At 42.2% G+C, this 1,153,433-nt stretch overlaps 8 protein-coding genes, 1 non-coding gene and 2 pseudogenes across 27 annotated transcripts; 6 read left to right on the top strand and 5 right to left on the bottom strand.

Moving 5' to 3' along the window:
* Nucleotides 1-4,103: 4,103 nt before the first annotated feature.
* RAB3GAP1 (RAB3 GTPase activating protein catalytic subunit 1) lies at nucleotides 4,104-100,486 on the bottom strand. Of its 2 annotated transcripts, XM_043487601.1 has the most exons (25): nucleotides 100,438-100,486; nucleotides 100,281-100,336; nucleotides 95,047-95,122; nucleotides 74,407-74,539; nucleotides 71,377-71,455; nucleotides 58,022-58,141; nucleotides 56,426-56,591; nucleotides 51,286-51,385; nucleotides 48,019-48,100; nucleotides 42,574-42,642; nucleotides 41,089-41,162; nucleotides 38,462-38,554; nucleotides 37,874-38,043; nucleotides 35,583-35,672; nucleotides 34,401-34,573; nucleotides 33,002-33,056; nucleotides 31,784-32,155; nucleotides 19,587-19,724; nucleotides 15,724-15,951; nucleotides 10,342-10,438; nucleotides 10,141-10,244; nucleotides 9,902-10,017; nucleotides 8,325-8,427; nucleotides 5,826-5,846; nucleotides 4,104-4,999 (listed from the first exon to the last, which is right to left on the bottom strand). In XM_043487601.1, exons 1-25 carry the CDS (start codon nucleotides 100,453-100,455, stop codon nucleotides 4,763-4,765), a joined length of 2,970 nt encoding a protein of 989 aa, XP_043343536.1. In that variant the 5' UTR covers nucleotides 100,456-100,486; the 3' UTR covers nucleotides 4,104-4,762. The 2 variants fall into 2 exon arrangements, with proteins under 2 accessions (XP_043343536.1, XP_043343537.1); XM_043487602.1 differs by lacking the exon at nucleotides 5,826-5,846.
* Nucleotides 26,074-26,885, top strand: LOC122453586 (annotated as a pseudogene).
* LOC122453585 lies at nucleotides 27,089-27,389 on the top strand (annotated as a pseudogene).
* A 31,162-nt stretch (nucleotides 100,487-131,648) lies between the features above and the next one.
* MAP3K19 (mitogen-activated protein kinase kinase kinase 19) lies at nucleotides 131,649-170,468 on the top strand. 5 transcript variants are annotated; one of them, XM_043487939.1, is made up of 10 exons: nucleotides 131,673-131,694; nucleotides 133,888-134,003; nucleotides 142,894-142,990; nucleotides 148,538-148,616; nucleotides 149,571-149,830; nucleotides 156,374-156,417; nucleotides 158,109-160,559; nucleotides 163,406-163,555; nucleotides 164,885-165,582; nucleotides 170,010-170,468. In XM_043487939.1, exons 1-10 carry the CDS (start codon nucleotides 131,673-131,675, stop codon nucleotides 170,074-170,076), a joined length of 3,984 nt encoding a protein of 1,327 aa, XP_043343874.1. In that variant the 3' UTR covers nucleotides 170,077-170,468. The 5 variants fall into 5 exon arrangements, with proteins under 5 accessions (XP_043343878.1, XP_043343876.1, XP_043343879.1 ...); XM_043487943.1 differs by lacking the exon at nucleotides 158,109-160,559 and having other exon boundaries at nucleotides 131,649-131,694; nucleotides 163,406-163,523; nucleotides 164,997-165,582; XM_043487941.1 differs by lacking the exon at nucleotides 158,109-160,559 and having other exon boundaries at nucleotides 131,649-131,694.
* Nucleotides 170,469-176,534: 6,066 nt separating this feature from the next.
* Nucleotides 176,535-208,867, bottom strand: CCNT2 (cyclin T2). 9 transcript variants are annotated; one of them, XM_043487535.1, is made up of 11 exons: nucleotides 208,663-208,866; nucleotides 207,800-207,881; nucleotides 205,857-205,883; nucleotides 192,991-193,119; nucleotides 191,137-191,197; nucleotides 189,130-189,192; nucleotides 185,971-186,016; nucleotides 184,176-184,339; nucleotides 180,848-180,918; nucleotides 179,214-180,363; nucleotides 176,535-179,112 (listed from the first exon to the last, which is right to left on the bottom strand). In XM_043487535.1, the coding sequence occupies exons 1-11, from the start codon at nucleotides 208,818-208,820 to the stop codon at nucleotides 179,045-179,047; spliced, it is 2,019 nt and encodes a 672-aa protein (XP_043343470.1). In that variant the 5' UTR covers nucleotides 208,821-208,866; the 3' UTR covers nucleotides 176,535-179,044. The 9 variants fall into 9 exon arrangements, 8 of the variants coding, with proteins under 8 accessions (XP_043343470.1, XP_043343468.1, XP_043343471.1 ...); XM_043487533.1 differs by having other exon boundaries at nucleotides 176,535-180,363; nucleotides 208,663-208,867; XM_043487536.1 differs by lacking the exon at nucleotides 205,857-205,883.
* A 7,106-nt stretch (nucleotides 208,868-215,973) lies between these two features.
* Nucleotides 215,974-273,876, bottom strand: ACMSD (aminocarboxymuconate semialdehyde decarboxylase). Of its 6 annotated transcripts, none has more exons than XM_043487542.1 (10): nucleotides 273,687-273,876; nucleotides 266,560-266,604; nucleotides 258,884-258,980; nucleotides 254,183-254,232; nucleotides 252,592-252,828; nucleotides 247,480-247,573; nucleotides 244,858-244,953; nucleotides 243,572-243,744; nucleotides 220,123-220,221; nucleotides 215,974-216,571 (listed from the first exon to the last, which is right to left on the bottom strand). In XM_043487542.1, exons 1-10 carry the CDS (start codon nucleotides 273,741-273,743, stop codon nucleotides 216,509-216,511), a joined length of 1,011 nt encoding a protein of 336 aa, XP_043343477.1. In that variant the 5' UTR covers nucleotides 273,744-273,876; the 3' UTR covers nucleotides 215,974-216,508. The 6 variants fall into 6 exon arrangements, with proteins under 6 accessions (XP_043343477.1, XP_043343480.1, XP_043343481.1 ...); XM_043487545.1 differs by having other exon boundaries at nucleotides 220,123-220,181; nucleotides 273,687-273,827; XM_043487546.1 differs by lacking the exon at nucleotides 273,687-273,876 and adding an exon at nucleotides 254,863-254,982.
* Nucleotides 273,877-362,159: 88,283 nt separating this feature from the next.
* TMEM163 (transmembrane protein 163) lies at nucleotides 362,160-621,045 on the top strand. Its single transcript, XM_043488097.1, has 8 exons — nucleotides 362,160-362,829; nucleotides 368,476-368,595; nucleotides 524,797-524,840; nucleotides 526,217-526,308; nucleotides 574,619-574,715; nucleotides 610,175-610,286; nucleotides 618,610-618,751; nucleotides 620,064-621,045. The coding sequence occupies exons 1-8, from the start codon at nucleotides 362,634-362,636 to the stop codon at nucleotides 620,122-620,124; spliced, it is 864 nt and encodes a 287-aa protein (XP_043344032.1). The 5' UTR covers nucleotides 362,160-362,633; the 3' UTR covers nucleotides 620,125-621,045.
* Nucleotides 378,809-378,881, bottom strand: TRNAE-CUC. Its single transcript has one exon. It is a non-coding gene; the product is annotated as a tRNA-Glu (tRNA).
* A 976-nt stretch (nucleotides 621,046-622,021) lies between the features above and the next one.
* On the bottom strand, nucleotides 622,022-1,009,174 carry MGAT5 (alpha-1,6-mannosylglycoprotein 6-beta-N-acetylglucosaminyltransferase). Its single transcript, XM_043488382.1, has 17 exons — nucleotides 1,008,711-1,009,174; nucleotides 950,476-950,525; nucleotides 860,556-860,938; nucleotides 844,905-845,063; nucleotides 785,870-785,946; nucleotides 784,945-785,034; nucleotides 768,701-768,772; nucleotides 761,673-761,732; nucleotides 757,300-757,508; nucleotides 750,081-750,214; nucleotides 727,950-728,083; nucleotides 677,223-677,372; nucleotides 666,162-666,308; nucleotides 656,507-656,623; nucleotides 648,762-648,836; nucleotides 634,687-634,844; nucleotides 622,022-627,952 (listed from the first exon to the last, which is right to left on the bottom strand). The coding sequence occupies exons 3-17, from the start codon at nucleotides 860,794-860,796 to the stop codon at nucleotides 627,754-627,756; spliced, it is 2,022 nt and encodes a 673-aa protein (XP_043344317.1). The 5' UTR covers nucleotides 860,797-860,938; nucleotides 950,476-950,525; nucleotides 1,008,711-1,009,174; the 3' UTR covers nucleotides 622,022-627,753.
* Nucleotides 736,295-744,896, top strand: LOC122454000 (fucose mutarotase-like). The gene is made up of 2 exons (XM_043488372.1): nucleotides 736,295-736,711; nucleotides 744,531-744,896. The coding sequence occupies exons 1-2, from the start codon at nucleotides 736,295-736,297 to the stop codon at nucleotides 744,894-744,896; spliced, it is 783 nt and encodes a 260-aa protein (XP_043344307.1).
* A 102,006-nt stretch (nucleotides 1,009,175-1,111,180) lies between the features above and the next one.
* On the top strand, nucleotides 1,111,181-1,112,163 carry LOC122454019 (uncharacterized protein FLJ40521). Its single transcript, XM_043488380.1, has 2 exons — nucleotides 1,111,181-1,111,193; nucleotides 1,111,286-1,112,163. The coding sequence occupies exons 1-2, from the start codon at nucleotides 1,111,181-1,111,183 to the stop codon at nucleotides 1,112,161-1,112,163; spliced, it is 891 nt and encodes a 296-aa protein (XP_043344315.1).
* Nucleotides 1,112,164-1,153,433: the final 41,270 nt, after the last annotated feature.

Genomic DNA, 1,153,433 nt, shown 5'->3' with positions numbered 1-1,153,433 from the left:
GACTCTTGAGAGTCCCTTGGACTGCAAGGAGATCCAACCAGTCCATCCTAAAGGAGATCAGTCCTGGGTGTTCATTGGAAGGACTGATGCTGAAGCTGAAACTCCAATACTTTGGCCACCTGATGCGAAGAGCTGACTCATTTGAAAAGACCCTGATGCTGGGAAAGGAGGAGAAGGGGACGACAGAGGATGAGATGGTTGGATGGCATCACCGACTCGATGGACATGAGTTTGGGTGAACTCCGGGAGCTGGTGATGGACAGGGAGGCCTGGTGTGCTGCGGTTCATGGGGTCGCAAAGAGTCGGACACAACTGAGCGACTGAACTGAACTCAAAGTCTTTTTTTATAGTTCTTTTTTTTTAAACTCCTTCGGCCAGTCCATTTGGCTTGCCAGGATCTTAGTTCCTCAACCAAGGACTGAACCTGTGCCCCCAGCAGTGGAAGCGTAGAGTCCTAACCACTGCATTGCCAGGGAATTCCCCTAAATCAAAATCTTTACTCACATCAGCCCCAAAACTTGACCATCCCACAGTCATACCCATCTCAGTAAATGACAGCCTCATTCACTCAGTTACTCAGGTCCCAAACTTCCAAGTCATCTATGATCCTTTCTCATATCCTCAGTAATTCTATCAGCAAATCCTGTGCATTCCACCTTCAAAACATGTATCAAAGCTGATCACTTTTTATACCCTCCACTGCTACCACTCTGCTCCAAACCATCAACACTCCCAGTTTCACTGCTTCTACCTTGGCCTCTGCACTCTCCACAGGGCAGCCAGAGTGAAGTTCCCAAATGCTGTAACATGACACCATGCCTTCCTCCCCCATTCAGAATTCTCCACTGACTTTCCCTCTCAGTCAAGAAAACAAATCCAACCTCCTAACGTTTTAGTGTACATCTGGTCCTTGCAGGTTTGTCCAACTGTCTTTCCTTTACTCTCCCCTCCTTCATTTACTATAATCTCTACAACCACTCTGGCCTTTTCTCAGTGCCTCTGACATACCACGTTCACTCACACCCCCTTCTTTTCTGTCCCCTGTCCGAGATCATCCCTCAGACATCCACAAGGCCAGTTCCCTCACTTCACTAAGGTCTCTGCGGTCCCTGCGTCACAGGCCTTCCCTTATCTCCTGTCTAGAAAGTATTCTCCCCTCACTCAGATACTCTGATTATACTTACCCCTCACTGTAAATATGAAGGCCTTGTACCTGCCCTGTTCACGGCGATATCCCCACTGCCCAGAACAGCACCTGGCACACAGCTGGCATTCAGTAAACATGTGCTGTCCCGTGGACTGCAAGATCAAACCAGTCAGTCCTAAAGGAAATCACCCTGAATATTCATTCGAAGGACTGAAGCTGAAGCGCCAATACTTTGGCCACCTGATGCAAAGAGCTGACTCATTAGCAAAGACCCTGATGCTGGGAAAGATTGAAGGCAGAAGAGGGCAGCAGAGGATGAGATGGTTAGATGGCATCACCGACTCAATGGACATGAGTTTGAGAAAACTCCGGGAGATAGTGAATGACAGAGGAGACCAGCATGCTGCAGTCCATGAGGTCACAGAGTCAGACAAGACTTTATGACTGAACAACAACAACAAAATAAGACATGTGCTAAACTAATGAATGGAATATAAAAATAAGTGTGAAGAGGGTTTTAAAAATCCCATCCTGAAGAAAAATCTGTATTATTATGGTGGTAGAGGAACATACTGCCTTTTTATACAGTTCACAGGGTTCTCACAGCAAGTATACTGGAGTGGCTTGTTATTTCCCTCTTCCAGTGGATCACATCACAAGACTGGTGTGCTGCCGTCCATGGGGTCCCAAAGAGTAGGACACAACTTGGCAACTGAACAATAACAACAAAGGAACATATAGGTGGCAAGACCCTTGAGAGGATACTTCCTGTTGGTCCCAGGAGAAGTTATGTGGAAACAGGGTTACAAAGCACAAAGGAGGGGGGGAAAAGAAACACTGATGATATAATTGCTACTTTCCAATTTAGTAGCAGACCTAGGACATGCAAATACTTTGTTAGCCTCTCCAATCCATTTAGTGTGGTCTAAAACTCACTCATTTCCTCCCTTCAAACTCTTTAGCGACTCACCAAGGCCCTGAAGACAACGGCCTGAATGTCTTACTGTGTTTTACCCAGAACTCCATCTAGCCTCAGTGACCTTACCATCTTCATATCTTGCCTCTTTCTACTCTGGGTGTCACACCCAGCCAAACTGAAATGCTGGCTATTCTCCAAAGATACATTTTCTTCTGCTTGTGAGTTTTCTGCCCATTCTGTTTTCTCTACCTGTAACACTCTTCCTACACCCTCCCGTATCAGCTAATTTTTGCTGTATAACAAACCCTGTATGCTTGGTAATGCTCTGATGACCAAAGAAACACATGGCTAAGTCCAGAACAAAGAGCTGGAAAAATAAACTCCACTTCCTGGAAGCAGCGACACCAGGCCCCCAGAGTGAAGAGTGGGGTCCCAACCACAGACCACCAGGGATCCTCAGCTCCTGTTCATCTTCTGCTCTCAACCTAGAAACCATCCCTAGGAAGAGTTTCCTTACCCCACAGCCTGGCTGAAAACTCTCTCCCACAATCCCTTATATTCACTATTACTGCATGTGTTAGCCTCCATTAACAACAAATGAATGAATTACTATGACAAACCCTGGACCTCATTTCATACCACAGAGTTGACTGCACTCTCCATTTTTGGCAATGTAACCACAGCCTTCCCTACCTGACAGGAAGGTCACTGATAGGGAGGGAGTATGTTTGGTTTCTGTTTTATCTTCATTGCCTAGTACAGTACCTGATATGAAGGAGGTACTTAAAAATATTTTAAAATAAACAAACATATAAATACAATAAAAGTAAAATGGAATAACTGCCATTAAAAAAGGCACAATGTGTTCTTGAGTTCTTTGCCAAGACTCAGCAGGCTGCAATTATTTAGGAAAATCTGAGACCAGCATAAAACTAACTAAGAACAAAATGCCCAATGGAAGGGTGAAGAGAAAATTAGCCAGAGAACAACACCTTCCCTTTTATTAGATTCATGAAGCCTTTTTGAAGTCCAACCACTTTGAAAAATGTTTCTTTGTTGTTAACTTTCTCATTAGAAAGCAGACAAACTCTGTCCTTGAAAGACAAGCTTTCTATTAATACTTGGTACTGCGCTCAGTCCTCAGGCCTGTAGTATGTGGTTTACCCAGCAGCAAAGTCCAGCATCTCAGAGTAAAGTGCTATGAAGGCCAGAGGTAATCCATTATGGCCTCCCACACTTCATATATATATATATATATATATATATATATATATACATATGTACACACATTTACATTTATTTTTACAAAAATAATGTAACAGGGCTTACAGAGTTGTATTAATTCTTTTAAGTTACATAGCCAAGACCTATGCTTCAGTATAATCATTTTTAACTTTGAAGTAAGGTGGGAATTTTAGGCCTAAAAATAGATTTAAAATTACTGAACAGAGGCCATTTTAGCAACACAGACTTGATAAATCTTGATCATCACATAACTAGAAATAGGTTGCTGTTATCCTTAGGCTGGGTGCCACACATCCCCCATCAATTATCTTCATTTTAAGTAAAATACAAAAGCAAAACAGTTCACTGAAGTTATCTTCTATTCATTACATTAGCACATATGCTGAATTATACTGACTGCATAATAATCTCTATATACAAGGCTATATTTTTAGCATGTGCTCATCTCTACTTCATTAAATACAGTATCCGTCCAGTAACTACAAAAAAAGGAATGCATGCTGTACAGCAAGAGAAAGAACAACCACCTGCATGGTGTCTCTTCCAGGGCTTGTTGTCGTCGTTCAGTCGCTAAGTTGTGTCCAACTCTTTTGCGACCCCAAGGACTGCAGCCCCCCAAGCAAGAATATTTGAGTAGGTTGCCATTTTCTTCTCCAGGGGACCTTCCTGACCCAGGGACTGAACCCGCATGTCCTGCCTTGGCAAGCGGATTCCTTACCACTGAGCCACCAGGGAAGCCCACTGAAGACAAAACAAGTCAGAGAAACAAACCTTACAAGAGATATATAAAACTAATTTGCAGTGACATTTAATATATACTCTTTTTTTAATCAGAAGGAATACATTTAAGTCACAGTTACATGGAAAAACACAGACTAGGTGAAATTTCAGGCTTTCTCCTAGAATATTCAAAATGCTCATCAAAAGTTAATTAGTGCAATGAAGATTGCCACCAGGTGACTGAATAAACAGAGTGTCATTTAGGATTCTAAAAACACAGATTCTGGGAGTAGAAGCTACTACCAAAATATCTGGAAATCTGAGTTAACAGATACTCTACTTTGCATACTTGATACTAATAAACATAAGTGGTTATAGAGACTATGAATGCAGGGCAACAGCCTGTGGGATAGTCACGCAGAAGAAGTGAATGCAATCCTGAGGGAGTGAGTACAAAGAACTGCTGCTGTTTTAGTGTCCTCCCTGCCCCCCCTCCCCAACAAGGGCAATCTCTTTGGAGCAGAAATCTTTCAAGAGCTGAAGCCCATTCCTCTGCCCCCACCAAGATCCTATGGAGCCCATCAGAAAGTCTCTCAGATGCTGGTATGACTCAATCACTGAACTGGACAGGTCCTCTTCACGGCCTCTCAGGTTCTGACTGACATGGCTTCCTTCCCACAGAAGGGGTCAGCACTGTCTCCGAAGCCACAAGTGAGGGGACTCAAGAAGAGCTAGAAGAAGGAGGTATCTGATGAAAAGGCACCTGCAAGTCTGAAATCCTCTTTGGTGAGAACACTGTACATGCGCTGAGGCAGAGCCCGGGAGTAGGGAGCAGGGCGGGGCACGGCTGTGCGCAAAATGAGTTCCCGGCCAGCGGGGGGAGGGAAGTCTGCCGCCAAGTTCTGCCTCTTCTCTTCTGGGGGGCCCATCCTCTTCAGTTCCTCCTCTGCTGGAGTCATGGTTGCAGCCTTGAAGAGAATCACATGCTAAATTCAAGAGCGAGTTGAATGCTAAACTTAGATCATTTTGAAGGACAGATGAATAAGCATGATAAATACGAAAAAATGTTCTACATTACTCAGTAATGCAATTGATTATGTTATGATTGCTCAAAAATCACAACACAGAAAATGTAAGAAGCTTGAAACACTACGTGAGCAGCCAGAAATTACAAATAAATTGGTGACAGAGACAGAGGATAATGACAGCCAAGCAATCTGCTGTGGAAAGTGAGGGCCATATTCAGACATCTGATGAAGAGGGAAAATGGAGCTGTTCTGGTTTCTATACATTTCTTCTAGCAATGACCAAAGTCCAAGTCTGCTGTCCTCAGTCCAGTAAGGAGCTGCTGCTCTCCAGAGTCTGGAAAGATGATATTTATTGATTCTTTCAATTCTTTTCACTTGTCAAATTAAAACTGAGAACACTGGTTTGTTTGCTGGATGATTAATGTGATGCAGAAGTGATAGAGATCCATGAAATGTAGCAGTGGCCACAAAAGAGAAGTTCTCAACGTTAAAGGCATCTATTTTTTCATTAAAATTGCATAAAATACATATTCAACCAGAGTTTTTATTTTAACTCTGATCACTATATTTCTTTCACGATACCATTAATTTCAGGAAAAAAGTTGTTTTAGCAATGGAAATATGAAATGTAATGTTAAACACCAGCAAGAAAGGTACGCCAAACCCAGACTGTTAAAGAGGAGGTTGGTTAGTCTTAATGACCTTATGAAGTTAAGAGAAATGGGAAGGAACAAGAAACTACAAGGGACAAAGGCTATTTTGTTACCTCATCAGAAGACTCAGTCAGCTTGAGGAAGGGTGAGAAAAGAAACAGTGATGAAAGGGAAACAAGCAAGATGGTTTAAAAAGAGCTAGACAAGAGATTTCAAGATTATTTCAGAGACAGCATGCACTACATTAAGGAACATGATCCTGTCAAAAAGAGTATCAAGACAAAAACACACCACATACAACACACCTAGCCATCCAGCTGAGCAGACAAATTCCACTACTCATGCATCTGATGGCTCAACAGGCAATGTACAGAATGTCACTTAATGAGGAAATGTTCACCAAAAACCTAGCTCTTTCACTAAAGATTAAAATACTAAAAAAAAGTACTCATGGCTTGAAAAATAGATAACCCAATGAATTTAAGACTAGATGTCTGACTTAATTTAGCACAATCAAAGCAAAATCCAATCAGTGATTTGTTTGCAGAATTCTATTTAAATATGGATATAACAATGATAAATATAATCATGATGAAAGTTTATTAAAACTTAATATTAAGGAAAAGTTTTAAATATGTAAAATTATGGTATAAAATTTTTTCAGTAAAATTTTATAACTTTAAAAATGTTAAAATCTTGATTTAATAGTAGAATTGATATAAAGTATCAGTTAATTATGAAAAATTACATGAGTAAACTTGACTGGTTTCTATGTATTACCCAGATATTTAAGAGCTGACTTTAAAAACAGACCAACCAGGTGCTTGTTATATGGACTACAGTCTGCTGAATCTGGAAAAACATTCACTACAAGGTTTGAAAGCTTGAAATATTTGAAAATTACATAACGTGGGATAAATGTACAATTTCAGTATCCATTAAAGGAGATTAGCTATACAATGAGCCCAGTGAAAAGATGATATAGTCCTATATTTACCCATGAGAAAGATAACCCATGAGAAAGATAATCACATTAGGTGGAAAATAAGAACAAATAATATAATCCTATATTATAAAATTTACATATATTTGAATATACTAGATGTTAAATGTTGACAGTGATCATCAGTGGGTAGTGAGATTAATGTGATTAATGTTTTAGGGTCATTAATTTTTCTTTATAATTCTCTGTATTATCCAAATTTTTACAACAGTAAGAGTTTACTTACATCTTGGGGGAGAAGATTATTTCCATATTGGGGAAAATAATTTTGCTTAACTATTTAGAACAATGAGAGTGTTCTACTCTTAGCATTAAAAATCTAAATACTTTAGATTTTTAAATCTTCTTAACAAACAAGTTTTAAAAATTAAGAAAAGAATTTTTGCAGTATGATGAAAATTCATATTGGTGTTAAGGAAATATATTTGTAAGGTTCTGGCTAATAAACTGGCAAAGATATTACAGGATGTGAAAACAAACCTGATTCTTGTTTCATGCCAGAGTCAGAAACATAATAAATCGAAGTAAGTATCTATTGTTTTCTAGAACTTTATAAGGAAATAAAATACTTGGTTTTTAACTTGAAATCTTTAGTTTGCCATCCCATAAATAATCTCAGTTTTCAGTTCTTGCTAAAAATTCAGATGAATATATCTGGTTACGATTTTGAATATAGTAACTAGATACACTCCAGACTGACTCAAAGGAGGTTATGAAGTTTCTTTTTCATGGATAAACCCATGAAAATCCTTTTCCTTATTTGACTGTGAAAATTACACTTCCAAAATTGGACCATTCTAAGTGTTATCACAGTACTGCATAAGGGGCACCCTGTATTTACTATGCTTCAAAATACTTTTATCAGAATCTTTAAGAAGTCCTAATGTGAGACTCATGTGCAAAAAGCCAGCACCTCTTAACCAGTAAACAACCAGTAAACATTTGTACAGAAAGCATCAACACAGAGTGTCACTAATACCAACCTCATAAAAAATTCAAATCTTAATAGTTTAGAATGTCAGAAGGTACTATATAATTTTTAAACATTTCCTTTCATCAATAAAGGTAATGACAGAAAAGTTTTCAAATTGAGCTTTTTTTCTATGCTGAAGACTGTTTCCACTGTCCTAAAAATCTGAATCTTGCTCTTCTTTCTGAGGAAAGCTTTGAAGTTAGATCTTTTCACCGTTATAAAAATAGTTAAGATTTGCAATTTCACAAGCTAAGTTGTGAATCCACTTGCAGTACATGGAATTTAAAATTGGTAAAACTAAACTCTATTCTAATTTGACATCAGTAAACATTTTTTCCACACCACTGCACTGGTCATTGCTAACCAAGTCCCTATCAGATTCTTTAACAAGGAATTTCAGACCATTCCAACTTCTGAAATTTAGGTACAAATTTCAGAAATAAACTTATCATTTTATTTAAATGTGTAAAAGAGCAGATGGATTTCAAAGACTAAGAAGTCACTGTTGAGAGTCATTATTTCTTCAGTGTTCGAATCCAGTGCTTTTAGCAGCTCCATGTGTGAGAATCAAAACAGTACCTTACTGAGCAGAGGCCTGGAGAGATCATGACACAGTCAAGAAGGAATCTCACATACCCTCTGAGCATTCACAAACAGCTTGTGAATGATCCTGCCAGCGTGTCCTCTGCCTGCACCGACGACTAACACCTCAGGTTGCTCCAGAAGGCAACTCACAAACCTGGGAGAAAGAGGGAAAGAAAGGATGGGAAAGGAGCTGCTCAGTTCACACTGGCTCAGTCCTCCCTGATTAATTTTGGGGACAAACCCTCAAAATCATACTGGTGAACCCTACATCAAGGCTGGAGTAAAAATTTAACAGGATAGATCAACATCTAGAATTAAAATCAACTCAAATGACAACCTTCGTGCCTTTCAACTCTTTTTATAAGTTTTTTCAAAAAGCCCATCTCTGTCAAAGTGTAAGAAGAAATAGTCTATTTCTTTCAGACTAGAAGCTTAGACAATATTATACTAAAGAAGATTTTTTAAAATGTTTTTAACAACAAAAACCACATTTAATTTAGACAGCAAAGCAATGATCCTTGTTTTTCATTTTTGTTCTTTTAAGAGGTGTGTGCGTGCATGTGTGGGCGCACACACACACATGCACTTAAAATATGTTTTGCTGGGCATAGTCCCAATTGTAAACTGTGCCATTATGTGCTGGAAGCATTCGTCTTCCAAGTACACCACAGACAACGCATGGTGGAACTAAGAGAGTCGAAGACAGAGCCACCAAGCTCGCACCACCTGCTCACTAACTCGAACTGCTATTTTAGAAACTTCCTTTGATTATAAAGTGTATTCTCCTCATTTAAAAGGAAGGAATATTCAAGAGCAGAGAAGGCTGGGAGAAAATTTCACTCAACAAAAGACATGATATTCACACAAGAACTTGTTAAAAGCTGTAGCAAATGCCTTGTCATATAATATTAATTATTTAACATCAATAATGCTATTTCTCTTGGAAAGGCTGATGAAAATTTTCGTTATAACAAATTCAAGCCAGTGAAGTAGCTAATCTGGAAACACTTTCTCATCTATTAAAACAACATCATTCTTTCAAGTATCTCAGGCAAAAATGGACAGGGATCTGAGCTGATAGCCCCCCTTCGAAATGGTCCAGATCTCAGAAGGAGGAAAAGACTGACCCAGTCATTTGCCTCATCTTGGAGAGGCCATCTGGTCACTCTTTCAAAACATATTCACAAGGGACAGAGGATATGCACATTTGATTTCACAACTCTTGTTTAGAACTGGTAAGTAGGAATGTTGAGCAGAAATAGTTTCAGAACACGTCTGCCTGTAGTTAAGAACAGTGAGAGTGGGAAGCAAAGTTTCTAGCAACGAGAGTGAATATGAACAGCCAGTTCTTCCAGAGGCAACTGCTCCAAGAGCAAACAAGGACATTCCTAGAAGACTTGGAAGACTTCGTTCTTAAACCGGGAGGAATGGAAACAAGTGGCAAGTACTCAGAAATACAAGAGAGGGCAATCCTATGATGAACAAATATTTCTCTGTCTCTAACCAATGCTTGGTACAAATAATATAGGAGCACTACAAAGGAATCTCAACATTCTATGAAATTTTTCTTAAGAAAGTGGTGGCTTTTCCTACGGGAGAGAAAGATGAGTTAGTCAGATAGCAATTACCTTTCAAGATCTTCCTTTTCCTCTTCTTGTTCACATTTCTCAGTTCCAAACTTGGCTTTCAGTGAGCGGGCTCTGGCAATTATAGCTTCTACATTAGTAATTTGATGGATGATTTCCTAACAGTGCAAAAGGGGAGAAGCATACATTGGAAAAAGGCAAAAGAAAGCAAAGCATTTTAAAAATGTATTTTTAAATAATTACTGCCAACTGGGAAGAACATTTGACAAGATCAGACTTACTTCCAATTTCTTGTCTTCTGGATTAGGGAAGTGCAAAACTTTACTGGAATGGGATATTATCTGCTTTATAATCTTCTTCACTGAAGAAATGTTTTCTAGACTTTCTGTTTTTAAAAAGATCAAAGCCATCATTAGAGAAGTTAGGCAAAGTCTACTTTCATCTTGGAAATGAACTAATGGCTGATCAAACAGCACATTTACCTTCTTCCTTCACCTTGAGTACAGCCGCGTGGATGACACAGGGTAACAGGTGCCGAGCAAGGTCTGCCGGCTTCTGGACTGCCAGATAGTGCAGTACCTGAGAGAGACCCAGAGAGAGAAATGATCAAGACAGCTGCCAAAGGAGAAAGCAGCCATTTACAGAAGTAAGATCTCTGTCCCCTGAATTCACACTTCTAACAGGAACGGAGAACAGCTTCTCTTAGTACCTATCCTACTCCTTCAGGTAAGTAGCTGCTACTCCCCAAAGTAAGAATAACGTTACTGGAAACAGCTAAGAACTTCAGTCCTTAATAATGGTGAATACTCTCACAATGCTTTTTTCTTGATACAGAGAACACTAAAACCATCCGCAAATGATACCACCTTGAGATAACAACTGTTAATGGTGGAGCATTTTCACTGCAGGATTTTTCAAGATTTTGAAAACACATAATATATTTGCATGCGTACTAAGTCCCTTCAGTCATGTCTGACTCTATGTGACCCTATGAACTATAGCCCAGCAGACTCCTCTGTCCATGGGATTCTCCAGGCAAGAATACTGGAGAGGGTGTCCATGCCCTCCTCCAGAGGATCTTCCCAACCCAGGGATCGAACCCGTGTCTCTTATGTCTCCTGCGTTAGCAGAGTTTTTTTTTTTTTTTTTTTTTAACCACTAGTGCCACCTAAGTAAACTAATATTAGGTATGTAAAACACTGTTTTGTAACCTGCTTTTCTCACTTAGGACTTCTAAACATTGCTAGCGATGTTCCTCTAAATTTTTTGGTTTGTTTCAGTTGTTTTATTGTTTTCTCCAAAATGAAGATTTATTACTTTTCTGATTAAAAAAACACACAGGAAGGCATGTGTAGCACATGGTCCCTACCTTTAAGCTCTTCATTCAACAGCAGTAAAGACAAAAGAAATATAGCATCACTGTGGCTGAAAAATGCTCACAGATCTCAAAGTAAACAATCGAAGAAGTATAATGCAGAAGTTCTCGAGAAATCCTACTTCCTAAGGAACAACACAGTTTTGTGTTTATCTTCTCAAGCTTATTTCTATGCCTATTTAAACACAAAGATACACATGTGTATGCAACTTCTTAACAAAAGCTCAAAATACAAACAATTTCAAAACTTGCTTTGGTCATTTAATGATTTATGATTTAGAGTTATTTGCCTTGGGACTTCCCTGGTAGTTCAGTGGTTAGGAATCCGCCTGCCATTGCAGGGCACACAGGTTCTATCTCTGGAAGGTCCAGGAAGATCTCACATGACGCAGAGCAACTAAGCCCATGCTCCACAACTACTGAAGCCTGCATGCCTAGAGCTTGTGCTCTGCAACAAGAGAAGGAATTGCGATGAGAAGCCCTCACACAACTGGAGAGTAGCCCTCGCACTCTGCAACTAGAGAAAGCCCACTGAAGCAAGGAAGACCTAGCATAGACATAAATAAATAATATTTTAAAAAACTATTTGCCTAGAAGGGCTTCATGTTTTGAAATATTTTTAAAATTAAAAAATGTTTTTAAAATACACATAGCAGAGTATTTTATATACAGAAAACACAAACACTTGTTTACACACCAATCAGCTTAAGAAACAGAAGATACCAGGACTTTCCAAGTCCTCCTGGTGCTCACCTTGATCAAGACTACCTCGATCATGCACTCCATCCCTCAAGTAACCACTACTCATTCCTCTTCTTCATTGCTGTCTCACATATGTACATAGCCCTAAACAATGTGTTTTCTAGTTTTGTCTGGATTTAATCTTTGTATAAATGGATTGTTTCTAGTTATGCCCCTCAGTAACCTTTCATTCAGCATTGTTTCTGAGATGCATAGATATTAATACATGCTATATATAATTTGCTATATTAAAATGCACCCCCCATTTTTTGCTATTAAAATAATGTTCCCCTCACATTATTTCATAAGTTTGTGGCATACATGTAGAGGAATTTCTTCAGGGTATCTATCTAAAAACAAACAATGCCAAATTATTATTTTTCAAATACTGAAATCATATTCCAACTTATTTTACTAAGTATTTGAACAGATTTTTATTCTTATATAGAGTAATAAGAGTTCCCCCATTGAACATCCTTGTTAACACTATTACAAATATTGTTTTCCTTAACTTACAGAAAACAAATTTCCAAGAATACAAAATAGTTGTACATCCTTTGTCTGCACTCATTTCCTTTTACCTCTTTTTTATCATATGCATCTCTCCTCCTCTGTAGGTCCATACAATATATAAACATTTTTTTCCTAAATAATTTGAGATCATGTTCCATACAGGATATCCCTCTATCTCCAAATATCTGTATTTCCTAAAATTAAGAATGTAATTAACACTGATCAATTACTTTCAATCTAACCCATTATCCTTAATTTTATTGCAGCAATCAGAGTATTGGTGTTATTTCCATTATGAAATCCACTGATGTTTTCTTTGCGTCCTAATATACTATCTGTTTTGGTGAATGTTCCATGCGTGTTTGAAAAGGAAGTGCTGTTTCTATTATCAAGGTATAGTATTTGCGATGTATCTAAAAGAGCAACCTTACTGATCATCTTGTTTAGTTTTGTCTACTTGACTGTCTCGTACACTGGGAGTGTGTTAAAAGTACTCTGCTATTAGTGTGTTATGATCTATTTCTCCGTGCATCTTCCATGATTTCTGTTTTATACAAATGATTACATTTTTCAGTGCATAAACATTGACAACTGTATATTCTCATTGCGAAATATCATTTTTAGACTGTAAAGCATCCTTATGTATCTCATGTAATGCTTTTCTGCTTTGATTCTGTTTTATTTGGCACCTGGATGATAATCCCTGAATTCTTAATGTTTCATACCTGGTAAATCTCTGTCCATTGTTTACTTTGTAGTCTTTTTGAGTCACAGAATACCTTGTTTAAAGCACAGACGTGGGTTTTATAAGACTATCTTACATTGCAATTACTCTCTATGCAGTATGATCTTTATAATGTGTGTTGGTCTATTTGGTGTGTGTTCTTTGCTTGTGAATAACTCTTCCATTGTACTTAGGGAGGTTCATATTTTCATTCTTGCGATATTACCTTTTCTGCTGCCCTTAACTCCTTTATATCTTTATTTTATAAACTTTATATCTTTCCTTTATAAAATTATGGTCTGATAATTTTAAATAGTATCCTTTGATTACTACCTATTATCTATGTAACAGTCAATGACTACATTCTACTTTCCTCTTCCTCTTTTTCCATCCCAACTTTTTTAGATGCATTCTATTTTGTCCTAATATACAATTTTTACATATTCTTCTTATACCCATGAACCCATCTAGTTTTAGTTTTAGCTCTAAAATTAAATAAATGAAATGCTCACAGTTAGCCCTTTGCCAGTTTCCCTAGTCATTCTCTTGGTTAAATTTATTCTTCTGTACTATGCTGTTCAATAAGGCAGCCAGCTGCCACAGAGAGCCATTTAAAAATTCAGTTCCTATGCTACTAGTCACATTTCAAGAGCTTATTAAAGCCACGTGTAGCCAGGGGCTACAATTTGCACAGCAAAGCCATGACCATTCTGAACACTGCAGAAAGCTCTACTGGACAGGGCAGCTGTAGTGGATTTCTCAGGAAGGGCCTACGTATACAGTTTTATGTGCAAAAACCTGGAGAAAACATTTTTTATAACTTTGATTACTTGGACATCTTGGTAGAATGTAAAATATTTAATTTGTATTTTTTGCTTATATTTCTTGAAAACTCTGCCCCATACTGCTGTGCTACTGAAAAATCTGACAACTGTCTAATTCTCTTGCCCTTGTAAATTATTTTCATGTTTTGCCTGCAAGGTCTGAGAATTTTTTTTTAATATTTAAGGTCTAGTAGTACTACAGTGATAAAATTTGGAGTTCACTACACCTAATCAATTTTCCCCTGCACCCAATGAGCATTTTTAATATGTAAATTCAGACTTTCTTTCATTTTCAGGAAGTTTTCTTAGATTACAATTTTAAGTATTTAGTTCTGTTCCAGTGTTTTGATTTTTCTGCTTCAAGGACTCTGATAAAAATGAGTGTTATTTCTACTTTTCCTATCTTTCAGTTTTACTACTTTCTCTCTAATCCTTTTTACTCCTTTATCTCATTTTCTTTCTCTTATTTTAATGCTCTTTCTCAATGCCTTTTATTAAATTTAAATATGAACCTATTCTTCTGCAGGTACTATGTAATTTAGTCTTTATTTTAATATGGTTGTTTTTTTCTTCTACTTCTATCCTGAGTTAAATTAGCAGTAGTTTCATTTTTTTTGTGGGGTTTTTGGATTCATGTGACTCTTTGTTTTTATTATTTCTGATTAAACATGATTTTTCACACCCTCCCATGCTTCTATGAAAATATCTGATTCAGATTAGACTATTATGTTACAATTTTATTCTGCTTTGTGGTCAATTTTCTGGGAAATATTTTCATTAGCTGAAATGATCCAATTCACACTTTTTTACAGTAGTTTTATAAAGATGTGGTTTGCTCTTTACTACTACTGGTCATGTCATAGTTTGAAAGTGCCCTCTTTGCACAGTTTCTTTAATGGATAGTGGGAGATGAAGGAGGCTGATATATATCGCTTCTTTTTCTATAGAATCTTTAATGTTCCCCTTATTTCCTTCTTTCCCATCATTGCTTTATCTCTAAGGGGTATGTCATTTCTACCTACTTACCTGGTCCTTCCTAAGGCAGAGGAGAGTCTCTGATTGCCCACTTCCAGCCCTCTTTACGTCCCTAGAGCCAGTGCTATGAACTGCCCAGCCCTACCTGTGTTGAGTATTTTGGCACTCAGTGTTAGGAACAGTCTTTCTGGGGTGACTGTGCCACATCTAAGTCTTCTGTATCCCTTCTCACCTCTTCTTAAGACTCTCTATCCATACTCTCTAGACCCAAAGTAGTCTACTAAATGATTATACCATAATTTATTAAACAGTGCTCTATTTTTTGAAACTTTGGTTGTATCTATTTTTTCACTAAAAAACTTCTTGAACATCACTGTTGCATACTGATCTTTATATAGTTCTCCCATTATTTCCTTAATACATTTTTTTGGTAGCAGAACTGCTAGGTCAGAGGACATGATCATTTTTAAGGTTTTTGACATATGCTGATGGTCCAAGAATGAGCATTTTATGTAAAATATGCAGGTCTTATTCTTTGGCCTGTTTGTAACCAGTTCTAAAACCTTAAATGTGAATATTAGATATATAAAAGGTTCATAACATTTCAAAGCTTTGTTTCTCAAGTATGTTCAAAGCTCTCGTATCTTGTCACAGTTTTTAAAATACTAGGATAATAATTAGCAGTCACATTAGATACCCAAACCTCAGTTACCTTTTCTGCTTCCCGTGTGTCATCAAAGAGTCTCCTCTGCCTTCTAGCAGGAATTGGCTTAGCTGTTTCCCAGGCCTCTACCCACATATTGCTTGGAATCTTCATTCGGGCACTCAGTTCTCCTTTCAGAACCATGTTGCCCTTTTCATCAACCACTTCCTCTTCAATATAATCCCGAGGTGAGTACCACCTCACAAAATCTTCCAGAAAACAACCTGGATTAGCTGCCTAAAGTAGACAAAAAATTCAGCAGAATCAAAAATCAACAGTTACTGATAAACCTGTTTTCAAAATCGTACTTTTATTTTCATAAAAAGACTAATCTTCACAAAATTTAGTACATGACTTGAGTTTGGATGTCACCATTAAATCACATCAGATGTTAAAGCACCAAAGTGCTTTGTTTTTCTTGCCTCCATTTTATAGAAAAAGAAAACATTTTCATTTGATGAATTTGGAAATAAAAATCTGATGTAAAGAGAAAATAAATCTCAGACTGTAAGTTATATAAGTTAGTTTAAAATTACAGTGCAATAACTATTCAATACTTAGAAAAGCATCAATAAGCTCAAGTCAAGTAAATTAAATAATATACAACATGATCAGAATAATAACTCAGTGATGGAAAAGTTTTGCTTTTTTCCCTCAATGAGTCAATACTGGTACTGCAATAAACATCAGCTAACCTCGAATATGTTCTATTCAGCCATCAAATTCTTGTGCCTTATATAACAAATTACCATCACATAAACTGCTTTTGTGCTATTAAGGAATTGGAATTCAAGTTACTGTTTTTCAGGCTTCTGAAACCAAACTAATTAAAGCTTTATTTAGTGGATAACTCTATAGAATTAACAATGATGCATGCCAAAATTTTTTAAGCAATTCTACATCCAAGCTTGAAAAAGAGGGAGAGGTTTTACAGTGTGAGTAGTAAGACATGGAGGTCTTTTTACAAGTGCCCAGTAATGCACTGTTGTTGTTGTTGTTGTTGTTTAGTCGTGTGTGACTCTTTGTGACCCCATGGACTGTGTAGCCCATTAGGCTCCTCTATCCATGGGATTTCCCAGGCAAGAATACTGGAGTGGGTTACCATTTCCTTCTCCAGGGGATCTTCCACACCCAGGGATCGAACCCATGTCTCCTGCATCGCAGGCAGATTCTTTACCATTGAGCCTCAAGGGAAGCCCAGTAATGTATTAGCAGAGTACTAAGGAGGGGCATCAGTGTCATTCCTTTAGTACTCAAAGGGTACACACATTAAACACATTCCTTTCTGGTTACAATTCTCTACCACAACATAGTCATCCTGCGATGAACACTGTATTTACTTGCTTGAAACAGCTATGTAGGCATTGCTAAAAAGTGCTAAGCAGAAAGTCATTTTCTTTCTTTTCAAATTAACCTTAGACCAAAATGAAAACCAACATGATAAGAATGGTTAGTCTTAAAGAACAAAACTGCCAATTTCTCCTTATTGAGCTTATTGGCTATCAATATACTCATGCCCACCAATTTAGGAAGCCCTCAAAGGGGTGAGGAATCAGAGCAGGGTTCTTAACTGACAGTCAACAACATCAACTTCTAAGAGCTATGGCATCATGGCAACAAAAAACTTCTGTGAAATGCAATGGGTCAAGATTACTGCATGAATCAGAATTCATGTATAAGATTGGATATTAACCAGTCAACACCATACCCACATGAATACATTGCAGGAAAATAAAGAGACAGGCCTTGAGTGAAGACAGTGAACCTAAGCTTTGAGTGAAGAGAGTGAACCTTAAAAAGAAATCAATACAGAAAGAACTCTGTACTACAGAATGTATTAAAGGAAGATATTTCACACTAGAATTCTTCCTTCTGGCTGTCAGCATTCACTTCAGCCACGGCTTATCTTCCTTCTTCTCTTACAGGTATCTATTTCAAGGGCATGCTCTAGAACAGGCCCTGGCCCTCTGGAATTGTGCCGTGTAAGTGCCTCAGCTACATATCAGCATTTATCCAAAGCTCTGGGGACCTCCCATGGCCCCAGTACACTCCTATACAAAAAGGGAAAGGGAACCATACCATCTTTAGAGTGACTACGTATTTCCTTAAATATGTTATCTGACTCCCACATAGGGGTGGGCAGATGTGTAAGTTGGTTATTTGATATACAATCTATTTTCTGGTTAAAACACTGTAAGAGACTTGTACATTACCCAGGTTAGTCCAAAAGAGTCTAATGAACCACAGTTTTGTTGAAGCACGGTGTTAAGGGAATTATACAGCACCTTACCACAAGAGGCAAATACGTTTCTATAGGAAAAAGCATTTACAGTTCCAATTGGGAATGTCCTCCTGCACATGCTTCTACAGGACACTATAGTAGGACAGGGACAGATGACTATTAAGGCAGGTAATGGTTGGGTTAAAAAACAGCTGCGATGGAGCCAGTACTTCCTACTGTGCACAACCCTAAGCCAATTCCCTTCTCTACCTTTTTGACTTAACACAGGCCCTGACAGTCAACTGGCTTCTCTTTACCCACTGTACCAACTATCTGTTTTAAAACAACGGGAAGACCCAGAGGAATCGGGTGGAGAGGGAGGTGGGAGGGGGGATCGGGATTGGGAATACATGTAAATCCATGGCTGATTCATATCAATGTATGACAAAACCCACTGGAAAAAAATAAAAAAATTAAAAAAAAAAAAAAGATTCTTAAAACAAAACAAAACAAAAAAAAAAAAATAAAACAACACATCTCTTTCTTGTCTCATAGCGAAACTCAAAGATTTTCTGTATCTTTCTAATCTCTAAGGAAAACTTGCAGCTTTCAAGAGGTTTACTAAAGATTTCTTCTCTTAGGAATGATGGGGTAAACAAACAGGGAATAAAAAGGCTCCCTTTTACTGTCACTTAACTTTGTTAGCAGGCAAGATGCAAGTAACATAGGTTTTCATGGAGTGTTTACATTCAAACAACAAACTTAGTCTAGTCTACATAGCAAAAAAGCAGTACTAAGAGAGGCTATGGAATGAAGAGATGGAGGCCATCGTAGTTATCAGTAGGTTAAGGAGGAAAGTCTGGGCATGAGAGACAGTGTCAGAAAATCAGCAGCAGGAAAGGGAAGCCCTATGGCCCACTGAACTGCCCACTGTTTTCTTTTTAATGTATGTGGATGTACCTCTGCTTTCAAGAGAAAGTAATTCAACAAGACTCTTTTTATCCCTGGGTTTAAGTGTCACCACTCTGAATCCTCTGTCCTAGATACAGGCCTATATCTAAGCCTAAAATACTCTTCTCCATGTAGCAAATGCCTACGCACCCTAAAAGGTGACTCTTCTGAGAAACTTTCCATGATTCCCACTCAGTAGAGTCAGTCACCTTTTTGACCTTGATTTCCTAAGAGAATTCATCACTTAATAATTATTTACATATCCCCTCCCACAACCTCAACAGACTATAATTGAGGATAAACATTATACTTAATTACCTAATCACAGTGCCCGTCACAAAGTAGGCAATCAAAGGTTTGTTGAACAAACCAGCCTATGTTAAATCCGAAGGGGTTCCTAAAAGCCTTACATTAAACTGACTGACACAAAGGAAGAAGACAGCCTAATACATATAAAGAAATGATTCAGTTCTCAACTTTCAACTATTATTTAAAGATTGTTCTTTTCTTTTTCAAATTCAAGAAGCAAGCTTGACTGTGACCTTTAGGGGATGGAGGCAGGGTGTTGTAACTACTAATGAAATCAAAACATTTAAGGAAAAAAAGACATTCGGGCCTTCACACCACTTTATAGAGTGACTTTCACAGCTTCGTCCCAGAATAGCTCAAAACAGACTCCCGAGCTGACAGTGTGACCCACCTTAAAAGACTCCATATCTGAGAGCAGACACGCACTTTGCATGCGCGCTCGGAGGTGAGCCCCTTCTGCCGATGTACCCAATTTAGCTAGAACCTCCGACTGTTCTTCGAGCAGATCTTCTGTCATAGGTGCTGGTTCCTGCAGAGCACAAAAGGACAAAGCTCATGAATAGCTTTTTTTTATAGAAAGCAGAACTATAAAAATAGAACAAAGACAACAACTGTTTCAGCTCTAGCAGTCACAAGATATGTATTTAAAAGAATTCAAAGAAATTCTCAAGTTTTTTGGAACCTACACAAAAAAGTAACAATAAGAATAAACATGACTTTCAGTGTTCCCCTCCCCAACAGATAAGATCATCATGTTTCCTCTTGAGAGGAACTGGATGCATTGAACATCTTCCTCCCTACTAATGATATCTTAAAGGAAATCAACCCTGAATATTCTTTGGAAGGACTGATGCTGAAGCTCCAATAATCTGGTCACCTGATGTGAAGAGCTGACTCACTGGAAAAGACGCTGATGCTGGGAAAGACTGAGGGCAGGAGGAGAAGTGGGTGATAGAGGATGAGATGGTTGGATGGTATCATCGACTCAATGGACATGAGTATGAGCAAACTCCAGGAGACAGTGAAGGACAGGGAAGCCTGGCATGCTGCAGTTTATGGGGTTGCAAAAAGTCGGACATGACTAAGTGATTGAGTAACAACAATGATCAAGAAATGAGGTCCTAAATATTTTTATGAATGTCATTATTACTTGCAACAAGGTTTTTATTATAACTAATGAGAGATGAAAATTGATATATGTATGAAAATAAAGGCAAATGAACTGAACGCCAAGTAAAAGCCCCTAAATAACTGTGTTTTATGTTGGAGGAGTTGCATTGAGTTTAGGTTCCAAACACGTTGAAATTATCAGTTCCCACAAGAAGTTTGTTGTTTTTTACTTTGGGAATCACAGACATTCTATATTTTAATTGCAACCCCAAAAAAAAAACAGCAGCAAAGGCAACTCTAAAGGAAGAAACAACTGTAGAATCATTAAGAGAGTGACAGAAACATTTCAAAACTGCTCAAAGGGGTTGAGGAAAGTTCTCTGAGAACTGATTCCATTCGATTTTATATTTGAAATATGAAGAACTTAACAAGTCACACAATAACCAAACAAATCTTGCCTGCTTTGTTGTTAAAACCAGAAAACCATGAACTCTTTTATTCTTAAATAATAGGATAAGACCCAGCAGCAGTGTCTTGTCAATAAAAAGATTCCTTCTAGATTTCAGGAGCTTACTATAAAGCTAGTTTTTTTCTCAGTCTCATACTACCGACATTTTAGACTGGATAATTGTCTGTTGTGAAGCCTCTTCTGTGCGTTGTAGGATGTTTAGCAGCATATCTCTGCTCCTGCCTGTTGCAGTAGTACCTCTACTGCCTGTATTACCACTCCACCTCATGACAATCAAAAGTGTTCCCAGACCTTGCCAAATACCCCTGGGAGGCCAAACACAGTTCCCAGTTGAGAACCTCTGCCACAGAGATAAATAATTTTCACAGATATCTTTCAGAAATAAAGTAGAAGAAATGCAAAGGTATAGCATTCAAAACACAGCAACCAACAGAAGAAAGTAATTTTTTTCCTTGTATCATTCTCATTTTTGAAACAACCTTACAGGGGCACTTTCAAACACTGTTGGAGAGAATATAAATCTTCCTGGACAACAATCTGGCCACCAATACATGACAAGCATTTATGATCATGCCCTCTGATCCAATAATTCCACTTCTAGAAATACCACTGTAGCATCATTTATAACAGCATGAAAATTCAAAGAATCTGAATGTACAGTAACAGGGAAATGGTTGGATACAGGGGAAAAGGGGAAGGAAGTACTTTAACAGTGATTACCTCTGTATTATGGAATTGTGAGTTTTTGTTTTGTTGTCTCTACAATGAACATACATCACTTTTAAGGTCACTGATACTTGGTGTTGAGTACTCATTGGAAAAGACCCTGATGCTGGGAAGGATTGGGGGCAGGAGGAGAAGAGGACGACAGAGGATGAGATGGTTGGATGGCATCACCGACTTGATGGACATGGGTTTGAGTAAACTCCGGGAGTTGGTGATAGACAGGGAGGCTTGGCGTGCTGTGATTCATGGGGTCACAAAGAGTCGGACAGGACTGAGCGACTGAACTGAACTGAAAAATTGGTAAGGCAGCATGACAGAGTGGTTAAGAGCTCGGGCTCTAGAAGCATCATGCCTGTATTTGAATCCCAGCTCTGTTACCTTGAGCAATGTTTTATGTGATCCACTGCTGTAAAGAACAGACTCGAGCACAAACTCAATAAACGTTTGCAATTATAGACAAAATACTTAGGTTGTATCATAAGCTTTTTACTCTATTTTCCCTATGATATAAAAATTCCTCAGTCAAATTCAAAAGTTACAAGAATCTCCAATGAAGCAATATACTCAAGAGCAGACTCCCTCATTATTTCCATGAAAAGAAACTACTTTTCACTGTCCTTTCGCCTCCTCCCGAAGGAAAGGAAGAGACTGAAAGAGGTACTGACTACCCCTCCCACCTGGGAACTCAGACGAAATGTAAGTGAAAAACATGATCAAGAGGAATACAAGTGGCAAGTAGCACGAAGATTATACTTCATCCTTTTATTTTTTTAAGACTTATTTTTTTCTGGATGTGCTGGGTCTTCGATGCTGCGCGTGGGCTTTCTCCAGTTACAGTGAGCGGTAGTTACTCTTAGTTGTGGTGCCCTGGCTTCTCATTGCAGGGGCCTCTCTTGTTGCACAGCACAGGCCCTAGGCACATGGGTTTCAGTAGCTGCAGCTTGCAGCTCTAGAGCCAGGGCTCAATACTTGTGGCCACATGGGCTTTGTTGCCACGTGGCATGTGGGATCCTAACCAGGCCAGGCACCAATCTGGTGTCCCTTGCATTGCAAGGTGGATTCTTAACCACCAAGGAAGCCCAGGACTATAATTCTTACATGTACCACATCTGGATGTACCCAAAGCTTTCTCATGTACATGATCTCATCACTGAAAAGTGAACTGGGCATTTAACATGTAGTGAAACAGAGTGGAGACAGTGTCTTGCCCAATGTCATCAGAGTGGCAAACTAAAGAGAATCTAGGATGTCTATCTGATGCTGACTTTGAGAGCTATTAGTTTGGTTCTAATCCACTACCTAAGAACTCCTGCTTCAAAAGATTCTCCACAACATACATGAATCTCAAAATAATTATGCTCAAAGACTTCTCCCACACAAAAAAGTTACTGCAATTATATAAAATTTATATAAAATTCTAGAAAATGAAAACTAATGTATTTTTTAAGAGATAAACAAGGCTCAGAAAAGAATACAGCTTTTACTAGCAATTCTAGTAATAATAATTGGTGGTGCCAGGCTATAAATCTAGTTCTGCTAGACTCCAAAACCTCAGTCTCTGCCATAAGACCTCAATACCAAATGCATGCACCCTAACAAAATTAGAAAAAATAAGTACTTGGTTTCCAGTATTAGAATATTTCTGTCCTAATACTAAATGTTTTTTTTTTTAGTTTTTTTTCCATTTATTAATACTAAATGTTAGTGAAGAAATATCTAAAACATAATTTACTTTTAAAACATATAAAGAAGCAAAAAGATTAGGCCTGTCAAACAAACAAAATTAATGTAACTAACAGCCAGCTCACAAGGAAACAATATGAGCAAGGAAATAAAGTTAACAGAATCCATGTTCCAAATTATCAAACAAACATCCCAATATCCCACTGCACAATTATTACAAGTGATCAACCCATTTCAGAATACGAAAACTAGTCACAAAAACTTTTAAGTAAACCCTTGCATCCTGGGAAGCAATACTAGTCTCTTATGTCTTATATAAGAAAAAGTTCACAGAAAATAATAGCTAAAAATTGAGTGGTTATTTTGAATTAAACATGGTATCATTCACTTATCATACACTATTTCATTTAAAACTCAAATGATTTTATGATTATTTCAATATCATAAAACATTTGATAAAATACAACACCTGTTTATGATATAAACTCTCGGAAACTAGGAATAGAAATCTCCTTCATAAAATAAATGATACATACGTCACATACACTCAAAGATTATCACATGATTTCATTCTGAAATTAAGAGGAGGATCTCCATTATTCAACACTGTACCTGAGGTCCTAGCCAGTGCAATAAGACATGAAAGAGAATCAAGAAGTGTACAGGTCAGAAAACCATAATTCACATTGTCTATATTAACAGACAACATGACTGTATATAGAAAACTCTAAATAATCTACAAACTACTAGAAATAAGTGAATGTAATAAGATTGCTAGATTCAAAGGCAATATACAGCAATCAACTATTGCTATATATCAGGGAAAAATTTAAAAATTAAATTTAAAAACATCATTTACGTTATTTGAGAAATCACAAACACTGTGACATAAATCTAATAAAAGATATACAAAAGCCTCAATATTAAAAACTAAAAAGCAGGGACTTCCCTGGTGGGTTCAGTGGTTAAGAATCTGCCTGGCAACGCAGGGGACACAGGTTTGATCCCTGGTCAGGGAACTAAGATCCCACATGCTGCGGAGCAACTAAGTCTGTCAGACAACTACTGAGCCCATACACTGGAGTCTGCATGCTACTACCAAAGATCCCACAGGCTGCAACTAGAGAGTCCATGTGACACAATGAAAGATCCTGCATGAAGCCATGAAGATCTGCATACTACAACAAAGACATGACACAGTCAAATAAATCTTTTTTAAATAAAAACTAAAAAACACTGATGAGGGAAAGTAAAAGAAACAATAAATAAAATGAAAGACATTTCGTGGTTATGAGACTCAATATTGTTAAGATGTCAATTCTCTCCAATTCAATGCAATGCTAAATCTAATTTGATAAATAAATTAAAATCTCAGCAGGATAATTTTGTATGTGGAAACTGACAGTTCCCCAAATTTACGTAAAAATGAAAACAATAGCCAAGATAATCTTGAAGAACAAAGTCAGAAAAATCATACTACAAGACAGATTTTTTTAAAGCTATAGTAATAAGAACAGTACATTACTGACACAAGGATAAACAAAGGGACTAACAGAACAGAACATTCCAGAAATAAACCAACACACATACAGTCACATGATTTACAACAAAAACATCACTGCCACTCCATGGAAAAAGGTAGGTCTTTTCTGAATAATGATGATGGAAAACAACTGTACATCCTTACAGAAAAAGAGAATCTTAACCTCTTCCTCACACCAAGCACAGTCAATCTAAGATGGATCACAAAGATAAATACGTAGGGCAAAACCATAAACCTTCCAGAAGAAAACACAAGAGAGTATCTCCAGGACCTCAGGGTAGTTAATTTCTTCAGTTCAGTTCTCAGTCATGTCCCACTCTTTGTGACCCCATGAACTGCAGCACGCCAGGCCTCCCTGTCCATCACCAACTCCCAGAGTCCACCCAGACCCATGTCCATTGAGTTGGTGATGCCATCCAACCATCTTATCCTCTATCGTCCCCTTGTCCTTCTGCCCTCAATCTTTCCCAGCATCAGGGTCTTTTCAAATGAGTCAGCTCTTCGCATCAGGTGGCCAAAGTATTGGGAGTTTCAGCTTCAACATCAGTCCTTCCAATGAACACCCAGGACTGATCTCCTTTAGGATGGACTGGTTGGATCTCCTCACAGTCCAAGGGACTCTCAAGAGTCTTCTCCAACACCGCAGTTCAAAAGCATCAATTTTTCAGCACTCAGCTTTCTTTACTGTCCAACTCTCACATCCATACATGACTACTGGAAAAACCATAGCCTTGACTAGACGGACCTTTGTTAGCAAAGTAATGTCTCTGCTTTTTAATATGCTGTCTAGGTTGGTCTTAATGGGACACAAAAGCAGTATCTACATTAGAAAAATATTGGTAGATCAGACTTTATTAAAATTAAGAATGTCTGTTCAACAAAAAGCATCATTAAGAAAGTGAATAAGCAATGCACAGACTAGGAGAAATTGTTACATATACACACACACACGCACACACACATATATACACATATAACTAAGGACTCATACTGAAAATATGTGAGGAATTCCTATAAATCAATGAGAAAAAAGACAACTAACTTTTGAAAAATAGGTAAAGGTCTTGAACAGGCACTTCACCAGGAAAATATCCAAATGGGCAATAAATATATGAAAATATATTCAGTATTATTATTCATCAGAGAAATGAAAACATGAGATAGTACCAAACCACCACCAGAAAGGCAAAAATTAAAATGACTGAAATTATGAAGAGTACAGAGAAGGAGTAGAACTATGTATACCTATGGCTGATTCATGCTGATATATGGCAGAAACTAACACAATATTGTGAAGCAATTATCCTCCAATTAGTGGGCCACCTGGGATTGGTGAAGGTTCTTAAGATGGCTGGATGGAAACTTGCTCTAAAAGCCACTGACTATATAGCTTTCAGGGAGATCATCCCCCAAAACCAGAAGGCCGTGGCTAACTCCTCGAAGTCCTGGAATAAGACCCTCACTTCCAGGCTGGCTACTCTGCCTGAGAAGTCACCTGCCATTGACTGGGCTTACTACAAGGCAAATGTGGCCAGAGCCAGCTTGGTGATGATTTTGAGAAGTTTAATGCCCTAAAGGTTCCTCCGCTGTGCTTAGTTGCTCAGTCCAGCTCTTTGCAACCCCATGGATTGTAGCCTGCCAGACTCCTCTGTCCATGGGGATTCTCCAGGCAAGAATACTGGAGATGCCATGCCCTCCTCCAGGGGAGCTTCCCAACCCAGGGATCGAACTCAGGTCTCCAGAATTGCACGTGGACTCTTTACCCACTGAGCCACAAGGGAAGCCCAAGAATACTGGAGTGGTAGCCAATCCCTTCTCCAGGGGATCTTCCTGACCCAGGAATTGAACCAGGGTCTCTTGCATTGCAGGCAGATTCTTTACCTGATGAGAAACCAAGGAAGCCCAAAGGTTCCTATACCAGAGGATAAATATACTGCCCAGGTGGAGGCTGAAGAAAAGAAGATGTGAAATGCTGTGCTGAGTTTTTGTCTCTCCCAAAGACCAGGATTCAGGAATATGAGAAAGAGTTGAAGAAGATGAGAAACATAATTCCATTTGATCAGATGACCACTGAGGACTTGAATGAAGTCTCTCCAGAAACGAAATTAGACAAGAAAAAGTACTCCTACTGGCCTCACAAGTCAATTGAGAATTTATAAACTTGAGTCTGGGAGAAAGCTCTGGCCCTTGAATTATAAACTGTGTACATTAAAAATAATAACATAGGGAAGGCATGGAAGAAGTCCCTCCAGCCGTAGTGTTGTGCTGTCGGGTACAGAGATGGATTTGTAAACCCCGGAGCGAGGTTCTACCTACCCAAGGCCACTGGTGTGCGGAGACCCTGGGGGAAGCCACCGTCACCATGTCTGACTAGAAAGCAAAACCTTCAAGGACTTGTGGGATAAGAAGAAAGGAGAATATATTAAACCCAGAGTCATTGGACAGGATAGCAGTGAGATTCACTTCAAAGTGAAAATGACAACACATCTCAAGAAACTCAAAGAATCATACTGTCAAAGACAGGGAGTTCCATGAATTCACTCAGGTTTCTCTTTGAAGGTCAGAGAATTGCTGATAATCACACTCCAAAAGAACTGGGAATGGAGGAAGAAGATGTAATTGAAGTTTATCAGGAACAAACAGGGGGTCATTCAACGGTTTAGATGTTCTTCTTTTTTTTCTTTCCCCTTAATCCTTTTTTTAAAAATAGTTCTTTTGTAATGTGGTGTTCAAAACAGAATTGAAAACTGGCACCCTATCTCTTTAAAACATCTGGTAATTTGAATTTTACTGTCCATTATTCATTATTGTTTCTTTTCATTATGCTGATTTTTGGTGATCAAACCATGGCCCCCTTCATATCACTCTCTCCTTTTTAAAAATTACAGGTGTGTATAGAGATCCCGCCTTTTCCAGGACTGTGCATTTGCAGGCTTGTGATAAATAAGATTGACTAATGCAAGTGTTCCTAATGAATTCCCAATTGGCCCTGAAGTTCTAACATGTGATTGTTTCACTCCTGACTATGAATTTCAGTGGGAGATGGAAGCTTTTCGGAAAATAGAACTGTGGAAAATGACCTTTCCTTAACTTGAAGCTACTTTTAAAATCTGAGGGTCTGGGCCAAAAGAAGAGGAATATCCAGTTGGAGTCAAAATGACAAAGAATAATGACTAACTCCAAAGATGGCTTCACTGAAGAGAAAGCATTTTAGGATGAAAGAAAAATCTTGTCAGAAGATCCCAGAAAAGATCTAGTTTTCATCAGCAGTTAAAGTTATTCATGCAGAACTGTATACAACAGAACACTGCTCTTTTTGACTTTATTTGTACTTTTTGGCCTGGGATATGGGTTTTAAATGGACAGTGTCTGTACCAGTTTCATTTAAATAAACAAAATATTTGTAAAAACCATAAAAAAATAAAAACAACAACATAGTAAAAAAATTACCCTTCAATTAAAAGTTTAAAAAAATAAAAATAAGAAGGGGATATTATAATCACATGCTATGATTTTGGTTTTATTATTTCTTCTTGCATATCTATTAAACTGTGATTTGTGTATTATTCTGTTTATATTATGTAGTAAACAATCTAAAATATTGCTTTGTGTTAAAATACTATGTCTAATATTAATAATAGATCTTCTTTTGTTTATTAATTATGTGCCATAACTTATTTCCTTTTATTTTATCCTTGCTATATGTTTGTGGTTGAGGTATTTCTTTAGTGAATTCCATACAGTTGTTTAATAATGAAAAAATGTATTGCATATATCTCCTTTCATTAAAGCATCACAAAACACCTTAAAAAAAAAATGTGTGCAGAGAAGAGTTAACATAGCAGGCCTTAGATTACTCTCCTCAGAAAGGCCTGTTTGCAAAGTTGGCTGGCTTGGTTGGATTCTGGGAACACGGATTTTGGCAGAGTCCCACCATATTCAGAACTGATAAAAACAGTTCATTATGCCTGGTGGCTCCATGGTAAAGAATCCTCCTGCAATGCAGAAGACACAGGAGACCTCAGTTTGATCCCTGGGTTGGGAAGATCCCCTGGAGCAAGAAATGGCAACTCATTCCAGTATTCTTGCCTGAGATATCACATGGAGAGAGGAGCCTGTTGGCCCACAATCCATGGGGTCACTAAACAGTCAAACATGATTTAGAGACTAAACAACAACAACATGCCTAAATTTTGTGCACACAATATAGTTTATGCTAAACATCTACTTTTCCTTTTGGGAATCTGGAATTTTGGCACATGCTAGGGAAGGTGCCATTGTTACCAGCCCCAATAAAAACCCTGACCACTGAGCCCCTGACAAGTTTCCCTAGTAGACATCATTTACATGTGGTCACAACCAATTGTTGGAGTTAAGTGCATCTTGTTTGACTATACTGCAAGGAGACTCTTGGAAGCTTGTGCTTGATATCCTCTGAAATTTGTCCCATGTGCCATTTCCTTTTTCTGATTTTTTTTTGCATCCCTTTGCTGTATTAAGTTACAGCTGTGAGCATGACTATAAGCTGAGTCCTATAAGTCCTCCCAGCAAATCATCAAACCTGGGAGTGGTGCTGGGACCCCTGACAAACCAATTATAAGTGATTATGTGGCATAAGCCACAATTATTTTTGTATTGTTGGAGGGAATATAAATTAATTCAACCACTCTGGGAGACTGTTTATCCGTATCTACTAAAGTTCAAACATATTACTACCACATGACCCAACAATTCTACTCTTAAGAATATAGCCAAAAGAAATATTCAACTTATAAGAGTGTTCATTTATTTAGAATGACTCTAGCTATAAACAACTCAAATTCCATCAACAGGTGAATGAAAATAGTGAAAGCTAGTCACTGAGTCGTGTCCGACTCTTTGTGACCCCATGGACTCCTCTGTCCATGGAATTCTCCAAGCAAGAATTCTGGAGTGGGTTGTCATTTCCTTCTCCAGGGGTTCTTCCCAACCCAGGAATCAAACCCAGGTAACCCACATTGCAGGCAGACTCTTTTATCGACTGAACCACCAGGGAAGCCAACAGGTGAATGCAATATACTGTAAGAATTGAGTGGCATGTTCATAGAATACTATAAAAGTAATAAAATATGCACAAATATTGATTCATGTAATGATGTAGATGAATCTCATAGACGGTAGTTAAAAATGCACAACACAAGTGTACACAATTCCATTTATACACAAAGAGCAAGCAAAGTATGATTTCATTGATGATATTCAAAAACTGATAAAACTAACCTATGCTGATAAAAGTTAGAAAAACAGTTAACCTGGAGGGCAATACTAGGCTATGGCATTCAGTATATCTGGCTATTAAAATTTTAGGAAATTATATTAAATAAAAAATTCAGTTTCTCAGGTGCCCTAGCCACATTTCAAGTATTCAATAGCTACATATAGATAATGGCTATAGTGCTGGAGAGCACAAAATACTCATGTTCATCTTCAAAGAAAGTTCTATTGATCATTGCTATTCTAGGGTGATGAGAATTTTCTGTATCTTGATATGAGTGGTAGTTTAATGGGTCTCCAAATATGAAAAAATTCAAACTATGCACTTGAATTTTGTGCACTTTAGTTATAATTTATAACTCAATAGGTAAGTAAATAGACAAGTTTTTAAAATAACTAGGAGAAAACATATACAATGTATATAATAGATGATTTATATTTAAAATACAAAGGACTCATATAAATCAATAAGAATAGAACATCAACCTAAAAGAAAAATGGAATGCAACTTATAGGAAAGGATAGCTGTAAACATATTAAAAAGACACTAAGGTTCACCAAAAATCAGGGAAATACAATCTAGGACATTGAGATACCACTTCTGCCCATCATATTGGCAAAATCTTTTATGACTCATAATGTCAGATTTTTATTAAAAATTAAATAAAATATGAATACAAGTAACACAAGCTCAAGAAATGTACTATATAATTTTGCTACTAAAATCCTATAGTCCCAAGACAGTGGCTGGCATATACTAGGTACTCAACACATATTTATGGAAGGAAGGAAGGAAGTGTGAAAAGAAAGTTGGGGAGATAGCAATATTCCCTTATTCCTATACTCATCAATGATGGGGTATAAAATAGGTACAGCCCTTTTGAAGAGGAATTTTATATCTTATATATTTATCTAGAAATTCCATTTCTCCCTTGGAGAAACATTCATATGTGAAACAGATAATATTGAAAAACAAGAATTTATACTGCAGCAGGATAATAGCAATAAGCTTCAAATAACATATTAGGCATTAAGATAGGAAGAGTTAAAATAAACTATGGCTCTTCCATGTACAGCAATTAAAGAGATGAAGTAGATCTATATGTAATGACACGAAGAGATCTTCAAGCTTTTAGGTTAAAAAGCTACATATCAATACACAGATTTTTAAAAATCCACAAAACTACGTACCATATGCATACGTGTATATACATCAATCCATAGAAATAGGTATAAAAAACTATAACCCAAACCAATAATAACGGTTATTTCTACAGATAAGAACTGGAATTAATGGGTAGTAACTTTCACTTTTTCTAGACTGAGATTTTCACAATAAAATATATTCACTTATTACCTATGCAAAAAAAACCCCAAAAAACCCAAAAACCATTGCTCTTCCTTAGGTCTTGAGCTGCTGCTATTCCACTTCCTAATGGTATAAAATGTGTTCAAACTACATATTGAACAGATAAGAACTAATTACATAAATCAAGCATTTTTACTTTTGTTCTTCCCACCAATATTTTTGGATTTTGTTTTTTTAAACACCCGAAGAAATAACAGGTCACCATATACATGATGAAGTACTATCTACTGAAACTTCAAAACATTTCTCAGTAGCACAAATAATAGACCTAAAAATCCCAATAGTTTATTTAGATTTCAAATCTATAGATCTTTAGACACAGACTGTTTAAAGAAGTGCCTTTATCCAAAGCAATCATCTCCTACTAAGATAAAGTTATATAAACAACAATAACAACAACAAAAATACAAGTTAAAGAACCAGTCCCTGTCCCACCTGGGTCACTGGAATGTAGAGAGGTTCTCCATTATGTAGCAGTGTGAGTTTCCCATGCTGATGGAGTCGTCCTTCTGGCTTTAAACTTGCCATCTCCTTAGGTCCTCCTTTTTTGCCACTCTCTTGTCCATTTCCCTTAAGTTCTTCAGTATCACTTAGGCATTCAAAAAACTCTTCCTCGCTGTCACTCCAAGAATCCCATGATTTTCCCACCTCTCCTTTGTCCTTATCTGTCTCTCTCAGATTATCTGGCCCCAGCTGATCTCCAGATTTTCCAGCATCCCCTGAATATGTACTAGTCACATTATCTGAAGGACTTGTCTTTCTCCCCTCATCACGTGCCTTCTTTCTTTCAATACAACAATTTAACATCTTAAGGAAAGAGAAACAAAATTATTATTATTATAGTTATTATTATATATGAATTGTTAGTCAGACATGCATGGGTCCCAGCCATATTCTGGACAGAGTTATCCTTCCTTCCCCTCCCTGGACACTGGTGATCAGAATATACCCAGAGATCCTTGCTTTTGTGGTTCCAGGACCCCTAAGTTTCCAGCCTTATTAGAAGCAAGCTAGACAAAAACTGCCAGCACAGGTTGGCACAGGTGCACCAAGACCTGAAAGGTGACTCAAAGTAACCCAGGGCTCATTACACTGTGTTTGTAACAAAGCAGCATTGCAGTTTTTGCCCGCCCTCTGTGGGCTTTGCGTGGGTGCTCATGGGTAAGCACCTGTGCACAAGGATACAGGTTATATAAGCTAAAGCGTCAATCAACTTGTCAAACAACACAAGACACAGGAAGAGAATTTCCACCACTCTGAAAAAACCAACCCGACCCCCACTTCAGGGCACTTTCTGGTTTCTAGATAGCCCATTCTCATCCTTTCATGGGAGCTTATTTTCTCTTTGCTTAATAAAACTCCTGCTGCTTAAAACTGCTTTATATCTCTCGAATGAATTTTTTCCTTTGCAAGGACAAGGACTGAGGAAATTGCTGTTCCGCCAGTGACAGGTACAGTAAAAATTTACCCACTGCCTGAATATTTTATTTTCAGTCTCCACCCTTTCCCTGGACCTTGGTGTGAAAGACAGTGACTTACGTAACCTACAGCAGCACAATGAGAACAGCCTATAATCTATTATTACATTTAATGTCAGAATAACTTGACCTAACCACTGTCACAAATTATATACTGCCACTGGGAAATTTTTACCTGTAGCTTCTGATGCAGTAAACAGCATCTTAGATCTGGGGGTCCACTTGCTAATCTATCAAATAAAGTATTAGAAAAAAGCTTATCAGTAGAATTGCTTCAGATATGCATATTTTTATACCACCATATATTTAAGCCACATAGATAAGAAAGCAAAACTAGACTTCTACAGATTAGGCAACTTAGATGGAGCAAATAAAATTAAAAGATCAAAATGTGTTTTATTCTCCTAGTCCATAATTTACCAATAGCAAGTACAATAGACAAAACACAACAGACAAAAGTAGTGATAGCTCTCAAGCTAACAGAAACTAAAAACTTAAAGCCTTGAAATCCACCCTAGGAAGTAGCTAGCATGCAGTCTTTCAAACACTACAAAAGAAGTTATACTATTTATTCAGTTCTCAATCATCACGGTAGATTCTCAATATAAAAATCACTGATCTCCACCTCTCTTTTGCTGAAGGGAGCCTGGATTTCCTCTAATCTAAATGAGGTGGTTCCCAGTAATTAGCCAAGAGAGAATCCAGCTAAGTAGAGGCTGGCAAATGACTTAGGAGTAAACATTTTTGGATCAGTTACCATTTTGTATTACCAATATCATTATTTTCCTCCCTTAGTTTGAGTAGGATGGGCAAATGAACAGTAACCTACACAGTTTCAACATATATGCTAAACTCTTTAAGTGAAATGTCAACATGAGCTATATAAAAAAAATTATAGGTAATATTTAATATCCAAACTTCTGAACTCTAAAGATGTTTTCCCTCCAACTAAACCATTGTTAACATTTGGTTATATTTCTTTCCAATTATTTTTCTATACATATTTCTATATATATTCTATTTTCTAATATTCTCTATCAGCATAGTTGAAAGCACTGTATACATAACACTACAGTCTACTTTACTACAAATATTATGATCATCTTCTATGTTAAGAGGGATTCTTGGAAAAAAACTTCCCATTATAGAAATACATGATGATTTATTTAAACACTCTTTATTGGAAAAGACCCTGATGCTGGGAAAGATCTAAGGCGGGAGGAGAAGAGGACGACAGAGGATGAGACAGATGGCATCACCGACCCGATGGACATGAATTTGAGTAGGCTCCGGGAGTTGGTGATGGACAGGGAAGTCTGGCATGCTGCAGTTCATGGGGTCACAAAGAGTCAGAGACAACTGAGCGACTGAACTCAATGTCTGATACTTAGAGTAACTTTTCCTTCCTATTATAAATTTGCTGCAGTGAATACCAATGAACAGAAATCATATCCTAAGTTTCTTATCATTTTCTTGGGGCAGATTTCCTACAAGAGGAGAATTAATGAGTCAGAAGTCAAATTTTGTGAACAAATAAAAATCCTATCTCTACAATCAGGAATTGAAATTATTACCCTGGAATCAGAAAGTTGTTTTCCCATCTGAAACGCATTTCAAGAACAAATTCCTGCCAGAGATGTGCCACTCCTTTCAGTCCTCCATGGTAGAAATTGATCATACAAAGACACAAAGCCAACTTGTATGTTAAACTATCAGACGGTGCAGATTTGAACTGATTGTAGAGATTCTAAATTTAACAAAATAGAAACAAAAAAAACTTGTTAACAATACATTTACATGTATAATCAGAAACTGTGTAGGCAGAGATTTTAATACCTGAAATTAATCTATCCTAACAGCCAGGCTTTTATCAAATGTCTAAAACATTATTGCCTATATTGTTCTTAGGCAGCTCCATGTTTTCAAGATCTTTATAAGGATCAAAAAATGACACTATATTTTAGTGAGGCTAAAGGTACAGCTTTCAGTTTCTTTTGTGAAATCTTTAAGATATACTCTAAATTTCATGTGTTATAGAGATCTTATAATTACAAATGAATACACACCTGCCAAAATCAAAAACATAAAATCAGAGATGTATAAATGAAAAATGTAAAGCCCTGCTTTTCCTTCTCACTTCATGAAATTACTTCCTAACAGTATTGTTAACAATTTGATATATCTCTACATCAGTCATTTAAACTTATTTCTCAATTTATCAAAGACTTCAAAAAGGAAAACATAAACATTTTACTTCATTTTACACATTACTTCATTAAAGAATTTTCTACTCTCTGTCTAGTTCTGAAATACAAAGAAGAATCCATTGCAAAACATAAATTTGATGACTTATGAAAAGTTTAAATTGAAGGATATCCTATTAACCATACACAGTATATTTTTTTATTATTTCCAGAAAACTTCTTTTACCCAAATATGTATCTATGTTAACGTTTTATAGTAGGTCACTGAATGGAGGCCATGATCTTCACTCAAGTTTTCCTAAGGTGATTTTTACAATAAAAAGATCCTTATTTCACAACAGAGAAAGTTTTATAGTGAATGCTAGAAAATTATCATGTTTTCCTCATCCAAGTCTTTATTAAACTGAGGAAGAGCTTAAATGACAGGTATAGACATATAAAACTGTTTTCAGTAGTCATTGTTGTGAAGTAAATTTCATGACTGTTGCTAGAAATATAGCAAAATCCCTAGAAACTCAATGCATTTTAAACATTTAACATTAATTAACTTACATATTCTTCACTCTCTAGTGGAGGATTACTGTTGTCTGTTGAAGAAGTCCCATCTAATGGTTTCTCAGAAGCAGCATCAGGGAATAAGAACTTATGGGAAAGAAAGAAAATAATCACATTTTCAATGAAATTTCTTACTTTGCAGACTCTTGTAACTCTTATAAACACCATTTGACATCTTAACAGTTGTGTTTTTAAAACAATGAGAATGCTCTTACTGTACTGGCCAGTTGGTTCTACACTATCTCAAATATTTTCTATTTTTCTCCAAAAAACAGAGTCGCTAGTCAATTTTATTTTTATTTAATTTAATTATTTTTTTTCTTTCCTTTTTTTTTTAATTTTTTTTTTTTTGCCATACATTGATATGAATCAGCCATAGATTTACATGTATTCCCCATCCCGATCCCCCCTCCCACCTCCCTCTCCACCCGATTCCTCTGGGTCTTCCCAGTGTACCAGCCCTGAGCACTTGTCTCATGCATCCCACCTGGGCTGGTGATCTGTTTCACCATAAATAGTATACATGCTGTTCTTTTGAAATATCCCACCCTCACATTCTCCCACAGAGTTCAAAAGTCTGTTCTGTATTTCTGTGTCTCTTTTTCCGTTTTGCATATAGGGTTATCGTTATTTTCTTAAATGTAACCACCAGGTTCTGTGAATTGTTTAATTCACAGAATGCAAAACCAGAATCTGTGCATAGCGCACAAAATCTGTGCGCTATGATTTCAGGCTCATCCAAGGTCATTAAATTTTTTTTAAAGTGCTATTATTAAATAGATAAAATTATAAAAGAAAAAATTTAAACACCCAAACACTTGTGAGGCTCCATAGAGAAATACAACCCACAGGTTTTCATATATGAAATGCTACAAGTATGACATTAAAGACCCATAATTTTATCTCACGAAATACTTATAGAAAGTGGGAAGCAGACTAAGCCTATAATGACTGATAAATCTTCCCTACATGATTTCTGTTAACACATGTGAGGATTTATGTGAGGGTGAGGGTGCATATGTGAGGGTGTGCAAAGTAGTTAAAAAAAAAATTGCAGTGCATACAACTGAGCTACATAATTGGAATAAAATCTCTTAAGGATCTATCCTTAAGAAGGGGCCATCTCTACAGAAATTTATTTTCAATCCTTTAATCACTAATCTCCCCAAGTGTTCTGTGGTACCGCTGACTTGTAATTCCTTTGCATACTTTGCCATGTACTACAGAACACGTTGAAGAGATTTTTCTTCTTAAGGAGAGGAACAACCAAGTGTCAACCTCCACTACTAAGCACATTTATACACCATATCCTATTTTCATACCACTACGTGAGCTATGTATCAGTGCTCACATCTCTTACAAATAAACAAACTAAAAATCTGGCTAAAAGTCTTTCTCAGATAAACAGCAGGGCTAAAATTAACTTCAAGTTTTCAAGTTCTATATTCTTTTCATTGTACTATTCTTACAGGTTTTTTCCCAAGAATGTCTTAATGCACAGGTTGTCAGAAGTAAGACTGTAACTACAATTATAGTAAGAATAGCTACCATTTAGCAAAGGTCTATTAAATACCAGTGTAACAGAAGGTCCTTTAATCCATCCAACAACCTCACAGGCTTTTAATAGATTCACTTCAGAGGAAGAAACTGAAATTAAATGGCTTGTTCAAAGTCAAACAATAAACCAGGATTAACCCTGGTGTATATGGTTCCTGGGCTGGACCTGTTCCACCAGCCTATGCCTAGGAGACATCCTAGCCCCCTCTAGTACTTGCTATCAAGTTTTCGAGAGTACCGTTTTGATCATGTCAACCTTCTGCTTTAAATGGCATTAAACTGTAAGATGAAGTCCCATGCTCAGCAAGCACTTCACCACCTACTCTCCAGTCTCAACCCTGAGCCCTCTGGGAAGTACCCTGCCATCTACCAGATTGTCCGACATGCTCTCTCAGGCCTCTGCAATTCGTCCACTTCTAAACCTTAATCCAATTATGACTAATTGTCAATTGTCCCCTCTTTATGAAGCTTTCCCTGATTCCCACTGCTCAGACAGACAGATGCGCCCTCTGCTGTGTTCTCACAGGCCCTTTGCCAGAATTCTTACATGTAACATGGTATTGTAATTACTGTTCATTTTTCTTATTCCCACTACACCAGTGGCAACTCTGAATGTGGAGACTGTGTTTTACTCATTTTATATCCCCATTCAGTACCTGCCACACAGATGGAACTGTATAGATAATAAATGAGTGCGCATACAGACACATAAAAACATTACATTTAGTTACCAAGAGAATAGTATTGAGGACATCATTATTCAGTGGTGATTCTTCTACACCTCTGTGCTTCCGTATTTTCTTCTTTGCGGTGTGCACCATGTTAGAGACTGATAATTTATGAATTGGAACCGGTGCAGGCTCTGTCAACTTTGACAAAGCATGAGTTATATCAGCAATTTCTATAAAAAGAATAAAAATGAATACATATTACATCACCAACCTAGCAGGTTAAAGTGATGAATAAACTGATGACTATACAGAATACTTTAGTCACCCTTTTCATCAGTGACTTTTCATTAATACACATGTTTAGCTTTATATGGATGCATGATTAACAAAGGTGTAACAATTTCTGCCCAGGAACTTCAAAAATAAACCTCTAAAACTCTATTTTTAAAAATATCTTACATTTTCTTGTTAATCACACAATGTTTTAGGCTCAGGGTATAGCCAAGAGAAAATGGTAGCTGTTTAGTTCATCAAAACTTGATTCCCTAATATAACCTGAATGAGAAAAATAGATGAAAAGTTGCTGGAAAATGTGAAGGAGTTAAGACATTTGAAAATAACTTTAAAAAAGAGAAAAAGTTAAGTCACCTCTCCCTTCTTCCTCAAATGTGGATCGTCCAAGAATCTCATCAGTTGACTCCTTTCGACGGCAAATTTTAAAAAATTCAGTGACAAAATCACCTACACAGAAAAAATGTTACTCGTTTTTGAAATGTAACTGAAAGAAGTCAGTCCTATAAATAAAGGTACATGTCTTTTCACAAAAGCTATTAACTAACACATTGCTTCCCTGGTGGCTCAGATGGTAGACTATGTGGTGAGGGAGACCTGGGTTCAACCCCTGGGTTGGGAAGATCTCCTGGAGAGGAAATGGCAACCCACTCCAGTATTCTTGCCTGGAAAATCCCATGGATGGAGGAGCCTGGCAGGCTATAGTCCACAGAGTCGCAAAGAGTCAGACATGACTTAGCGATTTCACTTTCACTTTCAACATATGGCAGAAAAAAAACATTCAAGGGAACTCTACTCAGTGCTCTGCACTGACCTAAGTAGGAAAGAAATTTTAAAAAGAGATATATGTATACATGTAACTGATTCACTATGCTGAACAACAGAAACACATTATAAAGCAACTATATTCTAATAAAAATTAAAAAAAAAAAAAAACTGAACTGTTGCATGATCTACCTGCCCTTCCAGTCAAGAGGTTGACATCTGAGCAAGGTGATGAGATTAGTCTTGACCCAGTGTAAAAAAAAATGAGAGACATTTGCCACTCTTGTTGCAATTCTGGTCATAAAAATGCATTAAGTTTGACCAAAAAAAAAAAAGGAAAGAAAAAGAACCATTCAGTTTCTCTACCCAATGCTAAAAATTAATCCCATTTCAAAGGTAGCCTTGCTTTTACTTTCCCTCTGTGTCCCAGGATAGTAAAAGTTTTTCTTATAATTCCTTCTAGAATGAAAGGAAAAGTAATTGGATGTAGTAATATTAAGCACTTACTATTGGCCTGAATAAGATAAATAGTATCTTTTCTCATGAAGTTGGTGAATCTAGGATTTAAAACAAGGTCTATCCAACTCTAAAACATTTCGTATCACCCGTCTACCTACCTCCCAATTTTCGTATTGTTTTAATCACCAAGTTGTGTCTGACTCTCTGCAACCTCCTGGGAAGCCTGCCAGGCTCCTCTGCCCATGGAGTTTCCCAGGCAAGAATACTAGTGGGTAGGCATTTCATTCTCCAGGGCATCGTCCCAACCCAGGGATCAAACACACGTCTTCAGCGTCTCCTGCATTGACTGGCAGATTCTTTACCACTGAGCCACCAGGGAAGCCTCACTACTTCCCTATACCTCAAGACAAAGATACCAGTGGCAGGAATTTTACCTTATATATCTAAACACTAATTAGCATTTAATGAATAACATGATGAATGATACAGAGCTCAGTAAAAAAATGCTTTACAGAAATACCCCCAATACTCTAATCAATAAATATTTAGTAATAACTCCATCAGTTGAATGGTAATATATCAGGTTGTATGAAATAAATGTGGCATGGATGAACACAGATATGGAGAAAATAATTTTCACATCCACTAAATATAAGAGAGAAAAAGAGTAGAAAGAGGAGGAAGTTCAGAAGACTTCATGAAAGAGACATTATCTACAAAAGCAGAAAGGGAAAGATAATTCTAGATATGGGATGTAATAATTATGACCTGAAGAGTGAATGATAGTTTTTAAAGTATTTCTATAATGTTATAACATTTATAAAATGTTATAGAAATGTTCTATATGTTCTAAATGTTATAGAACATTTCTATAATATTTCTATAACATTATATCAGGGTTTCCCTGATAGCTCAGTTGGTAAAGAATCTGCCTGCAATGCAGGAGACCCTGGTTCAATTCCTGTGTCAGGAAGATCTGCTGGAGAAGGGATAGGCTACCCATTCCAGTATTCTTGGACTTCCCTTGTGGCTCAGCTGGTAAAGAACCTGCCTGCAATGCAGGAGACCTGGGTTCGATCCTTGGGTTGAGAAGATTCCCTAGAGAAGGGAAAGGCTACCCACTCCAGTATTCTGGCCTGGTGAATTCCAAGGACTGTATAGTCAACAGGGTTGCAAACAGTCAGACATGACTGAGTGACTTTCACTTTCACATATTATTATCTCACTTCAAATATCCCTATGACATGTACAAGATTATTTACACCTCTTTACCTCTATCAGAAAATATATCTGCAGATACAGTACTGAGCCCTACAGAAAGGATCTAATAAGACCATCAAATTCAGTGTTCATCCTATCATATACTGCAAGTGTAGAGGGATAACAAAAGACAAAACGGGTTCCACTAGCCAGAATGGAAGAAGCAGAGTATGCCACAGAAGGAAAAAAAGAAGTGACATAAAGCATTAGGAAAATAAAACTCAGATCCTGGGAAAACATAAGAGAATTTTGAGGTGTAGACTGGTTAAAACTAAATGACAAGAGAAAGTCTGCTCGTATTATTTAGGAATAACCAGAAACAGTCACTGCTGTTGACAAAGATTAATTTTTAATGATGTCAACCAAGGAGGTCACAATGTAAAAAAATTTAAAAAAGTTTTCAGATAGGTGAAATAAAGTATAAAGAATACATCCAGTGTTCCTCATCTGGAGAATAGACAAATATGCGGTACTTCAGGAAAGGAACATAAATATCTTACCTAGTAAACACTGAGGATTATCAGCTTTTCGAACTCTAACAGACCAATGGGGAGCCTGCATAGGATCCAAATCACTAAAATGCAAAACGATAATGGCTGATTCATGTCAATGTATGGCAAAAACCACTACAATATTGTAAAGTAATTAGCCTCCAACTAATAAAAATAAATGGAAAAAATAAATAAAATAAAATAAAATAAAAAATAAAAGACACTAGTTCCTTGGGGGGGGGGGGAACAACATAAGATCCTATTTGCAGCAATCTTCAAGGCTCATAAATTTACCAAAATGCAGTCTAATGAAAACATTATATAGAAGGACAAGCAATCCATTTTGCCTCTCTTAAACTTACTGCTATTCACATGCAGAAGGCCATTTAGATGAGTTTTTAAAAACAAAACCTTAAGACAAAATTCTTAGACAACAAAGTACAAACAAAAAAATCAAAATCAGAACAAACTAATCAAAAAGCATAAAAATGATTCTGATCAGGCAACATACAATGATAACCTAAGGAGACTATTTTAGGAATAAATAAAACAAAATGAGAAATGAGAAACAAGCAAAAATGTATAATAATCCTAATCTCTTATTACATTATTAATAAAAAAGAAAACTATAAAAATTTGCACAAGATCAAGTGCCCCATTTTCTCAGTTAAACAGATTATGCTGTACTCGCTTAATGGGATATTATATAGTACTTTACAAACTGACAACACAGATCTACATCTATTCAATGAATATCTGTATTATATGAATAAAGCAAATTAATATATAAATTTATACTTTAAAAATAAATACCCTTAAATGCTAACTGGTTATTTTTTAAGTAACAGAACTGTAGGTAATCTTTCTTCTTTATACCCATCCAAATTATCTGATTTAAAAAGCCTGTGTTACTTTTACCATCAGAAAATAGAACACATTTATTTTAACTATTAAAAAAAAAGTGTCCTATTTTTCACTGTTCTGCATCAAGAATGAGAAGATACCAAAATTAAATTCCTCTTTCCCCACATTCTTCTGGGATAGTAGTGCTCGCTGCAATTTTCAATTTTTTCCTGTGCAATCAGGAGTATATGATGTGGATGTTTTGTTATTTATGGCATTTAATGATCAAATGTCTTCCCACATATTTTAATGACCATCATCTCTTAAAAATAATTTATCAAATGTTCTTACCAGCTACAAAAAGTTCAACAGAATTATGCACTCACTCCCAAACTAACTAGAGACCTCTTCGCTAAGCCCAAGTAAGATTCAGACTGCTCATTACCCTGGAACTAAGGGTCCTGTCTCCAAAGTCCACAGCTTAAAACACATTTCTAATATACATCAGTCAGTCTAAACACTGACCTTTAAAAACAAAAGCAAACAACCATATCAGAAATTGATTCAAAGAAAAATTGCTAACCCACTGGGCAGTTAGTTTTAGTCTTTTGAAATCTGTGACTCTCAATGTACTATTTTTAACATACTTACGAATAAACATCATTATCCACAATGATACCTTCAGTCAGGTGAGGCCATGTAGTTGCTAAATGGAGTTCACTGAAACAAAACATACAATATATCTGTAAGCTTTAATAATGTATATATACACTGATTCAACAATTCTACTTCTAGAATTGTATCCTCAGTAAATAACCAGAAATATGCCAAAAAAAGTATGTTAAAAATGGTCACAATTTTAATATAATAAAACTGTAAGCACCTGGTTTAGCAAATGGTGGCATATTTATATTAAGTTAAGGTCCGTCTAGTCAAGGCTATGGTTTTTCCTGTGGTCATGTATGGATGTGAGAGTTGGACTGTAAAGAAAGCTGAGCGCTGAAAAATTGATGCTTTTGAACTATGGTGTTGGAGAAGACTCTTGAGAGTCCTTTGGACTGCAAGGAGATCGCATCCTAAAGGAGATCAGTCCTGGGTGTTCATTGGAAGGACTGATGCTGAAGCTGAAACTCCAATACTTTGGCCACCTCATGCGAAGAGTTGACTCATTGGAAAAGACCGTGATGCTGGGAGGGATTGGGGGCAGGAAGAGAAGGGGATGACAGAGGATGAGATGGCTGGATGGCATCACAGACTCGATGGACATGAGTTTGAGTAAACTCCGGGAGTTGGTGACGGACAGGGAGGCCTGGTGTGCTGTGATTCATGGGGTCGCAAAGAGTCGGACACGACTGAGTGACTGAACTGAACTGAATGTCTACAAGAAAAAACTATGCTATATATAATAACCAAAAAGTATAAGTAAACCAAATGTTTGTCAGTTGATGAGTTAAGTAAAAGGTAGCACTATTCCAAAGGATAGCATATTATATGGTCACAAAAAGCAATGATGTACTGATCCACACTACAATGTAAATGAACCTCTAAAAGATATTAAGTGAAAACAGCCAGATACAAAAGGTCCCATATGGTAAAATCCAACCTATTTGAAATGTCTGGAAAAGGCAAATCCATATAGGCAAAAAGTACATTAATATCAGTCTAGAGCTAGAGGCCCTAGGGAGACTGGGATGGCGGGGGCGGGGGGACGGTTGACAGTTAAGAGGTGAGGGGTTTCTTTTTGGGGTAATGCAAATGTTCTGGAATTAGATACTAATGATGGTTGCACAACTCTGAACCCTAAAAACACTAAATTGTATACTTTAAAACTGTGACTTTTATGGTACATAAGTTATATCTCAATTTTGAAAATATCATTTTTATAGTTCAGGGACTGGCATACTTTTTCTACAAAGGACCCTCTGGTAAGTATTTTGTGCTTTTCATGGGCCATGTATTAATAGTTTGCTATATTCTTGTTTTTTTCTTTTAAAACCCTCAAAAATGTAAAACCACTTTTAGTCCCTTGTTATTGTTTAGTCACTAAGTCATGTCTCTTTGTGACCTCATGGATTGTAGCCCGCCAGGCTCCTCTGTCCATGGGATTTCCCAGGCAAGAAAAACTGGAGTAGGCTGCCATTCCCTTCTCCAAGAGATCTTCCCAACCCAGGGATCTGAGGCAATAGTAAGAATAGAAATAAAGTACATAATAAATGGCATGTGCTTGAATCATCCTGAAACCATCCACCACCCTGGTCTTCCATGAAACCCGTTTCTGGTGCCAGAAGGTTGGGGACAGCTGCTCTCAAATGCTCTCGGGGTCCATCATCTGGAGGCATTGGTGCAGCTCGACCTTGAGATTGACTGTCACCAGTCTTCCTGATGAAGAAGATCTGGGAGGGAAAGTCTCACTGTCTCACGAGGTTTGGGAGCATGATTTCCGCTAGAATTTTCTTGGGTTGAGACTTCACCCCCTGAGCCTTTGGTGTGCTTGGGGTGGCTTTCACTGGTGGAGACCCATGAAGGGTAGAGTGGCTAAGAGGCATCAAGATCTGAGCAGATCTGCTGGAAGCCTGGTGCAGGCTCTGCTGGAGGCCTAGCGGATCCCTAAGCTCCATTATATCAGAAGGGGTGTGTCTTGGGAAGGGCATGGGGTGAACAAGACCTAGCCCCATGAAGACCATTCACAGTGTGTACAGATTGTGGGCACATTCATGGGCTAACTGTAGGGACATCTTTTGGGCTGCAGTTTCACCATCCAGAGTTCAGCCCGTTAAACTATGGTAATTTAGCTCATTACATATATAAAAACAGGCCACTGGCCAGATTTGGTCCACAGGTCATAGTTTGCTGACCTCTTTTTATAGATTAAAATTAAATTTCAGAAAGTTTTCATGTAAAATTATAACAAGCCACAAAAAATGTATGATGACATATATTTATAAAATAAATAAAAACACTGTGCAGAAAAGTTACCATAGCTGGCCTAACACTGAGAAAGGATTACTTGCAAGGCTAGTCCCTGGTGTGGCATCTGGGAACTTGAATTTCAGGAGGGTTCCTATCATTCCCTGTACCTAAATTACCTGTGCCAACAATATGGTTGATGGAAACATCTGGTTTCCTTCTGGTACATGCTAGCCAGAGGGTGCCTACATGATCAGTCTCTGATTAAAACTTCTAAGTGCTGAGCCTCTAGGGAGCTTCCCTGGTAGACAGCCTTTCACACAAGCTGTCACAATTCATTGCTAGGGGAATTAAATGTGTCCTGTGTGACTACATGGGAAGATGAAGTTTGTCCTTCATTTGCTCTGGACCTCACCCCGTATGCCTTTTCCCTTTGCTGACTTTGGCACCATATTGCCTTGCCTAGTAAACAAGCATGAGCACAGTTATTGAGTCCTAAGAGTTCTCCTAGCAAATCAACTTGGGGGTGGTGGTGGGGGGATCTGCTGCATACATACACATAGACATGTACATATACACACCTAATTCATACACATGAAAAATGGCCGGAAGCACATACAGCAAGCTGTTGTCAGTGATCACCTATGAGTAGGTGATTATAAATTTAGTGCTTTTTTTTCCCTCCTGTCTAGATTCTGACCTCATTTCTTATGTTTGGAGAATATAGAAGTCAAAAGGGTCAATTAGTTCATTTCTCTGCTCTTCAGTGATGCTTGATTAACTGGCAACTCCAGTCTGAGAATCTGAATCTGTGAGCACCGTTAGGAATTCACAGTGGGCCAGCACTCCACAACAATGCAGTGTAACCTGGGTTATGAACCAGACAACTAGGCAGGCTTGGCTCAAGGCTATTTTCTGAGCCTGGGTCTACAATGGTCCCAGTTAAACATTTGAGTTACTAAGTATCTATCCAATAAACTGATTTTTTGCTTGAATTAGAGTTGACTATTACAGTTTGCAACTAGACAGTGTGACTACTAAACATATGGTTTTTGCCCATTTTTTCTGCACTGAACATGAATTTATTATTCATAATAAAACTAATTAAGGTAAAAAATTATCACAAACAATATGTGATATATTGTTTAAATGACTAGAATGATTTGAAAGTTAAAACTATCCACTACTGAATTTTTTAAAGTATGACCCTCAAATTCAATTCCTAAGCTTTTATGATTAAGTCCTTTCCTCTCCCTCTAACTATAGAAAAATTTCTTTGACAATGAGACAAGACACTGAAAAAGGCTCTTCATTTCCTCTTTCACTATTAAAGATGCCTTTTCAAAAGCATTGTGCCCACAATATTTGCTCATCACTGTTTGATTTAAATGGTGTGCCACATGTACCATCTTACCCTCAACTTATTTCTGTGTCCTTCAATCACTTGTTCCTTTGCTGACTGACTCCTCATCACAATACAGATTTGGAAGAAATATTTAATAATTAAAACCTTCACATTTCTATCAGGTCAGTTTATTGTACTCCCCCTAAAATTTACTCTAAGTAAAATTCAAATAAATGACCCCATTGGAGGCCACAATTATATCTGTATCCAGCCCACACCGTTTCTTGCTTGCTCACTACATTCTAGCCATGATAGCCACCTTTTGTTTCCTTCAGTAAACTTTCCAAGCTCTTTCCTGCATCGAGGTGCTTTGCACAGGCTCTTCCTTGCACCTGGAACGGTCATCCTCTCATTCTCTGCCTGGCTAAACTCTTCCCTGGTTAAGACTCAGAATAAATACCCTTTCCCTTGAGAAGACCTTACTGATGGCACACAAATCTAAACTAGTCACTCATTTTACTGTCAATACGTCCTATACTTTTCCTTCAAATTATCCCATTATATATAATCCTAAATTTACTTAGAATTATAGTTCATCTATTTTTATAGATGAATTTTATTTATTTTATTTTATTTATTTACATATTTTTATTAATATTTTATATTATTTTATTTATTTATATTTATATTAATTTTATTTATATATTTTATTTATATAATTATAGTTCATCTATTTTTTTAATTAGACTACAAATGCCGAGAAGGCAGAATCTGTCAGTTTTACTTACTTCAGTATCTTCCTCTTAGCATAGTGTCTGGCCCATATAATAAATATCAATTTTAAAAGATATCCACTTTACTGTCTCCCTTAAGTGACTTTAAGTTAAAAGTATTATTATTTCTACAATTTAAGTGAGAGTATTAAAGAAGGCAAAAGGAGAAGGGGGTAGCCGAGGATGAGATGGTTAGATAGCATCACTGACTTAATGGACATGACGAATTTGAGCAAATTCCGGGACATAGTCAAGGGCAGAGAAGCCTGGCTTGCTGCAGTCACAGCATGAGGTCGCAGGGTCGGACACAATTTAACAACTGAATGACAAAATATGAATATATGTATTTTAAAATAACCAAATAGTTTAACAAATGAGATAGTTTTTATATCAGCACTATTTATATTTTCCAAATATTTTGCTATCAGTGATGAAGTTTTCCAACCCCTACATTTTCACATGAAACAGTTGTTTTTATTCTTTAAGTTCAGTAGTTCCTCTACAAAAACAATTGGGTAACCTATAAGGTCACCCTTGTGTCTCTTATTTAAGCCTTAATTTTGAAAAAGTGGCCAGGAAAAATGCAAAAAATTGTTAACTCTGGGTCATGGACATATGAAAATTTGTGTTATATGACAATGTCTGTGCTTTTCAATATTTAAAATGTTTCCCCAAAGTAGGCCAAGAATCACTTCTGTAAGTGATTCCTTATACATTAAGTGTATTAATATACACTTAATTACATTAATGTATTAGTGAAATTATATATTATATTGCATTATACATTACATGACATTAATGTATTATATTAATATACACTTATATATATATAACAATATATATAAATACATTAAGTGTATTATATATGTTTTACATATTACTTTAAACCCTCTTTTACTTCTTAAGTTACAGAGGAAAAAAAGAAAAAGATAGACAGATTATTACATGTAGGTCTCTATTTCCAGTACTACATTCATTCCAGGAGGCTGCAGTATTATAAAACACAGTAAAATCAACATCAAATAGAATTTTAAAAGTCCCATAATTCAAATCATATAATGAAAGTCACACCTAATGGGATCTTCACAGGCACCAAATGGTAACTTGCCAAATTCCAGGCCTCCCACTTCTCCTCCTACAAGCGCATCTATATCTAAAGATGAAAAAAAAAATTTCCACAAGTTAGCCAAAAGTGGAGAAATAAGAATCTAAATCTAGTTATATCAACCTTTTGAGAGATTATAGATTTTAAACTGTCTACATTAAGACACAGCAAGTTAGAGAGCAAGCTGTCAAATACTAGACTTCCTCCAAGAATGTTAGAGTAAAAAAAAAAAAAGGAAAATTATAGTAAAAGGATACATTTAATTCCTGTTTGTAAAGTGCTGTATTCAAGCCTGCATTCTAAATTTTACCCTTCTGAAACAGTCCTTAAATACAATTAAAGAGAATATTATTCTTGTAAAATTTAAAAATTTTCTAAGTATGTGATCAATGTCATCTAAAAGAACAATTAAATGAGCATTAAAAAATTTAATCATCAACCTACATTCATCAGTTTTGCTGTTAATAATTTCAGAATAGCCCAAATTAGTCATCATTAATAAAGCTTTATTTAAGTTGACAGTACATGGAAATATCTGAAACACAGAAAAGAATTTCCATTCCATTATGAATGGTATCTGAGAATAGAGGAAAATTTAGAAGGTAAATCACCCTTAGATGAAACCCTTAGTTTCATCCCTCTTGAAGAAGTAATAAACACTTCTAAAAGACGTCAAAAAGATTTGTCTTCAAAGTAATACAAATGATTGATTTTAATTATTCACACTACACTGTGAATTACTAAAGTCTACTCTTGAGTTATGAACACTTACAGATTCACTAAAATCATGTTTGACAAATACCTACACTCTAACTAAATTATTAAAATTAGCATTAAATATGGTTCAATTACTTGAGTCAGTAAATTTTCTCAAATTCATTCCATTTTTCCAACTAAAGCATGCTTACAACAGAGACAAAAATAACTAGTTTTATTGTAAAATGTGAATTAAGAACTTCAAAATTTATAATGAGCACATGTTTAAAATCAATGAGCTAGGGCTTCCATGGTGGCTCAGTGGTAAAGAATCCATCTGCCAACGTGCAGGAGGCACTGGTTTGATCCCTGATCTGGGAAGATCCCACGTGCCACAGGGCAACTAAGCCCGTGCGCCACAAGAGAAGGCACCGCAAGTAGAAAGTAGCCCCGCCTCGCCAGAACTAGAGAAAAATCAGCAGCAACCAAGACCCAGCACAATCAAAAATAATTTTTTTAAAACCTTAGCAAGCTAAAAATTATTACTGGACTATAACTGTACAAAACTTTAATTAAATTAAAAGGTGAAAAGCAACATTGTAGAATGAAAGGATGATGCAACTTGGAGTGTGACCAGGATTTAAATGTGAACTTTAGCACTTGGTGACCATGTCACCTTGAGTCAGTTACTTTTGTTTTCTAAGAAAAATAATACTTGTCTCATAAAGCGAAGTGAAGTGAAGTGAAAGTCACTTAGTCGTGTCTGACTCTTTGTGACCTCATGGACTGTATAGTCCCTGGAATTCTCCAGGACAGAATACTGGAGTAGGCAGCCTTTCTCTTCTCCAGGGGATCTTCCCAACCCAGGGATCGAACCCAGGTCTCCTGCATTGCAGGCAGATTCTTTACCAGCTGAGCCATAAGAGAAGCCCAAGAATACTGGAGTGGGTAGCCTATCCCTTCTCCAGTGGATCTTCCTGACCCAGGAATTGAACTGGGGTCTCCAGCATTGCAGGCAGATTCTTTACCAACTGAGCTATGAGGGAAGCCCCACTTGTCTCATAAGTAAATGAGAATTACATGAAACAGTACATAAAATGCAGTGTCTAGCCCATATTACATGCTCAGTCTCTTCCCCTTAAAAGGGAAAATATTAAAAATTTATGTGACTTTCAATCCACTGAGGAAGAAGTTAATATTTTGATACTCATTTTTAAAAACTTGCAATAGAACATTAACAAAGGCCTTATTGGCAATCAGAAGTATAATGTTAAGATTCTCATTCTTGAACTTTTTATATCATCAACAGACAATACTATCTGGGGAAATCTTTAAAATCTAACTATTAATAGAATGGCTTTTGAAAAAAAGGAAAAGGAAGGTTGGAACTGAAACTTCAAAACTAGAAGCCAACTATAAATTGTCTGGTGGGTACTGTTTGAGAACTAAAATTACCAAAACAAACATTTGAGTCTTCTAACATAAATTTCAGTTTAGCTTTAATTTCCCTCTGCTATAGTTAGATGCAGTTCTCTTATTGCACATTAAGAATTTCAAATTATTCAGTGGTATATAAAATAGTAGTAGTACATAAAACCACCAAAAGCTAAATGTACCATGTTAATTTTAGCATCATCCTAAAACTATCAATTTACTATTTTCAATCTTATAAAAAACCAACCAACCACTTGTAACAGAAATAAACAGTAAAGAATATTATTTTATTATAATGTAATTCTGAGGGAGGTAGAATGAAAAATGTTTTCGGGCTAACAAAATCCTTCTACGATTTATAAGTTGATACTAAATTTCTTACTAGATATACTTGAATATAAGTACACTTATATGTGAGAGAAACATCCAGGAGCCTAAACCTCACTTACTTAGGCTAAATGTCCACCAGGCTGAGCTTTTCTAAAACTTAGGTAATGTCTGTTTATATCTGTGTCCCTGGCAGGAACAAATTTATAGGCTAAAAATCAATGACTACTAAATGAATCAGTACTACAATGGCGAAGTAGGTAAAATGATTTTTATTTTTATAAAAACACAAGTTAAAGTAAAATATTCTACAGCTCTTCCCAGCATATGTGTATATATACATTTCTTTTTTTTCTTTTCTGCTTTCCTTACTTAGCCCTCTTCTTCAAACTCTACTTTCTATAAGGTTCTGTGCACGTCTATTCTCCGTGTAGGAGAGAGGTTTCTCTTCTTATATTCTGAAAGCAGACATTTTAATCATTCATTACATACTAATTTTCAGCATACAATGTTCCATAGCAAGGGAATGCTTTATAAATAGTATTTTTTTCAATGACAGATTGTCAAGTAGAGAGTAATTGACAATTAGAGTAATGGTCTAGAGTAATTCTAGAGTTGTCTCTAGAACAACCTACAATTTTCAAGAGAAAAAAAGTGATAAGGGCAATGAAATTAGCAACACTATATACATTAAAAATGAGTTACAAATATTTCAAACACTTTAAACACACTGTTAAATACTTTTCATTTCTGAATATAGTTCTAAATTATCTCACCCGGAGGTTGCTGAGGCCAAAAATACTGCTGCCAATCTTGAAGTACATAGGTAAACCTTATAGCAATATTAACTGGAGGCAACGGAGTTAAAGGACATCCCTAAGAAGTAAATGCAAAGACAATATAATGAAATGTTAGTACCCTTGTAATACCAGACCCAAATTTCAAGCTACCGAAATAGATGAATTATTACCTTTATGACACCGGGATTTTCAGATTATAGTGTTAGATATGGCACACATATACCAGCCATAAAAAATGTATGTATGACATTCTAGCCATTAAAAAGGAAAACTAAGTCACTGAAGTTATTAGAGCCAAAGGTGCAGAATTTAAGAAATCATTTTCATAGGGGAAATTCTCACAGCCTAAAACCTCAAGAGATAAATTAATGCCAGAGAACAAATTACATTAAAATAAAGCTGCTTAACTCTTTGACATAAATCACAGCAAGATCCTCCATGACGCATCTCCTACAGTAATAGAAATAAAAACAAAAATAAACAAAAGGGACCAAATTAAACTTAAAAGCTTTTGTACAATGAAGGAAAGTACAAGCAAGGTGAAAAGCAACCCTCAGAATGGGAGAAAATAATAGCAAAGGAAACAACTGACAGAGGATTAATCTCCAAATTATACAAGCAGGTCATGCAGCTCAATACCAGAAAAACAAACAATCCAATCAAAAATTGGGCAGAAGACCTAAACAGACCTGTCTCCAAAGAAGACATACAGAAGGCCAACAAACACATGAAAAGATGCTCAACATCACACATTATTACAGAAATGCAAATCAAAACTACAATGAGGTATCATCTTACACCAGTCAGAATGGCCATCATCAAACAGTCTACTAACAATAAATGCCAGAGAGGGTGTGGAGAAAAGGGAACCCTCATGCACCGTTGGTAGGAATGCAAATTGATAACAGCCACTATAGAAAACAATATGGAGATTCCTTTAAAAACTAGGAATAAAACTACTACACAACCCAGCAATCCCACTACTGGGCATATACCCTCAGGAAACCATAACTGAAAAAGACACATGTACCCCAATGTTCACTGCAGTACTATGTACAATAGCTAGAATATGGAGGCAACCTAGATGTCCATCAACAGAGGAATGGATAAAGAAGTTGTGGTACATATACACAATGGAATATTACTCAGCTATAAAAAGGAGTACATGAGTCAGTTCTAATGAGGGGGATTAATCTAGACCCTATTATACACAGTGAAGTCAGAAAGAGAGACAAATGCTGTATATTAACGCGTATACATGAAATCTAGAAAGATGGTACTGATGACCCTATTTACAGGGCAGCAAAGCACACAGATATAAAGAACAGAATTTTGGTCACCGTGGGAGAGGGAGATGGTGGGAAGACTTGAGAGAGTAGTGTTGAAACATATACATGACCAAATATACAATAGATAGCCAGTGGGAATTTGCTGTATGATGCAGGAAACCCAAAGTCAGTGCTCTGTGACAATCTAGAGAGGTAGGATGGGGAGGGAGGTGGAAGGAAGGTTTGGGGGGGGGGGGTGGAACATGTGTATGGCTGTGGCTGATTCATGTTGATGTATGGCAGAAACCATCACTATATAGTAAAGTAATTATCCTCCAATTAAAAAAAATAAACTTTCAAAAGAAGCTGTTTAAACTACTACCAGGAAGAGATATTACATTCTATTAAGTAAAATACTATTTCAAAATATCTTACACAATTTTAATTACACAAACGTAATTTTTTACTAGTCTCTTCAGCCATGTTGAATGTAAAAAAAATGTGAATCATTTTTTAAATAAAGTAAAACTGCTATAAAATGTAAAACTAGGTTTAAGATGTCTTTTTTCCCTTTGAAATGAAAATAAACTCAAAGCCAGTCTTGAATATTTAACTAGAATGTTAGACAGTGACAAATGGTCACTCATGCAAAATAGTTTATATTAATGAATCAGAAAATTAAGATCTATCTTTATACTCATTAATAATAATAAAAATTAATAATATCCAAACATCTCATGATCTCAGCTTCCCTTAATAATGGTTAAGCTATATTAATGTGGAATAGGAATTAAATATGCATAAGCATGACCTAGTGAGCTTGTGAAAATGCAGATTCAACAATATCCTGCATATCTACCCAGTTTCCAGGTGTTTCTGATACTGCTGGTCAGGAGAAATAACACAGACCCTTCAGCTCAGCAGCAGCAGCAGCTATAAATATCATTAGTAACTTTAACTGAATACAAACTCAATCTCAAGACAGCTGCCAAAAAAAAAAGAGCTAATTCAGTTTTGGGCTGCTGTGTCCTATAGAAGCAAGGTAAGATTCTGGCTGGTCAGAAATAATTACTTTTTACTTAGATTTAGGTACCAAGTGAGCATTCACCAGTAAATCTAGACCCAGTAATGATCTAGAAACCATACTTTGACACATAACTTCTGTTCCAGTCACACAGCAATGCTGGCAAATACAGAAAGAGATGACCAAAAACAAACAGCTAGGACCAAACACGACATAAATATCTTCACGGATCCTAGAAAAGGAATAGAAAAGGTACAGAAAACTGAAAGCATTAAGTGGGACCCAAGACACATGCTTGCTAAGTTCCAGGTGACAGCCAGGATTATGGACTACATTAAATGGAACCAAAAGTACTCAGCCCAGACTGAGGGTACTACAAAGACTCTCTGCTTAAGGCAGACATATGAACAGAGTACTCTAGCTTGGGGCAGTGGCTGTGCTGGAAGGTATCGGGCTAGAAAAAGTTGTGTGATCTGGGGAAAAACCCACTCCTATGATCCAAGCAAGCAATTCAATGATTCCAAGACTCCGTGTGCGATACCACAATATCAACACCGAGCAAGAGGCTTCAAACACCATTTTAAGACAGGCTTCTGAAATAGTCTACAGATAAGAAGCAATCACAAAATTATAAAACCACTAGAGAAGATAGGAAAGCTTAAAAAACTACAAAAAGATGACATTCAAAATGAGCCTGCAAACAAAACTTTCCCAGAACATGAAGAAATAAATACAGTTCTAAGAAAGATAAATATCCAAATCAGAATATAAAACCATGAAACATAAAGAACATCTGATAGAATGAGGAATGTCTAAACTGAAAAATGAAACCCTACAGTATGAGAGTGCTTTCAAACATTTAAAGGATTGTGGCAAAAGAGGATTTAAATTTAAACTTTATGTGACTCCAAGGACAACCGCCCTCTGCTGCCACTCTGCCAAGGAAACCTTTTCAAAATATTAGATTCATGTGAAAATGAAATAAATTGCCATTGTGGGGCTAAAGTGTCTTGGAACACTTCCAGTAGATTTAAAGGGTAATATTTATAAAGATAGCTTTATAAAGACAGTATAAGAGAGTTGTATATTAAGTAGTTTTATGTAATACCAATAAAGTACCCAAAAAACTCTCAATTATTTTAAGTTCAACTCTTATCAAATCAACTTTCGTATTTAGACCAGTGAGGTTTGTAAAAGTTCTGAAAGATGATGTAATAAACATTACGAACACTTTTTTTTTTACAGTCATATTCTAAATCAGGCTTCACAAATTAATGTGGTCCCTAGTTTCAGTAAGAAGCTGAGTTATGTAGAGGAGTAAAAGATCCATGAAAATAACTTTCACTAATGTTTTTAAAAAGAGGAATAAAACATTAATATTTGCATCTGACTAGAATTTTATCTAAAATAATTAAACATAATTGAAGACTTGGTGAGAACAAAGGAAAACTAATGGGGTAGAAATAACACATATTTGTCTTTTTCAAAAATTTCTCAAAGCAACACATGAAGAATTAAGTAGTATTTAAGACAGCATTTCAAGGCCCAGAAAGGTTTTGGAAAAAAAGTTGCATATAGACAGGGAACTTTCTAAAAGACATACTTCTATCATTTGTTTAATGGAGATAATCACAAGAAACAGTTAACAATAGTTATTTTGAGGAAAGGGACTAAGGATATAAAGAAGTTTTTACCTCTTTAATTTCTTAACCTGGTACATGTACTTTTTAAAATGTCAAATAGATTCATCTTTTTAGTGATAATTCTAGCACCATGCTATTTACAGCCTCAACACTGAAAACATACTTTTATGAAGTTCTAATCCTGAATATCTTTCTACAAACAATATATGTTAAAAAAAAGAAATTTCAGCATTTTCTTATTTTTCAAAATTTGTAAACCTTCAGAAAGGTTGCAAAGCTAGCATAATGAATACCCACATGATTTTTTTGACTGAAAGTTTTGAAAGTAAATTGCCAAGTATCATGGCAATTCACCTCTAAATACTTCAGCATGTAATTCCTATGAATGAGGACATTAGCCTATGCAACCATAACACAATTATCACACTCAGGAATTTTAACACTGATATTATTTTCTAATATATAGTCCATATTAAAACTGTCCCAATTGTGTCCTTTATGGCTATTTTGCTGTGATCAAGATCACACACTGCCTTTAGTTGTTACATCACTTTAGTCTCTTTAAAGCTAAACAGCTCCCAGCCTTTGTATTGCCTATCATGAAACTGCTATTTTTAAAGAGTCTAGGACAGCTACTTTGTAAAAGAGTAGCACAGGCAAGTCCCCCATATCTCTGTTATAGTGCTTTTAGAGAAAAATAAAGATGTATTGAGCACATCCAAGTTAGCCCTGCTGCCTTCAGTCATAGCATTATAAGCCAGATTAATTTTAAACATCAAATAGACCCGTGGGGGGCGGGGGGGTGGAGAGCAATTCAGAACCCAAAGAGTTCACATCTCAGTTGCTCAGTCAGAGTCCCAAACAAGCAGCTACATAGATGCTCACTCACACAGGGGAGGGTTGGCAATATTACTGTTAGAGAAAAAGGAATATAAAGAGTTAATACAGTATCCAAATGTTAACCAACCGAACAACCAAAACCAGTTTTAGTGTTTGTACACTAAAAACTAATTGGCTATTTGTTTCTTTAGATACACACAGTAATTTTTATGATCGATTACATCTTTCTTCTAAGTAATTATATGATCAATATTAGAAATATTTCTATGAAATCAATAAAATTACTAAATTACTACTTTTATCTGGATCCCAGATAAGACAAAGTATCAATGCCAACTCACGATCTTTGATTTGAAGATATCCAGCAGACCTGATAAATGAGTATACTGATTTGGCACTTTTCGAAGATGAACCATTTCGAAATCAGTTCGGACACCAGGACCCTGACATTCACCCACATACATTCTTCGCCATTTGTGATGAATTTGCACAAAGAGTGGCACCTGGCTGTAGGATATAATTAACAAGAATAGACTGTAAGTTCATTAAACATTGAATAGCTTCTAAATCTCCCTTTACAGTATAACATTATTTTAATCTCAAATATTTAAAGAACTAAACAAGGAACATTCCACAGACATATTTATAGCAAAGGCATTATTAGTATCTTTTCTCCTTACACTAATAAACTGAATAAATTATTATCAAGTGGCACCATAGAGTCAGAAAATTATTTTTAAATGGCTGAAAAATCATAAAAAAAAGCAGAATAAAAATTTTCTTGACTAAAAGTGATCCTACCATACTAGGATTTTCAAGGTCATATTAAACTTGATTCACAGGTATTAAACAATACAAATTAAACCCACATTAATGATGAATTATATTTTACTTAATCATTTGAAGATATAGTTGTTCCTCCTTATTCAAAGATTTCCATATCTGCAAATTAGCCTACTCACTAAAATCTATCTTAACTTCAAAAATCAATACTTTTAGCACTTTCAGTCATTTGAAACAAAAAATTCAAGTTACCTGAATGCATAGTCCTAGTTGAGGCTCAAGTTTTAAAATTAGATTCTTTTTTTTTTGGTATTTTTAAAATTATTTTTAATTGGAGGATAACTGCTTTACAGTGTTGTGTTGGTTTCTGCTATACATCAACATGAATCAGCCATAGGTATACACATGTCCCTCCCCTCCCACCTCCCACTTCATCCCACCCCTCTAGGCTGTTACAGCGCCTGGGTTGAGCTCCCTGAGTCAGTCACACAACAAATCCCCACTGGCTGTCTATCTGACATGTGGTACATGCTTCAGTGCTACTCTCCCAATGGTCCCACCTTCTCTCTCATTGTGTCCACAAGTCTGTTCTCTCTGTCTGCATCCCCACTGCTGCCCCACAAATAGATTCACCAGTACCATCTTTCTAGATTCCATGTGTATGTTAATGTATGATACTTATTTGTTCTTCTCTTTCTGACTTACTTCACTCTGTAGGACAGGCTCTAGGTTCATCTACCTCATTAGAACTGACTCAAATTCATTCATTTTCATGGCTGAGTAATATTCCACTGCGTATAGGTATCACAACTTCTTTATTCATTCATCTCTTGATGGATATCTAGGTTGCTTCCATGTTCTGATTTTGCATCAAAATTTAAATAGCTTAAACATTTGGAAGCAAAATACAAAAACAGTACAATTTATTCATTTTAAATATTCATGTAATATTTCAGTAAGTTTCCCTTTGGATATACTTTCTCTAAAGACTTTGTTGTGTTGGTCCTTACATATCATATTCCAATATAATAATGTATAAACACTAATCCTATATTAATCAAAAACCTAATATTTAGTAAGCAGTTTCCTTCATAAATTTTAATTTAAAATAGTTCTTAAAACTCATGTCTTGGTGTTTTGAAATGTCCACCTACCAGCCAGTGTTTCCCAGAGCAATAGACACAGAGCTGAGAAGAAGATTGCACTTAGACTCACTGAGGACAGCATCACTGTTTGCAGCAGGTGCTATCACCACAAACTCCCGGAGTCCATACCTTAAAAAAAAAAAAGAAAAAGAATCACTGCCATTAAACAGGCATGAATGTCAGAACACAAAAATCTGTTATTTGGGAAACATGAAAAATATTTCCCTTAAAGAAAGTTAGGTTTGAACCACAGGTCTTTCTTTCTTTCCTTCTTAAATGGCAACTGAACCTATAACAACCTGAATTTCCTTCATTTGGCACAAAATTCCCATCATTCATCTAATATTTTCTCTCCATTTTTTACAAATTAGCAGCGATTTGCTGAAATTACAAAGAAAAAAAAATTAAGTAACCAGTTTTGTTCTAAAAGTTAGGTTTCATAAATAAAACGTGAAAGCCAGCACTGACTTCTTGCATTAATTAGCTGATAACATCAAGTCCACTAATGTGGAGAGATAAAGTTTAATAGATTCCCTAAATGTCAAGAAAATAACTATTAGTCATACTTGTGCTGTCCAAGTAAGAACATGATTTACTCTTGTTGGTTAGTTGCTAAGTTGTGTCTGTCTTTTTTTTTTTTTGGCAACCCCATGGACTGTAGCCCAATGGCTCCTCTGTCCATGGGATTTCCCAGGTAAGAATATTGGAGTGGGTTGCCATTTAATTCTCCAGATTTACTCTAGTATCATAATTAAAGAATTATTATATTCTTTCACTCAGTAATACATATTAGATAGGAATCACAAAATTATCAGAAAATGGCTTACTCTTGCTATGGTATCTTACAATAATGGAAACGTCTCATTTAGTTGACAAGTCCATTAAAAACCACAAATCTGCAGCCAAAATTTATAAAAACATTAAGGTCAAACTGGTAATCTTGCCTCCTGAAAATTCCTGTCCTATTCACTCCCCATTGTGTTTTTATTTAACAATATTTTTAATATAAATTTATAAAAGGCATTATTCATTTGCCTATTTTAACTCTACACAAAGTTATGAATACTTCTATGAACAGTCTCAAGAAATTCCCCAAAACAGCAGCAAAAAAGATTTAAATTTTTTTTAAAATCCAACTATAATCTGTTTATTGTTTAGATGACAAAAGTTCATTTCATCTTCTCACCTCTCCTCTACCCTCCTACCCCTGAAATCAAAATTAGTTATGTAGAAGTAGCATCATATACTGCAAAGAACCCAGGACTGTGAATTTTAGGCTCTAAATCTATTTACATACAGTTTTTTTCTTTCTTTTCTTAATATGCTTGGAAGAAAGAAAACAAAAGCACTTATTTGCCTCGGTATCCCCAGGAACTAGAGTGAAACCGCTGTCAACAGTTCTTGGTCATTCTTCCAGAACTGTTCCATCTGTTCACTGACCCATCCTATCCTCAAAAAAGATTCGATTAATACACTTTCTGTACCTTCTTTTCAAAGGCTCATCTCCCCTACTGGTCAGTACTTTGTTTCCAGTTTCATGCTACTGCAACAATACTGCAACAATTTCTACAGGGTATAATTGTGGGACAAATTCTTAGAAGGTGCTGGATAAAAGAACATCTTGAACATCTTTAACATTGATAGCTGTTGCCAAACTACCCCCTCCATACACATAAAATTGTGCCAGTGTATACTTCTGTTCACAAGAAATAAGCCAAAGAGAACTGCTTCCTATTTATCTGCAATAAAATTCAATCCTCATTGTCTTTGTTTCCACTACCTGGAATGTTTTCCCTACTCTGTCATCGTGGAACATCAATAGATTCTTTTTTTTTTTTTTTTTGAATATTTATCTCAAATAACACTCCATTACCTCTGTTAAATATGCTCTCTTCTTTGATTTCAAATGTATTTTCCCTATCACTATTATCTTTAAAAGATCAATGCATACAGGTGATCAACAGCTACATGAAAAGATGCTAAACATCACTAATCATAAGGGAAATACAAATCAAAACAACAACATATAACCTTATATTTTTTAGAGTGATTATCATCAAAAAGAAAAGAAAAACTATTAGCAAGAACACAGGAAAAAAAAAAAAGGGAACCCTCAAACACTGTTGGTGGGGATATAAACTGGTGCAGCCAGTAGGAAAAACAGTATAAAAGTGTCTCCAAAAAATTTAAAATGGAACTACCTTATGACCCAGAAATTCTATTTCTGGGTATTTATCCAAAGAAAATGAAAACACTAATTCAAAAAGTTATGTGCCCCCATCAACACTTTAGCATCACTTAGAAAAACCAAGATATAGAAACAACTTAAGTATCCATTAATGGGTGAATGAATGAAGAAAATGTGGTGTATGTATATGCAGGACAGAGGAGCGTGGTGGGCTACAGGGTCACAGAGTCAGACACGACTGAAGCGACTAAGCACGCATGCATACACACAACAGATTATTATTCTGTCATGGAAAAAACTGAAACCTTACCATGGGCAACAACGTGCACGGATGTGAGGACATTGTGCCAAGTGAAACAGGTCAGACAGAGAAAAACGAAATAACACAGGATCTCACTTACATATGCAATAAAAACAAACAAACACAACGCACCAAGCTCCTAGATACAGACAACAGATTGGTGGCTGCCAGAGGTGGTGTGTGAAACAGGTGGTGGAAATGGTGGAGAGAGCAAAAGATACAAATCTCCAGTTATAAAGGAAGTAGATTATGGGGATGTAATGTACAGCATGGTGACTATAGTTAAGAATACTGTACTGTGCATCTGAAAGTTGCTAACAGAATAAATCTTAAACACCTTAAAAGTTCTCATCCCAGAAGAAAATTCTGTAACTATGTATGCAGACGAATATTAACAGGACTTATGAGCCTACCTACCATACCCTCTGCTCACAAAAGAGCTCATAAATTTACATTTGGACATAAATGTCTGCTAAGATTAATGTTTGTGTCATTTCTATGACTATTTTTTTAAAATAAATAGCAATTAATCAATGGACTAAATTTATAATAAGGGTTTCAGGATTAGCCATTAGAAGGTATTTAAAGGATAGGTATAAAAGGAGCCAGAGAGGGAGGGAGGTAGGAGGGGGGTTCAGGATGGGGAACACATGTAAATCCATGGCTGATTCATGTCAATGTATGGTAAAAACCACTACAATATTGTAAAGTAATTAGCCTCCAACTAATAAAAATAAATAGAAAAAAATAAAATAAAAGGAGGCAGAGAGAAGCAGCCAACAAGTCACATCATTAAGATTCCCTTATAGCTCAGTTGGTAAAGAATCTGCCTGCAATGCAGGAGACCCAGGTTCAATTCCTGGGTAGGAAAGACCCCCTAGAGAAGGAAATGGCAACCCACTCCAGTATTCCTGCCTGGAGAATCCCATGGACAGAGGAGCCTGGCAGGCTAGAGTCTATGGGGTCACAAGAGTCGGACACGACTTGGTGACTAAACCACAACCTTGCCTAGATATAAAACTTGATCATGAAACAGTAAGCAAGTGCCTGTGTCCCTGTCTTTTGAAGAAAGAGGCTTTTATTTTCATCTCCTAGACCCCCTGGGTCTCCGAAGGCTGGCTTGAGCATTAATTATCAGGATATGTGAACGTGTAGAAACCAAGAAAAGATGTTAGGTTGGGAAACATAACAATTTAGATTATAAATCAACCACATAATAGAGTCATCAAACTCCCAGTTCCTTGAAAAATATAAAGGTCTGACCCACATTCCTAAGTTGTTTTTATAGAAACCAGACCCCACCAGATGAAAACTGCTGACTGCAAGCATGAAGTCCCCAAACTGATTGGTGCCAGAAAACTGATGATGTGTAAAACTTTACCTTGATGCCAACCAACCCAAGAGCTGAGCACAAGCTGATCACGGACCATGCGGCCCACTCCCTCACAATGCCCTTGAAAACCCTTCCCCGAAAGCTATCATGAAGCTAGGTCTTTTGACCATGCATTTCCCATTCTCCTTGTTTGGTGCCCTGAAATAACACTGTACTTTCCTTCACCACAACCCATTATCAGTAAATTGGCTTTGCTGCACGAACCCACATCCAGATTCATTAATGTCATGTCCACATACTTTTAAGACTAGTTTTACAAAATATTTTTTAAAAAGTTAAACAGGGTTAATGCTAACCTGGCAGATGCTTGATATAAAAACTGAAACTAGGAGATAACAAAATAGAAAGAGATTGATAAACTTGAACCATCAAAACTCAGCATTTGACATAAATGTTCTATTTTTTAAAGTTTGATTAATCATATATTAAGTTTTTCTCATTCTGACAATCTTTACTCATTGTCTATGTATAGTATAAATATTCTGCATTATACTTCAAATTTTGAGGGTCTGCTTTATAAACTTTCAGTTCAGTTCAATCACTCAATTGTGTCCCACTCTTTGCGACCCCATGAACTGCAGCACACCAGGCCTCCCTGTCCATCACCAACTCCCGGAGTCCACCCAAACCCATGTCCATTGAGTCGGTGATGCTATCCAACCATCTCATCCTCTGTCATCCCCTTCTCCTCCTGCCCTCAATTTTTCCCAGCATCAGGGTCTTTAGTTCAACTTAGAAAAACTTATGTGTATGTTATTCTTCAGTTGCTAAGAAGCTTCATGATTAATTTGTATTCCTGAAAGTAAGAATTTTTAACAATTATAATTTCAAAATTCTATTTAAAAAATATGAGAACATTATGAAATCTTGTTAAGATGCCTTCACATTAGACTCCAAATACACAGACACCATCTCATCTTTTGCCATTCTCAACCCTCAGCTTACCCCAAGGCTTCCCAAACTATTTGCAGGCTTCAAGTTCAATTAGGCATCATCACCTCTACTAACGCTCTTCTTCTGCCTTGAATATCTTTTTATCTAAACTCACCTGGCTTATTCTCACTTGCCTTGCAGGATTCAGGTGAGGTATCACCTCTCCTGGAAACATTTTCCTGACTTGATCTGTCTGGAAAGGCAGTATCTCCTATGAGTTTGCCTCAAGCTCTGTGCTGCCCCCCATAAAAGCATTTAGCAGTGCTGCCATCTGTTCCCGTATCTCTGAACCCCCTTCTAATCCGAAAGCTATCTGAGACAAGGACCACATTTTATCCTTGATAGCCCAGTATCTGACTCACAGTAAATGTTTTAAAAGAATGTTTGTTGAATAAAAGAAAACACATAGTTTTAATATACCTAATTTTCAAATAGTTCTCAAAAGTTTGGTTGTTGCCTTTCTAATCTTTAAGAAAAATCAAATTAAAAAAATGGAAGTGATACAGCAGATTGATATGACGTAGGTCCCCTTCCACCCCAGAACACCTGGTAAGATACGATAATGTTTTTGAAATACATAGCTGAACTTGAGATAATAAAAAGGAGATTCCTGAGTCACAAAAACAAAGAGGGAACTTAAAGGCAGAAGTAAGCATGTAAAGGTGACTGAAGAAAATCAGGGGGTTATCAACTCTGGGTAGACACCAAAACAGCTAGTGGCTAGGGATCAGGATCTTACAGGATAAGCCATTTAGATGCTAAAAGCCTATTGGTAGGACTTACAGAGCAAAATGACCATGCTTTGATAGACTACAGAGACTGAGAATGACGGAAGAAAAGTCTGTTTATGGCTGAGACTACCACATCGTTAGCCTAGCAATGACAATGTGAATTACACCACTCTGAGATAAGAAAGTATAAACTAGCAGAGCAGAAGTGGTCTTTGGTATGTATACAGGTTAGGCTATGTCCAAGAATGCCCTAGTCTCATAAATATAAGTAAGTCTAGGTTTGGAAACTATGCTTCCGCAAGTATGATGTCATTCAGATATTACCATCCCCAGCTTATGAGGCACTAAGAGTAAGAAGCTGCATATTTTTTCTGATGTTGTTCCGAATCTCTCTACCAGGTAACCTAGGAACACATCAATTTCCTTCTGTATCCTTTATATTTAATCAAGTATTGTCTGTGCACGGGCTTCTGTCAATCCAAATCAGTACAGAGGTTGCAACATCTTGAATGGCCCCTCAGGGATATGGGTGTACATGAGACAAGGAAGTGGACTGAAGACTTTTGCTTAAAGCCTGGATCTTAGAAGGGACTGTCACCTCAGTAAAACTCCAGGCCCAGGTGGTTTCCATGACAAATTCTACCAAACATTTAAAGAAAGCAACATCAATTTTACACAATCTCTTTCAAAAAACAGAAGAGAACAAACTACTTCCCAACTGATGTTATGAGGCCAGTGTTTCTCTGATATCAAAACCAAAATGTAAGGAAACTGTAGGCCAATATTTCTCATTAACACAGACACCAAAATCCTCAACAGGGGCTTACCTGGTGGTTCATGGTAAAGAATCTGCCTGCAATGCAAGAGACCCAGATTCAATCCCTGGGTTGGGAAGATCCCCTGAAGTAAGAAATGGCAACCCACTCTCATATTCTTGCTGGAGAATTCTATGGACAGAGAAGCCTAGCAGGCTACAGTCCATGGGGGTCACAAAGAGTCGGACATGACTGAGTTTGACTACTACTACTACTAAAATCCTTAACAAAATATTAGCATATCAAATCCAGCTATAGAAGTAAAAATCATGCAAATCAATGCAAGTTAAACCACAAAAAAGTAGAAGTTGAGTTCATCCTGGCAGTGTGAAGCTAATTAGCTATCTAGAAAATCAACCCACGTAGAAACAAAAGATCACATCAATTTAAGTAGAAAACACATTTCACAAAATTCAACATCCATTCATATAAAAGCTCCCAGCAAACTAAGAACAGAACTTTCCCAACCTAGTAAAGAGTATCAATGAAGAAACTATACTTGATGTCAAATTTCATGCTAAAAGACTAAACAAGATTAGGAGCAAAACAAAGATGTCCACTCTCACCATTCACATTCACTATTTTACTGGAGCCTTAGCCAGTTTAAAAAGGCAAGGGAAAAAACAGAACCATATATTGGAAAAGAAGAAGTAAAACTATGCCTATTCATATGACTACTTACAAAGAAAATTCAAAAGACACCACAAAACTCTTCCTAGAGCTAATAACTGAATTTAGTAAGGTCACAGGATATGACCTCAAGGCACAAAAATTAGTCACATTCCTACATACTAACAACAAAGCACTGGATATGAAAAAATTGTAAACAATACCATTACAATAGCTCATTTTAAACAAACAATAATTAGATATACACCTAATAAAAAATATACAGGATCCATATGCTGAAATCAAAGAAGACCTAAATAACTGGAGACCAATTGTGACCATAAAGTGGAAGACCCAGCATATAAACATATCAATTCTCCACCAAAATAATCTACAGACTCTAGGCAATTCCAATCAAAATCCCAATGAGACTTTTTGTAGATATATACCAATCCTAAAATGTAAACAGAAAAGCAAAGGAGCTAGAATAGCCAAAACAAATTTGAAAAAAAATTTTAAAAAGGAAAAGGAAAGGGACTATTTAATGTAAACACTTATAAAACCAAGAGCATCCAGAAATAAACCCACAAAAATGTGGCCCGTGATCTTTTTTTTTTTTATTATTAATATTTATTTTATTTATTTTTTAGTTTTATTATTATTATTTTTCAACATTTATTCCCTTGTTTGCTTTTCTTTTTTTTTTTTTTAATTTTTTTTTTTTTTTTTTTTTTTTTTTTTTTTTTTTCAGTGGGTTTTGTCATACATTGATATGAATCAGCCATGGATTTACATGTATTCCCAATCCCGATCCCCCCTCCCACCTCCCTCTCCACCCGATTCCTCTGGGTCTTCCCAGTGCACCAGGCCGGAGCACTTGTCTCATGCATCCCACCTGGTGGCCCGTGATCTTTGATAAAGTTGAATAAGTAAGTCTATGAAGGAAACTCTTCAACAAATGCTGTTGGGACAACTAAACATCCACAGGCAAGAAAAGAATATTATACAAAAATCAACTTGAAATGGATAAAAGCTCTAAATATAAAATGTAAAACTTTTAGAATAAAACAAAAAATTGACCATGTAATCAAAGTTAATGTCACTAGTGACTAAATCATGATGCTAATATGACCTTCTGATATACAATACAGGCACTTCACCTTTATGATCTTCTTTCCAAAGTCATAACCCAAATGTAACCATACAGTTTTTTTTACTTCAAAAAATATTTTAACGGATACATGTTAAAATTGAGCTCCTTTGCCATTTTCCTCAAACTACCACATCATTGTTAATTGGCTATACCCCAATACAAAATAAAAAGTTTCGGAAAAAAAATTTTTTTTTTAATTTTTAAATCTCTCAAACTGAATGACATTCTACAAAATTCCTGACTAGTATCCCTCAAAGCTCCAAGTGATCAAAAATGAGGAAAGACTAAGAAATTTTCACAGGAATGTAGACTGAACAATCTAAGGTGACAAGATAACTAAATACAATGCAGTATCCCAGACTAGATCTTTGAAGAGAAAATGGATGTTAGTGGAAAAACTAGCTAAACAAAATCTGACTAACGTACCTGGCGTGCTGTAGTCCATGGAGCCGCAGAGAGTCAGACATGACTTAGAGACTGAAGAACGACAATGTGCCAAGTTTTAACTAACGTCCCAACATTGGCTTTTCAGTTCTCACACACGTATGGTAATACAAACTAACAACAGGGAAAACTGAGAGAAGGGTATCCTGGAAGAGTCTGTAACTATCTCTATAACTTTTCTATAAACCTAAAATAAACCACAAATTTTTTAAAGTTTATATACACACACACACATATATATATATATATATATATATATTTTAATTAGGAGAAAGCTTTCTGACCTCAAGCAAGTGTTCTCAGACATGGCACCAAAAGCATAATTCATAATGTAAAAAGTTGATAAACCAAACTGCATCAAATTTTTAAAACTTTATTCTGGAAAAGACACTAATAAGAGAATGAAAAGATAAATTACAGTCTTGAGAAAATATTTGTATTTAGAATATATTAAAAAACTCTCAAAACACAACAATAAGAAAACAACTCAATTAAAAAGTGGGCAAAAGACTTGCAGACATTTCACCATAGAGTATATTCATGGCAAATAAACACATGAAAGATATTTAAAATTAAAATTAGGATGAGATATTCTCATTCTAACAACACATCTGTTAGAATGCTGCTGCTAAGTCACTTCAGTCGTGTCTGACTCTGTGCGACCCCATAGACGGCAGCCCACCAGGCTCCGTCGTCCCTGGAATTCTCTAGGCAAGAACACTGGAGTTGCTTGCCATTTCCTTCTCCAACGCAGGAAAGTGAAACTTGAGAGTGAAGTCGCTCAGTCGTGTCTGACTCTTCGCGGCCCCATGGACTGCAGCCCACCAGGCTCCTCCGCCCATGGGATTTTCCAGGCAAGAGTACTGGAGTGGGGTGCCATTGCCTTCTCCAAAAAATAGCTAAAACTAAAAAAACTGACACCAAGTGCTACTGTGGATACAGAGCAACTGAAACTCTCATATGTTGTTAGTGGGAATGCAAAATGGTACATCACTTTGGAAATCAGTTTAGCTGTTTCATATAAAGTTAAATATACACTTAGCATGTGACTGGGCTTCCATGTGACTTAATCACACCCTAGGCACTTACCCAAGTAATCTAAAAATATATTTTCATATAAAAGATCTACACAAAAATATTTACAGCAGCTCTACTCATAAACGTCCAAGAAATAGATCTATTATCCATCAACAGGGGAAAGAGTAAACAAACTATCCCTACAGTAGAATACTACTAATAGAAAGGAACAAACCATTGATACAAAATTACTTCAAATGATCTCAAAAGTATTATGGTGAGTGAAAGAAGACAGTCTCATATGGTTACTATTTGATTCCATCTCTATGAAACTCCTGGAAGGTCAAAGCTTACAGTGCCTAAGAACATGTTCAGTTCAGTCACTCAGTCATGTCCGACTCTTTGCTAGTGACTGCCAAATATTAGAATGGAGAAGAGGAGTTTGGGGGAGGTTATAGAACTATCCTATACTCGGTGGTAGCAATTTAAAAACTATACGGGACTTCCCTGGTGGTCCAGTAATTAAGAATCCACCCTGCAATGCAGGGGACATTGGTTCAATTCCTGGTTGGGGAACTAAGATCTCATATGCTTCCAGGACCACACACTCTGGAGCCTATACACTGTAAAGTGCGAAAAAAAAAAAAAAAGATTCCAAGTACTGCAACTAAGACTCAACACAGCCAAATAAATAAATATTTTTAAAAACTTGTATACAAATGCACATGAAAAAAGAAAAACCTGAAAACATTAGTCACTCAGTTATGTCTGACTTTTTGCAACCCTATGTACTGTAGCCCTTTAGGCTCCCCGGTCCATGGAATTTTCCAGGCAAGAATACTAGAGTAGCCATTCCCTTCTCCAGGGGTCTTCCTGAGCCAAGGATTGAACCTGGTTTCCTGTATTACAGGCAGATTCTTCACCATCTGAGCCACCAGGGAATGTACATGGTACCATTATTTTCACTCTAATGGCAGAAAGCGAAGAGGAGATAAGGAGCCTCTTGTTGAGGGTAAAAGAGGAGAGTGAAAAAGCTGCCTTAAAACTCAATATTCAAAAAACGAAGATTATGGCATCCAGTCCCATCATCTCATGGCAAACAGATGTGAAAAAAGTGGAAATGGTGACAGATTGTTTCCTTGGGCTCCAAAAACACTGCAGAGTGAATGTAGCCACAAAATTAAAAGATACTTGCTGCTTGGAAGAAAAGCTATGAAAAATCTAGACAATGTATTAAAAAGCAGAGACATCACTTGCCAACAAAGGTCTGTATAGTCAAAGCTATGGTTTTTCCAGTAGTCATGTATGGATATGAGAACTGGACCATAGAGAAGGCTGACAGCTGAAGAATTGATACCTTCAAATTGTGGTGCTGGAGAAGACTCTCAAGAATCCTTTCAATTGTTAGGAGATCAAATCAGTCAATCCTAAAGAAAATCAACCCTAAAGATTCATTGGAGAGACTGATACTAAAGCTGAAGTTCCAATACTTTGGCTACCTAATGCAAAGAGCCTACTCACTGGAAAAAACCCTGATTCTGGGTAAGAATGAAGGCAAGAGAAAGGGGCAGCAGAGGATGAGATGGTTAGATTGCATCACAGACTCAATGGACATGAGCTCGACCAAACTATGGGAGATAGTGAAGGACAGATGGCTGGTGTGCCGCAGTCCGGCAAAGAATTGGACACAACTTAGCAACTGAATAACAAATGTGCTAAAGTTCAGTGAACATAAAAAAAAAGTCCAACTTACTGTATGTTAATTTCTAAAATAAAATTTTATAAAAATGGGAACATTAAAAAACTACTAACAAGTGATTTTCATTAATACATAAACAAATCACTAACAAGTGATTCATTAATCTAATACAAAGAAAGATTTCATGAATTCACTCAATGAATATTTAACCATGGACTATGTGTCAGTACACTTTTTTGAAATATTAAAAAGCTGAACAGAAATTATATAACAGCATTGCAATGCTGATGTATACATAATGTGTTATTATCTTATTAAATCCTCACAAATACTCTCAAAGGTACGTATTATTTATTATCTTGACTTCACCAACTTAGAAACCAAATCAGCGAAATTAAGTTTTGCCCAAAGTTGCTAAGGTAATAGGTCCCTAAGCTAGAAATTAAACATCAGTTTGTCTAATTCACTGCCTGGGCAAATAGTAGATCAATTAATGCTGAATGAATGAATGTAAATGCAAACTCTATGACACCATGCTGCCTTCTGATGTATTTTGTCATATTAAATCTATGTATTTATATTCTAAAAGATAAGAAAATCTGGATGGGGACTTCCCTGGTGGCTCAGTGGTAAAGAATTTGCCTAATGCAGGAGACAGGGGTTCAATCCCTGGTCCAGGAAGAGCCCACATGCCATGGAGCAACCAAGCCCATGTACCACCACTACTGAGACTGTGCTCTAGAGCCAGCCAGCCACAGCTACCGAAGCCCACGTGACCTAGAGTCTGTGGCCCACAATAAGAGAAGCCATGGCAGTAACAAGTCCACACACTGCAACTAGAGAGTAGCTTCTCCTCACAGCAACTAGAGAAAAACCTGCACAGCAACAATAAATAGTACTACTAATAAATAATGGGACTATTTATGAAACATTATCCAGTTTATTGCATATGCAAATAATTTTCTTTTTTTATGTGTCACATAATCTACTTGATATAATAATTACTATGGAATGAAACACAGATTATCATTCTTCCCCTTCCTTAGAAATTTTTTAATTAAAAAAAAAAAACAAAAGACTGACTCAGGCCAACAGAGTAAATTAAAACCAGTATACAAATTTCCTTTAACTAGGTCTTCTTTCTTGACCATATACTTATGCTTGGGCCATTTTGGTGGTAGAATGTTTTAACACTAACATCTCCAAAATAAAGAGATGCTGTGAATAAATGAAAAAAATTAAAAGAACTTCAGAGAGATTATAAGGTTTTTTAAATGTGATACTTTTAAATTAACATACCACAATTAATACTAAGACACAATTGAGTTTTGATGCTATAACATAACTGAGATCAACATTTTATGTCAATTCGATTTTCAACAACACATATGAAGCTTTCTATTACTTAATTGTTCTATGCTAGTCATCAGAATCATAGTTAGGTACAACCTAGACCATGACTACTGTGCAAAAAAGAGTTAACAGCCCTGTGACTGCTATCCTCAGAAAGGCCTACTTACAAGGCTGACCTTTGGCTGGTATTTGGGTTTGGCTACTTGGATTTGGGGAGAGGTCACATCATTTATCCTAATTGATAAAGACTTATTGTGCATAAATTGTACAAACAAAGTGGTTTAAACAGCAGGTTTACCTGCTTTCCTTCTAGGAGTCTAAAATTTTCTTATGTCACAGTCAGACGGTATCTCCGTGACATGTCACTAGTTAAAAATCTGAGACAGCTGAGCTTCTAACAAGTTAGCTTTTAACAAGTTTCTCTGATAGACAACATTTCGTATGTACTGTCACAACTTGTTGCTAAGGGAATTCACTATACCCTGTGTGACTCCATTAGGAAAGGACTCTTAAACACTTGCCCTTCCTCCAAACTTTGCCTCAGGCACTTTTCCCCTTTGCTGATTTTGCTTTGCATTCTGTCACTGTAAGAAATCCTAGCATTAAGAGCAACTATCAATACATGCTGAGTCCTGTGTGAATTCCGAGCAAATCATCTATCTTGCAGGCATTCTGGGGGCCACCCTGATATACATTCTAAAAGTTATCTGTGTAAAGTGTATACTTACCATCTTACCAGGCAATGTGCTCTGGGAGGAAAGTCATTATTCATACACAGCAAGTCTTGCATAGATTGTGGAATAACATCTACGGAAACATTTGATAATGAACAAGTAAGTACATTCATTCTAAGGCAGTATTTCATCATATAATTTAAAGACATCATTCTATAACACATCTTACTAGTCCATATAGTTTTGCCATTGCTTCAGGATTTACATCTAGGGCTAAAGTTAAACTTTGGAAGGAGACCGATGTCTCTCTCTCACTCTCTCTTTTCTTAAAAAGAAAAAAAAACAAAGAAGCCAGTCTATTAAAAAATATATATATATATATATCATTCCCATGTTTATAGTATTTTCCATTCTTCTAAATCATTACTCAAACAATTCTTCATTCCTTACTAGAAAGCCTTGGTTTTTTTGTTCTTCTTGGCATGCCCTCGTCTTTACTTTTCTTCAGAATTTATATATAGAGTCTGTCAATTCTATATCACCTCCCATAGCTAACCTTTTTTTTCATCTCTAGCCATCTTAAATATTCTTGTAAAACCACTAAGCAGCTTCTCCTTTATAACCCATATATCTGGAAGTACTTGCATTACAATCCATAATAAGATACTAACATTAGTGATCATTATTTATACTTGAAAATACACCATAAGTTCAAAGCACAAAAAAATGTTTATAAAAATACTTCCTTTTGCTATACAGCTATACTTGCTTAGCAAATTTATATTTTGTTAATCTGTAAAAAGAATAAATAGGAGAATACTGACTTGATGCTCTACTTAACTAAAGCAATAAGCAACTCAAATAATCAGTACTCAAATCTTCTGACCTCTGATAATATAATTTTAAATGTGTATCTTCAAATTAACTGGGCTGATGATTTGCTTCTAACTTCTACCATTAGTTACAGCTTCAATCACAACCAAATTAAAACTGCCAAATACTTACACATATGCAGTAACAATGCCTTAACTATCTTAAATTCATTAATTATCTCTCATCATTCCAGTCTCCTCTATCTCAGAAACACTGATTCTAAGCCTCCTTATTACAATAGCTTTTCCCTGATGTATGTTTTCTCTACAAATTAACAACACCCAAGATTTATATACCTTGAACAGTTTCCGCCATTAATCAGCAGAATGTTGGACCCAGAAATCGCTAGGCTATTATTAGGCTTCTACCAGCTGTGTATATTTCCCTCTTTCCCTTATTCCTAAAGTATACATTCTCATATTCTGGTTTATTTTGTTGTATAATTGTCCTATCCAAGTGTATACATGGTCAAATTATCTATCCTAGTCTATGAATCTAAATGCAGATGCTATCTAATTGTTTTGTGAAAATAATATATATAATAGAAAAGGTAATATAATTTTATTCCTATGTAAGAAAAGGTACAAAATATTTCAGGCCTACACTTAGAAATAATAATGTGTTTTGACCATCAAAAATTGAACACTAACTGTGCATAGTTATTTTCTGAGTGAATGAAAAAGAATATTGACCAGATTCAAAATTCACACTTTTTAATACCTTGCTCACTCACTATTTTATACTAGCAGATCTCAGAACAAAGATTTGGATAGTGACCTATTAACAACTGTAAACACCATCTAACATGGGGCCAAGTACTAAAACAGGTACTTTATTTCAATAGGAAATGCAAAATTTAATAAAATTAAAATATTAACTCAGAATTAGAAATTACTGTATTTCAAGTTAGTAATAAATTATGAGATTATTCTATTAAAAAAAGACTATTTAAAAAAAAAAGACTATTTTAACATGGATCCTTCTCTTAAAATACCTGGTAGTATATGTGTGACAAATTGGGAGAGTATGACTGACATATATTCGCTACCATGTGTAGAACAGCTAGTGGGAAGCTGCTATATAGCACAGGGAGCTCAGCTCCATGCTGTGATGGTCTAGGGGGTGGGATGGCAGTGGGAGGTTCGAGAGGGAAGGGATGTATGTATACATGTAGCTGATTCACTTTGTTGTGCAGCATAAACTAACACAACATTGTAAAGCAATTATACATCAATAAAAATATAAATAAATAAAATGATAGCTAATATAAATTAAAATTACCTTTGCGACTTTGTAGGGGGGAAGAAATAATACTCTCAGAATCCTTTATTAAGCTGCAAAGGATGTTTGCTAGCTTGAATACTAATTGCAATGCTTATATAAGAGGCTGATAACATTAGTAATGATGAGATACACACTTACTACAGTATCTTATTAAATCTTCCCACTTACCCTCCAGGTAGTATTACTTCATTTTACAAATGAGATCAGTCAAGCTTAGAAAGGTCAAGTAATAGTCAGTAGAGAAACCAGAATTTTAATCCACTTGATCTGTCTCCAAAGCCTGGGGCATACACAAAGCCAACACTGACTAATCAATAAACAACTTTCAAAAATTCTTCAAAGCCCAGCTTAGTTACTTAATTCTCCGTAACATCTTCTCTGATCTCCCTGGATTAAAACTGATCTTTTCTCCTCTGAACTCCAGTAAAACTTTGTGCTTTGGGATAGCATTTATCACTTTTTGCCTCTTATTATTCTTACTTACCTATAGACTTTATCTCCCCTACTGAAATGTACATTTTTCTCAATTGGACTTAGCACAGAACCTAGCACATGTTTGGTTGGTCATGTCCAACTCTTGCGACCCCCATGGACTGTAGCCCACCAGGCTCCTCTCTGTCCATGGGATTCTCCAGGCAAGAATACTGGAGTGGGTTGCCATTCCCTTCTCCAAGGGATCTTCCCAACCCAGGAACTGAACCTAGATCTCCTGCATTGCAGGTAGTTGATTTACCAACTGAGCTATGAGGAAAGCCCTAGCACATGTTAGGCACTCTACAAATAAATGATTTAACTAATTTAAAAATGAATGATGCTGTGATAATTACTCTGCAAAAATCATACTCTATTTCAGGTGTGGTGAAACAACTGTGCATATGTAAAACATCTCCAGAGAATAATAGTAAATAGTAAATAGTAAAAACTTACCTTCTGGTACTTCATCCTTTCCTTCTTTATCAGTGGATTCTTGTACAAGATAATGATGAGTGACCGAAAACTTGAAGTCTGCAAAGGAAATCTCATCGGATTTCTCTTCCCATGTCCCAGAAGTAAACACACCCTGCGTTTCACAGAAAAACAAAAAAGGAAAAAACAACCGCCTTAACATATTCAATAGTTACCATTAGTTTTTTCACCACAGATCTTTTTTCCCTTTTTCTGCCCCTTAATCTAAAAGCTTCATCCTATATTTATCCTCCTCAAAAGGGAAAAGGGAAAACATACAAGTGAATAAACCAAGAGGAAGTTATTTATAAGTGATTTATCACAGTGATCCTTTAAAAAGAAAATTTCCCTAGAAAATTAACTATCAAGTGACTAACAAAACTGTAGTTTTCAAGTAATCAAGTAATTTTGGTAAGATGAGTCTCTATATAAAATAATGAATATATAGTAAATCCCATGCCTCTTCACACACACACACAAAAAAACCCAACTCTCTCTACCAACAGCAGAATCTGAGTACCTTTTAACAGAAAATGGTTAAATTTTATAAATTTTAAAAATTAGAAAAAATACATGACAATGAAATATTTATTATAAAAATCTCAAATCTAATAACATCACTATGTATTCCACAGCATTGTTGGAGATCAGAAATTGCTTCAGAAACAAGCAAATTTGTAAGATCAATTTAAGTGGCATGACATCTGTAGCATTTATTTGCTGAACAGGTTCTGTGAGTTTCTTTATTGAGCTCTGGCATTCAAATATTTTCATTTAAGTATCAACTTGATTGGAAAACATTTTAATTAAAAGTTTCAAACAGCCCCCTTAATTACATAAAATAATCATAAAAAAGGATTTTTCCCACAAAGCTTCCAGTCTCCCATTGCTGTTATTTCCACTGGGGAAGTCTATAGTCATTACAGCACAGCACCACCAAGAGGCAGAAATACCAACTCAGCAACTTCCAAGTACAGAGAGCCCCAAACTAGATAAGAAAAGGTGAGGAATGATTCTGTGAGTCACTGAGTTCTTAAAAGTGTAGTTTGGACTGTACCTATCATATAACATCTGGCAATTTTATGTATTCTTGGAAAGGTATGTAAAATTCTGAATCTTTTTGGGAGGAGAATAACCACCGTGTAACCTGCATATCACAGAAAACTAACCAAACTGATCACATGGATCACAGCCTTGTCTAATTCAATGAACTATGAGCCATGCCATGTAGGGCCACCCAAGACGGATGGGTGATAGTGAAGAGTTCTGACAAAACGTGGTCCACTGAAGAAGGGAATGGCAAACCATTTCAGTATTCTTGACTTGAGAACCCCATGAACAGTATGGCAGAAAATGAAGACGAAATAAAGAGCCTCTTGATGAAGGTGAGAGAGGAGAGTGAAAAAGTTAGCTTAAAACTCAACATTCAAAAAACTAAGATCATCACATCCAGTCCCATTACTTCATGGCAAATAGATGGGGAAACAGTGACAGACTTTATTTTCTTGGGCTCCAAAATCACTGCAGAGGGTGACTGCAGCCATGAAATTAAAAGACGCACACTCCTTGAAAGGAAAGCTATGACCAACCTAGACAGCATATTAAAAAGCAGAGACATTACTTTGCCAAAAGAGGTCCGTATAGTCAAAGCTATGGTTTTTCTAGTAGTCATGTATGGTTGTGAGAGTTGGACTATAAAGAAAGCTGAGAGCCAAAGAATTGATGCTTTTGAACTGTGGTGTTGGAGAAGACTCTTGAGAGTCCCTTGAACTGCAAGGAGATCAAACCAGTCCATCCTAAAGGAAATCAATCCTGAATATTCATTTGAAGGACTGATGCTGAAGCTGAAACTCCAATACTTTGGCCAGCTGATGGAAGAGCCAACTCATTAGAAAAGACCCTTATGCTGGGAAAGACTGAAGGCAGGAGAAGGGGATGACAGAGGAGGAGATGGGTGGATGGCATCACCAACTCAATGGACATGAGTTTGAGCAAGCTCCAGGAGTTGGTGAAAGACAGGGAAGCCTGGTGTGCTGCAGTCCATGGGGTTGCAAAGAGTCAGACACAACTGAGTGACTGAACAATAACATACTACATATCAAAAACTATTATTTTTTTTAATATGTTAGGTTTCTTTAAACTGAGGTTAACCTGTGTTAAATTAAGATACCTAGAACCTGAACCAAAAGTCTCAAACTGCAATAAGCAGTTATGATACACATAAGAACTTGGTTTGCTAGGAAGAAAGCACACTATAAAGCAGTGCAATCTAAAACTAAGGTAGGGGGAGAAGTCCAGAAAATGAGAGATAAGTCCCATTTCAAGCTTGTAAAAAAGCTGAAAAAAAATATTTTTGGTTTTTTTTTTTTTAATTGAAACGTACTTGGTTTACAATGTGTTAGCCTCTGATGTATAGCAAAGTGATTCAGTTATACACTCTTTTTCATACTCTATTCCATTATGGTTTATTACAGGATATTGAATACAGTTCCCTGTGCTATACAATAGGACCTTGCTGTTTACCCATTCTATATATAATAGCTTGTATCTGCTAGTCCCACACTCCCAACCAACCCTCCTTTACCTCCCCTCCCCCTTGGCAACCACAAGTCCGTTTTCTATGACTTTGAGACTGTTTCTGTTTCATATGTGTCATATTTTAGACTCCATATATAAGTGATATCATATGGTATTTGCCTTTCTCTTTCTGATTTGCTTCACCTAGTATGATAATCTCTAGATCCATCCATGTTGCTACAAATGACATTATGAAATATTCTTTTAAAATGAGAAAGAAGTGGACTTGCCTGGTGGTCCAGTGGTTAAGACTTGGCAATTTCCACAGCAGAGGGCATATGTTCAATCCCTGGTCAGGGAACTAAGACCTTGCATGCCTCATAGCACAGCCAAAACAATTTTTTGTATTAAATAAGTAAAATAAAAATTTTAAAAGAAAATATGTTTATTTTAAAAAACTAAGTTTTTTAAAAAATGATACAAATAAACATCATTTGATCCTACTCCTGCATTCTAGGTACCATGACTGTCAACCTTACCAAACAGCTATCTCAAGATGGATTTGGTTGTATTCGACATAGAGGACATCCAGATTCTGTATGCAGAACAAACTTAAGATAATTTAGCTTGATTGAAAAATAACACTCCAACCTCCCTCTTTCAATTCCATTATGATACAGTCACTTGTAAAGAGTATATTTACTATTAGAACCGAAAGGTCAACTTTTAGTTCAGAATTAATCTAATAATTCAAATATAACTTCTGATGGCCCTACTCAGACAATAAAAAGAAATAAGTACACAGACTGGAAAGAAATAAAACCATCTTCTTTCACCAATGGCCTGATTATGTACATAATATGTGCAAAGAAATCTACAAAGTACTAAAACTAATACACACACACACACACACACACACACCCAAGCAAACACTTGGGAAATGAGTATTTTTTAAAATATTTTTTAATATTTTAAAATTAAAAAAAATTTTTTATATCACTTATGACATCAAAAAAATCAAATATCTATGGCAGAGACTCAATGAAAGACAAACAAGAACTCTACCTAAAAATACCTCAAAGTATTGCTAAAAAGATATTAAAGACCTAAACAGAGATACCATGTACATAGACTGGAAAACACAACACCATTAAGATGTCAATACTAATCAAATCCAATCAAATCCTAATCAATATCCCAGCAGGCATTTTGTAAAGACTAACAAGCTGATTCTAAAACTAATATGAAAATCCAAAGAACCTGGAGTAGCTAAAATAATTTTGATGAAAAAGTATACTATCTGATTTTAAGATTTACCTTGCTATAGCACTTAAGACAGTACAGTACTGGCATAAAGACAAATAGATCAATGAAATGTAACAGATAATCTAGAAATATATTCACACTTATACATCATTTTACAACAAACCACTACAATTCAGGTAGGGAAAGGATGGTCTTTTCAACAAATGAGTCTGAAATAATTAAATATTTATATAAAAGAGAACACAACCTTTGTGTTGTGAAGGAATACCTTCACAACCTTGAAATAGGCAAAGATTCATTTGACAGGACACAAAGGTTACTAAACAATAAGATCAAAACTGAAGAAATAAACTCCACTAAAATCAACATACTTATCAAAAGACACAATTAAGGAAATGATTAGGGAAGCCATTGGCTAGTGGAAAGACTCAAAATATTTATCTGACAAGAGTCACAACCAGGATACATGAGGATAATTTTTAAAACTAAACAATCCAATTTTTTTAAATGAGCAAAATACTTGACAGGCACTTCCCAAAAGAAGCTACGAATGACTAATAGTTAACTGTGATGAATTATGAGATTATACTGAATATCAGCAGTCATCAGTGAACGGCAAATTAAGATCACAATGAGATACCACTTCATACCCAATAGGATGACTAAAAATGAAAATCTGACAATGCCAATTGTCAGAATGTAAAGCAACTTGAAATTTCACACACTGCTAAGAATATGATACAACCTTGTACTTTAGAATAGTCTGACAGTTTCTAAAAAAACTGAACACAAGACCCAGCAGTTCTGCTAAGAATATAATCAAGAAAAAAATCAAAGTATAAGTTTACCAAATCGTCCCCAGCAGCTTTATTACTATAAAAAAAAAAAGAGACAATTTAAGTGTCTATTAATAAGAAAATGGATAAACATCCTGTGGTACAATCATGCAAAGAATGGCATGTGTAATATGGACAAATTTTAAAAACATGTTGAGCAAAAACTCAGACACAAGGAATGCATAGTGTATGATTTCACTTATATGAAACTCAAGAATGGATATAACTAATATATAGTGAAAAAAATAAGAACTTATGAGGGCTTCCCTGGTGGCTCAGTAGTAAAGAATCTGCCTGCGAATGCAGGAGACACAGGTTCAACCCCTGGTCCAGTAAGATCCCACATGCCTTGGAGTAACTGAGTTTGTGTGCTAGAGCCCAGGAGCCACAACTACTGAGCCCATCTGCCATGACTACTGAAACCCATACCTAGAACTCGTGCTCTATAGCAAGAGAAGCCACTGAAATGACAAGTCCAAGTACTGCAACTAGAGAGCAGCCCCACTCACCACAACTAGAGAAAAGTCCGTGCAGCAACAAAGACCAAGCACAGCCCAAAATAAACAAATTATACTAAAAAAAAACAAACAAACCGATAGCTGCTTATGGGATTAACCAAAGAGAAAAACAAGGAATATTTCTGGGATGATGAAAATGTCCTATATTTTTAGTTTAGATGGCAGTAACATGGGAAGATACATTTGTGAAGATAAACTGTCAACTTGAGTTTTATACATTTTACTGTGAGTAAACTATTACTCAACAAAGAAAAAATATCACAAGGATAATCCTTTAAAAAGAGATGAGATATGGGGGAATATTAAAAGTTCTGAGGAAAATGTGGCAGAGAGAGGAAGATGTTCTTTTCCCAAAAGAAAATAGCAATTACATAAGAACAACGTACTAAACATCAGCATAACGTGGGCCCAACAATCCTTTCCACTAATCTTTCAACTTACTCAATAAATTTTAGGTAAGAAATACTCTCTGCCAGAACTTTGTAGGGCCTGAGGCCTCAGCAAAGTGAAGATCACTCTCTTTAGTTGAAAGTGACACTGTCAGTCGTTTGAAGTTAAAGTCGCTCAGTAGTGTCCGACTGTTTATGACCTCATGGACTATACAGTCCATGGAATTCTCCAGGCCAGAATACTGGAGTGGGTAGCCGTTTCCTTCTCCAAGGGATCTTCCCAGAAATTGAACTGGGGTCTCCAGCACTGCAGGCAGATTATTTACCACCTGAATTACCATGGAAGCCCTGTTAGTCATTTAGCTGTGCCCGACTCTTTGCGATCCCATCAACTGCAGCCCACCAGGCTGCCACTATGGAGAACAGTGTGGAGATTCCTTAAAAAACTGGAACTAGAACGGCCATATGGCTCCCGCACGATGGGGTGCTCTTCTCTTTGCGTCTTTGGATCGACATCCCCTCACGCTCGAAGATGGATTTTCCTGCTATGATCTAAATAAGTAGAGCTGTAACACTGAACTGTAACACTGATTTATTTAAGAGTTATAACACGGTCTGTCCTCCAAGAGCTGTGACCCACTGAGGGGGCTTTAATGTCCGTCACTCCACATTTTTGTTGTGACGAGACAAAGAACCGAGAAGCATACACTCGCCTGACATCTATGGTGCCGTGACTCGGGTTTAACCTGGCTGAAACAACCTCCACACGGAAGAAGCCAAGCGCAGCAGGAGCCCAACTCACCAAAGCTCCCGCGGTAGAAGCAGAACACGAAGAAAGCCCCGCGCAGGGGAAGGCCCATCGTGCTGGAAACCGGGGCAGCGAAAAACAAACTCAGCAGAAAGCCCAGGCGGCTCAGTCTCAGATTCCAGAAGACCTCCGGTTAAGGTCAACAAGCTACAACATGCAGTGCCAGTTCAACAAAGATACAAAACTACAGCTGACCACCGAAAACATCACTCACCCTTAGATGGACACCGCTATAAGGACTCTGAGGCTTGAGACTAGCAAGAGGGGGAGGTCCAATACCCCTCGCCGTCCCAGTTCAGCAGGAAGTAGCCAGAAAGACCTCGACACCCAAAGGGGGAATGTTAGGTAGTTAGAATAGGGAAAAGGAGTCAAAATTGGCGGTGGCTAAAAGACAAGGAAGGGAAAAGCCCGCAAAAATAGAACAGAGGAAGGTCAAAGGAAGGTCCAAGGACCGGAGTGAGGACTTCAGGGAGAACAGCGCTCCTGCCTAAGCCCTTTGCATAGGACAGGCCCAGGGGGGAGAAAAAAGACATAAAAAAAGAGCCAAAGCGCGCTCTCTCTCTCACTCCCGCACGATGGGGTGCTCTTCTCTTTGCGTCTTTGGATCGACGTGCCCTCACACTTCGAAGATGGATTTTCCTGCTATTATCTAAATAAAATAGAGCTGTAACACTGAAAAAAAAAAAAAAGAACTGCCATATGACCCAGCAATCCCACTGCTGGGCATACACACTGAGGAAACCAGATCTGAAAGAGACACGTGTACCCCAATGTTCATCGCAGCACTGTTTATATAATAGCCAGGACATGGAAGCAACCTAAACGCCCACGAGCAGACGAATGGATAAGAAAGCTATGGTACATATACACAATGGAATATTACTCAGCCATTAAAAAGAATTCATTTGAATCAGTTCTAATGAGACGGATAAAACTGGAGCCCATTATACAGAGTGAAGTAAGCCAGAAAGATAAAGACCAATACAGTATACTAATGCATATATATGGAATTTAGAGAGATGGTAACAATAACCCTATATGCAAGACAGAAAAAGAGACACAGATGTATAGAACAGACTTTTGAACTCTATGGGAGAAGGCGAGGGTGGGATGATCTGAGAGAATAGCATCAAAACATGTATATTATCAAGTGTGAAACAGATCGCCAGTCCAGGCTGGACGCATGAGATCAGTGCTCAGGGCTGGTGCACTAGGATGACCCAGAGGGATAGGATGGGAAGGGAGGTGGGAAGGGGGTTCAAGATGGGGAACACATGTAAATCCATGGCTGACTCATGTCTATGTATGGCAAAAACCACTACAATATTGTAAAGTAATTAGCCTCCAACTAATAAAAAAAAATGAAAAAAAAAAAAAAGAAAATTTTGGAAGAGAAAAATAATGGGAGCATATTTTTGTCCCACCAGAATATACAATAAATATACAATAATTAAAATAAAATAGCATATTTATAAGAATACAAAGTATTCATATTCTAGAAACAAACCCAAGTATGTATAGAACTCAATATATGGTAAAGAGAGCATAATCAATAATTCAGAAAATGTTGGCTATCCAACAGAATAAAAAAGATCACTGCCTCATTTCATTCACAAAAATTAATTTTAAGTAGTTATCTGAATGTTAAAAAAATCTTTCTTTAGAAGAACTAAAAATACTGAAAAACAGAGAAGGTTCTCAGGGTCCAACAGAAGTCCTCAGACCACATCATGAGAATTTCTGACCTAAAGGACAGACTAATTTGTGCACAACCAGGGGTAAACCCCAAACTTTGCAAATAAACTCTGTCCCAAATCTTGGCTATTAAACCATGCATGTGCAATAGAAACTCCAGGGTACACTAACAAAGAAGAAACTTCAAAGAAAAGATTTCAGCTGCTGTCACCAACAAAGAGAGAATGGAATTTTACTCCAATTAGGCAAATTGTGTGCTAAAACAAAAAAAAATGTTCTTCAGAAAACACAACAGAATCTAGTCCATACATTCACTCAAAATACAAGTATAAAGTTAAGAAATTATTGGATACACACCCCTCCCCCAAAAAAGGCTTTCCAGGTGGCACCTGGAAAGTGGTTGGTAAAGAATTCATTGCCAATGCAGGAGATACAAGAGATGTGGGTCAATCCTTAGTTCAGGAAGATCCCCAGAGTAGGAAATAGCACCCCACTCCAGTATTCTTGTCTGGAAAATTTCATGGGCAGAAGGGGCCTGAAGAGCTACAATCCATGAGGTCACAAAGACTGAGCAACTGAGTGCACACAAAAAAACACAAAACAAATTTAAAAAACCATGAAAATGTGACATGTACTCAAGAGAACACAGTGAACAAATTCAACCTCAAGACCTAGATGTCACAATTGGAGGCCTAAAGGGCAGTATTTCCAAAACGACTTTAGAGATAAGCACTCACAGAGAATTAGAAATCATAAAAGGAACCAAAAATTTCTAGTCATAAAACTACAATAACTGAATTGGAAAATACTCTACGTGGGTTTACCAGCAAACTGGAGACAGCAGAGATAAATTCTAAGAAATTATATGAGAGAAAAAAAAGACTGAGTATAGTAGAGCCTCAGAGACATGTGGGGCAGTATCAAGAAGTCAAATATTATTTAAATTACAGAAGAAGAGAATAGGACAGAAATATATTTAAAAAATAATGGCAAATGGGACTTCCTTGGTGGTCCAACAGTTAAGACTCAGCACTACCACTGCAAGGGGCACAAGTATGATCCCTGATTAGGGAACTAAAGTCCCAAAGGCTGTACCCTGTAGCCAAAGAGTAAAAAAGAAATTAATAATAATGCCCAAAATTTCCCCAATTTGGTGAAAAACAAAAGTTGACATATGCCATATTAATAAAACTAAAGAGGAAAAACACAAACAAAATACATCTATGAACATTCATAGACAACTTAAAAAGATAAAGAAAAAAATCTTGAACGTAGCCAGAGAAAAGAACACCAAGCTAGAACAAAAATGAGTGTCACCTAATTTCTCATCAAAAATTATAGAGAAGAGAAAACAACAGAACCACATCTTTAAAGAAATGGAGGGGAAATTTTTCAAGCCAAAATTCTTCAGCAAGACTATTCTTCATAAACCAAGTAAACGGGCTTCCCTGGTGGCTCAGTGGTAAAGAATCTGCCTGCTAACGCAGGAGACATGGGTTCGATCCTTGATCCAGGAGGATCCCACATTGCTGTGGAGCAGCAGAGCCTGTAAGCCACAACTATTGAGCCTGTGCTCCAGAGCCTGGGAGCTGCAACTACTGAAGCCTGAGCCCCCTAGAGCCCATGCTCCACAGCAATGAGAAGCCCTCGCACCACAACCAGAGTAGCCCCTTCTTGCCACAACTAGATAAAAGCCAGCACAGCCAATAAATAAATTTAAAAAAAATTTTTTTAAATAAAGTTACATTTAAAGAAAAATAGTAGCTTTAGCCAGCCAGTATGGCAATTCAAAAAATTAAAAAACAATTAGCATATGATGGAAATATTGCACTTCTGGGTATATATTTAAGAGTTGAAAGGAACTCAGGTATCTGCACATGCATGTTCACAACAGCATTATTCACAAAAGCCAGAAAGTGGAAATACACCCCTACATAGAAACAAGTTCTGTTCTGAGAGTGAGTTTGAGAGTCCAATTTGTTCATAAGTCCAAGAAAGTTAGCCTAAGTACCTAACTAACACAATCAGCTACGTAAAATTGTACCAAGTTTATAATACTTTTCACACAAATAATACATAAAAAACAAACACAAAAAATAAAACAGAGGCTTCTCTGGTGGCTCAGTGGTAATGAATTCACTTGGCAATGCAGGGGTCATGAGTTTGATCCCTGATTCAGGAGGACACCCATGCTGCGCTCACGTGCCACAACTACGAACCTATGCTCTAGAGCCCGGGAGGCGCGATAACTGAGCCCACGTGCCACAACTACTGAAGCCTGTGCACCCTAAAGCCTGTGCTCTGCAACAAGGGATGCCACTACAATGAGAAGCCCGCTCACCACAACCAGAGAAGAGCCCACACAGCAACAAAGACCCAGTGCAACCAAAATAATAGAATATTAAAAAAAAAACATGTTTAATCTTACAGTATAGCACCTCGAAAGGTACACTAGCACAGTATGACAGCTGGCATACAGGGGCTGGCACTGAGTGAACAGACAAGAAGAGTTACTGACTGGAAGAGAGAGACGGTGGGAGATGGCAGAGCTGAAGGACTGACAGCAACAGGAGCAGCGGGCAAGCTGCAATTTCATTCATGCCTTACATGATTAGACACGTGAATCCACATTCACATCTTTGAAAGTTCGCAACTTGAAGGTCTGTATGTAAGGGACTTACTGTAACTCAAGTGTCCATTGATAGATAAACAGATAAGCAAAATGTGTTGTGTATGTGTATAAATACATACACACACAATGGAGTATTATTCTGTCTTAAAAAGGAATGACATTCTGACAAATTCTACCACATGGATGAATCCTGAATTTATTAAGTATTAGAGATGAAAAACAAGCTACACACAAAAGGACAAATACTATAGAATTCTATTTATATGAGGGAGCTAAATAAGTGAATTTGCAGAAAATGAACAGTGGTTACCAAAAGTTTCAGACTAGGGGCAGTGAAATAGTTCAGTCTGGGTTGATGGAAACTTGAACAATGTAAAAATACTTAAAGCCACTGAATTTTATACTTGAAAATGTTTAAAATGGTAAACCTTATGTACAAATTGTCCTTGACTTACATTGGGGTTATTATGGCCCAATAAATCCTTTATAAATTGGAAATATCATTAAGTTCACATTAATATACCTTATCTATCAAATATTATACAGCTCAGCCTAAGCCTACCTTAAACATGCTCAGAACACTTACATTAGCCTACTTAGACAAAATCATCTAACAAAAAGCCTATTTTATGATATAATACTGAACATCTCACATAATTTGCTGAATACTTAAAGTGAAAAAAATAGTATATGGGTACAGAATGGTTTTAAGTGCATCACTTGCTTACCCTCATGATCAAATGGTTGACTGTGAGCTAGTTTGCTGCCCAGCATCATGAGAGTGTACTGTACCACAAGTACTAGGCTGGGAAAAGATCAAAATTCAAAGTACAATTTCCACTGAATGTGTCCAGTTTTTATACCAAACCCATCGAAAAACTTAAATCACCAAAAGTTGGAAACCATCTGAATATTTTACCACAATAAAAAAATAATCAACATAATTAACCACATTCAGAGAATAAAAAAGAAAAATCATATGATTATCTCAATAGATACAGAATAAGATCTGAATAAATTATGATTAAAAAAAAACTTCTAGCTAATTAAAACAATTTCCCTGGTGGGACTATAGACTCTAACAATGGATGGAGGTTCCTGACACTGTACAGGAGGCAGTGACCAAAATCATCCCCAAGAAAAAGAAAAGCAAAAAGGCAACATGGTTGTCTAAGGAGGCCTTAATAATAGTTGAGAAAAGAGGAGAAGCGAAAGGCAAAGGAGAAAAGGAAAGATATACCCATTTGAATTCAGAGTTCCAAAGAATAGCAAGGAGAGATAAGAAAGCCTTGCTCAGTGATCAATGAAAAGAAATAGAGGAAAACAACAGAATGGGAGAGACTAGAGATGTCTTCAAGAAAATTAGCGATACCAAGGGAATATTTCATGCAAAGATGGGCACAATAAAGGACAGAAATGGTATTGTCCTAACAGAAACAGAAGATATTAAGAAGAGGTGGCAAGAATACACAGAAAACTATACAAAAAAGACCTTCATGACCAAGATAATCATGATGGTGTGATAACTCACCTAGAGCCAGATATCCTGGAATGCAAAGTCAAGTGGGCCTTGGGAAACATCACTGCAAACAAAGCTAATGGAGATGATGGAATTCCAGCTGACCTATTTCAAATTTTAAAAGATGATGCTCAAGAGGCAAGTCAGGTGGTCTGGTATTCCCATCTCTTGAAGAATTATCCACTGTTTACTGTGATCCACACAGTCAGAGGCTTTGGCATAGTCAATAAAGCAGAAATAGATGTTTTTCTGGAACTCTCTTGCTTTTTCAATGATCCAACAGAAGTTGGCAATTTGATCTCTGGTTCTTCTGCCTTTTCTAAATCCAGCTTGAACATCTGGAAGTTCAAATTCCTTAAAAGATCAAATCCCTTATGACTTATACAATGGAAGTGAGAAACAGATTTAAGGGACTAGATCTGATAGACAGAGTGCCTGATGAACTATGGACGGAGGTTCGTGACATTGTACAAGAGACAGGAATCAAGACCATCCCCAAGAAAAAGAAATGCAAAATAGTAAAATGGCTGCCTGAGGAGGCCTTACAAGTAGCTGTGAAAAGAAGAGAAGTGAAAAGCAAAGGAGAAAAAGAAAGGTATACCCACTTGAATGCAGAGTTCCAAAGAATAGCAAGGAGAGAAGAGAAAGCCTTCCTCAGTGATTAATGCAAAGAAATAAGAGGAAAACAACAGAATAGGAAAAAACTAGAGATCTCTTCAAGAAAATTAGAGATACCAAAAGAACATTTCATGCAAAGATGGGCTCAATAAAGGACAGAAATGGTAGGGACCTAACAGAAGCAGAGGATACTAAGAAGAGGTGGCAAGAATACACAGAAGAACTGTACAAAAAAGATCTTCATGACCCAGATAATCACGATGGTGTGATCACTCACACTCACCTAGAGCCAGACATCCTGGAATGTGAAGTCAAGTGGGCATTAAGAAGCATCACTACGAACAAAGCTAGTGGAAGTGATGGAATTCCAGTTGAGCTACTTCAAATCCTGAAAGATGATGCTGTGAAAGTACTGCATTCAATATGTCAGCAAATTTGGAAAACTCAGCAGTGGCTACAGGACTGGAAAAGGTCAATTTTCATTCCAATTGCAAAGAAAGGCAATGCCAAAGGATGCTCACACTAAAACACAATTGCACTCATCTCACAGGCTAGTAAAGTAATGCCCAAAATTCTCCAAGCCAGGCTTCAACAGTACGTGAACCGTGAACTTCCAGATGTTCAAGCTGGTTTTAGAAAAGGCCAAGGAACCAGAGATCAAACTGCCAATATCCGCTGGATCATCAAAAAAGCAAAAGAGAGTTTCAGAAAAACATCTATTTCTGCTTTATTGACTATGCCAAAGCCTTTGACTGTGTGGATCATAATAAACTGTGGAAAATTCTTAAAGAGATGGGAATACCAGACCACCTGACCTGCCTCTTGAGAAACCTGTATGCAGGTCAGAAAGCAACAGTTAGAACTGGACATGGAACAACAGACTGGTTCCAAATTGGGAAAGGAGTACATCAAGGCTGCATACAGTCGCCCTGCTTATTTAACTTATATGCAGAGTACATCATGAGAAACACTGAGCTGGAGGAAGCACAGGCTGGAATCAAGATTGCCGGGAAAAATATCAGTAACCTCAGATATGCAGATGACACCACCCTTATGGCAAAAAGTGAAGAACTAAAGGGTCTCTTGAAAGTGAAAGAGGAGAGTGAAAAAGGTGGCTTGAAGCTCAGCATTCAGAAAACTAAGATGATGGCATCTGGTCCGATCACTTCATGGCAAATAGATGGGGAAACAGTGGAAACAGTGGCTGACTTTATTTTTCTGGGCTCCAAAATCACTGCAGATGGTGACTGCAGCCATGACATTAAAAGATGCTTACTCCTTGGAAGGAAAGTTATGACCAACCTAGATAACATATTAAAAAGCAGAGACATTACTTTGTCAACAAAGGTCCATCTAGTCAAGACTATGGTTTTTCCAGTGGTCGTGTGTGGATGTGAGAGTTGGACTATAAAGAAAGCTGAGCGCCAAAGATTGATGTTTTGAACTGTGGTGTTGGAGAAGACTCGAGAGTCCCTTGGACTGCAAGGAGATCCCACCAGTCCATCCTAAAGGAGATCAGTCCTGGGTGTTCATTGGAAGGACTGATGTTGAAGCTGAAACTCTAATACTTTGGCCACCTGATGCAAAGAGCTGACTCATTGGAAAAGACCCTGATGCTGGGAAAGATTGAGGGCAGGAGAAGGGGACGACAGAGGATGAGATGGTTGGATGGCATCACCAACTCAGTGGACATGGGTTTGGGTGGACTCCCGGAGTTGGTGATGGACAGGGAGGCCTGGCGTGCTGCATGCAGTTCATGGGGTTGCAAAGAGTCGGACACGACTGAGCAACTAAACCAAACTGAACTGAACAAAGCCTTGACTGTGTAGATCACAACAAACTGTGGAAAATTCTTTAAGAGATGGGAATACCAGACTACCTTACCTGCCTCTTGAGAACTCTGTATGCAGGTCAGAAAGCAACAGTTAGAACTAGACATGGAACAACAGACTGGTTCCGAATTGGGAAAGAAGTACATCAAGGCTGCATATTGTCACCCTGATTATTTAACTTATATGCAGAGTACATCATGCAAAATGTCAGGCTGGATGAAGCACAAGCTGGAGTCACGATTGCAGGGAGAAATATTAATAACCTCAGATATGCAAATAACACCATCCTTATGGCAGAAAGCGAAGAACAACTAAAGAGCCTCTTGATGAAAGTGAAAGAGGAGAGTGAAAAAGCTGGTTTAAAACTCAACATTCAAAAAACTAAGATCATGGCATCCGGTCCCTTCACTTCATGGCAAATAGATGGGGAAACAATGGAAACGTGACAAGACTTTATTTTTTTGGGTTCCCAAATCTCTGCAGATGGTAACTGCAGCCAGAAAATTAAAGACTCTTACTCCTTGGAAGAAAAGCTATGACCAACTTAGACAGCATATTAAAAAGCAGAGACATTGCCGACAAAGGTCCATCTAGTCAAAGCTACAGTTTTTCCAGCAGTCATGTACGGATGTGAGAGTTGGACTATAAAGAAAGCTGAGCACCAAAGAATTGATGCTTTTGAACTGTAGTGTTGGAGAAGACTCTTGAGAGTCCCTTGGACTGCAAGGAGATCAAACCAGTCAATCCTAAAAGAAATCCTCCAGAATATTCACTGAAAGGACTGATGCTGAAACTGAAACTCCAATACTTTGGAGTTTGTAAACAACTGACTCATTGGAAAAGACCCTGATGCTGGGAAAGAGTGAAGGCAGGAGAAGAGGACGGCAGAGGATGAGATGGTTGGATGGCATCACTGACTGGATGGACATGCGTTTGAGCAAGCTTCGGGAGTTGGTGATGGACAGGAAGGCCTGGCGTGCTACAGTCCATTGGGTTGCAAAGAGTCAGACATGACTGTGCAACTGAACTGAACTGATGAAAATCTCAAACTCTTAGTAGTGAAACACTGGATGTTTCACTGCTAAAATTGGGAAGAAGGCAATGATGCCTACTCTCAACAATTCTATTTAAAATTTTATTAAGGGTCCTGGTTACTGCAATAAAAGTAAGAAATGAAAGGTACAAAAATTGATAAAGAAGTAAACTGTCCCTGTTTGCAAACAACATGACTATGAATGTAGAAAATGAGAAAGAATTAACAAAAAGATTATGAATCTTTACATTTAACCACATCAAAACACAAAATTAATATACAAAATTATTCTATGTCTATGAAGTACCAAGGGCTTCCCAGGTGGCTCAGTAGTAAAGAATCCACCTGCCAAGCAGGACACACAGGTTTGACCCCTGGGTGGGGAAGATCCCCTGGAGAAGAAAATCGAAACTCACTCCAGTATTCTTCCCAAGGAAAGCCCACAGACCGAGGAGCCCAGTGGGCTACAGTCCGTGGGGTCACAACGAGTCGGACAGGATTCAGTGAGTAAACGCCACTACAACAGATGTTCTAGCAAAAAAATGAAAAATAGAATCAAAACATAATTCCACTTCAAACTGCATCATATAAAATATTTAGCAATAAATTAACAAAAAATATGCAAGCCATCACCAAAAACTACAAAATATTGTTGAGGTGAAGATGACTTAAAAAGTGAAGAGATGTCAAGCTTCAAGAGTGCCAAAAAGTTACTTCTCAAAAAAATCTATAAACTCAACACAATCCCAATCATAGGCTCAGCACAATCATAATCCTTTTTATATAAACTGACAAACTTATTCTAAAATTCATAATGGAAACATAAGATCCTAGAATAGACAAAACAATCTGGGAAAACAACAAAAGCTAGAAAATCTGCATTCACTAAATCTAGGACTTAGTCTAACACTGTTCAGTGGTTCTCAGTTGGAGACAATTTTGCAACTCAGGGGACATCTGATGGCTCAACAGTAAAGAATCTGCTTGCGATGCAGGAGACACAGGTTCAATCCCTGGGTCAGGAAGATCCCCTGGAGAAGGAAATGGCAACCCATTTCAGTATTCTTGCCTGGGAAATCCCATGGACAGAGGAGCTTGGTGGGCTACAGTCCGAGGGGTCACAAGAGTCAGACACAACTTAGTGACTAAACTACCACCAGATACAGTTTTGGTTTTCCTAGTAGATTTCAGTAGCACCCTCCCAGTTGGGAAGAGGCCAGAGATACTAATAAAATTCTATAGTACACAATACAGCCCCACAACAACCTGGAAAAAATTTCAACAGTGCCAAAGTTAGGAATCTCTAAACTACAATGGCCAAGACAATGTGGTTTGTTGTTGTTCAGTTGCTCAGTCGTGTCCGACTCTTTGCGCATCCGAAGAAGCAGTACTCAAGCCTTCCCTGTACGTCACCATTTCCTGGAGTTTGCTCAAACTCATGTCCATTGAGTCGGTGATGCTATCCAACCATTTCATCCTCTGTTGCCCCCTTCTCCTCCTGCCTTTACTCTTTCCCAGCATCAGGGTCTTTTCCAATGCATCAGCTCTTTGCATCAGGTAGCCAAAGTATTAGAGCTTCAGCATCATTCCTTCCAGTGAACACTCAGGGTTGATTTCCTTTAGCATTGACTGATTTGATCTCCTTGCAGTCCAAGGGACTCTCAAGAGTCTTCTCCAACACCACAGTTCGAAGGCATCAGTTCTTCAGCATTCAACCTTTTTTACTGTCCAGCTTTCATATCCATACATGACTACTAGAAAAACCATAGCGTTGACTATATGGACCTTTGTAGGCAAAGTAATGTCTCTGTTTTTAATATGCTATCTAGGTTTGTCATTGCAAGGAGCAATGACAAGGAGCAAGTGTCTTTTAATCTCATGGCTTCAGTCACCATCCACCATAATTTTGGAGCTGAAGAAAATAAAAGTACTGATGTCAGTACAATGTGCTACCGACAATCAGGATTTTCCAACAGATAAATCAAACAGAATACAGATTCCAGAAGGTAAACTCCAGGTCAACTGACTGACAAAGGCATCAATGCAATTAAATTGAAAGAGGTGTTTTCAACAGAAGGTCCTAGAATAAGATAGCTGTGTATAAAAATTGAACTGTGATTCTCACCTCACCACACACATCATTAGTTCACAATGGATCAGAGACCTAAATAAAAAGCTAACATGCTAAATTCTAGAAGAAAACATAGTATCTTAAAATCTGTGTGTAAGTCTTCACAGACTTAAAAGCAGAATACATAAAAGATTCCTACAATTCAATAAAAACCCAATTAAAATATGGGCAGGGGGACTTCCCTGGTGGTCCAGCGGATCAGAGTCCAGCTTCCAATGCAGGGAACATGGGTTCAGTCCCTGGTCAGGGAACTATATCACACATGCTGCGGGGCAGCAACTAAGCCCACAGGCCAGAACTACAGAGCCCATGTGCTCTGGAGCACGTCTTCCTCAGCCAAAAGTAAATAAATTCGGACAAAAAACTTGAACAGACATTTCACCAAAAATGACACACAAACGGCTAACAAGCACGTGAAAAAAATGATCACTACCAATATTCATCACAAAATACAAAAGTAAAACAAGAAACAGAAATACAAATTAATTCCACAAACTACAAAACGATTGTGCATATATGTATGTGCTCAGTCACTCAGTCATGTCCAGCTCTTTATGACCCCATGGATTGTAGCACACCAGGCTCCTCTGTCCATGGAATTGTCAGGAAAGAATATTGGACTGGGTTGACATTTCCTATACCCATTAGGAAGACTAAAATTGACAAGACTGAAAACAAGCAATTGTTGGTGAAAATATGAAAATACCCCAACTCTCACATATTGCTGGTGGTTAGGTAAAATGTTACAATAGCTCTAGCAGTTTCTCATAAAGTTAAGTATACACTTACCCTAGGACCCAGTAATTCCAATCCGAGATATTTACCCAAAAGAAATAAAAACCTATGTCTACAAAAGGCCTCACATAAGAATGGTCTCCTTTATTCATAACAGTGAATACATCTGTCAACAAGTGACGCACTGTGGTATATTCATACAACAGACCACTATTTAGCAATAAAAATAATGATACATCCAATAACCTACAATAATCTCAAATACTATGTAAAATAAGCCAGCAGAAAGAGTATGGTACTGTATGATAACACATATATCCAGCTGTAAAGTAGGCAAAGTAATCTATGGTTTAAAAGAAAAAAGGAAAAGAACAGCAGATGCCTTGGCAGGGCAGGGGGCACGGGAGCAGCATGAGTGAGGAACATGGGCATCAAGTGGAAAGGTTCACTATGGACATTTCTGGGATGACAAACATGTCCAGTATCTTGAGTGAAGACTCTTACATGATGTAAATAAACATTTATCAAAATAAGCAGTTTTGTGCATTATGTATATTTTATTTAAAACAACTATTTTTTAAAAATCTAGTAGGGAGGGGAGTAGACAGATAATATTAAAGAAAGAAATTGAAGAACTGCTGAACCTGAGTGACAGGCACATAGGGGTTCATTATACTATTTTTGTTTACCTTATATATGCTTGAAACTTTCCATAATTAAAGGTATTTAAAAAATAACTTCTCTTAATTCCCTCTCAGTGGAGGAAGAAAACTAATAATCAACTGTTCTCGACATACATTACAATCTTACTTCTTATTTCTCTGACTTTTCTTTATGCTGAATAATCCATCCCTTACACTTTCTTTAATCTCATTCATCACAGCACAGCTCACCTTGAGATCTGTTCAGATTTTCCATGATTGACTTATTTATTACTACCTATAAAGAGAAAAGGATTGGAAAGCGCTAACCCTCCTTTCGCCCATACTACCTGATAGCAATATGCCACCTACACTGAATACATTTCCTAACTTAAATTCCAATATTGAACTTAGCACCTAGAATTTTAATCTTATTCATTACCTCTCTCATGAGAATTCATTTGCAATGCAAATAAGGACCTTATTCTATTGACAATTTCTTCAGATATGGCATAAAGGATACCCAATGAATATGTGTAAATCAAATATTTAAGAAATATCAGAGCTGACAAATACACAGTTAAGCTCTCTTTTTGATAGTACAAATTATTTCCCACCTCAGTTATATCCATTGTGTTTTGCCTTTAACCTTATTGGTATGTATGTCTTTATTTCAAGTGGAATAGATCTGTGTTTAAAAACTTCACATCTCTTTATTCAAAAATGCAATCATACAATATTTTAAATCAGTAAGTCAATTTAATCTATATATCTCACTGTATGAAGTGATGTGATTTCTATATATAGTATTATTTTTTCTGCTCTTCCTCATATGGATAAAGAAAAGTCACAATGCTTTGAAAATCTCAAATTCTGTTTAACCACCATAAAGCTAAAAATCTCTAGCAAATATGAAAATTCAGAGCTCCTTAGAAACAGCTAAAGTGCAGTTAAGAATAGATTTTTAACAAAACCAAAGATTACTTGAAAAGAATTTGTCTAACAAAGCACCTATATAAGCCCAAGACCAAATTGTTAGTTCCCTCCCGTGAAATACAGGAAATCAAGGTTTGTTCTCAGAGTATGTGCTTCAGTAAATATTTGGAGCATGGTTTATAAGCAAAACCATCATTATCTTGGATTAGGATTTTCAAACATTCTAAAGGAGAAGGCACGAGAAAAGTAATCATCAGGAGAAGCAGAAATAAAATCACTCACAAAGAACAACATTATACATATAAAATTTTATTATTAAAAAACAGTTCACAAATATCTTACAAATATTAATTGCCACAGATTCAAATCCAAGTTCTTCCAGATGCCATTTTATATTCATAAATTATACATAACTTTTAGAACATTTACTTTAAATGTACCAAATGCAGCAAAAGACTTAAAAAAAGAAGTTTCAAAGCAAATACTCATTTAGAGACACCAGCAAATAGATCTGACCTTTTCAAGTGGCTTTCCCAAAGAGTTTCCAATCAATTTCCAATCATTCAAGACTTCTTCAACTTTGGAAATAAACCTAGGAAGGAGAAAAAACTTTCAAACTGTGTAATCACATTTTTTCCTATTGTTATACAATTTCTTTGTTTTTTTTTAATATTTTAACATTTTTAACAGAAGGCTTGTAAAGTTTAGTATTGTTATCGTAAATGTATCAATGTGGAACAAAAAACAAAAAAGTAATCTTTAGCCCAAGAATTCTTAGATTTTAATTCTTTTTAGATTTTTTTAAAGTCTTAGATGTTTTTTTCATTTTTCAAAAATCTACTGCCTACCCAATGCCATTCTGGTTTCTATAAAATATAAAATAAAAATAAATCTCTCCATATTGAAAATAGTAAACCTGGACAAGTAAAAATTGACAGACTAAAATGATACTATTAAGGATAACTGGGCTTCCCAAGTGGTGCTACTGGTAAAGAACCCGCCTGCCAATGCAGGAGCCATGAGAGACACAGGTTCAACAGCTAGGTCAGGAAGATCCCCTGGAAGAGGGCATGGCAACAGACTCCAGTATTCTTGCCTGCCATGGACAGAGGAGAGTCTGGTAGTCTACGATAGGGTCACAGAGTCAGACACCACTGAAGCAACTCAGCACACACACACAAGCTTCCTAGGTGGCACTTGTGGTAAAGAACCCACCTTCAATGCAGGAGACGTAGGGACAAGGGTTCAATCCCTGAGCAAGGAAGATTCCCTGGAGTAGGAAATGGTAATCCACTCCAGTAATCTTGCCTGGAAAATTCCATGGACAGAGGAGCCTTGTGGGCTACAGTCCGTGGGGGTCACAAAGAGTCAGACACGACTGAGCACACACACATACATACATAAAGATAATTCTGAAACCAATAATCTCTTCACTATGCTCCAAATAATCTATTTTAATTAACTTTCTTTAAAAATACTTATGAATTCTCTGATTTGCCTTCCACTCCTCCAAAAAACATTATTTGGGAACTTTGCCCATCAAAATAAAACAAGTTTTAATGGACACCTGGCAAGAAACAAAGTAGATTTGTCAGCTTTAAGGGATTTTAAACTTTTCACTGATCTTTAATGATCAAGCAGACCTATCAAAGAGAATGAATTCTGACTAGCAATACACTCTATATCAGCAAATGAACACTGTCAAATCTCAGTAGTAGTGTTCAATATATATAAAAGGACACTTTCAGCTTAGTCGCTCAGTTGTGTCCAATTCTTTGTGACCCCATGGACTGTAGCTCGCCAGGCTCCTCTGTCCATGGGGATTTTTCAGGCAAGAATACTGGAGTGGGTTGCCATGCCCTCCTCCAGGGGATCTTCCCAACCCAGGGATCCAACTCAGGTATCCAGCACTGCAGGCAGATTCTTTACCGTATAAGCCACCACAGAAGCCCAAGCCACCAAGGAGCTGACTACTTATACTATATATGTATGATGCAATCTAACAGCAACACTGCTCTCCTAAAACATCTAAATATTATTGCCAGAGTACTAAAATTAATTCTAGTAAAAATACATTCACAAGTATCAGGTTTTGCCATCAGGGACATTATAAATTATTATTTACATTCTTGATGTAAGTTTTTATGATTCAACTATACCTTCTAATTATTCCTCTTTAAAATGAAGATATTAATATAGTATTTTGAAGGGATTCAAATGGCAATTATCTGCTCTAATAAAGAGTGCTCTAGAAATAATATGTTTACAAAACAAAACAAAAATTTAAATGTATGTGTATGTGAGTGAAAATGTGTACATGAAATATACATTACATTTATAAAAGTAAAAAACTGGAAACTATCTTAGGTCCAACTGCAGCAAAAAGTCGTAAATTAATGACATATCCACTCAATGGACTAATATTCACCCATTAAAAATCATGTTTTGAAGCCCGCTTGAGGAAATAAGAAAAAGTCGGTATGTTAAATGAAAACATGAAGCTATAGATATAAGTATGAATACAGTTTAACATAAGTTTATAACACACACAGATTACATGGAATTTTCTCGAAATATTAATAGTAGCTATCTCCTGGTGGTAGAATTACAGGTGATTTTTCTTTTTTTCTTTTATAATGAAGTATTTCAATAAATATCAGGGCTTCCCTGATAGCTCAGTTGGTAAAGTTCGATTCCTGGGTCAGGAACATCCACTGGAGAAGGGACAGGCTACCCACTCCAGAATTCTTGGGCTTCCCTTGTGGCTCAGCTGGTAAAGAATCCGCCTGCAATGCAGGAGACCTGGGTTTGATCCCTGGGTTGGGAAGATCCCCTGGAGAAGGGAAAGGCTACCCACTCCAGTATTCTGGCCTGGAGAATTCCATAGACTGCATAGCCCATGGGGTTGCAAAAAGTTGGACACAACTGTGTGACTTTCACTTCACTTCACGTTAATAAAAGGGCTTCCCAAGTGGCACTAGTAGTAAAGAACCCCCTTGCCAATGCAGGAGACTTAAGAGACTTGGGTTCCATCTCTTGGTTGGGAAGATCTGCTAGAGAAGCAAACGGCAACCCACTCCAGTATTCTTGCCTGGGGAATCACATGGACAGAGGAGCCTGGAAGGCTACAGTCCATAGCATCACAAAGAGTCAGACTCTACTGAGGGGACTTCACATTTTAATTTCACAGTAAAAGAAGGAACACCTTAAAATATTCACTGTTAGCAATACTATCAGTACTAAAACAGACCAAAATTGGAGCCTATTCTGTAAGTATTGAGATTTGATTAGAAAAATGTAATAACCACCCCTGAAAGCTTTCTAGATCTCACCTGAAGGATCACTTCCTCTTACTCCTCAATATTAGGTTCTTTTGTTATATGCTCTTAAAAACTGTTTCTCTCTCTTCTCAGCTCTCATTTCAACTGTAACTACAGACTCACTTGTATTATTATTTATTCACATCCTTCTTTTCCATTAGTTTATATGTTCATCAACAGCAGGAACCAACTGTTTTCACTGACCACCACATTCTTATGCCCTGCATTGTGCTTGATACATATTCACTCAATATTTTTTCAACGAACAAATAATAAAAGGAGTTATTGGTTTCTATAAATTGCCATACAGCTCATAACATACTGACAAGAAATTTCATTCAAACATTAAACTCAAGGTTTAAAAGACTCCAAAGTCTTACCATTTTCCTACGAACTGTAAAATGCTAGTTTCATTCTATAAACAAGAACATAAAGCCAAAAATCAAATTTCCTACTTTGAGGTAGTTTTCATAACTGTTAACAACTACCTCCAAATAAGGAGTTAGAAGGATTTAATATTTCACCTGAGGATATTTTAAATATTTAGCTAGTGGAAAGTGATCATTTATCCATTAAATACTCTAATGTTTCCTCAATTCACTCTCAAAACTCAAACTACTACATTTTCTAACTACCTTTAAGACATTAAGTTATTATTTCAAATGCAACAGGTCTAAAACTATATTCTTGTCTCTTTGCCACTTTCTTATCTTCACTCTCCTAGGCAAGAAACTGCAGTTTCATGTTTTTTTTTTCCTCCTACATCTCATCAAGTTTATCTTCTACTTCTTTGAAATGTCTTACAATCTTCCCTCCTACCCTTTCTCTCCAGTTTCCTAATCACCAACCTAACGAAAATAGTAACTCACTTGCCTTCATTTCACCTCATCTTGGCAAACAGCTCTCATAACACAAAATCAAGGGTCTCCCGCTACTGCTCTGTAATGGCTCTAAAGCATGGTTCTCTTGACCCAGCAGTAGCACCTGGGATTTTCTTAGAAATGAAAATTTTTGAATCCACCTCAGACATACAGAATTATAAACTAGGATTCTGATGCACACTAAAGTTTGAGAATCACTAGTCTTAAAGCATCAAATTTAGATTCCTTTACTTAGCTTTGGAGGTTGTCTATAACCTGGTTTTATCTTAATAATCTTATTTATTTTCCTTCAACAAACAGTCTTCACTCCAGTAAAGACGTTTCATTAAATCCCAAAGGTTTTCACCTGTCTCTGCTCCTGTCAGGACCCTCTCATATTTAACCAGTTTTTTTTCCATTTAACCAGTTATTTTCCACTTTCCAAGCCTGGCACATTTCCCGTCTTTTCTATGAAAATACCTCCAACAATTAAAACCCACAATTACCATCCTTATACTAACATAACTATTTGCTGTGTTTTTTTTTTAACACAGAGATCAAAGGATTTGTTTTGATTTTGTTCTTTTCTATTAGTGTAGTTCTGAACACATGGTACCTACTCAATAAAGCCGTGCCTGGGTGGTCATGTCTTACCTTTTTGGGGGGAGGTGGGGGTGGGGCGGGGACCACAGGTCAAACTAGCATCCCAGCAGGGAGCTTTTCTATGCCATTTAATGACATGACATTCACAACCAGATGGATTTCCTCTCCCAATGAGAAAGATTATAAAATATTCCAACAAGCTAACTGCTGACCTCAGTACTCAAAAAACCTGAAGGGCCTCTTGGACGACGAACTGACAACATCTCGACCTAAGCTATCACTCCTCCACAAACTTGGCATTCAACTAATTTCAGTGATCCAACAATTTCACTCAGCTGCTCAACTGGAGTTTGATGATACAGGAATTTGGAGTTTCGATGGCAAAGGAAGCCGGGGTCACATTACCCACTGAAATGGAACAACTAAGCGTTCCAAAGCCACAGACAAACTGTTTCGAAAGGTTACCCTAAAAAAAAGGATGGAGATGGTGGAAGTGTGGCAGATGGACAACCACCAGGATTCAGAAGAAAGGCCTCCTCTTGAAACGGTTGTACAAGGAAAGGGGGGGGGGGGGGAAGCAGCTGCGAAGTTTGTTGCTTACTATAACAAACGAATTAGTTACACGGAAATTAACACAGGAACGGAAGGTAGCCTCCGGAACTGTTTCGGCCGGTGATCAACAACTAGAAGACCAAAAGTCTAATGAAAGTGATTTTAAAAGGAGAGAAAACAAAACTTCGGAGAGCCAGAGTCTCCGGGGTTTGACAGATGGGGGCGGGCCGGGGCTTGTCAGACTCGAGACGTGGAAGAGGCTTGCGGTGGACCACAGAAGGGAGGAAGCGAAGACCGGGGAGCCAAGGGGCTTACTTTTACCGCAGAAGTGGCGTCACTTGTAGTCAAGGTTGGGGAAGTAGCCGGGCGGGCCCGGGGCCCAAACTGCTGGTAACCAATGATACGACTCACTCACCTTTCCCATTCCGAGGCAGTGGTGAAGTCCGTGATCTCAAATACTTCGGACTCGGGCTGCGTAAGTGAAAAGAAAGAAAGAGATTGAGCTCTCGGGCGCTGACACGGAAGGGCTAACTTAAACAGAGACAGGGATAGGTAGGGGGCAGACACCTCACCTCACTGTCAGCCGCCATCTTGGGGAACGCCGCTGTGGGCGCTAGGACTGCCGGGAAAAAAAGCAGGAAGGGGAGGGGAGGGGGGAATAGGGGAGCCGAGAATGTGCGGGGGCGGGGCGAGGGCGGAGCCTACACGCAGGCCCGCCCTCGGAGGCACCTCTTCCGGTTAGTTTGGCGAAGTCTCCTGAGGCTGAAGGCATTTAATTTTTCTTCTGTAATAATACATTTTGTTCATGAGAAGAAAGAACTTACACTACCCTCAAGTCCCCGTTCTCTAGCTGATTTAAAATTTAAAATTCTCCTGTAGAGTAATGAATTCAGGAAAGGAGCAGAAGCAAGAACAAGGCCCTAGATTCATACGGGTATGATTCTATGAAAAAACATAAAACATACTGGTTTTGTTCTTGTTTTTTCATTCATCCTCTCAATTGCAAGGCACTGAGCTAAATGCTGTAATATCCACCATCCCTCACCTCTTACCCCTCAAAGAATTCAGGCAGTTTGGGTAAGTCATCAAAACCATTATACCAGTTATCTGGTATCTGAGAAGAGCAACATGCTGTTTAATGAACACTTTTTAAGCCATGAGGAATAGGAGTGCCAGCTACCTGTTAGTCATTATATCTCATACATTCTGAAACTTTTACAGAGGAAATCATACCACGTCCAGGATTTGTTTCAAATAATTGGAGGAGGAGGAGGGTTGTTGTTGTTTAGTTGCTACTCTTTGGGACTCCATGGACTGTAGACCTTCAGGCTCCTCTGTCCATGGGATTTCCCAGGCAAGAATAAGTGGAGTGTCTTACCATTTCCTTCTCCAGGTGATCTTCACAACCAGATCGAACCTGCATCTCCTGTGCTGGTAGGCAGATTCCTTACCGCTGAGCCACTAGAGAAGCCCTAGGGAAGTGGATATGGCTAGAAATAAAACAAGACTAGCCATGGGCACATAAGCTATTGTTTAAGCTATTGATGGGTATATGGATATGTATACTTTTCTCTCAACTTTTATTAGGTCTGAAATTTTTCATAATTAAAAGCTTTTTTTCCTTAAATTCTCCTGTTATTTATTTTTCTTTTTGGCCACACCATGGGGCATGAGAGATCTTAGTTCCCAACCAGGGATGGAACCATGCCCCCTGCAGTGGAAGCACAGAATCTTAACCACTGGAAATCCAGGGAAGTCCCTAAAAACTTTTGTTTTGTTTTGTTTTGTTTTTTTAATTAAATCTCATTTAATGATTTTTTGCACCTCACAAGAAGGAATTTGTGGCTAGAGGACTCAGAAATACAGCTTTAGCAATTAAATATTTTAAGCTTAGGAGAGAGCAATATAAAAAATACAGTGATGTACATGGTGCAGATGAGGAAACTAAGGTCAGAAGAATTTGATACTTATTGCCAGTGCCAAGACTTGAACCCCCATCTCTTGATATTCCTTCTAGTTTAAGTTCACTACACTAGTGGGAGTTGTAGTTACTACTGTAACAATATTTCCCAAGAGGTCTGAACTTGCACCTTCCTTCATACATAAGCATTTATTAGAAACCAACTATAAGCCAGTCATTATGCTAAACTGCTAGGAAATGAAGACATACTGAAGATACAATCCCTGATTTCAAGGGAACTCAAGATGGAGTAGGGAAACTGAAAATTTACTGCACGAACAAAAAGAAGAGGTACCATGTGTATCAGCATCACCGTTAGCAATGTGGAGGCCAATGGTGACCATGACAAGAAGAATCTTCAGGGCCAGCTGAAGGGTAGAATGGAGGCAGCCAGGTTGGGGGCAGGGAAGGCTTCTAAGGGCAGAGAATAGCATATCCAGAGGCATAAAGGTAGGAAAGTCTGATCTGTCTAACAAACTAAAAGAAGACACCTACAGCACAGTGGTTGCAATGAGGTTAAAGAGGTAGACATGGGCCAGACCTTAAAGAGCCTACTATATGGCCCTTAATGTGAAGCAAGGTGGGCATTGCTAAAACATTTTAAGCAAGAGAGTATTGTGGTCCAAAATATAAAATCCTTTACATTTTTCAGTGGTCTGGTTGCTATAGGAATGGATTGGGGGAGGTGGGTTGCAAAAGAAGAAGTAGGAATAGCTAGTGACTGTTACAGCATCCAGTGGGTGATTGTGTGGAGGCTTTGACTGCCAGAGGTCAGTAGGCAAGGTCAACTGATTTGATAGGTATATTGCAGTTACAATAGTCAGACTTGATGACATTAAATGCAGGGATAAGGGAAAGTTGCTTCCCAGTGGTAAAGAATCTGCCTGCCAATGCAGGAGATATAAGGGATGCTGGTTCAATCTCTGGTTGGGAAGAGTCCCTGGAGAAGGAAATGGCACTCTAATGGCAGAAAATGAAGAGGACGAAAGAGCCTTTTGATGAAGGTCAAAAAAGAGAGCGAAAAAGCTGGTTTAAAACTCAATATTCAAAAACTAAGATCATGGCATCTTGTCCCATCACTTCATTGCAAACAAAAGGGGAAAAAGAGGAAACAGTGGCAGACTTTATTTTCTTGGGCTCCAAAATCACTGCAGACGGTGACTACAGCTGTGAAATTAAAAGACGCTTGCTCCTTGAAAGGAAAGCTGTAACAAGCCTAGACAGTGTATTAAAAAGCAGAGACATCACTTTATTGACAAAGGTCTGTGTAATCAAAGCTGATTTTTCCATTGGTCATGTATGGATGTGAGAGTTGGACCATAAAGAAGGCTGAGCACCAAAGAACTGATGCTTTTGAATTTTAGTGCTGGAGAAGACTCTTGAGAGTCCCTTGGACTGCAAGGAGATCCAACCAGTCAATCCTATAGGAAATCAACCCTGAGTACTCATTGAAAGAACTGGTACTGCAGCTGAAGTTCCAATACTTTGGCTACCTGATGCTAAGAGCCAACACATTGGAAGAGACCCTGATGCTGGGAAAGACTGAAGGCAGCAGAGAATTGGGGGCAGCAGAGGATGAGATGGTTAGATAGCAACACTGACTCAGTGGACATGAATTTGAGCAAACTCCAGGAGGCAGTGGAGGACAGGGGAGCCGGACATGCAGCAGTTCAGAGGACAGGGGAGCCGGACATGCAGAAAGTTGGGCACGACTGAGCGACTGAACAACTTTTTTTTCCTTTTTGGTTAACCATTAAGAAGTTTCAGTGCATGCCAAAATCTGAAACTGAAAAACCACAAAGACTTTGCTGCATGAAGTTAAATTTCAGAAACTGTAGGAAACAAGCCTTATCAGGTTGCTAGGTAAAGTTTCCTTCCAAGTTATTTTTGGCTGCTTCTCCCTGGAGAAACTTTTTAAATAAGTTATTTGTTAAAGTGAAGTGTGAAGCCAGGATGCTAATGATGTAAAGTACCCAGGGGAGACACACTTTTATTAGATTTTCACTGGTTCGTGAAGCAGAAAAGATTTTGTTTCTTCAGTATTAAGAGCTATTTTGCTGCACGTCCAAAGGCAAGGGTTTTTCCATGCAAGTGTATTCCCTCTCTGGCATACCTTGCAGTTATTTCAAGGTGTTACCAATAATGGCCACAGGGAGAGTTTTGACGCATAGGCAATTTAAGAGATTAGAGGCCTGGAAAAATCACCCTTGGCTTAGTCCTCAGAGGAATGCAGGGGCATCACAGTTTAATTAGGTCTTAGCAAGAGAACAAACATTGTGAGAGGAGCAACAGCAATGGGACTGCACCATTCTCATCTGCCTTGATGGCCTCTGTGCAGAGAGAATCAGGAATTGTCTGTGATATAGCTCTGAGACCAATTGCAGTAGAAGGTACAGCGGGAAGAGGAAGACACTATGAGAACAGGAAACTCTTAGAAATTCTCTAAATCAAAACTATCAGAATTATCAAAATTATCAGTATCCATTCATTCATTCAGCAAAATTTTCAAGTATCTACTGTCATGAAAGTGAAGTGGAAAAAAGTGAAAGTGTTAGTCGCTCAGTTGTGTCCAACTCTTTGCAACCCCATGGACTGTGGCCCACAAGGCTCCTCTGTCTGTGGGATTTTCCAGGCAAGAATACTGGAGTGGGTTGCCATTACCTTCTCCAGGGGATCCTCCAAATCCAGGGATTGAACCCTTGTCTCCTGCGCTGCAGATGGACTCTTTACTGCTGAAACCACCAGGGAAGCATGGCATGTCATAGTCAATCATAGGGAGGGGTGCGAAGAATAATTCCTGCCCTTAAGGTGTCCACAGCTGTGCTCACTTCGGCAACACATATACTAAAAAAGGTGTCCACAGCTTGAGACAAGACAGAAAGAACTATAATATGATTTATAAAGGGAAGCACAATGGTTATTCATCCTCTTAATGCTCTTTGTAAAATCAGTGGTGGAAAAATAATCGAGTAACCTTTCTTTTAGGAAATAGATGGGGAAACAGTGGAAGCAGTGTCAGACTTTATTTTGGGGGCTCCAAAATCACTGCAGATGGTGATTGCAGCCATAAAATTAAAAGACACTTACTCCTTGGAAGGAAAGTGATGACCAACCTAGATAGTATATTAAAAAGCAGAGACACCATTTTGCCAACAAAGGTTCGTCTACTCAAGGCTATGGTTTTTCCAGTGGTCATGTATGGATGTGAGAGTTGGACTGTGAAGAAAGCTGAGTGCCGAAAAATTGATGCTTTTGAACTGCGGTGTTGGAGAAGACTCTTGAGAGTCCCTTGGACTGCAAGGAGATCCAACCAGTCCATTCTAAAGGAGATCAGTCCTGGGTATTCATTGGAAGGACTGATGCTGAAGCTGAAACTCCAGTACTTTGGCCACCTCATGCGAAGAGTTGAGTCATTGGAAAAGACCCTGATGCCGGGAAAGATTTAGGGCAGGAGGACAAGGGGACGACAGAGAATGAGATGGCTAAATGGCATCACTGACTCAATGGACATGAGTTTGAGTAAACTCCAGGAGTTGGTGATGGACAGGGAGGCCTGGCGTGCTGCAATTCATGGGGTCTCAAAGAGTCAGACACGACTGAGCGACTGAACTGAACTGAACTGAACTGAACCTTTCTGAACACACGAGCAATATCATTTATCCTAAATAAGCAGTCCACTGTTTCTTGGACCAGAAAGAGTTATACCACCAAGGCAGGAATCTCTAGAGAATTTCAAGAGAAGTAATGCAAACTTCCTTAACTCATCATTCATTCACTCCTTTTTTCATTCAGTAAACACCAGTTAAAAGCAGCTTCTATGTGCCTGACCCTGTTCTAGAAACTGAGAAACAAAAACTTAAAAACAAGATGCCTGCCCTCAGGAAGTTTCAAGTATAATTGAAGTCCCTCTAGGTGATAATGCTAAGTCAAGAACAGCTAGTTCTAATTCCCAAGTTTGTAACTTAGCTTCTTGTCTGGTATTAGATCCAGAAAAGACAGTTCTTACTGGCAGGTTGACTTAGTTTGCCCATGTTTACATGTTTCCATTCAAACTATTATATTGCTAATGTATTTTTAAACTCAGAATGTGAAAACAAAACAATTAAAGAGTCATAAGAATTATGTACAAGTTTACAGAACGAGCATATTCTAGCTGTATGGGGTGGTGTGTGTGGACAATTAATTACCATATTTTACATAGGCATATTCTTATTTAATCTCTGATCTTTCCTTGTCATAAGGAAAGATATGAATATGGATATGAACAATTCTAGCTACAGGTGATGAATAAATGCAAAAATTTAGTATAATCCTGACCTTTTGTATCATATTGTAAGACCTGCTAACTACATTTACATTAATATCTCCAGATACGTAACTATCTGCTCCTCAGAGCCCTTTTACCATCCCCTTCAGTCTAATTTCTAACTAGACTAGATGGACTAATTTCAGTCTCAACTGCTTCTGCTATTTTGCTGTAGTGAATCTTCTTTCTTCCATTTATCTTTGCTCTTTGCTTTTGCCCATCTATGTACTGCAATATGGGCTTCCCTGTTGGCTCAGTGGTAAAGAACGCGCTTGCAGTATGCGAGACCTAGATTCAATCCCTGGGTCGAGAAGATCCCCTGGAGGAGGGCACAGCAACCCACTCCAGTATTCATATCCAGAGAATCCCAAATCCCATGGACAGAGGAGCCTGGCAGGCTACAGTCCATAGGGTCACAAAGAGTCAGACATGACTAAAGTAACTGAGCATGTACTGCAATATACTTCCAAATATGAAATACTTAAATCACTATTTATAACCAAAGTCAGAGCCTGGGAGTTGTTTAATTTGTCCATGCATTATAATAGAAATGTCTTCTTATTGTAAAAGTTTCAAATAATATGCATAAAACAAATGATCTCCTTTACCGTCTTCTCTATTTCTATACTCCTAAGATAAAATCACCAATACCAGTTGAGTGTAAATAATTTCAGACTCTTTCCTATCTTTTTACATAAACATTTATAGAGACACAATATGGGGGTTTAATTTTTTTAACCCCAATGTTCATTGCAGCACTATTTACAATAGCCAAGACATGGAGGCAGGCTAGATGTCCATCAACAGATGAGTGGATAAAGAAGATGTGGTACACATATGCAATGGAATACTACCCATCCATTAAAAGGAAAAAAATTGAGTTAGTTGAAGTGATGTAGATGAACCTAGAGCCTGTCATACGGAGAGAAGTAAGTCAGAAATACAAAACAAACATCATATATTAACCCATATCTATGGAATGTAGAAAAATGGTACTGATGCTCCTATTTGCAGGGCAGGAATAGAAGTGCAGGTGTAGAAAACAGAATTGTGGGTGGTGGGAGGGGGAGGGAAAGTGGGATGAATTGAGAGAGTAGCATTGAATAGCATTGACATATGTGTACTGCCATGTGTAAAATAGACTGCTGGTGGGAGCCTGCTGGAAAGCAGAGGGAGTTCTGCTCGGTGCTCTGTGATGATCTAGAGGGGTGGGATGGGGGGGTGCAAGAGAGGCTCAAGAGGAAGAGGATATATGTATATATATAGCTGACTCACCATGTTATACAGCAGAAGCTAGCACAACATTGTAAAGCAATTATATTCCAATAAAAATAATGTCTAGTACTTGATGCATGCCGAGCATTCGTACAATAACCCTATGAGGTAGATACTATTATTATCATACACCCTTCCTTTACAGATGAGGAAACTGAGGCAGAAGCAGCATAGGTAATGTGCGTAAGTCACACATGCCTACTAAATGGTAGGGCTGGCTTTCTAGGCATGTGCTCTGAACCTCTTCTACCTCCCATATCATACTACATGCATAATTTGGCAACTCACTTTTTTTACCTGCCTATGTGATTTGGAGCCCATTTAGAGCATTATATAAAGCTCCTTCCACCTTTTTTATACTGCTACACAGCATTCCAAAATTCAAAGTATGAATGCACCACTCATTAATTTTCTACCATGCTTGATATGTAGACTATTTACTATTTAAAGCTATTAATAAATACCATTCTTAGATGGGTGACAAGTGCATGGGTTCATGATACCATACTGTTTACTTTGCATGTTTGAAATTTTCCATGATAAATGTGTTCCCTTCAAAAATACTAGAGTAAAAATTAATTATTGCCTACATTTTTGTGAACATGTGTGAAAATTATTCTAGGGTGGATATGGAGGAGTGGAAATGCTGGGTTGAAAAGTATGTGCATTTTTAAAGTATAACAGGTAGTACCAGATCACAATGTCCAAAATGAGCATTACTAATTTATATACCCACTAACAGTGTAAAAGAGTAGCCACTTCCTCACACATTTTATACTATGAATCATTTAAGATTTTGCCAGTATGCTGAACAAAAAATGTTTTGATTTGCATCTCCCTGAGCCTTGGTGAGATTAAGCGATTTTCCATGTGTTTGTTGACTATTCATATTCCTCTCCTATGAAGAGTGATTTCAAATCTTTTGCTTGTTTTTCTGTGGGATTGCAAGAGTCTGTGTTTTTTTATAAAATCTGTCCAGATGAAGCTGACATTCAATCATATTTGTCTGTCAAGTCTTTATGGAACATCATTTTTGGCTCCCATCTCATAGAGTTGGAGTTGTCCCTGCTCACATTCTCTTTCTGAGCTGCAAAACAGAACACCTAAGTCAATGAAACCAACAGCTCCACCCAATATACCCTACTCAGCATCACAAAAAACCCTGGTCTCTCTATCAGATTTCTCTAGACCGTTATGCCCCTTGAATCTCAATACTTTCCTCCGTCTCTTTTCTCTGTCCACTGAGATGCCCAATTTATCTTCCTTCCTTTCCTTCACCATCACCCTACAACCCTCCATTCACTCTACCACCTTCTATGTGGAAAAGAAGAGATTTGGAAGAAAGTGTTCCTCAGAAAAGTGTGTTCATTCCTTAAAAGCAGAAGGTCCCTTCATGGTCTTCCTGAAAACACCGCCACCTTTTCCTACAACTGCACTGCAGGGGACAAATGGGTCATGCTTAATATGCAGAAGACGTAGCTCACAACCAATCCACTGCTGCCTCAGCAGAAAAGCCCTTTTCAGAATTTTAAAATCCTTTAATCCTTTTCCACTCAGTATAGTGGGGTTGCCCAGATATTCAAAAGTATTCATTAGTGTATTCTTATAGCTAAGATTGGATTCAAAACTTCAATTTTTGTCCTTTTCAAGCCCCTCCACTTACAGCATCTCATTTGCTATTATTGTTCACTGAAATCCTTTCTCCTCCTCTCTACCTAGCCAGAAAAATAATAAAAAACATAGCTCTACTGAGAACTTGAGCTCATCGCATAGTAAGCAAAATGCCACTACATAAAATTCTTCATTGTTTTTTCACTCTACTGTTGTGTATATTTAGTTCTAGAAATAATCACTGAGAACCTTCTCTGCCTAAAACATAAAGACATAATAGCAGAACAAAGATAATTAAAACTCGTTACTTGTCTTCTGGAAAATAGAATCTAATGGAGAGATAAAAATAACTCTAAAATAAGTCAGACTCTGTCATAATAGAAGTATGAAATGACAGGAGAATAGAGTGGATTGAAGGGGTGCTTATTGGATCAGAGAGACTAACAGAGCCTGGGAACTATTAATACAAAGACCCTGAGGAGTACAGCTAAAGGAGAGCTGGCTTTGGAACATGGTGACCACAAGTGAAATGAAGTGAAGTGAAAGTCGCTTAGCCATGTCCGACTCTTTGCAATCCTATGGACGTCCATGGAATTCTCTAGGCCAGAATCATGGAGTGGGTAGCCTTTCCCTTCTCCAGGGGATCACCAGAGGGAGGACTTCATCACTGCGTCATTTCTTATCTCTTGATTTTTCTCCTGTAATGAAATTACTTTGCTTATTTTCTATTTTAGATTCTCAAACTTTTAGAATCAGAGGAGTTTTCTGAATTCATTTTACTCAACCCCTTCATTTATAAAAAGGAAAATGGTCTTCCCTGGTGGTGGCTCAGACAATAAAGAACCTGCCTGCCATGTGGGAGACCTGGTATCCATCCCTGGGTTGGAAAGATTCCCTGGAGAAGGGTATGGCAACCCATTCCAGTATTCTTGTCTGGAGAATTCCATGGACAGAGGAGCCTGACCGGCTATAGTCCATGGGGCCACAAGGAGTCGGACACAACTGAATGACTAAGCACAAGCCCAGGTCACATAGCTAGATTACACTGAAGATGAGAATTCAGTCTAGATACTCCTCTTCTAGGGTTCCTTGCTCCACTCCAAAATCTTTATTATTTTAATTTTTCTGCTTTCCTGTCTCTTGAAATACCTGATATCTCCTGTGAGGGGAACTCACAGGCATGTTTCAAAGATAATTGCATCCAGTAGCTAAATGTGGATGTGTGTATCATATTGTCAAATCAGATTCATGCAGATCTAAAACATCATCCAATATCAAGCTTTATGAATAATTTCAGGAGTATAATTAATCAACAGGAACAGGCAAAGCAGGGAGAAGTGTGAGACACAGAGGGAAGCACCCAGGTCCTTTCTTCCCATGTAAGACATAAGCTGTCTGTAATGAAACATTTCCATTTTATAGACATATAGCTGAATGAGTTTTGTAACATTTTTCAGTAAGCCATGCTCCTTAACTTCATAGATTTACCATCAGTTCAGTTCAGTTCAGTCGCTCAGGCGTGTCCGACTCTTTGTGACCCCATGAACCACAGCACGCCAGGCCTTCCTGTCCATCACCAACTCCCGGAGTTTACTAAAACCCACGTCCATTGAGTCGGTGGTGCCATCCAACCATCTCATCCTCTGTCGTCCCCTTCTCCTCCTGCCCCTAATCCCTCCCAGCATCAGGGTCTTTTCCAATGAGTCAACTGTTCGCATGAGGTGGCCAAAGTACTGGAGTTTCAGCTTCAGCATCAGTCCTCCCAATGAACACCCAGGACTGATCTCCTTTAGGATGGACTGGTTGGATCTCCTTGCAGTCCAAGGGACTCTCATAGACAGTCGTAAAGTAGGGATATCCTGCAACGAGCACATTCTATAAACAAGGATGCTCCTCCTAGCAAATAACCATGTATCTTCCAGGAGTTTCAGTTATTGTCATGTTTACAATACTGAGTTATTCATCAAAACTTTCTTTCTTTGAGAGTATCTTGACCTCTTCATCCCCAGTAATGGGAGAGGAATGGATGAAGGCCAACTGTATTAACTCCATCCTGCCCAATATTTAAATATTCAGTAAAAAGTAAATAGGTCCCATATGTGTATATCTTCCATAACACTACCAGATTCTCCATAGTGAGAAAAAGAAAAAAAAACTGTAGTTTTTCCATATTTAACTATGATCAGAGGTGGCCGGGGTGGGGATGGGGGGAACGGTGGAGGTAGGAAATGGAAGTGTTAGAAGTTTGTTTATGAACATCTTTAATCATAGACTGTAAAAATGTTATTTCACGTTGGTTTCTTGGAGCTGAAGAAGAAATAGAGGCCTCAGGCAAGCAGTCATTTCCCAAGGCCTTTTATTTTATTCTGCCTTGATTTTTATAAAAATGTACTCATAAGAATATCCTTCAAACAAGACTGTTGTTATAGTTTTATATTTTGCCTTCAAAGTTTCCACTCACAAATAGGTACTTACAGTAAACAAAGCACCAATTGCTTTTATATTTACCTCTGACTTCCACTGCTACACCTTACAATCTTTTCTCTGTAGAATTATCAATATGATTTAAAAAAGAATCAGACATTGTCACTCCCTTGAGGAAAGTGCTCTGATGGTTTTATGTTACACTTGGAATAAGTCAAACTCATTATGATGCCTATGAGGCCCTTCAAAATATGGCCCCTGCATACCTCTCCAATCTCAGTTCTAATACCTTCACCATCTTCCTGTAACTTTGACAAGTTATGTTTATATATACATTATGACCTTTGCCTCGGCTGTTCCCACTGTGTAGAATGCTCTCCCATCAACTATTCAAAGGGCTGGCTGCTTCTTTTCATTCAAGTAGTAGATCAAATGTTTACCTGTAAGGGAGACTTTCCATGTGCATGCAATCTAATAAAACTCTTTCTGCCCACAACTGTCAGTCTCTATCACTTTAATTTTCTTCGTGGCATTTGTAACCACTTGATAGTACCTTGATTATTTATTCATTTAGTCTACAATCTTATTTGTCTGGTATTTCTACAGTGATGAGAATAAAGCTTTACACAAAAAGAGACATTCAAGATATGATGAATGAATGAATGAATGAATGGGCCCCCTTTTCCTTCAGGTATACCTTCAGATAATTTAACCTTACACCTCTTATTTGTTGTCCATAGAAGAACTGGTCTAAATAGTATATCCTACTATATTCCTGGAAAATCTAAAACATTCTTTGCTCTAATATCGTGACTCAGCTCCTCCAATTTGTCTTTATTGTTATTGTTTTAGGTTAGGTCACCATTATTTTCCTGAATCTTTATAAAAATCTTCTCACTTTTATATCTGCCCCTCTCCTTGAATTAATTTTCAATCCTGCTGTCAGAATTTTTCCAAACCATAGGCCTGAATGTCCCTCTCCATGAATAGAATCTTTTTTTTAAGTCTTTATTGAATTTGTTACAATATTGCTTCTGCTTTATGTTTTAGTTTTTTGGCCTCAAGGCATGTGTAATCTTAGCTCTCCAGCCAGGGATCAAACCTGCACCCTCTCCATTGGAAGGCAAAGTCTTAACTCCTGGACCACCAGGGAAGTTCCTGAATAAAATCTTTTAATCTCTCTCTCAATTCAGCTGGAAATAGCCTCATTTTCTGTTCTCCTCATTTATTCTGCATTCTAACTGCACACACATACATGAAACACAATTTTCCCAACATTTCATGCCTTTATCTTTCCTTTAGACATGCTGCTGTTTAGTCTATCTGCAATGTCCCTCTGTCTATGGTTTATACCTGATGAACTATTTGTCCTTCAAGTTTCAGCTCAGATAAATATCTTTCTTTGAAATTCCCTATGCCCTTCTGTTAATCCTTAGTATCTCAGAATGTGACTAGGTCTGGAGATAAGTCCTCTGAAGAGGTGACTGAGTTAAAATGAGATCAAAAAGGCTGGCTTAAAAAAAACAAAAAGCAAAAAACAAAAAAGATGGCTTAAAACTCAACAATCAAAAAACTAAGAACATGGCATCTGGTCCCATCACTTCATGGCAAATAGGCGGGGAAACAATGGAAACAGTGACAGACTTTATTTTCTTGGGGCTCCAAAATCACTGCAGATGGTGACTGCGATCATGAAATTAAAAGATGCTTGTTCTTTGAAAAAAAGAGCTATGACAAACCTAGGCAGCATATTAAAAAGCAGAGACATCACTTTGCTGACAAAGATCCGTATAGTCAAAGCTATAGCTTTTCTAGTAATCGTGTACAGATGTGAGAGTTGGACCATAAAGAAGGCTGAGCATCGAAGACTTGCTGCCTTTGAACTGTGGTGTTTCTTTGGGAGCCCCTTGGACTGCGAAGAGATCAAACCAGTCAATCCTAAAGGAGATCAGTCCTGAATATTCATTGGAAGGACTGATTCTGAAGTTGAAGCTCCAATACTTTGGCCATCTGATGCAATGAGCTGACTCACTGGAAAAGATCCTGATGCTGGGAAAGATTGAAGGCAGGAGGAAAGGGGGATGACAAAAGGAAGAGATGGTTGGATGACATCACTGACTCAATGGACGTGAGTTTGAACAAGCTCTAGGAGATAGTGAAGGACAGGGGAGTCTGGCATGCTATAGCCCATGGGGTTGCAAAGAGTTGGACATGACTGAGCGACTGAACAACAACAAATATGGGCCCTAATCCAAGCACACTTACAAAAAGAGGAGATTACGTAAGACACGTGCAGAGACACCAGGGAGAAAAGACCATGTGAGGACACAGTGAGAATGATCCATTTGCTAACCAAGGAGAGAGGCCTCAGGAGATAAGAAACCCACCGACACCTTGATCTTGAACTTCCAAGATCTGTGACAAAATAAATTATTGTTGTTTAACACACCCAGACTGTGGCATTGTGTTATGGAAGCCTTAGCAAACTAACATATCCCCCCAGATTAGACACTCCTTTCTCATATTTCTTTAGAGCCTTTTACACAGCTCCATGCTGGCCTTATCACCTAATATGTTCCTGTTTTTTTGCATGCTCATCCCATTACTGCTTCTGAAAATCTGAGTTTCTATTAAACAAAACAAAAGGTGATCTGAATGACTATTTCTGAAAGTGAGATTGAAGAGGAGGATTACTCTTTGGGGAATCAAGTGAAAAGTTCATGAATTGCAGACCAGTTTGAACCCAAGGGTAACCTACAGAAATGCTAAACATCAGAAACTACAGTACTTGAAACTTTCTCTTGACATAAAAGCTTAATAGAGTATTATTCTTCCTGTGAGTAGAAACAAAGGAGGTTGAGGAAGTAAAAGCAGAGTAACAACCTGTATGTACTTGGATTCATGTCAAACTGGGTCAGGCTGAATTGGGTGATGAAAGAGTGTGCATAAAGCTAGCAATCTCTCAGTGGTTTTTACCCTGATGTGTGTGTGTGAGCGAGTATGTGAGTATATGAGTGTGTGTGTGTGTGTGTGTGTATTGCATGTTAGCTTAGTAAAAATGGTGAATATTTCAACACTGTAGTCAGGCTATTCAGATTTAATCCCCAGCTCTACCTTTTATTGGCTGATCGTGATTGTAGTATCTATTACATAGAGTTGTTGTGAAGGTTAAATGACATCATTAATGTAAAGGACAGGGACTTCGCTAGTGGTCCAGTAGTTAAGATTCTGTGCTTCCATTCTAGGGGTATGGTTTTGATCCCTGGTTTGGGGAAATTCCACATGCCATGCAGCGCAGCAAAGAAAAGGGTTGCATCTCATGTGAAGGATGAACCTAGTAAGCATTTAATAAATGTTAGTTGTTGCTGTGATAAAATATCTGAACTCTATTCAGTTGAGCATATATAGTGTGAAGTACATGGTTAGAAGAGAAACCCCTGCATGCTACGGTTAGTGGTAGAAAGAATTTGGCAGCACACAGATGCCAGGCGACCTTATGTTTTGGATTGACCTGAGTCTACTTCCTCATGAGTATGCTTTTGTAGACCATAATTTTAAAGTCTCTTTCACCTGGGTTTATTACCACTTATGACTCGGACAAAAATACAGTCTATTTATTGAAACTTTTGCTTGGTAATAGCACAAGTCCAGACAAGAAATATGTTCTCATATAAGAATTTCCATTTACTAGTGTTTTCCCAACCATGTGTTCTAAGAACACAACCAGTTTGGGGATAATCTATGGGATCCTTCCCGTAACCTATATTCAGATTTGGAAAGGGACTCATTTGGCACATTACAGTGATTATAAAGGCACAGCTTTCCTGGAAAAAGTCTCAGTGGGTAAGGTAACAACAACATTTGTGCCAAACATGCAAATGCATAGGAGTCTAACCCTTTCAAGCATTTAAACAGCAACTCTGAAGAATGTACAACACTTAATTTCCCTTCTTGAATGAGACTGTCCCACTTTCAAGTCTCCAAGCTAAACGCACAGTGGATGGTTGCCCAGGTGACAGTCCGTAAACTAAGCAACCTCTGCAGCTAACTGAAGGGTTGGTACACACAGAACCAGTTGTAATTATCTTTTTATTTTACAAGTACTTGGCACTAGCTGTGAAACATTGGAAAATAATCAAAGAAAAAAATCTATATCTGTGCTGCTTCTAAATGGATCCCTTGTTGAAGTGTGGGTTGACAGTTGTTCCAGGAATCAGTGCCATGATGAATTAGGATGATGTTGACTGCTGTTTGTCTTGGTGCCTCAACTGTGTACCAACTTCCTCAGCAAAACATAGAACAGGTAAGCCGAATCTCCACTTTTCATCACATTTTATGTTGCAACTTTTTTTTTCTCCCCAAGGATGTCCCAGTGGAGGAACATTAGGTAAACAGCTAGAGGAAACTATGTCTTAATCTCAAATAATTATATTCTCCAAGTTCTTGGAATAAGCTATTTTTGACTTTTCAAGTATTGAGATAAACCCTTCTAATACTTTATAAAAATGACTCTAGACCATAGGCTAACTGCATAAGGACAAAAAAGTATACAAAAATACTTGTGTTCATTGAATTATATCCAGGAACAACCTTTTATTTTAGTTTAATCACCAGTATATCTGTTAATTTTATTTGGTATAAACCTTCCTGAACTACTCGGTATTATATGTGTCCTCAGTCATATTTTCTCAACATAAAAGGGGATTCCCATTATTTTAAGTCTTAATTACATATGATTCCAAATCAAGTGTACACTATAATAAAAAGATTTTGTTTTACAAGTAGATTAACCATGTGTATAATTAAAAAAAAAACAAAAAAAAACTGGGCTTCAACAGATGCTAAGCCAGAAATCCCTGTGGAATGAAATGTTATTGCTTGAAAATATCATCAGTCCTAACAATTCTAAAAGAAAAATTGAGAAAAGCTTTTTTCATGAAAAAATTTAAGCTGTGAATGTACAGAATGAAGATCAGAAGAGAAATGGAACTCACTAATAAAAAGCAAAGTGGGTCTGTCCATGATAATTGAAAGATCACTGCTATATGTTGATTCGATCATCATCTTCCTTCAGTCACAACTGAGAGTGAGATGGTAGATGATCGAATTAAGACCACACTGACCAGCATGATAGTGATTTGACTTGATAACTCTCAGATTGCAGTTGGTTTAAATCTTAATTGTATTTTTTATTTATGAGATAGATACTACTTTTGAAATACTCTCACTTAAAGGTTGTATTAAAGAGCTTAACGACAATACCATAACATACTTTGTCATTTCATTGTTAGGTGTGATAACCTGGGGAAAAAACACCTTTGAGTCTTTATTTCCACTTTATGAGTTGACTGGCGATATAAATATGTATTTCTTATCTAGTTGTTATTTGTTTTTTTTTTCTAGTTGTTATTTGAATATCCAATTTTCAGCTTTATTGAAGGACAGGTTTTAATTAACTTTTGTTTCTGAATGCATTTCTTTTAACTGAAATAATACTGCAAATATTATAAGTGCAACTTGCCAAGCAGTTTGCTGGGACAGACATATATATGGGTTTCAAATTTTTCTGTGGCCCGATTTTGAGAGTATCATTTGCTCATCAGCTTTTTTTAAAAGTTCCAAGTACCTTGCTTATTCAATGTTAATGATTAGGATAATGATGCTTAAGTGACAGCAATCAACCAAATGCCTGCTTTATTTAGAAGAGCTGAAAGGAAACTGACAGGCACTGCTGGTGGAAGTGTAAATTGGTATAGCCACAGTGGAGAATGATCCAGTAGTATTAGTGAAATGAAATATACTCAAACCATTCACCTCAGAGGAACACAGGCACAGTGCATAATAAGGCCTGAATAGGGCTATTTATCACAGTGCTGCTTGTGGAGTATGAAGCTGGAGGTAAGTTAGATGTCCATTACTAAGGGAAGAGACACTGAATATGATCCTTACTATTCAGCCGTTAGAAACAACCAACCAGAGGTACACATAAGTATGAGGCTAAAGCTTAAGAACAACATGTCAAGTTAAAAAATAAGTAACAAGATCTTTAGTACATTATCGCTTGTGAAATTTAAAATATGCCCACAATCGCTTCTCGGCCTTTTGGCTAAGATCAAGTGTAAAATATGCCCACACATCTAACAGCACCGTTCGCCTTACAAAGATACATACATATCTGAGGATACCGCTTGGGCACATTAGATTGGGCTCCTGTGAGGCAGAGTGGAGGGTCAGAATGGAGCAGAGATGAAGGTGGACAAACATGAAAGGAGAGAAGTCAGACATGGCCCAATGCTGCTAATTAGGAATATGATTAACCCACATCCCTTTAAGGTCCAACAAGGAAATGAAAATAGGCCTATTTTACAAATAATCCTTTTTATGCTAGTTGCATTAAATGTTTTGGGCATTCCTGCTCTCATCTCTCCAGCATGAGATCCCATTTTATTAATACCTATGTCTAGTTTTCCTCATCTGTAAAATACGGGTAATAGGACTACTGTTCTGATGGTGGTGTTTGAAATGTAGAAGTAAAATACATGCAAAGCATTTAGAAGAGAATATGGTATGTGGATCTTCCCTGTAACTCATACGGTAAAGAACCTGCCTGCAATGTAGGAGACCCGAGTGCGACCCCTGGGTTGGGAAGATCCTCTGGAGAAGGGAATGGCAATCCACTCCAGTATTTTTGCCTGGAGAATCCCATGGACAGAGGAGCCTGGTGGGCTACAGTTCATGGGGTTGCAAAGAGTCGGACACAATTGAGCAACTAACACTGCTACTGCTATGGTATGTGGTAAGCATTCAATAAACGTTGGAGATTATTGCTGATATTATATTGTCATTATTATGTAACATCACTTTGAGAAAAAGTTGAGGAAAGCTTGAGAAACTGCTTCTCTATTTCCGTTTATTATTTATTAGAAACTTGGAGGAAAAGCTAGTATTTATCCTAGGAACTTTATTTTTTTTATTTTTTTTATTTTTTTTTAATCCTAGGAACTTTAAATCAAAAGGAGTAAGTGGTAATGATAAATGTCAACTAGAAAGTAAAGTGAATTGTAAATAAGATTGTGGGTTGGATTCAAATTACAAGATCAGTGTTTCCAAAAGTTGCCTAATATTAGGAATCACCTGAAAGCTTGAGCAAAAAAGGGATGTACTAGAGACTGTAAAAAGATAAGTGGTTGCCAGGGATTAGGAAGGAGGGGAGCTTGAATAGGTGAGACAAAAAATAGGAGAAGGAAATGGCAACCCACTCCAGTATTCTTGCCTGGAAAAGTCCATGGACAGAGGAGTCTGGCGGGCTGAAGTCCATGGGATTACATGACTGAGCATGTGTGCACGGGGGTGGAGGGAAATGGGTTGGTAGCAATAAACTGGTAGAACTAAAAAAAAAAAAAATAGTGAAACTACTGTATACTATAATGGTAGATACATGTCATTGTATATTTGTCCAAACTCCTAGAATGTACCACACCAAGACTGAACCCTAGTGTAAATTCTGGACTCTGGATAATAATGATACATCAATGCAGGTTCATCAAGGGTAACAAAGGTGCTACCCTGGTGCTGAATGTTCATGGTGGGGAAGTGTATGTGTGTGGTGAGTGGTGGAGGGTCAAGAAGGCATATGGAAAACTCACTGTGGTTTCCACTTAATTTTATTGTGACCTTGAACTACTGTAAAATATAAAGTCTATTTTAAAATAAACTATTAAATTTTTTTAATTAAAAAAATGAAGAGAGTCCCCCACTTCATCCCAGACCTACCCAGTCAAAAGGAACCTAGGAACCTATTTATAACAAGTAGACAGCATAATTCTTATATTCAAGCTAGTTTAGGAAACTGCACTAAGCTAAGGTCACATTTTTTTGAAATCGAAGAAGACAAGACACTCTTCTTACATGCTGTGCTGTCTCTGTTGCTGGCCTCATCTCTTACCATTCTGTAAAAGCAAATGCCTGCCTCTCCCAACATCAGGTCTTCCCTGATTGCCCAATAATATCCTCTTGGACTCATGTTTCATTTTCTACCGCCAATAAGTCACATTCCTGTTAAGTTTTACTTTCAAAATTTTGTTTCTACCTTTCCATTCTTTGTCATAGGAGTCTTAATAAAGTTACCATGTTCCTACACCACTACTGTGTGTGAAATAGCTAGCTAACAGGAAGTTGTTTGGGTAGCACAGTGGTAAAGAATCTCCTTGCTAATGCAGGAGATGCAAGAGACCTGGGTTTGATCCCTGGGTCATGAAGATCCCCAGAAGGTGGAAATGGCAACCCACTCCACTATTTTGCCTGGAAAATTCCATGCACAGAGGAGCCTGATGGGTTATAGTCCATAGGGTGGCAAAGAGTCAGACATGACTGAGCCAGCAGCAGCAGCAGGAAGCTGCTCACAGGGAGCTCAGCTTAGTGCTTTGTAATGACCTAGAGGGGTGAGGTGGGGACTGGGAGGGAGGCTTAAGAGGGAAGGGATATATATGTGTGTATATATATATATATTTAGCTGATTCACTTTGTTGTATAGCAGAGACAAACACAACATTGTAAAGCAATTATACTCCATTTTTTTTTTTTTTTAAGTACCATGTTCCTAAAAGGCACTACCCAAAATATTCCATGGGCTTCCCAACCTGTTGAGAAGTAAAAGAGTAAATTCCCACTGGACCACTTTCTCCTCATTGTTCCTAGGTATAGACTTTTGTTTATACTCTTTTCCTGGTCAAAACTACTCTTTCTTCTTTATTCTGGTTTTCCAGTTATTATTAATACCTTTCTTTCCACATAATATTCCAGCCCACATGGCCATTCCATTTCTCCATTATTTGTTGTTTGACACTTTTAGAATTTTATATCTTAACTATTTTATGCTGTGTTCTATTGTGCAGGTCAGTAAAAGTTCTTGAAGGATCTATAGTATTCTCTTAAATGAATGGATAAATTTTTCAAATTGAACGATTTCTGGGGTGAAGTACATGTACTCTTTGAGAAAGAAAGAAGTCTTAAGTAGTCTGGCCCATGAATGCTGAAGGCAGTTAAATATTTAGGACATTGAAGACCAATTCTAGACATTTCCTTATTTATTTTTCTTAGCTTTTCACTATAAAGTTGTACTATGAAATACCTTTTGTTCTTTTTCTTTGCACCAAATATCAGTGCGTTGTAAGTAAATTGCCCACTCAATGAAATAGCCTGTGCTTACAGACAGCGACAATGGTGTCAGAATTTGAAGCTGGAAAATAGAATCTGAAAAAAAGATTTTGTGCTATTTCCAACAGTAAGCGGCTCCACTGGGAGGTCGTTGGTGACTTCAGAAATTGCAATTTAAGAGATATTTCAGTGATTTGGAAAACCGAGATGGGATATTTAAAGTTAGGGCTTTCCTGGAAAATCTAGAATGGTATTCACCATGTTCTTTGATGACTCAACACTGTGCTAGAATTATGGAGGATACAAAAACGTAAGGCATGTAATGTCCCTGCTATTGAAGAGTTGACAGTATTATTGGGAATATAGGGGCTCTAATAAGGAAAATAATAATAGGAGTTTTAATAAACAACACTAAAGAAAATAAAATTCTACAATAATTTTCACCAATAGAATGTGCCAATGCTTTGTATGTAGTGTTTCAGATCCTCACCAACCATTTGAAGGGGGATTATCATTTCCATATTGGAAGATGAGAAAAGGAAGTTCAGAAAAGTTGAGTGACATGCCCAAAGTCACAATGTGGAGGTGGGATTTGAACCCAGGTTCTGTCATACCCCAAAGCCTGTACTCTTTCCATTCTGGTACCACAGCAGATCTGCAAAGTGACAGTGAAATTATTATTGTTCCTAATTTAAAATATGTAGGCAAAAAATTTTTTAAGTGTATGCAAAGAACCAAGACTGATAGTTTTCCTCTTTTTCAAAATTGTCTTTAAATCTATTATAATGTTTCACACATAAAAAAAGGAACAGGTAACACTGAAGATAGACTATGTTACATTTAAACCACCCACTACTTTGTTGGGTCTTGTTTTAATTAGTTTCTTTCCTCTTGCAGGCAATTACATGGAACTAGCAATATGAATAAAAATAAACTGATTCATGAATTTCTGGAAGTGGTTTCAAGAGGTGACGTGGAACTCATCTGTGACCATATTGCTAAAGTCCATTCCATCCTTGGAAACCTTGACTTTCAGCATCCAAAGACTGGGAACACCCCTCTCATTACTGCAGCAGAAGAAAATCTAACAGAGGTAATATGTGGTGTCCAGGGGTCCTTGGATGGCCTTCTAAGTGAAGGAGTCCAAGGATGAAATGGTTAGGAATAGCATAGTCACCTACCTCCAAAAAGGAATGTTTGAGAGCACAAAGCCGGGGTGGGGGTAGCAACTGGAGAGAAGACCGAGAGACCCTAAATAATCCAGACATCACCATCTTTATTCATTTCTTCACTCAGTCAACAGATACTCCCAAAATACCCAAGGCAATATACCAGACTTCAAGATTCATACCATGGTGGGTGAATCAAATACAGGTGTCACCCTTGAAGAGCAGGTTATGGTCTAGTGGGACCACATAATGGAGACTGAATTTTTCCTTCCTTCCCCACAACCCACACCCAGCCCCATCAGTACTTGGAAATTTGTCCCCTGGTCCAACAGGTGCACAAAATCCTGAAAGTAGGGGAAGAGGAATAAATAAATAATGAGACTTAAAGGGGCAGGAAATTGTCTGCTTTGTTGTTGTTATATATCCAGCTTAGAGGGCCTGACACATGTAAGTCCTTAATAAATATTTATTAAATGGATAAATTAATGAATAAATAATCCATTTGTGTCTTATTGATCATTTCTAAAATTGTGTATGGAAACTTAAAAGATCCTTTTAAAGAATGCAAGGATTTCCCTGGCAGTCCAGTGGTTTAGACCTCTGCACTCCCAATGCAAGGGGCATAAATTCAATCCCTGGTTGGGGAACTAAGATCCTGCATGCTGAACAGCGAGGCCTGGAAAAAAAAAAAGAATGCAAGTAAAAGTGGTAGCAATATGGGCACTTGGAATTAAGGAGGCTTCAAGGGGAAGAGAAGAAATAAGTGAAAAGTCAAGACAAATTTCACCCAACTGCATACCTCAGTGCATCTACAAGTTCTTGGGAGGCTAAATGCAAGTGGATTGGCAACTCTGCTTGGCCATCTTTGCTTCCTCAATTACCCTCTCTCTTGACTTTATTCTTAGCTCTGTTTCTATCTTGACGCCTTTCTTTTTTTTTTTTCTTTCTTGACTCCTTTCTATTAACACTTTTAAAACAAATTATAAAGTATAGCATATATGCTTTTTAAAAAATAATAATATTTATTTATTTATTTTTGGCTGTGCTGGGTCTTCGTTGCTGGCTTTTCTCTAGTTGCAGTGCAGGGGTTTCTCACTGCAGTGGTTTCTCTTGTTCTAGAGCATGGACTCTAGGGTGTGCAGGCTTCAGTAGTTGCAATATGAGGACTCAGCATATATGCTTTTTTTTAAAAAAGGAAAACCATGACAGTAGCACCATTGTATCCACCATCCAAAACAAAAAATTAAAGCATTGCAGTGCCTCAAAAGCCCCCTAAATGCTCATCATGAACTGTGTCCCCACACTTCATAATCTTGAATTTTGGGTACACACAGATACTACATTAATTCCTCTTATATATTTAGAGGGGGTGCTTCCCAGGCGGTGCTAGTGGTAAAGAACCCACCTGCCAATGCAGGAGACATAAGAGACAAGAGTTCCATCCCTGGGTAGGGAAGATCCCCTGGAGGAGGGCATCGCAACCCACTGTAGTATTCTTGCCTGGAGAATCCCATGGACGAGGAGCCTGGCGGGCTACAGTCCACAGGGTCACAAAGAGTCTGACATGACTGAAGTGACTTAGCAGGCACGCATGCATACATCTAGAGATAGAAGCCTTAAAAATCACTGTAGATTGAATGGCTCAACGGGCCAATCATGTTATATTTCCCTCTTCACTGTGAATCTTGCCCAAACCTCATTAGCTGAATTCAGATGACTCAGTTCCCCCAAGGGACCGGGCAGGATGTTGACTTGGGAATCTGAATCTAAGTGAGCCATGAAAGTTTGAGTCTCTCCCCTCCCCAAAGTTCACCAACATTTTCATGTGGGTGGCTGCAAACCTCAATCCCCTTGAGATAGGGCAACTGAGGATGAGGTATAGATGGAGGGAAGGATTAGGAACACGGTAAGAGAGAGTGGCTCTAGGCCAATAAAAAAGATGCATATACTTTTAGTTTCCAGAAACATGCTGCTCAGCCAAATGAACTCCCAGTGTTTTTGGTTCATACAAAGCCTTAGATCAGGTGGCAAGGTCATTATTATTGACAACATCTATTTCCCCTTCAGAGATCCCTTGTCTTCAAGGCTGCAGCCATATTGTTTTCTGACTGCATCTGGGGTTTGTAGCCTTTGGTTGACTCAGGCTTAAGTTTCACAGCAGGATCTTTTTTTTAAAAAAAGATTCTACCTTGATCTGAATGTTTGCTGACCCATGGTGACAATAGCATTTTGTAAATTTTCACCCAGTTTTAACATAAAGGCCAGAGGAGTTTTCTGGGGCAGTGGGGCTAATCACAAGAATTTGTCTAGATTTCTTTGTATCTGTTTCTCTTTCTTTAGTGGGTGACTTTCATCAGCACCGTAACCCATTTCAGGCCAGGAAGAACCTGAACTAGTGTTAATTCCTCATTTTGTGGTTTACCACAAACATTTGTCTGCCTCAAATCCCCCCAAAATGGCTAGAGCTCCCTTTAAGTAGCTAAAAACCACTGGAAAAAATCTGAGACTGTTTACCTGTCTTGTTCATGGCTGGAGTCTCAGCACCAAAGTCAGGTCTCGACACACATGAGTCCCTCAACCCATAACTGTTGAATAAATTAACCCACTACCATTTTTAATAGAGTTTATTCTCTACCTAAAAATACTTGTGGAAATACCTGAAACATTCAAGAATCTATAAGCCTGAATTTTGGGGTTCTATATTCTAAATTATAGATAACAGTAAAAGGAAGACTTCAACATTTTATGTGGGTTTAACATAAAATATTCACAGACTTTTAGTTTAAAAAAAAATAGTGTCCCCAAACTTCCCGTATCTTGGAGATTTTTGTCTCTCAAATTTTAAAAAAGGCAAATGGCAGTTGTGTGTGCCTTCTAAGTCACTTCAGTCATGTCCAACTCTTTGCAACCCTATGGGCTGTAACCTGCTAGGACAGGCTCCCCTGTCCATGGGATTCTCCAGGCAAAAATACTGGAGTGGGTCGTCATGCCCTCCTCCAGGGGATCTTCCTGACCTAAGGATTGAACCTGAGGTCTCTTGTACCTCCTACATTGGCAGGCAGGTTCTTTACCACTAGAGCCACCATTTTTATGCCTATCTTACTCTCATTTCTTATATCGCGAATCAGAGCTGTGTCCAACTAAATAAGTTTTCTACCCAACTCAGAAGACATGATTGTAAGAATGCTGTGATTTTGCAGGTTGTTGGATTTCTTCTGGAAAAGGGAGCAGATATCACCCTGTGCAATTACAGCAATCAAACCGCAGTCCATGTGGCTAATTGTGATGTCCAAAGACAACTCTTGGCCATCAATGGAATCCAAGCTCCCCAAATGCAACTTCTGCAAAGCTCATGGCAAGGTGATCTTGAACAACTTCAACACTTGCTGGTCAGTTAATTCAGTGTTTGCTTCTGTCTTTGGGTGAGTGGGTGAGAGATGAAAAGGGAACAGACTACATATGACTCCTTTTACAGAAAAATAAGTTCTTTTCAAATGCAGTCCCAGAAAGTTTCAGGCAGAAAATATGAGAAAGAAACAGGATTAAATGGGACACTTGGGGTGGAAAACAAGATGATAAAAGAACACAGCAGCAGCCTATTTACACCTTCTTTCTAGCTGGATGGGAGAAGAGGTCAGGTAGCACCCCTGAGAAATGAAATCCTCCCAAAGATACCCCTGGAGAACCACTGTCAACTTGCTCAGAGGTGTTCCCTTGACATCACTGCCATTTGTACAATTGCTGTTTAGATCCCTTTGGACCATCTGCAGTTATTATCTTTATCCTGAAAAGGGAATCAGAGAGACTATACTTTGCATAATATTTAGCTGGGATGAAAGTGAAGAGAATACATTTTTCAAAATGCTGTCTTTTTAGGGTATTGATCTTCTTCTTATTTAGATTTTCTGCCCATAGAGACTCTTCTCCAAAGTAACTTTCGAAACCACATGCATAAGCAAGGACATTCATTATTGGCGAACAGGCTCTTGGCATTTACCTTCCGAGGTACTGTCAGATCACATGACCTTCCATCTGAAAGAAAATCAATTGCTGCTAGGAAACAGTTTCTTCTATTCCCTTATGGTAGAGACGCAAACATATAAAGAAAAAGTTAAAGATATTCTGGTCACCTAGAGTTCAGGGAAATGGACAACAAAATCCAAAGGACTCTAAATTCTTCTATTGTGCTAAATGATAGTCTAAAATTGCCATACATCATAAAGTGAGGCTTAGAAATGTTTTTGGAAGACTTTGAATTTCATTTTAATGGCATTTTTGACAATTGTTGTTGTAATTCAATGTCTTTTGTTCACAACCATACTTTTCACTTCTAAAGATAAGCCTCCAAGTTTTAAAAACATATATCTGTAACTGGATCCAGAGCTTAATCAACAGATGTTCAATTAATGTGCTATTGCAAAACTATTCTCTGCTCAAAACTTTTATGTTGGTTCTAACTAATAATAAACATTGATATAAGAGGTGGTTTCTTTTCAGAGATTGAAAAAAAAATACTAACTAATTAATTCCCACAGCACCCCTCTGAGGTAATATCATTATCTCTAGTCTGTCCCTGGAGAAACTGAGGTAAATGCTGACTTTATTGACGTGGCATAAAGTGAAATACAGATGGAAATTCGTGAGTTACTTTGACCTGTAAAATAAACAATTTGGATAATTTGGTCTTCTAGTAGTTTCTCAGCTCTGAATTTTCCAAATTAAATTTTACTAAAACAACGAATAGTATGTATATATCCACCTCCATTTGACTGTATAAATGCTGTTAAATAAATTACCTTATAATTGTAAACCATTCATTCACTCCACAGATGTTTTCTGAGCGTCTGTCAAACACTCTGCTCAGTCCTTTTCATTTTCTGTCTCCAATCATCAAAACAATCCTGTAAAGAAAATACTGTGCTTTCCACTTTACTGCTGAAGACCCTGAAGTTCAGTGAATAAGGTTGCCAGATTTTGCAAATAAAAACACAGGACACTCATTTAAATTTGAATTTCAAGTAAATACCAACTATTTGGTATTTAACTAGCTGTCCCTTATTTCATCAGGGTGATTTTTATCAACTTTTAACAGAATGTCCTTGATATAACCCTGTCAGGGAGGTTAAATAACCAATTTAAGGAGCTCAAATTCAAACACCAATCTGTCTGTCTCAGGCTTGGGTTCCTTCAGTTCATCAGCTCCTCTCAAGATATTGAGGAAGAGTATCTTGAAATTAAAATGAGAATTTGGCCAGGTGATGAAAATGTAAAGATTAGTATTAGTGGACATGCAATAGAGACATAACAGAAATAAAGCTTCATGTTTTTAAAGGCATCTGAAGAGTTCCTGGATATAAATTTCCCAAACCAACATGGCTTGACTCCTCTGATGCTGGCTGTGAGAGATGTGGACCTGTTTGAAAGACTTGATATGTTAACGCTCTATAGACCTGCAGAGGTTCTCTCTGAGCTCCTCAGGCATCATGCGTGAGTATCAGGTGGTTAGCCAGCACCCATGGAAGGGCGTCTCTGCCATTGTTACTTACAAAGTCATTTGCAAACCTAGATATATAGATTGTTTATGTATATACGTATACTGTGGTGCTCACTTGCATCTGACTGTTTGTGATCCCATGGACTATAGCCCACAGGTTCCTCTCTCCATGGGATTTTCCAGGAAAAAATACTGGAGTGGATTGCCATTTCCTATCCAAGGGATCTTCCTGACCCAGGGATCAAACCCGTGTCTCCAGTATGTGGATTCTTTACCACTGTGCCACCTAGGAAGCCCCTTATATATGTATACATGTATATATATATAATGTATATTATAAAATACTGTATGTATACAAAGATAAATACAATGTGTATACATATATATATGAAATGCCCATGCATATTCATAAATGGGACTTCAAAGTTGCAAAGTGATGTACAGATGTTAGAGGTTGCTATCTATTATTTTTATGACATTGGTCTTTTATTTTATTTGTTTAAATACTTCCTCTTTGGTTGTTCCTGAGACTGTATGTAGCTCCTTACCCCCAAAATGTTATTATTTATTCTGGAAAGCATTGTCAATTATCAAAAAAAAAATTATAGTAGTGATTTCCAGTTATCTAAAAATTACATGTTGGGAATTCCCTGGCAGGCCAGTGGTTAAAACTCCAAGCTTCCAGTGCCAGGGGACAGGGTTCAATCACTGGTTGGGGAACTAAGATCCTGCATACCTCATACTGTGGCCCAAAAAAATTGCATGTCAACACGCTCTTTTAGGAGGAGGGAGGTAAATCATTTTTTTAGTTAGAGGGCTAATAAGCAGTCTTTCATGTCAGAAATGCAGTTTCCTAATGCTGTTGTTGGGGCTTCCCAAGTGGCACAGTGGTAAAGAATCCTCCTGCCAATGCAGGAGACATAAGAGACACGGGTTTGATCCCTGGGTCGGGGAGATCCCCTGGAGAAGAAATGGCAACACTCCAGTGTTCTCACCTGGGAAATCTCATGGGCTGAGGAGCCTGGCGGGGTACAGTCCATGGGGTTGCAAAGAGCAGACTGAGTGATTGGGCGTGCATGCATGCAATGCTGCTTGTTACCTGTTTATCTCGTCATCAAAAAAGAAGAGATCGCCAAAGCTCTTCCTCGGTATTTCATATGCATTTTTTGTGGGGAATAAAAAAGGAAGTAGGAACTTCCAAGGCAAAAGTATAATCAAGAACATGATCTATTTTAAAAGAATCAGTTATTGTAATAGGACAAAGATGGAAGTCTGAAGCTACGTCAGACTTCCTGTGCATGCTCAGTCGTGACTGACTCTTTGTGATCCCATGGACTGTAGCCCATGGACTGTTGCCCATTTTTCAGGCAAGAATACTGGAGCAGGTTGCCATTTCCTCCTCCAGGGGATCTTCCTGACCCAGGGATTGAACCTGAGTCTCCGGCACTATAGGTGGATTCTTTGCTGCTGAGCCATCAAGGAAGTGACCTGAGACTTCAGTGTTAATAGCTGAGGAGATTGTTAACAATGGAGATTACTGGACATCAACCCAGAGATGGTGTTCAATAAGCCTGAAGTGGGGGCCAGAAGCATGAAATCAAAGAACACCACTCGGAGAAACACTGATCAAGGTAGATGAGCAAACTAGAGATATCAAGGGAACATTTCATGCAAAGATGGGCACGATGAAGGACAGAAATGGTATGGGCCTAACAGAAACAGAAGATATTAAGAAGAGGTGGCAAGAATACACAGAAGAACTATACGAAAAAGATCTTCATGATCCAGATAACCATGATGGTGTGATCACTCACCTAAAGCCAGACATCCTGGAATGCAACATCAAGTGGGCCTTAGGAAGCATCACTACGAATAAAGCTAGTGGAGGTGATAGAATTCCAGTTGAGCTATTTCAAATTGTAACAGATGATGCTGTGAAAGTGCTGCACTCAATATGCCAGCAAATTTGGAAGACTCAGCAGTGGCCACAGGACTGGAAAAGGTCGGTTTTCATTCCAATCCCAAAGAAAGGCAATGCCAAAGAATGCTCAAACTGCTGCACAATTGCACTCATCTCACACGCTAGTAAAGTAGTGCTCAAAATTCTCCAAGACAGGCTTCAACAGTACGTGAACTGTGAACTCCCAGAGTTCAAGCTGAATTTAGAAAAGGCAGAGGAACCAGAAATCAAATTGCCAACATCCACTGGATCATTGGAAAAGCAAGAGAGTTCCAGAAAAACATTTATTTCTGCTTTATTGACTATGCCAAATCCTTTGACTGCGTGAATCACAACAAACTGTGGAAAATTCTTAAAGAGATGGGAATATCAGACCACCTGACCTGCCTCTTGAGAAACCTGTATGCAGGTCAGAAAGCAACAGTTAGAACTAGACATGGAACAACAACTGGGAAAGGAGTATGTCAAGGCTGCATATTGTCACCCTACTTATTTAACTTACATGCAGAGTACATCATGCAAAATGTCAGGCTGGATGAAGCACAAGCTGGAATCAAGATTGCAGGGAGAAATATCAATAACCTCAGATATGCAGATGACACCACCCTTATGGCAGAAAGTGAAGAAGAACTAAAGAGCCTCTTGATGAAAGTGAAAGAGGAGAGTGAAAAAGCTGGCTTAAAACGCAACATTCAGAAAACTAAGATCATGGCATCTGGTCCCATCACTTCATGGCAAATAGATGGGGAAGCAATAGAAACAGAGACAGACTTTATTTTTTCGGGCTCCAAAATCACTGAGGATGGTGACTGTAGCCATGAAATCAAAAGAAGAAAAGTTGGAAGAAAAGTTATGACCAACTTAGACAACATATTAAAAAGCAGAGACATTACTTTGCCGACAAAGGTCCATCTAGTCAAAGCTATAGTTTTTCCAGCAGTCATGTATGGATGTGAGAGTTGGACTATAAAGAAACCTGAGCACCAAAGAATTGATGTTTTTGAACTGTGGTATTCAAGAAGACTCTTGAGAGTTCCTTGGACAGCAAGGAGATCCGATCAGTCCATCTTAAAGGAAATCAGTCCTGAATATTCATTGGAAGGATTGATACTGAAGCTGAAGCTCCAGTACTTTGGCCACCTGATGCAAAGAACTGACTCATTGGAAAAGAGCCTGATGCTGGGAGGGATTGGGGGCAGGAGGAGAAGGGGACGACAGAGGATGAGATGGTTGGATGGTATCACTGACTCGATGGACATGCTGCAGCCCATGGAGTTGCAAAGAGTTGAACATGACTAAGCGACTGAATTGAACTGAACTGAGCAAACTAAGGTCCCAGGGAGCTAAGTGACTTGCCTAAGGCCATGTATTAAGGTTAGTGGCAGTCCCTTGATTCTTGGACCTATGCTAATTCTTTTGAACCATGAGCATGGAGGGAGAAAAAGCCCTAAGAATGTTATTATAGATCATAAAACATTAACCTGGGACTTCTCTGGTGGTCCAGTGGTTAAGACTGTGCTTCCACTGCAGGGGGTGTGGTTCAAGCCTTGGTCGGGGAACAGAGATCTCACATGCCACACAGCCAATAAAAACAGAATATGACTAGTGAAGCAAGTCTAGGCATTGTTTCCCTCACTGTAATCTGTGAACAAAGTTCCCATCATTTACCTTCTGGACCTCTTTGAGCTGATGTCTAATTCTAGGATCCATGGCAGCATAGACAGGAGATTTGCACTGATGCAAGGAACTCTAAGATCAGCCATGGGGCTTAACAATCACAGGACAAGAGGGATGAAAATATCACACAGAGAGGCTCTATGATAAGATCACTGCACTCAACCAAGAGTCTGTGAAATAAGTATGTCAGTTTAATTTCAAGGTGAAATGCTTGGCTATTCTACTAGCATTATTCTATTTTGAATAATGAAAGAGCTCGCTATTAGAGTTAGGAAAAAGAAATATCAAGAATAATCAGTTAGCTAAAGCACTGAGAAGAAAAAAATCAATGAAGCCAGCTATTTGGGATGATAAGACAACAGTTTATCAAGATGTTTTTATCTTTACTTGCTTTATGATTAAAGAATTATGAAACTTCTTGTCCAAAGTTGGAAAATTTCAGCAAATTATTAGAATGTTTTTAGACTAGAAGTGGCATAAAATATGCAACATATTCCTTTCAGTTAAATCTTGAAAATTTGTCTCTCTCTGTCTCTTATGCGTTTTGAATTCATGATTGCTATCCCCAAACTATATAAAATTATTTTATTTATTTGATGTCAATGTTTTACCTCTCTTATTGCTTTTCTTTTTCAATAGATTTAACTCAGTAATCTTTGATGTTGATTCTATTCTTTCTAGAGATCCTAAACTCTGTGATTTTAGTGGAAAATCAGCAATACATTATGTGTCACAAATAGAGAGCTTCAGAAAACAGCAGTTATTGGACATTTTAATGAATTCTATGCCAAAACCAGGTAAATATTTTTATTTCACTTTTGAAATTCTCTAACTATAAAAGCCCTACTAAAAAGAAAAAAAAAAGCCCTATTAGAAAACTTTCATTTTTTACATGTATTTGATGGATCCTCTTTAAAAAGTCAAGCTAAATGTATATATATGTGTAACTGAATCACTCTGTTGTACAGTAGACGTTAACACAACATTGTAAATAGATACTTCAATTAAATAAATTTAAAAAAAGAAATCAAGTGAATAGCTATTTATAGACCAGGGACTTTGTACAAGACCCAAAGTTAGGTACTCTGAGACAAGCAAAGAAGGCTAAGACATGGTCCAAACTTTTGAAAGTGTTCAGCACAGTCAGGGACACACCACATCAGTCAGAGGAGAAAGAGGTTGTTATAAACTTGAAAGGGGAAGAAGGACTTGCTGTGGTTCTCTAATGCTGGATAAAATAGAAAGGAAGTGAAAAGATGTGATATAGGCATGGAGAAAGCATCTGAGCAAGACAAAAAATAGCCACAGAAAAAAATGTGTAATGGAAAAAGTGCCACTGAGCCACGTGTGACTTTGTGAAAACTGCTTGACTTTATTGTCTGATTGGATTTTTGTTGGGAGCTTCTGGGCAGGGAACAAGGCTTTCCCCAGGAAAGTTTCATGGAAGAGGTAAGACTCAATCTGGTTCTAACAAAAAATCATGAGATTTGATTTTGTGGACAGAGGCATCATGTTGTAAGTGTGCATGGCTCATCCCAGGGGTGAACCGGAGACTAGAACCAATAGTTCACGTCAGGGAAAAGGAATACACAATGAAACTGAGTCCATCAAAGACTCCTTAAATGTCAGACTGAAGGACATAACTTTTTTTTTTCAATGAAATAGAGTCACTGACAAATTTTAAGACAGGGAATGATGAAAGCCATATTTTAGGAGAGGAAGAGACTCATGCCAAGCAAGCTCTATTAAGAAACTATAGAAGTACCCATGTGTGGTTGTAAGGATCAGGAAAAGAGACTTTGGACATGGCGTGTAGTGGGCCTGAGAGATGCTAGGTATGTGAGTTTAAGAGAATGTGAAAGAATTCACAGAATTTAGTGATGTAAAGTTGATGGAGGAGACATACAGACAAGGGTTGAGAGGCTTGAGTTAAACATGATTTCAAAGTTTCAGCCCTAGGAAGTGGGGAGGTACAAATACAATTAACAAAATAGTAGAACACTATGGCTTGGTGCAGATGTTGAAGGTAATGGGTTCTAAAACACTCATTTGATGAGAACTTGTGACCTTCAAAGTAGCAATTTTCTGTAGGCCAGGGTTTGTGGGAAAGGATTGGGTAAGATGGATCGATAGGTTTCTTTGCAAGTTCTCTACAAGGAGACTGTGAGGACCTGAGAGTAGGTGAGATCACTAAAGGATTGATGATGGTGAGAAAATTGCAGAGGCTGGGCAGAGAAGGTACACATGGACTGAGGCATAAGAAAGGAAGGAGGAGAATTAGGAGAGAATTGCAAGAAAGAAGGGGTGGGAAGCAGCATCAGATTGGAAAAGAGTTTACAAAGCAGATGTGATAAGAAAGTGAGGGTTTCAATGGTAGGATGGAAAAAGTAGAAAGGTTGCAAAGGTGAAGAAAGAAAATATGGTGAAGAAATGCAGGGTATGAGTAGAGATCACTCATTCAATTTTGTATCACTCATAAGATCAATGAAATAGGAAGAGATGCAAGAGGAAGAAGTTTTCATGCTAGAGCACATGCTTATCTGAAAAAGTCAAGATAACAGGAGAAGGATATGTAAGAGAACAGTGTCCCCCAGGAACTAACTGGGAATTTATTGTTTGGTGTTCAGAACTCTGTCAATTTAATGTGGCTTCAAGTGCTAGACAGGAATGGTGCTCCAGGCAGCTAAGCACTTTTGTCTTTGGCAACTATAGTGCAAATATAATTCCCAGCCCATTATTAGGGGTTACACTTAACAACATTGCCCCTTTTTAAAAAAACAAACAAAAATGCATTCATTCTGTGGACTCCTTTTGTCCTCACATCTTTTCCAGTGAAATTATGGCCCAAAGCTTCCTCAGGATCCCAGATCACTATTTCAAGAAAATCTTAAACAAAATGGAACTGATTTTTAGAACCTAGCGCTAGATGTTGCTGTGAAATTGCTGGAGATGCAGCTTATCAAAACACATTATTATGTTTCTTTTGGCAGAAAGATATGCTGAATCATTGCTTGACATTTGTCATGATACAAACTCTTCTCCAACTGATATGATGACAGTTACTAAAAATCAAAATATAATCTTGCAGAGCATCAGCAGCAGTGAGGTAAGATGCTCTAATCTTTAAATAGAAAAACTAACAGAAAAAGGGATAACCTACTGCATCTACATTTACTTCATTTATATCTACTTCATTTAAGTTGCTTGAATATTTATAACAAACATATATTACAATTATATATTTAAATGTGATTATAAGGAAATTTAAAGCACAATTAATCATAGCGCTTCATGAGTTTAATCTCAAGGCAGTAATTAGCTAGTCAATTCTGAGTCTCATACATTATGTGTGTATGTGTATACCACAGAATATTGTTGCAGCTGAATCCATGCTAAATAATAAAATGTAGCTTGTATTTATGCATGTTAATGTGAAAGAAGAGAAAATCATTATTCTGTTCATGTCGAATCCATCTCAGGATACCATAAAGGAGGTGCTTCCTCTTGGTTCTTGTCATTACCCCCTGCCCATGATGAATAACTTCACAAAGTATAGTAATAGTACTGGTAACAAATGTTACGACCCATAGAAAACGAAGAAATGATTTCTTAAATGTATAATAAACTGTTAACAGTGGTTACCTAAAAGGACCGAAATGGAGAAGAACTTTGCACTGTATACTCATTTGTGTTTTTTGAATTTTCATAAAATTTAATATAGTCCAAACAGTTAAAAATATTACTACTCTATAGGAATTCCCCGACTCTCTGGTGGTTAGGACTCAGTGTTTCCATGGCAGGGGTGGGAGTGGGAGCAAAGGTGGGGGCCCTGGGTTCAATCCCTGGTTGGGAAACTAAGATCCCACATGCTGCACAATGGTGACAATTTTTTAAAAATTACTACTCTATGTTTTATTGGTAAAAAGAATATGACCACAAATGTGTTTATTTTTACAAGTTAATGAGGTATGGACTATAATAGGCAGAAACAATATGAAGAGTTTTAGAGATAGTATAATAAGATCTTTTTGTACCTTTCTCTTTCCAAAAATAATTCTAAAACAAGAAAACAAAAACCAAAAATTTAAGTAAAAAAGTAGCCTGAAATAACTATGGATTCATAAGAACTTGTAAAAATAGTACAGAGAGTTCCTGTATAACCTTCACCAGCTTTCCTCAATGGGAATTATAACTGTAGCTGAATGTCTAAACTAGAAAATTGACATTAACCCAACAACACAATGAGCTAGACCACAGACCTTCCTTGGATTTCACTAGTTTTTACGTGCATTTCTTTTTCTTTCTTCTGTTTGTGTGTGCCTGTGTGCATTGTTCTATGACATTTTATCCCCTGAATCTTCAGTGGAGATACAAAACTGTTCTGTTACCACAAAGGAACCCCCTTACTACATTCTGAATTGCCATGGTCTCTCTGCTAACTCCAGGCAACCACTGATCTGTTCTTCATCCCTGTTATTTTATCACTTCAAGAATGTCATATAAATGACATTATCATACAAGCAAACTTTTAAGATTGGCTTTTTCTACTGAGCATAACACTCCTGAGATAGATCCAAGTTGTTCTATGTATCAATAGTTTCTTTATGTTGCTAAGTAGTATTCTATTACAATTTTATTTTGTCCCACAGTTTATTTAGCTGTTCATCTGTTGAAAGACATTTGGGTTACTTCCAGTTTGGGGCTATTACATATAAAGCTACCATGAACATCCATGTACAAATTTTTGTGTGCATTTATGTTTTTATTTCTCTAGGATATATGCCCAGGGATCCAATTAGTGGGTCATTTGATAAGTGTATGTTTAGTTTTTTTTTAAAGCTGCCCAACAATTTTCCAGAGTGGCTCTAACCATTTTGTATTCCCACCAGTAGTAAATGAGAGATCCAATGTCTCTGTACCCTTGGCGGCATTTGGTACTATCAGTATTTTTTATTTTAACCATTTAAAAATTTTTTTACCAAAATAGGTATATGATGATAGCTCATTGTGGTTTTAATTTGCATTTCCCTAATGAACAATGTTAAACCTTTTTAAAAAATGTATTTGCCATCAGCTATAATTATTCAAATATTTTGTCCATTTTCTGATTGAATTCTTTGTCTTCTTATTGTTGGGTTTAGAGAATTCTTTATATATTCTGGATGTGTAACTCACAAATATTTTCTGCTAGACAATGAGAAAAATTGGGTTTGCCTTTTTCACCTTTTTAACAGCTCTTTTACCAAACAAAAGTTTTTATTTTTGATGAAAATCAATTTATCCTTTTTTTTCCTTTGTGGGTCTTGATTTTTATATTATGTCTAAGAATACTTTCACTTGACCTAGGTCCTGGTTACAGGAGTGTGTTCAGTTTATAAAAATTCATGAATCTATTTAGTTTTGATATGTGCACATTCCTGAATGTATGCTATTCTTAAAAGTAAATATACACAATGGGATGAATGCATTTGAATCAGTTCTAATGAGGTAGATGGAGCTATAACCTATTATACAGAGTGAAGTAAGTCAGAAAGAGGAAGATAAATATCGTGTGCTAATGCATATATATGGAATCTAGAAAGAGGGTACCAAAGAATTTATTTGCAGGGCAGCAATGGAGAAACAGACATTGAGACCAGACTTATGGACATGGGGAGAGGGGAGGAGAGGGTGAGATGTATGGAGAGAGTAACGTGGAAACTTAAATTACCATATGTGAAGTAGATAGCCAATGGGAATTTGCTGTATGTCTCAGGAAACTCAAACAGGGGCTCTGGATCAACCTAGAGGGGTGGGATGGGGAGGGAGATGGGAGGAAGGTTCGAGAGGAGGGGATATATGTATACCTATGGCTGATTCATGTTGAAGGTTGACAGAAAACAACAAAATTCTGTAAAGCAATTATCCTTCAATTAAAAAATAAAATTTAAAAAAAGTAAATTAAAGGGCGGGAGTAAATGCCTTCAAATATCTGAGCAAAGAATATGGTTTTCAATCTAGGATTTTATATTCAGAAAACTATAAATCAAATATTAGAGTTAATAAAGACATTTTCAGACATGCAAATGAGCAAAGGTTTTACATTTCACACGCCTTTTAAGGAAGCTACTACGTACTCTATTAAAATACGAGGATAAGATAAAAATAGAAGGGAAAATTGGATCTGTGATTCAGGGGATGTGGGACCCAACACAAGAGAGGAGGATATTCTTGGTATAAAGCAGAAAGCAAGTGCCAGGGCTTCAACCCATGTATGAAGTCTAGAGAACAAAGAGCTCCAATTGCTGGGGAAAGGGAGAGGTGAGGAAGAACAGGATAATGGGGATTTCCAAGAAGAAGGTAGAACTGGTACATTATCTGATATATTTAACCATGTGGAGAGACCACTGGAGGTTGGGAAGATTTAAGATTTTTAAAAATGTAAGAAAATGAATTAAATATTAAATAAAATTGTGAATGAAATAAAAACAGGGATTTAGGGTTTATGTACAAAAAAAGTTATGCAAGAAAGAAAGTATAATCATACTACATTTCTATTGCATGCCTATAGTGCAATACATACAGTATACTACAATACTCAAATAATCATAATTTAAACTTCACCTATTGATTTTATAAGAAAAAGAGGGTGAATTTATTGGAAGGATGGGGACAGGATATAAGAATATTCAATTGTCAACTGCAATAATAAGGCAGAAGGTAATGTATCACTTTATCTTTTGGGGACAGGAGGTGGGGATTGTTTACCTTTTTTGCTGTTATCACCAGTAAAAAGATCCCAACCTACTCCCCTAAGAGGCTTGCTTGTTTTCGAAGTCACGAGTGAGCCAATACGTCAACAAGGAGAGAGGCGACTCTCCTTTCCCCGTTTCTTGCCCAGCCTAACATTTCATCTCCTTCCTCTGGCCAAGTTATTAATAGTAGATGAATAGAGCAGATGGGGCTTCCCAGGTGGCACTAGTGGTAAATAATCAGTCTGCCAATGCAGGAGACATAAGAGACATGGGTTTGACTCCTGGGTGAAGGAGATCCCCTGGAGGAGGGCACGGCAACCCACCCCAGTATTCTTGCCTGGAGAATCCCATGGATGGAGGAGCCTGGCGGGCTACAGTCCATGGGGTCACAAAGAGTTAGAAACAGCTGAAGGACTTAGCATGCATAGATGGCCATTATCACACCATTTAAGAGTACTTACCTACTTCCGGCCCATTTGCTAACTGTAAAGTCCACGTGTCCCACTCGCTCCCCTGTTCTCAGGACACACAGCTCCCATCAGGCTCCACAGGGAAGGCCCAACAGCACCCAAGACTCTCACCCAGGAATTGCCACCAAGAGAAGTGACTATGGTTAACTACTTTGCCAAGTAGCCTCTGTTCTTCTCAACTTGCAGGGAGGAGAAACAGTAACTACCCCAGTGATAGAACCTAGCTGATCTGACAGTCAAAGCTTTGGGACTTCCCTGAAGCTCCAGTGGTTAAGATCTGCCTTGCAATGCAGGCAACACAGGAGACGAGGGTTTGATTCCTGGGTCAGACATGGGTTTATTCCCCTGGAGGAGGGCAGGTTAACCCACTCCGCTATTCTTGCCCGGAGAATACCGTGGACAGAGGAGCCTGGCGGGCTTCAGTCCATAGGGTCACAAAGAGTCAGACATGACTAAAGTGACTTAACGCAGCACAGCACAGCACATAGAGCAGATCATAGGATCAGGATGAAAATGTCGGTCTCGGCCTTAAACCCTCATAGCTTCAAGTCCAGTGTACCTTACTTTTTCCTTTTTCTAATCCCACACAAACCTTGGCTCATAGACTAACCCCACCCGGACCACGGTACCCATTCTCTGACTTCATCCTCCTGAGTCTGTCCCCAAATTGGCTGCTCCAGAGATTTGCCAGATGAATGAGCTAAGGAATAGGTAAGATATCACTTTAGTAACTCAAGATACAGCAGGAGGGGACTTCCCTGGTGGTCCAGTGGTTAAGAATCTGCCTTCCAGTGCAATGGGCCTGGATTTGATCCCTGATCAGGGAGGTGGATCTCATATGCTCACCGCAGCCAAATAAATAAAAATAAAATAAATTTAAAAAGAAAGAAATTGATAAAAGAAAACACACTTACTTTTCATTTTTTTTTGTGGTATAGTTAGGAAACTTGCTTTTTTAAAAAAAAAAAAGACTAAAAATCCCTTTATATTTAGTTCATTTTTTACGCAGTTCTAAGATATTTTTTGAACTTTCACTCTATATTTTTCTTATTACGGTTGAAATAATTTTGAACTCATTTTTGAGGGAGAGATAGACTCTCACTATTGAATTTGTTTCTTTCTAGTGCTTTCTCTAAGGTTTAAATACTAATAATAAAAAACCCAAGGTCTTTCTTCACTTTTTTTGTTTGAATGAAAGCTTGCTTTATTTTTGGGTGATCTGCAATAGGTTTTTATAGCTTACAAATAAGCAGCTGCTTTGCTTGTAGGATTGCTCCTGAGAGGCTCTTCACGGCCTCTGCCAATCTTTTTTTCATCTAAGAAGAATCTTCTTTCCAAATTTAATTACGTATGATTTCTATGCCTCTTTTCTGTATGGTTGGCATTCTGTTGTTTGCAGATCAGAGTGCTATGCTGTCTAGTCTGCTGTCACCTCTTGCATTAGTGTGAATGGTTGATGGACTCCATTTATTTGGGATGTGCTATTCTAACATTTCTCTCCTTCACTCACGACTGCATTATTTCAATTTTCCTCCTTCACCCAGTGAAAGTGAAAGTCGCTCAGTCGTGTCCGACTCTTTGCGACCCCACGGAGTATACAGTCCATGGAATTCTCTAGGCCAGGATACAGGAGTGAGTAGCCTTTCCCTTCTCCAGGGGATCTTCCCAACCTAGGGATCGAACCCAGGTCTCCCACATTGCAGGTGGATTTTTCAGCTGAGCCACGAGGAAAGCCCATTAAAGTCATTCATATTTAAGATTCTAAAAGAAACAGAAAATTCTGAGCTGTGGCTGTTTTTGTCTTCATTTTCATGTTAATCTTCAAAGTAGGTATTATTCCCCACATCCTTTTTGTTTGTGATGCTTATGGTTTTTCAGTTTTTTTTTTACGGAAGAAGTTTATTGTCAGGAGTTTGTAGGGATCACACATCTTTTATTTTTTCCTGTGCAAAAATTATAAATTATGTTTGAGTATTCTTTCTCTTAATTTTCTCACTATTATTAATTTTCCTTCTGGTTCTTGTTGAGACTCTCTGTTTCAAATTTTTCACAGTAGCAAGAAAGCAGAGTGATTATGAATTCTGTAACCAGACTTCAGAGTCTGGGTGTGAATCCTGGCTCTACCATAGGCTTGCTAGGTGACCTTGGGTAAGTTACTTAACTCCTCTGAAGCTCCTGTATAAATGGAATAATAGTTCCTACCTTTAGAGTTTTTGTGAGGATTAAGTTAGCTAATATGTGGAAGGTTCAACAGTGTCTGGCACTGTATGGATAAATGCTAGTCATTGTTACGGGTTTTGCAGGTAGTTTGCCCATACTCCGCATCGTCCAACTTTTCCTAAAGGACCAACTAATGAATGAACTGAGCAGTTGAGACCAACTGCAAATTATTAATCAACACAGAAACTTGAAATGAGAACCAGTTATACATTTAACACTAAAAATTAGTGTTAATTAGTTTTATTCAGCACAAAAATTTCATTGAAACACTCTAATTATATGAAATGGAAGAAATATATTCTGAAGTCTCATAGAGTGTTCCAGACATGATATGAATAAAAATTATATATACTAAGAAGGAAACCTCAGTGGTCACTAAACATCTGAAATTATCTCCAACATTTCTGCTAACAAAAGCACGCACATTCAAACAATCAGATCACATATCACATTACTAAAAATGAAAATTGATAATTGATAAGGGAGAAGGTAGTGAAACAGACTTATGCACTGCTAGTGGAGAGTAAGTAGTAAGTGTAAATTTACTTTTAAAGCAACGTATGTAAAAAAATTCTTATATTCTTCAGATCAATAATTCCTTATAATTCCATATCTAAGAGTCTACTCTAAAGAGATAATACAAAATTGGCATATTACTTGTAAAGATGTTCACAGCTCCATGTGTGATAATGAAGAATTAAAAACTGCCTACTATGCATGATGGGGTTTATATCATAACACTTATGGGACTTACTAAACATCCTTATGACCCTCTGATAAAATTCCGTCAAAATGATATTTACTTAGTAAATTGCTATGTAATTTATACTTGTCATAAGTAAAAAAGCCAGATATGAAATGACATGATACAACTCCATTATTAAACACTTAGGAAAAAGAAAGAAAATATCCTCTGTGTGAACAGAGTTTGCTTTTTATTTGTAGGATTATAGGTGATTTCTTCTCCTGCTCTTTAAAGAACTGCTGTTCTGGTATTTCCATGCATTTTATAAAATAGTAATTCCCTACTGCTCATGCTTTGTAGTTGGATGGGAGGGAGAAGAAATTTGCCAGAGAGTGGTAGAGTTTTTGAAATGCGAAGAATAAGCAGTGAAATTGACAACAGTCTAAGATCAGGGCAAACCTGTCCAGGTGTCCCATCTGCCATTGACAACCAGGATGGTCTGAGGTAGGACCCCGAACCCATGCTGGGAGGTAGAGAATGCTTTACAAAGCATGTATTGATGTATAAAGTAAAATATGATAACTAAGCTATTATAATTGAACACCTTCCCCCAAGGGGAAGGGACAGTTAGGGAGTTTGGGATGCTCATGTACACACTACTATATTTAAAATGAATAACCAACAAGGATGTATTGTATAGCACATGAAACTCCGCTCAATGTCATATGCCAGCCTGGATGGGAGAGTGGCTTGAGGGAGAATGGATACATGTATATGTGTGGCTGAATCCCTTCCCTCTTCACCTGAAACTAGCACAACATTGTTAATTGGTTTTACCCCAATACAAAATAAAAAGTTAAAAAAAAATTGAACACCTGAAATATTTTAATGGTAGTGATGAGTCAAATGAACAAAGTGAAAAGATTCCCACACTCTCTTGGGAATTAGTGAATGAAATATCAGAGGCTTTATGATAGTCTGCTCGCTTGTCCGACAAGCATCTGCATTTAGAGCAAAGACTTTTTATCCAATAGTCTGCTTAAATAGATCGTTCATCTGTATCACAGAAGCCAGAATGCTAATTATAACATCCAGGTAGGATGGGATATTATAACTACTACTTGCATCTATCACTGTTGTAGCCGCTAAAAAGGGCAAAATCACCAGCAACAACTTCTAATGGAGGAACCTATCAACAACAATGCATTCTCATAGAAAACATTTCTTCTTTAGAGAGTCAGGAATACTTTTCATAAGTCAAGCTGATTGGTTTTTTTAAGTTAAGCTATTTTTCAACCATGTTTTTCAGCAGTTTGATCATTTTCTAGATCGTAAAAGGGAAGTTTGAGAAGTTGCATAACATGATTAGATCAGAAGGCTGTCATAGTGAAAACTTTAATCAGCTTTGCTGCCTCCTTTCAGTCTAAGGTTATATCTGCAGCTTCCATGTGGGGCAAGGATTTCCACCCTCACCATCTGTAAATGATGCCCCAGGGAGGCATTATGGAAAAGACCATGTTCCTTTGGGGTTGTTCACTGGCTGTGGCCAAAGGATTCTTTCCAGTTACCCACTCGGATGGAATTGGTGGCAGCTTAACAGCCTGAACACAGACGTGATAAAGTATAAAATATTGAATTTCTCTCTGTGTCTATGCAATTTCAGCTTTGATCTTCATCTTTGATTATGCAATTAATCACATCCACGTTTGTCTAAGCCTGGTGCTCTGGAGACAAATACTTTCCCATTATTTTAGTCCTGAATACTTTATCCGATTTAAAAGGAATCAGCAGTGTGAAACTTTAGCCTAGGAAAAAAAAAAATCAATATTCACCCTGTCAACCAAGTACTACACTGAACAACTGAGTTTCTATTTTATGATATTTCAGGAGTCTGACCAAGATGATGACTGCTCTCATTCCATATTGATTAGTGAAGAAGGAGATCCAAGTGGTGATGGACAAGACTGGCAACCCAGGACAGAAGGTATCCATCTTCTGTCCTTGATGTGTTTACAAAGACAATATTGATTATTTGGATTTCCCCCCTAATTTCAGTCATGTGCAGTGCAGAGGTTTGAAATCTCAGACAAGCATAGAGGGAAAGAGATCCTATCCTTTGGTCCATATTTGAATCAGTGAGTCTTGGCGAGCTATCCAGTCTCTCCTTTGTTCTACCCTACTCCAGCTCAATCTGCTGTTCTCATCTCCTTTCTTTTTTGTCTGGTAGCATCTTTTCCCTCACTTCTTTTCTCTCAGAATCTTCCAGCAGCTACAGTGATCTGTTCTCTGCCGTGCACGTGTGCATGCTAAGTCACTTTAGTTGTGTCCGACTCTTGGCGACGCTATGGACTGTAGGCCACCATGTCTATCCTATGGATTCTCCAGCAAGAATACTGGAGTGAGTATGTCATGCCCTCCTCCAGGGGAATCTTCCCAACCCAGGGATTGAAGCCACGTCTCTTATGTCTCCTGCCTTGGCAAGCAGGTTCTTTACCACTAGTGCTACCTGGGAAGCATTATTCTCTTCCAGGACCAAGCATTTCTCCATTAGCTGTCATCCCAGACCTCTTCCCTTGAGGCGGGAGTTGGGGGACTGAACAAAGAACTAAAGGCCCAAGTTGCACTCTTGTATTCTAGGAGGCCATAAATCTGGAATTTTCCAAAACAACACCCATTCCAAATGTGTCATCCTGTCCTATCCTTAAATGCCCTTGCATTGAACAGATCACAAGGTATTTACAGATTCTCACTGCAGAACATAGTCATCACAGCGATCACATTTGTCTGTCATCTACTCGCCTATAAACTTCTTAAATGAAACATTTATTTGAACTGCTCCGATCTCTTTTCTGGTAATTTTCCTACTTGCATTTCTAACACGCCAGGGAAGCTGCCCTCTTGGAGGTCTTTTTTCTCATCCCCATTAACCACCCTGAAGGCTGCAGCACTAGTTTAGCCACTGTCTCCTTTGACCACTTATGCAATGCTGCCCTCTTTTGGGGAGCCTCCCATCTTTCCCAAACTCACTCGGTACCTCCTTTCTCTTGGCTGAGGGCAGGGAAGAAATTATAAACACCATGAACCCTGAAAGACCTAATTAAAATAAACAAGTCCTGATCCCCTCCAAGTTGTCCTTGTGATCCGCCTTTGACTTTCAAAGACTTCAAATCTCAGTTCTCAGAAGCCCAGTTGTGTCCCAGTCACCTTCTAAGAGGTTAAGCACTGTGTTTATTCAGCTCAATTTAGAGATGACTTGCCATCTGAGGTGCTTATAGGAATCGAACCTGGTTCTCCTGAATCGTAGGCAAATTCTTTACCATCTGAGCCTCCGGGGAAACCCCTTCATATTAATAATACTTTTAAAATCAATTTGTATGTAATATTTTAGATTTTCATGTAGGAACCATAACACTTAGGCAGTATCTCAACTAAGTTCTTGCAGTTTTAAGCTTACATAACTTGAGTTATGCATTCTAAAGAAGAAATTATGCTTCTAAGTTTTCTTTTCATAGTTGATAAGTCTTCAGTAGAGCTAGTAACTCTTTCAAGTCACAAATTCTGAAATAAAAATGTTTGGGGAGTTATTGTGCATTGTATTCATCTTAAATAACAATAAATCTCTTTTTACATGCTTCTAACATAACCCAGGTTGTTAATGTTTAAGTGTTTGCACACTTTATAAAGACTTTATGCACATCCATGTGACTATTTGGTTGTAGATATGCACATTTAATCATTTAATTTATATCTGTTTGTTCATTGTATTATTCTTTTAAAAAGGAAGCTTCACTAACTAAAATATATATAAACTCTAATGTTTGGATCACTGCCCTGGTCTTTAACAGCTAAATATTCCAGCAACACACATTTGCTTTCTTATGGACTTTTACAGATGGTAATTTATAATATACAATTTGCCCCTCACCCCAATCCCTCATCCTTTTCCTTATTATAAAAATCTTCTTGTATTCCTTAATCAGCTATTTTCCCTGAACATATCAGATGCAAACCTTGTAGACTGGAAATTGAGCATGTGAAATTATTCTTTTCGTGAGTGAATGAGAACCTATTTTCTAAAATTACTAGGCTTAATTTAAAAAAAATACAGTGTATATCTATCAGGATTCTTATGTGCAAATAACAAAATCTGCTCTACTTGAGTGAAAAGAAAGGAAGTTTTAAAAGTTACTAGAAAAGTCCATGAAAGTGAAGTCGCTCAGTCGTGTCCCACTCTTCGTGACCACATGGACTATAGCCTACCAGGCTCCTCCGTCTATGGGATTTTCCAGGCAAGAGTACTGGAGTGGGTTGCCATTTCCTTCTCCACAGTCCATAGAAAAGTCCATTGACCATTGAAAAGCCAAAGGAGAAGAACAGATCCCAGGTTGGACTGTCGTAAAGAATTCTTGTAGCTACATCTCAAAACTGGTCAGATCACACTGCCTCAGCCACAACCAGCATACACAATGCTTCCACATTGACCTTAGACCCTCCCTCCACTGCTGACACCCATATCAGCAAAAGGATACCTCCATCTTATCTTCTCATGTAACTCCTGTGTATCCATCTCTCAAGTTAGCTTTCTGAAACCTAGTGGCAAAAAAGACTGGTAAATGTAGCTGTAAAAAATTCTGCTGAAAATCATGATTTAGGAAACTATCAAAAGGTAAAGAGATTATCAAAATATTTTGAACCTTGATTCCCATCCATTTAAACAAAGCAAGTGGAAAGCACAGAGAAGTAAGACTTTTCCGGAGAAAATAATTTTTCTTCATTGAATGAATTAGGCTAGGCCAATTAAGTTTTTGTTTTAAAAATTTAGCACTTGTATTAATAATTAATCATCATTTTCTGACTTTATGAATATCATTTGCCCCTTTTCTGCAAGAAAGTTTATGTTTCTGGTTGTGTTTAAATGATGCCTCTTAGTTTCTCTCTACTATAACATCTTCTGGTGGGGTTAATTTGCATCTTCTTACTGGAAAGATGCATTCAGATTGGAGCAAGTGTTTTATTTTCACTTGGATGAAGGTGAAAGAGGAAGTGCATCCTCTTTCCTGGACCACTCTTAGGTTCAGAGGCTCCTATGATCACTCACAGTATTCAAAAGACAAAACAGAGAATATATATGTTCCAAGATGATTTCAGTGTCAGAAGGTTTTGTAATATCCCTCTCCCCACCCTGTCATTTAGGACCAAATTTTTTTCCCCATTTAGGAACCATTAACTTTTCACAGTGTCTAAAAAGTCAGGAATTTCTTATACTTGCTATTGCATCTTAGCTCCTTGGTTTAAAAAAATAGAAATCAACCAATTAACAAATTTTTAGCTTATTAAATCTACTTAAAAACATCCTTGGTAAAAAAATAATCTAGGTTTATTAGCCCTCAATGATTCTAAAAGTACAGTCCTTGTTGAGAACATGTTCACAAGAATATACTGCCTAGTTTTCCAACTTCTATAGCAAAGTCTAACTGTGCCTAGTCTTACAGAGCATCCTTTTCACTGACAATTGAGTTATTAGGAATGTATGCTGTATGTTTTTCTTACTCTAACATGTCAGCTAGGTGTTTGCCCTCAAGGATGACTACAAAAATGGTATGAAAGACATCCATCTGCCTTTCATTTCAAAAGTGGCCATGAGCCCTCACACAACCTCATGTCTATCAGTTTTTTTCATCTCTAAAATGAAGGGTTTGGGTCCGATGACCACTAAGTTCCTCCCAGCTCTATAATCCCAAGCCTGTCATTTTGTGTTACATAATGTGGTGATAGGATACTTGAAAAGTTAAAAAGAAAATCCACTATTCCAAGGGAACTTCATTTTTAGAGATTGAAAAAAAAAAAAACCCCACAAAATGCCTTTTGGTAATATTTACTTTTTTAAAATGCACCACTCTTATAAATAACACAAACATAAACATTTCATATTAAAAACGCTTTCCTTATGGTGGTTCCTATATATTTGACAAAATATGCAGTGTCCTTTAAAAATGATAAAAACTTTCACTGATACGCTGCTGGTGATTAAGCTTCCCAGGTAGTGCCAGTGGTAAAGAACCCGCCTGCCAATGCAGGAGACCTAAGAGACGCAGGTTCGATCCCTGGGTCAGAAAGATTCCCTGGAGGAGGACATGGCAACCCACTCCAGTATTCTTGCCTAGAGAATCCCATGGACAGAGGAGCCTGGTGGGTTATAGCCCATAGGGTCACAGAGAGTCAGACGTGACTGAAGCAACATAGCATGCACACACTGATGATAGCTATTAAGTAACTTTCCCAAGGTCACCCCAGAAATGGCAGAGGAGGGATGGAGACCCAGATCTCTCTGATTCATGACCTGCTCAAATCTTCTCTACTATACTTGGATCAACGGAGCTGATTAAAACCATGGCTCCTCCAGCATCCACAGACTGAATGAATGGCTCTGACAGATAGATAGATAAGCTGAATACTGGGACAAGCCCTACATCTTCCTGGAAGGATATGCCTCCATGTTCTACACACACATCGCACACTTCTTTCACAGTGCTTATCTGGCTGTGCTCTTTGCTTTCTTATTTATAGTCTCTGCTAAGGCCACGGCTGTACCTTCTTTGTTTCTTTATACTTAGCACAAAGAGTTACACTTGGCATATACTTGGTAAAAGTTTGTTGAATAGGAAAAAATGAATAGGTGAACATCTTAAAGGACAGACAATTGTGGTATGGTTGACACTAGGTTTTTTAAATTTTACTTATTTTTTATTTATATATTTATTGATTGTGCTATGTCTGCATTGCCGCCCAAGGGCTTTCTCTAGTTGGGGTGAGTGGGGACTACTCTCTAGTTGCAGTGCACAGGCTTCTCATTGCAGTGGGTTCTCTTTTTGCAGAGCCCAGGCTCTAGGCATGCAGGCTTCAGTAGTTGTGGTGCATGGGCTTGGTTGTCCTGTGGCATGTGAAATCTTCCTGGATCAGGGATTGAACCTGTGCCTTGGCAGGCGGACTCCTATCCAGTGTACTACCAGGAAAATCCCCACACTAGTTTTTAGTGTCATTTTGTTTAAGGTGCTATTTTGTAGGCATGCATCCATTCTATAAGTTGGAACTTTCTGTCTTAAGGGTTATAGCAGAAGTCACTCCCTGGAATCAGATAAGAGAAGACCAAATGACAAATATAAGCAAGTTCCGATGGGGCAACGTAAATTATCTCATTTAATTCTCACAACAGTCCTGTGAAGTAGGTGATATCAGTCACACTTTACAGAAGGAGGCCTTGTTTTCTCCATTCAGGGAGAAAACACTGCTCATCATAAAGCTTTATTTTACTTCTGTAATGTTTTGTTATACAAATTCTTTGCCCTTTAAGCAAGCATTTAATTAGGACAGGAAAGATACAAAGATGGTTAAACCTCAGTTCCTAGTTAATGTTCATCCTGTAATTACCAGAAATACATGAGCCAAATAACCAAAAATAAAACATTTGATTCCTGATTACCCCTGCAATTCATTACTTTCTTCTTATTATTACTGACCTACACTTCCATAGGTGTTGAGATTATTGTTACTTTTCCAAGAGATGTCAGCCATCCCCAAGAAATGGGCCGAGAAGATTTACAAGAAAACAAGTAAGAAGTATTCTTTGAAAGGTTAGATTGGAATTAAAATATATACTTGTGTGGCAACCCACATTTTTAGTAATTGAGAAAAACATCCCCAAGCAGGGGTCATAATAAATAATTTTGTGGCAAGAGCTGGATAATAAATGTTTTATGCTGTGTGGGCCCTATGATCTCTGTTCCAATGATTCAACTCTGCAGTCGTAACTTGAATGCCTCCGTGGATGGTATATCAACAAATGGGCTGGGTATGATCCAATCAATCTACCAAAGCGAGATAGGAAGCTGGATTTCAGCTTCCTCAGCTGGGCTGAGGACCATTATTTGCTGACCTTGCAACAGTACTACTCAAAACAGAGTTCTAAGGTCCTTCTGTTACCAGTCAATAATGAAGTCAGTATAGAACTTGGACATTTAAACCTTTAAAAAGGTGTGTAGCCATTTAGTCAAGTAATTTTATACTTATTGATCTGATAGTGGAAAATTTGAGGCTTATTTTCATGTTTTCAATTTTTGTTTAATTTTTATGGTCATTCACTTTGATTACCTTTTACAAAAGTTTCAATCCACGATGGAATGTAAGATTTTAAATGGATTCATCACCAAAGATAGTTTGAGAAGTACTGGGCCTTTGGAGAATGGTCAAAGGCCTCTGGTCAATGCCTTTGGAGAAGTATAAGTGTGCCCCCCCCCCCCCTTATCTCTGCCCTTCCCCCTCTGATTTCTCTGCTTGAGGAAACAGACTGGGAAAACTGAAGTGTGAGTAGCCGAGGGCTGCTGAGGTGGGGAGCAAGTCAGAGAACAGGGTCGTCTTGTACTGTCAGCAATACAGCCATTCCACTCAGCAGCACCATTCGGAAATAGTCCTCCAAACTTTCCAGGGATGTCAGGTGGGCTAAGAACTGGAGATCCAGAAGACATGGGGAATGACTTTTAAATTAAACTATTTCCTCCCCCTTTTAGTCAGATAACCTCAGGGCATCAGGAATGGACACCAGCACATTCTGTTTCACTTCCAAAAAACATTGAGATGGTGGGCTTCAGGACAAAGACGGTGACCACGGAGCCTTTACTTGCAAAGAAAGAGGAACATTCCCAGGAACTCTGCAATACGGACTTCGGCTTTTTGTTGCCAAGACCTTACTTAGAAACGATAATCTCCAAGTCTGTAGCCAGAGAAGATGTTCCTCACTTTCTGAAGGGGCAGCCAAGAAAATCTGAAGGTGAGTTCATTGAATTACACAGTGATTCCTTTATTCTTTGGTTAATAAATATTTCTTTACTCATCTTTTTCTTGAGAATTTGAAAATCTTTACAGGGAACTCATATTTCATTGATCTTTATCTGTGGGATTTTGGAGGGGCATACAGTGAGGATACTTTCATTCAAGATTTGAGTTAGCTCTTCTATCTAGCCCAAAACTTATTTACCAGATAGCACACTGATGCCAGTGTTTCCCCTTAGGGCACTGCTGTCTTTGATATCTGCTTAATTCAGTTCAGTTCAGCTCAGTCGCTCAGTCATGTCTGACTCTTTGCGACCCCATGAATCTCAGCATGCCAGGCCTCCCTGTCCATCACCAACTCCCGGAGTTTACTCAAACTCCATGTTTTGGTGTCGGTGATGCCATCCAGCCATCTCATCGTCTGTCGTCCCCTTCTCCTCCTGCCCCCAATCCCTCCCAGCATCAGGGTCTTTTCCAATGAGTCAACTCTTCGCATGAGGTGGCCAAAGTACTGGAGTACTGTCCTAAACCAATTGGCCTAAACCACCAGGGACAAACTTGCAGCCCCCAAATTTGCATTTATTGGCTTATTGCAATGAGGGGCGTTGCACAACAGAGGAAATGTCAAACAAAGGAGAAGAAAAGCATGGTTGTGATAAGATTTGGGTGCAAGAAAAGTGAGGTCGCTCAGTTGTGTCTGACTCTTTGCAACTCCATGGACTGTAGCCTGCCAGGCTCCTCTGTTCACGGAATTTTCCAGGCAAGGATACTGGAGTGGGTTGCCATTTCTTTCTCCTGACCCAGGGATCAAACCTGGGTCTCCCACACTGCAGGCAGACTCCTTACCATCTGAGCCACCAGGGAAGCATTAGGGTGCAAGAGTAGAGCTTAAATGAAATTTTTAAATGAAACAGTGTTTAAATTTTTTTTTTAATTTTAAATTTATTGCAGTAAAATGTGCATAACAACAAATATACTACTTTAACCATTTTTAAGCATACAGTTTAGTGGCATTAAATACATTTACATTGTGGCACAACCATCACCACTGCATCTCCAGAACTTTTTCATCTTGTAAGACTGAAGCTCTACAGCCACAGGGCTTTTTCTAAATTTATGCTTTCATTATTTATATATTGATTATTTTTGGCTGTGCTGAGTCATCACTGTGACATATGGGCTCTTCATTGCTGTGTCAGAGCTTTCTCTAGTTGCAGAGTGGGGATTTCTCTAATTGCGGTGCTCAGGCTTCTCACTACAGGGCTTTTCTTGCTGCAGCTCACAGGCTTAGTTGCTCCGTGGCATGTGGAATCTTCCCAGACCAGGGATCAAACCCATGTTTCCTACACTGGCAGGCAGATTCTTTTTTTTTGGCAGGCAGATTCTTAACACTGGACCATCAGGGAAGTCCAACACCCATTCAACTTAAACTCTCCTTTCTCCTGTTACCCTATTAGCCACTGTTCTACTTCCTATCTCTAAGAAATTGACTCTTCTAGACCCCTCATATAAGTGAAATTGTCGAATATTTGTCCTTCCCTGTCTGGCTGATTTCAGTTGACCTGATGTTGAAGCTGTGTTTCGAGAGTCTAAGTGTAAAAGTCAACATCAAGCTGGACTGTAATATAGACCCAAGGGTCTTATTCCTTGAAATCTACAAAGTTCACTCCCAGCTCTCCACAGCTTCTCTTCAGCCTCCTCTCTTTTCACTCTTCCTCACTGGATGATAAACATCAGCACCATCAAATGCCTTCCATTCCCAGAGCAAATATGTGAATATTTTCAGATACTGCTTTTTCTGCTGGAACATTAAGTCATCCTTCATGTATCCTCTTAGGTATGTCTTCCTCTGGGAAGTCTTCCTGAAGGTCCCTAAGACTGGGTGGGTCACCATGCCTGTGGACTCCCATAGGATCCTAACCTTGTCTTCAACCAACACACATCATGCTAAATTGTCAGTGTCTTTTTATGTGCCTATCTTCACCAGATGACAAAGGCAAAAACCATCACACCTCCCCACACAAAGCTCCAGATCTGACACGTAACTATTTTAAAACATATATTGAATTAGTAGCAACAACAGCAGTAACTATTTATTGAGTGCCTATTATTTCAAGGCACAAATGTCCACTGATATAGCTAGTATCAACATGCTTGTTTTAGAACTGAGGCCTCAGGAGGTTAAGAGTATGCTCAGGTCACATAGCTAGTGGGTCGCAGAGGCTGGATTCAAACCTGGACCCCCATCTCCAAAGCCTACGTATTTAAGCACCATGTCACATGTGTTCAGAGCTCACAAATCCCATCTGAGCCCCACTTTAATTATGAGGGGAAAAAAAGGAGAAACATAGTTTTTCAGAGGAGGTGAGTTTAGAGAAAAGGAGGGGCAGTTGGTACAGGTACCAAGTGGAGAAAGGATGGCTGGAGAGACTGAATTGGACATTGTGGAAATAGCATTTCTCTTGGCCAGACCACAGAGAATCTTAAAAATGTAATAAAGGCAGCACATTCAAACAAAACCAAACTGGGTTAGGTCAGTATTCTGTAATGGGATCTGCTCCATAGGTGTTCTGATTTTGTCTGAAAAAATCAGCTGGGCTTACCAGGCTGGTGTTTGTTCTCTTAAAAAAATTTTTTTTTGTTTAAATGCAATCTTAAGACAATAAATGTTGTTTAAGAAAAATTCAGAAAAGACAGATGAGCAGAAATAAAAAATAAGAAATAAGAAGCACAAATACTATTTCCAGTTTCTTCTAGAATGTAATTCCACATTTTTAAATAACATGTTTACAACTACAGTGCTTGATTGCCCAATGTAGACATTAGGATTTAGCATAGATATTAGGATTTAACAATTTCACATTACTATCTGCACACAAGGCAATCTTTGAAATCTTTGTGCTTTAAAAAATTAATATTCAATGTCTCCCTTATTATGACTAGGTAAAATATCATTCACAGCTGAGCCCCAGACTGTGCTTTGATGGCGTTGCTTTTCTTTTGAGACATTCTATTTATCCTGGCTTTAATAACCGCTTCATTTCACCATTTGTTTACTTTCTGTGTATCTGTCACTAATTCATCCCATCCTCTCTAATGGACCTGAGAAATGCACCTCAATACAGGCAGCTGCACACCAGGTGATTCATTGGTTTGGTTTGTTTTTGGAGACATTACTCCTGGAACACTTTGCCCTCCTGTTTAACTCTGTGTTCCTTGGTCCTTGGACCTCCTGACGAGATGTCTCTCTGGGAGTTCCTCACTGTGATCCTGGAAGTGCCTTGGCTCTCTGTGTTTGACCCCCGTGTGCTGGGTACACAGCTTCCTCTCCCTTGGTTTATACCTCATTTTAGGGGGAGTACGTAATTTCAGTACCTTCCTGAAGAAGATGCATGGATTATATTAATGGTAGTTTTTCACTGTCTCTATTTTCTCTGAGCTCTTCTTTCTTTCTGTTTTGTTCTCCATATTTTCATGTTAGAGGCTATTCCCATATGTCAGTTGATCCTTGGTGATTATTGGTTTTTAAGAGGGGGAGTCTAAAAAGTGCCAGGGGCTCACGGGGACTTGTGGAATGGGCAGAGACATGAATGGTTGGGTGATGGATTTCTCTCAGCTAGTTTTCCAGTGAGAAGAAGAATCCAACTTCTGCCTGTAGGTTGTAAGACTGGAGTGTCACATGTCAATGTCGAGGCTTTCATTTATCCTCACATTTTCACTCCAGCACCCCATTTCTGCTCTCAGTTTTACCTAGCTCCTTAGCATGTTTGTTTCAGGCTCTTCAGAGAATACACTTCCAGCCAGGAATGGAGAACAGCAGCTCCCAACTAGTGGGGCAGGACAGGGAATCTGGAATCTACTCCTTGTACAGACTGAAGCAACCCCTTGTTTCAGTCTCACTTGCATCCCCACCTTTAGAGGTACCTGGTATTAATATCTTCAATTCCTGCTCCTTTCTGTGGTTCTCATTTCTTATTGAGTTCTCCCTGCTGCAGAGAAAGCTGACAACTCGATAGGTTATTATTTATCCATGCAGTTTTCACTGTCTGAAATTTCACTGATGTCATGCATGTGCTACTTTACCTTCTGAGTTTCTGTTTTTGTTCTCCTTTACCTTTTATTTATTTATTTTTTGTTTGGCTGGGTGACTTGCAGGATCTTAGTTCCCCAACCAGGGCCCCAGTAGTGAGAGCACTGAGCCCTAACCACTGGACACCAGGGAGTTCCTTTCTTTACCTTTAAAAAAAAAATTAGTTTACCATCACTTTAGTGGAGTTTGTGGAGAGACAGGAGGAAAGTTTGTACATTCAATCTTTCAATTCATGCTTTTAATTCAATATTCATTTTATGAGACTGACATGCTACCTACTGTGCTAAGGAGGCAAGTTTCGATACACATTTTAAAAGGCTTTCAATAAATATTATCCCATTACCTACTGGAAAGATCTTACCTCTACATGCTCATCACAAATATAAAGAGTGCCTTTCCATCTCATGTCATTCCTCATCAATACTGGAGAGTATCCCTTTAAATATTTATAATAACTGAAAGATTTTTTAGCTCAGAGGATTGTAGCTATGCAGACAACTATAAATCATATTCAGTTATATTTCTAGTATTATTTTGTAATATCTTTCAAACAGAAAGTCTCAACCTCTAGAATACAACCTCTATGAGGGCAAGAATTTAGTCTGTTATTCAATTATATTGTTATCATCTGGGACAGTGTTGGCTACTCAATAGGAGCTCAATAAATATTGGCTGAATAAATGGATAAAGAATTGGGGTAGTTCTTTGGCCAGCTACCGCCTGTGTCTCTTCTTATTGGGATCTTTTTTTTTAGGTGACCATTTTTTGCTTGAGAATGACTTCTCTCCCTGTGATACATCTCAGAGAGATTTCTTGAAATGAAATTTCAAAATGTCAGCCTGTGTCTAAAAAGGGACCTACAGATATATATATATAATTTATTTATTATATATAATAAATATATAATATATTTTAACATATATATTATTTTATATTTATATAATATTTTATATATCTATAAATATATATTTATTTATATATATGGGGTTTTTTTCCTTTGGCTTTCAGAGTATTTTTTAAAAGAAAGGGAGGGAGATTTCACATAAAGTCTCCAGCCCTCTGGCTTCCCTTGGCAATTGGAAGATCTAGCAGTGCCGGATTACCCAGCCGGAATGGACAACACCAACTGAAACTGGGAAACGGATGCCCCAGTAGTTGGGGCAAATGATTTTGGTTCACCACTGTCCCTACTTGCCCCACTTCATCCATTTATGTGCCTTCTTCTACACACTCCTGTATTCTTGGGCTTCCCTTGTGGCTCAGCTGGTAAAGAATCCACCTGCAATGTGGGAGACCTGAGTTCGATCCCTGGGTTGGGAAGATCCCCTGGAGAAGGGAAAGGCTACCCACTCCAGTATTCTGGCCTGGAGAACTCCACGGACTGTACAGCCCGTGGGGTCACCAAGAGTCGGACATGACTAAGCTACTTTCACTTCAACCCTGAATATGTTTGGAGCCTTTGGCTTTAGCTTTAAGCTGTGATGGTGAGTGGGGTTTTAGGGACCATTCTGATGTTTTCGTAAGAAAACAACTAGGTTTTACCCTTCCTGGTAAATTGCATCTCACCCTTCTCTGCACCCCTTCAGACTTTATGCTCTATCCCATATTTGAGTTCAAACAACAGTTGCAAGACAATAATACGTAAATATTTTCACATTTCTGTGAAGTCTGGGTTTTCTGAGTAAAAAGCATTGGGAGACCAATTTAAAAAATGATTGAATGACAAATATGGCTTGGAAATTAGAGATAAGATATTGCTTCAGAAAGATCAAGGCTGATTTTGCCAAATGCCATTTGCTTAACTTTCTAGGGTAAGAAACAAACAAGACTCAGAGACACATCTCCCCTTTTTCCTAGGGACATTAGCGTACATTTCTTAGTAAAGGTCTCTCTTTCTTGGAAGGGAAAGATGGTTCGAACTGCCAACACTGTATGTAAGCTCTGAGTCTCATAATTTCAGGGTCTCCTCCTGTGGGACAACCTCACTACCTGTGCAGGGAAATATCTGGTTCTCGTTGCGCCAACTTGCAGGGAAGTGGGTGCAAGGAGCTGGCGCTAGGATGACTCATGGGTAATAAATGCTCTACTTTCCGATCCAGAGGGCATGTGTTTCCAGAAGGAATATAAATAAAAATAAATAAATAAATATCACACTATGTGTGTACAAATGTTATAAATATAAAACATGTATAACATGTATTTATATAAAAACCATTATATTAAAAAAAAAAACCCATTATATTAAAATAACCCACCCTTACAGTGGCAGTAGTTTTGTGTGGTGATTCCGCACCCACCTCCATGTAGATCACATCTGGAAAAACTACATTTTACCAACTTTTCCTCAAACCTCAGAGCCAGGATCACTCCATCCCCTGGCTTAGTACTGACTGTGTTCACTCTACTACTAAGAATACCTAATAATAAGGACTATTATTTTTCTTGTTACAGAGTTTTCTACCTCTGACATGAAGTATAGTAGCCGAAGAATTGAGGTAAGAGTAGTTTTGAGCATTTTTGACTTACGAATTAAAACCAAAGAATCTTGTCAGAGACAAATTCTGTCAAAAAACTCAGAACCAAAAATCCTCACCATATAACCTTGGAAAAACAACAACGCACATATACTTTATAGAGGAGCAAATAATTTCTGAGAAAATTATATCTTGACATGTATATATATTTTCGGGGTATAGTTCTCCACATAATGAAGTGAGTAGCTCTTTTGGACATACCTAATTTTTCTTTTTCTTTTTTTTAATGTATTGAGAAGTTAGGTGATTCTTTTTCCATGGTAGATTTTCCTGGCTGTCTCATTTGTAAGTAAAGCATTTTGAAAGAGCCTTGCAATTCTCCAACTGTCTGACTCGCCTGTATAAGTCTTTGAGAAAACACATATATATTGCTTAGTGTTGAGAAAAAAAAAAGTTCATTGACCTAAAAAAAAAAAAAAAGCTGCTACTAGGGAGATGTTTAAAGCACTGGAAGAATCTGCTTCTAATTCTGAGAAGTCATGTAGGCAATAAAATTGGGGAATTATACTGTGTCTCTCCTGTTTCTAATGCCTATTTCTAGTCAGATTTCTTTTCCTTTCTTCTTACACGCGGGTGGCAACAGAATGAAAATTAAACATGCAGCTCTTAATTACCACTCATGATCTATGGTTTTCTATGCTATATTACTAGGTATAAAATCTATATACACAAGGCCACAGTGAAATGTGTAAAGAGTTTATAGCTTAACTGAGCAAAAAGCGGAATATTATATATTGGGTTACACTGACCTCTAGAGGCTGATAATAATATAAACTAGCTTAATTTGAAAATTAATTTGACATGAGTTTGAGTAAACTCTGGGAGTTGGTGATGGACAGGGAGGCCTGGCGTGCTGCAGTCCATGGGGTCACAAAGAATCAGACATGACTGAGAAACTGAACTGAACTGAATTTGAAAATAGTTGGAAGGCCAAAGAAAATTTAAAAATTTAGTGGGCTAACTTTCTCTTTTTAGATTTTTTGGGCACACTTCAAGGAATGTGGGAACTTAATTCCCCAACCAGGGATCGAACCTACACCCCTGGCAGTGGAAGTATGGAGTCCCAGCCACTGGACCATCCAGGAAGTCCCAGGAGCTAACTTTCAAGTGTATAGCATGGCAGATTTATAAGCCACCCTCAGCAAAACAATTCAGCCAAGCCATGAGGAGTAGTTGTGTTCCATATTAAAATTCTGAGTTGGTCTGAATGATCACAGAGTAAATGTAACAGCAATTTTAAGCTGTTCTAAGTGGGAATTTTAAGTTTTGGATAAATTCCATGGAAAGTAAACAGGAAAGAGAATAGATACAAAGTAGAAATAAAATAGAAGGTAAACAGAAATGACAACAGAAATCTTTACAAATGCAAATGTTTTTTAATTTATATGATAGAGACTTTATTTTTAATAGATAAGCATGAACCTTGTAATGTTAATATTAATATCAGTTTTTAAAAGTATTGTCTTACCTTGGTTCTAAGAAAACACCAGGAATGAGATTTTAGTTTTTAAAATTGTGATCTCCAGGATAACTTTGTACTTTAAAGCCCTTCCTAAAGAGAATCTTAAAATCTCTTCACATTACTTGACACCAGTTGACATGAAATGCATATGTGTTTCTACATTCATTAATTTTTCTTTCTTTCCTTTTAGTTCCCTCTGCCCCCGCTATCATCTCTGCCCATGAGATCTGGTCTCCTTACTATACCCCTAAGTCACAAGGATCAAAAAGCAAGGGAAAGAGATATTCCACGTCTCGTATCTTTCATACCTAAGCTCTTGGAGCCTATTAGTCAATCTGATGAATTTAGACCATCAAATAAGCAGAAGGAAGCACCGTTCAAGTTGTTAGCGGATCAGACTCTCAGATCCTTTGACAGTTCTATTTGGTCCAGAAACATGTGCTCTTTTTCGAAGGCTCACCATCACAGACAACACCTGGAAAAGGGGGGGAGTAGGAAATCCAAGGAAAGAGAAGGATGTATCAACATTGAAGTCTCTCACTTTGAAAAAGGACAATCTTTAGTGTCCTTGGAGAATTTCAAGGAAGGCAATTTTCCTACAGATAGGGAAGAGGATATTGACTGCCATGGTAATGAACTGAGAAGAGCAGAAGAGAACGCTCCATCTCTTTCATCAGGAAAGAAAGAGGATTCAGTAGCCAGAAACTATGAACAAGATTCAGAAGTTGGATACACCAAGCCAATCAAGTTCCAAGAAGCCCTGCCATCAGATATAGGTCTAAGCCAGGATGAAGGGACTAAAAATGATAAAGCTGATTCAAAAAGTGCTTCAGCACTTAGAGGCGAAGCAATTGAACTAGACCATATTTCAGAAGATTATACTGTTCTTAAAAGTTTGTCTGATGTAGTCACTGATGGCCCCATTGAAAAGCTCTCAGAAGATCACAGCAGCATGGAGACAAGCACAAAAATATCAGTAGCAGAAACAATCAAACCAGAAATGAATGGGATGGTGCCTCTTATCCACATCACTTTCCCTGGAGATGAAACTCCCAAGGAACCAGCAATAACCAAACCAAGCCTCCAAAAACGAAAGGGCATCCTTCGTAGCAATAGTAGCTTCAACATACTTGCACACCAAGAAAATGACAGGCATAAGGTGAAAACCCAGAGAAATAAGTTAGATTCAAAGATCAAGACCAGTAACAGGACACCTCAAAATTTCATGATTTCCACTGAACGTTCCGTGAAGCCGACCATGCACAAAACCAGTATAAAAACTCAAGTTTTTCCTGCTTTGGGGCTTGTGGATCGCAGACCTTGGCAACCACCCAAGTTTCAAAGGAGACTGCCACAGATAGAAAGGAAGCAATCTGCTTACCAGGCTTTGAAACCTAAAAAGCCATCATTCCCTTGCCTCTACAAAAATCCAGGAATAAAAAAGTCTTCTGTTCCTCTCTCTGCTCAACCAGCAGAGCCAAGACTGAATTACTTAGATCTGAAGTATAGTGACATGTTCAAAGAGATCAATTCAACTGCGAACGGGCCTGGAATCTATGAAATGTTTGGAACTCCTGTTTATTGTCACATGCGAGAGGCTGAACGGCATGAAAACAAGGATCACCGAGAGATATGCTCAGCTCCATCAGGCAGATGTATCACCAATAAATGTCGATCTTCACACAGTGAGAGGAGCAGCAATAGCCGAAACAGACTTTCTCAGAAAAGACCGCATAGTAAACCCCCCAAATCTTCTCTTGGCATTAAACAAAAACACAGAAGTTTAATTTCTAAAGAAAAGGATTGCCAGGCTGTAGGTAGCACCCTACAAGATGCTGAAAATGGTGATGGCATTTCAGAACCAGGGTGGCAGATTAAGTCTTCAGGAAATGGCTTTCTATCTTCCAAAGATGAAGTTCAGCCCATAAACTTGGTTCAGGCTCATGAGCAGTTCACTGAACAGAAAGATTTCTTTCCTGTCTCAGATTTGTCCATTGTTGAAGAAGTCTCTATGGAAGAGTCTGCTGATGAAGAAGACATTTCTAACAATCAGATACTTGCCATGAGCCTCAGAGATCTGCATCAACTTGAAGAGCTACACCACCAAACCCCATTTGTCCTTTCAGAAAACAGCTGGGCAGTACCCAGTGAGAAAATTTGCAACATGCATGTACTGCAAGAAGAGCAGAAGGTAGCATCTCCCGGTGAAACAAATGGCAACCAAATTTTAACTAACGATGTAGACTTTGATAGTTTTTCAGATAAGTTGAAAACTCATAGGAGTTTCTCTTCCCAAGAGAAACAAGAAAGTGTAACTTCTCAAGCATATCAACACTGGGCACTGTTTTTGGATCATGATAGTTTAGTTAATGGGTCAATTCCGTATCAAACACTTGGAAAAACTTTAAATGATACAGATTCAATTTCCCAAGAAATTCTAGACTCTGTAAAGAATGAAGAATTGACAGATGAACTCTTAGGTTGTCTAGCTGCAGAACTATTAGCTCTTGATGAGAAAGATAACAACTCTTGCCAAATAATGGCAGATGAAACAGATCCTGAAAGCCGAGATTTTATCCTCAGCAAGAGAGGAAATAACATGCAAGAATTAGGTAGAGAGACAACAAACGTCAAAATACAGGTTGGTATAACTAGAATCGGGCTTTCCTGGTGCTCAGACAGTAAAGAATCTGTGTGCAATTCGGAAGACCTGGGTTTGATCCCTGGGTTGGGAAGATCCCCTGGAGGAGGGCATATCAACTTACTCCAATATTCTTGCCTGGAAAATTCCATAGACAGAGGAGCCTGGCAGGCTATCGTCCATGGGGTTGCAAAGAATCAGACACAATTGAGTGACTAAGCACAGCACATCACATAACTAATAATCAGAGATTCGTTGGGGTGGGAAGGGACCTCAGAGACAATCTGCTTCAAACCCCTTATTTTCAAACAAGGAATCAGAAACCCTAAGGAGTTAAATAGTTTCATCAAGGTTGCATTGTTTGGTTGCAAGTTTGGAATCCAGGTCCCCTGACTCTCACGCTGTTTCATTATGCTGCCTCACTTCTAGAATTTAGCTAGCCTGATACTGTGCTGGAATCACTTTGGGCACATTACTGTAGCAAAACTACTTACTAAAATAGGTAGATATTATATTTGGTGATGATGTTTTCAATCAACAATAGCTGGGAGATAATTGTGGGTAAAGCATTACTCTAGGTGGTGTGTGAGATACACAGCCCCTGAAGTAGCTCAGTATCTAGTTCCAAAAAACATATGAAGACATGAAAAGATCTTTTCTCAAAGATTCTCTGCACCTGAGCATTTGTTGCCAAATGGTTTACTTTAATACAAAAATATTATTGATGCCTCCTATGTTCCTGCTATTGGGATAAGAACTAGAGACATGATAAGGTACAAGACACAGCCATTGCTCTCAAGAAAACATAAGCATTAATCCTGAATACATTAAAAAAATTTTGTTTGGCATTGGAGTTGGGATGGGGAGAAGAATACTAACAGGTGATAGGGTTATGCCTGTTTCAGTTTTCACTGAAGTATATCACCCTCCTGTCCTACTAAATTTTTTTTAAGATGAAAGTTTTTGTTTGTTTGCTTGTTCTTACCTACTCCAACAGACTTGGAGTTTGTTTGTTTATTGGCTGCACCTTGCGGCATGCAGGATCTTAGCTCCCTGATCAGGATTAGAACTCACACCCCCTGCTTTGGAAAAGTGGGAAGCCTTAACCACTGAACCACAAGGGAAGTCCTATCTTCTCCTAAATTTTAAAGATAGAAGCATTCGGTTTAGCTGAAACATTATTCATTAAACACTAACTAGGGTTAGTTATATCACACTCTTTCAGGATCAGAAATAATTATTTTAAATAACTGAACAGAAGAATACACAAGGTGAGAACTTAACACATATGAGTGAAACACATTATACTGTCTCCTTTCTGTCTTCATAACAGCTCCATGAGGTCAGTCCTGAAGGTAATAACAAGTCTCCATTTTGCAGATGAGGAAAATGAGGTTTAGAAGGTCTCACTGGGAGTGAGCAGTGGGGAGGGGCATTCTGATTCCAGCCCAACACTTTTAATCACTATACAGTGGGAATAGTCCTTGTCATAAAAGGCCAGCTCCACCCTCATGGTGAGCTTGGTCTCTGCTGGGAGGTGGATAGTGATGCAGAGAGGCTGCCAGGCGTGGGTGGGAGACAGGGGTACATGTGTACACGCCTGTGTGTCTGAGATCGCTCTACCAGTCTGCCAGTTCACATTCAAGAAAAGCTAACAGGCTGGTAAATATAATCAGCCCATAACCCTACCCTGCAATTGGAATAAAGAACTGACCTTCTGTGATCTTTCATTTCCAAGCAGTCCTTAAATTTCAGTTTGAATAAGAAACACGAGAGGCTGTGGAGGAGGAAGAGGAACCCATGTGGCCCTTTGAAGGCACCTGGGGTCATTTCTAGGGAGGTGATCCTGTGCCACGTCTTATTCTTAAGGACCTTCTCTGTGCCTCTACATCACCATCATCATTTATTTTAAGAACTCATAGAGGAGATCAAGACCAAGTATTTTTGGTTCTGATCAAACAGTTGAAAAACGTGGTGTAAGCTCTACAAATATACTTATTTCCCAAGGGCAGGGCCTCTAAAGGTTTACTGTGGATACATATCTCTTGAGGATCATGCTGAAATGTAGAACTGATTCCGTATGTCTGAGGTCTGAGATTCTGCAAGTTTAATGAGCTCCCATGGGATATTGATAGAGCTGGTTCACAGATTCTCCTTTGAGTAGCAAGGGTCTAGAGGACCATAGATCTTCAGTCTATTGCAGCTGATCTTGACCTTCAGACTTGCTTGTTATGCTTGTGCATGCATGCATACATGCACGTGTATGTAAGAAAGAAGGTTTGGGGAATTCCCTGGGGGTCCAGTGGTTAAGACGGCCAAAGGCTCTGGTCCAACCCCTGATTGGGGACCTAAGATGCCACAAGATGTGTGGCACAGCTGAAAAAAAAAGAGAGAGACAGAGTATCTATATGTATGTATATTTGTGTATAAATGTGTGTATGTGTGTGTATGTGTATGGAAATGTAGGTATAAATGCTTTTATTTATGTGTGTATGTGTGTGTTGTGGAAATAGAACAGGCAAAGGCTATTTATTCAGAGCTCATTATAGCAAAGGAGTCAACCACCATCATTTTTATTTGGTAGAGACTCAAAAGCAGACAGAGGAGTGAGAAAGATTTTTAGTGGAAAAAGGCTTCAGGTGTGCCCTGATTGGAGGCTGTTGTCCTGGGGAGGTTGTTGGGGGGACGATCAACTAGAAGGGGCCTCCCATGTGATTGGTTAAGGGTGCATATTTGGCCTTCTCTGATTGGTCTGAAGTTAGAAAAGGAAGATTCTCCTATCTGCCCTTTCTCTCTGTCCCAAGGAATCAATGTAATGATGGTTTTTTTTGGTCTCATTCTTCCAGAGATATAGTAATGGCTTCAGGAGATATGACAAAGAGGAGAGATTTTTCAACTTACATGAAAAGAAGACATTTTCTGAAAATAGTTTAAAGTATGAAGAATCTATCCTGTGGACCAAGGGTGAGATCCTCGGGAAGGGAGCATATGGCACAGTAAGTGAAACAGGAAGCTTGCTGAAATAAAAAATCTCCTCTCCTCCTGGACCCCTCCCTCTTTCCTAGTCTTCCTGTTTGCCCTCCCCACTCCATATACTCTTTTACTTAGAGATCTTTCAGTTAGAAGTAATAGGAAACCCAACCCAAACCAGCTTGAAGAAAAGGATGTCCACTGTTTTATGTAACTGAAGGGTCTGGAGTAGATCTGACTCTGGGCACAGCTGGTTTCAGAGGTCAAACAATGTCATCAGAGTCTGGCCTCTCTGTCTCTCCTTTTGGCTCTCATTCTCAGGCTTCATGGGGTGGTTCAGTTCAGTTCAGTTGCTCAGTCATGTCCGACTCTTTGTGACCCCATGAACCGCAGCACGCCAGGCCTCCCTGTCCATCACCAACTCCCGGAGTCCACCCAAACCCATGTCCATTGAGTCGGTGATGCCATCCAACCATCTCATCTTCTGTCGTCCCCTTCTCCTCCTGCCCTCAATCTTTCCCAGCATCAGGGTTTTTTCCAATGAGTCAGCTCTTCGCATGAGGTGGCCAAAGTACTGGACTTTCAGCTTCAGCATCAGTCCTTCCAATGAACACCCAGGACTGATCTCCTTTAGGATGGACTGGTTGGGTCTCCTTGCAGTCCAAGGGACTCTCAAGAGTCTTCTCCAACACCACAGTTCAAAAGCATGAATTCTTCGGTGCTCATTGTATTTCTGGTCTCGCCTTCTCTGAGGGTCAAGTTCTGTGGGAAAGAGGTCTTTTTGTTCAACAATTCAAGTTATGTTACCCAAAGTTGGGACAGCCATTGCCAAGAAGCAAAAACAAAAGATATTTCTTATATTTTGTGAGTTGCATAAAATACCATCTAAAGTCCCAGCACTTTACTGAGAGTGGGATATATGTATATGCATATCTGATTCACTTTGCTGTACACTTGAAACTAACACAATATTGTAAATCAACTACAGTCCAATAAAAATTATTACTGCAAAAAATGTTTTTTTTACAAGCCCAAGCACTGTACATGGTATTGGGTTGACCAAAAAGTTTGTTTGGGTTTTTCAGTAAGATGGTATGGAAAAACCTGAACAAACTTTTTGGCCAACCCAATATTTGCACAGATTGCTAGAGATGACTGAACCTAAGCTATTATGATATGCATTCACCATGCTACTTATCCCAATCTTCGCTTCCCTGCAACTTTCAATTTGTTTAAGTATAATACTTCACATTTACATAGGGATGTATCATCTTAGAGAAAAACCAGGGTTTGGGAGGCATTTTGTGAATGAGTCATCGTTTATATTTAATAATAAGGCATTGGTTTGCTTCTAGGTGTATTGTGGTCTTACTAGCCAAGGACAGCTAATAGCTGTAAAACAGGTGGCTTTGGATACCTCTGATAAATTAGCTACTGAAAAAGAATATCGGAAACTGCAGGAAGAAGTCGATTTGCTCAAAGCCTTGAAACATGTCAACATTGTGGCCTATTTGGGGACATGCTTGGAGGAAAACATCGTAAGCATTTTCATGGAGTTTGTTCCTGGTGGCTCCATCTCTAGTATTATAAACCGTTTTGGGCCATTGCCTGAGATGGTGTTCTGTAAATATACAGAACAGATTCTGCAAGGTGTCGCTTATCTCCATGAGAACTGTGTGGTGCATAGAGATATCAAAGGAAATAATGTTATGCTTATGCCAACTGGAGTCATAAAGCTGATTGACTTTGGCTGTGCCAAGCGTTTGGCCTGGGCTGGCCTAAATGGCACCCACAGTGACATGCTCAAGTCCATGCATGGGACTCCATATTGGATGGCCCCGGAAGTCATCAATGAGTCTGGCTATGGACGGAAGTCAGACATCTGGAGCATTGGCTGCACTGTTTTTGAGATGGCCACCGGGAAGCCTCCACTGGCTTCCATGGACAGGATGGCAGCCATGTTTTACATTGGCGCACACCGAGGGCTGATGCCTGCCTTACCAGATTGCTTCTCAGAAAACGCAGCAGACTTTGTGCGCGTGTGCCTCACCAGGTAAGAAACTGAAAGCAGGAAAGGAGGGTAAATCCCCAGAGATTCCAAGCAGTTGACATTTCCCCTGAGATTCATGGCCCATTTTTAGCTCTGCTCAGGTTACAAAATCAAGTGGGGAGTGATTTTGCTCTGAAAAGAATCATGAGTAGCGACATTGGGTGATGTGTTCTGTGTTGTACCAGGGTATGGGGGTAATGCTTCAAGTGGGAGGTGTCTCAATTAAATGTCTTATCAGGTACAGACAGTACTTTCTCAAATCAATAGATGTGCAAGAATTGCTATTTATTTGCAAGATCTGTTTCTTTACCAAAGAGACATCTTCCCAGGGCCTAGCATGGTGAAATGGCATCATCTGTGCTTAGCTTCCCTCCCCTTTTGGGGAACCAGTGTTCTCATTCCTTCCTAAAACTGGCTCTCAGGAAAGTATGTGAGAAATTCATTCATATCAAGGAAATGACATGAATTGATTAATCGATGATTGACAGATTTAATGTATTGTTCCCCCAGAAACACTTGCATTTAAAGTGAGAGGAAACATTTTGAGTCAAAGGAACAAATCTCTAATTGAAGTATTTCAAGCATCAAGTGGGTAGTGTTTGGGGAAGCAGAAAAGTTCCAGAAGGTCCCCTGTTTTCTCCTGTCCTGAGGCTTCCTGGTATTTATGGAATAAAATTCTGGTTAAAATGTTAGGACTGTAAGGGGGCTGAGAGACTACCCACTCGTGTAGTGTCCTAACTTTTCTTAGCCAGGTACTCTCTGCTTACATGAAGTCTTAATCCAAAGAATAAAGCAGAAAGGCAGAGAGATGGGTTTGGTTGGTGTGTGTACCTCTATGTGTGTGTGGGTATGGTGGAGGAGAGCAGAAGAGGAGGGCAGGGGCTCTCAAGCCCATCTACCTACCTGATGGAGAAGAGCATCGAGGAGGCTCAGCGCTGAGTTGCATGTGAGGATAAGGGAGGCCTGATCCCCAAACACTATCTCTTGCCTTTCCAAGAGATATGCTTTCTTATTCCTAGATGAAAAATTCTAGTGCCCCAGCCTTCAGCAAATATATATGGCTCCCTCCAGCTCCCTTCCGGAACGAGTTCCTTTTGTCATTCTTAATGAATATTCAGAACCCAAGGATCTCTCTGTCTGCTGACGAATGTGTCTCTCTTAGCCCCTCTGCCTTTCTCTTCCAGCACCTGTATATCAATCAGTCTGACCTGGTTGATTTGAGGGACTCACAGGGGCCAGGACAGCACCACATACTCCAGGGTGGGGGAGGGGGGGGGCTGCAGTTCTGGGCATCCCCAGATGCAGAGATGCCCTAGGTATCCCAGGATGGATTTGCAGGCAGAGCTGTGGGCACAGAGCTGCCCCTTCCTGTCTGCCAAAACACCTCACAAAAGGGACATAAATGTTTTAGGAATATCATATGGACCAGTGCTAGTTTGGAAGATTGAGTTTACCTCTTACTTACTGTGGTTAGTTTCTTCTGCATTGAACAATGATCTATTATTGATCCACAAAAACTGCTTGCTACTCTCATTTTTTTTTCAAGTTCTCATTATACACACAAACAGCTTTAAAGAGAAAGAGTGGGAGAAGGAAATGGCAACCCACTCCAGTATTCTTGCCTGGAAAAGTCCATGGACAGAGGAGCCTGGCGGGCTGCAGTCCATGGGGTCACATGACTGAGCATGTGTGCATGAGGTGGAGGGAGATGGGTTGGTAGCAATAAACCGGTAGAACTAAAAATAAATAAATAAAGAGAAAGGGTGGATTTTTTTTTTTTGGCTTTCCTTTTGAACCATTGCTTCATAAACTAAGCAATACACAACTCATAATCAATTAATAGGGTTGTTGTGAAGGTTAAGTGAAACGGTGTGTGTAATTGCTTAGCATAGCATGGAGTACATAATTAGGGCTCCACCATTAAATAACCCATGGGAGAATGTTAACACACCTTACCTAATGAGTGTCATGCAAGCATATAATTATCTCCTAAAATTCTATGCCAAAGACCCTGAGGACTCTAGAATTTTGCCTGTTGTCTATGAAAATAACTCCTTGGAGGTGTGGATATTTATAAATAAAAGGGAAAGGCACTCAAAGATTCACAAGTAGAGATGATCAGGTTAAAAACTAGGAACAAGGACTGAATATAACAAATGAATTTGGGGAAGCCCTCAGATGAATGGCTCTGGGTACTACTATGGGCAGGTTTCAGAAATTCTGGGGAGTCAGGCCAAGGAGTTTAACTTTGTTGCAACAGGCAGTGGAGAGCAGGGAACTGCAAAGAATTTGGGGTAGAGGACGCCATGAAAAGATAGGTCTTTGGGGAGGAAGGTCAGGTAGCAGATTCTGTAGAGGGACCTTGAATGGAGGCCATTCTGGAATTCAGAGCTTGGACTTTGATGATAATGGAAGCAGTGGGAGTGTAAGGGGATTCCAAGACATTTTAGAGGAAGGTGAATCAGGACTTGGTGATGGATGATAGGATCTCGTGGTTTTGAACCTGGATAATGGGAGAAATAATAGCAAGTTGTGAATGAGGTACAGTGGAGGAAGCTGAAGGAAACATTTGAAGCTATGGAATTGTTGCTCGGGAAAGCAGTGAACATTGGAGATGTGTATTTGAAAATCAAAAGTTTGGTAGCCATAATCATGAAAAGATTAGAGTGCTGAGGAAAGTGTTTTTGAAAATTCTCATGGGAGAAGATAACACAGTATGCATAGAATTAAATCTAGTACTCAACTGGAAGAAAGGGAGGGAGGGGAGTTGCCCCATGGGGGAAGAACAATGAGAACAGTTTCTCTTAACACCAAGCAGACATTGTTTCAGAAAGAAGCGGGGTAGTGAATACTTCAAATGCTACAGAGATGACAAGGAGGCTGAGCTCACTAAATCTGGTAAGAAGGTTATGCTTAGAGACTACTTCCTTTTTTTTTTCCCTTCAATTTTTTGGCTGCACTGTGCAGCATGTGGGATCTTAGTTCCCTGACCAGGGATCAAACCAGTACCCCCTGCACTGGATGCACAGAGTCTTAACCACTTAGACTGCTAGGAAAGTCCTTCTTGGTCAGGATTAATTTTAAAAGGACAGTTTGTAGAGAGATAAGCAGGCCAAATAATAAAGATTTAGGATAGTGAATGTTGAAACAAGTTATTGGACTTGCCCAACTTAGAGAAATTTGGCAGAAATAGAAGAAATAGGATGGCAGCTAGAAATGATGGTCACTTAAGGACTTTTTCAAGAGGAGATTTTTGCATATTTTGAAGGCTGGGGAAAGAGCCTCTGGAAGGGAGGAGGTTTTTTTTTTTTTAGAATGATTCATGATCACTTTCTTTTAAAAGTATTTTATTTTCATTTTCGCCTGGGCTGTTCTTAGTGGTCACTTGCTTCCAAAATGATCAAGATAGCCAATTTAACCAAAAGAATGCCCAAGGAATAATTTACTGCAGAAAACTATTGACTGGTTCATTGGTTCATTGACCAGTTCATTGTCAAAAGCATCTTTTTTTTATTAAATTTGTTTTTAATTGAAGGATAATTGCTTTACAGTACTGCATTGTTTTCTACCAAACATCAACATGAATCAGTCATAGGTTTAATCATGTCCCCTCCCACTTGAACATACCTCCCCGTTTTGATTTCTTGAGGCAAGGGAAAAAAATCCAAGCCACGTGTGCAAAGTCGCTTCAGTTGTGTCCGACTCTTTGCGACCTTATGAACTGTAGTCCACCAGGCTCCTCTGTCCATGGGATTCTCCAGGCAAGAATATTGGAGTGGGTTGTCATTTCCTTCTACAGTGGATCTTTCCAGCCCAGTATTAAACCTGCGTCTCTTATGTCTCCTGCATTGGCATGCGGGTTCTTTACCACGCGTGCCACCTGGTAATTAAGAAACTGTCTCCCTTTATGCTCATCCAAGAGTATCCCAAGTGGGATTATTTAAATTAATCACCAAAGCATATTTAAATGTCTACTTCTAAAAGGCTTTTCAATCCTGGATTCCTCTAAATTTAAAAATAAATTTCATGCTAACTAAAAGTGCATTAAACTGTACATCTAAAAGTGTATTTTACTGTGTATAAATTATACCCCAAACAAACTGAACAAAAGTACTATGGAAATGTAGCGACTGGTTTTGAATCAGGTCCTAATTTTTGAATTATTACTATGTGACCCTTTAAAAGCTGTATATACATTAAAAAAAAAAATGTGCCAATGAGTTAGGTGTTGTTATCCCCATGTTACTGATGAGAGAAGAGTTGGAGTCCCTGGTTTAAGATCACACAGCTAAAATCTGGAGTGTAGACTCAAGTCTGTCTGACGGGCAGAGGTCGCACTTCCACTGTTACAGTAGGTATTTTGAGTCAAGTAGATGTAGTTGGCAGGCATATTGCTGGGTGCTTATTCTAACGTGTTTCTGCCTTCTTAGGGACCAGCATGAGCGGCCCTCTGCTGTTCAGCTCCTGAAGCACTCCTTCTTGAAGAGAAGTCACTGAACAGACATCCGGACTTTCCAGCTTCACTACAGATACTTTGTCACTGTTTCATTGTGGAAATGATGGTTTAGGGACCCTTGTTTTCCTACTGGAAAGTCAATCTAACCAGATCCTGCAATGTCACTTAGTGGGAAAGTTTTAGTTACAAGTTAGCCTTCTCTAGCTTCAGGCACAATTGCCCATGTATATGAGCAAATTGTCTTAAACAGTAAAACGAGAAAAATTCCAGTGTTTACAGTTTTATCCAGGAACTACAATTTCTCTTGCTTTATATGCTAGTTCCTTCTATTTTTTTTTTTTTTTGGCTGGTTAATTTTAATGTCATTAGTTCAAAATAAATTGTATAAAAAAGTAAATGTATTTTCTTGCTTGGTGGGCAAAGGCACTTATTTAATTCTTACAAAGGAGAGTGGAGGAAGGTGAAAAGGTGAAGGAGAAAGGCACTAGATTCAGTTTACGTAGGCAGCAATCTTGACACTGGCGGTAACAGGGGCCTCAACATTAACAGGAGGGTCTTGGCCTTTCATTACCAGAGGGTCCCCTAACACCTCGAAAGTTCCCACCTACAAGAAGCTGGGCAGTACAGGGTGGGCTCCATAACCCTCAGGCTGCCTTCCCTGTGCTTTGTACTATGATTTGAGGTCTTCAGTTGTTTACAGAGTGAATATAATCATTACTGCATTGAGAACTAGCTAAACATAAGCCAGCTGGTGGGATAAAAGCTCGTTGATCTGATAAGGGGAGAGTGGGTCAGCATATAAACTTTTCTAGGACATTTTGCTTATGTCACCTGAAGGAAGGACATCCCTGCCAAGGTCATCTTCCTCCACTTCCAGGACACTGAAAAACCTTGCAAAAGTAAATGGGGACAAGTTGTCAGAATTATTACGAAGTCTTAAGTTGGTGGACTTTTTGATAAGGTTTCGTTGCTGTGACTCCATTCATCTGCTACCTTTCATTGACACCCTAAGCTAGGTCTACAGATATTTACTAGCTGGTATCATTTGAAGGTGGCCTAATTACAAGCTAACTTGAGGGGAATTCTAATTCTCACCAGTTGTGAAGCTTAGTCAAAATCAAGCTGCTTCTTGAGAAGTTTTCAAAGTATGTGAAACACAGTTCAGCTGAGGTAGGAGTTTACTTTGGCCAACATGTTTACAAGGCTGAGGGTATACCTTCTTTCTCTCTCTCCGGTTTGCAGGGTTCTTCCCTCACATTTGATAAAAATTAAAGGGATACTTTCCTTATTTTGCTTGTGTATCAATACCATCTTAAGTAAGGTTTTTTTTTTTTATCTTAGTATGGGTTTCGGCATTCTTTCAAGTCTGACTGATTATATCTGACTTTGGAGCAATTAACTATAAAAACCCTATGAAGAAAGGGCAGGGACTAAGAAATGTTTATACTGTGTATACAAATCACAGTAACAGACACACAAAGCCAGTGTTAATAAACCCACCCCTCTTCTGATACAGGAACACTGGACACCAATTTAACAGAACCTTCAATATTTGTACATTTTTAATAGGCAAGTCTTGATCCTAAGAGCTTTGTCATTTATTGTTTAACATTGAAATTAAGCTTATATCGCTGCCCAGGTGTTTGCTCCCTTTATATCTTCCTTTAGGAGGTAGAGGTCCTGAAAGAAGACTGGGATTTCAGAAAGGTGAAGGCTGGGAGGGCAAGCATTCATTGAGCTCTTAATAGTGAAAGGCACATCATTTAATTCAGGCTGTCTGGGTTGGTGGTAGTCTGATTTTATCAACAGACAGTAGGGCTCAGAACTACGTTAAGTTTCTCAAGGTCATCCAACGGGTGAGTGAGTTGGGGCGGCTACCCAGATCTGACTTTAGTCCTTTCCCTGCTGCCTCCCAGATTTGTCATTTATAAATGAAATCAGTTACATTATTTTTACTAAAAACAAAAACAGAAACAAAAAAAACAAAAAAAAACCTCGAGATGCTGATAAATTCACCAGTATGATTCTGATGACTTAATTGGTGTCAAAAGCTTCTCATTTTTCATTTAGCAACACTGCATTTCCTTCTACGCCTATATCCCCTTCTGACCAGGTACAACACCTGTTTTCAAGCACATCCAGAAGTGAATTTCATTACATATTGAATAGGTCTTAAGCTCAAGCAAAGGAAATTTAACTTCCCAAGTAAAATCCTAAAAGTAGTTCCAACTCTAGAACCTTCTTAACTTTACCCTATTCTAGCCCTTATACTGTGGACATTTTTCAGTGGATTAGGCGAGCTGCCACTGTGGAAAAGCCAGGGCTCTGGAGTATGGGGTTAGGGGATGTGCAGGATTCTACCTACTTTATCCACACTCTCCTGCTTGACCGAAACAGTCCTGGGCCTTTAGTGTACTGAGTATTTCCAATATAAAATGCCACTTAACCTGCTCAAAGACCATGAAAAGCCTCCATCACGTACCAGGCCATCTTTATTCCTCATACCTGTTGTACTTCCAAGTATTCAGCTGAAGGCAGGTATCTAACTAAAGCAACTCACATTTTAAAAAAGCTTTCCAGGTGATTCAACTTGAAAATATTGGGTGTAGGCAGTCTGTATCTTCATTGATCATTAACAAGAAGTTTTGTGTACGGCACTGTGCTGTGAAAAGCTGAACTACACAGCCCTGAGGAAGAGCTGTAGCACTCATATTGTTATGACTCTTTAAATTTGTGAAAATCCATGGCTGACTTTGTCTCTAAAGCAATTGTTCCTATAGATTATGACTTGAAAGACTAAAGAAAACTGATCTTGGGGATATGCCTGGACACTGGTTAAGGTCTCAATAAGCCTATTAATTTCATGGCAGTACGATTAGAAACCCTCATTTAGTGAAGCTCTACATTGCCTTGGGAGGTGGTTTCGGGGGGGGGGGGGAGGGAACAGGTAGGCCATATACAAGACCTAGAACAAAAATGAACATTTTTCTCCATTATACTAAAAGCAGCAGGTGGGAAAAGGTGAAGAAACAATTAAGTAGGGTGAATTGCTAAATGAGATTACTAACTTTGGTTAAGGGGAATTACTGACTTTGTGTTCCTAAATAAAACTCATGTAATTTATTATATTCTTAAAACCAAAACAAAACAAAACCCTTACTCCTTACTGGCTTAGTCCCTTGTGACTCAACTGGTAAAGAATCCGCCTGCAATGCGGGAGACCTGGGTTCGATTCCTGGGTTGGGAAGATCCCCTGGAGAAGGGAAAGGCTACCCACGCCAGTATTCTGACCTGGAGAATTCCATGGACTTAGTCGGACACCACTAAGCGAGCAACTTTCACTTTCACTCCTTACTGGTGTTATCGACATGAAATAAAGACAAATCTAATGTGATTTCAAGACATTTATATTTAGGCTTAAAACGCCTCTTAGAGAAAGTAACTGTTCTATCCTAGCTCTCTTTTATGAAAGCCACTGCAGGCTTCCAATTTCTTTCAAGTATTAAATGCAGGAAAACCAGTGTGGGAGGGAAAGAGGTTGGAAAGAACAGCAACGTTAAAGCAGTTTATGATTAAATTTCACATGAATAATTCCCCATACAGATAACTGCAAGTCTCTTTTGTGGAGGTGACGCAAGAGGGTACACAAGAAAATACCAAACTATTGAGTCTGAATGAACAACTGAAATTCTGTAACCAGTAGGCCTGCAGTGTCTAACACACAAGTTTACTGCACCTGGCCTGGCCTTTGCCAGTTTCCTGAATTATTTACAACCTGCTTCTATTAGGATGCTCTTCAACACCATCCATTCTATTTAGCTTTCACTGATCAACCAAGCCTTAAGCCTCAGAATGCAATGAATAGGTACTGACATTTTATAGATTAGGAAATCAAGGCACAAAGTCAAGTCATTTACCCAGACATCAGCAACTGAGTGATGGAGCTGAGACTGGAACACGGACAATCCGATCCTAGTGGCCACACTCCTTGATGATACACGAAGTCACTCAACTAAAGAGTAACTTTTATATTAGAGATCTCATTTTCCACATCTCCCAGGAAGTTATTTCTGATTCATATTAACAAGACATGTTAGAGCCTTGAATTTATGTTGTCAATAAACAAACTTTATTAATAATTCCTTGTATTAAATATTGAGATGAAATTCAATGTCTAATTGAATTCATGCCATATACACAAACTCTTGTTTTAGATTTTCTATTGGCAAACATCCTGTTCAATAGTCCTTGGGGGTTCTGAGTACATTCACAAAATGAAATCCCAATTATTGCTGCCAACAAATGAGCATGTAAGTTTTTCAAACTAGGTGGTTGAAACTGCTTGAAAAACACAACTTAGGAAAAAAAAAGAATGTACTCATTAATTAACAATAGGCAAATAAAGTTAAATCAACCACTAAACAGGTTTTAAGTGAGGTTGCTCCCCAAAACTTGGAAATAAAGGAAATCAGCCCTCAGAATTTACTTTTGTGATTAATGGATCACAAAGAACAGGCTAAGTCACTTTTGAGAGACCAGAATTACTCCTAGTCACACAACCTTCCAATGTATCTTGCTTATTTAGCAAGCTACCTTAAGAAACTTCAGGCAGAACACATACTGGTAAATGAACAGAAGAGGAGTCATAGAAGCAGAAGGTGGCTGTGCCCAAATTAACATTGCAGAATAAAAAATGGATGCATAGTATCAGACCTAAAATGCTTGGAACACAGATGTTTCAGAGGCAAACTTCTCTTACCAAGACAAACTTCTGACTATTTGGCTTACATTTGTTGGCTTACAGGGAAAAAATTTCAGGTTATTTATATAGTTGTGAATCCTCAAATTGATGCCTTGGTACTGTAATTTGACACCTGAGAAGGATGAGGGCAGAATGCGCTGCTTCTGCAATCCAGAAACTCCTAAGTCAGCCTAACATTAACAAACTGGTCCATGAAATTAGCATTTGTCACCAAGTTTTTCTCACTTGTGGGACTTAACTCATTTTTTATCTGGATAAATGTGGTTAGGAAATCCTACTGCCTTCCAAGAAAGCAGAGACTGCTCAATCAAGAATTCTTGGTAACAAAAGCTCTGATTTTTCTCAGCAAAGATCTTAAAAATCACCTAGCTATTTAAGCACAGTAGTAGGTCACAAAAAATTGCTTTACTGTTTAGATAAAATTTGGGAATGGTGAAACATCTTGACAGTAGAACTATCTTCCCTTAGAGATATTACCATGTTTTTTAAAACCCTATTTCCATAGTAAATGTAAAACCCTAAAAAAATCTAACCAACCAAGGTTACTACTTAACGAGTTTGTAATAGTCATGCACATATAAGCAGTGGTTTATTAGTTAAGATTAATCTTAAGATTAGTTAAGGAATAAAAATTAGTAATTTAAGTTCTCAAATATAACCAAAAATATGTGCTTAAAATGCTTTTAAGGCAAGACATTTGGTAACTAACAAAAATATTTCAAATTTGATTACCTGAAATTGACCTTAACTAGTCATTTTCTTTAGTTCAAAGAGGATAGACAGGCCAGGAAAGTATCATATCCTACATAATTATAATCTGTTTGCACAAAGTAATGTAGCCACCCCTTATGACATTTTGCAGGAAACCATTATCATGGTGGAAATTTTCTTTGATTCTTAAGAACTCTCTAACAAGAATGAATCTGCATACACAGAAATCAAGATGCACTTGTACTGTTTTCAAAGATAAACCTTGGGGTGACTACATGACTTTTCAGTATTTAAATACCTGCAACAAAAAATGAACCTCAGTGTTAATTAAAAAAAAAAAAAAGGGAACTAGGACATTTTGTAAGGTCTTACCACTAAAAGATGCTACCACCAGTTTTCTGGGATAATGTTTGCCTCTGAGAATGTTTCTGTGACAAAAATCACTCCTTTGCTTTGGTTCTGAAAACAGTGTATTTTAAAACAGCTAAGGCAAATATTTAGGGGGCACAGCTCAATATCGAAAAATTAGTTCAAAGAGGTAGAAGTAAAGCCTTTCTATGTAATGTGCTTCTGCATAAAGGTAACAAATCAATGACTGCTGATCTAAGGAAAACACAACTGCAAAATGAATCACTCTTTTATAGGATGTTTAAAGATAACGGTTTTTAATAGTTCAAATATTTTTAAAAATCTCATCAAAATGTATTACCTTAACAGTACTTTGCACATGTGGAATTTCATACCTAAATTTGATACTATTTTGGTTTATTTATGGCTACTTACAAGAAGACTCAGTAATAATGTCCATTCATTGGAGTCTTTTTCTTTGGTTGAGCCTACTGGGACCAGGCTGATGAACTATTTTATGCAAACGAGATGGTCAAATTCATGGCAAAATGAATTATAAGGGTTCTCATTTAATGGAAATGAAACTAAAAAGAATTTCCATATTTTATCCCCACTGTGGTTTTAGAAGCTAATATCCTGTTCAGAGGTTAAAGAGTTTGAACAGCTCACACAACCCTGTAAAAATTACAACTGGCTGCCCTTTAATAAATAAAGTCATTGTAAAGAATTACATTTACAGAGTGAAAAGTGAATACATAGCATTTCAAATTCAATTTTGGAAGTAACTAATAAGTACTTCCCCATAACAATATACACTAGCTACCTTTTTAACTGTCCATCATTAGCACCAAAAGATTCAACAAAATTACCTTTATTCTCACATCTCAAAACAATTCTGCAAATTCTTAGTGAAGTTTAAGTATAGTCACAGACCTTAAATATTCACATTGTTTTCTATATCATACTGAAAATAAGTTCACTACTTTTCTGGATATTCTTTACAAAATCTTATTAAAATTCCTGGTATTATCATCCCCATTATACAGTAGCACAACCACCCAGTATCATTTCACATGATAGCTCCGTAGAGGTTTCACATCTAAATTACCAAGAACAAAAAAAATCCCCTTCCCTCCCTCATCTTGCACTCCTCTTGATTCTATACTAGTCCTTGGATTATGTACCACTGTAAAGGTATAACTGTATCAAAATTACCTTGTTTATGGATACAATAATATGCCATACAGAGCAACAAAGTTACATGTAATGACAAAGATTACTAAAGTTACGCAAGACAAGAACAAAGTTAGGACATGCTAACTAGGCAAAGTCCCTAGAAAGAGACTCCTAGTATCCTAAATTCAAATAACATTGACAAAATAATGAATAATTATCTTAAAAAAAATTATAAAGCTACCGGCAAATCAGGTAACTGCTAAATAAAAGTAGAGCACGAGATTAAACTCTAATATTTACAACTGCAACATACTTGAGTAAAATTACAATTGTGCACATATCAGTGGCTTTGTAACAAAAATAATTCATATACATAGAGGAAAAAATTAAGACAGTTTTCAGTTCAACAGAAGTTGAATTCAACCCATCTCAAAGATACTCAACAGCTCAAAGATTTACCACAGAATTGAAGATTAGTTGACAAACCAGAGCCACATTACTGGCATTTAAGACCAATTTTAAACAAGTTAAAGTCTATCATTTGCTCAGAAGTCAGGAGACTGTGCAAACTTGACCTCAACAGGAACATACTGAGATGTGCAAACAAAGGGAAAACCTCCACTAGCTGTTTTATCTGGAGGCTTACCTTTTTTCTTCCCCTCAGAGAGCTTCCTGTTAACAACCGTAAGATATAAATACAGGTACAATGCACAGTCAGTGACCTTTTTTGTTTATTTATTGTTAGAATATAAAACAACTGAGAGAGCAATAGGTTTAATTTCATTTTTATAAGGAAGACTGCATTTACCTGAAAAAGAAATATGGCATCACACACAAACACACTTCAAGGGAGGGGTATGTTTAAGAACATGGTGTCATTCTGAATGCCAAAGGAAAAGCGATTCTGCTTACGGTTAAAATATGTAGTGTTAAAGTTCTCTATTTAAGGAAAAAACTTACTAATTCTGCACTAATGTAAGTTTTTGTGAATTTAGTTTTCAAATCACAGTAATCTACACAACCATTATCAACACCTCTGTGTTTATAGTACTGCAACAAGCCAACAAACACTTAAATGCACTTCACATCAAGAGTATGTAAACTTTATTTTTTCCTCTTCAAGCCTTCAGAAAATCAGGGGCTCTTTCAGCAGCCAGTCTGGTCAGAACCTCTGAAGGCAGAATCAGCGCCTCATGGAATAAACAACCATCCGTGGCACTGCATACCCATCTGGTAGTGAAGCGTCCCCCTTCAGTGGCTTCCAGTAAGGCCTAGAGTTTAAGGTTAACATGAGAAAGTGCCACCTTTGTTTTAGATTAGTGATGGACTCTGACAAGATAAAATAAAGTTATTCTGTATATTGTTATACTTACAAGCAGCTCCAATCCTGAGTATTTATGGTAATATCTAAACATACAAAAATGTATGTACATTTTTCTCCACTTTCTTGTAAACAGTTGTCAGTATACTGTTTTATCCCTTTATCAGTGAAACATGCAAATCATACATACAAGTATAAATACACAAAAGAAAACAATTTACACTCATTCAAAAGCCAAGCAACAACAAAAAATAGCTACAATATTCAAATTATAAATAAACGAATGCTTGAGGCATCTTATATTCCTAGAAGCAGCCAGCCATTCACCCTAATGTTCTTAGCTGCAATTGTAGAAATACTGAGTTTTGCACCTTCCATGCTTTTACAGTATTTATAACACTATCATATGTGGAGATAAAGACTTGTTTACTATAATCTCTTCTTTTCAGAATGAAGAATAAAGCAGCACTTACAAATATTGAAGCAGTGGTAGTAACAGCAGATGTTACCACTGCTAGATCAGGAGGAAGTTTTCCATTCTAACAATTTTTAAATTAAAAAAGTAAAGGAAAAATTGACCTAAAGAAATGATTACATGTTCATTCCTTGGGCACTTAACAGCGAGTCCAGCATGTCGAATGTGTCTTTGTAGTCCATATGCTGGCTGTTTGTACTGTACTCGTGATTGACATCAGGACCGTTGGTCTCCACTGGCTTCTTGTCCAGTTTCACGAGGGTGCTGAGATGTCCGTAGCCCACCTGGTATGTGACAGGGGGAGGAGGGGGTAAGGGATGGTTAAAAACAGAGTTGTGAGAGGATACATACTGCTTAACAGAGGAGGAAGAACTAGATGAACTACCTGAACTTTTGGAACTTTTGCTCATTTTGGAGTGATGGTTGTGAGACGCGTCATTGATATGCAGCTTCTTCCTTGAAGAGCTGGAACTGGAGGAAATGCCATCAGTGCTCGGGCCAACAGGACTCCTCAGGACAGCGGGTGGCGCTCCGTCGGCACCGTGCTTGCCGCCGCCGCCGCCGTACGCGTGGGGGTGCTTGTGACCGCTGGGGTGGTGGCGGTTGGGCGGGTGCTCCTTGTGCTTCTCCTTGTGGTCCCTGCCAACATGTGGGCTTGAATGCTTGCTCTTCCCACTGCCTTCATCAGAAGAGCTGTGTCTCTCTGAGGAAGAAACTTTTATTTTCATTTTCAGTTCTTCTTTACTGACACTTTTATCAGTGGGTGGTATTGGAATCCGTAATTTCAGTGATCCACTCTTTTCCTTCTTATCTGCCATGTATTTTTCAGGTTTTTCAGCATTTGTTATGGGAATTTTCATTTTAATGGGAGAAGTCACAGAACTGCTGCTGGCTGCCTGAGACTGTACATGTTTGTGTTGCTGTTCTACCTGGGCAGCTATATAATGATCCCTTGCGTCCAGATCAAGGCTTTCTAGCTTACGTTTTTCTCTATATTTATCTAAAGACATTTTCTGAGGAATTACTCCAGGAGTAGCAGAAATTGGCCCATGGTGTTTACTGCTCCCTGCTTTATGAGTATAATCTTGCTTAACAGAAGAATGATCAGAAATTTTGTCAGGTCTGTGATGTAATCCTGAATGCAATGATACAGAAGGTCCCTGCTTGAAGTTGATGTTGTACTGGCTACCAGACAAAGATGTTTCCTGTTTCTGTGAATATATCTGCTCTGTCCTTGCCGACTCTTGATGCTGAGGCCATTCTTGGTGTGATGACAAACCGTATGAGGTACTTGGCATTCCTGTTGCTAGCATTGACAAATTATCAGATGCATGGCTGTCTTGAACAGAAATATTTCCTGAATTTAGAGGTACTGGTGCAGGGAAAGCTGATGTAGATGGTTTCTGAAAACTTGGTTTGGTAGGCACACCAGTAACACTATCTACTAACATGGAATTCTGCACCAAAGATGAACCCAGAAGAGGCGTTTCTGATACTTGTCCATCTACTTTTGGTTTCCCAGCTGCCTGGTTAGCCTATTTAAATAAAACACAGAAGAAACAATGACAGCAAAGGAATTTAATAGAAATTTCTTTGCTTATAAAAATTCTATATTAAATATATGAAAATAAAATCACCTGGGGTTGGACTCTGTTGCCAGTAAACAAACATCTTATTCATAGGCATAAAATAAGACAATATATAGTGAAAGCATTGGCTTTAAATTAGATACTGAATAAATTCCAGCCCAGCATCTGAGAGAGGAATTTAACTTATCTAGCTTTAATTCCCCTTTTTGTAAAGTGAGGATACTATTTCCACAGTAATCACTATGAGAATAAGGAATCCATTAAGTATTTATAGCAAAGTCTACTGGACACAGTAGTTGGATAAATTATGAGCGCATGTAGCTCATGATACACTGTAATTACTTCAAATATTAGAAATAAGAATATATAACCATAAAAATTCAAATTATTAGCAAACTGATGTTCTAATAAACCCTGTCAATTCTCTTACCCTCCAGTATCGAATCTTCTTCAACCTACTAGGCGTTTTCTCCAATATTTGTAGAAACTCATGTGTTAGCTCTAAAAATAAAATTTAAATTTAAAACTTAGAAGGTGCCTTTAGATTTAGAATTTTCTCAAGTGGGCAATATTAAAAAGAAAGCACAGAGTTCATCTACTTCATGATCACCTTCCTAATTCAACCATCAGCACACACAGAAGTACACACAGCTCTGAACTGATATTTTCAAAGATGAATCTTAAAAAATTTTTTAACTAAAAAAAAAAAAAGAAAAAACCGAAACCAAAAAAAACCCAAAAATAATCAAACAAAAACCCCTCCTCCCACATCTCCCTAATTTTAAATGCTTACTCAGAATCTCTGAAAAATTTAGTCGCATTTAAGAAATTGCTCCCAAACAGAAAACTGCTATCAGGCAAATATCAGGAATAATTGTAGTGGGCAAAGTTCATCAGTAGATTCTTTACAATCAGTGCCCAAAAGTTAAAAAAAAAAAAGAGAATATTTGTATAATCCCAAAATGTCTTCCTCAAGATATTAATTACAAAGAGAAAATTAGTAACTTTACAACCCTCACCAAGTGATCATGACTATCATCACCAGCAATAAAACACACCACATGATACACATGATAAAACGCACCGAGCAGGACAACTCGTTTCTGTGGCATTCTTGCCTGAAATGCAGAACCTCAACTTAACAATGGGAAACTTCAGACAACTCTAATTGGGGAACATTTTATAAAATAACTGACCATTATTCTTCAAAGTGTTAAGGACATGAAAGCAAAGATTGAAAAATTATCACAGATTGGAAGAGATTAAAGGGGAGCATGGCAACTAAATGGAACATGGGATCTCAGATGTTATTATTATGTAAGATGCTAATATTAGAGAAACTGGGTACAGGGTATAACAGCACAGAATCTGTACTATTTCACAGTTTCTTTAAATTTAAAACCATTTCAAAGTTAAATGAAAAAATTTCTTTACCTATACTTGTAACTTCCTAGCAATCAACACATTATTAACATTTCAGTAAACCACCCTGGTCACATTTCTACAATTTTTCTTCTTAAATTTAGGATTACAATGAAATAAGAGATGATTCACTTTTCCAAAGTGGTTTGGTTAAGATAAACTATAGTTTTCAACTCCACAGAAAAATAGTGTTATTAATAAAGTTACTGGCCACTCTCAACACAAGTATTAATAATATTAAATGAGAATGTCATGTAATATTATTACTGCCAATTTAGTATAAAGAGACTGATAAAAATTTGGCATCATTATGTGCTCACAATCTATGACAACTAGTTCCTGCTGAAGTCTCAGGAGCTTTCTGATTCAGTTTAGATGAAAAAAAGATCTAATGTCTATACTACCACTTCTTCATTTGGAAAAAAAAAAAAGAGAGAGAGACCACTTTTCTACTTGGACACAGTAGTAAATCTAGCAGATACATAATGCCCCTGGGTCCAAAATTAACAACAAATCATTTTGATTCAGTTTCAGAAAAATTCACATTATAAAAAACACATGAGGGTTTGTTATTAATCAATAACCACTCCCCTCCCCAACCCTCTTATAGGTAGGCCAAATACAATCAATGCTGTTCTGGTGACAGACATTAAATGTAAAATGCAGATACCCTTAACGTCTGAAATTTTGTTACTTTTTAAGGTAATCAAAATAGAGAAAAGGCTGCTACATAATATGTTAAAATTTTCAATGTGTTAATGTCCAAGATTCCTATTCAATGTTCAAATGAATATGAACTTGAGCTTTTTCAGAATAGAAGCAAAGAGAGATTTAGATGACTCCTGTTGTGTCAAAAAAAAAACCTTTACCTACAATTTAAGAGCAGGATAAAAGGCAGATTACTTGCTTTCTGTAAGCTTTTAGTGCCATGTATAAAAACTATTTTTATTAAGTTTTTATCTTATTTACATCTTATCATATTATATAACATCAATAGATAAGACAACTATTTTATCTTATCTGTTGATTGCTAAAATAAGATGGTGGCACAGATAATTTCAAGTCACAAATGGGAAAATAAAAAGTTCCCATTAGTTTTTAGAAGATGTTATATTTCAACTAGCTGAAGATTTCCTACTACTCTGAATAACCTTTAAACTACCACTAGTGAGCCAAATATGACCTGTATCCTGTTTTTGTAAATAGTTTCACTAGAACACAGCTATACACTTGCAGTTGCCTGTGGTTGCTTTCTAGCTCTGGTGGCAGAGTTGTCTAGTTGTGCAGATAGTATAGCCCACAACCCTAAAATAGTTACTATTTGGCCCTTCACAGAAAAGGGTGCAGACCCTTAAAGAAATTTCTACCTTAAAGAAGCATCTGAGATATTAATGGAAAACCACATTCCAAAGCCTTAGGGGTCTCTCACTTTTACGTAACAGATGTCCTGTAAATCCAGTTTTCTCATCAGTTTCAATTTTGTAAAGGAAGCTGGGGAAAGCACACAAAAAGAAGCTGAAAACCTAACACACCAGTTTAGATTTAAGAAGTGTTATCTATCTCCTTTCTGAAATCTATAGTTCCTGGTTAAAATGTCTTAATCTGCAAGAATATTCTACCTCTGGCCTGCCAGAAAAATTTCCTATCAGGAGACCCCCAAACACCAGATTCATAATTTATAGAACTTATACTCCCAATTTTTCCTTGTCAATTCATACTTATTCATGCATGGCAACAATGACACACTCTTATCACCAGTAGAACAACAGAACAAGGAATATTACCATGAAAATAACATTAGCTTACTGCTTCACACTTTCTACAGTAACTTAATACATGACTTTGTGTTTATACATTTTAAACCCAACAAAATTAGTATACTTTAAAATTATGTAGCTTGTATTATCAACCTGCAGCATTATATTAAATCATATTTCTTTGAAAAGTCATGAAAGGGCTTTAGATATTGAGTAGTAGTTAATAATATGTTCATTTCCCCCCCCTTTAGGCTAATGTATTTATTCTCATCCTATTCATGTGATCATGTAACTGTACTTTTAAATCCTATTGCCAAATTGTTAAAACAGAACTATGTTTTTAAAGATTTTTTATCTTTTCAAAAGAGGAAATACCAGTAGATGAAATGATACCTGGGATTGGCATCAAGTAACTATAGGGTGAAGGAGGATCCTGGACTGGCCAAAACTGTTCAACTGACCATGAATATATGGGAACTCAATATTTTTTAAAACCTATATAGAAGTAGACAGAATATTTAATCCATGATAAAAAGTAAGAAAATATTCTATTGTAACAAAAAGATTTTCTCTACTTACCATCTAGTAATTCCAGAGTAACTGTAGGATCCACATATTCCCACCAATGTTTTCCATCAGTTGACACAGGAATCTCCCAATTGGACCATTTGCAAGCCAAATGAATGCATACACATGCTATCACTGTTGGTTTATACTGAAGACAGAAGGTTGTAAGATGCAGACTGTTGCAGAGCAGATTTGGAATGAAGAGTCATAGAAATTCAAATATGTAAAACAAAGAAAAACATTTACCAATAAGATTAGAGGAATAACAAAATTATGTAAGTTTTCTTTTTTAAGTCTAGAGTACAAAACCTTATTTTATAAAATTAAAAGCTAACATTATGACACTTTTTATGACTATGGTCACAAAAACACTAAAAACCCACATAGATTATCAATGTTTTCATACTCTTACTCCCCAGAGTATATTATTAATACTTATACATCAGTATTTCTAAATTTTGTTTTTACATCTAAATTACAACTATTTTTACTTCTCTATAAAAGCAGAGGAAGACAGTACATTTCCAGTAATTACTATATTTAAGTAAAATGACTTAAAACTTTTTTGGGTCGTATTTTTGTTTCTTTTGTAATGTCATGGTAGAATAAAGAAAAAGCAGAAAACTGTACAACTGACAAGGTAATTTCCACACCACATTATAATCAGGGATTCTACCATTCCATGTGGCTTAACATTCATTCACTCTGAAGTAACTCATATATTTAACACTCATTTAGGTAAAACTATCTTCTCAGCAAAGCCACAGAGAAAACTTACCTTTTGCTGAATAGCTTCAAGGCCCAATGCTGCTAAATCTACAAAAACACTACCTCTCTCCTTCCATGACATGCCAAAAACTGCACTTGCAACATGTCACAGCTAGCCTTTTCTAACCCAAATTTTAAATTTAAGTGGTTTTTGCCTCGTTGTTCAGTATTTCTAAGGACAGAGGTTAAATCCCAACAATATATACCCAAGAAAATATACTGGCTTTTTTGGCAATTCAAAGTTTTAAACAAAACGTAACAGTATCACAATAAATTAAGGACCACATAAAGCTGGGTTAGTCCACTCCTCCCCAATGACTCATTGAAAAAAACAAATTTAAATCATTATTATAACCAATCCAGAACAAAATCACATATTAGATATGAAAGGCTTTTAAAAACTATTTCCCGTTCAATTTCAGAACTGATGAAAATGTCTACTGGTTAAGTACAAACCCATACTGTTCTTTAAGTGAACTAAAGAGAAAGTACTGTAAGTTTTTTTAAGTAAAAATTACACTTATGCAAATCAAGGCACTGGTAGGATGTGACTACTACTAATCTACTACTGGTGGGTATTATCTGGAAAAAAAAACCCAAGTTATATAAATTTTATTTATTAAAAAACTTTAATGATTAAAGTTAAGATAGGATCAATGTGAAATTTTAAAAAATTGTCATTTAACTATAATTGTAAACTAGAAATAGCTTTATACTTACCAAGTTGCTCGAATTTCTACGTTAAGTTTAGCTCTTTGTAATCTTTAGCTGCTATTCAGGCTACCAATTTTAGACTTATGCACTCACAAATCGAGAATATGTCACCAGAAAGCACCACTACACTTCACATTGTGCATTTAACCCCTCTGTGCCAAAAGTCCCTTGTACAATACACCGCAAAGCAGACAGGAAGGTACCACCACAGTAGATGGTCCAGTCTCCTGCTGCAACAAGGGTGAGAGACACATTGAGGGGGCCCTGCATTAAAGGAAGCTATAGTGTGCTACAACAGTGCAACAAAGAGGGTCAGGATAACAACCTGTTGGTAGCCATGAAATAGGATGTCTGTGCCAAATCCTTGCTTGCTGTAAGAAAAGAAAAAAAAGCGAAGACAATACTATCAGCTTTAACATGCTACCATCAAAAAGTTCTCAACACAACAAAAACTTCAAAGATTTGTACACAAAAAGTAAATTTTACTTACTACTTACAAATATCACAAGAGCGCCATCATTTTCTATACTACTGAAAATCTTCAACAACATTCACTCAAATGTTTCTTGCTATCCCCCAAAGATCTGAGAAACAAGCCGATTTGCTTTTAGCTAGCCAGTTACAAGGGCTAAACTTGTTACTAAGTTAAGCATCTAGTCAGCTAAAAGTTGCAATAAAGCATTCTCCTGGATTTAAAAAAAAAAAGAAGAAGAAGAAGAAGAAAAGATTTTGAAGTCTAATGCAAAATACAAAGAGTTGCCTGCCAGACTTAATCCTCAGTCATCACATTTAAGTTGGTTTAAGTACTTCCACCAAAAAAACAAAATAAAACAAAAAACAGAAATAAAAAATAAACCCCCAACCCCCAAACTCAGAGAGGACAACCTAAAACATCACAAGGATGTACAGAAAACACTGCCGTAATTATTTTTAAATTATATAATCCAATTAATGATAACTTTAGAAAAGATATAATAAGTACTTTAGAGGGAATCAAGATACTTCAATACTGGTCCTCAATAGAAAAGCAATTTTTTGTTTCTCGAGACACTGACATTGAAAACAGTCCCCATCTCCCTTCTTCTACTTCTTATTCTTCCCAACAGGGATGCCTTTGCTAGTTTCCCTTTCTCCCCCAGTTACATTCATAATCACTGACATACCTTTCCCCTCTGCTCACCTAGGATTAATTCACCTCCACTCACCCCACTCTAACAGGACTCAAGTTCCTTGCCCTCTCCTAGTTTTATTCGTGGCACCTGTAATTCCCCGCTGCCCCATGGATCATCAACATAAAGGTTTACAAAAGGGATTTGGGCTTAGCAGAGCTGTGCTAAGGAAGAGTGTCAAAGCATCGGATGTCTTGGAGGCATTGTGACTTAAGTAAGGCATTCTTTCCTGGTGGAGAGGGAAGGAGAAATCACAGAAATGAAAGGTCCCTGTAAAATGACATTAGCCAATTTTGCAGCAAAGAGCATAATAACTTTCTCATCTCCAGAAATGGGGCGGGGGGCAAGGGAGAACTTCAAAGAAATCAAACGATTTACCCTCACCCCCACCCCACAAAAGAATCAAAATATATAGAGAAGTAAAAATAATTTTAAATTGCCATTGTAGTCTTCACCTCAGAATATATGTAAATTCAGTAACCTACTAAAAGTCATTGCAACAAAGAAAAATGTAAGGAAAATGTTCTTTTGTTAGCTTAAAGTGGTTTTAGGGCAAAGGAAAAAAAAAATATACCAAACATGAAAGAACATTTAAAAAATGGACTAAGATGCAAATTATAGTTACTTGAAAATGTTAGTCAGACAAAAATGACATTAAACAAGAGATTTTTACAAAAATTTAAGAATTCGTCACATTTTAAACATTAATAACAAAAAATCAGATTTAAATATTTTGCTTTGGATGATACATCCAATTTATAGATTTTGTAAATTCAGTTTTGTAAATTTACTATTTACTATTCAGTTTTGTAAAATAAATGGACTTTAATCTCTCTAGCTTCTTTAGACAGGATTTAAGAGAAGCTGACTCAAATTTCACAATACCAAGCTGAAAATTGTTTCATTTTCTCCTAAGTGTGTGTGTGTATTTCTTAACCTATATTTAATATCTTTCTTCAACATCTTTCTTTACTAAGCTCAACTTAGGGCAAATTAAGTGGCTCTCCATTATTCAAACAGAACAGCTCACCCTTTCAAGTTTCCAGGGAACAAAACTTCTCTAAAGCTTTATTTCTTAATTCCATATCTATACTAGCTATCCATACAATTCTATACTATGCTGTAATACTAAGGATGAGAAAGTGCTACAAAACATATAACCATGAATAGGAACCATAATTAAATATAAATAACATTGCTTTTAGATTAAAAAAAAAAATCTAAGTCCATTTCTTAACAATGACAACTCAGTTATCAGACAATTAGCTGTTTTTTTTTTTTTAATGTAGTCTTAACACAATAAAATCCTATCGAGGTATAAAATGAATTCAATTTAGAATGAATAAAATAAGAGACCATTCTGGTAAACACTAGAAACAAGGCTTTCAAAAGTCTTACCCATTTTGTTTAGAACAAACCTAAAGAAGTCTAGTGGTAAAGGAATAAAACTGCAAAATTTCATTTTCAAAAAGAAGTAACAGAAAAAGGCACACTAAAAGTTCCAAGTGATTACTATTAGTGCATATCACTTCAAATGGGAAACAGGAAAGGAAAAGTAGGACAGCATGCATCTGTGTGAAAAATTATTTCTAGAGATACAATGACATATAGGATTCATTAACAACAGTAGAAAAGCATACACCACATGCTTTATAAGGAGTAAAGAAACAGTACAAAACATTGTACTCTTGTTTATAGACAGTTTAACAGGTATATCACATGCTGTTATGTATCATGCTATGTAATAATTTCCTCATTATACACAAAAAGGAAGCCACTTTTACTAAAGCTAAAGAACTTAAATCAATTTTGGTCAAAAGAACACAGGCGTAACATTCCCTAAAATGACAAATCTAAAGGCAATTTTTATCTGAAAGATGTGAAGGTGACCTCCAGATTCGAAAACTGTAATCAGTTTTCAAGAAGTCAATGAAATTTGATATAAATTGTAAATTAATACTACTTCCTCTACCTATATGTTAAATGGCCCACATCTTAAATATTAACTGAAATGGAATGAGTATAGCCCAAAATAAAGAGTTCCAGTATTTGGAAGCCCTCTAATTATCATTATTTTTTTTTTAGTGAAGAGACTCTCACCTAAATTTAAAGGAAGTTAATTCACCAGGAAGGACCAAATACAGAAGTAGATGAATAGGCAGGTGTAGAACACTGAAACGGAATGCTTCAAAATGACGTTTCTTGTCATTTTATAATAATAAAACCCCCAAAAAGCTAGGAGAACAAAACAGCAGTCATATCAAATATAGACAATAAAAAGCATTAGTAATTTAAAAGTTTCAAAGATCACTTACCTCTTACTAACTGGGTACATTTCACCACATCTGTGTGTGGGTGTTCAATGGTGATCTCAAAACCTGAAATGAAAAGCACTTTTTTTCCCAATCACTTATACCACTACAATACTTGCCTGAGAAATCCCACTCATCACACAACTGTAAGTGTGAATTTTTCATTATTAAAAAAAATCCAAAGTTAGTTTCTCATCACTGACATATTTATTATACCTTCAATCATAAGAAGTAATATCTTGAAAAGCATTCCAATTATGAAAACTGAAAATGTTACTTAGAGATAAATAGTATTAAAAATTCTGAATTACAATTAGTCTGAGATTATCCTTAAATTACAAACTACAATCATGACAATTATTAAAGCAGCCCCACAATTTAAGCAGGAAATTCAACTGTGTAATATATTTCTTAAATATATTCCAACTCCTTCTTTCAGAAGATGTGACAAGAACATTTTTCACAAATATAATCTTTGGGCCACAGTGGGAGAAGTGATCAAAATTTTAAATGATACAGTCCTTTTATTTTCTCAGTGTACCTTAGATCAAAGGGTTTCAATCAGTTAGTTTGTAATTACATCTTATTACTAATAAAAATAAAACTGTTACAGCAAGTGAACCCGATAGGTAGGGCATAGTTTCTCTTTGCCCTTTCTTAGAAGTGGAGGTCGTTTCATAGTGCTATGAGAAGTAGTAAAGGAATAATATTCCAATAAGCAGGTAATCTCGATTTTTAAAGTTATTGTGTGGTCTATTCATATTTCTGTTACTAAACTTGCAAAAATTACACGTTAGCCATGAGTTGTATCTTGTAAATTCTAAAGTGCCCCTTAAAACAATGCTATTCATTCTGTGTTTAAGAATCTGTCATCAGTAATATGAATATGATGGATTTTACATGATAAAATAACTTATAAAAATAATGTTTTTTCTTTCAACTTTCATTATATGAATACTTGTCAAATCTCAAATTTATATAGTAACAGTAACATGCTAAATCACTGGATTTGGAGAGAATAAAAAGATTTTCACTTTTATTTTTCTTGTTTAGTTGCGTCCAGATTCTCACTTTCATTTTTCTATCTTTTTATATTATAAAAACCTTCAACAAGTTATATGTGTTTCAAACAACATATTTGTGTAATAAAAAAAAATCTGTCATAATGGAAAGCTACTATTATTAGACTTCTATTCAATATCTGGGAATTGAGTATAAATAAGATAAAAACAACTAATAATAAACAATGATTATTCATGAAATACTATGTAGCAATTTTTAAAAATATATTATCTTTCATCTTCAAATTCACAGTGTTAAAGCAGAATTATTATTCCACCTTGCACACACAGGATAAAAGTAAAGGAACTCTGACCAAGTTTACAAAGTAAATAAAGAGGACTACATGTTTAAGTGCAGATCTCGATAAAGCCTATATTCTTCCCATGACACTCTGCTAGGTCCTTCCAGAAGTAATACATGACTTTACACAGCCCACACCTGCATAAAGCTCAATCTCCTCATGAGTAAATGATTAGAATAAATGATCTTCAAAGATGACTTAAGTTGCACTAATCTTATAGACAATTTAACTTTTAAACAAGGATGATGGACACTTAAATTACTATGTCACATTTAAAATGATGTGATAAATTCATAAGCTCTAGCATAGCAGGACTGCCTTGGATGTTTATAACATTATAAACATATACGACGGCCCTAAAGGACCATTTTATTCCCCAATGCAAATCCAGAATGAACCAGAGTCTTAACTATCTGAAAATATGAGAAATCACCCTGAAAGCTATGTTGACCATTCAATTAAATGCTAAATGAAATTAAAATTTTAAAAATGGTTTCCTCAGAACCAGGCACTATTACTCTGGCTCCAAGCTGTATTTTCAAATGAAACTTTCTTCAATGACAAAATTATTTCAGAAATCTTTTCCTTTATTTAGAATATTGCACTGAACAACACACACACAAATAATACTTGACGTAAGTACATACCTAGGGTTTGTAGCATTATGGTTTCAAGTAAAACCAGTTCTTGAGTCTGTTGAAGGTAAGTCTGCCAGGTAAAAATAATAATATCAAAAAGTTAAATAAACATAACACAACTAGACCATGGGAATGTTAAATCTCCTAAGATTAAATCACAGATTCATTACAAACTCCAACAAAATCTTTGGAAATATGAAAATGAACTGAGGGTGACAGAAAAAACCTATTTTCTGTGATAAATTCAGTTACTTCTAATACAAGAAATGTTAAAGCAAAACAAAACAAAACCAATCTAAGGATAATAATACAAAAGGGGGTAGGTAAATTAACTAAAAAAAAAGAGATCTCCAGTCTGTAAGACAAAACTTTACCTAGGCATTGGCACATTGTCCCATGAAGAACAGGAAGCACCAATTCAAGAAAGATCAAATTGAAACTGGCCCTTAAACAAAAGGCTCATCAGCTCACTGCAGGATATTTCATGTTTTAATTCCTTGACTTCCACAGTTGGTCAGTGAGTTATTTTTTAGAATAACTTTCTCTCTCCAGAAAAGTAAAAATCAAAACAAACCCTCAAACCATTAGATTTAAAAAAGATTTTTTTTTAGCTATAAAACGCCAAAACAATGTACCGTACACCTGTAGGGACAAAAATAGAGACTCTTTTTCCTCAATTTCACTAAATTATTCAAATGTAATCACTCAGGGAAGAAAAGGTATGAAAAGTTTTCTCCCCTCTCATTCTTACATCATGACAAATGATTAGGGTGATAAGAAAACCATATTATATATAAATATTCATTTATGTAAGGACATACTGCTAAACTCAGAGTGAAAGCACCTTCAATTTTATTAATGCCCACTTTGAGAAGATCACTGAGCTTCATTTTAAAACATAGGCTTTTCTATTATTTAAACAATGCGCTAAGTAATTGCAAGAAATAATTCTGAGTTCGTAAAGTTAACAGAAACTACAAGAAATAATTTTAAATAATCTCATATTCACTATACTGAATGGCCACATTAATATTTTAGTCTCTTAAATCCAACATGTAGGATAAAAACTTGTCATTAATAGAATCAGATATATTTAATCTGGACCTTAAACTTGATCCAAATTGAACTAATACTGGTAGTCATTCAGTAGTTAAAAGTGCTTGATAAAGCAATTCAATTACATAGGAGTGCTAGAAAAAGGATTTCAAAAGCCCAGAATGCCATAGCTTCTGTTTTAAGATGTCAGAAGACTTAAAAATGGGGTTTTGAAACTAGGCCTATTGAAATGTTGATGAGGAACACGCTGTTTGGAAACTAGTATTATTCTGTTTTTTTCCCCTCCAGATACTTTAGGAAAATAAAAGTATTTTTGAAATGCCACTCATGTAAGCACAGTAAAATGCATCTTTATGTATCAAAGAAAAGCAGTAGTATATATGTATTGATAATAGAACACTTTTGTAAAAAGACTAATTACTGGTCTAGAGATAAATCCAGAGATTTTTCTATTCCTTCATTTGCTGACAATTTACAAAAATATCTATCTATGGTCTAAGGTGATATGATGTACCCTCTACGTGTATCACTGATCATGCTGTGAGAATGAATAAAACGTGAAACACTTAAAAAGTACCTTTGAATCAAGGACTTAAATGATTCAGAAAGATAAAAACCTTGCAAACATAACATGAAATGTATTTCTGTCAGATCACTTCCTGGTATTTACCTTCCTAAGTGATTACCTTCCTAAGAAATAAGCAGCAGGGGAAGGCAACACTAACTGAATTACATTTTTATTAGGTCTAAATGATGAAAAGGTTTCAAATTTATAAAGAAAACCCCAAACACCGAATTTTTACATACATCACATTTAGTATCCAGCAGTGGCTCTAGGGGATGAAGACAAGCATGTGCTACTTTGATAACATGTTCAAGTTTTCGAGCCTGTTCTTCTACTTTTGCAGCCAAGAATAATGCAGTAGGTGATATCATCTGCAGAAAAGACAAAATTTGGTGATTTAAAAACACATACATTTTGGGAACACCTTCTACTTTCTAAGGGGGGGGATGCAAAAAAGGAATGTAATGTTCACACTGTGAACTGAAGCTGGGCTATGACAAGATTGATATAAGTTTTTAGAAAGTTATTCATTAGATATAACTTGTTACTTCAGTCTATAAAATCTGTTTTACTTGCTTGCAAAGTAAAATCTAAAAAGTAGAAATCTAAAAGGAAAAGACTTACACTTTAAAGAAAGTTTAAATAACAATAATAGTGCACACTGGGGAGGTAGAGGCAAAAACTAAAGCAAAATAATAAAGCCAAAGCTCTTTAAAAAGAAAGGAAGGAAGAAAGTAAAGAAAAAAAGAAAGTGGGTAAAGTATAGTCAGATTTTCCCTCTTTTAAGGCAGTCCCCACTCACTGGTATTCTTTTAATCAGTGCTTCATTGTTTGGTTAAGAGCTATACCATCTTACTTAAGAGAGAAAAAGAAATCTCCAAGACAAAATAAGAGGATTCTGAACATGAAACTGCTACCTAATTTCTCTATTACTTCAATAAAGCAATATTAAAAGTACCTAAAAAATTCAGGGAATAAACATGTAAGACAAACCAATAGCGTAGAAACCTTGCCAATTGGAGATAAAGAAATCATCAATTTGTTTTAGCTTTAGTAAGTTATCTACTGGAAACAGAAATGTAAGAACATAGCACTATAGAGATATTGACTAAGAGAATACCATTTTGAGCAATTATTTATCCAAAAAGTTAGTACTAAACCAAATAATTGCTGAGTCAGAGAACTGGCATATGTTAAATTCTACTAACATTCTAAGATTCCATACAAGAAATCGGTCATGAAAGGATCATTTCTAAATGCCAAGATTCAGGTACATTATTTTTTAAGAGATGAACATCTAATTGCGTGGAGACGGGTAATCAATCCCTACACAGAAACAATGCCAAAAGAAGGACGGGAGGAGAACAGAGGGCAAAAATCCCATTACATGATTTGGGTAGTCAAAATAAAGACAAATCTTGATATAGGGAAGATGGACCCTTTCTTCTGACAGCTCTTCAAACAACTTACAAATATCACTCCTGAGACATAAAACTTAATCCTTGGATTTTGGTTTTGAAATGGGCCTTCTCTAATCCAACTGCATTTGCAGATAAGTAAATGGAGTAAAAATGACTTTATGAAGTTGTCTTACTACGTAAAAATCTTTAAAACAGACCTAAAATTAAGTGAGTTTGGCTCTAAACAATCAAAAATAATGTTACCTTAAATAGACTGAGTAAGTCCACCTTGGACTTTCAGTCTTTTAAAGACTGAATTTATTTCAGTCTTTTAAAATTAAAATGACAAGGAAGGATTAAAAAATTGAGAATGCTCAAAAAAGCAACTTATACTTAGTTTTCATGGATGTAGACTAAACTGATTTAATCAAGCAATACCAAAATTAGTCAGTATTCTTGAAATACCAGTTATATAGCAGTGATCCAGGGCAGGGGGGTTCCTAAGATGTAAAAAGTGTAAGATAACTTAGAATAGACAATTACCTTCCATCTGTTCTGTCATTTTTTTCTACATACTGAAAATTTCTTATGACTGTTATCTAGTTTGATTAATTCCTTTGCTATTTAACAGCTTACCTATCTCAAAAGATCACATCCTCCCAACTTCTGGAATCAGAGCGAAATGCTCTTCTTTATTCAATAGGAAACAGTACATTCCTCTGCCATTGTACTTACACTGTACTCTAAATTCTGGTTTATTGTATTTGCCTGCCCTACCAGTCTAGAAGAAGCTTGAACACAGAGACTAAATTATTCACTTGTGTTCCCATTATCTAGCATTGTGCAGCTGCTGTTCACAATACTTAATGAATGACATGTGGATAATCCATATAAAGGCACCAATATTAATTTCACAGTATTCCAAATATTATAAAAATCTAAGAGCCAATGCCAAGGTATGAAATCCAAGAACCAATAAAATGAATATACTTTCAGTTTCCCACAATCTTTCATTTATTATCTCATTCATGTCAAAAAGGGGAATGGCTATGCCAAAATTCAAATATTAGAACTATCTGTCAGAGAGTGAAGCATAGAGGCTCAAGTGAAAAGTCAAATTAGGCTGAACTTAATAAACTGTTTGCCTAACTGCCAGATAATTTCTCTTAACTTTCCTAAAAGGCACTTCTGAAAATCTCCAATGAGTTTTTCTTGGTAAAAATCTCTTAGGACTCCTAGTATCAGCTCCATCCTTTTCAGACTTTTTGTAAACCTTGATATCAAGAAGAACTTTTAAGTCACACAGTCCTTAACCTTAGAAGATAGTCTCAATGGACTCACAATACACGTACTAGTGAATGATTCTAAAATTCTACAAAAATTTAAAAAAAAAAAAAAAAAAAAGCATTAGAGGAGCTTAACATTGATCTTCAGGGTAGGTTCCTTGTTTATTTACCCACATGCCTAACAGAAGTCTTTCTGTTCTCCCTCTAAATAGCGTTCAAGTCTCATTCTCCTTCAGAGCAACACTAATAGCCAACACTCTTCCAAAGTTCCTGGTGAAATCCACTAACTCCACTCACATTTCCTCCTCTACTGCCTGCAAACATCTTACTCCATCAGGGCTGTAAAAACAAAACAAAACAAAACACCTTTTTAGATAAATACTTAGTGAATATCCATGTGAGGCTTTAATTTTAAGGATGACTAAGGAAGGTAATTAAACTAGGTACTACTGCTTTTTGTATGAAAAGCTGATTTTGTTGTATGGCTTACTAAAATGAAAATAACTCCAAAAGTTTAAGTAATGACAACATTTCTAGTTGGTCTGTGGCTTTTAAAGGTGAACACACTTCTGAAGGCAACAAACATTCGTTACCAAACTTGGTTCAAAGTCAAAGAATTTATACCAATATTGGAGTAAACACCTGGCTGGTTCACATGACCAATTACAAACTGAGATTCAGTTTACTGGGGACAGGGACCATGTACTATCCATCTTCTGTGCTCTGGTACCTAGTTTAATAAATTTTCTCAAGGTACTCTAACTAAAGATAATAAAAATTGATCTTTAAATAGTGTCCAGAGTTTGTCACTCTAGCAGATGTTCAAGTATTTCATGGGGATATTACATTCTCAAAACAAGACACATTTCTACAGAAATATACCATACAAATGATGGAAAGGGGGAGGTAGAGGTGATGAAGTCAGCTGTAGCATAGTAGTCAGACTGTCTCAGTGGAATCCTGGCTCTGTTATCTGACTAGCCTAGGCAAATTACTTATTTTCTTTGTGGTTCAGTTTCCGCATCTGTAAAATGGGAGAAATAGTATCTGCTTATAAAGCTGTGCTGAGGATGAAAGGAATCAATATATGTAAAGCACTTAGAATAGTGCCTCATAGTTAGTATGACTCAAATATTATTACTACATCGCTTCTCAGCCTTTTGGCTAAGAGTGAGTGTACTATGTTGCAAGATAAAACAATAGCTGTGTATTAAGACTCAAATATTATCATTACTATATTGCTTCTAGGCCTTTTGGCTAAGATTAAGTGTACTATGTTGCAAAATAAAACAGTTGTGTATTTTTACTGTTGATTTTAAATTTAAAAAGTGATTTAACATGCTCTTTAAAATTCCCTCCTTTCTTGCTCATCTTCTTCCTTGTACACACTCAGTTCTTTAAAGGGTTCACTGCAGTCCTAACAACTATTATAATAAACAGATTCAAATACTGAAATGACAACAACTGGTTTTACTTTAACGATTACACTTGTAACTCTTCTCTTCTCACTCCAATTGTTTTTCCACACTTCTCTTTTTCTATGCCTTTGTATGTTTTGATTTCTTCCTCTCAGTCTGACTCCCTCCCTTCTCTATCCTCCTCCAGCCCATTCCTGGCCACTGTCTTCCCCGCCTGCTCATGATGCTCTCGCTGCTGACACTCTTCACTCTCATTGCTGGCTTCAACCTTGATAGCCGGAGGCAAGGTCAGTTTGCATTAACAAAAAGCTTAGGTGATTGTTAAGTCACCGAAAATGGTTAGATCACCGTCAGTTTCAAATAAATCATTTTTGTCTTTATTCTTTAAGTAATTAATTTACTGCATAAACTTTGTGCATACATCTGTATTTAAGAAAAAGCCATAGTCATTTTGTTACTTTTCAATCTCCTAATCAAAAAAAAAAAGCCCTAACAGAAGCAAAGAACTCCAAGTCTGTTTTCTATTTGCTAATACATTGTCAAGAAGCTTGTTCTAATATATCTTTAGGGTTCATCTTTAGGTCCCACAGGCTGGTGAGGCTATTTCTCCCATATCCCTTAACTGTCCCAACACTCCCTGTCCCCTAAAACTAGAATTAACTATTTTCTGTGCCTTGAAGATGCTTCATTAACAAATATCCAACTAGTTCTAGGTATTGCAGCTTAGAATTTGGGACTATGACCATAGTTAAGGAAAAATGGTAATGGTGCAGCTTCAGCAAAGACTCACAGAAAAAGGATTCCAGAACAGAAAAAGAAACCTGCTACATTTCTGAATACTACACAAAGGAACAGTGAAGCTAGAAAAGCTCCCCTGAAGCACATCTACTTATTAAAGCTCTCAAAAGAGTTCGATAACAAGTATCTAGGTCATACAAAGACACTGTAAGAAAAAAATAAAGAGTTGTCCCTAAGCATCAAAAATCTTGCTAGAAAGACACACTTCAGGGACTTCCCTGGTGGCACAGTGGGTAAGAATCCACTTGCCAAGGCCAGGGACATACGTTCCATCCCTGGTCCGGAAGGATTTCACATGCCTGCAGCAACTAAGCCCTACAACTGCTGAGGCCTCGTGCTGCAACTTGGAGAAGGCAATGGCGCCCACTCCAGCACTCTTGCCTGGAGAATCCCATGGACGGAGGGGCCTGGTGGGCTGTGGTCCAGGGTCACACAGAGTCGGACACGACTGAAGCTACTTAGCAGCAGCAGCACCAGCGTGCTGCAACTACTGAAACCCATGCATCTAGAGCCTGTGCTCTGCAACAAGAGAAACGTCCACAAAAGCAATGAAGACCCAGAGCGGCCAAAACAGCAACAAAACAATTTCTTAAAAAAAAAATTCAACAAAAGGTACTGAGAAAATGGAATACTTGCATGAAAAAAAACGAGACCTTTACCTTATACTATATACAAAAATTAACTCACAATGGATCAAAGACCTAAATGTAAGAACTAAAACTATAAAACTTAGAAGATGATGGGAAAAACTTCTTAATTCTGGATTTGGCAATGATTACTTTGATATGACACCAAAAGCACAAGCAGCAAAAGAAAAATAGGTAATCTGCACATCAACAAAATTAAAAACTCTTGTGCATTAGGGAAAAAAGAGAAGTTGGCCTATAGAATAGGAGAAAATACTTGCAAATCATGTATCTGATAATGGATTAACATTTAGAGTATATGAAGAACTCACATAAAGTAACAACACCCAACTAAAATATGGACAAAGGACTTGAATAGATGTTTCCCCACAGAATACATATAAATGGCCAATAAACACATGAAAAGGTGTCCAACGTCAGTAGTCACCAGAAAATTGCAAATCAAACGTTCAATCACTTCACACCCATGAGGATGGTTATTATCAGAAAACCAGAAAAGAGTGAGCCTTAGAGGATGTGAAGCTAACATCTGTGTGCATTACTAGCTAGAATATGAGATGCTGCTGGTGCTGGGGAAAACAGGATGGCAGTTTCTCAAAACATTAAAACAGAATTACAATGTGATCCAGTAATTCTGTATCTGGGTACATACCCCAAAGTACTGATAGTAAGGAACTGAGCAATTTGTACACTCATGTTTATAATAGCTATACATCTGTCCAGTGACAGATTAAAATGGATCAACAAATTGTGATACAATTTGTGGTACATACTCAGCTTTAGCCAAGGAAGGGAATTATGACACATGTTACAACAAAGATGAATCCTGAAAACAGTATGTAAAGTGAAGTAAGCCAGACACAAAAGTTCAAATATTTGAAGAGTCTACTTATAAGAGGTACCAAAAAGAGTGAAATTCATAGACAAAGTAGAATGGTGGTTGCTGAGGGAAAGGAGAAATGTGAAGTTCGATTAATGAATGGTTTCAGTTTGTGAAGATAAAAAAGTTCTAGAGATGGATGGATGGTGGTGATGGCTACACAACCATGTGAATGTACTTAACGCCACTGAACTAATACACTTTAAAAATGGCTTAAATGTCACATTTATGCTATATTTTACCACAATTAAAAAACACCAAAAAGCTAACTCACCTCCGAACAGACATTAAAAAACCAATTTGTAACATAAAACCTAAGTAAAAAGGATATGAAACCACATATTCCAAGAGCACATCACACATCTGATCGTATCAACCTAGAACAGCCAAGACAAAAACGCACTGTACTGAGACTACTAAGTTTAAAGGGAAAAAAAAACTCCTGAGCTACTTAGGCAAAAAAAAAAAAGAAAGAAAATTAGACCACCACCCAAACTGCCAGCAATGCTTTATACCAGAAAAGAAAAAAGTTTACATAAATTTAAGATACTCAAGAAAAGAAAGCAAGAGCCAAGTACTTTACAGCCCCAAACCGACCTTGGGGATAAAGGGCACAAACTATTATCCTTCAAGAAATCAGACAATACTGTTTCCATGATCTTCAAGAGAACTTCAAACAAAATGACTCAGAGACTTCAACATAAGCACCAGAGGCTCAGACAGTAAAGAACCCGCATGCAATGCAGGAGACCTGGATTCCATCCCTGGGTCAGGAAGATCATCTGGAGGAGGAAATGGCAACCCACTCCAGTATTCCTGCCTGTAAAATTCCATGGACAAACGAGCCTGGTGGGTTACAGTTCATGGGGTCGCAAGGAGTAGGACCCAACTGAGTGACTAACGCTTTCAACTTTCAGTGAACAATACTTCCCTGGTGGCTCAGACGGAAAAGAATCTGCCTGCAATACGGGAGACCTGGGTTCAACCTCTAGGCTGGGAAGACCCCCTCGAGAAGGGAATGGCCACCTGCTCCAGTATTCTTGTCTGGAGAATTACATGGACAGAGGAGCCTGGACGGGCTATTGGGGTTGCAGAGGGTCGGACTGAGCGACCAATACTTTCACTTTCAAGTGAACAATACAAATAAAGTTACCTGCAGAACTAAGCATGAATGAAGATTAAAAGGAAGAGTACAAGATGAACCTGGAATGTCTTGCTATAACAAAATATTTGAGGAAACTATCCCAGATTATATGGGTATGGAATTATATATGCTCTGGCAATTCCTCTCCTGGGAAAATACAAGGGCAACCAAAATATGGTTCTGGTTTCAAAACACTTATGTAGAAACACAAAACCCACAGAAACGTTCACAGCGGTAACGTAACAGCCAAAAAGCAGGAACGGCACAAATTCCATCAGCTGGTGAATGTGCACACAAAATGCAGTACAATGGTGGTTCAGCATGAAAATAAACCAAGTACTGACACACAGCACAACACAGATGAACCCTGAAAACATCACGCACTAAGTGAAAGAGGTCAGTCATAAGGGAGCACAGACTGAATGATTTCATTTATAGCGACTGTCCAATAGGCTGGGGGGAAGAATGGGAAGAGATGGCTAAAGGATGTGGGGTTTCTTTCTGGGGTAATGACAATTTCTTAAATTGATGCACACAACTTCATGAACGTACACAAAAGCCACTGAATTGTACACTTTCAAAAGGTGAAACAGTGTGGGGATTTTATCTCAACAAAGGTGGTAAACACAGGGCAAGAATCAAGTATTTATTCTACCTTTCCCATATAAACTTGTACCAGCAAGTGTCCAAATAGTAGATGAATCACAGCATTTCACTATAAAAAATATTACAACTTAAAAATGAAGAAATGAGTTAAGAGTATCAATGAATTAAAGGATCGAGGCACTGAATATCAACAGCTGCCAACACCACAAAAAGAAACCAGACATTAGGAGTGTCCCGAATGAAGAATGTAATAGCACTGGCAGTCTTGCCAAAGGGATCTAACATGAGTCTGATCAAATTTCTGGACCCAACTGGCAATTTTCAGGGAATACAAGAACAAAGTACATCAAGTGAAATGCCGGGCAGGATGAAGCACAGCCGGAATCAAGATTGCCAGGGGAAATATCAAGAACCTTAGATATACACATGACACCACCCTTATGGCCGAAGGTGAAGAGGAACTAAAGAACCTCTTGATGAAGGTGAAAGAAAGTGAAAAAGCTGGCTTAAAACGAAAAATTCAAAAATCAAAGATCATGGCATCCGGTCCTGTCACTTCACAGCAAATAGATGGTGAAATTATGCTCACAGTGACAGACTATTTTCTTGGGCTCCAAACTCACTGCAGATGGTGACTGCAGCCATGAAATTATAAGATGCTTGCTCCTTGGAAGAAAAGCTATGACAAACCTTGTGTGTGTGTGTGTGTGTGTGTTAGTCGCTCAGTTGTGTCTGACTCTTTGCAACCCCATGTACTGCAACCCGTTAGGTTCCTCTATCCATGGGATTCTCCAGGCAAGAATACTGGAGTGGATTGCTGTTCCCCTCTCCAGAGCATCTTCCTGACCCAGGGATCGAACCCAGGTCTCCTGCATTGCAGGCAGATTCTTTACCATCTGAGCTACAGGGAAGATCTTGACAAACCTAGACAGTGTATTAAAAAGTAGAGACAACACTTTGCCGACAAAGGTCAGTGTAGTTAAAGCTATGGCTTTTCCAGTAGTCATGTACAGATGTGAGAATTGACTATAAAGAAGGCTGAGCGCCAAAGAATTGATGCTTTTGAACTGTGGTGTTGGAGAAGACTCTTGAGAGTCCCTTGGACTGCAAGGGGATCACACCAGTCAATCCTAAAAGAAACCACTAAGATTTCAAAGACATTTTATTCTAGCAGCTAAAGGAACTGAAATACATGCTGATTTAGCTCCCAGAAAATATGGCCATTGTACAAGTTATCGCTCAGTAGCCACCGGAGTGACTGATTCCAGGACCCTTCCACAGATTCCAAAACCCATGGATGCTCAAGTCATATAAAATGGCGTAGTATTGGCATATATCCTATCCACATCCTTCTCTATATTTTTAATCACTTCCAGATTACTTATAATACCTAATACAACACAACTCGTATGTAAATATTAAGAGCTGCTGGTGTGGGGTAAACACAAGTTTTGCTTTTTGGAAACGTTAAATTTTTCCCAAATAGTTTCAATCCACGGTTGGTTGAACCCACAGATGCAGAGGGCTGATTGTATAATGGATTATGAGACACAGAGGAGAAATAAAAATTAAAATGAACAATCTTCAACTTTAGCAGACACCAGTGTTACTTTAACAGTAAGAGAGAGGATCCCAGGTCTCACCACAAGTATCCTGATTACACAGGTCTAAGATACAGTTCACTAAAGCGTATTTTAAAGGAACATTTTGGTAATTCCCATGCAGGAAGCTGGTGAATCACAACTGGCACAATGCAAAAGTTTTATATGTACTGCTTTCAGTGATAAATGTCAAGGCTATGAAAAGATTCCTAACAACAGACACTTGAGGCAGAAATAGTGATAACTGCATGAACAATGGAGTCTAGATCTGGGTGAGATTTTTGCTTCTGTCACTCTGTTGCTGTGTGACTTCAGACAAAGTGTTTAACCTTTATGATTCTTTTCTTCCTTATTCGCAATAAGAGGGTAACCAACTTCAGATAAATATTTAAGAACAACACACCAAAATTAACCTAAGGAGGAAAAACAAACACAGAAGCCCAAGAAACTCTTCCCATGAAAACAGTAAATGAATATAGTAGACACTTATCTCCAGATAAAAGTAATGAAATAAAGCAAAATTAAAGGCTGGTATGTTTGAATAACAAAAAAAATTATGTCAAAAACCACCATAACAAAATTAGAAGACAAACTACTAAAATATTTGCTAACATGATAAGAAACTCACAAAAAGCTCAAATAAGAGGCTAAGGAACACATTAGTACGTCACAGAAAGGCAAACTAAATTTAAACTTTAAATTTTAGGAATATCAAAAATGTTTCCCTAAAGCCCTAAATTAGAAAAAGATCACAAATTTATCTTTGTTCTTAAGGTCCTTGAGGAATTACCAGATGAATAGGCAATTTCTTACTAGAACATATAAAATTCACCAAACACTCAAAATTAATCTAGTAAGGATAACATAGCTTTAGTCTCCTTAACTCTTTAGGTTAACCCATGGTTTTCTCAACCTTAGCACTACTGACGTTTTGTACCAGGTACCTCTTTGCTTTAGCGGGCAACCCTGTGCACTGTAAGATGTTTAGCAGCATCTCTGGCTTCTATTATTCACTACGTATCAGTAGTACCCCTTCCCCTAGTTGTGACAACCAGAATGTTTCCAAACATTGTTAAATGGGTGGTGGGCAAAACTGCCGCTGGCTGAGAACCACTAGGTAAATCTATACCATCCTTTTCTAGTGCCACCTTAAAAATTACTTCTCCAGAAACAGCCACATCTGTCCCCAACTAGGATCAGTCCAATTCTGTATGTTTTTATATTTGCTGCTATGTGCTGGATCCAATGCCTGTGAAAAAACAAACAAAAACCCTTTCTTTTGCTGATAAAGATACACACAAATGTTTGCACAAGCAAAAAGTATTTCTGAAAGGGCACACAAAAACAATGAACAGCAAATGGTGTAGGGCCAGGGGCTCAGACACTTAGATGGGAGGGAGGTTTATCATAACCCCTTTTCTACCATTTTCATTTAGCACGTGTCTGTTAATTTTCAAACAATAAAACACTTTAAATGTATCTAAAGGGGGAGAATGTATATAGAAGAAAATGTAGAAGAATTCATTCAACACACCTGTGAAGCAACAAGATTTGATCCATTCTGTTGACAAACCATTGATGAATATCTATCTCATGTGAGGTAATGGTGAATACAGTCAAAAAAGAAAAGAAATAAACAAACACCCCTTGTCCTTACAGTGCTTACCTTCCAGCCTGAATGCTGAGAGGTGGTAGTGGTGAATTTTTACATTTAACTTTATTCACATGCCTATGTTTGAGAGAAATTTATAGCTTTCACAATAAAAATTTAAACAAAACCCTTAGCTAACCAATTCTACCAAAATGTTGGTTTTCTTTCACAAATGTCAATTTTTTTTGGTGATTTGATGAGCAATTTGAGTATAAATAAGCAACAGTTAGTGTAAATTGGATGAAATCTACTGCTTAAAAAATCTTGCACCAGACTTGCCTGGTGGTCCAGTGGTTGAGACTCTGGCAGCCAATACAGAGGGGCCAGGTTTGATCCCTGGTCTGGGAACTAAGATTCTGCATATGACAGCCCTGCCCTGTCATCTTGAATACATTTTGATGCAAAGATTATTATTAAAAATCAGAATGGGAGAATGCTTTATTATAGGACAAACAATCAGGACTATGGGCAACTTTCTAGATAGTTATAAGAATGGCTTTCCTTTAAATCATTTCAGTCTTTACAGAGGAGGAAAAGAATGCAGAAAGAACATCTTTAAATTTTCAAGTGCTATCTATTGTCAAGAGCCAAGTCAACTGAGAACAATTAAGACTGAAAGCAAAAAGTGGTAATCATTTTTCAGCACAAGCAAATACAAGTTCCTTTATGCTTATCAGCTGACTAATTTTAGATCTATTTAATGAAACTCAGATATGACAGTGACGACACATTCTCAGAGGTCAAAAATCGTTAGTTCTGAATACTGTGCTTAACTAACCATGTATTTGATATCTTAAACTAAAATACATTTCAGTTTGGCATATTATAATGTTTCAATTGCTGCAGTTCAAGAAAGAGGCCAACAGAACTAAAGAAAGTAAGGAGAAGATTAAAATGACCCCATGAACTGGAGAAATGCTAGGAAACTAAACAATGACCAATAAAAATACTAAGAGTGTGCTCTTTACAACCTCATCTTAAGAGAACTCATGAGACTTAGAATTAATACAAGAAACAAGTGCATTGTAAGCTTGACTAACCAAACAAACTAATGAACAGAGTTCCTAGGAGAAGCTGAGTCAATATGTGCTCTATGGCTGACACAGGGGAGCATGCTCTCCCACAGGATATACTTTGGAGGCACTGTTGGTTCCAGGGCTTTTTTTTATACACTTTACTAGATTCATCTTGAGCTTGATCCAGCAAGGCCATTCTTCAATTACTAATCTTAATTACATAAATCTTACTGCATCTAGTGAGTAAAAGATAGATTTATGTAATTAGGTTACATATAAAACTCATTTCCTGCTGATAGCAAGCCAACCTTCTAAAAAGAGAAACCGACAATGATGAAAGACAGCACTGTTGACACTGATTTTTAACACAAGAGCAACTTGACCTTTAGGGGATTTTTTACTTTTAAATTTGTCAATGTGAGAAAAAATAAAGCCACATAAATATTATAATATAATGAAGGCATATTTATTATAAAATTGGATATATTTTGTCACTAACATCTTTAAATTTAAGCTTGTTATGGTTTAATTTACCAAATGGTGTTTAATTTACTTTGTAATGACTCACGCTTTTTTAAAGTTTACTATGACATTCCACTATAACTTTATAAGAAAACTTTTCCTAATAATGTGGCAGAATATGAATTTAAAAGTGACTCACATTCAATTTGAGACCACCCCCTTCACCCTAAAAGAATAGGAAAAAAGATAAAAGAGTGAGGCTGTGCAATTGTTGCAAGTGCACCAACACAAATATTAAAACCACTTTTGATATAACAGCAAAGGTAAAAAAGACAATGGTTAGAAATAAAGAGTGCAATTTACTTCTCAAAACAGAAACTAACATCAGATTTCAATTATTCTGCTAATAACAACTCCGTACAACACTGAGGTTTGCCTTTATACACACACAAGACAGAAAGTAGGGTAATAAAAATGAGTATTTTGGCTTTCTTATTAAATGACGGCATTTAAACAAAATAACAAGAGTTAGAATGCCAGCGACCTGGGCTTCACCAGTCAATTTAAAGTTACAGCTGTGAATTTTGGCTGTAAGCATTTGCTTTAAAGCATACCAAACAGGCCATAAAGACAAATTATGAAAGAGGGACGGTTCAAAACGAGAAGTGTTGTCTTGTAGTGAAATCACTACTGAAGTAGAAAAGCAAGCAAATGGCCATCTGCAGCCACACAAAGAACTTCCACAACTATTTTGTGATTCCTGCCAGTATTTTCCAGGGCTACTTAAGTCATATTTATATTAGTATTTATCAGTTCACTACTGCCTTAGAAGACAATTTAAATAACAATGCTATTTCTTTCAATCTAAATATTACTACCAAAAAGGTTTCCTCTCTCTTCCCAACACTATCACTGATCTAAGTACTATGCACAAGAAATAACTAGGGAAATAAAAACAGAACAAGAATCACACAGATTTAAAAGATGAAGAATAGAAGCTATGGAGACTGCAAGAGATCAAAATGTATATAAGAAATGTATATTGTGTTTAAGATAAACCTATATGCCAATCTGATAAACCAAGTCAGATTTACGATCAGAAGAGATTAATACAGGAATCAATCTAAAGTATGAAGCTTTTCCTTTCTTACAACTCAAAAAAAGAACCTTTTCAAAAACTGTTTTCTTAAAAGGTCTAATAACAATCAATGCGTGAAGTCTTCCATGGTCAATTTTTCCACACACCTTTCAGAGTTAACATTCTAAAATAATAGCTGTGAGCAAAAAACATGGTGAGAAATAAGGTAAAACATTTACCTTAGAGTTAAGTATTTCTAAATGATATGTAGTTTTCTTTGTTAACAGGTATAACACAGTACGCATATTTCTCTGAAAAGAGCACACATCCAACTGCCCTGTTTCATAATTTAAAATTGCAACTAAAAGCCACTACTCAATTTGTGACACACAAGATTTACAGCATATGTTCCAAATCAGTACCTTAGTACTGGAAGGTAAGATGTACTTCAAACTAATTATATACACACACAACAGTTTTGTCTGAAGCAAGACACATTCAAATTACCAAAAATTGAAGTAGACAACTAATGCTAAACTGTGATAAATAACGTTTGATAACTTGTGTTAACAAGTGAAATACTTTTGCTAAACATTACTTCTTTCAAAGGATTATTATAAAACAACGTTGCAATTAAACTAAGCCCAATTCACACTATTTCAAACAATATGCGTCCAGATGACGGCGTTTCCCCCATCACATTGTACATCACTATCTGAAACTGTTTAAATGTTGACTATAAAACTTAAATACATACAAATGTAATAAACACTCTTTGAGAAAAGAAATGCTTCTGATTTATCTCTCAGCTCAAAAGAGCCGGCAGAGCCTGACACAGCGCCTGGCAGCTTGTCATCCCAAATTAAACAACTAACAAACCAACGAACCAGAAACCGAGCATTTGAAGCAAAATGTTTATCAACCCATTCACCTTCACTGTTAACTTGGAACACTAAATACAGAAGCAAAATCCACGACCAACTCCTTCCTACTTATTGATTGACCCTTAAAATTTGGTTGCAGTAAAAACAAACAATAATATAGTACAATAAAATAGTACTTACATATCTACTGAATTTGGTGAAAGAATGGTGCATGTAAAACCTGTGCATATAAACAATCGCAGTGTTTATTGTAAGCTGAGAGCTGGAACGTAACATTTAGGAAATATTGGAGAAAAACAAGATCTCTTTCCACAACAATTTTGAAGGAAAATATCCAATCTACGGTCCTTTCCAACGCCACCCGTTCACTCAAAACCAAATCCCCCAAAGTAAATAAATAAATAAATAAATACCCACAGGATGGTAGGGTGGGGGCTGGCGGTTATAAAAGGCTCCACACCGAAATGGCAATACTAACAGTAACAACAAATGCCTAGCATTTCGCTCTAACATTGAAATTCAACGAGCCCAGGAAGGATCGATCAATGGCTACGGCTGACTAAACCCCAAATCAGAGTTGAAACACGCGCGCGCACACCCACACAAAACCTTGTCAAGAATGTAAAGACCTCTCGTGCGGTCCCAAGGTACGAGAACCGCCATCAAATTCGCGAGGAGAGCTAGCTCTCAAGCCCTTCTCAGAGGAGAAGTCGAAGCAACCTACTCTTTTCTGCGATAATCCCTAAAAGTCCCCTCTCGTCTGGGCGGCACTCCCATCCCCCGCCACCACCACGCGCGGCCCCAAACAGATTACACAACGCAGCCTCCCGGCCCGCATTCCCGGTCTCCCCTCCTCCTCCACCCCTCCGCCGGTCGCTCGCGGCCTTCCGAACCCGAACCTGCCTTCCCTTACTGCGCGGCCGAGGCCCAGCCAAAGGCAGAGGCGACGGCGCCATGTTCGCGGGGCACCAGGCCCGGCGACCGGGCGAGTAGTGAGAGGGACAGGGCGTGAGCGGCGGAAGGCCAAGAATGAGAAAGGATACACATTGAGACGCTGTCCCATTTCCTGGATGAGGTTGGCCGCCTGCTGGCGGTACGAGAGCTCTTTATCCGCCTCCACTCCGCAGCGACGGCTCGGCGTGTTCTCCAGCTGTTCCCGAGTAAAGAACCAGCGAGAAGAAGCTCCACGGCCCGACGCCATGACACTTCCTCCTCCGCCCGCTCCCTCACCCACCCCCCGCCCCTCCGGGCTCGCAGACTCCCCGCCAAGGCCGCGCGACCCCGCCCCACTCCGCTCGCCGTAGACCAGGCACCGCCCCTTTTCACCCCCGTCGCCGCGCGTGCGCGTGCGCGGGGACCGCCCTATCGGCTCACCCAAGCCTTTTGCTTTCTCTTTCCTGCCTCCATCCTCGCTCTCGCGCACAGGACCACAATGCTCCGCGCCGCTTGTCATTTGGAGGCGCCCGCAGGTGGGGGTCGGCTGGAAGGAAAAGGTCGGCGCGGTGCATGCCGGGTCTAGGATTGACTGGGCTAAAGGCGTGGTGGAGAGGAAGGGAGAGACTGGTTTCGGATCGGGTGACGAGAAAGGCGGGCACGCGGCTGCGCCCTGTGTCCTGGGCGTGATCTCTCAAATCCCGGCGATGCTGGAATCTGGAGTCTGGCGGCGCTTTAAAAAAAAAAAAGAACCTTCCTGTGTCGCAGTCGCGCGGCACATCCTCTGTTTTTCTCAGCGTCTGTCTGCGCAGTATCGTAGGCTTCCTACTCTCAAGTGGTAGGCGGATAGCCTTCGCCTAACGCGTGGCCCTGGCAGGGACCTACCTGGGAAAGGGTGCAGAAGAAATGACGCTCTACGTTTGTGCTTCTCTTCAGTAGCACATTTTCTTGTTTGAATTTCTACATTTTCTTGTTTGAATTCCACGACTACGCAGGCCGAGGGTTTATTTTAATTGCCTGCCAAAGGTTATCCAATTAGCAATCAGAGTAGCTGGTTTCCAAATTAGGTTTCGAGTCTGTATCGGTAGTGGTTTTTTAAAAATCTGTGATTTTAAAGAGAAGTTTGAAGAGAAGCAGATGTTGTAAAAACAACTGAGGAAAAAAAATTATCAGTGTTGAATATGGTAACACTATTCATTAACCCTTTCTCCTGTCCCTGCAAGAAAATTCCGCGGAGCTCCACCCTGGGAGTGAGTGTGTCTCTGGCTTTGAGCCAACGCCTACTGTGTGTGAATACTTTTCTGAGTTTTAAATTTTTGTTGTTAAGTTGCTAAGTCCTGCCCGACTTTGGCTACCTCTTGAACGGTTAATTCACCAGGCTCCTATTTGCCAAAGATTAGAGCACAGGAAGACATATTTCTAAAGGCAACTGGTACTTTCATTGAGTTCTTGGTTAAATTTCCAGGCTTTTCCATCGTTTTGGGGCTCCGATGCTCAGTGTACTCATGTGTCTTGGCTTTGCCTGCCCCCCGTCACACACAGTATTGAGGTATTTTGGTAGTCACCTGTCGTGAACAGTTGTCTAAATAACTTACTTTCTTACCTACCTTGCCTCACATCTTAGGCTGCTTAGTAGTTCCAGGGCAGATCGACTGAAAGCAACACTTGAAAAGTGTCTACCTTGAACGCTCATTCAAGATAAAAGTTCTAACAAACTAGGAATGTAAGAGAACTTCTGCAACTTAGTCAAGTTAATACAACCTTAGAGCTAGCATCATGCTTAATGGTGAGAAACTTTCCTACTAAAGCATGACTCCTGTCTCATCGCTCCTTTCAAAGTTGTCCTAGAAGTCCTGTAAGAAAAGGAAATCAAAGCTAAGCAGATCGGGAAGAAAGAGAGCTGATGGAAACTTCTATTCACTTTTGTTCAATTTTGATTGGCAAAAAGCTTCAGAATCATGTAAGCTAAGCAAATATGAAGTTGGTATTTATTTTAATTAAATTCATCTTAAGTAATTGAATATATATATTTTAAATGGAAGTATAGTTGATTTATGATATCAACTATAGTTGATTAGTTGGTTAGTTGATTAGTTTCAAGTGTCCATCACTTGATGAGTGATTCAGCTATATATTGGCCAAAATATTTGTTCAGGTCTTCCCATAAGATATTATGGAAAAGCCTGAATGAACAAACTTTGGTCTATCCAATTACATTTAAATAAATAAATATTTATTTATGTATGTATGTATTTATCTTGGGCCTCCCAGGTGGCTCAGTGGTAAAGAATCTGCCTGCCAATGCAGGAGACATGGGTTTGATCTTTAGGTCAGGAAGATCCTCTGGAGAAGGGCATGGCAACCCACTCCAGTATTCTTGCCAGGGAAATCACATGGACAGAGGAGACTGGCGGGCTACAGTCCCTGGGGCTACAAAAGAGTCCTAAGTAAAATATGATGTTGCAACTAAACAACAACAACATTTTATTTGTATATAATATTTTATTTCTATGTATATATTCATTTTCATATTATTTTCCCTTATAGGGTATTACAAAATATTGAATAGAGTTCCTGTGCTATACAGTAGGTCCTTGTTGGTGATCTATTTAGTATACAGCAGTGCATATGTGTCAATCCCCATCTCCCAATCTATCCCTCTCCCCTTCGGTAACCATAGTTTGTTTTCTATGTCTGTGACTTTGTTTTGTAAATTCATTTGTATCATTCTTTTAGATGAATATAGGTGTAAGTTTTCTGGTTGGGTAATAAATATTGGGTTGAATGAGAACTGGCTTCCTTTTTAGGGGAGATAGAAAATTTGGAGAAGGGTCCAGTCCAAGAAAGAGAAATACTTGGGTGTCCTATGAAGAGTTGTTCTTTGGAATCTGGTGGTGGTGGGATTTTTTTTTCCCCCCCATGGGTATGTTTTGGAGAAGTACATATACTAGATAAGATGGGAGAGAAAAGCCTAAAAGGGGGATTTTCTTGAGAGACTTTTGAGATTTTGGGTGTGATAAGTGCTGTTTTAGGGCCAGAAGGGTCTTTTCAAATTTCAACTAGTTATATCCTAATTAAAAACCTCACAGCCTTTTGATAGATAAAATTCCTCAAACCAACATATGGCCCCATGTGATCTTGTCTCTTTGTACCATGAATGTCTTGCTTTCTCACCTCTAGCCCCAGTGGTATCCTTTCCTGCTGTGTTCTCTCCTACCATAAGGCTTTCATCTATGCTCTTCCCTCTGTTCTCTTCCCTTTCTTCTTTGCCTCTTTACCTTTTAGTTGTCTGCTCTTCAAAACCCAGCTGAATCAACAGTTCTGAAAATTCTCTCCCCAACTCTAATGGGCTCATGTCCCATTATTTTAAGCTCTCTATACACTGTGTGTGTCTCCTTCTTAGCTCTTGTCACAGTAGCAGTTTTACATTAATTTGTTACTTGTTTGATACCTGTCTCCCTAACTAGATTATAAGGGCAGTTGAGGGCAGGAACCATGTTTGTTTTTACTTACATTATCCCAGCACCTAGTGTACATACTGGACCCTCAGTAAATACTGTTGAATGCAAGTTTCTGCTCTCAAGGAAGTTCCAGTCTAGTGGAAAGATAGTAATTGCAATTCAAATTGAGAAGTGTCTGCTGTTAGCAATATCAGTACAACTTTTAAAAGGGGAAGATACTGATTAATGAATCTCAAAGCCTAGAAACCATCATTCTAGGTCCTGAGGAATTTTAAAGAGAGCTAGAGAAAGAGCAATGCTATTAGATACATACTTGGAAAATTTTCTCTGGCTGTAGGGTGAAAGATGGATTATGCCAGACTAAGCCAAGAAGCAGGAATATACATAAGAGATAATGTCAATAATCTTGATGAGAGTTGAGGACCCAAATCTAGTTGGAAGCATTAGGGAAGACAGAATAGATAAGAAGTGAAAGATATAAAAATGGCAGAATCTATTGGACTTAATGTCAGGTTTGATATGGGTGAAGGAGAAAATTTAAGAGACTGGGTGATGCTATTGATCAGAATTGGGACTATAGGAAGTGGAACTATTTTGAGATGAAGGGATTGAGTTATATTGAGAGCATATGATTCTGCTCCCAAGTACCAAGTACCAACGTATTGAAAAGATTTTTTAAAAACTTTAGTTTTGGCTGCACTGGGCCTTTGTTGTTGTGCGTGGGCTTTCTCTAGTTGTGGCAAGCGGGGGCCCCTCTTTGTTGGGGTGCATGGGCTTCTCATTGTGGTGACTTCTCTTGTTGTGGAGCACAAGCTCTAAGGTGCAAGGGCTTCAGTAGTTGTGACTCATGGGCCTAGGTGCTCCGAAGCATTGAGATCTCTCCGGACTAGGGATCCAACGTGTGTCCCCTGCATTGCAAGACAGATTCTTAGCCCCTGGACCAGTAAAGAAGCCTAGTACCATAGTGTTTATATTTTTTCTTTTTCAATGCCTAAAGCTATTAGGCCTTCTTGAAACATTGTCTCCCCCTTACTTCTGACTACATTTTTTCTGGTTTTCTTCCTACCTCACTGGACACTATTTAGTTTCCAGTGCTGGTGAATCCTAGTAATTAGTCTTGGGTTCTTTTGGTTCTCTGCTTTACTTTTTCTGGTAGTGATTTCATCCAGTCTTATTTCTTTAAATACTTTGTATACACTGATGGCCTCTTCCCAACTTCCCTCTTTAACTCCCCAAAACAGTGTACCTAACTGCTTATGGACATTGCTACTTAAATGTCTAAGACACATCTGAAATATACTAAGTGCAACAGCAGAGCTATTGCTTCTCTTTCTTCCCAAACCTGTTTTTGTCAGTCTTCCTCACAATGGTAAAATAAATCAACCCAGATGCTCAAGTGAAAAAAACTAGGAGTCAAGGCATCTGTCTAAAGTATGGATGAGTTTAGTAGCCTTAGCTACATTTCAGAGGCTAAATGTCCCCAGAATTATTGCACAGAAAGGACATCATTAGAAAGCCCTTCTTTATATTCAGATTAAAGAGGAAGTTTCTCATCTTTTCTAGTGTCTGCGCAGTCTCGCTTTATCTTGGAGTTAAATCTTTGATCAAATCTATGTTGGAGTTACCCTTATATGTGATATGACAAATGAACCTAATTTTATTGTAGCATTATTTGTAATTGCAAAATATTGGAAATTACATATAATGTCCAAATGTAAGAGACTGAACAAACTGTGGTGCACACACACAGACACCTGGGAATCAGCCTTGATTTTTTTCCTTCCCATTTGCCCTTGTCTTCACATTTATCAAGTGCTGTTGCTTCTCCCTACAACCCCATGTCACTGTTCCCGTTCTGCTACTCTTGCCCAAGTCACCATCATTTCTTGACACCTTAAAATAATTCTCTACAGAGCTTTTAATGTGTTTTTTTAAAAAACAAAAGACAGAGCATGTCACAAACCTCTTTTAAAAACTTCACTGGCTTCATAAAAAACTTAATATAAAAATCTAAACTCTAGACCACAGCTTACTTATCTGGCCAGCTTTTCAGCTTCATGCCTGTTTCTCCCTTCTCACAAGCTCTTCCCCAGCTCTTTTCTGCCTCAGAGCCATTGCTGCTCTAGCCCTTCCCTGGAAGACTCTTCTCCATGGCCATTTCTTTCTGTTACTCAAGTCTTAGTTCAAAGTACTCTTTAAACAGGTGTTCTTTGGCCCTACAACTTAATGTTTTATCTCCCATCCTTCCGTGAGTCATTCTATACATCTTCTTGTTTTAATTTCTGCATAATGATTATCAGTATAAGAAAAGTTTCCTCCCTCCCTTCTTTCCTTCTCTCCCTCTTCCTTCCCTCTTGCTCTCCATTTCTCCTTTCTTTGTCCTCCCTCCTTTATTTATTTATAGTTTCTTACCCTCCAGGTTGTATGTTTCATCAGAGAACACATTTTATCCTTTTTGTTAACTTCTATGTCCCCAGTATGTGGAACTGCCTTACAATCCTGGCATATCACATAAATACTCTGTGAATATGAGTATACCCCACATCTATTTAAATTATGTATTTATCTATACGTTAAAATTACATTGAATGAGATGATCAGGTTACTTTTCATAATAAAGCAGTCATCAAACACTGTGTTCAGTTCAGTTGCTCATTCGTGTCCAACTCTTTGCGACCCCATGAATCGTAGCACATCAGGCCTCCCTGTCCATCACCAACTCCCGGAGTTGACTCAAACTCATGTCTACTGAGTTGGTGATGCCATCCAGCCATCTCATCCTCTGTTGTCCCCTTCTCCTCCTGCCCCCAATCCCTCCTAGCATAAGGGTCTTTTCCAATGAGTCAACTCTTCGCATGAGGTGGCCAAAGTATTGGAGTTTCAGCTTCAGCATCAGTCCTTTCAGTGAACACCCAGGACTGATCTCCTTCAGGATGGACTGGTTGGATCTCCTTGCAGTCAAAGGGACTCTCAAGAGTCTTCTCCAATACCACAGTTCAAAAGCATCAATTTTTCAGTGCTCAGCTTTCTTCACAGTCCAACTCTCACATCCATACATGACGACTGGAAAAACCATAGCCTTGACGAGATGGACCTTTGTTGGCAAAGTAATGTCTCTGCTTTTTAATATGCTATCTAGGTTGGTCATAACTTTCCTTCCAAGGAGTAAGCGTCTTTTAATTTCATGGCTGCAATCACCATCTGCAGTGATTTTGGTGCACAAATACAGAATATTTAAAAAGAAACAAGACATTTTCCCCCAAAGAATGGGGAGGTAAAAAATAATAACATATGCTTCATGTTGCTGTTTGACTCAACTTTGTCTTTTAAAGCAGATTGGAGTAACAAGCAAAGTGTTGGGTGGGTAAAGTCTTAGCAACAGGAGGAGCAGGAAAGAGACGGAGTTATAGACTAAAATAAAGAAAATAATAGGATGGGTGTAATTTAGCAAAGATTAAATCAGTACAAACTACTTGTCATCCTCAACTCTTGACTTATAGGAGGGAAAAGAAGTATGAATGAATCAAGAGGATGGGACTTCCCTGGCGGTCCAGTGGTTAAGACTGTGTTTCCTTCCACTGCAGGGGGCATGGATTCAATCCCTTGTCTGGGAACTAAGATCCCCATGCCACGGCAAGGCTAAAAAACCCCACACACAAACAAAAAACAAGCCAGAAAACCACCAATTAGAGCAAGTGGGTAATTTTGAACAATTATGTTTTAGAATTCAGCCAGAGGTACCTGAGCCACAGATGTTCATCATCCCTCCCAGATCCAAGTTCATCTTCAGCAGACCAGGTGGAAAGAAGAGAAATGCAGTGAGTGTGACAGACTGCCCTGGTATTGCCCTGCTCACCCTCCACAGCTTGCCTTATTCATCTTTATAGACTCAGCTCGAGTTCCAGCTTCTGTGAAGATGTGCCCAAAAGTTGGAATCAAATGAATTTTTCTTAACTGAAATTCTGTGACATGCATGTTTTATTGCTTAGTAATTATTCCAAAAACATGTATTTTGCCTCCTTAATTGGGCTGTAAGTTCCTAGAGATTATGGAAAATGTATATCTTTAATTTTTGGGGGGAATCTAAAGCATTCCCAGCCCACTTCTGAGCTAATGGAAGGTATTTAAAGTGAATAACAACAGGTTATTTGGGATCTATTAACAAATATTTGCTCAAAGTAGAGAACCTACATGAACCCTCTAGGATGAATCTGTTATTTTTTTCATATAAATCACTAATGGCATTTTGCTTTTTATTTCTCCCATTAATTTAAAAGGCTGTGTTAAAATAATTTTTGATTTGTACATGAAATAATGTACTGCTTTTCAGAATAAAAACATGAGAATCATTTTTGTTATGAACAGTTTAGGGTATTTGGACATGTTCTATTTCTGGATAAAAGTTCAAAATAGGATTTCATTACTGCATATGTGATACGTATTTAAAAGCAAAAGCAAAATGTCTTCTTGAAATTTGTCTTTGTAGTAAATTCAGTCATTCAAATTGGTTCCTTTCAAGACCCAAAAATTCAAGGGCATTGCCAGCTTTGAGTTTATCCTGAAAAAGAAAAAAAAAAGGTTTTACTTTAAAGCATTATTTAATAGCTGTTTTAAAGTACTTACTAACTGTCTTCAGGTTTTTAAAAACTCAGTTCCCCAATGTGAGAAAGTTGTACTGGAAATTTGTACCTTTTGACTGCCTTCACTAACTCCCCCTTTGTCCCTCTATTTGAAATCTAAGTTTGAAATTTGGTTGTAGGAGGAGAGGAGGAGACTTTTAACAGGGAAAACTCTCCTAGGAAAATGACTTCTTTGGTAACTTCTACAGGACCCTCCAATGAGTTTTAAGAGTTACTTGGAGTCAAATACAGAGAAAAGGTACAGCTTAGGTACCACTACCTTCTCCATATATGTGTTGTCCTTCACATGACCCTGAATAAATGGTAAGCTCTTTTGGAGCAAAAAGGTGATTTGGATAAAGAGTCTCAGAATATTGTACAAATATGTACATTGATAAATTTCACATGAGAAAAAGACTGCCAAGTTTTTTTCACCTCCCCCACTATAGATTAGATCTACTTCACAGAAAAAGCTCATGTGATTTGAGGGGTAACTTTGTGATACCCTAATTGATCTATGCCTAGCTTGTGAAGGACAGGCATGCAGCTGAGGGTGGAAGGAAACATGTATGGAGTTGTGTAACATCCAACATCCATGTGTAACTAATGTGTAACATTAGTGTGCATCTGTGTATCATGACCACATCAGGGTTCTCACATAGGCTTGCGGAGTGGGTAATTTGAGGCAAGGACCTCTTACTTGGGATTCTTCCGTGATTCACCCTGGGTCATCCTTCTCTAAAGGAAGACTTCAGAAATAATGGCTGGTGCTCTGAAAAACTATTTGCTTTCCTTTTTAAAATATGTTGGTACCAAGTATCCTTTGAAGGTGATACATTTTGGTGTATTGGATAGAGACCTGATCCTGGAGTTAGGAAATTTGGAGTTGAGTTCATGTACTGTAATCCAGCAATTACCCTTTTGGCAAATCACTTAACACCCAAGTCTCGTTTTCCTCTTTTGCATCTACCTGGTGGAATGCATTTGCCTATTTCCCAGTGTTGTTGTGCTCATCAAATGGATTTATTTATTTCATTAAAATTTTTTTTAGTGAAATTTTACCTTCATGTGGCTCAAAATTCAAAAGATGTGAAATGTATGTTTCCTTTTACTAGTACTGCCCAACGACTACTTTTTCTTCCCAGACTTACCAGTTTCTTATCTGTTCTTCCAGAGACTTTTATTCATATATAAGCAAATTATTCTGTGTAGGTTTATAATTTTTTTTTTCACAAATGGATAGTGTGCTATTCACAAATGGAAGTATACCATATGCATTTTTGGTACCTTTCTTAATATATCTTAGAAATTGATTTTTAATACTTTTTAATGGCTATATAGACTCCATTGTATAGACATACTATTATTTATTTAACTATTCCCCTGTAGATTGTTTTTAGTCTTTATTACAATGTTATGATGAGTAACATAATATTACAGAATATCATGTATTTTTGACTGCATAAAATTTTTATTCAAGGTTTTCTAAAAACTTGAAAGTGATAGACATATAAAATTAAATAACAAAAGGCAAATAATAGTAATTATTATTATTCCATTAAAGTCCTAATCAGGATATTTGACATGGAGTTTGAGCAAACTCTGGGAGATAGTGAAGGACGGGGAAGCCTGGCATGCTGCAGTTCATGGGTTGCAGAGTCGGACACGACTTTGCAACTGAACAACAAGGACAGGATACTTGGGGTAGTCTGGTTTTAGTTTAATTTTCCTTAATGTTATAGGAAGTTTTTCAGTTTCAACTTTTGATATAAAAAGTAAAGAAAAAAAATAGTAAAGAAAATCTTAGTATTGCTTTCTACTTTAATAAGTATATATTTAACAATTATACGAGGGCTTGCCTCATAGCTCAGTTGGTAAAGAATCCACCTGAAATGCAGGAGACCTGGGTTAATTTCCTGGGTTGGAAAGATCCCCTGGAGAAGGAAATGGCAACCCACTCCAGTATTCTTGTCTGGAGAATCCCATGGACAGAGGAGCCTACAGTCCATGGGGGTTGCAAGAGTAGGGCACGACTTAGTGACTAAACTACCACTACCATTTAACAATTCAGGATTTTTAATTCCTTAAGGTGAGTAAGTGCCAAAGGAGACACTTCCTGTTTAAAGCAGCCTGAGATTTCCCGTTAATAACTTGGCAACTGCTGGGAGGGATTGGGGGCAGGAGGAGAAGGGGATGACAGAGGATGAGATGGTTGAAATGGCATCACTGACTCGATGGACATGGGTTTGAGTAAACTCTGGGAGTTGGTGATGGACAGGGAGGCCTGGCGTGCTGCGACTCATGGGGTCGCAAAGAGTCTGACACTACTGAGCAACTGAACTGAACTGAGTATATATCAAAAGGTATTCTTCTTGGCATCTGTTAATGTGCTTCAAGCTGTCTAAGAAGATATGATGAACTGTATCCCTAACAATTAAAGTAGAGAATTAGAGTTGAAGAGAACTTTTGGATCCTAGTTTAGAAGAAAGTCAAGTCTCATACAAAAGGGTTATGACTGAGACTTTTGTAAAATTTTTTAAGAATTTACATCTCCCTGTGTTTTTATTTTTGGCATCCCTGTCCCCTAGTGGTGAAGTCTTAGGAAGAACTTGTTTCATTGGGAGCAGGTGTGGAATGGGATTTGCATGCTCAGTCGCTCAGTCGGTCTGATTCTTGTCTCCTGCATTGGCAGGTGGATTCTTTACCACTGTAGGATGGGAAAGTGAAAGTGTCAGTCGCTCAGTCATGTCTGACTCTTTGCATCTCCGTGGATTGTAACCTGCTAGGCTCCTCCATCCATGGAATTCTCCAGACAAGAATACTGGAGTGGGTAGACATTTCCTTCTTCAGAAGTTCTTCCCGACCCAGGGATCAAACCTGCATTGAAGGTGGGCTCTTTACCATCTGAGCCACCAGGGAAGCCCATGGGATGTGAAGGGGATGGCAAAGGAGAGGAAATCTGGGGACACAGCGTCTCATTTTAAGCTCAGTTTGTTTCAGGAACCTAAGGGGCAGAATAGGAAGTGTCAGCATTAAGACACATTTAACCACCCTAAAAGTCAAATGCTGAAAGAAAAACAACATCCAGTTGCTTGAGGGTTCTGCATCCTTGAGTCCTGTTAATCAAGACTTGAGTCTAAATATCCAAATTACCAGAATCATTACAACTTTGGAGATTGGTAGATTTGTAATAGAAACATGTTTTCTTATTCATCTAACATGCAAATCTAAATATATTATTATAATGTGCTTCTTTACAGTTTTCTTTCTTGTCTTTATGAATTTAGTTGTACTAGCTTCACTTTCAGCTTTTTAACTTTCCTTTGCTCTTTAATAGATCAACCATTTCTAAAGATCAAGTAACAGTTCTAGGAATACTAAGTGCAACAATTTCTCTGTCCTTTGCTATCCCATATCAAAGTGCTCTGAAACCAAACACAGTTAGATCAGGAAAATTCAGGAATAAGATCATGAAGGAAAAGGCACATACCTTGGTTTCTGCATCAAATTCTCCCATGGATTCTATCAGTTTCCCAGGTTCCAGCTCACCTAGTGGGAAGGGGTAATCAGTTCCCAAAATGACTTTATCCTAAAAAAAGAAAAATTTTATCCCTACTTTTTTAAAGCATCAAAGAACCCCTTATAAACTTAATTATATTTACATATTACAAACACTCCTATGGTAAAATAACAAATTTTCCCCTGATTAATAGAAGCAAACTGATTTGAAGTTTTAGGAATAACGGCTTCAAATTGTATTCTGACATTTTGTCCAGCAGGTGGCAATATTAGGTCTCTTAAAATTGCAAATAAACCTCTATCCACCCTTGTTTTTTCTAAGGAACTGAATTGCAGAATACTCAAATCTAAGAAGCAGGCATTTATTTAATAAAACATGCTAATGTTTTCAGATGAAATTAAGGATTCTATATTTCTTAAAATGATGCATTGCAATTGGCACCACAATTTTTGAAAATATACTAGAGTTAGAAAGGAAAACATAAAAAAACTAACAACTGGGTGAAATGAATGAAAAGAAGACAAACAAAAACTAACCAGTACCCCCCCCCCCCCGACAATTACTATCTCTGTAAACTAGATTGTGTTTTTTTAATGATGTAGCTTTGAAGTTCTACTTGACACTTTGTATGATAAAGCACACAGGCTCATCTGTCTACAAATACATAAAGCAGTATGTCAAGTAGTGTGCTAAAATCTAGATTGCCCTGGTCATCGAAACAGAAAATGAGGACAGAGAGGGATCAAGGTGGCAGCATAGGAAGATCCCAAGTTCACCCCCTGTCACACCTGAATTACCCTACTTAGAGGGCAACTATCTCTGAGAATGACCCGAGAGCTAGTAGAAAAGATATAAAGAACCACAGCTTGACAGGTAGGAGGGCGGAGACACAGCCGGTCAGGATTCACCTTCTTGGCCTGGTGACTCACAAGCAGGAGGAAAATCAACCGTGGAGGTCCTGCCTGAGGAGCCAGGTGTCCAAGTCCCACACTGAGTTCCCCAGCCTGGTGGTCCTGCACTGGGAAGAGGAGCACCAGACTGCCTGGCTTTGGAAACCAGTGGGGCCTGTGTTTAGAACTAGAGGCTGGAGGGCCATCCTTAAAGGGCGTGTACAGAAACTTGCTTGCTCCAAGTCCCTGTGTAGAAGTTGCAGTTTGAAAGGAGTCTGGGGCAGACATACTTGCTAATCTTAGAGAGTCTTGTGGAGAAACAGGGGGCAGCTGGGACTCCCCTTGGGAACTGACGTGCTTGTGGCAGCTGTTTTCATTCTCTCTCTCTACCATGCTGACACTGGCCCTGGTGGGTGCTTTTTTTCCATTCTCCCTCTAGCCTGTTAGCGCCCGGGGCAGCTCCAACTACCAGCACATCTGCAACAGCCAGCCTTGCTACAATAGAAGGGCTCATGCAACCCATGTAGGGGATACCCCTGGCGTATCTGACTCTGGTAATCAAAGGGGAACATGCTGCTGGGCTTCCCTAGGACAAGTCACTTCTCCAAGATTGGGAGTTGTAACCAACTACATAATACATAGGAGTAAACTTAGAGAATTAGGCAAATTCAGGAGACAGAGGAGTTTCAAGCAAAAAAATATGACAAAACTGAAGCAAAAGACCTAAATGAAATGAAGATAAGCAATCTACCTGAGAAAGAGTTTAAGATCATTATTGTAAAGGTGCTTACCAAACTCAGGATAAGAATGGATGAGTAAGTGAGAACTTGAACAAAGAGTTAGAAAATATAAAAAGGAGCCAATAAGAGTTGAAGAATACAATAACAGCAATGAAGTATGCATTGGAGGGAGTCACTGGTAGAGTAGATGATACTGAAGAATGGGTAAGTGATATGGAAGACAGAGTAGTAGTAATCACCCAAGCCAAACAGAAAAAAAATAATTTTAAAAAATGAGGATAGTTTAAGGGACCTTTGGGACAACATGAAATGTACTAACATTCGCATTATAGGTGTCCCAGAAGGAGAAGAGAGAAAGGGTGGAAGTAGTATTTGAAGAAATAATAGCTGAAAACTTCCCTAAGAAGGAAACAAGCATCCAGGTCCAGGTAACATAGAGAGTCCAAAACAAGATGAACCCAAAGAAATCCACACCAAGAAATAATTAAAATGGCAAAAGTTAAGAGAGAATTTTGAGGGCAGCAAGAGAAAAACAACTAGTCACATCTATGGGAATCCCATAAGGCTATCAGCTGATTTTTCAGCAGAAAATCTGCAGGCCAGAAAAGAATGGCATGATGTAATTAAAGTGATGAAAGGTATTCCTGAGATGAATATAGCATTTTAAGTAAACTGTACTTTAATTTTTAAAAATATGATGGATAAGAATATGATATATTTGTGTAATGGCGTAGTATACAGTGTTCAATGAACAAATTTTGGAGAAAAAAACAGAAATGGTCCCTCTCCTCAGAAACCTCATGATCTAGTAAGAGAGATAATCAATAATCAATAACAAATCCATCTTTTGAAATAAAATAAGAGGAACATATTTTCAACCAGAAATTTTACTTCTGGTAAGTATCCCACTCATATGCATGTCATAGTTCAAGGAAATTAATTGTAATATTATTGTATTAGCAAAACACTATCAAATTAAATTTAGCATATCCCCAAATAAAAAGGAGTGAAGGATAATTGCATATGCTGAAATGAAATAATTACCAAGTTATATTGTAAAGAGGAATCATCTTCACAGCAGAAGCTAACACTACATTGTGAATGAACTATAATAAAAAATAAGAAAAAAAGACATGATCTTGTAATTGAGAAAATACAATGTAATAGCTGTCAAATGGAATTTACTAAAGCTAATTCAAATATCATATGATACCAATTATATGTGTAATCTAAATGGTACAAATGAACCCTTTTACAAAACAGAAATTGAGTCACAGATGTAGAAGACAAACATGGTTATCAAGAGGGAAGTGGGGAGGGATAAATTGGGAGATTGGGATTGACATATACACATTCTGTTCAGTTCAGTTGCTCAGTCACGTCCGACTCTTTGCGACCCCATGGACTGAACCACGCCAGACTTCCCTGTTTATCACCAACTGTGGGAGCTTACTCAAACTCATGTCCATCGAGTTGGTGATGCCATCCAACCATCTCATCCTCTGTCGTCCCCTTTTCGCGCCTTCAATCTTTCCCAGCATCAGAGTCTTTTCTTTTTCTTTTTTTTACATGGGGTGATATTTTATTTTATTTATTTATTTTTTCCATTTATTTTTATTTGTTGGAGGCTAATTACTTTACAATATTGTAGTGGTTTTTGCCATACATTGACATGAATCAGCCATGAGTTAGTTCTTTGCATCAGGTGGCCAAAGTATTGGAGTTTCAGCTTCAGCATCAGTCCTTAATGAATATTCAAGTCCTTGAATGAATATTCAAGACGGATTTACTTTAGGATTGACTGGTTGGATCTTCTTGAAGTCCAAAGGACTCTCAAGAGTCTTCTCCAACACCACAGTTCAAAAGCATCAATTCTTTGGTGCTCAGCTTTCTTTATAGTCCAACTCTCACATCTGTACATGACTTCTGGAAAAACCATAGCTTTGACTAGACAGACCGTTGTTGGCAAAGTAATGTCTGCTTTTTAATATGCTGTCTAGGTTGGTCATAGCTTTTCTTCCAAGGAGCAAGCATCTTTTAATTTCATGTCTGCAGTCACCATCTGCAGTGATTTTGGAGCTCAAAAAAAACAAAGCCTCTCACTGTTTCCATTGTTTCCCCGTCTATTTGCCATGAAGTGATGGGACCAGATGCCATGATCTTCGTTTTTAGAATGTTGAGTTTTAAGCCAATTTTTCACTCTCCTCTTTCACTTTCATCAAGAGCCTCTTCAGTTCTTTGCTTTCTGCCATAAGGGTGGTGTCATCTGCATATCTGAGGTTATTGGTGTTTCTCCCAGCAATCTTGATTGCAGCTTGTGCTTCAGGCAGCCCAGCATATCACATGATGTACTTTGCATAAAAGTTAAACAAGCAGGGTAACAATATACAGCCTTGATGTACTCCTTTCCCGATTTGGAACCAGTCTGTTGTTCCATGTCCAGTTCTAACTGTTGCTTCCTGACCTGCATACAGATTTCTCAGGAGGCAGGTCTAGTGGTCTGGTATTCCCATGTCTTGAAGAATTTTCCACAGTTTGTTGTGATCCACACAGTCAAAGGCTTTGGCATAGTCAGTAAAGCAGAAGTAGATGTTTTTCTGGAACTGTCTTGCTTTGTCGGTGCTTCAGCAGATGTTGGCAATTTGATCTCCGGTTCCTCTGCCTTTTCCAAATCCAGCTTGAACATCTGGAAGCTCATGGTTCACACACTGTTGAAGCCTAGCTTGGAGAATTTTGAGCACTACTTTGCTAGTGTGTGAGATGAGTGCATTTATGCAGTAGTTTGAACATTCTTTGGCATTGCCTTTCTTTGGGATTGGAATGAAAACTCCTTTTATTACTCTGTATTGTAATGACCTATATGGGAACAGAATCTAGAAAACAATGGATATAGGTATGTGTATGACATATAATGTATATGTATATAATAAAATATGATTCACTTAATATACAGAAGAAACTAACAACATTGTAAATCAATTATACTCTTATAAAAATAATTAATAAGAAAAAAGAGAAAGTTATAAAGAGGGGAAAACAAAGTCTAGGACAATGTATTTGCCATACTTATATTTCTGTTTCTAATAAGGGACCTATAGAAACACAAATATATTTGTATGGTAAAGTCTGTTTCACGAATGGTAGCCAAGAAACAAGATAGTTTCTTGTTTCTTGAGAAACAAGATGGCGAGGAACAAGGATGCCTGCTGTGCTACAGTCCATGTACACAGAGTCCATTTACACGGAGTCCATGTACAAAGAGTCCATGTACACAGAGTCCATGTACACAGAGTCCATGTACAGAGTCCATGTGCAGAGTCCATGTGCAAAGGTCCATGTACACAGAGTCCATGTACACAGAGTCCATGTACAAAGGTCCATGTACACAGAGTCCATGTGCACAGAGTCCGTGTGCACAGAGTCCATGTGCACAGAGTCCGTGTGCACAGAGTCCATGTGCACAGAGTCTGTGTACAAAGAGTCCATGTACAAAGGTCCATGTACACAGAGTCCATGTGCACAGAGTCCATGTACAAAGAGTCCGTGTATACAGAGTCCATGTACACAGAGTCCGTGTACACAGAGTCCATGCACAAAGGTCCATGTACAAAGAGTCCATGTACAAAGAGTCGGACATGACTGGGCAACTGAACAACAACAGCAACAGCAGCCAAGAAACAAGTAACATTAGGTGTCTCCACAAATGAAGACTAGGATTCAGGGGTGCAGGAGATCCCCCTTTTACTCTTTTGGAGATATAATTCACATACCATAAAATTCACTCTTTAAAAGTGTACAGTTCAGTGCGTTTTAGTATATTCATGAATTTGTGTTATCATTCCCACTAATTTCAGAATGAAGGTAATTTATTACCTTCAAGTAATCTGCATACTCATTAGCAGGCACTCCGTGTTACCTCCTCCTTCTAGCCCCTGGAAACACTAATTTATCTTCTGTGTCTATGGAATTGCCTCTTCTGACATTTCATGGAAATGGAATCATGCAGTATGTCACCTTCTTTCATTTAGTATATCATTTTCAAGGTTCATCCATGCTATAGCCTGAATCACTACTTCATTCCATTTTGGGCCAAATAATATTCCATTGAATAGATATACCACATTGTGTTTATCCATTCATCAGATGGTGGATATGTGGGTTGTTTCTACTTTTTGGTTATTATGGTAATGCTTTTCTGAACAAGTGTTTTCATAAAAATATGAAAACCTTTTCCCTTCTCCTGTGTATATACCTAGGAGTGGAGTTGCTGGATGATATGATAAGTCCATATTCAACATTTAGAGAAACTGTTTTTCACAGTGGCTGCAGCATTCAACATTCTCAACAGCAGTGTGTGACAGTCCCAATTTCTCCAAATCCTTACCAACACTTGTTATCATCCATCTTTTTAACTATAGCTATCATGGTAGGTGTAAAGCGGTATCTCATTGTGGTTTCAATTTGCATTTCTGTAATGACTAGTTATGTTGAACATCTTTCCATGTGCTCATTGGCCGCTTGTATGTCTTTGAAGGAATATCTATTTATGTCCTTTGTGTCTATTCAAGTCCTTTTTATTGTTGAGTTGCCAGAGTTGTTTATATTTTCTAAATACTAGAGATTTACCAGATGTATGATTTACAGATATTTCTTCATTCTGTGGGTTGTCTTTTCACTTCATTGGTTGTATCTTTTGAAGCCCAAATTTTAGAATTTTGATGAATTTAATTATTTTCTTTGGTTTCTTGTGTTTTTGGTGTCATATTCAAGAAATTATTGCCTAAACATCACGAAGATTTACAACTAAGTTTTCTTTTAAGAGTTTGTAGTTTTAGCTCTTCCCTCTAGGTCTTTGGTCCATTTTGAGTTAACTTTTGTGTATTTTGAGTGTGAAGAAGAGATCCAACTTAATTATTATTCTTTTTATGCATGTGGATATTCAGTTATCCCACTACAATATATTGAAAAGACTATTCTTTCTTTATTGAATTGTATTGGTACTTTTGTTCAGAATAAGTTATCTTTATGTCTGTCTTTAAGCCACCATCACCCAGTTTTGATTACCCTATATATCTGTGTAGAAAGTTTTTAAATTGAGAGTGTGAGTCCTCCAATTCTGTTAGTTTTCAAAATCATTTTGCCCATTCTGGGTCCCTTGTATTTCTGTATGAATTTTAGCATCAACTTGTCAATTTCTGTGAAGACAAACAAAACAAACCCTGGATTTTTGATAGGGATTGCATCCAATCTGTAGCTCAATGTGAGGAGTATGGCCATTTAACAACATTTAATTTTCCAACAGATGAACATGGGATGTCTTTTCATTTATTTACATCTTCTTTAATTTTCTTCAACTGTATTTTGTAATTTAGTGTTCAAATCTTCACTTCTTTAGTTGAATTTACTGCTAAGTATTTTTATTCTCCTTGATGCTATTGTAAATGGAATTGTCTCCTCAATTTCATTTATGGATTATTCAATGCTAGTGTATAGCGATGTGGGTAATTTTTGTATATTTATCTTATATATTTGTATATATTTTATATATTTATTCTATAACCTTCCTGAATCTCTTTATTAGCCCTGATGCTTTATTTGTGGGTTCTCTAGATTTTGTATATAGAAAGTCATGTCATCTGCAAATAATTTTGCTTCTTTCTTTCCAATTTTTATGCCTTTTATTTATTTTTCTTGCCTAATTTCCCTGGCTACAATCTCTAGTACAGTGTTGAATGGAAGTGGTGAGAGCAGAACCTTTCAATCTTTTGCCATTAAGTATGATGTTAGTTGTGGATTTTTCAAAGATGTCCTTTATCAGATTGTGGAACTTCCTTTCTACCAGTTTTTGAGTGTTTTCATCATGAAAGACTGTTGGAGTTTGTTGAGTGCTTTTTCTACATATATAGTTTAGTATTCTTGATAAACTACTCGAGCAATTTTCTGATAGACTTTATTGAGCTTAAAAGCCACTCCTGCTGCTGTTTAATTGTGAATTTGTGTCTGACTCTTTTGTGACCCCATAGACTATAGCCCTCCAGGCTCCTCTGTCAATGGGATTTTCCAGGCAAGAATACTAGGATGGTTTGCTATTTCTTCTCCAGGGGATCTTCCCGACCCAGGGATTGAACCCGGGTCTTCTGCACTAGCAGGCAGATTCTTTACCACTGAGCCACCAAGGAGGCCAAAAGCCCCTCCTAGGAAATCCATTCAGTTGACTATTAGTCTTGAAACTAATCTAAGAACTTTAACCAATCATGCAAAGAGGCTAATTGTCCTTAACTAGATAGTCATCTCCTTTTTTAAAATATAGTCTAATAATAACTCTAACCATTTTTCCCCTATAAAATGTCTCTGCCAAGATAGAATCTTTGAATTGGGCTTTTCAGAAAGCCTCTTCATTTGAAATAAAACTCTGACCTATGCTTATAATCAGTCTTGAGAGTGGTTTTGTGCATTGAAGGAATGAGGGCTTGAATATATGAAAGAGGGAAGTCAGATTGTTACTAGGCCTAGATATTAAATGTGTTTTTTCCATGAGTCCATAGTTATATATTATTATTAATATTAACTAAAGTCTGTACTCTACAGTAAGGCTCACTCTTTGTGTTGTACATTCTGTGGGTTTTGACAAACATGTTGTGACATCTGTCCACCATTCATACAGAATATATTAAATGTATTTTAAGTTCTCTCAAGTTGAGTTATTGTGAGGATAAATGACACTTTGATTTCTACCAGAAAAAAAGATTTTCCTAGGTTTTATGATTGTATTTACATGAAATAATGTGGGGAAGTATATAATAAAGTTTAGAGGAAGGCCTTGATAGACTCACAATTCTATCTCTAGATTCCTGTATTCATGTACTGTATAAAACCAAGCAAATAAATACACCTGCTGGTAGAAACACTAAAGACCCAAAGTTATGTCTCCTCACATCTGTGCCAACAGCTGATCTCGTTCTGAACTGCCAGCTTGGTATTCACTGGAGGTTCATTCGTCCTTATCTCTACTCCTCTTGCTAAAGTTGTTTACAATTGCAAAACATAACATAATTTTAAAAAGTCCCATGCTTATATTACATTTGTCAACCACATTAACATGAAATTGAAACCTAGAAAATGATTTTTCATTCTATTCAGGAATTCTTCCATTCCAAGTATTATTGCCTTCTCAGATATAAATATGGTTTAAGCACAGAGGAGTCTGTTCTGTGCTATGGCAAAGGAAGCAAATGATTTTAAAGCAGAAAAGAACCACTCCTCTGCAATTCATTCTTCCTGGTTAAGGCACTTCTTTGTTCTCCTGCCTAACTTGATTTTGGAAGCCTGTTGCAGGACACCAGACCTAACGGTTTGTTGTATTTGTCGCTCAGTCGTGTGTTGACTCTTTGCAACCCATGGACTGAAGCCTGCCAGCCTCCTCTGGCTGTGGAATTCTCCAGGCAAGAATACTGGAGTGGGTAGCCTTTCCCTTCCCCAGGAAATCTTCCTGACCCAGGGGTAGAACCTGAGGCTGCCACATTGCAGGCATATTCTTTACTGTGTAAATCGCTAGGGAAGGTACAACTTACGGTTTGGCACTATTTAATTATTATTTAATAGCTATTGCTCACAACTCCTCTCTATAGGAGATTAATTATCCATTTGTGATAATCTAGTTTGTAAACTTTTCATACCTATTATCCATTTAAACACCTTTTATTGATACCTTCTGTTAAACTTTTGGCCATTTCTAACTGGTTAGTGATTTCTTAAGGGAAAGGAAAGTAGGCATAAAAGAACTGGAGGTAGCATTCTTGTTAATTGGATTTCTTATTCAGAGAAGGGCTAGTACAGGGAAGAGATGGGGAGAAGAGATTCCTTCAGAGTCAAATGGTCCTATAGGATGAAGGTCACTTGCTCCATTGCTTGATATCAGTCTCTACTTGATAGATGCTTAATAAATACTTATTGAGTTAAAAACAGTTTTTGTATTGCTATTTCTTGTTTAGTTCCCTAAGTTGTGTCTGACTCTTTTGCGACCCTTTGGGCTGTGGTCCTCCAGGCTCCTTTGTCCGTGGGATTTCCCAGGCAGGAATAATGGAGTGGGTTGCCATTTCCTTCTCCAGGGGATTTTCCTGACCCAGGTATTGAACCCACGTCTCCTGCATTGGCAGGCACTTTCATTACCACCGAGCCACCAGGACAGCCCCTATTGCTATTTCTATCACCTACTATAACTGCAGATTGATTGTGTTCTAAATGGATGCAGAGTCTGGTTAAGGAAGCATAGGATATGGCCTTGGATAACTGTTGGCTTGTTTCCCACTGATACAAGTTCTGTGGGATATCCAAGGTTTTCATATCTCAGGCTTCCAAGTAACATACCTGGTCCTAGCCTTCCAAAAGCTAGAACTTTGTTCTTTCTTTTTCCTTCTTGTCTGTGATCTAGAGTTCTAGTCCTTTGGGACTGACCATAATTATGAAACAATTTTTCATAGATGATATTTGCTATAGTAATATTTATTAACATCTACATTTTAGTGGACCCTTTCTAAAAACTCTACTAAACTCAAAGGAATAATTCTAATGGTTGACAATTTGGGTAGTGTGGCTAACTCTTCTAGGATTCTAAAATTATACCTTCTCAACAGGTACTGGCTTTCTTTATTAGGCAGGAAAGCAGTGGTTAATCCTGATTGATTTCTCCACACCAACACTGCCCCAACATAATTCCCCTCCCCAAAGTTAGTAGCACATGTTCCCTATGAAGTCAAAGACTTACTGAGCGATAATAATAGTGATTAATATTCCTGCCAGGGAAAAGAAAGAAACTGCTCACCTGCTGGGATGCATTAACTTTTCACATTCTCAGGGAATGCTGTGAACACTGAAAGATGTGACTTACTAAAGAAACTGAAATAGTGGAAGAGAATTCATTTGTCTTCTGGAAAAGGAACAATTAACTCTCTTCTCATTAGCATATTTCATTAGTAGCATTTGCAGTAAATACAACACACCTCTATTACAACATAGCTTATTACAAAAATCCTAGTATATCAAGGATTCACTTTGTTCCCTGAGACATAATTTCCTAGAGAAATAGCCTGATTTAATTCAATCAGTGCAAAGCAAGATTAGCCTTATATCCACAAGATCATTACACAACTCAGTTAAACAAATATTAACTTTACACCCACTGTGCAAAAAGCACTATTTGGATAGTCCTTTGGCATTGTGTTATATTAGCTCCTCACATCAACTCTGTCTGGTTATCATCTGTGTTTTACAGTTGAGGAAATTGAGCTTGAGGGGAATCAGTGACCTGATACTGATGTTCACTCAGCTAACATGCAGTAGAGCCAGGACTTATCCTGTCTCTCACTTACCATAACTTCTTGAGAAGGTAGTAAGTTATACTCTTGTTCTCGGGAAGCTTACAGGCATCAAAAAGGGTTCCACTCTACTGAGGACTGCAGTGCACAAGAAAACATCACTTATCCAGAATACTTAGAGACAGAAGTATTAAAATACATTTAATTTTCAAGTCAGAGTGGAAACATTTCTAATACATAAGGTATACTCCACCACCTACAATTGATATAATCACATCTTTGGTGATAAGGGACCTTTTCATTGCTTTAGAATCCCAAAATAGAGCAGTCCTGAATATTAAAGAGTCAGAAGACCTAGAAAATGAATGAAGAAAAAGCTTTGGCTTTTGGGCCTGACTGGTCTCTAGTTTTAGGTCCATTTTATAACCCACAGATTCAAATGCCCAAGACAAGATCACATGTATGCCTACTGTAAAAGCTGGTCCCGTAAAATGCCCCCAAATAACATTGTTACTTCTATAAATGAGCCATTTATTTTACTGTCAGATAAAATAGTTTCTATTTTGCAGAACAGGTGTTTCTGGTTTCTCTTTTAAAAATGTACAAAATAACATATAAATAGATGCTTTGGTTTGGGAAGTTGAAAATCTCTCTTGCAGACAGGCTCTTCATTTAAAAAAAAATTGAGGGGAAATTTGTAAAAGTAACCATTTTAAAGTGTATACTGTGTGACATCTAGTACATTCACTTCTAGCACTTCTAGTACTCTGATGTTTTCTTGTGATGTACAACCATCATCTCTATCTTGTGCTAAGACATTTTTACACCCTCAAAGGAGACATTGTACATATTAAGAAGTCACTCTCTATTCCTACCCACCCCCTGGCAACCAGTATTCTGCTTTCTGTCTCTGTGGGTTTGTCTATCCTAGATTCTTCAAATACATGGAATCATACAATATATGACCTCTGTGTCTGATTTCTTTCACTTAGCATGTTTTCAAGATCCATGTTGTAGCTTATATTGGTATTTCATTTCTTTTTATGGCTAAATATAATATCCCATTGTATGGATATACAACATTTTGTTTATTCATTCATTTGTTGATGGACACTTGTTGTTTCTACCTTTTGGCTCTTGCAAATAATGCTATTACCAACATTTGTATACAAATATTTGTTTGAGTACTTGGTCTCAAATCTTTTCGATATCTACCCAGGAATGGCATTGTTGGAACATGTTAATTCTATGGTTAACTTTTTGTAGACCTACAAAACTGTTTTTCACAGCAGCTGTACCATTTTATCTTCCAACCATCAGTGTACAATGTCTTCACATTCTTGTCAACATTTTCCATTTCAAAAAATTATAGTCATCTTGGTGAGGATGAATTGGTTATCTCATTATGGTTTTGATTTGCCTTTCCCTAATAACCAGTAATGTTGAACATCTTTACCAGTGCTTGTTAGCCATTTATATACTAATATCTTTTTTTGAGAAATATTTATTCAGATCCTTTGCTCAATTTAATTGGGTTATGTGCCTTTTTATTATTGAATTATGAGATATTTGAATTATGAGATATATGAGATTATTATGTATTTGAATACAAGTCTCTTGTTGGGTGTATGACCTTCCTATGAGTTTTTCATTAAAATTATTGTACTTTTCAGGTTCAGAATTTCTGTTTGTTTTCTTTTCATACTTTTTATATATTTATTGTTAGTCTCTTTTTGTTCAGACATTAGTCTTCTGGTTTCCTTTAGTTCTTGGTCTATGATTTTTCTTTATTTCTTGATCATATTTAAGGCTGTTGATTTAAAATCATTGTCTAGTAAGTCCAGTGTTTATCCAATGACAGTTTGTTAGTTTCTTTTTTCCCCCATAGGAATGGGCCACAATTTCTTTTTTCTTAGCATGCCTCTTAATTTTTTTGCTGAAAACTAGACATTCTGAATATTGTGATATGGTAACTTTGGTAAGCAGATTCTTCCTTCTTCTCAGGGTTCATTGTTGTTTCTTTGTGTGCTTGTATTGTTTATTTAGTGACTTTTCAAACTATTCTGAAAGACATTCTTTGTTATATCTGCTCTCTGAAGTCTCTGTCACTTAAGCTTGTGTCAGCTCATGTTTGGATAAAGAGTTATTTAAATTCTCAGAACAAAAAGAGAATGAAAAAAAGACAAGGAAAAAACCTCTCCTGGTCTTTGCAGATTGGCTCTGTGATGGGCCTTTCTTGAAAACTTGGCCAGGCCATTAACAACCTTGCCTTGGCATTCACTTCCTGCTGATGCTGAACCTAAAGATCAGGGAGAGATGAAAGCATAGGGCCCTATCATGTCTTTTCTGAGAATGCATTCCTGCTCTGGGCATGTGCTTGGCTTTCTAGGTTCTTCCTTATTTTTATCTTGTTCTCTCTTCACTTTTGATGAAGTTGCCATAGAAGATCCAAGCCTTATTTTACATCATTACTTCAGAAAGAGATATATCATCTTTCTTCCTTCTACCTTCAACCTAAGCCAGAGAGAGTACTAGAATATTCTTTAAATTATGAAAACCTGGCCAGACCCTTCCTATTGCTGTAGTTTCTGCTAACCTATTACTGCATGTAACCTTGAATATGACTTCAGAGAACTGGAAGCTGGGCCATAGGAGGATGAGATATAGGTAAGATAAATTTCATTAGAGAAAGGGAGGAAAGCTCAAGACTAGTATTATTACATGTATCCAACCTGGTCTTCCACTTGTGCATGATGACATAAGGAGCTTACCCTAGAATGTAAATCAATGCACCACTTCCTTTACTGAAAAAGTCTTGCTGTTAAAAACAAAATCAGGACTTCCCTAGTGGTCCAGTGGTTAAGAATCTGCCTTATAATGCAGGGGTTACTGGTTGTATCCCTGGTCCAGGAAGATCCCACGTGCTGCAGGGCAGCTAATCCCATGTACCACAACTGCTGAGCCTGTGCTCTAGAACACAAGAGCCACAGCTACTGAGCCTCAGCCTGAGTGCTGCAACCTCAGAAGCCCACTTGCCCTAGAGCCCATGCTCTGCAATGAGAAGCCACTGCAGTGAGATTACGCATCACAACTAGAGAGTAGCCCTTGCTCACCACAACTAGAGAAAGCCCATGTGTAGCAACAAAGCCCCAGTGCAGTTAAAAATAAATAAGAATTAATAAAAACTATATAAAATATTTTAAAAAAACACCCAAAAGTCAGTTAAACTGAACTGTGTCATTAGTAAATCAGTTTGCATTCTGGCACAAATTCCTTCTCTTATCATAGACTGGTAACAAAATCTTTGTGGGCTGGAATTGATCTAAGAATCACAGTTTGAAACCCCATGAAATAGATGGTAAAGTGGATTTTAAAAAGCGTACACCCACAAGGACAAAGAGAATAGGACAGAAAAAATAAGAAAATTTCAGAAACTGGAAAGCTGTTGGACAATAACGTAACTTCAGAAGACCAAGAAAGAGAAATTCTTAGCTAGTGTGAGATAAGCCAAAAAGTAATCTGGCTTATAGCACCAAGGCCCCAAATATCTGTAATAGACAGCACCAGGTACCTCTGGAAGTCACGACAAAGACTGAACTAACATCAGGAGGATTCATTGCAAGCCTGTTGCAGAAGCAGTTAGACCCTAGACTACCTCCGTCACTGCTTATTAGTCCAGTGTCTGCTTTCCCCTCATTCTGGCAAAAGATTGGTCCGTTAGCCTCCAAAGGGGGTGAAAGAGAGTCTCTGAACTGGAAGATACCAGGCACAGCTGAGAGCCTGGAATGTTCTGAAAGCAAAAGGCTTAATGAAAGTTTATTTATTAAAAATTGAGCATCCCGGCCTTTGTTTTCCACTCAGTTCCTAAATACTGGCAACCAGGCCCTTACTGGTTTCAACCTATGTGGCGCTAGTGGTAAAGAATCTGCCTTTCAATGCAGGAGATGCAGAAGATGTGGGTTCAATCTTTAGATCAGGATTGCCTGGAGTAGGAAATGGCAACCCACTCCAGTATTCTTGCTTGGAAAATTCCATGGACAGAGGAGCCTCGTGGGCTACAGTCCATGGGGTTGCAAAGAGTCGGGTATGACCGAGTGACTGAGGACTTCACCATTCAGGTAAGAAATAGAAAAAGAACTTCTCTGGGAAAGTGATAAATCAAAAAGGAAAGGTTAAATATCTAGAATTTCCAAAGGACATGGCCCAGTTGGATTACTGTGTAGAGCAAAGCCCACTTGACAGGTCCTATCCATATGCAGAGACTTCCATTCATCTTTTTAGTGACCACTCTTAAGTATAAGTAGGTAGCCAGGGATTATGGACATTTAAAGAAAGCATTTGATATGAAATACTGAGACTTAAAAGACAAAAAATTAATTGCAGGAAGGCTTGTGGAGAGAAGTATATTTCCCAAAATTATTAACATTTTTAGAGAGATAAAAGGTATGGCACTCACTCAACAATAACAGGATGTTTTAAAAAAGTTTACAGAACAAGAACAGTAACATCAAGATCTTGCAAATTAAACATTAAAAGCCAATTACATAGAAGGATTTATTAATAAAGTTGAGGAAACCTCCCATATAGTAAAACAAAAGCTCAAAAAGGAGAGATGTAAGACAGGAAAGAAAAAAAAAAAAAGATTCAACTTTAGGAACTCCAGAAAGAGAAAACAGAGGGAAGGAAGTCATTGAAGAAATAAATTAAGAAAATTTACAGAATAAAAGGACTCACCAAATGGCTAGCATAATGGGCGAAAACAGTCCATTACTAAGAAATTTCAGGACAAAAAGAAAATCTTAGAGTCTTTGAAACTGAGAGTGAAGGAGAGAGAAGTATGTTTTATATGAAGTTTCAGAGATTAGACTTGCATTTTATTATCCAATAACAACTCTAGAAGTCAAAATATAATGTGAAAACGTCTTTAAAATTAATCAGGAAAACAGGTTCCAAGCTAGAATTATATACTTAGCTAAACAATTAACTCTTTGTAAGGGAAGAATATGCTCAGAATACTTCAGGCTAGGCTTCAGCAAGTACTTGAATCAGGAACTTCCAGATGTACAAGCTGGGTTTAGAAAAGGCAGAGATCTAATTGCTGACATTCGCTAGATCATAGAGAAAGCAAGGGAATTCCAGAAAAACATCTACAGTTCCACTGACTATGCTAAAGCCTTTGACTGTGTGAATCATAGCAAACTGTGGAAAACTCTTAAAGAGGTGGGAATACTAGACCATCTTACGTGTTTCCTGAGAAACCTGTATGCAGATCGAGAAGCGACAGTTAGAACCTTATATGGAACAACTGACTGGTTCAAAATTGAGAAATGAGTACAAGACTGTATCTTGTCACCCAGTTTATTTAACTTATATGCAAAGCACATCACAGGCTGGAATCAAGATTGCTGGGAGAAATAACCTCAGATATGTAGATGATACCATTCTAATGGCGGAAAGCGAAGAGTAACTAAAAAGCCTGTTGATGAAGGTGAAAGAGGAAAGTGAAAAAGCCAGCTTAGGACTCAATATTTAAAAAAACTAAGATGGGGCATCCAGCCCCTTCACTTTATGGCAAATGAAAGAAGAAAAGGTAGAAGCAGTGACAGATTTTCTCTTCCTGGGCTCAGAAATCACTGTGAATATTGACTACAACCATGAAATTAGAAGACAGTTGCTTCTTGGAAGGAAAGCTATGACAAACCTAGACAGTTTATTAAAAAGCAAAGACATCACTTTGCTGACTAAAGTCTGTATAGTGAAGGCTATGGTCTTTCCAGTAGTCATGTACAGATATGAGAGTTGGACCATAAAGAAAGCAGAGTGCCAAAGAATTGATTTTTTTGAAGCTGTGGTGCTAGAGAGGACTCTTGAGAGTCCTTTGGACAGCAAGGAGATTAAACCAATCAATCCTAAATACTCATTGGAAAGACTGATGCTGAAGCTGAAGCTTCAACACTTTGGCTACCTGGTGCAAAGAACTGAGTCATTGGAAAAAAACCCTGATGCTGGGAAAGATTGAAGGCAGAAGGAGAAGAGGGTGAGAGAGGATGAGATGGTTGGATGGCATCACCAATTCATTGGACATGAACTTGGGCAAACTCCAGGAGATAGTGAGGAACAGGGAGGCCTGGCGTGCTGCAGTCCATGGGGTTTCAGAATCGGATGTGGCTTGGCGACTGAACAACAGGGGAAGAATAAGGAAATATTGAGATAATCAAGGCTTCAAAAAATTTATCTCCCATATTCTCTTTCTTAGAAAGTTATTAGAAGATATTTTCTACCAAGATGAAGGACTAAAGCAAGAAATTGGAAAATTGTGGGTCTCAGGAAGCTGGGAACCCAATGAGAGAGAGAGAGAGAGAGAACATGAGGCATACAGAGGGGAGATCTCAAGATGACAGTTGTGCAGCAGGTCTAAATAGCAACCCAGTCCATATATGAGCAAGTCAGAGACTCCTGAGATATTTTTTCAAGAAGAAAGAATTAATAGACTATTGTATCTCATGTGTTTAAATGTTCTGAGAAGAGAGTTACAAAATTGGTGGAGAGTTTGGGATTAAGTTAGTGTAAAAAGTAGTGTGCAAAAAAAATTAAAAGGTGAAAGAATGAAAGACAGATATTGTTGGGCTGCAGTCGTCTCACTGAACCTCATAAGAAAGCCTGAATCTAAATTGCCCAGCCATGGAATTCCTGGATTCCTGACTCAGAGGAAATGAATGAGATAATAAATGTTCATTGTGGTTTTAAACCTGACCTAGTTGGTCGGTTGTGTGTACCAACTAGCCCACCAGGCTCCTCTGTCCATGGAATTTTCCAGGCAAGAATACTGGAGTGGGTTGCCACTTCCTTCTCCAGGGCATCTTCCCTACCCAGGGATCAAGCCGACATTTCCTGCATCTCTTGCATTGGCAGGTGGATTCCTTACTACTGCGCCAACAGGGAAGCCCCAAACCTAATCTAAGTTTTAGGTTAATGTAGTATGTAGCAGTAAATAACTAATACAGATTTTGGTACCTGGAAGTAGGTCGTTGCCATAATGAAAACTTAAAAACGTGGGAGTGGCTTTGGAACTGATTGGTCGGAGGAAGCTGTAAGGATCTTGAGATAGTGAAAAGACTGAAGACTCTTGTTAAGACTGTTATTAGAAGCATGGTAACTTGTGAGAAAGTTACCAGCAAGGACTTTGGGAGAATGAGGAAAATGTTATTGGAAACTAGAGAAAAGGATATCCTTGCTATGTTGTGGCAAAAAAAAAAAAAAAAAAGAAGCAATATTGTTACCAACAGCAATATGCAAATTAGAAATTATATTTAATCAACTGGGTGACATTGCAAAGACATTTCCAGACAGTGTTTGAAGTGCTGCATGCCTGCTTCTTGCTTCCTGTAGTAAAATGCAAACCGGAGTGCCTTAAAGGAAGGAGTGGTAGCTCAGTCAGGAGATCCCTGGTTGGGAAGATCCCCTGGAGAAGGAAATGGCAACCTACTCCAGTATTCTTGCCTGGAAAATCCTATGGACAGTAGTCTGGCGGGCTACAGCCCATGGGGTCGCAAGAGTCAGACATGACTTAGCAACTAAACCAACACCATTATAAATAAAGGAATTGTTGAGTTTGAAATTTCTCAGCCCCTCTGATGGCAAATGATGCTAAAATGAGAGATGGCTTTCCAGCAAAGGTTAAGAGCAGGGCACAATCAGAAAGATATAGTCTAAAAATGAAGCCAAGATATAACTATAATATGTTTGTTATGACTTCAAGAGATAAGACAGTGCTTCAAAGAACAACCGTCAGACAATAAGGGCTTCTAGGTAGCTTAAGAATGTTGTCCCTCAACAGCCTTTGCAGAAAATGTAGAGAAAGGTTTTTCTCAGAAATTTGTGGGTAAGGCTTTTGCGCAATGGTATGAAGCTTCATATTGGAAAAGGAAATGGCAACCCACTCCAGTATTCCTGCTGGGATATTCCCATGGACAGAGGAGCCTGGTGGGCTATAGTCTATGGGGTTGCAAAGAATCAGACACGACTGAGTGACTAACACACACACACCTGAAGCCTAATAAGATTCGTAAAAGACCTGCAACGAGAATTGTATTTGCAGAAACACCACCAACTTGACTTAAAGGAACAGCTAGAACTAAATGAAGCCTTCGGGCCTCAAAAGTTGTGGAGAGCATGAAGCAGTCTGTAGAAACTATTCAGCCACAAAAATGAGCTACGTTTCATGGAAAAGGAGGGATGACTCATAGAACCATTCTATGCTCTGAGTTCTAATCAAGGAATTGGCAGCATGTGCCTGATAGATTTCAGATTTGCTGGTCACTAGTAACTCTTCTAAATCTCCTGATTTTCCTCTTTTGGAATGGAGGGTCTGAAGCAACTACCCTTTGCCTGTCTCACCATTTTATAGTTTGAGTATGTGCTGGCAAAGAAGTTACCTCTGTAGTCTCAGATTGAGAGAAACTCCACATGAGGAGCGCCATCCACAAGTTACTTTAAATGCTGAGATCCTAGACTTTAAGCTTATGCTATAAATGGATGAGACTTTGAGGTAGTTGTGGGAGGACTAAAGATATTTTAAATTTAGGAGGAATTACTTAGTTCATAAATAATTTGTCACCAGAGTGTATAGTGTGGTAGCTTTAAAATATGTCTTCAAATTCTTTCATACTCCTCCCTTCAAAAGGTGGAGCCGAATTCCACTCCCCTTGAATGTGGGCCAGATTCAGTGACTTGCTTCTGAGGGTAGGTCATAAAAGGGCAGCCTCTGCCTGGTACACACTCCATCTCTCTCTTGCTCTCTTTTCCTGTCCCACACCCATTTCTCTTTCAGATCACTCATTCTTTACGAAAACACCAGGTGCCATGTTGTGAGGATACTTAAGGAGAGTTAGAGGGACCCAGAGGGAGAGTTAGAGAGACCCAGATGAGAAGGAAGTGAGGCCAGAGTCCAGCACCCATGTGCCAGTAATGTATAAAAGTCACCTGGAAAATAAACCCTTCATCCCCAGTTGAGCCTTCAGGTGACTGCAGCCCTGACTGACAACTTGCCTGCAACCTTGTGAGGAATTCTGAGAAATTCTGGCTGTTCCTAAATGCCAGACACAGAGACCATATGAGATAATAAATGTTCATTGTTGTTTTGATCCGCTGAGTTGGGGCAATTTCTTTTGCAGCAAACAGCTTAGCACTGGATCTAGCCAAAATTATGATGCAATCATAAGGGGAGGATAACAGACCTCTCAAAATCTATCAACCCAAATAAATAAAGTGAATTTTCTATGATCATGTTAAAGTGAAAGTGAAAGTCACTCAGTTGTGTCTGACTCTTTGCTACCGCATAGATTATACAGACCATGGAGTTCTCCAGGCCAGAATACCGGAGTGGTTAACTGTTCCCTTCTCCAGGGGGTCTTCCAACCCAGGGATTGAACCCAGGTCTTCCACATTGCAGGGAGATTCTTTACCAGCTGAGCCACAAGGGAAGCCATGATCATGTTAAAACTGGGAAGCAATAAGTTTTTTCATATTTTTCACAGTGATAGACTAGTAAAATATAACTAGTATTCTTTGCATCTGTCTTTAAAAATAAGTAGAGTAAAAGCAAAGAATTTTAGAGATGGGAGGAAGCTAAGAGATTATGTAATTTAAGTCTTCTGTTTGGAGGGAACTTTAGAAGTAGTAGGGGTGCAATAAATGGTTTTGGTGTATATATGACATATGTCTATTTATCCTTAAGGTATTATTTAGAATTTTGATTTATCAAAATAACACCTATACATAGTTAACTGAAAGTGAAAGTGTTAGTTGCTCAGTCGTGTCTGATTCTTTGCAACCCGCTGGACTGTAGCCCTCGGGTCTGTCCATGGGATTTTCCAGGCGAGAATACTGGAGTGGGTTGCTATTTCTTTCTCCAGGGGATCTTCCCGACCCAGAAATCGAACCTGGGTCTTCTGCACTGCAGGCAGATTCTTTATTGTCTGAACCACCAGAGAAGGTTTTTTTTAACTATGTTTAATACATAATTAAACAATCAAATATTACTAATGTCTTTCTTATAAAATACAGTCCTGGGGCCACTTTCTCAGCTCTTGTTGCTTAAAGCAGCCTCTTTTACCTTTTTACATGAATCTTCTGATAATCACCCTCACAGATCCAGATAATAAGATTATAATATTGTTTCTTGATTTATTAGCTTTAGAGAGTATTTACTGACTTCCCATTATGATCATGGAGAATTTCTTACCCCAACTTCTCTCCTCCATTTTCCTAGTAAAATTACAATTTTCAATTAAGTTAATGCTTAATATTTACACTAGAAATATAAATATTGTTCACTGTTGAGTCAAGTAGTATACAATGATTATCTGTCTTTGCATGGATGTTTATTTTCTTGGAGTTATTTCCTTTGTTTCATTTGCTGAATTTTCTATATATGTACAGCTTGTTTGTTCCTAATGCATAACTATATCTGTTGAATGCCTGGTGATCATTGCTTCAAATTCAAACATATCAAATAATCCATCCATTCCATTTTATCTGTCTTGGACCTCCCTCCACAGCTCGACAGCTCTAACCTCTCTCCTCTAGCTCTAATTTGTATAGTTTCTTTCTAGACTGGCTGTCATGCTAGGACTTTCCTTAGCTGTTCTGGTTTGGGGATTGTTTTTGAAAGATTTCACTAATGTGACTATAACTAAAATGAAGAAACATTAATATTTTAAAGAGAATCCTAAATTATTAATATATACTGCCTCTGTGTCCTAGATTCACCAGCATGTGAAGTCACATAAAATGAGGTCACATTTGCTTTTGATGCCCACATTACTATGGCTCAAGTCTTCACAGTTTGAATGCACCTTTGCAATTTTGCAAAGTTCCCTCTGAGTTTTTCTAAGAGTCCATAAAAGGGATGTACTTACTAACTAGTCTATCCACTGGTTACCACAAGTCATTTTCCATGTTCTTCCTCTTCTGCTGTGACCTCCTGGCCAACGTATATTGCCCTGAATTCTGTTTAAAGGTGCTAATGATATTCCTCATAAGATGGTTGTTGTATTAATATTTGCCGAGGGTGTTTTTTCCTGAAGCTGCCATTGTCAGGAATACCAGGGATACTATGCTTGATGGGAGGTAGTGAGAATGACCCTTTTCCCAGTTCCACATCACTTTCCTAGTCCCTGTCCTCTGTTGCCTGAAGTTCAGAGCTCACAGTATTTTTCAGTTCCTCCTTTTTGTAGTTTTCTACTTATACACCTGCCCATAGCCCCTTTTTCCAAGCCAGTAATAATCAGATGTCACAACTAGCTAAGTTTCCATTTCAGCAGGGGCAACACAAAAGCCAGATGACCCAGACACAGAGCTCAGTCACATAATTTATTCCCAAATCAGAATGTTCAGCATTTTTATTCTAGTGAGCTTCTCAAGCCAGAGAAACAGTCAGCTTAAAAGTGAGATGTAGTCTCCATTCTGGAGGTAGAACACTACTTGCAACTTTCAAATAGTGGACCTCTTTCTCTGCTAAACAAGATTGTAAATGCCTCGGAATCTACTCTCAATCCAAGTACCACATTGCCAGTCTTCAAATACATAAAAGACATTACAGGAGAGCTGCTAGCAGACCACAACAGAGGAAGGACTTTCTCTTGTGAGATGTAAAGCACTACTGTGCTGATCTTTTTGGCCAAATGAGAGAATTGTTTTCAAAACAAAGGCCAGTGAAACATTTCAAATGGTGCCTAAGACCCTTCATCATCTTCCCTTGCCTCCCTGACCAGTGCCATCCCCTCCCTTTAATGTTCCAGTTCCCTTCATTTAGTGGATGAGGACAGTTAGAGTCCTGTGCATAAATGCTAAGTCGCTTCAGTCATGTCTGACTCTCTGTGACCCCATGGACTGTAGCCTGCCAGATCCCTCTCTCCATGGGATTCTCCAGGCAAGAATATTGGAGTGGGTTGCCATGCCCACCTTCTGGGTATTTTCCCAACCCAGAGACTGAACCCACGTCTCTTAAGTTTCCTGAATTAGCATGAGGATTCTTTACTGCCAGCACCACCTGACAGAGTCACACTCTACCTAATTCAGAAGAAGTGGAGCCAGGATTTTAATTAAGGTGGATTTGACCTCAAAACTGGTGGCTTTTTCCTGCTTACCTCATCATGATGTGTCACTTCCTTATGATCACTACACAGGTGACCGTAGGAAGAGGAACTTATCTGGGGAGCTACCAGCCATGTGGGTTATCTGAGATTTCCCTGGCACACATCCATGATGGTTTCCTGGTGACACATGGTCTGTGTTGAAGGAGATTCTGGATAGGATACCCAATGTGAGCAAACCTAATTCCATAGTTCAGTGTACCTCTTTTTTCTTCTAATGCCTCTTCCCCATACCCCTTTTATGGAGAGAGACCAGGCAACTGGTTGCTGATCCTGCACTCCACTCCCCATAAGTTATTTGAATAGCAGTTCTGGCTTACCTTTCCTATGACATCTGTTAACAGCTTGAGGGCCAGAGGATCATGAACCAAGGAGTCTGTATAAAAGGAACCAAGGTATTTCTTTGGGTTGGTTGGATTGTCCTGTGCACACAGATCAGGACGCATGCTGAATCCATGAGAGATTCTTCCAACTGTGAAGGGGAAGGAGCCACCTGCAAGTAAAATGCATTCCTGAGGGGCTAGTGTGACTTGAAAAGGATTCTTTTCAATCCTCATGCTGTGTGCAAGAAGTTCCTATATCCCAGCTAGTTAAGTACATTTACAGAGGACCTACTGGGTTCCAAATGCTGAGAGATGACCCAGAATAAAGGAGCCAGAATATAGAATGAAATTAACTCATCTAGAAATTCAGATTTAAGGAATGCATCCTAGGGAGAGAAGATATATGGTCAAGTGTGTAAAGATATGTGGTCAAGATTTTCAAAATGAAGTGTCTTATGATATAAAAATACAGAGGCAACCTATCAGTTGGGAAATATTTAAATAATGATGGCATATCCATAAAACATATTGCTATACATACAACTATCAAAAATGATGATGGTCTGTACTCACTGACATTGAAAGATGTCTCTCTATGCTGATGAGAAGGAAAAGCAGATTAGAGAACAGTATGTACAGTTGGATATCATGTGTATGTAACCAAGAGTTCCAAACTCATTTACCCATAGGGACCAAACAGGAAATGTAGAGGAATGAAACAGGCCTATTTCTAAACAATAGTGAATGGTAGAAACTACTGCAAACTGGAGAGCTTATGGTCTAACAAGAGACATTTAAATAAAAACCAAAGCAAAATCAAGTAAGCTGTGCCAGCCAAACTAAACTTGTCTGCAAGAGTGGAATTTGGTCCTTGAAACATCATATATTTTATAACTAGAACAGTGACTAGAAGGACCAAATTGTATCCCTCCAAAACTGTGTCCCTGATCCCCAATGTGACTGTATCTATAGATAAGGCCTTTACAGAGATAATTAAGCTAAAATGAGGTCATAAGCTTGGACTGGTCCTCATAAGAAGAGGAAGACACACCTAAACTCTCTCTCTCTCTTCCTGTGAACACACACAGAAAAGGGCAGGTAAGGACATAGTAAGGCAGCCTTTTGTAATCCAGGAAAAGAGTCTCACCAAAAACCAACCCTGTTGGCACCTTGATCCTGGATCCAGAACTCTGAGAAAACACATTTCTGTGGTTTAAGCTGCCCAGACTGTGGTCGTATTTTGTTCTGGCAGCCCAAGCAGACCAGTACAGATAGGGTCTTACCTCCATGTGCAAAGCATACTTTCAGTTTAGGAAACTTCTCAAACACTCCACCCATGATCATGGAACAGATGGCTGCAGTGGTCTCAGCTGGCATTCCTGGAAGAGGAAACAGTCATGATGTATTGGGATTGTCACCACAAACAAGAAGTTCAGTGATGCTAATGTCAGGGGAATAGCACCTTACTATAATTGTCAGTGCTGAGAAACACAGTTTCCCTGTGCCCCAGCATGCTTGGTTTTATGCAGGCCATGACTTTGGCAAGTGGAAATCATGGGACACTCCCTATTTGCCACTTGCAAGTAAAGTCATCTAATGGCTAGAGCAGTCAAGGAGCGGGAGGACCTGGCTTTTGTCCTGATTCTTCCAGCTTCCATTTTGGATTCAGTGGGTCAAGTAGAGTATAGGGAATCTAGGCTGAACCATTCTTCTTTCACTTTTTTTGCTTCTTGGCCTTTGAAACTGATATAATGCCCTTGAGTCTTGGCTTCTTCACCTGTGAAAGGGTGACACTGCTGCCCATCTTGCAAGGCTATGCAAGGCCTTGCAAAAATGATATTGGGAAAGTTCTTGGCCAGAACTTCACATTATAGGTGCTCAACAAATATGAGTTGCCTCCCTGTGTTTCAATTTTCCTCATCTGTAAAATGGGGATCATAATGGTTAGTTCTTGCCAGTTAGTGAGTGCTCAGAAAGTATCAACTAATATTAATATTCCTGCCAAATCTTTGCTGCCCCTTTAGAGCTGAAGTTGAAAGTAACTGTATTAAAATGAATGATTTCAAGTGCTTTGGGCTTCTAGAAGAGGTGGCTGGTCCACACCTGATGCTTTCACTTCCATGGAGTCAATCTGGGCAATATTTCCAGATGACTGTTTTTCAGTCTGTGGTTAAGAACTCTCTGGGGTGGAGAAGTAAATGGCAACCCACTCCAGTGTTCTTGCTTGGAAAATCCCATGGACGGAGGAGCCTGGTAGGCTACAGTCTATGGGATCATTAGTAAAGAGCATGTTTCATGTTAAAAAAAAAAAAAAGAACTCTCTGGGGGCTCCTTGACTGAGCCCTGGGCCTTCTGGGGAAGCTGACTCTCAGGCTGCCGAATGGGGCTTTACTGGTTGTTCATCCTGCCTTAGGCCTGTCACTGTTCCATGGACAGAGAGGCCTCTGGCTCCCTCAATCCTTAGCCTCTTGAGAATTCTGGAAGCATGATGTATTCATCTCTCTCTGGGAGTGGTTTGTGGGCAGAGTTTCCAGTAGCATCACACGTGGACAGTAACCCCACATACATTGTCCATATAGGAGACAAAGTGGAATATTTATAATGTGAATTGGATCATGACCTTCCCCTGCTGGGAATTCTCCAATCTGTTAAAGACTGCCTTTACATCCAGAATAAAATACTGGTAGTCTGCTTGTTTGTGATCTGTGGACTTGTTTGTCACCTCCGGCTTCAGAAGGGCAGAGGTTTTGTCCATGCCTGGTATATCCTTAGTGCCAGGTACAGGGCCTGGCATGCTGGAAAGGATCAATATGTATTTGTGTTGCAAAATAAGTTATGAGATGATCCTCTGTGTAAATGCTCTCCTTTGTTTTTTCTGTGGGAAGCTGCAATACAAGTATGTTTGTGGGACTTGTCAAAGTGTGTTGTGTGAATTGGGAAGAGATTTTCTTTGAAGCTGCAGAGCGCTAGGGTTTCTTAGGTTATCTCTTCTAACTGCTGCTCAAGAATTTGGTGGGGGATGGGGAGGAAGCTGCCTTACTAAATTTATTGGTCTCCAAAAGCAATAACAGGGGCATAAAATGTGAGGGCAGAAAGAGAATCCAGACCAACTCTTACTCTGAGTCTGGTAGGCCTAGTAGAGATCTCGCCTCTTTTTCCTAGTAGAGGTCTCTCCTCTTATCCTCAGGTGGAACCATGGGTGAACAGTGCAGGTGGGGGAGAGTAGGTAATGGGGAACATGAAAACCTGGTCCTTCAATAGGGGAAGTTGACCTTCTACTCACAGTTCCAGGGTTCTCATTTGTAAAGGCTGATGCTATCACTGGCTTCTAAAAAATCTGTTAGATAGGCATGGCTGCTTTTTTTTCAGAGACTTTTTGGGAATCTGTGTAGTGAGGTAGCTTTGGAGTCAGACAGATTTGCTTTCTCGCTTTTTAACTATGTGACTGGCACAGCTTACCTAACCACTTCGAGACTCAGTTTCTTCATCTTTAAAATAGATATTTTAGGGAATTCCCTGGCTGTTCAGTGGTTAGGATCCTGAGTTTCAACCACAGGGAGCATGAGTTTGATACCTGGTTGGGGAACTAAGATTCCTCAAGCTATGTGGCATGGCCAAAAAAAAAAAGGCTATTATAATGTCAACCTCATAAAGTTTTGTGTGAATACGATTAAAATTAAATGAAGTAACCTAACTAAATCACTCTGCTGTGCACTTGGAACATTATAAATCAACTGTACTTCAATTAAAAAAAATTGAATGAGATAATACATACAGGAGTAAGAACTCAACTCACAATCCTGTCAGTTATTCATATTTTCTCTCTTTGACATAATAGTATCCATAGATAATTGGAAAACACCAAGGGCTTGACTCTCTTTTCGAGATCACAAGCTGACACGAACCTATGAGCCAAGGGAACCAGTATTTGGCCATCCGTCCATCCATCTGCATGTCCCAGGGGTGCACAAATAGGGAACAGTTCAGCCTTTCAGCCTCCTTCAAAGAAGCAATCAGAGAGTGAGGAGGTTATTTGGATGAGCCAGCAAATATAGGGCACTATTTTAGGGTATTGCTTTTCTCTGGTTCTATATTGATCTGAATAAGTAAATTATTTTTGAAGTTTTTTCTGATCTATATAACAGAATCATTGAAAAACTAACTAAAAAGAACACTTAAAATTAACAAGGGTGTTGGTTAGAATTAAAAAGAGCATTGGCAAAACACTCAAGGATTGATCTCACACCTCAAATGCCAAGGAAATTTCACCCGCTGGTTCCTATTTGGTCCACTTTGTCAGAAGGATTGCTCAGATTGTATCATTGGAGTCATAGTTGGAGTGTTCCCTCCTCTACCCCTCCTGGAAACTCAATGATGTGGAAAGTGAGGAAGGGATGGGCTGGGAGTCAGGGGCTCATGACTGTCCTGAAGCAAGTTGGCCTGACCTATATCATCTGGCCTCTCCGAGTCTGACATTAGCTGGGAATTTCTGGGATCTACAGGCACCCACAAAGCCTCAGGGCCACAGCTGAGCTGCTGTGAGCGAGGCGACTTGAGAAAGGGAAGCGCTCTCAGTGCTGCAGCAAAGCAGGCACTGAAAAGAATGTCACGAGCAAAACTGCTCCAGGACCTTCTGGGAACTGGAAATACCATCTGGAGGGCATGGCCTTTATTTAACACTACGTTTAATTAGAAAAAGTCCTCTCAACAGGTTTTTAATATTAGTGGCTTGCCACGGTTCAAAGCAAATTTCCTTGGAGCATTTCTTTTCCAAATATATTAAGGTGCTGGGATGATTCATCCTACGTCTACATATAAACATTTGGGCCAGCCAGGCTGATGCAATGTGACTTGTGTGCATAAGTGTTTTCAAAATAGAGAAGTAGTCCTGGGACAACAGGTGATTCTGAAAGTGGCAGGCAAAGTGAAGAAAGGACTTCTAATTCAACAGGGTCTGGGGAGTGGAAGAGTTATAAGTCTTTTGAAGAGAGAGGAGCTAGTTGGTTTCTACTAGTGGATGCAGGCTGGAGAGTATCAACTTCTTGGGCTGGTTTGTGCTTGATAAACGCACATGATCATGGTATCTTGGTGGGATTTCACTCTTCATGAGGATAAAACTTCATTCTGTGTAACTGTGATGGTTCATTTCTATTCCGTTAAAATTAACAAATATTTTTTATCACTTTTGGCATATGAGACGTTGTAAAGAATATAAAAATAAGTCACTTACACCCTCAAAATCATGATAACTCTAAATTTATTCAGCACTTACTATGTGCCAAAAGGATCACAATAAACTGTGGGAAATTCTGAAAGAGATGGGAATACAAGACCACCTGTTGAGAAATCTGTATTCAGGTCAGGAAGCAACAGTTAGAACTGGACATGGAACAACAGACTGGTTCCAAATAGGAAAAGGAGTACATCAAGCCTGTATATTGTCACCCTGCTTATTTAACTTATATGCAGAGTACATCATGAGGAACGCTGGGCTGGAGGAAGCACAGGCTGGAATCAAGATTGCTGGGAGAAATATCAATAACCTCAGATATGCAGATGATACCACCCTTATGGCAGAAAGTGAAGAAGAACTAAAGAGCCTCTTGATGAAAGTGAAAGAGGAGAGTGAAAAAGTTGGCTTAAAGCTCAACATTCAGAAAACTAAGATCATGACATCTGGTCCCATCACTTCATGGCAAATAGATGGGGAAACAGCGGAAACAGTGGCTGACTTTATTTTTCTGGGCTCCAAAAATCACTGCAGATGGTGATTGCAGCCATGAAATAAAAAGACGCTTACTCCTTGGAAGGAAAGTTATGACCAACCTAGACAGCAGATTGAAAAGCAGAGACATTTCTTTGTCTACAAAGGTCCATCTAGTCAAGGCTATCGTTTCTCCAGTGGTCATGTATGGATGTGAGAGTTGGATTATAAAGAAAGCTGAGCACCAAAAATTGATGCTTTTGAACTGTGGTGTTGGAGGAGACTCTTGAGAGTCCCTTGGACTGCAAGGAGATCCAACCAGTCCATCCTAAAGGAGATCAGTCCTGGGTGTTCATTGGAAGGACTGATGTTGAAACTGAAACTCCAGTACTTTGGCCACCTGATGTGAAGAGCTGACTCATTGAAAAAGACCCTTATGCTGGACAAGATTGAGGGCAGGAGGAGAAGGGGATGACAGAGGATGAGATGGTTGGATGGCATCACTGACTCGATGAACATGGATTTGGGTGGACTCTGGGAGTTGGTGATGGACAGGGAGGCCTGGCGTGCTGCGGTTCATTGGGCCGCAAAGAGTTGGACACGACTGAGGGACTGAACTGACTGACTGTGTGCCAAAGCTGTTATATATATATATATTATATATATATATTTTATATATAATATATATTATATATGGGCTTCCAGATGGCGTTAGTGGTAAAGAACCCACCAAGGCAGGAGTCGTAAGAGATGCGGGTTTGATCTCTGGGTTGGGAATATCCCCTGGAGAAGGGAATGGCTGCCCACTCCAGTATTCTTGCCTGGAGAATCCCATGGACAGAGGAGCCTGGTGGGCTATAGTCAATAAGGTCACATAGAGTCGGGCATGACTGACTTAGCACACATGCATATATGTATGTATTATGTATATAGCAATTTCACAGTTGTTAACTAGTTTAATCCTTTAGGAGATGAGTACTTTTTATTATTCCCATTTTACATACAGGGAAACTAAGGCAGATAGAGGCTAAGTAAGTAACTGAGGTCTTCTGGCTAATAAATGGTAGGCAGTTTGCCACTACCACTCTGCCTCATACAACAAAGTCATCTTCATACCTAAAAACTGATGTGAACATGTGGTTGGGTTCACATGAGAACAAAGGTCTAGGAGATTAGGGGGACAATCAGGCGCTCTGGAGCTCTGGCTGACCTCGCAATGACAGAAACTCCTGTCATTTGTTTGGCTCACAGAAACTCCTCTCATTCGTTTCAGCAAGTTAGTGGTAAGGCTGGCAAGTCTTGCTAACCAAACAAATGTGCTGTCAACCCCAGGACATCACAAGTCAAATGGGGCCAGGATGCTTTCTTGAATCCCCACAGAGACTGGCAGACCCCAAAACACCCTAGTTAGAATGATTAATTGAACTGATCACATAAATGACAATATCTATTTGGACCCCAACTGGCTGCTGTTGCTTTCTGAGCACCTTAGTAACTCATAAAGCCAAGTCCAATGAATAATAAAATGACTTATAGCTGAAGGCTTGCTCACACTGTGCTGAAACAATTTTATACGCGAGTAAATAAATCCTCTTTTCAGAGCTCATTAAAGTTTCTAGAAAACAGTCACTGGATCAGTTCAGCCACTGCAGCCAATCATCTTCTGGGAGTTCAATATTCAGAGGAGCATTAAATCTTTCAGGTTATTGGGAGGCAATTTAACAGGCAGTCCCCCAACTGGTGGGCAGTGTCCATAGACACAGACATGGAAAACATCCTGCATGCAGTCAGAGCTCTATAAATAATAAATGAAATAAATGATCAGTGATTATAGTACCTGATGGGTCCACCAACATCTACTTAATTCATTACTGAAGATTTTGCTTTTGCAATGAAAATAAACAAAAATGATACTATTATAATTCCAGGAGGGAAGTAAGAAATTTTTTAAAAATGCAATTGGATAAAGAATTAAGCATCTTGAATTCTGAAATTAAGGAAAGCAGATTTAGATACAGAAAGAACCTCCCAAAGTAGAGAGGACCGTGGGATTGTGGACTCTTCTGCTGGATATTTCAGAAATTGCTGGCACTGCATTTTTGAAGATATATTTTATTATGCAGTGTTTCAAATATAGAAGGTTATAAACAATAGTACAATGAACAGCTATACGCTTACTATCTAGTATCATCAAATGTTAACATTGTGATGGTATATTTTTGTTGCATATTTTTATTATACTACATTTAAAAAAAATATGGTTTAAAAAGTATCTTAATTGAGAGTCGGTTAAATAAAACAAGACATATTGCAATACTATGCAGTTATTTTAAGTCACGCATTGAGAGAATTTTCACTTAGGTTAGAAATTCTCAATTAGAATATAAAATCAAATGTATAATAGAATTCCAATTCCATTAAAATATAAAATATGCAGATGTATGCATATAAAAAGATAAATGTACTATTAACCATGGTTAATCATCTTTGGGTGGCAGAATTATGGGTTATTTTTGTTTTCCTATTTATTTAAAATATAGTTGATTCATAATATTGTGTTAGTTTCAGATGTACAGCATAATGATTTGTTTTTCTTTTTTTTGCAGATTATATTCCATTATGTGTTATTACAAGGTATTGGGTTTAATTCCCTGTGCTATACAGTAAATCCTTGTTGCTTTTTTTAATTTTATGTACAGTTATTTTTCTCCTTATGCTTTTCTATATTTTCCACAATTGGATTACTTCATAATTTTGAAAAATGGTAAGAATTTTTTTCCAAAGCAAAAGTAAATACTTTGGGGCTTGTCATTAACCTGATCCTTTTGCACAGTGGCTGTGATATGGGTAATAATTTGGCTTCCAAATGAAACCTCTTTATTTAAAGTTAAAAAAAATTTTATTTTATATTGGAGCACAGTTGATTAACTACGTTGTGTTTCAAGTGTATAGCAAAGTGACTTGTTTACACATATACATGTATCTATTCTTTTTCAAATTCTTTCCCTATTTAGGTTATTACAGAATATTGAGCAGAGGTCCCTGTGCTTTATAGTAGGTCCTTGTTGGTTATCTATTTTATTCCAAATTAAACTTTAAAAGGAGAGCAAGAGGGCTCAAAAGAAGAGAGATTTCACTGAGTTAACTTAGGGCCGACCTGGGAAGCATTTTCACTTGTCCCTTTTCTAGTAGGATGGCCCTTCCTGTGGGGGAGCTCTTTCCACATTCCCCCTGCATCCAGCATGTCATCAGGCATTTCTCCAACCCAGGGACACCCAGCACAGTACCCGCTCCACGTTGTGGCACCTCATACCGCGTACACTGGGAAGAGCTCCGGTGCATTCAGGTCCCACTCGTTGATGTGGGAGCCGATCTGAACCCCGGGAAAGCCCAACTTCTTCACACAGCGCTCCATCTCCTTAACCGCCAGCTCAGGGGCCTGCATGGGCAACGTCCCCAGACCCACAAACCTCCTGGGGTGGCTCGCAATGGTGGCAGCTAGGTCGTTGTTCAGAAGCTGGCACAGGTCTAAAGTGTCCTGAGGTTTGGCCTGGTGGAGACAGGCAAAGGAAAGCACATGGTTCAAAACCTACTTTAGATATTTACTCTGCTCAGCACCTCCTCTAGGCTCAGTCATTTGTCCCGCCCAGTGGCTTTACACCTCATAAACCTGAAGCACAGTTTGAGATAGGCATTTGGCCACAGAAGACCCAGAAGCCGGTCATTACCAAGGTAACGAAAACTGCTAGCACATTGCGGATTAATTAGAAAACTGATGTAATCAGGGCCTGGAACCCTACACTAGACATAGAATGAGGGCAGACCATCCACCAACCCAGATAGGAGCCTGCAGGGCTCCCCTCTACCCACACCAGGAACTGAGCCAGATATCAGGGCACCTCTTGTCACATCTCCTTGGGGATGTCAGGCTGCCCATGAACCTCTCCTGTCCCTGTCTTTCTCCTTGTCCTTCCTGTTAGCTGTGACACTCAAAGAGTTACCTTATTAGCAAGATGCTGATGCAGACAAAGTTTGCTTTCTGTTTTCCTAACTCTCCCTCCTTCCTTTCTGTCTTTCTTTTCAACATCATCCCACCTCAGTGCTAAGAATTTGGTACTCTCCAGCAATGCCAGTTGTCCTGTTAGAATAGCACCCAATCAGGTAAACTCAGGTATCTTGAGGTCTTAGGGTATTTTTATTTTAAGTGGTGAATTTCATCATAGGAACAGATAAGTATTGAATCACTAATACTGAAATTATGAGCATAGGTGGAGGAGGTGAGAATAAGTGGTATTTCCAATGCTCCTTAAATTGCCACGTGATTGAATATTTATTTAGTTGAGCGGGTACTTAGTGTACCTCCAACTACTTACAAAAGTGTTCTTTTGCAGGCTTGCCATCATGCCTGAAACTTGTAGCACTCAAGATTTAATCACTTGGGGAAAGACATCCAACTCAAGGAATCCTGTTTTGAATTGTGTGTATTTCCATGGGAGAGGCAACATATTAGGCCACCATCATCACTCCTATCACCTCAAAATCTTTATCACTTTAGAATAAACTGGCTTGTCGGTTACTGAGCCTCTCTTGGCAGGAATGAGTCAATAGGTCATTCTGATGGAGGTCAAGATTGAGTCTACAACTGTGCTGTCCAGTGGAAATACAATTCAAGTTACATAGAAACATGCAGCTATTGGCTACCATACTGGACACTGGAGTTCTAGAGCAAGGACATTACTAGGAAGACGGGCCTGGGAGAGAACAGTGCAAGTGTGAGGGGCCCTGCTGATCTCTAAAGGAGAGTTGGGTGGGCAATGTCAAGACTTGAGACACCTGTCTCCTTACTAGGGAACTGGATGTGAGCCTTTGCTCACCAAAGAGATGGATTGAGATTTCACACTCACCCAGTAGCTAAACATGACGGGAACCGTGGAAAGGGCTTGCACAGTCACTCCTAGACACAGACACAAAGGCAAAGCCAGTGAGAAGAATGACTCAGGCACCTCTGCATTACCCAGGGCCGAGGAGCCTAGCAAGTCTCCATCCCACCTTCCTTCTGCTCTCCCCTCCCTCACTGTGTCTTCCCTGTCTCCTTCTCTCAGGGTCTGTGCCCTAGGCTTCCCTCATCCCTCAGCCTCAGTTCTAAGAGGAGGAGGAAAGACTGGACAAAAGTGAGATCATTGAAGAAAAACTAAAATGCTCATTTTTCAAAGGTTATTTCAACAACTGTGAAGTTGTATTTAAGCAAGGCATTTCCCCATCAGTTTTTTTTTTTTTTTAAGGTGTTTCATCTTAGGTCATGCATGACAGAGTATATTTCTCAGTCACCTTCCTGGCCGTGTAATTCGTCTCCTAAGTGAGTCTGGGTAGAGTCCCACTGTCTGGAATGCCCAGAATGAGGCCCTGAGTGTGGTTCCAGATTCCAGCATCCAGGATGCCCAAGCTCTCTGATAGTCACACTCCTGGAGCTGGGGTATTGGGAGAGATGCTGCCAAACCAAGGATGGGCCCTCTTTCCCTCAAACCCACATCCAACCCAACAGCAAGTCCTGTTTGCTCTGCTCCAGTTCCTTTTAGGCACTCACCTCTCCCCATCTCTTGCCACTGCCTGGTCCAAGCCACCAGCATTTCCTATGGGGACTGCTGCAGAAGCCTCCAAGCTGGTCTCCTACCATCACTCTTGTCCTCTTACAGTTTGTTCTCCACTTGGAAGCCAGAGTAAGTGTTAAAACTTAGATCAAGTCACTCTATTATTCAAAACTTCCAAGTACTTTTAGAGTAAAATCACACTTAGAGTAAAATCCAGACTTGAACATGGTATAAGACTCCACACAGTCTCTCCTGCTCACATTGAGCTTCATTCGCCTCCTGCCTGTTCTTTGGAGCTCTTTGCTGCCCCAGGGCCTTTGCACGGCTATTCCATCTGCCTGGAATGCTCTTCTTCTGGCTCATCACAGGATGTGCTCCTTTTCACCCCAAGGTCTCCGTTCAAACATCAGATCCTTGGAGAGGCTTTCCCTGACTCCATGCATTCTCTCTCCCACTGTTCTGTTCTTTTAATTTTCTGCTACTTATTACAGTCTGTCATGACTGTAGTTAGTTGTTTATTCCGTGCCATTCCTTACTTGGTCATAAACACCACATGAGCCTGTCTATGTCCCATCCCTAGTGAGTGTCCAGAAGAGTGCCTGGCATTTTCAACATATCCGTATATGAAAAAATAAGTCATTGTTTAGTGAGGACTAGACACTACAGCTTTTGATTAGAGAGCATCATTAAACATTGCCACAGATAGGATCTGTGTCCATTGATTAGTGTGCAACAGACAAGTCCCTTTCAACTATAAAATCTTCACATTTTACACAAATGCTTTTGTTTACATTATTCTGTTTAATTTCTCCATTTTATAGATTGGATCTAAGGTCACATGGCCTGCCAGTGGTGGGATGAGGCTCCTGTCCAGCTTGGCTCCTTCCCTACACCCCAGTGGCCATCACTTGTCACTGTATTTCATATTAACATAGTAAGTTGCATTATTTATGTGCTGGCTTATTTGGATACCTATTCTTTAGTCTCTGGGAATTGAGAGGGGAAAAAACAAGTCTAATCCAATTAGAGCTGATATTAAAAAACAAACAGGTATTTAAAAGTTTGGCATAGCACAGCATTCCCCAAATTTACCACTTTACCTTGAGTAAAGTGGGCAGAGGCCAGGGGTGGAGAGAAGTGACATCATAAAAACAAATTCAAAGGCCTTCCTTTAGAAACTCTGACTCAGTGGATGGGGCCTGAAAAAAATTCCTAGTAAGCACCCCAGGCAATTCTTATCCTGAGGGAGGCTTGGGAAAAGCTCCCTTGGAAGAGTGATGGAATGAGAGAGACAGTCCCAAGTACAGTCCCAGCTCTACCATTTACTGTTGTGTCTTCCCTAGCAAATCATTTAAACGCTTTGCATCCCTCAGGTGGGAATAGGTACAACCAAGGCCTGCCACGTAATGTGATGGAGTAACCCAGGAGCTGCCAATTACATTTGTCTCCCTGTGAAAATGGCACAGTATGCTGAAATCTTCTGTGTTGTGCCTTTATCATTTTATTTTCTTACCTCAGCAGAGGCAGAAGGATACACTGCTAAGCCCTTGTGGCCAGACTGCCTGGGTTCAAATCCCTGTTTTGCCCTCTGTAAGTTATGTAATCTTGGACAGATTGCTTAACCTCTGTCCCTAAGTTTCTTCGTCTGTAAAATGGGTATAATAATAGTTGCTACCTCCTATGGTTGTTATAGAAATTGAGTTAATACACATCGGGTGCTGAGAACAATGCCTGGAAACAAAATAAATGCTCAGCAAGGGATAGCCATGACTGTTCTCTTAAGGAGAGCCATGGAATGAAACACACAACCAAAACCAAAGGGGCCATTCTTTATCTAAACTTCAGTCTTGAACAATGGTTCTGACACTAGTCATCATCTCCACTAGCTTTCCCCTTGAGAGGTGGGAGCTCTGGTTCAGCTTGGGCTCTGCTCTCAGTCTGGGAAGCCAGTTCTCTCTCCATTGCCCCTCCCATCCCTGTTCTAGAACAGGGGCCTGTGTACCATTTTCTCTAGAATGGCCTATAGAGGTGCTTCAGGCTTTCTACAAAGTTCAATGTGAATGCAATTTAGACATACTTTTAGTTATTTTAAAAAATCTATAATGCAATATCTGGCCTAGAGTGCGTGAGTGCGTGTGTGCATGCTAAGTTGCTTAGTTGTGTCCCACTCTTTGCAACCCAATGGACTGTAGCCTGCCAAGCTCCCCTGTCCATGAGATTCTCCAGGAAAGAATACTGGAGTGGGTTGCCATGCCCTCCTCCAGGGGATCTTCCCAACCCAGGGATCTCTTATGTCTCCTGCATTGGCAGATGGGTTCTTTACCACTCACGCCACCAGGGAAGCCCATCTAGCTTAGAGTTGCCAGAGACTGCCTGCACATTTTGGGGCTAATAGTTCAACTCAATTTATGCAGACCTTAGAATAAAATGTCTCCTGCTATCTCTGTGTATGTATTTGAACTTCTCATGCATTTGTCTTTGGTTATAAAGGTGGTAGATCCAAACTCGTTTGTTTGTGTGTATGAGCCTGTTGTTTTCTGCATTAAATCTAGACCACTGATGTTAAAAGTTAGGCCTGCCAGTGTTATTGTGGGGGTTCCTCATCACAGCCCCTGGGCATGGCCCGTGGGTGTCCGGAAGGCTGGGTGCTCTTGTTGGAGCACGCCCTCTTTGGTGGCACAGCCAGCCAGGTAATGACAAGTGAGAGCACAATGTGGCTGTCACACCGTATTTTAAAAATTAAATTTTATTTATTTTTCATCCCCGTCCATCATATCATATTTTAGATAGGCTTTCACAATTCTTTTAAACTGGGGGGACTTGTTTGATTTTTAAATATAGGATAAGGAATGCAAGCAGTTCTTAGAAATTGTTACTGATTTAGCTAGGAAACAAAAATGTCCTAACTCTCCCCTCTCAAATGTTTGGATTGGTTTTATTGTAGAGTGTAGTGGGGCTCTGTGATTACTTTTCTGGAGCTGCTCCTCCTGCCACCCCATGTGTGTGTCAGTGGGGATGTTCTGTGTACTGTGCTGAAGCAAACTGCAGAAACAAATCGGATCCTGACTCTAACTAAGAAAGCAGTTGGCGTCTTTAATCTGTGAGTTCTAATTTTTACTGTTTTTGTTTGTCTGTTTCTTTGGCCATGCCGTATCATGTGGGATCTTAACTCCCTGACCAGGAATGGGACCCAGGACCCCTGTGGTGGAAACCCAGAGTCCTAACCACTGGCTCACCAGGGAAATCCCTAATTCTCACTGTTTTAATTGGCTCTATAAGTAAATACTATGCATTTGAATTTAAAATGTTTAAAAGAATAAAATCCTACTTTTATCTTTTTGATAATACAGCATGCGTGCGTGTGTGCTATGTTGCTTCAGTCGTGTCTGACTCTTTGCGACCGTGTGGATGGTAGCCCTCTAGGCTCCTCTGTCCATGGGATTTTCCAGGCAAGAATACTGTAATAGGTTGCCATGCCTGTCTCCAGGGGATCTTTCCGACCCAGGATTGAACCTGAGTTTCTTATGTCTCCTGTATTGTGCAAGAGGGTTCTTTACCACCAGTGCCACCTAGAAAGCCCCAATAACAAAGCATTCTACTTTAAAACAAGTGTACCTGATTTGGGGGCTTCCCCGGTGGCTCAGACGGTAAAGAATCTGACTGCAATGCTGGAGACCTGGGTTCAATCCCTGGGTTGGGAAGATTCCTCTGGAGAAGGAAATGGCTATCCCCTCCAATATTCTTGCCTGGGAAATCCCGTGGACAGGAGAGCCTGGTGGGCTACAGTCCATGGGGTCTCAAAGAGTCAAACACAACTGAGCACATACATATCTAAATTTTAAATCCACACTCTAAAAACAGTATAGTGGAGGGTACCATCCCTCCCCCAGTGACACTGGAACAGTGGAGAAAATGGGATCAGAGGTTGCCATCATATAAATCATGTAAGGTAATCAAAGGGCAGACTTGCCTCTAACATCAGATGCAAACATTGATACCTTTTCTCATTGTAAATACCTGTTTGGTCCATTTCTCTAAGACGAGCTTCTGGATCCCAGCAGTTCTCTTGGACCACTCTGAAGACCTTCCCATCTTTCAGCATCTTTGCTTCTCCCTAGGACAGGAAACTCATATCAGCAAAAGGTGACCTAAGCTTACTTAGCTGGAGAAGGGAACGGTAATCCACTCCAGTATTCTTGCCTGGAGAATCCCATGGACAGAGAAGTGTGTGGGCTACAGTCCATGGGGTTGCCAAGAGTCGGACATGACTGAGCAACTAACATACACACACACACAAGCTTACTTAGATGAATTCTTCCTTGTATGCTTTGGAATGTGGTTCTTCCCTAATCTTGTTAGGCATTTTTCCTTAATCCTTGAAGAAGTACAAATCTGTTTGTTTAGCAGAACTCAACTTGTTTTCCCCCTGCCTTAATATTGACTTGGATTTGAAGGGGTGTGCTCTGTGGTTGTCAGAGGCTGGATACAGAGAACCAGGTCATGGTCATGACCTTTTGGGACTATACAACTGAGGACTGTGTAGGTTACCTTGCCATTCTGAACTGCTGGCTTCAAGAGCTGAGAGGATGGCCCAGGATCTAGAAAACTAAATTTATAACATTTTAGAACTGGTAAGGACCTCTGAGATAGGCTGTGTTGTCCAACCCTGTTTTTAAAAAAAATTATTTATTCATTTATTTATTTTTGGCTGTATTGGGTCTTTGTTGCTGCACTCAGGTTTTCTCTAGTTGCAGCGAGTGGGAGTTACTCTTCTTATTGCAGTGGCCTCTCTTGTTGCAGAGCACAGGCTCTAGGCGTGCAGGCTCAGTAGTTGTGGCACATGGACTTAGTTGCTCCATGGCGTGTAGGATCTTCCCAGACCAGGGATTGAACCCATGTCCGTGGCATTGGCAGATGGATTCTTAACCACTGGAACACCAGGGAAGCCCAAGCTTCTTGTTTTATAAAGAAGCAACAGATGGATAGTGAGAGGAAATAATGTGTCTGGCAGAGCAGGGCCCGCTGATGTCAACACGTGCAGGGGGAGGCAGGCTGTGCAGTGACTCAGTCTAGAAGTGCATTTGAAGTTTGGTGCTGAGCTGCTGCTTCTCCCAGGCATCGTGCCTGCCTTGTTCACTACCTTTTAATACTCAGGGCAGGGGGGCCAAAATAAATGGCTCCTCAAATCATGGCAGTAGGCTCTAAATTGAGTTTTGGGTTGCTGATCGCTAAAGAAAGGGAAAAGTTCTGATCAGGTCCCTAAAATCAGACTGCTCAGGTTCAAAGCATTATTCTGCAACTTATTGTGTAGCCATGAGCAAGTTAAACATTTCTGAACCTCAGTTTGCTCATTTTTCATTATAAAACATGTTAATTTAGCACCTACTTTACTTTCTCTGACTGACGTAAAAACTTTAAGGATATACAGTTGGAAAAAAAAAGGATATACAGTTGAGGAAAAAAGACAAGTTAATAATATACCACTATAATTTAGGTCATAAGCATGGAGATTGGAAAGATTGAGAAAAGGAAGAAATTAAGGCACAAATTCCCATCCATGGAGACGAAGAACAGAGTACTTGAGTTGACTGGGCACAGGTTCCATAAGCCTACTATTTTTGTAGATATTAGTATTTTATTATTTAAAAATGTATTTTATTGAAATATAGTTGATTTACAGTGTTTATTAACTTCTACTATATAGCGACGTGATTCAGTTATCCTTCCCAAGATGGTATAAAGTGCCACCAAGATCCCCCTTCAAGAATAGAGGAGTTGGGAGTTCCCTGGTTGTCCAGTGGCTAGGACTCTGTGTTTTCACTGGTGGGGGTCTGGGTTCAATCCCTGGTCAGGGAACTAAGATCTCTCAAATTGTGCAACATGACCAAAAAAAAAAGAGGATTTCTTCTCCTAGCTTCTGAGACTTGCCAGGGAGTATTGCTGGCAGACAGCTGTCAGTTGTCAGTCCCTCTGGGGAAAATAGGAAGATTGCCTTGGGTGAAGAGAACCACTTCCCTCAAAGTCCTGCCTCATTTCCAGGGCAGCCCATTTCCAGTGACTGATTACTGTGGAGGCAAAAGGCCCCTCTTCTTTGCCTCCCATCCCCAACTTGGGATCCCTGTGGAGTTTAGCTCTAGAGCTTCTGTTGAGAACATCACAGCTCAACATTGCCCTGTCTTATCCTACTTCCTCCTTTCTCCTTTTTTTCCTCCTCCTTTCCACTGAGGTCCATTCTGAGAGCACTTCCTATTAAACCTTCCGCATGCTCATCTCCATCTCAGAGTCTGATTCCCAAGGAACCTCAGAGCCTCACCTGTGACACTTCTGATTCTTAAGTTCTAGTTTTAATACTGTCTACAAATGAGTCCAAATATAGCAGATATTTCAAATGTCTGGTATTGTGTATCACTAAAAAGTGTATTTTATAGAATGACCATGTTATCCAGCAATCCCACTCCTGGGCACATACCCAGACAAAACTCCAATTCAAAAAGATACAAGCACCCCTATGTTCATAGCAGCACTAACTACAATAGCCAAGACATGGAAACAGCCTAAATGTTCATTGACAGATGAATGGGTAAAGATGTAGTACAATGAAATACTACTCTGTCATAAAAAGAATGAGATAATGCCATTTGCAGCAGCATGCATTCAACTAGAGATTATCATTCTAGGTAAAGTAAGAAAGAGAGAGAGAAATACCATATAATATCATTTATATGTGGAATCTAAAATTTGGCACAAACGAACCTACCTATGAAACAGAAACAGACTAAAGACATAGAGATCAGACTGTGGTTGCCAAGGGGGAGGACGATGGAGGAGAGATGGCCTGGGAGTTTGGGTTTGGTAGATGCAAGTTATTACATATAGAATCAGTGGACAAGAAGGAAAATAATAGCACAGGGAAAAAAAGAAAAAATATGTATTTTAAATTCAGTATTTTATCAACAAATTTCCATTCTCTTCCCCCTTCCCCAGGTGCCCACTCAAGCTCTACCTCTAGACCACGCAAGCTGCTAGACTGGTTGGGCTTGAGGTGCAGAGCTGGCAGAAATGACCCAGACACTATCGCCAGGAAGCAGCCTCTGTAATCACTGCAGCTGTCACTTTAAAGTGTCTGAAGGACAGCTCCATGGGAAGCTATGTTACAACCACTTCCAGCAGTATTCACTCAACCTGCTACTGCTCATCTCTTGCTCAGATCTGCTTGTCCTCCTGGCTTTGTTGCATCTTTCCTTGATGTCAGCATTATCTTTCTCACCCCTCTGAGACCACATCATTTTTTCACTTCCCTCTGCTTGACATGTCACCATCCCATCCATTTCCCAATATGTCTCCAAAATAGACCCTGCAGTCATCCACATTTCTCCATCTCCACTGCTCCAGCCTTGGTCCAAGCCCTATCTTCTCTGAGCTGAATGATGCTCCAGCCTCCAGCCTGATTTCTTTCTGCTTTCACTCTTGCTCCTCTCTAACCCAGTCTCCACAAAGCAGCAGAGTGAACTCTTAAAACCCTAAATTAGATCTTGCTAGGTCCCCACTGAAAACTCTTGAATGGATTTCTATTGTCCTGAAGATAAAACGCAAACCCCTTAACCTGACCTAAGGGGCTTCATCATCTAACCCCTGCTTGTCCCCACAACTTAATCATGTGTCTACACCTTTATAAATAGGCTCTTTGTTAACTCGGTTCAAAATATCCTAAGTATTTTGTTTGTTTTCTGTTTGGAACCTGATTGACTTAGCTAAAAAATATGTACATAAACATATTAAATAATCCTATATCCTTTTATGTAGGTGCATGTATATATAAGTAAAATCATAGAAAAATGTCTGGAAAGATACCCACCAAACTGTTAATAGGAATTACTTTTGAGGATGGGGAATGCTGACCCAATGAAACTGTAGCTTTATCTTCAACAGCTTAAATTTAAAAAGGAGAATTTACTCAGATTCTACTTATGTAATGGAAAATTAACCTTAAAAATAAAAACATGAAATGAGGACATTGGGCAAAATGAATGGCTTTCAGTCGATTTTGGCTGAGAACCCCACATTATAAGGAATATATTTTCCATTGCGACCCAGTACATCCATATATATCTATTTATAAAGATACAAACTTGAGACAGAAGTTTCATGAAATAACACTTACCCTCACCGTGAACAATACATTCTGCTATTTTCTTTTGTAATGTATTTTATTTTTAAAGCTGTCCTAATCCACTGAATTGATATTATTACTCATTGTTGGGTTGCAACCCATTAAACACTGGACTAGATGATCCCTAGGCCTACAGTCCTATGGTTTTTTATCTTCATGAAAGTTGCCTGCTGTCTTGCCCTTCCCACCCCATGAATTCCCTCACTCTTTTGCTCAGCACAGTACTGTCACTATCTGTATGTTCTTTATTCATTTGAGTGTCTTCTTGGCTCCCCAGTGAGAGGGAAATCATTTTGAGAGCAGGAACCTGATGATTGAAGATCACACAGAATAGTGTGGGTGAAAATACTAAGTGTGATGGCAATGTGTGTTTGCATTTCAAGGGCCTGAAAAACGCATAGACGTTGATGGCCCGTGTGCTTGAACTGGGCCGTGGATCTGGCCTCCCTTAAACGCTGCGGGGTGTTCCTGCCATCGGCACTTAATTCTACCCTACCCCATGCTTCTCCTGAGAGGAGGGCGTATGTAGTTTTATACATTTTCAACCAAATTATACATAGTCAACCCAAGGACAAATGATGTTTTTCAGTTCTGAACAAGGCTTTATCATGGCAAGCAATACCCCTTGATTCACTCCAAAAGCACTGAAAAATCAAAGGTTAAGAAGAGAAACAAATAGGGCAGACCAAAGATGTGTTTGGGAAATACCTTTCAGGAAATAGGAATCTCTGAGGTAAATCAGTCATGGATGGGGGACAGAAAATATTATTCACAAAAGGAATGTAGGTAAGTAAAAAGGAATTGCTCTAAGCTGAATTTGCAATCTGTATGTATTTATATGTTGTTTTCCAGTGACTGTGATCCCTGACCACTGTAATTATAAAAAGAACCAAAACAATTTAGTTCTGCTTTTGAAATGGAGGAAAGGAGAATATCACTTTGATTAGACTACTGTTATATCCAATTTTGCTGGAACTATGCAAGTAGTAGATTTGATTTGAAATATTTTCATTCTTGGGTTTCTTGTTTGTTTGAGGTTTTTTTGTTTGTTTTGTTTTTGTTTTGAGATTTGCTGTTATGTTTACCAAACTTCTCTTGACACAGAAACGAAGGCCATTCAGATCTAGTTGTGAAGGGTAGAAACTGCAGCCTGGGACATGGAGTAAAAAAAAAAATTACAGGCTGCTCATCCTCCACTTGGGGCTTCCTAGTGGCCTTGTCATCATCTCCACTCAGCTTATTTTCTCTTTTGGGCAGACTTGAGAGCCAGCTTAGGGCTTCCCGGGTGGCTCAGTGGTAAAGAATCCACCTGCCAATGTAGGAGATGCTGGAGACACAGGTTCAATCCCTAAGTTGAGAAGATCCCCTGGAGGAAGAAATGAAAACCCACTCCAGTATTCTTGCCTGGAAAATCCCATGGACAGAGGAGACTAGTGGGCTATGGTCTATTGGGCCGCAAAGAGCTGGACGTGACTTGATGACTGAGCACAGGAGGCCAGCTTAGATCACCAGCTCCCAGGCTGGGAACTGGCACTTTTCACGGGAGAAGTGCAGTCTGGTGTCTAAACTGGCTCTTAGTGGGCAGTCTTTGATGAAGGTGAGAATGAGCTGCCCCAGAGATTCTGATGTTTAAAAAAACTCTTTAATGATTCCTCACTGCCTTCAGGATCAAGTACAAAGGCCTAAGCCCATCCCCTGAGTCCCCGTCTGATGAGGCTTCTGCCTGCCTCTCCAGCTTCTTCCTACCACCTTGCCCCCCAAACTCTTACATGCTTCTATCTGACCCCTACAAAGTACACTAGGTGGCCTTTTAATGCTTTCCTTTTTTTGGCCATGCTGCATGGCATGAGGGATCTTAGTTCCCTGACCAGGGATCAAACCTGCACTCCCTATATTGGAAGTGCAGAGTCTTAACTTCTGGACCGCCAGGGAAGTCCCCAGCGGACCTGTTTAAGCCATTAAGACCTTTCAAGGAATTTGCATTGCATTGAGACTAAAATCTGGCCTCCTTAGCATGTGCTTCAAGTCTGTCCATGATCTGGTCCCTGCCCGCCTCTTTTCCTGCCATCTCCCCCTTGCACCACATCTTAGCCAAACTGTCCTCCTTCTTGTTCTTTGAACACAGCCCTTCCTCACATTGCAGCCTTTGCAACTGCTATTCCCTCATCCAGGGACACTCTTCCAGGGTTTTCCTTCTCATCATCTTCAGTCTTTGTTAGCTCCCCAACCAGCCAGCCCAGATGAATCTCCTAGTCACCCCTTGTTCCAGCACTGCTTTCTATTCCATCCTCTGAAGCGATCACGTTTGTTTGCTGCCCCTAGAATTCGAGCAGGGAGCGTGTCTGTCTTGTTCACCAGCATATTCCACGTGTGTAGCCTGGTGGGCCTGGCATCAAATAGGTGTCAATAAAAATCAGTGAATGAGTGAGTGGATAGAGCCAGTGGTTTTCAAGCTTGAGTGAACATCAGAATCACCTGGAGACTTGTCAAAATACAAATTGCTGGCCCAGTCCTCAGCATTCCTGATTTTGTAGGTCTGAGGTGAGGCCCAAGAATTGGCCTTTATCCCAAGTTCCCTGGTGACCCTGAACTTGCTGGTCTGCAGACCATACTTTGAGAAATGCTGATACCCTCCCTAGCCAAGTGCTTGAGTTCTGGGCTTACAGATGTTTAATATCCCCATGCCTTCGCTCCCTGTCTCTGTTTTCTCTTTTCCTTTATTCCTTGGGCAAATGTTCACCTCTGCTTCCAGACTCAGGAAGAGCATCACTTCTTCCGGGAGGCCTTCTCCAAATCCTTGGTGCCCAAATCTATATCCTCCAGTACCTGGTCCTTACCTGGTCACAGTGCATTGAATTACCCCTGCGTGTGGCCTTCCCATACCCCCAGTCCTTCAGGGCTGACTTAGTCATGTCTGTGCTTTGCTGGAAGCTCAGGAGGGTCCCCCCTGCCCTCCATGAGGGCATGTGATGCCTCTGAAAATGAAGTCGGTCCAGACCCCTAGTTGGCAGCTCACTCTCAGGCCTCATTGTGTACTAAATGCTTTGCCCCAAGCCTTCCTCCTCTCGCTCTTTCCTCAGACTAAACTCAGCCCTTAATAACAGTGGCTTCTCCTTGCTTTTGTCTCCATGTTTAATTTCTCCACCTGTGCTCAAACATAAACTGTTCGATTTATTTGGTCGGCCTTAATATACTGTCGTCACTGTGGAGAGAGCCAGGTCGCTTCCTTGAGGCAGAGCAATGCTAAAATTGGTTCCAGGACAAAAAAATAAAAAAAAAAAAGAGAGAGAGAAAGAGAGACTTCTTCCTTTTTTTCTCCAATTTCAATTTTATCTTTCTAAATGCTGCTCTTTGAAGTTACACCCATTTTTGAAATACTTTTGAGAAACCTCAGTGCTGCCTACTATAAAGGTCAGTTGGAGGACAAAAGAGTTGGGGGTCCCTGGAGGACCGAGTGCAGGAAGATCTCAGACTCAGTTTGTCCAGGGGTCTGGGGCACAGTGGTTCTTTGGGAGACACTCACCTTGCCATGGTGTTGGAGCTGCACCCAGCCTCCATACCCGAATCTCTGTGGGGAAGGGGGAGAACAATCAGACTAGAAGACCACAGCAGAGAGGACTGCAAGAAAGCGGAGTCCCTGGGCCAGAGCATCCAAGTGCCATCCTTTCACACAACTTCCCATTTCATTCCCCATGCCCATGACCACTTATTCCATGTTTATATTCAAATCAGGTTATTTTTTCCTGAAATTTTCAGGAAGAGAATTCTATATCACGGAAGTGCTGGTTTTATTTTTCCTAATGCATGTTACAGCATGTTAAAAATTTATTTTATTTTTTAAAATTTTATTTCATTTATACATATTCTTTTATTTTTTTGGCCATGCAGCATGTGGGATTTTAGTTCCTCAATCAGGGATCAAACCCATGCCCCCTGCAGTAGAAGTGTGGAGTCTTAACCACTGGACCCCAGGGAAGTCCCTGCAATTTCTGAATAAGGATGAACATTAAAAAATATTTGCTTGTGTACCACCTAAAATCCTTTCCAGACCATTAGCAGTACAGGCTGGAAGGACCACTCTTTAGGAAATACCATCTTAGAACATTAACTGTGGGATGCAATCCGTGAGTAGATCATGAAATCAATTTAGTGGTTAATAGCCCAGATGTTCTGAAAACATGAAATATTATGTGTAACAGATGCCACTGGTGTCCCACCCGTATTCCTTCCCTGTAGTGCTTCTGTGAACACCAGCCCTCTCTCAAGCAAAAGCACTCACATTTTTTGGACAAGATTTTCCCTTTTGCTATTGGAGCCAACTTTGACTAACCAACTTCTAGAGGATCAGAAATACTAGGAAATTAGTAACCCCTTTCTTGCCTGTCTCCCAGATCCCTCAATCATGACTGAGGGCATTTATGTATAAACAGCATACACTGTTTTCTCAGCCCCTTGGGCAGGGTGGCTCTGAGGTGAGGCACACATTCTACACTTTCAAGGGCTATGTTGCTTTCTCTGTCTCATCTCCCCACTCTACTGGTGTTTCCTGGGATTACCTCCAAAGTAAACTAATTGCATTTAAACCCTTATCTCAAGGTCTGCTTCTTGGAAGACTCAAGCTAAGAAAGTAAAACAATGGAATATAATGAAATAGAATAGAATAAAGTAGGATAGAATGGAATAAGATAGGATAGGATAGGATAGAATGCCTTCTATGTCTATTAGTTTTGGAAACTCTTATTTCCATTATGTATATGAATGTTTGTACTGAGTCACAATATGAAATATATTTTTTTCTTGGGGGTCATGAATAAAAAAATCTGAAAGACTTTGCCTAAGAACATAGGTATATATGACTCATGTTAAAGATAGGTTTTAAAATCTCATTCTGTTTGTTCATTCATTCGTCAAACCCTCATGGAGTCCCACCATGACCAGCATTTCTAGGGCAGAGAAAATAAAAATGAAGGGAACACAGTCTTGAGAAGCCAACGCTGGGCTGGGCTGGGCAGATAATTGAAGAGCCTTATCATGTGTGAGACCTAAAGTGTCAGAGTGACACACAAGTTCCCTGGGAGCCTGGAGGAGGATGCTAACACACAACCTGGGTCAGGCAGTGTCATGGGAGGGAGCCTGGAAAGGTAATCTGGGTTTGGATTGGAGTATAACCTCCAGTGTCCAGTATTTCCATGCTCTAAAGCAATGGTTCTCAAAGAGTGAGGTCAGAGGGATGGCATGGAGGCCAGAGACCATGAGGTAAAGGGCTTATTCAACAGCTCCTGTCAGCCAAAATGGGTAGACTTAATGAACTCCACAACGACTCCTAGCTTGCTGTGATTGGATGAGAACAGGTGATGGTAGTTTGGTTCTTACGTCACGGCACAGGGAGGTTGTGTAGAGGGAGCCAGGTTTTGACAGATCTCTTCCTTCCTGGCTTCCCTCTCACCTCCAGACTGAGAGGGGAGGTCTGGGCTTGAAGCGGAGAGGCATTCGTGTGTTTCTGAGTCTGTCCCTGGATTCTTCTCCAGTAGACTTCAGATTTGGTCAGTTCTCTACCAACTTTATTCTGCCTGGGTAGAAGGTCTGTTCTTGAATTTTAGCTCCAAATAATCACATTAGATCTGGAAACCTACCTGCTGCTCCCCAAGTGACACCGGAGGGCCTGGCTTAGTAGGCTGGGCATGCAAGGGCACCTGTCTACCTTGGACTCCTTGCATGTCTCCTTGCACCCAGTTTTTCCTTTGCGGTGCATTCCCACCCTCTTCGTGCATTCAGTCCGCTTGTATTTTACTTCTCTCTTCCCCCGGATAAAGCTGCCCAGAAGGGGTTGGAGGAAGGGCTGGAATGGCTTCAGTCAGTTACGCTTTAGAGTAAACTTAAATACACTCTTGAACTGGAACTTTGCTATTGAAAGCTTACTTTAATGTGAAAGAAAAGATTTTATTTCCTTCTTTCTTTCCTTCCTTTTTTCCCTCCTTCCTCATTCTCTTACTTTTTCTTCATTCCCTGTGGAATGTTAACCCGTTAGTTCACAGGTGAGGGAAAGGGCATTGGGGAAGGGCAGAGAGGCAGGCAGAGGAAGAATGGAGGGATCTTGTCACACATACAACACTCCTCTTTCAAGATCCTTTACTTTCTTGGAGCAACTTACCATCTTGAAGTCACTGTTTTCTTAGGTGTTAAAGGAGGCTAACGGTAGTCTTAGTGACATAAGGTTTTATGGGAAGTAACTGGAACAATTCAGAGAAAGCTATCGACACCAGACCTGGCGTATAGAAAGGGCCTCACCGATGCTAACAGTGATAACGATGGTGACGGTGGTGATGGCAGGGGGAGGCAGAGGTGGTGGTGGCAGTCATGGCGGTCATGGCAGTACTGGAGGCTGTGACGTGGCGGTGGTGATGGTTGTGGTGGTGAGTTTGGTAGCAGTGGAGGCAGCAATGATGATGATGGCGGTGGTGATGGTTGTGGTGGTGAGTTTGGTAGCAGTGGAGGCAGCAATGATGAAGATGGCGGTGGTGATGGTTGTGGTAGTGAGTTTGGTAGCAGTGGTGACAGGCAATAATGGCAGTGGGGCTGGCATGGTGGTGACAGCCTGTTCCATTCTGAGGTTTTGAAGTAAGGCATACTCTCCACCAAGGAGAGAAAGAAAGAGCCCTTTGTGACTCTGTGTTCCTCCCTTCTCTGCCTTGGAAAGCACTTGGAACACTTTGGAACACTTTATACTTCCCCTGAACTTTACAAAGGCCTAAACTACTTGGGGCAACTTTATTCTGTTCCAAATATGGGCTGCACACAATCCCCCAAGTCTCATCCTAGGTTGAAAGAGGCTAAAGTTGAAATTTATGACCTTGGGAGTAGTTTTTGTCAGAGCAAATGACAAGGAGGCCTTTACCATCTGAAAACGTTCAACTTTGAACAGTGTCCCATAGGCATTTATGGCATGACAAATTAAAAAAAATACTAAAAATTCAAGGAAATTAAGTTCTATATACCAGAGTTGTGTTTCTGAAGTGGCTAGATATGTATCAGAGGCTGGTGAACTGAATGACATTTTTAATGTCTTGGGGACCTCACACTCATGATATGAATAATGAATTCCCAGGTGAAACCAGATCTCTATTTTCTCAGAGGAGATGTTTAAAAGTCAAGTTTTGTCTGGGATTTTCTCTCCTAAAGACGTTATAGTGATTGAGTGCAATTGAATAATTACTAATGAAAGCAGATGTAAATATGTAATTTTTAAATAAAGGCCCTCTTAAAACTAAAAGAATCTTCGCAAGCCCTACTGTCAGGCACATAGTAGGTGGGCAGTAAAACCTTGCTGAAGGAAAAACCTGAAATCTTATTATCCTTCTTGTTGTTATAAATATTATCATTGTGAATCAACCCCAAATAACTTTTACATGGGTTTCTTGGGCCAGAGTGTGGTCCCTGATTCATCAGGAACAATTTAATCAAGTGCACCCTCCTGAATCTGCTCCCTCTCCACCGCTGATTCCACCCACACCCCCCTCCAAGGATCTTAACTCTAACTCTGACTACACTCATTATTAGCAAGTGAAAATGAAAAAAGTTCTCGACCAGTCCTTTGTAATCATTGGTTAATCGTCAAGCCAAGCATTTGATTCTGCTTTTCTATTTCTTCACTGACTAAGGAGGTCAAGGTATTTGAAGCGTGTCTATTAATATTTAACAAGACAAGGCAGATTTGAAAAGAGATATCAGTTCTTCCAGAGGGGCTTCATCTTCTAAAATGAAACTAGGGCTCGCTTGTTTTTTTCATTCTTTATTGGAAAGCTTGAAAAAATGCTAAGAAAAGATCAGAGATTGATGCTCTGAAATAACATTTTACCTACTAAGAAACTATTTGAAGACAAAGGAAAATCTGCTAGAACTGTTGAACTCTATGAACACCAAGGCATCTCTGCTATTCACTCATGTCACTTTAATATTCATATAGACTGATGTATAGTTGATCATATGGACTGGAAATAGGGAGAGAGAAGGATCCCAGGACAATTTAGATGTTTTGATCTCACTCTTCCCAGTTTGAAAATACAGAAACTGTTTTCTGCAAATTGTTTCATGACTAACTTGCCTACATTCCGATGGGAACACCTACCGCATAACAGATCACCTACTGTGAGGAAGCCCTCAGTGGTTTATGTGAGTGTGGGGAATTGGGAAGGGGACTGGTGTCAAGGGTGACCTTGGGCGGGGGACAGAGGGGGCAGAGGGAAGCAGGGACATCCCGCCAGCAGTAATGCAGTCCTGGGCCAGCTCTCTGAGGGTGGGTGGGTATGGATGAAGAGCTATGGAGCGGCCGTCACAGCCCCATGAAGCTCTGGGATTCTAGGCTCATTTCTGAGTCTCAGTGACCTCATCTGTCCAGCCAGGTTAATGATAGAAATCCTATCTGCAATTCACAAGATGTTATGTGAATGAAATTACATGTCTCTGTTGCTCTCTGGAAGTGTAAGAGTGTTATGATTACTATTACTACCACCAGCATCATCATCACATATATCAATTATCAAAACAAGAAGAGAGTCACAGAGGACAGACTTGTAGTTGCCAAGGGGGTGGGAAGGTAGGGAAGGGAAGGATTGGGAGTTTGGGATCAGCAGCGATAAACTGTCATGTACAGGATGGATAAACAACAAGGTCCTACCATATAGCACAGGGAACTGTATTCAGTATCCTGTGATAGACTATAGTGGACAAGAATATGAAAAAACATATATATGTATCACTGAGTCACTTTACTGTATAGAAGAGATTAATGTAACATTATAAATCAACTATCCTTCAGTAACTTTTTAAAAGTGTATCAGTTATCTGCTTGCAGGATGTGAGACTGCTAGGTAAAATCCTGGTTTACGGGTATAGAATGCCCCTCCCCTCTTCTGAGGCATAACTAGAAGATAGGAAGGCATAACATCAAGAGCCAGTGGAACTTGTGTGTGGGGAGCCTACAGCGCATGCATTTGTGGTTATAGCCTCTTCACGCTCTGCATCCTGGAGCTTCCGGAGCAGTTTCGGCAGTGCCTTCAAGGCCCTGCATTAGGTGGGACACCTAGGTATTTGCAGCTCTTGGTGACCAGTTCTCTGCTGAAACTGGAGGCGGTCTTCTGGTGGGAGGCAGGTCATGGGAGGTGGGGTTATGACATGGGATACTAGGTAGAGAGTTTTCTCCCCTCAGCAAAAAGGAGGTACCCTTTTAGGCTACTACTATTGTTCATCACTAACATTGTGAAGTGATGTCTACACTTTAATAATAAAATATAACGAGGACAACAGCATTCAGAACAGCAAGTTCCCATGTAGGCACTTGGGCTCCTTTTGGAGGGGTTAGTTCAATAGGGTTGTTGTTCAGTCACTAAGTCATGTCCAACTCTTTTGCGACCTCATGGACGGTAGCCTGGTAGGCTCCTCTGTCCATGGGAGTTCCCAGATGAGAATCCTACAATGGGTTGCCATTTCCTTCTCCAGAGGATCTTCCTGACCCAGGCATCAAACCTGTATCTCCTGCATTGGCAGGCAAGTTCTTTACCCCTGAGCCAATAGGGTTAGTTCTTACCATTAACTGTAATAGGAAAACCTTCAAAGATGGTTTAGCATCACTTATGTTTTTTGATCTACAATGTTCACTATCCATCTTACCTAAAATACCAATGGACAAAGAAACATTTAAGATGACCATTCTCCCAGGAGACAACTATGAGAAGAAAATAGTTTCTTCTGTCTGCACAATGAAACAGTGAAGCCACATTTTAATTAGAGTTTGGGTTCATTCACTTTTCCTCACTTGGGATAAAAATAGATGAAACATTATGAGTCATGTAAAAGTACTAGAGAAGTCTGAATGGGTAAAATCTGATACTTAGCCTGAGTAAAACTCAAACCAATTTTAAATTTCTTTCATGTTCTCCACTTTCTTTTTTAGTATTCATTTAGAAGTTTTTAGTGGCAAAAGGAAATTGCCATCTTTTGAGAAACACAGAGAAAAGTCTTGAGAGACATTCACTGTGCAAAGGTTTCGTGTCATTTCCTCTAGTTTTTTTTTTTTTCCTTGATGTTCCTACTCTAGTTCATAACAAGAATTTATAGCTTAAAGATCAAAAAGGAAAGGTTTTAGACAGTGTTTTAAAATAGATTTAAAAAATTCTACAAAGCTATCATTTGGTGCTTCCAAAACTTATTTTCAACATCTTGGAAAGGAAATATATTTTAGAAGTCCTAGGAACCTATCACATTTAGTTTTTAATAGTTTCTTACTTGAAACTGTAACTTTAAATTCTGTAAGTGGCACCTATCTTCCTAGCAGCTGAATATGTGACTTAAATGGAAGTAAAACTGCTTGACTTAGATTGTCCAGAAGTTTTAAAGAATGCTTCATTTGAGGGGAAAAGGGATTTTTCAAGAAAATTTACTTTTAAAATCAAGTTTCTTTAAATGTAAATATGAAATCATTTAAAAAAACTAGGAAATAAGAGCTACCAAATAGCTTAAAAACTTCCTAAAGCAGAGAAATTTAACATCTAATTCCCAAAAGAAGACATCATTCTGTAACAGAGGCATTGAGAAACCCTAGAAATAATTCTAGGAGAAGCTCTAGAAATAATTCAGCAAATTAATCACCATTACCTTCTTTAGATCTGGCCATTCTCTTGGTAGAATGTGAGTGTGGATGTCAATCTTCATTGCCACAGGATCAGAGGAGATGCATATAAACAAGGAAGTTTTGATATGAAGAGGCCTTCATGAAAACCATGGAGTTAATTGATTTCCTTAGTCTCTTTACTGCTGCCACACCACTCAGTACGCCTGCTTAACTGGTCTAGACCCACTGGACCTGCCTTCTTAAAGTCCACGGCTCTGTTTGTTTGTCTACTTGGCTTTGGGTCAACAACTCTTTGGTAATCAGGACTTAGGGCACAAAAAAAAAACAACTACTAAAGCCTGTGAGGTCAAACATACTTGCAGGCTGCTTTTGAGTACAGGAGGTCTAAAACGGACTAATCTTTGCTTTTAAATATTTTAATATTTATTAAGATATACATATTTAGAAATCAAGTATCAGAAGGCTTTTAAAGAAAACTAATAGATCCGTGACTCATCTGTTCTTATTCTTGGTTTCATTCCTTAAAAGAAACCAAGTAATGCTTTTGCTTTTTTGTACCATAGTTACCTCCAGGTCTTTAAACCATACTTAGCAATTGGCTCATTCATGATAATCTAGGATGTTGGAAAGTTGTGAAGGAAGTTTCATCAGTACTTTTTTTTTAATACTTGATTAGTCAATATTGATATATTTTTATTAACTAAAATCCATAGTTTACATTAGGGTCCAGTCCTTGAGTTGTGTATTATGTGGATTTTTGTTTAGTTTTTTATATTTTATTGGAGTATAGCCAATATAATTTACTTTTAAATCATAGAAAGAACTTCATGCTTTGTATATGTAATTTCCTCCATTGCTTTTTTATTATTATTATTATTTTTAATTTATTTGATCAAACCTTGTAGCATGTGGGATATTAGTTCCCCAACCAGGGATCGAACCCACATCCTCTGCATTGGAAGATGGAGTCTTAACCACTGGACCACCAGAGAAGTCCTCTTTTATTTATTCACTCATTCATTTAACAAATTTTTATTGAGAACTACTGTGTACTGAGGATATAAGGCTGTATGAGAGTTAGAATGATACATACATTGTTATAGGTACTGTAGAGAGTGTAAGTGTTGGGAGAAATAGAGGGTTGTCAGAGCAGTTTGGGGAGGGCTTCCACTTCTCTTTCCTTGATTTGACTCTGCCAATCAAAGAGATCAAGCTCAAGGAGAAGCAGAAATACCAGTTTAGGAAGGAGTAGAAAAGACCATGTGTTCACTTTCAGGAAGAGAAGGCAAATCTTTCAATAAGGATTGGAGATATTATTAATATATTGTACTGGACATTTTCACTTCTTCACCTGAGGATGGGTTTGCATTTAAAGTGGCTTTAGGAACTTTTATTAGCTAAAAATGGGTGGAAATGTCAAGGAGACTGCCTAGGTTTTCATCCAGAGGGAGGAGAAAGACTACCTTTACCAAGCAGTAGTCTTTCCCAAGCAGAAGGGAAAGTAAGAGATTTAAAATGTTGCATGTGCAATACATCCAGTGAGTCCTGTCAGTGTACATGTAACAGAAGGAAAGAACAACGCATTTTTAAAAAGTTAATTTATTTATTTTTGGCTGCACTGGGTCTTTGTTGCTGTACCCGGGCTTTCTCTGGTTGCGGCAGGGGCTACTCTTCATTGCAATGAGGGCTACTCTTTGTTGCGGCAAGCAAGCTTCTCTTGCTGCGGAGCATGGGCTTTGGGCACTCGGGCTTACTACTTGTGGCACATGGGCTTAGTTGCTCAAGGCATGTGGGATCTTCCCAGGCCAGGGATCGAACCTATATCCCCTGCCTTGCAAGGTGGATTCTTAACCACAGGGCCACCAGGGGTCCAGAAAAGAGCAATGCTTTTACTTCTGCTCATAAAGACAGGCAAACATTTTGGCTTAAAAGTGCAGGAGGTCACAGTGTCCTCATGAACTAAAGAAAGTACTCTTTCAGCTTCTACTATAACACTAAGGAAAGTGACAGCAAAAGGAAAATTGTATAAATCACATCTCACATCTGGAAAATTATGAACCAGATGAGCTTTATACTGGCATTACTTTGTGGAAGAAGGCAAGAGATCCTTAAATTATTCCGTAGTTTCACTGTATAAAAATAAAATATGGCTTAGACCAAGTCTGAGTAGTTGCTTTCTTCTGGCCCTAATCTTATGGCTATGAATCAGCTCAAATATTTACCAAGGTTCAGTTCCTGACTGTACTGATTTTTAGCCAGATATCACTGGGGAAAGTTACTTAGTCTCTCTGTAGATGCTTTTGAAATGTGTTGGAGAAGACCCTTGAGAGCCGTTGGATCACAAGGAGATCAAATCAGTCAATCCTAAAGGAAATCAACCCTGAATATACATGAGAAAGACTGATGCTGAAGCTGAAGCTCCAATACTTTGGCTACCTGATGCAAAGAGCTGACTCATTGGAAAAGACCCTGATGCTGGGAAAGATTGAGGGTAGGAGGAGAAGGGGGTAACAGAAAATGAGATGGTTGGATGGCATCACTGACTCAATGGACATGAGTTTGAGCAAGCTCTGGGAGAAAATGAAGGACAGGGAAGCCTGGTGTGCTGCAGTCCATCGGGTTACAAAGAGTTGGACACGACTTAGTGACTGAACAACAACAAAAATAGGCATGATAATAGAAGAACTGATTCATAAAGTTGTGTTAAGCATTAACTTGAATAATATAAAACTGTCAGCTATGAATTAGATGATGACATGTAATCCAATTATTTCTTCATCTACCATATGCAGAATGACAGGAAGTCTGATGGTGTATTATATAAGAATCCTGGGTTTATGTGATGCAGGCCTGCAGGGTGGAAACACCTCTCTTTGGTGTTCCTGATTATATTTCTCCTTGGCCAGGCCTGTGATCCACTTGAAAAGGACTTCTCCTGGAGGCTCCCACTCCAAATTAGAATTCTTCTTTCTTCCTGTACCTGCTCTTCTTCTTTGTGTTTCCTCTCTCAGGGGATGACACTGTCCAAACCGACTTTCTCCCTCTTTGCCTTTCTCTTTCTCTTCCCCACAATCAATAAGGCTTCAACTCTTTTTATTCCAACCCCATGAACCTCCCAACCTTGTTCCTTCCTCTCCAGGGTCACTCTCAGGCCCTCCTCGTCTCTCTCCAGGACTGTTTAATCGTCCACTAATGGTCTCTGACTCCAGTCTTGGCCCGCTGTAATCCATCCCCAGGACTCTTGGCCAGTGTGATCTCTCTAAAGTTCTGTGTGATCTCATTTCCTTCCAGCTGAATGTTTTCCATGGTTTCTCACTCTAAGTTCAAGTGTGCATGGGAAGCAAGGCCCCATATCTACTTTTTACCTCTTTTGTGCCTGTGCCAGGCCACTCTTCTCTGTGCCCTAGGCTTAGGGAGCACTTTATGCCTCCCCAGATGGAATGCATTTCCATTTTTGTCTTTACTTATGGCTTTTCTGACTGTCACTGAACATTTAGCTTAAACATCACTCCTCTATGAAGCCTCTCCAGACTACTCCTATCCGCAAATGGTAAAGGAGGACTACTCACTCCTGGGAGACTTAGTTAGTTGAGGGAGTGAGTGAGTAGAAATGACCCCAATAAAGCTGTGGATGATTTAAAGCTCATCTTCAATGGTAACAGAATCCCTTTTTTGCTTCTGGCACCCAGAGACGTCTTTACCTCTTTTTCTTCCTTATCAATATTTGCTATTTGAAGAGGATCTGGTTTCAGTCTTTTGCACTTGAGTTTGAGTTTGTCTACATTGGGGAACTGTTGAATTAATGAATTTTTGAGAAAATAACATAGGGCCGGGGACCATGTTTGACTTTTCTGTTACAACCTCAGTGAGAAGCAGCTGAGCAGGTGATGTGATGATTAATTAATTTTATGTGTCAGATTGGCCACAGTGCCCAGATATTTGATTGAACACTTTTTTAGAAGTTTCTTTGAAGGTTTTGTGGGTTTTGTTTCATTTTTTGTTTTTTTTTTCCAGATGGGATTAACATTTGAATCAATAGTCTTATAAAGCAGAGGACCCTCTATAATGGGGGTGGGCCCTTCCAATGAGTTGAAGGCCTTAATATAAAAAGATTGACAACCCAGGATGAGGTGGAAATTCCACCAGTAGATGGTTTTCATACTTGAACTGCAGCACCTACTCTTTATTGGCTCTCTGACCTATTGGCCTACTCTGCAGATTTTGGATTTGCTAGCCTCCACAATTATGTGAAGTAATTCCTTAAAATAAATCTCTCTCTGTATATATACATACATACACATCCTGTTGGTTCTGTCTCTTTGGAGAAACCTCAAAAAATACAGTGTTTTATAGGTGTATCATTAAATATTTGATTAACGAATTCATCATTAATTACATACACATGAATAGGTAGATAAGATGTATTTTTCTGGAACATTACTGTCTGAGCCTCACGTTATGAGTATGAATGGTGATGTGAAAGGTTTCAGCCTTTATTCAATAGCATGCAGCAACAGGTGTCATTCCCAGTATTTCTGTGAATTCTCTGGCACTTTTTATTTTTGGAAAATTAAGGTATTCAAAAAACAGAAGCCAAGTCTTGGATTTTGAGCTTTTTCTTTAAAGTATAGTTGATTTAAAATGTTGTGTTAATTTCTGCTGAGCAGCAAAGTGATTCAGATATGCATATATATATATATATATATATATATATATTCTTTTTATAAACATGCTTTCCCATTATGGTTTATCATAGGATATTGATTATGGTTCTCTGTGCTATATGGTAGGACTTCGTTGTTTATCCATCGTATGTAGAAGCTTACATCTGTTAACCTCAGCCTCCCACCCTGTCCTTCCCCCAACCCTCTCCTCCTTGGCAACCACCGGTCTGTCTGTTCTTTATGTATGTGATTTTTGAGTTTTAAAAGCTTCGGCCTCAGTGGTTGACTTTGAACCATAGACTTAGGAGGATCTGGGGTTGAGATCAAATTTTCATCCACCTCTCATTTAATAAAGACCTCCTCCCCCAGAAATAAAGACCTCCCAGAGCAGGCAGAGAGGAATTAGAGAAGAAGAAGGGAGTGTGTTGATACTGTGGGTCCCTGAGGAGATCATCCCTTTGCCCTGCCTCCCATGGCCAAACCTGGGAGTGGGATGGGAGGAGAAATCTCAGATTGGTTGTGAGATCTTGATCTAGTAGGAGAGGGGATTCCCAGGCACTGCTTGGGAAGGCGGCAAGAAAATGTGGTAGAATGTTGTAGCTGAGCAGAGAAGGCGTTATATAGGTAAGCAGAGTGCCCGAGGCTCAGTAAGGCAAGAGAGCTGCAGAATGAAGCAAAGAGGAGGGTGGAAGTAGCTGAAAGCAAGGCAGTCTTGAAGGGGCCTCGGGGGAGCGAGGTGATGAGTCAGCAGGCGCCTGTGTGTGCTGACGATGGACGGAACATGTTTCAATATACATCAGCATGAACAGTGGCCCAAATGAAATACCACTGAAACTGAATTCCCCTGCTGAGTTTATAATTAACCTCTCTATCCAAAACTTTACCCTCCTGCTTATCCTGTTCCTGTTCCCTTCAGGATTGAAGAGTATCAAAGAAAAGGGGAGACTGAAACCTAGTAGGACCCTGTGGGGCACTCCCAGTTACAAAAGCCCCTTTGTGTCCCCTGTTTCTTGTTTGCAGGAAAAGACTTCAGCTTCCTAGGCCTCCCTTCACTTCCAAAGAGTCATTTGGGTCACTCATCATGCTAGTGTATATTGATACATGCTCCTTCCATCATCAGTGCACACAGGTACCTGCTGATCACAAACACATAGAACCCAGATTGGTTGGAACCAGAAAGTGACTAAAACACTTTAATGATTAAAACATCACCCTGTCACCTCACCACCAATCAATCAGAAGAAAGTCAACCCTGATCCTTAATTTTGCTCTTAAAAACTCTTCCCTGGGGCTCCCCTGGTGGTTCAGTGGTTAGGCCTCCCATGTTTCCACTGCACAGGTTTGGTCCCTGGTCGGGGAACTAAGATCCTGCCTGCCATGCAGTGTGGCTGACAACAACAGCTTCTTCCCTGAAACCCATCAGGGAGTTCAGGTCTTTTGAGTATTAGCTGTCCATTTTCTTTGCTTGGTGCCCTGCAATAAACTCTGTACTTTCTTTGCCCCAACCCAGTGTCAATATATTGGCTCTTCTGCCTGGCAGGTGAGCAGACCCAAGTTTGGTTTGGTAATACCTCTTCTGCCTGCTAGTGCCTTGGGCTACAAAAGAGAGTAAGGAGAGCCTGGGGTAACGGTTTAGAGCATGGACTACAGCACAGAAGACACAGATTTTATTTCCTCAAGCAGATCACTTAATTTTCTATGTAGTCATCGTCCCATATTTAAATAGGAGAATAATAAAACCTACCTTGGGTCATTGTAAGATTAAAATGAGTTAAGAAATGGAAAGCATAAAAAACAATGCCTACAGACTTTCCTGGTGGTCCAGTTGTTAAGACACCACACTTTCAATGCAGGAGACGCAGGTTTGATCCCTGACCAGGAAGATCCTACATGCCTTGGAGCAACTAAGCCTGTGCACCACAGTTAGTGAGTCTGCGCTCTAGAGTCCAGGAGCCACAACTACGGAGCCCATGAACCCTAGAGCCCGTGCTCACAGCAAGAGAAGCCACTGCAATGAGAAGCCCATGCACCACAAGGAAGAGTAGCTCCCACCCTCGCCACAACTAGAGAAAACCTCACTCAGCAATAAAGACTGAGCACAGCCAAATAAATTACATAATATAAATATATATATATTATATATAATATATATATGATCCAACTTGCTGCGTGGCATGTCCAAAATTTTTTTAAAAAAATAAAAATGCAAGTCTCTTTTAAAAAATAAAGGAATAAAATAAAATAATGCCTAGCATAGATAAGTGGTATATAATTGTTAGTTGTCATTTGTCCTATTATTGTCATCACATAAGCCCTTCAGAATTTAGACAAAACCTCAAGGAAAATGTGTGGATAAGAGAAAACCTGAAATAACTGTGATTAAATTTCTGCCATCTGATGGCATTAGGATTTGTATTAACAAGTGAGAGAGAGTATAGAAAAGTAGAGAAACTTACATTTTGCATACATTTATACGACCCACTCCAGTGTTCTTGCCTGGAGAATCCCAGGGACGGCGGAGTCTGGTGGGCTGCCGTCTATGGGATCGCACAGTGTCGGACACGACTGAAGCGACTTAGCAGCAGCAGCATAGGATGACACACGAAAATTTTGCAAGTTCTCCTCGGTATTCCAGGTGTTAAGTGTGAAGGGAGGTTTTTGGGTTCAAGAAGGGGTTGATAATCCCTCGATTTATAGGCCATATTATCAATGGATGCAAGCTTCCCTGGTGGCTCAGTGGTAAAGAACCTGCCTGAAATGCAGGAGATGCAGCAGGAGACAGGGGTTTAATCCCTGGGTCAGGAAGATCCCCTGGAGAAGGAAATGTCAACCCACTCCAGTATTCTTGCCTGGGAAATCCCATGGACAGAGGAGTCTGGTGGGCCACAGTCCATGGGGTCGCAAAGAGTCAGACAAAACTTAGTGACTGAGCACATCAGCCACTTGAGGAGGCCTGGAGCAATGGAGATCAAAGTTTAGGAGGAAGTTTAGCTCAGAAGGACAGGAAGAAATAAAGACCAGAGTACAGGTAGAGGGTTAACTTTGAAGAGGGGGAATCCCTTCTTCTTAGGGTGAAGGGAGATAGGAAGGGATATGATGGGGCTGTGATGTCCAAAGCCTCAGCCTTCAAGGGCTGCTAATATACATGGTCTTTCTGAGGTGAGAATTGAGATCATCTACTGAGTCAGGGTTAGAAGTTTGAAAAGAAAAGAAAGGAACAGTTTTAAAATGGCATTTGAGTTGTTGCTAGGGGATGAACAGCAGCATAGAGGCTATAGTGAAGTTGGACCTTCAGAATATTTAGTGGAAAACCACTTGAAAACACATAAAGGAATTTTTAGTCTGGAAGAAAATACAGCTATAAATGCACACAGTGAGGGGTGTGGATAGATTGGGAGACTGGGATTGACATATACACATTACTATATATAAAATGGATAACTAATGAGAACTGACTGTATAGCACAGGGAACTCTTCTCAATATTCTGTAATGAACTATATGGGAAAAGGATCTAAAAAAGAGTGGGGAGGTATAACTGTTTCTCTTTGCTATATAGCAGAAACTAACACAACATTCAAAATCAACTACGCATGCGTGCTTGCTAAGCCACTTCAGTTGTTTCCAACTCTTTGGGGCCCTATGGACTGTAACCCGCCAGACTCCTCTATCCATGGGATTATCCAGGCAAGAATACGGAGGGGGTTGCTGTGCCCTCCTCCAGGGGATCTCCCTGACCCAGGGATTGAACCCACATCTCCTGTGGCTCCTGCATTAGCAGGCAGGTTCTTTACCGCTAGCACCACCTGGGAAGCCCATAAATCAACTATACTCTAATAAAAATCTTTTAAAATAATAAAAAAGATTTTTAAAAAGCATTAGAGGAATTCCCTGGTGATCCAGTGGTCAAGACTCTGAGCTCCTATTGCCAGGGGCTCAGATTCAATTCCTAGTCTGAGAACTAAGATTCCACAAGCCGTGTGGCATGGCCAAAAAAAAAGGCATTAGATCAAATAAAGATACTCCTCAAGGTGAAAAAATATAAACTCACAAAGTTGTTCTATTAGAGTAGTGAAATTCTGAATTTTTAAAATTTCTGTATTTTCAAAATATTTCACAATGAACTTATAATACTCTAATCATTGGAAAGGTTTATAAAAATATATTTTAAAGGAATTTATAATGTGATCTCAAAAGTCACTATAACTAATGTCATCTTTTTCTGTGAATCACAATGGTTTGTCTTGTCTAAGGAGTTTTATCATAGGTTATCTAATGTTTTCATCTCACTTTGATAACCTTGGCATGATGTAGCTTACCTGTTTCCTTAAACGATTGAGTCAGTAATCCCACAGCGCTGTATGTTCTACTCCAGTTGCCCCCTGAATTATTTTTTAAATCAACTGCAGAAACCAAAAATTAGGATTCAGTCCAGGATCCCTCTGATTACATTAGCTTTTGCCAGATCAGTGTAACTTAGTAAGATTCTACATTCGTGGAGAGCTATGTCTCACGGAAGTCAGGAAAAATGATTGGCTCGCTCTAAATCAGATTTATTGAGTGTCAACCTAAAATCTAGTGGTACACTTGGATTTTATTCTTTTTTTTCCCCACTGTGACTTTGAATCAGAGATCAGCTCTCCTGTGTCTCTTCATTCACAATTGCCGTAACTGATGCCTAATTCAGAAATGAGGCGGTAGGCATTTCTGTAATGGGAGATTATGTGTTGTTCACTCATAAACACAATGCTACAGCTAAGTCATTGCATGCTTTCACAGTGCTATGGTGGGGAGAAGCAGAAGTGAATGAATGTGAAATCCATCATATAAAGTATATTTAAAAAAGAATAATTCCATTCTAGATTTACTCAGAGCTCTAATGACAGAAAATAATAACTTTTATCCCACGAGGTTGAGGATAGATTGAGAAAGACCAGAGATTCTCAATCTTAATTCCCAAGTGGTAATCACTAGGGGAACTTTAAAAATGTTGATCTACCTCCCTCCAACCCTTGCCCTTGTCCCTGGTTTCCCTGTCCAGGGAGGCCTAGTTAAATTTGAATTTATAATATTTATAGTATAAGTATTTCTCAAATATTGCATGGGGCATACTTATACTAAAAAATTCATTATTTATCTGAAATTCAAATTTAGCTGTACACCCTGTCTTCTTACTTGCTAAATCTTTCATACAAACACCCTTCCTCCCAAATCCTCAAACAAGATTCAGAAGTGAAAGGTCTGGTAGTTTAAAAAAGTTCCTCAGGTGATTCTAATGTGCACCAACATTCAGAAGCACTGGGCTAATAAACCTTAAAAAGTTTAAGCTGTAAAACTCTGGAAACTGTTGGCAGAAGGCAAACTAAAATAGGAAAGAGGAAGATGAGAAATGATTGTTAAGACAGCTCAGTAGAATCCATCATGACTTCTTTGAAGTCTTCTATTTTGTTGTCCTATATTCTATATTTGTTATAATTTATTGAGGAGGACATTCATGCTACACCTACAGTCCCTTCTGGATTACTATACCCTTGACTGATGATGAGTAGGGAATTCTAGGTGTTTATGTAGGCATGTGTAGCCATGCTGTGTCACTGATCATTTCTGCCCCTTCCAAACTGTGTCCTCTGGGAACAGGGCTGGCTGAACCTGGAGGAGACACATGGCCCAAGACAATCAGTTTATGGTCTGGACAGTGGCCTATAAGGTATTGTGGTATAAGAGTCCTGCCCAGTAGATTGATGGTGATTCAACTAGACCAGACAGATTCTCTCTGTGTTTTATTTCTGTATATGGAGTGCCAGATAATGGAAGGAAGCAGAATCAAACAGGATAGGTTAGGTCAGTGGTGCTCAGACTTCAGTGAGCATTAGAATAATTTATAGGGCTAATAGGGCTAGCTTCTGCTGCAGTAACGAATAAGCCCCAGATCTCCGCTGTTGAAGGAAACAGAGATTTATTTCTTGCTTGGGCCACGTGTTTGTTGTAGGTTGTCTAGGTGCTCAGTTTCCAATGTCAATGTCAGCTTCCTTACTCTGAGATTCAGCCTGATGGAGCAGCCACTGTCTGGGACATCGTGGCCGTGATCACAGCAGAGGACACAGGGAGTGTGTGGTGAAGCACACCCTGACTCTTAAAGTTACCCCTGGAGGTGACATGTGTCACTTCTACTCAATTGCCACTGACCAAAGAAAATCACATGGCCCCACAAAACTTCTAGTGGAGTAAGTAAACACAATATTATTTTCTTAGAAGGACGAGAACTAGGAGATTTGCAAACTGCTTTAATTATCAACCAGTGGCTGGAACAAAAAAAAATACAAAGAGAAAGAAAATAGCATGCAGAGGGCATGAAATCATCAGACCTAGGGACTGAAGAAAACCCTGGAAGGGTTTGGTAGTTGGAAGGGTTGATTAGAGACAAGATGTGGGTGTATAGAGTCATATAGTGGTTGATGATGGTTATTGAAGCTGCTTTTGATCCTAAACCACCTCTCAAGTTGTTGCAGTATGTTCTGATCACCATGGATGTTTTTTTTTTTTCCCCCTAATTAAAAAAATCGTAAAAGTCTGTGGAAATGAAAGTTAAGGAGTAATGGGGGAGTAATAGGGGATTTTAAAGGAAAATAAAAGAGAAGAAAGAAAAAAGAAAAAAATAAAAAAAATTAAAAAAATTAAAAAAAAAAAGAGAAAAAAGTAAAATTATATCTAGGAGTTTCTCTGGAGCTGTTGCGGTCAGTGTGGGTTCGGCTCAGTTTCAGATAGCTCCTCGTTCCAGCTTATGCTTCTCGATATCTACAGGCCCCTCCGGTGTAGTCAGTGTTTCCTAGAGGGATTTTAATCTGTTGCACCAGTCCCTTCTGAAGCGGTTCCCTTTGTTTATTTGGCTTCTGTTTGCCGGTCTCTTCAGAGCCTCATTTCCGCCCTGACACAGGCGGGCGGAGGTGGACTCTTATTCAGGTAGCTAGTTCCGTCGCTCTGCGGGGCAGGGAGGGGCTTGCGCTGCCGGGAGTGGCTGGCGCTATGGGGACGGGCTTGCGCCGCGGGGATGGGCTGGGGCTGCCGGGAGGGGCTGACGCTGCTTTCTCCGTCTGTGCTGCTCAGGCTCCCGGCTGTTCTATATGGAGCGCGCCCCGCGCTGCGCGAGGTTCCAGCCGTCGGGTGTTCCACAAAAGCGCGGAAGGAAAAGCTGCGCCTGCTCTCTGTGCCTTCCCCGTCAGAGCGGTCCAGGCAGCCAGGGGCTTGGTGGGCGCACTCTCCCCAGGTGTGGCGCGCCCCCTCCCTTCCGCGGACCCAGTCTCAGTTTCCGCTGGCGCCAGTGGGGCGCGCGCGCCTTCCACCCTCAGCGTCCCCAGCCCCAGTCCCCGCCCGCGCCGGTCGGCTGCCTGCGCCCTGTGTCTCGCCGCGACCTTCCCCTCCCCCCTGCCTCCTGCCTCCGGCGGGGCTGGGCCGGTCCGCAGCCTGCGAGCTCCTCTCTGGACCCTCTCGGTCTCTTTGTTCTGCGAACGGCCGGCAGTGTGTTCGGGCCGGTTAATTTACTCTCTCTCTTTTGGTCTCCCACAGTTCAAGTTGGCAACTCACAGAAGTTCCCTCCGATTGTCCTCAGGGCACTCAGGCCCGGACCCTACCCCAAGCAGTGCCGCCTAAGACTCCCTTCCCGGGACGGATCTCCGTCCTTAGCTCTTTTGTCTCACTTTTTATCTTTTATATTTTGTCCTACCTCCTTTCGAAGACAATGGGCTGCTTTTCTGGGCGCCTGATGACCTCAGCTAGCGATCCGAAGTTGTTTTGCGAAGTTTGCTCTGCGTTCAGTTATTCTTTTGATGAATTTGTAGGAGAGAAAGTGGTCTCCCCGTCCTACTCCTCCGCCATCTTGGCTCCTCCCCTCCACCATGGATGTTTTAATGTAGATGTTCCCACATCAATGTGAGAGTCCCAAATGCTTATTCCTACAGACACCTATAAGCTCATAAAGCCTTCTCCCACAGGGTCTCATCATATAACCAAGTCACCACCAACAGAATGTGTCCCAGCAATTAAATTAATGTCAAAATGACTTGAGTCTGCAACTTGTAGATCTCAAACACCATGAAGTGGACACGTAGACCAAAATAAAACATCTTAATTTTTTAAAAAATAGTTTTCTTTATTTATGGCCGTGCTGGGTCTTTGTTGCTACATGGGCTTTTCTCTAGTTGTGGTGAGCGGGAGCTACTGTCCAGTTGTGATGCATGGGCTTCTCATTGCGGGGGCTTCTCTTGTTTCAAGCACAGGCTCTAGGGCACGCGAGCTTCAGTAGTTGCCTCTCCCGGGCTCTAGAGCACAGGTTCCATAGTTCTGGCACACGGGCCTAATTGCTCCGAGGTATGTGGGATCTTCGCAGGCCAGATATCAAATCTATGTCTCCTGCATTTGCAGGCAGATTTTTTACCACTGAGCCACTGAAGAAGCCCACAAACATCCCAATTTTTCAAAAATTTTTCACTTTATATTGCAATATAGTTGATTACCAATGTCATGTTAGTTTCAGATGCATGGCAATGATTCAGTTATTCGTATATATGTATCTATTCTTTCAAATTCTTTTCCCATTTAGGTTATTGCTGAGTATCAAGCAGAATTCCCTGTGCTACATGGTAGGTCCTTGTTGGTTATCTAATTTAAATATAGCAGTGGGTACATGTCAATCCCAAACTCCCAATTAATTTTTTAAAGTATGTTTTTCCTGCATAAAGCCCCAGTTCTGCCCCAAATCCAGTCTTTGGATTTCTAGTTTTTTCCCCTTCTTTTCCTTTTCTCCCAATTCTGTATTTCAAAATCCCCAAAATCTGATTTAGCAATACAGGGGTGGGGACCTGTGTAAGCAGCCCCAGCTGGACTCGTGTGTGGTGTTGGAAGAGAGGAAGGTTTAGAGATCCACTTAGGTTAATAATCTGACCCAACAAAACCTTACAACAAACCCCCATTATTTTAGGAAACTGAGAGACATCTAGTTCTTTTTACTTACAGAGTACAAACAACTTGAACTTTCACACTAGGAGTAAATGATTTCCAGTGTGAACAATGTGTGTGTGGGGCTTAACTGTTCTGAAAACATTAAAAACAAGAAGGAGAGTGGTAAGTTTTCATCATTGCTCACCTGCTCATCTTTTGAAATCGAGCTTAGTCATATCCAAGACAGCCCCACTGCAGTGAAATTTGGGGTCTACTGAGTTGTTTTCCCACATGTTTGCTTGTCTAACACATGAGTTTATCATGAACCCTGTGATTCTTTTTCCTTACTGCTGTCTCCTGTTCAGTAAATGACTGATTGGACTTGAGTTCTGAATTTGGTCCAAGCCCTAGGATCACTTCTGTGGATACTTCTAGGGCAGGCAGTATTTCTTTGGGGCTCAAGAAAGAGGGCTTCCTTCCCTGGGCTCCATGCTTTAATGGACTTTGATTCCTGTCTCTCCTCTGGTCTCAGCACCCCTACAGAGTGAGGATTCCCAGAGATCAAGGGGCCATGCCCACCGTAGGCCTCCTTCTCACCATTTAGACACAGTCCTGAAATTCCCAAGCATCCTGAGTTTGCTTCTAGGGTCTTTGTGGGTCTCATCCTGGGTCTTGGGTAGCACAGATTGTGCCACTGCATGCATACCTCTAGGCCCACAGTGTGGCCAAGGAGTGGCTCTTTGGAGGTGTGTAAATGGAGCCTGGGCATGTGGGCTGGGAGTCTGAGACCACGAGGGGACCTAGAGGTAAGAAGAGAAAGGGGCATATTTCATGGTCTGGGGACCAGGGCTCTCTGCAGTATCATGACTGGGCACAGAACCTTTAAGAACCCAAGAATTTTAACTTCAAACTTGGCTTTCCACATGGTTCTGAAGGTATATTTGTAAAAGTAGTTTGGCTAGAATATATTCCACAGTTTCTTAGGTTGGTTTGTCCTTATAAATATTCATAATTATGGCACATAGATCCCCATTTATTTTTTAATTTTAAATTTATTTATATGTGTATTTATTTATTTAGGCTGCACTGGGTCTTAGTTGTAGCACGTGGGATTTTTTTTTTCAGAATCTTTTTTTTTTAATTGCAGCATGTAAACTCTTAGTTTCAGCATATGGGATCTAGTCCCCTGACCAGGGATGGAAGCTGGGCCCCCTGGGTACCACTGGGGAGTGTGGAGTCTTAGCACTGGACCAGCAGGGAAATCCACATAGGTCTTCATTTATATACTTGCCACGTGCTGTGTGTGCTAAGCGTGTGCTAAGTCACTTTAGTCGTGTCTGACTCTTTGCGACCCCATGGACTGTAGCCCACCAGCCTCCTCTGTCCATGGGATTCTCCAAGTAAAAATACTGGAGTGGATTGCTGTGCCCTGCTCCAGGAGATCTTCCAACTCAGGGATCAAACCTGAGTCTCTTTGTCTCCTCCATTCGCAGGTGGGTTCTTTACTACTAGCGCCACCTGGGAATTCCCTTGCTCCAGACCCTGTAAATGTTAGAGTCTGATCTGGAGGGCAGGTGGAGAACTCAGGAGGTCAGGACTCAGATCGTGGCCTGGGGCAGTAAGGAAGCACCTGTCAATATAATTCTGTGGTGCAAATACTGATGAGTCTGCTTTGACTATCAAATTTTACAGATTTAAGAAACAATGAATTGTCCCCAAATCAGGTTCTCCAAAGCCTCACAAAAGAGCTTGGCAGAAAAAGGGTAAATGCTTTTATTTCACTTAGCCAATTTGGCTCTCACTTTAATCTGTCAACAATTTGTGTACAACATGCTATGTTGGCATATTAAGAGCACTAGTGCTAGAATTCAAAAACATGGTTTCTAGACACTGCAGCTTGGTGGCCAAGAGTGTGGGCTTTGGAATCAGAGAAACACAAGCTGGAAGGTCAACTCTTCTGCTTACAAGCTGAGTGATCTCAAGCTAGTATCAGCCTCTCTGAGCTTCAGTTTCTCCATCTATAAATAGAATAAGGATCCCTGCTTGACATGGGTATTGTTAGGATTTAATAAGACACACGTGAAAGTGCCTGGTGCATAGGGGGTAGCTGGTGACACTGTGTTTTTGTTGCTGTTCTTGTTATAATTGATTGCACAACCTTTGACCAGCTAGTTATTTAAACTCACTTCAAAATTAATTAGAAAAAAATAGGGTAGCACATTCACATAGTTAAAATCAGATATGAAAAAAACATATATATTTAAAAAAATTTTCCCCCACCCCTCTCCCCATCCATTACTCATTTCACACATGTGTTAGTTGTGGGTGTGTCCTTCCAGTATTTTATTCAAAAGTAAGCGAATAAAAATAATATATTCTTATTTTCTCCCTTTTCATACACAAAAGGTAGCACACATATATATTTTTCACTTAGCAGTGTATCTTGGAGATCTTTCCATATCAGTATGTAGAGAGCTTCCTTTCTTTTCCACAGCTGCACACTATTCCACTGTGAAGTTTATTTCCTTACTCCCCTCAGTACAGTTCAGTTGCTCGCTCATATCTGACTCTTTGCGACCCCATGGACTGCAACACGCCAGGCCTCCCTGTCCATCACCACTAACTCCTGGAGTTTACTCAAACTCAGGTCCATTGAGTCAGTGATTCCATCCAACCATCTCATCCTCTGTCATCCCCTTCTCCTCCTGCCCTCAATCTTTCCCAGCATCAGGATCTTTTCAAATGAGTCAGCTCTTTGCATCAGGTGGTCAAAGTATTGGAGTTTCAGCTTCAGCATCAGTCCTTCCAATGAATATTCAGGACTGATCTCCTTTAGGATGGACTGGTTGGATCTCCTTGCTGTCCAAGGAACTCTCAAGAGTCTTCTCCAACACCACAGTTCAAAAGCAGCAATTCTTCAGCCCTCAACTTTTTTTATAGTCCAACTCTCACATCCATACATGACTACTGGAAAAACCATAGCTTTGACAAGACGGACCTTGTTGGCAAAGTAATGTCTCTGCTTTTTAACATGCTGTCTAGGCCGGTCATACAGTCATAGCTTTTCTTCCAAGGAGGAAGCGTCTTTTAATTTCATGGCTGCAATCACCATCTGCAGTGATTTTGGAGCCCAGAAAAATAAAGTCTGACACTGTTTCCACTGTCTCCCCATCTATTTCCCATGAAGTGATGGGACCAGATGCCATGATCTTAAGTTTTCTGAATATTGCGTTTTAGGCCAACTTTTTTACTTTCCTCTTTCACGTTCATCAAGAGGCTCTTTAGTTTTTAGTTCTTGTTAACTTTCTAACATAAGGGTGGTGTCATCTGCATATCTGAGGTTATTGATATTTCTCCTGGCAATCTTGATTCCAGCTTGTGTTTCATCCAGTCTAGCGTTTCTCATGATGTACTCTGCATATAGGTTAAACAGGCAGGGTGACAATATACAGCCTTGATGTACTCCTTTCCCGCTTTGGAACCAGTCTGTTGTTCCATGTCCAGTTCTAACTGTTGCTTCTTGACTTGTATACAGATTTCTCAGGAGGCAGACAAGGTGTTCCGGTATTCCCATCTCTTTAAGAATTTCCCACAGTTTGTTGTGATCCACACAGTCAAAGACTTTGGCATAGTCAATAAATCAGAAATAGATGTTTTTCTGGAACTCTTTTGCTTTTTTGATGATCCAGCAGATGTTGGCAATTTGATCTCTGGTTCCCCTGCCTTTTTACTCCCCTAGAGATAAACAACTGGATTGTTTCTTTTTAAAAACAATCTCACTGAAGTGTAGCTGATTTATAGTGTGTTAGTTTATGGTGTATAGCAAAGTGATTCAGCTGTGTATTTATGCATTTTCACATTCTTTTCTGTTATAGATTACTGCAAGATATTAAATATAGTTCCTCGTGCTATATAGTAGGACCCTGTTGTTTATTTCATATATAGTAGTTTGTTAATCTGAAACTCCTGATTTATCTCTCACTCTCTTTTCCTCTTTGGTAACCATAAATTTGTTTTCTATGTCTGTGAGTCTACTTCTGTTTTATAAATAACTTCATTTGCATCATAGATTCCACATATAAGTGGAATATGATATAAGAGAAATACGATATTTCTCTTTCTCTGGCTCACTTCACTCGTATGACAGTCTCTGGGTCCATCCACTTTGCTGCAAATGGTGTTATTTCATTCTTTTTGTGGCTGAGTAATATTCCATTGTATATATATTCCACATCTCTATCCGCTTATCTGTCAATGGACGTTTAGGTTGTTTCTATGTCTTGGCTATTGTAAATAGTGCTGCTAAGAATATTGGGATATTGTATCTTTCTGAATAAGAGTTTTCTCCAAATATATGCCCAAGATTGCTAGATCATACGGTAACTTTATTTTTAGTTTTTTAAGGAACCTCCATGTTTTCCATTGTGACTGCACCAATTTACATTCCCACCAATAGTCTAGGAGGGTTCACATTTTGCTACACTCTCTCCAACATTTATTATTTATAAACTTTTTAATGATGGCCATTATGACCAATGTAAAGTGGTACCACAACATAGTTTTATTTGCATTTCTCTGATAATTAGGGATAATGAGCATCTTTTCATGTACCTATTGCCCATCTGTACGTCTTCTTTGAAGAAATGTATATTTAGGTCTTCTGCCCATTATTTTACATTGGTTTGTTTGTTTTTTGTTATTGAGTTGTATGAGCTATTTGTATATTTTGGAAATTAAGCTTTTGTCAGTCGCACTGTTTGCAGATATTTTCCCCCAGTTAGTAAGTTGTCTTTGTTTTCCTTTGCTGTGCCAAAGCTTATAAATTTGATTAGGTCCCATTTGGTTACTTTTGCTTTTATTGCTATTGCCTTGGGAGACTGACCTAAGAAATCTAGGAGTTTTATGGTGTCCTGTGTTATATTAAAGTCATTAAGCCAAAGATGGAGAAGCTCTAAACAGTCAGCAAAAAAAGACCAGCAGCTGACTGTGGCTCAGATCATGAATTCCTTCTTGCCAAATTCAGACTTAAATTGAAGAAAGTGGGGAAAACCACTAGACCATTCAGGTATGACCTAAATCAAATCCCTTATGATTATACAGTGGAAGTGAGAAATAGACTTAAGGGACTAGATCTGATAGATAGTGCCTGATGAACTATGGATGGAGGTTCATGACATTGTACAGGAGACAGGGATCAAGACCATCCCCAAGAAAAAGAAATGCAAAAAAACAAAATGGCTGTCTGAGGAGACCTTACAAATAGCTGTGAAAAGAAGGGAAGTGAAAAGCAAAGGAGAAAAGGAAAGATATACCCATTTGAATGCAGAGTTCCAAAGAATAGGAAGGAGAGATAAGAAAGCCTTCCTCAGCGATCAATGCAAAGAAATAGAGGAAAACAATAGAATGGGAAAGACTAGAGGTCTCTTCAAGAAAACTAGAGATACCAAGGGAGCATTTCTTGCAAAGATGGGCTCAATAAAGGACAGAAATGGTAGGGACCTAACAGAAGCAGAAGAGATTAAGAAGAGGTGGCAATACACAGAAGAACTATACAAAAAAGATCTTCATGACCCAGATAATCACAATGGTGTGATCACTCGCCTAGAGCCAGACATCCTGGAATGTGAAGTCAAGTGGGCCTTAGGAAGCATCACTATGAACAAAGCTAGTGGAGGTGATGGAATTCCAGTTGAGCTATTTCAAATTCTGAAAGATGATGCTGTGAAAGTGTTGCACTCAATATTCCAGCCAATTTGGAAAACTCAGCAGTGGCCACAGGACTGGAAAAGGTCAGTTTTCATTCCAATCCCAAAGAAAGGCAATGCCAAAGAATGCTCAAATTACTGCACAATTGCACTCATCTCACAAGCTAGTAAAGTAGTGCTCAAAATTCTCCAAGCCAACCGTGAACTTCCAGATGTTCAAGCTGGTTTTAGAAAAGGCAGAGGAACCAGAGATTAAATTGCCAGCATCCGCTGGATCATTGAAAAAGCAAGACAGTTCCAGAAAGACACTATTTCTGCTTAATTGACTATGCCAAAGCCTTTGACTGTGTGGATCACATTAAACTGTGGAAAATTCTGAAAGAGATGGAAATACCAGACCACCTGCCCTGCCTCTTGAGAAACCTGTATGCAGGTCAGGAAGCAACAGTTAGAACTGGACATGGAACAACAGACTGGTTCCAAATAGGAAAAGGAGTGCGTCAAGCCTGTATATTGTCACCCTGCTTATTTAACTTACATGCAGAGTACATCATGAGAAACGCTGGGCTGGAGGAAGCACAAGCTGGAATCAAGATTGCTGGGAGAAATATCAATAACCTGAGATATGCAGATGACACCACCCTTATGGCAGAAAGTGAAGAAAAATTAAAGAGTCTCATGATGAACGTGAAAGAGGAGAGTGAAAAAATTGGCTTAAAGCTCAACATTCAGAAAACGAAGATCATGGCATCCGGTCCCATCACCTCATGGCAAATAGATGGGGAAACAGCGTCAGACTTTATTCTTCTGGGCTCACTGCAGATGGTGATTTAATTAAATCACCATGTAATGTAATTAAAAGATGCTTACTCCTTGAAAGGAAAGTTATGACCAACCTAGACAGCATATTAAAAAGCAGAGACATTACTTTGTCAACAAAGGTCCATCTAGTCAAGGCTATGGTTTTTCAGTAGTCATATGTGGATGTGAGAGTTGGACTATAAAAAAAGCTGAGCGCTGAAGAACTGATGCTTTTGAACTGTGGTGTTGGAGAAGACTCTTGAGAGTCCCTTGGACTGCAAGGAGATCCAACCAGCCCATCCTAAAGGAGATCAGCCCTGAATATTCATTGGAAGGACTGATGCTGAAACTGAAACTACAGTACTTTGGCCACCTGATGCGAAGAGCTGACTTTTTTGAAAGACCCTGACTTTGGGCAAGATTGAGGGCAGGAGGAGAAGGGGATGACAGAGGATGAGATGAGTGGAAGACATCACCGACTGAATGGACATGAGTTTGAGTAAACTATAGGAGTTGGTGAAGGACAGGGAGGCCTGGCGTGCTGTGGTTCATGGAATAGGAAAGAGTCAGACATGACTGAGTGACTGAACTTAGACTGAGAAGCCATTTGGAATTTTTTGTGTGTGATGTGAGGTTTGTCCAGCTTTCCCAACATTACTTGCTGAAGAGACTGTCTTTTCTCCATTCTATATATTTGCCTCCTTTGTCAAAGATTAATTGTCTGTAGATGTATGGGTTTATTTCTGGGCTCTCTATTCTGTTAATTGGATTGTATCTGATATTTTGCTCTAATGAATGATGTTGCTGTGAATGGACTTTAACATGTGCCATTTCATGCAAGTAGGTATATCTGCCTTAGGTAGGTAACTGGAGTAAATGCGTTGGTAATTTTGATAGATAATATTAAAATGTCTTCCATGGGAATGATACCATTTTGTACTTTCTCCACAATGTATGTGGTTTAAGTCATGTGAACATCTCACTCATTTTTTTCATCTGTCAAACAGGACCAATAATGATGCCCAACTGTATTAGTTTCCTGCTGCTGTAACAAACTTACCACAAACTTAGTTGCTGATTTTTTCTATAATTTTTGCTGGAGTGTAGTTGATTTACAATGTTTTGTTAGTTTCAGATGTACAGCAAAGTGAATCAGTTATATATATGCATATATCCCCTCTTTTTTAGATTCTTTCCCCATATATATCATTACAGAGTACTGAGTTCTTTGTGCTATACAGTATGTCCTTATTAGGTGTTTTATATATAGTAGTGTCTATATATCAATCCAAATCTCTCAATTTATCCCTTCCCCCTTTTCCTCCCGGAAACCATGTTTGTTTTCTGCATCTGTGACTCTGTTTTATAAATAAGTCCTTTTTTTTTTTTAGTTTCCACATATAAATGATATCATGATATTATCTTTCTCTGTCTGACTTACTTCACTCAGTATGACAATCTTTAGGTCCATCCATGTTGCTACAAATAGCACCATTTCATTCTTTTATATGGCTGAGTAATAATCCATTGTATGTATGTACCACATCTTCTTTATGGACATTTAGGTTTCTTCCATGTCTTGGCTATTATACATAGCATTGCAATGGACTCTGGGGTGCCTGTATTTTTCCTAATTATGGTTTTCTCTGGACATATGTCCAGGAGTGAGATTGTTGGATCATATGACAGTTCAATATTTAGCTTTTTAACAAACTTAGTTGCTTTGAACAACACAAATCCTACAATTGAACAACACAAATCTTTTCTTATAGTTGCTAGAGATCAAAAGTCCAAGATGGGTCTCAGTGAGCTATTGACTGGATTGCATTCCTTGTGGAGGCTATGGGAGAGAATTTGCTCCCCCAGTCTTTGGCCCATGGCTCTGCATTACATCTTCTCCTTCGAACTTTCCTGTCTCCCTCTTATATGGACCTTTGTGATTACATTCAGCCCACTCAGATAATCTAGGATGATTTCACATCTCAGGATCCTTAACTTAATCACTGTTTGCCATGTAAGGTAACATAGTCACAGATTTGGGGGATTAGGATAGACTTCTTTGGGGAGGCATTATTCTGCCTACTACAACTACCTACTGCATGGGATGTCAGGAGAGTCAAGACAGAATAATTACCTGTAGAAAGTTATAAATTTGCTATTTCCTTGTTAATCTCCCCAACTGGAATGTAAGAATGGAGGTGCTTTTGGTTCAACTATTTAGTCTCTGTTTATGCTTGATACTGTTTGGTCACCGAGCAGTGCTTCAATATAATTGTTTTATATTTTATAATTATATTTAGGTTATAAGGTATGAGAGAGTGAATGAAATTCTTAGAAGAAGTATAAAGCATATGCAAAAAAGCCATTATTAGTTTTTAAAAAGAGTATCTATATCCCATTCTTTGAAAAGAAAGCTTGTCTTGCTAGACAGAGAATGGTGATAAAGACGACCGTGAATTATTGAGCCATTATTTTGTCAAATTTTGTGAGTCAGTAAAACAATCTGTACTTATTCAAAACACATTTTATCTTTCAATGAAGAAAATATATCTGCATATCTAAAAAAATGATTTTCAGTTTTTCAGTTTAAACTTAACATGCAGATAGTCCGTCCATGCAAAAAGTCTGTCCCACTTTTTCTAGGCTTGTGTCACTGAGTCCATGGATCAAAGAACAGACTGGATTAAAGTTAAAACACACAAACACTGAGGAATTCAGTTAATATGCACTGATAGTGCCAAAGTAATCACAAGAAGAACTGCTGAGACGTCAGTAGGAATCAAGGCAAGGGCACAGAGTTACATTAACAGTGATTGTATTTTCATCATTACACCCTTGCATTAAAAAAAAAATGTGTCAGTTTAACTTGAAGAATGTCCTCAGTGAAACAGTAGAAATTGTTAATTTTATTAAACCTCAACTCCTGATTATGTACCTTTTTAATATTCAGTGTGGTAAAATGAAATATCTTCATAAATATCTGGGGCTGCATATCCTGAAGGATGCATATCTTAGGTGATTATCTGAGTTATTAGCTAAACTAGCCACCTTTCTCATGAAATGCCATTTTTACCTGAGAGAATAACTGCCAGACAAACTGTGGTTAGTGAGACCTGGATATCTGACAGACAGTTTCTTGAAAATTATCAAAATGGATTTGCTACTTTGAACAATCAGCAGTATTTATTGCTAATGATAAAATTCTAGCTTTCAAACTTTTCAGAAATAAAACTTTGAAATACTTGCATCCATGTTCATGAATTCAGTAGCTTTCCATCAGCAGCTTTTCTGATGAGGTTGGTGGTGAATGTTACTTTTTAAATATTGTGTAATGAATTGGGTCAACATTTGGGAGAACTGCCTAATTCAGAAAACCAGTATTTTCCAGGTATTGGAATGCACGATGATACTAAGTCTTTCCAAATGCAAGATAAACCAATGAATTTTAATATGACAGAGTACAAAAAAGTCATTGATGTCATTTCAGAGTCCAAGAAAAAGAAATGCAAAAAAGCAAAATGGCTGTCTGAGGAGGCCTTACAAATAGCTGTGAAAAGAAAGGAAGTGAAAAGCAAAGGAGAAAGGGAAAGATATACCCATTTGAATGCAGAGTTCCAAAGAATAGCAAGGAGAGATAAGAAAGCCTTCCTCAAAGCTGTGGTACATATACACCATGGAATATTACTCAGCCATTAAAAAGAATTCATTTGAATCAGTTCTAATGAGATGGATGAAACTGGAGCCCATTATACAGAGTGAAGTAAGCCAGAAAGATAAAGACCAATACAGTATACTAACGCATATATATGGAATTTAGAAAGATGGTAACGATAACCCTATATACAAAACAGAAAAAGAGACACAGAAATAAAAAACAGACTTTTGAACTCTGTGGGAGAATGTGAGGGTGGGATATTTCAAAAGAACAGCATGTATACTATCTATGGTGAAACAGATCACCAGCCCAGGTGGGATGCATGAGACAGGTGCTCGGGCCTGGTACACTGGGAAGACCCAGAGGAATCGGGTGGAGAGGGAGGTGGGAGGGGGGATCGGGATGGGGAATAAGTGTAAATCTATGGCTGAGTCATATCAATGTATGACAAAACCCACTGAAATGTTGTGAAGTAATTAGCCTCCAACTAATAAAAAAAAAAAAAAAAAAGAAAGCCTCCTCAGCGATCAATGCAAAGAAATAGAGGAAAACAATAGAATGGGAAAGACTAGAGGTCTCTTCAAGAAAACTAGAGATACCAAGGGAGCATTTCTTGCAAAGATGGGCTCAATAAAGGACAGAAATGGTAGGGACCTAACAGAAGCAGAAGAGATTAAGAAGAGGTGGCAAGAATACACAGAAGAACTATACAAAAAAGATCTTCACGACCCAGATAATCAGATGGTGTGATCACTCACCTAGAGCCAGACATCCTGGAATGTGAAGTCAAGTGGGCCTTAGGATGGAAGCATCACTATGAACAAAGCTAGTGGAGGTGACGGAATTCCAGTTGAGCTATTTCAAATCCTGAAAGATGATGCTGTGAAAGTGTTGCACTCAATATTCCAGCCAATTTGGAAAACTCAGCAGTGGCCACAGGACTGGAAAAGGTCAGTTTTCATTCCAATCCCAAAGAAAGGCAATGCCAAAGAATGCTCAAACTACTGCACAATTGCACTCATCTCACACACTGGTAAAGTAATGCTCAGAATTCTCCAAGCCAGGCTTCAGCAATATGTGAACTGTGAACTTTCAGATGTTCAAGCTGGTTTTAGAAAAGGCAGAGGAACCAGAGATTAAATTGCCAACATCTGCTGGATCATTGAAAAAGCAAGACAGTTCCAGAAAGACACTATTTCTGCTTAATTGACTATGCCAAAGCCTTTGACTGTGTGGATCACATTAAACTGTGGAAAATTCTGAAAGAGATGGAAATACCAGACCACCTGCCCTGCCTCTTGAGAAACCTGTATGCAGGTCAGGAAGCAACAGTTAGAACTGGACATGGAACAACAGACTGGTTCCAAATAGGAAAAGGAGTGCGTCAAGCCTGTATATTGTCACCCTGCTTATTTAACTTACATGCAGAGTACATCATGAGAAACGCTGGGCTGGAGGAAGCACAAGCTGGAATCAAGATTGCTGGGAGAAATATCAATAACCTGAGATATGCAGATGACACCACCCTTATGGCAGAAAGTGAAGAAAAATTAAAGAGCCTCATGATGAACGTGAAAGAGGAGAGTGAAAAAGTTGGCTTAAAGCTCAACATTCAGAAAACGAAGATCATGGCATCCAGTCCCAGCACTTCATGGCAAATAGATGGGGAAACAGGGGAAACAGTGGCTGACTTTATTTTTCTGGGCTCCAAAATCACTGCAGATGGTGATTGCAGCCATGAAATTAAAAGACGCTTACTCCTTGGAAGGAAAGTTATGACCAACCTAGACAGCATATTAAAAATCAGAGACATTACTTTGCCAACAAAAGTCTGTCTAGTCAAGGCTATGGTTTTTCCAGTAGTCATGTATGGATGTGAGAGTTGGACTATAAAGAAAGCTGAGTGCGGAAGAATGGATGCTTTTGAACTGTGCTGTTGGAGAAGACTCTTGAGAGTCCCTTGGACTGCAAGGAGATCCAACCAGCCCATCCTAAAGGAGATCAGTCCTGGGTGTTCATTGGAAGGACTGATGCTGAAACTGAAACTCCAATACTTTGGCCACCTGGTGCAAAGAGCTGACTGATTTGAAAAGACCCTGATGCTGGGAAAGATCGAGGGCAGGAGGAGAAAGGGACGACAGAGGATGAGATGGTTGGATGGCATCACCGACTTGATGGACATGGGTCTGGGTGGACTCCACGAATTGGTGATGGACAGGGAGGCCTGGCATTCTGCAGTTCATGGGGTTGCAAAGAGTCGGACACAACTGAACTGAACTGAACTACAGCTAACCTTTTAAGAAAGTACCAATTGTCACATTTTAGTGTAGTATCAAAGAAGAACATCCAAAATCTTCTGAAAAGGCTATTATAACAGCCTTCTCTTTTCCAACTCTGTAATTTATGAGCCCAGATAATCTTCATATCCTTCAACCAAAGCCATCATAACTTATTGAGCCCACAAGCAGATGTAAAATCTGCAGTGTTGTACTATGCCATGTACTAAAGAGATTTGAAAAATCAACTCTCTCTCTCTCCCTCTCCCTCTCTCTTTCCCTCTCTCTTGTGATTCTGGAAAAGATGATCATTTTCCAGAAAATGTTATTTTAACATGAAATGGAATTGTTGTTATTTCTATGTGAATTGGTAAATATTCATAGATCTAACCGACATAACTAAAAACTCTTTGAGATCCTCAACAATTTTTAAGTGTGTAAAGAGGTCCTGAGGCCAAAAAGTTTGGGAATCACAATATAATGCAAGATAGATAACATAACCCCAACCCAGAAAGTCAGGGCATACTTGGGTCAGTGAACAGGCTATAATAAAATTCTGTTTCATTATTAGTGGGCAACCTTTCACAGATAAATACATTTAAATAATACGTAGTTGGCTACATTGGTAACAGAGCAGATAATCAATTTACCCAGAAACTAGCAGGCAAGTAATTGTCTAAATATATTCTTGTTCTGACCATCCCTTTATTTTTATCACCCTCTTGGGAAAAATCAAATTGAAAATATAATAAGGCCAAAACTCCTGCTATCCATGCCCAGCCTCCCATGCCAGGTCTGCCAGTGAGAATTTTATACCAGATCTCAGAATATGAGTGGGATGTATCCCAATTAAAGAATAGTTGTTGACTTCTCTAGAAAAAAACAAACAAACAGTGGGATCAATGGATATTTAGCTACAGTAACAAATGGGATTCAGCTGGGGCCTGATGGGTCTAACTGGGTATCAAAGTCTTTACATATTTTTGACAGACTGAAACTCCAGATCTTGTCCACTGATATTGGTGTGCAGCTGCCGACACAGATTTATTCTTTCTCAGCTTTGATTTGGCACTGTCAGTGGTCATCTGGTCAATGTGTAAGTCCAGCCTTCAAAACCAAAGACAGTTATACAAGGATGGCTGTTGTTGTTCAGTCCCTAAGTTGTGTCCAACTCTTTGCAACCCCATGGAATGCATCATGCCAGGCTCCCCTGTCCTTCAGTACCTCCCGGAATTTGCTCAGATTCATGTCCACTGAGTCAATGATGCTATCTAACCATTTCATCCTGTGCTGCCCTCTTCTCCTTTTGTTTTCAGTCTTTTCCAGCATCAGGGTCTTTTCCAGTGAGTCAGCTGTTCATATCAGGTGGCCAAAGTATTGGAGCTTCAGCTTCAGCCAGTCCTTCCAATGAATATTCAGAGTTAATTTCCTTTAGGATTGACTGGTTTGATCTCCTTGCAGTCCAATGAACTCCCAAGAGTCTTCTCCAGCACCACAGTTTGAAAGCATCAATTCTTTGGTGCTCAGCTTACTTTATGGTCCAATTCTCACATCTGTATGTGACTACTGGAAAAACCATAGCTTTGACTACATGGCTGCAGTCACTGTCTGCAGCGATTTTGGAGTCCAAGAAAATAAAATCTGCCACTGCTTCCACTTTTTCCTCATCTGTTTGCCATGAAGTGATGGGACCAGATGCCATGATCTTAGTTTTTTGAAAGTTGACTTATAAGCCATCTTTTTCACTCTTCTCTTTCACCTTCATCAAGAGGCTCTTTAGTTCCTTTTCACTTTTTGCCATTAGAGTGATATCATTTGCATATCTGAGGTTGTTGATATTTCTCCTGGCAACCTTGATTCCAGATGGTGATTCATTCAGCCTGGCATTTTGCATAATATAAAGTTAAATAAGCAGGGTGACAATATACAACCTTGTCGTACTCCTTTCACAACAATGGCAAGCCCAGTGAAACCAAAGTCAGCATCATGTCAAGGTTTAGACACTCCTATTTGCAAGCAGTCTTCATCTGATCATTTTTCTTTTCTGTGTTTGCTGAGAAATTAATATCAAATATTGGCTGACAAATCTAGTCATTGCAGATAATACCGCTCTAATATCAGAAAGTGAAGAGGAACTAAAGAGCCTCAGTACTGTATAAAGTACAGTAGTACAGTATCTTTATATCAAGCCCAGATTGTCTGGAAGCAAGCAAAAAGCAGCAGTGATGAGAAAAAAAGCACTGGCTCAGAGAAAGGGCAGTGAGAGACAATAGGAAGAAGTAACTGAAGAACCAAAGAGATTCATGATGCAAGGAAATGGCAAGGGGATTTTCTTTATTTGAGGAGGCACAGGACCCAAACGTAGAACAGTGCACAAGGGCTGCAGCAGCCATTTAGAATGCAATCCAGTGCTACCATGTCGTCTATGATGAGAAAAAAGGAGCTACTGCCTGGGCATCACTGGACTGTCTTTTTCAAGAGGGTAGGTAGAACTGAATCCAACAAGGAACCAGAACCTGTGCTATCAACGTCAGGTATGAGTGAAATTGCAACTTGCCCTCCGTCTCCTATTGCTGATGATCCTCCAGCGCTACCATCTCCCACCTCCTCTCCCTCCTCCGGTCAGTAACTCTTCTTGCCGGTTCACTCGATGCCAGTGGTAAAGAATCTGCCCACCAATGCAGGGGACACAGATTCGATCCTTGGTCCGGGAGGATTTCATACACCTTGGCGCAACTAAACCTGTGTGCCACGACTACTGAACCTGTGTGCCACGATTACTGAACCTGTGTGCCTAGAGCCTGTGCTTTGCAACACGAGAACAGAAACAGCTAGAGAGCAGCCCCCGCTCGCCACAACTAAAGAAAGCCAGTGCACAGCCATGAAGACCCAAGGCAGACAAAAATAAAGAAACAAATAAGTAAAATTTAGTAACACTTTATTACTAAAAAAAAAAATGCTAACCATCATCTGACAATGCTGGGTTGACAAAATCTTCCATTTGTTAAAAGCACAGTATCTGCCAAGTACAAGAAAGTGACGTGCAATAATGAGTGAAGCCTTGGTCACTTACAAATGAAACAGTCCTAATAATTTATATTTTAGCTCTTTTTTCCATAAATTTGATGAAAATTCCTGGTCAAAACAAGTGGGAGTCCATTTTACTTATAATGATAATAATAGCTGATGTTTCTTGAGCCTCTTTTGTGTGCCAGTCACTGTTCTAAGGGCATCACGTACACTCACTCATTCAATCCTCACAGAAACCTACAAGGGGCTACATCTCCATCTTGCAGATGAAGATATTGAGACACTTCGTGAGCCCCATTTTCATCAACCCCGTGTTCAACACACTTTCTGCTTGTAGGTTAGGAAAAACCTATGAAGACCTTGCCTTCTATTTGAGAAGTCACCAATTAAGTGAGTTATTGGACTTGTAAGGGTCCAAAGGTTATTGCTGTTTTCAGAAGTGTCTCACGGAAACCTTAGAAGGATAAGACAGCATGATGGCAGCTGCGATGCAAGATCCCAAAGGAAAAGTCAGTGGCCGGCTGCTTCCACATGAGGAGGTCTTTTTGTGCAGAAGGAGGGTTGGAAGGATTCTTTTCTCTCTGCAAGATTAACTGAATAATCAAGGGTAGCATACTACTCTCAGAAATATAGACTCCCGCAGAAAGAAGATGGATCAGGAAATAATGGTGTGTTACCATAGCAGAGGAGATGGGGAGTGGGCTCTTCTGCTATCTCCTGGCAACCGTGTGACAAGAAGCTGCACTAGGCATTGAAATACAGGGAGAAAGCTCCCACTCGGGAATCATCTGAAAGAGAACTTTAATCACGCTTACCTTGGTGCCTCAAGAGAAGATCAGATTTATTAATAGAAAATAAATATGTCAGGCCCCCCCTAATGTATAACTCCGTGGATCTTCCTAATGTGTCATGAAAGCAATGAAAGTTTAGCTCATGAAAGAGCCTTCTGCTTTAGTTTTTGAAAAACATGCCAAGGAAGGATTAGCCCTTGTTTGCAATGGCCTTTGCTCAGGGGCCAAGTACTTGTGGAGGTGAGTACCTACTGGAACAGAGCTGCCAATAACCTTCTTCTTCTCTCCAACCACTAAATCTTCTAGGTATTCCCAAGCTACTGTATCTTTGTATGAAGTATCTACTTCATTCCTTTAAAAAATTTTTTTGATCTATTTATTTTTTAAAAGGTTAGACTTTATTTTATTTTTTGGGTGTGCCATGTGGCTTGTGGGATCGTAGTTCCCTGACCAGGTAGGTATTGGACCCGGGCCCTTGGTATTGAGAACTCAGAGTCCTAACCACTGGACTATCAGAGAATTCCACTACTTTATTCTTTTTAACTGCTGTCTGGAATTTTGTGAAATGGACCTTCTATAGTTTAGTTTGTTGTTGTTCAGTTGCTAAGTGGTGCCTGACTCTTTGTGACCCCATGGACTGCAGCACTCCAGGCTGCAGTTTAGTTTACCATTGTCTAATTCATGGACACTTAAGCTGTTTCCAGAGTTTCGTTATAACAAGCATGGCTCTCCTCACCGTCAGGTTAATGCTACTTGTGCAAATAGGTTTGCTGGATTGAGGAGTGTGCACATTTAAAATAGTACAGCAACTTCCTAGGAATACCCTTGGCAGCACAGTGGTTAGGATTTCACACTTCTACTGCAGGGGGCACAGGTTTATTTCCTGGTCTCTGGTCAGGTAATTAAGATCCTGTAAGCCAAGTGGCATGACTAAAGTGTATATATATTTATTATAGTAACTTCCAAATTTCCCTTCAAAACACTATAGATTTTACATTTTTGTTAATGGCTCCCTGTGAGCATCCTGCCCTCTTCCTTCTCAGCGACTTTGTACATGTTCTTCCCTCTAACTGGGATGCTGTCTCTTACTCATCTTTCAGGGCTTATCTTAAACTTTCCTTTTGGGGAGCCTTCCCTCACTCCCTGTCCAGGTCATGGTCTTGTGTCCTAAGCTGTCAGAACATCAAGCTCTTTTCCTTCAGAGCATTTAGTATGTGTACATTAATAATTGTTGTTGGCAATATGATCTCTGACTCCTTGAAACCCAGTTTGTACACCTGGAAGTTCTCGGTTCACATACTGCTGAAGCCTAGCTTGAAGGATTTTGAGCATAACCTCGCTAGCCTGTGAAATGAATGCAATTGTGTGGTAGTTTGAACATTCTTTGGCATTGCCCTTCTTTGGGATTAGAATGAAAACTGATATTTTCCAGTCCTATGGCCACTGCTGAGCTTTACAAATTTGCTGACATATTGAGTGCAGCACCTTAACAGCATCATCTTTTAAGATTTGAAATAACTCAGCTGGAATCCTGTCACTTCTATTAGTTTTGTTTGTAGTAACACTTCCTAAGGCCTGCTTGACTTCACACTCCAGGATGTCCAGCTCTAGGTGAGTGACCACATTGTTGTAGTTATCCCTCGAGAGATAAGAAGACCTTCTTAAATGAATATTAATGATGGGATGGCCTAGTTAAATCTGCGCTCTCTTTGCAGCTCTAGTTTTCCATTTGTCCCTCCCTTAGATCCATTCTTTGACCTTGTCCAAACTCCAGAGGTTGACCCCAGGCTCCTTTGTCAGCTGGTTCCCAGCTGGGTTTGGCCAATGTCAGCTGTGGAGACTGTGACCAGTACATACTCCCATTCTAGAAAGCATTCTCCAATAGGAATATACTCAAATTTCACCTAATTAAAAAAATCATACACAAATTCCAGTATATTATTATGGGTCCCAAGCAATAACCCACCATATCCTAGAAGTCCCATGAGGGAGAACCCTGAGAACTTTGAGAACTAAAATAGGGTCATCAAATGAGGGCTCCCAAATGGATAGCCAAATGAGGGGTTTCAGATCCAGATGATTCACTATTATTGGTAGTTATAGTCTATGGAGTTGCAACAAATACTGAATCATTGCTCCTAGGGGAAATGCAGGGTGAGGTTCCTGCAAGCCCCTGATCACAAAATTTCCATCAGTGATGAAGATATAACTTTATTTTATGTGTGTTTCTGTTTAAAGACATCTTGTGCTTCATCGCTCAGTCATGTCCAACTCTTTGTGACCAAATGGACTGCAGCATACCAGGCTCCTCTGTCCTCCACTATCTCCCAGAATTTTGCTCAAATTCATGTCCATTGAATCGATGGATATCTCATCCAACATCTTATCCTCTACCGTCCCCTTCTCCCCCTGCCCTCAATCTTTCCCAGCCTCAGGGTCTTTTCCAGCGAGACAGTTCTTCACATCAGGTGGCCGACATATTGGAGCTTCAGGTTCGGCATCTGTCCTTCCAGTGAATATTCAAGGTTGATTTCCTTTAGAATTAACTGATTTGATCTCCTTGCAGTCCAAGGGACTCTCAAGAGTCTTTTCCAGCACCACAATTTGAAAGCATTAATTCTTGGGTACTCAGCTTTCTTTGTGGTCCAACTCACATGCTCCTTTGCACATCGCCAACTGTTTCATCAGCATGGCAGGTGCAGCCTTTCTCTACTTTGCTGACAAAGCATCTGTTTGTTGTCAGCTCAGGGACTTTTCACCAGACTCCCCAATTTGCCTGGTAGTTCCGCCTAGAAGATAGACCCAGAAATGTGCTGAATCTCAGATGTCCACCTGATAACTCAGTAACCCCAGACAAGTTATTTAACAATTATGAGACTCACTTTTTCCATCTGTCAAATGGGGATAATTATTAATACACCTAGCATCAAAACTCATCAATTTAAACTGGCATTGGAATCAGGGGATGTGTGAAGAAGTGACTTACATTTTACACAACTTTAGATTGTTGGCTTCTCTAGTAAGAATGCATGCATGTGTAGTCATGTCCTGCTCTTTGTGAACCTTTGGACTGTAGTCCACCAGGCTCCTCTGTCCATGGGATTTCCCAGGCAAGAATACTGGAGTGGGTTGCCATTTCCTTTGGGGGATCTTCCCAACCCAGGGATCAAGCCTGCGTCTCCTGTGTCTCCTGCATTGCAGGCAGATTCTTTACCTGCTGAACCATGGGGGATATGCCTTACTTTCACCAGTAAAAATATTCAAGGGATGAAAAAATAGTCTGGTAGAATTTCTGTAGTGTCTGGTTTAAATCCAGGTTGCCCACTTACTCGCTGTGTGACTGTGGGTGAGTTACTTAACTTTTCTGTGCTTACTCTGCTAATATGTAAAATAAGAGTTACTATAGTACTTACCTTGCAGAGTTATTTATTGTAATCATTAAATGCGCGACATACATTAAGTATTTGGAATAGTGCTGGCACATTAGAAGTGCGGCACAGGGGAATTCCCTTGTGGTCTAATGGTTGGTACTCCACATTCCTAATACAGGGGGCCTCGTTGGGGAACTAGATCCCACATGCTGCAACTAAAGATTCTGTGTGCTGCAATGAAGATCTCACATGCTGCAGCTAAGACCTGGCAAAACCAAGTAAAAAAAAGACCATGAGAAGTGCTGCCTAGGACTTTGCTGATATTAGTGATGGATGATGAGACAGTGAAAGAATCATACCTGTCTGATGTCTTCTGCCCTCCCCACATATTTCCTAGGATTGCTGTGAAGATCCAATGAAGTGATATACGAGTGACGCCTGGTCCGTGTTGAGCGCTCAGTGCCTGCTAAATGAATGCCAATTCTCCTCCCTTCTGCTTTCCTTGCATTTCATGCCTCAGTCGGAGGACTTTTCCTTTTCAAAGGCTTTCCCGATACCTAGGCTGTCTGGGCCAATTCCACATGTTTCTATTTTAGGACACTTTTCACATGACCATGTCATTGTTGGTTTACTTCTGTGTTCTGTGCCAGACTCTTAGAAATTTACAACAAAATTGTCTTAATTTACCCTTGCATTTCTAGTCCTTGGCCAAGTACCTGGCAAAGAGTAGGAGCTCAGTATACATTTGCTGTATTTTTTCATAAATAAGTATGATCTCTACCTTCATGCGGTTTATAATGCGTCTAGGGTGAAAAGAAAACAAATATCTGAAAGGTCAATCCCATCAGCAAATTTAAAGGTCTATTTTCGGAATATGATGGCACAAGGGGCAGTGAGGGTGGAGGAGAACTCCAGCCCTAGGAAAGGGTCAGGAGACATGGGTGGAGTGTCCAGGTTGGTTGCTGAACATCATAGGAGACTCAGCAACAGGTACCTAACTTCTGTGAAAGGAGGTCCTGTAAGCTGGAGATGACGAAAATGCCAGGCTCCAGGCAATCCCTTGTGGCTTAGATGGTAGAGAGTCTGCCTGCAATGCAGGAGACCTGGGTTCAATCTCTGGGTCAGGAAGATCTCCTGGAGAAGGAAATGGCAACCCACTCCAGTATTCTTGCCTGGAAAATCCCAGGGATGGAGGAGCCTGGTGGGCTACAGTTCATGGGATTGCAAAGAGTTGGACACAACTGAATGACTTCACTTTCACTTCCCAGGCAAGTGCTTCACACCCTGGTGATTAAGCACCAGACTTGGGGTAGTTTGTCAGCAGTATTTGAGCCCCGCTTTGAGGGAATGGCTTCCCCGGAGGCTCAGGTGGTAAAGAATCTGCCTGCAATGCAGGAGACCTGGATTCTGATTCCCGGGTTGGGAGGATCCCCTGGAGAAGGGAATGGCTACCCACTCCACTATTCTGGCCTGGAGAGTTCCATGGACGGAGAGCCTGGCGAGGTATAGTCCATGGGGTTGCAAAGGGTCGGACATGACTAAGCAACTAGCACTTTCACTCTGAGGGGGTGGGCAGAAATTAGGCTCGTGGGGAGCAGGCTGGAATATTTCAGGCAGGGTAATAGCTTGAGAAGAAATAGTTTAAAGGGAATGAAGAGACAGACAGGAAAGAATCACATATCTTTATCGTCCACAAAGAGGAATTAAAAGACTCATTGGCTTGTGAATGCTGGCATTTTACTTCGTCTATCAGTTTTGAAGGAAAGCAGGAAAAACATGACCTGGACTGTGAAAGAAAAGCTAGGTGCAGAGGGGTCTGCTCAAATCTGGAGAAAACTGACTATAATTTCAGTGAAATTACATTTTAAAAAATAGCACACTCTTGCATTTAAAACAAAATAAAAGCAGTAGGTATGGAGATAGTTAAGCTCATAACCAAATGTTTTTTATTGCTTTGAAGTTTCATTTAGTTGTTTAAATGAATTTTAATCTTCTAAATTCATAACTCAGTAAAAAGGTCTTAAAAAAAAAGAAAACAACCCTGGCACCTAGTTGTTTTGTATTTAGCTTTGAAGAACCAGATGGGACATACAAATAACACTCTTTATTATTGCTTAACTGTATTTTCTAAATGTTTTTTTTTTCAATGTGGTATTACTTGAGGAACTTTAAAAGTTCTGAAATAAAAACAGACACAAGTTAGGACAACCTCTGAATTTTTTTGAACTCATTATCTCCCATCTCTGGCTCATTTGCCATTTATAGAGCAGTAGCCCAAGAGACAGTGATAGAAAGGAAACATGCGGGCTCTTTGGTGTCTGTCTATGTGTACTTTGCACCTTATCTACATTTTTGTGATGCTTAGACTTGAATAGTAACAGGATAGCTGGAAACCATCTCTTCTTTGGTTAACCTTTGGCTATTGCCAGTGACTGAGTGACAGATCCTGTTGCTAATGGATGTTGTCCTCTAAGTGGAAAATCACTGGTCCCCACACCATTGGGGGCAGCTACAGGCACAGAGCAGTTTTCAAATCACTCTATCTGTAATGCAAGAGAGATGATTGTCCCCCCCATCCACCCCTGTTTTCAGCTGTTTTGTCCAACCTGGCAATGGGGTGATGGTGGAAAGAATAATGGTTTTCCTAAAGATGTCCATGTCCTAATCCCCAGAACCTGTAAATTACTTACATGACTAAAGGGACTTTGCAGATATCATTAAATTAAGGATAGTGAATTACCCTGGATTATCAAGGCAGACCCAGTGTAATCTCAAAAGTGTTTGTTAGAAGAGAGGCAGGAGTTTCAGTGATGGCAGAGAGGGCAATGTGAAGATGGAAGCAGAAAGAGAGAGAGAGAGAGATGAGAGAGAGAGATGCTATGCTGCAGGCTTTGAAGGTGGAGGAAGGGGCCATGAAAGCAGGCAGTTTCTAAAAGCTGGAAAAGGCAAGGAAGCAGATTCTTGCCTAGACTCTCCAGAAGGATCTCAGGCCTGGTGACACCTTGATTTTAACCCAGTGGGAACGATCTTATATTCCTGATCTCCAGAACTGTAAGATAGGAAGTTAGGCTTGTTTTAAGCTGCTAAGTTAGTGGTAATCTGTTATAGCAGGGATGGGTCACTGAAGTGCTGGTCTTGAGAAGAGGAAAGTTACTCATGAACAGGCACTAATCACCCAGGGATAGTGTGAACTGGAATCTTCAAAGTCATTACACTATGAACTGCATGTGAAAGAAGGAAAATGTTACTCTTTTGGGCCCAACAGGTGGTCCGCCAAAGTGGCAACCTTACAAAAGCCTATGATGATGAGCACTGTTACTTGGTTGAGAAGAATATATATTATGCTAGAAAGGGGGATTTTTTTTTTAAGTTCCAGAAACACTATTTAAAAATCGAGTTGTGTGGCAACCCACTCCAGTATTCCTGCCTGGAGAATCCCAGGGACAGGGGAGCCTGGTGGGCTGCCGTCTTTGGGGTTGCACAGAGTCGGACATGACTGAGGTGACTTAGCAGCAGCAGCAGCAGCAGCAAGTATAAGCTTGGAACACAGCCTGGCATATGACAAGTGTTAGTAATCATTATTGTTCTTATTGAAGGATTAAGTTTGTACTGAGCCATCTTTGGAACAGGATTTTAAAGTAGAAGAGTCAAGATCATGAGGGAAAAGTATTTCTTAGAAGCTAAAATTTGATTTCTTGGCTTATTAAGAAATGGTCACCTTCTTTTTTTAAAAAAAAAACTTTTTTTTCCTCCTGTTTGGGATAGTTTATTTTTTTTTTCCATTTATTTTTATTAGTTGGAGGCTAATCACTTTACAATATTGTAGTGGTTTCTGTCATACATTGACATGAATCAGCCATGGATTTACATGTATTCCCCATCCCGATCCCCCCTCCCACCTCCCTCTCCACCTGATTCCTCTGGGTCTTCCCAGTGCACCAGGCCCGAGCACTTGTCTCATGCATCCAGCCTTGGCTGGTGATCTGTTTCACCCTAGATGATATACATGTTTCAATGCTGTTACCTTGAAACATCCCACCCTCGCCTTCTCCCACAGAGTCCAAAATTCTGTTCTGTACATCTGTGTCTCTTTTTCTGTTTTGCATATAGGGTTAGAAATGGTCACCTTCTTAAATTTATTTACTGAATAAATGGAAGAGAGTCATGAATAAAACAACATTGGTTATCAAAAAAAAATGGAGTTGTAAATACATAACAAAATAACATAAGTAATAAAGGTAACAAAAATAAATAAGGAGAATAATGTATCCATGCAAAATAAAAATATCATAGTAAAAGTCCAAATATTGGTAACTGAACAAAACTGTATAAACACTTAAAAAATACGGTAAGTAGAATAGATGCTAATATTTTCCTAAATAACTCCTTACCTTCTACTTCCATGCTGATATAATCAGTGCCCAAACATTAAACAAAAAGGAAACAATGGTGATTATTTTGTTCTACTTTTTCTTCAAATGGATTGACCCTGTTTCAATGTTTCATTTATTAGGGGAGCTTTTTTTGGAAAGAAATACCCGTTTTCATTAGACAATAGATAGGCTACAGGAGCACTGTAGAAAACATAAAATGTAGAAAAACAGAGAATGAAAATCATCTGTAACTCAACTCAGAAAACCACTGTTTTAGCATTTTTATTTTAACAAGTTTTGCAGTTCTTAAGATTACAGAGTATAAGTTTGAATCCTTTTATTTAATATATCGTAAGCATTCCCCACATCACTGTAAATTCTCTGAAAAGGTTGCTTTTAATGATGATGCCATGCTCAACTAGCATTCATATTCTAAAGTGACTTACTAGTGCTGTAATTGAGCATTTAAGATGTTTGGGCTTCCCAGTACAATGAATAACAGTGCAGTGAATATTTCTATATAATAATCATTGTCTGAATTTTGGCTTCTATCCTTAAGATAAATATCCAAAGATAGAATACCTGCTTTAGAGGCTGTGGATAATATCAAGTTCTATGAAATTTATTGAAAAATTATTTTTCCATTAAGTGTGTACTTATTTCCTCTTATTAGTAGTTTGTATTGGCTGAGAAATATGCATATTATAATCTTGGATCAGTGACTTTCAAATATATCTTATTGGCTCACTCTAAAAAAAACCGACTATGTATCATAACCCAATACACACACACAGAAACAAAGATTTCTCTTTCAATGTAAGATGCCTTACAACTATGATGTTATGCTTTCTATTATCTTCCATTTTTTTACTGCTAGTTTTGACTCATAAGGTGATTTCAATGCCTGTGAATGAGCCATGAGCCAGTTTGGAAAAACTGCTTTAGATCATGATGGTAGATCCAGCTGAGTGTAATTCATATTTGTATCTAGAAGGTTCATAGGAACTATGCCTTCTAAAATTATCTCAAATCTCAAGTTTCCTGCCATTTCAATAAACATGCTTATATGATGAAGTGATCATAGCAGTAGATTAAAAACAATATCTATATTAAACAGCTGGTCAAACTTTGGAAAACCTGAATTTAGCTCTACCTCAAAGCCTAAATGTTGTCTCCATTAGTTCTACATTATAGATGTTTGTTAATTCACAGAATTCTCACAGGTATACACCTTGTGATTTCTATGCATTTAATAATGGAAGATGAAGTGGCAACAACAGATCCTTAAAATTTTGAATTCTGTGAGATTTTGATGTAAGTTGCACCTTTGGTGCTATCAACACTTTTGTGTGTCTGTGAATTCTTCTAGATAGGCTTTAAAAAAAGATTTCCTTTTCCCAGCTAACATCTGGGGAAGGCGAATGAGCAAGTAATGGGCGTTTATAAATAGAGTAAAGGACATAGAAGAAAGTAACCATCTCTATTTTTACATAGGTGTTAGATTAATTTTCTGGATTCAGGTCTAGAGAAATTCCTTCTCATGTGTTGAATGCTACCACTGTAATGAAATTTTTAAAAAGTCTACCAGCAAATATATCTAAAATATACTGTAGGCCATTCAGCTCTAGATTTTATGAGTGATTTATATGCCAAACATTTCATGAAACATACTATATTTGTGATTATTATTCTTTCTCTTTTTTTTTTTCAGGCAGCAAGTCAATGGAGTCAATGGAGAGCCCTAGAAGAAACGCAACAATGATGAAACAGTTGAATGTCAAAGATGGTGAAAAAGTGCCTGAAAAATTACATTATTTTTTATTCACTTTTCCTTTAAAAAATTCAAAGCACTTCACAGACTTTTGTCCTCATTAATTTTCACAGTCCTTTAGTATCACAAACAGACAAAACAATTCTTTTTTTAAGTTTAAATTTGGCCACACCGTGTGGCATGTGGGATCTTAATTCCCTAACCAGGGATCGAACCCACAGCCCCTGCATCAGAAGCATGGAGTCTTAAACACTGGACCACTAGGGAAGTCCCTGGACAAAACAATCTTCTATCCACTGAATAGACAGAGTTAGAGGGAAAGAAGGGCTATGGCCAAAGGACTTGTCCAGATTCAGAATTCTGGATGAAAAGCTGACATTTGTTACTCTAAGTCACCATCTCACATGTGACCCTGCCTTCAGTCACAAGTCCCTCAAGAGTTTGACATTCTGAGACCAGAGTTGCATGAGGGATCTTAGCTACCCAGTCAGCGTTCAAACCTGTGTCTCCTGCATTGAGAGGGCAGAGTCTTAACCACTGGACCACCAAGAGAGTCCTCAGAGTTTATTTGTTAAAAACTAAAAGAGCATTACACATATGCCAGGAACTGTTCTAAGTGCTTTCCAGATAAAACTCAGTATTCATATCAATCCATATAAAGTGGGTATGATTATTATTTCCATTTTCCTGAGGAGGAAACAGAGTCACTGAGATATTAAGGACTTGCCCAAGTGAAACCTGGGTTTGAAGACTGCACATTGGGCTCCATGGTCTTAACCATTGCACTTGGTTACCTCCCATACTACAAAGTAAATGAATCCTCAACCTTTCCCTTTGAAAGCCAGCCTTCCCTAGGATCTTCTGTTGTCTACTACTTTGGAGCACATTTTTTGACATGATGATTTTTTTTCAGAGAAGGAATTAAAAAACCCATGTGTGTGTGTGTTTGAATGTATGAGATATACAGAGATGAAGCAGAATAGAAGTTTACACACTACAAATCAGATGCAAAATAGAAAACCAAGTAACTTTATATATGTGAACTTAGTCCATCCTGCTTCAGACTAACTCCCTTCTTGCTCATGCTTATCAAGACACCTAAAATTTCTTTATTAAATTTAACTCAATCTCTTCCAGTTTAAAACTGTCAGCTTGGGGGTAAATAGTGGATTCAAATTCACGTCCTATCTCAGGGCTGTGTCTCCCTTCTCCTCAGGCGCTTGGGTGCAGAAAGGAGGGTCCTTTGGGTTTCTCCTACCTTCTACAAGATGACTCAGCCTGCAGGGTCTCTGGGCCCTCCCTACCCATGATGCTGAGAAGTAATGGGTCTTAGCTGGAATTTTGGGTGTCATTGCTAAAGTTGAAAGTTCCTGATACAGTCTTTAGTCACAAGGCTCTATGCTCTGTGGTCTCCTCCTCATGATGCCCAGGCTTCCTCTGGTACATCAGTTTTCTTAGCACTCTCTCATCCCCTACTGATACTTATGGGTTTTTCTCAAGCCTTACCTGTGGCATGTAGATGGGGGTCCACTGGGAACGCTAACTGTCCATCCCTTCCTAGAAGCCTCAGTGCAGTGCCATTACCCAATATGGGACTTCTTTGAATGCCCTGCAGCCTCCTCTGACCTAAAACTCCAGCATCCTCAGGCTTCTCAAAATGTAAAAGTGGGTTCCTTATATCCCTTCTGGAAGTTTCCACCCCACAAGACAAGCTAGGACATTTGCATCCGAACCTTTTGCTCCTTCTCCCCTTTCCCCTTTCAAATATTTTGCCCTTATCCAAGTTTTTCCATTTTCTATCATCCAAACTTTACTTCTTATTTAAAGGAAAGTTTCCAAATTTAGAAAATTACTTTTTGTCACTCAAGAAAACCCAGCGTTCAAGATTATCATCTTTGCTGTGGACTTCAAATCTGTTTGAAACTTAAAGCTGAGATCAAAGCTGATTTCTTTGATCCCAGTGGTGTCACCTTCTCTCTGAAGCAAAGAACCATTGAAGAATTGTTGAAGCAACAGATGGAGAATCGCCCAGCAACATGATTTCTCAGGAATGAAAAATAACATCCCTGGACTCAGGTATGAGTCTTAGAGAATAATGAGGCTCCAACTTAAAAATCTTAATCTATAGACTACTTATAAGAGTAAACTGATATTATGAATAAATACACCTGAATGGGCTCTCTGTTTTTTTTTAATTTATTGGAGTATAGTTGCTTTACAGTGCTATACTTAATGTCTGTTGTACAGCAAGATGAATCAGCTGTGCATATACACATCTCCCCTCTTTTTTATATTTCCTTCACATTTAGGTCACCACAGAGCATTGAGGAGAGCTCCCTGTGCTATACAGTAGGTTCTCATTCATTATCTATTTTATACATGGTTTAAAATGTACACTGCAAGCCACCTTCATGGCCCTGTCCCTTTCTTCTCTACTGCAGGCTGTCCTCGACCTCCTTTAACAAAAATATATTCTGTTTCTTCTCTGTTTTAAATCCTTTGACTTTCTGTCACCTTCAGGATTAAGTTCAATGTCTTCTGTGACCCAGGCTCAGCCCAGTGCTTCAGCTTGCTTTGATGCCATCCTTTTTCCTAACCATCCTATGTCCTGCCTGCTGAAAGCCAAATTCCCTGGACCCCTCTTTAGCCTCCTGCAGTCCCAGCAGCAAATGCTGCATGTGTGCCAACTGACTTGATGGCTTTCAGCTGGTGTCTTCACCCTGGCCACTTGGCTTGTCCTTTAAGACCCGGCTCAAGTGGCATCATCTCCAGGGGCCTATTTATGGCTTCAACATATTTTCTGAGTTTGATAGGTCTCCTCTGAGCTACCTGAGGCCTCACTAGCCTAGTATTTATCAAGTTGGGTGTTTTTTGTTTTTTTTTTTCTGGTGCACGGAAGCTTGTGGGATCTTAGTTCCTTGACCAGAGATTGAACCTGCCCCCTCAGCAGTGAAAGTGCAGAGTCCTAACCACTGGAGTACTAGGGAATTCCCTATCAAGTTGTATCTTAATTGTCTGTTAATCTTTTTTTTCTGCCACCACCCTCCCATACACACACACACACACACACAAGATCATGAGTTCCAAAAGGCTGTAACTTGTGTCTTTATCTCTGTATTCTCAGAATCTAGCACGAGTGCCTGAAATGCATTATATGCTCAAAATTCTTCATTACTGGGAAAAAGAAAGGGAGAAAGAGGAATTTAGAGTACATCAAGGCTCAGGAGAAGTAAGCATTAACTTGAAGTTGTTCTAGTTATTAGTACTAACAAGTTGGCTAGCATAACAAACACTGGTTCCTGAAGGCATAGGCTTTCATTCCCCCTCTTTATTTGCGGCTGCTAACATGTTTTGGTTTTTTTGTTTGTTTGTTTGTTTTTCCATTTATTTTTGTTAGTTGGAGGCTAATTACTTTACAATATTGTAGTGGTTTTTGCCATACATTGACATGAATCAACCATGGATTTACGTGTGTTCCCTATCCTGATCCCCACTCCCGCCTCCCTCCCCATCCCATCCCTTTGGGTCTTCCCAGTACACCAGCCCTGAGCACTTGTCTCATGTATCCAACCTGGGCTGGTGATCTATTTCACCCTTGATAGTATACTTGTTTCAATGCTATTCTCTCTGAACATCCCACCCTCGCCTTCTCCCACAGAGTCTAAAAGTCTGTTCTGTACATCTGTGTCTCTTTTCCTGTTTTGCATATAGGGTTATCGTTACCATCTTTTTAAATTCCATATATATGCGTTAGTATACTGTATTGGTCTTTATCTTTCTGGCTTACTTCACTCTGTATAATGGGCTCCAGTTTCATCCATCTCATTAGAACTGATTCAAATGAATTCTTTTTAATGGCTGAGTAATATTCCATGGTGTATATATATCACAGCTTCCTTATCCATTCATCTGCTGATGGGCATCTAGGTTGCTTCCATGTCCTGGTTATTATAAACAGTGCTGTGATGAACATTGGGGTGCAGGTGTCTTTCAGATCTGGTTTCCTCGGTGTGTATGCCCAGGAGTGGGATTGCTGGGTCATATGGCAGTTCTATTTCCAGTTTTTTAAGGAATCTCCACACTGTTCTCCATAGTGGCTGTACTAGTTTGCATTCCCACCAACAGTGTAAGAGGGTTCCCTTTTCTCCACTCCCTCTCCAGCATTTATTGCTTGTAGACTTTTGGATAGCAAGCATTCTGACTGGCATGTAATGGTACCTTGTTGTGGTTTTGATTTGCATTTCTCTGATAATGAGTGATGTTGAGCATCTTTTCATGTGTTTGTTTTGCCTTTACTCTTAACGAGACTCTTCCTAGCAAGACTGGGTCACAGTGACTAGCACAGTGCTGCCGAGCACCCGACAAGACCTCAATACCTTATCAGTGAACTGACTTGTCCAACTTTTCATTTCGCCGTCTAGGACACAGGCAACCAGGGCCCTTCTGTCAATCTGTGGTTGTGACCCCCTCAGAGGCCTGTGTAAATGTTCTCATTCCATGCGGTATCCATGCTCCTGAAGTCACCCCATTATGGCCTTGTAAGGTAAAACAGAAATCCAAGAATCCCCAAATCTCCCTGTTTTCTAAACAATTGTTATGTGATGCCACCAGCTAGAAGGGTCCCCATGACCAGACTTTGACACAACAGGCTTTACCATCCCTCTTCCCTCCTCCACCTTTCCCAGGAAAGTAGCACCTAAAACTATCGGAAGTAGTAGATAAAACTTTTCACAAGCCCAGTACGGGAAGAGGAACTATGTCCCCATAAACCTCATAGAAGCCGTAACTTGGATCAAGGCCTCTGCTTTTAGATTGTTACAACTGTTCCCCACCCCCACTGCAGGAGGCAACTATTACCCACTTTACATGATGTGTTGTATACAATTGTGCTTAATTTCACTGGATATATCTAGTATTTCAAGCCTTTCCAGTGTGTAGGTAGGAAATGAAGTTACATTTGCTTGTGATTTCCAGCCTAAGATAGTTTGAGCCTTAGGCAGCTGTACTGTGAGATACCTTCTCCTTATTTCTGGAGGTTTTTAAAAGGGTGCCTGTCAAGTGCTGGGAGACCTGTTTATCCACTAGGTGACCCTGCAGTGTTCACCATGTTCTCTCTGTCATGTTCTGGTTGGATTCTCCAGGAGGAAATCCATTGCTCTCAAAACTTCTAAAGGAACCTCACTCTATATTGCCATTGAGGATGGTGCCTATTGCAAACCTAGCCCAGGGATGGTTTGGGGAGATTTCAGCAGACATTCACAATCTTATTGTAATAAAAACAAGCCTGAAATCAACTCTGCCACCCCTGCAGACACTTATTACATGAACATTTATTAGCAAACAGCAGAGACCAAAATGGTCCTCAAAACTACTTGTGTAATTTCAGTGAAGGTTCCAGCTCTCTGCTATTAAAGTTGCTCTGATGAGTCCAACATCCCAGAGGCTGAATTCAGTTTGGGTTAGAGTGGGCTTTGGCAACCAAAAGTGCTCAGAAACAGTGGCTGGATATGAGATCATTTTGGAAAAATCATTCCTCGGTGTGCAAGTTTCTTCCTTCCTATTAAGAGTGGGAAATGTCTCTGAAATACTATGTCCAGCCTCGTGCTCCTGCTTAGTCACTCAGTTATGTCCAATTCTTTGTAACCCCGTGGACTATAGCCCACCAGGCTCCTCTGTCCTTGGGTTTTCCCAGGCAAGGATACTGGAGTGGGTTGCCGTTTCCTTCTCCAAGAGATCTTCCCAGCCTACATATCTTATATATAATTTCTTTTACCAAATGAGAATGCATTTCTAAGCATGAATCATGTTCATGAACAAGTTGCTAATTTCATGTTTGAAAAGCAATTCCTGATGTTCACTGTTGTGATTAGCAAAGTATTGAAGAAAAGATTGACATCAGAAACACTGTTTTGGTCCTTCTGATGCCAACTGATCACCACTGGAGCATGTATTCTTTCTTTGGACAGCCGATATGCTTAGAGATGATGCCTAAACTAACTACACACATGTAATCACACCTGGTCAGTGATGAAATATTTAAAGGAATTTTCAGACACAGTGGTGTGTGCCTGGAATTATCAAGAACATCTGTTTCAAAGAGCTGTCTGCTACTGTTGCTAAAGTCTGCTTCCTGGACTTCCAGAGCAGCTGTGAGCAAAATATGGCCATGGATCCTCTTATCTGCTTCATGACCTCCAGGCCACACTTTGTTACTGGCCTTGAACAGTATTGCCCGTAAGGCTATCACTAGCCGTTATGGTGCCTTTGTATGGATTAGGAAAAATGCATCCCTTCTGTCAGGTGGGTGCAGGCTGTGCCAGAAATGGATTAGATTATTCTGACCACTCACCCCTTTGGCCAGGTGCTCTTGGGCAGGGCAAAAAAAAGGCCTTGACTCTCCAAGTACAGACTTCCAAAAAACCTCTCACAAAAAACAAAAACAAAACAAAAAACCCAAACCAAACAACAACAAAAATACTCCTTTAGCTCTTCCCTCATATCCTCATCTTTTACAAAAAGTTGTCCAAGTGTATCCTCATCTTCAACACACACACATACACACATCCTAGTAAAACGTAGAAAAGTCACACCACCCATCTCCAGAGAAACAATCATTCGGGCAAACGCTAGTCTCAGATTATGGACAATCAAGAGAGACCGTGCTTTCCTTCCCTCACAGTACCCTCAGTTTCCCCTGACCCTTCACAAAGCAAACTAGAAGATTCAGAGGAAGACAATTTAGCCTTGTGACTATTTATATGATTAAATTAGAACACTAAACATTGACTATGAGTCGTGTATCAGTATGCTTTCAGTGGAAATGAACAGAAGACCCTAAGTAGCTACACCTCTAAGGAAAATGTATCATCTCACTTAGCAAGAAATCTTGAGATAGAATAGCTGCCAGGGCTGAGTATTTCTTTGCCTTCAAGAGTGTTGTCAAAACCCCAGATTCAGGACTTCCCTGGTGGTCCAGTGGTTAAAAATCTGCCTGCCACCGTGGTGTGATGCCTAGTCTGGGAAGATACCCACATGCTGTAGAGCAACTCAGCCGGTGAGCCACAACTGCTGAGCCCATGCTCTAGACCACAAGCCACAGCTACCCAGCCCCCGATCTAGGGCCCACAAGCTGAAACTACTGTGTTTTATGCTGCAACTAGTGAAGCCCACGTGCCTAGAGCCTATGCTCTGCAACAAGAGAATCCACCACAGTAAGAAGCCGGAGCACCACAACTAGAGTAGCTCCCACTTGTAGCAACTAGAGAAAGCCCACACACAGCAAGAAGATCCAGTTCAGCCAGATAAATAAATAAATTGTTAAAAACAACAACTCTTCATCAAATCCTCCCGGGTTGGAACATGTAGTTAAAAAAAAAAAAAAAAAGGACTTCCCTAGTGGCACAGTGGATAGAAATCCACCTGGCAATACAGGGAACTTGAGTTCCAACCCTTGTCTGGGAAGATTCCACATGCCTCAGAGCAACCAAGCCAATGTGCCACAACGACTGAGTCTGTGCTCTAGAGCCCGAGAGTCGCAACTACTGAATCCTTCACACCTAGAGCCTGTGCTCTGCAATAAGAGAAGCTACCACAATAAGAAGCCCGTGTACCACAACGAAGCATAGCCCTTGCTTGCTGCAACGAGAGAAAGCTTTCACACAGCAACAAAGACCCAGTGCAGCCAAAAATAAGTAAATTAATTAAGGGAAAAAAAAAAGATTCTGTCCACTTTGCAGTCCTTTTCATATCAGCTTAGCTCCCTCCCTGTCACAAAGTGGCTGCCATGGTTCCAGGTTTCACACACAGATGTGACAGTGTCTGGCAGAATAAAAGGAACTTTTTATTTAATGTTCTTTTTTGTTTAATTGGTAGGAAAAGGGAATTCCCTGTCTGTCCAGTGGTTAGGGCTCTGTGCTCTCACTGCTGAGGGCCTGAATTCAATCCCTGGTTGGGAAACTAAGGTCACAAGCCTGCAACGCAGCCACAAAAAAAAAAAAAAAAAAAGTAGATAAATAAATGAAGTTTAATTAGTGGGAAAAACTATTCCCAGAACTTCTTCTTCCTCTAGCACCTTTGCTTTCCATCTTTTTGTGAGAACTGTGTTACACGCTCACACCCACATCAGTGGCCAGCATGGAATTGGGACACCAGGATTGACCTTGGATACAACCAGTGTTCACACTGGGAGCTGAGATCAGGAAGAATGAAGGTCTTTTGTAGAGGTGCACGAGTGTGAAAGAGACACGTATTCTAGGATGTGAATACAGTTCTGTATTGAGTCAGCCTTTATCCCACCTGTCACATTGAGGCATTTAATATTCATTTGCAGAAATTTTCTTGAAACTAAAAGCTTTAAGTTGAAATTGCTTTTATATTCTGCGTTGCTCTCTGCTGTGTGTCCTCTAATGATGCCTAAGTGGAAAAGGATGAGCTGGCTTATCTCACCTGCTTCCCCATTTCCTCTGGGAGGACTCAGTGAGATATCTGATGGAAGTCATTCATAATAGCAGGGCTCAGGCATTCCTCTCGGGACCCACACACACACATGATTCTTCTAGAGGCCTCACCTGGACCCAAGCAACAGTTCTTACCCTACGAGACCCCTCAGACCCCAGGATAGGAACGACTTTTGTATACCTAGACAGCCGGCATGCCACCCTCTTCACCAACTGTCACGGTTGGGACAACTTGGGTGGGAACCTGCACTTCCCCCCAAAAGAGAGTTACTCACATTTTCCCAAATTAATTTCTTCCTCCAGGTCATTTTCATTTTGAACCCTCTTTAGGCCCTGAGCTGTGACTGTGAGTCTTGGCACTTCACCTTACGTCTATTTTAGTATTGACAAAAATGTTAAGGTTGTGACGCGTGATTCCCTTTCTAGAGCCCTACCGAAGATGCTAAAGAGGAAATGTGTTGTCAGATGACCTCCTGAGGTCCCCAGAAGGAGGATGCATAGAGAAAGAGAGTGCTCACATCAGCAAGGCAGGTCTTCATGAATAGAAACAGGAAATACTTTGCTGTAACCCCTATGGGCCGGGGATCTACAGACATTTCATTTCATTTATTTATTTTTTTATTTTTTCACTTCAAAAACATTCCTTTATTATCTTCAAATTTTATTTCATCTGAATCTTGTCCTTCAAAAAATGTGTTCCACATTTTCATGGTATACAGACACTATTAGTTATAGGCAACAATTAAAATAACCTTTAAAACTGCAACAATAAAAGTGAGATTTAAATAAATTTCAGAATCATTCTGTTGATGTGACGTTTTAAAGGCAGACATTTTATTTAGTCTTGTCGCACAGACTTGTGGATATTATCATGCCAATTTTGCAGGTGTGAAAATTTAGTCTGGGATTAAGTAATTTGATCAAGGTGGTATTTAAGCCCAGGTGTATTGCTTTTAAAACCTGTGCTTTTACCAGCGCATCTTGCTGGCCTCTAGCAGGATTGAGTGAGGCTAAGTGTCCTGTGGGCATTGTGGCAAGAGATCACTGACCTCCATGGTGATAAAAACCTTGACTCTGGGGCCCCTGTGGTCATGTCACAGTTTCACTTTGTCCTGGCAGGAGCAGCTAGAAGGATGGGGGAGGGAGTGGGGAGGGTGGGGGCAGGAGAGGGGCCAGCAGGTTGTGCCCCACACCCTCTACTCCCTTTGCAAATCAGTATTTGCAGCAGCCGCTCTCTCTTTGGAGAAGGCAATGGCACCCCACTCCAGTACTCTTGCCTGGAAAATCCCATGGACAGAGGAGCCTGGTAGACTGCAGTCCATGGGGTCGCTAAGAATCAGACACGACTGAACAACTTCACTTTCACTTTTCACTTTCATGCATTGGAGAAGGAAATGGCAACCCACACCAGTGTTCTTGCCTGGAGAATCCCAGTGGACGGAGGAGCCTGGTGGGCTGCCATCTATGGGGCACAGAGTCGGACACAACTGAAGTGACTTAGCAGCAGCAGCAGCTCTCTCTTTGGGTCTCACATCTTCCAAGATTTCAGGCAAAATGCAGGCAGGTCATTAGCTCTGAGCCTTGTACCAGGTCAGGAATAGAAAGATGACAGTTCCTCTCTGAATGACATGTTCTGGGAACTAAAAAGACAAAATGAATTCCTGTGGGTTTTGTCTTTCCACTATGAAGCCACTGCTGAATAACCTTTCCTGAACCTCACAGTTTGTATAAGGAAGTAAATTTCCTGCTGCCACAGAACCAGCCTCTCACCCAACTGTGGGCAGAAGCCCTGTGGCAGTGAGGCGCGTCATCCACAAGACAGTCACACCAACCAAGCGCCCATTTATGTGTTTATCCACCAGGAGCCACAGGTGCATATCAGAGAACTAGGCTCCTTGTCTGCTCTGCAGACGGCAGAGCTGGGTGGTCACACAGCCTAGGACAAGGCACTTCTGCAAAATGAAGCACCTTTGGCAGAGAGCCTGCATTCAGATAGTGACGATATTTTCATGGATGGATATTCACCAGGTGACTCTCACAAGGGGCCCTGCATTTCCTTTCTCATATTTCTTTGTTGTTGTTTAGTTGCTAAGTTGTGTCGAACTGTTTTGCAACCCCATGGAGCCCACCAGGCTCCTCTGTCCATGGGATTTCCCAGGCACCAATACTAGAGTGGGTTACCATTTCCTTCTCCTGGGGATCTTCCCCACCCAGGAATCGAACCCACATCTCCTGCTTGGCAGGTGAATTCTTTACCACTGAGCCATCAAAGAAACTCCATATTTCTTTATTAAAAGGTAAAACTAACTAATACTTTTTGGGCATCATGCAACATACAAAATATAGACATCAGCAAGAGTCTGCAAGGAAATCTATCAAATGGCTAAGAGCGATTATGCTTAATAAGTTTAGAGGTTATTTACATTTTTGGTGCTTATTATCTGGTTTTTGGTCTCTAAATTGAACATGGAATGCTTTCCTACTAAAAAAAAAAAGGAAAATAGAAATGAATTGTTCTAAGCAAGACAAAGGATAAGGAAAGTAGCCAGTTCTCCACCTCAAATCTCCAATGTAGAAAGCCAGGAGCAAGGTCTGGATTCAGACATTGGCTTTGCCAATGGGTGGCCCATTGTTCAAGCTGGTGTTTTTATTTATTTTGTTTTATTTAAAAGATATTTATTTATTTATTTGGCTGTGGCAGGTCTTTAGTTGCAGCATGTGGGATCTATTTCCCTGACAAGGGATTGAACCTGAGCCTCCTGCATTGGGAACCCAGAGTCTTAGCCACTGAACCACCAGAGAGGCCCCTGTTGCATGTTTTTAACTGCCATTTCTCTGACTTCCAGTTCGTATCTATAATTAGCCTTCTTTTCTGAACTCAAGATTTGGATTTACAACTGCCCATTCAGCAGCTCTACTTGGAAGTCTCAAAATTAACATTTTTATTAACGTCAGCATAGACTCTCAAGATTAATATTCCAAGACTGAACTACTTATCACCCTCTAATCTGCTTCTCTCACGAACCTCTTTCTCCAGTGATGGCAGCTCCATCTTTCCAATGCTCAGACATAAACCTTTAGGTTCATCCTTAGCTATTTCTCTCACATCCTACAAACTATCTGTAGACCTGGCTAGCATATGTGTCATATCCTGTCATATCATAAAATCAAATTGCTTCTCTTCACCTCCGCTGATATACCAAGAACCACGTTATCACTCTCTACCACGATTACCATGATAGCATCTTGGCTTCCTCCCTTGCATTTGAATAGAATTTTAGGAGGCAGATCTCTGCTCAGATTCGTCCAGAGGCTATCTTACTTGAAGGAAAAAACATCCCCACTGTCTCTGGCCTTTTTTCTTCCCCTCTCTCTGACCCTCCCCGTCACACTGGTCATCTTCTGCCCTCTGAACGTATCAGATGCGCAGCAGCCTCCAGGCCTTTGCACTTGCTGCCCCTCCACCTGAGAAGCCCTTCCCTCACCTTCTCCAGGCCTTCACACCAGTGTCCCCTTTCCAGTGAGGGCTGTGTGTGCATGCTTAGTTGCTCAGTTGTGTCTGATTCTTTGCGACCCCACAGACTGGAGCCCACCAGGCTCCTCTGTCCATGGGATTTCCCAGCAGGAATTCTGGAGTAGGTTGCCATTTCCTGCTCCAGTGGATCTTCCTGATCCAGGGATCAAGCCCAAGCCTCCTACATTGGCAGGTGGGTTCTTTACCACTGAGTCACCTGGGAAGCCTCCTGGCTCTAAATCCCTCCACCCAGATTCAACTTTTCTTTGCATGCTTTCTTGCTCTGCGCCTTTCCATAGAACTAATCACCATAGCACAGGGTTTCTTTTATTTGTGTTTATTGTCTCCCTCGCCCCGACCCCCAGCGGGAATGTGAACTCTATGTGGCAAGGGTTGTGTTCTGTGGCCCAGCTGCATCCTTGGTGGCTGGGACAGAAGAGGCATCAGCTTAGTGACCCCAAAGATGACTGAGTCCTACTCTGCATTCCTTTTAATTTTTTAAGAAAGGAAGAACTTTGTAATGGATATATATATATATATATATTTAATGTATTTGACTGTGCCAGGTCTTCTTTGTGGCGTGTAGGATTTTTAGTTGCAATATGCGGGGTCTAGTTCTCTGATGAGGAATTGAACCCCAGGCCTCCTTCCTTGGGAGCTCGGAGTCTCAACTACTGGACCACCAGGAAAACCCCTGATTCCTTTTTTAAAAATTTTTCCCAATTATTTTTATTATTTGGAGGCTAATTACTTTACAATATTGTAGTGGGTTTTGCCATACATTGACATGAATCAGTCATGGATTTACATGTGTTCCCCATCCTGAACCCCCCTCCCACCTCCCTCCCCATCCCATCCCTCTGGGTCATCCCAGTGCACCAGCCCCATCCTTCTTTTTTTAAATTGAGGTATAATTGTCTAACAGTGTTGTGTTACTTTCTACTGTACAGTGAAATGAATCACCTGTATGTACACATATCTCCCCTCTTTTTTGGATGTCCTTCCCATTTAGTTCGCCACAGAGCACTGAGCACATTCTCATTAATTATCTATTTGTACATATTAGTGTATAGATGTCAATTCCAGTCTCCTAATTTATCCCAAACCCCCTCACCCCTTAGCATCCAGATGTTTGTTCTCTACATCATTGTCTCTATTTCTGACTTGCCTCCATTCCTTTATTATATTCTCTCATACTTTATCCTAATACTTTTAGAGTTTTTCTCTTTATTGTTTATATCCAGAGTCATCTGGAATTTATTAGGTATAGGGATCAGATGAGAGACTTAGTTCTTTTTATCTCCCTGACAACCCAGTTGTTCCGATGCCATTCCCCACTGGTTTGAAGGGACATCCTTTATCCAATAGCAATTTTTCACAAGCATTTGTGTTTATTTCTGGGCTCTTGCCTATTGAATTGAACTGCCTGTCTATTCACAGGTTACTCTCCAGGTAATTCTGTTAATATAGTTTTTGAAATAAATTTCTATTGGAGTATAGTTGACTTCATTATTGTAGTTTTGACAGTGCATTTTAATATCTGCTAGGGTTTGTCTCCTCTCATTTCTTCTCATTTTCAGAAAACTTTTGGTTATTCCAGTATGTTTATTTTTCCATGTGAACTTTAGAATCAGCTTGTTAGATTCCAAAAAAAAAAAAAAGGTCCTTTGGTATTTTCACTGGGAGAGTGATCTATTTATAGTTAATTTATGGTGCACTGACTTATTTACAATACCTAATATCCTTTAAAAATTAGCAGCTTTTTAGCTGCTTTAATATAGAGTTAATTCATTCTCATTGTAAAAAAATGTTCTGGCAATTCCATTATATGAAAAATATAAAAGTTCCATTTCTCCTTTCTTAGTCCTTCCCCTTGAGATGCATGCATGCTCAGTCACTTCAGTCTGTACAGCTCTGTGCAACCCTTTAGGTTGTGGCCTGCCAGGCTCCTCTGTCCATGGGGTTCTCCAGGCAAGAATACTGGAGTGGGTTGCCATGCCCTCCTCTAGGGGATTTTCCCGACCTGGGGACTGAACTCGCTTCTTATGTTTCCTGCATTAGCAGGTGAGTTCTTTACCACTAGCGCCACCTGGGAAGCCGTTCCCCTATAGATAACCATTATTAATAATTAGAGATTCATCCTACGTGATGGTTTCCTTTTTTTGGCCTTTGTTTTTGGCTGCACAGAGCGGCATACAGGGATCAAACCCATGCCCCCAGCAGTGTAGTCCTAACCATGGGCCGTCAGGGAAATCCCCTACACAATATTTTTTAATAAGTGATTTTGTAATCATGCATACATTTACACATTTTAACTGTGTAAAATTTGTTACATTGCTATATCTAATTTCCTATCGCACATACTGTTTCTAACCCACTTTTTTCATTAGTTGTATATTATGAATTATATACCATGCTGATACCTATAGATCTACTTTATCCTTTTAAAGGTCACACGGAGGCCCACTATGTGGTGGGACAGGGTTACCAAAATTAATTTACTCATTGCCCCCACTTGATGAATATTTATGTTGTTTCCAACTTTTTATTAATTACAAATAATATTGCAGTGAACAGCTTCGAGCATTATCTTTGCACCTTTGTGCAGGTATTTTAATCAGGTAGATTTTTAGCAACAGAACTGCTAGGTCAAACTCTAAAGACCCTTTTATTGGTCAAGTATTATGACATAGAAATGACCTCTCCACCAAAGAGAGACTTGTCTGAGAGTGTGCCCTTCCCCAACAGTGCATTCCCCCAAGCCCGAGTGAGGGCACTGTCTGTCGTGTGCAATTCAGAACTCCTGGGGGAGCCCTTGGTCCCTTTACAAACGCATACCGTCCAGTGCCTGGTCAGTGAATGCAACTAACAGGTTCTGGCTGCATCGAGGCTTCGTCCTACCAAAGGGGCTGGCCCTGACTGAAACTCTCACCACATGTTAGGCAGGAATACTGTGGGAGAGACTCAGAGATGGATAGTGGGCAGAAGTGTTCCTGGCTTACTGTTCTGTAACTTGGAAAAACACCTTTTCCCTTCCCTTGAAAGATTGTTAATTTGCCATCCTGAGAGGTGACATTCAAGTAGTAATACAGTATTAGCTCATGACTTCAGGGACCTTAAAGGATAAATGGGCTTTGAGGTTGGTGGCTGGAGAATTGAACCAGTATAAACAATAATTCCAATAGGACAATGCTTTCTGAGTCCTGACAACTTACTTTAAAATATGTTTTGAAACCATTTGTAGATCAGAGGTTGTGATGGAAGACACCCTTCTAGCCTTCACCACTTATTCCTGGTGCCTCCTTTCCTTTCTCTGTGATGATCCCAGGTCTGCCAGGGCCCTCTGTTGGTGCCAGACCAGGTCCATGATCCTCGAAGAGTAGCTCGGGGTTTAGTTACATCCTTTTACTTGTCTTTAGTCAATTTCCTCTTCCCTTCCAAACCCTCATCACTTTCCTTAAGCTTTCCACACAACCCAGCTCCCTCATAGTCAGGTGGCTTCACCTCCTATATGACCAAAAAATTAGGTTGTTTGACAGAAACTGTTCTTGTTTCCTGCCTTTCACTTTATCCCTAATAAATGTGTCTGTCCAATCTCAAAAGATGAGTACCCCAATTAGGGCTAACCTGTGCTCTCAGCCTTGGCTCTATCTTCTTTTCCATCGGTGATCACTTCTTTCTTATATGCAGCTGGGCTGCTGCATCACACAGCCATAGGAGGTGTCAGCCACATGTAATGCCATGTAAATGATGCCACCTGGGCTTGGCCATAGACAGTCTTGATTTGAAAATCCTATTTCTCTCCCATCCTTTTCTTCTGTCTGTCATATTAACAGTCTCACTGCACTCTTTGTCCTTTGTAACCATCACTTATTCTCGTTCCTCTAAGCAAGTCTTTTTAAAAGAGTTGTTACACAAGTCTACACTTCTTTACCTTCCTTTCCCTCTCTGTTATACTTTAAGTAATTTATTTTTTTCATGTATATTTCTTAACTACCTGTTAAATGCCAGGCACCACGCTGGCTGCCCAGACCACAATAGCACGTAAAAAGAAATATAAGTTCCCTCCCTCACATTCATAGAGCTTATAGAATGTTGAAAAAGAGAAACAGATAACAAGAAGTCATGCTTTAGAAGTATGTAGTTTCAGAGACAGATTTGGCTTTGCAGCCTGGTGCTGCCACTTCCTAGCTGCATGTCCTTGGCAAGTTACCTCTTTGTTAGGATGGGTTGAATTCCATGTGACAGGATTCTCGACTAGCCTGGCTTCATTCATAGGGATATCCATTATTTGCTGGAGAAAAAGCCCAGAGATAGGCATTACCAATCTCAATGAGACCATCAATGACCAAACTTATCCTTTCCTCCTGCATCCTTAGATGCATCCCATCCCTGCCTCTTGATTGCCATAGACTGACAAAGCGTCCAGCTTCACTTCTTTTCCTGATAATATCCAAAGCCTGAAGCAGCAGGAGTGAAGCATAAAGAGCTTTCTCTTCTGCTTCTTTTTCTCTCATGAGGGAGAAAACACTTTCCCAGGACCCCTCAACAGTCTTCTCTTTATATCTCTCATGCCTGCATCAGTGCCAACCATGAGTAAAACAGCATATGGTCACCAAAACTGGTGGTGACCAATCTTGACTTGCTGATTCAGTAGGACCTGGGGTCATTGTCATCCGGACAAAATCAGGCCTGGTTAATGAGGAGGCAAGTGGCGGAGGCCCTGGTTTGGCAACCAGAAGCATCGGTCTAAGTTGCCTTATCTCTTCCAAGGGGGGATAATGATACCTGCCGCACTGCATTGGTAGAAGGAAGAATGAATAACAAAGGTAGAGCGCCTAGTGCATGGCGCACACTCGCTCAGTGCCCACCCCCTTCTGTGGTTAGGCTGTCTAGACTCTTGGGTCTAGCAGGGACCTCAGAGGATAGCTAGGCCAGCCCCCTCCTTTCGGGGGTCATAAAGCAAATGGGTCAATTCTAAAGGAAATTGAGCCTGAATATTCATTGGAAGGACTGATGCTGAAGCTCCAATGCTTTGACCACCTGATGCAAAGAGCTGCCTCATTGGAAAAGACCCTGATGCTGGGAAAGATTGAAGGCAGGAGGAGAAGGGGACGACAGAGGACGAGATGGTTGGATGGAATCACCAAATCAATGGACATGAGTTTGAGCAAACTCCGGGAGATAGTGGAAGACAGAGGAGACTGGCGTGCTAAGTCCATGGGGTCCCAAAGAGTGAGACACAATTTAGCAACTGAACAACAACAACAAAGCAAATGGGTGTTGAGCCAGACCCAGGAAAAAGATGTGCTTAAAAAAGGATGTTGAGAGAAGGTCAGACTGGGGCTATATTATGGAGTCTTGCCAACAGGATTTGTTGATGGCTTAGGCATATGAGCATCAAAGAGCAGAGTTGAGGATACTTCAGGGTTTTTAGATGGTGCCCTGTGCTGAGGTGGAGAACATCACAGGAAGGTTAGAATTACTTTGGCTAAAATGGGAAGAAGGCAGTTTGTTTTATTGCATTTACTTTTATTTATTTGGCTGTACTGCACAGCCTGTGGAATCTTAGTTCCCCAACAAGCCCTCAGCAGTGAAAGCACAGAGTCTTCCCTGAACCTCCAGGGAATTCCAGGAAGAAGGTAACTTGAAGCTTTCAAACGTTGTCTTTAAATTCTTTGTTTTACAGATTTGGAGATTATTCATAACATAAAGAATAATGGGTAATTTCTAAATCCATAGAAAAGAAGATAGCTAAAGATTTCCATATAATTTAGCTTCCTCAAATTTCACAGGATTCTGTTGCCTAATGCTGACATCTGATCAATCCAATAAGTCAAATTAATATTTAAAAATAATCTTCGTTTTGCAAAGCCAATGCGCTCTCCCTTTGATTCACTTCATTGGGCAGAAACGAAAGATGAGAAAACAGCCCATTGTTGCCTTTCTGTAGTGTTTGGAGACTTCTGGACAATGTCTTTAAGAGATATAACTCCTGATCCCCATAAAGTGGTAGTTCTTCTTCAGTTAGGGCAGAGGTCCCCAATGTCCAGGGTCTAATGCCTGATGATCTGATGTGGAGATGATGTAATAATAATGAGATAAAGTGCCCTATAAATGTAATACACTTGAATCATCCTGAAACCATCCACTGCCCACCCATCCATGGAAAATTTGTTTTCCACAAATCAGGTCCCTGGTGCCAAAAAGGCTGGGGACAGCTGATTAAGTAGATACTAAAGGCAAGGTCTAAAATGCATCCATGGAAGGTGGTTTTCCTTACGCACTCAAAAACACACTTTTAAATACTTATTGATTCTTCAGCAGCCAGGCCAGATGTGGCCCTTGTCAAACTGAGTGGATTCACTCCCTGGGTACTGGCCAGTCACAGACTGTAATACAGTATCACTACTTACCTTGGTCTTGTAATGGTGGTCATGCGGGGAGATGGGGAAGCCAAGGAAAATATAGATCAGAGAAAGAGCTTCAAGAACCCTTAATGATCACACAGATCAATGATTCTGAGCCTTGGCTGCAATGGGAATCACCTTGGGGATCTTCTAACAACACCAATGCCTGCCTCCTACCGCTCAGATTTTGACACAAGTATCTGGGAGTGTAGCCAGGACATCAGTAATTTTTAAACACTCCTCCAGTGTTTTTCATATGCAGCTAGGGTTAAGCACCACTGACTAGTCCATTCTTTCTTTACCGATAAGCTCATTGAGTCCCAGAACTTCTAGGCCACACGGTTTGTGAGGTAGTATACGAGGTTTCAAACTCAGACTTTGCACATCTTCTGTCAATGGTCTTAAGAAGAAGGAGGCATAGCCAGAGAGAAAAGGGAGGAAGACTTATTTAGAAGGTTGGTGGGAATGCTTATGAATTCACTGAAAGTAGATAGTTTCTGTGGTTCGTCTAAGAGTTGTGATTAGATTACTTCATTATGTTCCCCAGTGAGAAGGCAAGGCATGGGCAACCCCAGACAACAGCCCTGGTTAGCCTTTCTCCTCCAAAGCCATACCCTCCCTTGGGATTGGTGCTCACCCCTCTGGGTAACAGATTTCAAGTGGGAAAGAACAGAGCTCATGGAGAATGCTGGTTTTGGTCTTGGTATTCCCAGGGCTGAAGAAGGCGAACGGGAACAGGACACCTTTGCTCATGACATTGAAGAGGATCATTGGGAAAGTTTATAGGAACCAAAAACCAAAGTTAAGCATTCTAAAGCTTTATTTTTTTCAGTTTCATTTATTTAAAAAACTTTGGAGTATAGTTGATGCACAATATTGCACTAGTTGCAACTGTCCAGCAAAGTGAATCAGTTATTCATATACATGTATCCACTCATTTTTAGATTCTTTTCCCATAATAGGTTATTACAGTGTGTTGAGAAGAGTTCCCTGTGCTATTCAGTAGCCCCTGAAACAACTAGCATTTTTTTGTGTGCTTAACAGGCTTTTGGAAGTCTTTTCTGGTGAAATGTCTATTCAAATCCTTCGCTCATTTAAAAACTGGAGTATTAGTCATGACTGTATTAGTCGTAGTAGTTTGAGTTTGTTTGCTTGCATGTTTGTTTTTTGATAGATTCCTTAGGATTTTCTATGCACAGGATCATGTCATCTATAAATAAAGATGGTTTTTTACTTCATTCTTTCCAATTTCAGTTCAGTCACTCAGTCGTGTCCGACTCTTTGTGACCCCATGGACTGCAGCATGTAAGGCTTCCCTGTCCATCACCAACTCCCAGAGCTTGCTCAAACTCATGTCCATCAAGTCCATGATGCTATCCAACCATCTCATCCTTTGTTGTCCCCTTCTCCTCCTACCTTCAATCTTTCCTAGCATCAGGGTCTTTTCAAATGAGTCAGTTCTTTGCATCTGATGGCCAAAGTATCAGAGTTTCAGCTTCAGCATCAGTCCTTCCAATAAATATTCAGGACTGATCTCCTTTAGGATGGAGTGGTTGGATCTCCTTGCAGTCCAAGGGACTATCAAGAGTCTTCTCCAACACCACAGTTCAAAAGCATCAATTCTTTGGTGCTCAGCTTTCTTTATAGAGTTGTTTTATCTCTTTTTGTTGCCTTACTGCAGTGACTAGAACCTCGAGTACAACATGAAATAGGCCTGATGAGAAGAGACATCTATGCCTTGTTCCTGATCTCAGGGTAAACCAATCAGTGTTTCATATTAAGTATGAAGTTAGCTGTAGGTTTTCCACAGATACCCCTTTACAGACTGAGGAATTTCCCTTCCTTTCCTATTTTATTGAGAGCTTTTGTCATGAATGGTGTTGCATATGTCAAATGCATTTTTTACAAGTGTTTGAGATTTGATAGACCTAATATTGGAAATAGACCGTGGGTGGAGCTGGAAGAGGAAGGTCTCAAGGCTGCTTCTGGAGGATCAGAGGAAAAGTCATTAAAGGCATATTACTGGATTCAGATTGCTAATGTTTTATTAAGAATTTTTGCATTGATGTTCATGTGGATCAGCCTTTAGTTTTCTTGTGATGTCTATCTGGCTTTGTTGTTAGGATAATGCCAGCCTCATCTAATGAAGTGGGAAGTGTTCCGGTATCCTCAATTTTCTGACAGATATATAGGAGGTATTATTACTTTAAGTCCTGGATGAAATTATCCAGGTGAACTTTTACAAGCTTATTTCAAATTATGTCTCTTTTTGACTTAAAATACTGTTGCTTTCCTTTCTTTCTTTTTTTTGGTTATGTGGTTTGCAGAGTCTTAATTTCCCAACCAGGGATTGAACCTGGGCCCTCAACAGTGCAAATGTAGAGTCCTACCCACTGGACCACCAACAAATCCCCCAAATCCTGTTGTTTCTATTCCATTCAGATCAAGACCCAGCCTCGGAACCTGACTTATAAAAATCCTAAGTGGCCCCTTCTGTCTACTGTTCCAAACTCACCACTTACCTGTCTGCCACCTTCTCTTACTGTCCTTCAGCCACCTGGGTTTTGTGTGTCCCGCAAACGTACTGAGCTTGCTCTAACCACGCACAACTTGTTTCCACCTCTGAACCTTTGCATCCGTTGCTTTCTGGTCCTGACACCTCCTTTTCCCTACATGATGTCATCATTGGTGCCATCCTGTTTTTAGATCTCAGCCTGAACCTCACCTCCTCCTAGAGGCCTTTCTCAAGACTAAAGGATCTAGTTCATCACTCTCTATCCCATATCCTGTTTTAATTCCTACATAACAAACCACCTTGGAGTTTTTCCTGGATATTTATTAACCATTTCTTGGTTATATTATTAACCATTTTTATTGGAATGTAAGCTCCCTAAGAGCAGAAACCTCATGTTTTTTCCTGGCAAAAGACTTCCCACTACCAAGAAGAGTGCTGACACATAGTAGGGGGTCAGTAAACGTTGGTTGAACAAATAAACATCCATAACAACAACAGCGGCTGCTCTTTGGGAGTAGGCACTCACTGAAGTGTTTACAAATGTTATTTAATTATCATAACCCTAGATGCAGATATGATTTTCTTCATTAACTGAGAAGGAAATGAAACTTAAGAGGCGCTAAGTGACATGGTCATGGCCACCCACCTGTTAGGGTACAGAGTAAGGGCAAACCCCAGTTTGTCTGATGGCAGAGCCTGAGCTAATCTGTACCTAGACATACCTCCTCTTTGGTTACAGAGAGGAATAGCTGATCCACCAGATGACAGGTAGTGACCTCAGGCTGACTAGTCTTCGTGGAAGCCCAGGGTGAGGCCCCTTGTTTCCGAGCAGTGATCTGTGTGGACCAGAGGAACTGCTACCAGGGCCCCCCAACAGGCTCAGACTGTGCTTTCACATCCTCTTTTTGAGAACAGATTCGCTTCCTTAACCACAGTTGGCTTCATCTTGTGCATAATGCAAATTCTTACTCCTGTCTTTGGTGAAATCAGTGACCTCCACATGTCTGTGAGCTAAAGCATTGGTCTTTTAGACAAGCTGGTCCCAGAAATTAATAATAACTAAGAATCACTTGAGAGCTCCTCTGCTCCAAGCACCAAGAACATCTCAGGGATGACCTCACATCATCCTTGCAACAGCCCCAAGAGGTAATTCTATTATCCCATTCTACAGATTAGAACTCTGAGGCTATAAATATTATAATTTATAAGAAATATATACAATTAGGTCCACCAGATGATCAGAGTATATTTCTAAAATATATTTGGTCTTCATCCACAGCTCCCCAAACCCTTGACATTTCCTGAGCAATAAGAGGAATGGGAACATCTTTTGTTATTTGGTCTCTTGTCCTTAATTCCTGAAAAAAAGAACTTCTTCAGAGCCAGGAAGGTTATATTGGTGCCTTGTTAGTTATAACAAGCCCTTTCTACCACAACTAGGTTTATGTTAATGAGGCGGCTTCTGTAAAGCATCTAAGGTGGGGCGGGTGTTGCCATAGCAACCAAATAGGAAGCGAGACTTGGAACTTTCAGTCTCACCCTTGATTTCCAGGGAGGGAAGAGGGGCTGGAATGGGGTTGATTCAGTCCCCAGTGGCCAGTGAGTTAATCAATCATGTCTATGTAATGAAGCCTGCATAAAAAAAGAAAAAAAAAGAGGGCTTTTGGAGAGCTACCTTGGTGAACCAGAATACTTCCACGTGCTGCTGGGCCAGGCTCCAAGCTTCCCAAGGACAGAAGCTCCTTTGTTGGGAACCTCACACTGTGTATCTCTTCATCTGGTTGTTGATTCGTATCCTTTGATGTCCTTTGTAAGAAACTGACAATCTAGTGAGTAAATGGTTCTGTGAGCTCTTCTAGAAAATTCATCAAACCCAAAGAGCAAATCATGGGAACTTCTGATGCCAGTCAGTAAGAAGCACAGGTAACAACCTTGGCTTGCACCTGGCATTTGAGGTGAAGGGCAGTCTTGTGGGACTGAACCCTTTACCTGTGGAGTCTGATTGTGTCTCTGGGTAGATATTGAGTTTGTTGGTGTGGGAAGCCTACACACACACACACACACACACACACACACACTGGAATTGGATCCAGGAACCTTTTCAGGCTCAAGGAGGTTAAATTACATGCCCCAAATCACATAACTAGTCCAGGGCAGGCCTGGCACAGGATATGAACCTATGTCTGTCTAGACTCCTACTGCCTACACATGCTTACATCACTGAGGGCAGTATCTGGCAGAGAACCGTGCATTATGTGATGTTTACTCTTACCTTTATACAATGGAGAGAAAAGGATGGTGATGACAGTTTGTGGCATTTTGATGGCTACATTATCTCACTAGAGCCCTCTAGGGAGTGCTGTTGGGTCCACCCTCATCACCTTTAATTGGCTACCCTTCCCCCCATAGTTGGGAGTGTTGGCTGCTCACAGCTCTCAGCTGTTTCCTCCTTCTGAGCCGTGGGCTGCCTAGAAATGATTGCTTCCCTCTGTCAGCCAAGGACTGACAGATAGGGGCTGCAGAAGCCTAGTCCCTTGTCTCAAGGCTGGATAAGTCTGGTGCCATCAGTGCTACAGAGCTCCCTGTGGGGTCAGACGGAGGTCAGAACTCAGATGCGCCACTTCTTTCTCGGCTTCTTCCTCTATCGTCTCCCACTTCCCTCGTTCCTCTTCTCCCCAGAGCGTTTCTACCGAGAATCTCCATCTCAGGTCTTGCTTCTATAGAACCTCAGACAAGCCCCGTGAGACCACAACTACTTTCTGTATTTTTGCAGAGTGAAATTGTGGAGGTGCTATCCCCACTAAAGTCACCTCACATAGCTTCTGGAGGTGTGACATGACTCTGGGCTCCCTGTCCACGGAGGGGAGGTTTCTCCTCTTTGAAACTACTGCTTCCCAAGTATAAGAGGAGAAATCTCACCTTCACGGGCTCTCCACCCTCTGGGTTCACTCTTTCTTATTTCATCCTTTCCCTGGCTTCTGTCTCAGCGTTGTCCTGCATCATCCACCGTGGACCACGGCTATTGGACACACGCAGGCAAGCTGGGGGCTGAGGCAGCCATGGATTTTATCTGCTGGCATGAATTTTCTCCTGTCCTTCCCACTGATAACACAGCTTGCCTCCCCACCCCCATTCGATTTCAACCACATGTGGGCACATGACATGGCTGGCCTAGTGCACCATCTCCTTCTGCGTACAGAGACTTGTTCAGAAGTGAGTGCCTGCCCAAGCCAGGCCAATTGGCCCCATTAACAGCCAATCAGAACCCTTATCGGGGCTGTTTTGTGGAAACCAAGAGAAAAACCTCCTGCTTCTGAGATGCTGGAAGGATCTGAACCTGGGTCTGTGAGGGGCCATCTTCCCTGCTGTGTGGAAAGAGCCCTTCTGAGGTCAAGGAGACTAAGCCAGCATCCAGGGAGCAGCAGCACCAAGAGGTGGCCGGAGAGAAAGCAGTGGTCCTGACAGCATGGTGCAGTCCTGGGTCTGTCATGCATGATACATCCTGTGCTTCCCAGTTACACAAGCCGGGGCAGGCCTGCCATCGATTTCTGTCTGTTGCGTTTGAAAAACTTCTCAGCTGCACTGAGGGCAGCTAGATGTCACTTGCAGGAGGAAGCATTCCAGGAGACAGGCTAGATTTCCCAAGGGCATATCACCAGCTCCATCATCAGAAGGTGAGAATTAGCACATCAGAAATCAGTTTCTTCTGATTCTGAGTCCTATTCCTTTTACTCCAACCTTCCAGCTTTTCCAGCGAGAGAATTACCAGCCCTGGCACCTGAGTAATGAATGACCAGGATGCAGATCAGCTAGAAAGAAGCTCTGAAGATGTAACTATGTCTAGGTGCAATGGTTCTCAACCTTTTTTGACAAACAGGAACTGGTTTCATGGAAGAGAGCTTTTTCACAGATGGGGCGGGTGAGAGTTTTGGGATGATTCAAGTGCATTACATTTATTGTGCACTTTATTTCTATTATTATTACATCAGCTTCACCTCAGATCATCAGGCATTAGATCCTGGAGGTTGGGAACCCCTGGTCTAGAGAATCTGATCCAGCCAGAAATCCCCCAGCAGAGCCGTCTTCCCCCAGGTCTTTCCAGCAAGCAGGGATCTGAAGTCTGGAAAGGAGCTTGCTAAAAGGGATATCTCAGGGATATTTTTGGCCTTTGCTGAACCCCAGCAAGGCAAGGTGTCTTCAAGGGACTTTCTGTCTTACTGCGGTTTTTGCCACTATGTTTACTCCTCCAGGGAAAACTTAGGAATCTACTCACTGTGGGGTTGGGAGTTCTGATTAGAGTTCTTGCAGCTGTTAGCCATCCCAGGTCTGGCTGGTTCTGGGGGACATGAGGAAGTACACACCAGCTTCCCTCTGTCCTCCTTCTCCACATCACCTGACTGCATCTCCTGTGGCCACGCCCCTCCCTGCAGTAAAGTCTCTTCTCAGGAGGAGATCGAATATCCTGTAACTATGCCTTCATGTGGGTTTTCCTGGTGGCTCAGATGGTAAAGAATTTTCTGCCTGCAATGTGGGAGACCTGGGTTCGATCCCTGGGTCAGGAAGATCTCCTGGAAAAGGGATGGCAACTCACTCCAGTATTTTTGCCTGGAGAATTCCATGGACAGAGGGACCTACAGTCCATGGAGTCACAAAGAGTCGGACAACAGCTGAGCGACTAACACTTACACGTGCCTCCATGTGAATATGACATATTGCATCTTCTTCTCTAGGAGATTTTGGAAGCTAGATACATATTTGGGTAATTAAAAATATAGTTTTCCATTAAAATACTTCAGGGAGTGATGGGTATATGAAGCTTTTTCTTTTTTTTGGTGGGAATGGAGAAAAAAGCATCTCTCCAGAACCTTCTGTTTTCATATGTGAGGATGGTGGTACTGGTTTGCAGTCATGTCCGCCTTTTTGTGACCCTATGGACTGTAGCCCACCAGGCTCCCCTGTCCATGGGATTCTCCAGGCAAGAATACTGGAGAGGGTTGCCGTGCCCCTCTCTAGGGGATCTTCCTGACCAGGGACTGAGCCTGAATCTCCAGTGTCTCCTGCATTGCAGGTGGATTCTTCACCAATGATCCATCAGGGAAGTCTCACATATGAGGCTATCCCTGCCTAAAGGTGCTGTGTGGGGGTTCTGTCCTCTTCCTGGAAGTACATGGGCATGATCACAGGTGTTTTTTGGAGACTTTCTCCTCGTGGATATTGCTTATTCTAATGAACTGATTTTGCCCACTTCTTTGGTTTGAGTTGCCCTAGTTGTAGACCCTAAGATGAGAGTTTGAGTGCAGGTAATTCATTTGGGAAGTAATCTTGAGAAACGCTAATAGTGGAGTAGGAAAGTGAGACTAAAGGGATAGAAATAAATACAGGATGTATTAGGAAGTCAGCTCCTCCTATAGGCAACTGGGACTCAGTCCCTCTGGACAACTCTGAATGAATGAATGAACATATGCATGAGTGACAGTATTTGTCTCTTTGAGTGGTTTAAGGTAAATGAAGGGAAGAGGCTGAATCCTATACCTTGACCAGTGCAAAATGGGGGACGATGAGGAGCTGAGAGAAGAGCATGGCTCTAGAGTTCAAATACACATAAGATTAGGAGTTCAATGGTGGCAGGAGCTCAGAGAGCATAGGGAGAGATGACCTTGAGAAGATATGATGGAGGAATTAGCTTAATCTTATGGAGCACATGGACATGAGTTTGAGTAAACTCCGGGAGTTGGTGATGGACAGGGAGGCCTGGCGTGCTGAGATTCATGGGGTCGCAAAGAGTCGGACATGACTGAGCCACTGAACTGAACTGATGGAGCACATTAAAATTCTCCAGCCCCTGGGGTGGGGCTGGGTTCAATTTTACATAATCTTGAATGACAAAGAGGCTTCAGCAGACCCCCAGATGGTACACAGGAGCAGCTGACTCAGTTGCGGCCTGACTTCTTCCTCCTGGTGTCAACTCAAGCAGATCGCTTTACCTACCCTGCCCCGCCCCCTCTTGTAACTTGGATAATGGCCTCAGAGACGTTCCTGTCCTAATCTCCAGGACCTGTAAATGTTATCTCACATGGTGAAAGGGACTTTGCTGGTATGATTAAATGAAGGATCTTCAGCTAAGGGAGGTTATCCCTAAGTATTCAGGTGGAAGCCAAGTGATTACAGTGGTTCTTGTAAGAGGGACGCAGGAGGGTCAGAGTCAGAAAGGTGGTTCTGTGACTGTGGAAGCAGAGACAGGAACGATGCAGGGGGAAGCCAAGGAGTGTTGGCATCTTGTAATCGCTGGAAGACTCAAGGAGTGGATTCTTCCCTGGAGCCTCCAGAAGGAAGTAGCCCTGCCCACACCTTGATCTTAGCCCCTTAGGCTCATTTCAGACTTCTGACTCCCAGAACTGTACAAGAATATGTTTGTATTGTGTTAAGACCCCAGGTTTGTGATAATCTACTATAGTAACAGTAGGAAACTAATGTAATGCCTAGACTGAAGTTCCTTATCTGAGGTCTTCCCTGGCAATCCATCCAGTGGTTAAGACACTGGTCTTCCACTGCAGGGAATTCGGGTTTGATTCCTGGTCAAGGAACTAAGATTTCACATGCCATGTGGTGCAGCCAAAAAAAAATTCCTCATCCATATCATGGAACCTCAGCCAAACTTAGATGACCTCTGCGGCCTCATCTAACTCTCTCAGTTTTGCACAATTATTATCCTGGCTTTCTTTTTGGCTAGGCACAATAAGTACCTATGTCTTTTTTTTTTTTTTTAATTTATTTTATTTATTTATTTTTTTTGTCTTTTTTTAAAATTTTTATTTATTTATTATTATTTTTTTTTTTTGTCAAGTACCTATGTCTTTTACACAGAAGTCAAAGTCACTCAGTCATGTCCAACTCTTTGTAACCCCATGGACTGTAGCATGCCAGGCTCCCCTGTCCATGGAATTCTTCAGGCCAGAATACTGGAGTGGGTAGCCTATCCCTTCTCCAGGGGATCTTCCAGACCCAGGAATCAAACTGGGGTCTCCTGCATTGCAGGGAGATTCTTTATCAACTGAGCTATCAGGGAAGCCCCAATGTCTTTTATAGATATTAAGAAATCAAGGTCTAGTGATGTATGAGGACACACTGCTCTGGCTAAGGGTGAACTAGAACCCAGTCACTTGTCTCTTCATTTCCATTAGATCAAAGAGTCATAGAAGAGGTCTTTCTTACAAGTATTGTGTTTGGATATAGAACAATCTGAGCCTGTTTCAACAGTGTTGGAATCTCGAGATGAGAGCTCAAGGTCGGACCAGGACTTGAAAGTCAGAGTCAAGGTGATGAGCAACAGCTCAGGGTGATGAATTAGAGTCAATTTTCAAGTTTATAAACAGCTACAAAGCCTCATGGTCTCATGAGGTAGTGCTGCCGGGATTACTATTTTGGAATGAAAGTAGTTTCAGGACTTTTTTTTTTTTAACCTGTTAAGGGTTTGTTTTTTTTTTTAAATCAGAAAATCTTTGATTTCTACCCTATCAGTACTTAGAATTTTCAGTCTCTTCATGAGAAAAATGGGAGAATATATCATGAAGGAGAGAGAAGAACAAATACTTCAGCCATTATAGATGGGTTGCTTGGAGAATTGGCTTCTAAAATCCTGCAAAGTTCAGAGAAAAACTACATTGAGTACTTTTAATAGGGTGGTTGTTTATTCACTCTTTCTTTCATTAAGCCAAGGAATATATGTATGTATTTTTAATTTATGTTATTTATTTATTTTATTGTTGGCTATGCTGGGTCTTCATGGCTGCATGTCGGCTTTCTCCAGTTGCAGTGAGCAGGGGCTACTCTTCATTGCAGTGGGCAGACTTCTCACTGTGGTGGCTTTTCTTGCTGTGGAGCACAGGCTCTAGGCAAATGGGATCAGTAGGTGCCTCACATGGGCTTAGCTGCCCTGTGGCATGTGGAATCTCCCCAGACCAGGGATGGAACCTGTGTCCCCTGCATCGCAGGCTGGATTCTTACCCATTGGACCGCCAGGGAAGCACCCTAAGGAATACTTTTTATTAAACAACTACCTTATGCCAGCTACTATCCTAGACACTTGGGATACATCAGTGAACAAAATGGGCAAAAACCCTTGTCCCTGTGGATCACACATTCTATATTTGCTGGAGGGTAGCATTACAGACCGGTCATTTGGGTACGCCATGACCAATGGCAGAAACATTGAGGGCTGTGGGACAGGGGGACTGCTCAGGGATCATTCGTGGGAAATGAGTCACTGAGCCTGAGTCTTGGGCAGCTGTTTCTCCTTCCCAGGGCAGCTGTTTCTCCTTCCCACCTACATAGCTGCCTCTCCTTTCAGTGGTTGTATACATGGTCCAGCTGGAAGGGTGGGTGCTTGTGGTGCCAGATCAGAGTCTGTGGTTTCAGTCCTAGCTAACTGCTCCCACCCCACCCCCCACCCCCCGTCTATGTGGTTGTGGGAAAGTCACTTTCAACTTCTCTCAGCCTCCGTTTCCTCCACTGTAAAATGGAGTCATGTGATGACGACTTTGTATAGTGGTCATGAGTATTAAGGGGCTTCCCTGGTGGCTTGGTGGTAAAGAACCCATCTGCCAATGCAGGAGACGTGGGTTTGATCTTTGACTTGGGAAGATCCCTTGGAGAAGGAAATGGCAACCCACTCCAGTATTCTTCCCTGAGAAATTCTTTTGTGGACAGTCCAGGGGTCAAAAAAGAGTTGGACACGACTTAGCAACTAACAACAACAACAACATATGAGTGTTAAAGACTGGAGAATTCTTGCCCCAGAGTATCCCTGACTGATTCTGTCACCTGCTCTCACTTATAGTGCTGGGCTGGGTTAAGCCCTGGGCAAATAGTTGGCCTGAGATTTGAGCAGAGCTGAGGAAGACAAGCCTGTTTGTGGATGGGTTTGAGAGAGCAGACGGCGGGCACTGGGGATAGGTGGGAGGGGCAAGGCATTCATTCATTTGTTTATTCAAACAGCGTTCACCAAGCCCCCTGTGTACCTGTACACTGTATCGAGACCCAGAGAGGTTGAAAGGGAAGATGTTCACAGTCAGGTGAAAGAGAGAGACAAGTAGCAATTCCAATACAGTGTCGTACATGCTCTGATAGATGCAGGCACTGGTGGGCTTCTAAAAAGGAGGCTCATCTCCCAGCCTTGCCATGAGGCGGGTGTGAGATAAAGCTTCCCAGGCCACATCACCACTGAGCTGAGGGCATTAGCCAGATGGAAACACATTCCAGGCAGTGGGAAAGCAAGGGTAAAGGCAGAGTGGTGAGGGAACATGGTGATTCGGGGGAACCCAGGATGTGAGTGTGGCTGGAGTTTAGGCATTGAGTGGAGAGGCCCTTCAGGGGTCAGAACATGGAGTGCTTTGTTGTCAGGATAAGGAGCTAGGAAACACTAACCCGACATAACGAGGAGCTGTTGACGGACTTTTCACTGGGGAAAGATATGACTAGACTCATGTTTTCTTTTCTTTGGGGTGTGTGTGTGTGTAGAGCTACATGGCTCAGGGCCCTGGCAGTGAGAGCTCCAGGTCCTAACTCCTGGGCCACCAGGGAATTCCCTTAACTCATGTTTTCAAGCTGTTTCTCAGACTGCATTGTGGAGAGTGAGTTGGGTGGGAGACATTAGGAGGCTCTTGCTCAATTCTGGTGACTATGAGAGTGGCTAGACCTTAGGAAAATGGCCATGGGGCTGGACCAGCTGTTCTGCCTTTGACTGCATAGAAATCACCTAAACAAATTTTAAAAAGACACTTATGTCCAGGCTCTACCCCAAATTAATTAACTTAGATTATCTTGGGTGGGCTCGGCCATAGGTTTTTAAAGTTCCCCCAGTGACTGTAATGGGCAGTCAAGGGGGAAAGACTACTGGGTTAGAGAGATAGGGGAGAGGAAATATCTTTGATGGGGTTTCTTAGAATTACCCGGGAGCATTTATTAGAAGTACAGGCTCCTAGCCCCATCACTCAAGTGTGAATCTGAATCTCCGGAGTCCTGGTCTGGGAATCTGCATTCACAAAGCAGTGATTCTTAGTGCTCCAAGATTGGAAAAGCACTCTACGGGATAGTAAGGGTGGGATACAACAGAACCTGGGAGGAGCAGAGGTCTTCCTGCTCCTGGGAGCACTGCCATCAGAAGTCCAAGAGGACTCAAGGGAGAAGGGACCCAGGGATCACCCAGACAGGGATGGAAGGTCAGGGAGCTCCATCCGGTCCAGTCAGGAGTTTCCATCGCATGCTTGGGCTTGGGCATTGTATTCGTTAGTTAGGGCTGCCGTAACAAAGTACCACAGACTGGTTGGCTTAAACAACAGACATTTGTCTTCTCTCAGTACTAGAGGCTGGAAGTCTAAGATCAAGGTGTCAGTGGGGTTGGTTTCTTCTGAGGCCCTTCTCTTTGGCTTGTAGATGACTGCCTTTTCCCTCTATCTTTACATGGTCTTCCCTCTGTGTGTGTATGTGTGTGTGTCCTAACCTCCTGTTCTCGTAAGTGCCGGGTCATATTAAATTCAGGTCCATATGTGAGTGTTTAGTTGCTCAGTCATGTCTGACTTTTTGCGACCCCTTGGACTTGTAGCTTGCCAGACTCCTCTGTCCATGGGATTTTTCAGGAAATAACACTGCAGTGGGTAGCCATTTCCTCCTCCAGGGGATCTTCCAGACCCAGTATCGAACTCATGTCTCCTGTGTCTTGGGTCCATCCTAACTTAATTACCTATTTAAAGGGCCCCACCTCCAGTCACATTCTGAAGTATGGGACTTAGGTCTTCAACAAATCAATTTTGGGGCAACACAGGCAACCTGTAATAGGCATCTCAGAGCTGGAAAGGGAGAGGAAGACAGATAGGCTCTGACACCCATAAGAAATGAGAGCACAGAAATAGATCCTTTTTCTCAAAGGCAGGCTGAGAGAACATAGGCCTGAGCTATAGCAAGAGGGTTTTAGATTACACCTCAGAAAGCCTCTGACAGAAAGGAGCAGATCACTGGGAGACCTCATTCAGAGACTGAGTCAACTCATCAGGGTCATGAATAAAAGGGACAGAGTTATGGTTTAAAAAAAAACTAGAAAAATATTATGGAGGAGAGGACATAAAAATTGTGCTTATGGTTGATGGCGATGGGAAGGAAAGTTCTTTGTATTTGCATCAAATATTTTGTATTAAGACTTCAAATCCCTTCCAGGTAGCCTTCTAGCAAAGTGTCTGGGTGTGTTTGAATAGATTCTGGTGTGAAGGCAGGGGGCTGGCTGGGTAACCCCTGGGCTTCATTTCAATCTTCCAGTTTCATCAATTTCAGGTTCCTCCTTGGTCCAATAACATTTTTACATCTCCCAGTCTGAACTGTTTCTGCATCTGACTTTTATTTCCTTTCAATATAAATCAACAATGAAATATTTACTATGCCCTTGACAGAGGCAGTATAGCTCACATCTATATTCAACAAAACAATAAAAGAAAAGATAATTGTTCTTTGGATAGAGACTGGTAGAGATGTACCTGCTGACCTTTAAAGAACATCATGTCCTCTTGTGTTTATAAAAATCATTTAAAAAATAGCTTTCAAAAATTATGGCTGATTCATCTTGATGTATGGAAGAAACCAACACAACATTGTAATTATCCTCCAATAAAAACAAATAAATTTTTAAAAATTACATCTTCAATTTACGATATTGTTCAGAATGAAATGGTCAACATAGAATTTTTGTAAAAGAAATGTTTAAAACAGTTTAAATGTTTACCAATTAAAGAAATGGTTAAATAAAATGTTGCTTACCCATATGATAGAATATCCTATAATTTTAAACCTGAGGTATATATGTATATATAAAGTTGCAGAATAATGTGTTACAGAATACTGTGATCCCATTTTTTTCTTTTTAATTTATTTCCCCATTTTATTTTAAAATTAGATAAGTTTATGTATAGATGAGTGTATGTTTAAACCAAAAAAATAAAAAAGACTCAAAGGATTTTTTTTCAAAGGATGTTCACTGTAGTGAATAACACGGTGTCCTCCCCAGCATCCATCCATGGTTGCAAGCCCCATTGTATAGTGACCTGAGTTTGAATGGAAAGGACGCCATGTCCACCTCTAGAAATTGGCCCTATTCATGGGGCCAATTAGGACAATTTCATACTTTCTGCCACAAAGGTTGAATTCAGGAATTGGAATTGACCCAGTCAATACTTGGCATTCCCCAGGCCTCAATGGTGTGTTCATAAATAAGCACATGGCCAGATTTGGTCCAATCAGAATGAAGCCTGTGACGTTCACTCCATGGTTGTTGAGTTTCTCTCTGTCTTGCTTTCCTTTCCCTTCCTTCTCCCCTCTCTGAAGAAGCATGTGGCCCTTTTGGCAGTGTTGGGGAGAAAGAATTTTCCTCTACCCTTCAATGGTGCTTTTGGCTGGTCTAATAATCAAATGGATGTGAGACAGATTAATACGAGAAAAAATAAATTTTGCACATCTAGGAACCCCACATACAGGGGAGATGCAAAGATAGAAAGGTAAAATGAGGGATATGGCCATCCTGAGCTGAGGAATGGGGTAGGTTCTGGGGCTTCCAAGGACAGGAGTGTCATTCGCAGGATGATAAGAAGGGCAGCAGATGGTGGGTGATTATCTGTTTGCCCTCTCATACAGATGGGTCACTCAGATAATACTCATTTTGGGAAAGATCTCCAGTTTAAATTCTTCTAGGGAATTCCCTGGCTGACCAGTGGTTAGGACTCAGTGCTTTCACTGCCAGATGCCTTTTCAGTCCCTGATTGGGGAGCTAAGATCCCACAAGCCACACGGTGCAGTCAAAAATAAACAAATTCTTCTAGGTAGTTAAGGGAGGGCAAAAGTTTCTCTTGACACCCCCCACCCCGGAGTCTCCATTACTTTAACTTCAAAAGAATCCACATGCCATGGGGACTTCCCTGGCCTTCCAGTGGTTAAGACTCTGCACTTCCACTGCAGGGGGCTTGGGTTCAATCTCTGGTTAAGGAACAAAGACCCACATGCCCCCTGACACAGTCAAAAACAAACAAAACAGCATAGCTTCTCTGTATAACTGAATCACATCACTGTACAACTGAAACTAACACATGTAAATCAACTATGTTGTTGTTCAGTCTCTGAGTCATGTTTGACTCTTTGCAACCCCACGTACTGCGGCATGCCAGGCTGCCCTGTCCCTCACTCTCTCCTGGAGTTTGGTCAGACTCATGTCCTTTGAGTCCGTGATGCCATCCAACCATCTCATCCTCTATTGCCCCCTTCTTCTTTTGCCCTCAATCTTTCCCAGCATCAGGTTCTTTTCCAAAGAGTTGGCTCTTTGCAAAGCATTGTAGCTTTGGCTTCAGCATCAGTCCTTCCAATGAACATTCAGGACTTATTTCCTTTACGATGGACTGATTTGATCTCCATGAAGTCCTAGGAATTTTCAAGATTCTTCTCCAGCACAATTTGAAAGCATCAGTTCTTCAACACTCAGCTTTCTTTGTGGCCCAGCTCTCAGATCTATATATGACTACTGGAAAAACCATAGCTTTGACTAGACGGACCTTCATTGGAAAAGTGATATCTCTGCTTTTTAATATACTGTCTAGGTTTGTCATAGCTTTTCTTCCAAGGAGCAAGTGTCCTTTTCATTTAATGGCTGCAGTCACTGTCCACAGTGATTTTGGAGCCCAAGAAGTTAATCTGTCTCTGTTTCCACTTCTTCCCCATCTATTTGCCATGAAGTTATGGGAGCAGATGCCATGATCTTAGATTTCTTAGCTTTTCCTCTTTCACCCTCATCAAGAGGCTTTTTGGTTCCTCTTCACTTTCTGCCATTAGAGTGGTATCATCTGCATATCTGATGTTGTTGATATTTTTCTTGGCAATCTTGGTTCCAGCTTGTGATTCATCCAGTGCAGAGTCCTAACCACTGAATCATAAACTATGTGGCTGATGGTGGACAGTGGTGAAACTTTGAGGGGACTGATAATATTCTGTTTATTGAATTGGCTCCATGTGGGAGTTTGCTTTGTGAAAACTGAGCTTTCACCTTAGGATCTGTGTACTCTCCTACATGTAATGGGTTGATCCAAAAGGTCGTTCAGGTTTTCCCACAACATTTTACAAAAAACCAGAATGACATTTTTGGCCAAAGCAATATGTTAAACTTCAGTAAGAGATTTACATAAAAACAATGCAGGCTTTCAGGTAGAGGGTCTGTCAAGTTTAAAACCATGTAAATTCAAAAGCAGCTGCCATTGAGACCTAGGTGTGAGGGGGTGTCTGCCATCTTTTAAGGGGATGGTACAAATGATACGTTCCCCCCCCCCTTTTAGCAGTTAACTAATGCTTGATATAGGGCTTCCCTGGTAGCTTAGTTGGTAAAGAATCCACCTGCAATGCTGGATCCCTGGGTTCGATCCCTGGGTTGGGAAGATCCCCTGGACAAGGGAAAGGCTACCCACTCCATATTCTGGACTGGAGAATTCCATGGACTGTATAGTCCATGGGGTTGCAAAGAGTTGGACATGATAGAGCTGCTTTCACAAGTGCTTGATATGGGAGTAGCTGAGTTTATTAATTTATTCCTTCAACACTTTTTTAAAAAAACTCTCTGCATGCATTGTGATAAGTGCCTAAAACCCTAGGATGAAAAAACTGTGTTCTTGCCTTGAGAAATTTCCTATCAAGCAGAGAGAAGTAGGTGTATAAACAAAATTAGAGAAATAAAGTGTTATTCAGGCTATAACAGAAGTATGGATAGCGTATGAATAGTGGGAGAGAAACAGGAGGAAAGATCAGAACACCTTAGCAGGTGGGTGTATCAGGAAAGGCGTGCAGAGAATGGAACTGTAGAAAGAACAGAAGGTAACCGGGTGTGCGTGTATTTGGCTGGGATTGAGAGAGTGTCTAGAAAGCTCTTCCAGGAAGAGAGAATCACAAAGGCAAAAGCACAGAGGTATGAATGAATTATCCAGGCAAGTTTGGGAAACCAAGGAGATTTTGCCTAGTTGAAGAGACAGGGACTAGAGGAATGGGGCAAAAGGCAGCAGGACACAGATGAAGAGGGCTTTCCCTACCAACCGAACAGATTTTTAAAACCTTTACCCTATAAACAGTAGCTGAGGAGCAGCATGGTCAGAGTAACTTTTTGGAAAAGCACTGTATAACAGAAGGTGGAGGGAGTTGGACCAGGGGAAGACACACTGGCAGGGAGACCACTGCGACGACACAGGCAAGAGATGGTGGGGGCCTGCAATAAAACAACAGGAGCCTGATAGAAAAGGCAGGTCTGACATAATGGATGTCAAGAAGGTGGAATCCACAGAGGTCAGTCAACAATGACCTGCTGCTTGTAAGGAGTGAGGAAGAGTGAAGTCAAGAGGAGGTGTTTTTAGGAGGCTGGCTCAAGCTGAGAGTGGATGGAGCTATAATTCTCCAAACTCAACATGTCCAAGGCAGAACATGTTATCTTTCCCCCACAAAACCTGAGAATCTTCAACCTACATTTATTGACTTGGGGGGTTGCATCTCAGGGCTCTGGGGAGATGAGAGGAGAATTGGGGGAAAGTAGACACCATAACTTTTACTTTTCACATTAGCAAAAGAAAATGCAACAGTGTTTTGTTTTTCTTTTTTTTTTTTGAGTTTATATGAGTCCATTTTCCCCTCTGTACTTCATTCTTTTTAATTCCCTCCTCCTCCCTATCTTTGATGGCCCATTGAGCGGCGATGTCTCATTAGTCCTGCTCAGGGTCCCCTGGCAACTTCTGAAGGGGTTCAGTACAGTACAATCTACTTCTGCCAAGGAAGACCTACCCTCACAATCTAGATGGTTATTCTGGGGAGAATTTTTATAAATATTTTGATTGCAAAATAAAACACACACATTGCAAACCACACAAAGGAAAAAAATCTGTGGTGTAGCAAATTACTATAAAGCAAGGGTTCCCCAGGTCAAAAACTAGAACTTTCCCAGCCATGCCAGAAGCCTGTTCAATGGGGCCTGTCCTCATCCTCACTCCAACCCCCTTCCTCCCCTAGGTAAGCACTATATGGAGAGAATTGTGGGTCTGTATACATTTACACAAAGTTTGAGCTAATTTTATCACAGAATCTTCATGCCTATATTTGCCCTTTCCTGCGATGAAGTGAAAGTGTTAGTTGCTCAGTCATGTCCCACTCTCTGCGACCCCATGGACTATAGCTCACCAGGCCCTTCTGTCCATGGAATTCTCCAGGCAAGAATACTGGAGTGGGTAGCCGTTCTCTTCTCCAGGGGATCTTCCAGACCCAGGTATAAAACCCAGGTCTCCCACATTGCAGGCAGATTCTTTACTGCCAGAGCCACCAGGCAAGCCCTGAAGGCCTCAGAAAATTCTCACAAACAGCAAGGAATAAATAACCGGCTAGGGAATGAGCTATGTATGGATGTGAGAGATGGACCATAAAGAAGGCTGAGCACGGAAGAACTGATGCTTTTGAATTGTGGTGTTGGAGAAGACTCTTGAGAGTCTCTTGGACTGCAAGGAGCTCAAACCAGTCAATCCTAAAGCAAATCAGTCCTGAATATTCATTGGAAGGAATGATGCTGAAGCTGAAGCTCTAATACTTTGGCCACCTGATGCGAAGAGCTGACTCATTGGAAAAGACCCTGATGCTGGGAAAGATTGAGGGCAGGAGGAGAAGGGGACTACAGAGCATGAGATGGTTGGATGGCATCAGTGACTTGACGGACATGAGTTTGAGCAAGCTCCAGGAGTTGGTGATGGACAGCGAAGCCTGGTGTGCTGCAGTCCATGGGGTCGCAGAGAGTTGGACACGACTGAGCGACAGAACTGAACTGAAAGGAATTAGCATGAGATAGTGGAATCAGACAGTGTGTGTGTGCTAAGTCGTTTCAGTTATATCCAACTTTTTTGTGACTGTATGGACTGTAGCCCTCCAGGCTCCTCTGTCCTTGGGATTCTCTAGGCACTAGAGTGTGTAACCATGCCCTCCTCCAAGGGATCTTCCCAACCCAGGAATGGAACCCACGTCTCCTGCATGGCAGGCAGATTCTTTAGCGCTGAGTTACTGGGGAAGCCCTTTCCTGGGATGCCCCTCTACGTATCACTGTTCGTATTCATCCTCCTGAAACTTGTCCAGATTGCCATTTTCTCTGTGTTGAATGACCACTGTGTATGTGTTGAGCATTGATGAATCCCAGAGGGTAATGCCCTAGGCCCTGTTTCCTCTCTGTACTCTATTACTAGTTCCTCATGTTTTCTTGATTTTTTTTCCTTTTGTCAGTTTTTTTCCCATATGTCCCCCATTCCTGACTATATTGTGAGTCTTTTGAAGTAGAAACCAAACCTACTGCTCATGCATTCCAGACCCTTGACCCTTTCCATTCAGAGGGTGGGTCATATGCCAGTATTGGCATCACCTAGGAGTTGGTTAGAAATGCAGAAAACTGGGCCCCACACCAGGCCTATTGAATTGAAATCCGCAGCTTACCAAGATCACCAGGGGGTTCTTGCACACATTCCAAGTTAAGAAGCACTTTCCTGGAGAAGTGCTTTCTCAACTTGGCTACACGTTGGTATAACCTGGGAGTCTTCCAAAAACACTCCTGCCTAGGTCCCGCCCTTAGTGCTTCTGTTCCAATTGGTCAGGGAGTTGATTTGGACCTTAGGATTCTAAAGTATATCCTTACTGTCCCATTTTTCCTAGAACTGCTTTTTTTTTTTTCTTGTTAAAACCAGAAATACCCTTAGCAAATGAGGACAAGTCGGTCACTCTAGCCCTGAAGATTATAACATGCAGATAGAGTTAAGATGCATTGCTTAAGAGCACATGTCAAAGGTAGGGATGCAGGACTAGACCATTCTTTTAAGTCCCTTAAAAGCAGGCTTCCCTTGTGGCTCAGTGGTAAAAAAAATTTGCCTGCCAACGCAGGAGATGTGGGTTTGATCCCTGGGTCAGGAAGATCCCCTGGGGAAGGAAATGGCAACCTGCTCCAGTATTCTTGCCTGGAAAATTCCATGGTCAGAGGAGCCTGGTGGTTTACAGTCCATGGGGTTGCAGAGTTGGACACGGCTTAGCAACAACAACAATAGCAGCCAAACAGTGTATTGGTTAAGAGCAGGGATCGGGGAGTGCCACTCCTGGGGTCATTAGCGATGGTACTGAACCTTATCCCTAAGATGGAAATACTGTTAATACCTGCTTTACAGGGTAGTGAGGGCTAAGTGGACTCTTTCCTGCCATATCCTTAGAAGTCGTGACCTTAGCAAGTGGCTGTACCAGAGGTAACTGCAGATTTATTCCAGCTGAGGCTTTTACTGCCTGCTTTGTTTTTTTTTTTGGCTTCTTGTCCTTTCTTCTCTTTCTTGCATAAATACCAAGGATTAGGGATCTGGCTTCAAACTTTTCTTATGTACCTTCCTTACCTCTCTTAACCTTCATTGCATTGAAGAGAATTAGGGCTTTGTTCTGAGTGGGGCTTTGGCTTAAGGGAATATTGTGTTTGGTCTGATTCTCTATCCAGACTACCAAAACTTTTTTCATATCAGCAGTAAGGTTGTTTTGCTTTCTAACCATTCATGTGTTCCCTGGAGTAACACCTAGTTCCTTCAAGAACTTTTCCTTTGTGTTTTAAGGGAGGCTAACTGTTTAGGGTGAGAGGTCTAGCTTTTTGGCTTATCTCAGCTTTTGTAATGCTTTCCTCATAAGCTTAGTCATTTCTAGTCTTTGACTTACAGTGAGAGAGGTGTGAATTTTCCTTCTATTTGAACACTTAGATGCCAGTGTAGGGTTATTAATTGGCCTGATGGCTGGTGACAGAGCAGTCAGAACACACACCACTTTTATCAATTAAGGTCACCATCTTATGTGGGCTCGGTTTGTGGAGCCCCAGATGGTAAAGAGTCTGTCTGCAGTGTGGGAGAGCAGGGTTCGATCCCTGGGTTGGGAAGATCCTCTGGAGAAGGAAGTGGCAACCCACTCCATTACTCTTGCCTGGAAAATCCCATGGATGGAGGAGGTTTGCAGGCTACAGTCCATGGGGTTGCAAAGAGTCGGACACGACTGAGTGCCTTCACTCACTCAAAACAATTACAATGGTAACATCAAAGATTACTGATCACAGATCATAACAAACATAATAATAATTTTTAAAGTTTGAAATATCTTGAGAATTAGAAAAATGTGAAATACAAATGAGCAAATGCTTTTGAAAAATGATGTCAATAGACTTGGTGAATGTGCTTCCCGGGTGGTGCTAGTGGTAAAGAGCCTGCCTGCAGGAGACATAAGAGACATGGGTTTGATCCCTGTGTCGCGAAGATCCCCTGGAGGAGGTCATGGCAACCCACTCCAGTATTCTTGCCTGGAGAATCCTATGGACAGAGGAGCCTGGCTGGCTGCGGTCTATAGCTTTGAAGAGTCGAACACTGAAGTGACTTCGCATGCACATACATGCAGACTTGCTAAATGCAGGGTTGCCACAAGCCTTCAGTTTTTTAAAAAATGCTATCTACAATAAAATGACACATGTGATGTGAAAGTCACTCAGTTGTGCCAGACTGTTTTCAATCCCATGGAGTGTAGGCTGCCAGGCTCCTCTGTCAGTAGAATTCTCCAGGCAAGAATACTGGAGTGGGTTGCTATTCTCTTCTCCAGGGGATCTTCCTAAACCAGGGATCAAACCCAGGTCTCCTGCTATGCAGGCAGATGTACGATCTGAGCCACCAGAAAAGCCCCCAAATGAGGCATGCCCATATTGAACATGTAAAAGGGAATAAACAGCAAAAAAAGATACCACTCAATCTGTGTTTTTCAGTAGTCAGGTTACATGTTCATGTGCTTTTACCCAAGTGTGACTTTCCAGAGTATCCTGGTGGAAGCCCTGTTTTAAGAATTTGAGATTTCACAAAATTCACAAAACTTCCAAAATCCTTAAATGTACTAACAAGTCCCAGGAAAAGCCAGTGGAACTGGATTAAAATTGTGACTATTTGGCTGAGTGCCAAAGAATTGATGCTTTCAAAATTTGATGTTGGAGAAGACTATTGAGAATCCCGTGGGCTGCAAGGAGATCAAACTAGTCAATCCTAAAGGAAATCAGTCCTGAATATTCATTGGAAGGACTGATGCTGAAGCTGAAGCTTTAATACTTTGGCCACCTGATGTGAAAAACTGACTCATTGGAACAGACCCTGATGCTGGGAAAGATTGAAGGCAGGAGAAGAAGGGGACGACAGAGGATGAGATGGTTGGATGGCATCACCGACTCTATGGACATGAGTTTGAGCAAACTATGGGACACGGTGAAGGACAGGGAAGCCTGCATGCTGCAGTTCATGGTGTTGCAAAGAGTCAAACAACAAAATTCTTTCTCACCATTATTCATGAACATTGTACTCCTCATGATCATATTAAAATTTCCAAGAAACTTTAAAGTATTATTAAAGGACCTCATGTACTTTTTCTTTCCATGGTTTCTCTTCAGCAATGGGCAAAATTTAAGGTTAGGATGTCTACCTCTCAGACTCAAGCCTTCTCATCTCCCCCCACTTAATTTTATTTTTATTTTTAAAGTAGACTTTACTTTTTAGGATAGATTTTTTTTTGATAGATTGCAGGAAAATTGAGAAGATAATATAGAAAGTTGCCATAAACTCTGCACTCCGTTTTCCCTATTATTGACGTCTTATGTTAACATGGTACATGCTAACATAATTGTTTTAATTAGTGAAGTATAACTGATACATCTGGATATGAATTTGAGCAAACTCCAAGAGATAGTGGAGGACAGAGGAGGCTAGCATGCTACAGTCCATAGGGTCACAAATAATTGGACACAACTTAGTGACTGAACAATAACAAATTGATACATTATTATTAACTAAGGCCCCAGGTGTTCAGATGTTTTAAAATTTAACCTAATATTCTTTTTCTGTCCAGGATCTCATCTAGGAAATAATACATTTAATTGTCATGTCTCCGTAGGTTCCTCTTGGCTGTGACAGTTAAGCCTCCACTTTAATAACAGCTCAGTTCAGTTCAGTTTACTCAGTCATGTCCGACTCTTTGCAACCCCATGAACCGCAGCATGCCAGGCCTCCCTGTCCATCACCAACTCCCGGAGTTTATCCAAACTCATGTCCACTGAGTCGGTGATGCCATCCAACCATCTCATCCTGTGTTGCCCCCTTCTCCTCCTACCTTCAATCTTTCCCAACATCAGGGTCTTTTCAAGTGAGTCAGCTCTTCGCATCAGGTGGCCAAAATATTGGAGTTTCAGCTTCAACACCAGTCCTTCCAATGAACACCCAGGATTGATTTCCTTTAGGATGGACTGGTTGGATCTCCTTGCAGTCCAAGGGACTCTCAAGAGTCTTCTCCAACACCAGAGTTCAAAACCATCACTTCTGCGCTCAGCTTTCTTTATAATCCAACTCTCATATCCATACATGACTACTGGAAAAATCATAGCCTTGACTAGATGGACCTTTGTTGGAAAAGTAATGTATCTGCTTTTTAACATGTTGTCTAGGTTGGTCATAACTTTCCTTCCAAGGAGTAAGCGTCTTTTAATTTCATGGCTGCAATCACCATCTTCAGTGACTTTGGAGCCCCCAAAAATAGTCAGCCACTGTTTCCACTGTTTGCCCATCTATTTGCCATGAAGTGATAGGACCGGATGCCATGATCTTAGTTTTCTGAATGTTGAGCTTTAAGCCAGCTTTTTCACTCTCCTCTTTCATTTTCATCAAGAGGCTCTTTATTTCTTCTTCATTTTCGGTCATAAAGGTGGCCATCTGCATATCTGAGGTTATTGATATTTTTCCCAGCAATCTTGATTCCATCTTGTGCTTCCTCCAGCCCAGTGTTTCTCATGATGTATTCTGCATATAAGTTAAATTATTATATTATTGTAAGTTACTATGTATTAGTCACCATTTAGATCATGAAATAGAATGCATAGTTAGTACTTCCACACACAGTTTAACATCAATATAATGACAAATTATAACAAAGAAGTAAAACAATATTTAACATGTATTTGTTTTTATAAATGCTCATATCTGCATCAGAAGTCATAACATAGTAGTTAGATCAGTTCAGTTCAGTTGCTCAGTCGTGTACAACTCTTTGCAACACCATGGACTGCAGCATGCCAGGTTTCCCTGTCCATTACCATCTCCTTGAGCTTGCTCAAAATCATGTCCATTGAGTCAGTGATACCATCCAACCATCTTGTCCTCTGTGATCCCCTTCTCCTGCCTTCAATCTTTTCCAGCATCGGGGTCTTTTCTAATGAGTCGGCTCTTCACATCAGGGGCCAAAGTATTGGAGCATCAGCTTCAGCATCAATCTCTCCAATGAATATTCAGGGTTGATTTTCTTTAGGATTGACTGGTTGATCTCCTTGCAGTCCAAGGGACTCTCAAGAGTCTTCTCCAACACCACAACTCAGAAGCATCAATTCTTTAGTGCTCAGCCTTCTTTATGGTCCAACTCTCACATCCATACATTACCTCTAGAAAAACCATAGCTTTGACTAGACAGACCTTTGTCAGCAAAGTTATGAATCTGCTTTTTAACATGCTGTCTAGGTTGGTCATAACTTTCCTTCCAAGGAGCAAGCATCTTTTAATTTCATGGATGCAGTCGCCATCTGCAGTGATTTTGGAACCCAAGAAAATAAAGTCTGTCACTGTTTCCATTGTCTTCTCATCTGTCACGAAGCTATGGGACTGATTGCCATGATCTTAGTTTTCTGAATGTTGAGTTTTAAGCCACGTTTTTCACTCTCTTCTCTCGCCTTCATCAAGAGGCTCTTTAGTTCCTCTTTGCCTTCTGCCATAAGGGTGGTGTCATCTGCATATCTGAGGTTATTGATATTTCTCCCGGCAATCTTGATTCTGGCTTGTGCTTCATCTAGCTGGACATCTCACATGATGTACTCTGCATTGAAGTTAAATAAGCAGGGTGGCAGTGTTATAGCCAAACCCTCCAGGAAACAGACTCAGTCAGGACAGCGTAGATAGTGGAGTGTGGTTTATTACACCGGCGGGTCCGAGGCAGAGTTTCTTCTTTAGCCAGGGACCCCAACTGACTTTTGTGAAAGCCTTATATAGCTTAGGTGTACGTGCTCAAGTCCACATCCCCAAATTCCTTAAATCTAGCCTGGAAAATGTTAAAGGGAGATACAATCAGGTTATAGCCATGATTCATAATCAGAAGGGACAGCTGGTTATACATTGTAACCTACACCAGTGGATGCCATAAAGATTACAAAGGTGATTGACTACATAGGGGATTATTATATTCTTTATGGTAAAGGGAAATCTTGGTATGGAATCTGGTGTATATCAGTTCAGGAGGCCTCTTCAGCCGTAGGTATGTGATCTCCATTGCTATCAGGCACATAGTCCTAAGTTTACTGGGAATGTAAGATGGAGTTTCCTTCTTTTTCAAGATGCAGTCAGATCAGCCTGCTCCTTTCCTCCTTTAACAGTAAACAGCCCTGATACATCAGGGCTTTTCCAATTGGAACTCCTTTTCCAATTTGGAACCAGTTCATTGTTCCATGTCCAGTCGCTTCTTGACCTGCATACAGGTTTCTCAGGAGGCAGGTAAGGTGGTCTGGTATTCCCATCTCTTGAAGAATTTTCTACAGTTTGTTGTGATCCACATAGTCAAAGGCTTTATTCAATGAAGCAAAAATAGCTGTTTTTCTGGAATTCTCCTGCTTTTTCTATGTTCCAACGGATATTGGCAACTTGATCTCTGGTTCCTCTGCCTTTTCTAAAACCAGCTTGAACATCTGTAAGTTCACAGTTCACGTACTGTTGAAGCCTGGCTTGGAGAATTTTGAGCGTTACTTTGCTGGCATGTGAAATGAGTACAGTTGTGCAGTAGTTTGAATATTCTTTGGCATTGCCCTTCCAGTCCTGTGGCCACTGCTGAGTTTTCCAAATTGGCTGGAATATTGAGTGCAGCACTTTCACAGCATCATCTTTTAGGGTTTGAAATAGCTCAGCTGAAATTTCATCACCTCCACTAGCTTTGTTCATAGTGATGCTTCCTAAGGCCCACTTGACTTTGCACTCCAAGGTGTCTGGCTCTAGGTGAGTGATCACACCAGCATTGAGATCTTTTTTATATAGTTCTTCTGTATTCTTGCCACCTCTTCTTAGTATCTTCTGCTTCTGTTAGGTTCATACCATTTCTGTCCTTTATTGTGCCCACCTTAGTAGGAAATGTTCCCTTGGTATCTCTAGTTTTCTTGAAGAGATCTCTAGTCTTTCCCATTCTAATATTTTCCTCTATTTCTTTGCATTGATCACTGAGGAAGGCTTTTTTATCTCTCCTTACTATTTAGAACTCTGCATTCAGATGGGTATATCTTTCCTTTTCTCCTATGCCTTTCACTTCTTTTCTCAGCTATTTATAAGGCCTCTTCAGACAACCATTTTGCCTTTTTGCATTTGTTTTTCTTGGGGATGGTTTTGATCACTGCCTCCTGTATAATGTCATGAACCTCCATCCAAAGTTCTTCAGGCACTCTGTCTATCAGACCTAACCCTTTGAATCTATTTTTCACTTCCACTGTATAATTGTAAGGGATTTGATTTAGGTCACACCTGAATGGTCTAGTGGTTTTCCCTACTTTCTTCAATTTAAGTCTGAATTTGGCAATAAAGAGTTCATGATCTGAGCCACAGTCTGGTCCTCGTCTTGTTTTTGCTGACCATATAGAGCTTCTCTATCTTTGGCTGCAAAGAATATAATCAGTCTGATTTCTGTATTGACCATCTGGTGATGTTCATGTGTAGAGTTGTCTCTTGTGCTGTTGGAAGAGGGTGTTTGCTATGTCCAGTGCGTTCTCTTCACAAAACTCTGTAGTTAGGTATTTATACCCATTTATAATTTAAGAGCAGTAAGACAAGACTGTGGTATATTATTAACACTGTTTTTTAATTTTTTACATTTTGAGGTTAGAGCTAAATAAAAATATCTAGATACACGTTTGGAATTACTCTGCCTGTGACAGTTACACATTTGACAGGTGTTGATGTATTGATTGCGGACTCACAAGCCATGAGTGGGACTGGTGTCATTGTCCTGACTTTTCAAAACAGTGAACAAAGTAGTCTTCCCTAGATTTATACAGTAGTTGCATTTACAGAAAATGCACTGTGTATTCAAGTGGTGCAAAAATATTTTATGTGGAAAATAGAGTTGAAGTTCTAATGTAATAGAAGCATATTTTAACTGCCCCAAATGTCCAGTCTGACATATGAAGCCCATGCAGGACACAATCACTGTGCTGGAAAATCCTGGCCTGGTGGGACTTCCTGCAACCTTCTCCACCCTCCACTTAAATGCCACTTCCTCTGGCCCCTTGTTGTTAGACCCAATTAAAGCATCCGTAAATTTCCAAAATACCCGCTAGGGGGCAGTACTGTTGTGGGCTGTAGTGCTAGAGTTTACCAGGAGACTTGCCATCTTTTTTTTTTTTTTTTGAATTAACTTTTATTGGAGTATAGTTTTTTTTAAACAGGAGATTTGCCTTGATTTCTTCCTTTGTAAAATGAGGAGGGTAGTAGTTAAGGGATGGAAACAATTCATGTAAAACACTTAGTGAGGTGCCTGGCACACAATACATGCTCCAGAATGTAAGCTAATATTACCTCCCAGTCAGTCAGCAGAGATTGTTCCCCCAGGTAGATATGGGTGAGTGAAGATAGGAATCAGGCAAGCACCACATCCCCTGCTTCCATCAGCAGTGAGTTATTAAACACTTACAGTCCGTCAAAAGGAGAGCCCGGGGAGAGCTGGAGTCAGAGAAATCTTTCTGGAGGAGACAAGAATGGCTTATTGAGCCAGGGCAGCTGCAACTTGAAGAAAATATATTTATCCCATGAATAATAAATAACTCCTGGATCCTTGCTTTGAGAGTGTGGTCTTCAGACCAGCGGCATCAGCAGTGTCTGGGGGTTTGTTAGAAATCTTAGCTGGTACCCCAGACAGATTTAGAATCTGCATTTTAACAAGAATCTCAGGTGTTCAAATGCACATTACAGTTGTGATGTGATGGACTAGAGAACCAACTGAGGGAACAGAGGAAAGAACAATGATACTTTATCCTTTAAGAAAAGACGGATCTTGGGTGTGTTTGTGACATAGGGAGGGAGGGAGAGGGAGGAGGGGGAGAGAGATGATGAGTGAGTAGGGGGCAGGTTAGTCAAGATTGTGGAGGGCAGTTAGTGAGACTCTCAGAGGTGGTCGTAGAGCAAGCCATCTACAGCAGAATTTGTGTTATTCAAATGAAGATTCTCAGCCAGATCCCAGATCTACTGAATCAGAATCTCAAATAACAAGGAGTCAGCATTTAAATAAATTTAGAAAAGAAAAAACTTCTCCAGATGAGTTAGAAATGGGGAGGGAGTTTTAAAAAATAGCCATATTTTCACCTGTGGTATTAGAATTTCCTGCAGTAGGTGAGTCCTAAGTAATTTTGTTGGTAAACTCCCCAGGTGATTCTAATGTTTGCGAGCTATTGACAGGAATTAAATGGGAAAACCTGGAGAAAAAGTCTGGGTGGGAGGGAGTAAGAGGTGTCTGCAAATACCTGAAGGCTGTCTACCTCAGAGTGAAAGTGAAAGTCAGTCTATCCGACTATTTGCCACCACACGGACTATAGGGTCCATGGAATTCTCCAGGCTAGAATACTGGAGTGGGTAGCGTGTCCTTTACACAAGCGGATCTTCCCGATCCAAGAATCGAACCGGGGTCTCCTGCATTGCTGCTGCTGCTAAGTCACTTCAGTCGTGTCCGACTCTGTGCGACCCCATAGACAGCAGCCCACCAGGCTCCCCCATCCCTGGGATTCTCCTGCATTACAGGCAGATTATTCGCCAACTGAGCTATCAGGGGAGCCCCAGATTGAAAGTCGCTCAGTCTTGTTGACTCTTTAGTCCTCGGAATTCTCTGGGCCAGAATACTGGAGTGGGTAGCCTTTCCCTTCTCCAGGGGACCTTCCCAATCCAGGGATCAAACCCAGGTCTCCCACATTGCGGGCAGATTCTTTACCAACTGAGCCATCAGGGAAGCCCCTCAGAAGACAGAAGCAAGACCAGTGGGTAAAATTTATTTATTTTTGTGTGTGTGTTCAAATGATCATAGCGTTTTTCTTTTTTCCCTTCCCTTTCCTCCTTTCCTAGCAAGAAGGGGCCTTTGAAATGCCCTTGTCCACCTCTTAAAATTTGTAGTTATTGTTTAAAAAAGGTAAAGTAAATTGGCCAAGGTCAGCTTAGATATTCTCAATCCAACCCAACAACAGCAACAAAATGAGCCCCTCTTCCCAGTGCTAGTGATATTTCCACTGCACGACAAAGGTATTTTAATCCCACTCGGATTTCCATCGCAGGCAAAGCGAGAATGAGAAACTGGTTACTCTTCAAAAAACAGGGTGCCCTCCCCCACAGTAGGCAGGCCTTAAATGAGGAACTGGCATTTTAGAAGACTCATTAAATCTCAAGGCTGATATACATAGGAAGAGGAAAATCTAGCTTTGTGAATCTGGATACGGATAATATATTCAAGCCGAATCTGATAAATGGCCGGTCGCCCTTGGCACCTCTCCGGGTTACACCGCGGGGCGTGGGTCCCAGTCTGCACCCACCTCGTTGGTTCGCTGCGGAGATGAGCCGAGCCGCGCGCCAGGGGTCGAGCCCCGGGCGGGCAGAGGAGGGGACAGCTGGCCGCGCCAAGGAAGCCAGCGGAGGGCTTCCCGTAGGAGGGAGGCTTCGATTTGAAGCCTAAAGTTATCAGCAAGACTTGGCTACTCAGAGAGGAAATAGCTGGTGGCGGACTGGCTGGATCCATGGTCCAAGGGCAGTCTCAATGGTGGTGGTGGCAGTGGGCGGGGGGCGGTTAGGGTCCAAACTTCTTCTATAGAACGCCCCGTGGTCCTAAGATTTACCCGGTCTCTGTAAGTTGGTGCTGGAGGATAATCGACGCTCTTAGAAGAAGACCCAATACCCGTGGGGGTGGAGGCAGGTGAGCCTCGTTCTCCCGAGATGGGCGATGCGGCTGGCAGCCGAGGCAGGAGAGCCTGCATAGTCTGTGAAGCCCGTGCAGTTCCAGAGGAGAAGGTGCCACATTAGGGCGCTGACCGCCTTCCTAACCAGCGCGGGCGCAGCCTTCTCGGACAGCAAAGGAAGCGGGTCCGAGGTGATCTCTGGTCACCATCCCGCGGCACGAGTGGGGCGGGTCTCCCATCACACCCTCAGCAGGCCCTGCCCGGGTTTCTGCCGGTCCCGGCTTTCCCAGGAGTCCAGCCCACACCCCCGAGCCTCCGGGCTTCAGGCCTGGCCGGATCCCTCCCTCCCCACCGGCCTCGGGGCGCGGGCTCCGGCGCCGGGGCCTCGGGGCGGGTCCCTGCCGCACGCACCTGCCCCCGGGGGCGGAGCGCGGCAGCTGCTGCTGGGCCCGAGTCTCTGCCACCGGCCACGCGAGCCGCTCGGCTCCCGCACACCCCCCGCCCCCTGCCGCCGCCGCACCTCCACTCCGCGGCGCCCGCGCGGTCGGTCCGTCCCTCCGCCCGCTCCCAGCCGCGGCGCCTCGCACTTCAGACTCGAGTCCCCGCCGCGCTCGTCGTCGCTGCCCGGACCCGCCGCCCCGCGCCATGGAGACGGCCGCGGGCAGCGAGCGCCGCAGCCCTCCGGGTCCCGCAGTCCCGCCGCCGCCCAGGGGCCACGCGCCCATGGCCACCGCCTCCGGCCCGCTGAGCTCCCCGGCGCGCGAGCCGCCGCAGCCCGAGGAGGAGCGGCAGCTGCGTATCAGCGAGAGCGGCCAGTTCAGCGACGGGCTGGAGGACCGAGGTGAGCGCGCGCCGCCCCGGGCCCCTTCCCCCGGCCCGGCCCCTTTCCCCGGCCGGGCGGGCGCGACGAGGAGCCGCTGCTCGGGGCCCGCCTTTCCGCAGGCGGGTGGGGCCGGGCTCGGCGCCTCGGAGCGCGCTGGGGCGCGGAGCTCCGACTTCCCGCGAAAGCGTGGAGAGCTGAGGGCGGCAGCCCCACCTTGCGCGGCCGCCCCACCTTGCGCGGCCGGCACCGCCCGAGCCGCGGCGCCTCCGCCGGAACCCGGGAACCCGACTGCCTCCTGGGCGACCCCACCGGGGCCCGCAGCCTCCTCTCGGCCAGCCTTGGCTCCTCCAGCGCCCACTGGAAAAGTTTGCTGGAGGCGTGTGTGTGTGATTTTTTTTTTTCCTCCTCCGCTTTCCGAGCCTAGCGCTGCCGGTTGACTGCGGGTCGCGCTCAGTTGGAAGGGTCCTGAGCTCAGAGCATGCTCCTTCCCAAACCCCATTCGGCTCCGTGGGTTAACCAGGGAGAACTTCCGTCTGCGGATTCAGCTTAGAGGGGCGACTGCCCCGGCGAAGGGGAGTCGGGTGATCTCCGACCCTCATTTACTAGGAACCCAGTTTATCGTGGGTCGCTGCCCCGTTGTCTGCAGATGGTACAGAGGACTGGGACACTTGGATTTGGACCACCGATCCTGGGTGGATGCCGCTGGAACCTGGTGGTTCTCGGAGCGCGCCTCCCAGCCCCTTCAAAATCCCTGGAAGCTGGCAAACGTCCCTATCCCAGGAGGCCAAGCCCAGCTACCCCTCCGACAGATAGCCGATTACCCCTTTGAATTGCCCACAGAAAACGCGAGAGACTGCCCTATGCATTCCTATGTCTATCTCCTCCTCCTACATCTCTCTTTTTTCCTCCCCAGTTTCCTTTCAGCCCTCTTCTTGGCCACGTCTGTACCTTTTTTGTTTCTTGCAGAATCGAATCCAAATTGGCCCCCTCAAAAAGACTCAATGGCTCTGCTAAAACCGGTTAGTGGCCGAAACTGTATTCCGACAGCCGGCCGTTCGGGGGGGAGCGGCTCGTCGCCACTTCCACCCCCTGTTCTTGGAAGCCTTATTTTGTTGGCTGTGGCGGATTTGTATATTTCAGTCTTAGCAGGTTTCTGTCTATTCTTGGTATCTCCTGTACATTTTTATTCCGGTTTAGTGTTCGGAGGCACGATCTCGTTCCTCTTAGAAATTTTAAACTGTAGCATGTGAAAAAGAGAATGACGTGGAAATGGCAATTCCCAGAGAATCGGCAGGGATGCTCGGGCGAGAACTGGAGCCGCTCCGGTTGCAACGAGCTCCGCACCTATGTTGCAGTTTCTCCTCCTATTCTCACCTAACTCGATTATCATTTTCGAGCTGATAATGGGTGACATCACAAGCACCCAACAAAACCTATCATTTTTATTGTAGATCGTGTTAATTACCTTTCTCTCTGCAACTGATGTTGTAGGATTAAAAATTTTTGTATTGAACAAAGACCGAATTCTGGGATGGGCTTATTTTTGTAGCATTGCAGGTCATCTGTATCAAGCTGGCCTATTTCTCCCTGTCTCACAAAAGGATAGGAGGGGAAAAACGTGCTAGGGCGAGTTAATATTTCGTGTCATTTTCTAGCTCAGGCTCAAGCGTAAAAAGCCCTTCTGAATTCATACTTAAGGTTATTTTTCACTGGTCAACTGAATTTCATTTTCCATTATGTTATTGCATGAAAGCATTCACTGTTCATAAACTGTCACTGTGTAAAAGCGCTGCGTGTCACACACTGCCAGTCTGTGAAGATGAGTCCTGTCCCCCAAAGAACCCGGCATGGTGTGGCCTTGAAAGCTGAAAGTCAGTGTGACATTCTTCTGTTTGACCCGTTCCTGGCAGCCAAGAGTTAATGCTGAATGAGTCGTTTCTATTAAATAAATCAGAAGCTTATCTAGGGAGGTTTCTTAAAATATTTTGTGTTTGTGTAATTTTTTCTTATGGGGCTGCATCTTTTCAATATCGATTTTTTTGTATCCCTTGGGAATGGTCCGATCGCTACTACTGCTCCATTTTTCCTAATAGTGAGAGGCTTTGGGGAGGAGGCGGCCCAGGCAGCTGTCTGCCGCGTATCTCTGGATCATGCCTGGCTTGCTTGTCTAACCTAAATGCCTACCTATAGATGTGTGGGAGGGTGGACACCTGGATCTGTACCCATATCTGGCCTTCTCTCTCGCCATAAATTCCTTCTGAGCTGTCAGGACCCTGTTAACAGTCTCAATCTAACTTTGATCAAAGGCTTGCTTATAAAAATCTACTGTTTGGGAACTTTAGAGTTTTTTTTTCCCCCATAGAAGTGGTGTGGGCTGGTTCCTAGAAACCTAGCTAGCTCATATTGTCAGTAACTGCAGTGCCATTTGGTTGAGCCTCATAGTTCAGGGGGCAAGAGCTTTGTGGTCCAAGACTGACTAAAACAAACAGAACGTAGGCCAAGTTTGTCTTAGGTGTTTCCACACCCTCCCTTTTCAATGCCCACTCTTCTCCCCACAAGTGTTTCCCATCATTCTGCCCCAAGGCTTAGGGCCCTAAGAGTGTTCCCTGCTTCAGCATTTTCTACTGCCTTCCTATCTCACGAATATTCCCCTTCTTTCTGAGGATCCAAGCATGACCAGTTCTTGGGAGAAAGCAATGGGAACTAATTCATACTAGCCGTGAAATGACTGACAGCTTCAACCTCCCTGTGTACATTTGCATCTTCCCAGCCCCAGTGTCAGTCCTTCATTAATACAACCCTTATGCTTACTATTGCCAGGGTCCAAGTTACAAACGGGAAATTTGAGTGAGATTAACAGTTTGAACGTGGAGGCCAACTAAAGGCCTCTTGTAGGGGCTGTGAGTGCAGATGTGAGGCCTGCCTTGGCTTCTGCAGGCTCTGCTACCTTTCTGCTACCTTTGGAACACAGCTTCCTGACAATTTTAGAAATTCTCATCACACCTCTGACTTGCATGTGTGCACGCAGCTAACACAGGGTGGACGGGGGAGGTAGAGGAACCTGTGTGCAGACAATTCATTTATGAGCCAGGTCTTCATAGATCATTACATCCCACTTCCCTTTGAGGAGTGGAGAGTTATCCATCCTAGGTTTTAGCTCTATTTTTAGGAAGGAAAACTAGTAGGAAGCAAGTGAAGGTTGGATAGGAACGGGGAAGTTTCTCCCTTCCTGGACAGTCTCCATTACATTTACTCCTGTGTTTAAAGTTGGAAACATCTCGTGGGGAAGCACATACAGGGTCAGATCTGGGGAAGAACTATCAATCATGCTGACTAGGTGCTATCCTGCACCAGCTTAGCAGGGCAGTGCAGCCAGGTGAGCGGGCAGCCCACACTCCTCCAGAGTGCTGGCCCCCTCAGGGGTGAGGTGTGTTGATTGGCCGTGCAGTCAGCTCCAGTCACATTGTTGGAAGCAGCTGGCTTTGGAAGGAAAAAAAAATAAATGTCATGTGTTGGAATCAGAAACCCGGATCGTGGTTGTTTCTCTTAGAAAATTAAATCTTCTAGAAGGAACCTTGGTTTTTTTTTTTACCCCCAGTGGATAACCTCTTGAGATTGTTGCTGTCAAAGTACCCAGCAAATGAACTGCTTACTTGAGTCAGTACTTAAATGTTACAGCTTCACTTCTCTGGAAAATCAATCGGCCAGGATGAAAGAAAGATTTCTGTGTCATTTGGGAAAAGGGAAATAAATTATTGGGAGTCAGTGGGACACTGCATCATATTTTAGGTTGTACCTTAAACTGGAATCAAGGGTGATTGCAGTTGAAAATTAAAATGCGTGTTTTTAGCAGCTAGGGAAATAGACAAAGGGACAAAAAGAAGTAGACCAAGGGACAGTTTGAAATCATTTGTACCCGGGGCATAATGTGATAAGAGAGAAGGTTTTTCTATTTTCTGTCCAAGTGCATTTTTTAAAGGAAGCTTTGGTGAGATTTTTACAGTGAGGTGATGGCGTTTATACCTACCTTTTGCAAATTCATCTCCCTTTTGGTTGTAAATGTGTCTACAGGTTTCAGTGATTAAAAAATCTGGCTGTACACTGGACTCACTAAGCAGGCTTCATGACTTTTCCCCGTTGTTCAGGACTTGTGGTCTGAGTAGTTAATGGAACTGGGAAATTTTAACAGGGTCCTTGTTATATTTCAAACATGATGCAGTTTTCAGTAACCCAGTGTTTAATGTGGTAACCCAGTCAGTCTAGTGGGAAGATGCCTTTTTACACGATGTGTAGGTGTGATTTGTTGCATGCTGTGTAGTATTTTACACGTGGGTGCTTAAATCCCGACTACCAGTTCCTTCATCATTTGGAACAGTTGTGATAAGGCTGTTCCACCTCTAAAAAGTATATAACGAGTTGTTTGGCTAGAGATGGTGTCCTGTTTATGTGGAATGTGTGCTTAGTCACTCAGTTGTGTCTGACTCTTTGCGACCCCATGGAGTGTACCCTGTCAGGCTCCTCTGTCCATGGGGATTCTCCAGGCAAGAATACTGGAGTGGGGTGCCATGTCCTCCTCCAGGAGATCTTCCCAACCCAGGGATGGAGCCCAGGTCTCCCACATTGCAGGCAGATTCTTTACCATCTGAGCCACCAGTGGGATGCTGGGCTGAGAATTTGGTTCTCCATGCAACTAAGAGATGCCGTATATGATCTCTTTTCAAAGGAGAAGAAAAAATGTCCATCAAGATCATACTGATGTTTTATTCTTTGACTCAAGGCTGTTGAAACGGGCATTGTCTCAGAGGCATCCTGAATTTCTGTTGTTGAGGGCTCAGTGTCGAAAGCAGAGGAGATGAACTCAAACCTTTATTGTATGTGGCACGCCTAGGAAGTGACCCTAGTTTTAGCAGGTTTACCCCACTTAATAGTCTGAGAAGTTTTTGACATAAGCTTGATACAAAGGAATAGATACTATAGAGCAGAAAGAGTAGAGAAGAAAACATGGCATGTAATTTAGGCCTGGTGGCTGTTGGTTGTGGTTAAAGAGAAATGGTCCTTCTGTTAATTGATGAGGAGAGCCACGAGGGCATTTGTATTCCATGACTCACTGCTTTGGGCAAAACCCGGTCCACCAGTGTGGGCCAGGATGGTGGATCAACGCAAAGTGGTGCTGCGGTTGAGCCCAAAAGCCCAACCAGATGTGGGCTATTCATGCTGTTTTCTTAATGAAAGGCTTCGTTAGAACGAGCAGCACCTGTGTGAGTCAGTGAGCCGAGGGAGTTAACGCAGGAGCAGGGGCATGGCTGGGGTCATATGTCCTCAGGTCAGAGGTTGGTAGGCTGGCAGCCTCCTTTATAAAGAAGACAGCAGGCATTTCCCTGTGGGAACATGAGCCAGATACGCCTGAGCCAGCGATAGTTCAAGAGACACCCCAAAGCTTGATTTCCATGCAACTCTCCCAAAACACCTCTTGGATAGCTAAATCACTTTGTTGTACCCTGAAACTAGCACAATATTATAAATCAACTATATTTCAATTAACCACCCCCCCCATCTTGGCCCGCAGGCTGTCGGTTTATAATCCTTGGATAAGAACATATAGCTGTAGTTGTGGGTTTCTTAATAAGGAAATGCCTAACTTCCTTTTCTCCTTGTATTTGTCAGGCTTACTAGAAAGCAGCACTCGGCTAAAACCTCATGAAGCCCAGAACTACAGAAAGAAGGCATTGTGGGTCTCCTGGTTCTCCATTATCGTCACACTGGCCCTGGCGGTGGCTGCCTTTAGTGAGTATTCAGAGTCTTGCTGATCGATGTGTTTTACGGGTGTTGCCGGTTTTATTCTCTGACTCCTATGGGATGCGCTTTTGCTTTTAGTTGACTATTATTGATGAGTAAAATTTTTTTGGATGGTTACATAGTCAGATGCTTATAAATTAGTAAAAAGGCTTCTCTCTTCTGCAGAGGCAAGAGATAGTTAAGAAGAAGACTGGGAGTCTAGGCTCTCATCAGTATGCGGGTTCATGGCAGTCAATTCTGGCTGCCAGCTGAAATAGTGAAAATATTCTCTTGGTGGATGCCTTCAGCCTGGGCTGACATGTGACAAAAAATATATATCCTTGAGACTCGTATTTTGAACCTCATGCTACCAGATGAGTGTAATGTTGTAGTACCACCTCTCCTCCCCACCCCCACCCCTGAATTATATTTGCCTGAGGTTTAGAATAAAATCATCTGAACATTTTAATGAAACAAAAATGGGAGGATCCCCTTGCAAGTTTTCAGTGGCCTTGGAAACCAAAATATTTATCATAGTCGAGAAGAACTAAGAAAATGGAACGCTTTCTGCCCGTGGATAATCCAGTTTCCCTGTTAGGAAGCCCCATGACATGCATTTTCTCTGCTAACATTTGCAGCCTATAGAAATGTGCATGTGCTGTTTATTCTTATTAACGTGCAGTGATTCATAAGCTTAAGCAGTGACATTCAGCTTCAGCTCAACCTTGCCGGAATCCACAGTGTTTTTTTCTTTTTAATGCTAGGAAAAAGAATGTATTATATGCATTTTGTGATTAATTTATGGCCTTAACAGATTTATATTCTAAGCGATGAGTATCATACAAGGTGCCTCATGTGACAAGCGCAGAGTAGAAGGAAGGACTGTGTCTGCTGGAATATACTACCCTGTGTGTTTTTAAAATTCCATTCTGCACAGTTACAGCAGCTGCTGGAAATTGGTGTTGGCTCTCATGGGGGAATATTAGAATTTGACCAAGTGTTCCCTGCAAAACTCAGTGTATATTCCTTGAAGCAATATCTATTGGAAACACTGTACCACATCTTGGCTTTTTTTTTTGCCACATATTTAGCAGCCAAGGATAATTTCAGGGTAGAAGCATTTACCAGTGAGCCAGAAATCTGATCAAGAGGAATTCTGATCCCTGAAAATAGCTACTTCTTCCTTTTTCTTAAAAAAAATGCTGAACCGAGTAACAGCCCTATTGACATCCCTGGAGGATAATTTGGTTGTGGTGGCTGGTGGTGGGCTCCAAATTTGACCCTGTAATTTACATATATAAAGAAAGAGGAATGGCAGGAAGGGAGGTGATTTACAAACAGAATAATAGTTACTCTGACTGATAGAGCTGTTATGACTTTATAATGTGAGTGTTTGAATGAGGACCTGAATGTGGAGAAATATTGAGCAAGTCTTTCCTTTGGGAGAAGAATCCTACATTTGATGTGCTTAATCAGAATAAGAAAAAAATTAGGAAATTTTGGTTTTGCATATTATGCCTGTTTAGTTGGGTTATCTTAAAATTTTTGTTCCATTTCTTATAATAGGAAAAGACTGTTGCATAATGCATATGGAATTATAATATTGCTTTGTGAAAAGGGTTCTGTTTCTCTTTAAAATGATTTTACCCCCTTTTTATAGCAAGTAATTTAACTCTTTTAACTTCTTGCCTATAAAATGTTGGCATTGCTGTTCTCGGGCCTCGTGCACTGGGAGGACCCAGAGGGATCGGGTAGAGAGGGAGGTGGGAGGGGGGATCGGGATGGGGAATACATGTAAATCTATGGCTGATTCATGTCAATGTATGACAAAAACCACTACAATATTGTAAAGTAATTAGCCTCCAACTAATAAAAATAAATGAAAAAAAAAATGTTGGCATTGGGGTATACATGGCATCATGATTTTTATTGCTTTCTGTGGTACATTTAATTTGTTCCCAAGTTGCTTTCTACTTGTTCTGGTACAGTTAAACCAAAAAATGTAAAAGTTAAACTATATATTTTCTCATTTTAACTAGAGTAACTTTAATGTGTGTGCACATGTGTGTGTTTTATATTTTAGACCCTCGAGGTAGTCTGTGGCTGCATTGTTAGGGTTGTTGGTTTTATTCTTTAGTTTCCTAAATCTATTTGTAATATGAAATATTAAAAACTTTTAAAACATCACTTGCATGTTGATAGACTTTCACTCAATCCTTTTCACAGTTTTGAAGGGGAAGAAAATCAATAGAGATTAAGCAATATAAGCTGACTTTTGAAGCTGTTTAAATTAGTATTTAAAGGAAAATGGTATGTTTCGGAAAGCACAGTACATGTATTTTTAAAAAAGCCTCAGAAGGAGCCCCCCAGTATTCTCCAAGGAGGTGGTTGACAGAGAGTTGGGATAAAATGGAATAGGCTGGCTTGGTGAACTGCTGTTGTATCCAATGAAATGGTCAGGTTGAACTAGTTAACATTTTAAAGAGAATTGCTATGGAATGCAGTGCTATGAGATGGCAGAGAAGTGTTTGGAGTGTGTGCTTGTGTGTGGTGTGTGTGAGTGTGGTGTGTGTGTTGCCAGGAGGTGATAGTCATGGTGAAGAGTAGAAGACAGTATTTATTGTCATGTCTTCTTGCTACTACTGGATGGTAAACTTTTCGGGGCAGGATGAACATCCATTTTTACTTGGAAATCAGTACTCAAGATTGTTGAATGAATGAACTGAGAAACATTTTCTAAAGAGCAATTTTTTTTTTAAGTTGGGAGAAGCAAAAGATTTCTTAGAAATAAATTTCATCTAAAGATTTGTTTAGATACCAGATTTCAGTTCAGTCACTCAGTCGTGTCCGACTCTTTGCGACCCCATGAATTGCAGCACGCCAGGCCTCCCTGTCCATCACCAACTCTCGGAGTTTACTCAAACTCATGTCCATCGAGTCGGTGATGCCATCCAGTCATCTCATCCTCTGTTGTCCCCTTCTCCTCCTGCCCGCAATCCCTCCCAGCATCCGGGTCTTTTCCAACGAGTCAACTCTTCGCATGAGGTGGCCAAAGTACTGGAGTTTCAGTTTCAGCATCAGTCCTTCCAATGAACACCCAGGACTGATCTCCTTCAGGATGGACTGGTTGGATCTCCTTGCTGTCCAAGGGACTCTCAAGAGTCTTCTCCAACACCACAGTTCAAAAGCATCAATTCTTCAGTGCTCAGCTTTCTTCACAGTCCAGCTCTCACATCCATACATGACCACTGGAAAAACCATAGCCTTGACTAGACGGACCTTTGTTGGCAAAGTAATGTCTCTGCTTTTTAATATGCTATCTAGGTTGGTCATAACTTTCCTTCCAAGGAGTAAAGTGTCTTTTAATTTCATGGCTGCAATCACCATCTGCAGTGATTTTGGAGCCCCAGAAAATAAAGTCTGACACTGTTTCCACTGTCTCCCCATCTATTTCCCATGAAGTGATGGGACCAGATGCCATGATCTTAGTTTTCTGAATGTTGAGCTTTAAGCCAACTTTTTCACTCTCTTCTTTCACTTTCATCAAGAGGCTTTTTAGCTCCTCTTCACTTTCTGCCATAAGGGTGGTGTTATCTGCATATCTGAGGTTATTGATATTTTTCCCAGCAATCTTGATTCCAGCTTGTGCTTCTTCCAGCCCAGCATTTCTCATGATGTACTCTGCATATAAGTTAAATAAGCAGGGTGATACCAGATTTAGTCTTATTTATTTTATAAACAGTTGAAATCTGCTTTAGACAATTGGATAATCCTACGGCCATTCTCTTACTAAGGGCCTGTCTCAGAGCTCTATGGCTGGTTCAGTTAGAAACCCATCTTTATCTCCTCACCTGCCATTTCCTCTTTAACAGTACATGCTGATTTTTAGCTGAGCATCCTCTGGAGAAATGCTGTTGTCTCTTTTGTGTTTGGAAATGAGGCTGATGGATATATGTAAGTTTTGGGGATACCTCTTTTTTCAGGACTGGAAAGATTCATATTTTTACATAGTGTGTACATTTGCAAATAAAGATTATTATCCTTTACTTCCTACCAGCTTCCAAGTGATCAGGTATGCTTTATTTTCACAAATTAGGTCTTTCTAAAAGACTTAATGATAAAAATAGCTTTGTTTAGTATTACTGAGTGATCGTGATAAATCACTTACACATGTAAGTATGGATGACATACAGGATGTCTGACATACAGTGGATGATGTACATGGATGTCTGGTATAGTCTGAAAAATTAGGTGAGTTTTCAAAGTTTGTGACTTGAAAGTATTTTGAGAGGAATATGTGCTTTGAAAGGGAAATGAACTATTTTTGGGAATTCTTGGTAATGTAGTGATTTTTGGACCTGCTCAAATGCTGATATAAAACCAGATGGTAATACATCTTGAATATTTCAGAGAGAGCTTTAGTTTGGCTTTAAAATTACTTTTGTTTATAATCGGTAGGCAGCATGGAAAATGGCAATCCTGTTATGAACAACCTTAAAAAAATCTGTTTTAATAATGAGGTTAGAAAGAGAACAGAAGTTCTGTTTCACAATTCAGGGTTTTGACATCATTGCTGTCTTTGTTAGAATGATTTAGGAAAGTGCATTCTGACTCTGAGGTTTGAATGAGTGTGAGTTAATTTTTAGGCACTCAATACATGTTCTGTGGGAAGTGAAGATATATTTGAAACATTCTCAGGGGAAAACCTTTCCTAAGATACACAGTTCCACTTTGAACAAAAATCCAAACCAAGATCTTCTCAGAAAAAGTTCTCTCAAAAATTTTGTGAATCAGTAGATTTAAGAATTGGAAAATTTTCTGAAAGGAGTGATTTTTATACTTGGGGGTTTTAAAATAATGTATCTGATTGTTGTGTAAACTCTTGACCCTTAAAAATGGTAGAATAAGTGTACTTATTCTTTTTAGTTTGTGAGTTCAAGAGTTGAGTGGAGACGGCAATGGCACCCCACTCCAGTATCCTGCCTGGACAATCCCATGGACGGAGGAGCCTGGTGGGCTGCAGTCCGTAGGGTTACTAAGAGTCAGACACGACTGAGCGACTTCACTTTCACTTTTCACTTTCATGCATTGGAGAAGGAAATGGCAACCCACTCCAGTATTCTTGCCTGGAGAATCCCAGGGACCGGGGAGCCTGGTGGGCTGCTGTCTATGGGATTGCACAGAGTTGGACACAACTGAAGCGATTTAGCGGCAGTAGCAGCCAAGAATTGAGAGATAGATAAAATGAAATTATAGGCGCTTGTATACACTCAGCAAAATATGTCTGGGAATTTAGTATGGTATCTCTCAACTGACACATGTGTGAGGTGGGAAAGGCAAAAACTCTCCAGTGGCCCTCTGGTGCCCTGAGAGAGACATCTAAAGAGTTACAGTGGCCTAAAATGTGTGGTCTGACCTGGCCTTTGCCCAACCTTGCTCAGACATCCCAACTTCCCAGGACTGTAGCTGGCATCTTTCAGCACAACTCATCTTCTGGTAGACCTTCATGTGGCTGAATCCTTAGAGGGCCTCACCAGCCATAAGGACTCATTTCCCAGAGTAGTGTTATTCATTGTTCGGTGTATTTTCTTCATCCCAGTTTTCCCCTTTGTGTCCCACCTCCATTAGGTCATGATGCCTGTGAGACCCTCACTGCTCCTGTGGGTGAACCTAAGACCCAGCCCCTCAACTGTTTCCCTACACCAAAGGCAGGTGGCTTCCATTCTGCTCCTAGAATGATCCTTTGTGTCCTTCGCTGTTCTTGCTTATTTTTCTTGATAAAAGAAGTGCGTGCACATTATGAAAGTTCACGAGGCCAGAAGTACACAGTGCCAATCTCTTTCCCACCCTCAACTTTCTCTCAGTTACCACTCACCAATGACAAGCCTTGTTGCCAGGGTCTTGTATTTCCTTCTAGACTTTCTCCGGGCATGGGAAGCGCAGGTGTGGTCCCCGTGTGTACAGTCCCCCGTTGCTACATAGGTTAGATATGGGGTCTTATTCTTGCTGATCTTTCAAGGAGCCCGGTCTCTTCCCAAGCTGCTGTTTCCCCAGGGTAGTGTGGTGGGGAGTTTTCCGGAACAACTTCCCAACCACTGCCGGTCTGGGCTGCTGTGCTGAGTGGGGAGGGTGTGGGCAGGAAGTTTATGAGCCACATTCTGGGCGTGTTTAGGGGGATAACTTGCTCCCCGGGAATGTGCGGGGCGAATGATAACCAGAGTTGCTGATTCTGACGGGTGGAAACCAGGAGGGAGGGACAGCTGAAATGCGGTTTGGGCACCTCATGTTGACAACACGCCCTGCCTCTGGGTTCTTCCTTCCTGCTCCTCAAAGGTTGATGCCTCATCTCCCCACCCCAAAGAATGCCGGCTCACAGATGCTTAGTATTTTAGCCCCACCCCTTTGCTCACCTAGAGGCCCCTTTGGATCTTGCCCCTCCTCCCCGGCTGAACTCGGCTCCTCCCATCCCTCCAGCTAAGCTTGCCCACAAATGCTTCTTGCAGTTCCCCTGATGCTGCATCCTGCTCTTCGCCCCCACATCCATGCACCTACTCTGCCCTTGGCGTCAGAGACCCTGTGTTCCTGCCCCCCATGCTTTCTAGCCAAATTTTACTTATCCCTCAAAATTGAGATGAAAGAGCCCCTAGTCCAGGAAGCCTCCCCTGACCCTCCATTTCCTGATGAAATGCGTTTTTGGAATATAGCCAATATTTTATAATAATTATTAATGGAGGAAATATAATTCTTAAAAATTGTGAATCACTATGTTGTATACCTGAAATGTACATAAGTAAGTAAAGTATACCTCAATAAGAAATGATTTGAAAAATGGAAAGACAAAAAAATGCCCTTGGTTTCTAGAGCTTTGTGGGCACGGGGCAGTGTATCAGGAGTGTGACACACGATACTTAAATCATTGTGTTGTCGCTCTGTGAACCCTTCTCAAAGGCAGGGCCCCAATTTCTCCGGTCTGCCGTCTCGGCCCCTAACACAGTTGGCGCTCAGATACTGGTTCAGTTAGTTCAGTTCAGTCTCTCAGTCATGTCCGACTCTTTGTGACCCCATGGACTGCAGCTTGCCAGGCTTCCCTGTCCATCACCAACTCCCAGAGCTTGCTCAAACTCATGTCCATGCTATCCAACCATCTTGTCCTCTGTCATTCCCTTCTCCACCTGCCTTCAATCTTTTCCAGCATCAGGGTCTTTTCCAGTAAGCCAGTTCTTTGCATCAGGTGGCCAAATATTGGAGTTTCAGCTTCAGCGTCAGTCCTCCCCAGTGGATATTCAGGATTAATTTGCTTTAGGATCGACTGGTTCGATCTCCTTGCAGTCCAAGGGACTCTCAAGAGTCTGCTCCAACACCACAGTTTGAAAGCATCAGTTCTTCAGTGCTCAGCTTTCTTTATAGTCCAACTCTCACATCCATACATCACTACTGGAAAAACCATAGCTTTGACAATACGGACCTTTGTTGGCAAAGTAATGTCTCTGCTTTTTAATATGCTGTCTAGGTTGGTCATAGCTTTTCTTCCAAGGAGCAAGTGTCTTTTAATTTCATGGATGCAGTCACCATCTGCAGTGATTTTGGAGTCCAAGAAAATAAAGTCTGTCACTGTTTCCATTGTTTCCCCATCTGTTTGCTATGAAGTGATGGGACTGGATGCTATGATCTTCGTTTTTTGAATGTTGAGTTTTAAGCCAGCTTTTTCACTCTCCTCTTTCACTTTTATCAAGAGGCTCTTGAGTTCCTCTTCTCTTTCTGCTATCATAAGGGTGGTGGTATCTGCATATCTGAGGTTATTGATATTTCTCCCAGCGATCTTAATTCCAGCTTGTGCTTCATCCAGCCTGGCGTTTCGCATGATGTCCTCTGCATATAAGTTAAATAAGCAGGGTGACAGCATACAGCCTTGATATGCTCCTTTCCCGATTTGGAACCAGTCTGTTCCGTGTCCAGTTCTAACTGTAGCTTCTGATACTGATGTTTCAGATGCTGGTTGGGCTGGAGTGGTTTTTAGCATCTCCTTGCTGAGGTCACTGTGGCTGCAGCAGGTTGAGGATGTATGTTTGCAGGTAAAAATCTCAGAAAAAGGAACGGCAGATTTTTCAAGTGAATGGAAACAAGCGGGAAAGCCAGTGGGGATGGGGGATGCAGGGCCCTTGTCTCTCCCTCCCCCTACACCCCACCCTCTGCTCTCCCTCTGCTTCCTCTTGGGCCGAGGGATCCAGGGTTCTATTGACCCAGACTCACTCATGGCTGTTGGGAGAGTGCATCTTCCCAGTCCCCAGGCTTACAATGAGCTGTTGTTTCCAGCCCACAGTGGAGGAGGGGTCTTAGCAGCTGCCCGCTTGTTCTCCCCTTCTCCCTGCATTCTGCACACAGCCTTTAATTAAAATGTGGCCAGGGTCTATTAGCACAGAGGCGTCCTTGTCACACAGCCCTGGCGCTAACTCCGGGAAGCTGAGCTGTGAGCCCCCTGGACTCCTCTGATTAGGCTGGTGGGTCCTTGCTGCCTCCTTGCTTGTGTCTGGGCTCTGCTAACAAGACTTCCCGAGTCTGTGGGAAACTCCTGAGGGCTTTTCCTGTCGCCTCTCCGGCTCTTCCCAGGCACGGTTGTTAGCCGGTGGGACAAGAAGGGATTTTCTGGTCCGCTTGTGCTTAGGGACTGCGATCTGGTCCTCTGGGGATTTCCCCTTGAAGGTGAAATTTCTGGCCGAGTCCTCCTTGGCAAGAGGCTATTTCCTGGTGCCCCGTCCTGAGGGCTGAAGATGAGGTTGAAGGGACGGAGCGGACCCTCCTTTTCCCAGGAAAGGAAGCTGTTTCTCACTTTCTGCTGTTTCTTCCTGCGCGTCCTTCCAGGGTGTGGCTGTGTTCCTCCAGTCCTCAGTCCCCAGTCTGGAGAGGACACGAGGGCCTGGGACAGTCTCTCACACCCTTGAAAAGCTTGGGTCTAATGGGAAGGGGAGTCTGTGGATGTCGGAGCAAACGATAGGGTAGTGGGGTAGGATGGATAACCTGTCAGACACATAGGATGCTCAAGAAAAGATATCACTGGTTGGTTCGAGAAAGCACAGTCTGCAGCCTCCCCAAGAAAGAATTAAAGGAAAATCAGAGCTATTAATGCAGAAGCCAAGGCCGTCCCGAGGCCAGAGTGCAGGATGACTTAGGAGGGGCTTTGGAAACTAAGATTTTGGAATAAAGTAAATGCACTAGAGGATTTTACCTTCAGTGATGAGACGGACCAGAATAAACCCACCCATCAACCCAGGAAGACCGCTCAACTCTGTGTGTGGGGAGGCTTCTATTAGAATTTATAACCATGGGAATGACTGTGTGCTCATTTGTTTTTGGAATTTTCATAGGTTGCTTTCCTGAGAAATAGACTCTGACTCTGAGATTCACTGCAGGAGGTTTATTAGGAATGGGGGCTGGGAGAGGCTCCCAGGAGTAATTTCTGAAAGGCAGCAAGGGAAGCAGGATTGGGTGGGGGGAGAAGTTGACTGTGCTGTTCCCTCAGAGACTTGTCCCACAGGGACTTGGAGCTGGGATGGCCATTCAGAATTGTCTTACTGTAGCAAGGTTGCTAGACCTGTCATTGGTATGGGCTGCCTCATGCAGAAGTGTGACCTTGGGAGAGGCAGCTTCCTTCAGTAGAGGGTGGATTCAGGAGAGGGATGAGCTGTGAGCCACTGGCAGCCCTCATTCCTGGCAGCTGAAGGAATGAATGGGAAGTCCCTGAGGGAGAAGCCGGGGGGTACACCATGGCATTCTATATAGGTGCTCATTCTGCCTGGGTATCCTAGGAACCCTCAAGCTGAGATCATGACATGGATATGGTCCTATGTTGCAAATGCCCCTGGAATGCCTGAAAGAAGCAAGTGTAGAACCTCCACTAAGTCCCAGTAGCCTCATATGGATGACACGCAACCAATGCTGAGCTCATAATTCGACATTAGGAAGCTGCTGAGAAAGGATCTTAACTAGATGACTAAGTCATACAGCAGCACGATTAGAACTCAATGAGAAGAGAATCTGATAGAATCTGTAAAACGCATATAGTTAATGAATTAGATAATTAAAAAAAGGAATCAAACACATGAAGGACACTGAAAAGAGCAACTGGGAAACAAACAAATAAATATCTATTTTTGTTGTTTTTGTGGAAGCCATAACATCAACGTAGTTTTGTGTTTTGCTGCACCGCACAGCATGAAGGATCTTAGTTCCTGACCAGGGATTGAACCTGTGCCCCCTGCATTGAGAGCACAGAGTCCTAACCACTGGACCACCAAGGAAGTCCCATGTGGATGTGATCTTTAACGTTAAGAACTGTAAAGGAGCAGCGAACCACCCCCTCCCACCCCGCAGCTCTCTCTCCTGTTTCCTCCTCATCTCCATGCTGGCAATCACTTTACCTCTCTAGTTGATTCTTGCATTTTCTTATACCTTTAAAAATAACAGGCTTCTAATGCCAGTTCTTGAATTTTTGTTGTTAAGGCATTACTTGTTGACTTCCCAGCAGGGAAGAAGATAATTTACTCTCTACTGTCCTCCTGGCCCCACACAGACATGCTGACTTCCTGAATTTCCATCCTTGCATAATAGTTATGGTTTGTATTATTATGACTACATAAATCTTGCTCACTGAGCTATATGGCAAAGAATGATTACCTCGTTCCTGCACCATTTTTTATTTTCTCTGGTTTTAGTATTTCATATGTAAGTTCTGTTTTATTTATTCCTATGTTTACTTTTCTCTGCATCTCTTAGTTTTTTAAAAATATTTGTTTATCTTCGTTGCTGCTCTTGGACTTTCTCTAGTTGTGGCGAGGCTACTCTAGTTGTGGTGCATGGGCTTTTCTCACTGCAGTGGCTTCTCTTGTTGCAGAGTATGGGCTCTAGGACGTGCGGGTTTTAGTAGTTGCAGCACATGGACTTAATTGCCCCATGGCATGTGGAATCTTCCCCAACCAGGGACTGAACCCATGTCCCCTGCATTGGCAGGCAGATTCTCAACCACTGGACCACCAGGGAAGTCCCTCTGCATCTCTCTTTCTTATTAAATTCTAATTCAGCATTTTTATTTCAACCTTTTTGTAATATTTTCAGATGCATCAATAAGTCCGTCAGCGTTTTCTTTAAGAAATCTCTTTCAGAGCTGTTTGACATTTGTTAACCTGTTTGGGTTGCCCTTTCTATTTGGTGGGCATCCTAGCATCACCCTTCACCATGGATTTGGGCGTTCCCTGTATTTCTCTTCTGTTGAGTCCCCTGTTTCCTGGATGCCATGTTTTTCTCTTTGGTTGACACGCTTATCTTCTCTTAGCCCCCCTAGGGAGGGGCATATGGGAAGGGAAGCTTTTTCAAGCCTAAAATGTCATTAATATATCCTGACACTTGACTGATGGCTTAATAGAAAATTCTCAGTACAAATAATGTTACTTAAGAGTTTTGAAGCTCTTATTTCTAGGGTTACTATTTCAGTCCTAAACCTTTCTAAATCATAATCCTTTGTATGAGACTTACTGTGGTAGGGTCTTTTTCATGAATGTATGCCCCTCCTTTCTATTTTTTTCTCCCATTTATCTTTTTCTGTCTCTCTGCGCTACATTCTGGGAAATTTCCTCCACTTTATACTCCTACATTTCTATTGAGCTTTTCATTCTTACTGTCAAGTTTATTTTTAATTGCCTGAGTGTGCCTTTTAAAAAAATCATCCAACTCTTGTGTTACTGATCTTTTTCATAGACCTTTTCTTATCTTTTTGAGAAAATATTAATGATATTTAAAAAAACTTTTCCCTGGTTCTTGTATTGTCTTTCTCTGAGGTGCTATTTTTGCCATTTTCCTTGATTTTATTGTTTTTGTGAGGAATCCTGTGAGCAGTAATCCTTGATAGTCTGCTCACATTAAGAGTGGGTTTAAAAAAAAAGTGGATGTGTACCCTATGTTCATAGCAGCACTGTTTATGATAGTCATCCCTCTCCCAAAAAACAAAAAATACAATAGTCAAGACATGGAAACAACCTAAATGTCTATCAATGAATGGATAAAGAAAGTATGTGTATCTGACACAATGGAATACTACTCAGCCATGAAAAAGAATGAAATAATGCCATTGGCAGCAACATGGCTGGACCTAGAGATTATCGTACTAAGGGAAGTCAGGCAAATGTCATGTGCTATCACTTATATGTGGAATCTAAAATATGACACAAATGAACTTACATATGAGACAGAAATAGACTCACAAACATAGGGAACAGACCTGTGGTGGCCAGTGGGAGGGGCATGGGGGAGGGATGGATTGGGAGTTGGGGACTAGCAGGTTGAAACTGTTATACATAGAATGGATAAATAGCAAGGTCCTACTGTAAGGCACAGGGAACTAATTTCAGTATCCTGTGATAAACCATAATGAAAAAATAAAAAGACAAAAATAGTGGGTGTTTAGAAGCTGGCTGGAGTTCTGAATATGTGGGTGGACTTTGTGGTGGACTGTTTTGTTGGGTGGATCCCAGGTGAATGCTTCCTAGTCCTTCCTCCTGGGCTTCCCAGGTTGCCCAGAGAAGGGCTTTCTGATCTGCCTGGAGGGTAGACACTTACTGCTTAAATTGTGTGTGCTGAGTTGAAGTGGAAGATTGAGATCTCATAATTCTATTTGGAATTCTTCACTTGGTCTGCTGGGTAAGAGTTCAGTTTGGTTTTCCCACTTTTAGCTGAGTCTGGTGTTCCTCAAATAAGAAACTGTTGTACCTTCTTCAGAGACTAGATCTCTAATGCCTGACAGGAGTTGGGGAGGGAACCTGGAAAGGGCTTTTTAAATAGACTTTGAACCAGTCATTCTGTTTTTAGTCTTCTCTTTGTTACACTGTGCTACCAGTTCTTTTTTTTTTTTCTTTCTTCAGTGCCCTGAATGTAAATAAATTGAGTTGTCTTTTTGCTTTCACACTGCTGTCTTAGGAGTTTGCTTTCTGGCGTCTGTTAAATCAATTAGTAGTTGTCCATACGTTTTCTAGCATCTAAAAATTGTTTTTATTGCTTCTTCCATTTTCTTTTTCTAATGGATTTGTCTTTTTTTTTTTTTAATCTTTCTACTCTTAGTTTAGAATTTTTTTAGGGGAAGCAAAGGGGCTTTCCCAGTGGCTCAGATGGTAAAGAATCTGCCTTTAGTGCAGGAGACCCAGGTTCAATCCCTGGGTCGGAAAATCCGCTGGAGAAGGAAATGGCAGCCCATTCCAGTACTCTTGCCTGGAAAATCCCATGGACAGAGGAGCCTGGTAGGCTACAGTCCATGGGGTTGCAGAGTTGGACACGACTGAGTGACTTCAGGGGAAACAAAAGTAACTATGAGGAACCATCCTGCCATATTTCCCTGGAAGTGTCAAACACAGCAGTTTATAATGAAAATATACTAAGTGAATTAGAAACCGATGAGAAATAGTGAGCCAAAATATAGTCTGAGAAACCTACCCAGAATGTAGCCCAGAGTGATGCTTCTCTTTCATATTTGCTAAGAGACATGAAGTTAGGAAAATTTCTAATATAAATGAATAAGAATTCTAAAAGTAGAAAAAAGAGGAAATAGAGAATAATTTTTTTTAGAGGTGTCTGAGACTGTTTTGGAATTGGTGGAAATTTAAAAATTGATGTCTTTGAATTATATCATGCTGACCATTGTGTGAGTGACTTGATGTCAGATATTTTAAAATAAGAAAGAAAAGTACACCAAGATCATGTCTCTTTCATTTAAAAAGGTGCTGGGCACAACCTATCAAATTGATTTTATGTGCCACCAGTGGGTTGTAACTTTCAGTTTAAAGGACACTGACCCAGTGGGTCAATATAGAACCACGCGTCCAACAAGTCTGTTTAATGTTATGGAACATTTATAAATGTGACCGCTTCCATGGTTACAAAAGAAGTCTCATTCAGTTACTAAGAATTTGTATTTTACAGTGTTCTCTGTTCACAATGCAATGAACATTTGAAATAGCATGTAGCTAAAATGCTTCTATATGCCACAAATATGTGGGAAATTAACACCTTTCTGAGTACCACGGGGGGAGAGGTGCTAAATATTTAAAAACATTTAGAACTTAAAAACATTTAGAACTTGATGAGCAAAACTATCTAAAACAAGAGACTGAGAAACAGAAAAGCAGTAAATCCAAAATCGGTGAAAGGAAGAAAACAGTACATTTAAGAGTACAAATTAATGAAAGAGAAAATGATAAAATAGAATCAGTAATACTAAAAGCTGTTTAAGACTAATAAAGTAGGTTCAGCTCTAGTCAAACTGATAGTAACAGAAAAGTAATGAATGAAAAGTAATTGCAAGTTAAATGAGGAGTAATAATTAGGAATAAAGAAAAACATAGTCAATGAGACTATTTACAGGTTTATGCCCATAAGTCTGAAAGCTTAGGTGAAATGCATAGTTTTCTAGAATCATAGTCTGTTACGATTGACTCAAGGGAAAAAGTGACCAAGTGCTTGATTTAAATTAAAGAAGTTAATCTAAGTCATTGGCTCTCATTCAGGTATGATTTTACACCTAACTCCCTGCTCCCCGCTTCCCAGAGGGCATTTGGCAATGTCAGGAGACATGTTCGGTTGTCAAAACTGGGGCTACGAATGCGACTGTCATCTGGCTGGCAGAGGCCAGGGATGCTGCGAAACATCCCACAATGCATGGGGCAGTCTCCCACAAAACAAAGAATTGCCTGACTCAAAATGTCATCCTCTGTCATCCTCTTCTCCTCCTGCCTTCAATCTTTCCCAGCATCAGGGTCTTTTCCAATGAGTTGGCTCTTTGCATCAGGTGGCCAAAATATTGGAGCTTTAGCCTCAGTCCTTCCAATGAATATTCAGGGTTGATTTCCTTTAGGATTGACTGGTTTGATCTCAGTGCAGTCCAAAGGACTCTCAAGAGTCTTCTCCAGCACCACAGTTCAAAGGCATCAATTCTTCTGTGCTCAGTCTTTTTTATTATCCAGCTCTCACATCCCTACATGACTACTGGAAAAACCATAGCTTTGACTGTGTGGACCTTTGAGGCAAAGTAACGTCTCTGCTTTTTAATATGCTGTGTTCAGTTCAGTTCAGTTGTTCAGTTGTGTCTGATTCTTTGCAACCCCATGGACTGCAGCATGCCAGGCGCAGATGACATCACCCTTATGGTAGAAAGTGAAGGAGAACTAAAGAACCTCTTGATAAAAGTGAAAGAGGAGAGTGGAAAAGTTGGCTTAAAGCTCAACATTCAAAAAACTAAGTTCATGGCATCCAGTCCCATCAGTTCAGTTCAGTTCAGTCACTCAGTCATGTCCAACTCTTTGCGACCCCATGAACCGCAGCATGCCAGGCCTCCCTGTCCATCACCAACTGCCAGAGTCCACCCAAACCCATGTCCATTGAGTTGGTGATGCCATTCAACCATCTCATCCTCTGTCATCCCCTTTTCCTTCTGCCCTCAATCTTTCCCAGCATCAGGGTCTTTTCAAATGAGTCAGCTCTTTGCATCAGGTGGCCAAAGTTTTGGAGTTTCAGCTTCAACATCAGTCCTTCCAGTGAATACCCAGGACTGATTTCCTTTAGGATGGACTGGTTGGATCTCCTTGCACTTCATGGCAAATAGATGGGGAAACAATAGAAACAGTGAGAGATTTTATTTTTGGGGGGCTCTAAAATCGCTGCAGATGGTGACTGCAGTCATGAAATTAAAAGATGCTTGCTCCTTGGAAGAAAAGCTATGACCAACCTAAACAGAATATTAAAAAGCAGAGACATTACTTTGCCGACAAAGGCCCGTCTTTTCAAAGCTGTGGTTTTTCTAGTAGTCATGTAGGGTTGTGAGGGTTAGACTATAAAGAAAGCTGAGCGCTGAAGAATTGATGCTTTTGAACTGTGGTGTTGGAGCAGACTCTTGAGAGTCCCTTGGACTGCACGGAGATCCAGCCAGTCAATATGCTGTGTAGGTTTGTCGTTGCTTTTCTTCCAAGAAGCAAGCATCTTTTAATTTCATGGCTGCAGTCACCATCCATAGTGATTTTGGAGCCCAGGAAAATAAAATCTGTCACTGTTTCCATTGTTTCCCCATCTATTTGCCATGAAGTGATGGGACTGGATGCCATGGTCTTCATTTTTTGAATGTTGTGTTTTAAGCCAGCTTTTTCACTGTCTTCTTTCACCTTCATCAAGAAGCTCTTCAGTTCCTCTTCGCTTTCTGCCCAGGAGTAGAATTTTTAATTTTCATCACAATACCATGTCTTATACTAACAAACCAAAAGGAATAAATCTAAGATACACACAGTTCCTTAAGTTATAAAATATTAAAGTGCATTAAATAAAATCTGAGTAAAGAAACAAATCCTGTTTTCATGATGGGGAAGACAATAAAGATATCAATTTTCCTTATATTAACCTGAATACATGCAATTTTGCTAAGAATTCCAATAATTTTTTTCCAGTAAAGCTGTAAAATTTATGTGGGGGAATAAGGGCTAAGTATAGTTAAAGTGATTTTGAAGAACAAGGTACATGGACTTGTCAAAACTTTAAACTGTAGAGCAGTTGAGGACTTCTGTAGTGGTCTACTGGTTAAGACTCAGTGCTTCCACTTCAGGGGATGCAGGTTCAATCCTTGGTCAGAACTAGAGATCCTGCATGCTGATCCATGCTGCATGGCATGGCCAAAAAATAACAATGACAAAAAAACTAGAGCAGTTGAGATTATGATATTTTTAGGGACAAATAGACCAAGGAAGTAAAGTAGGGAGTTCAGAATTAGTACCACACATATGGAAATTTGATATGTGAGAGATGTAGCGTCACAGATTGGGGAGGGAAGTAACAGTACTGAAACAATTGGCTGTCTGTGCAGAAAAAAGGAACATAAATTTCTACCTCCCACCACAGACAAATATAAATTCCAAGTGAGTTAAGACATTAAACCTGAAAAGCAGGAATCTAAAACTTTTAAATGAAAGTATGAGAATATGCATATGACCTGGCAGTAAAGAAAGTTTTAAAATTTAAGACACAGTGCAAACATCAGTTAGTTTAACTACAACAATAAAAAATGAATAAGTTTAACACTAGTAAAATAAACATTCATAAATTTGTCTACAAGCAGACTGAAATCTTTGTGCATAAGAAAGAACTATATAAAATGAAAGATGAGCCTACAACTGGGAGAAGATATTTACAAAGCAACAACTTTTATATGTGTTCAAGGAGATGCACAGGCTGTTCACTGCACCTTTGTTTGTAATGGCAAAAAACTCCGAGGGAGACAGATGTCCATTAACAGGAGAACTGATAAACTGTGTCTTAATTCTGTGACTCTCTCTATATAGCATCACTTTTCAGCTTTGTGAGATCCAGGGTACCCTTTTTATAACTTACATATATATATTTACCATTTTTTTATTTATTTATTTTTGGCTGTGCTGTGCAGTAACGTTCCCTAGTTGCGGAGAGCAGGGGCTACTATCTAGTTGCGGTCCACGGGCTTCTCATTGCAGTGGCTTCTCTCGTTTCGGAGCATAGGCTGTAGGGCATGGGGGCTTCAGTAGTTGTGGCTCGAGCTTAGTTGCCCCAAGGCACGTGGGATCTTCCCAGACCAGGGATTGAATCCATATTCCCTGCATTGGCAGGCAGATTCTTAACCACTGGACTACCAAGGAAGTCCTATAACTTATATTTTATCATACCCATTCTACTATCTTAAAATAAACTTCCATCTATACATACAATTTATAAGAATAGCATTATATCCTAAATGCAAAGTAATGGAGAAATAAAAGCAAGATAATTTTGAAGAAAATAGTGTATATGTGACTGTATAAATGCTTGGTGTGATGATATTTTTAGATACAGTTAAGCAGTTAGTTGTTTACACTTATGTATAAGGAGGAAATTGGGATCTAAGAGAGATTTCAATGTTTACATTTTTTACATGTCTACAAAATGTAGGGCATTTTGAAAGAAGGACTGAAGAGGTTGATGATGTTGATGTGCGCGTGTAGAATCATCACAAATGTGACACCTACGAGGACAGATTGATACAAGTGTTTTGTATTGTGTCTTGAAAACCTGGAATGGAATTGTGATTAGTGACCTAATATTTTGAACTAGTTTATAACTCTCTGTTAAGGTCTCACTAAAACCAATCATCCTTTCCTTTTCATTTACATGGTATTTCCTGTAAAAAATCAGTGTATATATAAAACTATGCAAAAGAAAACAAAGTTTCCTGTAGAGGTAAAATAGAATTGAGTTTTAGGCTCAGATACTTTTTCACCTAAATGAGTATCTTGTGGGTTTTCTGAAATCCTATGGGAAAAGAGAAAATTTTTCATTGCGCAGGAGTCTCTTCAACATTTTAGAATATTAAGGTCCGTGGCTCCCTCTCATTCACTAAATACTACCATCTCCCCAGGCCCACATTTAACAACCAGTGACAACCCAACACATTTCCAACATTACCGCTACTGTTCTATTGAGAACTGCTCAACTAGAACTTCTGATGTGGATTCATTGGAAAACAGTGCTTAATAATAGAAGACTCTACCAATGATATAATCTTAACTAATACTAATGTATTGTGAACTATTGCACTGTTTGTGGATATAGAAGTGTAACAACAAACATGGGAATGGTAAGGTAAACTCAGGACGGTGTCTTGCTTGGAGTGGTTGGACACAAGGGATCAATGAAGGATATACAGAAGTCTTTATCCGTAACTGTAATGTTCACAATCTTCCCCCTCCCCGACCCGAAAACAAAAGTAACAAACAAAAACCAACTCCAAAAAATACCCTTTTGGTGTAAATGTAGTGAGGTGTTAAGATTTCTCAAAACTGATGGTATGTGTATAGGTGTTCATTCTTTTATTGTTGGATCCTTGCAGTATAATGTCAAGTGAGACAAAAAAGAGGATGACTAAGATAAAGGTCAGATAAATGATTAAGGTTGTATCTGTACTTAAGTTTTGCTTCCATCCCTCCCCGCTTTTTTGCCGTTGTCTACTGATTCCTTACTATGAATTAGTAATCTTTTCTTTCTCTTCCACTGTTTTCCATAGCATCTAATTTGAAATATTCTTTTCCTCACAGCATATAACCATAAGCAGTCAGTGAACATATTCTTTTCATACACTCCCTCCCTGCTTCTTCTCTCTTTAAAATATTATATAGTATTCACATTGTCAGATCAATGTGTAGGGAATTCCCTGGTAGCTCAGTCAGTAAAGAATCTGACTGCAGTGCAGGAGACCTGGGTTCGATCCCTGAGTTGAGAAGATCCCCTGGAGAAGGAAATGGCAACCCACTCCAGTATTCTTGCCTGGAGAATCCCATGGACAGAGGAGCTTGACGGGCTACAGTTCATGGTGTCACAAGAGTTGGATACGACTTAGTGATTAAATCACCAACCACTATACTGTATTTCTTACAGCCATCATTTAGTCTTAGTTTTACAGGTAAATACTGTATTGTTGTGTATTGTATATTGTTGAGAGTCACTGCCAGTCCTTATACTGATGTTTCATTTCAGTTCTTTCTCTGCTAGATTCCTCAGGGAGAATTCACGGGAACATTTCTGGAACTCTTCCACGTATATAATATTTTTTTACCTTTATACCTGAAGTTCATTGTGGCTGAATATAAAATCCTTGGTTCACTCCCCCCCCACCCCCGCCAAATATCTTAAATATGTTACATCATTGTCTTACAACACAAGGCATTGCTGTCAATGTTTAAGGACATTGATTTTCTTCCTTAATGATTTGATCATTTTCTCAGATGCCTAAATAATAACTTTCAAAAAAATGACCAAGAGTCTTCCCAAACTATATCTCAGTGATTGCTTTCTGGATCAACTTTTCCCAGATAGAAGGTGTATCTTGGTGTCTTTCTATTTCAGAAACATTTCTTAAAGTATCATTTTTAGTATTCTATTCTATTGCTTTGGTTTTATACCTTAGAAACTTCAGGGGTAGGTCTGTTGGATCTTCTTTACCTGTCATCTATATCTGTTGCTCAGTTGCTTGCTCAGTCATATCTGACTCTTGATGACTCCATGGACTGTAGCCTTCCAGGCTCCTGTGTCCATGGGATTTTTCCAGCAGGAGTACTGGTGTGGGTTGCCATTTCCTTGTCCAGGGGATCTTCTGACCCAGGGATTGAACCTGTGTCTCCTGCATTTGCAGGCAGATTCCTTATCACTGAGCTACCTGGGAAGCCCTCTATATCTCTTAACTTTCCTCAAATCATTTTATCTTTCAATTCTTTTTGAGTTTAAAGATTTTCTTCCTTTCCATTTTCTAGAAAATAGCATTACTGTTTATTTATTCTTGTCATTCTAATGTTCTCTTCATTGCTGAAATGAACATTTTCTTCTGGTTTTAAGCCTTTGCTGAGTTCTTTCATCTGTTTTTTCAGATGTTTTGTTTCTCCAGTCACATGTTTCTGAAATTTTAAATTCTGGTGTGTATATATTTCCATATGGGCTTCCCAGGTGGCACTAGTGGTAAAGAACCTACGTGCCAATGTGGGAGACATAAGAGAGATGGGTTCGATCCCTGGGTCAGGAAGATCCCATGGAGGAGGGTATGGCAACCCACTCCAGTATTCTTGCCTGGAGAATCCCGTGGTCAGAGGAGCCTGGTGGGCAACAGTTCATAGGTTCACAAAGAGTCAGACACGACTGAAGCAACTTAGCTTAGCATACACATATTTCCATACACACGCCATTTTCTTTATTTCTCTGTACTCCTTTTTGAGATACTATGTTAGAGTTTGCATCACTTTGGTGAGTGTGTACTTTGCATCACTTTTTCCTAGTGTGTGCTCACCACATATAGGGATATTTTCCTGCTTCTCATTCTTTTATTTACTTGAATAATATTTGAGTGCAATCTTTTTCTGTGACTCATGTTTAAGTAAAACAAGACCCCCTATACTTTTATGAGGAAGAATAAGTCTGGAGAGCTTTTTGAGCATGAGAGCTTCTAGATCTTTTTTTTTTCCTATAAAGCAATTAAAAAAAATATGGCCTCCTTCTCTGGATTTGCCTCTTTGGTTTTGCTCCTGTTCCTCATCTGTCATTAAGATAGAGCTTTTCTTTGCCCCAGTTACTTGTGGCCTATTTAGTTTGGATTCTGCATCTAGTAATTTCTTCTAAGTGTAGAGCTTGGTCCTAAGAGAGAGATTTGCCTTTGGTTCAGCACACATAGCTTTAGCAGACTTAATTGCTGTCCTGTGTCCATGAGTTGGAGCTTGTAAGACTTTCTCGAACTTTGGACTGCCTTCTCAGATTGATTTACTACTAATTCCAGTGGTTATCTGTTTTAATTTGGCAGTTTCCCCCTGCTTCTTCTTTTTTTAAAAAATCTATTTATTTATTCGATTGTGCCTGGTCTTAGTTGCAGCATGTGGAATCTTAGTTTCCTAACCAGGGATTGAACCTGGGCCCCCTGTAGTGGGAGCATGGAGTCTTAACCACTAGATCACCAGGGAAGTCCCTCTGTTTTCTTGATAATTTCTGATCAGTGTTCAGATAAATACTGATCACAGTATTCAGGTCAGTGTTTATGTTTTATGTTTTCTGGCAATGCCTTTCAGCTAGTTTTGTTGTCAGTGTTTGAGTTTTTGTTTTATTTTTATCCTACTTTCTCTGATGTTTTTATTAGGGGACTTCAGAGAGATTAATAAACACTACTTACTGCCACTTTCATTTTTCCAAAAAAAAAAAACCCTTGGAGTTTATATTTCTTACTTGGGTCTGTTTTGCATGGTGCTTTTTTTAAGCCAAGGAAATTTCTGGCATTTCTGTTACTTACATTTAGAAACATTATAGCATTTTTCTATGACAAGTGAACTTTGTTTATTTGATGAAGTACATTTTCAAAATGGAGACTTTTTGACTTTTTTTTTTAAAGAATAATGTGTATATATATTTTGTGAGCTCATTTTGTGAGTGTTTGGATCTAATCCCAGGTTATTCTTTACTGGGAACGAGGAAATCTGGTATCAGAACTGAAGAGATATTTATTATTGAATAATTGATGTACCAGCCTCCTGAAAGCAGAGGTTTAAACTTTACATGTCCCATAAATAGAGCATTCTTAGGGAATGATTTTTATACAAAAGATGGCTATCTTTTTGTTCTAAGCAGGGACAGATGCAACTTATTTCTGGTGAAATAAGAATAAGTTCTTAGTTGCAAGTAGATTTCATTACCTTTAAGTGCTGAAGTCACCATGCCAAGGACACTAGTCCTTCAGTTCTCCAGTACTCACGCCATAGATCAGGCACCGTCAAATCTAAATTACCACTGGGGGTCGTCACTGTCCTCTGCACAGACCAGCACCCTCATGTGTCCCTCTTGGTTGCCAGGGTATCTCCCCCACCCCATCACCCTGAAGCATCTCAGCAGCAGGCCCCTGTTCTCTTCTGTTGGGTCTCGCCAGCACCGTGACCCTGCCTGTCGAGCCAGTAGCTGGGGGGTCAGGGTTTACTGAACTCATTGATTCAATGACTAAGTTGAATAAGAGTAAGTTGTCTCTCAGAGTCATCATTCAGGGTTCCATCTTTATTTTCATAGTTTATTCAGGTTACTTTGGCATTTGTGTTTTGCTAGTATTAGCCCTTGCGTTGGTTGAACAGCTCCAATTTTGATTGTATAGGATCTAATGAGTTAACCTGGAGAACTACAGTGTAAGGAAAGCTGAGGTCAGAAAGTTTTTAATTGTCTAAGCTTGGGTCAGGGGTTTTACTAGTTTGTTCAAGGCTCTGAAGAATCCAGTGGCTTTTCCTCTGATGAATTAAATCTATCCTTCACCTGGATTAGTGACTTTTTATGAATTGCTGATGTAGCTTGTTTCATAAATGGAATTTTCAGTTAATGTAAAACCAGAGGGGCAGGTTGAATGTTACTTCTGGGCTGTATGTACAGTTCTTGGAGAAACCCCATTTTTACGTATGGGGGAGCGGCTATAATACTTGCTTAGGCATTCATTTGAAATAAAGTCCATCTGCAGTGATTTATATTGCATGGAACTGTTCAAATTAGGAAGCCATAATATTTGGTTGGGCTTCCCCGGCGGCTCAGTGGTAAAGAATCCACCCGCTGACATAGGACACACACATGGGATTGATCCCTGGGTCCGGAAGATCCCCAGAAGAGGAAATGGCAACCTGCTCCAGTATTCTTGCCAGGAAAATCCCATGGACATAGGAGCCTGGTGGACTATAGTCCATGGGATCACAAAGAATTGGACACGACTAAGCATGCGTGCAACATCATCAGCCATATTTGGTTAGAAAAGCTCAAGCTATTAGCTTTTCTAACTGCATCTGTCTTAACTCATTTGTAAGTACTGGGCAAAGGTGAACTGCAAATGTTTTCCTCTCTTTGTTCTAGCCTTGGAGCAGATTTCTCTGAAAGCCTCTGGGCCCCCATTTCCTCCTAAGTGGTGGCAGACTTCTTAGGAAGCATCATCTTGGAGGGGATGTTATAGCGCTGATTGTTTGGGAATATGAGCTGGATGGCCCGTGTCTAGAGCAGAACTGTCTAATAGAAACAAAATAGAATTTGAGCCACAGATGAGAGCCACATAAACCATTAAAACATTTCCAGGAGCTACATTAAGCAAAGTAAAAAGAGACAGGTAAAATTAACTTCTTCGATATTTTTAATTATCCTAGTATATCCAAAATATCCAGTATTTTGTAATAAAATGTAAGAATCATTAATGAAGTGTTTTACCCTTTTTCATGCTAAATCTTTGAAATCCAATATGTGTTTTGTACTTACAGCACATTTTATTTTATTCACATTTTATCTCATATACTCAGGAGTTACATGTGTTTCCTGGGTACCATATTGGACAGCATCCTTCTCAAGAGTGGGTGTGTTTGTGTCTTGGGAGCGAAGATATTCCATTGTTCAGTATTATGAGATATTTGAGTAGGATTAATACTTTGATGAAAACTGAAGGTCAGTTTTTTTTTATTACTGCCAAACACCTGTTGTTTCCCTGAAAATAAGTGGGAAAGAATGTCTGTGAATGCTTCTAGTGGAGAAACTGTTTTAGCTGAGAGATTTGGTGATGGCAGAACTGTTTCCTCCCCAAATTAAAACTTATTTTTACCTATTTAAGAGTATTTGGAGGATTAAGCATTCCCATATAAAAAGACTGGGAGAACATAGGAGTTTGTATAAAGAGGAAATTGTTAGGGGCTTCCTTGTTGGCTTAGCTGGTAAAGAATCTACCTGCAATGCAGGAGACCCGGTTCGATTCCTGGGTTGGGAAGTTCCCCTGGAGAAGGGATAGGCTACCCACTCCAGTATTCTTGGGCTTTCCTGGTGCCTCAGAGAGTAAAGAATCCACCTGCAATGTGGGAGACCTGGGTTCTACCCCTGGGTTGGGGAGATCCCGTGGAGGAGGGCATGGCAACTGTTTTGCTTGGGGAGTCCCCATGGACAGAGGAACCAGGCGGGCCACAGTCCATGGGGTTGTAGAGAGTTGGACACAATGAGCGACTAAGCACAGCACAGAGATTTTTAAGTTTCTCCTTTGTCATTGGTTGATTGCTATATTTTCATAGTGTCTTGTGTACCTGCTGCGGTGACACTCCTTTTATTTTATTTTCTGTCTGCCAGCCTCTCATCCCCTCTCCTGTGTTTGGAGACTCTCACCATTTGGTCCTTGGTGGGACCAGTAGGGCTCTAGTAGAAAGTTGCTTTCCCAGGGCTGAGGCACAAAATCAAAGCTAAGCCAATTAGAAATCCCTGCAGGGGCTTTGAGTCCAGTGAGGCTGTCCTATAAGATTTCTTCCTGGCCAGGAGTCAGGTAGCTTGGTGGTGAGTGACCACTAGTGGCATGGTAACCAGAGTCACCTGGCCATATCATTGGCTCTGTGCTGAGCACCTTGTCTTGCTCAGTTTCCACCAGTCCTTGTTTTGTCATCCTTCCAGTCTGTCTGCTGAACTTGGAACTCCCTCCAGGGCAAATCCCTTCTCTTTCTTTTTTTTAAAAATTATTTCTTTGGCTGCGTCAGGTCTTAGTTGTGGCACACAGGATCTGTAGTTGTGGCATGTGGGATCTAGTCCCCCGACCAGGGATAGAACCCAGGCCCCCTGCATTGGGGGGTGAGAAGCCTTTAGCCACTGGACCACCAGGGATGCCCCCCATCTCTCTCTGTTAATCAGAGGTGCTGAATGGTATTAGCAACCAAGAATTAAGCTCTTTGAGTTTGGGAACTGTTTCCACACTTCTTTGTACCATCCTGTGGAACTTGGCTCATCATCTGGTAGTCCAGATAAACTGAGTTCTGCTTTTCACCAGTGATTCATTGGTGAAATAACCCTGGGTACATACATGCTGATCATGGTGTGTGTAGTCTATAAAGAACTGACCTCCACTTGGAATAGCTCTCCTTAATTGTCAGCTGGATCATGCATTTCATAGTTACGTAAGACCCAATATTGCCATCTCTGCATTTCATAGTTATGTAAGACCCAATATTGCCATCTCTGCCACAGGTGTCACTTCTAGAGAGGTCTCTGGTCTGCAGTGTTTGCATAAATTTTTGAGATGTATCCAGAGAATGAATACACAGTGGTTGTGTCTTGTTAAATTTTTATGTATTTAAGATGAATTTTATTTCTCAAAATGATACATGCTGATGATTGAAGTCAGAGAGTGCTAAATTCGGTAACAAAAACTGTTCCCTCTGGGTCCCCTCCCCTCCTTCCTCCTCACATAGCTTTGCTTACCTCAGAGGGAGCCACTTCCCAATGGTTCTTCTGTGCTTTTCTGTAAACCCTGTGTTTCTAAAGTCATTACGTTATGGCGTTTCTATGAATACATTATGGAGATTTTAACTTTCTTCCCCATTAGGAGATAATTCTCTCTGGGTCTTAGGTGTTTCTGCATGTCTTGCAAGTAGAGGTGCTAACTCCTGTGTTTCAGATCATCTTTTCAAAGATACAGCCTTCAAGCTATCAGTAATATCTCCTCCAGAGCAGAGAGCAGTTTGCTTGCAATCTTGGACCGAGAGAGTGTTTTCCTCCAGAGAGAAGAGCAGGTCTGCCTACTGCCTGTGAGGAAAGGTTCAGCTTCACAAAGCTTGGGGTTCTTCTCTTGCAACACAACTCACGATGTATACAGGTATCATGAATGTGCATGGCCGGGGAATAGAGGCTTTTAGAATCAAGGGGAAAATGAGGGTCTTCCTTCGTGGTCCAGTGGCTGACTCTGTGTTCCTCTGAGTGGTCAGGGAACTGGATCCCACATGCCACAACTAAGAGGCGTGCCACAGCTTAAAAAGATCCTACGTACCGTAGCTGAGGCTCCCATGTCCTGCAGTGAGGATTGAGGATCCTGAGTGCTGTGGCTGGGACCAGATGCAGCCAAATAAATATGAATATTAAAAAAGGGAAAGACGTCACCCTGGCTACTGCTAGTGCTGTGAGTAATAAATTATCCTTTGTCTCTGACCCAAAAGTCTCATGTCTTCTTCCAACATCCATGAACCTGACAGGCTAACTTGTTAGTTTTAGAGTCAGGTAAAATCTGTGACCCTTCACAACTTTTCATTTTCACCTCTCCAGCTTTCCCAGAATTAAGGTTTTTGGTTAAATCTGTGTTAGGTATAATTTTGACTGTATAAAAATTGTACATTGATGAGCCAAGTAGCATCTATGATTATACCTCCTTTTCTCTATATAATTTTTAGTTATTCCTAAAGTTACTAATTGCCTTTTAAAGATATTAAGTTGATGAGTTTTCTTTTTTTTTTTAATATTTATTTATTTGACTACACCAGGTCTTAGTTGCAGCAGGGAAGTCCCTGGTGAGTTTTCTTTAATCTCTCATCACATCTTCCCATGATTTCTAACGACTCTATAATATGTTTAAAAAAAAAAAAAGACAGCAGCTCAGAGATAGACTGTCGGATAATCTACCAGTTCTTCTTTTTAACTGTAGACCTACCTCTTGGAGCAACCACCATCCTCTTCTAATGTGTACCTATTACTTTTAGGGGCTCTATAGTTGTTTTCGCTGAGCCTAGTGGCAGGCTTCCAAATCCCCATTCATAACTACTTCTCCATTCTTCCATCTGCTTAGAGGCTGGGTAAGTTATATTTTCTCTTCCCTAGCTTATGCAGTCTGGGGTGTCTATGTAAAACTTCTGGCAAGTTACATATGAGCAGAGGTTTATCAGGGAAAATTTTTACTTTCTTGATAAAAAGGACAAGAAGGACTCAGATGGTATTCCTTTCCTCATGGCTTGTTGGTGGGCATGATACCAGGACCTGTGACAGTCATTTCTCTGAAAAGGACACATGGGTATATAGGATAGTAGGGTCCTTGGCTTAAGCCACACCTAACATTAGTTTTGCTCTGCTGCTGCTGCTGCTAAGTCACTTCTGTCATGTCCGACTCTGTGCAACCCCACAGACGTTAGCCCACAGGCACCCCCGTCCCTGGGATTCTCCAGGCAAGAACACTGGAGTGGGTTGCCATTTCCTTCTCCAAAGCAGGAAAGTGAAAAGAGAAAGTGCAGTCGCTCAGTCGTGTCTGACTCTTAGCGACCCCATGGACCGCAGCCTACCAGGCTTCTCCATCCATGGGATTTTCCTGGCAAGAGTACTGGAGTGGGGTGCCATTGCCTTCTCCGAGTTTTGCTCTAGATTTTCTTTTTGTAACATGAGTCAATACATCTCTTTTTTGCTTAGGCCAGTAAGGGTTGGATTTTCCAACTCTTATAATGAAAAACTCCAAATGATTATAAAAGCTTTTCATTATTCCTGACTTGGTAACAGAGAGTATGATCATGTTCAGGAATCTCTAAGGTGCAGAAAATGGGTTTAATGACTATGTGATTGATTTGTAGACAGAGAATCCTTTCCTGGTTTTGACTGTATTTCCTTCTGCCATGTTCCTTTTATAAAAGTTTTATAGCGATTTCATGAAATGCTGATGTAAAGAGGTGGGAAGTGAGGCCTGTGGTGGGGGCTCTGGATCCAGTTAAGCTACTGGTGGACCTTTCAGTGACTTTTCTGGAAAATCCCTTATTGTATAACATATAGATGTAACATGATGCCAAATTGTGCTTTATTATTCATAAATAATTCATTTCCTTAATTTGATATTCCTAGCATTCTCAACTGCTATTTTTAGCAAAGGGCAAAATTTCCCCTCAAATTGCTCATGATAAAAACTTCTAGTTACTGATTAGGTTGTTGATTTGTTGTTTTCTACCTACTGTGATTGAAAAAATATTACCCGCCTTGTCAGTAAACAAAGGGTGTTGCAGCCATCACATTACAGCCGCCCTGATGATGAACCCTGAGGAAACTCAGGATGGAGGCAGGATGTCCCCCCATCTAGCAGTCAACAGCTGCAGCTCCCCCACTGCCAAGGTGCACCCCGAGATTCAGGAGGAGAAAACACAAGATACTGGTCCCAGAGAGCTGAGGGGCATTTCAAAGGAATGATTTCAGTGATATCTGACTTTTGCATTTTCCCATACATAAAAAAGCAGTAAATTTCTTGAGATATCTGATTTTCTTTCACAGTAATCTTTTGATATTCCAACTACTTGGTCTTTATTACAAAAACTCATATGTGTCCTGGCTCCCCCCTTGCCTCTTCTGAGCAGTCTCAGAGTTTTCTGAGATGTCAGTTTTGTCCACCAAATAAAACACAACTCATCTTTTAGGTTGTGTATTTTTTTTCAGTCAACACTACCCAGAGGTCTTCTTGGATTAACAATTTATGTGTTATTCAGGATGTTTCAATGATATGTGTAGAGGAAAGAGAGTCCTAAGGGTGGGTTTATAATGGAAGTCTAGAGCAATTAATTGAGAATTTTGGAAGCAGTTATTTTTAAGGATCAGACATCTCTCAGATGTAATGAATGGCTTCAGGAACCAACTCAGCCATGATCTTTAAACACTGTGCTTGACTTTGGGGTGGGCGCACATACAGCCAATTGCTTGTCAACTTGGAATCCAAGGGAAAGTCTGAGAAGCACTCCTGTTTTATTTTCGTTATAACACCAGTGAGATAAGAACGTGAAGACTGAGATTAAGATTGGAGAGAGTGGACATTGTTGTTGGAGTGCCATCTTTTCCTATTTATCTGCTTTTTTAGTTGAAGTATAGTTGATTTACAATGTTGTGTTAATTTCATGTGTAGTGCAGTGCCAGGTTTTGTGTGGACCTTGATCTTGGGAGCTAATTCATTCTGCTCTTATGGCTTCTCTCTGATGTTGCCAGAACACTGGAATTGTAGGGCACCATTTTGCTCTCATGCCCTTTTCTGGTACCTTTGGAGTCCAGCCTCACCATCTGGTGGCCCGACTCCCAGGGGCCTCCCTTGGAAGAAAATGCCCTTCCCATTGTCCCTAGCCTTGAAAGAATTTTCCATTCCTTCAAGGCCCTGCCTAAGCCTTCACTCCTGCTCATGGTCAGGATTAATGGCCATGCTTCTTCCCACTTACGCTTCTACATTACTGCTGCTTATGGTTTTACTTGGTGCTCATTTCATCTTGCCTCGTAGTTGAATATATCTATACACCTCACTAGAGGAGCCCTTAGAGTAAGCTTTGTAGTTGATAAATTCTTTCAGTTACTAGTTGATAGAAGATATTGAATTCAACATTTGTTAAGAGAATGAATGGATATGGGGTGTGTGTAGTAAGGCAGAGACCCAAGGCTGTGTGTTTTCTCCATGACCTGGGACTGTGCACTGAACTTTTGTGTGTCTTGCTTTCCCCACCTGAGATAATAATACTTGATCAGAGTGTTGGGGCTCATGCATGCCACTGTTTAGGTTGTGAGAGCACACACAAGTGGCAACGATCGTCATCAGTTGTTGCTAGTAAATCGCCCATTTTACTGCTTTGAATTTACTGTGAGTTAAACTGGACTCTTCAGAGACCACTAGAGAAACCAAGGGCATAGTGTAAAAAAGGGTTCCTTCTATGTTCCCAGTGGTGAGGATCTTAGCATTGACACATCAAATTTAGGGAATTATTGATCAAGTCACTTTAGTGCCCTCATTGTCCTTGTACCTGTTACCAGCCACATTTGTTTTCATAGCACAATCTGAACAACTCCCCTCCACACCCCCATCTCTGTCAAACACCTGTGTGAAGCCAAGAAGTGTGCTGGGAACCCAGGATTGTGTAAGGAGACCTGCCATCTGACATTCGGTATGACCAGAAATGAGCAGGACTTATTACAGATCGGATCAGGAGGTTTGCAAAATCTTTAGAAGCAGACATTTAGGTTCTGGTGTCAAGTGATTCAGACTTTGGAGTTCCCCCTGAAGTTGCTCTATCAGAAAAAAAAATGTTCTCAAAAAAAAAAAAGAAAGAAAAGATATTCCTGTTGTTTGGAGCTTAACAAATGAGCTTGGTTTGAAATTAGAGGTGAGTGCAGTGGACAGAGTATGGGACGGGAAGTCAGGAGGCGTGGGCTCCCAGCTTGGGACTCTGCAGTCATTGCTGTTCTGGGAACCTTGGCTTCCACACTCGGGTAAGATCTGAGAGTGAACTCTCTGGGGGCTCTTCCAGATGTAAGAGCCTGTGGTTCTGAGGACTTACGGCCCCTTTCCCATTAATTTTAACCCCATACGCCTTTCCTAAAGGGATGGGCAACCATTCCCCGTGGTTTACTTTATGTGATGGTGAGGCATGACATGATCAGCTGACTGAGACAAGGCTTTGACCCCCCAAAACCAGCTGAGTATGATCTTGGCTTCCACATACAGGAAGAGAAATTTTCAGCTTTGTGAAGCGACAGAGGAAAACAAATACAAATTTGCAAGAAAGTTCCCCATCCTCCAGCCTTTCTCAGCCTCAGCTTTGCAAGAGGTTGAAGCCCTGCTGCCTGAGGAGGCGTGCTGAGTGCAATGAATTAAGGCCCATCTTGGGCATCTAGAAGAGTGGGAGCCACGCACTGTGAGTGAGGAAACTCAAGCCCCCCATTTTCTGGAGACTGTGGTTGAGATGAGGAATCCTGGTTGGAATGGCTTGTAAGGCCAAGTGGTAATCTCCGGATTAATCACATGCAGAGTCTTCTGTATTCATTTTCTCAGACATCTCTTAAGTATTGGAGCAACTTGAGGTTATTTTTTCCTTTGTAAGGTGTATCCCTCTCTCCTAAAGCACTAGCTTTTTAATTATTACTTTTAAAAGTTCCCCTTATTTCTGGGTTCCTAATTTACACTTCAGTACTTTGGCCACCTCATGCGAAGAGTTGACTCATTGGAAAAGACCCTGATGCTGGGAGGGATTGGGGGCAGGAGGAGAAGGGGCCGACAGAAGATGAGATGGCTGGATGGCATCACTGACTTGATGGACATGAGTTTGAGCAAACTCCAGGAGTTCGTGATGGACAGGGAGGCCTGGTGTGCTGCGATTCATGGGGTTGCAAAGAGTCGGACACGACTGAACAACTGAACTGAGCTGAACTGAGTTTACACTCATGAAAATAAACCTACCACGAGGGTGCTTTGGGGCATATGAAAACTATACTGGCCACATATGGACATCAGGTTGTTTTATTCCTTGAGGAAAAAGGTGCTTGTTGGTGAGCTATCCATTCTACAGACCCTGATTGATGTCTCTGTGCTGGACACCAGGGTCATCACGTGGAAGGCAGGCAGAAGGACTTGTATACTGTGCGTGGTGGGGATGCTTTGCTCATGGAAGGCATGGTGCCTGGGTCCAGTCATGGAGGCTGGATAGTGGGGTTTCCAGGTGGCTCTTATGTTCCTCTTTGGTTAGGAGAGTGTGTGCATGTGTGTGTGTGGAGGGGGTAGGGAGACAGAGTTCTTCAAAAGCCTAGTGCCTTTGGGAAATTGCAGGTTGTTAGATCAGTTTGGCAGGAGCACAGATATGAAGTTTGTGTGGGAGGAGCTACATGAAGTCAAGCTGAGGAAGTAGGGGGCAGGGAATGCAGGGCTGGCTTTTCTGGCAGGAAGCTGAGGCTCTATCTAGTAGTACTGAGCAGGGTCACTGCAGGAGGTCACACGAGAGTGTGGCACAGCCTGGTGTGTGTCAGAGATGACCACGTGGCCTGTGTGGGGTGGAGGAGGGCGCCCTGCTTGCTGGCTGTGGCGGACACTTGGGTGAGAAAGGAGGGGCTTCACTGTGCATGTGTGATGTGCTGGATGGACAGGAAAGGATGACTTAGGAAGTTAGGGTTGCTGTTGAGGTGCCTTAAACCACCCTAGGCTATCTCAGGCAGTTAATGTAAGTGGTTTTAAAGTAGGGCGAAGACACACCTTTATTATCCAGTCTCTATTCTACATTATCAAATGCACCCTGTTTAACCGATTTTTTGTTTTTTTAGTTCTTTTTTTTTGAATTAACTAATCCATGGTGGTTGTAGCAGTAACCATTATAAAACTCATCTTTGTTAAGCACTTCCTGTATGTCAGGCCATCTTCTAAGCCTTCCTTGTGTTTTTGTGTGATCCTCACAACAACTCTATGTAGAAATGGAAATGTGCAGAGGTTAACAATATGCTCAAGGTCCTACTGCCCACATGTGATGGAGCTGGCTTCTAACCCTGGGCCCCCCGGCTCCAGGGAGATGGTCGTCCTTTCAGCATGAGCCCTGAGGAGAAGAAGCCCTGCTGGCCTGAAACCTCAGATCTTCTGAACAGGGATGGGAGGCTGTTCCCACTCTTGTGAAATGGACAATGGGCTGCAGGTAGGGAACTGTCTGTCATACAGATTGGCTGTCTGAAGGACTGATGGGAAGCTTGTGCTGTCCCTCAGGTTGTAATGAGCCTGTGGGATGACAACACCAATGGAGGAATACAAGTTTGGGTAATTTAGTTAATGAAAAAGTAAAAAATATGTGGGAGGTGGACATTTGACTCAATGTGACTAGTGACTTTAAAGGCTACTTTATATAGGTTTCTTCTTTGTGCCTTAAATCCTGCCTTTGATTTAGTCTTTTAATTTAATCCTTTTATCTCTCCACTGAGGGTAAATATCCATTTAAATGAAAATTCCATGAAAACAGTAATGAATTATTTAGGAAATGATTAAAAATTTTAAGATCTCATTAACACTTTTTGCTCCAAAACCTTATGTTGAAAACCTTATTTTCCCATGCAGCCATTTATGTGGTTAAGACTTCTAAACCAGCAACCTCCTTTGCCAGTCCTCATGCTAGGTGGCACAGAGCCATGGAATCCAAGGTATTTCTGTTCCTATTTTGTGGCTTCATTGGCTTCTTTGTATTTTCAGAGGAATTGGTGTTCAGGAAGTGTGTGTGCCAAGTTGCCTCAGTCATGTCTGACCCTTTGCAACCACATGGACTGTAGCCCGCCAGGCTGCTCTTTCCATGGGATTTTCCAGGCAAGAATACTGGAGTGGGTTGCCATGCTCTCTTCCAGGGGATCTTCCCGACCCAGGGATCGAACCCACGTCTCTTGGGTCGCCTGCATTGGCAGGTGCGTTCTTTACCACTGAGCCACCAGGGAAGCCCGTTTAAGGAGCAAGTTAGGTTTATGCAGGCGCAGGGTGGAGTCATTAGGGGAATGGGAGGCTGGGCAAGTCTCTGGGCAGAGTGGAAGAGGACCTTGTGGGTGAGTCCCTCCCCATGGCATCACTCAATTGTGGGGTGGTGGGGGGTCCGGGGGTGAGCTTCTGGGGTTAGGAAGCTTGTTTCCAGATAGGGTACCACTACAGCTCTGTGACCTTGAGCAAGACCTTGAGTCTCCCAGAGCCTCCCCACCTGTCTGTACAATACGGACAGGGCTGCTCACCGTTGGCCTTTCCAAGACAGGTATATGAATCAAATTAAATGCCTTAGAAAGCCCTGGTATGCTCTGGAGTCATTTTACAGCTCCTTACACTGCTCTTCCTTCCAACGCAGAGCTCTTCTCCACTCAATCACTTGGATGAAATTATTCTTTCTAGATGTAAATTCTTACAGGAGTCAGGCAGGCACAAAAATGAGTGAAGTGGGCGGGGTGGGTGGGGTCCATGGCACACACCTGTCACCTACTTGAAATGCCACTGTGCCCTAAGTGGAGGAGAAGACCTCTTCTTTTTTTTAAAAAAAAAAATTTTCATTTATTTGTCTACACCAGGTCTTAGTTATGACATGCAGGATCTTTAGTTTCAGCATGTGAATTTTTAGCTGTGGCATGTGGGATCTAGTTCCTGACCTGGGCCCCCTGCAATGGGGGCACAGACTCTTCGCCACTGAACCACCAGGAAAGTCCTGAGGAGACCGCTTCTAATATTACTATGTATGACTGAAAATGAATGAGTTTGTTCTAGAGTTGATGGACCAAACAAGTAAAGCTACAGGTATAGTCATATACACGTATGGAACATGTTTGGTCATAAGCACATATTCTCTAGCCGAGGGGCTGGGGGTCAGTGGTCCCTACCAGGATGGCTTTGCTGGTTGTTAAAACACCACTTGGTGAGCAGCCACTGGCCCAATCTCCCTGCGACCACCCTTGCACCCACCCCTACCCGCTGCCGAGATCCTGTGGACATACCCACTAACCAGATGCTGAAAGAGTGTGGGCCTCCAGGCCTGACCCCAGCCCAGGAACAGATGCTGTTCTTTATGGCTGATGGAGGCCAGAGCTCTGTTGTCAAATATGATGATCATCATCTCTGTGTACAAGGCTATTGTTTTTCTTTACATACATAGATCTTGACAGTGTTTTTCACTAGGCAAAAGATTGGCATGGTCATCTCTTGAGGTAACAGTTGTTCTCAAATACAGCAGCCTCATTAAAATGTGGCTTATCTACTTGGAGTTAGAGGTGAACAAAACAGCTCAATAAAAATTCATTTTAAAGCAATTAAAAACCAATAATTTGAAAGATCAGTGTATTCAGCAGGCATTTATTGATCGCCTGGAAAAATAATAACATATCCCAAGCAATAACCATTGGATTGGCTCAGTGAATGTGTCACAGCTTGTGACGGCTCTGGGTCCTTGCTGCCCTGGGTATCTGCCGTGGTTTGGTTTTACACGTGTGGAAAATGAAGGAGCTTCTGGGGGAGATGTGAGTAGCAGAGACTGGGTGTGAACTCAGGTGAAGATTCCGGAACCACTGCTCTGACCTCGATGCCTAGAAGCCTTGCCCCCACTGGGGTGACCCAAAGGCTGAGTAAGATAGATGATTCTGGATTTTCCTGCAGGAGCTCATTCTAGTGAGACAGATCTAGACGTAATCAGAAACAGTCCCCACAACATCATGTTACTTACAAAAAGAAACCTTGTCTGCCTTTTTTCCTGTGTAATTCATAAAGCCTGGAAAGGCAGCCAAAGAGAGGAACACCTCCCTATGCTCACATCAAGGGCTGGGGGACGAGGCAGGATGCACCTTTTGTATTGTTTTGGCAGTGGGCCTCAACTCACATCTAGCTTCCGGAATAGTGGGGTTCCTCCTTGCCCTGGTGTAGCCTGTGGACCTTAAACCTCAGAGTTCCTCAAGGTCTCTGTCCAGCTCTTACTCTTGGGTGTTTGCTAATGGCTCGGGGAAAGGGCAGATGTTAAAGATGATTTTCAAGGGCTCAGTGTGGTTCTAGAAAATATGCCTTCTGGAGCTGCAATAGCAGAATCAGTCCTGAGACCAGAAAGAAAAAATAACCCTGAGCGCACGGCAAGTCCTGTTGAGGCAGGGCTGGCCCCCCTGTCTTCCTGGCTTGGCTGCAGGTGAGTTTTCTGGAAGGTGGAGGAGACTTTCATGGCCAGAGCTTCTCCTTGCTGTTAAACCTTACGAGGAGAAATATGACCTTGCTTGTTCTTGCTGAGGTGTCCAGCACCGTGGGAAGAGCTGCTGTCCATTGCATTATGAATTGATGTAACATGGGTTGCGTTTAAATTGAAAAGATAAAAGGCTACTTGGGTATTTATTACCAAGTAATATTATGACAGTAACACATCATTTGGAATAAAAAAGTAGTCCTCTGTTCTCCCATATCCCAGGAACAGCCACTTTAGTATTTTTTGTTCACCCCTGAACTTTCTTAATCTATTTTAAGAATCATATATCTGTGGTCATATTATAAATACAGTTTTGTATTCTATGGTTTGGGTCGACTTTGTTACAAACAGACCTTTTGAGATTGAAACTATCTGCCTTCTATGCTGCCCTTGCCCTGAAGTGAAGTCTTTCTTTCGCTTATAAGAGTTTTAAACCATGGTATGTTTTTTAAAAAAAGTACATGAAAGATGGTCATTTCTTTGTTTTGAAAGGCTACCAGCACCTTCATTTTCCTTCTGCCCCATGCTTTTCCTACATGGATTTTGCAGTAAGTTTTTTTGTCTGTAGTGTTTCTCTTATGAGGAGTGGGATTTCATTGAGGGAAGGGCAGCCAGATGAGCTGCTGAAACTTGGGAGATGCTTTTGAAAAAAAGCATCTATTTTTTTGTTTGAAAGCAGTCCAGTCCAGCGGGCCTCAGGCTTCTCCTTGCAGCCTCCTTCCTGACTTGTGAGAATCCTGGCACATCTTCAAAGGCAACCTTCCTCTGCGTGGTCAAGGCTAGGGTGTCTGTGGGAGGAAGGCAGGAGAGCAGGGTCTCCAGCTTTGATTGTGCAGCCCTCAGAAGTTACACTAAGGGGATGTGGACACATTCATGGTATTTTACATCCTTTTGCATAGGGGCTGTGTCTGTGGGAAAAACACTGACAACAGAAAACATGGATACTCCCCTCAAGTTTTTCCTGCCCTACTTACAATGTCTTATCAGTTGGTTCTAGGAGAGAACAGTGAGGGTGGTTAAGTTTTTCACTTCTCATTTCCTCATGTAGCACTAATTCATTAAGTCTGTTCATCCCAAATCTTTTTCCTCTCTCTCTCTAAAAAATTATTTTATTTTTGGTTGCATTGTATGTGGCAAGAGGGCTTCCAACCTGCAAGCCTGTGGGCTCTGTAATTACGGCACGTGGGCTAGTTTTTGAGGTACACAGACTCAGTTGCCTCGAGGCATGTGGGATCTTAGTTCCCCAACCAGGGATTGAACTCTCGTCCCCTGTATTGGAAGGCAAATTCTTAACCACTGGACCACCAGGGAAGTCCCATTCCCAAATATTTTTATGTTTAAAAATATATGTATAAAATTACATGATGTTATGTATGTGAGATACCAGAATAGGCAAATGTATAGAGGCTGAAAGTATATTAATGTTTGCCTAAGACTGGAGGTGTTGGGGGAAAGTGAGAGGTGACTTCCAGAGTGTAAGGAGTTTGTTTTTTTTTTGGTGGGGTGGCAATATTCTAACTATTACAATATTCTAAACCAAGCCACAGTAATGGTTGTGCAACTCTGCAGAATGATTGACTTAGGTGCACTTAAATCAGTGAATTATATGGTGTATAAATTATGTCTCAATAACACTGTTTGAAAAAAATATGAATATGTATATGTCCACTGCAGTACTAAACAATATATTAATATAACCCATCAGAAAGACGTGTGTTTGAAGAGAGAACACACAAAAAAACAATTCTTTATGTAAGAATTCATGGAGGTTCAGGCATGTCTGTGAGAGACCACAGAGTTTTTTTGTCTTTTTGAGAATGGGTGAAGAGATACTCAATGGAGTCCTCTGGCTTGTGAGAGCCAATTGCTAAATTTTCAGGGTTTTTGTAAATTCGTCACATTGAGCTGGTAGCTTGAAATTGGCAACAATGTGTATATTTGGCAAATGCTGCAAGTCTAGGCTTTTTCTCCCTCCCAGGGAGCCACCACAAGACTGCACCTTTATTGTACCTTGCATCACACACAAGTCAGCTTTCCTCCTGGCCACTGAATTAAGAGCTAAGTTTAGGAGAATTGTATTGATGAGGGTGAGAATGGTGTTGTTGGGAGAATCATTGTCCTGGGTCCTTGCTAAGCTCTCACATTCTTTCTGTCGGAAAGCATCTAATTGACGTTTCTTTAGCACCTGGGGGCTAACCTGAGGGGTCTTCTCTTTTTGGGGAGCTGTGCTCTGTGGAATGTTAGGAAATCATCAGTGATTGCTTTTGCCTGGCTTCTTGGCTTTTGAGAAAGAAGACAATTTGATTCCCAGATTCCAAGACCTGATCAGTTAGTAAGTGCCATTCTCCCATGGAGGCTGCCCTGTTGTGGCTCTCGATAAAATTTCCGGCTGTGAAGCTAAGGGACAGAATCTACTTTCCTTCATATTCATCTTCTTTAATTAATTCAATCTGATTTAGGCTTACATATCTAAAAGTAATTTTTTCCAGGCAGGAAATATCTGAATTATTCATATAGTCCCCATTATGAACTGTGCATATCGGTCCCCTGAGAAATCAGAGCTACGTATCTTAGTGCTGTTCCCCTGTGGTAGTTTGTCAACATCTCTCAGTGAGATTAGTAATTAGACAGCCAGCCATGCTGGAAATTGTGGAAATAATAGAGGGTTTTGGGAAACCTCAGGTGATACAAGTGGCTGAAGTTGAAACCCAGATACAATTATCTTCATGCCTACATGGTTCACATTTCTTTCATTGGTTCATCATTTTTTATTAATAAGAAAAGTAGTGGAATGATGTATTTCATTAAATTATATTAATACTTGGTCTTTTTTCTTTGATGATCAGATTGAAATTTTGACATGAAATTTCAGGAAATGAGTTTTTCCTTGAAATAGAAATTTCTTCATATATGTCTTTTTGTTTTAATACATATTTATAAAATATGATTAATACATAGAAAGTAAAAGCTAATGTTTAATCCTGTCCTCAGAGGTGTCCCTCCCTCGGATGAGGAAGAGATGTTTTTGTATTAATTGAGAAAATGCCTGTGATATCATATATTAAGTGAAAAAAAGCAGATTAGAGACTGTTGTGCATAGTACGATCTGATTTATGTACAGAAAAGTATACCCCTAATATACCCCTAATATATCTATATGGAAGAATTTATATCCTGGATAAAAGTGTGTGTTTGTATGTATCTATAAATGATCAAAAAATAGCGAGCTTTTGTTTCCTAATGAATGTGAGATACTTAAACTAGTCCCCTGTTGATAGATGCCTAGAAACACAGTTTTAGAATTTAGAACAGTGACGTAATGAGAATATACAACAATATAGTTGTGCATATGGGCTTTCCTGGTGGCTCAGCGGTAAAGAATCCACCTGCAATGCTGGAGACGTGGGTTCGATCCCCGGGTTGGGAAGATCCCCTGGAGAAGGAAATGGCAACCCACTCCAGTATTCTTGCCTGCAAAATCCTATGGGCAGAGGAGCCTGGCGGGCTACAGTCCCTGGGGTTGCAAGAGAATCGGCCATAACTTAGCAACTAAACAACAAATAGTTATGTATAGTAATTTGTGTTAATTTTGTATTACTTCTGTAACAAACAACCACAAACCTAGTGGCTTAAAACCCACACAAAGTTATTATCTTACAGTTCTTGTGATCAGAAGTCTGAAGTCAGCTTCAGTGGGCTAAAATCAAGTTCTTGGCAGGGCTTTGTTCTTTCTGGTTTCTCTGGGTCTCCCCGGAGCTGTTTTCTTGCCTTTTCCAGTTTCTAGAGGCTTTCCCACTTCTTGCTGTGGGGCCTCCATTTATCCAGCAATCATATCACTGCAATCTCTGCTTCCATTGTCACTTTCCATTCTCCCTGTTTCCTTTATAAAGACTCTTGTGATGATATGGGGTCCACCTGAAGTATCCAGGATAATCTCTGTATCTCAAGATCCTTAATTTAATCATACCCACATAATCCCTTTTGCCATTAAGGTAAAATCTTGACAGGTTCTGGGGATCAGGACATGGACATCTTTGGGGGGCATTATTCTGTCTGTCACATGATTTAAAACAAACTACTAGCTTAAACTTGCTTATGTTGTTCAACTCATCTTCATGTCTGAGCACTCGATCCTAGGAAAACAGAAATGAATGGCATAGTTTTTCTTGGGGATGAGGGGCTTTCCAGGGAGTTATAGCACTGAAAGGAGAAGGCAACTCATGAAAGAATATGGGCTGTTGGAGGGTCTGTGGGTCATTCAAGTACAAGGTGAGAGAGAGTTGGAAACGACTGGTTTGATCTCCTTGTACAAGTCCTACAGCAGTGGTAGGACCCTGGAGGACTCCATGCAGGGAAATGCTGTTGTGATTTAATTTGCACCTGGGAAAACTGGCCCCTGTGGGGTTTTGGGGGCACAGATAGAGGCAGAGACATCCTTAGTAAGCCCCCCAGGGATGGAAGCTAGGGATGGTGAGGCTGGGCAGATGATGGAAAGTGACAGTGGAAGCAGAGATTGAAGTGATATGATTGCTGGATAAATGGAGCAATTGCTGGTGCGAACCTGTGAGGTGGGCCTTGACCTTTCCATCAGGGCTTCTTATCCTAGGTTAATGGAAGGACACCAGAAGTCTCTCGTACCACCTGACCTGTGTGTGAAAGTTGAGGTGTTGTGCATTTTCCTGTGGTGGGGGTTGATGATGTTTATTAGATGTTTCATGGGGTTTGTAAACCAAAAGCTCAGCACCAAAGCCGTGGTAGGACCCTGGAGGACTCCGTGCAGGGAAATGCTGGTGTGGTTTAATTGGCACCTTGGAAAACTGGCCCCTGTGGGGTTTTGGGGGACAAATAGAGGCAGAGACATCCTTAGTAAGCCCCCCAGGGATGGCAGCTAGGGATGGTGAGGTTGGGCAGATGATGGAACAGAGCAGCAGTACTGGTCTGTGGGAGGTGAGGAAGGAAAAACTGACAGGAACAGGATGACTTCTGTTGAGGAGGGTGGAGGATAATTTGCCAGTATGCAGGATGGATGAATTTAGTGGACTTAAGAAATATAGGATGATGATCAGGATCAGGGGTCATTCATTGTGGGGTGGGAGGGAGATGATAAATTCAGTTTTGTGTATATTCATATCATGTGGCCTATGTGGTCTATCCAAGTGGAGGTCAGTAGTATACAACATCTAAGCACAGAGATTTCTAGATTACAGAGGTGGTGTTGTTGTTAAGTCGTGTCCGACTCTTTGTGACCCCATGAACTACAGCATGCCAGGCTTCCCTATCTTCCACTATCTCCCGGAGTTTGCTCAAACTCATGTCCATTGAGTTGGTGATTTTATCTAACCGTCTCATCCTCTGCTGCTCCCTTCTCCTGCCCTCAGTCTTTCCCAGTGTCAGGGTCTTTTTCTAGTGAATTGGCCATTTATGTCAGGTAGCCAAAGTATTGGAGCTTCAGCTTCAGCATCAGTCCTTCCAATGAATTGTTTGATCTCCTTGCTTCAGGGGTGTAGATACTCACTAACTGTGTTTTTTATTTTAATTTCTTCCTACCTAATACCATCCACTCTATTCCTTAATGGTAGAGTTAAACCCTTAAAATGAGCAGGATCCTAAGATTAGGGATTTCGTGGGGGAGACAAGTAGCAATGGTTATAAATTTTTCATGCTTTTATAATTTACAGAGTATTTTTCACAAATAGAATCCCTTTCTATCTTTATATCTATCTTATGAAGGGTGGCAGTAGATGAACTGTAAGTGATGTAAGGATAATGATAATGAATAATGAATAATTGTTGATAACATATATCCAGCATTTACCATGTCAAGCTAGGCTCTGAGTATTTTACATGTATTAGCTTAATTCAGCTGCACAATAGCCTTCTAAGATGGTTTCTTTCACTATCCCATTGCACAGAGGAGGCAGCCAGGGTCCAGAGAAGTTGGGTCACTTGCCCTGAGTCACAAGCTAATGATGGATGGAGCTTGGTTTTGAATTCAGGGTGAAAGTGTTAGTCGTGCAGTTGTGTCTGACTGTTTGCGAACTCATGGACTGTAGCTTGCCAGGCTTCTCTGTCCATGGAATTCTCCAGGTAAGAATGCTGGAGTGGGTAGCCATTCCTTTCTACAGGGGATCTTCCTGCCCCAAGGATCAAACCCAGGTCTTTTGCGTCTCTTGCGTTGCAGGCAAATTCTTTACCTCTACCACTGAGCCACCAGGGAAGACCAGGGTGTGACTCTTCAATTCTGTGTTAGGCCCCTCAGTAGTGGGGCTCAGCCTGCATTCCTGCTGATCATCTCCACTTCCTTGCACTTCACGATCCGGTCTCTCCAAGGAGGGGGAGATGACAACTACGTTTCAGTTTTATAGCCGGTGATGGGAAGGAAGGGACCCCAGGAGAGCGTGAATGGGGCAGTGTCGGAATGGAGAAGAGCAGCATTCCGGGGGTCAGCAGGATGAAGCACGGGTCTCAGTCCCCAGCTCTGGACAGAGAACTTTGGTTTGGGGCTTTAACCCTGGGAGGTGAGTGTTCCGGAGAGCCAGGCTGTAGAGAGTGATCCCAGACACAGGAGGGGCATGTGTTCTGGTGTCTGGTGGAGCCAAAATGGTTTGGGAGGAGTTAGTCGTGACTGATCCTAGAGGCTTTCAGGGACCAGGAGCTGGGGCGGGGTGGGCCTCCTTGCTGGCGGAGCAGCTTGGGTGATTTCAGCAGAGAATCACCTGAGTGTGTTTGGGCCTCTGAACTGGCTCTGCTAATAGTGAGGATTCTGCAACCCAAACAGTGCTCCCAGCCTTTGGGGGCCTGAGCGTCTTGGGTCTGGTGCCAGTCTCAGCATTATTAGCCTTTGTTGAGGGCCAGTGAAGCACTGGCGAGGACAGACGGGGCGTGTGGTCCCACTCACCAGGCTGCAGACAAGGCTTCGCGGGTCGATGGAAAGCCTCTCCAGAGGGAAGCCTTTGCAAACAACATGGTGTGCAGAGGGCAGGCCTTTCCCAGGACAGGGACCGAGTTACTCAAAAAAGATGCGCCATCTGTAAGGACAAAGGGATCAGCACCTGAAAAAAAGAAATGAGCCAGAACATCCCAGACAGGTTTTGTTTATGCAGGCACCTAACACGGTGTTGGATTCAAAGGCCTCTAAAATCGAGGACTTTAATGTCAAGTATTTGGCTCTTTGTGGAAAAGTATCTAGTTACAGATGATTGATCTCACATTCCAGCCAAACTCAGTTTAAAGGCCTCTGGTTTTCTGAAAGGGAAGCTCCCTGATCCCAGGGCACGCCCCTCTCCCTTCCTCCCAGCTGTTCCCAGTAAGCCTTTCTTCCCCTCACACGTCACTTCCTGCCGCTGCCCACAACTATTGGATTCTAGCAACTCTGGCCAATTTGGTGTCACCAGTCCATTTTTTTGTTTTGTTTTTGATTGACAAGTGAGCCTGATTCCTAGTTGTCAGAGGCTTGCTCACTGTAGCTGTTGTAGTGGAGGAAGGGTGGTGTAAGGGCAAGAATGCTTCAGATGGTGTGGAGAGGCCCCCATTTCACCCAGCTCTGCGGGTCCTCTGCTCTGGGTCTGCTCTTGGGGAGCACAGGAGGGCCCTTCCCTTCTAGCTTTGAGGATTACCTAACCCCATTTTGAGATGCCTTGAGGTCTCTCAAGGAATCCAGAAAGAGATATTGTCAACATCTTAAAGTAAAAATTTAAACTCATTTTTTAAAAGTGCCATTTAACCTACCAGAAGTTGAGTTGTGAAACTGCATGCTGATAAGATGTTCTAAACCTTCCGCAGAGCTGGTAAATTGCTGTCTTTGGGGATAAAGATCCTGGGTTCCAGTCACTATGTTGTATACAAATGTAGTGGCTCCCAACCACCAGTGACCTGTATTTCGTGGTTTCTGTGGGTCAGGCATTCGGGTGCAGTTCAGCCGTGTGGTTTGGGCCTGGGGCCCCTGGTGAGGTTGCCATCAGAGGATGGCTGTGGTTTAGGTCACGTCAAAGGCTTGTTTGCCCATGTGTCTGGGGTTGGGAGGAGACCCTGGTACAGCTGGGGGCTGGCACAGAGGGGACCTCTTGGACATCCCTCTCCACTCCCATGTCGTCTTTCCACGTTAGCTCTCCAGCACAGTGGCATCAGGATCACCAGACTTCTTTGCTGGCTCAGGGCTCTGAAGGTGTGTGTCACAAGAGAGAAAGAACTGGAAGCTGATGTTCTTTGGGTCATGTAGCTGCAGAAGCTGCGCTACGTTCTCTTTGTTGAAGAAGTCACAGAGTGCCACCCGGGTTCAAGTGAAGGGAATGTAGACCCACCTCTTGGTGGTGAGTGTCGGTGTTACATTGTGAGATGCACAAGTGGGATGAGAGAGCTACTGGTGTAGCTGTCATTGGAAGCTGGCTTGTCAGAGCTGATGAGCTTTGGAATTGGAGTGTTAGAGAATCTTTATTAGGGATCCAGTTTCTTTCTTCCAACTGAAGGCGCTATTTACAATCGCCAGGACATGGAAGCAACCTAAGTGTCCGTTGACAGATGAATGGATAAAGAAGATGTGATTCATATCTACAATGGAATGTTACTCAGCTATAAAAAGGGATGAAATTGAGTCATTTGTAGAGATGTGGATGGACCTAGTGTCTGTCATCCAGAGTGAGGTAAGTCAGAAAGAGAAAAACAAATACTGTATATTAACGCATATATGTGGAATCTAGGAAAATGGTACTGATGAATCTGTTTGCGAGGCAGGAATAGAGACACAGACGTAGAGAATGGACATGTGGACGCAGTGGGAGAAGGGGAGGGTGGGATGGACTGGGAGATTAGGATCGACATATACACTGTCGTGTGTAAGATGGCTAGTGGGAAACTGCTGTGTAGCACAGGGAGGTCAGCTTGGTGCTCTGTGATGCCCTAGAGGGGCGGGATGGGGGGATTGGGAGGGAGGCACAGCAGGAAGGGGATGTATGTATACATACAGCTGATTCTGACAGCAGACACTAGTGCAACATTGTAAAGCAATTATTCTTCAATAAAAAGTTTAAAAAGCAGGGGTGGGGGGGCATGGAGGTGACTAGGGCTCTTTATTCTTATTTTTTTTCCCATGTGATTGGAGGACAAGACTAGACCTCAAAAGACTCCCTAGGCCATTGCCAAGATAGGAGGGACTTTGCAAAGGGAAGAAACAGCTCAGAAACATATGATCAGGCATCAGAAGGGGTTTGTGTTAGCTTTTCGGGAGGGTCTTTGGTCCTTATAGAGTCAGCATATCCTGGAAGCGATCAAAAGACTTTTCATTCACTCCCTTGTCTTGTCTTTTTTACAAGTGAGGGCGGGGAGCCCAAGGCTCTGCTTGAGCAGGATGCCGCTGTGGTTGGGAAGTGGACGTGGGTATACCCTTGCCCCTTCTTTGATTCCCTCCTCTGTGGTGGTCTCTTTCATGTGGCGTGAGGCCTGAAGTGCTGCATCCCTTGGTGTGAGAGTTCCCTTAGGCAGCATCATTTAGTCAGTGAGGTGGACAAGTGACCTCACGTGGTGGATTTTCACTTCCCAAGTGTGAAACAAACATGGGCTCATCCTGTCTCAAAGGGAAATGATGTAAACACCCAATTTCCTTTGTAAATTATTTTGTGGTTGGGTTCTTAGGGGATCAGTTATTTGTTTAAAGTAAATGAGCTCTGTGTTTATCATATGTGAATCCATTACAGAATATGAAGAGGAGAAAGGCCACTAGAAACCTCTTTGCCTCTTTTCTTTTTTCTTTTTTTTTGCACAACCTCTATATATAGTGAAAGAGGAGCCGGAAATGGCAGAAACAACCAAAAAAAAAAAAAAGGTGAGGATCTGCTACCTGGGGATTGAATTTGGGGTCTAAGTATTTGGAAGAATGTTCACACCAATGATGAAGAGACTTTATATCCCACAATCTGTATCCTTCCCTGCCCCACCCCCACCCCACCAGTTACCTGGTGAGAGGAAGATGTGGCCAGTATTACACACACACACACACACACACACACAGATGTGGCCAGTATTACACACACACACACACACACACACACACACACACACATGTGGCCAGTATTACACACACACACACACACACACACACACACACACACAAACACACACACACACGAAAACTCTCGGCTTATTCCAGAAGAGGGTTGTGTGCTGACTGGGGTTGAATGGTAATGTGCCAATGGCTTGTAGGTTTGATGGGTTATTCTTTTGGGTTTGGAGTTTTCATTTTGTGTCTTTACTAGTTTTTTTCTCTTTCCAGTGGCTACTGTCAGGCTATTTCTTCCTTTGGTTGTAGGGTTTTGGGCTCTGGCCCCCTGAGTGTCTCAGCCTTAGTATTCTGCCAATATGGGGAGTGAGGGTGAGGCCCCATGGGTCTCAGATCCCATAGCAGCAGGTCTGGATCTTTGTCCATTAGATTTCCAACTGTGTGGTTCCAAAAACTTGGCAAAACATTGTAAATGTCACTGAATGCGTTTGGCTGAAATTGTCAGATTTAGACTATTGGATTGATTTTTCTTCCTATCTCAGGAGATGTAATGATTAACTGTACAGTGTGTGACTCATTAAACAAATAACACTCTAATACTCTAGCTGACTGAGTGTTCCCTTCTAAGGAGTCACTTTGGGATATTTCACAGAATGTTTTCCTTGCTTAAAATGTATTTTAAACTTTTCTTTTGCAATTACATTTAGCAACTATTACATGTCTGAATTAGTTGGACTATAGGTTTGTTTTGCTCTGAGAGACTCCAGTTAGTTGTGACTTAAACACACTGCGGAGGCATAAGCAGTCCAGGGCTCCTGTGATGGCTGCATCGTATCAGAGATGCTGTTTCCCTTCTTTGTGCTCTGCTTTCTCTAGCCTGTTGATTGCCTCCACACAGCGAGATGAGCTTTCCATGTTCTAGATTTCATGTTCACATGCCAATCAGTGGGAAGGGGAATGAGGTGGGGGAAGGTTTATCCTTTACCTACAAGGGAAATACCACAAGATCAAGGCCACACTCATCTCATTGGCCATAACTTCCTCATGGGGCCATCCCTAGTGGTGAGGAACGCCGGAAATAGAGTCTTCATCTGGGTACTGTGTTGTTTAGTCGATAAGTCATTCTGACTCTTTGTGACCCCATGGACTATAGCATGCCAGACTCCTTTGTCCTCTACTGGAGTAGATATTGTCCTTTACTGTGTCTCCTGGAGTTTGCTCACATTCATGTCCATTGAGTCGGTGAAGCTATCTAACCATCTTATCCTCTGCCACCCTCTTCTCATTTTGCTTCAGTCTTTCCCAGCATCAAGGTCTTTCCCAGTGAGTCGGCTCTTCACACCAGATGGCCAGGGTATTGGAGCTTTGGCTTCAGCAATAGGCCTTTCAATGAATATTCAGGGTTGATTTACTTTAGGAATGACTGATTTGATCTCAGTGTAGTCCAAGGAACTCTTAAGAATCTTCTGTAGGACCACAATTGAAAGCATCAATTCCTCAGTGCTCAGCCTTCTTTACAGTCTTTCACATCCATACCTGACTATTGGAAAAACCATAGCTTTGACTATGCAGACCTTTGTTAGCAAAGGTCATGTGCCCAACTATAAACTGGGCTTCTACTACTATAGAAGAACAAAGAGGGAATAAATATTGAAGGATGACCAACAGCCTCTGCTACAATTTATTTTTAATTCTTCTCACATGGAGCACTTTGTTTGGTGTGGGTTTGATTTGGGGTAACATTAGACCCTTTGAGTTAAATGGGTGAATAAGAATGTTCAAGCACTAGGTCATATTCCTGCTGGGATAAACAAGGGGTCATCTTGAGTGCTGAATGGAGTTCCCTAGTAAGGCTTATACTCTGGGTCAGAAAGATAGTGTCATCGAGGGCTTTCAGTGATGTTCTGAGGATGGAAGCTTTGATAGAAAAGACTGTGGGCTCCCAAAGTGACATCTCTGAAGGGAAACCATCAGATTACGTAAATTCTGGTAACAGGTTACATTTATTGAACACTTCCTGTATGCTATACATTGTTTGTTATGTGGGTTATCTCATTTAATCCACATAAAATCTTTATGTAGATGATACTATCTATATTTTTATTGAAGTATAGTTGATATACAGTGTTGTGTTAGCTTGTGGTGTACAACAAAGTGTGTGTGTGTGTGTAAACTCTTTCATATTCTTTTCCATTATGGTTTATTACAGAATACTGAGTATAGTTCTCTGTCCTATATGGGGAACTTGTATCTGTTTTGTTGTTTATCTTTTGTATATAGTAGTTTGTATCTGTTAATCCCAAACTCATAATTTCTCCCTCCCCCACCCCCTACCCCCTTTCGCCTTTAGTAACCACAACTGTTCTATGTCTGTGAGTCTGATTCTGCTCTGTAAATAAGTTCATTTATATCATATTTTAGATTCCATATATAGTGATGTCATGTGGTATTTGTCTTTGGCTTACTTTGCTTCCCTTATGGCTCAGCTGGTAAAGACTCTGCCTGTAATGTGGGAGACCTGGGATCGATCCCTGGGTTGGGAAGATCACCTGGAGAAAGAAAAGGCTACCCACTCTAGTATTCTGGCCTGGAGAATTCCATGGACTGTACAGTTCATGGGGTCACAGAGAGTCAGACACGACTGAGCGAATTTCACTTTCATTTTCTTTACTTTGCATAGCATGATGAGCTCTAGTTGTATCCACGTTGCTGCAGGTGGCATTATTTCTTCTTTTTAATGGCTAAGTAGTATTCCATTGCATATATCTACCACATCTTTACCCATTTAGCCTGATATTATAATCTCCTTTTTATAGATGAAGAACTAGAGTAAATTCTCCAAGGTCATAAAAAGAGAAAGTGGTGAAATAGGGTTTTGAAGCGAGGTAATCTGGCTCCAGAGTCACAGTTTGTATCCTGTAATGAAAGTCTACCCTCTCCATGGTGAAGCTGCTGAGTTGAGTAAGTCTTCTACTTACTCCAGAACATTGAGAGCCAGGGTTACACCACACACCCCCAGGCAGGAGCATGGAGGGTTCCTACCTCAGAAGTTCAGTCTATCCTGGCTTTGCTAGAGGTGAAGAAGGTGGGCACCAGGGAAGGGCTTTCAAGGCAGAGGATGCGGCATAGGCGGAGGCAGAAACAAGAATGGATTTTGATCCATGGCTGATTCATGTCAATGTATCGCAAAAACCACTACAATATTGTAAAGTAATTAGCCTCCAACTAATAAAAATAAATGGAAAAAAAAAAAAGAATGGATTTTGAGGAAGTATTTCAGTAAGTTTGGAGTAGATGGTCTGTGTGGATGAGAATGAATAATGGTTAGACTGGGGAGATGGGCCCCTGATGGAAGAGCTGGATGGGCAGAGTATGGTTCTTTTTTAAAAAACTTTTATTTGTTTATTTGTTTATCTGTGGCTGTGCTGGGTCTTATTGCTGTGAGGGCTTTTCTCTAGTTGTGGTGAGTGGGGGCTGCTCTCTAGTTGCAATGTTCAGGCTTCTCATTGCAGTGGCTTCTCTTAGTCCTGAGCACGGGCTCTAGGGTGTGTGGGCTTCTAGTAGTTTTGGCTCCTGGGATCAATAGTTGCGGCCCACGGGTTTAGTGGCTCTGCACGGCATGTGGGATCTTCCCTGATCAGGGATCGAACCTGTATCTCCTGCAATGGCAGGCAGATTCTTTACCACTGAGCCACCAGGGAAGCCAGAGGATATAGTTATTAAAAATCTTCTTACTCTCTTTTTGTTACTGTTTCTAATAACTTACAACAGGATCAGATCTTAGAGGGAGCTGCTTACGAATGTGTCAGTAAACATATCTTTATCGAGAAGGAGGCTTCTGTTGATCAGAGTAGGGCATGTCCATTCAACTACTTTAAAAGCAGTTTCAAGTCACAAAAATAACAGAAGTAAATGTTTGAGCACTTTCTATCAGCCAGGCAGAACTTAACACACATCATCTCATAATGCCCTCAATAGTGCCTTAATACTTGACAGAGGCTGCTGGTGGTGTCCCCAAGTTACAGATGCAGAAACCAAGACACAGAGAGGTTAAGTGACTGGCTGGGCCACAGGCCCAGTGAATGGTGGGGCCCTGTATTGAATTGGGCTCTGTAACCACATTGCCATGCTCTCTCCTCCTCTGTGAGTTAAAGAGAAGGGAGGGGGTGGCTGCCAGCATTCTTTGGCTTGTGGCCACATCACCCCAGTCTCTGCTACTCATTGTCACATTGCCTTCTCCTCTTCTGTCATTGACTCTTCCCGAGCTTGCTTCTTATAAGTACCCTTGACATTACATTTGTGACCTATAGACAATCCAGAATAATTTTCCTATCTCAATATCCTTAACTGAATCACATCTGCAAAGTCTCTATTGCCATAAAACCTACATATCTTTGTGTGGGAGGGAAGGGGTGACATTATTTAGCCTATCATACTGGAAACTTTTAGAAATGGAATTTTCTGACCCCCCCACCCCAGATGTGTAGAATAGTGGTCCCCAATGTTTTTGGCACCAGGGACTGGTATCATGGAAGACAATTTTTTTTCACCCATGGGGTGGATGTGGGGGATGGTTTCTGAATGGTTTAAGTGCGTTACATTCATTGTGCACTTTATTTCCATTATTATCACATCAGCTTCACCTCAGATTATCAGGCATTAGATCCCAGAGGTTAGGGACCCCTGCTGTAGACACAGAAACTCTAGGGGTGAGGCCACTGATTCATATCTTAACAAGTCCTCCAGATGATTTTGTTAGATGCTGAAGCTGACATTGAGCTCACACAGCTCAGCCTGTAATTGGAAACTGCTGAATCAGGGGTCAGGGAGAGGGTAGTCAGAGCTACAGGGATCTTGTGTTACTCCTTATTGATTTCCGCAAGGGTGTGAGTGTTAACAAGAACCAATATGCACCAGCCATGATGAAAGCCTGACTTTGCTGCTTACTAGGGAACCTTGTCTGAGAATTCTAGACCTGGAATTTATGAAACAGTAGAGGGGTACATCGTGTACATAAAAATGCCATGATGCAGGTGGGAGAAGAGGAGAAGCCACAGAACAAAAGTGGGAGAGATGACATTGGTTGGGCCCTTCAGACCACATCTGTAGGGTTACTGAGGATCAGCAGGTTGGCCAGGCTGGATGTTTACCTGTCAATGTGGCCTCAGGGACTTTAGAGCATCTGAGAAGGAACAGGTGTGGTGGGAAGGGCAGGATTCAAACGTTGAGTGTCTTGGTTTTGTTACCTTCTAGCTGGCTAGCCTTAGCTCTTCCCAGCTTTGGGATGGAGGCAATCCTACCTCGCAGGGTTGGAGGAAGGTGTGGGAAGATGCAGGAGGCTGTGTGCACAGAACATCCGCATCCTTGTCCAAGGTAAAGATCAGTGCAGTCCTCTTGATGATGCTTCAGGCTAAGACCACAGCAGGGATGCTCAGGCAGAACGCGCCCTGTGATGCAAGTATTTAGAGCACTTGACCACATCTGCTAAACTGTCACCCTTCAGATTCATCCCAGAATGCAATGCAGCACTGGTCCAGACAGCCAAGCCAGGGCCTCCTACAGGGCTTATTACTTTGATTTTTTTAGGAAGTGGCAAGGAGTTAAAAGGAATTTTGATTTGATGAGCTTCTGGGGCCTCTGCTGAATTCTGTCCTGCATGTTTGCTTCGTGAACCAGACAGAGAACTCCGGGGACCACCCCACAGACTTAAAAATGTTAGGCCTAACGAATTTCTAGGAAGAAGAAAGCATCCTCAAGTGTCTTCAGCCAAACTCAGGACTGAATCCTAAGGCTTATTCCTATAGGAGGGGGGCCTGGAGCTCAGAGCCTGGACTATCACCACGTCCTAGAAAGCTGTTGGGACTACAGCCCTCATCTTCCACCTTTGTGCCTCTTTCTGGGTCTGTTTAATTTCTTCTTTTGCCACAGCTGGGCTTTCTTCACTGCCCGGGCCACTGGGTGAAGTAAGGGCTGCTGCTTATGAGAAAGGGTTGGTTACCCAAAGGGATGGAAGAGTCCAGCAGATCCAATTCAGGGTTTTCTGGCCAGATGGGCTACTTGGCCTGCGGTGGGTGCTTGATACAAATCATTCCACCAGTGGTAGTCTGGAGGATACTGTTACCACTAGGCCCCCAAGTCTACCAGGCGTGACACAGAGAAACTCCAACTTGGTTATTAGGTATAAAGTATAATGAGAGGTCTTGGAAAGCCCCTGGTTCTTCCTCATTCTTTGGAAGCACATGATCTGAAAAGTGTCTGGGGTTCTGGTGGATTTCAGGTCAGTGGTGTTAAAAGATTAAAACAAATAAATTACGCCCTTTCTCCCTTCATCTCTTCTTTCTTAGGAGATAAATACAAAGGAGGAGAATAATAATCACTCACTTCTCAAATCCCAGAATAGTCACTATTAACATTTTAATTACATTTGTAGCTAGTCTTTTTCTGTATCTGTCCAGAAATTGAAATTATATGAAAAATTATAAACAGAACATCACACATTAAGTTGTTTTTGATCAATATTCCCTTTCTAGCCTTGCTTCCAGTATATCTAAAGATAGCCACTTTTGTGAGTTTATTATATATCATTTTGGTCCTTTCATTACATCTTTTATTACATCTTTATGTATGAACTCTACCCATTTCAAATATCCATCTTAAAGAAGGGAAAACTATATCATATGTTTGCACATTGGATCCTAGGGTGGAAAGTGAGTGACTGAAAGAAAGGAGTAACCCACAAATATTTCCTTGAAAGGCTAAAATTTTGTTATTCATTTTGAATTCTGACTCCATTAAAAAACAAAACACCGTTTTTAAAATCACATGATTCTCTAGGAAATACACAGAGCCTTCAAGTGCCTAATCTTGGAATGGCAAAATGTTTTTTCAAGACTGTGTGAGCTGTGCCACATTTGCTTAATGTCTGAATGAAGAAAAGTTAAATTAGTCTTTATTCTATAGAATTTACATGAGGTCTGTATTGTGAATGCCTCGCTGAGGTCATCATAAGCCTCTTGAAACTTAACAAATGTTGCTGTGTCCTACCTGAAAAATTAAGGACTTGCAAAGTCTTCAGATATGGTTGCACGAGTTTTGTCTAGAGAGGCTATAGAGGATCATTTAGGGATGACGCTGCGCTGCTGGGTGAAGCAGTTGTTTTGGAACATGAAGATGGTTACAGATTTCATTTGCCAGTTAAATGAAGGAAGTTCTCCTTTGAATAAATACCAGGTGAAAATGATGCCTTGGTATGTGCAAGTACTTTTTTCCTAGGGTCTCCTTCCATTTCTGAGCTATCAGGAGAACACTATTTCTCCCTTTCTCTTTCTTTTATCTCTCTCTCTCTGTCTCACACACACACCCAGCCACGGGGCAGGTGTTTTGGAGATCTCCAGCAAAACCAGCATGCATGCGTGTGACTACCTGGCTCAGCTATTTAAAGTGAGGAACTGATGGAGATCTGATTTAGGTTGTATAATGGCCTAGTTTCTCCTGCTGCTCTCTGCCATAGACTGGCCCCGTGGTAGACTTCAGGTGGCTGACTTCAAGCGCTGACCGTGGGTTGCTTGGCGGACCTTGCTTGGAAGCTCAGGTAAATCAGTACCGCTACAGAGAGATGTCTCTAAGTTTGCACTGCTGATTTGGGGATCAGGAAAGGAATTGTTTTTTTTTTTTTTTTAAATGTGGGAAAAATCTCACTTTAATTGCAAACGCCTTCATTTATTTACAAGCACATCCAATAATGAACAAAATGAAGAGCTGTGACTTTTGAACGTGTAGATATATAAAAATCTCTGGAAATTCAGGTAGTCAAGACAAGGGTATTTCACAAGGAAAGCAACCCCCCCTCCAGCCCCCGCCTCCCATTTTTCAGAAGACTTTTAAAAGATCACAAGGCATACTCAGAAGTTCACAGTAGCAGGTTGTACCTTGTAGGGAGAGAAGAAAACCTTCTTTCATATTGTCAGGTAAATATATATCAGTAACTCCACCTGACAAAGGCTGGTGGTGGGTGTCCTCCCCGAGGCAGGCGAGGGCAGAACACGGAGCAAGAGGGGTTTCTGTGCTTTTCCTCGGCCATTCCAATTTATAGAAGGAATTGTTTTTATTTAAAACAATTTGTTTTATTTAAACAAAAACAATTCCTTTCAAAGCAGCCTGAATTTCTCCCAGGGACATTCTTTTTTATTTTTTTAAATAAATTAAAAAATTTGCTTATTGATTTATTTTTGGTGTGCTGGGTCTTCGTGGCTGTGCAGAGGCTTTCTCTAGCTGTCGTGGTTGGGCCTCTCATTGCGATGACTTCTCTTGTTGGAGAGCACAGGCTGTAGACACGTGGGCTTCAGTAGTTGCAGCACATAGTCTCAATAATTGTAGCGCACGGGCTTAGTTGCTCCAAGGCATGTGGAATCTTCCTGAACCAGGGATTGAACTCATGTCCCCTGCATTGGCAGGCGGATTCTTAACCACTAGACCACAAGGGATGTCCCTACCTGTGACATTTTTGATTTACTCTTTCTTCTTATCCATCTGTCCACCCAACCAGTCCCTCTGAATTCCATTAGCAGTTGTCCAAAATATCCCATTTGCCCAGTCCTCAACCATCTCTGCTATTCCAGGCCACCATCCTCTCTTGTGGGTACTATTCCAGTGGCCTCTGACCAACCCTGCTTCCAGTCCCCTCCCAGCTGCCTTATCTCTCCCTTTCCATAGCAGAGAGATCATGTTTTTTTGGAACTATAAACTAAACCTTCCCACTCTCTTACTTAAAAATCTTTCATTGCTTCTCCATTGCTCTTATATGAACATCTAAACTCTTTCCCCTGGCCTGCAGTGACCCTACTGGCCCTTCAGACCTCATAGGTACACTTCCTATGACTCATTCCCTGCAGACTATAGCCACTTTCCTTGGTTCTTCAGTGCACCCAGATTCCTCATCCAGATCTTGCCTCAAAAATCCCCTCTGTGGAGGCCTTCCCTGATCCCCATCTACAATAGCCCCCTGTGGCCCGTATCACTTGATGAAATCACCTTCTTTTGTATTTTTTATGAGTTAGACACTAGCAAAGGTTTTCTCATGTCTTTGTTGACTCTTTCCCTTGCTTCAGTGTAAGCTCAGTGGTGGGGACTTGTCTTTCTCTCTCACCAGGACACCCTCCAGGCTTAGAATAGAAGGTGCTTGGCAAATGTTTGTGGAATGAATTAGCTAACATGCCCACAGGAGATGGTACCAGCCAAGGAGCAGGTTTCCTGCCGTCCCTACTGTTCCTCACGTGGTGTGGATGGCGGCAAGCCCGGAGATGCTTCAGTCACTTTATGCCGTGTTCTGAGAGGTCCTTCCCAGGAGGGATCGTCAACCCCCAAGCCAGGGGCCAGTACGGCCTGTTAGCGGCCAGGCTTCACAGGAGGAGGTGAGCAGTGGGCAAGCAAGCAAAGCTTCATCTGTATTTATCGCTGCTCCCCATCGCTCGCGTTCCTGCCTGAGCTCCTCCTCCTGTCACATCGGCAGCAGCATTACATTCTCATAGGAGAGGGAACCCTACTGTGAACTGCACGTTCAAGGGATTTAGGTTGTGAGAATCATCCTGAAAAACATCCCTTCCCTCCCATCCGAGGAAAATTTATCTTCCAGGAAACTGGACCCTGGTGCCAAGAAGCTTGGGGACCACTGCTTTACAGGGTCTGTGCTCATTATGGCAGGGAGCGGGGTCAGGGTGGGGTGGGGCCCTTGATCTTCTTTTCATCTCTCAGACTTTAAAGTCTGTTGTCCTTATTCTTTTAGAAGCATTTTAAGTTTCTTTGCAGATCAGAGTTTCATAAAAACATAAGGGATTTTTATGTTATCTTCTCTTTGGAATATGTATTCTGCTTTTTGTCTGCTAATACAATTGTTTTGCTCATGTTAGTACTCAGAACAAGGCCAGTGTATTTATTCTGAAAACATTAAAAAATACATAATTTTTCAGATTTATGCATTGTGTCTCTATCATGTGGGGGTGGAGGCAGGGGAAGAACTTATAATTTGAACAAAACTCACAAAGCCCTTTCATATTACTTTTATTCTTTGACTTAAATAGGATTCTGAATTGAAAACTGGCTTTCTGTGACCTTAGAGCTGTTGGGTTGGAACAGTGAACATTCATGGCTGAATTTTTTTTTAGCAGTTTTCTTTCTGCAAGGGCTGCTCATGTTTTGGGGTGTTGCTTTGTGTCCTCATAGGCTTTCGCCCACACAGCATAGAAGCTTCCTGAAGGCCATAGCAATCTGCATGTGGATGGCTATGACAGGCCTACTGAGTAATAAAAGTAACAATAAAATATTTGATTCTCATTCCTACCTGTTACAGCTACTTGTTTCTAAAATAGGCTTTTACTTAGAAATAAACCTTTCAATCTTGATTTGAAACCTTGTCAACACCTATAATTTCACTGCTTCAACACTATTTTAATTTTTCACTTATTTCACTTATTTGATTTTGAATATACAGACAGTTGGGTTCTTTTAATTTAAAAGTAACACAGGTTGACAAAAAGTATATATTATAGAGAAAAGAATAAATTAAAAATTACAGTTTCCAAGCATACTTTTTAGGTGTTAATGTTTGAAATATGTAATTCTAGATTTTTAATACATATACATAGTAAATCTTTATTTTTTTTTACATAAAAATGTGGTCATACTGTGCATATTGTCTTATTGTTTAGTTGCTAAGTTGTCTGACTCTTTTGTGACCCCATGAACTCTACCCTGCCTGGTTCCTCTGTCCATGGGATTTTCGAGGCAAGAATACTGAAGTTGGTTGCCATTCCCTTCTCCAGGGGATAGTCACGACCCAGGGATTGAGCCACCGCCCCTGGATTACAGGTGGATTCTTTACCACTGAGCCACCTAGGAAGCCTGTCTCATAGTGCCCTATACTTTCCCTTTTTTACTCTCAGTAATACATTGTGGACATCTTTGCATGCTACCACATAAAGACCTACTGCATTCCTTAGCATGGCTACAGATAGTGTTCTCTTTTCTGCTATGTTAGGTGCTTCCTCAGTAGAGCTTATGTAAGTTTTTTGTTTTTTTTTTTAAAATTTCATTGGAGTATAGTCAGCCCTTAAAGGAAATCAATCCTGAATGTTCAGTGGAAGGACTGATGCTGAAACTGAAGCTCCAGCGCTTTGGTCATCTGATGTGAAGAGCGACTCATTGAAAAAGACCCTGATGCTTAGAAAGACTGAAGGCCAGAGGGAAAGAGGGCACCAGAGGATGGAATGGTTAGATAGCATCATTGACTCAGGCGACATGAATCTGAGCAAGCTCTGGGAGACCTTGAAGGACAAAGGAGCCTGGTGTGCTGCAGTTCATGAGGTTGCAAAGAGTTGGACAAGACTTAGGGATTGAGCAACAACAAATAGTTGATTTACAATGTTGTGTTAGTTTTAGGTGTACAGCAAAGTGAGTTAGCTATCCATACACCACTCTTTTTTAGATTCTTTTTCCATATAGGTCATTACAGGGTATTGCATAAAGTTCCCTGTGCTATGTAGTAGGTCTGTATTATGTTTTATACATAGTGGTGTCTATACGTCAATCCCAACCTCACAAGTTACCTTCCCCTCCCTATTTCCCGTTCCCCATTTCTAGATCTGTGAGTCTGTTTCTGTTTTGTAAATAAGTTCATTTGTATCTTGTTTTTTTCTAGTTTTCACATATAAACAATATCATATGGTCTCTTTTTGTCTGACTGACTTCACTCAGAGCGACAATCTCTAGGTCTACCCATGTCGCTGCAAATGGCATACCCAGTGTTCTATAGCAAGAGTTTCTGTTACTTCACCCATTCCAATGTTGAATGACATTTCAACGGTTTCAAAGTTTTAGCTATTAAAATATGCACTCATATGTTAATGTAATTTCAGGGTACTTTCAAGTTTTTAATCATTATACACATTTATCCATGTTTTTGTTATAGAGTTACTGTCTAAAATTGACATCTTTCAGCCAAAACATTACCCAATGTTTTGTAATGCTTCTAAATTCCGCCTTTTCATTACTATAGAGAGTACTTCAGTGGATTATGCTGTACTGTTGTTTGCAGAAGGGGACTGTAAACATTTCCAGTGCAGTAGGACTTGGGGGATGTATTGGTCACTGGTATTAGTTCTGAGTACTGCGCGTGAGACGGGTATAGAGGGGAGTGAGTGTGTTCTGCTAAGCATGAGACTCCTTAAAGTTTTGAGTACTGGTTGAAATGGAACATTTCAAGTGTTTATTTCCTTTTCTATGAATTGTGCACATGTATTTTGTGCACTTATTTCTTGAAGCTTTGAGGTTTTTAATGAGTTTGAGAATTTTATGTATTGTAAAGATCATATTTTGTTTTTTAGCCGTGAGCCATCCACTGTAGTAATATCCTGAGGAAATGTTTACTTCTGGTTGAAGTGAATCATTTATGTCCCATATTAGCGAGGGTTGAATGAATATAAGAAATATCACAATTTAATACTGTTGGCAGGAAGTAAGTTTTTAGCACCATGAATCATGAGACTGATTTCAGAAAGGTTATTATAATTAGAAGCAGTAATGCTTACACAGATTGCTTAGTTATAAGTTTGTATGAGATTGTTGTCCTTTCCTTTTATGTCTGAGTGTATAATTGAAATAAAAGTGTAAATACAATACTTTGTTGTTGTTGCCAGTTGGACATTGGCTCTTCTTCACATCCTTAATATGTGTCTTCTCTACGCATCAGTCAGTTTTCCAAATACTCAAAGCTGGCGGTGGGCAATGTGTGTTCATCTTTTTTTTTAAAATAGATTTATTTATTTATTTGGCTGTGCCAGTCTTAGTTGTAGCTCGTGGGGTCTTCAGTTGTGGTATGCAAAGTCTGAGCTGTGGCATGTGGGATCTAGTTCTCTGACCAGGAATCAAACCTGGCCCCCACTGCATTCAGAGCATGGAGTCTTAGCCACTGGACCACCAGGGAAGTCCCAGGCAATGTATTTTTGATGTGTTGGCTACTTTTCAATGTCTGTGGGGGTACAGAGAACATAAATCCTTCTATCAGGTGACTTTGTCTACCACCTCCACGTTTTACATTGAACTTGACTGCTTTATCCAATGAGAATTTAAATATTATTCCCACTGTACCTGAGTGCTCAGAAATTATTGAAGAGAATCTTTCATAGGTAATTTTAGGGTTTGGTAGAACATTCAGAGACTGTTAGATTCTAGTTCTGTTTCAGAGATGAGAGATGCTGGGGGTGGGGAACTAACTTTTATAGTTTAAATTTCATAAATGACTGAGATTCTTTCATGTATGACTGTGTTTTGTATATAAATGCTTCCTCTTTATTAGTTTTCTTTTTAGTACTTAATAAATATGCTTCCTAGACATTTTGATTAATGAGTTAATGGGTAATAATAATAATATAAACTCAATTTATGTTGGAAGGGAATATTGGGGGGCTTTTCCTTTTGTGAATGAGGAAATTGAAGCATGGAATGGTTAAGTGGTTTGGCCAAGAACACACAACTGATTGAAGACAGGTCTGGATTTTCTGAGACATATCTAGTGTCTTTCTTCTCAAGTTGAAAATTTGCACTATGCTTTTTGTCAATGTTGGCAGAGTTTTCTGAGTAATTTGGGTCTGGAAGTAAGGACCCAAATTCGGAATAAACTGTAGCTGATTTGCCTTTAGCAAGTACACAACTCCAGGTGAATGCAAATTATGAGGATGAATTGTTTGTAAGTATGAATTATCCTGAACAGTTTCTTGTGTGGCTTTATCATGAATCCAACCACAGCGTATTTAAGTCCTCAGCCTCTTTCTAATGACCCAGTCTTTTCATTTAATTAGAAGAACCAGAGTAGGTGCTGATGCCGAAAACAAGCATATGATCACTGAAAAAGCTATTCTGTGCATGCACATATTGAGACTATATTACATATGTTAATCTTCAGATACTGGAAGTGAATAAACATACAGGAGAAGCTTAATATTAGAGGTAAAATCTGTTTTTTGAAAGCTTTACTAAGTTAACATAGAGTAAAATTGACTTTGCTTTGGTATATATACTACTATGACTTTAACACATGTACAGATTTGTGTAATCATCACCATAATCAGGATACAGAACGGTTTTACTACTCCCCAAAAGTCTGATTGTACCCGCCCCTCACAACTAAGCCTTGCTGCTGCTACTGCTGAATTGCTTCGGTTGTGTCCGACTCTGTGCAACCCTATGGACTGCAGCCTGCCAGGCTCCTCTGTCCGTGGGATTCTCTAGGTAGGAGTACTAGAGTGGGTTGCTGTTCCCTCTTCCAGGAGATCTTCCTGACCCAGGGATTGAACCTGGGTCTCCTGCATTGCAGGCAGATTCTTTACCGCTGAGCCACCAGGGAAGCCCAACTGTACCTCGGCAATCACTAATCTGTTCTTTTTCACCATAGCTTTGTCTTTTTGAGGATGTCATATGGTAGAATTTTACAGTATGTAACCTTTTGTACCTGGCTTCTTTCACTCACTTAATGTCTTTGAGATTCATTAGAATTGTGTGTCAATAATTTAGTCCTATTTATTATTGGTTAGTATACCATTGTATGGATATAACACAGCTGATTTATCCATTAACGTGTTGAAGGACAGACATTTGGGTTGATTCCAGTTTTTGATGATTATAAATAGCTTCTCTGAACATCTACATTTTGTGACAATTGAAGTTCTTTTTTCTAGGACAGATGTTGGCAAACTTTTTCTGTGAAGGGATGGATAGTATTAATAAGTATTTTTGGCTTTGTAGGCTGTACAGTCTTTGTTGCAAGTGTTCAACTCCACTGTTGTCGGAAGCAGCCAGAAACAATACAAAAAGAAATGTGTCTGGCTGAATTTGGATCACTGCTGAATTTGGCCTGAGGGCTGTAATCTACATGATGGTAAATTCTTAGGAAGGGGATTGTTGGACTGAATGGCAAGTTTCTGTTTAACTTCTAAGAACCTGTCAAATTCTTTCCCAGAGTGGTTCTATTATTTTGCATTCCTACACTGATAAGAGTTCCAGTTGCTCCATATCCACTTGGTATTAGCAATTTTTTTTTTTAATGCCATTCTAATGGAGTTGTATCTTACCAAGGTTTTAAACTGCATTTTCCTCTTGGGTAATGGTGACAAGCACCTTTTCATGTGCTTGTTTGCTATCTCTATATCCTCTTTATTGAAGTGTCTTTTTATTCATTAAAAAATGAATTTTCTCACAGTTGAGTTTTGAAAGTTTTTTTTTTAATAAATTCTGAATAGAAGTCTTTTGTTTGATATATGATTTGAAAATATGCTCTTTTAGTCTGTAGCTTGTCTTTTCATTCTCTTTATTGTGTCTTTTGCAGAAAAATGTTTTTAATTTTGCAAAGGCATTTTATCAGTTTTTTCTTTTATGGATCTTGCTTTTGGTGGCATGTTTAAGAACTCTCTGGCTAACCCAGGGCTCCAAAGATTTCTCTTAAAATTTTGATAGTTTCATGTTTTGCTTTATGATCCATTTTGAATAAATTTTTGTGCAATGTGTGAGGTATAGGTTGTGGCTTATTTTTTTTTCTTTACATATGAATGTCCAGTTATTCCATATTTGCGTGAGCCTATTTCTGGGCTCTTATTTCATTGATCTATTTGTCTTTTTGCTGATACCACACTGCCTTAATGACTATAGCTTTATAACAAATTTTCAAATTTAATAGTGCAATTCCTTTAATGTATTTTTCTTTCAAAATTGTTTTAACTAATTCCTTTGCCTTTCTAAATGAATTTTAGAATAGTTTGTCTATATGCAGAAAAAAAAATCTCGCTGAAATTTGACTGGAACTGTGTTAAATGTACAGGTCAGCTTGTGAAGAATTAGCATCTTTACTATGTTTAGTCTTTCAGTCCATAAATATTCAGTGCCTCTCTGTTTATTTAGTTCTTCTTTGACGTTTTTCATAAGTGTTTTGTAGTTTGAACATAGTGCTACTGGACATGTTTTATTATACTCACCTGTATTTACTTTTTTAGCACTATTAAAAGTACTCAAGAAGTTGTTTTCAATTATGCACTGTTAGTACATAAAAATTTGGTTGAGTTTTGTATGTTGATCTTATATCCCATATTCTTGCTAACCTTACTTGTTAGTTACATAAGGATTCGTTTTTTGCTGTTTTTGAGATTTTGTATGTAGACAATGTCATCTGCAAATACAAACAGTTTTCTTTCTTTCCAATCTATTTGTCTTTTATTTCTTTTTCTTGCTTTATTACACTGGCTAAGGCTTCTAGTATAATGTTGTGTAGGAATATTGAGAGTAAACATTCCATTCTGTTTGTAGTTTGTGGAGTTTTTGACATGAATGGATGAATATTGAATTTTCAAAATTTTCAATTGAGGTGATCATGATTTTTTCTTCTTTATACTATAAGTATGTTGGATTACATTTGTTGATTTTTGAATATTTAACTGGTCTTATATTCCTGGGATAAACCTCATTTGCCCATTATGTATTTTTCTGTATATATCTGTATTTATATAATTAGACGTTTGTTATGAATTTTTGCATCTGTGTTCATGAGGGATATTGGTCTGTAGTGTTTTCTTTTTATACTTTCTTTGATTGGCATCAGGGTAATACTGGCCTTATGAAGTATTCCCTCTTATTTTCTAGGAGACTTTATATGGAATTGGAGTTATTTCTTGCAATTTTGATAGAAATTTTCTAGTGAAATTATGTGGACTTGGAGATTTAGTCTGCAGAAAGGTTTTAATTACAGATTCAGTTCCTTTAATAGTGATAAGGCTATTCAATTTATCTTTTTCATTTTGAGTGAGTTTTGGTAGTTTGTTGTTTATTTGAAATTGATCAATGCAATAAAAATTGAAAAAATCATGTATATAGAGTTTCCTGTTATTCTTATATTCCCTTATTCTTTTAATGTTAGTGGAATCTATAATGATGTCTCCTCTTTCATTCCTGGTGTTGATAATTTGTGTCTTCTCTCTTTTCTGGTCAATCTTGTTAGAGGTTTATAAATTTTATTTTTCCAAAAACTGGCTTTTAGTTTTATTGATTTTTTTCTCTTTCATTTCTTTACTTTCAGTTTCATTGATTTTTGATCTTTATCATTTCCTTTTTTCTGTTTCCCTTGCTTATTTTGCTCATCTGTTTCTAGTTTTAAAAGGTAGAAGCCAAGATTATTGATTAGAGACTCTTCTATATAGGCATTTAATAATCCAAATGTAACTTGAAGCACTGCTTTGTCTGCATCCCATAAATTTTGATATATTGCCTTTTCATTTTAATTAAAAATATTTTGCAATTTCTTTTGAGATATCTTGTTTAACTCATGAATTATTTAGAATTATTTAAGTTCTAAATTTTTAAAGATTTTGGGGTCATTTTTCCATTATTGATTTCTATTTTATCATGTTATGTTCAGAGAATATATTTTGTATGATTTCAATTTTTTTATTATTACAATTTGTTTTATTGACTCAGAATATGGTCTCTCAGTGAATATTCTGTATGCACTTAAATATTTATTCTACTGTAATGGGTTAGTCTGTATATGTCAGCTCCAATTAGATGCTAGTGTTATCAAGTTTCTACTTCCTTGCTCATTTTATTATGTTCTGTTAATGAGAGACTAGTATTGAGGTATTCAACTGTAATTATGAATTTGTCTATTTCTCCTTTCAGTTCCTCTTTCATGTGTTTTGAATTTCTGTTGTTAGGTGCGTATGCATTTAGGATGTTATTTTTTCTTGATGACTTGACCAACTCATCCTTACATAATGTCCATCTTTATGCTTGGTGGTTCTTTGTTCTGAAATCTACTTTGAAGTGAAGTGAGAGTTTCTCAGTCATGTCTGACCCTTTGCAACCCCATGGACTGTAGCCCACCAGGCTCCTCTTTCCATGGAGATTTTTCAGGCAAGAATACTGGAATGGGTAGCCACGCCCTTCTCCAGGGGAATCTTCCCAACGCAGGGATCAAACCTTGGTCTCCTGCATCACAGAAGGATTCTTTACCAATAAGCCACCAGGGAAGCCCTGAAATCTACTTTATCTGATATTAATATATTTTCTTCAGTTTACTTTTGATTCATGTTAACTAGCATATCTCTTTGACTTTTCACTTTTAACTTATTGACATAAGTGTATTTGAAATAATTTTTTCCAGGTATCAGAAAATCAAGTTATCTAATTAATTAATTTATTTATTGGGCACTTTGCATGGCATGTGGGATCTTAGTTCCCTGATCAGGGATGGAATCCATGCTCCTTGCAGTAGAAATGCAGAGTCCTAACCACTGGACTGCCAAGGAAGTCCTGATAATCAGATTCTTTTAAAAATTTAATTCTGTCTTTTAAAATTGATATTTAGACCATTCACATTTAATGTAATTATTGCCATGCTTTCCTTTAAGCGTATCATTTTATTATTTGCTTTCTGTTTGTTCCCTCTGCTTTTTGTTCCTCTGTTTCTTCTCTTCTGCCCTTTTTGTGTTATTTGACTAATTTTTAGTATTCTATTTTGACTATTGAATTTTTGATGATCTCTCTACATATATGAACATGTATATATTTCTAGTAGTTTTATTCATTTGTATATCTTATTTTCTCCCTCAGCCTGCTGCTTGACTTTTTATTTTCTAATCATATCTTTTTCTGAGGCGAAGACTTAAAATTTAATTTCTCACTTTTTAAACTGATATTGCTTTCTGTGTTATATTTAAGAAATCTTTGCCTATCCTCAATTTGCAAAGATGTTTTCACCTAAGAGTTTTATAGTAGTTTTCATGTTTATGCCTACAGTATTTCAAGTTAATTTTTATGTATGATGTGAGGTAGGAGTCAGAGTCCATTTTTTTTCTTTTGATTGGATATTCATTTATTCCAGCAACATTTGTTAAAATGATACACCTTTTGCCCTTGAAATATCCTGGCATTGCATCTTTGTTGAGAATCAGTTGGTCATATATATGTGGGTCTGTTTCTGTTTTTTATGTTCTATGCATTGTTTATTTAACTGTTCTTATGACAATGTTTATTACTATTGAGCATTTACACTCATAGGCAGTTTCCACTGGTTTTCTAGTTATGTTTCCTGTCTCACTGTGCCCTTTATGAACTTTCTAAACAATGCTATGCACCTTTTCTTTTTTGTGTTTGTAGTATGTTTGCACATTTGCTTGCTGTTGGTCATATGGCTCAGCTCAGCATGCATTGCTCTATCTAGACCTATTTTTTATTTTAATAAGGTGAAGCTGATTTCTCCATAACACCCTTTCCATCTGAAACGATACTTGCTTGCCTTCCTCACTGAACTGGAGTTTGAGGACTCTGAGTGTTAAAAAAAAATTTCATTCCCTGAAGGTGCACCGTAAGTGAAAGGGATTGGGAGTGGAGCTTGGTTAAAGCTGGATACAGCCATTTTGAATGACCTGAGCTATGCTTTCTCTTCTGAGATTTGGTTAAAGATTTTAAACCTGAGTTTACCCTCTCAGAGTTACAGATATGCCTGTTCCCATGAATTGAGGGTATGTTCAGGCTTGGAAGCATTTTCCCAGTTCCCATGACACTTCCCAAATAACAAGCTCTGCCAGTTTTCCTGACCTCCACTAAGATCTCGAGATACTGCAGTGATGGTTAGAACGCATTTCTGCTCATGCCACTGTGCTTGATACTTCTTAGCTATTATCCATTTCCTCATCTTGCTTCTCTTTAAATTGATGGGTGTTGGTAGAAATTTTCAATGTGTTGCAAAAACATACTGCTACTTTTTTGAAAATCTACCAATTTTCTTTTTTCTCTTTTTGGGCTTCTATTTTTCACCATTTTGTTAGGTATTAATGAAGGGAAGGAGTGCTGGTCCTTAAGTTTTGCCATCTTTACCCAGTTGTCTGAAAGAATCATTCATTCTTCCCTTTTCTGGATTATTACAATTTTACCTTTATAAATTTTACCTTTATGGATTTTGCATTTTATGCCCATTTTATTGACCTGAGTTTTAACCTTTACCTTAGTACTGGTTGCAGAGCTGGTACTTTAAAAATTGGAGCTCTATTATGGTAAATAGAAGTGACAGTAAAGGGAACCAAATTCTTAGATAAACTACAACCTGGGAACACTGATTCTTTTAAGGGAACTTAAATTTTAGGCATTGTTTGTGTTTGGGAGAGAAGTAAGGAGATGATTTAATGTCCGAAATTTAATTTGCTACTAATTTATAATTAAACTTGTAATTAAACTTAATTTGTTGAATTTAATGATGGTACTGACTTGATAGTAAAGGAATGAACCAAAGAGACTTTAGCATTTTCCTTCCCTGGAAAAATGGGGCATATTCAGAAAAAATAATTTTCTTTTTATTTCCAACAGTAGTATCTAATACCCTAAGCTTTGGGAAGAGTTATATGTCATCTTTTGCATTGCTACTTGTTTTTGTGACATTTTCTAGGTCTTTATTTCTGATTTAGCAGACGAATTGCTGTAACTAGACAAAAGAGTCCTTCATGGACAAAATTATACACAAATACAGCACATTTCGATGGCAGCTTGTGTTATTGACATTTTGCTGTGAGCCTCTTAGAGGCTTAGCAGCTCACAGCATCTCCAATGGAAGCAAAAGGCTACCAGAAAATGAGAAATTGGACTTGGAGCCAGAAACCAAAAGTAAAAGTAACCATGGCAGTGTCTAAGCAGTGTGACGGTGAGCTGATTTTCAGATGGTGGGACTCTCATATTGGTCATGATACTGAGGTGTTTGGGATCAATAGTCCTGAGATTCTGCATGTCAGTTGCCTCCTTTGTCTTCAGTTCTCTGCGGTTTTTTTTTTTTTCACTGAAGCCTTTTCTTTGACATGTGAACTCTGATGGTCTTCCAGTTTTCCTTAGAAAAATCTCATTTTCCTGCTGTTCTTGAACCCTGTGTCCATTCTGCTTGGTTGAATGCAGCTCCCGCCTTGCTTCCTTGCATTTCTGGGTTGTCTCTTCCTGTTGTGTTGAAGATTGGGCCAAGATGCCACCTCATCCCTCTACTCTTCTGCTGTGGGCTTCTCCCTCCCTCCAGACTCTTTCCCACTTGACTGACACCTCTGTTGGCTTTCCTGACCCACCATTGTGCTTTTTGTCCCTGTCCTCTCTGTTCGATTGCCTTTTCTTGGCTTCCTAACTGTTGGTGACACAAGAGAGGTGGCAGTCTGCACCCTTCTTTCTTTGGGGGGTTCTGTCTGATTCCAGTCATCTTTCTGGGTGCCCTAAATCCCTATTTCCATTCCTGTCTCCTCTCTTGAGCTTGGTGAGACATTTCCAGTCAATGAAGTTAATAAAGTCCACCTGGTTGTGCCATAGACTCTCCACATCACCACGGGCAGCATGGAACTCTCCTTCAAGTAGGAGAATGCAACCACATGAAGGGTTTTGTTTGATACCCATGTCCTCCTGTATTGGTCTTGAAATCCCTTTCCCTCTTTTCCTTTTTAAAATTAAAAAAAAAAAAATTTCAAGGTATGTCGCGGCTGCTGCTGCTAAGTCGCATCAGTCGTGTCTGACTCTGTGCGACCCCATAGACGGCAGCCCACCAGGCTCCTCTGTTCCTGGGATTCTCCAGGCAAGAATACTGCAGTGGGTTGCCATTTCCTTCTCCAATGCATGCATGTATGCATGCTAAGTCACTTCAGTCATGTCCGACTCTGTGAGACCCTATGGACAGTAGCCCACCAGGCTCCTCTGTCCACGGGATTCTCTAGGCAAGAATACTGGAGTGGGTTGCCACTTCCTTCTCCATAAATGTGAGTATTTATTTAGAATGAGAAAAGAAATCACAGCAAATTAGGAATTTTTAGAAATGGACACCATCACAGACTCCCCAAGTATAACATGACATCTTTGTTAACTGCCCAAAATACTTTTTTTCTTTATAATTTTTGGTTACATATTCTTTTTTTAATTCCAATTTTATTGAGATGTAATTGACATACAGGGCTACATAAATTGAAGGTGTACAGCCTAGTGATTTGACTTATATACATCATGAAGTGATTGTCACAATAAATTTAGTGAACATCCATCATCTCATATAGGTACAAAATTAAAGAAATAGAAAAATTTTTTTTCTATGATGAGAACTCTTAGACTTTGCTCTCTTAACACCTTTTACATGTAGCATGCAGCAGCAATAATTATGGTTATGTTTTACTTCACATGCTCCTCTTTTCTCTCTCCTTGTCCTCAATCACGTCTTCTGACCTGCACATCCCTGCACCTTCCTAACTGCTCTCTTTCTGTCATCCCCCTTCCTTGACTCCTTCACGCTTTTCTGTCCAGATGTCTCACCTTGACCTACAGATGTCTCTGACCTTGTCTCCCTTTCTTTCTTGCCTCTGCCACTCACTCAGGAACCTTCAGTGGTGCATACACTTTGACACAGCATTTCCACTTCTACTAGGATTTATCTTGCAAATTTACATAGACATGGGCATGCCAAGACTGACACTCCATTTGTTTGCTGTCTTGTTGCTAACAGCAACAGGGGGTAATAACCTCTGTCCATCAATAGAGCACTGCTTAAATGAATAAAGGTGGAGCTGTATAGAGAATAGGATGTTCTATGGCGATTAATAATAATGAAGTATGTATGTATTTGCTGACATGTAACGACTCCAAGACACATTGATCAGTTAAAAAAAAGGGTAAGGGACAGGATAGTGTATGTTGTTGGTGTTTTTCAGTCACTAAGTCATATCCAACTCTTTGTAGCACCATGGACTGCAGCATGCCAGGCTACCCTGACCTTCACTATCTCCCAGAGTTTGCTCAGATTCATGTCCATTGAGTCAGTGATGTCATCCAAGCATCCCATCCTCTGTCGTCCCCTTCTCCTCCTACCCTCAGTCTTTCCCAGCATCAGGGTATTTATCAGTGAGTTGGCTCTTCACATCAAGTGGACAAAGTATTGGAGCTTCAGCATCAGTCCTTTTAATGAATATTCAGAGTTGATTTCCTTTAGGATTGACTGATTTGATCTCTTTGGTTTGACATCTGATAAAATGTGCTCCACTGGAGGAGGGAATGGCAAACCACTCCAGTGTTCTTGCTGTGGGAACCCCATGAACAGCATGAAAAGACAAAAAAAAGTGTGTATTTTAATATATTTCTATTTGTGTTTTTTAAAAAGGCAGGATGAGTTTATATACACACTTGAATATTCATAAAATATTTGTGGAAGTTTACTGGACAGTTTTGCACAGTTTATTTTTGAACTGTGTGTATGTATTACATTTTTCCTACAGAAAATTTAGTAAATAAACAAAACGTTTCAGGCACTTCTTGGGGCGATAGAAGCAAGTCTGAATTTCTGAACCAGCTTTCAATGAAAATGCCTTTAGATATGGCAGTGTGGGTGTTGCCAGCCTCATACGTATTCCTTTCTTTTGTATGGTCTTTATCCTAACCTGAGCCTACTGGAGAAAGGCACAGACCTCTCACCGTTGGTTTGGTGGGTGTGATGTGGGCACAGCCCCAACTGAGGGGCGCTCGACACTGGGGTGTCATGTTCTCACTTTAGTAAGTAGATTGTGTGGACAAGTGAGAAGTGGGGGAGGGTAGCCAGGGTTATGGTAGCAGAGTTGGGTAAGACAGGAATGGGTGGGCTGGGGAGATAGCCATATACCTTCTGATATGGACCTTTGGGGGATTTTAACAAGTGGCCAACCATTCTGTTCTCTCCCCACTGAATATCACCCCAAGGCATACTTTCTGTGGCCTCTGCTTGCTAGCTAAGTATGTACCCGTATCCTTTGGTCTTTTCCTCTTGGAACACTCTTCCTAATCTCTGCCTTTGCAGATGCACCCGCCCTTCAAGGCATGCTAAGATCTTCATCTTCGTTCCCTCCAGTTAGTCAGTTCAGTTGCTCAGTCATGTCTGACTCTTTGCAGCCCCATGGACTGTAGCACCCCAGATTTCCCTGTCCATCATCAACTCCTGGAGCTTGCTCAAACTCATGTCCATCGAGTCAGTGATGCCATCCAACCATCTCATCCTCTGTCGTTTCCTTCTCCTCCTGCCTTCAATCTTTACCAGCATCAAGGTCTTTTCCAATGAGTCAGTTCTTTGCATCAGGTGGCCAAAGTATTAGAGCTTCAGCTTTAGCATCAGTCCTTCCAGTGAATATTCAGGACTGATTTCCTTTAGGATTGACTGGTTTGATCTCCTTGCAGTTCAAGGGACTCTCAAGAGTAATACTACAACTGTAATACTACAGTTCAAAAGCATCAGCTTTTGCACTCAGCTTTCTTTATGGTCCAACCCTCACATCCATACATGACTACTGGGAAAAAACCATAGCTTTGACTCTATGGACCTTTGTCAGAAAAGTAATGTCTCTGCTTTTTAATATGCTGTCTAGGTTGGTCATAGCTTTTTTTCAAGGAGCAAGCATCTTTTAATTTCATGGCTGCAGTCACCATCGGCAGTGATTTTAGAGCCCCCCCCCCCAAATAAAGTCTGTCATTGTTTCCATTTTTTCCCCATCTATTTGCCATGACATGATGGGACTCGAAGCCATGATCTTTGTTTTTTAATGTTGAGTTTTATGCCAGCTTTTTCACTTTCCTCTTTCACCATCTTCAAGAGACTCTTTAGTTCCTCTTCATTTTCTGCCATAAGGGTGGTGTCATTTGCATATCTGGGGTTATTGATATTTCTCCCGGCAATCTTGATTCCAGTTTGTGTTTGATCCAGCCCAGCATTTCTCATGATGTCCTCTGCACATAAGTTAAATAAGCAGGGTGACAATATACAGCCTTGACCTACCCATTTTCCAGTTTTGAACCTGTCCATCGTTCCATGTCTGTTTCTAACTGTTGCTTCTTGACTTGCATACAGTTTTGTCTGGAGGCAGGTTAAGGTGGTCTGGTATTTCCATCTTTTGAAGAATTTTCCATAGCTTGTTGTGACCCACACAGTCAAAGGCTTTGGCGAAGTCAAAGCAGAAGTAGATGTTTTTCTGGGATTCTCTTGCTTTTTCTGTGATACAACAGATGTTGGCAATTTGATCTCTGGTTCCCCTGTATGTTATCAGGGTCTGCTCTCTGAAGCTCTGAGTCTTTGTGTGTCTGGGTTTTCACATTTATCTTTTTCCTTTCCACATTTTTCCTTGTGTTACCTCCCCTGCTGATGACGTGCTGGTAAGACCAGAGTAATTCATCACTGTACTCTCTTTGCCACATGAGATTTCCTAGGATTCCTGTGGTGTTGAATGTTTGGTCTGGTCCCTCTAAACAGAGTGATACTACTTAGTCCAGTGTTCTTGTGAAATGGAAAATTTCCTGCCGTATCAATAAACAAGGGTGTCGTAACAGCCATTCTGACCCTCCAAATGTGAATTTTGGAGCCCAAGGGCAACCAGGAAGGAGAAGGGTGAGCCAGGAACTAAGAATGTGAAAAATCAACTCACAGGATGCTGGCCCAGATAGCTGAGATGCATATAAAAGGAGTGATTTCATTTAAGCCCAGACTCTTGCATCTTCCCATACATAGAAAAGCGCTAAATTCCTTAACTTGAGATACTTGGTTTTCCTTATTTACAATAATCTTTTGATGTTCAGGCTACATGCCTCTTGTTGGAAACTTCTATATAACCTGACTCCTCCCCTCACCTCCTCCGAACAGTTCTCTCAGGGTCATTGAGATGCTGTCTCCTGGGCTTGAAGTCCTATAAGTTCCCACCAAATAAAGCATAACTCTCAATTTTTAGGTTGTGACTATTTTTTTAAGTCGACGGTCTTGACTTCTTGTTTGGAAGATTTGGCCCCTGAATGAGGGGTGATGAGAAGGGGAGAAGGATGAATTGTATTTCTGCTCCTTTAGCAAAGGAGATTAGCAAAGCCCTTCTGCAATGTGTTGGGGGGGAATGGTGGGGGGGGGCAAAGGATGCACTGAACCAAGGGCTGGAAGAGCCCTCCTCTGCTGGCAGTGAGTGCAGGTCCCTGTCACCAGGAAGTAAGGTGGTAGTATTTGTATTTTCCAGATTAGTCCAAGAAGCTTAGCAAGGAAGCAGATTGTAATTCTCTCAATATGCAGTGTAAATGGACTTTCATAAATGTTTTTACTTATGTGTTTCTCTGATTATTTTTTCAAAGGTATTTTATTTTTAAATATTTAATTAACTTATTTGGCTGCGCTGGGTCTTTGTTGCAGCATGCAGGATCTTTTGTTACATGTGAGAACTCTTAGTTGTGGGATCTAGTTCCCTGACCAAGGATTGAACTCTGACCCCTTTCATTGGGAGCTTGGAATCTTGGCCACTGTATCTTCAGAAAAGTCCTTCTAATTTATTATTTTCCGTGAGACTTTTTCATGTTTTTTAGTCAATTTTTGTCCTCCCTTTTCTTTCTTCTCAAGAACAAAGAAGCACAAAACTTGTGAAGCCAGTTGTCAACACTGGAAATTCTGCTAGGTGAAATACCTGAACATTTGATCTTACTTTGTCTCAATATGTTTCTCATATGTCTGTTATCTTCTCTAAACTTAGCAGCTAGAGTTAGAAGTTTAAGAACATGTGCCTGGTTTGGTTTTATTCCATCTTTTTATTGCCAGGTCAGTGAACTATGGCTGATCACTCAGTTACTAGCTGTTTCTGTGAAAGCTTTATTGGGATACAGCCACACCCACTCATTTATGGATTGTCTGTGGCTGCTTTCCTGATTCAGAGTTGAGTAGTTGTGTTGAGGACTATATGGGCCTCACACCCTAAAACAGTTACTCTCTGGCTCTTTTCAGAAGAAGTTTTCTGATCCTTGTGCTGATTTGTGTTAAATTGTCTTCCACTTCCTCTCCCCACCTCCACCCTGTGATCATGTTTTCTTCTTGGTTGATTCTTTTCCAGTATTCAGACCATATTGGTTTGTTGTTAAGTCATGTCCGACTCTTTTGTGACCCCATGGACTGTAGCCCGCCAGGCTCCTCCATCCATGGGATTTCCCAGGCAAGAATACTGGAGTGGGTTGCCGTTTCCTTCTCCAGGGGATCCTCCCGACTCAGGGATCGAACTTGCGTCTCCTGCATTGGCAGAGAAGATTCTTTACCAGGGTGTCACTAGGGAATCCGCTCAGGTCATGACATGTATTCAGTTATTGAGCAGACAGGACTGGCTGGTAGAGAGCAGACCTGCCCTTCACCTGGCTGTCCTTGCAGGAGGTGACTAAGTCACTGGCCTTCTTGATGCCCAAGGAGGAGGGTCTGGAGGAGGTGTTGAACACCTGCTGCTGCTGCTCAGGAACCAGGCTTGGGCTCAGTGCTTTCCATTGCTTGTGCTGTGCTTAATTACTCATCGTGTCTGACTCTTTACGATCTCATGGACTGTATCCCACCAGGCTTCTCTGTCCACGGGATTCTCCAGGCAAGAATACTGGAGTGAGTTGCCCTGCCCTCCTCCAGGGGATCTTCCCAACCCAGGGATCTAATCCAGGTGCAGGCAGAGTCTTTACCATCTGAGCCACCAGGAAGGCCCTATCCATGCTTAAATTCCACCACTCACATGTAGAGGATGGTACCATCTTTGTTTTACTGGGGAAAAAGGAGGCATGGAGCTGTTTAGTAACTTGCCGCAGAGCATGATGGGCAAGGGCCAAGCCTGAATACGCATCAAGTCTAAGGTCTGCCTGACTCCAGAGAGCGGTGTCTCACCTTCTGTGCTTGGCTGCCGCCTCACTGAAGCCAAACCAGCCTGAGGCCCTGCAGGCCTGTGTTCCAGCTTGTTGTACTTCATCTTTCTGGTGCGATTGAACTGTGAAGCCTACTGTTGGCTTCCCTACCTCTCCTACCTAGAGATAGAAACTCTTTCTTGGCTTCTTTACCATACTCTTCCTCTTACTTTTGCATCTTAAACCTAGGCACTCTTTCAGAGTCTTCTTTGTCACCCCTCTCTTGGGGATCTTATTTATGGTTGAAGCTTGAAGAGCCAACATTCTACAGAAAACTCTAAACCTGAAACTTGCTTTGTGAACTAAACCTTGGTCCTGTTCTTTTCCCAAAAGCCCATCCCCTTCTTTCTAATGTCTTGGTGGACTTTCCTTGGGTGTCCCCCTGAGATCATAAACTCATTTTCTCCCCTGGGTTTCTGTTCATGGCACTGTTCTCTCACTCATTGAGAATCACAGTGTAATGGTCAGGTTTCTTCTTATTCTTTTTTCTCAGTGCTTCTTGTGTCTGCATTATCTTGTGTTTGCCCCGAAGTGTCCCATTTCTGCCACATCAACCCCATCCCAGCCCTCATAATGCCTTTTGCTTAGACTGGTAGAGTAGCCTCTTTCTGACTGTCTTTAATGTTTCAGGCCAGGAACGACAGACCGCCTCATGGTTCTGTCTTCTCTTGGCCAGACTGTGCTTTAGAAGCCTTCTCAACACAGTGATGGTGGTCAGGGTGCCATCTCCCAACAGTCAGTGACGGCACTCCTGTCCATCCCGTCTCTGATTTATTTATGCGGTTACAGTGATATAATTTCCTGGAAGTGCAGCATCATTTGAATCATTGATCTGCTTGAAGCTCAGTGGTTTCTCAGCAGTTAGGCAACTGAAATGTCCTAGTGGTTCCTTGCTTCCCACTTCCAAGCTAATCCTTCTTCTCAGAATGCCTTTACCATCTAGCAAAGCCCATCTTAGTTGCTGTTTCTTCTGTGGTTTCTCTGATTTCCAAGCTAAGGTGAGTTTTCTCCCTTCCAAGACTCCATTTTGCTTTGTTTAAAACTTTCTTGAGGAACTTGGCTCTTTACACATGTGTTGTGACTGCTGGACTTATCTAATTGTCCATTTACTGTGGTCACCCATGGCAGTGGGGTGGCTGTGGCATGCAGCAGCTTGAAATGGGATCTCAGTTCCCTGACCAGGGACTGAACCTGAGTTGGATCAGTGAACCCTAAACACTAGACTGCCAGAGATAAGTGGCTAGGAGCCGGGCCCCATCTCTTGTCTGCTTTAAAGAAAAAACTCAGCAAAGAAATGAGAAGTAGTGGGGCAAGTAAAATGTTTATTAGGAGAAAAGATATGTGCAGAGAAAGTATGGGTAGGCTTAGAGAGAGGGGGATGCTGTGTGCTTCTGGGGTGTTTAAATCACTTACATGGGGTCAGTTCTTCTGGGTTTCCTCTGGCCAATCATTTTGCTTTGTCTGGCTTTGAGTGCACATTTGGTCTGACTCAAGGCCCTCTCCTGGGTGCACCCATATCTTTTAGCTAAGATGGATTCTAGTGCAAGTGTCTCTGGGAAGCTGACAGAATATACTATCATATGGCGCCCCCTCCCCTGAGGATCCTTTCTGCAGATGCCTAGCTTGCAAGAGTTAGGGGAATGTTTCCTTAACCTCAAGAATGAGATATCTGTGATCTCTTTATCTTTTATCTGAGCAGGACTCAACTTCTCCTTGCCTCTGCTATTATCTTTGTCTTGGAGTATCCATCCACAGGGGACAGATTCCAGCTGCTCAGCCTGGAGCCCATCTCTGTCCTGCCTCAACCGCACTGCTGATGCACTGAAGCAGGGACTCTTCTCGACTTAAGTAATGTTCAAGATCCCTTGAAAATGCTTAACAAATATTTGTTGAATCAGTCCGAATGGGAGCATAGGAGAAAAGTCACAAGGTTGGCCATGAAGTTTAATAGCTTCTCATTCTCGTATCTCTAATATACTGTTAAGTTCTTCGAAATATGCCTTTGGTAACAGTCAAGTTTTAAAATACTGTCATCTTCAGTTTAAGCCCCAGGACGAGTCAGCTCAGTGTGACAGACACAGAGAACCAAGGAGCAGCTTTCATGGCACATCCCTGTCTTGGTCTCTGCCTCAGCTCTGAGTCAGCTTCAGCCTGCCTCTTGGCCTTTCTAGGCATCAGTTTTCTCATCTGTAAACTGGGTGTGCATGAAGATCCTTTTGTTTTCTTAAAAATTAAAAAAAAAAAATTGTTCTGTTTCTGACTGTGCTGGGTCTTCTTTGCTGCATTTGGGCTTTCTCTAGTTCCTCCACGCAGTGGCTCTTCTTCCTCGTGGGGCTTGGGCTCCTCACTGCTGTGGCTTTTCTCATTGTGGGGCACAGGCTTTAGCCATGTGGGCTTCAGTAGTTGGGGCACACGGGCTTAGTTGCTCCATGGCATGTGGAATCTTCCCGGACCAGGGATTGAGCCCATGTCCCTTGCATTGGCAGGTGGATTCTTACCCCCTGCACCACTGGGGAAGTCTCAAGATCCTTTTCTGATAGAGCAGCAGTGCCAGGGGAATGATTTTGTTTCCCAGGGGACATTTGGTAAGGTCTGGGGACATTGTTGGTAGTCCTTACCCAGGGATGTAGCTAAACTCCCTCATTGTACAAGACAGCACCCGACAAACAATTATTTGGTCCAAAATGTCAAGAGTGATGAGGAAACCCTAAGGTAGAGGATACTATGACTCAAAATCTTATTTTAATTGAAATAAGTATCACAAATCTGATATTTTAATTATAATTTAATGGGAGACATTCTTTTTCTCAGAGGTGGTCTGTGATGCAAGATTGTTTTCATTTTTTAGTGTTTAAACAAATGTGGATAATTAACATCTGTGTGTGTGTGTTAGTTACTCAGTCGTGTCTGACTGTTTGCGACCCTATGGACTGTGTATCCTGCCAGACTCCTCTGTCCGTGAGATTCTCCAGGCAAGAATACTGGAGTGAAGGAGGGAGGGTGGGGAGTTTATTTACTTAATTATTTTTTAAAAGAATACTGGAATGGGTTGCCATTCCCTTCTCCTGGGGATCTTCCCGACCCGGAATCAAACCAGGGTCTCCTTCATTACAGGCAGACTCTTACCTGAGCCACCAGGGAAGCCCTAATTAAACATCAGTATGGAGGCTTAAACTGTTTGTAAAGTCATATCCACCTTCATCACATTGGGCCTCTAATTCTACAGGTTTCTATCTTATTATTAGAACATTTGAAAGAATTTGTGGGGAAGAAGTTAAAAAAAATTGGAAACCATGTGTATATGGGCTGAACATTAATGGAGAAATTAAAAGTGAAAATTTTCCCCTTCTTATTTCCCTAAGTACCACATTTACAGATCTTGTCTGGGGAAGTTCCTGAAGCCTGATGAAGGTGGGGCCTGGGTAATTTGAAGGTGGGACCATTTGCTATTCCTTGGGACCAGATTCAGTTCAGTCGCTCAGTCATGTCCGACTCTTTGCGACCCCATGAATCGCAGCACACCAGGCCTCCCTGTCCATCACCAACTCCCAGAGTTTACCCAAACTCATGTCCATTGAGTTGGTGATGCCATCCAACCATCTCATCCTCTGTCATCTCCTTCTCCTCCTGCTCTCAATCTTTCCCAGCATCAGGGTCTTTTCCAATGAGTCAGCTCTTTGTATCAGGTGGCCAAAGTACTGGAATTTCAGCTTCAACATCAGTCCTTCCAATGAACACCCAGGACTGATCTCCTTTAGGATGGATTGGTTGGATCTCCTAGCAGTCCAAGGGACTCTCAAGAGTCTTCTCCAACACCACAGTTCAAAAGCATCAGTCTTCGACACTCAGCTTTCTTTATAGTCCAACTCTTACGTCCATACATGACCACTGGAAAAACCATAGCCTTGACTAGATGGACCTTTGTTGACAAAGTAATGTCTCTGCTTTTTAATATGCTGTCTAGGTTGGTCATCACTTTCCTTCCAAGGAGCAAGCGTCTTTTAATTTCATGGCTGCAGTCACCATCTGCAGTGATTCTGGAGCCCAAAAAAATAAAGTCTGACACTGTTTCCCCTGTTTCCCCATCTATTTGCCATCAACTGATGGGACCGGATGCCATGACCTTAGTTTTCTGAATGTTGAGCTTTAAGCCAACTTTTTCACTCTCCTCTTTCACTTTCATCAAGAGGCTCTTTACTTCTTCACTTTCTGCCATAAGGGTGGTGTCATCTGCATATCTGAGGTTACTGATATTTCTCCCGGCAAGCTTGATTCCAGCTTGTGCTTCCTCCAGCCCAGCATTTCTCATGATGTATTCTGCATATCAGTTAAATAAGCATGGTGACAATATACAGCCTTGACGTACTCCTTTTCCTGTTTGGAACCAGTCTGTTGTTCCATATCCAGTTCTAACTGTTGCTTCCTAACCTGCATACAGGTTTCTCAGGAGGCAGGTCAGGTGGTCTGGTATTCCCATCTCTTTCAGAATTTTCCACAGTTTATTGTGATCCACACAGTCAAAGGCTTTGGCATAGTCAATAAAGCAGGAATAGATGTTTTTCTGGAACTGTCTTGCTTTTTCAATGATCCAGTGGATGTTGGCAATTTGATCTCTCGTTTCTCTGCCTTTTCGAAAACCAGCTTGAACATCTGAAAGTTCATGGTTCACATATTGCTGAAGCCTGGCTTGGAGAATTTTGAGCATTACTTTACTAGCGTGTGAGATGAGTGCAGTTGTGTGGTAGTTTGAGCATTCTTTGGCATTGCCTTTCTTTGGGATTGGAATGAAAACTGACCTTTTCCAGTCTTGAGACCACTGCTGAGTTTTCCAAATTTGCTGACATATTGAGGGCAGCACTTTCACAGCATCAACTTTTAGGATTTGAAACCAGTACCCAGTTAATATTGCTTTTTAATATGTAAAGTTTATCTTGTTAAAACCCCCAAAGCCCAGAAAGGAATAAAGCTGGTGTGGAGGTAGCAGCCGGGTCCTATGTTGTTTAAGCTCTTGTTCCCTTAGGATGCCAGGAACCCAGTCTGTGTGCCCCTTGCCAATTGTAGAAACCAAAGGGGATACCCTCTTACCGTGGATGTGTTTGGAGTGAGTTGGGAGAATAAGGTCATTTTCTCTTGCTTCTTCCTTTTCATAATCCATCTCTCCACAGATGAGCTTTGGAATGCTACCAGGTACAAAAAGAGAAAATGTAATTTATAGAGAATCACTGTTTTGGAATGAACTCAGAATCGCATTCTAAGAAATTAATGTGAAGTTGGCACAGTTGCAGTGAATGGCAAAAATATAAAAATAAGTGAAATATATTGGAGTGAAATGAAACTATTTACTAATTAAAATGATTAGATGATTTGGTAATAACACTTAATTTTACTGTGGTGCCGTTAACTGATAATGAAAGAGAACCCACAATTCCAGCAGATTTCCTGCAGGGAGACATGTACAAAACTTGACTAGGGTGACTTAGCTAAATGAGAGGTTATTCTTCTAATTTGAATCCAGAGGAAGGCAGTTCAGGATCCTGCCAGGGTCCCAGACTTTCTAGCTTTTACTTCTCTGTTCATAGTAGCATTAGAGTTTCATTGTCATGTTCATAGGATTGCTGTTTTGCTTCCAGGTTTGGCATCCCACGTGCTTGGCAGACAGAGGAGGGGAAAAGGTCTGAACATGCTCTGCTCATACCCAGTTGTCTGGTTCTGGTTCACATGGCCACCTTTAGTTGCAAAGGGGCCTGGGAATCAGGCAACCTGAATCAAGATATTGCTGTCTCACCAGAAGTGGAGTTGTCATGGAACAGGCTCAAGCAGAGTGGATCTCAGAGAGGCCCAAGGAGTGTCTGCTGCTCAGTGCTGTCCGGTAGACCTCAAGGATTGTAAATCCATCCCTTCATTGGCCTAGGAGAAATAGATCAGGGAAAAGAATTTTCCCCATGTTCCCCTGCTGCCTTTCTCTTTCAGTTGGCTGGGTTGAAAGAGAGTTTGTCTTGTATTTGATTCCTTTTTGTTGACAGAAAGGCTTTAAAATTATCCTTTGCTATGTGCAGCATCGTTGTGCTATTTGATTTTCCTGCCAGGACTAAAATGTTCACTTCCCATGCTGGGGCATAAAGGCTAGCTTACAGGCCTTTGAATGCTGCTCCAGTGAGAGAGGCTAGAGAATATGGGCATGTTTTAATTTAGAGAGGGGGGCATGAGCCCCTTCCTATTTTCATATTGGTTAAGTATATGGTGAAATATTCTTTCAGAGGAAGATGCTGGCTGTTCAGGTTACCTGTGTTTCTGGAATTTTCTACTCATGAGTGGGTGGCAGTTCTGTGGAAACTGGTAAGCAGTGGTGGCCACACAGATGTTGGCTTATATGCTGTATGCTGACTGTAAGACGAATAAACACACATGCCCGCCTACATGGTTTATTTTTCTTTATTGTTCACTGTGATTACTGAACAAGACGTGTTTATATTTTGATCTATGTCAACTGCCGGCGACAGTCAGAGCCTCAGTGTCCATGCTGATTTATCGCTGGCCCATTTGAGTCAGAGATCTGGTGAACCTCCTTTGGGGCTTTTTTCTTTTTATTGGTATGTCCTTCTCTATACCTTGAAGAGACTCTGGGCTGCCTTTAATCCATTTCTTTTAGGTTCCTGTTTGTACTTGGTTGCTGATTTTCCTTTTTCAACCAATTTTTCTTTTTCTCAAGTGTTTGACACTTAGCTGAATGAGGCTGTCAAAATGTTTTCCTTCTATCATTAGCATAGCCTGTCTTAGCTCGGTATTGTGTGTGTTTGTGGTAGGTTTTTGTTTAATCTGCCGAGCCACAGATTAACAGGCAGACCTCCCCCTCTTCCCCTCACACATCTCCCATACAGAACACAGATATAAAAAAATTAGTTTCAAAAGCATCCTAGACATTTCACATTGCTGAAGAGGACAGGCTGCCTGCCTCACTGACTGGAGGTGGTGTGTCTTCTTGATGGAGGGTTGCCATGGCAACCGTGTGCAAGCTAAGGCGTCCTGGGCAAGGGGGAGGGGGCCTAGCTGTCAGACCCTTGTTCAGCCCCTCAGATATGTCTTATTTCTTACCGCACTCTTGGGATCGACATTCGACTTTCCAAGTGCACAATGGATGTGGATGTGTGGAGATGGCTTTGTCAACTGTGCCCTTATCTTGGTTATTTCCTTGTGCCTTTCTGTCACATTCCAGTATCGGGTGTTTCCCTCTCTTCCAGCATCTCTTATTCTTTGCTCAGTGCTGCGTTGGAGATGAGGGGCCTTATAAAGGAGATTTAGCTATATTAAGCCATCACTGACTTTAAAATGCTGGAAATGAAAGGAATATTATTTAGAGGGTTTTTTTTTTCTTGCTTTTTGGAATGGGCTGGTTGTGTGGCAGGTGCATTAAGAGTGATGATACTTTTCTTTTATTAGATATCTACTGTGTTTGAGAAACTTATCATGTTTTTTTTTTTTTAATCATTGTCTCATTTGATCCTCATAGCAATTCTCAAATGTAGATAATTATTATTCTCACTATACAGATAAGAAAAATAGGATCAGGGAAGTTAGATAACTTTCTTAAGATCACACAGCAACTACGTGACAGAAATTAAACCCAGGATGTTACTCGTTGAGTATCGTGAACAATCCTGACATAGTAGGCACATACAATGTAGGTTGCATGATTGAATTCAGTTGCTACTGACAAGGGCTTCAGAGGGTCTGTGAATACTGATGTTGATGTACAATTCAACATGTCCTCTTATTAGAAGATAAGTAGCTCACTGATGTTCAGATGTAGATATTTCCATTAGTTTGGATGTCTACCTGAAATGCCCAGTCAAGACACATCAATTTGTCCATCAGACTCTTCCTTCACAAGCAACAGATGTCAACTTTGAGCCAGCCCCCCTTGGAATCACAAATTCTGAATTACTGTTTCCTTTATTGATAAGGCTTTGCTTCTGTGTGAAGTCCATGCAAATAATTCTAATGAATATACAGATAGAATTTTATTGGAAAAGTTGATAAGAGTGATACTGAAGTTTATTTAGAAAAGTAAATATGCAGAAATCACCCAGACTTGGGACAGAGATTGGTGACAAAGGACTGGGGTATAACCAGAATTACAACGAAGATTAAATTGAAGTTTAAATTAAAGAAAAAATGGTGCAAGGCCTGATCAGTGAGAGAGACCAGAAAGACCAGAAACAGCATCCCCTTACCACCCTCATGTGTCTATAAAACCTGAGTATATGGTAAGGCAGATCTTATAACTACCAAAAATTATTATGATGTTAATATATGCTTTTACATAAAAATATAATATATGTGAAAGTTCAAGGTAAAAGTAATATCTTTTCTTCCTGTAATCTCACTCCTAAGAAGAGATTATTAATATATTGTTTTTGATGTATATTACAAATGTACCTACAGACATGCATACATTTTGAGAGACAGGCAGCATGGTACATTGGTTGCTGTTGTTCAGTTGCTCACTTATGTCCATCTCTTTGTGACCCCATGGACAGCAGCACACCAGGAATCCCTGTCCTTTACCATCCCCCGGAGCTTGCTCAACCTCATGTCCATCAAGTCAGTGATGTCATCCAACCATCTTGTCCTCCGTTGTCCCCTTCTCCTCCTGCCTTCAATCTTTCCCAGCATCAGGGTCTTTCCCAATGAGTGGGCTCTTCCCATTAGGTGGTCAAAGTATTGGTGCTTCAGCATCAGTCCTTCCAATGAATATTCAGGGTTGATTTTCTTTAGGATTGACTGGTTTGATCTCCTTGCAGTCAGAGGGACTCTCGAGAGTCTTCTCCAACACCAAAGTTCAAAAGCATCAATTCTTCAGTGCTCAGCCTTTTTTATGATCTAACTCTACATCAGTATTGGAAAAACCATAGCTTTGACTCTACGGACCTTGTCGACAAAGTAATGTCTGTGCTTTTTTAATATGCTGTCTAGTGAAGTTGAGTGGGCCTTAGGAAGCATCACCATGAACAAAGCTAGTGGAGGTGATGGAATTCCAGTTGAGCTATTTCAAATCCTAAAAGATGATGCTGTGAAAGTGCTGCCCTCAATATGTCAGCAAATTTGGAAAACTCAGCAGTGGCCACAGGACTGGAAAAGATCAGTTTTCATTCCAATCCCAAAGAAAGGCAATGCCAAAGAATGTTCAAACTACCACACAATTGCACTCATCTCACAGGCTAGTCAAGTAATGCTCAAAATTCTCCAAGCCAGGCTTCAGCAATATGTGAACCATGAACTTTCAGATGTTCAAGCTGGTTTTAGAAAAGGCAGAGGAACCAGAGATCAAATGGCCAATATCTGCTGGATCATCAAAAATGCAAGAGTTCCAGAAAAACATTTGCTTTATTGACTATGCCAAAGCCTTTGACTGTGTGGATCACAATAAACTGTGGAAAATTCTGAAAGAGATGGGAATACCAGACCACTTGACCTTCCTCTTGAGAAATCTGTATGCAGATCAGGAAGCAACAGTTAGAAGTGGACATGGACCAACAGACTGGTTCCAAACAGGAAAAGGAGTACGTCAAGGCTGTATATTGTCACCATGCTTATTTAACTTATATGCAGAATACATCATGAGAAATGCTGGACTGGAGGAAGCACAAGCTGGAATCAAGCTTGCCGGGAGAAATATCAGTAACCTCAGATATGCAGATGACACCACCCTTATGGCAGAAAGTGAAGAAGTAAAGAGCCTCTTGATGAAAGTGAGAGAGGAGAGTGAAAAAGTTGGCTTAAAGCTTGACATTCAGAAAACTAAGGTCATGGCATCCGGTCCCATCACTTGATGGCAAATAGATGGGGAGACAGTGGAAACAGTGTTAGACTTTATTTTTTGGGGCTCCAGAATCACTGCAGATGGTCACTGCAGCCATGAAATTAAAAGACGCTTACTCCTTGGAAGGAAAGTGATGACCAACCTAGACAGCATATTAAAAAGCAAAGACATTACTTTGTCAACAAAGGTCCATCTAGTCAAGGCTATGGTTTTTCCAGTGGTCATGTATGGACGTGAGAGTTGGACTATAAAGAAAGCTGAATGCCGAAGAACTGATGCTTTTGAACTGTGGTGTTGGAGAAGACTCTTGAGAGTCCCTTGGACTGCTAGGAGATCCAACCAATCCATCCTAAAGGAGATCAGTCCTGGGTGTTCACTGGAAGGACTGATGTTGAAGCTGAAACTCCTGTACTTTGGCCACCTGATGTGAAGAACTGCCTCATTTGAAAAGACCCTGATGCTGGGAAAGATTGAGGGCAGGAGGAGAAGGGGATAACAGAGGATGAGATGGTTGGATGGCATCACTGACTCAATGGACATGAGTTTGGGTAAACTCCAGGAGTTGGTAATGGACAGGGAGCCCTGGCATGATGCAGTTCATGGGGTTGCAAATAGTCGGACATGTCTGAGCAACTAAACTGAACTAGGTTGGTCATAGCTTTTCTTCCAAGGAGCAAGCATCTTTTAATTTCATGGCTGCAGTCACCATCTGCAGTGATTTTGGAGCCCAAGAAAATAAAGTCTGTCATTGTTTCCGTTCTTTCCCCATATTTGCCATGAAGTGATGGGACTAGGTGCCATGATCTTAATTTTTTGAATGTTGAGTTTTAAGCCAGGTTTTTCACTCTCTTCTTTAATCTTCTTCAAGAGGCTCTTTAGTTCCTCTTTGCTTTCTGCCATAAGGGTAGTGTTATCTGCATGTCTGGGGTTATTGATATTTCTCCTGACCGTCTTGATTCCAGTTTGTGTTTCATCCAGTCCACCATTTCTCATGATGTAGTCTGCATGTAAATTAAATAAGCAGGGTGAGAATATACTGTCTTGATGTACTCATTTTCCAATTTTGAGCCTGTCCATTGTCAATGTCTGTTTCTAACTGTTGTTTCTTGACTTGCATACCCGTTTGTCAGGAGGCAGGTAGGGTGGTTTGGTATTCCCATCTCTTTCAGAATTTTCCACAGTTTGTTGTGATCCATACAGTCAAAGGCTTTAGAGTAATCAGTGAAACAGAAATAGGTGTTTTTCTGTGAATCTCTTGCTTTTTCTATGGTCTAATGGATGTTGGTGATTTGATCTCTTGTTCCTTTGCCTTTTTAAAATCTAGCTTAAACATCTAGAAGTTCTCAGTTCATGTACTGTTAAAGCCTAACGTGGAGAATTTTGAGCATGACCTTGCTAGCATGTGAAAGTGCAATTGTATTGGTTAAGAATGTTGACTTTTGAGGTAGGACAGTTAGTTTCAAATGGATGTGTGCCCTTGGATGTGTTATTAAAACTGTGTGCCTCAGTTTTCTCATCTTTACAGTGATGGTAATAAAAGTACTTGCAGGGTTTTTATAGTGGTCAAATGGCATAATATGTACAAAACTCTTAGATAAAGTCTAGATAAAGATAAACAGGTAAAACATCATGAATGTTCAATAAAAGTTAGCTTTTAAAAGTGTAAGGCTATACCAGGTATGTTTTGCAATTAATTTATATTTGTCTTAGGCAGATACTGTGAGTGGATACTCTTTCATGTAAGTGTGTTTCATTCCTTTCATTGATTGTATGTTGTTCCATTGCACCAATTTATCAGACTTCTGTTGGTAATGTGTTGGGTGTTTCCAAGACCATCCTCAGTCTTATTGGTTCACCAGAAGGACTCACAAGATATAGAAAAGATGTTACCCTTGCAGTTATGGTTTATTACAGGGCTTCCCAGATGGTTCAGTGGTAAAAAACAAAACAAAACAAAACACCTTCCAATGTAAGAGATGCAAGGGACATGGGTTCAGTTCCTGGGTCAGGAAGATCCCCTGTAGAAGGGAATGGTAACCCACTCCAGTAATCTGGCCTGGAGAATCCCATGGACAGAGAGGCCTGATGGGCTATAGTCTATAGCATCGCAAAGAGTCACACTCAACTGAGCACACACACATGCATGGTTTATTACAGTGAAAGGATATAAACTGGAATAAGCACAGGGAGGAGGCACATAGTAATGGGGTGAAGTCAATAGAAACCAGAAATCAGCTTCCAGATTTTCTCCCAGTGGAGTCACATGGATGCACTTAGTTCTTCCCGCAATGATGTGTGACAACACATGTAATGTCTTGCCAAGCAGGGATATTCACCAAGCCAGGATATTTATCAGGAGTCATTATATAGCATGCACTGCCTGTGTGACCTGCCTCAGCTCACCACACTCTAGCCCTTCAGAGCAAAAGCAGGTGTCAGCCATATATCATATTAGCATAAACCATCTGATGAAATTGGTACTGCAGGCATACAGAAACACTCTTATCAGACAGAAAATTCCAGGGGCTCAGAGCTTATCTCCCCAGAGCTCATCAAAGAATCAGTCCTGAAGATGGGCTTTCTTTAGAAATGTGCAGGGTCTGATCAGTATGGGTCTATTGGTTTAACCCTATTCCACAGATGGGCATTTAGGAACTTTCTAGCATCTTGCAAATATTGTGTGTAAAGAATACTTGAAGAAGTAGCTGTATACATATTGTCTTAAGGATTTCTGTGTTTTTATAGTATAAATTCATAAACTTGTTGAGTCAAAGAGCATATAGAATTCAACTTTTGACAGTTGTGTAATTTTCTCCATGAGAAGGTTGCTCTCACACTCTGACCAAGGAAATCAGTGTTGACATTCCTCCCCCACCCTCTAGAGTGTTTTATATCCCAACTCTTTTCCAAACCAATCATGACAACATGTCAGTTTAATTTGCAGTTCATTGTGATAAAAGAGATTATACACTTTTAATTTCTTTTTTTGAGTTGAAGTGGCCTGTCAAATTTAAAGGATAGAAGGCTCAATAGAGTCAGGACAGTTGGTTAAATTTCTTTGAAAAAGAGTAGGTTTATATTTTTCTCAATATGCAATAAAGTACATCTCACATGAATTGCTTTTCTGTAAAGGACCAGGTAGCAAATACTTCAGGCTTGGTGGGCTGTACTGTCTCTGTTGTATGTCCGTTTCTTTTCTCCCAAATAGCTCATGGGCCATAAAAAAATAAGTAACAAGTCTCATAGTTTGCTGGCCCTGTATTTGAACAGTTTACTGTAAAAAGTGAGTCATCTGATTCTTACATGGTTAGTATGAGAATATTTTTATATTAAGTAAGACTCAAATATAGAACGTTTTCTACTTGCAGTTCAGTGTTCTGTTATACTTCAATTATAAGCAATAAAGAAAGTCAACATAAGGGAAAATAATGTACCAAAGAGAAGAGCCTGGTGACTAAGCACAATTTTTAAATGAGGATTTAACTGTTTAGTCCCAAACATCCATAAATGCAGTGCAAAAAGAAGGTGAAGAACTAGATATTTTTAAAATGCCTTTATAAAAGATATTAAGCAGTGTAACAGTCTTAAAGACAGACATGGCTACCCACTCCAGTATTCTTGCCTAGAAAAGTCCACGGACAGAGGAGCCTGGCGGCCTCCCGTCCATGGGGTCTCAAAGAGTCAAACACGGCTGAGCCACTAACACACACACAGGAAGAAAAGTCCTGTCATATTAGAAAATGGGCAAAGGACACAGCCAGACAATTCCAAAGGAAGAGATTCAGGTTTCTACTAAATATGACATCTAGAACACATTGTCACTGGAAAGAAAAGAAATACATGTTTAAACATTAGGCTAGCATTTCCAACCATACTGGCAATGATTGAATAAAATAGTAATATTTCATGATGGCACAAGTGGTGTGAAATGAGCACTATAATATGCTGCTGCTAAGCATGTAATAAAAAGTCTTTCCAAAGGACAGTTTGCAAAGCTCATCTCAAGAGCCTTAATCAGGATCTCAGATTCTTAGATCTGAAAATAACCACAGGAATGTTGAATGATTTAAATGATACAATCTGTGTTTTAGCTTGGGCTACTGTAATGAAACACTGTAGACCCAGTGGTTTATCAATAACAGAACTGTATTTCTCATAGTTCTGGAGGCTGGAAATCTGACATCAGGGTGCCAGCCTGGGTGAGTTCTGGTCAGGGCCCTCTTCCTTGTTACAGGTAGTAAGCTTCTTCCTGTATATTCACATGGTAGAGAGCAGAGAGACAGAGCCAGCTTTTGTGTCCTTTCTTATAAGGGTGCTAATGCCATTCATAAGGGCTCCACCGTCATGACCTAACTACCCCAGAGGTCCCACCTCGACATACTGTCACTGAAAGGGTTAGGATTTCAACATATGAATTTAATGGAGAACATAAACATTCAACCCTCTTAACAGATCTATTTCAACATATTGAAAACACCAAAATATTTAGAAACAATTTAATAGAAACTACATGAGTATGTTACTTACCCTTAAGAGGGAACACTAAACGTGCTAAAATTCATATCCCTGAAGAGTGTTTTATTACTAGGTGTGTTTTAGGCAGAATAAGCCCTACCCTCAACCCATGTTTGTCCCTGGAATCTGTGAATAGGTGACCTTACACGGCTAATGGGACACTACAGAATTAGGTGTGATTAAATGTGGTGTTGGAGAAGACTCTTGAGAGTCCCTGGGACTGCAAGGAGATCCAGCCAGTCCATCCCAAAGGAGATCAGTCCTTGGAAGGACTGATGCTGAAACTGAAACTCCAGTACTTTGGCCACCCCATGCGAAGACTTGACTCACTGGAAAAGACCCTGTTGCTGGGAGGGATGGGGGCAGGAGGAGAAGGGGACGACAGAGGATGAGATGGCTGGATGGCATCACTGACTCGATGGACATGAGTTTGAGTAATCTCTGGGAGTTGGTGATGGACAGGGAGGCCTGGCGTGCTGCGATTTATTAGGTTGCAAAGAGTCGGACACGACTGAGCGACTGAACTGAACTGACTGAAGTAAGGGATATTGAGATGGGAGGATTATCCTGGATTTTCTGAGTGGGTCTTATGGAATCACAAAGCTCCTTCTGTGAGGGCGGCAAGACAGTCAAGGTCAGAGAAGGTGATGTAATGACAGAAGCAGAGGTCAGAGTAATATGGGGCTAGGAGCCAGGGAATGCAGGCCACCTATAGGAGCTGGAAAGGCAAGGAAACATTATAGAGTCTCCAATAGATGGCAGCCCTGCCAACACCTTGAATTTTGTTCACTTAGTTGCTCAGGGAGACTGATTATGGACTTCTGACCTCCAGAACTATAAAATGATAAACTTGTGTTATTCTGCCACTAAATTTGTGGTATTTGTTATGGCAGCAGTAGGAAAGCCATACACTAGGGGAAAGCTCACATACTGTCAATGGGATGGGGAGACAGGATGTCACTGCAGTGAGGGGGTTGTTGGGGTGTGGTGCACCCCCTGCAACAGACTCTCTGATAAGCTGTTGACCCTGTCTGCCGAAAGTGTACACTTGCTGGATTAGACAACTTTAGGCTTACTGTTGTCCTGCATCACAGTCTTTTTTGTATTAATTACTGTTTAGGAATGCCATATGCAATGATCTGTTTTTCCTTTTTTAAAAAATATTTATTTGGCTGCTTCAGGTCTTAGTAGTGGTGAGTGGGCTCAGTAGTTGTGGCCTAGTCTCAGGAGTTGTTTCGAGGCATGTAGGATCCTAGTTCCCTAACCGGGGATGGAACCCGACTCCCCTGCATTGAAGGTGGATTCATAACCACTGGACCACCAGGGAAGTCCCATGATCTGTTTTTCAGTGGACAATATTCGCAGCCATTCAGCACCTATTTCACTTTTGAGTTAAGCTTAGCATCAGCAAGGTGACATCTCACATAAAGGAAAATTCAGAATCATGTCCAGGTATCTCTGCTTCCAACCTCTCAAATCCTCTGAATGTTCATCTCCCTATAGTGTTCTGTGGTGACTCTGGCCCAGAACTGCATGTGGCATGTGATCACAAAGTCCCCCCTCCCCCAACCCCAGGAAAATACGGATGTGCAGACAAATTCCATCAAGAAATGTTGCTAACCAAACCTTGTGAAACTTGCTTCTTCACCTGTCTGGGCCCCACATGCCTATATTCCCTTAAAAAAATATAGGGGAGTTTAGACGCTGTGAACTTTCTGGTCTTTCCATGTTGAACGTTCTAGAATTCTTAGTTGAATCTAGTCCTCAGATGTGAGTGACACTTTCACAAAGTGTAAATGGAGGTCACAAGATGAATTTAATATGGTTGTCCCTGGGTATCCACAGGGGATGTGTACCCCTGCCCCTCCCCCTGCAGATACCAAAATCCCTGGATGCTCTAGTCTCTTGTAAAATGATATATTATTTGCATACAACCTGTACACATCCCCCGGGATACTTTAAATCACTTATAGATGACTTAATACCTAATGATAGGTAAATACTATGTAAATAATTGCAAATGCAATGTGCATAGTACAGTGTAAATAGTTACCAGCACAGCAAATTCAAGTTTTGCTTTTTGGAACTTTCTGGAATTTAGACTTTTTTTCCCATGTCGAGGCATGTGAGATCTTAGTTCCCTGACCATGTGCCTCCTGCAGTGGAAGTGCGGAGTCCGAACCACTGGGCTGCCAGGAAATCCCCTTTTTGGAATATATTTGGTCAAGGATGGTTGAATCTGCAGGTACAGAACCCATGGATACAGAAGGCTGATTGTATACGCCTGGGTACATAGACTTAATTGATGGCTATCATCAGAATTTGTCTGGGGTTTGCATGGTTACAGAGGAAAAAGAACACACAAAGTCAGTGTTGGGGAGAAGGTGAAGTTTTTGTCCCTTTATTTTTTCTTCTGTTCTTTTTCACTACCACCAGAAATCTTTAGAAGAGGGCTAGAAAACAGAATGGGAGGAAAGAAATGGTGCAGTCCCCTGAAAGTCCTTCTTAAGAAACTGATGCATGGGCAGAGGTTAGAAAACATTCTTGCTGATTTGTGTTTTCGATACCACCTCTCCGCTTCTGCCTTCTTTCTGCTTTCTTCTTTTGGTGAGAATAGATTTTGTTTAGTGCTAAAATACTCCAGGGGCTCCCCTGTGCTTCTGTGTAACCAGTGCTCCATTCAGCAAGCAGGCTGATGGTTTTTCAGAACTTGAGAAGATTGCTCAATTTAATATACTTAAACATCTGCATCTGGAGTTTTCTTCTCGTAATACTTTCTTTTGGGAATTCACTTATAAGTCCGTGGAGGTATTATCCCAATACTGAAGTATTGGGATACTTCAGTATTATCCCAATACTGAAGGACATACCACACTCTTTTAGTGTCTTAGGCACTTGGAAGCCAAATGATTTAGTACCAGTTTCACCACAGCCTGTTGGCCATGCAAAGACTAGCCTTTGCTGTAATTTAGCAAAAAGATCTTCTTGGCAAGTTTCATTCCACAATTAGCATTCTCCCTGTTAGGGAGCGAAACCATGGGTTTCCTGCTGCGGGAGTGACAGGCAGTGTGGGGATGGAAAACAAACTTATTTGCTTTGCCATCCAAGCTATGCTTTTTGTTGAGGTATAATTTACGTGGATGATCTGCCAGTTGTAAAAATTGAGTTATGCAACCATGATTCATTGGCTCACCCCCAAAAGTTCTCTAATGCGTGTTCACATCCAGTGCTTGTTCCTAGCCCTGAGTAACCACCAATCTTTGTTTCTATAGATTTGCCTTGCCTAGAAATTTCATATAAATGAAACCATGTAACGTGTAGTCTTTCATGTTTTGCTCCTTTCAAATGGTTTTGGGTTTCATCCATGTCGTCGCAGGCGTGAGCGTTTTATTCATTTTATTTAATTGAAATATATTTGATATATAATATTGTATAGGTTTGAGGTACATTGTGCTAATTTGATACATTTATATACTGTGATATGTTTATCACTGTAGTGTTAGCTAACACCTCTATCATGTTGTATAGTTATTATTTCTTTTTTGAGCATCAGATCTCCAGGACTTATTTATCTGCTAGTTGTAAGTTTGCAGTAATACCATTTCCCCAGGTCTGCAATTCCTTAGCCCCTGGTAACTATCATTCTGTTCTTTGGACTTTTTTTTGGGGGGGGAGGGGCCACACTGCACAACATGTAGGATCTTAGTTCCTAGACAAGGGATTGAACCTGTGCTTCCTGCAATGGAAGCAAAGAGTCCTAACCATTGGAATGCCGGGAAATTCCCTCTGTTCTCTGTTCTTATGACTTTAGCTTTTTTAAGATTCACACAGTGAATATTCATATAGTGATACCATACCGTATATGCCTTTTTTGTCTGACTTACCCTCACTTAACATAATGCCCTCAAGGTACATTCTTATTGTTGCAAATGGCAGGATTTCCTTCTCATGGCTGAGTAATATTCCACTGTGTGTAGGTACCATATCTTCTTTATCCATTAATCCGCTGATGGGCTCTTGTTTCCACATCTTGACTATTGTGAACAATGTTACAGTAAACATGGAAGTTCAGACATCTTTTCCATATGCTGTTTTCATTTCATTGGATATACACCCAGAAGTGGTATTGCTGGATCATATGGTGATGCTATTTTTAATTTTCTGAGGAACCTTCATACAGTTTTCCATAATAGCTGAGCCAATTTACATTCCTACCAACAGTGTACAAGGGTTCCCTTTCCTGCACATCCTTGCCAACAATTGTTATGCTTGTCTTTTTAATAATAGCCATTCTAACAGGTGTGAGGTGATATCTCATTGTGGTTTTGATTTGCATTTCCCTAGTGATTAATTATGTTGGGCATCTTTTCCTGTATCTTTTGGCCATTTGGATGTCTTCTTTGGGTATGTCTATATAGTTAATCTGCCTGTTAAAAATCATGTTGTTATTGAGTTGTATGAGTAATTTATATATTTTGGATATTAACTGCCTATTGACATTCGGTTTGCAAATATTTTCTCCCATTCCATGGTTTGCTTTTTCATTTTGTTTGTTATTTATTTTGTTGTGCAACTTTTTAGTGTGATATTGTCCCACTTTTGATTTTTGCTTTTGTTGCTTGTGCTATTGGTGTTAGATCCAAAAAATTATTGCCAAGACCAATCCCTCATAGCTCAGTCAGTAAAGAATCTGCCTGCAATTCAGGAGACCTGGGTTCGATTCCTGGGTTGGGAAGATCCCTGGAGAAGGAAATGGCAACCCACTCCAGTGTTATTGCCTGGAGAATCCCATGCACAGAGGAGTCTGGCAGGCTACAGTCCATGGGGTTGCAAGAGTCGGACATGACTTAGCGACTAAAGAGAGAGAGAGAGAGAATGCCAAGGAGTGTCTTCCTTTTGTTTTCTTCTAGGAGTTTATGGTATTCGGTCTTATGTTTAAGTCTTTGATCCATTTTAAGTTAGCTTTTGTGAGTGGTATTAGGGTCTCATTTCATTATTTTGCATGTGACTTTCTAGTTTTCCTAGCGCCATTTGTTGAAAAGACTATCCTTTATCCACTGAGTGTTCTTAGAACATTAATTGACTGTAGATGTGGGGTTAGTTTATTCTTTTTAGTTGTTGAATAGTGTTCCATTGTACAAATACCCAGCATTTAGTTTATCCATTTAGTTAATGGGCATTCAGATTGCTTCCAGTTTGGGGTCTTTATTAATAATATGGCTGTGAATACTTACATGTTGTGTGTATTTTCATTTTTTTATGTAGGTTTTCATTTCTCTTGGTTATATATTGAATTATATGGTAACTCTTTGTTTAACCTTTTAAAAAACTGAAATTGGTTTTTAATGTGGCTGTATCATTTTTCATTCCTACTAGCAGCATATGAGACTTATATTTTCTAAATCTTCTGCTAACATTTGTCACTGTTTTTTTTATTGCTAGTCATTCAAATGGGTATGTTGTAGTATCTCATTGTTTTAATTTGTGTTTTCCTAATGACTGATGTTGTTGAGCACCCTTTCATGTACTTTTTAGCCATTTCTTTGGTAAAATACTGTTTAAATTATTTGTCCATGTTTTTAATTGAGATGTTTGACATTGAATATTATGATATATATATGTGTATATATCAGTCATTGATCAGAAATATGACTTAAAAGTATTTTCTCCCAGTATTGGCTGGTCTTTCCTTTTTGTTATTGGGATCTTATGAAGTATAAATCAAGATTTATATTTTGATTATATTCAGTTTGCCAACTTTTTCTTTTATGGATTGTGCTTTTAGTGTCATATCTAAGAAATCTTGACACTTAATCCAAGGTCATAAAGATTTTCTCCCACTTTTCCCTCCACAAGTTTTACAGTTTTACAAGTCTTATCCATCTATTTTAGTCAATTGTCCATTTTAGTTAATTTTTTTTTTCAGGAGTAGGAAGGATTTTTTACTTGGAGCAAGTAAATGAATACTGGAGATCATTCCCAAAGCAATATCTCCCATTTTAGTTAATTTCTTTTTTGTATATGGTATAAGGGTAAGGATCTATATTCATTTTTCTTCTTTTGTATGTAGACATTTAGTTTTCCAGTGCCATTGTTGAAAAGGTTGTCATATCCCACCCCTGAATTTCATTGGCACTTTTATCAAAAATTCGTTCACCATAACTTGTTTTTTTTTTTTTTGACTTTCAGTTCTGTTTGATTAATAATTGTATCTGTTTTTATGCTAATATCACACTGTTTTGATTATTGTAGTCTTTTGCTGCTGAAATCAGATAGTGTAAATCTTCTGTCTTTGTATGTCTTTTAAACAATTATTTTGACTTTTCTATCTCCTCTGAATTTCTGTATAAATGTCATGAACAGCATGTTCATTTTTTAAAATAAAAATATATGGATTTTCGGGACTTCCCTGGTGGTCCAGTGGCTAAGACTCTGGGCTCCCAAAGCAGGGAGCCTGGGTTCGATCCCTGGTCAGGGAACTAGATCCCACATGCTGCAACTAAAAGATCCTATATACCATAACTAAGGCCAGGTGCAGCCCCCCCCCCAAAAATAATATATATATATATATATATGGATTTTCATAGTGTTTCTGTTGAATCAGTAGATTGATTTTTGTAGAATTTCTATCTTGGCATTACTGGATATCGTAGTAGAACATTTTCCCTTTTATTTAGTTCTTTAAGTAATGTTTGTAGCTTCTAGTGTAAAAATCTTGCACTTCTTCCGTTAATTTTCTTCCTAGATATTTCATTCTTCTCAAACCATTGTGAATGGGGTTGTCTTCTTCATACCTTTTTCAGATTGTACATTTGTAGAATATAGTATATATAGAATAACACTGAATGCCCACTCTGGGTCCAGAACTCTGTTTAGTGCTGAGGATGTGATGAGACAAGGGTCAGAAAGTGGCAATACTTTGGGGATGAGACTTTTTAAGGAGCCTCAAGCCCAATCTACCTCCTCTGCACCTGGGATTGCAACCTCAGCCTAGAAGAGGTGGGCATAGTTTTTCCAACCTCTGGTCCATATCAAGTCAGTCTTTTCTGGCAGTGGTGCTACTAGTTGTTACATTCAACTTGGCCCTTGTATCACCACCATCCTATTCATTGAACTGGGCTGGGTGGTGGCTCTTGTCAGAGTCCTACTGTACTTACCCAAAGTGGAGCATTATTTTATGAACGTATGCATCCCAATTTATCATATGTCTTTCATTATTTTCCAGAGACCTGAAACGATTGTTTTGACAATTTTATCCATGTATTGGGTTGTTTTTTAGAGAAGGGATTTATTGGCTTCTTTCCTTTCCTTCCTTACCAGAAGTCATGCCTATGATTTGAAATGTCTAGAATATATAAGGTATGTGGAGTATGTGTGAAAGCCTCGTGGAAGAAAAACAAGGTTTGTAATGAACCTCATTCTAGCATTCCCAATCATATATATTGTGATCATTTAGTAACATGAACTCAAAGTGAGTGTCCAACACCACCTTGTGTTGATGGGACCCTCCATCACAGTTCTTCAACTGTCATGGTGTACTTCTTATTTAGAGAACAGAAAAAAATCTTACTTGTTTTCCCAGTGTGATAATCTTGTAAAGATAATGATGTATTGATGGAGGTTAAATAAGAGAGACTTGTTTGTGTATGTGTGTGCTCATTGGTGTCTGACTTTGCAACACCGTGGACTATAGTCTGCCCCGCTCCTCTGTCGTTGGGATTTTCTAGGCAAGAATCCTGGAGCAGATTGCCATTTCCTATTCCAGGGGATCTTCCTGACCCAGGGATCAAACCCACCTCTCTTGTGCCTCCTGCATTGGCAGACAGATTCTTTACCACTGTGCCACCTGGGAAGCCCAAGAGAGACTTAAATACTATTAAAATTAGACTTGGTTGGTTTGCTACAGATATTAATACTTCAGTATTCAAGTCTACTATACTTTGAGTTTCAATAGAATTTACAGAAGAAAATATAGGTTATAATCCGGTTTAACAATGCCATTTAGGTACATAATATAATAATATAATCAATACCAACTTTTAGTAATTCGTTAGCTTATCATTAAAGGTAGTTTAGGACAAAACACTAAGGTTACTGTGAGCTTTAAAGTTCTGAGGCATCCCACACATTAATCGCCCAGCACAAGCAGTATTATTTTTAAATTTCTAAGACAAGTTGGTCAGTCTTCAGTGCAGCATTGTATTCTTTAAAAAAGTGATTTATTTTTGGCTGCGCTGGGTCTTCATTGCTTCACCCCAGCCTTTTCTAGTTGCAGTGAGTAGGGGCTACTTTTCATTGTGGTGCACAGCCTTCTCGTTGTGGTGACTTCTTTTATTGTGGAGCTTGGGCTCCAGGTGCCCAGGCTTCAATAGTTGCAGCCCTTGGGATCTAGAGTGTGGGCCCAATAGTTGTGGTACACAGGCTTGGTTGCTTTACTGTGTGGGATCTTCCTCCACTAGGGATCAAACTGGTGTCCCCTGCATTGGCAGGCGGATTCTTAACCATTGGACCACCAGAGAAATCCCCAGGATTCTGCTTTTAACAGTGATAGCAAAGATCATTTCTCAAGAAGGCATGATTATTTTATTTTCAAAGTTAAAATGTAGGCTACATATTGTCAAACTGAATCCATCAATATGTAAAAGCATTATCTTCAATAACCAATGAGATTTATCCCAGGATGCAAGGTTAGTTTAATATCTGGAAATCAATTAATGTAATACTTCATATTAATAAAATAACAAAAGTCACACAATCATCTGAATAGACACAGAAAAAGCATTTCACAAAATCTACCCTTTCTGGGGGCTTCCCTCGTGGCTCAACTGGTAAAGAATCCGCCTACAATGCAGGACACCTGGGTTCAATTCCCGGGTTGGGAAGATCCCTGGAGAAGGGAATGGTTTACCCATTCCAGTATTCTGGCCTGGAGAATTCCATGGACTGTATAGTCTATGGGGTCGAAAAGAGTTGGACATGACTGAGTGACTTTCATTTCATTTTATTTCACCCTTCCTGTATCAGAATCCTCAGCAAACTAGAAATAGTTACCCTAAATCTGATAAAGAACGTTTATGAGAAACCTACAGCTTACCATCTTACTTAACAATGAAAGACTGAATGCTTTTCCCCTCAGATCAGGATATTACTCTCACCATTTCTATTCAACATGGTACTGGAGGTTCTAGTTAGGGCAATCAGGCTAGAAGGAGAAATGTATCCAGATTGAAAAGGAAGAAGTAAAACTGTATTTGCAAGTGACAAAGTCTGGCTCAGATGGTAAAGAATCTGCCTGCAATGCAGGAAACCCTGATTCCATCCCTGGGTGGGAAAGATCCCTTGGAGAAGGGAATGGCAACCCACTCCAGTATTCTTGCCTGGAGAATCCCATGGACAAAGGAGCCTGGTGGGCTACAGAGCATGGGGTCACAAAGAGTTGGACATGACTGAGTGACTAACGCTTTCAGTTTTACTTTAGTCTTCCATACAGAAAATACTAAAAATTCACTAAAAAGCTATTCGAACTAATAAATGAGTTCAGCAAGTTTGCAGAAGACAAACAAAGTAAATATACAGAATTGATTATATTTTATGTAATAGCAGTGAAAAGTTTGAAAAGGAAGTTAAGAAAATAATTTCATGAACAATGGCATCAAAACAAATAAAATACTTAGAAATAACATTTTTCCCTAGGAATTTGTTTCCTTGGGAAATGGAAGTACAAAACTTGAATTTTTGAAGCTACAGACCACTGTTGAAAGAAAATAAAGATCCAAATAAATGGAAATACATCCCTGTCTGTACCTCATCATACTTGCTAATCCCAGCTCCCCTGTTGAAGTAAGACGCACTTTCCTTTCTGGCTTCACTGTACCCCCTAGGAATAGCTGTCACAGTGCCTTTAACACTTCATTATACTTTTGGCTTGTTTAGATACTTGTTGCTTTCTTCTAGCCTGTCAATTCCTTATAGGTAGAGACTATATTTTTCTGTCTTACTAATTTTTGCATCCCTTCCTCTGTGCCTGGGGACCTAGCAGGCTTTCAGCAAATGCTGAATGGATATGTGGGAGACTTAGGGGAAATCCAAGTATAGATGAGTGATCCTGGTCCCTTCCGTGCTGGGATAGCCTGGATTCTATTTTGTGGAAATTACAGGTGTGTGTCTGTGTGTGTGTGTGTATGTGTGTGGTGTGTGTGTATGTCTGTGTGTGTGTGTGTGTATGTCTGTGTGTGTGTGGTGTGTGTGTGTATGTCTGTGTGTGTGTGCTTCCGTGGTGGCTCTAGTGGTAAAGAACCTGACTACCAATGCAGGAGACCTAAGAGATGTGGGTTTGATCCCTGGGCTAGGAAGATACCCTGGAGCAGGGCATGGCAACCTAACCTACTCCAATATTCCTGGAGAATCCCCTGGACAGAGGAGCCTAGTGGGTTACAGTCCATAAGGTTGCAAAGAGTTGGGCATGAACTAAAGCTACTTAGCATGTGTATGAGTGTATGTGTGTGAATGAAGAGAAATAGTAACTGAGTTTTGACCACAGGGTACCTATTTTGGGTAATTCCTCATTAAATTTTTTGTTTCATTTTTGTTTTATTTTATATTGGAATATGCTTGATTAACAATGTTGTGCTAATTTCAGGTATTCAACAGAGTGATTCAGGTATACATATGCATGTATCTATTCCTTTTCAAATTCTTACCCTATTCAGGTTATTCCAGAAGTTCCCTGTGCTATACAGTAGGTCCTTATTGGTCATTTATTTTAAATATTGTAGTGTGTATATGTCAGTCCCAAACTCCAAGCTTATCCCTCCCCTAACTTGTTTTTTTTGTTTGACTTTTCAAAATACTTATATCAAAATCATTTGTTTTAAATTATGTCTTATTTGTCTGCTTTGTGTGCAGCATCCTGTGGACTAGTTATTTGAACATGGCTGACCTGCCTCTTGTAGAAGACAGTTGGGGTAGTTGAAATTACGTTCTTGGTAAAGAAGCTCTTTGGCTTTAAGGATCTTGCCCAATCTGTATAATTATCCCCAGCCCTAGGGTCCTTTCACTCACTCCCATTCCTTCCAATGATTCCCTAAGGCTATACTTCTCAATCCTGCTGCTCATTGCATTCACCAGGGGGAGCTTCAAAAAAATATTTCTTACCCCCTCCCACGGACAAACTGCCTCCAAATTTCTAGGGATGAGACCTAAGCATGGATATCTTTTATAAAACTTCCAGGTCAAAACTAAGCAGGACTCTTGTGGGGTCTTCCTGGGTATAAGAAACTTTCTGTGTTCCCTGATTCTTGTTTGTAAGGAAAAGACTTCATCCTCCCAGACCTTCCCTGAGTTCCAAAGGGCAGATTCAAGCAGTTAGTGATTAGGGGAGTGAGGAAATGCAGGAACTAAAGGAAAAGCAGTCAAAAAAGAATAGTAGAGCAATAAAGCAGAGTCGTGGTTCCTCTTCAAGGGATGTACTTAGCAATCTGATACACATCTTAGGGTTCTTCTACCGAACTAAGGCCCCCAAACAGGTGGAGGATGGTGACTCCATACTGAGTACAAGATTCCTGGAGCACTGCTCTGTTACCTCACCACCATCAGTCAGAAGAAAGTCATATACCCTGAATCTCAAATGTTGTTTTTAAATAAAAAGTGTTGGAGAGTTCGAGCCTTTGAGTATGAGCTTCCCATTCTCCTTGCTTTTAGCCCTTGCGATAAATAAGCCTTTCTCTGCTCCAGACTCAGAGTTTCAGTTTGTTTGGCTTCACTGAGCATCAGGCACACAGACTTGGGTTTGGCCATGAGGCAACTTCTGGGCACGGTGTTGATAATCAAACTCTGTGGGCATCCTGGGGGTCTTTCAGAGATGATGCTGGCAGTATGTGTTTGAACTTTTAAGTGCAAATCCCTTCTTTGGGAGGATGAATTAAAGCAGATTCTCAAATTGTGGGTCAGCAGATCAGCAGCATCAGCATCGCCTGGGACTTCATTCAAATATGTATGTCCTTGGACCTCCACCCCAGACCTACTGGATCAGAAACTCAGGATTGGGGCTCGGCAGGCTCCTTTTGCAAGCCTTGCAGATGACTGATATGCTCTGAAGTCTGAGAATTATTGTGTTAAAAAAATCGGACCTCTGTTCTCGTAAGGCCTGAGGCTAGACCACAGCTGGCGATGGTCCCCGAGTTGGGAGTCTGCACTCCTCAGGCCTCCTGTGTTGCAGGAGACAATGTGTGAGAGGATGGTCACGTCCCAGGTCTTAGGTGAGTCCCTGGGTTGACCACCAAGTGTGGCTTCATGCAGGAAAGAACTCAAGAGTGAGCCATAGTACAATGAAGGAAGGTTTATTCAAGGAGATACTGACTCCGTAGACATAGTGTGGGCCATCTGGGAAGGCGAGAGGCTCCAAAGTATGGGGTAGTCAGTTTTTATGGGCTGGGTTAATTTCGTAGGCTAGGGAACAAGGATTATCCCAACTATTTTGGGTGAGGGGGTGGGGATTTACAGGAGTTGGGCCATTGCCCATTTTTTGACCTTCTTGGTCAGCCTCGGGAACTGTCATGGGCCCTGTGGGTGTGTCATTCAGCTTGCTGATAGGAGTTACAATGAGTGTATACTGAGGCTCAGAGTCTAGCGGAAGTCAACTCATCCACCACCTTGGATCTAATTGGTTCTAACCAGTTTATGTGTCCTCAATGGCTGTCATTCTTTTAAAGGTTGTGCCCTGCTCCCTTCCTGTCTTACCTGTACCCTCAACAAAGCAGAGAGCCTGGCTCTGCCTTGATTAAGGAGGTGAAGGTCCATCCTGAGCTAGTTTTGTTTTCAGCAGCCTTTACCCCTCCTCTCATAGGTATCGGACCTCCTTGTTCTGGTGAAGATGGTGCCTTGGTCTGTTTTGTTTAGCCCACCTCCCCTTCCTGCTTCTTGCAGGATCTTCAGTCCTTTTGCCTCCCCCTCACTCAGCATCTTGGGTTTTCTCTCTCTGCTTTCCCCTTCCCGGTCCCCTGCAGACCCTGCTAGCCTCACCCATAAAACCTTCCATGACCTTTTCAACACTGGAGTGCTCAGGAGTCCATACTTTTTGCTGCACCACACACAAGCCTAAAACTGTATAACCTGTAACTCACTTCTTCATTATTCTAGTGAAGCTGCTTTTCACTGAACAAAAGTTTACTAAATCTAAATCCTCCCTTCCCTCACCATTAATCTCAGTCTTCTTTGAATTTTCTATGTTGTTTGATGTTCTTGGTCACTGTTTGATTGATAGATACTCTGTGCCATTTGTGTGTCACTTACCCTCTTAGTTTTATTTTTCCCTGCCTTCCATTAGTCTGGCCCCAGAATTCTGTCCTCTGCTCACTTATTCCTCGGACATTGACATCCATGCTGTGTCTGACACTCCGCTTGGTCCTGGGGATACCACAACACACAACACACAGCCGTCACCTTCCTGGAACCCCTGGTCCCCCAGCCCGACTCTTCCAGGGAGATGGGCTCTGGGAACACTTTGGGTGGAGTGATGATTCCGCAGGCCTGGTTAGGAGCGACTCAGAGGAGGGGTCTTTGGCTCAGGGGATGCCCTGGAATTTGCTCATGGCAAGGGCAGGGAAGAAAACATTCATTGTGAGCAGAGGAAAGAACGTGCCATTTTCTGAGCGCGGCGGTTTTAGCGTTAGATCGTGGGATTCACGACAGCAAGTGTTAGAAGTTGACCCTGAAGGGGATTGGGGAGTCAGATAAAGACATTACATGCTGTGTTTAGACATTTGTACTTTACCCTGAGAGCAGTGAGTTAAAAAATACATATATACATTTCCAATTTAACTTTTGCTCAAAATAACCCATTCTCACTGTATTTCCTTCTACAGTATCCCCTCTGTAGTACTCAAGTATTTAAAAGGAAAAGTGAATGCCCTCCCGCACCAGAATCATCCCATGGGTGACTTCTGTTACCAGTTTCTGTGTGTCCCAGATATTTATAAATATAAAACTTGCTACGGTCCCTTGAACAATACATTGCTATCATCTTTACAAGTCAGCATGTTTGGATCTGCCTCATTCTTTTTAAGACCTGTGGCATTTCGTTATACCAATGTCCTATATTTTGTTTAACCACTGTCCTATTGATGGGCATTGAAGTTGTCAAGTGTTCACTATTGTGAATGTATAACAGTGCACACACACACTCACGCACATAGCAGCTCACATCCTTGTCTATGTTTCTTTGTTCTTTTGAGTTCTTCCAGTAAACTTTCGAGGAACTTCAGAGGAAACATGAAGGGGAAATTGCCAGGCCCAAGATTAAGTTCACTCATGTCCCTCCAAGGTGATTGGAGCCAAGAGAAACTTTGCCAAACTGATAGGTGAAAAATAGGCACGTAATATTTTAGTAGATATCCCTTTTATGAGCAACATTGAGAATATTTTCCTATGTATGTTGACCAATAATTTCTTCTGTGAAGTGTGTATCATTTGTCTGTTTTCTTATTGGGCTGCTTTTTTTCCTATTGATGCAGGGAGGTTTTAAAAAGATTTGAGTTATTATTTTTTCATCGGCATTAATTTCTGTTTTAAATTAATATAGTTGTGAATATTTGAGGATACAAGTTTTGAATACCCATGAGGGCAGCCCCTCCATCTCCTTCCCTCAATCCTATTCTGTGTCCCTCTGCCCCAGGGCTCTTACCAGCTTGGGGAGTGACTTTTCAGGCCCTTTTGTATCCCTTTAGACCCCTTTGTATTGAGAGAAAATATCTTGAGGATTTTGTGTTTCATTAGCTGCTGAAGATACATTTCAAGTTCTGAAACTTTTTCTCGAGCAGTATGTCTAGTTCATCTTTCTTTGTTGCTACCAATATGTATAAAACCAGCTATCATGTTTACCTGCTGCATAATATTCTGTGTGTGGCTGTAACAGGATTTATTTAACCGTATCCCCCATGGATTAACCTTGCCCCCTTCCTCCCCAATCTACCCTGTGTTATAAACAGTGCTGCACTTACAATCCTTGTGCATTCCCCCCTGATCACTCCTGTGTTGGTCCTAAATGGTTTAAAGCAAGAGAGTTAGGATCAGAAGTGTCTGAAGGAGCCACTCTGACAGCAGAGTGAAGGAGAGGCAGCTAGGTTGGAACCAGTTAGGAGGTTATTGCAATAGAAGAGGTGAAAGAGAAAATGAATCTGAATTGATGCATTTCAATTCAGAAATTGAAATGGGTTTAGAGAGAGATGCAGTAGGTTTGGAGAAAGAGGAGACCTGTGAGATAGATGTGGAGTGGTTTAGACTGCCCACAGACAGAGTTTGAAAACTGAAACAAATCTTCTTTCTTTTCATTGGTTAAGTCGGTACATGGATCTGCCAGATATGAGTAAAACAGTGCCAGCTATAGCATTGTCTTCTGCAGTGCTAGTCCTTGGGGAAGGAGAGAACCGTTAGCCCAGGGAGGGTTACAGGTGACACCTGTCACTCTGTCAGGGAGGACCCAGTATGTGCTGAGGTCAGGGGTGTGTGTGTGGTCCTAGTGACCTGGAACCCTAAGGGGTGCTACTTGACATTCTTTTGTCAGGTAAAGGACAGCAACTGTGTTAGTGGTTTCCAGAAGGTGCCATAGTAGTCACTTTGTCTAGCCATGGGCAGAGGGCCGGAAGACTGCTGCTTTTGTGGGGCTTCTTTCCTAGGCATCTAGGAATATATGGGGTATATTCACTCACTGTCTTAAATTACTTGGCTAAAATCTCTCATGATCTTCAGTTCAAGATTTGAGTCCCCTTTAGGGCCAAATCCAAACCCTAATGAAATTCCATCATCTTTTATAATAGTATTTAGAACCTTTGAACTTGAACTAATTTAAAGGAGAGTCTGTTAGGGAAAGGGTAAAAGCCTTGTTGAAAGATAAAATATACCTATGGCCCTGTGCCTAGAAGGGAAATTTTCCGGGTGATCACTTCCAGCAGAAAGATCGAAGGTTGAAATGACCTGCTGTTGGATATGGGGCTGGGAAAGAAAAGGGAGAGTCAAGAGCAACTTTGAATTTGTAATTCGGGTGGCCAGAAGGATAATGTATAGATGGGACAGCAAAATACATCTGTGTTAGAATACAGATTTAAGTTTACAGTGCCCATAGCCCACACATTAGCCAGGGTTCTCCAGAGAAACAGAACCAATAGGAGAAACACACATGTAGACACACACAAACACACATGATCACAGATGCTCATGCGGTTATTGTTCAGTTGCTAAGTTGCATCTGACTCTGTGACTCCATGAACTGCAGCACGCCAGGCTTCCCTGTCCTTCACTATCTCCTGGAACTTGCTCAGACTCACGTCCACTGAGTCAGTGATGCCATCCAACCATCTCATCCTCCGTGTCCCCTTCTCCTGCCTTCAATCTTTTCCAGCATGAGTCTTTTCCAATGAGTCAACTCTTTGCATCAGGTGGCCAAAGTATTGGAGCTTCAGCTTCAGCATCAGTCCTTCCAATGAATATTCAGGGTTGATTTCCTTTAGGATTGACTGCTTTGATCTCCTTGCAGTCCAAGGGACTCTCAAGAGTCCCTTTGCAACCCCATGGACTGCAGCACTCCAGGCTTCCCTGTCCATCACCAACTCCCAGAGCTTACTCAAATTCATGTCTATAGAGCTGGTGATGACATTCAACCATCTCATCCTCTGTTGTCCCTTTCTCCTCCTGCCCTCAATCTTTCTCAGCATCAGGGTCTTTTCAAATGAGTCAGTTCTTTGCATCAGGTAGCCAAAGTATTAGAGTTTCACCTTCAACATCAGTTCTTCCAATGAATATTCAGGACTGATTTCCTTTAGAATGGACTGGTTTGATCTCCTTGCAATCCAAGGGACTCTTAAGAGTCTTCTCCAAAACCATAGTTCAAAAGCATCAATTCTTCGGTGTTCAACTTTTTGTATGGTCCAACTCTTACATCCATACATGACTACTGGAAAATCATAGCTTTGACTAGACAGACTTTTGTTGGCAAAGTAATGTCCCTGCATTTTAATATGCTGTCTAGGTTGGTTATAACTTTTCTTCCAAGGAGCAAGTGTCTTCTAATTTCATGGCTGCAGTCACCATCTGCAGTGATTTCTGAGCCCAAGAAAATAGTTTCTCATTGTTTCCCCATCTATTTGTCATGAAGTGATGGAACTGGATGCCATGATCTTAGTTTTATGAATGTTGAGTTTTAAGCCAACTTTTTCACTCTCCTCTTTCACTTTCATCAAGAGGCTCTTTAGTTCCTCGCTTTCTGCCATAAGGATGGTGTTATCTGCATATCTGAGGTTATTGATATTTCTCCCGCAGTCTTGATTTCCAGCTTGTGCCTCATTTTGCATGATGTCCTCTGTATATAAGTTAAATAAACAGGGTGACAATATACAGCCTTGACGTACTCCTTTCCTGATTTGGAACCAGTCTGTTGGTCCATGTCCAGTTCTAACTGTTGTTTCCTGACCTGCTCACAGGTTTCTCAAGAGGCAGGTCAGGTGGTCTGGTATTCTCATCTCTTTCAGAATTTTCCAGTTTATTGTGATCCACACAGTCGAAGGCTTTGGCATAGTCAATAAAGCAGAAGTAGATGTTTTTCTGGAACTCTCTTGCTTTTTCAGTGATCCAACGGATGTTGGCAATTTGATCTCTGGTTCCTCTGCCTTTTCTAAATCCAGCTTGAACATCTGGAAGTTCATGGTTCACATATTGCTGAAGCCTGTCTTGGAGAATTTTGAGCATTACTTTACTAGCGTGTGAGATGAGTGCAATTGTGCAGTAGTTTGAACATTCTTTGGCATTGCCTTTCTTTGGGATTGGAATGAAGACTGATCTTTTCCAGTCCTGTGGCCACTGCTGAGTTTTCCAAATTTGCTGGCATATTGAGGGCAGCACTTTCACAGCATCATCTTTCAGAATTTGAAATAGCTTAACTGGAATTCTATCACCTCCACTAGCTTTGTTCGCAGTGATGTTTCCTAAGGTCCACTTGACTTCACATTCCAGGATGTCTGACTCTAGATGAGTGACCACACCATCGTGGTTATCTGGGTTATGAAGATCTTTTTGTACAATTCTTCTGTGTATTCTTGCCACCTCTTCTTAGTATCTTCTGCTTCTGTTAGGTCCATACAATTTCTGTCCTTTATTGTGCCCATCTTTGCATGCAATGTTCCCTTGGTATCTCTAGTTTTCTTGAAGAGATCTGTAGTCTTTCTCATTCTATTGTTTTCCTCTATTTCTTTGCATTGATCACTGAGGAAGGCTTTCTTATCTCTCCTTGCTATTCTTTGGAACTCTTCATTCAAATGGGTATATTTTTCCTTTTCTCCTTTGCCTATAGCTTCTCTTCTTTTCTTAACTATTTGTAAGGCCTCCTCAGACAACCATTTTGCGTTTTTGCATTTGTTTTTCTTGGGGGTGGTCTTGATCACTGCCTTCTGTACTGTGTCACAAACGTCTGTTCATAGTTCTTCAGGCACTCTATCAGATATAACCCCTGAATCTATTTGTCACCTCCACTGTATAAGGGATTTGATTTAGGTCATACCTGAATGGACTAGTGGTTTTCCCTACTTTCTTCAAGGCAGTCTTGAGAGCCTAAAATACTTTTGTATTGCACCCATAAAAATATTTTAATTTCTTTTAAAATCAATAGAAAAATAGGAGTTTTAGGTTAAAGCAAAAGTTTTCATATATAATAGTAGAATACTCATATATAAAGTTGGAACATATAATATGTAATTAATAGGTCCTCGCTATGTAATTAATATATAACTGCTGGAGAAAGGGGCAAAAATGACCAGCACTTTTAAAAGTCATACCCCTGGCTGTGACTTGCCTGGGGTCACCTAGAATATGGTGGACTTAGGCCTAAAATTGTTTTCAAGTCCCTTTCCTATGAAACTGGGGCCTGGAGAGGCTGTGCTAGGCTGAAAACCATGCCGTTGAGCTGTTGAGGTCATTTGTAAGTCTTTTGAACCTCTGGCTAATGCTTCTTGCCTGTGTGCTGTGCCCCTCTGCCTGAAAAAGCTTCTGAAGAAGTAACTTAGATGGATATCATTTCCAAGTATATTTCATTTATTTTAATTATTTCAACAGATGATTATTGACACTCTATTCCTTAGTCATTTATAAGGAAGTCACCAGTAAGTGGCTGTGAAGTTTCAATCACTCTTCAATCACGCTAGATAAAACTTTTTACTGTTACTAATAAGCCAAGTCTTAAAGGAGAGTAAGCTAAGGGGCCATTAGGTCCACAGATACTACTCTTAAAGAGGAGGAGACCTGCTGAGCAGATTTTTGTGTTTTAAAATGAAAATGCATCTGGGGGCTTCTGGTCGTTAGTAGTCAGGTATGACTTGATTCCTTTCCTTTCTCTTCTCTTAGGCGGCATTTTTAGTCTTCTACATACATCATGTTTTATGCTATTGTTTGTTCATTATCCTGTTGGGTCAGAGACAAGTAAAGAATTAAGTCATATAAAACAATTAAGTCACATATGAAGACCACATTCACCTTCATTACTGTTTCAATTCCCTATGCTGTTTTGCTCATCTAGACTGAGTTCCACCTAGCCCATATGACAGGTGTGTTTGATTCTCTTTCGTCACTTGTACAGTCGTTCATTCAACAGATGTCATTTGATTGCCTTGTACGTGGTGGGCAATTTTCTAGGCACTGGGGATACAGAAGTAAACAAAGCCGGCAAACCCTGCTGTCAAGGAGCTTGATGTCCAATGTGGGTAACACTAGATTTGTTTGACAGCGTTTTTAATTTTGAGGTTCTCGATAGCTCTGATGTGTGTGTGGGGAGTTTGTATGTTTAAATACTCCTACACATAGCAGAAGCCTTTTTACCGGATCTGATTAGGACTGGGTGTTTTGGTTAAGAAAAAGTACGATAAACCTGGGAACTTAGATATCATCAATGTTAATTGTAATTTTATGTGTATGAAGTTTTTGTGTCTACTCCTAAAATATGTAGACCCCTTTTTGAATATGGATTCAGTGGTTGGTGGTTTGAATTGAGCTTGTAATGAACCATATCCAGAACATGCTGCCCCTGATTTCCAGTTGCCTGGGGTTAATATAGAGCAAGCACGTACATGTCAAGACATGTCAGGTCATCCAAGCCCAGGATTTTACATTTTTATGATTTTTTCCTTTCCTCCCAGTCTTTCACAAATATCTTGCCCATACCTGGTGTGAAGTTGGTTATTTTTCAACAAAATGGTTTCAGCAAGTCTTTCTAAAGCATTTAACCTAATTTATAGAAACTATGTTTTCCTTTTTATCCTCATGAATATGAATCTATCTAATATTTGTGTAGCCTAGCCTAGTAGTTAAAAGTGCAGGCTGTGGAGCCAGACTGCCTATGTTCTATCATAGCTCTGCAGCTTTTAGCTTGAAACTGGGTGGTGGCCTGTCTTCTCATTGATAAAATAAGCCTAATTATCAGACGTATCTCACAGGATTGCTGAGAGAAGTTTATCAGCTAATACAAACAAAGTCCTTAGAGCAATGTCTGGGACATAGTATGTATTAGCTTTTATGATTACTGTAAATATTATGTAGTTGTATTCAGAAATTCAACTGGCATATGCAGGACTGGGAGCAGGCAACGGTGTTTCTTGGCTAAAAACTGGTGAAATTGGAATGGAGCGGGCATCCAGGGAGAATAGTCTAGGTCCCTGGGCATCTTACAGTAGGACTAGTGGCTACGACTATGGCAAGTATGTAAGTGGAGGTGAGTTGAGAGAGGTTATGCTCAGTGTGTTATTGATCATCTATGTGCAAATCCTGTAATTCAGAACATGCATTGAGCTGCCTGTAAATATACTGTCCATCTTTTTATTTTGTTCAGTGAAAGCCATTCCCTTGCTACAAAGCCATTCTCTCTGATTCTCTCAGACAATGAGGAAAAGAGACTGACTGACTGACTGGTCTTGAGCTCCTGCTCCATGTCACGCTGTAGAGCTAATATTCTGCAGATTCTTTGGGATCCAGAGAACTGGCCACTACCCTCTCTTCTGGATTTGGCACACTATGTGCTTGAGGAAATGATATTTACCTGCTGATTAGCTAAACTAGTAGATGGAAATAAACTGAAAGTAACCAACTCAGCAAGCAGGCTATCTGCCTGTGGGCATGCCTGCCTGGATTACAGTTCTGCCTCATGCATCCTCGGCTCTTGTGATGGGGAGAGTAACTTTTTGCACCACATATGTCTTTGTTTTTATCCTGCTGTGTGTGTGAGAGGGCATGGTGACAGGCAGCATATAAATAGTTAGCTTCCATTTTTATTTTTAGTGGTAATGACTTTTTTTTTGAAGTGTGATTTCTTATTTAATACATTCTGGGATGTAATTACCACCTCGTCAGAATGCATCACATTGATTTGAAACTCTCAGTAAAATTGAAGTCCACGTATAATAGAATAAAGTAAGCCTGGTGATGAAACAGATAACCTTTAGGCTGTTTTAATGTTCATGATTTTCCTCTCTCTCTCTGCCTCCCTCTTTCCCTTCCTTCCTTCATTTTTTATAAATTGGAATTATGCTGCTTAAAGCTGTTTATGGAGTGAGCTAGATGGCATGTGTTTTCTGATATCCCAGCTCTCCCACTGTTCAAGGGTTGTACCTATAAGTGGATTTCCCCCTTTGCATCTTTATTTACATAGTTGCCCACAGCCTTTAAATTTGTCTGTCTAGAGAACCTGAAGACTTCATTAAATGACTTTTCTGTTCTGTATCCAGACAGGCTATGTGCTGGCAGAATAGCCTTCATAGGGGTTAATCCCTGCAAGACTGCCAGCATCTTCCTGAGTTAAACCTCTGCGTGTAAAAAACCACCCCAGAATCAGAGTCATCTTCAATATTTTATGAATCACGCTTTTAGTCACTCGAAACCATCAACCCTGCAGTCGTAAGCATTCTGAAGCGCCTGCGTCCAGATTGGAGAAGCAGTGACTAGCGGTCGGTTTTGGACTTGGGTTACCTCCCACCCTCTCCCGTCCTCTCCGGCCCCCTCCCTATTGGGCTCTGCTCTTACCACTCAAGGGCTGCACTTCCAAGGCTTTTCATCAGAGTTTCTTAGGTGATCTGCTCCAAAGAGAACTGCAGACAGCACCAGGGCACGTGTCTTTTGAGGAGTGTAGTGTTGGCTGGTCCTGCAGAGCCCCTAGGAGATGCAGCGGGCAGTGGGTGAGGGGACTGTCTGCTTCTGCCTGGGCTGCTCTTTGCAACAGTCAGTCTTGCGGGGAGCAGCGTGGTGTCCTGTGTTGCTTCCTCACTGACTGTCAGGCTCAGTGCTCAGACAGGGCTTCCTCATGTCATCTTAAGTGAATGCATTTAGAATCATAGTGGGACTTCTAGGGGATTTTTGTGTCCTCTGAAGAGCTGAGAGCACCCTTCTCTTCTCCACGTGTCTCAATTCTGCCCTCACCTCTAGTTCCTTTTTTTTTTTTTCTCTGACTGCACTGTGTAGCATGTAGAATCTTAGTTTCCTAACCAGGGATCAAACCTGTGTCCCCTGCATTGGACGCATAGAGTCTTAACCACTGGACCACCAGGGAAGTCCCTACCTTCACCTCTAAAGGCCACCTCAAGTTCTAGTCCGGCCTGATGGCAGGTCCTGCCTGTTTACATGGATTTCTCCTTTCTCTGAGCTCATGGGAGCTTAATCTGTACCATACAGCCCAGATATTCATCACTTATTTTGTCTCATCTTCCTGAAAGCTTCATATTTTTATTCACAATGACACGGAAGCCCCTGGAGCCTAAGCTTTGGAAGCAGATGAGATGATATTACAACACTGGTCTCCTCTCGTTTCCAAGGATACATGATATCTATGTCATGCCTGTCTGATACATGCACATTTCTGGGTTGTGAAGGCTTCAGGAAAACATAACCTGGTCGTTTCTCCTAAGAGCCAAATGGGAGGCAGCCACACATTTAAGGCATGGTATTTGACTGGCTGTGGGAGTCCTAGAATGTCAGACTGTGGAATTCCGGCTTTATTTGGTAGACACTTGAGGAGCTATGAACCTTTGTAGATGGAAGTGGTGTGAGGAAGCTCTGGGTTTAGACAGACTTATCTGGAAACAGCGGGCAAGAGCTGGTTGGAGCCAGACCACAGGTGTGAGACAGGGAGCTGTCACAGTGGTGCCCATGCCATGGGCCAGCAGCCAGTCTGAGCTGGGGACTCTGAGAGCAAGGGGAAGGGTTGGGTGAAAAATGTCAGGGAGGGAGGCAGGCAAGAACATACGGTTAGAGACAGACAAGCTGCTCTGGCTACTGGCTGTGTGACCTTGGGCAGGTTACTTAACCTTTCTGTATCTCCACTCGGTCCTGGTCTGAAAATGGGGTCCTCAACCTTAAACTTCATAGGATTGGATTAGGTGTAACTCATTAGTAACTCTTAGAAGAAATAAGAATCAGAGGATCTTGGGACTTGGAGGATAGGAGAAAGCCTGAAAGATGATGGAAATTTTAAGTCTAAGTGACTGATGAATAAGAGCCAGTTATCTTTATCCTTCAAGTTCAAATCATATGACTGTTGCTGTTAGTAATGTAGTTCTTGATTTTCTACCTCCCTCAGGTTTCTTGAGGGTTTGGGGCTGTGTGTTAGTCTTATTTGCATTGCCAATGCACTGCATGCAGTAGGTACTCGGTGAGTGCTGAGGGTTGGCCTCTTCTTTGATCTTTCCAGTGCCCAGGTCCTGTGTGTTTTGTCTGTATATCAGAGCTCACCACCTCATTGCTCTTTCTGCTGCTTTTTGCTTCTGGATATCAAGACCTTGTACACAGACCATTGCAATAACCTCGTAATTACACTCTGCCTCCAACCTTTGTCTTGTCCAGTCCTTCCTGGGGATTCCTGGGTAATAGAATAAACTTTTTAAAGCACATCTTGTGTTCCCTCTCATATTCAGTGACCCCCATTCCTTGGAAGATAAAGCCCGTGTTCCTTAGTCTGCTGTTTAAGGCCCTGTATGAACCCTCCCCTACCCTTCAGTCTAACTGGTCTTCTGCCCTCCACCAGGAATGGCTTCCTCCTCTCTTGATTTTTTGCATATCTGATTACCATCCTGAGATACTAAAGCTCAAGCGTTACCTGTAGCCTTTCTTGATTCCGCCATCAGCAAGCAATCTTATGGCCTCTTGGACTCTTAGGACAGACAAACTTTACATTGTGATACATTTGCCTTGTGAATTTCCAGGTGTCAGGGTCCATGTGTATATCCTGGGGTATGCACATGGGTAGGTTCTTCACCACCTCATCTGGTAGATGTCTTTTGCACACCGTAGGTGTCTAATGAACATTTGGATGGAAAACTCTCCTTCTGAGAGGAGCTGTGGTGTAGCCTTGGTTAATGGTTTGTGCCATCCCTGTGTCCTGGGAGGGCCTTGTCAGTGTCCTGAGAGAGTCTTGTCTTCCCTCAGATTTCATCTGATTTTAAACTGCCCTCCAGTTTTATCTAATTTAGGGACTGTAGATTGGATCCCAAGGTGATAATTATGTATTTTTTTGGCTTTGCTTCTCTGGTCTGAATGATGCTGTGTGTGTGTGTGTGCATGCTAAGTCACTTCAGTCATGTCTGACTATTTGTGACCCCATCGACTGTAGCCTGCCAGCTTCCTCTGTCCGGGGGATTCTTCAGGCAAGAATACTGGAGTGGGTTGTCATTTCCTTCTCCAAGGGATCTTCCTGATGCAGGGATCAAACCTGTGTCTCTCTATGTCTCCTGCATTGGCAGGCAGGTTCTTTACCACCAGCGCCGCCTGGGAAACCCTGAATGATGCTGTGATATGAGGTGACTGGCATAGGTAGGCTGTGGAGGCAGGTGCCTTCACTGTAAAACCCTCTCTCTTTCCCCCTTCTTTCTTGTTCTCTAATTCACTCTTTTCTCTTGGAGTTGCCAGAGAATGGCTTTTTAATTTCATTCACAGCTTAACAGCTTTCCAGGTCTGTGGGCTGAGTGGTTCTCCAGGTTCTTCTCAGCTCTCCATGGAGTAGGGTGTTTTGGAAAGACAACAGTCCTCATTCACAACATGAATTCACTTGGCTCCAGAGTGTTCACTTAGGACCCCAAGGTAAGCGGACTTGGACTTAGGGCGATACTACAAGTTTTGTACGAATCTACCTGACACTGAAGGGATTTGGGTTCATTTCCCCACCCCGGGCTTCTGTAACGTTTTACTTCCCTTTAGATGTGGCAATTTACAGGCACTGTAAACTGACAGGGTTATTTTTTCTTGTAGCACAACAGGGAACACAATGAAGTTGCTTTCCTCCTGAAAGTAAATTAAATATAAACACTGTGGTCATTGGATTTGAAGCGCATCCCTTCTTGTTCTGTGTCTGAAGACCTCTTCATCAGTGCCTGGGAGGTCTCTGGAGCCTTTTAGGTTTTAACTGCGTGGCTTAACTGAATCTTTGTTACCAAGGAAAGGAGTCCCACCAGTTGGAAACCCTGGGGTAGCATTTGTGCCTCTCTGCTTAAGCAACTGCTTTCCTATTCAGAGTCTTAGCATTCCAGAATTAGAACAGTGACGAGATAGAATTTCTTGATCCCCATGCTGTGATTTATCTAGGAGTTCCTGTCTCTTTTGTGTCTTCATCAGCAGGAACATATATGCCCAGACAACATGTTTTGTGTACATGGTTCTTTTAACCCAGCTTCCCAGGTAGAGGTGATATTTTGGTTCAAGGTCAAGGGTAAAGCTTCTTTTTTTTTTTTTTAAAGGACTTTAAAGACCATAGGTTTTCAAAACTCTGGAAGGAGATGTTAAATAAAAAATTGACCCTTAATAAACCCTTGTTTTCCCACCTTTTCATTTTGCCCAAGTCTCATGGGAAAGGAAGTGTCCCTCTGTCCTCTGTTCTTAGGTGTGGAAAGGATAAAAGGATCCTTTTGGGTTTTTCTGGTGAATTAAATGTTGGTGATGCTTTCTTTAAGATGACTTGCTATAATAACCCCTACTGCTCACTACATTTCTGTGGTTAATTAAATCCTTCATAACAGCCGCCACTGGGACCTACCACCATCTTGTGATGGGGTCTGGGGTTCTGTTGCAGCTGTAACACCAATGCCACTGGCAGGACAGGCCTGGACTCTTGTCAACAGCTGTGATGGGCTGACTTGTATTTCCCAAAATTCATACATTGAAGTCCTAGCCCCCATTACGTCAGAGTGTGACCAGAAGATCCACAGCTGTAATTATTCAGTTAAGATGAGGTTGTACTGGAATAGGGTGGGCTGCTAATCTAGTATGACTGGTGTCCTTATAAAGAGGAGCAGTTTGTACATGACCCAGAGGGAACGCCATGTGAAGATGAAAGCAGAGAATTAGGGTAAAGTAGCCGAAGCCAACAAAAGGACAAAGCTCACCAGTAAACGATCAGAAGCCAGGAGAGAGGCATGGAGCCTGTTGCCTCTTACAGTTCTCAGAAGGAACCAGTCCTGCTGACGCCCTGATCTAAGGCTTCTTGCCTCCAGAGCTGTGAGACGATACATATCTGTTGTTTGAGCCCTGAGTCTGTGGTGCTTTGTCACGGCAGCCCTGGCACACGAATACAGACTTGGCCTGAGATTAAGGGATCCCCCAAGAAAAGGAGGGGCTTCCCTGAGGGCTGAGTGGTAAAGAATTTGCCGGTAATGCACGAGGTGCAGGTTCGATCTCTGGTCCGGGAAGATCCCCTGAAGGAGGGCACAGCAACCCACTCCAGTATTCTTGCCTGGGAAATCCCACGGACAGAGGAGGCTGGTGGGCTCCAGTCCACGGGGTTATAGAAGAGTCAGACGGGACTCAGCATCTAAACAACAAAAGAAAAGGAAGTTGCCCTGGAAACAGCCCTTTCTGCAACAAGTGCCATCCAAAGGCTTTATACAGCATTTACATACCTTTATGTAAAGCTTTTTACAACTGACAACCCAGATTTTGAACACTCTTTGGAGATCCTTGGAGCCTTGCTTGCTCTTCATTACTATGATAAGGTGTTTGTACTAAAATTTTGGCTTTAAGTAAGTAAGTGTTAGTCACTCAGTCATGTCCGAGTGTTTGCAACCCCATGGACTGTAGTCTACCACGCTTCTCTATCCATGAAATTCACCAGGCAAAAATACTGGAATGGGTTGCCATTCCCTTCTCTAGGGGATCTTCCCAACCCAGGGATTGAACCTGGGTCTCCTGCATTGCAGGCGGATTCTTTACTGTCTGAGCCACCAGGAAAGCCCACAATTCTGGCTTTATTTGTATTTAATGAATGAAAAAGCAGCTATCCTTTTCTTTCCATGGTTGCATTTTATGAATGAGATATCTTAATTTTACATCATGTTTATAAGAAATGTTAACAAGAATAGCTAACATTTATTGAGCATTGACTATGCCAGGCTCTCTTCTAAGCACCTTATTGTACTAATTTATTTGATTTTCACTTCAACCCTATAAGAGGAAATGGAGGAACAGAGAGATTAAGTAATGTGCCTAAAATTGCCCAGCAAGGAAGTGGAGGTGAGATGATAAAGAGTTTGAGAGATATTCAATTTGCAGCCTTCACCTGAAAATTAATTAGGTTAAGAGGTTGCTATCTCTTTCTACTGTTTCTGAGGAGGGGTGGGTGGAAGGGTTGAATGTATCACTTTAACAAATGCCTTTCCATGTGATGTAGTTATAATAGACTGAATATGTCTATAGGCAGAGCATCAGTTTTAGGGCCTGTCCTTTAAGTTCCTAAAGACCATCCAAGTGTCTATGACGTGTCTTGACCATGAGCATCTGTAGGGTAGTGGGCAGGTAGTGGGCAGAGACCTGTGTGAAGTTGGGGTCCAGAGCGGGGCCTTGAACTTTGCAACTTACCAGCTCTGTGGTTCTTGACAAATCACGGCCTCTGGTTGCCTGAGCTTCGTAGCTGTATATGGAAATAATACTATCTTATGTTTACAGACTCACACCTGAACCTGTTTTGATACTTTCACCTTATAGATGGTTTTGACAAACTTTCCAATATGAATCCAATATAGGTTGCTTTTTTCTTTCCCTAGCAAGAATCTTGGTCTTCATCCTGTGTTTTTCAACTATTTTTTATAAAGCAGTTTCAGAGAGTTCTTTTAGAATGAAATGGTCAACAAATGTGTGGTTCTGGGTACTTTGTCTTCCAAATAAACACTGAGGATTGTATCTTGCTTGAAACTTAGTTTGTGGGAGGAATTTTTCACCTGGGTGAAAATTTTTTACATGGGTGACAGCGAAGGGTTTGTGTAGACCCCCAGGCAACCCTACGATACGTTCTCTGGGCATTTGTTCCATGACTTAGGAGGAGCTCAGTGAATACATGCCTTTGCAGATGTTGCTTTGAACACCATAGCTGAGTCATGAGTTTCAGGTTTTGTTGAAGGCTGTTGCCTTTCTCTGATCCAGCCCTCTATTGACAGGCTTCTATGTTTATGCTTTTGATTTCAAGGCAATTGACTTGTTCCTCAGCTCTTCTCCTGATGACAGTTGAGAAATTTTACTTGGATGTATCAGTAAGGGCATCCAAAAATGTGATTTCATCGTAGACAAGCAAGGAGAGCTTAATGGTGCATCTGTTTATCATCAAACCTTTATTTCTAACAATAGCATGCATTTTCTGGGCAGCAATCTTGTAGCCCATTTGTGTAGCCCCTACTACGTGGCAGAGCTGTTCTAGATCCACGAACAGAAATCCTGGTCCTTATTGAGCTCAAAAGAAATAAAATACGTATGCAGTTGTTAGTAGTGCTATGGAAAAAAAGTGAAATGGAAAGGGACTAGAGCACAGAAATAGTAGTTCCATGTTAAATAATGGGAGAGAAAACCTTACTGAGACGATCACACATGTGAGGAGGATGTGAGGGAATCATCATGCAGGTGTCTGGGGAGGCATATTCTACACACAGGGATGGACAAGGCAGCAGGTCGTGAGCAGGGGAGTGGGCTTCTCAGAATGGCCGGGCAGCCAGTGTGCCCTGGGCAGGGGAGGGGCATGGGGGCAGGTGTGAGTTCGCATGAAAACCCAAGCACGGAATAGGAGCCTGCTAAAGTCTGAGGGTGTGGGTTGAAGGTCGTGCCCATGAGTGTGATGAGACCCCTTTCCTGGAATCCCATTGGTTCCAGCTCCCCTGTTGGCCCTTGAATTCCACCTCAGTTGAAGACATGTGGCTTCCTGCATCTGAGGGCCTGTGGCCTTCTCTGCGGGGGTTAAGTGAGGGGCCTTATTAGCCCTTGATTTTTTTTTTTTTTCCTTCATTCTGTAGGAGCCTTTTTGTCCTCTGAAAGTTTTGTCACTGAGTAACAAATATGGCACCCACAGGGTGATGATGACGAGAGCTAATTATTAAAATCTTACCTGCCAGTAGGTGTTCACTGTATGTCAGGCTTCTCTGGTGGCTCAGACCATAAAGAATCTGCCTGCAACGTGGGAGACCTGGGTTCGATCCCTGAAGATCCCTGGGAGAAGGAAATGGCAACCCACCCCAGTATTCTTGCCTGGAGAATTCCATGCACAGAGGAGCCTGGCGGGCTCTGGTCCATGGGATTGCAGAGTTGGACACAACTGAGTGACCAACACTTTCACTTCACTTTCACTGAATGCTTTACATGTGTCAGCTCCTTCGATTCATGGCAACTTCATGAGCTAGAGATTATCATTCCCATTTTACAAGTAAAGAAACCGAGGCACAAAGACATGAAAGAATTGACTCAGTTTTCAATGCTGAGCAAGGCTGGGCTGAGTATTCAAATCCAGACCACTGGATTCTCAAAGCTGGTGCTCTGAGTAATTGCTTTGCCAGTAGTAACATTCCAAGGGAGCTCCAAAGATTCCACTCCCACGTGAGTAAATGAAAGTGAAGTTATTCTAATATTTTCTTTTTTCCAAACAATCATTGCACACTGAGATGCCTCCTAAAATAGAGAAATATGTTTTAGTGCCATTGTTATAGGAAGTAAAGTAGAGATGTCTTAGTAAGCATGTGAGACATGTTCCAGCAGGTGGATTCTCTTCTACTTATTGCAGGTGAGGATTGAAGCTCCTTGAATCCCCAGAAGTGATTCCTTTGACTTCTGCTCTCGCCCTCCCCTCTGCCTCCTCTCAATGTGGAGGCTGCCCCCCCGCCTCCACCTGAGATAGCACCACCTCCTCTTTCCTCTTCTTTAGGTGCCAGTGACTTAATGTTGCTATAAAATAAGGTATCAATTTGACACAAGATTATATTTTGTTCCTTCTCCCAGAGACTATTATGATTAATTGGTTCTATGCACCTGGTTGTCCTAGAGGCAGGACCAAGTTGAGTGGAGGTTTCTGACTAATCTAGGTGCATGCGTTTGCAAAACTTACTATCCCTGACCTAGCCTCTGCCCTCTCTTTATAAATTTAAATAATTTATTTTTGTTATTGAAATGTAGTTGATTTATAGTGTTGCATTAGTTTCTGGTATATAGCAAAGTGATTCTGATATATACATTTTTTTTCATATTCTTTCCCATTATGGTTTATTAAAGAATATCAAAGATAGTTCCCTATGCTATTTAGTAGTGTGTATCTGTTAAACTCAAGCTCCTAATTTGTATCCCCTCCCCAGCCCCTTAGGTAACCATAAGTTTGTTTTCAAAGTCTGTGAGTCTGTTTCATAAATAAATTCATTTGTATCATTTTTTTTTTTTAGATTCCACAGAGAAGTGATATCAGATATTTGTCTTGGATTTACTTCGCTTAATATAATAATCTCTAGGTTCATCTACAAATGGCATTATTTCTTTTTATGACAAGTAATATTCCATTGTATGTATGTACTACATCTACTTTATCCACTCATCCTGCAGTGGACATTCAGGTTGCTTCCATGTCTTGGCTATTGTAAATAGTGCTGTAGTGAACATTGGGGTGCATGTATCTTTTTGAATTACAGTTTTCTCTGGATATATGCCTGGGAGTGGAGTTGCTGGATCATATGTCTGCTCCCCTCTTTAGTTCCTTTCTCTCTCAGTAGGCATCTTGTCTATAGCACACAGCTTTCTTTCTTTCTTCCCTTTTTGAAATGATCATACTTTGCAGAAACCCTTTGAAATTTTCCTCAATCTCCTGCATTTCTTGTGTTCTGTCATGGACCTTTGCATTTGATGTGTGTGTGTGTGTGTGTGTGTGTGTGTGTGTACATGTGTGCAAATCTGAGCAGTTCTGATCGAGGTATCTCTTGATATTTCCACCCACACTCAGGGTGATGGAGCTTCATGACACCATTTGGAAGGGGAAAGTCCTCAATTACAGGAAGCCCTATTTTGACCCACTGAATATTTACAATGGAGAATCAGTGGCCCAGAGGTTGGAGGGATAGATACCTTTTTGGTCCTAGTGCTTCATTTTAAAGGTGTCTTCTTCAACCTCTTTAACAAGTGGTGCTGGGAAAGCTGGTCAACCACTTGTAAAAGAATGAAACTAGAACACTTTCTAACACCATACACAAAAATAAACTCAAAATGGATTAAAGATCTAAATGTAAGACCAGAAACTATAAAACTCCTAGAGGAGAACATAGGCAAAACACTGTCCGACATAAATCACAGCAAGATCCTCTATGACCCACCTCCCAGAATATTGGAAATAAAAGCAAAACTAAACAAATGGGACCTAATGAAACTTAAAAACTTTTGCACAACAAAGGAAACTATAAGCAAGGTGAAAAGACAGCCCTCAGATTGGGAGAAAATAATAGCAAATGAAGCAACAGACAAAAGGATTAATCTCAAAAATATACAAGCAACTCCTGAAGCTCAATTCCAGAAAAATAAATGACCCAATCAAAAAATGGGCCAAAGAACTAAACAAACATTTCTCCAAAGAAGACATACAGATGGCTAACAAACACATGAAAAGATGCTCAACATCACTCATTATCAGAGAAATGCAAATCAAAACCACAATGAGGTACCATTACACGCCAGTCAGGATGCTGCTATCCAAAAGTCTACAAGCAATAAATGCTGGAGAGGGTGTGGAGAAAAGGGAACCCTCTTACACTGTTGGTGGGAATGCAAACTAGTACAGCCACTATGGAGAACAGTGTGGAGATTCCTTAAAAAAACTGGAAATAGAACTGCCATATGACCCAGCAATCCCACTCCTGGGCATACACACTGAGGAAACCAGATCTGAAAGAGACACGTGCACCCCAATGTTCATCACAGCACTGTTTATAATAGCCAGGACATGGAAGCAACCTAGATGCCCATCAGCAAATGAATGGATAAGGAAGCTGTGGTACATATACACCATGGAATATTACTCAGCCATTAAAAAGAATTCATTTGAATCAGTTCTAATGAGATGGATGAAACTGGAGCCCATTATACAGAGTGAAGTAAGCCAGAAAGATAAAGAACATTACAGCATACTAACACATATATATGGAATTTAGAAAGATGGTAACGATAACCCTATATGCAAAACAGAAAAAGAGACACAGAAGTACAGAACAGACTTTTGAACTCTGTGGGAGAAGGTGAGGGTGGGATATTTCAAAAGAACAGCATGTATACTATTTATGGTGAAACAGATCACCAGCCCAGGTGGGATGCATGAGACAAGTGCTCGAACCTGGTGCACTGGGAAGACCCAGAGGAATCGGGTGGAGGGGGGAGGGGGGATCGGGATGGGGAATACGTGTAAATCTATTGCTGACTCATGTCAATGTATGACAAAACCCACTGAAAAAATAAATAAATTAATTAAAAAAAGAAAAAAAAATAAAGGTGTCTTCTTTATGACTGATATGGAATAATTAGTGTACATGTGCTGATATGTATGATGGGAAAGGATGGGGTAACTAAAAGTATTAATAGACTGTCCCTTCATCAAGGTCATAAGAAGCTCTCCCTACCCCAAAGAGTATGAAGAATATTCTAAACTCCTGTAATTGGGGGATTGTTAGGGGGTGGGCTGGGGGAGGCTCCATACAGCAAAGCAGCCAGAGTGGGATGGTGGCTGCTTTTTATAGTTAGATGAAAATAGACCTAGGTCTGAGCTTCACTGTTGGCTCAGTGTAAAGAATCCACCTGCAGGGCAGGAGACATGGGTTCAATCCCTGCTCCGGGAAGATCCCACATGCCACAGAGCAACTAAGCCCATACGCCACAACTACAGAGCCTGTACTCTAGAGCCCAGGAGCCGCAACTACTGAATCCCATGTGCCCTAGAGCCTTTGCTCTGCAACAAGAGAAACCACTGCAATGAGAAGCCTGAGCACCACAACCAGAGATGGCCCCCAGTTGCCACAACTAGAGAAAAGCCCTTGCAGCAACAAAGATCCAAAATAGCCAAAAATAAGTGAATAAAACAAAATAAAAAACCAATAATGGACCCCAGTTCTGGAATGAATGTGAATTGTTGACATTCAGCTTTTCTCACCAAAGTAAAGTGGAGAATTTCAGATATTTCTGAAAGAGACAAGCAAGGTGTGTTGTTGAGGCTATGTGCATGTATATACTTGTGAAGAGGATATGAAGGTTGTTTCTGCAGTGTGTATTTTCTAGTTAATTAAAGAAAAACAATTGTCTTTTTAAGAGGACAAAGGCTGAGTTACTTTTCACATAGCTACGTTAGGCGATAGAAGGTTGGTCTTTAAGAAAGGCAAAGGAAAGAAGGAACAGAACCAACTGAAAATGTTGCCTCAAGATGCTGCTGGTACCTCTGGACTCCAAGTTCTTTCTGCCCAGTTGGCCCAGGGAGTCTCTAACCCTAAGTGGGGCATCTCCCTGCTCTGCTCCGTTCTCTTGTCATCAATGTCTATAATGGTCAGCAAGTTTGTTATAGGATCTTGTTCATTATAGGATCTTGGAACTATATTGAGTCTTAGTGGTTACCTCATGAAATCTTTCCTGGAGAGGCTGGTCAGCCAGAAGAACCACTATCCACATCTGGAGAAGGAAATGGCAACCCTTTCCAGTATTCTTGCCTGGAAATCCTATGGATAGAAGAGCCCGGTGGGCTATAGCCCATGGGGTCACAAAAGAGTTGGACATGACTGAGCACACATGCATACTATCCACATCTTGCCTGTGTCCTAAGATTGTTGACTTATAAATGCATTAGTCCTGGACCCAGTTACAGATAAATTTCTTTTTGACCCAAAGATGGACATCCGTTGCATAATGAATGAATGAAACCATTTTATTACATGTATATTAGTGTGTATTTTGAGGGAAAGCTGGTGAACTGAAAAGGATTTTGTTTTACTCTTTTTTTTTTGTAAAAGGAGTACTTTATAGCATCATATAGTCTGTCCCATCAACCTGCTTAATTGGGCTTGACAATTAGGTTTTGGTTCTTAAACAGTTTTGTAACCCTCCTAATTAAAATCCAGTGTATGGTGTTATGTCTCTTAAATTGATGGCTGTGACTCATGGGGTTGAGATGGACTAATTAATTTTCAATCCTTAATGAATTCTAACTCTTTTCACCTTTGTTTCCTTCACTATGAAAGTCATTGAGGTCCAGACAACAGCATTTAATGTGCTGTGAAAATTCATCTTCTCAGTTGAAGAGAATTCCTTTATTAACATGTGATTGGATAAGTGAAATACTTCTGCTTTGCTTATTGAAGCTCTTGATGAAAGCCTGGAGTTTTGATTTCTTTTAAGTACCAAATCTTCCCTGGTTTAATAATCAATAATGTACTTTTTCCTGTGACTTTATATTGTTTTTATAAGATTAAGTTTTTCAAGTTGGTATCAATGAGATCTTTTATATCATATATAAGAAAAGAAATTCTTAACATTAACCAATTGCCAAGAATTAGTTGTTTTTAAAGCAATACCCATACAATAAGAAGTAAATTGGGTACTACATGATCGATATTTTACATATGTTCCTTCTAATTTTTCAACTTTGTGAATTAGTATCTAACTTTTCAGAGGTGAAAACTGAGGTTTAGAAACATTAAATAATTTGCTCTTTTATAGTTGATGTCAGGTATGGATGTGAGAGTTGGGCTATAAAGAAAGCTGAGTGCCGAAGAATTGATGCTTTTGAACTGTGGTTTTGGAGAAGACTCTTGAGAGTCCCTTGGACTACAAGGAGATCCAACCAGTCCATCCTAAAAATCAGTCCTGGGTGTTCATTGGAAGGACTGATGTTGAACCTGAAACTCCAATACTTTGACCACCTGATGCGAAGAGCTGACTCATTTGAAAAGACTCTGATGCTGGGAGGGATTGGGGGCAGAAGGAGAAGGGGACGACAGAGGATGAGATGGTTGGATGGCATCACCGACTCAATGGACACGAGTTTGGGTAAACTCTGGGAGTTAGTGATGGACAGGGAGGCCTGGTGTGCTGTGGTTCATGGGGTCGCAAAGAGTCAGACACGACTAAGCAACGGAACTGAACTGAATAGCTGATGTAAGGTTATAACTGGATTCAAATCCAAATCTGTCTTAGTGCCTTGTGTAGACAGCTTGACCCCACCACCCCTGAAAGAACACTTATTCTTCCTTGTAAGGGAACAATTAGGGGGAAAAGGTACTTAGTGAAAGAAACTTTAATTTTACTTAAAAAGAAAACATGGAGGAATGAATCACCCTGAAAAAATTGAGTCAGTTAGAGGATCAGTGTCCTATTTGTAGTTAAACAGATTTATGGTGGTGTGGGTTTTTTTTTTTTTTAAATCTTTTTTTTTTTTTTTTATTAGTTGGAGGCTAATTACTTCACAACATTTCAGTGGGTTTTGTCATACATTGATATGAATCAGCCATGGATTTACATGTATTCCCCATCCCGATCCCCGCTCCCACCTCCCTCTCCACCTGATTCCTCTGGGTCTTCCCAGTGCACCAGGCCGGAGCACTTGTCTCATGCATCCCGCCTGGGCTGGTGATCTGTTTCACCATAGATAGTATACATGCTGTTCTTTTGAAATATCCCACCCTCACCTTCTCCCACAGAGTTCAAAAGTCTGTTCTGTATTTCTGTGTCTCTTTTTCTGTTTTGCATATAGGGTTATCGTTACCATCTTTCTAAATTCCATATATATGTGTTAGTATGCTGTAATGTTCTTTATCTTTCTGGCTTAGTTCACTCTGTATAAGGGGCTCCAGTTTCATCCATCTCATTAGGACTGGTTCAAATGAATTCTTTTTGACGGCTGAGTAATATTCCATGGTGTATATGTACCACAGCTTCCTTATCCATTCATCTGCTGATGGGCATCTAGGTTGCTTCCATGTCCTGGCTATTATAAACAGTGCTGCGATGAACATTGGGGTGCACGTGTCTCTTTCAGATCTGGTTTCCTCAGTGTGTATGCCCAGAAGTGGGATTGCTGGGTCATATGGCAGGTCTATTTCCAGTTTTTTAAGAAATCTCCACACTGTTTTCCATAGCGGCTGTACTAGTTTGCATTCCCACCAACAGTGTAAGAGGGTTCCCTTTTCTCCACACCCTCTCCAGCATTTATTGCTTGTAGACTTTTGGATAGCAGCCATCCTGACTGGCGTGTAATGGTACCTCATTGTGGTTTTGATTTGCATTTCTCTAATAATGAGTGATGTTGAGCATCTTTTCATGTGTTTGTTAGCCATCTGTATGTCTTCTTTGGAGAAATGTCTGTTTAGTTCTTTGGCCCATTTTTTGATTGGGTCATTTATTTTTCTGGAATTGAGCTGCAGGAGTTGCTTGTATATTTTTGAGATTAATCCTTTGTCTGTTTCTTCATTTGCTATTATTTTCTCCCAATCTGAGGGCTGTCTTTTCACCTTACTTATAGTTTCCTTTGTAGTGCAAAAGCTTTTAAATCCATTTTGTTTTGTACAGTGAGAAAAACAAATGGAGTTTTGAAAAAGAATTCTATGTCCACACTATGTATGTTTTAACCTACTGGAAGTTTTATCGGTAATCTTTGTGTTGAAAGCTCTTATAGGGATAGTTGCCCTTTTGTAGATACAATGGCACCCCCTTGAATGGCCTTGGGTCAGCTGGGGGTTGACAAGGATACAGTGACAGGACAGCTGGGGCTACTCTTGCAAAGTGGGGTGGAGCTTGGATGGACCGGAGCCACCCCTCACCCACCCACCTCCGAGTCTAGGGGGGCTTGATACCATCCTGCTGGGATTTTTGTTTCTTTGTTCATTTATTTATGGCCACATCAAGCCATGTGTGGAATCTTAGTTCCCCAACCAGGGATTAAACCTGGGTCCCCTGCATTGGGCTTCCCTGGTAGCTCAGCTGGTAAAGAATCCGCCTGCAATGCAGGAGACCCTGGTTCAATTCCTGGGTCAGGAAGATCCTCTGGAGAAGGGACAGGCTACCCATTCTGTAGGGAAGCTGGTAAAGAATCCACCTGCAATGTGGGAGACCTGGGTTCGATTCCTGGGTTGGGAAGATCCCCTGGAGAAGGGAACAGCTACCCACTCCAGTATTCTGGCCTGGAGAATTCCATGGACTGTATAGTCCATAGGGTTGCAAAGAATTGGACATGACTGAGCAACTTTCACTTTTCTTTCCCCTGCTTTAGAAGAACAGAGCCCCAACCACTGGACCACCAGGGACATCCCCCATCCTGCTGTTTTCATGGACTCCTTCCAAGTGCTGTACCTGTTGGAAATTTCTGCTCCATCTTTTGATATCCTCTAGGAATAATTGAACCATGCGATTTACTTTTGGATTGTCTATTTAGATACTGGATGGGTTCAGCATAGAGGTTTGCAACTCTGTGGTAGGGGATTTGGGGATGGAGGGAATGCAGTATGTTAAGTTGTTGGGGACTAGAGCAGTCTTTTCCTCTTTATTTCCTCAGAACATGGTCAGGTACCACTTGGCAGAGCTATTAAAAAAAATGGTTGCTTCTTATGTACATCCACGTAGAGACACATGCACACACACATGTGTGCATGCATGCACGATTTATTTATGTTTTCATGTGATCAGAATTACCTCATCTAGGCTTCATGTCAGATTCCTGGGACGAGACAAAATGGGACTAATCACCACTGCATGTTAGTGTCATTTTGGATGTGTACAGTATTTTCATATTAACTGTACCATGGGGAAGTGTTATCTGATGCCTTTTGTAGTTTGTTACCGAATTAGTCTCAAAATAGCTGCATGCAACATTACACATGCAGAATCTGTTAGCAAATTGGTAGCCTGGACCTGTGCCAGGGTCCTAGGCTGGGCAGGGACCCCTTGCCTTGGTTGGGGAGGTTCTTTTTCTTGGAATTTGCACAGCCCTTAAAGAGCACAAGCTTTTATTCAGTGGTCAAAGAATGGAGAAGTGGGAACTCCCCAATCAAGTTCTCAACCTGATTTGGCCTGAGTCACTATATATATACACATATATGTATGTACATATATAACACGGTTCCAGACAAAAGGGAGGGAATTGAGTAAAGAGAAGAAGGAATATTCATGAATTCTCTTAGGACATGGGTGTGGTTTGGATCCAGAGCTGAGTTGTTCAGTCGCTAAGTCGTGTCCAACTCTGCAACCCCGTAAACTGCAGAACGCCAGGCTTCCCTGTCCTTCACTGTCTCCTGAAGTTTGCTCAGATTCATGTTCACTGAGTTGGTGGTGCTATCCCAACAGCTCATCCTCTACCACCCTCTTCTCCTCTTGCCCTCAGTGAGTTGGCTCTTTGTATCAGTTGGCTAAAGTACTGGAGCTTTGGCTTCAGCGCCAGTCCTTCCAATGAATATTCAGGGTTGATCTCCTTTAGGATTGACTGGTTTGATCTCCTTGCAGTCCAAGGGACTCTCAAGAGTCTTCTCCAACACCACAGTCCAAAAACATCCGTTCTTCAGTGCTCAGGTCCAACTCTCACATCCGTACATGACTACTGTAAAAGCCATGGCTTTGATTATACACATTGGCAAAATAATGTCTCTGCTTTTTTAATATTCTGTCTAGATTTGTCATAGCTTTTCTTCCAAGAAGCAAGCGTCTTTTAATTTCATGGCTTCAGTCACCATCTGCAGTAATTTGGGAGCCCAAGGAAATATGGCAACACTCCTTTTCAGTCCTTATATGGGCTCTTCCCGTTGTTGTCATAGTGGTAGGGTGTATGTCCTTTAGTCTTGGAGCTTCAGCATCCAGGCTTTCCCTAGTGGCTCAATTGATAAAGAATCTGCCTGCAATGCAGGTGTCTGAGTTTCGATCCCTGGGTTGGGAAGAACCCCTGGAGAAGGGAATGGCAACCCACTCCAGTATTCTTGCTGGAGAATTCCATGGACAGAGGAGCCTGGCGGGCTGCTGTCCAGGAGGGTCTCAAAGAGTTGACAAGACTGAGCGGCTAACTCTTTCCAATGAATATTCAGGGTTGATTTCCCTTTAGGATTGACTGGCTTGATCTCCATGCTAATATATTACAATGAGTGTATAATGAGGCTCAGGGGTCTCCTGCCATCTTGGGCCCCTGGTAAGTTCTAACTAGTTTTTGTTTTTCTCTTTGCATCTTCCTCCTTTTGTAATTGGACCTGAAACTCAGATAAGAGCAGTTACTTTTCATTCTAGGGAGGGGCAGGGGTATGATTCTAGGGCATCGGCTATGGTAACATAACAACAGTGGTAAATGCGTGACTGTTCACTTGTGTAGCAAGCTGGAAATATAATTGGCTGATATGAATGTCACTCATGACATTTCTGGTTCTAGAGAGACTATGCTAGTGCAGTGGAGGCATTAACATCACCAGAGTGTCCTGCTCTTCCCTTTGGTGTGTCTGTCTGGGTTCTCCTGTTTGACTTTGGTGAGAGTAATTGTTTTGAAATGAGCAAATCTAGAACACAGAATGTGAGCAGAATCTATATGTGGACATTTTTTTTTTTTCTTTCTGGTTAAATCTTGTAATTAAGACTTTTAATGTAAACCTGCCAGGATATTGCATATCTCATTTGAAAACTACCCTTCTCTTATTATTAAATTATGAACCTCATATATTACCAAAATCAGGAAAATTGGAGCATTAAAGGAGCCATTCAGCCATCATTTCCCCTCATTTAGGACAGAAGTAGGTAACCGATGGGCCCTGAGGCTCACAGTGGCAGATGGAGGAGGAGGAGGAAGCACCTCCCAGCTGATGTGGGTGTGACCTGGGCACCTGGGAGGCTCCTGCAGGCAATTGCAGGTAGGGAGGGAGGCTGGGACACTTCCTTGGACCCTCTGTCCTGGCTCTGAGCCTCGGGCAGAGCAGCCCTGTGGGGACTTCTTTCAGGAGCAGCACCTCTTGCTGGACTCTAGGCTCATGCTGGCTCTGGGGACAGTCACCTCCCCTTGTCACTCCAGCCCTTGGAGTGGAAGTTAATGTTCACTTGTGGGTGAGTTTGCTCCCTTAACCCTGCAAGGTAAAGTCACTTCATTTGAACCACTTAGGGTGACTTCTGTTCCCTGCTGGGACCTTGGTGGATGGAAGGGATGCTTGGGGAAAGGAAAGGACCATCCAGAAGAGAGAAGATGTGATTCCCTTAGAGAATGAACATAGATTTTGGTTCTCAAGAGGAGTTGATTTAAAGTCCATGCCGTACATATATTTGTGTGTGTGGTGTATTGAAATGTGCCATGCATAAATGTTTGCATGTATATTATAGACAGAATCTGGGGTGAGGGCAGAAGGGTGTGTGACTTTCTCCTGATTGGCTGGTGCTGAGGTGTTAATAACAGGGCGGTGCTCCAGGATTCTTGCGCCCTGCTTGAAGTTACCATCCTCCAGGTTGCTGGGGGCCTTAATTCTGCTGAAGAACTCAAAGATACTATTCTGTATATTTCTCGAGGATGAACCAGGACTCTGCACTTTGGTTTCTTGTTTGTTTGGTTTCTCGTTTGTTCCTCCACTGTTTCTGCTTTCCCTGTTTGAACCTGTTTGAACCTGTCCTTTGGAATTCACGGAAAGTCAAGGAAGGTGAATGAAGCCCATTTCCTAAAAAACAAGGAATTGGGGATAAGGAAAGAACTTGTACAGGGAGGGCCCCGCAGGGTCTTACTCTGTTTCATGTGTATATGACATACATACATCTGTCTGTCTGAAATGCTAAAAAAATGGCCACTGCCTTCATAAAGTTCAGGAAATATTTATGGGGTGCCTGTTTTGGGTCAGCCTCTTTGCTTAGCCCTGGGTGAGGCTGGAGAAGGGGCTTACAAATGGGAATAAGGTATTAATAGTTGCGGCCCCTGGGGAGCTTCCCAGCTGGAGGTGTCAGAGCCAGCAAACTGGTTTGTGTGGGCTGTGGTAGTGCACAGATCAAGGTATTTACAAGATTTAAAAAGCGCTGGCTGCACAGCATATCAGCAGGGAGGATTATTATTAATAGTATCTCTGTGTAATGATAATTTCATTTTTAGCAGACTTCAAAGGATTGTCCCTACCTCCTGTCCTCAGACTGCATTTTAACTGAAAGAAAGGAACCCGTCTGCCTTAGAAGGACGGAGGTGGGCCTGCTTGCAAGTGCAAAGAGTGCTATCTCTGCAACTTGAAATGCTTGCAGATGTATTAGATCTGGGGGAAGGCGTGTCCCCTGCCGGCCCTAAACCCTCAGCTTTGTAAGCAGAGAGGCTCAGGCTCGGCTTGGCCATTATCTTTCTCTCCTGCTGGTTTGTGTGGCAGACCTTTCTCTCCTAGAAAAGAAAACCTTGGCCTCTGAGAGGCATTCAGCCCGATTGGTAGGGAATCCTGCTGGGTCCTTTGCTGAGGGTTAACCTTCTCACTGCCGCTTAATGGGTGGCCTTTCACTTGGTAGAACTGACCTTGCGGGCTCCTCTGGGATCAGACCTTACAACTGGGCATGCGGCTTTCCCTGTAGACGTGAACACCGACGGCCCTATTGGCATTTTTTCGATTTCCTAATTTAGGGTTTAGTGAGAAATGTAACAACAACTGGACCTTCAGTAACTTAAACCACTTTGTAGAATTTCACAGAGAGGTCATAATCCTCTACCTAGTATTTAGCGACTTTCTTTTTAAGATTACCCACAAGTTTCCAAAGTCATCACGTTCCCTCTGTTCTTCCTTTGTCTCTGTTTTCCTCATTCCACCCACACAGGTGACCAGTCAAGTGTCCTTTTCTCAGACGTTTGTCCATCTGTGGACACTGTTGATGTCCTCACCCCCCTCCCCCGATGCAGGCTAAAATCTTGGGTTTCTCTGCCTACTGTAGCCAAATGAAAAAATACGGAGACAGAGTTTGGAGGTATACAAGGGTGGCTTTAGTTCTCAGCTGGTGGAGAAGGGAAGACTGTAGGCTCATGCCTTGAAGAAGTGTGCCCCCACTCCATGAGGACTCTAGGGGCTTAGATAAGATGAGGACTCACAGTCAGGAGTTGGTGATGAGCAAAGGTGTTAGGATCTTGATTTTTTCCACTTTTCTTGTTTCAGAAACAGTCCTAGGCTGGTGACAGTGACCCGGTAATTGAGTCTGGCAGGTAGCTCTGAGGCCTACTTTCTGATATAAAACTACAAGGGGAAGAGTGTCCTAAGGGTAAACACCAGATACAGGATGTATTTAGCATAGAGTCAAAGGAAAATAGGTGTGAGGTGGAGCTCCTGCAGAGCTAGGGGGCAGAAGAGCAAACTTAGTTACAGACATGCAGAGTTAGGAGGAATTCTCAGGCCTGCTCACTGTTCCCTTTATCTTCTTGGTTCTCAGGAAGTGTCGCTCAGTTGTGTCCAACTCTTTGCTACCCAATGGACTGTAGCCCGCCAGGCTCCTCTGTCCATGGATTTCTCCAGGCAAGAATACTGGAGTGGGTGGCCATTTCCTTCTCTAGTTCTCAGGAAAAGGAAAGAAAAAAACTCATTCCTCTTTTTTTTCCTTTTCACTGTGACATTCCAGCACACCCCTTAAGCACTTACGGCACTAGACGTCCTAGCCCTCATTTTCTCCTTCCCCTTGGCTCCTTTTGCTCGCTGGCTCTTCCATTTTTTCCTATCTCTTAAGCATAGGCAGTCCCCAAGGTCTTTCCTCAACCTTTGCATGGCGAATTCCGCTTCCATACCCAGGGTCCTCTGTAAGCCCTGAGTTTTGGGTAAAGAAAAGAATGGCTTTATTGCTTTGCCAGACAAAGGGAGACACAGTGGGTTCCTGCCCTTGAAAACTATGTGTCCCAGCCCAGGAAGATTGGGTGAGGAGTTTCATAGCAGTAGCTCAAGGGTGGTGTGGCTGATAAGATTAGGGTCTGTGCAGGGTCTGCATGCTTTAATCTTGTCTTCCTAATCTTGATGAGCTTCTCTTGTTCCTTTAATCTGGAATGAAGAATACTAACACCTTCCATTTGTTGGGGGTTTGAATTCTGTAAAGAGCTGAAAGATACTGTTATGCGTATCCTTTGAGGAGGAATCAGGACCCTGCCTCAAGCCTGCATTATTGTTTCTTGACTGCTTCTCCATTGTTTCTCCATCCCCTCCCTTCCCTAATGGTTGTTGTTGCTCAGTTGTGTTGGACTCTTTGCGACCCCATGGACTGCAGCACGCCAGGCTTCCCTGTCCTTTATTGTCCCCTGGAGTTTGCACAACTCATGTCCATTGAGTCAATGATGCCATTCAACCTTCTCATCCTCTGTTGCCCTCTTCTCCTCCTGCCCTCAATCTTTCCCAGCATCAGGGTCTTTTCTGAGTCAGCTCTTTGCATCAGGTGGCCAAAGTATTGGAGCTTCAGCTTCAGCATCAGTCCTTCCAATGAAAGGTTGATTTCCTTTAGGATGGACTGGTTTGATCTCCTTGCTGTCCAAAGGGACTCTCAAGGGTCTTCTCCAGCATCATAGCATTGAAAGCATCAATTCTTCGGTGCTCAGCCTTCTTTATGGCCCGGCTCTCTCAGCTGTACTGGAAACACCATAGCTATGACTATACAGAACTTTGTCAACAAAGCGATGTCTGTGCTTTTTAATACACTGTCTAGGTTTGTCATAGCTTTCCTTCCAAAGAGCAAGTGTCTTTTAATTTCATCACCGCAGTCACCGTCTGCAGTGATGTCGGAGCCCAAGAAAATGAAGTTGCTTCCCTGATTAGCACCTGACCTAACCTGCGCTTTGGAACTCAGGGAAGGCCAAGGAGCCCTGCAAACAAGAAACAGGGACAGAAAGACTTCTGTGCCCCGGGAGCCCCCCAGGGTCCTGCTTGGTTTCAATGCCTCTCCTATTTGAAGATCGTCTCCCCAAAATGTGTCTTCTTTTGGTGTCTGCTAGAACCAGGCTCATCTGTGAAATCTTCTGTGTTCTCTCCCAGCCCAATCTGACACTGCACAACTGCAGTAAATTCATTCTGCCTTCCGAGGGGCTGGGCATGGCTCCCTGTAATGAGGGACCTATCTCATTAGAGGGTGACTCAGAGAGATGGTGTGGACCTAGGAAAAATCCCAAGAGTACTGCCTATGTGTCTGTCTCACCCACTAGACTGTGAGCCCAGGGGCAGGGATTTTTCTGTTCACTTCTGTGCCTGCAACTGTTGTTTAGCTCAGGTCCCTGTGCCTGAGTCACAGTGAGGCCAGACAAATCGAAATGTCCGAGTTTGGAGCAGAGAAGGGTTTATTGCAGGGCAAAGAAAAGAGAACAAGATGGCTTGTGCTCAAAATACCGGAACGCCCAGATTATTTCTAGGGAAGAATTTTTACAAGCAAAATTTGGAGTGAGGGCTGCAGGATGGGTGACTTTTCTTCTGATGGGTTGGTGGTGAGGTAACAGGGTGATTCTCCAAGAATCCTTTGCTCAGCCTGACGTTGCCATCCTCACCTGGGTGGGGGCCTTAGTTCCTGTAGAACAACTCTAAGATATATATCAGATTGTTACCATTCATCCCTTGAGGATGAACTGGGATCCTGCATTATGGTACACTGTTGTGTGACTGCCTTTCCTGTGGTCTGCATTCCCTCACTTTCCTAATTAGTAACTGCTTGACTTGCCCTTTGGAACTCAGGGAAGGTCTAGGAGGCGGAAGTCTTTCCCTGCAAAAAAGAAATGGGGGACACAGAAAGGCTTTTGTGCCCAAGGGAGCCCCACTGGGTCCTGCTTGGCTTCACAACCCTGCACACATAGCAGGCCCTCAGGCAATGGGTGTGGAGCTGGAATAAAGGCAGATGTGCCCGCTACCCCAGGGAATTGTCTGACACCCGCCGAGGCAGTTCTCAGCCTCAGCTCCTGGATGAACATAAGCAGGAATGATGGGAAGCTAGAGGGGCCAAGAGGAGAGTGGGGTTGGACCATGGTTTAGATGGATTGGTTTCCAAAGTGCTTAATCATTTTGTAGGTGAAAACTAAGGCCAAGCATCTTTATAAAGTTATCCTAGCTATCAGTATGTGTGCTTTATGATCATTTCCTTCCTCCTAATTCTTTCCCCTTAAGCTGTGCTGAAAAATAATCCACCGGGGCTAAGGAGGTCACGATACTCCCTCCCCTCCTCTCTGCTCTGTCTGACCTTCCAGGCTGCATGCTTAGGACCCCGGCCTCACCTCCTTTCTCCCCAGAGCCAGGCAGGTCTGGGATGGCCTGGCTAAGCAAATAGATCCTGTCTCACTCTCTACAACTAGGTCGTGGGACACCTTTGAGCATGTTAGAAAAATGCCCTCTTTCCTGAATCTGGATGTAGGCCCCACGGCAAAGCGCTCAGCTTGACTAGCCCTCCACCAGCCCTCACTGAACTCCCTTGACAGGAAACCCTTGCACAGTGAACAACCTTCACAGCTGTACGGGGCTTTACATCAATCTGTGCTATCATGCAATCTCTTCCCGTCTTGCAGCTAGGAAACCTGCAAGCACAACAGGTCCTGTTAATGAGTTTACCATACCATTTGGTCTGTAGAGAATTACTTCATCCAAATCAGCATTTTCTTTTTTTTTTTTAATTTTTTTTTCCATTTATTTTTATTAGTTGCAGGCTAATTACTTTACAATATTGTAGTGGTTTTTGTCATACATTGACATGAATCAGCCATGGATTTACATGTATTCCCCATCCCGATCCCCCCTCCCACCTCCCTCCCCATCCCATCCCTCTGGGTCTTCCCAGTGCACCAGGCCTGAGCACTTGTCTCATGCATCCGACCTGGGCTGGTGATCTGTTTCACTGTAGATAATATACATGTTTTGATGCTGTTCTCTCGAAACATCCCACCCTCGCCTTCTTCCACAGAATCCAAAAGTCTGTTCTGTACATCTGTGTCTCTTTTTCTGTTTTGCATATAGGGTTATCATTACCATCTTTCTAAATTCCATATATATGTGTTAGTATTCTGTAATGTTCTTTATCTTTCTGGCTTACTTCACTCTGTATAATGGGCTCCAGTTTCATCCATCTCATTAGAACTGATTCAAATGAGTTCTTTTTAATGGCTGAGTAATATTCCGTGGTGTATGTGTACCACAGCTTCCTTATCCACTCGTCTGCTGATGGGCATCTAGGTTGCTTCCATGTCCTGGCTATTATAAATAGTGCTGTGATGAGCATTGGGGTGCACGTGTCTCTTTCAGATCTGTTTTCCTCGGTGTGTATGCCCAGGAGTGGTATTGCTGGGTCATATGGCAGTTCTATTTCCAGGTTTTTAAGAAATCTCCACACTGTTCTCCATGGCGGCTGTACTAGTTTGCATTCCCACCAACAGTGTAAGAGGGTTCCCTTTCCTCCACACCCTCTCCAGCATTTATTGCTTGTAGACTTTTGGATAGCAGCCATCCTGACTGGCGTGTAAGGCATTTTCTTTTTTTGTAAAAAAAAAAAAAAAATTACCTTATTTATGGCTGTGCTGGGTCTTTGTTGCAGTGCATGAGCTTCTTTTTGTGGTGGCTTTTCTTGTTTTAGGACACAGGCTCTGAAGTGTTCAGCCTTCAATAGCTGGGACGCCGGCTTTAGAGCTCGGGGCTCAGTAGTTGTGGCACACAGGCTTAGTTGCCCTGTGGCATGTGGGATTGTTCCGAACCAGGGGTTGAACCCGTGTCCCCTGCGTTGGCAAGCATATTCTTAACCACTGGACTACCAGGAAGTCCCAAATTGGTGTTCTCTTGGTGCAGATTTGAGGAACACTGAAGATCTTAACAAGTACTAAGTGATTTGGGGGTGGGGGCCTTTGAACACACCTGCCTGGATCTTTGGTAAATAGTTGGTACCCTGCTTCTATTTTCCTCTCTTCATACTTGGCCATTTCCCCCCCTATAAACACATGATAAGCAGATCTTATTTATTTTTATTGTATTCACCCACTCTGTCTCCTAAGTTACCAGGATCTGCTGTTTCTTGACTGCTTGGCAATGTGCATTTTATTTCTCACTCCTAATTGCTGTCTGGATTTACCAGTGTTTTCATAGTGGGTTTAGAAAATTTTACTCTAAACCCTTAGAAATGTAATTAAAAATACAAACTGCTGGGTGGTAACCGGAGGCTCTGGCACGCAGGCCACGTAACAGATGATGGCGGCCTGGACAAGCTCCTGGCTGTGGGTCCCTCTCCAAGTTCACCTGAGGGTCTTAACTCCCTGAGTGCTGACAAGGAAGCAAAACTGAAGCTGGCATCTCAAGTATAATGAGCACATTCTAGCAAAACACATTTCAAGTTTTGCAGAACGAAAGGACACAAGCCTTAAAACAGTGAAATAAACAAACCAAAACTCTTTCTAAATATTTACTGCAATGTGAATCCTCTGGTTAATTATGTTTTAAATTCCTTTTTAATGTCTGAAATTATATTTATGTATCATCATGCTTCATACTAGAGCACCACAGAATTCTTAGAATCAGTCTGTCTACACATTCTTAGAACTGCAAATTGGCCTTTATCTCTCTAGAGTAGTTCTTCTTGTCCTCAGCGCTGTTCATATTTTGGTCCAGTTAAATTTTGTTGGTGGGGTGAGGGGGAGGCTGTCCTGTGCCTTGTAGGATGTTCAACAACATCCCTAGCCTCTCCTCACGAGATGCCAGGAGTGTCCCATCTCCCAAGCTGTGACAACAATGTCTCCAGACATTGCCAGATGTCCGTGCCTCCAGGTGAGAAGCACGGGGTTTATACTTTTCTCATACAACTTGAATGTCACTTTCTAGACTGAGTCCCTTCTATCCATCAGTTTTTTTTTTTTTAATTTGACATGTATTTCACATTAGAATATGGAAGCATTCTCAGCATTTGGGTCTCCCAGTTGTGGACTGCATATGACAAGAATCTGTTCTGTAGGGAAATGATCGGTTTTCTGTCTTTGTGTGCCTTGGGGCTCTCTTCCTGTCGTGTGATGATGATAATGTGCTGGGGTGCCTGAAATCTGTTTCCTCTGGCCAGGAAAAGCCCCTTGGTATTCTTTCTTCAGCACACAGCTTCCTCAGGAGTTGGGCGTGGAAAGCCCCTTGCTGGTCAATCTAGTGACTGCACTTGTAGGCCATCGGGGTCTTGGGCATAAATTTTTGCATATTCAGCACTATGTTGTGCTTCTGGGGTAATCATGAATATTTAAATGAGGATGCATATACAGTATCTAAATGTCATATTAAATATCCTCCAGTGCAGCAGTGATTTTTATTAGTTTTCTAATTTTCTATTGGTTCTTTGCAGAGCTGTACAGATTTGCTTAGGTCATGAAGAGGACTTCATTTCAAATCATTAAGCCCTTAAGAGCCTATAATAAACATATATGGTCTTCTGAGCTATGACCCTGGGCTGATAGAATAGCAGAAGGCGCTAGAAGGTCATGTTACTTGAAGTCAGGAGAAGAGGGGTCTGGTTCCAGTTTTTAGACACACTAATGATGGGGCCTCAGTCAAGTTGCCTCCCTCTCTGGACCCCAGTGCTTTTTCTGTTAAATAAAGATGTTGGACTAGACAGACCACCTCTAAGGACTCTTCCAGCTTTAAGTGAAAATGAATGATTTTAATTAAAGTGATAATGAGCTTGGTATTTTCAAATATAATTAGATTGAGTCAGAGAGGTATTTTTTCTAAGAGGAGGGTTACTGCTAGAATATTAAAAAAATATATGTATTCCATCAGTGAAACTTTCAAGTAACAAATGTAGTTAATGTTGCCATGGAGAATTTGTGGCTGGAGAATCAAAGCTCTCTTTGCATCTTCTTCATTTGCAGTCTCTGCTCTGGAGCAAACATCTTTGGACGATATGTGTCTGGAGGCCTAGGGTGGGACTGATCCTCTTTCTCTCTCTGTGAATCTGGAGACCTGGGTGCCAGTTCTAGCTTTCCTCTGTGATTTTGGGCAAGCCACTTTGTGTCTCAGGGCTCTCTTCTCACTTTGATATGAGAAATTAAGCTTTGGTCCTGTGCAGAAGCTCTAGAAACCATTAACTTAGCAGGTGGGCCACTGATGTTGTAGAAAAGCCTGCTTACAAGGCTGGCTCTTGGGTGGTGCATGTGGGGACTTGACTAGTGAAACACGCATATCACACTGTCTCTCAGTGATCAGAATGGCTCACTGAGCATAAACTGTGTACTAACAGTGTGGTTTATGCTGAGCACCTGCTTGCCTTCTGGGAGTCTGAGGTTTTGGTACCTGCTAGCTTCCCAGGTGGCTCAGTGGTAAAGAACCCACCTGCCAATGCAGGAGACATAAGAGAAGTGGGTTCGATCCCTGGGTTGGGAAGATCCCCTGGAGGAGGGCTTGGCAACCCACTCCAGTATTCTTGCCTGGAGAGTCCCATGGACATAGGAGCCTGGAGGGCTATAGTCCATAATGTCGCAAAGAGCTGACATGACTGAAGCATCTTTGCATGCATGCATGCACAGACAGAACGTATGTACAAGACGATCCCCTGAGAAAATCCCCAGGTGTTGAGTCTCTAATGCACTTCTCCAGGAGTCAGCATTTCCCTGTGTTTCTCAACTTGTTGCTGGAGGAATTAAGCACATTCTTCTCCATCTGCCTGGGAGAGGACTCTGGAAGCTTGGTCTTCTCTGGAGTTCGCTCTGAGCACCTTTTCCCTTTGCTGATTTGACTTTGTGTAATTTTGCTGTAATTAGCCTTAGCTGTGAATATGACTAAATGCTGATTGCCATGAGCCCTTCTGGTGAAGGATTGCTGATATAGGTACTCTAAAACTCTTCCAAAATCTATACAGTAGCATTCTTTGGATATTTTTTCCCCATACCATAGGCTTTCCCCAGTCCTGAACTGAGGGGGAGACATCCCCCTGCTCTGTGGTTAAACCATAGCCTGAAAGTGAAAGTGAGAGTTGCTCAGTTGTTTCCTATTCTTTGCGACCCCATGAACTATATTCTCCAGGCCAGAATACTGAATACTTTCCCTTCTGCAGGGGATCTTCCCAACCCAGGAATTGAACCGGGGTCTCCTGCATTGCAGGCAGATTCTTTACCAACTGAGCTATCAGGGAAGCCCAAACCATAGCCTAGTTGGTTAGAAAATAAATACCGGTGAGAAAGGATCACTGCGAAGTGAGTTAACTATGCAAGACCATTTCAGCCATCATCCTGTTAGCCATGTGTTTTACATGTTGGTGCATCCTTCTTGTTATTGAATTGGATATACTTGGATTCTTAAGACTGAGGCTATTTATAATTTGAGGGGAGCTTATTGTTTACAGAAATCCTCCTGAGAATCGGTTCCTAATTTATCTTTGAAGTGAAGCCAACACGAGTTGGGGAGTCTTGTTTATTATTGTGTCCTGATTGAAAAAGACATTCATGTGTTGTAGCTGTCAAGATTGTTCCAGTTACAAGCAGTAGAGATCCCTCATTAATTTAAGCAGCAAAGTAATTGAGAACATATTACCGAGTGCTGTTGGCTGGATCCGTGCCCTCACGGATTCTGTTTCTCCCCTCCTGCCTCTTTCATCCTCTCTTCTCTCTCCTTTCTTCTGTGTCAGCCTCTTCTCAAGCCGATTCTCCAATATGTGGTGGCCTTGAATTATCCCCAGAGCCATTTTAGTAGCAATTACCCTCAGTGGGAAGGGGCAGATGTCCTCAGAAGAAAAGATTTATTTTACCTGTGCAATGAGCAGAATGAGCAAAAATAACTGTCTTATGTAAGTGGATCCCATATAACAGTTCCATGACGTCCACAAAACTGAGTCTTATGGGATCCCTTGGTTGGTGGCATCTTTAAGGACCATCACTGAATATGGGAATAAAATATTACTATTTTCCCTGATGGGAAATAAATGTATTAGAGGCTTGATCTGGGCCAGGGGCTGGGCGTGATCTAGAACACCAGGCCCAACTACAAAGTCCCACCCCCTTATTATTATGCAAGGGGAACCTTCATTTACATGTGTTTTTCAAGTGTTCTTTATATTAATTAACTCTTTACAGCTAAATTTTGACAGAGCCCTAATTCTTTCTTAAAATTTTTTCTTAATTGGAAGATAATTGCTTTACAATGTTCTGCTGGTTTCTGCCATGCACCAGCATGAATTAGCCGTAAGTATTTGTATATCCCTTCCCTCTTGAACCTCGCCTTTACCCCATCCCACCCCTCCACGTTGTCACAGAGCACCAGGCTGAGCCCCCTGTGTTACACGGCACCTTCCCGTTAGCTGTCTATTTTACATATGGTAATATGTATGTTTCAGTGCTACTGTTGCAATTTGTCCCATCCTCTCTTTCTCCCATTGTGTCCACAAGTCTGTACTCTTATGTCTGCATCTCTATTCCCTCCCTACAAATAGGTTTATCAGTACCAGTTTTCTAGAGTCTATATGTATGTGTTAATATACAATACCTGTTTGTCTCTGACTTACTTCACTCTGTATAACAGGGTCTAGGTTCATCCACCTCATTAGGACTGACTCAGGCATTCCTTTTTATGACTAATATTTCACTGTATATATGTACCTCAGATTCTTTATCCAGTCTTCCATTGATGGACATCTAGGTTGCTTCCAGGTCCTAGCTACTCTAAATAGGGCTGCTATGAGCACTGGGGTACATGTATCTTTTTCAGTTATGGCTTTATCAGGGTATGATGCCTAGTAGTGGGATTACTGGGTCATATGATAGTTTTATTTCTAGTTTTTAAAGGAATCTCCATACCATTCTCCATAGTGGCTGTATCAATTTACGTTCCTACCAACAATGCCAGAGGGTTCCTGAACCCTAGTTCTTAATTAGAGCAAAAAAGGAAGTTGCTCTGCTTGAAATGAGGTAGGAGTGGGCTGAGAGATCTGTATTATCCCTAAAGGTTGAAAGCCTAGAGAGCCCAAGGAATTCATTTTGAAAATCCCTGAGGCAGATAGGCCAGCCACAGTTAGGAGTTTGAAAATATTTCATTCTCTATCCTGATACATAGTTATGAGTTATTTATCAGCACTGAATGGAAATAAAGCTGGTCCTATCAGAAGAAATATTGTCATAGGATCAAGAAAAAGTCATGATTCCTCAGTTTTACTTTCTTCTGGGGAAATCACTGATCCATCTTCGATTTATAACTCAGTATCACTGGGAGATTGTCCTGGTTCATATAAAATGCCCAAACCACACCTCTCCATCTGTAAAATCCAACCTGAGTGCAGTTCAGGCTGTTTGTCTCAGGGTAACTCTGAGTTTTTGGCTTAGTGACATCATGGAGTGTCTATATTTCACATTCAAGGGTTGTATCTTCCATGTTTGTTCTTGCGACTGAGCCTAGGCTTCTCCGGTGAAGTTGTATTGATCGTGCGATGGATCTGCTGATGTCTTTTTTTTTTTCTTGCTGTTGTACCCTGTCCACTTTAGAATGCTCATGGGGCACATGTACCACTGATGCATTTGTTGATTTAGAAACCAAACTTAAGATTTCTTTCCTTTATTCTTGTTTCTACCTTTTCATAGGCTGTGACAATTCATGCTCAAGGTTAATGAAAGCTGACAATACTGAAACATAATAGACCTGGCTGACCCCCACATATAACAGTTAAAAAGATTTCAAATACAGTAAAGTGAATCCTGTTTGTTGAGTAAATTGCCTTATTCTAGTATCAATCTCATTTAACTCTCATTTTACTATTTTAAGTAATAAGAATGCTAAGCTCATGCAATTTACTACTTCAGATGTGATGGTGACTTTTATATAAGAAAATATATGTGTTTTTTTGTAGTTTTTTTATTTTAAAAAATTTAAATTTTGTTGAAGCATAGCTGATTACAATGTTTTCTTAATTTCTGTTGTATAGCAAAGTGATTCAGTTATACGTATATTTATAGATATTTCCATATTCTTTTCCATTATGGTTTGTCACAGAATACTGAGTACAGTTCCATGTGCTATACAATAGGACCTTGTTTGTCCCTGAAAGTTTTCAACCCTTAACAGAGGGGGCAGTGTAGCCAAGCGGAGTCCTAACCTTTTTAGCTACTGCAGAATATATTCTCTGACCTTTGTGTCTAGGACACAAAGTGAGTGTCCAGGACAGTTGTATGATTGAGGATGTTTGTATCTGTTGCTCCTTCTCTTGATTCTCCATCACCATCATCCCCAACTAGGAAGGCAATGCTTTGTTGCAATGGAGAAAAGGTGCTATCTTGGAGCCATTAATTTTGGGCAGTCTCTGACCTGTATTTTCACTTTGTTGTTGCTGTTCAGTCACTCAGTTGTGTCCAACTCTTTGTGACCCTATGGGCTGCAGCATGCCAGGCCTACCTGTCCTTCACTATCTGCCGGAGTTTGCTCAAACTCATGTCCATTGAGTTGGTGATGCTATCCAACCATCTCATCCTCTGTCGTCCCCTTCTCCTCCTGCCTTCAATCTTTCCCAGCATCAGGGTCTTTCCCAATGAGTCATCTCTTCGCCTCAGGTGGCCAAAGTATTGGAGCTTTAGCTTCAGCATCAGTCCTTCCAGTTATTCAGGTTGATTTCGTTTAAGGTTGACTGGTTGGATCTCCTTGCAGTCCAAGGGACTTTCAAGAGTCTTCTTGAACACCACAGTTCAAAAGCATCTTTGGTGCTCAGCTTTCTTTATGGTCCAACTCTCATATCCATACATAACTGCTGGAAAAACCATAGCTTTGACTATGTGGACCTTTGTCAGCAAAGTGATGTCTCTGCTTTTTAATACACCATCTAGGTTTGTCATTGACTTTCTCGATGTTGACAAATAGTGGGTCTAAGTGATTTTTTTTTTCTTTTTTTTTTGTTTTCACCATGCAGCCTGCAGGATAGTTCCTCAACCAGGGATGGAACCCTGGCCTTTGGCAGTGAAAGCACTGAGTCATAATCACTGCACCACCAGATAATTCCCTAGATGATTTTTAACTGGAGAGTAAGCCCAGGTGGTCTAAAAAGTCAAAGCATAGCAACTCTAATCTCCAGCTGCAGAAGCCTTTTTGGCCAAATCCAGTTTAAGTGTGTAATGGCACATAACTATAATAACTGAACTGCAGTGACCATATCAAAAGTGGTTAGGCTTCTTTCTTTGGTTTTGGTGAATGAACCTTGGAAATACATGTGGGTACATTAAGTATAAGTACAGAGTAAGAAGCCAAAAGGATGCACAGTGGGATGAGAGCATCCTTTCAGCTTCACATTTGCAGTACCCTTCTGAGGTCATCATCATTTACAGTTTGTTGTGTAACTTCTCTGAAGTTTTATCCATTTATGTATGCATTTATTTCTGTACATACAATCTATTACTTTGTGTTATCGACTCACTACATTTTGCAGCGTTACAAACTTTTTTCAAAGAGCTTAATGAAAACATCTCATAGAATGAATGTGTGATAATTTACTAAATCACTCCCTTCGAAATGGATACCTAAGTGGTTAATGTTTTGCTGTTTTACATCTGTAATAAATACTCTTGCATGTATTCTTTCTGAAATTGTGGCAGTTCAAGTATAGAGTATATTTCTCACAGTGTGACTGCTGGGTGCAATGTGTGTGTAGCTTACATTTTGCTAAACATTTCCAAGTTTCCCATTGAAGAGATTTTCCCATGATATTGAATGAGAGGATTTGTATCCCATGCCCTCACCAACATTTGTCTTTTAAAACATCCTTTTATTTTTGCCCTTCTAATAGGTGAAATAAAACTGATGTTTTCTTGTATTCAGTATTTTTGTCTTATGTTTATTGGCTGTTTTAGATTAATTTTTCTAAAGCTGCTTGTTCATGTCCTTTCTTGACTTATCTTAAACTTTAAAAAAAATAATTTTTATTGGAGTATAGTTGCTGTACAATGTTGTGTTATTTTCATTTCTGCTGTATAGCAAATAGAACCAGTTATACATACACATACTCTTTTAGATTCTGTTCCCATGTAGGTCATTACAGAGTATTGAGTGGAATTTGCTATGCTACACAGTAGGTGCTTTTTAGTTATCTACTTTATATATAGTAGTATGTATATGTCGATCACCGTCTCCCATTGTATCTTGCCTTTTCCCCTTCAGTAGCCGTAAGTTTCTTTTCTGCATCTGTGACTCAATTTCTGTTTTGGAAATAGGTTCATTTGTACTGTGATTTTTTTTTTTAAAGGTTCCACATATAAGCAATGTCATAAGATATTTGTCTTTCTCTCTCAGACTTACTTCACTTAGTCTGATAATCTCTAGGTCCATCCATATTGCTGCAAATGGAATTTTATTCTTTTTTATGGCTGAGTAATATTCCATTATAAATGTACCACATCTTCTTTATCTATTCTTTAAAAAAATGCTGATTTATGAGTATGCTTGTGAAAAACTGAAGTAAAATAGATATACATTAAAGTGTCCTGATCAAAATTATGCATTTTAAATTTTCATGAAATGAACACATCTGTGTAACCACCACTCACACTCACTCATCTTTTCACCTGAGAGTCCCTTCTCCTGCAGTCTCCCAGTCATTGCTCCCTGCCCCAGAGGTAGCCACTATCCTGAATTCTACCACCATACGTTGCTTTGTCTGTCTTCAGAGTTATGCAAACAGAATCATAAATAGATTATCTGTCCAGCTAATGCTTTTTTGTTTGTGTTCTTTTCCACCTTATCATTATTTGTTGAGACTCATACATGTAATTGTGAGTACCTCTAATTTGGTTATTGTCACTGTTGTGTGGTATTCCACTGGATGAATATACAGTACCAGCCACTTATCCACTCTGCTGTTGAATATTTGGGTTGTTTACAGTTTTGACAATTAGGAACACTGCTACTGTCAACATTTGGTAAGCATCTTTTGGTATCAATATGTGTGCATTTCTCTTGGATACAGGGGAGGAGAATGACTGGGTCATAGAGTGTGACTAGCTTTTGTAGATACTGGCGAACAGTTTTCTGAAGTGTGCCAATTTACACTTCTACCAGCAGTTTTTAAGAGTTCCAGCTGTATCACATCCTTATCAACATCAGAAATGGTCAGCCTTTTTTTTTTTTTCCTTTGGTCGTGACATCCCTCTGTGGGTTTTAATTTTATTTTCCCAGGTGACTAACGAAGTTGAGCCTATTTTCAAATGTTTGTTGGTCACATATCCATCATCTTTCTTGAGGAGCTTGCGTAAGTCTTTTGCCCATTTTCCTAGTGGGTTGTTTTTCTCTTTCCTCTTCATTTGTTAGACTTAACATATTCTGGATTCAAGTCTGCTAGTAGTTATAAGTGTTATAAATATCTTCTACCCTATGGCTGATTTTTTTGCTCATCTAATAAGGTCTTTTGGTGTAGTTTAATTTAATGATCTTTCCCTTTATGATGAGTATATTTAAGTCCTATTTAAGAAATTGTTTATTTCCCACAAGATTATGAAAATATCCTTCCATATTATATTTCAGATATCTCCTATGTTATCATTTACTTAGCATATTTATATCTATAGCTCATCGGCAGTTGTGTTTTGTGTGTGGTGTGAGGTAAGGTCAATGGCCCAGTACCATTTATTGAAAAGACCTCTCTTTCCTCCACTGTACCTTAGGATACCTTGATTGTCACACTATATGTGTGGATCTTTGTCATTCTGTGATCTGTTTGTTTATCCGTGTGTCAGTACTATTCTGTCTTAATTGCTGTAGCTTTGAAATAAATTTTGATATCTGGTAGTGACTGTCTTATGTTGTTCAGTACTATCTGACTATTCATGACTCTTTGCTTTCTACTTAAACTTTAGAATCAGTTTATCAATCCTCATTAAAAAACTGCTAGAATTTTGATTGCTAATAGTAACTCTTCTAATCCACGAACATGGTATGTCCCTCCATGATGTGCTTACTCTAATTTCTCTCAGCAATGTCTTACTATTTTTCTTAATAGGGCTCTTTTGCATTTTTTATGTTTCCCCTCTAGATATTGATGTTTATGCTGTATCTTTAAAAATTGTATCTTCTTACTATCTGGTATAGAAATAACTGTATGTGTGCATTGACTTAATGTCTGGTGGCCTTGCTGAATTAAGTTTTCATTTCTCTTTGGTTCCCTGGTTCTGTCTACCAGTTTGCCATACATCCCTGTCCTAACATTTTGGGATGTTTGGAGAGCTGCACGCAGCTTTGAGTACCTTTTCTCTGTACATTTTCCATCCAGTCTCAGAGTAGGGAGCATCTTCCTGCTTTGTGAGCAAGAGAAGACTGCATGGCTGACAGTGTCTCTGCTCCTTTCCCTGAAGGTGCCATTGATTTCCCAATTGCCTGAATCTTCTACCAATGCTTTCTAAGCAACTGTTCCTTTGGCTTCACCTTCCTTGCTCTCTGGTGTGTGAAATGTGGGAAAAGGGATCAGGCGTGGAGGCTGGGGCTCACTCCAAAACTTGCTGTTGCTTGTAAGGGGTCATCAGTTGTGTCCTGATGATTGTACTGTTGAACTGAGGAAAACTCTGTGCTCTGTCTGCATAAGATTTGATTGAGGTATGTTATCAGCTCTCAGCACATTCCTTCTATATTCCTATAATGTAAGTTTTAATGTATTTGATAGATACAAAAAATTTACTTTTTAAATTTGGGGTTTGGGTTGGTCATTTCTTAGTGTCTCTGGTCATTATATTCTTTCTCTAGTTTTCCTTGCTTCTTGTTGCTTTGGTGGGTTTTATACAGGACAGTGGTAGGGAAGGAGAGGAGAAAAGTCCTCTTTCTACCTTGTTTAACTTTTACTCTCTGAGTGATAATGGTTTTATAATGACTTTGATTCAGCTCAATTAAGTACATATTTTTCAGCACCATTTTTTAAAAGCCAAGTCTTTAAAGTCTTATTCAGTGTATTCTTCTCCCCCACAATATGTCGTTTTTTTAAAAAAAAAAAACTTCCATTAGCAGTTGTTTCCACCAAAGAAGTCCAGTGTGTGGTATGGTGTCATAGGTGCTGGACTAAAGGGCATCTTAGTCATCTGAAAAGGCTGGACTTGGGTGGCAGGATCTATCCCCTTGCCAGTTCTCATTGCCCATGGCATTAGCTTTTGATTAGTCCTTGCATTTTAAATAAAAAAAAACAGATATTATTATTAGATTTAGAGATTTCACAAGCATTTATTGCTCAGTAAGCATTTATTAAACAGCCACTATGGGCTGGTGCTTTCACAGACCCTGGGGCTAGAAAGTTGAATACTATGGAATGAGCCTGACTTCAGGTTTTCACAGGCTGCTTGGAGAAGACACCAGGATCTCTTCTGTGTGGTGAAAGGTGAGGGCAGCAGGGACAGGGGCTTTGGGTGCCAGAGGAGAGATGCTGAGCCAACTTAGAAATAATGGTCTGAGAATGAGCATTCAAGCTTCAAATTTCTAGCAACTGCACTCAAACAGGGGCTTCCCAGGTGGCGCTAGTGGTAAAGAATCCACCTGCCAGTGCAGGAGATGAAAGAGACACGGGTTCAATTCCTGGGTAGGGAAGATCCCCTGGAGTAAGAAATGGCAACCCACACCAGTATGCTTGCCTGGAGAATCCCATGGACAGAGGAGCCTGGCAGGCTATGGTCCATGGTGTTGCAAAGAGTCGGTCATGACTGAGCAGAGCAGATACTCAAACGGTAGTCTAGAGACAACAAACTCTCAGGGTTCTGTTTTCTGAAACTCTCCCACCTCTGTTTTCTGTTCAGTGAATGCTTTACTTATGAGGCAAAAGTAGCAGCGTTCTGTCATGAAGGGATAGTTAGGACTTTGAGAAGCACCTTTTATCAAATCGCTGGGCAAGTCGTGGCTGTATCCCCAGCTCACCACCGCAGTGACTGGCACGTAATACATGCTCAGTATGTGTTTGTTTATGGAATGAAGGAAGGTTGAGGCGCTCAGGCTGCTCTGGTTGTTCTGGAGAGGGTTGCGGGTCAGGGTCTGAGTATCATCTGAGGACCCCTGACCAGGCCTGTCGCCCACAGGCAATAGAGCTGTGCTGGCATCCCAGTAACCAAACACGGGGGGTGGGGTGGGGAGGAGTAAAGTCATATGTAAGGGGATTGTTAGAAACATGCAGGTGATGTTCCCCAAGAACCCAGCTCCTCCCCTTAGTTCTGGCCAGTGAGAACTTTGGAATGAAAGTAGCAACCAGTGAGGGTTGATGTCCATTGACAACAGTCTGTAAGTGATCATCAGAGGTGGATAACTGTGTTTCCAAAAGCTCTTCTGCCGGTTTATTCCTGGTTTGTAGAAGAAGCAAAGTGAAAGTGTGCTGCTGAAGAAACTCTAGCATGAAAACCTGGGCTCTGGGCTCTTCATCCCTGAGCTAGTGCTTCTTGTGCCTAGAACCCCTGAGAGCCTCTCAAAACCTGGTTTCTCCCTATTAAGTGGCAGTTGTCCCATGCACATTCTAGGAAGACTGATTCCCACTCTGGGATGGGGGTGAGTGCCTTTCATGTTACACTCACTGAAGCAGAGAGAATGACCATCTGCTGTGCGTTGGAAGGAGCGAGATGCCCCTGGTTCAGGGTGGAGACTCTGCCTGGGTTGTTTTCATTCTGACTTCTTTTGAATACGTGTGTACTCTTTATTCTGTCTGGCTCTTGACTTTCCGAGTTCAAGACTATTCTGGCTCTTCCCGTAGTCCTAGAGTTTTGCTCTTTCCAGATGCTCCAAATTCTCCTTAAGGGAATGGGCCTTTCCGAGGCTGCTTTCTCTGTGACACCCTGCAGAATGCAGGCTGCCACTCCTGTTTGCTAAGGGAACGGCTGCTTGGTCCCCCATCGAGGCCTCTCTGCATGTGGAACCGTAGTCCTGTCTGCTGTCTCCCTGAAGACTCTATTCACTACAAGTTGGAGCTAAGGGGAAGGTGTTATTTCAGCCGATCAACCTGAGTGTTTTCATGTCTTCAGGCAGTGATTTAGGTATGTGAGAGAGACCAAGGAACAAAAACAAAAAGCCTACAGCCTTTGTGGTGCTTACATTCTAGTGGGTGAAGGGGGCAAATGGTATACAGTATTCATAGATTAGTAAATGGGATGGTGTGGTAGATGTACGTGCTCTGGATAAAGGAACTCTAGAGTCTGGTAAAGGGAAGGTTGCAGTATTAAGTAGGGAAGTCAGGACAGGCCTACAAACTGAGCTTTGAGCAGAGACCGGAAGGCAATGAGGGACTGGACCAGTTGGATTCTGGGGTAAGAATGCTCTGGGTGGAAGTACTAGCTAAAACCCAGGCTGGCAGGAGTGTGCCTGGCTCAGGGGAGGTCAGTGAGCAGCTATAAGGGGAGGAGGTGAGCGCATGGGGCCTCATCCATCACAAGGATGGGCATGGGCTAGAGGTGCAGGCGGGGGGGGGGACGTGGGAAGTCCAGGCAAGACACTTTGGGATTTTCCCCCTGTTATAAATCTGAATGCAAGTGCATCTTTTACAGCAAAGCTGCCCAGGTCACCATCAAATGATGTTCTCTGCCCCAGAGCAGTAGCTCAAAAGCAATGATTTCTAACATCTTCATACACATTCTTGCCGTGGGTCACACAGGTTATTGTGTGGTGGGATGGGGGAAGGAACTTTATGGCTACTTTCTGTACATGACCGCCTGTCTCTTGGTCCCATGAAAGAGAGAAACCTTCATAATCATCCCTGAGGTCTTGGCAAGGACTCTCTGCAGATAGGCAGAGCCCTGGATGGTGGGTGGGGAGTGCCCATGGCCTGCCTGGGCTAATGAAAGCTTCTCAGATTCCAGGGAAGATGAAAACTCTCCAAGAATGGTGTAGGCTTTGAGAACTGACCCATGATACAGCTTTCTGTAATTTGCCACGAGCCACACCTGTCAGTGGAAATGTCAGACGCTAGAGTTTGTGAAGCGCACGTGATTCTTTAGCAGGCATTTTGCTGGGTATTGCAGACATGGGGATGACCCTGCTGTCTCTTCCCTTAAGCTGCTCAGGGCTACACCCTCAAGCCTGCCTGGTCAGCTACATACCCAGAGGGGCCAGCTGAACGAGGCCGAGGCCAGCCAGGTCCAGTGCTGCAGGAAAGATAGCTGCCCAAGAACATGTCCTGTCCGAATGCAGCACTGGATCTGCTGAAAGAGACTGGCCAGAGCCAGCAGATCTCGGGTTTTCAAGACAAGCCAAAGGTTCAGGTGTTTTTTTCCATTCCTTCCTTTCTCCCCTCCCTTTTCTCAATTAAAAATTTTCATAGTTCTGATACTTGAATCGTACTATATGGGTCGAACAAAAACTTCTGAATTTCATCCTCAGGTGGCCCTCTTTGCAGGTTTTGGTCTAGACAAAGTACAAGGTTGTGCTGCCCCTGAAGATGAGTAGCTGAACAGGTTCAACAGCCTTGTTGGTTTGTTTTTTTAACTGCGTTCCCTCTTTCCCTTCAGTGATGACTGAATTCAACATCCTGTCGTTCATTTTTGGTAGTACGTTATATTCTTGTTTGAGTGGGAGAGAGTGTCTGAAAGCTGTCGGAGGTTCTGTTTAAGTGAGTCAGAACATCAGTCAATTTTGTCTCCTCCTGCTGCCTAGATTGCAGCCAGTATGATGAAATTGGATGACGGAAAGAGAGGTTCACAAGTCGAGTTAGTTCCATGGCTGTGGGTGAGGTGGTTGCTAGGCATCTGAGTGACAGAGGTGGTCTAATTAAAGTGGGATTGATTTATTAATGGAGCTTTACTGGGTACATAATTTAGCAACTCAGAGGTGTTATGGGGCCTGGGGTATTACTAAAAGAGTGCTAAGACTCAAGACAATTATTGCCTGGCTTTGGTGAGAATGACAGATGGGTCCTCATTGTTGGTTAAATTTTGCCTGCAGTTGAAATGGCCTTCTTTGTTTCATCCTTGAGGGGCTCCAGGCCCTGACCCTCAGTTGCCTGCTGGCTCGCTCACCTCCCTGTGCGTGTCCAGGGCACTTTCTGCTCCTCCCGAAGGCTCTCTGGGAGCCCACTGCGTCTGCTGCTTACTCAGCTGTGTGATTTGCATGTGGCTTGGCCCTGACAATGGGTTGTCTGGGTCTGCTCCATTTTCCAGCTGTCCTTCTGTTTGAATTGGAGTTTCCAGCTGAAGTGATTTCTGGCCTGAGTGGGATTTATTTAAAGAAGGTCTGGTCTTTAACTAGACCTGTATAAATATTTATTTAGGACTTCTGTTGCATATGTGCTTCTGGGAGTGTAGCTTTTATTACACCCTTGACATGTCAATGAGAGAAGAGTGTAGGACACATAAAAACTAGGGAGGCTGGAGGTCCCTTACGGGGGAAGTGACATTTTGCTTGTGTCCCTGGCCTGCCTGCCCCCAGCATGCTTCTGAGAACTCTTGATGGAGGCATTTCCAGGCTTCTCATGCAGGTGATTTGGCCTTGGGAAATGGGTTTCAGAAACAGAGACATCATGAATACGTGTATGGTAGCTTGCGTTCCTCTTAAACAGAAGCTCATGCGTGCTCATGAGCTCACAAAGCCGCCTGTTCCCTGGTGTGCATCATAAATATGATTTCTGCTGCATTGTTACAAGTTGGATAACTTTTCCCCCAAATAAAATGGATTTCTTTTCCTAGTTTGAATGGACATATAGGCTGGTTGTGGAAAATATAGGCAGTACAAAGAAGTAGAAAGAAATCTACTCAAATATTCCCACCAACCAAAGATTAACTGCTGTTATCATTGGATGGATTTTTTTCATAAAAGTTTTCAGTGCATTTGTAAAGCTTAAATGTACAGTATCACATATATCATTATGTTGCTTACCTTTTCTACCTATTCCCAAACAATAAGGAAATCTATTATCTCACATAGCTCCTCTCTTACTCCCTTTTGTCTCAGACCAAATGGCCTCATACATTCCAGGTACTCCACCTCAGGGCCTTTGCACTGACTCTTCCCATTATCTGGAAGTTTCTTCATCTAGGTGACTGCATGACTCACTCCCTCACCTCCTCCAGATCTTTGTTCAAATCTCACCTTCTCGGCAAAGCCCCTTCTGACCTCTCCATTCGGTTTGCACCTGTACCAGCCAGGGGGCCTCCTTCGTGGCTTGGATGGTAAAGAATCTGCCTACAATGCAGGAGACCTGGATTTGATTCCTGGGTGGGGGACATCCCCTGGAGAAGGGAATGGCAACCCACTCTAGTATTCTTGCCTGGAGAATTCCATGGACAGAGGAGCCTGGTGGGCTATAGTCCATGGGGTCGCAAACAGTTGGCCATGCCTGAGTGACTAACACTTTCACTTTTCAGCCAGAACTGCTCCTGACTGGACCCGTTCCTTTCCCATGACACCAGTACTGGTGGCACTCAATACACCAGCTATTTATTATCAATGTTATTATTCTCTCTAGTATGCTAAATAAGCATTAGCCAGCAGTACACATGCTCAACATTTTTGAACAGCTATGTATATAGCTTATTCTTTAAATGGATCATTCTTTAATCACTACCCTATTGCTGGGTATTTAAATTGTGTCCAGTGTTTTGTTATTATAAATCACGCAGACCTGCTATGAACCTTTTGGTAGCAGGTGTTTGTCCATTTCTTAGGCATTAAAAGAGATTCTTGGAAAAGGGATGATTTGGGTCAAGATGTATTATATCCAGTGATACAAACTTAACTCAGGCTGGCTGAAGTAAATTAAAGGAAATTATTGGTTGATGTATTTGAAAAGTACAGGGGTAGACTTCAGGAGGGGCTGATTCCAGATTTCAGTCCGTGTCCCCTGGCTTTGGTTCGTTACCTTCATAGCCGCTTTCCTCTGTGTTGGCCTCATTCTAAGTCGGCCTTCATCATTGAGGGCAGAATTGCCACTGGCAGTTCCTTTTCTCATGCCGCCAACTCTGCGTCCCCTCTTAGATAGAAAGACATCCTCTTCCTAGTATTTTCAGCACACTCTCAGGACAGGTTCTCACTGGCTCAAATTGAATTGTATCATCTCTGAATCATTAATTTTGGCCACGGGACAGGGAGGTAGGCTAGAGTGGGGGTCATGATGACATCCCACCCAAACCCCATAGTCTGAGGGTGGGTGACCTCCTGTTTCCCAGAGGAGACTCAGGGCCCTTCTATCCAAATGGGGAATGGCTGCTAGGCAGGCCCCAAGCTACAGATCTTCATTTGACTTAGGAACATTCTAAGGACTCTGCGTCTTAATATATAAGAAACAACAAGATAGCAGGGAAAGTGAGAGGAGCCCCGTTGCTATGTGTGCGTTTCTGGGTGTGTAAGGTCAGCCTAATCAGATGGCAGCCTGCTTTCACTCTCATCACGGGGCAGTGAGAGGTGGGGAGTAGTCTAGGTCCCAGCTCCTTGGGGAATGAAACTCGGTGGCCTGTAGGTAGTACTGCCTCCCTGAGTGCATGATTCAGTGATGAATGTTAGAGACAGTCTCTGAATGTGAGGAGGGGAAACATTGCTGAAAACCTCCCCAATTTCCCCACTGGTACCAGTGGTATCCAGATGAATTTGGAGGCTGCTGACAGTTGGAATGTGTAGCCAAGATTCATCGTCTGTACACTTTTGTATCAAATTGAAATGTGGAGACAGGTTTGGGGTGAAGTAGAAAAGAATAGCTTTATTGCTTTGCCAAGTGAAGGGGGATACAGCCAGCTAATGCCCTCAAAACTGTCTGCTCCAACCTGGAGGGGGTAGTGAGGAGTTTTATTGCAGTGGTTCAAAAGAGGAAGGCGTGATCAGCTCATGGACATTCTGTGATTGGTTGGTGGTGAGGTAATAGGGAGCATCATCAACCTTCTGGTCCTTACTGGTCTGGGCTGTGAGTGCTTCTGGACAGCATCCAGTTACCTTCTCCCACCTGATGGGAGTTTCAGTATATACAAAACTGCTAACAGATCCCTGGAGTAGGAAATGGCAACCCGCTCCAGTATTCTTGCCTGGGAAATCCCATGAACAGAAGAGCCTGAAGGGCTACAGTCCACGGAGTCGCTCAGATATTGCTGTGTATATATCCCTTGAGAGGGAACCAGGATCCTGTTTAAGTCTGCACTCTTGTTTCTTGGCTGCTCCTCCCTTGTCTCTACATCCCCTCCCTTCCCTTATTAGAATCTGCTGTTTGGAACTCAGGGAAGGCCTTGGAGGCTGAGTGAAGCCTGTTTCCTGCAAACAAGAAAACGAGTGACGCAGAAAGGCTTTTGCATTCAGGGCCCTGCTTAGTTTCAGGTGCTCTGTTCAGGAGGAGCTGCAGTATTAAACAGCCTCATACCACGTGCTGAGAGCCACAGCGACTTCATTAACTTCAGCTGGACCTCTGCCTCAACCAAGAACAGCCTTCCTAGGCGAGCTTTGCCCTTGCAATAGGGTTGGACCTTGCCAGCTTGCAGCATAAAGGCCTGAGGTCAAAAGGGCCTTTTCCTCTTTGTCGTCCAGCATTGAGTCTAGCACCTGCCTGAAAGGCACTGCTGGACTTTGGATGGATCTTTGCTGGCTTCCCAGCTCCCCTCAGGCATGTACATGTGGGCTCCAGGGCCACCTGCCCTGTAATCTCTGCCTCGGTGGGTCATTCTGGCCCGGGACTTCTTCAAATGGAACTCATTCTGAGCGTGAGGGAGGTTGAAAATGCCATGATGAAAATCCCACAGGTGGCTCTCTTTCTGTGGGAGCAGGGGCTGTCTAAACTAGTCCCACCTTTGAGTCCCTTCTTATCCCAGAACTAGAGTATGTCTTGTCCAGTTATGGCTCCCCACACTCCCGCCCCCACCAAAAGTCTCTTCAGAAACTCCTAAAAAGCTGACTGATCTCTTCTCCTGGGTCCTGTGCTAATGACTATTTGCTGTTCTGTCATCTCAGAAGCTTGGGGATTGCTCCCACAGGACAGCCACCAGAGCTGTGGCCAAGTGGAGGGCCCTTCAATGCACCCTCAATTCCCCACACAATCTCCAGCCTTTCCCATCTAGAAAATTAGATGGAACCAATTTAGAAGTAAATGGGACATGGGAATGCCTTCCTTCTCTTCAGGACTCTAGGTGGTTCTGGAGCCCTCCTGCTCCCATTTTCCTCGATGCGTGGGGGTGTAGAACAACATAAAGATTTCACTTGTCCTATCAGTGATTCAACCACTGGGCAGGCTTAAGCCACACAAGCAGAATTTTCCAGTATAGTTCTGAAAGTACATGATATCATGGGCCTTGACTGCCACGGAGTCAGGGAAATCCCACCCTTGAGTGGCTGTCTCCTTTGTCCGATTCTAGAGTTTCTGAGACAAGGTTCCTTGTGTTTCTTAATAAAATCAAGTGGGTGTCAACTTTGAAATCTGTAACTTGTGGAGCCCTATGTCAATGTCACAGGTGTGGAGACCTATAGCAAGGTCACAGGACAAAAAATCTCTGGAATTAACCAGGTTCCATAGCAACTGTTGCCATGAGCCTCCTGATCTAAACCTGCCAATTCCTTGACCCCATATTAGGTAAAATACCCACTCTATTTAATCCACCCTGGTGTCTCAGATGGTAAGGGAATGGCAACCCACTCCAATATTCTTGCCTAGAAAATTCCACGGACAGAGGAGCCTGTGTTTATACCCCATGCCTGTCTCTCTGCTCCTCAGTCTATGTAACAAACCATGGCCAGCCCTAGCTCTGGTGTTTCCAAGTTTCAGTTCCAACAGGGTAAATTGACCAACTAGAATCCCAGTCTCAATTATTTGTTTATTTTTTAGTAGGAAACTTTACTAGAACACTTGCCAATCACATGTCCCAGTTATCTGTAAAAATCAAGTCAGTAGTTGGTTGCTTATAACATTCAAAGGGGCTCCTCTGGTGGAGCAGTGGTAAAGAATCTGCCTGCCAATGCAGGAGACTCGTTCAATCCCTGGGTCGGGAAGATCCCCTGGGAAAGGAAATGCAGCCCACTCTAGAATTCTTGCCTGGGAGATTCCACGGACAGAGAAGCCTGGCGGGCTGCAGTCCATGGGGTTGTGAAGAGTTGGACACGACTTAGCGGCTGAAGGACAACAGCAGCATTCAAAAAATCCATCAAATTGATGCTAGGCAAAGAAGATAGGTATACTGAAATACTAGATTAGGTCTGCCAGGAACTTGGTCAGCGTTGGGAGAAATGAGTTCTCAGTGTATTTATCAGCTACATCCTTTATCACAATAACGTTCTTAGATTCCATTTCTGCTACCCAGAGGAATTCCTTATACATAGAAAATGAAACGTGTTTCCATTGCCCTGGGTTGGATGACCCCCCTGTGGCTGAGGACAGGAGTACAAAGCCCAGCATGCCTACCTGGGGTCCATGTGGATACGCAGAGAGCAGCTCTCAGAGAAGGGACGTGTGCTGAGTTGAGGGGGAGTCCAAAGGGATGCTAACTTCCATGCTCTGTGTCCACACCCTCCTCACTCCTTGAGTGAGTGCTCGTAACACCTGTGCCTGGAACAGGCCACAGCCTTGCTGACCCTCGGGGTTGGGTTTCATTCTTTACTAGTGAGTGGGCGTGTGCTTGTGTAATAGGGCTTTTGCCTGGAGCCCTGCCTTATTAAGTCAAATTGAGAACGGTCTTGGAAGCTGCATGTGGTTTTGGCACAGAACAGATCACAGAATCAGACAAAAGTGCTACCCAATTGACTTGCCCCCCCCAAAGGTAGATTGACTTTTGAGTATGGATGAAATATGTCTTAATTATAATTGTGGCACTTACTTTTGTAGACATCTCTTGTTTAAGATAGTTTATTCTTATTTTCCTAAACAGTTTTATTGAGGTCCACACTGGATTTTAAGCTCTGGAGGGCAAGAGATTTTTTTCCAACTGTGCTAGCAATGGTGTGTGTATCGGTAAATACCTTATTATGAGAACAGTTCAGATGGTTACAGTTTCACTTTCAAAGTTTAATATGGTTCCCAGCCCTCTATTCCCAGTTGTTAAATTCTCAGAGTCTCAGCAGTCATTTGATTGACAATCGCTTGAGTGTTTTCATTCGGAAGCTGGCCCTTTGGTGCTTCAGGGTACACTGGGAAGGGAGGTCCTTGCAAGTGAAGTCTGGAATCTTTTCATATCACTCTTGAATTTTTTTTTAATTCTCAGATATGATAAGTACAGTTAATTTTAAATTTCATTCTCATAGAACTTTTCCAGTGATGTTTAAAAGGCCATATCAAATATATGAATACTCTCACAAATGAGAGAAAATATTCACAAGATCTTAAAATATTCTGAATAATATTTTCTTTCTTTTTAGCTGTCTCCGTTATGAGGTACAGCGCCTCTGCTTTTGGGTTTGCAGTAAGTAACCTGAAATGTACTTTTATGAAGTTTTGCACGTTTCTCCTGGGCCCACAAATCTCACACTGGGGCCTCTGATTTAAGAGGGTGGTTAGCAGATGAGAGAGAGAGCATGACAAACATACCTTTTATGGAAGTCGCTTCTACAGACAATTATAATTTGATAGAAGTAAACTGCAATGACAGTGTATAATTCTCAACAATGGATCAGGGCCACCATGTTTCTGCACATCCTTGAGAGGATTCTTTTTTTTAGGGTTTAGACCTTTCCCCACCCGCTTAAGGTTGTAGGTTTGAAAATGGGCACACACTGAAGTGAAGCATTTGCTGGTGTGGGCAAAGGTGATGTGAGATAAGACGGGGCTGCCGGCAATAGGATGTCAGTCTTCAGCCAGACTAGGGGTACCCTGGTTTCTGAACCTGCTTCCTGATGGGAGTTGGTTAGAGAAGATGGGTCTCAGATACTGAAAACTTGGGTAAAGTCTCCCCACATCTTCGAGAGAGCATTAGTGCTTATAGTTTTCCAGACAAAAAGTGTGTTGGGATGAGGTGATTCACGCAAAGAAAGCTCATTTCAACAGCCCTTCTGCTTCAGGGCTTCCTGTACCTGATGGTGTGTGTTCCCTGTTCCCAAAGCCGCTTTTCCCGTTGTTTTGAGGACTTAATGCTTTGAGGCTGGCAGATTCTTTTCAGAATCTTTTGAAAGGTGTGGACTGTCTCTCTAGAAATTACACACACACACGTCACCCTCCTCCCCTGCCCACCTCTCTCACTCACATTCCTCTCTCCTTCCCCTCCTTTCTTCACTCTCTCTCTTACACATTCACATCTTCATTAGAACAAAAGCATTGATTTTGTATCCAATTTCACCAGACTTCGTGGAGCATCCTGGGTGACCTCACCCCTGGACCCCAGGACAGTCCTATTGAGAGCCAGAAACAGAGTCCTTGGCCCAAATCCTTTGCTTGGGATGGACAGGAAAATGCTGAAATTATCTTGCCTGCCCTGGGGAGATCCATTTCACATGTGTCATAAATGTCATCACCCCACCCCTATCACCAGCGTGCTGGGAGTCAGGGGTCCTGGGAGCAGAGCTCAGCACACATAGAGTGTGGCTCCCCCCGCACCCCTGGCAGCAAGCAACCAGGAGGAGCCATGACCCTGGCACCACATGGGCGTGTTGGGTGCCCTGACTTAGAATTCCCAGGATCTCCACCTTGAGGATGCTGAGTGGCCAGCATTGTAATGATGCGAAGCCTCTTTGCTCTGAGGTCACTGGTTCAGATGTTCCAAGTCACAGAACAATTGCTATGTGTCTTCACAGTTGTGACCTGTGAACTCTGGAAAACCACTAATACTGTGTCTCCTCCTTCTAGTTTGATGCCATCCTTGATGTCCTGTCGTCGGCGATTGTCCTATGGCGTTACAGCAACGCGGCCGCTGTACACTCCGCCCATAGGGAGTACATGTAAGTGGATTTTTATCTTCTTTCACTTTGTAGAACCCTTGCCACGTAATTAGGCTGCTAGCATGACTCACCTTGCAGCTTTGGTACAGTGATGAGAAGAAGGTCCTGACATTGCCTTTGGGAGTGGCTGGTGTGATATCACCTATATGATTGGCCCCTTCTGGGATGCTCAGAGAGATGGGGTGTCCCCTTATAATTTTCCCTGTTCTCTGCTCTTGAGCCTGGAGTGAATGTTTGTATGCTTATTTGTCTGTCCATCCATTCATCTATTCATCGATCAATCTGAAACTGCACAGCTCAGATTGGGACTTGAACCCACTGTCTTAATTAAAATCATACACTCAGTCTCAGGACTTAGTGAAGCTCAGATTCTTTATGTCTTAGCACAGAACAAATTTAGCAAGAGACACAAAGTGACAGCTAAGAAGTGGATTTATTTAGAGAGATACACATTCCATAGACAGAATGTGGTCCATCTCAAAAGGCTAGAGTGGCCGTGGGAGAAACACACTCCACAGACAAAAGTGTGGGCCATCTCAGAAGGTGAGAGACCCTGAAATATGAGGTGGTTAGTTGTTTCCTTTTTAAAAAAATTTTTTATTTCTTTGGTGTGCCAGATCTCAGTTGTGGCATGTGGAATCTAGTTCCCTGACCAGGGATCAAACCTGGGTCCCCTGCATTGGGAGCATGCAGTCTTAGCCATTGGACCACCAGGGAAGTCCTGGGGTGGTGAGTTTCATGGGCTGGATAATTTCATAGACTAATGAGTGGGAGGATTACTCCAACTAGCTTGGAGAAGGGACAAGGGTTTTTAGGACCTGGGCCACCACCCACTTTTTGACCTTTTATGGTTTGTCTCAGAACTGTCATGACACTTGTGGGTATGTCATTTAGCTTGCTGGTGTATTACAGTGAGCGTGTGTATAATGAGGCTTCAGGCCTACTGGACATTGACTCTTCTGCCGTCTTGGACCTAGTTGGTTCTAACCATTTTTTGTCATGTCCTACGTCAATGCCCAATGCCCATATCCTATGACATATGCCCATGTCATTCTTTTAAAGGTCATGCCCTGCCTCCTCCCTCCTGATTCAAATCCATCTAACAATTCATTCATCCTTACCTTCTTTCTCTTTGTGTTACTGAAATTTTTGTTCCTTTGAATTGTCATGCTTTTTTTCCCCTTTCTTTTAAGTAAGATGTGTTCTCCACTGTGATTTACAGAGGACATTTTGAAAGCATTCTAAATTATTCTACTTGTCTTCTGTCCTTCTGGGTATTAGAAAATATGGCTTCCTCAGTCTCCACGTTTCTTGGGTGATTATTTGTCTTTGAAGTACTTGTGTTTGTGGCCATAAAGCATGTGTCTTTTTCCATTTCCATTTTTTATATCCATGTAATTCCCAGGTTCCAAAGTCAGACTTGTTGACTTTGAATCTCAGCTCCACAACTTGTCAGCTTTGTGACCGTGGGAAGCTATCCTAACTGCACTGTGCTTTGCTTCCTTATCTGGCAAAAAGGGAGTATTTGACAATTATGTGAGTGAGATACTAATCGTCATGATATACGACATAATATCATATATATAAACTTATGACAGTGTCTGGCATGTAGTTCAGTAAACTTCAGCTGCCATCATTATTAATTATTAAGGGGGTTCCCCTGAGTCACTGTGGCTTGTCATTAGAGCGAGAGCTTTACCCCACTTCCGTAGCTTTTGGACAGCTGAATACAAGTGAGGAAATGCCCTGTCGTTTGTGGCGGTGCCCAGACAAGAGGTACTTTTGGTGGAGATGCTGTCTCACACTCAGCCATATAAATGTTGAGTGTCAGGGGACTCAGGAAATAGTAATATATCTGAGGTTGCTTGTGCCAGATGGAAAGTTTTTGAAAGATGATGCCAAAACTGATTCGCAAACAAGAGCCGATTTTAGTTTAGTTGTTGGCTTGAGACAGAGCACTAGAGCTCTGCTTTAAGTGTTAAGTTAGCCCTTTTAAGTGCATTAGCCCTTTTAAGAAATATAATTAAAATATCAAATCTGTGACATCATAGATGATGTTATTTAGGATAAAGTTAATTTTTGAAGAAGTGAGTCAGGTCACTGATTGGAAAAATCAAGAAGCAATAGTAGTAAGCTGATTTTGCAAAAGATCAAATGATGGTTCCATAGTGATTAAAGTTGAATTACCACCTGTCTAGCCAAAGGAACAGTGAATGCATCTACCCAGGCTGTTGCTGATTGGTCTTTGAGGAATACAGTAAGAACAGTCGAGAGAGTGCAGTATAGAGATATGCTTGACTTTCAAGAGCTAGTCCCTATCCTGTCAGATGAACACATTCTTTGGATCCATAGTTCTGTTTCCAATATGGCAGCCACTAGAGGCTCTTATAGCATTTATCTGTGGCTGCTCCTAACTGAGAGGTGTTGTAATTATAAAATACACACCAACTCCCAAAGATGTAAGAAAAAAAGAATACAAACATTTTATTAATTTTAGAAAACAATATGGATTACATGTTGATATAAGAATATTTGGGATATATTGGGTTAAATAAACTATTACAATTTTACTTCTGTTTACATTCTTAATGTGGCTTTTAGAAATTTAAAATGACATATGGGACATGTATTAAATTTCTGTTGGGCCTTGCCCTCTGAAAAGAAAGCTCTTCCCTCTGCCTTGCTTATTTTAGAATTAATAATCCAGAATTTGATTTGCAATTCTAGAAGGAATTGTGTTCACTGTTTCTCAATTTCTCTTTTCTAATTTGCTTTTTAAATCTGATTCTCTTTATGCTAAAGTGAGTCTCTTACATATTAGTCACAAAGTCACAAATTATTGTGGCTTTTCTATGGTGTTGGGATCTCTGACCATTTACCAGGTGGCCAGCATGTTATCTAACATTGATTGATTGATTAGAAAGGTCATTGGTTTCACTGTTTTTAATGATCCCCAAATATATACCCTTAAAAGTGTATCTTTAATAATACCCACAAGGCAGAAACTCACCAATTTGCTTTGATAATTCCCAGATGATTGTTCCACGTGATGATGCCCATGGATTCATTTGGAGATTCTTAATCTAGGGATTAAAACAACACTCAGAATCCTCTGTATTGTTGGTTTAGTTTAGAATTTTAATCTCTGGCTCATCCCATGTAAATTAAAAATTCATGAAATCACTGCCAGCTGAGAAACGGGTGTTTGCATATTAATGAGCATGAATGAATTATAAGGGGCACAGCTAGAAAAACTACTGGTTTTCAGTTAGTTGCTGGAGAATAAGATTTGCGAAAACGAGGAAATATCCAAGCAGTCCTTAGTTACCTCTTCTCATTTTCCCTCTTTTGTTTCTAAGCTTCAGAGTGAATCTCGACCTTGGAATTGCCAATGCCAAGTGATAGAAACCCTGCTCGGCCTTCTGCCTGATGACTGTGTGCGCTGACTGTGGGTGTGGTGGGTGTGTGATACTCAGAGGGGGGGAGTGTGCCTTCAGCACCGCCACAGGCAGAGCGCCAATACACTTTGCTTTGTGTCACTCTGTTTTATTGTGGGGAAAAACACATCATATTTACCATCTGAAATATTTTAAGTTTACAATTCAGTAGTGTCAGGTGTATTCACAGTGTTGTGAGCAGATCTCGCAAATTGAAACTCCATACTCCTTACACAGCTTCCTATTACCCCTCCCCCAGAGCTTGGTAACTGCCATTCTACTTTTTCTATGAATTTGACGACTCTGGGTAGGTCCCTCATATAAATGAAATCATACAGTTTTTGTCCTTTTGTGACTGGCTTGTTGCATTTAGCATGATGTCCTCAAGGTTTATCCATGTTATCTCATGTGTCAGAGTTTCTTTCCTTTTGAAGGCTCTGTAATATTCCCTTGTATGTATAGACCATATTTTGTGTATCCTTTGATCAACCAGTAGACATGTGGGTTGTTTTCCCCTCAGCCTTAATAAATAATGAACTGTGAACATGCATGTACAAATCTCTCTTCATTGACCCTGCTTTCAATTCTTCTGGAAATACACCCAGAAGTGAAGATTGGTGAGTCATGTGGTAGGGCTATTTTTAATGTTTTAAGAAACCTCCATACTGTTTTTCCATAGCAGTTGCTCCATTTTGTGATTCCAACTAGTGATCTATTTTGAAAAGCTCCAAATTTAATCGGTTACCATCTTGTCGTAGGAAATATGTATATGGGGAAAGTGAACCGTCGGGCTTACATGTTGTCAGGGTTTTCAGCAGGAGACTGTGATAGAAGGAGGGGCCAGGGAGGGCTTCTGAGAACATAACAGGACATCCAGCTGCTGAGGGCTGGGAGGGAGGACCAGACAAGGGGAGTGAGAATCCCACTTCTCTTGGTGGTTGTTGGTGTGGGGCACTATCTTGACAATGGGATGCTAAGAACCAGGATTTCACAGGTGGTTCATTTATGGGTGTGGATTTAGGGTGGGAGTGGGTGGCTGAGGTAGGTGGCTGATAACCTACTTACCCTCCCCACCACCTTTCCTCTTTGGTAACCATAAGTTTATTTTTGAAATCTGTGTATCTATTTTGTAAACAGGTTCATTTGTGTCATTTAAAAAAAATTAGATTCCACATATAAATGATACCATATTTACATATTTATCTTTCTCTGTCTCAACCAGGTTTCATTAGGGCAAGGGGTGAGGGAAAGAGGCAGAGAAGTCTGGGTAGGTGGAAACTGGGAGTAGGATGAAAGTGTTAGTGGGGAAAAGAGCAGGGCCACCCAGGAGGGCACCCAGGAGTGGGGTTATAGGGTGGGGTGGTGACGGTTGCCCTGGTGATTGTGGGCTGCTGTGAGGCCACACAAAAGAATGAAGCGCTCTTTGTACACTTAGAGTGTCATCTCTGAGGTTCACTAAGTGAGGAAAGCCTGGAGCCAAATCGTGTTTAAAGTCTTTTCTCTTTGGTTTTAACAAATGAGGTTTGCATCCACACAGACTGTTTGGACATATGAAAAATACCTCTGTGAGCTCGCAAAGGAGACTGGCAGCAGGGTCGCCTCTGGGAGGGGGACTGGGGACGGAAAAAGAGGGGAGACACTTTCTTTATATCCTTCAGTACAGAGCTGTGCATTGAACTCTCTGATAATGGACATGTTCTCTGTACTGTCCAGTATGGTAGCCATTGGGCACATGTGACCTTTGAGCCCTTGACATATGGCTAGAATGATGGATGATCTGGATTTTAAATTTTATTTAATTTCAATTAATTTAAATAGTCACACCTGTGCCTAGTGGCTACCATGTTGAACAAAGCCTCTTTAACTAGTTTGATCATTTTTATGCTATTTTAGTTGCTAAGTCGTGTCGACTCTTGTGATCCTGTGGACTGTAGCCTCCCAGGCTCCTCTGTCCATGGGATTCTCCAGGCAAGAATTCTGGAGTGGGTTGCCATTTCCTTCTCTAGGAGATCTTCCTGACCCAGGAATTGAACCCGGGTCTCCTGCATCACAGCATCATTTTTAATCTATTAAAAAAAAAAAAAAAACAGACAATGTTAATAAATCAGTGTCCAGGGAGTTTGGAAATGAGAGGAAGATATGATGGGGAGGAGGTGATAGAGGCAGAGGGTGTGGGAGAAATTAGTGCAGGAGGAACTTGGCATGGTTGGAAGACATGGAGAATTTCACGCCTCCTTTAGCCATGCCCAGCCCTGGGTACCATGTAAGTCCACAGGAAGTATCATAGCCTCCCGCTGCCGTCTGCTCTGGAGGGCCGTCGGGATGCTTGCCACGGAAGGTACAGCTTGATGCTCGCTGGGGGCCGGTGACATTTTGCATATGATTGCAGCTCAGGTGGGAGGCCCCCCTGAAGGTGCCCGGTGCCAGCTGTCTGTTTGGGCCATTTATCCGTCAACTCCCTGAGATGGAGAGGTGGAGGCAGATGGGAGGCTGTGCCCCTTTACAGGCTTCTCATCCTGCTACAATGAAGCAAAAACGCAGCCTGGGAGGTTGTTCTCTTGTGCCAAATGTACCTCCAAATGGCATCACGCTCTGCAGCGTTTCGGGAAGCGAATGTGAGGAATGGAGAAATATTCTTAGAATCTTTTGTGTGTCTTCTCGTGTGAAGAAGTTGGGACACCCTGATTCTCAAGGAGGCAGGGTATTCACTCTGTTTCTCTTTTCATTTTGCTTGGCCTGAGAACTACCTGTTGAGAGGATAGCTTGATAGTCTTTTGATTCCTGGTTTCAGTAGCATCCTTGCTGGTTTTGAAGCCAGTGCCAGAAATTGAAAAAGAAAACCGATGCAGTCAAGAAAGCATGGGTTGGTAATTTGCTTTTGGCATCTGGTCTAAGTGGACTGCAAAGGCGAGTGTTGTACCAGGAACATAAAATAGTACCACATCCCCCCTACCCCACCTTCTCAGGGAGCATCCTATCAGATCATAAATTGAGGGCTCTGGGAAGGCGAATTGCATTTCCCCCACGTTTGTCTAGTGCTCTTAACTTTACAAAGCTTTTGAGTGTGTTTTAGCTCAAGAGCAGACCTTGAACTAGAAAAATAAATAACTTTGGAGATGCCCTCTGTGACTGATGAGAGCTAATGCAGAAGGTAGGGCCTTGATAGCAGGACACGAGCTTATTCATCTGCCTGGAAAAATTTGGATTTAGTCTTGCCTGAAGGCAGAAGGGAGTTGCTTTCCACTGTCAGGAAAAGAACATGTGAAACCTGCCAGACATAGACATGATATTGATGGGTTGTGATGCAGTGGGCAGGATGTATATTAGAAGGAGGAGGGTAGGTTTGATCCCTGTTACAAGTTAACTGGTGTGTTACTGAAAGATGTTGACGTTCTCACCCTCTGTACTACAGAATGATACCTTACTGGAAAATAGGATCTTTGCAGATGTCAGTAAGTTAGACGAGGTCCGAATCCCGTAAGATTAGGGTCCTTGTGAGAAGAGTAGACACACAGAGACAGCGGCACTCAAGGAGAAAATGACTGTGTGATGCTGGAGGCAGAGTTCAGAGCTAAGGGATGCAAGGATTGTTGGCAAACCCCAGCAGCTAGCAGAGGCAAGGAAGGCTTCTGCCCTGTAGGTTTCAGAGAGTGTGGGCCTGCAAACACCTTGATTTCAACACTTTGAGACCCCAAAACTGTAAGACAATAAGTTTCTGTTGTTTTAAGCCCCCTAGTTTGTGGTGCTTCGATAACAGCAGCACAAGAAACTAATACTCTCCCTAAGAAGAGTCCTCTATCAGACTTGCACTCATTTGCTCTGAGCTTCAGTGATACATTCATCTTTTGAAATTTCAGTTTTCTCATGTGTGGAAGGGGGAGGGCCGTGATAGCTACCAAAGGTCACTGAGATGAAGCTTAAACATGATATTGAATGTGATGTCAATATATGCTCAAAAATGTCAGCTCATTATGTTCCATCTTGAGAGTTTTGAATTTTTTTTTTTTCAGTCATACTGGGATAGTTTTTCATTGTTTTCTATTGTTCTATTTTCCTTCTCAAGAGTGTGAAATAAAAGACTCTGCAAAGAAAAGTGGGAAAAACTCAAATACATGCTTTGGCATATGTAGAAAGTTGCTTTCAACCTTGAGATATGGGGTAGTAGTGTAGTGAAGTGATAAAAGGTTATTCCTGATTTCATCCCATACACGCCCCCCCCCCACCCCCGCAAAGTCTGAAACGGGACAAAGCAATACATGATCATTGCAAAAGGTTGAGGTAATTTCTAGTGGCACAAATACAATAAAACTTACTAGCTATAGGACCCCCTGGAGCTAACATTTCGATGTTGTGTGTGTGTGTTTGGCATGTGTGTGCACTAAAGCTCTCGTGTGCATGGTTACATATACATCCTTTTTTCCCCACATAAATAGAGATGATCTATATTTACCCCTTTGAAATCTGGGTTTTCTCTGCTACCACCAGGTTTTGAACATCTTTTCATCTTAGGACAGAGATATGTTATTTTTTTTATAGCTATGCAGTATATCTATGTATGGATTTAACATAATTTGTTTAAACAATTTTCTACTGAAGACATGGGTTGTTTTCAAAGTCTTGGGGTTAGAAACAACCTGAAAAAACTGTCCTTACACAGTTTTATTTTAACGCTTATCCTCTTATTTCTTAAGGATAAATTACTAGATATCTGGGTCAAATAATATGCTAAGTTACAATTGTGATACCTGGTGTTAATCTATGCTCCAAAAAGGTCATACTGATTTACATTCCCACTGACAGGGATGAGGATGTGTGTTTACTCACTTTTGCCAGCACTGTGTCCTCATTCTTTTTGATCATAGCCTTCTGTCCAGGTGGAAAATTGAATTCTCTCTGTTAAAGTGCATTTAAAAAAATGTTAGTTACCAATCTAGCTGAACATATTCGCATATGTGTTTTTGGCATTTGTATTTCTTTTGGAAAATGGGTTGCCAGAATTTCAAACAGGATTAAAAGTCTTTTTATTTCCATTTTGGGACATTGCCCAGACTGGTTGCTAGAACTTTGGTGACTGAGGAAGTACAACTTCCTTCTTGCTCTGGCCACCATCACTCATAATTTTTTTCTTTCTTTTGCTGTGCCATATTTTTTTTTTCTTTCATAAATCTAATTACCTATGATGTATTTCATAGAGGTATTGGTAGATTTGTTTATTGTCCATCACCCTCACAAGATTTTATACTCACAAAAACAAGGGTATTCCTTAACAATGCCTGGCATTTCGTAGGTGCTGGTTAAAGAGTTTTGAAATAAAAAATCGAACTATGGAACCCCTTCATCTTTTTTCAAATTAGTTTTTCTTGGAGTATAGTTGCTTTGCAGTGTGTAAGTTTCTGCTGTAGAGCAAAATGAATCAGCCATAGATATACACATAGCCCCTCCCCTTTGGATTTCCTTCCCGTCCAAGTCACCACAGTGCATTAAGTAGAGTTCTCTGTGCTAGAAGTTCCTTAACTGTTTTACAGATAGATGGAACATGTATCTCATTTGTTACCTATTTTATACATAGTATCAATAGTGTGTATGTGTCAATCCCAGGCTCCCAATTCCTCTCACCCCTGCCTTTCCCCCTGGGTGTTCATACATTTGTTCTCTACGTCTGTGTCTCTATTTCTGCTTTGCAAATAAGATCACCCATTGGAACCACTTCATCTTATACAAAATTTTCATAGCCTTTATTAAGAGAATAATAAATATTCCCTGAGCACCTGCTTTGTGCCAGATATGCCAGGATGTGCGTTAGGTTGCAGGTGTTAGTTAACACTTAATAGAAATGCTAAATATTGCTCCTGAAGGCTCATGGCTGGTAAATGGATGCATCTGGGGTTTGAACCTAGGTCTTGCTTGCCTGGACATTTGCATGTCACCATTATGCAACCCTGCCTCTCCAAATGAACATTTGTGTGTCTTAGTTATACCACTTTTAAAAAAAATCCCTTCCACCCTCAGAAATGACCCTTGCTAGCAATGAACTGCAACCCAAAATAAATGGAGGGAGAGGGAAAGTGGAATTAAGAACTATAAAATTAGGCAACGTGAAGTGCCGTCCTGGACTTTGGTTCTGTGTGTGGTAGTGAGATGGCTGGCAGTTGGCCAGACAAGGATAAACTGCCCAGGCCACCTTGGGACAGGCTGAGGACTGGAGTGGCTGTCCCAGGAGCGGGTGGTCATGTCCTGGGTCACCTGGCATAGTTCTGCTGTGACAGGCACTGTAGCCCTTTGTATCTGAAAAGCCTTGCAATGAGGATCATTTGCCTTAGCTGTCATGCTCTTTGCAGCTTTGGTTGCTGTTTTCAGGCCAAGCTGGCAGCTGAGGAGGGCTTCCTGGATCCTGGGCTGAGGGCTTTGCTGTCAAGGAATGTGCTGGTCCACAGCCGTGGCCTCTTCTCTGGTACCTGCTGCAGGTTGGGGCGTTTTGTTTCACCCTGAAGATGGTCACCCTTTGGAAATTTGGGCGTGAAAGTCTCGTTGTCTGTCGTCCTTTTATCTTCCACTCTGGGCTGCGGTAGCCTAAGCCACTGCCTGTTCTTGGAGGTGAATGGACTTAGTTCAGGAGCCCTCTTTGATGTGGGGAGGTTTGAGGCCTTTGAGAATGAGGCCTGTCTCTTTGTGACCACTTTTGCGGGCAGGAGACATTGGCGCATACTTTCCTTCCTCTGAGGAGTCCTATTTTCAGAGGAAAACTCTGTGGGTTTGGTTTCTTCACAGTTGGCTTTGAAGGTTCAGGGTCAGAATTTTCAGGTATGTTTCTTCTCCCTTTAGTCTCCAGAGCTTGTCCTGTGCGTTAGCTGTTGAACATGTAAAATTAAATTTTGTATGGTACTTGCCACTAATGACTAGTTAACACTAAAATGTTGATGCTGGTGATAGCTGGTGGTGACTTTCTTCTTTATGCTTTCTGATTTTTCTGAAAAATATTTTACAAGGTACAGATGTTAGTTTTGTAATCCTATCAAGCTCACCATTTTTCCTCTGGGGGAGTATAAAAGGCAAGCCAGTGTAGGAATAAAGAATAAAGCTCTCCTAAAAAAAAAAAAAAAAAAAGCTCTCCTGTCCTCTCTGTTGGTTTTCCCTGCCGTGATTATCCTATGGGTGCTGCTGTTCTTACCATCAATGTCACAGCATGCTTTTAGCTAAGATACTGTCCTTATGAAGGGACCCAGCACAGTTCATGTAGCCTTCCTTTGCGGGTTGGGGGTGGGAGGAGTCAGTCAGTGAAATTGCCTTGATTCTAATTCTGGTGACTATTTTCTCCCTGTCTCCTCCTTCCTCTAAACAGATACACCCTTTGGAGCTTTTAGTTAGCACAGGTTTTACAAACATCTCTATATGATTTGGCTTATTCATATCACTAAATAGAAAGCAGCTAAAGGGATACTTCATTTTTTTTGTTTGTTTGTATTTTTGTTTATTGAGAATAGTTTCTACCCACCTCATAGAATGGTTATGAAGAGCCAGTAAGAAAACATAGGTAAAGTTTCTGGTCATAGTATTGCTTGTTACATACAGTAGGTATTGGATAAATAGGGTTATTTTTAACAGTAGGCTTTCTAGGCAAAATAGAGATAGGGTTTTTTTTTTTTTTTTTTTTAGTGGCTTTATTGAGGCAGACTCGGAGATCTAGGGAACAAACTAGTGATTACCAGTGGGGAGAGAGAAGGGGGCAATATAGGAGTGGCAAGAAAGAGGTACAAATCATTAGCTATAAAATAAGCTACAAAGTAAACAACAAGGGCCTGCGGTATTACCTCAGGGAACTATACTGAATATCCTATACTAAGCCATAATGGAAAAGAATGTGGAAAAGGATATATACTTATATAATTGAATCACTTTGCTGTGTAGCAGACATTAACACAACACTGGAAATCAGCTATACTTCAATAAAACAAATTATATATAAAAAAGAAAAAATAAACTACAAGGATATATTGTGCAACACAGGGAAGATAGCCAATATTTTATAGTAACTATAAATGGAGCACCACCTTTAAAAATTGTGGACCACTATACTATACACCTGTAACTTATCTATTATTGTATAGCAACTATACTTCAGTAAAAAATATTAAAAATAGCTTTATTAAAATATAGTTCACACAGCATACATGTTTATGCACTGAAAGTGTACACGTCAATGGCTTTTATTATATTTGCAGTTCTGCACGTCTATCAGTATAATCAATTTTAGAATATTTTTACCACCACGCAGAGAAGCCTCATTCTTTTTAACTTTCACCACTCCAGCCTCTCCTAATCCCCTTTCCCCCTCCTAGTCCTTTGAACTATGATCTCCTGTCTGCCCCTGTGGTTGCCCATCCAGAACCTCTCATGTAAGTGGAATCATACCCTGTGTGGTTCTTTACTTAGCATGCTTTCATCCCTTATTTAGTCTGTCCTTTAGCATAGTGTTTTCCACGTCTCCGTACCGTAGTGGGTATCAGTGTTTCTTTTTTCTTGCTGTATAATATTCCATTGCATGGATGTGCCACATTTAATTTATCCCTCCCTCCACTGGTGGACATATGTGTTGGTTTACATTTTGGCTTTTATGAATAATGCTGCTGTGAACATTTCTATGCAGGTGTTTGCCTGGAGACATGTTTTCATTTTAGGGGTGTTTGTACCTAGGAGTGGAATTGCTGTGTTACATGGTAACATTTGAGGGATTGTCAAACTGTTCTCCAGAGTTGCTGTACCATTTTACGTTCCTGCCAGCAATTATGAAGGTTCTAATTCCTCCATATCCTTGCTAGCACTTGTTATTATCTGTCTTTTTGATTCTCACCATACTAGTGGGTGTGAGTAATAGCTTTGTGGTTTTGATTTATATTTGAGAGTTCACACGCTTTGGAAAAATCACCTTTTTCTTCCTTTGTTTTCGTCTTGGTCTTGATTCCCACAGACCCTTTAGAAGTTGCATTACACTTGCTAGTCAGGTGGTTTGTGTCCAGAGAAGCCTTCCTCTGAGAGGTCCCCCATCCCACTGATGATGACCTCTGGCCTCCCTCTGGCTCTGCAGAGTCTGGCTTTTGGCCTTCCAGGCTGAGGTTTGGTTTTAATGGCACAAGGACAGGGGACTCGGCTTAATCAAGCTTGTAGAACTGACTGTAAAAATATGGTGCCAGTTTATTGGTGGATGCAAAGTGTCTCCATCGTAAGACCTTGTCTGGGTATCCATGTAGTTTTTTTCATCTTTGTCCCTGTAGGTAGACCAGTGTAGAAATCCCAGGCATTGGAACAAGCAGGCGTTAGATGCATCAGTGTTTAGTGGATCGGGCTCTGAGACCCTGATATTGACATATTTTGTAGTACATGCTCAGTTGTGTCTGACTCTGTGACCCTGTGGACTATATAGCCTGCTTGCCAGGCTCCTCTGTTCATGGGATTTTCCAGGCAAGAATACTGGAGTGAGGGGGTCATTGAACCCGAGTTTTCTTTCATCTCACGCATTGGTTCTTTACCAACTGTGCCACCAGCAGAGATGCTGTCTTCTTTGAAAAGCACACTTTGGAGGGATTTACCAAATTTGTCTTCATGATTAATTTTTCTTTGTGTTTCCTTAGTTGACCAACCCATTTCTGTTTTATGAGATTTTTCTTCAGTTATGTCAATAGTATCACCATCTGTAGCAATGGAGAATTTCCCATTCTTTTCTTTTTTCAATTCTGTGTTTTGAGTGCCTATAGGCCCTAAACATACAGCTGTGACTTTCATAGTCTGTCAGGGAACACTTGCCCGGCGTTGGAGAGCTGGGATGTATGCTGATGATTTGCACCAAGGCCTGCTAGACTCCAAAACCTGGTGTTGCGTTCATTTTGAGATGGCTCCCTGTAGGTTTTGCTTGGCTGAGAAGCTCCGTGGATTCCTTGTGTGCTGATGGCAGGAATGACTTGGGTCCCGAAGTAAGCAGGAGTCAGATAACAGCTGGAAACAGCCCCAAGTCTTCATCAGCACCCACAGGGATGTCTCGGGGCTTCACAGTGAGTTGGAAAGGGTTGGTGAATGGATCTCCTTTCTTTTTCCCCACAGCCCAGAAAGAAGTCATCTTTCAAATTTAAGAGGCCCAAAAGCCATGTTTCAGGTCTGTTTCTGCTACACATAATGTAACTCCCTTGTGCTTTTACTTCCTCATCTATTAGGTAAAGATTAATCTTTATACCTGCCTTGGGGGTATCAAGTAAAATATGAAAAGAAAGTGTGTTCTGAAGAATCAGAATGTTACATGTTGTATGTGTACACATGTGTATGTACATATACATACATGTATACATAATATATAAATAAATACATAACACTTTATATGTATAAAATTATGTATCCTTAAATACAATTAAACTAATGAATTTAAATTCTTTAAAACAATCTTTATTTTATTGTAGTAAGAACGCTTAAGATGATGATGATGTTCACTCACTCTTTGCAACTGTCTGACTCTTTACGTGTCTGACTCTTCGCAACCCCATGGACTGCAGCACACCAGGCTTACCTGTCCTTCACTATCTCCTAGAGTTTGTTCAAACTCATGTCCATTTAGTCAGTGATGCCATCCAACCATCTCATCCTCTGTCATCCCCTTCTCCTCCTGCCCTCAATGTTTCCCAGAATCAGGGTCTTTTGCAATGAGTTGGCTCTTCGCACCAGGTGGCCAAAGTATTGGAGCTTCAGCTTCAGCATCAGTCCTTCCAACGAATATTCACCCCCTAAAAACAAGCCTGACTTTACCTACTTTTAGATTAAAGTTCAAATCCTCATCCTATCCCAAGATGAGTGAGGCCAAGATGATTGGAAAACCAGACTCTCCAAGGTGCAGTTCTCCCAGGATATAAAGTTATGTGCTGGAGTCTAAAATTACATTCCCTTCAAAAATAGTAGTGGTACAGAGGCTCTGTTGACAAGTCCTGTCTAAGAATGGATGGAAATTTGACAAATGACACATTTACATGTTGCAATACCCTCTTGTATCCTTCTATTGAGTAAGCATTTTGTTTGCTGCAGTTAAGACAAATTTGGCTATGTATCTACTCTTCCTCAGGGCTCCTTTGGCTTCTGGGGTTGACAATTCAGGAAAGGTGGCCCTGGAGGGGCTCCTTCCTGACTTCTGTATGTGTAGGAAGGATTCATGAATAATGAGACTTCTGTGAAGTATGAGTGACTCTAAACCTCATCCCTCTTTTGAATTCTGTAGCTCATTTGCATTTTTGGGTGATGATCTAGACATCTGATTTCTGGTCAGATAGGTGTTCTGTCAACTGTGAGGAGCTAAACTAAATTATTTCTTTGTTCACCTCATATGTGAAGAACTAAACTTTGGGCTTCCCAGGTGGCACAGTGGTAAAGAACCTACCTGCCAGTGTAGGAGACTCAAGAGACGGCGTTTGATCCTGGGTTGGGAGCATCTCCTGGAGAAGGAAATGGCAACTCACTCCAGTATTCTTACCTGGAAAATTCCATGGACAGAGGAGCCTGGCGGGCCACAGTCAACGGGGTTGCAAAGAGTTGGACACGACTGAGTACACATACTCCATTCCAAACTTTGTTTTGAAAAAGTCCAGTTTTCCTCATCAGGAGAGGTATTTTCTAACACCTGACTCTGATATGTACTCATTGACTCAACAATGATTTGTTGAGTGTGCACCAGGGGCCAGGTACTTTTTGAGACATCAAGAAACAGACAAACACACTTTCACTCTAATGGACCTAAAAGGAGGTGACAGAGAGTAACGCAATTGTATAGAGGAGTAAGAGCCAGGTGATGTGACAGAGAACGTGTGAAGGGCTTCTCTGAAGTTGCGGGTCAAAGAGGGTCCCAGAACTGCATTTCAGATGGCAGGAAAGGACCTGGAAGAGAAACATCTCTGGGCAGAGTGACTGCTGCAAACAGAGGCATGAATGTGGGAACCAGCTTAGTGCGTTTGAAGGTCAGAAAAAAGGCTCTTGTGACTGGACCCAGTTAGTGGGGGTGGGAGGAGAGATGAACCCAGGAGGTGGACAGGACTTTGGGGCCCCTGGAAGGAGTTTTGATGATAAGAGCAGTGGGAAGCCTTGGGCAAGTTAAGCCGGCCTGGGGGTGAATTGATCTGATTATATAATTAATGTCAGAGAGCTCAGGTAGCTTGTCATAAGGAAATTTGGCCGTTCTTGTAAATGTGTGAAGCTGTTTGTTGTTTCTTTAAAAATGAAAATATTTTTATTCATTTTACCGATTGTAATTATACATACTTGTGGGTCAAATATGTTTCAATTCATAACATTTTTTTGAGAATTTTAAAAAATTTATTTTATATTGGAGCATAACAATGTTGTGATAGTTTCAGGTGTATACACACACACACACACACACACACATGTATCCATGTATATATATGTATGTATCCATTCTCCCCAAAATACATGTATCCATTTCCCCCCAAAGTCCCCTCCATCCAGACTGCCACATAGCATTGAGCTGAGTTCCCTGTGCTATACAGTAGGTCCTTGTTGGCTATCCCTTTTAATATAGCAGTGTGTACATATTGATCCCAAACTCCCTAAATAATGATTGATCTTTTTTTTAAACAAAATGTTAGTTTATGTAAATTTTAAAGTGAAACATTCATACTTACTTTCATCCTTTCCTCTTTCTCCCCCTGAAAAGAGAATTACACTGAACAGTTGTGTGTATGTTTTTCCAGAATATTTTCTATGGGAATACAATATAATACACCACCCATATGCTTTACACACACACACACACATATGACTAGGTGTAAACGAAAATAGAATCTGTACATATTGTTCTGGTACCTTCCTCCTTTTTCAACATAAAACCCAAGGACATTTTAAAATCTCCTACCTATGAATCTAACCTATCCTTTTTAATGGCCTCATGGAGTTTTGTTGTTAACTATACCAGAATTGATTTTGCACTCTATTGAGAAATCTGAGTTGTTCCAGCTTTTCTGTTGTAAGCTATAATGCCATCTACTGCTTGTGTGTGAATCTGTACTTTCCTCTTTGTGTCTGAAATATGGGGTGCTTTTTTTCTTTAATGAGAGGCAGACTGTGAGTTGAAAAGTCCTGTAGTGTATCCTAGCCAAGTCTGTTTTCTGAATGCGGGTGAATGCTGGTCTGTTGGCAAGAGCATGCCTTACACAGGAGACCTGTCAGTCCTCACGTATGGTGGGATTGTTGTTTGCCCCTGATTCGTAACCTTGGCAGTTCTTGGAGCGGCCAATGTGATTGGAAACGGTGCCAGCCACAAATGCAGGGGAGAATGAGGAACATATGCAGGGGCTGGTAAGCTCACCTACTTTATATGCATGTCAAGCCGGCAGGATTCCCCAGGCACCCCTCACTGTGTGGGCCCAGCTGCAGGTCTGCATGTGTTTCCGAATATCATGAGTAACTAAAGCCCGGGGACAGGCTTACAAACAATCAGCTACACAAAGCTAGGTCTGCCCTTTGCATAATTAACCTGCAATTCTGCATTTCCAGAAATGTGATGGTCGGAGGGAGTGCCAAGCCCGTTCAGGATCAAATACACAGTTCCTTATTATCTAATCTGCATTTTGCAAATATCACATTCTGTTAAAAGCAAAGGAGCTGTACACCCATGGCGGATTCATGTCAGTGTATGGCAAAACCAATACAATACTGTAAAGTAATTAGCCTCCAATTAAAATAAATAAATTAAAAAAAAAAAAAAAAGCAAAGGAGCTTAGGAAGAAAGAAAGATTGGGCTGATGCAAAGTCTTGGGAGGAAGAAATGACTTAAGAGTAATTTTCTGCGTGTTGTGGTCTCACCCATTCCCTATGATGTGACCATCCCTGAAGACCAGTCTCACCAATACGTCTGGGGAAGAAGTGCACAGCCCTTGGGGCTTGCTGTGTGTGAGTTGGACGTGAGGTCTGAATCCACCCACACACCCCACCATGGTCTCTATCCACTGCCTCTCTGTGCCCGGTCACCAGCAGGGAGGTGGAAGCTCCCCTGAGAAGGTGAATGGGCTTAGGATATTAGCCAGAGTACATATCTCAATGGCCTTTTAAAAGGGGGCTTTTTTTTTTTTTTAATGGCAGAGCAGTGCAAATGTAGATATTACTTCCTTCTCCACGTCAAAATCAGACTATGATAAAAGCTGATGAAAGGCATCGGTGCTCAGGTCAGAAGGAATCAAAGCAAAGAGAAGTAAATATAGCAAAGTCTATCAATCAGTTTCTTTGGGGTCTAAGCATTTTTGTGTTTGGCCCGTTTCAGAGGGAGAGTGTGTGTGTGCACATGTGTTGGGAAATTGTACTGTGGGAGGAAATGTATTTACACATTAGTTACTTTCCAGAAATAATTGCTTTGATTTATTCCCCCTCCAATCCCAGAGGGAAGCCCAGGTTATTAGGTTTAGCTCCAAAGAAGGCATATGTCACTGAGTTAGAGAAAAAGCCTTAAACTAGTAATTCACATTTTTTCCTTTTTATAGAATAAAAAGTATTTGGATAGATTTATTGAGGAGGACACTTTTTGCATCTCTCGAGGACCCATTTTATATTGGGAAGTCAGTCTTTTTTCCCCCTGCCTCTTAGAAAGTAGAAATGGGGGAATCTACATGGATGAAGGAGCTATTTCTTGGGCATCTGAAGAAATGGGTGTTTGTAGGATGCAATTTTACTTTGGGATTCAGGTGAGGATATGGACTTCCTCACCTGCGTGATTTTAATTTTCCCGTGAAGGCCTGGACAGGCCACTAGATTGGAAGTGATCTTGAGGCCCCCAATGCTTCTGTTCCTCAGTGTTGAAATCTTCCCTGTGGTGTTTCCGTTATAATCCTGGGTGGGGGCCCTGCAGTCCCTGCCTGGATTCTCACAACTTATGAAAATCAGGGGTAAAAAAAAATGATGTTTTACGACTTTAATCTATATTTATTATTTTAAAATTGAAAAATAATCTCAAAGTGTAAAAGTAAAAACTACCCCTCATCCCTCCCCTAAGAGACAATGCTTAACTTTCTTTCCATCTCTTTGACACCCATGGACAGGTTTGTGGGTACTTTTACAAAATTGAGTTAATGCTCTGTGTACTGTTTTTCCCCCACTGAACCTTCTAGAGAGTGAGCATTTCTCTGTTGTTAAAAATCTTGATATTTCTTTTTTTTAAAAAAAATTTATTTACTTTTGTTTGCAAAAAGTAAACTTTTTTTTTTCCCAAAAAGTAAACTTTAAAAAATTTTTGGCTGTGCTGGGTCTTAGTTGCCACATGCAGGATCTTTAGTTGCAGCATTCATACTCCTAGTCACGGCTTTTGGTTTCTAGTTCTCTGACCAGGGATCGAACCCTAGCCCCTTGCATTGAGAGCGTGGAGTCTTAGCCTCTGGATCACCAGGGAAGTCCCTGATATTTCATGTTAAGTGTCAGTATTGTGTCTTAAAGGATGCACCATCAGTAACTGTTCCCAGTTGATTAAATATTTGTTTTTCTTTTTTCTTTTTCTATTATAATCCAGCAGCAGAGAGTGTGTTACATTCTTGCCTGTATCTAATTAGTTTTTAGGGAGAAAATTCCTTGAAATGAAATTTGTAATCTGATGTGATACCTATGACTACATTGTCCTCTGAGAGGATTATGACAGTTTATATTCCAACTGACACTGGGGTTTTTCTTTTTTAAAAATGGGCAACTTAAGAGGCAGAGTGGTATCCGTTACAACTTTGTTTCCTTTTCAATTTTTTTTTTTAAGACATGACGTCACTCCAAATTGATTGTGTTTAGCTAATCAAGATTTTCTGGAAGCGTTCATGTCAATGTATGGCAAAAACCACTACAATATTGTAAAGTAATTAGCCTCCAACTAATAAAAATAAATGGAAAAAGAAAAACAAACTGATTGTGTTTAGCTAATCAAGATTTTCTGGAAGGGTTATCCAACCAGAATTTAGTTCACTTAACTGCACCCTCATTTCTTTAGCTTGTTCATAAGAATGTCATAAGAAAAAAATCTTGGCCTTCATGAAATCAAAATCTCTAATCCAAAGCAATATGCTGGTTTACTAGACTTCTAAAACCATCTATGAAGGAGATGAAGTTCAGCCAGTGCAGTTCAGATGGACAAAGTCTTGCTCATTTTGGAATGTTTCTAATAAATCTGTTGAATAAGTCAACTAAGGTTTTGAAGTAAAGCTTTTATCACTTTAATTTCTAAGATCTATTTAAAAATAATAAGACTTGTTTTCAGACCTGTAGAAATATTTTCTGTTTGCCCTTATTCTTTTTCAAAGACTGCTGGTGAATTTTCCATAATAACATTGAGTGGTATTTCAGTGTTTGGGATGATGGGGTTTGGGACCTGGAGGCTGTTAGTGTGATTGAGAGCTTTTCCTGAGTCTCTCTGGCTGCATGTGTGTGTCTTCATGAATTTCATCTTCTGTGCCTGGGCCTTGTCCACTTGGAAGATCAGGATGAAATGAAGAAGAAGTGGTGCTCGTCCTGTTTTTTTTGGTCTTCTTTTAACGTGGACCATTTTCTTGGGTTGGAACCCGCCTGAGAGTTTTTCTCTGAATAGCACTTGAAAAGGTTTCATTTTTGCCTTAAAAAAGATGTTCTCAAGGCTCAGCCCATTTGGGACCTATGTTTAATATACGAATTTGCACTATGCATTTGATCATGTCTTGAGTAATTAATTGATTGAATATTTTCTTAGATTCCTCTAGAATCTCACCTCATCAGAGAATTTCTCATGCTGTCACAGTGATGAATTTATGGACATCTTTTCTTTCAATCTTGATGTTTTCCAAGCCAGTGCTCCTGGTTTCATCCAGGACCAGAAATGACTCCCAAGATTAGGACAGGTAACTCTGGTAGCCTCGCTCAGGTCTTTGTAAAGGCAGGATTTGGGAAGCCTCTGAGATGTTGGTCTCATTGCTACATGCTTCTCTGGAAATTATAAAGCCCTTGTCCCTTGAAAACTGCCTGCCACACCTCCTTCTCTTTATTCTCTGCCTTGAGCTATGTTAGAGCAGGATTTTGGGACTCTGGGACTTTTTATTATTCTTTGCAGATATTCAGAATTTGTTTTATTCCCCTCTGGAAGGTTTTCTGTTACTTTTCTAAAGTTTTTTTTTTTTTTTTAAACAAACTTTCCAAGTTCTTTCCCCTTCCTTCGTCTGTCCATCTCTCTAGTATATGTATATCTGTACATCCATAGACACACATACACACACATAAACATGTACATGGCACATATATGTAGACACACATACACATGTATACATCCATAGGTAGAGATTTGCAAAGGAGCTAGGGGAAGTGGGAATGAGAGAATGAAAGTGAGACAATATCTTAATGACAAAGGATATGAGATTTATTCCTGGTTATAACTCATAGCCATGTATGAAAATGGTCTGTGATGACTGGAAAGGAAATGAGGAGTATAGGAAATATACTTAAAACTCTAGAAATACTTAGCACTCTAGAAAGACAGTTCTTTGCTCCCATTTTGTTTTGAGGTGAGACATTTTTATAAGGCCTTAGAGGCTTCCCAGGTGGCGCTAGAGGAAAAGAACCTGCCTGCCAGTGCAGGAGACATAAGAGACTCAGATTCGATCCCGGGGTTGGGAAGGTCCCCTGGAGGAGGGCATGGCAGCCCACTCCAGTATTCTTGCCCAGAGAATCTCATGGACAGAGGACTTAGCAAGCATGGTTTAGGGCTCGAAGCTTAAAGAGTGAATGATGGGAACCTCCATCTGTACGTCCGCCTCCACCAGGCACACTGGGCCTTGCTGTCTTGTAGAGGTAATTTGTGTACTTTTTTGAATGAACTTTTGCCTGTGCTGGGTCTCGGGTGCTGCACAGGGGCTTTCTCCAGTTGCCGTGAGTGGGGGCTCCTCTTGGTTGTGGGGCACGGGCTTTTCATTGCAGTGACTTGTTAAGAGCACGGGCTCTAGGTGTACGGGCTTCAGTAGTTGCAGCACTCAGGCTTAGTACTTGTGGTACGTGGGCTTTGTTGCTCTGCAGCACGTCAGTGTTCCCAGACCAGGGATTGAACCCATGTCCTCTGCATTGCCAAGCAGTTTCTAATCCACTGTGCCACCTGGGAAAACTTGTGTACATTTTTACTGTTGGATTTTCCAGTGAAAATTTGATGGGAGCTGGTAAAAGACAAAGCATGGAGGATATGTGTTTACCTTGTCCTTCTTAAATTCTGATGGCCCAGTTAGGACAAAAGCAGACACAGACCTTCAGAAACAATGATGTTTGGAAGTAGATTTCCTAAAGGACCTATCAGTGCACTGCATTGCTGGGTGGTTTTCTGTGCTGTTTCTAAGGCAGTGCGAGCTCCAGTTTTAGAAGTAGGTAACCTAGATGAAGAAGCTTCATGAATTACACAAGGGTTCATGTCAGGCAACCGGGTTGTCTGTCATCGTGGTAGCATGGATTTTAATTCAGCTCCTCCCCGACAGCCTTTTGACATGGATAACTATTTTCCTTAAAGTATTTTATAAATCTTGGGTGGTTTTATAAAATTCTCTTGTCATGCTAAATGGTCCTGAAGCATCCCTTCCCTTTTCTTTCTCTCAATAGGAGGGGGGACAATGCCTTTGTTCCTCCCTATTGGCTTTGGAAAAAGTGTATTAATTCCAAAGTGATAGTCATCATGTTTCTGAACCTATTGTAGGCAGAGCAGATCTAGTTATGAAAGCTTTATGCCCAGGACTGTGGTTGGCACTGGAAGAGACCTGGCCCAAACCATCTCTCCAGTATACTCTCCGCAGGAACCGCCTCTCCCAGCCTGAGGGGTGAATTCATTGTGCTCTTTAAATGCCTCTTCCTACCTGCTTGTGTTCCTGTGTTTCTCCAACCTGCTCCCTCCTCCCTCCACTTATCCTCACCTTACTCCCCTGAAAGTCATGGCCTCCTCTGGAAAGCTTTTCTGGACTCTATACATCTACGCGGTGTGGAAGGTTGATTAGACTTTAAAGGCCCCTTAAAGTCTGGCCAGGGGCCAGGGCAGGTTCTGCGATGGTCCGCAAGTGGTGCCCACCCTGCGCCCAGGCTATCAGGAGGCAGATTTCAGTGGGTCCTTCCCCAGATACAGAATTGGAAGTCAGAGTTCATTTGCATGGTTCCAGACTGTCTGTATGTGCACCTTTAGCCCAGAAGTCAGTCTCAAAAGCACATTCTCCATTCCACTGGGCACACCTTCATACAAAGCCTGCAGGGCCACAGGAAGGGCCCTCAAAGGGCTGCTCAGTGAGTGATTTTGGAATAAGTGGAAGAACACAGTGATTTAATTCCAAACGATCAGAAACTGATGGGTGGTTGGAGGCATGTCATTTACTGCAGCACTGCTCACACTCAGGGGCCCTGGACCCCATGAGGACTTGCCAGAGCTCACGCTGTGGGGCCCACCCTAGAGTCTCTGATCAGGAGATGGAATGAAGGTGAGAGTTTGCATTTCTAAGAAGTTCCCAGGTGGTGCTGATGCTGGTGGTCCAGGGACCACACTTTGAGTAGCCCTGATAAACCATATTTGAAGACCGTGGTTCTTACATTTGACTGCACATCAGAATCACCTGAGGAGCTTTTAAAAGTCTTGCTACTCAGACCGCCCCTCAGACCAGTTCCCCCAGATGTCTGTGCATGGGACCCACACGTCCTGTGACCCGGTGATTCCCGGGAGCAGCCAACTTTGAGAAGCATTTTTCTAAGACTTCTGGGGATTACAAATGTTAATACACTTACAGATGGCTCTGGGAGGTTAAAATGCAGATCATGGTTCAGGACTGGAAATGGACCTGTGAGCGCTGGTCCATAAGCCATACTTTGGGTGGCAAGGGGCGAAAATATTGGAGTAAAACAGAGTATCTTAGCTTCAGTGCTGTTGACATGTAGAGTCCAGTGATTGTTGTGGGGCTGTCCTGCGCCTTGTCGGATGTTTAGCAGTGACCCTGGCTTCTACTTACTAGATGCTGCTAACACCCACCCATGCATGTATGACAACTAAAAATGTTTCCTCCTTTAGTTGTGTCTGACTCTTTGTGACCCCATGGACTGTAACCCACCTGGCTCCTTTGTCCATGGAATTCTCCAGGCAAGAACACTGGAGTGGGTTGCCATTCCCATCTCCAGGGGATCTTCCCCACTCAGGGATCAAACCCAGGTCTCCTGTATTGCAGGCAGATTCTTTACTATCTGAGCCACCGGGGAAGCCTAAAAATGTTTCCAGATGGTGCCAAATGCTACTTGGGGGTAGAGGTGGGGATGAACTCACTGGAGTAAGGGGACTTAACTGAGGTTGGAAGGGCCCCATCTCCCTTCTTCACATTTCTTTTTCTTGAATGGAAATTTTGTTCCTTTGAACTGGAGAAAAACCATTTATCCACATGTGGACTGATCCTAAGTGCTTGGCAGAGGCCACACAGTGACCAGAGTAATTCATAGCAAGATGGATGAAGCTTCAGCTTCCTTTGCTGAAGGCCGGGGAAGATGGCAGAATAGTGATGAAGGTGGGTGATGAACTTCTCAGGTAGGTGCCTGAGAAGTTGTAGGGCTTGGGATGGGGCACAGAAGTACCCAAATAATTGTTTCAATAATGGATTTTGAAAGTGAAAGTGAAGTCGCTCAGTTGTGTCTGGCTCTTAGTGACCCCATGGACTACAGCCTACCAGGCTCCTCTGTCCATGGGATTTTCCAGGCAAGAGTACTGGATTTTGAAAGGTATCAGTAATTGCTTTATGTGTATTTCCATGTGAATTTTTGCTTGTTCCCCATTCCAGTCATCTCTGAGTTTTAAAAACAGTTTGAATGCCACATGTCAGCTCATTTCTGTTAAGTGAAGTTTTTGGCATGTGACCTTTTAACAAGCCCATGGATAATTTCCTTAATTGACTGGCTGGTGATGTTTTTATTCAGCCGTGTCAGTAGCAGTCCAGTGACAGAACACACACTCCCACCCCGACCTACACACCCACTGACAAGCTATTAAATCAGCCAGGGGTGCAAATTGCATATCTCTTTCATGGTTTTGAATTGGAATCCTTTTTTACACAAAGCCTGTTAATGGTTAATAAAACTACTGTGTACACAGACATCAGTCTTTATCTACAAGACCCTAATTCTCTAATTTGCTTGAACCACCTCTGGCATTAATGGTGCAGATTGAATGTACGTTGTGATTACCCAGGGCCTCTTTATATAGGCTCCATTGGGGTGGTATCGTTCTTTTCCATCTGTCAGGAAACCATTGGGCTGGTAATTAGAAAGGGAATGGGCATTGCAAAGGCTGCTCAGAGCCACGTGGCATTTTTCTTTCAACATGTACAGGACCGCATGTTTCTTACACCCTGCCCTTTTTTTTTAAGGCAGTGACAGTTTACTGTAATTCAAAACCACTAGGTAGTCTAATAGAGCAAAATGGGGTACTTGGAACAGTAGGTAGAATGATTATGATGGGAATAATGAATGACTTTCCTCTTCACTGCTCCCGTGATCATTCGTTCTGTGTGGCTGCAACCTGTCCCTTCTAGGATCTTTATGTCGGTGGTTGATAAAGTCTCTGTTAGATCTGAGGCCCCCAACATAGGCAGAGTGCATTATTCACAGATAAGCCCCTGTAGTTTCTGGCTGTGGGATTTAAGAGGGCAGATTATCTGGTATGTGTATCCAAGAAGCTCTAGGTTCCGACACTGTTAGTACCAAAATAGTATAGGAGACTAACCCGTTTAGGTGAAACACATTTCCTGTTTTAGGAGCTGGCTTCCCCACAGGAAGGGCTGCAAATTCCCTTCTGACTGATTCACTGAGTTGGTGTTTTGTTTTCTTTAGTTTAGTTTTGATTCTAGGGGGAACCTCTGTCTTTTGGTAACAAAGTTGGTCTCCACTCTCTATGGGAAACAAGTCCCCACAGCAGTTAGTCTCAGTAAGAGGCTCAGATGAAGGCCATTGAAGTATAGTCTCTGGGTCTCAGATTTCAGGGTACTCAAGAATCATCAGTGGAGCTTATAAAGACCCCAGAGTTGTGCGGGTCCACTGGAGAAATTTTCTACAGATTTGGTGTGGGGCCATGAAATGCTAGGTGCAACAGGAGCTTCAGATCATGCTTTGGAAAAATGAAGATCCAGAATGATGTGAGAAGCAGCACAAGGGCCAGAGAATGGTCTTCTAGTGATACAGATGAACACAGGGCACACCTCAGCATGGCAGCCTTCAACCTACTCCTGAAACCCATTGAGCCTTGGTTTCCTCATCTGCTCAAGCCAATCAATAACATCTGTCTTAAATGGGATAGTGTAGCAAAGCCTTGAGCCCAGAGCTTACCCCTTAGTAGGGTTACTCGGGGGGTGGAGTTTGTTGGGCGGTGAAACTGACACCCATGGATCAAAAGGAATAGCTCTTATCTGATGTGTCTCTTGTTGTGGGTATGTCCTTCTTAAGGAAGCTTATCTTCACCTTTCATGCACAGAGGTTATGGCAGCCTTTCTCTGAACTAATTCCTGCTCTTTCCAAAGGTTTTGCCCTGCATCAGTCCAACATGTGTCACCCAACTTAGATCTCTTATCTCAGTGGGAGGGCCCAAGTTTGATGAACTTGGGAACCTGATGTCCATGCACTGGGCATTGCCCAAAGAAAATCACGCACTAGGAATGATTGAGAGCAGGGTTTTTCAGTGTTGGCATGGTTGGCATTTTGGACCAGATAGTTCTTTGTCGTAGGGTGCTGTCCTGTACACTGTAGAATGCAGTCAGCATGTCTCGTCTCTACCCCTGGCATGCCAGTAGCATCATCCCAAGTTGTGACAATATAACTCCAGGGACTTTCCTGGCGGTCTAGCAGTTAAGACTCTGTGTCTCCACTGCAAGGGGTGCAGGTTTGATCCCTGCTTAGGGAACTGAGATCCCACATGCCTCATGGTGCAGCAAAAAAAAAAAAAAAGTACCTCTAGACATTGCCCAATGTCCCCTCATCTACTGGAGGGTAAAATAACCCCAGTTGAGAACCACATAGACTCAGAGCCTTGCCACTGCCTTAAAACTGATGTTGCCGAGCCTCTTGCTTCATAAAATATCAGGAGAGTGCTATAAAAATAAAAACAAAAACAACCACCATCTGCCTATGCCCTGCTGTAGACTAAAGTTGCTCTTTGCGACCCCATGGACTATATAGTCCACGGAATTCTCCAGGCCAGAATACTGGAGTGGGTAGCCTTTCCCTTCTCCAGGATCTTCCCAACCCAGCGATCAAATCCAGGTCTCCCACGTTGCAGGCGGATTCTTTACCAGCTGAGTCACAAGGGAAGCCCTAGACTACAGAGTCGGAAATGTCAAGGAGTGCCCACTAATCTGAATTCTTTGAGTCCCATAGATTACTCTGATGAGCAGCTAGTTTGGGGACCAAGAGATGTACCTGTTGTGGCCCCCTTGCCGGTAGCTCTGGGTGGACTTGCCTGTTACAATATCATTCTAAAGATGAGTTGGCTATCTGCTTTGCTGGATCAAAGGATTAGTAATGGTAAAGGAAGACTGTAGATGAGGAGGTACTTAGGACTTCACGTGGTGAGTTATACGCCCCCATCATAGGAAGATGGGCATGTGGTCCAAGAAAAAAGTTTTTGTTTGAATCAGTTACGTTTTGTGCATCATCCAGCTATATGCGTGTGTATGTGTGGTCTCAGTTGTGTCCAACTGTTTGCAACCCCGTGGACTGTAGCCCTCCGGGCTCCTCTGGGATTCTCCAGGCAAGAACACTGGAGTGGGTTGCCATTTCTTCCTTCAGGGGATCTCCCTGACCCAGACATTGAACCCATATCTCCTGTGTCTCCTGCATTGGCATCACACTCTTAAAAACAAAAAAATCTCTGTGCCCAGGTACTGTGCTAATAAGCTCTGTATGGGAATTAATTCATGGTAATTATTCCTATTACACAGATGGTGAAACTGTGGCAGAGAGAGGTTAAGTAGCTCTTCTGAGATCATATATTGCTAATAAGCACTGTCGCCGTGATGTAGCCAGACGCTGGGTCCAGAGACTGTGCTTTGAACGATACTTTCTACTCCCTCTTTTTGTATCAAGAATGAAGGTTAGAAAAAACAAGCAAAACTCCCTCAAAATTTTTTTAAAAGAAAATTGTTGAAAAACAAATAGAAAAAACAAAAAACAAAGAATGAAGTTTCAACTAGAGCTTTCACTGTTTTTGCCAATGATGGGGGCATTAGGATTGATTTCACAGAACTGAAATTGAAATTGAAAGTGAATAATTCCTTTTTAGAGGTATCCACATCCTTAATTAATGAGTTGACAAATCAGTCATTTTTAGGACACTGAGTTGGTTATTTGGAGGAAGGGAGAATATATCAGAGACAGGCGGCCTTTTAAAAATGGTCCCTCCCTCCCTTTGGTAGTACATATAGTTAGCAAAATTAAAGCAAGATTTTCTTGATGCCCCTCACCCGTATTTTTTTCTTTTTTTTTTTTTGACTCCTCCATGAGGCATGCAGGATCTTAGTTCCCAGACCAGGGATCAAACCTATACCCTCTGTAGTGGAAGCATGGAGCCCTAACCCCTGCACCACCAGGGAAGTCCCACCCTTACCATTATATTGGTTGTATGAGTTTGGTTTCCAGATAAATATGGAGGACAGGACTGGTGATGTGAACTATCTTGTCCTCCGCAGTTGGTCCTCCGCATCAGCAAGTTCTGCATCTGTGGATACAGAGGGCAGACTGTATTAATTAACAGCATTTTCTATAAAGGATTTGAGCATCCATAGATTTTGGTATCTGCAGGGGTCCTGGAGGGCTTCCCTGGTAGCTCCACTGGTAAACAATCAGCCTGTAATGTGAGAGACCTGGGTTCGATCCCTGGGTTGGGAAGATCCCTGGAGGAGGACATGGGTTGCCATGGAGATACTGGAGAATACTCCAGTATTCTTGCCTGGAGAAACCCCATGGACAGAGGGGCCTGGCAGCCAGTCCATGGGGTTGCAGAGTTGGATGCGACTGAACGACTAAGCACAGCCCAGCCCAGCACAGCGATCCTGGAACCAATGCCTCGAAGATCGAGAGGGACAGTGGTACTCAGTGCCCTGGAAAGGGTGTTTCACGATTCACTCTCTTTGTCTGCCTTTCTGATTGAACTTTTTCAGATGACTCAGCACTCAGGTCCTCCCCTGCATCCTGGACAGTTGTTGTTCAGTCTCTAAGTTGTGTCCAGCTCTGCGACCCCAAGGATTGCAGCACACCACACTTCCCTGTCCTTTACTATCTCCTGGAGTTTGCTCAGATTCATGTCCTTTCAGTCGGTGATGCCATTCAACCATTTCATCCTCTGCCACCCTCTTCTCCTTTTGCCTTCAATCTTTCCTGGCATTGGGTCTTTTCCGACGAGTTGGCTCTTCACATCAGGTGGCCAAAGGATTGGAGCTTCGACTTCAGCATCAGTCCTTCCAATCAGTATTCAGGGTTGATTTCCTTTAGGATTGACTGGTCTGATGTCCTTGCAGTCCAAGGGACTCTCAAGAGTCTTCTCCAGCACCATGGTATGAGTCTTCAGAGTCTCCTGGCCAAACTTTCTTGTGTTCATCTGCCCAGAGGAAGCTCGTATCTCTTTCTGCTTCAGACTCACCCTAACCTCCTAGTTCACACCCAGATGCAGCTTTGTTCTTGGTGCTGGTTTGTAGCACAGACCTCAGCCCTGACTCAGCAAGGCCTTCTTTTATGGAGCTGGACCAGATTTTAAAGACTGCCCCCTCAAAAGAGGGGGAAAAAAATCACAGGACTTCAGAGGCAAAATATCTAATGATCCAGAGGGGAAGTCTCACTCTCTTTGGCTCTCTGATCCCCTTTATTTGGTTTAGTTTATTCATAAACTAAATGATTTTGCTTCTGTGAGTTTCTTACAGGGTAATGGGGAATTATAGGCTCCTATAACAATTGTGCTCAAGACTGTTGCTTTTGGTTGGATGTTTGAGCCTAGGAGAACAGCCCAGTTCTGGGGGCCTGGCCCAGATTTAATCTGCAAAACCGGGAGAATGTTGAAGTGGCTGTCCTGAGTCTACGTTGGGTTGTTCCCACGGGTGTTTGTGATCAGACACTGAGTTTAGCCATGTTATCTTGCTTTCTCTTTATTTTGACACTATACCATGGCTGTCTTTCCTCTCAATTCTTCCTGGAACAACTCCTGTCTCAGATCGGGGCCTCAGGCAAGGAGCTGGCTGCAGGGGAATGATGGGGAAGTGATTCTGGAGTGATCCCAGGAGGCCGGAGGAAAGGAGGGTTAGGGAGGGAGGGGAAGCCAGTAAAGAGGTACGGAATTACGGTCCCTTCTGTCGTGGTGGCTTGATTCTCCCCAGACTCTGTCGGAAAGCCTAGAGCTTTCCACCAGCCATCATCTAAACTGGGGATATGATGTGGCTCTAGAGGCATCTCCTATACCTGCCAGCCTCCTGCAGTCTTTCAGGTGACACCCGTGCTCCCCACCCCCATCAGTGGTTTAAAAACCCCACCTGTTTACTCCGAGATGTCCTGGTGTTTATTCGGCACTGCAGCAAGTTGTGTACAGATTCCTTAATTCCTCCATTCCAAAAATGGGCAGGGTGATGATGCGTGTGTGAGTATTAGCATTTCTCTCTTAAAATGGTATGATCCATAATGTTTTAGCTTACACTGCTGATTTGGTCCCAGATCAGTAGCCTGTTTTTAGGCAGATGTATATTTTATAAGGAAGTGTTAGCGTTTTGTGACTCTAATGAGAGAAATCGATGTAACTTGAAGTTCCAGAGTTCTTAGGAACTAGCTCCTCCAGGTGAATGCTTTTAGGGTTACTTATTAATGTGCTTTTCCCACATTATAAGTTAGTGAGGCTACAATATATTCATGTTATTCAAATAATTTAAAACTGTCGCTCTCTTTGGAAAACTAGTTGCCCAACTCTATGGATGCCTAACATTGTCTTTTAAAGTGCTCTCTTTCTGTATTATCTATTTTTTTCCCTCTCACTGTGGGAAATGTCAGCCTTTCAAAAGAGTAGAGTGTGTAGGTCACAGAGAAGTTGCAGAAATAAGTAAGAGCCAAAAATGTGGTGAATTTTTCTTGCTGTCTGACAGCTCTGTAGTAATATATGAAGGGAAGCCTATAATTTATACAGCACTCAGTGGGAGACTCATATTTTTTCCCCTAACTTGCCAGTAGGTAAATAATACCTACTGTTCAGTTTTTACATCTCAGCTCTGCAAATCAATCTGTGCCTCAAACCTGTGGATTTAAACTAAAAAGCTGTAATGAGCCAAAATTCCCATTGCTCCATTTAGACTTGAATTTTAGAATGTCAGGACCTTGGTGTTTAAATCAAAGTTGCTAATTTTCAGATGAGGGCGGTGAGGTCTGGAGAGGTGTCACCTATTCTCCTATTCTTCCCCAAGTTCATGACAAGGATAGATCTTGAACCCAGGGCTCCTGAGCTATTTAAGTTAGAAAATTCTGTACGCAAAACCATGTACAAAAGTCGTATGTGTCAAAATTGACAGAACATCCAAATAAATACAACTCTAGCTTGTCTGTTGTAAGGCTCAGGTTTGATTTGAGTCTCAAGTTAGCTACTGACTAGCTTTATAATCATGAGCAGGTCATGCCTTCTCTCTGCCTGAATCCTGCTCTCTTAGCCCTTTTAATTTATCAGATGGCAGCCTTGATACGAGGTCAAGTTCATGGAAGTTCTCTGTAAACCAGACTCTTAGTCACATGCCAAAGGGTGTTTGCCCCAGGGAATTCATACCCATTGGATTTGGCCCTAAGACTCTGCTGCAGACAGGACATGCTAAATAGTGGGTCCCAGATATGGAAGAAAATGCCATAGGATTAAGTTAGAAATGTTATTTTTATTAGTTTACATATGTTCAGTATCATCTTAATAGCATACCATTTTATCCATTGTCTTATCTGTGTTCAAAACAATTTTGGAAAGGAAGTAGTATTTTTATCATTCCCGTTTTACTTATAAGTAAACTGAGTCTTAGAAAAGGGGGCATGAACCAAAGAGCTTAGGTGGAAGCTTACTATATTGCTCAAGCAACAGTGCTGTAACCCACCAAAAAGCATGCCTTCTGCCTGTGTCCCCCTCACTTTGCAGGACATAGAGTAGATGCTCAGTTAAAACCTGATTAGTTTGTACCATCAAAGACCAGTGTTTGATGTCTTATGAAGACACAATAAAAGGAAATGTTAAAAATGATACAGCTGGAGAAGGCATTTTTAGACATTTTCTTTTCATTATGAAAGTACAACACACAGAAAAATAGAAGGAAAAAAAGTCCATTTTCTCACTACTGTTACTTTTCAGTGTATTTCCTACTAAAATTTTTTCCCCGTGGTTTAGATTTATTTTTACATATTTCTAATCTCCATGCATATAATTTTATGTTTTTCATTTAATATTTTATCTGTTGGACACTTTTTTGGTTGTAGAGACAGTTTTAAATAGCACTTAATAGTCTTCTGAATTGACAAGTGACCACCGGTACTGAAACCCTCCTTTTGTGGCACATTTAACTTCCCCATTTTTAAATATAAAGAATGCTATCAATAAAGAATTCAGACATTCTTCTGCAGAAAGCTTTTTCTTTAGGGATGCATTCCCAGAGGTGGATCAAAGAGAATGAACAATTTAAGCCAATTACTTTAAATACAGTAATCAAGAAGGTTAGAAACACTGGAGAATAGGTTACCAAGGCAATGATACAGTATTTTTGTAGGGATGAAAAGAAAGAGAAGATTCAATTAACCAAGTCACGCTGATAAGCATGTCTCCTGAAGGCTCAGAGCCTTTCATTTCCCGCAGAGACAGAGTGGAGTTGGTGCCTAATGCCTCCAATGCAGAGGTGGGACTTCAAGAAATCTAGGAGGCTTCCATTCTTGTATACCTTTTTGATTCTACAAGAATAATCATTAAGAAGTGGTTTTCTTTGCATATCTGTGATACCAGGATGGCCTGCTTTACAAGATGGACTGAAATTTGAGTTGCTTCCTCTCTGCTATAGGGCTTCTCTGGTGTCTCAGACGGTAAAGAGTCCACCTGAAATGCAGGAGACCCTGGTTCAATCCTTGTGTCAGGAAGATACCCTGGAGAAGGGAATGACTACCCACTCCAGTATTCTTGCCTGGAGAATCCCATGGACAGAGGAGCCTGGTGGGCTATCGTCCTTGGGGTCACAAAGAGTCAGGCATGACTGAGTGGCTAACACTTTCTTTTCACTTTACTCTCTGCTATAAGGCAACTGTCATCAGACATGTGTTGTACAATGATCCTCAAATAGCCAATGGCCCACCCCAGTTCTAGGGCTGCTTTTTGGAGACAACCTTTTGCTGCCACTACCGTAAGAGATTTCTCTTTCAAGAGCCTTATAACTGTAAGTTTTGTTGCAATAACAAACTACCCCCACATCTCAATCACTTTAAACCATAAAGAGTCATTTCTCAGTCATTTTCCATTGAAGCTGAGGTTTGGTGTTGGTCCTTTTCCACCTTAGTTCTCATTCCAGGTCTTGGTCCAAAGGATTGGCTCCTCTCTGAGGATTGCTGTGCCTCTGGCAAAGGGTAGAGCTTCTGCTCAGGTGTGGTGTATGTGTTGTACATCATCTCCACTCACATTTCATTGGCTCAAGGAAGTCACATGTCCACGCCCGAAAAGTGGGCAGGAGGCACACTTCCCCTGCTCAGCGGTGCTGTGAAGCACATGGCAAGGGTAGGAATGTGTAGTTGAGACCAAACTTCTGTGAATAAGGATGCAGTCTACCTACTAGGAATTGGCTTCCTTGTTTTCTTCTGATCTCCTTCCATCCCCTTGTCTGCTGCAATACAGAACCTAGCTCTCCGTGTGAACTGCTTTGATCCCCCATACAAGAGGGCCTCAAGATACAAAGGATTCGCTAACTGGATGTGTGACCTGTCGTTCCCCTATAAGAGATGATGTCTCTATCCCCCCTCTTTCATCTCAGCAGGTCTATGACTCACTCGTAGCCAACAGAATGTTCTGGAAGGATGCTGGAGTCTTCTGCCTGATTCTTGGGGATTACTTGCTCTGGGGGAAGTCAGCTGCCACATATGAAGAAAACCTGATTACCCTGAGGGATGTTGGTTAACCTCTCTGGTCTAGAGTCCCCACTGACCTCAGCCTTCCACCACCCCTGCTGTGGGGTGAATCATCTCTGTGTTCAGTCTTTGTTTCATTCATCTTAGATTCAAAGACCAGGGCAAGAATATCTGAATTTGCACAAGCTTGGGTTAATTGCCTAGGTTCAAGGCCAGGTGCAGTGATTGTCGGTCTTCTCTTTGAGGAGCTGCTGCTGCTGCATCGCTTCAGTCGTGTCCAACTCTGTGCGACCCCATAGACGGTAGCCCACCAGGCTCCTCTGTCCCTGGGATTCTCCAGGCAAGAACACTGGAGTGGGTTGCTGTTTCCTTCTCCATCTTTGAGGAGAGTGGGGCCTAAAAGTGGAATGGATGCAAGTCAGAGCCAGCAGAATTACTTCAGTAGTTCATGGAGGCTACTGACTGAGCCAGCTGTTGAAATGCAAATCTAATCATCTTACTCCATGTTCAAAGCCATTAGGGGTTCTGTATGGTTTTCATAAGAAAGTTTATACAACTTTGATTGGTCTGTGAGGTTCTTCAGCATTGGCTCTTGGCCCCTTCTCTCCCCAGCTTCCCAGACAGGATCCCTCATGGAACCTTGATTCCAGTCTTACTGAGGCACTTGTAATTGAACAAATGATCTCGTCCACTTTCAAGGCTTTAAGTACAATCTGTGTGATGACTCCTGGTATATGTCCTGACTTGGACTTTTCTTTGAAACTAAACTCTTGTCTCCAACTGCCTTCTCAGCATATCCACTTGGGGACCTAATAGACATCCCCAACAGTGAGTCCAAAACCCAAATCCTGATCACCCATACCTCCCTGCCCCACCCCAAATCCTGCTTCTCCTGCACTCTTCCCCATCTCAGGAAATGGTAACTCCATTCCTCCCTTTCTTCACATCAAAGACCTTGAATCATTCTTGAGTCTTGTTTAGTTATGGTACTTGTCAACTGTACCTTCAGAATAGATCCTGAACAGATCAAAACTTGAAATCAGACTATATCTAGACACTCACCTCTTTCTTCAATGCTTGAGTCCTGACCCAAGATACCATCATTGGTCACTCTCTCATCTGAGTATTCCAAGTGCCTTCTAACTATTAGCCCTGTTTCTGCCTTTGCCAAGCAGCAGCAATCCTGTTGAAACATGTGATATCATGTCTTCTCCAAGTCAGAGCCTCTAGTGGCTTCCAGCCTGTGTAAATACCTAAATCTTTACAGTGGTTTTAAGACTTGACATGACCCTTGGCCTCTGCCTTCACCTACCATTTTCCTGCTTCATCTTCAGCCCTCTGGCTGCCTTGATGTTCTTCCATCAAGTCAAGCAGACTTCTGCTGCAGAGCCTTGCTCTTCCCTCTGCCTGGAAGGTTCTTGCCCCATATGTCTGTGTGGCCTCTCCCTAGAATGGTGCCTGACACAAAGAAGGTTTGTGGGGAAATGTGCTCGATGAATGGATTCCGACAGGCCTCTGGACAGTTTCCCTGAAACATACTCTTCTATCAAGCTGACTTCTTTTGGTTCTTTCAGTCAACTTAAATTTCGGCTTCTCTAGGACTATTCCTGTGATTTATTAATAAATATCCCCTTTTTTCTACTCTTTTTGAGGAAAAGGACTATGTCTTATTTGTCATTGTATCTAGTGTATCACAGGTTTCTTTGCATCTGGTTGACCCTCAGAAAGTATTTCCCTCAATCTCAACATTGATGTAGTATTTGTTTTAATAGGTGGTACCCGTATGTTTACAAAATACGTAACATGCATACTAGGGTATATAGGGAAAAGCAAGCTTTTGTTCTCCACATATTTTCTGTAGAGACTGTCATCCCTCTTATTGGGTATCTCCCTGCATATATTCTATGCATAGACCAGCAGTTAAACATTCAGTATTTGTTGTTATTTACTCTCTAAGTCTTATATGTCTCATTGCAACCCCATGGACTGTAGCCCACCAGGCTCCTCTGTCCATAGGGATTCTCCAGGCAAGAATACTGGAGTGGGTTGCTGTTTCCTTCTCCAGGGAATCTTCCTGATCCAGTGATTGAACCCACATCTCCTACATTGGCAGATGGATTCTTTTACCACTGAGCTACCAGGGAAGCTCTAACATTCAGTATTTGTTTAAGAAAAAAAAAAAATTGAGATTGATGCACAGATAATTGACACTGAATATAATCTTAAATATAAACTTGACTTAAATATACTTAAATGATTCACTCTGGGTAACCAGTTTGCTTAAGTAGTAAGATTTCTTATTCTCCTAAAAAACAAATATTACCCTGAAAGTCCTTTTTAAATATCTTTAAAGCCCGTCAATTCACTTTGTACTTCCCTAGGTTGAAAACAGTGACTGTCAGTACATTTGCCTTGGATCTCTCAAGAGCTGGTAGAAACCAGCCCTCTCTACCCATCTCCACGTCTCCTGCCCTATTCTAGCAGCATCTCTTTTCAAGATCATTGTTGTTACAGAATTAAGTCTTGTGGGCTCTGCTAGGACCCAGGGCTGTGGCAAAGGTTCTATTTCTGTTCCAGTTCCTGTAGCCTAAATCAAAACCAAAGCTGAGACTGAAGCAGTGCAGGCCTTATTCAGTGGTCTGAGAATGGAGAGGCAGGAACTTTGTTCACAAATCAGCTTTTCATCCCTTAGTGAGATGGGATTTGATTTTAAACAGTAGAGACAAAGGGAGGAGGAGTGAGGTTGGTGATGGGGAGGCATGTGTATCAGTTTACCAGGGAAGGGGCAGTGCTTTTGATGGCATGGGTGCCTCCCTCTCTTATCCTCTTTTGGTCCTTGATTTCTGATCATGTTGCAAGTAGGTTATGTGTTATAAAAGTAGGCTATATGTTATAAAATCAATGTATAATGAGACTGTGTTGGAGGTCAGATATGTCACCATCTTGGTTCCAACTGGTCCCATTTGGTTTTTTATTTTCTCTTCCTGAAGATTTGTGATAAGTCCTATTAAATGTAGGGGCAGGTGGATTTTGAGAAAGGGAGCTTCCCCAATTGCTCAGCGGGTAAAAGAATCCACCTGCAATGAAGGAGACACAGGAGATGTGGGTTCAATCCCTGGGTTGGGAAGATCCCCTGGAGAAGGAGATGGCAACCCACTCCCGTATTCTTGCCTGGAGAATTCCATGGACAGAGCAGCCTGGGGGGCTTCAGTCCATGGGGTCACAAAGAATTGGACGTGTATGACTCAGCAGCTGAGCACACACACTGGTTCTTGTTCTGGCAGCGTTATCTTCCCTTGGCCTCCCCGCCTCCACCAATGGCCCTCTTTGGTCTGCTCTCGACAGAGTGGCCAGATTGATCCTGCGAAAAATAATGAGTCATTTCTCTGTTCAATCCATTGTTGGTTTCCCATCCTACTCAAAATAAAAGCTAAGTCCTAGTATGACCATGTATGCCAATCAGGAGGGCTCTATCGCTGTTCATTGAAAATGCTGGGTTCCCTCTGTTACTGGGCCCTTTCCAGATCCTTCAGCAGCAACACTATAGAAATGAATATCACTTCCATAAGACCCTTAGAGAAGCAAACGTTTCTTATTAAGAGAGGGAGCTTGTGCACAAGGGAGAAGGCAGAAAAAAATAGAGCCAGCTCCCTAAGTAGAAGGGACAAGTTGCTTTTATAACAAAAGGGGGGGGGGGTTGCCTCATGATCACTGATAATTTCCAGAAATTGTCCACCTTTTTTGATCAGCAGGAGGTGGCTCCAACTGGATATCAGGAATAGGGAGCGTTTCTGTGAAGAGAAAGGAGTGCAGGAGAATTTTCTGTGAGAAAACATCTGAGCAGATATGTCTAAAATTTAGAGTTGAGGGACTTCCCCGGCAGTTCAGTGGTTAAGACTTCATGCTTCTGGTGTAGGGGGCAGTGGGTTCAATCCCTGGTCAGGGAAATAAGATCCCGCATGCTGCACGGCATGCATAAATAAATAAGGCAGTCTTATTAAACTTTTTTTTTATAGTGGAACTTCTTGTCTTCTGGCAACTAAGTATATTCTTGAGTGCAACACAGGTAAACTTAATATTTTATTCCTGCAAGTCTAGCTTTTGTCTCTGGGATTTGGGCATTTGTTCTCTAGTTGCCAAGGCCTGTTTTGCCCAAGGCTGTTTCTTGGCCTTATTTCCGGACTGGCTGTCTCGCCTGCATGGGCAGCTTTGCTCCTCGGGCTGTCTGTCTAGAGTGCTTGTCCCCGGGTAGCTGTTCAGCTCACTCTCCCGTCTATGAGGTCTGTGGTTAAACGCCCACTCCTTAGAGAAGGGTGATGACTGTGTGTAGAATACACGCCTGTTGTGCTCCTCCTTTGCACTGCTTTACATCTGTAGAAGGTTCTTGTTTGTTCACATGCTTCTTGTCTGTCCCTCCCTGTGTGAACTGTGTGAGAACAGGCTGTTATTCATGTGCTTCTTTGGAGCTGAATCCTGGCACCGGAACACTGAAGGCGTCAATTGGTAATTGTGGATTCGAGGAGACTGATGAGGCTTTTAGGTCTCAGCATACAGCCCCCTTGCAGCGTGTATGGGAAGTAGAGGTACTGGGTGGGGTCTGGCAATCACTAGGAAGGTTGTTCCCAGTTCCTTTCTCTCCTTGCATCTCTCTATACCCAAGAAACAGCATCCTGAGACCTAGGGGCCCAGGAAAGTGGCCCTGGGCAGCAAGGCTTGGGTGATGCTGCTTCCACTAAGCTCCAGGTATCTGGCTGTCTGGACATTGCTCCTTGAATTTTGCGAGTCCTAGACTAGATTCACCACCAGCTCCCCACCCTGGTCTCATTCCCCCTGCTTTGGGATGTGCCACTACCTCTTTCCTTTTGGAAAGAAAGATCAGGTTTTCTTGCATCCTTCTCTCTGTCCAGTTGGTTACCAGGGTCCATCCCTTCTGCCTCTGCAGGGTCTTTCCTATTGATCCCTCTCAGCTGTCCCGGCTACTCTGTAAGGGGTTATCACTCGTTTCCTTGACGACTAGCCTTGTCTCCCAGCTGATTTCCTTGCTTCTAGTTTCCTTCCCTTCAACTGTGCCAAACTCCCCCCATTCAGAAGGTCTTTGTAAAGCCCAGATCACATCATGTGCCCCCCTTGCTTAAAACTGTTTAACAACTTCCTGTCACCACTACCGCCTTCCTCAGCCTTAGACATGTGTGTTCCACCTTGATGATTTGTGCTGTACCACCTATGCTGTTACTTACTTAACATTTATTTAAATATTTGACATTTTTTCCTTCAGCAATATAATCCTTGTAGGCATGGGGTAAAAATCAGTTTTTCTAATGTATGTTAAAGTATATAACTATTATATATAATACACACTGGTCTATGTACTGTCTAAGATGCATTGTAAATATCATGTTGTCAAATTCTTCCAAAAAATTGTGAAGAGGAAGGAACACTCCTAAAGAGATGCTCTGAAGCCACCATCCACCTGATATCAAAACCAGACAAAGATACTGCCAAAGAGGAAAATTACAGACCGATATCTTTGAATATAGATGCAAAAATTCTTAACAAATTTCTTAGCAAACTGTATCCAGCAATATAAAAAAACTCATACACCATGACCAAGTAGGATTCATCCCAAGTTCCTAAGGCTGGTTCAACACATGCAGATCAATCAGTGTGATTCACCACACAAACAAAAGGGAAGACAAAGACCACATGATCATCTCAATAGATGCAGAAAAAGCTTTGTGCATATCGTGGGTGGTGGTGTGCCCGGCATCTCAAGGGGACTTCCAGGATACCGAGGGCCCCTTCCTCGTGTGGCTTTTGCATGGCTGCTCCCCTAGCCTGATGCTCCAGGAAGAGCATCTCCACTTTGGATTTCCATGGAAGCAGGACTGCACAATGTTGGACCTTCACATTTTTGCTTATGAAGTTCCGTCTGCCTGGAGTGCCCTCCACAGCCTTGCAGCTTCTCTGCTTGATGACTCATGTCTAGTCCTCTAGACCCAGGTTAACCGTCACACCACAGAGTCATCCTTCCTTCCCACTCCATCCCCAGGTTGTGTTTCATCACTTTGGTTTCTTTCTTCATTTTGTTCTTTGTCCGTTATCAGTTTTCACATTCACTACTAATTACTGTCCAGTAGTGGTTTTCAGGTTTGGGAGGCTGGGGAGAGGTTTTGTTTTCTTACCTTGGCATTCCCATTCACATTGAAATGAGAGTGAATGCAGTTACCCCTGTGGAGCAGTAGATGTACAAGGATTGCTTGAAATTAGGTGAGATCAAGAGTGAGGTATGTAAACCTGGGAGTTGGGGGTTAACTGGAAGGAGAGAGGTGATGCATTGACTGAAGAAAGGTACCAAAGGCATGATGTCCCTTCCCAAGGTTTTTTAGAGTAGAACCTGCTGGACTTCCCTGATGGCTCAGATGGTAAAGAATTTTCCTGCAATGCAGGAGATCCGCGTTCAATCCCTGAGTTGGGAAGATCCCCTGGAGAAGGCAATGGCAACCCACTCCAGTATTCTTGCCTGGAGCATTCCATGGACATAAGAGCTTAGCAGGCTATAGTCCATGGGATTACAAAGAGTTGGATACGACTGGGCGACTAACACTACCACTACCTATTGCTGGCCCAGATCAACTTGCCTGATTGTTTGTGTGTCTCTCTCTCCATATATATATATATGTGTGTGTGTATATGTATATGTATGTATATATATATGTGTGTATGTGTGTGTATATATATATATATACTAAACAGATTTTTTGGTGAATGTCTGTGTTTTCAACCCAACTATTAGAGTTCCACCATTCAGTATGGTAGTCACTAACCACATGGGGTCATTTGTTTTAATTAATGAAAATTTTAATTAATTTAAAAAGCAGTTAAAATTTAATTTCTTCCATTACATTAGCCACATTTGAAGTCTCTGTAGCCACGTGTGGCTAGTGGCTTCCCTTTTGAACAGAACAGAATGGAACATCTCCTTCATCACAGAAAATGTTATTGGTCTGCACTGCTCTAGAATCTGAGTCTTTAACAAATCTCCCATGCTGATTTTTGTCCCTAAAATTGAAGCCAAGAAGAAAGTTCTATGTCAGTGAGATTCCACTTGGACAGAATTAGTCAGCTTGTGTATTGTTCATTTGTTGAGTAAGGAGAGGTTCTTAGTGATTCGGTGTTGAGATGGGTGGTCTTATCGTGGACGGGGTGTGACCACGTGCCTGTGGAGCTCCGCCTGAGCAGTCGTCCCTGATCCAGGCCACCCTCCCCCTCACCACAGCCTGTTCACAGAACAGCAGGTGGATGAGGTTAAAGCTAAAGAGAGGAGAGAGAGGAGGACACAGGTAGGGAGGGGAGACGGAGATTTAGAGCCTGTGAGGGTCAAGCAGGTAAGATGAGGGCGAGCAGAAAGAGGAGGGGAGCAAACTCCTGCAGTGGAAGAGGAGGTGGGTGCTGGTGGCCATGGAGTGAAAGGAGGCAGGGAGTCTTGAATCAAATGTTGGCTGTTTGGCGAAGCCATTGTAGAGAATGAGAAGTGGCTCTTGGCATTCCTGGCGCACTTTCTCTTGTCTCCTAGCTGATTTTGTGTGTTGTTTTACTTAAAACGGCAGACGACATGCAGTAAAAGAGGACGAGCTAGAATGAAACAGCGTTAGAAACCGTACATCCCTAAGTACCACGTGTACTTGCCACTTGACTGTCTTTCGTTTTTTATTATTTCATGTTTGATTGAAGATGGACCCAGATTACAAGTGCTTTGAAGGCTGGGGTGGAAAATGATAAAACGTTACACTCTAAGCTGTGGACTGAATTGGTAAAGTGCCAGAGCAACTGTGTTTTAGGACTTTTGTAAATTAGGGGATGATTAGAAGAAGTTTCTCTTTGGCAAATAACTTAGAATTGATATGATAAGACCCAGGGTTTATTATCTAGGGTGAAACAGATCACCAGCCCAAGCTGGATGCATGAGACAAGTGCTTGGGCCTGGTGCACTGGAAAGACCCAGAGGAATCGGGTGGAGAGGGAGGTGGGAGGGGGGCATCGGGATGGGGAATACATGTAAATCCATGGCTGATTCATGTCAATGTATGACAAAAACCACTACAATATTGTAAAGTAATTAGCTCCCAACTAATAAAAATAAATGGAAAAAAAAAAACACCCAGGCTTTATTTATATGATCTCAGGCCTTTAAGCCTACAGTTGACCAGGGACCAAACTTCCAACCTTCTCTCATTTGGGATGTGAGAGTGTCTGCCAACTGGTTTCCTGTACAAGTTCAGAGGCAAAAATTAATGCTGACTGCAAGATGATAGATAGACTCACAATGCTGAACACAGTAAGAAATTTGCAGCTTTTAGGAGAAGAAAAAAAAAAAAGATACCAGTGGCTTCAACTATTTCTTTGGATTTTACTAATCTTTCAGCTATTATTAATAAATATATATTTGACAAGATTAATACTACAGTGTTTCTCAAACTGCAGTGAATGTCTGAAGGACTTATTAAAATACAGATTGCTGGCTCCCCATCTGCAGAGTTTCTGATTCAGTAGGTCTGGGTTGACCTCCGGCATTTTCATTTTTAACAAGTTCCCAGGGGATGTGGAGACTGCTGGCCCACGGACCACCGCGCTCTTACAATCACTGGTCCTGTGAGAGTTTAAATGCAGCTTCAGTCTGGATTGGGAGATTGTGTTGGGGGGGGGGGCAGCAGTTCATTTGAGGAGAAGGGGGCGACAGAGGATGAGACGGTTGAATGGCATCACCCACTCGATGGACTTGAGTCTGAGCAAGCTCTAGGAGATAGTGAAGGACAGGGAGGCCTGGTGTGCTGCAGTCCCTGGGGTCACCAAGAGTCAGACACAACTGAGTGACTAAACCACAATAACAACAAGCAGTTCATTTGCCTAATTTTTATTCAATTAAGTTTTATTTCTTTTATCTTGTATTTTTATAAGTTGTATTGAGCATACTATAGTTGATTTATAATGTTGTGTTAGTTTCAGGTGTAAGCAAAGTGAATCAGTGCTATCCACTGTTTTTTTTAGATTCTTTTCTCATATAGGCCATTAGAGAGTGTTGAGTTCCCTGTGCCGTACAGTAGGTCCTTATTAGTTACTAGTGTGTATAATCAACCGCAATCTCCCAATTTATCCCTCACCCCAAATTTTATTATTTTTAATTGAAATATAGTTGATTTATAATATCATGTTAGTTTCAGATATATAGCATAGTGACTCGAATTTTTTTTTTTTTGTAGATTATATTCCATTAAAGGTTACTACAAGATATTGGGTATAATTTCCTATGTTATACAGTAAATCCTTGTTACTTATCTGTTTTACGTATGGGCATTTGTATCTAGGAAAGGGAAAACTACAATAGGGAAGGCAGATGTATAGTGAGGATGGAAGAGCTCTTAAATAAGCCAGTACATGGATTAAGAAACAATCCAGAAAATTATGAAAGCCATCCTTTGCTTCTTTCTGACTCAGTGTTTTCCTGCTGTAGGGTTTGGGCTGGAGGGAGAAGGAGTTGTGTTCACTGTAGTGACCTGGCTCTACCCTGCCCTCTTTCCCTGCCAGGCCGGCCTCTCCAGGTGAAGGCCATGGTGCCCTGATGGAGCAGGTCCCTTCCCCCATCCCTCACCACCTCCCCACAAACCAGGAAGCAGCCCACACTTGCCCGTTCGGAAGCAGCCATATTTGCAGCATTTGCTCCTGACCCAAATCTTCTCTGCTTCTGGAAGATTGCTGCAATCCCAGGGGAATGGTGGTGTGAGGATGTCACGTGAATGCCCAGAGCCTTCGAGCGGCCAGGGAGGCTGACCACTGGGAGGACGTCAGGAGACCTGGCTTCCATTTCTGGGTGGACTTCAGATTCCTGGGGTGACCTTGGGGAAGCCTGCCAATCCTCCACAATCCCATTTTGACTCCTTGTGTTTGTGAAACAAACCTTTCCCCACCCCTGGCCCCTCCAGTCCATGAAATAACAGAAAAACAAAAACCCAGGTCTGGTCAGTGGCCCCCAGGGCATTTAGGAGCTGATGTGCAGAACTGTGAGTGCCTGAGGAGAAAGCTGCTGTGTAAACACAATATATTATTAATAACATGTTTAAAAAAAATAGCATCACATGCTCAGCTAATAATAACTGCTTTCAGCTATGGGGGAGCTCTGACACACAGGCTTCCAGCAGTGTTGACGAAAGGATGACTGGCTTCTGAATTTGCAACACATTTAAAAGAAGATGAAAATAGGTTTTTAAGACATTTGGAGCATATTTGTAGGTATACTTTTGAGGCAAATATGATGACAGATCTGTAAAATTCAACATGAATGAACAAATCATCGATTTCTTTGGATTTTTTTTTTCCATTACATTTCGGAGTTGTTTTACAGTGTGGGCTGTTCCATAGGCATTTTGGCTCAAGTGTTAGGAGTCTCTTTCCTCTTCCCATCCCCAGTGGTAAGTGGCTGATGTCCCTTTAAACTCTGTGCGGGGGGGGACTTACAAATCAGTCAGTGGTTAGGTAATCAGTTAATATAGGGAGGTGGCTCAGCTGGTAAAGAATCTGCCTTCAATGCAGGACACCCAGGTTCGATCCCTGGGTTGGGAAGATCCTCTGGAAAAGGAAATGGCAACCCACTCCAATATTCTTGCCTGGAAAAGTCCGTGGACAGTGGAGCCTGGCAGGGTACAGTCCATGGGGCCACAAAGAGTTGGACATGACTGAGCAACTAACACTTCATTTCAGGGAGAGTCAAACCTTCCTGGGTGGACCCCATTTGTGGCTCCAATCAGTTAATGATTACATTTACTCTACAGATGCATGCAGGGACACCTGCCAGGTGCTGCTATAGATACTGAAATATGAAAATATGGTTCTCACCCTTAAGGAACTTCTAGGTAGTTTTGATTAAAGATACATAAGCAAGATATCATGTAAGGAGACCATTGCATCTCTTATACCTGTCTCCTTAACAGAATCCAACAAAACCCAAATCCACTTTTTGTGCATTATCAAGGTGTGCCTGTGTTGACTGGGAGAAAGATAAGAGTCCTGCAGCATCCCTGGTCCCTGTCAGGAAGCAGCTCAGACATTTGTTTCTGTCCCCTCCGAGGAATTTGGAGATGGAGGCTTCTTGAGGATGTTGTAAGTGCTCTACAGAAGGTTCAGCACCCAAGTAGTGCCTCTCACTTGGGTTCTCTCAGGCCTCAGGGAGAGAAGACTGATCGAGTAACGGGTACGCTGCAGGTTTCTCAGGGAACATTAGACCCCTGCTTCCTCAGCAGCTGGGGGGTGACTGCTCCCTTCTCTTCAGAGAAGAATGGATTTTCCCCCACAGTGGAAGCTTGCTAAGGACAGGGCCTTCCCTTGAACTAGGCCTGGGACTCAGCTCTGAGAGATTCTTCAGGGAATTGCCTGGGGAGCTTTATTTTCTTTTTCTACTGAAGTATAGTTGGTTTACAGTGCTGTTAGTTTCAGGCTTACAGCACAGGGATTCTGTTTTACGTGTGTGTGTGTGTGTGTGTGTGTGTGTGTGTGTGTGTGTGTATCTTCCCTGGTGGCTCAGATGGTAAAGAATCCGCCTGCAGTGTGGGAGACCTGGGTTCGATCCCTGGGTCAGGAAGATCCCCTGGAGAAGGGAATGTCTACCCATTCCAGTATTCTTGCCTGGAGAATTCCATGGACAGAGGAGCCAGCTGGCTACAGTCCATGCGGTTGCAAGGAGTCAAACATAACTGAGTGACTAACAGTTTCAGTTTTTCATATATGTGCATATACATGCATATTGGAGAAGGGAACGACAGTCCACTCCAGTATTCTTCCCTGGAGAATCCCATGGACTCTAGAGAAGCCTGGCAGGCTACAGTCTGTGGGGGTTGCAAAGAGTCAGACACGTGAGCGACTAACACTTCACTTCATATACACACATACATACATTCTTTTTCAGATTCTTTTCCCTTATAAGTTATTGCAAGATATTGAGTAGAGTTCCCTGTACTGTACAGGAGAAGCTTTCTGTTTATCTGTTTTGTATCTAATATAGCATGGATGCTCAGTTGTGTCCAACTTGACTCAACCCCATGGACTGTAGCCCGCCAGGCTCCTCTGTCCACGAAAGACAGTAGTGTGTGTATGTTAATCTCAAATCTCCTAGTTTATCCCTCCCCCACTCTTTCCCTTTAGTATCCATAAATTTGTTTTCTATGTCTGTGGGTCTACTTCTGTTTCTGAGAAGCAATTTAAAAAGCAAATACAGTTGCATGTATTCACCCCTAGAGATTCTGATAAAATTGACCCTGAGGAGCCGTCCCTGGGCCACAGTTCCAAAAAATTCCTCAGTGGGGTGTAAAGTGTGAGGGCTGGAAAAACAAGTTGGAGATTAAATTTGTCTGAAAGGGTCAAGCAGAGAGAGCATGTGTGCTAGTCACTTGAGTGGAGGCCTGACTTTTAGGCTCTGCTCCTGAAATGGCACCTCTCACAGTCCCGTTTGCTAGCAGGGAGAAGTGGTTACTTCAAGTGCTGGGCACAGTGGGTCCATAGTCATCTGTCCTGTGGGATAGCTGGGCCTTGAGCTAGTTGCTTTGGGAGCTTTGATCCCCCAAGCCCTGGAATCCCTGGTTCTGCCCCGGTGTCTGGTCACTAAAGGGCCCTCCAGGAAGCCGTCTCATTCCTACATGATGCCCCTCTTGGCTGTGGTCCCCTCCACCCTGATCACCCTGCCAGGACTGTGGTGACCAGCGCCAGGCACTCCACCTACTATAGCTGTCTTCATTTCTGCTGCTGTGTCCCTGAGTGCTTTTTGCCTGTAATCTCCACACACTGCCACCCACCGCAATACCTATCTGTAATCTCTCTACACACATGTGCGTACACACACTCACACACCACCACTCGCCTACCATCCACCACCTTGAGTGCATGTTTTCCCCCAGGCTCCTTATGAGGATGTATGGCGCCCGGGGTGGATCACCTGATTGGTTTATAGGTCCAGGATTCTCTTTAGCTCAAGTCTGTACCAAGAACCCCAGCCTGCTTATTACTTTTCCTTTGTTCTTTTGTGCTTCACCCCAGCCCACACTGATCGCTTCTTCTTGTGTTTTTGATTTTGTGATTTTTACTTTTTGGCCTCATGCTACAGCATATGGGATCTTAATTCCCTGACCAGGGATCAAACTTGCACCTCCTGCATTGGAAAGTGGTGTCATAACCACTGGATCACCACTGAAGTACCTTCCCATCTGTGTTTTTGAGAGAATAAAACCTACAACTAATGTGTTGATAAGAAGCCTTTGGAGTGAACTCCACGCACCCTGTTTACCCACTTATTTCTGACCCTTAGGTTTGGGGAAAGGTGTCTGTGTATAGGCTGGTTAGGATTCTAAGTAGGTGCCACTTTGGGTCCTGCTGTTAGTCCAGAACATGGTAATTAAAGCATGGGCAATGAAAAATGGTTTTTATTTTGTAGCTCAGGAGGAGCGCTGAGAAGGTTGCTAAGTGATGGTGACCTCAGGTTGGGACAGGAATGATGTAGTGCTGACTGTAGTTATTCTGGTATTGGTTTCTTTTCTGTTTCTCTTCGTTTTCATTTGGTATTTTGACCCTTGCATCTCGATCATCATTTCCTCAGGTTTACTTTCATTTTCTGTATTTTTACCTCCTGTGAGTGTCTGGGTTGCCAGCTGGTGCATCCCAAGCCCAGTAGTCATCCTCCCAGCTCCCACCCCACTCCCCTGGCTGGGTGTCCTCTGACTTTTCCCATGACTTCATTCCTAACTTGCTCTCACCTCTCCTGTCCATGGTGTCTTGGTTGACCCCATCCTTCCTTTTCTCCTCTCATTTATTTTTTAAAAGAAATGCTTCATCCTGCCATGAACACTTTATTTTTTTGCTTTTAATTTTATCTTGGAGTGTAGTCAGTTAACAATGTTATGATAGTTTCAGGTGGACAGTGAAGGGACTCAGCAATCCATATATATGTATCCATTCCCCCCCAACCCCACCAAATTCCCCTACTATCCAGGCTGCCACATAAGATTGATCAGAGTTCCCTGTGCTATACGGTAGGTATTTGTTGACTGTCTCTTTTAAATACAGCAGATTAACTCTCTTCTTTTGTCATTACTGAATCATTTCTCTTTTTATGTTTGAGAAAATCCACAAGTGTCTATCCTGTTCTATCAGCAAGAGACATACAGGGTGTGCTTTTCTTTTCCATCATTTAAGCCAGCATTAATGGGTTAATTTTGTATCCTCTGTGCATTATCTTATTTCATCTTCAGGTAGGAAATATTACTCCCACTTGACAGATGAGGAAATAGAGGCTAAAAGAAGTTCAGTAGCTTGACCAAGATAGAGAAGCAGGTTAAATGGTAGAACCTGGGAAGTCTCATGTCAGAACCTCCACTCTTTGCTAGTAAACTCTGTACCCTCCAGCTAGAAGATGGGTGAAATGTCGTGTTGCCAGGCAGGAGAATGGGTTTCATGGCCTTGAAGACCCTTCCATACCAGCATTCGTGGGATGCTGTGAGGTCATGTAGGATGGTGAGACCCTTTCCCGTGAGGTTGATTTTGATGATAAATCATTGAACTGTGTTCTGGAAATGATTCAGTATTGATTCTGATGCTGTGGGTGGGCATGGTGGGAGGACGGCAAATTATGGTGGGTCCAGGGCCTTGGGTTGTGTCGTTGTCACTGTCATTGTGTAAACTGGCAAGATAGAGTTCTCCCCGTTGATTCCCAATGTTCTGCTTCTTTGCAGAGCCTGTGTCATCTTGGGGGTGATATTCCTTCTGTCATCTGTGTGTATAGTGGTCAAAGCCATCCATGACCTCTCGACTAAGCTGCTCCCGGAAGTGGTAAGTTTCTTCTTTTTTCCTAAGAGTCTTTCCTGAGGGTACCAGCCTCTTGTATTACCTCTCACCCCAGATTTACTGGGGGAAGTTGGGCAGGTGGAAACAAAATAAACAGTATCTTAGGAGTCCAGAAGACCTCATATTAGAATGTGAATGACTCAGCAGAGAAAAGCACTTGGCAAGACAGAAAGTTTAGCTGGTGCATGTTCTGTGTCTTTTGAATACTTTTAATGTCTTATATTAAGAGAAATGAGGTGATTTTTATATAGCAGTGATCCAATCTGTGTTGTTTGCATCTGTTCTGCATCCACTCAGTGACTTATAGTAAGAATTATTTTGCCTTTGCACCTCAATTCAGTACATAAATCTATTCACATTAGATTTTATGACACAACTAACATTCAAAATGCAGAAACTGGAGGGCACAATTTGATATTAAAGTGTGTTTTTGCCTCATTTTCTTGGTGAGAGGCACCAGATTCTTCTTTTTTTTTTTTTTTCCTTGCACTCTGATTCTATTTTTGCCCCGCATCTTATGAATACTGATATAAAAATATTTTTACAGTCTCCTGGAGGCTAATTTACTTATCAGGAGATGAAGATACTGCCATTATAATGATTCTCTCTACAGACTTACCTCACAGATATGATGGGTTTAGTTCCAGACCATCACAGTAAAGCAATTAACGCAATAAAGCAAATCACACTTTTTTTTTTTTTTGGTTTCCCAGTGCACATAGAAGTTATGTTAATACTATGTTTATTATATGTAGTCTATTATGTGTTCAATGGCATTATATCTTAAAAAACAAAAACCAATGTACATACCTTGATTTAAAAATACCTGTTGCAAAGATAATGTGAGTTATCATCTGAGCCTTCAGCAAGTCACAATCTGTTTGCAATGGTAACATCAGAGATTACTGACCACTGTAAGAAATGTAATAATAATGCAGGGGAGTGGGTAGTAAATTGGGAGATCGGGATTGACATATATACATGACTCTATATAAAACAGATAACTAATATGGACCTGCTGTATAGCACAGGGAACTCTACTCAAAGCTCTGTAATGACCAAATGAGGAAAGAATCTGAAAGAAATCAAAGAGGACACAAACAGATGGAGAAATATACCGTGTTCATGGATTGGAAGAATCAATATTGTCAAAATGGCTATACTACCCAAAGCAATCTATAGATTCAATGCAATCCCTATCAAGCTACCAACGGTATTTTTCACAGAACTAGAACAAATAATTTCACAATTTGTATGGAAATACAAAAAACCTCGAATAGCCAAAGTAATCTCGAGAAAGAAGAATGGAACTGGAGGAATCAACCTGCCTGACTTCAGACTCTACTACAAAGCCACAGTCATCAAGACAGTATGGTACTGGCACAAAGACAGAAATATAGATCAATGGAACAGAATAGAAAGCCCAGAGATAAATCCACGAACCTATGGACACCTTATCTTCAACAAAGGAGGCAAGGATATACAATGGAAAAAAGACAACCTCTTTAACAAGTGGTGCTGCGAAAACTGGTCAACCACTTGTAAAAGAATGAAACTAGAACACTTTCTAACACCATACACAAAAATAAACTCAAAATGGATTAAAGATCTAAATGTAAGACCAGAAACTATAAAACTCCTAGAGGAGAACATAGGCAAAACACTCTCTGACATAAATCACAGCAAGATCCTCTATGACCCACCTCCCAGAATATTGGAAATAAAAGCAAAACTAAACAAATGGGAACCTAATGAAACTTAAAAGCTTTTGCACAACAAAGGAAACTATAAGCAAGGTGAAAAGACAGCCCTCAGATTGGGAGAAAATAATAGCAAACAAAGCAACAGACAAAGGATTAATCTCAAAAATATGCAAGCAACTCCTGAAGCTCAATTCCAGAAAAATAAATGACCCAATCAAAAAATGGGCCAAAGAACTAAACAGACATTTCTCCAAAGAAGACATACAGATGGCTAACAAACACATGAAAAGATGCTCAACATCACTCATTATCAGAGAAATGCAAATCAAAACCACAATGAGGTACCATTACACACCAGTCAGGATGGCTGCTATCCAAAAGTCTACAAGCAATAAATGCTGGAGAGGGTGTGGAGAAAAGGGAACCCTCTTACACTGTTGGTGGGAATGCAAACTAGTACAGCCACTATGGAAAACAGTGTGGAGATTTCTTAAAAAACTGGAAATAGAACTGCCATATGACCCAGCAATCCCACTTCTGGGCATACACACCGAGGAAACCAGAACTGAAAGAGACACGTGCACCCCAATGTTCATCGCAGCACTGTTTATAATAGCCAGGACATGGAAGCAACCTAGATGCCCATCAGCAGATGAATGGATAAGGAAGCTGTGGTACATATACACCATGGAATATTACTCAGCCGTTAAAAAGAATTCATTTGAACCAGTTCTAATGAGATGGATGAAACTGGAGCCCCTTATACAGAGTGAACTAAGCCAGAAAGATAAAGACCAATACAGTATACTAACACATATATATGGAATTTAGAAAGATGGTAACGATAACCCTATATACAAATCAGAAAAAGAGACACAGATGTACAGAACAGACTTTTGGACTCTGTGGGAGAAGGCGAGGGTGGAATGTTTTGAGAGAACAGCATCAAAACATGTATATTATCTAGGGTGAAACAGATCACCAGCCCAGGTTGGATGCATGAGACAAGTGCTTGGGCCTGGTGCACTGGGAAGACCCAGAGGAATCGGGTGGAGAGGGAGGTGGGAGGGGGGATCGGGATGGGGAATACGTGTAAATCCATGGCTGATTCATGTCAATGTATGACAAAAAGCACTACAACATTGTCAAGTAATTAGCCTCCAACTAATAAAAATAAATGGAAAAAAAATAAACAAAACAAAACAACAAAAAAAAAGAATCTTAAAAAAAAAAGAGAGAGTGACTATATGTATACATGTAACTGATTCTCTTTGCTCTACACCTGAAACTAACACAACATTGTAAATCAACTATCCTTCAATAAAAATGTTTTTAAAAGTTTGAACTATTTTGAGAATTAACAGAACGTGACACAGGGACAGAAGTTGAGTAAAAGCTCAATTTCTGAGGGAAAAATGGTGCCAATAGACTTACTGGACCCAGGGTTACCACAAAGTTTCAGTTTGTAAAAATAAAAATAATAATAATTATCTGCCAAGTGTGGTGACATGAGGTGCGCCTGTTTACAAGTTGCATAGTGATGTCATGCAAAGTTATGGGCTCTTCTTTTAGGGTGTGACTTGGTTTGTGCTTGACTATGCACACCATCTTATAAAAGGCCTAAGTTATGAGACCTTTAGTTTCACTTTTAGAAAAGCACATGTTAATCTTTTGCAGGTAATGTATTGCATTTGTGTGTGTGTGTTTATGGGGAAGATGAAAATGGAGTGGGCATTACACTGTATTTAGTAGAACTGTGAAAGTGACTGCCTTAAGTTGTCCTGTGTACCTAACGCCCTCACCCCTCGCCAGCCTGAACCTGAGATTAGAGCCATTCCTTTGGTACCTCCTCAGGATCTCAGCTGTTATTTATCATCACAACTAACACCTCAGTGATGCGGAGGAAAGATGGATAGCAGGGTAGTAGTGTGCCTACCTGTGGATTTCATCTTTCTCAGAAGAGCTGGCTCAAGCAAATAATCCCCTGTCTTATACTCCATATGTTATATCTTATCTTGCCTTGGTCTTCCTGGTTACCTGGGATCCTGGACTTGTTCATCGTCTTCCTTCATCAGACTGACTATCATGTGTTCCATTCCATCAGAATCTGAAGCTTGAAAAGAGTGAAAGTGAACATGTTGGTTTCTCAGTCATGCCCGACTCAACATGAATATGTTTGCAGTGCTGTGGACTGCAGGCTGCCTGGCTCCTCTGTCCATGGGATTCTCCCAACAATACTGGAGGGGTAGCCATTCCCTTCCCCAGGGGATCTTCCTGACCCAGGGATTGAACCCGGGTCTGCTGCACTGCAGGCAGATTCTTTAGTGTCTGAGCCACCAGGGAAGCCCTTTAAAAATTAGTTGCTCAGTTGTGTCCAACTCTTTGCAAACCCATGGACTGTAGCCCGCCAGGCCTCTCTCTCCACAGAATTCTCCAGGCAAGAATACTGGAGTGGGTAGCCATTCCCTTCTCCAGGGGATCTTCCCAACCCAGGGCTCAAACCCCGTCTCCTGCACTGCAGGCAAATTCTTTACTGTCTGAGCCACATCTAGATGTAAAAGTATTGTGTGATTAAGATGTCAGTCAGATAACATCTTTGCATTTTATAAGGGATGGAAATCTGACTCCACTCTAAGAAATAGTTATTGGTGGGAATTTTCAGTACTGGGCTCGTTGACATTTTCATCTATTTAGGTATTAAAAATTAATGTGAGGCAGGGCTTATTTGATGTAGAATGGATAGCTGTGCTCATAGACCCTTGCTGGTGGCCCCCTTGTTTTTGTCTTGAAAGCTGAACAGGTTTTAACTGGAAACAGCCTTATATCTTATGGTACAAACATTCCTAAGAGAAGAAGCTCACCGAGTTAAAATCCACATCACTGCTAGGGTGTCTCATGCCCAGCCTTGGTGAGATCAGAGAGGGTGACGACCTCTATGATTGAACCAAGACTGTCCCTGTCCTGGTAGGGTTCACACCCACTATATGTTATTAATCCCGGTGTGGGATTTAAAAATCATACCTGTTTATGGTCATCCTGTCAGAACTCTAGGGAAGATGTAAGGTGGTCTGTTGTATTTCTTTGGGTTCTTTAAACCTTCAGAGTTGTGGAAACGCTGGCATATTTATATAACCAAGTAACCAAGACATGTTTATACTTAAAATATTTTGGGAACCCTGGTTAGGAGCAGGTGATTAGTTTCCGGCAGACCAAACGCAGTCTGTGCCTCTTGGTGGCTCATAGTTTGTGGTGGTTGAAACCAGGTAGATTGGTGTTTAGGGTTTTGATGTCCTAAATTTTAGGTCTAAGTTACAGCTTCACCCTTGCCCTCATCTGCAGAATTGCCTGTTTTTAAAAAGATTTTTTTATATGTACCATTTTAAAAGTCTTTATTGAATTTGTTACAGTATTACTTCTGTTTTATGTTTTGGTTTTTTGGCTATGATGTATGTAGGATGTTGGCTCCCCAACCAAGGATCGAACCTGCACCCCCTACATTGGAAGACAATGTCTTAGCCACTAGACCACCAGGGAAGTCCCCAGAATTACCTTTTGATGTATGATTTCCATCAAGTTGTTACATGGGTTTGTCTGAAGCAATGTTTTCCCTGCCCCAGGCCTGTTTCCCCAGCAGCTTCCTTTTTAATATCACCGGCACAATTCTCAGAGTGCGAGTAATTTGTGAGAATGGGTGAGTTTTGAAAGGAAGCCTTGCGGTTAGGAATCACCCTCTTGTGAAGTCAGCTGGCTCTGAGCCATGGTGTCGCTTGCTCCTCAGCGGCCTCATGCTGGAGGAGACAGGCCAGCCCAGTTCTCAGGGGACCCCCGAAAGGATTCCATAGTGTCTCCTGCAAGGGCTTCTTGAGCAGATGGCTGAAGGTTGCTCCCTTAAGTTTGGGCTGCATGGGGTCTCACTGGATCATTGACAAAGCAGATTCCAAAACAGCCTTCTCAGAAACTGCATGAACTATGCTTCTAGCAGCTGGGGAGTGTGGGTGCTGCCGCAGATGCAGTGGCAATGGTTTGGTACTATGTTTGTGGCTGCTTTGACATGAGCAGCGTTGTGTTGCTGTTTTCACACCCACCACGCCCTAGAAGGGAAGGCGGGGACCCGTGGCACCCTTCTCTCTTGTGGTGGCACCTGGGGGCTCCGAAAGCAGAAGTGATCTTCCTGAGGTCATCAGCTGGCTGGTGGCAGTGCCTGGATTTGAACCCTTGTCTCCTTGTCTCGGGCTGTCTTGGCTCCTGATACTGTGGGATTCCGTGGTCCCACTGTTCATTGACTTTTCAAGTCTGAACTTTCTGTCTTATTTCTTCTCCTTTTTTTTTTTTAACCCCCTCCATTTGTTTTTTGCTTTGCTTTTTCTTGTCTTCTCATATTCATGTTGAGGTGCCCGGCTCCCAGCTGATTCCACCCCTGGCATTTTCTGGCTACCGCAGCTGCTCCCACCATGCGGGCCCCCTGCAATCTGTGCCACTGACCAGGGTGCGCTCCTGTTGCTTTGTCTGTTGAAAAGCATGCAGGCAAGTGTACCAAGAAGTCATGGAAAAGTAGAAGTATGGAGTGAGGGAATTCAGGGGTTACATGGAGTCACGTGGAAAGAGGTGAGGGCATGGAGGCTGAGTGACTCCCCCCCGCCCCAGTACCCATGTGACCACTGCAAGCAAATTGCTCCATCTCTCTGACTCTGGGCTTCCGGATATGCCACATGGGGACAATACTTAAGTCAGGGGTTTATCATAAAGAGCAAGTGAGCCATTTATTTAAAATAATTGATATTATTAACAGGAGACAGTCCTACTATGGTGGTGACTACTCTTAACGATCTGATTGTAAAGTTTCTGAACTGCTCGTGGCCTGAGTTTCTTTCAGATGGGCCCCTTGATCCCTCTTTCCTGCCTCCTGGTCCCCCTCCCTCTGAGTGGATAGGACTAGCACTTGTCTCTGTCTGGCTTCAGGTGGCCACAGCCAACTCTGGGCCCCTTCCTTTTGGGGAACACCCAGCACACTGTAGGCAGGCTGTCCTCTAAGTCTAACTCACCACTCGTTGGCTGTGAGATTTCCAGCAAATTGTGTCTTCTCTCTGAGAGACAGTTTCCTTCTTTGTAAATGGGTGTCATGCCCCCTGCTCCACAGCAAACATTGTAAGAACTAAACGATGCGATGAATGTGGAGTTGCTCCAACTGTCGTGTGCTTGGCGAAAGCAGAAGGTATTATGTCAGATCCCATGACCCAGGAAGTCTCCTCCTTTCCCATGCACTTTCTCTCAGCGACCTGTTGAGTTGTACTAGCTCATTACACTTTTCTGTTCATAGACTGTGACTTGTTTACCTTGAGCTCTTGACAGTGTCTGGGCCTGACCTCTTCTTTAAGTCACATGCACTAAAAGTGATAACAATTATAATTAAAATGATGCATTGTTCCCAAATGGCAATGAATAACATATGGTCATATGCTGATAATAATAATTGCTACCATGCGAGTGCCTACTGATCCCTACCGTTCCTACTGTCTAGGCATTGGGGATTCAAAGTTAACTAGCACTAACGGTTAGTGTTTCTTCATTGCTCTACAAAGTCCTTGACTTCTCCTAGGAGCTGGCATTTGCTTTCCAGGAGCTCACAGCTGGGGAGAGACCCAGAGAGCTTAAACATTTGATTTAGGTGATGAGGGCTGTAGTAGAGACAGTCAAACCTGCTATCGCGCAGGCGTGTTGGGGTCTCCACTGTGATCTGAAGGAAGAGTGGACACTGGGGAGACAGGCTTGAGTGAGGAGGGTCTGGGGCTGAGGTCCAGGGAGGAGGAGGCTCTTAGAGGCAGAGCAGCCACAGGGACCATGGGATCTGTGTGAGCTTGCTTTCTTTTTCTCAGGCCTTTGTTTCTTGTTTACGTCAGTGTGTCTGGGTAGGAGGAAGGAATAGAGAAAGGAAAAGGGAGAAGGAAGAAAGGAAAAATAACTCTGTTGTGGGTCAGGAGTGGTTGCTCGGCATCATTTTGATTCTTTTTCCTTGAGTCGCAGGGTTGCTTTTAAACCTCCCCTTGTTTTCTCTCAGCTAAGTTCTTGCCTGAGAGTCCATCCCACCCACCGGCACAAAGGAGCTTCCGCCAAGAGGAGGGAGCCCCTCTCACAACTGTGTTCTTTCAGGCAACCAGTCATGAGCCCTGTTTCATTTCCAGTCCTCGGGGGACATGAAGGCGGCTCACGGTGTGGGGTAGCCGCCTGCTTTCATGGGCACATCTCTTCCCACAGTGTTGCTATATCTCCCTCACTCAGAGGCTTGGCTGGCTTTGCAGAGCTGGGGGCGGTCAGTGGTGTCCTTGCATGGGCCCCCGATGGGATTTCACTCTCAGGAACAAAGCTAGAGAGATAATTCTTGTAAAGGATATATTAGGATTGTACTTGCAAGTCCACAGCCGAGAACGTTCCCCAAGGATCTTCCTTCACAGTGACTGTGACTCTTGGATTTGAAGGCTTTTGTTTTAGTGAGATGTTTAGCATTCAGGAGTGACTGGGTAAGAGTTCCTTAAGTTCTTCAGTAGCTTGTCATCTCTTGGTCCATCTTTACCGGGCGGAGAGGATGGAACCAGCTCAGCCTGCCCCCTACCCATGCCCCTGTTTGTCTCCTCTCTTTCCTCCTCCCCTCTCACTCAGGGCCTCTCCCCTTCCCCTCTGAGCTCCCACCTTGTCCACTTTGGAAATTGCGCCTCTGCACTCACTCCTTCTCCCCCTGAAACCCTCAGTCACTGCCTGCCTGACTCCTCCTCCACCTCAGGCAGATCCCTTCAGGTCCTTCCCATCCCCTTCTAGCCTCTGTTGCTCTCACAGATGCTCTGTCTGAAGACACTCATCCCTTTCTTCCCATTCCTCTTGTCCCCTCAGCTTCAAACCCAGCCTCCCCTCAGCCTGCCCCAGCAGTCTTTCAAGTCCATTCTGAATGACCTCCCTTGGGAGGTGGGAGATGGTTAATAGGAGGACATGAGAGAGGATGGAGGGGCCAGGAGTGAAGGCTTGGGGCCCGGTGAGCAGGCTCACAAAGATGCTGCCTACCCAGTCAGCTTGTCCGCCTCAGGTCTTCTGGAGCAAGTGCCTCATCCATGGGAGTAAGGTTCTTGAGGCTCTTGTACTGAATGAGTACTCGGAGGCATGTCACCTTGAGGTTAAAGATGTGGGAGAGAGGAATACGTGTAAATCTATGGCTGATTCATATCAATGTATGACAAAACCCACTGAAATGTTGTGAAGTAATTAGCCTCCAACTAAAAAAAAAAAAAGATGTGGGAGAGAATTCCCTGATGATTCAGTGGTTAGGACTCTGCACTAGATGAGTCACAAGCTGGAATCAAGATTGCTGGGAGAAATATCAGCAACCTCAGATATGCAGATGCTAGGGGTGATACCACTCTAATGGCAGAAAGTGAAGAGAAACTGAAGAGCCTCTTGATGAGGGTGAGAGAGGAGAGTGAAAAAGCTGGCTTAAAATTCAGTATTCAAAAAACTAAGATTAAGGCATCCAGTCCCACCACTTCATGGCAGATAGATGGGGAAACAGTAGAAATAGTGACATATTTTATTTTCGTGGGCTCCAAAATCACTGCAGATGGTGACTGCAGCCATGAAATTGAAAGACGCCTGCTCCTTGGAAGAAAAGCTGTGACAAACCTAGACAACATACTAAAAAACAGAGACGTCACTTTGCCGACAAAGGTCCACAGAACAAAACAAAACTATGGTTTTTTTCCCAGTAGTCATGTAAGAATGTGCGAGTTGGACCATAAAGAAGGCTGAGCACTGAAGAATTGTTTCTTTTGAATTGTGGTGCTGGAGAAGACTCTTGAAAGCCCCTTGGACTGCAAGGAGATGAAACCAGTCAACCCTAAAGGAAATCAACCCTGAATATTCACTGGAAGGACTGAAGCTGAAGCTACAATACTTTGGCCACCTGATGTGAAAAGCTGACTCACTGGAAAAGGCCCTGATACTGGGAAAGACTGAAGGCAAAAGGAAAAGAAGGAGGCAGAAGATGAGATGGTTAGCATGACTGACTCAATGGACATGAATCTGAACAAACTCTATGAGATTGTGAAGGATTGGGAAGCCTGGCGTGCTGCAGTCCATGGGCTCCCAAAGAGTCTGAACACAACTTAGTGACTGAACAGCAGCGATAGCTTCCACTGTAGAGGTCGTGGGTTTGATCCCTGGTCGGAGAAGTAAGGTCCTGCATGCTGGCGGTGCAGCCAATTTAAAAAAAAAAAATGTGGATGCTGAGGTCAAGGAGACAGAGCCCAAATCTGCCTCTTCCTAACTAGAGAAAGATGGGGCAAGAGTCCCAGCCTTCTATGTCTCAGTCTCTTTTTTGTAAAATGGAAATAGTGATAGCAGTCTTCTTGCTAAGCTTGCTAAGAAAGAAAATAAAACAATATAGATGATGCATTTAGCATATAATTGTTGAGTGAACGTTGACTAATACTATGGTTGTTGGACCAGAGAAGAGGTTTCTAAGGAAGTTGGTGGACCTTTTGATGCCTTTGGTTCTGGAAGCTTAGTCTGTATTGAACCATCCAGGAAATGCATTCAGGGATCCTATTTTCAGCTCAGATTGGGTAATGGTGTAGGTACCTTCTTGTGTAATAGTCTGTAATTCCTGGATCTGCTATGAGCAATAGATTCATGTTCCCATATGACATGCTCTCAAGCATAACTCTGAATTTAATTTGGGAGTTGTGTTGACTCCCAAATACTTTAAAAACAGACACTTGTACACAGTCAAGTTCCTCACCATCCATCCAACCTGCCAACATCTCCCCAGCACTGCACAGAGAAAGGCAGAAAATTCCTGCTGTTAGATCATCAGTGATGTCCCACTCTTACTACTTTAGACAGAATTATTCTATCACCTCAGCAAGGCTGACCTCTTCATTTATTCTAGAGCCACAGCCCACAAGTTTCTAAACAGAAGAGAACTGAGCTCTGATGAAAGTGAGTTATATTGGCTGGAGTGATCTCATGGAGAATAGAGCCCAGAAATAGATGCGTACATATCTGGTCAACTGGCTTTCAACAAAGGTGCCAGGGCAATTCAGGAGGGAAAAAAGTCTCTTTTCAACAGATGGTGCTGGAGCAACTGGAAAGCTTTATGGACAAAAATGGACATTTACCTTTATATAAAAACTAGATCAAAGTGGATCAGAAACCTCAATGTAAAATCTCAAACCCTAAAACTTCTAAAGGAAAGCAAAACAGAACATTAGGTATTTAGGTGAAATTTATTAGATTTGGCAGTAAAATTTGCACCATAAAATTAAAAAATTGAAAATTTGACTTTATAAAAGTAAGAAACCTTTGCTATGGCACCATTTTTGACAAGACTTCACAGACAGCATACATAGGTCAGACAAAAGACTTGTCTCCAGAACACGTAAAGAACAGTTTAATAAGAAGACCCAGTAGTCATGTATGGATGTGAGAGTTGGACTGTAAAGAAATTTGAACACCAAAGAATTGATGGTTTGGAACTGTGGTTCTGGAGGGAGAAGACTCTTGAGAGTCCTTTGGACTACAGGAAGATCAAACCAGTCAGTCCTAAATGAAATCAACCCTGAATATCCATTGGAAGGACTGGTGCTGAAGCTCCAATACTTTGGCCACCTGATGCGAAGAGTTGACTCACTGGAAAAGATCCTGATACTAGAAAAGATTGAGGGCAAAGAGGAAAAGGGGGTGACGGAGGATGAGATGGTTGGATGGTTGACTCAATGTACATGAGTCTGAGCAAGCTCGGGGAGATAGTGAAGGACAGGGAAGCCTGGCATACTGCAGTTCATGTGGTCGCAAAGAGTTGGACGTGACTTAGTGACTGAACAATAACAATAACAATAACAAGAAGAAGACAAACACTCTGATAACAGAACAGGCATAAGATTTACAGACAGTTGCTAGGAGAAGAGATAAATGAAGAGCCAATAAGCACATGAAAAATTGCTCATATTATTAGTCTCCATGGAATTACAAATTAAAACCAACATAAGATACCACTACACACCCATTTGAATGTCTAAACTTGAAAAAAACAAAAATATGTGGACCATTTACAGCTCTCATACATTGATGATGAGAGGATAAAATGGTTCATGTACTTTGGAAAAGAGTTCAGAGGTTTGTTAAAACATAAACATCCATTTACAATATGACCTAACCATTCCTTCCCTAGATATTTATCCAAGAGAAATGAACATATACATTTGTAGAAAGACCCTCAAACAAATGTTTATTGCATTTGGATTTCTCATATCAAAACCTAAAACTAATCCAAATGTCTATGAATACATGAAAAGGTGGTATATCCATACAGTGGAACACTACTCAGCAATAAAAAAGGCATTGCTGACTCATACAATGACATGGATGAAACTCAGAATAATTAAAGTGGGTTCCAGATGCAAAGCCAAAAGAAATACATTATTAGTGTACAGGCATACCTTGGAGATTCTGTGGATTTCATTCTATACCACTGCAAAATATTGTAATAAAGCAAGTCATGTAAAGTTTTAGGTTTCCCAGTACATAGAAAAGTTACATTTATACTATACTATAGTCTATTAAGTGTGCAGTAACATTATATCCAAATATATACATATATACCTTAATTTTAAAAATAGTTTATTGCTAAAAATGCTAACCATCATCTTTAGCCTTCATTGAGTTGTAGGTATCATCAAACATCATGGATCACAGATCACCACGACAAATATAATAATAATAAAAAAAGCTTGAAACAGTGTGAGAATTACCAAAATATGACAGAGACACAAAGTGAGCAAATGCAGTTAGAAAAATGGCACTGACAGACTTGCTCAAGGCTTGGTTGCCACAAGCCCTCAATTTATAATAAATATAGTATCTGTGAAGCACAGTAAAAGGAGATATGCCTGTATCATTCCACTTATATAAATTTTTAGGTGCAATCCCAGTAGCCATGACATGGAAAAAAGCTAATAAATGGATAGCAAATAAAAAACAAATAAATGGATAAAGAAAATGTGGTATATATATACAATGGAATATTACTCAGCCTTTAAAGAGGAATAGAAAAATGCCATTTGTAGCAACAGGATGGACCTAGAGATTATCACACAAAGTGAAGTAAGTAATAAGGAGAAAAACAAATACCATATGATATCACTTATATGTGGAAGCTAAAATCTGACACAAATGAACTTATCTACAAAGCAGACTCACAGATGTAGAGAACAGACTTGTGTTTACCAGAGGGAGGGAGGGAAGGCTGGGACGGGAAGGACTGGGAGTTTGAGATTAGCAGATGCAAACTATTATATATAGAATGGATAAGCAACAAGGTCCTACTTAGCACAGGGAGCTATATTCCATGTCCTGTGATAAACCATAATGGAAAAGAATGTGAAAAAGAATGTATATATAGTATAACTGAATCACTTTGGTGTATAGCAGATTAGCACATTGCAAATCAACTACACATCAATAAAATAAATTCTAGGTGCAGTCTAAACTATAGTGGCAAAAGGCAGATAGTGGTTGCCAGAGGTTGTTGTTAGAAGTGGGAGGGATTACTAAAGAGTCATAAGGAAGCTTTTGGGTGTGATGGAAAATATCCTCTTGCTTTTGGTGATGGTTTCACAAGCATATGTCAACACTGATCAAGCTGTCTGCTTTAAATATATACAATGCAAGTACATCCAGATGACATGCTTGAACACAAGTGACCTCACATTGCCGCACCAGATAGGAATCCTGCTCAGATCTAACAGGATAAATATCTTAAGGTGCTATGAAGTGAGAGTTTAGTTTCTTGACTCTAACCCATACCTGGAATATGGACAGCACTGCTAAAATTTATCCTGTAAACAGTCAATGCTATGAAGACAAAATAAATGATAAGAGAGGAAAGTGCAAATAGTAGGCTAAATGTAACAGCTGTCGTCAGAGGTACTTAGTAAGAGGAGCTTTTGCTGAAAATGACTGATCTCATGTAGTTGCCACAAACACCCTGGAAGTGCCAGCTGGTGGCTCAGTCTCTTGAGTGAGAGTATTAACCATTTTAAACCTGAAAATGTGGGTGATCTGTCTTTTCAGTTCCTTGCATGCAGTGCAATTTATTTGTCAGTTCAGGTGTTACCTAGGAAATTGCTCTGAAGGATCTCTTATTGGTTCTCTTTTCCTTGCTATGTAAGCCTTGGGTTTTAATCAGAATGTGATGTCTGTGAGCAGTCTGCCATGTTGCTCTATTCAATTACACCTCTTTGTGCTTTCTCTTTCATAAAAGCACTTTTTAGCTTGAGGCTCATTAGACCTTCACAGTATTTCCGAAGTGGGCAGAGATACCACCATTTTATAACAAGGAAACAGATCTTCAGATAAAAAAATTAAAATAACTATGTAGTATCCAGTGTCAGAGGCACACACGGCAAACCTGGACCTGGTCTGGTTGGGGGCTCTTTCTCTTCCATAGATTGCCTCCTGAATACTACCAAGTTTGAGACCCCAAAGCAAGCTTTTCAGAAAAGCTAATAGAGCTGACTTCCTTTCCAGGTTGAGAAAATGCAACCCACAGACTCTTCATAGGAGATTCTGAATCAGCTCCTTGTCTAGGGTTTCCCATACTCAACTCAATGGGAGTGAACTCTGTCCACCCCTGCCATCTTCCCTGTGGCCTTGAAGATCCCAAGATGACATGTGCTATGAAAACATGTCTAGGGGGCTTCTGGGTTATGGTAACAAAAATGGAGAAGAGAAAGGAAGGGGAGGAGAGAGGGAAGTGTGCTCATTCTTCATCTCCTAGGAACGTCTGTGTATTTAAAGATACGGGTGTTTATCAAAGGTGGATGTTGCAGGGTCAAGGTTGAATACATTGCTATTTAGATGCGTCTGTACTTGACCTCAGAAAGTTTATCTCTTGGTACCTGTTTTCCCAACTAGAATGAGAGAAGTTATCACGCTAACTTAGCACTTCTTTTTCTTTGTGAGATTTTGAGAGTGCTTTTCTCTTTGCAAGAATAACATTCTTTTCAAAAGTGATTTAACATTTTAAGGTAATTAGTTTTTTCATTCACTTCCCTAAGTATAGCATGGACAGTGCAGTCCTCATAACATTTCTGATTTTCTGCTTATTGTTTAGCTAATGGAGAGAATCATACTGAATGCCTTTTTATTGCTCAAGCTTTGACTGAAGTACTCCTGTGTATCTGGTGCACACAACACATCCCAGTAGCGCAGAGCCATGGGGACCACGTTTCCACAGTGATGAGAGCGCCTCCTGTAAATCACTTGTGCTCTATTCTCCCATCACATGAGCAGTGCTGGTACTTTGAAATAGTCTGCCTGTGACTGGAATGTATGTGGTGACAAAGCCACACGTTACTGGGTTGTTAAGGAAACATTTGATACTGGGAAATATTAGGCTGGACAAAAAGTTTGTTCAAGTGTTCCCAAACATGTCAAACTTTTTTGCCAACCCAATGGTTTGGGCACATTGGGTAAAAATTCTTCTTAAATAATCCTGTTGAAAGTGGGCTCTCTCATCATCTGAGCCTCCATGGACTCAATATAGGACCTTTACTCTAAACATGTTATGGGAAAACTTGAACTTTTTGGCCAATTCAATAGTTTGGGCACATTGGGTAAAAATTCTTAAATAATCCAGTTGAAAGTGGGCTCTCTCATCATCTGAGCCTCCATAGACTCAATATAGGACCTTTAAAGAACTTTCTGAACAGAGATAAAGCATGAGAACTGAGCTGACTGTGGGCGCTCGTGAAGGTCAGCTGCTAAAGGAGGGACCCTGGACTTTCTCCTTTGTTTCTGTACAGTGGCTGTTCACAGAGGGAGGCTGTGTGCAGAGACTGTTACAAGAGGAAGAGCTGAGTTAAGGCTCTCACTGTTGAGAGCTGTGGTCATCCACGGTCAGCCTTCTGCAAGTGAGAAGCAGCATTGGTGACCATGTGGCACTAGGCTCTGCCTGCAGTCCTTCTGTTTTACCTACCCCTCCCCCATCTCCATTTGGCATTATCCAAATACCACCCCACTCCAGTGTAGGTGCCCTGCTTCCATGACACCTCGTGTTGATTGCTGGGCACACTATAGTGCAATTTCCTGTCTACTTGTCTCCCTGGGAAGACTGTCGGCTCTTTGATGACTTAGCCTTGCATGTAGCAGAAACTCAGTAAATGGGCTGCATGCATGAGGCTATTGCCCTACCAGGCAACAGGCTAGAGCCACATGTAGGAAAAGGTTGTAACTAAGAGGAGCTTATCTCTCAAGGAAATCCAAGCAGAGATTACCTGGGACCTTGCTCTGGACACTTACTGACCTCTGTGAAAGAAACTCTTGCTTGCAAAGCTGGCTTGTCTCAAACCCCCGCCCCCGCCATCCATTTATATCCTAGAGTTTTCTGTGTTGTGGTGCTAGAGATATATGTGAAGAGGTGATACAAGGGTGAGGCACTCCATATCTCTGGCTCCTTTAGACCATTGATGATGTTAATTGCCCATCATGTAGATTCATGTACCTTTAACCTCTCTCCCATTGGTGGACACTGGGTAATTTCCAGCTTAGTCACTATATCAAAGCTGGTAAAATTAGCCTGTTATACTCTCATGGTACTGTGTAGTGTGGGCAGATGGTGTTTGTTTTTTCCTTCTTTTTAAAAAAATTTTTATTACTGTGTAGTTTATCTACGATGTGTTAATTTCAGGTGTACAACAAAGTGAATCAGTTATACATATATCAGTTACACATATTTTTAGATTCTTTTCGCATATAGATCATTACAGTGTGTTGAGTAGAGTTCCCTGTGCTATACAGGAGGTCCTTATTAGTTATGTTTTATATATAGTAATGTGTATATGTCAATCCCAATTCCCAATTTATTCCTCCCCCACTGTTACCCCCTGGTAACCGTAAATTTACTTTCTATAATATATCTGTAACTCTATTTCTGTTTTGTAAGTTCATTTGTATCTTTAAAAAAAATTAGTATAATTGCTTTACAACATTGTGTTGGTTTCTGCCATATACCAAAGTAAATCAGCTGTAAGTATGTATATCCCCTCCTTCTTGCATCTCCCTCTTACTCCTCCATCCAAAGACACTATCCCACTCCTCTAGGTCATCATGGAGCACCCAGCTGAGCTTGCTCTGCTTATATAGCAGCTTCCCACTAGCTGTCTGTTTTACACATGGTAGTGTATATATGTCAGGGCTCCTCTCCCAGTTCATCCCACCCTCCTCTTCCCCACTGTGTCCACCTGTCCATTCTCTTAAGTCTGCATTTATATTCCTGCCCTGCAAATAGGTTCCAGATGGTGTTTTTTTGAGAATAGTATTTTGGAGAGGAATTTTTGGATAGTAGAGGATGTGCGTGTTTTAATAGGTACTGCCAATTTGCCCTTGAATGTGGCTGCACCAGTTTACATTCTCGATTGTCACTGTATTTGATAACCTTCAAACTTACCAGTTTTCCAGTCTAATGAGAGAAAAATGATGTTTCATTTTAGTCTGCTTTCCCTTGATTATTGGTGAAATCAATTATACATTAAAAGGTATATTTATCGTCTGTTTCCTCTGTTATAAACGGCTACTTTGCCCATTTTTCTGTTATTTTCTTTTTCTTATTTGTTCTTAGGAGTTATTTATATGTTCTGTGTACCAGTCCTGCTGTATACAAGTTGCAAATAATTTTATAAGTAACCCCTTGCCCTCATCTTGTGTTTTGAGTGTCATGAAATTTACCAGTCTTTTCCTTTGTGGGATTGTGGTGGTTGTGTTTTGCTGGAGAAGGTAGAGGGTTAAGAATGCTTTTACTCCTGTGAATTAGATAATAATAATGCATGAATGTGAATAAATGAATAAATCCATCCATCAGTTTATGCGTAATCCTCCAATAATAGAAACTGAGAGTCTGCGTTAGGTTTTCTTTGGGTAAGCAGTTATTCCTCATTCGTGCTCTTTCCATATGTATGAAAGAATCTTCTTTTAAAATAACCTTGGCCTATCTCTGCCCCAGGGAAGAAGTGGCTTTCTTATCTGATCGCTGTATTGGGGAGAAGGGCCTCTCTCTATCTCTATTTGAGATCTGCCTTTCTGTAGACAGCACACGTTCTCTTAACCTTTGCTCATTTGATGCAGAGGCCCTTCCTCCACTGGGATGCACGAGTGCTCACTGTGTCCAGCTTTTTGCCACCCTGTGGACTGTAGCCCATCAAGCTCCTCTGTCCGAGGGATTTCCCAGGCAAGAATATTGGAGTGGGTTGCCATTTCCTTCTCCAGGGGATCTTTCTGACCAGAGGTTGAACTTGCATCTCCTGCATTGCAGGTGGATGCTTTACTGAAGACCTGTGCTTTTCTTGTCTGAATAATTATGGAGCTCAGATTTGGAAACCAGTTTGGCACATATCTAAGCCATGTTCTCCAACATCATCTTTGATGGTAATAAAGCTTACATTTTGGTTTAGAAAGAAAAATACATTATGCCTGGATGCCGTGAAGATATCTTTACCTTATTTTCTTTTAATACATGAAAGAAATTAGACTTTAAAATTGGGCCTTTAGTTCATCTAGAGTTTATTTTTGTGTTTGGTATGCTTTAGATATTAAATTTTGTTGATTCACCCTGCTCCCACCTGAGATGATTATACTGCTTTTCCAATACCATTTCAAACACCATATCCATCATATGACACCTTCCCATGGGTGTGTGGCTGGCTTTGAATTTCATACTTGAGGTTCAATGGATCTGTCAGTTCATTCTGTTCTAGTGCCATACTTGTAGAATTTCTGTAATTACAGTAAGTCTTAACATTCGGTCACCCTATCTTCTAGGGTTTTTGAAGAGGTTTTGACTAATGTTGCATTTGTAATACTCCATATGAATTTTGAAGTCATTTTGACAAGTGGGATGAAAAATCCTTTTGGAGTATTGTGAATTGCATTCAATTCATTAATTTTGAGAGAAATTTTCTTTTTTTAGCTACTTAACACTCTCCTCCATTTCATCCATCTCCGTGAGGACCTTAGAAATTTTTGCTAGGGTTATACCTTTATAGTTTGTAAGTTTTGCTGCTTTATATTTATTTCATTTTCTAAATTATTACTGTATAAAAGAGGTAATGATATTTGAATATTGATTTCATTAGCCTGTAACCTTGCTGATTTTTAAAATTAGTTTCACTTTTCAGTTGATTATTTTGGCTGTATCATATGACAGTTTATTTTTTCTTTCCAATTCTATATTTCTCTTTTTGTCTTATGTTGTTTATTAGCCAAGATCTTTAGTACAATATTGAATGGTTTGCTGTTGATTTCAGAGCAATGGCTGCATTTCTTATTTGCAAAGAATCTGTTTGTTTGTTTGTTTTTTAAATTACAAAGAAATGTGGAATTTTGAGTATCTTTTCTGTGTACTCTGAGATGTTTCTTTTAACATGTTCATATTTTAATTAATCAGTATTTTAATATTGAGGCGTCCTTGCACTTTCAAGTGAATCCTGCTTGGTCAGATATTATTATCATTTTAGTCTATTGCTGGTTTCCACTTACTATTTCATTTAGGAATTTTGCATCTGTGCTCATAAGTGGCATTGGTGTAAAGCTTCTGTCCTTGTGTATCACATATAATGAATCGAGTAAACTTTTCTTCATTTTCTGTGCTCTGGAGTACTGATTATAATGTAGGAATTACTTGTTCCTTTAGGTTGTAGTCGAGCTGATCTGCAAAACTGGAGATGCTGCCCTTTGGAGAGACAGTGAAGGGTGTCATCTGTTAAGATGGTGAACTCTGGGGCCAGGCTGCCCAAGTAAATTAGCTGTGGCCCTGGGACCACTTACTTTACCTCTGGTTCCAGTTTTCTCATCTGTAAAATAAACATTAGCGTCTCTTTCATATCATTGTAAGACTTAATGCAGTTAATACACATAAAAAGGGTCTTAAAAAATGTTCAACAGTTAATCTTAATGATAGGTGTTTGTGGCTTCTATTATCAGCATCATCATTATTGTTATTATTGAGGCTTTTTTTCTTGCCATCTCAAATATGTTATAGTTTTTGTTTTTGGAACATTTTTCAAAATTTGTTTTTTATAGAAAATTGCCCATTTTATCTAGGCATTCAAATTTACTGCATTAAAGTTGTTCGTATTATTTTCATATAATTTAAAGATCTCTAATTCACCAGTCCTTCTGTGCCCTTTTATTGCTAGTGTTTTTTGATGCTCTTTTTGTCTCTGAAGCTAGCTTGCCAAAAGTTTTCCCTTTAAAAAAATATCTGCTTTTGATTATGTAGATCAAGTTGATTTGCTTTCTGGTTCATTAAGCTCTCATCTTTATTTTGTTCATGCTCACTTTTGGGGGTGATTAAGTGAGCTTCATGTTGGCATATTGTTTTTCTTTTTCTGTTTTGTTTCCAAACAATGGGAGAGACAGACATTCGTTCGTGTAAGGAGCTAGCAAAGTCCATTTGCTTGGAAGGGTGTTCTGCATGGCCCTTTTCCACATTGTCTCTATTAGGTGTTAAACTTTCAGAGTTCGGGCCACCCTCTGCCGTGTCAACTATGCCTAATAAGCACTTCTGATGCAGGCCCAGTATGTTTAAGTGCGAGGAACAACTTTACTGGCTGATCCGCCCAATGGCTGTTCTTGGGGTAACTATCTGATAAGAGTGTGTTACCCAGTGCCACGGTCAGTTTAATGTGTCAGCTGGTTGTGGGTGCATGTTGAGTTGCTTTAGTTGTGTCTGACTCTTTGTGACCCCATGGACTGTAGCCCACCAGGCTCCTCTGTCCATGGGATTCTCCAGGGAAGAATACTGGAGTGGGTTGCCACGCCCTCCTCCAAGGGAATCTTCCCAACCCAGGGATCGAACCTAAGTCTCTTCTTACATCTTCCTGATTGGCAAACAGATTCTTTACCACTAGTGCCACCTGGGAAATCTATCAAAGCACAGTACAGCCACTATGGAGAACAGTGTGGAGATTCCTTAAAAAACTGGAAATAGAACTGCCATATGACCCAGCAATCCCACTCCTGGGCATACACACCGAGGAAACCAGAACTGAAAGAGACACGTGTACCCCAGTGTTCATCGCAGCACTGTTTATAACAGCCAGGACATGGAAGCAACCTAGATGCCCATCAGCAGACGAATGGGCAAGAAAGCTATGGTACATATACACAATGGAATATTACTCAGCCATTAAAAAGAACTCATTTGAATCAGTTCTAATGAGATGGATAAAACTGGAGCCCATTATACAGAGTGAAGCAAGCCAGAAAGATAAAGACCAATACAGTATACTAATGCATATATATGGAATTTAGAAAGATGGTAACGATAACCCTATATGCAAGACAGAAAAAGAGACACAGATGTATAGAACAGGCTTTTGGACTCTATGGGAGAAGGCGAGGGTGGGATGATCTGAGAGAATAGCATCAAAACATGTATATTATCAAGTGTGAAATAGATCGCCAGTCCAGGTTGGATGCATGTGACAAGTGCTCAGGGCTGGTGCACTGGGAAGACCCAGAGGGATGGGATGGGGAGGGAGGCGGGAGGGGGGATCAGGATGGGGAACACATGTAAATCCATGGCTGATTCATGTCAATGTATGGCAAAAACCACTACAATACTGTAAAGTAATTAGCCTCCAACTAATAAAAATGAAAAAATTTTTATTAAATGTCTGTTAATGTAATTGATTTCCTTTATGATCTATTATATATTTTATCTTACGTTCTTAAAGTCATTTTCTCTTTTCTCGTGGACTAGTCAACTTCCCAAGGCAGTAGCTCCCTCAACTCTGTCTTTTCTATGTGGTAATCCGGTGATTGCAGCCATGATGTTAAAAGATGCTTACTCCTTGGAAGAAAAGTTATGACCAACCTACACAGCATATTAAAAAGCAGAGACATTACTTTGCCAACAAAGGTCCATCTAGTTAAGGCTATGGTTTTTCCAGTGGTCATGTATGGATGTGAGAGTTGGACTATAAAGAAAGTTGAGCGTAGAAGAATCGATGCTTTTCAACTGTGGTATTGGAGAAGGCTCTTGAGAGTCCCTTGGACTGCAAGGAGATCCAACCAGTCCATCCTAAAGGAGATCAGTCCTGGGTGTTCATTGGAAGGACTGATGTTGAAGCTGAAACTCCAATACTTTGGCCACCTGATGCGAAGAGCTGACTCATTGGAAAAGACCCTGATGCTGGGAAAGATTGAGGGCAGGAGAAGAAGGGGACGATAGAGGATGAGATGGTTGGATGGCATCACTGAGTCAATGGACATGAGTTTGGGTGGACTCCAGGAGTTAGTGATGGACAGGGAGGCCTGGCGTGCTGCAGTTCATGGGGTTGCAAAGAGTCGGACACGACTGAGAGACTGAACTGAACGGAACTGAATCTCTCCTTCAGCTGAGCCTGGTGAGCCCAGCGCAGAGACCCTTTATTTTGCTCTCTGCAGTGAATATGCTTTCTCTCCCTCTGGGGAGCAATGTCATCACCCCCTGGGAAGTGGGGGAGGGGTGTGGGCCTCTGAAAGACATAGTCAGTGAATCCTCCTGCTCTTAGTCTCAGGTCTTTCACACCTTTTCCAGGAGTGCCTAGTGAGTAGCTTTGATTTTCGAGCCTTTGGGAGCTCTGACATCTTGTTTCTCGACCACCCCCTCTGTGCTAGAGTCCACGGTTCCCTGTACCTTTAAGGCAGCTGCCACTCTTCTGTTATCCCTTCTCCTGTTTTCTTTGTCCCTGTGGATTCATGACTTAAAAAAAAAAAAAAAAAAAGTCCTGTGCTACCATTTAGTGGCCTCACAAAGCTGACTGTGTGTTTTCAATCCACCATGGTTAACTGGAATCCCTTCTGATTTTTTAGGCATTTTCAAATATATGAAACAGTCCTCTTGGCATTGTGAATTGTTTGTTTGTCTGCTTTTATTTAGCCAAACTTGAGATTCAGGGCCATTTCTTCAGGTGAAGGGTGATAGATTTTCGATCAGATAGATAGGGGTTTGAATACTATCAGTGTCATTGACTAGTTGTGTGAACCGATCATAGGGGCGTGAATTTAACCTTTCAGTTTGGAGGCCATAGTTTCACCTGAGCAGGTATCTTCTGATGATTTAAAATAATTTATTAAGCCTTAGGAAAGGAGCATTGTCTCTAATGGGCATTGATAATAATATGTGCTTATAGGACTCAGAGGGTAAAGCATCTGCTTGCAGTGTGAGAGACCTGGGTTCGATCCCTGGGTTGAGAAGATCCCCTGGAGAAAGAAATGGCAACCCACTCCAGTGCCCTTGCTTGGAAAATCCCATGGACGGAGGAGCCTGGTAGGCTACAGGCCATGGGGTCACAAAGAGTCGGACATAACTGAGTGGCTTCACTTTTCCTTTTTTATATGACTGTTATTTAAGGAACTCTCTAGTCTGATCCTGGAGTGTTGATGTGACATTATTGGCATGGTATTCATACCAACAAAGGGAGCAAAAGCAGTCAGCCAGCAGGTTCTGATTCCTTTGCAGAACAGAGCTTTTCAAGGGTGGCAGTGCCTCTGTCATGAGGGTTTAGCTGAGGGGATGTTAACTTGGTCCTGGCTTTAGGGAACCCCAGAGGTATTCAAATACCTGGTGATGATGGGCAGGAAGATTGTGAGCCCAGCAGGATGGCTCATCTCAGTCTGTGGCTTTGTCCAGGGATTAGAGTGCTTGTTCCCCAGTGAGCCTTGTGCTCCTGTCTTGTATCAGAAAAGAACAATCCGGGAATTCCCCGGCAGTCCAGTGGTTATTGAGACTTGGGCTTTCACTGCTGTGGACCTGGGTTCAATCCCTAGTCAGGAAACTAAGATCCTGCAAGCCACAAGATATGCCTCCAATGCAAAAAAAAAGAAAGACAAGAAGAAAAGAAAATGGCAATCAGACAGATGCCTCCCTTAGCAGAAGCCAGGCTGCGTGTGGGGGTGGAAGCCAAGCGCTCCGAGCGCCCTCTTGTCACCGAGGCAGGCGCGGTGCCTCAGTCAACGCTGCCTGTCCGTCCGCTCCTGCGTCCCGTGACCCCGCCAGGCTCAGCTTCATGATGCCCGTGGAGCCCGGCCTCTGCTTCCTTCCCAAGCCCTTGCAGGGACTCCACGGTCAGGTTGGCCAGCGTGGCCGGGAAGTGCCAGGACTCCAGCCCCCAGTCTGTCCTGTAAGCTCGCCCGCGGCCCTGACGTCCACTCTCTGCAGAACCTCCTGGCTGCTAACCTGGTTATCTAAACACCAACTCTCTACCCTCCCAACATCAGAATGGCTTGATGCTAATTTAAAAATTGTGAAGTCATTTAATGTGACTCTGTGGCAATTTGTCAATATAATTTAATAACCAGGGGAAATTGCAGGCTCGTGCTTGCTGTCATTTCCTCCACATCTGCCATCTTTCCTCGTCAGCCGGGGTGGGGCGGGGAAGGGGGTGATGAAAAGATCTAGGGATGAGAGTGACTTTTAATTTCACCTGGGGCCATAAATCGATACACATTTCTTATGCAGCCGGCACTCGCATTTCCCTGGGTAATTCTAGAACACATGTAGTGTCAGAAGGGTTTGAAATTTGTCCTCATTAGGAAAGCAAAGGACGCCTTTTTTTTTTTTTTTTTGCAGACATAGCAAGTGAGCCTCCACACTCTCCCCCACCCCCAGCTGTCATACAGCTTATGAAAAGGGAGAGTGTTGGTCTCCGGGGGAATAGGCAGTTTGAGTTTCCAGACGTGACCTCTGGCTGGTGTGAGTGGCCACAGCTCCCTGTGCCCTGGAATTACATCTAATAGTGTCACCTATGATAAGGCATAAACTGAATATAGGAGGTGACAAGTGGCACTGCAGAGAAGAATGTCAGTGCTGCTAAAAGTTCTTCTGTGAGCGACACCAGGAGTCAAAATGCTGAGATGAGACTGTATGGAAAAATGTGGGGGGTGGCCGGGGGGAACAGAGACACTCAGTGTTACAGTGTTAGAGACTGCTGCTGGAGGCTGGCCAGCCAGAAACAAGGACGGTCCCTTTCATGTGATGATGTGAATCTGTCAGAAGATGAGTTGGGTTTTCAGATGTTAATTCACACCCCCACTTCCCTGTTGATGTATAGGGTATTGGTGGAAGTGGTGAGGGTGGGGGCCTTAGCCATTCTGGCTGCTGTAACAGGGTGTCAGTTACAGGATGCTGTATGCTGAACTGACTCAGTGACTTTTTAAAAAAAGTATTTATTCATTTGGCTTTGTTCAGTCTTAGTTGTGGCATGCGGGATCTTTGTTGCCTGATGGGGGATCTTTCCCTGTGGCTCATGGACTCTCTAGTTGTGATGCTCAGGCTTCATTGTTCCAAGGCATGCAGGACCTTCCAGGACCAGGGATCCAATCCGTGTCCCCTGCATTGGCAAGTGGATTCTGAACCACTGGGCCACTAGGGAAGTCTCAGTTATATTAACTTTAAATTTAAATAGCCAATATGTGTTTAAACGTGAGAAGTGCTATCAGAAAAAATAGGTTAGAATATAGGGAAGGATTATTAGTCAGGGACCATCATAAAGCAAAGAGGAGCTAAAAAGCTTCTTGATGAAGGTGAAAGAGGAAAGTGAAAAAGCTGACTTAAAACTCAGCATTCAAAAAATGAAGATCATGGCATTTAGTCCCATCACTTCATGGCAAATAGAGGGGAAAAAGTGGAAACAGTGACCAATTTTATTTTCTTGGGCTCCAAAATCACTGCAGGTGGTGACTGTAGCCATGAAATTAAAAAGAGGCTTGCTGCTTGGAAGAAAGGCTGTAACAAATCTGGACAGTGTATTAAGAAGCAGAGACATCACTAGGCCAACAAAGGGCCGTCTAGTCAAACCTGTGGTTTTTCCACTAGTCATGTACAGATGTGTGAGTTGAACCATAAAGCAGGCTGAGTGCTGAAGAATTGATGCTTTGGAGCTGTGGTGCTGGAGAAGACTCTTGAGAGTCCATTGGACAGAAAGGAGATCAAACCAGTCAATCCTAAAGGAAATCAACCCTGAATATTCATTGGAAGGACTGAGGCTGCAGCTGAAGCTCCAATATTTTGGCTATCTGATGTGAAGAGCTGACTCATTAGAAAAAACCCTTATGCTGGGAAAGGCTGAGGGCAAGAAGAGAAGAGGGCGACAGAGGATGAGATGGTTGGTTGGCATCACTGACTCAATGGACATGAGTTTGAGCAAACTCAGGGAGATGGTGAAGGAGAGGGAAGCCTGATGTGCTGAGGTCCATGGGGTCGCAAGAGAGTTGGACATGACTTAGTGACTGAACAACAATCTCACCAAGAAGGTGATACATGAGCTATGATATGACAGAGGTAGGGGAGTGAGTAGAAACAGCATATGCAAAGGTCCTGAGGCAGGAGCACACTCAGGGTGTTTGAGGAGCAGAGAGGACACTGAAGTGGCTGGAGCCGGGTGAGAGAAGGGGCAAGTAACAAAGGTGAGGGCAGAGGGGTCAGCTTCATCCAGTAGGTTTAATTGGGTTTGATTTCACTGAGACGATCTGGAAAAGATCATCATGCTATCAACATCCATCAAGTCGTTAGTATTCTTATCTACCAGATCAGCAAGCTATGTGTGGCGGGCAGTGCAAGGACCCTGTGTCCTTCCGGAAAAAGCTGACCGAGACCCAGATCTGGCTGACCACAGTCTCCTGAGCTAGTGTACAAGTCACACGTCAGCACAAAGATCCTCCCCAGATCAGCTTTTATCAGCTCTGCCCTGATTGCTTTTGAATCCTAAAATTAGCCCTGTAGCTGTATTCTAGCCCGGACTTAAAGAACTAGAAGGAGTTGGTGATGTCAGGCTGCTGAGAAGGAGGCAAAGAGTGGGTGAGAGCCTCTGCTGTCTTTGGGGAACCACCTGCTCTTCCCAAGCCTCAGTTTCCCCTCCTGAAGCATGGGTTATATGACCCGTGGTTTTCCAATTCCAGTGCTCTGTATTTTTCAGACCACTTCGACAGTATACCCTCCCTTATCTGGTGGTAGGCCAGAGTTAGGGGGCTGGTGGTGGTGATGCTGGCCAGTGTGGGGGGTGCTGGAGAAAGGGGTGCTGGGGAAGGAGCATGATCTCTACGGCCTGATCTCTTGGCTGAGACAGGATTAGTCTTGGCGTAAATCAGAGTTTGGGATGGAGAGTTTTTCATACTGCAGGGGTCTATCAGGTTTCTGGAATTCCTCTCTAAATGATTCATCCCACTGAGTAGAGATGGTTCTTCTCACACTTGGGGATCAACAAAGTTAGAACATTACAGAGCAAAGGCATTACTGGCTCTTAGAAAAGACGGGCCCCTCAGATGGACTGACATTTCCTTTATCACATGCTTTCTGGGGTGTCTTCTCCAAGCTGGTCTAAAGTTTGGGTTGGGAGTCACGGGTGATTGCTCAGACAGGCAGGAGGCACTCTGCAGGTCTGGGGTAGGCATGGGGTGGTGGGGCGGGCCTGGGGGGGCAGCCACAGTCAAGTCCTCATGCCCCACATCCCTGGCTGCAGGCAGCAGCGGGGGGTGTTCAGACCCAGCTCGTGTCTGGCATCTTCGAGTGTGAGTGAGGCCGTGAGTGTCTGTCAAACCAGGATTCTTCTGATGTCGCAGAATTTCAGGCTTGCACTCGCCGATGTCCTCTGTCCAACAGTCCAGGGTCACAGTTGGTGCTCAGGAACTGGGGTGGTATTTCTTCCCACTCCGAGGTACATTCCAGCATCCCATTTGATCATGAGGAAACCAGCCAGCTTAACCCTCTCCTCTCCCCACCCTCACCAACCCAGGCAGGCATTTACCACTTAGATTTTTAAGCTTATGCTCCTTACTTCCACGGAGGGTCAACATAGCAGATAGCTATGTGGATAAATGTTTCTGCAACTTCCAGTAAAACTGCTTGGAAAAGGCTTTGTTGATTATGATTTTAGTGTCTCTCTCTGCAGCATAGTAGTTCACAGCACAGATTTTTATTTTTTTTTATTGCAATGGGTACAGCTCCTGGGGTGGATGAGAAAGGACCTTTCCACTCAGCTCACAGGAGAGGGGGACAGTGAAGGAAGAACATGATTCCAGGGGCTATGGAGTGGAAACATTGTCAAGAAATGCTTCATAGAGGAGGAAACACTGGAGATGAGTCTATAAAAGGAAGTTTACTTACCAAGATGGTGGAAACACATTAATGGAGGAAATTCATGAGACCCAAAGTCAGTCCATCTGGGTACATATTCCACCACTGACCTCTCAAGACTCTGATCTAATCTTTATTAGATTAGATTAGATCTCTGTCCTCTACCTCACAGTATGACAACAAACATTATGTCCTTTATAATAATGTGCATATGCTGAATTGCATAAATACTAGTAATCATCACCTTGGGATCCCTGAGATAAATTGCTTTTGCTTAAAAAAAAAAATTAGTTGTATTAAGATGTAATGTGCATACAGTAAAATTCCAGTCATATATTTTGATGGGTTTTGGTAGATGGTTAAATTACAGAACTACTGTCATAATGAAGGTAGAAAATGTTTTTGTCACTCCAATAAGTGCCATCATGTACTTTTGTGGTGAACAATTACTTCCTCTTCTCAACTACTGATCTGCTAGCTGTCAGCATGGTTTTCCTTTTCTAGAATGTAGTAGAAATGAATCATGAACTGTTGACTCTCTCCTGTCTGCTTTCTTTCATGCAACATTTGCTTGTCAAGTCCAGCTGTGTTCTGACTGAATACACCACTAGTCCTTTTTCATTGCTGAGTAGTATTCAACTGCCTGGCATTTTATCCATCTAGTAGATATCCATTTATCCACAGTTCATTTATCCATCACTTGTTGGACATTTAAGCTGTTTCCAGTTTTTGGATGCTATGAACATGGTAGCTAAGAACAGTGGTGTGCAGATTTTTGTGTGGACTTAGGGTTTTTTTCCTCTTGGATAAATACCAATGAGCAGAATTGTTGAGTCCTATGGGCTTCTCTGGTGGCTCAGACGGTAAAGAAACTGCCTGCAGTGTGGGAGACCTGGGTTCAATCTCTGGTCTGGACAATCCCCTAGGGAAGGAAATGGCAAGCCACTCCAGTGTTCTTGCCTGGAGAATTCATGGACAGAGGAGCCTGGTGAGCTATAGTCCATTGTGTCACAAAGAGTCAGATATGACTGAGTGACTAATATTAATATATGGTAAGTCTATATTTAACTTTATAAGGACTGGCCAAGCTCTTTTGCAAAGTGGCTATACCATTTTATATTCCTACGCACAGTCCAGGAGAGTTCCTGTTGTTCCACATACTCACCATAATTGATATTCTTTCTCTAGTTTTACTAATTCTAATAAGTATGTAGCAGTATCTCATAGTGGTCCTGATTTACATTTCCCTGTTGACTAATGACGTTGGCTGTCTTTTCATCTGCTTATTTGCTAGTCATGTATCTTCTTTGTGAAGTGTTTGTTCAAAGCTTTTACTCATTAAAAAAAAATTGAGTCGTCTATTTTCTTCTTATTGAGTTGTGCATGCTCAAGTCCTTTAACAAATGTGTTTGCACATTTTTCCCCAATCTGTGGCTTTCCTTCATTATTTTAATAGTATCTTTCAAGGAGTAGACGTTTTTAATCCTTTTGGTTAGAGGGAAAATGGTATCTTGGTGTAATTCTGGTTTTTGTTTCTTTCATGAGTGTATTTAAGCATCTTTCATATGTTTAACATTTGCTTAATTTTTGCGCATGTCTTTGCCCATTTTCTATTAGTTTTTTGGTCTTCTTTTGGATTTCTAGATTAGGGAGACTAACCCTTTGTGATAACATTTTCCCAAGTATGTATAATTTATCTTCTGCATATGTTTTAATTTTCCATGTAGTCAAATATATCAATTTTTATGGCTTTGAGATGGTTATAAAGCCCTTCACCACTACAAGGTCATAAAGAAACTTGCCAGAATGAACATGACTTATGTCGCATTTACCTTTAATATGCACTTATCCTCGGCTTCTGAGTGGGTGGCTAGTTGTCTGGAACCTTTTTTCACTTATTTCTATCCATTTAGTAATGATCCAACTGTGAGAAACCACAGTGACCCAGCACTGCTAACAGTGGAAATAGAATACCTAGTGAGGAAATGCCTGTCCCCCTGTTTGTACAGGGTCCACAGTCAGTAATGTGAGAGATGCTTAGGCGGCCATGGTTGAGGCATCCTGGTAAGGTTTACAGCTGGGAACAAATCCAGGTCCTGCTTCCAGCTGAGTGACCTTGGGCAGGTCATTTCACTGCTGTGCATCTGTCTCTCTACCTTTCAGATGCTGCTTGACTGGGCGGTGAGGATTAAGTGGGACACTCCAGGTGCGGCTGCACTTGGAGAGAAGCCATCGGTGGTGCATACCTACTTGGGTTTGCGATTTCTCTTCCTTATGTAGCGTTTACCTTATGTAACACATCACGTCTCTGACTTCCCGATTCTCAGGAAGGTGACACTCAGAACCATCTTAACTCAGGATGACATAACAAAATGCTATGGACTTGGTGGCTTTTATTTCTTATGGAATTTATTTCTCATGCTTCTGGAGACTGGAACTCTGAGATCAAGTTGCCAGCAGGATCAGTATCTGGTAAAGGATTGCTCCTTGGATCCCAAATAGTTGCCTTTTCACTGTTACCTCAGCTGGCCTTTCTTCAATGTGTGTAGGTGGAGAGAATAAGAGAGAGAGAGAGAGATCTTTTCTTCTTGTTATAAGAACACTAATACCACCATGAGGGCCCCATCCTCATTATCTGATCTATTTCTAATCACCTCCCTCATCTCCATCTCCAAATGCTATCACAGTGAAGATTAGGGCTTCCACATGATGCATTTGCAGAGGACACAAAGGTCTATAGGAGGGACTGATGTCTTGAGCAGGCTCATGACTACTTCTCTGTGACATTATGCTCATTTTAACCATAGATATGGAGGCTGGGGGAAGAGAGAAGACCCAGGTAGGCTTTGGCTGGGAGAATGCCAGCAAGCTTCTAGGATGTTGAAAGCTGGTTTGGGGTGAGGGCGTTGGCAGGTCTGTGCCAGTCCAGTCCTCTGTTAGACCTGCCACAGGGTTTATTTTGTCTGAAGCAGATCAGTGCAGCAACGGTGGGCAAAGCCTTGTAGCTCTCAATGAAGCTTTGAGGTGGCCCCAGTGTCTGTCTTTCCCAGAGTTGAGGAAGGCAGATGTTCTTTCAGAGCTGATCCTGGGAGCAGACTGATTGGTGGGAATAATCCACAGACAGGAAAACCCTGAGATATCAGTTATTCTGCGCCAGGCCCTGTTGGAGCACTTCGGAATATCCTTATGAGGTAATATGTGACGCTTCAGCGGGGAAACAGAACCACTCTTAACCTGTCAGGATGGGGCTTTATTACAGGATGGGGTGTACAGAATGGTGGGGGCTCCTGCTTCAGGGTCTGGGCTTCTCCCCAACAAGAGAGAAGCAGAGCAGGGCTGCCAGAGACCCTGGAGGAGCTGCATCTGAGTCTCAGGGTCTCAGCCTCAGGGACATGGGTGATCTGATCTGCAGAAGAAGCTTTTGGCATGAAACCCCACACTGAGCGCCTGGCCCAGGACTCAGGCTGGAGGAGGGGAGCCAGGGGAGCTGGCAGAGCTGAGGGCCTGGTGTGGCCCTTCCCCCTCCACTAAGGGGAGCCAGTGGATCAGCTAGATCCACTGTGCCCTGCAGCTGTCTTCAGGGACAAGAGACTGCTGCGTCACCTCCACTTTCCAGACCTCCCGCAGATGTCTCTGCTGGCCGAGTGTGGCTTGGAAACACCTAGCAAGGGGATTCTGGGAAATGTAGCTCCAGCTGATCCTTGTGGACACACTACACAGCCACCAGGGTGGTAGGTTGTTTTTTGGTTTTGGGGTTTTTTTTGCATTTTACAGGTGCTTAGAGGGAGGGAGGTTCGGTGACTTGCCCAGAGTCACACAGTTATTGAGCCTTCTGCTTGGGTGCCATTAATTATCATGCGATGCTTCTACTCTATTACATCAGGAACCCCCTGCCCGGTTCCTCCAGTATTCCAGTCCATGGAAATCTTCTCCAAGGTAAAGGGTGGGTCCTGAGCACTCCTTCACCTTGTCCGTGGTATCACCACGGACACCAACCACAGTTTCTCTTATGCTTCTTTACATTGCCCTGTGTGTGGCTTTCTCTAGGTAATGAGTTCCCTGTTTCCTGTATAGGAGCAAATGAGTCAGTTCTTCACATCAGATAGCCAAAATATTGGAGCTTCAGCTTCAGCATCAGTCCTTCCAATGAATATTCAGGGTCGATTTCCTTTAGGATTGATTAGGTTGATTTCCTTGCTGTCCAAAGGACTCTCAAGAGTCTTCTCTAGCAACACAGTTCAAAAGCATCAGTTCTTTGGTGCTCAACCTTCTTTATGGTCCAACTCTCACATCTGTACATGACTATTCGAAAAATCATACCTTTGACCCTATACACTTTGTTGGCAAAGTGATGTCTCTGCTTTTTAATACGCTGTCGAGGCTTGTCATAGCTTTTCTTCCAAGGAGCAAGTGTCTTTTTTTTTTTTTTTTTTGAGCAAGTGTCTTTTAATTTCATGGCTGCACTCTGGGTCCGCAGTGATTTTGGAGCCCAAGAAAATAACGTTTGTCATTGTTTCCCCATCTATTTGCTAAGAAGTGATGGGACTGGATGCCACGATCTTCGTTTATTAAAAGTTGGATTTTAAGTCAGCTTTTTCACTCTCTCCTTTCACCTTTATCAGGAGGCTCTTTAGTTCCTCTTCACTTTCTGCCATTAGAGTGGTTATTGATATTTCTCCCAGCAGTCTTGATTCCAGCTTGAGCTTCATCCAGCCAGGCATTTCCCATGATGCACTCTGCATGGAAGTTAAACAGGATGACATTATACAGCTTTGATGTACTCCTTTCCCAATTTTGAACTAGTCCACTGTTCCATGTCTGGTTCTAGTTATTGCTACCATCTTGCTTAATTAGACTGAGTTCCCACATGAAGAAAGCTTTGATTTGGGGAGTGGGGGGGCGGGCCTTCCCCAACACCACCCCTAACCCCCTGTTATGTAACCTCATGCACAGCAGGGACTTGGGATCTGCCAAGAGGCCAGGTTTGGCATAGTCCTTACTGATCTTTTGAGGAACTTAAACTTTAATATGGTGACTATGCTAAAAAAACTGCAAACTTTGGGATAGTTTTAGATTCATGCATCAGTTACAAAGACAGGGTTTCCCTGATAGCTCAGTTGGTAAAAAATCCACCTGCAGTGAAGGAGATGCTGGTTCAATTCCTGGGTTGGGAAGATCAGCTGGAGAAGTGATAGGCTAGTCACTCCAGTATTCTGGCCTGCAGAATTCCATGGACTGTATAGTCCATGGTGTCACAAAGTGTTGGACACAACTGAGCGACTTTCATTTCACTTACAAAGACATCACAGAGAGGTCCCATATGCCCTTCCTCCAGCCTCCCTTAATATTAACATCTCATGCAGATAACCAAGGTACCTTTACTCACACCACGAGATGATGATGATGATGTTCAGTCCCTGAGTTGTGTCCAGCTCTTTGCGACCCCATGGACTGTAGCCTGCCAGGTTCCTCTGTCCATGGGACTTCCCAGGCAAGAATACTGGAGTGGGGTTGCCATTTACTTCTCCAGGGGATCTTCCCAAACCAGGGATCTGACTCCCATCTCCTCCATTGGCAGGTGTGTGCTTTACCACTGAGCCACCTGGGAAGAACACTGAGATGACAACACTGTTAACAGAACTCCAGCCTCTGCACTGACTTCCCCAGATTTCCTGCTGATGACCTTTGCTGTTTCTGTGGCATTTTATCCTCACATCTCCTTCGCCTCCAACCTGGGACAGTGTCTCAGGGGTTCCTTGTGTTTCATGATCTTGACTTGTATGAAAAGTAGTACTCAGGTGTTTTATAGACCGTCCTCAATACTGTTTATGTTTTTTCACAATTCAGCTGAGGTTATGGATTTGGGGTAGGACACCCAGAGGTGTCCTGCTCACGTCCCATCCTATCTGGAGGCACGTAGTAGCAGTATCAATTGTGTGTGGACATGCTCACCTTGCTCGCTCGCCTGGTTTCTACCCTATAAAGTTATGCTTGGGTTGGCCAAGAAGTTCGTTTGGGTTTCTCTTTAAAATGTTATGGGAAAACCCAAATGAACTTTCTGGCCAAACTTGTTTTTCCTCTTTTCTGTATTCTGTTAGATTTGAGTCAGGAGTCTGACATGCAAAGGACCAGGGGATTAGGCTGTGCCTTTGGGGGTGGGGCGCAGTGAAGGATTTGTGGACAGAAGTTAAAGCCAGCCACCACTGGTCAGTGTTGTGGAGGAGGTGCTTTGCAGATACCCTGTTTCCAGCGAGGTGAGTTTTCAAATCAGTTTACTCAGGTTTGAACCTGGGGAAGCAGGCTGTCTTCCTAGCTTTCTGTTACTTGGTTATTTGAATAACAAATGCTTAAGGAATTCTGTTCTTTGAGTATATGTGTGTGCATGCTGAGTCGTGTCCACCTCTTTGTGATCCCATGAACTATAGCTCACCAGGCTCCTCTGTCCATGGGATTTTCCAGGCAAGAATACTGGAGTGGGTTGCTATTTCCTTCTCCAGGGATCTTCCTGTCCCAGGGATTGAACTTGCATCCATTGCTTCTCCTGCAGTGGCAGGCAGATTCCTTACCACTGCTCCACTTAGGAAACCCATTCTTCAAGTACATATGCTGCTTTATCAGATTTCCGCTGGCAGTGGCATTTTCATATTGGGGGATCTGGAGCCTGTGTCTCATGGGAGTGGTGCCTGGGAGCCCTAAGCTGAGAGTTTCCATGGGCCCTGCTGTCAGGCAGCAGATACAGGGCTACTCGCTTTTGCATGTGATTCACTCTCTTGCTTCCAAAGGTGAGCTAACAACTTAGAGGAAGTGCTAAGATAACATCAACAGCAAGCTATATTTTTAGATGCCTTGTCCCACCTTGAAGGCTATATTTGAACTTCCAGCTGCTTGTATGAAGTTAAGGAAAGAATATGGCTAGGAGTAGCCATATTGATCAGTCATAATTGACCCTGTGGCAAGTTCAGTTGGCCCTGTTCTCAAGCCGGTGGTCTACTTACATGTTCCCAACTTTGCAATCAGCTGCTTTTTGACTTATCCTTGGAAAACTCTACATAGAAGTTACTGTTGTTAGCACTTTGACCAACTCTGTTATTGATCAATGATTGCCAACCATTTTGGCAGAATAGTGGGAAGGGTAATCTCCTACAGGAAAAGAATCTGTAATGGGTTTCTGAGGTTTCTAAAGATATATAAATCTGGATTATGTGTTTCTGATCATCCTTTCCAGTTTCCAGTGACACAGGTAACTGAGATATAAAAGCAAGCGATATACTCCCACCTGGTGGCAGCATCAGTCACTAAGTGACTCTGCCTCCCCGTGGACTGCAGCCCACCAGGCTCCTCTGTCCACGGGGTTTCCCAGGCAAGGATACTGGAGTGAGTTGCCATGCCATCCTCTAGGGCTTCTTCCCCACCCAGGGATCAAACCCACGTCTCCTGCACTGGTGAGCAGACTCCTTACTGCTGAGCCACCAGGGAAGGTGGAGTGGCAGCATACTCAACTGTTAATTCTGGGAGTGAAGGCCAGTGGTGTGCCGATGATCTGCTCTGACATGAGCTGAGCCACTGAAATCTGGAACTTCCTCTTCTAGGATGACTTCCTGTTCAGCGTCTCCATTTTAAGTGGGATCCTGTGCAGCATCCTGGCTGTGCTGAAGTTCATGCTGGGGAAGGTTCTGACCAGCAGAGCACTCATAACAGACGGTGAGTAAGGCCCGTGTGCCTGGCCTCTGGGGGCTGAGCTCACGGTGAGGGAAGGTGCTGTGTGGGTCACTTTCAGCTGCTCGTCTTGCAGAAGAGTGCAACAGCCTGCAATCTGTTCCCCGCTGTCCTCGCTTCCCCAGACTGTGTCATGATTCTCAGGGTTCCCTATCAGGGCAGATGTTCTGTGTCTGGGAATTGAAGATGCTCATCCTAAAGCACTTCCACCCGGACCTCCTAACAGGGTAACTCAGGGCTTCCCCGCTAATCATAGAGCACAAAGGGCTTCCCAGAGTCTTGTGTTGGTTGTGTATCACTCCAAATAAAAAGTAAGCATCTTCCCTGGATCCTATGACGGTCTGGTGCATGCTCCACACCCATTTCCCCCTTACCTGGGAGCTCAGGTTGCAGTGACTAGGACTTCACTAGGGAAACGAGCCACGTGTACTCTGCTCAAGACCGGAACCAGGTTGACGTGTCCCCCTGTGTCCTGTGGGTCAGGAGGAGCCTCCTGTGTGGCCTTGGGGCTGACAGAGAAGGGTGTGTGAAAGTAGGAAAAGTACTTTTCAGTTTTTGCAAACTAGTGCTGGTGTGTAAACTAGAAACGTGATGAACACAACCTCCCGGCTGTTTTCCTTCTCTTTATCCCGGAGCGTGTGAAGTTTCTGAGGGTCGGGAGCAGAGACGTGCGCCCCTGTGCCCTGGGGTGGGAGGTCACAGGTCCTAGCTGGTGGGCTGGTGGATGTGCCTGCATAAAGTAGAGCAGAGATCGTAGGATTTTTTGTTCCTCGCCTCGGCCACACCACGAGGCTTGTGGCATCTTAGTTCCCTGACCAGCAACTGAACCCAGGTCCCTGGCAGTGAGAGTGTTGAATCCTAACCATAGACCTCCAGGGAATTGCCATGATTTCTTTTTAAAGAACCACTCCCAGCTCCTCAGACTCTCAGAGTTCTCTTCTATGTGAAATATGTGGGTGCAAAAGCCTATGGGTGGCTGCTTTTCCTTAAACATGAGGAACGGGAAGGCGGGCCTGGGGGGAGACTTCACTGGTCAACACAGTGTACATGCTAAGTCACTCCTGTCGTGTCCAGCTTTTTGCGACCCTGTGGGCTGTAGCCTGCCAGGCTCCTCTATCCATGGAATTGTCCAGGTAAGGATACTGGAGTGGGTTGCCATTTCCTCCTCCAAGGGATCCTTGCTACCCAGGGATTGAACCCATGTCTCTTATGTCTCCTGCATTGGCAGGCGGGTTCTTTACCACTACTATCACCTGGGAAGCCCTGCGTTATTCCCGTAAGTCTGTCGTACGTTACACCCTTAAGTCACAGAGTCTGTGCTGATAGAGAACCAGCACTTTCTCTGTTCAGTTGACCACAGCTGAGATGCTGGACCGGAAGCCCCAGCAGTCAGACCATGCTCCCCCAGCTGCCAGGCAGGAAGCCCTGTCCCCTTCCCACCCATGGCCCTGAGGCTTGACCCCCTTCTTCTCAGAATAGTGGGACCTCTCCCATGACAGGCGGCCTTCCTTAATGTTTTGAGAGAAGCCCCTGATAAGTTTGTGTTTTCTAATGAAGTGACTCTGGATCCATAATTTTCACCTACAAAACCATCCAAACACGTAAGTGGTCTTCCCATCTGCCTCCTGAACCCTCAGGAAGGGGTCATTACAAGGAGGAGTGAATAGTTTAAGGGAAAATTGTCCCCCAAACAGGCAAAGCGCAGACAGGCACTCCTCAGGCAGAGGGAACCGAGGTGGGAGGGAGCCTTCGGCCCCGGTAGGGGGTGGGGGCTGCTGTTGTGAGAAAGGGTCGCAGGGTGAGGGTCCCTGCCATGTGGGCAAGGGTGGACCATTCGGTATGCTAGGTCAAGCGCGGGATTTTGGATGTTTTGTTAAATGTTTAAACAGATGAGGTGGTGACATGGTGGATGTTTTTAAATGATCCTTCTGGCCATCAAGGTGGAGAACAGAGCAGAGAAACTTCCAGGAGGGAGAGGTCTCTGGGGAGCCCAGGGGTGGTGGCCTCAGTGGTGAGGGCAGAGGGGTGGGATGTGGGGGAATTGAGGAAATGTCGGTGATGTTTATAAAATGGGCAGAGCTGAGGGACAAACAGGCCGTGGAGGTTGAGGAGAGACAGAGCAAGGCTGTTGCAAAGAGTGGAGGCAGCACCCTCACCCCCAAGCCTGCCCATGAGCCTCGTTGCCTGGGGGTGGGGGGGAGGTTTGGCACACTCTGCAATCCCTCACTTAGTGGGAGTATCAGTAAAATATGCAGCAGTAATTACAGCCTCCTGCTAATTGCATTGTCTGGAATCCTGATTTTCCTCATTCATTGATTAGCAGAACCATCTGTAATTATGTCCTCACTTGGGGAGGTAGGCAGCAGGCTAGGGTTCAGGAGCCCGGCCTGCTATTCATGTTGGCTTGGCCCAGGGCAGGGGAGCAGGCCAAGTGATTTCTCTCCAAGAAGGAAGCAAGTCCAGCAAATTGCTTCTGGTGCCGAGAGGCCAGGCAGGCCTCACCTGTCACCTGGTGAGGCGGCTGGTTCCTAAGCTAGAGTTGTGTGTGAAATGGGTGGGGCCGTGTGTGCACTGGGCCAGGCTGACTCCACCAGATCCGGTGTCCCTGGGTCCTGTCCTTACAGTCAGGAAGCATATCTTCAGGGGAAGGGAGGGAGCAGGGTGCAGGTGGAGTCCAGATTTCCCCATGCTGTGCAGGAAATCGTGTCTAATTGGGTTTTCTTGCTCTGGATATTTAGTGATGTGATAGCATGTGATCATGGCTATCGGGACTAGGCTGAAGCTGGCTTTGTATTATTTAAGACAAAATGATTTTGTTCAGGAAGTTAATCCTACAGATCAGACAGAGGAAGATTGTGGCAAGGTCCCTGGGGGGAGTTCTGAACCCCCGAGGGGCTCCAGGGCTGCCCACAGGACAGCTGGAAACCTCTCTGAGTTCAGGGGCTGGGGCTGACTCTATTCAGAGCCTGTGGTGGTTTTCAAGTACACGAACAACTTTGAATCAGAATTTTCTGCATAAAATCAATATGTGCTTAATTATATAGATGCTTGTCTAGTCGTTAAAGCCAGACCGTTAAAGCCCCTAATCGAGATGGCCTCAGACGTTCTTACGTGTTCCCAGGTGATGACAGCAGTTACTTTTTGCAGCTGCTCCGTTTGTTTTTTTTAATTAATGTATTTTAATTGGAGGCTAATTACTTTACAATATTGTAGTGGTTTTTGCCATGCATTGACATGAATCAGCCATGGGTGTACATGTGTCCCCCATCCTGAACCCCCCTCCCGCCTCCCTCCCCATCCCACCCCTCAGGGTCATCCCAGTGCACCAGCCCTGAGCACCCTGTCTCATGCATCGAACCTGGACTGGCGATCTGTTTCACATATGGTAATATACATGTTTCAGTGATATTCTCTCAAATCATCCCACCGTAGCCTTTTGACAGGGGACATAGGAATGAGCTTATGGGCATGGGAGGTGGGGGTGGGGCCCCGGAGGTGAGGGACTGATGGGGCCCTGTGGGCCTCTTTGGTAAGCTGGGAGGCCTGCGGGGTGGGGCTGTGAGCTTAGGGTCCTTCATGGGGCATGGCTGTCGCTGGGGAGGCTCTAGAATCCTGGAGGATGTGGAAGGGCAGATACAGAATTGTCCCCTGGTCCCGGTGTGCTGGTTCCAGTGTTTCCGCCAGGCTCACAAGAGGTGCAGCTGAAATAAGCCATAACTAAAGGTGGGCGGAGAAGGTCAGATGCTCCTGGAGGGGATGGGTGAAAGAGGTGAAAAGTTCCATCAGCTGTAGGGGCGGGTGGGTCCCCCCACTGTCCTGGGCTGGCTGAGCCCAGTGATTTGGTGGAGCGAGTGGACATCTAGTGGCCATCTGGGGGAACCTCACTCTCTACGCTGAGCTCCAGTGGGCTCGCTGAAGGCTCAGGGGCCACTGTGCCCATGACGAGGGTGGAGAAAAGAGGGGTGTGGGATTCTAGTCTGCCGGGGGCAGCGGCCATCTCCTTCCTGTCTCTGCCTTTCCCTGGCCACCCCTCAAAACAGAACTTCCCCAACTTTGAGGATGCTTGAGAGGTAAACGCCAGCCCAGGTAGCCCCTGGACAGAGTAATGGCTTCTGTGGATGCTCTGTGTGGCTCTCTGTGAGAAGGTGTGGACTCCAGAGACTTTTTTGAAAAGAGGACTGGTCTGATTCTGTGCATGCTTGTGTGGTTAAGTCACTTAAGTCGTGTCTGACTCTTTGTGACCCTACGGACCGTAGCCCCCCAGCCTCCTTTGTCCGTGGAATTCTCCAGGCAAGAATATTGGAGCGGGTTGCATGCCCTTCTCCAGGGGATCTTCCTGACCCAGGGATCTAACTTGTCTCCAGCACTTCCTACATTGGCGGGTGGGTTCTTTACTACTAGCGCCATCTAGAGTCTGATTTCATTTGTTACTAATAAAAAGAAGAAGAGGATTCAAGGGACAGCCAGAGGCAAGAGGGTAAATGCCAGCCTCTTCTGATGGGAGAGGGGAAACACTGGATGATCTTGATGTGTCAGAAGACAGGAGGGAAAGATGACCTTGCCGTTCTCAGAGTGAACCTGCTGCCCCCCATTTGGGGAGACTGGAGGCAGAATGGAGGGTGTGATGTGCAGAGGCCAAAACCAGGGGTGGGTCAGAGAGAGGAAGTTCCAGGTGCCCCACATGCTAGGGGCTGGGAAAGACTCGGCTGGCACCCAGCTTCCCATGAGGTGACAAAAGGCTGGAGGGGCATCAGGTCCATGAGCTGTCTGGAGAACATAGACAGAAGGGAAGCAGAGTCCACTTCCTTATTATCTGGAGGTGAATGAGCCGGGAGGAGTCCCAGAAACTCACAGCACAAGGGCCTGGGCTGCAGCCTCGCCCCGGGCACCCTGAGAAGGGGCACCCAGGCCTCCGCGGCGGGGAGGTGGAAGGCTGAGAGATCTGGCCTTGGGACTCGGTGTGGTGGGACACATCTCGGGTGAAGCTCACGCCAGCTCTGCCCTCCCACTCCCCCCAAGACACCCAGCGGAAGCTCCTTGTCAGACTGGCTATCTACCAAGGAGGCCTCAGTGGGCGAGGGGTGGGAGGCTCATGATGGCGCGGTGGGCAGAGATCCCTGGGTACACACAGCAGGGCAAGAGAGGCCCGCCTGGAACAGCCCTCACCAGCCGCAGGCGCCCAGCAGGTCCGGACTCCTCCACACAGTTCCCTGGACTGGCCTCCGGAGCATGTGGCCCCAGTTGGGGGAAAATGGAGGGGTTCGCCTTTCCTCATCCTTGTCGCCTGCATTGAGGTGGTCTGGGTTGGACAGGTCCACCAGGCGTGAACCTTGTGGAGTGGGGAGGTTGTCTCCATGCAGCCCCCAACCACACCCCGAAGTCCAGGAGTAAGCCCTCTGCCTCCCAAGTGGCTGTCCCCCCGGAGCTCTAGCTGCAGGCTCTGCCTCGGTAGAGAGACCCCAGGGGCCGGGCCGTGGAGGCCTCATCTCTCTTGGGATAGCTCCGCCCGGCGAGTAGGCATCCTCTTAGCAAGACAGGCCCTTCTGTCCATCTGTGAGGTCAGTATGATTCAGCAGTCAGTCGAGGCCCTGAGCAGTGGCAGCCTCCATTCTGGACTCAGAATACAGCAGGAGAGAGACAAAACTCCTATCCATAAGCTCCATTTCTGGTGGGAAAGAGACGGATGTTTGTAAAAGAAAAACGGTAAAAAACAAACAAACAAACAAAAAAAAACCACCATGGGATGAAGAGCCCTGGAAAACAGTGAAGGAGGGGCAAGGACGAGAAGGTAGGAGGGTGTGTCGGGGCTGAGTTCAGGCTGGGGAGGCGGTGGCCTGGGAGACCCCAGGAGGAGGAGTCCACGAGGGTGGTGGTCAAGTCCAGTGTGGCCGGAGCACAGGGGTGAGGAGGTCGGGGGACCTGATGTGGACAAGGCGGGAGGGGCTGGTCACGCACGGCAGGGCTTGTTGACTGTGAAGAGTCTGCACTGGTTCCAGGGTGGGCAGCTTGTCTGCTGGAGGGCCTTGGCTGCTGTCCACTACCACGGTCACTCTGGCTGCTGCGAGGGGAATCATTGTGAGGAGGGAGATGTGGGCAGGAGGGGAAGGGGATGGAGGGGGAAGGAGGGGGGCTTGGGCTGGGGGTGGATGGAGCATTATTCTTGGAGGGAACAGTTGAGAAGAATGACTTGATGGATAGATTAGATTTGCGGGTGAGGAAAGTCCAGGATGGACTCCTAGGGTTGTAGCTTCAGCAGCAAGGTGGATGGGGGCGCTGTTTACAAAGAAGGTGGCTGAAAGGTAAGTTGTTTGGAGGCAGAATGCTTTGTTCTGAACATGTTCAGTTTGAGATGCTTCTGTGTCTGCAGCTGAGGGGGAAGGTCAAGATGAAAGAGAGCAAGGGAGATGCTGGCTTATGGGATGGAGGTGAGAACCTGGGGGGAGAATGTTGATGGAGGAGGACTTCGGGGGACTAAGCCAGGAACTCGGATGGTGGTGACTAGGAGGATCCAGTGAAGGAGAGTGAGAAGGAGCAGCTGGAGGGGGAAGAGAGACAGTGGCAGAGGGCGGTGTCACGTGAGGCTGGAGGGAAGCATTCCCAGGAGGGCGTAAGATGAGCTCGGGGAGGCAGCCATGGCTTGTGACAGCCTTGAGCCATCCATGACCAGGGAGGGCTCAGGGGAGGGGGGGATCTAAGGGTGGGGTAGGGTAAAGAGAATGGGAGGTATGCTGGGGTAGACAGCTCTTCAGGGAGCTTTGCAAAGGGAGGTAGTGAATGGGGGTTGTGTTGGGGGTGGCATGGAGTCAAGGGAGGAGGTGGAAGTTTATCCCAGTGGGAGTGATTCAGGAGAGGAAGAAGAAATTCAAGAACAAAGTCCTTCAGTGAACAGAGACAAAGGCGCTGGTCTGACATAGGAACAGCGGTAACGGGAGAAGCAGCTGAGGATGTGGGGGCACGGGAGAGTGATGCGTTTGGTGTTGGCAGGATGAGGCATTGTGATCTGAACCAATGTGCTCTAAGATGTGCAAGGCCGAGTCCTCAGCTGAGAACTGGAGCAGGGAGGTGATGGAGGTCTGAGGGGAGAGACGCATGTGTGATGCAGACACCAGAGATGACCTTGCAGGCCTCGCTTCATCTGGGTCGCATTGTTGGAGGCAGCCTGTTGAGGTCTACCCCGTGGATCCTGAGAAGGGATTTGGCCTAAGTCATCTTTGCCCTACACTCTTCTTCCTTTCCCCCTGTTCTTCATTTAGAATGCCCCCTAGTGGTATACAGCCGCTACTGAATGCATTGATCTCAATTCTCCCGCTGGAACCCGGAGTTACCGCTTTTGAGTTCAGCAGAAGCTTGGCGCCCTCACACAGGCCGGGCTGCCTGAGAACGGACCAGGGCCTGCTGTTGGAGAGATTCCTGGCCTGCCCGGGCAGTGTGGGCCTGCCTGCGGCTGCTCTTAGGTCTCAGTTACACTGAGGCAGGCAAGGAGCCTTGTGGCTCACAGCACAGTGAGCCTCCGGGAGCCCTTCTAAGCCGTTCCCTCTCGTGTGGCCTTGGAAAACCTACAAGTAGACTGGAAGTGTGATGTCCAAGTTGTAGGGACCCACGGAGGTGACACATGGGGAGGAGATGGTGATTGAGGTGTGCTGTGTCCACTTCTTGTTTGGTTGCTGTTTCTGTAGCTAATTCGAGACTTTGCATGTCCTTCCTGGATAGTGAAAAGCCTCAGGTGACTTAGGGAGACTGTCGGGAAGGGATGTGGGTTCTGGTATCACCCCAGCCTTGCCCCTTTCAATCCATGTAACCCTGGTCAGTTTACTGAACCTCACTCATTCTGTTCAACTTAAGTTTTATTGTTGGTAAAATGGGGGTGATAATCTGACTTCACAGAATTGAGAAGATCCCAATTCTGTACTTGCCCAGCAGACATCAGACAGACATGAGTCCCTGACATTGCATGTGTCCCGTGTGTTCAGCAGGCCTGGTGCCCCACCCCTCTCAAGGCCTGCGTTCTAGCGTGTGAGAGGGAGGCGTTGGGAGCCACACACAGGCTACATCGCTTGAGCACAAGTGCCTGGCAGGGGATGGACACTGATAACGGGGGTGATAACTATCCAGGGGTCTCTGGTGACATCTGAGCGGAGACTTGGCAAGCCACGTAGGTGTCTGAGGTGGTGGCTACCGCTTGCAAAGTGCTTCTGGAACATTCCTTCCAGTGCACGCTCTGGAATGCAGAGGCACACCTGGCATTTGGGGGCTTTTCCTTGTGGCCACACTGGGCACTGGCCTCAGCCTCTCTCTGCTTCCCTTGCAGGGTTTAACTCCCTCGTGGGGGGCGTGATGGGTTTCTCCATCCTTCTGAGTGCAGAGGTGTTCAAGCACAACTCGGCTGTCTGGTACCTGGACGGCAGCATAGGCGTGCTGATTGGCCTCACCATATTCGCCTACGGGGTCAAGTAAGTGCTGCTTCCTCTTTGCCCTCTGGGCGGCCAGGGGTGCTGTATTCCCCACGTCTGATAACTACGTCCTGTCCCTGTGACCCTCCTGCTCCTGGGCGAGGTTGGGGACTGGAAAAGTCCCGAGCTGCCGTCACACATCCTTGTGGCTGGGAGAGAAGGGAGGTAAGTGGTCCTCCCTTTAACTGTTGGTGCCAGAAGATCTGCGCCCCTTCCTTCCTCTATAGTGAGGGTCATGATGATGTACCAGGCAGGCCTGTGTGTTATCCTCACCGACTAGCCCCCTCTGCCACCTGCTGCAGTCAGTGGGGAGGTTGTAGAGGGGGTTAAAGCCCCCAGATTGAGAAAACATTTTATAAAAGGGACTTTGTGCAGAAGGGCTGCGCGTAGAAAAACCCACCCAGGCCTTGGGTTCTAGTCTAGCCCGAGGCCACTCACTGAAGTGCCCTGTAGGCATGCCTGGCTCTGTATCCTGCCTCCAGACTAGAGTCAGCCTCTGAAAGGAAAACAGTTTCTCAAGCTTTTAAATGTTCACACACTTCTCTCTCCCACAAGGATGGCTTTAATAAAAGAGACAGTTAAGTGTTGGTGAGGTTAAGGAGAAATCAAAACTCCATATTCTGTTGGTGGGGATATAAAATTGTTTAGCCATTTCAGGGGTAGGTTAGCAGTTTCTCAAAGTGTTAAACACAGAGCTGCTATTTTGCCTAGCAATTCCACTCCTCTGTACATAATCCAGAGAAATGGAAACACATCTATGTAAAAACTTACAATCGTAGTGACATTATTCACAGTGGGCAAAAAGTAGGAAAAAACTCGTATGCCCAACATACAACCCATATGCGGGTTTTAAAGAACACAAATGTCCATTGATTAAATAAAAGGTGGTAGAGACATAGTGGAGGATTTATTCAGCTAGAAGAAGAATGAAATACTGATTTGTGCCACATGGATGAACTTTGAAAACACACCCAATGGGAGAAGCCAGTAACAGAAGGCTAGATGGTGCATGATTCCAGTTATAGTCAATACCTCGAACAGGCAAATCTTTAGAGAAAGTAGATTACTGGTTGTTGCGGGGAGTGAGGTGGGGAGTGACTGCTAGTGAGTTTTTTTTGGGGGGAGGGTGATGAAAATGTTCTAGAATTAGGTGGTGATGGTTGCACCACCTATGTGTACACCAAAAACCACCAAATCACAGGAATTTTATGGTATGTGAATTGTATTTATAGAAACAAAGCCCCCATCTGTTCCCCAAGCCCAGGGCTGTGGAGGGTCCTTGTTGGGGTGACCGGTCCGCTTCTCCTCGCAGACTCCTCATCGACATGGTGCCCAGGGTGAGGCAGACGCGCCACTACGAGATGTTTGAGTGAAGGTGGCCCGCGTCGGCCGCCCCGCAGCTGCATGAAGACTGTCAGGACCAGGAGACGTTTCCACGCAGGCAGATGGTGCCCATGTTTAACTGAACATCAGCTTCTCTCTCGGAAGGCTTGTGCTCACGGGAACGAGGTCTACCCCGCAGGTCGGACTGCCCTGCTCTCCTCCCACCACCGCTCCCCGCCCAACACCGCAGGACAGCACTCACCGAGTGGGGACCCTCCGTGGGGACCGACCTCGTCCACCTTCTGCTGTAAAACAGGTTCGTGGGGGGAGGGTACACGCCCTTCCGTGGTGCTCCCAGCCTGACACGGATGGTGACTCACCAGGCCCACCTCCTCGGGGCCCCACGGGGGCCGAGTCTCTGGTCTCCTGGCAGATTTTAAGAGAGGACCGTACCCTTTGGTCCCGCACCCCTTTCCAGAACCATCGTGTAGATCACCTCCTAATTTCTATCCGTGTATTTCATTCGTTTCATACTGTTTTACTAATCCTCAATCTAAACACTGGATTTGTTCTAAAGGAGACCGTTCTATTTTTAAAGTACTTAGTGATAGATGTATGAGCTTTGCATGGATCGAACTCAGCCCCAATCCTTTCTTGTACGTTCAGAGCCCAAACATATACGTGTAAACACAGGATCCCTTTTGGAGAGGTGTGAAACTACAGTTTATTTGTAATAAATTATATAATCTATCCATAGATGCATAGATCTATATGCTGTGTGAAGTGGTAATGGTACATCAGTCTTCTCGTGATGGCTTCCTCCTCTGTAAGGAATGAGATGTTCTCGGTTTATGTAGCGTTAGTCGTAGACTCTGTACAAAACGGTCCCCACATGCAACATTCTGTCTCCAGCACTGCTGCTGGTCCCGGCAGCAGTGACCAATAAAGACCTTTTCCTGTTTTGTATGGCATGGGGAGGTGATCGCCAGAGTTGTCACTACTGTGCGCAGGTTTTCTGTCGTGGGTGAAGGACGACTTGTGCCCGGGTAGAGCCCCTGAAGGGCAGGCGGTCTATTCTAAGAGGTCACTGACCTTGGTTCAGTCCGATGCTTTCAAGAGGGCTTTTCTCCAAAGGCATTCTGAAGCATGTTCTAGGGGCTGTTACCATGTCACACACACACAGAAACCAGACACTGTTCTGGTCTGGGAAATACAAGATGCAACAGGTTCCTTTTCTGCAGGTTTTTCTTCCTGCAGTAATGTTTAATGTAGTTCCCACTGTGGAATCTTTGTGTAACATCCCCAAAACTTAAGCACTCAAGTTATGCTCACCTTTCTGGGGACTTGTGTCCTATGTGTCTCCCATGGAGTCTCTGCTCTGGGCAGCGTCCGGGCACTCTGCTGTCTTCAGAGAGGCTGCACCATGGCCCTCCAGCATCACCTACAAGTCCCTGGTGGGAGCATGAACTTGACTTTCCTTGTTCCCAGGGCACGTGCCTAACAGAGTGCTCATGGACCACTGAGCTCTGGGGTCAAGGTGTTCTTTCTGAAGCAGGGAAACGTGGTCCAGGTCTAATAAGCCCGCAGACAGCCTCTTAAGGGCTACTGTACTAGCACATCCTGAAGGATTTTAAACATCCATTGTATCCCCCGGTTATCTTAAAAAAGAAAAGCTTAGGAATCCACTGACAAATTCAGTTCCCCTCTAGGTGAGGACAGCGGGGGAGGAGCACTCCACTATCAGTACTGGTGGATGTGATAGAAGGGAAGAGTCTTACACGGTGAACACTTACCCCTCCCCCAGTTCCTTAAACCTACCTTCCCATCGACGTTTCCAGAAATGTGTCTGCAGGCGGTGAAACCGTGGCCACCAGTGCTGGGGGAGTGGCTGTATTGCACCCCTTGCACCCACCCGGAACCTCCCACCCCACAAATCAAGTCCACCTGTCACACAAGAAAAGTTTATTGAAAAATAAAGTTCTCCCTAGTTTTCTCTACGACAGTGGAAAATGAAGCAGTGCTCTCTACGCCCGTACAGTACATGTGACAGCCACACCTTATTGGCAGAGCCTTGCCTGACTTAACCCGGGTGGACGGTAGAAAACGGCCGTACCAGGAGCTGGCTGAAGACACAGACGCGCATGGCCGTTAGCTTATAGACACTGAGCTTGGGACAGCAACTACGGCAGAAAAGATGTCACCATCTCCTTTGGCATCGGTTGTCCAACCCGCATTTGTTCTGTTCATACCTGGCCGGGACAGGGAGCAAACGCTCCCTAAGTTTGCACGATCTCAGCTTGGGCAGAGGTGGCTGACTGCGCTAGCTTCCTGTCCGGCTGTCCCAGGGAGACGACCTGCAAGTGGTCTGAGCACCCAGGACCACACCCCCCCGCCCCCCGCCGATTCCCCAAACACAGGGCCCTGTGCCCCGCATGAGCACACAGCTGCCCTCTGTCCCTCTGCCCTGCCTCACCAGCTGCGGGGGGGGGGGGGGGGGGCTAGGGGGTCATCTAAAGGCTCCACAAGATCTGGGGAAAGTCGAGGAAATGCTTTGAAGAAGGTGCACGCCAATCTGACATCCACAGACATGTAAGACTGCTGATGGAGCTAAGAGAATGCAGAAGATCTTAAAAAGACACCAACAAATTCCTCCATTTTCCACAAATGCAGTCTATCCAGAATAGCGCCAAAATAGGAGAGGAGATAAAAGCTGAGCCTATCTAGGGAAGTAAGAGGCTGACACCAACCCCGCCCCCGCAAAAAAAAGCCAACTGACATTCAGGTGATTTGGAAAAACATCACTAACCTAGGAGCAGCCTCTTGGAGTTCTGAAGAGCCCTCGCTCTCTCCACAAAACTAACCTTTAATTTGATAGAAACATAACAACTAACCAGCCTGGGAATCTGATTCTCTTGGACTGGACTCTGGAGAAGCCACCCTGGCCAGCAGGGGGCAGCCAAGGGACTTCCCGGGGAATGAGTGCATTCAAGAGGTCATTCCTTTTCCCTTAAATAAAAAAACAGAAACACCTCTATTATTGCATTTCAGAGGAAGATGGGTAACTTTAAGGGAACAGTCTGTCAGAGGATTTAATTTCCAGCTCAAAAAGTTCTGCACACACCCTGGAAGGGTCCAGAAGATGTCAGTGGGGTGGGGTCTGGCATGTGGCCACACTCTTATGTCAAGCTGACTAATTCTTGCAGCCCAGTTCCACCTGGGGCTGAAGTCAGGCATATTTTCAAATCAGTCAGTGCATTCAGGGACACAGTACCATTTTAGCCAGCAGGGTGGACACAGGACTTGGGCATCTTAAACCTGTAATTCCTACAACATTCTATCAACTTGGAGTATCTTCCTGCACCTACAGGAATCAATGATAGGAAGTGAGCTCAGCTCTTTTTTTCCCTCAACTTTTATAAAATGTGAAAAACAACAATATTTAACATTTACTAGGACTTATTATATGCCAGACATTGCTAAACACTGAATCCTCACAAAACCCCTAAGTGCTAAGAAAGCTAGGGTAATTTTTTTTTTTTTTCTGCATCTGACACTAGATAGCTAATTTGGCCTTTTGCCATATAAACTTGGGTTTTCCATTTTTTTGTTAAAGCCAACAAGAAGGAAAAGAACCCACCCTCCGCTTTAGGCAACTCCCACCTTCCTAGAGCAGCCTGTATCTCTTGACATCGGTCCATCTCTTCACATGAAGATGCTCTGCAGCCTAGGGGATGGGCGGGATTAGAATGAAACCAATGTGGAAATGAAAATATTCTTCAATAAATAAAACATTCCAGGCTTGGGAGAGTAACACAACCACAGCCTGTCGTTAATAGAGCTTTTTTTAAAATCAAGAATTGGTGTGGGGTGTGGGGGAGGGTAGGGAGGGTGGTGGGTGTGGGAGAGGGTGGCAATGTCCCAATTATGTATGTATCATCTAGTAGGGAAACCATCCCAGGGAGGGGGTGGCCTGATTGGCCTGGTCTAAAGAGCACTAACCCGCCCATAACAGCACAGTTTCTGCCTAACTGCTCACAATCACAGTTTTACCACCAGTGAGCTGCACTGGGGCACCAAGGGAGCTTACTGGGAGGCTGACGTCTGCCAAGGAAATAAAAACAGGGGGTGCATATTATTTCCCCTTCATCCTGCTAGGGAGATAGAATGATTTGGGGCCAGTGCTTCCAACGAGCCCAGCAGGGCCTGCTTCCCTACACTGCAAGCCCTCACACAGGGTTGGTTCTCTGCCCCCGCCACCCTCCACCAAGCCCCAGGGTGGCACCTGTCAACCATCTGTCTCCAGACAAACCCAGAGACCTGGACAAGCAGCCTGGGAGGGTGAAGGTCAGTCTGGAGGAAGTCAGCCCTCTTCTTGGGGCCCTCGTGGCTGCATGGGGGTGTCTGCGCACATATGCTGTGACCTGGGGAGCTTGGAGGGCATGTCTGGCGTCCAACCTGGGTTGCCCTATCTCACAAGGACAGGTCCTATCTATCTCCAAGCTGGAGGAGTCTGCTAGCTTCCTTCAACAAAACCCGGATTCCAAATACCAACACCAGATTCCAAACACCAATCCCAAAGAAAAGTGAAAAGGCACCTCAGAGAAACAATAAATATCACCAAAGAAAAGATGGCTTAATACTTACAAACATACAGCAAACACAAAGTCAAAAACCCAATCTAAGCAAAAACGCGAAAAGCTTCTCCAATTGTGCATGTGCAAATCAAACTGCATACCAGAAATAAATGAGGTGTTTACTGGCATGAGAAGTGTGTTTTCCCTTTCAGGAATTTTTACTCCTGAAAGTGTTTACATTTCAAAGGAAAGCTTTCTCTCCTTTAATAAATTAAACCTTTTCCCTCAAGTTTTTTAAGAACTTAGGATCACAGTGGAGGAAAAATAAATCCAAACTTTTAGGAAAAAATGTACAAAAAACTTAAAAACCAGGTAAAGAGGTGAGAGATGCTCAGAGCACAGGAAGATGCTAGTCCTGACTGGGGAGATCTCTCCCTGTGGAACTGTCATCAATTACAACGTGGTTCAGGATTCTATCAAGATTGGCACTGGCAAAACCACCCAAGGCTTCTAGCCCACACCCTGAAAGGCGCTGTCTTCTCCCAGAGCAGGCAGGAATCGCAGCCCTTCTTGCACAGGGCAGATGGAGGCCCCACCCTAATGTCCTCTGGGGTCACTGACCAGACTCAGGCCGAGTCTGTGGAGGCCTGGGAACCAGTATACATTTGGTGTTGCCCCCTCTGCCCTCAACAACTGGAGTGTGGGTTTCTTTGCACCAGGAGCAGCAGCCACGTCACCCCACCCCGGGGGCAGAACTCTGGCTTACTCCTGGTCAGTTCTGGGATGGGGGGAGCAAGAAGGATCTTAAGGTGGTGAAGTGCTCCCTGGGCTGCCTGACCGAGGGTCCTGGCGTGGAGGAGGCAGAGTCCCTGAGCCCAGGGGCAGCCGGCAAACGATCCCTGCAGCTTCTGGAACACAAGGCCGGCACAGCGTGTTTCTGAGAACCGGGCTTTCCAGCCTCCTTGCTTTCAGAGTTCCTGGGCTTGTTCTAACGGATCTCTGCCAGATGGGTGAGTCTGGCAAAGCGTGGGAAACTGGCCTCGGCCCGCAGGGTCCCCCTGCTGGTCAAACACGGGCACGCACCTCCTCAGCACCAGAAACGGCCAGAAGGGCCCAGGAGAGGGCAGTGCGGGCCCAGGAACTGCAGGTCTGGGCGCTAACGCGAATTCCCTCTAGGAAGGCTGCAGCCAGGAGGCCCGTCCATAGGAAACGGTTCCCAACAGCAGGGATGGCAGCTGTTTCCTCCCCCGGCAGGAAACTGTCCTCGCAAAGCACTCAGAAGCACACGGGCACTCACAGCCTCTTGCCCAGTTTCCTTTCGACTTCTGCCCTCGTTTCTATGCTCAGCCAGTTTGTGAGGGGTGGGCCCTGGCATCCCTGCTCAGCGCGGAGGTTTCCCCATCAGAATTCTCCCTGGCACAGGTAACTCGGGGGCCACCTATGGGGTGGGGGAGACCCTGGCTGCCCTAACTCCCCCACTCCATTCTCTAAGATCCACTGAGGTTAGTCTAAGGAAAGAAGGCCGGCTGTGCATTTGATATTAATTTTATACCCAGGAAGAAGAATCGAGGAGTGGGTGGAATCTAACCTCCCATCCCTCACAGCCCCACGCTCCTCCTGGGTGGGCCTCAGACTTGAGAATTCTAACCTGAACCTTGCGTCCCAAAGGCCCACCCAGCCACCAGCCGTGTCCAGCTTTTCTGCTCAGCAACCAAGCCACTCAGAATCTTCAGTGAGGGCTGGGTGGCTCACGGGACAGCTTTCAAGGGGGACATTCTGCCAGAGAGAGAAGGGAGCTCACTCTTACCAGCACGGAGATGCCAGGGGCATCACAGGGCACACACACACGCACGCACACACGTGTGCACGCGCAAAGCACTGAAGCACGGCATGGGGGGAGGAGAGTGGGAAGGGCCTGGGGGAACTTGCACAAGAGCAGAGCGCGGGGGCTCCAGGGTTTGGTCCAACCTGCCGACCAGTTCAACACCCTCCTCCCCAGTATTTCTGCCTGGAGTAAAAGCCAGTATCCGATTCCTACCCCTTGCAAACCACACCCACACTCACAGTCAGCAGCCAAGACAGTGCACATTCATCCTGGCCTGCCCTTGCTCCCCCAGCCAACATCCCCTGGACTTCGGTGACATCGGACCGAGTGAATGACACAAGCCCAGCTCAGGTGATGCTACTAGTTCTTAGGGACCAGCTTTGCTCCTGTCCAAATCGCAGTTCAAAGACACCCCTTTCTCAAGGGGGTAAAGAGCACCACCTCCAAGTGCAAGGGTAGCTTGTAATCCTAACCAGAAATGACAGCCAAGCTGTGTGGGGGTGTGTTCCACCTCGGGGGAGGGATGGAACAGACAAAAGGAGCCTGTCACTGCAAAGCAGCCCATCTCTGGCCCCTGCTGGGCTCTCTGGACCACACAGGCATTTCCCCGGACAACCAGGGGGTGCCTATCCCCTGGCCTCTGCCACCTGCTAAGCACAAGGAATTTCTTTTCTTCTGCCACCATCCACTTTGAGGAGCTAGGTAGCCACAGCTGCCCTTAATCCTGCCACCAGCCCCAGAGCGCACTCTGCCCAAAGCAGACAACAGTCATGTTACAGTGAAGAGGGATGGCCAACAGAGGAAAATCAGAGAAGTAGCAAGACGCGCAATCAATCCCTCTTTGCCCTCCCCAGCTCCCCCTCCCTCCCTCCCAAATAAATAAATTAATGGGTTTAGGAATGTTCCCGTAGGAAGTTCTTTCCAACTAGCTTGATTCCTCCTCTGGTTTTGTTTCGTTTAAACGAATATTGAGATTCTCTTTTTTCACCCTGGAGCAGCTGCACAGTCTCCCTACTGTAGCTCCTCCAAAATTAAAGACGAAGTTGTGCCAGGGAGAAGCCAGGTTCCCGGCCTGAGGTTGGCTCTCGTTTTGTTTTGGTGAGAGCTCCGCTGTGATGCTGTAACTGCAGCGGGACCAGTACCAAATCGAGACCTTCCACCAAAACGTTCAGGCTCTGGGGAGAGTCCCTGAATGGCGTCTGCGTCCCCGCCCCATCCTGGTGGGGCTGGAGCCACTGTCTCCCCCCCGCAGAGCGTGGGCGCGGGTGGAATGGCGGCCGCTATAGACAGTCTTTACAGAGAGCCACCTGGCCCTTGATGAAGTCCCGGCAGGGGCAGATCCTCCGGTGGCGGGCGTGGGCGCCGGCACAGCTGAACAGCAGGAGGTCGCCTTGAAACACACAGTGCTTGTTCTTGGGGTCGAAGGAGGGTGCCACGATGTCCTTGGCCAGCTCTGAGCTTTGGCAGTTCACCTCGTACCTGAAGAGGAAGAACGGGTTGGAGAGGCAGGGACCGTCCTCAGCCCTGCCCGCTTCTACCACCCTCCAGTGGGGAAGGCTGTTTGGGGCCCCTGTTGACCACCCTCTGACCCAGCCGTCCTTACCTCTGGGAACCCGGGCTCGAGAAGGGCATGTGAGTGCCTGGATATGCATGTGGTTGCGGTGTGTGTTCAAGGCTGCTTAGGGAAGCACTGTCCATCACAGAGAAGAACTGGAAATAACCTGAAGACTCAGCAAGTGGGGAATGGCTGGGTCCCCTGTGGCTCAGCTGTGTTATCAGAGTCACACGCAGCACTTGACAAGCAGGTAGGAATGCGACCACCAGCAAGAGAGCAAGTAATAACCGGGGGTGCAGTGTATCTACGTGTGTGTGTGTGCGTGCGCGTGTGCACACACAGAGAGAGTGAGTGTGGGAAGGAGAGCGAGGGGGAGAGAAAGAGAGAGAAGAGAGAAAAAGAGGGAGACAGGAAGAGGGGTAGAAAGTAGAGCAGGTACACTAAAGACTGAACAGTGGTTACTTCTGAGAACTGAGACTGGGACAATGATATGCATTATTTAAATGCTTTTTTAGAACATTTTAAAACTATGTCTATTTTTAAAACTAATGCTTAGAGAAGATGTCTGTTATATGACCTTAGTCTCCCGCTGGAGAGCAATCAGATGGTCTCCTGGGCATGGTGTGTCCTGGGGCCTCAATTCATGGGACCTTTGCAGCCGCCTTCCACGATTGTGGCAACAGAATGGCCTACCACCCACCCCGGCCCCCAGCCCCTGAGGGTTCTGGATGCGCAGAGCAGGGACTGAGTCCAGGCCCTGATCCCAAGCCCATGTTCTTCCTCCTCCCCCATCTTCTCCCACCCGTCTGGCTGTGGGCTGCAGACCCCTGGGGTTTTGCTTCCTCAGACTGAAACCCCCACCTGGGGGGCTCAGGAGAACAGTGTTGGCCTCTCATCTCAAAGAAGAGCCATGTAAGTTCTCTTCCTAGCTGGGGTGTTCGGGTCCCACCATCCTGTCCCCCGTTGTCCCACATGCCTGGTGGGGAACAGCTCAGAGAAGGTGGCCAGACAGATCTGGGTTTGCATCCTGGCTTCATCTCTTATGAGCCGTGTGGCCCTGGACCAATGCCTGAGCCTCCCTGTGACTGTTTCCTTTTCTGTGAAATGGGGATAAATAACCCTTGACTCACAGGGAAGGTCACGTGCTTAGTCGCATAGTCATGTCTCACTCTTTGCAATCCTTTGGACTGGAGCCCACCAGGCTCCTCTGTCCATGGGGTTTTTCAGGCAAGAATACTGGAGTGGGTTGCCATTCCCTTCTCCAGATCATCTTCCTGACCCTGGAATTGAACCGGCATCTCCTGTGTTTCCTGCACTGCAGGTGAATTCTTTACCCACTCACAGGGGGAAAGCACGGGGATTAAATTAATGTTTACAGAGCAGCTGGCAGAGTCCAGCTCTGAGTAAGCATTCAATGCATGAGAACTAGCATGATCGCTCCCGCTGGTCGATGCTGGGTGGACTGCCACCTTCTGCCTTCACCCCACACTGTGAATTTACACACATGCCAAGTGTCTCCATTTTGCTTTGTTCACAGAAGTCCTGATTCTTGCTGGCAGGGAGGGGATTCGGGCGGGGAACCTGAGGTTTCCTGCCACTTCTGGAAAGCTTCCAAATGTTGGGAGGAAAGCATCTGACCCCCACCCCCACCCAGTGTTACTCCTGCCCGCTTGTCTTCCTTGGGCCAACTAACTGCCTGGGCCCACCTGCCCCCTTGCCGGCACTAATCTGTGATTTCCAGCGCATCTCCTGGGCTTCTGGTGAGTTCTCCGAGGCTTCCAGCCCAGCTCCTGGCTCTCGGGAGGGCAGCGCCCCCTCCTGTCCTGCTCTTTCAGTCTCCAGGGAGCTCTGTGGCTTCTCTAAGTGGCCTAACACCTCCTGATGTTCAGGGTGCCAGCTGGGAGACGGAAGCACCCAGAGGATTAGGGTCATGGCGAGGGCAAGGAGGTGGGGGCTCCGTGGATTTCCTAAAGGAAACACAAGTCAGAGTCAGGGCCCTCCTGGTCCTGCCTGTTTCCTGGCCAACGCTGAAAGAGGGTCCCCAGAGCCCAGCTGGCCATGAAGTTTCCACATGGAATGTGGCCTTGGGATCCAGATTTGTGCTTATGCTATTGATGTATTTAGGTGAATCACGGCAGCTGCTGTGTCTTAACGCAAGCCATCTGCCTGGCACACCGCTCATCAGGGGTATGAAGTCACCAGAATTCATCTCGGACCCCGTGGCGAGTGGGTGGGACTGTCACAAGCCAGGGAGAAACACGCCTGCTCCTGGCCTCCTGGACTTGGACTCCAGGCCCAGCGTACCAGGGTGTGAGCACATGTGCCCATGGCCACGAGGCTGCAGCAGCAGCCTGTCCGAGGCTGATGTCCAAAGACCACCGCAAAGCGCGGTGGGCGGTCCCCGGAGCCATGGGTGACATGGCCCAGCAAGCTCCCCAAGGGCTCAGCTGGGTGGTGGTGGGGCCGCCCTTGGGTGTGACCCGATCGCTGGCCTGGGGTCTCTGTCCCACAGCCCCGGGCCTGCAGAGAGAACCCTCGAGCATCCTTGCTGAGCTCAGCAGGGGGGGACCTTCCCAATCGCTGGAGCACATCCTCACCCCGACGTGGTCCCTTGCCTCTTCAGGGCGTGTGTGTTGCTGTCCTGCCTCTGTTCCTAGCATGTCTGTCTTGCCCGCACGGGCATACATATACATACATACACACACACACACACACACACACACACACACACTCCTTGTGCTGTTTCCATTCTGCGGCCCCTGGGTGCTCGCCTCTCTCTAACTGCCCTCAACGGCTTCACTCACAGGATGGGAACTGGGGCTTCGGAGGCCCTTCAGCCCTCGCCGGAGAGCTTAGAGCTCTTGAAACAGAAGAAAAAGGCAAGGCCTCCCCATCCCCATGAGGATGCCTATTTCCCAAGAGGACAGAAGCCCCGCATCCCTCTCCACACGCAGACCCATGCGGGATGAAAGGAAGGAAGCCGGGCCCCACCTGCGGGTCTTCTTCCTCCCCTCCCTCCTCCCCCCACTCCACCTTGCTAATCCGAACCCCGTATCCACCAAGTCTCCCCAGGCTCACTAGTCACCACTCTGAAGCACTGAGGCACCACAGTGCTCACAAGCCAGGCTTCGTGGCTTAGAATTCCTCTTCAAAAAAAAAAAAAAAAAAAAACCACCCCAAACTCAATAAATTAATATTTTAGAGGATACAACTTGTAAAGGTAGCAACATTACAAAGAAGATCTTCCACTAAGGTGTTTCTGTTTCTGGGGGTGAGGTGCTCCCTCCGGACCCCATCAGCATGGACTCCGGCTCTTTCTAGGACCTCTGTCCTCTGACCTCTCAGGGGTGGTCTGGGTCAACTCAGGCTGCACCTGAATCACGCATGCTTTGTGCACAGGGCTTTGTGGTCACCCCTCCATCACTCCCAGAGCCCCGCCTGAGCAGGAGCTCCAAGACCAGCTGCCTGACTCCCCAAGTCAAGACGACAGCATGGGACACTTGACACCTGTCATATCAAGTCACACCGCGTGGCGAGGACAGGCCGGGGACACCCGGAGACGGAGAGGAGCTTCCACTCAGAGCCAGGCCCCAAGCTGGAGGAGAAACGGCAGCCTGGGCTCGGAGGAGCCGCTCACCGCTGAGTGGCCATGAGTATGGATCAGCCGGGACGCCGCGCTGGGGAGACACTCGGCAGACTTGCCAGAGCGCTGTGACGTTATCAGTATTTACCAATGCAGAAACGAAGGTGTTCAATAGGGCTCTCATGTTCAGAAAATTAATTTCAGGTGGCTCTGTTGCAAAATTAGCATGTGCAGCAGCCTCCTAGGGAGAAAACCCACAGATCTTCAAGGGGCTAGGTGGTCGGGGGCTGCTGAGTCATGCCTCGGCAAAGGGCCTGACCCGGGGTAGCCCCTCACCCAGGCCTTCTGCTGCCCTGGGTTCGGCCTGGTGCACGGGATTGCTGGTGGGGGGCGGGGTGGGCTTTGGGGGGGCGGGCACTGGCTTTTCTGGTCACAGCCCAGCGACTTCAGGCCTGCTCCATGGCCCACGCTCCCGGAGGGCAGGACTGTGCTGCGCACAGGCTCACCATCACTGCGGCTGTCCCCATTCCACAGGCGGGAAGACTGACAGAACAGAGGAAACGGGTCCACTGGCTCCCTTTCCGGTTCCCCTGCAGGCTTGGCGGGGCCCTGGGCTCTCTGAGCCGGGCCCTGACTCTCCTGGAGCCCTGCCCCCGGCCTGGCCAGGAAGGCCCATGCCTCTGAGCCGTCCCATCAGGGTTCCCTCCTCCAGAGGCAGGCGGGGCTACCTCTGCACGTGGACATTTGACGGTCTGTCCCTAGTGACGCCAGACTTCCTAACAGAGGGAGACACTCAGGGTTCTCAGGAAGCCACCTTCGTACAGGAGTGGCCTGCAACAGGGGTGAGTGGGAAGCTCCTCCTGCACTTAGAATTGGGGACACGTGCTCTGGAGGTAGAAGCTTCTAGCACCACAGACATCAGACCAGCGCTGCCTCTCACATGGCGTCACCGGCTGCAAAGCAGGATGTCGACCCACTCTGCTGGTCTGGCCTCTATTCTGCTGGTGGAATTGAGGCCACCTCTGATCCTGGTCTTCATGTTAAAAAAGAAAAACGAGAAAAAATAGCATCCCCCGAGTCCCTACTCAGGAAAGGAGCCCTGCAGGCAAGATGCTAGAGATCACGTTTCCTCTCTGAAAAGGGTTTTACACCTTATTACTTGAGGTGAGCATAATAAGGCTTACAGGCAGGGCCAGGCCAGCTCAGACCACTGTGCCCAGATAGATGCAGTGGCCAACTGTGCTCTTAACAGGGCGCGAAGCCAGAATGGAGACCTGTGAGCCTGGAGCCCCGAGTCCACTCTGTTCCTAAGACTGGGGCAGGGGCTTCCCTGGTGACTCAGGTGGTAAAGAATCCCCCTGCCATTGCAGAAGACACAGGTTCGATCCCTGGCTGGGTAGGAACCCACATGCAAGCCCTTGTACCACAACGACTGCATCTGTGCTCCAGAGCCCGGAAGCTACCAACTACTGAGCCCATGTGCCTCGGAGCAACTAAGCCCAGGCTCCACAGCTGCTGAAGCCCGAGTGCCTGGAGCCCATGCTCCACAACAAGAGAAGTCACTGCGATGAGAAGCCCGTGCACCATAACTAGAGACTTGTCCTCGCTCGCTGCAACTAGAGAAAATCCTGTGCAGCAAGAAAGACCCAGCACAGCCAATAAATAAGTTAAAAAAAAAAAAAAAGACTGGGACCTAACTACTGCTCTGCAGAACATCTGGGGTTGGGAGAACAAGTCCCCTCGGGGAAAACACCACATTAGAGCTATTAAGGTTGGGAGGGAGGTGACAGGTAATTAACTAGGTTGTGGCCCAGTGAGTGAAAGTCACTCAGTCGTGTCCAGCTCTTTTCGACCCCACGGACCATACGGTCCATGGAATTCTCCAGGCCAGAATACTGGAGTGGGTAGCCTTTCCCCTCTTCAGGGGATCTTCCCAACCCGGGATCGAACCCACATCTCCCTCATTACAGGTGGAATCTTTACCAGCTGAGTCACAAGCCCAGGGTGGGTGCGATAAATATCGAGGCACAAATTTAGCCCTGACTGAGGTCATGAGTCAGAGGCCAGAAGAAACCTCACATGAAAATTTGGAAAATGCAAACACCAAACTCAAAATGCCACCACAAGAGGAAATGAACGGTGTTAAAGAAAGTAAATGGTTCCCTGGTAGCTAAGTGGTAAAGAACCCGCCTGCCAATGCAGGAGACGTGGGCTCATTCCCTGGGTCTGGAAGATGCCCTGGAGAAGGCAACCCACTCCAGTATTCTTGCATGGAGAATCCTATGCACAGAGGAGCCTGGCAGGCTATAGACCACGGGATTGCAGAGTTGAAAATGACTTATCAACTAAACAACAACAACTGTAAGTAACACAAGCAGCACAAGGGAAGCAATGCCGGCGAGAGAGAAGACCCCACTGGGCGACTCTGGGCTGTAATTCCAGTGCTGTGCCCGCCACCCTGCTTGGGGACCCTCAGGGACCTAGCAGTGCAGGCTCATAGCCGCTGGGATGCACTCACTCCAAAACAGCTGAAATAAAGTACAAAGGGGACGGGGCTTCAGGAGGGCAGGGCGGCAGTGGATTTGCTGTGGGCAGTTCTGTGCCAGCTCCTTGCCCACATTTTTCATTCCTCCCTGACTCCAGGGTTGAAGACTGTCACTCTGCTAGATGCCATCTGGGGACCAGGGTTCAGCCTGGGACCTCAGGAGCGGGTCCGTCCATGCTTGCGGTTCTGGGCCCATCTTGGCTGTTATGCTTCTTGGGTACGAATTAGCTAACTGACACCTCCTACCATCTCCAAGCCCAGACTTGGCATTATTTATGCACATACAACACCCCCATTTGAATTCTAAATGTATCAGCAGGCCCGGTGACCTCATCTACCTAACAGTAAAAATGCTAGGCCAACTTTCTCTGGGTAGGGGGAGACGTGGTGTGACCCGCTCCTTCTCCACAATTTATTCCAACAGCCCCTGAACCTAGAGCCTAGAAACGCAAACTTCATCCCTGTCAACCCAACTCTAAGCCCGAGGTGAGCGGGAGGCGGGGCCGCCCCTCCTGCGCTCTGGCACTTACTTCAGCAGGTCCTTGTCCTTGTTGAGATGCTGGAAGAAGGACGGCTCACAGATGAGCTGGTTCTCCTGACAGACTTGCTTGCAGGACTGCCCGGGCTCGGCAAATTTTACCTGCAGGGCACTCAGGGGCGGCCACATCACTTGCCCGTGGCAGAAGTCCTAGAAGGACAATGAAACTGTCAGGCAAGGGACCAGGGATGCAGGTGGGGGATTCCCCAGTCTGCCAACCAGTCCCAACAAGCTGGGGCACCGGCTGTGTGAGAGTGGAGACGGGCAGTGGATGGGAGCCAGACAGACTCAGGTTGGGATCTCAGCTAGAACAGGCCTTGGCCTTGCCACCTCTACTCACCAGCTTCCTATGCCCAGCACCGTGCCTGCCAGTAACGGGCTATCCCTTCATGTCCACGATGATACAGTTGAGCTATTTAAAGTCTCCGCCCTCGAAGGCCCATCTCCAGGCCCACGTTCACCAGCTGTTCCTTTCCCTCCGCCCTAATTCCTAAGACATTTTCAGTGACTACCTAATCTGACACAGAATTTAACAACGGTTACCTAATATAACACTGTTCTGTGAGTGCTAGTTTCAACTCAGGGAAGCAAAAGAGGTCTGTAGGTCTCTGGAATAGAACCTATCGTGGGGACGTGGTCTTGATAGAAGCTCAGTTGGTTGAAACAAGTATAACAGAAATTCAATCGCTAGAGAAGCTGTCTGAGGACGTGTGATAGGAGGTGAAGTAACCTGGTCCCCCCTGAGAGGAGAGGCGCCCGGAGGCAGGGAAGGTGGGGGTGTGCTCAGGATGGGGCTGGTCGGTCATTCCTGGGATCTACTGGGAGCGGAGGAAACGCACACGTCCAAGGGAGTCACGGGCAGGGAGGACCAGGAGGAAACTGCAGCAGGGGTGAGCTGAGCGGTGAGGAGAGAGGTGAACTGGGACCAGGGGTAGGGCAGGTGAGGAGCGGGGACTCTCCCCGACCTGGGACCCCAGCTTTCCTCTCAGCCATGCCAGGAGCAAGTCTGAACAGGTACCCCAGGGGTGGGAACTCAGGTACCACTGACACCCAGAGCCCGCTCTGCTTAAACGTTGCTGATGGAACCCTAGTCAAAGCCCTCCAAATCCCTGAGCCATCCAACCTGCAAAAGACAAGTCATGTTTGCTTAACTTCTTTTGGGGTGGGCTAGCCCTTGGGGTGCCCAGTGACGGCTAGGATCCTGAGCTCTCAACTCTACTTGGAGGAATTCACCCCAGACATACGGGACACATGGGGCAAAGAAACCTACTCAGGACACAGGGAAACGTAAGCAATGTTGTTGAGAGGAGAAGTGGAAGATTTGAAACAAACTAAAGGTTGTATATAAACAGGTTGTGTTTAAACACCGAGAGCCAGACATCCTGGAGTGTGAAGTCAAGTGGGCCTTAGGAAGCATCACTGTGAACAAAGCTTGTGGAGGTGATGGAATTCCAGCTGAGTTATTTCAAATCCTAAAAGATGCTGCTGCTAAAGTGCTACACTCAATATGCCAGCAAATTTGGAAAGCTCAGCAGTGGCTACAGGACAGGAAAAGGTCAGTTTTCACTCCAATCCCAAAGAAAGGCAATGCAAAAGAATGTTCAAACTATCACACAATTGCACTCATCTCACACACTAGCAAAGTAATGCTCAAAATTCTCCAAGTTAGGCTTCAAAAGTATGTGAACCAAGAATTTCCACATGTTCAAGCTTGATTTAGAAAAAGGTAGAGGAACCAGAGATCAAATGGCCAACATCCATTGCATCATAGAAAAAGCAAGAGAATTCCAGAAAAATATCTACTTCTGCTTCATTGACTAAGCCAAAGCCTTTGACAGTGTGGATCACAACAAACTATGGAAAATTCTTAAAGAGATGGGAATTCCAGACCACTTTACCTGCCTCCTGAGAAACCTGTATGCAGGTCAAGAAGCAACAGTTAGAACCAGACATGGAACAATGGACTGATTCCAAATCAGGAAAGGAGTATGTCAAGGCTGTATACTGTCACCCTACTTATTTAACTTATAAGCAGAGGACATCATGCGAAATGCCAGGCTGGATGCAGGACAAGCTGGAATTAAGATTACCAGGAGAAATATCAATAACCTCAGATATGCAGATGACACCACTCTTATGGCAGAAAGCAAAGTGAAACTAAAGAGCCTCTTGATGAAAGTGAAAGAGGAGTGAAAAAAGCTGGCCTAAAACTCAATATTCAAAAACCTAAGATCATGGCATCCAGTCCCATCACTTCATGAGAAATAAATGAGGAAACAAGAGAAACAGTGACAGACTTTATTTTCTTGAACTCCAAAATCACTGCAGATGGTGACTACAGCCGTGAAGTTAAAAGACGCTTGCTCCTTGGAAGAAAAGCTATGACAAATCTAGACAGCATAAAAAAGCAGAGACATTACTTTGCTGACAAAGGTCCATCTAGTCAAAGCTATGGCTTTTCCAGTGGTCATATATGGATGTGAGAGTTGGACCATAAAGGCTGAGTGCTGAAGAATTGATGCTTTTGAACTGTGGCATTCAAGAAGACTCTTGAGAGTCCCTTGGACTTCAAGGAGATCAAACCAGTCAATCCTAAAGAAAATCAATCTTGAATATTCATTGGAGGGACTGATGTTGAAGCTCCAGTACTTTGACCACCTGATGCGAAGAGCTGAGTCATTAGAAAAGACCCTGATGTTGGGAAAGATTGGAGACAGGAGGAGAAGGGGACGACAGAGGACGAGATGGCTGGATGGCATCACCAACTCGATGGACGTGAGTTTGAGCAAGCTCTGGGAGTTGGTGATAGACAGGGAAGCCTGGTGTGCTGCAATCCATAGAGTCGTAAAGAGTCAGACAGGAGTGGCTGAACTGAAGTGAAACAATCTAAAGGTTGTATTTAAACAGGTAACTGTTCAGATACAAAGAAAACCAAGCAATGTAATAGGTTACTATGCCCTGACATGGAAACATTCCCAGTGCAAATTGAGAAGGGAAAAAAATAGGTTGAATGCGGGTATATAGTGTGCTTCCATTTGTGTCAATACACATAATCAGGCCTGTGTTCCTGTAAGAATATTTCTGGCATCACTAAGAAAAGGAAATGGATAACAGGGTTGGGGATCATCAGGGAATTTAATTTTCAATGCATGTCCTTCTGGAATATTCTTTTTCCTCTTGCTTTCTCTCTATCCTCTTTGTGGATGGGGAGCTGGTTAACCATCTCAGGCTTTCAGAACTGGAGCCAGCAGGGACAGGTTCCACGCTCCTCCTGTTGGTCATGTGGAGCATTGCAGGACTGGGCCCTGCAGGGTCCCTGAACAGCGAGATGGGTGAAGCCTCAGAATGCAGGCCAGAGATGCATCCAGGGGGCCCTACAGTGCTGTTTGCATTTTTCCTCTTTCAAACCTCAGCTTCCTCATCAGAAAAATATAGATGATGAAACTGATGATTTCCCATGGTTCCTGCTTCTCCCCGCTTCCTTGCTGAAGGAGGTGATGCTATTACACGTGGCGGAAGGTAACTGGCAAGTAGGCTTCTACTCCAGTCTCCTCATCAGGGCTTGAGATCCCACCAGTAAGGTGAACTTGCTGTCGTCTCCCACGTTACATCGTCATGTGAGGCTGTGCTTGCCTGAGCCTGAGTGAGTGCGTGCTCAAGTGGCTTTCGACTCTTTGCAGCGCCATTGACTACAGCCCGCCAGGCTCCTCTGGCCATGGGATTCTCCAGGCAAGAATACTAGAGTGGGTATTTGCTCCTCCAGGGGATCTTCCCACCCCAGGGATCCGAACCCTCCTGCGTCTCCTGTATTGGCAGGTGGGTTCTTTACCACTAGCGCCACCTGGGAAGCCCAAGTGAGTTTGGGGCTTAACAAATACCTCACAGTGTGAGGTCAGGAACCCTAGAGCCTGAATTTGTATCAGCTGACAGCAGAAGATTCCAGAAGGGTCTAATAATTCAGATATGAAAGAAATGCACTGGTTTAATAGGATCCAGTTTAGGGTTTTGACAGTGCCACAGGGCAGAGAGTAAGCAGAGTGCCCTCCTATCTCACAGCCCAGGGCTGGAAGACCTTGTCTAGGTCGTCAATTTGTGATCATCTTCAGCATAATCCATGGAGTTGCTAAGACTGGTGTAACACAATTATTTTGGTCTGGACACTGTTACTAAGGGTGACCGCATAATGGCAGACCCGGGCACCCGTAATGGGAACCCTGAGTGTTCACTGGTGGCTGTCACTCTCTAACCAGGCAGCATATGGAAACTTACTGGCTGAACTTTGAAAATATGTCCATCAAATAGGAAGGAAGATGCATGATGATCAACATAGTTATTGCTGATCAAAGCTGAGCATGTACATGGATATTTGGAAAAGGCTAAGCATTGGTTTTTTGGTTTGTTTTTCTGGCTGGCTACTGTAAGCAAAAGAACTGATGCTTTTGAACTTTGGTGTCGGAGAAGACTCTTGAGAGTCCCTTGGACTTCAAGGAGATCAAACCAGTCCATCCTAAAGGAGATCAGTACTGAATATTCATTGGAAGGACTGATGCTGAAGCTGGAGCTCCAATACTTTGGCCACCTGATGCAAAGAGCTGAGTCATTAGAAAAGACCCTGATGCTGGCAAAGATTGGAGGCAGGAGGAGAAGGGGACGACAGAGGATGAGACTGTTGGATAGCATCACTGACTCAATGGACATGAGTTTGAGCAAGCTCTGGGAGTTGGTGATAGACAGGGAAGCCTGGCGTGCTGCAGTCCATGGGGTTGCAGTCAGACGTGACTGAGCGACTGAACTGACTGACTGTAAGCAACTTTGCCTATAAGTCTTTAGGAGAAATCTGATAGTGTTTACAGCCATTAAGTATTATAATAAAGAGATTCAAAGTCTAACGGACACCAAAGCCTACTGTGTGACTGTACACAACAGGTGAACAACTAGGAACCCTGGATCGCTGGACACCATGACAGCTGAAGATGCAAATGCTGGCTTCTACAGCTCGGTAAGAACACTGCAGAACGTCCCTCCTACAGGCAGTGAGAGCTGAGGGTGGTGTCTACACCTGCAGAGTCTGGTGGACTCTTCAGATACTGCTTCTTGTTCATTCTGAGCCTCATGTGGTTATGCGACACAGTCCAAGGGATAAAACTGAAACGGGGAGAAAGATTCTTCCTTGTTAAACTAGGAGGTGGTGGGGCCAGGGAATTTGCTTCCGATCTGAGACCTAGATTTGAGGCCTTGGCCTCACCAGGGCGGGGCTTCGGGCACACTGCTCAGTCTGGCCCTGCCTCTGGTCCATGCGGAGTGATGCTGCCAGGCTGTGGGTGCCAGCTGGGCTGAAGGCTGGCAAACAGCAGGCGCTCCCCCAATGCTCACCGCCCTCCGCTGGTCCCTCTGTGGAGGCGGCGCCTGTGCCCTGTATTGGGCTCTGGAGGCACTGCAGCACTGGCGTGTGCAGAAGCGAGATAACGCTGGATAGATGGAGCCCTGGGCCTCGCCCCCAGCAGGGCAGACCGAGCCCACCTGCTGAGTCCTTAAGAAGCCCCTGCAGCCACCAGTGCCAGTTCCCTTTAGCAGGAGAGCTTAACTCAACTCCACATGAATTCTTGGGTCCCAGTCACCCTTGCTTTGGCTCCCCGGGGGCTGGTCCGGTATCCTCTCACTCGTCTGTTCTGGGTACCAGTAGGACCAGAAATAATGAAGATATATTGGTGGGAGTGTAAACTGGTGCAGCCACTGTGGAAAACAGTATGCAGGTTCCTCAAAAAAACTAAAAATAGAGTTGTCACATGATCCAGCAATCCCAATCCTGGACATACACCTGGAGAAAAGTCTAATTTGAAGATATAAATGCACCCCAACGTTCACAGTAGCATTACTTACAATGGCCAGGACATGGACACAACCTAAATGTCCATGGAAAGACAAAAGGTAAAAGAAGACATGATATACATGTATACATACATGTAATATATACATATGTATGATGGAATGCCACTCAGCCATGAAAAAGAACGAGATAATGCCATTTGCAGCAACATGGATGGGCCTAGAGTGTCCTATTAAGTCAGAAGGAGAAAGACAACTACCATATGATATCACTCATATGTGGAATCTAAAATAAAATGTGTGAATTTGTCTATGAAACAGAAAGAGACTCAACAGACGTAGAGAACTGATGTGTGTTTGTCAAAGAGGGCAGGGGGGTGAGGGAAAGATGGATCGGGAGTTTGGGACTAGCAGATGCAAACTAATATATATGTAAAACTGAATCACTCTGCTATACACCAGAAACTACAGAACATGGTAAGTAACTATACTTCAATAAAATACATTTTAAAAAAAGAAATAGGGAAAATAGCGGCAGGCCCCTTTTAAGGCTTGGTGAACCTTGGTGAACACCATGGGTTGGCTCTTACTGTTACCATGAGCAAGGGACTTTTCTACGCCCTTGGGGATGACTTGGTTAAAAAACAAAAAAAAGGAACTAAAACACCTGCCTTTATAGAGCTTCTTTTCAGTGAGGGAGACAGAGAAACTAAATAAATAAACTATATGTAATGTTAAAAGCCAGTAATTGCTCTAAATAAAATGAAGTGAGGATAAGGAATTGGGACTGTTGGGGAAGAGGGTATTCAGATAAGGCATCACTGAGAAGGCAACATTGAAGAAAAGACCTGAGGAAGGAAAAGTGTGAGCCACGCAAGTGTCTGGGATGGACATAACAGAAAGCAGCAAACGAAGGGCGAAGGCCATGACAGCAAAGTGTCCGGCGGGTTCCAGGAGGAGCGGGCTGTTCCATGCAGCCTGAGCTGTATGTGTGTGTGTGTGTGCGCATGCACGTGTGTGTGCATGTGTGTGTGTGTGCATGCATTGGGGGCTGGCAGTAGGAAGAGATGGTATCTGAAGGTCAGAGCACCTACAGCTTGGGCGGGGATGGCCCATGTAAAGCCTTGGCTTTTCCTTGAAGTGAGATAGGAGCTACTGGAGAATTCTGGGCAGAGGAGTGACAGGATCTGCTGAGCTGAGAACAGCAGACAGGAGCAGAAGCTGGAACAGAGAGACAGTTAGGAAGCCACACAGCAGTGCAGAGAGAGAGAGGACAGCCTTGGGCATCTTTTTCCAACAAACCTCCATGAAATGCTCATAGGGTGGCTTTGAAGGGTCTTTCAAGCATCCATTCAAAACTTAAAAAACAACTATTAACACTTACCCTGGGTGCTGGAAATCTGAATGTGGATGAGACAGAGTCTCTGGGGACAAAGGCCCGCATTAAAAAAAAAAATTACAGAACAGTACACAACAGATGTCCAACCAGGATGCAAAGGCCACTGAGAGGAGAGAGAGAATTAACTCTGGAGACGGGAAGGGGTGGGGGTAGTGTCAGAGAAGGCTTCCAGGAAATAGGGACTTCCGGACTGGGTTTGGTAGGCTAAATAGGAGTTAGTGGCTTAGCACAAACACAGTGTTTTGCAGATAATTGGTGCTCAATAAAGAGCCACTGAACAGCACTGAATGGTTTTGGCATCCTGGGGCTTTGATAGAAATAGAAAAAGATACTATTCTAACCCAGAAGCTTTACATAACCAGAAGAGACATAAACAGTAATTTCCAATCTGGTTAACAAGCTCATTTAGACACAGAACATCTGCATTCCTCTCTAATAATGATTTTAGCCAGTCACCAAATTTCCCTAAGTTTGCTTCAGTATGAAATTTCCCGATAGTAACAACAGTAAGAAAGGTCTATTAATCAACATACTTATGAGAAGTAATGTTCTGAGCCAATGAACACAATGTACTATGAAAAAGAAGTAAGGGTGCTGCCTTTGTCACAAAGGCTAAGTAACAGGATGGAGAAAATGTGATTCACCTAACACCCAGAGAGCTGGAGAAGACACAGGGTGGGGAGAAGGGGAGGCTGCTCCCTTGGAGAGAAGCACTTGGTTGTAGGTAATGGGATCTTTTCCATAAAACCTCCACCTTGAGTGGATGTCTGGCTAAACCTTTGATTGAGTTATTATACCCATGACATATCAGGTGCAGGTGGATTCAGATACAGGTCTGGAAGCAGGATCTAAAGGAAATAAGGTCAGGGATTTGCAACAGAAAAAAAAAAGGGGGTGGGGAATGGGAAGCAGGTTCAAGGTTATGAAATTGGGATTTGGGCCAAGTTTAGCCAGCTAGGTGAGGGGTAAGGGGTATATTTGTTATTTATGTTACAGCAGAGGAATCCAGAGCCAAGCACAGAAAAAGTGTTCAATATATCATGCATGACTGATTGGATTAAACACATTTCAGTTGCTTGCTGGTACCTGCCATTCTCAGCTTCTACTGTCCTCAAAAAGGATGAACTCTGTCCGTGGGTGGCCCCTGGGGCTGATTCCCAGCAGTAGGTGCAAATTTACATTTCCACAAGGGAAACAGAGAAGGTGGTCGTGAAGCTAAGCTGTGGTGACTAATCTCTATGGTGATCTTTATACTGCAAGTCAACAAGCTCATGTTGCAAAGATTTAGACATGAACCTCCCACATTTCAAACTCTTCTACACGAGCAGTCTATGGGAAGAAACAAAAACATATGTGCACATACATGTGAATGTTCAAGGTAGCACTCCACTCTTCACAAAAGCCAAAAGATGGAAATGACCCACAGGTCCATCAGTGGGAGAATGGGTAAACAAACTGTGGTCTATCCACACAATGGAATACTATTCAGCAATAAAAAAGAACGACGTGCTATAGCATGCCACAGTATACATGAACCACACAAACATTATGCTGAGAAGTTGCACAGGGCACAAAAGAGCTTTTTAGGGTGATGGAGATGTTGTAAAACTAGATTGTGGTGGTAGTTGCCCAACCCTAATAATTAACAACAAAAAGCCCCACTGAATTGTACCCTGACATAGAGTGAATTTGAGGGTCTGTAAATTATACCTCAATAAAGTTGTTTAAAAAAAAAACAAACCACTCATGAAATGCTCTTACCACATGCTCTTCAGCTATATTTTCTACGTCCTGTAAAAACCCTATAAATACTATACAGGGTGATTGTGCTCATATCATTTTGCAAGAAGCTGTGTCTTTTACGTGAAAACCAAGTAAATTGGTTTCTGGGCTCCTGCAGTAGAAGTTAAGGCTTTCAGAGGACCTACTTGGTGCCAGGTACCCTCTCAGCCTTAAACATGTATTCATTTCTTGATTCCTCTACCAACCCCAGGGGTGGGTCATAGTCTCCCCACTGGACAGAAGAGGAATCAGCACACAGAGGTTAGGAAACCTGATCCAGGTCACCCAGAGTGCGGGCTAAACCCGAAGTGAACTTGGCTGTAAGACTCTAGGGCCCAGCACTCAATTGTTACCCACTTAACCCCCCTGGGTTCAGGAATGGCTGGGCAAACAGCAACCACTAATTTTTCAAAAGAGTGAGTACTTCTTAAGCAACTGCCAACCTTCTCCCTGTTTCAGTTCCTCTTCCTCTTTCCCTGTGACCTGGCACTTCCACCATCCCCCCTACACTGAGCTATCCAGATTCCCTGCCAGGTTTGTTTCTGCATCTAGAACATTCCCCTAGGAGGTCAGGATGGGCCCCCATGAACCAGATTTCCCAGGAGCTAAAGTTGATTCCACTGCGGCTCGTGGAGTTAACTCTTTTCTCCCCCTCCCTATCTCCAGAGTGCTTTTCTCATAAACGATACAGCTCCTTGCAAAATAATGTGAGCATGGCTTTCAGAAATTAACCTGAGCATTGACATTCCATCAAAAGAACTTGCTCTACTCTCTGGCCTGAGGCAAGCACCTAAGTCTTTCCCAAGAAATGCATAAGGAGAACCTTAACAAGCCTGAAGACACCCAGATTAGGGGAGAAGAGTGCTCTGGATCTTAGAATACATTGGATTTTTCTCCCTGGCACCAGCTCCTACTGCTGGAGAGGGTGCTTCTCTTGGAGAGCAACGCAATAGGGCTTGCTATGCAAATCGACACTATTAGCACAGTAGAGGGAATGGGGGCATTCAGGGAAAAAGCAAGTGGTTTCCTAAAGCCAGGATTCATTCCCATTGGGTGTCGCCCAGTCTGGAGGGGCAGGTTTCCTGCTGTCAAGCACTCTACAGAATACACACTGAGGCCCAGGGCTTTCTCAATTGCGGTCAAATGGCGTCCTCTGGCCCCCATTGCCTGGGGTGAGTGTGATGAACAACCTTGAAAGGGTTCTGGGATAAAAGCTTCCTTATTCCCTTAGCAGATCACACGGAGGGCTCTGAAGGCAGAGATCAGCCTAATTAGGGCTGTGGCGCTCCTACGATTTAAGAGACGGCAAGCATGCACTACCACCACCCTTCAGAGCTTGAGGCTTTCCTGTTCACACCAGAAACAGCCTCTGCCTCTCACTGCTCTTTGAAGATGGTCTTTGGGCAGCAAAAATACTGAACACTCCAAGTTCTGAAACACCAGAGCCTGGAGCTAATCATTAAGAGGCAGAAGACCCGATCTGTGAACCAATCGGGTCTTGGCTTGCTAATTTCCTTCTGGAGTTGGGGAACATTATGGCTTCAAGAAAACCCTCCCTAGAGGCCTAGGATAAACTCAAAATAGGCCCCTTTATTGCTCATTAGCAGCACTGAGAGAATGCTGAACAAGAAATGCCCCTAAACACAAATGATTCCTAGAGTGACTTTTCTAAAACACCAATCTAATAGCATCACTGCCCTATTCCTGAGTTAAAATCTGTCTGCGGCCTCCTCTTGTCCCAGAATCAAATTCTGAGTTCTTGAGCTGAGCCTCAGCATCTTTTCATGATGTATCTCCTCCGACCTCCTCTTGCATCCTCTCTCTATCTTCAGTCACAGTGCCAACCTTCCAATTCACCACCATTTCTCTTTTTCCCCCAGGCCTTCGCACCTCGGCCTCTCAGGTACCCCCACTTTGCCTTCAGGACTCATCTCCCGCAAAGTGCTTCCAGACACTCTCCCTCCCCTCCCCCGTCCCCACCCTGCACCTGAGTTACATGATCCCAAAGCACACCTGGCTAGTCGCTGTGACAGGTGTAATCACTGGCAGCAGCACTGCCTATCATCCTGACCTTGAAGCTACTTGAGGACAGGGACTCATCCTTTGACACCTCTTCTTCCCCAACTCCGGGCATAGTCTGCAGTCCCCTCCAGTTGACAAATCCAGAGCAGATGCATGAATAACAGCAGGCAGAAAAGAAACTCCTGGGTTTCTGTGAGCTGCAGAGCTCTGCAGAAGAAACTCTACCCAGGAGAAGTGTGAAAGGGCAATTTTATGAGCATGTTTTGTAGGAGACAATTTTATTAATTGTCTCTCTGAGTCATTAGGGTTCAGATGAGCCTCCTGGATCTTGGCACACAGGAATGAAATGCACACACACTCATTACCCTCCTCATTCATTTAATCATTCTTTCAGGTTTGTGCACCTTCTCCCTGCCAGGCAGAGGGCTAGGCACTTGGATGTCAAAGGGACCAAACTGGGTGTGGCCCTGCATCACTGACCATTTAACAAGGTCTATTTGGGGAACAAATAGACCTTCCTGTTTGAAAGGAAATCTAGTAATAGGTTTAAAAAGAATGGGTCACATGATAACTTCTAAGGACTGGCTGGCATTCAAGAATCTTAGGGAAGAAAGATGGCCTTCAAATAAATATGATAAAGTCTTTTCAAATATCATATGATACCACTTATATGTGGATTCTAAAAAATGATATAAATGAACTTTTTTTTTCTTTACAAAACATAAACAGACGCACAGACAATAAACAGAAAACAAGCTTATGGTTACCAAAGAGGAAAGTGGTGGTGGTCGGGGGGATAAATTAGGAGTTTGGGATTAACATACACACACTAGGGACAGCGACAGTCACTCAGTTGTGTCTGATTCTTTGCGACCCCGTGGACTGTAGCCCGCCAGGCTCCTCTGTCCATGGGATTCTCCAGGCAAGAATACTGGAGTGGGTTGCCATTTCCTACTCCAGGGGATCTTTCCGATCGGGATTGAACCCGGATCTCCTGCATTTCAGGCAGATTCTTTACCAACTGAGCCACCAGGGAAGCCATATACACACTAATATATATATATATATATATATATAAACTAATCAACAAGGACCCACTGTATAGCACAGAGAACTATACTTAATATTCTGTAATAACCTACATGGGAAAACAATCTGAAAAAGAATGCACCTGTGTAACTTAATCACTTTGCTGTTTCCTGAAACTAATACAGTATTGTAAATCATCTACACTCTGATATAAAATTCAAAATGTCTTTTTACAATGTGGTGGTGAGTAACCATTTTCCCTCAGAGGAAGTTGAGACAGGAAAGGTGGAAGTGGGTTCTGGCAGGGATCCTGGTAAGATCTCAGCCTCCGGGAAGGGTAGTAAAGTCTGTGATGTGTTAAAATCTCACTGCCACAGGCCACGGCATCCCTGTCTGCACCTTTGGGAAGGGCTGGCAGCTTCTTGAGATCAAAGAAGATGGAAAGTATAGCTCTGGGACAAGTGTCATCGCTTGAGGCTCCAGCAATGCTGTTGGCGCAAGCCTGGGTGGGCTCAAACCAAGCCAGCGTCCAACCCTCATTCCATGACTGAGCCCTACGACCGAGACTCTTGGTTCTTGTTATCCAGAGAACGGGTGATGATTGCTACCTCCCAGGATTACTGTGAGGATAAATGAGATGATGTGTTGGGATGTAAAGTCTGTATGTAAAGGGCTGCCCCCGTCAGGATGATGATACTGTCATTCTTGAGTTAAGTGTCATATAAAGAGTGAATGAGATAGTGATTCAAGTGCTCAGCTATTGTGGTAAAGTCTGATGAATACTACTGTAGAAAACATTGTCACATAATAATATAACAATCTATATTAAATAAGCAACAGCAATAGTGTGTCTTTATTGAGCATATGTGTCGGCCTTGTTCCAAGCACTTCATATGTACTAGCTCATTTTCACATTAGCCGCTTGAGGTTCTAGTATCATCCTCATTTTGCAGCAGAAGAAACTAACACATCCAAGTGATACAGCCAGAAGGCCTCAGCAGAGGGGCTGGAACGCCAGGAGAGGGCTGCACTGTAGACCCTCTTTCCATTAACAAATGTTCAGAACATCAGGCCTGGGCCCCTGAAGCCTCTGTCTCTGGCTGGCCCCGTCCAGCGGCTGCACTCAGGGCTGTCCATGGCTCACCACAGTCTCTGGCCTCAAATCTTTCCTTGGAAACCTGCCTTGGCCTACAGTCCACGCCTGCTTTCACTCTGAACACGCCATTTCTACTTTCAGCCTTCAGAGTCTTCCCTGCCTACGTGTCAAGATCTCTTGATTGCACTAAGATGCCCTGCTTTGAAGCAGAGTCCCTCATCTCTCGCATCTGGTCAAGGAGCTCATATTCCCCTATCCATGGGGGCTCTCGGCCTGCCTATTTCTAGCTTTGTGCTATTTTTGAAGCCTAAGGAATTAAGATGTTTTAAAACGATGGCAACGGCACTTTTGGCCTTTACTTCTCTGAGCACAAGACACAGTGTCCCAACCCTGTTGGGGGTGGTGGGACCCGAGGAGCCCTCCCCAGCTCTGGAAGTAAAGTTTTGCTTTTATCTGTTTTATATACTTGGATCTCAAGTAAAGTTTCATTTGAAAAGGAATCCTATTTTTAAAAACGTTTGAAAACCACTGAAGAGTCCTACCTATTTGGAATCACTGACATACTGAGCCATCTCTCTGTCCCCCTCCCCATCTAAGTCTTTGTGTGGTTCCTGGACAAGGGTCAGGTCTGATGGTGAAGGAGGTTTTCATCTTGACCATCCAGTCCCTCCCTTCAGTATCCATCTGACGTTCCACCCACAAGGAACATTTTTACTCCAATAACAACCAGACTCCTCTGGGTGACCATGGCAGTTCACATGTTAGAATTTCAAAAAGCCCTCATCTAGCTTGCGGAATCCTCCAAGTCAGGAAAATCTCACAGAAACATGGTGAGCTTTTACTTGTTCACGAGTTACCTGGGGTACCAGAAGGGAGGGAATGGCGAGGACAGATGGACTTAGGAGAGTCTTACCTGTTTTTCGATGAAAGCATTGATTCTCTGTAGCATCCCTTCACATGTGAATTCATACGGCATGTATGGCTCAATCTGCAGAAACAGAACAGATCATGAAAGAGGAGAACACGAGACAAGTAATCTGTTCCCAGTTCTCCACTGATTCACCCACACTCAGGTGCCAATGCCTGCAGGCAGTCAGGTGAGGGGCTAAGAACATGAACTTGGAAATTAGCAGACCTGTCTTCACAACCTCCCTGTTCCTTATCAGCTGTGGGGCCCAGAGCAAATTAACTACCATCTTTGAGCCTCAGATCCTTCAAGTGTGAAATGATGATAAGAAAAATCCATTCTTTGGGATCTGTGATGAATATTACATCGAGGGAAAAAGTAAAGTGCTTAGTTCAGGGTCTAACACATGGAAGGCATCCAACCAGAGGTACAGAGTGTCCGTTGTTGGAAGGTAAGATCTATGGGGCAGCATCCATGGCTGCAGATCAGCTGTATCCTGATGCTGAGAAGCAGGGCTCAGCTGGAACCAGCAAACACCTGGTGAATGAACGCAGGCCTCCTCCCCTGAGAAAGGCATGTGATGAGTTCACATGCCTGACTTCACAACAGTCAAAAAACTTCCTTTTGTATTAGTAGGTGAATATGTACCCAAAGAACTCATGGAGCAAAAAACAGTGACGACGCATCACAGAGATTTCAGCAAGAGGGTTCCAGGAGGCTAGAAGGTCAAAGCCAACTTCTGCTAATGTTGGGCTTTTAAGACCAGCTATGATTTCAGCAAGCCAACACTGAGGGAGGGCCAAGATATGGAAGATGTTCTCCGGGGAGGCAAGTAGTGGGAAATTAGACTTGAAAGAAGGAGTGTGGGAGGACAGAACTAGGATCATGGAGTCTAATGAGCTAGGCTAGGAAGGAGCTCACTGGATTTCCACAAAGGACTTGAGATTTCTACCCCAAGGAGCCTGGACTTTATCTGAGCGTGCAAGTAATGCAGAAGGTGCCTCACTGGGGTGGGGGAGGCAATCTGATCAGCACTGTGATACTGACGGAAAGGGAAGAAAAGTGGGTTGGAGTTCTGCACCGCCTACGCCAACATTCTGAGGTCCGTGTCTTCAGGGGCAGCCGTCTGGCATTATTAACCTGAAATGGACATTACACTTGGGAGAAAATCACCAGTAATCCAATTTTTTACAGCTTCAGAGAACCCAACAGCAGTTGGCACGTTCACCACGTCCCTCTTAAGTCTGCACTTGCCTATCTCAAATCTGCAGGGTGGAGGCCTGGACAAAACATCCGTGAGGTGAAGCCTGATGAAAATGGGAAACTGACAGAGAAGATACTCATCTGGGGGAAGCCAAGCAGTTGGGCGCAAGGCATATTCTCCCGTTTTCTGTGTTGATTCATACATTACATTCAAAATCTTCATCATCTATCACTGTCACTTTCATAACGTGTCTTTGAATACACAATTAGATGACATATCACACAGCCATGGCTGCCCTCATCCACCCAGAGAGCTCCAAAAGAGGCAGAGCCATAAGTACTGTAATACCAGGGCAGGACTATTTTGCAAGAACTAAGGTCCTTTTGTCCCTAGATAGTTCATCTCAGACGACCACAAAATTCTTTAACTGACTTACATCTTCCAAGCCTGCATCTTTTCATCTCAAGCTTTTGCACTTGCTGTGCCCTCTCTAGTCCTTTACACCCAATGTATACTTCTTATTTTCTTTTAAAGAATATTTATTTAACCAACCTGTGAGTGATTCCAGAAGCTTTCTCTAATTGGCTAGAAATATGTCTCCCCCCATGTTTGTTGGAAAATATATGGAGGAATAAGAACAACAAAAAACATACAATAGAGGACTTGGCATATCGGTTTCATTTATAAAGGGATAAGTATGATTTCTAGAGTGAGATAAACCAAACATCAGTGACCATGCGTCATGCCACCAACAGATCCAGTTATGCGGTAGGAAGCATACTAAACACTCAAAGGTCATTCCTACAACATATTCCAAAGGGCATCCATTAGAAATGAAAGTGAATTAATTCAAAGAGCTCATGCAATAAACACAGAAAAACGGCTCTTCCTAGGTCACCCTACCAACCAAACCCAGGTTAACCAAAGGGATGCTGACTCATTGCTTGCTCTGTGGCCAGTTCACTGTTCTAAAAGATAAGGAACCAATTTTCCTATAAAGGAAAAGTCAAAAAGAAAAGAAACTATATTCTTAAGCCATCGCTGCCAGTAAGTTCCATGAGCCATCTTGCTGTGGATGGGAACAGGGCCCTCTGTGTGGGAAAGCTCTGCAGCTTAAGGAATATCGAGCATTGGCTAGTCTCTGATGTTAGATCTGTTGCACACATTTTGTGTGTGTGTGTCCGTGAGAGAGAGAGAGAGAGAGAGCATTCTGCATAACAGTCCTTCAGGGAAAGTCAAGGCCTCTTTGGGGAATGGAATGAAAGGGAATGTGAAACCGCACCAGTCACTGAGAATCCCAAATAGGGCCAGTTATGGAGAAGCAGGGGGGAGTGTTTGATCATCCCGCCTGGTGGAAGGACTGTTAATCATGGCCACAGGAAGGATGCCTGCAGACTGCACCACGCAGTCCCTCCTGGCCTTGGAAACTGTCCCTATCCCCCACATTGTCCTTCATTTTCTCCTCTTTACCTTCTTCCTTCCTGTGCGATGTCCTCTCTCCTCTGGCATCACTCAGCGTTCTAAGTCAGAGTGTGGATTTCTACGGGAACTGCAATCTGAGATCAGCTAACCCCTGCATGGCCCCACCTGACTGGTGGCTTGGCACCAGTCAATGAGAGACGGTCTTAGAAGGCAGAAGACCACGGGTTGAGTCTTATCTCCTCTATCTACTAAGTCGAGAATTTTAAGTTAGACACTTCATGTAATTTCTCTTGATGATTTCAAATGTAAGACAGGTCATGCCATTCCACTGTTCAAAACTACCCATCATACTTAGAATAAAATCCATAATCCCTATAGTGATCTCTTTAAAGGCTCTACATATTCTGGCTCCTATGGAATCTTCTATGGTCTCCATTATTTCCAATAGGAAGTTGGTCGTCTTTTATACTGTCATTCCCCTGAATGTAATAAATTTTTCTCTGACTGCTTTCAAGATTATTTTCCTTATCTTTCATTTTTGGCAGTTCAGCTACAATGTACCTAACTGTGTTTTTCTCCATATTTATCCTGCTTGGCCTTCACTGAGCTCCCACGATCTGTAGGTTGATGTCATTCATCAATTTTAGAAAATTCTTAGCCATCATCTTTTCACAAATGTTTCTTCTGATCATTCTCTCCTCCAAGATTCCCATCACACTTAAGTTAGGTTGTTTGATGTTGTTCCACACATCTTATATGCCCCCTCTTTTTATCTTGTTTCTCTAATTTCAATAATTTCTACTGACAAGCTGTTAAGTTCACTGATTATTTTCCTCTGCTGTGTACAGTCTGCTGATAAATCCAGTGAAAGAGTTCATTTCTGATACTGTCTGTACCTTCGGTTCTAGTATTTTTTTCATTTGGCTTAAAATTCCTTTTTCCATTTCTGCTGAAATCCCCCATCTGTTCACATATGCTGTCCATTTTTTCCATCAAACATTTTAATATATTTGTCTCAGCATTTAAAATTTGCTGTCTGATAATTCCAACATCTGGATCATCTCTGGGTCTGGTTTTATTGACAGAGTCCTCTCTTAATGATGTGTCATGTTTTCTTGCTTTTTTGAGTGTCATGTAACCTAAAATCTTGTAATTAAATATGAGAAATCTTGGTACCAAATTTCTGACACATTTATAACAAGCTTAAGGGTTATAATGACAATTGTTTTTGTATTACTCTCATCCCTTATTTTATCTCTCTTTCTAACTCTCAACTTTTCCTTTACTTCATTTCATGCTGTTTTTCTTCTTAAATTTCATCTTAATAAACCAGCCAAAATACTAGTTTCTATCCAGGTCCTACTACTTACTAGTTGTGCGATTTTAGGTAAATTACTTAATTTCTTTAAACCTTAATATTCTTATCTGTAGAAGGATTAAATGAGATAAGGCTCATAAAGATGTATAGAGAGATTTTACATGTGTAGAAAGAGCTTCTCCCTACATATCATCTATTATAATTAACACCCTCCCCCACACCAGTTAAGTGTCCTTAGTTTAAAATTATTTAAACAAATCTGTGTTGTTCAAACCACCAAGGGAAAGGGTTTTAAAACATGGAACAGTAGATGTTCCATGGAGTGTGCTCGCTTAGGAGTGGACAGAACTCAGCACCCACTCACTGCTTTATGTGTCAGGCATTCCTACGAGATTTCTGTCTGACAAAACGGATCTATGAGCTACAAGGTTTTGAACTTTATGACCCAAGATTTTCGTCTGTACATTAACTTTTGAACTACTCCTTTTTGAGGCCATGCACACTTAACTAAGTGTTGTGGGTTGAACTGTCCCCCAAAAAAGATATGTTGAAGTCCTAACCCTGTGAATGGGACTCTATCTGGAGATGCAAACAGACAGAATCAAGTGAGATGAGGTCATACTGATTTAGGGCGTCCTCTAATCCAGTAAGGGCTTCCCTGGTGACTCAGAGGGTAAAGCGTCTGCCTGCAATGCGGGAGACCTGGGTTTGGTCCCTGGGTTGGGAAGATTCCCTGTAGAAGGAAATGGCAACCCACTCTGGTACTCCTGCCTGGAAAATCGCATGGATGGAGAAGCCTGGTAGGCTACAGTCCATGGGGTCGCAGAGAGTCGGATACGACTGAGCGACTTCACTTTCTTTTCTTTCTTTCTAATCCAATATGACTGATGTCTCTGTAAGAAGTGGAGAAGACAGAGAGACACACATATGGAGACCATTTCGTGACAACAGAGACAGGGATTAAAGTGTTGCAGCTACAAGCCAAGAATAGCAGAAGGTGGATGAGACAAGGAAGCACCCTCCAAGAGGGGCTTCAGAGGGCGCATGGCCCTGCCGACATTTAACTTTAGACTTGGGGCCTCCAGAACTGTGAGGGAATAAATTTGTGTTGTTTAAACCACCAAGCTGTGGTTCTTTGTTATGGCAGCTCTCGAAGCTAACACCCTAGAGGACTCTGAGGCTGAAGAAAGAAGAGCTTTCAGTCTTTATGAGGAGGCCCCTCTGGTGGGGAAGATCCAGACGTGTGGCAGACACTTGAGGCAGCTAGCCTCACTAGGCACTCCATCTCTCGGCTTGGCCACCAGAGGTCTGGGGAACTTCTGCCCTAAACTGTTGAGGCAGAGATGTGATTGTACACATCACTGATGGGAAGCTCTGAGCAGTCACCCCAGAGCTCAATAAGTATAGTCCCTCTAAAGGGACATGGACAACACTGGAATGCTCCTGTCCCTGGAGATGTTCTCAGGAAGCTGAAACTGGCTCTTGTGGGGTACACATTTTATTTCTCAAAGGGGTCAGATGGTCCTTTACATGGGCCAACTGGTGACTTCTCCCGGCATACATGCCTTTCTAGACTCTTCCCCGTGACTCTCACTGTGCCTCCAACTCTTATCTTCTTGAACCCACTTCTCAGTTTAGGTTTGCAGATCCCCACTCATCCTCTGAGACTTAACTCAATGTTGTATTCTCCTGATGTCCTTATAAGCAGCAGAGAAGATACAGAAAAACCTACTGTTACCAGAGAAAAAGGAGTGGGGAGGGATAAATTAGGAGTTTGAGATGACAAACTACTATATATAAAATAGGTAAACAACAAGCTCCTATACTGTATAGAACAGGGCACTGTATTCAATATCCTATAATAGAGTAAAATGGAAAAGAATATGAAAAAAAGTATACACACATATCTGAATCATTTTTCTGTACACAGAAAACTAATAAGATATTGTAAATCAACTACGCTTCAATTAAAAAAAAGAAGCAGAGAAGCCAGACACTTCTCAATCTCTGGCATGTTGGTCTTGGCACCAAACATCCTTTGCCTTAGTGTGGTGATTTGCAAATATCTATCCTCACTCCCTCCACGCTTCCCATGCATCTGTGAGGTACATCATTATGCTGGGTCCTGAGAACACAGCAGTGAGACAGATACAGTTCCTGCCCATGTTGCTTACAATCTAGTGAAAATCAAGACTATCACTAACAAAAATAAGAATATTATAGCATTACAATGGCCGTGACATAGAAACAAACTAAATGTCCATCAATGGAAGAGTGGATAAAGAAGACATGGTATATATGTTACTTACACACACACACACACTGGAATATTACTCAGCCACAAAAATGAAATAATGCCATTTGCAGCTACATGAATGGACCCAACAGCCAACAGACTATCATACTAAGTGAAGCACGTCATATAAAGGCATATCATTGTACGATATCACTGATTTGTGGAATCTAAGATACAACGCAAATGAACTTGTCTACAAAACAGAAAGAGACTCACAGACATAGCGGACAGACTTTTGGTTGCCAGGGGAAAGGGGGCAGGGGAGGGTTGGATTGGGAGCTGAGGCGAGCTGATGCCAACCATTACATATAGGATGGATAAACAACCAGGTCCTATTGTATAGCACAGGCAACTATATCCAATATCTTGTGACAAACCATAATGGAAAACAAATATGATAAAGAATTTATATATGGATAACTTAATCACTTTGCTGTATACTTGAAACACAACATTGTAAATCAATTACACTTCAATAAAAAAGAATATTATTGCATATGTTATACTAACATTGACTTCATGTGTGCGTGTGCGCTAAGTCACTTCAGTCCTGTCCAACTCTTTGCCACTCTATGGACTGTAGCTTGCCAGGCTCCTCTGTCCATGGGATTCTCAAGGCAAGAATACTGGAGTGGGTTGCCATGCACTTCTCCAGGGGATCTTCCTGACCCAGGGATCAAACCCATGTCTCTCATGTCTCCTGCATTGGCAGGTGAGTTCTTTACATTAGCGCCACCTGGGACTGCCTTCATACTACTGACTAAATGTTTATTATGATGCTGACATTACCTTTAAGCACTTTATATTCATTGTCTCATTGAATCTTCTCAAGCACCTGTAAAGGATGAAACTATCCTTCTTTAAGGATGAGGAAACTGAGGCTCAGAGGTTAAGTAACTGCCCGAGGGGGTGCCGTTGGATCCTAGGTGGAACCAGCCTCCTTTATGTTTATGAAGTAAGCATCCCCTACAGTGGTTCAGAAAGTGCTCTGCATACAGTAGGTATTTAATACATGATGCTGAACTGATCAGGAAAAGTCCAGAGAAGTTAGTTTCTTATATAAAATTCTATAAGATGCATAGGTAGAAAAGCCAAATAAATAGATGCTATAGAAAAACTTTTCCCAGTAATTCCTTAATTATTCCTTATCCTTCTCACTTTTTTTTTTTTTTTTTTTTGCAGGGGAGCAGGACTATCTTTTATGATCTTTAGGAGAGCTACATAATTAGGTCAAAGACTCAAGTAACAATTCAAGCTCCTACTACCGTTCATGGGACCCAGGAGTCATGTCAAAAGATCTGCAGAATCCGCACTCATCTGGACACCAGCTCCATTTCCACGTCATGGAACATCCACCAAATCCGCAGGCCAGCCCTTCAACTGGGCTGTTTTCTAATGCCAGAGTTAAGCTGACATGGAAATGTTCTAACTACTCAAACGAAGCGCCTGGAATGCTTTCCACACCATCCCGTTCACATTATCAATGGAGAAGATGGAATAAAAGAAACAACCTTCTGACTTAAAATCGCTTTCACGGCATCCTCGACCTCCTCCTGATTGCCAAGGTCAACGGTCCAAACATGTGGCCGGCCGATGAAAACTTCAGCATAAGGATGCTGTGACGTCAGCTGGAAAAGGAAAAACAGAACCTCAGTCTCACAAACACTGACTTTTTTCAGCCTTCTGTGCCAGGTGAAGTGTAATGCTTTTTATGATTCAGACTTGGACTTGTGTAGGTAACAAGTCATTTTCTGTTCTTCCTCCTGACAATGGAAACCTCCTAAGCACCCCATAAGCATGCATGCAAGCTAACTCGCTTCATTCGTGTCCAACTCTTTGCGACCCGATGGACTATAGCCTGCCAGGCTCCTCTGTCCATGGGATTCTCCAGGCAAGAATACTGGAGTGGGTTGCCATGCCCTCCCTCCAGGGGATCTCCCTGACTTAGGGATCGAACCTGCACCTCTTACCTCTCTTGCACTGGCAGATGGGTTCTTTACCACTGCGCCACCTGGGAAGCCAAGTCAACCCCATAAACAGATAATAATAAACGGGGGAGGGCTCCGTAGCTTCTCTGTTTTTGACCCAGCAGGACATCCACTGGGCCCTCCTAGGTCAGGACTGGATATGCATACTCTCTGGATTCGCACACACAGCACTGATGGGTTCAGGTAAGGAAACCAAGGCTGTTGGTGTGCCCGGCTGGTAGCACCCCTAGGGCCTGTGGGTGCCCATCAGGTTCACGTGGGACATTTAAAAAGACACATGGGGACTTCCCTGGTGGTCCGGTGGCTAAGACTTCAGGCTCCCAATGCAGGGGACCTGGGGTTCAGTCTCTGGTCAGGGAACTAGATCCCACATGCCACAACTGAGTTTGCATGTCACAATTAAAAGACTGTGACATGTAAGATGTTAACACAACGAAGATCAACAATCCTGAGTGCTGTAACTGAGACCTGTCTCAGGCAAAGAAAAAATATTTTTTTAATTAAAAAATATATATATTAAAAAAAAAAGACACATAGCCAGGCTGTCTTAGACTCTCTGGGCCTGGATCCTGGGCACTTTAGAGGGGATCCTAGGCGTCCGGGGGTCCCTGGAGAGTGAGATGTGGGTCATGGCCCTGCCTAAGACCCACAGGGCAGGTCCAGTGATGCTCCATACCCTGAATACCATTTGGAAGAAAGAGTTACAGTGTCATAACCAGGTGATGTGGAGGCTGTTACAAGTGGCTGCTCAATCCCTCAAATCACACCAAGAAATAATGAACATTATTTCCTCAATTATAGCCCAGTCCTGAAAATCACCTAGATGGAACTAGTATCTATTATAAAATACTGGTTAGGACAGATAAACATGATAAAATTACAATAAAGTCATTACAGGTTTTAAAGTCATAAAGGGACACGTAATGGCACATCTGAAAGGTGACAAATAGAGAAACAAGAAAACCAGGAAAAACAGAATTTTTGGAATAATCATTAGCAGAACATCGGAAACTTAACAGTCATAAAGACAATGTGTGATGAGAAAAGCCAGGAAAGGCAGCTTTTGTTCTAAAGGAGGTTTTATTTTAAAAACAAAGGGCAACCAAAGAGACCCAGAGGAATATTGGTAACTCCCAGTTCTTGAAAAATCCAGTTTTTAAGAAAACTAAATTTACCCCTCAGACTCATTCCCACCTTTATTCTTGTATCCCTATAATGGTGTGATATAAAGACAGCATTCTAGACTCTGTGAGCACATGTTGAGTTCTTGGGTCAGCGGGTGCTTTCCTAGTCCCTGGCTGAGGACCAAGGATGCCAGATGCCTTGAGATGGGATAACAGTCCTGCATGGGGCAGAGCTGCCCACTCCCCACAGACCTTCACATGCCGCCCCAGCTCTCCTGTGGGTTCACAGAATCCACTCTTTGGCACAATTTGAACACACATTGAGTTTTCCAGGAACATAACTGCCTATGTAAATCAAAGAGCCTTTGTGCTCTGTTTTATTCAAATTTCACCAACGAGTCATTATTGTTTCAGAAAAATCAAGGCAGTAAAGTCAATGCCACCCAGAAGCGCTGGGTCTCCAGGACAATGTACCCTAACTAGTCCATATTTGAAGCTGTCACAGTAATGCTAATTGTGTATATCTGCGTATCTATGCGTAGGCACCTTTCTATTTACCTTCTCTTTCCTGATGGCAATGATAAGCAAAAAGGGCTGACCAGCTTCAACTCAACATCTTATTCCTCTTAAATACAAACATATTCACTGTAAGGAGGCAGAGACACCACTGCTGCCTTCCAGGGTGCTTTTTCGTGGGTATGGGATAGCATTTCTGGACTGTGTATACACAAAATATCTTCTACCTTTCTGCACAGTGTTTTCCTTTTATTTCTCTTTCATATTAGAGTTAGAGAATCAGCCTTTTAAAAAATTATATATGTTAGCAGGGCATACTGTTTATGAATTCATTTCGGGACAGAAAAGTAGATGTAATAATACACGTAAAAGAAGGGGCTGGTTCTCTTTTCTCCTTCAGACCCCAGTATACTCAGAGAACTGGAGGATTCAATGGGCAGCTCTCCATCTTGCTTTTGATCACTCTTCTTTGTGCCTTACCACATGAATGGTGTGCAGGCAATAGTTGGTGGTGGGGAAGGGGGGAGAAGATAAATTACTGAGCCTTCGCTGGCCCCCACTCATACGCTTCTAGATGCAGGGATCCTAGGTTTTATTTTTGCCTCTGCCAGAGTCACACCTCTTGCTAGCCTGCAGTTCCCCATCCATCTGACACGCACCCTCTTCTTTTTGCTCATCTGTGTGCTCAGTGAAAGGAGAGTGACCGCAGGGTCTTAGAGCTGGGGGAACATCCTTTTCTTTTTTTTCAGCACATATTGTAGATTGAGCACATATCACCGAAGCCCCTCGTTGGGCCAGGCACTGTGCTCATCACCCATGCAGACATTATTATCAGGTTTCCCGTATAACAGTGAGGATTCTCAGGTTTAGAGGGGTTTAAAATTCATCAGGGCTACATAGCCAGAAAGCAACAGAGCAGATTCAAATCCAGATCCTTCAACAACGTTTTACCTTTTGACAAAAAACGAAGATGACAATTTTAAAAGATGCTCCTGAGTTCTTAAAACAAAGACCAAAAGAAGCTCAATGTAAACACCAGCCTTTTCATCATTTTTTAAAAACTTGCTAACCTAAAAAAAGAAAAATTGCAGGACTGAATGTATGTCTGTATAAGACCTTCCCTGAAGCTGAGCAAAATGTCACACCATTTTCATTTTGTGACCTGGAGAACCAACTAATTAATTCTTCCAATTGAATCAGGGTAAATGAAAGTTGCCATCAATGTCACTACTTAGCAGTCTGTCTCCCCTCTGACTCTTAAGGTCCCTGCTTATTTACAAGGTTGCTCTAAGCACTTAGAAGATACGAAATGCTGAGCCATTATTATCATGTTCATTTACATTTATGGAGGGTTACTTAATTTTATGAGTAAGGCTTTCTGTGATGCCTTATTCCCCATCTGAATGTTACACTCCTTGTTAATTTATTGAGAACCATCTGGTTTGAGACACTTCATTGTATATCCATTAGTATGTTTACTGAAGTATATAGTTTGTAAAAGTCATGAAAATCTTATTAACTATGAGACATTATTTCAGAGTGGCCATTAAATCTCCAGGAAGAACATGAGTTCTCTTTGTAGAAGAGGAAACCCTGGAGCCAGAGAATTTCCAATGGCTTATAAAATGTCAGAATAATGATCAAGAACCTGCTAATGTGTTTCCCAATATAAAGATTAAAATACAATTCATATTAGAGTATAACTTGAACCAACCACACTATACTTAAGGCACATGGAACTTCTTTTCCTAAGTATGCAGAGTATGGTTTTAAAAAGGGGTCCAATGAAGGAGATATCAGTTCAATCCCTGGTTGGGGAACTAAGATCCCACATGTCTCAGGGTGATGGAGCCCATAAGGTCTAGGGCCTGTGTTCCAAAACAAGAGAAGCCTGCACACAGCAAGTAGAGAGAAGCCCCTGTGGAGCAACAAAGAGCCCACATGCCGCCAAAAAATAAAAATGGGTCCAATGCAAAAATAAAAACAAAGCTTTTTTCCCCCTAAATACTAAGAAAAATTTAGACTTCTCTTCAAATGAAGGCAAAGATGAGACATAGATACAATTTATATGATGCATTTATATGGATCAATTGTTGCTTAGCGCAAAAGATTAGCTAGGGCACAAAAAGATGGCTATGCAATTATATACGCTTCGGTTAGAATTTTTCAATTTGTTGAGGGGGAAAAAACGATACCTTCTAGGGATTCTTGACCCTTAGAAATCTGTACAAGTGTTGATAGCTCCTTCCCAATTAAAAGCATCTTTGGTATATGTGCTGCCGAAGTGAGCACTAAAAGCATCTTTGATCAGGGGGATTCTGTGAGCTGAAAGAGCAGAGTGCGGTGGCCCACGTGTCCATGAGGTCAGGTTCACTGGCTCCTCTCAAAGCTGAGTCACGTCGCTGGCTATCAGCCTGCTCTCTGCACCGTCTCCGGCAGAGAAGGAAATGGACATCAGATGGAACCTGCCCTCCTGCATAAAGCAAAGTGACCTGCTTGGGGTTTCCCTCCAACTCATCAACATTCATGTTTCTCAAACTTGAAACCCACCTCTTCTTTTCTCTTAAAGCACAGCTCCTCCACCATCCCCATCTCAGCTAACCCAGCCTACCCACCACCTGGCAACACTCCAAGTTAACTAGCCTTCTTTAATGTACTCAGTTATTTCCTTACGCATTCCCATTGATTAAGCATCATTCTTATCAAGCTTCCAAATCAGTTTGAGCTCCTGGGAACAGGAAATGTGTCTTGATAAGTTCCCTTAATGTAGTAACTTAGTACCACAGACCCTGTGGGGATACAGTGAACATCTGTCAGCTGACCTCTGCCTCCCAGCCCTCCTGTGGGGGCCCATGGCTGATGGAGTCACCTGTGGGAGGTCACTCGTTGAGCAGCTATTGAAAGGCTCCGCCAGTGCCACGCTAACTGGAGTCTCATTCCAGCACTGGTGGGACCATGTGAAGGAACAGGAGGAACCAAATGCCTGGGTGACAGCTCCAACACCTCTTCCCCTTTTATGCTGTGAAGGATGAAAACCCTCTATCATCTCAACAAAGAAGTAAATTACTAAAGGAATGCAACTGACAGGATGAACACACTCAGCAACTGCAGCCTGGCTGATCTGATCTATGTATCATCACATTACATCACATCACACACTGGGAAAGGGTTAGATTGTGTTTAAGAGGGGGGCCTACATTTTTTTTTCCCAGGAAAAAGTAGTCAGTTGCAACACAGTGCTATCAAAATCTTCATGAATCAAAATTTAAATTATTATCTAATTCTAATGATCTAGAAGGTACCAATCTAAAACACTTTTGATAACTCATTTCCCAAAGGCTTGTATATAGAAACTGCAATAAGAAGAGATGGGTTTCTTTGCTTTCCACGCACTTAAAAAAAAAAAAAATTTAAGATGATGGAAAAATCACCATTAGAATACCACTGTAATAATGGTTGCAAGCAAGATCTACTGACACATGGTAAAAATAAATGGTCAAAAGTTGGAGGATCTACAACAGGCTGAAGGGTAGGGTGGGGAGAGAGATGGGAGGGAGGTCTGAGAGGGAAGGGACATGGGTGTACCTATGGCTGATTCTTGTTGATGTAAGACAGAAAACTGGAAAATTCTGTAAAGCAATTATCCTTCAATTAAAAAATTAAAAAAAAAAAAAAAAGAGTTGGAGGATATTTGCATGGTTTCAAAGTACTTCCCCCCAAAATAGAAAAAATTAGTAACTTCACAGTGGAGAAAAGCTGGCAAACATGACCTTGACCAAGTGATCAAGGTTACATCATCAGTAACAAGACACTGACATCACTAGCCCCCTGATAGGATACACTGAGGTCACATCACTTCTGCAGGATTCTTGCCAAAAATGTCTAACCTTAAACTAATCAGGAGAAAACACCAGTCAAATCTAAATTGAGGGACAGTGTTTAGAATCACTGACTGGTACTCAAAAATGTCGAGGTCATAAATGACAGTAAAAGATTAAAGAACTGTCACAGCTTGGAGGAGACTAATGAGACACGACAAGTAAAGCCCATGTGGGATTCTGCACCAGAAAAGGGATGTTCGTGGAAAAACTAGTGAAATCCAAACAAAGTCTGTAGCTTAGATAATGCTAGGGTACCAATGTTAATTTCTTGGTTGTGACAATTACACTGTAGTTTTATAATATGTTGCCATTAGTGGAAGCTGCCTGAAGCACATAACCAAACTCTGTACTATTTTTGCAACTTTTCCATAAGACTGAAATTATTTAAAAATAAATAAAAAGCAAGTTCCAACAATTCTGCCCATAGGTATATATACCACAAAGAACTGAAAGCAAGGATTCAGACAGATACCTGTATGCCCCCGTTCACAGCAGCATTATTTGTAACAGACAAGAAATGGAAACAACCCAAGTGTCCATAAACAGATGAATGGATACATAAAATGTGGTCCATTCATACAATGAAGTACTATTCAGCCTTAAAGAGGAACAAGATTCTGACACATGCTACAACATGAATTAACCTTGAAGACCCGCTTAGTGACATAAGCCAGTCAGAAAAGGACAAGTGCTGCAAGATTCCACCTATATTAGGTACCTAGGAGAGGTAAGAGACGGAAAGTAGGGTAGTGGTTACTATTTTATTCAGGGCTAGGGGAATGGAGAATGGGGCATTATTAGTAATGTACAGAGTTCCTGTTTGGAACAATGAATGTTAAAAGATAGTAGTGAGTGGTGATGATTACATGATATTGCAAATGTGCTGAATTCCAGTGAACTGCCCACTCAAAAAAGGTTAGAATCATAATTTTTCATTGCGTATAATTTATTGCAAAAAGTGGAAAAAAATACTGAAAATTACAAATAATTATCCAATTTAGGCAGACATAGAACTTCACAAGTTTCCTATACTCAAATGAAAACAGAGGAATGACTTGATAACCCACACTTTTTCCCCAGAGCTCCAAAGTTTCAAAATCAGTCATAGGCTAAAGCACAGATGCCTAAATTGAGATGTTCTCACTGCTGGAGAGTATCTTTTCGAAATTTTCCAAAGAATAAGTTCTCAAAGAATAAGGCTGAAGGTTCCTGATCTGTGCCCTGGTGCCTCCCACAGCATGTGAAGTCCAAACACTGTTGAGCATTAAATATTCCTGAGGAATGACCTCCCCCTCGCCCCTCCAAAATGAAGAATTCAAATTCATAATATTAGCAGAAGGAAAAAGAAGGCAAACACGCACGCGCGCGTGCACACACACACACACACTCTCTCACTGACACAGCCCATTAACCTTTGTCAGAGGTTATCTGGTCACAGGTCCATCTTTTTTCAGGATAATCTGTGGTCCTGCTGATCTTTCCCCATCTCCTTTGGCCCTTTCACCAATGATGGGGAGGGTCAAAGAAAAGAACTCTCAAAATAATCAACTCTATTAACTGGTCAGCTCTCTGACTGGTAAAGAGTAATCATGGAAAACGTGCTTTATTCACTGGGGGCGTTTCAGGAGAATTGTCCTATAAAGGTTTGAAAGTAGCAGAGTTGAAAGCAGTATGCTTTAAGAACATGTCTGGGGGTCGGGGTGGGGAGGGTTGCACAGCAGAATCATCCTTTTGTCCTGAATGATAGGGGCACTGGGACAACTCAACACTTAGAGGTTTCCTCCTCGCAAGCAGCCCGCAGAGCCACTTACTAACTAAATAAATACGAAATAATAAGAAATTGATCTTACTGTTCCTTGCACATGCTTGTTTTCTAACCAGATATAGAAATACCCAGCTTGGTCACTCACATGCACTTTTGTTTATTGTCCCAAATAGAATCCAACTGCCTTCAACAGTGATTCATTCCCCGTCGTGGGTTTTCAAAAGAACCCCTGAAGGCAATTCAGATAAGGCTTCGGCAAACAGTTCAAACAACAGCAGAACTGCTTCTCAGGGTGGTGCTGGCTGACAGTCAACTAAAATACCAGGCACACTATTTAGTCACTTCTGATACGTCACTTCTCTTAAGGATGATGATTCTTTAAGGAAGGACGCCACAGCCCACTTTTTATTCCCCAAAGCTCATCACAGAGAGTAGGTCCTTTAAAAATACCCATTAATGATCAAAAAGGATACATGCACCCGAGTGTTCATTGTAGCAATGTTTACAATAGCCAAGACATGGAAGCAATCTAAATGCCCATTGGCAGAGGAACGGATAAAGATGTGGTACACATATACAATGGAATATGACTCAGCCATTAAAAAGAATGAAATAATGCAATTTGCAGCAACATGGATGGACCTAGAAAGTGTCACACTGAGTGAAGTAAGTCAGACAGAGAAGGAGAAATATTCTATGACATCCCTTATATGTGCAATCTAAGAAGAAATGTTACAAATGAATTCACAAAACAGAAAGAGAATCACAGGCTTATAGAACGAACTTATGGCTTCCGGGTGAAAGGACGGAGGAGAGAGATAGTTACGGAGTTTGGATAACCAACAAGGATCTACTGTATAGCACATGGAACTCTGCTCAATGTTATGTGGCAGCCTGGATGGGACAGGAGTTGGGGGGAGAACGGATACATGAGTCCCTTTGCTATTTACCTGAAACTACCACATTTTTAATTGGCTATAAACCAAAATACAAAATAAAAAGTTTAAAAAAACCTGTTAACCAGTTGATTTTCTTTTTATTCCATAAACTAATCATTCAGAAAAATAGAGTGCAGCCAATTAGAAGGCTGGAGATATCCATTCAAATTAAGATGGAGATGGGGTAGGGTGAAAAGACCCCACATTTTGTAGATGGATGGAAATTAGACTGGATCTTGCCTCTGAAACTACCTAGTGAGGGGACGTAATCAAGCCCTCCATGTCTGAGTCCCTATACACCCTCCTCCTTCCACCTAACTGTATTAAGTTCCCTACATACAAATGAGTTCCATTCTGAGAGCACGTTTGAAAATCTAGTTTGTTTGTTAAGTTCAACAAAGGTAACCGAGGTCCCTAACCAACACAATTGGCTATACAGTCGTACTGTGATAGGTTTATAATACTTTTCACACAAATAATATGTAAAAACAAATACAAAAAGTAAAGAAAACACTTTTAATCTTATAGTACAGTATCTTAGAAAGTATAAGAGCTGGCATAGAGGGGCTGACATCAAGTGAACAGGCAAGTACCAGCTACATCACTGCTGCTTTTATGCTTGCTTCTGCACATCCTGGGCTTGAAATAAAGATACTATCCTACTGTACTCTACAGAATACTGCAAAGTACACAAAAGCACAACTGCTTGGAGAGATGCAAGCACACGGGACTGCATCCCAGGCACGTGAACTCAAGTGATTGATTCGTGAACATACGCTCGCATCTTTGAAGGTTCAAAACTTGAAGGTGCGTATGTAGGGGAGTTACTGTATGTGAAATGAAGTTGGCAATACCTACCGTCCAAGGCTCTGAGGTTCAAATGGGCTCCTAGCACTCAATAAAGAGGTACCATTCATACGAGTGAAAGCAGAATTGAGTTTTATAGATGCTTACCTCTCTCAGAGTTGGCTTGCCAATGAAAAAGTCTGTGTTTTTGCTGCTTTTGGGTGGGTTGAACTTGGGATTCAGAAAAGCACATCCATTTGCGATGGCCTCCAGGGGAGCTGGGCCCTCGTACGGGAACCCAAGCCCAACAAACAGCTGTAAGACAGAGAAGAACATCACACGTCAACACATCGAGCGGGACTGGCTCACAGGGGTCTCCTCTGGGCTCCACGCCTGTGCGGACGCCACTGAGACTGGGAAGTTCCAAGGCCCTGGGGAGCTGGGGTGATGAGAAGCCGGCTTACAAGAGGACCTGAAAAACAGGACCAGGGACCTTTAAAGGCCCAGGAAGGTGCTCAGGTCATGAGGAATTTCACTCCTTTGTGGAAAAAAAAAAAAAAGAAAGGAATAAGAGTCGGGGTGGGTAGTTGAGGGGGTAGGGAGGCGGGGGTATTCAAAGAAAAACAACAACAAAACTCAAGACTCAACAATAATCTTTCTGTAATGCAACAGGAGACACGACTGGAAAAACACTTGCTTAACTAAACAGAAGGTTTCTTCATTGAACCTAAGGAACAACAGGCCCTTTCAGGGATGCCGGGCACAGGGACAGAAAGGTCGCTCGGCAGTGTGATTTCAGTTCCCATGGAGCTGCTTGGAAATGATGGTAGGTCAGCAAACACGGGTTTTCATAATGGGGTTTTCACTGGGGGACATCAACATCTTGGTTTTTATTTTCTTCTTGATGTGGGGAGAGGATGTGGAGCTGTGACTGGGCCAGGCTTTCCCTCTCCAGCAAGTAAACCCTGAGTTGTCCCCACAGCAGACAACAGATGGCAGCAAAAACACATCTCAGAATCCTTGTAGAGCCCGCGGCGGCCCAGAGCCCCGGTGACAAAAGGAACTTGCTGCAGTTCAGTGGCACTGATTTGGGACCAGAAATGAAGCATCATCACATAGAAAGCCCTCCCTGTGTACCCGCCTCCCAGGGTGTTTCTCACCGCTGGGGGTTGTGCGTCCTGACGGGCAGGGTCTGAGTCTGGTCTTGGTGACATGTGAGATCTCCCTAGCTACATGATGGAGCTGCTCCTGAAATCTCTCCAGTCTCTGAGGCACGGCCAGTGGCAAAGGATAACTGGGCCCCAGAGCGTCCTTTCCTTCCGCCATCACATTGGGCTAGGCCCCAAAAGTGAAGGAAGCTGCTGGCTTGGACATGGCTGGATGCTTGATTCTCTTTTCCTGAGTCCTCTCCTCAGCCATCCTATCTCTGCAGCTTTAATTGAATGATGATTTGGAATGGTTCTGTCTAGAGAGCCCTGAGTACAAGCTGCTGGGTTCCCCAGGCAACACTGGAAGATAAAGCATGTATGTGCTGGGCACCCAATGCCAGGGCTTAATCCAGTGTGGCCCACGTTGGCCATACTTAAGAGGCAGGAAGGCCCCGCAGGGAATTTTCTGGGACAAGAAACTAAAATCTCAGGTTTTTCCTATAACTGTATGTTCTTTTGCACAGAACAGCATACTGAAGTGCTTTGTTGTTTTGGAAGAATAACCTTTCATAACTTGTAGACCTTGAGATGATTCTCAGAGACATCCGCAGGGGAAGGAACTGTGGAGGAAAAGCTTTGAGAAGCCAGCTGAGCTCCCTCTGCTGGTGGGGGTCGTTTCTCCTGGAGCAGAAGAGCCAGAGACACAGAGGGGTGGGAAACACGGCGGCCGGATCCTGGAAGCTGTCTGGTATGAGGGGCATCTCCCCCACCATTTGGAGGCCCCGATTTTGCATCTTATTATGTAGCTAACTTTATTTTCTTGGGCTCCCAAATCACTGTGGATGGTGACTGCAGCCCCGAAATTAAAAGACGCTTGCTCCTTGGAAGAAAAGCTATAACAAACTTAGACAGCATATTAAAACGCACAGAGATCACTTTGCCGACAAAGGTCCATCTAGTCAAAGCTATAGTTTTTCTAGGAGTCATGTATGGATGTGAGAGTTGGACCAAAAAGACAGCTGAGCACCGAAGAACTGATGCTTTTGAACCGTGATGCTGGAGAAGACTCTTGAGACAAACCAGTCAATCCTAAAGGAAATCAACCCTGAATATTCATTAGAAGGACTGATGCTGAAGCTGAATCTCCAATACTTAGGCCACCTGATGCGAAGAGCCAACTCAATGGAAAAAACTCTGATGTTGGGAAAGATTGAGGGCAGGAGGAGAAGGGGATGACAGAGGATGAAATGGTTGGATAGCATCACTGACTCAATGGCTATGTGCTTGAGCAAACTCTGGGAGATAGTGAAGGACAGGGAACAACCTGGCATGCTGCAGTCCATGGGGTCACAAACAGTCAGACATGACTGAGCAACTGTACAACATGTAGCTAACAGGAGTTAGATTGTCAGAAAGAGCTTATGTGTACAGGGTATGGCCTGTGCATGCAGCTTAGGGCTGGGGGATAACTGACAACAGTAGAAGAAAGGAAGGAACTGGTGGGAAGATCTATTCCAAGACATCCCAGCTTCATTAAACATGAAGAATCCAGGGGATACTATCCTTGAGGCTTTTGATCTCTGTGATCTGTCACCCCCGGCAGATTTAGGGGAGGAGGTGACGGCTCTCCAGGGAAAAAAGGACCTCTATCAGGCTGTGGCTGGACTCAGGAAAGCACAGGGTTTCCAGATCCTGAAAGATGCAGACAGGGGTCTCCACTGGTTTAACCAGAGACCATAGTATTTCCTAACCTCTGAAAATCAGGGCCTGCCATGAAGCGCTGACACTGTCATCAACACTAAACTGCAAAGAATAACTTTGGAGGAAATGCAGGAACCACAATGCTTGTCTATTTAAATAGAAAATCCTGGAAAAAGAAATTTAATTAGCTCCTTCAGACCTACCAATCTGAACCCATTAATTAAAAGGATTTGAGGCTGTTGCTTAATGGACTCGAATGTGACCTAGGTTTAATTATATCTGAATAACAATTTGCACCAGCTCTTCTGCCCTGCTGGCAACTAAGTATCTCAGTACACATAAAATAAACACTTTGGGCTAACTCTCCAAAGCCTCACCAGTTCATAATGAATTTTAAGCAAATACCGCACAACTTCTTGGCAATGAGTCTTCCTCACACTAATTAGGATCACAGGAAATGCACCACTTGCAAACACTAAAACAACAGTTCTTTGTCCCTTCTGTCAACAAACAACTTTTCTTCTTGCTTCCTGTGTACTCATTACCTGTGACATTCTAATGTAGCAGATGTATTAAGGTCAAATAGCATACTTGAGGATGGAATGACAATAGGATAGGCAGAGAGAGTTTGTCACCACCAAGGGCATTCTGTGAACTTGTGAGGGCTTATGGTCTTGCCACACACTGGCACTTAACCACACTAAATTGCTTTTCCCCCAGCTCCACACTCCCCCTCATTCTGCCCACTTAGATTTCCTTAGCACAGGAACAAGAGAGACACTGCAAGAATGCATTCAAGTGCAAAGGCTCAACTCAGGAGGAAGCAGCATGTTTTATTGATACTTCAGCTTGTCTTCAGAAGCCTGGACTGTAATGAGGATATTCCAGATGACAGAACATCTCCATGGCTGCAGCTTGACTCCATCAATGAGCGTTTCTAAATAGAGCTCTAAATTACATGCTCTAAAATTTAACTTTTGAACTAATACTAAGGAAGAGAGAAGAGATGAAGCTCCAGGACTGGGACATCCCTAGGTATCGACAGAGTTCAGTTAAACTATTCAGATTTTCACTCTGTGTGAAAGGAGGAACGAAATTGTTTTAAACCCCTAAGTGGAGTAGTTGACAAAGAATCCCTTAAGTGTAGATAAAGGTAGTTCTTAGACATCAGTGCATGTATGTAGAATCTAGAAAAAAGGGTACAGATGAACTTATTTGCAAAATAGAAAGGGGTGGGAAGAACTGGGATATTGGGATTCACATATATACACTGATGAGAACTTTCTCTATAGTACAGGGAACTCTACTTGCTCTGTGGTGACCTAAACAGGAAGGAAATTCAAAAAAGAGGAATATATGTATATGCATGGCTGATCTACTATGATGTACAGCAGAAGCTAATACAACATCATGATGCAACTACACTCCAATTGAAAAATTTTGTTTTTCAAAAGGTAGTTAGGCAGATTCCATGGCTGTGGTCAGTTTCCAGGCTCTCTCTCTCTCTCTCAAGTGGAATATCCAGGATAACCCAAACCAGGAGATTGCATGCCCAACTGACACTTTTCTGACTTGTTTTCATTAGCCAAGTTGATGGAGTCAATCAGGATGGAGTCTGAGTAACCAGTCAACCTCAGTTTATCCAATAGATAGATCATCAACACAAAGTGATCCGGACAGCAAAGTGATTAAGAACACAAGCTCTGGAGTCAGGTTGACCGGGTTTCTAAGCCTGACTGTATCATTTCCTAGCTCTGTAACTGTGAGAAATTGTTATATGCTTCTCTCCGTGGATTATCTGAGGTCCAATGATAATGCATTTTCTCTAGTTACAGGTCTCAGTCAAGGTAACACACGCTCTCTGAACCTGTCTCTTCATGTGTAAAATGGTTGAAAGTAATAGTGCTTTATTTCATGGGGCTGCTGTGAGGATTCAAGGAGGTATTTCACAGAAAGGATGTATTCCAAGGTTTGGCTCTTGCACTAGTGTTTAGTGAACACTGACTAAGTCCAAACCCAAGTTCCACTTGGTACCCCTACGGGCCACATGCTGTGGCTAGGTCTTACTTGTTTATCTTTCAAATAATGCTTGGGAATCATTATTTGGTAACAGGTATCCCTTTTATATTTTTAAATAGAATCTACACAAGGCTGGGTATGGAGAAATTTTATTTTCCTGATAAGTGATGCTTTCATGTAAACCAAAGGGTCTCTCTGGACATCTGTCTTTCGTTCAGTACTGAAAGAAGAGACAGCAGTGGCCAAAATCTCTCCCCTATATTTTTAGCTACTCCCTCTCCTGATCTCCAGGATTCCCTGGTGGCTCTGATGGTAAAGAGTCTGCCTGCAATGCAGGAGGCCAGAGTTCTATCCCTGGGTCTGGAAGGTCCCCTGGAGAAGGAAATGGCAACCCACTCCAGTATTCTTGCTTGGAAAATCCCATGGATGGAGGAGACTGGTGGGCTATAGTTCATAGCATCACAAAGAACTGGATATGACTGAGCGACTACACTTTCACTTTCTCCTGACCGCCATAAGCTCCTAACCAAAACTACCTGAAAACTGTCTCCTAAAGATCCACAAGGACAAAGGAGACAAAGGTAATATTTGCCAAGCAGGTTTAAGTGCCCAAGGTTAGTTGGATGCTAAATCCAAGTCCGTTTCCTGGAGACCAGCTCATTGGGCAGACTCCCAGACTATACCTAGCTACTTACGTGACCTTCCAGAAACAAAACAAAACATATAGCAACATCAAAACCACACGATTGGTTTGTGCAAAGTCTCGGCACTTTGGTCATTTGGAAGCCCCAGCACAAAATCAAACGCATCACAATTTGCACTGCAGATCCATGACTTTGAAGATGAGGAGTAACAGAACATTCAAATGCATGTACAACTGCAGATGCTGACCATCTTCAACTGTGCCTGCGTGAAATGTCTACATGAAAAGGCAGTTCAGGTGCACCTCCTTGGAGAAGCCTCCCCTGCCCACCTCTCTCACCCCAAGTCCATGCCAGGCTGATCACTCAGCTCTCAACAGTGAGGAGGCATCACAGGCCTGCTCACTACCACGTAAGATGGGCTCTAATGGTACTGAGGTCAGAGGACTTTAGTGATGGAGAGATAATTCATGGAAAGGGCTTAGCACAAGGAAAGGTTAGAGAAAATGGGTGTAAAACCCCGTGGTCACGTGTATCATGGTAACATGAACCAGATAAATGTGTTACAACTGGCTCCTGCCCTCCACGTGGGCTCAACTTGGTACTTCCCTGATGTCACCAATCACAGGGCAACATTTTCCACAACCGAATGGCTGACCCTGCATATGAGGGGTCCCACACAGTGAGGTCTCCTGTTGGGATCCCATTTTTGTTTTCATTATTACTCCTCCTACCTGTGTACTTCTCACAGTTAAGTCACCTAGTTACCTGTCTGCCTCCTCTGCCACAGTAGTATCCTCCTGTAGGCACGACTGCCTTAGTCTGCCCCAGATCCAGAAGGCCCAGCACAAGTCCTGGAATATATTCTGTACTTCACCAACATTTGTCAGATAAATGGGCAAAAGAGTAAATATTGCCAGATCTTCCAGCAATTGAGCATCCCTGTAAGGAGAGGATGAGCAATTTTTGTGTGCTATTTCTGTGTGAGGAGGTGCTTTTGTTCTTGAAGTCACAGAGGTTATTGAATCCTATGTACAAACATTCTTCACTTTATGTACATATGTGTGAAGGTAGGGGAGAGGATGGAAGGTGCGTGCATGTGTACAAAAATTACTCCCCATCCAGTTAGAATGAAAATGGCTTCTGCAACTGGTTACTTGCTTGACTGCCTGAGGGTAAATATTTCAGTATCTGAAACAGACATAGAAGATGGATTGCTACATCAGTAAGCTCACTCTTGAGCTCTCTCACAGGGCCTGGAGATGTGGGCACACCACAGGGAGACAGGTAGGCATTGGGTATCAGAAGGACCTAGTCCCCTGCTGGGGAGACCTTAGAGATCAAGGCACATGATTCTTGAGAAAAGCAAGAAATCATTCCTAAGGGCATGGGCCCAAGACCCCAGATGACCAGTGGACTTCTCTTTGTCTCCTTCATCATTCTTTATACAGTTACCTGAAGGCCTCTACAAGCTGGGCCCCGAGAAGGCACTGCCAACAGAACAAGCAGAGCCCTTGAATTCTCATGGAGCTGCGCAAGGAGTCTGTTCCATCTCTGGTCCCCGGGCAGAGGTTGCCTGGAGCCCAGGGTTTTTGAGAGAGCTTGTGCAACCACATCCAAGCTTGTGGGATGAGTCACAGTTGATTGAAGAGACCAGACTCAAGGATGGGTTAGAACAGGGACAGAAGTGCACACTGCCTGTCTTCCAACCCCGTCTATGCTTCTTGGGGAGCCCCACAGCTAAGCTGCTGAGATGACCTGGTAGGGATACAGGGCCGTCACACCCTACCAAGGGCTGGAGGGGGACATGGCCAGAGGTGTGGGTAGAAAAGATGCGTGGCAACAGCAGGAGCAGAAGTTGCTACTTCCTCTGAGTTCACACAGGCACAATATGTTCTCGACTTTCACTGTCAGAAATGGGGGTTCCCATTTGGGCTCACTCCGAATGGTCCTCCAACCCAGCGTGGGATGTGAATGCCCCGTTTCATAAGGAAATTCCCTGGTGAGATTGAAAGCAGGGTATGTGGGCACAGAGAGGTGAAATTTGGGAAATGGAAGAAAGAAACCTCATTAAGAGAGATGGGGTTTGAAGCTAAAAATTAAAATGTGCCACCCCATTCAGCCCTTAACTGCTGGCTTAAGTTGCTCTCCTGGATTTTGCTGGCCTGAATGGCTTGTCTACAGTCTTCTGATACATCATGAGTTCATCCACCTGTATATGTCTATTAGAAGAGTCTTCCAGATTCAACAATTTCCCAGCTCTTTGAGCCCTGATGTGAGGGCGACACGGATCCCATCCTGTCTCCAGAGGCTCCATGTACCTGGGCCCCTCCTGGCACGCCAGGACAAAATTCTGCTGAGCAGACGGTTTCCTGGCTTGATGCAGAGATTCAAAGATGGTTCATAAAGAAAAATAATGAGTCAGAAGCTGATTATGCATCCATCATTTCAATCTGTGTCTAGACCTCGAGGGGCACCCGACCCACTTCCCGCTCTCATAACAAGTCTGAGGAGCGTGCAAGTCCCATTTATTCCATGCGCATTTGCTTCTCTGCATCCCCAGTTCTCCACTTTCGATGTGGATTGGAATAAATCGCTTTTAAATTGCTCAGAGACACTGAGGAAGGAGTTAGAGGCAGAAAGGGTTATAAATGCAAAGCCTGACTAGTCTTTAGTGTCATTATTCCAAAGCCCAAGATTCATTCATTTCACTGCCTGCTGCTGTGTTCTGGGTATATGGGGAGGCTCAGAGATACACTGCCTCATTTTCATCGCATTTACCAACTGTTTTAGCCGTAATTCTACTTGGAGAGCTTTCATATATGCTAGTCAGAGGAACAGGCAATACAAAATGGGATCAGCGACATCCTCTGAAGGTACCAGTTTTTCAAGAATAAATAGTTGCTCCTTGCACTCAAAATTTCAATGTAATCCTTGGTTCCTGGGCAATATCTTATATCATGGCCCAGGCCTTCCAGACCCGCTCTCTGCTCCTCCCCAAATACCAGGGACCCCAGCTTCAGCCTATTTCGCATTCTCTAACAGGGTAAGTGGATGGTCGGCAAGGAAGGGTTCTTTTAAGATCTACAAAGCTGAGTAAGACATTCATGAAGCTGGGTTAACATAAGCACATGAGACAGTGATGATGGAGAACCAGTGCTGCCAAATGTACTTTTAAAGGAGCTTGAGCTGTTTCCACATTCTGATGTGGGGGAAAGTAAAATGAGGCAAAAACAGCACTGCCGCCAAAGAGCCCTGACATTCTAATGCCTCCAAACGTCCTCCTAAGACAGAAGGTGAACGCAAAGTCAACAGTACAAACCGGTGGGCACACTTCACTCTGGAATGGCCCCCGTTGTCAGCCTGCAGATGACCTTGTATGAAAATGAAATCTTAAGCAAACCAGATCTTTGGCCAAGAAGAGAAAACCATCAAATGAATGTATTCATGGCACCACATGCATGACTTGGGAGGTAGCAATGTTCAAACGCAGAAAGGAGATGCAGATTCTTTCAGCTGGTGAGTATCCACTGAATGTTCTTATGTTCATGCGTTTATTCATTAGGATGGTTCATGGAGGGCCTAGCAGAGCTTTGATTTGCTACCCCCTCACCAAAAAAAAATCCTGAGTCATGGTTATCTCCAGGGTGACCTCCGTGACTGCGGACAAGCCCAACTCCGTAGTCTTACTTCCTCCTGTTTAGAATAAAGTGAACAGTAATACCTGCCCTGCCTGCCTCTGCTTACTTGTGAGAAGAAAACAGGACAGCATTTGTGAATATGCTTTCCCACATCGAGGTATCACACACACGGATCAGAAATGCTGTGATGCCACAGACGCTCGTCCATCCAGCCTCTGTCCTCTACCCTGGAAATGAAAATGCAGCCCACAGGGACCAGCGCTCAACAATTCACTGGTGATAATGTGCCTCCCTCGGCCTGAGGAAACACTCAGGCAGAGATCATGCTTGCTTCTTTGCTCCTGCATCCTGTGTGTGATGCCGGACACGCGGGAGCTGCTTGAGACATGTGTGTAAAATTCACAGAGAAGAGTTTATTTTTTTTACTATTCTGTTTGTAAAATGGGGGTATCGTTGCTTTACAATGCTGTGTAAGTTTCTGCTGTAAAGTGAATCAGCCATGTGGGTGTGTATACCCCCTCCTCTTGGACCCCTCACAGCACCCCACTGCGCTCTCTAGGTCATCACAGAGCACGTGGCTGGGCTCCTTGTTGCTACACTGCAGGTTCCCACTAGCTATTTTACACGTGGTCCTGTGCGTATGTTAATCCCAACCACCCCATCACCACTTCCCATCCAACTTGCTCACATGTCCATTCTCTACATCTATATATTCCTGCCCTGCCAGACAGATTCATCCGTACCATTTTTCTAAATTCCACATATATGTGTTAATTAATAAAGATGATTTTCATATGTACTGCAATTCTCTTTTATTATCTAAACAATTCATCTTTTTTATTATTTAAACAATTCACTGTAGCCTGATGTATCTGTCTTATACCTGTGATGCTATTGTGTTCAATACTATAACCCTTTAATGGACTGTAGTATTTTACCTAAAGAACGTGCAGCATTTTTAGGCAAGCTTCAGGAATCTATGCTATAAACATGTGAAAAGGTAGTCTTCTCGCTCAAAAAATGGGAAAAGTATGAACACTGACAGACTATATAATATCCACGGAGTCATTTTGGCTGTAACCTTTAAAACTAAAAATGTATATATCTTTAGCCCAGCAATTTCTGATAGGGAAAGATTTTCAAGATATATTTATACATGTACATAAACACACATACATATTTATTCTGGATATTTTCAATACTAAATATGTTGGATTAAAAAAAAAAAAGATTAATAAACATGAGGAATACATCAAAGCGCCAGCCAACCCTTAGAGGTCCAACAATGTTCTATTTGCAGGCCCCCTAACTTCACTGGGTGCATCCAGAAAGGACAGAGATGGTGTCAAAACCATGCTTATCATGCCACAAAAATGCCCTCCACCAGTGGCTCTCCCATCTATTCACACACATACACTGAATTCTACATCTGTGACAACCAGACCCTCAGCTCCTTGCCAAATTCTATCTTCCTCTATTTCCCAACACAGACTCACGGGGTTGGCCTCCTGACTCTCCTGAAGGTATCATCTCCACCCTTGCAATCTGACTCACTCCTGTTTGTGCCAAATGCCCGGTGCATCCACACCGCACCCATCTTCTATCTCTCACACCTTTCATGACGGTTCCTCTGCTAAGCCCCAAAGACTCTCCCCTTATCTGAACTTCTCCAGTGCCCAGTACAAACTTCTTGAACAAGCCAATGTGATGAAACACAGAGGTGACTGGGGAGGTGCGGGAGGGAAGCACTCTAGGCTTGCTGAGAAAGCGGCTGCTCTCTGAGAAAGGGTGACACCCTTCCCTTTCCTGCTTGCCACGGTGTCTCCAGCCCCTTGCTTAATTGCTGGCACAAAGCTGGTCCTCAGTAGATGAGCCTTCAATGGTAGCAACCTCCTTCCACAGTTCACTACCTTTTAAGCTATAACTGGTTTAATGTATCACTGCCCAGAAAGGACCAGAAGATCAATACGCCAGTGAAAATAAAGCATGGGAGATGCTGATCCCATTTTCAACACCAACAGAAACAAGCCTCTGCCCAACATCAAGGATGCATTTTTATAACAACAATGAAAAACTCACCTTGGTTTCTCGGAGAAGAAACTGCAAGTCACGTCCACTGAGGATCCCATGGTTTTTCACATAACTGGGAATGTTCTTCGTGCTGGAGCCATGAACAGTCGCGTGTACTTCCGTGTATGTGTGGATGATGTCCAAGTAGACCTTCTTATTCTAAAGAGGGGACACAAGGAGAAGGCGTTTCTCTTTCATTCTCATAAAAACCTGTCTCATGGCTGGGAGACCACAAAGACAGGATTTCTTAACATGGAGACTGCACAGATTTGGCAATCCAACTCGTAAAACTTCTTTTAAAAGTAATCTGGATGGCTTTTGAGGGCAAAAAAACAGTCACATGGATGCTGTATAATTTTGCAAGAAGAAATATATTATATAGTGACCTACTACTGAATACCAACGATGGCTCGAGGCTGACTGCTCTGAAGTACTGTCCTCGCCTTGTAAATTACCAGGGATCCAACACTTTGCTTTTGGCTTGTCTTCCTTATGAGGGAGGAAGTTTGGGGGAAGGAAAGCACAGAGAAGGCAGTCAGTTGGACTGGAATACTTATCTGGAGATGGTAAGCTGTCCCCGAGGAACACAAACATCCCCAGCTCTTGCCAATATTTCTAGTGATGATTAACTCATGTTGTCAGAACTGGATCCCACCTAATTCGGATCATGGGGAGATGAGCGTTTCCCACAGTATACACGGATTGACTTGGCAGATAGGAGAGATAATGAGAACATTCAGGTAGACAAAAGGTGGAAGAAAGATTAAATGTAGACTCGGATGAGTCCTGAAACATTCACGAGTCGTCTTACTTTTCTTAGAAGCAAAACAGAACCTCTCGTCTGTTATTTGTGAGCGCTGAATTTGAGGCTCATTTTCTAAATCAAAACCACCTGCGAGGACAAAGTAGGCTCGCTCTCCCTCTTCATGTTTCTGTGTGACTAAGTTACAGAAGTCGGATTCTGTGGGTTGTCCTTTGAGGTTTTTTTTGGACATTTGAAAGATTCAAGGTCTGTAATGTTTTCCAGTTGTAGGAAAGTGGGTCAAGGTTTTCCCCATTTGAAGCCTGTTTTCACACACTCCAGGCAAGTGTAATAATCGCCAGTTTTGTGACTTAGGACCACAAAGGACCTGGGGTTGTGGCATCAGTGGCCACTGAGCCCCTGACGGGATGCAGCTCCCCCACCAAACCAGTGTCCTGAGCCCTGTTCAGCGTCTGCCCCTGCTCCACCACTCGGTGATGATATGACAAAGTACTCAACTTTGGGGGAATACATGTTTCAAGTCAGGCATCCAGAGTCTTCATGATGGAAAAACAGCACACTTCACAGTCTATTTTATGCACCAAAGAAATTTGTGTGGCAATAAGCAAGTCGACCTTGCACTCCCACTGTATGAATAAAACAAACACTTCAACTGAAAGTCTAATTTCATGCCATGTTTGGTGGGGCCGGAAAATGCTAAATTCATTACTTGAGAGATGTATACACTTCCATTCGTGCAGAGGTGACTAGGAACAGTTTACAAACCATGACTCCCATTCACAGCTTGAGCCAAATGTAGGATCTCCTTCCTGGTGTGAATAAACAGGAGGGGGTCTATGACATAGTTTTTGTGCTAGAGGGACCCGATCACTCCTTCTCAGGGGTTCTATCTAGGTAGACGGGCTTCTGTAACTCTGGCCCACCCCCTGCCACTGCTGATGGGCCCAGGTGTGTCTATCCTGAGAGGGGGGACCCATCCCCAGGCTGCCTGCCAGCCTGGGACAGAGCGGCCGGACTCAGGAAAATGAGCTGAGCCAGTCAGGACCCTCTCTAGGGGGCTTAGAATCGTAGTCACAGAGAGATGACTGCCAGATGGCCGGGGGCTTCAGAGCACAAAGGTCATGTGGTGTTGGAGTCTGGGCAATTATGGACCAGATACAAGTCAGCTGCCAGTTTTGGGGGGTGGCAGTGGGAAGGGAAACAGGTAAGAGAGGAATGGAGCGAAGAGAAAGATGAATAGTTGATAGTAAGAGGGACCTAGAGTGACTGAGACCTAGACATTCCTCCTGTGTGACAGGGGTCAGGAGGGAGCGGGCAGGGGTGGGGAGGGAGGGGGGAGGAGAAGGAGGAGGAGGGGGGAGGGGGGAGGGGAGGGAGGGGGAGGGGGAGGAGCAAGGAAAGAGGAAGGGGAGGGAGAGAGACAGATGGGGGAAGGGGAGACAGACTGAAGAGGGAGAGGGAGGGAGGGGAAGGGGAGAGTTAAAAGAGGATGAGGAAGAAAAGAGATGGGGAGAGGAGACAGTGAGAAGAAAGCAGGGAGATAGGAGAGAGAAAAGCAGGGTCAGAGGTGTTTCTGGGTACCACCCCATCTGCAGCTCTTCCCTGCCCTAAACCCCCAGATCTTTCTGGATCCTTACAGTAACAGCACCTTCACCTGGGCCACTGCAGGGAGATTCCTACCAGCCAAAAGGAGGTCTGTAGGACATCAAGCTGGGCTTTTGGCAGGGATGGGACTGGGTTGGGGATGAGGTGGGGAGCAAGCATCCTTCCTTTAATAAAGCAAAAAAACCACATTTCCCTGTGAAGAACCAGCTGCTAACTAGTGAGGATGGACCCACAGCCCCTGACCAGGTCTGCAGTGAGCCACAAAGCAGAGCAGCAAGAGATCACCTGGGTCCTAACCTGGAGAAGAGCACTTCACTGGGTTCCCAAACCAAACGCTGGGGAAGGGAGCAGGTGGAGACAGGAGCTCTGGCATTCATCCCAGAAAAGGCTGTGGCGCCTTGAAGTTTCACCAGGGCGTTAAGTTTAGGCAAAAGTATTTGCCAAGGTCAATAAAGTCTACGAACCTATTAACATGAAAGCATGGTAAAATCTGAAAACAGAAGTACCCTTCAGAGCTGATTCTGTTAATTTCACAACAGGTTATGAGGGGGAAAAAAGTTTTCAGATATAACCCTAACCTTTCAAGTTGACATGACAATGAAGAAATTTCCATCTCATGTTGCCACTTGTTCTGAAGAAATCAGGTGAGGGTGAACCACACTACGGATTCCAGGCAAAGGAATCTGAACCACGCATGCTGAGTGCCCTGGCCCCTCCCTCCCAAAGTGAATGCTCACCAGATACTCAGGGATCCCAAAGAGGCATCTCCGTAGGCTCCCAACCACTGTCTGAATTTGGGGTCCAAAAATCCAGCTGCCTCCTGAACCTCCCCATCTGTGTTGCCACAGACACTTCCAGCTCTTATGGGTCAGAAAGGGAATCCACTGCCTGACTTCCCCAGACCAGCATCGCACCGCTGCCCCCCACCCCTCTCCCCTCCTAATCTCAGTGACTGGCATTATCTGCTAGCCAGTTACCAGAATCACACTTGTCATTCCACACATCAAAATAGTCACAAAGTCCTGCTGATTCTACCTTTGTAATAGCAAATTGTCTCCTCCCCTCCAAGCTGCAATACTTGCTCACCTGGACTGGACTAGGATGAACACAACCAGTATCTTTAACAACCTGCCTGGAGCTCAAAAAGATGATGCAACTTGTCCATGGTCCAGCAGCCCTGGGACGGATTGCAAAAGAATCTGTATGGCTTGATGCCATTTTTTTAACCATGAAGAGCAGTACTATTCAATGGTATGCATATCAACAATACTTTACATGGATATATGTAGTTAACTATAAAAATATGCATGGGGATATTAGGTACCAACTTCCAGATATTAATTACTGAGAAGAAAAGGGAGGGTTTGGGGAGGTGGATGGAGCTTCAACAATATTTGAAGTACATCATTTTTCTGGTAAAGAAAACTATTGCACAGTATCAACATCTGTACATCTGGGTGGTGGGTATGTTTTATATATTTCACAATTAAAAGAGAGAAAAATTAAAATGTATGTAACCAACAAAAAATAGAAACCAGTCTGTATGACACCGAGGCGTACACCATCGCCATCTCACATCTCTTGCTGGGCTCCTATACCTGTACCTGTACCTGTCAAAATCGCTTAGTTGTCTCCGACTCTTTGCGACCCCATGGACTATGCAGTCCATGGAATTCTCCAGGCCAGAATATTGGAGTGGGTACCCTTTCCCTTCTCCAGGGGATCTTCCCAACCCAGGAATCAAACCCAGGCCTCCTGCATAGCAGGCAGATTCTTTACCAGCTGAGCCACAAGGGAAGCCCAAGAATCCTGGAGTGGGTAGCCTATCCCTTCTGCAATGGATCTTCCCCTCTTGGGAATCGAACAGGGGTCTCCTGCATTGCAGGCGGATTCTTTACCAACTGAGCTATTAGGGAAGCCCCCTTGATGGGCTCAGTTCTTTCCATAAAGAGGTTCAAAGGATCTTCTTTTCTCTTCAATGGATAATGCTATCTTTTGTGTTTAAGAAACAAGGATAAATTAGGAGGCCGGCATTAACATATACACACTACTATTTATAAATTAGGTAATTCACAAGGATATACTATATAGTATGGGGAACTCTACTCGATATTATGTAATAACCTATTAGGAAAATAATTTGAAAAAGAGCAGATATATGTACATGTATAACTGAATCACTTTGCCCAACACCTGAAGCTAATACAACATTGTAAATCGATTATAAATAAAAGTTGTTTTTTTATCTATAAAAATAATATAAAATAAAAGTTGTTTAGAAAGAAAGAAGGTGCTGAAGTTCTGTAAGTCAACCATGGTCCTGGCCTGCCTTTCTCCACCCACGGGAAGGTCCACAGCAGGGAGGGATGTGTGTGCAGGGGGAAGAATATTTTCCAGCAGACCCCTCCTCTCCTGATTTTGGACATCCAGGTTCAAGGTCAAGGTGACACCCCGGAACTAGGGGTCCTGTTGATCCAAGAACTAGGTCAGGATCACTCCTTAGAAAGTTGTCTTCTCTGACTTAAGAGGACAAAGTCAGAGAAAATTACCTCCTCCGTAAACCCTACTGGGCTTCCCTGGTAGCTCAGATGATGAAGAATCAACCTGCAGTGCAGTAGTCCTGGGTTCAACCCCTGGGTCAGGAAGATCCCTGGAGGAGGACATGGCAACCCAACCCCGTATTCTTGCCTGGAGAATTCCATGGACCGAGGAGTTCAGGGAGTCGCAAAGAGATGGGCACGACTGAGCGACTAACATTTTCACTTTTCACTTTCTTTCACAAACCTTATTACCTACAAATTTGCTGAGACACAGTCAGAAGGGGCTTGCACAGAATCACCACACTGCAGCTTGCCACTGCCCCTGTCTCAGGGGTGAGACCTGCCTCCAAAATGCCCCACCAAGCAGTCTGCAGCCCCTTAAAGCTCTGTCTCCAGTTCAATCTAAATTCCCATTAAAAACAACCAATCAAACTGATTAAAATTTCAATCTACCTAAACTCATTGAGATCTACCTAAACTCATCAGGGGGCTTCCCTGGTGGCTCAATGGTAAAAAAAAAAAAAAATCTGCCTGCAATGCAGGAGACCCGGGTCTCGATCCTTGGGTCAGGAAGATCCCTGGAGGAGGGCACAGCAACCCACTCCTATATTCTTGCCTGAAGAATTTCCTGGACAGAGGAACCTGGCGGGCTACAGTCCACGGTCGCACAGAGTTGGACTCGACTGAAGTGGCTAAGCGGCAGCAGCAGCAAACTCATTAGGAGGCAGGGAAAAGGGGAAAAGGGAAAGGGAAAAGGGAAAAAGGAAAAGGGAAGAACATACTGGAGCCAAGGAGCGGGGCTTTCAGCATGTCTTCAGTGGCTGCGAGTGCAGCTGGAGGCAACTGTTTGCAGAGCTGGTAGGAAGATATTCAGAGGTTGAATAGAGAGCTTTGGGAAAACAATTCAATAAAGCAACACTCGCCTGAGTCCTTAGCAGGAGGAGAGGTAGAAGGCACAGCCACAGAATCAGGAGCCCTTTTCTTCTCCAGCTGGCCAATGAGGGGTTCAGGAAGGTCCTTTGGCGAATGGCAGTGTTCTGAGCTTTGGGCCACAGGGACGTTAAGTACGTTTCTCCTCATCAACACCCTTGCCCCCCAGGGCAGATATGCATATCCCTTCTCCTGGACCCTGTTTCCCCTCATCCACACGGCACTTTGTGTAATAATTCTGCCGCCCTGCGTAGAGGTGGTTGGTCCACGGAGAGTGCCTGGTGAGTGCTGAGCTAGTGGGCAGCCTCCCCAGGAAGGGCTGAGTGGGGTGACGAGTCAATGCTCTCTAGAGCCAAAGCAATCAGTTAGGAAACCAGTTGCTGAAGCCAGTGTGGGTTCTGTCCCATGAAGGTCAGGCCCCAGACAGAGAAGAAGAAAGTCCCCTCACAGAGAAGGCCAAGTGTGAGAGGGGGAATGTCCCGGCGGGGTCATGGTCCCTAGTTCCAGTGACATCTCTGCCCAGTGCATGCCTGCCCCTCCCTGGGTGCTGAGAGTCTCCCAATCCTAAGCTAGGAGAGCTGGGTTTCTGCCATTTCAGTGGAAAGAATTCTGATAGGTACACTTGTGATCAGGTTCCTTATTTTGATCACCTTGGATTTTTAACCATTTTTAAAGTAGTAACTTCCTCTTCTTCCCTGACAAATACAGGAATTGGATTATCCCATGACTTTATGAATGAGTATTCAACGACGAATCGTATGTTTTCTTTAGGAAACTTCAAGTCCATAGAGTATGCCTAGCTCCATATTAGCCATGGAGCTAGGTTGTGGAGGCCCCCATCCCAGAACAGCATTCCGGAAGTGCGGGACACCAGTTCCCTGTGATATGAACCACGAAGCGGAGGGCGCCTCTTTTCTCTCTTCTACAGGCTATGCCAAAGGGAGAGGCAGTCCCTCCCTGCAGACCCTAAAGGGGGTCCAGAGTGCCCAGCGTCTGCGTGGCTCCTGGCGAAGCAGGAATAGTAGTACTACTCCAGGTAGTGATACTTCAACCTTTGCTGCAGGCCCGGCTTTCTAGAAGCTCTGGGTCAAGACACTGTTTCTAGGATCCCAGCCCTTCAATCCACCCTCCCCAGTGCCACAGTTTTCAAAACTGAAGACTGAGTTCCCCTGTATAAAAGTTTTCAAAGGCTGCTCATGTCAATGAAAGACCACCTCCTCAGCTCTGCACACAGGAGGATCTTCACAAACTGGGTTTCTCCGGGCTCTGCAGCTCACCACTGGCCCTGCCCTCCCCTCCCTTGCTTAAGGTCAAGCTACACTTATTCTGTATTCCCGAACCTCTCCTGCTCTCTCGCCTGTGTCTGACCTGCCACGGCCTTCCCCAGAGACACCCTTCTTCTCTCCCTCCTCTTCTCTCTTGAATGGATTCCTCCCCCTCTTCCTGGGCTCGCCCAGGTGAGGTCAGCAGCTACCTCCTCTGAGCCCTTGATGTCTTCCTGCTTGGCCCCTTTGGACCGCGTTGTCACTGGAGGTGCCCACCCAGTGGGTCTGTGAATGCTGGAGAAGGACCCTGTAGGTCCCATGTCTGTAGGTGTGGCACAGAGAAGATGCTTGGTAAACCCACGGTGGCTGCAGGAGGAAGACTAAGGGGGTGCGGGAAACACAAGACATTTCCCGGAAGAGATGTCTCAGGCACAGCCGGGCTCCTCCCACCCACTGTGGTCCTGCCTACCTTCCCACCCTGTCTCAGGGGCCAAGTTCTTCTATATCAAAGCCCGCTCTCAGCCAATGAGCTTCTTAACATCTGTGACTTTACCTAAGGGTGTATCTGAATCAAAATAAAAAAAAAAGAGAGCTGCAAACCTTAAATGATATATTTCATGGTTGATTCATCTTCCTTATAATGTGGCAATCAAGTATGAGGTTCTCTCTTAGGAGCTGTGAGGTCAAAGAAAGGGAGGGAGCGAGAGAGAGACAAAAAGAAACGACCTCATCTGCCTGTTACTGGAGTCAAAAATTCAACAAAGATTCTTTTATTCCAAGATTAGAAGTCAAGTTCTAAAATGCAAATCTCTGTGAATTTCAGCAGTGAAGCAGAAACAATTTACATCACAAAATAATGTTAGTCCTTGGCTTTTTTTGTGAGTCCTTGGCTTGTTTATTTCAAGTAACTTCCCAAGGTGAAGGTGGTGTGTGTGTGTGTGGGTTGGGGGTTGGGGGGAGTCCTTGCTCGTCCCACTCAGGCCACTAGTGCTCTTGAAGACTCCAGCAAGCTAAGATTCTTAAAGCCTACCCACCTCTGACTCCTCCTCTTCAAATCCTTACCTCTCTGGGAGACAAGATGGTGCTCAATGATTACAGGGGGAATAATAATAAGAGGAACCTTGTTCTCTTGTCTCCAGTCTGGCTAGTGGTCCAGCTATGGGCCCACAGGTAATTAAGAGGGGGTCTGCTTTCTTTGGCTGTAGTGGGTTCTATACTTACTCTTTTTGTTTAATTTTTATTTATATTGAAGTACAATTGATTTACAATGTTTTGTTAGTTTCAGGTAAACATCAGAGTGATTTAGTTATACACACACACACACACACACACATATATACACATGTATTTATATGTATATATACATATATCTATTATTTTTCAAATTCTTTTCCTACTCAGATTATTACAGAATATTGAACACAGGTCCTATGGTATACAGTAGATCCTTGCTGGTTATCTATTTTAAATATTTATTCTTGACTGGACCTCACCTGGTATAAATTACAACTCACCTAGAGCAGCAGGTGAATAGCTGGTCGTATGCCTTAAAGTATGACATGAGTGGTTCTCGTACCTACCTTTGAGTTTGGGATGGAGTGAAAAGGAAGAATTTTCAGGAGCCCTTGACTTATACTTACAATACTTTGGTCACCTGATGCAAAAAACTGACTCATTTGAAAAGACCCTGATGCTGGGAAAGATTGAAGATGGGAGGAGAAAGGGGCCAACAGAGGATGAGATGGTTGAATGGCATCACTGACTCAATGGACATGAGTTTGAGTAAACTCCGGGAGTTGGTGATGGACAGGGAGGCCTGGCGTGCTGCAGTCCAAGAGGTCGCAAAGAGTCAGACACGACTGAGTGACTGAACTGAACTGAACTGAGTTATTATTCCCTACTATCTGATCAGGTGAAGAATTTGGTTTCTAGCTTAAAAAAAGAAACTGGGAGATTTCTGAGGCTAAATATATGAGTAATGCAGACAGAGCCATCAGTCCTGTTTTTGCAACCTGATGGATCTATAAATGGGATAATATCGCCTCCCAGTTCTATCAGACAGCCACTAACTGTGCTGAGCTAGAAATGGGAATAATGAAATGTATGTAAAAGCTGTTTAAATATGTATTCTTAGTGTAAAACAGAGTGCAGATACTACCCTGAGCCATCCAATGGGACAAACAAGTGCTGAGTCTGGAGATGGTCAGAGCCTTCACACCACTGGCCACACCCACAGCAAATTTCTCTGGGAACCAGCGGGTTAGTTCCTATGCTTCCCTGTTCCCAGCACTTGTAGGTTTCTGGGATTTCTCCGCTTTTGCACTGGAGCTTTCTGCTACTTAATGAATGCCTTTTAAAGGACCCTGGGGACTCGCTAGCCAGTTTGTGAAAACAAGAAGCCCTTTGACATGACCTCCTTTCTGCTCTGAGACAGGCAGGAGGTCTTCAAATTGTAAAACTGGCTTGTTTCCCCACCAGGGCAGACGGAGTCACTTAGGGATAATGTTATCCCTCACTCGGCTCCAGCCCGAGAAAAACAAAGCCCCCCAGCTATACGACTGTGCTCAGAAAACAGGCTGAAAGGTTGAAAACAGACCGCTGTGGCCTAGGTGTGTCACCTGGCTCCTTCAGGAGCTCTGCTAATCAGTCTATCTAGGCGGTAATCACAGAAAGACTGGCCGGTGGCAGAGAGCTATCACGAGGGAAGGTCAGAAAACCAAGAGGCTGCCTGGCAACACGGAAGCTGCCTTTTTTATAGAACTTCCACAGGATCAGGGACTTGTGGATGGAATGGACTTGACCCAAGAGATGCATCCACTCCTGACAAAGTGGAGGCGATGTTACCCTGATGGGCTTTGGCCGGCGCCCGGCAATCAGATGCTGCAATGCCTCATGGAGGGAGACTGAGGTCGAGAGGATGCCCGGAAGGATTCCTGAGCAGAGCCCACGTGTGCATCAGCGGGAGCTCCCACAATTTCTCAAAGGAACAGACTCTGTTTTCTCTTGGTGCAGGTGTGAATCCCACAGAAGGGCGCCCAACTGGGTCCCAATGGGCAGAGTTCTGTAAAAGGGGCCACAGGCAGTGTGGGCTGCCAGAGACTGGTGCCAAGAGGAAGCCACATGAGCAGTCCAAGGGGGCATTGCCAGTGATGTGTGTGTGGGGACATAGACAGGTGAGGAAGGGCCACACTGTCATCCCACCACGCACACTGGCGGCAAGGCCATGGCCCGGGGACTCAGGCTCACTGTCTTTACTCCCTTTATCTAATGGCGGGAACAGAGGAAGGCAAGAGGAACCCGGCCAAACGGTTCTGAGCAGGGAACGTGCACATGGAGGGAGAAGGGGAGTGGCAGGTCGCAGAGGCAAGAGAAAAAGGAAGTCGTCAGCTTTCCCTCAATGTTCTCTTGCTTTGCAAAAGTCCAGGGATGGAAAGCTTCCTCATCAAGGACACTCTCACCTTGCAGCAGCTGTCAACTGCAAACATCACACAGGAATTTCCTCCCCTCTGTCTGGATTGTGAGTTTCTCAAGTTCTCAAGAAAAGTCTTGAGTGAGGCCAGGCAAGGCTATCCAGAATGAAGTGTTTAGGAGGCAGGATAGGTATAAGCTTAGCTCTTCTGGAACGACCGAGAGAAGCCTGGACAACCTACTTTATCTACTGTAACATCAAATTCCTTGGTTTTAAAATGAGGGAGCCAATGGTTTGAAGGTCCTTTGAGCCCTAAAGTTGCAAGATTTTTTAAATTTATGACTTAAAGCACCTTCCTCTCTGCTTTCCCAAGGGTGATACTTATTCATCTGCAAAGGAAAGGAGGTGTGGTGGCTGCTGGCAGCCAACCAGGTCCCCCTTCCCCACCATCCCACCATCCCTAGGTGTTTGGCTCTGACCATTTAACCTCACAACTACCCTTTCTCCAAGAGCAGCTCTCCACTGAAGAAGCCCAGAGGCTGTCAAGGGTTCCAGAAGGCTGACCTCTTGTTGCAAGGCGGGGTCACCTCTCCAATAACTCACTCCCCACCAAAGAGTCAGACTGAGGCTGGTCTCTAGCCGAAAACCCTCAGTATGCCGGGACCACCTGACACCTGAAGGGGATCGTTTGTTCACACCCTCTCCTCTGGATCAAAGATTATTTTCAGTAATAACCATGAAATGAAATAAATAGTAATAACGGTCAGAAAAGAAACACAGACTGTAAATATTTTCTTTTCTGAACTTTGTATATAAGATCTATATAATCATGTCAATTAAGAATAAAAATATGACCAGGTGAAAACAAGTGACAGATTAATACTTTTAAATCACTTACTGTATTTTTCTATTTGTTGTTGTTCAGTTGCTAAGTTGTGTCCCACTCTTTGCAATCCCATGGACTTCAGCATACCAGGTTTCCCTGTCCTTCACTATCTCCCAGAGTTGCTCAAATTCATGTTCATTGATTTTGCGATGCTATCTAACGATCTCATCCTCTCTTACCTCCTTCTCCTCCTGCCCTCAATCTTTCCCAGCATCAAGGTCTTTTCCAATGAGTCGCCTCTTTGTATCAGGTGGCCAAAATACTGGAGTTTCGGCTTCAGCTTCAGCCCTTTCAATGAATATTCAGGGTTGATTTCTTTTAGGATTGACTGGTTTGATCTCCTTACAGGAAAAAACCTCTCTGGTGGTCTCTCTCAGTAACGAATAACAACATGACATTTTCTCTTTTCGACTGGCAGCTCTTATGGATCTGTCACTGACTCCACCAAGACTGGTGCTTTTCATATTGTCATGTTAGAGTGTAGCCACATCTGTCCACCTAACTTTACTCATAGTTTATACAGAAACACTTTTTATTCATTTCAAAAAGTTTCTTTTACATGAAGCAGGATACATGAATCAGCACACACAAGGTAACTGGTGGAATACACACCTAACCTGGATGCACACAGGATGAGAGGAAATTGCTTTCCTGCAATTTCGGACTTTCCCACACTACAGACGGCGGGGGGTGGGGGTGGGGGTGGGGGAGATAACTACCTGTCTCCGAAATCACACAGGGCAGCCCCAAAGGGTACACTTCAATGCAGTGACCGTGTAGAGATCTGGGAGGTGGAATACACAGAGACAGCCCTATTTTGTTGGAAAACCAGGAAGGGAAAGTAGCGTATGACGCACATCTACGGGAGAGTGCACACCTGCATCCTTCATTCTAAACAGGGAGGGTTTCCCACGGGCCTCACTGTCTTGCGAGCCTCTCCCAGCTCTGAATGAGAAGGAAAGCTCTAGTTGCTGAACCACACACACAAAGACAGGATTTACACTGCACTGAATACGTGTGTGCTTCTTCTCGGACCTTGCGAAGACGGGAGTGGGGGTGGGGCACAGGAAGATGGGCTCCATTCATTTAATTCTGAGTTACAAAACCACAAGCCCAGGCCACTGCGTTGTACACAAATAGCAACACACAGTCTGGGACTGAAAGAAGTTACCTTTAGGGGAAAAAAATCCTCGTTTATGGTTTCACTGATTTTCAGAGAATTAATAAAACGATTCGATGCTGAGGTAGTATTTGTAGGTATCTTCTCTTTGAAGCCTTAATGAATAATCAAAAGCACCCTGTTGGGGAGACGGGGACAGCCACACAGATCAGGCAGGTCACAAATGTGGCCAGCGGTGCTGTCCCAGATCCTCACTGCGAAGCCTGCACAGGAGGGAGACATCTCTGAATAAGACATAATTACATGCCCAGGAGGCTCTTACTGTTGGGCTGGTTACACGTTGGGTGATGAACAACACTGCTTCAAAAACACCAAGGGCTTTTTGAAGATCCTTATGCTTGGGGGCTCTTACCAGCAGTTGGCACTCAGCGTAAATGCCATCTCCCAAAATGGATGGCAGACGTGGGCCACCTGTCCCGGCCGTGTTTCATTATTCGGAATAAGGAGAGGAAGGGACTGCGGTCTGCCTGTGGACAGCCTTTCCATGGGCAGGCCAGCCCCTACTCTGATCTGAAGTGATTTAGGCCCTTCTGGGGACCCATCCACATTTGTGTAAAATTTAGTAGGCAGTCTGGGATCCAGAAAGAAGCAATCTGGGCTTTTATGCCAGCTCTGTAACTAACTTCTTGTGGGACCTCTGGGCAAGTTCCCAAGCTTGGTTTTCTTATCTGTAAAATAAGGCAACAGCACAGCTGCCCTATTATCTCCTAGGAGTATCTGCAGAAACAAATGACTCTTATCATTACACAACAGGGTCACAGTTCCTACCATATTATCCGACACACAGGCACAGTCATGCACCCCACTCTCCACAGGCCTCTGAAAGAACACCCGCGCTTTGTCCCGGTAGAGACCAGGCACCCCACTGACCCTGATGCAGTGCCTCCCTGTGGAACAGGACAGATCCTTCACTCACAGACCGGTCTTCTGTCCTTGGTACAGGACCCATGATGAAGGAGATCCCACCTCTGGGTGGGTCTTCTCAGGCTCGCTTCCACTGCAGTTTCAAATTTCTAGGCTTAAGCTCTACTGCGTCAGGGCTGTGCTTGTTAAATTTCCTCTCCAAGGCATTCAGTCCAGCACCATATGCATTAATACCCAGGACTTCATGATGATGGATGTGTCAGTTGGTAATAATGTGCATAATCTCTCCCCTCTGAATAGCAAGTGTCAACACATCTTTGTTGTAAAGGCTGGGACCTGACATGTGATAAACCAGGCCATTTAAAACACAAGACTCTCTCTCTCAGGCTCTTTCCTTGTCCTGCTCCAGTCAAACCAAGAACAACCTTCCGGATTCCAGGCACAGGCATAATAAATACCCTGTGCTTTTCGAGGAAGTCAGAGCATACAGATCCCGACTTTGTCATGGCAGAGAACGTTCCCTTTGATAATGGCTAACCACTGGTCTTTAAGTGAAGGACTGATTTTTAAGAGGGAAGCTAAAAATACTCTTTTCCATTCCTTGAAGTAAATCACATGTCTCTTGAAACCTCTTCCCTTCATTCCTCCCTTTCTGAAAACATGGAAGTTAGCAAAATACAAGTGATTAGCCTAATCACACACATTTGAATCTAAAATGCCACAAATAAATATATTTAGAAATGAAAAACAGCCAAAGTGTCTAATTTAGAAGCAAGAGTTTGAAAACAGAAACAATTAAAATACACTGGGAATACAAAGCTGAGGTCTAACGCTTGCCCATCACTTTGGAAACTCCTTCAGGCTTTCTATAACCCCCTCTCCCACCCTCAGTCCACACCTCTTCCCCCACCTCTCACAATTTCCACAGATCTGCCACCAAACCAGCACTCATCATAACCTGCCCAAGGGAGGCACAGGGAAAATGGTGAGAGACCAGGAGTCAGGAGACCTGGGTTTGGCCATTTACCAGAACTGAACCACCATCTCTTCCAGAGAGGTCCAAAAAAATTACATGAGATGATGTGGACAAGTGACTCAAGCTATAAAGAGCTGTGTCAGGGTTAGCATTCTTCTTAGGATTTCTCAGCCTTGTCAAACCTTTCTTTCATCCCCAGCTCACGGCTCAGATGCACTCCGATGGTACCTGCTCTTTCAACTTTTCTCAAGCCAATCACTAACGGCACCATCTCCTCTCCTACTCTTAAGCTGCCTCCCCCCAGCCCAAGGACATTGTCCTCCCCACCTACTATTCCCTATCTCCTTAAACAGTGATGAGGGTGCAGTGTCTATGTCCCCAACCTGATTCCCAGTTTCCAGGGAAGGCAAAGACCTAGTCGAATATGTCTCTGAGCACTAGTTTAGATCAACACCATCAGAAACCACAGCAAGATCCTCTAGAGTAATGAAAACAGAAACAAAAATAAACAAGTGGGACCTAATTAAATGTAAAAGCTTTTGCACAATGAAAGAAACTATAAGCAAGGTGAACAGAGAGCCCTCAGAATGGGAGAACATGATAAATGAAACAACTGACAAATAATTAATCTCCAAAATATACAAGCAGCTCAATTCCAGAAAAATGAACAACCCAATCAAAAAGCGGGCAAAAAACCTAAACAGACATTTCTCCAAAGAAGACATACAGATGGCTAATAAACACATGGAAAGGTGCTAAACATCACTCATTATCAGAGAAATGCAAATCAAAACCACAATGAGGTATCATCTCACGCGGGTCAGAATGGCTGCCATCAAAAAGTCTACAAACAATAAATGCTGGAGAGGGTGTGTAGAAAAAGGAATCCTCTTACACTGTTGGTGGGAATGCAAACTGGTATAGCCACTATGGAGAACAGTGTGGAGATTCCTTAAAAACCTGGGATTACCCATGGCTGATTCATGTCAATGTATGGCAAAAACCACCACAATACTGTAAAGTAATTAGAGTCCAATTAAAATAATTAATTAATTTAAAAAAATAGGGAACAAACAACAACTTGGAATTGAACTGCCATACGACACAGCAATCCCACTGCTGGGCATATACATCAAGGAAAATGGAATTGAAAGAGACACATGTACCCCAGTGTTCATTGCAGCACTATTTACAATAGCTAGAACATGGAAGCAACCTAGATGTCCATCAGCATATGAATGGATAAGGAAATTGTGGTACATTTACACAATGGAATATTACTCAGCTATAAAAGGGAACACATTTGAGTCCATTCTATTGAGCTGGATGAACCTGGAGCCTATTATACAGAGTGAAGTAAGTCAGAAAGAGAAAGACAAATACTGTATATTAACACATATATATGGAATTTAGAAAGACGGTACCAAGGATTCTGTATGCAGGACAGCAAGGGAGACCCAGACGCAAAGAACAGACTTTTGGACTATGTGGGAGAAGGAACGGGTGGGATGATTTGGCAGAGTGGCACTGAAGCATGTACATTACCATGTGTAAAATAGATGATCAGTGCAAGCTCGATGCATGAAGCAGGGCAGCAAAAGCTGGTGCTCCGGGACAACCCAGAGGGATGGGGTGGGGAGGGAGGTGGAGGGGGGTTTGGGATGGCGGCGGGGGACACATGTATACCTGGGGCCGATTCATGTCGGTGTAGGGCAAAAACCATCACAATATCGTGGGGTAATTATCCTCCAATTACAATAAATACATTAAATAATAAAAAAAGAAGTGCTCAATGTGCATCTGTTAAAATAAACAGTCAGGAGTCCAAAAGGCAAAGACCTCTGGCGTCTGACACAGGCTGCAGAGTAGCACTGAGTCTGAGGATTGTTATAACTGATACTGAAAAAGGGGTGTTTCTCCAGCAAAAGAAACTGTGGAACATGGTGGGAAGTGGCCTGCTTCCGGGGAGACCTGGCCCACAAATAATGTAATGTTCTAAAGGAACTGCGCACTGACTGTTTTAACAGGAATCAGCGACCACTATCATAGATTGGGGGGGGGGGGTGACAGAAGCTTCACATATTATAATACATATCATGCAACTTCACTGGGTCCTCGGCAGCAGTCACACGATTTCATGCATGAGTGGACATAGGTCAGATTCAAGTCCTTCAAGAAGTTCCACCTTTGAAATGGTTGTGGAGCCCTGCCATGCGATCCAAAAGAAAATTTCACTTCCGAAAACAGTAAAAACTTTTATGCTGAAAATAATGTCTTACTGTATTTCCTGATTTTAAAAATTAGTTAAATTTTGCCTTTGAGGTACGGTATGTCCGGAGGGTACCACTGCCTCACTGGAACTTCATGCAGTGTCTACCCTAAATGATGTGCACCCCCAAAGTGGGATGTGCAAGGAGATCCAGTGGGATGTAAGGGGAAAAAAAGTGAAAATGTTTGTAGTTTTCAGGTTTTCAGAATACACATAACATTATTACAGTACTGTTCATTCTTTATCAATATATTAACACCCATAGATTGACAGGGGGGTGGGGTGTTCTTGCTCAAATTTTTTTTTCATTGACATGGATGTAACAATTAAAATCAAGCTGAAGGCCAAGGAGCAATCCAGCCCTGAAGAGGTGCTTGCAAATAACCACTTTCCTACTGAGAAAAAAATTTGGCAAGTCAAATTTTCCTAGAAGGAACGGGTGGGAAAAGCTGATAAACCACACTAGTGCCTCATTGGTTTTGGTCATTTGCAGTTCTCAATTTAGAAAGAGGAAACATAAAAGAAGAACGGCACGGTCTTCCAGATCCCAGCAGAATGTGAAAAAGGGAAAGTGAATGTCCTCCTTAAAAAGGTGCAGAAGAGGAGGCCTTTGATCTCCTGTGTCCTAGACAGAATTTCTGAGTTCAGGGCTATATGGCTTCCCCACAAGGGAGTTACCTAACACCCACTTAGGCAGAAACAGAAATATTCCACATTAACTGTAGGAACAGCTTGCCATATTCCACATTAGTTCTGATTCATATTTATTCAGGTCACCTTCACACACCATTAACTCAGTTACTCACCATTAGATACCATATGTGCACCATTGTGGGCCTCTGGGTCTCCAGGAAAAAAATCAATCACCAGGAAACCTATCTAGCCGGTAGGTCTGAAAGTTCAGCTGGTTAAGCATATGGACGTAGCACAGGGTTGAGGCTTAACTCCACTTAGAAGCATTAAAGTGAGAAAGCTTTAAAAAAAGGAGAAAATCTGGGAAAGGCAGAGGGTGCCAGCACAGTGCAGATGTTAGCCAGGTCTTTTCACTTAGATGAATTTTCAGATGTTCCCAAACTTAGCATTCACGAAATTTAAATAGGCTGAATTTTAAAGTCAATATAATATTAGTAGGAATAACTTCGACAGACTGAAAAACATCTAATATATTTAAATTAAGTGAGTGTGTAAAAACATTTAATTAGGAAATCGCCATTTGCAAGCACTGATGAACTAATGGATCTAGGCAATGATTCTTAATAGCTGAGAACATCAAGAAAAACAAGATAAACAGACTTCTGTACCTCCTGAGGGGAGTCCCCAACCACACCTCCAAAGTGGCCTTCCAAAGAGTCAAACCTGAATTTGATCAAGCTGGAATCTCTTATCTACCAATTTCAGAAAAGAGAGTAGGGAGAGAAAGATGGCAAATCACACCATGAGTATGCAATTAATAAAATTCAGACTGCGGGAAACTACAGGATAAATAACCCCGTTTCTTCAACCAATGAACCTCCATTAAGAGACTTATATAGAACATAACCAATAATAACGTGTGGATCTTATTTGCATCCTAACTGAATAAATTCAAAAAAATTATGAGTGTAGTCTAAGAAATCTGCACACTGTGTATTCAATGTTAAGAATTTAATAATTATTTTCAGGGGTGATAATGGTACTGTGGTTAAACTGTTTTGAGACTTGATAGAGGTACACAATGAAATACTTAGGGATGAAATAATGAAATGTCTTGGATTTGCTTCAAAATAATCGGGGGGTGGGGGACAAAGAGGAAATATGGCTGGCCACGAGTTGATAACTGGTGAAGCTGGGTGAGGGGCTCGCTTTTATTAGATATTCTCCATGATAACATACACAAGTCACCATATTTTATTCTGAGAAAAGCTTTCAAACACTCAGAAGCGTTCAAACATTTTTTCTTTTTTTGCTGTCCAAGGTAACGATTTTGATGTTTCCTAATTTCTCATCACTCGGATTGCTATAATCACAGGATTGATTGTACGTGGGGGAATCATCCTGATTCTTCAACAGTCGTCTAATCAGTCACCTTATCTTGGGGGTTTCCAGGCAAGTCATCCACTCACAGACATGTTATTTCTTCTGGCTCTGGAGCTCTCAAGTACACACTCAATACACAATTCTCCCAGTCAATGAGTGGGCTCCTTCCTCCCAATATTCCTGGTCCTTCTCATTCTTCTTCAGCAGACGAGTGCTGAGGACTGGGTCAGGATGAATGAGATCCCTCCCTCGCCCTCCAGCATGAGGTTAAAAGACCTTGCCAGCTGCTTTGCGCTCGGCTGAACAGGACTCTGAGCAGTCACATTGTGGGCGTGGGGGCCCGTGTGCTGGACTCCCAGTGTGTGCCGGGACTTTTCATGCAGCATTTCCATTAATCCTCACAACTACCTTAGGAGGAAGGGACTGCTGTTGCCACCTTCCAGAAGGGCAAACTGAGGCTCAGAGAGATCAAGACACCTGCCTAAGGTCACCCTGTGAGTTACATGGCAGAACCAGGACTGCAACAAAGCTCTTCACCATCACTCTCTGAAAGTGAGTGTCTCTGACAGCTTATTTAGGAAAGAGACTTTATCATACATACCTTTTTTTTCTCACCAAGTGGTCTTTGACATACTCCTATTGCGGCAACATTTTTATTGCTCTTTATTTTTACCTTTACCCCAACTTTAGTTTATCTTGAGACGTTGTCCTACACAGGCATATTTCCTGGGCATCCTCCCTACCCTTCATTTAATACAAAGATTAGCTCAGCACATATCCCTCTGGTGGTAGAGACAGCTGGTAGTTACACTTCTCTTCGTATGAACAGAACTCCACTGCAGAAATAGTTCCAGATAAAAGGTCACATTTCCCAGTCTCCTTAGCAATTAGGGTAGGTCAGGACTGTGTACAACTCTCAAGAAAACTCTGAAGAGGGCTGCCTCACCTGATGGGAAGGGGGTCTGGGGAGAATGGACACATATACATGTATGGCTGAGTCCCTTCACTGTCCACCTGAAACTATTACAACATAGTTAATCGGCTAGACCCCAATATAAAATAAAGAGTTAAAGAAAAAGAAAGAGGGCTGCCTCACCACAGATGCTTCCTTTCTAGTCTTCCATCTTTCTCTTGTGTCCAAAGTGGACTGAGGACCTAATGGCTGGAGTTTCAGCATCCATACTGGATCAAAAGATAAATTTGAGGATGGGTGGGCTTCCTCCGTGGCTCAGTAGTAAGGAATCTGCCTGTAAGGCAGGAGATGCATGACAACCCACTCCAGTATTCTTGTCTGGAGAATCCCATGGACAGAGGAGCCTGGCGGGCTACAGTCCATAGGGTTGCAAAGAGTCAGACACAATGGAAGCAAGTGAGCACACAGGAACACACGCACATCATTATGGTGGAGTAGAAAGACAAAAGCAGGCTGGATCCCAGATGACAGGCCACTAAAGCAGCCCTGAGTTGCCTGTCTTTCTTAAGTAAGAGAAAATAAAACCCTTAATTTATTTGTGAAATTATTTGTGTCTGTGTGATCTAACATTCACATTTGAAAGCAGTTCCAAATTTAGTTAACACATCCACCCATTGCAACACTCCAATTTGGGGAAACTTTAATGCCAACATTTTATCTATGCAGTTACTCATTTGACTGGCATTTCTTCTAACACTGCTGAGGTCACTCTTCCCTTTTGCATTTTCCATCAATGGCTTGTTCAAACATTTCATATATTGCCTCTGACAGCTGCTCAAACCCTGACACTTAACTGGCTCTCTACAGTCTGGTCACAAGCTAATTCTGCACATTTAGAAATAACCCATTATTTTACTTTGCCTCAAATTTTTTGCTCTGACACCCTTTTGAGGATTTCTGCCAGCATACCAAAATGTTCCCAGTGCTTACTGTTATGTGATTCCGGCTGATAACAAGGTGCTCCTTACACCTTATCTCACCTTCCACAAGACTGCTGCTGCTCAGCACAGCTTCTGCTGAACTTTCTTTATTTCCTCTATTAGGACCAATATGACCTCATTGTATATGCCCCGAGCAAAAAAATACTAGATTTATCTTTCTTTTAACAACATTTTTCAAAGTCTAATTTTCTGTATTTCTTCTTCTTCCTGAGAATGTTCAATATTTTTCAACTCCAGTGGGCTTATTATTTTTCTCTAGTGTTACATACATCATTATGGGTTTTTCATTTCTTATTGTCATACCCTATTCATGTGTTGATATATACTTATAAATACCCAACCTTACGTGTGTCTTTAAAAAAAATTATTCACAGAGGCTTCCCTGGTGGTTCAGTGGCTGGGAATCTGCCTGTCAATGCAGGGGACACAGGTTCAATTCCTGGTCCAGGAAGATCCCACATGCTATGGAACAACCTAGCCCATGAGCCACAACTACTGAGCCCATGCTCTAGAGCCCGTGGTCCTCAACTACTGAGCCTTTGTGCTGCAACTACTGAAGCCCACTGTGCCTAGAGCCCGTGATCCACAACAGAAGTCACTGCAGTGAGAAGCCTGTGCACCGCAGCTAGAGAGTAGCCCCAGCTCTCCACAACTAGAGAAAGCCCATGTGCAGCAACAAAGACCCGTGCAGCCAAAAATGAATAAACAAACATGCTACTCGATCAGCAGCTGATAATTTCTCCAATGGGGAGCCAGAAGTGAGTTATGTGCCAGCCTTCCCTGGCACAGGGAAGGATCAGGTGATTAATAACCTTCTAGTCAACCTTTTATTCTTCATTCTCTTTGGATTTAATATACACTGTGGTATATACATGCTGTCTTGACATAAATGCTGACCTGGAATTTTTAATGTTCATTTGATATTGGCTTGTTTTTTTGGCCAGTTACTGGGATTCAGATTCTTCTGCCGATACTGCTGTTTAGTACATAAAATTATTTTGAGAAAGGGAAGAAATGACAGAGTCTGAAGGAGAAAAGTACAGTCAGTTCTGCTAAAACACATGTTTCTTCAATGCCAATAAGCTTCTACATGAGGGATAAGTAAGGAGTGATGTGAACAGAGCATGTTAGCGGCTTTCATACACGATTCCCCCCCCCAGCACATTAATGTTCTATAGAATCAGAAACCGCAGTTGAATGCAAAAGAAAACTCACTCAGCTGTATGCACAAGCCACAGAGGCACAGAGGACTGCACACCATGAATGTTCTCCCTCCTGGCTCAGTGTGGCCATAGGCTCCATCTGGGAAGTGCTCCCGTGGGGTTCTCCTCCATCACTGTGCATCTGATCCTGTTTCCATAGAAGCGGAAGGAGCCTCCAGTCACCTTAACTTCCCCTCTTTCCCAAGCATACTGATTTGACCTTCCTAAAGGTAAAGTTATATATTTATTATAGTATTTACTACTTAGGCTTTAAATGTATTGTTTCCAAGTCTGCTGCAGTTTTTATTAGGAGTATTATCTTTATATAATGGCTGCGGTTCACAGTATTCAGATTTGCAGTGGTCTGCTCTGACCCTTTTTTTCTCCTAAGTTCTGTTATTTTCAGTCTGTGATTTTGCAGTTGGAGATGTCTTGGAAATATAGATATGATACAGCAGAAGTGCTTGCACATCCAGCCTCAAAAAGGTAATGGCAGCACCAAAATAAACAGGAATTTAAAATAAACGTGTCCTCCATGAACACGGTATTTTCACAATATTGAATCACAGAAAGATCCTCTATGACCCACCTCCCAGAATAGTGGAAATAAAAGCAAAAATAAACAAATGGGACCTAATGAAACTTAAAAGCTTTTGCACAACAAGGGAAACTATAAGCAAGGTGAAAAGACAGCCTTCAGAATGGGAGAAAATAATAGCAAATGAAGAAACAGACAAAGGATTAATCTCAAAAATATACAAGCAACTCCTGCAGCTCAATTCCAGAAAAATAAATGACCCAATCAAAAAATGGGCCAAAGATCTAAACAGACATTTCTCCAAAGAAGACATACAGATGGCCAACAAACACATGAAAAGATGCTCAACATCACTCATTATCAGAGAAATGCAAATCAAAACCTCAATGAGGTACCATTACACGCCAGTCAGGATGGCTGCTATCCAAAAGTCTACAAGCAATAAATGCTGGAGAGGGTGTGGAGAAAAGGGAACCCTCTTACACTGTTGGTGGGAATGCAAACTAGTACAGCCACTATGGAAAACAGTGTGGAGGTTCCTTAAAAAACAGGAAATAGAACTGCCATATGACCCAGAAATCCCACTCCTGGGCATACACACCGAGGAAACCAGATCTGAAAGAGACACGTGCACCCCAATGTTCATTGCAGCACTGTTTATAATAGCCAGGACATGGAAGCAACCTAGATGCCCATCAGCAGACGAATGGATAAGAAAGCTGTGGTACATATACACAATGGGATATTACTCAGTCGTCAAAAAGAATTCATTTGAATCAGTTCTAATGAGGTGGATGAAACTGGAGCCCATTATACAGAGTGAAGTAAGCCATAAAGAAAAACACCAATACACAGTATACTAATGCATATATATGGAATTTAGAAAGATGGTAATGATAACCCTATATGCAAGACAGAAAAAGAGACACAGATGTATAGAACAGACTTTTGGACTCTATGGGAGAAGGCGAGGGTGGGATGATCTGAGAGAACAGCGTCGAAACATGTATATTATCAAGTGTGAAACCGATCGCCAGTCCAGGTTGGATGCATGAGACAAGTGCTCGGAGCTGGTGCACTGGGAAGACTCAGAGGGATGGGATGGGGAGGGAGGTGGGAGGGGGTTCAGGATGGGGAACACATGTAAATCCATGGCTGATTCATGTCAATGTATGGCAAAAACCACTACAATATTGTAAAGTAATTAGCGTCCAACTAATAAAAATAATTGGGGAAAAGAATAAAATTAAATAAACGTGTATTTGTAGACATTAGTTATTGAGTCATTAAAAATTTTTTTTAAAAGCTGAGATCTGACTTTACAAATATTTTATAGTTTAGAAGATCTAGGAGCTTGAGGTCTTATACACCAGAGGATTGGCCAGAATTAAATAGGTGAACAAAGAACCCCTGAAAAACTGACCCAGTTACATTCAGCACATTTACTTTAAAGCCAGGCCATAGGCAAGCCCTCAAGGAGAGTGGAAAAGCGTAGGACTAGAAGCAGTGACTCCCCAGAGGGACAGCTAAAAAAAAAAAGCGATTCAGGGAGAGCTGGCATTTGAGTTTGAGGTCCACCACTTTTTTCTTAAAGGGCCAGATAATAAATATTTTAGGCTCTCTGAACCAACACATAAATTCAGTAAAGTTGCAAGATACAAAATAAATACACAAAAATCTGTTGTACTTCTATACACTAATAATGAGCTATCAGAAAGAGAATTTAAGAAAACAATGCCATTAACAATTGCATCAAGAAGAATAAAATACTTAGGAATGAATTTAAGCAAGGATAAGAAATGGCTGTATATTGAAAATAACAAGATGTTAATGAGAGAAACTGAAGAAGACACAAATTGAAAGATATTATGTCCTCATGGGTTGGGAGAATATTGTTAAAATGTTCATAATGCTTGAAGGAATCTATAGATACTATGCAATTCTATCAAAATTGCAATGGCCTTTTCCACAGAAATAGAACAAAGAGGCCTCAAGTTTGTAAGGAATCATAAAAGACCCCAATTAGTCAAAGCAATTTTGATAAAGAACAAAACTGGAGGTATCAAACAACTTGATTTCAAACTATATTACAAAGTTCTAATAATTGAAACAGTGTGGTACTGGCATAAAAACAGACGCAGAGATTAATGGAACAGAATAGTGAGCCCAGAAATAAGCACATGCAAATATGATCAATTAACTTATGGCAAAGAAACCAAGAATATACAGCTGGGAAAGGAGTCTCTTCAATAAATGGTGATGGAAAGATTGGACAGCCACATGCAAAAGAATGAAACTGGACCCTATCTTAGGCCATATACAAAAATTAACTCAAAATGGATTAAAAACCTGAACATAACAAAGGAAGTTATAAAAGTCCAAAAAGAAAACATGGGAGGTAAAGTTCTTGACATTGGTCTTGGCAATGATTTTTTGAGTTTGACACCAAAAACAAAAATAAACAGGTACGCCTCCATAAAACAGAAAAGCTTCTGTATAGCAAAGCAAACCATCCAGAGAATGAAAAGGCAACCTACTGAGTGGGAGACAGTAATTGCAAATCATATATCTGATAAGGGGCTAATATCCAAAAATATATAAAGTACACATACAAGTCAGTAGCAAAACTCCCCAAAACAATCAGATTAGAAAATGGGCAGATCTGAATAAACATTTTTCCAAAGAACATATAGAGATGGCCAACAGGTATATAAGATGTTGACATCATTAATAATCAGGGAAATGCATATCAAAAACACAAGGGGATGCAAAGCAAATTAATAATTAGGGAAATGCAAATCAAAAACACAGATCAAAAACACCTCACACCTATTGGAATGGTTATTATCAAGAAGACTAGAAATAAGAAGTAATGGAGAGGATGTGGAGAAAAAGGAACCCCTATACACTATTGATGGGAATGTAAATGGTGCAGCCAGCCATTATGGAACACAGTATGGAGGTTCCGCCTCAAGATTATCACATGATCCAAAAATTCCACTTCTGAGTGTTTGCTGGAGAAAACAAAAGTACTAATTTGAAAAGTATTGCACTCTCATGCTTATTGCAGTATTATTCAAAGCAGCCAAGATATGGAAGCAACCTAAATGTCCATGGATGGATGAATGGATAAAGAAAACGTGACACACGCATACACAAAACAGAATACTATTCAGCCTTTAAACAAAACGGACATTCTGACACCTTACAACATGGATGAACCTTAAGGACACTATGCTAAGTGAAACAGTAAGAGAGACAGAAAAAGTCAAATACTGTCTGATCTGTCTTATATGTGGAATCTAAAATCATGTATTTCTCACATGTCACAGCTTACTGCTTTTTAAAATTTGTTTTCAACCATTAAAACCATAAAAACCAGGCTTAGATTAGGGGCCGTATCAAAGCAGGTGGTGGGTCTGGGGGTCAGAGTTTGCCAATCTTGATTTAGAGCTCTGAGATGTATTAAGGATGAGATGAACCACTGTATTACAAATAACAATTGGATACAAAGTGGCAAAAGTAGACAATGGCAGTATTGACAAGAGCCTGGGGTGACCAGGGAAGACAATTTCAGAAGCAAATCTTTTAGTACAGTACAGATCAACAGCTAGATTAGTAACTGGTCTTAGACTAATTTTTCTTTCACTGCCTGATTTAAATTAGACGTATTGGTCTTACATGAAAAATAGAAAGTTCACTAAATTATTTACTGTTGTTTAAGAAGACAGAAAATTAATGCTGTATCAATGTTAAAAGCTAATCACACCTACTCTCTTCATGTACAGCGTCTATCACTGCTCATTGTTTCTTCTGTAACAGAAGAGGGAAAAGTAGTTGGCCAGCTAAAAGTAGACAAAAATGAAAGGGGATACTTATATATTAGTAATGTTTTATTTTAACCAAAAACTGTAACACTATATCTAAACTTGGTGTTGTGTAACTTAAAAATACTTGTAGAGCAATGTAAGTGAAGTCGCTCAGTCGCATCCGACTTTTTGCTATCCCATGGATCATAGCCTACCAGGCTCCTCTGTCCATGGGATTTTCCAGGCAAGAATACTAGCGTGGGTTACCATTTCCTTCTCCAGGGGATCTTCCTGACCCAGGGATCGAACCTGGGTCTCCTGCATTGCAGGCAGACGCTTAGGCAAATAATGGTTTTCAACAAAAATACACATTTCTAGTGTGTGTGTGTGTTTTTTTTCCCCATAAAATACCTATATTCATACTGAAGCAGGGCCCAGGGAATGCACACAGCAAAAAATCAACTTGTAAAGGATTGCAAATTGCAATGATGGACAGAACAAGCCTATGAAAGCCAAGTTCCTGAGTTGATTGCAAGGTTTGAAGCAGCTAAGACTAAGATATGCATTTGAGAGCCTGGGCAGGATTTTAGATAAATGTTTGCATTTCTAAAGCCAATCACTCTTTTCAGACATTTATATGGGTACCTGGAATCAGTCATTCTAGAAAGTCATTATAATCAGGCCAGAGACATGAATTCAAACTTCCCATGATTCAAGCAGAATTCAAAACTTGTTTCCACAAAACTATGACACTGGCTCTTCTATTTGTAAGGATTTTTACTGGAATTGGAGGGAGGCAGCAGGTGTACATAAAAAAAGAATATTCCGGCCCCTCTCAAAAAAGGCAACTTTCATTATTCTTAGTTTTCTTACCTTATCTTATTATTGCTCATAGAATGCATCACTATACTACTATACTATGTAGCTACTTAGTGGTTTATCATCACCTTTTTTCTTATTAAAATATAAACTCCATGAAGGCAAGCTTAGGACCTATTTACTCTTGCAGTACCAGACCCTGGAACAATGTTTGGCATACAAGCCTTCAGTCTGAATGAATGAATGAATGAAACGAGGTTCTTGCCTTCTGGAAAGTTAGAAAGGGAGTCTAACCCACTGAGCCGCAGTGGGGTGAATGCAAAGCAGCTAAATGTGGCAACATTTAATTCTATGTTTGACAGCAAAAGCAATACAGAATTGAGGCATAATCACAAAAGAAGGTGGCTTCCATTCTCAGACAGCAGCAATGCTTACACCCTCCTCTTGTGAGATCTACCCAGCACGTGTGCCCGGAAGTGAAGAAGAAACGGAAACATGGAGCAGACAGGTGGCTTACTGACAGCCATAGCGCTGGGAGGTGAGCGGGTGCAGGGGGTGGTCTGCCCTCCTCTTTCTTAAATAGACTCACTGAAGCACACGCGAGCCTAGGGAGCGTGTACGTACATTTCAGGGGCCTGAAACAGAGACGACTGTTTTTCCTTAAAAAGCTAACCTATGGGATGGGGAGGGAGGTGGGAGCGGGGGATCAGGATGGGGAACACATGTAAATCCATGGCTGATTCATGTCAATGTATGGCAAAAACCACTACAATATTGTAAAGTAATTAGCCTCCAACTAATAAAAATAAATGAAAAAAAATAGAAGTACAAAAAATAAAATAAAAAGCTAACCTAGGTGCAACCACAAATGCTGAGTACTGGTGTGACATCATAAGGTAATAATAGTTACTGTTTGCTAAGCAAGTACTACGTGCCTGCCACGCCAATGTGTATTTCTAGTTTGCTCCTTTCCACAACGCTTTGTGTGTACGTGCCGAGTCATCTCCCACTCTGAGACCCCATGGGCTGCAGCCCATCAGGCTTCTCTGTCCATGGAGTTTTCCAGGCAAAAATCCTGGAGTGGCGTACCATTTCCCCTTCCAGGGGATCTTCTCGACCCAGGGATCAAACCCACGTCTCTTGCATCTCCTGCAATGGCAGGCAGATTCTTTACCTCTGAGCCACCTGGGAATCCCATAATCCTCTGAGATGAGCATCATCATCCCTGTTTAGCAGATGAAGTTTTAAAAACTTCTTGAGTCAAGTAGATGTGGGAGAGGACGGACTAGAAGGCGATCTCGTAAACCCTTTCTTGGTGCTAAAACTCTGAGTCTGAATGACACCTTCCTTGACTTAGAGGAAAGGAAGCCGCAGCAAGCTTTCCTTGAAACTCTGTGGCAGACACTAAATGAACCACTCCCTGACCTTCCTTATTTCACTTCTGCAGCCCTATGACCCAGGCACTGTTGGTGTCATTCTTGTTTTACAGATGAGAAAGCTGGGTTTATGGAGGTTTAAAGGTGCTCAGCGACTTCACTTTCACTTTTCACTTTCATGCGCTGGAGAAGGAAATGGCAACCCACTCCAGTGTTCTTGTCTGGAGAATCTCATGGACGGGGAGCCTGGTGGGCTGCCGTCTATGGGGTCGCACAGAGTCTGACACGACTGAAGTGACTTAGCAGCAGCAGCAGCAGCAAAGGTTCTCAGAGCACATGACGGAGTTAAGAGCAAGTCCAGAGTCCATGGTGAATTCACTCACTGCAAAAATGCAACTTCAAGATGCCGATCACTTTTTTTTTCCGCTTTCACTGTAAAATGCAGGAGTTGCTACTGAGAGGGGCTGGAATAGACAGCACATCCCCCTGGCCACAGGTTCACATTTCACTTTGAAGAAGATTATTTTGTGCCCCCTGTGGCCAGAGTCTGGCTGGGCACCAGGTTCAAATGTGAATAAGACCCGCAGTGCCTGCCCTCAGGAAGCCTGCCGTCCAGCCCACAGCTGCTTGCTGGTACAATGAGTCCCAGTCCGACCGGAGGCAGCACTTGCCCACAGAACCACTTGCTCTGGGTTTCCTGGTGCTGGCGGGCTGCCTCCGTCTGCTGGTCTGCCTGCACAAAATGTAATTCTTTGAACTCCATATCCAGCTGGAGGAGGGGAGCCCTAGAGTTACAGATGTTTCCTCCCAAGGACGAGAAACTACTTAGACTGAGACCTCTGTGTCTGATCCCGAGCCATGACTCATCGATCTTTCGGGTCATGGCCAGAATAACGCTGCCTTCTTATCTTGTTCCTGAAAGGACAGAACTAGAAAGGGAACACTTGACCCTGGAGACAAGGAACACGAGCAAGTCATCACAGGATAATAAAATACTCAGAACAAACACATGTGCGTTTCTGCAAGGCCCTGAGCAAATATTTCTAAACTGTCTCATCAAGCCCTTGTTAACTCATCATGGCCAAAAGCTAAAAATAGGGAGAGAGGATCAAGACACGCATGACGACAGGATGGATGAGCAGGGGAGAGTGGAGAGTGTAGAGATCAGAAAAAGAGAGAAAGGCAGAGGTGAAGAGGAGGCAAGGCAAGAGGCTTGAAGTCACGTGGACCTGCACATAAGTAAGGATTCAAAGTGGGAAGGACTCAGGAATCACCCAGTCCCATCAACCACAGAGAGCCTCCCAACAATTTACAGAGTGATTACTATATACCACGCATGCCACTAAATGTTTTCACGTCTAACAATGATCTCCAGTAATCCAGATAACCCTGTGAGTGGTATATTACTCTCCCCATTTTACAGCTGGGGACACTGAGGCTTAGATGAGTTCAGTGTCAGGTAAAAGAGCACACAGTGAGTAACTGGCAGACCCTGGAAATGAATCCTGGTCTATCTCTAAGGTCCGTGCTCATCACTGCTGGGTCTTGCCTCTAAGGTTCTATAGACATGTCTATGGCCAAGCAGCCTATGAAATCTGACTTTGAGGGTAAATAAGAGAGACAAATTTTAGAAGATGAGAATCGCACCACAGGCTCTGCTTCCCAGATGATGAGCCCTGAGCCCACATACTCTGCCCCAGTCACATGGTCCCCGTCTCCTCTCTCTGGCTCTAGGGCCTGGGTGCTGCAGGAGCCAGTAAGAACCAGATGCTGAATCTCTTTTCTCCTACATCTTTCATGCACTCTGTACTGACAGTGTTCGAGAGCCAGCTGCAAAGGTAAAATATTTCCAGGGCCCAGATCCACTGTCACGGAAAAATTAGAAAGGGTGAATTTGTACTGAGCCTCAGTAAGCAGGTACCTGGCACACTGGCCTAACCCTCCTGCCAAGAGCAAGAGATTTCCTGTGTCTGGAGGCCTAAGTGGGGCCGGGAGTGGAGGGGTAGCAAAAGCTCCAAGGTGTGTGCTGGGTATAGTAGACGCCACATGGACTTTGTTGAGAACTGTGCTGGAATAAAGCCCTCGGTCCCTGCTTGGACTCATCTGCTGATGAGGCCAGTATGAGCATGAGCCAGTTCTCTGTAAAAGAGAAGCTGCGGGCAGGTCTGTTTCAGGAAACAGGTGGAAAAAGAGGATCACGAGAAAAACTGATCAGTGTTGATGGCAGGAACCTCTGAATGACCAAGGTGCATCAGGTGGGGGAGGCAAGGTCCTGGGGGACACACATTTTTTCCTTTTTCTCTCTCAATATTGCTAATGAAGTGTTCTATCTCCAAAGTGTCATCCGACTGTGATAAAGAGAAAAGGGTAAGTGAATATGCCACAGACTCAAAGCCCACTTCTCTCTCCTCCTGCCTTGTCACAGGAATCCCAATACCCTTGAGGTCCCTGGAATCGTGACTGATGGCCAATCACAAACATCCCTTCCTCCACCTTCCCTGACTCCCTTGTGACCATGTGATGCCAATCAGAAAAGAGCACACATCAGGGGGAGATGAGCAGGGGGTGCTGCTGTGTCTGATAAAAGGAACAGACATGGCTGGCTCCATCCTCTTCAACCCCCTTTCTGCTTTGACCACAAATAAGATGCTTGGTGCTGCAGCAGTTCTTGTGACCAACAGCTAGCCCACTAAGGTAAGGGTGGGGGAGGTGTCAAGCAGAAAAACAGAAGCAGCCTGGGTCCTTAGTGACCCTCAAGAGGAGAAATGCCCCTGCCGTGGGCTGTTGACTCCCAGGTGAAAAGTAAATTCTTATCTGCCCCACTGCTGGCAAGGTACCCTGCCCACTCCTGCTGAATGAACTTCTACTGGGTCTGAAGCAAAGGGTCTTGGGCATACCTGTCTAGCATGTGGTAATTTAAAAGGTATTTTCTCAACTATATCTTGTTTGATTCTTATGTCAACCCCCTAAAATAGGTGAAACAGAGGCTGTGAGCTCGTCTGAAGGATAAGGACATGGCTTAGCATGTGAAGCCATTAGGTCAGAGTGCTGAGATGACTAGTGGCAGAGCTGGGGTCTGAGTGCCTTGAGCTCGTATCACCTTGGACAGCATTGGTACAAAGATGCACCCTGCCGATGGCTGCCAGCTGAGTTCCATTTCAGGGGGCAGTTATCCTTGGATTATGATCCTGCAAGAGTCAGCACATGATCACAAAATAAAAGTAAGCAAAACTAATCTTTTGTGTCCTGGCTTCAGCTGAAGGATGGGAAGAGGCCTGCAAGTTACAATGGCATCGGACAAGTCACTGAGTAAGAATGGGGAGCAGCTTTCTCCTTCCTGAGGTTCCTGCAAACCAGGATATGTGCTGTACTGGGGGTCATCGAGGAGGAATTATTATCTGGCTCAAACGGTGAGGAATTTGTCCAGGAAAGTGGCTACACCTCCCCTTCTCCTTCAAGTTGTTACCAAACTGCCCCTGGTTTAAGTTATCCAACTGCCAATTCATTCCAGGTAAATATCATGCCTAAGTTAACAAAATAAAAAGACACTGTCTGATTTAGGACAAAGTCTCTATACCAGCTGATGAGCTATAGCAAATCTAGTAAAGGATCTAAATATTTTAAAATACAGAAAGAGGGAAGGAAGAAGAGGGAAAGAAGAGGGGAGGATTAAAGGAAGGAAGAGGGGGAGAGAAGGAAGAAGGAGGGGAAAGGGAGGGGAGAAAAGGGGGAAGGAGGAAGAGAGGGGAGGGGAGAAGCGGGGAGACAGGAAGGGACAGAAGGAGACAGGGAAGAAGAAAGAAAAATCTTTGAATTGGATGCATCCCTTCTTTGGCAGGGGTTCAAATTCCATGTCTCCCAGACCCATTTTCCTCCTGGTAAATGCAGGTAACAGTGCTCCTTACAAAGTGGTGGGGAGGCCCTGTGTGTCTGTCATCACTCACTGCAAGTGCACTGGCACCATCTAGAGATCTGGCCAAACCCTGGCAGGGTTTGAGGACCTGGAATGACCACCGGTTGGTCTGGATCCACAGGGCTGTACGCTGCCCTACTCCATTCCCTAAATCGGTAATGGTCGTGACCTCTGGGGGTGTGTTGAGGAAGAGCTACAGAACCCTATGGGGGAGCCCCCTGCTGACTTCCACTGCAAGCCCCCTGCTGTCTTAAACCCCCCCCCCCACCAGCAGTTTGGACAGAGGATGGAAATACTGGGTGAAAGACAGTGCTAGTGGCTTCCTAAGCCCCTTCCCTCTCACCACCACCACCCCCGGCCCACCCTCCCCCTCCTTCACTTGAGCTGTGAGTTGTGGCTTCATTAAGGAAATCAGATGGAGTCCCCCTAGCCCACACATGGACTATCACTCACCCCTTATAGGGGCCACTCTTATCCTCCAAGTACTGACATCTTCAAAATCCATTTGGGCCCATGGGAGTACTCTCCCACTTAGTTTTAAACTTCATTTTTAAATACTCCTCCCCACCCCCCGCCACTTTTCTCTTTCTAGGTCAGTATTTCTGTCTCACCTATTAAGGCAGATATGCCTTTGCAAGTCCTGATATTCAAGTAGGTTCCTGATAACTGGTTCTACAACAACTGTTTCAAATACAATGAAAACGGGCAGGCTTCATCTTTGGGTCTGGGGCAGAAGCAAATGGTTTCACCCATTCAGTTTAAGTTGCCACACAGAATCCCATAAAACTTTACCTTGAAATCTATACATCATAGATATAATCAGGTTCCTGGGATTTGAGGGGATAGGCAGGAGAAAGAGGAAGAAGTTATGGAGAGAGTCCATTTCTTGGGAGATGGTCCAGTGTTGGGGCTGAAGTATACAACCCTTCAATTCAATCTTGATTCAGCCATTTATTATGTGTGGGGGTCTTAATCTCTGTTTGCCTCAGTTGCTCACTCGAAAATGTCTGAGCCACCAAGGGAGTCTCAAAAAGATGCAGTGGGTAGCCATTCTCTTCTCCAGGGGATCTTCCTGACCCAGGGATCGAACCTGGGTCTCCTGCATTACAGGCAGATTCTTTACCATCTGAGCCATGAGGGAAGCCCCACTAATGGTACTGACTTGACAGAACTGTTGTGAGGATCACACCTGGCATATAGAAGTCCTCAAATATTAGCTATGATCATCATCTCCCCAAGGAGCTCAAAGTAGTTAAAAACAGAATCAGAGAAGAGAGATGCAAAGCCAGCTAGCTGTAAAAATTTCAACTGACTATAGATAACTGCAGTCTTCCCTGAAGCTCCCTCAAGCCCTAAGATTGGACCAGGATTCTTGGCGGGGGAAGTCCTGAGTTATCTTGAGTACAGACAGACTCACTCAGTGCTAAGGGATGCACAGCCAGATTTTATGAGCATATGCTGTTTATATGAATTTTACTTAAGTATAAAATTGTATATAGATACTAAATATGATTTTGAGAAGCATACATATTACATTAAAAAAAAATCTTCTCAATTGGTTTATCAGTTTCTCGAAGGTCATAATACCTCTTCTTATAATAAAATGATAAATTTTGCTTCCAGAAACACTTGACATTGTAAATGATGCTCCCAATCTGTATTTTTGCTATAAAACTCCACCAACCGGCTCTGTCCTTGCAAGGCCTGTTTCAAAGTCTCAATGACTGGCTTTGTGCTGATGCAGACGTCATACAGGGCCAAGTTCATGGTGTCAGGTCTCACCAAGAACAATTCCTTGGGGATTTAGGCTAGCCTGGGAAGCCAGCTGGGAGCTAGCTCACACAGACACCTCGTATACTGGTCTCTGATGCAGTGAACACAGCACCAGGAAGAGGGCAAACTTCCTTCAACTGGCCCAACACACTCAAGTGGCTTATTTGATTACCACTCTCAGATTTATAATCCGAGTTGCCTCTAACCTCATTTTAAAACAACACATCTACCTGGCTATTTTCTCTGAGAAACAGCCAGAAATCCACACTTCTATTTCCTTCTACTGCCATAGGTTGCTTTCTTCACGGAGTTTCTCAACAAGGGAGGATAAACAGACCACAGGGAACCCATGTAAAGGCATCCTCTTCTGGGTGTGTCTGAGCCCCTCTCCAGCAAGGCCGATGGGGAATGAACTCATTCTCCCAGGAGGCGGCCAGGCAGCCTCAGGGATCTGCCTTCTCCACAACCTCTCCACCGCTCTCAAGTCTCCAGGGACTGAGCATCTCCGGCTAGGCTGAGCCACTGCAGCAGGTGTGTGGGACCACCACCCAGCTCAGCCTCCTCTCTCAGTACCCCTGCGTTTCATAGGATGCCCACATCCTCCTGGCCCAACCAGCTTCCACCGGGCATGGCTGAGCACAGGTGTGTTCGCTATAGTTGTGACTGTGCTTCTGGAAGAATGCGAATGATGCCTTGAAGTTGCATCCCAAACCATTTTCCTCTAAGCTGTACTTGCATAATGTTCTATCTGAGGGATTCATGATACCAATATGCTATCTCAGTTGTCCTTATAAATCTGGGCCTCCCATTCAGAAAGGCACGCCTTTCAGACTATTATAAATTCACAGGCATTAGTCTTTCTCCTTTCAAGAACTATCTTAACCCTTTCTTCACTTGAAAGGAACAATCTCGCAAGGCTTTGGTAACTCTTCTTTACACAGCCCTCTGGCTTTTCCCCGTGCTGGTGAGCATGTGGGTACCTGAGACCCGCTGGCCACCCCTTCTTCGGGGAGCAGAGCTTCCGCACATTTGGTGTCGCTCAGTGGCTCCTGTCCACAGACAGCCGTTGCTCTCGGCTCACAGACGGCAATTTCTTTTCCCATCCCTAAACACCATTGTTCCCGTACTGTGTGCCAAACTGTTAGGGCTGGAGTAATAGTAAAAAGCCTCGAGGCAAATTACAACCACAACAGCTGTGTTTACTAAGAGCTTTACAAATGAACTCATCCCAGCGTCATGAGAGCGGGCAGGCAGTGGCTCGGAACCTTCCAGAAACACCCCACCCTCAGGATGATCACTGGCTGCCTCAGCCTCCTGCTACCCCAGCCAGTCCCAGCTTTTGGAGGGGACCCTCTGCTTCACACCAGGGACCTTTTTTCACCCACAATACGTTGATCTGTATTCTTCTCCCAGCTGCGATGATTTACACTCAGCTGTTTATCCTCCGGGAGGGCTGCCAGTCACCGACAGAATAGGCAACTGGATGCCGGTTCTGCAGAGTCAACAGGAAAACAACTGTCCACCCTGAGGGCCCTCGAACGCTTCCCTAACCACCTGCGGCGAGGCCTGAAACTCCACCATTCATCATTCACACCTTTGGGCTGCTGGTGACCGCTCTAAATGCAATACATGTTGCAGTGCGTGGCATCAAGAGAACTATCACTCATTCATACCTTTATCTGGACCTGTTACTTCTAAACAGGTGGCTTCCCAGCTGGCACTAGTGGTAAAGAACCCGCCATCCAACGCAAGAAAAATAAAGAGACTTGGTTTCAGTCCCCAGGTTGGGAAGATCCCCTGGAGGAGGGCATGACAACCCACTCCAGTATTCTTGCCTGGAGAATCCCATGGACAGAGAAGGTGGGCTACAGTCCATGGGGTCACAGAGAGTCGGACACGACTGAAGTGATTCAGCACAACAACTCCAAAACTTTGTGTTGTCACCTGTAAAACTGACGCATGCTTCATGAGGCTATGTGGAAGTTTCTGTGCAACTTCTCAAATTCCTGCAATTCGTATTTGAATTACTGGGTTAAAAAGCAAGCATTCTTGAGAGAGACTTCACTGGAACTGGTACCAACTCGGCACTCTTGCATGGATTAATTTAGGCAACTCGCTATTACCACGGAAATCAGAGGGCGGGTCCTTGGGCTATGAGCACATGATACAGCCTAGTAAAACAAGGGCACACACATCTTCTGAGCATGGGGTGGTTCTTAGCCAAGTAGCAGCCATCCACCAATCCGCCATGTGTGAAAAAGAAGCCATTAAGGTTTTACTGACCTAGGAAAATTCTGACTCCCTAGCACAACTTGCCTGTTTAAAAGAATGACCTGGAGCAACACAATTCCCAGGTCTCTTTGGTGGAGGTTCTGATTCGATGAGGCTGAGCAGGGTCCCTTACATCTGGATGTTTCGCAAATTCCCAGGTGAAACTTACGATTGGGCAAGTTTGTTTAACACTGACCTAGATTCTAAGCACCAACTTAAGCTTCCCTGTGGTTCCTTGGAACAGAGGCTGGAAATCATTTTTTCAAAAAGCAAAAAAACCCACAAATCACTGCTACCCCAGAGCACCAGGCCAGTTCCCTGCACAGACCTACAATGGAGCTGCTGCTTGAAACTATGGCCCTGAGAAGTTCTATCAGCTGGGTTCAAAGGGGGAGGTCTTCACTCCCAGGTGGGAAGGAGTCTAAAGACTTTATTACATTATACATGAGCAGTGAGCTGATAGGCTCCACGTCCCAGACACAAAGTCGATGACGGCCATACATTCTTCCTGGGCTCTCCCAGTCGCCAACCCAAAGGTTGAAACTTCATTTCAACCACAAGACAGCTTGGCAGAAACAGCTCTGGCAGTGTATTATCAGGGTTGGGCTCTGACAAGCAGAAAAACTCAAAGTCTCACAGTCAGATTTCAAGAACCTGGGCTTCCTACCAGAGCCGCAGATGAAAATAGCCTTCATCTTCCTCTCAAAACTTCCCTGATGCCTCAAAACTTGACCGACATCAACACAGGCCACTCGAAGGATGCTGTGGCCTGGATAAAACATGGAATTCATTCTCCCACTCAAAGCTTCAGTCATTTCACCCTCTTGTGAAGAAACGTATTCTCTGAGAGCAGGAGACAGAAACAGGGGCTTCTTCCTGACCTCCCAGGGCCAAGTCACAGTCTCAAACACCTCTGGGGGCGGAGCAGCTCATGGAGGTTAGAGATGGACCTGGAAGGACTGTCACTCTGGAATATCCCATACGTGGTGATCGCCACTACTCAGCTCAGCCACCCTAGATGTGTAAAGAGAGTCCAATTTGCCATACCACCTACATTTTCAAGAGAAGCTGGGGATTCTGGCTTTTCAGATGAACTTTCCCAGATGGCAAACGTCCCAGTTGAAAAACTGTGCTGGGAATTCCATGGCAGTCCAGTGGTTAGGGCACTGTGCTTCCACTGCAGGGGCCATGGGCTCAATCTGTGGTCAGGGAACTAAAATTAAAACCCCGCAAGCCTTGCAGTGTGGTGAAAAAAAATACGTCGTGCTGGCTAAACAAAAACATTTGTGGGGTAACCTATATGGAAGAAGAATCTGAAAAAGAATATATACATGTCTTATATACATGTATATAAGATATGAACATACATATATATATTCTCTTTCAGATACTATGCTGCTAAGTCACTTCAGTCGTGTCCAACTCTGTGAGACCCCATAGACAGCAGACCACCAGGCTCCCCTGTCCCTGGGATTCTCCAGGCAAGAACACTGGAGTGGGTTGCCATTTCCTTCTCCTATGCACGAAAGTGAAAAGTGAAAGTGAAGTTGCTCAGTCGTGTCCGACTCTTAGCGATCCCATGGACTGAAGCCTGCCAGGCTCCTCCGTCCATGGGATTTTCCAGGCATGAGTACTGGAGTGGGGTGCCATTGCCTTCTCAGATACTATATATGTATAAAAAACTGATTCACTCTGCCATACACCTGAAACTAACACAACATTGTAAATCAACTATATGTCAATAAAAAAATTAATCAATTAAAAAAATGTCTGTGGGGGATGTCGCTGGGGGCTTCTGCTCCTTGCAGTGCCTTCTCCTGTCTCCCTCCCTCCTGCCTCTTTCCACCCACCTGCTAGACACATCCTCTCTGGCTGACAATACCACACAGGTGGTCCGGCCCCCAGCCCCAGTGGCCCCTCTCCCCAAACCTTGCCAGTGTTCCTGCAGCCAGCAGCAATGTGGGGCATGGGCTGATGGCTTCCCAGGTGGCCTGTCTCATCTCTGGACAGCAATGACGGCTGGGTTATACTTCATCTGATCTTCCTTGACAGCTCGACAAGTTCAAGAGCAGCCTGTTTACCATCCTTTGGTGGATCATCCAGGACCAGTCTGATTCCTCATCTCCCGGCTGCCCCTGTGGAGTTCTCACCTGCCCACCCACAGCCTCCATCACGTTCCCTGCTTCCCAGCCAAACATGCTAGGTTCTTCAAGCAGTCTTTGTAAAGCAAGTTCTGAGTCTCCATACATCGTACTCCTTCCAATCAAAAGGTCTAATTTACCTAGATGATAATAGTAACAGTGAAACCTAACAGATACTAAGGAATACCAGGCATGGCTTTAAGAGCTTTGTATTTATTAACTCATGCATTCTTCCTAAGAACCCTAAAGAGGGGTGCTGTTATTACCACCCATTTTACAGATGAGAGAAGAGAGGCACCGGGAGCCTAAGGCACTGGCCTGCGACCACACAGCTGGTCAGGGCAGAACCAGGCTGGAACCCCACCAGAAGTCACCACCACATCCTAGAGCGCAAAGTGCTCGCAAATGGATGGGAACACCAATCCTTCACCACTGAAGGTCCATTATCCACACTGTCGACTCACAGAAGCTTACTGTTAGTGGCTCTCTGAAATCTCTTTTACATACACGAATGCTAAGTCCCAGCAACCCCATCCTTTCCCCAGGCGGTGGGTTTTATGAACTCTGTGCCTGGCCTGGTCCAATTACCATCCTGCTGCCCTATTTCTGATGGCCCATAACACTGTCCTGGAGGACCTCTTCCCTGCGCCCTTGCTCGTAAAAGAATTAGGAGGAGGCCAAGGAGGAGTTCAGATTATAGAATCATGGAACTCTGGGGAATCAAACAAAAGAACATCCAGGCCTCCACCTCATTTTACAGATGAGGAAAGTGAGACCTGGAGGGCAAACGAATTCCAAGGACAAGCAGCCAGCGAGTGGTGCGGTCAAAATTAGAACCTGGGCATCTGCTTCCCACCCAGGGCTCCTCCAGCTGCTCCAGACTGTTTCCAGCCCACGTTTCTGGGCTTAAATGGAAGGATGATGAGGAAAATGTGCTCTATGTGCCAGTCGATGAGGAAACCTCAGTGGGTTTAAGATGACAGCAGAGAGCTGGCTGAAACAGGGGACAGACCTCCACGATGATGAGACTGGGGGGAAAAGGCCGCCCGAGGCTCTGAGTTCAGCATTCAGTCCTGCACACGTTGGCTCCTACACACCGACCGGCTCACGCCAGATGCCCTGCGGGCTTAGGTACAGTCAGCATGCAGCCCAGGAATTGTTTGAAAAGTCCTTAAGTCTTCTGGACTGTAGCCTTTAAAATCTTAAAAGACAGTGATTCATGCCTGATGTTTCTCTTTGCGCTTGGCATGTCTTCCTTGTTCCCCTGCTGCACACCCCTAAGCTTATACTTGAATGTGGGCAAAGGCTCTGCAGAATGACTGCCCTTGTCATGGGCCAGGCCCTGAGCCAGGCAGGACAGGTGACCGAGGCTCGGCCAGCAATCACCCAGGAGGAGCACGTCCACTCAGGGACATGGAAGTCATCCCCGAGGGGAAGAGACCTACTCCCTGCCTCTGGCAAGGGTGGTCTCACGGGGACTGTGATGGGGTCTTTTCTGATTGCCCATCCAAGGGAGATAAACTGGGAGAGATACAAGGATGCTTCCAAAGGCTCTTCTGATGGAAACCAAAAACAGGACCTGCGATCACAATGCCTACATTTTCCAGAAAAACTTTAGTAAGACTGATTTCAATTTCATTATTTCAAAATACATAGGCCAATTTGACTTCAGGTAGGTTTAAGTATGGGACTTCCTACGTGGCCCAGTGGTAAAGAACCCACCTGCCAATGCAGGAGACACAGGTTTGAGCCCTGGGTTGGGAAGATCCCCCAGAGTAGGAAATGGCAACCCACACCAGTATTCTTGCCTGGGAAATCCCATGGACAGAGGAGCCTGGCGGGTTAAAGTTTGTGGGGTTGCAAAAGAGTTGGACATGACTTAGTGACTAAACAACAACAGATTTAAATGTATCCAGTTTATCTCCATCTCATCTGGGAAGAAAAGTCTGGCCAAGTATTTTAAAGAACAGGATGACAAGGTTTAACCTGCTTACAAAAGCATGTTCCTTTCAAGGATTTCAATACATCCTTTAACGACAAAGGTCTTTGGTGATTCATTAAAACAACATATTAAGAGCAGTTAAATCTCCTTATGAAATAAAATGGCAGTTCTCCAAACAACTCCCATTTCCAAGTTTGCATTAATTTAAATTAAGTCCAAATCAACGAAATTAGTGAGCTAGACGATGACAGTTTCTAGAATGAGATTTTATCAGACTCAGAAGAGAGACTTTCAAGATTTATTTCTGGTTGTTTAAAGCAGCTGTACTCTTTTTCCCAGAGAAATCTGACTGGAAATCCAAATCTATGCCACAGACAAACCAGCGCTGCTGCAGTAGGTGGGCCCAGAGGAGCTGGTCTCCAGGGCTCTGAAGGACACAGGTGAATAATCACTGATCTCATCCAGGGCTTAGCAAACTTTCTCTATAAATGGACAGGTAGCAAGTATTTTAGACTTTGTGTGAACATGTATGGTCTCTGTCATATATTCCTTTGCTTTTACTTATTATTCATTGTATTTTTTACAACCTTAAAAATGTAAAAACCATTTTTAGCTTCAGGCCAAAGGCCCACAGGTCACTGTTAATTTTGATTTAATTTTTAACAGCCTTATTGAAGTATGATTGGTGTATAAAAAACTACATTTTTTGTTTGTTTTTTTTAAACTTGTACCCATGGCCAGGTGTGTTTTTTAAAAGCAATATAATAATTTCTGGCAACATCGTAACAATGAACATTTTCTCTCCCAGATGCTTGACTTCTGAGGCATCTTGTACAGAATAACATATTCAAAAAGCCTGCTCCTTCCCCCACATGGTCGTCTGTTCAAATATTTGCCCCTCCTCCAAGGAAAAAAAACGGCACATATTTAAAGTGTGCAACTTGTAAGTGTTGACATATGGATATAACTCAGACCCATCACCACCATCAAGACAGCAGACATGCCCACCTCTCTCACCCCTCTTCCAGGCAACCAGCCATCTGCCTTCCATCCCCATGGATTAGTTTGCATTTTCTAGAGTTTTATATACAAAGACTCATATAGTATAGACTCTTTTTCATGTTTGATTCTTCCACTCAGTGTAATTATTTTAAGGTCTGCCATGCTGTTACGTATATCAATAAATCAATCTTTTTTACCAGTACCTTCTTCATTCATGTTATTGTTTAGTCGCTCAGTCATGTGTGACTCTTTGCGACCCCACACACTGTAGCCCACCAGGCTCCTCTGTCCATGGGATTTCCCAGGCAAGAATACTGGAGTGGGTTGCCATTTCCTCCTCCAGGGGATCTTCCCAACCCAGGGATTGAACCCATCTCACTGCATTGGCAGGCAGATTCTTTACCACCGAGCCACCGGGGGAGAAAGCAGGAAAAGGAAGCTGGAAGTGCTCCTCAAAATGCCACAGATAGTCCAGCCTCTTCCCAGGCTCTCTAACTGCTAATTGCACCACAGCTTTTGGAAAAAAAAAAAAAAAAATTTTTTTTTTTGATTGTGCAGTGCAGCATGAGGGTTCTTAGTTCCCTGACCAAGGATTGAACCCACATCCCCTACAGTGGAATTGCGGAGTCTTAACCACTGGACCACCAGAGAAGTCCCTTGAAAACCTCTTGACACTTGGTGGTCTGAGGAGCTTGCACAAGTACCTCCACTCCTTCCCCCTTAAATCCCTCCTTCCCGTGTCCCTCGGGGCCAGAGAGACTTGGAATCTTCCAAGTCGTACCCTAAATTGCACAGACAAATCAATGTGAAAAGAAATCAAAAGGAGACTGATTCATTCATCCAGTAGGTACTGCATGCCTACCGTGTGCCAGGCACTGTGCTGGGTAGAATACCATCAATAATGATTCCTGTCCCCAAACTGCTTCATTTCTTAGCAATCAAGAAGAGACAGACAGAAAAAGGTAAGTATATGGTCACAAAATGATTTACATAAGAAGTGGGGGAGAGGATGCTGTGTTTGAGATGGGCGGAGGTGACATTTGGTTGAGAGCATAGACATGGGACACGGTGGCCCCTGGAGGTGAGGGTTGGGACAAGCTGGGGCAGGGAGCAGCCTGGCAGAGCCTGAATCCTCATGGAAACTGGATTTCACAGGAAACACAATCTGCTCCAAGTTTACAATGAAGCCATCGCAGGGACTCGAGGAAAGGAGGAACACGATCCAATTTATATTTTTAAAAAGATCACATGGGCCGCTGCTGTGTGGAGACTGGATTAAAAGGGGCAGGAAGTTAAAAGAGAGAAGGGAAAGGCTGTGGCACATTTCTGTTGGTAGCTGTAGGGATCTATATCCTGTATGATGAATTACATGTTCATAACTGTTTTGTTCTCCCTCATTTGCACATTTGCACTTGTGTTTTGAATGGCTGTTAATTACATACAGACATTTAAAGATTATTACAGATTAAAGGCAATATCATCTCATTCTAATGCACTGCCAAGTTCACCAGGAAATGCCTCAGAGACAGAATTTCAACTTTTAGTTGATTTATCAGAAACTTGAATATGGGGTAAACCTTGAATGTGAGAAGCAACCGTGGTAGTGTTACATTTTTATGGAAAAAATGGCAGTTCTGTGGATATCCGTTTGGAAATTTCATCGTTTAATAATTGAAATGTGATAACAAAACTATAGTTAGTTAGTTAAGTTGCTCAGTCATGTCTGACTCTTTGTGACCCCGTGGACTGTAGCCCGCCAGGCTCCTTCGTCCATGGGATTCTCCAGGCAAGAATACTGGAGTGGGTTGCCATTTCCTTCTCCATGGGATTTTCCCGACCCAGGGGTTGAACCCAGGTCTCCTGCATTGCAGGCAGACGCTTTAACCTCTGAGCCACCAGGGAATCCCAATAAATATTCCAAGTTAAAAAAAAAAATCACCGTATTCCCTGTACCCTGGGGCCTGGGAGTACTGAACTATGTGTCATTTTAGGGGAACCTTTAAAACCACAGTCTTTTATAAAGAACAGACTAATGGTTGTTAAGGGGAGCAGGGGTTGGGGAAGGATGGAGGAAGAGGTTGGGGTTAGCAGATGCAAGCTGTTACATACAGGATGGATAGACAAAAAGGTCCTACTGTAGAGCATGGGGAACTAAATTCAATATCCTACTTAAAACATAATGGAAAAGAATATGAAAAAGAATGTGTATTTATATACACACACACACACATATATATATATATATAATTCCATCTGTTGTACAGCAGAAACTAACACTTCACTATACTTAACAAAATCAACTATACTTAATAATAAAAAAAAAAAAAAAACAATAAAAAGAGCACACAGTCTTTGTCATCTAGATAAAAAGGAACTTTCCAAATTCTTATGAGGCTATCTGACTTTGGTTGCTGCCAGGCAGGTTAGGGCTGGGGCAAGTCAGGCCCCAGGGTCTGGAGCCAGAAACAATTGAACGTGCTCTAATCAGACATATTTACTCTGTAGAACTGGCTGTGAGGCTGTAGCTGACTCTGTGTGTGGTAAGCACCCAGGAGCAATGGTTTACCTGTTATGTTAATGTTTGCCCAGTGCACTAATATCACCCATGCTTCCTGGCTTCTGAATCCTGCTCGAAGCATGGACTCCCACTGCTCAAGCTCCGAGTGTAAGTGGCAGCCAGAAGGCACTTTCCTAGCGGGAGGCTGGACCCTTGACCTGGTTCTGGATTGGTCCTGCCATGGGCCACACCCCTCCATCCATCTCCTTGAGCTGGTTTCTGTGCTAGAAAGCAAGCTGGTGAAGGAAGTGACAGCTGATACCTCAGATGGAGTTACCATGCACTCTCTAAATAATGGCTGTGAAAGGCCCAGAGAAGTGTAAACTCTGCACTAATATTAGGCCCTCTTTCAGGATAGCGTTGTGGCTTCCCTTGTGGCTCAGCTGGTAAAAGAATTCGCCTGCAATGAGGGAGACCTGGGTCCGATCCCTGGGTTGGGAAGATCCCCTAGAGAAGGGAAAGGCTACCCACTCCAGTATTCTGGCCTGGAGAATTCCAGGGACCGTATAGTCCATGGGGTCGCAAAGAGTTGGACACGACTGAGCGACTTTCAGTTTCACTTATTATTGTGTTAGTTATTGATTCAAGTGGTAGCCTCTGCTGACTGCCTACTATCAAGAGATGTCAGACCCAGGGCTGGGGATTCCATCTTTACAGTAACACAGATCTTAGTAAAGTCACACTTCATTTTCCATGGATTGCTTATCCATCAGCCTTAATTACACAGAATATAACCAAGAATCCTCAAACAGCTAAAAAGACCTGATGAGATCCTGATTTGATGGCCAAATGTGTCCTTCAAGACAGACTCAGTTTACAAAGAACATGGTGTAGTTCAGAGGTCAGCGAACTTTTCTATCAAGGGCCAGATAATAAACATTTTAGGCTTTGATGGTCATACAGTGTCTATCACAACTATACCACTCTGCCACTTTAGTGCCAAAGCAGCCATAGACAATGGGCAGGTGTAGCTATGGTCTTTTTTTTTTTTATAGTTGGTTTATAGTATCTTGTTAGTTTTTGTGTATAGCAAATGATTCAGATACACCTATATATTTTTTCTTTTTCATATTCTTTTCCATATGGGAATCACAATTTCTATTTTTTTTTTTTAACTTCTTTCTTTTTTCTTGGCACATCACCAGAAATGTGGGATCCTAGCTTCCTGAGCAGAGATCAAACCTGTGTCCCCTGCGCTGGAAGAGCGGAGTCCCAACTAGAACGAGCTATGCTCTAGTAAAATTTTATTTACAAAAACAGAACTGGCTCAAGGGCCAGAGTTTGCCGACAGAGTTTAAAAACTGGAATCTGAATACCTGAGAATAGGTTTGTAAATGCAGTTCCTTACAAGTCCTACCCTGAACCCCAGCTCCTCCATGACCTCATATTTCCATCAGTTCTCATTATGTTTCCAAGCTGACCCCAATAATTATGTTAATAATAGCAAACATTTAGACTTACACTGTGCCAGGCCCTTTTCTAAGCACTTACATACATTACTGCATTTAATCACTGAAGAAACCCTATTGTCGTCATTCCCATGATAAACGAAGCCAAGTCAAGTTAAGCAACTTGCCTTGGGGTGCAGAGGCAGGATTTGAACCTCGCTGTCTGGCTTCACATCAATGTTGTTGACCACTATGCCCTACTGCCTGGCACCAACTATACACACCAGGGTGACAGATGACTAGGCAGGTACTGGGCTTTCTGCCTCCTCGGAGAGTCCACTGTTGACCATGGGCTTACCCCACTTGAAGGGGTCAGGCGCCAGAGACTGGCAGGAGCAACACTTTGCAAATGTGCTTACTGGGAGGTAAGCCTGGGGGGCTAGTGGAATGAGTAACTAGCATGGGTAAAAAGTAACATGAGAGCTGGCAGCCTGACAGGAGCAGCAGAAAGGCCAAAGTAAAGAGGAAAAAGGAATTATCTATTCACTGACTGGCCAGCTACTCAAGGCCAGCACTCTTCACAACCCCAAACATCCCAAGGCCTTGTGCTTTGATCAACCTCACCTATGTATCAGCTGGGTGCTTGTATGAAATGCAGGATCTCGGCCCTGCCCCAGAAGGTCTGAATCAGAGTGAGCATCTTCTACAAGACCTCATGTGGTTCCCTTGCACTCTGAAGGCTGAGAAGCCCTGCCCTACATAGCAGTTGTTACTGCTCCCATCTCCCGGGTTATGCACCTAAGGCTCAAAGAGGTTAACTATTTCGCACACTGGTGAACTGCAGGCTTACATCTGAGCTCCAGCTTGTTGTTTAGAGGCTATTTCTCAGAGGGGCTCAAAGCCAGTTCTTCAAGACATTTACTTCAGTAGCAAATGTGTATCAAGAAGTAATACAAATATCATGGTATGTAACATGTTGACCTACCATCAATATAAAAATTGATGTAGATCAATAGATGCAGTTGTGCTCAGGATGAATTTTTAAGAAACATGAAAATGAAAAATTGAGTTAAGCAAGTTTCAATGACTTAATTTCTACAATTTTCAAAATCTCTTACTTTTAGGAAACTACCTTATTTTTTACTCCCTGATGACTTAAGGTAACAGGAAGCTGAAGGACTCTGAATTAAGACACACAGGACAGACTTTTCTCTTTCTAGGCACAAGTATCAGCTGACGACAATGACCAGACTGCCCCATAGGTAGATGAGGATAATCTAAAACTGTGGGTTCTTGGGCTAAGAAAGAGGTTTGTACTTGGGATCAGGCTTTTGCAATCTTATTTGATGCTAAGGGTCTTGGGGAATGATGCTTTCTAAGTGGGTGTCTTTGGGATTCTTGACTCAAGATAGCAGGTCCTCTCTCTCCCAGTCACCTCTCCACTATGTATTATAGCATCAGGAGAAGACCAAAGGGTAACTCCACCATGAATCAGGGAAGAGCTGAAGAGTTAGCCCACTCTTCCTTTGCCTGTAGTTTTAACAGACTGTGTTTCTTGAGAGGCATTGGAAGGTAGGGAAGACATCTTAGAAGGTATCCTTCACATAACAATAAGGAACAGAAACAACCCAGAATACTACAAGGGAACACAATGAGATAGAGATGTATGATCCAGAAAAAGAAAGCTTCCAGGACTTCCTTGGCGGTCCAGTAGGTAAGAATCTGCCTGCCAATGCTGGGGACACGGGTTCGATCCCTGGTCAAAGAAGATTCCACTTGCCGAGGGGCAATTAAGCCCATGTTCCACAACTACTGAGCCTGTACTCTAAAGCCCGAGAGCCGCAACTACTGAATCATTGCATCTACAGCCCGTGCGCTGCAATACAAGAAGCCACTACAATGAGAAGTCGTGCACCACAACCAGAGCAGCCCGTTTGCCGCAACCAGAGAAATGCCCACACACAGCAACAAAGACCCAGCACAACCAATAAATAAATAAATACAATTTAAAACTGCACACGCTCAAGCACACATACACACAAAGAAAAGTTCCAGGAGCTCTAGCAGCTACTTTCTCTTTCTTTGCCTCCAGGCTGCATGGGTGGTTTCTGCCTGTCTGCCTTCCAACCTGCACCCTCCGGCCCCCGCCGCCAAGGTACCCCACGGCTCTCACAGTGGGACCTCTCCTCCCCGTGGTTCTGCCCCATCATCCTCTTGACAGCACCCTCTCCCTTTCTAAACTGGTCCTGCTTCCTCCTCTCTGGCCTCCTGGAAGGCTTCTGCCTTGGCCTCATCACAACACTGGACACATTCTTTCAATTTCTGTCCCCATGGCTCACTGCCCCTCTAATTTCCAATGTCACGTGAAGAATTCCATCGATCCAGTGTGGCTTTCTGAGCCAGAGTCAGGGCAGCCAACCACTGAAGAGCCCTGGGGCTGCCTCGGGCCAGAGGACAATCCCCTGGGCCAATCAGCCCAGGGTGGAGGGGCCATGGGGTGGCATTCCCTAATCACATGCCTTGGAAGGTGGGGAGTGTGTGGAGTAGGAGTTAATAGCCTCGCAGCTATCTTCAGAGTTTCAGTGAGTCTAGAATCTCAGGGTGAGCGAGGACCTCCTGAGTCATCAGGTCCAAACCTATGCCTGCCCACAAGCACTCACTGCAGTCCCAAACCCCCCAGGATTGACGGCGTCACTTCCCTTCCCAGCAGTGCTGGGTGGGAGGAGAGAAAGGGACAAGGGATGGGAAAAAAATTCACTGACCTTCCTGCTGAAGTCAGTGTTGAACACGACTCTGGAAATGTGACTGTAAAAACACCGCACTTAAAGGGTGTGTCTGATTTCTATAAACACCCACGAGGCACTGCAGGATGAGGAAGATTTGAAAGAGGAAGCTAAGTTCTCATATACTGTGCCGTGTTCAAAAGCCTGAGAGGATGTCCTGAATTTATGTGAAAACTTTACGGTATTTTTTGTCTTCTGGGGCCTTTCCCATCAAAGAATGTTGGGCAGTTATAATGCATTAAAATGGAAACAATATCCCAGATTTCTGGCATTCAAATTCTAAAGTAGACACACTGCTACTCCATCTTTTGTAATACTTCCAGCACGTGGGAGGTCAGGTAACCTGTGGAGTTTTGGAGGGATTTCCAAATCACACCCCAAATCTCTTGGGCCAACACGGTTAGTAGTTTAGGATTCTGATTGGCATCATGGGAGTTATCTTTCTAAGTGGCAGTATTACTTTGTCCAAGAAAGGTGGCTGAAAAGCTTTCAAAACCAATTTACTGTTTTGTTTTTCTAGGGCTAGATCGCTCAGTCATGTTTGGCTCTTTGTGACCCCATGGGTTGTAGCTCGCCAGGCTCCTCTGTCCATGGGATTCTCTGGGCAAGAGTATTGGAGTGGGCTGCCATGCCTTTCTCCAAGGGATCTTCCCGCCCGGCATTGAACCCATGTCTCTTGCGTCTCCTGCAATGGCAGGTGTATTTTTTTTTTTTTTTTTTTTAACCACTGAGTCAGCTGGGAAGACCCTTTTGAAACTGAAAAAGCTGCCAGAAGCACCTAGGAGGAAGCTGCACTTGGGTCCAAAACCAATGTAGTTTCAAGTCCACGTGGACATACAAACTACATTTCTTTTGAGCAGGTACAGGAGGGAGAAGGGAGTTACATTTTTTTTTTTTTTTAAGAGCTCAAGTCTTACTAAAACCAGCTTTGAAAGGTTTTAAGACTTTACTACGATCCACGTATTTTACAATGAAGCAGAGAATGACAATATCCAACATGCACTTTTAAACCCAAGTTCACTGGAATGGCAACTGAAAAATGCTCCGTTCACAAGGATCGGATTTTGACACAAAGGGAACGAAGATGTATACATTCAGGGGAACATCTTAAGTAACCATTTATAATCTCAGCTGATGTTATTTTACTTGAGAGTAGAACACATGGAATAATATATTAGGAAATAAATCTTGTTAACCAGCCCTAGTTTCTCAGCCTTGGCACTACTGACATTCTATGCCAGGTAGTTCTTTGCTGTGGGGCTGTCCTGTGCACTGTTGGGGGGTTCAGCAGCATCCCTCACCTCTACCCAGTAGATGCCAGGGGTCCCTACCCTCTGTCACGACAACCAAAATTGTCCCTAGACATTGCCCGATGTCCCCACCGGAGAACCACTATACTAAACCAAAACAGGATTCTAGCTGTTTACAGCAAAGGCAGTTATCTGGAAATAAATTAGCTTCCCTGGAAATAGGCTGACGTGTTGTCCCTTCCACATAGTTAGCACTTAGAACTGAAGAGGCGGTGGTAGGGCTTTCCCTTTTCTGAACACGAGGTCAGGTAACTGAGAGCAAGGGAATCTTCTGTGTGTACATCACGGGTCAGATAACTGAGAGCAAGGGAATCTTCTGTGTGTACATCACGGGTCAGATAACTGAGAGCAAGGGAATCTTCTGTGTGTACATCACTGGTGCTCCCTCAGCAGTCAGACTTCCAACTTCCTGAGTAAGGGAGACATGGGACCAGACCACCACAGTCCCTGATCATTCCAGAAAGCGAGTAACTTTTATGTTTAGGAAGACGCATATTTTCCAAGTCCTGGAGACTGTTCTGTCTTGTACAAACATATCTTCCAAAAACTCGCAACATCGCATGCTAAGGCAGACTTCCTTATAAGAGGATCTGCATGCCATGTGGACAGGTCACACACCCAATCCAGTTCCTTTTTTATCGTATCTTTTTCAGACGGGGCCTGGAAATCAACCAGGAGAACCAAGGGGCCCTCCAAGGCCCAACAATCCAATGTTCTTGGAAAACTTGGCTCAGCCTGTGGCCAAGAATGCTGCTGCAACCAAGATGTCCTCAAGTAAACTGTCTGCCGTCAGCCCCGGCAGGCATCTCCCTTCCCTGTTTAGTTGAGTACTGATCACACTAGTGACCAAAGCCAAGAGGATGTGAGGGCCAATGCCTTCCCCAGGCAAAGGGAGCTGCCCCCCCTTACGAACCATTTCACAGAAGGCCCAGGAAACGAATCACTAGGCAAAGGGTCTCCCTGTGCAATGCCTTGCCCCAGAAACGCATGCGGCCTCTGAGGGGCCCGGGCTTCCGGGAGCAAGCCCAGGATGGGAGAGGAGCCGACACATGTCACTTTCCACATGCAAAGGATGACGGGCCCTGCGGGGCAGCCACTGTACAGACGAGCAGGTATAGCTTTGATCAGACACCTAAACACCCATCGGCCCAAATCCCCACATGTTCTTGTTTATTTCTAAGCAGACCCTGTTAAGCTGTGGGCACTTGGCTTGATTACTCCCTGGATCAAAGCTGAATTGAATTACACGGCAAGTTTCTTTTGCGACCGAGAGGCACGCACGCAGGCCGACTCACTTTCCAGAAGCTGTCCACTTTGCCGTACACAAGTGACTGGTTCTGCCTCTTGATTTCGTTGATGTGGTGGATGTCGCTGGAGTTCAGGTGCTGCTCGACCACAAAGCCCAGGAAGCTGTTGTCTGGAGTGTGAGCTGGGGTGGAGAAGACGGGACAGTTAAAATTCAATCAGCAGGAACAAACACCAACCATTACCAATTTCACTCAAGCTGTCGCGAGCATAATTAAATGTTTTCATGTCACCTTGTTCTTTCTTTACCTGGGAGGGGGTTCAAGGGGGCGGTCTGCTCCCACCCAGCCCCAACTCCACCTTCACAGAGAACTAATTCTCTCCAGGATGGATGAACCCAAGCCCAACCCTGCTTTTCTCAGTGGAAAGTCCATCTGTTTAAAAACCATTCAGCTGCGCCCTCCCCTCCATCCTGTTTCCTCAGCACGAAGACACTGGCTCCCAAAAGAAATGCCCTCATCCAGGTTACACCAACTAGCGGCTGGAAATCTGAAGGGAGCAGGGCTGAGCCCACGCTCCCCAACAGGGTCAGCAGACCCTGCACGCTCTCCTCCGACTCCAGCTGTGCTCACCGTCCAGTGAACCGGGCAACGTCACCCCCACTCTGCACTGCCTCTAAGAATCATTCACTAATGAAAGATGTAATTCTGCATGGATGGATGGAACGAAGACAGAATAAAAGGTGAAGCTCACTGGGATGTGAACCACTTCTGAAAAGTCAACCAACCTAAGAAACCACGTCTGATCTCCAAGACAGACAACTCTGGAGGAGAAAAGGCATGTTCCTCTGGATCATTCATCATTTGAGTTCTAAAACTTCTTTTTTTTTTTTTTTCATTTATTCATTCTTTTCTTTTTTGGGCCATGCTGCATGTGGGATAATCTTAGTTCCCCAACCAGGTATCAAACCCCTGCATTGGAAGTGCAGAGTCTTAATCACTGGACTGCTAGAGAAGTCCCTAAAACTTCTCTGTTTTAACACCTGACCAAGGGAGAAAGCAAGCCCAGACCCTCCGCAAACATTTCTCTCTCGTGTCCATAATTTTAAAAAGGAATTTCACCAGAAGGCAACCATCAGAAAAGAGCCTCTCTCGAGGAAACAGAAAGCCCTTCTCTCCTCTCCAAACATCTGGCCAGAGAACTCTGCAGACGATGACAATGCTGCAGAGGCCCCACCACAGGAAAAGCAACGACTTTGACCTGAACGGAATGAAAAATAACTTAAATGGAGAGAGACTGAATATTTAATAAAATCTACACAGCGATGCTCCCACCCTATTCATTCACAGGTGGGTGGCTGACAACCCACAACCGGAGGAGGAAGTTGATTCCCGTGTCTTGTTTCGGTTTTCTCAGGAGTCTCCCCGACAGGAAGAGGGCACAGAAGCCCTTTAAGATGCTTCAGGGACCTGAAGGCCCGGGTCCCCCTCAGGCACCCGCAAGAAGATGAACGAGGGAGCTGGGCAGAGAGCCCTGAGCCGTGGACGTGAACGAGCTGCATAAATACTTGTGATCACCATCCTGTCTCCCAGGCTGCTGCTTAATGGGGGTGACAGAATGAGGAGATAATAGGGTTGTGACTGGGGAGTTGTGTGCGGTCTGGCCAATCTGTTATTTCATTTCTGCGTTTTTGAACAAGTGCCCAGAGGCAATGGCAATGGCTGCAGTTGGCTGGAAAGTAAATTACTGAATAAATTCTACTGCCAACAAGAGGCAATGGTCGCTTTTTTACTTCTCCCCCTTTTGGAAGAGCTGGCGAGGAGGGGGTCTGACGGGGTTTAGGGGAGGGGCAGAGAGCCTGTGTGCATTTGAAATGCTGATAAGACAGTTTAAAAAAAAAATCTCTTTCTAAAACTTTTGATCCATGGTAGAAATTCTGAAATAGAATCTGATGCTTTAAATGTTGAAATTGTGGTTTTGTCTTCAGAAAATTTATGTGGTGACTAAAGCTCCATGCTTTAGTATTTGTTTCTGCAGTTCCGTTCTCTAGTCTCTCGGTGGGCCCATTTTAAAATATGAGATAATCTAGCATCTAAAACACTTAACAGGTTAGAAAAATAGATCCTGTACTCAGGTGCTTTCAAAAAGAAAATGATCATCAAGACCCAAGAAGAAAAAAAAATAGGTCTGTTTATATTAAAAAATATGCCTGTTTACATTTCTGCATCAAAGATTCCCCACAGCTTGAACAATAAGAGGGAGGGGAAGTAAACAATCTACTCAAAAAAACTTGTGGGGAATGGTGAGCTTTTACCATTTTATGACTGGTCATTTGGTATTAAACTTGGACACTGTATGAAGAAAGAATTACACATACAAGCTCTCCGCTTAAGTTTTCATCCACACACCTTACTTCAACTCTTTTCTTGTCCTCAGGTATAAGCTTGGGGACTGACAACCTGCAGGAGCCATTTAAGCAGCTCAAGTGAGACTTAAGGAGAAATACGGTAGCACTTACAAACACACTGCCACATTTTATGAGCACCAGGCAGATCAGCCATGTCTCTTTCCAGGCCACACTGGACCTGTCCCGGGACACCGACAGTCTGCAACATGAGCAGATGCTCACCTGAGATCTGCCCAGCGGGGGACTTGGAAGTAATCACAGAGCAGGTATGCCTGGCCTCCAAGGAGCTGGGTGTCTGCCTGGTGAGAAGCCCTTCAAGAGCCCCCATCTGACACAAGCCTCCTTCCTGAAGCTGAGTATAGAAAACCACAAACCACAAGTGCAGGCTGGTGGATCTGCAAAGATCTTTCTGTGGAGATCTACCCTCAGGCCAAGCTTTGTTTTTTGCTTTGCCTTCAGAAGGGAACACAAACTTCAGCTGTGTTGGGAGAGCTTCAAAGGGAGGGTATTTACATTTCAAGGTAAATCAAAGAAATCCCATCATAAATGAGACACAGGAAATCCTGTACTTCTGGAAATCACTCCATCCCAGGAGGTAAACAAATGAGATTTAAAAAAAATAGCTGACAATCTGAGCGCTTTATAGTGATCATTTCATTATATCTTCACAAAAACCTTATAACATGTTTGTACAGATGAGAAAACAGAGAGTCACTTAAACTATCCAAGTTGACAAGCCAGGAAATGGCAACATTGGGATTCAGAGTCAGACCAGCTGTTCCCAGAATCCAACCTCCTTAAAGCACTTTAATACACAGCTTCAGATGCCAAGTATCTTATTTTCTGGACTCTGTGAACCATAATGGTAAACATGCTTTACAGGAAAATAATCTTATAAGGCAGACTAGGATATACATGAAAGAACAATAAAGTATAAATATATATATGGAGTCTTCAGAATTGATGCTTTCTAATTGTGGTGCTGGAGAACTCTTGAGAGTCCCTTGGACTGCAGGATCAAACCAGTCCATCCTAAAGGAAATCAGTCCTGAATATTCATTGGAAGGACTGATGCTGAAGCTGAAACTCCAATACTTTGGCTACCTGATGCAAAGAGCTGACTTCCTAGGAAAGACCCTGATGCTGGGAAAGATTGAGGGCAAGAGGAGAAGGGAGTGACAGAGGATGAGATGACTGGATGGCATCACTGACTCAATGGACATGAACTTGAGCAAATTCTGGGAGAAAGCAAAGGACAGGGAAGCCTGGTGTGCTGCAGTCCATGGGGTTACAAAGAGTCAGACGTGATTTAGCAACTGAACAACAACAATATGGAGTCTTTCCTCAGTTTCTTGAGCAACTTATGTTATATGTGTATGGAACCAAGCTGATTTTTCCTATATGCAGCAACTGGAAGGGACACGGTTTCTGAGCTGACTGCTGCAATGATTTTTTTAAAGAATTACTGTTGGTTTGAAAAGTTAAAGTGTCAGTCACTCAGTCATATCCAACTCTTTGTGACCCCATGACTATAGCCCACAAGGCTCCTCTGTCCATGGGATTCTCCAGGCAGGAATACTGGAGTGGGTTGCCATTCCCTTCTCCAGGGGATCTTCCTGACTTGCCACACATTTTAGAGGACTCTTTCTGCGAACCAATTTTATGTGCTAGGTTTTGAGGAATTACAACATAAAGATGAGTTTCTGGCCTCATGAAGCTTACCAACTACTTAATAAAAGAGGGATAGATACACCATATTCACCAGGCAGTCATAATGGCCTATTTGGAAATGCAATTCACAATTTTTATTAAGTCAAACTGAGCCTTCTTTCAATGGCATAAATTCTCCCAGGTCTGATTTTTCAAACAGTCAGTTCTAAACATCTCTAAGAAGTACAAAATCCATTCTAACAGATGCCTGCCAGCCTCTAACTGCAGCTGGCCCTGCAGCTTTGGGGACCCTCATGCCACCTGGTCACCAAGGGCAGAAACTGCAGAGCCAGCTGGCCTCCCTCTGCGGCCCCACGGCCAGTCACCAAGTCCAGGGGATGCCAGCTTCTGAAAACCCATCATCTCCTTCTCTCCTCTTCACCTACCGAGTTATGACCTCATCAAGTCCTGTCAAAACTTCAATAGACAAGTTTGTCTTTCCTTTAAATAGAAATATTCGCAGTGTATGACTTGTCTCAGACAATAGAGAATGATAGAAGGAAAGAAAGATGTCACCCATCAATTTTACCACCTAGAAATAACTACTATTAGGCTCCTTTTTTTCTAGACTCATGGAGCCTTTTTAATCCTCAAGCCAAAACTGGATCTTACTGTACCTATTCTTTTATGAAATTCTCTTTTCACTTACACAATGTGCCATGGGTATCTTTCTAGGGGTAATAACCACAGCTCATCACAGCTTGTTAAAGCAGCACAGTACTTCAGCACCTGGATTCTCCCATTAGATGGAATGCCCCTAGTTCTGGTCTGCCAGCATCGCTATGTGGAACTAACCGCCCTTCCCAACCAGCCATGCAATTCTGTTCCATTCCGATAGCCTGAACTGGTGCCAGTCCTGATCCCTTGTCTCCCCAGCTCCCCATGCCTCCAAGGATGGGCACTGGACCGAGAGGACTCTACCTGACCATGGCTCAGTTGAAAGATGGGTTGATAACCCAAGTTCCATCCATCACGGTTGCTCCATGATGAGTGGCAGCTACTTTTGGGGTCAACATCTTTCTGCTACAGTCACTGAGGGAGCAGGGCGGACATCCTGAGCCATAAATGCCATCTCTGTGTCCATGAGAGGACAGCCTGCCTGAGAATAACGCCAAGACAGAGAAATGCTAAGGCAAGATAGGTAGAGACTGACGAGAACCTCCAAGCCTGAATCCAGCTCTGCCTAAAGCCAGTTTCCTCCCATCAGGAAGCTTCCACAGGCCTCTTATCCTTATCCATCAGAGGGCAGAAAGAACGAAAACCATAATCAGAGAAAACTAATCAAACTGATCATGTGGATCACAGCCTTATCTAAATCAATGAAACCATGAGTCATGCAGTGTAGGGCCACCCAAGTCGGATGAGTCATGGTGGAAAGTTCTGACAAAATGTGGTCCACTCGAGAAGGGAATGAAAAATCACTTAAGTTTTCTTGCCTTGAGAACCCCATGAACAGTATGAAAAGGCAAAAAGATATGACACTGAAAGACGAACTCCCCATGTCGGCAGGTGCCCAATATGCTACTGAAGAAGAGGCTGAGCCAAAGCAAAAACAACGCCCAGCTGTGGATGTGACTGGTGATGGAAGTAAAGTCCAATGCTGTAAAGAACAATATTGCATAGGAACTTGGAATGTTAGGTCCATGAATCAAGGCAAATTGGAAGTGGTCAAACAGAAGATGCCAAGAGTGAACATCGACATTTTGGTATTCAGTGAACTAAAATGGACCAGAATGGGCAAATTTAATTCAGAGGATCATTACATTTACTATTGTGGACAAGAATTCCTTAGAAGAAATGGAGTAGACATCATAGTCAACAAAAGAGTCTGAAATGCAGTACTTGGGTGCAGTCTCAAAAATGACAGAATGATTTCTGTCCGTCTCCATGGCAAACCATTCAATATCACAGTAATCCAAGTTTATGCTCCAACCACTAATGCCAAAGAAGCTGAAGTTGAATGGTTCTATGAAGACCTACAAGACCTTCTAGAACTAACACCAAAAAAAAAAAAAAATGTCCTTTTCATTATAGGGGACTGGAATGCAAAAGTAGGAAGTCAATAGATACCTGGAGTAATAGGCAAGCTTGGCCTTGGAGTACTAAAGGAAGCAGGGCAAAGGCTAACAGAGTTTTGCCAGAATACACTGGTCATAACAAACACCCTTTTCCAACAACACAAGAGACAACTCTACACATGGACATCACCAGATGGTCAATACCAAAATCAGACTGGTTATATTTTTGCAACTGAAGATGGAGAAGCTCTATACAGTCAGCAAAAACAAGACTGGGAGCTGACTGTCATTCAGATCATGAACTCCTTACTGGCAAATTCAGACTTAAATTGAAGAAACTAGGGAAAACCACTAGACCATTTAGGTATGACCTAAATCAAATCCCTTATGATTATACAGTGGAAGTGACGAATAGATTCAAGAGATTAGATCTGACAGACAGAATGCCTGAAGAACTATGGACAGAGGTTTGTAACACTGTATAGGAGGCAGTGATTCTAACCACCCCCAAGAAAAAGAAATGCAAAAAGGCAAAATGGTTGTCTGAGGAGGACTTACAAACAACTGAGAAAAGAAGACAAGAGAAAGGCAAAGGAAAAAACGAAAGATATTTCCAGCTGAAAGCAGAGTTCCAAAGAATAGGAAGGAGAGATAAGAAGGCCTTCCTCAGTGATCAATGCAAAGAAATAGAGGAAAACAACAGAATGGGAAAGTCTAGAGATCTCTTCAAGAAAATCAGAGACACCAAGGGTACATTTCATGCAAAGACAGGCACAATAAAGGACAGAAATGGTATGGACCTAACAGAAGCAGAAGATATTAAGAAGAGGTGGCAAGAATTCACAGGAGAACTGCACAAAAAAGATCTTCATGACCGCGATAACCAAGATGGAGTGATTACTCATCTAGAGCCAGACATCCTAGAGCGCAAACCCAAGTGGGCCTTAGGAAGAATCACTATGAACAAAGCTAGCGAAGGTTATGGAATTCTAGCTGAGCTATTTCAAATTCTAAGAGATGATGCTGTGAAAGTGCTGCACTCAATATGTCAGCAAATTTGGAAAACTCAGCAGTGGCCACAGGACTGGAAAAGGTCAGTTTTCATTCCAATCCCAAAGAAAGGCAATGACAAAGAATGTTCAAACTACTGCAAACTGTACTCATTTTACATGCTAGCAAAGTAATGCTCAAAATTCTCCAAGCCAGGCTTCAACAGTATGTGAACTGAGAACTTCCAGATGTTCAAGCTGAAATTAGAAAAGGCAGAGGAACCAAAGATCACATTGCCAACACCTGCTGGATCACAGAAAAGGCAAGAGAATTCCAGAAAAACATCTACTTCAGCTTCATTGATTATGCTAAAGCCTTTGACTGTGTGGATCACAACAAACTGTGGAAAATTCTTAATGAGATAGGAATACCAGACCACCTTACCTGCCTCAAGAGAAATCTGTATGCAGGTCAAGAAGCAACAGTTAGAACTGGACATGGGACAATGGACTGGCACCAAATTAGGAAAGGAGTACATCAAGGCTGTATATTGTCACCCTGTTTATTTAACTTATATACAGAGTACATCATGAGAAATGCCAGGCTGCATGAAGTACAAGTTGGAATGAAGATTGCCAGGAGAAATATCAATAACCTCAGATATACATATGACATCACCCTTAGGCAGAAAGCAAAGAGGAACTAAAGAGCCTCTTGATGAAAGTTAAAGAGGATGGTGAAAAAGCTGGCTTAAAACTCAACATGGAAAAAACTAAGATCATGGCACCCAGTCCCATCACTTCATGGTAAATAGATAGGCAAACAATGAAAACAGTGACAGACTTAATTTTCTTGGGCTCAAAAATCACTGCAGATGGTGACTGCAGCCATGAAATTAAAAGATGCTTGCTCCTTGGAAGGAAAGCTACGACCAACCTAGAGAGTATATTAAAAAGCAGAGATATTACTTTGCTGACCAAGGTCCATACAGTCAGAGCTGTGGTTTTTCCAGTAGTCATATACGGATGGGATAGTTGGATCATAAAGAAAGTTGAGCACCGAAGAATTGATGCTTTTGAACGGTGGTGCTGAAGAAGAATCTTGAGAGTTCCTTGGACTGCAAGGAGATCAAACCAGTCAATCCTAAAGGAAATCAGTCCTGAATATTCATTGGAAGCACTGATGCTGACGCCCTAATACTTTGGCCACCTGATGCAAAGAACTGACTCACTGGAAAAGACCTTGATGGCTAGCCACCCTGGCCGCAACCATGGTGGTGCTCAAGGGTGTCCCCACGCTCCTGTCCCCAGAGCTCCTCTTCACCCTGGCGAGAATGGGGCACAGAGATGAGATCGTTCTTGCACACATGAACTTCCCCAGCAGCTCCATGTGCAGAGGCGGCCCGGAGGAGATCCGTGCCGACAGTCTGGGCATCCCCCAGCTCTCAGAGGCAGTGCTGCAGCTGCTACCCCTGGACACCTACGTGCAGAGCCCGGCTATGGTCATGGAGCTGATGCCCAGCGACCGGAAGAGGGGCCTGCTGACCCCAGTGTGGACGAGCTACCAGTCCATCCTCTCCAGGGCTGGCTATGAGGGCTCCCTGGGGATGGTGGAGAGGTTTGCATTTTATGAGCGGGCAAAAAAGGCTTTTGCTGTTGTGGCAACTGGCTCTGAGCAATCAAGCCTCGTCTCTGGCCCCGGATTGAATTCTTTTCCTCTGGAGGCCAAGAATCCCAGCGTCTTTGTGTGATTCAGCAACAACCTTTAATCTTCGGGGCTTGTCCAGGATTTTTCAGGACAAGTGGGACTATCTGGACAAGCCAAAAGATGGCCCTGATAATCTATGTGAGCCTACTTCTGCTGACTCCAAATATCCTGAGTCTGCCGTTTGATCAAGACAATGCCTTCCTGTCTTGGGCTCATTCCTATGCTGAATTCCACAACCAGTCTAACTGTTGGGTCTGTGGAGCGCTCCCCTCTTCATCAGTGGAAGGCTTCCCGTGGTGGACATCTCCACTTCAAGGAAAAGACTTTCTCCGAGTCTGTAAATATCTTCAACAACAATCGCATGTGATTTTAAACTGATGGCATCTTCTTCTTAAACTGATGACATCTAACAACCTTAAGATGGACTGATGTAACTATGGACATAATGTGACTTTTCATTTTGATTTTAACTTGGTTAATGACTATTTTGCCTTACGTCTGTAACTGTATAATGGGGTTTTCTAACAGTCTAAAAGCTTTTAAGTTACAAATGGTTGTCCAAGCTCCTATGAATGCCACAGCCTCCTCCAACTATTACTTGGGGCCTCGGGATCAGAGACCCTCAATATGAGGGTTAGGAGAATATGTTGCCTCAACAATTTAGGGACTATGCCCCTAAACAGCAGGAAGTAGTTATGGAATGAAAATGATGCCCCTTTCCCTTGGCAACATAATCCTCCTAAAAGAAAAGGGGGGAATGAGAGAGTCATTTCCTAGGCTGGTTGATAAGAAGTCTAGGGGTCCCCAAGGAGAGAGGGGTCTGGAATTCTCAAGGAGGAAGAAAGGACAAACTTTTTTCCCTCTACATTCCTTAGGATTATATAACAATGATGTATCCCGCTTGAGGACAGTCTCTGGATTAAACCTTCTGGCTAATCCTGTTATCTTAAAATGTAAATTATGGGAGTGGGTCTGATGAGGTCTTTACAACCTCCAGACATTCTTTGGATTCATTGGAGAGTATATAACTCTATTGCTAACACTAGCAAGGGGGTACCCTTTCTACCCCCTTCTGATGTCTATGTCAGAAGCTTTCTCTATCTCCTTTATACTTTAATAAAACTTTATTACACACACACACACACACAAGACCCTGATGCTGGGAAAGACTGAAGGCAGGAAGAGAAGGGGACGACAGAGGATGAGATGGTTGGGTGGCGTCACCGAATTGATGGACATGAGTTTGAGCAAGCTCCGGGAGTTGGTGATGGACAGGGAAGCCTGGCGTGCTGTAGTCCATGAGGTCGCAAAGAATCAGACATGACTGAGTGACTAAACTGACTGAACTGAAAGCCAGTTTCAATTCTCAGCATCACAACTGCCAGTGACAAGCACCAACAAACCCTTGAGACCAAGTCAATTTGACAGAAATTCTAAGACACCCCACCACACTTAGGATTTTTCCAATTTTTGGCTGTCTATATCAACAAATATTGAACATCACGGCACCCTGGTAATTTCTGCAGTGGATTTCCAAGTAGTCTCCATATCTCCAGCCTTGCCCTTTCATTTCTTTCTCACTGTCCCCTAACTCTGGTTCATGCTCTCTGTTGCCTGACAAGGTATTCTTTGAAACAAGTATGTGACTATGACAGTTTTCTGCTGAAAAGCTTCACTTCCTTCAGGGGGAAGCAGGGCCCAGCATCCGTATCATCTCAGGTCACCCTTCCATGGGTACCTCTGCTCCAGGATGACCTACTTGGGGCTTTTAATGCCATGTTTTCCTATCTTATTTCACGCTGGCATGTGTCTGGTATGTCTATCGCTTCTGCTTCCCTTTAAGTCTCAGCTCTCATCACCTCTCAGGTGAAGGGTTCCCTGACTCTCTAAGACTGGGGTAAGTAAGTTTCTTCTTAGATCAGGAAGAGTTAGAGTTCTTGTCACACATCACTATTTCTACTTATGGATATATACTCATTGAGGACTGAGTCATGTTTTATGTGTCTCTGACTCTCGGGGACCCAGAGCATAGTAGGAATTGAGAAAATATTTTTTGCATGCACGAATGATTAAGCTTGTTGATTAATGATGAATGTTTAATTACCTGATGTGACTGACTTCATAGGCAGAGCTCCATTATCAGGCAGCAGAGGCCCTGCTGCCTGAACCATTTCCAGCAGCACGTTCTTTGCACACAAGCTCCCACACCAAAGCCCATTCCTCTCAAGATTCATCATTCTCGAAGGTAGCTCACCACCCTATCCTAGAACCTCGCTCAGGCCTGGTATAGTATAGGTGTTCAATGAATATTTATTAAATAGATAAATGAGCATATCTTTTTTTAAAATCTAGGTCACAAAGTGTTGGGAAGAAGGGAAACAAATCAGTCCTTTGGGCTTTTAAAAACGTCACAAGTTTCTAAATATCCTCATTCATTCAACATTCAGCACATTTACTGAGCACTTACTGTGGACCAGGCAACAGGTCAGGAGTTAAAGATATACCAGTGAACAGGATAAGCATGGATGAAGTTCCCCTCATTGAGGAGAAAGAAAGTAAATAAGTAATCAAATAATTCAGTGAAATACATAAAAATAAACACAACTTGTGTGGTGACCAGTGTTGAACTCTAGTTAATGATGTCATGCTGCAATATCTAAGGGTTAAGTGTTCTTTTATGCAAAAAGAAAAACAAAGTTGGATTGATGGATGGGGAGAAGATAGACATATGGATGGACAGGTCATGGAACAAATAAAGCAAACTGTTAACTGTGGAGTCCAGGCTGTGGGATTCTCTTTTACATTTCTCCGCACCCCCCCCCCACTTTCAAAATATTTCACAAGTTTCATAACAAAACGGGGAAGAATATTGGCTGCATGGCATTCACAACGTTGATGCTGATTCTGATGATGACAAAACTGACATGACAGAAAAAACCCCACCAAAAAATAGTTACATCATGCAAGAAGCAATCTGATTTTAAAAACTGTTCATAGTGATGTGACGCTTCAAATTTCACCAAAACTGATGTTTTTTCCCCAAATGGTAGTGATGCTAGCCTCTTTGAGAGACAGGAGGCTGGGATATAGGCTGGGGAAACTATTACGTTCAGTTGAGTTGAAAAGGATGAGCATCTGAACTGTTGACAGAAGGCACACCAGAGTAAATTTTTCAAGTGTCAAAAAGCAATTTAGGAGGGAATGGGCCCCTTAGAAGAACATCATTCCTGAAGGCTGAGACTCAGACTGAAGGAGCTGCAAGGCTGAACCTATTATTCACTGGTCTGCACAGAAGTAAAAGGCAAGAGCCCTCCTGATCCGAGTTAAAGGCCAAAAAGGCCGTCTGAATCACAAATAGCTCCTCTGCTTGTCAGCCTCTAAAAATAAAGTCGTACGTGAAAGCAATGCATCCTTGGCTGAAGCCAGCACGTTCGTCATTTGTATGAAATGAAACTAGCTTGTTTCTGAAATTCCTGTTTTGTCAGGCAAAAGTTTTGGTCTACAAGCCACTATTCTGACTCAGCTTCAAGCTCCAAGGCCCTGGAGAAACCGCGTTAGAACGTCAGTGACAACAACCATCAGTACGACTTCAACAACTCTTGAAAACCTAACCATGTGAATAAATTCTGTGGGAAGACAAGGGAGAGTAACCTGAGGTCACTAGCTTCAAGAAGCTTCTGTACTCTCAGATTTTTTTTTTAGTTGAAGTATTGTAGAATTACAATGTTGTGTGAATTTCTGCTGTATAGCCAAGTGATTCTCATCCCATCTCAGTGAGGTGAGGATGAGATGGTTGGATGGCATCACCCACACGATGGACATGAGTTTGAGTAGGCTCCGGGAGTTGGTGATGTACAGGGAAGCCTGGCGTGCTGCAGTCCATGGAGTCGTAAAGAGTCAGACACAACTGCACAGCTGAACTGAACTGAGCCAAGTGATTCAGTTATGTATATACATATATACTCTTTTTCATATTCTTTTCCATTATGGTTATTAAGGGTTATTACAGGATATTAAATATAGTTCCCTGTGCTATACAGTGTAATCTTAGATTTGTACATTTGTACCTTCCTTATTTTTCCCTACATTGTTGCATGAACTAAAAACAGAACAGACATTATCATTGAATTTAATTAAATCAGTAAGTATTTTCTGAATGCCTACTATGTGCCAGAGAGCCTTCAAAGTGTTGGAGTCTCAGCGATGAACAAAACAGACAAAACTCCTACTGACACTATCCTCAGAATCCGGCAGAGGAAAAGAGAAAAATAACAAAAGTCTGTGAATATGCAGTTTATATTTATACCAATTTATACCAGGCAGTATAAACGCTTCATGGTAAAGCAATTATAGAGGAAAAGAAAGCAGGGAAGGGGTGTAAGAAGTTGCAGAGAAAAGAGTTGCATTTTAAAAAGGGGAAGGGGGTTGGGATTAGTCTCACTGAAGTGACATTTGAGTCACAGGCCCAATTTAAGGGAACAATGTTAGGAAGATGGAACCATCAATACAAAGGTCCTAGAGTAGGAGTGTGTCTGGCCCATCTAAAAAAACAATAAGGATGCTCGAGAGAGGTGAGTAAGAGAACATGGAGGAAGCGATGAGGCCAGGGGAGTAGCGGGGCCAGACCCCTTCAGGCCTTGCGGCTACTGGGGTGACTCATCTCCCCCTCCAGTGACATCTTAACGAACCCATTCTGTGGTTGTGTCTATCTGTTCTTTATTCACTAATTCAACACACATTTACCACCTATGAGGTTGCTTCAGATACAGAAGACAGCAGTGACGATGTTCGTGGAGACCAGAAGGTGCGATGCGGGCTGGCACACGGGAGCTGGGAGGACATGGGGCAGGGGTGTGTGGCTCAGGGCGGGAAGGCTTTCCGGAGGACGGCACCTCCCTGGAGGGTGGGCAGGGTGAAGGGGAGGCACAGGGCTTCCAGACAAAGGAACAGCACACGCAATGGCCTGGTGTCGTCCTGGGGGACACCTAAAAGCCGAGCAGAGGCAGGACGCCATCAGAGAGGCCAGCGGGGCTGAGGCAGTATAGCAAAAGGAAAGGGTCGGAGGTGAAACCGGGAGGCCTTGATGCCTCCAGAACCCCTCCAGTCTGCTCCTCACTCAACTATCACAGCTTCCAAATTTCCACACGTGCCAAGAAACACTGAACATCCCCCAGCCTGGACTACATGACGTGAGCAGCCAGAAGGCAAATTCTCAAAAATTACTTAAGTAAAAAATAAACTAATGCAAACAAGACTTTGCCTCAAGAACTGGAAATATCCTAGGACAGTGATATGAACAGTGAGGTTGCTGAACAGACTAATAAATGTTACTGAAACTTTTCAATGACAGGAGGTAAATACACACCTGAGACGCAATTTGCCTGAAACCAGGCATGAGGACTCTGGTAATCTCTGCTATTGCTACCTTCAGCCACGGTCTCCACAACGAGAGAGGAAAATAATGCAATTAGATGAAGATGTTTTACCCTGCTCATGTTTTCACATAAGCCAGAAGAAGCTGTGAATGAAGGCGTCACGCAGATAACTAGAACACCATCCAAACACGGGATAATTCAAGATGCGAGACACCAACTTCAGAGTTTTATTTTCTCTTGTAAATGGTATAGGCAGATGACTTCTCTATATGATTTTTCTGTGTGGGCAGATTCCTTTCATTCCTTTACTGGGGTATAATGCGCCTTGTTTGGGACTGAGAAAAACAAGAGCATGCCTTCAAGAGCTCAGTAAAAGCAGTATAGACAGCAGATTAAAGGCTTTTGAGTGAAATAATGCCTAAATATAGGGTCAAGTCCCTACCAAGTCCAGAAAAAGTAACAATTAATTCTCAACAAGAAATAGCAAAAGTATCCCCAAATAAATCAAAGTCTACTTGGCAGACTACACAAAACAGTCCTGGAAACATTAGTTTAAAAAGTAGAACCTTGAGCGGAGAATGGATTCGTATATATGTATGACTGAGTCCCTTTGCTGTTCACCAATGTCACAACATTGTTAATTGGCTATACCCCAATACAAAATAAAAAGTTAAAAAAAAAAAAATGTAGAACCTTGAAGACTTCCCTGGCGGTCTAGTGGTTGAGACTCCACCCTTCCACTTACAGGAGGCATGGGTTCAGTTCCTGGTTGGGGAACTAAGATCCCACATGCCAAGAGGCATGGCCAAAAAAAAAGTACAACCTTGAAAAAAACTTTTGATGTATGAAGTGGAAAATTAATGGAAAAAAAAGAAGACACAAAATTATAGTACGCATGTTACAATGATGTAAAAATGTACCCCTGAAAAAAGATAATAATGCTTATATTAGGGTATGGGAACCTTCTTCCATGGGGAAGCTTTCCCCATTTTTGTGATAGGGTTATTATTATTATTTGATTGGAAATATGGAGGGAATCATACTTCAAGAGAAAAAACTAAAATCTTACTATCAGAGTGATCTGAAGGAGGCAAAGGTGGTGAGGAATTATGGGGGCACTTTCAGAGAGCAGCAGGCTGTTGGTTGAGGGCAGGTTCAGGGGAAGGGCAGTGGTGGGGGAGAGAAGATGGAGGGTTCAAGAGCTTTGCTACGGACTCTGAATCCAACCCCAAGGGCAAAGGGAAGGCATTGTGATCTACGAGGAGGAACAGCCTGGTCTAAGCTGAGCTTTTCCCAGCTGGCTCTGCGGCAGGAGGAGGGTCTCAGAGCCCAGTTCAGAAGCCACGCTCAAAGCCATACTAGAGTATGGACAAGAGGGAAAGACAGGAACCAGAGGCCTGCCCTGAGGGAGGAGGAACCACACTTCTCAGCTCAGCTTCCTGGCGAAAAAATCATCATTCAAAGATCTAGTTAAATGCCCTTACTATTCTCTGACCACCTGGTTTGCCCCTATAGAAGCTGCGTAGGAAAGTGCTGGGATTAGTCTATGCTGACTCATAAAAATGCTCAAATGCAAACAGAATACACAAAGATAGTTCTCTGAAATTCTGAGATTTGGGGCAAAACAGTAAAGAAAAGCCAGCTTTTCCAACTCATAGAAACTCCACCAACTTGGTGAGGAAATGAGCTAGAGGAGAAATATAAGCAGCCTCAAAGTGAGGCGTGCGTTCTGAATACTCAACAGTATCTATCTGGTCAGGAACATCATCTCACTTCCCTGCTCCTAAAGATGCTTCAGCAATGGTGGGTGTGTTTTACTCTCTCCTTATCCTCCTGCTGGGCCCTTTCTAACCAGCCTTTCCCACCCGTCCCCTGCACTCCATACCTGCCAAACACCTAAGACAGCTGGAGTTGATGACAACGATTTTACAAGTACGTTATTTCTGTGGTCTCCAAACTTCTCCCTGTGCAACCATCCCATCAGGAGAAAACAATCTAAATATACCCGCAGTGTATGAGCACATTGTAGCTCAGTAGCTAAGTCGTGTCCAACTCGCTGTGACCCCATGGACTGCAGCACACTAGGCTTCCCGGTACTTCACCACCTCCCGGAGTTTGCTCAAACTCATGTCTATTGAGTCGCTGAGCCATTCAACCATCTCATTCTCTGTCACCCCCTTCTCCTCCTGCCCTCAATCTTTCCCAGCATTAGGGTCTTTTCCAATGAGCTGGCTCTTTGCATCAGGTGGCCAAAGCATTGGGGCTTCAGCATCAGTCTTTCCAATGAATATTCAGGGTTGATTTACTTCAGTTATGTAAAGATTACTATCAGCCCATCTTTCAAGTACTAGTAAATGCTTCATTTTTTTTTTTTAATTGACAAGACATAGGTAAACTTTTGACACTTTTATCTTCTATTTAAAGGAATGGTTCCCCGCACCCCCACCCCCTCTGCTTCAGGTCATGAGAACAGCCACAGTTACCCAAAGGGCAGGGGATGGAAGGTTCTGTGGGAACAACTGCGTTAGACTAGATCTGGACCCTTTGTCTTGTGGGAAGGGAAGGACCCTCTCTGAGGGGTGCAGCCAAGTTCTCTGTGGGCAGGATCTGGAGGTAGGGTGGGGTGGGGAGGCACTGCTTTTTTCCTACAAGTTCTCCAACCTCAGGCACATCCTCAATAAGATCAAGGTCCCCAACTGCTTCGTTTCCCTGCTTCCTCCATTCAAGACTGCCTCGGCCATGAGGATGTTTTCCATCAACCTGTTCACTGATGGATTTTGCCACCACTGATAATCCCTGCCTTGCTCCAGTCTTATTAAAAGTTGTAAGATGCTGATTTTCTAATTTTTCATTCCTTTTGCATTTATTAGCTGTGATTTCTCCATAATTAACAACGTTCTCTCATCAACTATCTGATTATCTTCAAATACAATTTGTCCTAGAAAGGCAGGACCAAAACTGGATTCTTTCCCTTTATTTCTCAGAGTCATGAAGTGGGTGTCCTAGCAACTTCTAAAGGTGATCAATTGATTTTGTGGGTTTTTCTTGCTTGGACTATCATTCTGGACTCATGGATTATTTTCCATTGTTTGATTCCCTCCACTGCAGCTATTATTCTTTTTTTTTTTTTAATTTATTTGGCTGTGCCAGGTCTTAGCTGCAGCATGCAGGGTTTTTAGTTGCAGCATATGGGATCTAGTTCCCTGACCAGGGATTGAACCTAGGCCCCCTGCACTGGGAGCTTGGAGTCTTAGCTACTGGACCACAGGGAAGTCCCTCGTTGTTATTTTTGATGCTCAAACTACCCCATCTTTGGCTCCTGTGTCCTTCTGACTCCACCCCAGGGGTCTTTCTTAGCCTCCTTGCTTCCAGATTAAAGATGTCACATTTTTAGTGTTTGCTGCCCTAGACCTAAAATCACCTATTTATCTTAGAAAGGGGTTTCTTCAGTGGGAAAGGTACTTCAGTTCAGTTCAGTTCAGTTGCTCAATTGTGTCCGACTCTGCGACCCCATGAATCGCAGCAAGCCAGGCCTCCCTGTCCGTCACCAACTCCCGGAGTTTACTCAAACTCACGCCCATCAAGTCGGTGATGCCATCCAGCCATCTCATCCTCTATCATCCCCTTTTCCTCCTGCCCTCAATCCCTCCCAGCATCAGGGTCTTTTCCAATGAGTCAACTCTTCACATCAGGTGGCCAAAGTACTGGAGTTTCAGCTTCAGCATCAGTCCTTCCAATGAACACCCAGGACTGATCTCCTTCAGGATGGACTGGTTGGATCTCCTTGCAGTCCAAGGGACTCTCAAGAGTCTTCTCCAATACCACAGTTCAAAAGCATCAATTTTTCGGCGCTCAGCTTTCTTCACAGTCCAACTCTCACATCCATACATGACCACTGGAAAAACCATAGCCTTGACCAGACGGACCTTAGTTGGCAAAGTGATGTCTTTACTTTTTAATATGCTATCTAGGTTGGTTATAACTTCCCTTCCAAGGAGTAAGCATCTTTTAATTTCACGGCTGTAGTCACCATCTGCAGTGATTTTGGAGCCCAAAAAAATAAAGTCTGACACTGTTTCCACTGTCCTTCCCATCTATTTCCCATGAGGTGATGGGACCAGATGCCATGATCTTAGTTTTCTGAATGTTAAGCTTTAAGCCAACTTTTTCACTCTCCTCTTTCACTTTCATCAAGAGGCTTTTTAGTTCCTCTTCACTTTCTGCCATAAGGGTGGTATAATCTGCATATCTGAGGTTATTGATATTTCTCCCGGCAATCTTGATTCCAGCTTGTGCTTCTTCCAGCCCAGCGTGTCTCATGATGTACTCTGCATATAAGTTAAATAAGCAGGGTGACAATATACAGCCTTGACATACTCCTTTTCCTATTTGGAACCAGTCTGTTGTTCCATGTCCAGTTCTAACTGTTGCTTCCTGACCTACATACAGGTTTCTCAAAGAGGCAGGTCAGATGGTCTGGTATTCCCATCTCTTTCAGAATTTTCCACAGTTTATTGTGATCCACACAGTCAAAGGCTTTGGCGTAGTCAATAAAGCAGAAATAGATGTTTTTCTGGAACTCTCTTGCTTTTTCAATGATCCAGCAGATATTGGCAATTTGATCTCTGGTTCCTCTGCCTTTTCTAAAGCCAGCTTGAACATCCGGAAGTTCACGGTTCACGTATTGCTGAAGCCTGGCTTGGAGAATTTTGAGCATCACTTTACCAGCGTGTGAGATGAGTGCAATTGTGCAGTAGTTTAAGCATTCTTTGGGATGCCCCAAGCTGAGTGTTAAGGATACTCATTGCCACCTGATTGTCTTTACTTTTGATCCTTTTCAAAGTACAGAGTTAGGAAAGATTTCCTTTTCAAAGAGAAAATATAAGTTCATATTGATATTTCCTATTGAAGCCGAATATTATATGGTCTTAACTTCTTTAAGCATCCCCCTTCCTATACATTGCAAATTCTGGTTCCCATGGTATACCTGTAATAGTTTCAAATAATAATAAATATTCCCCACTACAAATGAATGGTCCAAAGATTGTATTTTAAAGTCAGTTGAAATAATTATTTTATCTGTGTGAGAGATTAGTATCAACCTCACATATCACTAGGTGTGTTTCATATTTTTTAACCTCTTATCAATCTTTAGTGAATTCTTATTTCTTTTTAAATAAAACATTTATATGGTTCCAAAGTCAAAATACAGTACATTAAGAGACATCTAGCATAGAGAACTATATTCAGTATCCTGTGATAAATCATAACAGGAAACACTATAAAAAAGAATATATAGATATGTATTACTGAATCACTTTGCTGCACAGCAGAAATTAACACAACATTGCAAATCAATGTTTAAAGAAAAAAAAAGACATCTATTTTCTATCCCTGTCCCTTCAAACCCTCCTCCGGGATAATCATTTTTATTAGCTTGTTCTTTAGTCTTCCATTGTTTCTTTTGAAAATACAAGCGCATTCACATACATTGGCATACACACATTTTCCTCCCGCTGCATACCCTTCTTGCATAGAAGGGAGGGACTCCACATACTGCCCTGCACTTTGGTTTTTATCACTTAATACAGACTAGACATCTCTCTTCAGACAGTGGAACCTTCCCTCGGTCCTTCTGCATAGTTACACATGATTTCACTCTATCAATGGACTATGTGACTCACTCAGTTCTCTAATAGGAACCTCTGGGTTATTTCCAGTCACTCCTTAGGACAAACAGTGCCCCAATACATGGCCTTGTACGCATGCCATGTATGATCTTTGCTTACTTCTCTTTGGGGTGGATTCCTAGATATGATCTGCCCAGTCAAAGGAAAGACGCCTAGAAGCTGTGCTAGACGGTGACAGATCCCCTGGCACGGGCAGTGGCAGCCGGGCTGCATTCCCAGTGCTCTCCTGAAGTCTCACCTGAGGAAGAGCTGCGTGAGCAAACTTTCAGGTTCTTGCCAATTTGATATGTGGGACACGGGATCTTGGTGCAATTTTAAAATGCACTTCTCTTATCATGAGTGAGGTTAACATGTTTCATATATTTGGGGCAACATGTTTCTTTTTTTGGACTGCTTTTGACCATTTGTCTACTGGATTGTGGAACATTTTCATCTCAATTCTTAGTAGCTTTATACATCAGTGATATTAACCCTCTGTAACAGAATATGCTATGGTGTTATTTTTTTGGTATTGTTATTTTTGCCATACAGGTCTTTATTTTAAGGCAGTCAAATGTATTGGCTTTGCCCCCTGATTCCTGCTGAATTCTGAGTCACTTAGAAAATTATCTCCTTCCCAGGTTAACAAGAACTAATCTATTTTTTCCATCTTTGAATTGAATGGATTTCAATTCAACCAACACTTTCAAATCCTCCATTCATAGAAAATAAAATAGGTATTTCAGGACTCTGAATCCCAGCATTCTAAATGAGAACTTATTTTCCGGAAAAGCCTCCTATGTTTATGCCCCAGATGTAGGGAAACACCATCCCATGGAGGGTATAAATATACCATGTCATTTAAGCAGTTCTGGCCATTTTGCACAACACGGCTAAACACTGTATTTATGTGAAGCAACAGACAAGTCACCCCATCCTGGCTCCTCAAAGTTGCATAGCCGTGTCTCCACATGCTGCCAGCCACCTGTCACCCACCACCCCTATATTAGTTTGTCCCCTGAATTCTGCCCCAGGAACAGACTGTGACGGCAGGATGACAGCGCTCCAGAAGCAGTAACAGTAACGTTTACGATGCACACGGAACTTTCCCACACCTCTCTGAGCTAAAAAGAACATTTAAACATGAGTACATTTCCCCACCTGCCACAGCCCTTAATTCTTTGTCCTTCTCACACTTCACACTCAAGGAGCAGTCCAGTGTATCTGCTGTTGTCCTTAGTGAACCCAACGAAAGGTCACCTTTCGGTGGCTGTTTGTGAGGGGGAGGGGTCAGCACACGGGAAAAGGTAAGGGGAGGGGGATTGCGGGTCTTAACAAGGGAAACAGATTAGCTTTCAGATAGTAATTCTAGGATGGAAAGCTCTGGATTAAAATTACTCCAAGAATTTAGGAAAACAGAAATCTGCACTCTGACTGTACAAATGAACTGTTTAACTTGGGGGAATGGTCATTTCCAGAACAGGCATTCACCTCATCAAGGGGAATTATCAAGGGCTGAACAATAGATTTATCTCTGGCATGAATACTATCAGACTTGGCATCTGGCTTCACAGTCCTCAACTAACTGTAAATGAAATCAAACTGCGGGCAGGTAGATCGATGGCAGCAGCGAGAAATGGTCAGTGTGGGCAAGAAACACAAATAAAAAAACTCTGAGAGGCTACAGCTGGGGCCAGTGAGTTCATCGTCTTTTAGTCTGTGCGTTACATGACTTTGCAAAAGAATCACTGCTACTGGCAACAGGACACCACATGGATAAGAGAGGGTAAGATTTCATCCTGAGCCCAGGGTTTAAGAAGTCAGTAAGGTATGAAACAGATTTTTTAATCATTCCATCTTGAAAAGGCTGGCTTTTTCTTTATAAAGTTTGATGCCTAAAATAATGAAGGTTCCATTACTGTATTTGGAAAAATGTATAGACACGGAAGATCTCATTCCTTCTGAATCATCAAGTGGACCTAAACAGGGTCTGTGAGGCAGGAAGCATGTTTAGTGTCTGTCAATCAAAGATCACTGAAAGTCTTTCCCAAGTGGTTTCCAGTGATACTTTAATATTGAACATTTTTCTCCAGAATATTTGCAAGGCTTTTCACAAAATGTTCATAGAGCCTTTCAATTCTAGTTTAAAAAAATCCAGTTATTCTCAAGAAAAAGGTTCCACAGCACACATTTCTACAGCTAAAGACCCCAGGAATCACAAATGAGAACACACGGTAGCCTCATTTCTTCTCCCCTTTGTCTCTGATGGGATTCTGGAAAGCAGAGCTGAGACAGGACTACTCACGGAACATAGTGTAAAACTGCTGTGGGTTCAGGTTCCACTTGCCCCAGGGAGTCTTGTGGCCTTTCAACTGGGCATAGTTGGCATGGTTGAACTCTGGCTCTGTGCCAAATGAGTCCAGGATTCGGAGCATGCACCTGAAAGATAAAAGATGCCATGAGCAAAATAACAACCGTGACACCAAAGTCAAAAGACCAAAAGCTCTACCCTCTCTCTCAGGAACTACCAAAGATGGACAAATTCTTTAAGAAATGCCACTGGGCAGGAATCGAGAGGTCTTACACTAGCCTGTCTAGTAAACATCCCCAGGTGTGACTTTCGAGCCAGAGCCAATGCACAGCTCATACAATCTGCTTTGGACAAGTTGACTAATCACAGAAGATGCTCAAATATCAGTGAAATAAAAAGTTCCCTAAAGCTAGAACTGTAGAAGGCCATGGTCACTGCTGTGCCCCTAGCCAGGGCCGAGCATACAGTGTTGACTATTAATGAACAACTGTAGAAGAAGAAAAGAATTAACATTTTTAGAGGTTACTATGATATGAATGCTTATCTCCATCCCCCACCACCAGCCCCCCACCCTTCCCTACCCTGCCCCAGCAATTCATATACTGAAATCCTAAGGAGATGGTATTAGGAGGTGGGGCTTTGGGGAAATGATAAGCTCATGAGGGTGGAGCCCTCATAAATAGGATTAGTGCCCTCATATAAGTGATTCCACAGAACTCCAGAGCCCCTTCCACAGTATGAAGAAACAATATGAAGTCTGCCACCTCACCTGACCATGCTGGCATCCTGATCTCCGACTTTCAGTCTCCCCAGTATGTGAGCAATACATATCTACTATTTATAAGTCACCCAGGATTTGGGATGGCAGCCCAGGCCCACTGAGACAGAGGTCTTATTCTGCTCAGAGCACAAAGCTTGCTCTCCTTCAACAATTATTCAAGATTTTCATCAATTGACTAGAGTATAAGATTTTTGGTAAAGCTTAGAATCTCACTCAGTAGGCAGTTGTGATTTGTATGTATTTGATAGTAGCAGGACATTCTTGTTTTCTCCCAGAGCTCAAAATGAATTGAAGCTGAAGATGTTTCATTTGGTTATTCCACCAAAGCCTTAGAACAGCACCAACCAAACCCAGTCTATTGCCTGTTTCTGTGCAGTCTTCCAGTTAAGAATGGTCTTTACATTTTTAAATAGTTAAAAAAGGGAGAATATTTTGTGATGTGAAAGTTACATGAAATTCAACTCTCAGTGTTCAAAAATAAAGTTTTATTTGAACTAGCCAAGCCTAGTTGTTACCGTATGTCTGATCACCTAGAGTAACAGTAAAGTTTGGTAGCTAAAATGGAGACCAAATGGCCAAGCAAAGACTGAATTATTTATTACCTGGCTCTTTACAGATAAAGCCTTTTGATCATTGCTTTGGAGTACATAAAGAATGATCAATCAGAAGAAAGGAATCAATACTAAAACAGAATTTATTGATTTTGGTTACATTTACATCATCACTGATTTTTAAGACACTGATGTAAATTTAACTCATGACTGGCCAATGAAAACAGCATTGTTTTCTGTATCTATTATTATTTCAGCACTATTATTATGTATTAATAACAATTCTGAATGGCTCTTACTGGGCCAATAAGCATAACAGTAAAGAGGGATCAGAGCCCACATTTTAGAATCAGATGATGACAATAACTTTCAAGCATTTGATTCTATTTCTTTCTTCCTTCCCCCACTAGTAGGAAGTCCATCTTTCAGTCAGTTTTACATCAATGATGCAGAAAAAAAGAATGCAAAAACACCAGACTGAATTTTCCAGGAAGAGCAATATTAAGTTGTCATTTTAGTGTGATGACTTTCACATCAGCATCATCTGTCTAGACAAGGAAGAAAAGAAAGGGAAGGAAAGGTGGAAGGTGGGTGGGCCGTGACTACAAAGTAAAATACTAGCTGACCACAGAAACAGTGTCCTTCTTCCAGGTCCCCATATGGCTCTCAAGGAACAAGGGATCAAGCTAATGGTAGAATTTATATGTACGTGTAACTGGATCACTCTGCTGTACACTTGAAACGAACACCGCATTGTAAATCAACTATACTTCAGTAAAAAGAAAGAAAAGAAAAGAGCTGGGATGATGGCAGCTCTGTAGAAGGTCACTACAGGAAGGCGGGGGACACACATTGACTTCTGGGACTGGGGAAGGTTCAGCTCCCGGGAGACGAACAGAGCTGGGAGTCAAAGGTGACAGCGCTCTGAGCAGGCGCGGCAGGGAGAAGCCAGCCGCCCTCCTCACAGGAACCTTTGCCTTGAAGGCTTTGGCTGCCTACACTTGTTTGTAATGAACTCTAACACTCTCTAGCTTGTGATTCTATTTTTAACTTAGAGTCTTGCTGGAGTTATTTTATATTTGGATAATTAAAACAAACCCTGATGAGTAAAGACGCCTGGCAGGAGCCTCACACTTGAAATCCTGGACTTTTATACGGGGTCTAAATGTGTGCTACGTGATGCTGGCTTCTACTGAGTGGAAGACTACAGAATGAATGATGATGGGATGTCTCTACACTTGTAGTTCTACATACTCAAAGCTTTGATCTGGGAATTGTCCTTTTTCTTTTCTTTTTGAGCTGATCTTGGTTTGTTTTACAAACCAGAGGCAAGAGACTGATCACTGTCTATGACAGGGGAGGCTGAACATTATAGTTTTCCCTCTTCAATCACTTTCTATATCTGTGTGTTTTGGAATTGGGTTTGTGTTGTTAATATTTATGCTGTTCCTCTAATGCCTTTTGTGTGTCTGGAGTGTCAGAAACAGACTGATGACTTTAAAAGATATTTGCCTCACTGCCCGAGGCAGCTGGCTTCCTAACAGGGATGGCTGCAGCAATGCCAAATGATTCCTGGAACATTCTCTCTGTGCTAAGCCCCACTATTACAAGATTGGATACTCACAACCTCCTTGCCAGGACCTACTTTCTAATTTGCAGTTTGATATGAAACAGTGTATCTTGGACTATTTGCATCTCACTTTCCTGTGTGTCCTCAATGCCCAGCAAAGGCTTCACATGAAGCAAAACAGATATGAGTTTCGCAGTACCTAGCAGGACACTAGTCACATGTAGGTATTCAATACATGTTTAATTGAATGCCCTCAGTTCAATTCAGTCACTCAGTTGTGTCCAACTCTTTGCGACCCCATGAACTGCAGCACACCCTGGGTCCCTACACAAATTGGACAGAATTTATATTTTTTCAAGATCAACAGGATTCATAAGTTTGTGCCTAAACAAAGCATCAAATGATAAACTTTACATTTAACAGAATTCCCTATCATCTTCCATTACCCATGATGAATACAGGGAGTACCACTAATTTCTAATCTTTAAAAGGAAAAGGAATAGGCAAGAAACTTTCTAGAGAACCTGGTTGGCCTTTGGATGAGAATCTCAGATATATCACATCTCAAAGACACCAACGCTAAGTCCTAACCGACCTCCTGCCAGCTAATATCACTGACACAGATGATTTATTGAAGAATGGAGGGATAAACATTACACTCTCTCATGAAATCCCCTCTGAGATAGTGCCTTTTCATCCAACAAGAATCAAATATCCATCAGCAGTGACCATTTTAATAATAAAATCATCCTTTTTAATTGACCTAAATGCTACCACCGAGAATATATTTCCATCCAGACAGTCTTTCTTAATGATGAGAATATGTGAGTCCAGGGACTCTCAAAAAGGCCAGTTCCTTTGGCATGTTCATCAGATGCCTGCCACTCGCGAAAGCCAGAGAAAAACAGCTCTGTCTTTCTTGTTTTTAATGCTGTTGCTAAAAAGAAAAAAAACTTTATTCACTTATAAGGCCTATTAACCAAGGATAAAGATGGTTACTCCCATATAACAGAGAACATTTATGGTGGTCTGCGATTCATGAAGATTTGAAAAGAAAACAACAAACTGCCATTCTGGACCAAGCCCAGATTTATATTTTGTTTTGTTTTTTTTTTAAGAAACTACAGGCACACCTCATTTTATGGTGCTTCACTTTTTGCATTTTGCAGATACTCATTCTTTTTTCAATTTTTAAATACAAATTAAAGGTTTGTGGCAACCCTGCACTGTCAGATGTTGGTTAGCAATTTTTAGCAATAACCTATTTAAAAGAGTTTGCTTTCCCTTTCCAGTTTTATTGAAAAATAATTGACACACAGCACAGAATGTTTCAAGTGTATAGCTTAATGATTTGATTTATATACAATGTGTAATGGATACCACAAGCTTAGTAAACAACCATCATTGTAGAGATACAAAATAAAATTTCTTTTCCTTGTGATAAGAACTCCTGGGGCCTGATCTCTTAACCGCGTTCCTAAGTAACACAGCAGTGTTAATACTATTTATCACATTGTATATTACATCCCTTACTTATCTCACAACTGCAAGTTTATACCTTTTGACTACTATCCCCCAACTCCTCCTCCCCCACTTCCCACTTTATTATAACCACAAACCTGACCTCTTTTTCCATGAGTTTGCCTGCATCTTTGTTCTTGAAGTATAATTGACCTATAACACTATGCCAGTTTCTGGCGTGCAACTTAGTGATTCCATATTTCTGTATGTTACAAAATGATCACCATGATAAATCTAATTACCATCTGTTACCATATTACTGACTATATTCTCACACTGTGCATTTCATAACTGTGAAGGTATTTTTAAAATTAAGTATGTACATTTTTTTTTACACATAATGGTGTTGCACACTTAGAGTATAGGGTAAACATAACTTTTATATGCACTAGGAAACCCCCCCACCAAAAAAAAAAACCCTGTGGGACTCAATTTATTGTGGCATTCACCTTATGGCAGCTGGATTTGATGTGGATTCAAGTCGCCCTTCCTCCTGGAATGCTGGCAGCTATCACCTTGCTATGGGGGGGACTGGAGATGGAGGGGCTAGAGCTGAAGTTAGGGGTGAGGTGGGGCTTCCTCTGGGCTAGGCGGCCGTCACCTTCCTATGAGAGGTGATCTGATCCTAAGGTTCTGGAGCAGAAGTCCTGAGATTTCGGCTCAAGCTGGCTCTGTTCCTATCTATTTGGCTGCATGGGGACGTAGGTGCAGCACACAGGATCTTCGCTGCATCATTCGACATCTTCCAATGTGGTACGTGGACTCTCTAGTTGCATCTCATGGGCTCAGCAGTTGTAGCGTGCAGGCTTAGTTACTCTGCAGCCTGTGGGATCTTAGTTCCCTGACCAAGGACTGAATGCATGTCCCTTGCCTTGCAAGATGGATTCTTTACCACTGGACCACCAGGAAGTCTCATCTGTTCCCGTTAAGTGTGTGCGTTCCCCTGTCCCAGCGCTGGGACCCTCAGCCCAGAGTGCAGAGTGCTGAAGCAAGGGCAGAGGGTGCAGGCTCTCAGCTTGTCAGCCAACCACAGAGATCCGAGCTGTCTCTGACATGCTCTCTGTGTGGGCACCAGCCACCGTTTCCCTTCCTCTACTGAGATGTAGTCTTGGGTCCAAGTACCTTCTGCCCCTCACAGACTGCCTTTCGCCGCCCCCAATCTCCTCTGTCTCTGACTATTTGCGGCATCGCTGGCAGGTGGAGCCTGTGTGCCCAGGTATTTAGGGTGAGCTGCCGTCAGAGATCTGGGCTGCTTCTAATGCACTGTTTGAGTAAGCTTCAACAATAGCCACTGCCGCCCACTCAGGTTCCATCCTGGGACCAGGTCGCCTCTATGTCCCACTGTTTTCCCTCTCTCATCGTGGTCACCCTGGATCCAGGGCCATGCTGTGATGTGGAGTAAGCGGGGCTGGAGCATTTAGTCAGCTAGGGCTGGACACACCGAGGCAGCTGCAGGAAGCCTCTGTTCATTCTCTCTGCCCTGCCTCATGGGCAAGCCCGGGCACACGTGCTCCTCACAAGCAGGGTCTAAGCTTCCCACAGCTCTCCCCTTAGTGCTGGTGGTCCATCAACGTAACAAGGGGGTTCATCTCTCCCGGGTAGGACCCCACGGCTCAGGGCCCCAGTCTGGATCTCACCACTTCCCAGGGCAGCGTCCCTTTTCCAGAGTGCCCTCCCAGGGATCCCTGCCTGATCGCTTTTCCTTCCTTCCTCCCCAATTACATGTGGGTCTTTCTTACAGTCCTGGTCACATAGGACTCTTTCTGCAAGCTTCAGTTAGTTTTCAATGAGAACTGTTCCATGTTTAGATGTATTCTGGATGTGTACGTAGCAGGAGACAAGTTCCACATTCTCCTACTCCACCATTCTGATCAATTCTCCTATTATTCTTCATTAATAAGAATTATTAAAGTCAAACTGGATACTTTATTTTGCCTGCTGAACACTGAGACTTACTGCTATTCCCATGCAAGTGTTAAAAGTAGTGTTGAGGGGGATATGCATATACTTATGGCTAATTCACGTTGTTGTATGGCATAAACCAACATAATATTGTAAAGCAATTATCCTCCAATTAAAAAAAAGTAGTATCTGAGATACAGTAGCATCAAACTAAGCCTCTCTTAGAAAGATTGTTAAGGAAACTGAAAAATTAATAAACTTCATTATACAATTAAATGTTATTTAGTGTCAGGCTTGTGTACCATGTAAAACTGTTTCAAATATTAAGTCATGGTCTCAAACGCACAAATAGGGAAATAGTGAGATCTTCTACTAAATAATAAAAACTGTGCACAGAGTAACACTGAACTCAGGTCATACTAAGCATGAGGCTTATCTTTAAAAGTATAAGACTCTAGCATTTAGACAAGCTACACCCAGCTTTTTCTTCCAAGAATTATAACAATACTGATGGAGGAAAGGGACAGAGAAATGAGTTGTCATCTCAAATCTAAAGAACACAAGAAATGACACTGTCCACATTTTATCAAAATTGTTATTTGACTAAACGGATGAGATTAGTGTATGCAGACAGAGACGCAAGCTAAGTGTTAGGGGAGGAAAAAAGAAGGCTGGACATTTGGTTTCGACTCTTAAATCAGTGAAACTAATGAAGAGTACTTGAAAGTCAAAAGACACCATGGAGAATCTGAATTTCAATTAGGAATGAGAAATACTCTACACAGTTCAAAAGATAATATTCGATAAGCCTTTTCTACTGGCAACCATGTAACTCTTGTTAACAAAATAACAAGCTCTAAAAATTTAAGAACAATATGGAGCACTTACTGGTAATGAACCCAGGATGGTCCAAGAGTTTTCTTGAATTGAGCGAGTCCTACAATATCAATATAAATGAGCTCAACGATTCGATCTCCTACAGTTGGGCAGCCAGATCGGTTTCCAACAACCTTCTTCATTATTCTAGAGAAAGAACAGAAAGAAGAAAAAAAGAAAAGCAATTTACTACAAGCACTACACTTAACAACTTTAATAGGCTAAGAAATATCCCAAGAATCCTTATCAGGGAGAATGACATGGCTGTTTCCAGTCAGCTGCCTATCCAAATTCTGCTCAGTCATCAGGTCCATCCAAAGCCTCAACTCTGAGTCTTGCAAAAGCAAATGGTGGTATACAAATACAGCCTTAGAAACCAAAGAAGATCTGAGTCTCAGTCTATCTCTATTTAATTTGCTGGTCAAGAAGATTATGAAGGTCTTTAAGCATTGGTGAAAGGGCCAGATGTGTTATTTAAACAGATAACTGTGGAAGCAACATGGAGCAATGGTTCCCAAAAATGCCTGCACATTAGAATCACCTGGTGACCTTGGTGGATTTTTTCCTAAGCCCAGGCCATATATATTCCAGACAACATAAATCATACTCTCCAATCTAGCAGCCATGAGATCTTAGGAAGTTAACTTCTCTGAATCTTTCCTCATCAAAAACAGAACATAAAGGATTAGATATGGAGAAGATGGTAAGACAGAAACCTCTCAGGAATTCTTTAGGTAGTTGAAATAAGTATTGAGAGGAAAGTACATATACTGCATACTCAGTACCTATCAGTTTCTCCCAGAGTCTGTTCTTATTATACAGCCCTTACTGACCTCCTTCCATTTCAATACAAGCCTTTACAGTACAAACTTCTTTCTATACTGCTCTGTACAGAAAATACTTTGGCCAAGAGAATGCACTATCATAGCAAACACCTTCTTTCAACAAAACAAGAGATGATTCTACACATGAACATCAACAGATGTTTAATATCTATATCATACTGATTATATTCTTTGCAGCAAAAGATGGAGAAGCTCTATATAGTCAGCAAAAACAAGACCGGGAGCTGACTGTGGCTCAGATCATGAACTCCTTGTTGTCAAATTCAAACTTAAATTGAAGAAAGTAGGGAAAAACCACTAGACCATTCAGGTATGACCTAAATCAAATCTTTTACAATTATACAGTGGAAGTGACAAATACATTCAAAGGATTAGATCTGATAGACAGAGTGCCTGAAGAACTGTGGACAGAGGTTTGTAACACTGTACAGGAGGCAGTGATCAAAACCATCCCCAAGAAAAAGAAATGCAAAAAAGGAAAAGTGGTTGTCTGAGGAGGACTTACAAATAGCTGAGAAAAAGAAGAGAAGTGAAAGGCAAGGAGAAAAGAAAAGATATACCCATCTGAATGCAGAGTTCCAAAGAATAGCAAGGAGAGATAAGAAAGCCTTCCTAAGTGAACAATGCAAAGGAATATAGGAAAACAATAAAATGGGAAAGACTAGAGATCTCCTCAAGAAAATTAGAGATCCCAAGGGAACATTTCATGCAAAGATGGGCACAATAAAGGACAGAAATGGTATGGACCTAACAGAAGCAGAAGATATTAAGAAGAGGTGGCAAGAGTACACAAAAGAACTATACAAAAATATCTTCATGACCCAGATAACCACAATGGAGTGGTCACTCACCTAGACCCAGACATCTTGGAGTGAGAAGTCAAGTGGGCCTTAGAAAGCATCACTACGAACAAAGCTACTGGAGATGATGGAATTCCAGCTGAGCTATTTCAAATCCTGAAAGATGATGCTGTGAAAGTGCTGCATTCAATATGTCAGCAAATTTGGAAAACTCAGCAGTGGCCACAGGACTGGAAAAGGTCAGTTTTCATTCCAATCCTAAAGAAGTGTAATGCCAAAGAATGCTCAAACTACTGCAAATTGCACTCAGCTCACACGCTAGTAGAGTGATACTGAAAATCCTCCAAGCTGGGCTTCAATAGTATGTGAGCCAAGAACTTCCAGATGTACAAGCTGGATTTAGAAAAGGCAGAGGAATCAGAGGTCAAATTGCGAACATCTGCTGGATCACAGAAAAAGCAAGATAATTCCAGAAAAACATCTATTTCTGCTTCACTGACTATGCTAAAGCCTTTGTGGATCACAACAAACTGTGGAAAATTCAAGAGATGGGAATATCAGACCACCTTACCTGCCTCCTGAGAAATCTGTATGCAGGTCAAGAAGCAACAGTTAGAACTGGACATGGAACAATGGACTGGTTCCAAATTGGGAAAGGAGCACGTCAAGGCTGCATATTGTCACCCTGCTTATTTAACATATATACGGACTACATCACGGGAAATTCTGGGCTGGATGAAGCACAAGCTGGAACCAGGATTGCCGGGAGAAATATCAATAACCTCAGATACGCAGATGACACCACCCTTATGGCAGAAAGTGAAGAAGAAGTAAAGAGCCTCTTGATGAAAGTGAAAGAGGAGAGTGAAAAAGTTGGCTTAAAACTCAACATTCAGAAAACTAAGATCATGGTGCTCTGTCTCATCACTTCATGGCAACTAAATGGGGAAACAATGGAAACAGTGACAGACTTCATTTTCTTGGGCTCCAAAATCACTGCAGATGGTGACGGCAGCCATGAAATTAAAAGATGCTTCCTCCTTGGAAGAAAAGCTATGACCAGCCTAGACAGCATATTAAAAAGCAGAGACATTACTTTACCAACAAAGGTCCATCTAGTCAAAGCTATGGTTTTTCCAGCAGTCATGTATGGATGTGAGAGTTGGACCATAAAGAAGGCTGACAGCCAAACAATTGATGCTTTTGAACTGTGGTGTTGGAGAAGACTCTTGAGAGTCCCTTGGACGGCAAGGAGATCCCACCAGTCCATCCTAAAGGAAATCAGTCCTGAATATTCATTGGAAGGACTGATGCTGAAGCTGCAACTCCAATACTCTGTCTACCTGATGCGAAGAACCGACTCATTGGAAAAGACCCTGATCCTGGGAAAGATCGAAGGCGGGAGGAAAAGAGGACAACAGAGGATGAGATGATTGGATGGCATCACATGACACGATGGACATGAGTTTGAGTAGGCTCCAGGACTTGGAGCCTGTTGGGCAGGGAAGCCTGGCGTGCTGCAGTCCACGGGGTCGCAAAGAGTCGGACACAACTGAGCAACTGAACTAAGAAAGATTTGGTCAAAGAGCCAGAGTTTACTGAGCCTCGCTTAGACCATGGGATTCTTGGACATAGTTGAGTCATGGCATGGTTAGATGAATGATTAGAATCAATTATGGTGACTGCTGAAAGATGGATTCAGCATGCTTTCTTTAGATTTTATATGAAAAAAATACTAATGTTATTATTTCTCCCTGTTTTCTCAATCACTGGTTATATCCAACTATTGTAGAAAAATACTCTTTCTGACTTTTAAGTTATTCTGGCTTGAATTCGAAATTTTATTCAGTTACAATAGGAAAGTGATACCCCTGGCTTTTAAATTCCTTGTAGAAAATAATAAACTTTTGTTTATTTGGATTGGGACAAGACTAGAGGGCGAGCATGTATTTTCCTACTTTGTGGACGGAATGAGGCTTTGTGGCAACCTCCATAACGGCAGGTAGTCTGTTAAGGATAAACTTCAGTTTTCCCAGGAGTCTGCTCCCCCGAAGTAGATCCAAAGGGCCAATAAATTCGGGTGCAGACAATTTCAAGATGCATCAAGCACATTTCACTGTAAAATACACATTTTGACCTAGCTCAGGGCTTGGCAATGCCTGTGCTGCTTTTCTCCGCTTCTAATTTTTTAATGATGTCCCTTATATAGCAGAGCAGAAGTCAGTGGCCCTTTGCTTCAATTTGCAGCCCCAGGACCTTCAAGCAAAGCTCTTCAATGAACCAGACTCCCTTTTGAAGCCACATGTTTAATTGACTCTCTCTTTCAAGTTTTCAAACGTCACATCATGAAAACCATTATGCTTTTGGGCTTCTTATCTCCTATTCATTTTTATTAAATTTCTGTTTCTAGGCAGAAATTCGTACAGATGTTAATATTCTCTACAGTATGATGAAAAAGCATGAAGAATTCCGATGGATGAGACTGCGGATCCGGCGAATGGCTGATGCGTGGATCCAAGCAATCAAGTCCTTGGCAATGAAGCAGAATCTTGAGAAGAGAAAGCGGAAGAAAGTGAGTTTCTGATTAATTCACTTCAGCTGAATGCCAGTTTTCTTGAAAATTTGATTTTCATGGAGGCAAGACTAAGAGAAATGTCATGTCCCCAGTGATATTCCCTTGGGGTGAATCCGCAGTGTCTTCTTCCACAGCCATTTTGGGGCTTTCCTTTCCCCAGTTTACAACAATCTTAGCAGGAACTAGCACACGTGTTTCTTCAGTGGAGCCAAGCAGAATATCTGCCTGTAAGATTTTCCTGTGTACCATCTGACTCACTCTCAGTAGCATCAGGAAGTTTAATTCTCTTTTCTTTACTCGAATGCAACCTTAAAGAACTTCCTGTTACATCATCATGACAGTTTCACACTCTGGGTATTTGTCAGTTCTGTAACTTGGGCAGCCAGCTGGTGAGTTTCACTGCTGCTCTGTTTGCTGGCGGTTCTGCTTGTGTTCCTGAGACAGAGATACTGTAAATTAAACTTGAGCCAGTTTGTTTTGACGTTCATGAGGAGATGCTTGGGAAACCCCCTGTGATATCCCTGAGTGTGAAGCTCTTATACCCTGGGTTTAGTTAAGCTAACATCGCTGTTTTCCTTTCAGACTTCAGTCAGTTGGACCACATTAAAAGCTGCCTTGCTACTCTGAATTTACACCTGGAAACCTATACTGAATGCTGTTCTCACTGTCAGCTAAAACATACTGATATGTATTAAATATGAATCTCATGTGAGCATAATAATTATCTTTCTATATATGAAAAAAAATTATCAAAGACTGCTAGAATTTTTTCAAAGAACTTGAAAGCCAAGTTTAATAGCCTCCCATTTTCCGAGGTGGCACAATTTGGTAATCAGTAAGAATAATAACTGCAATGTATTGAAACCCATCAAATATACTTATGTTCATGTTCATATATAATAATACACATATTTTTAAAAAAATCTTCCTTTGTCATCATTAGAGAATGCTAAAGAACAAATTTGTTATTTTGAAAACCAGTAAGTAAAAGGAAAGAATCAGATATTTACCAGGTTTTTTTTCCTATGCAGGCTGTCCATGAGTGATAGTTTCTCTTTCTAGAAGTACCAGTATTACAGCTAATGAATGCAGAAGGAATGATAGAATGTCATCAATGGCAAGCCATAATGGATTAATGCATCTAGTTAGTGATCATCAGTAGCTGCAAACACCACAAAACAGAAACAACCAGATATTGTTCCTACCACTGGAAGCACACAGCACTACCTATGAAATAGTGTTGCCCCAAAAAATCAAATACAAATTTGATCATGGCTGCAGCTGTAGTTACTGATTTACCATAAACACAAGGGACAGAAAAATCTGTTTTACAGTCAGTAAAATCTAGAGGGTGAAAAACTCTACTGGAAATACAACCCAGTTTTTTTGACAAGTAAATTACAAGCCCCTCCCTCTCCCAGAAAGGAAGATCAGGCAGTTAACCGACAGTTAAAGAAGGCTAAGAGAGGTATGAGAAGTTTATGCACTTTATTTGAATTCTGGCTCAAATAACTGCTCTTGGGCAAAATAAGGGACAATTGAGCAAGTGTATGCACTAACTGGATATTGGATGATACTAAGGAATTAATAGCTGTGTTAGGGGTGACAGTGATATTACAGTTATATTTTTTAAGTGAAAATTTATTTCTTTTAGAAATTCCAGCTGAGATTTTTACAGATGATAGGCTTTCTCGGATTTGTTTCAAAATAAGCTGGAGGGGTTGGAAGAAAGTGAGGGGTGTATATTAAATAAGATCTGTCAGGAGTTAGTCATTGTTGAAGTCAGTAATTGTTAAGTACATCGGAATTGACTATATTGTCATATCTGTTTTTGTTAGTGTTTGAAATTTGTCATGTTAAAAGCTTAAAAATATTCCAGCTGTGGAAAAAAAGCCCAGTATTGTTAAAAGGTATTTTATTGTCCTGGTTGACTCGCCCTTAAACCTGGTTTTTCACCTTCGGAAGGCAGGATTATCTGTCCATAGCCATACGAAATGCAGTACTGACTTTATTTCTCTAAAACAACACTGAGAGATCATTCCTTTCTTTCTGTGTACCTTCTAGAAAAATTATTTACCCCATGTTGAGATTTTGTTAGAATGTAAACATGACTTTGGAATTGGTGGGTGGTTTCTTGGTGGGTTTCTGTGGAATTTGTACTTGATCCAATGAGAATCAGTATGTCCCTCTTTTTTTTTTTTTTTTTCAGGTCCTTGTTCACCTGGGCCTCCTGACTAAGGAATCTGGATTTAAGATTGCAGAGACAGCTTTCAGTGGTGGCCCTCTTGGTGAATTAGTTCAGTGGAGTGATTTAATTACGTCTCTGTACTTACTGGGCCATGACATTAGGATTTCAGCTTCACTGGCAGAGCTCAAGGAGTAAGGAGATTACTTTTCAATTTTAAAATCAGAATACAAAAAAGAAATTGTAAACTCTTAAAGCCCTCTATTAGTGTGTAATTTCTTGTGGAGGAAAATGAAAGTGATAATTCACTAAACAGGAGATAAGAAGATTATTTTCAGGCGCTAAATACATACACTGTGAAAAGGCTAATATGTTTTCATTGTAGCTGCAGGCTCCAGAGGCTTGATAAATGAATGCCAGAAAATTCAAACTAAGGAGCTTATTCTCTGCTGTTACAGGTGCTTCCAACATCTGCAGCACAAAACATTATTGACTTTCCTAATTCCCTGTCTCTTGCTGAAATGCATACCCTTCCCTCCTCAACATCACACTTTCTAAATCTTCAAACAGGGCAGGTTCCTGTTTGTAATTTAATTTGGAGAGGATGAGTTTCTCGAAAGCCCTGATCCAATCCTATTTCAATTAGCCCACTTGCAACTCTGAGTCTGTTAATTCTACCTAGGTTTTTTGGTTTCACTGAAGTGTGCTTCTAGCTTGAGTCCTCCGTTAATCACTTTTAGACTGACACGGCTGGTCAAGCAGAAGTGCTTAGCTCTCCTTCCCTCCTGTTTGGATAACTGCCCATTGAGACTCTCTACCCAACAGCCAAGTTAGCGTGAAGCAATATGTCAACTGTTCCAAAAGAAAACACTTGAAGGGACATTCTAGAGATGGAAGAGGTAAGACAGCATATGTCCCACCTTGCTCCTACTTTGTTGTCCAGTGAGGTCACTGTGTTAGGTCCAAGGTCCACACAGGATTAGAGGCAGTATTGAGATGAAAAAGCAGTATTATCAATAAAACAATGTCAGCTCTCATTTGTTAAGTGACTTCCATATGCTAAAACCATGATCCGGGCTTTAGTTACAGCAGTAATATCAACAGTTATGATATTGATGGTGAAAATATCATATGTCACCAGTTATGACAGCCGTAATACTGATGGTGCCCATTTAGAACTAACATTCGTTGAACTCTTCCTATGCACCAGATATTAAGCACTTCACATGTTATATTTTATTTAGTCCTTAGTGCAAGCCTGGAAGTAGGTACTGTTGCTTTCTGCATTTTAAAGATGAGGAAACTGGGGTTCAAACCAAAAATGGGTTCTTCAAGATCCTATTGAAGGTATGTGGGAGAGCCAGGATTTGAGCCCTCTGTCTCTCTGACCTCAAAGCCTCTGCTCTTGACCATGGAACCACAATGCTCCTTTCAAAGCTCGAGAAACCTGAGGTCTTTCTGAGCCCTTCACCACTCTTTAATAGCTGCCTGCCATTGCCTCTGCCCTGCTTTCTAAAAAAACACATTGGAGACACAACCTCTGAAGTGGGTGTATTCATACATTGCATGGTCATTCCTTCACCTCCTCCTTTGGGCTGGTTCTTGGTATGGGACTTAGAGATGATCAGCCTGTGGTCAAGGAGATGCAAACCTTTTGATAATTACAACTAATGCATTGTATAATAGTGACACTAACTGAAATGTGATTAGTACTACTTGAGGTGAGGATGATAAGCACAGGGAGTGGAGAAACTGTGAATATTGCTCACCACCGGGTATTGAGCACCTAGAACAGCAGGTACTCATAACTGTTTACTGAACAAATAAGTGAAGAGATCGATGGAAGAGGGGGTGGTGAAGAAATGGAGCACTATGGGTGCTCTGGGGATCGGTACTCCCTAGGGAGGCCCAAAAAGTCATATTAGGGATCTACTAGGCAGAGACTTCATTCGCTGGTCAAGAAGATCATGGAGGTCTTTAAGCCCTGGTGTCAAAGCCAGGTGTGTTTATTAATTTTGGAGCAGTGGTTCCCACACATGCCTGCACATTAGAATCACCTAGGGATCTTTTTCGGAGAAGTCAACGACAACCCACTCCAGTACTCTTGCCTAGAAAATCCCATGGACAGAGGAACCTGGTAGGCTGCAGTCCATGGGGTCGCTGAGAGTCAAACACAACTGAGCGACTTCATTTTCACTTTTCACTTTCATGCATTGGAGAAAGTAATGGCAACCCACTCCAGTGTTCTTGCCTGGAGAATCCCAAGGATGGGGTACCTAGTGGGCTGTCATCTATGGGGCTGCACAGAGTCGGACACAACTGAAGCGACTTAGCAGCAGAAGCAGCAGCAGGGATCTTTTTAGACTCCCCCAGCCCAGACCATATCCAAGACTAATTAAATGACAGCTTTTGGGGGTAAGACTCAGGCATAAGTCTCTGTTGATGCTCCCAGGTATAGCACAGGGATCGTCTTTTGTTAATCAAGTTTCATGGGCCCACAGCCACACCCATTGTTTGTATATTATCTACGACTGCTTTCCTTCTACAAGAGCAGAGTTAAATAGCTGTGACAGAGTATATGTGGCCTGTGAAGATGAAAATATTTACTACCTGGCCCTTTACAGAAAAAACTTTCAAATTCTTGGGAAGATATTGGTTCTTTCAGAAACCCAGTGGAAAAAAGGGTACCTAGAGCAGTGTCATTGTGGAGCTGTAGGCAGAGGCCTGTTGATGACTCTTGTCCTTTGGAGTAGGGTGTCCATAGTCTGGTTAAGGACTATTATGGGATGTGAGCAGGGATAAATAGATAAATGGCCAATTTCTGGGCAGATGGCAGTATGGTTAGCAGTTATATGCCTCACCATGTGAAGCTCACCTACAATCAAGTATGTTGTCTCTGAGTGCAAGGGTGGGTTTAAATAGATGATTAGGTTTATGTTAGTGGATGGATGGAAGGATAATGAAAAAGTATAAACCATAGTGCCAGTTCTTAAATATAGTCTAGTCAGAAGGAAAAATAGACATAAGAGAAAAGATTAGCAAACAGTACAGAGCAGTATTTTGTTGTTGTTCAGTAGCTAGGTCATGTCTGACTCTTTGTGACCACATGGACTGCAGCATGCCAGGCTTCCTTGCCCTTCACCGTCTCCTGGAGCTTGCTCAAACTTATGTCCATTGAGTCGATGATGCCATCCAACTATCTCATCCTCTGTCGTCCCATTCTCCTCCTGCTTTCAGTCTTTCCCAGCATCAGGATCTTTTCCAGAGAGTCGTCTCTTCACATCAGGTAGCCAGAGTATATATTGGAGTTGCAGCTTCAGCATCAGTCCTTCCAATGAATATTCAGGACTGACTTCCTTTAGGATTGACTGGTTTGATCTCCTTGCAGTCCAAGGGACTCTCAAGAGTCTTCTCCAACACCACAGTTCAAAAGCATCGATTGTTTGTCAGCCTTCTTTATGGTCCAACTCTCACATCCATACATGACTGCTGGAAAAACCATAGCTTTGACTAGATGGACCTTTGTTGGTAAAGTAATGTCTCTGCTTTTTAATATGCTGTCTAGGCTGGTCATAGCTTTTCTTCCAAGGAGGAAGCATCTTTTAATTTCATGGCTGCCGTCACCATCTGCAGTGATTTTGGAGCCCAAGAAAATGAAGTCTGTCACTGTTTCCATTGTTTCCCCATTTAGTTGCCATGAAGTGATGAGACAGAGCACCATGATCTTAGTTTTCTGAATGTTGAGTTTTAAGCCAACTTTTTCACTCTCCTCTTTCACTTTCATCAAGAGGCTCTTTACTTCTTCTTCACTTTCTGCCATAAGGGTGGTGTCATCTGCGTATCTGAGGTTATTGATATTTCTCCCGGCAATCCTGGTTCCAGCTTGTGCTTCATCCAGCCCAGAATTTCCCGTGATGTAGTCCGTATATATGTTAAATAAGCAGGGTGACAATATGCAGCCTTGACGTGCTCCTTTCCCAATTTGGAACCAGTCCATTGTTCCATGTCCAGTTCTAACTGTTGCTTCTTGACCTGCATACAGATTTCTCAGGAGGCAGGTCAGGTGGTCTGATATTCCCATCTCTTTAAGAATTATCCACAGTTTGTTGTGATCCACACAGTCAAAGGCTTCGGTGTAGTCAATAAAGCAAAAGTAGATGTTTTTCTGGAACTTTCTTGCTTTTTTGATGCTCTCCTTACTTTCTGATGATCTTCCTCACTTCCTGTTTTTCTACATAAAGTTTTGTGAGAACATAGCCATGCCCACTCATTTACATATGATGAGGGCTGCCCTGGGCTACAAGGTCACAATTGAGTAGGTATAACAGAGACTTCCTTATGGCCTACAAAGAGGAAAGTATTTACTATCTGGCCTTTCACAGAAAAAGTCTGCTGACCCCTGAGGAAAAGAATAAGGGCTTGAGTTTTAATATGAAGCTTCACAGCCCCTACCTACCTTTCCCATCTCTTCTTCATTCCAGCTCCTTCAGACGCCTATGGCCTTGTCCCAGGCTCTTCTCCTGAAAACGCCAGGCTCTTGTATGGGGACCTTTTCACCTCACATCAGGGACATCTTTCTCTCCCTGACTTGGTATAAATCCATTCATCACTTCAAATTTAACTCCAAGGTCATGTTCTCTTTACATCTCTCCTGACCCACGCAGGCTGTGCTGGCCCCTTCCTCATTAATTTCCGTGGGCCTGTGTTTCAGTGTTGACATGGGTGTGGTCACCATTTACCACCACCACCTTCATTACCAGATCACTGGGCACCTCCAAGTCTGGCACCAGGTCTTATTGACTTAGGAACCCTCAGAGAACTGCTCAATAAACAAACATAACGCTAACGGGATCACGTGGTCACTCACATTTCCACAGGGCTGGGGACACAAGTTCTTTAGTTTCCTATTATTTCAGATTACAACTGGCATCTCTAGAAGACTCTACATGTATCACTTGGCATCAGCCCCAAATCACAAGCCAGGTAAGAGGTTTCCAAAACCACTTACCAAGGAGTTACGATCAGCTTCTTCATAGGGATTTTTCGCTCTCCAAGGTAAATGGGGACACCAATTTTCAACCTGAGAAACAGGAACCAGAGACACTAAGTATGCGGTTCATTTGCAAATGAATTAACGTCTGTGCCAAGCCTGGAGCACAGTGCCTGGTACACAGAAAGTGGGTTATTATTAATACTTACATCCCTGCCTTCTCCATGATCCTCCAGTGGGTTATAATTATTAATAAATATTAATTAATATTTCAGACTCCCACACTTTTAGCTAGCAACCCAGAGAGGTCTGCTCTCAGATGCAACAATAACCAGTCAAGGTCCCAAGAAGCATATGATTACACTTCACATCTGTCCTTCAAAAACTTCATAGTCACTAATTCCTTAATCATTTAATCTTCATACATCTATGCAGAAGGAGAGGGGGGCTCTTACGGTAGAAAGTTAAAAGACTTGAACACTGCCGCCAGGGGATAGGAATGCAAAGGTGCTTCTGTGCCATTTATTTAGCAAAAGGACAGGAATGATTTGTTATTTGCTCTGGCATGTCTGGAAAGGTAACAGCAAGTCATCTGAGGCACAGAACTCCATCATATCTCCAAATTAGGAATGCAACTCAGAGTTTAAGGCTAACGGATCAAGGCTTCCCCTCATTCTGTGGCTGTTCACTTCACACTATCTCAAGCAACAGGGTGATAAAACCTGTTGGAAAGAGAGATGAGGAAAGAAAAAAATCCTTCAGCAATCTTGTGAGAACCATTGTGGAAGACTGAATTGTTCTGTCAATGCACCAGAGTTTAGAGAGCAGGAGAGAAAGCAGAAGTACCAAATTTTACAGGAATGACTTCAAAAAGGGTACCAAAGAAAGTTAAGGCAGATTTACATTTTCTAGTAAATGAAGAATGCACTGACTGATATTGATGTCTGACCTCTTTGCTCAAACTGGCCATATAATTCTAAGATGGCATATCACCCATTCACTAATATGAGATTATTAAAGATGGCTAATAAACAGGAAATGAAAATAATGTTTCTATGGCCGGGTGGACCCATAAAAATGAACAGAGCCAGAGAGAGGGTAGGGGACATCCTTGGAGGATCATGGAGAAGGCATGGATGTAAGTGAGGTTAGACTTTCAGGTCAGCAATGCAGAGTCAGACAAGCTGGTTAGACCCCCAGCTCTGGGCAAGTTTTCAAAGAAAGCAGTTTCACTACTCTAGAAATAAAGCAAGGTGATTTTGACTAGAATCCAAAATAATTGGGCAATTTGCATAAAGCCCTCTGCCGCTGCAAGTGATCTGAAAGCAATATGCAGAGGGCAGCTAAGTTTGGGGGTGGGTGGAATTCCTGGATAGGAAAAGTATCATATTCTCTTTTCTTTTTGTGGAGTGAAATTAGACTTGACCAGCTTTGTGAATGGCTTCAGAGACTCAAAAGGACTTCTCATAAGAAAGGCTGCAATGGTTTTTACTCGTAAGAAAACACCAACTTGCCTGAAATGTCTATGTCTAAAAACTGAGCGCTTACACAGCAGCATCACCATGAAAGGCAAAAATCACAAAGGAAAAACACTCTGTAAGTGAGAAAAACGAGGAAGAACCAGCAGAAAAGAAGGCTCCAAGGGCACGAAGCTGGTCCCAGCAGCACTGCACACATCTGTGCCTGTGTGCTTAGGCTGGACTGAATTATTTAATTCAAATTAAATTTTTGTAAATGGACTCAATAAGACAGTGCTTTAAAGCATATTTATACCATGAAGGATTCAAATAGATTGCTGACCTGACTGCGAGACCTTCCACTGCACACAAAAGCATGTGGGTGAGCAAGCAGGGCACAGATTCATAGTCAATCCCATATTAAATAAATAACAGCAGCATGTCACAATAAAAAACGTCCTCATGAAGAGCATGATAGGGAGAGATGAGACACGGCTATGAATAAAGAAACTCAAGCAAAAGGAGACACATTAGTGAGATCAGATAAAGGGGAGTACACTCACTCCTCCGCCCTTCGAAGAATCTTCCAAAATTTACTCTGATGAAAATACAGTCCAAGGTGATGTTCTAAAATATGACTTCCCTACAGAATACTCAAGACTTTAATTCCTCTTTGAAACTGATCATTCATCTCAGTTCTTCTTACTCTAAATCACTGGATAATACCATGTGAGATTTCAAGGGCATCTCAGTATGGGAAATGGAGTCAGTGTATTTTGAATTTAGCAAGAAATCTTACCATTACATACACACTCATAATAGAGGAAAAATCCATTCTGAGTGTCTTGACACAGAATGAGGACAGTGGGTTTTTAGGGTGGCTGTTTTTGTACACTGTGATAAGCTAACTGGTTAAAAAAATAATTAAATTATACATAAATCAATTACTCCATGGGGAGTGGAGGAAAAACAAACAAACACATTTCTTTCTGAAACCTCAGTGGATTACCAGGACTGGAAGAAAGCCAGCACTAGCAGTAACTCCACGTATTGAAACAAAACAGCCCTCAAATGAGCAACATTTTCCTAAATAAGAACATCATTGACAATACAGGGAAAATCTTGTTCAGGGATCGTAATTCAACTTCCTCATCCCTAACTATTTTGTCCAATCTACCCTGGCTCCCTAAATGAGTCTAACCACTCAGCACACCATCCTACCTAAGAAAGCTGGACCCCAGGGAGAGCCCCCTGTCTTCCTGATCTAGAAGCTCTTCTTCAACTCATTCTCATCATCTTAGTGTTCTTCTGGCTCTCAGAACCCTAGGGCCCTATTTCTGCCTGTGGTCACCTCCTGGCTTGGCTATAATTTTCCAACTGCAACCTTAGAGCTCTCTCTGGGATAAGATCTGTGGTGCTGGACCCTCCCACTGCCTACCCCCACCTCCACCCAACTCCTGCAAGTCCTCCGTCAGGCCCTCTGCCAGGGAAGCGACTCTGCAGCCTTAAATTCTCCCACAAATCACTGTAGTGAGTCTAAGAATTGAAAATCATCTGAGTTCATGGCAACACGCATGCAACAATCAATAGAGGAGCAGAACCATGACTATAATAACCTTTGATTTGAAGGTGAAACTTCTACAGGAACTAATCTTTTTAGTGCACTAGCCCAAGGCTACAAAATAGAAAGTCAGGGGAGGAGAGGGTGAGATATATGGGAAGAGTAACAAGGCAATTTACATTACTATTACATAATGATAGCCAGGGGAATTGGCTGTATGGCTCATGAAACTCAAACAGGGGCTCTGTATCAATGTAGAGGGCTGGAATGGGGCTGGAGATGGGAGGGAGGTTCAAAAGGGAGGGGATATATGTATACCTATGGCTGATTCATGTTAATAACAAAATTCTGTAAAGCAATTATCCTTTAATTAAAAAAAATTTTTTTTTAGTATGAAGAGGAAATAGAACCAGAAAAGACCAGTCAGGCTAGACCTTTGGAACATGAAGGCATCTCCCAGAGAGAGGGCACAAAGAATCACTTTTCTTGAGCAAGGAGATCTAAAATGAACCAATTTTATTTTTGACATTCCTCCTTCCAATGATTTAAACTTCTTTGATCCGAGAAGGTTTTGCAGCTTCATCAATGTACAATGTAAATCAAAGCAAAGTTCCTAAACAGACCTCAGGTAGGTCATACTTACTTTCAAGCTCTTTCGGACGGACAATTCTTACATTTAAGAAAACAGAAACTACCAACAGAGATGCCTACAGCTCGAATTGAATTTTAAAGAGGGAAAAGAAATAATAAAATTACAGCAAAAATGAGTAGGAGATTTAATGTATATCTGCATGTATGTCTGCAGAACTAGCCTTAATCTCTGCAGTAATATTCTGTTCTTTTGAAAGAATAATAATCAGGCTCTGATATGGCCTCTTCTCTCATGGATAATGTGAAGGGTTTTGCCTTAATGGATCACTGACATACAGAATTTCATCCGTATTTTTCCAAGAGTTAAGTGTGGTCAAAAAGTAAATATGCAAAATGCATAAGAAAAGTCTAAGATTACCTCTAGAGGTTGATGTCTTGGATGCTTAGGATTCTCTTTATGTAAACTTTCATATTATGATTTTTTTTTAAACAAAGAACATTTATTGAGTAATTTTTAAAGGCATTACATTATATAAGCATACAATCATTGACTGAAGGTTTACAGTTCAGTGTGTCTGGAAAAAAAACAAATGAACTTGACTGTATCCCATCATTTAATCCCCTGAAGTGCCCCACAAGGTGGGTACCATGCCCATATTACATGTGAGGAAAGCAAGACTTGAAGGTGCTGAGAACCTGCAGAGGTCCACTCACTAGTGACCTCCCTGTGGCTCAGATGGTAAAATAGTTTGCCAACAATGCGGAAGACCCAGGTTTGATCCCTGGGTCGGGAAGATCCCCTGGAGCAGGAAATGGCAACCCACTCCAGTACTCTTGCCTGGGAAATTGCATGGACGGAGGAGCCTAGCAGGCTAGGTAGGCTACAGTCCATGGGGTCACAAAGAGTCGGGCACGACTGAGTGACTTCACTTTCACTTTTCACTCACTAGTGAGTGGCGGGGCTGGGTGATGACTGAGATCCCGTCCCTGGACCAAGACATCAAGTGTCAGAGGCACTTTAAAGGGCAGGGACAAGAGGGCTGCTGAATCTGGAATCCACCAAAACAGATTCTATGTCCAACTCCACAAACAACTAGAGGTATAACCTTAAACCATGTGATTTTCATATTTTCTCATCTACAACATAAAGGTGCTGGCTTGGGTACTCTATAGTAATTCTATTAGCTATGAGACCTAAAAAATATAGTTAGACACCACCATGTGGGTTACCTACCAAAATGACACCACTGATTATATTCATTAGGTAAACTGATGATACACACACGTATATGTATACACATATTTGTTGTACTGATAATCTATCTAAGGTAGCTACTCATTAAGGAACATGTTTTAAAAAAAATTTCAAAAAGATCTCTTTACCCCACTCCATGCTCCGCCCAGGCCTACTCTCCTTTTCTAAAGATTCAAAAAGGAAATGCACATGATAGAAGATGTCTCCACATGTGAGCGGTTCCACTACCTGGCCCCATCCTCTCCATCAAACACCTGAGCTGATGAATATTTTGGCCAAGTGGCTTGTTAGGAAAGGCTGTGCCTGGGGAAGCAGGTAGATGACAGAGAACAAGAAAAACCACAGTGCACCAAGAGCCAAGCACAAGGAAACGCGCTTCACACACATTGTGTCCTCTGGTTTCCACGTAATCACACGGGCAAGGTCGCTCATCATGACAGATGAAGACATGGGTGCAGGGCGGCCCCATGGCTGGGGATGGAAGTGCCATCTGTCCTGTCCAGGGCCGGCGCTTAGCAGGGAAACCAGGCGTGTGGTTCCTGAAGTCCCACGAGCACAGTCCAGCCTCCAATATCAGAGTAGGACTGCCTAGATCTTCTCCACAAAATCCTTCAGGAAGGGTTCACTCTGCTCCCGGTGTGGGGCAGAGCTGGAAGGGCCATGAGAGTGCTGACAACATGCTGCCTGCAGCCTTCTTCCCTGACGCCTGTTCTGTGCAGCAGAGGTGATCACTCCAAAGCCCAAGCTGGATTACATCCTACACTAACTCAGACCCTCCAGGGGCTTCTCCTTACCCTTAGAATAAAACCCAGAATTTACCCTCAAGCTTACACGGCTGTCTCACTCCCCCTGCCCTCCTCACAAGAACCTCCTTCCACATCCAAACACCCGCCAGGTTCATTCCTGCCTCTGGAGGTTTGCCGGACTTGTGAGAAGAGGGGAAAAGATGCTCAGCTAAATTCAAATTTCAGACAAAGGATGATTTTTCTTTTTAGTAAGCTGCATGCGGTATTTGTCGTATGTGAAAGTGAAAGCGTAGTCGCTTAGTCGTGTCTGACTCTTTGCGACCCTGTGGACTATAGCCCATCAGACTCCTCTGTCCATGGGATTCTCCAGGCAAGAATACTGGAGTGGGTAGCCATTCTCTTCTCCAGGGAATCTTTCCGACCCACAGATCAAACCTGGGTCTCCCATATCGTGGGCAATTTTTTTTTAATCATCTAAGCCACCAGGGAACAGCCATTTGTCATATACTCACAGTTAAATAAATAAAACACTCTGCCTGAAATTCATGATCATTGGGCATCCTGTATTTTACAGGTAACCCCACACCTCAGGCTTCAGCATCCACACTCTTTCTACCTGAAATGCTCTTCCTCCCAGGGTGCGCATGCCTCCCTCTCTTTGTGCTCCAACTTTTCCTGAGAAGCCTTCCCTGATCTGCCTTCTGGCCACTCTACCTCCTTACTCCGCTTTTCCTTGGCACACACACCACATGTGGAAATTATCTGACCTATGGGATGACTACTGTTTGCCGCCCCAACGAATGTAAGCTCCTTAGGGACTTCAGCTGGCCAGGTCAGTGCTCCTTCCTTAACCCGGAGAACAGGGCCTGGCACACAATAGGTCCTCAATCATTACTTGTTACATACGGAATGAAAAAATGGGTGACTTGAGTGCTAAACATATTCATTATAAGGATACTCTTTTCAAGTGGCACAATGTATTTTCATCATTGTATTAGAATCTTTCAACAATACCCTGAGGCAAGCATGGCAGGCTTTACCTTGACCTCAGTGGAGAGAAACTAGTCTGAAAACTCAAGGGAATGTTCTAGGCCACACAGGTAGGAGCTGAATCCAGACAGACATTTTTTTTTTTTCCCCAATGGAAAGGCATTTTAAACATAGCAGTGTGTACATGTCAACCCCAAACTCCCAAGCTATTCAAGCATTTTCCGCAATATGCAGTGCTGCTCCTGACCATGGTGGGTAAGGCAGGATTATCAGAAACAGAAAGTATGGAATCAATCATGTGCAAGAGAGCCGGGGGCTGGGAAGACCTGAGACAGGACTACTCAGGATATTAGGGAAGGGATAGGACTTCAAGAGAAACTGCTGTGAGTTTTCAACACGCCCCAAACCAGTGGGGTTCTAATGAAAGGATGTCAGAGTTTCAAAAATTCATCCCAAATCTCTGTGGTAAGAGACCTGTCCATTTCCTTTATACAGGAGAGGCAACAAATGATTCCTCTGTCATGAACTATTCAGATAATAGAGAGATGCTCCTTTCACTGCACAGAGGCAAACTTGGCCCCACTGGGCCTGGATTCATACTGAGGACAGCAGAGCCACAGTCACCCAACTGATAAAAGTGGTCACATTCCACTTTTATCACCAAGGACAGAGCTCCTCTTCTGTGGCAGTGTACAATTTTGCCTAAAGTGTAGATCCAGGCAAATAATGCTGAGTGACAATATGAAAGGGCTTCCCAGGTGGCGCTAGTACTAATGAACCCACCTGCCAATGCAGGTAGATGTAAGAGACACAGGTTCAATCCCTGGGTTGGGTAGATCCTCTGGAGAACAGCATGGCAACCCACTCAAGTATTCTTGCCTGGACAGAGGAGCCTGGTGGGCTACAGTCCAAAGGGTCACAAAGAGTCAGACACAACTGAAGCGATTGAGCACATACACGTGCAAAACAGCTCTTCTTTTGCGGTAGTATGCAATTTTGCCTGAAGCGTAGATCCAGGCAAATAATGCTGAGTGACAATAAGAATAAAAGCTGGGCCAGAAAACGGTGCCTTCTAATATAACTGGCTAATTCCATTCTAACAGTCTAACCTGACCCTCTGCATTCCCCTATAGATAAAATATTAAAAAGCATTATATTAAAATTGCTAATAGGTGCTCAAAATGCCCTTGCTTCCTGTCTCAAACTTAATGTTCTTAGCAGATTTTAATCTTAAAATTTTACAAAAACAATTCTTCAAGATTGGAAAGTTGATAGCTGGTGAAGTCACCCACTTAGAACAGAGAGACAAAAAAGCTATTAACAACTTTTAAAAATGCTTTAAATAGAGTCATTCATTCAATAAATATGTGTTCCAGGCACTATTATTCCTATAAACAAAACAAATAAAAATCTCTCTGGAGATGACTTTCCATACACTTTTTTTTTAATGCCAGATGTTGATGGTCACCCCCAGACCTTTGCACTGACTGTTCCCCCCACCTGCTAAATACCTGTGTCAGACTTCTGAACCTCTTCATCTCTCACGCCCTTCAATATGGTGCTCACACATCCTCCTCCCATTTTTTCAGTAGGGCATTTTCTGAACATGCTATCTAAAACTGACAGCATCACTCCTCATGAGTATTTTGAGTCCTATCAGTTTTATTTCTCTCCACAGCTCTACTGTAATCTAAAAGATATATATTTTACTTTTTGTTGCCCATCCCCTCCTATAAAACATAACCTTAAGACGTGTTTGCCTTGTGACTCACTGTCATATGCCCAGCCCAGAAAATCCCAATAGTAATGAATTCCCCTGGTACCCAGACTATGGTTTGTCTTATTTCCCAGTAAGAGGAACCAAGGGGACTTACAGAAAACACCCAGGGTTATGTCAAAAGGCCTCAGAAGACAATTTGGCCCCCACTGGTCAAAGAAGGAGTAATATGAGAACTAGCAAGAAAATAACTGGAATGGATCAAACATATCCAACATAGTTCAGTCAATGCCTTGATTGAAACAAGGTGCTAATTGAAACAACAAGCATTAAAACAAGCAAGCAAGCAAGCAAACTACTGGTCACCAGTGGAAGATGCTAGGAAATCAGCAGAGACATCAAGGTTTCCTTTATGACCTGTTCCTCAGGGTAACCAAATACCAGATGAGGACTCATTTCTCTATACAGAGTATTCCTGATATATTAAGAAAGAATCCTGATGAATCCAGGCAGTAATTATCGATGGCTGCTGATATCACAAAGAGAAAGAACTAGGCATTTATGTGTCTCCTGCTAGAAGCATTTAATACCATCCATGAAACAATTTTGAAAAAAATATTAAGCCTGACTCTGATCAAGCCTCAGACCGACTATCAATTTACAGGAAATACAAGGGTTGAGGAAGCAGGTTATCCAACAACACAGGGATATGGTCATAAAAACTCAAGAGGACAACAAACTCTTCTAAGAGTACAGAGTACAACAAGAGCTTCTAAGGTAAGTAAAGTTTCATCAGTGAAAAATCACTAAGGGGCACCACCAGTTGTAATTTATGGTCATTGCTTGAAACTCCATTCAAATAAATAAACTTCAGGTTACAAGATGGTCTACAAAACATGAATAGTAATCTGATATTCAAAGATATTATGGAACTCTGTGATTTTTAAAATACGGAACAGTTTTAGTAGTCATATGTTTTAAAAGAGCCTCTTTTAAAGGCATGTAGTGAAACATTCACAGATGATGCGATTTGGGGGATTTGCTTCAAAATAACCATCTGGGAGAGGTGTCAGTGAATGAGGCTGGCCACAAACTGCTCTTATTCAATCTGTGTCACAGACACACAGTTTCCTCATATCTGTTTCTTTGACATAGGTTTGACATTTTCCACATTAAAAAAAGTTTAAAACATAAAACTTTACAAATGTCTTACTGGTATATAATATGAATGATCAGAGACAATAAAAGTTTGTAAAAACACAAACTGGAGATGACTCCATCAAAGCCCCAATCTGCCACATATTTCCAAAGAGCGAACAGGCAATGGTTTGGGGTTTGTCAAGTCCTGCTATTTACCCTTTTAATTTTTGGAAGGTGGAGGTCAGAGTAAGAAATCTCAATCTAAATGTTGTAGTTTGTGGAAAAAAAAAATGTTGTAGTTTGTGAAGATAATAATTTAAAAAAGAAACAAAAAAAGATATAAAACTAAATGCTATGGTATGTGAAACTGACAAACAGGACTGGTGATAAAAGAATGAACTTAGAAGAAGGTAGAGGTTGAGGGAAATTGAGAGATCATTTAAGCTGGCGACAAATACTGTTCGGTAAAATCAGGATTGTTTTAAAAAAGCAGTTTCTAAAGATGTCTTAGAATTCAGGTAGTAAAAGCCACAAAAACACACAGATAAAGAAGATAAAAATAAAGGCTGAATTCAAGAACTGAAAAGAACAAGATCATAAATCTCTGTCACCTCCTGTGTTGCCAAAAAATATTATCTCACAGAAAGAGAATTTCCTGTGTCAAATGGCTAAACATTTAAAAGGTGCGTGTGGGTAATCTCAGGCAACAGTCTAGTGGTATTTTTAAAGTACTCCCCGACCCGTCCCAAAATGTTAGTTATATTTTCTCATTCAGGTTTTCTCCTGCAACCTAAACAGTCAATTCTTTACTGCAGCCCACTTTGACAAATTAGTCTGTGCGACACCATTTCCAAGATATCTTTAGCAGCCAACATAGTCCATAAATCCAAATCATTGTACTGGTTATTAGAATTTCATTTCATGCTCACATTCACAAACATTTAAGCTTTCAACCTTTGCTGTTGGGCATTAATCTCGGCATTAATCAACGGATTAAGTACGCTGAATTTAAACTCAAGGTTAATAGCATGCTCAGCCAATATTAGTTTTACATATTGCCAAGGGAGAACAGGAAGACATGGAGACCTTTATGCCTGTTGTTTCTGAAACATAAGAAACAGACTGATGAGTAAGGCATGAAATTGCTTCTTTTGTTCCTTTATGAGGGACTCACACATACAGGTGGGTGTGCGCACAGACACACACACACACAGAGTCACTCACTCAACTAGCCCAAACTGGCATTTGCAGCAAAAGCTTGTACACATCCTAAGAGCTAGCAATTGATCACTGAGCAATTGATTATTTCAGAGCAACTATACTTCCAATGGCAACACAAGTCCTTAAAAAAATAGTACAAACAAATTAAGAAGTCTGGCAGGCTGTGATGGTTGCTAGTTGCTACAATAATTGTGTAGAAAGGAAAAATGTGTGGGCATCAAATGTATCAGCACCATCTATCAACATAATATCAATGGGGTAAAGACATTTATTCTCAGTTGTGTAAAAGCTGATAGCAGTAAAAGGCTCTGCAGAAGGCTAAGTTAATAATACCTGAAACAATGACATTCAGAGTAATTACTTCATAGGCTCTTGTCTCTAATGGGAGTAGTTACATGGCTCACAAAAACAGATACAGAAAATGAACTGCCCGATGATCTGGAAATGCAAGGCTGGTTAACGGACATGAATCATTCATTTGCTCCCACCTGAATACTTGGTTTTCATGAGTTGTATCTTCAGGAGAATTGGTGCTGCTTTGGTGGGGGAGGGGGCTAGTAAAGTATTAAAATTATGAGTATTTGAAAACTAGCAATGAAGACTGATTAATGGAAACCAGCTAACTTAGAGCTGTGTTTCAAACACAGGTGGACTGGAGAATAGAACTGACCACAAAGGCAACGGTGACAGATGACTTCATTTGAATTCAGCTTTCATTTGATGTGAAAGGGCAACAGTAATGGCAAGCGCAGAAGTACTAAGCGACTACACCTCTTGGAGCCTCTAAGGGCAGCTCTCCGAGCTGGGGAGAGGTTGAAATGGCGCTGTGCATCTGAGGTGTCAGGTACACACTGGGCTCGGTCACGTTTCATTCTTCTCTTACCGTCTGCCACCCAAGAAGGGCAATGCGGAGACTCTGAGCACCACACCCAGGCCCTAATACAGCGTCAGACACATAACAAGCATCTGTGGGGATAATGACGAATAAACACTGATGGCTTTGCCTTCTGAGAGTCCCCCTAAGAGGCTGGTAGACTACTAGTTGGTGAGGGGAAGATTAAAGTTTCAGGGGAAGAAAAATGCAGGAAGAGTGCCGTCTTCTAAGACTGGTCTGAATCTAAATGCCTCAATTCAACTAGTGACTGACTATGGGAGATATTTTACTTCATGTCCTTTTTCATATTTGTCAAAGCTCTGGAGTTAAACGTATATGGAAACAAGAACTGGCTCTTCTTCAATTTTTGTTGTTTTCCAGTCCCTAAGTCAAGTCTGACTCTTTGCGACCCCATGGACTGCAGCACACCAGGTTCCCCTGTCCTTCACTACCTCCCAGAGTTTGCTCAGATTCACGTCCATGGAGTCAGGGATGCTAATCATCTCATCCTCTGATCTTCAATAAGGATTAAGAAAAGAATCAAAGTCACCACTGTGTTCACTGACGAAGTAAAAAAGTCAAACGAAACTGTCTGTCAATCACCTTCCCAACTGCAAGAGTAAGCTGGCGTATGATACAGGTTAAATGAAGTAACAAAAAGAAGGAAAGTGTGAAGAAAGCAAGAGGGGAAAAAAAAAAATAGACAAAAACAGCACCACAAAGCCATAGATGTTGTCCAGGATTTATAGACTACTAGAACAGAATTAACAGCATTTAGGAAACATCTCTAATAATTTCATTTTAACAATGGCAAGAGATGTACTGCACCTCCACACATCCAGTTCATGATTTTAATATGAACAAGCATCACATCCTGAGAAAGGAAGCCAAGGAGAACTATATCCTTCTATATTGCTAGAAGTCTAGGGATCTAGAATGAAATGAGATTGGTGAATGAGAGCCAAAAATTCATTCTAATTCTAAGAGGAAATCAAGGTCCCAATAGAAAATGTCCTGGACTATATGACACTCCACAACTGTACTCAAATAATGGCAACATCAAAAATCTATCATGCACAGACATAGAGAACAAACGTATGGTTACCAAAGAGGAAAGGTGTGTGGGGGGGAGGGGTAAATTAGCAATTTGGGAGTCACACACACACACTATTTTATATATAAAATAGATAAACCACAAGGATCTGCTATATATCACAGAGAATTACACTCAACATTTTGTAATTATATAGGAAAAGGGGGCTTCCCAGCTGGTGCCAGTGGTAAAGAAACCACCTGCCAATGCAGGAGACATAAGAGATGCAAGTTCGATCCCTGGGTTGGGAAGATCCCCTGGAGGAGGGCATGGCAAACAACTCCAGTACTCTTGCCTGGAGTATCCCACGGATAGAGGAGCCTGGCAGGCTACAGTCCATAGGGTTGCAAAGAGTCGGTCACAACTGAAGCAACTTAGCACGTACATGGGAAAAGAATTTGAAAATGAATATATATATATATGTATTTTATACACACACACACACACACACACAGACCTGAAACTAAGACAACATTGTAAATCAGCCATAGTTAAATAAAAAACTAAATACCCTCCACGAAAGTAAAGTTAAAAAAAAAAACTTTTCATGAAAGTATCAGTTAAAATGATTATCATTTATCAGGCTCTACTCTAAGCATGGTCCCATAGAGACTCAGGAATCTTCAAGGTTGGATTCTTTAAAAACAAAATTAAAACTTTTATATTATAAAGGAAGAACCTGAGACACAGAGAGAGCAACTTTTCTAAGAGCACAGAGTTTAGCACGCATCAGAAACAGAAGCTGAAGTCAGGTGTGAGGCTCTAAGACAGTACTGACTATTGAAAGGCTCATATTGGTTACATTTTCTACTCTTATAGGGTACCTATTAAGACGCTTTGAAAAAAGAAAAAAATTTTTCTTTAAGTGCCAGAGTTTCAAGATAATTTTCACATTAAAACTTTGAAGAAGAAGTTCCTAGTTGTTTCCCAGGACCCCTTCCTGGCTCAATTACCTGTATCCAGGCTTTCTCTTCTATTAGACTTAAAAGATAATGAATGCATAGCATGGTGCCAAGGAAATGAGTTCTCAGTAACTGTTGACAATCAATGAACATAACAGATGTTCAGTAAGTGCTCACTGACCTGAGTTCAGTGGAACAAAAAGGAAAGTCTGATCATTTGCATAAGAAAAGAGTAGAATAGGTCGAACAGGCAAACGAAGCACCATTCCATGTCCCGGAAGGAGAAAAAAATAGTTAAAGGTTCTGAAACAAGATACCCAGGCTCCAATATCAAGTCTACATGATTCATCACATCTTTATGCAACCCAGTCTATCCCACACTCCTCTCAATTTACCTCCACAGAAGTTCCCTCTTGCCTCATCTTAGCTACATCCTTCCTTCCCTTCCGGTAGTGGTAGGGTGGCTGTTTCAGAGGAAGGGAACCAGGTCATATGTAATTGCAGTCCTCTCCATCTGAACCCCTCTCCTGCACCTCCCCAGCTCTGGCGCGGGAAATGAAGACCCAGGCTGGAGTGGGCACCTCAAACCCTCTTCCTCTCCCTTCACTTCAGCAGTCCTCCCCAAGATGCAAACTCTCAGGAAGGCGTGAAATTAGCTCAGCTTGTCAATCAGGGAGTCCAGTTAGACTGTGGCTAAATTCTATTAAATGGAAATGAGCAAAAAACTTTTGAAAATTGAACTAAATGAGGGACTTTTTCCTCAGGGCAGGAAAGGTGCCTCTAATTGACTTCTCACTGGAGTGAAGGTTCACCCATAGCCCCAGGCCTTACTCCCCTGGAGAAGAAAATGAGAAGGCGGGCCCCAGGCCACCCAAGCTCAAAACACACTCAAGTACATGCTACAGAGTCAACTTGCCAGCAGCCTGCTAATAAGGTACATCACACACCCAACTCTCAGAGCTTTTTCATCTCCAAGAGGTATTTTAACTATCATTTACTCTGACAGTTGCCATGATGGCCTTGGGGTGGCCATGTAGCAACCTCATCCAAAAAAAAAAAGTCTGACTCTTACAGAGGAAAGAGAAGGGTGCCAAGAGGGACAAATCCCACAGATTCCAGGGCCACATGCCCTAGAGCAATACTGGTTTGGCTTCCATCCCCCATCATCTTATGCCACAGAGGAGAGACACCTGAAGTATGTCAAGGAAAAGTATGGCAAAAACATTTCATTTAGCCTCAAAATGGAGGCATTCTCCTCTCTGCATGGCATCACCAGGGAGATGTTATTAAGGTTAAACAACAACAGTACCAAAACTAGGGATGCAAATAAAAGGAGATGGAAGCCAAGAGCCTGCCAAGCGCACAACCTTAGAAATTTAGCCAGCATCCATTTCACAAGCTCTGAGGGCCACTGCCACTGCCCATAAGGGATGGGGGATACAGCCAACGGAGTTTTCATTCCCTGCTCAGTTCTCTCCTGTAGCTGGCTCTGAATAAAGTCTTAACCCCACCCCACTCCATCAACCTTTCTAAAGGTGAAATAGATCACTGAAGCATGTAATAGATTCCATGTGGTGTGTAAAAATGCCCTGTAACTCTTAAAAAACAAGCTGCTATTTAAATTCAAGGGTACAAATGAAAATGAAGTTCAGATAAAAAGGTAGAAAAAAAAAAGGGAGAAAGTTAATAATTCAGTCTGTAAGTACAATAAATAGCTAACTCAGCCAAGAAGCATATGAAAAGATGCTGAACATCACTAATCAGTAAGGAAATAACAGTGATAAAATGAATGAGATACTCCCTCATACCCATTCACATGGCCATTAGAAAAGAAAAAATAGAAAATAACAAGTGTTGGTGAGAATGTGGAGAAGTTAGAACCTTGTGCACTGCTGGTGGGAATGTAAAATGGCACAGCTGCTATGGAAAATAGTCTGGTGGTTCCTCAAAACATAAAAAATAGAATTAATATATGATCTAGAAACTCTGTTTCTGGATATATGCCCAAAAGAATTGAAATCAGGGTCTCAAAGAGTTATATGTACACTCATGCTCACAGCAGTACCATTCACAACTGATGAAAGATGAAGGCAACCTAAGTGTCCCCTGAGAGATGAACGGGTAACAATATACAGTCTGTATACATAATGGAATATTATTCAGCCTCAAAAAGGAAGGGCATTCTGACCCCTGCTAAAACATGGATGAACCTTGAGTACACTATGCTAAGTGCAATCAGCGGATCACAAAAGACAAATACTGTATATTTCACTTACAGGAGTACTTGGAGTAATCAGAAGAAGGTGGGAGGCTGTGGAGTCACGGTTTGATAGGAACAGTTTCAGGTTGGCAAGATGAAGCATTCTGGAGATGCATGGATGGTGGCGATGGTTACAGAGCAACATGAATGTCCTTAATGCCACTGAACTGTACGCTTTATGATTAAGCTGGTAAATTTTGTTATGTGTATTTTACTACTTTTTTTTTAATTGGTAAAAAAAAAAAATTAGGGAACTCAGACTATTTTTTCCTCAAGGGAAAAAAAGACATCATGCTACTTGGGGACAGAGGAGAGCAATGAAGAAGGAAATCATAAACCGTTCATGTAAAAACAATATACATTTTTCAGCTTTCCAAATTCCAGGCTCAGCTATGGAACAGACCAACCACACACATCGACTCCACCCCTCCCAAAAGACACAAGAAGCTGCTTACCTCACTGAGGTAAATAAAAAAAGAGCAGGTGGACCCATCCACTCCGTATTCTGCGTAGCAGGGATCCGAGCGCCACATATTTTTCATCCACTGAAACAACCAGAGGAGGAAGAGCAATGATGAGCAGCCAGTCACTGTGGTGGGCACATCTGCCTAGAGGCTGTGAGATTCAGCCAGCAGTGCAGCCCAGGAGCACCAATGGGGAGGAATGTTTTCTCAAGAGCAAGTGCCTCACAGACCCTGGCATGAGCGTGCCCTCCCAGAGACCTACAGTTGCACCAGCCCCAGCACGGAGCCTGGAAAACAGCACGGGAATCAAAGCAGGAGCACCGGATGTACTTGAGTCCCATATGGAAGCCATTTAAAATGCTCTGGGGTTTGTCTCACCATCCTGAGAACAGAAACTTTTCTCTGAAAACTACTGAGCAGAGGAGTGGTCTCCCCAAGGTTTGGCCACATAAATGCGATGAAAAAACAAACAAATGTTAAGAGTGGCCAACAGCTGTCTGGGTACTCAACTGCACATGCAAATGTGACATTTAAATAACAATCTGGAGACCTCTTGGCTGAGGCCTGGGGACTTGGGAGAGGGGAGGTGGACACTAAATCAGGGAAGCCCCTTGTCTTTGGCTCTTGAAGGATCACCCACTGGAGGACGGGAAAGAGAGGGAACGCAGTTTCAAAGACACAGCAGGTGCCTGCAATGGCCCAGCTCTTTCAGTCTGACCAGTGAGTCACTGTTGACTAAGCCCATGGAGCTGGCATTAGCAGGGAACGGTTGTCATGGCCACAGCCCCAAACTGGCAGGGCTGATGCATCCCTTAAATGACTTCCTTAAAGAGGGCTCGATCACCCATCTGCATCACTGGGGAGGAGAAGAGGGGAGGGGAAGCCAGGGGGTGTCAGGACATCACTCTTGACTTACCTTGATTTTCCCCTCGCAGTGGGGGTAGCCATCCATAGGAGGCAATACGCATTTTTCTTGAGCTCCATTAATGATATCTGAAAAAGAGGGAAAACAACAAAAGATACCATCAAGTTTATGCCAAGTGCAGGACAGAAAGACAAACAGAAAAGAGAAGTCTATCCTGGGAGCCACACTCTGACCCCTCCAGCTGGTCTGACTGGTCTGCAGTGAGGAATTGACCCAACCACAGCCAATCTCCAGGGTGGTCAGAGGCCTGTGATGGGTGAGGACAAGTTTGAAAGGAAGAGTCAGGTCAACCATATTACTTAGAAACTTGCAACTGGGAAACTGAGAAAACAAACAAGTGGGTGGGGGTGAGGGGGGCAGGAAATGAAGCCAGGAGATTAGGAGGGTCCCTGGGTCAAGCCAGACTGGGCCATGAGGACAAACTGAGGCCACGAGCAGCTTTATGAACACGTGTGCTTGTCATTTATGAAACTGAAAACAGTGGTACAAATGAACTTATTTACAAAACAGAAATAGACTCACAGACATAGAAATCAAACTTACGGTTACTAAAGGGGAAAGTGGGGGGTGTAGTGGAGGGATAACTTGGGAGTTTGGGATTAACAGGTACATACTACTATATATAAAATAAATAAAGTTTTACTGTTACAGCACAGGGAAATATACTGAATATTTTATAATAACCTGTAAGGGGAAGGAATATGAAAAAATATATATATATAAACAGAAACCATTTTCCTGTATATCTGAAACTAACACAACACTATAAATCAACTATATTTCAATAAATCAAAACACACAAGTGCCCGAGCTGAGGCAGCCCAGGAGAGAGAGAGGCGAAGGCGTGCAGAGGAGCAGAAAGCCACCAGATGCTTGTGCAAGGTACAACTTTGTATAGACCCGGTTCTGATATTTCCACCAAGATCTCCTTATTCTTCCAATCTTTCCTCCCAATAAACTCCTTTTCTATCAGCAAGCTCAAGTGGACTCCTATTTCTTGTAACTACAGAATCAAAACTAAAAAGAATGCCCTCCAGAGGCTTATAGTTAAGTGATGAACAACAAACTGGTCAAAAACTGAACAGTTGCTTAAAAGGCTTTATATTAGGGAGGGGCCAGGGAAGGATGCCCAGACCAGTCTCTAAGCATCAGAGAAGACTTCCTGGATCCAGAGGCATCTCAGCTGAGATATGAAGGTGCAGAAGTGACCCAGCTAGAGGGAAACAGTAAAGATGGTGTTCAGTGAAACGTCCACATGTAGGACCTGATCTGATGAGAGTGAATGAGGGTGAGGCACTGAAATGCGAAGAGCTGACTCACTGGGAAAGACCCTGATGCTGGGAAAGACTGAAGGCAAAAGGAGAAGGGGACGACAGAGGATGAGATGGTTAGATAGCATCACCTACTCCATGGACATGAAATCCGAGCAACTCCAGGAGACAGTGAAGACAGGGGGGCCCTGTGTGCTGCAGTTCATGGGCTCACAGAGTTGGACACAACTTAGCAACTGAACAACAACTCAAGAGTCAGACAGGGCCCAAACCAGAAAGGCCACAAAGACTCCAGCCTCTGTGCTAAGGGCATGGCTGGTGGAGCGCTGAAAACTTTTAAGGAGAAGATAGTTATGATCAGGTTTTCATTTAGAAATGATCATTTCAGTTGGAAACTAGGACAATCCTAAACCTACATGCTTCTCTTCTGGGACCAACTATATTTTCCAGACATGCTTGCAAAACTGTCCCCGTTTCTCACCGCTGACCGTTTTCAATACAAAGTACTAATGGGAAATTAGATCCCAAACTACAAGGTCATTTGACAGTGGTATTTAAACAATGTCGATGGCTGCTAGGGCTAAAACAGAAGTTAGCGCAAAGAGGAATTTTAGTTGTACCTGTTCCTTGAAATTCAGTTCATCTGAGAGTCTAAAACAGAAATCCCAGACCTCTGGATTGAGCCTTTTCAATGAGCATTCTACCTGCTAAGGATAACTAGAGCATAAAATCAGTACCTTCCTTATCATAGGTTGGAGGCTGTCAGTTGATAACATGAAAAACACTTAGCTTGTTGGAGTCTTTGTCTTCCCATCTGTAAAATCAGAATCACTGCAGTTCTATTTCATCCAGGTCTTATTAAATAAGTTAACATTTGTAAAAAGCCTGGCTGGCACTCCTATCGGCTGGTATCAGAGACCACAGCAGGTGCTTAAGAGTCGGCATTTGCTGTATAATTCCACACAACTTTCAATTGCTATATCCAGGAAAGCAACGTTTCAAATGCGCAGCTGCTTCTGGAAATGAATTCTCTTCATTTTTAAAATAACTGCAGGCTTGAATGGTGGATCTCCCTAAAGTTCCCCTTCTGTCTCACTTGCACGCCAACAGCCAGCTCCAGTATCCTCAGACAGATGGGCTGCCTTACCAGAGAAGAAAGATGCTTTCCAATGACTACTGCTCCAATGACTAATTCCAATTTTGCTCACACTCAACAAGCAAATAAGAGGCAGCACAGGTTCTGAGAAACTAAGCAGAGTGTAGAATTGCTGAAGTTCGGGGTAACTGAACATTTAAAGGGCTCCTTAGGGGTCAGGAGGCTTCCCAGGTGGTGCTAGTGGTAAAGAATCCCCCTGCCAAAGACCCGGAGGAATCAGGTGGAGAGGGAGGTGGGAGGGGGGATCGGGATGGGGAATACGTGTAAATCTATGGCTGATTCATATCAATGTATGACAAAAACCACTGAAAAAATAAATAAATAAATAAAGGAAAAAAAAAAAAAAAAGAATCCCCCTGCCAATGCACGAGACATAAGAAACCTGGCTTCAATCCCTGGGTCGGGAAGATCCCCTGGAGAAGGGCATGGCAACCCACTCCAGTATTTTTGCCTGGAGAATCCCATGGACAGAGGAGCCTGGTGGGCTGCAGTCCATAGAGTTGCAAAGAGTTGGACATGACTAGAGCGACTTATCATGCATGCATGCATTAGGGGTCAGTACCTCTCTTTTGTTACACACAATAGGTATTATTCTAGTTCTGGATGTTTGGAGCCAGAAGTTATTGCAACTAAATGAGTTGGAGGTATGCTAGTGTGGGGCAAACAGAAACCACCAGATGATGAAATTAACCAGCAGGTCCATGAAAGGTGCAGGCAAAGCCTGGCTGCTGGCAGTGTGGGTCTACTTCATCTAAGAGTTTCAGGGAATAAAACTATGTTATGCCAACTTTTTCTGCAAAGGGCTAGACAATAAATATCTAAGGCTGCATAGGCCACATGGTTGCTGGGATGTAGCAGTCACAGCAGGGGAAATGGAATGATGTGTGTGTCTGTGTTTCAATAAAACTTTATTTACAAAAACAGGTGCAGACCCTGGTGTTTGCTATGCTAAGATAGCCCCCAAAAGAGGATCCTTGCTTCTTCAAAGACCTGCTGAACTAACGTCTTAAAGGACATCTGCAGGTACTCTCCTGCCAGACGTGCCCTTCTTCCACCCACTGAAAGCCCTTTCTCCTTTAAAATCGAGTTGGAGCATCCATCCCCGCCTGAAGAAAGCTGAGATCCTTCCTCCCTATCTCTATGTTCAATCAAGACTGAGTTAGGATTGAGTGCTGCCCCTTCAGCTCCTGGCCCTCCCATGGCAGCCAGGACAGGCGAGCAATCCTGTTCTCTTTTCTGCATCTGTCCACCCCCTTTGCTAGGACATGAGAACACTGTGGGAAGGTTATGTCTTTCTGCTCCATCACCAGGCACTCAGCGAGTGCTGCTGGACTGGATGAACACTCACGTGTTCTGCCTGACCCGCCCCCGCTCCCCACCCCTGACACTTTGGATCAAGGAGAAGGAGACTGAGCTGAGACCGCAGTGTTTTTCACTCCTCTACTAAGTGGCAGTATGTCAGCTAATCCAACAGGGCTCCTCTGCATTTCCATGATCTTAGGAGGGCTTTTGTCGCTATTTGTTACACAGCGATGGGTCTGAATAGATGGCAGCTTCCAAAAGTGCAGTTCAGTGGCTGAAGGCTCTGAGGTAGGCGGGATCTGTGAAAGGGACACACAGGAAGTGCCAGCCTTTCTTCTGAGCATGGGGTTGACATGCTCCCAGAATCTGACCACCCGTAAGTAACCTGAACAGGACCCTCGACTACCCCCCAGGCCCTGAGGAGTCTCAGTACACCTCACAGGGCAGCTCCCCATCTTGCTTCCATCACGAGGACAAAATCCCAACGAATCATGTTTCTAGATTTTTCTAATAGAAACAGAAGACTTTTCTACCTCTGGAAGAGCCTCCAATCTCAGTTCAGTTCAGTCACTCAGTCGTGTTTGACTCTTTGTGACCCCATGGACTGCAGCACACCAGGCTTCCATGTCCATCAACAACTCCCAGAGCTTGCTCAAATTCATGTCCATCGAGTCGGTGATGCCATCCAACCATCTCATCCTCTGTCACCCCCTTCTCTTCCTGCCTTCAGTCTTTCCCAGCATCAGGGTATTTTCAAATGAGTCAGCTCTTCGCATCAGGTGGCCAAAGTATTGGAGTTTCAGCTTCAGCATCAGTCCTTCCAATGAATATTCAGGACTGATTTCCTTTAGGATGGACTGGTTGGATCTCCTTGCAGCCCAAGGGACTCCAAGAGTCTTCTCCAACACCACAGTTCAAAAGCATCAATTCTTCGGTGCTCAGCTTTCTTTATGGTGCAACTCTTAAATCAAATCCATACATGACTACTAGAAAAACCATAGCTTTGGCTAGATGGACATTTGCTGGCAAAGTAATGTCTCTGCTTTTTAACATGACTACTTTTCAGGGGGCACTTAGCTTACTGCTCATGAGGCCCCTCCAAAAAAGGAGACAGGATTCTGCCAAGATATGTTACTAGAAGGTTCTTCCTGCTGTTTTCCCCACCCTCCCCCACATGTCAAATTATTTTTTTTAATAGTGAAAGTGCAAGGTGCGAATATAAGATAAAATGCAAATGTAAAATAAGACGCTAATGCAAGCAAAGAAACTCAGCTTCTACTATTGTTCAGGATTCAGTTTCATTTCTCACCCTAATACCAGCCCAAGTAGGGCCCCGCACTGGAAACATCACCTCTGAACTGATTCTATGGTGCTGTCAACCCAGTATTAGAAAAAGGGAAGGACATCTAGGTGTAAAAACTGTTTTTTTATCAGTGTGGTAAGAAGTCAAATATTAGGTTGAATCTAAGAGAACAGTTTTCTTATTATCAAAAATGCTTACAACTCAGGAAGAGCACGTGTACTGCAGAAGTGACAGAAGCTGCCATAAACACATCCAGAGCAAGGTATTCCTGCCAAGCGTGGAGCCGGATTCTCCCCGACAGCCCTAACAGGTGTATACAGATTGACAGAGACACAACAGGATTTCAACTATACATTTGGAAGTGACAGAGACCAAGAGATATGGAACCAGGCAGAGAGATGTTTTTAACTCATGCTTTCCTCTGCCCAAGGAAGGAAGGAAAGTGGGAGAGAACAGGGTGGAAGTAAATGGTGAAGACGATCTCAGAGGGTTGGTGACAACAGCAAAAGGGTGATTCAGGAAATGAAGGTGGATGATTGTGAGCTCTCAAGATATAGGACCAGCCTTCGGAAAGTGCTGGCACACACATTATCACACTTTACATTCACCACATCCTCCTGAACAAGGAAGACAATGACCTCATCTCATGGTTTGGAAAGAAGCTTCAAAATCCTCAGCATCTATCTCCAAACTCAGCCCACAGTTGCCTGGAATTTCTCCCCAAAGCCTGTGGCTTGCCACGTGCTGAGATATCAAAGCCACATCCTTGAAAGATATGGTCTGTATCCTCGAGGAGCTCCCCAGGGCTTGGGGAGGGACCACATACAGCAGAGAGAGGCACACATCAGCGGAACTCCATCCCTAGAAAAACCTCCTGAAAGGCTGGACAGCCACCCTTTGGCTAGCCCCCACCTACTGCCTGGCACCCTGGCAGCTCCGCAGAGTTTTTTTTAAACAAATGAATGAACTACCGTCACAAAGGGATGAAGAGCCTCGGTTCCAGAGAAGTGCAGGGAGGAGGAGAATAAGCCGCAGAAGAAAGGGGGTGAGCGGTCCTCACTGGGAATCCTTAAACCAGAAACTCTTGAGTTCCGGACCACACACTAAACAAGCCAGAGGAATCTGGGTTCCACACGAGGAAAAACGACAGAAGCAGCAGCAGTGAAAAAAAAGACTCGTTCCCCATGCAGAGAGGGAGGAAGTGGACCCATTCCCCACGTGAATTACTGATATTCATACCTTATCAGCATTTAAAAAGAGAGGCTTCTGGTTCTGTGAGATATGATCTTCATGAGTTCTATGTTAACTGTTCTGATACATTTACAAACGAGGCGCAAACATTGGGCAGCACACAAGCAAACCTTTATCTTTTAACTGCCCAGCTCAATGCACATACATGGAGATGCTGTTGTGTTTTTAAAGTAAACGATCAACCATGCAGCATCATAAAACACTCACCTACTACAAACTCACATTAAGTTAATGATAACCATTGCTCATTTTGAAGGACAAAAGTGATCCAGAAAAGAAAGAAGCTCAAAACGAGAGGCTGGCAGCCAGGTGTCACTCTTAATCTGATTCTATCAATGCTTGTGGGTGGCACCACCTGTAAGAAAGTCAGCTACATGCTTCTGGTTGATGATGATACAGTGAGGACACGGAGGGGAAGGGAGTGCATGTGTGTGTCGGGGGTGGGGGCGGGTGCGGGCTGAGGAGGAGGTGGGAGAAAGAAAGAGAGGTGTGGTTGTAAGTGAGCCCCACACAGAAGATACTCACTTCAGAATGAAAGCTGACCCTCCCAAGAGAGCCTCCTTTGTGAAGGCTCACTTTTCTGAATATTAATTATAGCAAAGACAACATGTGTTTTGAAGTGGCATTTCTTTTTAAGAACTTGTAAAACACGGTGCCATTAATTTTTTAATCTAGAACTCAACAGGCATCAATAGGTTAAGGGTTTCTGATTTCCTCACCATCACTATTTTAACAGAAAATGGGGAGAAAGAAAGAAAAAGTGTTTTAAAAGCCTCTCAGAAACCTCAAAAAACACAACCATCTGCCCACCCCCGGAAGTTTTGGAAACCTAGTTCAACCTCCTCATCCAGTTCTGCTGCCAACAGCTCAGATAACCATCTTCTTGAGTGAGGGCTCAATCCGCCCAAAGGTACCCCACGCATATCTCCTCTTAAAAGATAAAGGGTCTCCAGTGATCTGCTTTGTGTGTAAGACAAGGAAGTGCTTCTCTGGGAACACCTGATAGGAACACACGGCCCCAGTTATCAGATGGCCCCTGCAGGGCGCCCACGTGAGCTCTGCGCCCGCTGGGAGCCGACTCCAGCTCTGCGCTCAGCCTGGAGACCAGGCTCTTGCCAGCACCTCTATCAGCTGGCCTTGTGTCAGGAGTTAATAGCAATAAATCGGACAGAAATCAGCCATGGTGAAATGTAATCTCCCATTAAAGGTGACCTCACCAGTCATTCTCAGCTTGGCAAATATTCATTCAGGGCCACTTTATATCTGCATTATGAAAAAGTGATTTAATTTCTATAACTGAATCATGTACACATATTCCAGACCCAGGGCCCACAGGAACAGGAAACTCTCTGCCCCCTGAAGGAGCTGGGGCAGTCCTGATGGGTAATGGGGCATGACACACTCAGACTCCCAGGGATGGACAATGAGCATCTTGAGAAGGGTTGTCTGCATTTTTTTGGTTTTGTTTGGCTTTTCAGCCTAAGAAGCTAGAAATGTAATCACTGTACCAAAGAATTTCAGAGTTGCAAAGGACTTTCTGAAGCCATATTAGTAAGCTGTTAACTTTTTCTGATTCATAAGAATGTATTGAGTGATGAAGTGCCATCCTTATTCAGTGATTTAACAAAATTCACTAATTACCTCCCACGCATAATGCATTCTGCAACCCTGGCCTCTGTCTTCTAAGTCAAGATTGTTTCCACTTCTGGCTCTTGGTATTAAAAGGCACACCACCACCACTATATTCATGTTCTACTCTAGAAATCTGAAGAGTCAACACTGAAGAATAAAATGACCAATTTTCACTTGTCTCTGAATAAGTACTCCAAGGGCCTCATGGACTTGATAAAAACCTGGAGCTACAGTATTGCACATGAAGAAATGCTATAGGCATAATGGAAGTCAATAGGAAAATCACATTTGATGAAGTTTTCCAATTACGCACAGCTTTTCAAGGATGGTATTAATGTGTGAAAAGAAATTGTGAGGACTATGAAAATACATTGCCAAGTATAATCAATGTCAAAATTTCAAATCACAGTAATAGCTAAATAAACCTATATTATTTATGTTTTCTTCTGTTACACCCTGTATCATTTGTTTATTAATATTTATTTTTGCAGGATTTCTACCTAAGTTTTTAAGCTAACATTAATAAGGTTTCATCTTTTGTTGACAAACAGAATTAAAAAGAAGGTCTAGGATTAGCATCTAGGATTAAGATTCTCAGTACAATGAGGTATCACCTCACACCAGTCACTGGCCATCATTAAAATAATAAATGCTACAAATAATAAATGCTGGAGAGGGTGTGGAGAAAAGGGAACCCTCCTACACTGTTGATGGGAATGTAAATTGGTGCAACCACTATCAAGAACGGTATGGAGGTTCCTTAAAAAACTAAAAATAGAGCTACCATATGATTTTGCAATCCCACTCCTGGGCATATATCTGGACAAAACCATAATTTAAAAAGATAACATGCACTCCAATGTTCATAGCAGTACTGTTTACAATAACCAAGACATGGAAGGAACTTCAATGTTCACTGACAGATGAAGGGATAAAGATACGGTGCGTGTGTACACACCATTAAAAAGAATGAAATAATGTCATTTGCAGCAACAGGGATGGACCCAGAAATTCTCCTAACAAGTGAAGTAGGCCAGACAAAGCAAGTCCAGTATCATATGATATCGCTTATATGTGGAATCTAAAAAAAAAAAAGAATTTACTTACAAAACAGAAACAGACCCAAAAAACATAGAAAACAAACCTATGGCTACCAAAGTGAAAGGTAGGGGAGATAAATTAGGAGACTTGGATTGGCATGTGCATACTACCGTATATAAAATAAATAACCAACAGGGACCTGCTGAATGGCACAAAGGACTCTACTGAATATTTTTTAATAACCTATAAGGGAAAAGAATCTGATATGTATAGAATCTGATATGGTGTGTGTGTGTGCATAACATATATGTATACCATACATACATGTCAGTCACACATATGACATATGACATACACATGTCAGTCATACATATATGACTGAATCCTGATCACTCTTCTGTGTATCTAAAAGTAACACAACATTGTAAATCAACTACACTTCAATGAAATAAATTTTTTAAAAAACTAATTAAAAGATTCTAGGAGGGGCAGGGTCCATAAGAATGTTGCATGTGTGCATGCATGCACACACACACACACCCCCTCTATTCTGATATGCCTCCCGGCACTGCTTCTGATAAAACATGTCAGACTCCTCGGAATTCACACCAGGACCGCATACGCACAGCGGGCAGAAATCAGCCAGGGTCAAACGCTTGCCAGTGACTTAACGACAACAACAGCAGCTCGTCGCTGTTCGTCATCAGGGAAACGCAATCAAAACCACAATGAGACACCACTATACTCGCTGAAATGGCTAGAATCAAACATTCAGGTCATAACAAGTGTTGGCAAGGAGAAATCAGACCCCTTAAGCACTTTTGATAGGAATCTCAGATGGTGTGGCTATCTTGGAGAACAGTCTAGCAGTTCCTTAACAAGTTAAACATGGAGTTACCATCTGACCCAGCAATTCCACTCCCAGGTAGACACCCAAAACAAATGAAGACCTTAGACCCATACAGAAGTTCACAGCAGAATTAATCATAAGAGCCACAAGTTAAACACGGAAACAAACCAAATGTTCACCAATGGACCAATGGTAGACAAGACACAGTACATCCATGCAACGGGGTATCATTCAGCCATAAACGGAATGAAATACACATTCATCCCACAACATGGATGAACCTTGAAAAAGTAAGCTAAGTGAAAGAAGGCAGTCACAAACGACCACACATTACATGAAAGGTCCAGAATACACAAATCAACGATACAGAAAGTAGCTTACTGGCTGCTTAAGACTGGGGGAGAGGGAGGTTGGGGGTGTGGGGGCAGGTTGTAGGTCATGATAACTAACTGGTACAGAATCTTTTTTGAGGTGATAAAAATATTCTATATTTGATTGTGGCAATGGTTGCACAACTCTGTGAATACACGTAAGACCTTTAAATTATACTCTTAAAAAAGGCAACCGGTAGGGTATGCAAATTATATATCAATAAAGCTGCTACAAAAACCCCCAATCCCTGCCACTGACTCATTCAACAATCACTGCACCTAAATGAGTACCTGTGATGCTTTTAGTCCCATCCTAAGATGTATACCGGGGCTTCCCTGGTAGGTCAGCTGTTAAAGAATCCGCCTGCAATGCAGGAGGACCCCGGTTGGATTCCTGGGTCAGGAAGATCTACTGGAGAAGGGAAAGGCTACCCACTCCAGTAATCTGGCCTGGAGAATTCCATGGACTGTCCATGGGGTTGCAAAGATTTAGACATGTGACTTTCACTTTCACTTTAAGATGTATACAGAGGAATACAAAGTAATCTTTACCTTGAGGGAGCCTAGAATACATCTAAAACTTGCCCATGAGAAAAGGCAGATGACAGCCCGGTGCACTAGAGAATGAAGGACCGCAGATGAGCAGCAGGCGACAGTGGCCTGGACTTGGCAGCCAACCACCATTCCTCCAGTCTCATCTCCCTCTATGTTGCAGTAACAGAGTTTTAAGCTGAACCCCTGGCCGGCCAGGTAGGGACTCTGTTGCATCTAGATGTGACCATGAGACTATGCTCTGGCCAAGGAGACATGAGAGGAAGTTACAGACAGTCCTCAACCTCAGGACTCTCTGCCTGGCCAAGTTTGCAGTTCTGATCCCCTCCCTGTGGGCTGGAAGACAGATCTGTGATGACTCAGCAACATGGGACGGATGGGGAATCTCGAAAGGCAGTGTGTGGACATGAACCACCTGGAAGTCCTGACCGGTGGCTGCTGGATCATCATGTCAGAGAGAAGACACTCGGTCTCACCGAAGCACCACCGTATTTGGGTCTTCTCGTTTGTTCCTTAAATAATCCCCAGGCAAGTGGGATTTCAGTTGAGCTTCAAAGCAGAAGTAGGAGTAGACAGGAGGGGAAAAGGAAGATGAACACTGGGTAAAACAGTGATGAGGACAATCAACACAGACTGAGCACCGACCAACATCCATGCATGTGAACATCCCACTTCATCCTCATGGTAACTTGAGAGCTGTGAATACATATACTATCCCCATTCTACAGCAAAGGACACTGATGCCCAGAAAGACTGAGTAACTTGGCCAAGGTCATAGAATAAGTCTGCCTTTCCACATATTAAAATCATTTCAGGGGCTTTGAAAAATGGACTGTACCCTCCAGAGATTCTGATGGAATAGTTTGGTCACTGCGCTTTTTTATGCTCCACTCGCCGAAGGTGATTTTGATGGGCAGTTACTGTTGAGAAACAATAGAATAAATAGGGAAGTAAGATGGGTACCCAGAAAGAGAGGGAAGGCCGGAAATGGAAAACAGATTTTTATGTCTTGTTTTAACCCCGAGTGTCCTACTGAGACAGCAAATCCACCCCTCAGTGGGTGAGAGCAACCCATCCACCATCAATGTCTGAGAGGGTGTGGGAGAGGGGAAGGGGGTCAGTCTGGCTGAAGCAGCGGCCTCAGAGCAGGAAGAGACAGGCTGGAAAGACAAGCCGGCATTACACCTCCCAGAATCACAAATCTCCCACTGCGGGAACACAATGCATACTCTTGGGGCGTGGGTGCAGTGGCTCTGGGGAAGAAAGGCAGTCTTTGAGGAGCAAAGCAACACCCTGAAAAATGTGAAATCCAGGGAAATCGCAGAGCAACAGCCATGTGCAGGATGAAAATCTGATCCTATGGACTGCATCAGCATCAAGTCTTTATAGTTGAGTAGAATTTATCTTGAAAGTTATAAACTGTCTAGGAGCAGAAAGCTGTCTTTTGCTGGTAAGGAAGCTCACGCTATTTTTCCAACATGGGGGTCTTGAAAGATAATTATGAATGTTTAAACCCTTCTTTGATTTATAGCTGTTTCGAATGCCATTCTTGCTCTATTTACATTTAGTGAAATTCTCATTGATGCCTTCTTGGCAGGTAGGGGTAAATTCTTTTCAAATTTTCAAAGGTTTTCCAAAATGATGTGGCATAAGCCTCTGAAGTTGTAAAATGATAAATATCTGTCTTCTGACTATAGTTAACGCTGCTGTATGGTTTATCTCAAAGTTGCTAAGGGAGGAGATCCTAAAAGTGCTCATGACAAGGGGAAACAAAAAAGCACCTTTTTTTTTCCTCTCCACCCTCTTTTTCTCATATCTATTGGAGAGGACGGATGGATGCTAACTACATTTACTGTGGCAATCATTTCACAGTATTACGTGAGTCAGGCCTCCATTCTGTACACCTTAAATGGACACAGCACTGTATGCCAGTTGTATCTCAATAAAACAAAGGAAAAACATCTGTCTTGTCCACGCTTCAACTAGTAGATCAGTCCTCTCACGAAATGCTAGCTTCCCACCCCAGCCACCATGCTACATGCCTCCTCATTATGAGGCAACCCGCTTCTGGAATTGACACAGTAAAACGTGCGAAGAGAACGCAGCCCTCCATGTCCTGGTATCTGAGTACGTGACCACATCCCACCCCAGCGGTGGAAATGGTAGAAAAGGTGAGCAGAGACTCTGTGCTGGAGAAGACTGAGGTAGCTAAGAGATTGCTGCTAGGATTATTGCTCAGTTTCTTACAATCTAGGCAGGTTACTGGACCTTCCTGAGCCTGCTTCTTCGTGCAACAGATGGAGTCAGTAAAACTTCCTAACACCTGAGTTATCACCTTCACTGTGTCAGTACCGCCCCTGGCACTCATTTACTGTCTCACATCATCCTGAGCCTTCAAAGTCAAATAAGAACTGCTGGGGGAGATAGAGCTGTAAGAAAGAGAGCTATATGTGTTACACTGAAATATCACACACTAACTCTCATTCACTCAATTCGCCTATTTGTAAAATATACTTGTTCTACTATCCCTGTATCTCTGTGTCGTTACCCATCTCTGACTCATTTTAATGTCACAGTGCTTGGTGGGGTGTGAGATACAGCCAGTGACTAAAATGCTTTGCATTTATGGAAGGAAAAAAGTTCAGAGTCTTTTTAAATGAACGTCACAAAGGCATACACTGTATATTCTAAGAGCTCTGGGACTGGAAGATAGAACTGAGTGTGCAATATGATTTAGGCAATCAGCATTCTTTTCATGCATAAATCTACCTATATTTATCTCCAAGCAAGTATCATATTCTATAAATTTCTACTTCATTTCCACTATCATTTCTTCTGCAACAAAATGTTCTTTGGCATTTTAAGTAACAATGTAATGGACATAAAATATTCCATGTGGCTATTATGTATCCAGTTATAATAAATTGACATAACAGTCACTAAATTGGGGGAATGTCACTTTTATGCATCAAAAACAAAATATAAAGTTATAATGGTGTTGTACTTCCAGAAAAAAGTTTCCATATATAATATTTTAAAAAATAAGATAAATGTGGTTTGCAGCAACATAGATGGACCTACGAAAAAGCCAGATGGAGAAAAAAAATATCACATGATATAACTTATATGTGGAATCTTAAAAAAAAAAAAAAAGATTCAAAAGAACTTATTTTCAAAACAGAAAGAGACTCACAGACATAGAAAATCCATTTGTGGCTACCAAAGAGGAATGGGGGGTGGGTGGGTGGAGGTGGGAGACAGAGATAAATTAGGAGTTTGGGATTAATATACATACACTACTATATAAAAAATAGATAAACAATAAGGACCCATTGCAGAGCACTGGGAACTCTACTCAATATTTTTTAATAACCTATAAGGGAAGAGAATCTGAAAAAGAACATACATAGTTGTAAATCAACTATACCTCAATAAAAAATCACTAAATAAAAAAATAATTCAGACATTCAAATAAAAAATAAGATATACTACTGACAGATTTTAATGCTTTCTCAGCTGTCAACTTAGATTCAAGAAAGATTAAATGGGAGGTAGATGGCAGACATTAGAAATTCCAGGTTATACTTGCAAAATTCTCAAGTTGGGAGCTTTAAGGCAAGTTTCACACCTGTTCTCCTTTTTCAATAAACAACAGGGGGCTTTTCATAATGTCCCTCTTTTCACATGCAGTTTACTGTAACAGCCACATGTCCCTGACACTTAAAGAATATACACATCTTCCCTCTCTCTTCCAACAACAAATACTTCCATTTTTCTTCTAAAACACAGTTAACCACAGCTCACACATTTCTAACTATTCGTATCAAACTGTCAAAGTGTTTGGAGTTTGGCTTTTGTTAAGGAAAAGAAATGTACACACAGTGTATGAATGTGTGTATTCTTTGTTGAAACTAAAGAAGAAAAGCAAGCAATACGGAATGAATAAATGGAGAAGATCGGCTCTGTGTTAAGTCGCTTCAATCACGTCTGACTCTGTGCGACTCTACGGACTGCAGCCTGTCAGTCTCCTCTGTCCATGGCCTTCTCCAGGCAAGAATACTGGAGTGGTTGCCGTGCCCTCCTCCAGGGGATCCTCTGGACCCAGGGACCAAACTCGCGTCTCTTAAGTCTACCTGCATTGGCAGACTGGTTCTTTATCACTAGTGCCACTTGGGAAGCCCATCCCTAGGCTATTTTGATTGAACAAACTACTAGAAACTATTGTTCTCCCCCTTCATACAAGGCCCCTTTTGAACCACCTGTCATAAGCTTTTTTGTATCTGTTGGTAAAGACAGGAATTATGATTGGACATCAGACATCTACAGGCAATGAGGAAGCGCTTTGATTATCCTTTTGATGGGAGATCAAGATCATTCACTCATATGAATGGAGTTTTTCATTTTGTTTTGGTTGCTTGGTTATATCCTCTCTCCTCTCTTTTTAGCATGGAAAAATAAATTGTAAGTTAATTTAGAATTAAGATGACACCCTGATAATAAGTTTTAGGTACTACAAAAAGAAGCGGAGTGAGAACAAAACACAACAAAAAAAGAAGCTTAAGGTCTACAATGTTGATAACACCCTCCAGTGCATCCAACCTTTGAGTACATGTTAGAAGAAAGGCTGACAGCTACTTAATTTTTAGGTCCATTTGACTTATCCAGAGTTGCATGAAATCTGCAAGCCCCCTGGCACACCACATACATGCTATGCCTGCTAGATATGTCCTTGGCTAGGGGGTTGTCCCTCAAAACCCAGGTTGTCTTATAACCTAATTCCTATCTCTCCTAGCCTTTAGTAGGTTTCTCTTCTTGTGGAAAGGAAACATGTCTGCCTGAGACCATATAAATTTCGACAATGGTACTCAGCTTGAGAAATTGAGAGGGTAATGTGCGTATACTTAAACATTATGTCCTACCCTGAAATGCTAGTCATCTACTCAACAGAAAATGTTAGTAAATACGTGAACACAAGTTCTTTCCAGTATGAAAAACAATGGTTTTCAATGGCCTAAGAATCTATTTCAGGAAGTAGGAAAGTTGGTTTTTGAGTCAGTTCTTTGACAGTGCTGACCCTCTGGCAGTGGGATTACCTGAAGGTCTTCACCTAAAGACCCATGCCACCATGTCAGTATCCAGAGCAAACTGCACTCACCCACTTGCTCTCCAGCCATGGCGTCTAGGAGAGGGAGAACCCTCATTAAAAACACATTCTCCTTCTCAACATAGAAATGGAGGTTATTGCATCAGAAGATAGAAAGCTGGCGGCATACATACCAAAAGGCAGGAGAAAGTCAGAGCAGGGATAAGAAATACCTCAGATGATTTGCTGGCCAGGCACACTCCTGAACCACACTACTTGTGCAAGAGCTGTGCGATCAACTTAACTTGGGACTCTTTATAAAGCAAGGCTGAGAAATCATACACTGGCAATGGTAGAGACGCTTCTATAGGAATAATCTTCCCACAGATAATATTTATAAAACAACAAAGAGTAAGGGAAAAGGACAAAACCAGAAGGAGTTTGAGCCTTAAAAGGAAGGGACTACACTGGATAAAGGGATTCCCAGCTGGCACTAATGGTAAAGAATCTGCCTGCCAATGAAGGAGAGGCAGTAGATGGGGGTTGGGTCCCTGGGTTGGGAAGACACCCTGGAGTAGAAAATAGCAACACATTCCAGTATTCTTGCTTGGAGAATTCCACAGACAGAGGAGCCTGGAAGGCTACAGTTCATGGGGTTGCAAAGAGTTGGACTGACTGAGCAACTGATCACACTGGATAAAACCCACAGTAAACAGCTTTGCCTTGAGGGGACTCTGGGTGATGGTGGGACCACTAGAAGGTTAAGCAAAAGGTTACAGTCTTAGGATTAAGTTTGGGTAATCAGGACAGCAAAGAAACTGAGGTAGGATGTTTCCATAAAGAAGGAACCAAAGAAGGGGAGCCCCCAAATCTGCATATAAACGACCTTAAAATCCTTGAATGACCCTATCACTGAGCATTTTTCTGGGAGATTCCAAGGAAAGCTCTAAACGCAGTCAGAGATTCAGCTGCTGCTTGCTGCTGGGGAATCAGAGTCTGAAACTGAACAAGTCAGAGGGGTTTGGCCGACATTTCAAGGTTTCCACTGAAATCACAGAAAGCCTTGCATCAGGTCCAGGACTTAAGACTTCCTAAGACTAGGATAAAAACTGAAACAGACATGCCCAACAAAGCATAAAATCAAGACCTCTTAGGCTCAAAGTGGTCAGTAATTTAACTGCCTGCTAGAATGAAAAAAATCAACTCTTCAGAGGATGATAACAGAATTCACACACTCAACAACATATTGTAATGCCAAATATATAACAATTATTAAATTTGTGGAAAAACAGAAAATGTGAATCAGGGTCAAGAAAAGAAGTCAACAAAAACATATCCCAAGATGATGTACTGCTGGAATTGACAAATAATTTAAAGCAATTATCATAAATATGCCTAGAGATAAAGAAATGGACAGTTTTTAAAAACAGAAATTCTGGGACAAAAATGAAAAGTTGACAAATGAAATTAACAACAGTTTGAAGATGGCAAAAGAAAGGATCAATGAACTCGAAGTGAAAGTCGCTCAGCTGTGTCCGACTCTTTTCGACTCCATGGACTATACAATCCATGGAATTCTCCAGGCCAGAATACTGGAGTGGGTAGCCTGTCCCTTCTCTAGGGGATCTTCCTAACCCAGGGATCGAACCGAGGTCTCCCACATTGCAGGCAGATTCTTTACCATCTGAGTTATCAGGGAAACTAACAATTCTTCAGTCTGAAAAAGAGTGACAATGAAGACTGGAGGAAAAACCTGAGAAGAGCCTTACAGTGACCTGTGGGCATCATATAAGCTAAACTCTGTACAAATGGATACCAAAAGGTAGAAAAGAGGAAAAAAAATGGGGAAAAAATAACTTGAAGAAATAATGGCCAAACACTTTCCAAACTCAGATTCAATATCTCAATGAATCACAAGTAAGAAAAATACAAAGACAATTACATTTACCACCATCAAAATGCCAAAAGCCAAAGATGAAGAGAAGATGTTGAAAGTAGCCAGAGAAAAATGAGACACATTATATTACAAAGTGCAAAGGCAGAAATGCTGCCTAACTTCTCATCCACAAAGGATGGAGGTTTAAGAAACAAACAAACAGCATTTTTAAAGTCCTGAAAGAAAACTACTATCAATCTAGAATTCTCTACAAGAAATCCTGAAAAATCCTGGGTGCCAAAAAGCCATTTTCAGATAAATGAATAATGAGAAATGCTACCACCTGCAGACCTTTGTGGCAAGAAATAAATAAAAGTGGTTATTTGCATTGAAAGGGAAATACCTTAAGATGGAAACTTGGAACTATGGAGAGGAATAAGTCATTAGAAATGTTAATATGTAGGTAAATATTAAAGACTATCATTTTTCCTTCCCTTAATTTCTTCATTAATTGACTTTCTAATACAATAATCAAACAGGGTACAGTGAGGTTTAAAATATATGTAGATGTAAGATATTTAACAACAGTGCAAAGGATAAGCAAGCAGGATTAACAGAATTAAACATGATGTTTGCAATATTAACCCCCAAGTAGACTGTGTAAGTTAAGAAGGTCTATTGAAGTTTTTAGAAGAGGGAACAGCAAACTACAACTTAGAGGTCAAATCTGGTCTACTGCTTATTTTTCTAAATAAACTTTACTGGAATACAGCCATGCCATTCATTTATGCATTGGCTATGGCTACTTATGCACTATGTTAAACAGCTGAACCAGAGATCATATGTCCACAAAGCTAAAATATTTACTATCTAGTGCTTTACAAAACTAGTTCAGTAATCCCTTTGCTTTAGCATCCTTTGGTCAGTCTTAGTGCTGAGAGAATTTTGAGGGGCTCTAGGAGGCAGGACGGAGAAGGCAATGGCACCCCACTCTAGTTCTCTTGCCTGGAAAATCTCATGGACGGAGGAGCCTGGTAGGCTGCAGTCCATGGGGTCGCTGGAGTTGGACATGACTGAGCAACTTCACTTTCACTTTTCACTTTCATGCATTGGAAAAGGAAATGGCAACCCACTCCAGTGTTCTTGCCTGGAGAATCCCAGGGACGGGGGAGCCTGGTGGGCTGCTGTCTATGGGGTCGCACAGAGTCGAACACAACTGAAGCGACTTAGCAGCAGCAGGAGGTAGGATGTAATGATTTGCTTCCACCAAGTTTCTTTTTCAAGATAAAGAGCCCCAGCTTCTATAGAACATTCATATCCCAAGGGCAGAGGCAGGACAAAAATAAGACAAGGGTGTCACTCTGTCATCATTCGCTCCAGCTCATACTTGTGGATTCCAGCATGCTATTATTTTCCTCTACTTAACATTCATCTTCCCTTGCTGGTTGTCTGACTTATGTATTTCAAGTTCCAGCATCAGACACAAAAGCGATACCTTACAGAAACTGTTAAACCAACTCCCCCAACTGTGTATGGTCAAAACAAATTCCTTAATAAACATGTGCTCACACACACGTACACACAAAACTAGTGGTCTGCTTCTGATTTAATCCTGCCTGAGAGACAAATAAACAAAGCTGAAGTTGACTCTTTGAAAAGATGAATAGAATTTAAAATTCCTAGCAAAAGTGATCAAGAAAAAAAGAAAATTTAAATGAGCAATATTAGGAATTAAGAGAGGAATGTTGCCACAAATCCTACAGATATTCAAAGTGTAAGAAAAGGAACAACTTACAACAATATAGTCTAGAATTTAGAAAAATATGATGGGCTCATGTATTTTTGGCAGTATTCATAACAGTCCCAAACTGGAAATTATTCACATGTCCATTATCAGGAAAACAGATATCATCAACTATGTTTATACTCATAAAGCAGAATACTATTTGGTGATTAAAGAAAAGAACAAACTGATAAATGCAATACCACGGATGAATCCAAAAATATCATCCTGAGAGAAAGAAACCAGGCACATACTGTATGATTCCATTTTTATGATGCTCAAGAACAGGCCAAATTAATCTATGATGATAAAAATCAGGACAATGGTTTCCTACAGGGGAGGGAGAATAAATGGAAGGAGACTTGAGGGAACATTCTGGGGTGAGGAATAGGTTCGGTATCTCGCCTGCAGTATTGCTTTTATGGATGTACACATCTATCAAACCCATCAAATGGTACACTTAAGATCTGTGTCTTGCATTATATGTAATTTGGCTCTCACGTAAGCCAAGTTGTTTTAAAAAATGTATGCTTTCTCTATGCTTAGGAATATAGATGAAGGAATACTATTTTCCTTTGCTAATTTCCATTTACTAATTCCTCGCCAAACATCTTCAGAAGAAAAGATACATTCTCCAATGACGTCACACACATCTTAAAGCATCTCACAATACCAGTGCCTTCAATGGCCTCTAATACACGTTTCACCACGGGCTGGCAGTGCTAGGGGATCCCTCATTTAGGTTGGTTACAGAAGCACAGAGGGAGCTGATGTTTAATTTTTCTTCTAGAAATTACAATCTCGGAATTAAGCACAATGTTGGGAAAGTGCTTTCCCCCGCCCCCGTGCCTGCCCCCCCACCCCCCACCCCCGCTACTGACTGCATCAAGGTGTCCCTTATTTAGAGTAGACCAGTTAATTGTGCATTTATAGTGCTCAGCATGAAGCTGAAAGAGGTGTTTAAATAATATCCTTCACTTTAAAATGTAACTGCACATATGAAGAGTGAAGAGTCAGCAGTCCTAGGAAATAATCACCCAAAAGACACTCAACAGAAGAAAGGCTGTGATTTCACTCCTCCCGTCTGCAGCCTGCGACAGAAATCACTTGAATTCAATTTGCAATATGCAACTCTGATTGCTCAGTCTATCTGTAATATGTGGCATTCTGCCTTTCAAGCTAAGCTCCTAAACAAGTACTGAGAGGAGAGGATGGTCTAAGTCAGGGGTCCCCAACCTCTGGGATCTAATGCTTGATGATCTGAGGTGGAGCTGATGCAATAATAATAGAAATGAAGTGCACAATAAATGTAACATGCTTGAATCATCCCAAAACCACCTCTTCCCCGGTCTGCAGAAAAATTTACTTGCATCAAACAGGTCCCAGGTGCCAAAAAGGTTGGGGACCACTGATCTAAGTGAGGCAAACAGGAAAATTGGGAATTTTTCATTTTTCAGCATTGTACAAAGATAATAAACCAGAGGGTCGGAGAACAGTGGCTTCTTGCAAAAGTTAAAGTGAACAGCAGGACTGTCAGGACTAAATCTCACTTGACTTCCATTCTGTTCACTAGAACACAGAAATGAACTTAACAGTAACAAGTGCCACAGACGACTTCCCTGGTGGCTCAGACGGTAAAGAATCCACCTGCAATGCAGGACACCTGGGTTCGATCCCTGGTTTAGGAAGATCCCCTGGAGAAGGGCATGGCCATCCACTCCAGTAGTCTTGCCTGGAGAGTCCCATGGACCGAGAAGCCTGGCAGGTTACAGTCCATGGGGTCGCAAAGAATCAGACACAACTGAGAGACTATGCACAGTACCCAGTGCTTCAGAACTACAGACTGACGAGTAATCATTAATGACTTCTGTATCTGTGTGACAAAACTGCAGATGAGCTTGGAGATATTCAAAGAGTTCCAAGTAAGTTTAGGGCAAGGCAAGGAGAAAGCCAGGGAGTAGTTCATTGGGAAGAAGCAAAGTTTATGTGTTCCAGGGGTGAGCGTTTGCTACAGGAAGGGGACACTGCCCAAGGAGGCCTTTGGGATTAAAGGGAGACAGCTTTGAAGTGGAAAAAAAATTTTTTTTTTTCCTGGAGACTGTACATGTTAACTCTGAAGTTCTAGAGGAATCAAAGATGACATGGGAAAAAAAAAAAAAAAAAAACAAAGATGACACGGGAAAAATAACTGATATTTATCCAAATATTATCTAAATGATACATGAGAGGGCAAGAATTTCCAGGAGTTGCCTCAGATATTCCTGTTTGTGTTGGTCTTCCCATTTGGAACTAGAAGACAGGGTGCAACTACCCTTACCAACACCTGAAGTTCATCTTGCTGGAATAAAGATCTTGATGCAGATAGTGACTGCGGCCATGAAATTAAAAGACGCTTGGCTCCTTGGAAGAAAAGCTATGACCAACCTAGACAGCATATTAAAAAGCAGAGACATAACTTTACCAACAAAGGTCTGTCTAGTCAAAGCTATGGTTTTTCCAGTAGTCATGTATGGATGTGAGAGTTGGACTATAAAGAAAGCTGAGTGCCAAAGACTTGATGCTTTTGAACTGTGGTGTTGGAGAAGACTCTTGAGAGTCCCCTTGGACTGCAAGAAGATCAAACCAGTCAATCCTAAAGGAAATCAGTCCTGAATATTCATTGGAAGGACTGATGCTGAAGCTCCAATTCTTTGGCCACCTGAGGTGAAGAACTGACTCATTGGAAAAGACCATGATGCTGGGAAAGATGAAGGCAGGAGGAGAAGCGGACAACAGAGGATGAGATGGTTGGATGGCATCATCAACTCGATGGATATGAGTGTGAGCAAGCTCCGGGAGTTGTTGATGGACAGGGAAGCCTGGCGTGCTGCAGTCCATGGAGCCTCAAAGAGCCGGGATATGACTGAGCAACTGAATTGAACGGAACTGATACAGACACACTTAAAACAAAATCAAAGAGCTACAAAACTTTAAATATAAATCCTGTATCCACTTATTCAATGCAATGAAGGTCATGCAAGTAGCTTTCAAAATCTTAGCCAGCCTGCAGATAGAGCTCCAAGTTTCCCTTACCTACCACCTTGGCAACATTACTTCTACTCAAACAGATACCCTGGGCTGCTTCTGAACACCTGTAAAATTTTTAATTTGTACTGCACAACCTAGAACTCTGTTGTGTGTTCATTCTGCCCTCTAATTGAGGTGTGTTTGTGTACACAACCCCAAAATACTGCAAAGTCAGTGACTACTTAAATCAGCTTCTTTTCTATTTCCCAGAAAAACAGAATAACAATGGCTCACACAATTGATAGGGTTTTGTGAATTAAAGATGGTGTTGGTAGTGCCTATACTTGAAAAGGTCAGATAGGAACCCCAGGGGAGAACAAAAATGATAAGCTCCTGTGTTTCTGAGCAAGATGGAAAAGTGCTGTCAGAAAGACCTAGGTGAAAATATTATTCTTAAATGAGGACATCACTCTTTCAGAAAAGGAATCATTTTCTAAATGTCACTTTCCTCTTCCATTCTTCTGTTGTCTTCTTCGTTCAGAGGGAATTCACAGTCTTAACCTGCATCCATGTCTGCCATTATGAAATCATCTCAGCTGTACATATTATATCCAGACAGCCCCAGTTTTGACCCATGGCCCTGGCCAACCAACATAAACAACATACATGTGTGCCCCTACACACACATATACATTCAACCACCATCACCACCACTGAGAAAAGTCACCCCTTCCCCTATCCCCAGCCTAGACGCAGTTTTTTTTTTTTTTTCTTTTTTTTCACTGTTATTATTATTTAGATGCAGTTCTTTGGCACACTTTCTTTTTTATCAAATATCATTTATTGCATTCTAATCTTGGTTAAATTGTTTATATTGGTAGTTTAATGTGGTTTGAATTTTTTTTAATTTATTTATTTTAATTGGAGGCTAAGTACTTTACAATATTGTAGTGGTTTTGCCATACATTGACATGAATCAGCCATGGGTGTACATGTGTTCCCCATCCTGAACCCCCCTCCCACCTCCCTCCCCATCCCATCCCTCTGGGTCATCCCAGGGCACCAGCCCTGAGCACCCTGTCTCATGCAACGAACCTGGATGGGCGACCTGTTTCACATATGGTAATATACATGTTTCAATGCTATTCTGTCAAATCATCCCACCCTTGCCTCCTCCCACAGACTCCAAAAGACTGTTCTACACATCTGTGTTTCTTTTGCTGTCTCACATATAGGGTTATCATTACCATTTTTCTAAATTCCATATATATGCGTTAGTACATTATATTGGTGTTTTTCTTTTTGGTTTACTTCACTCTGTATGATAGGCTCCAGTTTCATCCACCTCATTAGAACTGATTCAAATGAATTCTTTTTAATGGCTGAGTAATATTCCATGGTGTATATGTACCACAGCTTCCTTATCCATTCGTCTGCTGATGGGCATCTAGGTTGCTTCCCTGTCCTGGCTATTATAAACAGTGCTGCGATGAACATTGGGGTGCACGTGTCTCTTTCAGATCTGGTTTCCTCGGTGTATATGCCCAGGAGTGGGATTGCTGGGTCATACGGCAGTTCTATTTCCAGTTTTTTAAGGAATCTCCACACTGTTTTCCACAGTGGCTGTACTAGTTTGCATTCCCACCAACAGTGTAAGAGGGTTCCCTTTTCTCCACACCCTCTCCAGCATTTATTGTTTATATACTTTTGGATAGCAGCCATTCTGACTGGCGTGTAATGGTACCTCATTGTGGTTTTGATTTGTATTTCTCTGATAATGAGTGATGTTGAGCACCTTTCCACGTGTTTGTTAGCCATCTGTATGTTCACTTTCAATAACAACTAGTAAGATACCCTAATGGACTACCCCAAATTATCTGTGGTTCTGATACAGGTCATACTGAAAATAGCTTCCAACACCTAGAAACTGGAAATCTATATTTAGTTGACATTAATTTTTGATAAACAAGGATTTGTAACAACAAATTTTGATTTATATGATGTCCAGTTTTCACTATAAATAGCTCCTCCAATTATCTGATCATTCTTAGGGCTGGAAAAAAATAAGAGACATGACTTACTAAAAATAGAAATAATGTTCTAACTCTAAATTTTCAATTACATTATTTATAACAAAGAATTCAATGCTAACACATAAGAAGTACACATTCACACTCAAAAGAAAAAAAACTGCATATATGACCTTACAATTTGGACAAACAGAAAACACAACAGATTTAAAGTCTTGGAAGCTTTGTAAATTACCTAGGTTATTTTTTCTAAGTTTCTATTAGGAAAAAAATGGGAAACATACACAACAGTAGAATGAAATAGTAAACCTTTACTGCCCATCACTTAGCTTCAACAGTAAACAATAAACTGTTGAATAGAAGTGACAAGTGCAGACAATCTTGCCTTTCTGCTGATCTTAGGAGAAAAGTATTCAGTTCTCTATTTAAGATGCTGTTGTTGCTTAGTTGCTAAGTCATGTCCAACCCTTTCGCAACCCCATGGTCTGTGGCCCACCAGCCCTAGTTTGTTGAGAATTTTTCCAAAGTTCAGTTCAGTTCAGTTCAGTCGCTCAGTCGTGTCCGACTCTTTGCGACCCCATTAATCGCAGCACGCCAGGCCTCCATGTCCATCACCAACTCCTGGAGTTTACTCAGACTCATGTCCATCGAGTCAGTAATGCCATCCAACCATCTCATCCTCTGTCATCCCTTTCTCCTCCTGCCCCCAATCCCTCCCAGCATTAGATTTCCTCAAATGGTTTTCTTCATCTATTAAGATGATATGTAATCTCTGACCTTTGTTTCATTAATATGGTATATAATGATCACTGAATGCTAAAGCAACCTTGCATTCTTGGGTTAAATTTCAACTAGTCATGATATATAATCCTATTTATATATTGCTAGATTTGGTTTCCTAGTACTTTAAGAATTTTTGTGTCTGTGTTCATAGGAATTCATGGTTTGTAGTTGGATTATTTGTGATGTCTTTGTCCAATCTTTAGTGTCTAGGAAATAACACTGGACTGCTAGAATGTGTTGAGAGGCATTCCTTCTTCCTCCATTTTATGGAATAGTTTGTGAAGGGTTGGTATTATTTCCTCTTTAAACTTTTGATAAAATTTACCAATGAAGCCATATGAGAGTGGATTTCTCTTTGTGGGAACAGGTTTAAATACTAACTCAACTTCCTCATTTGTTACTGAGATATTCAGACAATTTTGAGATAGCATGGATTATTTGCATCTTTTTGGGATCTTGTGGAAATCAGTCCTGAATATTCATTGGAAGGACTGATGCTGAAGCTAAAACTCCCAATACTTTGGCCACTTGATGTGAAGAACCAACTCATTGGAAAAGACCCTGATGATAGGAAAGATTGAAGGAGGGAGGAGAAGGGGACAACAGAGAATGAGATGGTTGGATGGCATCACCAATTCGATGGACCTGAGTTTGAGTAGGCTTTAGGAGTTGGTGATGGACAGGGAAGCCTGGTGTGCTGCAGTCCATGGGGTCGCAAAGAGTCAGACATGACTAAGCAACTGAACTGAACTGAGGAACTTGCCCAATTTTATCAAAATTGTCATATTTGATGGCATAAACTTATTTATAGTATTTCCTTATAGTCTAATTTCTGTGAGGTCATTTGTGATGTTCCTTTTTTCATTCAGTATTTTAGTAATTTATATTACTCTTTTCTTTTTTTCATCAGCCTAGCTAAGAATTTGTCAATTTTCTTGATCTTTCCAAAGAATCAACCTTTGATTTCACTGATTTCCTCTGTTGTTTTGATTTCCATTTCACTGATTTTTACTCTGATCTTTAGTATTTCTTGATTCCTGCTTGCTGTGGGCTTACTTTGCTCTTCATTTTTTCGTTTCTTAGCACAGAGGCTTATTGATTGGAACCTTATTCTTTTCTAATATAAAGATTCAAACCTATGAATCATATCAACATGTTATAAACCCAGTAGTATTATAATTATTTCATTAAATCTTAAATAAGAAAAAGAAAAAACATACCTAAATCTATCTGTTGATATAATCTTTCATATTGACCCACACATTTGCTTTCTCTGGTGTTCTTCATTTCTTTGTGTGGATATAAGTTATCATGTAGTGTCATTTCCTTTTAGCATAAAGGACATCTTAAGTTTTTCTTGTAAGGCAAGTCATAGTTAGCAACAAATTCTCTGAGTCTTCGGGGATGTCTTCATTTTGCTTTCACTATTGAAGAACAGTTTTGATGGAAACACAACTAACTGCTGTTTTTTTCTTTTTTCTTTCAGCGCTGTGTATTAACAATGTCTTCTAGTCATTGTTTCCGATGTGATGAGTTATTTTCCACTTGCTGCTTTCAAAAATTTATCTTTGTCTTTCAGTGGTTTGCCTATGATTTGCCTATGTGTGAATCTCTCTGTTTATACTGCTCTGGGTTCATTGAGCATCTTGGTCACTAGGTTAAGGCTCTTTATCAAATTTTTAAAGTTTTCAGCCATTATTTCTTCAAATGTCTTTTTCTGACCTCTTTTCCTCTCTCTCTTGTTGGGGTTCCTGTGAAACATATATTAGTATGCTTGAATTCAGACAAGTCTCTTGAGTGTACATTTCATCATTCTTTTATACTTTGCTTTTCAGATTGGATAATTTCAGGGCCTTCCTCGGTGGTCCAGGGGTTACACCTTCACAATTCCACTGCAGGAGGCGTAGGTCTGATCCCTGGTGAGGGAACTAAGATCCCTCATGCCACACGCTGTGCTCCTTACCACCTCCCAAAAACAGAAAACAAACTCAGAATGGATAATTTCTATTTACCTATCTTCAGGTCCACTAATTATTTCTTTTGACATCTCAGATATTGTCATGAGCCCCTTTGGTGAATATTTAATTTATTTCATGTTAGAATTCCAGAACTTCCATTTGGCTCTTTTTTTTTTTTTTTTTTAATGTTTCTCTCTTTGCTGTGATTCTCATTGTTGAGTTATTGTCATCATGCTTAAACATGTCATCATGTTTAATTTTTAAAACATGCTTTCCTTTAGTTCTTAAAACAACTGCTTTGAAGTGCTTTTCTGGCAAGTTTAAGATCTATGCCCACTCACAGAGAGTCTCTATTAACTGCTTCCCTTGGACTCCTAGCTTCACTTCCTGTTTCCTGTATCCCAGCTCGGTGCTTTGGATATCTATTATAGCAACTCTGGGGTCTGTCCACCACCACCACCACCACCTCACCCCTGCTGGAAGCTGTTGTTGCTAAAATTTTGTTTGTATAGCAATCTGCCTAGACTAAATCTGAAATCTGTCTCCTCCTTGGTATTTGGCTGATGTTTCTGCTCAAGTTTTTTGTTTATTTTTTTTTTTGTTTTTTGTTTATTTTTTAATTCCTGGTTCTTACTTTTTAAGTTCAGATCCTAAGAATCAACCCTGTGTCTGCACAGCTTAGCAGTCAGCCAAACATTTGTCCACTACAAATTGGCATTTGCCATTGGTCCTTGCCATCTACCTCTATAAGAATTAAATCATGTGCTTACATGCTGATTTTCAACACCCTCTGAAAGAAGTTCAGGGTGGAGAGCAGAAATGAGGCACTCTGTGCTCTGAGAAAAGCTGGCAAAACAGGTCTTCAGATAGATATTTTCAAGAGCCAATTTTATGAGCCCAATTCTTGTATCTCCTCATATCTAGAATGGTACTAAAATCCTTTATGGTGACAACTGCTCCTCATAACTAGCAGAAACCTTCTGCAAAAAATAAGATGCTTGATTGCATGTATTCCTCCTTCACCAAAATTACATATATACTGACCTTCCCCCTACTTCTTTGGAGCAGTTTCTCAGAGCTATCTGAAATGCGATCTCCCAGACTATAGTCATTTTACCCACAATAAAACTTAACTCGAAACTCTCACATTGTGTATTTTTTTTAATCAGCACATTGTTCAGAGATCTGTCTGTTGATAGGGCATTCAATATTCAGCAGTATTTAAATCCATCTGGCTTTTATTTTCTGCCATAGCCCCTTGTGTTTCCTCTGTATGTGCACACAGGTTTATGGTCAGCTAAGGATGAGTAGGCAGTTTGAGCCCTCTTTGGTGTCTCCTGAGTAGATTTGTGGAAAGCTTATAACACCTTCTTAAGACTGTCTTATTTCCCAGATCTCCATATCTGGCTAAGTCTTCTGGTTCACTGCTTGCCCCAAACCAGGAAGCAACCTCCATCCTGATGAGTCAGTGGTGTTCGCATTCATTTGCCAAGATCACTGTTACTGACTGGACATGGAATTTATCTCTGCTCTGCTCCAAATCAAGTCAATCCCCTTTCTATCAATCAAGCTACTGGTTTTCTCAAAACAAAAACTCAGTTTTCTCAAACTGAGTTGGGGTGGAAAATAGCAGCAACTCCAGGCAAAAGGCTATCAACTATTTCAGTCTATTTTAGCAACATAAAATAACAGAAGAAAGAGGGGTTACATGAAATAGATTACAACATCTGCAGAATAAGGTCAATTTTAAAAAGATTCTCTATTTTTGACTGTCTCTCATATACTCTGTAAGAGTGGAAAAGTGGTTTTTTTCTTTCAAGTAGGACAAAAAGAAAGAGGAAGTAAAAGAACCTTAAGTTCTGGTCCTCTGCTCCAAAGTGGGGAAAATATATTTAAACTCCTACCAGTAAAAACTTGAAGCCAAAGATATTAAGAACAAGAAGTTCAGAAAAACTGAAGGAGCCAGCCACTCCCTCGATACCAAACCAAGTAATTTAATATTTGGTATTTATTTAGTGCCCACAAATTCCAGAAAATGACTTCCAGGTTCAGCCAGTTATATATGATCATAGAGACTTTTAAAACTGTGTAGGGTTTTTTGAGTACCAGGTGTTCATTCTCAATTGCCGGAAATACAGCTGTGTGGAAAACACAGCAACTCAAATACAGTTGGCTTTGCCAACCATACTACACAAAATTTAATGAATTTAGTCTGTTTCCCACGCTTTTCTCCCCCTACCCCATCTTTTTGCCTAAATGGTCAAGATCATAGTATTTCTTTGTCCAAAGGGTCAAAATTCAAATAAGAACAAACACATGTGCTTGAAGCTGCCAAATACTATCAGATGAACTACTATTCACCTCCAAAGGATTTCACCTTACTTTCCACTTCACAAATAAACTTGTATTCATTTTTGGATCCAACTACAAACCATAAACCCATAGATTTCTATGATTCAGAAAGAACGTTGTAGAACCATCTAACCATCCCCCCATCCTTAAGGAGAACTTAGATTAAGACAGAGGAATATTTGTTGTGTTAAGGCTGAGAGATTGACCTGAAAGATGAACTGCACCTTCGTGTAACTCAAGCTTCTGAAACCACTCTGCTGAGCATCAAAGTTGTGCAGACAGCTCCTGACGCTTCCAACAGAAACTCTGAATAGCCCTATCCCATTTGGCTAAAGCCAGTGACATAATCAAGGAGCCACTATCAGGCCACTACGTGGTTCTTGTAATTCTTGGAGAGAATCTATGTGATGTTTTCAAATATAATGAATACTCTTAGTAAAATGATCTTAAAACTACCTGCCAAAATTAAGATAGAGAAGAGTGAGAATAAAAGAGAAGGCCAATCAGGGGAACAAATATTTTTAACATCAAGAAGATTTCTTTCCAAGTATCATCCTGTTTCATAGTGCTAATGTTTGAAAAGTACTGAAAGAGGACATTCAAATGACTGCATCTTCCTTGCCTGACTGCAGAAAGCCATGTACTGGACTTGGGTCCACTGACCTCCCCCTCACTGTCCACACCCTGCCCCCCCATTCCCACTGTCAGCCTCAGCAGATACTTTTAACACAATCTGAATCTACTATGGTTAAATTCAACTTATCAGTACCTTACCCACAACTTATACCATTTTTTACCCATTTCAAGTCTCTAATTGTTCTTTTCTGACATCTTTAAAGCCCTTAAGAGTCATCTAATGTCAGCCAATATATGGGCACCCAAAAGTATATATCTGGACTGGCCTTTTATGAAACCACAACCCTCAGCATGCAGGACCTTTATACAGAAGTTTATCTGTAGTGAGACATGCCTGGGATAAAAATCCCTTGTTACACTATGTATTTCTAAAGTTTGTCTCAGAAATAAGAGCATCATACTCGGAATACTTAATCCTAGGGGCTTCTGAAGCAAAGTCACTCAGCATCCCAAAAAAATCCTTATGTTGGGATCCTATGTTAAGACTTGGAAACAAATGAAAATACAAATGAAAAACTTAAACTGAAGACAGATACTTTACTGCCACTACTTACAAGAGACCCTCCCACTACTTACAAGGTCTATGGGGCTAGACTGCAAGTGTGAAAGTGAAAAGTTGCTCAGTTGTGCCTGACTTTTTGCGAACCCATGGACTACACAGTCCATGGAATTCTCCAGGCCAGAATACTGCAGTGGGTAGCCTTTCTCTTCTCCAGGGGATCTTCCCAACGGAAAGATCGGACCCAGGTCTCCTACATTGCAGGCAGATTCTTTACCAGCTGAGCCACAAAGGAAGACAGAAGGTGTAGCCCTTAGTTAATGCCTGAAAGAATGCAGACTGGCCACCATGAAGGAAGGCAGAACACAGTTTCACCTCTCTCCTCTCTGTGTCCCTCACTCAGAAGCAAAAGGATTGTGGCCACCAGAAAAAAACGCAGAAGATCTCTTTGCTGGATGGGAAATTCGGTGTGAAGCAGTCCAAGAACTAGTCCCTGCTAGATGTATCTTCTGTCCATTGAAACACACAGAGAACAAGCAGGCAGGAATCTGGGAGCGGCAGAAAGATAGTGAGTCACTTCACCCATCTGGTCCACTCTCCCACCTCCCCACTGTCTTTCACATCCATGGCATCCTGTGCAAGAAGAGACAGAGAGTATGGACAGAAGCGGTCTTACCTCATTCTAGCCAAGCCATGATCACACACCTAGGAGAGGCTGCACATCCCCTTGTCAGCCCACTCTAGCATCCAGGGGCTTGGCCACTATCAAAATAGACACTTTTTCAGCTCAGCTCTTCTTTGATTGAAAGGAGGAGAAAGGAGGCATAAGAAGAGGAAGGAAAGGAGAAAGAAAGGGGTAGGTATGTGGATGAAGAGGGAAGAAAAAGCAGGGAGCAAAAAAGTACCCACTTATTTGTACCAATATCCACAGGCTTCTATAACTGCCCCCCCATACTTATTATCCTAAAATCACAGCACGAGTAACCAGCCTAGCGCTTGGAGCCAAGTGCCAGCTGATAATGGATTCATTTGCAATTTAATGAATCCACCATGAATTTTCAATTTTCATTATTTTCCACTCAATGAATAGTAACACTTATTATCATATACATGTTATAAAAACATGCAGGAGGGGCCAGGGTGCACAGTGGTGCCCCAAATGAATTGAAATTAAATGAGAAGTAGTTACCTCTCCTGTGTGAAGGTCTGGTAAGGACCTGGGTTCCCCTGGAGGCATGTATGCTTAGACTTTTACCAGTGACAACAGTGGATTTGCCCTGAGCCTGGCACCTATCTGGGAAGGGGTGAGTGGAGACCCATGATTTCTCATCTGAAAGCTATTTGGAGATCTCACCTTGAAACATGGCCTTCGAGGTTCCTACCTGTTCTTATCAACTTAGGTATTTGGGCCAACTGCAGCGGCTTTTCAAAGAGCTGCAAGAACAGGGGTCACATGCCTTGATAAAGAGTCCCTGCATGGCCTGGAGAGCCTACAGCACAACCACTGGGGACTAGAGTTGCCTGTGGAATCTCCAAAGCAAAATTTAGCCACCAGCTACGGTCCAAGACCAAGAATAATGAGGAAGACAGATCCTAAAGGCGGGGGGTCGGGGGGTGGGGAGGCTGCCTGGGATCCTGGATTGGTTGGGGTAGGAGCCGGGGGCGGGGGGGGGAGATAAACCTAAATTCTATTAAAAATCACAGAATTTTGGAGCTGGAAGACCTTAGAGAGAACTCAAATCTTCTAATTCCAAAAATAAACAAAGCAGAGTCTGGCTTTATCCTCAGGTTAACACTCCACTGAGCAGAGCTGGCAAGAGAAGCAAAGTCTCCTGTGACAGGATACAAATACGATGGACTGAAAGAGCTCAGAGTCAGGTCACAGATGTTCTAGTTAAGAACAGGAGATCTTGAGCAAAGGACACTCCTCTCTGCTGTCCTGCCAAAGAGAACTAGGAGGGATATTCTCGGCCTGCTTCCTGCGGGGCACTCTGTTCTGAAGACACACACAGGATCCGAAAACTCATCACTAAATGAGGCCATGTTTCCCAGCCAAGGTACTGGAAGGTTTTCATTTTACTCACTCATTCTAAGGGGGCCCAACACTTTCACATGTTAAAAATGTCAAACTCCAGATTAAAAAAAAAAAAAAAAAAGATGATATGTATGTATATAGACCCAGCCTATTAGGTAAATGCCTTTGAGAGGGGAACCTTCTAGATAAACAGTCATGGAAGGTCCCAGAATAGACCATACTCTACAACTGCAGGTAAACAGGCAGAGGCCGAGTACCATACTTAATAAAGCCTGTTGTTGCTCATTGCTGACTCATGCTCCACTCTTTTTGACCCCATGGACTGTAGCCCACTAGGCTCCTCTGTCCATGGGATTTCTCAGGCAAGGATACTGGAGTGGGTTGCCATTTCCTTCTCCAGGGGATGTTCCCGACCCAGAGATCGACCCCACATCTCCTGTATTTGGCAGGTGGATTCTTTACCACTGAGCCACCAGCCTGGGCAACCACCAAATACAGAGCATTGACAGATTCTAGCAGGGCCCAAGTTTTATAAGTTGTTAGTAACAATGGACTGAAGAAGTAATAATCATAGCAGCTGCTGTCACAACTATCAATACCAATATAGTCTTCCAGCAGCCAATGAGCAATCCTAACGTGTCCAGCAAGGCTCTCAAACCTCAGCCTGTATCTCTCTCTCCCTTACTCACTGCTCTGTGGCCACACTGGCCTCACTTTGACCTACAGACATGCTAAGGAAGGAATGTCCCAACTCCCAGATTGTCTCCCTGCTGTTTTCTCTGTCTTTAATGCCTCTTCATGCAGTGGCTCCTTCACTTCATTCAGATTTTTGGCTCACCCATCAGAAATGCACTCTCATCCAGCCTCAGGTCATTCTCTCTTAACCTCGCTGTATGGTTTTTTGTTTTTAATCACACTTATCACTCTTGAGAGTCCCTTGGACTGCAAGGAGATCCAACCAGTCCATCCTAAAGGAGATCAGTCCTGGGTGTTCACTGGAAGGACTGATGCTGAAGCTGAAACTCCAATACCTTGGCCACCTGATGTGAAGAGTTGACTCATTGGAAAAGACCCTGATGCTGGGAGGGACTGGGGGCAGGAGGAGAAGAGGATGACAGAGGATGAGATGGCTGGATGGCATCACCGACTCGATGGACACGAGTTTGAGTAAACTCCGGGAGCTGGTGACGGACAGGGAGGCCTGGCGTGCTGCAATTCATGGGGTCGCAGAGTCAGACACGACTGAGCAACTGAACTGAACTGAACTGATCACTACTTGACATTAATGTTATATGTAAACTTGTTCATCTACTGCCTGCTATACTCACTAGAATGTAGGCTCCCAAAAGGTAAGTCCTTGTCCATTTCACTTTGTATTATGTCCCAGCACCCAGAAGAGGCTGCACAAACACCTACTGAGTCTTGTAAATAATTTTCAGGCTCCGCGTACCCAATCTAATCATGAACTGGTCTTGCCCTGCTCGGTTCCACTGATGAAGTGTTCTCTGCTATGCTTTTCTGCCACCACTGTAAAGGGCTGAAGAAATTGGTCTCTCCCTCCAGTATATCTTTCTCTGCTGGCTACAGATATGAAGTAGAGAAAAAGTTACAGAAATCAGCAAGCCCCTCTGTCACAGGGATCGACTATGTGTGATCAGCCCGCTGGTGTGCATTTTCAGGCGGGCATCCCTTTCAATACAAAACCATCGGGGAGCCAAAGGGTGATTGGGAGAGGTTTCAGAAAACTATACATATATCTATAGTCAGACATCAGTACCAACCCAACTGCAAGACATGACTGAGACAGGAAGAGATGCCTCATTCGCGTGTGGAGTGAACACAGGAAGGAAGAGAGTGACCGGGGCGGGGGAGGGGGATGGCAAACAAACCACTAGTCTCACATTTCTTGTACTGTAAGTGGAACTCATCTCTGTCATCTGTTTTCATCTCCCACAAACACCCAAAAATATGCCAAAGCAACACAGAAATCCAAAGGGGACAGCTACTATAGAAATGGTAAGAGCCGGAGCTCAGAATGCACCAAAATACATCAAGTGGCCAAGATAAGGCTGGTGGGAGCAGCTTTCTCAGTTTCATCTCATTGGTTCAAGTGTATGCTTTCTGAAAGAGAGGGTGAACCTGAGAAAGTGTGTGTAGGATGATCTGACACCAGATAGCCTGTCTCAAATCTGCATAGTCTGTGAGGGTCCCGACATCCCGAGAGCCAGCCCTGAAAATATTCCCTCCTGTCAGGGGTCAGTATTCAAGACTGCTCCTAAGTTTGGCCATTCCAAAGACACAGCTAAGATCTATTTCAGCAAAAGTAAAACCACCAAAGGGAAAAGGCATGGGTGGCTGAGTCAAAGGAAACGAGGTAAAAGTCCTCTCCCAGTGGAGTCACATGAGATGCAGTTAATTCCTCCTGCCACGAGTTGTGAACACATAAGTGAAATGTCATCCAGCTTATTAGAGACTCGATGCTCTGCATTTTTACTGGGGACTGGTCACATAGGGACTCTCCGTCCAGCATGAGCCAAGACTCAAAACTCCCAGAAGAAAAGCAGGTGTTTGCCATGAACCACAGTGTCTGGACAGGCGCTTTGGGCAAAGTGAGCCACTCCTATCAGGAAATGGTCGGGACCTTCCTGAATCCCGAGCTTCCAGATGCCAGTCACAGGCCAACCGTCCACGCAGGCCTGTCTAAAGATAACAGGTCTCAGGATCACAATGTCAGCCCCTTCTGCATGGACACCCCTACACCATACCCACGTCCGTCACCTCTACACACACACAACACACAGGGCCCTGCTGCCAAGAGGTCGTGTCTCACGGAGCGTGCAAAAGAGTGGGCAGGAAGCAGCAGTTGGCAGCTTTAAGTCCAGGCCACCACCCAGGGGTACTGTCGGCAGGGACTCTAGAACCGCCATGCAGGGGATATGAGTCCCAGGAAAATAGAGGCTGTCTCCATGGGCACAGCAGTAATTCTTCCACAGTCGGAGAGGGAGAGGCAGGGCCACACCACAGAAGACAAGCCCCACGAGGGAAAGCCATGCAACGGGAGTCACCCACGCATGCCCCAGGGCAAGCCCAGCCCTCCAGAGGCCAGCGTCTGGCTCCTGAGGGGTTGGAGGCGACGGCCATGGAGGCAAGTGCGCAGAAGCCACAGGAGGAACACTGGGGCACTCCAGACAAGTCAGATGAAGGACATCCAAAAAAGACTGGTGGTTCAAACACATGGAGAGGCGTTCAGTTTCCACATGCTAACCACTGGCATCCATCTGCCGGCTGCCTGTGCAATGCCTTGAAAATAGACAAAACAAGGTTTGAGAAGGCTAAGCCCATTTTGTACATCTGGTATTTCCGGAAGGCAAGAGGCGAGGAGAAGACGAGTAGAAAAGAGAAGTGGCGTGGCTTGCAGGTAGGATGTGGCTACAAAAGCAATATTCCTGGAACCCTCCTGCACCATTGGTGGAAATGTAAATTGGTGTAGCCACGATGGAGAACAGTACAAGGTTCCTTAAAAGGCTAAAAATAGAGTTACCATATGATCCAGCAGTCCCACTCCTGGGCATATATCCAGAAAAGATAAAAATTCTAATTTAAAAAGATACATGAACCCCAATGTTCACAGGAGCACAATTTACAATAGCAAAGACATGGAAACAACCCACAGGTGTCCATCAGCAGATAAATGGATAAAGAAGATGTGATACATATATACAATGAAATTTCACTCAGCCATAAAAAGAATGAAATAATGTCATTTGCAGCAACAGGGATGCACCCAGAAATTATCATACTAAGTAAAGTAAGTCAGAGACAGACAAACATCATATGATATCACTTGTGAAATAAAATAATAATAATAATAATACAATGAACTTATTTACAAAACAGAAACAGACTCACAGAAAACAGAAAATCTTAAGGTTACCAAAGGGGAAAGGGGCGAAGGACTAAATGAGGAGTTTGGGACTAACAGATACACATTACTATATATAAAACAAATAAACAAGGACCTACTGTATAGCTCAGGGAACTATATTCAATATTTTGCAATAACCTGTAATGAAAAAGAATCTGAACAAGAATATATATAAATATGTCTATGTATATTTTTTATAGTCATTATGTCGTGTCTGACTCTTTTGTGACCCCATGGACTGTAGCCCGCCAGACTCTTCTGTCCATGGGATTTCTCAGGCAAGAATATTGGAGTGGGTTGCTGTTTCCTTTCCAGGGATCTTCCCAATGCAGGCTAATTCTTTACCACTGAGCCACCAGGGAAGCCCTATATATGTTATATACATACAAATATATGTATATATAAATAACTGAATCACTTTGCTATACATCTGAAACTAACACAACATTGTGAATTAACCATGCTTCAATTTAAAAAACAAAACAAAACAACAAAACGCAATATTCTTGGAAACCAATTATCTGGGAAATTGACTGAAGGGGGGGACTGACCAGCTATTATGCCAACATAGATCATTAGAAGAAAGATGACTGCCACCGTCATCTTACTTATTAGTTTTTGCAGAAGGCATGACAATGACACTGATTAGTTTTTGTTAATAAGAAAAGGAACCATCAATTTTCCTGAACCTTTGCAATACGTACATCGTATGAGGCAACCAACAAACATCTAGTTCAAGGGTTTGTAAACTTTCTTCTTTTATTTTAAAGAGCCAGATCATAAATATTCTAGACTTCAATGATCTCTGCCTCAGCTACTCAACTTCTGCCATGAAAGCAGCAAGAAAGTAGCCATAGGCAACAAGTAAACAAATAAGCATGACTGTGTACCAGCAAAACTTTATTTACATACCAGGATGTGGGCTCGATTTTGGCCCATGGGCCATCATTTGCTGACCACTGGTCTAACTTATATATAGAACTTGTAAGAGGCAAAAACAGGTCTTGGATGGCCTTTAAGGTTTTTAGTTGAACTGGTGTTGACCTCTCTGAGAAGAAACACACATCACATGTCAGATTAAGTATTTCAGGTGCCTCTGTCCTCACAGGAGGCTACTGGTGCCATGTCAGGGAGACACGAAGCCAACAAATACCAAGGAGGCCTTCACTTCCAGACGCCAGGATTCAAACTTCAGTGGCTTCTCAGGAGAATAAAACCAAAAAAGGACATGAACAGAGTATTTATGAAATATATGAGTCTCATGAAACATATGGAAAACATCCAACCTCTATAGTAATCAAAGAAACACATGTAAAATATCATTTCTCTATAGTAATCAAAGAAACACATGTAAAATATCATTTTCTATTTATTATGTTGGAAGACATCTTTTTAAAAAAAGGAAAATATCAAGAATTTAGACAGAGAATGTGAAAGAGAAATATTCAGACATTACTGGTTAAGAGTGTCATTTGTAACATCTATACTTCAGATGCTTACACTGGAGATTTCCAGTCAGAAACAGCAACGGTTTATTCTATGGACCCAAAAAAGTTTCTGGATCTAGAACAGAAGGGATAGAGAAGTGTGGGAGAGGTCCCTACTCCAAGTTTTAAAAGGCCCCAATCTCCAGCTTTGCAACAGTTTTAGAAGTTATGCTTTTTGTCCCCTGCGTCTCTGAGGAAACTAACCAGAGAGAGAAAAGCCTACAATCAGATACCCGGGGGTTTCATACACTGTCCCCTATGGTTCCTGTGTGGAGAAGGAAATGGCAGCCCACTCCAGTACACTGAATGGAGAAGCCTGGTGGGCTATAGTCCATGGGGTCGCAGAGTCGGACACGACTGAGCGACTTCACTTTCACTTTCGTGGTTCCTGTGAGCTGGCAGAGCAGCCATCAATCCTCGTCTATTGCCAAGCCCTGTGGTCTCTGGACCTTTCCCTCCAGTATGAAAAACTACCTACAGGTTACTAAACATTTAAGAAAATATTCTAAAGTGAAAGAAATCAAAATAAATTCATAAACACAAAGGGAAAGAAAAATAACTCAGATGAAACAGAGGCAGCACAGACAACAGAAAATGATTTTTTAGTAACTTTTTAAAAATATAGTAAATATCTGACAGATGCCAAGAAATACACTGATTCAGGAAACCAGAAGAAGAACAGAATGCTATCTTTTTTTTTTTTTAAAAGAGGAATCCTGAGAGAACAAGCAGTCTTGGAAATGAAGACTAAAACAGAAGAATTAACACATTCGGTAGAGAAGCTGAATATAAAGCTGAGGAAATCTTCCAGAAAACAGAGCAAAAAGATGAACAGAAGGACAATAGAAGAGAAAAATTAGGAGGGAAGAGAGGGGAAATCAATTACAAGTGCAAATTCCAACTGATGTTTTAGAGGAAAAGGTAGGGGGAAATGGTAAACTGGGGTGGGGTGGGGGGGACAGAGAGAAAGAGGGAGATCAAACATAATAGTTTAAGAATACTTCCCAGACAGAAAAGCATAAATATCCCAATTGAAAGAGTCCACGGAAGGGTTAGAATCATGATGAGACAGCCCACACCAGGCGCAGGGCAGACGGCAAAGGCCACAAGCTTCCAGAGGGGCCACAGGTTCACACCCAGGTATGAGAATACCACCAGGTATCTCAAAATAACACAAAGGAACAGGTCTTCACATTTTTAAGAAAAACAGTTTCAAAGTTAGAATCTTATATTCAATTACTTTTACATTCAAGTGGCTCAGCAGCAAAGAATCCACCTGCCATGCAGGAGACATAGGTTCAATCCCTGCATCGTGAAGATCCCCTGGAGAAGGAAACGGCAACCCACTCCAGCATTCTTGCCTGGGAAATCTCATGGACAGAGAAGCCTGGTGGGCTAAGGTCTATGGTTGCAAAAGAGTGGGACACGACTTAGCAACTACACAACAACAACGATTTCCCATTCAAGGTAGAACAAAGATACTTACTATTCACTGAGACTTACTGTGATGAGCATTATGCAATATATACAAATATCAAATCATTACACTGTACACTGAAAACTAATATAACAGTACATGTCAATTAAAAAAGGGTATGTTCCAATAGTCAAAGATTTTCTCCCCACGTACCCTCTCTTAGGAAACTACCTGAGAATGAGCTTTATCTGGGTGAGGTAGTAAAACAATTTTAAAAAGGAGCAAAAGAGAGGGAAAGAGTCTTCCTAGGGTGTTGGAAATAGGGCAGCAGGCCCAGGACAGACTGGATAGGAGGGCCAGAAACCAACCAGGCTCGGCTGCAATAGGAGGGCAGAAGGTTCCAGGAAGAAAGCTGCTAAATAAAAATGCCTCCAAGAAACTATCAGATCTGCTGGCCAAGTTAACAGGAATTCTGATGCAAAGTTTAGGACTGAAGCTTGATGAGGGCAAGAATTTGTTTTGTCCAATGATGCACCCTGGCACCCTGAAAGTAACTAGTAGACATTTACTATACCTATTAAAATGAAATATAATAATGAAATATAGAAAGTCAATTATTAACTCTGGGACAAACAAAAAGATGTATCAGGAAGGCAATTCAGTATCATAATATTTTACTAGAGAGTTAATCTATGTCTTTATACTTAAGTACTGACAGCTGATTTAATTTAAAAAGAAGAAAATCAGAATACCAGAATTCTAGCAGATGGGAAAAGAAGTATGTGTGGGAAGGTTCCTGACAATGGTGGGATGTGGTGTCAGAAAGTTACATTCCAATCTTCAACAACAGAAAACCAGGAAGTAACACTGTAAACTACAAGAAAAGGAAAAGTAGCACACACATGTTAATGAGAAATACAAAGATATATATCGGAAGGAACAACTAAATAGAGGTAAAGGTATTTACACTTGCCAGGGAGAGGGAAGAATGAATAAATACAGGACAGGTGACTGGTTTTGTAGAAGCCTGGTATTAATTAAGTGTATGTCCTAATTTGATAAAAACAAAAATCAAATCTAAGACGAGGCTTATACTTTAGGCCTAGCCATTTGCTAGCCATGAAACTCTCCCAGGAGAATAATCAGAGATGCAAAGATTTTTGTTCACTGTAACAATCTTCATAATAGAAAAAAAAGGGGTGATCTATTGATATTATTTCTTTCATAATAGAAAAATTAGAGATCTAGGTAATGAAATAAGAGAACATTAGGTAGTTATTTTAAAAATAAAGCTTTCGAAGAACAATGAAAACATAATAGAATGCTCCTTTAAAGATAAGGATTTCTAAACTATACAGTGTACGAGGATAGTGGCATAGAAAAAAGAAACAGGCAAGCATATGTTAACAGTCAGGTGCTCTAAATAGTAGGTTTACAGGTCATTTTTATTTCTTTTATACACTTTTCTGTATCTTCCAAATTTCCTACAGTAAACTTGTATCACTTGGTCAAGCATTTTCACAGTGATTTTAATTTACAAAGTAGGAACATTATAAAAATTGGAAAAAAATTTTAGGTATTTCTCTAGAGAAAAATGACCTCATTTGAATACTTAATGGTTAAGAAGAAAATCAAAGGGTAATCAAAGCACAAAAGCAAAAAGACATCCCCCCTAAAAAAAATCAAAACCCACAAAATAAAAGTATGCATGGTGCCTGACACATTTATAATACAGAATTACCAAAAGAGGTCCCATCTCTTACATTACCTTCCACTGTTAAGACTTAAACTGATCTCATCCTTTAAAACACCCCGGATGTGACCTTGGCTTGAGGGTCAATGAAATTCTATTGTCTCAGCTGTGGGTGTTTCCGGATGTGCAGTTTGGTTTTGAGTCAACCAGGATCTGAGTCCCAGCTCAGGTTTTCACCAATTTAGGCAGATTATATACTCTCTCTTACTCTGCTACTCCTCTATTAAGTTGGGATCATTATTTTGCAGCTTTGTTCTGAGAGAAGAACTAGGAAAGTAATTTAAAATGATTATTGCTCCTGGGACAGCAATCCATCAATAAATGGTGGCTTTTTTGTTGTTGTTTTATTTAATGAACACCCCACAAGTCAAAACTGTTTAGCCACGGTCACTAATACAAAGTGTGTACTCATCCACTCACCGACTCCTTCTCCCAAACTTAACTATGGGCCACACGTGCTTGATCTGAGAATGGGAAAGGGGATGACTTATTTCAAAGAACTACACAGCAATGACTGACTCACTGAGTCAAATTTTTACAACTTCATCCTTTATTAAGAAAGCAGCTATCTCCAAGGGAATCTGATCAACTTGCAAAGGATTTGTGAGTTTCTTTTTATTTTTTATTTTCGACAAATAACAAATGAAGGTTCAAGAGGTACAAGGAATGTACAGTGGTGAATCACAAAAAGCTACGCTGTACCAAGGCCAGTGTGTTACAGCCACACAAGGCATACTTAGCTGATCATTTTCATAGTAATTTCATACAGGGCTTTAAACATTTTTAATAGTGTTTTCAACGACTTTGCTTTTAATTTCTATTGCCAAAATCTGGAGGGTGGGAAAGTATAAGTATGATACAGATTTGAAGGATGGGAATACCTGCACCATTATCTAGAAACTGTTGAAAAGACCTGAGATGGGCAAATGTTTCCTCCATTCAAATGTGGTAGAGGAGATAAGATTATGAAAAGAATAAGCTTCCTGTTCATTTCTGGCAAAATTCTAGATAAGATTACTACACAAATGAGTACCCTTAAGAGTAATTAGAACACCAACTAAACTATAATTATCCACAACTGCATCCCTCCCCCTTCTTAAAGGGGTACCAGATCAGGAAAGGAGGGAAGGGTGAAATGTCCTCTGACATGATATCTTGACATCACTCTTAATGATGTCCCTGTGATTAAGATGGGAAAGTGACTGGCTAACTAGTTGCATTGTACCTGGTCCGGCAATTATACCAATACCATACTGATCAACAGGCCAATGTCAACCTGGAAGTTGTCTCTAGCACTATCACCATGCCTCTGCTCTTTCACTGATTAAATGAAAGCCAAAAATGGAAGAAAAAAAACACTAATTCAGAAGACAATAAAAACTTCAAAGCGTCAAGAGGAAAGTAAGGCCCCTCCTTTCTTCCAAGCTCTGGACCATGCCACTAGTTTCCAGAGGAATGAACACAGCTCTGGTACCCCACTGTAAGTGCAGAAATCTGGCAAACTGGAGCACGCTCAGAGGACAGCATGGGGTGTGGGGCGAACGGAGACACCACACATCAGGCAGGAACAGGCTGGGGACAGATCTGAGAGGGTGAGGACGGATGCCTGAAAAGGCACACTCCGCAGTCACATGACACAAGTCTCCAAAGGTTAGGAGTTATTCTAGAAGGCGAAGCCAAGATGAGTAAGTGAAAATACCAAACCAGAATGGCCCCAAGCTCAGATGGTCATCTTTTCTGTTGGCTGAGCCCTACCTCCATAGCTCATAGAGCATAGGCCATGCACTGCACTCCAGGGAGCACCGCTCATTTAGAACCAGGGGCAGCAAGCTTTTTCTGTTAAGAGCTAGGAAGTAAATGTTTTTCAGCTCTGTGGATCATATGGTCTCCACCACAACTTCTCAATTCTATATTTGTAACATAAAAGCAGCCATATATGGAAACAAATGGATTTCAATGCTTTATTTAAAAAACAGGTGGTGGGCCAGATGTGACCAATGGGCCATATCTGTTAACCCCTCATAGACAGAGATTCATTGATGCTGCATAAGATCTAGGCTAGAAGAGCAGCCCACCAAGGATTTCAGAAGGTTGCCGTCACTCAATTTGGGGGAAAGGTTATAGCGTCCTTTAGTCTAGAAAGGGTGCTCTAAATAGGAAGTCTCTTCTATTTCTAAAAGTCCATGAAAATCTGTCTATGAAAGAAGAAACAGAAAAACTGATCTCACAGTCAGTTCTGACAGCGGTAGGTCTAGAACCCAGACCTCCTGGGTCCCTGGTTCTATGCTCCTTCACTGTAGCTCACTGCACAAAAGGCCTGGTATTCCTCAAACTTGTGGCCAGCTTACACTAAGAAATCTTCTAAACGCTAGCCAGTCAATCACGAGCCACTCACATATTCTCAGAAACCTTCCAGCATTAATGCCCATATCTTGGCATCCCCGACGTCACACAGAGAAAACCCAGTGGCCAGGGGAATGCACGTGATTCTCTCCTTTGGAGACTAAGAACAGAGCAGGCAGAGACTGGAGGTCATGTGTAGAAGAAATTCTTATGGAGCTGGAATGCGGGGCAGACCTTCATCTCATGACTCCATGTGTCCAAGAATTCATCTTGAGTCAAGAGCAGAGGAGGTGACTGAAATACTGAGAAAATCTTCATCTTGGACCCAGATACACCATGATGACTTCTCATCCACGTACCATCTTTCAGGCAGCAATAAGCTGAAAGCTAAGAACCCAGTGTAGATCAAGCCACACAAATACCACACAGGACCAATGATGACATCACTGTGTCCTTTTGAAGACTCACTGTCATACACCAACATTCCCAAATCTGAGAACAGTTTCTATAAAAACACTACATTCTTCAACAATGGTTTTAAATCTGAAGAGACAGGCAAAAACAGAGAAGTTGTTGATCTCCAACCAAATCTGCATCTAGTTCATGACAGAAAGCTCAAACCCCACCCCAAATGCATGATCTTTCTGTTAAAGCTTTGATTATATTAAACCTACTTGGCAAATGAATAGAATTTGTCCCCACTTTGGTGCCTTAAATACAATTTTTTGAAACTTTACTTTATTGAAGGATTTATTAAAGTTGATTTACAATGCTGTATTACTTTCTAGTGTACAACAAAGTGATTCAGTGATACATAAAAACATTCCTTTTCATATTCTTTTCCATTATGCTTTATCACAGAAAAACAGTTCCCTGCACTACATAGTAGGACTTTGTTGTTCATCCATTCTAATAAATCATAATTTACATCTGCTAATCCCAAATTCCCAGTCCATCTCTTTCCCACCTTTCAATACAATGGACAACAAGTTTGTTAGATTTGGTTAAAACATCTCTGGAACAAAGTCACCTACCATTTGCCAAAACTGCATTTGGATCATTATCATAATAGTCAGTATTTTCTGGTCACTTTCTGTTTGCTATTACTTCGTATGCACTTTCTCACAAGGTCCTTCCAATGTCCCAGTTAACTAATTTCTATAGTACAGATGAGGAGACTGACACTTGATTTCTCTGAATGACTTAGCCAAAGCCACACGGCTGGTGGAAGTCAGATTCAAACTGCAACAGCTTGAGCATGGGGCCAGTACTCAGGGCTTCTACACACACATAGATCATCACATACCAAACCACTGTGTTAACACAACATCTGACCATGGTTCCATTAACATCTCACAGATACCCAGTCTGAGCCTAGCAGAAGCATAAATCTCAAGTGATATAGTTGATAGTACATGTTTTCTTCGGGGGTTTTAATAAACCATCTTCTGCAGTAAAAGATTTAAAGAGCACACAAGTTTTCTTGAATGCACCCAGGAAGGCTGTGCCAGGGATCCCTGTGCAAGGACCAACCTCCCCCAGGTGGCCTCGTGGCTCCCTTCCTCATTCATCTGGATTTCCATCCATGTCACTTCTTCAGAGAGATTTTCCCTGACAACCCACCCAACCTGAAACAGTCCCCCCTCCCGCATCTCCTCATCCGGCTTAGTTGTTTCCTAGAGCATTTATCATCACTGGGCACAGTGTGTTTCTGTATTTGTTGATCATCTGCCTTCACTGCTGGGCTGTTATCTCCATGAATGAAGACACTTGGTTTTGCTCACCCCTCTGTCTCCAGTGCCTAGGAAGCATCCAGCACAGAACACACAGTATGTGGGAAGAGAGCAGCAAATCAATTAATCTCTGGGTGATAGAATAACTGCTGCTTTGTATTTTTATCTTTGTGCTTAGCTGCAATGTCTAAATTTTTAGCAGTCAAATTTTATCCCTTTTTTATAACACAGAAGTAAAGTTCTGTTTATAAAAGCCTTTCCTTTAGAGAATCGTACCCTATTATTACATAAACTCAAAGACAGAGATTATGGCTGCTTTTGGTCACTGGTAGCCTAGAGGCATGAAAACCATGTTAAATCAATCCCCTGGTGCCCTCAGATGACAGGTCAGCACGCCCAGCCAGGGGCAGGCACTCATCACGGGCTTTCCTGGCCAACTCAGCTGCTGCTAATGGCCTTCTGCCTTCAGTGAACAACATCCTCCCAGCATGGCATAGCCATGCACCAGCAGCCACCTTCCTGATCCTCACAGCGTGCCTAGAAGTACAGAGAAGGCAGTTTCTCTACACTGCCATGGTACTCTGTCTCATGGGGGCCAGAAACGTAAGGAGAGAACAGAGCTCACAAGTGTCCCCCAGAAGACACCCACTGGCTTCCCCCAGCTCAGTACAGGGGAGCCACCCGAGAGAAACCCCTGGAGCTTCACCCAAAAACTCCACTGTATTTCCACATCAGACACCATCAGACTCAGCTTTTACTAATCTTCTCTTTATCCCAACCCAACTGCACCCTGAAATAAAGTCTTAAATATTTACTTTGTTCTTTAGCTCATCTCGCTATAACATGTACTGCTCCTATTAACCAAACTTAATGAGAGCAATTATTGAGAAAGTTATATTAGCATAAAGTTTAGACAGGTTAATGACTGCCTTCCCTTGGGAGCTCAGCTCTACAGCATAAGAGCTCCCCACCCTGCTCTGGAGTGAGCCGGTGCAGTGAAGGGTCAGCGCAGGTTCCAGAAGGCCTGACTTGGCTGCGACGAAGGCCATATGCCAGCCATCGTTCAGTGGACATTCCTTCTGTGCCAATCCCTGTAGGCCATTCCCAGACCTATCCCCAGATGGCTAGAGAGTTTGAAGGTCTTTCCCCAGGCAAAGCCAACAGGTCCTGAAAGAAGCTCTAGGCTGAGAGCTAAGGAAGGTACCGTGAGCACCATCAACCTCCCTTCCTTCTCTGCTACATGGCGAGCCCTATATTGCCCACAACAGCCTTAGCTTCTGACCTGGCTGCACCACCATCTGCCCCCACCTCCCCCGCCACCGCCCCAAGCCTGGCACAAGGCCCAGCACCCTCCAGGCAGGGCTGGGTATAAAATGCACATCCGTGTTTGCTGTATTATGTTTGGACTCTTCCCTTCCAACAGGGCACTGACCACAAAGAGTGGGATCTGTAGGTAAGTGGGGCAAGATGCCGTGCCAGGCTCTCAGCACACGTTTATCTCATCATACATCTCCCCACTTGCCACTCATGGGGAGAACGTGGGCGTCACTATGTCTCTGGCACCTACGACAAATCTAAGACTCTGCAATAGTAAGAAATCGCCAACAGCAGGTTAGAAAGGGGACTGGGAGCTCTGCTCAAGATCATTTGATATCAACTGTCCAGTCTGTGAGTGCCAGGAACTTATTTCCAGGAACTTATTTCCCCAGTTTTTTCCAGTAAAAATAGCATGAGAACTGGGTAGTTTACACACTCATCAAGCACTGACCATCTTCTACCCCCCTGACCCACAGGTCCAACCCTGATCTGCATCCTTAAGATATGCATGTTCCAGTGCCCAAACCTTACTGAGTTCTTATTTTGTGTGTGCCCTTCAGTGTTTTCCAAGGAGTAACTCACAGTCTTCACAACAGCACCACAGCCCAGGTACTCTAATCCCATTTTACTGATAAGGAAATTGACTGGGTTTCTCCAAGGACACATGGTTAGGACGGGGCAGAGCTGGGATGTGAACCCAAGCAGTCAGGGTTCAGGGTCTGTACCAGAATCCTATGACCGCAGCTTGATCATCCTCCCCTCCCACAAGGACTTCACTTGCTGTTCACCATGGTTCTTCAGTAATGACTCTATTTCAAGAGCCCATCTCCAGCTGCACCCAAGCAGGGAGGAAAGTCCCCACTGTAAATGCTGACTTGGGAAGTTCACCAAGATGAGACATCAAGACAGCTTTAAAGCAGTTCAAGACTTATGGTTCCCAAGGGGGAGGAAGGTGGAGAGAAGTAGATAGGGAGTTCGGGATTATCAGAGGCAAACTATTATACATCAGGATGGAAAAACAACAAGGTCCATGTAAACCATAATGGAAAAGAATATGAAAAAAGAATATATATATATGTACAACTGAGTCACTTCTCCGTGCAGCAGAAATTAACACAACATCGCAAATCAACTATACTTCAATAAAATATTAAAAAAAAAAAAAGGAGTTCATAGTGTAGCTGGTCACCTCAGACAAAGCACATCAAAATGTATTGTATTCCCCATCCCGATCTAATACATGTAAATCCATGGCTAATTCATGTCAATGTATGACAAAAACCACTATAATATTGTAAAGTAATTAGCCTCCAACTAATAAAAATAAATGAAAAAAAAAAATGCATTGTAAACACTCTGTCAACCCCTGACAAAGGCCCCTCTGCTGACTCTGTCAATGCAACAGACCCCCAGTCTGGCATGAATGGACTTGGGAGGCTGTGATCATGCTCATGAGATATGCCCAATGTCCACAGGTCAAGGAGGGACAGAAAAAGGAGACCGCCATGAAATGAGGTCAGCAGGTTGAACCATGGGGCAACTCAGATCCTCTTCTTCATGTTTCAAACTGGATACCTTTTTCCTTCATTTCTAAACTCAGCCAAGAACTTCAGACCACCTTCACCACAGAGGCTCCATCTCTTCTTTTTCTGAGATCCAACGAGGACAGAAAAACTGAACTCGCAACTGATTTTCATTGAGGCTGCCTAATTTTAGAAGCTAGGGACATGCAAAGCAAAAGCACAGCTTAAAAGAAAATCCCTCAAAACCGCAAAAGCCTCTGAACGGAAAAATCCTTTTCAGCCACGTGGAGACAGAGACAGTCCCCTGCTTCCATCCAAACAGCTTTCATTCCAAAATGTTGCTGGGTTTGTACATCTCAGGCTCTAGATGGCTTCTTTGAAGTAATGTGTTGAACAGGTAGAGAGAGGAGGAGGCGGCAAAGACAAGGGAACATCTTGGGTAAAGCATATGCGGGGCCGTCGCTGCGGAACGTCTTTTGAATCAATACCATATGCAAGCTGATAGCACAACTGTATACACATACCTCATTAAGCCAAATTAGAGCAAGTGGGATCTGTCGCCTTCTGATTAAAACAAACACGTCTAATTTTGGCATGTCCTATCTCCCATCCGCAGAACCACCCCAGAGGCATTTTCATAAGACACAGTAAAGCCTGCACAAGTTCCCAAGGCCAGTACTGCCATACACGTTCCTAAGGGCTGCTGTTCCCCCTGATGCGTTCCCTCAAACAACTGGGGAAGCGTGGCATCCCCCCAAATGGATACTCACTCTCACTTTTTGAAATGGAAAAAGCCACTTTGAAGGGTCAGTAATGGGTCCAAAAGCACTAAGACTGGTGGGTCCCCACCTCTCGTCTGCAAAAACTCTTCATTCAGAGAAATCCCTAATATAAGGCTTCCCTGGTGGTTCAGATGGTAAAGAATCCACCTGCAATGCTGGAAACCCAGGTTCGGTCCCTGGGTCGGGAAGATCTTCTGGAGAAGGGAACGGCTACCCACTCCACTATTCTTGCCTGGAGAATCCCATGGACAGAGGACCCTGGCAGGTTACAGTCCACGGGGTTGCAAAGAGTCAGACACAACTGAACGACTAGTATTTTTCACTTTCAATACAGTGTAGCTGGTGAGAATTCTTTTTTAATCCTACTTATATTTTTATAATTACCCATGAAGAAATGACAAAGTAAATTACCTTATTATGGAATCATAGTTTCCAGAAAGCACATGAAGCAAAAGTATTTTTCCTTCTGAGCAACTTAGTAGTCAACTTTCTAGGTACTTTCAGGAATTCCTAAAACATTGAGGAAACTGCCAAGGCAGCGGACACAGTGATTCAGAACTGACAGTGTGGACACCAGTGTCATGCTAAAAGTTTCAGAACTGTGGCTGACTGGGTGTGTGGTCAGGATAGGGAGGCATGCATTCAGTTGGACAAACGTTCATTGAGAACCTGCTATTTACCAGGCTCCCTGCAATGTGGGAGACCTGGGTTTGATTCCTGGGTTGGGAAGATCCCCTGGAGAAGGGAAAGGCTCCACACTCCAGTATTTTGGCCCGGAGAATTCCATGGACTGTACAGTCCATGGAGTCGCAAAGAGTCAGACACGACTGAGCAACTTTCACTCACTGCAATATACCAGGCTTATAGGGTTGAAAGGAAAAATACAGGCGATTTTGCCCATGCCTTTGAAGAGCTTGAAGTCTGGCTGTGGAAACGTCCAGGGATGCACGTAGTAGTCGTGGGGGAACATAAAGGAAAAAGAAACCCCTGAGAGCAAAGGATATCAAGGAAGCCATCTTATGGGAAACAGTGCTTCAGGTGAGTCTTGAAAAAATATGATAAATAAGGGTAAGATAGAAAAATGGAGGGCATCCGGGCTGAGGACAAAAATAAAACAACGTTTCAGGCACACATGAACAGCAGGCTGTAGGCTGGGCCAGTTCCTAGAAGGGCTGGGGCACACACCCAGGCACAGCAGCATTTAAACTGGAGGCAGGAGACTTCTCCGGCGATCCAGCGGTGAAGACTTCGCCTTCCAATGCAGGGGGCGAAGGTTTGATCCCTGTCAGGGAGCTAAGATCCCACATGCCTCCCGGCCCCAAACCCAAAAACATAAAACAGAAGCAATATTGTAACAATTCAATAACGACTTTAAAATAAAATGGGGGGGGGGGTGGGGGGGTGCGTGGCGCAGAAAGGCTAGCATTCCAGAAGCCTTGTCCTCTGAACCTTGCTGGAAAGAAAAGCCTGAGCTGGGCTTATGATGACTCTGGAAATCCAAACCATAACATGAGAGGAGTCTCTGGTCATTGTCTATGTTCTATCGGCTTGCTTGGAATCTTTTTAGGGACGCTCCCCCATCATGAAATCTCGGGGTGACCTACGTGGTATAGGCCCAGCCAATCAGGAGGCTACAGCTCACCGTCACTGGGTCGTGGAGAGGCGTACACTGCAACCCAAGCTGTTCCCCAAAAGTATTGCAGGAAGCCTAGAGCCGCCAGCGACCATTTCTGCCAGCGCCCTGTGAGGGCGGCCAAGAGGGACACCAATGCGGACAGCAGAACTTCTCAGTTCCTGCAGATGGTTCCCGCGTCTGCCTGCACCCGGCAGGGCGATCTCAGCCTCATCTTCCAAACCCTCCAACCACATGGGCCCCCAATTCTGTTTGTTACTGATAAACACGTGGATTTCCTCTCAGTATTGATAACAAAAGTCTCTAAGACCTGATAAAAACATCAACTGGGGAACTTCAAGTTTTAAAGTACTCAAGGAAACAATATACATATATGAAAATATTTTCTAATCCATAAAACAGTATACAAATATCAGTTCTTAGTTTCTCTGTGGTGATAACAACAACCAGTCAGTATTATATTACATATGAGCATTAACAACTAATAATCCAGTCTTCATTCTTATATCAATATTCCAAATGTGTAGCCTTTAAACTGTAACTAACAATGTTTATTTAGTGCTGACTTTGCAGCAGGTATATTTCTACGTAGCGTACTGATCTCACTTAACCCTCATAAACAACCCCCCATGAAATGGGCACTATTATTATCTTCCCAATTCTATAGAAGAGGAAATGCAAGCCTTGACAGATTAAGAGAGACTCCCTGGTGGTCAAGGGGTTAAGAATCCACCTTTCAATGCAAGAGACTCAGGTTCCATCCCAAGTGGGGGAACTAAGATCCTACATGCTGCAGGGCAGCTAAGCCTGTGACCCGCAACCACCGAGCCTGCACACAACCAGAGATGCCCACGTGCCACAACGCAAGACTCCCATGTGCCGCAGTGAGGATTCCACGTGCCACAACTAAGACCCGACACAGCCAAATAAATAAATAAAAAGAAACATTAAGAAACAGACCCAATGTCATGAAGTAGAGCAGGGTTTGAGCCTGGGTAGCATGGAACACACACTGCCTTTCACTGTCCCTCATCTCCTGAGAACTAATGTTCCAACTTCCTTTAAACTGGTATTTGTAAACAAATGGCTTGCAGCAAAGCAATTTATGCTCCAAAGTCCACATTAACACATGGCAACTGTCTTTCCCAAATCTTGCCTTTGCTGGCTTCTTTCCCTCATAAATACACCACCCCAGTGTTCCATCACGCAAGCTCCATCCTTGAGAATCGTTATGACGCCTCCTCCCTTCCCCCTTCCCACAGTCCACCAGCAGCCCCGTCAGGTGAGCTCCACCCGATGTGGGTCTCAAATCCTCTCCTTCTCCCTAGCCTCACACACCTCTCTTTCAATCCTTCTACACAAGTCAACTAAACTTTCACCTGGCTTCTCTATGACCCCCTTTGAAAGCATTCTGTATCCACATTTTTCTCTGAAAATACAGACCTCGTCTAATCATCTGCCTGCTTTAAACCTTCATCAGCTGTCACTGCATACAGAACAAGATAGAAACTCCTTAGTACTACATTAAAAACTCTTCACAGATCCCCCAACCTACCTTTCCTGTCTCATCTTCTTTTATATTGCTCCAGTTAAGGTCTGGAGGGTATTTCATGCTGTGAAGTAGATCTTTGGGGACCTCTCTTGTTTTCCTTAACTTAGTTAATTTACTCGCTCATATCTAGATAATTATATACTCTACTTAAAATTAATAAAATGGAATTTCTTCTAAAACATCCTGGTAATTTAAATCCACTCTCTCCAACCACTTTGCCATCATTATTCTGAATTAGTGGCTCTTTTATGAAGAGAAATAATTACATTCTATATTAGCAGGAGTAAAATACAAGCTGCCAAAATTGTATGGTTTGGGTCCAGGAAAGAGGCTTCTTAAGGTCAGAATCCTAGAACAGTCTTCTGGGAGTGTATAACTTCTCTTAAAGGTTCCAAAGACCAGTTGCAAAGCTAAAAGTGGTGAGGCTTGCAAACTGCCTTGGTAGGAATGGGGAAGGAGACTAAAGGTTTCAGCTGGTGATCAGGAAACCTCAATGTCTCAAACATCTGTCTCCACTGATCATAAGTGGGAAAACCAGTTTTCAACAATGTCTTATAGATGAGGGTTTCTGAACTACCACACAATTGACATCTGGGGTTAAATAATTCTCTGCTGTGGGCCAGCCTGCGCACCACAGGCAGTTCAGCTGCATCCCTGGCTTCTGTCTACGAGACATCACAACATTCTCCATTGTGACAACCAAAACTGCCTGGGGGGAGAAACCACAGGTAGTTGAGAACCAATGATATTAATATCCAGGCACACAGAAATCAAAACTACAATGAGATATCACTTCACACCAGCCAGAAGAGCTACCATCAAAAAATCCACAAACAGTAAATTCTGGAGAGCATGTGGAGAGAAGGGAATCCTCCTAGACTGCTGTTGGGAATGTAAATTGGTGCAGCCACTATAGAAAATAGTATGCAGGTTCCTTAAAACACTAAAAATAGAGCTACCATACGACCTTGCAATCCCACTCCTGGGCATGTATCCAGAGAAAAACATGAACTGAAAGGTGTATACATGCAGCCCATGTTCACTGCAGCACAGTTTACAAGAGCCAGGAATGGAAGCAATCTAAATGTCCACTGACAGAGAAACGGATAAAGAAGATGTGGTGCATATATATAAGGGAATACTACCCAGCCATTAAAAAGAATGAAATAATGCCATTTGCAGCCACATGGATTGACCTAGAGAATCTCACACTGAGTGAAGTAAGTTAGAGAAGGAGAAATATCCTATGACATTCCTTACACGTGGAATCTAAAAAGAAGTGATACAAATGAACTTACAAAACAGAAAGAGACTCATAAACTTAGAGAATGAACTTAGAGTTGCCAGGGGGAAGGATGGGTGGAAGGGATAGTTGGGGAGTTTGGATGGATATGTACACACTGCTATATTTAAAATGGATTACCAACAAAGACCTGCTGTAAAGCCCAAGGAACTCTGCTCAATGTTGTGAGGCAGCAGGGATGGGAGGGGAGTTTGGGGGAGAATGGATAAAGTATATGTATGGCTGAGTCCCTTCACTGTTGACCTGAAACTATCACAAGGCTATACCCTAATACAAAATAATAAGCTTAAAAAAAAAAAAAAATACCCAGGCACACAGGTCAGCACCACTCCTCCTGAACTGTATTTTCTTCCTTTTCCTCCTTCCTTGTGATAAAAAGTCAAACTGCCCTTGACCACACAAAGTGAAAACCAGACCAACAAAGACATACATTCTCTGTGACGGTACCAAAGGGATTGTTTCTGACAAGTAGCCAAATACTTACCGCCCCCTGTGCAAAGAGTGACACAGAAAAGGACAGGTAGATAGACAGAAGGAACATACTGGTTTCTTGCTCAGATTAATAAAAATCTCTCTTTAATTACTAAAAGGCAGTCTCCTCTCTCTCTCCTTTCTCTCAGGCAGCACCTGGAGTGTCACTGACAGGCTAAAACCCGATCCTGGGAAAGGCATCCGCTGTGCTCGTTTCTGGGCGGGGCAGGGACACTCCGGGTGCTAGGCCAGCATATCTGATGTCACGCGGACACAAACAAGGAAACAGCCCAGGTGCGACTTCATTTCAAGGTCCATTAGCAGCACCAAGAGGGGGCAAGCTGTACTTCCAAACGCAGTCCCTGGAACTCAGCAGGAACATTTTTCAATTTTCAAATGCTAAGAATAACAATTATGGCTCTTTTCTTGAGAACAACATCCCAGTTCAAATACACCGCACTTCAACTCCAAATACTAGAATATGTTGCATGCTGAAACTGACATTTGGAAAACGTAGGGTTGCCTAATGTTCAATGTAGACTCAGTATCAGAAAGCATCCTCTTGGGCTGTGCCTGTATTTTCGATCTTGCCAATGTTTCCCAATTCATTCACCTTGTAACCGTAAGCGATCACAGCACAAGGGAATGGATGTGGTCATGATGTTCTGTCTTCTAGTCAACTGTCAGCGTTGGCCAGTTATTCAGCTGATGCTGAATGACAACAACAGGCCCTTGAGGGTATAAAATGAATAAATTTGCACACACAAGTGCCCACACTCCTGCCTCCCCTCCCCTCACCAGAGAGCTGCACAATATCCCCACTCCCCGCAAACATTACAGCCTAGAGTGGGAACCATCACATACTATAAGGACTTCAGAGCACCAAATCACCCACAGGAAGTTCAGTCATGGTCGAGAAACACGGAGTTGTATTTCTTAGATGGTGTCTGCCACTGATGTCTAAAAAAGGAAAATGAGAAGCCAAGTCCCACTTGTAAGCAAATCCTTGTACATGTAAGTGGAGAAGGGGAGCTACAGGGAGGAATTCCTTGCAGAAGTGAAATGCTCTCCCCTCCAGCAGAATCCAACCCATGTGGACAGTACTTACTAAACACCTTCAACAACCAGGCTTTGAACAAGACACAGAGGCCCAAACAAGACTAGAAGCAGGCACTGGCACGTCACACACCGGTGGATCTTTACCTTTCCCCCATGTCAGGACATGGCCAAGGACCACCAGCCCCAACCTATTCCCTCCACTTCAGAATTTAAGATCACAAATCCACAGAAAAGCAGAATTGGTCTTTCAAAAAAAAAACTGAAGTATCATTCCCAAAATAAGTAATCTTGACAAGGAAATATACAAATTCTATCAGTGCTTAAACCTGGAGAAATCATGATTGGTTGAAAGGTAGGTTTGGAGTTTTTTTCAACCTATTTTTTTTTCATTTCTTTGATTCACCTTCCTCTTCAGTAAGATAAAGATTGCTCAAAAATGCAGTTCAAATCCGGTTCTTTACTTTCCTAAAGTCCATTTCCACCTCAATTTCTCTAGGGGAACATTCATTTTCACATAATAAAAAAGCCCTAGAGTAATAAATTTGGTAAGACAAGCCATTTTGGATCAAAATCACATACAACACAGTTAAACAGAGCAAGAAGAAGGGAGACACACACACACACACACATACCCCTAAAAAGAAAATAAATTTAGAGAATTCTTCTTCAATTGCTATGGTGTCCAATTTAGATACAGTTTATAGTCAACCAGAAGATATATCAGCGAGCAATAAGACACAACAGTAAGCAATCAGAAACATCCGTTAGCAATAAGACACCAGAGTAAGCAGTAAAGACACCAGGGAGAACATTTCTGAGCAATTACCACATGTCTTAATGCAGCGAGGGAGGAAGAACGACTTCACTCAACTAGGATTGGAACCCTATAAAAAATTAACTCTCATAGCTCAAAAGCCACCCCTGCTACGACAGCAGGGATGTGAGAATTGCTAGCCTGGCCATGGATCAGGGAAGAGGGCAAAAAAGCCATGAGGGGTTGACCATGAACTAGGACTGTGAACTTAAGTGCCCTGGCCCTCTTTATGGACACTAACCCATAGACCTGGCAAATAAAAAATACACGTGTGTTCTTTGACAAGACAGAACGGCCCCTCCGACCTTTGGAGGAAATAAGGGCGGATGCCTGCATTCTTCACGTCCCATCTACAGTCACTGTGGCTAGCGCAGTGTCCGGCAGGGGTGCATATGCATGCACACACACACAGAGGGATGACATTGCTTTTTGTTGTTGCTTAACACACAGGTCAGCCAAAGAAACAGACCCTCAGACAGAAAGAACTTCCACTGTAGACTGGATATTAAGTAGTCCAGGAAACTGTCAGCTCTCTAGGAACCTCCAAGAAAATGGGAGCGCATTTTTCTAGACCCGCCGTTTGAGATGATTCACAAAATGGAAAGCAAGGAGCAGGGCAAACAATCTCTTCTCTGCTTGGCACTAGGAGGTCTTCACCTCAGCCCCACCCCATCCCGCATACTTAAACTTATAAAATCTGTGAAAGCACTTACTTCTGAGATGCTGAGAAGAGTAACAAAATCAAGGCTCCAAGTTCCTCCAAGGCTCAGGAACTCGAAACAGTTTAATGGCAGAGAACGGCGAGTTTCCTCTCCTTCCTTCTAACTTCTTACCTGGGTAGCAATCCACCTCTAGTCTGTATCTCCTCCTCAACCCTCAACTGCCTCCTAACCACCTTCTAAGTTTACCTTCCTATCAGAAGCCTTCCAAAGACAGCCCCTCTTACAGTGACCATAGTCTGTGTTATTCCATGCATGTGTATTATTTTTCTAATTGGCCAGTAAAAATCTCAAAGGTATGGAGCATGTCACACACGAAAGATGAAAACGAGTAAGAATGAGGTTAATTATCAAAGGCAGAACTTTAAATTAGCTCCCTTTTCCCAAAAAGGAGAGAGAAAAAACCAAATACTCTGGTTCTATAAATATTAGTAAAAGCACAGTACCAGCAGCACTTTTAAAGAAGCCCTTTTCAAATCCAATGGCTTTGTGCAGAGGTCCGCAATCTTTTTGGCACCAGGGATCAAGTCAATGTAAGACAATTACTCCATGGACAGGCAAGCGGGTGGTTTCGGGGTGACTCAAGTGCATTACATTTATATACACTTTATTTCTATTACTATTGTATCAGCTCCACCTCAGATCATCAGGCATTAGATCCTAGAAGTTGGGGACCCCTGACTTAGAGAATGTGCTCAGAGATATTTGTTAACCAAGTGTACTAGCTCCATGCACAGGTCAGGGACTCCATTTGAAAAGAGTAGTCACTGCCTCCATCACGTTTCATTCCACAATTGTGCACCCTGGGACTTGGAACTCAGGTAGGAAATCTCCCTGTGAGCCTGGCATACAAACAAGACAGAGGCAGCGAGATCCCTTATCAGGGAAGAGAATGACGGTAGACTCATGGACACGGGCCCTCCAGGACAGAGGCAGTGGGAGGCAGCGATGCCAGAGACAGAACACCGTCCCCGCCCCCCAAAACACACACACACACACACACACACACACACACACACACACACACACACACCCCCCCTGAAACAGGAACCTACAGAACTGCCAGGAAATCAGAGAGGACCTTCTCAACAGCACTTCCTTACTGGGAACAGGGGTGGAGGAGTGGAGGCTGTAGAGGCCTGGGTTCCATTTATTAACAAGCAGCTCAACACAGTGGGAGGTTTTCTTGTCTAATTACAGAAGCTGTTGGAAACTGCAAGGAAGACAGGATTTACAGCCCAGATGACACTGCCTCTGTGTTGTAATTAAAAGTTATTTTTAATGCTTCTGTTTGGTCAGATACTTTGGATTATTAGAAATATAGTTTGCAATTTAAAACTTGCTAAAGGGCAGAGAACACAGCAGAAAGGTAATACAACAAGCTTGCATAATGTGAAACAGTTAAATGTTTTGACACTGGGAAAGGAAAAGAATCTTGCTCCCACTTAAGGCTGAGTTTCCTATAAGAAAGGGAGAGAGAAACAAGCCAGAGAGGGTACTAAAGTCGATTTTTAAAATTTCAAAAGTAACCCAGCTACTTATTTTATCCATTAGCTAGAGCTTGTATACCACCCACCAGGAGTATAGATAACTCATTCACAGCCATTCACTCAAAGCGCCTAATCCTTATCCTCATTAAAGCTCTTTGCTTTGTCCTGGGTCCCCAGGAAATGACAGTGATCACCCTAACAAGGCCAAGGCCTGGCTTAACCACAAAGGCCAAGAGGCCAACTTCAGGGCAGAGCTCTGTGGGGGAGGCGGTGGCAGCGGAGTGGGTGGGTGGGTCCAATGTGAGCTGTGGACATTACCTGTTGTGTATGATATGGGGGTTGTTTTAAATCCATTTCTCTTCTTTTATCCAAGAGTCCAGTTTCAAGAAGGGGGTCAGACACACACATCCAGGTGTCCACAAGTAGATACAGAATCAGGCCAAGATCAGGCAGGGGCCATTTATTCCCCAAACGCCATCTCTAGAACGCCTATTTCCCCAGATATACACAGGAGGCAAGTCTGCCATGATGGCCCTTCTTTAACAGCAGGGAGGAGAGAATCTATTATGTGGAACAGACTTTTGAAATTGTCTGATGGAAACGGGGAGGGGAAGGAACCTCTACCTGGTGTGAGCCTCCCAGATCACCTCTGTATTTCCTTTATCCCTGCTATGAATCTTCTCATTAAAAGTAATTCCAGGAGCTCATTATGGGAAACATATCACAGAAACCACCCAATATTACACATCATGATGAGACTGTAAAAGCCTTTGAACACATTATTCAAAAATAAATTTAAAGTTAGGGTTACAGGGACCATACCAAGTTGCTGGGATTTATCTTACACCAATAAGAACCACTGTGCCCCTGTGGTTCTCTTCCTAGTTCAGAGCAGGCCTTGACTCCACGTCTGGGCATAGACTCGTGGTGCTTACCTGCCACATTAATTTTTTCAAGTAAGCTGGGAACAGGTGTGGTGGAGTTGGTCAAGTTTGTCCCTGTGCCATTGCTTACGAGGTTGTCCACCTTTGACTCCAACTTGCCAATGCGCTGCAAAATGTTATCCAGCAACACAGCAAGCGTCTTCTTCAGATCTGCAGCAGAAAACATACACAGTGTTTAAATACAACAGCTTAGACATCCTCCGGTCCCCCCCATATCGGCCTGGCACACACATGCACACTCGCTCTCTCTTCCCTCTGATGTGAAGAACAAAATGTGGCAAATCAAAAAACACCACATGAAGACCTGTCCTAACAAACTCCACCTGAAAGGCAACAGAGGCCACATTCAAGGGGCCCAGAGAGTCCAAAACACATCAGTTCGCTCTGTAGCAAAAGCTTCACAGTAAGTGACATAAAACTGTTCGGCTAGTAGGTTGAAAGAGAAAACTCCCTGTTACTTGGCATCCTACCAAAGCATTCAATTCTTCCTCCTTCTCTCGTATGGCAGTTACTAACACACAGAATGACAAGCCCCAAATGCAAGAAGGCCTTGAAGTAACTTCCAGATCAAGTTCATTGTTGTTTTTTTTTTGTTTGTTTCTTTGTTTTTTAGTGCTGTATACTCTCGCAAGTCCCAGTTTTTTGAAAAGTCTTTACTGCTGTTGGTTACATACGGTAATACTTAATAAAAAGTTATGGGCTTTCCTGGTGGCTCAGCGGTAAAGAATACACCTTCTAATGTAGGAGATGCAGGTTCAATCCCTGAGTTGGGAAGATCCCCTGGAGAAGAGAATGGCAACTTATTCTTGCCTGGGAAATCCCATGGACAGAAGAGCCTGGCAGGCTATAGTCCATGGAGTCACAAAAGAGTCAGACACAACTCAGAGACTAAATAACAACAACAAAGACAAAAGCTACAGTTTCAGATTTCAGATATGCTGGATAATCCAAAGTTAACCATAATGCAACTTAGAAGCACACTTAAAGACCAGGTTCATTCATTAGTTCAAAGTGAAAGTCGGTTAGTCATGTCCGACTGTTTTCAACCCCATGAACTATACAGTCCATGGAATTCTCCAGGCCAGAATACTGGAGTGGGTAGACTTTCCCTTCTCCAGGGGATCTTCTCAACCCAGGGATTGAATCCAGGTCTCCTGCATGGCAAGCAGATTCTTTACCAGCTAAACCACAAGGGAAGCCCAAGAATACTGGAGTGGGTAGCCTATCTCTTCTCCAGTGGATCTTCCCAACCCAGGAATCGAATGGGAGTCTCCTGCATTGCAGGCGGATTCTTTACCAACTGAGCTGTCAGGGAAGGAGTTCATTCATTCAAGATATTAATTAAACAACTATGATATGCCAAGCAATGTTCTAGATGCTGAGACTATTTTCTTCTGGTGCTTACATTTAAGAGTTGATTCTCTTTTTTACATATCTGGCTATGGGTTACAGAGAAATGTACTTCTCTCCAGATAAATTACAGACACATTATCTTCAGGCCTACATAAGTATTTACTAAGTTTGTATACAAGGTACTCTACACAGAGAGAGAGATTAAGTTAGCCCCTCTCCTCTGGAGACTCAAAGACAGTCTGACTTGTACTTGTGAGAAAGGCAGGAGGACCACAGGGCAGCAGCTACGTGAACAGATTCACTTATGAACTGGGAGTGGGCCAGGGGAGCAGGATGCAGCAAAATCCTGAAATGAGACCAAGGGGAACCTTCCAATCTGCTGGGAACAGAGCACACCTGCCCTGAACAGGTGCCCAGATCTGCCCAGGAAAGCAGCACAAACTGGACCAACCCACCAACCCCAGAGCACAGCCAGCGACCGTCCACTAACAAGCAGGCAGGCTTTCCATTTCCAGTCGAGAGAGAAACACTCATCCGAACGGAAACAAGACACGTAATTGACATGCAAGTTTGCATTCCCGGGATTTACAGACAGCATCACTGAAGCTCACTAAAGACTGGAAACAGAACCCACATCTTTATCCTGGAAGTCTGGATCTTTGTGCTTAGCATAATCTCAATCCCCCCGCCACTCCCAACACCAAACGTTAAGACTTCTTCACAGCATTAAGATCTGTAGCAGTCTGTTCATTCAATCTCTCTAACAAACATCTGACCAGGTCTACTTTTTATTCTTCATTGAGTATGTTACCCACAGATACGGAGACAAGCTGGCCATGCAAAAGAGCAATTGGCCAAAAATAAGATTATAACAAAGAAGGTTAAAAAGGAACTAACAGTTCCTGAAGGCCTATCAGGTGCCATGCACATATATAAGGAACTGCATTTATTAATAACTTCACATTCTCCATGAAGCAGGTGTGACTTCATTTTACAGATGAGAAAACTGAGGTTCACAGACAGGAAGCAATATGCTCATGGTTCTAGACATACAAAATCACAAATGGGGACCCGACTCAGGTCTGCCTAATTCCCTGATGCCTCGCTGCGACCAGCGAGAAGTCAAGAGCCAGGGCTGAGAAAAGAAACCAGGTGTGAAATTCAGTGACTTTCAGCCTAGTGATTAAGGGCTTAGACTCTAACCACTTCCTAGGTTTGAGTCCTCATTCTCCACTTCTGTACCCTTATTTGTAAGAGTGAAAAGAATAAGCCTACCTCTTTGGAGTTATAATGAGGACGTAATGAGTTAATATTTGTAAAATGTTTTGAACACTGCCTGGCACATAATAAGTGCTACATAACTGTCTGTTACATAGGTAAGTTAAAAAAAATAAAACCTTTGGAAAACGCTCTCATCCTTCCTAGAGCAATCTCTCCCCGAGTGATGCAAAGCTTTATCGTTTTATCCAAAGGGTCATGAGATCACGCTCCTCGGGGGCTGCAGCCCAACAACCAGTGTGACTCACAGCCTGCCCCTGACACATCATTAGCTGGCACAGACAGCAGGAGTTGGCCAGCAGCTCTGGTCTTCCACCGACTCTGAAGCACTGCCTGCCTCTCCAGAGCTCTGAAGATTGCCAGAGGCTAGCCACACAGATGGGGGCCGTGCTGCCGCTCAGAGGTGGCTGCGCTCACTGTAAAGAAACCACTCCTCAGATAAATGGTATCCATCTCCCTTCCCCACCCCCACCCCTAAACTCAACCTCTCTGCCCAGAGCATGAACTGTCAGCCAAGGCATCCTCGTGTAAAAAGGGCATTTAACTCTTACCAGCAATTGCAGTTAGCCAGACACAGAGGCCCGATCTGCTAGTCTGGCTTTACTCAGGATTCTCAGTTTCTACTGACCCTTTGGCCAGATAACTCTTTGCCTGCCAGGAGGGTGGGGAGCAGGAGGCAGGAGACTATCCTGTACTATAAGGTGTCCGCAGCATCCCTGGACTCTCGCCACTAAACAAGAGTAGCATCCTCCTGTGTGAACCAGAAATGTCTTCAGACATTGCCAATGTCCCTTCTGGGGAGCACAACTGCACTCCATTTGAGAACCACTGAATTAAGCACATGCTCCCAACACTTGTCTTCCGCACTGCCCTTCTGCGGAGCTATCAAGATAGAACTTGGACAGAAGGGTGATGGGAGAAAGAACGAAGAGTGAAAAGAGAGTCACTAAACTTGCATTATGTATGACGTCCATGTGGCACTACTACAAATAGGATGGAAAGTACATGAGGAAAGGTGGGTGCTGACACAAGCCCACGCTTCAGGTCTCTCAAGAGCTGGTAACCCCTTTCAGCCTTTTGCCCTTCGGTTAAAAGGCAACAGGACTCCTGGAGAGAGCCTCCCAATCCACAGCTTTTGGTGATAGTTATTGGTGGCACACACACCCTGGCTACAACACACAGTTGTCACATCGGCATTAAGAAGACATTCTTCCTCAATTCTTAAAACACAATCCATTAGTAAAAGTGACTTACTACCTCTTGTTGATCCCACCTACACAGTTGCACCCTGTGTGACTCTATGAGATGGTATAAAGGAATTCACGATGATGAGAATGCTGATGTTCACCATCACCACTCCACTCCAACACTGCTGCTGCTGTTATCACTACACCGATGCAACTGCTGCTGTTCCTCCACCAGCACCAGCAACACCATTTCTTGAATCCCATGTGTTAGTCCTGGGCTAAGCATTTTAGATGGATTGATTCATTTAGTCCCACCAAGACAATATGAGAAACATGTTGCCATTCCCATCTCTATCATACAGATGAGTAAACCGCAGTATCTAGAGGTTAACTAATTTGTCCCACGTGACTGCAGATCTGGGGTCCAAACCCAGGCAACCTGGTTCCAGACCCAACAGTTCTTACCCACCACGCTTTACTGCTTCTTAAGGAACCTTATGGACCTGACCGCCAGCAAGCATCTCTGACTTGCTGCTTCTGAACACACTTAGTGTGGATTAAGTCCTGGGCTTCGGCCGTGTGTCCCTGTTAAATCATACCCCAACCTCCCTCAAGACTCACTGATGGGGCGGTTCTGCGAGCAACTCCAACACTTAAACATAATGAAGAACTGGTTTTTCTGTATCTTCTCCCTTCAATTCCATGAATTGAATACAAGGCTATTAAAAACCTTGGCCTCTCTAGACACTTTACCTGGGTAGGCAGGTTTTCTCTCCCAATGTGGAAAAAAAGAAAAAAGTTCATTTTCAATTCAAGCAGCTATTTGAGTCACTATTTCGAGGCACTCCAACACAAGATAAAAGATACTTGTGTCAATAAAAGACACAAGGGCAAAGATGATCCCAAGTTCATCTCTGAGTCCTTACAAACTGGTATGGTGCCTGGCACAGTGATCAGTAAGTGTGTGTTACCCAAGTGCAAACGTGAATGAATGAACCAACAAGGAAATGAACTACAGTCTTCCCACAAATAAGGCTGAATAAACGATACCTTTCTGGGTGATGTAATTGTTTCTCACCTTTGTATTTCACAGCTAAATCTGCAAGAACTGTTAAAGAGTTTTATTGCAATTTTAAACTTAATACAGAATATTTTTGTATGCATTCTTAGTCTTAATGTTAACCCATACATTTGATAAGACTGAACACTCAAGACTAATTTCATATAGTTTAATAAAGAAATGAAAATATTCTTCCAAATTCCAGTGTAATATCTTCACATTTATCATTGTGTTTTATAGTTATTACAGCCATAAACTGTATCCTCAGCAGGATTACAATTTCCAATTACTAACAGACTTTTAAAATTTTGTTTGTGCTTCAAAGCCTCAGTAATAAAAATTTAATCCCAACATTACTATTGCAATTCTGTGTTCTGAAAACTTATTGAACATGATAAAGATGAGATCAAAGTACGTGAAAACATTTTAAATGTCCCGCTGGAGAAAGAAAGCTTTGGTTTCTATCAGGCCAGGAGTTCTTTGATAAAGGATGAGATCAACAAAATCTCAGAACAGGTGCCCTGGCAGCTCTGTAAGTTTTCATTTCTGGAAAGCCATGACAGTAATGCTGAGAGAGGCCGGAAGAGGCTTTCATATCCTTGAGCAGAACAGTCAAGGATTTATCACTGCCAGCTATATCTTTCCTCATAGCTGGGGTCCAAGGAGATGGAAACTCAAGAAAGGGGGTCCTGCTGGTAGAAAAAGATCTATCAGTTATAGGTCTATTGGCTAAAGCTGTGAGACTGGGTGATAAACCCTGACTGCCCAGATCAGCAAGTCAGCTAAGGAAGGCTGTGCTGACCCCACCCCGTCCCCCTGCGACATGCTTCCCAAACAGGGGTTCTCCAGCCTGCAGTCCATCAGGTTCAGTTGTGGAGTCAGAGGTACCAGGTCCCATCCTCAAGCCACTCCATTGGAACCTTCACAACCCACACGTCAAGGATTCTTGGGCCCAGCCACAATTGAGAACTACATTTAAGGTGCAGCTGCCACGACTCACTGGCACAGAACCAACTGTGCAATGAGCAAGGACTTATATCAGAACTGCCAGAAATCATTTACATCTGGGCTTGCTCCTAACGCAAATCCCTTTCTACCATGGCCACCCTTCAAGGGCAGAGCTCGAACCAGAGGACCCCAAAGCAGATTCATTCACTGCTCTGGAGAAGCCAGCAAAAGACAGGGTGATAATCAGAAAGGAAGGTGCTAATGAAAAATGAATTAACCCCAACCTCCCATTCCCACTGACTGCCAGGAATGTCAAGTTTCATCAGTTACATGTTTGAAAATTAATTTGAAAGTGACCTTTCCACAGAAAGATAATACAGTTAGAGCAATGACCAAAATACAGTCCATTCATTATGTACAAGGACATTTGAAGCAGTGTTAGGTATAAAAGAGAACAGTGTTATTTATTACAGAGAAGCTGTGGACACTACCCAAACACCAGCAAAAAGGTTACATTATAGGATGTCCAACTATTCCTAAAATGGAATAAATCACTAGATTGGAGCCCGGGGAGGGCAGAGAGCAGGTCTGTTCTGTCATCTCTGTTTATTGCCACAAGCTATTGACCCCAAGAACTCAATAAACATTTATTGAATGAAACGTTTGGATGAAAAAGGAAAAGTGTATGGCCATTAAAAAGATCTAATGGATGAGGAAATACAACAAAGATGAGTTTTTAAAGCTCTATATAAAATATTACAATTTTAAAAAATAAGCATACATATATCTATCTGCATTTAAATAAAGGACTAGAGAGAAATCAAATTTATCTGGGTTTGGGGGCAAGGAGTATTTTCTTTCTTATTCTTTATTTGTAAAAATGCGATGATGGACTTGGGACTATCTCTGCCCTTGTGTGTTTTATGGAACAGTATCTTTTATCTTGTGTTGAACAGCTTTGAAATAGTGACTCACATGGCTGCTGGAACTGAAAATGAATTTTTTTTTCCTTTCACAATTGAAGAAAAGAGAAGCTGACCCAGGAAAAGTGCCTGGAGGGTCCCAGGTTTTCGTCAGCTCATGTTCCAGATGCTCTGGATTTTCTATCAATGTTCATATCACTCTAACTATCACAAAGGTATGAAATGCTATCTGGAAATGCAGTCAGAACCATGTATTCTACCTCGGAACTTCAAAACACTGGCCACAGGTACCCTGACACCCCCCACTCTTCCGAGAAGCATCTTGGTCACTGACCGAGCTCCATCTCATCTGACTTCTTCAAGCCATTCAGAGGACAACTCACCCACATCTAAACTCACCAATGCGCCCTTCACCCTGCAGTTGTCACAGGTCACAAAGGGAACAATTACCACACAGTGAAGATCAGCTTCAGAGGCTCAGCATCACTGACTACCTGCTCTCCTGGGTTAGCTGTAGGCAATTAAGCTGTGACTTGAACTTGCACCTACAAGTGAACGCTATTCCTGTGCTGTGGGGAGGGTCATGAGGATTTCAAGGAATTGGAGGCAGCGCAATCTGAGACAGGATCGTATCTAGGCCTGTGGACGGTACTTAGTGCTTTACGGAATCTGTAACGCAGGATGGAGTTCTTGGGCTGCTCTCTCCCTTTTCCTAACACTTTGCCAGCTGCATGGAAAAGGACTCAAGCAACTTAGCAACTGGTATAGAAAAGTCCACAGGCTCTGAAAGGTCAAGTCCACTGTTACCCAAAGTCCCCAATGACCCCAGGGCATCTTCCTTGTCCGGAAAGAGGAGCCACAGCATAGCTCCTCCCCACTCACCATCCACCCCCAGAAACTGCTCCAAAGGTGCCCACTTCATAGACAAAGCGAGACAGGCTGCACGGGTCCATCCCACACCCATTAGAGAAACACTTATCTTCGAATAGGAAGACAATGACAATCACACATTCTGTTTCTAAGATGCCCAAGTCACTTGGTGGCACTAACACACCTTTAAAAAGGGACCCAGGGCAGAGCCAAACTCTCCATAGAGTCCAGAGCAATGGGTCTCAACCCTGGAGTGGAGCCCAGCATCTGTGTTGTCACAGCAGCCCGGGGATCCTGGTGGGCACGCCTTGCCAGTCTTGTTTAGGAGGGAGTGGCAAGCCTGCTTCCTCCACACCACCGTTTAATTCCTCTCTTGTCTGGTTGGGTCCTATCGTCTGTAAACCCTAAGAACAGCCGCATAAACAAGCTCCTGAAGCCCCATATTCAAGTGAATAAACAACGTCAGGGCTACATGGACAATTCTCGTTGGCTCGTAGCTACTGCAGGTCTGTGCAGGCCAGAGTGAGCAATGACTCATAACAAATACACGTTACTAATCTAAGTGCTTTGATACGCTTGGTCGAATGCAATCTTTACAGCATGCCTATGAGGCCAGTGATATTTTATCAGCTGTTTCTTAAAAGAGGAGGCAGGTTTTTAAAACATCAGTGACATGCCCAAGGTCACACATCTAGTAAAGAATCCTTCCACAAGCCACAAATAAACACATTCCCAATGCCTTCCAGAATACACAACAGTTCCCATGCCCAGATCCTGCATAACAGCTACTTGGAGGCGCCTGGATACCCAGTCCATAGGGAATCTCTTCTCATTTCCTGTCTCACTGAAAACATGACTGAGTCACTGGGATTTTCAAATTAGCCTCAGCTGGAGCTGTACTGCAGAGAGTCAGGGTGGAGGGGCCACTGCAGCTATTCACCCGTGGTCCCACTATGTGCTAGGCAGGTGCAGAGGCCCCAGAATACTGTGGGGAACAAAAGACATGAAACTCCCTGCTTCTGGGAGCTTACGATCTAAGTGGGGAGAGAGGTGATAATAAACAAAGACATGTCAGTGTCATGACAGGTGGTTTAAGTGCCATGAAGAACAAGAAGGAAGCAGGGGTGGGGCTCTGCTTCTGAAAGGGCCTGGAAGGAGAGGCGTGAGCTATCTCTGCGGAGGAAAGGCACACAGGTGGAGGGAAGAGCAATCGCTGAGGTTCAGAGGCAGGAAGATGCACGGCCACCACCCAACAGCTGGTCCTGGAAGACGGCTGCGCCACGAGGCAGCAGGAGTGGGGTGGACAGCTCTTCAGGGTGGCCGGGAGCTCTGTCCGAGCAGTTCTGACCGAAAGAGCCCAGGGACACAGCTGGAAACGGGGGAAGCTACGGCCCCCCAGGGAAGGTGAAGGACCTACAGTTCAGGGCGGGATCTGAGTCTGAGGCCAATCCCTTCAACACCTGTGCTCCCTTCTCCAGCCAGGACTAGAAGCAGTGGTGTGGTGTGAAGAAAGGGCTTGAGGACAAAGGGGAAACAAGCAAGAGTCTCCAGTTCCTCCCAGAGATCCAGATTCTGATTACAGAGCTGTCCCAAACACACCCAAGGTCCTCCTCAGACATCCGGACTGGGCGGGCATGCCCATGAACTTGGCCTGGCTCAGACGGGCATGCTGCACGGGCCAGGCCTCTACCACAGGCTCCCTGGAAAAGCCCCAAGCCCCAGAGAGGCCTGTTTTCAGGTTCCAAGCTTTTAAAGCAGAGCCCTTTCTTGAATCATACCAGCCATATCACTGTAGGGTAACCAGGGCCTCCTCAGACAACCAAATGGCCCATCTCTCTCCTTTTTTTTTTAGCCCCCATCTGATTCACTCCAAGAAGAATGTATTTCCCTCAAGTGCAGAGAATTTCTGCCTGGGCGAAGGTAGTTTTTCCACTTTACCCAGCCCTCCAAAAAATGTCCCTTGATCAAATTTGGAGGAACAGAGGCAAAAAGAAAAAATTAAAAAAAAAAACAAAAAACAAATCTTCACAGGCCTAGTCAATGAAATCCAAGTTCGTTCTTTTTTTTTTTCCTTCTTCTAACACTAAATGGTGTTAGTCTTGGAAATGGACATCCCCAGGCCAACGAGGGCCACAGAAGCCCAAAGCTGCTTCCACTCCACCACCCACTGGCCAGCAGCCAAAACCCCACCCTAGTTCTCCAGCTCCACGTCCCCAAGGAAACAAAAAGAACTCCCTTCCTCCTTACCTCCCTGCCCTGCTGTGGAAATGACTGTGGACAAGAAGGCAGGGGCAAGACAGGCTGAGCTCTACAGAAGGGCACCCGCCCATCACATCCCCACCACTCCCATCACACCGCGACCACAGCCTGCAAAGCCGCAGCACCCATGCCCTCTGCCTGCTTCTCCCCCATCAGCACCAGCCAAGCTACCCTGTGCTCACTTTCTCCTCGCTGCAGTGGCCTCTGCTCTGCCCTGGGCGTGCACACGAGGCTTTGCTGCTGCTGTTGTTCAGTAGCTAAGTCGTGCCTGCCTCTTTGCGACCCCATGGACTGCAGCACGCCAGGCTTCCCTGTCTTTCACTATCTCCCAGAGTTTGCCCAAGGCCTTAGGACCTGGCACACATCATGCTTCTTGCCTGGCCTGATCTGCCTCCATCTCCCACCTCCCACCCCACCCAGTAGAGCTCCTCGGCATCCTTTGGGCTAAAAGACACCTCCCAGAAGAAGCCTTCTTTGACCTTCTCCTCCAAAGTATCAACAGCTCCACAAGTACTTTAAAAAAAAAAAATCCCACTGTACTCATTTTTCTTCCTGGAATTTACTGTTATCTGTCATTCTCTTGTTTATTGCTTCTCCCTCCAAGTAAGTATAACCTCTGCGAGGGCAGGAACCCTGACGATGTTTTCCCAGCTGTGCTTGGGACGAAGCTTCGACGGCGTTGACAGATCCCGGCCCACAGCACAGACATGGTCGAGAGTGGCAGGCTGGAAGGGCAGCAGCCAATCTAGGGGACAGTCTAGACCCAAGGAGCACAGAGAACCGGGAGACAGGAGGTTAGGCACAGCATGTATACACAACCTGGAGGCCAAGAGGAAGCAGGCAGCACGGAAACAGGATATTGGTGGGGGGCTGGCCGAGAAGCTGGGGCTCTCGACTGCTTCAGCCTGAGCTGGTGACCTATCCAGGTCAGAGCATCCCCGTGCACAGAGAATCAAGTGAGAAGAGTCATGGTTGATAAGGTGAGGATGGACCCCTTGGCTGGGGAGAGGTGTGTCTCATCAGCCCAGGTTTCTATTATTTTGAGAACAGGATGGACCATGCCTGGCCTATTAAAAAAGAGCTGATCACTGAGCATCAGAATTTGGGTCAAGCCATTGGAGACAGACATCAGTTCATCTCAGAACAAGCCCAGCACCGACTAGAGCGAATGACACCATTTGTGATGCAATTCCCAAGAAATCACGGACAGGCAGGGCCCTGCCACATGGGCCTGGGAGTCACGCTGGAGGCTGAGCTGTGGCTGGCACTGGCTTTACACACTCCTCTCCACAGTGACAGAGAGGCACTCGGAAATGCCCTCCACACCCCAGGGATGAATGCTCCAACTGTTCCACACAGGCTGCCAGGGACCTCTTCCAGGCACTGCTCCTGAATGACCAAATCCCAAAAGAAAGTCAGAAATCTCTTTTCGTTATCACCAGACCAGGGTTGGGGGAGGAGGAGACGGCATTTGAAGGTTCTTCTACTGTTGTCTGAGGATTAGTCAAATGAACAACCAACTGCAATCCTGTTGGAGACGGACAAACCTTTTTGGCAAAGGACCAGAGAATAAACATCTTAGGCTTTTGTACCTTCTGCAGCAGCTACTCAGCTTTGCAACTATCACACCACACAGCCACAGACAATACACAACAATGGGATGCTGGGTTCCAAATCCTTCCAAAGCCATATGAAAACAAGAAGATCTGGCCCAAGGCCATGGGAGTCCTGGGAAATTGTTGACACAAGGAGGGATATGATCAGATGAGCATTTCAGAATGAACTATGGCGCTTCCTGAAAGATAGAGTCAGCACACTTTAGATGTTATGTGAAACAAATCCTGGTATTGTCACGTTTGTCTGTTATTAGTTGCTATAAACAAATGACAGTGTGTGGATTTCAGTCAAAGTTTATTTACACAAGACAGGCAGAGTTCCAGATGTGACCCACAGGTCATAGTGTGCTGAATACTTCTGCTCCAGCATCTCAAGTCAGAAATGTTAATAAGTCAGTAATAATCTAAAGTCATCTACAGACTGCCTGTGTGCTCAGCTGCGTCCAACTCTTTGTGACCCCCTGGACTGTAGCCTGCCAGGCTCCTCTGTCCATGGAAACTTCCAGGCAAGAATACTGCAGTGGGTTACCATTTCCTACTCCAGGGGATTTTCCTGACCCAGGGATTAAACCCACATCTCTTGTGTCTCCTGCTTTGGCAGGCAGATTCTTTACCACTAGTGACACCTAGGAAGCCCCCAAATCATCTACTACAGTTCTTCAAACACCTGCTGCAGCTACTGAAGATAAATTATAACATATTTAGAGCCTCTGATTATACCAATATGGGATGAGAGACGGAAGGGATTTTTTTTTTTTTTTTTTTTGAGGGGGAGGTGGTCTATTAACTGGATTCATTCAAACCAGACACGGGTCCCAGCCACTGAGGGTCAGCTCTTCACTGTCCCAGAGCAGATGTCCAGGAGGTGCTCTGTGCATGGGCTGCCTTTGTGGCAGAGAAACACTGCAAACCAACGGCTCATGCATCCTCATGCCCACACCTCCAGCCCAGCTACACTGCTGAACATCCAGCAGTCTCCGTATCTCCATCCAACATATAACCTCACCCACCAGAGCTGCCCAGCTACCGACATGCCCACAACGGCTAGTGATGGATTCCAGGGGAAGCACATATCCTCCCAGTGGCTCTCCCGCTTCCCAGGACTGGGCCTGGATAATATCATTGGGCTCAATCCCAGTTGTTGGTGCCCAGAAATGAGAACCAGGAGAACCAAGTTGGCAAAATTTAAATAACAAAATTCAGTTATCTGCTTGAGGACTTCCATGAGAAGATGCTGCTAGATGAGTTTGTTGTTTTCAGTCTTTGTGCAGCGGTTCTCTAAGGTGGGGAGAGGGGAAATTTTGCCCCCCAAGCCTGGAGATATTTTTGAGGCTGGTGGATACACATACCAGAGATGCTGCTAAGCATCCTACAAGATACACCATGCACAGAATTATCCGGCTCCAAAGCAATAGTGCTGAGAAGAGAGCCTATGTCTTGGTAAGATTTCATCTCATGATGATCCCCAAACCTCAAGCACAAATGCACAGTCCAATTAAATTCTTGAAACTCAGCTCCAAGGACCACTTTGATTGGCAGGTTGAGTTGATTAGATGAAAGACAAAAACAGGCTAGACTTGCCGTTTGGTTGTTTCTCTGTTGTTTCTGAGGAACAGAATTATTCTGCTAAAATTCCTCTGTAAAGGGAGAAAGTGGAAATAAATTTCCGTAGTTTCTTTGTGCTCCAAAGTCTTATGATTATAAACATACAAGGTGGTTGATATTCTAACTAGGCTACTCTGAAGTTTTTGATAACTTTATAAAAAAAAAAATATACTGTCTCTGTGAGGCTGAAAAGCTAAGATCATTGCTCTTTAGTGTGGAGGAAACTCACGCTATGAGATGTTTAGCAGTACACAAGAAGTAAAACTGCTGCAAACAACTAGAAAGAAAAAACTATGCATTTGCCATTCAAGTGGTTTTTCCTTTCCATGATAAAGATTTGAGACAGACAGAGAAACAGGAGGAAATCACGACAGGACTAGACCCCTTTCTCGCCAAGTGTGTAATAAGGAATACACTGAACCAGAAACTGGAAAAGCAGCACCTGTTTCACTCGTGACATTTACTTGTAACACAATAGAAACACCAGTGGTGACAATTTGCTTTATATATCTTTTTCTGGTGGTTAACCTATAATATCGGGTATTAATACAGAAGATTCAAGTCAACATGCAATTTAAAATGCACCCTCCGAAAAACTACCTAGTTGTTTTTCAACATTAGCTCTCAAACTAGTCTCATTTTTTGATTCATCAGATCAAAGAAAGGTGACATTTAGACATATTAAAAAAAACAGTGCCAACAGACACTGCCAAATTCTGAAAGACTGGATTAAAAGCAGATTGTGTGATCATTCAAACAGTGGGCGCTGAAAAAGAAAGTCTACATTGTATGTGAGAAACAACCATTTCCACCTTACCAAAAAAAATTTTATATATATATATACATATATATATATATAATTATAAAGTAACCATATTTCTTGGATTTCTTTTAAAAAGAAAGAAAACGTATATGTACAATTGAGTAGGATTTCTGAGGTGGCTCAGTGGTACAGAACCCTCCTATGGATTCGATCCCTGAGTTGGGAAGATCCCCTGGAGAAGGAAATGGTAGCCCACTCCAGTATTCTTGCCTGGGAAATCCCATGGACAGAGGGGCCTGAAAGGCTACAGTCTTACAGGGTCTCAAAAGAGTTGGACATGACTCAATGACTAAATAACAACTCCTCTGTTTGAACTCAAAGTTCAACACCTGTTGCTACACATTTTCAGGAATCGTCATTTGAAAGCTAAAGTAGTCCATCAATGTTTCCCACCTCAACCAACCCCACCCTTGTATCTGATTTATATTATACCTCAGGTTCCAAACCTTGAGGCCACTAAAGTCTCCATTCAATGGCCAGAACTATCACTGCACGACTTCACAAAGGTCATCCACTGTGAACCAAGTCCACTCAAATATTCAGTGATCATGGGAGGGCTGCAACTTGGATTCTCCGAAACACAGTCTGATCCAAATTTCATTTGCAATTTTTGTTTTGTATGTGTGTGGTGGTTTAGTCGCTAAGTCATGTTTGACTCTTGCAACCCCATGGACTGTAGCCTGTCAGGCTCCTCTGTCCATGGGATTCCCCAGGGAAGAATACTGGAGTGGGTTGCCATTCCCTTCTCCAGAGGATCGTCCTGAGCCAGGAACCGAACCTGGTCTCCTGCATAGCCTATAGACAGATTCTTTACCGACTGAGCTACGAGGGAAGCCCCCATATTGTATTTGTGTATGCTTTGGTAAATATTTTGTGTCCATATATATTTGTGTGTGAGTGTGTGTGCATATACATATATACCAGAAAGATATACACTGAAATGTTAATTGTGGTTATTTCCCACAGTAGTAGATTTATATGTGATTTTCCTTAATCTTGTTTTTTTTTGGTTTGTCTACAGCTTCCAACTTTTCTATATTAAGCCTAAGTTTTGCCAAAAGAAAAATAATATTCCATATGCATATCTTTTCACTCAACCTCATTTCAAAAAGAATTTCGAGCACCTGACAAAAAAAGCAACGAGTACCAAAAGATCTCTTTCAAAGTGAGAGCAATCAGAGACAAGAAACGAGAGAGCCATAAATTGTGAGGAAGCCCAAGGTTAAAGCTACTGGTCAGCACGTAGGCTCTGACGACGTGCGTACTGGCCGGAGGGAGGCACACATTTGGCTCTCAGTTTTCTGGCAGGCCTAGAACATTCCTCCTCACCCTCCTTACCTCGTCCCTACCCGTCCTAATTAAGTTTTGTTTAGGGAACAATAATGAGACTATTTTTCTACATTCCCTGAACATCCTCCCAGATGAGATCATGCAATCCAGCCATGTGTCCAGTGAAGAGGAGCCAGCTGCAATACAACCAACAGAGCGCCGAGAGAGAAGCCCCGCTGCTCCGGGCACTACGCGTCAGTGTGTGTAAGAGGTCAGAGTCTCCCAAAGGGCACTGCTTTAACTTTCTCAAGGCATCCCTTTGTGAGCCATGTGTCGCCAGGAAGGGAGTGGCAAGGGGTAGACTCAATCCATGACCAAGTGTGAGAGCCTCTGGGGTCCCTCGGAGGCAAAGCAGAATTGGACGGAGGCGCCCCGGCAGTGCAGAACTTACCATAGGCCGTCATGACCCCCGCATAGGGTCCATCCACCACGTTCCTGTTTTCTTCGGCCAGTGCCTTGATGTACCTCTTGCTGAGGTCCAGGATCTGCTCCCGGAGCATGGAGCTGCTCTCGGGCTGAGTTCGCTGCTGGATGGTAAAATGCAAGAGCATCATACCCCAAATAAAGCCGAAAGTCACAAGGAAGAAGCCCAGCTTCTGAGAGGACAGCTTCCACGGAGTGAAGAAAGCCATTGCTTTCTGCCGACTTCACCTGCCCCAGACTCCTACAGCGCAGAGGGGAGACGCGAGCTCATGGTACTGGCTGGGTTTGCGGGCTTCCTCAACTCACTCTGGCTCCTGCATCAGCTGATTTCCTTGCCTTGCTTCCATCCTGCTGTGAAGAAGGGGGAAAATTAGCAGAGTCCTCGTGGCAAAACACGGTGAAATAAACCAGAGCCTTGTTTTCACTAACAGCTCTGAAAGGTGCACTTCCTTTTTTCTTCATCTGCTGGTAGCCTATCTTGTGTTATGATTTGGGATCTGTAAGCCGAGAGGGGAAATCTGGCCGGTCGACAGAAAGCTGTACAAACACGGAGGGGAGGAATGTGTGTCTGCGCGTGTTCACAGGTGTAGTAGCAGGGCTGTTCCAGTCTGGACCAAGTTCAAAACAGGAAATTTGTTTTGCAAGGTGGGGAGGAGATGGAAGGATATTTCACTGAATGTCAGCAAAAACCCAAGAGGAGGGTGAAGTCGTATCACCAGCAGGCACTTCTGTGCCTGTGAAACTTGAACTTACCAAGTCACGATTCTCTGCTCTGGCAAGGATGAGCGCCCGTAGCTGGAGAGGTGAGCCAGAAAGTGGATGCCCCCTAGGGGGTCATCAGACAAGGAAAGGAGCGAGCCCTCCTGCAACTGGTATTATTTGAGCATGGTCAGCTTTCAGTAGCAGTGTCTGGAGCCGAGCTGAAGGTCTCAGGGCCACCAGGTGGCCTCTCCCCAGACAGCGGCGCAGAGAGGCTGTGCAAGGGGCACCCGACTATCTTTTCGTGCCAGCTACACGAGTAAAAGCTGAACCGTACTTCTCACTTGCACACTTCAGCACAGGAAATGTGGGGCACATGACAGCCTGCGTTTTTGTGGTTCTCATTTTTACTCATACCACGGGGCAAAATGAGAGGTTACAAGGCATCCCCTCAATACCAATGCAGCCAGATGCTATCTCATATCAGCATAGGCTGCACTGTGGTCCTGAATCAAGCCTTCCCAACAAATGAGGCTGAAGCATGGGTTACAGATGCATTGCAATAGCACAGGTGGGCCCCCTTCTGAGAGTCCTGGACTCACAAACCAGCCGGCTCACCAATGGCACATTCTTTAGGCTCTGAAAGCAGAGGCTGAGCATCCCCTCCTTCGAGGGACCGACCCAGGATGTACTCTGAGTGTGCCTATGTTGCGGGTGAAAGGATTCCTCTTCCTGAGCAGCGTAAGAAGAAATGATAGTGGACCCTGGAGCAATCAGCTTTCAGGGTCAATGATGAACCAGATCTGTGCTGGTCTTCCTCTCTCTTTTCCTCGCCTGTCAACCGTCATCAGTAGCTGGTAATACCTCTACTGATACTGATAGTAAATGATACATAAATTCTAGTGATGTTCCAGGCACTGTGATAGATGCTTTTCATGCCTCAGCTCATTGAATTCTTAAAAGAGTCCTATACGGTAGGAACTATTAATGTTATGTCTGTTTTACAGATGAAAAAACAACAACACGGAGATTACCTTGACAAAGGTCAGTTGGCTACATGGCAGAGAAGAATCTATGGCCAGCCAGCCCAGGAGGCAGCAAACCAGGCCCTGCCTTCCCTAGACCATTCCTCTTCCCTGCCAATCTGTTTACGGCCAAGAATGGTCTGAACAGGCTTAAAGGGTTGTAAAAAGCAATGAAGAACATGTGACTGAAATCCTACCGTAGTTCGAAAGCCTAGAACATTCACTCTTGGCCCTTAACAGAAAAAGTTTACCAACTGCTGAATTCTAAGCCAGTGGCTCCCAGAGTGTGGTCCCCAACTCGGCAGCGGCAGGAGCATCCGTGAGAAAACCAAATTCTCAGGCCTCACTCCAGACCTACTGAATCAGCAACTGGAGGCGGCCAGCAAGTGGGAGGAGGGGTGGACCCGGCCACCTGTGCTTCAATAGGCGATTCTGATGCCCGTTCACGTCTGAGAGCCCCGAACGCAGGCAGATGCCTTCACTGTGCCGCTCCACGGCTCTGCCAGTCCGCGTGGCGGTATCTCCCTCTTCTCATCCCATAAGCTCCTCTGGCCCACCACACCCTCCACATCGCCAGTCTGCTAGCCTCTTAACCCCCAGGGTCTCCCTGTCTTCCCTCAAGCTGCTCCCCAGACCTGGCTGAGCCTGCCCCACATCATGCAGATCATCCAAACCAAGCCTGTCTCCCCCTCCTCACCCCCACCCAGCTCCATTCCCATCTGCTTTGGACTCCTCCCCTCCCTCCAGGGTATGATGCCCCCTCCTAGCCTGAAGTTGTAAAACACTGTCTACGTCGACTGTTTACCAGTTTCTATATGGGATCCATGACACCTTTAAGAGACTCCCCGCTTGTGTTCTCAGAGAACGATGCGGCCAGGGAACCAATAAAACCCCTACAGACTGAATGAGCTGGTTACCCAGGCTCGGTGGCACTTCATTCAGCCCGTTCTCGCATGGACCAGCTGAGAGGCACCTGCGTTCATCACTACAAGGATGCACTGAGCATGTGTCAGGGGACTGAACAGGGACAAGACAGGGCTCCCATCCTCAAGGCCTGAGCTCAGAAGGCCCCCCTCCACCCCAGGAAGTGGCTGCACTTCCTTTTCAACAAGCCATATGCCAGTTAGCCGATGTCACGCCAGGGCTGAAGGGATTTTCCCAGAGCAAGCAAACAAGATGCTTACCAAGAAAGACAGCCTCAGGTAATTTTCTTTTGCTAGTTTAGGAGAGCCCCCAAAGCAGACAGGAATTACCTGTCAGCTTTCATACGAGAAGCCCTGCTTTGCTTCCTCCAATGAACCCCTGAAGAAGCCACTCAACGCTGCGAAGTTTAAGCAAAGGAAAGAGCAGGCCCAAGAACTGAGCAAGGACCCAATAGTAGGTGGTGCTTCTCTGCCTCGGCTTTGGGGAGAGGCAGGACCCACCCAGGTGATACATGCCAGGGGCAAAAAGAAAACCCAGACATAGTAAAATCACTTCCTAAAAGAACAGTGATCACTTCCTCCCTTCCCATCCACTCATCAACACGCTGAAATAGGGTTTCCCTTTTGAAATGTGATCAAAGATCACATTTGGCAAGGAAACACATCTTCATTAAAAAAATAAAAGTATATGAAAAGATACTAAAAATTACTAGCCTTTAGGGAAATGCAAATCAGAAGCACAATGAAATATCAATTCCCCTCCATCAGGATGGCTATAATCAAACAAGACAAATAAGAACAAATGTTGGTGAGGATGTAGGAATAGGAGAACCCTTATATCCTGTGGGCGGATATGTATCCTTACATCCGTGTACAATGGTGCAGCCAATGCAGAAAACTGTCTGGCACTTACTCAAATGACTAAGCAGTTATCAGATGACCCAGCTAACTCCGCTCCTAGGAATTCTCCTGAGAGAAATGAAAGTATACGTCCACACAAAAACTAATACATGAACTTTCACAGCAACATTATTCAAAACAGACAAAGAGTGAAACCCAAATGGTCATCAAGTGACACATGGATGACCAAAATGGGGCAGATTTGTTCTATTCAGCAATAAAAAGAGATGAAGCACTGATACATGTTACAACATGGATGATCCCCAGAAATCCTAAGTGACAAAAGGCAGTCACAAAATACCACATATTACGTGATTCCATTTATATGAACAGTCTAGTAGAATAGGCAAATCCTAGAAGTAGAATGTGCACAGTAGTTGCTTAGGGTTCTGAGGGGAGGGGGGGAATTAGGAGGTGACAACTAAGTCTTGCAGGGTTTATTCTGAGGGCGAGTGAAAATGTTCTAAGATGGATTGTGGTGATGGATGCATAATTCTGTGGATATACTAAAAACGCTGAACTGTATACTTTAAATGGGAAAAGTGTATGAAATGTTAAACATATCTTAATAAAACTTTTCCAAAAAACAAAAAGCAAGCAAGCCCACCTCCAAAGGTGGGGTAGGAGGGAGAGCTGAATTGAAGACAGGCAGAGGAGCCTCATAGGCGTACTGTGGCCCCAGTCAGGACCCACCCCTTCCCCTACTTCCACAGCCGAGATAAGGCTGGACCCTCACTAAGGGCTGACCACAGGCCCTGCAACAGAAGCAAGTGATGCAAAGAAATTTGCCACCCGTTTACCAGGCAACGCTAACCCTTCTCAGCTCTGGATCAATCACTCTTCAAGGCGAGGCCTGCTTTGCCTACCAGATGCCAATTTCTCAACACACTTGAGGAAACTCTCAAAATCAGCCCTGTTGTACAGGGGTCAGAACCAGACTGAAGAAGCAGTGAGGAAGCTCCATCAAAGGCCCATCTGACATTAGTGGGAGACCATTTGTCACATCAGGACCCGTGTCTTTGGAGGATGGATGAAGATAGAAATGCGTATCCCTTCAGGAGCAATACCAGCCCCAGACACAGAGATCTGACCTTTTCCTCAGGCCCACAGGACAGTCCCAACACAGCCTGGAGGTACCACATGCACATGGGTAGCACTGCCTGCACTTAGTCATTCCCACAACTCTGCTGTCCTATTAGAGGTCACCCGATCTTCCCACCTGTCTTTGGATGGCAGCCATCAGGGCCTACCCTCTTGCCTCCCCCTCCACAGTAATATTCAAGAAATCCTATTTGTGTTCGCAGAGGCTGCTGCCACGCCACCATCACTCTCTAGCTCTCCAAAGCCAGTGCACCCTCTAGCTCGCCAAGCTCCAGGGCAGAAGAGGGTAAGGAAGGAGGTCTCTACAAGACTGCCAGGAAATCCACCCATGGTCAAGCATCAAAGAAGCAACTGGCTACCCCAGCTGCTCACAAGAGTGTGCCCTCTACTAGGGGGGTAGAGAAACCTCACTGTTACAGGCCTGGTGAAATTGACTCGCACACTTTCGTTCCTGCGTCTGGTGCCGGAAATTGCTCAAGACTGCAAAACAGATCTGCGCTTCCAGCCTGCAGCTACTGGTGCTCTGCAGGAGGCAAGCAAGACCTGCTGCCTTTTAAAAGACATCAACCTGGATTGTATCTATGCCAAATGTGTAACCATCATGCCAAAAAATATCCAGCTCGCGCACCACATCCCTAGAGATCCTGTTTAAGAACCACTATGATGCAAAAAAACATTTAAGAAAAATTCTCTTCTTCCTATTACTGGTAGTTCTGAATGTTAAAATATCCCCCCCCCCATGGGGGTCAAAAGATACCTAAATATATAACTGCAAGTGGAAAATGGGGTGGGGATAGGGAATCAGTATTGGCAATTTTTCCACTTTCATTTATGTGAATTTTTAATATAAATGTGGGGACGTAAAGCATTAATGCAAGTCAAAATGTTTCAGTGAACAAGTTTCAGCAGTTCAACAACATAAATAAACCTATTAAATTTTTCTGGACAACGCCAGCATTTGGATTTTTTTAAAAACAGGTAAATTTCTTGTTGACTACAACTAAATGGTATTTGTAGCATTTTTATCAGTAGATTCCATTCATTCACTATACTTTTCTGAGTTGTCCTACATGCAAGTACATGTTTTTAAGTTTGCTATTGAAATACATTAAACTATTAAAAAAAACACACACACAAATCCTGAGTCCACTGTACTCATCCATGTTGCCTTGGAAACCCCACCACTATCTCACAAATGAACCCCATATCTTGCCTAAAACTTTCCCTGGATCCCTGGACTGAGGAGGGCCCATCCTCCTTGGAGCACCCCCCAGAAGTATGTGCTCCTTCTAAAGAGCTTCTTAACTACTTCTCTGTCGGATAATCTTTTCTTTCATTTCCCCTATAGGGTCTGTAAGCTCCCTAGAGACAGGAAGTGCCAGGAATGGGACTGCCTTGTACATTGGGGATGGTCATTATGTGTTTGCCAGATGAAAGAATGGGATGGCAGGGATGACAAAATACAAATGAGCAGTGACCTCCGGGACCACCACCGGGGTGAACCACAAAGAAGCTGGACACTCTGAGAATGTAAGTGAACCTCAACTGTTGGGAGTTTTTAACCCTAGGATCTGTCACATAGCAGTGAACGACTACTTTGCCCTTGACTAGGTGGGTGTTAAACTAAAGAGGATGTGGTGGTAGATGGATACAAAAAGAAAAAAAAAAAGGGACAAAAGCTTCAGAAAATAATTCGAGGGGCAGTGACTTTAGGACCAAAAAGATGTCCAAGACGAGGGATAGGAGGGGAAAGAAGTTTGGGGGAAACTTAGGTAGAGGCTGTTGGTTCCATCACTGGGTATCCAAGATGATCCCAGGACATCAGAAGAGTGATGAAGGGGAACTGAAAGAACTCCTGCATCTAGGGCCTGGAAAGCCACAGCTGGTCCCACCCATTAGCACTGTGGGACTGTAGACAAGTAAGTCTGTCTCAGGTTCTGCGTAAGTAAAATGGGGAAAGTTGTAGAACCACAGAACACATTGGTAAACTAGATGAATAGGGGTTACTGGTCTTCAAACTGTATTCCAAAGGACTTCCGGGTCCCCAGAGATGTTTCTGAGGTTCCACAAATGTTTTCATTTGAATTTTGTCTTCCTTAGCGTAATATTTCTTCCTTTAAAAAATTTGGCTGGGAAAAGTTTTATACCATAGATTCTCAACAAAACTTCCACATACCTCTGTATGTGGAGTTTAAACTTTGAATTCCTATGCTAATTTGGTAGGAAAATTAATGCTTGGCAGTGATCTCATTTGCTTATTTGTTTTATAAAATTCAGGTCCACATATCTACTCACGTAAGATTGCACGATACCAAATACTATGAGACCCAGATTAAATGTCAGATGAGGGCCCATCATAAATTGTATGTTTCAGAGACATTTTGGCTGATCATTCTTCATTACAAGTAACAATAACAGTCTTTAGAGAATGCTAATGACTCAACTCTGAAACAATTCCCTACCACTTTTCTTTCCAGCCTCTGTACGAATTTACATTAATAGCAACTTAGAGAGCCTGGTGTTAAAAAATAGTAGCCATTACCATTTGCTATCACGGTGAATCTGGACATCCACTAATCTACAGCCAAAATGCAGCACAGAAATCACCTGTGTGCTAACTAGACATGCGTGCACACCATCTCACTAATTCTTAGTTTCCAGAGTAGCTCACTGGCCTAGTCATCCACTTTAAAAGGAAGTAGGATAAATTAAAGTGTATAAAATCACTACAATATTGTAAAGTAATTAGCCTCCAACTAATAAAAATAAATGGAAAAAATTTTAAAAAAAATAAATAAAGTGTATAAAATAGCTGTATGCAGACTGGGATACTACGTGAGATCTTGCTTAGGAAAATAATAACCAAGTACAAACTCTCATTCACAGAGAAGGACACTGCGGTCCAGAAAACACTGTTTTCCGATGAGATTCAGAATCAAACCATAGCTCAAGCTTCCTGATCCCATTTGATCTGCTCCACACCAAGCTGTATCTCCCAGCTGCCTGCAGAAAACTCAAAGGCGAAGGAACTTACCACATGAAACCCCAACCAGAAACCACAGTCCAGTGACGGTAAGGACCTGTGAGTCTACTGTAATGCCGTACCAAGCTCGAGGAGCTGGGAGAATCAGCAGATGAAAAGAAGAAAAACATACATTCATGGAATTACTGGTGCAAGGCAGGCAGATGGCCTGGGGTGGGAGTCTTGTTCTAAATGCGGTATCTTCTGTTGTTAAAAGGAGAAGCTGAGCAGGAGGCAAGGACAAGCAAAACATTTTTTTTCCTCCCAAGTAAGTCCAAATTCCTAGGAAGATGCCCCAAAGCTGGATACTCACTGGCTGCACGATTCAATGCCACCAAAACCTGAAGCCAGTCCCGGGGCCCTCTCACCAGCTGCCCCCGGCCTGAGGTGTGAGTCCTGGACAGCTGCACTAACCAGGACCTCGCCTCCCAGTTCGTGGAGCAAAGGACCCGGGAACCAACAGTGTTGGAGGCGCTGCTGGAACACGTACAGACAGGGCCCTCCTCGTCCACCTTCTAGACTGGGTCCTCTGACACATTCTAGTCCTTTTTTTTTTTTTTTTTTCCATTTATTTTTATTAGTTGGAGGCTAATTACTTTACAATATTGTAGTGGTTTTTGTCATACATTGACATGAATCAGCCATGGATTTACATGTATTCCCCATCCCGATCCCCCCTCCCACCTCCCTCTCCACCTGATTCTAGTCCTTTATAAACAGGAAAAACACATTCGAAGTGAAAACAGCCTGTTCTCTTTGGAACCGGCTCAACAAGTCTTATTTTGAGTCACTAACCAAAGACGCCGGCTAAAGCAACACACCTTTTCTGTGGGGGCGGTGGCTGGGGTGGTTCTGATGCTTAGGTTTTATATGACCCGTGCCTTTTACATTTGAAGTGATCAAACCAAGACAGCCCTGTGGCCGGTTTGCATTTATCAGGCGGCACTTGCATTCTCCATGTGGACAGACGGAAGGGAAATGGCCAGCCATGCCCAGTTGAGGCAAGATCTGCCTTGCAGTTTCACTGTTGACTGAGTGTAGTTTGGGGCTCCATAACTGGCATTAATAAATAAGTTTTCAAATACTGTAATAAAGCTAATGAGTCTGTATCCATAACAGGCCCTCCTTCCCACCCTCTCTATTCCATTCCTTCCCCACTTCCACCGCCAACTGTCCTCTGGTGTATGTGGCCATCTCCACTAGGGGGAGCAGAGGGGCAAGGAAAACACTTGGAAAGGCACACGAAGACTGTATTCTTTGACTTCCCCTCTTGGGCAGAAGGCTTGCACATTACGGGCAGGTAGACAAAAAGGAAAGGTGACAAAGGAGTGCGGAGGAAGCTGTCACTTCTGGATCAGATAGTATCTTTGTTCTGTAAGTTTCATTTACCAGGCTCACCGGTTATTCACAGTTGACAGAATTTCCCATCATCAACAACAACAAAAATAAAACCACAGCAAGTCCAAGAATTCAGAAAACATCTACTAAGCCACAACAAAAAGCATGGGTCCCTGAAAAATGAAATAAACCCATTTAATCCAAGGTGTCTCCATCCTTGGCACAACTGACATTTGAGACCAGATCATTCTTTGTCATAAGGGGCTGTCCTGTGCATTATACGAATTTGACAGCACCCCGTCCTCTAGCTACTAGACACCTTTAGATGGACGCCTTTAGAACCTGCCACCCCCAACTGTGACAAGCAAAAGTGCCTCCTGACAATGTCAAATGTTCCCTAAAGGATAAAAGCACCCAGGTTGATAACCAGCGCCTTAGCGCACCAGCAGGACATCACCCACCCCACTGGATGAGGCTCGGGGAAGGTGAGGCTGTAGGACTAGATCACAGAGCAAGGAGAAGCAAACCAAGTGAACTCAGGAGTCCAGTCACCAGCCCTGAAGACGCGCAGACTCAGAGCCCTGAGCTAAGACTGAGGCCACAGACGGACAGGGCAGAGCAGGGATGGGGCTGATTGCTGACGCTGTCCCAAGCTGACCGAAAGATGAGTCTCATCTGTCACATCCTCAAGGATGTGACTGTCATAACTGTCACATGAGTCTCATTTCATCCACATCCTTCAGTCCCAGTGCTATCCTGGTACCTGCCAAGGAGCTCATGCTTGGGCTGGCTATGCCCCCGTTTACTAATTAGTATGTGGCATGGAGGCTTCACTCCACAAAGATCCGAGTCTACAAATCAAGGCACAGGGAAGAAGCCTTTGAGAAGACAATCTCCGATGCTACATCAGACAGTCTTAAATAGGAAAGGATTGTCATCTGGCTTCCAGCCCAGGAAACCGTGAATACACATTATGACAGGTCGATAATGACTCTCTAGGAAGAAAAAAGGAATGGTCTGTGAGAAGATCACATAGTGTGCAAATCTGTTAGGTAGGTCTCCTCAGTGTTGGATGAAACACTCAAATATTCGCTTCCACTTAGAGCCAAAGTACAATAAAGCCACAAAGGAATTTTTAAAGTACGAAATGTAATTTTTCCCCCTGAGGATCAGATTTCTGGTAACTCTCTATATGTAGAAAACATCTACAAATGACAACAGGCCCTAGATGACGCCGGAAAACCAGAGTCACAAAGATCATCAAAATTACTTCCAGAAAGTAGGACAATGCCTCAAGATAAAGCTCGTTATTCAACAAGTGCTCCCAGAACCCTGTAAGCCGATCACCCCAGAACCCTACTCCTCCACGTGGGTGGAGCACAGGCTGAGTGCTGGACCACAAGTGTTCTAGCTGCACTGTCTGCAGAATAGCACAGCTCTCTGAGCACTGGATCGATAAAGATCAGCAAGTTAAAAGTTCTTTTTCTTTAAAAAAAAAAAAAAAGACTAGCTGATGAGTGAGAAGATGAATGCATACACACGCAAACATGCACACACCATTGGAAGTGGCCAGAGGCTTATCAAACAAACAGTTTAATGAATTTCCCATCACTTCTAAAATGGGGTTATAGCAAATCTCCATGAAGCACAAAGTCCTGGACTCTAGCAGATCCTGGGTCATAAATGCCCCAAGGCTAAATTTTCTTAAAGAAGTTAACCATCCAACACTGGATGATAAACTTACTTGTCCCTTTATTTATAAACCAAGGTCAGCTCTCCCAATAACTACAAATATCTGGTCACAAGTTACAGGATTACACAAATGATGAATTATCTCAGGTTAAATGATGCATCTCAGGAGAGTTTCCTGCCCTCCAAGTTAAGAACTGCCTAAATCCAGGCCTTTCAACCCTGATGCATTTAAGAATCACCTGCATATGTGTTCACTCAGTTATGTCTGACTCTTTGCAACTCCATGGACGGTAGCTTGCCAGCCTCCTCTGTCCATGGAATTTCCCAGCAAGAATACTGGAGTGGGTTACCATTTCCTCCTCCAGGGGATCTTCCTGACCCAGGGATCGAACACACATCTGTGTTTTCTGCATGGGCAGGCGGAGTCTTTACCATTGAGCCACCAGGGAAGCCCAATAATCACCTGGGCTCCTTAAGAGGAAAAAAAAAGATGCCCAGGTCTCACACCTAAAGATTCTGGTTAACTTGGTCTGAGGTGTTAACCAAGCAAGGGTATTTTTATTTAGTATACAGGCAGATGTGATAACCATTACATCTTTGGAAAGATATCCTTTCTATCAAGTCTATGGATCCTATCTAGTGGGATCCAAAACATGGTCTACCCAGTATTTATAAAGATAAACTCTCTTTTCTGTACAAATGCAGGTGTGCTGTTTACTTGACAATCTATATGCAAGGCCTTCTGGTTTTCTCCTTCAGGAATCACATGCTGATCTTTTCGGGTCAATGCCCAAGGCACCCTGCCCAAGGAGGCAGCCGTTCAGGAAGGGCTAGTCGACTACAGAGCCCTGTTAGACCTCTGTGCTATGGAAGGACGTGTTGAAATAGAATGTTGGACTGTTAGGGCTTTTATTAATCTCTCCTTGGCACTTGGCTCCAAAGATGAGAGATTATCTGAGGCTAAAATAATGACCTCAATGTCTACCAATGCCTCTAGTAACCAGCACCTCTATAACCTCGTCTGACTTGTGGACCAGCAGCACTGAGATGAGCCACTAGATTGTTGGAAATCTCAGGCCCAATTCCAAAGCAACTGAATTGGAACTGGCATTTAAAATGAGATATACAGGCATTTGCACATTAAAGTTTAAGATGCACTGCTTTTTATCTCATCCAGGATACTAAGAACGAGAGCCTCTCAGACACTAATATCCAGTGGGGGATGGTGGAGAAAACAGCATAATTCTTCTTTTTTAATGTGCAAAGAAATGAATGATTTGGTATTACTTTTAAATGGGGTTTCCCTGGTGGCTCAGTTGTAAAGAATCCGCCTGCCAATGCAGGAGATGCAGGTTCGATCCCTGGGTGAGGAAGATCCCCTGGAGAACGAAATGGCAACCCACTCCAGCATTCTTGCCTGGGAAATCCCATTGACAGAGGAGCCTGGCGGGCTACAGTCCATGGGGTCACAAAAGAGTTCAACATGACCTAGAGACTAAACAACAACAAATTACTTTTGAATAAACTGGAGGCATTTCAGGAAAACCAGTTATCTTATAGACTTAGTTACTGTAAGATGCATCCATTCAATGAGAATGACATCTGCAGGATTTTGATTCATTTTGCTAAAATCCAAGACATGTTTGGATCCACGTCTTCCAACATTAACTCTGATACAGCAAATAACTCTACACAGCGAATCATTCTATGCAGCAACCCAACATATACTCTGTGCTGCGCAAAGTTAGATATCATCAGGGGCAAGGGGGTTACTGGGTTTTTGTGTTATAATCGCTGAAGCACTCAGTTTAGAAAACTTGCTTAAAAATTCTATTGTCCCAGATGACTTCAAAGTGAAACAGTCTTCAACCCAGGTAACCATCCTTATCAGAGGATGCTTAATTTTGCCTAAGATGATGTGAACCAATATTTAAGTTTCTAGAAAAGCCTCTAATTCTGGCTTTTTCCAGGGCACATAACTGACTTTATGACCACTGTAAGCCTTTCAATGTTTTGCTGAAAGAAACTATTTTTGAAGGATGACTAAAGTTCTTTCTGAAAGAAACTCTATTTGAAGGATGACTTCATCCATCCACTGTTCTAGATTGACTTAGCCCAACCTTTTGTAACAAATGAGCTCTTTAACCATCTCTCATTCGGTTACACACACACACACAAGCACACGTACTTTAGGAACTTTCTAAATACTTCTTAATGCCTATTTCATTTTTGAAACATGATATTAGTTTATGAAGTTCATTCATTTTGATACCATCTTTGTTCATGTGCAAAATGATTAATGACAAATTACCTTTTGCCTATTTAGGCTGTTACACACAATAGGCTCATTATGTGAGAAAAACGTATGATTAGTCAACAAAATCAATTTCAAAATTACAGTCTTATTAGTACACATTTGGGGTGGGGACCCAATGTCTATTCAAAACCAGAAAGCAATCTAATTACCAGTCCCAGCAACAAAACCAGACAGGAAACAGCCCAATTTCTTATATATGAATTTAACAACAAATCAAATGGTTAAAAATGGAGGACCCTTTACTTCCTCTGGACACATTTTCACACAGAATGTGTGTTCCATTTCCCAGTAAGAACCACAGAGGGGACTAAAACTACTCTATCATCAGTGCTCACAGACCTTCTGGGGCAGGAAGGACAGCATCTCAGTGGGGAGGATGGGGTGGACTGCTGGGCTTCCTGCCTTGGGGTGGGGGTGCACTCCCCCTTTCCCTGCCTCCAGGAGTTAAAGAGACGGGGCTTCTCTACCCAGCAGAGTCTGCCCATGGCTTCTTGGCCAACACCCAGGCAGCTGTGTAAATTTCCATCTAGGATGGGTCAGAAGTCTTACACCCAAGATCCATCTTCCAACCCAGCTTACTCTAATAAAGCTGGTACTGTAATCTTCATCTGGCTTCTACTATTCCCTCTACTTCAGAACCCAGAAGGAAGAATTAACTGGCATCTCCAACTCCCCATAAGTTTATTTTTTAAGTTTTCCTTGTTTTGTTTCTAAATATCAGGGTAAGACAGGTGGTTTCCAGCAGCTACTTGGAAGCATTTCTCCACAAGTAACACATTGCAGGTGTATGAATCTTTAATTCTAATAAATTAAAAGACAAAATGACTATCACAGTCAAAATATTTTCTCTTTCTAAATATTGATTTTAAAAAAATACTGTAAGATATGCCAAAAGAATCCTGATCAGATGAATCCAACTTTTGGCTAGAAGGAAGATAATCTGGAGGAAAACTGGCAGAATTGTCAGTAAAATGATCAAATTTGTATTTTGACCTCAGTGTTCCTTATGTGTTGTATCTGTAACCAACAGCCTATTAGGGGTATAAACAAATATTTTTATAACATACCATGTCCAAAAACTTCCTGGGTTTCTGGTTCAGAACTACTGACCATGATATAAGCTCTTCATAAATGCTGGGAGGCTTTCAAACCATTCCATCTCAAAGGGGGATTGGAGATTATGTTTGTAAATATATATTATATTTAATGACTTTCAAAAATAGAAACGTTAAAAAGGACATCATCACCGTTCAGAATGACAGCCCAGGGAAACCCCAAGAATCCCCAGAGCATAAGCACCATCCTTGGCAACTGCTGCTCTAGGCGTTTCCAACCTCTGGATCTGCCCTGACCCTAGACAACATTTCTTGGAAGAAATCTTCAAAGGAATGTATATTTAACCTAAATAGAAAGCAGTAAAAAGGAAATGGCCGGATAAAACATATCTCTGAGTTTACCACAAACTTGGCAAAGGTTTTCCTCATTATTTTGTTTTTCGAAGGACCCAGAGAAGAAAGTTCTTTCATCTTAGCATCATGCTATTGCTGTGCTCAGTCATGTCTGATTCTTAGCGGCCCCGTGGACTGCAGCACTCCAGGCTTCCCTGTCCATCAAATTTTCCAGGCAAGAATACTGGAAAGGCTTGCTATTTCCTACCCCAGGGGATCTTCCCAACCCAGGAATCGAACCCGTATCTCCTGTGTCTTTTTTGTGGCGAGTTCTTTATGATTAGCGCTACCTGGGAAGTTCTCTCAGTATCATCTGGGCATCTGAACAATTAGTTGGATTTTACTCAATGACATGTTAAAATATAACTGATATTGCTTCACCTTTCAAGTGGCTAAAGCCAGAGCCAAAATCACAGCCCACTTCTAGGAAACAAATTGGCGTCAATTTTGTGTTTAAACCTCATTCCTGACTCTTCATTTTCTCTACTTTTCTCCCTGCTCCATCTTTTTCTCTTCATTTTAAATGTATTACATATTTTAATCTTTTTTGAAACATATAAGTAATTAATTAACAAAAAGGAACAAGACATGCTGTAGCATACAGAATAGTGGTTCTCCAAATATGTCCACATTCTATCCTCAGAACCTATTATATTACATGACAAAAGGGGGATTACCGTATTGGATGGAATTAAGGTTGGCAACATCTGTAGGATCATCAAAAAAGCAAGAGAGTTCCAGATCCAGAAAAACATCTACTTCTGCTTCATTGACTATGCCAAAATCTTTGACTATGTGGATCACAATAAACTGTGGAAAATTCTGCAAGAGATGGGAATACCAGACCACCTTAACTGCCTCCTGAGAAATATGCATGCAGGTTAAGAAGCAACAGTTAGAACTAGACATGGAACAACAGACTGGTTCCAAGTTGGGAAAGGAGTACGTCAAGGCTCTTTTTTTTTTTTTTTAAGTCAAGGCTCTTTATCATCACCCTGCTTATTTAACTTACATGCAGAGTACATCATGCGAAATGCCAGGCTGGATGAAGCACAAGCTGGAATCAAGATTGCCAGGAGAAATATCAATAACCTCAGATATGCAGATGATACCACCCTTATGACAGAAAGTGAAGAGGAACTAAACAGCCTCTTGATGAAAGTGAAATAGGAGAGTGAAAAAGTTGGCTTAAAGCTCAACATTCAGAAAACTAAGATCATGGCATCTGGTCTCATCACTTCACGGTAAACAGATGGGGAAAGAATGGGAACAGTAACAGACTTTATTCTCTTGGGCTCCAAAATCAATGCAGATGGTGACTGTGGCCATGAAATTAAAAGATGCTTGCTCCTTGGAAGAAAAGCTATGACAAATCTAGATAGCATATCAACAAGCAGAGACATTACTTTGCCAACAAAGGTCCATGTAGTCAAAGCTATGGTTTTTCCAGTAGTCATGTATGGATGTGAGAGTTGGACTATAAAGATAGCTGAGTGCCAAAGACTTGATGCTTTTGAACTGTATGTGTTGGAGAAGACTCTTCAGAGTCCCGTGGACTGCAAGGAGATCAAACCAGTCAATCCTAAAGGAAATCAGTCCTGAATATTCATTGGAAGGACTGATGCTGAAGTTGAAGCTCCAATACTTTGGCCATCTGATGCAAAGAACTGACTCATGGGAAAAGACCCTGATGCTGGGAAAGATTGAAGGCAGGAGGAGAAGGGGATGACAGAGGATGAGATGGTTGGATGGCATCACTGACGTGATGGACATGAGTTTGAGCAAGCTCCAGGAGTTGGTGATGGACAGGGAAGCCTGCCATGCTGCAGTTCATGGGGTCACAAAGAGTCGGACACGACTGAGTGACTGAACTGACTAAAGGTTGCTAATTGAATAACCTTAAAATAGGAAGATGATTCTGGATTATCCTGGTGGGCTTGCTGTAATCACAGGATCCTTAAAAGTACAAAAGGGAGACAGAGGATAGGGGAGAAGGATACAACAGTCTCAAGAACTCAGACTGATTACCAAGTTGTTTGCATAAAATCAAGCACACTGGTGTAACACATTTGGTCGTTTGATTTCTCCCGGTAACCTTTGGTTCTACTCCAGTACTGAGAGATACAAATAAGGAGGGCATGGATGGAGATGACAGCACAGAAAGTAATTGCAGAAAAGGACCATAACTTAGCACCATGTGGTATAAGGGCCGGCAGCCTCTCAGGAGGGCCTAGGAGCATCATCCTGTGCTTCTGACCAAAAAGGATTTTCACAATAATGACACCGCCTCACTCTTTGACAAGCTGTGATACAGAATTCTGGGATATTTCTAGAAAAATTCATATAGCTGAGCTCCTCACTTACAGATAAATGAGGTATGGATGGGTGGAGTGTAGAGAGATGGAAGGCCATACGGTGAGATGGGGAAAGCACCGATGGGCTCAAATGTCATGTACGCTAACCACGGTGCTTCCCCACTTGACCCTGGCTTCCACACAGGTATCCAGTCTCTGAAGGCGAGACTGTCCTCCTCCTCACTGCAGTGAGAGCTGTCAGTTATCACCTATCATACATCCTCTCAGCTGATCAGGTGGGGATGATGACTGTCCCCACTTAGAGCAGGGGAAACTGAGGTATGAAAGGCCATAAGCAATCTGTTCAAGGCCACACAGCTACAAGTGGTAGAGCTATTATAGACTCCAGCCTGGCTTCTTAACTATGGCTTGGATGCATCAGTACCTATCAGAGAGCCTGACATCTTGAAGGTATTCCACTGATGAATTAATGGAGTGAGTCTGTGAAAAACCAAAGGGATTAAATCACTTGCTTGGGCACATAAAACAAGCTGTGCTTAGTCATTCAGTCGTGTCCCACTCTTTGAGACCCCATGGACTGTAGTCTGCCAGGCTCCTCTGTCCATGGGGATTTTCCAGGCAAGAATATTAGAGTGGGTTGCCATGCCCTCCTCCAGGGGATCTTCCCAAGCCAGGTCTTCCACATTGCAGGAGGATTCTTTACCGTCTGAACCACCAGGGAAGCCAACACAATAAGTACTTAATACATAACAGTTGTTTTCCACTGAGTGTTAGTCAGCTCTTTTCAAATGAAGAGCTGGGGAGATATATAACAATCATCAAGAAATTTTTCAAAAGATATAGCCCTGAGCAGAGCCCTCCCTCATCCTCTTCCCCCAGTTTAGTCATCCTGAGTTGGGCTTCTATCTGGGGATTAAAAAAGAAAACCACTTCCCAGGTGATCCTGCAAATACCCATTCCTATCCCCACTGGCAGCCAGCAAAGCATCTCTGTTATGAGGTGTCTTGGCTCCCGTGTCAGGGAGGAGAACCCAGGATGGGCTAAGCGTGGAACCTCACACGTGTGTACTCAGTCGTGCCTGACTCTTTGCGACCCCATGGACTGTAGCCTACCAGTCTCCTCTGTCCATGGCGTTTCTCAGGCAAGAGTACTGAAGTAGATTGCCATTTCCTTCTCCAGGGGATCTTATTGACTCAGGAATTGAACCTGCATCTCCAGCATTGACAGGTGGACTCTTTACTACCGAGCCACCTCATGGTGGAGACTTAATTTCAAAGGTCTGAGGAGGCACAACCAAAATTGATACGATCAGCAAAATAATTACAATATGAGAGCTTTGGCAGCCAGATAGAGAAAGCAGATGAAAACACACACAGACCTTACACTGCAGAGGCTATCCTGAGGAGGATGGGCGATAACTAACATGTTGCCTATTTAGAACAAGATCACAATCTTACCCTCTTTCCCATGTGATTTCATCAAAATGATGCTAAGGTGGCATTTTTTAGCATTTTCCATAGAACAAAACCAGAGAAAGTGAATAGAGCACAGAGACCTCCCATCAGACAAACATGCACAAAGGAGCTCACTGTGTGCCCTTCATGGTTCTGTATGTTGCAGAGAAGACACCGAAGGTTCAAGAAATGGTCCCTGCCCTTAGAGACAAGTGTCACCCTCCCCCGACACACACACACAGATGTGCAGAACATGCTAACTCTGGGCTCTGCCCAAGGCGTGACACCAGGGTGTCCCAAAGACACAGGGGATGAAGAGAAGCCCCCCCCAGAAGTTTCAGAGACCCCCTGACATAAACTGGATCCCTTCCCTTCATTTTCCCTCATTTTTTAAGCTCCAACTAATGCCAGGCTCCAGGCTAGTCACTTGGGGATAAAGGATGAATAAAAGTTCTGGAAGCTACTGACTGCAAGCCACAAGCTTGAGGAAGGGTACACAGCCAGAGAGAGACCCATTTTCTCTGCAGTCACAAGGGTTGAGGGAGAACAGCTCTAAACCAGAGGGAGGGGACCATGAGGCACAGACTTCCAGGACGAGGGGCAGAGTTTTAAATGAGTTATTTAACATCTCAACACCGTGGTTTTGTCTGCCCTTGAAAGGAAGCCGCAGAAATAGGTGATACCTAAGTCCCTTTTATTTTAAGATTCAAATAAGAACATACATTTACTGACCAACTTCTCAAATGTTTTGATCATTCAGGATGACCACTCTCATAACCTAGAATGCAATCCTGGCAGGAGGGGGATGGGCAAGTGGGCATCAGATGGCAGAAACTGGTTTACAGTGAGGGAATTACACACAAATGAGGCCACTGTGCAAAACAGAAACCCCCAAAGTTCATTTTAACTGTGTCACCTCCATTTTATCCCTTGCCTGGAATACACTATATTCATGTCACTTGCCTCTCAGGACCACTAGATTTATAAGCCTATTAAAAAATACTTTGATAATCATTCTGTGCAAAACACTACGGTCATTATTATAAATGATTTAAATGCCTGCAGCAGTGCGGCAAGATCTGGGGGGAGTTTATTAATGCCTTAGCAAAATGTGCCATGAATACACCCTTGGGATATTTGCTTTGAGAAAAAGTTCCCTGAGTTTTTCCCAGTGAGCTCAGTTTGTGGCTCAGACAGTAAAGAATCCATCTGCATGCAGGAGGACCCAGGTTCCATCCCCGGCTCAGGAAGATCCCCGGGAGAAGGGAATGGGTGCCCTCTCCAGTATCCGTGCCTGGAGAATTCCAAGGACAGAGGAGCCTGGCGGGCTACAGTCCATGGGATCGCACAGAGTGGGACATGACTGAGCAACTAACACTTTCAGCTCCGGTTGTGTTCACATTGTGACGGCCCCAACCAATAGAACAAGGTAAACTGTTTCCCCATTTCCTCTGCCCCACGGTGCTTCTCCTCCCTGAAACCTACCCCCGGATCATGCTAAGGCACTGGTTCCAACCCTTACAGTGCTCAAAACCACCTGGGGAGACTTTTTAAATACAAATGTCAGCCCAATCCCCCTCCCCAAGATGATTCAATTGGCCAGAGTAAAGCCAATGTAATTTTAAGCATGTGCCCAAATTCTAAGCCCTATTGGGCTACAGTTTCCACCTTACCAGACAGATAAGTCAATGCGGCAGAGAGAAAAATGGGGGGGGAAATGTGTTTGAGGGGAGAAAGTGGTGGACGAGGGAAAACAGGGGTTGTGATGAACCAGAGACCCATCTAGAGGTGGCAACCACTTTGCAGATCCGGACATGGGACCACTCGAGGGAAGAAAGACAGTCAGGGGTTGGCTACATCTTTCAGTCTTTCCAGAGAACTAGAAAACCAAAGTCTTAGGACAGAACTCTGTATGTATCAATGTCTGCACTAACTTTTTAAGTTCAGATGGGCCCAAGTTCAAAGGAGTTTAGTCTTGTTCACCTGCTCAGGCCATCTCATCACAGGTATGTTACTTTATCCTAATCACCTAACCATTCTTAACGTTCTAAACAGTAGTCACTATTGTTCTCAACCAAATACTAATTTCTGATCATCAGTCTCACAGGCTTCAGAGCTCTAGCTTCTAGCCACATGCTCTACCCAACACAAGCTTGTGAATTAGTGACATCTAATTGCCACCCCTAAGAACTGGAAGGGCATTTAAAAGCCCTCTAGAAAGAGAGATGCAGACCCAGGATCCAGAAAGTGTAAGTGACCTTCCGAGGACCCACAAAGACTGTTGAAGGTGGGGTGACCAACTCTGCCCTCATATAAACTGTTAGTTGCTCAGTCGTGTCCAACTCTTTGTGACCCCAGGGACTGTAGCCCGCCAGGCTTTTCTGCCTATGGGATTCTCCAGGCAGGAATACTGAAGTGGGCTGCCGTTCCCTTCTCTAGGAGATCGTCTCCACCCAGGGACTGAACCCACATCTCCTGCATGGCGGGCGGATTCTTTACTGTTGAGCCATCAGGGAAGCCCATCCTGCTCTAAGCACCCAGGCAAACCAGGATGACTGGCTGCCCTGAACAAGGACAAAGTCACACGGCTGTCCCTTGGGAAGGCACCTCTATCATCTGGAATTCTGGATACATATATACATTGTAGCTTCATGTAGCCCGGTTAAGATTCAAACTCCTTGAAGGAAGGGATTCAAGTCCTGCAAATTAAGTACTTGATATTTGTTGGGGCAAGTCTTTGCAGCTCCGTGGTCAATAAAGATGCCTGCCAGTGTTGTCCCAGGAGAATCCAGGCATCATTGCTCTGGGAATCTCTCTTCAGAACCCAAGGTCTTGACCATTCACAGGAGCTTCCATCTCAGCTCCCACTGACTGCTTCACCACCTCACTGACAGTGTGAAAAACACGAAGAAACGAACCAGATGAGTAACTTGCAGCTGGCTGCTTCCTTCTCTCCTCGGACCACCAAGTCTCCTTCCTGCCTAATGAGGTTATTACCCATCATCAAGGGACATGGCATCTAGCGCATTTCGAATTCTCCACTCGGAAGGCAGCCTTCTCAGCCGTGAAAGAAGTCAGACTCTGCGGTCCTCTCTCAGACGCCCGCCTGGGAACTACTCATGAGGGTCGGAGCTGAACGCCGAGCGTCTTGCACGGATGCAGAGGCAATCTGGTGTGGCAGCAAGATCCAGATTCAAATTTCAGAACTGGCCCTGAGCCCTCTTCCTTCGGGGCTTCTCAGGTGGCACTAATGCTGAAGAGCCCGTCTTCTAATGCAGGAGACCTAAGAAACATAGGTTTGATCCCTAGGTTGGGAAGATCCCCTGAAGGAGGGCATGGCAACCCACTTTAGTATTCTTGCCTGGAGAATCCCATGGACAGAGGAGCCTGGTGGGCTATAGTCCATGGGGTTGCAAAGAGTAAGACACGACTGAAGTGACTAAGCATGCACATATGCACCTCTCCCTTTGGGAAGTTATAGAAATGGAGATACAGCATCCTTGTCTATAAAATGTCTAATCTGCAGGATTTTAATTTGCAACAGTGCCTAGTCCTTAATGAGAGGTGAGTGTTACTGAATAAGTCTCAGGACTCCTATAAGGCTCCCCAGCAGCCTCTGTGACTGAGGTGAGAAATCTCTCCACTACTGCCTTATTTTAGAACGTATCACCAGCCTCTGCTAACCAGGTTTTATTCTGAATCAGACAGTGGTTTCCTTACTGCCCCTCAGTTCCTTTTTTCAAAAGATGCAAACTAATCTGTCTGAGATGCAGAAAGCGGAGGCAAGTGTCAGCAAAATGTCACCATGACTGACACAAAGGATTTTTCTAGTTCGCCTGTCAGTTTTGCTGGAGAAGGGAGCAGAGCTCAGTCACCAAGCCCGATGCCTGGTGTTGGTAAAGATTACTGCTTCAAAGAATGTCCTAGGTCAGCACCTAAAAGCCTGAAACCCATCCCCCTGAATTCATTATAAGCCATAGTAATTCAGTAGGACTCTGTCACTCAGAGCAAAACTCCACTTTCAAATTCACAGCCTAGAGTCATTCCCTCAAAGCAGCTGTAGTTTAGAATTATGACCAAAACAAGACCGAACAACAACAAAACAATCCCTATGCCCTTATGTTTTACCATCTAAATAAGATAAAACAAAGCAAGATTTACACGTGCCTGGGAAACAACTCACATGGACATCATTCTAAGCAAACTGTATCTTAGATTCAAGAAGAATAACTGCACTGTTCTAGCATAAAACCTGTTGTGGCAGTTCTGACTTTTTACATAAGAAAGTTATGACCTCAGGTCACCGGATAGAATTACAGGGCTCAGATTTATTCTTTGGGGGTATAATCCACTTGCAAGGATAAACAAGTGACAGCTATCAAAATCTTATGGACATTCACATACAGTAAAGACCACTGCTATGACCATCTGTACTCACAGACGTAAGACTGTCCATGCTGATCTTGAATCAAAATGTGTCACAGGACTTTCCTGGTGGTCCAGTGGTTAAGAATCCATCTTGCAATGCAGGGGACATGTGTTCGATCCCTGGTCAGTGAACTAATAAGATTCCACATGTCACAAAGAACCTAAGCTGGTACGCCACAACTAAGACTAGATGCAGCCAAGTTTAAATAAATGTTAAAAAAAAACAAGTGTCCCGATGAAGTTGAGAAATAACGCATGAGTCCACATAACAAGAAGTTTGACATTCTAACCTAGCAAGAGAAATGGGCAATAAAAAAAACATTACTTAGGTATAGCAAACTAATACTCAAAATTCTCCAAGCTAGGCTTTAACAGTACATCAATTGAGAACTTCCAGATGTTCAAACTGGATTTAGAAAAGGCAGAGGAACCAGAGATCAAATTGCCAACATCCACTGGATCATAGAAAAAGCAAGAGAATTCCAGAAAAACATCTACTTCTGCTTCATTGACTATACCAAAGTCTTTGATTATGTGGAAACTGTAGAAAATTCTTAAAGAGATGGGAGTATCAGACCACCTTAACTGCCTCCTGAAAAATCTGTATGCAGGTCAAGAAGCAATAGTTAGAATCAGACAGAGAACATTAGACTGGTTCCAAATCGGGAAAGGAGTATGTCAAGGCTGTGTAATGATACCCTGCTTATTTAGCTTATATGTAGAGTACATCATGCGAAATGCCGGGCTGGATGAAGTACAAACTGAAATCAAGATTGCTGGGAGAAATAACAATAACCTCAGATATGCAGATGACACCACCCTTATGGCAGGAAGTGAAGAAGAACTAAAGAGCCTCTTGATGAAAGTGAAAGAGGAAAGTGAAAAAGTTGGCTTAAAATTCAACATTCAAAAAACGAAGATCATGGCATCTGGTCCCATTACTTCATGGAAAATAGATAGGGAAACAATGGGAACAGTGACAGACCTCATTTTCTTGGGCTCCAAAATCACTGCAGATGGTGATTACAGCCATGAAATTAAAAGACACTTACTCCTTGGAACAAATGCTATGACAAACCTAGACAGCATATTAAAAAGCAGAGACACTTCTTTGCCGACAAAGGTCTGTCTAGTCAATGCTATGGTTTTTCGAGTAGTCATGTGTAAATGTGAGAGTTGGACCATAAAGAAAGCTGAGCACTGAAGAACTGATGCTTTTGAACTGTGGTGTTGGAGAAGACTCTTGAGAGTCCCTTGGACTGCAAGGAGATCCAACCAGTCCATCCTAAAGGAAATCAGTCCTGGGTGTTCATTGGAAGGACTGATGCTGAAGCTGAAACTCCAATACTTTGGCCACCTGTAAGAAGAGCTGACTCATTGGAAAAGACCCTGATGCTGGGAAAGATTGAAGGCAGGACGAGAAGGGGACAACAGAGAATGAGATGGTTGGATGGCATCACTGACGTGATGGACATGAGTTTGCACAAGCTCCGGGAGTTGGTTATGGACAGGGAAGCCTGGCGTGCTGCAGTCCAAGGGGTCGCAAAGAGTCGGACACCACTGAGCAACTGAACAGTAGTCAATGTTCTGGCATATAAAATGACATCGCTGAGGGAGGTGGGTTCATAAAACTCTGTACTATTTTTGCAACTTCCTGTTAAATAATTATTTCAAAACAAACAAACAAAAAAAACCCGTTGCTTCCGAAAGCATTATTTATTGAGTTTCTTCCTGTTTGGGGAGATTTTTCAATATTTTTCATCATACAGAAGCCCAAACTCCATTCCAAATGCCCCTTTTCTACTGATGAGTCCAGGAGGGGACCTATACCTAAATACTGGGCAAAGGGTCTGCAGATGTTTCTGGACAACCTCCCCTGTTCAACAAGAGCCCCAAACAATGTAAATCACTGGAGACTTTTAAAAGCAGAAAGACCACCATATTTGATCTTGGCTACTATGCAGAGGATTTGAAGAGGGCCTGACCATAGCTCTGGAGGCAGGATCATGCAATTCTGGGTAAAGACTGAGTCAGATAAAGGCCTCAACAGGGTAATGGTAGACATGGTAGGTGGACACAGTCAAGAGGTCAAATTGGCAGGACAGTGAATGAAGACTAAGTGAAGGGGATAGGGGGAGGAGTCTCAGATGACCTCTAGACTTTCATCTTGGACAGCAGGGGCTATCATGCATTAAGATAGGAAAATGAAGAGCTGGTGTGTAAAGACGGATCAGAAAGGTTGCCATAAGGTTCTACAGGGCAACAGGTTTATGTGTTGTCTTCCACAGTGCGGAAATCCCTTTTTCCTTACCTGATGGGGAATAAAGAACCGGGGATGGACAACTTAGCACAGTGGGTAAGAAGGGCGGACATTGTTCAGCCACATCAGCCATGTGGCCATGGTCAGACCATTCTCACAGCCAGCCACACTCCCAAACCTTAACCCTATGTACCTCCACTTGGAAAAGAGCTACCCAACCGAGATGTCCCCCCAGGATCTAGAAATGTTAGATTCTAGCATTCCTATAAACAGAACTAACCACCACAAGAAATTTGACTTAAAAGTTTTTTTCAAAATTGAATATCCTACAACAGATGTTTCTACATTTTCTTTTACATGTAGGAGAACAGTTTATTGGGAATAGGGAAAGGGTCCCTGGACAAACATTTCCTTGGGTGGACTGCCACAACCACTCAAAGTTTCATTTAGAAATGCATTTCTTTGAGGCAGAGAATTCAAATTTCAGGAACCCCTGCAACAAAAGAAACATTCCTAGAATAAATTACCAAGAATCCTAAGGAGGAGAAGGGACCTCAAAAATAGTTACTTCAACTGTATACCTGAAATGAATGCAAAATTGTAAATCAACTATACCTCAATAATTGGGTTTCCAAGGTTACTCTAGTGGTAAAGAACCGCCTGCCAATGTAGAAGACTTAAGAGACACAGGTTCAACCCCTGGGTCAGGAAGATCCCCTGGAGAAGGAAATGGCAACCCACTCCAGTATTCTTGACTAGACAATCCCATAAACTGAGGAGCCTGGTGGGCTACAGTCCATGGGGTCACAAAGAGTCAGACACAACTGAAGCGACTTAGCACACATACCCCAATAAAAATAAATTTTAACAAGTTAACTTCTATTACCTTCTCTATAACCTAAATGAATCCTTTCAATACCACTGATGATCAGAAATTAGCTTCTTCACCATCTACCCCATCCTCCACCCCAATCTTTCCCTACTGAAAGGCCATTTTCAAATAAAACGTTGCCTTGTTAGGCTGTAAACACACAGGATCCCTCCCTTCTGTTACTCTCTGATGACTTTTGTGAAATGTCTGTGCTAGGGTCACTGCTGTATTTGGATTATTCCTAACTATATTATTTTGCTATATTATAAGAACTATTTCTTGAGTGTTTGCCATGTACCAACTAGGAGCTTCACGTAAACCTTAATTCTCACGGCCAGTATAGTATCTGCATTACAGGAAAAGAACCCAGGACTGAGAGACACTGATTCTGTGGTAAAGTACAGACATGCTCTCAGTGATACTTCTCTGTCCTAATGCAGGCTGCCTCTCCCTGTAAACCTTAGTTTATTCCACATCACACATGTGATGTGAACGTTTTATCCCCAGCACACTGAATTCTGGTTTTCCCACAAAGGTGTCCCCAGAAGAAAAAGGCTCTTTAGTGAGTAAAGATACACAATGATTATTTGCTAAACTGCACTAGCCCCTCCCCAAGCAGGGCCAGCCTCTGTCTGCAGGCCCTGTAAGTCAGTGATCCTGTTAATGAGATCTCAGTGTTCCCAGTGGGATCCGATGTTTGCCAAGTCCTGGCACTGTTGTCATCTTCCTTAAGCTGGAACTCCTACTGCTAGAACCATTTTCTATCATCTGTATCATCATCATATAGCACCTCCTAGGTGCCAGGTATAGCTTTAAGGCTTCACAAACATTAACACGGTTGATTTTCACAACAGTCCTGCAAGGCTGATGCTACTATCCCCATTTTACAGATGAGGAAACTGAGATGCAGTGAAGTTCAACAGCCTGCCCTCATCATTCAGTCATTAAGTGATGATCTGGGGTCTGACTCAAACTTCATGGTTAGTTTTCTAGAACTCAGAGCAATCTTTGGCTCTTATTTAACCTTCTTTCCGACCATAACCAAATTAAAACCACCACAGCTTTATTTATAATTGGAATTACCATTAAGCAGGGTCTTCTCCACTCTGAAAGAAAGTGAAAGTGAAAGTCATTCAGCTGCATCTGACTCTTTGTGACCCCATGGACTGTATGGAACCTGCCAGGCTCCTCTGTCCATGGGAATTCTCCAGGCCAGAATACTGGACTGGGTAGCCTTTCTCTTCTCCAGGGAATCTTCCCAACCCAGGGATCGAACCCAGGTCTCCCACATTGCAGGTGGATTCTTTACAATCTGAGCCTCCAGGGAAGCCCACTCTTCTCCACTCTGGGTTGATATAGATGTTTTGCATTTGCATGCATAACTTCCTATTTACAGTGGTGCCTTTCTTATCCTTGGGGGATATGTTCTAAGACCCCCAGTGGATGCCTGAAACTGTGCATAGTACCAAACCCTATAATATGCCATTTTTTTCCCTATACGAACATACCAGTGATAAAGTTTAATTTATAAATTAGGCACAGTACAATTAATAATAACTACTAATAAGATCAACAATTATAACAATACATTGTAAGAAAGCTTATATAAATGAATCATTCTCAAAATATCTTACTGTACAAATTTAAAGCCTCCTCCATGTTAATTAAATACCACATGCTGTGCTGTGGCTATAACTTCTGCAGTCCGAGGAGCAACAGCAGAACCAGTACAAACATTCTTTTCCTTCTTTACAGCATCTCAGATAGAAGATTCATTTTTAGTGCAGATGTTACCAACCTCAATAAGTTGAGAACCTTCACCTATGCATTAAAGAAATCACTTTACAGCTTCTCCTTGGCACATGTAAATTGCCAGCATCACCACTCCAGTGCACTGGGGCCAGTATTAAAGTAAAATAAGGATGACTTGAACACAAGCCCTATAGCTGATTTGAAATCTGAGATGGCTACTAAGTGGCTAATAGGTGGATACGCTAGACAAAAAGATAATTCACATTCGGTCAGGAAGTAGTGTATTGTCGTTATTCAGAATGGTGCACAATTTAAAGCTTTTGAATTGCTTATTTCTGGAATTTTCCATTTAATATTTTCATACTGTGGTTAACTGTGTGTAACTGAAATTGCAGAAGGTGAAACTGCAGATAAGGGGCTGCTGCTGCTGCATGCCCAAGACATTTTATATTGTTAAATTAGGCCCATTGTTCTATCCCACTGTTTTTCTTTGATTGTTTCTGTCAGTTAAAGTTCTAGATATCATTTTGGCTTTGCATCACTTGTAAATTAAATAATTTACAAATTTACAGATTCCTTGGGCAGCTACTATCACAAGACCCTGAGCGGAAAGGATATACAATTAGACCTTAAACACTTAAGTAGTGATGGAAAACCAGGAGAAAAACCTCAGAGAATGCATTGGTTCTCCAATCTGCTTCCTATACTGAAGAGCTGGAGAGGAGAGGAATGCCCTGTTAAGAAATCATGCAGTTATTCAGTTCATTTTGCAATAATCTCCCTTAAAGAAATGGTTTCCAAATTAAAAAGGAAAGTTCTATGTGAAAGGACATCCAAAGAGAAAGCACTTCATGAAGCTCCTCTGACCTGTGGACAATGGACCTGTACGTTTATACATCGGGAGCATTTACCACCCACCACTGAGGGATGTGGTTTCTCTAACTATCATTTGTCTAGGTTATCTTTTTTTGGTGACAGCTTTATTGACACACACTTCATATACCATACAATCTATTCTTTCAAAGTGTGCAATTCAAAGTTTTTAGAATGTCCACAGAGTTGTGCAACTATCAAATCAATCAAATTTAGAGTATCTCCATCATTCTGAAAAGAAAACCCTTCAGTTCACTTCCTAGTCCTCTACCCATCCCCCAGCTCTAGGCAATCACTAACTCACTTTCTGTCTCCATAGATGTGCTTATGGTAGATGGTTCATATAAACAGAATCCTATACCATGTGGTCTTTATGATGGTCATCTTTCACTTAGCACAACGCATTCTTCTTGTTCAGTTCAGTCGCTAAGTTGTGTCCGACTCTTTGTGAACCCAAAGACCGCAGCACACCAGACTTCCCTGTCCATCACCAACTCCTGGAGCTTGCTCAAACTCATGTCCATTGAGTTGGTGATGCCATCCAACCATCTCATCCTCTGTCATCCCCTTCTCCTCCTGCCTTCAGTCTTTCCCAGCATCAGGTCTTTTTCCATGAGTCAGTTCTTTGCATCAGATGGCCAAAGTGTTGGAGTTTCAGCTTCAGCATCAGTCCTTCTGATGAATATTCAGGACTGATCTCCTTTAGGATGGACTGGTTTGATCTCCCTGCAGTCCAAGGGACTCTCAAGGGTCTTCAACACCACAGTTCAAAGGCACCAATTCTTCAGCACTCAGCTTTCTTTATAGTCCAACTCTCACATCCATACATGACTACTGGAAAAACCACAGCTTTAACTAGACAGATCTCTGCTGGCAAAATAATGTCTCTGCTTTTTAATATGCTGTCTAAGTCGGTCATAGCTTTTCTTCCAAGGAATAAGCGTCATTTAATTTCATGGCTGCAGTCACCATCTGCAGTGATTTTGGAGCCCCCCAAATTAAAGTCTGTCACTGTTTCCATTGTTTCCCCATCTATTTGCCATGAAGTGATGGGACCAGATGCCATGATCTTAGTTTTCTGAATGCTGAGTTTTAAGCCAACTTTTTCACTCTCCTCTTTCACTTTCATCAAGAGGCTCTTTAGTTCTTCTTCTTTGCTTTCTGCCATAAGGGTGGTGTCATATGCATATCTGAGGTTATTGATATTTCTCCCAGGAATCCTGATTTCAGCTTGTGCTTCATCCAGTCCAGCATTTCACATGATGTACTCTGCATACAAGTTAAATAAGCAGGGTGACAATATACAGCCTTGACGTACTTCTTCCCCAATTTGGAACTGGTCTGTTGTTCCATGTCCAGTTCTAGCTGTTGCTTCTTGACCTGCATACAGATTTCCCAGGAGGCAGGTCAGGTGGTCTGATATTCCCATCTCTTGCAGAATTTTCCATGGTTTGTTGTGATCCATACAGTCAAAGGCTTTAGCATAGTCAATGAAGCAGATGTTTTTCTGGAACTATCTTGCTTTTTCGATGATCCAATGGATGCTGGCAAATTGGATCTCTGGTTCCTCTGGCTTTTCTAAATCCAGGACTGGGGAAACAGAGTCTTGGAGGGCACAAACAAAACCTTGTGGATATACCCTTGGTAGACAAGAAATCATTTTTCCTTAATGACTTAACAACATTTGGAAAACAGGGATATTTAATATAAAAAACTAAGTTTCTGGCAGCTCCTGAAAAATGGGACTATCTGGTCACACTAAACCTTTTCCTCTGAGAGGATTTTGGCAGTAGTGTTGGGCACAGCCCTCCAATTTTCCATGGAAACCGTGCAGACTTCTTTATATACCTATTACCTGCTTAGCATTTTAGTCTTATACTAAATGACTGTAAGATCTAAGGAGGGCTGGCCATGTGTTACTTTTATTCATAAGCATATTTCAACACAGTGTCGGGGGCACAGTGACCAGCAACTGGGCCTGCTGGATACTAGGCACTTGATACCAAATACTGTGCTAGACCCTCTGTACATACCACTTCGCTTCATTCTTACCCTTTTGAAATAATTGCTCCTCACTTTACATGATGTTCAGAGAATTAGCCAACTGCCCTTTCAAAGCTCACCCAGCTAGTAAGTGATTAAAGAATTTGATCCCAAGTTTATGTGATTCCAAAACAAAGGAGTGTGGAAAAGCAAGTAAGGGTATAGATAAAGAGTTTCTCATAAAAAAAAAATAAAAAACACAACAAGAGGCAAACACTCTGGTTTCCCAGATACAGTTTTTGTTCTACATCTGTCAACAGAAAGTACACACTTTATAGGGTCATTGCTTCTTTCTGCTGCAAAACTCTTAATCTTGCACCAAGAGAGGCAAGCAAGGTCTCTCTTATCTTCTGAGATGGCCCACACTCTATGGAAACTTTTCCTACAGGGCCGCTCTCGCTTTCCGAGATGGTCTGCGCCCTCTCTGTGGAATGTCTTTCTCTCAAGGATCCTCCAGCTTTCTGAGATGGTCCATATACTCTATGGAATATCTTTCTCTCAAGGCCCCACTAGCCTTCTGAGACAGTCTACACTCTATCAAATGCCTGTCTCTCAGTGCCTCTGTAGCCTTCTGAGATGTTCCACACTGTCTGTGGAATGCTTTCTCTCAAGGCCTCTCTAGCCTTCTGTGTGTTCACACTCTATGGAATGTGTTTCTCTCATGGTCTCTTAGCCTTCTGAGATGGTCCACACTCTGCCTGTAGAATGTGTATCTCTCTAAATAAACTCTTTCAGTTTAAAAGAGAGAGAGAAAGCCAAGATCTACCTCCTAAATCTTCAAATAGGTTAATTCAGCTGTAGGGATTAGTGACCATGCTTCCAGCTAGGCGATTCAGAAGGAAAAGCATTCAGTTGAAACATAACATGCCTTCAGTGTGAGATCACAAAGACAAAAAGTCACATCGGGAAGTCATTCCACGGAATAGGAAGTAGGGATCCTTAGCCAAGGGGCAGAGCCCAGAACAAGCACTCAACGACAAACATTCTCTCTTGGGTTACATACCAGCTGACTGGTAACTGAACAAATGGCTATTTAAGCTACTTGCTTGAAAACACAAAAAGTGCTATCCAGTCACAGTTTGAGGAGGCATCACAGAAGCTCCCAGAAGTGGTCAGATTCTGGTAAAGGTCTAAAAATGACTTTAGCACACAGGGCTGTCCACCTATCAATATCTACTGATATGGGTGACACGTCGGCAGTGGGACAAAAATCTACCCGCTCTTTTCTCTGATTCCTTATGAATCACAAGATATACTATGAGATGAAATCACTCTTTTAATGTTTATCCTCCTGGACCAGACTCCTCAAAGTCAAAACCAAGGTCCTACTGCTTGAATCCCAGAACCTTCTACAGTGATTGCATACAGTGAGTATGAGTAGATAGTCAAAAGGATTCTTTTTCTGATCTACACATTTGCTTTAACACTCACAGCAAAGTACCAAATCAAATCGCATACAGATATATATTACAGATACATACATATTTATTTTATGATAAATTCTAACACAAAGTGGCTTATATATATTTGTGTTAGAATTTATCGTAATAGTGATAGGAAATCAGAACCAAATCTGACACAGGGAGGGGCCGTGCCCATGACACAATGCCTCAGAGAGATTTGACCACTGCCCATGAAACATGCTGAGCCTAGAACTTTGCTCCCTGAACATTTATGTACCTGTGAATCACCTAGGACTCTGGTTATTCCATAGATTCTGAGTCTGTGGGTCTCAAGAATCTGCACTTATTCTTTGTTTTTTTTTTTCTTTTTGCATTTAATAACATTTTTTATCACAGTTTTTTTAAGATTTTTTTTTTGTTGTGGATCATTTTTTTAAAGTCTTTATTGAACTGAATGTGTTACAATATTGCTTCTGCTTTACTTTTTTTAACTTTTTATTTTATACTGGAGTATAGCCAATTAACAATGCTGTGACAGTTTCAGGCGGACAGCAAAGGGACTCAGCCATAATATACGTGTATCCATTCTCCCTCAAACTCCCCTCCCATCCAGGCTGCCACATAACATTGAGGAGAGTTCCCTGTGCTATACAGTAGGATACTGTTAGTTATCCATTTCAAGTCCAGCAGTGTGTACACATCAATCCCAAGCTCCCTTTTTAAAATGAAAGTTGATTTACAATGTTAACTTCTGTTATACAGCAGAATGACTCTATTATACATATATACATTCTTTTTTATATTCTTTTCCATTATAGTTTATCCCAGGATACTGAATACAGTTCCCTGTGCTATACAGTCAGACCTTGTTGTTTATCCATCCTATATATAATATAGTTTGCATCTGCTAGTCCCAAACTCCCAGTCCTCCCTCCCCTGCTGCTGCTGCTAAGTCACTTCAGTCGTGTCTGACTCTGTGTGAGGCCACAGATGGCAGCCCACCAGGCTCCCCCGTCCCTGGGATTCTCCAGGCAAGAACACTGGAGCGGGGTGCCATTGCCTTCTCCAGACCTCCCTCTCCTAGCCCTTGGCAAACACAAGTCTATTCTCTGTGACCGTGAATCTGTTCCTGTTTCATATATAAGTTAATTTATGTTGTATTTTAGATCCCACATATAAATGATATGCTTTTTAATAAGTGGTAAATGATTTGGCATTGGTCTTTTTCGTTCTGACTTTCTCCACTTAGTATTATGATCTCCAGTTGCAAGAGTCTGCACTTCTGATAAGCCTCCAGCTGTTGCCAACACTGCCAGTTTGTGGAGCGCCTCTGAGCAGCAAGGATCTAAGAGCTCCAACAGGGACCCTGACCGCCTTGGTTCCTTGCAGCCCCTGCCACGCCCTGAGGAGCTGGGGTGACAGGCAGCAGAGGGCAGAGCTGGTGAGACGTGCTTTAGATGGGAAATTCCTAAGGCAGTGACCTTTCCCTTTTATTCCATTCAAGCTCTGACAATCTATCAGCAGTCATCCCTAATGGGTAAGAATTAGTACAGGGGGGGGAAAAAAAAACTCTCAAAAACAAATTCCAAGCACCTTCCTGACCACCCCTTGTGTGGCTGCCACAGCCGTGGTGATCTGGGCCGCGGACCTCCGATGCCGGTGAGGGCTCTGTCCTCACTAGAAATGTGTTCCTTCATGCTCCTGCAGCCTCTATCCTTTTCTTCAAGATCGTGCATTGTTAACTTCAATCTCTTCTGTTGTTAACTCGCTCAGTCGTGTCCGACTCTTTGCGACCCCATAGCCTGCAACACTCCAGGCCTCCCTGTCCATCACCAACTCCCGGAGTTTGCTCAAATTCATGTCCACTAAGTTAATGATACCATCCAACCATCTCACATCCTCTGTCACAGGGAAGCTAAATATTGGGGGGGCCACAGAATCCAGCGGGAATCTGAAAAAAGCTATGAACACTCTCTGCCCCCCAAATACCCAGACACTAAAGGTTATTTAACATTTCAGAGGTTTCATAGACGGTGCTGAATCTATAAAAGGAAGCCTGTGCCCTGTCTTCTAGAAGCTGTACTTCAAAACAAAACAAAACAAAAAACAGGTTAAGACTTACTCAGAACACTTTATTTTTAAAATACAAATCCTTTTCTACAAATACTCCATGGGAGATATCATGTCCCTGGCTCTGGAAACTTTCTGCAGATCATAAAATGTCTGCAAATAGGTGACATGCCTTGTTACAGAGCGAGATGACAAATGAATGAAAGCCCAAATTTCAAGACAAAGCCACCAGCCTGGAAACAATAACCATGATGGCCACTACCCCACCCACATTTTCTTAAAAGCATGCAAGAGATGGTGGGACTTGTTCTGTTCAGCCACAGAGGACTGTAGGATGGAGGGGACCAGAGGAGAAGCGGAGAGGAAAACTAATTAAAAAGCAAATGGGGAAAAATGAGCTTGGAAAGGGCTCAGTGAACTGCTGACAGCCTAGAGTGCGGAGGTGAAAAACAAATGCAAAAGAGATTTGGCAGAATCCAAAAAGAGCAGGATCAGAATGAGAAATGAGGCCACGACCAACTCCCAGCTACAAGTCAGAGAGAGGACTCAGAGTGACATTTGCGTGGAGGAGAAAAGAAAAAGTTCCCTGGATGAAAGGGGAGTGAACAGAGTGGACTGAAGGAGAGAGAGAGATAAGGAGGACCATGGAGAGATAGCCGCTGCAGAAAATAAAACATGGCAGCATCACATTCACACACATAGAACATCAGAGACCCAAAGCCATCGCATGCTCTCTCAAGAAAAAAGAGGGAGGGGACAATAAGCAGCCTAAGCCATCAAAAATCAGCTTAAAATTACAAATGAAAGCCTACCTGGTGCATGGAAGAATTTGCCGGCACCTGCAGGAGTGCCCCCTGGCCCCACCCTCACATCACAGGCCAGGTGGCTCCTGCTCATTAATGCAGGAAACGACAAGCCCGAGAGACACCCTCTTATGCTCCTTTCATCTGAGCCATTGATGGTGGAGACAGGTCATTTCACTGCGGGGAGAGGTGGGGATGTGGGAAAGAGACTCCGTATGAATGGAGGTGCCTAAGAACAGGACTTCGAAACACAGCTGCGTCTGCAAAGTAAAGTTCCCTGAAATGAGAGGCTGTGGGAGAACAAGGGTCCCATGGCCAGGTGTGAGGATGCGCAGCACTGCCCTGCAACGTCACACAGAACAGAAAGCCCCACTGGCCACTCAAAGACTTGTGGACTTCTCTGCAGACCTTCCTTCCAACAAGGGGTACCTGTGCTGTGCTTCTGTGGACTGGTGTGCGTGTGTGTGTGTGTGTGTGTGTGTGTGCGTGCGTGTGTGTGTGTGTGTGTGTGCGTGTGTGCGTGTGTGCGTGTGTGCGTGTGTGTGTGTGTGTGTGTGTGTGTGTGTGTACGCGCGGATACATGCTCAGTTGCTCAATCCTGTCAAACTCAGTGACACCCTCTGCAGACAATGGACTCCGCAAGAGCCCAATTACATGGTGATGCTGAATGTTAAGGCGGCTAGCCAGTTAGTGTCTACCCACTACCAGGCTCCACTTATAGCCTCTTACTTATACGAACTCATTTATTCCTCTTGGTCACCCCTGCAGGAGGAGGCACCATCTCCCCTTTACAGATGCACGACCGAGAAAGCAACTCGCTTGCCGAGGTCACACCTCTAATAGGAGGCAGCGGGCAGCATTTGAACCCAGGACCCTTAACAATTTCACCAGCAGTTCCCAAACTCAAGGGGCTTCCCTGGTAGCTCAGACAGTAAAGAATCCACCTCCAGTGCAGGCGACCCCGGTTCGATCCCTGGGTCAGGAAAATCCCCTGGAGAAGGGAATGGCAACCCACTCCAGTATTCTTGCCTGGAGAATTCCCATGGACAGAGGAGCCTGGCAGTCTACAGTCTATGGGATCGCAAAGAGTCACACACAACTGAATGACTAACACTTTCACCCTTTCCCAAACAAACTTTCCCACTTTACTGTGCCTTTAGAGATTTAGTCATTTTTTCAGGACACCCTTTGGCCAAAAGAAGTAACTAAAAAAAGCTCCACTTAGCAAAACATTAGGTCCCAACAACTTTGTGGTGGTATCTGGCAAAGAGAGCTATTTTCCTCACAGTTACACAATATCCTATGACTTTGACTTAAATCTCGTGACTTCCTCGGGGCACCCCAGGGTGCCTCGGCACACAGTTTGGAATCCACAGAACCACACTTGCCTGCCTTCCTCCTCCTGGTGAGGAAAAGGCATCAGCCTGCAATAACCACACTGGCTGTTCCTTCCAGTGCATGTGTCAGAGAGAAAAAGAAGTCTGCCAACAACTGCCCTTTGGCTGTGAGGAATGGCTGCACCCTGAGCGCTCCAAGCTGCAGGGTCCACCTGGCCCACTCGATCTCCTGCCACTTCACCCTAACAGGGACCCAAGCCTTCCAGAACAAGCTGCTAAGGTCCTGCCATCTGCGTGCCCTTCCGTCCAGCCATTTCCTGCTCCCAGTTCCTGGGTGACTTCGTTCCTCTTCTGAGAAGTCTCTCTACCCACAGAGAGAGACTTGGTTCACCTCTTCCTCTGGGGTCAAGGCCCACTTTGCACACAAGATTTGCTGGGCGATTCCAACTGGCCGTCTTCATGTGTATTTCCCCCACCCCTTTGGTGATGAACTTTTCCAAGGTGGGCTTGTATCTCACTCATCTTGGCAGCTTCTTCAATGACTCTGCACAGTAAATGGCACACAGTCTTTTGAGTTTTCATTAATAAAGAATGGAACAAGAGCGAAGGACGGCCTGAAAGACCATTAGAAGGATTATGGGGTGAATGAATAAAAAGGATAAATGTAGGAGATGTAGGGCACTGGTGGTCCCAATTAGGGAAATCCCTTATCCACACACCTTGCAATGAGACTCCGGAGCAACTCTCACCAAGATCAGTCTCCATCTTACCCTTTAAATCTGGACACATGTTGCACCTTGCTTTGCTAATAAATGTGGTAGAAGTCAGGAATGCCAGTTCTGAACCTGGGCCTCAAAAGACATTCATCGCATGCTTCTGCTTACCCTATAACCTGGATCAAACGGCTGCAAGAGGGCAGGCCATGTGGAAGGGAGCCCGCCAACACCAGCTGGGACCTGGGAGACTTGGCTGCAGTGTTTGCACCTGGACAAATATCTCCCAAACAACAAAATATAGAGAAACTATACGGGACTAAAAATAACTGTGAATGTATGAGTGAGTGAGTGAAAGTCACTCAGCTGTGTCTGACTCTTTGCGACCCCATGGACTATACAGTCCATGGAATTCTCCAGGCCAGAATACTGGAGTGGGTAGCCTTTCCCTTCTCCAGGGGACCTTCCGCTGGGGCAAATTATGGACAAAATGATACAAAAAGACCGAAAAACCCAACTGCCATTTCTGAAGAGCCTGGAGCAAAAGTAGGGTACTGTGCATGCCCCCTGCACCCAACACCACCTACGGGGTGGTGGTAAGCCACCCCTCCGGCCACGCCCCTACCCTCATCCTGTGAAAGGAACCAGCTCACCCTCCCAATGGGGAGCAAGTGAGCAAAGGAACCTGTTACTTGTTTACACTCCCCTCCTGCTGCAGCAGGGGCCCCAGTAAAGCCTTGCCTGAATTTCTTGTCTGGCTTCTTATCAATTTCGACTGATTAAGGAAGACAAGAATCCTGGTTAGTTACAGTCTCAGCTGAGACAATCCTGGACCAAACTCAGTCAGCCAACGCCCCCCAAACATGTGAGAAGCCAGCTAAGAACAGCAGACTGACCCTCTAATCACTACATGAGTAAACCCAGTGGAAACCAGAACCACCACCCAACTGACCCAAGACCTGGGAACACCAATAAAAGACTTAGTGTCTTAAGCCGCTAAGAGTTGGGATAGCTTGTCATGTTGTCATGACAACGGCTGACTGTTGATGAACAGTCTCATCTAGGGCAGTCAAGTCCCCAGAAGGCAGGGGGCTGTGAGTGTCTGTCCTGTGCTGAGCACCCACGTCACTGAGCAGATTCTGGGCCCATCTTAGGAAGTTATCTCATGATCTGTTGTCAGGTATTTTCTGTTTGTTTGTTTGAAAGAATGAGAGTTTTATTCATGAGCACTTAGATGTTTACCAACATTATACATATTTTTTTTAAAAAAGACTGATTTCATATCAGTCTTTACAATCACACTCACATCTAGAGAGAAACACTGTTGTAAGGGATTTGAACAGAGTGTTTCTGAATTTTACAAGGGATTGACTTGAAGTTAGGTGTGGATTCACCATTACCCTCATCTGTAACACTACCTCTCTGCATTGTGATCAGCTTGCCTGAGGAAAGAAAAGGGCAGAAGAGGAAAGAATCTACTTCCTATTATGCCTCCTAGAAGCCAGCAATAACAGTCACAGCCAGCAGATATTCACACCTGTCTTACCCACCCTCTCCACTCACATCATCTGCCCGGGAACCAGCTCCCAGTGCATCTAAACCACCATTTCCGGTGATGATGTCAAATCCTTTTGAGAAAGGGCAAGGCATAAAAACATTTTTCAAAGTTATAATTCATTTTTTTTTCCCCTTCAACGTTCCATGTTTTCCACCCTTCAATCAACATATTGCTTATTTGTGCTTGGCACTGAGGAAATCAAAGACATGTCTTCTGCCCCCGGGGAACTCCAGTCTGATTGACCTAAGACACCTACTTCTCTCAACAGGAGGCTAGATAAGGGCCCATTCCTTATTCCTTCTGGCTATAAAAGTCAGACATTTACCACAGGTGGTGAGCCCAATAGGGCCTGCCGTCTAAAATGAGAAAGCCTAGTGACCACCCCCCTACCCCCCACCATGGTGGTTGTCCCACTGGTGCTATAGAAAGTCTCTAATCTCAACCCCATTTCTGAGATAAAGAACTTTCATGAAGGTCCTTGTGGAGGGTGACTGCTGCTTTTGTTGTAGGAAGGGGGAGGCGCTAGCGAGAGGGATTCTGGGAAGTGGACGGACACGCGGTATATCCTTTCGACCTTTCCCGAACTCTTCCAGTTGGTGGTGGCTTATTGGTTCTGTATTCCTTACCAGGACCTCCTGTCATAAAACAACTCATGGGAACGGTTACTGAAGGGCCTGGCCAGGGTGGGCGGTTTCAGTCAGTGTGCTTCCCCTAACACATTGATAGCACATGCCGTGTCTCCCCATGATGCATTTCCTCTGGAAAGTAGCTTTCAGTTCAGTTTTTAGGTACCCACACCCACTTTCCCTTACACTTTTCCAGGGACTCTAGTCCAGCAAATCCTCCAGGCCTGCAAGCCTTAGTTTCACACATGCAAAGTGTAGAAGACATGAGGTTGAATAAGTTGATACATGAAAATCCAAAGGCTGGGCACAGTCCCAAGCACCTATGGGTGCTCACAAATGTCTGCTTTCCTTCCATTCAGCTACAAAAACACAGATGCTACCCTATACACACAAACATATACACACTCACACTCCTTCAGGCCATACTCACCCCCTTCTGCCCAATATAATGTCACATTGGGAATAATAATAGGAGCGTAATGTTCTGAAAGTCAGATCCCCAAAACACAGATATTTATTCAACTTTTACCCAACATCACACTGGGTATGATCAACGTGGGAACCCTGAGGCTCCCACCAACCTCCAAGGGCACTATTCTTACTAGAAAGGATCACGACAACCTTCTGAACAATCCACAAAACAACTAACAAGCAAACAAGCCACTGGGGTCCTAGCAAACAGCATCTTATTATCCTACCAAAGTCAGTATTCTGCCAAGTCCACAGTGACTTTATTTTCTGGCAAACACATCTTTATGCTAAGCAAGACTCCCGACATGTCCAGGCGAGGGATCCGATCTATTCAGCTGGCCCTCAACTGTCAAGCACAAGATGGATCATGTCTCCCACTCTGGAGACCTCACTCCCCCACTCCCACCTCCCTCATTCCCGGAGCACCTGAGCTGGCCCCTAGATAAAAACAGTCACAGCAAAAAGAGCAACATAAAAAACGATGCCAAATCTGTCTTCATTAATCACCTTCCTCTGCTGGTGTGAAACTCTCAGGAAAAGAGCCGGAGAATGACTCAGATAACCCGCTTACATAAGGAGACCTGAGTCTCTAACATGCTTCATGTACCAACGCTGTTTCCTAGTGAATCTTTAATTCCCCCTCAGGATCTCCACGGTGCATTCTTTAGATCATGCAATTGCCTCGACAAACAGAAAAACCTGAACTCCATTCTAGGAAGTAATACTACAATGTGCTTTCAGGTTGTCAGGGGTTTTGAGCTACTTCATCTTCATTTTTCTTCTTTGGAATTCTTCCATCCTGAAAGTGTATTCATGACAACAGGGGAATTTCCCACTCAAAACCTGAAAATCAAGTTTGGTCTCACCAGACCTGAATTTGAACAAGATTCAGACTTCTCCATCTTTCGCCCACTGACTCCTCTGGATTGTAAATGCCCATGGTGGGTACTAATCAAGTCAACTAGACCAAATTAAGCCAGCCTGACTTAAATCTTGTTCCTTATTTTTGCTGATCTCACTGCAACCAACCATACAGTGAGCAGAATGGTTATTCAGTACAAGACACCAACTTCACACGCTTCTCCCCTACAGAACAGCTGGGAGATGGTGGGGTCTGTTAGAAAACATCAGCCTCTTCGGAAACTTAAAAAATTATGCCTGCCTAAGGTCGCCATCTAAAAATAGTAAGGATTACAAAGTCCATTATAAGCACCAAACAAAAGCACATAACCAAGTCCTTTGGAATCAAATACAAAGGATGAGATTAAAAGCACAACATAATGCCACTACACACCCGCCAGAGTGGCTAAAGTGAAATGGACAGGAAACAGTGTACTGAGGACACCAGGGAGGTCAGCTCTCACACACTGGTCAAGGTACAAGCTGGTACCACTATTTACAGAAACGGGCAGTGTTCTCAGACAGCCGAGCATGCATACTCCGTGTGACCCAGAAACTCCCCTTCCAAGTATACAGTCGATGTGCAGTGTGGCCCTATGTCCACCAAGAGCCATATACTTGAGGGTTTCCAGAAGCACTATTGAGAAGAGCCCCAAACTGGGAATTATCCAAATGCTCATCTGCGGTAGAATGGGCCGATCAACGGCAGCATAGTCACACAATGGAAGACTCTATAGCAATGAGAATGGATGGTCTACAAATGCACACGATGACATGAATTTCACAGCACAACATGCAAAAAACCTAAAACGGCACACGCCGCATGAGTTCGTTCATACAGAGCACACAGAAGCAGACCAAAGCCGTCCGTACTGGTGAAGTCAGGAGAGCAGTGGGGGCAGTGAGTGACCAGGAGTGGTGAGACAAGCTGGTTCTGAATTGCTGGTGATGTTCCGTTCGTCTCTCTGGGCGGCTGGGTAGGTGTGTGCACTTTGTGCAAATCCATCAGAATGTACACGTGTCATAGGCACTTTCCTGCATGTATATATATATAATATGCCAATTAAAAAGTTAAAAATAAAATCAAGGGTGGTGCTTTCCTGGGTAAGGCCCTGCCTGCCTCAGTGACTAGCCAATGCTGGCTGGCCAGTAGGTGGAGCTAAGGTTCTTGCTGACTGCTGCTCTGGGAACCAACTGGCTCAGGCACTAGCTGGCTGCGTGGCCTGGGGCAAACTCCTTTACCCTACTTGCCTAAACTTGTTAATAAGATTGGACAGAATGCTGGCTCAGGTTCCTTCGCAGTTCTAATTCTTGAAGATTATAATGTTGCCCTCCTCATCCATTCCTTCATGAGGTGGACAGGAATCACAGGGGGAGGTGGCTGGGGTTAGGATCCTGCTGGAACCAGAGGAACTGACCCTCTTCATCTTAGAATGCAAGATGCCAAAGGACAGAGGCCCAACTCTCACTATCCAGAAGCATTTGATGTTTCCAAAGCCAATCCAATCTCTGATTAGACAAAATGGCAGCTCACCATCTGGATCTGCAATTTCAACCCAAGAGCTCAATTTGCTGCTCACCTGTCACTTGCCTCCTTTTCTTTCCTCTAGGAAAAGGAGTTGACGGGGTATAAGCAAAGGGATGCTTTTACACAAGTCAGCAGCAAAGGCCCTCTGAAAATAAAGTGCAAATATTCAAAAGGCTCGTCCATATAGGGCTCCTCCAAAGAACAAAACCTATCTCAATGTCAAAGAGAAGACAAGCCAAACGTTTTGCACCTGCGCTGACTGCAGCAAATCAGCCTCCCTCGCCCAGCGAGGCCCAGCTCTCAAGCTGGTTCATTTACCCACACCGCTCCCTTTGGAGTCTCAAGGTCTTACGGACATCCTCCCTCGCCCTGGATCGACACAGCACAACTGAATAATGAAAGGAGTATTTGTGAAGAAGAATGAGATGATGTGGGCGGAGAGGTGGACAGAACGCAAGAAGCAGGGAAATTCAAGTTTTCCCCACAATTTTCCATGTAAAATAAAACCCTCATTTTGGGGAGGGAAGTTGGAGATGCTCCAAATTTCTAGAGAACTCTGATTCTACATTCTCTCAAAGCTGGACAAGAGGAGGCCAGGAATCATTTCAAGGTGTTTTATGTGGTACAAAGAAGCCAACCCCATATACAGCTCCCCTGACCCCCTAAAAGCAAGAGAACGAGAAAGACAAGTGCCTGCTGGAGACACACAACTGCAGGACAGGCCTTTGGTCTTTCCATGCACACGGCCCTCATGCTGACAGAGCAGAGGCCACCCAGCAACCCTGCTCTCAAGACCCTGGGAATACCTGACCCCATCACAACCCAGGGGCCTTTCCCTACTGATTCTCTTTATTATTTAACTCTTCTGTTTTCCCCAGAGGCTGAAAGTAAGACCAAGTTTTATTAAAACAAAGACTATCACACAAAAAGTTTTAAAAAGTTTAAAGCCCAATTGAGAAAGGTCAAACAGAGTTTTATTTATTACATTTTTGCTTCACTTGAATATTGAGTTTCATGGTCTGGTGAGGGCCCTGTTTTGACCCTATTTCCATAGTCATTCCATATAAAAGTAATGTAACTTTTTCCACAACTTTTATTCCCAGTAGGATAAAGATGAAGGTTTGTTGTTTTTTTTTGGGGGGGGGAGGAGCAAGATACACATCTCTGTGTTATCTATATTGTAAATACTAGTGTCAGTAACTAAACTCTTCTGCTTGCTGGGAATATCAGCTTGTCCACACCCTGGTGGACAGGAATTCTATTTGCAATGCTTCTAAATAGCTAACCAGCCATCCTCTTAGCTGCTAAAGCTAACAGAAGCCTGGCTGATGACTCCATCTCCCTAGAGCACCAAACCCCCGGGGCAGTCAGCATAGTCTCATACAGGTTTGTTCCCAGCTGTTGTACAGGTGCACTCTGAGAGTACACACAATATCCAAACACAGTTTTGATTCTAGTTGTGCAGTAATTATTTCAACCCGTACACACACCAAATTTGTACCTTTGTATATGTTGTCAATTAGGAATTAGGATAAGACCAAATTAAAATACATGATAAATTATATATAAATAACACATTCTTATTAAAACAAGAATAAATTCGAAGAAAAATATGTTAAGTAACTAATACAAGTGGCAATAGGAAAATGGCAAAAACTATGCATGAAGTTTGGAAAATACTGATCTGCTTTAAAAGAAAAAAGTCCTGCCAAGATTCAAAGAGCTGTGGTTCTACAGCTGCCCGACTGTGTCCTTGGGGATCCTCCACCTTCCTTCCCTGGGCAGCCATTGCTAGAAGAAGGACAGCAACGAAGCTGACAGGGTCAGAGCAGGGTGACAAGTGCGAAATCTTCTAAAAGAGAACACAAGGGCTTTTTGCCCTCAATTAAGGTGTGGCTACTGTCCAGCTGAGTCTCATGGACCAATATAGTTTTGACACATACACCGAAAGGGTAATAGAGTGAAAGCTTAAACCTCCATAGAAGCTCCCGGAGCTGTGGCAAGTCACCCTGCCACGCTTGTGGGCACTGACCTCCCGAGGTCTACTTGGTGGTGGGCAAGGGACAGTAGATGGTGGCGCCCCAACAATACATACCGTTGAGGCCTGGAGTCTGATCTCAGTGACAACCATGCCCAAGATTCCCAGGAAGAGAGAACGTTCCAAGGTCATTCATCACTAGGCTCTCAAGACCACTTTTGAGCTGAGCAGAAGCAAATGACCAGCATCTCTGGTGACCAACAATCTTTTTTTAACCTGTCAGTCTCATCCTGGGGTTTGCCATGTGCCTTGAGAAAGCAAGCTTAAAGGCTGAAACACGAAAGTCTGATTGGCTCAGGGATTGGAAGAGGAGAATAACACCAGGTGGGAAGTTAGGTTTCCCAGAGAAGACCTATTTTTTCACCTTATATACTATTGTTGACACATTGTTGACAGGCAGATTTCTGCAGAAACAAATGCCTGTGGCATGAATATGTCTCCAGTCAATAATGTGTTAAGTAACTGCCCACCATCCATAATAAGCAGGAAATGTCTGCCTGCCCCCTAAAAAATGCCCCTGTCCTAATCCCCAGAACCTGTGAATATGTTGCCTTACATGTCCAAGGGGAATTAAAGCTGCCCACGAAGCGTGCAGGATGGGGATGGGTGACTTAGGGGAAGGGGATGCAGAGGTACAAGCTACCAGTTATAAAAGTCACAGGATGTAATGTACAGCACAGGGAGTGTAATCAATAACATGATAACAACTCTGGATGGTACAGAATCTATAAAAAATATTGACTCTCTATGCAGTGCATCTGAAACTAATATTTTAGGTCAACTACATACACTTCAGTTAAAAAGAAAACACAAAGTTGTACCTGGAATTACAGTTGCCAACAGGATGATACTGAGAAGATGAGACTGGATTATGCAAGCGGGTCCATAAGGGACCTTACATGTGGACTCGTGTCAAAGTCACAAGAGTCAATGTCTAACAAGCATCAGGACAGATTTTTAAGATGGAAGAAGGCCACCAGTAAGGATGGCAGGCAGCCCCCAGAAGCTGGAAAAGGCAAGTCAGCATTCTCCCCCAGACCCTCCGGAAAAGAACGCAGCCCTGCTAGCCATGAATTTAGTCCAGAGAGGCTCTGTATTAGCCTCCTATTGCTGCCGTAACAAATGACCACAAACCTAGGGGCTTAAAACAACAGAGATCTATTCTTTCAAACTTCTACAGTCCCAAAGTCCAAAAACCATTTCATTAGGAGGAAACCAGGGTGTCAGGAGGGTCCTACTTGCCCCCCACCCCCACCCACCACCCAGAGGCCTAAGAGAGAATTTGTTGTCTGGCTCCTCCAGGTTCTGGGGACTGCAAGCACCCCTTGGCTTGTGGCTGCATCAGGCCAAGCTCTGCCCCCACACACTCTGCCTTCTCCTCCCCTGTCTCTGTGTCATCTTCTCCTGACTCTCTGTGATAAGGGCATTTGTGATGGCATTTAAGGCCCATCTTAATAATCCAGGATAACGTGCCCATGTTGAGATGCTTAACTTGTATCTGCAAAGTCTCTGTCTCTTTTTCTGTATTTGTTGTTGTTCAGTCACTAAGTCGTGTCCAACTCTTTGCGACCCTATGGACTGCAGCACACCATGCCTCCCTGTCCCTTACCATCGCCTGGAGTTCACCCAAGTTCATGTCCATTGACTCAGTGATGCTATCCAACCATCTCATCCTCTACCACCCTCTTCTCCTTTTGCCTTCAATCCTTCCCAGCATCAGAGTCTTTCCATATAAGGTACTGTTTATAAGGTCTAAGAGTTAGAGCCTAAAATGTGTGGAGGGCATTATTCAGCCTACCACAGACCCACTTCAGACTTCTGACCTCCAGAACCTTAAGATAAATGTGTGTTGTTTTAGGTCACCAAGTATGGTCACTTGTTACAGCAGCAATAATAGGAAACTAATAGGCTCCTATCTCTCAAATGTGAGCTACAGATGAGGAGACAGCCTGGATGAGGGAAAGGAGCTAGCCCATCCCTACTAGTCACATCCTGGGGGGGCGGGGGGAGGCTTTGTATCTAAAGATGACACCCCTCTCACCCCACCAGATGTGAAAGACTATTAAGATTCCACAGCAGGTGGCCAGCAGAAGCTTCAGAAATCACCCTTCTCTCTTTCCTTTCAACTACTGCAAGGTTCTTAAATAAACTTTATGGTAATTCATAACGCAAAGCTTAGGGGCGAGAAAAGAACTGCCATTCATTTCCAGGAATTCCTCTATCATATAATGAGTAGGCTCCATCCACAAATGTCAACGGGTTTTGCTCACAAAGCCAATAATCCTTACCACAAATATAAGATAATATAAGACCTTGAAGGACTGTATCCCTCAATTAGGAACAGCCTCTTCTGATAACTTTCCTATCCTTGCAGGGCCGGAACATCACACTTTCAAGCACCCATTCATCACTGTTCTTTCTCAGGAAAGGTTACACTGCTGAATGTCTGTCATCTCTGTAGGGGTTTCTATTTGCAGAATTGCGCCTTCTCACTGATCAGCCTTCAGGACACTACAGCAATTCCCGGGTGGATCCTATCCCAGGATTCACCATGCTGGCACACCCACAGGTTCTGTCTCCAGCCCTGTCCTCTCTGGGTCCTCTCCCTTCGTGAGTGTACCCTGTCCACAATCTCAGATCCACGTACCCAGCCTTGACCCTCACCTGAGAGAGCTCCAGTTCCAAACGTCCAAATGCCTCCTCCACTTAAATGTTTAGAGTCTCCCCAATTTGCCAGTCCCCAGAGCTGCTAATCGCACACAGAAGCACCCGTCGGCTTTATAAATGCCTCCGCCATCCACCAGGAGCGCTGATGAAACCCCCCGTTTTCACATTCACGATCTCTCCATTCCTCCTTGCCCCTCATATTGAATTCATCAGCAAGTCTACCAGCTCTGTCTCCAATAGTTTTCCCAAGTCTGAATTATTTTTCAATCCAGTCCAAGCTCCCCCCACGTCCCAATCTGACTGTGTGTGTCTGTCAGTTGCTCAGTCGTGTCTGACTCTTTGTGACCCCACGAACTGTAGCCTGCCAGGCTTCTCTGTCCGTGCGATTTTCCAGGCAAGAATACTGGAATGAGCTGCCACTTCCTCCTCCAGGGGATCTTCCACACCCGGGGATCAAACCAGGGTCCCCTGCATTGCAGGTGGATTCTTTACCATCTGAGTCACCCAAGGTAGGCCCATTCAAACTACAGCTATTGGCTACCAGCTGGTCCTCCTGCCCCAGGCACCGTTGCCTCCAACCTGACCCTCCAACCTCCTCAGGGTCGCTGGTCATCTTTCTAAATTAGAAATCCAATCCACCCCGCACTGTGAAACTGGCTTCTGGCTACACACAAATTCACACTTGACCTTGATCCTGAGGCGATCTGGCCACTGCCTAGCCTGCAGCCTCTCTGCCCCTCTGCTCACAGGCACACACACTAGCCTCTGTCTTCATCTGGAACATGAAAGGTTTATCCCACCTCCGAGCCTGGGTGCCTGCTGCCCCCAACCCGACCCATCCTCCAGATGTTCGCATGACTCTCCTCTTCCATGCTGAGGCCTCACCTCAAAGGTTTAAGACCTAAGCACAGAGAAAAAGACCCTTCAGTCACCCATTTCTCTACTACCCTACTTTGTCCTCTTCGGAACAGAGTACCTGAATAGGTCTTCACTGTCTGTGGATACAGTGTGGTGCCCTTCTGGGGGAATACATGCTCACAGAGGGCAGGACTCTTTACCACGGTCTCCCCAGTACCTGGCATGTGTCGGGGACACAAGAAATACTTGGTCACAAGCTGCTAAGGGTTTTACAATCCAGTCGAGTCCGACTCTTTGTGACCCCCATGGACTATACAGTCCATGGAATTCTCCAGACCAGAATACTGGAGTGGGTAGTCTTTCCCTTCTCCAGGGGATCTTCCCAACCCAGTGATCGAACCCAGGTCTCCCACATTGCGGGTGGATTCTTTACCAGCTGAGCCACCAGGGAAGCCCTTACAATCCAAGGGTAATATCAAACCATCTTAGTCTCTTTTAGCTTTATTTTTTTTACACTATTTTCCCTTTTCTTTAAATTGAAGTATAAAAGACTCACAATGCTATCTTTGTTTCAGATGTACAGCAAAGTGACTCAGCTTTATATATATAGATCTATTCTTCTACAGATTCTTTTCCATTATAGGTTATTACAAGATACTGAATATAGTCCCCTGTGCTACAAAGTAGGTCCTGTTGATTATCTAATTTATATACATTAATAGTAATGTGTACGTTAATCCCAAACTCCCAATTTATCCAGTCTCTTTGAGGAAGAATGATTTCCTGGTTTCCAACAGGGAAGGCACCAAGAGCCCCCTCCCACACAACATTCCCATCCCCTTTCCCGGCTCCTCTGCTTTCCTACATTGTGTCCCATTCTCTACTTCCTACCAGCTAGCTGGCTTCCTAACCTTTCACTTTACATTGTTTCTGCTTCTTCATAGAGCTCAGTGGGTCACTATACTTGCTAACAACAAAGCTTTCTCTTACATCTCTCAATTCCTCTTCCTGGGAGACCATGTCCCTGGCCTGAATATAGAACCAGAGCACCCAGGCAGAACTAGGAGTTCTAGTAATGAGATGAAGAAATCCTCCCAACAGTAGTGGGACCAAATGCATCTCCATTCATTCTCCCTGAAAAGATGAGTACGTGACCACAGGATCCTCCCAAAAGGGTGGGAGGGGTGTCAAACTCAGCAGATGGTGGGAATCACGAGGACATGTGAAATGAGAATGAAGATTAGGAGAGAAACGAATCTCTGTGTAAACAACGTGATTCATTAAGAAAAATTAAGCAGTGCAAGGACACGTCTGATTCTTCCTTAAATGCCTGTACAAAGGCTCGCTCTTTAGTGGAAGGCTTCCTCTTGGCCCACTTACAACAACTCCAATTTGTGCTAGGTAGTAAACACGCTAGAAGCTTTTGCTCAAATCAGAGCTAATGCCTACAACATGCCTGCAAAGGAACTAAAACGTCCCTTTTCAGGAGAAGGAAAAGATGTTCATGATGGCGTAAGGACAGTTTATCCAGGAGGCATGACATGTATGGTATCGAGGGCCTGTGAAGCTTTTAGGGGCCATGAAAACGCTTTCATGTTTTGTTTTTTAATAAGAAGGAAAAAGTGAATAGAGTTCACCCTGAATGAAATCATTAAAATATATGCAATGCATTAAAATTAATGCAATCATTAAAATTTTCAGTCCTTTCACAGAGGAAGGGATCTGTTAAACTCAATGTACCTGGGGCCCTCGAGAGTCCTAGGGTGACTCCGAAGCGGTGGGGTGATGTACCGACGGTCACCGGAAGCGAAGAGCTGAGAAAAGGCCAGAGCAGCCCTGCTTTCTTTCAGAACACCACTCGTACTTTTAACGTCTCATGGAACCCTGAAAACTCCCAGGCTTTAAAATGTCTACATCACTTCTTGGAAATGTATTTTTTTCAATGCAAGAATCAAGGAGCTATATCACACAGGGAACTATATTCAACATCCTGTGATAAACCATATGGAAAAGAATATGAAAAAGAATGTATGTGTGTGTGTGTATATAGACAGATATCTCTCTCTCTCTCTGTATATATATATAAAATCACTTTGCTGTACCACAGAGGATGAGATGGTAAAATAGCATCACTGACTCAATGGACATGAATTTGATCAAACTCTGGGAGACAGTAGAGGACAGAGGAGCCTTGTGTGCTGCAGTCCAAGGGGTTGCAAAGAGTCAGACACAACTTAGCAAATGAAAAATAACAACAAGAAATTAACACAATTAACAAAATTAACACAAACACTTTATAAATCAACTATACTTCAACAAAATAAATTTTAAAAAAATCATAGACCTAGAAATGTACCTTTCAGGACTCACCAAATATCAAACCATTCCTCCTGTGCTTGGAAGAGGAGTTGTTTGTAACATATTAAAACAAGTAGGCTCTGAGTGTTCCTATCCCCAGGACTTTCTTCAGGGAATGCTCAAGGCAAATAAAGACTGAGTTTCATACATCTTGTCTCAAAGCTTGTGCTGGGACTAATAACTGCCCTGCGATGATGAGGCACACTCCTTAAATATGTAAATCCCAAGGCCCTGGGGCTTCCCTGGCATGTCAGACAGTAAAGAATCCACCTGCAATGCAGGAGATGGGTTTGATCCTTCAGTGGGGAGAAACCCTTGCAGGAGGGAATGGCAACCCACTCTCGTATTCTTGCCTAGAGAATTCCATGGACAGAGGAGCCTGGCAGACTACAGTCCATGGGGTTGTAAAGAGTAGGACATGACTGAGCAACTAATACTTTTGCCTTTACACTTTCCAGGGCCCCACCCCCAGACCTGCAGAACCATCAGGGTTAGAGCCTAGAAATCTGCATTATAAACAAGTACCGCAGGGGAGTCTGATCCGCTGTGGAGATTAAGACGCACTGGTCAGGAGCCCAGATGGGGACAAACTACTCCTTGCACAGTTTCAACATCTTCTAAATTTTTGCAGAACACAACTGCTATGTACAATGAACCAAGACTTACTTTGCTTTTTCTCAACTTTACCACAAGCTACTAAGCATGTAATAAAAAAAAAAAAAATTGTATCACTGATGACAAAACCACTCCTGGAATATGAGTCACCCAATCAACCAGGTACTTAGGGTTGTTAGATTTATTGGTGATATTACCAGTACCTACAGGGATCTGACAATGTCATCTCAACTCATTAGTTGGGTCCAAGCATTTAGATAATGAAATACCTATTTGAGTGTGCACTACTTTCCTTTCTTTTTCACATGAGTTAGGAAGTTGCATTGATTTTTTCCCCTCCAATTATGTGTGCTGGTAAGTTCTATCATCTGTGACTTGCATTACACATGGCAAAGAGAACAGGACAAAATAACCGTTATAGAAGAAGACAATGGGCCTTATAGATTAAAATTTAACTAAAAAAGGTCCTGGCTAAAAGGTACTCTTTGAGATGTTGCTGCCAGTCTCACAAGGAGGGGAGGTCCCTAAGGACACTGCCCAGCCGTCCACTTACCCACATACAAAAAAGAAAAAAACAGTGAGCAGGGCTCTGGGGACTGGCAGCCAAAGCAGATACCTACAGCAGCACCTCCATCCAGGAACTGAGCCCTGGGCCAACCACAAGGTAGACAAGCTGTATGAAAAAGCAATAAACATAAAATTCTGGCATGCGGATGCTGGGGCAGGAGGCAGGGGATGGCAGAAAGAGGAATAGAGAGATATGAGTTCCTGGCAAGTCCAAGTCCTTGGGTTGGATGGTTTCAAAGTTATTCAATAACAACAACAATAGCAACAATAATAATAATGCTATGAAACCAGTTGCATGTATTCATTAGTATCAATCATCTACTGTATCATAGAAAGGAAAATGATTAACTTAGCAATAGTACCAAGCCTGGCAGCTTGCATAACGGACAAAAAGCAACATATTAGCACAGAGCCCTTTAAGCCTGAGAACTCATTGGCAGCTTCTGAGAGGGATGGTGAGTAGTCACTGTTCTCATATTAATAAAAAGAAATTAAAAAAAAAACCCAGCAGCGGCAGGCACGCGGCACAGGGGGCGCAGCCTTCTGAGCACCGTGTCAGGCAGATAAAGATGCTGGCGCCCTGCGGTCACCAAAGCCCCCACCACCATTCTCTTTCCTCATTAGCATCGCGCAGCTGCTACCTCACTAGACAGTAACACCCGCCCTGGGGGATCTGACAAGCACAGGTCACCCTGAAGGCGAGGGCAGAGAAGGAGCCGAAGACAAATCAGAGAAATTGTTTCACCCTGACTGGAGCTGTCACAGGTTGACTAGACACGGCAGAAGATGGCGACTTCTTTTCCGAGGGCCTCCAGAGGATTCAAAAGGGCACTGGACTGCCTGCTCTTCCCCCCTCCCTCCCCATCATCTCATCTTTCCTAACAGTTGGTTTCCTAACATAGAAGGATATGAAAACAGGAGAGAGGGGAAAATAATTTGCTGCTCATGGCCAAAACCTAAGAGAGGAATCCTCCCCTACGCTATTCCATCATCGCAGAAGAGAGGACAAGCCCCTCTTTGGTGCCCCCCAAAAGACACATCTTTGTGCCCCCACTGACCCCTGGTCCTGCCTTTACATGATCATTTAAGACTTCACTGTACCTACTGATTCACAGATGCACCTGCCCAACCATGTCAGAGAGGACTCAAGAGAGCAAAGACCACATCCTCTCCATTTTTCAGAAACAGCCCCAGGAGTAAGATCAGGCACAAAGCAGGTCTTAAATAAAAGTAATTGAACAAATGAGTACAACAGATAAGCTCCCCCAAACTGAAGAATAAATCCATTATTTATGTGTTCAAATTCCAAAGTACCTTGTGGAACACCTAGGCACTGATGTGACATAAAGTCCATGACTGTGCATTTTATTATCCTATATCACACATGACCTTTAAAGTCTTTATAAGCCCTAGTGATAACTGACAGGAATAGAAGAGGAGGAGATAGAAAACTCTAGGCACAGCCCCAGATGGGGACAGAAAAGGAAAGGATGGTTGAGAAAGCTGGCCACAGCTCCCAGAATGTGGAGACCCACGATCTGCTCCAGGCACTTCCTTATTCAACTTCTTTTTTCTCTCCCTCCAGAATCCAGAGTCAAGAAGGAGCATCAGTTAACATGCCAACACAGGGACAGACAGGCAGTCAGGGATTGGCCTGAACTCACCTTCCCACGGCAGCTCCACGAGTCAAGATGATCACCAAGTACAGCTTCTGCAGTGGCAGATAAAGCCCTTGTTAGGATGAAGTTATCAAGGAAGGGAGAATGGCATGGCATGTCACTTCTAGGAAGGATATCAAGGATATAACCTGGCACTTGCATCTCAATGCCCACATACAAGTAGGGAACTCAGCCTATTGGCCCTGACAGAAATGTGAGGTTGTTGGCACAGACTTCCTTAGTAGGGCCCGTCTTCCTTATTCCAATGATGCCCATTACACTGCAGGGAAAATCCGCAGCTCCTTACCCTGGCTATATGCAGACTATCTCGATCAGCCACCTCCCCACCCTCATGTCATCCCACTCCTCACTCCCTGCCCCCATCTTTGGCAATGAGAACAAGGCCTACTGCATAGAAGTGCTTAACTACTCCTTCATGAATAAATAAATGGACAAGGGCTAATGGTCAACAGAGATGACATTGAAAGACACTTGACCTGTACCAAATTGGGTTTATCCGATTACAATTAGAAAGGGAAGGTCAAAGAGTGGCAAAACAGAAAAGAGAGGGAGACCAGTGGCACTGCTAATTGGCAAGGACAGCCCTGGTCCAGGAACAACAGCTGTGTCCCTGAGAAGGCAGCAACACTGCAAAGACGAGAGAAATTTCCAGAAGGACTCACAAAGGAAGCTGATGTCAGGGGACCTCCAAACAGCCCTGTCTGAAGCATTCAGGCTGAAAGCTACACTCCCTTGGCAGAAAATCTGTTGAAATCCTTCAGGCATGACTATTAACAGTGTCCTTATCAAGGTCAGTCACCCACATATTTCTGGAACACTTCCCCCAAATTGTGACTTTCTCAGCCCTTATTGGCGGGGGAGGGAAGAGGGCGAGAGGATCAGCTAAAACAATCATCTTTGTCCAAATAAAAGGCTTATAGCTATGTGCAAAGTCTTACCTAATCAACTCTTCGTTTCAGAGAAGTTTACCTAAGACAGAGAAAACAAACTCTCAGGTATTCCAGAAACACACTTCTAGTCAACCGCTTTAATGATGCATGAAGTGTTATGTTTGCCAGACTACAGAAGTTCCTTGTGGGCAAGAATGCTCAATTCTGCTATCTGCTCCATTTCAACAAAAGCATCACGCAGTAGGTACCCCAATCAACACCAGCCTCCCTTAAACCAGCAGGGCCAATGAGCAACAATGGATATCAGCCATTATGCAGAGCCATTTCCTAAGCAGAGGATTTTCTGGGTCACCTTCCCAAAGTTTAAAGTTCAAATAGTAAGGGAGGAGAATAAAAAAGCAAAGGAGTCCAGGTAAACCCTAAGAAAATCCTGAATGACTAAGGGAACAAAACCACAGAATGAATATCTGAATGATCAAACAGTTGGGGAAAAAAAAATCACAGAATAAAGACATGAAAGAGTTGTTAGGCCAGCGTGCAGAATGGCGTAAAAGTCATCATGTTTCTCTCAACAGAGATTTAATCCTCCAGTCCCCACAAAGTGAATGGAACAAAGAGGTACAGGCTACTGTTTTTAGAAAAAGAAAACAGAGCATGCAAACAAAAGACAGCTGCAGCCAGCCCTGAAATGCCAGCTTCCATCAGAAACAGAGGAAAAGTGGCTTTCTGTCAAAGCTGGTCCCACAGCTTCAGCCACTTGACCCTGACTCCCTCCAAGAATTCAGTCCCATCCCACCAGATTTTGTCTCATGAGACACACAACCTTCTAAGTCCTACGAGCAAGCAGGAAAACATAACTGTCTTCCCGTGGAAGGCGGAGGATGGGGGGCAAAGAAGTGTAGTTAAGAAAGGAAGGGAATTTGCTTCTCTAAGATTCTAGCCAAATTACGTGCAAAAGATTTCCCTAACGAAACACTGGCACAGTCTAAAACCTCCAGAACGGAGTTTAATGTTTACTTTCCAATCTATCACCAATTTTGGAAGATCTGAAAGTATTTAATTTCCCTGAAATGGTACACATGCAACATTTCCTGGTGTGTTCATTTTTACCTTCTGTTAACCAAAATGTTTTAAGACAACTTAATATGCCATGAGAATACATTTCAAGGGAGCCTGGGAGCTGCACACAAATATCATTCATTCAGAAAATAAACTTTTGTCTCTTGAAAACTTACTGAGCATCAGAGACAGCCCAGCGCGTTGCACGTACCAGTTAAGCTGTAATACAAACCCCTCAGTAGAAGGGGAAATGAGATGCAGAGTTCACGAGAGTTGTAAGTAGTTATGGCAAAGGTTACAAAGCAATGGGTCCCAAACCTGGCCCATTGTTAAGTCCACACAGAGGCAGTGTTGCTTAAATGTCCATTTCTGGGCATCAGCCTGAGAACCTGCTAGAGCTGGTCTACTGTGGTGGATCGCAGGAACCCACAAATTTAACCAACCTCTCCTTCATGTGATCACAAGGCAGGTTTGGGAGCAGCTGCTATAGGAAACATGGCAAGGGTGAGTTGACTGCGCTCACCCACACCATGTGAACTCAAAGTCTATAGGCAGCGTCGGATCAAAATGCCCACAAGATCTCATTAACTCAGCCACTTTGGAGGGAGTCCAGATGGCCCAAGACAGCTCAGCCTTCCATCCAGCTGGACTCTGGAGCAAAAGGAGTACTCCTGAACACTTCCTGGGCATTGCTGCCAATAGCTTGGCAGTTCTGAAGAACTTTGGGTCAGAATGCTAGAAATCTTCAGAGCAAGATATGTGCATGTCTGCCTTGGCACTTGTATTGCCCACAATGGTGAAGGTCACAGAGGGCAGCTGGAAGCCGACTAGAAGGCTCAGGGAGCTGGAAGAGGCAGACGGAGAGGGTAAGGCCTGTTTCATTTTTCACTCGAAGAAAGTAGGCTGTGGCTAGCCTTCTTGATGACTCAGGGGTTAAAGAACCTTTTATTTGTAGTTATCAACAGCTTTAGCTGCAGAGGACAAGGTCTCAATAGGGCTATGATGGACTGCTAATGCTCACCCCCAGCCATTCTCCACTCATTCCAAAGACTCAGAAATTGAGCAGAGCACCAGGATCTCCTGCAGCAGGTGGCAAGGGTAAGAGATGAAGAAATGTGTGCAACTTCTGGGCCACTAACTCCCCTTGCCTTTCCTCCCACACTTTATCCTCCCTTGTTCTTGTTTAGTCGCTAAGTTGTCTGACTCTTTGTGACCCCATGGACTGTAGGCCATCAGGCTCCTTTGTCCATGGGATTTTCCAGGCAAGAATACTGGGGTGGGTTGCCATTTTCTTCTCCAGGGGATCTTTCCCTACCCAGGGATTGAAACTATGTTGCTTGCATTGCAAGCCAATTCTTTACCACTGAGCTACCAGGGCCAAATGACATAGAGAAGCCCTGGAGATGCAGCCCAGTGGAGGGAGTCCAGGCCCTTTAGCAGAAGAGAAGTGCTATTCTAGCCAGCTTGAGTAAAAATCACTGCAGAGGGTGACTGCAGCCATGAGATTAAAAGACATTTGCTCCTTGGAAGAAAAGCTATGACCAACCTAAACAGCATATTAAAAAGCAGGGACATTACTTTGCCAAAAAAGGTCCATTTAATCAAAGCTATGATTTTTCTAGTAGTCATGTGTGGATATGAGAGATGGACTATAAAGAAAGCTTAGCAAAGAACTGATGCCTTTGAACTGTGGTGTTGGAGAAGATTCTTGAGAGTCCCTTGGACTGCAAGGAGATCCAACCAGTCTATCCTAAAGGAAATCAGTCCTGAATATTCATTGGAAGGACTGATGCTGAAGCTGAAACTCTAATAATTTGGCCACCTGATACGAAGAACTGACTCATTGGAAAAGACCCTGATGCTGGGAAAGACTGAAGGCAGGAAGAGACGGGGACGATAGAGGATGAGATGGTTGAATGGCATCACTGATTCAATGGACATGAGTTTGAGCAAGTTCCAGGAGTTGGTGATGGACAGGGAAGCCTGGTATGCTGCAGTCCATGGGTTCGCAAAGAGCTGGACACGACAGAGACTGAACTGAATGGAAACTCTAGGTTGTTTAAGTCACTACTGTTTTGCGTTAAAGCAGCTGCTCATGTATTCTAACACAAGGGCTTTCTTTCCCACATGGAACACAAAAACTACTGCTCAGAAAGCGATCCCTTCATACTCCCTTTTCCTCCTCAGTCTTTCAATATGGCAGACATTACCATCTTCAGCAACAAAGGATAGCTAGTTAAGGTCAGGAGACTCAGAAATCTCCCTTTAGTCCCCAATATCAAACTTTTTACGTGCTAAACACACCTGAAAAGAAAAAAAAAAAAACTTTCATCTTTTACCCAACTAATGTCTCAATCTACCTTTTGAAGTGAATTTTCTACCAGTAATTACTATGTAAACTATTCACCATTTCTAAAACAAGTCTACTATCACTTCTCCAGCGCTAATGGTATTCCCCCTGCCTGAAAGGCCCTTCCTGACCTGGAAATCCCTCCATATCAGTGCCAATTTCAAATGTAGAAATGTCCCCATTCCTAAGGACTTAGAGGACTTTTTAAAAAACGGACTGGAGTATATTGTGATAAACATGCCTGTTAATCCTCAAGGCTGTTGGGTGCTTGACATCAAGAACAGCTGGCTTGTCTTTGGAACCCCATCGCCATCGCCAACCCCATGCATGTCAGTACCTAGCACAGTATGAATGAATTGAATATCTGGGGAACTAATGAATAAAGGTGTTGAATTAATTGTGTTAATGCTATCTTGAAAATAATTTCAAAATTGTTGAAAATTCAAAAGCAGAGCATATGCCTTAAGGAAATTTCCATGTAAATCAAATAACCACAAGTATTTCCCTTAAATTATTCAATATTATACCTTAGTCTCTTAAGGTAGGCAACTCAGATTTTAAAGGATCACGGTGGAGTTAAAGATCCATGGCACTTATGAGCAACAACTTTCATTTATTAAAAGCTATACTTAATGGAAAGACAATTTTGCACCAACTAGAAAAATAGGTAGCACAATAAGGAGTCTGAGTGGCCATATTTTTTTTCAGTGATCCTTTTGCTTTGAAAGCAGATCCTACATTGACTCACAAACATACACACATTAAATAATGTTTTTAAAAGTCCCCTTAGATAGTATATAGATTTGTTTTTACCTAAAGATCTGAAGGGAAAAAAAGTATATACACATTCCATGCTAGCTCTTGAGCATTGGAAATAACAGCCTAAGGTCTCTCTTTTCAAAGATAAGGAAACAGTATTTTCACAAACACCAAGAATAGGTCATGGGTCACAATTCCCAAGTACAAGGCAAATCTGGACCAAGTCTATGCTCAGTAGAAATTTCCACTTTTGTGACTTGCTTACAACATGACTTGGGGACTAAGCAAATGTCTAACTAAAGGTTAAAGAACAATATGGGCAACGAGAAAATTTGACTCTCAAATCATACCACATTCAGAATATAAAACAGGACCCTGAGGGGACCTACCTAAAATGATAACCTGAGGAAAAAGTTACTTCAAATTCTGTAAGGATCATTGAAGCCTTTTATCCTGGAGTTTCTGAAAAATAAAGCAGGTAATTCTTAAGCTCACAGCATTTTAAAACTGGAGGGACTTTCAAGACCATTCACTCTAGACGCCCAGATATATTCAATGACTTTCTGGAAGGTGGATGGATGAACCTAGAACCTGTCAAACAGAGTGAAGGAAGTCAGAAAGAGAAACACAAATATCATATATTAACACATATACATGGAATCTAGAAAAATGGTACCAATGAACCCATTTGCAGGGCAGGAGTAGAGACACGGCACAGAGAGCAGACTTGTGGACACAGCGGGGCAAGGAGAAAGTGGGACAGATGGAGACAGCAGCATTGACACATAGACACTACCATCTGCAGAACAGGTAACCAGTGGGAAGTCGCTGCATGCCACAGGAGCCCAGCCCGGCGCTCTGGGACGACCTAGAGGGTGGGATGCTGGGGGCGGGGGGATGGGGGAGGACCAAGAAGGAGGGGGTACATGGGTACTTACGGCCGACTCATGCTGATGGGCAGCAGAAACCAACACAACACTGTTAAACAATTATCCTCTCATTAGAAATACATAAAAAATTTAAAAATGACTCGCTGGCGAACACAAGCCAGTGACGGGCATAGCAAAGCCTAGACTCCCCAGTCCTCAAAGATCTAACCCAGGGTCTCTCAGCACGGCATAAAGAATAAAGACGACTCCTTAACAAAATCTACACAGAGAAAACCAACTCCAGGCAAGGAGATAATCCAGTCCATTCAGAAGTTCATCTTAAAACACACACACACACACTAAGCATTCAATACAGCAACAATTACAGACATTAAAAAGCCTCCAGGCAAACCTTACATTGGGATTCACTTAATGCAGCAGGTATTTACTAGGAATTAAAAAATGAGTGAAGCTAAAGGAAACACATTCCAACAGAGTTCACAGTAACTGAAGGAAACAGAGGGGCCTACATACATAAATTACAAAACCACATGCTTCATCCCATATGGGAGATAAAAACAGAGTATTATGGGACATTTCTGACTCCATGATTAAATGTTTATTTGAATCTTTCTTCCCTCTGTAATTTCTAGGGTAATGTCTAGAAAATTATACTCTAAGCTAAGTGAATAAGATGCAAGAAGTTACAGACAATGCCCAGACTAAAATCAAAAGACTCTTTCAGAACCTTTGAAAAGACAAATTGAATCCTTCTCCAGAAGAGGAAATTCATCCTTGAAACTTTTTTTTAAGTCAAGTTTAAAAACATTGAGGGTATTGCATTTGTGGAAGACTAACAGGGACTCAATTCTAGTACAATATCTTCTAATTCAGATTTAGGTCACCTTCTCGGGTGGGTGAGAAATAAACCTGAGCCACTGACAGGAATATTCCAAGTTGCCGTTGTCCTGAAGGTAGACAAACTCCATTATGCATGACCCCAACATCAACTGTGTTCTGGGGAAATTTGAGGTCAGAAACCACGAAAATAAAATAGACATATGACCTTCACTCCCAGAACCACTAACAAAATACTGGAAGATATTAAGTACCTGAGCAATTGGCTCAGATCAGAGAGAAAAGATTTGTGAATACTGGTAAAAGAGCTCCCAACTTCAGCTCTCTCTTTGGCTTCCTGGAGCAAGGGTCTTGTTGGGGTTGCATGGACCATCCAAACCACAAAATACCAACCAATATCAAGGAGAGGAATAAATGCTCACAGAAGACCTCCCCCCAGGGCCTTCACAGAGAAAAAAGTGAGGGCAGCACAGAAGAATGCTCACTAGAAGGGCTGGTGAATGAGCCAGGATTTCAGAATCCACTTAAGTGACTGGAGCAAAACTGTATTGCAGAGGGATCTATACCTCCTGGGGAACAGAAAGAATTCGTGTGGGCAGGACCAAAAAAATTTGGATTCTAAACATGCCCCATCATTTATTACATTTTTTTAATACCAAAAATATTTTGTATTGCGGTATAGCTGATTAGCAATGTTGTGGTAGTTTCAGGTGAATAGTGAAGGGACTCAGCCATACAGATACATGTATCCTTTCTCCCCTAAACCCGCCTTCCATCCAGGCTGGCCCATAACATTGAGCAGAGTTCCATGTGCTATACAATAGGTCATTGTTGATTATCCATTTTAAATACAGCAGCATATACCCGACCTTCCCAAACTCCCTAACTATCCCTCCTCTCCCCACTCCCTGGCGATCACAAGTTTGTTTCTTAAGTCTGTGAGTCTCTGTTTTGTAAAAGTTCATTTGTATCATTTATTTTTCGATTCCACATATAAGGGATGTCATACAATATTTCTCCTTCTCTGTCGAACTTAACTTCACTCAGTTGACACACTCTAGGCCCATCCATGTTAATGCGCTTATTGCATATTTTGTGAGCAAAAGTTTTGAGTGACTCAAACGTTTATTTTTACTGCACAGCACCCAGAAAGTCCTATCTTCTTCAAGCTGTTAACCAATTATGGGGTGAACTTAAGACATAAGAGTCTACATACACACACTAGTGTATATAAAATAGATAACCAACAGACCTACTGTGTAGCACAGCGAATTCTGTAATAACCAAATGGAAAAAAAATCTTAAAAGGAATATATAGACATGTATACACATAAAACTGAATCACTATGCTGTATGCCTGAAACTCATATGATATTGTAGATCAACTATATTTCAATTAAAAAAAAAACTTTTTAAGAGTTCATATTCTACCCTGCCTCCAAAGTTGTACCATGAATGAGTGACAGAGAATGGACATGGAACTCTGCAACAGAAGTGATATTATAACCACCCGCACCATTTTTCTGGCCCTGTTCACACTGATACCTACTCGCATACTATTCTACTGAAGGCAGCAAAACTGTATTTTAATGCTACCCTTGCAGATAACTCTGAGAAAAAAAAAATGTACTTTCCCCAGAAGTTGGCACATGTATTTACGGAGACATATCTATACAACACTAGCAATAAAACTAATTCAACTTCTGGGAACCAGAGAGTCGATGTCACCTCTATCTCCTTCCCAAAATTCCATGAGGGAGAGGGGAAAAAAAAGCAAATTGCCACTGGCAGAGTCTTGTGTTTAAGGTGCACAGAACGATTCAAGAGCAAGTCAAGGTTTCCCAGCAAATGCCTATTCATTTACCCAGTAGGAGGTGCCACGCCATCTGGCACTCACGTCCAGTGAAAGATATATTGCTCAGGATCAATGCTGAGCAGCGAGCAAGTTTATTTTTATCCCTTTCATGCGCAAAACTACAAGGACATAAATGTCTGCGTTAGACACGCCAGAAAGACTTAACGAGACTGGAAAATGGGATCCAAAAATGGGATCTGGCAGAAACCAGCTTTCATGGAACTTGATTAAATAACACCCTCCTCCCGACGCTGAGGAATCCCAACAAACCCCTCAACAGCCCAGCTAGAGACTCCCTGGGAGTGGAAGGGAGGGGAGACAGCCACTGATGTCAAAGGACTTGAAGGGGCTCACATCCCAGCCGGGACTCTGGGCACCTCAGCCTGAGTGCAAGGCCAGCCACGGGGGATGGTCAGCCCATCCCTGGGTGCTGGCAACCCCTATCAGACTGGGCACTCCATGATCTTCTCCCGCTGGGGCTCTTCGAGTCCCCCAGAACCAACCAGGATCATCTTCTTCCAAGTGAAGTTACTACCTTTTTCTTTAACAGAAACATTATGTTTCTCATGCCGAAAATGTACTCAGTGCCAAATCATCAGAAAAGCACAAATCAAGTTAAAAAATCAGTTCTCACCTCACCACTCACATATCTACCGCTATGATTTTGGTGTATTTCATATATACACAGAGAATGTGTGGATACACATATATATGTATCACGAAAACAATATTATATTTGCTTTCTTACAGCCTGGTTTTATGGGCTACCCAGGTGGCTCAGTGGTAAAGAATCCGCCAGGCAATGCAGGAGACACAGGAGAGGTATGTTTGATTTCCGGGAGGATTCCAGGGAGGATCCCCTGGAGGAGGAAATGGCAACTCACTCCGGTATTCTTGCCTGGGAAATCCCATGGACAGAGGAGCCTGGCAGGCTACAGTCCATGGGGTCACAAAGAGACACAGCTGCGCACACACAGAGCCTGCTTTTCTATCTTAATGACACATTTTAAGTGTTTTCTCAGGATAACAAATATCTTTAGACCACAATTTAAAAGGTAAATAGTACTCCACCACATTACCACCCTAAAGGAAATCAACCCTGAATATTCACTGGAAGGACTGACGCTGAAGCTTCAATACTTTGGCCACATGATGCGAATCGCTGGAAAAGACCCTGATGCTGGAAAAGATTAAAGGCAAAGAAGAAGGGGATGGCAGAGGATGAGATGGTTAGACAGCGTCACCGACTCAGTAGACATCAATCAGAGCAAACCCTGGGAGAGCGTGAAGGACAGAGGAGCCTTACAGGCTGCAGTCCACAGCGTCACAAAGAGTTGGACATGACTTAGCAACTGAACATCAACAACAACTGGGCATTTATTTTTCTCCCAGTTTTTCTTTGTTAGAAAATAATGCAACAACAAAATGTCTCTCACTCCAATCCTCGCAATTTCAGATACTACCTCAGAAAAAAGGAATAACTAGATGAAATAAGAGCATTTTTAGGCTTGTGATATAGTAATGTTACCACATTTTCCTTCAGAAAAGTTATGCCAACTTATACCCCCAACTAACATGGTACAGGGATGCTCCTATACCCAATGGTCTCAAACTTTTTATTATCTATATTTTATTATCACTTAAAAAATGAGTTACCAATCAGTGAAGTATACATGACTACTGATAATAACAACAGTAATAATAATAATACGATCATGACATTCACCAGGCACTTACTGGGTACCAGGCATGTTCTAAGAGGTTTACATGTGTGAAGTGTGGCAATATTCTTGACCCCACTGTATGGATGGGGAAAATGAGGTACAGGAAGGTGAGGTCATCTGCCAATGTGTAACTGGAGGAGCTGGGAGTTTGAACCCATGTGATCTAGTTCCAGAGTCCAGGCTCTTAATCACTAGACCATACAACCACACGGGAACTATCAGGAAGAAGGAGAGAACGGATAAGATTAACATCGGTGGACGGATCACTGGAAATATCTCCGGCCTGTCACACCCTGACCTTTATTCACATGTTCAATTATCACCATTGGTGGGGTTGTCCCATAAGTGACAAACTAGAGCTGTCTGTTCTAACAAACTAAATCTGAGAACAAACTATGTACTTCCTATTGGCTCACTCATTAAAGTGACCTGTGTTTGTTTTTTTGACATGTAACTATTTGCCCGGTCACACCAGTCACATAAAAGGAAGTGGCTTACTTGTCTCCTTGTGTAATAAAATATTTGGGATTCGGTAATTTCACTTCTGGGTAGAGAGATAGCCCTAAAGTACTGAAAGTAAGAACTGGACCAGATATATCTGAACACCTGTGTTCACAGCAGAATTGTTCACAACAACCAAATGGTGGAAGCAACTCAAGACTCCATTGACAAAGGAATGGATGAACAAAATACGGTATACATGTGCAATGGAATAGTATTTAGCCTTAAATGGGAAGAAGATTCCGGCACGTGCTACAGTATAGATGAACCTTGAAAACATTAAGCTAAACAAAAGCAGTCAGTACAAAAGGAGAAATATTGTAGGATTCCACTTCCGTGAAGTACCTAAAACAGGCAAAGGCAAAGAGACAAAAAGAATGGTGGTTGCCAGGGGCTGGAGGTGGCTGCCAGGGGCTGGTTGCCAGGGCCTGGAGGTGGTTGCCATCAACTGGGGGCAGTCAAAGGAAGCAGGGGTTGTTCTTTAATGGGTACAGAGTTTCAGGTGGGAAGATGAAACAGTTCTGGAGATGAATAGCAGGCAAGGTTACACAGTGATGGGAAAGTACTTAATGACACAGCTGTACATTTAGAAATGGTTTACACGATACCTTTTATGTTATATGTACTTAACCACAATTAAAAAAAATTTGGAAGCAAAGGGCCTCCTATGAGCTTTGTATCTAGTTAGGATGCTTCAGCCACTCAGGCCCTCATCAGATCCCCATAAACCTTTCTGGGAAAGGCTACCCAACAGAAGTTGAGCGGGAGTACAAATGCTTAGGAGATGGAAATGCTTCTAGAAACACTCAGTCTTAAACTGCAGGGAAGAACTTGCACTGACTTCCACATACGTGAGCAGTCTGAATACCAAAAGAAAAAAAATGGATTCCAAAGGATGGACTATAAAACCACACCTGTACAGGAATCAAAGAACCAATGGGAAAATGAGGTGAGCATTCCCTGATAACTGCTGAGGATAACAAGCACAACCACAGGAAAGGTGTTCCCACTAGCCTGTAGATCAGCAAACCTCAGGTCTCCAGTGGCCTAGAACATCAGGTGCAGAAAAACTGCCCATCCGCAAGTCAGGTTTGGGGTCCACTTATTAAGAAGGGTACCTCTGGGAGTCAGGAAGATAGCTTCTGAACACTCAGCAACTCACTGTATTCACACAGCATCACAGAATAGTTTTAGAAAGACTCAAATGCAGAACTGTTGTCTTTGTGACTTATTTAATAGAAGGTCACTATAACATTCCCAAAGACAGCTTAATTACCATGAGACTATATAAAGCTCTTCTAAAGAAAGGAAAGCTAGTACTATCAAGGCTAATCACACATTACTGCCTAACCATAAACCCAACTCTATAGACACAGAATTAGACAGACAACATTAAGACAAGGGCTGGGCTCACCTCCCAGGCCACTATCTTATATCTTGCTAACTCAAATATAATCCCCCCTTATACAATAAAGAATTTGACTGATCTTAGTCCTTGGTTCTTGAAAGGGAGACTATAAATCCTTGGCATTTCCTGAGTAACAGAAGTGTCTTTGTTATTCACGAGCTCCCTGGATCACAGCTGAGGTTATCTAAGACAAGAAGACTCAGATTGGGGGCTGATCATCAGTAAAACCAACCATGTGATTAAAGAGGTGGGGCTTTGAGGCAGCCCAATCCTGAGAACAGGAGGAAGGCTGGAGATTGAATCACTGGCCATGTGGATGGACTCAATCAATCATGCCACCATAATGAAACCCCAATATACTCTCTGGACACCAGACTCAGTGAAGCTTGCCGGCTGGTGAATACAATGATGAGCTGGAAGGTGACAAACCCTAATTCCCACAAACAAAGGGTGTGAAAGCTTAGCATTTGGAACCCTCTCAGGTTGTGCCTGTGTCTCTTTATTTGGATAGTCTTGATCTGTGTCCTTTAAAATTAAACTCCAGGCAAGAATACTGGAGTGGGTAGCCATTCCCTTCTCTGGGGGATCTTCCCTACCCAGGGATTGAACCTGAGTCTCCTGCATTACCGGTAGATTCTCTACTATCTGAGCCACCAGGGAAGCCTGATCTATATCCTTTAAAATTAAACTCTAATCTTCAGTATAGAACTTCCTTGAGTTCTGAATCATTCCAGAAAATTACTGAACCTGAGGAGTCACGGGAAGCCCCAGACTTGGCAGCCAGTCAGAAGGGTTAGTGGTTTAGGGACCCCAGTTGTAGTTGGCATCTGAAGGATGCACCAACTCCAGGTGGTCAGTATCAGAACTGTAACTAAGTGGCATTAACATAGTCCTCTCAACACACATTCCCAACTGACTCAAGTGCTACACACTGGTTCAACACTGCAGTCCACATAACAGAGCTTCATCTGTGAAAATTTAGGCAAACTGCTAATGACTAGAGATTTTTCCACCATTCAAATACTGCCATTTGCAGCAACATGGATGGACCTAGAGATCATCATACCAAGTAAAATAAGCCAGGGAGAGAGAGAGAAATATCTTGTGATATTCCCTTATATGTGGAACCTAAAATATGATATGAACGAACTTTTCTTTTTTTAAAAACAAAGCAGAAACAAACTCACAAGGATAGAAAACAGATTTATGGTTACCAAGGGGAAAGGGAGTTGGGAAGAGAAAATCAGGAGTTTGGAATTAACATATACACACTACTATATATACATATATTGGAGAAGGCAATGGCACCCCACTCCAGTACTCTTGCCTGGAAAATTCTATGGACGGAGGAGCCTGGTGGGCTGCGGTCCATGGGGTCGCTAAGAGTCAGACACGACTGAGCGACTTCACTTTCACTTTTCACTTTCATGGATTGGAGAAGGAAATGGCAACCCACTCCAGTGTTCTTGCCTGGAGAATCCCAGGGACGGGGGAGCCCAATGGGCTGCCGTCTATGGGGTCACACAAAGTCGGACATGACTGAAGTGACTTAGCAGCAACAGCATATATATATAGAGAGATATATAAAATAGATAAACAATAAGGTCCTACTGTATAGCACAGGGAACTATGTTCCATATCCTATAATAAACCATAATGGAAAAAAATATGAAAAAAAATACACACACACAAATATATGTATATATAACTGAGTCACTTTGTGGTATACTGGAAACTAAAACATTGTAAATAAACTATTTTAATTAAAAAAAAAAAACCCACAAAAAAGAAAATTTTCCCCATTCAACGCTCGTGCTCCTGCTTAGTCGCTCAGTCGTGTCCAGCTCTTTGTGACCCCACGGACTGTAGTCCACCAGGCTCCTCTGTCCATGGGATTCTCCAGACAAAAACAGTGGAGTGGGTTGCCATGCTCTTCTCCAGGGGATCTTCCCAACCCAGGAATCGAACCTGCATCTCCTATGTCTCCTGCACTGGCAGATGGGTTCTTCACCACTGAGCCACCTGGGAAGTCCCACCCCTCCAAGGATTCACAGGTCATTGCCCGTCCCACCCCCAGTTGCTCCCATTCTCCATCCTTATGGCCACGTGCCTAGTTCCTTGGGGAAGAATGCATGCTTTCTGCTGATAGATTTATTCAGCTTTGACTGGAGCTCAGGAAAACTAATTTTGAGAACACTATAGTACTGGGGGAGATTAACTGTTTCCCTGAAAGTCTTTTCCAACAAAAATACAAAATTAACAGCTGGATTACATCTGGAGCTGTTAATTTTGTATTAAATTTTGTGACAAATTTCCCTGCAATAAATGAACAGATCCAAAGTTGTTCCTTTTCATTACCATCTCGCTTACCGCAGGCAGAACCTCTCCACGGGTGACACGAATCCCTTTCTCCCTTCTTTTTTCCCCAATTACTTAAAAGTATTACATAACCGCTTCTTCACTTTTATTAAACTGGTGTAAGCTTAATGTTTTCAGTTTGCTTGGTACTGTAATTAAAAACCTCAGCGGTCACAGTGGTCATTTTTCAAACAGAAATGATGTAAGAAGGACAGCAGCTGACTGTCCTTATAATTCATGTCCTCTTTTCAGCATTCAAGGCACTCAGGACTGGGCAATCAGAGAGCCTGCTTGCCCTCAGGGCACGTACATGCCAGCAGGGGATAAAGTCAAAAAAGGGAGAAGTGTGGGCAGGCACGCATTGCATGTGTATATATGCATAAATAGGGGGAAAGATCAATGATGTTAATAATAGTGTGAGTGTAGATAGGCAGAAGAACAGGATGTGTGTTTCTGGAGTGAAATCAACATTTTTGATTGAAAAGGGTAGGAAATGAAGACACAGAGGAATCAGATGGTTCTGAACTAAGGTATCCAATCCCTCATCACTGTCTCCTTCCCCTCCCCGGAATCTATGCCTCCTTCCCCTTACACTGAACATTTGTCTTTCCTACCTGACCTCCAGGCTTCCCTACAGCCCGTTCTCCATCCAAGCTAAATGACCTTTACAAAACAGAAATCAAATCAGGTCATGTCCCTGATCAAAACAATCGGTATAAAACTAACTCTGCACCATGCCAGCGAGGTTCTCCATGTTCCAGAAGTGCTCGCCCTCCAAACTCAGCATCTTGCTCCCCCCTCTGCCCACACAACCTTCATGCTGAGTCAGGTTGCTCCTGCCTCAGGCACCTACACCTGCCGTTTCCTCCTGGAGCTCCTTTCACCCTGGATATGTGGACTCAACTGTCATTCACATCTGGGCAGAAACATCCCTCCCGGAAGCGGCCTCCTAGACCACCAAACCCTACACAGCACCCAACACATACTTCCTACCCCTCACCCACCTGGATTCCTCTCCCCCTTCACCTGACATATGATTTACCTCCTTCTCCGCTTCCTCTATCCTTTTGCACTACTCTATCTGCTGTGCCTAGACTGATGCTGGGCACACAGCAGGGGCTCAGTGAACAGATGGAGGGATGAATGGCTTTGAGGATGCCACCAAATTCCTAATCCACAACCCGGTGAATCCAGGCTCTCCATGCCCCCTGCCCCTAGACCAGATACTCTTGGGTCAGCTCTTATCATCTGCCAGTGCAGAAGACAACACTTTCCATCAGATTAGGCCAACTGCTCCAATTCCCCCACTCTGTGATTCTGATCCTAAGAGCATAAGGACGTCCTACAAAATCATCTGACAACCCAACACTTACCAAAATGGCCCCAAAGTGCTTCTTGGTCGATGCATTTACCCAAATAGTGAAATAAGGATCATCGTCCTTTCCAACAGGCAGAGGCTAGAGAGGACTCCTGGGGAGGTAGAAACCATCTCCAGGGCTCCCTTCTCTTGCACAGACTCAGTTACCACTCACTGAACTCCTCCCAAGTCGGGCCTGTGAGCTCAGCTCTGGGAAAGCAATGAATCTCGAGTCAGTCCCTGGGGCAGGGGGATTCATGAAGTCTAGTATGGGAGAAAGGCAAGACTGGACATCCTTCAGACAACCACTGTGAGCCTCAATGCTTTGTCCTCTCAAAAATCACTATTGGAAACAGACCCACAGAGAATGAACTTATTGGTTACCATCAAGGAAGGGTGGGGGGAAGAGATAGTTAGGGAGTTTGGAATGCACGTGTACACACTGCTATTTTTTAAATGGATGACCGACAAGGACCTACTGTACAGCCCAGGAACTCGGCTCAATATTCTGTAATGACCTAAACTGGGAAAGAATTTGAAAAAGATACATTTATATGTACAACTAAATCACTTTGCTGTACCCCTGAAACTAACACATTGTTAGTAAACTATATTCCAATATAAAATTAAAAATTAAAAAAAAAAAAAAACAGTGTGGCCCTCAGCAACCAAACTGAAATCTCCTTTGTGTGTGTGTATATGCGCTCACTCACTCACTCAGGTCCAGCTATTTGCAATCCCAAGGACTGTAGCCCGCCAGGCTCCTCTGTGTGTGGAATTCTCCAGGCAATAATACTGGAGTGGGTAGTCATTCTCTTCTCCACGGGATTTTTCCAGACCCAGGGATGGAACATGTGTCTCCTGCATTGGCAGGCAGATTCTTTACCACTGAGCCAGCAGGGGAGTCCAGAATCTCCTTTGAGACTACCTCAAATTGCCAATATAAGAAGTGACTATATTACTGCACAAAATAAAACTTTAGCAGGTACGGCCTCCCTTTCTGAGATAGTTTAAATACACAAATACCATATTTGACTAGGAATTACTGTGATAAAATATGGCAGCAGTCATTAAAAGATGGCTTCCAGTGTCAATGTAAAAAAAAATTTTTTTTTAATCACCGTTGGGGAAAATATGGTGTCAATAACTATACCTCAGGGTGAAAAGCAGGTGACTGAAAGACCTTCTGGCCTGGTGGGAAGGCTTGAGTGGGGTGTGGGGGAGAAGACTGCCCAAAATCTCACCCCTAAGGCTGACTTCAACACGTTCACAGAGGTCAAAGACAACTGTTCCCCTTTTCTCTGGGCAAGGGTAGTGCCACGAAGGCCAGGTTCGTGGGGACTGACAGGGCCTACCGACCTCAGTCTGGGAGCAAGAAGGTCCCTCTCGGGCGGCACTGTGTCACAGCACATCCTACAGACAAGAGCTTCCCAGCCAGGGGAGCTTTCTTGACCGAAGTCACTGTTCTAGGGCTCGGTCCTCACCTGTGCCCTTTCTGCCCACATGACTGAGCAACTCTCCTGTGACCTCAGGCCAGAGCAGGGTGTTCCATTCGGAGTAATTCTCACCCCCCAACAGGACGACACATTCAGTGGCCATCACGACGTGCTGTGCCTGAACCATTCACGCTGACCTGCTCGGTCCTCGAATTTGGGGGAGAGGTAGGTGAGGAGTGTGTTAGGTCATCAGTTTTCTCTCTCCTTTTCTTGTCCCTTGGTTGGCAGCAAGGAGACAGGCCCTATGAGCCATAAGCCTCAGGTAACTCGCCTCTGTTTGTGAGCCAGGGACCCCCAAATGTGGGAAAGAGCAGAACCCCTAGCATCTTGGCCTCTGGGACTCCTGAAACACAAACACCCTCCTTCTGAACCAGGAACAACCCAACGAGCAGGACAGGGTATAGGTGGTGGACAGAGGTCTCAGCATCTCAGAAAAAGGAAGATTAATATTAAAGTCACAATCTCCCTGCTTTCCTACAGCATGTTTTTACTACGGTTCTTCTTTCTACCACCTATGGGTCTCACAGATAGGTGATTGCCAAAGGTCTAAGCAGGTTAGAGGAGGGGAAGAAAATAAAAGACAACTTTGGGAAAGCTCTATCCCATCATTTAATTTTTTTTCTGGGAACTGAAAAAATACCACTATGATTCCAGGCGCTAAGTACCTGATTCCAGGTAAGCACTCATGCCAAAATTACTACAGAAACAAGACATGCAGCACACAGGGGCCTTTGTTGAGATGCATAGTCATCATGTAAAAATGACAGTTATTTCCTGTAAGGGGTGATGATTAATAGTGCCTTTACATAAGCCACTGTTTTTTAAGTTTTTCTTTTTTCCTGATGTTTTCCTGCATTAGCAATCAGCAGGGTGATCGACATCACTGTCAGGCTTTTTCTCTGAGAGATGAACACTTTCACCAACACTTCCCTGTAGGCACAGAAGTATTCCCCTTTGAAAAATAAAGCGAGGGGGTTGGCGGTTTTAGGGCATAGTTCTTGCCCCACAGCATTCTGGGATTCCCCTGCACCTGATCCCAAAGCCACTGGATCAGATTCTGTCCATACTCAAGACTTAACACAAGTGAATATGGTACAGGAAAAACTCTCCCTTGCTTCTAAAATGCTCTCCCCATCAGGCCAGCCTCGCCTGCCTGCCATTCAAACATTAGGCCCACCCCTCTCCCCCAAGGCCATGACACTCACAGCTTATGGGATCTTAGTTCCCCAACCAGGGATCGAACCCAGGCTTGTGGCAGTGAAAGCGCCAAGTCCTAACCACTGGACCGCCAGGGAATTCCCAATTCAAACATTTTTGGGTACTTTTGTCAGGTACTCAGTATGGGCTGATGAGTAGGCATGATCCCAGCCCTCAAACTTTAGTGGCAAGGTAGATAACAATGGATCATTCAACTATAGCATAAAAGTGGAATCTACCTAGTGATCCCACAAATGTTTGCTGAGCACTGTTCTGGATGCCGAGCACATGTTGGTATACAAAACCGAGAGGACATACACAGGATAATCGTAAGAACATAGAAGAAATCCATCACATCCTATCCAGGAGGATCAAGAAAGGCTTCTCTGAAAAAGGAACCCCTGGAAGGAGTCTTAAAAGGTGAAAAGAAGATGGTGGAGGAAGGCACCCCTAGCAGGGAGTGGGAGACTGTGCGTGGAGCAGAGGCACTGGTGACCAAGGACACCCCAGGGCCCGTTCCACTGCACGCCTGGAATGGGAGGCAGGGGGCCAAGATGAGTCTTGGGAAGCAAGACAAGGTAACCAGGACCTTGATGCCACTGCAGGACTTCCCTGTTGTTGATGTTCAGTCGCTAAGTAGTGCCCAACTCTTTGCAGCCCCATGGACTGCAGCACACCAGGCTTCCCTGTCCTCAGCTATCTCTCGGAGTTTGCTCAAACTCAAGTGCATTGAGTCAGTGATGACATCCAATCGTCTCATCCGCTGTCATCCCCTTCTCCTCCTGCCTTCAATCTTCCCCACATCAGTGTCTTTTCCAATGAGTCTGCTCTTCACATCAGGTAGCCAAAGTTGTAGAGCTTCAGCTTCAGCATCAGTCCTTCCAATGAATAGTCAGGGTTGATTTCCTTTAGGATTGATTGGTTTGATCTCCTTGCAATCTCAAGTCTTCTCCAGTACCATACAGGGCTCCCCTGTAGTTGAGTAAATTTGAAGAGCCTGAATCCCAAGAGTGATATGATCCAATGCCCATCTCAGATATATCATGAGATGGTTTTTGTCTGCAAGTATTGCCTCTCCTGCCTCAGAGGCTTGAAAATGCAAAAGACAAGCAGATTTAGATTAAGTAACTGGATACAAATACATTTCCAAAAAAACTAAGAATCTTCTATTCCAAAAAATAGAAGATTCTTCCCTGTTTTAATTAGAGAAGATGGCTAGAAACCACTAAGTGGGTGGGAGGGGGGAGGGAAGGAAAAGGATGCTTTTTTCACAAGCCCCCAAAATTAAGTGAGCAAAAAGCAGTTTCCCAGAGACAAACAGTACTGACTTAGTAATTCTGCTCGAACTGTTCGTTTTCATCTCTGCTGGGACCCACAGAAGCTGCGTGGAAACGCTCTTCACGTCCCGTGTGGCCTGCTGCCACTTCACACCTCAGTAGGAGCCACACCAGCCTCCCAGCTTTGCCGCCAAGTTTGTCATGAAGAAGCCAGCCTCTGAGAGATCCAGAAAGGAGTGATCGTATATATTCTCACCACAGAGGATGGCTGCAGAGAAGGCTGTTTTTTCCAAATAATGTTTTACATTAATTTAATAGTTCAACATTCCCAAGGGCCTTCAGACTGAGGACTGCAATTCTACAACATGAAGGACAATTTCAGATCCCCACAGCCGAAATTTCAACTATTAAACATTCCATCCCTATAGACAAGATACACTTACTACTCAGAAAATGGTATCCTGAATATAACACACTGATACAATGAGATCACACTGTGACATTATAGTTTCCAACAAAAATCTAATTAAAAGCTGCTATATAGTGTATCCTGCTTATTCACCAAAGTTTAAGCCTACCAGCTATTCTAGCTTCAAATGAACTTGATAGCTTTGATACAACCACAAACTTCAATTTGATAACTACACAATTATCTGCCTTCCAGATAAAATTCTAAAGCCCAACCCGTAACATCATAATTAGGTTGGTTACATTGTTTATTATGGAAGGAAGCATATTAAATGTTACTACCTCGAAGGCCAATGTTTCTCTTAGGGAAGCCAAGCATAAAACAAACTGGGGAGTTTTGTTCATCTCCCACTACAAGTTGCCAAGATGTTTAACTGCCACATTTTAGGATAGTTCAAAAGTTCCCAGTCAGAATTAAAATTGAGAGATGGGTTAAAGAGTAGTTTTCTTGGACTTTCCTGATGGTCCGTCCAGTGGTTAAGAATCTGCCTGCCAATGAAGGAGACACGGGTTCAATCCCTGGTCCAGGAAGATTCCACATGCCTCGGGGCAACTAAGCTCATGTGCCCCAACTACTGAAGCCCCCGAGACTAAAGCCTGCACTCCAGCACAAGGGAAGCCACTGCAATGAGAAGCCTGAGCACCACAATTAAAAGTAGTCCCCACTCCCCGCAGCCAGAGAAAGCCCTCATGCAGCAACAAAGACCAAAAACTGCTTTACCAGACATGTTTTCATTCTCCTTCATTCATTTTTCTTAAAGATCCCAACCATATGTTCATCGCAGCATTATTTACAATTGTCAAGATCTAGAAACAACTTAAGTGTCCATCAATGGATGAATGGATAAAGATGATGTGGTATATACACACAATGGAACAATACTCAGCCATAAAAAAGATGAAATCTTGCCATTTGCAACAACATGGATAGACCTTGAGGGTATGATGCTAAGTGAGTAACAGAGGAAGACAAATACTGTAGGATTTCTCTCCTGTGCAATCTAAAGAACAAAAAATAAACAAATGAACAACCAACAGAAAGAAACAGAGGACACAGAGAAGAGTAGTGGTGGCCAGAGCGGAAAGGGTCAGGAAGGAGGGACAAGGGACGGATAAAAGGGATCACCCGTTAGATGAAAGACGGAGACTAAGTTTTTGGTGATAAGTATGCTGCAGGGTATACAGAAATAATAATATGACGTTGTATACTTGAAACTTACATAATGTTATAAACCAATGTTACTTCAATAAAAAATAAAAATAGATCTTAACCATCCTAACAGTTGTGTACCCAGCACAGGGAACACCCAGCATGGATTATTATTTAACCATTCCCCTCCTTCATACAATTCAACTACGTCCAGCAACAATCACACAATAATCATCATTCTACTCTTGAATCCTTTAGTTTTAAAATGAATATTTAAGTCATGTGGCAGCCTGGATGGGAGGGGAGTTTGGGGGAGAAATGGATACATGTACATGTATGGTTGAGTTGTTCTGCTATGCACCTGAAACTATCACAACACTGTTAATCAGCTATACCACAACACAAAATAAAAAGTTAAAATAAATAAACAAAATGAAGGCCAATTTTAAAGTGACTTCTAAAACACAGCACAATTTTTCTTCCATGATCTAAAATATGCACTTAGCCAGCAACATGACACCTAGGAGTTCTCACCCTCTGTTTTAAATCTCAGTCACACATTAAAACCTCCAAATGGTCACACAGAGTGACGGAAGTGAAGAAGCTCGATTTCTGTTTATTCATCTTAAACTGCACTATCAATGTTTATCTCGAAGTCTTATTTAAATTTAAGAAAAGGTTGTACCATAAGGACAAAAGGCACGAAGTACTCCTAAAGAAGCTCCGACAGGCCAAACCACTGGGATCTCACTCTCAAGTCAGTGACTAGTCCACGAGAGTCAGGGCCAGCTGGATAACAGAACTGCCCAAATTAATTTCCACGTACAATACAATGCTTATTAAAGGGAAAGCTTTTAAAAACATGTGCTAATCTGATTGTGTAACTAGATATATACTTGAAAAGTGAAAGTGTTACTCACTCAGTAGTGTCCAACTCTTTGCGACCCCATGGACTGTAGCCTGCCCTCTCCTCTCAACACGGAATTCTCCAGGCAAGAATACTGCAGTGGGTAGCCATTCCCTTCTCCAGGGGGTCTTCCCAACCCAGGGAGCAAACCCAGGTCTCCCACATTGCAGGCAGATTCTTTGCCATCTGAGTGTTTATGTATATACGGGCTTCCCAGGTAGTGCTAGTGGTAAAGAACATGTCTTCCAATGCAGGAGACATTAGAGATGAGGGTTCAGTCCCTGGCTTTGGAAGATCCCCTGGAGGAGGACATTGGCAACCCACTCCAGTATTCTTGCCTGGAGAATCTCATGGACAGAGGAGCCTGGCGGGCTACAGTCTGTGGGGTTATGAAAACATCAGACATGACTGCAGAGAATTAGCACAGCACAGATGTGTATATACACTTATTTTGGCACTTTTTAAATATTGGAATATAATTGCTTTGCAATGCTTCTGTTGTTCAACATCATCAACCAGCTGTGTGTGTGTATTAGTTGTTCCATCATGTCCGACTTTTTGCGACCCCATGGACTATAGCCCACCAGGCTCCTTCGTTCATGGGATTTTCCAAGCAAGAATACTGGAGCAGGTTGCCATTGCCTACTCCAGAGGATCTTCCTGGCCTAGGGATCAAATCTGCATCTCTTGCATCTCCTGCAGAGGCAGGCAGATTCTCTACCACTGGGCCACCTGGATTACTTGGCCATAAAAAGAAATGAAACTGAGTCAGTTGAAATGTTGTATTAATAGATGGTCCTAGAGTCAGTCATACAGACTGAAGTAAGTCAGAAAGAGAAAAACAAATACCATATATTTACGCATGTATACGGAAAATAGAAAAATAGTACTTACGGACCTATTTGCAGAGCAGAAATAGAGACGGAGATGTAAAGAAAGAATTGTATTATTTATATGCTGTTTTTCAGTCTCTAAGTTGTGTCCGACTCTTTGCAACTCCATGGACTGCAACATGCCAGGCTTTCCTGTCCTTTACGATCTCCCAGAGTTTACTCAAACTCATGTCAATTGAGTTGGCAATGCCATCCAACTATCTCATTCTCTGTCGCCCCCCGCTCTCAATCTTTTACATGTATATTAGTAAGGTAAGGTAAAGCCTCTCAGTCATGTCTGACTCTTTGTGACCCCATGGACTGTAGCCTACCAGGCTCCTCTGTCCACGGGATTTTCTAGGCAAGAGTACTGGAGTGGGTTGCCATTTCCTTCTCCAGGGGATCTTCTCGACCCAGTGATCGAACCTGGGTCTCCAGCATTGCAGACAGATGCTTTACCATTTGAGCCACCAAGGAAGCCCACATATATATTATATATATACAATTTACATAATCATATATAAATTATTCCCTGGAGAAGGAAATGGCAACCTGCTCCAGTATTCTTGCTTGGAGAATTCCACGGATGGAGGAACCTGGCAGGCTATATAGTTCATGGGGTTGCACAGAGTCTGTCACGACTGAGCACACACACACACACACACATCAATTATTCAGAACTTAGACAAGCAAAAGGGTTTTTCCCAGAAAGTATTTTATCATTAGCTTTGTTTAGAATTGCCCACACAAGCTGATAACAAAAAAAAGCAGAAGGTTGAAGTCAGCTCTATTGGTTTGAGGCTCTCTAAAGGCTCAAAGACCTTGGAAAAGACCCTGATGCTGGGAGGGATTGGGGGCAGGAGGAGAAGGGGGCGACAGAGGATGAGATGGCTGGATGGCATCACCGACTGGATGGGCATGAGTTTCAGTAAACTCCGGGAGTTGGTGATGGACAGGGAGGCCTGAAATGCTGCGATTCATGGGGTCGCAAAGAGTTGGACACAACTGAGCAACTGAACTGAACTGAACTGAACTGAAAGGCTCCACCCTCTGACAGCCCCACTTGGAGTAGACCATGCCCATGACCCCACCCATGGGAGGCAGCTGCAAACAAGTAAAAGAAGCCTACAAACAGAAGCCTTCTGAACACACAAAAATGTAAAGGTTCAGACACAAAAGCTTCTGTGTCGCCAACATTTGCAGCGAGGGTAAAACAGGACTTTTCAACATCAACACTACTACTATCTGGGCTGGGTAACTCCCTGTTGTGGGCGTGTCCTGTGTGTGATAGGGTGTTTATCTGCATGCTAGGCCCTACCTACTGCAGTCACACACCTGCAATACACTCCCATACCCTCCACCCTAAGAGGTGAGAAAGGTCATCCCCATCACTGGGCAGCTGAGAGTCCCAGGGTGGAGGTTAGAACACCTTGGAACAACACACAGATCAAGCCCAATGCTCACCCCAGGGAAGGAGACTTTTTTTTTTTAATAGCACCCTTTTAATTCTTAACAAGTACATCTATTTCTTATTCAAACACACACATTTAAACACACACAGAGTATGCCACTGAGAAAAACACCAGCAGCCCTCACAAATTACTTTCCTTTATTTTCAAATATTTCCCTAGCAAACAGAAACAAAACTAGCATCATCCCAAAAAGGCCATTCAAACCGGTGAAAGACAGTCTGTAAACAAGGACATAAATGATTATTTTAAAGAAAGTGTTTCTGGATTCTCCCTTGGAATCAATTCTTTCACGCCCTGTTCTAACTAGCTGTGGTTTCTCCAGGTCAAAGCAGCCTGGAAGGAGCCAACTGGAAAGGTGGTGTTAAGGCCAGTATTGGGTACCCAGAGAACCTGGCAGAGAGGCAGCCTGGGTATTACAAAAGGAGCCTAGCTTTGAAACCGGCTTTGGAAACCTGGCTTTGAGTCTCTGTTCTATCTAACACTTTCTCAACCCGGGGCCCTGCCCAAATCACAACCTCCCAAGAAGCCAGCTTTTATTTATGAAATCAAGGGTGATGTATGCTTCTGAGAGCTGCCCTGAGAACTAACTCATTTTGTAACAGGAGGGAAGGGGGCAGGGCACAACTTTTGAAAGTATGACATGGCCCAAGGACACAACATAAACCAATTAGAATCAAATGGGTCCAAGGTGGTGGACAAGTCCACTTTGATGGATCCTTAATCAGCAAGCTCAATGACGCACCCAGAGGCGCCATGACAGTTCCAAGGCACTGTCAAAAGACCAAGGAGTGGGTGGTGGCACAATTCCTGGAAATATCCACCCCTTCTCCAAAACAGATGAAACAATCCTCCCATTGATTAGCATATGAAATTACGCAGCCTATAAAAACTAACCACACCACCCTCTGTGATGGCCCAAACTCAGTCTGTGGAATGTGCTTCTCTCTGAATCTGAATAAATCCATTTCTTAACTATCACTTTGTTTCTTCTGCAATGAGACATCAAGAACCTGAACCTGGTCTTGAAACCAGGTACCGTGGGTTTTATCTAGGTAGGTTTTATCTGGGTTCAAGTCCCAGCCATGTGGGTTTGAGTCCCAATCTGAAGTAAATGGCTTCAATTTGAGCTATGTGGAGGTTTTCAAAACATGTCAAATATTATTACCTTTATTGTAGAATTATACATATCAGGAATGTCAACCAGAGGTAACTGCTGGCCTTGCCAACAGGAGCTTTATCACTGAAAAGAGCTGCAGGGTTGATTCCGACAGCATCAACAGCAGATTCAGGAGATGGAAAAGAGTAGGAAACAAATATGAAAGCGTCGAACACATGGTGAAGTGCAGGGAGCCTGACTGCCTGGGTTCTCATCCCACTGGGTGATGCTCGGCAACCTTCTGGACTTATACCACCTTGGTCTCCATCTGCAAACTGGGGAAAACAGTGGCAGCATGATGGCCATCATTTGAAGTCATGATGCCCTATAAAATCTACAAAAATCGTGAACACTAACTTGGCAAATATTAAACCAGTGCTCCCAGGGGAAGGGAATATGGGCTTAGGTTTCCATGATCCTCTGATTAGAACATTTTTGTCATCTGATCAATGCATAACCATCCACTTGGACTTCCCTGACAGTCCAGTGGGTAAGACTCTGTATTTACACAGCAGGGGGTGCGGGTTCAATCCCTGGTTGAGGAACTAACATTCTGTGTGCCCAATAAATAAATAAATAAAACAAATATTTAATTTCACCTATTAATTTTTCTAAAAAAATCTGAAATAAATTATTTAAAAAATAGATCACTTTTTTTTATGTGTATCTGTTTCAGGACACCTTATTTACTATAAACTGTTGGTTCATTAAACTGAAATTGCAGCCAAAAGGCCTAAGCTCATGTTTGAAGAAGCTTATCTAATATACCTGTTTTCTCTCTAAGGCACAGCACAACCTTCTTGCCCTCAGGAACTCTAGATACAGTCTCAGGACTAGGCTTGGGTTTTAAACAACAAAATCACCAGTCAAAAAAAACCTCAAAAATGCCAAGAGTTGCACTAATTATACCAGGAAGAGGACACCTACTTAAAGTATAAGACCTGAAACAAAAAGGCAGATCTCCTGAGCTGGGAATGCTCACATCAGTAGCTCAAATTTTCCTCCACGAGTCTGTAAAGGGTTGCACAAGCACTGCAACACTGATTTGGGTGTTATACACATAAATTTTAACAAGGAAGCAAATACGTACATACAGAATGTGCAAATAATGAGGATCAACTGTACTGAGTTGCTCTGAGTAGGTCTGATGATTCAATGAATGAATACAGATAAAGTGCTAAGAATACTGCCTTCCCCGTGTATAGCAAAGTGTAAGTCGCTCAGCTGTGTCCTACTCTCTGTGATCCCATGGACTACACAGTCCATGGAATTCTCCAGGCCAGAATACTAGAGTGGGTAGCCTTTCCCTTCTCCCGGGGATCTTCCGAATGCAGGGATCGAACCCAGGTCTCCCGCATTGCAGGCGGATTCTTTACCAGCTGAGCCAAAATGGAATCTGTGTATAGTAAGCACTCCACAAATGTTCTCTGTAATTAATAGGGAGTCAAACATGTTCATAACATATCACATGGTGTAAAAAGGTGAGCTCTTTCAAATCCTAAAAGATGATGCTGTGAAAGTGCTGCACTCAATATGTCAGCAAAGTTGGAAAACTCAGCAGTGGCCACAGGACTGGAAAAGGTCAGTTTTCATTCCAATCCCAAAGAAAGGCAATGCCAAAGAATGTTCAAACTACTTCACAGTTGCACTCATCTCACATGTCAGTAAAGTAATGCTCAAAATTCTCCAAGCCAGGCTTCAGCAATGTGTGAACCGTGAACTTCCAGATGTTCAAGCTGGTTTTAGAAAAGGCAGAGGAACCAGAGATCAAATTGCCAATATTCACTGGATCATCGAAAAAGCAAGAGAGTTCCAAAAAAAACACCTATTTCTGCTTTATTGACCATGCCAAAGTCCTTGACTGTGTGGATCACAATAAACTGTGGAAAATTCTTAAAGAGATGGGAATACCAAACCATCTGACCTGCCTCTTGAGAAACCTGCATGCAGGTCAGGAAGCAACAGTTAGAACTGGACATGGAGCAACAGACTGGTTCCAAATAGGAAAAGGAGTACGTCAAGGCCGCATATTGTCACCCTGCTTATTTAACTCATATGCAGAGTACATCATGAGAAACGCTGGGCTGGAGGAAGCACAAGCTGGAATCACAATTGCCGGGAGAAATATCAATAACCTCAGATATGCAGATGACACCACCCTTATGGCAGAAAGTGAAGAAGAACTAAAGAGCCTCCTGATCAAAGTGAAAGAGGAGAGTGAAAAAATTGACTTAAAGCTCAACATTCAGAAAACTAAGATCATGGCATCCGGTCCCATCACTTCATGGCAAATAGATGGGGAAACAGCAGAAACAGTGGCTGAATTTATTTTTCTGGGCTCCAAAATCACTGCAGATGGTGATTGCAGCCATGATATTAAGAGACACTTACTCCTTGGAAGGAAAGTTATGACCAGCCTGGACAGCATATTAAAAAGCAGAGACATTACTACCAACAAAGGTCCATCTAGTCAAGGCTATGATTTTTCCAGTGGTCATGTATGGATGTGAGAGTTGGACTATAAAGAAAGCTGAGCGCCGAAGAATTGATGCTTTTGAACTGTGGTGTTGAAGAAGACTCTTGAGAGTCCCCTGGACTGCAAGGAGATCCAACCAGTCCATCCTAAAGGAGATCAGTCCTGGGTGTTCATTGGAAGGACTGATGCTGAAGCTGAAACTCCAATACTTTGGCCACCTGATGCAGAGAGATGACTCATTTGAAAAGACCCTGAAGCTGGGAAAGATTGAGGGCAGGAGAAGAAGGGGATGACAGAGGATGAGATGATTGGATGGCATCACTGACTCAAAGGACATGAGTTTGGGTAAACTCCGGGAGCTGGTGATGGACAGGGAGGCCTGGCGTGCTGCAGTTCATGGGGTCGCAAAGAGTTGGACATGACTGAGCGACTAAACTGAACTGAACTGAACAAGCTTAATAAAATTGTGAAAAAAAAAGAACATAGACGGTGACAGAGAACCACAGAAATATGGCACGGAAGAAATACAATTTTAGAAAATTTCTTCCCTAAAGCAATCGTCCATTCAATCTATTATCTTCCTTTCTCTCCATCAAAAGGTTACACTCTCCAGGCCAACCCTCCACATGTCTGCTCTCACATACATTCTCTGGACACCTTGTCCTTTTTGCAACATATTGTAGCAAACTCCATTTATCAAACTCTCCTGCCAACTACGTAGGAGGGGTACCATTCATGTAGCAGGGTGTCAGCAGCTCCTGGGAAGACAGGAGCAGGAAAAAGGCCGGGGTCTCTCACCCCTTTTCCAACCACCCACAGGCATCTCCGCTAGGGATTCGGTCCTTTCCAGAAGGTCCCACTGCCCCTTTCTGGTATCATGGCCAACTCCCATGACCCCTGCAGCCCCAGGGGTGGGCGCCTTCTGGTGGCTGCACACAGCCTCTTTGGTATGACACTGTCACCTCTTCCATCACCTACAAACCCAGTTTTCTGTAGTAAGTTCTCTGTTGACAATGCTTAGTCCAGTTATCCTGATACGCCACCACACACGACTCCAGAAGAATGCGAAGCCAGGCAAATCTCCTGCCAAGATCAGCCCCATCACACACAGATTCCCCCATCCCTCCTGCAACCTCACCTCTCACATCTGGACTCTCTGGATTAAGGACAAATAAAGGTCCTTTGGTTTCTTTTTTTTAATTCACTGCTTGCAGGGGGAAAAAAAATGCACTTATAAAACTATTAGAACGAAACTATGAGAACTATTCTTCAGCTTTTTTATCAAGTACATGACCTTCCCCATCTTTCAACAGAGGCTCCTGGCTGCCCCTGCACCAAAGGCTTCTCGCTCTGTAAGTGCTATTTACTTTAAAAGGATTAAGCAGTACTTTCAACTCCTACACACCTTGATTTTTTTTTTTTTTAAAGATCCAAATGCAGCCAAGGGCACATGGCCAATTTACTCTCCTGGTCGGCACTGGCCACTGCTGGCTGCTGACAGCGGCTGGTATAATCAATGTCCATTAATCCTGAGGCAATTTCCAATCTTCTCCTCCCATTGTTTCTTATCCAGGGCATATAAAAATGTAACGCCTGACCATAATCACATACAAGCATAAAAAGAGAAGTAAACCAGCTCATGCAGATAAAAGGATGCAAGAGTGAATCAGAGAAGCAGGAGGTGGTGGTGGTGGTGGGGGATTTGTGGGCAACGCTTGCTACGCACAGAACACACATTCCTCTTCTCCCTGGATACACAACTGGATGAGGTGTCTCAGCAAGGGGCGGGGTGTGTGTCCAGGGGACCTGTATCTGTGGCCCCTTCCAGGGGCTAGAATGAGCACTGCAGGGTGATCCGGAGGGCAAGGGTTCACAAAGTCAAGCCCTATCCAGCCTTGGTCACTAAACAGTTTTTTTTTTTTAAGTTGAAACGCAGCTGATTTACAATATTGTGTTTCAAGTATATGGCAAAGTGATTCAGCCATACATATATATCTATATTCTTATTCTTTTCCATTTTAGGTTACTGTAAGATGTTAAATATTGTTTCCTGTGCTATACAGTGAGTCCTTGTTGTTTACTTTATATATGGTAATGTGCATCTGTTAATGCCATCCTCCCAATTTATCCCTCTCTCTCTTCCCCTTTGGTAACCATAAGTGTGTTTCTCTGAGTCTGTCTCTGTTTCATAAACAAGTTTGTTTGTACTATTTTTTAGATTCCACATAGAAATGATATAATACTTGACTTTTTGACTTACTTCACCTAGTCTGATAATCTCTAGGTCCATCCATGATGCTGCCAATGGCATTATATCATTATTTTTATGGCTAAGTAATATTCCATTGTATATATGTACCACATCTTCTTATCCATTCATCTGTGAATGGACATTTAGGTTGTTTCTATGTCTTGACAATTATAAATAATGCTTCAAAGAACACTAGGCACATATATCTTTACAATCCAAGTTCTCTCCAGGTATGTGCCCAAGAGTGGGATTGCTGGATCATGATAACTCTAGTTTTTTTTTGAAGGACCTCCATAGTATTTTCCTCAGTAGCTGCACCAATTTATATTCCCATCAACAGTGTAGGAGGATTCCCCTTTCTCCAAACCCTCTCCAGAATGTATTATGCTCAATGAATTCTTTTTAAAAATTTTTTATTTTTCATTAGAGGATAATTACCTTACAATATTGTGATGGTTTCTGCCATACATTAACATGAATTGGCTGAATGTCCCCTCTCTCTTGAACCCCCCTCCCGCCTCCCTCCCCATCCAACCACAGAGCACAGGCTTTGGGTCCCCTGTGACATACAGCAAACTCCCACTGGCTACCTGTTTTACATATGGTAATGTGTACGTTTCAATGCTATTCTCTCAAATCATCCCACCCTCTCCTTCCCCCACTGTGTCCCCAAGTCTGTTCTTTCTGGCTGCATCTCCTTTGCTGCTCTGCAAGTATGATCATCAGTATACTATCTCTCTAGATTCCATATATACATGTTAATATATGACATCCGTCTTTTTCTGACTTACTTCACTCCGCATAATAGGCTCTAGGTTCATCCATCTCATTAGGACGGACTCAAATGCATTCCTTTTTATAGCTGGGTAATATTCCGCTGTGTATATGAACTACAGCTTCCTTATCCATTCATCTGTTGATGGTCATCTAGGTTGCTTCCATATCCTAGCTATTGTAAATAGCCCTGCAATGAACACTGGGGTACACGTGACTTTTTCAATTATAATTTCCTCAGGGTATATGCCCAGTAGTGGGATTGTTGGGTCATATGATAGTTTTATTCTCAGTTTTCAAAGGAATCTCCATATGTTCTCCATAGTGGCTATATCAATTTACATTCCCACAGCAGTATTAGAAGGTTCCCTTTTCTCCAAAACCTCTAAACGACTTTTTAAAAGGGGTCATTTCCCCATCTCCACCAGCCTAAAACTATTAACTAGGGGGAAAAAAAAAAACTTGCACTGGGTACAAAATGACTATCCATATCGAAACACACACAATCACACACACACAAGAGGTCCTTCTGTTACAGAAGGTCTTGAACGCATGGATGTGTACTTTTCAAATGAGCTGGGCAGACATCTGGTCAAAGTGGTCATGGGGGTACATGAAATAATCCCCAGCATGTCCCTTCCACACAGATCTCCAAAGGGAGAACCATTTGAGTGAGGATCACAGGAGTAAGCACTGTTCCTGGTTCCCCAGCTCCTGTCAGGGAGAACTGTGCCCTGCAGACCAGCAATGCTTCTACTGTGCAGTACAAAAAAACAGGATTCAGAGAGGTCAGGGTGGGCCTTTCAGCAGCAGCAGAGCTAACACCCCCATCTCCCAGGTCAATGCTACTCCAAGCGGGGTGGGGGTACATCCACAGAGAAGGGCCAGTCCACAAAGAGCTTCTGGTCTTTGAAGTGCCAAAACTGAGGGTAAGTGTTCACTTTTACAGCCAGTGGACAGGGTAATTTTATGTCTTTGAATCTCATAATAAAATTGAAGGCTTGTATTTTACGCTGCTTTTTTTAATCTCACTTTTCTAGTAATTTATTTTTATGGTAACAGTCTGTGATGGTTTAGAATTTTAAAAGCTGGTTCTGTTTCTGTCGGCACCCAGAGTCCCCAGACTCTTCTACCAAGATCACTGCACCCTCTTCCCCAATCCTTCCTGCCTCAGGCTCACCCAGGGTCTCCTCCACCCACCTTTCACCCTTCCTCTCCAGGAGGTGCCTCCCTTTAGACAGGTGAACTTTCCCGGAGCCCCTCCAATGCGTGCGCTGTGGACACCGATTCCTGTGAGCCATCCTGAGCTCAGACCAAAAGGGAGTCAAGTGATTGATCAGTCCTCCATCCACACAGCTACAACAACACAGGACTCTGGTCCCAGAAAGGCTTCCCTGGTGGCTCAGTGGTAAAGAATCCACCTGCAATGCAGGAGACCTAGGTTTGATCCCTGGGTCAGGAAGATTCCCTGAAGAGGGATATGGCAACCAGTATTCTTGCCTGGAGAATCCCATGGACAGAAGAGTCTGGTGGGCTACAGTCCATGGGGTCACGAAGAGTCAGTCACGATTTAGCAGTTAAATAACAATGACAACAACTAGTCCCAGAAAGCAGTCACAGTACAAGAAGAAAGGGCTAGAAACCTATCAGTGGCTCTTACCCACATTAATTAACCCGAGAGAGAACCTCAGCATGCTTGACAGATGCTGTCTATCCATCATCTCAACCTAGGATGAAAAGGGAAGGAGACTTTGCCTCTCTCCTCCAGGGAGGTGGGGATACACAGAGAGATGCCACACTGGCTTGGAGAGAAAGGAGAGATTATTTACAGAGTGAGTCATGTGTGTGAGTGAGTGTGTGTGTGAGTGCGTGAGTGCACGAGTGTGCGTGCGTGAGTGTGCATGTGTGAGTGTGCATGCATGAGAGACAGTGTGCGCATCAGAGAGAGTATGTCTGTGTGTGTGGCATCAGGTATGATGAAGTATTATGGGAAGGGAAGGGGACGTGGAGACCACATTAGCTCTGCCCAATAGGACCCACTGAACAACCCCTTATAAGGGAGCCCGAGCTAGTGGGGAGGAGGACCTGGAGAGAAGGATTTAAACACATACATCTCCTTGAAAACGAACGAAGAAAAAACCGGGCAGATCGCAAAGATGGCCATGACCTAGCGGAAGGAACAAAAGAAACCCTAGGAAACAGCAGAGTCAGGCAGCACCAACCCTCCCCAGAGTATGGATACTACGCAGGGCTCAGTGTGTGCCTCAGTTCCAGGCAGACCATATTTTTTTCAGAATTTCCAGAGACAGAAGGATGGTAATTTTAATAGAAGCCAACATCAGCACCTCTCAGTTATTAAGACATGTGTCAACCATGGATCAGAAAGGCAGGGAGTCAAGGGAGGGGGTGGTAAATGAGCGAGTGTTCTGCTAGGTTGCTGCACTTTTCTGGGTATTTGAAATTAAAAAAAAACTTTTTTTTCAAGTAAACCGGAGAACAGATGCATGATGCTGTTTTGAAACTTCTTGCCACGAACAGGAAGATTAGATCCTGTCCAAACTAGGCATGCCTTGAGAAGACAACTGCTCTGCTGTTCCCTGTCTGGCCCAGTGACAAGACAAAGGGTGGCCCCTGCCCTGCCCTCCGCCCTGCACCCCACCTTCCCCTGAGGCCAGCAGGGCTAGCCCAGTGTGGTTATTATCAAAGGGCAGCAGCTCTCTAGATAGAACACAGGCACCTCATGGGCTTTGAGAAGAAGGACTGAGATGGAGTTCCCGTGCGTGTCACAGGCAGAGGGCCGGGGAGGTGACAACTACCCTCAGCGGATTTTCTTCACAAAGCCTGTGGCCACCCACAAGCTGGCTCAACAGCCTGTCCTTGCCCCACTCCAGGCAGGCCACACACTGGACTCAGCTGCCTAGCATATGGCTGAAGTCAAGCACCGACATTTCCTAAGACGAGACTCATGTCCCAGGAACCACAGAAAGAAATCGCAGCACAAAGAGTGAAGGCTGTTTCATTTTAACTGCACCCCAGGCATGCCATCTAAGCCCCCCCTTCCTGTTACATCTCTTCCAGGATTACTCATCTTTGATGCCAACAGGAAAACATCATGAACTTGAAACCCCATCATCTGGATTTGTGGATGACTGTACTTCAGTGCCTGCACTAGCAGGATACAAATAGAATGAAACCAAACTTTTCTACCTAAGACCCGTTTCTCTCTGACACTCGTTTCAGCTCATCCTGCGGCCACAGGCCAGGATCTTCACTCCCCACCAGTGATGCGAAGGGAGTAAGGCCAGTCCTTCTGCTCAAGAAATTTACAGTTTACACAGACCCACAATGAATACAAGGCCTTCCGCCGCCCTCCCACGTCCTCTCCGCTTTCTTTTGCAGTGTGTTCATGTGATCTACTGGGGTGGCTATGGTCTTAATTTTTTTTATCATCAACACTGCATCTTTCAGACATTCTTGGTGGTCCAGCGGTTAGGAGTCCGCCTGTCAATGCAGGGGACACAGGTTCCATCCCAGCCCAGGAAGATTCCACACGCTGCAGAGCAACTGAGTCCATTCGTCACAACTGTTGAGCCTGTGCTCCACAAGAGAAGCCACTGCAATGAGAAGCCCTCACCACAACTAGAGAAGGCCTGCACACACCAACAATGACCCAGCACAGACAAAAATAAATAAATTTAAAACAAAACACTACCTCTTTCTCTTCCAGTTCTATCTCCAGAAACTAAACGGAGAAGATGTTTCTTTGAGAAATTAAGGCATAAAAAACCAGGTGTGGGATCTACCAACCTATCTGAGAAACACCCCCTTTTTTTTTCCTACACCCATTTCTTACCACAGACTCTGAGGCACAGCTCGAGAGTCATTTGTTTGGAGAAGCCAACCACCTCCCTGATCTAAACAGTTTAGATCATATGATTACACATAAACCCAAGCAGAAAGCCGGGACATCTTTTCCCCAGCTGAGTCAGAAGAGAGATGGTTTTACAAACTGGCCAGGGGAGAAAGGTAACTGCTTCTCCATCTTCAGGAAGACCCAACCATTGCCCAAGCCCTGGGCATTGTTGAAGTTTGGAGAGTGTGCTTTCTATCCAGAACGCTATTTAAAGGATGATAAGAAACGCAAACTCATCTGTGATATGGCTTTCAAGTTATAAATGTCAATGACAGCCAGTCTGCTGCGTTGGGAACTCCTCCAACAGGTTGACAACGGCCCAATTCCACGGCTCTGGAGGAGGCCGACAGACAGCTGCTCTTTCAGCAGTTATTTCAAAAGGAGCCAAGAGGCCCTTCCAAAGGCAGCTAGGTGTTGGCGCGCTGACGGGGGAAGGTGACACCATTTCTGGTGGCAGACAGACACAGCCCAGGAGTGCCGCGAGATGCCAACATGTCTGCCTGCTCCATGGAGACTATTAACCCGACATAGAACAGGGGGCAAAAAATACCACAGGAGAGGCAGAAAGATGCGTATCCTTCCCAGAGCACAAGCCACGGCACCTGGGGGCCAGGGACCACAGACCCAGTCCTGGGTCTTCACCATGTCAGCCTGCGATGCCCCCAGCTGCCACGCCTGGCAACTCTTGGAGGGCAGTGAACGAACTTCCCTATCTGTCAACACTACACTAGTTTCAGACAGACCCTAGAAGACAGATGGTTTAACTAAGCCAGTCTCTGAAATGAAGCTCATTCCCTTTAAGTCATGTGTGTGATATGGGGGTGGGGAGGGTGTGTAAGATGGATTAAATATGCTTGTTCCATCTCAGACAAAATCCCGTATCTTTAGAGATGCAAAATCTCTTTGAGGTTCTGAAGGAGACACTTCTTATTTTCTCTGGTTTCTCCCAGCGGGACAAACTCTCAAGGTGACAGAGAGAAGCCTCTGATAAAAGTCACACAGTCACATGATTTGAGTTCTAACTAAGGCTTTTATTCACAGACATTCATCTGCCTGTCAGTTGCTGGGGTGGTTTTTCTTCTGTGATGTTATTAAGGACAAAATCTATTCAAAGACCCACACACATGAAAGAAACACCAAATATGAATGCTTAATGTTTCATTCTGCTGGCCCCATGACCTCAACACCCAAATCTATCAGCCTGTAAAATTCAAAAATTCTGCTCCCAAGTTGAAAGTCTGATTTACCAAGGTGACTCTCAAAAGGTAGCTTAGATCATGGTTTTAAGCACTCAGGACTATTCGTACAGTTAGAACAGGAACGTACTCAGCAAATTGCTTCCTCCATAAAATAAGTTCATAACTGGGAGCTAAGGAAAATGTACTCTTTTACAACATTCTTTGATACGGACACAGTTCAGAGATCATGCAGTCATCATGAGTCACACTCTTCAGTTCATTGGCTTTGTTATGTTCACACCATGATCCTCTGTGTCTGAAGGGGCCTGCACGTCTAACAGTAGCTGGCCAAGATTCGGTTCAATATAGTTATGTTTGACAACAACTGAATAAAGTAATAGATGACCTTCTGCTCTGGTCACGTTACTAATTCGAAGCAGATAAAATATCCTTGCCCAATTAACCCAAATGATAAATTTCACCAGGTCTTAACCAGATAGCCAGAAACGTACATGCCCTCGGGACTAAGTCGCACTAGAAGAGTGATCCCCTGGCCCTTTGGGTTGTGGTGGTCCAAATGCTCTGACTCAAGTACTCAGCCCTCTCCCTAAGGGCAAATATCCCAGTCTGTGCTTAAATATCTGCTTATTATAGTACTTACATGGCCTGATGGCTCTGCCTCCAAAGTCCACTTTAGAACAGTAATCACTCCTGCAATCACAAAGACAAAGACATCTTTAAGTTTCTCCTCTTTACGGACTTGAGCCACTGCAAACAGACAGGCTGACAAAGAGCTTCTAGAACTATGCCTCACATTTTGGAGCCCAACCGCCTTTTAAGATAAACACCTAAAAATAGCTAGATGAGAATTCCCTATCACTCCAACACCCAGAGGCATATCTCTAAAAAATTACATTATCTCACTTGTTAGGATCCAAATCCATCCATTATTAGTTCAGCAGGAGTAAGGCTCCATTTGGCAAAGATGGAGCATCTCCACAAAACCACTCTCTTGTTCTAAGTCTCAGGAGGCATTAGACCAAAGCTTTTACCAGTCCTAATGCTTTCCGGACTAGACTACATTAATTCATATACACAGTCTCAAGTATATGCATACACACAACTTTAAAAATACATAGCTCTGTGACAAGAAAACCAAGGAGTTTGCAATATGCGATAAAGCCAATTGAATGACAAGCCTGTTCATTTAAATATAACAGATTACTTGCAGCTGCCTCACCTTGCAAAAGCAAACCAGAGAGCAGTAAAAAGCCATTTTAGAAATATATCTACTATGTGCTTCTGATATCACTAATATTTTCCCTAAATAACACTCCTTTTCAGAAAAGGGGGGGGAAACAGTCCTTTTACAGATACATACAGTGTGTTTCTGATATTCATGGAATTTATCAGCAGATAATTATAAAACTGAGAGCTCGATAGAGAGAGAGGGAAGGAGAGAAGGAGGGAGAGAAAATAAAGACCAGGCTGCACATATCCATCTTCAAGCTGACTATTCACAAGTTTTTAAGACTAGCCAACAGGTCTACCTCTTCTGAAAGCCCCTCGTGGAAAGACATGTACCATCTTCTGCTGAAAAAATTTGATAAAGTTTTGCGTTTTGTTTCCAAATATGGTCTGCAACATATAACTTCCCTTCACAGTACTAACATTTTTGTCTGCGTCAACAATCTCTGAACAAGAGCAGAGGGCTGTGCACTGGGGCAACTTTAAGAGCAGATTCAATCTATTATCATTCCAAAACCATGACTTCCATGAAACAGTCTGGCCTCAAATGTTTGCTAAGGAAGGGTAGAAGGCTGGAAGGGTACCAAATCAATGCCAGTGATCACATGACCCTTTTTACAACAGCTATTATCTGAGATTGCTTTAAGGTGAAGGAATGGGTTGTGAAACTGGGTTATCATGATACAGGAAAAGCTACGATCTCCTGTAAGCAGCACCAAGATATAGTTAGAGAAAACAATCCTAAGCACCTTCATCAACATCAAAAATACGTTCTTTTGTAGTGGTATCAGCTAACAAAATGAACACCTGCGTGCCTCCGACCTGAATAATATCAACTTACTTTCAGTACTCTTTTCTGCATGTTTTCATAAACACCTAAGTTGTTGTATTACATGGTAGCTTGCCTTTGAATATTGTGATCAAGTGCACAGGCTGTGGTGGCTAATGAGTCATATAGTAGTGAGACTGGTATGATTCATAAGTCAAAATGTTCATGATGTGCCAAAAGGGAAAAAAAAGTTCACTATCTTTTACCTCCCCCAATGCTTTCAAATCTGGATTTTTTATTCTTTCATAATACTCATACTAATAAAGAACTCAATCTTGACTTCACCTTAAGAATCAGGCAAACTACTCCAAGTCATATGAAAATATACATTAGTAAAATTCATGGTCACCAAGAAGCCCAAAGGCTATTCATTTTTATCCTCAGCAAAACTTTAAAGTTCAGCTAATCTTAAATATCCTTTCATACAGAGCCAAGTGTATAATATTAATGATTTTTAGCTGTGTTTATAGGTAAATGTCTTAGATAAATGTTCTCCTTCCCCATTTTCCAAAAAGCACCACTCCATAGCTTTCATCAAGATTTTACCCAAAAGTATCTTTTCTGTAAGTTCCCTCAATCTCATCTTGGGTGTATGCTTTGATTTCCCACCTTAATTAAACCTAACTGTGAAAGCACTTGTAAATAGATTCTTTAGGCAAGAATACTTGAGTAGGTAGCAGTTCCCTTCTGCAGGGAATCTTCCAGACCCAGGGATTGAACCCTGGTCTCCTACATTGCAGGCGGATTCTCTACCATCTAGGCCACCAGGGAAACCCCAAATAGAGATCATGGGAGTGCAACTCAATCTAAAAAGAATAAGACAGCAATCACTGGGGATGGACAGTGAGAGAGTAGTTAGGAAAAACTGAAGCATCATTTTCAGACATTACACCTCTCAATTTATAATTTCGAGAAGATATATTATGAATGACCCACAAACAAAATAACCTGCTTGGTGAGTTCTGCCCTCTAGAGTGGCACTCTATTAGAAATCCGCATCTGAGTATCTTGCCTATCGCCCCTTCCCCATTCAAAGCATCTTGAGAGGGGAGCCATGATAAACCCAGCTTGTTGAAGGACGCCCTCTGCAGTATTACTCTGCATCTGATGACACAGGATGACCGACGCCAAGTCCAGGCATGTGGATCTCACGCCTCCCTGTCCCTGATGCCCTTCAACACTGTCATCTGTCCGGTTGATCCCTTTTCAGTTTTACACTCAAGAGTCCCTCTTCTTATTTCCTACGGACAGCCCCTCTCCAAACGGAGAATCTCAGAATCTTGATGTAACCTCAGATACAACTCCAAGCAGGCTTTCCCTCTCCCTTTCTCCACAGTCTAAGCAAAGGTGACGGACTGAGAGCGCCAAAGCTGTTCCATATATAGATTCATGGGAGCAAATAGTGCAGGGGAGCCTACTGCTCTGCCTAAAATATTTTCATGCCTAGAACAAAGATTTTCAATGATAAGACCACTGAATGGTACACATTAGAAAAAATCATGACCATCATTATACGCCTTACTTTTTAAAATTTTTTCTTCAGTTCTTTAAAGAAGTCTTTACAATTGAAATGTAGTTGATTTACAACTTCATGTTAGTTTCAGGTTACAGCACAGCAATTCAGTTCATGCATATGTATATACACACATATACTACTTCTTCAGATTTTCTTCCCTTACAGGTTATTACGAAATATTGAGTATAATTCCCTATTGTTTTAAGTCATTCAATCTCCCCTAAGGAACATCAGATAGTCAGGAAAGAAGTGCCATAATTACAATCCTGGCTTCATATGGCTTTCCCCTTAGGTTGGGCAGACTGATTAAATGTACTGCAAGTGCGACGCTGCCCAGTAACAAAGATCTAGAGTGGAGCTTGACAACAGAACTTGCATAATCTTGACCTTTGTTTGGTTTTGTCACAGGTCTCTCATCCAGGCTACACGGAGAGCTTCCCAAAATAGACTCCAATCTAAATCTGCCCCCCAAGGCTCCCACTGCCTGGACACAAACGCAAGGCCCAATCTCACAACCGAAGCCTCTATCTTCTTGTGTCTGAGGCAGAGGCAACCTCGGTCCTCTGTCAGAAATGATGGGGGGACTCACAGACTATCACAGACAAAAAGGTGCAGCTGCCACATCAGAGGGGCAGCGAACCCTCTACAAATGTTAGTGATTATCACTGTTGTGTTGTTACTGCTATCAGAGGATAATAAACTAATAGGATAATAAAAGGGCAGTTCTAGAACCAGTCAGAAGTCTGGAAGCACAGCCTGGTGGCGCCCAAAGCATTACATCTTCATTTTGCTAACAGCTATTTTGGCAGGTGGTGGATCAGGAATAAAGAATCCACATGCAATGCAGGAAATACGGGTTCAATCCGTGGGTCAGGAAGATCCCCTGGAGAAGGAAATGGCAATCCACTCCAGTATTCTTGCCTGGGAAATCCCATGGACAGAGGAGCCTGGTGGACTATACTTCACGGGTTTGCAAAGAGTCGGACACAACTTAGCGACCACATCACCACCATTTTATCAGGCAGGTGTGACAATTACAATGATTCAGTGGCTTGGACACTGGAATACCCTTACTTAACAAGACTGTTACCCTGTAGGTGGTTCCCAGGTAAAGTGCTTGATTTACAAATTAGAAAAAAATATTCAAATCTTGCAATGTTCTAATTCATCACTAACTTGGATTAGAGAATACTTGTAGCCAAAAAAGTTTACCCAAGATTTTATCAAGACATGATGACCACAGGTCAGGGGATCACTTATGTAGGCTTGCAACTATTTTTAACATTGACAGTGTCACAAAAAGCAGATTCCCCTTTACAAAACTTATACATAATCCCAAACAAAACTTGCTATTTTCATAAAAATTATTTTAAGAGGCACAAGGGGAATTCATCTTAAAATTCTGTTTTTGGAACCATCCCCACATTACACCTGTTTCTCTCCCACAGCCTAACAGTTCTCAATGTATAGGCCCAGATTCAGAAACACCAACATCGTCTGGGAAGTTGGGGATGCAAAATCTCCGACCCCGCCACCACACACCTACCAAATCGGAAATTCAACTGGGGCCCAGCAATCTGTCCATACAAGCCCCCCAGGAGATGGGGATGTACCCTCAAGTCCGAGAAGTGCTGACAATACACTATTCACATGTGGCCGGGAACACCACTTCAGGCAGCTCTTTTCCCTAAAAGACGATCTGGCATTTTTCTGTTCCTTAAAAACCTGCTATAAGATGATGTCAACTGTTCCCTTCTATTTTTAATTCCTCATGATGAGGCTGAAGATGATTCATTCGGCACCTTATGTGATCACTTAAATAGTAAGGCTCCCTGTCTCCCACCCCTAATGGAAGGTGACTGCTGCCTGTTAGCACTGATGTAATTACAAGAACGATTCAGCAACAAAAGCCTGTCCTTTATCAACCTCAGTGAAAGCTGTTAATAGAGAGTTATAATGCTCCATTCTTTTCCATAATATGTTAATAATGTATCCTTTGAAACTGATCATACCGCATGTCATAAAAAGGAAACACACAACCCGGGATCAAATTTAGTTTATTGTAAATAGAAATCAAAACTGCAAGTGTTTGGGCAAATCCTTTCAACTGACAGGAAACAAGGATGCATTAACCATCTGGCTTGATCTCATTTATCTACATGGAATATGAAAAAAAGAAAGTTGAGTTAAGGCTTTCCATGGGCCCTAAGGTGACCTCAATACTGAATGGTCTTATCACCAGACATCACACATCATCTAACTGATTATCAAAGCGGGAAACATTAAGGGGCATTTCTGAAATAATAAATAATCCTTTTCTATACCTTTAATTTGTTGAAGTGTGTATTAATTCGAAGTTAATATCCTCCCTGCTGTGAGGCCTCCTGATGGATTGTGACTACCGATGTTATTATTAATTTCCCTTTCCTTTTTGATTAATTTCACACTTAGGCTGGAGAAGAAAGGCGAGATTAATGGCGTCTGGAAGACAATGTTTGGTTCTTGTAAGATACTAAATTAACTTCAAGTGTTCAAGTAAACAGAGAACCCAGATAAGGATATGATAATGGAATTATATCCCAGAGATGTCTGAGGTGCCATGCAAATAAACGCCCAGAACCCCAGGGAGTGTGTGAGCTGTGAATTCCAGTTAATACTCTTCTGGGATGCAAGAATGAAAGTTGGAATTCTGAAGATCGCAATACACCCTGATAAACTTGTGCCCCTACCAGTGACTGCAGCCATGCGTTTATTGATCATACTGTAATTCTCGATTTTGCAAGGGTCCCTCTGTGTATTACTTAGCCTCTTCACACCCTTCTTGTCATCTCTCCAATCTTTCTGGGACAATCTCAGGATTCCTTGCCCAACATGTGAAGAGACAGATCTCCTTCAGAGGATATACAGGGAACGAGTATACACTCAGTTGTGTGATGCACTTTAATAGTCAGGGAACTGTATGTATATATGCTAATCCTATTTCCAATAATAATGTCTACATTCTTTGAGAACCTTCTATGTGCCAAGATACTAGAAGCTTGCCACTAGTATAAGTCATCTAACATAACAAAAGCTCTTGGCGGTACTATTGATATTATATACATTTTACAGATCAAGAAACAAAGGCTTAGAAACCTAAATATCTTGCATAGGTAACCACCATTTTCATACTGATCTGTCAGGCCCCCAAGCCTGAAGTCTTCCATATCATACCGCTTCCCTGGGAGTGCGAAGAAAGAGAACACTTATATCTGCATGGACTTTATTCCAGATGACCTGGAAGCTACAGGCTTGCCATTATCCTTCAAGAAACTTTCCTGCCTACTCTAGCTCCACTGACACAAGTCTTCTTTGAAGTCTAAGTTTTTTTAAAAATTTTATACTAGAGCATAGTTGATTAACAATGATGTGTTAGTCACAAGTGTACAGCAAAGTGACAGTTACACCCATACCAGTATCCATTCTTTTTCCATTTAGGTTAGTACAGGATATTGAGCTGAATTTCTTATGCTATACAGTAGGTCCTTGTTGGTTATCAATTTTAAATACGGCCATGTGTACATGTCAATCCCAAACTCCTCATCTATCCCTCCTCCTCCCACCCTTTCCTAGTGGTAACCATTAAGTTCATTCTCTAAGTCTGTAAGTGCTCCTATTTCGTCAATAGTTTTTTAATTTACAAAGTTCATTTGTATATATATTGTGTGTATGTATATATATATATATATAAGATTTCTGAAGTGTAACATTTAAATAAAATTCAACAATTCTACACTATCTCTTAGACTTTCTCATGTCCACTAGAGTATCCTTATCTTAAGACATCTCTCCTCACAAACAAGTCTGCTCAACTAAGACCTATATTCAAGTGCTAAACACAGCCAGCAGTCATCTCGGGCCACTGTCTAGATCAGGGTTCATCAATATAGTTGTTACTTACTACATGTGGCTATTTAAATTTTAATGACAAGTAAATAAAATTTAAAATTCAGTTCCTTAGCCACACTAGGCACATTTCAAGTGTTCCATAGCTTCACATAGCTAGTGGTTGTCACACTGTATATCAGAGATGCAGAACATCTCCATCACAGCACAAATTTCTACTAGACAGCACAGGGGTAGATTTATTTCAGGACAGCACTTTTTCATCTAACACCCTTCCAACACTGTGTAGGAGGACACAGCCTCTTCATGGAACTAATTAAGGGCTTCAGGCCTATAAGTTTTCAGATGTCATCTTTTAAGGAATAACACTGAGAAGTTAGGTCACTTAGAAAACTTATAAATAAAGCAAGCAGACCTACCTCATAGAATAGAGTGTGTCAGAAACGAGAGGCACCAAGAAGCAATCATTATAAGGTGTTCCATTCAGGAATAACCACTCTCATGGAACCACAGGTCACGATTCACCAGGAACAACCACACAGACACTTGCACAACCACCCACACGCGTTTCTCTAGGCTTGTCCTCACCAAAGCCCTCTCCACTATTTCTCCTGGGCAAGACAAGGGCGCTACATTTGGTCTTTTGTTTCTAATCACAACGCAAGAAAATCACTTTTCAATTAGACTGGTATTTCCCACCAATCACTCTCAACTGCTTCATTAAATGCTGGAGAATTAGTAATGAGACAAACTTTTGGTGACAGAGACAGTAGGCTTCAAAAGAGAGCCTTAGTCCCCTAGTGACCCCTGTCCTGGAAGCAGTTACTTAAAAGATTTCCAAGAATTAAAAAATTCGAGAAACTCTGGGTATAGCTAACCTTTAGGGGAGGATCCCAAAATACAGTGTTACTGTTGGATTAGAACAGCCTTGGGTGGGACTCACTGAGTGATAAAGAGGCAAAGTCATGGATCTGACCTTTGACTGTTACAATCTGCAAATGCCCTGCACGTGGCATTTCTTCTCTCCCTCCATTCGTCACTGCTTTCTCCTTCCTCCTTGCCCACTATCAGAACTCTAGGATTGAACGCCACGCCCAAGACAAGCCAGGCTTCACGGCTGCTGACATTGGTCCAGAAAGTGGTAGATGAATGTCTGAATGCCACCTCCACTGCCAAGGAGGAGAGTTTTCTGATGAAAATGCAAATCAATTAATCCCCAGTTAGGAGGAGGTGATGATAAACAAACATGTCTCTCTTAAAGCCTATGAAAGTCATCTCATCTCTAAACTCCCAACTCAATCACAAGTAAGGCCAATTTCTGCCTCTCCTGTCGGCATTACTCACCTTTGCTTAAGGACCACAGCCCACTTAATCACTAACTCTTAAGGAGAGGCCCAGCATTAACCCTTTCCTGCCCAGTAGCTCACAACAGCATTCTCACCTGGGGGACCTTTCTCCAGCCTCATCCGTCCACCTTCCCATCCACTCCTGACCACCTGCCTGATGAGCCTTGGGAAGCACGTCCCAGGCCAGCCCATTCCATGGCAGTAAGATAGCCCAAGTGCCACCATCTTGAAGATCAAAACTTGGCCTCTAAGGTTCTCCTGAATTAGGATGGATGGCTCTGCTCAAGCCAACTTGTCTACTTTTTCTCCTTGCCTTCAGGTCTTCCCTGCCCCCAATACAGTCAACTTACCCTCCAAAAACAACATCTGCTCTGGGGAACTTTTGCAGGCCCTGAAATGCCCATCGCCTCCCAAGTGTGGTAAAACCTATAACCAGTCAGCTCCTCAAGAACAGGGCATGTCCTACACTTCCCAGTATCTCTGAATAGCATTTCATACCCCGACTCTTACACACAAATCGATGCTCTGCAAGTATGTGTTAATCCACTGAAAATGGCTTCTGTCCATGTTTGTAAATCCATCATTTCAACAGTGGATTTTCAGACCCTTCCATATCCAGTTTGCTCGCTGTGAGCCCAAGGAGGCTCTGGACTCTGTGTTGTGATTCCCACTTCACCATCTTCCAGGAAATGCACTTAACACCTCGAAGTCTCAGCATCCTCTTTTGTGAAACCAAGGCCCTAACCGTAGTAGTAGCTGTAATCCCACCACCATCAACGCCCCCCACCAGCTGTGGGCTAGAGACAATGGGAAAGCCCTTAGCACAGGGCCTAGCACACAGCAGGCATTCAGGAACTGTTACTTTCACCTCTTTCTCCTGTTATGAGTAAGTTTCCTTAAAGGGGCTTCCCTTGTGGCTCAGCTGGTAAAGAATCCGCCTGCAATGCGGGAGACCTGGGTTCGATCCCTGGCTTGGGATGATCCCCTGGAGAAGGGAACATCTACCCACTCCAGTATTCTGACCTGAAGAATTCCATGGACTATATAGTCCACGGAGTCGCAAAGAGTCGGACACGACAGAGCAACTTTCACCCACTCACTCCTTTAAGGGGACACAGAGCATAGTTGCTTTAACATGGTCTTGTAACAGCAACTTGTGTTCAGATCCCAGCTGTAGGACCTTGGGGAAATTATTTCACTCAGCCTCAGAATCTTCAGCTGTAAAAGGGGTTAATAATCCACCTTAAAGGGCTAGCTTAAGAATAAGGGAATACACCTAAAGTTCCCAGTACTTAGTCAGCAATTCACTTCATGTCATTTACTAAACATGATTTTACTTCAGTCAAAACACAACTGAAAAGGGGAAAAAAAAAAATCCATGTATCCGCACATCACTGTCTACCCACCCCCCTTTCAGTCACATTAACCCCTGTTTATACAGGGCCCCGGGCATTTTGAAGCTGAGCAGGATGCTGTGGCGGGCTCTCTTGGGTATAAGAGCCATTCCGAGTGCCCTGTTTCTTGTTTGAGGGAAAAGGGCTGCGGCTCCTGAGCTCCAAGAGGGCAAACAGTTACACTGAGAGAGTGAGGGAACGCGGGAAACAAAGGAAAGGAAGCCAAACAATAGTGCAGCGCCTGATTCTGTGCCTCCTGGGGGACGTGGGGAACAATCTGACAGGACTCTGAGCTCCTCTAGAGGGACCAGCCCCCCACCCTCCCAGGTGGAAGGAAACCTCCAGGCTGAGCAAAAGCACATGGACCCCAGGCTGGCTGGAACCAGAAGGCTGACGACTGAGACCTCTGGACCACCCCTCTGTTCCCTCCCCACCAACCAACCAGAGGAAGATCATACACCTTGCAGCCCTCACCCCAAATTCTGCCTATGAAAACTCTTCCCCTAAAACCACCGAGGACTTCAGATCTTTTGAGCACCAGCTGCCCCGATCTCCTTACTGGGCCCTGTTATCAACCTTACTCCACTCCAAACAACCATGATTCGGTTTGTTTGGCCTCACTGTGTGTTGGGCACATGAAGTCAGGTTTACCAAAAATTTCAGCTGCCAAGCCCCACCTCTGGGGATATCAGCTAGAGTCTTCACACAGTGAATGCCAGAAAATTCCATTCAGAGCTGCAAGGAGACCCGTTTCCTGAAGGAAAGTATCTGGGTTCTCACTTCCAACACTTTCCCATCTCCAAATATTCACATCTACTCAGATTTACACTGAAAACCAGCAAGGTCCCTCCTAAAAGGAAAATACACTAAGATAACAAGCTACTTATCAAAAACAAACCTATAATTGAAGCCATTCTAACCAAACAAGAGCCCCATGTGCTAAGAGAGAAAAATCCACAGGTTTGAATATTCAAACAAGTGGTTGAAATGATACTACCCCAGAAAGGCAGCTCCCAGCCAGAATCACACTCCTATTGAAAAGAAACACTACTCCTTCAGATCAATTTGCAAGTTTCTGAAAACTCAGAGTCGGCACTCAGAGCAAAGAGAAGCCTGGTGCACCCACTTTTGCCTTATATGAGGCTCCAGGGTTTATGCCTTCCACCTCCTCCCAGCTCAAGGCCAGGGCCCAGAAGGCCCCAGTGCTGAATCCTTGGCTTAGGTCCCTCCAAGGCTGGAGGTGAGAGGAAGGGCAAGAAGCCAGCATTCCAGGGTGACGGGAGTGAGCAGGTAACCGGGTTCTCACCAGAAACATGTGTCTTCCCTGCAATGGTCTTACTCCCCAGAGCTGAAAGATGACTTCGTTTTCTTCCCCGAACAGCCAGCCCAGCCATTCCCTTGATGCCCTGGGCTCCCTCAGACTCACAGGCTCTTATCCCAGTCCCGCTCAGTCAGCTGGTACAAGGAGAGTCATTCCCCCAATGCAGGCCAAGGAAGGCCTGCTGGCACCCAGGGCAAGGGAGCTGTGCTTCACAAGAGCCCAGATCTCTAGCGCTGCGGACCCTCCGACAGCCCCGGAATCCACTGAGCAGCTCTCTGCCCCAAGCTTCCTCACCTCCTTTCACTACCACCTCCTCCTCCACGTGTTGTCAGGTTTTCCCCTCGCCTGAATCTGCCTGGGGTTCGAAGGTGTTCCTCATTAAAACTATTAAATTAGCTGGATGTTCCCGGCCTGAGGTTCACCGGAAGTAATCAGATACCACGGTAGAACAGCAAGCGGCATCACCCACTGCTCTCCAACCAGCCATGATCTCCACGACCAGTGACTTTTACAACCACCTTCCTCTTTGCAGATGAAGGAACAGAGGCTCAGAGACTTCAAGTAACCAGCCCAATGTCACACAGATGACAGGTGACGGCACCAGGATGTGAATCCAGCTATCTAACCACAGAGCTCTCCCTCGGAACCTCTGGACCAGTCTCGTACCTTCCAGCCAGTCTCCACCACCTGTCCTCTCACCGCCCTTTCACTGGAGGAAAGGATGACCTCTTTTTTTTTTTTTTTTTTTTATTATTTTTTTTTTTTAATTTTTTTTTTAGGATGACCTCTTAATAAGCCCAACTCGCCATCATCAGGAGCTGCGTGCTGGGTGGAGGGGGCAGGGGGGACCGGCTGTGTCAACCCCCAGCTGCACGCAATTCCTCATAAGCACCTCTCCCGAGAGACTCAGGCAAGCCAGACAGCGCTTTGCAGAAATGAACACTGGAGGTTTATGCTGCAGGCCAGGCTGCACTGCCCCCTCCCAGCCAAGCAAATGTCAGGCAAATGTGTCCAGTGACTTGCTGGGTGCAAATCCAGCCTCATTCCTGGGAAATGCCAGCGTGCAGAGCTCAGAAATCTGCATTTCACTCCCCACATGACTCTGATGCCCCTTAGGAACCCCTGGACCGCCCACTCTTCCCCAGAGTGGTAGTTCTCAAGGCAGACTTGGGAAGGGAATGACAGACACACCCCTCAGGAGCTGTTAAAAAGATGTGCCATGACCCCAACAAAAATAAAACCAAATAAATAAACCAAGAAATCTGTAATCTCCCAGGGCATAAAGAGTAAGGTGGGAAGATGGGAGACAGTGAATGACTTCGTAGCTTTGTGGCCCGGGAGAAAGCACTCACTGCCTTTTCTACTGAGCAACCTCATCATGCTTGAAAGGATGTAACATTCCCAGAGACTCATTTAGCAGGCTCATTGTAAAAATAGTAAGAGAGAGGGTGGAGGGGGGAGAGAGAGAGGGAGAGAGAAAGGAAGGAAAAAGGAAGGAGAGAAATCCTGGGGAAGCCTTTTACCTGTCACAGTGACAGGAATAACAGGGCCCTTCACACACACACACATACACACACACACACACACACACACACACACACACACACACACACTCACAGATGAGCAGGATTTAGACCAGCACTCACCAAAAGGAAAACAATGCAAGCTACACATGTATTTTAAATGTTCTAGTAGCCACACTGAAAAGTAAAAAGACACAGGTGAAATTAATTTCAACGCCATTTATTTTACCCAATATAGCTAAAATATTATTGTAAATCATATACTCAGCATCTCGACATCATTAATGAAATCTTCTACATTCTTTGCTTGATACTAAGTCTCTAAATGTCAGTGTGTATTTACAGCATATCTCAGTTCAGATTAGCTGCACTTCAAGGGCTCAGACAGCCACATGTGGCCAGTGGCTGCCGCATTCAACAGTCCGGATTTAGACAGAAATGGTCAGCTAAAGGGGCTTCCCATGTGGTGCACTAGTAAAGGATCCACCTGCCAACACAGGAGATGCAGGTTCGATCCCTGGGTCTAGAAGATCCCCTGGAGAAGGAAATAGCAACCTGCTCCAGTATTCTTTTTTTCTGAAAAAGAAACAACTTTATTGAGGTATAATTTAGGTTCCATATTTAAATTGTACAGTTCAATGACCTTTCTAAAAAGGTTTAATTTTAAATGTACAACAGGCTCCAAGACAACACTTCATTCTAGATATGGGTGGCAATAGATGTTATGGCAGGGAAGCCAGATGCTTAAACAGGAATGGAATTGAGGATCACTTCAACAAGCTTCATTCAACTTACCTAGTTGTGCAACCATCACCACAGTCAAGTTCTGTAACATTTTTATCTCCCCAATAAGATTCCTCTTACTAATTAACAGTTAGTGATGATTCCCATTCTTACCCCTATGGTCAGTAGCTCAGTCGTATCCTATTTGTGACCACATTGGATTCCTCTGTCTACGTAATTTTCTAGGCAAGAATACTGGGGTAGGTTGCCATTTCCTTCTCCACCTGCTCCAGTATTCTTGCCTGGGAAATCCCATGGACAGAGGAGCCTGGCAGGCTGTAGTCCAAGGTCACAAAGAGTCGGACACGACTGAGCAATTAAGCATCACACATAGGCAGGTAAAGAGGAAAAAGAAGGGGTGGAAATAAAGCCTTGAACAAAGAACTAAGGGAGCATGGCCCCCAGGAACATCCGTGACCCACAGTCGGTGTTTGTAAGGGGTGAGATGTAATTACCTTCAGTCTCAACAGTTAGTACGTTAGAACAGTTGCTAACCAAGGGAAAGCTGGTGTCACCATGCTGGTGCCCGAAGTACCAAGCCCAGAACTCAAGAGTCAAAGCCCGTTAACTCAGTAGCATGGCACCCAGCTGCACATCACACACACCTGCTAGACTTCAAACCTCAGTGTGAACCCTCCCTCACATAGTGCTCAGGCCCCCAAGGGGAGTAGCTGAGATCTGCTCTCTCAAGTCCTGTGGGCACAAGCTCCACCCAGGGAAATCAAACAGCAGGGCCCTCCCATCCACCAGCTGTAAAGGGGAAGAAGAACACAGGCAGATGAAAAAAGGAGAAGATGACTTAGCACTTGCAGTGGGCAAAGTCTATCAGCCCCTGATCAAGTCCTTGTCCTAACTCTGAGAACTTGGCAATGTTGCTTTACATGGCAAAAGGGGCTTCCCTGATGTGATGCAGTTAAGGATCTTGAGACGGGAAGGTGACCCTGGATTATTCAGATGGGCCCAGGGTTTTATAAAAAGGGTTCTTATAAAACAGCAGCAGGAGAGTCAGATCAGAGAGGCGTGGAATCCCAGAAGCGGAAGTCACAGTGACGTGATCACTTGCTTTGAAGATGGAGGGAGTGCCAAGATCCTCTAGAAGCTGGAAAAGTCCAGGAAACAGAGTATCCCCTTCCAGAAATAACACAATCCTGTTGACACCCTGATTTTAGCCCGGTGAGATCTCTACTGGTATCCAGGATGATAACGATTCAGTATTAAGTCACCAAGTTTGTATCAGCTTGTTACAGTAGCAGTAGAAAACGAGCATACTATTTGTAGAGTGGTCAGCTAGACACACACGTGGGTTATGACCCTGCAAGGTATCAGAGGTGGTACCTGTAAGCTGTCTTTGTACTAATGGTAATGGCCATCATGTATTGCTGTTTAGTCACTAAGTTGTGTCCAACACTCTTTTGTGACTCCATGGATTGTAGTCCGCCAGGCTTCTCTGTCCATGGGATTTCCTAGGCAAGAATACTGCAGTGGGTTACCACTTCCTTCTCCAGGGGATCTTCCTAACCCAGGGATTGAACCTGAGTCTCCTGCATTGGCAGGCGGACTCTTTACCACTGAGCCACCTGGGAAGCCCCCTACCATGTATTGAGGGCTTACTAAATCACAAGCACCCTAATTACAGAAATAATTCACCAACATTTTTAAAAATACACTTTTCATTTTGGAATAATTTTCAATTTACTGAAAAGTTTCAAAGATTGTACAGAGTCCCTGTATCTGTTCACCCAGCTTCCTGAATATGCCAATCTCTTACACAATCGTGAAACATTTGTCAAAACTAAGAAATTAACATCAGCACAACACCGTTAAGGAAACTACAGACTTTCCTTGGATTCCACCAATTGTCACAAATACTTTATCTCCCAGGAACCTTGTGAGGTAAGTACCCTTCTAATTGCCATGTGATAAACGATGATGCTAAGGCTTAATGAGATCCAGTCACTGACTCATGGTCATAACAGTGAACACTAGCAAGGCCTTTCAATTTGATACCACTGTTTGGCTTTTCAACTTGACCCCTACACCACAAGCTCTCCTGGATATCATCATTCCCGTTTTATAGGACAGGAAAACCCAAGCAGAAGCAAGTTACCCAAACGCTTGCTACTGGAAGCAGCAGCAAACCTGGGAGTGTCTGACTCCAAAGACCATTGTCCAGCAACACCATCTCCCTCCTGGACACGGAGGGATGAGAAGCTGCTAGGGCCCATGAGAGCCTCCTGAAATCATGAAAATATGGCGGCTGTGATGGGAAAGGAGGGGATCAGGCCTCCAGACAAAGCCTACCTGTCTAGGGCCACTAGTTAACTGTGACTCTCAAGCAGCAAACAGAAACCCAAGGGGCCCCCTAGAGAGTCCCTTACAAGGAGCTTTCTTTGAGGATCAGGCAGCAGAAGGGGCTGCCACCAATGACTCTCCTGAATCCAACTTCCATCAGACCTCCAGGATCCTTGCCTGGGGCCTTTACATGATTACAGTGAGCTCCTTGAAAACATTTCTCTCCCTAAAGCAATTATATTTCAATTTAAAAAAAAAAACAAAAAACATTCATTTCCTGGGGGATCCTGCACCTCCCACCTTTTAGCCCTGAGATTCTGCTGCTAAGCTGCTGCTAAGTCATTTCAGTTGTGTCCGACTCTGTGCGACCCCTTAGACGGCAGTCCACCAGGCTCCGCCGTCCCTGGGATTCTCCAGGCAAGAATACTTCAGTCCAAAAAAGCAGGAAGAGCTTTTCCCACTGTGAAGTCATTAACAAACTCACACACAAGCGAAACAGGAACCAGTGCAAACTCACCTGGATTGCCCTCAAGAAGATCTTGTTCACTCTTCCCCATCTTTCTTTCTTTGGTGGCATTCCATGATTTACAGGTCTCAGAGCACTGTGACAGGGACTATTTTGCTATCTACACCTCTCTCTCGGCGATTCTCAAACCAGCACCCTCACCTGGGAGCTTGTGAGAAATGCAAGGTCTCAGATCACATTTCAGGCCTAAGGTATCAAACTCTGGGGGGTTGGACCCGATAATCAGCATGTTAACAAGCTCTGCTGGTGTTTCTGATGCCTGATAGCTTGAGAACCACTAAACTCTATAACCCCTGTGACCCTCCATGGCTGACCTATAACCTAGGCATGTTTGCAAAATTCTCTGTCTGCAAGCAAACATGATGTCATACACCAACTGCAGGCCCAGAGCAGGAGATCACAGCCTGGCTGGGGCAGCAGTAGTCATTCATCACATATTAGGAAGCAGTGTAAGCCAGTGCAGGCCAGGCCTGTGTCACATGCTAAAGATCATCCTTGGCTTCACGGTGCTTCAAGAGAAGAGAGCTTCCCTGGTGGTTCTGATGGTAGAAAGTCTGCCTGCAACATGGGAGGCCCGGTACGATCCCTGGGTTAAAAAGATCTCCTAGAGAAGGAAATGGCAACTCACTCCAGTATTCTTGCCAGGAAAATCCCATGGATGGAAGAGCCTCAAGGGTCACAGTTCATGGGGTCACAAAGAGTTGGACACAACCGAGGCACTAACACACACACACAAGGGAGGAGAGCTTGAAGGCATCAGTCAAGCAAACCTAGATGAACAGAAATTATAAACTGGCAAACACTATGATAGCAAAGAATGGGAGTGCCATAATACAGAATGACAGGGTTCTCTTCTCACCTCAGTGGTCAAGGGAGGCCTCCCTGAGGAAGAGACACTTAGACTAAGACACAGAGGAGGAGCAGGAGTCGGCCAGGCAAAGAGGGAAGGAGGCAAACATTCACAATATAGAGAAAAGCTTGTGCAAAGGCCCTGCGGCAGGAGAAAGAATGGTGCTTTGGAGACGCTGAGAGAAGCCAGGGTGGGCAGGAAACAGAGAAGGAAGCAGGAGGAGTCCTTGGGAAATACGAGATGTTGTCCAGCCTTGTCTCCTGCTGCACCTCACAGGCTTGGTTAGGTGTCTGTGTTGGAGTCTAGACTTAGAAGATCCAAGAATTTTAGGTGGAACATTGACAATAAACATAATTTATTCAGTTGTGGTCTAAGTGTTCCATGTAAAAAGATAACCCTTATAACAACTCATGAGTAGGTTCTATTAGCAGCAGCATCTCCATTTTGCAGATGAGGACAGAATGTAAGTTGCCCCAAGTCACCTAGCTAGTGAAGGATTAGAATCCAGTAGGACCAACTTTAGGCTTCCCTGGTGGCTCAGTGATAAAGAATCCTCCCTGCAATGCAGGAAACACTGGAGACATGGGTTTGATCCCTGAATGGGGAAGATCCCTCAAGGAGGACATGGCAACCCACTCCAGTATTTCTGTCTGGAGAATCCCATAGGCAGTGGAGACTGGTGGGTTACAGTCCAGAGTTTCGCAGAGTCGGACATGACTGAAGCGATTGAGCACACACACAGGACCAGCTTCAGAATCCAAGCTCTGGATCACCTTGACACAAGGCCTCTCAGTGGTAGAAAACAGATGGCAGTGATATGGTTTGCATTTCAAAAGCTTGTGGAAGATGCTATATGGATGGGGAGGAAAAGACAGATGCAGAGGCCATTGCATCTTCCCAGGAAAAAACAGCATGTCTGGGCCTGGGTGGTGGGAGAAAAGATGCTCATCAAGAGAAGTGTCTGGGTGCAGAGAAAAAGTGGTCTCTTCCGGGGGTTGCTTGCCTAGTTCTCAAGCTCCTGAACAAAAGTCAGTGCATCCTAACCCATGCATTGCACATTCCATCAGAGAATCAGAGTAAGAGCTGAGAGGGCTCCCTGTCCTGGGAGATAAACCCAAAACACAGGGTTGTCATTGTGACAGAAAGAGAACTTGGCCTCTTCAACTGGAGCCACTGTCACTCTTTAATTTTTTTATGGGTGGCACAGCAGTAAGAATCTGCCTGCCAATGCAGGAGGTACAGTAGACTTGGGTTCCATCCCTGGGTCAAGAAAATCCCCCAGAGAAGGATATGGCAACCTACTCCGGTTTTCTTGCCTTGGAAAATCCCAGGGACAGAGGAGCCTGGCAGGGCGACAGTCCAGGGGGTCCCAAAGAGTCGGCCAGGACTTAGTGACCAAACAAACAGCTGATTTACTATGTTCTGTTACTTTCTGGTGTACGGCAAGGTGATTCATTTATGCATATTTTTTTTCAGATTCTTTTCAATTGCAGTTTATTATAAGATATTGAATATAGTTCCCTGTGCTACACAGTAGGACTTACTATTTCTATTTTAGTGTGTATACGTTAATCCCAAACTCCTAATTTAGCCCTTCACCCCGCTTTGATCACTTTGTTTTCTATATCTGTGAGTCTGTTTCTGTTTTCTAAATAAGTTCACTTGTATTACAAACTTTAGCATTCTGAGGAAAACGTCTGTTGCTTGTTCAGGATGGATGTCATTTGCCACCAGGAAAGGTCACCAACAGCAACAGGACCACATCAACAAGGGACAGATTCAAACCTGGAGACAGAGGCTTCCTGCAAGCATCTGAATGAACAGTTTCCTTTAATTTCCTTGACTGCCTCCTAGTTCATCGGGGAAAGTGCGACAGCACATCCCTCAGGGTGGCTGACATTTCCAGAAAAGTCCTGTCTATGACTTGATGAAATGGTCTGTGTCTTGGGGAAGACAGTATTCATCCATTTCCTTGGGTTCCATTTACAGTCCGAGGGGTGTGGTCGGTGTGACCTGACTTTAAAAGGGTGAGCGGGGGTGTGAGGCTTCATTGAATCATCTGACAGAGCCTGAGACCCAAAACCAGTGACTGAGAGCTGCGTTGGCAGTGGGAAACCCCCACCAGCCACCAGAGCCTCTGAGCTTCCTGTTTTCATGGGTCTGGAAGCCGTGGGGCTGCCATTTCCCCATGGTGAGCCTGGCTTCAGCCTGCAGGTGTGGATGCAGCTTGGATGGACCAGCTGTGGAGCATGGTGGACCCCAACAGGAGAGGCTCGGCCTCTCCTGAGAGTGGGGACCATTTCCTTACATAAATCAGTCACAGCCTCGCTTACTACAGTTGTGAAAAGGCCCCGTGGATTTCGGAGTTCTGAAGAGCTTTGTCTTTGAAGGCTACAGAAGTGGGCAAGCTGTCCTTGTGAAGCCTCTCTGGCACCCATTCCCCACCCACCATTCTTCTGCCCCATACTCTTCTTAGCACTGCCTGCCTTATTGAGCTGCAATGTCTCTGTCTTGTACATTGAAACTGTAAAACCTGGAAAGTGAAAAATGCTACATCTTGCTCTTGTTGACAAAAGTATGAAACTAAACTGCCTCTTGGTTTGTAGAGCTCTTGTATCTTTTCCCCTAGATGACAGTGAATCTTGAAAAGAGCTACAGGGACTCCCGTGGTGGTCCAGTGGTTAAGACTCCATGCTTCCACTGCAGGGGGCATGGGCTCAATCCCTAGCAGAGGACTTGGCCAAAAAAAGGAAAAGAAGGGAGAGAGAAAGTGGACTTCCCTCTTGGTTCAGTGGTTAAGAATTCACCTGCCAATGTAGACACTGTTTCAATCCCTGGTCTGGGAAGAGTCCACATGTCTCAGAGCAACTAAGTCCAGGTGCCACAACTACTGAGGCCCAAGGGCATAGAGCCCATGCTCTAGCAACAAGAGATAACCCCCCATCCTGTGCCTCAACTAGAGAAAGCCCACACACAGCAATGGAGACCCAGTGCGGTCAAAATCAATTAATTAATTGAAAATAAATAAAATATCATCTGTCAACAACAACAACAAAGTGAGAGAGAAAGCTACAGCCCTGCCCTTGCTCCGCTTGAAGGGGCCAACATACTTCTAATGATGTAAGAAACATAAAGAGACAGGATGGGAAAGAGAACCCCACCTCTCTGGGCCTGAACCCCCACAGCATGGGGCCCTGAGGAGCCTCCCTTCCCAAGGAAACATAAGCAACGGTTAAAGCGCCATGCAGGGAGCTCTAGGTGAAGCACATCCATGATCTCGGAGCTGATGGTCCTCCAGTGGCCTGTAAGATGCCGAACGAGTGGCTTAATCACCCAGCAGGGCCTAGTACGAGATACACAAAACTCCTCCGAGACAGCAGGCCTGCAAATGGAAAGCATTTTCATTTGTAACAAGATTAATAACAACACAGGCTTGAAACCAACAGACACCACTGGATTATTTTTCCAGCCTCTTCAAGCAAACCACTGAATTCAAGGGATGGTTTTATTTCTTTGTTTTCAAGCAAGACAGAACTTCCATGTGACAGTAGGACTGCCAGACTGCGTCCAAGGAATTTACTTCTGATGCATCTGTCCTGCCAATGACAGGCTGCCTGAAGTGCAGGGATCAAAAAAGCAAAATGAAAAAATACAGTCTGGAAGAAAGTCCAGAGGATTTTTACCATTTTGATAAAAAAAAAAAAAAAAAGACCAAAGATCTCCAGATTAAGCATCAGTACCTTAAAAATGGCTTAAGGGGAAGCAGGGGTGGGGTTTGGGAAATAGGAAGAAGATAGTCAAAAAATACAACCTTTCAGCTATCAGCTAAGTAAGTACTAGGAATGCAGTATACAGCATGAGAAATACAATTAACATTGCTGTTATACTTCTTACATTATATTCAAAAGTTGTTAAGACAGGAAATCCTAAGAGTTCACCTCACAAGGAAAAAATGTTTCCATTTGTTTAATGTTGTATCTATATGAGATGATGGATGTTCACTAAACTGATTGTGCTCATCACTTCATGATGAATGTAAATCATTGTTCTGTACAACTGAAACTTATACAGTGCTGGTGTAAGTATATACCTGTATGTGAAACAAAGTTGTTCAGTTGTGTCCAACTCTCTGCAACTCCAAGGACTATATGGTGGTAGTGGCTTAGTTGCTAAGTCAGTGTCAGACTCTTGTGATTCCATGGACAGAGAAGCCTGGCAGGCTACAGTCCATGGGATTCTCCAGGCCAGAATACTGGAGTGGGTAACCTTTCCCTCCTCTAGGGGGTCTTTCCAACCCAGGGATCGAACCAAGGTCTCCCACATTGCAGGTGGATTCTTTACCAGCTGAGCCACAAGGGAAGCCCATATATCTGTATATATCTCAATAAGACTAGAAGAAAATAAAAACTTAAGATATGTGTGTTTCCTAAACTGTGCTTCTTGAACCACCTGGGGTGTTGGCTACAAAGGCAGACCCCATGTCTCGGGACAGGGTTGCAGGGGCTGAGATCTGCCTTTTTAATAAGCTCCTTTGGTCCTTTCTTATACAACTGAAATAGGTAAACTACTGCCCTATGGACGGCTGACATCTGAGACTGATCCCAACTTTTTTTTTTTCAAGATTTTTTTTTTATATGAACCATTTTTCAAGTCTTTACTGAATTTGTTACAACATTGCTTCTTCTGTTTTATGTTTTTATTTTTGGGCTGTGAGGCATGTGGGATCTTAGTTCCCTGACCAGGGATCGAACCTGCAACCCCTGCACTGGAAGGCAAAATATTAACCACTGGACCACCAGGGAAGTCCCCCAACTTTTCTTTTAAAACCATGATAGTCTCAATCATGTCTGTGTGTAACTTGGGAGGTAAAACAGAGTTCACCATGCTCACCAGCCCGTCTCTGGCCCCTAAATCTTTCAACAAGCAAATATTATTTTAAAAAACTAAAAAGACATTGATTTTTACATTTGCTTCCTTTGTTTTCCTTTGGTAAAGTTTCTATGGACTAGCCATGATCTACAAAAGTCAGCACCTGGAGACAGAAAGATGAGGTGTCCCCATGGTGGTAAGCTAGTCCACCCTGCTCCATAAGAAGTTCCTGCAAGTCTCCTGTACTTATGATTTACCAGCCTGACAATTAGGAAAACACAGACATACTTTCCAAATCTAGGTCTCGGAAGGCATAGAGGGAAAGTGAATCAAAGCACATAGAACCTGGAAGGATGGGGGGGGGGGGTTAGACTTGGCAAGAGCTCAAGTCACAACGGCCTCAGGCCCAGACATCTGACACCTTCTCCCACTGAGTCACAGAGCCTCACAGAGATACAGCGATGGGACTGAAGTGGAAGTCATTCATCATGTAACTTTGAACAGATATCCTGGTAATCCAGATCACACCACCTAGAGTGTGCGCTCTCTCCATCATTTTGAAACTCCTCTAATATCTCGTGGAAAGCATGGTTAGGTCATATTGTGTTTCTTTGTGTTAAAAACATGCAGTTCTTAACATATAACCGTTTAAGATTCTCTGCTGCTGCTGCTAAGTCGCTTCAGTCGTGTCCGACTCTGTGCCACCCCATAGACGGCAGCCCACCAGGCTCCCCAGTCCTTAAGATTCTCTAGGGTGATGTTAATCCTAATATGCATTTTCCCACTTTTCAAATACATTGGAAGGCTCTAAAGATGGAAGCAGCTGGATCTTCTCTTGAGTTCTGAGAGGCTGACCTGCAGAGTGGCTGGTGGGGCTGATTGAGACCACCAGTGTGGTCTCCTAACTGCCAGAGATGAAATCTACTACTGGAGATCTCCAGGCATGGGTGTCAGGAGAAAGAAATGAGGGTGTTTCCAAACTGACATCTTCTCAACTAAGCCTCCGTGTCTTTGGTGTGTTACCTGCCCAGCGGCAGTCATGAACTAGGGAGCAACAAACATTGATAGCTTCTCTACACAGACACCAAGAGAGCCAGAGCTCAGAAAAATATGATAGATATTGATTTGAGGGTTTGCTTCTTAATAGGTGATGGTCTCCCTCCCTTTCTGTCTCCCTGAATAAGCTTGCTGGTGTCTCTTTAAGACAGGGTTGAACAAGCTGCCACCTAAATCCTAAGCTGCCAGGGGAAGGGAACACCACATCCTGGGCCCCATTTAGGTGCTCAGCCCCCTGGCGAGCACTTCATTCACTTCTGATGTCTAACAGCCACTGTGTGTGCCGCTCATCTGGTTATTTTCCGTGGCCACCTCCAACCCGTCCCAGCCCGAGCCTGTGCCCTGGCCAGCTGGCACCTGTGGATTATATCACCAGGTACATCGCCACTGCCTGCTGGCTTCCCACTGGTTGGGCCCAGCAGTGGACTGGAGAATTAGAAGAGACAGGGCAGGGTACTTTTCCCAGCCCCATCCCTTCTTGGATGCCACCATCTTGGGGGCAGATTCTTCTTGAATGCTCCTCTCCAGTTCCAGATTCCACTGGGATCCAGTAACTCTACTTTCTCCCATCCCCCTCAAGCCTAGCAGACGTACTGGTTTCCCACTGTTGTCCATCCTTCCGTGCCTCACAGTACCTGGCCAACGCCTCTGTGACTGCTCCTTTCCTTAGTCTTCATTCAAACCATCTGGGGTGAATTCTGTTTCTGGTCACGTGATCTAATACTGGCTCTCACCCTAAACATAATTGCTTCTGCAAGTGAGCTGAAATACAAAGTCAATAAGCTAGGGTGGTGTGGGGTCGGGGGGGAGGCGGGGGGCAGGTTGTCCATTTCTAAGAATGTGTTAACCTGGTCTAAGTACTTCCCTGAGAAGAAGTGATAAGGCTAACTCATCATCAGTGTGCCTTGGAACCAACTCCTAAATCAGCCAGATGATAGCAATCCCAAAGTCTGGGTTCAGGGCCTCTAGACTGTCTGCAGTGGTTGCACAGGGATTTTTTTTTTTTTAAACTTACCTCTTGTTTTCTGTGTACTAATTGAAAAAAGAACTCTTGAGAGGACCAAGGACTACATCAAGCTCCTCTGGGGAATACAATTTGCAAAGAGAGTCGTGATAATAGCTGGCTACACTTCAGACAGATTCTTTACCATCTGAGTTACCGGGGAGGCCTCACTTGATAATAGCTACCTGTCACCAACCTTGCACAGATTTCACAGCAGCCCTGAGAGGAAGCCTTCGTAGTCTCCATCTGACAGATAAGCAAACAGATTCAGAGAAGTTTGCAAGGATAAGCGGCACGCCCCAAGGCCCATACCCCAGATGGGCCTGACCCCAGTGCTGTTCTTTCCTGTCCATCCCGCTAGTTCTTAAAAGAGGGAAATAAGAATCCACAGGCTTCCAACCACTCCTGAATTGTGCCTAGAGGTATCAGGCTCCCTAGTTGAAGGCAAATCAAAAACAGCAAAGAAAAGGAATTTAATCTCAAGGACCAATTTAGCTCAGAAATTAGTTTTGAAAGCTCTCTATGTGAAATAACTTGTATAGTATGTCTGCATAGGGTAATATGTATAGTATAATCCCACTGTGGGTGTATGTGTGGATGTGTGTGTCTGTAAGGATTAATTATGCAAAAAAAATTGTCAGCAACAGTTATATCTAAGAAGGTGAGTGAGTTGTGCTCTTTGTACGGTTTGAATTTTCTACCATAAGCATGAAACTGAAGTTCTTATTTAAAGAATCAGAAAGAAGGCAGAGAGGTTTATCTGAGCATATAGGCCAGTGATTTTCAACCTCAGCTACACACTGGGATCACAGGCCTCACTTCCATAAATTCTAATTTAATTAGCCTGGTAGTCTGGCATTATGACTCAGGTGGGGCTTTCCAGGTGGCTCTGTGGTAAAGAGTCCCCCTGGCAATGCAGGAAGACTCAAGAGATGTGGGTTAGGTCCCTGGGTCGGGAAGACCCCCTGGAGGAGGAAATGGCAACTCCCTCCAGTATTCTTGCCTGGAGAATCCCATGGACAGAGGACCCTGGCAGGCTACAGGCCACGAGGTCACAAAGAGTCGGATACGACTGAACACACACACACATAACACACACAGACACAGACACAGACACAGACACACACACACACATGACCCGGGCACCAGCAATATCACACACACACACACACACACACACACACACATGACCCAGGCACCAGCAATATCTGAAGCTCCCAGGTAATTCATACAGGCAGCCAGGGTTGAGAGTCACTCTGGTAGGCCCAGTTCCTTGGTATAAAATTTAAATCATTAAGGAGGGACTTAACCTTTTGTATGCCTCGGACCCTAGGGCAATGAGGTGATGCTTCTGGAAGTCTCCTCCAAATGATGTTTTTAAATACATAAAACACAAAACATTTCAAAACAAAGGATATTTAGATTTCATCGTCACCATGCGTTAAAACTGTGATACAGTAATATATCAGTGTTTATCAGTAATATATCAGTATATTAGTAACATATATCAGTAATATATTAGCATATGTTAGCAATATATAACTATTATATATTATAGTTATATATTATATATATATAACTAATATATATTATATATAATTATATATATAATATATAATATATTATATGATTGTATATATTACATGATTATAATTATATACAATATATTATATTAATATAAGTAATATATTAGTAATATATCAGTGTTTCTTTATTAATACACCAAGTAATAAGATGGAAAAATAGCTCTGGGATCTAGCACTATTTTGAAGTAGTGATGTGTGTGTATAACATCCGGTGGTTTCTGCACAGCTATAATTCAATACAGATATATGGGGACAAAATCAGGATCTTTTCAACACTATTTTGGTTTGCTGCCTAGGTTCATAATGGAAGAAAATGCCAAACTTCAGTTAGAATTCATTGTACATAAAGATGGATTTTTTTTCCCCATTCAAGCTCACAGATTCCCAGGTGTTAAGGGAGGAGGACAGGTCACAGCAGCATCAATATTACCACAATAAGCTATGGGGTAAGATCTTATACTATAAGGCGTAAGATCTCAAACAGAAGAACAAGGGAAGAAACAACTCTAACCTTGTTGTTCGGCCACTCAATCATGTCTGATTCTTTGAGACCCCAAGAACTGCAGCATGCCAGGCTTCAAATTTTGAGCAAACTCGGGAAGACAGTGAAGGACAGGGAAGCCTGGTGTGCTGCAGCTCACGGGGCCACAAAGAGTCCATTGCGTCGGTTATGCCATCCCACCATCTCATCCTGTCGTCCCCTTCTCCTGCCCTCAGTCTTTCCCAGCATCAGGGTCTTTTCCAATGAGTCAGCTCATCACATCAGGTGGCCAAAGTATTGAAGCTTCAGCATCAGTCCTTCTAGTGAATCTTCAGAGTTGATTTCCTTTATAACTTTATCACATGCTAGTTTCCAGTAGAGGCTGTCCTCCCCCCACCCCCGCCTTTTTTTTTAAAGTAACTCTGTAAGGTTCCTTCAAGACATGAAAAATGTACATTTCCCAAAAACTAACTACACTGTATGTTTTAATTACGGCAGTATTTTTCAAGTATCACTTCGTGTGAAAGGATCCCTGTTCCTTCCACTCAAAAGACTCCACTGTTTTATCTGCCTCAAGACATCCATCACAGGAGTGCCAATATCTTGGGACTTAAAAGGAGGTTTTTGGAAACTTTCTAAGAGTTTAATCAATAGGTTCTTTTTCGTACTGTGCTGCGCTGCCTACATAGAATCTGAATGCTTTTTTCCCCTTTCATCTGAATTTAAAATGGAATTTACCATGTATTGAGTGACTGTTACACTGCAGGCACAGCGCTGGGTCCTCTTCCTGAATTAGTCCTAATGCTCATATCCACGCTGACTACTAGACCTTGTAACCAGAAAAAAAAGAATGAGGAGTTTCACAACGGAGTTTGATATTATAAAATCACTCTCTCAGGAAGGAAAAGGGAAAAGGATAAGAAAGCCCCCAATCCATCAACATCTGTGTTGAAACTCCAGTTATAAATTAAAAGGTAGTTATTTTCATCTAAACAATAAAATATTCTAAAATATTTTCCTGGGGTGGGGAGGGACTTACCACACCCAGTATCCTAGCAACAGATTGAGCTAAGTAATTCAAAGGCCTATTTTTTCTTCATATCCATGTTTTTCTGAAGAATGACTGTAAAAGCTTCTTCCATCCTTCCATTCTCAAAGTATACAGCACTCTGACTAAGCACAAGAAGAGAACAGCATGGTCACACCCAGGATACAGACTGTCCAAGCAAGCAGTACCCAGAGATGAGAGAAACTCAGCCTCTAAGACAGGCACCCAAGAATCCTGTCCTCTGTAACATCAAAACAGCTTGGGGAGGGTCCCCAGGCCACCAACACTGTCATCATTTTCAGATAAAAAGGTTCCTATTCTGTAACTACAAAATAGCTTTTGAAACAACTCTACTCAAGCATTATTTGAAATGCTCTCTGAACTCATTTCCATTGACTTAATATCTGAAATTGGGGTGGCGGTGGGGGTGGGAGGGTGGGGAGGGTGTTTGCATTATTTTGTTTTCTGCTTCCTGTGAAATCAGTTCCTCAAGAAGGCATTTCATGAGGTGAAGGAGCCTCATAATTAAGGAGTTGTTTCAACATTAAACACCTTAAGAAAACTCAGGATGCCCCAAACTCTCCTTGAGACAGTATAGAGGCTGGGGAAAGAAACCCACGAAAGAGATCACAAGGCAAAGAGCAGCAACGTTAAGGATACCTTTAAACCAGCACAAGAGGAAGTCAGTGATTCACCCTTGTTCTTATCTGGCTCCTCCACCAGGGCAGAAAGATGCAGGGCACAGGGTGGGGTGAGGGGTGTCCGGGAAGACAAGCAACTGGCATTTATTGAGCCCTAGCAAGTTTAAGGGGCTTCCACAGTGTCATTAACTCCTCTGATCTTTCCCATAACCTTATCAGATAGAAAATCACCTCTCCAATTTTAAAATAAAATCAGTTGTCAGAGAGGTTAAGCGACTCTGCCCAGAAGCACAGAGCTCATAACAGCAGTCGGAATTGGAAGTAAGATTGCCTAGACCCAGGACCCCGCTTTCTCCTCCCCTGACTCCTCAAATCTTGAGTCATTTCAGCTCAAATTCCAAGGTTTAGGAAAACATTATCCCAGGTTCTTAAAAAATCTCCCCTAGGTCATAATCTCTTGGGAGGAGAGGGAATAACATTAATGAATATTCATGAAAACAGAAGAAAAAGGGGGAAAGGTCCAACTTAAAAAAAAAAAAAAACTGGGTTGGGGATGGATTCCAGAAACAATTGATGTTGACTGGTATTTAGGTACTACAAGGAATATCCAGCACACTCTTGGTGATTAATTTTACAAGGTGATCCACAGTACACAATGGGTTTGCACAAAGCCAGTGACTCCACGGAAATTTTATGCCCTTTCTGGAAAATACCCATATCTGGCTAACCAGGCGATGGTGAGAGACACAGGAGACACAGGAGACACAGGGCTTCTCCTTCAGCAAGTCATATGACCTACTCTCCGATGGGACATTACTCCCAAAGATTTCATCCCAGGCCTGTGAACCTCCCAAAACAGTCACTTTCACAACTATTTTGTTTTCTTTTTTTTTTTTTTTTAATTTTTATTGTATTTTAGCATATAGCTGATTTACAATATTGTACAGAACAAAGTGATTAAGTTATACATACCCAGGTCTCCCACACTGCAGGCAGATTCTTTACCATCTGAGCTACCAGGGAAGCCCCTATACATATACGAACATATATTCATTCTTTTTCAGATTATTTTCACATGTAGGTTATTATGGAATATTGAGTATAGTTCCCTGTGCTATACTGTAGGTCCTTGTTGATTATTTTATAATATAGTAGTGTGTATCTGTTAATCCCACAGATACATAGATATAGACAGTAGGGTACATATATTAATCCAAAGGTCCGTCTAGTCAAAGCTATGGTTTTTCTAGTAGTAATGTATGGATGTGAGAGTTGGACTATAAAGAAAGCTGAGTGCCGAAGAATTGATGCTTTTGAACTGTGGTGTTGGAGAAGACTCTTGAGAGTCCTTTGGACTTCAAAGAGATCAAACCACTCAATCCTAAAGGAAATCAGTCCTGAATACTCATTGGAAGGACTGATGCTGAAGCTGAAACTCCAATACTTTGGCCACCTGATGCAAAGAGCCAACTCATTAGAAAAGACCCTGATGCTAGGAAGATTGAAGGCAGGAGGAGAAGGGGACGACAGAGGATGAGATGGTTGGATGGCATCACCAACTCGATGGACATGAGTTTGAGCAAGCTCCAGGAGTTGGTGATGGACAGGGAAGCCTGACAGATCATGGGGTTGCAAAGTGTCGGACACGACTGAGCGACTGATCTGTTAATCCCAAACTCCTAATTTATCCCTCCCCCCACCTTTCCCCTTTGGTAACCATGAATTTGTATTTGCATTCTGTGAGTCTGTTTATCTTTTGCAAATAAATTCCTCACAACCATTTTGACCACACATTCCATTAGTAAAAATGAGCATGCACCCCTAATTTATTTATTTAAAAATAAGAAACATGTAAATATAACTAAAACATAAATCCTCAATTTTTAAGGGAAAAATACAAGTTAAAGGGGGCGGTCCTAAGAAGGCGGAGGAATAGGATGGGGAGACCACTTTCTCCCCCACAAATTCATCGAAAGAACATTTGAACGCTGAGCAAATTCCACAAAACAACCTCTGAACGCCGGCAGAGAACACCAGACACCCAGAAAGGCAGCCCATTGCCTTCAAAAGGAGTGCTGTGTGGATGGAGAAGTCTTGAAGCTACTGGAAGAATAAGACTGAAAACCAGAGGCAGGAGGCTTAAGTCCAAAAGCTGAGAACACCAGAGAACTCCTGACTCCAGGGAACATGAATCGACAAGAGCTCATCCAAAAGCCTCCATGCCTACACTGAAATCAAGCTCCACCCGAGAGCCAACAAGTTCCAGAGCAAGATGGACCACGCTAATTCTCCAGCAACGCAGGAATATAGCTCTGAGCTGTAATATACAGGCTGCCCGAAGTCACACCAAACCCATAGACATCTCAAAACTCACTACTGGACACTTCATTGCATTCAGAGAGAAGAAATCCAGCTCCACCCACCGGAACACCGACGCAAGCTACCCTAACCAGGAAACCTTGACAAGTCACTCATCCAACCCCACCGACAGGGAGGAACCTCCACAATAAAGAGGAACCACAAACTGCCAAAATACAGAAAGGCCACCCCAAACACAGCAATCTAAACAAAATGAAAAGGCAGAAAAATACTCAGCAGGTAAAGGAACATGATAAATGCCCACCAAACCAAACCAAAGAGGAGAAGATAGGGAGTCTACTTGAAAAAGAATTCAGAATAATGATTGTAAAACTGATACAAAATCTTGAAAACAAAATGGAGTTACAGATAAATAGCCTGGAGACAAGGATTGAGAAGATGCAAGAAACGTTTAACAAGGACTTAGAAGAAATAAAAAAGAGTCAATCAATAATGAATAATGCAATAATGAGGTCAAAAACACTCTGGAGGGAACCAACAGTAGAATAACTGAGGCAGAAGATAGGATAAATGAGGTAGAAGATAGAATGGTGGAAATAAATGAAGCAGAGAGGAAAAAAGAAAAAAAGAATTAAAAGAAATGAGGACAACTTCAGAGACCTCTGGGACAATGTCAAACGCCCCAACATTTGAATCATAGGAGTCCCAGAAGAAGAAGACAAAAAGAAAGACCATGAGAAAATACTTGAGGAGAAAATAGTTGAAAACTTCCCTAAAATGGGGAAGGAAATAGTTACCCAAGTCCAAGAAACCCAGAGTCCCAAACAAGATAAACCCAAGGTGAAGTACCCCAAGACACATTCATCAAATTAACAAAAAACAAATATTAAAAGCAGCAATAGAAAAACAACAAATAACACACAAGGGGATTCCCATAAGGATAACAGCTGATCTTTCAACAGAAACTCTTCAGGCCAGAAGGGAATGGCAGGACATATTTAAAGTGATGAAACAGAATAACCTACAACCCAGATTACTGTACCCAGCAAGGATCTCATTCAGATATGAAGGAGAAATCAAAAGCTTTACAGACAAGCAAAAGCTGAGAGAACTCAGCACCACCAAACCAGCTCCTCAACAAATGCTGAAGGATCTTCTGTAGACAGGAAACAGAAAGGGTGTATAAACGCGAACCCAAAACAACAAAGTAAATGGCAACTGGACCATACCTATCAATAATTACCTTAAATGTAAATGGGCTGAATGCTCCAACAAGAAGACAAAGACTGGCTGAATGGATAAAAAAACAAGACCTCTATATATGCTGTCTACAAGAAACCCACCTCAAAACAAGGGACACATACAGACTGAAAGTGAAGGGCTGGAAAAAGATATTTCATGCAAATGGAGACCAAAAGAAAGCGGGAGTAGCAACACTTATATCAGATAAAATAGACTTTGAAATAAAGGCTGTGAAAAGAGACAAAGAAGGACACTACATAATGATCAAAGGATCAATCCAAGAAGAAGATATAATAATTATAAACATATATGCACCCAACATAGGAGTACCACAATATGTAAGGCAAAGGCTAACAAGTATGAAAGGGGAAATTAACAATAACACAATAATAGTGGGAGACTTTAACACCCCACTCACACCTATGGATAGATCAACTAAACAGAAAATTAGCAAGGAAACACAAACTTTAAATGATACAATGGACCAATTAGACCTAATTGATATCTATAGGACATTTCACCCAAAAACAATGAATTTCACCTTTTTCTCAAGTGCACACAGAACCTTCTCCAGGATAGATCACATCCTTGGCCATAAATCTAGCCTTGGTAAATTCAAAAAAGTTGAAATCATTCCAAGAATCTTTTCTGATCACAGTGAAGTAAGGTTAGATATCAACTACAGAAAAAAACTATTAAAAATTCCAACATATGGAGAATAAAGAACACGCTTCTGAATAACCAACGAATCACAGAAGAAATAAAAAAAGGGAATCAAAATAAGCATAGAAACGAATGAAAATGAAAACACAAAAACCCAAAACCTATGGAACACTGTAAAAGCAATGCTAAGGGGAAGGTTCATAGCAATACAGGCTTACCTCAAGAAACAAGAGAAAAGTCAAATAAGTAACCTAACTCTACACCTAAAGCAACTAAAGAAGGAAGAAATGAAGAACCCCCGAGTTAGTAGAAGGAAAGAAATCATAAGAATTAGGGCAGAAATAAATGCAAAAGAAACAAAAGAGACCATAGCAAAAATCAACAAAGCTAAAAGCTGGTTCTTTGAGAAGATAAATAAAGTTTACAAACCATTAGCCAGACTCATCAAGAAACAAAGGGAGAAGAAGCAAATCAACAAAATTAGAAATGAAAATGGGGAAATCACAACAGACAACACAAAAATACAAAGGATCATAAGAGAGTACTATCAGCAACTATATGCCAATAAAATGGACAACTTGGAAGAAATGGACAAAGTATAACTTTCCAAAACTGAACCAGGAAGAAATAGAAAATCTTAAGACCCATCACAAGCACAGAAATCAAAACTGTAATCAGAAATCTTCCAGCAAACAAAAGCCCAGGACCAGACGGCTTCACAGCTGAATTCTACCAAAAATTTAGAGAAGAGCTAATACCTATCCTACTCGAACTCTTCCAGAAAATTGAAGAGGAAGGTAAACTTCCAAATCCATTCTATGAGGCCATCATCACCCTAATACCAAAACCAAAGATACCACAAAAAAAGAAAACTACAGGCCAATATCACTGATGAACATAGATGCAAAAATCTTAACAAAATCCTAGCAAACAGAACCCAACAACATATTAAAAACATCATACATCATGACCAAGTGGGCTTTATCCCAGGGATTCAAGGATTCTTCAATATCTGCAAATCAATCAATGTAATACACCACATTAACAAATTGAAAGATTAAAAACCATATGATTATCTCAATAGATGCATAAAAAGCCTTTGACAAAATTCAACATCCATTTATGATAAAAACCCTCCAGAATGCAGGAATAGAAGGAACATACCTCAACATAATAAAAGCTATGTATGACAAACCCACAGCAAACATTATCCTCAATGGTGAAAAATTGAAAGCATTTCCCCTAAAGTCAGGAACAAGACAAGGGTGCCCACTCTCACCACTACTATTTAACATAGTTTTGGAAGTTTCAGCCACAACAATCAGAAAAGAAAAAGAAATAAAAGGAATCCAGATTAGAAAAGAAGAAGTAAAACTGCTGTTTGCAGATGACATGATCCTCTACATAGAAAACCCAAGACTCCACCAGAGAATTACGAGAGCTAATCAATGAATATAGTAAAGCTTCAGGATATAAAATTAACACACAGAAATCCCTTGCATCCCTATACACTAACAATGAGAAAACAGAAAGAGAAATTAAGGAAACAATTCCATTCACCATTGCAACAAAAAGAATAAAATACTTAGGAATAAATCTACCTAAAGAAACAAAAGACTATAGACCTAAAGAAATAAAAAACTATAAAACACTGATGAAAGAACTCAAAGATGACACAAATAGATGGAGAAATATACCATGGTCATGGATTGGAAGAATCAATATAGTGAAAACAAGTATACTACCCAAAGCAATCTTATAGATTGAATGCAATCCCTATCAAGCTACCAACGGTATTTTTTACAGAACTAGAACAAATAATCTCACAATTTGTATGGAAATACAAAAAACCTCAAATAGCCAAAGCAATCTTGAGAAAGAAGAATGGAACTGGAGGAATCAACCTGCCTGACTTCAGGCTATACTACAAAGCTATAGTCATCAAGACAGTATGGTACTGGCACAAAGATAGAAATATAGATGAATGGAACAAAAGAGAAAGCCCAGAGTTAAACCCATGCACCTATGAACACCTTATCTTTGACAAAGGAGGCAAGAACATACAACGGAGAAAAGACAATCTCTTTAACAAATGGTGCTGGGAAAACTGGTCAACCACTTGTAAAAGAATGAAACTAGAACACTTTCTAACACCACACACAAAAATAAACTCACAATGGATTAAAGATCTAAATGTAAGACCAGAAACTATAAAACTCCTAGGGGAAAACATAGGCAAAACACTCTCTGACATAAATCATAGCAGGATCCTCTATGACCCACCTCCCAGAGTAATGGAAATAAAAGCAAAAATAAACAAATGGGACCTAATTAAACTTAAAAGCTTTTGCACAATGAAGGAAACTACAAGCAAGGTGAAAAGACAGCCTTCAAAATGGGAGAAAATAATAGCAAACGAAGCAACAGACAAAGAGTTAATCTCAAAAATATACAAGCAGCTCAATTTCAAAATATATCCTGCAGCTCAATTTCAGAAAAATAAATGACCCAATCAAAAAATAGGCCAAAGAACGAAACAGACATTTCTCCAAAGAAGACATACAGATGGCTAACAAACACATGAAAAGATGCTCAACATCACTCATTATCAGAGAAATGCAAGTCAAAACCACAATGAGGTACCATCTCACGCCAGTCAGAATGGCTGCGATCTGAAAGTATACAAACAATAAATGCTAGAGAGGGTGTGGAGAAAAGGGAACCCTCTTACTGTTGGTGGGAATGCAAACTAGTATAGCCACTGTGGAAAACAGTGTGGAGATTCCTTAAAAAACTGGAAATAGAACTGCCATATGACCCAGCAATCCCACTGCTGGGCATACACACCGAGGAAACCAGAACTGAAAGAGATACGTGTACCCCAATGTTCATCGCAGCACTGTTTATAATAGCCAGGACATGGAAGCAACCTAGATGTCCATCAGCAGACAAACGGATAAGAAAGCTGTGGTACATATACACAACGGAACATTACTCAGCCATTAAAAAGAATACATTTGAATCAGTTCTAATGAGGTGGATGAAACTGGAGCCATTATACAGAGTGAAGTAAGCCAGAAAGAAAAACACCAATATAGTATACTAACGCATGTATATGGAATTTAGAAAGATGGTAACGACGACCCTATATGTGAGACAGAAAAAGAGACACAGATGTATAGAACAGTCTTTTGGACTCTGTGGGAGAAGGCGAGGGTGGGATGATTTGAGAGAATAGCATTGAAACATGTATATTACCATATGTGAAACAGATCGCCAGTCCAGGTTCAATGCATGAGATGGGGTGCTCGGGGCTGGTGCACTGGGATGACCCAGAGGGATGGGATGGGGAGGGAGGTGGGAGGGGAGTTCAGGATGAGGAACACATGTACACCCATGGCTGATTCATGTCAATGCATGGCAAAAACCACTACAATATTGTAAAGTAATTAGCCTCCAATTAAAATAAATAAATATTTTTAAAAATACAAGTTAAAGTTTTCATCTTTTCTTCCCATATCCTAATGGGATATCCCGAATACCAAATTTGGGAAATGACTGCCCCAGCAGTACTGTGACCATTTGGAGGCCTTCAATGGCTGTCACCTTCACTCCATCTGAGCCACACCCTGACCTCTAGTTCAGGTCAGCTGTCTAGGTCTCCACTCCCAACACCAATGACCTGCTCTCCATGCCTCAGAGTTCGGGGATCATTTGCTTCCATTTTCTCCATGTCCAGAGCTGACCCCTCCAGAATCCCTTACCTCCCTGAACTATTACCACCAATGCCCTCTCTTCCCCCAAATCCTGGTCTTTCCATTGTAATCACCCCGCCCCTTGTAGCAGCAAACTCAGCCTCATGGGCTGCCTGCTCCTCTGCACTCAGCACTACCAGGAAAAGCATTTGTTTCAGATGCCTTCATGCCCTCATCTCCTGTAGGCCACCTTTTACCATCAGGAACCCAGGCTTTTATCCTCAGCTCCATTTCCAGTTATCCTCAGCCAAAGATTCCAAACCAGCAGCCCCTTCCGCACTCTACATCCAGGAGCCTGTCTGACCTTCCACCCCATCCATCCAGGCCACCATTCTTTCATCCATTCCAACATCTACCAAGCACCACCGTGTGCTGGGTGCTGCTCCCGTACTAGACAGGATGGAATCTCACAGCCCTCTCTTACTTTCTAGTAAACAAATTGCCATCAGCTGTTGGGAGATGCTGACAATAAAGCTGTTACATAACAGGGAGCAAGCAGGGGCCAGAGAATTCTGGTCACCGGATGTGACCCACTTTGCATCCTTCCCACTTGCCCCCTTCCAATTTTTTTTTTAATTGAGGTAAAATTTACATAACTTTGAATTAACCAATAAAATTTTTCAACTCAGTGACATTTAGTTACATTCACAATACTGTGCAACCAGCACCTCTGTCCAGTTCCAAAACATTTCTGTCTCCCAAGAAAGAAATCCTGGACCCATTCAGCAGCTCGCCCCATTCTACCCCTCCCCCAGCCCCTGGCAACTAGTAACCTGCTTTCTGTCTCTGTGGATTTACCTTCTCTGGATACTTGCACGCTCGGTCACTTCAGTCGGGTCCGACTTTTTGCAACCACGTGGATTGTAGCCCACCAGGCTCTTCTGTCCATGGGATTCTTCAGGTAAGAATACTACAGTGGGTTGCCATGTCCTCCTTGAGGGGATCTGCCTGACCCAGGGATCAAACCCACATCTCCTGCATTGGCAGGTGGATTCTTTACCACTGAGCCACAGGGGAAGCCCCACCTATTCTGGATATTTCCTATGGAAGGAACCCTAGGATTCCCCTTCAATTCTGACAACAGCTCTGACCTTCCTGGTTTCTTCCCTCCAGCCAGCTCCTCCTCCTCCTCCTCTGTGTTTGCCATCCACCACCTGATACACAGGTCCTGAGTCCCCAGGGTGAATCCTGCCTCTATCTTCAAAATCTCCTTCTGAGCTGGCTCCTTCTTTCAGAAAACAAACCTTGACCTTACCTCCTCTTGCCCTCAAGACAGTTCCAACATCCTCTTCTCAAGCTCTGCTTCAGGATTTGCAAAGGTCTGCAGAGATTTCCATACTGACAAAACACATACAAAAAACCAGGGGGGCCCTCATCTCATCAGGGAGGTCTGGTCTTGAGAGGCATGTGACCTTGGGTAATTCTGACTAATGCTCTGTTCCTTGCTTTTCTCTTCTGTAAAATGGGGATCAGTGTAACACTTACCTCATAGGGGTTTCATAAAGAACAGTTGAGAGAAAGCACCCCCAGTGCATGTCCATGTGCCAGCACACTGAAAGGACTCAAAAAATGCTATCACCTCGGTGATCAGTTCAATAAAACCTGCACCGCCCTGCTCTGTTCCAGCAGGACCAGGCCTCTCTGGCCTTTGCCCTGGGGCTTCTTTGGGGCTCAGCTTCCAGGGATTGGCTCTTTCAAGGTAACACCATTTGGGGGAAGATGTCATTCACTCTCCTGGCTTTAACCAGCACCTGATGCAGGCACTGCCCAAACCCCCATCTACCCCATCTTCTCCTCTAGCTCAGCTAGTTTGCACTCATCCAGGAGCATGTGTATAGCACACCAGCAGCCCAGGACCCTTGAAACACACCCAAAGTTAAATGTGACCTTCCCCTCCTCTCCCTCTAGCCACGTCTGCCCACACACCCACACCGGCATCCCAAGATCTCTCGCTGAGACCACCACGGTAACTTCTCCCCCACCCAATCTTGTTCTTGTTCCTTCTCTTTACACTGTAGCCGGAACACCCCCATCTGAAATCCATAGCTGCCCATGTCACCACCCTATGTAAACCCTTTTGCGAGTTCTGTCTCCACTGTTCTCAGGAGCAAGCCCAAACGCCTTCCCCAGGAAGGCTTCTCCTGACCTCACCCCATCTCCACCAGCCCGTGCCTGACCGTCTCTATTCCAGGCATAGCTACCTGGGGCAACGCTACAGTTAGTTCACATGGCTCCTCTGCGTGGCATGCCTCTCCCACCAGATTCTCCCAAATTCTGCTCATCTTTCAAGGCTCAGTTCAGGCATCAGCCCCTGAAGGAAGGTGTCTCTGATAACCCAGATTGGACTAAGCACCCTTCCTGCCTGACCATGACTGGCACTGGGTGTTTATGAGCCTGTTTTCCTCCTTAAACTCCCTGAAGATCTTGTTTATCTCATCCATCCATCCATCCATCCATCCGATCATCTAGCCAGTCAGCCATCTGACCATCCATTTATACATCTATCCAACCATCCATCCATCCAACCATCCATCCATCCAACCATCATCCATTCATCCATCCAACCATCCATCTATCCATCCATCATCCATTCAACCATCCATCTATCTATCCATCCATCCAACCATCCATCTATCCATCCATCTAACAATAATGGCTCAAGAGCCTGTGTTCAGCCAGGCACTAGGACTAGAACAATTAACAAGACAGAAGAGGCTGCTGCCCTCAGGCAGCTGACAGTCCAGCATTGGAAACATTATGTGACAACCCCCCCACCACCACCACACATACACACAGCAGTTGCAGTTGAGCTCTAGAGCCAGGCCCACCAGGTTCAAATCCTAAATCCACCAATGGTTAGCTGTGAAACATGGGACAAATTACTTCATTTCTCAGTGTCTCAAAAATTAGAGCAGTCTGCCTAACTCATAGGGTTGTTGGGAGGATTAAAAGAGCTAATACAGATGCAGATCTGTAACTATAACCCTGCCTGGCATACAACAAAAGCTTCCTAAGAGTTAGTTCTCCTTGCTGATGGGCCAACAGGGGAACTTATGACGGGGCCCCACCCTAGATGTAGGGCCAGGTGATACATTTGTGCCCCTCTGCCTGACAAAGAGGTTCACTGGGCCACTCTGGTTAGCCCTGCAAAGATAGTTCAGCATCAAAGACTAAGAGCTGGAAGTCATGTGTGTAACCTCTGACCCAACTCGCCCACTTGTGCAGAAGAAAGTGAACTGGTGGGAGGGAAACACCAGCCCCCAGATCTCCTGACTTCCCAGTCTCCTGTCCTGTTCCAAGAAGACTCTGGTTACCCGAGACAGCACAGCTGCCCTGCATCCTCTACCGGCTCTCATTATCCACAGTAGAAAGGCTGCGGCCACCTCTTTTATCCCCCTGCTTCCCCTCACGCCTCTCGTCCAAGACTGTTTTCTTTTTCTGTCTTGTGACCCATGGCTCTCTTATTGCCAAGGGGAAATCTTGCCCTTCAAAAAAAAAAAAAAAAACCACCAAGGATTGCAGTCTTCTTCATGGACCTGCTCAAACAAATCACAAGCAGCTGCAATCCCCGAGCCCCCCAGTTCCTCTCCTGCTCCCACTAGCTAGGGGAAGGCTTCTCCTCCATCGCCAGAAAGTTTCATTTTGCCTGCTCTGGGAGTCAATATTTTCTGGATGCTCCAAGTTGCAGAAGGCACATCCCTCAGGGACCTGGGTGTAGAATGAAGGCCAAAGAACAGCTCTCATTTGAAAGCCAGATCCCGTCTTTCCAGCCAGACACATAACTCTTCCCCACAGAGCCAGCTTGCCCTGGATCCCAGCAGTGGCCTTTGAATGGCATGCCATTCTCTGGCATCGCTGACTTGATGACGAGCAGCAATCCAGCAGATGTTTTTAGAGGCCATGGGATTTACAGAAGTGTTCTGTTAGGAAACTTTCGCTTTCACACCTCAACTTGCCTGGAAGGTGGCAAGAGAGTGAGACACAGAGAAAAAATAAATCCCGGAGCGCTGTGTAATGTTCTTTATTACTTTCCGTGGTCAGGCTGTACCATCAGTTTCAAGTACCGTGAGTTTCACCTACCTTTGTGCCTGCACGCCTGCTAGGTGCATTCACACACACGTCTGAGGCTCATAGAGGCTCGTCACAAGCCAGGGTATCCAATCCTGGGAGTGCAATATTTTCAAATGTGAGGGCTTTTATACTAAAATCTCATGATAATGGTTATACCACACAGATTTGCCTCGTTAATAACAGTCACAGAGTGCTAAAAACAGGGGTAGTAAATGACCTACACACCTTACCATGGAGAATTCATTATATTACCCTTTATGGCAACCACCACTGGCTATGAAGATGTTTACCCTACATATGGAATTTTATGAGTCTTTCTCTATCTTTCTTGGAAAGGCTACAGCAGACCCATTTTTTTCCACAACAACAAAAGGGAAAACCATTTTTCCAGAAGAGAAAAACCATCTGCCTTTCCAACAAAACCCCTTTTACCTTTTTATATGAGAGAAGATCTCTAGTAGATCTTTTTCTTGCCAAAGGGAACTTTAACCTAGCCTAAGAGGAATTTCTCTTTGGCTCTCTAACCAATGCAGAACTCACCTTCAGAAGTTTATTCAATATGTACCTTAACAATTTATTTGTAGCAGCCCAATTTAATGCATCTAATTAAATACAGGTGAGCAGACAGGCTCTGGAATTGGACCTGAATTAAACCCCCAATCTGTACCTTCTGTATTAGTAAGGGGGTCACATGTCCCCGTTTATGGCTGTTATCCTAGCTTCATCATTAATTTAATAGCACCCCTTTCACTCTCAAGAGTGTTCATGTTTCAGGACTTCCCTGGTGGTCCAGTGGCTAAGACTCTGTACTCCCAATGCAAGGGGGCCCTGGTCAGATCCCTGGCCAGGGAATTAGATTCCACATGCTGCAACTAAGAGTTCAAATGCCTCAACTAAAGATCCTTCCTGCCGAAACGAAGATCAAAGATCCTGAGTGCAGCAACTAAGACCCAGTGCAGCAAATAAGTAATTAAAAAAAAAATAATAATAAGACTGCTCAGGTTTGGACGATAAATTATATGATCACCTTATAATTATGGGAATCACTCAAGACAGGACATTTAACTTTCCCATACTTTGGTTTCACATTTGTTCAATGAAAACAAAAGATTCTAATTTACAAGGCTGTCACGAGCATGAAATTAGACAGTGTCCTCAAGGCTTGGTTCCCAGGAGGGCCCAGGATTCCTGCAAACACTAGTTACGTGTTCAAGAGCTTCACCTTCTGGAAAAGGCGTTACTCTGTGAGATCTTCACCTTTAGATTGTCAGTTTGAAGACAGGACCTGCATTTTCCATTTTTCACTGTGATAAGATCTATAAAATGGAAACGGCATCTGTGTCCAGCAGCAACACAATTAATTCTGCCATCTCTAACCAGGAGGTGAATCACTTATGGACATTTTAACCCCTATTCTCTAGATCTTCAGGACTTCATTTACTCTCTCCACAAAGGCAGGATTAAGATCAAAATTACTTCCAAACCAAACCTCTGTGAAAAGTAAGCCAAGGGCTTGTGGCTCAAAACAGGAACAGGGGAGGGATAAGAGATCCTTTTAACTGAGTGAAAGCCGCATTCCTCAGCCGATGAGCTTGGTAAATTTCTTGCTTTCTCGAGCCAAAAAACACTGGCCTTACCAAACCAATGACAGGATAGCTTCTCAATAAAAGGATCCAAGGTATCTCATTTTAATAATTAAGCCAAACAGTACCCACAAGCTTACACTTGCAACTGTGATAGCTTCATCAGTTCAGGAAGCATGTGTTGTTCCCTTTTTACAAAGAGAGAGAGAGAAAAATGCTATCACTTCACTGACAGCTTGTTAAAGACACCTATGTTCACACGAGCAGGAACAGTATCTTGTAATAGGACTGATCTTACTTCAAGGTAGTGGTTTTGACTCAATGAGAGATATGATCAACACCTAAACCCAAAGAAGTAGTCCACTGCCCAAGAAATAGGTCACACAATTAATTGGCTGCCCGGGGTGTTTTCCTAATTTGTGGGGCAAGGACCATTTCCCAGCAAGTAGGGTTTGGGGTGAAGGCTGACAACTTCATAAGGGGTGCCCTTTATCCTGGATGCTACCTTGCACTCAGCGAGTCCGCCCTAGAGGGTGCTGGGCCCCAGCTGTAACACACCCTCATGAAGGCGCGACATTTGAAACTATTCGATTCCAATCTTAGATCATAATATTTTCTGAAACACAGAATGAACCAATGCAATTCCCATTATTACATAACACAGTTGCTCAAGGTATTATTAGTATTGCATGCATAAAGATCCCTCTTGTGCTCAACTTCTAAAGAACTAGAAAGGAAATTTTCAGGCGGTAAATATAGAAGCTGTGCGACAAAAATGATGTACATAGCAGCACAGCAGTAACTGCGTCTGGAGGACATCAAGGAACAACAGCAGGCTATTCTGAGGTCAAGACGGTTCCTCCCCACAGAAGTTTCTAGCAACTGGAAAAGACTTACACCACTCCCAGAAATCCAGTTACAGCTGGGGCACGGCACCCTCTAGGGTGGACTCGCTGGGCAGCAAGGTAGCACCAGGACAAAGGGCAGCCCTTATGAAGCTGTCTACCTCCACCCCAAACCCTACCTGCTGGGAAATGGTCCTTTTCCCACAAATTAGGAAAACACCCAGGCAGCCAATTGTGCAATCTATTTCTTGAGCAATGGGCTACTTCTTAGAGTCCTGTGATTCTAAACCCTGAAGCACACAAAGAGGAAAAGAGAAGTTAGCCTATACACAGGGAATTTTCCTGCAGGGTGTCTATGGTTTTTCTCCACTTGAAAAGCTCAACCAGAAATCACACTTCTGTTCCAGATTCAGATGATTGATACATTTGACTTTAAATGCATCTTGTACCTTGTACTGATCAATACAATTCAGTTCAGTCGCTCAGTCGTGTCCAACTCTTTGCGACCCCATGAATCGCAGCACACCAGGCCTCCCTGTCCATCACCAGCTCCCGGAGTTTACTCAAACTCATGCCCATCGAGTCGGTGATGCCATCCAGCCATCTCATCCTCTGTCGTCCCCTTCTCCTCCTGCCCCCAATCCCTCCCAGCATCAGGGTCTTTTCCAATGAGTCAACTCTTCTCATGAGGTAGCCAAAGTACTGCAGTTTCAGCTTCAGCATCAGTCCTTCCAATGAACACCCAGGACTGATCTCCTTTAGGATGGACTGATTGGATCTCCTTGCAGTCCAAGGGACTCTCAAGAGATCAATACAAGCCTTCCCCAAAGGCTGTTCTGACAATCTTGCCTCCTCGTGTCTGATAAGAGAATGAGCCAAGGGCAAACCAAGAACCGTTCTTTGATCAGGTCTAGGAAGAAAAAGCCAACTGAAAATAATAAGTCCAGGGCCCTACACACCCAGACCTGGCTGTCTTGAGGAAAGGCTGAGTCAGGAGATGGTCAACTCCCCAGTGAAAGCAGAGACAAGGCAGAGTGTGGGGTTGTAGTGTCTCAAGGATGCCCCATTCTACTACACAATTTCTGTGCCATCCAGACCTACACAGGCTGATGAGGTAGTACTCCTCCAAACCCTTGAAATGCATAAAATATACAGAATCGGAGGAAACTTTTAAAATTGTAACATAACAACACATCTGCTTCTTTGTTAATACATTAAATAACACTATCTAGCAGCATGTAATAACCACTGTAATTTCTAAGTCATAATGAGCATGACATTTCAAGGTTATCTGTTAGATACCTAAAATGTGATATGAAAATATCGAATTTCTATTGGTGACAAAGTTGCAAACAGTGCTAATATTACTGTGGGTCATGACCAATATCCAGAAGTTAAGGGATTGCTCAATTTTGGTCAAAAGTGTGTGAAAATCAAGGTGTAATATTTTTCCATGCAAGCTCACAGATCCCCTTGAATCTCTTGCAAAGAGGTCTGTAGTAGTTCACATGAAAACTCAGGCGATAATCTCATTTCATCCCCTACCCTTCAGGCTCTTCCAGAATAACTGAGATCCACATTAGAACCTGAAACCCCCAGCAGCCTCAACCACCCGTAAGGGAGGGGAGGGGAGGATCCTCACCAAGGAGAGTCTCTAGGAAGGAGCAGGGTGGGGCCAAAATCCCCTCTTCTTTTTTTCTCTGTCAGCTATGTGTTAAGGGTTATTTAACCCCTAGTTGTATGGCAGAAACCAACATAACATTGTTAAGCAATTACCTTCCAATTAAAAATAAATGGTTTCAAAAGTGGAGAAACAAAGTTATTCAATTCAGTTGACTCATGGGAAGGGGGGAATTACTTTCCAGATCACTTGGCCTAGGGCTGTGTTATAAACTCTCTAAGCCCCAAAGCTCAAGGCTGACAGCAAACTTCCCCTCTTTACTTCCTGAAATCAATCCTTAGATAAACTTCCTGAATACATTCTCAAACATATGTATTTACTGCTTCAATAGTAGTATAAATGAGACTAAAAGGAAAATATAACAAACTAAACCTGCATTTCAATATGCAATTAGTTGGACAAAAGCCAATCTAGAAGGCTTAAGAAGTCATTAGATGCTTGTGTCAAAAACCAGGTGAGCTACAAATGTTGACTAACACAGGTGATATGGTGATGCCATGTGATTTTCCAAAATGGCAAACACCTCATGGTAAATTTCCCAGTAAAACAAACCACAATCTTTCTTCATGGACTGGAAAAGTCAACATCTATTTGAAACATGCAAAATACTCCTTATGTGTAAGCTAGGTCTCTAGGTTCAAGTAACAAATGGGTTTTGTCACCCAAGATCACCTGGTAATCAAACTGGTCAACCAGACCTGGACTGGGGTCGAAACCTAGGCAGAGGCCCCTTGTCTCAGCCTAGGTTTTTTGTTTTTTTTTTTAATTAGATTTGCACAGCCAATAATAAAGTCATTGCTGCTTCAATGGCCAAAAAATGGAGAACCGGGAACCTAGTTCAGAAGTCAACTTAACCCAATTTGGCCAGAGACATCAAATATATAGGAAGGTGGAGGTAAAAGGATTTGGAAAGGGTGGGAGAAATATTCATGAGCTATCTGAGAACAGGGGTGTGGTTTAGACTTGGAGCTGTACCAACTTGCTCCTTGAAAGAAAAGCTATATAACCAACTTAGACAGCATATTAAAAAGCAGAGACCTTACTTTGCCAGCAAATGTCCATATAGTCAAAGCTATGGTTCTTCCAGTAGTCGTGAATGGATGTGAGAGTTGAGTGTTGAAGAATTGATGCTTTTGAACTGTGGTGTTGGAGAAAACTCTTGAGAGTCCCTTGGACAGTAAGGAGATCAAACCAGTCAATCCTAAAGGAAATCAGTCCTGAATATTCATTGGAAGGACTGATGCTAAAGTTGAAGTTCCAATACTTTGGACACCTGATGCAAAGAACTGACTCACTGGAAAAGACCCTGATGCTGGGAAAGATTGGGGGCAGGAGCAGAAGGGTACAGCAGAGAATGAGATGGTTGGATGGCATCACCAACTCAATGGACATGAGTTTGAGCAAGTTCCGGGAGATGGTGATGGACAGGAAGGCCTGATGTGCTGCAGTCCATGGGGTGGCAAAGAGTCGGACACGACTGAGCGACTGAACAACAACAAATGTCTCAGTAAAAATAAATATATATTTTCCCAAAGTCTTTTCAATTCCATAAGTCCATGATTTGATGTCTCTAAATTTTATTATGCTCAAAAATAACACTAATTCAGAAATGTGACAGTAAGGACTAGGTGCCACAAAGGTGTTCTGAAAGAACCCAAGGTGACTGTTGTCCAACCTCTTCCACTAATGGACTCCATTATATCACAAAAAGAGGCACTGCTGGAATCTAATGAATAAATAACTAGCACTTAAATAGAATTTGTGTCCATTTTAACTCCAGCTACTTTCCACAAGAAAGCCTCATTTAAATTAGAAAGAGGGAAAAAATAAATAAATTAGAAAGAGGGGGAGCATGCTTATAATGAAACATTTTCAAAATCCTTTAAAAGTTTCCTATATAAGTCAATCAAGTATAACATTAAATATTAATAGCAAAAACTTAATTGTTGAATCTAAGTGAATAAACCAGAGAGCTTGCGTGTGACACAGGAAAAGGGTTAGTTTTCACATCTGCTGGATTTGTTTAGTGTAACTTCCAGATGCATTGTGGGGAGAGCTAATGGTCCCTTAAAGTGTGTCTTCTAAACGGAGGATCACAAGTCAGCCATGGGTTATGAAACCAATTCAGTACAGAGGTCAGAAAACTTTGTCTTCAAGAGTGGAAGTGTAATACCTTAGGCTTTGCAGGCCAGATAACGTCTGTCACAACTGCTTGACTCCACCATTGCAGCTTGAAAGCAGCCATAAACAAACCATGAACAAAGGGGAGAGGCTGTGTTCCAACCAGACCTTATTTACAAAATGGGCTGCAGGCCACTATGCTGACTCCCGACCAGCATTTTTTAAACAAATGAAATATAAGAGAATATATCAGAGGCCATGACGACAGAGGGTAGGTACTGTCTTGGGAAACTTTTCTTGCTGCTACACATTTCCAACTGTAGTGTTGAAGAAGATTCTTGAGAGTCCCCTGGAATGCAAGGAGATCAAACCAATCAATCCTAAAGGAAATCAGTCCTGAATATTCACTGGAAGGACTGATGCTGAAGCTGAAGCTCCAATACTTTGGCCATATGATGTGAAGAGCCAACTAATTGTAAAAGACCCCGATGCTGGGGAAGACCGAAGGAAATAAATAGAAGAAGGGGGTGGCAGAGGGTGAGATGGTTGGATGACATCACTGACTCAATGGACATGAGTTTGAGCAAGCTCTAGGAGATGATGAAGGACAGGGAAGCCTGGTGTGCATGGGTCCAGTTCACAAAAAGTCGGACACTACTTAGCAACGGAACATACACATCTGTATGTGTGAGCTTTTAGTAAATATGTATTTCTTACTGTAGGTTGAGGGTCAAAAGTCACCATATTAGAAACGATAAAAAGAATCTGAAAAGAAAAACATAAGTCTGCTTCTGACTGAAACTGGTAAGAGTTTAAAGACTTTCATGCTCAACGCCCCCCCCCACCCCCGACCAAAAAAAAAGCAAAGAAAAAAGAGTAGAAATAATGGGCAAGTTCTTGAGCCTAACATACAATCTTAAAAATATTTTTTAAATGTATTAAAATTTTTGAAAAAAGAATATGAATTAGTTATAAGTAGTCCAAGATGGTCTTCAAAAGGACATTAAAATCACTTCTTATGCTTTGTAAACACCCGATATAAACTGTATATCAGTTAGCAACAGCTGCATAACATACTTCCCCCAGAACTCTGTGGCTTAAAATCATCATCAATGCTTTCTGCAACTCTACACGTCAGCTAGCTGGTTCTGATGACCTAGGACAGGCTTAACTAATCTTGGCAGGATAAGCTCAGGAGACTTTGAGCAGCTGGTCGTTCACTTGGGAGCCAGCTAGTCCAGAAAGGCCTCAGCTGAAACAATTTGGCTCATTCCCCTGATCTCTCAGTCCCTCCCTTAGACTAGCCCGGGCACGCTATCGTGGGGGTGGCAGGGATCTGAGTGAGCATGCCTAGCTGTGCAAAAGGCAATCAGAAATGCGTGGCCTCTTAAACTCTGTTTATGTGGCATTAGCTAACACCTCAGGGGTCAAAGTAGTCATGAGGCCGGTAGTAGGGGAGAGGGATGGGGACTAGCAAGTTACAAGGCAAAGAGTGTGGACACAAAGAAGGAGGCCATTAATCGGGGCCATTACAGCAATCACTCTGCCGCAGACATTGTTACTGTTTGTCACCACCTTGGCAGAAACAAGAGATTTTACATTATTTTAAGTTTTCCCATTACCATTTCTCATTCTGATTTTCCATTATCACTCCTAAGGCAGGAAGGCAGAGTGAAAAGAACACAGTCTTTGGAGTCAATGAGATCCACTTCTGCAGCCTGGCTCTGCCACTTTTGGCTACCTGACCCTGGGCAAGTCTCCTTCGCACCTCAGTTTCCTCATCACAGCAACTGCTAACATAACATGAACGTGAGCCAGAACACAGAACATGTGTAGGTCAGTGTCTGGTTATCTCAGAACTCAAACCTTAGACACTGTGTGTTTATGAATAGCTAAGTATATTCAAAAAGATGAGAACAAGGAAATCGGCAAATTTCCTGGGACTTAAAAGTTCTTAACAGAAAAGAACAGTTCCTTTACATAATAACTAAAAAGTCACTTCTTTACAAAGAGTTTTGGGGACTATGACAGGCAGAAATATGGCCCCAAGGATGTTCACAAGCTAAACTGTGGAGGCTGTGAACATGCTACCTAACAGGAGGTGTGTGATGAAGTTAAGGACCTTGAAATGAGATTATCCCGGATTATCTGGGCGGACCCAATCTAATCATATAGATCCTTCAAGTCAAGGAATCTTTCCAAGCTGTGGTCCCAGTCTGATGGCAGAGAGACCAGGAGTCAGCCCAACACTTCTGGTTTTGATGCTGGAGGAACGAGGCATGAGCCTGTGAATGTGAGTGGCCGCAAGAAGCTAAATGAGGCAAGGAAAAGGATTCTCCCCTACAGCTTCCAGGAGGAGTGCACATCTTGGCTTTAACCAGTGAGACCCGTGTTGACCTCTGACCCACAGCATAATAAATCAATAGTTTATGTTGCCTTAAGCCTCCAAGTCTGTGGTTATTTGTTACAGCAGTAACAGAAAGATGATGTAATTTGTCATCTTCATAGAGAGGCTGACAATGAGGAAACAGGAAAGTCTCTCAGAGCCCCTGAACCAGGAGGAAGAAACTATGGAATCCAGAGAACACTAATCAGGCAAGGCACCAAAAAGGAAAGCTGCATCTGATGCTGGTTATCAGGGCAATTAAAGAAAAGGCAGCATGACAGAATAAGCAACTCATTATCAGGGAAAACACGTTATTGCAGTCTACAAGGAAGTACAATAAAATCATTATTTATTCACACTATCTCCAAAGATCCCTGGTTATAACTGACAAGCATGTACTAGGAGAAAAACTGTATTTTAAAAATCCTTCCACAGAAACTTTCTAAAGGTTTCATTTAACTGAGGGCTGTTTCAGAGATGCAGTTCCAACTCTGATCACTTTCATTTCTGTTTGTAGATTATATGACAATAAGGTAACAAGCCCTGGTGGTGTGTGGACATGAACACACACACACACAGTCACAATTTATGAGACTTCATGAGCCCACAAATAATGCTCACAGAGAGGGAGAAAAATGTGTACACCCAAAGCCCACTGATGGATTTAAAAAACAGAACTCCAAGCCACAGCCAAAGAGGAACTCAAAATCAGGGACACACTTGGAACTTCCCTGGCAGTCCAATGATTAAGACTTCCTGCTTCTGTGGCTGGGAGCAAGTGTTCAATCCCCAGTTAAGGAACTAAGATCCTCATGTGGTGCTGGCATGGGAAAAAAAAAAAAAAAAAAGGAACACACTTAAGAATATTTTGGACTCTGTGGGAGAAGGCGAGGGTGGGATGTTTCAAGAGAACAGCATCGAAACATGTATATTATCTAGGGTGGAACAGATCACCAGCCCAGGTTAGATGCATGAGACAAGTGCTCGGGCCTGGTGCACTGGGAAGACGCAGAGGAATCAGGTGGAGAGGGAGGTGGGAGGGGGGATCGGGATGGGGAACACATGTGAATCCATGGCTGATTCATGTCAATGTATGACAAAAACCACTACAATATTGTAAAGTAATTAGCCTCCAACTAGTAAAAATAAATGGAAAAAAAAACAAAAACAAAGAATACCCTTGATAGATTAAACCGTCTACAGCAGATGAGTATGCTGGGCTCAGCCAAGAAGTCAGACTAGTAGAATCCCACAGATGCAGCTGACACTAAAAGATGCCTCAGGTAATAGAGAAGAAACCAGATCAAAGAGCAGGGACATGACCTGCCCGAGGGCAGCCAGGCTAACTGCACAGAGGCCGGCCCTGCCCAAGCAGCAGCTCACCTATGCTGCCCAGCTGATCACATGACTCTGGGGTCAGTCCCTCTGCGAGGCAATGGGGCTTCCAGTCATGCCTAGAGAGCTTGGCTCCTTGCTTAGAAACCCTTGGGGCCAGATGCAATTTTTTAACCAACCCGGTGGCGGGGGGGGGGGGGGGGTGGGCGGCGGGAACTCTCCCTTTCTGGAGCTCCCATCAGAATAGGAAATAAGGAATGGTGGACCTAGAGAAGAAAGTTGATAATATTTGCCCAAGAAAATTACATTGGCCTGTACTTATCTGGTACAGTGAAAAAGTACCCACACGAAAGAAGTGTTAGTCCCTCAGTCGTGTCTGACTCTTTGCAACCCTGTGGACTGTAGCCCACCAGGCTCCTCTGTCCATGGGATTTCCCAGGCAGGAATACCGGAGTGGTTTGCTGTTTCCTTTTCCAGGGGATCTTCCCAACCCAGGGATTGAACTCGGGTCTCCTGCACTGCAGGCAGATTCTTTACCATCTGAGCCACCAGGGAAGCCCAACATAATGTTGCCTTTAAATCTAGCAAGCACAGCAGTTAGACATGATAGAAGGGGAGGAGGGAAAAACTGACCATTCTTAGCCACTGGAGCTGAGAATTCTGTTAAGGAACGTAGGCCATTCTGATGGACAGAGGGGCTGGAAGCTATGCTTGCAAAGATCTCAATTAAGACCGAGGATTCCTCAGTCCATGGGGTCACAAAAGAGTTAGACACGATTTAGAGACTACACAACAACAACTCCTCATATGATGAACATTCCTGCAGAGGGAGATGGAGAAAAGCGCCCCTTCCCCTCCAAGTCCCCCCTGAGGGCTGTCTCTAATCTTGGTGGCTCTGAAAAATTCTAGGAGATGGGGTGAGAGAAGTATAGCAAACCAAGTACTAAGGGAAAAAAAGAAGGAAAACAGAAAGATTGTACTTAGCAAGAGGTATAGACAGTGCTTTTCTAAACAAGATGCGTAAAAGAAAGAACTGGTCATTGAGAAAATTTCTCATTGGAATGTGCTTAGTTGCTCGGTCATCTCCGACTCTTTGCACACTCTGGTGGGACTGTAGCCCACCAGGCTCCTCTGTCCATGAAGATTCTCCAGGCAAGAATACTGGAGTGTGTAGCCTATCCCTTTTCCAGGGGATCTTCCCAACCCAGGGATTGAACTCGGGTCTCCTGCACTGCAGACAGATTCTTTATCAGCTGAGCTACCAGAGAAACTCATTAGAATAAATACTAGTAAATGAAACAATTAAAGTTGAAAATAACAGATGGCCAAAGGTGGGGAGCGAGGGAAGCAGCTTCAAGGAGATTGTTATTAAAGTCTCTATTCTTTCAACACAGTTATTTCACAGGGAAGCAATAATGAAAGTATATAAACAGACTTTGGCCCGGCTTGTGACAGTATAAACGCTTAGCCACTGTCTTGAGGGTGCTATGCCGGGGAACCAGAGAACTCCGGGAGTCTGGTCATCTTCTGTTCTTTGAATCTCAATTTCCCAAGAGGAGAAAAATAACTTCACTACGGGAAACAGGTTATTTCTAGGCTGAGAAGGACCACAGCCTTTTATTTCTAAACATACAAAAAGACATATCCCAAAAGACAGTGATGGTAGAGGGCTAGTTCTTCTTAGGTAAGCAATTCAGCTATCTACTAAAGAGTCTGCCAGCAAAAGCAAAAACAACTTGAGCTTCTGCTCGATCTCTTTTTGTTCAATACTGCTATTTTATTTCTTTATTCTATACTTCCTTTGCCACATGTGTAGGATTATACGCAACTTGAGGGCTGAACAGAACGTTGGCGCTTGTTCAATCCCCACTTAGTCTCTAATGTAAAAACTAAAGCCCAAAGCAGCCGCACGGGCTGAATTAATGTGTTCTTCATTTGCATATTTCTTTTAACTGAACTTAACTCTCTGTGTGGGCCCTGCCCAGGCCTAGACTTTAAACTCCATGAACAGCTAGGGACTATTTATTAACCACAAAAGTTCAGAATCAAGAACAGGTGAGAACAATGACGTGCCTAATGTGAGGCCAGTCAAATGTAAGGAATAAAATGAAGAGAAACAGCGCTCAATGGTACACCTGATGGAAAAATTCCACGAAACATGAAAATCTTGGTGGTCAGAGGAATATTTTGTAGGACTTCAGCTCTATCTAGGATCCCAGAGACACTGGGGGAACATCCTTAGAGGCCTTTCATTGGAAATGTTGGGGCATAGCCCTGACTCCTCTGCCAGATTACCCCTGGCCCACGCCATGCCCCGAGAGGGTAGAAATCAACACCAAGCAGGGGACTTCCCTGGTGGTCCAGTGGTTAAGAATCCACCCTCCAATGCAGGGGATGAGTGTTCGATCCCTGGTCAGGGTTCTAAGATCCCACATGCCACGGGGCAACTAGAGAAACCCACATGCGACAAAGACCCGGCACAGCTGAAAACAATGACAGCAACAACAAATCACAGCCAGGAGCCCTAAGACAGAGACCCAGAGACAGAGAATGAATATTTAAGAATGAAATGTAAAAGCTTTCCCAGGCTATATCCCTAAGATGTGAAACTTAAAAAGTGACATAAGCAAGGAAACACCTCATATAAAGGCACCTAAGTTGCTTAGATTCTTCTATTTGGGTATGGGCAAAAGACAGGGCCACAGGCACCTGCTCCCCGCCAGACTGCAGGGTGAGACTGGATGTGGGCACACAGGGCGCTGGGCGGGGGACGGAGAGATGTCAAATGACCATCACATTCTCTTCCTGAGTCACGACTGTAAACAAAGCAGGCACACATCTGCTATCAGCTGTTATTCCTAAGGGACCAAGGTCCAGCTTTACCACTGCCATCAAGCAGGGAGACTTCGAGCAGGTCCTTCTGCTCCTCTACACCTCCAGGACTGCAGCTAGAAAGAGAAGGGGTTCTGGGGGATCTTCTTGAGGTCCCTTCCAACCCAAGTGATGAAGACTCTTCTTGGCCTTGTTGGAAAGAAGGAGCTGGCCAGTACAGGGTGAGCTTGCTAGCCTAAAACTACGCTAATGTGGACCCTGGACCTAGACCACCCAGGTTCAAATCCTCAGCCAGCTGCTTGCATGACCTTGGCCAGCTTTCATAACCTCCCAAATGCCTCAGTCTCCCTACTGTATAAACTGGGAATAACAACCCATCTCAGCGTTGTAGCCAGAAGTAAATGAGATACAAATGAAGCCTTTGCAATCACATCAGGTATAGAGGATACATTTTTCATCTCCAAGTTTCTCGCCCACCTGTTCTGGACATTTTTCTACCCAGATATACAATCACTGCAGATGGTGACTGCAGCCGTGAAATTAAAAGACGCTTACCTCTTGGAAGAAAAGTTATGACCAACCTAGACAGAATATTAAAAAGCAGAGACATTACTTTGCCACCAAAGGTCTGACTAGTCAAAGCTATGGTTTTTCCAGTAGTCATGTATGGATGTGAGAGTTGACTATTTTTTTTTTTTTTTTTTTTGAGAGTTGACTATTAAAGAAAGCTGAGTGCCAAAAAATTGATGCTTTTGAACTGTGGTGTTGGAGAAAACTCTTTTGAGAGTCCCTTGGAATGCAAGGAGATCCAACCAGTCCATCCTAAAGGAAACCAGTCCTGAATATTCATTGGAAGGACTGATGTTGAAGCTGAAACTCCAATACTCTGGCCACCTGACCGGAAGAACTGACTCATTTGAAAAAACCCTGATACTGGGAAAGATTGAAGGCAGGAGGAGAAGGGGACGACAGAGGATCAAATGGTTGGATGGCATCACCAACTCGATGGACATGAGTTTGAATAAACTCCAGGAGCTGGCGATGGACAGGGAGGCCTGGCGTGCTGCAGTCCATGGGATCGCAGAGAGTCGGATACAACTGAGCGACTGAACTGAACTATACAATCTTTGCTGATCACCAACAGAACACACTCTCATGGGTGGACAGAGACATGAAAGAGATCCAAAACTGTTATGCTGGAAGACTGTTCCATGTGGGATATTATTTTAAAAAAAAAAAGCATCTTACCAGCACACTAGGACTTAGCCGGCTGGGCTGAGAACGCAGCACTGGGGAAGGGAACTTAAGCAGGACTGGGTGGGCGGGGCTTACGCCGGGGTCAGTGGGCGGGGCTTAGGCAGGCGTCCCTGGGCAGTACACCTTACTTCAAGGACCAGCACCTACCCGCAACCTCACCCTTCCCCATGAGAAAGGGATGCAAAATCAGTGAGGCTATTATTCTTCTACGGATGACCTTGAAGTGATGACATTTTTAAACAAAGTAAATCAGTTGCAAACAGGAGTACTTAACTCTTGCAGGTAAGGAAGTATTTGGGTACATCTGGCTGCTGAGTTCATAGGCGACAAGGTGGAATCAATACTCCTTAGCCATCCTAGGTTGCTGCCCCAGCTGGGGCCAAGGTCCAGCAAGCATTAGCACAGGCATGGCAGTGGGGGTGCCCGTTTAAAGGGAGAATTGCCCCCACAAGCCCAGCCACAACAGCTTAACCCCCCTGCCTGTCCAGATTTTTGAGGCTGGACAAAGGCCCTGACAGAAAGGCCCCTGTCCTGTTTCCAGAAGGCTAAGTGTTCAAACAAGAGAACTGTGGGATTCTGAAGGAAAAAAGATTCCTATGACCTTTCTTATGCACACGTACAGCTTTCCAGATACGACAAAGTCAGGGGAGGATAGACTTAACTATGGTAATGAAAAAGAAAAAAATTAGGAGGAAATGGCAACCCACTCCAGTGTTCTTGCCTAGGAAATCCCGTGGATAGAAGAACATGGTGGGCTACAGTCCATGGGGTTGCAGAGTCCAACACGACTGAGAACACACACACAAACAAAGAAAGTGGGCAAACACAGATCAAGTCCCAACTCTTCCCGCTGAGAACATTGTTACAGCACTAAGGCTCCTGGGACCCATCTTGGCAACTTTCCAAGGGCTATTAGTTTGCCTTAACACAGGGAGAGAGAAGGTCAGATGCATTAAAAGTGAGAAGATGATTTTGAAGGAGGAGGTCTTCCTACCCAGCACCAGCACCCACCAAACCAGTAAAGTGGCCGCCTGGTAAACACTCAGTGAAAACCCACAGCTGGCACGGGGGTCACAGCCATGCGCAAACTTTTCACTGACTGTTCGGGGGCATGGCTTAGACTGGCAACTTTAAGAAGATGGGGTTGGGGACAGCTTAACTCAATTTCAAACAGAAATCTTAAAGTTTAGCCATCTATTCAATATCCTGGAACAAACCATAATGGAAAAGAATATAGAAAAGAATGTACATGTGTGTATGACTGAGTCATTTTGCTATACGGCAGAAACTGATATAACATTGTAAATCAACCATACTCTGATTTAAAGAAAAAAAAAATTTTTTAAGTTTAACCATCATCCAGCTATTAAGAGTGACTTTATACTTCAAAGCAATTATGAACTTTAAAGGCAGCCTAGTAAAACGTGCCCTGGCGAGTACCAAATTTATTTCTCACATAAGCCTCTCAACTGTCACTCACCTGGCACTCTCTCCCAAATATAAAGGTATTAGCTCTCTCTTTCTTAAAGTACCTAGATTCTGAAACACACACATCTTTCTTCAGCCAAAACTATCTGTTAACAGTTCACCTGACACCAAAACCCTTCCCCAAACTTGACGTCCCCCCAACAAACCCCCAGAGAGCATGCCCCCCACAGCACCAGCTTTTCCAAGACCTCCTGTGGTAACATCAGTGCAAAACGCCACCCTCAACAGCCACTCCCCCTCCTACAGCTAGGAGGAGGAGAAAAAAATGAATCCTCTCTGCTCTTTAGGCCTCTAGGGAAGGAGCAGAGCAACTACCTGCCTGGAGGACCAGAGAGCAAAAGGACAAGAACTTCCCAAACTAGGTCTTACTGATGAATGCTCCCGGCAAGTTTCCAGATAGCTCTGCAGGGGACAGTGGTCACTGTCCCCTGCCAAAATCAACCTGAGAGTGACTCTGCAACGACTTAAAGCCACATGGAGTATTAGGAGGCTCACTTCACAGCAGAGGAATCAAAGGCACTCCCTGGGCTAGGATCACTGGGGATTCTGGCGCTGCAATGCTTTTGGAGGCCAACTGGGCAAAGGCTGGTTGGTTATGTGTAAACTGAGAAAACTGAACAGGAAGAGAACAAATTTGAATTCCTGTGATCTCCTAAGGTCCCTTCCAGCCCCAAGATGCTACCAGAGAACACTGCATAAGCACATACATGTGTACATGCTTCTTTATAAAAGCATGTACGGATGTGTGAATATATATAAATGAGCACTATATTCACACTCCCAAACACAAAGCACTTGAGATGCGCACAGCTGAGGCAATTCAGAGATGCTTGAGCTGCTAGAACACAGATGCCACTGGCAGATCTGAGCAGAGCCACCTAACCCTCCTGCCTGCCACTGCAGGCGCCTTCAAACCAACCTGCAGCCGCTTGTGTAGGCGCGAACCCTGCAAAGTCCCAAACAGCAGCCTCCTTTCCCAGCGGCTCCAGTCACAAGTATCCCAGACTCCAGAAGGTGGGCTGGAACCAAGGAGCCGATGAAAAAAAGTAAAGACCAAACCTCTATCCAGGAACCCAGGTCTGCCAGTCAGGGGTCCGGCAGAGCAGCGTCCTTCTTCTCTTTCCCCCCACCGTCCCTAAAAGAGGCAAAAAGTCACCCTCTTCTGCCACTGCCATCACCTCTTCTCAGGGTCTCTCTACTTCAAGTTGACTACATGGATTTCGAGGTGGTAACTGAAGAAACTAAAAAGTCCTCTAGAAAGCAGAGCTTTGCTCTAATCCTAACAGAGCTAACCAGATTTGAGGGTTTCCCATCTCAGCCCTGAACAATAAGGGCAAAAAGAATTTGTGCTGTGGGGGGTGGGGGAGGGCAGGGGGCCCAGGGAGGAATAAAAGTCCATTTATTAAGAAACACCTGTGATGGTTTACCCGTCCGTGAAAAACAGTTTGGTGATTTTCTCCAATCAAAATCGAAGAACTTCTGATCCGAGTTAAGGATCAGGATGCAGGTAGCTAAACTGGGGGACGGGGTGGAGGCGTGGGGCGGGGGGGCGGAGTTGCTGGGTGTGTCTCGGAATAAAAACCCACGGGGTCGCTCAGGTCCTGACAATGAACGGAGGCGGGGCGCACCGGCTTCCCACCCGCCCCTCTTTAGAATGAGATTCCACCTCTAACAGTCGGATCCGAGTTGTTTACAGGTGCAGTACTGCCATTCCCTGGGGAACCCCGCACAAACCTCAGCCTTCCCCTCCCCAACTTCACCGCCCCCAAAGTGCCCAGCCGTTCCTAACTGGGCCGTCAGGGCCGGGTGCAGACGGAGGCGTCCGCCCTGGGCCGGGCCCGGCAGTCAGTGACAGGAGTACCGGGCCCCAGACCTCGACTCGGGCATCTCTGAAAACCCTCTGCATCGCCAGGTTACCAGAGCCCGCAAGCGCCCGGCACCCCGTCGGCGCTCCGAACGCCGCCGGACAATGCAAGCGCCACCTCTTTTCTCTTCCGCGCGGCAGCTACGAAACCACGGCTTTGTGTGTGACAGCAAGTGTGTGCGCGCGAACGTCCCCGGGCTCACACACCCCCTTCCATCCAGTCTGCTCACCGCGCCTGGTCCGCGCGCGCGGCGAGCGCATCCCGAGCGGGTCCTTACAGCAGGCGGCCTCACCGCCATGCCTCTGGCCATCCGGCCTCGGACCTGGCCTCGGGAAGCTGGGGGCGACATTCACGCCCCCGTTCTCAGCCGCAGGGGCGGCCGACAGGAGCACCGCCGGGAGCCGGGCAAAGACGAGGCAGGGACCGGGGGGAGGCGAAAGGGCCACTGGCGCGCGCCGCGCCCCCAAGTTTGGCAGCCGCGGGCCGGGAGGGGGCCGGGAGGGGGCCTGGGCGGCTCGCGACTAGGCAGGAAGTTCCCAAGGCCGCACTGAGCATGCTCTCGGGGATTGTGTGAGCGGGTGTGGGCTCTGCGCTCCCCGCAGCCTCTCCGGCCAGGCAGCCTCCGGAGCGCGCGGGCGGGATCCGGGCCCCGCGAAGGTCCCTTAAGGGTGGGGGGCACCCCCGGGCTTCCCTGGTCCCCTGAACCAGAGCACCCGCCCGCCACATCTCTCTTTCCCAGGGGCCAGGAGCCAGCCTTCCTTTTTTTACTCCCCAGCGGCCGGTGGCTGAGCCCGCCCTGCGCTTCCAGGTCCCCGGGACCCCAGCCCGGCCCACACCCTCAGCGTGACCCCACCAGGCTCCTCCGCGGTCCGAGCGCCCATCTACCATCCCTGGCCGCTCGCCTCCAGTCCGCGCAACCAAAGCCTCCTCCGGACAGTCCCTTGAAAATCCCACAACCCCCTCTTCCCAAGGGCCATGGAGACCCTGCAGTCTCCCTTGGGAAGCGGTTGCCCCGGGCAGATGGGCGCCTCAAGGCGTATCCCCGGCCGCACTCCCGGGTCTCTCAACCCGACCAGGGCACCCAGGCAGGCGGCGGGGTAGCGGAGGGCGGAAGACCCCAGCCGCGCAACCCACGGTGCAGACTCTTCCCCCACCCCCGCGCCCAGCTCCCCGCGCCCTCCGCGGTCCCTTCTGCGTTCATCTCCCCGCGGAGATGGAGAGCTTCGACGCGATCGCCCCGACCCACTGGCTCTCACCTCCTTGTTTGAGCAGTAGCAGCAGCAGGGAGTGCCTGCCAGCCGCCGTCCCCGGGGGAGCCCAAGGCGCGGCGGGGCACAGGGTCGCGGCGCCCCGAGCCTGCGGCGCGGCTACCTGGGCTGGATCGCGCCCGGGGCCGCCGCGGCAGCCGCGGGAGCCGCAGGGCCGCCGCTGAGCGGGCCGCGGCAGGGACAGTCTGCAAACTCTCAGCCCTGGCGGGGCCGCGCACGGCGCGTCCACAGTCGGCCTGGACACTGCAGAGACGTTCCTCCCGGGCTCAGCCGACCAGGGCGGGAGGTCTGTCTGCAATTTCTTCCTACCCTCCCTTACGGACCCCTCCAACTTCCCTCTAGCTTCTGAGCTCGCAGCTCTCTAAAGGCAGGGATTCCGGCCAGGGACGTTCGGCGAACTCCCCGCCCTCCCCGCGGAGCGCTCAGCCAATTCGGAACGCCCCAGCCTCTCAGGGCCCGTCTGCAAACTCCCAACCCTGTCGGAGAGGACTTCTACCAACCCCTCAGTTCCGCAGCCCAAAGGGAAACGGGAGCAAGGGAGACACTTTGCGGCCACAAATAATAATCTAGCAAGGTCAGGGGCAAGTATGCAAATACTGATGTGACAATGCGTGCTCCAGAGAGGTGCAGTCCAGGCCGCTCAGCACCAGGGACCTTCCTCCAGCAGTGAAGCCCAGTGGGGGAAGATTATGGATTCAACCATCTACAGGTACAGGCTGCTTGAATCAATGCCCTGAGCCTCAATTTCCAACTTTGGGGAACGGGTTACATGAAGCAGTATGAATTTCAGCCTGCTTTTTGTGACCTTGAGCAGACCACTTAACCATCTGAATTCAATTTCTTTATCTACGAACATAATAAATGGTGTTTCTTGAGGTTATTTTGAAGATGAAATAAAATATACCTAAAGTGCTTAGCAATACGTGGAACATAGGAGGTGTTCAATAAATAAATTCCATTTCTCTTACTCTTTCCCGCTCCCACCCCCGGGTTTTATGAACACCCTGGACCGGCTAACCGAACATTGCACTGTTATAAATTCAAAAAGAAATAAAGCATCCCATGCCCTGAAGGCACCACAGGGAACATTGACTGACACGACATATTAAATCCAACCAAGCCCCAGGAGAGAGAACATTGTACATTTACATCGCTAAGTATTATAGATCCTTGTTAAGCAGTATCTGAAATGGAAGGAGAGTGGCCTGGTGAATTACCTAGGGGTGGAAATGACAAGGTTAATAACCCCATCGAGTTCCAAGCCCGTGTCACTGCATCAAGTTACTGTATGAGGGTTTATGTTCAACTTTCCCTTACCCTCGCTGCAGAATTTCTCCACCCGCATTTTACTGTCCCCCTAGGGTCTTCTTTCTTCAACTTAGATCACCTTACTCTGACGCTCACCCTCTTCAGCAAAGGCATTTAAAAACTAAAGATAATGGAGTTCTTAGACCCTAGAAATGACAGTCCAAGTGCCTCACATTTTAAGTAAGCACTTGTGGGCCCCCAGCTGGTTAGGGAGGTCTCCTGTCTCCAGAATCTTAGCATCCATAGAACACACCCTGTAGCCTCCCTTGCATTGAGCTACTCTAGGCTCTGGGCACATTAGATCGATCAGTAGTACTTTTAATTCAAGATGAAGGAAATGACTCTTAACACTTCCTGACCAGATGAGCCCCAAATTATCAGCCACTTAGATCCTCTGCTGTCAGGAACTGTCTGGATAATGACCATAAACCACAAGGAAATCTGTATGGGCAGGATGATTCCTCTTAATGAGACCTTTTGGTAAAATCCCAGGAATGTTGGGAGTCACGTTTTTCTCTCAGTCCCTTGAAAGAAAAACATCTCTCCCTCTCTGGACACTGGGAGGGAAATAGAAAAATGGTGACATCTGGTGGTCAGGACTTTCTGTGCTTTGGATATGGTGGTACAGATTCTGATCCTAATAAATTCACTTTGAAGCCAAAGTTCCTGCGGGTGCTTAATAATTGTACCACCTGGTTGCCTAGTGATTTCTGAAAGACATCAGTTATTTGAACTCTGCAGACCCACTGCTATAAAGGATATTACAGATGGTTATTATTTCAGGATATTTTTTATACAAAAGGGTATGTGTATATAGAGAAATAAAGTATATTTAGGTGTAATATTCATATATATGTACATACATCATATGTATTTATAGAATATATATTTCTATTACATATATTCTATTTGTATGAATACTATACTTCAATGCTTTTGAGGGAAATTATATTATCTCAATTGTTTTCTATATAGAGTTAAGGTTGTAACTTATAATAATAATTGCTAAAGGACACCGCTTGCAGATGTAAAGATGCCTGCTAGGATGGAGTTGTATGTTTCATCATATTCTCTCAAGAGAGAATTGATTACAAGTTTAGAGAGGAAGAAAATAAGACAGTGGTGTTTCAATAGTGAAAACCCTGGCAGCTGATGGTCAAGCCCAGGCTTACATGATGAACAGTGATTCATTTTCTGCATTTCACCACTTGTGAACAATGGTGTTAGGTTCAAAGAAGAAAATGTTTGAATTACTTCACAACAATGCAACAGTGTCTGTTGGTGTTACTAAATGTTCTCCATTTCTTTCCATGTTTGTCCCAGGTACCATCCTTTAGGTAATTGCTCAATTATAAACTTGGGAAACACAACTCTGTCCATACAATCAAGTCCATTGTTTCTCAGAATTGCTTATTAAATTCTATGTGAATTGTGTTAAGCTTTTTAACAACTTATTGCGTAGATTTTACTATACCCATTTTATAGAAAAATAAGCCAAGACTGAAAAGTTAGCTAATATACTCACCAGAAGGCACTACTGAGTAGTCAGTCAGGATTAAATGGAAAATTTTCCTGACACCAGAAATCAGAATCTTTCTACTGTGTTGTGTTGCCGACCCTTAAGAAGAAATGAAGATCAGAAACCATTCTGAAGGGTACACTGAAAACTAAAGGGGATACTTAAGGTACTACAGATAAACCACATTTCCTGACCTATTCAAATTGAAAATTATAAGCAACAAAATAACAACTGTACCTGTAAACCTTATAAAGCTGAGACCCATGTGATTCTGTCTTTGGAGCAGCTCTCCGAAATAAAGGAATTTTTTTCCTGCCCAGGACCTGATCTACCTTTAATGGCTTGAGAATTACCCACTATGTAATCCTGAGTGACTCATAACATTCCCATTAATGATTGTTGTTCCATCACAGGTAATTTTTAACTTTAACTTTTATACTTGTTTATAATTACTTATAAACGAAATTTCTGTATTTCAGATCCTATTAGTCTAGTCTGTTGTTGCTAAATTGTGTCCGACTCTTGCGACCTCATGGACTGTAGCCTGCCAGGCTCCTCTGTCCATGGGATTCTCCAGGCAAGAATACTGGAGTGGGTTGCCATTTCCTTCTCCAGGAGATGTTCCCGACCCAGGAATCGAGCAGGCCAATTCTTTACTGACAGAGCTACAAGGGAAGCCTTCTCTTGGAAGACAACAAGTTGGTCCCAGTATGAAGCCAAATCACATTAGAGGATGTCAAATGTTTTTTTCTTTTTTTTTCAAATGTTTACAAATTTCATACCTTAAAAATGATAGAGTATATTTTAAAGATAATCAGAATGCTTAAGATGACATTATTTGTGAAAACAAGGGAGTTAGGTTTCTTCCTATATATGATTGTATCGATGGTGCTTTATTAGTTTCCAATTGCAAAAGTAACAAATTACCACACACTTGGTGGCTTAAAATAATGCAAACATATTATCTCATACAGTTCTAGAGGTTAGAAGTTCTAAATGAGTATCAAGGGGACAAAATCAAGTGTCAGCAGAATTGGTTTCTTCTGGAGGATCTAAGAGAGGATCTATTCCTTGCTGCATCTAGCTTCTAGAGGTTGCAGCATTCTTCAGGGGCTGGCTACATCACTCCAATCTTGGCTTCTGTCGCCATATCACTTTCTCACTACCTCTGTCTTCTAAGAGCCCTGTGATTATATAGACCACTTGGATAATCCAGGATGATTGTCCCACCCAAAGATGCCTAGCAGTCACAGCTGCAAAGTCTCTTTTGCCATATAAGGTACTACTCACAGGTTTCAGAAGTTAGGTTGTGAACATCTTTGTCGCTGTTGTTGCTGTCCAGTCACTAAGTCATGTCCAACTCTTTTTGACCCCCTGGACTGCACATGCCAGGCTTCCTTGTTCTTCACTATTTCTTGGAGTTTGCTCAAACTCATGTCCATTGAGTACGTGATGCCATCCAACCATCTCATTATCTGTCCCTCCCTTCCCCTCCTGCCCTCAATCTTTCCCCCTATCAGGGTCTTTTCCAGTGAGTCTGCTCTTTGCATCAGGTGGCCAAAGTACTGGAGCTTCAGCTTCAGCATCAGTTCTTACAGTGAGTATTCAGGGTTGATTTCCTTTAGGATTGCCTAGTTTGATCTCCTTGCTGTCCAAGGGACTCTCAAGAGTCTTCTGCAGCCCTGGAGGATCCTTATCAGCTCACCAGACTGTCTTCTGGCCCCTAAAGATTTACATCCATCTCGCATCAAAATATATCACCCTTTTCCAACATCCTCTAAAGTCTCAACTTACTACATCAACTTACAGTCTAAAATCTCTTTGCATATTTATCAGTTCGACAGTCCCAAACCACTTTACTAAATCATGGAAATTAAGAATGAGTGAGACTGGGAAAAAATCTTTTCTGTCCCTAGGCCTGTGAAACTCGAAAACAATTTATCTGATCCCCCAAATAGAATGGTGAGATAGCCATAGGATAATAGGTAGAGACATTCCCATTCAAAAAGGAATAAAATAGAGGAAGAAACCACTAGTGTGAGCAATTTTGAAGTCCAACTGTGAAAACACTATTTCAAGGCCTATTTTAATCTTCTGTGGCTCTACTGTCTAAGCCCAGGAATCCACTCTCAGTCATGCTTCCTTTTTAAAGAAGAGTAAGACCAGTTTTCACCTAAAGAGTTTTACCCATCTGTTTCGTGCCTGTGGAATTTTGGGAGTTCAACAGTCTTTTTAAGTTTTGTCCTCTCTCTGTTCCCTTCGGTTCAAGCTGGCAATATTTCTTCTCGTATTACAACATCAAAAACCTCATGGGTCTCCCATGCATGTCCCAGAGATGTCTTCCATTATACAACATGCTTCTCCACATATTTTTCCTGGATAGGTCTATGAGATGGCTAAAGAGATCGGTGGATCACATGCTTAATTTTTTCAAAGAAACCACTGTGCAACAGAATACACACATACACACACAAACACACACACACATATATATGCTGTTGTTCAGTTGCCAAGTTGTGTCCGACTCTTTGATGAGATGGCTAAAGAGATCGATGGATCACATGCTTAATTTTTTCAAGGAAACCACTGTGCAACAGAATACACACACACACACACACACACACACATATATGCTGTTGTTCAGTTGCCGAGTTGTGTCCGACTCTTTGATGAGATGGCTAAAGAGATCGATGGATCACATGCTTAATTTTTTCAAAGAAACCACTGTGCAACAGAATACACACACACACACACACACACACACACATATGCTATTGTTCAGTTGCCGAGTTGTGTCCGACTCTTTGATGAGATGGCTAAAGAGATCGATGGATCACATGCTTAATTTTTTCAAAGAAACCACTGTGCAACAGAATACACACACACACACACACACACACACACACACACACACACATGCTGTTGTTCAGTTGCCGAGTTGTGTCCGACTCTTTGAAACCCCATGGACTGCAGTGTGCCAGGCCTCCCTGTCCCTCACCATCTCCCAGAGATATATATTTGATTCCAGGTACTAGCAAAAGACTGTCCAGCCACATCCTTGGCTTTCCCTCTAGTGCATGCTTTCCTAACAGTAAATCTCCTACTTTTAGCCAAAATCTGGATAGGCTGAGAATTTCCAAGATTACTTAGTCCTAGTTCCCTTTGCTTAATAGTACTTTTATCAATTTATCTCTTTCTTCTTGGATTTTACTAAAAGCAACAAGAAAAATCCAGGTTGTACCTTCAACACTTTGCTTGAAATCTCTTCAGTTACATATCTAATTTCATCATTGACAAATTCTTCTTTTCATGTAAATGTAGGACACAATTCAGCTAACCTTTCTGCTGCTATATATTAATAGCAAGATTCTTCTTTTCTCTGGTTTTGAATAACATTTTCCTCATTTCCTCCCAAGCCCTTACCAGCAGTCTTTAACACCCATATTTCTACTAACCATGTATTCCAGGCAATCTAGGCTTTTTCTATCATGCTCTTAGAACTTCTTCCAGAGTCTACCACTTATCCAATTCTGAAGTCACGTCCACATTTTTAGATGTTTGTTACAGCAGCACCTCACACCCAGATACCAAAATCTGTAGTGGTTTTCAATTGCTGCTCTAACAAATTATCACAAACATAGTGGCTTAAACAACACCAATTGACTCTCTTACAGTTTGGAGGTCAGAAGTCTAAAATCAAGTTGTTGACAGGGCTGCATTTCTTCTGGAGGCTTCAGAGGACATTCTGTTTCCTTGCCCTTTCCAAGTTCTGAGAGTTGTCTTCTGTCCTTGGCTCATGGTCCCATATGAGATCACCTTTCTTCCCTCTGCCACTGTTGTCCCAGGTCCTTCTTCAAACTCTAATCTCTTGCCTCCCTCTTATAAGGACCTTTGTTGTTACATTGAGCAAATCCAGAAAATCCAGGATAATTGCTCCATCTCAAAATCCTTAATTTGATCGCATCTTAATCACACTCAAAATTTCCAGAGATTAGAGTGTGACAAATGTGGGGTGCTCTTTTCAGCCTACCCCAGTCCCCAATTCACCGCTCCCTGGTCACGTACTTTTACAGTGCCCTCTTTCTGTGACGGGGGCGTCCTCCTCACCCTTGGACTCTGAGGTTGGCCCTCTGATTTGCTTTGACTCATAGAAAGAGGCAAGTGATGCCCTCAACGGGTCTTTCAGATTTCCTACTGCCTTTGAGCTCTTGCCATTGCCATGAGAAGGAATGTTTCCATCAGTCTAGCCCAGTGGTCCCATGAGATAGATGAGGAATGTGTGGGGCACAACTGCCCCAAAGAAACTCAGTTTAGGGTGGAGCATCCAGCTGCTCCACAGACAAAATAATAAGCGCAGTTAACAGTGAATAGTCTCTGCCACTAACCCTCAAATGTGAGGAAATAAATGCTTATTGTTGAATGCTACTTACTCCAGAGTGATTCATTAAGCAGCAAGACAATTCTTTTTATTTCCACAATAACTGTAAGGCCTAAGGGAAAATTACCCATGCCCATCCAGTTGTTCAAAATACCTACTGTCATGTGAATTTTAGCGCGCGCACACACACACACACTTCATTTTATAGAATATGAAACAAACTTTTAATGGTTTATAAAAACTGCTTCCAAAGAAAACATCGTATGGGCTGAAGCAAAGAGGAATCAGAGAAAAATTGGAGAAGGCAGTGATTTAAAATAGAGGGACCACATATCTTGGAACATCCCCAACAGAAGTTGAAATGGGGAAGGGTGTTTACTGAAACAGGTTTCCTAAAGACCCGAATATTCTGTAAAGAACACCTTCAGGTCATGCACACTGACTCTTTCTTGTTTCACAAATTTTGCAAATTAGAGAGTGTTTCCCAAAGTATTCTTTGCAACCCTAGTTTGGCAGTCTTAACTGATGTTGTTGCTATCGTAGGTGTAGTGACTGTGTCCTGACAGACAACTAACCGTACACATCTCTTTCCAACTCCACGTTCAGCAGTGCAGTGACATCAGGTGACAGCTAGTAATGAACTTTGGTGGAGCATTTACACCACAGAGATCTTGCTTGGGCTCTGGATATACGCACTGAGTCATAATAGCAAGTGTATTTCTTACACTGGGTCATAGTCAGAAGCTCTAAAGGCCATGGCTCCCGTAGTGATTGAGTAAACTTCAACTTCCTGCGGTACTAATGATCTATTTGTGCAAAACATTTTTGCCCCTGGAAGCAAAGCCTGACACAGTAACAAAGCAAATGGTAACATTACCCACATTAATTTGGAAACAGGCATTTTTCTGTGGAAGCTTCTGCCACGGGGTGTTTAGGTTTCTGTGTTTCTCTTTGTCCTCTAGCTAGCTGCAGCAGCTGGGGGGCAGAGAGTATGTGTTTGTAGATATTTCATCCTCATGCTTCAGGCTACAAATTACAATTTATGTCAGTGATAAGAAAAGAATGGGTGTTTTCTCTGGTTAACTTCAAAAGATGGTGGTGGTCCCGTGCCCCCTTCTCTCAGACCATGCCATTGCCCCAGCAGCGCTATTCTGAAGTGAGGTGGGGGACAGCACGGACTTTGAACCATGCTGGTGGCCCTTGCCTGCACCCTGCAGGTCCTTGCCCAGCAATTTGAGAGCCTTTATGCTCAAGAGTAATTCACCAGCTCGCCGGGGCTGAGAACTTGAAGCAAATCCTGTGAAGGTTGGAACAATCTCTGTGTTAACACAACAATGTTAAAAGCTAATTTTGTGTCTTCATCCTGATGAGGAGGCTGAGATGTTGCTCTTCATTGAATTTCCATACTTTGATGAAACATCATATGTTTTGATAAACACACCCAATATTTTCTCTTGCTTTGTGACTCTCTGTGTATCCTGAGTCTCAAACACACTTAAAGAGTCCTGGTGCCTCTCTGCAGGTTTTACTGAGTTTCCCACTTTCACTGTAGCAGAAATTTAAACAGGGGCACTAGGGATAGGTACTGATGTAAAAGGCAGCTTCCTGGAGCCATATGGTGCTAACCATCTCAAAAACCCTTAGTCAAGTTTATTTCCTACCCCTACTCCTCTTTACACACACAATGAGGGTGGCATTAGCAGGACTTTACCCACATCCCAATCTCCAAAGCCTCACTGTTTGATCAATTGACTAGTCACTCTCACCTAAATAGCCATCTGGTATCAAGTTAAGCTCTTACCCACCCCCACAACTTTCAACTAGATGGGTGCCACCAAGCAGCTCCTGTAGGGGCGCACTGGAGGCCGGCTCCTGTCGGCTTTCCCAGAGAACAACAGTTGAACAAAGAGATCCTAAAAGGATAACAATGGTGGAAGGTCTAGTTGACGTCATAGGTGATCCTACACGCCAGACATCATTCTTGGGGCTTCACATCTATTCTCTTCACACAACTCTTCTAAAACAGATGCCATTAACATCGTTTTACAAATGAAGAAAACCGAGGTTAAATAACCTGCTCAAGATCTCAGAGCCATTTAGTGTCAAAATCTGGATCCAAACCCAGAGAGTTTGGCCCCAGGGGCTCAGACTTTTAGCAAGACACCCCTGACTCCAAACCCTTTACCTCCTTCTCCAGACTGAGTTCTAACTCGTGAGAGAGGCCCAAAAGGCCCTCCTCATCTTATCCTCCGCGCTCTCTCCAGCCTCAACCTTGCCCTGGCCTTCCTCCCTCCACCGCTCCTCACACTGACCGACTCCTACTGCCCTGAGCTTGCAGCACTGCCTGAAGACGCTTTGGCACAAGTTACTCCCGTCCTGTAACACACCAAGTGAATAGGAAGGTCACTGACTATGTCTAAAGTTATATTTTTCAAAGACAAATCCCTTTGCAATATTAGTGTTTGACTTACATGTAGTAAAAAAGAAGCTGTTATGATGCATCTTACAGTGGATTACAATGATCAGTGTGGTATGATGCCAATGTCAAAAGCCACTAAGATGACAATATCTACAGCTTCCATTTAGTTGCTTGATAAGCCCTCAATATTTTAAAACTTGAGCTGAGTCCTGACTCCAGGAAAAGAGTAGCAGTTAAGAAATCCTATTATTTTCTTTTTTTAAATTGAAGTGTAGTTGAAGTATAGTTGGAGTTCCAATACTTTGGCCACCTGATACGAACAGCTGACTCATTGGAAAAGCCCCTGATGCTGGGAAACATTGAGGGCAGGAGAAGAAGAGGGCGACAGAGGATGAGATGGTTGGATGGTACCACCAATTCAATGGACGTGAACTTGGGCAAACTCTGGGAGATAGTGAGGGACAGGGAGGCCTGGCATGTGCTGTCCATGGGGTCACAAAGAATCAAACATGACTTAGCAACTGAACAACATAGTTGATTTACAATGTAGTGTTAGTTTCAGGTGTAGAGCAAAGTAATTCAGCCATATATATATAATCAGCTATATATATATATATATATATATATATAAATATATATAATCTGTAAAAGAAAATCTATGTATATATAGGCATGTGTGCATATATATATATGTGCTCTCTGAAGCACATAGAGAATTTTCCCCCCAAATGCTTTAATATCAATTGCCGTACTGTGACAAAACAAGAATTTGGTTTCCTCTCTATTAAAATGACAAAATTTGCTGAGATGATTGGTCTGCTCTTTTAAGAGGCTGCAAAAGATAATTTTTACCTTTTGTGTAATCTGCCTAGATACCAGATTCTTTATAAGAATAATTTCCTATTCTTGATGTTGACTGTCATGTTCTTGATTATTTAAGAGAACAAAGCTTGCTCACTTTTGAAAAAGGTAAGTAAGGGTTCTTGAACACCACAGTACCACCTATGTTTCCTTTTTAAATCTGTTATTGTCACTTTGATTAAATGGGTAGCCAAGTATTTATTCTCCATAACCTATGATCCTCTTTTAACCAGTGTTTCTATCTCCTGACAACTTTTGATATTTTGCCTTCTCTAAATTAAATCCTATATGATATCTCTTACTTTTAAAGCTGTCTTTAAGATTTCCTAGAGGGCCCCCAGAAAATCACAAGCAATTTCTTTCAGCTTGTGAAGAGACGTGCTGGAAATAGGTTTATTTGATATGCTACAATTGTTGAATTGCATGGAAAACATTTTGAAATCAGAAAAGATACTTAAACGTTCCTAGGTCAAATTTATATGGGTAAAATATTATTAATATGATTATTTTGAAATGATATGCCCTATAGGTGTGAACACTCACCTAGAACCAGACATCCTGGAATGTGAAGTCAAGTGGGCCTTAGGAAGCATCACTACGAACAAAGCTAGTGGAGGTGATGGAATTCCAGTTGAGCTATTTCAAATCCTGAAAGATGACACTGTGAAAGTGCTGCACTCAATATGCCAGCAAATTTGGAAAACTCAGCAGTGGCCACAGGACTGGAAAAGGTCAGGTTTCATTCCAATCCCAAAGAAAGGCAATGCCAAAGAATGCTCAAACTACCGCACAATTGCACTCATCTCACATGTCAGTAAAGTAATGCTCAAAATTCTCCAAGCCAGGCTTCAGCAATACATGAACCGTTAAATTCCAGATGTTCAAGCTGGTTTTAGAAAAGGCAGAGGAACCACAGATCAAATTGCCAACATCCGCTGGATCATCGAAAAAGCAAGAGAGCTCCAGAAAAACATCTATTTCTGCTTTATTCACTATGCCAAAGCCTTCGACTGTGTGTATCACAATAAACTGGAAAATTCTGAAAGAGATGGGAATACCAGACCACCTGACCTGCCTCTTGAGAAACCTGTATGCAGGTCAGGAAGCAACAGTTAGAACTGGACATGAAACAACAGACTGGTTCCAAATAGGAAAAGGAGTATGTCAAGTCTGTATATTGTCACCCTGCTTATTTAACTTATATGCAGAGTACATCATGAGAAATGCTGGGCTGGAGGAAGCACAAGCTGGAATCAAGATTGCTGGGAGAAATATCAATAACCTCAGATATGCAGATGACACCACCTTTATGGCAGAAAGTGAGGAAGAAGTAAAGAGCCTCTTGATGAAAGTGAAACAGGAGAGTGAAAAAATTGACTTAAAGCTCAACAATCAGAAAACTAAGATCATGGCATCCGGTCCCATCACTTCATGAAAAATAGATGGCGAAATAGTGGAAACAGTGGCTGACTTTATTTTTCTGGGCTCCAAAATCACTGCAGATGGTGATTGCAGCCATGGCATTAAAAGACGCTTACTCCTTGGAAGGAAAGTGATGACCAGCCTAGACAGCATATTAAAAAGCAGAGACATTAATTTGTCAACAAACGTCTGTCTAGTCAAGGCTATGATTTTTCCAGTGGTCATGTATGGATGTGAGAGTTGGACTATAAAGAAAGCTGAGCGCAGAAGAATTGATGCTTTTGAACTGTGGTGTTGGAGAAGGCTCTTGAGAGTCCCTTGGACTGCACGGAGATCCAACCAGTCCATCCTAAAGGAGATCAGTCCTGGGTGTTCATTGGAAAGACTGATGTTGAAGCTGAAACTCCAATACTTTGGCCACATGATGCGAAGGGCTGACTCATTTGAAAAGACCCTGATGCTGGGAAAGATTGAGGGCAGGAGGAGAAGGGGACGACAGAGGATAAGATGGTTGGATGGCATCACCATCTCAATGGATATGGGTTTGGGTGAACTCCAGGAGCTGGTGATGGATAGGGCGGCCTGGTGTGCTGCGGTTCATGGGGTCACAAAGAGTTGGACACGACTGAGTGATCGAACTGAACTGATCTGAATATAAGAGTGCTGTTTTCTGTTGGGACTCTGGTTGACATAATTAAAATTTATTTTAGGACCTCAGGAGACATTTTGGTCTGGGGGAATCCACTTTCCAAACATTCCTTGGGAGGACAATGGCTTCAATTATTTTCAAAGAACAAGACCCACCATGATCTGGCCCCTTTCTCATCTTTATACCTTTTCTCACACATTTCACGCTTGAGTCAACTGAAATGATCAATATTTAAGTTCCCCAAGTGTGGGATGTTATTTTGACCCAGGCTGAAACACACACTCACCTAATCTGGCAAATTCTTACCACTTCTCAGGATCCAAGGCGAGTGCCCTTTCTAGAAATCTCCTCTCCCTGGGCCTTTCAGGCAGGGGCCCACTCCCTCCTCCACAACCCCTGGTACTCACCTCTAGTTCTGCACCCACCATGCTGTCCTGGAGAGCTTGTCTCCATGTCTGTCTCCACAGGATATTCCTAGACCCTTAAAGGTAGCACGTTGTGGGTGCTAAGTTGCTTTAGTCGTGTCCAACTCTTTACAGCCCAATGGACTGTAGCCCACCAGGCTCCTCTGTCCATGGGATTTTCTAGGCAAGATTACTAGGACAGGTTACCATGCCCTCCTCCAGGGGCTCTTTCCAACCCAGGGATAGATCCCAGGTCTCCCACGTTGCAGGGAGATTCTTTATTGTCTGATCCAGCAGGGAAGCCCCTTTGAAGATAGGGTCTTATATAATTCATGCTTCCCTGGGTCAGAAAGATCTGCTGGAAAAGGGATAGTCTTCCCACTCCAGTTTCTTGGGCTTCCCTTGTGGCTCAGCTGGTAAAGAACCCACTTGCAATGCAGGAGACCTGAGTTTGATCTCTGGGTTGGGAAGATCTCCTGGAGAAGGGAAAGGCCACCAACTCCAGTATTCTGGCCTAGAGAATTCCATGGACTGTATAGTCCCTAGGGTCACAAAGAGTCAGACACAACTGAGTGATTTTCATTTTTCACTTCCATTTTCAGCATATAGCTTGAGTCTTCCCAGGTGGCACTAGTGGTGAAGAATCTGCTTGCCAATGTAGGAGGTGCAGGAGACTTAGGTTTGACCCCTGGGTTGGGAAAATTTCCCTGGATTAGGAAATGGCAACCCACTCCATTATTCTTGCCTGGAAAATTTCATGGGCAAAAGAGCCTGGCAGGGTACAGTCCATGGGGCCACAAAAAGTCAGATACAACTAAGCACCATTGCATTGCAGCATATGGCTTGCATATAACTAGCCCTCAATAAATACTGGGTTTGTTGAATTAATTTACAACTGATTGAATTAAACTGGGGTTCAGTTCACGTTGATATAGTGAAGAAAGAGAAGGGCATAGAAATGGAAAGGGTGGGATGTTCCATCCTGATTTTTTGCCTAGGGCAGGCTCCATGTACCTTTTATAGCCATAATAAGAAAGAAGAGAAAACGAAAAGCTTCAGAGTTAATATCTTAGTGGCAAACTGGGTCATAGTGAAGCTGAGGGTATTTAAATTGGTCTTCTCTCTAGGGAGGCATGCTACATAAATTAATACACTGAACCATGGCCTGAAGGGCCCCAAGGCTTTAATAAATAAAGAGCTGTACTGGGCCAAATAAGAACATAACACTGCCAAACATCCCGATGTCTCAGATACAATAACAATGTTTCCTGGGTGTGGGCCAGAGAGCAGCTCAAAGAACATTAAAGAATTTTTGTGCTCCTCTTAAATTCCTCTTTGACTGAAGAGACAACTTTGGCATCTTCCAAAAGCAAAGCAGGCATCTCCAGTCTGCTTAGGCTCCTGCCTGAATCTGGCTTGAAAGGAAAGGCTATCTCTGGAGCCTTTCTCTCTGCACTGTTTTCTTCTCTGAGGCTTCTCCATTTATTTAGGATAAAAAGCCAGCTGATGTTAAAAGGACAGTTCTGCTGGGTATGCTGGGGTTTTGTTAACAAGATCTCTTTTACAGAGAAAAAGAGGATACTTCTTGGGATGAATTCCCTCTATCCCACTATATAATAACAGGATATTTGAGTGAGACAGAATCTTAGAAGTTATCCAATGTCTTATTTTACAGATGAAAAAACTAAGGCCCCAAGGGTGATCAAACACACTCACAGTCACAGGGTAGGGCCAAAATTAGTTTAGGGTTCCAATCCGGTGCTTGATTTGTTCAGCACCTCCTATTCTTTGAATATCTCTAACTTTCCATCAAAAGACTGGAAAAAAATTAAAAAGAACAAAGATTAATATTTGGCCATTCATAGCACCATGGATGGACTCAGAGGGTGGTGTTATTGTTGTTTGTCAGTTGCTAAGTCATGCCCAACTCTTTGTGACCCCATGGACTGCAGCACGCCAGGCTTCCCTGTCCTTTACTATCTCCTGGAGTTTGCTCAAACTCATGTCCATTGAGTAGGTGATGCTATCCAACCATCTCATCCTCTGTCGCCCTCTTCTCCTCCTGCCCTCAATCTTTCCCAGCATCAGGGTCTTTTCCAGTAAGTCAGCTCTTCATATCAGGTGACCAAAGTATTGGAGCTTCAGCATCAGTCCTTCCAATGAATATTCAGGGTCAATTTCCTTTAGAATTGAATGGTTTGATCTCCTTGCTGTCCAAAGGACCAGCCCAGGTTGGATGCATGAGATGGGTGCTCAGGGCTGGTACACTGGGAAGACCCAGAGGGATGGGATGCAGAGGGAGGCGGGAGGGGGGATCGGGATGGGGAATACATGTAAATCCATGGCTGATTCATGTCAGTGTATGGCAAAAACCACTACAATAGTGTAAAGTAATTAGCCTCCAACGAATAAAAATAAATGGGGAATAAAAAGAGTCTTCTCCAACGCTACAGTTCAAAAGCATCAATTCTTCAGTGCCCAGCTTTCTTTATGGCCCAACTCTCACATTCATACATGACTAAAGAAATAGCCATAGCTTTGACCATAAGAACCTTTGTCAGCAAAGTGATGTCTTTGTTTTTTAATACACTGTCTAGGTTTGTCATAGCTATTCTTCCAAGGAGCAAGCGTCCTTTAATTTCATGGCTGCAGTCACCATCCTCAGTGATTTTGGAGCCCAAGAAAATAAAATCTGTCACTGTTTCCAGTTTTTCCCCTTCTATTTATGCTAAGTAAAATAAGTCAGAGAAATACATATACTGTGCAATACTACTTATATGTGGAATCTCGAGAACACAACAAACTAATGAATATAACACAAAAGAAGCAGATGAACAGATACAGAGAATAAAGTAGTGGTTACCAGTGGGAGGGGAAAGGCAATGTTAGGGGTAGGGAAGTGGGAGGTACAAACTACTGAGTGTAAGATAGGCTATATAGTTGTAGTCTACAACATAGGGAATATAGCCAATATTTTGTAATAATTGTAAATGAAGTACAACCTTTAAAATTGTATTAAAAAACTTACTAGGAAATATACACAATAAAATATTGTTTACGAAAAAAGGAAGCGACTGCAGTAAGTAATTCATGTGGGAGGTGATGAATCTGAAAAAAGGATGGACAGCAGAAGTGATGAGGCAAAGACAGGGACTTCCCTGGCAGTCTAGTGTTAAGATTCCACTGCAGGGGGTGCAGGTTCAATCCCTGGTCTGGGAACTAAGAGCCTGCATACCACATGGCCAAAATAGAGGTAAAGACAGATGAGACACGTATATAGGAGGTGGACCCAAAGGGCTGTAGAGATGGATTGAATGAGTAGAGAGGGAGTGATCAGTGATCTAGGGCCAGCCATAGAGAAATAATCTGCACAGCAAGATTTCTCAAGTTTTGCTCAGCACCATTAGTAATTTTGGCCAGATAATTCTTTGTTCAGAGGAGATGTGAGGCTGTCCCAGACATTTTAGGATGTTTAGCATCATCCCAGGTCTTTACCCACCAGATCCCAGTACCACATCTTGCCTTCCCCCATTTATGACAACCAAAAATGCCGTAAGGTATCGCCAAGGGTCAGGGCAGGATGAGGGAGGGGAGCAAATCATCTCCCAGTAAGGTTTCTCAAAAACTGACCTGAACACCAGCAGCTTTGGCATCACAAGAAATCTAGTTTGAAAAGCATTTTCTGAAGCCCCAAACCATATCTACTAAGCCAGAAACTCTGAGGGTACCCAGCAAGCTTTGTTTGAATGAGGCCTCCCTGGGAACTCTGAGAACCAGTGGTACGAGAGGGGAGGAAGTGAGGGTGAGGTTAGAGGCTATGGACTGGATAGGGTACTTTCGACCTGAAGAGGGTGTGTCCTAGAGGGAGATTAGGTGTCTCTTAGTAACTCTGCTGAAAACCAGGCTCAGTCGTGTCCGACTCTTTGCGATTCCATGGACTGTAGCCTACCAGGCTCCTCCATCCACGGAATTTTCCAGGCAAGAGTACTGGAGTAGGTTGCCATTTCCTTCTCCAGGAAATCTTCCCGACCCAGGGATCAAACCCAGGTCTCCCGCATTGCAGGCAGATGCTTTACCGTCCGAGCTACCAGGGAAGCCCTAAAACAAGGTCAGACCACTTTTTCCTGAAGCCAGCATGAAGGGGTAGAGAGAGAGCTAGAGGATCATGCAAGGTCCAAGGATGGTGATTTATTTTTTGGACAAAGCTTAAATATCTGTACAAGTGTAGTCCAAAGAGCCAGCTGGGACGGGGCTTAAAAGCTGCAAAGAGAGACATAGGAAATCTAAGACAGAGTAGTTCAGAAGAAAGTAAAATCTGTAAGTAAACAATACAAAACATCAAAGAACACAGTGGCAGAATGGTGTGGTTTAGACCACAGTCTCATGGGAGAGGTAGGGGAAAGTTCATTATTCAGGTTCAAAGTCAGCCTTGGGAATGTGCCTGGATCCTGCAAGGGTCTCATTGAAGATTCAATTCTGGTGTATATTCATGCAAAATACCGATTGTTTCAGGCCAAGGAGAAAGAACTAAGTCCTCAATTATTTGGACATATCAATTAAAAGGGTTTCCTTTACTTAATGAGTTTCATTGCTCAAATTAAGAAATTCTTTTCCCACCTTATCAATCCATTTATCTTGCTTACAGATCCCACTTCAGTGGCCTGGAAACTTCAAGTTCATAAATCATTGTAGAGTCCTGGACTCTTGGTGTGAGAGAGTACCTTAGAGGTGAGCTGGTCTCTGTCCTCTCTTTGGGCAGGTAAGGCCTATTTATGCTTACCATTATAGATAATTCAACTGAGCACCCAAAAGAGAATGAGATTTGCTCAAGGAAACAGAGTCACCTTGTCAGTATGTTACACATTAAATATTAAATGATGTGCTTGATACTGACGGGTCCGTGACTGGATGTCTGAGCATTATCAGGGTATAGACCGTAACAGACAATTTCAGAGTGATGAATACAAACCCTGAAACAAATAATGCTTGTTGAGAAGATGACTAGTTAATGTTACATAACTGGAAAGACCCTATGGACCAAAGAGGTAGATTCTCAGGCCATTTGCTGTACTCACAACTCACACTCCTTCCAGTGAGTCATCATGCTGGTTCCTTCTGAGCCTTTTTTCCTCCTAACCTTGGAAAACTGGGCAAGAAGTAAACACTTGATATAAGCACAACCAGGGTGCAGGCTCTGCAAAATCTCTGTTTAAACAGAGACTTCACTGATCAATCAGATTACCCCTGTTGTTGGACTCTGAACTACAGTTGAAAGGAGAAAAGCGGTTAGTTGGTATTGTGAGGACAGTTGAGAGGGGCTTGGAGAGAGGAGAAAGAAACTTTGTCACAAAGGTAATGGAGCCCTAGGGTGAGGCTCACAATGATTTAGGCACTGGGGTTGCTTTGGATTTGGAGCAAACTCTGAACTCTTGACTAGATTCCCAGGCTCTGGTAAGCCCTGTTTGCCCCCAGGATCCTGGTGATGCTACTCCTGGGCTAACATTAGAACAAGCCTGAAGCTGTGATTCCAACCAAACCAAACCAAACCAACAACAACAACCAAAAAAACTCTTTCTTCCTTCCCTAAGGAATTTGGAATCTCTGTTGTTTGCAACCAGATGTGCCTGGTCTGGCAGTCCATTCTAGAACCTCTATTACTGCTGCAGCCACTGCATGCGTGTAACGTGCATGCTAAGTAGCTTCAGTCATGTCCAGCTCTTCTCGATCCTGTGGACTGTAGCCTGCCAGGCTCCTCTGTTCATCGGATTCTCTAGGCAAGAATACTGGAAGGGGCTGCCATGCCCTCCTCCAGGGGATCTTCCCAACCCAGGGATCGAACCCGCGTCTCTTGCATCTCCTGTATTGGCAGGCTGGTTCTTTACCACTAGTGCCACCTGAGAAGCCCCAGCCCCAGCACACACACATCCTAACATGAGGCCAGAGTATCCCAGCAAAATCCCCATGTGCTAGATCTTAGATAACCTTCTATCAAAGGACTATGTTCAGAGGGAAGGAAGGTCAGTGGGTCCACAGTTGTCCTCTGTACTTTCAGTACAGACGATGCAGCTAAGGTTAGTGATAATAGTAATGTCTGTGGAGGAGACGGTAAGAAGCAAAGTCTAGCCAGCAGACTTCTCAACAAAGTTTTCAGTAACATACTTACCCCCTTTCCTTCCATCAGTCAATTTTGGGTGTGCAAGATCTGTTCTCTGCTCTCAAGAAGCTCATGGTTTAGTGGGAAAACAACTATGCAAGCAAGTGTATGCAATACAATGTGACAGGTACCGTGATTGTTGCAAATACAGGGGAAGTGAGTGGATACACTGAAGAGAGGAAGGAGGAACTGGCCATTCTGAAAGAGAGAAGGACACTTGTGAAGCCCTGGAGGCCAGGAAGCAGGGGGAGTAGCACCCAGAGTGCAAATAATGCAAGAGATATGGGTTTGATCCCTGGGTCTGGAAGCTCCCCTGGAATAGGAAATGGCAACCTATTTCAGTCTTCTTGTCTGGGAAATTCCATGGACAGATGAGTCTGGTGGGTTATAGTCCATGGAGTTGCAAAGAGCCGGACATGACTGAGCTATTGAGCACACCCCCAGAGTGCTATGGATGAGGGAGCCAGGGAGAGTCAGCGATGAGTGAGGCCAGGCCAGGTCAAAATGGGCCTCATCAGAGATCCCCAAACTTGCTCATTTCTCTGCTCTCCTAGTTTGTGAGTTGTTTTTTTCATGGTACCCTGAAGCCAAAAGAAATATATGGAATTAATACAGTTCCATGTATTAAATAGTTGGGTTTAAGCAATTACATGGGTATTTATGTCCTAATGATTATTGCCACTTGAAAAAAATATACACAAATTAGATGAAAAACACATATTACCACTCTGTTCTCAAAAGATCATGATTAATTATGAACAGGATTCAGGTACCTGTTGGACCCAGCACAGTTTCTCAAACCTTGGAATCAGATTGGACTCTGCCACATCATTTTCTGCTTCAACTTGAATTTCGGGTGATATTTCCTTTTCATCGTTGTGACCACACAAAACCCAGCAAAGATATAATGTTATTAAAAGAATGAGTTGGGTGGAATGCTGAATTGTGAACTGTCTCAGGCTGGTGACCCTCAAAGTTGAGGACTGCTGCATTTCTCTCAAAAATGTACAATATCCTGGGTTCTCCTGTGAGTTCTCCTCCAAGTGCTTAGAGGTAGTTCAGAGTCCAGTGTGGGAATCCTGGGGCCATGATATTGTTCCTGCTTTCCCAGAGAGGTACAACAATGAGACCACACAATGGAAAACTGGGAGTTAATACTGGGATACTTAGCAATTTTTGGCACTGTTGGTGAAAGATAGAGGAACTCTGGTGACTAAGAGGGGATATGTGTATACAAACAGCTGGCTTAAAATTCAATGTTCAAAAAACTAAGATCATGGCATCCGGTCCCATCACTTCATGGCAAATAGATGGGCAAACAATGGAAACATGACAGACTTTATTTTCTTTGGCTCCAAAATCACTGCAGATGGTGACTGCAGCTACGAAATTAAAAGACACTTGCTCTTGGAATAAAAGTTATGACAAACTTAGACAGCATATTAAAAAGAAGAGACATTACTTTACTGACAAAGGTCCATCTAGTCAAAGCTATGGTTTTTCCAGTAGTCATGTATGGGTGTGATAGTTGGACCATAAAGAAAGCTGAGAGCCAAAGAATTGATGCTTTTGAACTGTAGTATTGGAGAAGACTCTTGAGATTCCCTTGGACTGCAAGGAGATCAAATCAGTCCATCCTAAAGGAAATCAGTCCTGAATATTCATTGGAAGGACTGATGTTGAAGCTGAAGCTCCAATACTTTGGCCACCTGATGTGAAGAACTGGCACTCTAGAAAAGACCCTGATGCTGGGAAAGATGGAGGGCAGGAAGAGAAGGGGACGATGGAGAATGAGATGGTTGGATGGCATCACCAACGTGATGGCCATGAGTTTGAGCAAGGTCCGGGAGTTGGTGATGGACAGGGAAGCCTGGTGTGCTGCAGTCCGTGGGGTCACAAAGAGTCAGACGCAACTGAGCAACTGAACTGAACTGAGAGCTGATTCACTTCGCTGAACAGCAGAAACTAACATAACATTGTAAAGCAACTAAATCCAATACAAAAAAATAATAAAAAATAAAGTTGTTTAAATAAAAAGCAAACAAAAAAGAGAAACTCTTTGGACACATGCAATGGAGATGGAGATAAAGGAACAATGGAGGGTAGAGATGATAGCCAAGGAGATGCTGTGTACTTGAGAGGTTATTATTAAGCCTCTCTAAAGGATTTTGGTTTCTGTTACCCAGTGATAACCCTCAGCCTGGGTGAGAGGAGGAAGGCTGTGAACTCAGATCAGCCAGCCCCTCCCAGGTGTGCTCTGATGACCCCCGACTCCACCCTCTGTCTCTTTGGTGGTTGTGTACTATCTGTGTGTAGGCACTTCTGTTTCCACCAAACACAAAAACACTGAAATAACTGCTGTGGGCCCTAGGCCTCTTCCATTCTAATCTCCAGTTTTCTGTCCATTGTGAGTGGAATTCCAGGGTTTCCAAAGGACTGTAGAGGCAACAAATGTCAAAGGAGACAAAAAGATTTTTTAAAAAAAAGAGAGAGAGAGAGAAAGTCAGCAGGCAGCAAACACATAACTTAATAGGAATGGAAAGACCCCTTCCGTGAAGGAGATAAAGCAGAGAATGCCTGACCTTTATTCACGGGAGATGAGATACAGTCAAAAGAGCAGATGCCGTGAAAAGGAAGGGGCAAGAGAGTCCTGGAGAGATAGGAGCATTTTTCTATCACTTGGACAGTGGTGACATTATTGAGTCCCTGCCTGAGTTGCCTCCTACAGGAATTGTCTCTCTGGGCTGCCTAAGGAATGGGTAGAGACACTCCTAGGAAGAACAGGCAGCTGGTGGCATGGAATAATTAGCAAGTCACATAAACTCCCCAGCCCTGGACCAAAAATAACCTCCCTACAGGCCTTCCACCAAACCTGGAATGATCACCATTGTCACACTGCTTTTGAATTGGGGCACTGTGTCTCCAGGGTTCCTGTTAAAATAGAAAGGTGTTATTCAGGGAGGATAAAGCATTAACCCAACAGTGTTTGCCCAGATTTTAGCTCAGAATGGCTAATGGTTAGCCAATATCATCTAACAAATTATCTACTAACGTATACTTTTGTATCTCACGTCACCTACCTCCGTAAAACAGATTATCTCAAAATTAGTGGCTTAAGACACTAAGCCACTCTCATAGTTTGTGTGAGTCAGAAATTTGGGAGTGGCTTTGCTGGCAGTTCTGGCTGAGGACCTCTCAAGAGAATGTGGTTAAGATTTTGGCTGTAGCTGCAGTCCTCTGAAACCTTGAACACCTCCGGGACAGCTCACTCATTTGGCTCTTGGCAGGCAGCCTCAGATCCTTACCAAACGTGCCTCTTCTGGCGGCTGTCTGAGCACCCTCACAACATGGCTACTGGCTTCCCTCAAGAGTGAATGATCTAAGAGCCGGAAGCAGAGAAGGAAGCTATGACGCCATTTATGATCTAGTCTCAGAAGTTATACTCTCTCACTTCTGACACACCTCATTCCTTGGGATAAAGTCACTAAGCCCAGGCCACATTCTGGAGGAGAATGATTAAGCTTCATCTCTTGAATGGAAGAGTATCAAAGATTTGTAGGCATGCCTGAAACTCGTCACGGCTAATCAACCGATAGCCATAAAGAGATGGGGGATGGTCCAGGTAAGAACTTTTTAAAAAATAGCTTTCTTGTACTATATTTGGTATAGCCATATAATCTACCAATGCAAGGCGTACAATTCAGAGGTTTTTAGTACAATCAGGGCTGTACAGCCATCACCAGTAATTCCAGATCACTTACATCACCTCGAAAACAAAGCCTGTATCCATTAATGGTCATTCCCCATTCCTCCCACTCACCAAGCCCTAGGCAACCACTCATCTACATTAGGGATTAGGTTAGTTTTTAATCGTTTTTAGTTTAATTTAAACGTTTTTATCTATTTAAACAATTTTTAAAGATTACTTTCCATTTACAATTATTACAAAATATTGGCTTTATTCCCCATGTTGTACAATTCTTGAGCCTATTTTACATCCAATAGTTTGTACCTCCCCCACCCCTATATTGCCCCTATCCTCCAGCTGGTAACTACAAGATACTGGTAACCATTATGTTACTTTTGATAGACGGTTAGTAAAGGAGAAAAGATCAGAATAGATTTCTGTCCTGGTCTTCCACCTTGCTGAGGAGGGCATGGCAACCCACTCCAGTGTTCTTGCCTGGAGAATGCCATGGACAGAGGAGCCTGGCAGGCTACAGTCCACAGGATCGCACAGAGGCGGACACGACTGCCGTGCCTAGCAGAAGCAGCAGCTCCCACCTGGCTAAGGCTGGTCCGTGGAGGGCAGTTGGAGGCAGGAACCCAAATAAGACAGAAGCAGAGATACTGCCAGGCCTACCTGTGTGCCACACACAGCAGTCAGAGACCACTCAGGACTTCTCACCATCAGCAGCCAGAGTACAGACACTGCCTAGGGAACTGGGTCTACCTGATGGTCTCTGGTGAGGGCCCGGAGCAGCAGATCAGCAACCTGAGGATTCTAATGCCTTGTAGCAGGGCTCAGGGGCCTGAATGGAGGCTACAGGTTGAGGGATGCTGGATCTAGAATCTGATACACCTTTGTTAGGATACCGGTGCTGCTGACTTGTGTCTCTAGTCAAATTGCGTGAACTTATTTAAGTAGAGCTTTCCTTGGAGGGTAGTACAAAGTCTCTTTTTAATTTTCCTCCTGCCTACTAGTTCCTGAGACCCACCACAGAAGCATCAAACTTGCAATTTATTAGTTGTTAAGTATTAGATAAAATAGGTAACTAGTGAGAACTTACCGTATAGCACAGGGAACTCTACTCAATGCTCTGTGGTGACCTAAACGGGAAGGAAATCCAGGAAAAAGGGGATATATGTATATATATAGCTGATTCACTTTGCTGTACAATAGGAACCAACAACATTGTAAAGCAACTACCCTCCAATAAAAATGAATAAAAAAAGAAGTATATGAATATACTTAGCCTGAGTATATGCACGCGTGCTCATTTGCTTCAGCCCTGTCAGACTCTTTGTGATCCCATAGACTGTAGCTCCTCTGTCTGTGGGGTTCTCCAAGCAAGAATACTGCCTTGGTTGCCATGCCCTCCTCCAGGGAATCTTCTCAACCCAGGGATCGAACCCACAACTCAGATTCTCCTGCACTGGCAGGTGGGTTCTTTACCACTAGCACCACCTGGGAAGCCCCAGTTAAAAAGAAGCATATGAATATACTTAGCCCGAGTACTTTGCATATATTATGTTTTCAACAGAGGATGGTTATTACTACTATTATTCAGAAGGTTGCCTGGGAATCACTTGCATTTAGGCTGAGAGCCTTAGCATTTGGGGATAGGAATCCAGGTGAGTCGAGTCTCCCTTAGCTTTCTCCAGCGTGGGACACACCTCTTTTGTCTCCTTTGGGGATGCTCTATGTCTTTCTTTTGAATGAAGGGTGAATTTGAGAAACTATTTTGTTCTCACTGCACTTAGAAATACAGCAAGAGCTTAGAAATACTGCTATGTAAGCTTAGGAATTTATATAAAAGTTGCTTTCTTCCGTTTTGAATGCACACCATCTCACAAACACATGTGTACACAAATGCACTGCCCTGCCATGTTAGCAGAAAACACAGTTCAAACAACAAACAAAAGAGCAGATTAGCCCAGCTGCAGAGGCAGCCGGAGAAAATGCAGGTAGCTGGATGGTCTCCTCCCCAGGGCCCCTGTTTTAGATTTGCCCACGGGCTAGAGCGGTGTTAATATTACCCTCGCTGCCCTGCTTGGTGCCATCAGCCCTGGACATACCTCATGGCAGAGAAGCACCAGGAAGAGGACCTGTGATTTGAGAGAAAGGAAAGCAAGCTGCCCCTCTAGCATCCTTCCTCCCCGAGGCTGGCCCTCCCTTGGCTCTGGCTGGGCACAGAATGTTTACTCACAACCTCCACATCTTTACTTCCTTGTGTGATGGGGCACTGACTGTATAAAGAGCCCCTGAACAGGTCACTTTTCTGATCTCCCATCTTACTTGGGCACCCCCTCATCCTCTCACCATCAGGTCTCTGCGTTTTATCCTTTTTTTTTTTTTGGCCATGCCACACTGGAAGTATAGAGTCTCAGCTGCTGGTCTGCCAGGGAAATCCTCCATGTTTCACTTCCTTCATGGCAGTATACCTCAAAATCTTTTGTTTGCTTCTTTGTTCACTCTCCCCACACTATACGAACATAAACTCCAATGGTGCCAGGGATTTGCCATCTTTCCATCCAGTTTCCCAGTTCCTGGAACGCTGTGTGATGCATGGCAGACACTGGGCAAATATTGCTGAGAGAATGACTAGAACCATCCAGGACTTAGCATCTTACAAAGCTTACAAAGCATCTTACACTGCTCTTCCATGCATTATCGCATCTGATGCTTCCCCGAACCCATGAGATAACCATTTTTGTTGACTTTATTTTATAGATGAAGAAATGGAGGGTTCTAACCCTTAAATGACTTACCTAAAGTCACACAACTAGAAAGAGAAGGAGCCAGAATCTGAACCTGCTTCTCCTTTTTTTTTTTTTTTTTGGTACCAGTTTCTGATTCCGGATCCTTCATTCTTTTTACCAAATCCTGCAACCATCCTGTGTGCCCCATGACGGTGTCCCTACTTCCAGTCTCCCTCCACCAACACCCCCACCACTGCTCCTGTGTAAGACTGGTGAGCTATTAATACCATGTTTTTTTCCTCAAGAGGAATTTTCATCTTCCATGATAATGTCTTGTAAGAAGGCCACCAAATAGAAAAGTGTACTGGTTGCTAAAAGCTTAGATTCATGATACTTTTCATACATTAAAAAAAACTGCCTTTAATTCATTGGAACTGATATGGAGTAATCTCCAAAATAAAAGGAAAAAAGCAAGCAGTACATTGTATACAGAATACTACTGCTTGGGTAAAGAGGGAAGGGAGATTATTTGATCCAGCAAATGGTATTTACCCAAGTGAACTGAAGCCTTATGTCCACACAAGAACCTGCACATAGATGTTCATAGCAGCTTTATTCTCAACTGCCAAATTTGGGAGCAACTGAGATGTACTTCAGTAGGTGAACAGATAAACAGACTCTAATATACTCAAACAATGTAATATTACTTAGCACTGAAAAGAAATGAGCTATCAAGTCATGAAAAAAATATGGAATCTTAAATGCATAGTACTAAGTGAATGAAGCCAATCTGGAAAGGTTAAAAACCATGGGATTCCCACTATATGACATTCTGAAAAAGGCCAAACTATGGAGTGATGAATAGGAGGAACATAGAATATTTTTAGAGGGTTTTACTCTATATGATTGAAATTATGCAATTATTCTATATGATACGATAAAGATGGATACATGATATTAGGCATATATCAAAATCCAGAGACTATACACCACCAAGAGTGAACCCTAATGTAAATGATGGTCTTTAGGTGATAAATGACATGTCAGTATTGGTTCATCAGTTGTAACACATGTACCACTCTGGTGGGGGATTTGATAATGGGGGAGGCTGTGCATGTGAGGGTGCAGGGGCTATATGGGAAACCTCCATACCTTTCTTTCAAGCTTGCTATAAACCTAAAACTGCTCTAAAATATAGCCTATTCTTTAAAAGCTCAAAAATTTAAAAATAAAGTTAAAAGGGAAGAGGAAAGAATACTTAGACATGTTTGCTTATATATGCATTACATATTTCTGGCAGGATAGATAAGAAATTAATTACATTAATTGTTTCCAGGGAAGTAACTCCAGGTCCCTGGAGTTAGGGATGAGGGGAAGGCTTTTCACTGTGTACCCTTTTGTTCCTTTAAAATATTACAGTGCGTGACTATGTAATACTTTCAAAAATAAAATACCTCTTACCAACCAACAAGAACCTAGTGTATAGTACAGAGAACACTGTTCAATATCCTGTAATAACCTAAATAGGAAATGGATTTGAAAAAGAATAGATACATGTATATGTATAACTGAATCACTTTGCTGTACATGTGAAACCAACACAGTATTGTTAATCAACTATGCTCCAATACAAAAGAAAAAATAAATACCTTGCTGATAGAACCCCTGACCATACCCAGTGTCTGCTTTTTTTTAAGTCTAATGACACAGATGAGTTCTGAATACCCAGTCTGAGTTTCCCTTGACTTTCCACCAAAAAACAAAAAAATAAAATAAAGTAAGAGAAAATAAAAATGGCAGGGCAGCAGGATCCCAGCTGGGGACCACAGGCAGCTCCAATATCAATCTCTCCCACCCAAATCCACGCCCACAAGATGCTGGTCCTGGCAGGAAGCATGGCTCCAGGTACAGTAAGTGGATGACCCTCTTGGAGACTCCAAGGCCACATGCTCTGACTCCCCCTTTCACCCTCTAGTCCCCAGAAGTAGAGATGGGGGCTGAGGCAGGCATTCTGGGGAGTAGTTTTCCTGAGTTCGTTTTCTAAAGTGTTTTTTCAGTAATTTTTCCTGCCAGGTAAGCTGTTGATATGTTAGTTGTTAGAACAAATGATAAAAACATTTTTTTTCACAAGAGCACATGATATCTGACAGAGTTGGCAAGAGAAGTTGCTGCTCTTTATTTTTAAAAATTTTTATTGGAGTACAATTTATTTATAATGTTCTATTAGTTTCAGGTGTATAACAAAGTGAATCCACTATGCATATACACATAGCCACTCTTTTTTTAGATTTTTTTCCCATATAGGTCATTAGAGACCGTTGAGTAGAGTTCCCTGCGCTGCACAATAGGTTCTTACTGGTGGGAGTTGCCACTCTTTTCTTTCACCAGTTCCCTCTTCCATCAGCTACCAAGCACATGGCTGGGTCATCCCTAGGTCCCTCCTCCTCCCTGCCTCCAAGGTGAGCGCACGTCCATCCCTCTGCTTGGCTCCCACAGCCAGCTTTTCCTCTTTGAAGACGAAACGGTAAGAATTACACACAAACACTTAAGATCCTCTTTTCCCCTTCTAGTCTCTCCTAGACCGCTGGCAACACTTCCCTCCTGTCCTGGACTTTAACGCCCAGGATTTTAAAGCTTGTACTGCTTTCAGAATTGATGGCAGATAATTTCCTATTCACTGCAACTCCCCCACCTCCCCAGGAGCTAAGAGCATGCTTGTGACCTCACTTGCCACAGAAAGACACCAAACATCCTCCGGAGATTCCTTAACCACCCAGAGCCCTATCCACTCAAGTATCCATTAAGAGCAGCGCCTGCTCTCAGGAACCAGGAAGGCAGAAGGTAACAATCAATCCGAAAATATGTACCATTGTCTGAGGAAGTCTTGATTCAAATAGGGGAAGCACACATCATACTTAAAACATCCCGAACATAATAACATAGTGCAGTAGCGACAGAAACATAAGTATGCAGCTAATTACAGATAGGAAAGCAGATGGCCTCAGCCTCATGGAAGAGATGAGGAAAACCTCTGCCGAGTAAGGTTAAGTGACAGCTCTGATAGGCCCGTGGCAGATGGAAGAAAGGCAGGCTTTATCTACCGTCTCATCTGTCCTCCCCACTCTTTTCAAGGCTAGAGAAGTTCTCCGCCATTAGCCTGTCAGAGCAACAGCCGTAAACAAAGAGAAGAGCCCCCACCTTTTTGGCAACTTGAAATACGGAGAGGATAAAAGGAGTTGAGACGAGGAAATGAAATGCTGCTTTGAGCTATTTCCTCTGCCCTTCCTATTTGGCAGCATCCCATCCAGTGACTGCCTCTGACTGCATGTATCCCCTAACCAAGCTTGGGAAATGTGGGTCTTGCACATCTTTGCCTTGATTCGGTGTGGTTGTTACAATCACAGCCCTCAAACGAGTCCTTGTCTTAATCCCAGAAACCTGTAAATCTGATATGTGCGTGGCAAGGGGGAATGAAGGGAGCAGACAGAATTCAGGTTCTTAACCAGCTGACTTGAGGAAAGGAGATGATCCTGGGCTGTCCAAGTGGGCCAGTGGGCCTTCCACCACGTGGGCCTTCCATCACACATGGAAGAAGGATGAAGAAGGGTCAGCATCAGGGTGATGCAGCAAGAGGACTCAAACGGCCATGACTGGCTTTGAAGATGGAGGGAGGGGCCACAAACCAAGGCCTCTGGGTGGCTTCAGCGTACTCCGTCACTCAGTCATGTCCGATTCTTTGTAACCCGGTAGACTGTAGCCCACCAGGCTTCTCTGTCCGTGGGATTTTCCAGACAAGAGTACTGAAGTGGGTTTCCATTTCCCTCCACAGTGGGTGGCTTCTAGAAGCTGGAGAAGGCAAGAAGAAGAAGTCTCCCCTAGACTCTCCAGGAAAGAACACAGCCTTGTTGACACCTTGATATTAACCCAGGGATATCTGCTTTGCACATCTGGTCTCCAGAACTATAAAATAAGTTTCCTTTTTCTTTCTTTTCTTTGGCTGCACCACGCAGCGTGTGGGATCTTAGCTCCCCAGTCAGGGATGGAACCTGCACCCTTTGCGGTGGAAGCATGGTGTCTTAACCGCTTGACTGACAGCGAAGTCCTAAAATAAGTTTTCGACCACCAAGTTTGTGGTAAGTTGTTACAGCTGCAACAGGAAATGAATAGAATTAGAAAATCAGATCCTACTTGACTCAGGTTGAGGTAGGAGCTGCCTCCAAAGCTGTCCTGGAGGGAGTCAGCTCCATCATCATCATTCACAAATGAAGGTCAAAAGAACGTGAATTCCACCCACTGGCTCTGAGCTAAGGCAGCAGGAAGGCTTGAGAAGGAGTCTCTGACCTTTAGTTTCCAATATCTTGGGGAGAACTGAAATTAAATGGTGCCCAGTACTCATAAGAGCAGATGACTGAAGCAATTGCGTAGAGGTGTAGGTACTAAGTGTTCGAGTCAGCCATGGTAAGAAAGCACCGCGTGACCTCAGGTGGCGGAAGCAGACCGGGCTTTGGCCTGAGGTTGTGAGGGTCTAGTGAGATGGAATCAAGAGGAGGATACTGTAGCCGGAGGGGTCCCCAGGAATCGAAGCACTCTGGAGGGAGAGGTGCTTCTTCACTCTTCAGAAAGAGCCCCCTGGGCCTGGAGGCATCACTGACACACACCAGAGTATCTCCTGAAGCTCTGAACTTCTTGCAGATTACAAAACCAAACCTTGGGGATTCACCAGAAAGGGGTAATGACCACGGAATGGCGTGACAAGTACAACTTTAAAAAATTCAGTAGAAACTCATTACTAATTCATTCTTAGAATCAGCTTTTAAAAATCCCTATTTTCAGTGCTCAGGAGGTATGGAATTAAGCTTCACAAGCTGTTTATTTTTCTCCCAAAGGAAACACAACACATAATGAGTCCAAGCTTCTCTTTATTTCTCAGCCTTCCCCCAGCTGACTCCATCTTTTATCCCCCAGGAAAACATTGTTGGGGGTGGGGGTGGGGGAGAGGCTGTGGAGAGGAAACAGAAAAGCATTTCTTGGCCATCCTGCTTACTGAAACAGGGAGCATGACCCCCAGAGTGGGGGCGGCCTGAGCTGGAACAGGTTGGAGGATGAGGGAAGCGGGCACAGTGTGATAACCAGAGCAAGTCTAAGCAACACACTCTGGGTTCCCTTTACCTGGAACCCAACTCTTAGCTGTGAAAACTCTAGAAGCAGAGCTCATAGCTGTTCACACATTACATCCCACCAGAACCTCTCCATCCAAGTACCAAGTAGAGTGCTGGGCACAGGACATTCCACTAAATCCCAGCCGAATTGCATGGGATTTGAATAGGCAGCTGGGCTTCCCTTGTGGCTCAGCTGGTAAAGAATCCACCTGCAATGTGGGAGACCTGGGTTCGATCCCTGGATTGGGAAGATCCAAAGGAGAAAGGAAAGGCTACCCACTCCAATATTCTGGCCTAGAGAATTCCATGGACTGTATAGTCCATGGGGTCGCAAAGAGTCAGATATGACTGAGTGACTTTCACTTTCGCTGAAGAGGTAGCCAAGGTCTTCTTTCCCTCCCAGCAGCTGTGACTGATGGGCTCTCTTGCAGCAGATACCAGGACTCTCTCTGTACCAGGTCACAGGAGTTTAAATGAGACTATGTAGCATTAATGTGAATTGAAGAAGTTGTATAAATGCCTCCAATTGGAACACTACTGGATGGATAATTTGGGGTGTAATCTATCTTCTTAGGAAAGCAAATTTATGATAACTGAGCTTGCCTCCTGCTCTAACCACACTCTTCCAGTTTCTCTCCCTCTTCCACAGACTCACTGAATGACTCAGTTCTCTGCAAACCCCAGATTCTTTGGGGCTATTCCTCTGCCTGGAGTGCTCTCCCTGTCCCCTCTTCCCCATCTATCTGGCAAATTGTCATTCTTAAAACTCAACATTCAAAAAACCAAGATCATGACATTTGGTCCCATCACTTGACGGCAAATTGATGGGGAAAAAGTGAAAACAGTGTCAGACTTTATTTTCTTGGGCCCCCAAATTACTGCAGATGATGACGGCAGCCATGAAATTAAAAGACAATTTCTCCTTGAAAGAGAAGCTATGACAAACCTAGACAGTGTATTAAAAAGCAGAGCTATCACTTTGCCAACAAAGGTCCCTGTGGTCAAAGCAATGGTTTATAAAGTAGTTATGTATGGATGTGAGAGTTGGACCATAAAGAAGGCTGAACACTGAAGAACTGATGCTTTCAAACTGTGGTGCTGGGGAAGACTCTTCAGAGTCTCCTGGATTGCTAGGAGATCAAACTAGTCAATCCTAAAGGAAATCAACCTGGAACATTCATTGGAAGGATGGATGCAGAAGCTGAAGCTCCAGTACTTTGAACACCTGATGCAAAGAACTGACTCGTGGGAAAATATCCTGATGCTGGGAAAGATTGAGGGCAGGAGAAGGGGGTGACAGAGGGTGAGATGATTGGATAGCATCACCGGCTCAATGGACATGAGTTTGAGCAAGATGCAGATGATGAAGGTCAGGGAATCCTGGTGTGCTGTAGTTTATGGGATTGCAAAGAGTTGGACATGACTGAGTGACTGAACGACAACAATAATTCAGGTCTCATCTCTCCCAAGAAACTTTTCCTGATGTTCCAGGCTGGGTTCAGTGCCTCTTCCCCAGGAACTTTTACTGACTGTCACTTGTTTCAAGCATAATTAATACTTGTCATCTTCAGGGACTGTGTCATTTATCTTTGTATCATCAGCCTAAAAAATTCCTGGTGTGTAGTAAACTCTCTACAAATGTCTTCTGAATGAACGACCCAGCATTAACAGATACTATTTATTGGGCATATTTTACTCTGGGCATCACATTCTTCTAAGCTTTATGTGTATACTATCTCATTTAGTCATTTCAACAGTCATACAAATGTCCATCCACAGATGAATGGATAAAGAACATGTGGTACATGTATATAAAGAAATATTATTCAGCTATAAACAAGAAAGGCTTTCCAGGCGGTTCTAGTGGTAAAGAACACACCTGCCAATGCAGGAGACAAAAGAGATGCAGGTTTGATCCCTGGGTTGGCAAGATCCCCTGGCGAACGGCATGGCAACCCACTCCAGTATTCTTTCCTGGAGAATCGAATGGACAGAGGAGCCTGGTAATCTACAGTCCATAGGGTCGCAGAGTCGGACACAACTAAAGTGACTTAGCACACATAAACAAGAATGAAGTATTGCCATTTACAGCAATGTAGATGACCTTAGAGATTATCATACTAAGTGAAGTAAGTCAGACAGAGAAAAACGAATAGATGATACCACATATGTGGAATCTAAGAAAATAGTACAAATGAACTTACTGACAAAACAGAAGGAGACTCAGACATAGAAAAGAGACTTATGGTTACCAAAGGGGAAGTGGGCAGGGGATAAACTGGGAGTATGGGATTAACAGATGCACATGTGATATATAAAATAAATAAACACCTAGGACTTACTGTATACTGCAGGGAGCTATATTCAAAACCTGGTAATAAACTGTAATGGAAAAAATTTTAATATATACATATATGTATATAAATGCATGTATACATACATACATGGGGCTTCCCGGAGGCTCAGGGGTAAATTATCTGCCTGCCCATGCAGAAGACACAAGAGATGTGGGTTCTATCCCTGGGTTGGGAAGATCCCCTGGGGAAGGAAATGGAAACTTGCTCCAGTATTCTTGCTTGGGAAATCCCATGGATAGAGGAGCCTGGCGGGCTATAGTCCATGGGGTTGCAAAGAGTCAGACATGACTGAGCACAGCAAAGCAGTGTACACACACATATATGTATAACCTAATCAGTTTGTTGTACATCTGAAACTAATACACTATTCAACTATACTTCAATTTGGAAAAAAAAGTAAATGTGGTCTCCTATTTTATAGATTCAGGAACTGGAGTCTGAAGAAGCTGAATAATCTTCCCAAGTTTACCGAGCCAGTCATTGGAAAAGCCATCATTCAAATACAGAAGGTTTATCAGATTCTCTCTGGGGTCTTCTAAGGTTCCTAAGAGGGTTATGGACCACGTTTTAGTTTAAAATAGAAAAGATCAGGATGGTCACCTTGTGTTTCCCATTTGTCCTCTAGTACATCCCCTTCATCATGTGAGTTTGCAGTTCCTACCATAAGAGCAGGAGTTAATTTTTGGCTCCATTGATGTTGGATTTGGCTATGTGATTTGCTTTGGCCAAAGGAATGTTAGTGATGGGAAAGGAGGACAGACTTTAAAGCCATCAATGGGATTGGGTTGGTTCCTTGTGCGCCTACTTTTCCCCAAGGGAACACCATGCCTCAGGATACCACTGATCAGAGGAGACTGAGGGACAAATTGGGTAGCCTTGGTCCCAACCACAGCTTGATGCCAACTTAGCTGAGGTCAACCTTGATCAGTCAAATCTCTCACAACCCGCAAATACCTGATCAAGAAATCAGTGCTTTTGCTAAGCCACCAAGTTTTGAGATTGTGTCTTAGGCAGCATATTTTTGGCACAGCCAAAGAAGACAATTAAGAAGTAACTTTAGACACATAAAATATAATAATACATGAATAATATCCCTTCCCAGTGAAGATTTAAAAGGACCTCTAGCTTTTAGATTCATAGGAAAAATAATTTGTCAGTGGTTACTGTGTTGTCCTAGATTGGTTAATTGGGAAACACAGGAAATTTTTTTCCAGAAGAGCCTCACAAAAAGTCATTTTTCTAGAATAATTTCTTACAGAGACTCAGATACAGTAATAAGCTAGAAGACCTTTAAAAAGCCCTTAAAACCTGGAGGTTTTGCTGGCCTGTAACGATATCTAAAAGGAGTTTAAAAGTCTTTGAAGTTACAAATATGTAACTGAAAAAAATTTAAACTGGCAACCTTTTGATTAAGTAGCAAAATGGTACTATTTACTTTCTGGCAAGGTTGCTCTTGGGAACGGCAGTACGGCTCTGTGGTTAAGGTAGGAATATAAATTAGAGGCCAAAGAAAAGAAAGGATTTGGATTCAGGAAAAATATGCACACACAGATTATGAAAACTTTCAGTATGTTCCCATCACTCACATATTTCCATCAAATTCTCTGCCCTCTAGCAAGTTGCTGCTGAAATCCTCAGTGTGAGAAGCCCTTCTCTGGGCTTTCTGGGGAAAGATGTCAAGCTGAGAGATGAGGTTCATTCCAGGCTCCTCTTCTTGGGGCTCAGCCTTGGCCTTTCTCTGGCACTGTGTCAGCCTCCTTCTCAGACAGCAGGAGGGAGATTGAATGTTTGCGGTCAAGTATGGCAGGCTACTGAAGCATCCATTGTAGAATAATTGCCTCACCACCCGTCCTTCTTTTGATAATAATTTTCATGTTGATGAACTCATCCGGAGTAGGGATGAAGATCATCAGTCCTTTAGGAGCTTTTCTTTTTCTAGGGTGATTTTTCTTTAATTAATTGGATGAGTTCCCCTCCCTCTTAACCCCCAAGTATAGCTGATGAAAGAATTAAAGAGAATTGTTGAGATTTATAGCAACACAGTCTGACCTACTTTGGAACAAACACATTTTGGGAAGCCCAGATTTCAACTGTCTGTTCTCTTTGTATCTAAATCCCTCTTTTAGTAAAGAAGGGCCAAAGATAAACATGGTTTCATTGAGATTTAGAGAATTTCGTTTTCTGTGGTGGATAGTTGACTAATAAGCTTGATTCTGATGCAAGTGAAGGCCATTACATAAAGGAATAGCCTTTGTAGCTGGGTCAAGAGAGTAATTTTCACTTCAGCTTCATTAAAAACTCAAAACTCAGGGCAAACATTAGCACTTGCTAAAGCTGACCTAATTGGAAGGCTAAATGTTTAACTTTTTCTGAGAGTCTTAAAAACAGAAAGGGAAGGTAGACTTTCAAACGAATAAATGTTATTTGACAGTGTTGCTTTAAGTCTTCTAGAGCCATCTCTTAAAAATAGCTATTAACAAATTCAGAGAAGACAATGATGGGAAAAAAAAAAATACTATTTCAGATCCAGAGAATCAGTCAAGTGTGTTTGAACAACTTTCATTTCCATGACTTTTAAAATTTAATGATCAAAAAGGAAGAGTCTGATTCAACTGCTTCCCAACCAATAAATACCTGAATATATGACCCCACATCTCATAGAGGCCTCAGAATTCCTCCAAGGACAAGAATTTGGGAATTGGTCATGGGGTGGCATCAGGGCCACAGTTTTCCCCTAGGCCTCTTTTTCCTCATTCCACTTGCTAGAAGGGTATTCCTTACATATATCTCCACCTGCCAAGTGGTCATGGATCCAACTCACCTATTGCACTATTGCTCTGTGTCCTTTCCACCCTCCCCAGGTTGACCTGATAGGCATTTAGTTACAAGAGAACGGTACATAGCCACAGATGACTAGAATCTCCATGTAATTGGGAAGCAGCCATTACCACAAATAATCTCCACGTACTTGCCACTTAGCTTAGTAGGCAAAGCATAGCAAGAATCTGGAGATGTCTGCATGACTGCTCACAGGTGTACCACTGTGATAGTGGAAATGTCCTAAAAATGTTCACAAGCCTAAGGGCGGGTAAAAAACATTGTGAAATAGTCATAATATAGATTACCACAGAGAATGAGACATGGGTACACTTTTAAAAATTCTGGAAAAAAAATGGTTGCAGAAGGGTCCCAAAATATGACAGCAGAAATATAAAGTTTAAAAGATACAGAAAATATACTATTAGATGATAGTAGGTCTTCCCTGGTGGCTCAGTAGTAAAGAATCTGCCTGTCGTGCAGGAGACACGAGTTCAATCCCTGGGTCAGGGATTGAGCCTCTGGAGAAGGGCATGGCAACCCACTCCAGTATTCTTGCCTGGAGAATTCCCTGGACAGAGGAGCCTGGTGGGCTACAGTCCGTGGGGTTGCAAAAGAGCTGGACATGACTTAGCGACCAAACAACAACAAATAGAGGATAGCAGTAAAGGCAGGAAGATCTTCATGGGGACAAAGAACAACACATTCAGGATAGAGGTCACCACTTGCGGGTGAGGTTGTAGGAAGAGCAGGAGTCTTCATTTCTATTTTTCATTTCTGATGTCAAGTGGTGGCCACAAGATACTTGCCTTATTTTTTACTTACTTTTTTTATATGCCTGGCAAAATTCATTATAATAAAACTATGAGAAAGAGAGTGCTGTAGACTGAATGCTTACATCCCTCCCAAATCTATGTTGTGTATGTTAAAACCTAAGCCCCAATATGAGGGTGTTGGGAGGTGGGGATTTGGGGGTGATTAGGTCATGAGTGTGGAGCTCTGGTAAGTGCGATTACCACCCTTGTAAAAGAAGCCCCAGGGGCCTCCCTCAATCCTTCTGATTTTTGAGGACACAGCAAGAAGATTCCATCTTGAACCAGGAAGAAGGTCCTCACCAGGCACCAAGTCTGCTGGTGCCTTTCTCTTGAGCTCGCAGCCTCCAGAACCTTGAGAAATGAAAGTCTGTTTAGAAGCCAGTGGTATTTACCAGCCCATGGTATTTTGTTACAGCAGCCAAATGGACTGAGACAGTGAGTTTTCTAACCCATGAGCTAGAAAGAGTTGGCCTCCGTCATCTAGGATTTTAGATACCTGCCTGTGAAAAAGAAGACACTCCACCTGTCTGCTTGTCAGCATCCTTCTAAGACTGTGTCTGGACAACAGTGAGGATGAGTGAAAAACTGAAGTGATCAACACGTGTGCTAGGTCACTTCAGTCATGTCTGACTCTTTGTGGCCCCAGGGACTGTAGCCCACCAGGCTCCTCTGTCCAAGGGATTCTCCAGGCAAGAATACTGGAGTGGGTTGCCATGCCCTTCTCCAGAGGATCATCTTGACCCAGGGGTCAAACCCACGACTCTTATGTCTCCTGCCTTGACAAGCAAGTTCTTTACCACTGAGCTACCAGGGAAGCCCTGAAGTGATTAAAGATGACACCAAAAGACTGACATGCCTGATTTTTTTATAAATTTCACTGACTTGCTATATCATCACCTGCTGAAGGTCGCCTGGCTGGCTGGGACTCTTCTGTTATCAAATTTCTTCTGGAGAAAAAAAGATTCTATAGTTTCCCTTGGTAGCACTCCCTAGTTTCTGACAATCTCTACTAAAGAGTGTAGTAGAGATTATATGTAATTGGGGAGCATGCTATAATCATCCTTTCCCCCTTTCCCCATTAGCATTTTTATATTAATAAAATTATAGATTTATATAAAAATTACATATTAAAAATGCCACTATAAGAACTTCCCTGGTGGTCCAGTGGCTAAGACTCTGTGCTGCCTCTGCAGGAGATGTGTGTTCAATCCCTTGTCAGGTAACAAAGATTTCACATGCCAGAGTGGCATGGCCAAAAAAAAAATGCACTATAATAATCTTTTTTTTCTTTTCAGAGAAGACTTAAGGATTTCACAAAATGCCCATGATATAAAGTTCTATCATGGAGGGTATATAACTATGTACGGTATGATACCAAGTCTGTTAAAAAAAAAAATCACACACTCACACACATGACTGGAAGGAGGAAGGTGTAAGGAAATGCATCTAGGCAGTGGAATTATGAGTGATTTGACATTTTCCTTCATATTTAAATGAATTTTCCAATTTTTCTACAAGAAGTATGGTTTTACTGTTTTAACAGATTATCTATGTGCATGCATTACTATTTATTTTAAAGCGTTATTTGTTTTGAACTGGAAGCCAGGTTTCTAGCACTACCCTCCTGCCCCCAGTCCCTGCAGTGGAGGAACCTGGGGCAGGCTCTGAGTTAGGCACCAGGGATGGAGCACAGAGCCTTCCTGAGAGTCGCTTGTACACTAAGCCAGGTGTTCCAAAGCCTGGTTTCCTAGAGGCATTTGAGGCTCCATTTGACACATGGCAGAAGAACAAATGCATCGCCAGAGAGGATTCTGATGCTTCCAGAGAGTCATAAAGAGTGGAATGGCGTCGGTTCTCATTGCCAGCATAAAGTCTGCATCTAGGGGGTGATCAAATGCCCCGGTACATCTCCTCAGCCAGCTCAGCTGCCCAAAGTCTTAGTGAGACATCCCCTTAAACCACACAAACATCTCTGTCTTAGTCAGCTTGGGCTGCCATACAAACACCACAGACTGTGTGGCTTAAAGTTTATCTTCTCACAGTTCTGGAGACCGGGAAGTCCAAGATCAAGAGACCTCTCTTCCTGGCTCAGTAGACACAGCTTCTTGCTGTGTCCTCACATGGCCTTTCTTCCAAGCGTGCATTTGAAGAGAGCAAGCTCTCTGCATCTCTTCTTTTTTAAAAACAATATTCATTTATTTATTCGGCTATGTTGGGTCTTCGCTGTGGCCCATGGGACCTTGTTGTCTTTTGGTGCATGGGCTCCAGAGCTCACAGGCTCAGTCGCTGAGGTGCACAGTTCGGCATGTTGGATCTTACGTCCCTGACTTAGGATTGAACCAGAGTCCTCTGCACTGGAAGCCAGGTTCTTAACCACTCGTAAGTCCTAGCCTCTAAGGACATTAATCCTATTAAATTAGAGCCCCACCCTTATGACCTCATCTAAATTTGCTGCTACAGCTAAGTCGCTTCAGTTGGGTCCTACCCTCTTTGTGACCCTATGGTCAATAGCCTGCCCGGCTTCTCTGTCCATGGGATTCTCCAGGCAAGAATACTGGAATGGGTTGCAATTTCCTCCTCCAGGGGTTCTTTCCAAATCAGGGACTGAACCCACATCTCTTATGTCTCCTGTATTGGCAGGTGGGTCCTTTACCAGTAACAACACCTGGTAGCCCCATCTCTGCAAATACAATCATATTGGGGGTTAGGGCTTTAGCATATGAATTTGAGTGGGTGGGGGGTGTGTGTGATGAGGGTGGACACAACTCACTATCTAGCAATCTTCTGAAAGTAAACTTTGGACAGAACCCAGTTTTGTTTTTCTCTTTTGGGTCAACCAGCCAATGCCCTTGAACCTGCATGGACCAGTTCTTTAAAGAACATAATGGAAAAGACACAGGCTGATGTATTGGGTTGGCCAAAATGGTCGTTCACGTTCCTGAATGAACTTTTTGGCCACCCCAATAGAACCAGGTGGAGAGTAGACATCAGTGATGGGGGGAACAGGGTGACATCTGGTGAGGGGAAGCACTTGTAAGGAAACCCTACTGGCTTTCTAAACAAATCACCAGCCAATCCTACAAGGTTGGAAATGAAGGGAAATATTTCAAGTATGCAGAAATGGCTGGAATTTGGGTCCCAAAGATTTATCCTTCTCTCCAGAAATCTCTCCTTATTGATGACAACCACCATGATGGCATAAAGGATGTCTGTTCTCTCTTATGAATCCCCCTTCTAAGGGTGTCATTGATTTTTTTCTTTTCAGTTCTCTGATATATATGAACAACCAGAGGGGATCATCTCACCAGAAGGAGGGTATTTCTTTATGTTCTCTTGGGCACCCAGAGGTGACTTATTCATCTCAGACTTAGTCATTGAGAACATTCCTTGGTTGACAACTCAGGGTATTTGCTCAATATTACCTCCTACAGTGCTAATCTTGGGAACGGAAATGACTAGATGGCAGAGACTGATTTTACTTTAGAACAGTTAGTAAAGTCGCTGTGGAATAAGCCTGGGTCCTCAGAGATGCCTGTTACTGTGTCAGGTTCATTACCAACTTAGGATGGCAGATGGGCCAAGGAGAGGATTTATCGTCCTTGTGGCAGAATGACGGCATGCTTCAAGCGACCTGGCATTAGCCTAACACCTGAGTACAGTGTAGGCACTTCAAAAAATATTCGTTACTGTATACACGAATGAAATGGCCAGTCAGGGTGTCAAGCATGGTGATGCTCTCATTATCATCTTCAGCAATAACAAGTTCATCCTTACTGAGCATTTCCTATGACAGGGGTCCCCAACCCCTAGACCACAGGCTAGTATAGGAACTGGGCCACACAGCAGGAGGTGAGTGAGCAAAGCTTCATCTGGATTCACAGCCCTGCCCTATCACTCACATTACCACCTGAGCTCTGCCTACTGTCAGATCAGTGGGGACGTAGATTCTTATAGGAACACAAACCCTACTGTGAATTGCAAAGGTGAGGGATCTAGGCTGCATGCTCCTTATGAGAATCTAATGCCCAATGATCTGATTCTGCATTATGGTGAGTCGTACAATTATTTCACTATATATCACAATGCAATAACAATAGAAACAAGTGCACAATAAATGTAGTGCTCTTGAATCATCCTGAAACCATTACTCCTCCTCCCCCTGCCTCATCTATGAAGACATTGATTTCCACGAAACTGGTCCCTGGTGCCAAAAAGGTTGGGGACTGCTGTCCTACGAGGCCAGAATATTTGAATGTGCTTTTGAAAAAGAAAGTCATTCACAAATCAAAGACCCACAGAAGTCATAGAATCTAGTGTTCTCACCTAGGAACCCTAGGGCTGCCCAAAGTTATCGCAGAGGTTGTGTGCAGGGATAGCCAGAAGAAAATAGCATCATTTCTGTCTGTCTTCTATTTTGGCTGTCTCAAAAAAGGGTATCAGGAGAAAAAGGGTTCCACTGCTAAAATCCGAAGAGCATTGCTTCATTCAACACTCTTCTTGAAAAAATCAAGTACCAGAGTTAGAAAGAGGCTTAGCAAAATGTTACACAGTTAGTAAAGAACACAGCTGAGGCTAGAAACTTGGTCTCTAAGACAGTGCTCTTTCAATCCACGACCCTCTGCCTATGATAATACTGTAAAGGTAACAACGTACTGATTTTTGGATTACATAAATTGGGTATGACTACAATAATAGAGGCTTTGTTGAGTCCTTGCTATGTGCTGGGTATTGCTAAGTACTTTGTAGGTATTTATTTAATTTTCTCAAGAATCCAGAGAAGAAGATGCTGTTATTGCTGTCATTTAATAGATTCAGAAATTGAGACAACACGAGATGAAATCACTTGCTTATGGCCTCACAGTAGGAGTGTGATAAAGTTAGGATTTTACCTCAAACAATATAGCTTCAGAGTTCATCTCCTAACTAGTGTATTATTCTGCATCTCAAGAGTAAACTGAATTCATACAGCAGCAACATGAATGGGCACTAGGCTAAGTGAAATAAGCTGGACAGAGAAAGACAAATACTGTACGATATCACTTATATATGGAAGCTTAAACCTACAACAAACCAGTGAATATAACAGACACAGCTAATGAACTAGTGGTTGCCAGTGGGAAGAGGGGAAAGAGAGGCAATTTAGGAGTGGGGAGGGAGATACACAAAGTATTTGGAATAAAATAGGCTCAAAGATGTATTGTAAAACATGGGGAATATGGCCAACATTTTATAACAACTGTAAATGGAAACTGATCTTTAAAAATTGTATAAAAATTTTAAAAAAGAATTCACATCCAAGCAAAGATGCATAGCGTTAGTCCTTAGCCTTTTCGGTCTGCTCAACAATTCCTTTTTGCTTGTCACCTTATTTCCCAACCTTGAAGAGATGAAAATTATAGAATCCTCAATGGATTCATTGCAACCTCTGCAGGGACGAATTAGCGGTGAAAGGAATTATTTCTGCTTTATAGATGAGATGCCTCACAGAGGCTGTAGGCACAACTCACCATTTCTTATGCAGAAAATGCAGATAAAGTGGGAAATTATATTGGTTTGAGTCCCCAGGCTTGGTTCACCTGACAGTGGGAGCTGCCTGAGTAGAACAAAACAGTTGCATGTGTCTGTGTGGTGGGAGGAGGTGAAGTGTGGACTGGTTGTTGAGGATGAGGCTAGAGAGGTATTCAGGGGGGGCGGCCTCAGTGACCTGGAAGCTCTTCAGTTGCTGTGCATTACACAGAGGCCACAGAAGAGCTTTAAGAGAGTGAGTGAACAACAGTTAGCATTGTGTTTTGGAAATATCACTTTCCATGGTAAAGATTGGGATGTAAATTGGTGCAGCCACTATGGAAAACAGTATGGAGGTTCCTCAAAAAAGTAAAAATAGCACTACCATATGATCCAGCAATCCCACTCCTGGGCATATATCCAGACAAAATTATAATTAAAAAAGACATGTGCACCCTTATGTTTATAACAGCACTATTTACAATAGCCAAGACATGGAAGCAATCTAAATGTTCATCGACTGATGAATGGATAAAGAAGATATCTTTTATCTTCTCTGGATAGCCAATATGGGCTTCCCTGGTGGCTCAGAGGTTAAAGCGTCTGCCTGCAATGCAGGAGACCTGGGTTCGATCCCTGGGTCGGGAAGATCCCCTAGAGAAGGAAATGGCAACCCCCTCCAGTATTCCTGCCTGGAGAATCCCAAGGACGGAGGAGCCTGGTGGGCTACGGTCCATGGGATCGCAAAGAGTCGGACACGACTGAGCGACTTAACTTTCACTTTCATTATATATATAAATTCCACATATAAACAATGGAATACTACTCAGCTATAAAAAGAATGAAATAAGGCCATCTGCAGCAACATAGATGGACCTAGAGATTATTACACTAACTGAAGAAAGTCAGAAAGACAAATACCATGTGATAATACTTAGTGGAATCTAATATACAACACAAATGAACATATTTATGAAACAGACTCACAGACTGAGAGAACAGAACATTAGGCAGACTCCCGCCAGGGGAGCAGGAGGGGTGGGGGAATGATGGATTGGGAGTTTGGGACTAGCAGATGCAAACTATTATATATACTGAATAGAATGGATAAACAACAAGGTCTTACTATATAGCACAGGGAAATATATTCAATAACCTGTGATGAGCCATAATGAAAAAGAATATGAAAAAGAATGTATGTATGCATAACTGAATCACTTTGTTGTAGAGCAGAAATTATTTTTATTTTATTAAAAAAATTTTGTACAGTAGAAATTAAATACAACATTGTAAATCAACTATATATCAATAAAATTTTTAACAAAGACAGTTGGAGTTGGCTAATCTTGAAAACAGCATAGGAGAGTGGGGTCAGGGAGTTGAGTTAGGACGCTGATACAGCTTTCCAAGAGAGAGGCGCTGAAGCTATTGAGCAGTGACAGAGGTGTCTGACCACATTTGTATGCAGTCCCCATGACTTGAGCTTTCTACATCTCAGAGATGAAAAATACTCTCTAGCATCCCCTAAGCTCTCAGGAAACCCTCCAGTGTTGATTGGCTGTAACAGTGGTTGAAGGCTCATGGTGTATGGATGCTTGATTGGAGATTTCAAGCCAACTAACCTCTGTCCCTGGGGGCGGCAAAGGATGAAAATTAACGTATATAGTTATCACATTGTTGAGACCATATAATTGAAAAGTGAAGTACGCAGCTAACAGCAGGACTGAGTAATGGGAGAGTGAATGACAGGGAAGGTGAGTTGGAAGAGATGCTTACCCTTTGGAATTGTTCCATCTAGAAGGAAGATGAAGTGATAACAGCGGGCAGGCATTAACTGTTCAGGTGAGGCCAAATACGACAAAGGATCTAAGTTCAGGTCATTAAGAGTGACAAATGTCCTCAAGTTGGCCAGTGGTAAGATGGACTGGTCAGGAGTAAACTTAACTTTTTATTCATTTTGCTGCAATGTGCTAGGCTCTGTGGAAATACATCAGTGAACAAAAGAGATGAAAACATCCCTCGCCATGGAGGTTTTACATTTTTGGAAATATTGTTAGAGAAGGTGGGTGGGACTTGAGCTGGCTTCAGAAGGAAGCAGAGCCTTGATTGGCAGAGAGCAGACAGCATCAGAGAGGGGAATAGTTGGTATGAAAATCAGACACAGGAAACACTTACACGGGAGATAACAAGAGGAGGCTTGGGGAGTGGCCAAGGTGACTTTGTACTTGGGGGTGGGGACATCAGGAAATTAAACTGGAGAATGAGGTTGGGACTGGGCTTGAAAACTTGGCAGGGGAGACTGGACTTTATCCTGTAAACATCACAGAGCCCTGGGGATGGGAGTGGAGCTTCAAGTTGAAAGGAGGCGGTAGAAATAGCACAGCAGATGGTGGGGCTGAAACCTGTGGCCATTTCAGAAATTAATTATTTCTCTCTCTCCGTCTTGTCATTTTCTCCACCCTCTGAGTTTTAAAGATATCTAAAATGTTGTAATTATGTCTGAACACATAAGAAGAGTAGAACCAGGTGGAAACAGCATACAGATCCACTGAAATTATTATGTAAATGACTTAGCAATAATCTAGTCAGTGTTCCCAGAGTGAACACTTAACCATTCTTATACTGGCTACTTAAATATATTGTGAGCTTAAGAATAAATCTAGGAGATTGATGCGCTTGGGTGAAGTGGGTCCCTGAGCAGGGTCATCTAGATATAGTTCCTCTGTTGGAAGTCCCTCATGGAGAATTTAATTTTAAATGGGTGTTAATAAAGTGGAGAATTAAGATTCAATGAGAGGGAGGGAAAATGGATAAAGACTCCAAATGCTTCTCTCTCTCTCTCTCTTATGCATACCACGCACTTTATGGAATCTTTTATCATTTTGACACTTGCCATTTATAGCCCCAGTGTCTTCTCCCAGATTTATTTTACCGTTGAGGAGAAATAAAGCTGCTTATGCAATTATCTAGCTTGCTCTGCAAAGAGCAGTGTCCCCATGATGATTTCAAGAGTCCGTCATCTCTGGAACTTCTCAGAGCAAAGGTGAGCATCATCTTTACCTTGAAAAGGTATATGGGAGCCTTTCCCTGACCAGCCCAAAGGTGCCCAAGCTGATGGTACAAATAATCATGGGATGACTGTGGAAACTCAAATATTGGGCACAGTGATTTGGGGGGTCTCCAGACATGCCTTGCTTGTGCTCATGTCCTCCTGCTGCTGCTGGTACATGTGCAAGAATGCATTCTGCTTGGCACACCAGTCCTTGAACCCTTAATCACCTGTGTCTTCAGATGACAATGCCCCAGGGTGAGCCCTTACATCTTATTGTGGAGACCCTGGAGCATCACTGCTAGCATCCAGTCTCACAAAGTCCTTATGTCTGTCAACTTTGAACTCTTCTGTTCACAGAGTTCAATAACAGGCCATCAGAAATAGGCAGAAAAATGTGTATCACAGATGTGCTTTAGTATCGAAGGACCGAAAATAAATTGATTTCCCATTGAGAAAAGAAATTGACTGAATATATCATGATATATTCATACTGTGAAATTATAGGTAGACAGTAGAGATAATGAACTAGAACTATTTCAGGATTGAGCTGCAAGTAAAAGAGGTAGAAATGTATATGAAATTTGATCCCATTTTTGTACAAAATGGAACCTGTGCAATAGTGTGACCTGTAGAAATAGTGTGTATTTGTACAGGTTACATTGTACAGTGTATTATACATTATTTGTACGATAATGTACACTGTCAATCTGTATGTTTTAGTATATGTGCATATGTAAAGGAGTTAATAGGGCATTTATAAGACACATTAATATTAAGAAACAAGACATAACTTAGGTTGTTATAAAGGTATCAAATACCTCTTTTGCCTCAACATCTTTTTCAGTCCACCTATAAAAAAGATTTATTAAAAAATTTAAGAAATGTGGTAAAGTACACATAACATACAGTTTATCATCTTGACCATTTCTGAGTGTATAGTTCAGGGGCACCATGTATATTCACACTTGTTGTGAATATATTAATACATCATCACCATCCATCTCCAGGAAGCTCACATCTTTCCAACTGACACTCCAAACCTACTAACCAATAACTCACTGTTTCTTCCCCGCCAGCTCTGGTAACCACCATTCTACTTTCTGCCCATGAATTTGACTACTCTATATACAAGGTACCATATACAAGTAGAATCATACAGCATTTGTCCTTTTGTGATTGGTTTATTTCATTTAGCCTGCCCTCAAGTTTCATCCATGTTGTAGCATGTATCAGAATTTATTTCCTTTTTCAGGTCAAACAATATTCTATTATCTGTATTGAGCACACTTTCTTCATCTATTTGTCTGTTAATCATCACGTGGGTTGCTTCTATCTTTTGGCTATAGCAAATAATGCTGTTCTGAACATGGGGATACCAACACCTGTTTGAGACACTACTTTCAGTTTTTTTGGGTGTATACCCAGTAGTATTGCTAGATCACATGATAATTTTTGTTTTAACTTATTGAGAAACCGCTCCACTGTTTTGCATAGAGACTATACCATTTTATGTTTCCTCTTATAGTATACAAGGTTTCCAGTGTCTTCAAATCCTTGCCAACACTTATTTTTGTTTTCATTTTTGTTTTTGATAGTAGCCATCCTAATTGCTGTGAGTATCTCATTATGATTTTGACTTGCATTTCCCTCATATTTAGTGATGCTAAGGATCTTTACATATACTTGTTGGCCACTTGTTTATCTGCTTTGCTGAAATGCCTATTCAAGCCCGTTGCCCCTTTTTTCATCTGTTTGTGTGTTTTGTTGTAGCTGTTGAGTTGCAGGAGTTTTTCATGTACTTTGGATATTAACTCCTTATCAGATATATGATGTTAAATATTTTCTTTCATTTTGTGGGCCACTTTTTACTCCATAGGTTACCTTTTCATTGCACAAATGATTTTACTTTTGATATAGGCCCATTTGTTTATTTCATTCTTTTGTTTCCTGTGCACTGGGTCACCTTCTTCGCCAAACTTTGCTGGAGCTACTAGCTTCAGTGGACATCACTTGACCGCACCTCACTTCAACTTCCCTTCTTTCACTCCAGATCTCTGGTGCCAGCTGGATGCACCCAGCATTCACACCTGCCAACAGGTTCCAAGTGGTTAACACTCATGTGGCAAACCTTGACCAACAGGGCTTGGATGTGGTGGATTAATCCTCTCCTCTTTCTCTCCTGAGATGGGCAACTCTGAGGTGCATTTTGTTGAACTCCTCAGATGTCTGAGGTCAATCAAAAAATGACCTGCCCAAGGAGATCCATGTCAAATCTCTGGATCTATGAATGTTAGCTTGTTTGGAAAAAGGGTCATTGCAGGTGTGATTAAATTATGGATCTTGAGATTATCTTGGTTTACCTGAGTGGGCTCTAATTTCAATAAGTGTCTTTTTCAGAGCAAGGCAGAGGCACACTTGTGACAGAAGAAAAGACAGATACAGGGGAGAAGGTGATGTGAAGACAGAGCAGAGGGAGGTGTGGCCACAAGCCAGGGAATGCCAACAACCCCAGAGGCTGGGACAAGCAACGAAAGATTCTTCTCTAGAAGCTTCAGAGGGAGAATGGCTCTGCTGACACCTTGATCTCAGATTTTTTACCCCATGGAACTGTGAAAAAATACACTTCTATTGTTTGAAGCTGATAAGTTTGTGGTGATTTGTTACTGCAGCCAATGAAGCTAACAGTCTCCTGGGGCGGTTCTAGCCCTAGTTGCCCACAGTTGGGGCAAGCTCAGTAAGTGAAGGACTGGCTTTCTTTCCTTCTCTGTCTCATTCATTCCCGACCACCATTTCTGTTCGCTAGGATCATTTCCCAAAATACATTTCCTGCATGTAAACCCTGGTCTCAGTCTCTGCTTTCTGGGGAAAATCTAGATGAACAAAGTTAATTGCAGCAGTGGCCCTAGAAAGCAGAATCCTCAGCCGGCATTGTGGGATTGGTTCGCTCACTGATCAGACAGTGATAAGGACCCCGCTGCTGGTGGGAAGCAGACTGGTAACAACTGCTGGCATCCGGCACACTGCCGATGCATGTGGGGCCCCTGATGACATGGGAGGTGCAAGGACAGTCCCAACAAGTTGCCAAGGATAACTGATTTTTCTTCTTGTACCTCTTCTACCAGGTAAGAGACATTATACTTGTACCTCTTTCAATTCTGGAGGTTACATTGAACACATTTGGGAATACTGCTCTTGTCCTTTGATCGGGTCACTGAGAATCCTGTCTGTTTTGAGAAGATTCTGCAGCCTGTCTTGGCTTTGGGGCAGGCTGTTCTGCCACTTGAGTCATAAGACTTGGCAAATCCAACAACAGTATGAGAAGGATCTACAGTAGATAAGAATGCTGTGTGGAGTCCTTGGAAAACCCTTATAGGAAAATCACAGCATAGAACCCTAGGGATGTCACACAAAGTCACACCTTCTGCAGCAGAGATTCACTCACCATTTAAAAAGCAAATGTATGCTACTTTGTATCCTGTTAGGCCCTAGTGGACACTGACCATCTGCCATGAACCATCGAGGGACTATGTGACCTCAGCTGCCAATCAAAAGTTGGGCATTATGGCCTGCACTAAATCCTGTGATTAGACAGGCACAATAGCAGCTACTTGTCCAGAAAGAACGGTAGATTTCTGAACTGCATTTGAATAGGCACTGGGGGCGTGAGTAAGTGACATGAACAGGCAGCCCTGACTCCCATGTCACCCACCTCTGTGGTACCATTGCCTCCTCCTCAGCTTAAAACAGGCAGCCTTGTGGTTGGGAGAGAGGGAGTTATGACCAGCTGACATAGGAGGAAAAAACTTGGGCGATTGTTCACGGATGGATAAGTTCCGTGTGTTGCTGGATCCCTCTGCACTATAGCCCCACCCAAGGGGACCCTATGGGATGGTGAGAAGAAAAGTCCCGTTTGCAGGAAGGGCTGCAGCAATGCATTGATGATTTAATTCACATGGGGGCAGAGATAATCTGAGATACGTCTTTTACACAGACTGCTGGCAGCGCTAAGTGGCTTGGCTGAGTGGCTAAGGGCCCGAGGAACAAGACTGAAAGGTAAGAGTCGAGGAAGTTAGGAGATGAGGCATCTGTGTCCATCAAAGTGGGCACGGTGTGTAAGATTTTGGTGTCTCATGTTAATTCTTACCAGAGAACATTCACCACAGAGGATAGCCTTTTTGTGTAGATAACAGTCAGCTTCTCTCCTTGCTCACCGAGGTCTTATTCAATGGTCTCTTGAATGCCATAGGGACCAAGATAAAGGCTATATAACTAGTCCATCACCTGGAACTTCTTCATATCAAGGTTGATCAAGTTATTGCCACTGATGAGTGCCTAGATTTCCAGCCAAAGTAATCATAGAGACGCTCTTGATGGGATAACATCACTCAATGAGACCAATAAGTCACCTGGTGGTGGGTGAATTTCTTCAGATTTTTTTCACCCTGGTAGGGCAGCAGTTTGTTTTTACAAGAAGTGACATTACTCTGGATATGAGATTATGATCCCAGGCTGTCAGCATCACCAACCAAGGGTCTACAGAATGCCTGGTTTACCAACGTAGAGCCTGTAGAACATTGCCTCAGATCCATTTTATAGTGAAAGACGTGTGCCATTGGATGCATGGTTATAGGAATCACTGGAAGTTGACGGCTAAGAAGAAGGATGAAGGATTTAGTAAAGATTCCTGTGAGATGTTCTCTTGGGCACAACACTCTGTGGTGTTGGAATGTAACTTTCATGATATGTTACATGCACTGAATCATGGCCAGAATACGGTTTGTGTCCATAATAGCTAGAATATGTGGGTCCTGGTACCAAGGGGTGAAAGAGATTAGCTACTCTCACCATTACTTCCAGGAATCTACTTGAGGAATTTGCACTTCCCACACTGAGATCTTCTACATGGTCATATTGGCGCTTACAAGGGGATGGAGTAGAATAGGGGTTGAGAGGCATGTTTGCTCTACTGGATTTGAAGTTATAACTACTGTCTAGTCATTTTAGATTTCTTGAGCAAGTGGACTGTAAATAGTTACATTGGTGAGGATAATGAACCCTGATTACTATAAGGAGCTAGAACTGCTGATCACCAACGGAGTAAGAAAGGAACCTGTCTGGAACCCATGGAACACTTGTGCTTCATGTCAAGTGGTAAGTAGAAATGGGCTATCACAGCAACCATGACTAAATAAGGGTAAAAGAACTAAGGTCCCAACTCTGCAGAGATGAGGGATGAAAAGTTTGGCCAGGGTGAGGGAAGTCTGGAATGAGCATGGGGGAAAGAAAAAATGCACATCAACAATGGTATTCAGACCACGGACAGCTGGGAGGACTGTAGCTTGGTCTACAAACTCTCCTGTCTCTTTTGTAGAGACTGCTGCTGGCCATCACATTAAAGCGAAACAGACTCATAAATACAGAGGACAAAGCAGTGGTTGCGGGGGTGGGGGTGTGTGGCAGGGGGACAGATGAGATGGGTGAAAGGGATTAAGAGGTACAAACTTCCTGTTATAAAATAAATAAGTCTCAGGGATGTCATGTACACATAGGGAATATAATCAATAATGTTGTAACCATGATGGTAACTGGACTTATTGTTGTGAAAATTTCATAGTGAATAAAAATATTGAGTCAGTATGTTGTACACCTGAAGCTAATATAATATTATATGTCAAGTGTAACAATGAAAAAGGAAAGATTGACTGAATAGGCTCCAGGAAGGGCTTGAGTGGGTGCAAGTAGTGTAAGGAGTGAAATATATCAGTCACCGCTCATGCCTCATGCTTTGTATCCCTTCAGCCTACCTTTTACCACATCCATTGCTGCAGTGACCAGCTTTGTGCAGGTAGGACCTTCCAGCATCTTCCCTGAGCTGAACCTCATTTCTCACTTTCTGCCTGGGGCTCTATCTGAAGTCACTTGATGAAATGGCTGCTACACCAGTCTGGCAGCTGCTCACTTGTGCACAATCTAGAAATAAAAGGAAACTAATATTCAGGGGGCAATCCTTGACCAACGAGAGACAGAAATTAGTGAATAAATAAGTGCTTCCATCTTCCCTTCCCACAGGTGGACAATTCTGAGTTGTATTCCAATAGCTCCTTAGCTGGTCCCTAGGAGATTGAGTCCCAGCTGCTCACGGCCATGATCAGTTCAATACAGAGCACGTGTATTGACTTTCTTCCTCGCTTTGCTCTTTCCAGCTCTTCATTCCTGTTCCCTGGGTCACTGCCTCAAATAAGCTACTCGTGTGTCAACCCTTGTCTCAGGCTCTGCTTTCTGGCTAAGACACAAGGGTTAATTGGGGAAAATGGAGATGGGTATGGGCTGCTGATCGGAGTGAGGACAGAGAGAGGTGGGGAAAGGTGTCCACAGGAAAAAATGATCATTTATATAAGATCCCACTTTTGTAAAATTACATAGATATGTGCATGTATGCATAAAGAGATGCTTGCAGAAGTGGTCATCAAAATATTAGTCTTTGTTATTTAGGATGGCACCATTTTTATAAAATAAATAATATATAAAATAAACTAATATATAAAATAAATTTTATAAACATTCTATTACATTTTTATATTTTAAAGTATTATATCTTTATAAGTTGTTGGAAGTATTTACAATGAATGTGTGTTAGTTACATATTATAATCAGATGACATTGTAAGGAGACGGGTATACATAGTGCGAAAAAAACGTAGGTCTTGAAGCCAAGATGGGATTTCTCTGTCCAGATATCTGTGCACAAAACTCTCCCTCCTTCCTGAAGCCAGGAAACAAATCCTCTGTATATATCAACTCAAGGCAAATAGAAATTCCAAGGCATGATGGGACCCCGCTAGTTCTACAGCAGGGGGTGAACTCTGATTTGAGTTCAACTGGGAGTCTTGCTATATACACACAGATGAATGAAACCCCAACTTGTCGGGAAAGAAAAAAATCCTGCTCATTGAGATTTGATATTTTCTCAAAGTTTTCACTTATGCTAGGCAGCAAAGAAAGCTAAAAGGCTTATAGATTACAGAGGATGAGCTGAACCCTCTGAAAAATGATGCCTTCTATTTATTATTTTCTTTCTTTCTTTAGTCAAAGGTCACCACCTGGAGGTCCTAACACCATCTGATGCTAAAGGTCTCCAGGCAGCCCACAGCTTCAAGTGTCTTATTTAAATAAAACTGTCCTCAGCACAGCTTGGCTTAATTCATCAGCAAACCAGGCCCCGGGTAAAACACGGGCAGGACACGAGGCTGTGCTTTTGGGAGGTGGATGAACTGGGGAACTCTTCTTTCGGACTAGAAATTGGATTTTGGAAGATAGAGGAAAGTTTCTAATTTGAAGAGTGGGTTGTCATGCCCCTGACAGAGGAAACCTTCTGGGTAGAAGCGTCTAAGTACGAAAGATTTTTAAATGTGACCTAGAAAAAAGAAGGTTGGTGAAATCAGATCTCAAATCCCGGGTTGACAGCAGCTTTACGTTATTAAATCCTGACTTTAGAGTGGAAGGAAATTTCCCACTGGAAAAAAACAGAATCAAAGCTGATACTTGGCACCGGACTCAACAATCAAGGAGAGAGAAAAGACATCTCTCTGTAAACATCAGTTTAGGGATTTAAAGGCAGCAGGAGCATCTTTTTTTTCAGCTTCTAGACCAAAGTTTCCACCCCTCAGTGGCTATTAACAAACCTGCAAGCATTATCATTCTTTACTGAAAACTGTAATTTACAAGTCAAGCCTATCAGGTTTCACTGCTGTTTTTCTCTTGTCTGCCACATTTGAATTTTCCTTAAACCTCACATTCACTGCCATCCTCAACCAGCTCCCATTCTCCTTTTCCTTGCCTTAAGCAGGGTCCCCATGGGATCGAATGCCTGATGATCTGAGGTGAAGCTGATGTAATAATGATATAAATAAAGTGCACAATAAATGTAGTGCATTTGGTAGTTCCCTAGTGGTCTAGTGGTTAAGAATCTGTCTGCCAGTGCAGTGGACGTGGATTCGATCCTTTGCTGGGGAAGATCCCACACGTCAAGGAGCAACTACACCCACAAGCTGCAACTACTGAGCCCATGTGCTGAAACTCCTGAAGCCCGAGTGCGCAAAGCCCATGCTCCGCAACAAGAGGAGCCACTGCAGTGAGAAACCATTGCAGTGAGAAGCCCAAGCTCCACAGCTAGGGCGTAGCCCCTGCTTGCTGCAACAGAGTAAACCCCAGGGCAGCAATGAAGAACCAGCGCAGCCAGAAAAAAAATAAAATGTAACGCACTTGAATCATCCCCAAACCATCCCCCTGCCTCTGTCCGTGGAAAACTGTCTTCCATAAAACTGGTCCCTGATGCCAAAGATGTTGGGAATCATTGCCCCTTAAGGTTTCCTTTACTTTGTCAAGAAAATGTTCTCAAGGGCATGCGGCTGCTTGGAGAGGTTCTGAAGTTACGTGCCTGAATGGCTTGCAATTGCCTTTAGGAGAAATTTTTCCTCCAATCTCCCCTGGCTGCCTCTGGGAGTCCATTACACATCTGGAATAAGCTGGCCACCCAGGCAGAGGGCACAAGAGGCCTCAATTTGCATAACATTTAAATATCATGTCCATATTTGTGTGCCCTAGGAACCCTGTGATGATGTTGAAAACAGTCTCTATCTTGGTCAGAATGGTGGCTACCAGATCTATAATATATAAAAATTAATCAGCTTTGTACACTTGGTTGTGTATATACTGCAATTTACAAATAATTTTAAAAATGCCTTCAATATGTGCACAGATAAAACCTCACACTGTCCTTCTTATTCCTATGGACATTAAAATATGCACTAGAAGCCATGGTTATTTTATAGGAAGCCAAACATCGCTAAGATAATATACATTTTGAATCAATAGTGGTTTTGGTTCATACTTGCATCTTGTAACTGCAAAAATATTCCTTTTCTTGGGAGAAACATCAGAACTCAGAAAAGCAATGGACCTTTTATGGCACGGCATTGTGAAGGGAGGCAGTTGTCTGCAGTTAGTTGATTGGTTTCTTTTTCTTTTTAAGGTGACATTTGATTTATACTTGACAGTACCCAGGAATGCAGGTTAGTCTCAAAACTGAAAATCCTCAGTTCTTGAGTGAGTTGTGGACGGCTCCTGCATTCAGGATCCTTCCCCAGGAGACTACCTTGGACAGCCTGCAGGACTGTGTCGCTGGCGGCTTTTGGCTAGAGCCAGTGGACTGGAAAGGGACCATCGCTGATGTTGTTCCACTGGGCAGAGGCCCAGGCGCTCATTTTGTATGTGGCTTCTGCTTCTCCGACGCAAGGCTCTTGGAGAGGACAAGACACTCTGCAAACCACAGGCCAGGTATCTGTTTATAACTTGGAATTTTCTGTTTTTATTCTATGAAATCAGCCACTCTCTGGGCGATCTGAGCAAGCTTTTTACATCGGGGCTTCCTTTTTTTCATCTGTAAAATAAAGGAGTTGGTCGGATCCACTGGATGATAGCCCTCGAGGCGGGGGAGACACTGTAAGATTTAACAGAAAGCAGGTGCTGTAGCAGACTGTTTTCGAGGCTCTGACTTGCAGATAAATCTGCAACAGAGCAGGACCCTGTGCTGCCTTCCCAGGGACAGACCTCTCCCCCAGATCCTCTCCTGTAGCACACCTCCATATTTCCTGAGTTTTTCAGATGTTCAAAACCACCGCCAAGTGGAAGAAATTAACTACTTGATGATCATGAGCACGTAGCTCCTAGACGTATTGGCGCCTAAGGATTGATCATATTAACTGCCCTGCTACCTCAATATCAACCAATCAGAGAATTGGGCACGAGTTAATCACATACCTTGAGCCCCACCCCACTTTCTTTTAAAGACCTTGCCTTTAAAAAGGTTTTGCTGAAGCTCTTTGAGGATTTGGGGGTGTCTGGGGACATGAGCCACCTGTTCTTCTTGCATGGAACTGCAATAAACCATTCTCTGCTCCAAACTCCCACATTTCTGTATTGTTTAGGCTCACTGTGTATCGGGCACATGACAAATTTGTATTCTGTAACAGGTCCTTAGGTTTTTTAAGTCATGGAGGACATGCTTTTAAAAACACATGCCTGTACTCACAGACATAGAGAACAGACCTGTGGTTGCCAAGAAGGGGGGTGTGTGGGAGAGATGGATGGGGAGTTTGGGGTCAGTAGACAAAAACTATTCTATATACTGTAGGATGGATAAACAAAATTAGATCCTATTGTATATCACAGAAAATTATAGCCAATATCCTGTGATAAACCATAATGGAAAAGAATGTGAAAAAAAAGTGTGTGTGTATATATGTGTGTGTGTGTGTGTATATATATAACTGAATCACTTTGTTGAGAGCAGAAATTAACTAAATCAACTACACTTTGATAAAATAAATTAAAAAACACATGTCCATAAATTCAGAGGAAACCCTTATTTGAAAAGATATATGCATCCCAATGTTCATAGTAGCACTATTTACAATAGCCAAGCTGTGGAAGCAGCCTAAATCAACAGATGAATGGATAAAGATGATGTGGCACATCTTTGCAGCAACACAATTGGACCTAGAGATTATTTTACTAAGTGAAATCAGACAGAGAAAGATGTATCATATGATATCACTTATATATGGGATCTAACAAAATGATACAAATGAACTTATTTCCAAAACTGAAACAGACTCACAAACACAGAAAACAAACTTATAGTTACCAAAAGGGAAAGAAGGGGGAGTAATACATCAGGAGTTTATCGTAATGTTAGGGATTAAAAGATTCACACAACTATATTTAAAATAAATAAACAATAAGGATCTACCATATAGCACAGGGAACTATATTCAGTATCTTGTAATAATCTATAATGGAAAAGAATCTGAATCACTTCTATATACCAGAAACTAACACAACACTGCAAAATATCTTACTTCAATTAAACAACAAAAACAAAAAATGCCTGGTGAAACAGTCTTCGTCCTCCATCTCACTGAGTGACATTCAGAATGCGCTAACTTTGCAATTAAGCATTTTGATTATGTTCTATAATCTGCCCATTCCTCCCTGTTCACCCCACCTCAAGTCATCCCTAAACATTCCCTGTTAGCATCAATGAAACTATCATTCAGTTATTATTATTTTTAACCTTTGTCTTTTGAAATAATTTTAACTACAAGATGTTGCAAAAAGAATACAGAAAGTTCCTGTTTATCTTTCACCCAACTTCCCCCAAAGACAGCATCTGACATAACCATCATCACTGGTCATTATTTCATAACATGATTTACATCATCCCCACTCTTTAACCTCAATCAGTCTTGGGATCCGAAAGAGCCTAATATCAAACAGCAGCACATTTGCAATAAAAGAGTGTGGATCTGAGACAACGTTTCCTGGTTCCTAATTCAGAGCTTGTGTGTCTTTATGTGATCCGACTTCACAAGGAGGTTAAAAACAAATCCTCAAACAAAAACCAATGGTTTATTTATTTAAAGAAGATGCAGTGAATAACTCAGGAATTCATGCATTTGCTTATTAGTCTCCTTTGCAGTGGAGATGGATGGATAAATCAGTTTATCTCTCTGCCTATACATCTCTTTCCACCATGCAAGGGAAATGAGACAAGCTGGAGAAGGCAGTGAGGTGTGATAGGAAGAGGACATCACTGAGACGTGGGAAGCAGAAGCTTTAGTCCTGGTTCTGCCAATGGGTCGAACTTGGTAAGTAATTTTCTGAGCCTTCATTTTCTTGTGTGAAAATGAGGGAGGAGACCTGGGAGGAGGTACCCTCAGAGGCTCAAACTGTATGTCTATGAGATTAGGCATGGTAGGTTGGGTTCCCTAAGTGTCTGACTTAGAGAAGGGGGTTAGCTTGCAGGATGCTGGTTAAGAAGTTGTGGGAGCAATGTCATTGAAGAAGGAGGCAGAGGGAGAAGGTGAGGCCAAATGAAAGACTTGGCCAATTATGCATGGAGAACTCTGGAGCTGGCATAGTGTCAGTAAGGGTGAAAGGGCTGGGTGCTTATACGCCATGTCCACCAGGTGGGCTGTCCCAGGACAGGCTGGCACTCTCTGCAGCTTGAGGCAGCTCCCCAGTGACATTCCTAACATCTGAGTAATAAAGTCTTCACTGAAGGTCCTAGGCGGGCTCACCACTACGGCCACCACAACGGGAAAGCATTTGTTGTTGTTGCCATTGTTTAGTTGCTGAGTTGTGTCTAACTTAGCCTCTTTTGCAGCCTCATGAAGTGCAGCCTGCCAGGCTCCTCTGTCCTTCGGATATCCCAAGCAGGAATACTGGAGTGGGTTGCCATTTCCTTCACCAGGGGATCTTATCAACCCAGGAATTGAACCTGGGTCTCCTACATTGGCAGGTATATTCTTTACCATTGAGCACCTGGGAAGCCCTGTGAAAGCACAGGTTGCTATTCCTATTAATTAATCCTATTAATTAATACAGGTTCCTATTCATTAATACTATCCTAGGAATGATAGGATGTTAACATACATAGGGATATTAGAAATCATGCAGCTTGGGGCTCATCTGGTGGCTCAGTGAAGAGTCCGCCTGCCAATGCAGGGGACACAGGGGACACAGGTTCGATCCCTGATCCGGGAAGATCCTGCATGCCACAGAGCAACTAAGCTCTTGTACCACAATTATTGAGCCTGTGCCCTTCAACAAGAGGAGCCCCCACAACGAGAATCCTGTGCACCATGACTAATGAGTAGCCCTGCTCACTGCAACCAGAGAAAAGCCCTCACAGCAACGAAGACCCAGGACAGCCAAAAATAAATAAACAAATAAACAAAACGAGGAAAGAAATCATGCAGCTCAATTTTTTCATTGAACAGAGAAGGAAAATGAAGGGTTCTGACTTGCCCGAGTGAACCTGAAGAAATGCAACTTGAGGGGCTCTGGGGAGCTCCGGTTCTTCATGTCTTAGCATAGAAAGAATTCAGCTGGAGTCTGTTTTCTCCCTGGCTCCTGGTTAAAAGGGGGAAAGTTAAAAATGCATTAGTATTAGCTCCAGTGGTAATGGTTCCTCAGTGCCTTCAGCCACATGGAAAATTCTTTAATTCATCCTGCAAGGTACCTCAGCTGGTAAAGAATCCACCTGCAATGCAGGAGGCCCCGGTTTGTCTCCTGGGATGGGAAGATTGGCTGGAGAAGGGATAGGCTACCCACTCCGGTATTCTTGGGCTTCCCTTGTGGCTCAGCTGGTAAAGTATCCACCTGCAATGTGGGTGACCTGGGTTTGAAGCCTGGGTTGGGAAGATCCCCTGGAGAAGGGAATGCTACCCACTCCAGTATTCTGGCCTGGAGAATTCCATGGACTGTATAGTCCATGGGGAGGCAAAGAGTCTGACACGACTGAGTGACCTTCACTTCACAAAGCTGGGCTGACAGAACACAGAGCCAGGCCTGAGAGGATCGGGAACAGGCCTTTTCCCCTGGATTTGCACAGTTATCCACAAGGTGTGCTGGGGCCTGGATTGGAGAGGCCCACATGGCTGGATGATGGACTCTTGGGTCTTGCCGAGAGCTTGCTTGGGTGCCTGGCAGCACTTGGTGAGGTGCGGAGTGACAGAAGCAGTTACATTTTGTAAGAGACATGTCTTATCTTGTTCCATTCACAGAGGAAAAGAAAACATCAGTTCCAGAGCCAAACCTATTTCTCCAGGTAATCCATCTCTGTACAGCTGCTCCCTGCAAAGCTCTCCTGTGTTGTTTCCTGGGCTTCAGACTAATTCACGCACTGTCTCGGAAATTTAATAAGAGCCCTGTGTGTCTTTTGTGATTCCTGTTTCTGTGTCTTATCTCCACATAATGTGTTAATATGGAAATTAATTTACAGCTTATCAGATAGCGGAGTGAATTGTCAGGGTGTGAGTTTCTTTGGGCTTTGTTGAAAGTTCTCCCCGCCCCATTCTCTCACAGCCTAATACTTAATGTTATCCAAACAGGAGGAAATTAACTTGCTACAAACACAGAGAAACTACTTTAGAGATGAAGGGATTCCTTAACTTTTCAAGCCTGGATCATAGCTAGCCTTCCCTGCTCAGTCTGTTTTCCCATCACTCCTACCTGTGTCCCCCTCACTTGGATATCTTTCTAGAAGATTCCTAAATGCTCACACTGTCCCAAGTCTCTGTCCCTTAGTATATGCTGGTTCCTCTGCCCAGGCCTGTCTTCCCTCCCTTCTTTACAGGAGAAACACCTTCACCTTTTTTTGGGGGTGGGGGGGGCACACACTGTATGCATGTGGGATCTTAGTTCCCCAACCAGGGATTGAACCTGTGGTCTCTGCATTAGAAGTCCATTCCCTGGACTGCCAGGGAAGTTCTTCACTCTTTAAGGGTGTTAAAATGTCACTTACTCCAAACAACAGGGGTTGGGGTCCTTCCACCCTGAAGGTCGCCTCCGTGGCTGGGGCCAGGGACATGCTTCTGCAGGTGGGCCTATTAGACCTCCCTGGGGAGCTGTGATTCTGATTCTTTGCACACCTCCCTCCATGGAGAGAATTCCTGGAAGGGAGACCAGCTCCTGCTTCCGGGGGCTACCCCTGGCTGTGGTTTTCAGAGTTGTTTCCTTTGTTTGGCGCCTCCTGGATAAATTGTCAACAATTCCCCTGTAGGGACCTGGCCTGCCATTCATTGCTGGTTTCCAGACCTTAGCAGGCTCAGGAAGGGGGCAGTTAGTGAGTCTTTCTCAATGAATACATGAATAAAAGAGGGAAGGCATGAAGTAGTAACAGGAAATAAATGTGTTTCCAAGGGAAAACAACTGGGAAAATTACTTTTCCTCTGATTTACAAGATTACGGTTTTTTTTTTTTTAAGTACCCTTCTCTTTAATAGAGAAAAAAGTTAAAAAAGAAAAAGAAAAATAGCTATGAGTCAGAAGTCAGAAGAATTTTCACAGTTCTGAAACATGAGAACAGTAAATTCACTCCCCTTGGACCCAAAAGGCATGTGCAAACTGCCTCACCTGGAAGGGTCCCTTTGTCTGAAATATTTGGGAGGAGGAAGCTTGTCTGGAATGTGCTGCCCTGAACTGTTCCTCTTTGGCCCTCCCCTCAGGTCAGCCTCCTCTGAAAGAGAATCAGGGGCTACCATGTACACTTACTTAGAGTGCAGGGGAAACAGCGCCCCCTGGAGTTGGACAATGCAGAGCCCTGGAAAGAAGCCCTTTCAAGCCGCCACATCCTCGAGAAGGAGACCCCAGAGGGCTGGTCTTGTCTAATTTCACTTCCCTCCATCCTCCACGCCCAACTCCCACTCCCCTCTGGAGACAGCCATTCCCAGCACTAGACCCTAGACACAGCAGGACGGTCCTCAGTGAGCCTGGGTGGCTGTGCTGGTCTCTTTGGAGTTCTTCCTGCCAGTGTGAGATTTATTCACATTGCATGATCTTGTCGTTGTTCTGGGGATAACTATTGACACAATTCCCAAAATCATATAGAGGCATTCTTCAGAGAGATTGCAGATTCAGTTCTAGACCACTGCAATAAAGCGACTATCACAGTGAAGCAAGTCATATGAATGTTTTGGTCTCTCATTCATACAAAAGTTATGTTTAGACCATACTGTAGTCTGTTTAGTGTGGAATAGCATTATGTCTAAAAAAACTATATATGTATATCTCTCTTAATTAACAAAACTTTATTGCTAAAAAGTGTTAACCTGCATCTTGCAATTCACATTGCCACAAACCTTCAATCTGTAAAAAACTCAGTAAAGCAAATAGCACTAAAATGAGGTATACCTGTATTAAGTCTCTCAGATCATATACTCTGTTTTGTTTTTCAGTTGCTAAGTCATATCCTACTCTTTACTATGCCACAGACTGTAGTCTGCCCGTCAGGGTCTTCAGTCCATGGGATCTTCCAGGCAAGAATACTGGGCTGGGTTGCCGTTTCTTTCTCCAGGGGATCTTCCTGACCTAGGGATCGAACCCGTGTCTCCTGCATTGGCAGGTGAATTCTTTACCACTGAGCCACCTGGGAAGCCCTGAAGAAACTGAGACATTATACTAAAACATAATAAATACATCGCACAGAGAGTTCCACACCTAGGGCCCAGTGAGAGTATAATCATGTGACATGGCTTTGTAGCCTACTGGACTGCATGTAGGGCAAGCCATGGGCAGAAGGAGACCCTAAGTTGTCACGGTGAGGTTAACCACTGAGAGGGGGTAGCAGGCCTAAGTGGAAACAAAATGAGAGAAGGATCCCAAAGACCAGAGGTCAGACCCAATCCCACTAAACAGCCACGTGACCTTTAGCAAGTCCCCCTCAGAGTTCCAGTTTCACACTATCATAGCAGAACACAGGGTTCTTGTGAAAATAAGATAATACAGATAGAACGTCCTCTAGGAGTTTAAAAGCACAAAGTAAATGTTTGAGTTTAATTATTCAGCTCCATGTTTAAGAAGAACTGTGAGCAGGAAGACTTAAAAAGAGTTCCAGAATGGGAAGGGATGACTCTCAGTTCTTTGAAGATTTCACTTAAGTAAATGTGTGTGGGGCTTCCCAGGTGACTCAGTGGAAAATGCTAGAGATGTGGATTTGATCCCTGGGGTGGGAAGATCCCCTGGAGGAGAAAATGGCAACCCACACCTGTTTTCTTGCCTGGAAAATCCCATGGACAAAAGAACTTGGCGGGCTATAGTCCATGGGGTTGCAAAATGTTGGACATGACTGAGCAACTGGGTATGCATGCATATGTGATCTACGTATCTCTATGTACCTATCTATCCATCTATGAACAGTATGAAAAGGCAAAAAGATAAGACACTGAAAGATGAACTCCCAGGTTAGGAGGTGCCCAAAATATGCTACTGGAGAAGAGTGGAGAAATAACTCCAGAAAGAGTGAAGAGACAGAGCCAAAGCAAAAAGAACGCCCAGTTGTGGATGTGACTGGTTATGGAAGTAAAGTCTGATGCTGTAAAGAACAATATTGCATAGGAACCTGGAATGTTAGGTCCATGAATCAAGGTAAATTGGAAGTGGTCAAACGAGATGGCAAGAGTGAATACCGACATTTTAATAATCAGTGAACTAAAATGAACCAGAATGGGTGAATTTAATTCAGGTGGCCATTATATCTACTACTCTGGGCAAGAATCCCTTAGAAGAAATGGAGTAGCCCTCATAGTCAACAAAAGAGTCTGAAATGCACTACTTGGGTGCAATCTCAAAAATGACAGAATATCTCTGTTCATTTCCAAGGCAAACCATTCAATATCATAGTAATCCAAGTCTATACCCCAACAACTAATGCTGAAGAAGCTGAGGTTGAACAGTTCTATGAAGACCTACAAGACCTTCTAGAAATAACACCAAAAAAAAAAAAAAAAAAAAAAAAGATGTCCTTTTCAACATAGGGGACTGGAATGCAAAAGTAGGAAGTCAATAGATACCTGGAGTAACAGGCAAGTTTGGCCTTGGAGTACAAAATGAAGCAGGGCAAAGTTTAATCAGAGTTTTGCCAAGAGAATGCATTGGTCATAGTAAATATCCTCTTCAACAACATGAGACGACTCTACACATGGAGAACACCAGATGGTGATGGACATCATCAGATTGATTACATTCTTTGCAGCCAAAGACAGATAAGCTCTATATAGTCAGCAAAAACAAGACCAGGAGCTGACTGTGGCTCAGACCATGAACTCATTGCAAAATTCAGACTTAAATTGAAGAAAGTAGGGAAAACCACTAGACCATTCAGGTATCAAATAATTAAATCAAATCCCTTACAATTACACAGTGGAAGTGACAAATAGATTCAAGGGATTAGATCTGATAGACAGAGTGCCTGAAGAACTATGGACAGAGGTTTGTGACATTGTACAGGAGGAAGTGATCAAGACCAACCCCAAGAAAAACAAATGCAAAAAGGAAAAATGGTTGTCTGACGAGGCCTTACAAATAGCTGAGAAAAGAAGTGAAAGGTAAAGGAGAAAAGGAAAGATATACCCATCTGAATGTAGAGTTCCAAAGAATTGTAAGAAGAGATCAGAAAACCTTCCGCAGTGATCAATGCAAAGAAATAGAGGAAAACAATAGAATAGGAAAGATGAGAGATCTCTTCAAGAAAATTGGAGATACCAAGGGAACATTTCTTGTAAAGATGGGCACAATAAAGGATAGAAACAGTATGGATCTAACAGAAGCAGAAGATGAAGAAGAGATGGCAAGACTAGACAGAAGAACTGTACAAAAAAGATCTTCATGACCCAGATAATCATGATGGTGTGATCACTCACCTAGAGCCAGACATCCTGGAGTGTGAAATCAAGTGGGCCTCAGGAAGCATCCCTAAGAACAAAGCTAGTGGAGGTGATGGAATTTCAGTTGAGCTATTTCAAATACTAAAAAATGATGCCAATAAAATGCTTCAGTCAATATGCCAGCAAATTTGGAAAACTCAGCAGTGGTCACAGAACTGGAAAATGTGAGTTTTCATTCAAATCCCAAAGAAAGGCAATGCTAAAGAATGTTCAAAGTCCCACACAATTGTATTTATCTCGCACACTAGCAAAGTAATGCTCAAAATTCTCCAAGTCAGGCTTCAACAGTACATGAATTGAGAACTTCCAGATGTTCAAGCTGGATTTAGAAAAGACAGAGGAACCAGACATCAAATTGCCAACAACCACTGGATCACAGAAAAATCAAGAGACTTCCAGAAAAACATCTGCTTTATTGACTATGCCAAAGCCTTTGACTGTGTGAATCACAAAAAACTGTGGAAAATTCTTAAAGAGATGGGAATACCAGATCACCTGACCTGTCTCCTGAGAAATCTGTATGCAGGTCAAGAAACAACAGTTAGAACCATACATGGAACAACAGACTTTTTCCAAATTGGGAAAACAGTACATCAAGGCTATATATTGTCACCCTGCTTATTTAACTTCTATGCAGTGTACGTCAAGCAAAATGCAGGGCTTGACAAAGCACAAGCTGTAATCAAGATTTCCAGGAGAAATATCAATAACCTTAGATTTGCAGATGACACCACCCTTATGGCAGAAAGTGAAGAGGAACTAAAGAGCCTCTTGATGAAAGTGAAAGAGGAGAGTGAAAAAGTCAGCTTAAAACTCAACATTCAAAAATGAAGATCATGGCATCTGTTCCCATCACTTAATGGCAAATAGATGGGGAAACAAAGGAAACAGTGAGAGATTTTATTTTTTTGGGCTCCAAAAATCACTGCAGATGGTGAGTGCAGTCACGAAATTAAGACACTTGCTCCTTGGAAGAAAAGCTATGACCAACCTATAGAGCATATTATACTATGTATAATATATTATATTATATATAGTATATTATACTATACTATACTATACTATACTAAGAAGCAGAGACATTAATTTGCCAACAAAGGTCCATCTAGTCAAAGCTATGGTTTTTCCAGTAGTCATGTATGGATGTGAGAGTTGGACTCTAAAGAAAGCTGAACACCAGAGAATTGATGCTTTTGAACTGTGGTGTTGGAGAAGACTCTTGGAGAGTCCCTTGGATTGCAAGGAGATCAAACCAGTCAATCCTAAAGGAAATCAGTCCTGAATATTCATTGGAATGACTGATGCTGAAGCTGAAACTCCAATACTTTGGCCACCTGATGCGAAGGTGACTCATTTGAAAGGACCCTGATGCTGGGAAAGATTGAAGGCCAGGAGAAGGGGATGACAAGAGAATGAGATGGTTGGACGGTATCACCAGCTCGATGAACATGAGTTTGAGCAGACTTCGTCAGTTGGTGATGAACAGGGAGGGCTGGTGTGCTGCAGTCCATTGGGTCGCAGAGAGTCAGACACGACTGAGCGACTGAACTGACTGCACTGACCTATCTATCTCTCTCTATCCATCTACAGAGAGAGAAATGGGAAGTTTCATTGATGATAAAAGCAGAGGTTCTGGAGTCTCTTATGTAGAATGTGTATGTTCATTCATTCATTGATTTCCTGAGTGTCTACCATGGAACAGGGGCTTCCCAGGTAGTTCAGTGGAAAAGAATTCACCTGCCAATGTAGGAGACGGGGAATCAATTCTTGGGTTGGGAAGATCCCCTGGAGAAGGAAGTTGCAACCCACTTCAGTATTCTTGCCTAGGAAATCTCATGAACAGAGGAGCCTGGCGGGCTAAATCCACGGGGTTGCAAAAGAGTCAGATATGACTCGGCGACTGAACAACAACCATGGAACAGGCCTTAGGCTAGGCACAGAGGATTCAATGGTAAGAAGAGACCAATATACTCATGTCAATTTTAGTCTAGGTGGAACATTAATAAAATAATCCTACTAAAGAATGTATTTTCAAAAACTGCAGTGGTTGCTCTGAATTATGGCCTGGTGGTGCCAGTTTACCTGGTTTTGAGCCCAGAATTCTGGCGGGGTGAGATTTGGTATGTTACTTAACTCTGCCAGGCTTCAGTTTCCCCATCTATTAAATGGGGAATTATAACGACATCTCTTAGGGTTGTTGGGACAGTTAAATGAGATAACACCCTAGAGGAGTGATTCCTAATCTTGGCATGATAGGCATTTTGGGCTGGGTAATTGTTGGGGAGGAATGCTCTGTACATTGTAGGAGTCTTCATCCCTGGCCTCTTCCTGTTACATGCCAGGAAGCACCTTGTCCCGACACTATGGCAACCAGCCATGTCTCCAGACACTTTCAGACATCACCAAGTTCAGAAGCACTGGTCTAGAGCACTTAGAACAGTGCCTGACACATGTTGGATACTCCGTATATGTTGACTTTTATCATTTTCATGAAGGGAGGGTACACAGGAAGACCTTGGCTCCAAATCATGATACTGTCATTGACTGGTATGTGGGGTCCAATTTGGGGAAGATTAATGACACGTAAGTACCTTGGTTTCTCCATCTCAAAGAAATGTTGATTATTACAAATAGCTTACTTTGTTGATCTTATATAAACTATATGTATTATTGTATTTGAAACAGATAACCAGCAAGGACCTACTGTATAGCACAGGGAACAATACTCAATGTCTTGTAATAATCTATAATGGAAAAGAGTCTAAAAAAGAATATATGTGCAATATATAAATATATATAAAACTGAATCACTTTGCTGCACATTTCTAGTGGATCTTAAATACTATATTAAGCATTAATTTAGCTCCACATGAGTATCTAAAATAATGTTTGCATCTTTAAGGCAAAGATTGACAAACAACACCCCTTTGATCAAATCTGGCCTGCTGTCAGTTTTTGTATAGTGCACAAATTAAAATGGCTCAATTTTTCTTTTTTTTTTTTTATTGAGTAGAAATTCCGGTAACATAAAATGAACCATTAAACATTTTAAAGGGTACTGTTCAGTGACAATGGCTTTTAGGCTTTTTAATGGCTGAAAAAATAAAAAGGAGAATATTCTTTTCCAACATGTGAAAATTATATGAAATTCAAATTTCAGTGTCCACAAATAGTTTTGTTGGAACAGAGCCCCCACTCATTCTATGGCTGGTTTCTCTCTGCAACAGCAGGGTTAAGTAGTTGTGATAGAGACTGTATGGCCCAGAAAACCTAACATATTTACTATCTGGCCCTTCATAGAAAAAAGTTTGCTGACCTCTGATTTAAGTGTTAATAAGATGGAAAAATTAAAGCCCTGGCTTTTAGGAAGTATGTGCGTCCTTTTTTACTCTGCTTGCTGATTTTAATGAATGACAGAGTGTACTTGAAAATAGGAAACGCTATTATTTTCCCCCATCAATCTGGCATAATAGGCAAGATGTGTAGATGTGAGGTCCTGGAGGCCAGTGAAGAGGTTGGTCCCATGAGGATCCAGGGCAGGGAGGTGGCCTCCTGCTATCTGATCTTCAGTTTCTGCTCTTGATTTCCCTTTGCTCTCTGGGGCCAACAAAGCTATCTTTGATCAAAGCTAGCTTTGATCTTGAATGGTTTCATTTTGGAAGGCTTTGTCATTTTAATTTCTGGTCATAAACCCAGGCTGCCCTTGTCTTTCTATCCTTGGTGTCACCTATTTCTGTCTATGGTATCTTTCCTGTGTTGTTCCTGAGTTGCTAAGTCATGTCCGACTCTTTGTGATCTCATGCACTGGAGCACCTCAGGTTCCTCTGTCTGTGGGAATTCCCAGGCAAGAATGTTGGAGTGTGCAGCCATTTCCTTCTCCAGGGGATCTTTCCCACTCAGGGATTGAACCCACATCTCCTGCATTGGCAAGCAGATTCTCTACCACGCAGCCACTTGGAAATACCCCATAAAACATTTTACTCTCCTGTTTCCATCCCTGGTCTAAATTAATCGACCATGGAACACTGCTTGGTCCAGTGTTTAAAAAGGGATTCCCATTACTGCTTAGTTCATGTTAAATCATTAGGCTGTCTTTTCTAGGAAGTTTATTAGTGGTGGTAAAGTGGTGTGGACTCTTGGAGGTCAGTTTTTATGGTGACCAAACTGGTTTACCTATGTCTGTCCTGCTGTTAGCACTTAAAGTCTCATGTCCTGGGAAACCCAGGCATACGAGACCCACTCCAGTACTCTTGGGCTTTCCTTGTGGCTCAGCTGGTAAAGAATCTGTCTGCAATGCAGGAGACCTGGGTTTGATTCCTTGGGTTGGGAAGATCCCCTGGAGAAGGGAAAGGCTACCCACTCCAGTATTGTGGCCTGGGGAATTCCATGGACTATAGAGTCCATGGGGTCACAAAGAGTCAGACACAACTGAGCGACTTTCACTTTCATTTTGAAGGTCATAATGTAGAAAAAACCTGAGGAGTATTTAGCTTGAGTAGACACAGTTAAGATGCAAGCAGGAAGAAAATCTTTTATAAGATACAAAATTCTTGAGTGCCTCTGACACAAGTACTCTAGACTGTGGAAAACTTGAATCAACAGTCGAGGAAAAGGCTTCTCATGTACCTGGAAAAGCCTTCCCGAGGGTTTATTCTCATAGCCTGACTAGAGTGAGGCCCTAGGATTCTTTCCTGGCTTCTGATAAGAGCTGAAGACCTTCTGGCCATTATTCCCCAGGACCCTTAGAGGATAATATCTAGATAAAATGAAGCCACAATACCGGACTTTTCACCCTAGCAAGCCTTATTTTTCACAGTGATTGAGTCAGAGTCCTTCCTTCCTGGGTATATATTATACCAATGTGGAGGCTTCCACTGAATAAATGTTATTTTGATATTGATAATTCTGTAGATCAACTTATACCCTAAGGATCCCTTTGTCAAAATTCATCTATAGTCTTGCCCCTAGGATGCTGTGTCTCCCAGGTTGGGTCTGAAGTAGTAGCCATGGTGACAATATCAGAGAGAACTGGGAAGATTCACAACAAAGCTTGCAAGAATTTTTGATGTAGCAGATCTTACTTAGGAGGAGGTCAAAACGCATCTAGCAGTAGCTTTGAGCCTCAAAAACGGTGAATGTTGATTCCCCCTGAGGCTGACCAGCCACATCCTTTCTAGACTCTTAAATTTCCTTAGCTCTGAAAGGCTAGCTTGGAATGAAAAGAATTAATGCATGGCACAAGAGAAGTATGCCCATTAGTTTTATATTAGAATTATTCAAAAATTAATGTAATAAAAATAGAAATCAGAAAAATGCCTTCAAGTATCTTAAAATCACTTCAGGAAAGTCTCGTTTTTCAATCAGGGGATAAAAGACAGTGACAATGACTATGGTAGATGGACAATGTACACAGGTTACTGCATGTGTGTGCATATTCAGTCCCTCACTTGTGTCTGACTTTTTGCAACCCCACAGACTGTAGCCTGCCAGGCTCCTCTGTCCATAGGATTTTCCAGGCAAGAATACTGGAGTGAGTTTGCCACTTCCTCTTCCAGGGGATCTTCCTGACCCAGTAATCAAACCTGCATCTCCTGGGTCTCCTGCATTGGCAGGCGGATTCTTTACCACTGTGCTACCTGGGAATCCCCTATCTGTATGACGCTAAAAACAGTAATAATTTCAACCCGTATTTTGGGGTTGTCATATAGACCTTGCACTCTCTTTAACCTTTGATGCAAAATGGAGAAGTGGGACTTCTTAACTTCCTGAAGAAGGGTTTCCCAGGACATGAGACTTTCGGTGCTAAGAGCAGGACAGACATAGGTAAACCAGTTTGGTCACCATAAACTGACCTCTAAGAGTCCACACCACTTTACCACCACTTTCTCCTAGATCATGCTCTGGGTGCTGGAAGCCTAGAATTCCTTGCACAAATGGTCCCAAGACTGGTTCTGGAAACTGTACAGCCACTCTCCTAGATCTACTCTTGATTACGCCATTGGTTTTCATTTGCCTATGCCTACAGTGAATGTGTTGGGAGGAGGGGGTATACTCTTTGCAGGTGTAAGGATAAGCTAAGTAGGTGGCTGGGGTGTCTACATGCATGGTAGAGCAGTCCCTGGAAATATGCAGCAGAGCAGGGCTGCTGAGAGTAAGGCTTGGCCTGAGACTGACTCTCTCCATGTCTCCATCTTTGATACAGAACTCTAAGTAGCCTAAGAATTTTAACTTGAATATGGGCTTCCAAGTTGTTAGGAAAGTATCTTTTTCTGGATAGCACAATAGAACATCTTTTCCTTAATAATTTTCTAGCTTGATGTGTAACTTTTAAATATGTGTAGAAACAGTTATGTGAATATCCATTCATACTTTTACCCCAGCACTGACAGACATTAGGGATGGGTTTTATCTATTTTCCTTGCTTGCTCCTTGGAAGAAAAGCTATGACCAACCTAGAGAGCATATTAAAAAGCAGAGATATTACCTTGCTGACAAAGGTCCGTCTAGTCAAAGCTATGGCTTTTCCAGTAGTCATGTCTGGATGTGAGAGTGGGACCAAAAAGAAAGCCAAGCACTGAAGAATTGATGCTTCTGAATTATGGTGTTGGAGAAGACTCTTTAGAGTCCCTTGGACTGGAAGGAGATCAAACCAATCAATCCTAAAGGAAATCAGTCCTGACTATTCATTGGAATGACTGATACTGAAGCTGAAACTCCAATGCTTTGGCCACCTGATGTGAAGAACTGACTCATTTGAAAAGACCCTGATGCTGGGAAAGATTGAAGGCAGGAGGAGAAGGGGATGACAGAGGATGAGATGGTTGGATGACATCACCAACTTGATGGACATGAGTTTGAGCAAGCTCCTGGAGTTGGTGATGGACAGGGAGGCCAGGCATGCTGCAGTCCATGGGGTCACAAAGAGTTGGACACAACTGAGCGACTGAACTGAACTTGCCTATTTTAGTCTTACTGCTTGAACAGAAATTCTATAGGCAGTTTTGTTTGGTAGAAAATTTTGAAGGTCCTAGGCAGGTATGTACAGATGTGAGAGTTGGACCATAAAGAATACTGAACACTAAAGAATTGATGCTTTTGAATTGAAGTGCTGGAGAAGACTCTTGAGAGTCCCTTGGACTGCAAGGAGATTAAACCAGTCAATCCTAAAGGAAATCACTCCTGAATATTCACTGGAAGGACTGATGCTGAAGTTGAAACCCCAATACTTGGGCCACCTGATGTGAAGAGCCAACTCATTTGAAAAGACCTTGATGCTGGGAAAGATGGAGGGCAAGAGGAGAAGGGGGCGACAGAGGATGAGATGACTGGATGGCATCACATACACAATGGACATGAGTTTGAGCAAACTCCAGGAGATAGTGAAGGACAGGGTAGCCTGGCATGCTGTAGTCCATGAGGTTGCAAGAGTCAGACATGACTGAGTGACTGTACAACAACAAAAGGCAGGTATTCTCTGAAATTTGTCTTTAAAAGATGAGTTACTTTAAAAAAATGAAATACTGATCCATTTATTTTGTTTGTTCTTTCCACTATCTGGTTGAATGATTATTGCCCCAAGAACTGAAGAAGAGCAATCAGCATCATTTTACTAAATAACTTCAAACCATCTCTCAACCCTTGGTGAATGAACATACCTTCCTCCTTGACCTGTGTGTGTATTGAATTGACATTCACTTTATAAATTAAATATAGCAATGTTTATATATATTTACAAATATAATGCAAAATATAGCATTTTGCACACGGACCAGATTTTCCTATCTGGATAAACTTGAGTGGAAAATACAGTGACTAAATCACAAGCACTGTACTTGTGGTTTAGTTTGGGATTTAGTCAGTTTGGGACTGACCTTTGTAGAAGTCCCATCTGTCTGTGGGAAATACCCTAATGAGATGGGGAATGAGCTTAGAGTATTTCCTGCTAAAGCCAAAGTCAAATTGCCTATGTGGCCACTTTGATCCCCTAAAATCTGTGTTCAAAAGAAGCAGAAGTTTTGACAGCTTCATCAATAACCTCCTTAAACAGGATATCTTAGTTCTAATCCAGAGTCCACTAGACACTTAGTGAAGAAAGAGGTCAGGGAATTTTAGCTCTGATGACAGACAAGTCTATTGCTTTGCTGAAACCTTTACCACATTCACGCATATGTCAGCCCAGTTCATTCCACAGTTCCTAATTCTAATACCATCCAGTATCCTAACTCAGGTCTCTATTGTTTTACCTGGCCAATGCATTATTTTCCCTCTCCAGTATATTCCTAACCTCTTACCCTTTCTACCATGACCAGTAGCTTACATCAATTACACAAACGAGATTAGTCGGGGAATTGCTTGTGCTGTTGCAGCCACTGAAGCTGCTTCTCTCAAGCACCATCTATTTCCTCTTGCCACTTACCGACCATAAAGCAACTATATGACTTCAAGAATGAGGCCTCTGATTAGAAAAAGGCCATCAGGAAAACAGCAGCTTGCCTCCTTCACCATTTTTACAACCTGTTTACATCCACACTGTCATCTCATAACTCCCGAGGCCCCTCTGTCAGTTAATACATCAGTTGGAGGGGACATCCAGGAAATTCGAGGGGACAGAACAAATCAGAACTGCCTGTGTGCACCTGCATTATCCAACAAAGCAGCTTGTTATTGTGTGTGCTCTCTGCTTATGGCACAGGGCAGCTGGTGCTGGAATCATCCAGGACTTGACTGGTAGCTGGATGCCCTCTATCTACTAGTGAATTAAACGTATCAACAGTCTCCTATCAAGTGATGACCCCAAGTCCTAATTATAATATGCTTATTTTATAGAGGGTTCAAGGATTTTCCCTAGGAGAATAGTTTCCAAACTACAGGAAACAATGAACTATCAGAAAGAGAAATAGCAAACTCTCACAAAGAGAAATTAAGGAAACAATTCCATTTACCATCACATCAAAAAGAATTAAATACTTAAGAATAAACCTACCTAAGGAGGCAGAAGATTTGTACTCAGTAAACTAAAAGAAAGTGATGAAAGAATTTGAGGATGACACAAACATGTGGAAAAATATACTGTGTTCTTGGATTGGAAGAATCAACATTGTTAAAAATGACCATAGTACCCAACACAATCTACAGATTCAATGCAATTCCTATCAAAATACCAATGACATTTTTCACAGAACTAGAGCAAATTCAAAATTTGTATGGAAACACAAAAGACCTTGAATAACCAAGAGTACCACATCTTCTTTATCCATTCATCTGTTGATGGACATTTAGGTTGATTCCATGTCTTGGCAATTGTAACTAATGCTGCTATGAACATTTGGGGTGCATGTATCTTCTTGAATACTGGAGGCAAAACAGGGTGTTGGGAGCAAAAACAGAGTACTGTGCATGCCCCCTGCACTAAACACCACCAAAGTGGTGGGTCAACTACCCAAGCCACCCCTCTGGCCTGACCCTTGGACCTGCCTATACATTCACTCCATTTAAGGAACCAGTTTGCCCCTCCTGGGGAAGTGAGCAAGGGAAGCTGTTACTTGTTTTTGCCCCCCTCCTGCAGCTGCAGGGACCCTTGCCTGAGTTTCCTGTCCAACCTCTTATCAATTTCTATTAATTAAAGGAAGGCCAGGAACCCTGATCAGTATCACAGCTACTGAGGAAAACAGTATGGAGGCTTCTCAAAAAGCTAAAAATAAAACTACCATATGACCTAGCAATTTCACTCCTGGGTATATATATAAAAAAAAAAAAAAAAAAAAAAAACCAACCCCAAAACACTAATTCAAAAAGATACATGCACCCCAATGTTCATAGCAGCATTATTTACAATTGCCAACATATGGAAGCAAACTAAGTGTCCGTCAACAGATGGATGGATAAAGAAGATGTGGTACATATATACAATGGAATACTACTCAGACATAAAAATGAATGAAATAATGCCATTTGCAGCAACACTGATGGACTTGGAGGGCATTATGCTAAGTGCAATAAATCAGACAGTGAAAGACAATTACTGTATGATATAACTTGTATGTGGGATCTAAAAAACTCAGCAAATTAGTGAATATAATGAAAAAGAAGCAGCCTTGCAAATATAGAGAAAAAAACTGATAGTTACCAGTGGTGAGAGGGAAATGGGGAGCAGCAGCATAGTAGCAGGGTGATAAGACGTACAAATTATTGGGTATAAAATAAGCTACAGGGATATACTGTAGAACACAAAGAATATAACCAATCTTTTATAATAACTATAAATGGACTTATTGTTGTTCAGTTGCTAAGTTGTATCTGACACCTTTATGACCCCATGGACTGTACCTCAACAGGCTCCTCTGTCTATGGGATTTCCCAGGCAAGAATAGTGGAGTGAGTTGCCATTTCCTTCTCCAGGGGATCTTCCCCACTCAGGGACTGAACCCACATCTCCTGCATTGCAGGTGGATTTTTTACTGCTAAGCCACAGGGGAAGCCCATAAATGCAGCATCAGTTCAGTTCAGTTCAGTCACTCAGTCGTGTCCAACTCTTTGTGACTCCATGAATCGCAGCACGCCAGGCCTCCCTGTCCACCACCAACTCCCGGAGCTTACTCAAACTCATGTCCATTGAGTTGGTGATGCCATCCTGCCATCTCATCCTCTGTCTTCCCCTTCTCCTCCTGCCCCCAATCTCTCCCAGCATCAGGGATTTTTCCAATGAGTCAAATCTTTGCATGAGGTGGCCAAAGTATTGGAATTTCAGCTTCAGCATCAGTCCTTCCAGTGAACACCCAGGACTGATCTCCTTTAGGATGGACTGGTTGGATCTCCTTGCAGTCCAAGGGACTCTCAAGAGTCTTCTCCAACACCACAATTCAAAAGCATCAATTTTTCGGCACTCAGCTTTTCTCACAGTCCAACTCTCACTTCCATACATGACCACTGGAAAAACCATAGCCTTGACTAGACGGACATTTGTTGGCAATGTAATGTCTCTGCTTTTTAATATGCTATCTAGGTTGGTCATAACTTTCCTTCCAAGGAGTAAGTGTCTTTTAATTTCATGGCTGCAATCACAATTTGCAGTGATTTTGGAGCCCCCAAAAATAAAGTCTGACACTGTTTCCACTGTTCCCCATCTATTTCCCATCAATATCAATAGCCTCAGATATGCAGATGACACCACCCTTATGGCAGAAAGTGAAGAGGAACTAAAAAGCCTCTTGATGAAAGTGAAAGAGGAGAGTGAAAAAGTTGGCTTAAAGCTCAACATTCAGAAAACTAAGATCATGGCATCTGGTTCCATCACTTCATGGGAAATAGACGGGGAAACAGTGGAAATGGAGCATAACCTTTAAAAATTGTAAATCAGTATCTTGTACATTTGTAACATATAATATTGTACAACAACTATACTTCAATTAAAAAATACAGGTTTCTGGGCCACACCTCCAGTTCCTCATTCGATAGTATGTGGTAATGCCTAAGAATCTTCATTTCTAAAGAGTTCCCAGGTGCTACTAGTGCTATTAATCTGGTGACCACACTTTGAGAACCACTGCCCTAGAGGAAAGCAGACATATGACTTTGCCAAAACCTTGCTCCAAAAACACATTCCTCAATGTAGACTCTGATCAAGTTTCTAGTTTTATGGGATAAATTTTCCAATTTTTATGTAAAGCCCCCAGCATTAAATTCTAACCGCAGAACCCAGAAGCTTGAAATGCTTTGACAAGGTAGATTATGATGTGAAGCAAGAATTAAGTAGACTTTTCAGTGAAGACCTTAAATGGCCTGAGACCTTTCCAATTATCATAATGAACATGAAGTTCTGTAGCCAGAGAACTCAGCCCATCTGAATTGTAAGAGGGGACGACTCAGGCTGGTTCCAACTTATGTTCCAGCTGTTTTTCTTTAGAACAGCAGTTGGCAAACTATGGCCCACAGGCCAAATCAGGCCTGCCATCTGTTTTTGTATGGCCTGCAAGCTAAGAATGACTCTTATATTCTTAAATGGTTAAAAGGAAAAAAAAGATACGGATGACTGTTTCATTGAATGTGAAAATTATATGAGATTCAAATTTCACTGTCCTTAAAGTTTTACTGGAACATATCCATGGCCAGTTTTGCATGTGTTGTCTATGGCAGAGTTGAGAAGTTACAACAGAGACACTATGACCCACAAAACCTAAAATTTGCTGTCTGATCCTTTACAGAATACATTTGCTGACCCCTTACTCTAGAGGGAAAAAGAGGTTACCTTATGGCATCTACTGAGTAAAGACTATGTGAAACCTGCAAAGACATGAAGAACTCTTTGGAGCCACAGGCTATGTGAACTCAGATGTTGAGATGTGCTTTGGAAAATGTTGAGTTTCCATGTTCCCACAGGATTATTAACCATCTTTACGTTGCTCACCGTTGCAGTTGCTATAGCTGCTAAGAAGACTTTTCCTCCCGCCATCTGCATTATCTGTGTCCAGTACCCCAGCAGAAGGTTTAGAAAACAGTTCCCTAAACCTAGCAGCTGCGTTGGAAAATAAGTCAGTGCCAGGCTTGTGTGTGTGCATGTATTCAGTCACTTCAGCCGTGCCTGACTCTTTTCGACCCTGTGGACTGGTAGCCCATGGGATTCTCCAGGCAAGAAGTGGAGTGGGGTGCCATGCCCTCCTCCAGGGGATCTTTCAGATCTGGGGATCAAACCTGCTTCTCCTGTCTTCTGTATTGGAGGCTGATTCTTTACAGCTGAGCCACCAGGGAAGCTGTGTGTATGGCCCCCTTAATGATAGTGAGCCTTCTTTTCACAGACTTACTATAAACGTTTCATTTTGGAACAATTTTATGGGTTGAGGGAAGGCTTCCAGATCAAAACAGTTAGAACAATGCTAGGCAGGAGGCTGTGTGGCCACCAGTGTGGTCACATACAAGCCTCACAAGCTTCACAAGAGACACACATAGCCAATCACTAGGTCAGTGGCATAAGTGCAGCCTCATAATCTCCTGTGCCTGACCACTGATGGAACATACTGGATCACAGCAAACTCCCCCCAAACACAAACATTCAGCAAAACAAACACAGATATTTTTGAGTAACAATGGTGTTTTGTATTGCAACGTCTCAAGAATGACTGACCCCTTGGAACATTCCTTCTACGCAAACAATTTTAAAAAAAAAGAACACTTGACTGAAAGTGTAAAGTTTCCATTGATAAAGCTGTAAGGACTCTGTTTGGAGATTGCCTAACATCTGTGTGTTTTCATAACGAGGAAAAATATGTAATTTGTCTGTATACCACTAAAAATTATGAATTAAACTGTTTTAAAAACAAGTCTTCTATTTTTCCACCACAGTCTTAAGCTCAAAAACTTCTGATTTGCTAATAAGAAAACATAAGCCAAGGAATGAAAAGTCCTAGTTCAAGAAAGCAAATATGTGGGGGTGATTTTTTTTTGGTTTTGGGTGATCTTGTTTTTCTAAAACATATTTTTCAAATATAGAATTTGTATGTTCCTGTTTAAGCACTAAGTTGTGTCTGAATCTTTGTGACCCCATGGACTGTAGCCTACCAGGCTCCTCTGTCCATGGGATTTCCCAGGCAAGAATACTGGAGCGGGTTGCCATTTCCTTCTTCAAGGGATATTCTTGACCCAGGGATCAAACCTGCATCTCCTGCACTGGCAGGCGGATTCTCTACCACTGAGCCAGCAATTTGTTACTACTTGCCCAGAGAGACTGTTTTCTCACTGCCCTTCTTGACCTGATAGTTACCAAGCGACATTTCCCGTGTCATTCATAGCAAACACTGTAAACTTGGTGCAATAAAATGGAAAGACATCATTTTACAGAAGAAATCTTCCCTCCCTCTTTGTCCCACAACAATAAAGTTGCTGTCACAGAGACTGCTAGTTTAGACCTTGGAAAACAAATAAGAACCTTGTGTTTTAGTTCTACTGAACAAATAGTGTGACCTCTTTCAAAAGTCAGTTAAAAGTATGCTTTAGAAATTGCTAACCCAGGCTCCAGTTTAAGAGAACTGCACAGACCACCTCGCCATGTTGCAATATTTGGCTGAGATCAGTTTGCTTCTTATTTAAAGTAATCCATTGTGCCCAAAAGAGTCCACTGTTTCTCTGATAGCTTTAATTTGTAAGCTAAGAAAGGTCAGTCAAAGGATGGGGTGTGAGTGTTGTAGAAACCTTGTGTCGCGTGTGTGTATTTCCCTCATTTCTTCCTATATGAGGATTTTTGGGTTAGTAATAAAGTCTTCCTCAAAGCCTGAAGTCTGAGGACTTGTCTTCTACAATAATCAAAATTACTCTTGAGAAGCCTGTGACATAGTGGCTGAGAATCCAAGACCTTCTTCAAGGGAAACAAAACAAAAAAACATAACCTGTAAACTGCTTTCATAGGAAGGTGGGTTTTGTGTCTGGAGAGACCCTCATTTTGCTGAGTACCCTGACACAGTTGCCTGGGTGAGTTGTTCTGTATAGCTGAGTTGGGTGAGGACTTTGAAGTTTCTCCCATCTAATTGCCATGAAGTGATGGGACCAGATGCCATGATCTTATTGTTTTTAATACTGAATTTTAAGCTGGTGTTTTCACTCTCCTCCTTCACCCTCATCAAGAGGCTCTTTAGCTCCTCTTTGCTTTCTGCCATTAGAGTAGTATCATCCACATATCTGAGGTTGTTGATATATCTCCCCGCAATCTTGACCCAGCTTGTAACTCATCTAGCCCAGCATTTCACATGATGTGCTCTGCATATAAATTAAATAAACAGGGTGACAATAAACAGCCTTGTTGTACGCCTTTCTCAATCCTGAATGATAAAGAAGGCAGAGCACTGAAGAATTGATGCTTTCGAACTGTGGTGCTGGAGAAGACTCTTGAGAGTCCCTTGGAAAGCAAGGAGATCAAATCAGTCAATGCTAAAGGAAATCAACCCTTAGCACTCTTTGGAAGGTCTGATGCTGAAACTGAAGCTCCAATACTTTGGCCACCTGATGTGAAGAGCCAACTCATTGGAAAAGATCCTGATGCTGGGAAAGAGTGAAAGCAGGAGGAGAAGGGGGCGACAGAAGATGAGATGGTTGGATGGCATCGCCAATTCAATGACCATGAACTTGGGCAAACTCCGGGAGATGATGAGAGATAGGGAAGACTGGAATGCTGTAGTCCGTGGGGTTGCGGAGAGTCAGACACTACTCGGCAACTGAACAATAACAACAGCAGGAACGCATGGCTCTATTCTGCTCGTGGTGAAGACATGACCTCTGTCTGTCACTTTGTATGTACACAATGCAGGTGGCGAGGAAGAATGCACAATAAACATCCGCTTATGAGAGAAATGTAGTTAAAAAGCAGGAAATAAGTAGATTAAATATTTCCCTGAGGTACATTCCCTGAGCCTTTATTAGGACTGCTGAAAGGGCTTTGTGATTTCTTCCACCTCCTCATATCTATGGAGCACTTTCAACTTCTCAAAGCATTTTTCCCCATCCATTATCTAATTTGTCATTTACAATCACCCTGGAGTAGGCACTGCAGTTCTTATTCTTTTGCTTCTTCTTCTACAAAGATATATTCAAAACACAAATTTACCAGAATCAGAGCAAAGATTCAAAATGGAATAAACAATGATATTTCTGAGAAGGATACAATGGCTCCCTCCTCAGAGAGAAAATTTAAATGAAATGAAATATTTAACATATAAATAATCCCTTTCTGCTGAAGCATAGCACTAAGTGCTTATTAAAGAAGAACACATTTTCAGGTCAATTTTTTTCCAAGAGAGAAAATGCTTATAAAAAATTCAAACAATATGGCAGTGTTGTAGCGCATATTTAAAATTTTTTGCTCACCTAAAAAAAAAAAACCAAAAAATCAGAGAACTTGTGTGAGGCTGAATCCAGTTAGGAAACAGAAATAACAATAGTTATTTGAATGAAGCAAATTTTATATAAAGAATCGCTAACTAGGTATAAAGTGGTTAACTAGGTAACTGACAGTGTAAACAGAGAATAAGGTAGAGGTCTGAAACCTATAATACAAACTGTGGGCCAAATCTGGCCAGCTGCCTATTTTTGTAAATAAAGTTTTATTGGAACACAGCCATGCTCATTTCCTTACAAACTGTTTATGGCTGCTTTGTGCTATAATGGTGGAATTAAATAAGCTCAACAGAGACCATATTGCCTGAAAAGTCTAAAATATTTACCATCCAGTTCTTGGCCAGAAAGGCCAAGGGGTATCTTGGCCAGATACCCCTGCTCAGTATCAGTATCAAAGGTTTCCCAGTATTTATCTCAGTGGTAAAGAATTCCCTTGCCAATGCAGGAGCTGCAGGAGATGTGGGTTCGATCCCTGAGTCAGGAAGATCCCCTGGAGAAGGAAATGGCAACCCACTCCAGTATTCTTGTCAGGATAATCTCAAGGAAGCTCCAGTCCTTTAGTCACCTGATATCAAGAGCCAACTCATTGGGAAAGATCCTGATGCTGGGAAAGATTGAGAGCAAGAGGAGAAGGGGGCAACAGAGGATGAGATGGTTGGATGGCATCAATGACTTAACGGATATAAGTGCGAGCAAACTCTGGGAGATAGTGAAGGACAGGGAAGCTTGGTGTGCTGCAGTTCATGGAGTCACAAACAGTCAGACATGACTTATTGACTAAGCAACAATCCCATGGACAGAGGAACCTGGCGGGCTACAGTCCATGGGGTCACAGAGTCAGATATGACTGACTGAGCACACACGCATCTTCAGTTTCAAGGAGGCAGCAATTGCAGGAAGCAACTTTGACCTCTAGAAGGGAAGGAACAAAGAGAAAGAGTTGGAATTATTAACACTTGGAAGCTTGGAGGAGCCAAAAGTGAGACCACAGAGGAGGGCATTGCAGTCTGGCTGCTGCTGCAGTTTCAGGGATGGGGCACCATAATGCTGGTTTTCCAAGTGTTGGAAGAACTATAAACTTGGTCCCTTTGAGCCAAGAAATGAGGCTCACAAGGGTTAAGAGCCTGCCTTCAGGCCACACAGCCTTAGGAGCAGAACTGTAAGTCCCTCCAAGAAACAAAATTTCAGAATTGCCATAAAAACGTTGGAAAGGAGAGAGAGCCTGGTAGGATGGTAATGTTGGAAGAGTTTTCTTATTAGGGAACAGTTCAAGGTGGGAAATGCAATGAAGGCCTTAAGCTTGGGAAAAAAAATATGAAAAGGGTGCCAGATCCTCTGCCCAGGTCGCAGCTGAGACAGGTTAAATCAGGACCTCTAGGCATGGTTCTTGAGCATCAGTAGTTCTGAAAGCTCTGCAAGTGATTCCAATGTGGGGCCAAGGCTGAGACCAAGTGCTGGAAATGAGACATGGATGCATTCATGTTCAAAAGCATCCTCATACCCCCTCCCTGCTTCACTCATGGTATCTTACACCTTGGAAGGAGTCCATTGTTTTAGGATGGAGGGGATCACTTCTGCATTGGGGGGCGGGGTGGCTGTGGGCGGGAGAAACAGTAGCTCCTTTTAGAGAAAGAGCAGTCTCTTATTCCTCAGCAAACAGAGACCTAGGTACACCTAGGTACTGCAGCCACAGGGGTGAGCAGCTGTTCCCAGACTCTTGGCTTAGAGCAGCTTGGCTCCATCCCCTGTGTTTCTCTTGCAGTCAAGCACCTTAATCAGGCTTTCATTGAGTGAGGTCATTTTCAGAGCATTAGCACTGGTGTGTTGCAGAGAAAACAAACCGTCCTGAAGGGGGAAAACACCCACACAGGCGGAGGCTAGGGCAGGAACCTCCTCACCCCAGGTAACTCTGAGCTGGGCCCTCCTGTGGAAGGTGGTACCAGAGGGACCCAAGGGAGGCAGCTTTGCTGAGCAACACATCCCCGGGCCTGATTCTTCTTTAACACTTTTTTCTACAACAAAAGAAGTGCATGTTCATTTTTTTTTTTAAATTTGAAAAATCCTGAAAAGCACAAGGTAGAAATCATCAGCTGTATTCTACTCCTCAGAGATGATTACAGGTAGAATAATAAGGTGATTGGCCTGGACAAGCCATGCATACATAAAATAAAATATAGATAAGAATGAAATTTGGATCATATTGATTGTACATCTTTGTACTGTTTTTTCAAACTTAATATATCTTGAGCATTGTCATCTGTAGTGTTAAAGAGTTCATTGGATTCTATTGCACAGATAGCATAGCTTACTTAAGACTTTTTTTTTTTTTAGAGTAGTTTTAGGTTCACAGCGAAATTAAGAGGAAAGTACAGATTTCCTATATATCTCCTGCCCCCACACTTGCATAGCCTTCACCATTATCAAATCACCCATCAGAGTGGTACATTTGTTACGGCTGATGAGCCCACACTGACACTACATAATCACTCACAGTCCATAGATTACATTAGAGTTCTTAGTGGTGTATTTTCCATGGATTTAGACAAACATATAATGACATGTATCCATCATTATAACATCATATAGACTTTCTTTACTGACCTAAAAATCCTCTACAGCATAATTAATTTTTCCCCTGCTATTGGACCCATGGGTTGTTTTCTATTTTTCATTCTCATAAATATTACTCTAATGATCATTCTTAATAAGTCTTGATACTGCTGCTGTTTAGTCACTAAGTCATGTCCTATTCTTTGCAACCCCATGGATTATAGCCTGCCAGGCTCCTCTGTCCATGGGATTTCCCAGGCAAGAATAACTGAGTGGGTTGCTATTTCCTTCTACAAGGGATCTTCCCGGCCCAGGGATCGAACCCACATCTTCTGCATCTCCTGCTTGGCAGAGATTCTTTACCACTGAGTCACCTGGGAAGTCAAGTCTTGATACATATATTGATTTTTCAGTTCCTCTTAAGTTCTGAGATGTGGGCTTTCATATCCTCTGTCTGTAACACTTCCCTCTCTCTAGGCTCTTTATTTAGTTAACTGTGAGCCTAAAATATCAATTCCTCCAGGGAGCCTTCCTGATCCCAAGGCTAGGTTAGACCTACTATTATATAACTTGGTAACAACTGTACTTTACTTTCACAGCAATAGGACATTTATTTCTGTCTTGTTCTCTCCCAAGCTCCCAGAATTTGAATAGGGTCTGGTCTACAGCATCTATACAAGCATATGCTAATTGAATTTATATGGTCATCAATGCTTCTCGACAGGGTTTTCAGATATCTTTTCATTTTTCAGAGAAGAGTCTTAGAAGACTGATTTAACCTCCAGTTCACCCATAGTCCTAAGGCTGCATTGCCCAGGTTGCAGGTAATGAAGTCAAGGTCACAGTCTGATCATTTCAACTGTTAATTAATTGTGTTTGCCTGATGACCATGGTCAGATCCTCCAATCTAGGCCCCAAGGGAACAAATTTATCTTTACTAGAGGAAAACCTACATATCTCTCTAACCAGCCACCACCTGTCAGCCTGCCCATCCATCCATCCATCTTACTCAGAGTGGACATGTATTATTCCTTCTCTCAAAAATATTGATTGAGTGTCTACCATGTGCCAGGCATGGTTCAAGCTTCAGTGAAAATAATGGCTAACATTTCGTTTTTCTTGGAGCTTGTAATTCATCTATTATATGGAAAACATCACGCCATCAATTTAGAACATAACTACAGAGAAAGAGACATGGTTCTGATTCCTAAGGAACTTAAGGTCTACTGATGAGTTACGGCAAGCATACAAATAGCCATAACACAAGAAGCATAAGAGCTATTAAAAGAAACTAAGAATTGTCACGAGTTAAACATTACCTCCTTCATGATGCAGTTCCCATGTTCATATATAATTTCAGCTCTTGGTCAGATGGTGGGATGTCATTCAAACTGATCACTACCCTCTGGTCAAGGTGTAGAGAAGGAATCTGCTTCCTTCCTCGTAATATTTCATACTAAAATTGAGAGTATCCGTTTCTTTCTAAGAGTGTACATTTTAAGTTCCAAGGAGCTGTAGGCAGCATGTTTCTTGACATGTGGGGAGAAATGGGCTGCAGGGAGAGAAAATGGAGCCTACATGATGGAGATGGAGAATCTGGTGCCTTTCCTTTACGGTTCCAGCTGTTTTAGCAGCCCAGCTGTGGTTTTTCAGTTGTACTATCTGTTAAACTTTTCCTTATATTCCAACAGCTGACATATTTACCACCAGTATTTATTGCTTAGGGTTGAGTTTGTGTCACTTGCAACTAAAAGAATCCTCTCTAAAACTAAAGACTTTCCAGAAGAGGTGAAATTTGAGCTTGAACAATAAATAGGACTCAGGGGTTTTAAGTTTTGACTTTTGCTCCAAGCCTGAGCTACCAGATAAAATGAGTCAAATCACATTTCAACTGTCATTTTGTATTTGGAAAAAAATTGAAATAATTTTCCCCTTGATAACGTTAAAAATATGAATATTTCAAACAATACAGAAAAAGTTAGTGTTTATCCCTTAGTGACATTTAATCCCACCCTCAAGAAATAACCATTGTTAACAATATGGGATGAATACACAGTATTCTATAATCTACTTTTTTCCTCACTATGGGCTTCTTTTAAAATGATTTTATTTAGAAAGTTTTTTTTTTTAATTTGGCAATAATTTCAAATTTACAAAAATTTGAAAAGTCAAAACAGTACCGTGAAAAGAAAACAAACCTAGATTCATCTTATCTCACTTTCTTTTCTTTTGCTTTCTCTCTTTGAGTCATTTGAAGGTAGATCATATACATCAAACCCTTTAACCTCTAAATTCTTTAGTGTATATATGTAAGTATAGGGACATTCTCTTATATGACTATACCTCAGTTGTCAACTTCATAACTTTATACCAATAGGACAGTCTTACCTAACGTACAGTCTACAGTCCAGTATTCCAGTTATCCTAATGATGTCCTTCACAGCCAGGGACTGCACTTGGCTGTCATGTTTCCATAGCTTTATTTAATCTGGAATGTTTCCACAACCCTTCTTTGTCCTTTATGACATTAACATTTTAAAAATAGAAAATGCTTCATTTTGTGTTCATTTGATATTTCCTTGGGGCTTCCCTGGTGGCTAAGCAGTAAAGAATCCTCCTACAATGCAGGAGACAAGGGTTCGATCCCTGGGTCAAGAAGATCCCCTGAAGAAGGAAATGGCAACCCACTCCAGTACTCTTGCCTAGAAAATCCCATGAACAGAGGACTAGCAAGCTAGTCCATGGGGTTGCAAAAGAGTGGGACACAACTTAGCTACTAAACACAAACACACACATGTTATTTCCTTGTGATTAGTTTGAGGTTATTTATTCTCTGCCAGAATATTGCATAGGTGATATTATAGTCTTTTCAGAGTATTTCAACTAAAAATGTAAATTATATGCAGAAAAATGCATGAATCCAAAGTGCATAGCTTAAAGTATTTTTTAAATTGAAGTATAGTTGATTTATAATATTGTGTAGTTTCAGCATATGGCAAAGTGATTTAGATATATATGTGCATAAAATATATATGAAAATTACATATATATATATATATATTCTGACTCTTTATCTTTTCCATTATAGGTTATTACAAGATACTTAGTATAGTCCCTGGTGCTATACAGTAAATCCTTGTTGCTTATCTATTTTATGTGTAGTAGTTTTTAATCTATTAACCCCATACTCCAAATGTATTCCTTTCCTCTTCCCTTTCTCCTTTGGTAAACAAAAGTTTGTTTGATAATTTTTCTTTCATATTCACATACCCATATGACAAGGTCAAAATCTAGAATATTTCCATCCACTCAAAAAGTTTTCCTGTGCCCCTTCCCAGTCAACGTCCACTATCATCCCCACCTGAGAAAACCACTATTCTTCTATCACTATATATTAGTTTTTTGTGTTCTTGAATTGCATATAAATGGAATCATGCACATGTTACTCTCCTACATCTTCCCTCATTTAACATAATCTTTTGAGATTCTTTCATATTGTGTATATCAGTAGTTCACTTTTTCCCAATTGTTGCCAAGTGCTCTTTTGTATGAATGTACCACAATTATTTTTATCCATTTTCCTGTCGATGGAGAATGTTTACAGCTTTTGGGTATTGTGAATAAAATTGCTATGAAAAACCTATTTACAAGCCTTTTGTGGATATACAGTTTTATATGTCTTGGGTAATTAGCTTGGAGTAGAATTGCTTGAGAAAGCTTATGCTTACATTTTTTTTTTAAAATCGCTAGTTTTCCAAAATAGTTCTATCATTTAAAACTCATAGCATGAAAATCCTGTTGCCCCACATTCTCACCTAGGTTTGCAGTTGTCAATCTTTCATTTTAGCTTATTCTAGTGATTATACATTAGCTTATCTTTGTGATTTTCATTTGTATTTCCCTAATGATTAATTATTTTACGCACCTTTGCGTGGACCTTTGGGTCATTTGGATGTCTTCATTTCTGAAATGCCTTCTTGAGTATTTTGTTTTCTTCCTTTTTTAATTGGACAGTTTGGTTTTTCTTCTTGATTTCTCAGAGTTCTTTGCATATTCAAGATACAAGTTATGTCAGATATGTACATAGTGAATATTTTCTCTCAGCTTCCCCTTAATTCCCTGAATAATGTCTTGTCAACGAGTAAAAGCTTTTTGTTTTGACTGAGTCATAATTTCAGCTTTCACATTTCACATACCTATGTACCATTTTTTGCATATGGTGAGAGATAAGGATCGAAGTGTCATCCTATAGGTGTTATAGGCCCTTGCCTCTAGCAGGACTCTGGACCCCAAGCCCTGGATGACTGTGCCTCTCTCTCTGCCCTCCAGCCAGGCTCTAGTTTCTCTACCTGCTGTCATTGCACCCCCAGCACCTGGGATGGGGAGAACTGGTGGACATGGAGAGTTAGCTCTGCACTGAAAGCTCTAACAGATCCCAGGCTCTCTGGCCAACACAAAGACTTTCTGAGCTCCACTAGTTTCTCCTTATCCCTATAAAGTCTCTGCCTACAACAGGATGGATTCTTCATACACTTAAGTCAAGACTCAGCAGATACCTCAAAGGAAAAAAGCAATCGCTAATCTCCTCTCTTCTGAGGAGATCCCATCCTTTGCTGGTACTTTGTTCCCTTAGACTTCTTTGCTCTCCCAAATTCTGGAGTCCTTTAAAAATGTACATTTTATTTGGCATATCCACTTTTTTTAAAAAGTTATTATAGGGAGTGTGATGAACCACTACAACTGCCTCTGTCACAACCGAAGCTAGAAACAGAGTTCCATGAATTTCAACTACTATTGTCCTGTTGTTGATTCTCAGTTGTTTATTTTGAGTCAGGATTATGCTAATGAACCCCAAACCTTAGTTATGCTAATATTCTATCACCCTCTGACATTTGCAAAGAGTAATACACCAGCTCCTATCTGGAATTTCCTGTCTTGGTGAATACCATCTCCACTCACCCAGCCACTCAACCGCCAAACTTGTTGATTTTTCCTTCTCTCTCTCTATCCTAGCAATGGGTTATGATGATAATTTCACTGAAGTCTATCTCTGAAATCCTTACAAATCCATTCTCTTGATTCCCTTACCTCTGCTCTACTCAAGGCCTTCAGAATCACTGGCGCAAACTATTATAACAGCTTCCTGACTGAACTCTGGTGCCCCTCTCTGCCTCTCTATTTCCTTTCTAGAAACACCACACACACACACACAATTTTACTTTCTATTTTAAGAATGATCTTTTAAAATAAATATCATTTCGAAGAGACAAACATGGTTGAATAGCTCCAAGACTTGGGCTCAGTTATGAGGATCTTTGAATTCTAAATGTCAGGCGAGTGTATACACCTCGGTTCTGTCTCGTCACAACAAAGGTTTGGAGTGACGGACATTAAAGCCCTCGGCCTGTCACAGCTCTCGGGTCTTGGACAGACCGTGTTATAGCTCTCAAGTCTCAAATGGACTGTGTTATAGCTTAGACAAATCAGTGTTACAGTTCCATGTTACAGCTCTATTTTATTTAGATAATAACAGGAAAATCCATCCTCGAGGCAGGAGAGCATGTCGACCCAAAGACGCAAAGAGAAGAGCGCCCCGGGGGGGGAGAGAGAGAGAGAGAGAGAGAGAGAGACCCCCAGCCCTTTGACTCTTCTTTTTATATGTTTTTTTTTGTTGTTTTTTTTTTTTTTACCCCCTGGGCCTGCCCTATGTAAATTGGGTTAGCCAGGAGTGTTGTTTGCTCTACCTGAGGTCCTCACTCTGGTCCTCGGACCCTCCTTTGTTCTATTTTCATGGGCTTTTTTCTTCCTTATCTTTTAGACACCACCATTCTGGACTCCTTTTTCCTATTCTAACTACCTAACATAAAGAACTTATACTTTCTTCCTTGGGAATTAAGAGAGCTATCAGGAATAAAGTAGAAATTCTTTAGACCACAAAATCCTTTATAACCTAGCCCAAACCTTCCTTTCCAGTCACTCGTCTGGTCCTCCCACTTAGATGCTTGTGGACCAAATGATGTGCAGCTTCTGGGCACCACTCATTTGGAATTCTATATAAATGGTATCCAATAAAATGCAATGTCACTCACTGGAGTTTTTGCAGTGAAATAGCTTGGTTATACTGTAGCATCTCTAGATTGTTTTCTGTCTGTCCCCCCCCCCCAAATAAAGTAGGTTTACACCTTGCTATTCTTTCTTATGTTCCCAGGAAATCCCTTCCATAGCTGGCAAAATTCCTCTTCTTACTCCAAGACCCAGTTCAGATGGCTCCTGGCCACCTTAGGTTTTTCTAAAAACCCCCTCATCCTCCACAGAGGAATAAATTATTCCATTGTGTTATTGCTGTTTGTTTCTCTCTCTTGCTGTCTCTTGCTAAGCAGTCAGATCTGAGGAGAAGCTTATGTGGTTATATATCCTCATCTACTAGGCTGGGTAATCTTTGCTCATTTGAGTTAGAAATAATTTAGATGTCAGAGTGTGGCTGTTGTTGAGAGCTTTGAATATAAGTTTGTGGAAGTTGTATTTATCCTGCAGACAATGGAGAGGCATTAGGATTGGAGCTGGGTGAGTGGTAGGTAATAAAATGAACCCTCCTGTGCTTAACAAAATAAGTCAGTGTCAAACAAAGGAACGATTCAGGTATCCGTGGAGGCAGGAAGGGCAGCTGGGTTGCCTGCCCAGCCCACCTGCGTCAGTAATAATCTCCTCACACATTACAAACAGTGATGTTGTCATTCAGTCACTAAGTCACATCCGACTCTCTGCAGCCCCGTGGACTGTAGTCCGTCAGGCTCCACTGTCCATGGGGTTCTCCCGGCAAGAATACAGAGTTGGTTGCCATTTCCTTCTCCACAAGCAGTCACATGAAGGCATTATTTTTGCAGAAGAGAATAATTAGCCAATTTCTGAATTGTCCCCCTGTTAGCTTTCAATCTGAATGTCCCATTTAATGGTCCAAATGTTGATTTGCTGAAATCTTCCTGGAAGCATATTCATGTGTATTTCTTGATGGCTTTGGCTAGGCTGTCTCTAGGTATAAGGAGCAGTTTCTTCATTTACGATATGACTGCATATTCTGCTTTCTGCTGGGATATGTGGGGAGAGAACCACTCAGCTCAAGGGCAGGTGTAGGTCCAGTCTCTTCTTCATTCCTTTGTTTGACTCGTTTCCTAACTGGATCCCACTGACTCCTCTAAGCAAGCCTAGGGCCCTTCCTTGCTGGACATACAACATTTTATTTCAGGACAGAATCAAATCATTTTTGCAGTTCCTCTGTTTCTCTCTCCTTTCTTTATTTGCTTTCTTTGTTTCTCACTTGGTCTTGATTTTCTATTTCATTAACCTCATTGTATATTTCTGCTGCTGAAAGCCATGTCAAATATACTGTGGAAAAGGCAGGCTATAAATAAAATCAAGAAAAAAAATGAAACAATAGCATGCTTTTGAAAAAACCAATACATGTGTATTACAGAAATTTTATGACATGTAGACAGGTAAAAAGAAAAAAAACTATTTAGAGAATAGCAGTATTAACATTTTGGAATATACCTGTAGACAAAGAATGCTGCCCACCATCAAGCCATCAGCCAGTGCACCACCCCCTGCAACAAAGAGTGCACTCTGAAGGGAATTCAGGATGGAGAAAATAGGATACTAGCCCCAGATGGTTAAAATGTGTATTAAAGGAATAATTTCAATGAGCCCAAACTCTTGCATCTTTCCACATATAGAAAAGCACTAACATTAACTTGAAATGTCTATTTTGTGATTAGCAGTAATCTTTTGATGTTCTACTACATATGTTTTTCAGCAAAAATTCCTGGGTATCCTGGCTCCTTCCTTATCTCTTTGGAACCATTCCTCAGAGCTATCTAAGAGGCACCCTCCCAGGCTACAGTCCTCAATAATATCTCCGAATAAAACATAACGCACAATTTTAGGCTGTGAATTTTTTTCAGTTGTCTTGCCCTTACAAATTTTTATATAAAATTTACATATTTCTACACTACATATACAGTTTTGCATATCTGTATTTGAGGGCTTCCCTGGTGGCTCACGTGGTAAGGATCTACCTGCAATGCAGGAAACCTGAGTTTGATCCTTGGGTTGGAAAGATCTCTTGGAGAAGGAAATGGCAACCCACTTCAGTATTCTTGCCTAAAGAATGCCATGGACAGAAGAGGCTGCTTCCTCAGTTCTATATACACACATATATCTATATCTTTAGGTTTCAGTATAGATACAGATCTATGCAGAAACATTGATCAAATATGTATTTTTATAACAATAAAATGATTATTTGATAACCTGCCTTTTTATCAACGATTCGTTTCTCCATGCCAGTCTATATCCATCTAGTTTCCAGATAAGTGTAGTGAAATGAAATTGGAGCTTAGAGTTTATTTCTCTCTCTGTCTAATTAAATAAAAGCAGCAAAAGCAAAAACAAAAATAAACCCAACGCAACTAAATAAACACAACCTCATCATAACCTAATATTCTTTTTTTTTTTAATTTTTATTTATTTTTTGACCTCACTGCATGGCATGTGAGATCTTAGTGTTCTAATCAGGGATTGACCAACGCCTTCTGTATTCGAAGTGCAACGTCTTAACCACTAGATCACCAGGGAAGTCCCTAGCTTTCTGATCAGGAAGACAAATATTTCCTTTTCCAACCCTCAGAAGCAGGTTATGAAAAAAAGAATATTAATCAACAAAGCCCTGAGAATTTTTGCAAATATTTTCTAATATGAAAGGAAAAAAGAATAAGAGTTAAACAGGAAGCTCAGGATCTTTTCTATCTAGGGAAGTAAGAACATCTGCTGGGAAGAGATGAGTGAAAAGAGAAAGTAAACAACAGGAACTGCTAGTCTCATATGACATATAGTTTCTAGGGAGTCATACTGAATTAAGCAAATAATCCAAAGTTGAAGTGCAGAACTAATACTTCCCACTTTATTAAGTGGAGCCCTTTTACAGAACATTTCAACTCACTTGAGACAGGTCAGAGCCAAGTTTTCCAATGAAGATTGCATACAGTGCAAGCTGATCACTTCCTCTATCTTCAAGTGAATCAAATTTCATACTTAGTTGATTTGGAGCAGAAGGAAACAGATGTCAAGTGGGAAGGAGTCAAGGATAATTTATTTATCTTCCATTGTAGGACAGAACTTCCCTCTTAAGCATGAACAAGATCAGAAGAAACTACATGGCACTTAGGCCTATGTACTAACAGTATTAATAGAAATAATAACAAGAAGTGAAAGGAACATAGAATGCAGCTGACTGCTGAAGATTCCATTCTGTGAGAAAAAACCTAAGAAACAGAAAAAAATTGTCTGCAAATATTTCATTCTACACAACAATTTAATGAGAATTTGAATGCAATATTTAGAAGAGCTCTGAAATTAGGTGATAAAATATCTAAATGAGATGGATATAGAGCTGCAAAACTAAGAGGTGATAATTAAGAATAAACCACTATCACTATAGAAGTTATTACTTAGAATAATTTAGAAATAGGAAGGAATAGAATAATTGTGGTTGGAAATGTAACCATGGAAATTCAGGAAAAGCTAGAGGCAATTTCAACAAATTTAAATGATTTAGGAACAAGCTAAAGGAATTAGAGAAAGAGACAATAACAGCTATAGAAGAGAGATAAGAATGATCAAACATTGATAAACATGAAGCAGAAAACCCATCAAATAGAATATAACATTTATTAAATATCATAAAAGAAAAATATCCCTGAAAAGAATACTTGAATTTGATACAGAAGATAATCTGTGCTGTAGAAAATCATTGGTCCAGATGGTAGACTCTGAATTATATTCTTTTAAACTTATTGAACAAGGGAAAACTAGTATTCTTTAGGTCACCATGAATAAAAATGTCTTTTGAACAAGAATCAGGTTATCTTTAGACTTTCTACAGCAATATTCAATGCAGCAATGCCTACAATTAATATGAGGTAAAGTATGAAAAAAAAACCCACTTAGCAATTAACAAATGTTAAAGCATCAGGGAATAAGCACATATAAACCATTCTTGAAGCAAATAAATCAACAGTTACTTTGTGATAAAAATCCAGTTGATCAAGAGATGAATGGAGAGGCCATAGGGAGAGAAACAACAACAAAAGATTAGAGGAACAATTTATGCAAGAACACAGTGAAATAATGTCTACAAATTTCTTAGGTGAAGAAAGTGTGACTCAAAGATTGTATAGTCACATTGATTTTATAGCAGAAAGGTGAGGACTCCTCTCCACAGCCCCCAACGTACACATGTGAGAGTTGGATTTAGTGATTAGACTCAGAAGTCTGGCAGAACAGAGAGCTGAAGCCCTCTGGTGATGGGCAGGTGTTCTGTGGAACTTCTCCCTTGGACTACTGCTGCCGTTGTGCCATCTCATATTTCGACCTCAGCATCTCCACCACTCTGACGTCTATCTCCTTCTTGGTCTGCCAGTAGAAAGCGTGAGACGGGCCTGGGACCTGGAACCCTTTGCTGCAGTGCTGCAATGCTTGTACCTGGACACCCCTCTCCTTGAGCAACAAAATGCAAGAAAAAAAAAAAAGTATAGGACTAAAAATAACTGCATGCACATGCAGTTGGATCAAATTCTGGACCCCCAAAATTCAAAGAGACCAAAAAATCCAACTGACAGTTATGAGGAGCCTGGAGCAAAAACAGAGTGTCAGGAGCAAAAGCAGAGTACCGCATGTACACACCCCCTGCACTCAACACCACCAAGGGGGTGGGCAGACCACCCAAGCCACCCCTACCCTCACCCCATTTAAGAAACAAGCTTGCCCTACCATCAGGGAGCGCGCCAACAAGGGAAATGGGCGTTTGTTCTCCCTACCCACTGCTGCAGCAGGGGTCCCAGTAAAGCCTTGCCTGAATTTCTTGTCTGGCCTCTAGCTAATTTCTATTCACTGGGGAAGGCCAAGAACCCTGTCAGTAACAAGAGCATGATACTTAATGCAGGGATTCTGAGTTTATATTCATAGTTGAGGTTGAACTAAAGTATTACTTTCTCATAATGTCCTTGCTATTTTTGAATCAAGGTGATGTTTACCTTATGAGTTGGTATGTATTTTTAAATTTTTCAATAGTTTGGATAAGCTTGGAATTAATTTTATTTAGTTGTTATGTAATAAGTGTTTTTAGTTGTGAATCTCTATATTACTAGCCTAATAGTAAAAAAGGATAGTCTGATGATACCAGTTGTTTGAAATTTACTGAGATATATCATATGGCCCAGTACAAATATCATTCCCCAGTACAAATATCGATGTCATTCTTACAAATGCTTAATGTTTGCTTCATATGTTTTATTTTATTATTGGGTCCAGAATTATATATGTGCTATTAGGTCAAAATTGTTTATTATGTTGTTCAAATTGTTTATACCCTTATTTATTTTTTGTCCACTTGAAATCATATAATCACTTCCAATCATGTCCTCTTTCTTTATATGCTGTTTTTGTCATTTATTTTCATTGTAATTTTGTTTTATTTTCTTGCCACAGATATTGCTCTTTGATAGTTACTTATTTGGTTTTCATAATACAGCCCATAGTTCAAAAAGTCAAAATACTGAGATAGGTATGCTAAAATCTCCCACTATGATTATGAAACATTCATCTATATCTTTTAGCAGTTCTGTCAAATTTTGCTTTATTTTTTTGAGGCTACATTATTAGAGATATACTATATTAATTACATCAGTCATATCAAATGCTATGTAGTTAAAATTTTGCTTTTAGAAAGTCTTTATATTTTAAAATGGATTTTTAAATTTTGACAGACTTTGTGTATGAATGAGCAATTATTTACATATATTATTATTTGTGTATTTAGATTTATTTCTGCCATTGTGTGTTGTGTGTTCTATTTGTTGTGATTTTTCTCATTGTGGTTTTTCCTCTCTTTTTTTTTTTTTTAAAGATTAAATATTTTTTCTTTATTCATTTTTTGGTCCACAGATTCAGAAGTCATACACTATTACTTCTATTCTTTTAGTCATTAACCTAGGATTGCAACATTAGTGCTTAACTTACTACCTTCTAGGGCTTCCCTGATTGCTCAATGGGTGAAGAATCCATCTGCAATGCAGGAGACACAGGAGATGCGGGTTTGATCCCTGGGTTGGGAAGATCCCCTGGAGGAGGAAATGGCACCCAACTCCAGTATTCTTGCCTGGAAAATTCCATGGACAGAGGAGCCTGGCGGGCTATAGTCCATGGAGCCACATGGGGCCACAAACAGTCGAACATGACTGAGCATTTTACACATCTCCATTCTAAAGTTATATAAGGTGTTCGTTTAACATCTCAAACAGAAACCAGATCTGAAAGAGACACATGCACCCCAATGTTCATCGCAGCACTGTTTATAATAGCCAGGACATGGAAGCAACCTAGATGCCCATCAGCAGATGAATGGATAAGGAAGCTGTGGTACATATACACCATGGAATTTTACTCAGCCGTCAAAAAGAATTCATTTGAACCAGTCCTAATGAGATGGATGAAACTGGAGCCCCTTATACAGAGTGAAGTAAGCCAGAAAGATAAAGAACATTACAGCATACTAACACATATATATGGAATTTAGAAAGATGGTAACGATAACCCTATATGCAAAACAGAAAAAGAGACACAGAAATACAGAACAGACTTTTGAACTCTGTGGGAGAAGGTGAGGGTGGGATGTTCAAAAGAACAGCATGTATACTATCTATGGTGAAACAGATCACCAGCCCAGGTGGGATGCATGAGACAAGTGCTCGGGCCTGGTGCACTGGGAAGACCCAGAGGAATCGGGTGGAGAGGGAGGTGGGAGGGGGGATCGGGATGGGGAATACGTGTAAATCTATGGCTGATTCATATCAATGTATGACAAAACCACTGAAATGTTGTGAAGTAATTAGCCTCCAACTAATAAAAAAATTAAAAAAAAAAATTAATAAAGTATGGTATAGGGCCAAAAAAAAAAAAAAAAAATCTCAAACAATAAACATCAGTTTCAATCATGTCCTCTTTCTTTTTATGCTGTTTTTGTCAGTTATTTTCATTTTCATTGTTTTATTTTCTTGCCATAAGATATTGTTCTTTGATATTTATTTGGTTTTTATAATACAGCCCATAGTTCAAAAAGTCAAAACACAACATTAAAGGGGAAGTTTAATAAAAATTCTTCTTTTGTTTCTGACTGCAACCCACTTCCTTACCTCTCCAAAGAGAAGCTTTTATAATCTTCTAGTATTTCTTAGTATTTGTACAAACAGCTATAAATGTCAATTCTCATTTTTTGACTTTCATATATAACTGCCAGCATACTGTAAAACACTTGTGTATTTTGATTTTTAAGTTTAACAGTATACCTTAGAAATGATTCATATTAATAAGTGGTTGTTGTCATTTAGTCACTAAGTCATGTTCAACCCTTTGTGACTCTATGGACTGTAGCCTGCCAGGCTCCTCTGTCCATGGGATTTCTCAGGCAAGAATATTGGAGTCCTTCTCCAGGGATTCTACCTGACCCAGGAATTGGACCCAGGTCTCCTACATTACAGGCAGATTCCTTACTGCTGCGCCACCTGAGAGGCCCATTAATACATAGAGATTGTCATTATTCATTTATATAGCTGCACAATATTCTACTGTCTGGGTGTATAGCAATTTATTTAACAAGGTCTTTATCATTGGCAACTTGGGTTGTCCTTCATCTTTTCCTAATACAAACAATGAAGTAATAAATACTCTATATGTGAAAACTATCTTTTTATAGGAGGGCAATTAAACCTGTGAAACAAATTCCCAGAACTGTGATTGTCAGGTCATAGGATAAATGTACTTTTCATCGAACAGATCTTTCCAAATTGCCCTGGTGGACTTGGTTTGCTAATATTTTGGTTAAGATTTTTTACATCTATGTTCATGAATGAGACGGACTTGCCTTCTTGTCATATTCTTGTCAGATTGGCATGTTCTTGTCAGATTGGGGTGTCAGGATTACGTTTGTTTCAGAAAACAGATTTAGGATATCCCCTTGTTTTCTCTACTTTGGTAGAGTTTGTATAAGATTGGTTTTATTTTTTATTAATTATTCAGTAGAATTTATCAGGAAAGGGCCTGGAGTTTTCCTTGTGGGGAGGTTTTAAATTACAGCTTCAAAATTTTAATTGAATTATATGGCTTGCCATTACCAGAAAGGAAACTCCCTATGGCCTTATTATCGAAAGAAATCTTCACAGGTAAAAAATTCAGGCTGCTATTTCTCTCAGCACAGAGAATTGATTGAATATAGTGGTCAAGGGCATAGTCTCAGAAACAAGGCTAACTTGATTTGAATTTTAACTCTGAAATTTACAAGCTGTGTGAACCTGTTAAGATTCCTGCTTGACGTGGGCTTTCCCTGGTGGCTCACTTGTAAAAAATCTGCCTGCCAATGCCGGAGACGTGGATTTGATCCCTGACCCAGGAATATCCCAAATGCCACAGAGCAATGAAGCCTGTGTGGCAGAACTATTGAGCCTATGCTCTAGAGCCTGGGAGCCACGACTACTGAAACCCTTGCACCCTCGAGCCCATGCTCCATAACGAGAGCAGCCCCTGCTCACAACTAGAGAAAAACCTCCACGGCAATGAAGACCCAGCAAAGCCAACAACAACAACAACAGATACCTGCTTCAGTTTTCCTATGTGTAAAATGAGAATAGTATCAGTACCTACCTCCTTGTGATTCTGAGGAGTGAATAAATGGGTCGTGAAGGCAAGAAAAGCCCTTAGAACATTCTTAGGTACAATACAGGTACCATGGAAGTGCTGATTTATACTATTCAAGATATTATCCTATGATACCGTGGTTTTTCCATTGAGAGGAGACTTAGAGTTTAGCTTTTGTTAATTTGAAATTAACCTGTATTTTCTTCCTGGCTACTTGTATGGTCTGCTTTTTGTTTTTGGTATTTCCCAGTTTGATTATGATGCAACCCAAGATATATTTCTCTTTATTAATCCCCTTGCTTTTTTAAATTTTCAATTTTCTATTGGAGTATAGCCGATTAACAATGTTGTGATAGCTTCAAGTGCACGGCAAAGTGAATCAGCCATATCCTCTTTCTTCTTTTTAAATATGTGCATAAGAGTAACACAACTTTTTGAAAATGTTGAGCTCTTATTTCCTCAAAGACTGCTTCTGTCTCATTCTTCTTCCTCTCTTTTTGGAATTCTAACAATACATTTGTTGTACCTTCCTACTTTAACTCCTTTTTGTGGGGGGATGTGTTTTTCCATCTCTTTGTGTCTGCTTAACCTTGGATAATCCCTCCATTTCTCACTTTGAGTTCACACTGTCTTTCTTCAGTTGTGACTAATCTGTTTTGTAGCCAATCATCAAAGTTTTAATTCCAATTATTAGATCTTTTTTAAAAAAATTTCTAGAAGTTCTGTTGGGTTCTTCTTGAAATCTGGATACACTTTGTATTTCTAGTTCCTTGCTCATTTTTCAAGTGTCCCCTCAGTTTCTCTAAGCACGATAAACACAATTTTAAATTATGTGTCTGATAATTCTAATATCTGAAACATTTCATGTTGCTTTAGTCCTCTCTCTTGTTTTGGCTTACTCTCAGACCTGGTGACTTGTGTTCATGTGTGTTTTATGATGTTATATTCCACACTGCTCATTTCTCTTGGAACTTGATGTATAAGAATTCTCAGGACCTGGGATGAGTGGGCCCTTCAGAGAGGAACTGTGTTTATTTCTTCTCTGTATCTTAAGGCAGTATCACAGTCTGTGATGATTTGAAACTCTATTTTTGGTTTGAAGATTTTTAAAACATAAGGAAGTATGAATTTGGGGGGGTTAAGCAAAATTTAAATTTAAGAAAATCTGAGTAAAATCAAATAAAATTAACTTTAATACTTTAAAGGTAACAGTATCTACCTGTCTGTTCAGGTGTTCATTCATGTGTCCACGCATCTATTTGTCTAGTTTTCTTTGCATATATGTGCTTAGAATTGTCTGAAGTGACATCCATCTAATAGGAAGGAAGCTTGTTCTTCACTGATACAACTTAATGTTTTATTGTTTGGTCTCTGTTCTTTTTTGTATTGCTTAATTTTATGTTATAATGACCACATGTTCATTTCCTAAAACAATGAAGTCATTTTACCTTGAAAACAAATGAATATGCAAATACTTTTCTATGTATGCATAGTCTATAAAATATTCTCCCTCAGTCTGACCAGGAGGCATCTTGTCTGGTCTCTCCTTGTGTTTTTTTTCTGTAACTGGATTCCTGCCTAGGGCTCTGGTCCTAAATCTCCTTTGTAACATTGGATGAGAGTCCAGTCTCTGGTTTCTAACCCAGCATGTCCAGCTTCATGAGTTGCTGACAGACTCCGAGGCTGCCCGCTTGGTTTTCCAATCTGGCCGGTGGGGACAGTCTTCTTGCCAAGGCCTGGGGTCCCAGCAGGTCACTCTTGTCAGATCTTGGTGCTGACTGCTGTCTTGGTAAGGCATCGGGTGTCTCTGGTCCAGCCCTCAGGATGGTGTGCTCAATCCAGATCCTCTGGACACCTTCTGCTGGACCTGGGCTTCCCTTGGGGCAAAGCTACTTGCAGGTGCCAGCTGTTTATTCTTTAAATCTTTCCTTCCTTCACTCTTTCTCCATCTCACCTCTTCTCAATTCCCATTTCCCCTTCCCCTCATGATCCTATCCCACCCCCTTTTCTTTCCACTCCCCTTCCATCCCCCTTCCCCTTTCCTTCTACCCTCAGCCACCCTCCATCCCCTCTTTTCATCCTTCTACCCTCTTTCCTTTTTCTTTTTCCATTTATTTTCCTCCCCATTTCTTATCTATAAAATGCTTTGTTAGAAGGACTAAATGGGATGATAAAATGTCAGTTTTTAGCATAGTGTTGGATACATAGTTACTGCCTGTTCTATATGGGCATCACTCTTATTGCTATCTATTCACTGAATCCTTCATTCTGGCAACAAACATGAGTGAACCTACCACACACCAGGCACAGGGCTAGGCATTGACAGTTACAGTGAGGATTTAGATATTTTGTCCTCAAGGAGCTCACAACCAAGGAGGGAGAAAAAACACAGGAAAGGACAGATACTGTGCAGTTAGCTGGCCATTTGTGCTCCCATCACCTTGTGCACAGAGGCTGGGGATTGTCAGCTCTGGGGCAGAATTCGAGAGAACCACTCCATGACTTGTCACTGTTGCTGCTGAAGGATCTGCTCCCTGAGTGAGGAGGGGAAGGGCGACAGCAATGATACATTCTACACCTTAAATAAATGGATCTTTTTGGTCTTCTCAGAACTCTAAGTCAGCCTGCTTAGTCTCTAAGTTGGGACAGCTCTGAAGCAGAGTTTAAGGAATCTACATTCGAGCCACTTTTATTATACAAGCAAGGCAGTAAATTGGAAATCAGAGGGAGCAGGGATGCTTGCAGGAGGCAAACTCGGTCTCATAAGAACTGAGGTGTCCTTTAAAAAAGAATCACCGTGCATTCTGCCATTTTCATTATGAGCCAGATTTGGGCCTCCCGCACCTCTTCTAACACACTAAATTTTGCCTTTGGAAAATAAGATGTCCAAAGACATTCAAAGGACAATTTTCCACAAAGAGTCCAACTGCTTTTAAAACAATCATGTGTGAAATGTACTATTTCCACCCGTGTAGGCCATTTGGCCTTTGCAGTAGCCCCCTGCCAAACCGCTGTGCATGTTAGGTGTCCCAAGGTGGTGCGGGTAAGCTTGGCACTGCAGTGAAGCCCAGGCAGGAAGCCCTTTGGCCAGACTTACTGTTATTTGTGCATGTCAGCCTTAGCGCTTCTTCTCCAAGTCCCCTTCTTGGGTGTACCCCTGGATACGCACAGCTGCCCATTGCTTCCTCCAGGCTGGGTGGTGTGCCCTGGAACTTTGGGTACTAAATCTGCCAGCAAAATCAATCTGTCACTTGATTCCTTAGACTCCTGAAGTCTTCAAGAGTTGTTGTTGTTCAGTTGCTAAATCACATCTGACTCTTTGTAATCACATGGACTGCAGCATGCCAGGCTTCCCTGCCCTTCACTATCTCCAGAGTTTGCTAAAATTCATGTCCATTGAGTCAGTGATGCTAACCATCATCTAACCATCTCATTTTCTTTCGCCCCCTTCTTTTGCCTTCAGTCTTTCCCAGCATCAGGGTCTTTTCCAATGAGTCAGCTCTTCACATCAGGTGGCCAAAGTATTGGAGCTTCAGCCTCAGCATCAGTCCCTCCAATGAATATTCAGGGTTGATTTCCTCTAGGATTGACAGGTTTGATCTCCTTGCAGCCCAAGGAACTCTGAAGAGTCTTCTCCAGCATCACAATTTGAAAGCATCAGTTCTTCAGTGCTCAACCAACTTTTTGGTCCAACTCTTACATGTATATGTGACTACTGGAAAAACTATAGCTTTGACTATATGGACCTTTGTTAGCAAAGTGATGTCTCTGCTTTTTAATACATGTCTAGGTTTATCATAGCTTTCTTACTAAGGAGCAACTGTCTTAATTTCATGGCTACAGTAACCATCTGCAGTGATTTGGAGACCAAGAAAATTAAAATCTGTCACTGCTTCCCTTTTTTCCCCTTCTATTTGCAGTGAAGTGATGGGACCAGATTCCATGACAGGACTGTATATTGTCACCCTGCTTACTTATCTTATATACAGAATACATCATGTGAAATGTTTAATTAAGAGAGCTGGGAGAAATATCAACAACCTCAGATATGCAGATAATACTACTCTAATGACGGAAAGTGAAGAGTGAAGAGGAACTAAAGATTTTCTTGATGACAGTGAAAGAGGAGAGTGAAAAAGCTCCCTTAAAACTCAACATTCAAAAAAAAACCTTAAGTCTCCTAGTGACCCAAGGTGAATCCAGGTGTTGTATTAGATCACAGCTTTCCTCGTTGGAAAGTAAATGCTAATCCCCAGCAGACACTGGTGATGGTGCACGTCTTCCAGAGTTTTTTAGGGATTAGTCTCCAAGCAATCTCCAGGAACAGTGCAGGCGGGTGAGAAAGGGATTCAAGGGGCTGTGGGATTGCTTTACCCATTGAATCGCACCTGTTGGGTGGCTGCTGTCTTTGTCTTTAAAAAGATGCTGTGTTTGTTTGTTTGTTTGTTTGCTTGCATGCTTGCTTTGTTTTTTGCTGTTAAATGTCTATCTATCGCACAAGATTCTGAGAAGGGAAGGGCCAGGCCAGGCATGGAAGGAAGAGTGAGTGCCCCAGGCCTTGGTCAGTGTCATTTTCTAGGATTATATTAGAGAGGTCCCAGCCAGCAAGTCTCTTTATCTTTTGAATAACACTTTTCCCATATATTTTTTCAAATTTCAAGAGAAATAAGTGCTTATTTTAGGTAATTAGAAAAGTTCAGAATGGACAGAATTAAAAAATATAAATCATCCATAATCTTACAGCCTAGTTATAATCACAACTACCATTTGGTGAACATTGTACTTCCGGTCATAGACAGACAGATAGATGGAGAAGCCTTAACATCACTACACTTAGCTGTGTCCAGACCATGGTGTTCCTTAACTCTCTAGAAGAGTGGTTCTCAAGATGTCATTCTTGAACTAGCAGCATTTTGGGGAAACTTCTTAGAAATGCAAATTATAAGGCCCCATGTCAGACTTCCTGGGAGTCCAAAGCTCTGGCGGTGGGTCCAGTAATTTGTAATTTAACCAGCCCTTCTGGTGATTCTAATGCACACTAAAGCCTGAGGACTTCTATATCTGTAACTAATCTGATCCTCTGCGCCATTCTGCGGAGAAGGCAATGGCACCCCACTCCAGTACTCTTGCCTGGAAAATCCCATGGATGGAGGAGCCTGGTGGGCTGCGGTTCATGGGGTGGTGAAGAGTCAGACACGACTGAGCGACTTCACTTTCACTTTTCACTTTCATGCATTGGAGAAGGAAATGGCAACCCACTCCAGTGTTCTTGCCTGGAGAATCCCAGGGACGGGGGAGCCTGGTGGGCTGCCATCTATGGGGTCGCACAGAGTTGGACACGACTGAAGTGACTTAGCAGCAGCAGTGCCATTCTGACCCTACCATCCTCCATCACTACACAGGGTTGCTAGAGAAGATCTTCCTCTTAGCTCATTGGAGTTGAAACTTAATCCAGACTAATAATTTATATAGTCTCTTTAGGCTTACCTTCATCTTCTTGGGACGATTGTTGAGTCTTTCAGATTCTTACCCAGCTCTTCTCAAAGTAGCATTTGGGAAATATAGGGCTTAAGCGTTCATGTCCCCATAGCCAGAGGGACCCCTGGCCGTGTGCTGGTGTCCCCCATGTGCTGACTGCTGATGACAGACAGCTGGCCGAGTCTTATCTTGGACCTTCTACTGGCATTTGCCTCTACCATGTGTCCTAATCTTTCTCAGCTTGTTTGGGGGCCGGCAGCTTCCCTCTGCAACCTAGGTCGTTGCATGGCTCCCACAGGTGCTGCAGACCCCGGAGTTCTCTGTCGTTTCTTCTTTACTCTTGATCGGCTTGATCTACCCATGCTGTGACCTGTCCTCATCTTAATTCAGGTTCCCCAGTCACGGGGAAGCTTGCTCTGCCCAGCCACGGGGAAGCTTGCTCTGCCCAGCCACGGGGAAGCTTGCTCTGCCCAGCCACGGGGACGCTTGCTCTGCCCAGCCACGGGGAAGTCTGCTCTGCCCAGCCACGGGGAAGCCTGCTCTGCCCAGCCACGGGGAAGTCTGCTCTGCCCAGCCACGGGGACGCCTGCTCTGCCCAGCCACGGGGAAGTCTGCTCTGCCCAGCCACGGGGAACCTTGCTCTGCCCAGCCACGGGGAAGCCTGCTCTGCCCAGCCACGGGGATGCTTGCTCTGCCCAGCCACGGGGAAGTCTGCTCTGCCCAGCCACGGGGATGCTTGCTCTGCCCAGCCACGGGGAACCTTGCTCTGCCCAGCCACGGGGAAGTCTGCTCTGCCCAGCCACGGGGATGTTTGCTCTGCCCAGCCACGGGGAACCTTGCTCTGCCCAGTCACGGGGATGTTTGCTCTGCCCAGCCACGGGGAACCTTGCTCTGCCCAGTCACGGGGATGCCTGCTCTGCCCAGCCACGGGAATGCCTGCTCTGCCCAGCCACGGGGAACCTTGCTCTGTCCAGCCACGGGGAACCTTGCTCTCCCCAGCCACGGGGATGCCTGCTCTGCCCAGCCACGGGGAACCTTGCTCTGTCCAGCCACGGGGAAGTCTGCTCTGCCCAGCCATGGGGATGTTTGCTCTGCCCAGCCACGGGGACGCCTGCTCTGCCCAGCCACGGGGACGCCTGCTCTGCCCAGCCACGGGGACGCCTGCTCTGCCCAGCCACGGGGACGCCTGCTCTGCCCAGCCACGGGGACGCCTGCTCTGCCCAGCCACGGGGACGCCTGCTCTGCTCAGCTATGTCTCTCTGCTGTGAGAGTTGTGCACCACGGGCTTGTCTTGCACCTTGGCCTTGCCCACCTCAAGAGGAGACCTGGTGAGATTCTGTCTGCCCTCAGTCCCCTGAGCTCAGCAGAGACAGCTTCCCACCCTGTCTCCATTTTCCTTCCCTCTAATCCCTTATGCAAAGCCACTGACTTCCCAGCTCTCAAGCCCATGTCAGGTGTAAAATCCTCTTTTGAATGTCAAAAGCTAAACAGTCATTCTTTCCCTTGGCATCTGTAATCACGCCTTGCCCCTAGGCAGATGGAAGTAGGAAGGCAAAATAGAAAAACACAATATGTTTCCAAATCTTACCGTCTTCTCTTAATCAAACATACACACCACTTCCATACAATTTGAATTCTACTGCATGTTCTTTCGGATAGGTCTTTTTTCGTGTGTCACTTATCCATATGCCATGAACACTGTTTCCATGTCATTAAATACTTTTCTACAACATGACTTTTAATGACTCTGAGGAATTCAATTAAATGTGTGGTGGGAAGGAAAATAAACTGCTATTTTGAAAGCCATTGGCAATTTGTCTTGGTTTCTCTAGGATGTGGTAGCAAAATTCATTTGAGGGAGAATTTTTTTTTAATTGATATAAAAGAAACATTTCAATGGGACTTTGATGATGCAAAGTTAAGAACGAATTCCTTCAGTGGAGCCAAAGTTTGAAACAAGGAGGAAATAAGTGGCAGCGAAAAATGCCTCTCTAGTTGTTCTAATAGTTATTCATTTTTGGCTTCCTTTGCGGGTCTGGGGTCAGGGTTACAGGCTTAGGGCACAGAAAGGTGAGAAGAACATGGATATAAGTAACAGTGGACTTTTGAGGGGTGGGGTTGGGGAGGGAGTGGTGCGGTAGGGGATGGGCCCGGACAAAGAGGTGAGGTCAGCAAGGAGATCCTTGTATTGAGGCACCAAAGATGGATTTACGAATACTGATGTCTGATTTTGAGATTTAAGTATAGTGTTTTTGGTCTTGAACTCTATGATCTCCCCAGTCAAGAATCACAGTCACGTACCCAAATGATGCCTTGAGAAATGAAACAAGGGGGCTATTTCCATGTTTACAATAAAGTGGAGAGAGGGTAAGGATACCACCAAAAGATACTAGAAGTCAAGAGAGCATGAACCAAGGGGTGAGAGCCACTACCAATTGCTATGGCTACTTCCTAGAACTTGTTAGAAACATTCAGGAGTCCCAGTGTCACAGAGAATAAAAAATCCAGTTGAATCATTTGAGAATTAAATAGCAGGGTGACTACACAGGGTTGGAAAGCCTGGGACACTTTAACCGTAAGTGTATATAACTTATTTAATCACTTCCTAATTTGGGGCATTTTCCTCTCCATTTTCCACTATCATTCATAACACTGCTATAAGCAGCCTTATAGATAAAGTTTGGGGTATTATTGATTATATCCTTAGGGCAAGTGCTAGAAGTGGAATCTTGTGGGTAATGATATGCCCATTTCAAAGGCATGTTAGAGAAATTTTGCTTTTGTTCTTGAACTCCCCAGAAGAACAGCCATCTGTAGGGTCACGTGTCTATCAGAATTGGCACTTTGCATGTAGTCTTTGAACCAGAGGATTCTAGTCTTTGAAGGAACATCTACATCCTGGGCTCAGACTCTGGCACCACACCATGGCCTGGGACAGCTGAAGTGAGTCAGATGTCTGAGACTTTTCTCACTGAAAAATGTTGTATATAAACGCATATATGTGGACTCTAGAAAAATGGTATGTGTGTGCGTATTAAATCATTTCAGTTGTGTCTGACTCTTTGTGACCCTATGGGCTGTAGCCTGCCAGGCTGTTTTGTCTGTGGAATTCTCCAGGCAAGAATACTGGAGTGGGTTGCCATGCCCTCCTCCAGGGGATCTTTCCCAATCCAGGAATTGAACCCACATCTCTTATGTCTCCTGCATTGACAGGTGGGATCTTGACCACTAGCACCACCTGGGAAACCTATTTCCAGGGGAGGAATGGAGACACAGATGTAGAGAACAGGCTTGTGGACACAGCACGGGAAGGGAAGGGTGGAACGAATCGGGAGAGTGGCACTGACATATAGACACTCCTGTGTGTAAAATAGCCAGCTAGTGGGGATTTGCTACACAGTACAGGAATCTCAGCTCGGTGCCCTGTGATGATCTAGACGGCTGGGATGGAGATAAGGGTAGGGCTGGGTGGGAGGGAGGTCCAGGAGGGAGGGGATATATGTATACTCGTAACTGATTCACTTCATCATACAGCAGAAACTAACACAACATTGTAAAGCAATTATACTCCAATTGTAAAAATTTTTAAAAAGGAAAAAGATAAAATGAGGATGATTCCATATGAGCCATATCAATTTGATTTCATGGAAATTACACATAGAAAGTGTGTGGAATTTTATGTATGCCAAAAAAAAAAATCATAGATATTAAAACACTGAGTTCTCTGCCATTTTTTTATTTAAGAGTGAAAGAAATGAAAATTTCAATGCTTTCATCTCTACAACTCCAGAAAGGAAAGAAAAATAAACCACGTAGAACCTGCTTGCTGTGGCTGCCACGGTCAGCCATTAGCCCTAGTAACTAAATTCAAGGATATTTATGACCCACTTTTTGAATCATGGCAGCCCAAGCAGTGCTGTTTCTCATGTTCTCTTGCTGAGAACTCAATGTCCAAGCAGAGGCTGTGTGGTTTTCTGTAAAGAGGTGGGTAGAATTTCTCTGGAAATTCTGGAAACCTTTCCAAGTGTGCAGCACAAGCTACGAGAATGATAGAGACAGGCTGTCATGCAGACTCAAGTCTGCTCTCTTAGTCTTGCAGCCGTGAGCCTTGGGGAAGTTCTTGCCTCCATAGGTTCTCATTCTCTCTGACACTCATTGGCAATAATTAGATCCCATTCAGTGAGAAGGATGGGCTCTGACTCTCTCAAAACCATTATTTCACTGAGAATTTGTTGTTCAGTTCCTCAGTTGTGTCCGACTCTTTGCGACCCCATCGACTGCAGCTTGCCTGGCTTCCCTGTCCTTCACCATCTCCTGAAACTTGTTCAAACTCATGTCCATTGAATCGATGATGCCGTCCAACCTTCTCATCCTTTGTCGTCTCCTTCTCCTTCATTGGAAGGACTAATGCTGAGGCTGAAACTCCAATACTTTGGCCACTTGATGTGAAGAACTATCTCATTGGAAAAGACCCTGATGCTGGGAAAGATTGAAGGCAGGAGGAGAAGGAGACAACAAAGGATGAGATGGTTGGAGGGGGTAGGGATAAGTTAGGAGCTTGGGATTAAAAGATTCACACTATTAAATAGATATTCAACAAGGTCCTACTATATAGACAGGGAAATATATTCAGTGTCTTGTAATAAACCGTCATAGAAAAGAAAGAAAAAAAACAGAATGGATCATGCCAGCATGGACAGTGGGTGCAAGAGGGAAAAGAAATATTTTCAACCGTGCTTGTGCCCCTTGACACCTGCGAGGTCAAATCCCAGCCACAGATGATAGTTCCTCGCGAGAGCACATGCAGTGCAAAGTGGTGGAAGAGAGCGTTGTTGAGTGCGTCTTTCCAGCTCCCTGATCTTGTTCTGGAGGCTTTTTACAGAGATGATCTCATCAGGGCTGGGCCTGGGGGAGGTGAATGAAGTGCATTGTGCCAGTGCAGGGGTGGATCCTGTACTTAGAATTCGGAAATTTTGTTCTTTTTTTTTTGCATGAATTTTGCTCTAAGAAATATTGCTGTGGTTGAATAGTGTCCCTTCAAATTCAGAACCTCAGAAGATGACCTTATTTGGAAATCCATAGAGTCTATGCAGATGTAATTAGTTACAATAAGATCATACTAGGTTAGGGTGGATTCTAAGACCAATGGCTGGTGTCCTTATGAGAAGGCCACCACGTCTATGTGATATTCAGAGACACAAAGGGAAGACATCCATGTGAAGGCAGAGGTAGGAGGGATGCAGCTGCAGGCTGAGGGATGCCCAAGACCACCTGCAGTCAGCAGAAGCTAGGAAGAGGCAAGGGAGAATTCATCCCAGAGCCTCTAGGGGAGCATGGATCTGCTGACACCTTGACTTCTGTCTTCTAGTGCCCAGAACTGAGACAGAATAAATTTCCATTATTTTGAGCCACTCAGTTTGTAATACTTTTTATGGCAGTGCTAGGAAACTAACACAATTGCATTAAAATATTTATCTGACTACTGAGGTTTTGTGTGCCCCCTTAAATATTTCACCCAAGTTGGGTGCCTTCCTCTGCTCACTCTAGTGCTGGCTCTGTCCTTTCACTTAACCATTTGCAACAGCCCAGCGAGGAAACTGTTCAGAGGAAAAATGGACCATAGGCTCCTTTTGACATAAAATACGATATCTGACTGATTTTCAAATTGACAACATTTCAAGTTGACAACATTGTGTTAGTTTCAGGTGTATAGCCAAGTAACTCAAATATGTATATGTTGCTTCAGATTCTTTTCCATTATAGGTTATTACAACATACTGAATAGAGTTCCCTGTGCTATACGGCAGGTCCTTGTTGTTTATCTCTTTGTCTTATATACGGTAGTGTGTGCATGTTAATCCCAAACTCCTAATTTATCCCTCCCCCATCAAGTTTCCACTTTGATAACCATAAATTTGATTCTCGTCTGTGAGTCTGTTTCTGTTCTGCCCTAAATAAAATTCATTTGCATCATCTTTTAGATTCCACCTATCAGTGGTATATGATTGATACTAATGTGACTTCATTTGAACCTCCGGTTGGTGAGTTCAACATATCCAAGCTATAGAAGTGCACAATGGCATTCATTCATTCTTTTAACAAATACTAGGTGCGGGCATTGTCAGAAACTGTGCTGAGTGACAATGCTGAAACACACAATCTTTGCAGTGAGAAGGGGATATAAGAGACAGACATAAGCACCACAGAAAGAGATGGCATAGAGTGGGGTTCACAGTCCCCCAGAGGTTTTCATCTGCAAGGATCCTTCTAGGCCTTTTGCAAAACACTCCCTGGACCTCGTCCTTCTCATCCACAGAACAAGAGATGGAGCTGTGGGAGAGTCTCCTTTGCCTTGTTCCCTCCGTCCTGCTTTCTGATAGGTGTGGTCCTCCTGGTGGTGTGCCAAAACCTCCTCCTCTCTCTTGGCCAAGGTTGTGAGTGAGGAGGTCAAGCCCATAATGATGTCAGAAAAACATCCAGAGCCAAGACACCCACACCAGGGTTCAGAAAGCACACTGTCAAAATAAAACTAGGAATACACATTTCTCTTGGTATAAAGGAGTATGGATAGGGGACCTCAGTGGGGCTCAGGTTGAAAAACCACTGAGCATCTGCCAATTGTAAGAGGATAAATCAAATCTCTGTTGGTTTGGAGAGCCAGTTGGACAGGATAGGCAAGAAAGAAGAAACAGGTTGATGGTCCCATGAGCCTGGGATTGCAGGTGATGCCATAGTGGAAGAAGAACATCAGGGGAAAGAGGGATGGGCAGTGACTCTGGTACATAATTTTCCCAGCTGGAGAAAACTCAGCCTTCTTGGAACCAGCTGTACATAAAACCATTTGCCTTAGTGATGCAGGTTAAAAATAGTGGTAATTGCCAGCTGCCTGAGTGTGGCCAATTATTACCATTATTATAGTTGGACTGGAAATTAACCCATTGTGTATGGAACCCACAACATATCCATGCTTGTTTCAGGCCAGCTGGTTTGCAAAACACTAGCGTTAATGTGGTTGGTGTTTTCTTGGAAGAACTCAAAGCAGGGGTGGAGGGGGTGGGAGGAATGGTCCCAGCTGTAGCCCTTGATTTTCCCAGCTCTGCAGCAGTTCTTCTTTTTAAATTATTTTTTTATGGGAGTATAGTTGCTTTACAATGTTGTATTAGTGTCTGATGTACAGCAAAGTGAATCAGTTATACACATATCCCCCTTCTTATAGCTTTCCTTCCCACTTAGGTCACTACAGAGCCCTGAGTGGAGTTCTCTGCACTGTACCGTAGGTTCTCATTCGTTACCTATTTTATATGTAGTAGAGTCTGTGTGTCAATCCCAAGCCCCCAATTCATCCCATCCCCTGCAAGCTGATCCTCTACATCTGTATCTCTATTTCTGCTTTGCAAATAAGTTCATCTATACCATTTTTCTAGATTCCACATGTAAGCAATATTATATGATATTTACTTTTCTATTTCTGACTTACTTTACTCTGTATGACAGTCTCTGGCTCTGTCCATGTCTCTGCAAATAGCACTATCTCATTTTTTTATGGTTGAGTAATATTCCATTGTATATATATGTACCACATCTTCTTTATCCATTCCTATGTTGATGGACATTGATATTGCATCCTTGTTCTGGCTAGCGTAAATAGTGGTGCATATATGGTTCCAAAGTGAGATTTTCTCTGATATATGCCCCAAAGTGGGATTGCTGATGGCATGATGGTATCTTTTGTTTTTAAGGAACCTCCATATCGTTCTCCATAGTGACTGTATCAATTTACATTCCCACCAACAGTATAGGAGGGTTCCCTTTTCTGCACACCCTCTCTAGCACTTATTGCTTGTAGATTTTTTTGATGATGGCTATTCTGCATCATTTCTAAAGTCTAAAGCTAGGAGAAGCTGTGCCAAGGGGCTGAGTGGCTTTGCCCTTCCTGGTGAAGTGGCATTCAGCCTCACCATCATGATGTGTTTACCTGCTCTCTAGGGGTCATGGGGACAGGGCTGTGATGGTGAGACCTGTGTATTGTAGAGGGTGTGGAGAGGTCCGAGGTCTCTGAGAACTCCCAGCTGACTGAAATTCTGAGGCTCACGTAGAAAGCTTGTTCATTTTGGAAAATCAGATCTAGTGGGAAGACACTGCCCTGAACAACATGGTGAGGAGGAAATAAGGGCTGGGTGTTTCCACCTGGCAAGTTTAAAGTCGAGATGGGACTAGGATTAGGCCTGCAAGTTGCCTAGGATACAAAATTTAAGGAGGCTCTCAGTCCCAGGTTCACACAAGTACACTGCTAGCACTTGCATGAACCTGAGAGTGACAGCCTCCTTAAATTTTGTGTTCTGGTCCCAGTACTGCTCTCTGGATGCTTTTCCCACGTCCTTAATCTGAGGAGAAACGTGAGCATGATGCCTGTGATGGGAGTGACCTAGGAAGGAGCTCAGGAGGATGGGGGCTTTTGGGGCAACAATTGGTTGCCTCCTTCAAAGTTTATTTCTCCTTCCTTCTTAGGAATAGGAGCCTGATTTTATTTAGGGGGATGAGCAATGAACCTAGTTTAATAAAAGTACATAAAAGAAGATTTCCCTGGTGCCCTGTACCTTACAGCTTGGTCATGAAATTGAGTTCTCGTCCTTGAAAGAGAAGCATAAATGCATGTCATGTGGGCAGGACAGTCTGCTTAAAAGGAGTTGATTAAACCAGACGGGGCTCTTTCTTTCCTCCTCTTTTGCCATTTCAACTTTTTTCCTCCTTCCAGCCTAAAAGTCAGAAGCTCCAAGAGCATTTTGAATCATTAGGTGACCGTGAGAATGGAAGCCTTGTACTAGGCAGACACAGTAGAGTAAGAAATCTGGGTCCTTAATGCCAGTGTGGAGCTGTTAGTGACGCTGTTATTAAGTCTCGTATGAGACAGGTCTTTATAGATAAGGAAGCATGATGCTGAGGGATAAAGTTAACTGGCTTCACAGCCTTTTCCTAAGAAAGGCCAAACAGGCCTTGAGACTCAGAACCATCTGATTACAAACCTATGTTCTTAGCTGCTACCTCATTCTACTAAGAGCCAAGGGTGCTTGTGGCCAACCTTTGGGAAATAAGTGGCACAGGGGTCTGTTTGGGGCAGGACTAGAGGTCAGCCCCTTCCCTGATACAGCGGGAAGGTTTCTGCCAAGTTCCCCTGAGTGGCTTGTGCTCCCCGGACCTGAAGCCTGATCACTGGCTCTGCAGTCCCACCCCTACCTCCGCAGGCTGGCCTAAGGATCAGCTTCCCTGCTGGGACCTTTGAGCTCTCAGCTTACAGAGCGCCAGCTTCACTGTGCTGGCTCACCTGCCCAGCCAGGACGGAAACACTCTCTAGGGCTTGTCTTTCCAGCCTCCACACATTCATTTAGATTAGGTTTCCATGAAATATGTATGCTTTTTCCTATGGTTCTGGGAAGTCTATGCCTGCCAGGATCAGCTCAGCGGGCTGATAATTCAGGCTGAGGAGAGCTACTTTTTTATTTAGCTGTTTGTCCTCTACCAACGGTCAGATGGCAAAGAATCTGTCTGCAAATGCAGGGGACCCAGGTCGGGAAGATCCCCTGGAGGCAGGCATGGCTAGCCCCTCCAGTATTCTTGCCTAGAGAATTCCAAGGACAGGGGAGCCTGCTGGGCTACAGTCCATGGGGTTCCAAAGAGTTGGCTACAACTGAGTGGCAAACACTTTCACTTCATTAAGGGGCTGCAGTATCTTCACACTTTGAGGGCAGCTTGGGATCAGAAAGGCTGCCCACCAACCGGTTCTGTGGGTGGCAGGGCAGGTACAGTGGATTGTTCTCAGGCAAATCATTCAGTCAAGAGGCAGGACAGGGCCTATCTGCTGTGACATGAGGCCCCTGGTTCTATCCTGCTGCCCTCAAACTTCCCACTTGTCTCCAACCCCAGAAACTCTACCAATAGCAGAGATGCATATCTTTCATCTTGAAGCCTGTGAGACCTTCAGCAGGTTTCCCAACCCAGTTGAAAATCTGAATTGTGTTTAGGGTTAGGGTTGTGTTTATCTTAGGATTCAGCCTTGCCTAATCAAGTGGAGAGCTGATGGTGGGGTGCCATGAGAGGCCACTGGCGGGGGTTGGGGGTGGGTTGCTGCTTATATGAAAAATAAAGGAGTGTGTGGGGAAGGATCTTAGGGTTAGAGAAGAGAAAGTTAAAGCCATACTTTGGCTCAAAGGATAAGGAAGGGGATGAAGGTGAGGTGGGGCAAGCTCTTTTTCCATCAGAAGAAGCAGGCATGGTAAAGGATTTGGTGCCAGCCACATGAACTATGTGTGTGTGTGAGCTGGACCATAAAGAAGGCTGAGCACCAAGAATCGATACCTTTGAACTGTGATGCTGGAGAAGACTCTTGAGAGTCCTTTGGACAGCAAGGAGATCAAACCACTCAATCCTAAACGAAATCAGTCCTGAATATTCATTGGAAGGACTGATGCTGAAGCTGAAACTCCAATATCTTGGCCACCTAATGTGAAGAGCTGACTCATTGGAAAAGACCTTGATGCTGGGAAAGATTAAGGGCGGGAGGAGAAGGGGACGACAGGGGATGAGATGGTTGGATGGCATCAGTGACTCAGTAGACATGAGTTTAAGCAAACTCTGGGAGGCAGTGAAGGACAGGGTAGTCTGGCATGCTGCAGTCTATGTAGCTGCAGAGTTGGACATGACTTAGTGATTGAACAACAATAACAACTACACATGAGCTGTGTTCCTGCCTTCTTCGTGGAAGCCTCATGCTGCTCTGTATCAGCCCCATTAGCTCCAGGGGATGCGCTGACTGTGAAGTGTGGGCCATGGTGCTGGATACCCAGGGGCTCTGTACCCAGGTGCAGCTTTAGTGGCCTCAGAGGGGTGTCAGCGCTGGGGGACAACCACCCCCGCAGACACAAGCAGCCCAGCTGTCACCTCTGCCACTAGCACTGGCGGCGGCGGGGTGCTTAATTTTAGGTGTCAACTTGTCTAGGGTATGGTCGGGGGGGGCGGTTCAGATATTTCATCAAACATTATTCTGGTGTTTCTTTTAGAGTATTTTTCGAGATTAACATTTACATTGGGAGATTGGGAAAAAAAGCAGGTTGCTTTTCTCAATGTGTGTGGGCCTTAGCCAATCAATTGAAGACCTGAATTGAACAAAAAGGCTGACCTACCCCCAACTTGAGAGAGAATTCTGCTTCCTGTGCCTTTCAAACTGGGACGTCCGCTCTTCCTGGTTCTATGGGCTCTGGCTTTTGGACTCACTTGTCAGACTCCAGAATTGTGTCTGTCAACTCCTTATAATAACTCTTTTCATCTATATCTATACCTAAAGCTAACCTCCTAATGATGCTTTGAAAAACCCTTAACTGTCCAGAAACATCACCACGGGGGCCCAAAATAAAGGTTCACCTTTAGCCTCATCACACCTGTCATGGAGTAGCCAAACCACCTGGGGAAGCTGAGTGAACTGAGAAACACATGTGGAAATTTCTAGAATTATCTGACTAAATCTTTAGAAAGAATGGCTTATTTCCTTAGAGTGATGTCACCAAAGAGATACACTTGTGAGGCTGTGTGGTAGGCTGAATAATGGTCCCCTAAGGATGACCATAGGCTTCCCTGGTGGCTCATATGGTAAAGAATCCACCTGCAATGTGGGGTACCTGGGTTCAATCCCTGGGTGAGGAAGATCCCCTGGAGGAGGGCATGGCAACCCACTCCAGTATTCTTGCCTGGAGAATCGCCATAAACAGAGGAACCTGGAGGGCTACAGTCCATGGGGTCGCAAAGAGTTGGACACGACCGAGCGACTGAGCACAGCAGAGCACAAGGATAACGATGACCTAATCCTCAGAACCTATGACCATGTTACCTTTCATGGCAACAGGAACTCTGGTGAGTAAGTTAAAGATTTTGAAATGGGGAGTTTGTCCTGGATGGTCCAGGCAGGCTCACTGTAACTGGAACGGTCTTCACAAAGAGGTAGGCAAGAGCATCAGAGAAGCGGGTAAGATATGTGAAGGTGGTAAAGTTGCAGTGGTGTGCTTTATAGATGGGGAAGAGGTCATGAGCCAGAGGATGCTGGCGGTCTCCAGAAGATGGGAAAGGCAAGAGTGACGAATAGCTGGAAAACACATTACTGTCCCTGAGAAGGATAGGGCATGAAGACATCAGTTGAGCAGAAGGCAAGCCTGTCTCTACACACGTGGGAAGGCAGACCCCGAGGACGGCTCCCCCAGCTGCACAGACTGACGTACTGATAGCACAGAACAGCTGAACTGACCCTGGAACTAGCTTCCCCCAACTGTCTTATTACATTACAAAGACATATACACCCTTCTGGGTGAGGTCATAGTTTAGGAGGGTTTTCTGATGTGACAGCCAGGCGTGTCTGAATGGACCCAAATCTTGGCTGAGTCTCCTGGGGGCATCTCAAAATATTGCGTGGGGGCTGGGTGTTTTTTAGAGACACAAAGGTTTGCAATTTATTTCCCTTGTGCATAAGGTGGGACCATCCCACGGGAGAGAAGGGTGTGGAGACCCTCTTGCTGCCCCAGGATTTTGATTTGTTTAATGGTAGCACAGTACTAGACAAGGCAGTTTGCTTATCTGATCTGAAGGCTTTGATGTGTGGTGCAGGTGACCTGAGATGGTTTCTGCCGGGAAGGAACAGCAGAGGGAGAGAGCGCTGCTCAGCCAGCCCACAACAAGGAGGGGTGTAATTGTTGCTGGGGAGTGAGGCTGTGGTTCTGTTTTCTCGCTCTCTCTCCCATCTTGTAGTTTTTCTAAGTTTGGCTTGGCTGCCCAAATAATCTGATTTTCACATTCTGTCTTTGTGTTTGCTTTAACTATTTTTAGATCCTTAGTTGGCAGCTGCTCTTCCCCCAAATACTTGAAGAACTTCCAATTCCACAGTCAGATGAGGCAAAGCTGAGGCGGCTGGGAAGAAACCCCTTCCCACTGCCGCCTTCCCGAGTCACTGGGACACGGGTGGCCTGGACTCAGCAGGGCGTGCACTGGCCCGCAGTTGGCATCCTCTGCGGGAAAGCTCCAAAGGAGGCTTTCTCACGCGACCAGAGAGCTCACGTCACCTCCTGTGAATGCAACTTATGGCAGCATTTTGAGGGCAGCCCTAGAAGTCCTTCCTTGGGAGAACTTACGCTAGCTCTTCCAAGGTTCTGTTTGCCAGAATGGGCAAAAGTAGGATTTCTGATGGCAAACTTCTATGGCAAATGCATGGATTTTAAACTCATCTGAGATTTCAATACTACTTTCTGATCCTTCAGTCATTCCCTGGGTATTTCTTCTGTAAATCCGGACATTGCTTGGTGACCACCTGGGTTTAAGTCCTGGCTTTGCCACTTTCCCCCACGTGAGCATAACCTCTAAGCCTCAGTTTTCTCTTCTGTAAAATGGATATGATGATAATAGTGTCTTCCTCCCGGAGTTAGGGCGAGGGTTAAATGAGTCAGTATACATAAAACACTGACGACAGTGCCTGACACATAACTCACACTAGGGAGCTGTTAGCTATGTTCTCAGGCGATGGTGCTGTCTCATGACCGAGGAAATACAGGCCTCTACTACCAATGGTCTCAGCTCTGTTCCATTTCAAAAATTGATATTTCTAGTTCAAATCTTATATTCTGTGTATGTTAATTTTACAGCTGGACAGACAACATCAACACTTTGCCTTGGATTGTTTTTAATTGATTGAGTACCCAATAAAACCTGAGCCATCTGAAAAAAAAAATTGGTATTTCATGAATTTTTATCCTCTTCTTGTTGATCTCAAAGGACACACGACCCCTCCTCTTTGCCAGAGCTAACCCTTCTGCCTGTGGGCTTGATCACTGCTCTTGTCTTTAAGTCTGGGTCTCCAAGACTTTCCCATCTTAGGTTGCTCCTTCTCTTCATGGCTGTACCTCTTAATTTCAAAGGAAGTCCTGAGTAAAATACTTCCATAGTAGGGTAAAATATAAATAAATTTAAAAAATCAACCAGAATCTCACTGAACTGGCCCCCTCTTCAACCTTAAGATAATGAGTGGTTCTTCCCACTCATACCAGTTGGTCCTTCTATGTGTCTATTTCGTCACATCATCCCCCTGCCTCCAAGGGTCTCCACTTTCCACAGAAGAATATTCATCTTCTTCAGGTTGCTCCTGGAGCTCTTTGTCATCCACCTTCCCCTCCTTCTCTCCTTCCCAGGAGGCCTTTGTGAGCCCCCAACCTTTGTTCCAACTTGATTCTCTACCTTGTAAAATTCTACTGGTGATTCAAGCTCCACAACGAATGGTGTCTGATGGATAAAGCCTTCCATTTCTATCAGCAGTCAGCAGTGCTGGCTGCCTCTGTCCTTGGTCACGTTGTGTTCAAACTTCTAATGAAGCCCTTATCACACATTACCACCTGTGCAGGTGCATATTTACATGATTCTTTAGATTCATGGCATTTGGCTGCTGTGTGATTCTCTCTCACTCAGTATTCCTGGAGATGGCTGAAATACCAGCAGGGAGTTCTTCCTCAGAGTTGCATGCATAGGCATTTAGCTTACTTTCGGAAGTAGCATGCTACAAGTAGTCCCAGACCTCCACTTGCAACTGGAGGAGGGCATTTTAGGGGCTTGTCTTATGAGCACCCCATCAGGTATATTTTTTGTGGTCTTCCCAGGAGACACGGGTAACTCATCTATGACAGGTTTTCTGCTGTGCATTTGCCTTCCTGAGTTATTTAGAATCTGCTCCTTGCTGAACTTTCAACCAGGGGTTCTCAATGGCAACCCACTCCAGTGTTCTTGCCTAGAGAATCCCAGGGACGGAGGAGTCTGGTGGGTTGCCGTCTATGGGGTCGCACAGAGTCGGACATGACTGAAGCGACTTAGCAGCAGCAGCAGCAGCAGACTTCAGCAGATGTCAGAGTCACTTGGTAGTGGAGGTGAGGGCTGTTCAGAGGAAGGTGAAGAGGGGGAAGGAGAAGAAGGATGTGTTAAAATGCAGATGGCAGTGGCCCCACCTCCAGGGTTTATGATTCCCAGAAGGTCCCAGATGGGGAACTCAATTGTTCATGTCAGCTAATGCCCCAGGAGAGGCTGATGCTGCTGGTCTGGGGACCACACCTGGAAAACCTGTGTTCTTAGAAGAGGGACAGGCTTGGACCCTGCTTTCCTCCACTTTCACTGCCCTACACTGTCCTTTGTCTCAATGGCAACGGCCACAGGTTTTTCCTCTGCTTATCACCATCACTACTTGTGATTCCAATCATTTTATATCCATTCCTTGCTTTTCACTGGCCCTCTTTTCCTTCTCCAACATGCCTATTATGAACACCCAAAGGACAAAGATAATGCCAGTGAGGTTTTTATAGCCTCATTGTCCACAATGAGTGACACACACTAGATACTTGAATAAACTTGAGAATAATTGAAGTGGATGTCTGGTCCTGGCCCTGCTATTGCACTTTGTTCTTTTGCCAGTGAGTTAAATACTCTCCCATCCACTTCTATTGTTGGTAAAATGAAGGGAATGGTGTTTGACAGCAGATATGCATTAGAGAATTGGGTACAAAAACAAGTCTGCCCAGGAAGAAGGTGAATTAATAACCTGTTAATCAATCAGGTGGAGGCAGCGTCCACTGGTGACACTGGGAGTGGGCGTGCTGGGCAGCCGAGAGCCCAGATGGCCTGCAAAGCTGTCTCCCGGGCAGGATGCTTCCAAGATTTGTTCCTTAATGTGCTCCACAGGAACACAAGCTACTGCAGCATCCATGAGAAGAATTTTCCCCAAAGAACTTCAGTTTGGGAAAAGAAATAAGGAAATGTGAGCCTTTATACAGCTGCTCTGGCCTAACACTTCACAGGATAGTAACATAAAAGTTGACTTTAAAAAATAATAATGTCTACTTTTTTCTGACTTAAAAAATTAATTTAAATTTTAGAAGTTTTCAGGACACAAAATGTATCCTGAAGGACATAAGTTATCTGCAACCTTCGTACCCAGAAATTACCTGCATTTATATGTTGAATAATTTTCTTCATTTCAGTGTCTTTTTTGACCTTGTGAGTGCACAAGTGTGTGTGTGTGTGTGTGTGTGTTGGAGGGGCAGAATATTTTATGGGGTTTTAGCCTTTATATATTATGTGTCCTACTTTAAAAAATTAACCTTGCATTATAAACATTTCTCTGTCATCCATCAATCTTCAAAAGCATAATTTTTAGGGATTTCTGTGGCAATCTAGGGAGCATGGGTTTGATCCCTGGTCAAGGAGCTAGGATTTCACATGCCAAATGGTGTGACCAAAAAAAATACCCATAATTTTTGATCTTCATTTTTTTAATTATAAGAAATTATAGTAAGTAAACCCAAGGATTCACAATTATATATAGTAGAAAAGAGAAATTTTCTCTTCTCCAAATTCATTCCCTAGAAGAAATCACTGCCAACAGCTTGAGACTTTTTATTTCAGGCATAGTCAGTAATTTAAAGTTTAAAGAAAATAAACAAATGGGTTTATATCATTCTGCCACTTGCTCTTAAAAAAGATTTAGCATTTTGTAGCCACTTCTTTTATACGAAAAAAAGTGAAAACGTGATTTTTTTTCGCTAGCTATTCCAAGATTCTATTATCGAACACTCCCATTGTTTGGCATTTTCAATATTCTAAAGAATGGTGAGAACACCCTAATATAGACTTCTTTGTCTGTGGGAGGTAGTGAGTGAGTGAAGGTCACTCAGTCATGTCCAACTCTGAGACCCCTTGGACTATACAGTCCATGGAGTTCTCCAGGCCAGAATACTGGAGTGGGTAGCCTTTCCCTTCTCCACGGGATATTCCCAACCCAGGGATCAAACCCAGGTCTCCCACATTGCAGGTGGATTCTTTACCAGTTGAGTCACAAGGGAAGCCCAAGAATACTGAAGTGGGTAGCCTATCCCTTCTCCAGTGGATCTTCCTGACCCAGGAATCAAACTGGGGTCTCCTGCATTGCAGGCAGATTCTTTACCAACTGAGCTATGAGGGAAGCCCCCGGGGGAGGTAGGACATTTTTCATGGCACTTGTATGTTAAGCAAGTCAGTATCAAGGATTCAGTCTTCAAATAGGGCTCTTGACTTTGGTCTCACCTTGACTCCTGACCTCACCCCTCACTTCCACCAATGTCTAAAGGACCTTTGGGGTTGAGTGCTGTCTGCAGGGTGGATCACTGAACTCTGGGTCCCTCACTTGGTCCCTCAGGTCACGCTCAGGGTGGCATCTTCCCAGAGAAAGGAAATGTTTTGAAAAATTCAGAGCAGCAGAAATGTCCTAGAGGGTAAGAGTGTTCTTATCATTCATCCCTGTGAACACCCAGGGTCAGGGGGTCAGGGATGAATCCTGCTCCCTCCTTCACTCCCTCAATTGGAAGTCTTCTAGCTCCATCTCTGCTCCTGAAACCCACTAGAACAAACTGCTTTGGTATAGGATGCTGAAAGCTCAGCTTCTCTGTACAGCAGTGCCAAATCAAATCTCAGAGACAGAGTCCTGGGTGAGGTAGAAAAAGATAGCTTTATCGCTTTGCCAGGCAAAGGGGGGACACACTGGGCTAATGCCTTCAAAACCATCTGTCCCCACTTTGGAAACATAAGGAGAAGTGTTATAGTAAATGAGGGCATGATCAGTTTCTGGACATTCTTCTGATGGGTTAGTAGTGAGGTAAGTGGGAGTCAGCATCAACCTTCAAGTCCAACTGGTCTGGGTCTGCATGCTTGTGGACAGGATACCATTAACTTCTCCCACCTAGAGGGGGTTTCATTATCTGTAAAACAGCTCAAAGATATTGTTGTGTGTATCCATTGATGGGGAAATAGGACCTTGTCCCAAGGCTGCTCTTAAATATTTGTTTCTCCCCAGTCCTGCATCACCTCCCTTCCCTAATTAACAACTGTTTGAATCTGCCTATTGGAACTCAGGAAGGGTCATAGAGGATAAAGAAAGGCTGTTTCCTATAATCAAAAAAATGGGGGACACAGAAAGGCCTTTGTGCCCAGGAGCCCCACAGGGCTCTGCATGGTATCAGACAGAAACTTCTGAAGTTATCAGGATGATTAAATGTGGAGGACAATGTTACTGGCCCTCCTGGAAAGTCAGATTCACTGCTTATATGGGGGAGGGGTGGGATTCTGACAGCAAGCTCTCAAGACAATGGATAACAGGGCTGAGGGCTTTTGAAAGGGAGGGCGTAGACCCTTCTTGGACAAAACCAGAAATACGTGCAGTTTCACATGACAGGAATATGTGCTTCTTGGTGAAAGACGAGAGGGTTCGCAGTTCACTGGGAATGGGCAGGAAATCACCTCCTCCCAAGATGCAGAGAGATAAGGGAGGAATCCTGAGTCCTTGAGAAGCACAGCTGATGTGTGATTATTCCAGGCCTGGGACACAGTTCAGGGGTCTTGGCAGCCATTTCTCATTTCCTCCAGCATTCTTGCTCTGGAATCATCCCTGATAATCCCCTCCCTGAGATGGTGCAACATGGGAAAGGATGAGCCTAGAAAGAAAAGAAGCCATAAAGGCACAAAGACTTCTCCTCCAGACCCAGGGTTGGGAATTTTATGATGGATGGTTATTGTGCAGACTGGGGGCTCTTCAGAATCTCACAGGGTATGTGTCTGGTGGTCACATCTCTGATCCTTTGAGCTAGGCCTACCAAGCAGAAATCTATGGGACCTTCTAGGGACAGGACCCACCCCCACCCTTTGACCACCACTCCCCACCCCATGATCTGTTTGCTTCTTGTTTCATGAAAAACTTTAGCCTTCTAGGCCTTCCCTGAGTTCCAAAGAACAAATTTAATCAGAGAGGTGAGAAAATACAGTTAAGCAAGACAAAACAATAATAGTTTAGCCATTAAATAAAGTCAAGGACCTTTAGTGCCTCCTCATTGGCTCTTGATAATATTCTGAGTCATATCCTTGAGTTGAAATCTCCACGAGGTGGAAGAAATCAACAGCATGCTGTCCGCAAGCACATAGACCCAATACTAGTTGGAGCCAGAAGGTTGATGATGTTGACTCCTGATTACTTTACCGCCAACCAATCAGAAGAATGTCCAAGAACCGATCACACATTCCGTAACCCTTTCTCTCACCCTTTCTTTAAAATATCTTTCCATAAAAGGGGGAGTTCGGGCCTTTTGAGCATTAGTGGCCCATGCTCCTTGCTTGGCCTTGCAATAAATGCTGCACTTTCCTTCACCACAACCTGGTGTCAGTAGACTGGCTTTACTTCGGCAGTGTGAGTGGACTCAAGTTTGGTTTGGTAACATGTGGGTCAGGATTCAATCAGAGAAGCAGAGTCACTGGGAATGAGTATCTATACCAGGGACTTCCCTGGTGGCACAGTGGATAAGAATCTGTCTACCAATGCAGGGAAAACAGGTTCGATCCCAGGGAGGAGTCCCTGTGCTGAGGAACAGCTAAGCCCATGCACCACAGCTACTGAGGCTGTGCTCCAGAACCCATGAGCTGCAACTGCTGAAGTCCGCGTGGCTAGAGCCTGTGCTCCACAGCAAGAGAAGCTCCCACAATGAGAAACCTGCAGACCACAACTAGAGAGTAGCCCCCACTTGCTACAAATAGAGAAAGCTGCACACAGCAATGAAGACCCAGCATAGCCAAAAACAAAATAAATTAATAAAAAATGATATCTATCCCAAATCCCTGCAACAAAGTATTTGTGTGTATTATATATAATATAATGCCTTTATATGATATATTTGCATAGGTAGTGCTTACTCTTGGTAAGGTCAAATTCCTGCAACAAATTATATATAGATAGACAGATGTGGTTGGCTAATAATATTATATGGGAGAGACTATTGGTCTCTATTCACACTGTTTATTGGCAAGGTCAAACTTCTGAAACACATTATATGCCTATGTATGTGACTGTAAAGTAGAAGAGAGCAAAGGACAAGCTGGAACCCACAGGATGAGTGGGGTCTCATGAGGATAAACTGAAGCCCATGTCAGTTCTCACTGCCTCTGGACTGGGTGGCATGGGCACCACCATAGGAAGCTGAGGCTCTTCATCAAGGTGTGAAACACACTCTTGGTCCAGGAACTGCACAAGCTGAGAAGGATTCAGAAGAAGGCAGAGCAGTTGCAGCCCTGACTTCTCCTTCATCCCAAAGAGATGAGCCAGCAGATAAATGAGCACAGGCATGAGCTATTCAACACCTGCAGCTTCCCTTCCATCCACAAACCCAATCTCCCACAAGAATATCTCTTGTGGCCCATCCTAACCAGAAACACTGAGCCAGAAAGGGAATCTAGCAAACGTAGGGTAGCTCAACCACACTGACACATCACACAGATACTGGAGTCTGCTTCCTGACCATTTGGCACTCATACACCCTCCTGAAACCACACTTTTTAATCTCCAAATAAAGACAGTAGCAAAGTCATCCTTCCACCTACCATAATATGACTATTTAGTGTGCAAACAGAAACACTCCAGCCATTTTTCCAAAAAGAATATAGCATCCTTTTTTTGGTCTTTGGGTAATGTTTCTTTTTCCCCTAGGAGATTCACACACCCTCTTACATCCTGTACTCTAAATATTGATATTAAAATACCAGGAAGGTAGATAAGGCATTCTGTAGGTTCATAGATGGTAGTTTTGGCAGAAGACCTGCAGTCAGGAAAGGCAAATTTCTGCCCAGAGTAAGTGGCTACTCTTCCATAATAGTCAATAAATATCCACTGGGAATATTTCCTTTTTCCACTGTCCTTCTGGCTCATCCAAGAGTGAGGCCATAATGAGGCAACCACCTGCTTCCAGGTACAGAATCAACTGTGAACCATACCCAAAAGTTCTTCATTCTTCTCCTCAACCAGTTGCTATAGGAAATTTCCTATGAGGCCATAGGTGTGGGTTAAAAGAGAGAAGGTGATGAGAGGATAGAGGAGCTGTGGTTTTGGTGGTTTAGTCACTAAGTCGTGTTTGACTCTTGCAACCCCACAGACTGTAGTCCGCCAGGCTCCTCTGTCCATGGGATTCTCCAGGCAAGAATACTGGAGTGGGTTGCCATTTTCTTCTCCAGGGGATCTTCCCAACCCAGGAATTGAACCCAGGTCTCCCGTGTTGCAGGCAGATTCTTTACCAACTGAGCTATAAGGGAAGCCCTAGAGGAGCTGCAGGGATTTGATTTACTTCTTCATGCAACTTGAATCTTTAAAACCTGCTTGACTCTGATCTCATATGTACCACTTCCATATGATGATGGAGTGCTGCTGTGGGTCAGACACCCCTGCCCCCCACACCCAGTTTACAATGTGTAGCTCAAGTCATATAATAATGTAGTGTCCTATGGTCAGGAGCATTTTGTCTCCACCAACGCCCACTAGAAATCCCAAAGCTGTTGTTTCTCAAAGGAAAGTAGTTATCTGCATAGGATAGCTTGACTTTGCGCCCACATCCTAAGAATTTGCCCTGTGAATCACATACAAGTGCCTTCCAAAGCCTCAAGACATCATGCCTACCAGTCATTGCCACTTCAAGCATGCCTGGATCTGTGGCTTCTGTGGTCCAAGTGTCAGAGCAGCTGGCATGGCAGACCTGCTTTAAAATCTTCTCTTGTTCCGGGACCCACTCAAAACAGGAAGCTTTTTGAATTGCTTGGTAAATGGGTATGTGTTGCCTCCAAAATCCAGAGAACCACTATGCAGGATGGGACAGATATAGCAATTTGTCCTTCACATTGGAAGAGATATCACAACATGCCTCAGACAATGAAATTTCATTAAGGTTTTGGTGGAATTTATTTCCCTTACCTTACTTAAATGTTACCTCAGTATGCCTGAAGTTTTCTCACCAGGTTCAATTATTATAATATCATCAATGAAACAGACAAGCACAGTATCGTATGGGATGGAAAGGTGGTCATGTCCCTATGGACTAGATTGTGGAACAGGACTGGAGAGTTTCTATAGCCCTAAAATAGAACAGTGAAGGTGTATTACTGGCCTTACCAGCTGAAAGTAAACTACTTCTGATGATCTTACTAATAGGTATAGAGAAGGAGGCATTTGACAGACCAATAGCTGCATACCGGGTGCCAGAGGACGTGTTGATCTGCTACAACAATAAAACCACATCTGGCATGAAAAGATGCTCAACATCACTCATTATCAGAGAAATGCAAATCAAAACCTCAACGAGGTACCATTACACACCAGTCAGAATGGCTGCTATCCAAAAGTCTACAAGCAATAAATGCTGGAGAGGGTGTGGAGAAAAGGGAACCCTCTAACACTGTGGTTGGGAATGCAAACTAGTACAGCCACTATGGAGAACAGTGTGGAGATTTCTTAAAAAACTGGAAATAGAACTGCCATATGACCCAGCAATCCCACTCCTGGGCATACACACCGAGGAAACCAGATCTTGAAAGAGACACGTGCACCCCAATGTTCATCGCAGCACTGTTTATAAAAGCCAGGACATGGAAGCAACCTAGATGCCCATCAGCAGACGAATGGATAAGGAAGCTGTGGTACATATACACAATGGAATATTACTCAGCCATTAAAAAGAATTCATTTGAATCAGTTCTAATGAGATGGATGAAACTGGAGCCCATTATACAGAGTGAAGTAAGCCAGAAAGATAAAGACCAATACAGTATACTAATACATATATATGGAATTTAAAAAGATGGTAACGATAACCCTATATGCTAAACAGAAAAAGAGACACAGATGTACAGAACAGACTTTTTGGACTCTGTGGGAGAAGGCGACGGTGGATGTTCAGAGAGAACAGCATTGAAACAAGTATATTATCAAGGGTGAAACAGATCACCAGCCCAGGTTGGATGCATGAGACAAGTGCTCAGGGCTGGTGCACTGGGAAGACCCAGAGGGATGGGATGGAGAGGGAGGTGGGAAGGGGGATCAGGATGGGGAATACATGTAAATCCATGGCTGATTCATGTCAATATATGGCAAAAATCACTACAATATTGTAAAGTAATTAGCCTCCAACTAATAAAACCAAAAGAAAAAAAAAAAAATAAAACCACATCTGGAAGAGCAGCTGCACCTAAATGTACTACCTGATTAAGTTTAAGGTAATTCAAGTTCCATCTGTTTTCAACACAGGTGGACTATATTATAGGCTAGTTGTATGGGATGTGGTGGTAATCACCATGCCTACATCTTTCAAGTCCTCAGTGGTGACAACAGTCCCCATAATCTCTCCTGAAATGTGGTACTGCCTTTGTCTTCTGATTTTCCTGCATATAGAGAGTACTAGTGGCTTCCCTTGGTCTTTCCTAGCACGATAGTCCTCATTCTACAGATTAGGGATTCTGCTATGTCTATTTCAACTATGCAGCCCAGATCTGGGGAAGTAACCACAGGATGATTTCAGGAACCCACGGAGCCCCCTATGAAGTGTGACCGTACCAGAAATTCCATCAGTCATTTGATCAGCAGAACCCCTGCTCTGACTGGTGGACCACGGTGACATTTTAGACTTTTCAGGAATTCATGTGAATCCAGATTCAGTGTCCCAGAATCCCTGAAAAGTCAGAATGTGTCTCCTTCCCCAGTGCACAGCCTCCCTGGTAAACAGTCAGAGATCTTTGGAGAGGAGGATGGGAGGGAGTTAAACAAGATATATTTTTGATGCTGGAGAGGTGTGGAGAAAAGGAAAGCCTCTTAACACTTTTGGTGGGAATGTATTGGATAAATCAGTGCAACCACTATAGAGAACAGTATGGAGGTTCCTCAAGAAGCTAAAAATAGAGTTACCATATGATCCTTTAATCCCATTCCTGGATATATATCCAAAGAAAGCCATAATTTGAAAAGATATATGCACACAAATTTTCATAGCAGCAGTATTTACAATAACCAAGCCATGGAAGCAACCTCAATGTCAATTGACAGATGAATGAATAGAGAAGATGTGGTGTGTATACATATGCATATATATGTAAAAAATTCATATTATGTTATATATAATATGAATATTGAATGAATATGAATGAATATTATTCAACCATAAAAAGAATGAAATAATACCATTTGCAGCAACATAGATGGACCTAGAGATTATCAAACTAAGTGAATTAAGTCAGAGAAAAACAAATATCATATAATATCACTTGTATGTGGAATCTAAAATATGACACAAATGAACATATCTATAAACAGAAACAGACTCACAGTCATAGAGAACAGTTGTGTTTGTCAAAGAGAAGCCAGGGAGAGGGAATGATTGGGAGTTTGGGACAAGCAGACACAAACTGTTATATATGGGATGGATAAACAACAAGGTCCTACTGTATAGCATAGGGAACTATATTCAATATCCTGTGATAAACTATAATGGAGAAGAATATGAAAAAGAATGTACATGTGCATACCTGAGTCACAGCAGAAATTATTACACAACACTGTAAATCAACTATAATTCAATAAAAAAGATACATTTTTGAGAGTGTGGCAGGCTTCTTCAAGGACCCACTGAGTCTGGGCTGGTGAACCGGCTTAAGTTTGAAAGGCTAAAACTTTCTACTTTGGTAGCGTGAGTCAGAATTCTGTTCACTTAACTTCGAGCTTTGATGACTATACAAGTAAAAGAAGGCTTTAATATACCGTCCAACTATTTTGGTCCTAGGGACAGCAGGATCAGTTATTCAGTGCTAAAGATCTCTGTGAGTCAGACTTTTGATTACTGTCTGGACTCTTCTGTGCCACTCCACAGTCCGATCATTCTTATCACACTTAGGAATCACAGTCGAGTCACAAGTCACACTATAATATCTGATCTACAGACAAGAGTAATCACAAAACTCTTCAACGATGCTGGTGGAGGGTATCCTCTAAATTTATCACAGCCTTAGTGAAAAGTGTATCCTCTGGATCCCACCCAGAGTGGATGAGGTGGTATTATACAATCTCTCCATCCTATCCATCCCAATCTCAGCAAGGAAGTTTTCGCATCTCATCTTCGTTTACTATAGACCACTTTTAGATACAAATTTTACTCAATCAATCAAGCAAAATGTGAGAGCTATCCCAATTTTCTTGAGCTAAATCCTCAATTATGGATTCTTTACTCAGTGAGCCTGTATTAATTAGAGCTTTCCAGAGAAACAACCAATCAGGGGTGTGTGTGTGTGTGTGTGTGTGTGTGTGTGTGTGTGATTTATTACAAGGAATTGGCTCACATGACCATGCAGATTAATTCCAAGATCTGCAAGGTGAGATTTGTGAGGTGAGTCCTAAGTCTGTAGGGTGAGCTGGTAAACTGGAGACCTAGGAGAGTTGATGGGGTGGTTCCAGGGTGAAAATGGGCAGGCTTGAGATCCAAGAAGAGCTGATGTTTCAGTTCAAGCCAAAGGCGTGAAAAAGTCAATGTCCTAGTTTGAAGGTCATCAAGCAGGAGAGCTCTTCCTTATTTGGGAAAGTTCAGCCTTTTTGCTCTATTCAGATCTTTGACTGCCCATCCACATGAGAAAGAGCATTTGCTTTACTCAGTCTACTGATAAATGTTCATCTCACCCAAAAACAGCTTCATAGAAATATCCAGTATAGTATTTTACCAAACATCTGGGCACTCTGTGATCAAATTAACACAGAGAATTAACCAATTTAGAGTCCTTATCAATAAGTTTGGATTGATTCAAGTTTATAACTCTTCTATCTGAACCAACTAAGGCAGGAAAGGAGAAGGAGTGGAGGAGAAAGCTAGGACAGAGAATCTATATGGTATATGATGATCTTACTGGTCACTATTTGTACCATGATGTACATTCTTTAGAATCCACAAGAGATTGATAAGGCACACTTCCTAACTAGCAAGGCAGCTAGCTTTACCCTTAATTAGCTTATCTTTGTATTGTTAGCCTATTCTTAATTTTTGTATCGAGGCGAGTAGACAACAGAACTAGGAAAGGATGCTATTGTCACCTGGATTCTATTCCTGCTCCTTCTTTTTGGAAGGAAAAGTACCTAAATTCTAATTTCTTTCTGTTTGAATGGGGTGTTGCTTTGTGGAAGTTGTGATGATTAGAGACACTCAGCCAGACCTGAGTTCTGGCTTCACAGGTGGCATAGTAGTAAAGAATCTACCTGCCAATGCAGGAGATGCAAGAGACTCTGGTTTGATCCTTGGGTTGGGAAGATCCCCTGACATAGGAAATGGCAACCCACGAGTATTTTTGCCTGGAAAATTCCTCCTCCCAGGAGGAGCCTGCTGGACTATAGTCCATAGTGTCACAAAGAGTTGATCATGACTGAGCATGCACACACTCCTGTAAAGTGCTTGGCACAGAGTCAGCATGAAATAAAATACTTGGTATTGATTCTTCTCATTAGGCCTAAGCATGGAAATAAATTCCATTCCCATCCTTTTTGCTTGAATACTTCTAGAGAGCTTTTTTGCTTTTAAATCTTGAATTTTGTGTAATCAGAAAATTATCCCTTTCATACCCAAATACAATTCCTTAAGAAAACTATCTGAAGGACCTGACATCACAGAAATAACGAGAAGGTGCTGTTTTGTAGTATTAGAAACATTACAACGACTGGTTTATTTTGTGCAAACCTCAGTGCAAATGCTGCTTGACCACAAGGTGGGGGGGTGGGGGGGAAAACCAGGGTAGTGGAGTGTTTCAAAGCATGTATTCTAGAGCCAGTTGGTGAGGGTTTGAATCCTGGCTAGGCACGGCTTATCAAATCTCTTTGTACCTTGGTTTCTTCAACTGTACAGTGGGGGCTAGTGTGCCTACTCTGAAGGTTTGCTCTGATGATTAAAGTTGTTAACACATCAAAACCCTTAAAACAGCTGCTGGTACGCTGTCCTTGTGCTCAGTATTGCTATTGAAAGCAGGTCTCTGCAGTGTACTGCGACTATGTATTAATAATATATGATCTTCGGGGGAAGCAGGGTGAAGGGGTTCATGGGAATAATTTTCACTGTTTTTGTAACATCTTGTGTGTCTTAAATTCTTTCAGAATAAAATGGTATATAAACAAAAGGGAATCTCCTGACTCCAAAGCCTGTATCCATCCTTAGATGGCTCTTTCTTCATTATTAGGAAAAGGCATTTCTTAAATGTTCCACTACAGTAGCTGCTCTGGCCTAAGGACTGCAAAGTTAATCAAAGAGTTCTTCAGGGTCCAATTATGCATATAGAGAACAGCTTTAACTCCTTATGGAGCAACTAATTAAACCTAGAAGGAACTGCAAGTAACTTGTAGTTGAGAGGCCCAGAAGTTAAAAGCAATGACAGAAATATCACTCTGTCCAGTTTACCTATGAGTAGAAGACATTGGCAAAAAGTCTTCAGTAGCCTGAGTTCAGGTCATGTGTGCATATACAACACACACTTGCCTTAGGAACCTCAGAGGTCATCTGCTTGTCATGTGCATGTGGCTCAGGTGTCCGATAAAGCCCCATGTAAGAATGGAGAACATATGCTATAATCTACTGCATCACACAAAGGAAAAGAAACAGGAGGAAAATCCCCAGGAATATCATTTTTAAGACATTAAAAAGAATGATACATCCAAACCCCTACTGATCAGGTGATTTTTGCTACTCTCAGTTCAGTTCAGTTCAGTTGTTCAGTTGTGTCCAACTCTTTGTGACCCCATGGACTGCAGCATGCCAGGCCTCCCTGTCCATCACCAACTCCTGGAGTTTACTCAAACTCATGTCCATTTAGTCAGTGATGCCATCCAACCATCTCATCCTCTGTTGTCCCCTTCTCCTCCTGCCTTCGATCTTTCCCAGAATCAGGGTCTTTTTTGCTACTCCAGGGAGGAACATGAAGATTTTTAGAGCCAAGGTAAAGAAGAAACAAATAATTTTTTGACTCCTCCTACTTGCAAAATTAGTCCTCCTTCAGAGGCTCTTGAACTCTAGGAAGTATTCCAGAGAATATATGTTCAGACAAAAGTTCCTAGTTGTAATGTCTCTCTCAGCGTTCTTCAAGGGCAGTGAGAAGGTAAAGTCTCTCAAATGGGAATATGAGTGGTTTGAAACATATATAAATTGTAATAACATTTATATTTGGAAGACAAACCAAAAAAATCATTTTTGTAATTCTAACTAGAAAAGTAAGACTCAGTATAAATCTTGGCTAGGAAGGCTATGTCAAAACAAAACAAAACAGACTCTTTTGCACATTAATAATTCTTAGGGTGGTGATGAAAATTTTTCTATCAAATGGTACATGTGTGGTCAGTCGTTCAGTTGTGTCCAACTCTTTGTGACCCCAGGGACTATAGCTTGCCAGGCTCCTCTGTCCATGAGGTTTCCCAGCAAGAATACTTGAATTCATTGTCATTTCCTACTCCAGGGAATCTTCCTGACCCAGTGACCAAACCTACATCTCTTGTGTCTCCTGCACTGGCACAGAGATTCTTTACCATGGAGACACCTGGGAAGCCCCTCATCAAATGGTGATATGGGTTAAAAAAAACTATTGACTCAGAAAACTAAAAGTAGAATTAGCATATGATCCAGCAATTCCACTCCTGGGCATATATCTGGACAAAACTATAATTCAAAAAGATACATGCACCTCTCTGTTCAAAGCAGCACTGTTCGTAATGGCCAATACATGGAAACCACCTAAATGTCCATCATTGGATAAATGGATAAAGAAGATGTGGTACATATACACAATGGACGACTACTCAGCCACGAAAAAGAACGAGATAATGCCATTTACAGCAACACGAATGCAGCTAGAGATTATCATGCTGAGTGTGTCAGGAAGAGAAAGACAAGTATCATATGATATCACTTATACACAGAATCGAAAATATGACAGAAATGAACCTATCTATGAAATAGAAGCAAACTTATGAACATAGAGAACAGACTTGCAGTTGCCAAGGGGAAGGGATTTGGGGAAGGGATGGATTGAGAAGTTGAGGTTAGCAGATGTAAGTAAGCTATTATATATGAACGGATAAACAACAAGGTCCTACTGCATAGCACAGGAAACTATATTCAATACCCTGTGACAAACCATAATGGAAAGAATATTTAAAAAAGAATATATATACATATATATATATGTATAACTGAATCTGTTGCACAGAAGAAATTAACACAACATTGTAAATCAACTATAATAAAAACAAAACAATTTATACGGACAACTATTAAATATATATATATATATTTATATTTTATATTAAATAACATATATTAATAAACATTTTAATTTACATTTTAAATTAAATGGCAGATGAGCTTATTGAAGGCGAATGATACAGCAGAAGCGGTAGAGTATAAAAATGCACAAGGAATGGTAAATTTGAAGAGAAGTTTTATACTGATGAAGAGTAAGTGGTTCTGAAGTCATTATTCAACAAGGTAGATTCTTTACCATGGAGCCACCTGGGAAGCCCCTTCTTATTTTTAAAATGATAGAACTTTTAAAAGTAGCAATATGGCACTACATTTGTATTTTCTTACCTTGTTTCAAGTCACGATTAAGTCTTAAAAGAAACTAGAAGAAAATCTATTGAAAACTTCTGGACTCGATGGTACAATTCTCAGGTACCTTACATCTTATTTGCCGCCCCTTCACTTCTTCCTCCCTATCTTCCACCATTGGATAAGACAAACTTGGATGACTGCTAAATATTAGCAGAAATTTTTTATGGCATAATTAAGGACTCAATATTTGGAAAGGGAGTTGGAGAAACATTTTTCCATGGACCTCTGCTCTTTCACTTGTCTAAAAAAGCAGAGTTCTCTGAGTTTGGAGAACAGTTCAAGGTTTATTTTTTTCCACCTGGTTTCCATGAATTACAGACTACACATCAGCTCACACCCTCCCTCTGTAGTCCTGCTTGACAAGGCTGACTGCTAGACCTGAATCCTATTTCAACAACTTAAAAGCTGAACTGTATTGAGTGACACATTTAATCTCCTGAACCTCCATTTCCTCATCTATGAAGTAAGAAGGATAATAAGAGTACTCCTAAGGTGGTCATTGAAATGCTTAAATGAGATAATGCACTTAAAGCCTCCAGCACTTAAAAAGTCCTCAGTAATATTAGCTATCATCATTAATATCTGGGGATAGAATTAATTGATCCTTTGCTCTCCTTCACCTAAATGCCACCTCCCCATGACCTTCTCCACACATGTCTTCAGTGCTAGCATAGAATCTTATATAAATGCCTGGTCATGTTTCAAGTATGTATTTGTTGTACACATAAGAAGACAGTCAACTAGAATCAGCATTAATCTGTAATTTGGACAGTGGTCAAGATGGAACCTGGGTATAAAAGGCTGAATTCCAGATGCTTCAACCTGGAGCATCTCTCTGGTCAGGAAAGACCATAGTAAGACCTAATAACAATCCTTGACCTTGCCTATTAAGTCCTTAAAAGCGTTATCCTTCTTGGGCTTTCTCCAGGGAACCCTGAAACATCCCAAGTTGTAGAAAACAGGACCTAGGTTGCCCACTCCCTTTTCACTCAGGAGCACGTCCAGCTTGTGAGGACCCAAAGAGCATGGGTCCCCACCCTGATGACAGATGAGCAGTTTCTCCAGCAGACAGTCCACTGCCTAAGGTCGTGTGCTCCCTCAACACCCAGCCTGCACTATCCCGGATTTTCTCTCTGTGAGCTGAGTCTCTCCTGAACGGAAGCCAGCTGAACTTTGTGAAAGTGACCTCAGGGTGACTCACATTTACATTTCCAATTTTTTTTCCTCTTTGGCATTTTGTTTCTATTTTTTATGCTCCTTTTTTGGTATTTGATATATCATTTTAAGCCATCTGCCATCCTTTCTGGAATGAGATGGCATATAAATACATACATAGATGCATACATAAAATGAAATGCTGAGATTTCAGAGAGACATCAAACACAAATGCATCCCTCTAGGTTATTGATATTCAAGAGAGTGACAAGGAGGGGAAAGGAAAGGGAAGCTCTATTGTTCAAAATGTACATCCTAGTATTTTTTTCTGATCCTTCCCTACCCCCACTCCCCAGCTTCCTAGGTAATATGAAAATCAAGGTGAAGGGTGGATTTGTATTTTGAAAAATTCTTTCAGATGATTTTTATATACCTCTTTGTCTCCCAATCCTCTCCCCAGAGCTCAGAGCCGCATCTCCAGGTTTCCTCAGCTCTGTCCTTGTGTTTGGTCAGGAAGCAGCCCGTTCAGCCAGACTAGCTCATCACTCCATGGAAATGCCATCCCAGAGTTTTGATGGAGAATTATGCCCTTGGCTCTTAAAGTGGGATAACATAAGAAACAGGCAAGACAGTTGAAGGGCATTTCTGAATCATTTGCAAAACCTTAGATGAGGCCAATGTCTGCTATGTGACCAAATGTCACCCAAATAAAGATTTCTCTTCATGGTATTCAGTCCCTGAGAAAGATCTGACTCTCCAGGAAAACTTGACTGTCTATAGAGGAGAATTGCAATGCCCATCATTCTGTCATTTCCCCCCCATTATCTTTCAGGGGATTCTATTCAATGCAGCAAATATTGGAAGCTGGTACCATGTTACATACTGGTTTATAAAGATCAGCAGGGCCAGTTCTGTGCTCTGGAACATTTATTCAATACAATTTACAGGATGCAGAGTGAAATACACATTCCATTATAGTTATACTTTCCTCAGATTCTTCTTATAATAATATCTCCTTACTTTCTCAGTAGTTTCTATAAAGCTTTGTTATATGAATTTTTAAAAAATACGACAAATGGATAAGAAAGCTGTGGTATGTATGCATGATGGAATATTACTCAGCTATTAAAAAGAATGCATTTGAATCAGTTCTAATGAGGTGGATGAAACTGGAGCCCATTATACAGAGTGAAGTAAGAGAAAGAAAAATACCAATACTGTATATTAACGCATATATATGGAATTTAGAAAGATGGTAACGATGACCCTATATGCGAGACAGCAAAAGAGACACAGATGTAAAGAACAGACTTTTGGACTCTGTGGGAGAAGGCGACGGTGGGATGATTTGAGAGAATAGCATTGAAACATGTATATTACCATATGTGAAATAGATCACCCATCCAGGTTCGATGCATGAGACAGGGTGCTCAGGGCTGGTGCACTGGGATGACCCAGAAGGATGGGATGGGGAGGGAGGTGGGAGGGGGGTTCAGGATGGGGAACACATGTACATCCATGGCTGATTCATGTCAATGTATGGCAAAAACCACCACAATATTGTAAAGTAATTAGCCTCCAATTAAAATAAATAAATTTTAAAAAGAAAGAAAACACTAATACAGTATATTAATGCATATATATGGAATTTAGAAAGATGGTAACGATGATCCTATAATGCGAGATAGCAAAAGAGACACAGATGTAAAGAACAGACTTTTGGACTCTGCGGGAGAAGGCGAGGGTGGGATGATTTGAGAGAATAGCATTGAAACATGTATATTATCATATGTGAAACAGATCACCAGTCCAGGTTCGATGCATGAGACAGGGTGCTTGGGGCTGTGCACTGGGATGACCTTGAGGGATGGGATGGGGAGGGAGGCAGGAGTGGGGTTCAGGATGGGGAACACATGTACACCCATGGCTGATTCATGTCAATGTATGGCAAAAACCACTACAATGTTGTAATTAGTCTCCAATTAAAATAAATTAATTTAATAAAAATATTGTTATACAATTTTTAAAGATTACTTTGCATTTATAGTTATAGAATATGGACTATATTCCCTGTGTTGTACAATATGCTATACATGTACAATGTTGTACATCCGTGAGCCTATCTTACACCTGATAATTGTTGTCTGAATTTTTAATGTCTTGGCTTTGGTTTTCCCCAAGTGGAAGACAGACTTTTGGAGGTGTTTTCTATTTTGTTTGTTTGGTTTCGGCTGTTTGCTATCCTATATTTTCTATCACCCTATATCCACTACTCAAAAACTCTTTATAAAAGCCCCACATGCAGTGTAACCCCTCCTCCACGGTCACAGGTAAATGGACTGGAGGTGACCACCTGACCCAAGCTGGGCAATAAGTTTTTTCACACTGGGAATTTGAAATTGGAACTCTTAGAAACAAATCAAGTGGTCTTGGGGGCTCAGGTTACCATTTTGAGGTGACTGTGGTGGAAAGTGAGATGAGAATGATGATCTTCAGAAAGGAGGAGACTGAATTAAACAGCCAAGAAAATCTGACATAAAGATCATAAAGAAAGAAGGAAAAATGGATATAAGTCTAAGAGGGTGAGAAAAGCAGATGGCAGCACATGAAAGTTCTGTAGATTATTTCTATTTTCTCAGTGAAATGAAAGGTGAGGTCTTCAGCTGAGATGAGCGGTGGGAAGGAGGTGGGCAGCTTGAGAGGAGAGAAGGTGGTGTGAATTACTCATCATGCAATGGGGGAGTGAATTGACTCAGGGAACGTGGTGGGTGCGACAATCAGCGCTACAGACTCACTGGAGTGACTAAGTGGAGACAAGTCATCCCAGCTGTATGCTTTTCTCTGACCACTTTCAGCTGTGTGGATATGGAGCTGCCAAGTGAATATGACAGAGCAAGAGAGGAGCAAAGGAGTCGACTATGCCTGCGAAGGAATTATTCCAATAATGGACCATGGAATCTAATGAGGGAGTGGACAAGTGACATGATGACAGGGTTCATGATCCCAATGTAGTCAAAGCATCAGTGATACTGGAGTACAGAGGGAATAAGCTCGAGACAAAAGACTGAGAATCAGTTCAGTTCAGTCGCTCAGTCATGTCCGACTCTGCAACCCCATGAACTAGAGCATGCCAGGCTTCCCTGTCCATCACCAACCCCCAGAGCTTGCTCAAACTCATGTCCATCGAGTCAGTGATGCCAGCCAACCATCTCATCCTCTGTTGCCCCCTTCTCCTCCTGCCCTCAATCTTTCCCAGCATCAGGGGCTTTTCCAATGAGTCAGTTCTTTGCATCAGGGGCCAAAGTATTGGAGCTTCAACTACAGCATCAGTCCTTCAGATGAACATTCAGGACTGATTTCCTTTAGGATGGACTGGTTGGATCTCCTTGCTGTCCAAGGGACTCTCAAGAGTCTTCTCCAACACCACAGTTCAAAAGCATCAATTCTTTGGTGCTCAGCTTCCTTTATAGTCCAACTCTCACATCCATACATGACTACTGGAAAAACCATAGCTTTGACTAGACTGACCTTTGTCAGCAAAGTAATGTCTCTGCTATTTAATATGTTGTCTAGGCCTAGACTACTTGTTTTTCCAGGCTACATTTTACCTAGACTACATTTTACCGTAAAAGATTGCTTGAGTTGGATGATGGAGTATTGCTCTACACTCCACTGGTAGGGATATATAATATATACCCTATATTATGTTTGTAAAATCTGAAAAGTTATAAAACTTATCTGACTCCTAAGGTCTTGGGTAGAGGTTTTTCGATTTACATATGTAACCAAGTCTGCAAAAATCTCTCCCAAGCCTCTTGAAGGTGGGGCAGCTTCATGGGTCTTGGCCCCACCTGGGAACACTCTGAGAGCTCCCAGGACCTGGGGGTCCTGTGGGCTTGACCTGCTTATTCTCCATTCCTGCTTCCAGTCTCCTCCTCTACAGGCCAAAACAAGACGGGAAGAGAAGCAAAAGTACAGCCATAGAGAAGAACAAAATTTAAAAAAAAAGAATGAAATAATGCCATTCCAAGGAACACAAGTGGATTTAGAGATTAATAATATCATAATAGGTGACATAAGGCAGAAAGAGAAAGACAAATATACCATATGATATCACTCATATGTGGAATCCTAAAAATTATACAACTTATTTACAAAACAGAAATAGACTCACAGACATAGAAAACAAATTTATGGTTACCATAAGAGAAAGAGGTGGAGGGAAGGATAAATTAGGAGTTTTGGATTAGCAGATACAAACTACTATATATAAAATAGATAAAAAGGACCGACTATATAAGCACAGGGAACAATATTCAATATCTTGTAATAACATATAATGAAAAAAATCTTAAAAGGTATATATATATAGATAGATATAGGTACACACACACACACTATATATATATATATATATATATATATATATATATATATGCATGTATAACTGAATCACTTTTGCTGTACATCTGAAATTAACCATAATTAATTAACACTATAAATCAATTATGCTTCAGTAAAAAATAAAATTAAAAGAAGCTATAAACTTCCATCTTTCTCCTCTCTTTATTGATAGCAGAAAGAGAAGGAATTTTTATTCAGGCACTGAAACTCATACTCACTAGAGATTCCATGGCTGCTGGTGGCTGTGGTTCCTGCCCTTAGAAAAAACTTTCTTTAGGGAGTAAAGGTGAAGCCAAGATTTTAAGACAACATGGGTGGAAGGCAGGACTAGAAAGCAGGTCCTATGTTCCAGTCCTGGAATCTATTATTTCTGAGTTCCCAAATCCTCATCTCCTGCTTAAGCTGGTTCAAGTATTCTGTTAATGCATGACACAAGCAGGAGTGCTCTTTCAGGCAAGTGGTGTAAAGTGACAGAGATCCCTGGCCCTGGGGGTGCTGGCATCTTAGAAGACAGGTAGTTGTGAGTACCATGGAAGTGTGTTAGCCATTAGCAAAGTCTCCATTTCCTGAGCTTGCGGATGGGACTCAAGTCCTATAGAGAGAGAAGGGGAAGCCAATAATTCCAGAGAAACTAGGGTCTTAAATGGGTTCCAAGTCAAAGACTCAGGATCATGAGGCAAATATACATATCTGGGTATTACCCTCAGCCAAGCAGGGTCTAAGATGCTGGACCCAGAAGCTCAGATGGTACATAGCAATAAGAATGCAGTCTCAGGGGCAGCATCTGGGTTGAAACCCAGTAATAAAAATCAAACAGCTTGTCCTAAGTAGTAGTTGTCATTGGAAGAGTCTAGGCAGAGAGGGTGGACATGGTAACATTTGTAGATAGAAGAGACTTGGTGGTTGAGCACACACACCCAGAAGAGAAGCAGATGAGAGAGAAGATGCTCAAAGAGGAAAGAAAGAGGTAGGGTCTGGAGAAATTCCTGAGTTAAGAAAAGGTAGGTGTGGCTGCTTTTTATGGGTTATCTGTGGCTTAGGTTTTGAGTACAGAGAAAGCTGCTAAGGTAACAGTTCACGGGAGACAGCAGACATACAATGGTCAGAACTGGGGCACAGGATTGGGTCTGGACAGGACTCTCAGATGAGCCAGATTGCGCTAACTGTTATGCTTATGGTCCCTAGGAAGCCATGTGTCTCAGTATTCACACTCTTGTGTGATCCTTCCCATAGTAGTGACTCTGGGCTCAGCCAGATAACTAACTGGCTTTGGCCGATGAGATGTCAGCAAATCTGATTAACTAGAGCTCTGATAAGCACTTGCTCGTTGACTTTACACACTTAGAATTCTCCCTCTTTGAACTCTGCAGCCACCATGCTGTGAGGAAGCCCAAGTTCGCCGTGTAGGCTCTCAACGTGGAGGACAACCAAGGAACTCAGCCAAGAACCAAACGCTAAGTCCCCCAGTTGGCCAGTCCCCCATCTGAAGCTTCAGATATCATGGAGCAGAAACGAATCTTCTCCATTGTATCCTTGCCATTTCCTGCCTTATAGCTTTGTGAACAAATCAAGTGATTGTTGCCTCAGGTTATTAAGTTTGGGGCCCTTTGTTATGCAGCAATGGGTAACCAAAACAGGTGACCTCCTGCCTACAGAGTTACCATTTTAGGTCAGAACTGGCCCTAAAGCTAGTGGGGTTAGGGGTAAGAACAATCAAGCCTGAAGATTTGTTAATTAACTATTGCTGTAGGGTTTGAAAGGCGGAGACTTGACCCAGGCCTGACACAGTGATCTGTTTGCAGAGCATGTTGTTGGTTATCTACTATTTTTTATTTCTCTTCCTAACAGATTCTGACCAGGTATACATCTCTACTCTAGGTGATTTGTAGAAAGGTGACCCCAGTTCCCAGGGGTAGATACTGATTATGGAAGGAATATGTGGCTTAGTTTTGGCCAATGAAGCATGAGGGTGATCCTGCAATGCGGATATGTATGGTTCCTTTTTTGTTTTTTCCACTTTTGAAACAAGTATAATTGATTTACAACTTTGTGTTACTTTCATGTGTATAGTGAAGTGATTCAGTTACAGTATACACACACACACACACACACACACACACACATACATTCTTTTTCAGATTCTTTTCCCTTATAGGTTATTACAAAATATTGAGTATAATTCTCTGCCTCTATAGTTTCTTGATCCTAAAAAAGTCCTTTTCCTTTCAACAGTCATTGCCCACATGACCTGACGACCTATTGTTATTTTTCTACAAAGCCTGTTAATGAAGCCATCACAGGAGGAATGGAAAGAATGAGAAAGTTACAGAGATGTGGGGCTGGAACTCTAATACAACAGGTTTGGTCCCCTTTCTGCCCCTGGTCTTCTTGTTAATGTGTTAATGTGTTAACTTTTTGTGTGAGCTTTTCAGTAAATTCAGTTACTTGTAGCTGAAAGTGCATTAACAATATAGGCTTGGGCTTTGTTGTCTTTTTAATCTTTGGAAGTAAAATTCTTGACATGGGTGTTTACTGCAAGCTGGAAACTCTATAAATAAAAATATTTGCAAACTACTTCCCATCTTCAGTGGGGAGGCTCTATCACTGTGTCCATACTTTTTCCCTACCCGATTCCTTCAGGACCAATTTCTAAAATGCACTGGAATGCAGCAAGGAGCCAGGCTGGTAATTTTAGAGCATCACAGCCATGCAGAATTATTATGGGTTATGTGTATTCATTTTGAACTAAGATAGACTTTTTGGTTCCACTTGTCATCTTGTGACCCAGGTGGGCAATACCCATTTATCCTTGTTCCAAAGGGCTTGAGGGGCACACCAGATAGAAACACTTCTTTTATCCCTTCTTGCTCAGTGCCTAACACATCTGCTGACTTTTCCCTCTAGTGCTTGAAACTTTAAAAAGGCAATAAAAGACACACATCAATATGTTAAAATAACCATATCTTCCAAATATCATATTCTGGCTTTCTGGACATAAAAAAGTGTACAATAGCCTTGTGTAAAAATAAAAGCACAGCTTATAACACTATTTCCATCTGACATGTTCTCCTGCAGAGAAGACTGTGTTATATTTCCTAATGTTTCCCCAATGTCTACTTGAGTATCAAACAACTGTAAGATGCTGTTATAGAAATTAGTAGTTATTTATCTGTAATTGTCTTCAGGTTCAATTGTCTTCACTGTGCTGAGGTCATTAAGCTCTAAATAAATTAGAGGATGGGAATGACTGGCATCTATCCCCACTACTGGGTGACGACTCAAAGCTTGTCCTTATTACTCACTCTGGGGTGTCTTCCTAAAGAGAGAAGAACAAGGCTGAGTTATTCGGAGAAAGCTGAAACCTGTGAATGCAGAGGCACATCAGTGATCAATGGAGCATCCCCATCATTCATCACTGGGAAAGTCTAGAGAGGGACTATGTGCCCTATTTCCTCTCACCATCCTTAATGGAACACAATCTCATTGCTCCATCTCTCCCCAGAGCCTGTGCTAGAGCAAACAGTTTTGGGATGTGCACACTTCAAAGCAACCCTATTAAGTCAGGATGGCAGATGTTGCAAAGAATTTGCCATTCCTCCTTTTGGATAAGTTGGATAAATGTGGCAAGTGGTAAAGACTTTCCTACGTGAAGACTGTGACAGAGCCTTAACTAAGTTTAGAGCAATAGGTCAAGGTCCTTTCGCAGAGGAGAACCACGGACTACTAATAGCTATACTAGAAACCTGTGGGTTTGCCCTAAGGCTGTGGCTGGAAGCAGAGCAGTTATTGGGACATTTAGGCCAGAGTTCTTTCCTCTGAGCAGTGCTGCTATTCCAGGAAGACTCTAGATGAGGTAACTCAAGTGTTCAGTGGGCTCTGTGTTTTAATCTCCATCACTCCACTGACACTTGCTCTTATCCTATTTCCATCCCTTTCTTTTTGATCTTATGCCCAGCTGTCTGCAAATTATAGGACTTCTTCCATACTCAACCAGAGGATATCTGGTCACTACATTTCCACATGCTGCCAGAAGCCAAACAGGACAAGAAATCCTAGCAACTCCGTTTGTCCATGGAAGGGAGATAGATGGTGCAAGGGGATTTCTGTTTAATTCAAGTAAGGATGTACTAAGTACCACATACTGATGAGGCCGTCAGGGGACACAAAGGTGAATGAAGCATGGCCCATCTCAAAGACCTCACTATCTACAGAAAGGATTGGCAAACTACATCTGAGGGCTGAAGACTGCTGCCTGTTTTTGTAAATAAAGTCTTACTAGAACACAACCATATTCATTCATTTACACATGGCTTATGGCTACTTTCCCTCTATGGCGGTAGAGCTGAAGAGCTGTAACAAAGATCATATGACCCACAACACCTATGACATTTACCATCTGGCTCCTTACAGATGTTTGCCCACCTCTGTATAATTCAGTGATTTTTTTTTTATATATTTACAGAATTATTACACTCATCACCATTATTGAATTTGACAACATTTTCATCATCCCAGGAGAAACACAGTGTTTATTAGCAGCCAACACCCTAACCCCTGGCAACCACAAATTTAATACCTATCTCTATGGATTTGCCCATTCCTGACATCTCATATAGGCAGAATAATATGTGGCCTTTTGTTACTGTCTTCTTTCATTCACCAAGTATACTATTTTTCAGGTTCATCCATATTACAGCATGGATCAACACTTTATTTTTATTGTCAAACAATATTCCATTGTGTAAATATACCACATTCTTCTTATTCATCAGTTGATGGATATTAAGGTCATCTCCACTTTTTGACTATTACGGTTAATGCTGCTATGAACATTTGCTTTGTATGACTTTAAGTTTTCCGTCCTCTTAAGTATATAACTAGGTGTGGAATTGCTGGGTCATACAGTAAGTATATGTTGAACATTTTGGGGAACTAGCAAACTGTTTCACAAAGCAATGGCACTGTTTCACAAGCTTAGCAACAATGTATGAAATTTCCTCTTTCTCCAAATTCTTGCTAATGCTTCTTATTGTCCATCTGTTTGACTCTAGCCATCTAACTGGGTGTGAAGTGGTATATTATTGTGGTTTTGATTTGCATTTCCCTCATGATGAATAAGATTGATCTTTTCAAGGGCTTACTAGCCAATTGTATGCTTTCTTTGGAGAAATGTCTATCATATCCTTTGTCCATTTTAAAATTTGAGTTGTCTTTTTATTGTTGAATTAAGAGTTCTTTATATACTTATACTCTTGATCATAGTCACTGATCAGATATGATTTGCAAATATTTCTCTCATTCTGTGGGTTGCTCTTCACTTTTTTGATGATATACTTAGAAGTAAAAACAAGATGTAATTTTGTCGATGTCTAATTTATGTATTTTTTTTGTTCACTTATGCTTTTGGTGCCATATCTAAGAAACCATTGCCTAATCCAATATCACAAAGATTTATTCCTATTTTTTTTCCTAAGAGTGTTATAGCTTTAGCTTTTACCTTTAGGTCTATCATCCATTTTAAGTTAATTTTTGTATATAGTGTGAGGTTGGGGCCCAATTTAAAGTTTTTGGCTATGATGTTATTTGTTGAAAAGACTATTCTTTCCCCATGAATTGTCTTTACATCTTTGTTGAAAGTCAATCAACTGCAAATATGAGTTTATTCCTTGATTGTGAGTTCTGTTCCATTGATCTATATGTCTATCCTTATGTTTCTACCACACTGTCTTCATTACTGAAGTTTTGTAATAAATTTTGTAATTGTGGGAGTCTTCTAACTTTATTCTTCCTTTTCAAGACTGTTTTGGTTATTTTGGATTTTAAGAAGTTTGTTAATTTCTGCAAAAAAAAAGTCATCTGGGATTTTTGATTGCTGTTGTTCAGCCACTCAGTAATATCTGACTCTTTGCATCCCCATGGACTACAACATGCCAAGCTTCCCTGTCCTTCACTATTTCCCAGAGTTGGCTCAAACTCATGTCCATTGAGTCAGTGACGTCATCCAACTGTCTCATCCTCTGTTGTCCCCTTCTCCTCCTGCCCTCAATCTTTCCTGGCCAGCGTCAGTGTCTTCCAATGAGTCGGCTCTTCACATCATGTGGTCAAAATACTGGAGCTTTAGCTTGAGCATCAGTCCTTCCAGTGAATACTCAGGGTTGATTTCCTTTAGGATTGACTGGTTTGATCTCCTTGCTGTCCAAGGGACTCTCCAGAATCTTCTCTAGCACTACAGTTCAAAAGTATCAAGGCACTCAGCCTTCTTTATGGTCCAACTCTCACATCTGTATATGACTACTGGAAAAATCATAGCTTTGACTAGATGGAGCTTTGTTGGCAAAGTGATACCTCTGCTTTTTAATAGCTTTTCTTCCAAGGAGCAAGCATCTTTTAATTTCATGGCTGCAGTCACTATTCACAGTGATTTTGGAATCCAAGAAAATAAAATTTGTCACTGTTTCCATTGTTTCACCATCTATTTGCCATGAAGTGATGAGACTGGATGCATGATATTAGTTTTTCAAATGTTGAGTTTCAAGCCAGCTTTTTCACTCTCCTCTTTCACCTTCATTAAGAGGCTCTTTAGTTCTTCACTTTCTGCCATTAGAGTGGTGTCATCCATACGTTTGAGGTTATTGATATTTGATAGAGATTGTGTTAATCTGCAGATCAGCTCGGAGAGAATTCCAGGATCAGTATTCACCCTTTTGTTTACAAAATGTGAGGATGGATCATCTGGATAACTTTCCTCAGTGATGTCCAACAGTTTTGAACATCGAGATCCCTCTATAATACAAAATATTATTGTTGGCTCCTCAAAGGGTAAAAATTGTACTTTTTTATTAATAGTAATCATTTATTGCCTAAGTACACAAGGACAAAAACTATTATGAATTTGATGATGCTTTCATGTGAATTTGTATTTTATCAATTCACAGTTGCATCTGTATAACATCCAGAAGCCAGAAGCCATAACATGGAGAAATGCTAAGTACGCTGTCTTCAGTCATGTGTCATATATTTATGGCATTGTTGTATCGTTTGCCCAATGGCTCCCATGCTGAGAACCTCTGGTCAACATAGAAGTCCCTCTTATGTATTCCATCAGAGCATTCCTTCTTTGTGTACAGAATGCCTCAGCCTCAGAAGAAGGACGTTTGGCCAGTACTGGCCCCTGAGAATTAGCCCACAATCAATCCAGTGCTTGTGATAACCTGATTTTCTTGTGGGAGAAGGAAATCCCATACTGAGTCACTGCCCTGCCGTCTCAGGCCAACCATGCTGATTGTCTCACCTAGCTTCGAAATCCTTGCTCCCAAAATGATCTAACAATTGAGCTAATTGGCAGTAATACTCAGATGAACAAATTAGCCACAGAGGTACTGTAACATTTTTTCTTTGACACCTCCAATTACCAGTCTTTATAAAAACAGAAAACAAGCAAACAAAACTTACAAAACATTCTG

The sequence above is a fragment of the Cervus canadensis genome, chromosome 15 (genome assembly GCF_019320065.1).
Source record: "Cervus canadensis isolate Bull #8, Minnesota chromosome 15, ASM1932006v1, whole genome shotgun sequence".
Taxonomy (NCBI): Eukaryota; Metazoa; Chordata; class Mammalia; order Artiodactyla; family Cervidae; genus Cervus; species Cervus canadensis.
This window is presented reverse-complemented; position numbering and strand designations above follow the sequence as displayed.

Coding starts and splice junctions, on each gene's coding strand:
- TMEM163 (XM_043488097.1), top strand. CDS start 362,634: ATGGAGACGGCCGCGGGCAGCGAGCGCCGCAGCCCTCCGGGTCCCGCA. Junction 368,596..524,796: donor CCTGGCGGTGGCTGCCTTTA/GTGAGTATTCAG, acceptor CTTTCTTTTTAG/CTGTCTCCGTTATGAGGTAC. Junction 610,287..618,609: donor CAGAGCACTCATAACAGACG/GTGAGTAAGGCC, acceptor CTTCCCTTGCAG/GGTTTAACTCCCTCGTGGGG.
- MAP3K19 (XM_043487939.1), top strand. CDS start 131,673: ATGAATTCTATGCCAAAACCAG. Junction 163,556..164,884: donor GGAAGGGAGCATATGGCACA/GTAAGTGAAACA, acceptor GTTTGCTTCTAG/GTGTATTGTGGTCTTACTAG. Junction 165,583..170,009: donor GTGCGCGTGTGCCTCACCAG/GTAAGAAACTGA, acceptor CTGCCTTCTTAG/GGACCAGCATGAGCGGCCCT.
- ACMSD (XM_043487542.1), bottom strand. CDS start 273,743: ATGAAGATTGACATCCACACTCACATTCTACCAAGAGAATGGCCAGAT. Junction 266,605..273,686: donor AATGGCCAGATCTAAAGAAG/GTAATGGTGATT, acceptor CCTTCCCCACAG/AGATTCGGGTATGGAGGCTG. Junction 252,829..254,182: donor CCGTCATGTTTAGCTACTGG/GTGAGTGTGAAA, acceptor TGTCTCCACCAG/GCCAAACCTCAGGACACTTT.
- RAB3GAP1 (XM_043487601.1), bottom strand. Junction 35,673..37,873: donor TCCTCAATACTATTCTCTTG/GTAACTAAATGT, acceptor CTTTCCCATAAG/TTCTTATTCCCTGATGCTGC. Junction 10,018..10,140: donor CAGAAGACAAGAAATTGGAA/GTAAGTCTGATC, acceptor TTGCACTGTTAG/GAAATCATCCATCAAATTAC.
- CCNT2 (XM_043487533.1), bottom strand. CDS start 208,820: ATGGCGTCGGGCCGTGGAGCTTCTTCTCGCTGGTTCTTTACTCGGGAA. Junction 207,882..208,662: donor ATGGGACAGCGTCTCAATGT/GTATCCTTTCTC, acceptor GTTACGTTCCAG/CTCTCAGCTTACAATAAACA. Junction 180,364..180,847: donor AGAAGATTCGATACTGGAGG/GTAAGAGAATTG, acceptor TTATTTAAATAG/GCTAACCAGGCAGCTGGGAA.
- MGAT5 (XM_043488382.1), bottom strand. CDS start 860,796: ATGGCTTTCTTCACTCCGTGGAAGCTGTCCTCTCAGAAGCTGGGCTTC. Junction 728,084..750,080: donor GCAGTTTTACACTATGTTCC/GTGAGTAGTCCT, acceptor TCTCCACCCCAG/CTCACACTCCAGACAACAGC. Junction 656,624..666,161: donor GCAAGCCAACTCTGAGAGAG/GTAAGCATCTAT, acceptor TTCCTTTTCCAG/CTGACGTCACAGCATCCTTA.
- LOC122454000 (XM_043488372.1), top strand. CDS start 736,295: ATGGTGGTGCTCAAGGGTGTCCCCACGCTCCTGTCCCCAGAGCTCCTC. Junction 736,712..744,530: donor GCTCTGAGCAATCAAGCCTC/GTCTCTGGCCCC, acceptor TTCTATTTAAAG/GAATGGTTCCCCGCACCCCC.